This window comes from Ranitomeya imitator, chromosome 1 (assembly GCF_032444005.1).
Source record: "Ranitomeya imitator isolate aRanImi1 chromosome 1, aRanImi1.pri, whole genome shotgun sequence".
NCBI classification, from domain to species: Eukaryota; Metazoa; Chordata; class Amphibia; order Anura; family Dendrobatidae; genus Ranitomeya; species Ranitomeya imitator.
The window spans coordinates 498,547,766-499,447,786 of record NC_091282.1 but is presented as its reverse complement, the minus strand read 5'-3'; the positions used below and the strand labels follow the sequence as shown (position 1 = coordinate 499,447,786).

General features: G+C 46.3%; 1 protein-coding gene and 1 long non-coding RNA gene across 2 annotated transcripts; one reads left to right on the top strand and one right to left on the bottom strand.

Annotated features, from left to right (window-relative positions):
- Positions 1–78,435: 78,435 nt before the first annotated feature.
- On the top strand, positions 78,436–615,609 carry CNTLN (centlein). The gene is made up of 27 exons (XM_069766280.1): positions 78,436–78,583; positions 82,095–82,195; positions 125,382–125,470; positions 169,806–169,890; positions 184,080–184,214; positions 184,786–184,965; positions 185,555–185,688; positions 222,673–222,835; positions 223,759–223,935; positions 263,858–264,031; positions 287,950–288,075; positions 317,571–317,692; positions 320,090–320,215; positions 359,445–359,545; positions 411,002–411,093; positions 429,860–430,395; positions 435,720–435,846; positions 447,089–447,173; positions 447,622–447,836; positions 513,062–513,265; positions 517,720–517,817; positions 534,111–534,237; positions 535,452–535,589; positions 540,532–540,717; positions 572,548–572,736; positions 576,593–576,670; positions 615,348–615,609. Exons 2-27 carry the CDS (start codon positions 82,109–82,111, stop codon positions 615,450–615,452), a joined length of 3,879 nt encoding a protein of 1,292 aa, XP_069622381.1. The 5' UTR covers positions 78,436–78,583; positions 82,095–82,108; the 3' UTR covers positions 615,453–615,609.
- A 257,376-nt stretch (positions 615,610–872,985) lies between these two features.
- Positions 872,986–876,192, bottom strand: LOC138676725 (uncharacterized). The gene is made up of 2 exons (XR_011320816.1): positions 875,372–876,192; positions 872,986–873,673 (listed from the first exon to the last, which is right to left on the bottom strand). It is a non-coding gene; the product is annotated as an uncharacterized lncRNA (long non-coding RNA).
- Between the last annotated feature and the right edge of the window lie 23,829 nt (positions 876,193–900,021).

Sequence of the window (900,021 nt, the reverse complement as noted above, 5' to 3'; positions counted from 1 at the left end):
TTTGGCTTAGGTGCCTCCTCCTGGGTATCCGAGTTCCGCCAACGCCAGGCGGTCCTTGGTAGTGCTTTTAAGCGCGGGCACCTACAGCTTAGTAACCGGGTTCCAGCACCGTCAGCTGGTCCTCGGTCGTGCCATTGGCTCTTGCACACTGGGGCAACGCATCCGGGTTCCAGCACCGCCAGCTGGTTCTCGGCAGTGTTCTTGTCACAGGTACTCCCTCGTGCCAAGCCTGGTTTCAGCACCGTCAGCTGTTTCCGGGTTGTGTCAACTTCACTGAGACGCCTATGCTTGCCCCGTCGTGGGGCGGTCGAGTTAGCCAACTCCAGGGTGCCTCCAGTTTAGGAGCTTCCTATGTGGGCTGCGTGAACTGGTAGTCAAGGCTGGTTCTGTAGTGCCAGTAGGCCCAGCTCCCCCTGTAGGACTGTTGGGGTTCGGTAACTGCGGCTGCCTCGCGGCCTAGCTGTTCTCTCCTCTCCTGTGGGCCTTGGGGTCCACCACCTGGTTCCAGCACCGTCAGCTGGTTCCGGGCCGAGCCTTTGGCTTAGGTGCCTCCTCCTGGGTATCCGAGTTCCGCCAACGCCAGGCGGTCCTTGGTAGTGCTTTTAAGCGCGGGCACCTACAGCTTAGTAACCGGGTTCCAGCACCGTCAGCTGGTCCTCGGTCGTGCCATTGGCTCTTGCACACTGGGGCAACGCATCCGGGTTCCAGCACCGCCAGCTGGTTCTCGGCAGTGTTCTTGTCACAGGTACTCCCTCGTGCCAAGCCTGGTTTCAGCACCGTCAGCTGTTTCCGGGTTGTGTCAACTTCACTGAGACGCCTATGCTTGCCCCGTCGTGGGGCGGTCGAGTTAGCCAACTCCAGGGTGCCTCCAGTTTAGGAGCTTCCTATGTGGGCTGCGTGAACTGGTAGTCAAGGCTGGTTCTGTAGTGCCAGTAGGCCCAGCTCCCCCTGTAGGACTGTTGGGGTTCGGTAACTGCGGCTGCCTCGCGGCCTAGCTGTTCTCTCCTCTCCTGTGGGCCTTGGGGTCCACCACCTGGTTCCAGCACCGTCAGCTGGTTCCGGGCCGAGCCTTTGGCTTAGGTGCCTCCTCCTGGGTATCCGAGTTCCGCCAACGCCAGGCGGTCCTTGGTAGTGCTTTTAAGCGCGGGCACCTACAGCTTAGTAACCGGGTTCCAGCACCGTCAGCTGGTCCTCGGTCGTGCCATTGGCTCTTGCACACTGGGGCAACGCATCCGGGTTCCAGCACCGCCAGCTGGTTCTCGGCAGTGTTCTTGTCACAGGTACTCCCTCGTGCCAAGCCTGGTTTCAGCACCGTCAGCTGTTTCCGGGTTGTGTCAACTTCACTGAGACGCCTATGCTTGCCCCGTCGTGGGGCGGTCGAGTTAGCCAACTCCAGGGTGCCTCCAGTTTAGGAGCTTCCTATGTGGGCTGCGTGAACTGGTAGTCAAGGCTGGTTCTGTAGTGCCAGTAGGCCCAGCTCCCCCTGTAGGACTGTTGGGGTTCGGTAACTGCGGCTGCCTCGCGGCCTAGCTGTTCTCTCCTCTCCTGTGGGCCTTGGGGTCCACCACCTGGTTCCAGCACCGTCAGCTGGTTCCGGGCCGAGCCTTTGGCTTAGGTGCCTCCTCCTGGGTATCCGAGTTCCGCCAACGCCAGGCGGTCCTTGGTAGTGCTTTTAAGCGCGGGCACCTACAGCTTAGTAACCGGGTTCCAGCACCGTCAGCTGGTCCTCGGTCGTGCCATTGGCTCTTGCACACTGGGGCAACGCATCCGGGTTCCAGCACCGCCAGCTGGTTCTCGGCAGTGTTCTTGTCACAGGTACTCCCTCGTGCCAAGCCTGGTTTCAGCACCGTCAGCTGTTTCCGGGTTGTGTCAACTTCACTGAGACGCCTATGCTTGCCCCGTCGTGGGGCGGTCGAGTTAGCCAACTCCAGGGTGCCTCCAGTTTAGGAGCTTCCTATGTGGGCTGCGTGAACTGGTAGTCAAGGCTGGTTCTGTAGTGCCAGTAGGCCCAGCTCCCCCTGTAGGACTGTTGGGGTTCGGTAACTGCGGCTGCCTCGCGGCCTAGCTGTTCTCTCCTCTCCTGTGGGCCTTGGGGTCCACCACCTGGTTCCAGCACCGTCAGCTGGTTCCGGGCCGAGCCTTTGGCTTAGGTGCCTCCTCCTGGGTATCCGAGTTCCGCCAACGCCAGGCGGTCCTTGGTAGTGCTTTTAAGCGCGGGCACCTACAGCTTAGTAACCGGGTTCCAGCACCGTCAGCTGGTCCTCGGTCGTGCCATTGGCTCTTGCACACTGGGGCAACGCATCCGGGTTCCAGCACCGCCAGCTGGTTCTCGGCAGTGTTCTTGTCACAGGTACTCCCTCGTGCCAAGCCTGGTTTCAGCACCGTCAGCTGTTTCCGGGTTGTGTCAACTTCACTGAGACGCCTATGCTTGCCCCGTCGTGGGGCGGTCGAGTTAGCCAACTCCAGGGTGCCTCCAGTTTAGGAGCTTCCTATGTGGGCTGCGTGAACTGGTAGTCAAGGCTGGTTCTGTAGTGCCAGTAGGCCCAGCTCCCCCTGTAGGACTGTTGGGGTTCGGTAACTGCGGCTGCCTCGCGGCCTAGCTGTTCTCTCCTCTCCTGTGGGCCTTGGGGTCCACCACCTGGTTCCAGCACCGTCAGCTGGTTCCGGGCCGAGCCTTTGGCTTAGGTGCCTCCTCCTGGGTATCCGAGTTCCGCCAACGCCAGGCGGTCCTTGGTAGTGCTTTTAAGCGCGGGCACCTACAGCTTAGTAACCGGGTTCCAGCACCGTCAGCTGGTCCTCGGTCGTGCCATTGGCTCTTGCACACTGGGGCAACGCATCCGGGTTCCAGCACCGCCAGCTGGTTCTCGGCAGTGTTCTTGTCACAGGTACTCCCTCGTGCCAAGCCTGGTTTCAGCACCGTCAGCTGTTTCCGGGTTGTGTCAACTTCACTGAGACGCCTATGCTTGCCCCGTCGTGGGGCGGTCGAGTTAGCCAACTCCAGGGTGCCTCCAGTTTAGGAGCTTCCTATGTGGGCTGCGTGAACTGGTAGTCAAGGCTGGTTCTGTAGTGCCAGTAGGCCCAGCTCCCCCTGTAGGACTGTTGGGGTTCGGTAACTGCGGCTGCCTCGCGGCCTAGCTGTTCTCTCCTCTCCTGTGGGCCTTGGGGTCCACCACCTGGTTCCAGCACCGTCAGCTGGTTCCGGGCCGAGCCTTTGGCTTAGGTGCCTCCTCCTGGGTATCCGAGTTCCGCCAACGCCAGGCGGTCCTTGGTAGTGCTTTTAAGCGCGGGCACCTACAGCTTAGTAACCGGGTTCCAGCACCGTCAGCTGGTCCTCGGTCGTGCCATTGGCTCTTGCACACTGGGGCAACGCATCCGGGTTCCAGCACCGCCAGCTGGTTCTCGGCAGTGTTCTTGTCACAGGTACTCCCTCGTGCCAAGCCTGGTTTCAGCACCGTCAGCTGTTTCCGGGTTGTGTCAACTTCACTGAGACGCCTATGCTTGCCCCGTCGTGGGGCGGTCGAGTTAGCCAACTCCAGGGTGCCTCCAGTTTAGGAGCTTCCTATGTGGGCTGCGTGAACTGGTAGTCAAGGCTGGTTCTGTAGTGCCAGTAGGCCCAGCTCCCCCTGTAGGACTGTTGGGGTTCGGTAACTGCGGCTGCCTCGCGGCCTAGCTGTTCTCTCCTCTCCTGTGGGCCTTGGGGTCCACCACCTGGTTCCAGCACCGTCAGCTGGTTCCGGGCCGAGCCTTTGGCTTAGGTGCCTCCTCCTGGGTATCCGAGTTCCGCCAACGCCAGGCGGTCCTTGGTAGTGCTTTTAAGCGCGGGCACCTACAGCTTAGTAACCGGGTTCCAGCACCGTCAGCTGGTCCTCGGTCGTGCCATTGGCTCTTGCACACTGGGGCAACGCATCCGGGTTCCAGCACCGCCAGCTGGTTCTCGGCAGTGTTCTTGTCACAGGTACTCCCTCGTGCCAAGCCTGGTTTCAGCACCGTCAGCTGTTTCCGGGTTGTGTCAACTTCACTGAGACGCCTATGCTTGCCCCGTCGTGGGGCGGTCGAGTTAGCCAACTCCAGGGTGCCTCCAGTTTAGGAGCTTCCTATGTGGGCTGCGTGAACTGGTAGTCAAGGCTGGTTCTGTAGTGCCAGTAGGCCCAGCTCCCCCTGTAGGACTGTTGGGGTTCGGTAACTGCGGCTGCCTCGCGGCCTAGCTGTTCTCTCCTCTCCTGTGGGCCTTGGGGTCCACCACCTGGTTCCAGCACCGTCAGCTGGTTCCGGGCCGAGCCTTTGGCTTAGGTGCCTCCTCCTGGGTATCCGAGTTCCGCCAACGCCAGGCGGTCCTTGGTAGTGCTTTTAAGCGCGGGCACCTACAGCTTAGTAACCGGGTTCCAGCACCGTCAGCTGGTCCTCGGTCGTGCCATTGGCTCTTGCACACTGGGGCAACGCATCCGGGTTCCAGCACCGCCAGCTGGTTCTCGGCAGTGTTCTTGTCACAGGTACTCCCTCGTGCCAAGCCTGGTTTCAGCACCGTCAGCTGTTTCCGGGTTGTGTCAACTTCACTGAGACGCCTATGCTTGCCCCGTCGTGGGGCGGTCGAGTTAGCCAACTCCAGGGTGCCTCCAGTTTAGGAGCTTCCTATGTGGGCTGCGTGAACTGGTAGTCAAGGCTGGTTCTGTAGTGCCAGTAGGCCCAGCTCCCCCTGTAGGACTGTTGGGGTTCGGTAACTGCGGCTGCCTCGCGGCCTAGCTGTTCTCTCCTCTCCTGTGGGCCTTGGGGTCCACCACCTGGTTCCAGCACCGTCAGCTGGTTCCGGGCCGAGCCTTTGGCTTAGGTGCCTCCTCCTGGGTATCCGAGTTCCGCCAACGCCAGGCGGTCCTTGGTAGTGCTTTTAAGCGCGGGCACCTACAGCTTAGTAACCGGGTTCCAGCACCGTCAGCTGGTCCTCGGTCGTGCCATTGGCTCTTGCACACTGGGGCAACGCATCCGGGTTCCAGCACCGCCAGCTGGTTCTCGGCAGTGTTCTTGTCACAGGTACTCCCTCGTGCCAAGCCTGGTTTCAGCACCGTCAGCTGTTTCCGGGTTGTGTCAACTTCACTGAGACGCCTATGCTTGCCCCGTCGTGGGGCGGTCGAGTTAGCCAACTCCAGGGTGCCTCCAGTTTAGGAGCTTCCTATGTGGGCTGCGTGAACTGGTAGTCAAGGCTGGTTCTGTAGTGCCAGTAGGCCCAGCTCCCCCTGTAGGACTGTTGGGGTTCGGTAACTGCGGCTGCCTCGCGGCCTAGCTGTTCTCTCCTCTCCTGTGGGCCTTGGGGTCCACCACCTGGTTCCAGCACCGTCAGCTGGTTCCGGGCCGAGCCTTTGGCTTAGGTGCCTCCTCCTGGGTATCCGAGTTCCGCCAACGCCAGGCGGTCCTTGGTAGTGCTTTTAAGCGCGGGCACCTACAGCTTAGTAACCGGGTTCCAGCACCGTCAGCTGGTCCTCGGTCGTGCCATTGGCTCTTGCACACTGGGGCAACGCATCCGGGTTCCAGCACCGCCAGCTGGTTCTCGGCAGTGTTCTTGTCACAGGTACTCCCTCGTGCCAAGCCTGGTTTCAGCACCGTCAGCTGTTTCCGGGTTGTGTCAACTTCACTGAGACGCCTATGCTTGCCCCGTCGTGGGGCGGTCGAGTTAGCCAACTCCAGGGTGCCTCCAGTTTAGGAGCTTCCTATGTGGGCTGCGTGAACTGGTAGTCAAGGCTGGTTCTGTAGTGCCAGTAGGCCCAGCTCCCCCTGTAGGACTGTTGGGGTTCGGTAACTGCGGCTGCCTCGCGGCCTAGCTGTTCTCTCCTCTCCTGTGGGCCTTGGGGTCCACCACCTGGTTCCAGCACCGTCAGCTGGTTCCGGGCCGAGCCTTTGGCTTAGGTGCCTCCTCCTGGGTATCCGAGTTCCGCCAACGCCAGGCGGTCCTTGGTAGTGCTTTTAAGCGCGGGCACCTACAGCTTAGTAACCGGGTTCCAGCACCGTCAGCTGGTCCTCGGTCGTGCCATTGGCTCTTGCACACTGGGGCAACGCATCCGGGTTCCAGCACCGCCAGCTGGTTCTCGGCAGTGTTCTTGTCACAGGTACTCCCTCGTGCCAAGCCTGGTTTCAGCACCGTCAGCTGTTTCCGGGTTGTGTCAACTTCACTGAGACGCCTATGCTTGCCCCGTCGTGGGGCGGTCGAGTTAGCCAACTCCAGGGTGCCTCCAGTTTAGGAGCTTCCTATGTGGGCTGCGTGAACTGGTAGTCAAGGCTGGTTCTGTAGTGCCAGTAGGCCCAGCTCCCCCTGTAGGACTGTTGGGGTTCGGTAACTGCGGCTGCCTCGCGGCCTAGCTGTTCTCTCCTCTCCTGTGGGCCTTGGGGTCCACCACCTGGTTCCAGCACCGTCAGCTGGTTCCGGGCCGAGCCTTTGGCTTAGGTGCCTCCTCCTGGGTATCCGAGTTCCGCCAACGCCAGGCGGTCCTTGGTAGTGCTTTTAAGCGCGGGCACCTACAGCTTAGTAACCGGGTTCCAGCACCGTCAGCTGGTCCTCGGTCGTGCCATTGGCTCTTGCACACTGGGGCAACGCATCCGGGTTCCAGCACCGCCAGCTGGTTCTCGGCAGTGTTCTTGTCACAGGTACTCCCTCGTGCCAAGCCTGGTTTCAGCACCGTCAGCTGTTTCCGGGTTGTGTCAACTTCACTGAGACGCCTATGCTTGCCCCGTCGTGGGGCGGTCGAGTTAGCCAACTCCAGGGTGCCTCCAGTTTAGGAGCTTCCTATGTGGGCTGCGTGAACTGGTAGTCAAGGCTGGTTCTGTAGTGCCAGTAGGCCCAGCTCCCCCTGTAGGACTGTTGGGGTTCGGTAACTGCGGCTGCCTCGCGGCCTAGCTGTTCTCTCCTCTCCTGTGGGCCTTGGGGTCCACCACCTGGTTCCAGCACCGTCAGCTGGTTCCGGGCCGAGCCTTTGGCTTAGGTGCCTCCTCCTGGGTATCCGAGTTCCGCCAACGCCAGGCGGTCCTTGGTAGTGCTTTTAAGCGCGGGCACCTACAGCTTAGTAACCGGGTTCCAGCACCGTCAGCTGGTCCTCGGTCGTGCCATTGGCTCTTGCACACTGGGGCAACGCATCCGGGTTCCAGCACCGCCAGCTGGTTCTCGGCAGTGTTCTTGTCACAGGTACTCCCTCGTGCCAAGCCTGGTTTCAGCACCGTCAGCTGTTTCCGGGTTGTGTCAACTTCACTGAGACGCCTATGCTTGCCCCGTCGTGGGGCGGTCGAGTTAGCCAACTCCAGGGTGCCTCCAGTTTAGGAGCTTCCTATGTGGGCTGCGTGAACTGGTAGTCAAGGCTGGTTCTGTAGTGCCAGTAGGCCCAGCTCCCCCTGTAGGACTGTTGGGGTTCGGTAACTGCGGCTGCCTCGCGGCCTAGCTGTTCTCTCCTCTCCTGTGGGCCTTGGGGTCCACCACCTGGTTCCAGCACCGTCAGCTGGTTCCGGGCCGAGCCTTTGGCTTAGGTGCCTCCTCCTGGGTATCCGAGTTCCGCCAACGCCAGGCGGTCCTTGGTAGTGCTTTTAAGCGCGGGCACCTACAGCTTAGTAACCGGGTTCCAGCACCGTCAGCTGGTCCTCGGTCGTGCCATTGGCTCTTGCACACTGGGGCAACGCATCCGGGTTCCAGCACCGCCAGCTGGTTCTCGGCAGTGTTCTTGTCACAGGTACTCCCTCGTGCCAAGCCTGGTTTCAGCACCGTCAGCTGTTTCCGGGTTGTGTCAACTTCACTGAGACGCCTATGCTTGCCCCGTCGTGGGGCGGTCGAGTTAGCCAACTCCAGGGTGCCTCCAGTTTAGGAGCTTCCTATGTGGGCTGCGTGAACTGGTAGTCAAGGCTGGTTCTGTAGTGCCAGTAGGCCCAGCTCCCCCTGTAGGACTGTTGGGGTTCGGTAACTGCGGCTGCCTCGCGGCCTAGCTGTTCTCTCCTCTCCTGTGGGCCTTGGGGTCCACCACCTGGTTCCAGCACCGTCAGCTGGTTCCGGGCCGAGCCTTTGGCTTAGGTGCCTCCTCCTGGGTATCCGAGTTCCGCCAACGCCAGGCGGTCCTTGGTAGTGCTTTTAAGCGCGGGCACCTACAGCTTAGTAACCGGGTTCCAGCACCGTCAGCTGGTCCTCGGTCGTGCCATTGGCTCTTGCACACTGGGGCAACGCATCCGGGTTCCAGCACCGCCAGCTGGTTCTCGGCAGTGTTCTTGTCACAGGTACTCCCTCGTGCCAAGCCTGGTTTCAGCACCGTCAGCTGTTTCCGGGTTGTGTCAACTTCACTGAGACGCCTATGCTTGCCCCGTCGTGGGGCGGTCGAGTTAGCCAACTCCAGGGTGCCTCCAGTTTAGGAGCTTCCTATGTGGGCTGCGTGAACTGGTAGTCAAGGCTGGTTCTGTAGTGCCAGTAGGCCCAGCTCCCCCTGTAGGACTGTTGGGGTTCGGTAACTGCGGCTGCCTCGCGGCCTAGCTGTTCTCTCCTCTCCTGTGGGCCTTGGGGTCCACCACCTGGTTCCAGCACCGTCAGCTGGTTCCGGGCCGAGCCTTTGGCTTAGGTGCCTCCTCCTGGGTATCCGAGTTCCGCCAACGCCAGGCGGTCCTTGGTAGTGCTTTTAAGCGCGGGCACCTACAGCTTAGTAACCGGGTTCCAGCACCGTCAGCTGGTCCTCGGTCGTGCCATTGGCTCTTGCACACTGGGGCAACGCATCCGGGTTCCAGCACCGCCAGCTGGTTCTCGGCAGTGTTCTTGTCACAGGTACTCCCTCGTGCCAAGCCTGGTTTCAGCACCGTCAGCTGTTTCCGGGTTGTGTCAACTTCACTGAGACGCCTATGCTTGCCCCGTCGTGGGGCGGTCGAGTTAGCCAACTCCAGGGTGCCTCCAGTTTAGGAGCTTCCTATGTGGGCTGCGTGAACTGGTAGTCAAGGCTGGTTCTGTAGTGCCAGTAGGCCCAGCTCCCCCTGTAGGACTGTTGGGGTTCGGTAACTGCGGCTGCCTCGCGGCCTAGCTGTTCTCTCCTCTCCTGTGGGCCTTGGGGTCCACCACCTGGTTCCAGCACCGTCAGCTGGTTCCGGGCCGAGCCTTTGGCTTAGGTGCCTCCTCCTGGGTATCCGAGTTCCGCCAACGCCAGGCGGTCCTTGGTAGTGCTTTTAAGCGCGGGCACCTACAGCTTAGTAACCGGGTTCCAGCACCGTCAGCTGGTCCTCGGTCGTGCCATTGGCTCTTGCACACTGGGGCAACGCATCCGGGTTCCAGCACCGCCAGCTGGTTCTCGGCAGTGTTCTTGTCACAGGTACTCCCTCGTGCCAAGCCTGGTTTCAGCACCGTCAGCTGTTTCCGGGTTGTGTCAACTTCACTGAGACGCCTATGCTTGCCCCGTCGTGGGGCGGTCGAGTTAGCCAACTCCAGGGTGCCTCCAGTTTAGGAGCTTCCTATGTGGGCTGCGTGAACTGGTAGTCAAGGCTGGTTCTGTAGTGCCAGTAGGCCCAGCTCCCCCTGTAGGACTGTTGGGGTTCGGTAACTGCGGCTGCCTCGCGGCCTAGCTGTTCTCTCCTCTCCTGTGGGCCTTGGGGTCCACCACCTGGTTCCAGCACCGTCAGCTGGTTCCGGGCCGAGCCTTTGGCTTAGGTGCCTCCTCCTGGGTATCCGAGTTCCGCCAACGCCAGGCGGTCCTTGGTAGTGCTTTTAAGCGCGGGCACCTACAGCTTAGTAACCGGGTTCCAGCACCGTCAGCTGGTCCTCGGTCGTGCCATTGGCTCTTGCACACTGGGGCAACGCATCCGGGTTCCAGCACCGCCAGCTGGTTCTCGGCAGTGTTCTTGTCACAGGTACTCCCTCGTGCCAAGCCTGGTTTCAGCACCGTCAGCTGTTTCCGGGTTGTGTCAACTTCACTGAGACGCCTATGCTTGCCCCGTCGTGGGGCGGTCGAGTTAGCCAACTCCAGGGTGCCTCCAGTTTAGGAGCTTCCTATGTGGGCTGCGTGAACTGGTAGTCAAGGCTGGTTCTGTAGTGCCAGTAGGCCCAGCTCCCCCTGTAGGACTGTTGGGGTTCGGTAACTGCGGCTGCCTCGCGGCCTAGCTGTTCTCTCCTCTCCTGTGGGCCTTGGGGTCCACCACCTGGTTCCAGCACCGTCAGCTGGTTCCGGGCCGAGCCTTTGGCTTAGGTGCCTCCTCCTGGGTATCCGAGTTCCGCCAACGCCAGGCGGTCCTTGGTAGTGCTTTTAAGCGCGGGCACCTACAGCTTAGTAACCGGGTTCCAGCACCGTCAGCTGGTCCTCGGTCGTGCCATTGGCTCTTGCACACTGGGGCAACGCATCCGGGTTCCAGCACCGCCAGCTGGTTCTCGGCAGTGTTCTTGTCACAGGTACTCCCTCGTGCCAAGCCTGGTTTCAGCACCGTCAGCTGTTTCCGGGTTGTGTCAACTTCACTGAGACGCCTATGCTTGCCCCGTCGTGGGGCGGTCGAGTTAGCCAACTCCAGGGTGCCTCCAGTTTAGGAGCTTCCTATGTGGGCTGCGTGAACTGGTAGTCAAGGCTGGTTCTGTAGTGCCAGTAGGCCCAGCTCCCCCTGTAGGACTGTTGGGGTTCGGTAACTGCGGCTGCCTCGCGGCCTAGCTGTTCTCTCCTCTCCTGTGGGCCTTGGGGTCCACCACCTGGTTCCAGCACCGTCAGCTGGTTCCGGGCCGAGCCTTTGGCTTAGGTGCCTCCTCCTGGGTATCCGAGTTCCGCCAACGCCAGGCGGTCCTTGGTAGTGCTTTTAAGCGCGGGCACCTACAGCTTAGTAACCGGGTTCCAGCACCGTCAGCTGGTCCTCGGTCGTGCCATTGGCTCTTGCACACTGGGGCAACGCATCCGGGTTCCAGCACCGCCAGCTGGTTCTCGGCAGTGTTCTTGTCACAGGTACTCCCTCGTGCCAAGCCTGGTTTCAGCACCGTCAGCTGTTTCCGGGTTGTGTCAACTTCACTGAGACGCCTATGCTTGCCCCGTCGTGGGGCGGTCGAGTTAGCCAACTCCAGGGTGCCTCCAGTTTAGGAGCTTCCTATGTGGGCTGCGTGAACTGGTAGTCAAGGCTGGTTCTGTAGTGCCAGTAGGCCCAGCTCCCCCTGTAGGACTGTTGGGGTTCGGTAACTGCGGCTGCCTCGCGGCCTAGCTGTTCTCTCCTCTCCTGTGGGCCTTGGGGTCCACCACCTGGTTCCAGCACCGTCAGCTGGTTCCGGGCCGAGCCTTTGGCTTAGGTGCCTCCTCCTGGGTATCCGAGTTCCGCCAACGCCAGGCGGTCCTTGGTAGTGCTTTTAAGCGCGGGCACCTACAGCTTAGTAACCGGGTTCCAGCACCGTCAGCTGGTCCTCGGTCGTGCCATTGGCTCTTGCACACTGGGGCAACGCATCCGGGTTCCAGCACCGCCAGCTGGTTCTCGGCAGTGTTCTTGTCACAGGTACTCCCTCGTGCCAAGCCTGGTTTCAGCACCGTCAGCTGTTTCCGGGTTGTGTCAACTTCACTGAGACGCCTATGCTTGCCCCGTCGTGGGGCGGTCGAGTTAGCCAACTCCAGGGTGCCTCCAGTTTAGGAGCTTCCTATGTGGGCTGCGTGAACTGGTAGTCAAGGCTGGTTCTGTAGTGCCAGTAGGCCCAGCTCCCCCTGTAGGACTGTTGGGGTTCGGTAACTGCGGCTGCCTCGCGGCCTAGCTGTTCTCTCCTCTCCTGTGGGCCTTGGGGTCCACCACCTGGTTCCAGCACCGTCAGCTGGTTCCGGGCCGAGCCTTTGGCTTAGGTGCCTCCTCCTGGGTATCCGAGTTCCGCCAACGCCAGGCGGTCCTTGGTAGTGCTTTTAAGCGCGGGCACCTACAGCTTAGTAACCGGGTTCCAGCACCGTCAGCTGGTCCTCGGTCGTGCCATTGGCTCTTGCACACTGGGGCAACGCATCCGGGTTCCAGCACCGCCAGCTGGTTCTCGGCAGTGTTCTTGTCACAGGTACTCCCTCGTGCCAAGCCTGGTTTCAGCACCGTCAGCTGTTTCCGGGTTGTGTCAACTTCACTGAGACGCCTATGCTTGCCCCGTCGTGGGGCGGTCGAGTTAGCCAACTCCAGGGTGCCTCCAGTTTAGGAGCTTCCTATGTGGGCTGCGTGAACTGGTAGTCAAGGCTGGTTCTGTAGTGCCAGTAGGCCCAGCTCCCCCTGTAGGACTGTTGGGGTTCGGTAACTGCGGCTGCCTCGCGGCCTAGCTGTTCTCTCCTCTCCTGTGGGCCTTGGGGTCCACCACCTGGTTCCAGCACCGTCAGCTGGTTCCGGGCCGAGCCTTTGGCTTAGGTGCCTCCTCCTGGGTATCCGAGTTCCGCCAACGCCAGGCGGTCCTTGGTAGTGCTTTTAAGCGCGGGCACCTACAGCTTAGTAACCGGGTTCCAGCACCGTCAGCTGGTCCTCGGTCGTGCCATTGGCTCTTGCACACTGGGGCAACGCATCCGGGTTCCAGCACCGCCAGCTGGTTCTCGGCAGTGTTCTTGTCACAGGTACTCCCTCGTGCCAAGCCTGGTTTCAGCACCGTCAGCTGTTTCCGGGTTGTGTCAACTTCACTGAGACGCCTATGCTTGCCCCGTCGTGGGGCGGTCGAGTTAGCCAACTCCAGGGTGCCTCCAGTTTAGGAGCTTCCTATGTGGGCTGCGTGAACTGGTAGTCAAGGCTGGTTCTGTAGTGCCAGTAGGCCCAGCTCCCCCTGTAGGACTGTTGGGGTTCGGTAACTGCGGCTGCCTCGCGGCCTAGCTGTTCTCTCCTCTCCTGTGGGCCTTGGGGTCCACCACCTGGTTCCAGCACCGTCAGCTGGTTCCGGGCCGAGCCTTTGGCTTAGGTGCCTCCTCCTGGGTATCCGAGTTCCGCCAACGCCAGGCGGTCCTTGGTAGTGCTTTTAAGCGCGGGCACCTACAGCTTAGTAACCGGGTTCCAGCACCGTCAGCTGGTCCTCGGTCGTGCCATTGGCTCTTGCACACTGGGGCAACGCATCCGGGTTCCAGCACCGCCAGCTGGTTCTCGGCAGTGTTCTTGTCACAGGTACTCCCTCGTGCCAAGCCTGGTTTCAGCACCGTCAGCTGTTTCCGGGTTGTGTCAACTTCACTGAGACGCCTATGCTTGCCCCGTCGTGGGGCGGTCGAGTTAGCCAACTCCAGGGTGCCTCCAGTTTAGGAGCTTCCTATGTGGGCTGCGTGAACTGGTAGTCAAGGCTGGTTCTGTAGTGCCAGTAGGCCCAGCTCCCCCTGTAGGACTGTTGGGGTTCGGTAACTGCGGCTGCCTCGCGGCCTAGCTGTTCTCTCCTCTCCTGTGGGCCTTGGGGTCCACCACCTGGTTCCAGCACCGTCAGCTGGTTCCGGGCCGAGCCTTTGGCTTAGGTGCCTCCTCCTGGGTATCCGAGTTCCGCCAACGCCAGGCGGTCCTTGGTAGTGCTTTTAAGCGCGGGCACCTACAGCTTAGTAACCGGGTTCCAGCACCGTCAGCTGGTCCTCGGTCGTGCCATTGGCTCTTGCACACTGGGGCAACGCATCCGGGTTCCAGCACCGCCAGCTGGTTCTCGGCAGTGTTCTTGTCACAGGTACTCCCTCGTGCCAAGCCTGGTTTCAGCACCGTCAGCTGTTTCCGGGTTGTGTCAACTTCACTGAGACGCCTATGCTTGCCCCGTCGTGGGGCGGTCGAGTTAGCCAACTCCAGGGTGCCTCCAGTTTAGGAGCTTCCTATGTGGGCTGCGTGAACTGGTAGTCAAGGCTGGTTCTGTAGTGCCAGTAGGCCCAGCTCCCCCTGTAGGACTGTTGGGGTTCGGTAACTGCGGCTGCCTCGCGGCCTAGCTGTTCTCTCCTCTCCTGTGGGCCTTGGGGTCCACCACCTGGTTCCAGCACCGTCAGCTGGTTCCGGGCCGAGCCTTTGGCTTAGGTGCCTCCTCCTGGGTATCCGAGTTCCGCCAACGCCAGGCGGTCCTTGGTAGTGCTTTTAAGCGCGGGCACCTACAGCTTAGTAACCGGGTTCCAGCACCGTCAGCTGGTCCTCGGTCGTGCCATTGGCTCTTGCACACTGGGGCAACGCATCCGGGTTCCAGCACCGCCAGCTGGTTCTCGGCAGTGTTCTTGTCACAGGTACTCCCTCGTGCCAAGCCTGGTTTCAGCACCGTCAGCTGTTTCCGGGTTGTGTCAACTTCACTGAGACGCCTATGCTTGCCCCGTCGTGGGGCGGTCGAGTTAGCCAACTCCAGGGTGCCTCCAGTTTAGGAGCTTCCTATGTGGGCTGCGTGAACTGGTAGTCAAGGCTGGTTCTGTAGTGCCAGTAGGCCCAGCTCCCCCTGTAGGACTGTTGGGGTTCGGTAACTGCGGCTGCCTCGCGGCCTAGCTGTTCTCTCCTCTCCTGTGGGCCTTGGGGTCCACCACCTGGTTCCAGCACCGTCAGCTGGTTCTCGGCAGTGTCTTTTGCTCTTGTACCTTCTGCTCCCCATCCTGGTTCCAGTACCGTCAGCTGGTTCCGGGCAGAGCCTTTGGCTTAGGTGCCTCCTTCTGGGTATCCAAGTTCCACCAATGTCAGGTGGTCCTTGGTAGTGCTTTCAGGCACGGGTACCTCCTGCTTAGTAACCGGGTTCCAGTAACGTCAGCTGGTCCTTGGTAGTTCCATTGGCTCTTGGACATTCGGCTACCCATCCGGGTTCCAGTACCGTCAGCTGGTTCTCGGCAGTGTCTTTTGCTCTTGTACCTTCTGCTCCCCATCCTGGTTCCAGTAACGTCATCTGGTTCCGGGCAGAGCCTTTGGCTTAGGTGCCTCCTTCTGGGTATCCGAGTTCCGCCAACGTCAGGCGGTCCTTGGTAGTGCTTTTTAGCACGGGTACCTCCTGCTTAGTAACCGGGTTCCAGTAACGTCAGCTGGTCCTCGGTAGTTCCATAGGCTCTTGAACCTTCGGGTAGCCATCCGAGTTCCAGTTCCATCAGCTGGTTCTTGGCATTTTCTCAGCCTTCTTGTACCTTCTGCTACATTTCCAAGTTGAAGACCCTAACGTCGACAACCCGGAAGACCACCCCGATGACGACGACCCGGAAGACCACCCCGATGACGACGACGACGACGACGGCGGAGACGACGACGGCTGAGACGACGACGGCGGAGATGACGACACTGGAGACGAAGACCCTGGAGACGACAACATGGAAGACCGAGAAGCAGAAGAACAAGAGGCTGCAGAACAAAGAGCAGAAGAACATTAAGCATAAGACTTAATATCAGAGCAAAAGATATTATCTAAATTATATGCAGAAGAAGACTAAGCAGTGTATGGGGGTGAGTCCGTTCCTCCTCGTGGTGCCCCTGGATAAAGCCTGATGCTGCAGGCCAAACTGAACGCGGACAAATGTAACTTTTGTGACTGGCAGAACGGAAGGTGTAATCTTCCAACTTTTATAGATAACAACTACGGGAATGCCTGTCACAAATGAGAATATGATGAAGAAGTAGAATAGGAAGAATAATAACAGTGGAATAAAAAGAATATGTAGAATAGGAAGAATAATAATAGTTGAAGAAAATGAATATGAAGAATGTAATAAAAAAAAAAATAGGTAGAAGATGAAGAAGAAGATGAATAAGGTGAAGAAGTTGATGTCAAGGATGCTGATGATGATGAAGATGAAAGTGTGGGAAAAGAAAAAAAAAAAAAAGAAAAAAAAGAAGGGGAAGGGCGTGGAATAGTGAAACATCAATATCTGACAAAATAAAAAAAATTTACATACTCAATATCTTTTTCAATCCGAACTTCTTTAAAAAAAAAAAAAAAACATGCTATTCTATTTGATTGGACTAATCCTCATTGCCTTTAATGTCTCCGCCACCTCCCCCATACATCCTACATTATTCTTAGTTGTTTTCCTTCAGGTAGAATGAACCTACAAGGAAAGAAAGGGTTTATTTTAATTCCGATATTTTGGTCCCATTGACTTGCATTGGGATCGGGTATCGGTATCGGCGATATCCGATATTTTTTGAATATCGGCCGATCCAAACCGATACCGATACTTTCCGATATCGGAAGGTATCGCTCAACACTATTAATAATACTAAAAGACAAATCTATTAGTAACAGGTACAAAATCACAGGCACAGGTAACAGTAGGTGGGAAACCCCAGGTAATGACTCCAAATTTAGCAGAACAGGGTATATAGTAATAACTCACAGAAAGTGTAATGTGACACTTAACGCAAATACCATGTCTAACAGCTGTGTAGCCATGCACATAAAGGCACAAGACATAAAATACAAATGTAGAAACAATCAATGTTGTAACATATTTACCAAGGAGCACTCCTGGGGACCCACCACACCCGACGCGCGTTTCGCAAGGAAATGCTTCGTCCAGGGGTGGTTGGGTACTGGCCAGCTATGGTAATATATTCCCTATGAACCAATGAGACAAGCGTCCTAATCAAATGGATAATAGATACCTGTTGTGCAAAGAACGCACATGTACACATGGGACGCCAGGATACCGGAAGTTGGTCGCCGCTATAGCGTAATTACATGCCACTATCACAACCGCCCAGAAATGCGGCCACCGAGTAGCAACAAAGATGGGACGCCAACGTCATATCCGGTGCGCCCTCCATAGTCAACAGTACGCGACACCTAGTGACTACACACCATCGGCGAGACTGCGCATGACCGGAAATGCCCACGTACTACAGCATCCCAGTCGCGCAGAAATCATAGGGTAAAGCAACCGATGATGTCATATCCGGTGCGCGCCCTATGTTCAGTTAATGCGACTCCTTAGAACTACTACATGCTGGGTTAAAATGCGCATGACCCAAACGAGACACCAATGCGCAACAGTAAAACCGCGGTTACTCATGAGCCGTAATAAGCAACGTAAAAAGTGCGTAAAGTGATTAAAGTGCGTAAGTGCAATAGGATGGGAACAAAACCTATAAAGGAAGAGTATTAAGGCATATACAACAAAACACAAAAGTATATATATAGATATATGGACACATATAATATCCATATAATATAATATGCAAGAAAACATAAATACATATATTTATTTGTAAGAGAGAGTATATACAACACATATAGTGCAAACAGTGCATGGACACACAACCGCACGACAGAGGGTAGATTCAAAGGAGCCAACAGCGACGAATATCACATAAGTCCAGTACTTGACGATCCACTGTAGATGACATATCCCGGTATTGAAAAATCCTTCAAGGGAAACAAAAATAAACAAAGGAATTAAAAATAACAAGAACCATAAAAACAAATAAAACCAAGCTAAAAAGCCAGAATCAAAAGACAGCAATGAGAACAAGGCGACCGTTACAATAAGGGGCAACTGACTCAAACAGGTAGAAAGGGGGCGAAGCTGTTATGATCATTAAGGCCAGATGGTGAGATGGTGTCTAATTTAAAAATCCATCTGGCTTCTTTCTGTGCCAACATCCTTTTCCAATTTCCACCTCTAAATCCCACAAAAACTCTGTCAATGCCCTTTATGCTCAGTCCCTTAGGATCACAACCATCAAAGGCTCTAAAATGCCGTGGGATGGGCTTGAGTTTATAGGGATCATCTTCAGTTTGGGCTCTCTCAATATCAAGTACGTGCTCCCGTACTCGCCTACGAAGCTTCCGTGTGGTCATCCCGATGTAAATGAGACCACACGGGCAAGTGGCATGATATACAACAGCTTTCGTTGTGCAAGTAATAGTGTGCGTAATCCGAAAAGTCCTATCATTCCTGGAATTAGTAAACTCCAGGGCATTGCACACATTCTTACAGGCTACACACTTCCCACAGCTAGTACAACCCCATTTGGGGCCCTTTGCTCCAAAAATGCGGTTCGGGCCAGGTCCTTTATGATAGCTGTGGACCAGCTGATCCCTAAGATTCAGTGACCGCCTAAAGGTGATAGCGGGATTTTTGGTGATACATTTAGCAATAACCTTATCCGTCATCAGTATTGGCCAGTGTTTAGTGATTGCATTTCTGACTTCATCACTTCTAGAATTAAAATCCAGAATACACCGTACCTGATCCATGTTCTTATCCAGTTTCTGTTTTTGTAGAAGTGTGTTTCTTCTACTATACTGTGCTCTTTGGTAGGAACGGCAGATAGACTTCTTCCCATATCCACGATCCTTGAATCGTTCATAAAGATCTGAGGCTTGTTTTTCAAATAGTTCGTCATTGGAGCAAATCCTCCTCGCACGTAGGAATTGGCCCGTAGGGATATTCCTAATGAGATGCTGTGGATGCTGTGAGGAAGCATGCAATAAAGCATTAACGGACGTGTTCTTTCGAAATAGATCGGTGTGAATATTACCATCATCATCAACCATAATGGATATGTCCAAGAAGTCTATTTTCCGAGTTTCGTATCTATACGTTAGTTTGATGTTCCTGGTATTGCAATTCAAAACATTGATGAAGGTACATAACTCTTCTCGTGTCCCTTGCCAGATCATAATGACATCATCAATGTACCTCCACCAAGAAACCACCTTATGGCTTAGGGCATGTGGGTTAGTCTGAAAGATTTCCCGCTCCCATAATCCTAAAAATAAATTTGCGTAAGAGGGCGCACAAGACGCTCCCATCGCGGTGCCTTGTAATTGCAGAAAAAACGAGTCACGATAGGCAAAAAAGTTATGTGTGAGAACAAATTCTAAGGCTTCACAAAGGAACAAACACAAATCCTGATCCAGTCCACTGTTGGTGAGGTAAAATGAAGTAGCCTCAAGGCCATCCTGGTGTCGAATCGAGGTGTATAACGATTCGACATCGCAGGTGACCAGGCTCATATTTTCTTCCAACTGTAAACCATCGAATTTCCTTAGGACATCGGTAGTGTCCTTAAGAAAGGAAGGCAACACCTCAACCAGCGGTTTTAAATAAAAGTCAATCAGTTTAGATACTGGGTCGGATAGGCTATTGACCCCAGACACAATTGGCCTACCTGGAGGTGTGACCGGGTCTTTGTGTATCTTCGGTAGAAGATAGATACTAGCCACTGTTGGCTCATCATTCCATAGCCCATCTCTCTGTTTAGACGTCAAAACACCTTTTTGTACAGCCTCCTGCAATAGATCAAACAGTTCACTCTTAAATTTAGACAGGGGATTGAATGTCAATTTACTATAACATGAGGTGTCCCTAAGTTGCCTCATCATTTCCTTTTCATAAGCCTTGACTGACCACACCACCACGTTGCCCCCCTTGTCAGATGGCTTAATGATTACCTCATCAAGGTTTCTCAATTCCTTTAATGCATGTCTCTCATTAGACGTGAGGTTATCCCTTTTTATAGTTTCAGGAATTTCACCCACCTCTTGCATCACCAACTGAACAAACAAATCGATAGCAGGAACAGTGTTAATCTGAGGAAAGTTTTTTGATTTGGGGAGAAGGTACTTCGGATACTGTCTGGGAGTACCAGACTCATTGGCCAGTTCTTCTAGAACCTGGAGAATCTCTTCCTCGGTTTCTGTAGGGGACAAAACATTTTGAGACTGCTGCAAATATAATCTCTTAAAGAACAATCTACGTGCAAATAATTGCAAGTCTTTAAGGATAGAGAAGCGATCAGGGGCAGAGGATGGAGCAAACGTCAGACCCTTGCTCAACACTGCCAGATGGGCCTCAGATAAGACCATCTCCGACAGATTAATTACCTTCATGGATTTCCTCTGTGGTTCCTCGATTCCACCATCGGAGTTGGTATTAAGTCTCCTCCTGGTATTATATCCATGAAAGCGGTCGTCCTTCCTCCTTTGATTGAAACGCATATACCCCTGATCCTCAGTATTAGATGACAACCCAGACACACTGGTACTAGAAGTACTAGCCATCTCAGATGCAGCTCCTCCTTTATTTGATGTATCCATATGACTCCACCTATACATTTTGTTTTCTTTTTTATCCTGTAGATCTCGCTGAAATTTCCTAGTTTTTTTTATTGGAGATCTCCTTTTCCCAATCATCACAGAGACCATCCATCTCTTTTTTAAAAATGTCAAATTCCTCTTGTGTACATTCCTTTAGTAATTTGCTGTAAATTTCATCAATCTCCAATCCTAATTCATTAATGGATTTGTTGTTAATATCCACAAGAATAGTCATAAAAGTCATAGAACACGTATGACAGGCAGTTTCCCATCGGTTTCTAAGGGATATATCATTAACAGGAAAAGATGGAAAAATCTGAACTCTAAGTCCTCTAGGGACTAGATTCCTAGACATATAACTTTCCAAAGTCGTCTTGTTCCACCAGATACGCGTCCGACGGTTCAATAAGTTCTTAAATGTTTTCTTCAAAGCTGTCTTTTGGACTGGTTCCTGTGCCTGTGAGTTACCCTCACCAAACACGTTCAAAGCATGTACCGTCCAAGAAGCATCTCTACTCCTAAAGTCCATATTGAACCAGGATATAGTCACAATCTGTAACCAACAAGATAAACACACCTAAGTATATCCCATACACAGGGCCATGAAGCAATATACCAAATAGAACACCAAAGGAATCTTCACATACGGCCAATAGAGTAAAATATAATCTTTATTAATAATACTAAAAGACAAATCTATCAGTAACAGGTACAAAATCACAGGCACAGGTAACAGTAGGTGGGAAACCCCAGGTAATGACTCCAAATTTAGCAGAACAGGGTATATAGTAATAACTCACAGAAAGTGTAATGTGACACTTAACGCAAATACCATGTCTAACAGCTGTGTAGCCATGCACATAAAGGCACAAGACATAAAATACAAATGTAGAAACAATCAATGTTGTAACATATTTACCAAGGAGCACTCCTGGGGACCCACCACACCCGACGCGCGTTTCGCAAGGAAATGCTTCGTCCAGGGGTGGTTGGGTACTGGCCAGCTATGGTAATATATTCCCTATGAACCAATGAGACAAGCGTCCTAATCAAATGGATAATAGATACCTGTTGTGCAAAGAACGCACATGTACACATGGGACGCCAGGATACCGGAAGTTGGTCGCCGCTATAGCGTAATTACATGCCACTATCACAACCGCCCAGAAATGCGGCCACCGAGTAGCAACAAAGATGGGACGCCAACGTCATATCCGGTGCGCCCTCCATAGTCAACAGTACGCGACACCTAGTGACTACACACCATCGGCGAGACTGCGCATGACCGGAAATGCCCACGTACTACAGCATCCCAGTCGCGCAGAAATCATAGGGTAAAGCAACCGATGATGTCATATCCGGTGCGCGCCCTATGTTCAGTTAATGCGACTCCTTAGAACTACTACATGCTGGGTTAAAATGCGCATGACCCAAACGAGACACCAATGCGCAACAGTAAAACCGCGGTTACTCATGAGCCGTAATAAGCAACGTAAAAAGTGCGTAAAGTGATTAAAGTGCGTAAGTGCAATAGGATGGGAACAAAACCTATAAAGGAAGAGTATTAAGGCATATACAACAAAACACAAAAGTATATATATAGATATATGGACACATATAATATCCATATAATATAATATGCAAGAAAACATAAATACATATATTTATTTGTAAGAGAGAGTATATACAACACATATAGTGCAAACAGTGCATGGACACACAACCGCACGACAGAGGGTAGATTCAAAGGAGCCAACAGCGACGAATATCACATAAGTCCAGTACTTGACGATCCACTGTAGATGACATATCCCGGTATTGAAAAATCCTTCAAGGGAAACAAAAATAAACAAAGGAATTAAAAATAACAAGAACCATAAAAACAAATAAAACCAAGCTAAAAAGCCAGAATCAAAAGACAGCAATGAGAACAAGACGACCGTTACAATAAGGGGCAACTGACTCAAACAGGTAGAAAGGGGGCGAAGCTGTTATGATCATTAAGGCCAGATGGTGAGATGGTGTCTAATTTAAAAATCCATCTGGCTTCTTTCTGTGCCAACATCCTTTTCCAATTTCCACCTCTAAATCCCACAAAAACTCTGTCAATGCCCTTTATGCTCAGTCCCTTAGGATCACAACCATGAAAGGCTCTAAAATGCCGTGGGATGGGCTTGAGTTTATAGGGATCATCTTCAGTTTGGGCTCTCTCAATATCAAGTACGTGCTCCCGTACTCGCCTACGAAGCTCCCGTGTGGTCATCCCGATGTAAATGAGACCACACGGGCAAGTGGCATGATATACAACAGCTTTCGTTGTGCAAGTAATAGTGTGCGTAATCCGAAAAGTCCTATCATTCCTGGAATTAGTAAACTCCAGGGCATTGCACACATTCTTACAGGCTACACACTTCCCACAGCTAGTACAACCCCATTTGGGGCCCTTTGCTCCAAAAATGCGGTTCGGGCCAGGTCCTTTATGATAGCTGTGGACCAGCTGATCCCTAAGATTCAGTGACCGCCTAAAGGTGATAGCGGGATTTTTGGTGATACATTTAGCAATAACCTTATCCGTCATCAGTATTGGCCAGTGTTTAGTGATTGCATTTCTGACTTCATCACTTCTAGAATTAAAATCCAGAATACACCGTACCTGATCCATGTTCTTATCCAGTTTCTGTTTTTGTAGAAGTGTGTTTCTTCTACTATACTGTGCTCTTTGGTAGGAACGGCAGATAGACTTCTTCCCATATCCACGATCCTTGAATCGTTCATAAAGATCTGAGGCTTGTTTTTCAAATAGTTCGTCATTGGAGCAAATCCTCCTCGCACGTAGGAATTGGCCCGTAGGGATATTCCTAATGAGATGCTGTGGATGCTGTGAGGAAGCATGCAATAAAGCATTAACGGACGTGTTCTTTCGAAATAGATCGGTGTGAATATTACCATCATCATCAACCATAATGGATATGTCCAAGAAGTCTATTTTCCGAGTTTCGTATCTATACGTTAGTTTGATGTTCCTGGTATTGCAATTCAAAACATTGATGAAGGTACATAACTCTTCTCGTGTCCCTTGCCAGATCATAATGACATCATCAATGTACCTCCACCAAGAAACCACCTTATGGCTTAGGGCATGTGGGTTAGTCTGAAAGATTTCCCGCTCCCATAATCCTAAAAATAAATTTGCGTAAGAGGGCGCACAAGACGCCTTGTAATTGCAGAAAAAACGAGTCACGATAGGCAAAAAAGTTATGTGTGAGAACAAATTCTAAGGCTTCACAAAGGAACAAACACAAATCCTGATCCAGTCCACTGTTGGTGAGGTAAAATGAAGTAGCCTCAAGGCCATCCTGGTGTCGAATCGAGGTGTATAACGATTCGACATCGCAGGTGACCAGGCTCATATTTTCTTCCAACTGTAAACCATCGAATTTCCTTAGGACATCGGTAGTGTCCTTAAGAAAGGAAGGCAACACCTCAACCAGCGGTTTTAAATAAAAGTCAATCAGTTTAGATACTGGGTCGGATAGGCTATTGACCCCAGACACAATTGGCCTACCTGGAGGTGTGACCGGGTCTTTGTGTATCTTCGGTAGAAGATAGATACTAGCCACTGTTGGCTCATCATTCCATAGCCCATCTCTCTGTTTAGACGTCAAAACACCTTTTTGTACAGCCTCCTGCAATAGATCAAACAGTTCACTCTTAAATTTAGACAGGGGATTGAATGTCAATTTACTATAACATGAGGTGTCCCTAAGTTGCCTCATCATTTCCTTTTCATAAGCCTTGACTGACCACACCACCACAGCTTCGCCCCCTTTCTACCTGTTTGAGTCAGTTGCCCCTTATTGTAACGGTCGTCTTGTTCTCATTGCTGTCTTTTGATTCTGGCTTTTTAGCTTGGTTTTATTTGTTTTTATGGTTCTTGTTATTTTTAATTCCTTTGTTTATTTTTGTTTCCCTTGAAGGATTTTTCAATACCGGGATATGTCATCTACAGTGGATCGTCAAGTACTGGACTTATGTGATATTCGTCGCTGTTGGCTCCTTTGAATCTACCCTCTGTCGTGCGGTTGTGTGTCCATGCACTGTTTGCACTATATGTGTTGTATATACTCTCTCTTACAAATAAATATATGTATTTATGTTTTCTTGCATATTATATTATATGGATATTATATGTGTCCATATATCTATATATATACTTTTGTGTTTTGTTGTATATGCCTTAATACTCTTCCTTTATAGGTTTTGTTCCCATCCTATTGCACTTACGCACTTTAATCACTTTACGCACTTTTTACGTTGCTTATTACGGCTCATGAGTAACCGCGGTTTTACTGTTGCGCATTGGTGTCTCGTTTGGGTCATGCGCATTTTAACCCAGCATGTAGTAGTTCTAAGGAGTCGCATTAACTGAACATAGGGCGCGCACCGGATATGACATCATCGGTTGCTTTACCCTATGATTTCAGCGCGACTGGGATGCTGTAGTACGTGGGCATTTCCGGTCATGCGCAGTCTCGCCGATGGTGTGTAGTCACTAGGTGTCGCGTACTGTTGACTATAGAGGGCACACCGGATATGACGTTGGCGTCCCATCTTTGTTGCTACTCGGTGGCCGCATTTCTGGGCGGTTGTGATAGTGGCATGTAATTACGCTATAGCGGCGACCAACTACCGGTATCCTGGCGTCCCATGTATACATGTGCGTTCTTTGCACAACAGGTATCTATTATCCATTTGATTAGGACGCTTGTCTCATTGGTTCATAGGGAATATATTACCATAGCTGGCCAGTACCCAACCACCCCTGGACGAAGCATTTCCTTGCGAAACGCGCGTCGGGTGTGGTGGGTCCCCAGGAGTGCTCCTTGGTAAATATGTTACAACATTGATTGTTTCTACATTTGTATTTTATGTCTTGTGCCTTTATGTGCATGGCTACACAGCTGTTAGACATGGTATTTGCGTTAAGTGTCACATTACACTTTCTGTGAGTTATTACTATATACCCTGTTCTGCTAAATTTGGAGTCATTACCTGGGGTTTCCCACCTACTGTTACCTGTGCCTGTGATTTTGTACCTGTTACTGATAGATTTGTCTTTTAGTATTATTAATAAAGATTATATTTTACTCTATTGGCCGTATGTGAAGATTCCTTTGGTGTTCTATTTGGTATATTGCTTCATGGCCCTGTGTATGGGATATACTTAGGTGTGTTTATCTTGTTGGTTACAGATTGTGACTATATCCTGGTTCAATATGGACTTTAGGAGTAGAGATGCTTCTTGGACGGTACATGCTTTGAACGTGTTTGGTGAGGGTAACTCACAGGCACAGGAACCAGTCCAAAAGACAGCTTTGAAGAAAACATTTAAGAACTTATTGAACCGTCGGACGCGTATCTGGTGGAACAAGACGACTTTGGAAAGTTATATGTCTAGGAATCTAGTCCCTAGAGGACTTAGAGTTCAGATTTTTCCATCTTTTCCTGTTAATGATATATCCCTTAGAAACCGATGGGAAACTGCCTGTCATACGTGTTCTATGACTTTTATGACTATTCTTGTGGATATTAACAACAAATCCATTAATGAATTAGGATTGGAGATTGATGAAATTTACAGCAAATTACTAAAGGAATGTACACAAGAGGAATTTGACATTTTTAAAAAAAGAGATGGATGGTCTCTGTGATGATTGGGAAAAGGAGATCTCCAATAAAAAAACTAGGAAATTTCAGCGAGATCTACAGGATAAAAAAGAAAACAAAATGTATAGGTGGAGTCATATGGATACATCAAATAAAGGAGGAGCTGCATCTGAGATGGTTAGTACTTCTAGTACCAGTGTGTCTGGGTTGTCATCTAATACTGAGGATCAGGGGTACATGCGTTTCAATCAAAGGAGGAAGGATGACCGCTTTCATGGATATAATACCAGGAGGAGACTTAATACCAACTCCGATGGTGGAATCGAGGAACCACAGAGGAAATCCATGAAGGTAATTAATCTGTCGGAGATGGTCTTATCTGAGGCCCATCTGGCAGTGTTGAGCAAGGGTCTGACGTTTGCTCCATCCTCTGCCCCTGATCGCTTCTCTATCCTTAAAGACTTGCAATTATTTGCACGTAGATTGTTCTTTAAGAGATTATATTTGCAGCAGTCTCAAAATGTTTTGTCCCCTACAGAAACCGAGGAAGAGATTCTCCAGGTTCTAGAAGAACTGGCCAATGAGTCTGGTACTCCCAGACAGTATCCGAAGTACCTTCTCCCCAAATCAAAAAACTTTCCTCAGATTAACACTGTTCCTGCTATCGATTTGTTTGTTCAGTTGGTGATGCAAGAGGTGGGTGAAATTCCTGAAACTATAAAAAGGGATAACCTCACGTCTAATGAGAGACATGCATTAAAGGAATTGAGAAACCTTGATGAGGTAATCATTAAGCCATCTGACAAGGGGGGCAACGTGGTGGTGTGGTCAGTCAAGGCTTATGAAAAGGAAATGATGAGGCAACTTAGGGACACCTCATGTTATAGTAAATTGACATTCAATCCCCTGTCTAAATTTAAGAGTGAACTGTTTGATCTATTGCAGGAGGCTGTACAAAAAGGTGTTTTGACGTCTAAACAGAGAGATGGGCTATGGAATGATGAGCCAACAGTGGCTAGTATCTATCTTCTACCGAAGATACACAAAGACCCGGTCACACCTCCAGGTAGGCCAATTGTGTCTGGGGTCAATAGCCTATCCGACCCAGTATCTAAACTGATTGACTTTTATTTAAAACCGCTGGTTGAGGTGTTGCCTTCCTTTCTTAAGGACACTACCGATGTCCTAAGGAAATTCGATGGTTTACAGTTGGAAGAAAATATGAGCCTGGTCACCTGCGATGTCGAATCGTTATACACCTCGATTCGACACCAGGATGGCCTTGAGGCTACTTCATTTTACCTCACCAACAGTGGACTGGATCAGGATTTATGTTTGTTCCTTTGTGAAGCCTTAGAATTTGTTCTCACACATAACTTTTTTGCCTATCGTGACTCGTTTTTTCTGCAATTACAAGGCACCGCGATGGGGGCGTCTTGTGCGCCCTCTTACGCAAATTTATTTTTAGGATTATGGGAGCGGGAAATCTTTCAGACTAACCCACATGCCCTAAGCCATAAGGTGGTTTCTTGGTGGAGGTACATTGATGATGTCATTATGATCTGGCAAGGGACACGAGAAGAGTTATGTACCTTCATCAATGTTTTGAATTGCAATACCAGGAACATCAAACTAACGTATAGATACGAAACTCGGAAAATAGACTTCTTGGACATATCCATTATGGTTGATGATGATGGTAATATTCACACCGATCTATTTCGAAAGAACACGTCCGTTAATGCTTTATTGCATGCTTCCTCACAGCATCCACAGCATCTCATTAGGAATATCCCTACGGGCCAATTCCTACGTGCGAGGAGGATTTGCTCCAATGACGAACTATTTGAAAAACAAGCCTCAGATCTTTATGAACGATTCAAGGATCGTGGATATGGGAAGAAGTCTATCTGCCGTTCCTACCAAAGAGCACAGTATAGTAAAAGAAACACACTTCTACAAAAACAGAAACTGGATAAGAACATGGATCAGGTACGGTGTATTCTGGATTTTAATTCTAGAAGTGATGAAGTCAGAAATGCAATCACTAAACACTGGCCAATACTGATGACGGATAAGGTTATTGCTAAATGTATCACCAAAAATCCCGCTATCACCTTTAGGCGGTCACTGAATCTTAGGGATCAGCTGGTCCACAGCTATCATAAAGGACCTGGCCCGAACCGCATTTTTGGAGCAAAGGGCCCCAAATGGGGTTGTACTAGCTGTGGGAAGTGTGTAGCCTGTAAGAATGTATGCAATGCCCTGGAGTTTACTAATTCCAGGAATGATAGGACTTTTCGGATTACGCACACTATTACTTGCACAACGAAAGCTGTTGTATATCATGCCACTTGCCCGTGTGGTCTCATTTACATCGGGATGACCACACGGGAGCTTCGTAGGCGAGTACGGGAGCACGTACTTGATATTGAGAGAGCCCAAACTGAAGATGATCCTTATAAACTCAAGCCCATCCCACGGCATTTTAGAGCCTTTCATGGTTGTGATCCTAAGGGACTGAGCATAAAGGGCATTGACAGAGTTTTTGTGGGATTTAGAGGTGGAAATTGGAAAAGGATGTTGGCACAGAAAGAAGCCAGATGGATTTTTAAATTAGACACCATCTCACCATCTGGCCTTAATGATCATAACAGCTTCGCCCCCTTTCTACCTGTTTGAGTCAGTTGCCCCTTATTGTAACGGTCGTCTTGTTCTCATTGCTGTCTTTTGATTCTGGCTTTTTAGCTTGGTTTTATTTGTTTTTATGGTTCTTGTTATTTTTAATTCCTTTGTTTATTTTTGTTTCCCTTGAAGGATTTTTCAATACCGGGATATGTCATCTACAGTGGATCGTCAAGTACTGGACTTATGTGATATTCGTCGCTGTTGGCTCCTTTGAATCTACCCTCTGTCGTGCGGTTGTGTGTCCATGCACTGTTTGCACTATATGTGTTGTATATACTCTCTCTTACAAATAAATATATGTATTTATGTTTTCTTGCATATTATATTATATGGATATTATATGTGTCCATATATCTATATATATACTTTTGTGTTTTGTTGTATATGCCTTAATACTCTTCCTTTATAGGTTTTGTTCCCATCCTATTGCACTTACGCACTTTAATCACTTTACGCACTTTTTACGTTGCTTATTACGGCTCATGAGTAACCGCGGTTTTACTGTTGCGCATTGGTGTCTCGTTTGGGTCATGCGCATTTTAACCCAGCATGTAGTAGTTCTAAGGAGTCGCATTAACTGAACATAGGGCGCGCACCGGATATGACATCATCGGTTGCTTTACCCTATGATTTCTGCGCGACTGGGATGCTGTAGTACGTGGGCATTTCCGGTCATGCGCAGTCTCGCCGATGGTGTGTAGTCACTAGGTGTCGCGTACTGTTGACTATGGAGGGCGCACCGGATATGACGTTGGCGTCCCATCTTTGTTGCTACTCGGTGGCCGCATTTCTGGGCGGTTGTGATAGTGGCATGTAATTACGCTATAGCGGCGACCAACTTCCGGTATCCTGGCGTCCCATGTGTACATGTGCGTTCTTTGCACAACAGGTATCTATTATCCATTTGATTAGGACGCTTGTCTCATTGGTTCATAGGGAATATATTACCATAGCTGGCCAGTACCCAACCACCCCTGGACGAAGCATTTCCTTGCGAAACGCGCGTCGGGTGTGGTGGGTCCCCAGGAGTGCTCCTTGGTAAATATGTTACAACATTGATTGTTTCTACATTTGTATTTTATGTCTTGTGCCTTTATGTGCATGGCTACACAGCTGTTAGACATGGTATTTGCGTTAAGTGTCACATTACACTTTCTGTGAGTTATTACTATATACCCTGTTCTGCTAAATTTGGAGTCATTACCTGGGGTTTCCCACCTACTGTTACCTGTGCCTGTGATTTTGTACCTGTTACTGATAGATTTGTCTTTTAGTATTATTAATAAAGATTATATTTTACTCTATTGGCCGTATGTGAAGATTCCTTTGGTGTTCTATTTGGTATATTGCTTCATGGCCCTGTGTATGGGATATACTTAGGTGTGTCAATATTGAAATGGCCAACTTTTTGCTTCAAAAGCAACTTACACTTGTTGGTACTATGAGGCCAAACCGCCGAGAAATTCCTCCAATCATGAAGCACAATGCACAGCGAACAATCTACGAGCGTGTATTCGGTTTCTGCAATCAAGCAACAATGGTGTCTTATAAAGCCAAGAAAAAATCCGTGATATTACTGAGTACAATGCATCATGATGGAAGTATTGACACCAATGACAGGAAAAAAAAAACTGAAATCATACTGCATTATAATAAGACAAAAGGAGGTGTCGACAAAATGGACGAAATGATTGGAGAGTATTCGTGCAAAAGGCAGACTAAACGTTGGCCTGTTGCCCTTTTTTCCAATATCCTTGATGTGGCAGCCCTCAATAGCTACATTGTTTATTGTCAAACTAATTCAGAATTCCATGCCAACAGGAAAGACAAGAGATGTCTATTTTTGACAGAACTTTGTTATGAACTTTTGATGCATACTATGATGGAGAGAAGCAGCATGATATGCTTATCAAGGAAAATTACGGAGGCAATGATCTGATGTGGAATACGCTTTCTGGAACATCCAGAGCAAAGAGAAAAAAAAAGAAAGCACTGCTATATTTGTCCAGCAAAGAAGGAAAGAAAATCGGAGCGTTTCTGTTCTACTTGCGGACAAAATGTATGCAAGGAACATTCAGTCGAAAAAATAATATGCGAGAATTGTCAGGGGAATATGTAAAGTTACAAATAAGTATTCCTGCAGCAAGTTTGCTACAACCAAAAAATGTTTTCATAAAAAAAATTGCATATAGAATGCCTATATTTGGCGTGCCCATTTACTTACTTTTTTGTTGTTTTATGCACATAATTATGTTTTGAAATATACACATCTTAGGCTGTGTTCCCAGTAACGCTGGGGTTCGCCAGAAGGGGATCCATAATGGATCTGACCTCCTGGTAACTCCAGCTAAGGCTGCCGGAATGATGGGATTCTGCCAGCCTTAGCTGGGGTCACCAGGAGGTCAGATCCATTACGGATCCCCTCCTGGTGGACCCCAGCGCTAGTTGGAATGCATCCTTACCTTGCAATTGTAAAATAAATTTTGAAAAGTATTTTTATTTGAGTTATTCCGTGTTATTTGCACACAGGCCTAAAAGGCCCCAGGTGCGTGAATATGGGGTAGTCCCCAAAAAAGGTTGTTATACCGAAATGCCTATAATATAAAAATATATGAACAACTCGAAATTACTAACAACTATATACCTGAGGAATACCTAGAGTTTCAGAATTCTAACTAAAGTAATTTTACAGAAAATAGAAAACAAGTAACCTGGCAGGCCTGCGAGGCCCCAGGTATGCGTCCGCCAGCCTTAGCTGGGGTCACCAGGAGGTCAGATCCATTATGGAATCCCGTCCTGGCGGACCCCTGCGCTAGTGGGAATGCATCCTTACTTTGCAATAAACTTTGAAAAGTATTTTTATTTGAGTTATTCCATGATAATTGTAAACAGGCCTAAAAGGCCCCAGGTGCGTGAATGTGTAGATTTCTATGGGTATGCGTTCTAGGGTTAAGATTTCCTAACATTTCTGAGGGTGATTATGCTAATGACACTATGCTCAGAGTTTGATCCGAGTGTCAGCACAGTGTGATTAGATTCTCTTGGTGAGAAGATGGAGATCAAAAATGTCTCCATTTTCTCTATTCTGTGAGTGCATGGAAATCTGACTGCACTCAGATGTCACCCAAGTGCTGTCTGATGAATTCCATGCACCCATTCAGTCTAGACCGATTTACACGCCAAATTGTAAACAGGCCTAAAAGGCCCTAGGTGCGTGAATGTGTAGATTTCTATGGGTATGCGTTCTAGGGTTATTTTATTGAGGCATGCAGTTTGTATAATGGGGTCACTTATGTGAAAGTTGCGCTGTCCTGGGACCTCAGGGGCTCTACCAATGTGACATGGCACTCTCAAACCATTCCAGCAAATCTGCACTGCAATATAGCGTTCCTTCCCATCTGAGCTTTGTACTGTGACTCAAAAGCAGTTTTCAATCACATACTCATTTTCTTCTATTAACCAATTTGAAAGTTAGGGCAGCACGGTGGCTCAGTGGTTAGCATTGCAGCCTTGCAAAGCTGGAGTCCTGGGTTCAAATCCCATCAAGGATAACATCTGCAAGGAGTTTGTATGTTCTCCCTGTGTTTGCATGTGTTTCCTCCAGTTTCCTCCCACATTCCAAAGACATACTGATAGGGATTTTAGATTATGAGCCCCATTGGGGACAGTGATAATGTGTGCAAAAACTGTAAAACGCTACATAATATGTTGGCGCTATATAAATAAAGAGATTATTATTAAATTAAAAACTTTGGGCCATAGCTACATTTTAGTGGAAAAACACGTATATTACTTAACGGTAATGTGTTTTTACGAAGCCCATGACAGCAGAGGGGATCCGCCTCACAAGGACAGGGAACCTTTAAGATAAAAAGGGCAGCTCCTCTCTTCATATCACTGGTTTACAGAGCTTGAGAGGACCTTCTGGTTAGTGTACACACACACTGTTGTGAATTCTGTTGTCGGGCTCCCTCCTGTGGTCATGAATGGTACTTCGGCTGGTTCTGTCCATGGACTTCCTCTGGTGGGTGTTTCTGAGTTTCCTTCCACAGGTGACGAGGTTAATTCGTTAGCTGGCTGCTCTATTTAGCTCCACTTGGATCTTTGCTCCATGCCACCTGTCAATGTTCCAGTATTGGTCTAGTTCACTCCTGGATCGTTCTTGTGACCTGTCTTCCCAGCAGAAGTTAAGTTCCTGCTTGTTTTTCTTTGGTTTGCTATTTTTCTGCCCAGCTTGCTATTTTTATTGTTGTCTTGCTTGCTGGAAGCTCTGGGACGCAGAGGGAGCGCCTCCGCACCGTGAGTCGGTGCAGAGGGTCTTTTTGCGCCCTCTGCGTGGTCTTTTTGTAGGTTTTTGTGCTGACCGCAAAGCAACCTTTCCTATCCTCAGTCTGTTCAGTAAGTCGGGCCTCACTTTGCTAAATCTATTTCATCTCTGTGTTTGTATTTTCATCTTTACTCACAGTCATTATATGTGGGGGACTGCCTTTTCCTTTGGGGAATTTCTCTGAGGCAAGGTAGGCTTTATTTTTCTATCTTCAGGGCTAGCTAGTTCCTTAGGCTGTGCCGAGTTGCATAGGGAGCATTAGGAGCAATCCACGGCTATTTCTAGTGTGCGTGATAGGATTAGGGATTGCGGTCAGCAGAGTTCCCACGTCCCAGAGCTCGTCCTTATTATCGGTAACTATCAGGTCATTCCGTGTGCTCTTAACCACCAGGTCCATTATTGTCCTGACCACCAGGTCATAACAATACACACACACACACACACACACACATATATATATATTTATACAACCTTATTGACTATATCAATTATTCTCAACCCGATCTTAAGAGGAAACTATATACAAGGACCCACCAACAAAAGGGTGAAAGCTTAGTAACAAATGGGAATATACGGGTGCTGTCATGGGCTTTGTAAAAACACATTACTGGTAAGTAATAAATGTGTTTTCCTAGCACCCATGACAGCACCAACGAGAGAATTACAGAGAATTACTCTATCAGGGAGGGACAACAGCTTATAGAACCCTATTCTCAACAGTTAAATCAGAAGAGGCAGAAAGATCCAGTATATAGTGACTATAGAAGGTGGAAGGTGATGACCATGTAGCTGTCTTACAGATTTGATCGATAGACACATCTGCCCTTTCTGCCCAGGAAGTTGCCATCACCCCTGTAGAGTGGGCCCTCTGGTCGTCAGGGACCTCTCTTCCCACACATGCATAAGCCAACTTGATCGCTTCCTTTATCCACCTGGGTAGGGTACCCTTCGAGACTCCCATCCCCTTCCTAGAACCGTGGAAGGAGATGAACAGAGCTCTATCCTTCCTACAAGATTGTGTTGCCTGCAAATAGTGAAGAAGGCACCTCCTAACATCTAGTGTATGAAATTTCATTTCCCTATCGTTTTTTGGGTTAGGACAGAAGGAAGGTAGGGATATCTCTTGCGATCTATGGAACCTCAACACTACTTTGGGCAAATAGGCTGGATCAGGCTTCAGGACTACTCTATTATTCACTACCACTGTGAAGGGAGGATCTGCTGAAAGGGCCTGTATGTCTCCAATGCTACCTGCTGATGTAAGGGCTACCAGGAGTATGATCTGAAACGTAATCAGTTTTATGGACACATCTGCTAAAGGCTCAAATGGGGATTCAGCCAAGGCATTTTGGACCAAGTTCAAGTCCCATGGAGGGACCCTGGCTATCGGGGCTGGTCTGGATCTAGTGCAAGCCTTAATGAATTTAACTACCCACCGATTACCAAGTTGTAGATATAAAGTGCCCCCAACGCTGACACCTACACTGCGGGAGTATTATTTCCGGTCAGTGTGTCATCGGAGGCCTTGTAGAGCGGTCACAGGTCTGCACAGGAGATTGTCGTGGGGCACTCTTTATTAAATGGTTAATGTTGGCTAATTTAATTTTTTCCAGGAGATTGAGGGTTTCACATGGATTAGCTGTATAATAAATATGGGAAACTGTGTGGTGTTTTATTTCATTAAAATACTTTATTCTGGCTGTGTCTTTATTTACCATGTAACAAATACAGGATTAGTAATGGATAGGTGCCTTATTGACACTTCTCCATTACTAACCTCGGGGCTTGATGTCAACTTACAATACAAAGGTGACATCAACCCCACAACTATTACCCCACTTGCCACCGCTACAGGGCAAGTGGGAAGAGAGAGGCTAAGTGCCAAAATTGGCACATCTTAGAGATGTGCCATTTCAGGGGCAGATGAGAGCTGATGTTTGAAGCCAGGGGGGCCAATATCCATGCCCCCTTCCTAGACTATTAATATCAGCCCGCAGCTGTCTGCATAGCCTTTTCTGGTTATTACTTATAGGGGACTCCACGTCATTTTTTTTGGGGGGCTCTCCTATTTTAATAGCCAGTAAAGCCTAAGTATACAGCTGTGAGCTTATATTAATAGCCTGGGAAGCTCCATGGGTATTACCCCCTTCCCAGGCTATAAATATCGGCCCCCAGATGCTGGCCTTCCCTCTCTGGATTGGAAAATTGCGCAGGACCCCACACCATTTTTTTAAATTAAACAGATATTGTGTTCAAGGCTGGAGTCACACTTGCACTTGCACTGCCACCAGCATTCGGGCCTGAAGTATAGTTTCCAAAATGGGGTCACTTGAGTCGGGTTTCAGAGGCTCTTAAATGTGACATGGTATCTGCTATCTACTCTTGCCAATTTTGAGCTCCAAAGGTCGAATGGTGCCCTTTCCCTTCCTAGCCCTGCTGTGCACCAAAACAGTAGTTTTCCATCATATATCGGATATCAGTGTACTCAGGAAAAATTGCACAAAAAATTGAACGGTCCATTTTCTCCTTTTACCTTTGTAAAAATAAAAAATTTGAAGCTAACGCAAAGTTTTTGTGGGGAAAAAGGAAAAAAAGGTTCATTTTCTCCTTCCACATTTCTTTAATTCATGTAAAGCATCTAAAGGGTTAATAAACTTTAATGTGGTTGTAAGCACTTTGAGTGGAGCAGTTTTTAAAATGGTGTGACTTTTGGGTATTTTATGTCACAAAGGCCCCTCAAAGTCACTTCAAACTTGATGTGGTCCCTAAAAATTGTATTGTAAATTTTGTTGGAAAAATTTGAAATCACTGATCAACTTTTAATCCTTCTAACTTCCTAACAAGACAAAAAAAATGTTTAAAAAAATGTTGCTGATGTAAAGTAGACGTGGTAAATTTTATTAACTATTTTAGGTGAAATAACTCCCTGGTTTAAGGACATTCAAATAAAAAGTTTGAAAATTCAGAAATGTTAAAAATTTTGGCCAAATTTCTGTTATTTTCATAATTAAACACAAAAATATCAACCTAAATTTCCCACTAACATAAAGTACAATATGTCTTAGAATCACCACCATAATTTGCTAAATAAATCTTTTGACTCTCATAGTTGTGTCCTATGTGTATGTATGTGTACTGTGACAAAACACTCTGGGATCGCCTTTGCTGGGGTCAAAGGACACGTGGTTTGTGCATTGAATCTGAGGCGTACAGCAGGTTTCTGAGCAGGCTGACCTCAGGTCAGATTTATTAACGTGAAAGCAACACAAAAAACAAAACATAAAAATAAATCCTAGCCTGTCCGGCACTAACTAAACAAAATACGTTGCTATCTCAACAACTGGGGGGGCTTCTCCCACCCAGCTGACATCACACAATTCTTGAGCAGAGCTCTTCACTCACGTTTGTCCCACACAGGCAGGCAATCTGTGTGCCCCAGGCAGACACTGGAAACACCCAGCTGGTCATCTTTTATTCCTGCAATCATTAACCCATTAGCACCCTGAAGATACTGAGTGGCCTAGTTCACATAGGACAAACACCTGGGCGAGATATACCTGCCTCCATCTACCACACCAGCATGAGTCTTACATATCCCCCCCCCCTTGCTCAGACCACTCCGGTCGAGCAAGAACACTTTTGAAACAGTGCACTCGGGATAGGGCATCGGCGTTCCCCATCTGCTCCCCAGGTCGGTGCTCCACCGTAAAAGAGTAAGCCTGCAGGGCAAGGAACCACCGGGTTACCCGACTATTACGGTCCTTGTGGAGGTGCATCCACTTGAGAGGGGCATGGTCTGTGACCAGCCTAAACTTCCTACCAGCCAGGTAATACTTGAGGGAGTCGAGAGCCCATTTAATGGCTAGGCACTCTTTTTCAACCACCGCATACCTCTGCTCAAGTACATTCAGTTTCCGACTGAGATAGAGGACCGGGTGTTCGACTCCGTCCCTCACCTGGGAAAGTACAGCTCCGACACCAGTATCAGAGGCATCAGTTTGTACCACAAACTCGCTGCTGAAATCAGGAGTCACTAGTACGGGCTGAGAGCACAAAGCCCGTTTCAGGCTGTGGAAGGCCTCTTCAGCAGCTGAGGTCCATTTTACCATGACGGAACCCTTCCCCTTGGTAAGATCCGTCAAGGGAGTAGCCATGGCTGCAAAATTGGGTATGAACCGGCGATAATAGCCGGCAATCCCCAGGAAAGCCTGCACTTGTTTCTTGTTCACTGGTTGTGGCCAGCCCTGAATTGCCTGTATTTTGTCGATCTGGGGTTTAACCACTCCTCGGCCAATCACGTAGCCCAAGTATCGGGCTTCTTCAAGCCCGATGTGGCATTTCTTGGGGTTTGCCATTAAACCTGCATCTCGCAGGTCATCAATCACCGCTTGTACCTTCTGGAGATGAGTTTCCCAGTCCATGCTGTAAATTACGATGTCATCCAGGTAGGCAGAAGCGTACTGTCTGTGAGGCCTCAAGACTCGATCCATCAATCTCTGGAACGTTGCGGGAGCTCATTGAAGTCCAAACGGCATATAGACATACTGGAACAGACCTTCCGGTGTAGCAAATGCCGTCTTCTCTCTGGCCGCCTCGGCCAGAGGAATCTGCCAGTACCCCTTTGTTAAATCCAGGGTCGTAATGTATCGGGCTTTACCAAGCCGGTCGATCAACTCATCGACCCGGGGCATAGGGTACGCATCAAATTTAGAAACTGCATTCAGTTTCCTAAAGTCATTACAAAACCGGATAGAGCCATCCGGTTTAGGTATCAACACAATTGGACTGGACCAGGCGCTGTGTGACTCCTCAATGACTCCTAAGTCCAACATTGCCATCACTTCCCGGGAGACAGCTTCACGGCGGGCTTCCGGAATCCGGTAGGGCTTCACATGAACAGTGACGCCAGGCTCTGTGACAATCTCATGTTTCACCAACTTAGTCCGGCCAGGTTTTTCGGAGAAAAACTGTCGGTTCTGTAACAAAAATTGCTTAACCTCAGATTTTTGTCGTTCTGAGAGAGTCTCAGCAACCTGCACCTCTGGTACAGTAGGTGAACAAACCGGACGGGGCAGATCCGCCGTTAGGGCAGAGCGGTCTTTCCAGGATTTTATCAGATTCACATGATAAATCTGTTCCGGTTTTCTCTTACCCGGCTGGTACACTTTATAGTTCACTTCACCAACTCTTTCTCGGACCTCAAATGGGCCCTGCCATTTCGCCAGGAATTTACTATCCACCGTAGGGATTAGGACCAACACCCTATCGCCGGGTGCAAATGTACGGACCTTAGCGCCGCTATCATAACTTTGCCTCTGGGCTCCCTGGGCCTGTAACATATGGTCCCTAACAATGGGCATGACAGCGGCAATACGATCCTGCATTTGTGTTACATGGTCGATCACCGTTTTAAAGGGAGTGACTTGACCTTCCCAGGTTTCTTTTGCGACGTCCAGCAGTCCCCGGGGACGACGGGCGTACAACAGTTCGAAAGGCGAAAACCCTGTGGAAGACTGGGGAACTTCCCTAATGGCAAACAGCAAATAGGGTAACAAGTAATCCCAGTTCTTCCCATCTTTGTCTATCGCCTTCCGGAGCATCTGTTTTAAGGTTTTGTTGAAGCGCTCAACCAGGCCATCTGTTTGAGGGTGATAGACAGACGTACGCAACGGGTCTATTTGTAAGAGCCTGCAGAGCTCCTTCATTACCCTCGACATAAAGGGAGTCCCCTGGTCGGTGAGTATCTGTTTTGGAATTCCCACCCGACTAAACACTTGTACCAATTCCTTGGCGATCGTCTTGGTAGCTGTGTTACGCAAAGGGACGGCTTCCGGGTAACGAGTGGCATAGTCCACGATGACGAGGATATGTTGGTGCCCACGTGCGGATCGGGGAAGGGGCCCAACCAAATCCATCCCAATTCTCTCAAAAGGGACCCCGATGATAGGAAGGGGTACCAAAGGGCTACGGAACTGAGATTTAGGGGCCGCGATTTGGCACTCTGGACAGGACTCACAATAGTTACGCACATCACAATGTATTCCAGGCCACACAAAACAATGCAATATCCTTTCTGTGGTTTTCTGTACCCCCAGATGTCCCCCCATTATATGTCCGTGGGCCAAATCCAGTACCTTCCGCCGATAAGGTTTGGGTACCACTAACCGTTGCACTGTGTCTTCCCCTTTTTTTTCTACCTGGTAGAGCAAATCATTTTCAAGAACCATATACGGGTACGCTAGCCTAGTGTCAGGTTCTACGGGTACCCCATCTATCATTTTTACATTTTTCCTAGCCGGAGTCAGGGTAGGATCTTTCATTTGCTCGCTGTGGAAGTCATCCACCTGGACTCCCAAATCTGGCAGGCAGGGTGCCGGATGGCTGTCTGCCTCCACCTCTCGCTGAGGTTCCTCAGTTTCCTCTGTTTCCCCCGCCATGACGGAGAAGGGGTACTGAAGGTTAGATTCACTAACCTCCCCAGCAACATCTTCCTGTGGGGTCTCCTCTAGGGACTCGGGACCTCCAGATGGCATGGGAGAAGATTCACGGGTACAGCTACCGTGAAGGAGCAACTGATTCTCCCACAACTGCCAGAAATAGGGAAAATCCCTGCCCAGGATTACATCCTGTAACAATGCGGGAACGAGTCCCACTTTGTGCTGCACTGACCCATAGGGAGTAGAAATCCATATGACCGCTGTTAAGTACGAGCGGGTGTCACCATGCACACACGTCACAGAAAACTTGTCAGATGGACCAGACGGAAGTGCCACCAGACTAGCTTTCACCAGAGTCACCACACTTCCAGAGTCTAGTAATGCCACAACATTTTTCCCATCAACAGATAATTAACACAGGTGTTTCACTGTATCATTTTGACCCGCATTCACACTCACTAGCTGTGTAACCAAAGACATGCGTTTTCTAGAGTCTATAACGTCGCACTGCATGGGTTCTGCGGTAACAGGACAGTTCGCAGAAACATGACCCTTCTCATGGCAGCGGAAACACCTAACAGGTCCCCTACTGAGACCACCGTCCAATACTCTTGGTCTCGGAGTGCGAGCAGTCCCGGACTCCTCCCCCACAGTTTTAAGCGATTTTCCTTCACCCGTGGTCCCTGGAACAGTCTTACCGGTTCCACGAGGAGGAGGCACAGACCGGGGGTTGGCGGTGTCGTCGGGAAGTCCTTCTGCCATGGAATAACGCTCGACCAACTCCACAAGTTGATCCGCTGTCGTGGGATTTCCTTGGCTTACCCACCTTTTCAGCGCTGGGGGTAGTACTCTCAGGTACTTGTCCAGGACAACCCGCTGGATTATTTCGGGTATTGTCAGTACCTCGGGTTGCAGCCATTTCTTTGTCAAGTAGATCAGGTCGAACATCTGAGACCGCGCCGGTTTATCTTGCTGGTATGTCCACTGATGTACCCTCTGTGCACGGACAGCCATCGTCACACCCAGCCGGGCCAGGATCTCAGCTTTCAGCTTCTCAAAGTCCTGAGCGACCTCCGGGTCCAGATCATGGTAAGCTTTTTGGGCCTCGCCGGAGAGAAACGGGGCAATCAAATCGGCCCATCGTGCCTTCGGCCACTTCTCTCTCAATGCCGTCCGCTCAAACGTTGTCAGATATGCCTCGACGTCATCTTCTGCAGTCAGCTTTTGCCAGTATCGACTCACATGGATCCTTCTGGACTCTGCTTCCGGGTCAGCGTCAGGCATGCTCACCAGGTGCTGCGCCACCTGTTGGAGAAGTTGGCGGTCTGCAACCGTCATGTCCAGTAACTCCTTCAGCTGTGCGGCCATCAAGCGATTAGCTTCGTGCTGTGCAGCAGTTGCCTGCTGCTGTACGGCAGTGGACTGTACTAAGGCTTTCACCACGTCTTCCATGCTGTCGCCTGTGCCACGGTATGCCCGCGTTCTCCACCACAATGTGACAAAACACTCTGGGATCGCCTTTGCTGGGGTCAAAGGACACGTGGTTTGTGCATTGAATCTGAGGCGTACAGCAGGTTTCTGAGCAGGCTGACCTCAGGTCAGATTTATTAACGTGAAAGCAACACAAAAAACAAAACATAAAAATAAATCCTAGCCTGTCCGGCACTAACTAAACAAAATACGTTGCTATCTCAACAACTGGGGGGCTTCTCCCACCCAGCTAACATCACACAATTCTTGAGCAGAGCTCTTCACTCACGTTTGTCCCACACAGGCAGGCAATCTGTGTGCCCCAGGCAGACACTGGAAACAACCAGCTGGTCATCTTTTATTCCTGCAATCATTAACCCATTAGCACCCTGAAGATACTGAGTGGCCTAGTTCACATAGGACAAACACCTGGGCGAGATATACCTGCCTCCATCTACCACACCAGCATGAGTCTTACAGTACCTACGATGTCAATTACAGGCCTCTCTGATCTTTTTAAGTGGGAGAACTTGCACAATTGGTGGCTGTCTAAATACTTTTTCCCCAGTGTATGTGCAGTGTATCCATCTAAAACAAGTACTGGACACAGCAATAAATATATGCCCCACTATGCAAATCAGTAGCCTATAGAATAAGTGGTATATGTACATCTGCTAAGTGGATGATTGGTACACCATTCGAAGAAATTGTGGAAACCAAAGGAAAACGCCGAACATGAGATCAAGAGAATATAGGACAAGAAAGTATATTAAGATAAAATACCTTTATTGACAAAGTGGTAAGGGGTTGCACCACATACAAGAGGTGCCTGCATCAACAATAAAAAGAAAACATAATTATGTACAGTAATAAAGTGTTATAAAAACCAAACCGCCAGGTAATCAATAAATGCTATATATTTAACAATATATTGGTGCTACAATGTGCGCAACAATTATACCCAAGTACATTCAGGAGATAACGTGCCCCACAACAATAAGAGCTCAGGACTGGGAGGAATAAAAGAGAAGGGGATAAATAGATATATGAGGGTCAAGGTATGAGTGCTTCTACAAAACAATAGTTAGTAATTATGTGCAAAAATCCACCATAATAAGCCCAAATTGTAGGCAGTGAGATTAGGGGACTAACTGGACAGGATAAATGACCTATATTATAGGACCAGGGAAGTGATAGAGGTGGAGCATGGTTCCTGTGAGACCTGAGAAGTAATAGGAGTAGGATACGACTACTATAAAGCCAGGATGTAATTAAAGGGAAACCTGGGTGGAAGGTGGTTCGGGTGCGGCGCACACTCTGACGCGCATTTCAGACAGGGTGTCCTTCGCCACCCCCTGACTCAAAACCATATTCAAGAAATCCATTCAGGTGCTTCACAGGAATTAAAGCAATGTGGAAGGAAAAAATGAAAATTTATTTTTTTCCAACAAAAATGTTGCTTTAGCCCTAAATTTTGCATTTTCGCAAGAGTACCAAGAAACAAATGTACCCAAAAATTTGCTGTGCAATTTCTCCTGAATACGCTGATACCCCGTTTGTGGTATTATTTGTGGTGTAGAACTACTGTTTGGGTGCACGGCATGGCTTGGAAGGGAAGGAGCACCATTTAGCTTTTGGAAAGCAAAATTGGCTGTAATCGACAGCAGATTCCATGTCATATTTTCAGAGCCCCTCATGTGCCTCAACAGTGGAAATCCACACAAGTGACCCCATTTTAGAAACTATGTCTCTCAAGGAATTTATCCAGATGTGTATTGAGCACCTTGAACCCACAGGTGCTTCACACAATTTTATAATGTTGAGCCATGAAAATGAAAAAATAAATTTTTTCAGCAAAAATGTTAGTTTTGCTCCAAATTTTTCATTTTCACAAGGTTAACAAGAGAAGATAATGGACTATGAAATATGTTGTGCAATAACACCTGAGTAAGCCAATGCCCCATATGTGGTTGAAAACTACTGTTTGGGCGTACGGCAGGGTTTGGAAGGAAAGGAGCGCTAACTGAATTCTGGAGCTTAATTTTGGCTGGAATGCATTGTGTATGCCATGTCACATTTGATGAGCCCCTGACATGCCAAAGCAGCAGGAACTTCCACAATTGACCCCATTTTGGAAACAACACCTCTTAAGAAATCCATCTAGAGGTATAGTGTGCATTTTTAACCCTCAGAAAATTCACAAAATTGTATAAGATTAGACTGAGTAAGTGGAAGATTACTATTTTAGCAACTAAAATGTTGCTTTGGCCCCAAGTTTTTAATTTTCAAAAGGTATAATAGGAGAAAATGAAAAGTAAAATTTGTCACGCAATTACTCATGACTATGTTAATGCCCCATATGTGCTCAAAATCTACTTTTACAGTGCAAAGCTCAAAAGGGAAGAAGTGCCATGTTGGAGTTCAAATTTTGCTGAAATGGTTTGAGGGTGCCATGTCACAGAGCTCCTGACATGGAAGAACAGCATAAACCTCCTATAAGTGACCTAATTTTACAAACTACTTCCCCCAATGAATTCATCAAGGGGGTGCAGTGAACAAGTTGACACCACATGTGCCTCACAGAATTTTATACCTTTGGGAGGTGAAGAAAGAGTAATTACATTTTTAGTGTAATGCAACTGCAAGGCAGTTGCATGCAATCTCCACCAGGGGGCGCAGCTAAGGGGAAAAGGGTAGCCCTCACTGTGTCGCACCACAGTGCAAAGCGAGGAGCGCCACTAGGAGGCGGCAGAGTAGTCAGACAGGCCGGTCAGCAACAAACAGGAAGACGAAGTACCAGAAGTCAAAGCAATGTAGTCGAGGTACGAGCCAAATAGTCAAAGCCAGACTGGAAACGTAGTAACAGAAACGGAAAGCAGGAGGCAAAGTTCAGAATTCAGAGTCGTACACTGTAGGAAACCACCAAACACACTAAGTCAGGGATAGGGAACGGGTCAGACACAAATACGGGTAATCAGAGGCAGAAGAATCACTAGGGTATACGGGTCAGCTGCTCAAGCCAAGGACTGGAATTATCACTGACAAATGCTACTAGGAGTGGCACCAATAAAAAGCCACCCACGAACAAAAGAAGCAGGAAAGGTTAACCCTGCTATAACCAGGCCGGGGAAAGAAAAGCAAGAAGAAACCCTGACCTGGATCATGACATTTACCACAAAAATATTGTTTTAGCTCCAAATATTTAATTTTTATAAGGGCTAATAGGAAAAAATGGACCTCACAGTTTGTTGTCCAATTTCTCCAGAGTGCGTCAATACTCTACATGTAATTTGGGAACTGAAGAAAAAAATAATGACATTTTTACCACAAAAAATAGTTTTTATCCCCAGATTTTAAATTTTCACATGGGAAAATGTGCAAAAATGGCACCAAAATTTGTCAGACAACTTCTGCTGAAGGCGGCATTTCTGGCTGTACAGTATTGCTTAGTCCCACCGCGAGACTCGAGAGGGAAGGAGTGCTATTTGCCTCCTGGAGTACAAATTTTCCTAGAATAGTTTGCGAACTCCATATACAGAGCCCCTAAGTGCTAGAGGAGCAGAATCCCCCCCTCAAGTGACCCCATTTTGGAAATCATACCCCTTTGGGAATTTATTTATAGATGTAGTGCTGATTTGACTCCATGAGTGTTTTCCATAAACAAGCAGCAGTGGATGTTACTAAGTGAAAATTAAAAATCTGCTATTATATTTAATGTATATTGTAGTCACCAGTACATTATGCCCAGCTTGTGCCTTTTGAGACATGCACCCAGTAAATTAGGAGGGCTCTCATCGCTACAGAAATGCCACACATGTGGACAGTAAATGTGGGGAAGGGGTCAATTGGATTTGGGAGTGCAGAATTTGCTGAATTTCTTTTTGGGGGATCCTTTTGCTTTTCCAGTAACCAGTAATGGGAAGCCCGCTATATTTCCATTAATAGATGACCGATCTGAGTGAACTTGCATTTTTTGTGGATGGAGTTGAAGCTTTTATTGGGCACATTTTACATAACATTTTGGATTACATTTATCCTGTGCTCTACGCTGAGCAGTTACATCAGGGTTTCCATCCAAATTTCCAAATGATGCGAACTAGATGAAACCCCGAGGGATCCCTTAACTATAATGAGGCAGCGGAGTTACTCTGTACTCCATCTTGCCTCTGTTCAGTGGTTTCTCTCTTTTCAGAAGTGCACAAAACTGTGACCAACCACACTTTTATGCATGCTTATAAAGACGGACATTCCCACATCATAGGCCACACAATGTCCAAAATGACTCCATCTGCCCCATTATAGGGAATCTTCCACTGAGTGTTCCATCTGAATGATGTATTTCAGAGATTTACACAGAAACCCAGGTGTAAGCGCTCAGCGTAGAGCGCAGGATAAATGTGAGCCGAGCTTTACTGCGATCTTTGGGAGGCAGAATGAAGTGATTAGACGACTTTATTCTTAGGGTTGGTGCGATTAGAGCAATACCAAATTTATATTGGTTTTTTTTACATTGGCTGCTGACACACTCTAAAAGACGCTTTTGTTTTTGCCAAAACAAGTTTTTGCTTCTCCATGTTTGAGAGCTATAATTTTCCATATTTCTGCCAACAGAGTTATGTGAGGGCATGTTTTTTGAGCGACGAGTTGACGTTTTTATTGGTACAATTATCAGGCACACATCATTTTTTGATTGATTTCTATTCCGATTTTTGAGATGCAGAAAGAATAAAATCCAGCAATTCCAGATTTATCTTTCCCCATCCCCCAATTAAGCAGCGGGGAGCTGGCTGTCACTCAGCATGACACTAGTAGACCCACCCTGTCAGCAGAAAAAGAAACTGCAGCTGTGTTGATGTGACATCAGTGGAAGTCTGTGCCGGAGGAGAACAGTGCAGGGCACAACAGGCACCTAGTTACCAACTACCTGCCAGTTAGTGCTTTGGTACTTTTTTTCTTTTAAAGTCTCGGATATCTATTTTAACAGAGGGATGAACATACATCATGTAACACTTGCCTTAAGAAGGGTACATCTCCCAAAACGTTGCTACACTTCACCTTGTGATGTAATTTTTCTGAGACATTAGGGAAGCAAAATTAAAAGTATCTAAAGATATTCTTATTGTGCCCTTTTCAAACACCAGTATTTTTGTTTTATATGGCAGGAATCTGCAGTCTATTAGTTGAGATCTGATAGTGTGGGCAATGCCACTGATCATGTTGGTACCTGTAATACACACACAGTCTCACTCTGATGGTGTGGGCAATGCCACTGATCAGGTTAATGGCTGTGGTATACAGTTGCCCTCTGAAAGTATGGGAAATACCAGGGGCCTAACGATCGTGGTCACAGAGGTGCGATAGCGACCATGCGGGAGGGGGACCTGCGGACACTACTTACACCTGAATGTGCATCCTTGGATGCACATTCATGTGAAGTGTATTGCTGCACAGAGACCAGCTGGGTCCCTGTAATGCAATATATGCTATTTTTTAATCAGAGGCCAGCAGCACACGTTGGTTGGCATGCTACTGATGGGCTGCACATAGAAGTCCCTAACTCCCTAAACACCCTAAACTGATCCTTCTCCCCTGAGAATTTGTCAGGAAGTGCAACTACAGGTTAAGGAGAGACCAACTGCATTTCTGAAGGTAAAGGAGTCATTACTACAGTCGATGGTGAAGTGCTTTGGGAAGCATCCATAGTTCTAGAAAACTGACCCTGCAGCTGGGACTGTGTAGATTCTAGTTTTTGGTGTTCCCTTGTGAGACCTTGAACCATCTGGGTCGGATTCAACACCTGATCGCAGAGTGCACGAATAGGATCCAATGGTGAAGGGAAAAAAAAGTACTCTTGGGGCCAATCAAAATGTAACGCTAGTCACAACCCATGGCTAGGCCGTGAATCAGCACAGTCAGACGTTCCGGGGTCAGTACCAAAAGATCACATAGTAAACCAAGGGAAAATAAGAAGTCATAAGTCAAGTCACATGCTAGGGTCAGAATACCAGAGAAATAGCGGATAAGCAAAGGGTCAATAACAATCGAGTAGTCTAAACACAGTCCAAAGGTCAGCAGCGGAATATCAGATGCAAAGGGACAATAACAAACGGGTATTCTGAACACGGACCAAAGGTCAGCAACGGAGCATGGAGCACCTGTGGAAATCTCTGCACCTTCCAGTCAGATAGGTCAACCGAGCTGTCAATCACAGCACTGACAGCTCAGCATGCCCCAGCACAGGATAGGATGACACAGCTGTCCATCACAGAGTCCCAGACACTCTGAGCAGAGGAATCATGAGATAAACAGTATCTCATAGCATACCCACAATTCCAGTCCACAATAGAAGCAAATATCTGGTATCAAGACACACAGTCTGAGAAAAAGTGCAGAGTGGCTATTAAAGTGCTAGATACAGTCAGGGCCGGATTTAAGTGGTGGGTGGCCCGGGGCCCATTTTGGAGGGAGGTCCATTTTTCAAGGTGCTGCAATATGTAATGCAAAAACACAAAATGAAACGAATGCAAGTTTATTTACAAAAATCATTTATGCAGAGTAATTCAGGTAAAATCATTCATTTTTTACAATCCGGGCACTTTCCTTGATTTGCGTGCTGCAAAATCACTAATGATGTCACTAAAGGCCAATTCACGCAGTATATCTGACCTTGTCAGCCCTTGAAGTCCTGAAAGGGCGTTAAAGATTAAAATATGTACATATGTATGTATATTGTAGAAATTTGGGCTGTCTATATCAAAGACTGCTGCTGGGCTCTATATGTCAGAGGCTTCCGCTGGGCTGTATATGTATGAGAGGCTTCTGCTGGGCTGTATATGTTTGAGCGGCTTCTGCCACTCAAACATATCCAAGTAAATGTGGCGCTAAGCACCTACGGATTTTTTGAATTCATCCACTTCAAGTGAAAAATGTTAAAAAATTAATTTATTTTCTCAAAATAAAAAAATAAAATATATTTGTAAATTTTTTTAAAAAACAGTACAACGCGTTTCGGCTGCTATTTTTACAGTGCAGCCTTCATCAGGTAGTAAAAAACAAAAAGAACAAACAATACAATAAGCACTATAAAATGATGTTACAACCTCCAAGTTCTCTTATTTATGAGGGTTCCTAGAAGGGATTAGCAGGGCGGGACCGGGGATCAGGTTCTCCTTTCCTGATGACTAACTACATGGTAGCCTCTAAAGAGACACATTTATCTTATATATATAAAAGAGCAGTTTAGTACTTCTATTCTATCCAAAATGAGCTTTTAAATACATGGTATTACACTGTTACGAACAAACACAACATTAAAAATATAGGTATATACACAATCATAAATATGATTCATTCCAATACCTCATCAATACCATTACTATCAATTCATCCCATAAAATACATTTAAAAAAATATATATAAAAAAAAAAGGAAATTTTTTTTTTTTCCTTTGTGTTGTTGTATTGACACATGCGCGAACGACTGAGCTATTTATGACAAACCCTTACACATTCTCTACTACATCATTAAAGGTACCTTCACACATAACGATATTGTTAACGATATCGTTGCTATTTGTGACGTAGCAACGACATCGTTAATGAAATCGTTATGTGTGACAGCGACCAACGATCAGGCCCCTGCTGGGAGATCGTTGGTCGCTGAATAAAGTCCAGAACTTTATTTCGTCGCTGGACTCCCTGAAGACATCGCTGGATCGGCGTGTGTGACACCGATCCATCGATGTCTTCACTGGTAACCAGGGTAAACATCGGGTAACTAAGCGCAGGGCCGCGCTTAGTAACCCGATGTTTACCCTGGTTACCATGCTAAAAGTAAAAAAAAACAAACACTAGATACTTACCTACAGCTGTCTGTCCTCCAGCGCTGTGCTCTGCACTCCTCCTGTACTGTCTGTGAGCCGGAAAGCAGAGCGGTGACGTCACCGCTCTGCTTTCCGGCTCACAGACAGTACAGGAGGAGTGCAGAGAAGCAGAGCACAGCGCTGGAGGACAGACGGCTGTAGGTAAGTATCTAGTGTTTGTTTTTTTTTACTTTTAGCATGGTAACCAGGGTAAACATCAGGTTACTAAGCGCGGCCCTGCGCTTAGTTACCCGATGTTTACCCTGGTTACCGGCATCGTTGGTCGCTGGAGAGCGGTCTGTGTGACAGCTCTCCAGCGACCAAACAGCGACGCTGCAGCGATCCGGATCGTTGTCGGTATCGCTGCAGCGTCGCTTAATGTGAAGGGGCCTTAAGTCCATTTGGATAAAGGCTTTGTAACCTATATATCCAATATGACTCCTTGCGGTTTAATAATTTGTTCCTGTTATTAGCCCCTTTTGGTACAGTATATGCTCCAGCGGTGTGACCGTAATGCAGAAGCATTTATTGTGCTTCAGCAGGAGATGACGGGACAGACTATGTTTAATCTGCCCGTTCTTTGCATTATAGCGGTGATTATTCATCCGGGCACTCAATTCCTGGGAAGTTCGTCCCACGTATTGGAGCCCGCATTTGCAAGTCACTACATAGATGACATACGATTTCTCCCTACTTGGGAGACAATCCTCCTGTACTTTGTCCAAATTCTTTCTGTATGCTGCCTCGAGTACAGGAGGATTGTCTCCCAAGTAGGAAGAGAAAAGATTGTAATGCAGAGGAAACTAGAGGGAAAGAACGGCCAGCAAGCAATGAGGAGAATAAGAGAAATCTTTGGAAGTTTAATTTTATAACAACTTATAATAAAGGGAATGCATTGATAAGGAGAATTTTAAAAAAATATTGGTATATTTTAAAGAAAGATGTGATTCTTGGGAAAATGCTTCCAAGGAAACCGGGAGTAACTTTTAGGAGAGGGGCGACAGTGAAAAATATTGTAGCTCAGAGTAAATTAAGAGAGGTTCCAAAAATAAAAAACATGATAGGAAACAATACCAATGTGAATGGAGGGAAGATGAACACAGGAGTATATAGATGCTCTTCAAACAAATGTAAATGTTGTAAGATCATTAACCATGGAGCTCGGAGTATTCAATCTAATACTACTGGGGAAACAATTAAGATTAAGCAGAGACTCACATGTAGAACGGATTTTGTCATCTATGTAGTGACTTGCAAATGCGGGCTCCAATACGTGGGACGAACTTCCCAGGAATTGAGTGCCCGGATAAATAATCACCGCTATAATGCAAAGAACGGGCAGATTAAACATAGTCTGTCCCGTCATCTCTTGCTGAAGCACAATAAATGCTTCTGCATTACGGTCACACCGCTGGAGCATATACCAAAAGGGGCTAATAACAGGAACAAATTATTAAACCGCAAGGAGTCATATTGGATATATAGGTTACAAAGCCTTTATCCAAATGGACTTAATGATGTAGTAGAGAATGTGTAAGGGTTTGTCATAAATAGCTCAGTCGTTCGCGCATGTGTCAATACAACAACACAAAAAAAAAAAGAAAAAAATTTCCTTTTTTTTTATATATATTTTTTTAAATGTATTTTATGGGATGAATTGATAGTAATGGTATTGATGAGGTATTGGAATGAATCATATTTATGATTGTGTATATACCTATATTTTTAATGTTGTGTTTGTTCATAACAGTGTAATACCATGTATTTAAAAGCTCATTTTGGATAGAATAGAAGTACTAAACTGCTCTTTTATATATATAAGATAAATGTGTCTCTTTAGAGGCTACCATGTAGTTAGTCATCAGGAAAGGAGAACCTGATCCCCGGTCCCGCCCTGCTAATCCCTTCTAGGAACCCTCATAAATAAGAGAACTTGGAGGTTGTAACATCATTTTATAGTGCTTATTGTATTGTTTGTTCTTTTTGTTTTTTACTACCTGATGAAGGCTGCACTGTAAAAATAGCAGCCGAAACGCGTTGTACTGTTTTTTAAAAAATTTTACAAATATATTTTATTTTTTTATTTTGAGAAAATAAATGAATTTTTTAACATTTTTCACTTGAAGTGGATGAATCCAAAAAATCCGTAGGTGCTTAGCGCCACATTTACTTGGAGTTTTTTTTTTTTTCTCTTTGAAATCGCCACCTATGTGGATCTGAAGCAGGATCAACACATAGTTCTCCAAAGTGAGCTGCACACCTTATTGGATTATACAACATACGAAGAAGAGTTGCCTAAAGAATTGATTCCTTGAGAATCTCAACGTGCATTTCTTACCAATAGAAGGTGAGCATAACTACAAATAAAATAAATGTTTTTAACTTGTTGGTAAAAACGTATTACGCTCAGAGGAAGCGCCGCACTTGTCTCTTTTTTTTCCCCTCTTTCCCTAAACCAGGGTATTTCTAAAGACTATATATATATATGAGGCGCTTTTGCTGGGCTGTATATATATATATATATATATATATATACAGTGGGGCAAAAAAGTATTTAGTCAGTCAGCAATAGTGCAAGTTCCACCACTTAAAAAGATGAGAGGCGTCTGTAATTTACACCATAGGTAGACCTCAACTATGGGAGACAAACTGAGAAAAAAAAAATCCAGAAAATCACATTGTCTGTTTTTTTAACATTTTATTTGCATATTATGGTGGAAAATAAGTATTTGGTCAGAAACAAAATTTCATCTCAATACTTTGTAATATATCCTTTGTTGGCAATGACAGAGGTCAAACGTTTTCTGTAAGTCTTCACAAGGTTGCCACACACTGTTGTTGGTATGTTGGCCCATTCCTCCATGCAGATCTCCTCTAGAGCAGTGATGTTTTTGGCTTTTCGCTTGGCAACACGGACTTTCAACTCCCTCCAAAGGTTTTCTATAGGGTTGAGATCTGGAAACTGGCTAGGCCACTCCTGGACCTTGAAATGCTTCTTACAAAGCCACTCCTTCGTTGCCCTGGCGGTGTGCTTTGGATCATTGTCATGTTGAAAGACCCAGCCACGTTTCATCTTCAATGCCCTTGCTGATGGAAGGAGGTTTGCACTCAAAATCTCACGATACATGGAACAATTCATTCTTTCATGTACCCGGATCAGTCGTCCTGGCCCCTTTGCAGAGAAACAGCCCCAAAGCATGATGTTTCCACCACCATGCTTTACAGTAGGTATGGTGTTTGATGGATGCAACTCAGTATTCTTTTTCCTCTAAACACGACAAGTTGTTTCTACCAAACAGTTCCAGTTTGGTTTCATCAGACCATAGGACATTCTCCCAAAACTCCTCTGGATCATCCAAATGCTCTCTAGCAAACTTCAGACGGGCCCGGACATGTACTGGCTTAAGCAGTGGGACACGTCTGGCACTGCAGGATCTGAGTCCATGGTGGCGTAGTGTGTTACTTATGGTAGGCCTTGTTACATTGGTCCCAGCTCTCTGCAGTTCATTCACTAGGTCCCCCCGCGTGGTTCTCGGATTTTTGCTCACCGTTCTTGTGATCATTCTGACCCCACGGGGTGGGATTTTGCGTGGAGCCCCAGATCGAGGGAGATTATCAGTGGTCTTGTATGTCTTCCATTTTCTAATTATTGCTCCCACTGTTGATTTCTTCACTCCAAGCTGGTTGGCTATTGCAGATTCAGTCTTCCCAGCCTGGTGCAGGGCTACAATTTTGTTTCTGGTGTACTTTGACAGCTCTTTGGTCTTCACCATAGTGGAGTTTGGAGTCAGACTGTTTGAGGGTGTGCACAGGTGTCTTTTTATACTGATAACAAGTTTAAACAGGTGCCATTACTACAGGTAATGAGTGGAGGAAAGAGGAGACTCTTAACCCCTTCCCGACCCATGACGCCACGTAGGCGTCATGAAAGTCGGTGCCATTCCGACCCATGACGCCTATGCGGCGTCATGGAAAGATCGCGTCCCTGCAGGCCGGGTGAAAGGGTTAACTCCCATTTCACCCGATCTGCAGGGACAGGGGGAGTGGTAGTTTAGCCCAGGGGGGGTGGCTTCACCCCCTCGTGGCTACGATCGCTCTGATTGGCTGTTGAAAGTGAAACTGCCAATCAGAGCGATTTGTAATATTTCACCCATTATAACGGGTGAAATATTACAATCCAGCCATGGCCGATGCTGAAATATCATCGGCCATGGCTGGAAATACTAATGTGCCCCCACCCCACCCCTCCGATTGCCCCCCCACCCCCCCGATCTGGCCGGTACACTGCTCCGGCTCCCCTCCGTCCTGTGCTCTGCTCCCCCCCGTGCTCGTGTCCGCTCCCCCCGTGCTCCAATCACCCCCCCGTGCTCCAATCACCCCCCCTGCACTCCGATCCACCCCCCCGGTGCTCCGTTCCACCCCCCCGTGCTCCATTCCAGCCCCCCCGTGCTCCGTTCCACGCCCCCCGCGCTCCGTTCCACCCCTCCCGCGCTCCGATTCCCCCCCCCGTGCTCCGATCCCCCCCCCCGTGGTCCCCCCCCACCCTATCATACTTACCGATCCAGCCGTGGTCCCGTCCGTCTTCTCCCGGGCGCCGCCATCTTCCAAAATGGCGGGCGCATGCGCAGTGCGCCCGCCGAATCTGCCGGCCGGCAGATTCGTTCCAAAGTGCATTTTGATCACTGATCTATCTCAGTGATCAAAATAAAAAAAATAAATGACCCCCCCCCTTTGTCACCCCCATAGGTAGGGACAATAAAAAAATAAAGAAATTTTTTTTTTTCCACTAATGTTAGAATAGGGTTAGGGGTAGGGTTAGGGTTAGGGGTAGGGTTAGGGGTAGGGTTAGGGTTAGGGTTAGGGGTAGGGTTAGGGGTAGGGTTAGGGGTAGGGTTAGGGGTAGGGTTAGGGGTAGGGTTAGGGGTAGGGTTAGGGTTAGGGGTAGGGTTAGGGTTAGGAATGTGCACACGTATTCTGGTCCTCTGCGGATTTTTCCGCTGCGGATTTGATAAATCCGCAGTGCTAAACCGCTGCGGATTTATGGCGGATTTACCGCGTTTTTATGCGCATTTCACTGCGGTTTTACAATTGCGATTTTCTATTGGAGCAGTTGTAAAACCGCTGCGGAATCCGCACAAAGAAGTGACATGCTGCGGAATGTAAACCGCTGCGTTTCCGTGCAGTTTTTCCGCAGCATGTGTACAGCGATTTTTGTTTCCCATAGGTTTACATTGAACTGTACACTCATGGGAAACTGCTGCGGATCCGCAGCGTTTTCCGCAGCGTGTGCACATACCTTTAGAATTAGGCTATGTGCACACGGTGCGGATTTGGCTGCGGATCCGCAGCAGTGTTCCATCAGGTTTACAGTACCATGTAAACATATGAAAAACCAAATCCGCTGTGCCCATGGTGCGGAAAATACCGCGCGGGAACGCTGCGTTGTATTTTCCGCAGCATGTCAATTCTTTGTGCGGATTCCGCAGCGTTTTACACCTGTTCCTCAATAGGAATCCGCAGGTGAAATCCGCACAAAAAACACTGGAAATCCGCGGAAAATCCGCAGGTAAAACGCAGTGCCTTTTACCCGCAGATTTTTCAAAAATGGTGCGGAAATATCTCACACGAATCCGCAACGTGGGCACATAGCCTTAGGGTTAGGGTTGGAATTAGGGTTGTGGTTAGGGTTAGGGGTGTGTTGGGGTTAGTGTTGTGGTTAGGGGTGTGTTGGGGTTAGGGTTGTGATTAGGATTATGGCTACAGTTGGGATTAGGGTTAGGGGTGTGTTGGGGTTAGTGTTGGAGTTAGAATTGAGGGGTTACCACTGTTTAGGCACATCAGGGGTCTCCAAACGCAACATGGCGCCACCATTGATTCCAGCCAATCTCGTATTCAAAAAGTCAAATGGTGCTCCCTCACTTCCGAGCCCTGACGTGTGCCCAAACAGTGGTTTACCCCCACATATGGGGTACCAGCATACTCAGGACAAACTGCGCAACAATTACTGGGGTCCAATTTCTCCTGTTACCCTTGTGAATCTAAAAAAATGCTTGCTAAAACATAATTTTTGAGGAAAGAAAAATGATTTTTTATTTTCACGGCTCTGCGTTGTAAACGTCTGTGAAGCACTTGGGGGTTCAAAGTGCTCACCACATATCTAGATAAGTTCCTTGGGGGGTCTAGTTTCTAAAATGGGGTCACTTGTGGGGGGTTTCTACTGTTTAGGCACACCAGGGGCTCTGCAAACGCAACGTGACACCCGCAGACCATTCCATCAAAGTCTGCATTTCAAAAGTCACTACTTCCCTTCTGAGCCCCGACGTGTGCCCAAACAGTGGTTTACCCCCACATATGGGGTATCAGCGTACTCAGGAGAAACTGGACAACAACTTTTGGGGTCCAATTTCTCCTGTAACCCTTGGGAAAATAAAAAATTCTGGGCTAAATAATTATTTTTGAGGAAAGAAAACGTATTTATTATTTTCACGGCTCTGCATTATAAACTTCTATGAAGCACTTGGGGGTTCAAAGTGCTCACCACACATCTAGATAAGTTCCTTTCAGGGTCTAGTTTCCAAAATGGGGTCACTTGTGGGGGGTTTCTACTGTTTAGGCACATCAGGGGCTCTGCAAACGCAACGTGACGCCCGCAGAGCATTCCATCAAAGTCTGCATTTCAAAACGTCACTACTTCAATTCCAAGCCCCGGCATGTGCCCAAACAGTAGTTTACCCCCACATATGGGGTATCACCGTACTCAGGAGAAACTGGACAACAAATATTGGGGTCAAATTTCTCCTGTTACCCTTGGGAAAATTAAAAAATTCTGGGCTAAATAATTATTTTTGAGGAAAGAAAACGTATTTATTATTTTCACGGCTCTGCATTATAAACTTCTATGAAGCACTTGGGGGTTCAAAGTGCTCACCACACATCTAGATAAGTTCCTTTGGGGGTCTAATTTCCAAAATGGGGTCACTTGTGGGGGGTTTCTACTGTTTAGTCACATCAGGGGCTCTGCAAATGGAACATGATGCCAGCAGAACATTCCATCAAAGTCTGCATTCCAAAACGTCACTACTTCCCTTTCGAGCCCCAACGTGTGCCCAAACAGTAGTTCCTCCCCACATATGGGGTATCAGCGTACTCAGGAGAAACTGGACAACAACTTTTGGGGTCAAATTTCTCCTGTTACCCTTGGGAAAATAAAAAATTGCAGGCTAAAAGATCATTTTTGAGAAAATAATTTTTTTTTTTATTTTCATGGCTCTGCGTTATAAACTTCTGTGAAGCACTTGGGGGTTCAAAGTCCTCACCACACATCTAGATTAGTTTCTTTGGGGGTCTAGTTTCTAAAATGGTGTCATTTCTGGGGGATCTCCAATGTTTAGGCACACAGGGGCTCTCCAAACGTGACATGGTGTCCGCTAATGATTGGAGCTAATTTTCCATTTAAAAAGCCAAATGGCGTGCCATCCCTTCCGAGCCCTGCCGTGCGCCCAAACAGTGGTTTACCCCCACATATGGGGTATCAGCGTACTCAGGACAAACTGGACAACAATATTTGGGGTCCAATTTCTCCTATTATCCTTGGCAAAATAGGAAATTCCAGGCTAAAAAATCATTTTTGAGGAAAGAAAAATTATTTTTTATTTTCATGGCTCTGCGTTATAAACTTCTGTGAAGCACCTGGGGGTTTAAAGTGCTCAATATGCATCTAGATAAGTTCCTTGGGGGGTCTAGTTTCCAAAATGGGGTCACTTGTGCGGGAGCTCCAATGTTTAGGCACACAGGGGCTCTCCAAACGCGACATGGTGTCCGCTAACAATTGGAGCTAATTTTCCATTCAAAAAGTCAAATGGCGCGCCTTCTCTTCCGAGCCCTGCCGAGTGCCCAAACAGTGGTTTACCCCCACATATGAGGTATCGGCGTACTCGGGAGAAATTGCCCAACAAATTTTATGATCCATTTTATCCTACTGCCCATGTGAAAATGAGAAAATTGAGGCGAAAAGAATTTTTTTGTGAAAAAAAATTACTTTTTCATTTTTACAGATCAATTTGTGAAGCACCTGAGGGTTTAAAGTGCTCACTAGGCATCTAAATTAGTTCCTTGGGGGGTCTAGTTTCCAAAATGGGGTCACTTGTGGGGGAGCGCCAATGTTTAGGCACACAGGAGCTATCCAAACGCGACATGGTGTCCGCTAACGATGGAAATAATTTTTCATTCAAAAAGTCAAATGGCGCTCCTTCCCTTCCGAGCCTTACCATGTGCCCAAACAGTGGTTTACCTCCACATGTGAGGTATTGGTGTACTCAGGAGAAATTGCCCAACACATTTTAGGATCCATTTTATCCTGTTGCCCATGTGAAAATGAAAAAATTGAGGCTAAAAGAATTTTTTTGTGAAAAAAAAGTACTTTTTCATTTTTACGGATCAATTTGTGAAGCACCTGGGGGTTCAAAGTGCTCACTATGCATCTAGATAAGTTCCTTGGGGCGTCTAGTTTCCAAAATGGGGTCACTTGTGGGGGAGCTCCAATTTTTAGGCACACGGGGGCTCTCCAAACGTGACATGGTGTCCGCTAAAGAGTGGAGCCAATTTTTGATTCAAAAAGTCAAATGGCGCTCCTTCCCTTCCAAGCCCTGCCGTGCGCCAAAACAGTGGTTTACCCCCACATATGAGGTATCAGCGTACTCAGGACAAATTGGACAACAACTTTCGTGGTTCAGTTTCTCCTTTTACCATTGGGAAAATAAAAAAATTGTTGCTAAAAGATAATTTTTGTGACTAAAAAGTTAAATGTTCATTTTTTCCTTCCATGTTGCTTCTGCTGCTGTGAAGCACCTGAAGGGTTAATAAACTTCTTGAATGTGGTTTTGAGTACCTTGAGGGGTGCAGTTTTTAGAATGGTGTCACTTTTGGGTATTTTCAGCCATATAGACCCCTCAAACTGACTTCAAATGTGAGGTGGTCCCTAAAAAAAATGGTTTTGTAAATTTCGTTGTAAAAATGACAAATCGCTGGTCGAATTTTAACCCTTATAACTTCCTAACAAAAAAAAATTTTGTTTCCAAAATTGTGCTGATGTAAAGTAAACATGTGGGAAATGTTATTTATTAACTATTTTGTGTCACATATCTCTCTGGTTTAACAGAATAAAAATTCAAAATGTGAAAATTGCGAAATTTTCAAAATTTTCGCCAAATTTCCGTGTTTATCACAAATAAATGCAGAATTTATTGACCTAAATTTACCACTAACATGAAGCCCAATATGTCACGAAAAAACAATCTCAGAACCGCTAGGATCCGTTGAAGCGTTCCTGAGTTATTACCTCATAAAGGGACACTGGTCAGAATTGCAAAAAACGGCAAGGTCTTTAAGGTCAAAATAGGCTGGGTCATGAAGGGGTTAAAGAAGAAGTTACAGGTCTGTGAGAGCCAGAAATCTTGATTGTTTGTTTCTGACCAAATACTTATTTTCCACCATAATATGCAAATAAAATGATAAAAAAACAGACAATGTGATTTTCTGGAATTTTTTTTCTCAGTTTGTCTCCCATAGTTGAGGTCTACCTATGATGTAAATTACATCTCATCTTTTTAAGTGGTGGAACTTGCACTATTGCTGACTGACTAAATACTTTTTTGCCCCGCTGTATATGAGGGGCTGCTGCCGGGCTGTATATATCAGAGGCTATTTACCTGTATATATCAAAGGCTGTTGCTGTGCTGGCTGTATATGTATGAGAGGCTTCTGCTGGGCTGTATATGTATGAGAGGCTTCTGCTGGGCTGTATATGAATGAGAGGCTTCTGATGGGCTGTATATGTGTAAGAGGCTTCTGCTTGGCTGTATATGTATGAGAGATTTCTGCTGGGTTGTATATACAGTCATGGCCAAAAGTATTGACACCCCTGCAATTATGTCAGATAATACTCATTTTCTTCCTGAAAATGATTGCAAACACAAATTATTTGGTATTTTTATCTTCATTTAATTTGTCTTAAATGAAAAAAAACACAAAAAGAATTGTCCTAAAGCCAAATTGGATATAATTCCACACCAAACATAAAAAAGAGGGTGGACAAAAGTATTGACACTGTTTGAAAAATCATGTGATGCTTCTCTAATTTGTGTAATTAACAGCACCTGTAACTTACCTGTGGCATCTAACAGGTGTTGGCAATAACTAAATCACACTTGCAGCCAGTTGACATGGATTAAAGTTGACTCAACCTCTGTCCTGTGTCCTTGTGTGTACCACATTGAGCATGGAGAAAAGAAAGAAGACCAAAGAACTGTCTGAGGACTTGAGAAACCAAATTGTGAGGAAGCATGAGCAATCTCAAGGCTACAAGTCCATCTCCAAAGACCTGAATGTTCCTGTGTCTACCGCGCGCAGTGTCATCAAGAAGTTTAAAGTCCATGGCACTGTGGCTAACCTCCCTAGATCCACATGAACCTCCCTAGGTCCACATGAATTGGCCAATTTATGCGCTAAGATTTCTCAATTTTTCATATTTCTAATGCAGCAATGCAATTCAATCTTCATGAATATATTTGTATGCTATGGCGCTACAGAGTGCTGCCTTTTTTGTTTGAGTGTATATGAGTTGGTGACTTTAGGTTAGCACCTGTTCACACTTAGTTACTGTCTGGATGTGATGGTCAGTTTTTTTAAATTAAAAAAAAAATTGGAGGTCACCGCCTCTATTCCCACTGTATACACTGTCTATGCCCCGTACTTTGAGTGCATCTGGGTCACAATTGTCGAACAACTTGAAATGTTATGGGATAATCTTGAGGTCAGAGACATCAGTGGCGTCTTTGGCCGCTCTCATGTTCTTGACATGTTCCCTCACCCTAATACGGAACTCCCGGGAGGTAAGACCCACATAAATCAAGTTGCATGTACACATAGCATAGTAGCTACATGAAATGTAGCATATGATCCGGTAGTCCCTACTTTCATCCACCTATGCAAATATGGTTGCGCGTGTGATGTTTCTACATGCCAAACAAGACCCACAAGGATAACAGCCCTGTTTTTGTTGGATTGCTCCAAAGGGATTCAGTGGCTTAGCCACATAGTGGCTCATAACTAGTAAATCCTTAAGGTTTCCCCCCCTTCTTGCATTTAAGAGTTGTCGATCTGGTAAGATCTGTTTCAATGTAGCTGCATGTAAAGAAGCTGCGGAGACACCATCACGTGTTTCTCGACGCAAGCAGTGAATAGCCAGGCCTTTCCCCGGGAAGGAACAACCACGGGAAGGGCAGCATCCTATGAAGGAAAGCCACCTATGCCAAGCATGGTATCCATCCACAGACAGCTGTTTCGGGGTTTTTGCCCCTCATCAGTGTGGAGTAGGAATCTGGCTATTAGGAGCAGTGCCTAGTAAAAAGGCTATAAAGGCACAGATGATTGGCCTCGGGGAGACCAAAACATCCAACACCGCGGAGACACCATCACGTGTTTCTCAACGCAGTGATTCCAGAACACTGCCCCCATTTCTTATGGGAAATATGCAGATGCATGTAAAGAAGCTGCGGAGACACCATCACGTGTTTCTCGACGCAAGCAGTGAATAGCCAGGCCTTTCCCCGGGAAGGAACAACCACGGGAAGGGCAGCTTCCTATGAAGGAAAGCCACCTATGCCAAGCATGGTATCCATCCACAGAAGACCCACAGAAGGACGATAGTTTCCCCCAACGCAGATAGCAGTCACGGACTCTGCAGGCACATGCCTCCTCTATGTGCCTTCCAGGAAATCTGTACACTTTCACGACCTTCCAACACAGAGACCACGTGACAAAACCACAGTCTCATAACGTATGAGACACACCCATTGATGGAGGTGTGTGGTTAGCCAGACCCGCCCAGCTCTTCGACTAACCCTGCAAGCCAAGCCCCTTATACACTAAGCAAGTGTTAGGACTGGCGGAACGCACCAAATATTAACTGGAGGCGATATAAGATGCGTTCGCAGTCCGGGGTCCACTGTGCAGAAAAGACACCTGCTGCTTGGTAATGACGGACTATATAGCGGTATTAAGAGAAGACACACATGGGTTATCGTCGTCCAGTATGAAGCAAACGTTGTTGCATCACAAGGCCGCGATACCGCACAGAGAGCGCAAGCAAGGAGTCACAGAACTCTGCTCCAAGACCCAGGGTAAGAGCCCCTCTAGACCTCTTGCGCTCGACACCGCTACAGTGGTGTCAGGGAATAAACTAAACTAACGCAAAAGAGTGCGTGCAGTGCCGCTCTGGCGGTTGTCACTAACCACCCTAACTTGGGCCAGGAAAGCGCACTATTTGCGCAGGGCACCGCACTGGCGGTCGCTGCTAATTGATGCTGTTTCTTGTGTTAAATGTGCGGGATCGCACTGTCAGGTGCTAAGTAGCTCCACCATTCGCGAGCAGTCAAAAACTCTAAGAAGGGGAATGATTCGGAGCTTTCATACATTAACAGGCATACATCCACAAATATGTTAACAGGTTTCCACTAGCACCTAGCCGAGTGGCCATGCGAACCTTTTATAGTAGTAGCGCTCTGGGTCCTTCCTGATGGTCCAATAGGAGTCGCAAGAGGACTTGAGCATGTGACCCCTGACCTCCAATGGGAGGTTGTCCCGTGGGCATGCTCAGTATGGGGAAAGCAGGACTTAAGGTACCTTCACACTCAGCAACTTTGCAACGAGAACGACAACGATCCGTGACGTTGCAACGTCCTGGATAGCGATCTCATTGTGTTTGACACGCAGCAGCGATCTGGATCCCGCTGTGCCATCGCTGGTCGGAGCTAGAAGTCCAGAACTTTATTTCGTCGTCAGGTCGGCGTGTATCGTCATGTTTGACATCAAAAGCAACGATGCCAGCAACGTTTTACATGGAGCTAACAACCAGCGAGAACGATAAGTGAATCGCCGTTACTTCACTGGATCGCTCCTGCATCGTTCTGGAGTTGCTGTGTTTGACTTCTTTACAGCTAGCTAAACAGCGACGCTCTAGCAATCGCCTCGTTGTCTATATTGCTGCAGCATCGCTGAGTGTGACGGTACCTTTAGTCCCTGAATCGCCTGCTCGCTGCTGAACAGTGCTGGCTACAAAGGCAGAGCCTGGAAAGGCAGCAGTAACCAAGCGCACATTATCAGCTTGAGCCAGACGCTGGGATCGACGTCTCCGCTGAGCAGACTCCACTGTGGCTGGAGGAGAATGGGAGACCGCAGCAGACATGGTTCGAGATTCCCCCTGTGCAGCGGCGGGAACTCGTCACCTCAAAGCAAGGCTCGTGGAACTACAAGTCCTAGAGAAACATTCCAGGCTTACAGCGCAGAGGACCTCCTCCTCTGCGACACATATCAGCCATTCACAACAATGCCGGTCACTGTCTCACAAGGGGGATGAGTGGAGGACAGCCTATAATACACCTGAGGGTCACTATGAAAACCTTGTGATGCCATTCAAGTTGACTAATGCCCTGCCATCTTCCAGCACTTTGTAATTTTTCGTCACCTGGCAGGTAGATTTGTGGTGGTCTATCGTGATGACATATTGATTTATTCACCTGACCTCGCATCTCATCAGGTACAAGTCAGTTAGGTCTTAAAGATACTAAGAGACAATAAATTCTCAAACCAGACAATTGTATGTTCTTGGCTTAGGAGATCCTTTTTCTGGGTTATTACCTATTGTGCACCGGTTTTCGCATGGATCTGGCAAAAGTCCAGGAGATACTGGACTGGGATATTCCTAAGGACTTAAAGGCTTTATAAAGTTTTTTTTAGATTTTGCCAACTACTACCATAAGTTAATCAAAAACTTTTCGGTAGCGGCCAAACCTGATCAGGTAAGGAATGGACTTTTCCAAATGGTCCAGTCTGGCCAGTGAGGCATTTGATAACTTAAAGAAATGCTTTCCTTCCGCGTTGATTCTTATACAGACTGACATCACTCAGCCATTTATTGTAGAGATTGATGAGTCTGAAGTGGGGGCTGCGTTGTTGCAGGGCGCGTCTCCAAGTAAGTGGCATCCATGTGCATACTTTTTAAAGAAACTGTTGTCTGCTGAGAAAAACTATTATATTTGTCAAAAGGAAATCTTGGCAATAAACTGGACTTTTGAAAAGTGGCAACATTTTTTGGAGGGGGGGGGGGGGGGGCGGTGCATCCAGTCATGGTAATCACTGGACATGATTAAGCGTAAGCGTCTGACACCTGGACAGGCAAGATGGTCATTGTTCTTCATCAGATTTAACCTTTTTGTTGCATATATACCGTGGAATAAGAAAATTAGGGCGGATGCCTTATCTCGCTATTTTACGGCGGGTGGGGATAATTGTGAACAGGTTACTATATTACAGAAAGTGGTAGTTATTGCAACTATATGTTCGGATCTGGAGTGGAAGGTTGTAGAGACTCAGGGGGACGTCCCTGTGGCCTGTCCTTTACGTAAACTATTTGCTCCTATGTATCTCCGTCTTACAGTTTTCAGAAAACCTCATGATTCAGTATCCTGGTAGTAAAGCCACCACAGATCTCCTTACTCTGCGTTTTTGGTGGCCTGAGGTGCAGCAGGATGTTCGGGAGTATGGTGGAAAGCATGCCAAGACGCATGAAAGCTGTTTTTAAAAATCATGGTTATTCCACAAAATATTGATTTCTGATCTCTTCCTGAGGTAAAACATTAGTATTGTTATTTCTAAATGATTATGAAATTGTTTTCTTTGCATTATATGAAGTCTGCAAACAAAGCTTTTTTTGTTATTTTGACCATTTCTCATTTTCAGGAAAAAAAATGCAAAAGTTATTGCTTGGAAATTTGAAGACATGTTGTCAGAAGTTTATAGAATAAAAAAACAATTTACATTTTACTCAAAAATATACCTATAAAGAGAAAAATTAATTTTTGCCAGAGCTGTGTGTATATATATATATATATATATATATATATATATATATATATATATATATATATATATATATATGTATATATGTATATATATACAGTTAGGGCCAGAAATATTTGGACAGTGACACAAGTTTTGTTATTTTAGCTGTTTACAAAAACATGTTCAGAAATACAATTATATATATAATATGGGCTGAAAGTGCACACTCCCAGCTGCAATATGATAGTTTCCACATCCAAATCGGAGAAAGGGTTTAGGAATCATAGCTCTGTAATGCATAGCGTCCTCTTTTTCAAGGGACCAAAAGTAATTGGACAATGGACTCTAAGGGCTGCAATTAACTCTGAAGGCGTCTCCCTCGTTAACCTGTAATCAATGAAGTAGTTAAAAGGTCAGGGGTGGATTCCAGGTGTGTGGTTTTGCATTTGGAAGCTGTTGCTGTGAGCAGACAACATGCGGTCAAAGGAACTCTCAATTGAGGTGAAGCAGAACATCCTGAGGCTGAAAAAAAAGAAAAAATCCATCAGAGAGATAGCAGACATGCAAAATCAACAGTTGGGTACATTCTGAGAAAAAAGGAATTGACTGGTGAGCTTGGGAACTCAAAAAGGCCTGGGCGTCCACGGATGACAACAGTGGTGGATGATCGCCGCATACTTAATTTGGTGAAGAAGAACCCGTTCACAACATCAACTGAAGTCCAGAACACTCTCAGAGAAGTAGGTGTATCTGTCTCTAAGTCAACAGTAAAGAGAAGACTCCATGACAGTAAATACAAAGGGTTCACATCTAGATGCAAACCATTCATCAATACCAAAAATAGACAGGCCAGAGTTAAATTTGCAGAAAAACACCTCAAGAAGCCAGCTCAGTTCTGGAAAAGTATTCTATGGACAGATGAGACAAAGATCAACCTGTACCAGAATGATGGGAAGAAAAAAGTTTGGAGAAGAAAGGGAACGGCACATGATCCAAGGCACACCACATCCTCTGTAAAACATGGTGGAGGCAACGTGATGGCATGGGCATGCATGGCTTTCAATGGCACTGGGTCACTTGTGTTTATTGATGACATAAGAGCAGACAAGAGTAGCCGGATGAATTCTGAAGTGTAGCGGGATATACTTTCAGCCCAGATTCAGCCAAATGCTGCAAAGTTGATTGGACGGCGCTTCATAGTACAGATGGACAATGACCCCAAGCATACATCCAAAGCTACCCAGGAGTTCATGAGTGCCAAAAAGTGGAACATTCTGCAATGGCCAAGTCAATCTCCAGATCTAAACCCAATTGAGCATGCATTTCACTTGCTCAAATCCAGACTTAAGACGGAAAGACCCACAAACAAGCAAGACCTGAAGGCTGCGGCTGTAAAGGCCTGGCAAAGCATTAAGAAGGAGATAACCCAGCGTTTGGTGATGCCCATGGGTTCCAGACTTAAGGCAGTGATTGCCTCCAAAAGATTTGCAACAAAATATTGAAAATAAAAATATTTTGTTTGGGTTATGTTTATTTGTCCAATTACTTTTGACCTCCTAAAATGTGGAGTGTTTGTAAAGAAATGTGTACAATTCCTACATTTTCTATCAGATATTTTTGTTCAACCCTTCAAATTAAACGTTACAATCTGCACTTGAATTCTGTTGTAGAGGTTTCATTTCAAATCCAATGTGGTGGCATGCAGAGCCCAACTCGCGAAAATTGTGTCACTGTCCAAATATTTCTGGCCCTAACTGTATGTATATATATATATATATATATATATATATATATATATATATATATATATATATATATACACACACACTAGATGGTGGCCCGATTCTAAAGCATCGGATATTCTAGAATATGCATGTCCGACTAGTATATTGCCCAGCCACATAGTATATTGCCCAGCCACGTAGTATATTGCCCAGCCACGTAGTATATTGCCCAGCCACGTAGTATATAGCATAGCCATGTAGTATATTGCCCAGTCACATAGTATATTGCCCAGCCACGTAGTATATTGCCCAGCCACGTAGTATATTGCCCAGCTAAGTAGTATATTGTCCAGTCACGTAGTATATTGCCCAGTCACATAGTATATTGCCCAGCTACGTAGTATATTGCCCAGTCACATAGTATACAGCACAGAGCCACGTAGTATATTGCCCAGCTATATAGTATATTGCCCATCCACATATCTCACAGGTTAAAAAAAAACAACATATACTCACCTTCCAAGGGCCACTTGTAGTTCGATCACATGACCGTGAAGTCATGGCAGGTGTCACGGGGGTATTGGGTAGACTAAAGCTGATTACCCGGGCCCCTGCGATATCCCTCAGACTAGGGAAAACCCTGTCTGTCCCTCTTCCAGAATTTACACTGATGGTGTGCTTGTCTGGGCCGCCAGGCCTGACCCTGACTCCTGTTTCAGCCCTATGCTGAAACCTCCACCCGCCACCCAGTGATAAGACAACACACCAACCTACACAGAAAGTACAGACAGGGAAAACTAAAAACGCACCTCGCCGCAGACACACAGGAAAACACTATAATGTGCACAGGGCAAAAATAAACACAAATATAGGAAGGGGAAATATGACAAAGGATAATACACCACCAGATACGATACTTCAACTCCTAGAGCACCACTCCAGACCGAGATCAACGGGCACAAGCTATAATCGGTGACGCCCAAAGTCCAGAATGACTATTTAAAGGCCACGGGTGTGACCCAGCCTCCAACCAGATTACCAGCCAGATTAACCCTGGAATAACCTGGATAAAATCTAGCCGACGCCACTGAGCATATAGTGGACAAATGTGGAATTACCGCTGTCTGTCGGACGCCCTAGTGTGAACAGCGTCCGACATGACAGTACCCCGCCTTTTATTTTTTCACCACTGCTCTTTTTTCTATATTGTTTTTCCACCTGCATGGAGAGGGATATTGCAAGGGAGAGAGGGAGAGCCGGCGTTGAGTGGGGGCGCCAAAAAATCGTTCCTTAGGGTGCCAACCTCCACAACAAGGCAGGCATGAGCAGTAGGTGTATCTAGGACCGGAGATAGGATAGAGTGTTTTTTGTGACATACTTTGATATCATTCTCCTTTTATTGGGTTTTGGGTTTTATATCTTATATTAATAAAGGTAAAGTTTTAAGGGATTATATGTATGCACACTATAGTTTTTGATTCCTACATATTCGGTTTTGAGTATTCTTACTCTGCCTTTTACAAGGGACCCCAGGGCCCTCACGACTTATAGGACCCGGCTTGTCCGGATGGCGGCGGTGAAATATACTGACCAGCCGGTCCGCATGTATGTCCGAAGCTGGTAGCCAAGACCTCTCCTCCGGCCCATAACCACACCAGTGTACCAAGTACTGTAATGTGCGGCGCACTATACGAGAGTCAACCACCTTGGAGACTTCAAACTCCAAATTGCCATCCACCAAGACTGGAGGCGGCATCGGCGCCGCGTCCACATAACCCACCACCTTCTTTAACAGAGATCTGTGAAACACGTTGTGTATTTTCTATACCGTAGGAAGTTCCAATCGGTAGGCTACCGGGTGAATGATGGCGGCGACCCTAAATGGATGAATAAACCTTGGACCCAATTTCACGAATGGTACTTTGAGCTTTATGTTTTTTTGTGGACAACCACACCCAATCACCCACACTCAGGTCCGGACGTGGCACACGTCTACTGTCAGCCACTCGTTTGTACCTAGCACCCACGCTCAGCAAGCGCTGTTTCACTCTCCTCCAAACAGATGACAGTTGTGCTGCTAGCTGGTCCTCCTCAGGAGCACCAGCAGAGCCACCCTGACGCAGAGTACAAAATTGAGGATGGTACCCGTAAACATAAAAGAACTGGGACTCCCCAGATGATTCCTGGCGGTGATTGTTAATGGTAAACTCAGCCAAAGGAAGGAATGTCGACCATTCCTCCTGGTTGTCAGAAACAAAGCAGCGTAAGTACTGTTCCAAATTCTGGTTCATACGCTCGGTCTGACCATTTGACTGAGGATGAAACGCCGAAGAATGCGACAACCTGATCCCCAGTCGTGAGCAAAAAGCTTTCCAAAACTTTGCCACAAACTGAGTACCCCTATCAGACACTATGTCAGACGGGACCCCGTGAAGTCTGACCACCTCCTGCACAAAAACCTGAGCCAGAGTCTTTGCGTTAGGTAACGAAGGCAAGGACACAAAGTGCGACATCTTTGAGAACCGATCAACAACCACCAAGATGACCGTGTTCCCGGCAGAGGAAGGTAGGTCTGTAATAAAATCCATGGAGATCTCCGTCCATGGCCTACTGGGTATCCCTAGAGGATGTAATGAGCCAGCAGGATGGGAGCGAGGCGTCTTAGCCCTAGCACACGTGGTACATGCTGATACGTACGAGACCACGTCCTGACGGATTTTGGGCCACCAAAACCGACGTGACACCAACTCCAAGGTGCCCCTAACCCCTGGATGGCCAGCCAGAACCGCATCATGATGCTCACCCAACACCTTTAGGCGAAGATGAAGCGGTACAAATGATTTGTTAACGGGAAGCTCTGGTGGTACTTCCTCCTGAGCTTCGGCAATCTCCGCCTCAACCTCTGTCGTGAGAGCCGAGACCACCACACCCTTTTGGAGGATGGGTACCGTATCTTCCCGAGGTTCTCCCCCTGGAAAACACCTGGATAAAGCATCTGCCTTAGTGTTCTTAGACCCAGGACGGTACGTGACAAAAAAGTTGAAACGCGTAAAAAACAAAGCCCAGCGAGCCTGCCTGGGGGACAGACGCTTGGCTGACTCTAAATAAAGCAGATTTTTATGGTCGGTGATAACTGTAACCTGGTGGACCATCCCCTCCAAGAAGAGTCGCCACTCCTCAAAAGACAACTTGATAGCCAATAACTCCCTGTTGCCGATATCGTAGTTACGTTTGGCGGACGACAGCTTCCTGAAAAAGTAGGCGCATGGACGCAACTCGCCCAAGGATCAGCCTTATGACAGCACTGCCCCCACTCCAACCTCAGACGCATCGACCTCCACGGTAAATGGTTTTGATACGTCCGGTTGCACCAGAATGGGGGCCCGCTCTTCACGACGTTCCGGTGCTAAGGATGGTATGCGAGAAGGACCTTCCATAATGTCACGGTCATGTGACTGCGACGTCATCACAGGTCCTGCGCGCCTACACGAGAAGGACCTGCCATCACATCACGGTCATGTGACAGTGACGTCATCACACCCTGGGATCGGAAGCTGGCGACAGAACTACCAGGGGCCCTTGGATCGGAAGGTGAGTATATGTTTATTTTTTAAACCTGTGACATACGTGGCTGGGCAATATACTACATAGCTGAGCAATGTACTACATGGCTCTGTGCTGTATACTACGTCGCTGTGCAATATACTATGTGGCTCTGTGCTGTGTGCTACATCACTGGGCAATATACTACGTAACTGGGCAATATATACTACGTCGCTGGGCAATATACTACGTGGCTGGGCAATATACTACATGACTGGGCAATATACTACGTGACTGGGCAATATACTACGTAGCTGGGCAATATAGTACGTGACTGGGCAATATATACTATGTCGCTGGGCAATATACTACGTGGCTGGGCAATATACTACGTGACTGGGCAATATACTACGTGACTGGGCAATATACTACGTAGCTGGACAATATACTACGTGACTGGACAATATACAACGTGGGCTGTGCAATATACTACGTGGCTCTGTGCTGTATACTACGTCGCTGTGCAATATACTACGTAACTGGGCAATATACTACGTAACTGGGCAATATACTACGTGGCTGGGCAATATGCTCTGTGCTGTATACTACGTCGCTGATCAATATACTACGTGACTGGGCAATATACTACGTGACTGGGCAATATACTACGTAGCTGGGCAATATAGTACGTGACTGGGCAATATACTACGTGGCTCTGTGCTGTATACTACGTCGCTGGGCAATATACTACGTAACTGGGCAATATACTATATAACTGGGCAATATACTATGTGGCAGGGCAATATACTACGTGACTGGGCAATATACTATGTGGCTGGGCAATATACTATGTGACTGGGCAATATACTACGTGGCTGGGCAATATACTACGTGGCTGGGCAATATACTACGTGGCTGGGCAATATACTACATGGGCTGTGCAATATATTACGTGGATATGCATATTCTAGAATACCCGATGCGTTAGAATCGGGCCACCATCGAGTATATATATATATATATATATACTAGCTGAAGACCCCTCCGTTGCCTGGGCATAGTAAATATCTGTGGTTAGTTATAGCACCTCACTTCTTTTATTTTCCCATCACACCTCTCATTTTCCCCATCAAACCTTTCATTTTCCCCCTCACACCTCTCATTTTCCCGCTCACTCCTCTCATTCCCCCCTAACACTTGTCATTTCGACCTCACATCTGTCATTTTCTGATCACTCCACTATTTTCCCTCCCTCCTCTCATTTTGCACTCACACCTTTTCATTTTCACCTCACACCTCTTATTTTCACCTCAGTATATACATGTTTGTCATCTCCCTTATATATAGTATACACCTGTATGTCATCTCCTATATATAGTATATACCTGTATGTTATCTCCCCTGTATATAGTATATACTGTTACCGCTACTGCCGCGGGTACCTCTTTTCCGGCTGGGGCCACGGCTCGTGCAGCGGCGCGCTCCCGCCGTCCTGTTCCTGTCTGTGCGGCGGCGCGCTCTCGCCGCTCTGTTCCTGGTGCTGCAGCGCCGCATCCCCGGCGTCCCACTTCCGGTTCCGGGTGTCTCGCTGTCTCCGCCTCCCCTCCGGACTCCGCTGTTGCTGAAGGCTTACTGACCCTGCGCAGGCGCTCTGGTTTCCACAATAGACGCAGGCGCATCACACCTGATACCATTCCTCTGGGTTCAAGGTCAGTGTAGCCTCAACCAATCCCTACCCTTGTCTTTGCTATATTAGGCGTCCTCCTCTGTGCCTCATTGCCTGTATGTCATAGCATTGTTCTGTGCTTCCGGCCCCTCTGGAGTTCGTGTTTTGCTCTCTAGGTCGCAGTCTCTCGTTGGACTTCGTTCTCTCCGTATTCGTCCTTCGCTCTTGTTTCTTCCCGTTTCCGTTTCATCTTGTACCCTTAATCCTTCCTTTTGTTTTTGTCCCACAGTCTCCTGAGTCTTCTCCTGGTTCTTCCTCCCGCCAGCGTTCCTCCAGTGCCTATTCATTTCTTCACGGAGCCGTTCCTCTTGGTACTTCCACTGTGGGTAAGTGACCTCTGGGCCTGCTCCTTACGGTCCCTGTATAGGGGTCGTTTCATCAAGGTCGCTCGCTCAGGGGTAGGGCTGCCCACGGTCCAGAGGGTCCACTCTCAGTTCTAGTTGTGAGCGTTATAGTACAAACAGGCCATGGACCCCACTAGTACACCCTTCTCGGCCCAGAAAGAGTTGGCCCTTTTGCGCGATAACCAGCAGCGCATTATGGCCTTTATGAAGACCATGGAGTCACGTCTAACCTCCCTGCAAACTGCTGATCCTGTGAATGCCGCTCAGCTGGCTAGCCTACAGCAGGAATTATCCCTTCAGCGGGATACTCAAACTCGTATGTTGAGTCATATGGCGTCTATTGATGATCGCCTATTCAGCTTACAGTCGGCCTCTGTAGTCCCCGCTCTGGAATCTACTCCAGTCCCAACCTCTCATCCTCCTCCTCGACTGGGTAAACCTCCCCGGTATTCTGGCGATCCCAAACTGTGCAGAGGGTTTTTGAATCAGTGCCGCCTTCATTTCGAGCTTCTACCTCAGCAGTATCCTACTGAACGAGCCAGAGTAGCGTTTATTGTCTCTCATTTAGAGGGGGAGGCTTTAGCCTGGGTCAATCCCTTGTGGGAACGGGATGATCCCGTAGTCTCCCATTTAGGAGATTTCCTTGAGACCTTCCGCAAGGTTTTTGACGAGCCCGGACTTTTAGCCTCCACTACTGAGTCTTTGTTTAATTTACGTCAGGGTTCTTTATCTGTGGGACAATATGCCATCCGCTTCCGTACCCTGGCGTCGGAGCTTGGATGGAATAATGAGGCTCTAGTGGGTGCGTTTTGGCGGGGTTTGTCCAGCCGTATTAAAGACGAACTCGCTGGTCGAGATACTCCAACTACTCTGGAGGATCTTATTTCTCTTGCTACGCGTATAGACCTTCGCTTTCAGGAACGTTCCCGAGAATCCGCTTGTGTCAGAAGGTCTAATGTCTCTGCTCCTCTTCGTCGGTCCAGTAGTCCTCGAGTTCCTGCCGCAGCTTCTTCTTCCGCTTCGTCTCCAGAACCCATGCAAGTGGATCGAGTAAAGTTGGCGGAGCAACGTCGCAAAGAGAGGCGTTCCCAAGGCCTCTGCTTTTATTGTGGGAGTGCCGCTCACTTGCTTCGTAGCTGTCCGGACAGACCGGAAAACTTCTCTGCCTAGGACAGGTAAGAGAGGCTTCCCTAGGTGTTCCAGTTTCCTCTCTACCCTTAACCCTTTCTGTTTTATTTATCTCCGATCAGGGTCGTTTTTCTGAGACTGCGTATGTGGATTCGGGCGCGGCAGGTAATTTTATCAGTCTTGACGCGGTTCGGAGGCTTCGCATTCCAGTCTACTCTCTGGACTCTCCCCGTTTAATTGCTTCTGTGGATGGGCGGCCTTTACGGGAGGCCGTTTCGTTGATCACTGAGGAGGTGGAGATACAAATCGGGGCTCTTCACCACGAGAAAATTGCCTTCTACGTTCTCCCGAATCTGTCTCACACGTTTTTGTTTGGACTACCATGGCTTCGAGTGCATGAACCGACCCTTAATTGGCATACTGGAGATGTCTTACGGTGGGGGTCTACCTGTCATTCACGTTGTCTACAGTCAGTTCGTCCAGTTCTGCCGTCTCGGACAGCCTGTGTTCCTGAGGGGTTACCTACTCCTTACTGGTCTTACGCGGATGTCTTCGACAAGAGAGAGGCGGAGGTTCTTCCCCCACATCGGCCTTATGACTGCCCGATTGATCTTCTTCCCGGTAGTTCTCCACCCAGAGGAAGAATCTACCCTTTGTCGGCTGCTGAGACCCAGTCCATGTCGGAATACATTAAGGAGAACCTGGCTAAAGGGTTTATCCGAAAATCGTCTTCTCCTGCCGGAGCAGGTTTTTTCTTTGTGAAAAAGAAGGACGGTTCTTTACGTCCCTGTATTGATTACCGAGGTTTGAACAATATTACGGTCAAGAACAGGTACCCTCTACCTCTCATTCCCGAGCTCTTCGACCGTCTCCGTGGTGCCCGTATCTTCACCAAGCTTGATCTTCGGGGCGCTTACAACCTTGTTCGTATTCGCGCCGGTGACGAATGGAAGACCGCTTTCAACACTCGAGACGGCCACTACGAATATTTGGTTATGCCTTTTGGGCTTTGTAACGCTCCCGCGGTTTTTCAAGAGTTCGTCAACGATATATTCAGAGACCTTCTTAACTCGTGTGTTGTGGTGTATCTGGACGACATTCTTGTTTTTTCCACTGATCTTCCATCTCATCGTAGAAGTGTTCGCAAGGTCTTGCTGCGTTTGAGAGAGAACCACCTGTTTGCCAAATATGAGAAATGTCTGTTTGAACAGACCTCCTTGCCGTTCCTGGGATACATAATTTCGGATTCTGGTCTTAGGATGGATCCAGAGAAAGTGAGTGCCATACTCAAATGGCCGCAACCCTGTGGAGTAAAAGCCATCCAACGGTTCATTGGGTTTGCCAATTACTATAGACAATTTATTCCAAACTTCTCGTCTATGATCCAACCCCTCACTATTCTCACCCGGAAAAGTTCCAGCTCTAAGGGATGGACTCCTGAAGCTGAAGTTTCCTTTGAATCTCTTAAGAAGTCTTTTTCCTCCGCTCCAGTCTTGCATCATCCAGAGGTTAATAAACCCTTCATCTTGGAGGTAGACACGTCCTCTACTGGAGCTGGAGCTGTGCTCTCGCAAAAGTCTTCTGAAGGGCGAGTGGTTCCCTGCGGTTTTTACTCTAAGAGTTTTTCTAACTCCGAACGAAACTATACCATTGGTGATCGTGAGTTATTAGCCATCAAACTGGCCTTGGAAGAGTGGAGGTATCTGCTGGAGGGATCTATACATCCATTCGTTATCTACTCCGATCATAAGAACCTTGCATATCTACAAACCGCGCAAAGACTAAATTCTCGTCAAGCCAGATGGTCTCTATTTTTTGCCCGTTTTGAATTTGAGTTACGCTTTCGACCTGGCAACAAGAATCTTAAAGCTGACGCATTGTCCAGGTCCTTTCAGCCGCCGAATGCGGAGGAGCCGCCAGCATACATTATAGACCCATCCAAGATCATGACTGTGGCACCGCTACGGATGCTTACTCCGCCGCCAGGTAAAACCCTCGTTCCGGACTGCAGCAAGGTGAGAGTGTTATCTTGGGGTCATTCCTCCAAACTAGCGGGACATGCGGGTTATAAGAAGACTTGCCTCCTCATCTCGCGGTATTATTGGTGGCCTACTCTACGTCAAGATGTCAAAGAATTCGTCGCATCTTGTCCTTCTTGTGCTAGGAACAAAGTGCCCCGGCAACTACCTTTCGGCAACCTCCTTCCCCTACCGATTCCATCCATGCCCTGGCAGCATATAGCCATGGATTTCATTACCGATCTACCAAATTCCTCAGGTTGTACCGTCATTCTTGTCGTAGTTGACCGGTTCTCCAAGATGGCTCACTTCATTCCACTTCCCGGTCTAGCTCCTGAGTTGGCAAGAATATTTATCCAGAACATTTTCAGACTCCATGGCTTTCCTCTTCATATCGTCTCCGACAGAGGAGCTCAATTCACCTCTCAATTCTGGAGAGCTCTGTGCAAACTCCTTAAAGTTTCTCTGGACTTTTCCTCCGCCTACCATCCTCAGACGAACGGTCAAGCTGAGCGAACTAACCAGACTTTAGCCGCCTATCTGCGACACTTTACCAATGCTCATCATAATGATTGGGTCGATCTGCTTCCTTGGGCGGAGTTTGCTTTCAATAACCACTCCAGTGAAGCCTCCGCGAAGACTCCCTTCTTTGTAGTGTTTGGTCTACATCCCGGTCTGCCCCTACCACTCTCCTCTATCTCCGGAGTTCCAGCGGCAGACTCTTCAGCTCGCAACTTCTCTACAATCTGGGGTGAGGTTAAGAAGTCGCTCGAGAGAGCTTCCTTAATGATGAAGAGACAAGTTGACAAGAGACGCTTGGACTTACCTCCTTTTGTACCCGGTGACAAAGTCTGGCTTTCTTCTAAATTCATCAGACTCAAGATCCCCTCCTATAAACTCGGCCCTCGCTACATTGGTCCTTTTGAGATTCTGCGTCGAGTCAACGAGGTCGCTTACAAGCTGAAGTTACCTGCCTCGCTCCGTATTCCCAATACTTTTCATGTCTCTCTTCTCAAACCAGTTATCTTTAACCGTTTCCATTCTCCATCTAGTTCTTCCTCGCAACCAGTCTGTGCAGATAATATTTTCATTGTGAAGGATATCCTTGCAGTTAAGAAGATTCGTGAAAAGGATTTTTTTTTGGTTGACTGGAAGGGTTTTGGTCCTGAGGAGAGATCTTGGGAGCCCTCTGAAAACATTCATGCTCCTCGTATTCTCAACAAATTTTTTGCCCATTTACGTAGGGGGGGGGTTGTAAGGAGGGGGGTACTGTTACCGCTACTGCCGCGGGTACCTCTTTTCCGGCTGGGGCCACGGCTCGTGCAGCGGCGCGCTCCCGCCGTCCTGTCCCTGCTCGTGCAGCGGCGCGCTCCCGCCGTCCTGTTCCTGTCTGTGCGGCGGCGCGCTCTCGCCGCTCTGTTCCTGGCGCTGCAGCGCCGCGTCCCACTTCCGGTTCCGGGTGTCTCGCTGTCTCCGCCTCCCCTCCGGACTCCGCTGTTGCTGAAGGCTTACTGACCCTGCGCAGGCGCTCTGGTTTCCACAATAGACGCAGGCGCATCACACCTGATACCATTCCTCTGGGTTCAAGGTCAGTGTAGCCTCAACCAATCCCTACCCTTGTCTTTGCTATATTAGGCGTCCTCCTCTGTGCCTCATTGCCTGTATGTCATAGCATTGTTCTGTGCTTCCGGCCCCTCTGGAGTTCGTGTTTTGCTCTCTAGGTCGCAGTCTCTCGTTGGACTTCGTTCTCTCCGTATTCGTCCTTCGCTCTTGTTTCTTCCCGTTTCCGTTTCATCTTGTATCCTTAATCCTTCCTTTTGTTTTTGTCCCACAGTCTCCTGAGTCATCTCCTGGTTCTTCCTCCCGCCAGCGTTCCTCCAGTGCCTATTCATTTCTTCACGGAGCCGTTCCTCTCGGTACTTCCACTGTGGGTAAGTGACCTCTGGGCCTGCTCCTTACGGTCCCTGTATAGGGGTCGTTTCATCAAGGTCGCTCGCTCAGGGGTAGGGCTGCCCACGGTCCAGAGGGTCCACTCTCAGTTCTAGTTGTGAGCGTTATATATACCTGCTGTGTGTCATCTCCCCTGTATATAGTATATACCTGTATGTCATCTCCTCCTATATATAGTATATACCTGTATGTCATCTCCCCTGTTTATAGTATATATGTGTGTGTCATCTCCTCCTGTATATAGCATATACCTGTATGTCATCTCCTCCTGTATATAGTATATACCTGTAGGTCATCTGCTCCTGTATATAGTATATATGTGTGTGTCATCTCCTCCTGTATATAGCATATACCTGTATGTCATCTCCTTCTGTATATAGTATATACCTGTAGGTCATCTCCTCCTGTATATAGTATATACCTGTGTGTCATCTCCTCCTGTATATAGTATATACCTGTATGTCATCTCCTCCTGTATATAGTATGTATCTGTGTGTCATCCCCTCCTGTATATAGTATGTACCTGTGTGTCATCTCTCCTGTATATAGTATATATCTGTATGTCATCTCCTCCTGTATTAGACCTCGTTCACACGTTATTTGGTCAGTATTTTTACCTCAGTATTTGTAAGCTAAATTGGCAGCCTGATAAATCCCCAGCCAACAGGAAGCCCTCCCCCCTGGCAGTATATATTAGCTCACACATACACATAATAGACAGGTCATGTGACTGACAGCTGCCGGATTTCCTATATGGTACATTTGTTGCTCTTGTAGTTTGTCTGCTTATTAATCAGATTTTAATTTTTCGTGCGAGTTTCGTGTGTCAAGTTGTGTGTTGAGTTGCGTGTGGCGACATGCGTGTAGCAACTTTTTGTGTGGCGAGTTGCATGTGACAGGTTAGTGTAGCAAGTTGTGTGCAGCAAGTGTTTTGCGTATGGCGAGTTTTGCGCGTGGCGAGTTTTATGTGTGGTGCCTTGAGTATGTGCAAGTTTTGTGTGAGGCAACTTTTGCATGTGTTGCAACTTTTTTGCATGTGGCAATTTTTCCGTGTGTGCAAGTTTTGCGTGTGGCGAGTTTTCCATGAGGTGAGTTTTGCACGTGTGGCGAGTTTTGCGTGAGCCTAGTTTTGCATGTGGCGAGTTTTGCGCGTGGCGAGTTTTGAGCGGCGACTTTTGTGTTTCGACTTTTATGTGGCGAGGTTGGTGTATGTGTGGTGAAATGTGTGCTGAGGGTAATATGTGTTCAAGCACGTGGTAGTGTGTGGCGCATTTTGTGTGTGTTCATATCCCAGTGTGTGGTGAGAATCCCATGTCGGGGCCCCACCTTAGCAACTGTACGGTATATACTCTTTGGCGCCATCGCTCTCACTCTTTAAGTCCCCCTTGTTCACATCTGGCAGCTGTCAATTTGCCTCCAACACTTTTCCTTTCACTTTTTCCCCATTATGTAGATAGGGGCAAAATTGGTGAATTGGAAAGCGCGGGGTTAAAATTTCACCTCACAACATAGCCTATGAGGCTCTCGGGGTCCAGACGTGTGACTGTGCAAAATTTTGTGGCTGTAGCTGCGACGGTGCAGATGCCAATCCCGGACATACACACATACATTCAGCTTTATATATTAGATGTATATATATATATTTTTTATTATTATTTTTAATTTGTTGGGGGTGCAGTCGGGTTATCCATTCAATTCATGACATAGAAATCGCAGCTTGTGAATAGGCAGATTCGGGCGGTAAGGCTATGTTCACACCTTGCGTCGGGTCCCTGCGGGTTCTCCCGCAGCGGATTTGATAAATCTGCAGGGCAAAACAACTGCGGTTCTCCCTGCAGATTTATCGCGGTTTGTTCCGCGTTTTCCGCTGCGGGTTTCCGCCTATACTATTGATGCTGCATATGCAGCAATATGCAGCATCAATAGTAATGTTAAAAATAATAAAAATTGGTTATACTCACCCTCTGATGTCCGGATCTCCTGGGCGCTGCACCCGGCGGTCCGGTTCCTAAGATGCTGTGCGAGAAGGACCCTTCGTGACGTCACGGTCATGTGACCGCGACGTCACCGCAGGTCCTGGTCGCACAGCAACTCTGACCGGACGGCCGCGTGCAGCGCCCAGGAGATCCGGACGTCAGAGGGTGAGTATAACCAGATGTTTTATTTTTTAACCCCAAATATGGTTCCCAGGGCCTGGAGGAGAGTCTCCTCTCCTCCACCCCGGGTACCACCCGCACATTATCCGCTTACTTCCCGCAACGTGGGCACAGCCCCATGCGGGAAGTAAGCGGTTCAATGTATTCCTATGGGTGCAGAATCGCAGCGATTCTGCACAAAGAAGTGACATGCTGCGGGTTGTAAACCGCTGCGTTCCCGCGCGGTTTTTCCCGCAGCATGTGCACAGCGGTTTGCGGTTTCCATAGGGTTTACATGTTACTGTAAACGCTATGGAAACTGCTGCGGACCCGCAGCATCAAAATCGCGGCGGTTCCGCGGTAAAAACCGCTAAGTGTGAATATAGCCTAAGGGAGAGTGTGATTTCCAGGCTTGCTCTATACCGGCTGTGTGACGGCTTTTTTCCCCAACTGAAGATCTCCGCTCTCTCACAAGCCTGTGACAACCGCTGAGTAACCATAAACAATTTGCGCTCAGCCAATCACCACTGTCGTCGCTCAGTGACTCGAGGAAGGTAGCTGAAACGTGATTGGTGACCAAAGCAGAGAGTGGCTTGTGATTGGCTGCATAGAGGCGGGCAGGACGAGCGGGGAAATGGTCGCACCGAGTCCTGGAAATGCGGCTTCCGGCTGGTGCTGAGCTGTATGTTCTGCTCTGCCTCCTCTTGTAACGGCGCCGCCGCTGCTGCACGGACCGGTACCGCATGACATTGCTATTATAGAGCGAGGTATTGTGATAGCACTCGGGAAATAAGGGGGCCCGCGTGTATACGAGCTGTGTGCACGGCATATGTCCGATAACCGCTACCTGGACGGGAAGGATTCTTCCTGCCCCCAATCTTTTAAACTGTATGTTCACACTGAGTTTTTGATCAGCAGTTTGGAACATTGAGAAAACCAGGAAAAGAGCTGTCATGTCACCTGCAGAATGCAAAGCTGTTAGCGCATGTTCTCGCTGATTTTCCAGCTGTTAGCGCATGTTCTCGCTGCTTTTTCCAGCTGTTAGCGCATGTTCTCGCTGCTTTTTCCAGCTGTTAGCGCATGTTCTCGCTGATTTTCCAGCTGTTAGCGCATGTTCTCGCTGATTTTCCAGCTGTTAGCGCATGTTCTCGCTGCTTTTTCCAGCTGTTAGCGCATGTTCTCGCTGCTTTTTCCAGCTGTTAGCGCATGTTCTCGCTGATTTTCCAGCTGTTAGCGCATGTTCTCGCTGATTTTCCAGCTGTTAGCGCATGTTCTCGCTGCTTTTTCCAGCTGTTAGCGCATGTTCTCGCTGCTTTTTTCCAGCTGTTAGCGCATGTTCTCGCTGCTTTTTTCCAGCTGTTAGCGCATGTTCTCGCTGCTTTTTCCAGCTGTTAGCGCATGTTCTCGCTGCTTTTTCCAGCTGTTAGCGCATGTTCTCGCTGCTTTTTCCAGCTGTTAGCGCATGTTCTCGCTGCTTTTTCCAGCTGTTAGCGCATGTTCTCGCTGCTTTTTCCAGCTGTTAGCGCATGTTCTCGCTGCTTTTTCCAGCTGTTAGCGCATGTTCTCGCTGCTTTTTCCAGCTGTTAGCGCATGTTCTCGCTGCTTTTTCCAGCTGTTAGCGCATGTTCTCGCTGCTTTTTCCAGCTGTTAGCGCATGTTCTCGCTGCTTTTTCCAGCTGTTAGCACATGTTCTCGCTGCTTTTTCCAGCTGTTAGCGCATGTTCTCGCTGCTTTTTCCAGCTGTTAGCGCATGTTCTCGCTGCTTTTTCCAGCTGTTAGCGCATGTTCTCGCTGCTTTTTCCAGCTGTTAGCGCATGTTCTCGCTGCTTTTTCCAGCTGTTAGCGCATGTTCTCGCTGCTTTTTCCAGCTGTTAGCGCATGTTCTCATTGCTTTTTCCAGCTGTCAGTGCATGTTCTCTGATGGGCAAGAAAAATTGAAAGTGCAAAGAAGAAAATTGGCTGTGGTGTTAAGGGGTTAATGAGTATTATGGCTTTATTTAAAGGATAATTTCTTGGTAAAGTAGCAAACAGTACAATCCTAATATAAACAAGGACATCTGTCAATAGGAAGAACCCTCCTAAACCGTTTATTGGCTGTAGGTCACAGGATGCTAGATAAAATGATACCTTGATATCTGCACTCTGATGTTTTATTCCATGTTTATTTTTTTCAGACATGTAAAGACTGACAGTCTGCTCTCCTGCTCTACATGTCTCATGCTAAAATAAAGGGAGCCAGATTATAAGTCAATGTGTGGGAGCACGTGTACACACTGGCCATTAACCCCTTAAGGACCAAGCCACTTTGTAGGTTAATGTCCGGCCCATAGATCTTAACAGCTCATTTACATATAAGAAAAATGTGGATTTCTCTGGTATACAACATCAGATCGCAGATATCAAGGTATCATTTTATTCAGCCTTCTATGAATACTTACATGCCGTTATAGATGACTTAGTAGGATTGGTCCCACTGACAGATGATTACCTTTAAAATATTGTGTTCATACCTTCGTCATTCCAATCCGGTGGGCGCCACCTCTGCAGCTGAGACTGGCATAGCCAATGCTTGTTTATATGGCTGAATATGGGTACATGGCCCCCTTATGCTGTCTGTGGGAGTGTTGGCCATGCAGGTGGTATGGGTAGACTTCTGGGGTCCAGATGACACGTGATAGGAGCCACACTGCTTTCCACCGTTACCCAATCTAAATCCCTGGCTTGCTCTTACGCCACTAAAGGACATCATAAATGGAGCATGATCCAGTGTTAAGAAGCCGTAGCACATCGTGTGTGCAAATGCATTTGTTGATTCACTCAAACCTATGTATAATTTTTCACACTAAAATTAGAAAAAAAGTCCAAAGCACATAAATAGCCCCGGGTACAAGATATGGTCATTTTTATTTACAGTTTAACTAGAATTATTATTTTTCTTTTTGGATTGCTGAATATACATTAAGTGGAAATATGCTAGGTTCTACAGAACAGGAGGAGGACTTGGTTATTCTGGTTACAAGTAAGCTGAGCAGCAGCACTCAATGTCAAGCAGCAGCTGCAAAAGCAAACAGGATTTAAGGATGTATAAAAAGAGAGAGAAAATCCCACGATCCCAACATATTGTTACCCCTTTATAAACCACAGGTGAGGCCACATCTAGAATATGGGATACAGTTTTGGGCTCCACATTTTAAAAAGGATATTCAGAAGTTAGAATCAGTTCAAAGGTGGGCACTAGATTATTACAAGGGATGGATGACCTCTTGTATTATGAGATGTTGGGAAAAGTTGGGCTTGTTTAGCTTAGAACAATGGTGTCTCAGAAGAGATCTCATTTACATATATAAATGTGTGGTCAATACAAAGGACTGGCACATGACTTATTCCTTCTAAAGACCATACTGAGGACTATGGGGACGCTCATTACGGGTGGAGGAAAGGCGATTCCGGCAGATAAACAGGAAAGGGTTCTTTACAGTTAGAGCAGTCAGACTGTGGAATGCCGACCACAGAAGGTAGTAATGGCTGACACTATAGCAGCTTTTAGAAAAGGGCTGGACGATTTTTTCCCCCAACAAATGGCATTGTGGATTCTATATAATCTAGTGATGGAGTAATGTGTAACTGGTGGGGAGGTTGAACTTGATGGACCTAGGTCTTTTTTTTCCTATATAATTATTGTGGGGTGGATTCCATCTCTCTGATAGCCATGTGGATGCACACAAGCACAGGGTTTTTATATCAAAGCAGAATAAAGTTTATTGTCCTTCATAAACTTTCCAGCTCCAAAATGGAAACCACTTTCTTCAGCACAAATGAATAAACAAAACCAGTCCTTTTCTGTGGGTAAGGTACAATAAATATAACGGTGTCACAGGACCTCAGTATATAACAGAGTATTTACCAGCTCAGTATTTCTCCAGCCTCTGCTAAGCTAACCCAGCTGCCTGTTATTAGACTTGTAAGACCTGGACAGCAGTATGGGAGCGACCTTTCCCACCAAGGCTCTTTTGGTTGCTCCTAAATGCCGAACCCAAAATCCAATCAAATAGTAACCCTCTCAGTAGCTAATGTTACTGGTACAGACTTCCTGGGACTTGCATCACTAAGGCCAGCCACCTCAGTGACGCATACCTGGCATCCAGGATGTTACCTCCTGCTTTCTTACACTATGAATTCAGATAGGTCTACTGAAAACTTATCTGATCAGTATATAATTATATTTTTCATCTGTTTATTGTAGCCCTTACTCTGTTTCATCTTTGCTGGTACCTCTAGGTGGTAGAAAAAAAATGTCTGCCAAGCAGAATGCCCAAGAACGCATACTACAACTTGAAGAAGACGTAAGCAACCTGACAGAAGAATTGTCCCAGTGCCAGGTAATTTGTGCAAATAGCGGTTAACTCAGGTTGACGTGAGAAGTATTTTCAGACCTTCAAAGGGAATCTGCCAGCAGGTCTTTTCTACCTCATCTGAGAGCAGCACAATGTAGAGGAAGAGACCCTGATTCCAATTATGTATCATTTAGTTTACTGGGTACATCAGATGTGATACAATCAGTTTTTGGATGTAGCAGAGCTGAGAAAGCTAAACCAACCCACACAGCTGATTATCTGCTTTTTATGTACATTGTATATTGACAGGAAGCTTCTAATCCGTGCTGGGGGGTGTTTGGACCAGCCTAATAAGTGACACATCGCTAAAATCAGTGTCTCAGCCCCTACTTCATACTGCCCTCAGATTACATGGCACAGACCTGCTGACAGATTCAGTTTAAAGGGGCTGTCCTATTCAAAGCAAATTTTCAGCAAGCACAGGAGCTTTCTGAATTCTAAAAGTGTGTAACTTACCCTTGTACTCGCTGGTAGGATTCAGTTCTGTTTGCTGGTCCGAGTGGTCTTGTTGTGTCTGCGAGTATCCAATTTGCAAACTTGCTTTAAATGAGAATAACTGATGGCGCCTGCTCATACCACCGTGTTAGTAGGATGATCATTTTTTTCATTGGATAGCACTTGTACCAATGATGTGTAATGGGGCAGTTCTGATCAGTGCCTTTTTCTCATACTGATTTAGCTTGAGAAAAAAGTTGCAGTATGCCGCAATTTGGCGTGTAAATCGGTCTAGACTGAATGGGTGCATGGAATTCATCAGACAGCACTTGGGTGACATCTGAGTGCAGTCAGATTTCCATGCACTCACAGAATAGAGAAAATGGAGACATTTTTGATCTCCATCTTCTCACCAAGAGAATCTAATCACACTGTGCTGACACTCGGATCAAACTCTGAGCATAGTGTCATTAGCATAATCACCCTCAGAAATGTTAGGAAATCTTAACCCTAGAACGCATACCCATAGAAATCTACACATTCACGCACCTGGGGCCTTTTAGGCCTGTTTACAATTATCATGGAATAACTCAAATAAAAATACTTTTCAAAGTTTATTGCAAAGTAAGGATGCATTCCCACTAGCGCAGGGGTCCGCCAGGACGGGATTCTGTAAAGGATCTGACCTCCTGGTGACCCCAGCTAAGGCTGGCGGACGCATACCTGGGGCCTCGCAGGCCTGCCAGGTTACTTCTTTTCTATTTTCTGTAAAATTACTTTAGTTAGAATTTTGAAACTCTAGGTATTCCTCAGGTATATAGCTGTTAGTAATTTCCAGTTCTTCATATATTTTTATGTTATAGGCATTTCGGTATAACAACCTTTTTTGGGACTACCCCATATTCACGCACCTGGGGCCTTTTAGGCCTGTGTGCAAATAACACGGAATAACTCAAAAATACTTTTCAAAATTTATTTTACAATTGCAAGGTAAGGATGCATTCCAACTAGCGCTGGGGTCCGCCAGGAGGGGATCCGTAATGGATCTGACCTCCTGGTGATCCATTATTGATCCCCTTCTGGCGAACCCCAGTGCTACTGGGAACACAGCCTAAGATGTGTATATTTCAAAACATAATTATGTGCATAAAACAACAAAAAAGTAAGTAAACGGGCACGCCAAATATAGGCATTCTATATGCAATTTTTTTATGAAAACATTTTTTGGTTTGAAAACACAAAAAGGCACAGTAAAACCAAAAACACTCTGTTGCAAAAATATCACAGTGGACAGCAAGTGCTAGTAAAAAGATGGAAAAAACAGGGTATTTGGTTGATACGTTTTTTGCAAAAAATGTATATTAAGCCGCTCTACCAAACGTCAAGGTATACCTATATCAGAGCAGTCCTAACTAATGTATGTAATCCCTATCTGATGTATTTAAAACCTGGTCATATGTACAATACCTATATGAGCAGGATTCAGAAAAGGAATGTCCATGTGGACACGCTGGACAGAACGGCTCCTGTGCGCACAGCTCAAAAAAAGAGTGAACAAGCCCTTATACCTTGACGTTTGGTAGAGCGGCTTAATATACATTTTTTGCAAAAAACGTATCAACCAAATACCCTGTTTTTCCATCTTTTTACTAGCACTTGCTGTCCACTGTGATATTTTTGCAACAGAGTGTTTTTGGTTTTACTGTGCCTTTTTGTGTTTTCAAGTCTCTTGGTGGTGTGAACACCAAGGGCTTGTTCACTGTGTGCGCAGCTCATGTGTTCTGGTTTCACAAACATTTTTTGGTTGTAGCAAACTTGGTGCAGGAATATTTATTTGTAACTTTACATATTCCCCTGACAATTCTCGGATATTATTTTTTTGGCTGAATGTTCCTTGCATACATTTTGTCCGCAAGTAGAACAGAAACACTCCGATTTTCTTTCCTTCTTTGCTGGACAAATATAGCAGCGCTTTCTTTTTTTTTCCCCTTTGCTCTGAATGTTCCAGAAAGCGTATTCCATATCGGATCATTGCCTCCGTAATTTGCCTTGATAAGCATATCATGCTTCTTCTCTCCATCATAGTAGGCATAAAAAGTTCATAACAAAGTTCTGTCAAAAATAGACGTCTCTTGTCTTTCCTGTTGGCATGGAATTCTGGATTAGTTTGACAATAAACAATGTAGCTATTGAGGGCTGACACATCAAGGATATTGGAAAAAAGGGCAACAGGCCAACGTTTAGTCTGCCTTTTGCATAAATACTCTCCAATCATTTTGTCCATCTTGTCGACACCTCCTTTTGTCTTATTATAATGCAGTATGATTTCAGGTTTTTTTTCCTGTCATTGGTGTCAATACTTCCATCATGATGCATTGTACTCAGTAATATCACAGATTTTTCTTTCTTGGCTTTATAAGACACCATTGTTGTTTGAATGCAGAAACTGAATACACTTTTAGATTGTTCGCTGTGCATTGTGCTTCATGATTGGAGGAATTTTGCGGCGGTTTGGCCTCATAGTACCAACAAGTGTAAGTTGCTTTTGAAGCAAAATGTTGGCCATTTCAAAATTGTTAAAGTAATTATCCATTGTAATATTTTTTCCTGAATTGAAAATTGGTAGAGCAAGTGTTTTTACTGTCGGAACATAGGTCTTTCTGGACTGGAGCATCAGCTTCTTTGCCACAGTAAATCAGACCATTCATCCCATAATAGCTTGCTGAATCGCACATCCAGAAAATTTTTATGCCATACTTAGCTGGCTTGCTGGGCATATAGCAATAGCAGAGTCATAAAAGTTCTTCCCCAGCAACAATACAGACAAAAAGACTGAGTATCACATGTAAACCTAGTACAGGCCTAAAAGGCCCCAGGTGCGTGAATATGGGGTAGTCCCAAAAAAAGGTTGTTATACCGAAATGTCTGTAACATAAAAATATATGAATAACTGGAAATTACTAACAACTATATACCTGAGGACCTAGATTTTCAAAATTCTAACTAAAGTACTTTTACAGAAAATAGAAAACAAGTAACCTGGCAGGCCTGCGAGGCCCCAGGTATGCGTTCCAGCGTTAATCTGAATGTGTCACCAAAAAACGTTAATTTAATTTTTTAAATAATTGAAATAAACACTAGGGGGAACAGCTGAAAACCTAGTGTACTGCTAGCTTGCTTTACAGCTGCAGTAAATGTGGGCGGGATCTGCTGATGTGTGATGTCACTCCTCCCCTTGCTGTCTGTAAAAGGGGGGGTTAAAGTTTAGGATCACAGTGCAGCACCATTTTGTTTAACTGAAGTGAAAAGTGAAATGGCGCCCCTTCCCTGCTGTGCAATATAAGCATGCATGGAATAAATGCAACTCCTTTTTTGGGGGCAGGAGGAGGTCGGGGAGATTTACTACACTTGTATGGTAAAAATGACCTGGTAACTTGGTTCTCCAGTATGATTACGGAGATGCCTAACGTGTATTGACTTTTTTTTTTTTTCAATTTAATGTTAATACAAAATCAGAAGTTTAAAAAAATATATATAAAAATCTGGTTTGTGGCACTATATTTGTCATGTAACACTTTTTTTATTTTCTATTCGCCACGACAGCACCCACTAGAGAGAGGGGATCCGCCCCTAGGAACAGGAAACCTACAGAGAGATAAAAGGGGCGGCCCCCCCTCGCTCCTCAGTTGGTTTCCTGTTCCTAGAAGGGAACCCACAGAGAAGCTCTATGGTGCTAAGAAGAGGAAAACCTGCCTGGGCTACCGCCTGTACCGTCTCTGCTGAGCGACAGGGGTCCCAGAGCAGGTAGACAGTGTCGGGGGAATGTTCCTGCGGGCTCCCCCCTCATCTGGTGCGGCTGACAGGAAAGCCTGAAGGTGCCAACGGTCTCCCTGCTGGGACACAGTTGGATAAGTGCTGACAATTGCATGGTGCAGTGTGGATACCTGCGGTGGTGCCCTCCTGAGTGGAGCTGAGCGGCGGATGGCGTCCCCGGTCGGAGTCTTCCCTCCTGTCCCTCCAAGGTAAGAGGCGACATGGTGGTGGATGCAGCGCTTTCAGCGGCGTGTTCCGGTATACAGCAGACGCGGGCGCATGCGCAGTAGCGTCGGCGTCCCCGGAAAGAAAGCTTGAACTTCCGGGGTCGCGAGGTCGGAGTACTATTTCCGGGGGAACCGCCATATTGGATTCCCCCATGCGATCCCAGTGTCCTGACGCCAGACTTGTGAGTAGAAAAAAAAAAAAAAAGAAGGGGGATGTGTGCAGGAGTGGCTACACTATAAAAGTAAGGATTAGGAGTGCAGTCAGTGTGCATTATGTCGTCCCAAGAGGAGGTCCGTATGCACCCCATGGAAGAGCCACTAGTACCTAGTAGTGAAACCAGAAAAAAGAGCAGTGGACACTCTAAAATAAGTGACTCCACTGACAAATCGGGAAGGAAATCGTCCCGTTCCACATCCCAGACTAAGGCAACCCTGCAGCCGGTAAAATTAATACGCTGGGTGAGTGTATATATAGCTTCACTGAAGCTTATATTGATTCCTTTGCTTATATTATTTCTAGGCAAAGAGGACGGGGAAGAGTAAGCACAAACAATGTGCTATATGTACCGAACCCCTGCCTGACTCCTATCTTAAAAATCTGTGTCAGACATGTATAGATAACACCTTACGGCAGGAGGAATCGGTTAAGATGAATGACATACGGCTCATAATTCGGGAAGAACTTCAGTCGTTAGGAGGCGGTTCTTCCTCAGTTAATATGGAGAAAAGGAAAAGAAGAGTATCCCCACCTAAAGCTGACACGTCAGCAGAGAGTGGGGAGGTCGACTTAGAGGTCTCTCAGCTGTCCGATTCTTCAGAGGAAGAAGACTTTGTTTGTTTTCCAACAGAAGGCATAAACAACTTAGTCAAATCAGTGAGAAATACAATGGGGGTATCTGAGTCAAAAGAACCCCAGACACCACAGGAAGTCATGTTTGCTGGTCTTTCCCAACGGAAAGGCCACGTGTTTCCAATAAACCAGGCCATAAAAGACCTCGTTAAGAAGGAGTGGGGTAAAGGTCAAAAGGGGTTTGTGCCAATATCCTGTAAAAGGCGCTACCCCTTCGATGACGAAGATTTGAGTACCTGGACCAAAATACCGAAGGTTGATGCGGCAGTTGCATCTACATCTCGCCGTTTTTCCTTGCCCGTGGAGGATGCAGGTTCCTTATCAGATCCCATGGACCGAAAATCAGATGCGCTCCTTAAAAAATCGTGGGAGGCCTGTGTCACGGCATTCAAGCCGGCAATTTCAGCCACATGTACTAGCAGGTCAATGCTAGTCTGGCTGGATCAGCTGGAGCAAAATATTAAAAATGGTGTATCCAGGGAAAAGTTACGAGCATCTATCCCTTTGATCAAGGGTGCGGCTGCCTTTATATCTGATGCCTCTATTGACTCCCTACGACTTGCGGCCAGAACAGGTAATCTCTCCAATACGGCTAGGCGTGCTTTATGGCTAAAAAACTGGAAGGGAGATGCCCAGTCTAGATCCAAATTATGTGCCATACCCTGTCAGGGTGAGTACCTTTTTGGAACAGTCCTTGATGATATACTCACTAAGGCAGGTGAAAGGAAAAAAGGATTCCCTAATCCCTTTATTCCGTCTTACAGAAGGGCGTTCAGGAAGCCACCATTCGGAAAGAGGGGAGGCTTCAGAGACAGATGGAACAATAAGGATTTTAAACAAAAAGGAAACTTGTTTAATAAACGTCCATTCAAGCCAGCCGACAAATTCCATTAACTATATTCCTCCAGTGGGTGGAAGGCTAAAACAGTTTAGGCAACAATGGGAAGAGATAACAATTAATCCATGGGCTATTAAATTAATATCTTCAGGGCTCACATTAGACTTTATTAGAACTCCTCCGGATTCCTTCCTCCTTACCACCTTAAGATCCAGGCCTCAGCAAGAGGCACTTGAAACAGAGGTTAAAACCCTCCTACGCAAACAAGTCCTAGTGGATGTCCCATCTTCCCAGATGGGGAGAGGATTTTATTCTCCCTTGTTTCTGATTAGTAAGCCGGATGGCTCTTTCAGAACCATAATTAATTTAAGAAAGCTGAATTCCTTTATAAGACCTAAAACATTCAAGATGGAATCCATTCGTTCAGCTATAAAAAATCTATTTCCAAACTGCTACATGGTAGTATTGGATCTTAAGGATGCTTACTATCATATTCCTATACATCATTTATACCAGCAGTTTCTTCGGGTAGCAGTTTGTATAGAGGGACAAATTCGTCATCTACAATATAAGGCGATGCCCTTCGGGTTATCTATGGGCCCCAAGGGTTTTTACAAAATTGCTATTGGAAGTAATGTCTTTCTTAAGAGTAAAGGATACTTTAGTCATTCCATATCTAGATGACCTATTGATTGTAGGTAAAGACCCCCTACAGTGTGAGCAGAGGTTACGGGAAGTAGTGTTTTCCTTGCAATCCCTGGGTTGGCTGGTTAATTGGGAAAAATCTAGACTTCAGCCTGTAAAGTGTCAGAAATTCCTTGGACTCCTTCTAGATTCAGCTGACCAGATTTGTAAGCTGCCCGAGGATAAGAAAATCTCCATAGTTGATAAGGTATCCTTAGCAATAAAAAATCGTAGTATGTCACTCAGACAGAGCATGTAATTACTAGGTTCTCTGACATCGTGTATTCCTGCGGTCCAGTGGGCACAGGCTCATACTAGGCTTCTACAAAAATTTATATTGGAGGAAGACATCAAGAATAGAGGCTGTCTGGATAGGACAGTTTATCTAACAACGGAAGTATTACACTCTCTTAAGTGGTGGTTAAATCAGAAAAACCTTTCAAAAGGGGTTCTTTGGGTAATTTCCCCCTCTAGTATAGTGACCACAGATGCTGGGCCTAAAGGCTGGGGTGCACATTTTCAGGATCAGTGGGTTCAGGATCTTTGGTCTAGTTCGGAACTTGATAGTTCTTCGAATGTCAAAGAGTTGAGGGCGATATATTATTCCCTACTTCACTTTCTTCCTCAGCTCAGCGGCTCTCACACAAGAGTGTTCTCCGACAACACCACGGCGGTAGCTTACTTGAACCATCAAGGAGGTACGCGGTCGGACAGACTCAGGGGGCTGGCATCAGACATCATGGAATTAGCAGAAGGTCATCTGCTATCACTGTCAGCAGTGCACATCAGGGGCACAGACAATTTTCGTGCAGATTTTCTGAGCCGTCACACCCTTCATCAAGGAGAATGGATGCTAAACAGAAAAATTTTCAAGATGATAACAGCTCGATGGGGTGTTCCTCAAATAGACTTGTTTGCCACAAGAGCCAACCGACAGGTCAGGGTGTTTGCCTCTCTAAACAGGGAGGACGAGCCGGACATACTCGATGCCCTCCAAGTACCATGGACTTTCGACCTGTCATATGCTTTTCCTCCATGGAATCTACTGCCTTTGGTAATAAGAAAAATAAGGGAAGAAAGAGCAAAAATTCTATTAATAGCCCCGTTCTGGCCCAAAAGGCCATGGTTCTCATGGCTGAGGGCGATGTCAGTGTCGGACCCGTGGATTCTGCCTCAGTCCAGGGACTTGCTCTCTCAGGGTCCGTTCCTTCATCCTCAGGCAAAGGGCATGAATTTAACTGCATGGAGTTTGAAAGGCGGTTACTAAATCTCAGGGGGTTTTCTAGTGGGTTAATAGATACTCTGATGAAAAGCAGAAAACCTTCAACTACCAGGATTTATGTTAGAATTTGGAGAAAATTTCTTCAATTTCATACTACACAACTTTCAGCTGAAATTCCTATATTTCCAATATTGGAATTTCTACAAAAAGGTCTGGAATTAGGTCTTTCCGTAAGCACTCTGAAGGTTCAGGTGTCAGCCTTAGGAGCTCTGTTTAATTATGATGTTGCAGGTAATAGATGGATATCTCGGTTTATATCTGCCTGTGAGAGATCAAAACCAATTAGCATACCTCGGGTTCCTCAGTGGGATCTATCGATAGTCCTAAATGCATTGACACAACCACCTTTTGAGCCTCTCCATGCAGCCTCACTAAAGAATATTTCTTTAAAAACGGTATTATTAGTGGCATTAGTTTCTGCTAGAAGAGTTAGTGATCTTCATGCATTATCTATAGATCCTCCCTTTTTGGTGGTAACATCAGATAGGATACTTTTAAAAACAGATCCGTGTTATCTCCCTAAGGTGGCCTCTACCTTTCATAGATCCCAAGAGATCTTGCTACCTACCTTTTATGAGAACCACTCAACTCCAGAAGAAGATAGACTTCACACCCCAGATGTAAAAAGGACTGTCTTAGCCTATTTAGAGAGAACTAGGGACTGGAGGAAGAGTAGGGCTCTCTTTGTGTCTTTCCAGGGTAAAACCAAGGGTGCCAGAGTGATAAAGAACACATTATCTCGCTGGATCAGAGAAGCCATAATCTTGGCGTATAAAGTGGGAGGAAAAGATCCTCCAATGCATGTAGGAGCGCACTCTACAAGAGCCTTGTCGACTTCCTGGGCAGAAAGGGCAAATGTACCAATAGACCTTATATGAAAGGCTGCAACTTGGTCTTCACCTAACACCTTCTATAAGCATTATAGATTAGATCTATCCTCTGCTTCTGACCTGACCTTCGGTGTATCGGTCCTTGACTCAGTAAACCCACCCAGTCTATAGTCTCTGTAATTCTCTCTAGTGGGTGCTGTCGTGGCGAATAGAAAATACCGGATTACTTACCGGTAATGCTCTTTTATAGAGCCCACGACAGCACCCGTTCACATCCCTCCCTTTTCTGTATATAGTTGCACATGGTGCTTTTTTGGTGAGGTGTAAATATTAGAAAGATGTAGTATGAGGTTGTAAATATGTATATATATATGTATATACCTGAACCTGTTAACTAAAACCTGGCGGTTCCTCCTATTCTCTGTAAAACAACTGAGGAGCGAGGGGGGGCCGCCCCTTTTATCTCTCTGTAGGTTTCCTGTTCCTAGGGGCGGATCCCCTCTCTCTAGTGGGTGCTGTTGTGGGCTCTATAAAAGAGCATTACCGTTAAGTAATCCGGTATTTTTCTGTCAATAAAGATACTTTAGGGCTTGTTTTTTGCATGGTGAACTGACTTTATTTTAGGGCACACTAGATCTTTTGATTGATTGTTATTGCTTTTTACTATTTTTCTCCTTAAGGGTATGTTTCCACGTTCAGGACACGCTGTGTTTGACGCTGCGTTGAGCTGCAGCGTCAAACACGCAGCGTCCAGATGTTACAGCACAGTGGAGGGGATTTCATGAAATCCCGTCTCCACTATGCATTAAAAGACGCATGTGGCAGACCCGCGGAAGCGGACATGCGGCGCGTCTTTTAAGAATGCGGCATGTCCTTACATTGCTGAAACAACGCAAGGACAACGCAGGTGACCTGCCAGTGACCTCAGGTGCAGATTTGGTCAGGATTTTACCAGCATAAAATCCTAATGCAATCCTGAACGTGGACACATACCCTAAGGCATTTGCTATAACAGTTTGATAGAACAGACTTTTATGAATATGGTGATACCATATTTTTTTTAATGTGGTAAAAAGGAAGAGGAAATATATTTTATTTTTACTTTTTTATTTTTTATTATTTTTTTTAATTTTACTTCTTTTGGGGGACTTGAACCTCATCCTTGAATTCACTTCATTTGATTTCATGCAACGGTGAGAACTACTAATGCCAGGCTGCTGACCTGTTCTCACTGCTGGAAGAAGATCTTTACGAATGTGGCAGTACCACATTTTTATTTTTTTTCAGAGAAGCAAAATTTATTTGAATTTTATTTTTTTCTATGTGCATATATATATTTTTTTTAAATGTATTTTTTCACAGCAGAGCACAGTTAGGCTGGTTTCACAATAGCGTTCGGCAGGGTTGCGGATGGCAGCCTTCTTCCTCAGTGAAGCCCCGCCCACTGCCACACCTCCTTCAGCTCCGCCTACGTCTGCATGCATCCTGCGTACCCTAACATTGGGTACGCAGGCCATGCGGATGCCTCCGCATACGTCGTTTTGACGCTGCGCTGAACTGCGTCGAACGCAACCTGCTGCATTTTGTTGCGGTCGGCACAGCATCAAAATGATGCTTGCGAAGGCTAGGTGAGAGGTTCTGGACTGATGTGTAAGAGGTAAATGGAAGTTATTCTGCTCTTTCTGGATTCAAGACAATCTAATGATAAAGGTTCTTATGTATGGTTGTTCTGAAGGAGTCGGTGTTACTCTGAAACACGTTGACAAACATACATTCACTTTTATCATTGGATTGTTGTGAATTCAGAAAGTGCAGAATAACCTTCCATTTTTCTTGACACTTAATTCCTTAAATTACAGTATATACTCGAGTATAAGCTGACCCGAGTATAAGCTGAGGCACCTAATTTTGCCACGAAAAACTGGGAAAACTTATTGACTCGAGTATAAGCCTGGTATGCATTGTCCCCTAATCACTATCCTGGTATGCATGGCTCCCCGTCCTTGTGGGCATGGCTCCCCGTCTGCATGGCTCCTTATCCCCTATCCTTGTAGGCATGGTTCCTATAAAAAAAAAACACATCCTACTTACCTTCCCTGCGTGCCCTCTCTGAATATTTACTCCACGCCCATGGGAGTGGAGAGGGGTGAATATTCATTACCTTAATAAGCGGGGGACTCATGATCGCTCGGCAGGAAGAGCTGCTGTTGCCGTAACGAGATGCAGCGAGGGCGCGCAGGAATGGTAAGTAGGATGTGTGCTGGAAGCCGGCGACTGTAGCTGTAACTGCGCGCTATAAGAGAAATGAATACTCACTGCCAGCTTAGTGAATATTCATTTCTCTTTAGCAGCCGGCACAGTTACAGCTGCAGCCGCCGGCTCCTGCCTCTGTGACCCGCCTCTCGCCCGCCGTCTTTCTGGGACTATGACTCGTGTATAAGCTGAGGGGGGTGTTTCAGCACACAAAAAAATGTGTTGAAAATCTCGGCTTATACATGAGTATATATGGTAAGTTTTATAGCGCGCCATTGCTGTATCCAATACTCATCGTGGCTGAATACGGACATTCACAGTGCTGATGTAGGTGGCGATACCTGATTGTGGACTATTAAGTTATGTTCCCACTATGAATTTTTGGTGAATTTTTGATGCTGTGTATTGCAGGCACGGCAGGATTTTAAACCTTTACAGCGTAATGTGTGACCAATGGTTTTCTTGGTGACAGTGGTCACAGCTGCCTTGAGATCATTAACCATTTCCCCCCTGTGTAGTTTTAGGCTGATTTCTCATCTTCCTCATGATCAAGGATACCCCACAAGGTGAGATTTTGCATGGTGCCCCAAATCGATGTTGATTGACAGTCTTTCTGTATTTCATTGCACCAACAGTTGTCTCCTTCTCACTCAGCATCTTACTTATGGTTTTGTAGCCCATTCCAGCTTTATGCAGGCCTATGATCTTGTCCTTGGCATCCTTATAAAGCTCTTTGGTCTTGCCCATGTTGTAGAGGTTAGAGTCTGACTGATTAATTGAGTTTGTGGACAAGAGTCTTTTATAAAGGTGGCTATGTAAGACAGCTGTCTTTAATGCAGGTAACGAGTTGATTAGGAGAGTCTAACTGGTCTGTAGGAGCCAGAACTCTTAATGGTTGGTAGGGGATGTAATACTTATTTCTCACTGCAAAATGCAAATAAATTTATATAATTTATACAATGTGATTTTCTGGATTTTATTTTTGATATTCTATCTCTGTGTTGAAATTAACCTACCCTTAAAATTAAAGACGGTTCATGTCTTTGTCAGGGGGCAAACTTACAAAATAAGCAAAGCAAGGGATCAAATACTTATTTCCCCCCTGTATTATAATTCTTATTTATGGTTATATTAATAATTGTATCACTTAATATTGAGCAGAATTAAGTATGCTGACATCCTCCTATATATCATTTGAACCAGAATACAGCCCCTTCTACATAATGTATGAGCCCCCCAACAACCCCTTATTAGAGTTGAGCGAACTTCTTTGTGTCCATGCTTATTCGGCAAGCTATAGCACTTACCGAATAAGCTGCAGCGGGAATCCGGATACATGGAGCGCACCGACTGATCAGCTGTTCTACTCCACAGCTGCATGTGTCGCAGCTATGTCACTATCACAGCACATGCATGCTTGTGTGTTGGGCTGTCCATGCATGTGCTGTGATGGTGACACAGCCGTGACACATGCAACTGCGGCGCTGATCAGCCGGCACGCTCCTTGTATCCGGGTTCCCTCTGCAGCTTATTCGGTAAGCGCTATAGCTTGCCGAATAAGTGGGGACCCAGACCAGCCTGCCCCATATTCGGCATGAGCCCCACACCAGCCTGCCCCATGTGCGGCATGAGCCCCACACCAGCCTGCCCCATGTGCGGCATGAGCCCCACACCAGCCTGCCCCATGTGCGGCATGAGCCCCACACCAGCCTGCACCATGTGCGGCATGAGCCCCACACCAGCCTGCCCCATGTGCGGCATGAGCCCCACACCAGCCTGCCCCATGTGCGGCATGAGCCCCACACCAGCCTGCCCCATGTGTGGCATGAGGCCCCCTTATCCTCAAATGACGTCATCACATCAGCTGTTTCACATGTTGATTAGTGGAGGAAGTGGCCGGATTCCCCTCCTCCACCAAAGAAGTCAGCGCAAATGGAGTTAGCGAGCTTGCGGGAACGGTGCGGTGCTTGGGCCGCACTTTGCCCAGGTCTGCCCTCGAGGAGTGGTAGTGGTCTCTGAGCGAGCCAGGACCTGGACAGGCGGATAACTGTCATCTTTGTGTTTTGCCTCATTACACTTTTCCATTGTAGAGCCAATGCTGTGTATAGTGCGGGAACAATAGGTAGATTTTGAGCAGCTCCGGTCCTCTTGTAGCGCGCGCGTGGCTGCTGTTCAACCTGCCGTACTTTGCAGCGCAACAAAGGAACAATGACTCTTCTTTTGGCAATGTCCTATTTTTTTTTTTATTGTGCGTATATCTGCTTTCCTAACCCGAACCATTGAGTAAACAGGTAGCTGCCATAAACGATTACAAAGAACGCCTTTTCTTCTTCTATAATCAGAATGTGCACGAAGACGTCTGTGATCTCAATCTTCCAAACTTTCTTTAAACTGCCAGAGCCTGAATAACAATCCAGTCTCAGTGGTACGGCTGCGTGCCTAAGCGTCCCTCCTTTGTCAGTTTCCATTCCACAGTAACTCCTTCTTTAGCTGCATCCATTATTAATGGGAACAACACAAAGGGAAATTCTTTAAATGGAAATGATGAAAGGGAAATGTTCTCTGATTTATTCTAATTCAATATGATGATGCGCCTGGTGGATGAACTGCCGGAGCCGCCGGTAGCGGGTGACATTCACAGCTGCTGCCTCACTTTATCTAATAGACTCAGTTTTATCTGCAAACTGTCTTCTGTTTATTTCTGGGCGCCGATAACGCATATTATTTTGCAAATAATGTCATTCAGAGAAAGACTTGTGAAATGGTTTAGTCTCGTGTATAGAAAAAAAAAGTAGTGAAAAATGAAATTCTTAAAAAAATAAAAAAATTGAAGCTTGACTAAACATATAATGACTTTGCCATTAACAAAATATATTTCTAAGAAATGTTGTATTTTCTTAAAATCTCTTCTGACTGTGTAGTAACGCCTTTAAAAAAAAAATGTCTTGTCTTTTTTTTTTCGCAGCATCCCAGGAGCTATAATACTTTTATTAAAGCAGCTACCGTATATATGGACAGTTTTTTTTTTTTTCTTTTTCAGGATTTGTTAGTGGCAGCTCTTTGAACGTACTCATCACTTGTTACCAAACTTTTATTCTTTATATGGGGAAATAGAAAAAAAAATAGCATTTCTATTTTGAGTTTTTTTACACTATAAATATGCTGAACAAATAGAGTGGTACCTTTTATTCTGTGAGTCGACATGATTATCGGGATGCCAAATTTATATAGTTTTGTGTTCTACTTTTGTACAACAAATACACTGTTTTAAAAAGTTTTGTGTCGCTATATTCTGAGACATGTTATGTCAATGGACCCATATGAATGCGTATTTCTGCATAACAAAATATATTTTTCATTGGTCCTGTGATTTTTTTTTTTTTTTTTGGTCACTTTTAATTACATTTTATTAGGAGGAATGTACAATAGAAATTATAATTTTGGATTTTTTTTCCTTTTAAACACTTCACTATATACTGTAATTGAAATATTAACTTTATTCTTCAGGTCGATAAAATAATACAGAATTTATATAGCGTTTTTTTTTTATTATTTACAACTGCTATGTGCACACGTTCAGGAATTCATGCAGAAAATTCCTGTGAAAATCCGGACATTTCTGGCAGATTTCCGCATGAAATCCGCATGTGTTTTTTTGCACGTTTTTGCGCGGTTTTGATGCGGTTTTTTCAGGACCTTTCCCAATGCATTAGACAGTGGGAAAACCGCAAAAAAAACGCAAAATTAATGAGCAGGTTCATTATTTTTCCGCAATGCGTTTTTCATGCGGAAAAACGCACATCATGTGCACAGAAATTACGGATTTCATTAAAAGTGATTGGATGCTTAATGTATGCAGATTATTTGCGGTTTCATAGCGTTTTTATAGCGCAAAAACGCTAGAAAACCGCAAATAATCTGCAACGTGTGCGCATAGCCTAACACTCACTTGCGTGGTTCACCATTTTACAAGATCATTAACTTTTTTTTTTATTTCTCTGCAGACAAGACAAAGTTGTATGAGGCTTTATATTTTTAGGGCAATGTAGTTTTCACTGGTGCCATTTATGGTTATAAACAACTTTATTATCACATATTTAATTTTTTTCTGAGGCGTGATGAGGAAAAAACACCAATTCTAGTATTGTTTTTGTGTTTTTTTTTCTTCACTGTATGGAATAAATAATTATATAGTTTTATAACGTAGATCAATAAGATTACCGTATATACTAGAGTATAAGCCGACCCGAGTATAAGTCGAGACCCCTAATTTTGCCACAAAAAACTGGGAAAACTTAATGACTCAAGTGTAAACCTAGGGTGGAAAATGCAGCAGCTACCGGTAAATGTCAAAAGTAAAAATAGATACCAATAAAAGTAAAATTAATTGAGACATCAGTAGGTTGTGTTTTTTTAATATCCATATTGAATCAGGAGCCCCATATAATGCTCCATACAGTTCATGATGGGCCCCATAAGATGCTCCATAGGCACATTTGCCCCGTATAATGCTCCACAAATGTGGATTATGGCCCCATAAGATGCTTCATACAGATACTTGCCCCATATAATGCTGCACATGGCCGCATAAGATGCTTCATAGAGATATTTGCCCCATATAATGCTGCACATGGCCCCATACAGATATTTGCCCCATATAATGCTGCATATAGCCCCATAAGATGCTCCATACAGATATTTGCCCCATATAATGCTGCACATGGCCCCATAAGATGCTCCATACAGATATTCGCCCCATATAATGCTGCATATGGCCCCATAAGATGCTCCATACAGATAATTGCCCCATATAATGCTGCACATGGCCCCACACCGATATTTGCCCCATATAATGCTGCACATGGCCCCATAAGATGCTCCATACAGATAATTGCCCCATATAATGCTGCACATGGCCCCACACCGATATTTGCCCCATATAATGCTGCACATGGCCCCATAAGATGCTCCATACAGATATTTGCCCCATATAATGCTGCACATGGCCCCGTACAGATATTTGCCCCATATAATGCTGCACATGGCCCCATAAGATGCACCATACAGATATTTGCCCCATATAATGCTGCACATGGCCCCATAAGATGCTCCATACAGATATTTGCCCCATATAATGCTGCACATGGCCCCATAAGATGCGCCATACAGATATTTGCCCCATATAATGCTGCACATGGCCCCATAAGATGCTCCATACAGATATTTGCCCCATATAATGCTGCACATGGCCCCATAAGATGCTCCATACAGACATTTGCCCCATATAATGCTGCACATGGCCCCATACAGATATTGCCCTATATAATGCTGCACATGGCCCCATAAGATGTTCCTTACAGGTATTTGCACCATATAATGCTGCACATGGCCCCATAAGATGCTCCATACAGATAATTGCCCCATATAATGCTGCACATGGCCCCATACAGATATTGCCCTATATAATGCTGCATATGGCCCCATATGATGTTCCATGCAGGTATTTGCCCCATATAATGCTGCACATGGCCCCACACAGATATTTGCCCCATATAATGCTGCACATGGCCCCATAAGATGCTCCATACAGATATTTGCCCCATATAATGCTGCACATGGCCCCGTACAGATATTTGCCCCATATAATTCTGCACATGGCCCCATAAGATGTTCCATACAGATATTTGCCCCATATAATGCTGCACATGGCCCCATAAGATGCTCCATACAGATATTTGCCCCATATAATGCTGCACATGGCCCCATAAGATGCTCCATACAGATATTTGCCCCATATAATGCTGCACATGGCCCCATAAGATGCTCCATACAGATATTGCCCCATATAATGCTGCACATGGCCCCATAAGATGCTCCATACAGACATTTGCCCCATATAATGCTGCACATGGCCCCATACAGATATTTCCCTATATAATGCTGCACATGGCCCCATAAGATGTTCCTTACAGGTATTTGCACCATATAATGCTGCACATGGCCCCATACAGATATTTGCCCCATATAATGCTGCACATGGCCCCATAAGATGCTCCATACAGATATTTGCCCCATATAATGCTGCACATGGCCCCGTACAGATATTTGCCCCATATAATGCTGCACATGGCCCCATAAGATGCTCCATACAGACATTTGCCCCATATAATGCTGCACATGGCCCCATAAGATGCCCCATATGCTTTTGCTGCAATTAAAAAAAATCACATACTCACCTTTCAGGCCCCTGGCACTTGCTATATTCACCTGCTCCCTGTTCCACCACCGACCGCCGCTGTGTCTTCCCCGTCCTCTGCACTGACGTTCAGGCAGAGGGCGGCACATACTAATTGCGTCATCGCGCCCTCTGACCGGTGCGTCGCTGCAGGGGACGCGGAAGACGCGGCGGCGCCGACGGTGGAATGGGGAGCAGGTTAATATTATAGTTACTCACATGCTCCTGCTGTGGTCCCTGCACGTCTGTTCCCCGGCGCCGGCAGCTTCTTGTAGTGAGCGGTCACATGGTACCGCTCATTACAGTAATGAATATGCGGCTTCACCCTTATGGGAGTGGATTCGGGTCCATATTCATTACTGTAATGAGCGGTACCATGTGACCGCTCACTACAGGAAGAAGCTGTCAGCACCCGGAAAACCAGGGACGTGCAGGGACCGCGCCAGGAGCAGGTGAGTATTATTACACAGCTCCGCTCCCCCTCCCCTGCTGACCCCTGGGTATGACTCGAGTATAAGCCGAGAGGGGCACTTTCAGCCCAAAAAAGTGGGCTGAAAATCTTTTCTTATACTCGAGTATATACGGTACATTAATGTGCTATTTAGATCACTTTTTTGTTTTCCTACTTTAACACAAGGGGATGACTTTAACAAAAATATGTAAATATGTACCGTATATACACAAGTAAAAGCTGAGGCACCTAATCTTACCACAAAATACTGGGAAAACTTAATTGACTCTAGTATAAGCCTGACATGCATGCCCCCCCATCTCCATCCTGGTATGCATGACCCCTCCACGCTTTATTGGTATGCACAGTCCCCTCATCCCTATTGTCCTATTTCACGGCCCCCTCATCCTTATCGTGGTATGCATGGCCCCCTCTTCCCTACCCTGGTATGCATAGCTTCCTCATTCCCATCCTTGTATGCATGGCCTCCCCAATCTCCATCCTGGTATGCACAGCCCCCTCGTCTCCATCCTGGTATGCACAGCCCCCTCGTCTCCATCCTGGTAGGCATGGCCCCCTCATCTCCATCCTGGTATGCACAGTCCCCTCATCCCTATTGTGGTATTTCACGGCCCCCTCATCCTTATCGTGGTATGCATGGCCCCCTCATCCCTACCCTGGTATACTATGCTAGTATGCATAGCCTCATCCCTATCCTGATGTGCACGGCCCCCTCTTCTCCTTCCTGGTAGGCACGGCCCCCTTGTCTCCTTCCTGGTATGCATAGTCCCCTCATCCCTATTGTGGTATTTCACAGCCCTCTCATCCTTATCGTGGTATGTATAGCCTCATCCCTATCCTAGTATGCATACCATAATCCCTATCCTGGTGTGCACGGCCCCCTCATCCCTATCCTAGTATGCATAGCCTCATCCCCATCCTGGTATGCATAGCCTCATCCCTATTCTAGTATGCATACCATAATCCCTATCCTGGTGTGCACGGCCCCCTCATTCCTATCCTGGTATGCACGGCCCCCTCATCCCCATCCTGGTATGCATGGCCCTCTCATACCTATCCTGGTGTGCACAGCCCCTCATCCCTATCCTAGTATGCATAGCCTCATCCCCATCCTGGTATGCATGGCCCTCTCATACCTATCCTGGTATGCACACCCTCCTCATCCCTATCCTAGTATCCACAGCCTCATCCCTTTCCTGGTATGCACGGCCCCCTCGTCTCCATCCTGGTGTGCATAGCCCCCATCAGAAAAAACATAAAAAAAAAATAAACTATCCCACTTACCGTCCCTGCGCTCCCTTGCAGTGTCTTGCTCCGATGCCAGCAGCTGAATGTGCTGAAAAACTCGGCTTATACTTGAGTATATATATGGTATATATTTTTGCATCATTTTGAGAGCCATAGCTTTTTATTCCATCTTTTCGTATACAGAACTCTATGGGGGCTTGTTTTTGTGTAACACAAAGAATCGTAATGCACTACTTTACATATTTAGTGTAAGGCACTAGCCTTATCTAGCCTGTCAGTGTTTTACTGACCGGAAGTCAGTTAGACCTTGCCTCCGGTGGGATCTCGTAGGACATAGGCTGTAGGGTATGGCAGTCCAGTAGGCCATTATTATAGAAGAATACTGGATCTCAGTGTTCATGCTTGACTAGATTGGAAAGAACCAGATGCTGACACACTCTGATGCTGTGGTACTTTGGGGGTTAATGCTCTATAACAATGCATTTTAGTGTATTGTATGTATTTGGGCATATTTAAAGAGCACTTACGGTCTTTGGCCGATTTTGTTTTTAGAGGCGCAAAAAGAAAAAGAAAAAATGTGCCTAAGCACTAACAGGTAGTTGCTACCAGACTGTTGTGCCGAGCGCCATTCACCGCCGGCACAGAGTGGCCATAGACCACTCCTAATGCGGATTCAGCTGCCTCTGCTGGCGTCACGTCTATAGAGTGAAGACTTCTTTTCCGCCCTGCTCTGTTGATGGAGCGTGGTTTCTAACATCCTGGTGATTGACACCAGGCTCCTTCAGTTAGGTAGAGGGAATCCGGCTGTCAATCAAAATGACGTCGAAGTCCGCTATATTAACAGAGCGGGGTGGAAAAGAAGCTGGTACTCTGTCGATGTGACATTCGCACAACAGACAGGCATCGGGCACAACAGACAGGTAAGTAGCAGCTACTTTCCTTTTAGTTCTTAGGCACATTTTTTTTGTTTTTCACAAAGTCCCGGATGTCCACTTTAATGATTTTAGTTAACAGTGAACAATAAAAATCACTTTCAATTGTAGGATTATGGGTATGTGTACACTTTGAGTATTTGCAGCAGAAAACTCTACTGATGTGTTTGTAGGAAAAGCGCTATGTAAAATATACACGGTTTTGCAGGTGTTTTTGATGCGTTATTTGTCATTTATTAAAATGGGTGAAAAATGTGGAAAGAATTCACGTGCTGCAGATATGAAACTGTTTCAAATCTGCAAGGAAACATAAGCAGCATGTGCATGAGACTTTCGGAATCTCATTCACTTTGTTGCTACTGTTAAATGCTGTGTTTTTGTAGGAAAAATGTTGCAAAAACGCAACACACAGTCCTGTGTAAATCTGGTCTTAAGCAGGTTTTTGTGCCTCACAATTGTGTGTTTGTGCCATAATTCAGATGTTTTGATCAGTGAAAGTTGAGTAGATGAGAGCCGAATTGATTGCTGAGATAAAGGGTCTGAACCACTCGGTTTAAGGGCTTATTTAGACTTCAGTTTTTCACAGATTGGATTCTTACCATTGTGGTCTATGAGGCCATTAACACTTCCGTGTATTTTCTTTGGACCAAGTTGTCCTCAGAAAATCACCGAGTCATGACCGATCTTCAACTAATTGTGAGATCAAAATCGCCAATGCAAGTCTATGGATCCGTGAACCCCCCCTCCAAAAAAAACAAAAAAAACGGACAGCACGCAGATGCCATCCATGTGCTCTTTGTTTTTGCTCTTTGTTCTGAAGGTTTGTCAACCTGTTCATCTTTTTTTTTTTTTCTTCATATTTCGGGAAAGTGAAAAAACTTTTTATTCTGATCAAAACTGATTTAACTCGGACTGTGTTTTGCCTGTGAGAAAAATCACCAATGTCTGAGGCATTATGCTGTGTTTTTTGGCTTTTTTTGATACTCTCCTCGGTAATACAATTAGCATTGTATGAACTGTAAATTTACATTTCACTTTACACTTCTCTCCTACTCTGCAAATGTCAGCTGAAAAAATGCTGATCATGAGTAGAGTTAGGCTCCCAGTTGAGTACTTCTGACTATTCATTGTGGCTATCATTGGGCACCCCATCCACCAAAACTTCTGAAACATCTATAAGGCCAAATTCATACACTGAGTATTTGGTCAGTATTTTACCTCAGTATTTGTAAGTTGAAACCAGGAGTGGAACAATCAGAGGAAACATATAATAGAAACATCTGCACCACTTCTGTATTTATCACCTGGTTTTGACTTACAGATACTGATGTAAAATTCAGATCGAATACTCAACGTGTGCACATGGCCTAACATGCCCAAATGTTGTAGCAATGGCAAGTACTTATTTTCCCTTCACCGATGACAGTACACCTGAGAGAGGGATCTGCACAGCAAGGACAGGAAACCTGAAAAAAATTGGCGGTATCTCTCCCTCTCATCAGTTGGTTTCCTGTCCTTGATGGGAACCCTCGTTATGAAACTCAGCGGTGAAGAGTTTATTTCTTATGCCTTTCCCACTCCTGTTCCGGTGCTGGAAGAGCAGGCAGTATGCCTGTTGGCCAGACTTCAGGTGATGGAAGCTCCGTCCATGGGTCCAGAGGGGGCCTTAGTGCACGAGCGGGCGGTACAGACAATGATGCTGTGCCATGTCTGGATCGTCTGCGTCGCTTTCCCTTCTCGGTTGCAGACTCTAGTGAGCCGTGCTTCTGGATGCGAGTGCCACTGATGTAAAGCAGTTAATACAAGAGAAGATAGTATTCTGCTACAGATGGATCTGGATAAGTTGGAAACTTGGGCTGAAAGGTGGCAGATGAGGTTTAACAATGATAAATGTAAGGTTATACACATGGGAAGAGGGAATCAATATCACCATTACACACTGAACGGGAAACCACTGGGTAAATCTGACAGGGAGAAGGACTTGGGGATCCTAGTTAATGATAAACTTACCTGGAGCAGCCAGTGCCAGGCAGCAGCTGCCAAGGCAAACAGAATCATGGGGTGCATTAAAAGAGGTCTGGATACACATGATGAGAGCATTATACTGCCTCTGTACAAATCCCTAGTTAGACCGCACATGGAGTACTGTGTCCAGTTTTGGGCACCGGTGCTCAGGAAGGATATAATGGAACTAGAGAGAGTACAAAGGAGGGCAACAAAATTAATAAAGGGGATGGGAGAACTACAATACCCAGATAGATTAGCGAAATTAGGATTATTTAGTCTAGAAAAAAGACGACTGAGGGGCGATCTAATAACCATGTATAAGTATATAAGGGGACAATACAAATATCTCGCTGAGGATCTGTTTATACCAAGGAAGGTGACGGGCACAAGGGGGCATTCATTGCGTCTGGAGGAGAGAAGGTTTTTCCACCAACATAGAAGAGGATTCTTTACTGTTAGGGCAGTGAGAATCTGGAATTGCTTGCCTGAGGAGGTGGTGATGGCGAACTCAGTCGAGGGGTTCAAGAGAGGCCTGGATGTCTTCCTGGAGCAGAACAATATTGTATCATACAATTATTAGGTTCTGTAGAAGGACGTAGATCTGGGTATTTATTATGATGGAATATAGGCTGAACTGGATGGACAAATGTCTTTTTTCGGCCTTACTAACTATGTTACTATGTTACTATGTTACTATGATGTCACAGGCATGGCATCCTGGGAGTGGGCGTGCAAGAGTGACGTTGGAGGGGGCGCGCCAGAAACACCCTGGGTGTCCGGCCGGGACACATTGGGACTCGGAGCGTCCTGGCTGGGGCAGATTGTAGGGGGCAGGGGTGATTTCGAGACCAAGGAGAACATTGTGGATCCCCCTTAAAAAGGGGGGATAATCACGGAATAGCGCTTATGTCAAGCTCACTCCATCATGGAGGATCAGAGAAGACAGCAGCAGCATCCACCACTACCATTGCTAGCTTACCATCAGCATGCAGCATGGGCATAGTAAAGGGAGTAGCCGCTCAAGTGGCAGGAACGGCCGAAGTCCCAGTCAAAGGAGTGGAAGGTCACAGGACTCCTCGGTATCCAGGAGGGAAGTCGCATGTACCCCTGAACTGCCTCTGAATCCTATATTCTTAAAGTGACAGTGGGTGGTGAGTGATCTTCATGAATGTCACCATTTTTAATAGGACTATTTTTTTGTTTAAGTCACTAAGAGCTTAGGAAAGCAAAGATCATGGGACTCTTGGGAAAACAGGTGTTGTGTGAGATCCCGGTAGAAGAAAAGGGAAGGGGATTTTATTCCCCCCCTCTTTTTCCTGTTAGGCTGTGTTCACACGTTGCGGTTTTTTCGCGGTTTTTCCCGATAAAAACGCTATAAAACCGCATACAATAAGCATCCCATCATTTAGAATGAATTCCGCATGTTTTGTGCACATGATGCGTTTTTTTCCGCGAAAAAAACGCTTCGCGGCAAAAAACGCAGCATGTTCCATAATTTTCCAGTTTTTTTGCGGATTTCCCACTCCAAAATGCATTGGGAAGTGTCCGGAAAAAACGCGGCAAAAACGCGTCAAAACCGCGTCAAAAACGCATGCGGTTTTCTTGCGGATTTCTTGCAGAAAATGTCCGGAATTCTCAGGAATTTTCTGCAAGAAATTCTGAACGTGTGCACATAGCCTTAAGGTCCATGTCTGTGTCAGATCCTTGGATCCTGCTGAAGTTCCCGGACCTTCTCACCAGGATCCATTATGCCACTGTCAAGTGTAGGAATTCCATTTAGCAGAGTGGAATTTGAGAGGGCAATACTGAGTTAGAAAGGTTTTTCACTAGGGTTAGGCTATGTGCACACGTTCAGGATTTTTTGTGTTTTTTTTTCGCGTCTTTTCGGCCGTTTTCCACGGGAAAAACGCATACATAAGCATCCCATCATTTTTAATGCATTCTGCAATTTTTGTGCACATTTTTTCCTCGAAAAAAATGCATCATGGTAAAACAACGCAGCATGTTCATTAATTTTGTGGATTTTTCTCGTTTCCCTAGCTATTTAAATGTATTGGGAAGCTCCGGGAAAAAAACGCGAAAAAGCGTCAAAAACGAGAAAAAAACACAAGCGAATTTCTTGCAGAAAATGTCCGGTGGTGTTCAGGAAATTTCTGAAAGAAATCCTGACGTGTGCACATAGCCTAAGGCTATGTGCTCACAATGCGGATTTTGCTGCGAATCCGCAGCGTTTCCGCAGCTGCAGATCCGCAACAGTTTCCCATGAGTTTACATTACAATGTAAACCTATGGGAAACCAAAAATGCTGTGCACATGCTGCGGAAAAAAACGTGCGGAAACGCAGCGGATTATTTTCCGCAGCATGTCAATTCTTTGTGCGGAATCCGCAGCAGTTTTACACCTGCTCCAATAGAAAACTGCAGACGTAAAACTGCAGCAGAATCCGCAGTAGAATCCGCAATAAATCCGCAGTAAAAACCGTAGCGGTTTTCCACTGCGGATTTATCAAATCCACTGTGGAAAAATCCGCAGTGGTCCATTCTACGTGTGCACATAGCCTTAGTCTCCACCTCCTGGGCAGAAAAATCAGATGTGTCAATTGATCAGATTTGTAAGGCCGCTACCTGGTCCTCACAATCTACCTTCTTTAGGCACTACAGACTGAATCGGTGCTCCTCTGCTGACTTAACCTTTGGTAGAAGGGTGCTGCAAGCGGTGGTCCCTCTCTTAGATGTTTCAGTTCTCCAAAAATCTCAGGTATGCTGTCATGAGTGAAGAGAAAACACCAAGGTTACTTACAAATAGCCAGTTTATCCAGAACCCATGACAGCATCCGTATATTTCCCACCTGTGTCACCATACAGGTGTGCACTATAGTTTGGGTGTTTTATGATGTGGTTTTGGTTATGTGTGTAAATTAACCTGGAAGTTCTCATGCTCTGTAACCCAACTGATGTGGGGAAGAGGTACCGACCTTTTATTTCAGTAGGTTACCTGTCCTTGCTGGCTACCGGTAAGTAACCTTGATATTTCAACATCATTTTCTGTTATACGAGGGGCGATCCAAAAGTAATGATAATCAATGCTAAACACAATGAATATAGTCAAAAAATAAATTTATTTTTCTACATAGTCTCCTAACAAGTCTATACATTTAGTCCATCTCTTTTCTAAACTTAGAATTCCCTTCGAAAAAAGTTCTTGATCTTGACCCTCAAAAAAATCCCCAACAGCGGTTATCACGTCGCTATTGTCGTCAAATTTCTTGCTCCGGAGGTGTTCCTTGAGCCGAGGAAAGAGAAAGAAGTCACTGGGGGCTAGATCTGGTGAATAGGGGGGGTGTTCCACCAGTTCAAAGCCCGCTTCTTGAATGGTAGCCATGGCAACAGCAGCTTTGTGAGCCGGCGCGTTATCTTGGTGAAACAACACTCCAGCCCGCAGTTTGCCGCGCCTTTTCTCCTTGATAGCCTCCCGCAATCTTCTTATATGTTCTGCGTAGTAGGAGCCCGTAATAGTGGCTCCCTTCTCCAAATAGTCCACCATAATAATTCCTTCAGCGTCCCAAAAAACGGACGCCATAACCTTCCCTGCTGAGCTTGACACTTTGAATTTCTTCGGCGTCGGCTCGTTTTGATGTCATCGATTGTTGTTTAGTTTCGGGATCAAAGTGGAGGATCCAGGTCTCCATGGTCAAAAAACGTGACAAAAAATTTTCCTTGTCTGCTTGGAACTTTTCGAGATTTGCTATTGAAATGTCAACTCGTTTCTTCTTTTGTTCGTCGGTGAACATTTTTGGCACCCAACGTGCGGAGACCTTTCTCATATGCAATTCTTTTGCAAGGATTCTTTGAATACTGCCATATGAGATCCCTGGGACCTCAGCTACATGCCTGATAGTCACTCTTCGATCTGCCAATACAACTTCTTCAACTTTTTTCACGTTTTCTTCATTGAGGGACGTGGATGGGCGTCCTTCACGATGTTCATTTTCCGTCGATGTTCTTCCCAGCTTAAATTCCATGGCCCAGCATGCAACTGTGGAATATGGAGGAGAAGAGTCCCCCAATGTTTCCACCAAGTCGCTGTGTATGTCTTTGGTAGTCATTTTTTTCAAGCAGAGGTATTTGATGACAGCTCTGAGCTCGTTTTTTTCCATTTTGATGTTCACTCCTCGGCAGTTCATATTCAAATGAATGTAGCTCCCGGGAATCGTGGTCTATTTAAGTATTTTTTTTTTCCTTGACTAGTGGGTACCTAAGAGAGAAGAAAACATTTTATTTTAATTTCTGTGTGCAATAGAAATAACCGATTATCATTACTTTTGGATCGCCCCTCGTAGTGCATAGTTTATTTCTCACCTGTTGAGGTGGTTTCTAGAATTCCTTGGCCCGGATGAGCAGTTGTTCGACATTGGTGCACCACTGAGATCCAGATGGAATAACAAAAGATTTTGTGACAAAATGGCAACTGGACGAGCAAACAGGAATAGCAAACTCTGATGAAGAATAGTTGAGAAAACTGCAACTGGCATGAATGAGTTGTAGGCTACAGGGAAGCAGAGGGAACGTCATTATAAGGAATTTGTAGAGCAAAGCAGAGTTACAGAACGATCTAGAAAAGTTGAGTTGTCACAATGTCTAATACGGAGCTGGCAATGGAACGGCAGAATTGCCTCTGCGATCTAGCAGGGCTGAGCCTGTAACATAGCCATGGTGGAGCTGACCAACAGTGTAGCTGAGTGCCCAGCGAAGTAGCAGAGTTGGGTTTGCCAATAGGTTCAAGGACTTGGCAGCCTTGGGTACCTTTTGAGGATAAATACTCAGTTGGGGTGGTGCCACCTGAGCAACCCTATAAGGCTTAGAAGCCTGATCTCTGAGATTTGTGCCAGATTTTCATTGTATTTATTTATCTTATATAGCGCCATCATATTCCGCAGCTCTTTGGTAACGCTGGTGACGTGTCCACTCCAGAGGACGCGTCTTGTGGAGAGCAGAAACGTCACCGGCATTACCATGTGTAGTAAAACACATAAGGTAATACTTACCTTTATTGATTTATTCATCTGTGATTGGCCACCTGATACATAAATATGAGCTCTTCCATTCCATCTGTGCTCCCTTGTAAAAGCTAAGGCGAAATGCACGTTGTGCATGTGGCAGTAACTGGGGTGTATATCTACCTATTTCCCTATTACTTTAAGCTCTTTTTTTCCATGTAACATCTTGTGAGGTTTAGATATCTCAGACTGTTTCTCGTATCTTGCGCCAAGGACTTTTTTGTATTTGTCAACTAGTCACTTTATGCTATATGGGTCATACCTCCTAGTGTAGTGTGGCAACCTGCTCAGTAATTATAAAGCACAACACTTGTATGCAATATTTCCAGATATAGTACTATACCTCTACAATCTTTTGGACATGCTGGTCAACAATTAAACTATATTATCTCTTTACTATCTCTATCTGTAATTATAAATATATACAATTGTCCAAAGTCTAGCATATATGTATTTATGTATTATTTTCTTCTGTAGTTGAGGGATCTATATGATCTACGGTACCTTCTATCACATGGAAAAGTGTATGTGTGTATGTATGTATATATATATATGTGTATATATATATATATATACATATATATATATATATACAGTATACACACACATACAATTTACACTATATATATATATATATATATATATAGTGTAAATTATGTATGTGTGTGTGTATACTGTATGTATATATTGTATCTTTGTGATATGCCCCTGATCTGCACAACTTTGGTTGAGGAATTTTTTTCCATTATTCGTTTTTCTTTTTCGCTATGTAATTTTCATGAAATGTTGTATTATAGTGGACATGCAATACCTACGGCACATATTTGTTTGTCACTTGTAAGGTATTGCAGAATGTGTATAAAGATTATATTTGTGTCGTAAATGATTATACTGACTCTTCACTACTACTCCTTTTCCTTTCACAAATGATCCTCCGTATTTCTGTCTTTATATTACCTGTTCCGTTAAATGCCCTCATACATTTTTGCTGTTATTTATGCTCTTTGGTCAGCACAGCAAATGTTTTCCTTCTAGTATGCCGCTGATAAACGTCTCCTATGCAGACCTGTGCTCTGATCAGCAGGCGTGAAACAAGTGTGCTCCACAATCCTTAGGTAGGCTGCAGATTGATTCCTTGCAGGCCTGGACAGCTGGAAAACCTGCTTCCTGTGCCAATTTCAGACGGGATATAGAGCTTTCTTTCAAAAGATGTTGTTTGGCTCTTGTAACCATTCAGGGAGCAATTTTAGCGTCTCTATTAATTGTGCCAAGATGTTTGAAAAGCTGTTTAATAATTAAGGGAAATAAATACTTGCATGCCAGAGCTACTAAAGATGCCCATTCACAGCCAGCTTAGTGTATTGACTTGTAAAAAAGCATTTAGCTTACTTTTGATTAAGATAGCTAAAATTGCTCATTTACAGTGGGAGCACATACTGGAAGATGTCTGGCTGAAGAAAAAATCTTGTAACAATGGACTGGAAAGATTTAAGAAGAAAAAAACACAAATTCCTCAAGGCCTTAATTAAATATTGTTGTTTTATCACAAATTTGCATAGATCCCATTTCCATCTAATTATTAGCATATTGTTATATTTTCTCGTTTCAAAATATTTTTTATATTTCTAAACACCGGATTATACGTTCTGCCAGTCTGTGACATTTTTAGTAGCTTCATAGGATTCCATCTGTCATCCAAGTTCTGGTATAACCCATGTAATCAGAACTACGATGAGCCAATTCTGGTGGGATGAGCGCACAAAGTAGTAGTGTAATCTCACCATTTGTCAGTGCCTGGGAGGCAGACCTTGCTTGCAGTAAAGTTTTGGGAATTTTACTAATAAAACGTCATTTGTGTTGTTGTATGATATTTCCAATTATAATAAGATATTTCCAAGAATACTGGTAACGTGTAATAATTTTATGTCAACTTGTCACTAACATGGCGTACGCTCTCCCTAATTGACCACACATTTATTCGCCTACTGCAGGCTAAATGTCACTGTTTAGCAAATAAATGTATACAATGTTTGTATATATAATTATATAGATTTCTTTTAATAATATGTATGTGTATCCGCTTTGGTTCATTATATAGATAGATAGAGATAGATATACATATATATACATCAAAAAAGAACAGAGCAGTACATGTGCAAGATTCTAATCTATGTGAAAGCACCGACAAACATTCAATATAGATGATACTTCTCAAAACAATTTTAACAATTTTTTTTTTCTTAAAACTTACAGTAATAGATGAAAATGAAAGTGCTTAACGCATAAATCGGCCAATTCATGTGTGCCCATCAACCACGGCAAGGTGATCTCCCTCTGATGGGTCCAACTCTACCGTACAGGCCACCCTTGGGCCACCAGCCTACAACTATGGATAAAACATGTCACTCTCGGGCTAAGCCTACAATTTCTGGGCAGGTAGAGCTGATAGCAGCCACCTGCATTGTCAATGGGAGGAGTGCAAGATCAGTCTGGAGGCAGCCAGCATCCAGTAACTAAATAGAGAAAAAAAAAAACAATAAGCACTCCTATGTGAACACGTGCACGCTGCAAAACTGCATCATATAGACAAAAAAAAAGAACACGGCAGTATATATATATATATGCACATATATATATATACTGCCGTGTTCTTTTTTTTGTCTATATGATGCAGTTTTGCAGCGTGCACGTGTTCACATAGGAGTGCTTATTGTTTTTTTTTTCTCTATTTAGTTACTGGATGATATATATATATATATATATATATATATAATATTTATTATATATATACCGGTATGTGTGTGTGTATATAGTACGGAGGGTATTCAGACCCCTTTAAATTTTCACTCTTTATTTCATTGCAGCCATTTGGTAAATTCAGAAAAGTTCATTTTTTTTCTCATTAATGTGCACTCTGCACCCCATCTTGATTGAAATAAACTGAAATGTAGAATTTTTTGCAAAATTTTTAAAGAAAAACCGAAATATCACATGATCATAAGTATTCAGACCTCGTGCTCAGACACTCCTATTTAAGTCACATGCTGTCCATTTCCCAGCAAACGGGGAAAGGTGTTATTCACCGCGCTCGGGTGTTGAGTGTCTTCGGCCTGCTCTAATAATATGTTGGAGTCCCCGCGGCTGCATGTCTCGCGGCTGTTCGACAGCCGCAGTGCATACAGGGATTGTCTGTCTAACAGCCGTGAGACATGTAGCCACGGGTAGAGTTGAGCGACCTTGACCTTTTTAGAGTCGAGCCGGGTTTCGCGAAACCCGACTATCTCAAAAGTCGGGTCGAGTGAAATCGGCCGATTATGACGTAAAGTCGGGATCGACCGAAACACGAAACCCAATGCAAGTCAATGGGGCAGCATAGTCGGCAGTGAGTGGGGGCCAGGAAAACACCTAGAGTGCCCATTTTAATGTCAAAACCATCCATTCTTCTTAATGAAGCTTGTCAAGCGTAATTTACCTTATAATAATTGGAAGGCATTTGAAATTGGGGGTCATTTGGCTAAAGTTGTGGTGGGTAGGGCTGGTTCAAGTAATTAGTGGGCCCAGTGGAGCAGGGAGAGGTAAGTATTTCAACTTTGCAAGTGCTGTGAACCTGAGCAAGCAGGGGGGGGCCCACTCGTTGGCATTGGCACTGGCACAGGGCCCCTCAAAGTACAGCGGTGTGTTTGCACGGCGGGGGCGCCTCCCACCGGCAGCAACACTTTTGCGTACCATGAGAGGCCCTGTGCCAGTGACGTCGCCAACTAGTATTCCTCCCCCCACCTGATGAAGGAACCTGCACTTTCATCTGCACCTTCCTGTTTGTCCCCGTGTAAGGTGGTATGGTATGCGGGAAGGGGGACCTGACTTTCAGCAGGGTCACAATCTTGCAGTGTAGCGTGCACGGGAAATGTTGCGTTATGGGTCAATGTACCAGCAGACTCATCTATCACTGGCTGGGCAATGGGCAGGATGAGGAGGAAACACAGATATAGGCCCAAAGAATAAAGTGGGCTAAATGCAGTTCAAAATTGGTAACACAGGACTAATCAGGGGGCATTGCAGTGGAGGACAACTGGAATGAGAGGCTGACACAGAGAGTAGGCCCAAATCAGTAAGTAGTCGAAATGCAGTTCAAAATTGGCAACAGTAGTAAACAGGCGGCACAGCTTTGTTCAGTGGAGGAGAACAGCAAGGAGTGGCAGACACCGATAGTAGGCCCCAACCCAACTAGTAGGCCAAATGCAGTCTAACATTAACAACTACTTAACGAGCGCCTAAAAACGGAATTTTAGGACAGGAAACCAGGAGAACAGCAAGGAGCGGCAGACACCGATAGTAGGCCCCAAACCAACTAGTACGCCAAATGCAGTTGTTCCGTTTAACCACAATTTAATGAGAGCCTGAAGATAGAAGTTCAGGAAAGGCAACCTGGAGAACACCTTGGAGTGGAACACACCATCTCTCTACACCCCATACCCAATTTGTAGGTCTAATGCAGCGTAGTTTCCAACAACTACTAAACGAGAGCATGATGATCGAAGCATTGGCGAGGAAACCTGGGGAACACCTTGGAGTGGAACACACCATCTCTCTACACCCCATACCCAATTTGTAGGCCTAATGCAGCGTAGTTTCCAACAACTACTAAACGAGAGCATGATAATTGAAGCATTGGCGAGGAAACCTGGGGAACACCTTGGAGTGGAACACACCATCTCTCTACAGTGGAACACACCATCTCTCTACACCCCATACCCAATTTGTAGGCCTAATGCAGCGTAGTTTCCAACAACTACTAAACGAGAGCCGGAAGATCGAAGCAATGGAGAGGAAACCTGGGTAACACCTTGGAGTGTAACACACCATCTCTCTACACCCCATACCCAATTTGTAGGCCTAATGCAGCGTAGTTTCCAACAACTACTAAACGAGAGCCGGAAGATCGAAGCAATGGAGAGGAAACCTGGGGAACACCTTGGAGTGTAACACACCATCTCTCTACACCCCATACCCAATTTGTAGGCCTAATGCAGCGTAGTTTCCAACAACTACTAAACGAGAGCCGGAAGATCAAAGCAATGGAGAGGAAACCTGGGGAACACCTTGGAGTGTAACACACCATCTCTCTACACCCCATACCCAATTTGTAGGCCTAATGCAGCGTAGTTTCCAACAACTACTAAACGAGAGCCGGAAGATCGAAGCAATGGAGAGGAAACCTGGGGAACACCTTGGAGTGTAACACACCATCTCTCTACACCCCATACCCAATTTGTAGGCCTAATGCAGCGTAGTTTCCAACAACTACTAAACGAGAGCCGGAAGATCGAAGCAATGGAGAGGAAACCTGGGGAACACCTTGGAGTGTAACACACCATCTCTCTACACCCCATACCCAATTTGTAGGCCTAATGCAGCGTAGTTTCCAACAACTACTAAACGAGAGCCGGAAGATCGAAGCAATGGAGAGGAAACCTGGGGAACACCTTGGAGTGTAACACACCATCTCTCTACACCCCATACCCAATTTGTAGGCCTAATGCAGCGTAGTTTCCAACAACTACTAAACGAGAGCATGATGATCGAAGCATTGGCAAGGAAACCTGGGGAACACCTTGGAGTGGAACACACCATCTCTCTACAGTGGAACACACCATCTCTCTACACCCCATACCCAATTTGTAGGCCTAATGCAGCGTAGTTTCCAACAACTACTAAACGAGAGCCGGAAGATCGAAGCTCAGGAAAGGCAACCTGGAGAACACCTTGGAGTGTAACACACCATCTCTCTACACCCCATACCCAATTTGTAGGCCTAATGCAGCGTAGTTTCCAAAAACTACTAAACGAGAGCATGATGATCGAAGCATTGGCGAGGAAACCTGGGGAACACCTTGGAGTGGAACACACCATCTCTCTACAGTGGAACACACCATCTCTCTACACCCCATACCCAATTTGTAGGCCTAATGCAGCGTAGTTTCCAACAACTATTAAATGAGAGCCGGAAGATCGAAGCTCAGGAAAGGCAACCTGGAGAACACCTTGGAGTGGAACACACCATCTCTCTACACCCCATACCCAATTTGTAGGCCCAATGCAGCGTAGTTTCCAACAACTACTAAACGAGAGCCGGAAGATCGAAGCAATGGAGAGGAAACCTGGGGAACACCTTGGAGTGTAACACACCATCTCTCTACACCCCATACCCAATTTGTAGGCCTAATGCAGCGTAGTTTCCAACAACTACTAAACGAGAGCCGGAAGATCGAAGCAATGGAGAGGAAACCTGGGGAACGCCTTGGAGTGTAACACACCATCTCTCTACACCCCATACCCAATTTGTAGGCCTAATGCAGCGTAGTTTCCAACAACTACTAAACGAGAGCCGGAAGATCGAAGCTCAGGAAAGGCAACCTGGGGAACACCTTGGAGTGTAACAAACCCTCTCTCTACACCACGGAAGGGCTGATTCTTAGGAAGGAAGGCTGTCGGAAAGAAGCAGGGCGCGTCCGAGGGTGATTATATTCTTATTAGGTATATACTCACCCTCGGACGCGCCCTGCTTCTTTATTTGTAATGAATGTTTATTTGCAATGTGGTTTTGACTTACTCTATTTTTTTGGTAAATAATGATTTTATTATTTTCATTGTTTTGCATCTTCTTGGCAATAATATAAAGAAGACGCGACAGGACAACACTCGGTGGATGCCATATCTGTGTTTAAAATTGAAAAAACCTTTCAGTTAACTACTTGCAGGAGAAAGTTATTGTAGCTGGTGGCCATTTTTAGTACTGTACCAGATTTTTGTTGTATGTGTTTGTTTTTAATGTTAAAATGTCTGCATTTGATATCTCTCCAGTATTTTCTTTTTTATAAGCAAAATACTTATTTTTATATTTTCTGATGTTGGTTCCAGGGGTACACGGGCAGCAGTGGTGTGGTCAGTGGAGGCCTAGTGGAAGGAGTGACCGCAGACAGGCATCGAAGGCCTAAAATAATAACACATGGCTGTAGGCAATTTTAAATTGGTTCCAGGGGTACACGGGCAGCAGTGGTGTGGTCAGTGGAGGCCTAGTGGAAGGAGTGACCGCAGACAGGCATCGAAGGCCTAAAATAATAACACATGGCTGTAGGCAATTTTAAATTGGTTCCAGGGGTACACGGGCAGCAGTGGTGTGGTCAGTGGAGGCCTAGTGGAAGGAGTCACCGCAGACAGGCATCGAAGGCCTAAAATAATAACACATGGCTGTAGGCAATTTTAAATTGGTTACAGGGGTACACGGGCAGCAGTGGTGTGGTCAGTGGAGGCCTAATGGAAGGAGTGACCGCAGACAGGCATAGAAGGCCTAAAATAATAACACATGGCTGTAGGCAATTTTAAATTGGTTCCAGGGGTACACGGGCAGCAGTGGTGTGGTCAGTGGAGGCCTAGTGGAAGGAGTGACCGCAGACAGGCATCGAAGGCCTAAAATAATAACACATGGCTGTAGGCAATTTTAAATTGGTTCCAGGGGTACACGGGCAGCAGTGGTGTGGTCAGTGGAGGCCTAGTGGAAGGAGTGACCGCAGACAGGCATCGAAGGCCTAAAATAATAACACATGGCTGTAGGCAATTTTAAATTGGTTCCAGGGGTACACGGGCAGCAGTGGTGTGGTCAGTGGAGGCCTAGTGGAAGGAGTCACCGCAGACAGGCATCGAAGGCCTAAAATAATAACACATGGCTGTAGGAAATTTTAAATTGGTTACAGGGGTACACGGGCAGCAGTGGTGTGGTCAGTGGAGGCCTAGTGGAAGGAGTGACCACAGACAGGCATCGAAGGCCTAATATAACAAAAATGTCAATACAATGGTATTGTCAGTGGCAGGCATTGAAGGATGTCAGCGCATAGACTAAACATTGATGGAGCTGTGAGATAATTTTGCAAGTGGTAGAGCACTGTTTGAGCTGGGGTGGGGGGAAACTGTCTTGTGGCCGGCGGTACAGGCCCAGGGCCCCTCATATTACAACGGTGTGTCTGACGTTGGGTGCGCACCACCACCGCCAGAGACACTTTATTGTACTAGGAGGGACCCAGTGGCAGTGCCGTCGACCAAAAGCGGGCTCACCCACCTCTTCAGACAAACTGCACTCTCACGGGTGCTGTCGCCAAGTGTCGATACCACGGCCCCGTGTGGGGAGTTTGGCCATTTAGTGAGGTGTAAACATGTCGTATGCTGGACAATCAGGTGCAGAAAATTACGAGATTGGAAAAGGCATTCAGAATAGTCCACAGGCAAGACCTTTTCATAGGAAAGCTAGGTGTCAGCCGGGCAAGGTGGGGCAAAAGATTTCGAAATCCAGTTGTGGTTCATTTTAATGAAGGTTAGATCATCTACATTTTGGGTAGCCAGATGAGTCCTTTTTTCTGTTAGTATTGAACCTGCAGCACTGAATACTCTTTCTGATAGGACACTAGCTGCCGGGCAAGCAAGCTCCTGCAATGCATATTCTGCCAATTCTGGCCAGGTGTCTAATTTTGATGCCCAGTAATCAAATGGGAATGACGGTTGAGGGAGAACATCGATAAGGGATGAAAAATAGTTTGTAACCATACTGGACAAATGTTGTCTCCTGTCACTTTGAATTGATGCTGCAGTACTTGTCCTGTCTGCGGTCATAGCAAAATCACTCCACAACCTGGTCAGAAAACCCCTCTGGCCAACGCCACTTCTGATTTCTGCCCCTCTAACTCCTCTGGTCTGCTGGCCCCTGCAGCTCGTGTGAGAACGATCACGGGCGCTGTGTGCAGGAAATGCCAGAAGCAAACGGTCAACAAGAGTTGATTGTTTGGTTGCTAATATTAGTTCCAAGTTCTCATGTGGCATTATATTTTGCAATTTGCCTTTATAGCGAGGATCAAGGAGGCAGGCCAACCAGTAATCGTCATCATTCATCATTTTAGTTATGCGTGTGTCCCTTTTGAGGATACGTAAGGCATAATCCGCCATGTGGGCCAAAGTTCCAGTTCTCAAATCTGCGGTTGTGCTTGGTTGAGGGGCAGTTTCAGGCAAATCCACGTAACTTGTGTCCCTCAAAAAACCAGAACCCGGCCTTGCCGCGCCACCAGTTTCCAGTGGCCCCGGAAAAGCTTCCTCATTAAAAATATAATCATCCCCATCATCCTCCTCGTCCTCCTCCTCCTCTTCGCCCGCTACCTCGTCCTGTACACTGCCCTGGCCAGACAATGGCTGACTGTCATCAAGGCTTTCCTCTTCCTCAGCTGCAGACGCCTGATCCTTTATGTGCGTCAAACTTTGCATCAGCAGACGCATTAGGGGGATGCTCATGCTTATTATGGCGTTGTCTGCACTAACCAGCCGTGTGCATTCCTCAAAACACTGAAGGACTTGGCACATGTCTTGAATCTTCGACCACTGCACACCTGACAACTCCATGTCTGCCATCCTACTGCCTGCCCGTGTATGTGTATCCTCCCACAAAAACATAACAGCCCGCCTCTGTTCACACAGTCTCTGAAGCATGTGCAGTGTTGAGTTCCACCTTGTTGCAACGTCTATGATTAGGCGATGCTGGGGAAAGTTCAAAGAACGCTGATAGGTCTGCATACGGCTGGAGTGTACGGGCGAACGGCGGATATGTGAGCAAAGTCCACGCACTTTGAGGAGCAGGTCGGATAACCCCGGATAACTTTTCAGGAAGCACTGCACCACCAGGTTTAAGGTGTGAGCCAGGCAAGGAATGTGTTTCAGTTGGGAAAGGGAGATGGCAGCCATGAAATTCCTTCCGTTATCACTCACTACCTTGCCTGCCTCAAGATCTACAGTGCCCAGCCACGACTACGTTTCTTTCTGCAAGAACTCGGACAGAACTTCCGCGGTGTGTCTGTTGTCGCCCAAACACTTCATAGCCAATACAGCCTGCTGACGTTTGCCAGTAGCTGCCCCATAATGGGAGACCTGGTGTGCAACAGTGGCAGCTGTGGATGGAGTGGTTGTGCGACTGCGGTCTGTGGACGAGCTCTCGCTTCTGCAGGAGGACGAAGAGGAGGAGGAGGGGGTGCGAACGGCTACAGCCAATTGTTTCCTAGACCGTGGGCTAGGCAGAACTGTCCCAAACTTGCTGTCCCCTGTGGACCCTGCATCCACCACATTTACCCAGTGTGCCGTGATGGACACGTAACGTCCCTGGCCATGCCTACTGGTCCATGCATCTGTTGTCAGGTGCACCTTTGTGCTCACAGATTGCCTGAGTGCATGGACGATGCGCTCTTTAACATGCTGGTGGAGGGCTGGGATGGCTTTTCTGGAAAAAAAGTGTCGACTGGGTAGCTCGTAGCGTGGTACAGCGTAGTCCATCAGGGCTTTGAAAGCTTCGCTTTCAACTAACCGGTAGGGCATCATCTCTAACGAGATTAGTCTAGCTATGTGTGCGTTCAAACCCTGTGTACGCGGATGCGAGGCTAAGTACTTCCTTTTTCTAACCATAGTCTCATGTAGGGTGAGCTGGACTGGAGAGCTGGAGATCGTGGAACTAGCGGGGGTGCCGGTGGACATGGCAGACTGAGAGACGGTGGGAGATGGTATTGTTGCCACCGGTGCCCTAGATGCAGTGTTTCCTACTACGAAACTGGTGATTCCCTGACCCTGACTGCTTTGGCCTGGCAAAGAAACCTGCACAGATACTGCAGGTGGTGCGGAAAATGGTGGCCCTACACTGCCGGAAGGGATGTTGCGTTGCTGACTAGCTTCATTGGCCGAGGGTGCTACAACCTTAAGGGACGTTTGGTAGTTAGTCCAGGCTTGCAAATGCATGGTGGTTAAATGTCTATGCATGCAACTTGTATTGAGACTTTTCAGATTCTGTCCTCTGCTTAAGGTAGTTGAACATTTTTGACAGATGACTTTGCGCTGATCAATTGGATGTTGTTTAAAAAAATGCCAGACTGCACTCTTTCTAGCATCGGATACCTTTTCAGGCATTGCAGACTGAGCTTTAACCGGATGGCCACGCTGTCCTCCAACAGGTTTTGGCTTTGCCACGCATTTTGGGCAAGATACGGGCCCGGCAGATGGAACCTGTTGCGATGTTGATGCCTGCTGCGGCCCCTCCTCCTCCGCTTCAGAACTGCTGCCGCCTGCACCCTGTTCCCCCAATGGCTGCCAATCGGGGTCAAGAACTGGGTCATCTATTACCTCTTCTTGTAGCTCGTGTGCAACTTCGTCTGTGTCACCGTGTCGGTCGGTGGTATAGCGTTCGTGATGGGGCAACATAGTCTCATCAGGGTCTGATTCTTGATCAGCACCCTGCGAGGGCAATGTTGTGGTCTGAGTCAAAGGACCAGCATAGTAGTCTGGCTGTGTCTGTGCATCAGTGCACTCCATGTCAGATTCAACTTGTAATGGGCATGGACTGTTAACTGCTTCACTTTCTAAGCCAGGGACGGTATGTGTAAAGAGCTCCATGGAGTAACCCGTTGTGTCGCCTGCTGCATTCTTCTCTGTTGTTGTTTTTGCTGAAGAGGACAAGGAAGCGACTTGTCCCTGACCGTGAACATCCACTAACGACGCGCTGCTTTGACATTTACCAGTTTCACGAGAGGAGGCAAAAGAGCTAGAGGCTGAGTCAGCAAGATAAGCCAAAACTTGCTCTTGCTGCTCCGGCTTTAAAAGCGGTTTTCCTACTCCCAGAAAAGGGAGCGTTCGAGGCCTTGTGTAGCCAGACGACGAACCTGGCTCCACAGCTCCAGACTTAGGTGCAATATTTTTTTTCCCACGACCAGCTGATGCTCCACCACTACCACTACCCTCATTACCAGCTGACAATGAACGTCCCCGGCCACGACCTCTTCCACCATACTTCCTCATTGTTTTAAAAACGTAAACAAACTAACGGTATTTGTTGCTGTCACACAAATTACACGGTGAGCTATAACTTCAGTATGATTTAGCTACCCCTTTACAGGTGAGTGAGACCACAACGAAAATCAGGCACAATGTTACACACTCTGTTGTTGGTGACAACAAATGAGAGAGATGCCACACACGCAGGACTGTCACTGAAGCACAAATGTAAATATTCATCTCCCACTGATTTGATTTTTTTTTTTTTTTAAGGGAGACTTTAGGAAAAAAAAATAATAGAATAAAATGATTTTTTCAGGAAGAATTTAGAAACCAAATAAAATAAAATGATTTTTTCAGGGAGAATTTAGAAAACAAATATAACAAAAAAAGGCTTTCTATGGCCCACTGAGTGAGAGATGATGCACACAGGAGTCAGGAGTGGCACACAAGCCCAGAGGCCAATATTTATCTCCCACTGATTGATGTAGTGATTTTTTCAGGTAGATTTTGGAACCCAAATCAAGCTAAAAAAATAATAGGCTTTCTATGGCCCACAATTGGGGAGAGAGAGAGAGAGAGAGAGATGGCACACCCAGGAGTCAAGACTGGCACACAAGCAGAAAGGGCAATATTAATCTCCCACTGATTTGTTTTTTTTTTTTTTTTTCAGGGAGACTTTAGGAAAAAAAAAAAATAGAATAAAATGATTTTTCAGGAAGAATTTAGAAACCAAAGAAAATAAAATGATTTTTTCAGGGAGAATTTAGAAAACAAATAAAACAAAAAAAGGCTTTCTATGGCCCACTGAGTGAGAGATGACGCACACAGGAGTCAGGAGTGGCACACAAGCCCAGAGGCCAATATTTATCTCCCACTTTTTTTTTTTTGTTCCAGGGAAAATTTATAAACCCAATAAAAAAAATAATAGGCTTTCTATGGCCCACTATCTGAGAGACAGAGAGAGATGGCACGCTTAGGACTGGCACACAGAAGCCCAAAGGCCAATATTAATCTCCCTTTTTTTTTAAGGGAGAATTTATAAAACCAAAAAAAAATAAATAAATAGGCTTTCTATGGCCCACTATTTGTGAGAGAGATGGCACGCTCAGGACTGGCACACAAGCCCAGAGGCCAATATTAATCTCCCACTTTTTTTTTTTTTTTCCAGGGAAAATTTATAAACCCATTAAAAAAAAATAAAAAATAAATAGTCTTTCTACGGCCCACTATCTGAGAGAGAGAGATGGCACGCTTAGGACTGGCACACAAGCCCAAAGGCCAATATTAATCTCCCTTTTTTTTTAAGGGAGAATTTATAAAACCAAAAAAAATAAAATAAATAGGCTTTCTATGGCCCACTATTTGTGAGAGAGATGGCACGCTCAGGACTGGCACACAAGCCCAGAGGCCAATATTAATCTCCCACTTTTTTTTTTTTTTCCCAGGGAAAATTTATAAACCCATTAAAAAAAAATAAAAAAAATAAATAGGCTTTCTATGGCCCACTATCTGAGAGAGAGAGATGGCACGCTTAGGACTGGCACACAAGCCCAAAGGCCAATATTAATCTCCCACTGATTGATTTATTGATTTTTTCAGGTAGAATTTAGAACCCAAATAAAGCAAAAAAAAAAAAAAAAAAAAGGGCTTTCTATGGCCCACTGAGTGAGTGATGATGCACACAGGAGTCAGGACTGGCACACAAGCCCTGAGGCCAATATTTTTCTCCCACTGATTGATGTAGTGATTTTTTCAGGTAGATTTTAGAACCAAAATCAGGCAAAAAAATAAATAGGCTTTCTATGGCCCACTGAGTGAGTGATGATGCACACAGGAGTCAAGAGTGGCACACAAGCCCTGAGGCCAATATTTTTCTCCCACTGATTGATGTAGTGATTTTTTCAGGTAGATTTTATAACCCAAATCAAGCAAAAAAATAAATAGGCTTTCTATGGCCCACTGAGTGAGAGATGACACAGACAGGGATGGCACTCTAGCAGAAATGTCAATCTTAATCTCCCACAAAAAAAACCCAAAAAACAGGGAGTGTCCTTCAATTACTATCTCCCTGCAGTAATCTCAGCCAGGTATGGCAGGCAGCAATAAGGAGTGGACTGATGCACAAATTAAATAAAAAGTGTGTACAAACCAAAAAGATAGCTGTGCAGAAAGGAAGGAACAAGAGGATTTGTGCTTTGAAAAAAGCAGTTGGTTTGCACAGCGGCGTACACACAGCAATGCAGCTATCAGGGAGCCTTCTAGGGCAGCCCAATGAGCTACAGCGCTGAGGGGGAAAAAAAAAAAAAATGTAGCTTCCACTGTCCCTGCACACCGAAGGTGGTGTTGGGCAGTGGAAATCGCTACAGCACAAGCGGTTTGGTGGTTAATGGACCCTGCCTAACACTATCCCTGCTTCTGACGAAGCGGCAGCAACCTCTCTCTAAGCTCAGATCAGCAGCAGTAACATGGCGGTCGGCGGGAACGCCCCTTTATAGCCCCTGTGACGCCGCAGACAGCAAGCCAATCACTGCAATGCCCTTCTCTAAGTCTAAGTTCACATTTGCGTTGTGCGCCGCAGCGTCGTCGCCGCAACGCACAACGCAAACAAAAACGCAGCAAAACGCATGCACATGCGGCCCATGCGGCGCCAATGTTAAAAGATAGGGCCGCACGACGCATGCGTTTTTGAAAAGGTCGGCGCCGCCCGAAAAATGCAACATGTTGCGTTTGACGCGCCCAGGCAGGTGCGCCCTAACGCCGCATACGGCGTAAAACGCAACAAAACGCAACACAACGCATGCACATGCGGCCCCAATGTTAAAGATAGGGCCGCACGACGCATGCGTTTTGTTGCGGTGGCGACGCTGCGGCGCAAACCGCAAATGTGAACGTACCCTAAGATGGTGGGGACCAGGACCTATGTCATCACGCTGCCCACACTCTGCGTTTACCTTCATTGGCTGAGAAATGGCGCTTTTCGCGTCATTGAAACGCGACTTTGGCGCGAAAGTCGCGTACCGCATGGCCGACACCGCACAGGGGTTGGATCGGGTTTCATGAAACCCGACTTTGTCAAAAGTCGGCGACTTTTGAAAATGTTCGACCCGTTTCGCTCAACCCTAGCCATGGGGACTCGGACATATTATTAGAGCAGGCCGAAGACACTCAGCACCCGAGCATGTACAGATATCCCAGCACGTTTGCTGATCAGAAATAAAAATAAATGATTTTTTTTTAAATAGTTTTTTTTATTGTGTCCAAACAGTAAAATAAATAAAACAATGTGTAAATATATATATTTGGTATTATTGTTCTTACTATCTCACTTTAGATGTCTCATGTCATTGCAGTGGTAAACATTGAAAAATGAAATCCAAAAAACTTAACTTCCAAAAGTTTAAAAACTGTTGTGGTGTTCTTTTCTTTTCACCCTATAAAAAAATGAATAAAAAATGTATCCTAAAGAGAATAAATGGGCTATTTGCATTGAAAAGTAACTATCGGGTAATGCTTGAACTGAGTTATGTTCACATTGGTACTTTAATATGTTGAAGGTTGAAGCCTTAGGCCTCTTTCACACTTCAGTCTTTTGGCGTCAGTCACTACCGACATAGTGACGGATTGACGGATCCGTCACAATTGTTGCGAAAACTGTTCTAACGGATCCGTTACTTGGGGGTTGTCTGGGAGAAGTATCTACTTTTTGGAGCATGCGCAATTGAAAAAACGGATTGGGGCGACGGATCCGCCGAAAAAACGGTTGCGGCGGATCCGTCGCCCATAGGCGCCCATTCTATGGAATGGCGGACGCGACGGATCTGTCGCGATCCGCCATTTCGGCGTTGACAAAAAACGTTCCAATGTCCGTCTATTTTCAGAAAACGTCCGCCAAATTTCGACAGATCCGTCGCATGGCGGATGGAACGGACGACCATCCGTCACAATCCGTCACTAATGCAAGTCTATGGGAAAATAACGGATTCGTCAAAAAAAAATGACGGATCCGTTATTTGAGGAAAATGGCGGTTTTAGACTGACGCCAAATAACTGAAGTGTGAAAGAGGCCTTAGTGTCAATACTATAATTTGCTTACAAAATCGATCTATTATACCCTTAAGCAAACTTAATTTTCTACTTGTTTGTTTTCTTTTCCACTTTACAGGCTGACAAAGAGTTTGTATGGTCACTATGGAAGCGCCTTCAAGTATCCAATCCAGATGTAACACAAGCCATTGCATTGGTGGTTGACAGGTAAGAGTCTGACCTTTTGCAAAATGTTTTGACCCTAAACGGGAATGTAAGGTGAATGCATTTCTCCCATTGTTTTTTGTTGAAGATCCAAAAGAGGCATTTAGATTAGGGTGCTGTCAGCAAAAGTGTCCCTACTAAATGCTATTTGTGTGACGGACCATCTTCATACAGCTGCTATTGCAACCATTTCCTGCCCACAGAAGATTAAAGGGAATCCGTCAGCAGGTTTTTGCTACCTCATCTGAGAGCAGCCTAATATAGGCAAAGAGAATCTGATTCCAGCGATGTAGCACTTGTATTTCTAGTTGCCGTTTGATACAATCAGCTTTGAGGTTTAGCAGAGCTGAGACGGCAAACCCCGCCCACAGCAGGTGCTCCATTTACAAACTAAAGTCTATAGACTGAGAGGTGCTTAGTTGCTGGACTAGTCCAGCAATGTTCATTTTTTAATGATAAATCCTTCTCAGTTAATAAATACCAGCACGCACTTTGACAAGTGACACATCCCTGAATTGGGTGTCTCGGCCTCTATCTCCTGCTGTCTTCAAATTACATGGCAAAAATCTGCTGACAGATTCCCTTTAACAATGCCAGTGCAGGGCACATTGCCTAATTAAAGGCAATTTGTCAACAGTTCTTTTTATATGTAATCTGATAGCAGCATGCTGTAGGGGCTAGGACCTTGATTCCAGTGATGTCACCTAATGAGCTGCTAGTTGTAGCTTTAGTAATATCAGTGTTTTATCAGCAGGAGATTATCACTATTCAACTGCTTTATGTAACCATACCCTCATCAATTACAAAGTAATCAGTGGCCTTGTTTTGAGAGACATGGCACTCTTAGGCTGTAGAGCTGTAGGTGCTCAAGGCAGGTATCCAACCCGTCAAAATATAATAACAAACTTGGCACTCAGTATGTGAAAAAATAGAGTCCTTTTATTTTGCAACCAGAAAAAATTTTTTTGAAGTTGAACGTTTTCGGTCCATTATAAGACCTTCATCAGAACTTTCTTTAACAAGAACTGGATGTGAAGGAACGCTTTATATAAGGCTAGGGTCACATTGCGTTAGCGCAATCCGCTAGCGCTAAACGGATTGCACTAACGCAATGTTTTCTATGGGGCTGCGGTCGGGGTCGCGGTAACGTCCCCGCTCTCGCAGATCTCCGATCTGCGAGAGCGGGGAACGGACCGCGGGCGCGCCTCGGACGCTGCAAGCAGTAATATAGATAGATAGATAGATAGATAGATAGTGGCCCGATTCTAATGCATCGGGTATTCTAGAATATGCATGTCCACGTAGTATATTGCCCAGCCACATAGTATATTGCCCAGCACAGAGCCACGTAGTATATTGCCCAGTCACATAGTATATTGCTCAGCCACGTAGTATATTGCCCAGCCACGTAGTATATTGCCCAGCCACATAGTATATTGCTCAGCCGCGTAGTATATTGCCCAGCCCCGTAGTATATTGCCCAGCCACATAGTATATTGCCCAGCACAGAGCCACGTAGTATATTGCCCAGTCACATAGTATGTTGCCCAGCCGCGTAGTATATTGCGCAGTCCCGTAGTATATTGGCCAGCCACGTAGTATGTTGCCCAGCCACGTCGTATGTTGCCCAGCCACGCAGTATGTTGCCCAGCCACGCAGTATGTTGCCCAGCCACGTAGTATATTGCCCAGCGTCGTAGTATATTGCCCAGTCACGTATTGCCCAGCGTCGTAGTATATTGCCCAGTCACGTATTGCCCAGCCACATAGTATATTGCCCAGCACAGAGCCACGTAGTATATTGCCCAGCCACGTAGTATATTGCTCAGCCGCGTAGTATATTGCCCAGCCCCGTAGTATATTGCCCAGCCACATAGTATATTGCCCAGCACAGAGCCACGTAGTATATTGCCCAGTCACATAGTATATTGCTCAGCCACGTAGTATATTGCCCAGCCGCGTAGTATATTGCCCAGCCACGTAGTATATTGGCCAGCCACGTAGTATATTGCCCAGCCACGTAGTATGTTGCCCAGCCACGTCGTATGTTGCCCAGCCACGCAGTATGTTGCCCAGCCACGCAGTATGTTGCCCAGCCACGTAGTATATTGCCCAGCGTCGTAGTATATTGCCCAGTCACGTATTGCCCAGCCACATAGTATATTGCCCAGCAGAGAGCCACGTAGTATATTGCCCAGCCACGTAGTATATTGCTCAGCCACGTAGTATATTGCCCAGCCGCGTAGTATATTGCCCAGCCGCGTAGTATATTGCCCAGCCACATAGTATATTGCCCAGCACAGAGCCACGTAGTATATTGCCCAGTCACGTAGTATATTGCCCAGCCGCGTAGTATATTGCCCAGTCACGTAGTATATTGCCCAGCCGCGTAGTATATTGCCCAGCCGCGTAGTATATTGCCCAGCCGCGTAGTATATTGCCCAGCCCCGTAGTATATTGCCCAGCCCCGTAGTATGTTGCCCAGCCACGTAGTATGTTGCCCAGCCACGTCGTATGTTGCCCAGCCACGCAGTATGTTGCCCAGCCACGCAGTATGTTGCCCAGCCACGTATATTGCCCAGCGTCGTAGTATATTGCCCAGTCACGTATTGCCCAGCCACATAGTATATTGCCCAGCACAGAGCCACGTAGTATATTGCCCAGCCACGTAGTATATTGCCCAGCCCCGTAGTATGTTGCCCAGCCCCGTAGTATGTTGCCCAGCCACATAGTATATTGCCCAGCCACGTAGTATGTTACCCAGCTCGTAGTATGTTGCTCAGCCACGCAGTATGTTGCCCAGCCATGTAGTATATTGCCCAGCTACGTAGTATGTTGCCCAGCGTCGTAGTATATTGCCCAGTCACGTATTGCCCAGCCACATAGTATATTGCCCAGCACAGAGCCCCGTAGTATATTGCCCAGCCACGTAGTATATTGCCCAGCCACGTAGTATGTTGCCCAGCCACGCAGTATGTTGCCCAGCCACGCAGTATGTTGCCCAGCCACGCAGTATGTTGCCCAGCCACGCAGTATGTTGCCCAGCCACGTAGTATATTGGCCAGCGTCGTAGTATATTGCCCAGTCACGTATTGCCCAGCCACATAGTATATTGCCCAGCACAGAGCCACGTAGTATATTGCCCAGCCACGTAGTATATTGCCCAGCCGCGTAGTATATTGCCCAGCCCCGTAGTATATTGCCCAGCCCCGTAGTATGTTGCCCAGCCCCGTAGTATGTTGCCCAGCCACATAGTATATTGCCCAGCCACGTAGTATGTTACCCAGCTCGTAGTATGTTGCTCAGCCACGCAGTATGTTGCACAGCCACGTAGTATATTGCCCAGCTACGTAGTATGTTGCCCAGCGTCGTAGTATATTGCCCAGTCACGTATTGCCCAGCCACATAGTATATTGCCCAGCACAGAGCCACGTAGTATATTGCCCAGCCACGTAGTATATTGCCCAGCCACGTAGTATGTTGCCCAGCCACGTAGTATGTTGCCCAGCCACGCAGTATGTTGCCCAACCACGCAGTATGTTGCCCAGCCACGTAATATATTGCCCAGCCACGTAGTATATTGCCCAGCGTTGTAGTATATTGCCCAGTCACGTATTGCCCAGCCACATAGTATATTGCCCAGCACAGAGCCACGTAGTATATTGCCCAGCCACGTAGTATATTGCCCAGCCACGTAGTATATTGCCCAGCCACGTAGTATATTGTCCAGCCACGTAGGATATTGCCCAGTCACGTATTGGCCAGCCACATAGTATATAGCAGAGCCACGTAGTATTTTGCCCAGCACAGAGCCACGTAGTATAGAGACTTTAAAAAAAAAAAACAACATATACTCACCTATAGTCCTTTGAAGTCCTGCTATACTCACCCTCCGCCGCCTTTCTCGCTTGCGGTCCCGTCCCAGCACTGGTGTGAGCAGGACCTATGATGACGTCGCGGTCACATGACCGACCGTGACGTCACAGCAGGTCCTTGTCCCACACCAGCCCTGGGACGGGAGCGGAACCTGCCGCTTGCAATGGAGCGGTTCCGGGAGCGTGGAGAGGAGCGAGAAAGGCGGCGGAGGGTGAGTATAGCAGGCTTTTTGTTTTTTTAAAATTATTTTTAACATGACATATTTTTACTATTGATGCCGCATAGGCAGCATCAATAGTAAAAGGTTGGGGACACAGGGTTAATAGCGGCGGTAACGGAATGCGTTACCGCCGGCATTAACCCTGTGTTAGCGGTGACCGGAGGGGAGTATGGAGCGTGCGGGGAGCGGAGCGGCGGGGACACAGACTACGGAGAGCGGGCACCGGCCACTGACTGCGGGGAGTATGGAGCGGCCATTTTCTTCCGGACTGTGCCCGTCGCTGATTGGTCGCCGCAAAACAACCACGACCAATCAGTGACTTGGATTTCCATGATAAGACAGAGGCCAGAACCAATGAATATCCGTGACAGAAGGTCAGACAGACAGACGGAAGTACCCCTTAGACATGTATGTATGTATGTGTGTGTGTATATATATATATAATTTTATTTATTTTCTTATTTTTTTTATTTATTTTCTTTTTCTGTTCTTAATTCTTGTATTTTGGGATAAAAATAATTTTTGCAACTGGGTTTCATTAAAAATGATGCACAGTTTTTTTTGCTTTCACAGACTGTTTCTCTGCACATTCAACAATGTGGCCTGTGGTCATAAATCAGCTGAGAAGAGCTCAGAAAAAGACAGATAAGGGTCACAAACTCCTTGCATGACAGCCATAGCGGGCTGACTAACAGATTCATTCAACAGCCAGGAAGAGACAGTGCAACACTGTGGCTATAGGACACAAGCAGTGCCAACTTTGAATGAAACCTAGTTGTAAAAATGACTTCTAGCCCAAAATGCATACATGTATATTAAAAAAATTGCCCCAAAAAGGTGAACAACCTGATTGGCTAGGATTGGTAAAAAGGTCCCTTTTTGCCAAAATATTGCTTTGCTGCACTGTTTTTTTTTTTTTTTTTGATTTGGGTTATTTTTTTACGTTTTGAGATTCTTCTTGTTTTTGGAAACAGACTCCCACTGCCGGTGCTTGGGCCAAACAGCTTGGCTCCAGGGTGCATTTTATTATTAGGAAGCCATGTACGTAAATGGAGACGAAAATAATGATGTAAGTCAATATCAAAATGTTTATTAGGTAGGAAGGGTATTGCTGCTGTGTATGAATGCTCAGTTTCACCATGCTACACGGAGCCAATATTATCAAATGCCAGTATGACTGCTCTTCCACTGGAAAAACTGTTTAGCCTCTGCTGGCGTAATGTTTAGACTGCAGCATTGTGCGCCCTAAGGGACCGACTCATGAAGACTAGATGCGCCAAATTCACTAAGACGTGCGCATCATAATGAATTTGGCACATATTTCATGGACTGGAGTACGTTTCTGTCTTAATTTATGCCACCTGTAAATTATGCTGAATTTGTTGGGCTGTGCTGTTCCATGTCCTCTCTGCTAAGCTGCGGCAACATTTTAAAATTTTGGTTCGGTTGGTGTAATGGCCAAAGTCAGTGGTGGTGAGAGTAGTGCGAAACTTGTGCAACATGTCAAACTATTTTTGCCACAAAGTGTTTGATGAGCAGTCTAGCCTTCCATCGAAGGTACATATCGGGAGCATAGAGGCTTTCGTCTGCGTAAAAAATGTACCCTATATTTCATTGTTTCCATTTTTTAGCTGTGGCTTAAGGTATAGATAAGTTCTGTTTCCTGCTCTTTCCTGTACAAGAGGTATATGGACACATACCACCCTGACCAAGGCCAGTGCCTCTATTGGTTGGACAAAGATGCCCTGTCGACAGAGCAGAAGAGAAGAAGCTGCTCCTTCGATGTGATTTCACCGGGAGAAGGAGAATCGCTGGTGGGTTAGGATTTAATCAGTTGCTTTTAGGCAATTTTACGAAGTCCCGCATATCGAGGCGATTTATGCAATGTTGGGTTATGCTTTTAGGCAATGTACTGTCAGGTTCAATGTGCAGCCGTCAAAATTTCTTCAGTTTTTGACTTCAAATCAGTTTTTCGCACAAGAATAAGCCATGTTCCAGTATATTGTTCCTGTGAGCAGTTAGACTGAATATTCAGGAAAAAAATAGCAAAACAAGGAACGTTCTTTGCTGTGCAAATGAGCAGAAGCCTTGGGGACCCTTGGAAACCTCCAGGTATTTGTCTCAAGCCATTGTAACAGTCTATAATGTACTTCCAACTACTTGAAATACTATTGATCTTTGTAATATGCAAACAGGGTCACTTGTTTTCTTTGTTGCTTTGTGATTGTATCACAGAAATAGGTAGAGGGAAGAGCTAGGGTAAATCCACCTGGACTGATCATCTGCACAGGAGGCTTTTATGGAAGTGCTCGGCTCAGCCCTTTTCATTTTTTATCCTCATTTCAGAAATCTATGACAGTGTGAAATCTGCATTCATTTAACTTGGAAGGAAAACTTTTTTTTTATTTTTTTAAAGCATTTCCTTATATTAAATAGATCAAGGAAGAATCCTTACCTTTTCTATTTCTGCTAAAGCCACTAATCTTAACAGCTTTGGACTTATAGTAGTTTTCTGGCCATGGACAAAATTGGGCTTAAACATGGGAAATTCCATAACTGTCTGTCAAATGATAGTCCCACTTCTGGTAACACCATTTTTTTTAGCTTTTGCGGCATATGGCTAGCTTTAATTTCTGTGGCTCTGTATTAGAGATGAGCTGATCAATTTGCAAGATTCCGTTCCTACGTCCAGGTCAGTGGTTCCTGGCGCCTAGATTGGAGACCCACGATTCTCTTGCTTTCTAGTGTCACCGGGGCAGCGTTTGGATAGTCGGCACTGGCGCAACATCATTACTGACCTGGACGGTGGGCCTGAGTCCTACGTATCTATCCTCTCATCTCATACCAAACACTAGCTCTGCTTACATTTTGCCTTACATACCAACATTTTTCATGTGTTTAAAGTGAACCTCCAGGTTTGGCTGATATAAGATACGACCATCACCTTTCAGGGCTGATATACAGCGTTCTATAATACCGTATATCTGCCCCCAACCTGAACTGGAAGAGCAGAAAAATAAGTTTTATTATACTCACCTGTGGGGCGGTGTGGTCCGATTGGTGTCGCTGGTCTTGGTCCAGCGCCTCCCATCTTCTTACGATCGCCGCCCTCCTGCTTGCTTCTTGTGGATGATGTAACCCTGCGTCATCCACACAATGTCCCCAGCATCGCGCTCCTGCGCAGGTGTACTTCTCTGTCCTGTTGAGGGCAAAGCAAAGTACCGCAGTGCACAAGTGCTGGGGCTCTTTGACCTTTTCCCCTCCCCGCAGGTGAGTATAATAAAACTTATTTTTCAGTTTTTACAGGCCAGGTTGGGGGCAGATATACAGCATTAGGCTATGTGCACACATTGCGGAATGGGGTGCAGAATTTTCTGCGCAGAATCCGCAGGTGCAGATTTGTCGCTGATTTTGTGCGGTTTTTAAGCGGAATTGATGCGGATTTTCTACGTTTTTACCACTGCGGATTTCTATAATGGAAGGGTGCAGAAACGCTGCAGATCCTCACAAAAGAAGTGACATGCACGTTTTCCGCACCATCTGCACAGTTTTTTTTTTTTGTCAGATTGATTTACATTGTACTGTAAATCACAGTGCGGATCTGCAGCGTTTCTGCGCGGAAAAATCCGCTGCGGATCCGCACTAAATCCGCATCCTGTGCGCATAGCCTTATAGAATGCTGTATATACAGTGGGGCAAAAAAGTATTTAGTCAGTCAGCAATAGTGCAAGTTCCACCACTTAAAAAGATGAGAGGCGTCTGTAATTTACATCATAGGTAGACCTCAACTATGGGAGACAAACTGAGAAAAAAACCCCCAGAAAATCACATTGTCTGTTTTTTTATCATTTTTTTTGCATTTTATGGTGGAAAATAAGTATTTGGTCAGAAACAAACAATCAAGATTTCTGGCTCTCACAGACCTGTAAGTTCTTCTTTAAGAGTCTCCTCTTTCCTCCACTCATTACCTGTAGTAATGGCACCTGTTTAAACTTGTTATCAGTATAAAAAGACACCTATGCACACCCTCAAACAGTCTGACTCCAAACTCCACTATGGTGAAGACCAAAGAGCTGTCAAAGGACACCAGAAACAAAATTGTAGCCCTGCACCAGGCTGGGAAGACTGAATCTGCAATAGCCAACCAGCTTGGAGTGAAGAAATCAACAGTGGGAGCAATAATTAGAAAATGGAAGACATACAAGACCACTGATAATCTCCCTCGATCTGGGGCTCCATGCAAAATCCCACCCCGTGGGGTCAGAATGATCACAAGAACGGTGAGCAAAAATCCCAGAACCACGCGGGGGGACCTAGTGAATGAACTGCAGAGAGCTGGGACCAATGTAACAAGGCCTACCATAAGTAACACACTACGCCACCATGGAGTCAGATCCTGCAGTGCCAGACGTGTCCCACTGCTTAAGCCAGTACATGTCCGGGCCCGTCTGAAGTTTGCTAGAGAGCATTTGGATGATCCAGAGGAGTTTTGGGAGAATGTCCTATGGTCTGATGAAACCAAACTGGAACTGTTTGGTAGAAACACAACTTGTCGTGTTTGGAGGAAAAAGTATACTGAGTTGCATCCATCAAACACCATACCTACTGTAAAGCATGGTGGTGGAAACATCATGCTTTGGGGCTGTTTCTCTGCAAAGGGGCCAGGACGACTGATCCGGGTACATGAAAGAATGAATGGGGCCATGTATCGTGAGATTTTGAGTGCAAACCTCCTTCCATCAGCAAAGGCATTGAAGATGAAACGTGGCTGGGTCTTTCAACATGACAATGATCCAAAGCACCCCGCCAGGGCAACGAAGGAGTGGCTTCGTAAGAAGCATTTCAAGGTCCTGGAGTGGCCTAGCCAGTCTCCAGATCTCAACCCTATAGAAAACCTTTGGAGGGAGTTGAAAGTCCGTGTTGCCAAGCGAAAAGCCAAAAACATCACTGCTCTAGAGGAGATCTGCATGGAGGAATGGGCCAACATACCAACAACAGTGTGTGGCAACCTTGTGAAGACTTACAGAAAACGTTTGACCTCTGTCATTGCCAACAAAGGATATATTACAAAGTATTGAGATGAAATTTTGTTTCTGACCAAATACTTATTTTCCACCATAATATGCAAATAAAATGTTAAAAAAACAGACAATGTGATTTTCTGGATATTTTTTTTCTCAGTTTGTCTCCCATAGTTGAGGTCTACCTATGATGTAAATTACAGACGCCTCTCATCTTTTTAAGTGGCGGAACTTGCACTATTGCTGACTGACTAAATACTTTTTTGCCCCACTGTAAGCCCTGAAAGGGAAGGTACCGCGTTTGTAGATCATTAATTAATCAATGTAATGTAGCATAACATGCTGTTATAACCCAGATTTGAATGCATGTAAAACAGATTTCGTGTGATATATGAGTAGAAAGAATGCACTGGGGGCTGACATCTTGGTTTTGCAGCAGTAGTACGTCACTATCAGTGTCAGATTACTGCACCCCATGGACATAGGAGATAATAGACCGACGCGGACCCTATCTGTAACATTGCAGCAGCATTAGCAGTGAGCTGAGCCCTGTGCTATCTGCCGAGCTCCACTTACTCTCTATCACAGGAGAGAAGAAGCGCTCACTGCTCCTCTGTACTCCAGGCACTGCAGGTTCTGGGCAGACATCTTCTGCTCTCACACTCTGCCGTGTGCTTCTCCTGCTCTGTCTCCGCCTCCCCACTTGCACAGAGTCCCAGTGATCTCCGGTAAACTGCACTCTCCCCCTGTGTGGCATGGGGGGGTCTCTGTGCGGCGTGGGGGGGCCTCTGTGCGGCGTGGGGGGGGTCTCTGTGCAGCGTGGGGGTGTCTCTATGCGTGTAAGCAAGCATCGTCCGATGGGACTACAAGTCCCATCGGACGATGCTTGCTACAATGACAGTGATTGACACATTAGCCAATTATGGGACAGTAATAGTCCCATCATCCGGCTAATGTGTTGAATGAAAAAAAAAATACTCCATACATACATGCCACATACATGCCACATACATGCCACATACAATACATTCATACATTACATACAGATAGACATACAGTACATTAAACATAGATTTCATACTCACCATTACTTGTCACTTTATTCCCCGAAGCCAGTGTCATCTGTAAAAAAAATATTAAAAAAACAAACAACCAATATACTCCCTGTCCGCAGAAATCCACGAGTGTCCCACGACGATCTCCCGTGGAGAGCAGCAGCATCAGATAATGCGACTGCTCTCTAGGGGCTCCAGGAACACAATGACAGCAGGAAGGTATCCTTCCACCACTGTATTCCTCCGCCGCTGTAAAAAAAAAAGTCCCTAGTCTCACTTTATGCCATTGCTGTATGAGAAATTTTCCCAGGCAGCAATTGCCATAAAGTGAGACCTTGTCCTAAGGTAACCTCTCAGTGATGCACTGTAGGAGCCATTGTCTCCTGTCAGTGTGTCACTGAGGGTCCTATAGAGCAGTGACATCACCCGATGTCACTGTTCTATAGGGGAGATCGTCGTGGGACACTTGATATTAATTGGACTACGGCGGACAGGTAGTGTACGGTTTGTTATTTTACGTTTTTTGCAGGCGCTGAAGTATGGTATGCTATTGCGGGCACATGTCAGTCATGTTTTTTTCTATTGACAGATTGGGCGATTCTGAAAGCGGCGATACTAAATATGTGTAGGTTTGATTTTTTTATTGTTTTATTTTTGATGGGGCAAAAGGGGGGTGATTTAAACTTTAATTTTTTTTTTTTTTTCATATTTTTAAAAACATTTTTTTTTACATTTGCCATGCTTCAATAGCCTCCATGGGAAACTAGAAGCTGGCACGACTCGATCGGCTCAGCTAAATAGCAGTGATCATCAGATTGCAGCTCCGTAGCTGAATTACAGGCTTGCTATGAGCGCCGACCACAGGGGGGCGCTCACAGCAGGCCGGCATCAGTAACTATAGAGGTCTCAAGGACCTCTATGGTTACCATCCTGACGCATCGCCAACCCCTGATCATGTGACGGGGGTGGACGATACCCCCATTTCTGGCCGCGTGGCTGGAAGCGGTAGTTAAATGCCGCTGTCAGCATTTGACAGCGGCATTTAACAGGTTAATAGCGGCGGGTGAATTGCGATTTCACCCGCCGCTATTGCGCGCACATGTCAGCTGTACAAAACAGCCGACATGTCGTGACTTTGATGTGGGCTCAGCGCCGGAGCCCACATCAAAGGAGGAGACACGACATGCGCAGAACATGTTGCGTTTTTTACTGCGATGCGTTTTTCCCCCAGAAAAAACGCAAAATATGCACAAAAATTGCGGAATGCATTATAAATGATGGGATGCATATGTATGCATTTTTAAATTGTTTTTATCACATTTTTATAGCGAACAAACGCAAAAAAATGCGAAAAATCCTGAACGTGTGCACGCAGCCTCAAGGTGTATCTCCCCATCACACTCCATATGTGTCTCACTCATCATACTTCACGTCTCTTTCTCTCCCATCAGTCACTCTTAGGCCGGGGACACACACAACGTATAAAAAAACGGTCCGTTTTTGATGGACGAGAATCGCACAAATGTTACCAAAACAGTGATCCGTGTGCAGTGCGAGGATGCGATTTTCTCGCATCCAATGATCCGTTTGGCATCCGTGTGACATCCGTATGGCGTCCGTATGGTGAGATTTTCTCACACACTTGCAAAATGAGCAAATAATGGCTGAGCCTTTCCTGTCACCTGCCCAATGCCTGAGAATTTCTCGCACGTCACACTGATGGTCCGTGTGCTGTGCTATTTTTTTCTCACCCCCATAGACTTTCATTGGCCGAGATACGCTGAGAATTGCAGCATGCAGCGATTTCACTCGGATCCTGAATACGGCCGAGAAAATATCGGATGATGGGAGCTGCCCCATAGATTAACATTGGGACGAGCGTTATGCGATTTTTTTATCGCATTGCACTCGTCTGTATTGCGGTCTAGTGTGACCCCGGCCTTAGCCATACAATGCATCTCTCCCCTCCCTCCATAATGCCTGGCTATTCACTGCAGAGCTGCAGCTCCCAGACAGCTCCTAATGCTGCTCCATGCACACCACATGTCTTCACTCTTCTTGGGTCCAGATGCTGCTGAGCCCACTGTGTTCTGTTCCTCTGATGCAGTAACTGCAGGTGACAGCAGGTCACAGGGCAATCACACAAAATGGCTCTGCCCTGTGATGCTGCTCTTCATTCTTACTGTTGGGGCAGTAACTGCTGACATCACCATTTCCCTCCCCTTTTGGGTGGTCTAATATCCCTGGGGCAGAGCTGCTAAATCTTACTATAGCTGCTTGAGGTCTAAAACGGAAAATCCTCCCCCTAGTGGTAAATATGTATATTTGTAGAAAAATATATAATATTTTTCATATAGAAATGTTTGCAAACAGTGCAAACATTGCATTAATACATTTTAATTACTATTTTAAGCTTAATTTCACAAAAAAACAAAATACAAGAAAACTGGTGGCACCTTCCCTTGAAAGGCGATGGCCGTATCTTATGTTGGCCAAAACTGCTGACAGGTTCTCTTTAAATATCACACAAAGTAACATTTTTCACATAAAATGGCTTTGGCTTTTTTTTTTATTAGGGTAGAACAAAATAACCTCTGATGTTCTGTAGATCTGAGTAAAGTCTAATGTAGTTGTCTTGTTCACACCAATCCTGCTCCACGACAAAATGATGGACAAACTTTTATTTTGCGTTCTTTGTTTCTTTTTTTTTTCTGCAAAAAAAAGCTTTGTTTGCATAATACTAAAAGCTGAGATATCAGAATTCTCATACACATTTTTTTTTCCTGAATTTGAGCACTGCAGCTTTTTTGAAATCTGCAGCATGTCACTTCTCTGTGTTACTTTTTGTAACGTTTTTTTTACAGCCATAGAAAAAATGAGAAAATGTTGCAAAAAAACCTCAAACGGGCCTTGCTGCGTTTTTATTGTTTTTTTTTGGTGAATAAAAGTAACTTAATTAAATGTACTGTAGACAAATCACATATGTAATCCGCACCAAAATAAGTCGCAAAAATGCAGCAAAGCCTGCACTCTGAATTAAGCATTTTAACGGCCAAGAGAGCAGGTTTTGGCTACATGTGAACATAACCTAATACTTTTCAGGTGCTTTATCTCTTTTTGTTGCTAGGTACATGTATTTTTTCTTTTTTTGGAGGGGGGGTTGTAGAGGAACTTTAATCCAAGATAAATAAAAATGTGAATCGTGCACAATATAATCTAATGGTAGTAGATAACAGGCCATGTCCGTTTCGCCTTGCATGACTTTATCAGACTGTGAATCGGTCAGCAGGTTTTTCGTATGTAATCTCAAGACAGCATGCAGTAGGGGTTAAACACAGATTTCAGCGATGTTTCTCTTATCAAGCTCTGAGATTTTGTTTACCTGCAATGATTGTTTTAGTACCAAGAGCTTATCATTGGTGGGACACAACAGTGTGTGCATGCTAGTCCTCCGACATGCCCCTTCCTGTGATAAGCAGCTCAAGGTCTATAGCCGTCTTGTATACACAGCCTGGTGTGGGCGGGGTTAGATTGATCAGCTCTGCTTCATGCTGAAACGAAGAACTCTGATTGTGTCGGAACTGCTGCACCCAGTAAACGGAATGTAACATTGTTATATTCAGGGTCCATTTGCCTACATTAGCTTGCTCTTGGATGAGATAGCAAAAACCTGTTGATGGATTCCCTTTAAAGAAGTGGTCCAGTACCTAAAATGTCTTTTCTAAAAGTGTATCTTTACACCCTAACCACTTTTGTAATTAACTTTGCTATACAATACCCTACAGTTATTGTTTAGCTACTGCCTAAATGTACATATATATTTTTTTAACTTCTCTTTCTGTGACGTTTCATTTGAGAGGTATCGGAAACAGGACGTCACAGGAGGTTGGGGCTGCAGACATTTCCCTGCATAGTCTGTTGCCCCTCCTGGAGCAGGAAGCAGGAAGTCATCATGGGGCACTGCAGCTTCCTGCATCATTACCCTCTGAAGATGTCCTGGATACATGGTGCTAGATGTGGGAGAGGTGAGTGCAGCACCCTCACTCTGTTTCTATCACCGTTGCCGCAGCTTTGAACTGTGAAACAATACATCAGTGGTCAGAGATAGAAGCAGGGAATGACACAAGCGCCGCCTCCTAATGACTAGTCATTTCTGGGTGATGCTAGAAGCTGTGGTGTCACTCACTGTTTCTATCACTTCCTTCTGATGACATCTTGTTTCACAGTTAGGAGAAGCAGAGTGCTGGCGCTGCACTCATCTCTTCCGCAGCATCTATCACCATGGATGCAGAACATCTTCAGAGGCCAATGAAGCAACAAACTGTAGTAAGTTACCTGAGTTCTGCCTGATGACGTCCTGTTTCAGAAGGGGCAATAGGTCCTACAGAGAATTGAGTGCCCCATCCTCCTGTAATGTCCCATTTGAGACTCCTCTTAAAAGAAATGTCACGGGAAGTGAAGTAAGGAAAAAAATATTTTTAAGGATTAGATAGATGTGGAGAAGTGTAGAGTATTTCATAATAAAGCTAATTACAAAAGTTGTTAGGATGTTAAGATAGATATTTGGAAAGTACATTTTAGGTGCTGGACCAACTCTTTAAAGAAGAAACTTTTGGTACCCATTACTGCTCAGTTATTTTTTTTTGTTCTTTATTAATTTAACTAGATGGTGGCCCGATTCTAACGCATCGGGTATTCTAGAATATGCATGTCCTCGTAGTATATTGTGAAGCGACGTAGTATATTGCCCAGCCACGTACTATATTGCCCAGTCACGTAGTATATTGCCCAACGACGTAGTATGTTGCCCAGCGACGTATATTGCCCAGTCACGTAGTATATTGCCCAGCCACGTAGTATATTGCCCAGCCACGTAGTATATTGCCTAGCCATGTAGTATATTGCCCAGCCACGTAGTATATTGCCCAGCCACGTAGTATATTGCCCAGCCACATAGTATATTGCCCAGCCACATATTGCCCAGCCACATAGTATATAGCACAGCCCACGTAGTATAGAGACTTAAAAAAAAATAAACATATACTCACCTATAGCCCGTTGAAGTCCTGCTATACTTACCATCCGCCGCCTTTGCCACTCCTCGTCACGCTCCTGGGATCGCTCCATTGCAAGTGGCAGCTTGCGGTCTCAGGGCTGGTGTGAGCAGGACTTATGATGACGTCGCGGTCACATGACCGTGACGTCACGGCAGGTCCTTGTCGCACACCAGCCCTGGGACGGAACCGGAAGCTGCCGCTTGCAATGGAGCGGTCCCGGGAGCGTGGTGAGCAGCGGGAAAGGCGGCGGAGGGTGAGTATAGCAGTTTTTTTTTTTTTTAATTATTTTTAACATGCATATTTTTACTATTGATGCTGCATAGGTTAATAGCAGCGGTAAAGGAGTGCGTTACACTGCGGGCCGTTACCGCTGCCATTAACCCTGTGTGAGCGGTGAGCGGAGGGGATTACGGAGCGGGCGACGGGCAGTGAGTGCTGGGGAGTAGGGGAGGGACTATTCGGACTGTGGCCGTCGCTGATTGGTCGCGGCAGCCATGACAGGCAGCTGCCGAGACCAATCAGCGAACGAATAACCGTGACAGAAGGACAGACAGACAGACGGAAGTACCCCTTAGACAATTATATTTATACTAGATTGTGGCTCGCTTCTAACGCATCGGGTATTCTAGAATATGCATGTCCCCGTAGTATATGGACAATGATGATTCCAGAATTCGTGGCAGACTGTGCCCGTCGCTGATTGGTCGAGGCAACCTTTGACATCATCGTCGCCATGGCAACCATTATGACATCTACGTCGATACTGTGCCCGTTGCTGATTGGTCGAGGCCTGGCGGCCTCGACCAATCAGAGAGGCGGGATTTCCAGGACAGACAGACAGACAGACGGAAAAACCCTTAGACAATTATATGTATAGATATATAGATAAAATGCATTCCCTTTACATAGCAAAAGAATGTAGACCAAGTATCTTCTTTTATATAAGGATTATTACGGTAATATTCTTACAGTAGAGGCTTTCTCTTTTCAGGGAAATGGTAACAAAAGAAGTTCAGAAAAAGACATTGTATAGCGGCAATTGTCTATATCCTATGAAATGTTAATATCTCGTTTCATTACAAATTCCCCTAGCATCAGACACAAGTGAAGGTTCCATGTCGGAGCGGAGCATTCTGCTGCCCGCATGTGTGCATATCTGCATATTGGAGCACAAAATATTGACATGATAATTGCAGTCAAGCCTGAGTGAGCGGCGGCCACTGGGATTTCAGCTGGTGTTGTACCAACTGGATGGCTGCTCAGGACACAGTTTGAAATTCAAGGTGCAAGTTAGCACTTTATTCAGCACAGGAAGGCATCATTTAGAATTCCTCCGGGGATGCCCTGGTGAAGCGCAGATGTTAGAGCAGTCTGTTCACAAATGCTGAGTTTTTTTCTGTTTTTTTTATTTTTTTCAAAAACACTTGAAGAGGATTATATTCCTTTATGTAAAAAAAAAAAATGCCCATCAGCCACAATGACAACGTGATATTTCTATTTTATGAGATTCTTGACATTCGGCAGATTGTGCGGCTATGTATCACAGCGTTCTAATGCACTCCCTTCAGTATGCTTTGACTGTGGTGCGTACCCTGTATTAGCCAAAATAGTAAAGCCGTGCTTGGGGCTGTAATGACATTTGCATCAGCATAGTTTGTATGTAACAATTCTTGACATGTGGTTGGCAATTCTCCTGTAGCACACTGATAAAATGAAGTTCTATTGTTGGTACATCTCTTGGGGTATTTCAATTTGAAGCATAATAGAGATATCATGATCTGGACAGCATTCAGTGCCTTAAACAAGTATTCATACCCTATTCACTTTTCCACATTTTTTTTCACTTTACACCCACAAACTTAAAAGTATTTTATTTGAATTTTATGTGATATACTGATATACCAACACAGAGGAAATGATACATGGTTTTCTAAATATTTTAAATTTAGAAGTCTGACGTTGTGTTGTGTATTCATTCCCACTGAGTCAATACTTTGTATGACCATCTTTGTCTGCAATTAATGCTCCAAGTCATTTGGGGTATGTCTCTATCAGCTTTGCACATCTAGAGGCTGAAATATTTGCTCATTTTTCTTTGCAAACTAGCTCTAGCTCAGTGAGAGTGGATGGAGAGCATCTATGAACAGCAATTTTCAAGTTTTGCCACAGACTCACAATGGGATTTAGGTCTGGACTTTGGGCCATTTAAAGACATGAATATGCCTAGATGTAAACCATTCCAGTCTAGCTTTGTCAATATGTTTAGGGTTGTTGTCCTGCCGGAAGGTGAACCCATGTATCAGTCTCAAGTGTTTTGCAGCCTCACAGGTTTTCCTCCAGGAATGCCCTGTATTTGGCTCTATTCATCTAACCTTCAGCGCTAACAAGCTTCTATGTCCCTGTTGAAGAAAAGCATCCCCACAGTATGATGTTGCCACCACCCTGTTTGACGGTGGGGATGGTGTATTCAGGGTGATGTGCAGTGTTATTTTTCTGCCATACATAGCATTTTATATTTAGCTCAGATTGTTGTACTTAGATTTCATCTGACAAAAGCACCTTCTTTCACATGCTGGCTGTTCCCCCTACATGGCTTTTTGCAAACTGTGGCTTGCTTTCTTCTTGCCACTGTTCCATAAAGGACAGATTTGTGGAGTATATGACTAAGGGCACAATCAGACTGCATATTACTCACACGAGGATCGCATCGCAGTCTTGAAACTGAGCGTTGATGCTCCTGACCTGAGCATGATAGCATGCATTTCTACCTGTCAGGCTTAGGTCGGGAGAGCTGACAACCATTCTGAGGATTGCAATGCGATCCTCACTCAAGTAATATGGCAGTCTGAGTGCACTCTCATAGTTGTCTTGGGAATAGATTCTCCCTTTTGCGCTGTGGAACTCTGCAGCTCCTCTAGAGTGACCATGGTCCTCTTGGCTGCTTCACTAATTAGTGCTCTTTTTGCTTCGGATGTCAGTTTAGGTTGACGGCCATGTCATGGTAGACTTGCAGAGTTGTGCCATACTGCTCCTGGGGCGCCTTCCAGGGCCGTGCGGTACCCGGTACCGGGTCCGGTGTTCACAGGGGGATGTCACGGTGGCGACCCGGTCCGTGGCCCTGGGCGCCCATGTAAAAGGGAAATGGAATAAAGTTTGTTTGTGATGCCACCTGTGGTATTTGGTCAGCGAGGATCGACACTGCTTTAAGGGGTCCTTTGGGGTGATGTTATGGCAGCTAGATGGTATAACTTCCCACAGGTGAAGTGTACCCCCAGGGCTCCCAGTGTGTAGATGGAAGATGGTGAAGAGTGCAGTAAAGAACGAGGACACAGGTTTGCAGTCTCTTTACCTGGTTTACTGAAGACGTCAAGCAGCCCACATTCCAGGGCACCAGATCACAGAACAGGCAGGGTCCGGCCGGCTTGGATGCGAAGGTCCTCACAGTTCTTCTCTATCCTCCATAAAGATGGGACATAAACCCATATGGCAGGTGACTCGAGCCTTTTTTAAAGGCTCTCTATCATGACCCGGGCTCTGTGTCACTGTGCCTCCTGAGTATTAGGGCGGACAGGTGATATGTAATCCAGCTGTCCTGCCTGTTTCTGCTGTCAGTCTTAGAGTTCCTCACAACCTCTGTGTTCCGGCTACTGGTAATCTACGCGAGCTAGGGAGGTAGCTAATTCACTTCTCTGTTCCACTGGTGTTCTGTCTCCTGTGCTTCGCTCTCCCACACGCTTACTACAATCTGTTCGGCTTTCGGTATTATATCTGTCCAGGAGCTGCAGCACTTTCTCGTGGCTGCACTGCTCCTCATACGTTCTTCCTGCCTCAGACTGCTCCAGTCTGCTCTCCGGCACTATCTGACTAACTTTTCCCTCCAAACCACAATATAGCTCTATATGCAGGGGAGTCACCTAGAAATAGGATCAAAAGCTCCCCCTTGTGGCCTGGAGTGTGAACATGTTGCATGTTTGTGTTACCTGGTGAGAGTTATCCTTCATCGCTTCCAAGCGTGACAACACTCTCCCTGTGAGGAAAACAATGCCACTATGACGACCAGGACCCTGGGGCGTCACACTTCCATTTTTGAATGGTGGATTGAACAGTGCTCCATGAGCTGTTCAGAGCTCGGGTTATTTTTTTTTTTAAACCTAACCCTGCTTTACTCTTCTACACAACTTAATCCCTGACCTGCCTGATGTGTTCCTTGGTTTTCATGATGCTGTTTGATAGCTAATGTTCTCAAACAAACTTCTGAGGCCTTTATAGATCAGCTCTAGTTATACTAAGAGTAATTTACATGCAGGTGGACCCAATTTACTAATTATGTGACTTAAGGAGGCAATTAGTCCCTAAGAATTTTATTTAGTGGTATTCGACTACAGGGGGATGAACACAAAATGCACGGCACAAGTTTCAGATTTATATTTTTAAAATAATTAGAAAACCGTGTTTCATTTCCTTTATACTTCAAATACTTGCTACTTTGTGTTTTTTATCCACAAACTTTTATGTGATATAATGTTTGTGGATGTAACATGGAAAAGTTAATATATTAGGGTATGAAATTTTTTTCAAGGCACTGTATCTGCAGCAGATTATGTTCTTCTGTGGTACTGTGTAAGATACAGTTATATGAAAAAGTTTGGGCACCCCTATTAATCTTAAGCTTAATGTTTTATAAAAATTGTTTTTTTTTTGCAACAGCTATTTCAGTTTCATATATCTAATAACTGTTGGACACAGTAATGTTTCTGCCTTGAAATGAGGTTTATTGTACTAACAGAAAATGTGCAATCTGCATTCAAACAAAATTTGACAGGTGCATAAGTATGGGCACCCTTATCATTTTCTTGTTTTAAATACTCCGACCTACTGTTTACTGACTTACTAAAGCACCTTTTTTGGTTTTCTAACCTCATTGAGCTGTGAATGTCTTAGCCAGGTGTATGCAATCATGAGAAAAGCTACTTAAAGTGGCCACTTGCAAGTTGTTCTCCTGTTTGAATCTCCTCTGAAGAGTGGCATCATGGGCTCCTCAAAACAACTGTCTAATGATCTGAAAACAAAGATTATTCAACATAGTTGTTCAGGGGAAGGATACAAAAAGCTGTCTCAGAGATTTAACCTGTCAATTTCCACTGTGAGGAACATAGTAAGGAAATGGAAGAACACAGGTACAGTTCTTGTTACCAGAAGTGGCAGGCCAAGAAAAACATCAGAAAGGCAGAGAAGAAGAATGGTGAGATCAGTCAAGGACAATCCTCAGACCACCTCCAGAGAGCTGCCGCATCAACTTGCTGCAGATGGTGTCACTGTGCATCGGTCAACTATACAACACACTTTGCACAAGGAGAAGCTGTATGGGAGAGTGATGCGAAAGAAGCCGTTTCTGCAAGCACGCCACAAAGAGTCGGCTGAGGTATGCAAAAGCACATTTGGAGAAGCCAATTTCTTTTTGGAAGAAGGTCCTGTGGACTGATTAAACCAAGATTGAGTTGTTTGGTCATACAAAAAGGCGTTATGCATGGCGGCCAAAAACACAGCATTCCAAGAAAAACACTTGCTACCCACAGTAAAATTTGGTGGAGGTTCCATCATACTTTGGGGCTGTGTGGCCAATGCTGGCATCGGGAATCTTGTTAAAGTTGAGGAACGCATGGATTCCTCTCAGTATCAGCAGATTCTTGACAATAATGTTCATGAATCAGTGACAAATTTGAAGTTACGCAGGGGATGGATCTTTCAGCAAGACAATGATCCAAAACACCGTTCCAAATCTACTCAGGCATTCATGCAGAGGAACAATTACACTGTTCTGGAATGGCCATCCCAGTCCCCAGACCTGAATATCATTGAACATCTGTGGGATCATTTGAAGAGGGCTGTCCATGCTCGGCGACCATCAAACTTAACTGAACTGGAATTGTTTTGTAAAGAGGAATGGTCAAAAATACCTTCATCCAGGATCCAGGAACTCATTAAAAGCTACAGGAAGCGACTAGAGGCTGTTATTTTTGCAAAAGGAAGATCTACTAAATATTAATGTCACTTTTCTGGTGGGGTGCCCATACTTATGCACCTGTCAAATTTTGTTTGAATGCAGATTGCGCATTTTCTGTTAGTACAATAAACCTCATTTCAAGGCAGAAACATTACTGTGTCCAACACCAACAGTTATTAGATATAGGAAACTGAAATAGCTGTTGTAAAAAAAAAAAATTTTTATAAAACATTAAGCTTAAGATTAATAGGAGTGCACAAACTTTTTCATATAACTGTATTCAAGTCACTCATTTAATCTACATTGTGTCATCCAAGTCTTCTACTTTAACCTTCATCAGGCGGCATAATTTTACAACGTTAACAGGCTGCAGAGGTACAATTGTACCTTCATATAATGGCCAATATATTCTGGACCAAAACTGCAGAGATGTCACGAAATTTCAGCCCTCTACGGCTTTTCGAAAAAAAAAGTTACTGCAATTTTAAAACGGAATAGTTACAATTGTACCTACTCAGCCGGACGAAGGTTAATCATCATTCCACGGTAGCTTACGTTACAACACAGTATAGTAACTTACGTTACACAGATGATTGCCTTTCCTTTTTGTGTAACGTAAGTTGCCAAGTAATAACACTGTATTTTGTATTTAATTTTATTGTTCAAAAATCAAACTGTGTTTAAAGGGAACCTGTCACCCCGTTTTTTGAGATTGAGCTATAAATACTGTTAAATAGGGCCTGCGCTGTGTGTTCCTATAGTGTATGTAGTGTACCCCGATTCCCTATGTATGCTGAGAAATAACTTACCAAAGTCGCCGTTTTCGCCTGTCAATCAGGCTGGTCAGGTCGGGAGGGCGTGGTGACATCGGTGGTTCTTCCTCAGCTTTACGTTGGTGGCGTAGTGGTGTAGTGGTGAAGACACAGCGCGCGATCTGCGCTGTAATCCCTTGCATCGGTGGGGGCGGCCATCTTCCTGGGGCCGCGCGTGCGCAGATCGAGTGCTCTGCTGCACGGGGCTTCAGGAAAATGGCCGCGGGATGCCGCGCGTGCGCATTAGAGATCGCGGCGGCCATTTTCCCAAAGCCGAGATGCAAACTCGGCTTTGGGAAAATGGCCGCCGCGATCTCTAATGCGCACGCGCGGCATCCCGCGGCCATTTTCCTGAAGCCCCGTGCAGCAGAGCACTCGATCTGCGCACGCGCGGCCCCAGGAAGATGGCCGCCCCCACCGATGCAAGGGATTACAGCGCAGATCGCGCGCTGTGTCTTCACCACTACGCCACCAACGTAAAGCTGAGGAAGAACCACCGATGTCACCACGCCCTCCCGACCTGACCAGCCTGATTGACAGGCGAAAACGGCGACTTTGGTAAGTTATTTCTCAGCATACATAGGGAATCGGGGTACACTACATACACTATAGGAACACACAGCGCAGGCCCTATTTAACAGTATTTATAGCTCAATCTCAAAAAACGGGGTGACAGGTTCCCTTTAAATCTATTGAGAATAGTTAATGTACAATATACATCCACTGCTTTTTTGTGCCGGCCTTCAAAGAACAGTCTGTAGCCAGTTTTAGTCTTGTGAATGTAAAGTTACCATGGAATGACCCTTAATGGGAACCTGTCATGTGCAAAAAACAAACCGCATTCTGCATACACATGTAAAGTTAATCTGCAGGTAAATTGCATTAAAAATAATGTCTGGCCACCTTCCTCAAAGCAGGAAGACATGAACATCTCTCTTTCCGGAAGCGGCTTGCTTTCAGTCATAGAGGTGTGCATGGAGCGCTTACCGTCTCTGCTTACTATACTGTGGGCCGTAGCTGTAATCACTCCTTGGCGCTTTGATTGACAGCCTGCCCTGCAGTGGGATCAGTCAACAGTCTGTGTATGGGGACCTTCCTACTCTCCCTTGATGGATGATGTCCAGGTAGGGAAGGATCCAGCCTGCTGAAAGTTAGCGGCTGATCCTCTTGTTCTCCCTGAAAATAAGCCGCCTCTAAAGCAGTCTGTCAGCAGCTCTCTACTTGAGAAACCAAGAGCGGGCCAAGCCTTCTTAGCTAAAAAAAATACTCAAACTTAAAATTGCTTTGTAAAAAATGCATTGGACCTGCTGCTAGAGGTGTTTCTAATGACACTTAGCTGTGCACATAGTACAGTCTTGCCTAAAATTGTTGAGGCTGTCAAATTTGGATTTTCACCAAGTTTGCTGCTTCAGGTTTTAGCAATTTACATTAACTTGAGATGACTATGAAGAGTGATCAAATTACCGTAGATTGAAAAAAAATGCAGTCATTCCTTGTAATAAAAATTAACTTAAACACACAAACCCAATGCCGTAGAATTTCAACCCTGCCGCAAGATGACCTGTTTACATAATTTCAGTTATCTTCTCTTTACTTCAGGGAAAAGTATTAAGAAGAAAGACAGACAGATATCGCTCGGTCATGATGATTCTATTACAGTGGCTTGCAAAAGTGTTCACATCCTTGTTTTTTGGGGTTTTTTTTTGCCTATTTTGTCACATTACAACTTGTGTTTAACCCCTTCACTGCCATGGGGTTTTCCATTTTTTGCATTCTTGTTTTTTGCTCTCCTTCTCAGTCATAACTTATTTTTTACTAGATGGTGGCCCGATTCTAATGCATCGGGTATTCTAGAATATGCATGTCCACGTAGTATATTGCCCAGCCACGTAGTATATTGCCCAGCCACGTAGTATATTGCCCAGCCACGTAGTATATTGCCCAGCCACGTAGTATATTGCCCAGCCACGTAGTATTTTGCCCAGCCACGTAGTATACAGCACAGAGCCACGTAGTATATTGCCCAGTGACGTAGTATATTGCCCAGCCACGTAGTATATTGACCAGCCACGTAGTATATTGCCCAGTCACGTATTGCCCAGCTACATAGTATATAGCACACCCCACGTAGTATGGTATATTGCCCAGCCATATAGTATATAGCAGAGCCACGTAGTATATATCAGAGCCACGTAGTATATTGCCCAGCACAGAGCCACGTAGTATAGAGACTTAAAAAACAAACAAAACATATACTCACCTATGGCCCGTTGAAGTCCTGCTATACTTACCATCCGCCGCCTTTCCTGCTCCTCGCCACGCTCCTGGGATCGCTCCATTGCAAGCGGCAGCTTGCGGTCCCAGGGCTGGTGTGAGCAGGACCTATGATGACGTCGCGGTCAGATGACCGTGACGTCACGGCAGGTCCTTGTCGCACACCAGCCCTGGGACAGGACCGGAAGCTGCCGCTTGCAATGGAGCGGTCCCGGGATCGTGGCAAGGAGCGAGAAAGGCGGCGGAGGGTGAGTATAGCAGGTTTTTTTTTTTTTTATTATTATTTTTAACATGACAAATTTTTACTATTGATGCTGCATAGGCAGCATCAATAGTAAATAGTTGTGGGCACACAGGGTTAATAGCAGCGGTAATGGATTGCGTTACACCGCGGGCCGTTACCGCTGCCATTAACCCTGTGTGAGCGGAGGGGATTACGGAGCGGGCGCCAGGCAGTGAGTGCAGGGGAGTAGGGGAGGGACTAATCGGACTGTGGCCGTCGCTGATTGGTCGCGGCAGCCTTGACAGGCAGCTGCCGAGACCAATCAGCGAATGAATAACCGTGACAGAAGGACAGACAGACGGAAGTACCCCTTAGACAATTATGTATATAGATTTTTCTGTCAATATGGGCATGTGAGGGCTTCTTTTTTCCAGGACGAGTTGTACTTTTGAGCTATATCATTGGTTTTACCATATTGTGTACTGGAAAACAGTAAAAGAAATTCTGTTGAAAATAAGTGGAATTCCAGAATTGTTTTTGGGTTACATGTGTGGAAAAGATGCGAGCATAGCGCCGGAGCTCACATAGAATGCAGGGACGTGACCTATGACGTATATGTGTCATAGGTTGTGAAGGGGTTAAATATTTTTGTAATCCGATTTGTGTGTGATGCATCAGCACTAAATAGTTTAAGTTGAAGTGAAGTGAGAAAATAATATAGCCATGAATGAAATTTATGGGATCAAATAACTAAATATTGGCATGTGCATATATAGTCACCCCTTTTGCTATGAAGCCTCTAAAAAATTCTGGTGCAAGCAGTTGCCTTCATAAGACACATGGTTAATGAAAGGAAGTCCACCTGTGTGCAATCGAAGTGGCACATGTAAACGTTAAAGGGAAGCTGTCACCCCGAAAATCGCGGGTGAGGTAATCCCACCGGCATCAGGGGCTTATCTGCAGCATTCTGTAATGCTGTAGATAAGCCCCCGATGTATCCTGAAAAAGGAGAAAAAGACGTTAGATTATACTCACCCAGGGGCGGTCCCACTGCTGGTCAGGTCGGATGGGCGTCTCCGGTCCGCTCCGGCGCCTCCTATCTTCTTTCCATGACGTCCTCTTCTGATCTTCAGCCACGGCTCCGGCGCAGGCGTACTTTGCTCTGCCCTGTTGAGGGCAGACAAAGTACTGCAGTGCGCAGGCGCCGGGCCTCTGACCTTTCCGGCGCCTGCGCACTGCAGTACTATCCTCTGCCCTCAAGAGGGCAGAGCAAAGTACGCCTGCGCCGGAGCCGTGGCTGAAGATCAGAAGAGGACGTCATATAGCAGAGAAATATAGCACAGCCAAGTAGCGTATAACACAGCCCACGTAGTATATAACACAGCCCACATAGTATATAGCACAGCCACGTAGTATATAGCACAGCCCACGTACTAAATAGCAGACACGTAGTATATTGACCAGCCACGTAGTATATTGCCCAGCCACGTAGTATATTGCCCAGCCACGTAGTATATAGCACAGACACATAGTATATTGCCCAGCCACGTAGTATATAGCAAACACGTAGTATATTGCCCAGACACGTAGTATATTGCCCAGACACGTAGTATATTGCCCAGACACGTAGTATATAGCACAGACACGTAGTATATAGCACAGACACGTAGTATATAGCACAGACACGTAGTATATAGCACAGACACGTAGTATATAGCACTGCCCATGCAGTATATAACAGTGATGTAGTATATTGCCCAGCCATATAATATATACCACAGCCACGTAGTATATAGCACAGCCCACATAGTATATAGCACAGAGATGCAGTATATAACACAGCCCACGCAGTATCTAACGCAACCCACCTAGTATATAGCAATGTGGGCACCATATCCCTGTTAAAAAAAAGAATTAAAATAAAAAATAGTTATATACTCACCCTCCGTCGCCCCCCGGATCCAGCCCAGGCGTTTACCGATGCTCCTCGCGACGCTCCGGTCTCAAGAGTGCATTGCGAGACCGCTATGTCATCATCTCGCTAGACCGCTACGTCATCATCTCGCTAGACCGCAATGCATGGACCGGTCACAGCAGCGTTGCGAGGATCGGGAAAGGCCTGGGCTGGATCTGGGGGGCTGACGGAGGGTGAGTATATAATGATTTTTTATTTTTTTTTAACATTAGATATTTTTACTATTGATGCTGCAGAGGCAGCATTAATCATAAAAAGTTAGTCACAAAGGGTTAATAGCACCATTAATGGAGTGCGTTATACAGTGGCATAATGCAGACCGTTAACGCTGCCATTAATCCTGTGTGAGCGCTGACTGGAGGTAAGTATGGAGCGGCCACTGACTGCAAGAGAGTAGGGAGCGGCAAAATGGCAGTGACAGTGACAGATGGAAGTGACCCTTAGACAATTATATAGTAGATTAGGGTTATGGCTTGAGGTGATGCAAATTTCCCGGATTTATAAATACCTAGCCTCCTCTAATCTTGTGCCAAAAAAACAGCCATGGGTTCTTCAAAGCAGCTGCCTAGCACTCTGGAAATGAAAATAGTGGAGACCCACAAAGCAGGAGAAAGCTGTAAAAATATGGCAAAGCGTTTCAAGTTGCCCTTTCATCAGTTTGAAATGTAATTAAGAAATGGCAGTTAGCATGAACATTGGAGGTCAAGATAAGGTCTGGTTTGCAGCCAGTGGCACGGGGAACATTTCATGGGTAGAGGGAAGAATGATGCCACAACAGACCTGCCAAGAGAGGGCCACCCACCAAATCTTTCAGCTCGGATAAGGAGGTCATTAGTCACAGAGGCATAACAGAGACCAATGGTAACCCTGAAGGACCTGTAGAGTTCCCAAGCAGTATCTGTCCATATGACCGCAATAAGCCCTACATTAACACATGTGGAATGATATACTTAACAAAAAAAGTGTGAAACAACTGAAAATATGTCTTATATTCTAGGTTCTTCAAAGTAGCCACCCTTTGCTTTGATGACTGCTTTGCACACTCTTTTTTTGGTTATGCACCAGTTCAGACTAGATTGCTGTTCAAATTGATGAATGGAGCACCTATATATGTCTGCACTTGTAGCATATTCATTGCTTGAGAAAAGATTGTATCCGAAACGTTGTCACGCCGTGTGGGTAATAAACATCACCTTTTTTTTTTCTGGAAGTCTGCTGTGCTGTTCCCCCCCCCCCTTTATTTTTCTACTATTGCAAGGAGTCTTCTGAGATTGCTGGCTGGGGATGAGTGCACTTTGTTAAGGTGCTGTGTTTGGTGCTGTTCCATTTTTTTTTTAACCTATATCATAGATATATATAAATATTTGGATGTGCGTTCCATGTCTCTTTCTACACTTGTTACTGTATGTTGCATAATATGTTCACTCTTTTTTTGTTTTCCTTGGTATCAGTACTCCTATTTTTTATATTAGTAAGAGTCTTTTTGTCTGAGACAACATAGAATGTGAGTTTTTACATCTATTCACTTGGTGTTCATTGTTTGTGATGGCAATTGTTGCTGTGTCTGTTGGATGGCGTGACCAAGAGCCATGGGTGCTTTGCCTAGCAGCATGGGTGACGTGGGGCACCTAGGTCGCTACCCCTGCTGGTGCAGATTTTGGGTGATCAACACTATACCTGACAGGTGGTTTAGGACCCATTCAGTTCAATGTGACTTGGCAGTGGGCTTACATAGTCTGATCAAATTGTTAACTAAGAACCTTATTTTCAGGTTTGTAAATTTTCTTAGCCTTAGTAGATACATTATTATTATTTATTTATATAGCACCATGAATTCCATGGTGCTGTACATGTGAAAAGGGGTTACATACAGGGTTATAGATATCGTTTACAGTAAACAGGTTTACAGTGACAGACTGGTACAAAGGGGAGAGGACCCTGTCCTTGCGGACTTACATTCTATGGGAATTCTATAAATGTATGCAATTTGGATGTGTGGTCCATGCAAATTTCTATTGCTAAACAGTTTCCTTCAGGCAGTTTCTGTTTCAGAGTTTGTGGCAATATGGACTAAAATTGCGAGTAAAAATGACAACTGTCCTGTACAACAAGGTGGTTAGCACAATAACTCGGTCCCTTTGTCAGTTACTTTTTTTTATTGGTGTTCCAGATCACAAGAAACTCCTCTCAAAATTAATAAAGGGGATGGGAGAACTACAATACCCAGATAGATTAGCGAAATTAGGATTATTTAGTCTAGAAAAAAGACGACTGAGGGGCGATCTAATAACCATGTATAAGTATATAAGGGGACAATACAAATATCTCGCTGAGGATCTGTTTATACCAAGGAAGGTGACGGGTACAAGGGGGCATTCTTTGCGTCTGGAGGAGAGAAGGTTTTTCCACCAACATAGAAGAGGATTCTTTACTGTTAGGGCAGTGAGAATCTGGAATTGCTTGCCTGAGGAGGTGGTGATGGCGAACTCAGTCGAGGGGTTCAAGAGAGGCCTGGATGTCTTCCTGGAGCAGAACAATATTGTATCATACAATTATTAGGTTCTGTAGAAGGACGTAGATCTGGGGATTTATTATGATGGAATATAGGCTGAACTGGATGGACAAATGTCTTTTTTCGGCCTTACTAACTATGTTACTATGTTACTATGTTAAATCTGCAAAATGTCTAACACTCTTAGATACATGTAACTTTGTCCTCTGTTTTGGTGTCATAACGTTCATTGCTTATACTTTATCTTATTTGTTGCTTGTTTTTGATTAGAAACGGTTAACTGGCAATTAAAAAGTGAACAATCTAAAGCGATAGAGAAAAAATCTAATTGATTAGTCTCCGATGGTCATATGTTCAACATAGTTATCTTTTTGGAAGTATTTTCAAGCCATAAGCAATATGTTAATTCATTATATCGATATTGTCGGATGGCAGGATTTATTGTCTTCAGGCCAAAAGCTTAATTAGCTTCTCTCCCACTATAGTTGGACTTGTTCAACACTGTGATCCCTGGAGAGAACAGTGACTGGATAATTTGGGCAGTACTTTTGAGATAAAATCAATAATGAAGAAAATCAGAAAATTACAGAAGAATCTTCATTTTCTTACCAAACCTTTATTATTGTGCCTTAAGTGCAAATTAATGCAGCACAAGCAATTGCTACTGTAACTGGATTTTATTTTTGATATTCTATCTCTCAATGTTAAAATTAACCTACCCTTAACATTATAGACTGTTTGTCAGTGGGCAAACTTACAAAATCAGCAAGGGATCAAATACTTATTTCCCCCACTGTATGCTTCTCCCTGGCTAGCCATGTAAGAGATGTGGGGTATGCTTCCCTAATGGTCAAAGCAAATTTAGAATCCAAAGAATGTAGATTTATTTCCAGTTGCTTATATAACACTGACGTATTCAACAACACTGTTCATATTGTCACCATCCATATCAATCCCTGTCCCCATTGCGGCTCATGCACACGAGGAGCAATTTGATTACCTCTGTGGTTTTTTTTTTCTTTGTAGGAGCCAGGAACAACTATTACGGTAATATACTTTTATGCCCAGAAAAGACAAAAGTATTCTAGGAGTGATGCTTTACCAAATACTCATATTGCCGATTTCTAATAATTAAAATGCCACTGTCAATCACTTAGTTCACATTTAAATCCACTGATTCCCATTGGAAGGCAATTGCGGTAAGCTGATTGGTTACTATGGCAGCTGGGATCCTATTGCTGCGATCTTTGTCCTCCTATGAAGCCATCATAGAATTTTAGAGTTGGAAGGGACCTCCAGTGTCATCATGTCCAACCCCCTCGATTCAGCATGGGGTTGGACACGATCATCCTGGAGGTCCCTTCAAACTCTAACATTCTATCATTCTACTGTAGCATTGCCTTATATAGAACAGGTTTTCAAACTATCGCAGGTTAATGTGTCCTATGTAATAAAAAAAAAGTTTTTTGTTATATATTTAAAAAATACAAAAAATATCATAGTTGGCGTTGTCTTGTCAATAAAATTGAGAGTTATGAAAATATAACGTTTAAACCATATATTATACCTTGAAAAGGAGCATAAGTCTAAACATCAGAATTGCCGATTTTCTGTCTACACATTTTCCCAAAAAAGCCAATAAAGGGCAATCACACGTGTCATGTACTCCAAAATGGTGTCATTAAAACCTAAAGTTAGTTACCCAAAAAGCAAGTTCTCACATAGTGGTTCTTCTTATTTTTCAGGTCCATTGACAGAGAAAAATACAAAAGTTTCGGGTTTAAGAAAATCGTGTCACAAACCTAGCCAAAAACATTTAAAAAAAACCCATTATAACTATTTTGTACTTTTTTGATTTATTGTTACTGTGTATTCCAAAGTTTGTTAATATTGCTTATGTTCAAGCCGTTGTAGCGTTTAATTAAGTTTCTAGAGGACTATGAGCCTTAAAGTTTCAAGTTGTGCTTTGTTATGGAAGAGGTTACTTTTCCGTTAAACAAAATGTATGTAAATGAGAGATACAGAACAGCCAATAAAGTAAAATGTAAAGTATTACAAACCAAGATGAAATTCAGGTAAGACAATGGTGACATTATGTAAAGTAGAATAACGTTAACCCTACCAAGATTTGGGTTTACTCATTGGACAACAATTAACTAATTAAAAAAAAAAAAAAGAAATAGGGCAATGTAGAGGTGTTTTTGACTCATTGCATGCTTCTTTTTTCCAAAGGCACTTTGTGGGTTGAATGGGTGGGTCTTCTAGCAGTTCCTTTTTCAAGTACCAGGTTGGGATCTGGAAGCGTGTTTTGACTTTGTTCTGGATTGTAAAAGGTGAGAAGGCTCTGAATCTTTCCTGGTATTAAAGAATTTTCCTACTCTAAATTCTTTTAGGATGGATGCCTCTGACCAGTCCATCTTAAAGAGAAAGGATCATTTTTTCTAAAAAACTGGATTTTTTTTGTAACTGCAGTTTACATCAATTATTAGTTTTCTATGTCCCTTTTCACGTAGGTTTACCTGGGCTCTAACCATCTGACTAAGCCCCTGAACATGTTGAAGGGGCACAAAGGTGGTCAACTGTGTCAGGGACAAAGTGCTTAACTCTTAACGTAAATCTCTAAGCCACCTCTTATAACCACAAGCAATATGTGATGTCAACTTGGGGAAAACCACGTTTGAAATGTCTGTCGGAATAATACCCATCTTGTATCTCCTTCTTGGAAAAATGTATGTGTGTAAGATTTTTAAGGTCACTTCAACATATCTTGTAGATTGTGAGCCTTCGTGGGCAGGGTCCTCACTCCTCCTGTACCAGTTATGACTTGTATTGTTTAAGATTATTGTACTTGTTTTTACTATGTATACCCTCCTCACATGTAAAGCGCCATGGAATAAATGGCGCTATAACAATAAATAATAACATATCTAGCAAATGCAAGTTTTTAAGGACTACATTCACATTGGCTGTATGTCCTAGATGTCAGTCAGGTAACAAGTCTCCAGCCAAAAAGGCCTGTTATGGGGGTACTGTAGACAATGAGTTTTAGAAGGTATTTGGAAAGCACAGAAATACCGCCCCTTGTTCTGGAGGAAGAGCCCACAACCCTATAAAAGGGAAAATGAATGTCTGGGGCAAAGATTTTGGAGTAAGTGTATTTTGAGGTGTCCATGATAAGACCCCATTGGTAACTTGTGTGAAATATTGTTCGGGAGTTGTCATTTTGAGAATCTGCCGGTGTCCGTTACTGCAACTTAACTCTATTCACTTGAAGTGATCTGGTCCTGCCATCTACCAGTATATGGCAAATGTCCTTCTACAGCCTTAAACGTATTGCAAATCATTGATTTCACTTTTTTTTAGAGAAGAATATTAACATATTGAACATTTTTGTCTAAATAGCATTGCATAAATAACTATTTTTTTTTTATTACACCTTTTCGTTAATGTTTTTTTCCTTAATGTTTTTGTCAACACCCCAACCCATCTTCACTCGTCATTCACAAATAATGATCATTCTATGTCTATAATATTTCATCTTTGGGCATCTCATTAAAAATGGGCTAAGACCCAGGAAAACCTGATGCTTAGAAGTTCACAGACAAGATTGCGTGTGCTAAAGCACTTAGAAAAATAGTCTGTTAATGATGTGGAATAAATTGTCAGATTTGGGGAGATGATGAAAACTAAATATGGATAATTCTTGTGGCTCAGTTCAGCTCAGTTAAATGTTTAAAATGTTAGCCTCATGGGAAAGTGATTGGTGCTTAAAAGTTTTACAAATTGACAGCATCTCCTTACTCCATTTTTCATCCTAAAGAAGTCTGCAAATATCCGTAGCTCAAGTCATTATGGTACATCAGTGATTCTAATTAGCTAAACAGGAGTTTGTTTCAGTCATTGATCTTCATAAACCTCTTGACAGAGCCTAATTTCTTGGTGATTTTTTCCCCTAGTCTCTCGGCCTTTTTCAGTAGGACATGTAGATTTTTACTCGAAAGAACAAAAAGAAATAAAGTAGACAATGTAATTTGGGCTTCATACCAATTTATTGTTTTATGTATTCTGTAAAAATAGTGTCATTCTTGGCAAAAAATTAAAATACCACCCATTTTTTTATTCTTTGTTAAATTATTAACGGTTAAGAAATATTAAAGAAAAAATTACAAGAAGTACCCAAGGAGGATATTTAAATCCTTGACCTAACACCACATGGAAGCAGGAATTAAAAAAAAAATAGAAAATCAATTTATATATTCTAACTTTGATCATGATATATCTAAAACACTATTGATTTACCCACTTATTAAAAGTAGAGCTTTTTTTTATAACAATTTATAACTTGCTCCAATTGTTTTTTCCTGAAACCTAACCTATTCTACAGATAAATGCAGTGCTATATATTGCCTTTCTATTATTACAAGATAGTCTTACCCAGAGATTACCCCTAATGTAAAATTTTGGGGGTCATAGAAATATTATATGCTTTAGGCTGCATTCAAACATACACTTCTTCGATTCCTGAATCATTTGCTTTTGTGTCTGCATTTCTTGTATTGGTCCATGTACTTTTCATTTGCAGTTTGTTGTGCACATTTACAGCACCCATACCAAAAATACATTTGGTTGAATGTAGCATAAAGGGGTGGTCCAAAACTTACGTTGATTTTAATGTTAAATGTCTGTCTATTTAATGTGATCATATAATATTTTATCTAATATAACTTAATGAAAAAGTCCTTACTGTTCCCTCTGTACTCTAACTGCTTAATTTTTTTAATTTCTTTTTTTTTTACCTACTTATAGTTTGATGACAGTTTGTTTGATAATCCCCATTGTATGCTGGGATGCTCAAACGAGACGTCATCAGTGGGTAGAGCCTGTGGTCACCTCTGCTGCCTTTGTCCCCACACTGAAATGAAGCATCATCAGTGATGTCCGTTTCAGGGGATATTACTTTCAATACACACTTCTCATTAGAGCACGCGAGGGAGCACATGGTAAGTGACAAGCCAGCAAAAGAGCACACTGTCTGCGCGCTTTCTAAGCAGAGACCTACCTCGCTCTGAAAGGTACAGAATTTTTAGGGGCAGAGTTGATCTCTGCTTTTTCTGTTTGCCTCATCCTCACCTTTTGTGTTCTCTTGCTGGCCCAACACTTGTCATCAGTGCTGATGAGGGAGCGCACTGTCACTATGCATTTAAAGATATATCTCACACTGACAAGGGAGCTCCTACTGACCATTTGTCAAAACTCATAACTGACACATGCTCAGAAGTGGTTCAGGATTCATGTTCAATTCAAGATGAAGAAATAATAGTGTTCATAGTACACAAGCACATAAGATAAATGATCCTGGAAGGGTGCATAGAAGAGACTAGTGGTTCCCAGAAATATGAAGAAAAAAAGGGTCTTCTGTTGGACCTGGAAGTAAAAATAGGAAAAAGTTCCAAAGAGAGAAGCTAGTTCTTAATGTAATACAAAATATATCAGTTCCTTTTTGAGGATTTTTCAAATTTGAATGATCTCATGCATATGAAAGTGGACAGCCTTCTGATCAGAAGATGGGAGACTTTGGGCAAATATAATAATAATAATAATAATAATAATAATACTTGTTGCCAGATCTTTGTATCTCTAGATTGACCAACTCGAAACTCGTCTGTAGACAAAAACATCCAAAGTGAATTTTGTAGCATCTACACTCTTACTTAAATGGCTGCAGGGCTTACAGGAGATGTTTTGGCCTAATCTGTATGTTTTGCAGCAAAGGAATCAAATGCAACAACACGAGCATTGTAAAGACCTGGTCTGGAGACACTTATTTTAAGAATGAACTCTGTTCTATTACTTTTTCTGGTATTTATGTGTTTGGAACTGTCCTAGTTAACATTCAAGAGAAGACTTAAAAAAGAAAGGTTTCCCAGAAGAGAAACCAAAGAGACTTCATTCCTTTGATATGCCATGTCAAGCAATGCAAGGGGAAAAGAAAATCTGGTAGATGGAGCTGCCCCAAAGGTAGGAAAGAGCAAGGATTCCTGCTAATACCAATATAGGAGAACACTGATGCCAAAAGAGTTGGCAGACTGCTTTGGCTTAATATGAAATGGACAAACATTACTCGGAACCCATTGGTACAACAAGTTATGTTAGAAGGCTACAAAATAGAATTTTTGTATCTTCTACCTAGCCTATCCTCCTTGGTTGGGCAATTAAGTTTGCCCCTGCCGCTAGCGTTGTCTGATGTGAATTTTTTCAACCTATTATCCACTATAGCCTTCTGGTATATTGCCATTTTAGAAGATATCTCAAGACCTCTCCACCTCAGGATGAAGAGATGCAAAGTTCTACTTGTAGCGTGGGTCTAGCCGGGTGAGAAAATAGTACTCTTTTCGGCCAAGATGAATGTAACCCGAGGGTCACTGGAAAGTCAGTGGTATATAAAGTCAGCCACATGTTCCAAGCTCAATAAAGCCAACATTTCCCAGTCTCTACCATGATGACGACTCTCCATCTCCTCCGCATCCCTCTCTTTCTCCTCATTTCGATCCTCAGCCTATCCATGTAAGATAGAGGGGATGAAGTTTGTATGGCTACAAGCCTTTGTTGCGCTAACAGGCTCCTATTCCTCTTCCTCCTCTTCCTCCTCCTAAGTGTTCACCACCTCATTGCTATCTAATACGCGCTGAGCAGATGAGATGAGGATGGGCTGGCTACAATTTCTGTTATGTATTCTTCCATCCCCGCCTGGTCTGCATGCAACGCTTCATGTTAAATTGTGAACAGCAATTGTTTAAGCAGGCACAGAATCAGGATAGTTGTGACTGTAGCGTAATCTTCGCTCACCATCTTTGTGGAGTTATCTAAGTCTTGGAGAACCACACAAATGTCAGAAATCCATGCCCACTCTTCAGCTGTTATGTGCGGAGGCTGAGCAGACTACCGACAGACGTGTTGGAGCTGGTACTTATCCACTGGCCTCTGCTATGCACAAAGCATTTCCAGCATGTGCAGTGTGGAGTTCCAGCACATGGTGACGTCGCACACCAGTCAGTGAGCTGACACTTGCATGCGCTGCTAATCGCCAGAGCTAACTTAAAGGAGTTGGGTGCTGACGCTGCATAGCTTGCCCAGAAGCTCTGGCAAATCTGGGCATGTCTTTAGAATCGGCTGAACTATCAAGTTGCGCACAGGTGCCAAGCATCGAATGTGTCTGAGTTTACCACCAGATTATGCCCATTATCACACATTACCATGCCTAGTTGGAAGGTCAAAAAACACAGATCTGTCTGGTCTGTTAATCCTTTAAGTAACTCTGCCACGGTGTGCAGTTTGTGTTATAGACAAGCCTGTTGCTGTTTCACTGAGGAAGTGCTGCTGTCTGATGTGGATGTCGTGCTCTGAGATACCACATTGGAGATGGAGGATGAGGGAGAGCAGGAGGGGAGTGCAGGAACCACTGTAAGAGGTGAAGGAAACACTGATAGAAGTAGGGCCAGCAATCCTCGGTGTCTGGAGCACATGCGACATGCCAGGCTGTCATTACAAGCCGGGGACACCACTCCGGGAGAAAAAGTAGCAGCTAGGGACCGAGTACCCAGGACAGCTGCCGTCGTGAGTCGGTGGTAATTCTTCGTGTCTATCAGCCTAAATGGCAACATTTCCACTGTAAGAAGCCTGGAAATGTGCGCATTTAGCATTTGGACCTATGGGTGGGCAGCTAGGAACTTTCTTTTTTGTTCCACGGCCTGGGGTAGGGACAGATGAATGCTAGGCAGGGACAAGGATTTGGAAATGACTGATGATGGGAAGTCAGAATATGCAAGGATAGGTGCAGTGCAGGAGTCATCTGCCCCAGAGTTTTGGACAGGGGATTTGGAAGCGCCTAGCACAGGGGAAGAGGTAGTGGTGTCACCCGATGGCACCATACGTGGACCCATGTGTTTGGTCCAACAAGCCGGGTGCTTAGATGACATGTGCCTGATCATGCTGGTGGTGCTTAGATTCTTTTTGATCCCGCCCCTGCCAATCTTGGAATGGCGCAGGTTGAAAATGGCCAATATGTTAGTTTCAAATCTCTTTAAAAAAGTCTCAGACTGGGAAACAACTAACTGTTTGACCGAGAAATTCAGTTGTGTTGGTGCTCTGCTGAACAGTTGCCTGCCTTCTCCCTCTGGTAACCCCACTGCCTCTTGCTGTCTCAGTACTGCAGATCTTTCCTCATCAGCACTGCTGTCCTTGCTCTGCATGCCAGCTTCCCAGATTGGGTCAGTGACTTTGTCATTCATCACCTCATGGTCTACCACCACTCTCCAATAACAACTTTTAAAAAAGGGCTGGATGATTTCTTCAATACACATAGCATTGCAGGATATAGTTGATTTAGTGACAAATTGCACAATTGGTGGAGAAAGGTTGAACTTGACGGACCTAGTTTTTTTTGTATACCCTTGTCCTCCTGACTTTGTGACTTAATAATAAGATCCGGATCCGTGCTTTCCTTGACCGCAACACTGCAAAAACGCTAGTGCATGCCCTTATCATCTCCCACCTCGACTACTGCAACCTCCTACTCTCTGGACTCCCCTCTAGCACTCTGGCACCACTCCAATCCATCCTACACTCTGCTGCCCGACTAATCCACCTGTCCCCCGGCTATTCCCCAGCCTCTCCCCTGTGTCAAGCCCTTCACTGGCTTCCTATCGCCCAGAGACTCCAGTTCAAAACCCTCACACTGACATACAAAGCCATCCACAACCTGTCTCCTCCATACATCTGTGACATGGTCTCCCGGTACCTACCTACACGCGACCTCCGATCCTCCCAAGACCTCCTTCTTTACTCCCCTCTCATCTCTTCTTCCCATAACCGCATCCAAGACTTCTCCCGTGCTTCCCCCATACTCTGGAACTCTCTACCCCAACACATCAGACTCGCGCCTACCATAGAAACCTTCAAAAAGAACCTGAAGACTCATCTCTTCCGTCAAGCCTACAGCCTGCAGTGATCCTCAACCTACTGAACAGCCGCACAGCCAGCTCTTCCCTCTCCTAGTGTATCCTCACCCACCCCCTGCAGACTGTGAGCCCTCGCGGGCAGGGTCCTCCCTCCTTATGTACTCGTGTGCCTTGTTATCTGCTCATGTTTAATGTATTTGTCTATATTTGCCCCGTATTCACATGTAAAGCGCCATGGAATAAATGGCGCTATAAAAATGTATAATAATAATAATAAATTATAATAATAAGATGCGGCAACTGTCTCATTATCATCTTCCTCCTTATCCCAAATTTGCCTTTCCCCACCGTCCTGTTCTTGTGGGTTGAGAGGCCACAATCAAGAAATGTTGGGGTGAACAGCTCCTCAGTGTCCTAGTATGGGATCACTAGTCTCCTGGGACTCAACGTGGTGGGAAGGAGGAGGATCAGGGTGAGGATTTAGTGATCCAGACTTTAGGCTGGTTAGACTGGGCTGTGTGGAAGACTGTGTGGTGCTGCCAAGCCTTCTGGAAGCATTATCTACTATCCAACCGACCACCTGTTCGCACTGCTTTGGCTTCAGAAGTGACGTACCTTGCCTCCCAGCAAAGTGGGTCAGGAACCTATGTGTCGTGTATGGGTGTGTTTCTTGTGCTCCAGCAACAGGCGTAGTAACACGTGCACAATCATACTTCCACTTCCCTGTCCCTTAATGCATGCCTTAAGCATTTTATAATTGCTAGGTCTCTTGAAGCAAAGTTTATTTTGAATAAAGAAAAATCGGTCACCTGCTGGATTCAAAGCGTTTTTGGGAGTTTAATCCACCGTATTGTAACAGAAAGAACACAAAAGTGTGTGGGTGACAATCAAATTCAATCCAGAAAAATGTTTGTGTGTTTTTTTTCAAAGCTCACAGACACAAAAAGAGGACTTAAAAGATCCTCCATAAATTTGATAAAAGTCACAGAGAAAAAAGCAGGGATGATTGATTACCTGCTCAGGCCTCCAAAACAAATGGACTGGCAGGGTGCAGTGGACCCGATTAATGATGGCTGAAATGCATACATATGTTCATTTTTTTTAACCCTTATCCGGCTGAATAGGTACAATTGTAACTATTCCGTTTTAAAATTGCAATAACTTTTTTTGAAAAGACGTAGAGGGCTGAAATTTCGTGACATCTCTACATTTTTGGTCCAGAATATATTGGCCAAATTTCAATAAAATATCTCCACCCGCTTCCGAGATAAGGGGTCGAGATCTTTTTGCATCCATAACAAGCTGCATAGGTACAAATGTACCTCATATATTTTGAATGAAGATAATGCAAGGGAAAAAGCATAAATTTTTTTTTAATGATAATGCTATTTAACTATTATAAACAAGTAAAAAACTGTTCATTTACATTATAAAAGAAAATGTAAGAAACTTTTTTTTATTGATTTTCTTTGCAAGTAATGCATGTTGGCTTTGCTACAGAGTGTTCATCGCAAATGGGTTTCACACAAACCACACAAGACTTTCTAGTCTTGCGTTGTTTTCGCCTCAGGTCTCTGCAGACATAGCAACTACCAACAACAGGGGAGGGTCCACGACTACCATGAGGTATTTTGGGGCCAGCTGCTGGCTGCGATGCTACCACAATGCATCGTCCAAGCACCATTTCTACTGCACCTCGAAGAAAATGGTTTCTCATTATCATTTTGTTTGTACTACGATCTTCAATTGCAATCATACACAGCTGATTTGCGAGATCTTTCAGGAACTTTCTTCGTTGATCCTTTGCCCTGAAGCTTGGATTGTGTTCTCTGTAGATGATGTAGGATGCTAACCCACTGACATCAATCATATTGTAGAAAAATGCCAAAGTCCAACGTGATGTTCGTCGTTTCACAGTGTACTCTCCCAACATTTTATCCATAACATCAACGCCACCTTTTGTTATGTTGTAGTATTTTATTATCTCTGGCTTGGCTGCTAGTGTCTCTTCAACTTCTCCCGTCATGTGCATAGATGATAGAAGCACGACTGATTTGTTCTTCTTTGGTACATATGAACAGACTGTTGCATCATGATTGTAGGCAAAATTTGTCGAGTATACAGGCCTTTCTTTGGCAGGCTGCATGTTGTTAGGTAGGAACCTTTTGTTTTTTCTCACTGTACCAACTAGTGTCATGTTCCAGGAGTTCAATACCTTAGCTAGTTCCATGGTTGTAAAGAAGTTATCGGTGGTGACATTTCTTCCAGAGCCTTTATACGAGCTCACTAGGTCCAATACTGTTCGTTCTCCAATGTTTACTTGTCGAGGACCATCAGTTGGTTTCCCAGTGTAGAGCTGACCTTGTAAAGGGTAGGCATTTGATGAGTCACAAGCCCAGAAAATCTTTATGCCATATTTAGCTGGTTTTGAAGGTATATACTGGGTAAATTTAGTATGACCTCTAAATGGAAATAATTGCTCGTCGACGGTGATACAATGATATGGCTTGTAGGCTCTCTCCAGATTACTGTTCAGCATTGTCCAGATGTCCCGTATTGGTGCAGCTTTATCTGTTTGCACACGTTCTGCACGTGTATTTTCGTTGTCAAACCTGATAAATCTGAGTATCATCTTGAAGCGGTCACGAGACATGGCTGCACGTATAAGAGGCAGAGCAGCAACATTCCACATTTCCTCCAGATTCTCTTTGTTGGCTCTGTGCACACCAGCAGCAATCAGTATGCCCAAAAATGCATGAAGTTCAGTTTCAGTAAATTGCTTGAATGTTTTTTGTGGTGGCCGTTTGGAAGAATCAGGAAAACGTTGTACCAGTTCGTTGTTGTAAGCATCACAAACTCTCTTGGCCTTTCGATTCGTTTCCCGTAATATGATGTCACACATCTCGGGAGTCATGATGGACTTGAATAGCTCTTTTGCTGTATATAGGTTGCTGATTGCTGCAGGGCCACCTCTTTGTCGTAGGACATTACGAGATTTTGTTTGTGCATTTGGCAGTGGATTACTGCACCATTGAGTTTCATCCTTAGCAGTCCAAATGTCGCCTGCACTTTGAGGCACAGAATCATCCTCAACACTTTCGTCTGATTCGTATTCATTTTCATGCTCTATGACCATTTCTTGTTCAATGTCTGAATCTTCTTCAGTAACATCCACTTGTGGTACATAGTTTTCATCATCAGATGGAACATATGGTTCATCCTCATGCTCAGAATCAGATTCTTCTAGCATTCGCATTATTTCGTCAGACGTAAATCTGTAAATATGAAAAAATGTAAAATAAATAATTTTCCGAAATACTACATTATTGGCTTTTCACAAAATTATACTAACCTGCAAACACGTTTTCTTGGATTATGGCGGAAACTAGATCCAGCATTACTATCACTCATGATGACTTGCTAGATGAATTTTGGCTTCGTATTTTGTGCTGAATATAAATAAAACATCGTAAAACAATATGTAGATACTAATTATTATCCATTTTTCGTATAAAAATTATACCTATAGTGATAAGTTTCATACAAAATATATGTAAGCCAAGTCCAGGCTGAAAGACAATTTGACTGTTCTGTCCCCACATAATGAGAATAAAGGTATAACTGGCTGTTAGATGCTGTGAGACTTTCCTACCTTCGTTTCCAAGAAATTGAAGACTTCACAAGCCTAGAAATGTGTGCTCACAGCAATGAGATGAACAGCAAAATGGCTAATGAGAGGAGGGAGGCAGGAAGACAAGTAGAAGCCACTCCCAGTTTGAATTAACTTAATTGACAGCAACATAAGTGACCAGTAACAACACTGAACAATAGATATCAGCATAACATTTGTAGCTGAATGAACTTTAGTTTCTGAAACCAAGTAAAGTCTTCCCACAGTGGAGGTATATGTGAAGGTACAATTGTACCTATGCAGCCTGTTAAGGTTGTAAAATTATGCAGCCTGACAAGGGTTAAACATTCCAAAAATTCCTGTGAAACACCTGAAGGGATAATAAACTTCTTGAATGTGGTTTTGAGGGGTTCAGTTTAAAGAATGGTGTCACACTTGGGTATTTTTTTTTATCTTATAGACCCATCAAAGTAACTTCAAATGAGATGTGGTCCCTAAAAAAAAATGGTGTTGTAAAAATGAGAAATTGCTGGTCAACTTTTAACCCTTATAACTCCGTAACAAAAAAAAAAGATTTTGGTTCCAAAATTGTGCTGATATAAAGTAGACGTGTGGGAAATGTTACTTATTAAGTATTTTGTGTGACATATCTCTGTGATTTAAGGGCATGAAAATTCAAAGATGGAAAATTGCAAAATTTTCAAAATTTCCGCCAAATTTCCGTTTTTTCCACAAATAAACGAAGGTAATATCAAATAAATTCCAGAGTTATAACCTCATAAAGGGACAGTGGTCAGAATTGAAAACATTGGCCCGGTCATTAACATGCAAACCTCCCTTGGGGGTTAAGGCGTTAAAATTGGGAAATTTTAAAATTTTTTGCCATATTTCCGTTTTTTTTTTCCATAAATAAGCGCAAGTTATATCGAAGAAATTTTACTACTAACATAAAGTGCAATATGTCACTAAAAAACAATCTACAGAGTTATAACCTCATAAAGTGACAGTGTTCAGAATTGTAAAAATTGGCCTGGTCATAAAGCTGAAAATTGCTGTCACTAAGGCTGTGTGCACACGTTGCGGTTTTTTTCGCGTTTTTTCCGATAAAAACGCTATAAAACCGCAAAAAAACGCATACAATAAGCATCCCATCATTTAGAATGAATTCCGCATGTTTTGTGCACATGATGTGTTTTTTTTCCTCGAAAAAAACGCATCGTCGTAGAAAGCGCAGCATGTTCATTAATTTTGCGTTTTTTTGTGGATTTCCCACTACAAAATGCATTGGGAAGTGTCCGGAAAAAACCGCGGCAAAAGCGCGTCAAAACTGCGGCGAAAACGCATGCAAGGTTTCTCACAGATTTCTTGTCCGCTTTTTCTCAGGAATTTTCTGCAAGAAATCCTGAACGTGTGCACATAGCCTAAGGGGTTAACTTGTTAGCTTAACTGATAACAATAACAGTAATTTTTTTACATGCCACTATGTATCCAGGTGCTAATTTTGGAATTTTTTAATGTCCATTTCATATACCGGTATGTTTGCCTTTTTTAAAGTTTACTATTGTGGGAGGCGTTTGGGGTATCCTGGCGATGTTTTCAGCTGATTCATCAATTGTGACTTATTTAAAAAAAATGCTAAAATGTTGCACTAATGTTCTCTAGTCCACTTTTGAAGTGATGAATGTAACTTTGAAATTTCTGCTCAAAGTTTGCTACATTTGACCACAGCATAAAAAGTTTTGCATTTAAAAGGGCACAAAAAAAAGGTAAACAAAAATGAAGAGAATTTCTGAGTTTGTACGCAAAGGATTGGGTATTTGGCATCTCAAAGCCGTATTCTTTTGGGGCAAATAAGCTACTGCCAGATGTCTGACTTTTCTCTCTCTCCCTGTTGAAAACTTTTTCTCTTCCTGACCACCACTCGATACACAGGGCTCATGTGTGTAAGGAAGAGGAGTGTCGAGAGAGATGGCTATTGGCCAACAAACGAGTGTTTGAGAGAGAGACTCCATAATGGAAAATGCATGATTTGTTAAAAAAACTGAATCGGTCGCCGGATTCCATCTTTTAACCTCACATTTCACCCGTTTTTCGCCGGCTCCGTCGCTGTCCATTTTTTCGACGGACAGAAAAAACGTTCCTATGTCTGTTTGTTCCGGCCGCTGGAAAATGGATTTTCGACAGATCCGGCAAAAAACGGATGAAACGTAAGGCCAACCGTCGCAATCCGCTGCCAATACAAGTCTATGAGAAAAACACTGATCTGGCGGCAACTTTTGCCTGATCCGTTTTTTTTTCAGAATTCGCTGGATTGTGCCTGACATCAAAAACCTGATGTGTAAATGTAGCCTTAGATTGTTCTAAATTCATTGGGAGTAGCCATATATTTGTGTTTCTTGTAGTGTTTTTTTTTTTTTTTTTGTAAATCCCTTATTGCAGGTTCTTTTTTTTGTATTTGACAATTTTTAGGTGTTTCATTCTTCTAATGCTAAACTTATGGTTTCAGATCCCACCTATATGGAGAAATAAAATGTCACATCTACCAGAGAAAGTGATTTACTGCTACTTACCATATGCACAATGATTTGTTTTGTGGGGGCTACTGGTCACATATATATTTATTCTTTGCTCTTTATATTTGCTAAGGAGAAAGGAATTTAAATTATTAAGTACAAACTAGAATTAATAATGTGTAACATAAATCTTCTTTGCGTTTCATTAGGGAAAAAAATATAGCAGAGAGCAAAGACAGAAAAGTTTTGGAAATCTTGCAAACCAAGGACAGCAAAATACAGGAGCTAGAAGAGGTATGTATCACCTATTGTAACTGGGATATTGTATAAATTGGTGCATGTCACTTGCACCATTGTAATGCTGGTACTCTTTTGATGATAAATGTGTTATTCAGCTCTTTAAAGGGAACCTGTCACCTGGTTTGTCCCATTTTAAACTAGGGCCAACTCCTGTGAGCTCTCATATACAGCATTCTAGAATACAGTACAGTATGTAAGTCCCCGAGGCATGCTCCATAAAATAAAAATAGCCTTTATTATACTCGCCTACAGGGCAGGCTGGTCCGATGGGCTTTGCTGGTCTTGACCCGACTCCTCTTCTTGTGATGCCGACCTCCATTCTTGCTTCATGTGGATGATGCATCCTGTGTCCACACATTGTGTCCCCGGCATTGCATTCCTGCGCAGGTGTACATCTCTCTGCCGTTCTGATTTATTATTGAAGTATTGTAGTGCACATGTGCTGAGGCTTTTGCCTTTGCCAGCGCATGCGCACCACAGTAGTTTTCCCCGTCCTCGGCAGGACAGAGAGAAGCATATCTGCGCAGGAGCTTGATGCCGAGGATACGGTATGGAATGAGTAAAACGCATGATCCACATGAATCAAGAAGACAGGAGGCGCAGGACCAAGACTAGTGGACCGGACCACACCATAGGTGAGTATTTATAAAAGCTATTTTTTTTTATGCAGAGCACATTGTGGACAAAAATATAGCATTCGATAATTGTCATATAGGGCTTAAAGGTGCAGGCCCTTCTCTATATGGGAGAAACCTGATGACAAGTTCCCTTTAACATCACAGATTTAAAAAGTGTCTTTCTTTGTTCAAAAGGGTTTCCTACAAAGAACATTTATTACTAGGAAGACAAGGATCCACATGACCACTTGTATATGGAGAGTCGTTCTTGCCCCTTATCAGCACCTCCTCATAAAGAGGAAGTTATATGGTGGGGTGGAACAAAGGATTGGGATGGTCCAAGAAGTACAATTTACTACTCATTGTTTAAGTGATGTTTTTTAACCTTTTACGTTTCACTGAACCATCTATTTGAAATGGAATATAGCTACTTAATATGTACTGATGGGATATGATGGGCAACATCATTTACATTTCTGACCACTTGGTTATTTTTGGTTCACTAAAGCCGTTTTTTTCTTATAGTAGTACAATCAGTTATAGTATTTTATGCAGGTGGGCTACAATCTACAATGATGATCCATATCAATTATTAATTAGCAGTCATAAATATATCCAGTGGATCATCCTTAATAGGAGTTGTCGTAGGGGAGGTCTCTGAAATGGATCTATTTATGCGTGGCTATCAATAAATAATTTGCTTTACTGGATGTGGTGTGCACAGACTAATTATACCTGCTTATAATTGCTGTTAGAAGCAGCATGAGTCATTGTAAGCATTTTCTGCAGCATTCAGAATGCCTTATGGAAAAAAAGACAACATTCAAGTATATTTCATTTTTAAATTTAGGTATTACTTTATTTATTTTTTTTAATACAGATTTTTATCTGGATGTTTGTAAGAACAATGTAAGGCCAGGACTTTTTATATACAGTGTAGACTTCTAATTTCCTTTTTATAAGCAGAGCGTTGGTTTACAGCTGATGATCATATTCTCAAGTGAGTATGTTTGGACCTTCATCATCACTGGCTGCATAACATAAACGACATGACTTGTCTGTATGTTTTAATCACTATGGATTGTGCATCTGTTCATACTATATTAGAGCTGGCCGTGGAGTTTTTCCTAAATGACGGGTGTGGGGAGTTGTAATAATTGTCTGAGCTGATCGCCGGTAAATCTTGAGGGCGAAATGGAAGATAAAACATAATCTACGTTAATGTGGTAAAAATAATAACATGATTCAAAGCAAAAAAGACCAGACACAAATGGGCGTGCACACCTGTTTCAATGCTCAGATTAAGATAATAATTAAATATATAGCTTTATTTGGACGTCAGGACAGAAATCCACAAACAATAAAAACAATTAAAACAAATATACATCATGGCGGTCAACCCGCACCCCTCAATATTAAACGGTGACAACCTGTCAGTTTTCATAACAGTGTGTTGAATCAACATTACAAAACTGGCAATTAATAATACGCTATGACAGAATCACAAATCAATAAATTACAATAGTTTGTGAGAATAATTCATGACTAATAATTCATAGCAACCATGACCAAACATCAAAACTGACCTATTCTTTTCCAGAATGTGACCCAGTCGTCTCCTACAATAATGAGTTAGATGTCAGTAAACTGAGTTGCATAGTATGGAGGTCACAAAACACAAAAAAAGTTTGCACATCAAAAAATCTATTCAACCTTAATGATCACCACTGCTGGCAGGAGGAAAAAGGAAAAAAAAAGCCAAAAATGTCCATTTAAAGTATTCCCACACCCGAGATGCACCCGATTAGGAACTGCCAACACCATGACCACCATCACAGCTTTCAGGCACTGTTCAGCCTCCTACACCCACAGCACATTCCGGCGTCACCTCCTCCAGAGCTCACCAAGAGAACAAGTTATTATTATTTTATTATTATTATTATTATTCATTTTTATAGCGCCATTTATTCCATGGCGCTTTACATGTGAGTTGATATACAAGTTGATATTTCGTCCAAGGATCCTTTAGTGGCACATCAGCTGCACTATGTATTACCGAGGCCAACACCCTCCTCCCCTCACCCTGGTCAGGTTTCCAGGTCTTCTCCAATACAGAATCATCATCATCGTCATCCTTAACAGATGACTCTGTTGGGCTAACGGCCTGAGCCCTATGCTCCCCATTCCTGCCTGATTTCCTCCTCAAGATTTGCCCTGGCTCAGAGTGCATCTACCACTGCAGGGCCTTTATCACCACTTCTTACAGAGCCATCAACAAAGCTTGGCATTAGAATCATACCCTCCATCTCCTCTGGCCCTTAGTTGTTCTGGCGTAGTATCTTCCTTAGCTCGCTGGGGTGCTGATGGTTAGGCAAATAATGGGCAGAAACGGGTGTCGTTGGCTGAAGGGAAATTCCGGTCTGTGGGAAAAAAAAAAGTATTAAGACGGCTGTTGAGGTGGACTGAGGAGAACACTGAAGAAAACCTATAGAGACATACGAGTAATAGGCAAGTATTCATAACAATTTTTAACTTTATTAAACAATTATAAAGGCAAAAAGGGATACCATTCTAAAAACTGCACCCCTCAAGGTGCTCAAAACCACATTCAAGAAGTTTATTAACCGTTCAGGTACTTAACAGGAATTTTTTGAAAAAATTAAAAATTAACATTTAACTTTTCTTCACAATAAAATTGACTTCATCCAATTTTACAGGGGTAACAGGGAAAAAATGGACTTCAAAATTATTTGTTGTGTAATTTCTCCTGAGCATGCCAATCCCCGATGTGAGGGAGAAAACCACTATTTTGGTTCGCTGCAGAGCTCGGAAGGAAAGGAGCGCCATTTGACTTTTTGAATGCAAAATTTTCTTTAACAGAAGGCGGACGTGTTTTTTTTACGAGAGTCTCTGATGTGCCTAAACAGTGAGAATCCCACACAAGTGACACCATTTTGGAAACTAGACCAATCAGGGAACTGATCTAGATGTGTGGTGAGCACATTGAACCCTCAGGTGTGTCACAGAAGTTTATAACGTTGAGCCGTCAAAATAAATAAAAAAATCCAATTTTCCCCACAAATATGTTTTTTTGCATAAAATATTGCATTTTTATAAGAGTATCAGGAAAAATTGCACCATTCAATTTGTTGTGCAATTTCTCCTGAGTACGCCGATACCCCATATGTGGGGGAATACTACTTTTGAAGCACAGTGCAAAGCTCAGAAGGGAAGAGGCGCCATATTGGAGTTTAGATTTTGCTGGAATGGTTTGAGGGTGCTATGTCACATTTGCAGAACCACTGAGGTGCCAGAACAACAGAAACCCCCTATATGGGAACCCATTTTACAAATTACACACCCATTAAAATGTTGTTTTAATCGCAAGTTTTTAATTTTTCTAAGTGCTAATAGGAATTTTTTTTCTACAACAAACTGAGGTGCATTTTTTGTACTGTGTGCGCCAATACCCTATATGTAAACGAGAAATATTTTTCAGGCACAGTGCAAAGCTTGGAAGGCAATGAGCGCAAGATTTTACTGTTATGCTTTGCAGGTGCCATGACCTACTGGGAGAGTCCATGAGGTTCCAGAACATAAGAACCCCACCCATAAGTGCCCCCATTTTACAAACTACACCTCTCAGTAAATTCATCTAGGAGAGCAGTGATCATATTGACACCACGGATGTGTCACAGAATTTTATACCATTGGGCAGTGAAGCCCCAGATTTTACATTTTCACACAAAATGTCGGTAAAAATGGCACCAATATTTGTCCCTCAATTTCTACTGAATGTGGCAATACCCCATATGTGGCTGTACAGTACTACTTAGCTAATCGGTGAGACTCTGGAGGAATGGAGTGCTATTTGCCTTCTGGAGCACAGATTATCCTAGAACATTTTGTGGACTCCATATACAGAGCCCCTAATTGCTAGAAGAGCAGAATCCTCCTCAAGGGACCCCATATTGGAAACTAGGGTATAGTTGGGGAATTTATCTCCAGGTGTACTGATGATTTTGACTCCCTGGGTATTTTCCAGAACCCAAGCAGCAATGAATGTGTCTGATTGAAAAATGAAAACTGCCGTTGAAGTCACCAGTACATTATTCCCAGCTCATGCTTCTGGAGACACGCACCTTTAAATTAGGCGGGCTATCATAACTACAGAAATGCCAAATATGTGGGCGCCTAATGTGGTTTAGACACACTTGGGCTCAGAAGGGAGGGGGAGGGGGCATTTGGATTTGGAAGCAGAGAATTTGCTGAATTTCTTTTGAGGGACGATGAGCCATTTCACTTTTCCAGAGCCTTTGCGCCACCAGTAACATGGAAGCCCCCTATATTTCTGTTAACAGATGACAAGCCTGAATGAGGGCTTGCTTTTTTTGTCGATTGAGTTGAAGCTTTTATTGGGAACATTTTACATAAGGTTTGGGATCACATTTATCCGGCGCTCTAGACGGAGTACTTACTTTGGGGTTTCCATTTAAATCTCTGAGTGACATGATTAAGATGAAACCCCCGAGGGTCCAAGCACTACAATGAGGCAGCAGAGTTACTCTGGACTCCATCTCACCTCTTTTCAGTGGTGTCCTTCTTTTCAGAAGTGAACAAAATTGTGGTCAATGGTACTTTTATGCAAACCTAAAAAGACTGATACCGCTGGATCAAAGGTTAGACGGGTCCACAGTGCCTCCATTTGCCTCATTATAGTCAATCTTCCGCCCGGGGGTTCCATCTGAATCACGTATTTCAGACATTTAGGCCATGTTCACACATTCCTGATTTCCCTGCTGTTTTTTCTGCACTAAAAACCGCAGCTCTTGGCAGAAAACGCAGGTACGTTTTTTGGTGCGTTTTTTGGTGCGTTTTTTATGCGTTTTTTGATGCGTTTTTTGATGCGGTTTTTAGTGCAGTTTCTGTGTGTTTTCTAGGAAGTTTTTTTTTAGGGTTAAAATGGCTGAAAATACCCTAACCCTACCCCTAACCCTACCCCTAACCCTACCCCTAACCCTAACCCTAGTTCTAACTGTAGTGGGGAAAAAAAAAAAATTCTTTATTTTATTATTGTTACTACCTATGGGGGTGATAAAGGGGGGGGGGGGGGGCATTTACCTTTTTTTATTTTGATCACTGTGAGGTTATCACAGTGATCAAAATGTGCCTGGAACGAATCTGCCGGCCGGCAGATTCGGCGGGCGCACTGCGCATGCGCCCGCCATTTTGGAAGATGGCGGCGCCCAGGGAGAAGACGGCCGGACGGACACCGGGAGGCCCGGTAAGTATAAGGGGGGGAGATGAGGGCACGGGGGGGCGTCGGAGCACGGGGGGGTGGCATTGGAGCATGGGAGGGTGGGATTGGAGCACGGGGGGGCAGCCACACTCCGCCCACGCACTTCCTGCTGCAGCAGTTCTGCACCACAAACCGCAGAAAACCCGCAGATGTTTTTTTCGTCTGCGGGTTTTACTGCGGGTTTGACCTCACAATGGAGGTCTATGGGTGCAGAACCGCTGCAGTTCCGCAAAAAGAAGTGACATGGTACTTCTTTTTTACCGCAGCTATTCAGCGCGGCTTTTTTCACGATTTTCCGCAATGTGGGCACAGCAGTTCCTGTTTTCCATAGGGTACATTGTAATGTACCCTGCATGGAAAACAGCTGCGGACCCGCAGCGGCAAAATCGCGGCGGTTCCGCATTAAAAAAAAGGATTGTGTGAACATGGCCTTATACAGAAAACCCTGGTGCAAGAACAGAGCGCAGGATAAGTGTGTGCTGAGTCTTACTGCGATCTTTGTGAGACAGAATGAATAAAATCAACAGCAGGAGAAGAATTGGTTTTATTTATTTTTTATGCCATTTCTCGTGCGGTAGAAGTAATTAGGGAGACTTTATTCTTTGGGTTGGTGCGATTACAGAGATACCAGAGTTATATCTGGATTTTATATTTTGCTGCTGGCACACACTAAAAGATGCTTTTTATTGCAATAAAAAAAGTTTTTGCATCACCATATTTTGAGAGCTACAATTTTTCCATATTTTGGCCCACAGAGTCATAGGAGGGCTTGTTTTTTGAAGGACGAGTTGATATTTTTATTGGTACTATTTCTGGGCACATACGGTAACTTTTTTCTAATCATTTTCTATTCTGATTTTTGGAAGGTAGAATGAACAATAAACAGCAATTCAGGATTTTTTGTTAGGGGGGAGGTGTTTATGCCGTTCCATATGCGGTAAAATTGATAAGGCAGTTTTATTTTTCGGATCAGTACTATTACAGCGATACCTCATTTACCATACATACTCGAGTATAAGACGACCCGAGTATAAGCTGAGACCCCTAATTTTGCCACAAAAAACTGGGAAAACTTAATGACTCGAGTATAAGCCTTGGGTGGAAAATGCAGCAGCTACCGGTAAATGTAATGCTGTAGATAAGCCGCCGATGTTACCTGAAAGAAGAGAAAAAGAGGTTAGATTATACTCACGAAAGGGCGGTACTGCTCCGATAGGTGTCTCAGGTCCGGAACAGCGCCTCCCATCTTCATTCCATGACGTCCTCTTCTGGTCTTCACGCCGCAGCTCCGGCGCAGGCATACTTTGTCTGCCCTGTTGAGGGCAGAGCAAAGTACTGCAGTGCGCAGGCGCCGGAAAGGTCAGAGAGGCCTTGCGCACTGCAGTACTTTGCTCTGCCCTCAACAGGCAAAGTACGCCTGCGCCGGAGCCACGGTGTGAAGACCAGAAGAGGACGTCATGGAATGAAGATAGGAGGCGCCGGAGCGGACCTGAGACACCCATTTGACTGGACCGCAACGGGACCGCCCCTGGGTGAATATAATCTCAATTGAATTAACTGTTCACTTTGCGGTTACACCTTTGTGACCAGAAGAAGCTGGTTTGGTTTTGAATCCCTTGTAGTTTTATAAAAACAATAAAATCGCACTTGTTTGGACCAAACCACAATGCCTGTGTGAACGCTACCTAATGCCTACCTGAGCGCGTGAATCCCTACTATCTATATATGTGTATATATGTATGTATAGAGTTGTGCGAAAAAGTTTGCCCCCTTCCTGATTTCAAATTCTTTTGCATGTTTGTCCCACTTCAATGTTTCAGATCACCAAACAAATGTAAATATTAGACAAAGATAAAACAAGTAAACACAAAATGCAGTTTTTAACCCCTTAAGCCCCGAGGGTGGTTTGCACGTTAATGACCGGGCCAATTTTTACAATTCTGACCACTGTCCCTTTATGAGGTTATAACTCTGGAACGCTTCAACGGATCTTGGCGATTCTGACATTGTTTTCTCGTGACATATTGTACTTCATTTTAGTGGTAACATTTATTCGATATAACTTGCGTTTATTTGTGAAAAAAACGGAAATTTGGCGAAAATTTAGAACATTTCGCAATTTTCCAACTTTAAATTTTTATGCCCTTAAATCACAGAGATATGTCACGCAAAATACTTAATAAGTAACATTTCCCACATGTCTACTTTACATCAGCACAATTTTGGAACCAAAATTTTTTTTTGTTAGGGAGTTATAAGGGTTAAAAGTTGACCAGCAATTTCTCATTTCTACAACACCATTTTTTTTTAGGGACCACATCTCATTTGAAGTCATTTTGAGGGGTCTATATGATAGAAAATACCCAAGTGTGACACCATTCTAAAAACTGCACCCCTCAAGGTGCTCAAAACCACATTCAAGAAGTTTATTAACCCTTCAGGTGTTTCACAGGAATTTTTGGAATGTTTAAATAAAAATGACCATTTAACTTTTTTTTCACAAAAAATTTACTTCAGCTCCAATTTGTTATATTTTACCAAAGGTAACAGGAGAAAATGGACCCCAAACGCTGTTGTACAATTTGTCCTTAGTACGACGATACCCCATATGTGGGGGTAAACCACTGTTTGGGCGCATGGCAGAGCTCGGAAGGAAAGGAGCGCCATTAGACTTTTCAATGCAAAATTGACAGGAATTGAGATGGGACGCCATGTTGCGTTTGGAGAGCCCCTGATGTGCCTAAACATTGAAACCCCCCACAAGTGACACCATTTTGGAAAGTAGACACCCTAAGGAACTTATCTAGATGTGTGGTGACCACTTTGACCGACCAATTGCTTCACAGAAGTTTATAATGCAGAGCCGTAAAAATAAAAAATCATATTTTTTCACAAAAATGATCTTTTCGCCCCCAATTTTTTATTTTCCCAAGGGTAAGAGAAGAAATTAGACCACAAAAGTTGTTGTGCAATTTGTCCTGAGTGCGACGATACCCCATATGTGGGGGTAAACCACTTTTTGGCCGCATAGCAGAGCTCGGAAGGGAAGGAGCGCCATTTGACTTTTCAATGCAAAATTGACTGGAATTAAGATGGGACGCCATGTTGGTTTGGAGAGCCCCTGATGTGCCTAAACATTAAAACCCCCCACAAGTGACACCATTTTGGAAACTAGACCCCCTAAGGAACTTATCTAGATGTGTTTTGAGAGCTTTGAACCCCCAAGTGTTTCACTACAGTTTATAACGCAGAGCCGTTAAAATAATTTTTTTTTTTTTCGCAAAAATTATTTTTTAGCCCCCAGTTTTGTATTTTCACAAGGGTAACAGAATAAATTGGACCCCAAAAGTTGTTGTCCAATTTGTCCTGAGTACGCTGATACCCAATATGTGGGGGGGACCACTGTTTGGGCGCATGGCAGAGCTCGGAAGGGAAGGAGCGCCATTTGGAATGCAGACTTAGATGGATTGGTCTGCAGGAGTCACGTTGCATTTGCAGAGCCCCTGATGTACCCAAACAGTACAAACCCCCCACAAGTGACCCCATATTAGAAACTAGACCTCCCAAGGAACTTATCTAGATGTGTTGTGAGAACTTTGTACCCCTAAGTGTTTCACTACAGTTTACAACGCAGAGCCGTGAAAATAAAAAAATCCTTTTTTTTTCCCCACAAAAATGATTTTTAGCCCCCCAAATTTTTATTTTCCCAAGGATAACAAGAGAACTTGGACCCAAAAAGTTGTTGTCCAATTTGTCTCGAGTACGATGATACCCCATATGTTGGGGTAAACCCCTGTTTGGGCGCACGGGATAGCTCGGAAGTGAAGGAGCACTGTTTTACTTATTCAATGCAGAATTGGCTGGAATTGAAATCGGACGCCATGTCACGTTTGGAGAGCCCCTGATGTGCCTGAACAGTGGAAACTCCCCAATTATAACTGAAACCCTAATCCAAACGCACCCCTAACCCTAATCCCAACTGTAACCCTAACCACACACGCACCCCTAACCCTAATCCCAACTGTAACCCTAACCACACACCTAACCCCGACACACCCCTAATTCTAATCCCAACCCTAATCCCAACCGTAAATGTAATCCAAACCCTAACCCTAGCCCTAACCCTAACCCTAATGGGAAAATGGAAATAAATACATTTTTTTAAATTTTATTATTTTTCCCTAAGGCTAGGTTCACATTGCGTTAGGGAAATCAGTTTAGCGCTAGCGGATTGCGCTAATGCAATGTCTTTTTAGGTGTCGTGTTTAGTGGTCGCGTTAACGTCCCCGCTCTGGAAGATCGGGGATCGGACCTTGGGCGCGCCGCGGACGCTGCAAGCAGCGTCCGAGGCGCGCCACAAAAGAACGGCACCTTGCTAGCGCGAGCCGAAAATGGCACGCTCTAGCGATGCGCTACACCCGAAAATCACATTGCTGTCAATGGGTGTGCTAACGGACCCGTTGCACGGCGTTAATTGTGACATTTTTGCCGTGCAACGCTGTCCGTTAGCGTAAACCCATTAACGCAATGTGAACCTAGCCTAACTAAGGGGGTGATGAAGGGGGGTTTGATTTACTTTTATAGCGTTTTTTATATCGGATTTTTATGATTGGCAGCCGTCACACACTAAAAGACGCTTTTTATAGCAAAAAAGTTTTTGCGTCTCCACATTTTGAGACCTATAATTTTTCCATATTTTGGTCCACAGAGTCATGTGAGGTCTTGTTTTTTGCGGGACGAGTTGACGTTTTTATCGGTTACATTTTCAGACACGTGACCGTTTTTGATCGCTTTTTATTCCGATTTTTTTTGAGGCAGAATGACCAAAAACCAGCTATTCATGAATTTCTTTTGGGGGAGGCGTTTATACCGTTCCGCGTTTGGTAAAATTGATAAAGCAGTTTTATTCTTCGGGTCAGTACAATTACAGCGATATCTCATTTATATCATTTTTTTTATGTTTTGGCGCTTTTATACGATAAAAACTATTTTGTAGAAAAAATAATTATTTTGGCATCGCTTTATTCTGAGGACTATAACTTTTTTATTTTTTTGGTTATGATGCTATATGGTGGCTCGTTTTTTGCGGGACAAGATGATGTTTTCAGCGATACCATGGTTATTTATATCCGTCTTTTTGATCGCGTGTTATTCCACTTTTTGTTCAGCGTTATGATAATAAAGCGTTTTTTTGGCTTGTTTTTTTTTTTTTTCTTACGGTGTTCACTGAAGGGGTTAACTAGTGGGCCAGTTTTATAGGTCGGGTCGTTACGGACGCGGCAATACTAAATATGTGTACTTTTATTGTTTTTTTTTGTTTTTTTTTTTAGATAAAGAAATGTATTTATGGGAATAATATTTTTTTTTTTTCTTCTTTATTTAGGATTTTTTTTTTTTACACGTGTGGAAATTTTTTTTTTTACTTTCTCACTTTGTCCCAGGGGGGGACATCACAGATCACCGATCTGACAGTGTGCACAGCACTCTGTCAGATCGGTGATCTTACATACAGCCGGGCAGGATTAGAGCTGCAGCTGCAGCCTGATCCTGACCCGGAAGTTCTCCCTGCAGGACCCGGATGCAGCCCCGTGGCCATTTTGGATCCGGGGACTGCAGGGAGAAGACGCACGGTACACGGTGAGTACATCACCGTGTACCGATCGTCTCAGGAAAGCACGCAGGGAGCCCCCTCCCTGCGCGATGCTTCCCTGCACCGCCGGCACACCGCGATCATCTTTGATCGCGGTGTGCCGGGGGTTAATGTGCCGGGAGCGGTCCGTGACCGCTCCTGGCACATAGTGCCGGATGTCAGCTGCGATAGGCAGCTGACACCCGGCCGCGATCGGCCGCGCTCCCCCCGTGAGCGCGGTCGATCGCATATGACGTACTATCCCGTCACTGGGAATTAAGTCCCAGGTCACCTGGACGGGATAGTACGTCATATGGGATTAAGGGGTTAAATGATGCTCTTTATTAAGAGAAATAAAATCCAAACCTACAGTTCCCTATGTGAAAAAGTGATTGCCCCACTCCCTTAAAACATAATTTTATCACATCTTTTGGAAGCCGAGTTAAAATTCCCTAGCCACACCCAGGCTTGATTACTACCACACCTTTTCTCAATCAAGAAATCACTTAAATAGCACCTGCCTGACAAAGTGAAGTAGACCAAAAGTTCCTCAAAAGCTAGACATGCCGCCATCCCAAAAAATTCTGGAACAAATGAGAAACAAAGTAATTGAGATCTAAGGCAAGTTGCAAACTAGAGTTCGGTAGGGCTGTGGAAGGCTGTGGACTTCCTCTGTGATGCCCCGACCACTGCTGTGCCTCTTCATTCAGCTCCGTCTACAGCTGCATGCGTCGTGCGTACCCTATCTTTAACATTGGGTACGCAGGCCATGCGAATGTATGCAGATGCTTCCGCATGCGTAGTTTTGACGATGTGCTGACATGCGTCAAATGCAACATGTTCGGATTTTTTAGTGATCAGCGCAGTGTCACTTCCCCTGACGAAGCGGTCCTTGTAACCGCGACACGCGTTGGGATCTCCCGCCTGTCGGTCCTGCTTCTTATTTGGCTGCTTGGTTACTATCCTCATTGTAGGTGATCGTATGGTAACCGTTCACTCACTGTGTTCTTTGGGGTTGGGGTTCCGTACGGGATTTTCCTGGCCTCTCACCCTTGCTTACGGTTTATTGCATTATCATATGCTACAGTGGTCACTGTGTTAGACCTTGAATTTATCTTGGTCTACCAGGGATACTTACAGGAGTAGGTTGTGTTTTCACTTCCCCCCTCCCCCCCTTGTTTGGGGGTTACTGGGGTATGTGCTCTTTATATTAGGATGATTTACCCATTAGTATTCGGTTCCTAACTCATTTTTGCAGTATGTTATTTCATGGTGTTTTTTCATGCGTACCATCAAGCATGTTTTCATGTCTTTCTTGCAGCAGTTATTCTTCCATGGACTTGATGGGGGGAGTATTTTTCTGTATCGTTGTTAATTGCTTTTAATTATTGTGTTACCAATAAAGTTGTTCCTTTTTGATATCTATTATGGGTGGTGTGCAAACATTTGTACAGTGGCTTCTTTTCTCTTTGCTTCAGTCGCAGTGTCAAAACGACGCATGTGGAGGCATTCGCATACATCTGCACGGCCTGCGTACCCAATGTTAAAGATAGGGTACGCAGGTCGCATGCAGCCGTAGGCGGAGCTGAATGAAGAGGTGCAGCAGTGGGCAGGGCTTCACGGATGAACTACGCAGCCCTCTGCAGCCCTGCTGAACGCTAGTGTGAAACTAGCCCATCAGTCCAGAAAAGAATAGGAAATCAGGAAGGGGTAAACACTTTTTCACACAACTGTATTTGTGTGTGTGTGTATGTATGTATTTTATATTCAGCTCTGGCATAAATTAAGAGACCACTGCAAAATTTGCAGTTTGTCCAATTTTTCTCTTTATTGGTATATTTTTGAGTAAAATGTAAATTGTTCTTTTATTCTATAAACTTCTGACAACATGTCTCTGAATTTCCAAGCAATACATTTTGTGTTTTTTTTCTGAAAAGGAGAAATGGTCAAAATTAAAAAAAAGACCGTGCTTTCAGACCTCAAATAATGCAAAGAAAACAAGTCCATAATCCTTTAGAAACAACAATACTAATGTTTTACCTCAGGAAGAGTTCAGAAATCAATATTTTGTGGAATAACCATGATTTTTATTCAACGCTTTCATGCGCCTTGGCATGCTTTCCACCAGGATTTCACACTGCCTCTGGTGTTTGATGGCTTGTGATCAATGTGAGGTTTTCAGTGGGGTTCAGGTCTGGAGATTGGGCTGCCCATGACAGGGTTTTCATGTGGTGATCTCTTAATTTTTGCCAGAGCTGTATATTACTCTGTATACATAAATACAATCTAGCAGGGAAGCACTGTATTACAGTGCTGTAATTAAATAAATAGTAATACATATAAAAAAGCACACAAGTTAACATTTGCTTATAACTGAGACCATAGTGAAATAATTTATTCCGTAGTCAGAAACTGCGGCACGACAGATGACCTCTCCGCTGTCACACTATTTAACATCTGTGCGTACTTCTGCATGTGTTATGTTTTTTTCCATTGTTGATATCTGTTTTTGCAACTGCTAATATTCCTATAAAATGAAAGGGTTTTCTGCGGTGAAGAAAAACACATGAAATGGAAACATGACTGAAGTACTGCAGGGGCATTGTCTGCATTGCATTGTCTTTCTTTTTTGTTCTAGAGAGCATCCGGACAGCAGCAGGAGTTAAACAACCTTGTACAGAGGAAGATTGCTGTGGATGAAGAAAAGACTTTACTCAAAAAAGAACTTGATGACCTCCAAGAAAAATTAAAAGATAAAAGTCAGGAGCTTAAGGTGCCTTGTCTTGTACACATTTTCCAGTTGTCTTGCTGTGAAGCGCTCTGCTTCATGCTGTGTCATCAAGTGTGACATAGAAAGGGACATATGCTGCAAAAGAATTGCCCGAGGCCTCGCTCTGCTTTGCAGTTATTCCTCCACGCGTAGCACTGCTTTAAAGTCGAAAATCTGAGGCTTATAACTTTCAAATAAATACTTAATGATGGATATGGAGCTATTGGAAGTAGTGTGAATATGTGGCTTCTTTTTAATTACATTCTGATGGGACTGGTATTATTAATTGATAAAGCCGAGGTCTGGAATGATATGTCTGTGCGGGTCTCAAAAATAGCTGGGGACATCATCAAAGGCATCTTGATCAATTAAAGGATTCCTTGCATATGTGTGCTCATCAGAGCTGTCAAGTAGTTAAAGCACGAAGTCCTTTCCACCTGCACGGCTAAAATATACTAATAAAAGCCCAATCTTAAGACGTTCTCCACGGCTCTGGGTCTGTCAGTGAGTAGCCGTTTTGTGATTGTTTGGAGCACATGTAGGTATAACGTGGCGTAGTGACTTTATCCAACAGGACATTAGGAAGAGTTCGCGAAAAGAAGAGGAGCAGAGGGCAGCCATTTTTAAAAATGTGGAGCAGGAGAAGGAGAATTTAAGCAAGAAATGTGCCGACCTGCTCGTTGACCTGGAGAAAGCTCGGAAGCAGGAGGCACAGTGGAGAGGAGAGAAGTCTGGCATTGATGCCAAAATCAAGGTATGCTGCCGAGCGGCTGGATTCCCCCGCATGATTTTTCAAACTACATTGTGGCGTGCACTTATGCTTCGTGTTATTTGCTGTGATAACAACTTATGTATTCAAACATGCCAGTTGGGACCTGCATTCATTTACATTCCTACACTTAAAACCCACAGCTCTTTAAAAATTGATGCGGCAAAGCAGGAAGCTGACATCAAATAGCCATTCTAAAGTCTAATCATTAAACAGTACAACAGACTTCATTCTCACATAAAACTTAAAGAATACATATGTTATGAATGCAAATATGGAGGATCCGAAAAAATGCTTCACTTCTTTTTATATTACCCTGGCGCCATTCATCAAAAGTTTTCAGGCACAGATGGATTATTTTGGTTAAGAAGAGAAAAGAGATGATAGATTTAAGGCTTATGGTGCACTTTTGGAAGGTGTATGAAAATACATATATATTCACACTGACGGCGCTTCTATATCAAGTGCCGTAACAGTTGGAAGTTCACCGTAGACGCATATTTTACTTAGAAAGTATACGTTTAATGTGCCCTCGTTCTCTTACTTATTTTTTTCCCCTGTTGCTCTTATAAAGGCGTTAGAGTTGAATTTAAAAGAAGCTGGTCACCAGATGGAGGCGATGCATAGTAAAATTAATGGCCTGACATCGCAAGTTGCTGTCAAAAAGACTGAGCTGGCTCAGAAAGAGCTAGATGTGGTCCGACTGAGGTGAGTGGATAACATGGCATAATTTGACAAATTGTATTCATTTTTTAATATATAGTCATCGTTTTCTGTAAAGGAGCATATAATAGACTATAAAGCTTTGAAGAGAATCACAGAGCACAATTTTGGCATGTGAAGTAAAGACATTGGCTGTATTGGCGCTGTAGCGCTGATGAAATTGCTACCATTGATGACTAAATCCGCATTGTGGTTCTGCTTTAATCACCATTCGAAGTTTGCTGGCGGTTAGACTTTGGTGCACTGGGTCTTCTCCTCCCTGCGATTCCCCGGCCCCTCCGTCTGCCTTCGGCCTTTGATTGACAGGCCACTACTGAGATTTTAAGCAAAGGTGGCAGGTCATTGAAAGACCAGAGGAAAAGCAGTGGCCGGGGAGTCACAGACAGAAGTAAGATGACCCAGTGTACATTCCGGCCCCTGTGCACCGAAATCTAAATCGGCAGAAAATTTCAAATGGTGATTAAAGAACAAAAACAAAGCGGATTTCTTCACCAAAGGTATCAATTTAATCAATATTACAGCCCCTTTACAGCCATGCCTTTACTTTACAAAATTATGCTGACAAGTTCTCTTTAATGGGGTACTCTGGGCATCTGATATTGATGACTCCTCCTTTGGATTTGATTGGGGGGTCTGACACCTAGCATCCCCACTAATCAGATGCTAGCAGCTCTGGTGGTAGCAGGATGAAAACATTAAAGGGAATCTGACGCCTAATTTTGGCCCTATAGACTGATTTGCCTATAGGGCAAATCAGTACGCCTGCGCAGGAGCCGCAACAGAAGCAATGAAGAGGATGGCATTGTATGAAGATGGGGGGCGCCGGACCCGGACCTGCGATGCCCATCAGACAGGACCACACCTGTGAGTATAATATAACTTGTTTTTCTCATCTTTCAGGTTACATCGGGGTCTTATGTACAGTATTACAGAATGTTGTAGATGAGCCCCTAATGGCGGTGGCCGCAGCATATAGGGCCAAAATTAGTGACAGATTCCCTTTAAAGGAGTTCTACTATGCAGCTCCATTGAGTGTGTATAGGTTCTGTTCTATGATACCTGGCAGCAGACGCTGAACAATGCGTGCAGCTGTGCATTGCATTCCATTCAGTGTTTACATGCAGCTGCTGTCCCAGGTTATAACAGCTGATTGATGGGGGTTCAACACCTGACACCCCACCTATCTGATATTGATCAATCATCCTAAGTATACGTCATCACTATCAAATGCCGTGAGAGCTGCTTTAAAGAGTTAAGGTACCGTCACATTTAGCGACGCTGCAGCGATCTAGACAACGATCCCGATCGCTGCAGCATCGCTGTTTGGTGACTGGAGAGCTGTCACACAGACAGCTCTCCAGCGACCAACCATGCCGGTCCCCTGGTAACCAGGGTAAACATCGGGTTACTAAGCGCAGGGCCGCGCTTAGTAACCCGATGTTTACCCTGGTTACCAGCTTAAACGTAAAAAAAACCAAACACTACATACTTACATTCCGGTGTCTGTCCTCCGGCGCTGTGCTTTCCTGCACTGACTGTGAGCGCCGGCTGGAAAGCACACCGGTGACATCATGGCTGTGCTCTGCTTTCCGGCCGGCACTTACACAGTGCAGAGAAGCACAGCGCCGGGGGACAGACACCGGAATGTAAGTATGTAGTGTTTGTTTTTTTTTACGTTTACGCTGGTAACCAGGGTAAACATCGGGTTACTAAGCGCGGCCCTGCGCTTAGTAACCCGATGTTTACCCTGATTACCAGTGAAGACATCGTTGAATCGGCGTCACACATGCCAATTCAGCGATGTCTGCAGGAGGTCCAGCGACGAAATAAAGTTCTGGACTTTCTGCTCCGACCAACGATGGCACAGCAGGATCCTGATCATTGCTGCCTGTCAAACTGAACGATATCGCTAGCCAGGACGCTGCAACGTCACGGATCGCTAGCGATATCATTCAGTGTGAAGGTACCTCAACTGTGTGCTCTCATTACTTGTCAATTCTATAAAATACTTGTCTTTATAAAATAATTCTGGAACTTCTTTACTACCATTCCTGTGTAATTCCTGCTAGAAATCTGTGAATAAATTGACAACTGGGAATTACCAAGTGAAGGTGTGTCTGACATTGTCCAGTCAAAGCTGACCTTGTAAGAACACACCTCTTTGACAATGAAAACAGTATACAGATCGAGCCATACAAAATGCAAATAAATTTGTATAATTTATACAATGAGATTTTCTGGATTTTTGATAGTCTATCTCTCAATGTTAAAATTCACCTACCCTCAAAATTATCGCTTGTCCATTTCTTTGTCAGTGGGCAAAACGTACAAAATCAGCAAGGGATCAAATACTTATTTCTTGCACTGTATCTGCATGAATTTCCAGGAGGAATAATAGGACAAATATAACAACAAAATGCTGAATTAGGAAAGAAGACTCTCTCTAAAATAATCATTTACTACCGAGTAAAATAAAAGTGACAATAACAAAAGTGTTATGAGTAGTGATGGGTCCTTAACTTCCACAGAGTCAAACTACTGATTTCCTTTATGCCAAAGCACCACTCCAGCATTTTTTTAATTTCAGCACTGGAGTGGTGCCATTAATATAAGCTACCTGATCCCTAGTATTATACTTGCCAGCTGTTCCCGGTGCCGCTCTGGTCCTGTGCCGCCATCTTGTGACCACAACTTCAGACTGACCGGTCAGTGGTAACGCATGTAGAAAAGCTGCGGAGACACCATCACGTGTTTCTCAGCACAAGCAATAAATAGCCAGGTCTTTCACCGGGAAGGAACAACCACAGAAGGGCAGCATCCAAAAAGGAAAACCACCTGTGCCAAAACATGGTATCCATCCACAGACAGCTGTTTCGGAGTATTTGCCCCTCATCAGTGTGGAGTAGGAATCTGGCTATTAGGAGCAGTGCCTAGTAAAAAGGACTATAAACATAGGGATGAATGACCTCGGGGAGATCCAAACATCCAACACCGCGGAGACACCAACATGTGAGGGTGTCTCCGCGGTGTTGGATGTTTTGATCTCCCCGAGGTCATTCATCCTTATGTTTACGGTCAGTGGTAACGTCACAAGCTCTGTGAGTCTATGAGAGACTGGTTCTGGCCTCGTTCTGGCTCTCGTAGACTTAGATTGAGTGAACACTTGAGTGATCGGGCAGGTCACAAACTGCTGGAGACTGACCGAAGCGTCACCAGTAACAGATGAAGGAGGCGGCTGGTGAGTATAATACTGTAGGCAGGGAGATCGCTTAGATTAGTGGCACAACTCCAGCAGTAAAATTAACAAAACAAAGCTACTGGAGCGGTGCTTTAACCCCTTAGTGACAGAGCCAATTTGGTACTTAATGACCAGGCCAATTTTTGCAATTCTGACCACTGTCACTTTATGAGGTTATAACTCTGGAACGCTTCAACGGATCCCGCTGATTCTGAGATTGTTTTTTCGTGACATATTGTACTTCATGTTAGTGGTAACATTTCTTCGATATTACTTGCGATTATTTATGAAAAAAACGGAAATATGGCGAAAATTTTTAAAATTTTGCAATTTTCAAACTTTGTATTTTTATGCCCTTAAATCAGAGAGATATGTCATGAAAAATAGTTAATAAATAACATTTCCCACATGTCTACTTTACATCAGCACAATTTTGGAAACAAATTTTTTTTTTGTTAGGGAGTTATAAGGGTTAAAAGTTGACCAGCAATTTCTCATTTTTACAACACCATTTTTTTTTAGGGACCACATCACATTTGAAGTCATTTTGAGGGGTCTATATGATAGAAAATAATGAAGTGTGACACCATTCTAAAAACTACACCCCTCAAGGTTCTCAAAACCACATTCAAGAAGTTTATTAACCCTTTACGTGCTTCACAGGAACTGAAACAATGTGGAAGAACATTTAACTTTTTTTTGCAAACATCTTAATTCAGAACCATTTTTTTTATTTTCACAAGTGTAAAAACAGAAATGTAACCATAAATTTTGTTATGCAATTTCTCCTGAATACGCCAATACCCCATATGTGGGGGTAAACCACTGTTAGGGCGCACCGCAGAACTTAAAAAGTGAAGGAGCGCCGTTTGACTTTTTCAATGCAGAATTGGCTGGAATTGAGATCGGACACCATGTCACATTTAGAGAGCCGCTGATGTACCTAAACAGTGGAAACTCCCCACAAGTGACACCATTTTGGAAACTAGACCCCTTAAGGAACTTATCTAGATGTGTGGCGAGCACTTTGAACCCCCATGTGCTTCACAGAAGTTTATAACGTAGAGCCGTGAAAAAAAAAAATTGCATTTTTTCTACAAAAATGATCTTTTTGCCCACAAATTTTTATTTTCACAAGGGTAACAGGAGAAATTAGACCACTAAAGTTGTTGTGCAATTTCTCCTGAGTACGTCGATACCCAATATGTGGGGGTAAACCACTGTTTGGGCGCACCGCAGAGCTTGGAAGAGAAAGAGTGCCGTTTTACTTTTTCAATGTAGAATTGGCTGGAATTGAGATCGGACGCCATGTCGCGTTTGGAGAGCCCCTGATGTGCCTAAACAGTAGAAATCCCCCACAAGTGACCCCATTTTGGAAACTAGACCCCCCATGGAACTTATCTAGATGTGTGGTGAGAACCTTGAATGCCCAAGTGCTTCACAGAAGTTTATAATGCAGAGCCGTGAAAATAAAAAATATTTTTTTTTTCCACAAAAAAGATTTTTTAGCCACCAAATTTTTATTTTCACAAGGGTAACAAGAGAAATTGGACCCCAAAAGTTGTTGTCCAATTTGTCCTGAGTATGCTGGTACCCCATATGTGGGGGTAAACCACTGTTTGGGCGCACGGCAGAGCTCGGAAGGAAGGAGCGCCGTTTTGGAATGCAGACTTTGATAGAATGGTCTGCGGGTATTATGTTGCGTTTGCAGAGCCCCTGATGTACCTAACCAGTAGAAACCCTCCACAAGTGACCCCATTTTGGAAACTAGACCCCCCAAGGAACTTATCTAGATGTGTTGTGAGAACTTTGAATGCCCAAGTGCTTCACAGAAGTTTAGAATGCAGAGTCGTGAAAATAAAAAATATTTTTTTTTCCACAAAAAAGATATTGTAGCCCCCAAGTTTTTATTTTCACAAGGGTAACAGGAGAAATTGGACTGCAATAGTTGTTGTCCAATTTATCCCGAGTACGCTGATGCGCCATATGTGGGGGTAAACCACTGTTTGGGCGCACGGCAGAGCTCGGAAGGGAAGGAGCGCCTTTTTGGAATGCAGACTTTGATAGAATGGTCTGTGGGCATTATGTTACGATTGCAGAGCCCCTGATGTACCTAAACTGTAGTAACCCCCCACAAGTGACCCCATTTTGGAAACTAGACCCCCCAAGGAACTTATCTAGATGTGTGGTGAGAACTTTGAATGCCCAAGTGCTTCACAGAAGTTTAGAATGCAGAGTCGTGAAAATAAAAAATATTATTTTTTTCACAAAAAAGATTTTGTAGCCCCCAAGTTTTTATTTTCACAAGGGTAACAAGAGAAATTGGACCCCAGAAGTTGTTGTCCAATTTATCCCGAGTACGCTGATGCCCCATATGTGGGGGTAACCCACTGTTTGGGCGCACGGCAGAGCTCAGAAGGGAGGGAGCACCATTTGACTTTTTGAGCGCAAAATTGGCTGTCGTATTTGGAGACCCCCTGAAGTACCTAAACAGTGGAAATCCCCCCAATTCTAGCTCCAACCCTAACCCCAACACACCCCTAACCCTAATCCCAACCTCATCCATAATCCTAATCACTAACCCTAACCATAATCACAACCCTTACCCCAAAACAACCCTAATGTCAACCCTAACCATAACCCTAATCAAAACCCTAAATCCAACACACCCCTAATCCTAATCTCAACCCTAACCTCAAACCTAACCCTAATCCCAATACACCCCTAATCACAACCCTAACCTTAACCCTAATCCCAAACCTAATCCTAATCCCAAGCGTAACCCTAATGCCAACCCTAACCCTAATACGAACCCTAATCCAAACCCTAACCCTAATCCCAGCTCTAACCCTAACTTTAGCCCCAACCTTAGCCCTAACTTTAGCCCCAACCCTAACCCTAGCCCTAGGGCTACTTTCACACTTGCGTCGTTTGGCATTCCGTCGCAATCCGTCGTTTTGGACAAGAAACGGATCCTGCAAATGTGCCCGCAGGATGCGTTTTTTGCCCATAGACTTGTATTGCCGACGGATCGTGACGGATGGCCACACGTCGCGTCCGTCGTGCACTGGATCAGTTGTGTTTTGGCGGAGCGTCGGCACAAAAAAAGTTCAATGAAACGTTTTTTTGTCCGCCCCCTCCTCCCCAGGACATAGATTGGGCAGCGGATGTGTTGAAAAACTACAGCTGCTGCCCACGTTGTGCACAATTTTCACAACGTGCGTCGGTATGTCGGGCCGACGCATTGCGACGGCCCCGTACCGACGTAAGTGTGAAAGAAGCCTAACCCTAAGTTTAGCCCCAACCCTAACCCTAAATTTAGCCCCAACCCTAACCCTAAATTTAGCCCCAACCCTAACCCTAAATTTAGCCCCAACCCTAACCCTAGCCCTACCCCTAACCTAACCCTACCCCTAACCCTAACCTAACCCTACCCCTAACCCTACCCCTAACCTAACCCTACCCCTAACCCTAACCTACCCCTAACCCTAACCCTACCCCTAACCCTACCCCTAACCCTACCCCTAACCCTACCCCTAACCCTACCCCTAACCTAACCCTAACCCTACCCCTAACCCTACCCCTAACCTAACCCTAACCCTACCCCTAACCCTAACCCTAATTTTAGCCCCAACTGCTGTTCTCCTGCCGGCCGGCAGATGGAGACAGATGGCGGGCGCACTGGGCATGCGTCCGCCATGTTCTGCTGCCGGCGGCCAGGAGGAGCAGCAAGAGGATCCAGGGACCTAGGTGAGTATGCTAGGGTCCCCGAATCCCCCTATTTCTCTGTCCTCTGATGTGCGATCACATCAGAGGACAGAGAATTACACTTTACTTTTTTTTTTTTTTTGCGGTCGCCGGTAAACAGTTAATTACCGGCGATCGCAAAACAGGGGTCGGTAATACCGACCCCGATCGTGCTCTTTGGGGTCTCGGCTACCCCCGGCAGCCGAGACCCCAAAGATTCTCCCGGTGCCGGCCGGCGGGCGCACTGCGCATGCGCCCGCCATTTTGAAGATGGCGGCGCCCACCGGGAGACACGAGGAGCATCGGGGGAGCTAGGTGAGTATTGGGGGGCCACCTGGGACCCCTTTTCTCTGTCCTCCGATGTACGATCACATCGGAGGACAGAGAAATTAAAAAGAGATCGCTTTTTTTTTTTGCGATCGCCGGTAAACGGTTAATTACCGGCGATCGCAAATGCGGGGTGGGTTAAAAAAACCCCGAATCATGTTCTCTGGGGTCTCGGCTACAATCGGCAGCCGAGACCCCGGAGAAAATCGGCCTCTGGGGGGCGCTATGGACTTTTTCCACAGCGCCGTTAATTAACGGCGCTGTGGTTTAAGTACCCTTAGCGGCCGCCGTTAAAAGGCGTATCGGCGGTCGCTAAGGGGTTAATAATATTAAATTGCTTCAAAATGTAGATATGCTACTTCATTTTTTTTATATGTTCTCAAGTGTCACATATTTGACTATGCTAATTTAGCACCATAATGTAATTCTACACTACATATACTTATTACGGTAGTTTCATTGTCATCCCCAGCCCTTGACTACCTTCTATGTACAGGTAGTGAGTGTTGCGGTCTTCTGGGCGGGCCATAATGGGTCCTTTCCACTAATGCACCGGATTACTGACTTATCACACACCTTGTACCCATTAGTCACTCTTCTTCATAGAGTATAAATTCTGGAACTTTTTCTGAAGTAGCGTTGCTCGTTTTTGTGGCATTTATCTTCAGCTTGAGTTTATTTCACCATATTAAAAAGGGAGTAGAAATAAAGTAAAAAAAAATGGAATATGCTCTGCACTTAGTAATCCATTTTTTAATACGAAAAGTGGGTTTCAGCACAATAAAACTGCAGCATTGCGGAAAGTGAATTAAATGAGTTTGCCACGGAGTCATTAGAAATAAAACTGTATCTATGCCATTTTCATTGTTTAGCGTGCTGATATACTGATATATTAGTATATAAAGGGAAGGTAATGTCTCACGCAACTAAACGGGGTAAGCGATCAAAAAGATGTTTCTGCTCAAGGAAGCCTAGGTCCGCATTCAAGAGCAGCGACCCAAATGAGAAATTAAGGCTATATTCCTTTACTCGTGACCCTGGCTTCATTTTCATACCCAGTCCTAATATCCCAAGCTCAGAACAATTACAAATGTAGAGAACCTGCATAGGAAGCTTAAAGGGATCAGTTTGAAGAGGTCTCTATTCCCAGGATCCTGAAACGGGCAGTGTGAATTTCCTTCAACTAGATGCTAAGTATGCGGGGAGATGGTGTAAAGCAAGATTATGGGTTCAGGTAGATAATCTCTTACCTTTTACATTCTCTGCAGTTTAATTTTAAGCTCCTTGCTACTTTAACTATTGCCAGCTCATTGAATTCTTATCTTGCTTCTCATACTTAGAGCCAATAGAGCGAGTGTGCAAAGTTTCTAGCATGCAATGAAGTCTAATTTAAGTTTTTTTTTTTAATTGTTATTTTAAAGGGTGTGTGAAACCTAAAAATGCATAGGTGACAGTGCCCTTATTGGACCATTTACTCTATGTAGTAAGCTTTTATTGTGTTACTTAATCAAAACATGGCCTCGTAATGCTCATAACACTAGAGGCCCCAATGGAGACTGGAAAAATCCCTTCCGTATAGGCACTAGCATATTGTGTGATTTTCCATGTTTCTCTGACATATGCTCATTCAGTTACCGAGTCTTCATTAGGGCAGGCAATCCTGCTGAGCAATGTACATTTCATGCATAAAATTCAGCTTTGCGTTAATAATTTAGAGAAAAAAAAAACTTCTTTTGACAGAGGTGCCCAATTTTGCCAAAAACGAGAAGCAGCAAATGTCCAACAACAACATAAACTGTTCTCTCTCACATTAGTGCGGTCAGCCTCTAAACAGCGCTTTACTGAGAGGGTTTGTCCTTCATGGAAAACCTTTTCTTAAAGGGAATCTGTCAGCAGGTTTTTGCTATGTAATCTGAGGGCAGCATGAGGTAGGGCCTGAGACACTGATTTCAGGGATATGTCACTTATTACGCTGTGCACTGTTGTTTCCATACAATGAATATTTTGTTACCAGGAGATGATCACTGCCTGGACTGATGCACACATGAACAGTTGTCCGACTACGCTCCCTACTCGGATAAGTAGCTCACTTTCAATAGACAGTGTATATAGAAAGCTGTGGTGTGGGTGGGTTTAGCTTTCAGAGCTCTGCTACATCAAAGACTGATTTTATCACCTAAAATAAGTGATACATCATTGGAATCAGGGTCTCTTTTCCTACACTATGCTGCTCTCAGATGAGGCAGCAAAAACCTGGTGTCAGATTCCCTTTAAATGCTGTAGTCCCCTGTTTAAAATAAAAAACAAACAAACAACCAGATACTCTCCTCTGACAACTGCTCCAGATATTGTTGGAGCATTACTGGTCTAAAGAAAGTATTTGTTGAGTGCTGCCCTTTTGGCTTTTTTTGCACTATCCATTTGGTCTCCTTTGTGATCAGTGACTGACTCATAGGTTCATTGTCTCCTCAGAGTCCGAAATAGTCAGAGAAGACAACCTCATGGCTCATCAGTCTCAGACTGTTGCTCTATCCTTTACAAGTCCTTGCCAGACTTATGCTTTGGCACGTAACCTTCAATAAGGTGAATCTGGTGCTCCACTTTATAGTATGGCACGAAGCTTGGTTTGCAAGACTGCGTACTGTAGTTATACCCATGAGTGAAAACTCAAAGCTTATTGCAATATTTTATGAGGAACTGTAGATATTCTTGGTAACTACTATAGCATTGCGTAGAAGTAGGGACGGTGTCCCTGAGTCCAGTGATGTATCACTTACTGGGCTGCTTGCTGCAATTTGGATAAAATATCAGTTTTATTCGCTGCAGATTTACCAGGTCTCTGAATGCTGAGCTCTGTATAACCCTGCCGCAGCACTGATTGGCCGATTTTATGTGTACACTTTGCATAGGCAGAAAGCTGCCAATTAGTGATGAGGGCGTGGTTGGAGTACATGGCGCAGGTTTACTAGTCCTCCAGTGACAAACTCCTTCTGATAAAACAATGATTATATAAAAAGTACCGCAAGCATCCCAGTAAGTAACACATTGCTGCAGTCAAAATCTCTTGTGAACAATTCCCTTTAACCCCTTCCCGACCTTTGACGCCATGTAGGCGTCATGAAAGTCGGTGCCAATCCGACCTGTGACGCCTATGTGGCGTCATGGAGGGATCGCGTCCCTGCAGATCGGGTGAAAGGGTTAACTCCAATTTCACCCGATCTGCAGGGACAGGGGGAGTGGTAGTACAGCCTAGGGGGGGTGGCTTCACCCCCCCCCGTGGCTACGATCGCTCTGATTGGCTGTTGAAAGTGAAACTACCAATCAGAGCGATTTGTAATATTTCACCTATTATAACTGGTGAAATATTACAATCCAGCCATGGCCGATGCTGCAATATCATCGGCCATGACTGGAAACACTGCTCTGCCCCCCCCCCCCCCAGCCCACCGATCGCCCCCCCAGCCACCGATCAGTCCTGTACACTGCCCCGCTCCCCTCCGTCCTGTGCTCCGCTCCCCCCGTGCTCTTGTCCGCTCCCCCGTGCTCCAATCCCACCCCCCGTGCTCCGATCCAACCCCCCTGCACTCCGATCCACCCCCGTGCTCCGATCCACCCCCCGTGCTCCAATCCAACCCCCCTGCACTCCGATCCACCCCCGTGCTCCGATTCACCCCCCACGCTCCGATCCACCCCCCCATGCTCCGATCCACCCCCCGTGCTCCCCCCCACCCCATCATACTTACTGATCCTCCCAGGGTCCGTCCGTCTTCTCCATGGGCGCCGCCATCTTCCAAAATATCGGGCGCATGCGCAGTGCGCCCGCCGAATCTTCTGGCCGGCAGATTCGTTCCAAAGTGCATTTTGATCACTGAGATAGGTTATATCACAGTGATCAAAATAAAAAAAATAGTAAATGACCCCCCCCTTTGTCACCCCCATAGATAGGGACAATAATAAAATAAAGAATTTTTCTCCTTCGCCTCATTGGGGGACACAGGACAGTGGGTGTATGCTTCTGGCGCCAGGAGGCTGACACTAAGTAAACTTGAAAAAAAGTTAGCTCCTCCTCCATCGTATACACCCTGACACTGGCTACCAGAGACTCCAGTTTATTTTTAGTGTCTCAAGGAGGCACATCTCTGGGTCCTGGATCGTTGGACCCGATTTTTCAACATCTTTGGATTGAAGGGGCGACGGACCTTTTTGAGGGTCCGATCTCCCCAAACCATCAACGGGCAAGTACGTGCGATGTTTCTCCACGTATCCTTCCCCACTACGTGGGATTCTTCACCGGACTTTGCCCTGACCACCCTGAGGTAGCTAGACTCCAGGCTGTACAGGTGCCTGTAAGATGTCCGTGTGTTCCCCCCTGATTTCTACACCCCTGCGGTGTTAGCTGGGGTGGTGGACGGTCCCTCTCCTTATCCTGGGGATAATGGAGATAGGGTTCCTGCACCGTCATTGGTTCTACCCCTCGATGAGTGCGGTATGACAAGGGGGGCTCCTGGCATTACCTGCGGCTGCGTCCTCCGGGAGTGCGGTGCCTTTTTTCAGCGCTGCTGAGGCCGGCGTCTTGGTGAGGCAGCGCTGCGGCGTGGTCTGGCGCTGCGGCGTTGGGACAGCGGCGCTGCAGCGTTATCCGGCGCTGCAGCGTTAGGTCGGCGGCGCTGCAACGTTGTCCGGCGCTCTTGCGTTTTGTCGGCGACGCTGCGGCGCAGCTACGCTGCAGCGTGGTCCGGCGGCGCGCGGCGTTAGGAGCGGCGCTGCGGGTATGATCAGCGCCGCTGTCCCCCCAGAGGCTTCGGCCCTGCCTGGCTGCTTCGGGCGTGGGGCAGCATCCTTTAGCCGGGATTTCCGGCCATCGGACCGCGCTGTGAGGCTCCGCCCCCTCCGGCGCGTCACTTCCGGTTCCGGCTCTCCTCGCTCTAAGGGGGGAAAAATTGAGGCCCCGGCTTCGGGCCTGCTCCAGGCCGCAGCATCGTTTGGCGGTCCCTCCCTCCTAAGGCCTGCTGTGCATATAAGACAGCGCTTTTGGGCTCCGCATCGTGCTTTCAGGATCCATCACGGTACTCGTGGGGACACAGGACTGGGGTAAGTGCTTCTTCCTCCATCTGGCTGAAGCATTCTTTTTGTCCCAGTCTCTGGCCCTGGGTATAGCTTTACGGATCGTTATGTCTAGAAGGGTTAAGACTCTCACGGTTTTTTTCACCGGTTGTGTATCTTGTCGTGCCCCTTTTCCGCACGCCCAAAGTATTCGCCTCTGCGAGGCCTGTGACTCTGAACGCGCCCAGGAGCCCCCCCCTGCCAGTTCTCCAGTAGTCTCTCCGGCTCCGGTTCCTCAAGCAGATGCTGAGGCAGCCCCGCCAGAATGGGTCACGTCCTTGTCGCAATCCATGGCGTCCCTTACTGAAGCAATCAAATCTCTGCAGACTCCGGCAGTCAGGGACGGTAGTCCACCTGTCTCGGAGAGGGCCTCGGGGTCTCAGGAGCCTTCGGCCTGCAGGGGCCGCGCTCACTCTAGACAGACGCATGGAAAGCGGATTCGCAAAGCGTCGTCCAGGCACTCAGGTGCTTCCGCATCCTGGAGTTCCGTATCTCGTTCTCCTTCCCCTGCAGAAAGCGGGGAAGTTAAGACTGATTACGAGTCAGAAGGGTCTCTTAATTTTGAGAAACCTGGTTTTCAGGAGTCGGTAGATAGCCTTATTGAGGCTGTCAATCAGTCTTTAGGGATAGAGGACGAGCTCGCCTCATCCTCTGATCATAAGGTCTCATTTAAGCGGGCTAAACGGCCCATAGGGTTTTTTCCTCTCACCCTGAGTTTGAGGATCTGATTCAACGCAACCGGGAGCACCCGGACAAGCATTTTTCAGGGCAAAGAGCTCTGAAGGCCAGGTATCCCTTTGCTGCGGAACTTTGTAGTAACTGGGCAGGTAACCCTTCTGTAGATCCTCCAGTGTCCCGTTTAGCCTCTAACACATTGCTATCTCTCCCTAATGGCTCATCGATTAAGGCTCCTACGGATCGTCTTATAGAGAGCTTGGCTCGTTCCGTCTTTGAGGCTTCAAGTTCAGCACTTTTTCCTTCCTTTGCAGCAACTTGGGTTGCCAGGGCTATGACTTATTGGTCAGAGTCGTTATCTAAGGCTCTCCAAGAAGGTAATTTGTCAGCAGAATTGGCAGAAATGTCATCTCAGGTAGCAATGGCTGGTAGTTATCTGATTAACGCATCCCTAGATGCGGCAGATTGTGCTTCTTCGGCTGCGTCTAATGCTATTGCCATCAGAAGGGCTCTTTGGTTAAGGTCCTGGCGGGCTGATTCTACCTCTAAAAAATCTCTTACATCCTTACCGTATCAGAGTGGTCGTTTGTTCGGAGAGAAGCTGGATCAGCTTATTTCTGACTCCACAGGAAGGAAGAGTAAGTTTCTTCCTCAGCAGAAGTCTAGACAGCCTTTTCGTCGCCAATTTCAGGCCCGTTTTAGAACCTTTCGCAACGTTAGATGGGCCCCAAGCATCAGGCTCTCCTGCGCAGGGTCGATCCAATCAGGACCGAGACGGTCGGACCCCTTATACGGCCAGCCAGGGGGGAAGAATGCGTCCCCAATCTACTAGATCCAGAGGATCTAGGACTCAAAGATTTTCGGCTAAGTGACTGGAGGCCTCCTCTGAGTGTCTCCAACAGAGTAGGCGGACGTCTACTTTTATTTCGCCAGGTCTGGCTTCAGGTAATCCACGACCAGTGGGTTGGAGAGCTCGTATCATCAGGGTACAAAATAGAGCTGGTTCAGCCGCCTCCTCCCCGGTTCTTTCCATCCCGTCTTCCCAGGTCCAAGTCTCTTCGTCAAAGCCTGTTCAATTCCGTAGAGTCCCTTCGTTTAAGTGGTGTCATTTCTCCTGTTCCAAGGGAGGAAAGGTTTCAGGGCTTTTATTCCAATCTTTTTGTAGTGCCCAAAAAGGACGGAGCAGTAAGGCCTATTCTAGATCTCAAACTCTTAAACAAGTTTGTCCGCGTTCGTCACTTTCGGATGGAGTCTCTCCGGTCAGTCATCGCTTCTTTAGAAAAGGGAGAGTTTTTGGCCTCAGTAGACATTCAGGATGCTTATCTACATATTCCCATCTTTCCACCTCATCAAAAATTTCTCCGTTTTGCCGTAAACAATCTACACTTTCAATTCACGGCATTACCCTTCGGGCTGGCCTCCGCTCCCAGGGTGTTCACAAAGGTCATGTCTACAGTGGTTTCCATTCTGCACTCCCGAGGTATAGTCGTCTTGCCATACCTGGACGATCTGCTGATCAAGGGACCGACTTTTCAATCTTGCAGGGAAAATGTCGGCTTCACTCTGGACACCCTTTCTCGTCTAGGTTGGCTGGTGAATTTAAGGAAGTCTTCCCTACAGCCGTCCCGGAAGATCTCATTTTTAGGCATGATCTTCGACACCTCTCAAGCCCTATCTATCCTTCCCCAGGACAAGGTCCTAGCCCTTCGGCGGGAAGTGAGGAATCTTCAACAACCGGGCCCTCATACGATTCGGTCTGGCATGAGGGTGTTAGGAAAGATGGTTGCGACTATAGAGGCGGTTCCGTTTGCGCAGCTTCATCTTCGACCCCTCCAACTAGCAATCCTATCAGTGTGGAACAGAAATCCTCTTTCTCTCAACCGCAGATTTCGGTTGTCCCTCCAAGCCAGGCTGGCCCTCTCTTGGTGGCTAAACAGCTCATCTCTACTCAGGGGGAAGCCCTTTCCCCCAACCAATTGGCTAGTGGTCACAACAGATGCCAGTCTCCTGGGTTGGGGAGCAGTATTCTTTCATCACACTGTTCAGGGGCTCTGGTCTCCTCTGGAATCAGCCCTCCCCATCAATATCTTAGAGATTCGAGCAGTTCGACTAGCCTTGTTACATTTCCACCATCTTCTAGCAGGACGCCCTGTCCGAATTCAATCGGACAACACCATAGCGGTAGCCTACATAAATCACCAGGGGGGCACCCGCAGCAAGGCAGCCATGCGGGAGGTAAAGCAAATCCTACTCTGGGCGGAGAGGAATCACTCTGTAATCTCAGCGGTCCACATTCCGGGCGAAGAAAACTGGGCGGCAGATTTCCTTAGCCGTCAGGGTTTGGCCTCCGGGGAGTGGTCTCTCCATCCCGAGGTATTTTTGCAGATTTGCCATCTTTGGGGGACTCCGGGCGTGGATCTAATGGCGTCCAAGATGAATGCCAAGGTGCCCAGTTTTGTCTCTCGGGACCGAGATCCCCGGGCGATCGCCGTGGATGCGCTGGTATTGTCTTGGAACCAGTTTCATCTCTCTTATCTGTTCCCTCCTCTGGCACTGCTCCCGAGGGTAATCAAGAAAATCAAATCAGAGAGAGCACCGGCCATCCTGATCGCTCCGGATTGGCCACGACGGACCTGGTATGCAGACCTGGTACAACTTCTCGCCGGGGTTCCTTGGCGGCTCCCCGATCGGCCAGATCTTCTATCTCAAGGGCCGATCTACCACCAGAACTCAGAGGTCCTACGTTTGACGGCCTGGCCGTTGAATCTTGGGTTTTAACCCAGGCAGGGTTTTCTCAAGAAGTGGCGGATACCATGATCAGTGCACGTAAGCCCGTCTCGGCCAAGATTTATTATCACACTTGGAAGGTGTTCCTTTCCTGGTGTAGAGAGCGCGGGCTGCCTCCTCTGCGTTTTTCCATTCCGAACATTCTAGCCTTCCTTCAAGCAGGCCTGGATTCTGGGCTTGCTCCAAGTACTCTTAAAAGGCAGATTTCGGCTTTATCAGTCCTTTTTCAGCGCAAGATTGCTACTAATCGTCAGGTCAGGACTTTTTTCCAGGGAGTTGCTCATAAGGTCCCTCCTTATAGGACTCCTTTGGAAGCTTGGGACCTTAATCTGGTTTTAAGGGCTTTACAGAATGCTCCTTTTGAGCCTCTTCAAGATATTTCTTTGATGTTTCTTTCTTGGAAAATCGTATTTTTAGTGGCCATAACGTCCATAAGACGGGTATCGGAGCTGGCAGCCCTTTCTTGTCGTTCCCCTTTTCTGCAGTTTCATCAGGACAAGGTAGTTCTCAGACCAGCACTGTCTTTTTTGCCGAAGGTTGTTTCGTCATTCCACATCAATGAAGATATTGTTCTGCCCTCTTGTTGTCCGGCACCTACGCACCGTGTAGAAAAATCTCTCCATACGTTGGATCTGGTAAGGGCTCTGAGGAGGTACGTTTCCCGAACGGCTCCTTTTCGCAAGACAGATGCTCTGTTTGTCCTTCCGCAGGGTCGCAGGAAGGGATGCGCTGCTTCAAAATCTACCCTGGCCAGGTGGATAAGGGCGACCATTCAGGAGGCTTATCGCACCATGGGCATGACGGTTCCGGCCGGAATCAAGGCTCATTCAACAAAAGCGGTGGGGGCTTCCTGGGCCGTTCGGCACCAGGCCTCAGCAGAACAGGTTTGCAAAGCTGCGACCTGGTCTAGTCTGCATATGTTTGTAAAACATTATAATGTCCACTCCCAGACCTCTGCAGATGCAAGTCTGGGTAGAAGGATTCTTCAAGCGGCAGTGGCGCATTTATAGACAACCATCATCTGGATGTCTTTGACTGGTGAGTTATTTTTCCCACCCAGGGACTGCTTTAGGACATCCCACTGTCCTGTGTTCCCCAATGAGGCGAAGGAGAAATAGGGATTTTTGTGTTACTCACCGTAAAATCCTTTTCTCCGAGACGCTCATTGGGGGACACAGCTCCCTCCCTGGTAGCCTTATGGCTGCTTTGGTTATATCTATTACATTAGTCAGTAGGATCTTTTCTAGACATAAAGTTTCTGTATTTATGCTGTTATATTATTTTTTGTGTTTTGTTCTCCTACTGCTTTTTGCACCAAACTGGTAGCCAGTGTCAGGGTGTATACGATGGAGGAGGAGCTAACTTTTTTTTCAAGTTTACTTAGTGTCAGCCTCCTGGTGGCAGAAGCATACACCCACTGTCCTGTGTCCCCCAATGAGCGTCTCGGAGAAAAGGATTTTACGGTGAGTAACACAAAAATCCCTATTTTTTTTCCACTAAGGTTGGGGTTTGAACTAGGGTTAGGGTTAGGGTTTCGATATGTGCACATGTATTCTGGTCCTCTGCGGATTTTTCTGCAGCAGATTTGATAAATCCGCAGTGCTAAACCGCTGCGGATTTATGGCGGATTTACTGCGGTTTTTCTGCGCATTTCACTGCGGTTTTACAACTGCGGTTTTCTATTGGAGCAGTTGTAAAACCGCTGCGGAATCCGCAGAAAGTAGTGACATGCTGCGGAATGTAAACCGCTGCGTTTCCGTGCAGTTTTTCTGCAGCATGTGTACAGCGATTTTTGTTTCCCATAGGTTTACATTGAACTGTAAACTCATGGGAAACTGCTGCGGATCCGCAACGTTTTCCGCAGCGTGTGCACATACCTTTAGAATTAGGCTATGGGCACACGGTGCGGATTTGGCTGCGGATCCGCAGCGGATTGGCAGCAGTGTTCCATCACGTTTACAGTACCATGTAAACCTATGGAAAACCAAATCCGCTGTGCCCATGGTGCGGAAAATACCGCGCGGAAACGCTGCGTTGTATTTTCCGCAGCATGTTAATTCTTTGTGCGGATTCCGCAGCGTTTTAAACCTGTTCCTCAATAGGAATCCGCAGGTGAAATCCGCACAAAAAACACTGGAAATCCGCAGTAAATCCGCAGGTAAAACGCAGTGCCTTTTACACGCGGATTTTTCAAAAATGGTGTGGAAAAATCTCACACGAATCCGCAACGTGGGCACATAGCCTTAGGGTTAGGGTTGGAATTAGGGTTGTGGTTAGGGTTGTGATTAGGGTTATGGCTACAGTTGGGATTAGGGTTAGGGGTGTGTTGGGGTTAGTGTTGGAGGTAGAATTGAGGGGTTTTCACTGTTTAGGCACATCAGGGGTCTCCAAACGCAACATGGCGCCACCATTGATTCCAGCCAATCTTGTATTCAAAAAGTCAAATGGTGCTCCCTCACTTCCGAGCCCCGACGTGTGCCCAAACAGTGGTTTACCCCCACATATGGGGTATCAGTGTACTCAGGACAAACTGCGCAACAATTACTGGGGTCCAATTTCTCCTGTTACCCTTGTGAAAATAATAAATTGCTTGCTAAAACATCATTTTTGAGGAAAGAAAAATGATTTTTTATTTTCACGGCTCTGCGTTGTAAACGTCAGTGAAGCACTTGGGGGTTCAAAGTGCTCACCACATATCTAGATAAGTTCCTTTCGGGGTCTAGTTTCCAAAATGGGGTCACTTGTGGGGGGTTTCTACTGTTTAGCCACATCAGGGTCTCTGCAAACGCAACGTGATGCCCGCAGACCATTCCATCAAAGTCTGCATTTCAAAACGTCACTACTTCCCTTCCGAGCCCCGGCATGTGCCCAAACTGTAGTTTACCCCCACATATGGGGTATCACCGTACTCAGGAGAAACTGGACAACTTTTGGGATCCAATTTCCCCTGTTACCCTTGTGAAAATAAAAAATAGCGGGGTAAAAAATCATTTTTGAGGTAAGAAAAATGATTTTTTATTTTCACTGCTCTGCATTATAAACTTCTGTGAAGCACTTGGGGGTTCAAAGTGCTCACCACACATCTAGATTAGTTCCTTTGGGGGTCTAGTTTCCAAAATTGGGTCATTTGTGGGGGATCTGCAATGTTTAGGCACAAAGGGGCTCTCCAAACGTGACATGGTGTCCACTAATGATTGGAGCTAATTTTCCATTTAAAAAGCCAAGTGGCGTGCCTTCCCTTCCGAGCTCTGCCGTGCGCCCAAACAGTGGTTTACCCCCACATTTGGGGTATCAGCGTACTCAGGACAAACTGGACAACAACATTTGGGGTCCAATTTCTCCTATTACCCTTTGCAAAATAGGAAATTCCAGGCTAAAAAATCATTTTTGAGGAAAGAAAAATGTTTTATTTTCATGGCTCTGCATTATAAACTTCTGTGAAGCACCTGGGGGTTTAAAGTGCTCACTATGCATCTAGATAAGTTCCTTGGGGCGTCTAGTTTCCAAAATGGGGTCACTTGTGGGGGAGCTCCAATTTTTAGGCACACGGGGGCTCTCCAAACGTGACATGGTGTCCGCTAAAGAGTGGAGCCAATTTTTCATCCAAAAAGTCAAATGGCGCTCCTTCCTTTCCAAGCCCTGCCGTGCACCCAAACAGTGCTTTACCCCCACATATGAGGTATCAGCGTACTCAGGACAAATTGGACAACAACTTTTGTGGTTCAGTTTCTCCTTTTACCATTGGGAAAATAAAAAAATTGTTGCTATAAGATAATTTTTGTGACTAAAAAGTTAAATGTTCATTTTTTCCTTCCATGTTGCTTCTGCTGCTGTGAAGCACCTGAAGGGTTAATAAACTTCTTGAATGTGGTTTTGAGCACCTTGAGGGGTGCAGTTTTTAGAATGGTGTCACTTTTGGGTATTTTCACCCATATAGACCCCTCAAACTGACTTCAAATGTGAGGTGGTCCCTAAAAAAAATGGTTTTGTAAATTTCGTTGTAAAAATGAGAAATCGCTGGTCAAATTTTAACCCTTATAACTAGGGTTGAGCGACCTTTACTTTTTTAGGGTCGAGTCGGGTTTTGCGAAACCCGACTATCTCAAAAGTTGAGTCGAGTTGAATCGGCCGATTATCGCAAAAAGTCGGGGATCGACCGAAACACGAAACCCAATGCAAAGTCAGTGGGTTTTATTTTTTATTTTTTTCACTCTCTCTCTCTCCCCCCCCCCCTCCCCCCCCCGTCTGTCCTTACATAGAAAAGCTGGGTTTACACATTGCAAATCGCTACAGCGCACAAGCAAAAAAAATGCCGATAGATGTGCACGCCCCTGACACCTATGTCATCACTCTGCCCACGCTCCTTCATTGGCTGAAAAAATGGCGCTAAACACGTCATACGAAACGCGACTTTGGCGCCAAGATCGTCGACCGCATGGCCGACCCCACACAGGGATCGAGTCGGGTTTCATGAAACCCGACTTTGCCAAAAGTCGGCGACTTATGAAAATGAACGACCCGTTTCGCTCAACCCTACTTATAACTTCCTAGCAAAAAAAATTTTGCTTCCAAAATTGTGCTGATGTAAAGTAGACATGTGGGAAATGTTATTTATTAACTATTTTGTGACACATAACTCTCTGGTTTAACAGAATAAAAATTCAAAATGTGAAAATTGCAAAATTTTCGCCAAATTTCCGCTTTTATCACAAATAAACGCAGAATTTATTGACCTAAATTTACCACTAACATGAAGCCCAATATGTCACGAAAAAACATTCTCAGAATCGCTAGGATCCGTTGAAGCATTCCAGAGTTATTACCTCATAAAGAGACACTGGTCAGAATTGCAAAAAACGGCTGGGTCATGAAGGTGTTAATAAAACATAATTCAAAATATGTTGCCATTTGGGTTAAATAATAAAAAAAAAATGCCTCATGTTGAATTATGCTAATAACTATGGTACATTTTCAGCTTGGGTAGTTTCTTCCTTGAGCTTTGTCATTTAAACGGAAGCAGACCGCAGAACATTCCATAAGCATCACAATTATCTTTATAATGTTATGGACTGTAATTAACACTAATTTTGGAACAAATTTGCGCTGGTTATGGTAAACGCTTACAAGAATAGACACTGTTCATGTCTTTATCTAATCATTCCCAATAGTAATATAAAGTAACCTCACCATTTCAGGTTGAAACTACATCTAACGTAGTGTAAAGCTTTTTTCTAATGCCTTTTGTACAAAGTTCCATTAAAGCTCCTATGATTTGACAGGTTTCCTCCGATTAGATCCAGTGTCCTGCTGTTTGGCCGCTCTTCTGCTTTGTAGAATGTAATGACTGCTCTCTGAGAAAGTGCACCCTATACGGAGAGGCCTTGACTCGAGCAGCAGCACGGATGGCCTGCACAAGCTCGGTATTATAAAGTGTACATCTGAAAATCTTTTATGGGCACGTCTCTACATTGTAAGATCTTTTCATGAGCTGGAATTTTAGTGGAATAAAGATTTTTTTTTTTTTTTTTTGTTGCTCTATAGCCTGGGTCTGTTTTACCTTTGCTAAGAGAAAATATCTGCTCCTCACAACAAGTGCAGTATATTGTGGAGAAGAAATATATATAGTATATATAATACTTGACTCAATTTTTGGGGCATGGCTTGTTGTTGTGAACATGTAAGAAATGCATGCTATTATGTGTATAATCATACAGTAGTGTTCAAAATAATAGCAGTCCAATATGACTAACCAGATTAATCACTGTTTTTGGTATAAATTATTTTATCCCATGTCAAACAATTTACCAGTTGGTGCAGTAGAGTCTTAAGGTACCGTTACACTAAACGACTTACCAACGATCACGACCAGCGATACGACCTGGCCGTGATCGTTGGTAAGTCGTTGTGTGGTCGCTGGGGAGCTGTCACACAGACAGCTCTCCAGCGACCAACGATGCTGAGGTCCCCGGGTAACCAGGGTAAACATCGGGTTACTAAGCGCAGGGCCGCGCTTAGTAACCCGATATTTACCCTGGTTACCATTGTAAAAGTAAAAGGAAAAAAACACTACATACTCACATTCCGGTGTCTGTCACGTCCCCCGCCTTCAGCTTCCCGCACTGACTGTGTCAGTGCCGGCCGGCTGTAAAGCAGAGCACAGCGGTGAATCATATTTGCTTCAACCTGTGCATAGCTGTTGGTCAGTTTTTTTTTTGTTTTTTTTCAAATCTACAATTCATCCTGTTTCTCCTTTTGTAAGAATAGGAGTAAAAAGGAAAATAAAACTTTTCGATAGACTTTTTAAATTTAGCTGTGTACCTTCATCAATTGCCAAATCCCCACTTTGTATGAAACCATTTTTCTTTTCTTTGGTGCCCCTCCTTTCCAAAGTTATGCCGCCTCATAAAAATAGTGCAAATTTTCTTCTAAATCAACTGGGCGTATACTATTTAATATATTTGAGGGCATGGCAGCATTTTGATTGGCCAGCATTAGAATAGAAAAAGCAAAGGTCCACAGAAAAGTTCTGTGGTATATGCCAGTTGTTGAAGGGAAAATTTACATGATTATTACAGGGGGGCATAACTTTGGAATGGAGGGGCACAGAAAAAAAAAAAAGAAAAACTCTTGCACAGTCAGTGTAGTCGCAGCATTTGGAGAAGGTACTCTGTTTAAATAAAAAGAAAAATAATTCAAATAAAGGGTATATGCACACCACATCTTTTTTGAGGTGGATTCTGCTACCAAAACCTCACGAAAAATTTCAGAAAATGTTCCAAAAATTTTTTTTGCATTTCCATGTTGAGATATCTTGTTGTGTTTCCATGTAAAAATGTCTTGCTATGCATATGTTTTGGCTTTTTTCAAAATTTTCTGCTCCAAAGAAGCTCTGTACTTTACAATACTAGTTAAAAGGGAATCTTTCACCAGGTTTGGCCGATAAGAGAAAATACCGCACACTCGAAACTGGTATGATGCAAAAAGGTATATGCCAGATTTATTCAAGAAAATAAGTCAACAATTGCCACTGATAATTCGTAGATAGAAACCCGACTTTTCAACCCTCCCGGGTCGTATTCATGGGGTTACTAGGAAATCAAATAAACAGTATAAGTAGCTGTATGTGACATAACATTATACGTAAAAGAAAACAAATAAGAACAAAACAGACTTGTTCGATTATCTGATATTTCAGTTGCGCCACAGTATGTTTACATTTAGCAAAGTGTTCGGGGATGGGTAGCCAGGTTTTATTGCAGCGAATGGTGGATTTATGGCTAGCTTTGATGTGCTGTGTTGTCTCACCTACATATAGAAGGCCACATGGGCACTTGATGACGTAGACAACAAAATTGGAATTGCACATATAGTAGCCGCGGATGGGATATGTTTTGCCTGTCCTGGGATGTGTCACACTGTTGATTCACGTAAACGTCCCCTGACGTTGTGGAGTCAGTACATTCTGATTTGAGGTGGGGCGCAGGCTACCGATGTCAGCCCGAACGAGTCTGTCCCTGATGTCAGGGGCCCTCCTATTGCACATGAGGGGTGGTGTAGAGAAACTAGCTATATTAGGGTAGGCTTTCGCTAAAAGAGAAAACGTTATATTTCCCCTCAACAGTGGTTAACTGATGTACTAGAATTACCTCTTAGCTACAGGCTTACTTTTCGCTGCTCCAGACAGTATTCCCTTCATCGCCTCTGGTTGCCTTGTATATATCTAATATATAATTGCCTAGAATACTACTTCCTGCAATTTGTGCCAACTTCCGTGGCTTTGTCCGGAGCTAATGTCCGGAGCTAATGTCCGGAGATTAATTGCCTAGAATACTACTTCCTGCAATTTGTGCCAACTTCCGTGGCTTTGTCCGGAGCTAATGTCCGGAGCTAATGTCCGGAGCTAATGTCCGGAGCTAAGTGACGTCAACAGTGTCCAGTGTCTGATTGGTTGCCGCCTGCTGCGAGCGACCAATCAGAAACGTGCCGTACTGTGACACACTCCGCCCGCCATTTTGGTGTGATTTTTGAATTTTTACCTCACAGCAAGTTTCTACTGCGTGGAGGCGGGCCCAGTGACGTTGCTCTTCAAGCTCCTGCCGAATTTCGTCAAAAAAATGATAATACCATTTACCAAAACTATATATATTTAGTTGTGAAGTGGTTCAGTGACATTTTCACACCAATTTTGAACTTTTGTTTGGTGTTTTCTCCATATACTGCCTATTATTTTTGTTCTTTCTTACTATTATTTATTAATTGTATTACTCTTACATTTGAATAAATAAAGTATATATGGATTCTAGACTCCCGATTCTTTAGAATCGGGCTGCCATCTAGTTGTACATATTATATTTTATATTTTGGTGTATGTTTATTATTTTGTCTGTTTTGTTCTTATTTGTTTTCTTTTACGTATAATGTTATGTCACATACAGCTACTTATACTGTTTATTTGCTTTCCTAGTAACCCCATGAATAAGACCCGGGAGGGTCGAAACGTAGGGTTTCTATCTACGAATTATCACAGTGGCAATTGTTGACTTGTTTTCTTGAATAAATCTGGCATATACCTTTTTGCATCATACCAGTTTCGAGTGTGCGGTATTTTTTCTTCTACTATTGACTTGACCACACGGTCTGTTTTACCAGCACCTCCATGTCCTTGACCAGAGTGCACACCATTATCCTTGTTCCTGGCCGATAAGAGATATGGCCTTCACCTTTCAGGACTGATATACAGCATTCTATAATACTGTATATCTGTCCCCAACCCGACCTGTAAGAGAAGAAAAATAACTTTTATTATACTCGCCTGCGGTCTGGTCCAATTGGTGTCGCTGGTCTTGGTCCCTCGCCTCCCTTCTTCTTGCGATGCCGCCCTCCTGCTTGCTTCATGTGGATGACGTGTCTTCTCGGCACCGCGCTCCTGTGCAAGCGTACTTCTCTGCTCTGTTGATTGCAGAGCAAAGTACTGCAGTGCGCAGGTGTCGGGTCAAAGAGCCCTGGCGCATGCGCACTGCAGTACTTTGCACTGCCCTCGACAGGACAGAGAAGTACACCTGCACAGGAGCGCTGTGCCAAAGAGACTGTGTGGATGACGAAGGGTCACATCATTCACACGATGCAAGCAGGAGGATGGGGATTGTAAGAAGAGGGGAGGCGTCCGACCAAGACCAGCGATGCCCATCGGACCGGACCGCCCCGTAGGCGAGTATAATAAATTATTTTTCTTCTTACATTTTGGGTTGGAGGCAAATATACAGTATTATAGAATGCTGTATATCAGCCCTGAAAGGTGATGGTCGTATCTTATATCAGCCAAACCTGGTGACAGGTTTACTTTAATGGGAAAGCTTGGAAGAGGCCCAGACATATTTTAGAGCTTCTTTGCATTTGTTTAAAAGACTAAAAACAAAATGCTAGAGGTTTCTTTAGTTTTCAATGCAGTGAAAAAATGATCATAAAACAGCAGAAAAAAAAAGATGTGACAAACCATAAGAAAACCGTCCCCCAAAAATGTAGTTGGTCAAAACTTTTGGCAAAAATGCTCCAGAAATGACCAATGAAACAACGCGAAAGATGCTTAATGACATTTACTGAACCCTTTGTGCTTGAAAAGCTAGGCAGATTCACCTGAGTTTAAAAGACTTTGTGTGCACATACCCAAAGGTTGTCTCACCACAGTTCACTTTCAACACAAGAGCTGCTGTTTTGATCAGCAATTTTTTTTTCCACAGAACAGATTTTTATTTAAAGGGGAGCCTTCAGGGATAGAGTTCCTTTACACATGAAGACAAATCTGTAAAAATAAGTTGTTAAATTTCAATCAACAGCAAAATGGCAAATGCTTACTGATCAAGCAGTATCCGCTAATATTTACACTGGGCTGTGATTGTGAACTTTTATTTGAGGGTATTATATTTTACTTGATTATTATCACTTTGTGTAAAAGACCCTTTAATTCTTTGGAAAACCAGATTTGTGTTGACCAAACCATTGAGTGTAAAATTATCATTGTGTTATGGAGATTGAACATTAGGGGTTGTACTAGATGGTGGCCCGATTCTAACGCATCGGGTATTCTAGAATATGCATGTCCACGTACTATATTGCACAACCCACGTAGTATGTTACCCAACCACTTAGTATATTGCCCAGCCACATAGTATATTGCCCAGCTACGTAGTATATTGCCCAGCTACGTAGTATATTGCCCAGCTACGTAGTATATTGCCCAGCTACGTAGTATATTGCCCAGCCACGTAGTATATTGCTCAGCCACGTAGTATATTGCCCAGCCACGTAGTATATTGCCCAGCCATGTAGTATATTGCCCAGTCACGTAGTATATTACCCAGTCACGTAGTATATTGCCCAGTCACGTAGTATATTGCCCAGTCACGTAGTATATTGCCCAGTCACGTAGTATATTGCCCAGTCACGTAGTATATTGCCCAGTCACGTAGTATATTGGCCAGCCATGTAGTATATTGCCCAGCCACGTAGTATATTGCCCAGCCACGTAGTATATTGCCCAGCCACGTAGTATATTGCCCAGTCACGTAGTATATTGCCCAGTCATGTAGTATATTGCCCAGTCACGTAGTATATTGCCCAGTCACGTAGTATATTGCCCAGTCACGTAGTATATTGCCCAGTCACGTAGTATATTGCCCAGCGACGTAGTATATTGCCCAGCCACGTAGTATATTGCCCAGCCACGTAGTATATTGCCCAGCCACGTAGTATATTGCCCAGCGACGTAGTATATTGCCCAGCCACGTAGTATATTGCCCAGCCACGTAGTATATTGCCCAGTCACGTAGTATATTGCCCAGTCACGTAGTATATTGCCCAGTCACGTAGTATATTGCCCAGTCACGTAGTATATTGCCCAGCGACGTAGTATATTGCCCAGCGACGTAGTATATTGCCCAGCGACGTAGTATATTGCCCAGCCACGTAGTATATTGCCCAGCCACGTAGTATATTGCCCAGCCACGTAGTATAGTGCACAACGACATCCGGATCCTTGTAGTCCTGTCGCCTGTGTGCGGTGCACGCGGCAGCTTTCGGTCTCAGGGTTGGTATGAGCGCAGGACCTGTAATGACGTTGCGGTCACATGACCGTGACGTCATGGCAGGTCCTTCTCGCATAGCATCCTTAGCACCGGAGCCTGCCGCTTGCACTGCCGAGGACAGCGCGACGTCGGAGGTTGAGAATAACTTTTTTTTTAAATTATTATTATTTGTAACATTAGATCTTTTTATTATTGATGCTGCATACGCAGCATCAATAGTAAAAAGTTGGTCACACGGGGTTAATAGCTGCGTAATTGGAGTGCGTTACACCGTGCTCCGGTAACGCTGGCATTAACCCTGTGTGAGGGCTGACTGGATGACTGGAGGGGAGTATGGAGCGGGCACTGACTGCGGGGAGGAAAGAGCGGACATATTGCCGCCGGACTGTGGCCGTCGCTGATTGGTCGTGGCAATGGTCGTGGGCGTTCTGCCACGACCAATCAGCGACTTGGATTCCATGACAGACAGAAGCCGCGACCAATGAATATCTGTGACAGAGAGAAAGACGGAAGTGACCCTTAGACAATTATATAGTAGATTACCTTAGATTGATAGTGTCGCACAAAGTGTACAAGATTCGTTTTGAAGAAATAGATGAGTGTTCCAGCATGATGTTGGGATTGATATTAGATGTAGTAGCATTGGCAAATTATGCTTTATCAGTGTATTATCCACTCTTAATTATATTCCTATTTATACAGTGAGGATAGTTTTAGCATTTGAGTTGCAAAAAGCTTGATTTTAAGTACAGTGCCTAAATGCGTCAGTTACTTTTTTTAATTCAATTTAACAAAACCAATAGTTTTTATTTTTCCTTCGCTTCTCACTTTAAACCATTTATCAGCTGTTAAGGTACTAGGGCTCAGGACATATCCATTTGTCTCTAATGGTATTTAATGATTTCACGGATACAGTTTCCCCACTGAGTATTGACGTTTGGTGACATTTTTTGCAGGTCAATGGACCTGGAAAAAGAAGAGTGGAAAGCAAGCTTTAAATGTAACGTGTCAAATGCCTTACTCTACTAACCTTTATTGAGAGAAGTTGTCTCTTAAGTAAATGCACTTTTGGTGACATCATAGAAAAAGTAGAAGCTCTTGAAAGTACAGCTTAGTATGTATGCTAATTGACTTTTGGCCTGTTAAGTAACTCCTGAAAGACGAGAAAAAACAAAAGGGATAAAAATATACATACACATATAAATTAAATAAAAGAATAAATGTATTATATAAAAAACAGTGTCAGCCAAAAGCTTGGACACCGCTGTTAATGCCATGGTTTTCTTTGTTCTTATTTGAATTAACACGTTATATATTCAGACTGGTTGCAGCAAAACCACATTGGTACACATATGGAAATGAGTAAAGGAGAAGCACATATAAAACATAGAAAAAACAAAGAAAAAGGACTGAAAATCCTCCAAAAATTCAAAAATTAATACCATATAAAGGGACTGCAATTCTTACCTGCCCAGGTATCTGAACTAGTGCACTCCCAGGATGCAGAAAGCCCATATTATAATAAAATCGGGACAATACAGGTACATGATGCTCATGAGACTGCCACTCACAGCCTGCTGACTAATGGGGGGAGGGGGTGACTGCTTAGTATATGATTGCACAAAAGAAGATTGTATAGGGCGCTGTTCACACACCTATAATGCACAGTGCTTTGCTTACAGCCTATGAGTGATTCCCATGCTATTAGATCAGGCGGGCTGCCCAGCACTATATACATCCATCCTATGAGGGCAGACACCCTAGTTTACAAGGCCAAAGACTAGGGTTTCTGCCCTCATGGGATGCATGCATATAGTGCTGGGCAGCCCGCCTGATCTTATAGCATGGGCATCACTAATAGGCTGTAAGCCAGACTCTGTGCATTATAGGTGTGTGAACAGCGCCCTATACAATCATCTTTTGTGCAATCATATACTAAGCAATCACCCCCTCACCCCATTAGTCAGTAGGCTGTGAGTGGTTGTCTCATCAGCATCATGTACCTATATTGTCTCCACTTTCTTATCATATGGGCTTGCTGTATCCTGGGAGTGTACTAGTTTGAATACCTGGACAGGTAAGCACTGCAGTCCCCCTTGACATGGTATTAAAGGGAATCGGTCACCTACTTTTTCGTATATAAGCTTCGGCCACCGCCATCAGGGGTTTATCTACAGCATTCTTTAATGCTGTACATAAGCCCCTGATGTAACCTGAAAGATGAGAAAAGCAAGTTATATTATACTCACCTGGGGGGGCGCGGTCCGGGTTCGATGGGCGTCACGGTCCGGGTCCACGCCTCCCATCTTCATGCGATGACGTCCGCTTCCTTACTTCTGTCGTGGCTCCTGTGCAGGCGTACTTTATCTGCCCTGTTGAGTGCAGAGCAAAGTATTGCAGTGCGCAGATGCCCAGCGCCTGCACTGCAGTACTTTACGCTGCCCTCAACAGGGCAGATAAAGTACGCCTGCACAGGAACCGCGACAAAAGCAAGGAAAAGGACCCCCCAGGTGAGTATAATTTGTTTTTCGTATCTTTCAGGTTATATCGGGGGTTTATCTACAACATTACAGAATACTGTAGATAAGCCCCTGATGGCGGTGGCCGCAGCTTATATACGAAAAAGTAGGTAACCGATTTCCTTTAACATATGAAACCTAGCAGAATGTGTTAATCCTTGGATTCCGCCGCAAAGTACCTCCCTTTTTGTGAAGGCCCTACACCTCAGCGTTTTCTCAAGTAACTTCATCAGGTATCACTAGAGTTGAGCGAATTTCTTCGGGTCCCCACTTATTCGGCAAGCTATACTGCTTGCCGAATAAGCTGCAGAGAGAACCCGGAAACTTGGAGCGCGCCGGCTTATCGGCGCCGCAGCTGCATGTGTCGCAGCTGTGTCGCTGTCACAGGACATGCATGGAGAGCCTGTGTGTTGGGTTCTCCTTGCATGTGTCATGACTGTCACACAGCCGCGGCACATGCATCTGCAGCGCCGATCAGCTGGCGCGCTCCATGTATCCGGGTTCCCTCTTCAGCTTATTCGGCAAGCACTCTAGCTTGCCGAATAAGCGGGGACCCGAAGAAATTTGCTCAACTCTAGTAATCACATGGAATAGCTTCTAAAGAACAGGTATGCCTCGAAAATGTTTGTGACCATTAGCTGTTTTTTTTGTTTTTTTTTAAAAAGCAGGACAGTGCTGAGCCCTACTCCTCAAATGTTTTAAGCTAGAACATGGCAAGAACCCCTCAAATAAGAAGAGCAAAATGACAGTCCATCATTAGTTTTAGACATGAAGTCAGTCCAGAAAATTACTAGTACCTTGAAGGTATTCCCAAATGCAGTCATGAAAACCATTAATCGCTGATGTGAGGCCCGCCGCAGGAAAGATAGACAAATAAAAATCTCTACTGCAGAGGATGCCTTTCTCATAATTACCAGACTTGCCTGTACTTCAGATAACATCCCTCCTAAAGTGAGCACAGACATCAACTATCAGATTCATCTCAACATTAGTTGTCCAGAGGAGCCTGTGAGAAATAAGTTTTTATGGTTGAATTTATGCAAAGAAGCCACCAATGAGGACTTCAAACAATGAGACAATACAAATACTGAATATTAGAACAATAAAATCTGTTCTGTGCTTTGTTGAGTCAATATCAGACATTTTTTAGAACCAACCGCCATGTCTTTGTGAGATGCATAAAAGGTGAGTGGATCGTTTCTACGCATGTAATGCCCACCGTGAATCTTGCAGCAGGAAGCGTGGGGGTGCTTTGCTAGTGACCAATCAGCGACGGGCACAGTATCGACGTAGAAATCCCGCGTCTCTGATTGGTCGAGGCCGCCAGGCACAGCGACGACGATGTCATAAAGGACGTGGAAATCCCACGTTTCTGATTCAGTGAAGGGCACAGTATCGACGTAGATGTCATAATGGTTGCCGTGGTGACGACGATGTCATAAAGGTTGCCTCGACCAATCAGTGACGGGCACAATCTGCTGCGAATTCTGGAATCATCATTGTCCATATACTACGGGGACATGCATATTCTAGAATACCCGATGCGTTAGAATCGGGCCACAATCTAGTGATTTATAACTATGATCAGACTACAAAAAGTGAAAGTCCCATAGAGGGACTAAGTAAAAAAAAAAATTGTAAAAATATATTTTTTAAAGCACACGATAATAAAAAACATACATTCTACCCATAAGTCAGAATATTAATAAAAAAAAAATAAAATAAACAAAGTGCACGTATTTGGTATCACCGTGTCTAGAACGACCCGACCTATAAAACTTTCAAACTAGTTAATGCCTTCACCTAACACTAAAATAAAAAAAAAAGGCAAAAAGCTGCTTTTTCATCATACCAATGAACAAAAAAGGAACTAAATGCAATCAAAAGACTAATGTAAATAATAATGGTATAGCTGAAAACAAATAAACAAAAAGTTAAACCTCTCAGAATACAGGAATGCAAAAATATTATTTTTTTCTATTAAAGTTTTTGTGTAAAAGCGCCAACACATAAAAAAAGGTAAATGTGGTATCGCCGTAATCATACTAACCCAAAAAATAAAGCTGGTTTATCAATTTTGTGACATGCAGAACAGCATAAACCCCCTCTAAAGAAACAATTTGTGAATTGCAGGTTTAATATATAAATCTGATATTGCTGTAATCTCACCGACTCGAAGAATAAAGTAGTCTAATCACTTATACCACACAAGGGACGGTTTAACAAATAATTGAACCAATTCTTCACCTACTGTTGATTTGTTCATTCTGCCTCCAAAAGTTTGCAGTAAGGCTAGGCGCACATTTATCCTACACTGAGCGCTTACACCGAGTTAAACATGTAAATCTCTGAAATACGTGATTCAGACTGAACCCACAGTGGAAGATTCCCTATGAGGCAGATGGAGTTCCTTTGGACGTTGTCTGGCATGTGATACGGTGGTGTCTGTCTGTTTAGGCATGCATAAAAGCTTGTTTGCTGAAGTTTTTTGCATTTCTGAAAAGAAAGACAACTCTGAACAGATGGAGTCCATAGTAATTCGGCTGCCTCATTATAGTGAATGGACCCGTCTGGTGTTGCACCTGAGTTATGTCATTCTGAGATTTAGCTCGAAACTCCTATGTAAGTACTCAGCTTAGAGCGCAAGATAAATGTGTTCCCAATAAAAGCTTCAACTGAAAGTAAGTCCTCACGCAAGTCCATAATCTTTTAACGAACATATGGGGGCTTCCACATTACCAGTAGCACAAAGCTCTGGAAAAGCGCTATGACTCCTTGGCCCCGAAAAGAAATATAGCAAATTCTGCGCTCCCAAATCCAAATGCCATTCTTTTTTCTCAGCCACATAGTGTGACCTAAATCACATTTAGCATCCACATGTTTGACATTTCTGTAGCTATGAGACCCCGCCTAATTTATGGGTGCATGTATCCAGAAGGAGTTGGGCACTATAACGTACTGGGCACTGCAATAGCAGATTTGCTATCTTCACTCAGCAACATCCGCTGCTGCTTGTTACTGGAAAATGCCCTCAGAGTCAAATAATCCCTACATCTGCAGATAAATTAGAAAAGGGGTATAATTTCCAACATGGGGGTCACTTGAAAAAGGGAGTATTCAGTTCTAATAGCATTTAGGGGCACTGTATATGGAGTCTGCAAACTATTTTGCAAAATCTGTTCTACAGGAGGCAAATTGTGCTCCTTCCCTTTTGATTCTCTCTGTGTAGCTAAACAGTACTGTACAGCCACATTTGGGGTATTTAGACTTTCAGCAGAAATTTTGTGACTATTTTTGGTGCCATTTCTACCCATTTCCCCATATGAAAATGTGAAATTGGGGCTAAAACAAAATTTTGGTAGTAAAAATTGAATTATTTTTCTTCACTGCCAAATGGTATAAAATGCTGTGACACACCTCTTGTGTCAATATGACCACAGTGCCCCTAGATGAATTTGAGAGGTGTGTTTTGTAAAATGGGGTAACTTTATGGGGGCTTCTGCTGTTCTTGCACCTCAAGGGCTCTCCCAGTGGGTCATGGCTATCGCAAACCATAACAGTAAAATCTGCCCTATAATATGGCACTCCTTCCCTTCTGAGCTTTGCACTGTGCCTGGAAAGTAGTTTTTAACCACATATGGGGTATCCGTGTACTCAGGGGAAATTACACTATAAATGTTGAGTTCCATGTACTCCTGCTATCTTTGTGAAAACGAAAATATTTGTGGCTAAAACAACATTTTTGTGTGAAGAATATTTGTTTTGATTTTCACAGTTAAACGTTGTAAAATTCTGTGAAGTATCTGTGGGTTCAATGCGCTCACCAAGTGTCTGGATAAATTCCTTGAGGGAGTCTACTCTCCAAAGTGGTGTCACTTGTGGGGGCTTTCCACTGTTTAGGCACATCTAGGGCTCTCAAAATGCGACATGACATCTCCAGATCATTCTATGAAAGTCTGCGTTCCAAAATGTCACTCCTTCCTTTCCAAGCCCTGCCTTGCACCCAAACAGTTTTCCACCACACAGAGTATCTGCGTTCACAGGAGAAATTGCATAACAAATTTTGGGGTCAATTTTCTCCTGTTACTCTTGTGAAAATGACAAAAATTTGTGAGAAAAATGTTTTGTTTTTTTAAATATTCATAACTCTTCATTATAAACATCTGTGAGGCACCTGGGGGTTCAAGGTGCTCATCAAACATCTAGATACATTACTGTACTTGAGGGTTTAGTTTTTAAATGTGGTCACTTGTGGGGTGTTTCCACTGTTTAGGCACATCAAGGGCTCTCCCAATGCAACATGCTCTCCGCTCTTGTTCCCAGCCATTTTTGCATTCAAAAAGTCAAACTGTGCTCCTTCCATTCCATGCTATGCACCTAAACGCTAGTATCCTCCCACATGAGTTATCTGTGTACTCAGGAGAAATTGCCCAACAAACTTTTGGGTCCATTTTCTTTTTCTCTTTAAATTAAAGGGAACCTGTCACCCCGTTTTTTGAGATTGAGCTATAAATACTGTTAAATAGGGCCTGCGCTGTGTGTTCCTATAGTGTATGTAGTGTACCCCGATTCCCCATGTATGCTGAGAAATAACTTACCAAAGTCGCCGTTTTCGCCTGTCAATCAGGCTGGTCAGGTCGGGAGGGCGTGGTGACATCGGTGGTTCTTCCTCAGCTTTACGTTGGTGGCGTAGTGGCGTAGTGGTGAAGACACAGCGCGCGATCTGCGCTGTCATCCCTTTCGTCGGTGGGGGCGGCCATCTTCCTGGGGCCGCGCGTGCGCAGATCGAGTGCTCTGCTGCACGGGGCTTCAGGAAAATGGCCGCGGGATGCCGCGCGTGCGCATTAGAGATCGCGGCGGCCATTTTCCCAAAGCCGAGTTTGCATCTCGGCTTTGGGAAAATGGCCGCCGCGATCTCTAATGCGCACGCGCGGCATCCCGCGGCCATTTTCCTGAAGCCCCGTGCAGCAGAGCACTCGATATGCGCACGCGCGGCCCCAGGAAGATGGCCGCCCCCACCGATGCAAGGGATTACAGCGCAGATCGCGCGCTGCTTGTTCACCACTACGCCACTACGCCACCAACGTAAAGCTGAGGAAGAACCACCGATGTCACCACGCCCTCCCGACCTGACCAGCCTGATTGACAGGCGAAAACGGCGACTTTGGTAAGTTATTTCTCAGCATACATGGGGAATCGGGGTACACTACATACACTATAGGAACACACAGCGCAGGCCCTATTTAACAGTATTTATAGCTCAATCTCAAAAAACGGGGTGACAGGTTCCCTTTAAGTAAATTTTTTGTAAAAAAAATTTTTTTTTTTCCTTACGCATTGCACTCATTCCTGCAGTTTAATTCATTAAATTTCTTAAATGTTGTTTGAGAACTTGTGCTCCCTAAGGCACGGTTCATATTGCGTTAGGTCAGTCCATTCAACACATGTGTTAAACGGACTGCGTTAATGCAAGTGCCGTTAAAGATCGCGTTATGCTCCATCTGCGCTAGCAGTGATGGACCCCAAAACACTGCAGACTGCGTCCGAGGGCCCGTCACAGAATGACGGCACATCGCTAACGCATGCCAATTATGACATGCGTTAGCGATGCGCTACATAATAGCAGTCAATGGGTGCGTTAACGCATCCGTTACATAGCATTAGTGCCGCTATGTAACGGATGCCGTCAGCGCATTGCCAATAACGCAATGTGAACCCAGCCTAAAAAATGGTTTGGTAAGTTTTGTTGGAAAAATTAAAAATTACTGATCAACTTTTAACACCTGTAACTTCCTAATAAAAGATTTAAAAAATTATGCAAATATAAAGTAGACATGAGGTAAATGTTGTTTATTAACTATTTTGTGTGACACAACTCTCTGGTTTAAAAGCAGAAGAGTGAAAAGAAATTTTAAAACTTTTCGACAAATTTTCCAATATTTTCACAAATAAACGAAAGTCATATTGAATAAATTTTACCCCTATTATAAAGTGCAATATGTCACGAAAAACATTTTTAAAGGGAACCTGTTACCCCCTCAGGCGTTTGTAACTAAAAGAGCCACCTTGTGCAGCACTAATGCTTCATTCTAATAAGGTGGCTCTTTTAGTTATGATGCCTGCACACGCTGAAATAAACGTTTATAAAATGAGCCCCCTCTTACCCTGAAATGTTCCCGGAGGCGGGTCTTTCCCTCCTAATCAGACGCAGCACAGCCATCACTCCAGGCCTGTGTGCGCCGGGCGCCGCCTCCTCTTACTTCATTAGCGTTCCCGGCGCCTGCGCATTAAGTTTTTTTTACGGGCGTGTGCGCAGTTGCGCTGCCCTTCGTACTTACAGCGCAGGTACCAGGGACGATAATGCAGCAAGAGGAGGCGGCGCCCGGCGTGCACAGGTCCGGAGTGACGGCTGTGCTGCGTCTTATTAGGAGGGAAAGACCCGCCTCCGGGAACATTTCAAGGTAAGAGGGGGCACATTTTATAAACGTTTATTTCAGCGTGTGCAGGCATCATAACTAAAAGAGCCACCTTGTCAGAATGCAGCATTAGTGCTGCACAAGGTGGCTCTTTTAGTTACAAATGCTGAGGGGGTGACAGGTTCCCTTTAAGGGAACCTGTCACCCCCAAAGTCGAAGGTGAGCTAAGCCCACCGGCATCACGGGCTTATCTACAGCATTCTGTAATGCTGTAGATAAGCCCCAATGTATCCTGAAAGATTAGAAAAAGAGGTTAGAATATACTCACCCAGGGGTGGTCCTGCTGCGATCCTGTTTGTTGGCCGTCGCGGTCCGGTCTGGGGCCTCACAAAAGTCACTATCTGCAGATCTGCTCGTTATAGCCGTTTGCTAGACATGGTGCTAATGCTCTCATTTGGTAGACAGCTTCAAGCCACATGTTGTGGACCCCTGCTATAGAGCATGCTGGTCTTCAACACAACTGTTGTGAAACTACAACTCTGAGAATACCTTGTCAGATAAAGGATGGAAGACCATTTATATAACTAGTGAGGTTTTTCAAATAGATCGTCTTGCCAGGACCTATGGACACCAAAGGTGGGAGGACTTAGAGATACTCCTGAAGCCAGAGCAGACAGCTTTTAAATATCAGTAGCCGTATACAACTATATACAATGGTCTTTTCATGTCTGCATGTCTGTCCACAATGACGCCAATACACTATTGGAAAGTATTCTTGGATATTTACTGTTATTATATTTAATAGTTTTTTAGGTCAGATATTACAAATTTGCCTAGATGTTTCTGCTTACTGTTCATGTGTTAGGAAGGAGATTGCTGTCATGACACACGTTGTTAAGGTATATAATCGGTGAACCATTATGGTTAGCGAAAGTATTTACTGTAGTTGCATGCCTAATACTCGCTTGGCTTTTAATCGCCTACGCTTGTGCTTTCCATGTATAGAGATGTAAAAAAGGCTGAGAGTTCATTTCTTATATCTCTTTAATTCCATGGGTCCATGTTTTTGATAACAGGAAGGAGTTGCAAGAACTTCAGAATCTTTACAAACAAGGCAACGAACATGCCGCCCAGCAGGCAGAGCTTATACAGCAGCTGCAGACGCTTAATATGGACACCCAAAAAGTATTGAGGAATCAGGAAGATGCCCACATCACTGACACCATCTCATATCAAAAAGTATGTAGGATTTTTTTTTTTTTTTTTTTTATTTCTATTACTAAAATTAGGTCTGAACAGTCACCACATTGCATTCAGTGCCAGCTCCAATATTGCCATGTGCTAGCTACCCAACTGCAGGAGCCAAGCGCTTGCCATGTCGGCTCATTCCACTCCACTCCATATCCACTCACCTGTCGTCATCAGCCTCCCAGTGCTATGCAATCCTGTGTGTAGCAAGCAGCCCCCTCAGACAAGACAGGCGGATCAGAGGGCACACTGCAATATCAGTGAGTGCAGATCTGAGGACTGAGCGCTGTCAGTCATCACAAGGGGAAGGCATAGGAAGGTAATCGGGAGAAAGGTGCACTGAGCTCTTGGCCACACCATGGGTGCACTGAAGTACCCTCATTTACATATGTAATAAAACCGTTCTTACATAAAACGAAATAATTAAAATCTCCACACAAGAATTTTATTTTATTAGGGCAAAGTCTCTTATATGAATATATAAATGGTTTAGTTTGATGGGTGGCAGACTCTATATAGGTTGGCCCATAAACAACATTTAAGATGTGAGCATGTATGACCACGGCTTCATTTACTGTCCCTGGGATGAATGGTCATGTATGCACACTACCCCATAGACGAAAGTGGAGCAGTGGTCACTCCATTTACACAGCTGACCTTTGGACCCGCCATCAATAGTGTGTATTTATAGGTTATGCTAAATGTATATAATCTCTGATCTCTTCTGCTTTTTATAGGACACCTTGAGAAAAATTTTGGGTGAAAACAGCCATATTTTTTTCCAGTGTTCACTCTAAGCATATACACATAAACCTAATAATTGCTCTTCTGTAGTGTAGGTTGTAAAATGTTCTTTTTTCCCCGAAACCCTTTATACCTGTGTGTACTAATTATTGCTGTTTCCCCACTGTCAGCTTTATAATGACTTGAATACATGTTATGAAACAGCAAAGTCCAGTGAGACCCAACTGCGGCAAAGTAATATTGCTCTTACTGAGCAGCTACATCAAAAGGAACAGCATATTAGTCAACTGCAAGTGAACCTGCAAGAGGCCCTCAATGCATTACCCAAGTCACCTCAAGAACCTCAGGTACAGCATTAGGAACTGTAATGTGTTTATATTTTATGAGTGGTTCACCAGACCAGCCTTATTACAAGATATGTGTTCAGTCTTTCCAATAGTGAGTATTGACTTTTTCTTTTAACCTCTTGACTGTGCAAACGGCACACACGTTAAAGAATAGTCTGTACAGTGACTGTAAAGTCCATTAGCTGTTCATTCCTTAATGGCTGTCACGTAGCTCTGAACGGCATTTTATGTTTCACTCTCCTTTTCTTCTCCGTATTTGTCTTCCAAATCCCAATAAGTTCGAACTGAAAGATGATAAAATAAGACATGTTTAGCATCTCAGAAATAAAAATGAAAGTATCGACCTCCACACATTTCTTGGCCTCAGTTCAGGAGCCTTTTTTTTTTTTCCTGCACATAAATAGTAGAAAAATGGCTTCTTTCCTTCAGATAATGCAAAATTGGGCAGGAGATTTGGGAGTGTCCAGCCTCCTGTTACTTTAGTTAAAGATACTGTTATAATGTGGGTATTATGGCAGGTGCGTTCTGATGATAAATCTGTTATTTTGCCAAATTCTGATCTCTAATGGTCATATATGGGTTTCGAGGCTCCTCGTTAGTCTCCCTGGTTATGTATAAGTCAGCCGCCTCTTATCAGTCCCTTTGTTAGTAGGGTGGACCTATACAAGGTGTAACATTGTCTACACAAGGGGATTGCTCACAGCCAGATGTTCATTTTTTGATATCCAAATGGAGTAACAGATGAGAGAAGAGTAATAGTGAATTCCAGTAGTTACTAAACCACATGTGTCAGAAGAGATGATGGGTCCTAATTAATTATGGTGTACAATTCCAAGGCCTAATCGTCTGTGTGACCCATGTTCTTTACAGCCTATGTGGTGACAGGCTAGTGACTGGTTGCGGCAGTTACATGTTGCTGATGGAACCTCACCTGGTGGCAGATTCCCTTTAAAGGGTAACGGTCAGTACAGAAAGACTGTTCAAACCAAGTGCAAGTGTTCGGTTTATCCTTGGCATGACAAAACATTTAAGTGCACCTTCCCATCTACTTATCTTCCCTCTATATCCACCCCCATCTCCTTCTTCTTTGATTGACAGATCTGGCTTCATAGAGCTAGAGAAGGGTGGAGATAGATGGAAAACAAGTAATTTGGAAGGTGATCTTAAATATTTGACCACGCCAAGGCTGCATTGTGCACCTGCACAAGGTTTGAACCATTATTCTCTGCTGGCAGAGTCCCTTTAAGTGTATTTTATTCTGTTTTTTTAAGGTCTGCATTGGTATCTCTTCAGGTTGTTCAATAAATTGTTGGGTAGTGATCGCATCATATACGAATAAGAATAGCTATTTCCTCTCTAGCTTCCTGATATCATTTTGTATAATGGCCACCTGTTAAAATAGAGTTTAGTGTGAAGTCACAGAATGGGAATTACTGAATCACTTGAGGATTTATTTTCCGTATTTGTTTTGTCTGTTTTCTTCTGACATTGCCTGTGAACCTCTATTTGGAAATCTTTTACAATGGCAGTGCCAGAGTAAACCGTTGATTTGGGATTAGAGTGAGAACGAGGAGTGAGACTTTCTTCATAATGTACAAATACAGCTGTACTCCAACTTTGCTTCTGCAAATCACAGAACCCAAGAGCTCTACAAAGAATGTCAGCAAGGATTACCTCGGCGTCTCCAAGTGCTCTGTATTACAAGATGTTATTAGCAGATTTAGCCGTTTATTGTTGTAGACAAATCACGTGCATATCGCCTGTACTTGCTTACACATCTTCAACCCTTGTTTTTTATTCTAAGGTGTAAGGCCTGAGAAAAAAAGCAAGCAATAAGCATAACATTAGTGAAGCGCTCCCACTAACTTTCTTATTCATTAAATGTGTGTATATGTGCATGTTATGTGTGTGAGAGTATTAATATATTCACCTACCGCTGTTCTCTGGTGTCCAGAGCCATTCCGCTCCTCTTCTCAGTGACATCACCTCTCTGCAGACTGTCTGGGTCACACTGTGGTCTGTATGACCTTGAAGTCACTTTTTGCATTGAAAGCCTATAGAGCGTCAGAATAAGGCTCCATACACTTACACTATAAAGAGACTTCTGGCTCCTGTATAGAGTGAGCCGGCTAATCGGAATTGCAGTGACATCACTGAGAAGAGGAGCTGAACAGGGCTGGACACCGGAGAGAGCAGCGGTAGGTGAGTATATTAGCATTCACACTACATTACATGCACATATACACACATTTATTGGATAAACCAGTTAGTGGAAGTGCCTCTTTATTGACAGTTGTAATTTTTCTTTTTTGTGCATTGTAAAGTTAGCTAATGTTTCTGTATGATGGCAAATTAGGGTGCAAATCTTCACATTAAAGGGCTTGGTTGCTTTATCTTTATTTTATCAGATAAGATTTTGTGGCACTAGCCTCATTCAGAAGTCCATTTTTCATGTACGAATTCGATCTATGTTTTATAGTCCTAGTTTTTTGGCTGAAACGATTTTTTTACACACTTGTGTTAACCTACCAAAGTGTCTGTCAAGCATCTCCATTTCCAGATACAGTTTGTGCTTCATCTTATTGTATTCTTTCTAGTAGTAGGGTTAGTCTTCCCTTTTCCAGATTCTGTTCCCCTTTTAAACATTAAAGTGCCATAAAGGTTCTACAAAATTAGCCTCTAAAATTGTGTGGAACAATTAGTCTCTAAGCGTAACATTTTCCCTTACAACCCTACCATGAAAATGTGGCTACCTGCTTGTTTTTGAAACCTGAGAATGCAAAGGACTGAGCATTTTATTTCATGGAGTGGAGGCATCCGTATTTCCGAGTTCAGAGAGGTGTCAAAAGATTCAAAGTTCTTACAACAGGTGTTTGTGGTTATTGAGACATTAGTTCAGGTCTTATAGCACAACTATTTCACCTGAGCAGTTTTTCTATTCTTTCTATTTTTAGGGAAAAAAAATATATAAAGACAGCTCCTGGTATGGATGGCACAACTCTTGTGCCCACGTTATCTCTGGAATGTAAATTTACTTATATACTAAATCTGACCAGCCACCAGAGCTGTCTGCTCCTAAATAACTCCAGTATACACAGTCAGATCAAGCACATTTCTTGACCTCCTCCGCACAATTAGTGTAAGTGGACAATGTTCTCTTGCCAGTTTCCTGAAATCAACCATTTCTTTTGCTAAATTGTTCTCTTTGCACAAAAATCTGTCATCTTCAGGTTACTTACATATTTCTGCAAGACTTTTTAGGTATATAACAAGTAGAGATGAGCAGATTGCTTTGCGCAGCCTTAGTCCACTGTCCAGGTCTGTGATTTCTGGCCATGGACAGGAGCTACTCAAATTTCCTTACGGCTCGGCTTATGATTACTTGGGCTTAAAGGAAACCTGTCTCCCCCAAACTCGAGGGTGAGTTAAGCCCACCGGCATCAGGGGCCTATCTACAGCATTCTGTAATGCTGTAGATAAGCCCCCGATGTATCCTGAAAGATGAGAAAAAGAGGTTAGATTATACTCACCCGGGGCGGTCCCGCTGCTGTCCGGTCCGATGGGCATCGTGGTCCGGTCCGGGGCCTCCCATCTTCTTACGATGACGTCCTGTTCTTGTCTTCACTCTGTGGCTCCAGCGCACTTTGTCTGCCCTGTTGAGTGCAGAGCAAAGTACTGCAGTGTGCAGGTGACGGGAAAGGTCAGAGAGGCTCGGCGCCTGCGCACTGCAATACTTTGCTCTGCCCTCAACAGGGCAGACAAAGTTCCCCTGCGCCGGAGCCGCAGCGTGAAGACAAGAAGAGGACGTCATCCTAAGATGATGGGAGGCCCCGGACCGCGACGCCCATCGGATCGAACCGCCCGCCCAGGTGAGTATAATCTAACCTCTTTTTCTCATCTTTCAGGATACATCGGGGGCTTATCTACAGCATTCCAGAATGCTGTAGATAAGCCCCTGATTCCGGTGGGCTTAGCTCACCTTCGATTTTGGGGGTGACAGGTTCCCTTTTAAGAGATGTCACTTGTCTGCCGCACAGATAATGTCACACCAGGCCAGAGGCTCAAGCACCGTGTCTTGGGAGCTGGAAACTCAGGAAATGTGCGCAGCTTGCATCCACAGGCAGTGATCACTGACCTGGACCGTGGACTGGGTTTGCGCAAAGCGATCCACTCATCTTTAATATCGAACTTTACAGTTTATTGAAAATCTTAATATATTCTTACCTTGTAATGTCTTCACATCGTGTTCCATCCATATGTGTCTGGATCCCAGAATTCCAAGCGGCGGAAGTTCACCAACCGCCATATTGGGACACCCAAGTGATGGGTGTCTCAATATGGAAATTGCTGGTGGTACCAGCCTCTTGCGCGGTACCACCAGTGGAACACCGTCGCAACACACATACCGTATGTGTCACACACACACACACTGTATATGCCGTAAACACCACACACACTGTGTACGCCATACGCAGCCTCTTGCCCGGTACCACCAGCGGAACACCGTCGCGTACACGCCGCCGCCAGAATTTGCCGAATGATTCACTGACCGCCACCATCTTTGTACAGGAGGAGCGGATGCACAGTTTTAATGTGACCGCCGCTATCTGTCTGCACAAAGATGGTGGCGGTCCGACTTACAGCGCCTGCGCGAATTCCACGCAGGTGCAGTGAATAATTCGGCTGATCCTGACGGCAGATGGGCGACGCGTCTACAGGCAGAGGAAGCCGGTCACATTAAATGGGTTTTCCCACGAATGAAAGTTCATTTTAAAAATTGTCTGTGTCTGACCGTGTAAGGAGCATACCGCATCTCCTGAGCAGGGGAGGAAGGAAAAGATAATACTGACATTACAGCAGGGGATCACAGTGGATTCATTTTGTTAGGTAAAATATTGCTCTGACTGTTTTTCAACAATATTTTTCCTCACAAAATGTATCCTCTGCGATCTCCTGCTGTGATGTCAGTTAGAGTGGATATGGGGGTGAGAGATTCTCAACGCTGCAAAGCCTGCCCCCATCATCACATTACCGCCCGCCTCCATCTATTTATATATTTACATATTCCATTTTTTTTTTGTACCCTCATTGAGTTAGAACGGGTGGCAACACACTATGTCATTCTGACCATCAAAGAAGAAGGGAAAAATGATAGAAAATTGCAAAATAATTCAAGCAAATGTCATTGCAATCAACAAAAATGAAGTTATCTTGTGTTTATTTTTCCTTACACACAATACTCCTGTTACAGCACCCCTGTATGTGCTGCTTTAGAGGTAGATGTGGCCCCTTTACCTCTTGGATTCCTGTGCGGATGCATAGGTTGCACCAATAGTCTATCTGCCCATGAATTACACATGATTGTGAAACACAGTGATTTGATTGGATTTTGTCAGTGGAGAATATAGTTATTTTCATTTAAGCTCAGAACCTAAAATGATCTTGCAAGTTTTTAAAATATAGACCTTACAATTATTACCATTTTAAAGGTATAATTAATTTATATAGTCATCATTCATTTGCAAAACTGCATATATCATATTATGAGACGTTAATTTGGGAATGTATTCTCTGGAATATAAATTTTATCTGTGTGATTAATAAATATTTGATAGTGTTTACTGAACAAATGTAGTCAGTGTCTAGCTGTCTTGTATCTTAAGTTTGTACATGTACCTGCTGACATCAAAGGCCGGTTTAGTAGTCCAGGCATCCACGGAAGCTCTGTAATTAACTTGAATTGAATATTTTTATTTGTAATAGATGATCTGACAGGTGTATGCTTTCTCCTGATATAAAATTCTGTTGCAACTATTAAAACATTCTTTTAAACTCTCTCTGGTTATTCAGGAATTGGCTATTCGTAAGAATTGGCCTTAGTGAGAAATGGCTACTGATATGTTCAAAGGGTTGATCAGTAGGAAGCTCAGCAAGTTGCACTTGGAACTTAATCAATACTATTCTGTGTGTGTATAAATATTTTTTTTTGTACATCCGTATCTGGAAAAATCGTAGTTACTTACCGATAACTGTATTTTTCTGATCCCATGACAGCACCACGGAGAGAGAGGGATCCGCCCTCAGGGACAGGAAACCTACAGGTGAAAAAGGCGGTACCTCTCTCCCACATCAGTTGGTTTACAGAACATTAACTAGAACTTCAGTTGTAACTTAAAGGGAACCTGTCACCTGAATTTGGCGGGACCGGTTTTCGGTCATATGGGCGGAGTTTTCAGGTGTTTGATTCACCCTTTCCTTACCCGCTGGCTGCATGCTGGCCGCAATATTGGATTGAAGTTCATTCTCTGTCCTCCGTAGTACACGCCTGCGCAAGGCAAGATTGCTCATTTTGCCTTTCTACCCAGTCTAGTGCAGCGGCAGCACACTTATGCAGTGATGAGGCAGTGACCCAGCAAACTTCAAAGCAAAAAGTGTCTTTAAAGGGAACCTGTCACCCCCAAAATCAAAGATGAGTTAAGCCCACCAGCATCAGGGGCTTATTTACAGCATTCTGGAATGCTGTAGATAAGCCCCTGATGTATCCTGAAAGATGAGAAAAAGAGGCTATATTATACACACCCAGGGGCGGTCCGCTGCGGTCCAGTCTGATGGGCGTCGCGGTCCGGGGCCTCCCATCTTCTTACGATGACGTCCTCTTCTTGTATTCACGCTGCAGCTCCGGCGCAGGCGTACTTTGTCTGCCCTGTTGAGGGCAGAGCAAACTACTGCAGTGTGCAGGCGCAGGGAAAGGTCAGAGAGGCCCGACACCTGCTCACTGCAGTACTTTGCTCTGCCTTCAACGGGGCAGACAAAGTACGCCTGTGCCGGAGATGCAGCGTGAAGACAGGAAGAGGAAGATAGGAGGCCCGGACCACCACGGCCATCGGATCGGACCTCCACGCCCATCGGATCGGACCACCCAGGTGAGTATAATCTAACCTCTTTTTCTCATCTTTCAGGATACATCAGGGGCTTATCTACAGCATTACAGAATGCTGTAGATAAGCCCCTGATGCTGGTGGGCTTAGCTCATCTTCGATTTTGGGGGTGACAGGTTCCCTTTAATGTTCAACTAAAAAAAAAAAACACAGCACACGATATCTTCCGGATCGCAACCAGAAACCATATCCTCTGGATTAGGCCGCACGCTCCGGTCCTGGGTGCCGGCAGCTGTGCCGGGTATTGATGCGAGCGACTCGTGCGAGTTTCTCGCATTGCACTCGCAAGAGTGACCCCGGCCTTACAGTCACTAAACACGTCAGGCCACCTCTGACCGGTTACCATGGGTGTATGCACCGCTATGTACGCTGTGGTAGCCAGACCCTTCAGCTCCCTTGGCTGATTGGCTCTGCTTGCTTGTGTTGCCTCACACAGGTGGAGTACTGCAGACCCTCTTGCTCTGTACTTCAGCCAACACCAGACTGACACTGAACCTGACACACCCAAACCCTATACTGCAGGGTTTTTAACTAGCAGCCTGTGGCCTTTAGCCACATGGAAAACTCGGCCTGGAATTAAACTGAGTGCAACTACCCTCCTGCAGTCTGTTTCAATACACACAAAAGCCCAGAGCAGGTTTTCCCTAAATCTGCCTTGAACAACCAGTATGTCCAAGACTTATACTCACTTTAGCCTGCATTGCAGTCTGCATTGCAACCACAGCCACGCCTGTGACCTCAATGCACCCTCATGGCCTGAATATGCCTCTGTACGCATCCTGGGGGGGAACATAGTGACCCTCACATGTAACACCAGTCACTGCCTCACACCAGATCATTTTTCTCTTGTCCTTAAGGTCTATGAGATCACATGATTACAACCAGACTAGCTGAATCCTTCTAAGCTCTATGTAGAAACATGAGGTCCGTTTTCTCTGTATGAGTCATAACTCACTCCATAAGTCCCCGGCAGGGGGGAGAAGCAGAGCAGTTGGGTCAGAAGTTGATGAGGGGGGAAAGAGACTTTCTGTTTCTACATAGAGAAAAAAAAATACTTTGTAGAAAGGCAAAATGAGCAATTGTAAGTACACAGTGCTATATAATATGATAGCTGCAGTATATTAAGAGGATAGAAACTTTGATGGGAGTGCTTCTTTAAAAAAAAAAAAAAAAGTAAAAACATGTCTACTTTTTATCAGACCTGAATTTTTATACACTGGCATTTTTCATGCTGATTTTGATGAGGAGATATTTTGAGTTACACACCCTTAATTCATGAAGAGGCTTACACCTCACTACAAAATCTGAATTGACGAGCGGCGGTCACCTCACCCCCGTCCCACACCAGGTCCGCCCACTTTGTCAGAGTGGACCACACTTAAATTACATTGGAGTGCTATCTGCTTTTCATAGACTGTCAGAATAGAGGTGGTGTAGAAGTTGTTTTTTGTTTTTTTAAAATTTCTTGTACAAAAAAAATCTGATTGCTCTCTGTGGTTTGTTCTACAACATTTTTAAAGCAACCGCCCTGCCGAGTTACTTCAAAAACTGTGCCAGTTTATCTAAAAAACAGATGCTGTTTTGAAAATAAAGGCACTAAAAAATGAGCAAATCGGTTTGCTTCAGATCAACTTGGAGTCCAATTTTCTGAAATTTGCAGGTCCCTTAAATTCCTTCAACTTCTTATTACATGAGGAAGTGCTCAGCCGTTGAGAAAGTGTTCCAAACATTCATGTCAAGGATGAAGAATATCCAGGGCCACTCGCCAAATTTGACAAGTCTTTTTATTACATAATGTTAAAAGCCAGATTACAGGCAAGGGGAAAAACTGTAATACATGTTCAGTCTACTGCCGTTTTGCAGAAAATTTGTTTGGGGATTGCTCAGCAAAGCCAAATTTCAAAAGATCCGCACATCTCTAATGGTCATGCCAGATATTGATGTGATGTAGATTTTTCTTTTGATCACTTTATTTTTATCAACTAACAAAACAATTAAAACTTCTATTTTTTTTAAACCTTCTTACCTTTCAGCATTTTTCCTCACCTGCCTAAAAGATTTTGCACTGTAATAAATATATGTACAGTACAGACCAGAAGTTTGGACAGACCTTCTCATTTAAAGATTTTTCTGTATTTTCATGGCTATGAAAATTGTACAATCACATTGAAGGTATCAAAACTATGAATTAACACATGTGGAATTAAATACTTAATTTCAGTTGTTTCACACTTTTTTGTTATGTCTTATATTCTAGGTTCTTCAAAGTAGCCACCTTTTGCTTTGATGACTGCTTTGCACACTCTTGGCATTCTCTTGATGAGCTTCAAGAGGTAGTCTCCGGGAATGTTCTTCCAACAGTCTTGAAGGAGTTCCCAGAGATGCTTAGCACTTGCTGGCCCTTTTGCCTTCACTCTGCGGTCCAGCTCACCCCAAACCATCTCGATCGGGTTTAGAACTGGTGACTGTGGGGGCCAGGTCATCTGGCGTAGCACCCCATCACTCTCCTTCTTGGTCAAACAGCCCTTACACAGCCTGGAGTTGTGTTTGGGGTCATTGTCCTGTTGAAAAATAAATGATGGTTCAAATAAACGCAAACCAGATGGAATAGCATGCCTCTGCAAGATGCTGTGGTAGCCATGTTGGTTAAGTATGCCTTCAATTTTGAATAAATCTTCAACAGTGTCACCAGCAAAGCACCCCCATACCATCACATTCACTCCTCCATTCTTCACGGTGGGAACCAGGCATGTAGAGTCCATCCGTTCACCTTTTCTGCTTCGCACAAAGACACGGTGGTTGGAACCAAAGATCTCAAATTTGGACTCATCAGACCAAAGCACAGATTTCCACTGGTCTAATGTCCATTCCTTGTGTTCTTAGCCCACACAAGTCTCTTCTGCTTGTTGCCTGTCCTTAGCAGTGGTTTCCTAGCAGCTAAGCCCACCAGCATCAGGGGCTTATCTACAGCATTCTGTAATGCTGTAGATAAGCCCCCGATGTATCCTGAAAAATGAGAAAAAGAGGTTAGATTATACTCACCCAGGTGCGTTCCCGCTGCGGTCCGATCCAATGGGTGTCACAGGTGTCGTGAAAGGTCAGAGAGGCCCGGCGCCTGCAAACTGCAGTACTTTGCTCTGCCTTCAACAGGGCAGACAAAGTACACCTGCACCGGAGCCGCAGCGTGAAGACAAGAAGAGGTCGTCATCGTAAGAAATGGGAGGCCCCGGACCAGGACGCCAATCTGATCGGACCACCCGCCCAGGTGAGTATAATCTAACCTCTTTTTCTCATCTTTCAGGTTACATCAGGGCTTATCTACAGCATTACAGAATGCCGGTGGGCTTAGCTCACCTTCGATTTTGGGGGTGACAGGTTCCCTTTAAAGTAATGATGGCCACTCATTTTTCTTTACTTAGCTGCTTTTTTCTTGCCATAATACAAATTAAACCTGACAGGGCACACCTGTGAATTGAAAACCATTCCCGGTGTCTACCTCTTGAAGCTCATCAAGAGAATCCCAAGAGTGTGCAAAGCACTCATCAAAGCAAAAGGTGGCTACATTGAAAAACCTAGAATATAAGACATAATTTCAGTTTTTTCACACTTTTTTGTTAAGTATATAATTCCACATGTGTTAATTCATAGTTGTGATGCCTTCAGTGTGAATGTACAATTTTCACAGTCATGAAAATACCGAAAAATCTTTAAATGAGGTGTGTCCAAAACTTTTGGTCTGTACTGTATGTGTGTGTGTGTGTATATATATATATATATATATATATATATATATATATAAATATACACACACACACACATATATGTATATATATATATATATATATATTTTTTTTTTTTTAAATAGATTTTTATTGAAAGCGAACATGAACAATACATTTTATGCATTTTCCAGTATATTACAAAATTTTAACATTTTCCAAACCCCCAACAATCCCAACAAATCCCAGACCTCCCCCTCCCCTGACAGCTCCTTCCCAGTTATACTTTTGTTACCAGTATTGATGGCTCTTTGAGCCATTTGACTCACTTATGTCCGCTTGTTCCTCTAGCACTCTCTTCCTTTCAGAGGCCCTCATCCTCCCATTTCCCATAACTACTCATCCCAGCTCGAGCCACGGAGACCACATTTTTTCAAACGTTTCTATTTTCCCACGTCTTTTGTAGACCCCCTTTTCCAGATTGAGACCATGTTTAACATACTTCAGGAATTCACCCCTTGTAGGCGGCTCCTCCTTGATCCAGTTCCTTGCTATTACCTTCCTAGCCATATATAATAGCCTAGCTATTGCTATCTTCCAGGTGTTATCCACTCTAATTTCCTCTACATATCCCAGTAGACACACTATCGGATCTCTCGGCACTCTGCATTTGTACGCCCCTTCCACCCGGCTCATCACCACCAGCCAGAAAGCAACCAGTCTTGGACATGTCCACATCATGTGGTATATTCCTGCATTCTCAGTCTTACATCTCGGGCATTCAGAGTCAGCACGCAACCCCGCTCTGTACAACACTTCCGGTGATTTATAGACTCTGTGTAAGATGTACAGCTGCGATAGTCTATACGGCTCACTTAGTGACACTCGTGGAACCCACTCCAACACCGACTCCCAGGTTTCATCCTCCATTGGGCCTAAATCTCTTTCCCATTTCGCTCTCGCTTTTAGAGGGAAGTCTAGCAAATATGCATGCAGAAGGTCCTTATAAAGGGTGGTAATGACTCCCCTTGTGGACCCTTCCCCACACACGTATTCCAGAACTATGTCCTCCTGGATCTCAATACCACCGCCCTTGTTTTGAGCTTTAAAGGCGTGTTTCATCTGAGCATATTGATACTCCCCAGTCGGTTTCAATCCAAACTCCCCCTGCAGCTGCGAAAAGGACTTTAACCCTCGTTGTTGAATTATCTGAGCAACCAAGTGGATTCCTTTGGCCTGCCACTCTGCCAGCACACCAAGAGCCGCAAACTCAACCAAATTATTATTAAGCCATATCGGTGTAAATTTAGTCAGCCCCGTAACCCCCTGAATCTGTCGCAGTCTGGTCCATAATTTATGTATCAAAAACATAGTTGGGTACAATTTCCCCAAAACTCCCAAGGAGCCATCCTCCAGACACTGTGCCACCGGTCGTCGGTTTGTCACCCTCTCCATCAAGTGTTGTACCGCACTGGTAGACGCCTCCCGCGCCCAGCCCTTCAAATGCTGGCTCTGGGCTGCAAGAAAATATAACTCAGGATTGGGTAAAGCCAATCCTCCATCATCCTTGGGTCGCTGAAGCGTCTCCAGGCGAATACGTGGGTACCGCCTCCCCCATATCAGGCTTCTAAAAAGAGCATCAATCTGCCGGAATTTCCCCCGTGGAATCCAAACTGGCGCATTATGTAGGACGTAAAGTATTTTGGGCATCAGAACCATTTTAATGAGATTAACCCTACCCACCACCGATAGGTGCAATTTATTCCACGCATCTACTTTTGCTTTAAGGGCGCCCATGAGAGGAGTCAAATTCCTATACAAAAACTCTGTAACTGGCATCGAGATCCATATTCCCAGGTATTTGAAAAGGGATGCCACCTTAAGCCGCCCCTCTCCCAATGGTTCACTTCTGCTCTCCTCCACCCCATCCACCTCAAAGAGGACCGATTTATCCCAATTTATCCTCAGTCCCGACAAGGCTCCAAATTTCCCAATGATCTCGATAGCCCCTTTCAAGGCGTCATCCGGGTCCGCCAGGAACAGTAAGATGTCATCTGCATATAACGCAATCTTCTCCTCAACACTCCCATATCTGAACCCAGGGACCTCATCCGACTGTCGGATCTTGGCGGCCAGTGGCTCCACAGCTAAGGCAAACAGAAGGGGCGACAGTGGGCAACCCTGCCTCGTACCTCTGGCCAACTTTATAGGCTGAGAAAGTTCCCCATTCACTCTAATTCTAGCTGTTGGTAGTGAATATAACAGTTGAGTCCACGCCACAAATTGCGGTCCAATAACCATACACTTCAACACCCGCCATAGATATCCCCACTCCACACTGTCAAACGCCTTATGGGCATCCAGGGATGCAATGACCCTTCGGCCACAGTTGTCAGACTTCAGCTGCAGGTTCATATGCAGCCTCCGCAGATTAACCGCTGTAGACCTGTCAGGCATAAAGCCGGACTGATCCGGATGTACAAGGTTAGCAATGACGCTGGACAAACGGGAAGCTAACACCTTGGCCAAGAGTTTGACATCGATGGTTAACAGAGAGATTGGCCGATATGACTCAGGTTTCCCCAGATCCTTATCCTCCTTCGGAATAACCACTATAATAGCCTCCCTCATTGATGCTGGGAGATACCCTTGGCATCCAGCCTCCTCCAGTACTAACTTTAATCTGGGAATCAACACTTCCCCCAAACTTTTATAGATTTCGGCTGGTAATCCATCAACCCCAGGTGCCTTCCCATTGGCCATAGACTTCAGCGCCCGACTCAGTTCCTCCTCGGTGATAGGGGCATCGAGGCTCACCCTATCCTCTTCACTCAATTTCGGAAGACCCAGACTCTCAAGGAAAGTCTCCGTATCTCTGACTGACTCATTGACCCTGGAGGAATATAAGTCCGTGTAAAAGTCCGCAAAGACCTTTATAATTTCAGGTGTTTCAGATACCCTTCTCCCCCCATCTGAAACCAACGAGTGTACATACGAGGTACTACGCTGAGCAGCGGCTACCACCGATAGCATGTGTCCCACTGTTTCTCCCTCCTGAAAATAAGTCACCCTCTGAAACTCCCGCTTCCTTTCAGCTTTTCCCAGCAGAATCTTTTCCATACGAGTTTGCGCTGTTCTCAACCTTTTCTCTGCCTCGGAAGTCCCCAGCACTACCATCTCATCCTCTGCAGCCTTCAGCTCCTCCACCGCCACTCTCTCCGCCTCCCTTGTCCTCCGCTTGCACCTACTAATGTCTCTAAATAGTAGCCCTCTCAGGGACGCTTTCATTGCATCCCAAACAATTAGGGCATCTGTACTCCCATCATTTAAAGCAAAGAATTCCGTCACCTCCTTCCCTATACCCTCCAAGTCAATGCTCTGTAACCAATTAGGATGGATCTTCCATTCTCTCCCGCTTGCGGTCCGTGTCCCCAACAGCCTGACCTCTACCTCAATTGGGCTGTGATCCGAAAGAGCTCTCGGCAGATAATGCACCTCCCCCACCATTGTGTCCATCAGACAGTTACCCAGCGCCATATCAATTCTGGATAACGTAGCATGTGCCGGTGAGTAGCACGAGTACCCTCTCTCCCCAACATGTCTAACTCTCCATAGATCAATCATGCCTATTTCACGCACATAGGTACCAAATGTTGTAGTGTGCCCCTCCGACCTGTTCTGGGTGTTCTTATTTTTATCCCAAAAGTCATCACAGATATTGTTCAAATCCCCAATAATTAAGAGTGGTAGTGGTTCCCATCATTCCACCTTCTCCAACACCTCCCTGATCTTCTTACTTGAATATGGAGGTGGAATATACATTGCCACAACACACAATCTCACTCCATACAATATACATTGTATCACCACATACTGACCCTCAGCATCCACGCATACTTTCACCTCTTCATACTGCACTCCCACCGGCACCAACACTGACACACCCCTTGAGTACGTCAAAAAAGTAGAATGATACCCTTTCTGTATCCAACGTCTATTCAGTACGTCCACTTTCTCCTGTATCAAGTGCGTCTCTAGCAAGCATATCAAAGAAGCCCGTCGATCCTTCGCATACTGCAAGCTCGCAGCTCTCCTAGACTTATCCGCCAGACCTCTCACATTCCAACTCAATATCTTAAAGCGGTCCCCTATTATGTGACTCATCATCTTTAGTTATGTCGTTACTCCCAGTTCTGAGCTGTCTAACTTCCCTCCCCACCCTTACCCCTCCCCCCCCTCCCCCACACCCCCCAATACTATACATTCTGCCTCTTATCAAGAGTGGGGCACCATCACCCATTGCGAACACTCTTATTAACATAACCTTCTCCTTCCGCCTCCCGCTACCGTTTATAACAGAATTCGGCGCAATTCTTAGAAGAACAAAATAATTCAACCTGTATTAAATTACAACTGCAAGAAACTAAATAAACTTTTAGTACGCTGCACCCCCTTCCTCCCTCGTACTTCGCCGCCGCATCAGCACTCCCAGTGCGTTCCCTGAGTAATACCCAGCTCCACCCTCCAACCTTCACATTTCAATTACCAATGTACTGTCAGTCCATCTCTTTTTCCCCTTTTTGAAAGAAATAAAATACCTCCCGACTAACCCACCCCACATTTTCAATCTCCTTTCCCTTTAAGCTTTTTAGCGTTAAGATCTATCCACTGGGTAGCGTCCTCCGGCGTCTGGAAAAAATGAATCTTATCCAACGCTACCACTCTCAGTCGTGCCGGAAACATCATGGAGTATTGCACTCCCAGTTCCCTCAGCCGTCTCTTGATACCCGTGAACATCATCCGTTGTTTCTGTACCAGGGCGGAATAGTCAGGGTAAATAGCAATTCTTTGACCTCCAATTGTCAGATCCGTCATGTCTCTAGCCTTCCTCAGGATATGTCTCTGTCTCTGTAGTTTAGGATTTTGGCAAGCATGGTACGGGGACTTGCTCCAGGGACAGGTGGTTTCGGTGGGACCCTGTGGGCTCTTTCTACCGCAAATACTTTTGTCAGTGCTGCATCACCAAAAGTCTCAAGGAGCCAGCTTTCAATATACTCCGTGGGATTCCTCCCCTCAGTTTTTTCAGGGACACCCACTATACGAATGTTATTTCTTCTGGACCTATTCTCCAGATCCTCATTTTTGGCAGCTAGCTCCAATATTGCTTGAGTAAACTTCCTCTCCGCTTTCTGCAGCTGCACTATATGGTCTTCTGCCGTGCTCACTCTTTCCTCCACAGCCCCCACACGTTTGTCAATCTTCTGCAGGGCTGCATTTATCTGGGCTGTATCCCCCTTGACCTCCTGTAGCTGCTGGGTCAGGGATTGTTTGCATGATGATACCAGTGCAAAAACATCTCTAAGGGTGGGCTCTGCTCCTGACTCCTTATCTTCAGATCCCCCTACTACCACCGCCATGTCACCATCCCTGCTCCCCTGTTGTACCTCCTGCTCCTCTGCTGAGCTTTCCTCCTCTCCTTCTGTGTCTGTGTCTGCTCCGGCGTCCTCCTCTGCTTTTCCTGTGTTCCCTGTGGCCTCCACTCTAGCAAACTGCTGGAGCTTTGCCGCCGCCGCCATTCTCTTCTGGCATGCCGCGTTGTCCTTCTCCGCCTTCTCCCTGGCATCGGCGCCATCTTGGCCGGTCCCAGCCTCGCCGGCTCCTGCATCCCTTTGCCTCCTTCTGGTCATATTTGTTGACCTCGGGGCCGCCTCTATTCACCGCCGCACTCCCGGGACTCTCCTGCAGCCGGTAAGCGCCTTGAATCGCCGCTCAGCTGCGGCTTATCAGGATAAATTCAGCGTTAGCAGCGGGAGCGCTCTGTCACACGTCCGCTCACATGGACGTTCAGGCCACGCCCCATATATATATATTAATATAAAAATATACACACACACACACACATATATATGTATATATATATATATATATTAATATAAAAATACACACACACACACACACGTGTATATATATATATATATATATATATATATATATATATATAATGTACAGTCATGGACAAAAGTATTGACGCCCCTGCAATTCTGTCAGATAATACTCAGTTTCTTCCTGAAAATGATTGCAAACACAAATTATTTGGTATTATTATCTTCATTTAATTTGTCTTAAATGAAAAAACACAAAGAGAATTGTCCTTAAGCCAAATTGGATATAATTCCACACCAAACATAAAAAAGGTGGTGGACAAAAGTATTGGCACTGTTCGAAATAGGGATTTTTGGTTACTCACCGTAAAATCCTTTTCTCCAAGACGCTCATTGGGGGACACAGGACTGTGGGTGTATGCTTCTGCCGCCAGGAGGCTGACACTAAGTAAACTTAAAAAAAAAAAAGTTAGCTCCTCCTCCATCGTATACACCCTGATACTGGCTACCAGTTTGGTGCAAAAAGCAGTAGGAGAACAAAACACAAAAAATAATATAACAGCATAAATACAGAAACTTTATGTGTAGAAAAGATCCTACTGACTAATGTAATCAGATATAACCAAAGCAGCCATAAGGCTACCAGGGAGGGAGCTGTGTCCCCCAATGAGCGTCTTGGAGAAAAGGATTTTACGGTGAGTAACCAAAAATCCCTATTTCTCCTTCGCCTCATTGGGGGACACAGGACTGTGGGATGTCCTAAAGCAGTCCCTGGGTGGGAAAAATCACTCACCAGAAAAAGACATCCAGATAATGTTTGTCTATAAATGCGCCACTGCTGCTTGAAGAATTCTTCTACCCAGACTTGCATCTGCAGAGGTCTGGGAATGGACATTATAATGTTTGACAAATGTATGCAGACTAGACCAGGTCGCAGCCTTGCAAACCTGTTCTGCTGAGGCCTGGTGCCGAACGGCCCAGGAAGCCCCCACTGCTCTAGTCGAATGAGCCTTGATTTCGGCCGGAACCGTCATGCCCATGGAGCGATAAGCCTCCTGAATGGTCGCCCTTATCCATCTGGCCAGGGTAGATCTTGAAGCCGCGCATCCCTTCCTGCGACCCTGCGGAAGGACAAACAGAGCATCCGTCTGGCGAAAGGGGGCCGTACGGGAAACGTACCTCCTCAGAGCCCTCACCAGATCCAACGTATGGAGAGCTTTTTCTACACGGTGCGTAGGTGCCGGACAAAAAGAGGGCAGAACAATATCTTCATTAATGTGAAATGATGAAACAACCTTCGGCAAAAAGGACGGTGCTGGTCTGAGCACCACCTTGTCCTGATGAAATCGCAAAAAAGGAGGACGACAAGAAAGAGCTGCCAGCTCCGATACCCGTCTTATGGACGTTATGGCCACTAAAAATACAACTTTCCAAGAGAGAAACATCAAAGAAACCTCTTGAAGAGGCTCAAAAGGAGCGTCCTGTAAAGCCCTTAAGACCAGATTAAGGTCCCAAGCTTCCAAAGGAGTCTTATAAGGAGGGACCTTATGAGCGACTCCCTGGAAAAAAGTCCTGACTTGACGATTAGGAGCAATCCTGCGTTGAAAAAGTACTGATAAAGCCGAAACCTGCCTTTTAAGGGTACTCGGAGCAAGCCCAGAATCCAGGCCTGCTTGAAGGAAGGCTAGAATGTTTGGAACGGAGAAACGCAGAGGGGGCAGCCCGCGTTCTCTACACCAGGAAAGAAACACCTTCCAAGTGTGATAATAAATCCTGGCCGAGACGGACTTACGTGCACTGATCATGGTATCAGCCACTTCTTGAGAAAAACCAGCCTGAGTTAAAACCCAAGATTCAGCGGCCAGGCCGTCAAACGTAGGACCTCTGAGTTCTGGTGGTAGATCGGCCCTTGAGATAGAAGATCTGGCCGATCGGGGAGCCGCCAAGGAACCCCGGCTAGAAGTTGTACCAGGTCTGCATACCAGGTCCGTCGTGGCCAATCCGGAGCGATCAGGATGGCCGGCACTCTCTCTGATTTGATCTTCTTGATTACTCTCGGGAGCAGTGCCAGAGGAGGGAACAGATAAGAGAGATGAAATTGGTTCCAAGACAGTACCAGCGCATCCACGGCGATAGCCTGGGGATCTCGGTACCGAGAGACAAAACTGGGCACCTTGGCATTCACCTTGGACGCCATTAGATCCACGTCTGGAGTTCCCCAAAGATGGCATATCTGCAAAAATACCTCGGGGTGGAGAGACCATTCCCCGGAGGCTAGACCCTGACGGCTTAGGAAATCTGCCGCCCAGTTTTCTTCGCCCGGAATGTGGACCGCTGAGATCACAGAGTGATTTCTCTCCGCCCAGAGTAGAATCAGTTTTACCTCCTGCATGGCTGCCTTGCTGCGGGTGCCCCCCTGGTGATTTATGTAAGCTACCGCTGTGGCGTTGTCCGACTGAATCCGGACAGGGCGACCCGCCAGAAGATGGTGAAAACGTAACAAGGCTAGCCGGACCGCTCGAATCTCTAAGATATTGATGGGGAGTTCTGATTCCCGAGGAGACCAGCGTCCCTGAGCTGTGTGATGGAAGAACACTGCTCCCCAACACAGGAGACTGGCATCTGTTGTGACCACTAGCCAATTGGTTGGAGGAAAGGACTTCCCCCCGAGAAGAGATGAGCTGTTTAGCCACCAAGTGAGAGCCTGTTTGGTCTGGAAAGACAACCGAAATTTGCGGTTGAGAGAGAGAGGATTTTTGTTCCATGCTGATAGGATTGCACATTGGAGGGGTCGAAGATGAAACTGTGCAAACGGAACCGCCTCTATAGTTGCAACCATCTTTCCTAACACCCTCATCCCGGACCGAATCGTATGAGGGTATGGTTGTGGAAGATTCCTCACTTCCCGCCGAAGGGCTAGGACCTTGTCCTGGGGAAGGATAGTTAAGGCTTGAGAGGTGTCGAAGATCATGCCTAAAACAGAGATTTTTCGAGACGGTCGTAGAGATGACTTCCTTAAATTTACCAACCAACCTAGACGGGAAAGGGTGTCCAGAGTGATGTCGACATTTTCCTTGCAAGACTGAAATGTCGGTCCCTTGATCAGCAGATCGTCTAGGTATGGCAAGACGACAATACCTCGGGAGTGCAGAATGGACACCACAGTCGACATGACTTTTGTGAACACCCTGGGAGCGGAAGCCAGACCGAAAGGTAATGCCGTGAACTGGAAGTGTAGATTGTTTACGGCAAACCGGAGAAATCTTTGATGGAGCGGAAAGATGGGAATATGAAGATAAGCATCCTGAATGTCTGCTGAGGCCAAAAATTCTCCCTTTTCCAGAGAGGCGATGACCGACCGCAGAGACTCCATCTGAAAGTGTCGAACGCGGACAAACTTGTTTAAGAGTTTGAGATCTAGGATAGGCCTCACTGCTCCATCCTTTTTGGGCACTACAAAAAGATTGGAATAAAAGCCCTGGAATCTTTCTTCCTTTGGAACAGGAGAAATGACACCGCTGATACGGAGAGACTCTATGGAATTGAACAAGCTTTGACGAAGAGATTTGCACTTGGGAAGACGGGATGGGAAGAACCGGGGAGGAGGAAGACAGACCAGCTCTATTTTGTAACCTGAAGATATGAGCTCTGCCACCCACTGGTCGTGGATTACCTGAAGCCAGACCTGGCGAAATAAAAGTAGACGTCCGCCTACCCTTTTGGAGATGCCCGGAAGAGGCCTCCAGTCACTTTGCCGAAAATCTTTGCGTCCTAGATCCTCTAGATCTAGAAGACTGGGGACGCATTCTTCCCCCCTGGCTGGCCGAATAAGGGGTCCGACCGTCTCGGTCCTGATTGGGCCGACCCTGCGCAGGAGAACCTGATGCTGGAGACCATCTGACATAGCGAAAGGTTCTAAAGCGAGCCTGAAAATGGCGCCGAAAAGGCTGTCTGGCCCTCTGCTGAGGAAGGGACTTACTTTTCCCTCCTGTGGAGTCAGAAATGAGCTGATCCAGCTTTTCTCCGAACAAACGACCACTCTGATACGGCAGGGATGTAAGAGATTTCTTAGAGGTAGAATCAGCCTGCCAGGACCTTAACCAAAGGGCCCTTCTGATGGCAATAGCATTAGATGCAGCCGAGGAAGCACAATCTGCCGCATCCAGAGATGCGTTAATCAGATAGCTACCGGCCACAGCTACCTGAGAAGACATTTCAGCCAATTCTGCTGACACATTACCTTCCTGGAGAGCCTTAGATAACGAGTCAGACCAAGATATCATAGCCCTGGCAACCCAGGTTGCCGCAAAAGAAGGAAAAAGTGCTGAGCTTGAGGCCTCAAAGACGGAACGAGCCAAGCTCTCTATAAGACGATCCGTATGATCCTTAATCGATGAGCCATTAGGGAGAGATAGTAACGTGTTAGAGGCTAAACGGGACACTGGAGGATCTACAGAAGGATTTTCTGCCCAATCACTACAAAGTTCCGAAGCAAAAGGATACCTAGCCTTCAGAGCTCTTTGCCCTGAAAAGCGTTTGTCCGGGTGCTCCCTATTGCGTCGAATCAGGTCCTCGAACTCAGGATGAGAGGAAAAAACCCTATGGGCCCGTTTAGACCGCTTAAAAGAGACCTTATGATCAGAGGAAGAGACGAGCTTGTCTTCTATCCCCAAAGACTGATTGACAGCTTCAATTAGGCTGTCTACTGACTCCTGAAACCCAGGTTTATCAAAATTAAGAGACCCTTCTGACTCGTAGTCAGTCTCAACTTCACCGCTTTCTGCAGGGGAAGGAGAGTGAGATACGGAACTCCAGGATGCGGAAGCACCTGAGTGCCTGGGAGACGCTTTGCGAATCCGCTTTCCATGCGTCTGTCGAGTGAGAGCGCGCCCCCTGCAGGCCGCAGACTCCTGAGACCCCGAGGCCCTCTCTGAGACAGGCGGATTACCGGTCCCGACCGCCGGGGTCTGCAGTGATTTGATCGCTTCAGTAAGGGACGCCATGGATTGTGACAAGGACGTGACCCATTCCGTAGGAGCTACCACAGCATCTGGCTGAGGGACCGGAGCTGGAGAGACTACTGGAGGACTGGCAGGGGGGGGCTCCTGGACATGTTCAGGGTCACAGGCCTCACAGAGGCGATTACTTTGGGCGTGCGGAAAAAAGGCATTACAAGATACACAACCGGTAAAAAGAACCGTGTGAGTCTTAACCTTTCTAGACATAATGATCCGTAATGCTATACCCAGGGCCAGAGACTGGGAAAAAAAGGAATGCTTCAGTCCAGCTGGAGAGAGAAGCACTTACCCCAGTCCTGTGTCCCCACGAATACAGAGATGGATCCTGACAGCACGATACTCCAAATGTGCTGCCTTATATGTCCAGCAGGCTATAGGGGGGGAGGGACCGCCAAACTAAGCCGCAGCCTAGAGCAGGCCCAAAGCCGCGGCCTAAATTTCCCCCTCAGAGACCGGAGAAACCGGAACCGGACGTGACGCGCCGGAAGGGGCGGAGCCCCGCAGCGCGGCCTGCCGCCCGGAAGTCCCGGGCTCTAGGAACAGCCCCACGCCTGCAGTGAGCCAGGCAGAGCTGAACCCTCCGGAGGAACAGCGGCGCCGATCTCTCTACACCGCGGCGCCGCTCCGGAGCACTGCGGCGCCGCCGACCGAACGCCGCGGTGCTGCTCCAGATAACGCCGCAGTGCCGCAGGCGCCTCAGCGCCGGACCACCGCCGATCCACACAAAAAAAGGACGCCAGCCTCACCCGGAGCCGGACCACCGCACTACCCAGGGCCAGCGCAACAGGTACTCAGGAGCCCCCCCTGACACACCACACTCAGCGAGGGGTGGAAAGAATGACAGTGCAGGCACCCAAACTCCATTATCCCAGGATAAGGAGAGGGGCCGTCCTCCACCCCAGCTAACACCCCCGGCAGGGGTGTAGAAAACAGGGGGGAACACACGGACGTCTAGGTGCACCTGTACAGCCTGGGGTCTAGATACCTCAGGGTGGTCAGGGCCAAGTCCAGTGAAAAATCCCACGTAGCGGGGAAGGATACGTGGAGTAGTATCATACGTGCTTGCCCGTTGAAGATTTGGGGAGATCGGACCCTCAAAAAGGTCCGTCGCCCCCTCAAACCAAAAGTTGAAAGTCGGGTCCAAAAAATCCAGGACCCAGAGATGTGCCTCCTTGAGACACTAAGCATAAACTGAAGTCTCTGGTAGCCAGTATCAGGCTGTATACGATGGAGGAGGAGCTAACTTTTTTTTTTAAGTTTACTTAGTGTCAGCCTCCTGGCGGCAGAAGCATACACCCACAGTCCTGTGTCCCCCAATGAGGCGAAGGAGAAAAATCATGTGATGCTTCTCTAATTTGTGTAATTAACAGCACCTGTAACTTACCTGTGGCACCTAACAGGTGTTGGCAATAACTAAATCACACTTGCAGCCGGTTGACATGGATTAAAGTTGACTCAACCTCTGTCCTGTGTTCTTGTGTGTACCACACTGAGCATGGAGAAAAGAAAGAAGACCAAAGAACTGTCTGAGGACTTGAGAAACCAAATTGTGAGGAAGCATGAGCAATCTCAAGGCTACAAGTCCATCTCCAAAGACCTGAATGTTCCTGTGTCTACCGTGCGCAGTGTCATCAAGAAGTGTAAAGCCCATGGCACTGTGGCTAACCTCCCTAGATGTGGACGGAAAAGAAAAATTGACAAGAGATTTCAATGCAAGATTGTGCGGATGTTGGATAAAGAACCTCGACTAACATCCAAACAAGTTCAGGCTGCCCTGCAGTCCGAGGGTACAACAGTGTCAACCCGTACTATCCGTCGTAGTCTGAATGCAAAGGTACTGTATGGTAGGAGACCCAGGAAGACCCCACTTCTTACCCCGAGACATAAAAAAGCCAGGCTGGAGTTTGCCAAAACTTACCTGAAAAAGCCTAAAAGTTTTGGAAGAATGTTCTCTGGTCAGATGAGACAAAAGTAGAGGTTTTTGGGCAAAGGCATCAACATAGAGTTTACAGGAGAATAAAAGAGGCATTCAAAGAAAAGAACATGGTCCCTACAGTCAAACATGGCGGAGGTTCCCTGATGTTTTGGGGTAGCTTTGCTGCCTCTGGCACTGGACTGCTTGACCGTGTGCATGGCATTATGAAGTCTGAAGACTACCAACAAATTTTGCAGCATAATGTAGGGCCCAGTGTGAGAAAGCTGGGTCTCCCTCAGAGGTCATGGGTCTTTCAGCAGGACAATGACCCAAAACACACTTCAAAAAGCACTAGAAAATGGTTTGAAAGAAAGCACTGGAGACTTCTAAGGTGGCCAGCAATGAGTCCAGACCTGAATCCCATAGAACACCTGTGGAGAGATCTAAAAAATGGCAGTTTGGAGAAGGCACCCTTCAAATATCAGGGACCTGGAGCAGTTTGCCAAAGAAGAATGGTCTAAAATTCCAGCAGAGCATTGTAAGAAACTCATTGATGGTTACCGGAAGCTGTTGGTCGCAGTTATTTTGGCTAAAGGTTGTGCAACCAATTAGTAGGCTGAGGGTGCCAATACTTTAGTCTGGCCCATTTTTGGACTTTTGTGTGAAACGATCAAAGTTTTGCTTTTTGCTTCATTCTCTTTTGTGTTTTTTCATTTAAGATAAATTAAATGAGAATAATAATACCAAATAATTTGTGTTTGCAATCTTTTTCAGGAAGAAAATGAGTATTATCTTACAGAATTGCAGGGGTGTCAATATTTTTGTCCATGACTGTGTTTATATGTGTGTGTATATGTGTGTATATATATATATATATACAGTTAGGTCCATATATATTTGGACAGGGACAATATTTTTCTAATTTTGGTTATAGACATTACCACAATGAATTTTAAACAAAACAATTCAGATGCAGTTGAAGTACAGACTTTCAGCTTTCATTTGAGGGTATCCACATTAAAATTGGATGAAGGGTTTAGGAGTTTCAGCTCCTTAACATGTGCCACCCTGCTTTTAAAGGGACCAAAAGTAATTGGACAGATTTAATAATTTTAAATAAAATGTTAATTTTTAGTACTTGGTTGAAAATCCTTTGTTGGCAATGACTGCCTGAAGTCTTGAACGCATGGACATCACCAGACGCTGTGTTTCCTCCTTTTTGATGCTCTGCCAGGCCTACACTGCGGTGATTTTCAGTTGCTGTTTGTTTGTGGGCCTTTCTGTCTGAAGTTTAGTCTTTAACAAGTGAAATGCACGCTCAATTGGGTTGAGATCAGGTGACTGACTTGGCTATTCAAGAATATTCCACTTCTTTGCTTTAATAAACTCCTGGGTTGCTTTGGCTTTATGTTTTGGGTCATTGTCCATCTGTAGTATGAAACGACGACCAATCAGTTTGGCTGCATTTGGCTGGATCTGAGCACAAAGTATGTTTCTGAATACCTCAGAATTCATTCGGCTGCTTCTGTCCTGTGTCTCATCATCAATAAACACTAGTGACCCAGAGCCACTGGCAGCCATGCATGCCCAAGCCATCACACTGCCTCCGCCGGGTTTTACAGATGGTGTGGTATGCTTCGGATCATGAACTGTACCACGCCTTCACCATACTTTTCTCTTTCCATCATTCTGGTAGAGTTTGATCTTGGTTTCATCTGTCCAAAGTATGTTCTTCCAGAACTGTGCTGGCTTTTTTAGATGTTTTTTAGCAAAGTCCAGTCTAGCCTTTTTATTCTTGATGCTTATGAGTGGCTTGCGCCGTGCAGTGAACCCTCTGTATTTTCTTTCATGCAGTCTTCTCTTTATGGTAGATTTGGATATTGATATGTCTACCTCCTGGAGAGTGTTGTTCACTTGATTGGCTGTTGTGAAGGGGTTTCTCTTCACCGTGGAGATTATTCTGCGATCATCCACCACTGATGTCTTTCGTGGGCACCCAAGTCTTTTTGCATTGATGAGTTCACCAGTGCTTTCTTTCTTTCTCAGGATGTACCAAATTGTAGATTTTGCCACTCCTAATATTGTAGCAATTGCTCGGATGTTTTTTTTTTTCTTTTTTCGCAGCTTAAGGATGACTTTTTTCACCTACATGGAGAGCTCCTTTGACCGCATGTTTACCTCACAGCAAAGCCTTCCAAATGCAAGCATCACACCTCAAATCAACTCCAGGCCTTTTATCTGCTTAATTGAGAATGACATAACAAAGGGATTCCCCACACCTGTCCATGAAATAGCCTTGGAGTCAATTGTCCAATTACTTTTGGTCCCTTTAAAAACAGGGTGGCACATGTTAAGGAACTGAAACTCCTAAACCTTTCATCCAATTTTAATGTGCATACCCTCACATGAAAGCTGAAAGTCTGACCTTCAACTGCATCTGAACTGTTTTGTTTAAAATTCATTGTGGTAATGTCTATAACCAAAATTAGAAAAATGTTGTCTCTGTCCAAATATACATGGACCTAACTGTGTATATATATATATATATATATATATATATATATATATATATATATATATATATATATATATATATATATATATATATATACACAGTTAGGTCCATGTATATTTGGACAGAGACAACATTTTTCTAAATGTCAAAAAGTAAATGGACAAATGATTCCAAGGCTATTTCATGGACAGGTGTGGGCAATCCCTTCGTTATGTAATTCTCAATTAACCAGATAAAAGGCCTGGAGTTGATTTTGAGGTGTGGTGCTTGCATTTGGAGGGTTTTGCTGTGAAGTAAACATGCGGTCAAAGGGGCTCTCTATGCAGGTGAAACAAGCCATCCTTAAGCTGCGAAAACAGAAAAAAACCCATCCGAAAAATTGCTACAATATTAGTGTTAAATCAACCAATTTTCAATTGGCAAAATCTACAGTTTGGTACATCCTGAGAAAGAAAGAAAGCACTGGTGAACTCATCAATGCAAAAAGACCTGGGCGCCCACGGAAGACAACAATGGTGGATGATCGCAGAATAATCTCCATGGTGAAGAGAAATCCCTTCTCAACAGCCAACCAAGTGAACAACACTCTCCAGGAGGTTGGCGTATCAATATCCAAATCTACCATAAAGAGAAGACGGCATGAAAGTAAATACAGAGGGTTCACTGCACGGTGCAAGCCACTCATCAGCATTAATAATAAAAAAAGCTAGACTGGACTTTGCTAAAGAACATGTGAAAAAGCCAGCACAGTTCTGTAAGAACATTATTTGGACAGATGAAACCAAGATCAACCTCTGCCAGAATGAAGGAAAGAGAAAAATATGGTGAAGACGTGGTACAACTCATGATCCAAATCATACCACATCATCTGTAAAACATGGCGGTGGCAGTGTGATGGCTTGGGCATGCATGGCTGCCAGTGGCACTGGGTCACTAGTGTTTATTGATGATGTGACACAGGACAGAAGCTGCCAAATGAATTCTGAGGTATTCAGAGCCGCCATACTGTGTGCTCAGATCCAGCCAAATGCAGCCAAACTGATTGGTCGTCATTTCATACTACAGATGGACAATGACCCAAAACATAAAGCCAAAGCAACCCAGGAGTTTATTAAAGCAAAGAAGTGGAATATTCTTGAATGGCCAAGTCAGTCACCTGATCTCAACCCAATTGAGCATGCATTTCACTTGTTAAAGACTAAACTTCAGACAGAAAGGCCCACAAACAAACAGCAACTGAAAACCACCGCAGTGAAGGCCTGGCAGAGCATCAAAAAGGAAGAAACAGTGTCTGGTGATGTCCATAAGTTCAAGACTTCAGGCAGTCATTGCCAACAAAGGCTTTTCAACCAAGTACTAGAAACTGACATTTTATTTAACATTATTTAATCTGTCCAATTACTTTTGGTCCCTTTAAAAACAGGGTGGCACATGTTAAGAGAGCTGAAACTTCTAAACCCTTCATCCAATTTTAATGTGGATACCCAGCTGAAAATCTGAACTTCATCTGCATCTGAATTGTTTTGTTTAAAAATCATTGTGGTAATGTCTATAACCAAAATTAAAAAAATGTCTCTGTCCAAATATATATGGACTTAACTGTATATACAGCTCTGGCAAAAATTAAGAGACCACCACATCAAAACCCTGTCACCAGACCTGAACCCCATTGAAAACCTCTGGAATGTAATCAAGTGGATGATTGATAGTCACAAGCCATCAAACAAAGAATTGCTGAAATTTTTGCGCCAGAATCAGTGTGAAAGACTGGTGGAAAGCATGCCAAGACGCATGAAAGCTGTGATTAAAAAATCATGGTTATTCCACAAAATATAGATTTCTGAACTCTTCCTGAGTTAAAATATTAGTATTGCTGTTTCTAAATGATTATGAACTCGTTTTCTTTGCATTATTGCATTATCTGAGGTCTGAAAGCACTAGGATTTTTTTTTTATTTTGACCATTTCTCCTTTTCAGGAAAAAAACATAAAATGTATTGCTTGGAAATTCTGAGACATGTCAGGAGTTTATAGAATAAAAGAACAATTTACGTTTTACTACTCAAATATAAAGAGACAAACTGAACATTTTGCAGTGGTCCCTTAATTTTTGCTGTATATGTGTGTATATATATATATATATATATATATATATATACCGTATTTTCCGCTTTGTAAGACGCACTTTATTTCCCCCAAATTTGGGGGGGAAATGTGGGTGCGTCTAACAAAGCGGATATACCGCTTACCATTACAGGCTGGGATGAGGGGGTGTCCGCCGCCGCTGTCGTCCGCTGCCGGGGTTGTCCGCTGCTGCCCCAGGTAATGCTTGAGGCTCCGGTGCTGCGGGGGGCTCTGGCGACATTTTGTGAAAGACCCGAGCCCCCCGGCAGTTCGTCCTTGCGTTCCAGTATGACTAATTCCGGGAAAATGGCCGCCGGAATCTCGGGAGATAAGATTTCAGCGCTGAGATCTCATCTCTCGAGATTCCGGCGGCAATTTTCCCGGAGTCAGTCATACAGGAACGCATGGACGACCTGCTGGGGGTTCTGGCCTTTCACAAAATGTCGCCAGAGCCCCCCGCAGCACCGGAGACATCCCTGCAGCACCGGAGACAGCCCTGCAGCACAGGAGCCCCCTGCAGACCCCTTATCCCACATTGCAGCACAGGAGCCCCCCTGCATACCCCTCATCCCAGCCTGCAGCACAGGAGCCCCCCTGCAGCACAGGAGCCCCCTACAGACCCCCTCATCCCAGCCTGCAGCAATGCTCCACTCCTGCCTCCAGCAACGACCCTGGGACTCTGATCCACCACAGCCACAACCCCTGGTAAGTAATAAGACGCATGGATTATAAGACGCCCCACCAATTTATTAAAAAAAGTTTTTTCCTTTTTTTTCTCCTCAAAATTTGGGGTGCGTCTTATAATCCAGAGCGTCTTACAAAGCGAAAAATACGGTATATATATATATGTATATATCGTATTTTATTTACGAAAAATTTGGTGTGTGTATATATATATATGTATATATATATATATATATATATATATATATATATATAAAATGTATATACCGTATTTTTCGCTTTGTAGCAGAACCGCTACCTCAGCCTTTGTGCAAGGAGGAACAGGAGGAGCACTGCCAGAGCCCTGCAAAATGACCTCCAGCAGGCCACAAATGTGCATGTGTCTGGACAAACGGTTAGAAACCAACTCGATGAGATTGGTCTGAGTGCCTGACGTCCACAGATGGGGGTTGTGCTCACAGCTCAACACCATGCAGGATGCTTGGCATTTGCCACAGAACACCAGGATTGGCAAATTCACCACTGGCGCCCTGTGCTCTTCACAGATGAAAGCAGGTTCACAGTGAGCACATGTGACAGATGTGACAGAGTCTGGAGATGCCATGGAGAGCGATCTACTGCCTGCAATATCCTTCAGCATGACCTGTTTGGCAGTGGGTCAGTAATGGTGTGGGGTGGCATTTCTTTGGAGGGCCGCACAGCCCTCCATGTGTTTGCCAGAGGTTGTCTGACTGCCATTAGGTACCGAGATGACATCCTCAGACCCCTTATGAGACCATATGTGGGTGCGGTTGGCCCTGAGTTCCTCCTAATGCAGGAAAATGCCAGACTTCCTGTGGCTGGAGTGTGTCAGCAGTCCCTGCAGTATAAAGGCATTGAAGCTATGGACTGGCCCGCTCGTTCCTCAGACCTGAATCCGATTGAACACATCTGGGACATCCACCAACGTCACGTTGCACCACTGACTGTCCAGGAGTTGGCGGATGCTTTAGTCCAGGTCTGGGAGATCCCTCAGGAGATCATCCACCGCCTCATTAGGAGCATGCCCCGGCATTGTAGGGAGATCATACAGGCAAGTGGAAGCCACACACACTACTGAGCATCATTTCCTTGTCTTGAGGCATTTCCACTGAAGTTGGATCAGCCTGCAACTGAATATTCCACTTTGATTTTGAGCATCATTCCAATTCCAGACCTCCGTAGGATATTAGTTGTGATTTACGTTGATAAGTTTTAGGTTTTATTTTTCTCAACACATTCCACTATGTAATGAATAAAGATTTACAACTGGAATATTTCATTCAGTGATATTTAGGATGTGGTATTTTAGTGTTCCCTTTATTTTTTTGAGCAGTGTGTGTATAAGCAGTCACTAACAAGGACACAGAGTGGGAGGAGCTCCTTGCCTGCACACTGTAGCGGTCACTAACAAGGACACAGGGTGTGAGCCACATGCCAGCTGCAGCCTTCCCTATGAACAGTGAATAATGCTCATTGTGGTATAACTACCTCTTACAATACCTTATGCGCATTCCATTACTATTTAAAAATACAAAGGCTAAAGGTACCGTCACACTCAGCAACTTTGCAACGAGAACGGCAACGATCCGTGACGTTGCAGCGTCCTGGATAGCGATCTCGTTGTGTTTTACACGCAGCAGCGATCAGGATCCCGCTGTGCCATCGCTGGTCGGAGGTAGAAGTCCGGAACTTTATTTCGTCGTCAGGTCAGCGTATATCGTCATGTTTGACATCAAAAGCAACGATGCCAGCAACGTTTTACATGGAGCTAACAACCAGCGAGAACGATAAGTGAGTCGCCGTTACGTCACTGGATCGCTCCTGCATCGTTCTGGAGTTGCTGTGTTTGACGTCTCTTCAGCGACCTAAACAGCGACGCTCCAGCGATCGGCTCGTTGTCTATGTCGCTGCAGCGTCACTGAGTGTGACGGTACCTTTAGTCTACCTCAATACATCTGTATTCCTAGCAATTGATAAAGGATAATCTACTATGGATGTGAACAGTTTCATTCAATTCCATTCTGCTGGCCAATCAAGGTAACCACTTTTGACAGACTTCCATAGTGCAATCTGAGAGCCCGGGACCTACAGGTCCTTCTCAAAAAATTAGCATATAGTGTTAAATTTCATTATTTACCATAATGTAATGATTACAATTAAACTTTCATATATTATAGATTCATTATCCACCAACTGAAATTTGTCACGTCTTTTATTGTTTTAATACTGATGATTTTGGCATACAACTCCTGATAACCCAAAAAACCTGTCTCAATAAATTAGCATATTTCACCCATCCAATCAAATAAAAGTGTTTTTTAATAACAAACAAAAAAACCATCAAATAATAATGTTCAGTTATGCACTCAATACTTGGTCGGGAATCCTTTGGCAGAAATGACTGCTTCAATGTGGCGTGGCATGGAGGCAATCAGCCTGTGACACTGCTGAGATGTTATGGAGGCCCAGGATGCTTCAATAGCGGCCTTAAGCTCATCCAGAGTGTTGGGTCTTGCGTCTCTCAACTTTCTCTTCACAATATCCCACAGATTCTCTATGGGGTTCAGGTCAGGAGAGTTGGCAGGCCAATTGAGCACAGTAATACCATGGTCAGAAAACCATTTACCAGTGGTTTTGGCACTGTGAGCAGGTGCCAGGTCGTGCTGAAAAATGAAATCTTCATCTCCATAAAGCATTTCAGCCGATGGAAGCATGAAGTGCTCCAAAATCTCCTGATAGCTAGCTGCATTGACCCTGCCCTTGATGAAACACAGTGGACCAACACCAGCAGCTGACATGGCACCCCACACCATCACTGACTGTGGGTACTTGACACTGGACTTCAGGCATTTTGGCATTTCCTTCTCACCAGTCTTCCTCCAGACTCTGGCACCTTGATTTCCGAATGACATGCAAAATTTGCTTTCATCAGAAAAAAGTACTTGGGACCACTTAGCAACAGTCCAGTGCTGCTTCTCTGTAGCCCATTTCGGCACCTGTAGCCCATTTCCTGCACACGCCTGTGCACGGTGGCTCTGGATGTTTCCACACCAGACTCAGTCCACTGCTTCCTCAGGTTCCCCAAGGTCTGGAATCGGTCCTTCTCCACAATCTTCCTCAGGGTCCGGTCTCCTCTTCTCGTTGTACAGCGTTTTCTGCCACATTGTTTCCTTCCAACAGACTTACCATTGAGGTGCCTTGATACAGCACTCTGGGAACAGCCTATTTGTTGAGAAATTTCTTTCTGGGTCTTACCCTCTTGCTTGAGGGTGTCAATGATGGCCTTCTTGACATCTGTCAGGTCGCTAGTCTTACCCATGATGGGGGTTTTGAGTAATGAACCAGGCAGGGAGTTTATAAAAGCCTCAGGTATCTTTTGCATGTGTTTAGAGTTAATTAGTTGATTCAGAAGATTAGGGTAATAGGTCGTTTAGAGAACCTTTTCTTGATATGCTAATTTATTGAGACAGGTTTTTTGGGTTATCAGGAGTTGTATGCCAAAATCATCAGTATTAAAACAATAAAAGACGTGACAAATTTCAGTTGGTGGATAATGAATCTATAATATATGAAAGTTTAATTGTAATCATTACATTATGGTAAATAATGAAATTTAACACTATATGCTAATTTTTTGAGAAGGACCTGTATATGCGATATAACTACCATAAGTTTGTCCTCCTCGTGCCTAAGCCGAAACGTTGGAAACTATTCTCTTTTGCAGAAGATATATTAAAAAAAAAACTTTGAAAGCAGCAGTTCTGTCTTCACATTTTTTGGAGTGTGCTGGGGTTAGAGCTTTTGTATTGTCTTAACCGTTATACTCCTGAGCACCTAACACTGGTTGAGCCTGATCCTAGCTTTTAGAGAAAGGAGAAGAGGCATCACCATTGAGATGATTTTTTTTTTTTTAAATTACGCTCCTAGTCTACAGGGAATTTGACAGCAATATTTGTACGATTAGGTTTGAAACTGCCATTGCATACTCCCGTGTGGATATTTGCTGTGGATAGCAACATGTGAACAAGTATATCAGTATGGGCTGTTTTTTATTATTTTATTATTTCTTAGTAGTTATGTAGTGGTCACTTCTATCCATAAAGAATACTCTAACAGGCAAATGTACTTACACACAATTATAGCTCATCCTGCAAAGATATTTTTTGGGGCATTTTTTAAGTAAACGCCTGCTGCTCCGTGATTTTAGCAGTAAGTTTCTTCTCTACAACCTAATAAATAAGTCATAATAAAAATAATTAGGTAAAATTTTAATAATAAGTCAGTTACACAAACAATAATTTAACAAACTGCTGCGCAGCATGAGGTCCAAATGTGGGCCCATCACTGTTGTGCTTTCCTACTATAGGAGCATGATACATTGATTCACTCTGCTTTCTGGGCTAAATTCTGAATCTATCCAGGAGTTTATTTTCTGTGGTTTTCTATGAGCATCATCTGCACGTAGCGGGATCGCAACCTATGCGTATGAGCTGCTGCCACACAACAGTGTAATTATAAGTTTACCCACCTACTTTGACGAGGTTCTGCTTTGTTCCGCTAATGAAATGCAGAGCTTTTTTTTTTTTTTTTATGTAATTATTCAAAATGTTATTACCCATACTGAACACTCAATGACTTAAGGTGGATTAATTAAACTGTAGCTGGTTTGCCATCTGGGTGCAACATATTTAGCTGCTTTTCTATAAGGAAGATTTTTCATTGAATAAAGTGTTTTTGAGAAGGTGGTTGCCAGGTTGTGTTCTCTAAAAGATAAATGTTAGACCCAGCTTCAATTAATGCCATAATAACGGCAATAAAAGGCGGCTGCTGGTGGATGTTTTTTCACCTGCTCGCAGTTTGCACAAAAGGGGCTAATACATTATTTGGGAGATGATGTTACGGCTTTTTTTTTTGCAGAAGCACAGACAAGTACATTTAAGTTCAGTACGCTCATTTCACATAACAGCAGAGAAAAAAAGAAAAAAAGAAGCGAGATGACAGGCATAAACCTAATCTGATTTTTATGGCTCAAGCGGATTCATTAAATTAGAGCTCTCGTGTTCATTAATGAACTGGTGCCATATGTTTTAACTACCCTGGTCAATAGCTGATAAAGAAAAGCTCTTGTTCCGAAAGACAGAATTAAAAATGAAAAAAAAAATGAGGGAAAAACAGCTGGATAAAAAAATTCCCTGTTTTGGACTTGTATCAGAGGAGTTGCTTTGATTTCAGTAAACTACAACCGAGGCAATATGGCTTACAATTTGTGACCCCAAAGGTAGTCATACATTACTGGAATCCAGCCTACTGCGCCTCACATTACACAGATGTGAAGGCCTGATTATAGCTGCTTCATAATTAACAGTGATCCGATTTGTTTTGTGGCATAAATGGTGCATGTGTAGAACATTAGCCATGGCACTCTCATTCAAATTCAACTCGAGGGCTCAGCGGCAGGCGGGTCACGAGCTTCAGGGAGTTGAAGCACAAGCTCCTCCATATGTTCTTGCTGCATCTTACTATGGCTACGAGTGCAAGTTAAGTTCCCTAAAGAACCTAATCGTGTTCTGTAATTACAGCGCGGCTTTCTGCTGGCTAGAAATGAGGGAAAAGCTAAAACACTCCCTCATCAGATAATTTGTAAATTACTTTACATGGCGGATGCCTAACTCAGTTGGTTTTCAACTGCTGAAATTATAAATAATTGTAACAGATGTGGCAATATGGCTGGTCTCCAATAAACGAGGCCCTTGGTAATTTGGCCGACCCTTTGACAGGCCAATTTAATAAAATGTGAACAAAATCTTCTTGCTAATAATTTATCATCCTTTTTCCCCACTGAATAAACTTAATTACCCTAGCAGTTAACAAGGTCACACCCAGATGCCAAACTCTGCTACAGTTTTGATAATGCAATCAGGAATTGAGAGGTGATGACAGTGTTGTTGTTTTTTCATTACCTGGCTCCATATAAACACAGGTGGCGTAGCTTCCTTGTCAGTTTTTAATAATTACCGGCTATTATGGAATGCATAGTTAGCAGATTGAAAACCACACTTTAGAGTATTTGTCTGAGTATGATGGAGATTTTACTGTATGGGGAGGATGATCCCTGGAATACGGCTCCAACATTCGGTGACTTCCCGACAGCTCCTAGGTAGCTCATAGGTGACATCAGGAATATTCTTTATCTACAATTCTGACATTTTCATAGTGTGATTTAACCTTTGTTTAAAGCTTTCTATACCCGTTTAATTGGCTCCTAAAGTGACATGTTTGAAGACGCCGCGTGGAACACTGCAAGGTTAGAGGTTGATGTCTTCTAATGGGAGGTGACACCATACTGCTTTGTATTATTGCGATGTCTGAAAACTTATCTATATATGTGCCCTTTTGTGAAGATTCCCCCCCTGATTTTCTTTAATTTTTTTTCGTTTATGAAGATTTTATTTTATTATAGGAAACCGATCATCAGTATATTACAACCCTAATTAATGATATGTGAGAAATGGGCCTTTAATCATTATAAATCCATATCGTGCTTGTAAAATTTTATTTTGACATCTTCGAGAAAGGTTTAGTCCCCATGTATGAGGCTGTCACTGTGATTCCAGTGTTCCTGGCTCTCCCTATTTCCGCGACGACTGCCGTCCTCCGGTCTTTGATAGATGGGTCACTCTTTTCTGGATGACTAGGCTCCTCCGCCTGAGAATTTGTGTAGGTGTCATAATTACCATATGGTCATCTCAGAGGGAGCAATGCATGTGCAGATCAATTGGCCGGCTCTCACGATGTCCTCAGGCATGTACGGCGCATGCACCAAGGCAGTGATGTCACCTACACAAAATTTCAGGTGATGGAGGCATGCCACTGATAGTGGTGGCCTATTCATCAGAGACCAACTGCGAGCAAGGAAAAGAGAGAGGCAATAGAGCTGGAAGTGCAGTGCCCTCCCCCTGCACTTGAAACTTAAACTTCAAATCTGGATTTCTCTAAGACATCAAAATATAATTCTTCAAGCAAGTTATACATTTAATAAGGATTAAAGGCGCTTTACTCACATGTCATTAGTTAGGGTTGCAATACACTGATGACAGGTTAGCTTTAATATAACTCAAGTGCCTTCTACTAAAGAGGTGCAAGGTAAAGGTAAAACATCAGGCAAAAATGTAAAAAAATTGTGTATCAATTTTTTGTGGTCCCACTTGTTTTATTATTGTTCTGTAGGTATGGGTTGACACACCAACTCAAATATTTTTTTTTTTTCCTTTATATTCGCTTTAGTGAACCGGCCACTCACCTAATACACTCATTTATACTTACTTTTATAAGCTATCATTAAAGGGAACCTGTCAGCAGGATTGTGCTTAGTAACCTACAGACAGTGTCAGGTTGGCACCGTTATACTGATTAAAATGATACCCTGGTTGATGAAATCCGTCTTGGGGTTGTTGTTTAATCTATACTTGTGGTTTTGAGTTAATGATATGCTCGTGCATTGGGATGGTCTGTGCTCTGCTTATATATTTATGTGTATGGCTTCTGACAGGTCACTGATCCCTCATTGACCTGCCCCCTATTTTACATACTGAATATAAGATGTTTTTTTTTTTTAAAGTTAGCATTCAGCAGGCAGGTGTCGGCGGCGGTGCATGTGCTGTAGCATGATTGCCTGTATAATGTCCATGTAATTATTTTATTTGGTGATCTACATGTATTCGGGAAAAAAAATATTAAATGGCACCGGCCGTGCCTGCGCATTAGCCTATATTGGATCGCCGGTAGATTCTACTGCGCTGTCGCCGCCGGTGCCATCTTGGGGGAGACATTTCTTTTTTTCTCTAGCAAAATTGCTCCAGTGTCACCTACGCAGAAGCATCTGTTGGATCATTTTGAGATTTTTCAAACGCGTTGAGGCATGAGGCATTTGTCCTCAAAACATCGTAAATGATGAGTACCCCATTGTTATAACTGGCATTTTTCTATATCACAGTATGGTTGTGCAGTTTGTTATTTATACTGCATCAATCTTTGGTTAAAGCAAATCTAGCCTACCTATAATCAATGACTGTGGTTGTAAATTGGTTTAGACCCACCAGGCTATACATCTAAGAGTCAGTGGATTATTTATAGGGTCACCGTTAGGGTGAGCCGCCGAGGAGTGGGGGCGCCATTTCCGCTCTACAGTAGGGTGCCAACCCCCACAGTTAGGTAGGCTGTTATAAAGAGCAGGGAACAGTTATAGAGAGGTACTCTGTGTATTATGCACTTTTTATTGCACTTTAAGGTACTTTGTCATTCACTCTGCCTCACACTGTCATATGATTGCTATAGATGATTATGTTGCAAGGCAATCACTGTCCTTTTCATTTTTCCTGTCGTGCCAGATTGGAGTATAACTGTATCACACCATTCATAGCGACTGTACAGGAGTAGGAGGGACAGCCGCCGTTGAGCAGGGGCGCCTATCTCTAATCAATTTTAGGGTGCCAACCTCCGCTGCATAGGCAGGGAAGATTTAGAGTATTAACAGTATGAGGGACAGTTTTAGTCAAGCACGGTTCTCTGTATGGTGATTGTGTGTCAAACATTTTCTTAACAAATGTACAATAAAAATGTAGCTTTATCTATTATCTGTTAGGGTACAAAGGATGTGGAAAAGCAAAATGGCCCTCGCCCCCCCCCAAAAGAAATTCGGCAAATTCTGTGCTCCCAAATCCAAATGCCTAAACCGCAGTTACTCTCTACATGTTTGGCATTTCTGTAGCGATCATAGCCCGCTTAATTTACAGGTGCATGAGCAGGGCAGCACGGTGGCTCAGTGGTTAGCACTGCAGCCTTGCAGTGCTGGAGTCCTGGGTTCAAATCCCACCAAGGACAACATCTGTGAGGCGTTTGTATGTTCTCCCCGTATTTGCATGGGTTTCCTCCGGGGACTCCGGTTTCCTCCCACATTCCGAAGACATACTGATAGGGAATTTAGATTGTGAGCCCCATTGGGGACAGCGATGATAATGTTTGTAAACTGTAAAGCGCCGCCGAATATTCTAGCGCTATTTAAAAATAAAGATTATGTTAATATTATGGACACAATGTTTTGGCACTGCAATGGCAGTTTGCGATTTTCACTCAGCAACATCCACTGCTGCTTGTTTCTGGAAATCACGCATGGAGTCAAATTGTCACTACACTTGTAGATAAATTCCCAAAGGAGTATAATTTCCAGGGGTTCTTCAAGCGCATATTGGTGTCTGCTAATTATTCCAGCAAATTTTGGATTAAAAAAGTCAAATAGCGCTCCTTACCTTTCAAGCCCTGCTGTGTACCCAAACAGTAGAAATTGCTCAACAAATTTTGGGGTTCATTTTTTTCCTGTTACCCTTGCAAAAATGAAAAAAAAAAAGGGTCGAAAGTAATATTTTTGTGAAAAAAAAGTTAAATGTTCATTTTCTTTTTCCACATTCCAAAAATTCCTGTGATGCACTTGAAGGGTTAATAAACTTCTTCATTGAGGTTTTGATGCATGCAGTTTTTAGAGTGGTGTAAATTTTGGGTATTTTCTGTCATATAGGCCCCTCAAAGTCACTTCAAATGTGATGTCGTCTCAAAAAAAAAAAAATTTGGTTGGGAAAAATGAGAAATTTCTGGTCAACTTTTAACCTTTATAACTTCCTATGAAAAGATTTTTTAAAAAATTGTGCTGATGTACAATAGACATGTGGGAAATGTTACTTATTAACTATTTTGTGTGATGTAACTCTCTGATTTAAGGGCATAAAAATTAGGTTTGAAAACTGCAAAATGTTCACCAAATTTCCATTTTTTTTCACAAATAAACACAAGTCATATCAAAGACTTTTTACCATTATTACCATGAAGTATAATATGTCACAAATTACATTCTCAGAATCAGTGAGATCCGTTGAAGCGTTCCAGAGTTATTACGTCATAAAGTGACAGTTGTCAGAATTGTAAAACTGGCCTTGGTCATTAGAGTGCAAGCAGCCTTGGATGTTCAAGGGAGTCTGTCACTCCCAAAATGGTATATGAGCTGCGGCCATCGTCATCAGGTTCGCCGAGAAAGGTCAGAGAGGCCCGGCGCCTGCGCACTGCTGTACTTTGCTCTGCCCTCAACAGGGCAGACAAAGTGCGCCGGAACCGCGGCAAGAAGACAAGAAAAGGACGTCATCGTGTGAAGATAGGAGGCGCTGGACCGGACCGCGATGCCCATCGGACCCGGAGCGCAGCGTGACCGCCCCTGGGTGAGTATAATATAACCTTTATTTCTCATTTTTCAGGTTACATCGGGGGCTTATCTACACCATTACAGAATGCTGTAGATTAGCCCCTGATGCCGGTGGCCACAGCTCATATACGATATTGGGGGTGACAGATTCCCTTTAAAGGGGTTAAGGATATTTATGGTTTTAAATGGCTAGATATTACTTTCTCATCTACTTTATTGAAATAGATGTTTAATTATTGGGTTTACCTTAGGCTTGCATTCTAAAAGTACATATTGGTCTCTGTAATTTTGATAAATTTATAAACATAACTTCATGTAATGTGGACATTAGACGCACGGAGGTGTAGTATAGTGAATTCTTGAGAGGATGTAAAATTCTAAATTTCAGATTGGTTGTGAACAAATATATACAAAATAAAGTTACTATGTAAGGAGTAATTTTTATAGCTGTTTAATTTTATTTTAAGTATTTTTTTCAATTTGTTTTTAAATTTTCACATGTCAACATTGTGTTGGATAACAGAGGTGCAAAATGTGTAGCAGCCTCTAGCATCTAAAGGGTTAAATATCTAGGCTACTAAGTATTTAATGTTGTGCCTGACAAATTGGAGAATATAATTGTGGTCTGACGTTTTGTTCATTTACAGAGAGTAAATACTTTAAAGTGTAAAGTCAAATTCTGGTGCATAGTGGGCAGCACTTCTGGAAGTATAGTTCATCATTTTTAGGCTGAGCAAACATCTATAGAGCGTATACTTCTAACAAATAGTGGTTGGAAATAATGGCCTTTTACAGAAATGTGTGTCTTGTATTAATCATGCCATATAATTTACTTTTTAATTATGATTTTAATTACTGCAGGACTTGGAACATCCATCCCTTGTGGAACTGGAACTCATAATAGCTTCACAGAAATCAGAAATAAAATTTCTACAGGACAAACTTAAAGCAGCGGATCTCAAGTTAACACAAGTAAATAATTGTAGAAGGGATGCACTTGAGAGCAGCATCCTGAGGGCTGGGAGAACACATGAGGTAAGAAGTCTTTTATTGTCTGGTGCATTTGTGTCAATTCGAGGTTATTCGAATCAAAAAGCTTTTCCCACTAGGATTTCAGGAACTAACTTTTTTAATAAGTCTACCTTATAATTTTTGCAACTGCTTGGAAGAATGATTAAACCATTTGCCAAAGGCTTGTTATGTTTTGTTACATGGGATGATTATAACATTTAGAATGAACATTCTCTGAAGCTGCGATTGCTGTCTGCACACTCTACCGTCAGTGTTTTCCCTTTCGTCCTATATTCGTTTCTTCACTGCCTTGAACTTTTTTCAGTTATTTTTATACTTATAGGTGACCACTCAAGTTTATACTGAAACCCAAATGACATGTAGGAACAGTGAGGAAATACACAAAGTATTGAGTTAATTTAGTACATTATATTGACTTCATTCATCTACAAGAACAGCGGTCAGCTGCTAAGTCACAAAGTCTACTAGTCTCCCAACGATGTTCTGTGCCTTCTGACACCAGCAGATGCTCTAAGTCCACTTCATGGATAGGACTTTTTTTTACCGTACATTCCACAGATGATCTTTTTGATTGAAATCTGGGGATTGAGACACTTTTTTTGTTACCCAAATAAATAACATACACGTTTGCCAGTTGTCGGCATTTTGGGTTTAGACAGAGGTCAGCATGGGCACTGTGACTGATCTGCAGCATAGATGCTCTATATGTTGAGAGCTAAGGTACAGAAGCCACAACATTCTAATCCAGTGTTTCTCAACTTAAGTCCTTAAGACTAGAGTTGAGCGAATATGTTTGCAATCGGTCGCCGAATCTGAATTTGTCATGGCATATTGGTACCCTATTTGTGCTGAATTTATTTGATAATCGGTTCCGAACATATTTAGTAATTTCTACTCCCATTGACTCCAATGACGCTCGGCTGTGTTTGGAAAATACTGCAAAAATAGTAACTGCCGCCGATCATAATTGGAACCGAATTTTGAAAAATTCACTCAGAACCCACCAAAACGTCATGATTTCAGGATTTCCTTAGTATTGCATAGGTGATGGAATGAATGCTTGAGAATGTAATGAAATTATCACCTGTTGAATACGAAGGATATCCTGAAAACTTGACCTGTTTGTGGGTCTTGAGGACTGGAGTCGAGAAATACTGTTCTACTGTAATCGCTGGCAGTGAAAATGATGAGTTATGACTAGTGATAAGCAAGTATACTTGTTGCTCGGGTTTCACTTGGATGGTCTCCGAGTATTTATGACTGCTCGGAGATTTAGTTTTACTCGCCACCGCTGAATGATTTACAGCTACTAGCCAGCTTGATTACATGTGGCGATTCCCTAGCAACCAGGCAACCCCCACATGTACTCAGGCTGGGTAGAAGCTGTAAATCATTCAGCTGCTGCGATGAAAACTAAATCTCCGAACACTAAGAAATACTCGGAGACCACCCGAGCGTGCTCGGGAAAACCCGAGCAACGAGTACACTCGCTCATCACTAGTTATGACATACAAGTTATTTCTAAGGTTTCTGCCCATCTGTACCTTGGTCATGGCATGGTGCGATGTAGAATATTGTGCAATATGATGGCACAGTCTTGACTTCAATGCTGTTCTACATTACACCAGGCTATGACCAAAGTCCATATGGACAGAAACATTCCCGACCTTTTGATATGTAGAATAATTTGAATGCCATATGTTGACCTATCAATAAAGTTAAAATCTTCACTGCAATCTACCCGAGTGCTGTGATTCTCTGTACTCTGAGTAGACTCTACATGCTACCATTGCACACCACCAAACATCTAGACTGACTACCATCTTCCTAATATCATATTTTCCATTTTACCATATCTTCATGGAAAAATAAAGAACAAAAATAATGTGGTTACATAAATATGCACACCATTAAACTAATACTTTTAGTAGATGCTGTATACCCTTTAAATTTATGACAACATTCAATCTTTTTGTGTAGCAGTCTATCAGCGTGGCACATCTACAACTGGCAATCTTTGCCCACTTTTCCTTGCAGTAGCGCTCAAAATGTGTCAGATTATGAGGGCATCTCCAGTGTATAGCTCTCTTCAGATCATCCCACAGATTTTCAAATGGATTCAGATTTCAGCTCTGCCCAGGCCATTCCAAAACTTTGATCTTCACAGGCATTCTTTTATTGATTTGGAGGTATGCTTAGGTCGTGATCGTGCTGAGAGGTAAAATTCATCTTTAACTTTTTAACAGAAGCCTGAATGTTTTGAAGCAAAATTGACTGATATTAGGAACAGTTCATAATTCCCTCCACCTTGACTACAGCCCCAGTTCCAAGAGGCAAAACGCATAATGCTGCCTCCACCACTTTTCTCTGTGGGTATTGTGTTCTTTTGGTGATGCGCTGTGTTGGGTTTGCGCCAAACATAACTCTTTTAATTATGAGCAAACAGTTCAATCTTATAAACCTACAAAAATATCCACTCGGCCAAGTGGAGCATACCCATAAGCCATGACATAAGACCAACCAAAGAGAAGGATCTCTAAATTGATAGATCCAAAAATAGTAAATGATGAAAACTAAACATGTATAAGATAAATCAGAAAATAATACAGCAAAATGGGTTTAGGAAAAATATAAAATTTTATTTATATATTAAATATCTGACAATGTCAAAATTATTGGGTGAGGAAGAAAAGCAGCAAAAAACCATGCGAGAAAAGATATGTGTATTACATCAGGGAGAAAACAAGGGTGTCCCCCGGAACTAAACCTGCACACAGTATAAGGGTAATATGCTTTTGTGATGAGACACAGGAATCAATAATATAGGCCTGTTGAGTCATATATCAGTATATATGAAGGGGCAGGGAACTGGAAGTGTTGCTGCCATATATGAGGTTCCTGTTGAAGAACGAACTTAATGGGTTCTAAATATAGATAGTGACTTCTAAAGACTGAATGTAGGAGGCTAGCATAAATGTCCCAGGGCAAAGATCATGTGTAGCTGAAGTTCCGACAGTGTGGGATAATATTACCTTGAGACATATTGTCAGTAAAGTGCAGGAGTGCAGGTGTGACACAGCTGTGATCGGAGGTAAAAAGTTTACTTCTGGTCACTGGTGTCGAATGATGGGACCACTTCTCCCATCAGCCTCTGTCTGCTGCCTAGTATAACAGCGAGAGCAGGTGGCGGCTGATGGGAGTATTCATCAGCTGGTGCCTGTGCTATAAATAAATAATTAAAAAAAAACAGCATGTGTTCCCCTGTATTTTTGATAAACAGCCAGGCAAAACTGAAAGCTGGAGGCTGCAACCCTCAGCTGTCAACGTTGGCAAGGTTGGCTATCGAGAATAGAAGGGTCCCCATGCTGTTTTTTTTTTTAATTATTTGATTAAATAATTTAAAGAATGACTTTAGGTCCCGCCATTTTTGACAATCAGCCTGGCTAAAGCATACAGCTAGGGGATGGTATTCTCAGGCTGGTAAGGGGCCATTAATATTTGCCCCCAGCCTAAAAACAGCAGCCTACAGCCACCCAGAAAAGGCGTATCTATTAGATTTGCAAATTTTTGTGCTTTGCCCGGCGCTTCCCACTTGCCCTGTAGCGGTGGCAAGTGGGGTTCATATTTGTGGGGTTGATGTGACCTTTGTATTGTCCGTTGCCATCAAGCCATGGCTTAGTATTTGAGAGGTTTCTGCTCAACCTGATATTGTAAATAAACACACAGCCAGAATAAAACTCTTTAATTTAAAGAATGCCACAGATTTCTTTAATGATTCTAAATTAAACCATACTCATGTAAAGTAGGCGTAGCAGTAGTCCCATCAGCCAAAGTCAATGACCGGAGGTAAACTTTTTACCTCCGATTACAGCTGCGGACTCACACTGTCATTTCACAGCATGGGAACTGTGGCCGTGTGATCGTCTGTAATGATTTAGAAGCAGTGTTTGCAACGCTAACATGCACATGACAGCGCGACAAGCACCCTGTGTTTGGGGGGACGAACCGAACAGTAACACCCAACTTCCTGGTGAAGACAGTGTTCGGTGTCCGTGCCCGAACAGTAAGTGTTCGGTACAGAGACTGAACTTTACTGCTCAGTTTCACCCATCTCTAATCATGTGTGGTATGGTCATGATGCCACCTGCAGCTTGTCAATAAAGACTGTGCACAATGTCAGAAAGGGATTGCCAGAGTAGCAATAATTGATTGTAGCTAAGTTTGTTATTTTTGACTCCACAAAGCCACACAATAAAAATAATCATGGAAAACCTGCTTAAAATTCTGGGAATTTGCATGGAACCATTAAGATGTCATCTCAAGTTCCTCAAAATGATCATCCAGCTACATGAAGGCGAGCCTGGTTAAAGGGACTCTGTCACCTGAATTTGGAGGGAATAATTTTCAGCCATGGAGGCGGGGTTTTCGGGTGTTTGATTCACCCTTTTCTTACCCGCTGGCTGCATGCTGGCTGCAATATTGGATTGAAGTTCATTCTCTGTCCTCCATAGTACACTCCTGCACAAGGCAAGATTGGAGGACAGAGAATGAACTTCAATCCAATATTGCAGTCAGCATGCAGCCAGCGGGTAAGGAAAGGGTGAATCAAACACCCGAAAACCCCGCCTCCATGGCTGAAAATTGTTCCCTCCAAATTCAGGTGACAGAGTCCCTTTAAGTCACATATAACATTGATTTCAAAGAACCCAATAAATGACAGCGTTAATCAAGGCTATGTACCTGTATCATTTTTCTTCACAAATTTCTTTACCTTGTTGCTTCAAAGGACCATAGCAGATCTCAAAGATGTCACAGTCTGCACAACCTGAATTGTGTAAAGGCCCACACTAAAGCCCCCGTCTCACATAGCGAGATCGCTGCTGAGTCACAAGTTTTGTGATGCAACAGCGACCTCAGTAGCGATCTCGCTATGTGTGACACGTAGCAGCGATCAGGCCCCTGCTGTGAGATCGCTGGTCGTGTCGGAATGGCCTGGACCATTTTTTGATCGTTGAGGTCCCGCTGGGTAACACACATCGCTGTGTTTGAGACCTTACCAACGACCTCGTTGACAGGTCGTCCCATTGAATCATCATGAAATAGCATCGTTCGACAGGTCGCTACAGGTCGCTACAGTTCGCCGCATCGCTGCTGCGTCGTTGGGGAGATCGCACTGTGTGACATCTCACCAGCGACCACATAGCGACGCAGCAACGATCCCTGACAGGTCGTATCGTTGTCGGGATCGCTTAAGCGTCGCTATGTGTGACGGGGCCTTAAGACCATAATACAACTTGTCAGAAAGCTGCTATTTGCAGATGATGCTTCCTTTGTCTCCCATACAGAAGCAGCCCTACAGTGTATAACATTTTGTGTTGCAAAAGCTGTTGAACTAGATGTCAGTCCAAAGAAGACAGACATCCTTTATCAGTTGGCACCCCAGGAAGCTTCCCCCCCCCCCCTCAACACATCACTGTTGGTGAATCAGAGCTAAAAACAGTCCAGCAGTTCAACTACCTAGAATGCATTAACTTCTCAGATGTCAAGATTGACAAGGTATTGATAACAGTGTAGCCAAAGCATGCAGTGTATTTGGTAGAGTTTATAATGCGTCTGGAAAACTAGCATCTGAAGAAATGCCCAAAGGTCAACATGTGCAACACTGTCATATTATCCACCCTCCTATATGGATCTGAGGCGTGAATTATCTACCGCCATCACCTTCAGCCTTTTGAGCTCTTCCATCAGCGATGCCTTACTTGTGAATCGTCTGCAAGGATTTCACCAACACTGCTCTTAAACAGGCAGAAGTTTAAAACATCAAGGCCATGATGCTGAAGAAGCAGTTGTGTTGGGCAGGAACATATCTCAAGGATGGAAGACCATCCTCTACTCAAGATTGCATTATATGGTTAACTCGCCACGTGACAGAGGGGTACTAAAGAAGAAATATTAGGACACACTGAAGAAACCCCTTGATGCCTGCCATATTGACAAATCTATGACCTGCCCTATCTGCGAACTGCAGGTGTTGGAGACATAGCATTCACAAGGCTGTTTCCTCCTTTAACAACTTATGACAGACTATCATCAAAGACAAGATCATGGCGCAAGAATCAAGTTAACACCATGCCCAGATCCTATCTTTACTGCAATACCATGCCTAAATATGATCTTTGCTTGTAGCCAATGCTGCCATAACTGGTTGTCCCACATTGGCCTTATTAGCCACGAAGAGCCACATGGACATTCTTCTCTCCCTTTCACAAATAATCTTTGTTCCCAAAACTAAGCAATGATGGATATATTTTGTTAAGTACTTGTCCTGACAGCATTCTCTCCTATCTCAGCTAGAGAATCTTGCAACTCCCTCACTACTGGCGTATTTTTTTTGTGACCTCTATATTTAGAGTACTCATCTGTTTGGTACATGGCAGAATGCAGCAGCAGAGAGCCACTTCATGTCTACACTTTTGCTAAATTGTGTACAAATATACTTTTCAAACAGTTTTACAAAAAAACTGAAATGTTGCTAACTATGTACGACTTTTTTCATTTTTATGCTAGCGTTGGTAATTTTTTCAAAAGTAGGGGAATCTTGTTGGAGTCAGCTATGCTGAGCACAGTCTAACAGATTTATCCCAATTTACGTCACAAATGTGGCATATACTATAGCAAATGTACTCCAGTCAGTGATTGGAGTACATTCAATGGATTTAATATGTCTTACCCTAGTGAGCCCTTGATCAAGACTTGTGTATATAGCCCCATTCTTGATGAATCAGCCCCATTGAGTGTTCTGTGGTTTTACACAGGTGCTGTAAGGGTTGTACAAAACCATATACAAATGTACTAGCAATGGGTGGTGGAAAGTCTTTTTATTTGGCACTGTGTGTATACTGCATAGTTTGAAGTTAACTCATTAATACCTGTAGCTATGTTTCATGATATCTACTTTCTACATTAGCTGTTTTAGGAAAGTGTGGGCACATCATGTGTTTACAAATTAACTTTATAGCTATAATAACTTCACAATCTTCTATTCTATCAAAATATTCTCCGTTAAAATAAAAGTATATTGTATAAAACACATTACTGTGGTTTTCCTTCTTCCTTGAAAAATGATGGTGCTATATTGAAGTTCCCTGCACAGTTCTTGGCCAGGATTGTCCCTGTTCAGATTTAAAAAAAAAAAAAAAAAATCTAAGGCTATTTTGCCGGTTAATTCTTATTTATTCTTAGCAGTCAAATTCCCACTGATGAGAAAGTGATTACCTATCTAGTCATCAATTTCTAAGATAAGAAAACCCCTTAGAGTTTAAAAAAAAAGAATAAAAATCCACATTGCATATAGAGAACAATGCCACCTTTCCTAAGGAGGAGAGACTGAAATAGTGACAGTAAAATCATTTTATTGACTGAACTGGAATTAGTGTGTAAATTAGAAGCTTGTGTGATGTAATTAATTAATGTGTATCCAGATCTGTTTCCATCACAATGTGAAATGGCATGGCCTTGTGTATATAACATCTCATGTAGTCGTGAATTGTCTTATTTACTAGTTATTTGTTCTGCTATTAGAATCCTGCTTCAGTGAAGTGATCAGGCTGAGAACCATTGTTGGTCTAGCACCCAGTAGTTATTCTATGCAGAGGCCAAATATTTCTAGTCAAGCACCTATTCTCTGCCCATTGCTGAAATGAATTGTAAGCCAAAGGTGGCCAACGTCTGGCTTGGCATACCTTTAGCAGGCCAGGATTCAGTGGTTCATCTGCACGCATTTTTCTGTAATGAGTTTAGCTGTAATGAGTGCAATTTGCATTTGTAAATCCCAATCTGTTTGTGACGCTACTGTTCCAAGACCATTTACTATTACTATAGACTGAAACTTTTGTTTTTCTTTATTTAATTTTACGTTTAATTCATATTAAAAATAGTAATAAATTGAATGCCATTATATTTTTGGAAATTTTTGGAAGATTTTACTTCCATACCAATAATAATTTTAGTTTTATAATTTTTGGCTTATTCATAGGATGTTATTTTTGCTTCATTATCAAATGGATTGTCCCACTGAATAGGTTTATCACCTTCTTAGAGGATAGGTAAATATGATTCCTGTGACCCCCCAACGATTATGAGGGTGAGGGTCCAAAAGACCACTGTGTGTGTAGAGCGGTAGTATGCATACTCAACTTTCATTTTGCTTACTATGGAACTGGAGTTGCTAGCCACTGAATTTTAGTCACTCGAAATCTACATACTCAGACTGCAGCTTTAAAACGGCTGGTGAAATAACTATTGTACAGGTCACCAATTTTATCAGTTAATCTATTTCTAAAGGTGCTATTAACACAAAATTCTCTCCAGATGATGGTAACAACTAGAGATGAGCCAACCTTGCGAACATATCCGAACCCCATTGAATTCAATGGGAGGTAAAACCAAACGCATAGACAACACCTTAAGGCTAGTTTCACACTAGCTTTTTGAGGAGCTGCGGAGGGCTGCGGACTTCCTCTGTGAAGCCCCGCCCTCGGACGCACCTCTGCCGCTGGCTCCGCCTACTTCTGCATGCGGCCTGCATACCTACCTTTAACATTAGGTATGCAGGTCGTGCGGCTGTATGCGGATGCTTCCGCATGCGTCGTTTTGACGACGCAGAGAAAAAAAAGAAATTGCTACCAGCTGCGTCCTACGCTGGTCGCCGCATCGTCAAAACGACGCATGCGGAAGCATCCGCATACAGCCGCACGACCTGCGTACCTAATGTTAAAGATAGGTACGAAGGCCATAACGTGAAACCGGCTTAAGGGAGGCTAAAAAGGTTGCCAAACAGCTCATAGTAGAGGCAGATATCAGGAACACTGGCATCAATTGACCCAGAGTATAAATAGTATAATTGTGCAGCATAGATGCATGGGACAGGGCTTGGACCAGCATTTCTACCTCAAACATTGATCAGTAACAGGTAGACGAGTAACAGGTGTAGGCCTGGTGCTTTGAGAGCTTTGCCAAATTCATTCATGCAACACACATGAAAGAGACCCAACTTGGCGTGCAGACATTTCAAAGAATTATTGCCACACGCCACTAAAGTGGCATCAATTTCTCCAGAGTACAAATAGTATAATGGCACTCTGAGACCTCTTCCACTACAGGCAACCCACTAGATGGAGACCCAACTTTGAGTCTCCACATTTCAAAATACTGTTTGTAACATCAGCAGCAGTAGCAACAGCAGGCATAAAAGCCACAACAAAGGTGTCACAGGCTGCATTAACGCAAGATCAATGCATCACACTAAAAACATCATCGCCTCATTTGCCCTCTCTGTGAAAGGAGTGCAAAAATCATTGGAGATCCATGACTTGTTCATCTTGGTGAAAGTTAGGTGGTCTAGACTTTCAGGGGACAGCCAGATGCTCTTATCTGTCAGGCCATGACCAGCAGCACTGAAGACACGTTCTTAGAGAATGCTGTCTGCCAGGCATGACAAAACCTCCAAGGCGTGACAAGCAAGCTCAGGTCACTCTTCCATTTTTGAAGACCAAAATGCAAAATGGTCCAAATTCTCCCTGATGCCATTCACATTGAGCTTGAGACACTCCTGCACATCCTTTCCAATTGTTGGCAACATGTAAGACTTGTATTCTGTAATGTTGCTGCACAGGCTGGTCTAAAAAAATGTGAAACTTCTCACAGAAATTGCTTCTGCCACTTACACTGCTGCTGCTAATGTTTTTGTTTTGACAACTTGATGTTCCCGGGGTTGGAAGTCTATAACTGTGATGCACACAGTGTGCCTCACTGCTGGCTTGGGGGAAAAACCACCCTTAAGATTATCTACAAGCATGCATGATCTTTTCCAGAGGTGAAGCATTTGGTTTACTCTTGTACTGTGAAGGTATGTGCACACGTCAGGATTTCTTGCAGAAATTTCCTGAAGAAAACCGGAAATTTTCTGCAAGAAATCCGCATTTTTTTTTTGCGTTTTTTTCGCGTTTTTTTTTAGCATTTTGCAAGCGAAATTAGCTTGCAGAATGCTAAAGTTTTCCAAGCGATCTGTAGCATCGCTTGGAAAACTGACTGACAGGTTGGTCACACTTGTCAAACATAGTGTTTGACAAGTGTGACCAACTTTTTACTATAGATGCTGCCTATGCAGCATCAATAGTAAAAGATAGAATGTTTAAAAATAATAAAAAAAATGGTTATACTTACCTGCAGACAGCCGATCTCCTCAGCGGCGTCCGTTCCTATAGATGTTGTGTGTGTGCAGGACCTTCGATGACGTTGCGGTCACGTGAGCGGTTGTTACGGCCGTTACTCACCGCCTCACCCCTGGTTCTTGGCGCGCTGTCCCCGCTTCTTCTGCTGTGGCCGCTGCTCTTGTTCCCCTCGGCCGCTCGTCCTCCAGGTCTCGGCGCGCTGTTCCGTCTTCCTCCATCGCTGCTCGTTCCTGCAGTCCGGCTTCTGGTGGGCGGTACGCTCGTCCTCGGCGGGCCCCTCCTCCACGTCTTTGGGGTTCTGCTTCTGCGCAGGCGCGCAGGATTCTGCGTTAGGCACTCCTACCTGTCCGGGGTCCTCTGATACCGGATGTGATTGTCCGGTGTGCTGCAGCCAATCCAGGTAGTGTGCATACTATTTCAGGCCACCTCCTCTGCTAGGAGGTGCCTGAGTGTCTTTAGCTTTTGGCTTCTGCCTCCGATCACCTTTGCTTCTGTGTCCCAGTAGTTCGTGCTGGTTTTGCGCCCTTCCTTGGTCGCGCTTTTTCCCTACCTTCCCTTATCATCCCTCTCTCCCTACAGCTCTGTCTCTGTTATCCTACTGTTCTAGCCCGTCGCCCCTACCTTCGCTCATCATCTCACCCTCTCTCCCTACAGCTCCGTCTCTGGTATTCCACTGTTCCAGTCTGTCGTCCATTCCCGTGTCCTCTGCTTCTGGTTCCATCGTCCTCGTTCCTGGTTTTCTGTTTAGTCCTCTTCCTCTGTTTTTTCCCTTCTCCTGAGCCGTCCCTCTTGGTATCTGCTACCGTGGATAGGAGACCTCTGGGCCTGCTCCTGACAGCCCCTCTATAGGGGTTGGTTAACATCTGGTCTACTCGCCCAGGGATAGGTCTAGCACAGTCCAGAGGGTCCACTCTCGTTCTTGCCTCAGTAACGTTATAGCGGTCACGCGACCAATCACAAGACGGCGACGTCATCGCAGGTCCTTCACACACAGCATCTATAGGAACGGAAGCGGCGGGAGGACTCCGGGGCCATCAGAGGGTGAGTATATCCTTATTTTTTATTTTAATAAATTTTTTTTTACCAATTATATGGTGCCCAGTCCGTGGAGGAGAGTCTCCTCTCCTCCACCCTGGGTACCAACCGCACATAATCTTAGAGATATTGTTATCCCTTCCACATCCTCCTCTGCTTTCACCTCTTCCTCTGGGACCACAACTATTCAAAGTATGCTCCACCATGTAGATGACCAGAATAGTGATGCTGATGACTGCATCATCAGTTCTAACCATCTTATTAGCCATATTGAAACTGTGCAGAAGGGTGCAGTGGTACTTCATCTGTGCCCACTCCACAAGCGTGATTTGCATCATGTCCGTACTGCGTTGGCCCAGGCTATGCAAAAGGACATACCGCAGCAGGGCTCATCATTGCTGCCACAGTCCCTGCAACATGAGGAGAGTGGAATTCCACTGTGTCTGCACATCACATATCAAACAGTTAACCAGTAGACCACAATACCTCTGTAACTATGAAAGGCGATGACCTACGTGGTGCGAACGACAGAAGTGAGCACACAGTGACCGTGCTTTCTACAGCAGTGTATCCAGGACATGATAGTGGCGGTGAAATAGCTTTACCATCAGGTTGAGGATGTGAGCCATGCATGGCACGTGTGTAAGTTTGCTCCGGCATTGGGCTGCCAGTAGGCTTGCAACGTTATCGCACATGGCCTTCCTTCCCCCAGGTTCAGTGGAGACAGTCATTGCTCAAATTTGGCCTGTATAGGTGTCCACAGCTCATGAGCTATGTGACTGCGAACTCCAAGGCATATTAATTTAAACACTGCCTTATTGTGGTGAGCCTTGGCTGCCCAATATGGAGGTGGGGGGATTTTCTCTGCACTGTTAGAATGCATGTCTCATTAATGGAGAGGTTGAGGGTGAAGGTGGAGGCCCTAGAGGAGGTGGAGGAAATATTACATAGGTTTGAAACTCAAGCCTTAGGGATTCCAATACTTAAGGAGCAGCCCCATGACCGCCTGCCCCCACAGCCACCAGAGTCACCCAGTGCCCAGTCAGCGAGATGTAGCCCCCTGTCCATGTCAGTGGTGAATTGCACCCTGGCAGACAGATTTTTTTTCAGGAAACGCGATGTCTGCGACATGCTGCTGTAGCTCAGGCACAGCTTTCTTAGAGGAGTAATGGTGACTGGGCCACTGTTACTGGGTGCCTGTGACAGCCATCAGCTTTCAGAAACTGTCTGTATCCACCAGGCAGAAAGGCAGCAGTTCTGTGGCCAACAGATTACAACTGCGGGACCAAGGGCTGGCTGCTGTGCTGAGAGAGAATGTAGTAGGGTGAAGAGGACAAACTGCTGGACTGTGAGCAAGGTGCGTGGTTGACTGAGAAAGATGTGGTTTTCTCGGTCAAGCAAAAATTGCAGGCATCTCCACTTCAGTAACAGCTGACGGGCACTCACTCACCCCGACTGTAGGGTAAAGAAGTGGAGGTTCTACAGTCATGTGAGAAGACTTGCCATGGTGACTGAGGAGGAAGAACCAGCAGATGTGGTTGATGGGGCGGCCTGTGGTTGGCGAGGCCCACTAGTCGACATTTTAGCAGTGAGATTCCCCGACTAAGGCATGTTGATCACACATGTGCTGATTCATGAATGTAGTAGTCAAATTATTGCAATTTTTCTCTCTACTGAGTTTTGCAGAGTTGGCAAATAATGTGAGTAAGGTCATCCTTTGCCGTCTCAAAAAAGGCTGAGGCAAGGCAACCCTTGTTGCTCCTGCAAACTGCAGACCCTCGACCACTGCTGGCCGCAGCCAGAGTTATGGCTGAGGATTCAGTGCTTGTCATAGTTGCATCACTTCTTATCTGTGTGGCAAGCTGCAAAGAAACCTCGTCTTTTGTCCTCCACAACTATACTTTATGGATTATCACTTACCTAACCATTATATTTCATATTGGGCGTTTATGAATCTTTCTATTTATTACTTCCTATGATTGGAGTTTTAGTTTTAACAAGTGCAATCTGTTTAAACAGTTCATTAAAATATATTATGAATACCATATTTTTCTGATTAATTTTTTTCTGTGTTTATAAATGTAATCTCATGTACATGGAAAGCTTATAGATCCTGATCGGAGTAAAATGTCCTGTGATGCACTCATGACAACTAGCAATACCAACAAAGAAATGTGCCAGGACAAAAAGTATAGGAAATATACATATTTATTTTATTAGATACAATATATATATATATATATATATATATATATATATATATATATATATATATTCCAAGACCTACAGACACACAAAACAGCCCGTTGGATATGAAAACCCAAATAAATTGTGGGTACCCTGAAAATTCAGAGATGCAGTAATTGCCGGAGAAACTGTAGTATAATCATTGAAATATAAGCAAAGTGTCATCGAAGTAGTTAGTCTAATTATCACAATACAAGTCCATTTAAGAAATGCATCAATGAAAGTGTGTGTTTGTGTGTGTGTATGTATATAATACACAAACAGTTTACATTTTTCAGAGAATATGAATGATAACACCAAAACTTTTTCTCCACTCATGGTTAGTGGTTGAGTAAAGCCATTTGTCAAACTACTGTGTTTTCTCTTTTTTAAATCATAATGACAACCCAAAACATCCAAATGACCCTGATCAAAAGTTCACATACCCCATTTCTTAGTACCGTGTATTGCCCCCTCTAACATCAATGACAGCTTGAAGTCTTTTGTAGTAGTTGTGGATGAGGTTCTATATTTTCTCATATGATCAAGCTGCCCACTTATCTTGGCAAAACGCCTCCAGTTCCTCTAAATTCCTGGGCTGTCTAGCATGAACTGCACGCTTAATAAATAATAAATAAATAATCCTTATTTTTATATAACGCTAACATATTCCGCAGCGCTTTACAGGTTGCACACATTATCATCACTGTCCCCGTTGGGGCTCACAATCTAAATTGCCTATCAGTATGTCTTTGGCTATGGCTTGAGACCTCCCCAGAGTGGCTCAATGATATTGAGGTCAGGAGATTGAGATGGCCACTCCAGAACCTTCACTTTTCTCTGCTGTAGCCAATGACATGTCAACTTGGCCTTGTGTTTTAGATCGTTGTCGTGTTGGAGCTTCCAAGTACGTCCCATGTGCAGCTTTTTGATGATTGTAAATTTGCCTTTAGTATTTGCTGATAATGTGCTGCATTCATCTTTCCTTCAACTTTGAACACGTTTCCTGTGCCTTGTAGCTCCCCAAAACATTAGTGATCAACCTCAGTGCTTTACAGTAGGAATGGTGTTCCTTTCATCATAGGCATTGTTGACCTCTCTCCAAATGTAAAGTTTACGGTTGTGGTCAAAACTGCAATTTTGGTCTCATCACTCCAAATTACCTTGTTCCAGACGTTTTTGAGGCTTTTCTCTGTGCTGTTTTGCGTATTGTAGGCGAGATACTTTGTGGCATTTGTGCAGTAATGGCTTTCTTCTTTCGACTTGACTATGCAGCCCATTTTTCTTCAAGTGCCTCCTTATTGTGCATCTTGAAACAGCCACACCGCTAGTTTTCAGAGAGTCCAGTATTTCAGCTGATGTTATTTGTGGGTTTTTCTTTGCATCCCGAACATTTTTCCTTGTAGTTGTGGATAACATTTTTGTTGGTCTACCTGACCGTGCTTTTGTTTTAACAGATCCCCTGATTTTCCATTTGTTAATCACAGTTTGAATGCTGCTGACTGGCATTATCAATTTCTTGGATATCTTTGTGTATCCCGTTCTGTTTTATACAGTTCAACTACCTTTTCACGTAGATCCGTTGACAATTCTTTTGCTTTCCCCATGACGCATGATCCAGAAATGTCAGTTGCTGGATGAAAGATGCAAGAGTCTGTCTGGATCCCAGAAACTCACTCCGCTTTTATGCCCACACATTTATTACAAGCAGACAATTCACAGGTTAGGATGTTACCTTTAGTAGCCCGTCAAACCCATTTGTGTCAAATTCTGTGCATGCTTCTCACGCGACCCCCCCATCGAACCTATCCATTACACTAAACGGCTGCCCACTCTCCCCAGTCCCACAAGTTCGCTGTCTCGGGGTAATCCTTGACACTGATCTCTCCTTTAAACCACATATCCAAGCCCTTTCCACTTCCTGCCGCCTTCAACTGAAAAATATTTCACGGATCCTTACATTCCTAAACCAAGAATCTGCAAAAACCCTAGTTCATGCCCTCATCATCTCCCGCCTCGACTACTGTAACCTCCTGCTCTGTGGCCTCCCCTCTAACACACTCACCCCTCCAATCTATTCTTAACTCAGCTAATCCGACTAATCCACCTGTCCCCCCGCTATTCACCGGCCTCTCCCCTCTGTCAATCCCCTCACTGGCTCCCCATTACCTAGAGACTCCAGTACAAAAGCCTAACCATGACATACAAAGCCACCCACAACCTGTCTCCTCCATACATCTGTGACCTCGTCTCCCGGTACTTTCCTGTACGCAACCTCCGATCCTCAAAAGATCTCCTTCTCTACTCCCCTCTTATCTCCTCTTCCCACAATCGCATACAAGATTTCTCTTGTGCATCACCCCTACTCTGGAACTGTCTACCACAGGGGTGTCAAACTGCATTCCTCGAGGGCTGCAATCAGGTCATGTTTTCAGGATTTCCTTGTACTGCACAGGTGATAATTTAATCACCAACTCATTATTTGTGTAGGTGATTAAATTATCACCTGTGCAGAACAAGGAAATCCTGAAAACATGACCTGTTTGCAGCCCTCGAGGAATGCAGTTTGACACCCCTGGTCTACCACAACATATCAGACTCTCACCTACCATCTAAACCTTCAAAAAGAACCACTGCACGACCCACTCTGTCCTCACCTACTGTATCCTCACCCATCCCTTGTAGATTGTGAGCCCTCACGGGCAGGATCCTCTCTCCTCCTGTACCAGTTGTGACTTGTATTGTTCAAGATTATTGTACTTCTTTTTATTATGTATACCCCTCCTCACATGTAAAGCGCCCTGGAATAAATGGCGCTATAATAATAAATAATAATAATGTTATCAGGCCAAAATCACCAGAGTGTGTGAACTTTTGATCATGGTCATTTGGATGTTTTGGGTTGTCATTATGATTTAAAAAAGAGAAAACCATGCGTGGAGAAAGAGTTTTGGTGTTGTCATTCATAGTCTCTGAAAAACGGCCAAGAAAGCAAAATTTCTTCTGGGGTATGTAAACGTTTGAGCATAAATATAAATATATATATATATATATATATATATATATATATATACACAGTGCTCAAAAGGAAATGATGCTCAGTAGTGTCATGCTCTTAATGAGGCGGTGGATGGTCTCCTGAGGGATCTCCTCTCAGACCTGAACTAAAGCTCCGCCAACTCCTGGATAGTCTGTGGTGCAACGTGACGTTGGTGGATGGAGCGAGACATTATGTTCCAGATGTGTTCAATCGGATTCAGGTGTGGGGAACAGGTGGGCCAGTCCATAGCTTCAATGCCTTCATCTTGCAGGAACTGCTGACACACACTCTGGCCACATGAGGTCTGGCATTGTCCTGCATTAGGAGAAACCCAGGGCCAACCGCACCAGCATATGGTCTCACAAGGGGTCTGAGGATCTCATCTCGGTACCTAATGGTAGTCAGGCTACCTCTGGCAAGCACATGGAGGGCTGTGCAGCCCTCCAAAGAAATGCCACCCCACACAATTACTGACCCACTGCCAAACCGGTCATGCTTAAAGATGTTGCAGGCAGCACATCGCTCTCCATGGCGTCTCCAGACTGTCACGTCTGTCACGTGCTCAGTGTGAACCTGCTTTTATCTGTGAAGAGCACAGGGCGCCAGTGGCGAATTTGCCAATCCTGGTGTTCTGTGGCAAATGCCAAGCATCCTGCACGGTGTTGGGCTGTCAGCACAACCCCCATCTGTAGACTTCGGCGCTCAGACTATCCTCATGTAGTCTGTTTCTAACCGTTTGTGCAGACACATGCACATTTGTGACCTGCTGGAGGTCATTTTGCAGGGCTCTGGCTTTGCTCCTTATGTTCCTCGCACAAAGGCTGTGGTAGCGGTCCTGCTGCTCGGTTGTTGCCCTCCTACGGCCCCCTCCACATCTCCTGGTGTACTGGCCCGTCTCCTGGTAGCACCTCCAGCCTCTGGACACTACGCTGACAGACACAACAAACCACCTTGCCACAGCTCGCATTGATGTGCCATCCTGGATGAGCTGCACTACCTGAGCCACTTGTGTGGGTTGTAGAGTCCGTCTCATGCTACCACGACTGTGAAAGCGCAATCAACATTCAAAGTGACCAAAACATCAGCCAGAAAGCATTGGTACTGAGATGTGGTCTGTGGTCCCCACCTGCAGAACCACTCCTTTATTGAGTGTGTCTTGATAATTGCCAATAATTTCTATCTGTTGTCTATTCCATTTGCACAACAGCATGTGAAATTGAATGTCAAACAGTGTTCCTTCCTAAATAAACATATACCATACAGGACAACATAAGTACACTGTGTTACAAATTATTATGCAGATGACATTTTTCTCAGATTTTCCTGAATGGTCGGTGCACATGTTAGTCAGTCTAATAAAAGTCATCACACGTTAGAGTATACAAATAATTTTATTGAAGAAACCTCCCAATGATAACAGGATAATCTCCAAAATGAATAAAAACTCAAAATGCACTGTTCCAAATTATTAGGCACAGTGGCATTTCTAAACATTTGATATGTTTTAAAGAACTAAAAATGCTAATTTGTGGAATTTGCAGCATTAGGAGGTCACATTCACCGAACAAAAAAAGCTATTTAACTCCAAAACATCCTAACAGGCCAAGTTACATGTTAACATAGGACCCCTTCTTTGATATCACCTTCACAATTCTTGCATTCTTGAGTTTTTGGAGAGTTTCTGCTTGTACGTCTTTGCATGAAGTCAGAATAGCTTCCCAGAGCTGCTGTTTTGATGTGAACCGCCTCCCACCCTCATAGATCTTGTGCTGGATGATACTCCAAAGGTTTTCTATAGGGTTGAGGTCAGGGGAAGATGGTGGCCACACCATGAGTTTATCTCCTTTTATACCCATAGCAGCCAATGACTCAGAGGTATTATTTGCAGCATGAGATGGGGCATTGTCATGCATGAAGATGATTTTGCTCCTGAAGGCACATTTCTGCTTTTAGACCATGGAAGAAAGTTGTCAGTCAGAAACGCTATTTACTTTACAGAGGTCATTTTCACTTCTTCAGGAAACCTTAAAGGGCCCCACCAGCTGTTTTCCCATGATTCCGGCCCAAAACATGATTTCTCCACCTCCTTGCTGACGTTGCAGCCTTGTTGCGACATGGTGGCCATCCACCAACCATCCCCTACTCCATCCATCTGGACCATCCAGGGTTGCTCGACAGTCATCAGTAAACAAGACTGTTTGAAAATTAGTCTTCATGTATGTCTTGGGCCCACTGCAACAGTTTCTGCTCATGAACACTGTTTAGGGGTGGCCGAATAGTAGGTTTATGCACCACAGCAAGCCTTTGAAGGGTTATACACCTTGAGGTTCGAGGGACTCCAGAGGCACTAGCAGCTTCAAATAACTCTTTGCTGCTTTGTAATGGTATTTTGGTAGCTGCTCTCTTAATCCAGTTTGCCTGGCAGAAACCTTCCTCATTATGCCTTTATCTGCATGAACTCTGTGCTCTGTTTCAGTCACAAATCTCTTCACAGTATGATGATCACAAAGTTTTTGTGAAGTATCTAATTTTTTCATACCTTGTCCAAGGCATTGCACTATTTAACGCTTTTCAGCAGCAGAGAGATCATTTTTATTTCTCATATTGCTTGAAACCTTTGGCCTGCTTAATAATGTGGAACATCATTTTTAAGTAGTTTTCCTTTAATTAGAATCACCTGGAAAACTAATTATCACATGTGTTTAAGATTGATTTCAGTTATCTATTGAGCCCTGAGACACAATACCATCCACAAGTTTATTTGAAAAACAAAACAATTACCGTATATACTCGAGTATAAGCCGACCCCCCTAATTTTGCCACAAACAACTGGGAAAACTTATTGACTCGAGTATAAGCCTAGGGTAGGAAATGCAGTGAATTTCAAAAATGAAAATAGATGCTCCATAACGTTCATTATTGCCCCATAAGATGCTCCATATAAAGCTGTGCCACATATAATGCTCCATATTGTTCATTATTGCTCCATATAAAGCTGTGCCATATATAATGCTCCATACTGTTCATTATTGCCCCATAGATGCTCCATATAAAGCTGTGCCACATATAATGCTCCATATTGTTCATTATTGCCCCATACATGCTCCATATAAAGCTGTGGCATATATAATGCTCCATACTGTTCATTATTGCCCCATAGATGTGCCATTATAAAGCTGTGCCATATAGTGTTCTGCACCGTTCATTATTGCCCCATAGATGTGCCATAGAAAGCTCTGCCATATAGTGCTCTGCACCGTTCATTATTGCCCCATAGATGTGCCATAGAAAGCTCTGCCATATAGTGCTCTGCACCATTCATTATGGTCCCATAGATGTGCCATAGAAAGCTCTGCCATATAGTGCTCTGCACCGTTCATTATTGCCCCATAGAAAGCTGTGCCATATAAAGCTGTGCCATATAGTGCTCTGCACCGTTCATTATTGCCCCATAGATGTGCAATAGAAAGCTGTGCTACCGGTATATATGCTACGGCTGCTGTAATAAAAAAAAAAAATGCCATACTCACCTCTCTTGCTTTCAGCTCCTCAGCGTCCCGTCTCGGCGTCGCCGTCTCTCCGGACTGACTGTTCAGGCAGAGGGCGGCGTGCACACTATATGCGTCATCACGCCCTCTGACCTGCACAGTCAGAGCCAGAGGACGGGAAGATGGAGCGGCGCCCGGCGTGTGGAACGTGGACAGGTGAATATGTAATACTTACCTGCTCCAGGCGTCCCGCTCCTTCTCCCGGACAACTGGTCTCCGTGTGCCACAGCCTCTTCCTCTATCAGCGGTCACCGTTACCGCTCATTAGAGAAATGAATATGCGGCTCCACCCCTATGGGAGTGGAGTTCATATTCATTTCTCTAATGAGCGGTCCCACGTGACCACTGAACAGGGGAAGAGCTGCAGCACGCGAAGACCGTGGGACTGCAGGGACAGCGCCATGAGCCCCGGAAGCAGGTAAGCATGCCTCAGCCCTCTCTCCCCCTCACCCGCCGACCCCATCGCCAACCGTGACTCGAGTATAAGCCGAGAGGGGCACTTTCAGCCCAAAAATTTGGGCTGAAAATCTCGGCTTATACTCGAGTATATACGGTAACTCTTTATGACACTTAAATCCAATTTGCATAATAATTTGGAACATAGTGTAAAGGAGTGCCACAGAGACCAAAACCCATGTGGGTGTCTCAAAGGTGCACCAAAAGGACACTCCTAAACATAATATGAAATATAAGAAATAATTGGAGCAAAAAGTCCAAAATGTAATCAAAATATCAATTTATTGAAAATAATATATAACATATAAACAGACTAGGATCAGGTAATAACAAAGGACAGTGGTATCCTGACAGAAGATGTTTAATATTTGGCATAGGTAAAAGTGCTCAAGTGCAACAAGAGAGACCGGAAGGTCCCAGGTAAATAGTAGAAATAAAAGTATCCAAATGGCTAAACTAATCTGCGCGCTATGCCATTGTATAGGACCAGGTCCCAAGCTTGAATCATTGCTTACCCATGATACTAGTATGTCAGGATCAGTGTCCACGACGCCGTGTCCTGAGTACACCGATACCCCATACGTGTGGGGGTAAACCACTGTTTGGGCGCATGACAGAGCTCGGAAGCGAAGGAGCGCCATTTGACTTTTCAATGCAAAATTGACTGGAATTGAGATGGGACACCATGTTGCGTTTGGAGAGCCCCTGATGTGCCTAAACATTGAAACCCCCCACAAGTGACACCATTTTGGAAAGTAGACCCCCTAAGGAACTTATCTAGATGTGTGGTGAGCACTTTCACCCACCAAGTGCTTTACAGAAGTTTATAATGCAGAACCGTAAAAATAAAAAATCATATTTTTTCATAAAAATTATCTTTTCGCCCCCAATTTTTTATTTTCCCAAGGGTAAGAGAAGAAATTGGACCCCAAAAGTTGTTGTACAATTTGTCCTGAGTGCGCTGATACCCCTTATGTGGGGGGGAACCACTGTTTGGGCGCATGGGATGGCTCGGAAGGGAAGGAGCGCCATTTGGAATGCAGACTTAGATGGAAAGGTCTGCAGGTGTCACATTGCGTTTGCAGAGCCCCTAATGTACCTAAACAGTACAAACCCCCAACAAGTGACACCATTTTGGAAAGTAAACCCCCTAAGGAACTTATCTAAATGTGTGGTGAGCGCTTTGACCCACCAAGGGCTTCACAGAAGTTTATAATGCAGAGCCGTAAAAATAAAACAAACATTTTTTCCCACATAAATTATTTTTTAGCCCCCAGTTTTGTATTTTCCCAAGTGTAACAGGAGAAATTGGACCCCAGAAGTTGTTGTCCTATTTGTCCTGAGTACGCTGATACCCCATATGTTGGGGTAAACCCCTGTTTGGGCACATGGGAGAGCTCTGAAGGGAAGGAGCACTGTTTTACTTTTTCAACACAGAATTGGCTAGAATTGAGATCGGACGCCATGTCGCGTTTGGAGAGCCCCTGATGTGCCTAAACAGTGGAAACCCCCCAAATTATAACTGAAACCCTAATCCAAACACACCCTACCCCTAATCCCAACAATAACCCTAACCACACCTATAACCCTGACACACCCCTAACCCTAATCCCAACCCTATCAACCGTAAATGTAATCTAAACCCTAACCGTAACTTTAGCCCCAACCCTAACCCTAACTTTAGCCCCAACCCTAACTGTAGCCTTAACCCTAGCCCCAACCCTAACCCTAGCCCTAACCCTAGCCTTAACCCTAGCCCTAACCCTAGCCCTAACGGGAAAATGGAAATAAATACATTTTTTTAATTTTTCCCTAACTAAGGGGGTGATGAAGGGGGGTTTGATTTACTTTTATAAAGGGTTTTTTAGCGGATTTTTATGATTGGCAGCCGTCACACACTGAAAGACGCTTTTTATTGCAAAAAATATTTTTTGCGTTACCACATTTTGAGAGCTATAATTTTTCCATATTTTGGTCCACAGAGTCATGTGAGGTCTTATTTTTTGCGGGACGAGTTGACGTTTTTATTGGTAACATTTTGTGGCACGTTACATTTTTTGATCGCTTTTTATTCCGATTTTTGTGTGGTCAGAATGACCAAAAACCAGCTAAACCAAGTCAATGACGTAGGAGCTTCTGCTGCTGCTTATCTCATACAGTATGTTGCGGACTTGATTTATGGTGATCTCAAAGGGCTTGTGACATAGCAGAAACACTCGCTTATGTGATGAAACTGGCCGGGGAATGTTACCTCACAGAAAGGAGCAGCTGCGATCCTCTGTTGTCTTGTATACTCGTTTGCTTTCTCCCATAACTTGGAGATGTAGTATGTGCCAGCCATATTCCAGTATAGTCAGACACAGCCATTATACAGTACAGCACAGGGACTTTTTTTTAACACATTTAATTGTGGAACTTATTTTTATTATTATAAAAGCTACGGATTAAAATGTAATTTAGTTGTGGGGCAACCCCTTTAACTTTTTTTTGTTTGTTTTTGTTTGTTTGTTCCTATTTTTATTTTATTTTTTGTTGAACATGCATAAGTAAAAAAAAAATTGTAAAGTACTTATATGAGTCTGTTAAATAGTTGCCCGTTTTCTAAAATTTCTTTAAGGTATCTACCTGGAAACTGAACATGTGTTGGGTATCTATATGATTATTTATATATGGCCCCCTTTTGGTTTGTAGCCATTATGTTAGTAAACGAGGTGGTACTTCTGTCTAATTGATTCTGTATAAAGAAAGTGTAAAAGACAGAAAAAGTCATATATAGTACTATAAGCCATCGTAGATTAATCGCCTTACTTTTTATATATCTTACCAGATTGTTATACAAAGCTGTATATAATGGATACAGATATTCATGTCTCTAGTTAGCTCCATTATACTTAATGACCATATGGTCATTACAGTATAAGATGCGCTGTCTGTTGTATTTATATTCCTGAAGCATATTGTTCCTTCTTCTTCACAGTGTGTTAAACTATTTCAAAGGGAAAAAAATCCTTTCCCTCTTGTTTCCGGTTGTCCTATCAAGTGTAACCTTGGACCCTTATAGAGCAATTAGACCATCCTCTATCCCCTCCTTTGTAATGAGGTTTCTTACATTCCTGAGTCTATAACCCTTTAGTCTTCCCTAATGGGACATCATTATTCTGAAAGAAACAATGTAAATGTAAATGAATATTCTCATTAACGAGTCACAGAGAAACCTTTAGCGGTAGCACTGTGGTAATTCTGCTTGTTATTTCTCCAGTATTCCAGGCAGGATTTTTTTTATAATTCATTATTAGTATTCTCAATTACTTGTTCTTTAATTTTGCATGTCTTTCATAATCCAATGTTCAACTCCTTCAACCATGTCCTTGTTTTATTCTCCAGGTGCAACCTGTGAAACGTTCAAGGTCTTTGTCCCCAAAGGGCTTTTCCAGAGAATCAGAAGAGTTAAAGAAGCTTAAGATAGCAGAAAAGCAGATAGAGCATTTAGAGAAGACATTGCAGCTTAAGGTGAATGCTTTAAAGCCATATAAACCTCTGCCTACCTGCCTAAAACCTACGGTTCTGCAGTTAATCAAAAATAGTTCTCTAATTGAGCTTCGGGCATTACATTAGAACAAGTGGTAGACTTAGACCCTAGGCTTAAACTGCACTTTTTAATCAATGTCTCTCTTTCTCTCTCTCTATATATACCGTATATACTCGAGTATAAGCCGACCTGATTATAAGCCGACCCCCTTAATTTTGCAACAAAAGACTGGGAAAACTTAATGACTCGAGTATAAGCCTAGGGTGGAAAATGCAGCAGCTACCGGTAAATGTCAAAAATAAAAATAGATACCAATAAAAGTAAAATAAATTGAGACATCAGTAGTTTAAGTGTTTTTGAATATCCATATTGAATCAGGAGCCCCATATAATGCTCCATAAAGTTTATGATGGTCCCACAAGATGCTCCATACAAAATATGCCCCATATAATGCTCCATAAAATTTGTAATGGGCCCCATAAGATGTTCCATATTAAAATATAATGCTGCACAAATGCTGATTACGATACGATACGATACGATACACTTTATTGATCCCGTGGGAAATTATGGTATCACAGCAGCACGACTTAAATCATAAAAATCATAAAGGAATTACATAGTTGACATGTTTGTTGACAGAAGAACATTATACATTATACATTAGAATAGGACATACACAACAAGTGAACTGAAATGTAGAGAAATAAGTAGACATTCACCTTGGTGGTTTAACCCTAATGTTGTTGTTGTACATTCCCATGGCAGTTGGCACAAACGATTTCCTATATTTTTCCTTCTTACACCTCAGAAGTATTAGCCGGTTACTGAAGGTGCTCTTCTGTCTCATGAATAGCTCATATAGTGGATGTGCATTATTGTTCATAATTGCCATACACTTTTTCAGAGTTCTTTTCTCCACTACCTCCCCAAAAGAGTCCAGATTGCAGCCCACAGCAGAACTTGCCTTCTTGATAATCTTATTCAGCTTATTAGCATCAGAGGCCCGCACACTATTACCCCAGCACGTGATTGCAAAAAAGATGGCACTTGCCACTACAGATTGGTAGAACATTTCTAACATTTTGCTGCACACATTAAAAGACCTCAGTTTCCTTAGGAAATACAATCTGCTCATCCCCTTCTTGTAGACAAACTCTGAGTGGCATCTCCAGTCCAGTTTGCTATCCAAATGGACCCCCAAATATTTGTAACTCTCCACCTGCTCTACCTCCTGACCAGCAATAGTGATCGGTAAGCATTCCAACTTAATCCTGCTATAGTTGGCCACCAACGCCTTAGTTTTCTTAACATTTAGTTGTAGATAGTTACCATTGCACCAATCCACGAAATTCGACACCACCCTTCTATATTCCTCATCCCCCTGATCTCCCCTAATGCATCCCACAACCACAGAGTCATCTGAAAATTTTTGAAGGTGGCAAAGTTCAGATTTATACTGAAAGTCTGAAGTATACAGTGTGAATAGAAAGGGCGCAAGCACCGTTCCCTGGGGGGCACCTACACTGCTCAATAATCTGCTTGACACCACTGCTCCCATCTGTACAAACTGTGGCCGATCTGATAGGTAGTCAGTTATCCAATTTCTCATCCCCACCTCCACCTTCATATCAGTCATCTTTTTGTGTAGAAAAAGTGGCTGCAGGGAGTTAAATGCAGAAATGAGAAATCGAAGAACATCGCTCGCACCATGGTACCGTCAGTCTCCAGAAATGAATGTACCCTATGTAACAGAGAAAGAATAGCATCATCCACCCCCAATCTATGTCAGTAAGCAAACTGAAGGGGATCGATAAAAGCATTGACCCTCGGTCTTAAGTGAGCAAGAACTAATCTTTCCAAGGCCTTCATAGCGTGAGATGTTAAGGCTACAGGACGATAGTCATTTAGGGTTGCAGGAGAAGTCGTCTTGGGTACCGGCACCAGACAGGAAGTTTTCCATAACACTGGTACCCTCTGTGTTTGTAGACTTCCATTAAATAGGCGTGTAAAGACAGTACACAGCTGGTCAGCACAAACTTTAAGGACACGTGAGCTGAGTCCATCTGGTCCTGCAGCTTTACCAATGTTACCATAAGATGCTCCATATAAAAATGTGCCCCATATAATGCTCCATACAGTTCATTATGGCCCCAAGGATGCTCCATATTACAATGTGCCACATATAATGCTCCATACAGTTCATTATGACCCCATAAGATGCTCCATATACAAATATGCCCCATATAATGCTCCATGCAGTTCATTATGGCCCCATAGATGCTTCATATCACAATGTGCCCCATATAATGTTCCATTCAGTTCTTTATGGCTCCATAGATGCTCCATATAACAATGTGCCCCATATAATGCTCCATGCAGTTCTTTATGGCCCCTTAAGATGCTCCATATAACATATAATGCTGCTGCAATTAAAAAAAAAAGACATACTCACCTCTCGTCGCTGCCCGCTGCTTCTCAGCATCCCGTCTCTCCGCACTGACTGTTCAGGCAGAGGGAGGCGCGCACACTAATACGTCATTGCGCCCTCTGACCTGAACAGTCACTGCAGAGGACGGGGAAGACGGGGCGGCGGTGGAACGAGGAAAGGTGAATATGAAATACTCACCTGCTCCCGGTGCCGTCCCTGGCAGCTTCTCCCGGACAGCTGGTCTACGGCGCCGGCAGCTTCTTCCCCTGTTCAGCGGTCACTGGTACCGCTCATTACAGTAATGAATATGCGGCTCCACCCCTATGGGAGTGGAGTCCATATTCATTACTTTAATGAGCAGTACCACGTGACCGCTGAACAGGGGAAGAAGCTGCCGGAGACCATGGGACATGCAGGGACCACGTCAGGATTGCCAGGAGTAGGTGAGTATGTCACCGTCGTCGCTCCCCCTTACTCGCCACCCCCGCTGACCATGACTCGAGTATAAGCCAAGAGGGGCACTTTCAGCCCATTTTTTTTGGCTGAAAATCTCAGCTTATACTCGACTACGGTGTGTGTGTGTGTGTATGTATATATATATTCTAGCTGAAGAGCCCGGCATTGCCTTGGCATAGTAAATATCTGTGGTTAGTTATAGCACCTCACTTCTCTTATTTTCCCCCTCACATCTCTCATTTTCTCCCTCACTCCTCTCATTCCCCCCTAACACTTGTCATTTCAACCTCACATCTGTCATTTTCTGATCACTCCACTATTTTTCCTCACTCCTCTCATTTTGCACTCGCACCTTTTCATTTTCACCTCACACCTCTCATTTTCCCCTCAGTATATACATGTTTGTCATCTCCCTTATATATAATAAGCACAAAGCACAAGCCATTTCCTCTGTACCAAGGGTGGGCAACACTCCAAAAACTACTCAGAACATATTGATCACGGAGTTATTAAACTCCATAAATCATGAAGCGTTAGATATACCAAGTAACTTTTATTAACACATAAAACTACAAACAATTAAAAGAATGCCTCACAGTTACAGATAGTAAACAGTACAGAGATCAGCTAGATAAGCAGGTGTAAACCTATCCAGGTAACATCCATCTATATATCATAATGTGCAAAAAATATGCTTTCTCAAGCCCAAAGATACTGTTGTATATCGGTGACGATGCAGGCTATACAGAGGGAAACGGTCTAACGGTGCCATAAAACGCTGTGCAAGTATATCTCCCACCACTAAAGCCAGAGCGGGTCATAGAGAAAAGGCTGAAAAAATCAGTGCACGCAGGGAAAAATGCCCAGCAGCGGACGTAAGTACGCCTATAATAAATGACTAAGCCTATAAGTCTATGACCCTCGTAACAAACTGGCCAAATACAAAAGGGAATACCCCACAGCTGGCGCCTGTAATGAAGAGAGTGAAGCACTCACCCCAATGTACAAACAACTCCAGCCCAGCAAACAATCCCGTCAGCCTATAGTCACAGCTCTTGATACGGCTAAGAACCAATAAAGCTGCACAGAAGCAACAAACATATGAAAATGTAAACAGATCCCATACATATTACCTGAATACGTTTCCTGCAATGATAGCCTCGTGGCACGCTGAAGCTCTGTTAACCCCGACGCGCGTTTCGCATCTGCTTCCTGTATGTCATCTCCTGTATATACCTGTATGTCATCTCCCCTGTAAATAGTATATACCTGCTGTACGTCATCTCCTCCTGTATATTGTATATACCTGTGTCATCTCCTCCTGTATATAGTATATACCTGAATGTCATCTCTTCTGTATATACTATATACCTGTATGTCATCTTCTCCTATATATAGTATATACCTGTATGTCATCTCCTGTATATAGTATATACCTGTATGTCATCTCCCCTGTATATAGTATATACCTGCTGTATGTCCTCTCATCCTCTATATACCTATGTGTCATCTTTTATATAGTATATACCTGTATGTCATCTCCTCCTGTATATAGTATATACGTGTGTCATCTCCTCCTGTATGTAGTATATGTGTGTGTCATCTCCTCCTGTATATAGTATATACCTGTTATGAAAGGCAATTCAGTACTACAATGGACATAGCGGTCAGAGCACATACAGTGATCTGACAATAACCCAAAATCATAGAACGAGCTCTGAGACGTGGGAACTCTGCAGACCGCAATCCCTAATCCTCTCCAAACAACACTAGAGGCAGCCGTGGATTGCGCCTAACTCTGCCTATGCAACTCGGCACAGCCTGAGAAACTAACTAGCCTGAAGATAGAAAATAAGCCTACCTTGCCTCAGAGAAATACCCCAAAGGAAAAGGCAGCCCCCCACATATAATGACTGTGAGTTAAGATGAAAAGACAAATGTAGAGATGAAATAGATTCAGCAAAGTGAGGCCCGACTTTCTTAACAGATCGAGGATAGAAAAGGTAACTTTGCGGTCTACACAAAACCCTAAAGAAAACCACGCAAAGGGGGCAAAAAGACCCTCCGTACCGAACTAACGGCACGGAGGTACACCCTTTGCGTCCCAGAGCTTCCAGCAACAAATTAGACAAGCTGGACAGAAAAAATAGCAAACAAATAGCAAAGAAGAACTTAGCTATGCAGAGCAGCAGGCCACAGGAATGATCCAGGGAAAAGCAAGTCCAACACTGGAACATTGACAGGAAGCCAGGATCAAAGCATTAGGTGGAGATAAGTAGAGAAGCACCTAACGACCTCACCAGAACACCTGAGGGAGGAAACTCAGAAGCCGCAGTACCACTTCCCTCCACCAACAGAAGCTCACAGAGAGAATCAGACGAAGTACCACTTGTGACCACAGGAGGGAGCTCTGCCACAGAATTCACAACATATACCTGTGTGTCATGTCCTCCTGTATATAGTATATAACTGTATGTCATCTCCTCCTGTATATAGTATATACCTGTGTGTCATCTCCCCTGTATATAGTATATATGTGTGTGTCATCTCCTCCTGTGTATAGTATATACCTGTGTCATCTCCTCCTGTATATAGTATATACCTGTGTGTCATCTCTCCTGTATATAGTATATATCTGTGTGTCATCTCCCCTGTATGTAGTATATATCTGTCATCTCCTTCTGTATTAGACCTCGTTCACACGTTATTTGGTCAGTATTTTTACCTCAGTACTTGGAAGCTAAATTGGCAGCCTGATAAATCCCCAGCCAACAGGAAGCCCTCCCCCCTGGCAGTATGTATTAGCTCACACATACACATAATAGACAGGTCATGTGACTGACAGTTGCCATATTTCCTATATGGTACATTTGTTGCTCTTGTAGTTTGTCTGCTTATTAATTAGAATTTTATTTTTGAAGGATAATACCAGACTTGTGTGTGTTTTAGGGTGAGTTTCATGTGTCAAGTTGTGTGTGTTGAGTTGCATGTGGCGACATGCATGTAGCGACTTTTGTGAGATGAGTTTTGTGTGGCAACATGCGTGTAGCAACTTTTTGTGTGTCGAGTTGCATGTGACCGGTTAGTGTAGCAAGTTGTGTGCAGCAAGTTTTGCTCGTGGCGAGCTTTATGTGTAGTACCTTTTGAGTATGTGCAAGTTTTGTGTGAGGCAACTTTTGCATGTGTTGCAACTTTTGTGTATGTGGCAATTTTTCCGCGTGTGCAAGTTTTGCGTGTGGCGAGTTCTCCATGAGGTGAGTTTTGCACGTGTGGCGAGTTTTGCGTGAGCCTAGTTTTGCATGTGGCGAGTTTTGCGCGCGGCGAGTTTTGAGCGGCGACTTTTGTGTTTCGACTTTTATGTGGCGAAGTTGGTGTATGTGTGGTGAAATGTGTGCTTAGGGTGGTATATGTGTTCAAGCACGTGGTAGTGTATGGTAGTGTGTAGATAGAGGCAAAATTGTTAGGTGAATTGGAACGTGCGGGGTTAAAATTTTGCCTCACAACATGACGCTCTCGGGGTGCAGACGTGTTACTGTACAAAATTTTGTGGCTGTAGCTGCGACGGTGCAGGTGCCAATCCCAGACATACACACATACACATACACTCAGCTTTATATATTAGATACATATATATATATATACAAACAAACACACATATATATATATATATATATATATATATATATATATATATATATATATATATATATATCATAATTACTTACAAAATGCCAGAATAATGAGAATGTTTTAAGGCATTTTTATTACTTTCTGCAAAGTCAAAAGTTTGCATACACGAAGATTATTATGCCTTAAAACAATTCTGGTCTGCCCATATAATGATGTCATGTGTTTAGGAGCTTCTGATGCTTTTTTTGGCAACATCTGAGTTAATTAGAGACACACCTGTGGATGTATTTTAATTCACACCTGAAACACACTGCTTCTTTGTGTAGCATCATGGCAAAGTCTCAAGAAAAGGGCCAAGATATCATGAAGAGAGTTGTGCAATTGCACAAATCTGGCTCATCTTTGGGTACAATTTCAAGATGTCTGTAGGTGCCTTGTTCATCTGTAAAAACAATTATACGCAAGTACAAACAAGATGGGAATATCCAACCATCATACTGCTCACGAAGGAGATTGGTTCTGTGTCCCAGAGATGAATGTGCTTTCTCGTTTCAACTGTGTCTACGTGTATGTATGTGTGTGTGTATGTATGTATGTATGTGTATATATATATATATATATATATATATATATATATATATATATATATATATATAATATAACGCTGGGAGCGTCACTCTGTCCGAAGCCTTTATTGTTGTGAATTCTGTGGCTGAATTCACTCCTGTGGTCACAAGTGGTACTGCAGCTTCTGAGCTTCCTCCCTCAGGTGTTCTGGTGAGCTCGTTGGCTGCTTTGTTATTTAACTCCACCTGATTCTGTCTTCCTTGCTCCTTGTCAATGTTCCAGTGTTGGACCTGAGCTTCTGATCTTTCCTGTGGCCTGCTGCTCTGCTTAGATAAGTGCTTCTTTGCTTTTGTTGCTACTTTTTCTGTCCAGCTTGTCTATTCGTTTTGCTGGAAGCTCTGAGACGCAAAGGGTGTACCGCCGTGCCGTTAGTTCGGCACGGTGGGTCTTTTTGCCCCTTTGCGTGGTTTTTTGCTTTAGGGTTTTTTGTAGACTGCAAAGTTCTCTTTGCTATCCTCGCTCTATCTAGAATATCGGGCCTCACTTTGCTGAATCTATTTCATCCCTACGTTTGTCTTTTCATCTTGCTAACAGTCATTATATGTGGGGGGCTGCCTTTTCCTTTGGGGTATTTCTCTGAGGCAAGTCAGGCTTGTTTTTCTATCTTCAGGCTAGTCAGCTCCTCAGGCTGTGCCGAGTTGCATAGGTAGTGACAGGCGCAATCCACAGCTGCCTTTAGTTGTGCTTAGGATAGGTTCAGGTATTGCGGTCTACAGAGATTCCACGTCTCAGAGCTCGTTCTATTGTTTTTGGTTATTGTCAGATCACTGTATGTGCTCTGATTGCTGGCACACTGTGTCACTGGATTACCTACATAACAGTACAAGGAGCCAACCTAATGATTCTCAATAGAGGGAAAAAAGAAGTTCTGACATCATTTTTTTTTCTCAGCTCTGTGTTCAGTCTTTTTTTTCCCCTAGACATTTGGGTGTTTCAGGACACAGGCGTGGACATGGATATTCAGGGTCTGTGCTCTTCAATGGATAATCTCGTTACAAATGTACAAAGGATTCAAGATACTATTGATCAGAAATCTATGTTAGAACCAAGAATTCCTATTCCTGATTTGTTTTTTGGTGATAGAACTAAGTTTCTTAATTTCAAAAATAATTGTAAGCTATTTCTGGCCTTGAAACCTCATTCTTCTGGTAATCCTATTCAACAGGTTTTGATTATTATTTCTTTTTTGCGCGGCGACCCTCAGGACTGGGCATTTTCTCTTGCGCCAGGAGACCCTGCATTGAGTAATGTCAATGCGTTTTTCCTGGCGCTCGGATTGCTTTACGATGAGCCTGATTCAGTGGATCAGGCTGAGAAAAATTTGCTGGCTTTGTGCCAGGGTCAGGATGATATAGAAGTATATTGTCAGAAATTTAGGAAGTGGTCAGTACTCACTCTGTGGAATGAATCTGCGCTGGCAGCTTTGTTCAGAAAGGGTCTCTCTGAGGCTCTTAAGGATGTCATGGTGGGTTTTCCTATGCCTGCTGGTTTGAATGAGTCTATGTCTTTGGTCATTCAGATCGGTCGACGCTTGCGCGAGCGTAAATCTGTGCACCATTTGGCGGTATTGTCTAAGATTAAACCTGAGCCTATGCGATAGGACTATGACCAGAGTTGAACGGCAAGAACACAGACGTCTGAATGGTCTGTGTTTCTACTGTGGTGATTCCACTCATGCTATTTCTGATTGTCCTAAGCGCACTAAGCGGTTCGATAGGTCTGCCGTCATTGGTACTGTACAATCCAAATTCCTTCTGTCCATTACCTTGATATGCTCTTTGTCATCGTATTCTGTCATGGCGTTTGTGGATTCAGGCGCTGCCCTGAATCTGATGGATTTGGATTATGCTAAACGTTGTGGGTTTTTCTTGGAGCCTTTGCGGTGTCCTATTCCGTTGAGAGGAATTGATGCTACACCTTTGGCCAAGAATAAACCTCAGTAATGGACCCAGCTGACCATGTGCATGGTTCCTGCACATCAGGAAGTTATTCGCTTTCTGGTGCTACATAATCTGCATGATGTGGTCGTGTTGGGGTTGCCATGGCTGCAAACCCATAATCCAGTATTGGATTGGAACTCTATGTCGGTATCCAGCTGGGGTTGTCAGGGGGTACATGGTGATGTTCCATTTTTGTCTATTTCGTCATCCACTCCTTCTCAGGTCCCAGAGTTCTTGTCTGATTATCAGGATGTATTTGAAGAGCCCAAGTCCGATGCCCTACCTCCGCATAGGGATTGTGATTGTGCTATCAATTTGATTCCTGGTAGTAAGTTCCCTAAAGGTCGATTATTTAATTTATCCGTGCCTCAACACGCCGCTATGCGCAGTTATGTGAAGGAATCCCTGGAGAAGGGACATATTCGCCCATCGTCGTCACCACTGGGAGCAGGGTTCTTTTTTGTGGCCAAGAAGGATGGTTCGCTGAGACCATGTATTGATTACCGCCTTCTTAATAAGATCACTGTTAAATTTCAGTATCCCTTGCCATTGTTATCTGACTTGTTTGCTCGGATTAAGGGGGCTAGTTGGTTCACTAAGATAGATCTTCGTGGTGCGTATAATCTGGTGAGAATCAGGCAAGGAGATGAATGGAAAACTGCATTTAATACGCCCGAGGGTCATTTTGAGTATCTAGTGATGCCGTTCGGACTTGCCAATGCTCCATCTGTGTTTCAGTCTTTTATGCATGACATCTTCCGTGAGTATCTGGATAAATTCCTGATTGTTTACTTGGATGACATTTTGATCTTCTCGGATGATTGGGACTCTCATGTGAAGCAGGTCAGAATGGTTTTCCAGGTCCTGCGTGCTAATTCTTTGTTTGTGAAGGGATCAAAGTGTCTCTTCGGTGTGCAGAAAGTTTCATTTTTGGGGTTCATCTTTTCCCCTTCTACTATCGAGATGGATCCGGTCAAGGTCCAAGCCATCTAGGATTGGACTCGACCGATATCTCTGAAAAGTCTGCAAAAATTCCTGGGCTTTGCTAATTTTTATCGTCGCTTCATCTGTAATTTTTTTAGCATTGCCAAACCATTGACCGATTTGACCAAGAAGGGTGCTGATTTGGTTAATTGGTCTTCTGCTGCTGTGGAAGCTTTTCAGGAGTTGAAGCATCGTTTTTGTTCTGCCCCTGTGTTGTGTCAACCAGATGTTTCTCTTCCGTTCCAGGTCGAGGTTGATGCTTCTGAGATTGGAGCAGGGGCGGTTTTGTCACAGAGAGGTTCTGGTTGCTCAGTGTTGAAACCATGTGCTTTCTTTTCCAGGAAGTTTTCGGCTGCTGAGCGTAATTATGATGTGGGCAACCGAGAGTTGCTGGCCATGAAGTGGGCATTCGAGGAATGGCGTCATTGGCTTGAAGGAGCTAAGCATCGCGTGGTGGTATTGACTGATCATAAGAACCTTACTTATCTCGAGTCTGCCAAGCGCTTGAATCCTAGACAGGCCCGTTGGTCGTTATTTTTTGCCCGCTTCAATTTTGAGATTTCGTACCTTCCGGGCTCTAAAAATGTGAAGGCGGATGCTCTGTCTAGGAGTTTTGTGCCCGACTCTCCGGGTTCATCTGAGCCGGCGAGTATCCTCAAGGAAGGAGTCATTGTGTCTGCCATCTCCCCTGATTTGCGGCGAGTGTTGCAAAAATTTCAGGCGAATAAACCTGATCGTTGTCCGGCGGAGAAACTGTTCGTCCCTGATAGGTGGACTACTAAAGTTATCTCTGAACTTCATTGTTCGGTATTGGCTGGTCATCCTGGAATCTTTGGTACCAGAGAGTTAGTGGCTAGATCCTTCTGGTGGCCATCTCTGTCACGGGATGTACGTACTTTTGTGCAGTCCTGTGGGATTTGTGCTAGGGCTAAGCCCTGCTGTTCACGTGCCAGTGGGTTGCTTTTGCCCTTGCCGGTCCCAAAGAGGCCTTGGACACATATTTCGATGGATTTCATTTCTGACCTTCCCGTTTCTCAAAAGATGTCAGTCATTTGGGTGGTCTGTGATCGCTTTTCTAAAATGGTCCATCTGGTGCCCTTGGTTAAATTGCCTTCCTCCTCTGATTTGGTGCCTTTGTTCTTCCAGCATGTGGTTCGTTTGCATGGCATTCCTGAGAATATTGTTTCTGACAGAGGTTCCCAGTTTGTTTCGAGGTTTTGGCGAGCCTTTTGTGGTAGGATGGGCATTGACCTGTCTTTTTCCTCGGCTTTCCATCCTCAGACTAATGGCCAGACCGAACGAACCAATCAGACCTTGGAGACATATCTGAGATGTTTTGTTTCTGCTGACCAGGATGATTGGGTGTCCTTTTTGCCGTTGGCTGAGTTCGCCCTTAATAATCGGGCCAGCTCGGCTACCTTGGTCTCTCCATTTTTCTGCAATTCTGGGTTCCATCCTCGTTTCTCTTCAGGACAGGTTGAGTCTTCGGACTGTCCTGGTGTGGATTCTGTGGTGGACAGGTTGCAGCAGATCTGGACTCAGGTAGTGGACAATTTGACCTTGTCCCAGGAGAAGGCTCAACTTTTCGCTAATCGCAGATGCCGTGTGGGTCCCCGACTTCGTGTTGGGGATCTGGTTTGGTTATCTTCTCGTCATATTCCTATGAAGGTTTCCTCTCCTAAATTTAAACCTCGTTTTATTGGTCCGTATAGGATTTCTGAGATTCTCAATCCTGTGTCTTTTCGTCTGACCCTCCCAGACTCCTTTTCCATACATAATGTATTCCATAGGTCGTTGTTGCGGAGATACGTGGCACCTATGGTTCCATCTGTTGAGCCTCCTGCCCCGGTTTTGGTGGAGGGGGAATTGGAGTATATTGTGGAGAAAATTTTGGATTCTCGTGTTTCTAGACGGAAACTCCAGTATCTGGTTAAATGGAAGGGTTATGCTCAGGAAGATAATTCCTGGGTTTTTGCCTCTGATGTCCATGCTCCAGATCTTGTTCGTGCCTTTCATGTGGCTCATCCTGGTCGGCCTGGGGGCTCTGGTGAGGGTTCGGTGACCCCTCCTCAAGGGGGGGGTACTGTTGTGAATTCTGTGGCTGAATTCACTCCTGTGGTCACAAGTGGTACTGCAGCTTCTGAGCTTCCTCCCTCAGGTGTTCTGGTGAGCTCGTTGGCTGCTTTGTTATTTAACTCCACCTGATTCTGTCTTCCTTGCTCCTTGTCAATGTTCCAGTGTTGGACCTGAGCTTCTGATCTTTCCTGTGGCCTGCTGCTCTGCTTAGATAAGTGCTTCTTTGCTTTTGTTGCTACTTTTTCTGTCCAGCTTGTCTATTCGTTTTGCTGGAAGCTCTGAGACGCAAAGGGTGTACCGCCGTGCCGTTAGTTCGGCACGGTGGGTCTTTTTGCCCCTTTGTGTGGTTTTTTGCTTTAGGGTTTTTTGTAGACTGCAAAGTTCTCTTTGCTATCCTCGCTCTATCTAGAATATCGGGCCTCACTTTGCTGAATCTATTTCATCCCTACGTTTGTCTTTTCATCTTGCTAACAGTCATTATATGTGGGGGGCTGCCTTTTCCTTTGGGGTATTTCTCTGAGGCAAGTCAGGCTTGTTTTTCTATCTTCAGGCTAGTCAGCTCCTCAGGCTGTGCCGAGTTGCATAGGTAGTGACAGGCGCAATCCACAGCTGCCTTTAGTTGTGCTTAGGATAGGTTCAGGTATTGCGGTCTACAGAGATTCCACGTCTCAGAGCTCGTTCTATTGTTTTTGGTTATTGCCAGATCACTGTATGTGCTCTGATTGCTGGCACACTGTGTCACTGGATTACCTACATAACACTTTATAGACTGCGCAAGCCCAAGCGCAAGCGCCGGCGCAGTCTGGCCCCCACAGAGTGACGCTCCCAGGAGATCGCGGTATGCGTAAACACTGAACGCACACCGCGATCTCCACCGGAGAGTCAGGGACCGCCAGGAGAGTAAGTATATTCACCTGTACCCCGTTCCAGCGCTGCGTGCGGCTCCGTCTCCCGGGTCCTCTGCTGTGACGTTCCCAGTTCAGAGGGCGCGATGACGCGCTTAATGCGCGCCGGCACTGGAACGGGACAGACAGGTGAGTATAGCAAGTGCTGGGGGCCTGAGCTAGCGGTGACTCCGGCACCTGACCCCCACAGCGCGTCGGTGTCCCCGCCTGCTCAGGCCCCCAGCACTCGGCGCCCAGCGACGATAGGTGAGTATGGTATTTTTTTTTATATATATATGGCAGCAGCATACGGGGCATATATAATGGGGCATATAATACAATGGTGGCGCAGGATGGCAGCAGCACATGACAGAACCGGGCGCAGGATGGGAGCAGCACATGACAGAACGGGGGCGCAGGATGGGAGCAGCACATGACAGAACGGGGGCGCAGGATGGCAGCAGCACATGACAGAACGGGGGTGCAGGATGGCAGCAGCACATGACAGAACGGGCGCAGGATGGGAGCAGCACATGACAGAACAGGGGCACAGGATGGCAGCAGCACATGACAAAACGGGCGCAGGATGGGAGCAGCACATGACAGAACAGGGGCGCAGGATGGGAGCAGCACATGAAAGAACGGGGGCACAGGATGGGAGCAGCACATGACAGAACGGGGGCGCAGGATGGGAACAGCACATGACAGAACGGGCGCAGGATGGCAGCAGCACATGACAAAACGGGGGCGCAGGATGGCAGCAGCACATGACAGAACGAGCGCAGGATGGGAGCAGCACATGACAGAACAGGGGCGCAGGATGGGAGCAGCACATGAAAGAACGGGGGCACAAGATGGGTGCAACACATGGCAGGATGGGGGCGCAAGATGGGTGCAACACATGGCAGGATGGGGGCGCAAGATGGGTGCAGAACATGTCAGAATTGAGGCGCAGGATGGGAGCAGCACATGTCACAATGGGGGCGCAGGATGGGAGCAGCACATGACAGAATGGGGGCGCAGGATGGGTGCAACACATGACAGAATGGGGGTGCAAGATGGGTGCAACACATGGCAGGATGGGGGTGCAGGATGGGTGCAGCACATGACAGGATGGGGACGCAGGATGGAGCAGCACATATCAGAATGGGGGTGCAGGATGGGTGCAGCACATGTCAGGATGGGGACGCAGGATGGAGCAGCTCATGACAGGATGGGGACGCAGGATGGAGCAGCACATACCAGGATGGAGACCATATACCAATATAGATGCTAGCCTCCCGGGCGTAGAACGGGTTCAATAGCTAGTGTATGTATATATATATATATATATATATATATATATATATATATATATATAATAAATCGTAAAAGAAAACAGCAACCCGCACCACCGACCACCCACTGTGGTCTCTTCTTGGTCAGGACACCTTCGCTGAACCGCAGACCTCGGGTGCTAATAGCCTGAAAACATGCCATATGGAATATAGACGAAAAGAAAGTGGCAGCACTCACCGGTCTTCTTGCAGGTTATTTATTAGTGAGAAGTATCTTCACGGCACGGGGGGTGTGTGGATACAAGGACATGTGGGGGCTGAACGACGGCCGTTTCGCACCTCCCAGGTGCTTCAACGGGTTCGATAAGTGAGCGGACATGACGCCTTAAGAAGTGTGCACAAAATGTGCACCTCCCCTCAAGCGTCACACCGCCCACCTGTGGTACAAAGTACGTGAATAATTAAAACAGTGCTGTGACACAAACAGTTAAAAACAAAGCAACAAAGCGTGAGTATATACATACCTAAAGTACAAGAAATATATATATATATATATATATATATGTATATTCATTTTAACTCTTCTATATGGAAGTCTATCTAAGAGAGCAATATAATAGCGCTATCCTGATACATATGTCTTACTACTCCAATTTATTAAAACGATTTAAATATTGTTTGAAATATACAGAGTCAGATATGCAATATAAAATATACTGCAACCCTGACGTGTAGTTTTATGGGACCCACGTCATGGATCGCATAAATATATCATGACACAAAAACCATTATATCATAAAAGATATCAAAAAGGAGCATAGTTACCGATGAATGCGGAAAACTATTCATTAGACAAAAGACTGTCTGTAGGACAGAGAAAGGGGGGACCACTTTTATAAAAAGATCGACATGTCCGTTTTTTCGTTTAGACCTGCTTGGGCCCATAGCTCCTGTCCGCATAATCCAAATGGCTTCTCTCTGAAGTAGTAGATTGTGATGATCTCCTCCTCTCTTTGGAGTTGGAACTTGCTCTATGCCTGCAAAGGTCAGCATTCCCAAATTATTATCATGTACATCTCGTATGTGGTCAATAATTCTTGGTACCCCTTTTCCTGTCTTTATCGATCTACAGTGTTTTCTAAAACGTATATTAAGAGATCTGATCGTCTTACCTATGTAATACCTCCCACACGGGCACCATATAACATAGACAACGTATTTTGTGCGACAGGTAATAAAATGCATCACTTTATGTGTGATAGGTCCTATATGTAAGGTTCTATCAGTTATGTGGTATTTTTCAGTCGCCCATGACAGCACTACCAGAGAGAGGGGATCCGCCCTTCAGGGACAGGAAACCTACAGGATAAAAGGGCGGTACCTCTCCCCTGCATCAGTTTGGTTTCCTGTCCCTGACGGGGAACCTTCTCGGACGGTACCTGGCATGAACGACCGGAAGACTAACCTGGCGAAGATCCGGAACTGGCCAGTCCGAGTTCTGGCGGCGGGGAGGCCCCTGCCACGACTGGTCCGGTATCCGAGGCCGCCACGACTTCGACCGAGGGGTCCGGAAGCGTGAGCGGGGGGAAGCGCCGCCGCCACTCCGGATAGGAGTTGGAGCGCTCCAGCACACTGCCGCAGGACGCCAGGATCCAAGATGGCGCCGCACCGGAAGTAGTGGAGGGACTTCCGGTTTGGGGGCAGTGAGGTAAATGGCTACACCAAGATGGCGCTGCCCCGGAACCGGAATCCTTCATTTCCGGGTCGTCTGGCTGCGCGCGCATGCGCAGTGGCTAGAAATGGAAAAAAAAAAAAAATAGCGCTTCCCCCAAACAGTGCAGCCACAGGGGGAGGGGACCAAGCGCCACCCTTTAAAAAGAAGGTGCGCTTGACAGACCCTTGCTGCATGCTGTTCCAAGATTGAAGACAGCGATCAGCAGCTCCAGCCACCGCAGCAGCAGCAGCGCCATCGTCAGCGCCAGAAACCAGATGCCCAGGGGAAGATGTAGTTCCAGTGCGGTAAACCTGCGGCCGGCCACGGATCATACGCCTCAGGATCCTACCCCTCCTCCAGAACCGGTACCTGTGGCTGCGTCAGATTGGTGAGTGATCTTCGTGAAAGCTCATTTTTTGTAATTGGGGTTCCCCTTCTCCCTTATCTTAGGCAAGGAAGAGAATGGGGAAGATGAAAAATAGAACATGCCCCTTATGTGAGAAAGCATTACCACAGTCCTGGGAGAAGAAATTATGCGACTCCTGTATTGAGCGAGTCCTCTGTGAGGAGACCCCGAACTTCGCCTCTGAGTTACGCTCTGTAATTAAAGCGGAGGTTGAGACGGTGTTTAACTCCCTTAAAAGCGACAGGAGATCTACTAAGAAATCAGCTCCTGATAGAAATTCCGACTCTTCTAGCTCCGAGAGTAAAAACTCGGATACGCAAGATTCATCCCCCTCCTCTTCAGACAGTGAAAGTGGGGGTCGTCATTGCTTCCCCCTAGATGAGGTTGACAGCCTTGTAAAGGCTGTAAGATCGACGATGGGGGTGTTAGATCCTCGTCCTGATAAAACGGTACAGGACATTATGTTTGGTGGTCTTTCCCAAAAAAAGCGTAAGGTATTTCCCCTTAATGAAAATATTCAAACGTTAATTAAGAAGGAGTGGGAGAAACCTGAGAGGAAAAATGCATCGGTTCCCTCTATTAAAAGGAAATACCCCTTTGAAGAAGAAGCTTCGGTCTCGTGGGATAAAGCCCCCAAACTCGATGTTGCGGTAGCTAAGGCCTCGAAAAAGTTCGCATCACCATTCGAGGATATGGGAACCTTGAAAGACCCTCTTGACAAAAGAGCAGATACCTTTCTTAAAGGGGCCTGGGAGTCAGCCGGAGGATGCTTAAGGCCAACTATAGCAGCAGCATGTACGTCGCGTTCCTTAATGATTTGGGTCGACAACTTAGAGAAACAGATTAGAGATGGGGTCCCTAGGAATAAAATTTTAGAGTCCATCCCTATGATTAGGGGAGCCGCGGCATTCTTGGCAGACTCTTCAGCCGACTCCATCAAATTAACATCTAAATCAGCAGCTCTCTCAAATGCGGCACGTAGAACCCTATGGTTAAAAAGCTGGCCGGGGGATTTACAAACTAAACACAAACTGTGTTCAATCCCCTGTGAAGGTAAATTCCTCTGGAGAGACTTTGGACGACATCCTGCAAAAAGCAGGTGATAAAAAGAAAGGTTTTCCCATCCTGGCCCCAACATATAATAAACGGCCCTTTCGGAACAGAAAATTTTTTAGAAGGAGACCACCGAGGGAGCAAAACCGATGGGACGACGGAAGGAGGAAAGACAGAGGTTTCCTCTTTGGTAACTCCCCTCGAGATAGAAACCCCCCCCCCCCAAGTGACGTCTTCCCCAGGGTGGGAGGGAGATTGACTCAATTCCTCCCGGCCTGGGAGAAAATTTTGACCAGCCCTTGGATATTGAAATTAATAGGAGAAGGGCTTCGCATAGAATTTTTATCCCTACCCCCACGGAATTATGTGGTAACACCGCTGAGATCATCTCAACAACAAGAAGCTCTAGAACTAGAAATTGTAAAACTAGTAAACAAGGCTGTCATCCAAGAAGTCCCCCCTCTGGAGAGAGGGAAGGGATTCTACTCTCCATTGTTCCTGGTTCCCAAACTGGACAGAACCTTCCGAACTATAATAAACTTACGGAAGTTGAATACCTATGTAAAAAACTACAGATTCAAAATGGAGTCAATAAAATCAACGATAAAAAATCTGTTTCCCAACTGTTTTATGATAGTTCTAGATCTCAGCGACGCATATTATCACGTCCCCATCCACAAGACCTCTCAGATATTCCTCAGACTGGCAGTAGTCATAAAAGGACAGACCAGGGAATACCAATACAGGGCTCTTCCCTTTGGCATATCAATTGCTCCCCGCATCTTCACAAAGTTGATAGCGGAGATGATGGCACATCTGAGAGAGGAAGACGTCTTGATTATTCCATATCTAGACGATTTTCTGATTGTGAGCAACTCGGCCGAACTCTGCCGTCAACAATGCGACAGAGTCATAGACACCTTAACAAAATTGGGCTGGCTGGTGAACCTCCACAAATCAAAACTGGAACCAACCAAGGTTCAAGAATTCTTGGGTCTCATCCTGGACTCAAGTTCTCAGGTTTGTTACCTACCAGACAAGAAAAAACAAAACATAATCCACCTAGTGTCACAAGCGCGTGCAAACCCTACCATGACTCTAAGAAAGGCAATGTCATTACTGGGATCCCTCTCTGCCTGTCTCCCAGCGGTTCAGTGGGCACAGCTCCACACAAGGACACTTCAGTGGGATATTTTAAGGAACCAAAAAATACTAGGAGGACGGTTAGAAAATCGAATGACTCTAAGTTTACCCACTATTCATTCCCTGGGCTGGTGGCTGAATCCCAACAACTTATCAAAAGGGATTCCCTGGGTAACAGAGGCATCTCAGATAGTTACCACAGATGCAAGTCCCACAGGGTGGGGGGCTCACCTAGACGACAGAGTCACTCAGGGGATATAGACAATTCAGGAGCTCAGATCTTCCTCAAATCAAAAAGAGTTGAGGGCTGTGAATCACGCACTACTGTACTTCCTAGACCAACTGCATGGCCATCATGTCCGAGTATTCTCGGACAACAAAGTAGTAATAGCTTACTTAAACCACCAGGGGGGAACCAGGTCTCAATCATTAATGGAAACCACCTTCGAAATTTTCAGCCTGGTACAAAACAACTTCCTGTCCCTATCAGCCCTACATATAAAGGGGGTGGAAAACCAAAAAGCGGACTTTCTGAGTCGTACCCTACTAAAGCAGGGGGAGTGGTCTCTAAATCAGGGCGTATTCAACAAAATTACAGATCTATGGGGGATCCCTGTAATAGACCTCTTTGCCAATATGCACAACAAGAAAGTGGAAACTTTCTGTTCCCTAGATCCCAGGGGGAATCCTCAGGCCGTGGATGCATTCACAATACCCTGGACACAGACCCTAACATATGCATTTCCCCCTACTATTCTCATTCCAGCAGTTCTGAGAAAGATCAGGCAGGACAAATCCAGACTCATCTTGATAGCCCCCTTCTGGCCCAAGAGAGCCTGGTTTTCATGGCTGAGGATGTTATCAATCACCGATCCCTGGGTGCTTCCGGATCTTCCGGACCTCCTGTCTCAGGGACCGGTGTTCCACCCTCAATCAGAAAATCTCCATCTGACAGCGTGGCTTTTGAGAGGTCACTATTGAGGGAAAAAGGGTTTTCTGACAAACTAGTGTCTACAATAATGAAAAGTAGAAAACCTGTGACCACAAAAATATACGGCAAAACATGGAAAAAAATTTTGTCCTCCTCTGGGGTAAAATTGCAAGATGGTGTTCCAGTATATCTGAAATACTTGAATTTCTACAGAAGGGCTTAGACTTAGGCCTTTCGGTAAGTACCTTAAAGGTACAGATAGCAGCTCTAGGAGCTTTATACTGTGAGAACATAGCAGCCAACCCTTGGGTTATACGGTTTATCAGAGCAGCCGCAAGGTCTAAACCGCTAACTATAAGTAGGTTACCAACCTGGGATCTGAACTTAGTACTGTCAGCCTTAACAGACTCCCCGTTTGAGCCCATAGAATCGGTACCCCTTAAAATTCTTTCTCTTAAAACGGCCCTCCTAATAGCCCTGACCTCGGCCCGTAGGATAAGTGACCTCCAAGCCCTGTCTGTAAACCCTCCATTTACACAAATTCTGGATGATAAAGTTATATTAATAACAGACCCTTCCTATCTACCGAAAGGTGCGTCAACATTCCATAGATCCCAAGAAATAATCCTTCCTTCTTTCTGTCAAAACCCTAAAAATAAGAAGGAAGAGAAATTCCATACACTAGACGTTAAAAGGTGCCTGGTCCAATACATAAAAATCACCCAGCAGTATAGGAAGGAAGGGTCTCTTTTTATCTGCTTCCAGGGACCCAGGAAAGGACTCAAAGCTTCTAAGGGCACTATAGCTCGATGGGTCACAGACGCAATAGCTTTGGCGTACTCATCCTCCGGGAACGCCATTCCGCAAGGACTGAAGGCACATTCTACAAGGGCTATGGCGACCTCCTGGGCCGAAAGGTCAGAGGTACCATTAGATCAGATCTGTAAGGCGGCCACCTGGTCATCACCTTCAAACTTTTTCAGACACTACCGCTTAGACCTAGCCTCTTCATCTGACCTAACCTTCGGGAGAAGGGTTCTGCAGGCTGTGGTCCCTCCCTAAGCAATGATCTCTGTAATTCTCTCTGGTAGTGCTGTCATGGGCGACTGAGAAAAGTGTAGTTACTCACCGATAACGGTGTTTCTCAGAGCCCATGACAGCACCTGCTTATTCCCCCCCTCATCACGTGTGCGGTGAGCACATTATTTGTGTGAAGTGGTTTTTTACATATAGACACGGTGTTCACTGTTAAGCATTATGATTAAATTGCGTATTTTTTGTGTTGTTGTGACTAACCTGGAGGACCTCCGATGCTCTGTAAACAAAACTGATGCAGGGGAGAGGTACCGCCCTTTTATCCTGTAGGTTTCCTGTCCCTGAAGGGCGGATCCCCTCTCTCTGGTAGTGCTGTCATGGGCTCTGAGAAACACCGTTATCGGTGAGTAACTACACTTTTGCAATATTTGCAGTGTCCACAACGATAATTCCCTTGAGGGGTAGCTCGTTCTAACCAATTATTAGTTCTAATATTGGGAACGCGGTTCTGTATTAGAATATCCCTAATCTGAGTACTTCTTCTGTTCGAAATTAGAGGACCCCTAGCAACAACTTCAGTTAGCTCTCTATCTCTATTCAAAAGATGCCAATTATTTCTTATTGCTGCCCTGATTTGTTGGTCCATGGGGCCATATTGAAAACAGAAAGTAAATCTCTTACCTCTAGAATCAGAGGCATATTCCGTTTCGTTATTCCGCGTTTCCAATTTGTTTTGTGCTCCCAACCAAGTGTATTTGGGGTAGCCTCTAATTTTTAACCGTTGTTCCAATTCCCTAGATTGTCTAAAAAAACCTTCCGATGTATTATTAGCCCTCTTTGTCCTTATTAATTGTCCGTATGGCAATGCTCGCTTCGTATGACCAGGATGGTAACTATTAAAATGCATAAGCGCATTCGTAGCAACTGGTTTGCGATATAGTGAGGTGGTAATTTGTCCATCGATTATGTCTATGGCTATATCCAAAAAATCTAAATGTGATCCTCCAAAAACTGAGGTGAAAGCTGGATCTCTTAATATACGTTTTAGAGAACACTGTAGATCGATAAAGACAGGAAAAGGGGTACCAAGACTTATTGACCACATAAGAGATGTACATGATAATAATTTGGGAATGCTGACCTTTGCAGGCATAGAGCAAGTTCCAACTCCAAAGAGAGGAGGAGATCATCACAATCTACTACTTCAGAGAGAAGCCATTTGGATTATGCGGACAGGAGCTATGGGCCCAGCAGGTCTAAACGAAAAAACGGACATGTCGATCTTTTTATAAAAGTGGTCCCCCCTTTCTCTGTCCTACAGACAGTCTTTTGTCTAATGAATAGTTTTCCGCATTCATCGGTAACGATGCTCCTTTTTGATATCTTTTATGATATAATGGTTTTTGTGTCATGATATATTTATGTGATCCATGACGTGGGTCCCATAAAACTACACGTCAGGGTTGCAGTATATTTTATATTTTATATCGCATATCTGACTCTGTATATTTCAAACAGTATTTAAATCGTTTTGATAAATTGGAGTAGTAATACATATGTATCAGGATAGCGCTATTGTATTGCTCTTAGATAGACTTCCATATAGAAGAGTTAAAATGAATATACATATATATATTTCTTGTACTTTAGGTATGTATATACTCACGCTTTGTTGCTATTGCTGTTTTTAACTGTTTGTGTCACAGCACTGTTTTAATTATTCACGTACTTTGTACCACAGGTGGGCGGTGTAACGCTTGAGGGGAGGTGCACATTTTGTGCACACTTCTTAAGGCGCCATGTCCGCTCACTTATCGAACCCGTTGAAGCACCTGGGAGGTGCGAAACGGCCGTCGTTCAGCCCCCACATGTCTTTGTATCCACACACCCCCGTGCCGTGAAGATACTTCTCACTAATAAATAACCTGCAAGAAGACCGGTGAGTGCTGCCGCTTTCTTTTCGTCTATATATATGTATATCTCTACCTCTACTATATAATTGTCTAAGGGTCACTTCCGTCTTTTTGTTTTTCCTTCTTTCTGTCACGGATATTCATTGATCGCGGCCTCTGTCTGTCATGGAAATGCAAGTCGCTGATTGGTCGCGGCAAAACAGCCACGACCAATCAGCGACGGGCACAGTCTGGAAGAAAATGGCCGCTGCATACTCCCCCGCAGTCAGTGCCCGGCACCTGCATACTTCCCTCTAGTCACCGCTCACACAGGGTTAATGCCGGTGGAAACGGACCGCGTTATGCCGCAGGTAACGCACTCGGTAACCGCTGCTATTAACCCTGTGTGACCAACTTTTTTACTATTGATGCTGCCTATGCGGCATCAATAGTAAAAAAAATGTAATGTTAAAAATAATAAAAAAAACAAAAAACCCCCTATTCTCACCCTCTGTAGTCCGCCAAGCCGCACGCGCCTGCCGCCATCTTCCGTTCCCGGCGATGCATTGCGAAATTACCCAGAAAACTTAGCGGTCTCACAAGACCACTAAGTCATCTAGGTAATTTCGCAATGCATCCTGGGAATGGAAGATGGCGGCAGCCGCGCGTGTATCGCCGGAGCTTCGCTGGATCCCAGGGGTGAGTATATTACTATTTTTTATTTTAATTATTTTTTTTAACAGGGATATGGTGCCCACACTGCTGTATACTACGTGGGCAGTGTTAGATACTATGTGGGCTGTGTGATATACTCCGTGGGCTGTGCTATATACTGCGTGGGCTGTGCTGTATATTACGTGGCCACTGTTATATACTGCGTGGCCTGTGTTATATGCTACGTTGCCGGTGTTATATACTCCGTGGCTGCTATATACTGTGTGGGCTGTTATATAGTACGTGGCAGTGTTATATACTGCGTGGCCACTGTTATATATTGCGTGGCTTGTATTAACGCATCGGGTATTCTATAATATGTATGTATATAGCAGCCACATAGTATATAGTATATATATTATGTGGCTCCTATATACTACGTGGCCTGTGCTATATACTATGTGGCTGCTATATACATACATAAATACATATTCTAGAATACCCGATGCACCACCATCTAGTGTTTGTGTGTGTATATATATATATATATATATATATATATATATATAATATACTAAATGGTGGCCCGATTCTAACGCATCGGGTTTTCTAGAATATGCATGTCCACGTAGTATATTGCCCAGCCACGTAGTATATTGCCCAGCCACGTAGTATATTGCCCAGTGACGTAGTATATTGCCCAGTGACGTAGTATATTGACCAGTGACGTAGTATATTGCCCAGCCACGTAGTATATTAGGTAGCCACGTAGTATATTAGGTAGCCACGTAGTATATTAGGTAGCCACGTAGTAAATTTCACAGCGATGTAGTATACAACACAGAGCCACGTAGTATATTGCCCAGTTACGTAGTATACAGCACAGAACCACGTAGTAAATTGCTCAGCCACGTAGTATATTGCCCAGCTACGTAGTATATTGCCCAGCCACATAGTATATTGCCCAGCCACGTATGTCACAGGTTAAAAAATAAACATACTCACCTTCCGATCCCAGGGCCCGTTGTAGTTTTGTCACCGCGCGGCAGCTTCCGGTCCCAGGGTGTGATGACGTCGTGGTCACATGACCGTGACGACATGGCAGGTCCTTCTCGCGCAGGCGCGCAGGACCTGTGATGACGTCGCTGTCACATGACCGTAACGTCTTGGTAGGTCCTTGTCGCATACCATCATTGCCACCGGAACCTGCCGGTTGCATGGAGTCACCGCAGCGTCGCGAGGAGCGGGAAAGGCGGCAGGAGGTGAGTATATAATGATTTTTTTATTATTTTTTATTATTTTTAACGTTAGATGTTTTTACTATTGACGCTGCATAGGCAGCATCAATAGTAAAAACTTGGTCACAAGGGGTTAATAGCGGTGGTAACGGAGTGAGTTACCCGCGTTATAACGCGGTCCGTTACTGCCGGCATTAAGCCTATGTGAGCAGTGACTGGAGTGGAGTATGCGGTCGCGGGGCAGTGACTGTGGGGAGGAAGGAGCGGCCATTTTCTTCCGGACTGTGCCCGTCGCTGATTGGTCGTGGCTGTTTTGCCGCGACCAATCAGCGACTTGGATTCCATGACAGACAGAGGCTGCGACCAATGAATATACGTGACAGACAGAAAGACGGAAGTGACCCTTAGACTATATTATATATATATATATATATATATATATATATATATATATATATATATATATAATTTACATACATACATATACTAGATGGTGACCTGATTCTAACGCATCGGGTATTCTAGAACAGGGGTGTCAAACTGCATTCCTCGAGGGCCTCAAACCATGTGTGTTTTCAAGATTTCCTTAGCATTGCACAAGGTGCTGAAATTATTCTCTGCAGGTGATTAAATTATCACCTATGCAATGCAAGGACTTCCTGAAAACATGACCTGTTTGTCTCGAGGAATGCAGTTTGACACCCCTGTTCTAGAATATGCATGTCCACGTAGTATATTGCGAGTATATTGCCCAGCTGCATAGTATATTGCCCAGCCACATAGTATATTGCCCAGCCACATAGTATATTGCCCAGTCACGTAGTATATTGCCCAGCCACGTAGTATATTGCCCAGCCACGTAGTATATTGCCCAGCCACGTAGTATATTGCCCAGCCACGTAGTATATTGCCCAGCCACGTATATTGCCCAGCCACGTAGTATATTGCACAGCGACGTAGTATACAGCACAGAGCCAAGTAGCATACAGCACAGACATGTAGTATATTGCCCAGCCACATAGTATATTGCCCAGCCACATAGTATATTGCCCAGCCACGTAGTATTTTGCCCAGTCACGTAGTATATTGCCCAGTCACGTTGTATATTGCCCAGCCACGTAGTATACTGCCAAGCCACGTAGTTTACTGCCCAGTCACGTAGTATATTGGCCAGTCACGTAGTATATTGCCCAGCCACATATGTAACAGGTTAAAAAAGACTTAAAATAAAAAAAATAAACATATACTGACCTTCCGAAGGCCCCTTGTAGTCCTGCCACCTGTGTGCGGTGCACGCGGAAGCTTCCGGTCCCAGGGTTGGTATGAGTGCAGCACTTGTGATGACGCTGCGGTCACATGACCGTGACGTCATGGCAAGTCCTTTTCGCATAGCATCCTAGGCACCGGAACCTGCCGCTTGCACTGCTGAGGACAGAGCGCGACGTCGGAGGGTGAGAATAACGTTTTTTTTTTATTATTTGCAACATTACGCATACGCAGCATCAATAGTAAAAAGTTGGTCACACAGGGTTAATAGCTGCGTTAATGGAGTGCGTTACATCGCGGTCCATTAACGCTGGCATTAACCCTGTGTGAGGGCTGACTGGAGGGGAGTATCGAGCGGGCACTGACTGCGGGGAGGAAGGAGCGGCCATTTTGCCGGCGGACTGTGCCCGTCGCTGATTGGTCATGGCAATGGTCGTGGGCGTTTTGCCACGACCAATCAGCGACTTGGATTTCCATGACAGACAGAGCCCGCGACCACTGAATATCCGTGACAGACAGACAGACAGACAGAAGGACAGACAGAAAGACAGAATTGACTCTTAGACAATTATATAGTAGACTAGACTGTGGCCCGATTCTAATGCATCGGGTATTCTAGAATATGCATGTCCCCGTAGTATATGGACAATGATGATTCCAGTATTCACGGCAGATTGTGCCCGTCGCTGATTGGTCGAGGCAACCTTTATGACAAAAAAGTTGCAACACATGCAAAAGTTGCCTCACACAAAACTTGCACATACTCAAAAGGCACCACACATAAAACTCACCACGCGCAAAACTTGCCATGCGCAAAACTTGCTGCACACAACTTGCTACACTAACCTGTCACATGCAACTCGTCACACAAAAAGTTGCTACATGCATGTCGCCACACGCAACTCAACACACACAACTTGACAAACGAAACTCGCCCTAAAACACACACAAGTCTGGTATTATCCTTCAAAAATAAAAATCTGATTAATAAGCAGACAAACTACAACAAATGTACCATATAGGAAATACGGCAGCTGTCAGTAACATGACCTGTCTATTATGTGTATGTGTGAGCTAATATATACTGCCAGGGGGAGGGCTTCCTGTTGGCTGGGGATTTATCAGGCTGCCAATTTAGCTTACAAATACTGAGGTAAAAATACTGAGCAAATAACGTGTGAACGAGGTCTAATACAGGAGATCACACAGGTATATACTATATACAGGGGAGATGACACACAGATATATACTATATACAGGAGAGATGACACACAGGTATATACTATATAGAGGAGGAGATGACATACAGGTACATATATAAACAGGAGGAGATGACATACAGGTATATACATGAGGAGATGACACACAGATATATACTATATACAGGAGCAGATGACCTACAGGTATATACTATATACAGGAGGAGATGACATACAGGTATATGCTATATATAGAAGATGACATTCAGGTATATACTATATACAGGAGGAGATGACACACAGATATATACTATATACAGGGGAGATGACACAGGTATATACTATATACAGGAGGAGATGACATACAGGTATATACTATATATAGAAGGAGATGACATTCAGGTATATACTATATATAGGGGAGATGACACACAGCAGGTATATACTATATACAGGGGAGATGACATACAGGTATATACTATATACAGGAGATGACATACAGATGTATACTATATATAAGGGAGATGACAAACATGTATATACTGAGGTGATGAGGTGAAAATGAGAGGTGTGAGGTGAAAATGAAAAGGTGTGAGTGCAAAATGAGAGGAGTGAGGAAAAATAGTGGAGTGATCAGAAAATGACAGATGTGAGGTTGAAATGACAAGTGTTAGGGGGGAATGAGAGGAGTGAGGGAGAAAATGAGAGATGTGAGGGGGAAAATAAGAGAAGTGAAGTGCTATAACTAACCACAGATATTTACTATGCCCAGGCAACGCCGGGCTCTTCAGCTAGTATATGCATATATATACAGTATATATCCAAAAAGTCAGAGGCAGCACACCATTGCAAATAAGTTTCAAAAAGTGTTCAGGTTTTAATAGCCCATCATGACGACGTTTGAGCTCATGGAGAGCCTTTCTCAAGTCAGTATGTGTGTATGTATATGTATATATATATATATATATATATATATATATATATATATATATATATATATATATATATATATATATATATATATATATTAAAATATATACCGTACTTTCCGTCTCAAAAGTCATGGGTCATCTTATACCGGGGTATGGAAAAAAGAGAGCGGCCTGCGCCACTTCACTGTAGTCCTCAGTAGAGATGGGAGAACCCGAACAGTAAAGATACGCACATGACAGCGCTGTAAACACGGTTTCTGATCTGAGGACAGAGCAAAGTCCTGCAGTGCGCAGGCGCTGGGCCTCTCTGACCTTTTCTGGCGCCTGCGCACTGCAGTACTTTGCTCTGCCCTCAACATGACAGAGAAGTTAGACTGCGCAGGAGCGCGATTCCGTGGAGCCTGTGTGGATGACACAGGGATGCGTCATCCATATGAAGCAAGCAGAAGGACGTGGATCGTAAGAAGATGGGAGGCACCGGACCAAGAAGAGCGACACCCATCGGACCGGACCGCCCCCCAGGTGAGTATAATAAAAGTTATTTCTCTTCTTTTAGGCTATGTGCACACGTTCAGGAATGTCTGCAGATTTTTCCTGAACAAATCCAGACTTTTTCTGCAGGAAATCCGTTCGCATTTTTTTGTGGATTTTTCGTAGTTTTTTTTTCAGGAGCTTCCCAATGCAATAATATAGAGATATAGCGTCAAAAACGCAAAAAATCTGTAAAATTAATTAACATGCTGCGTTATTTACCTTGATGCATTTTTTTCGCTGAAAAAACGCAGCATGTGCACATAAATTGTGGAATGCATTGAAATTATGGGATGCTTTAGCAGTCTTTTTTAGTGGGATACGGCCGGAAAAAAACGCAAAAAAATGTGAAAATCCTGAATGTGAGCACATAGCCTCTGGTTGGATCGGGACTTATATACAGCAGTATAGAATGCTGTATATCAGCCCTGAAAGGGCGTGGCCACAACTCTTATCTGCCAAAACTGGTGATAGTTTCCCTTTAAATATAAAGAATTTAAAAAATATAAAAATAATTATACATGTGGTAGTGCTGTGTTCGTTAAGGTCCAATCTATCAAAATCTCACGGTGATGACAAAAAAATTAAGAATATCAGAATTGCGGGTTATTTTTGGTCACTGCATTTTCCTTAAAAAAAAAATAAATGAATTAAAAAGCTACTAAAATATAGTATGTACTCTAAAATTAATTCACCCTTTCCATGCTTTGTTCCGATTCTTTTCTCGACGATTCTTTTTTAATCTTTGCCAAAGCAAAGTTTTGATCATTGGTGAGGTATGGAGCTTAGCAACTGCAGTGGATGGACATAAGTGCACAGATGAGTGTCATGCCCCATGGATCTGGTTAGCAGCGTACATACTATATATTCTTTATAGTCTGTATTAGGATCTAAGAGGAGATCCATAAGGATACGGGACGGGCCAAATACTCAAACCTTTTCATTATAGTGATATTGGGGTACATATCAGAACCGCTTACAGTCACGTCTGAACAGTTTAATATAATGGTTTAAGTGCTTCTATTTGATAAAGATATGTTATACTTTTTAGAAAGATTAGTTCAGATAATACCTGTTTTACGTGAGTTACATTTCCTTAATTTGTCCTTCCCGTACTTGAAATTCTTGTTATTTATCCACGTGTTTAGTGTAATAATCTGCATTTCATTCTGTTAAGGTAAAGGAGAATGTAGAGCTACGAAATGCACATGCGCAGCGTAAGCAAAGGCTGGTGACGTTACAGACTGCTTACAGGACACTGAAGGAGCAAATGGAACAGATGGAAGATGGAGGAGTCAGGTGAGTGATTATGTTTCTAAATGTTTAAAGTTCGTATTTGATCAATAATACCCCTCAATGTTTCAAATAAAACTTTTATTGGATATGGACTCTGTTTTGTTTTTTTATGGGGTTTTCCATCCATAACTAGTTTCTAACATAGTACCAATGAAGGAAAATCTTAATACTTTAGTATACCTAGATGTTATGGACAATCGTGTGCTTCAAACGTTATGAAGACAGGTCACCAGTGCATAAAACAAGGTCGACATGTTATGTCCACATGTTCAGTAATAGGCAGCGCTTTGGATGCATCACGTGTCCGCTTCGTCCAAAGCGCTGCCGGCTCTTGAACGCAGGTGATTCCGCATTTGTTCATTGAACCGTGTGGAATCACCGCATCCTATACATTGTATGGATGACATTTATCTTGTGGAGACTCGCGTCTCCGCAAGATAAATAGACATGTTGCGGTCTGGAAAGACGAGCCGCATGTCTGTCTCCGCAAGGAAGCCACGGGCATCGATGCATGTATAGTGGGCATGGTATTTCTTGAAATCTCATCCACTATGCTGTAACATCTGGCCACTGGGGGTTGGATGCTGCGGATGTAGCAGCGTCCAACCCGCAGCGTTTACTGACTGTGGGAACATACCCCCCCTGGCGTATAAGAACTTGACTGGACAGCACAGAATGCTGATCTCAATAATGACTGGGCAAAATTTCCAAAGGCACATGCCAGAATCTTGTAAAAAGCCTTCCCAGAAGAGTGAAGCTGTTACTGCTCCAAAGAGGTGACCAACCTATTTTAATCCATATGGATTTTGAATAGGATGTCACAAAATTGAATGCACAAATATTTTGCGGTGAAGAAGTATTCTCTATGGCTAGACAAGAGAATCTGTCAGTAGGATCCCTCCTATCCTGTTTATATGGGCAAGCTAATTATAGGGAGCTGGAAAATATGGTACTTTGATATTTGCAGTCCTTTGTCTTATTACAAAGAAATCCATGTTTTCTTAATTTGTAAATCAACTTTTAAGAGATGCAGGTCAATTACAAATCTCCGTGACATATCTCCAAATGTGTTTGTAATGAGAAAGTTCTGCTCTGCTATACTGTTTTAGTTGTAATAACACACAGCTCTGCAGTAAGATCATTAGAGTAGTCATTACATGTCTCACACTGGTAACTCCCCCTTTTATTTAAAATAATCGGATTTAGATCTGTGTCCTGCCCATTTTTGCTTATTCACATAAGAAAAACATGGATTTCTCTGGAATAAGACTACTGATAAGGTATCATTTTGTTCAGCATCTTATGACCTGCATCGCCTTTATGACAACTTAGGTTAACTTGTTATTTAAAGTAGTATTGCCATGTTTTCAATTAGAAATGGAATGGTCCCAGCAAGCCAACTTTCTGACGTTCCGTGACTGTTCATCATTGCACTGCTGGTCCAAACTGTGCACTCCTGATTCTGCTGTCTGGGGCATCTTTCCAGTGATTACAGCCAACTTCAGAACAGTGCTTGCATGTTTTATTGGAAATATCTTGTAAGAATAGCACTGTGCATGTTCAGCCATCGTTGGTAGATAGCATTGGTGTCTTGACTCCAAGGCAACAAGCTATATACATTTAAAACGGAAATTTATAGAATTCTAATATAAAGTAAATTACCAAAGTGTTTGTATTTACAATCATGATTAGTGATGAGCAAGTATACTCGTTGCTCAGGTTTTCCGGAGCACGCTCAGGTGGTCTCCGAGTATTTGTTAGTGCTGGGAGATTAAGTTTTCGTCGCCTCAGCTGAATGATTTACATCTGCTGGACAGCCTGAACACAGGTGGGAATTCCCTAACAAACAGGCATTCCTCACATGTATTCAGCCTGTCCAGCACCGGTAAATCATGCAGCTGCAGCAACGAAAACTAAATCTCCGAGCACTAACAAATACTCGGAGATCACCCAAGCATGCTCGGGAAAACCTGAGCAACGAGTATACTCGCTCATCACTAATCACGATCCAAAAATGCCTATCAATGCAAATGTGATTAAACCTTTCAAATTTGTAACGTGCAGTGCTTGTGTACCATGGCTTATCTTTTCTAATTTCTAACATGTCACAAAGCTTTGCAATCTTATTTATTGTCAGAACGAAGGATCTACGTATGACATTTTTCACCCCTTTAGTTAATACTCAGAGATTGCATTATCTATTACTCAGTGTACAGCTGTCAATTGACATTGATGGAGCTCCAATACGCATACATCTCTTTACAGAAAATATTTATATTTAAAAAATTATTTCATTAAACAAAAATGATTTTGATTTGTCCATATCAATGACATTTTATTGAGACCTTTATTGAGTCACGAATGAGTTTATGTTGAATTTGATTTATATAAACTATGTAGGAAGAAGTTTCATAAAAATCGACCAACACGTGCAGATCCTTCTCAGCTTAGACAGGAAGACTCAGATGCAGTGTGGAATGAACTTGCCCACTTTAAAAGGGAAAACAAAAAGCTACTGGTTGAAAAGTAGGTGCTGCTTTTTTGTCATATTTTATGAATGCATAGGTTTTCATAATGTTGTATCTTAGCAGGTTCTTATGTATTAGGTACTATTTATGCCACCTCTTCTTTGAAGTTTGTCAAATCTGGTTTAGATTTAGGAGGGCTCACATCACGTCTGGAGCTATTTTGAGCGCTTACTTCTGGACCCCAACATAACGGGATTGGCGCGTATCCACTACATACTTTTTATACACCTATTGGAGGCGGGCAGCAACATACTGCTGACATTGTCTTAATGTCTGCCTCAACTAGGCGTATATGGCCGAAAATTATGCGTAACATTTATTTTTGTGTGAGAGTTGTAAAGCGTAACAAAAAGTCATTATCATATCAACTTTTAGAATAAAGTCAATTAGACTGAATAGTGAACAGTTTTCAAAATGAAAAAAAAAATCCATGTTTGTTTCTTTTGTACATTACATCTCCAAAAAAGTGTTCTAAAAAATTTGTATTTACTAGGGAATGGTACCACTAAAAACAACTTATCAGGCAAAAAGTAAGCCTTTATACAGCTTATGTCTGGCCATATTGTTAGTGTATTTATTGTACAAAACTAGTAAGGCACAAATAAAACTATGTAAATTCAGTGATGTGCAGAATAACGATAACACTTTATTTGTGCGGCTCGTGAATAGTAAAAATATTTAACGTGAAAAAAAAAGTAAAAATTCTTTCTCACCATAAAGAGTAATTAAAGTTCTAGGAGATCGATGGAAATGTCCTGTGCTTAGTTCAATCAGCATATGTTTAGGCCAAGCCTGGTTGGACAATGCATTTGAAGGTTGAATGTAAGATGGGCTTTGATGCCAAGCCAACTGTTCAGTTGTCACTCTCAGCCCTATCCATTCTTTCTCCAACTGGTTAAAGTAGTGATGAAAAATGGTACTATGGAAATGTCTGGTCCCCAGCAACTTCTGCCTAACCCTTTCCCCTTAAGTGACAGTTCTCACCCTATATAAGTCAGTAGGGAAATGCATGGTCTTAGGACAGAATTTAAATGTAGGTTTTGCTCCTAAATGTCACAGCAATTTCGAGTAAAACATACTTGGCTACAATGACAGCGCTGGACTCTGATTTATGATGCCCATGGTTCAGTGATTGTAGAATAACGTACATCCTATGAATGGTACTTTGAGCATAAACAAATTAAAATAGGATAAGTGTTTTAGTTTTAAAGTATTTTATGAAGATTGTGGGCAATATAAACTATAACATATTGAGGAACATGTATTTGTGGCTATTTTCATTTCTTTGATTCTTCGTTGCCTTTTTCAATTGAAAACTTCTGTATGAAACACCTGGCCTAAGGACATACAGTAGACTACCTTGAGTACTGTATTACTTCTACTTACAACCTGTAGCTTACTTGAGCCCATGATATGGCTATAGAGAAGAAATAAATGAAGATTTTTGAATGTGTGTTTAAGTACGCATCTAAGGTCTGGTCACTTCCATATGTCAACTCCACAGATGTATAGTTGTTTATACAATTCTTGTGGCCGGACGTGAGCACAATTCAATATATGTAGTATGGTATAAGTACGGTACCATGCTTGCCGATCTCGGTCTTCCCTGGTTTCCAGCACTGCTGTGGTCCTCTTCTGGGTCACGTTGGCTTATACTCCAACTTTCCGGATCACACTGGGGTCTATATCTGAGCCGGAAGTCGATTTTGTAATGTAAGGCTATGGTGTATCATAACAAGGCTAGTAAAAAAAAAAGTTTCATAGGTGTGCTTCTAAATGTTGTTTTTACCTGGCTCTTCACCTTAATCTGGAACATAGGTAGAATAAAAGATGCAGACTATTATTTGTTCCTCTTCATACAGGCTGCTGAAACTGTACAGGCTGGGTTTTAAATGACTGACCAGCTATATAACATCAGGTTTTTTTTTTTTTTTTTTTCCAACCCTGTCCCGCCTCTGTCTGCCCACAAATTTCGTTGTTCAGCACCTACTTGGCTCAACAAATTGTGTTGTCGGAACACAAAATTAACACATTATCAGTTCAGCTCCTCCAATGTGCAAAGCTGACAATTGATAATAAAGTTTTCTTTTTTCCTTCTTTTTAATCCTTGTTATTTTTCTCAATTCAGTGACACATATGGCAAATCAGTAGCCGAAATAATTCTGTACTATTCAGGGATTGTGTTAATTAATGTGGCTCTCATCTGTTGGAGGTGTCGCTCTTCATTAGTCTGTATTTTACACACTGCCTTGCTTCATTTCGGGAACGAGGTGGTGAGGGGATAACCTAGGCAGCCATGCTCGTTTGATCTCCCTGATACATACGCAATGCAGAATGCCTCAGCTCTCTTGGTTCCCTGCCCTGTCCTGCTAATCCCAGCTGAGCTCATTATGATGTTGCCTCGCTGCTACTCTCCGAGCCAGATCTGTCCAAGCTAATTACTGCTACCAGCAGAGCTGCCTGTTAAGGGTCTGGTGTGGATCTGATAACATGGTCCTTGGTAGTGACCTGCAAAAATCACGAGGGAGTTTGCTTTTTTTCTTGCTTCACACCGCCTGTCCTTTGGGTTTAGTGCTTATCCCCATCACACAGATATCTTAGCTGCAGTCAGAGGAAAACTTGAGGAAGAAAACTCATGCTTGTGAAAACGTGACACGCACTGCTTTGATCTTTCCTAAATCGGACAGTTTTAAGGACATCCTCGACAGAGAGAACTTCTTTTTGTTATTTCATTGGATGACAGCAGAAAACAGTTTCCCCCCTAGCTGTTGGTTTACTTGTTTAATGCCTTTTATAATTTATACTGTGTACATAAAATAGTGTTTTTCCCTTAACCATGCAATATTATTGCTTAATAATATGCAGACAGTGAATTAGCCGTACATGCAATACTTATGTAACAGAGTACAGTATTTCTCTGACGACCTGTATGATGTTAAATCAGCCTTCTTCCCATTGCTTATTTTTTCTTCATTTTATATCATAACATTGATACCTGCTGTTGCTTTTCTGATCGAGAATTTACAGAAAAGGCACAGCAACCTCACTAAAAAGTGTTGGTAAGTGTCGAGGGTTGCTAAACAAAATTGGAAGAAAACACACTCACATGAAGATTTTATCACAAACAAGCAACTTTCACATTCAAGTCGACCCTCATCTCTGCTAAACAGGATTACTTCACAACCCTCATATCATCTTTATCCCGCAACCCCATACTGTTGTTCAATACTTTTATCTCCCTCCTCTACCCATCCACTGCCCCCTTCGACCTCACTCATCTCTGTAGAGGACTTTGCCGCACATTTTAAAATAAGATTGACCAAGCAAGGTAAGTCTTTACCGCTCAACCACTACAATCCCTATGTAAAACAGACCACTGCCCTTCCCCCACAATCTTTCTTCCCAACATTAATGAAGTCGAACATACTCATCTTCTCTCCAAATCGCACCTCACTACCTGTGCACTTTACCCTATCCCACCTCCGCCCCAACCTCACCACCATGCTTATCCACCATCTCTTCAACCTATCGTTAACTTCGGATACCTTCCCTTCAACTTTTAAACATGCCACAATCACACCTATTCTGAAGAAACCATCCCTCAACCCAATCTCTGTGTTCAGCTGTCATTCCATATTACTACTCCCCTTTGCCTCCAATCTTCTCGAACAGCATGTTTGTCACGGGTTTGCTGCAATAGAGAGGAGAACCAGAAGACCGCAGCATCTGATTTTTCCTACTCCTGCACTGATTAGAAGCACTTCACCATCATATTAAACTGCAAGTTTCTTTTAGCAGTGCAGGGGTTAATCTGCTCAGTTGAGAGCTCCTGGAAGCTTTCCTGCTTTAAGGCTCTCAGCAGAGCACTGTTAGCCACTCCCATTTCCTATATAAACTGGGTCTTGGCTAGCACTCATTGTCAGAAATAGCTTTTGCTGCATGGCTGGAGGTTATTGGTGGCTGTTATTGGAGAAGGCGTTTGGAGGATTTATCTGTGACTGTTGCTAGGTTGTGAGTGTGTGATAATTCCCTTCTACTGCTTTGGTTTAACCCCATCCTTCACTCCCTGGTGCATTCCTCTGTTGTTTGTGTGAGTATATTTGTATGCTTGGTATTTTTTGTTATTCCTGTTCGTATTACTTTTAGTCTGGTTGGTGTATTACGGTACACTGCTACTCCCCTCTTCCCTGAGTGGGGGAAGGGTACAGACTGAGGGATGATTCAGTAGCTAAGGCAAGGTACATGGCCCTGGCGTTTTCTCCAGCAGAAGTAATCTGGGGAACAGGGTGAGCTAGGGCACCCCTAGCGTTAGGGACAGGGAACGAGTCTCGGGACACCCAAAAACAGTCGTGACAATGTCCATGCTGAAATTTCCTCCCACCTCTTATCTAATTCGCTCTTTGTCAACCTGTAGTCCACTTCCAAAACTACCCTAACCAAAATTACTATTTAATGCCAAATCTAAAAGACTTATCTCTATACTCCTCTTTCTAGACCTGTCTTCTCTTCCGTTGGAGTTGCTCTAAGTCCATCCCCAACGTTAGTCTTGATGCTAACATTAGTGTCCGGACATAATCTTTCATTGCACACACCTCATTGTTCAGTAGTGAATGCTGCGTGCGCTTGATCATAGAGCAAGAAGAAATTAAAAGTCCTGTGGTCATGAAAACACAGCTGATGGCCCAAGCTCTGTGGTCCCCAGGAATCTGCCCTGGGGCTGGAGAAAAGGTCATCGCGGGCCATAAATGGCCTGAGGTTCCCCCCCCTTTCTGTAGACGGTAAGCCTACAAGGTAAGGGCCCTCTCCTTTCTGTATCAGTCGGTCACTGGCAGTTTGTTCACTTTAAATTATATTTGTGCTTGGTATGTAACCCTTCTCATGTATAGCACAGTGATTTAAATTGGTTTCTATAGTGGTCTGAATGTGAATATACATTATAGATGGCTTTATGCTGAACACTTGTTTGGCCAAACAACGATTCATATAGGTTTCTACATACACGTAAAATACAGGCATCACTGGCGGCAGCTTATTTGCCATAAATACCAAGGGATTCTGCATGCTGGTCCTTTTCTGCAACATATGCCTTTGGGAACACATGAGGACACCACCATACATGTGAAATGTTCATTGATCCCTCTGAAATGGGAAGGTTTGGCTGGAATACATCTGCTGTATGTGACCTGCTCTATCTAATCCAGTACTTGCCAAATTGAAAGCTGTGGGAGTGACTCAGACTTCCCCAGCACACTATGCATTGTGTACTCTGAGAAACCCTGCAGAAATTTTGCAGCAACAGTGAGGGAAAACTAAAATGTCAGCCCAGTAGCAGTAGGGCACGAGAAAAGGTTTCAGGTAATATTTATCCATCACATATTAAATATAATTGCAGGGTTGCTTTACAGAGCCTGTAGACATTACGCTCTTGTTGATGGAGAGAAGGTTTGACAGTTTTTTTGAATTTAAACACTTAAACCCAATATATCAAAACTTACACTCCAGAATTCTGGCATAAAAGCTTTAAAAAGTCTCAAAATTTAGGTGAACCCGTAGTTTGAATACCAGCAAAGTGGGGTCAAAGCCCAATTTCTCTCTCCTTAAATATATTACACAGCTAAGAGAAACTAATATAAAATATAACTTTTATTAATATATTTCTAAAAAACTACCCCAAGAAAAACAATAAAGACGTGATATAGTGCATATTAAAATCTCACTTTATCAGCTGAAGCGTCCATCCGGACTAGCATATCATAGGGATATAGTACCTCTTACACACAAGAGTCCCTGAAAATACACAATAACCACTTCTGATTAGATAGGATGCCTAATCAAGAAAATAGTAAGTAGACCGTGAATAGATCAATCCCGGCATCATACACGATGCTCTTATTAGAGGGATACAAAACACTGTCTCTATGTAGACTTCTTAACCTGATTGCATGTGTTATCAACTACACCAAAAAATCTGAATAAAAGGAAGGATCTCACCCATCGACTGTACAGGTACCGATCATCTCCTCCTAATTTCCAGACAACCAGGTTCCATAGAGGGAGTGGATGACATGCAGACCTAATATGCCCTGTATAGGCTAGTATGGCCCTGGTCCCAAAACTCCCGCCCTTACAAGGGCAGTCCACATCTGACCCTTAAACATATAGCGCTATTTGTCTCTGTGCATCCCGACGCGTTTCGTCTTCTCCACGACTCCTCAGGGGACCTATACACTCGAATAGGGAACAAAGCTCTCTCAAGGGGACTAGGGTTCTGTCCTGGTAATGCTAGGGCTTGCGATGGTATGTCGCCACGCCCCCTTTAATCACTTATATAGACTACACAGAACATTATGACAAGGTGTCCAATCATGGTGACTCACCCATTCAAATTCCGCCGCTATCACACGCCATAGCTCCGCTGCACGTGCCTCACAAAATGGCAGCTACACTTCCGGTTCACTTACTGGAGGTCACGATACGTCACCATCACCATAGTGACCGCTTAAGCTTACCAAGCGTGTGTGTTTGCAATGGCCGCATAACATCCGGTTCACAACCCGAAAGTTACATTCAAGACGCATCAGCGTTACACTTCTATCTCTCAAAGCGGCCGCACATAGCGGTCACCATGGTAACCGCTCATGTAAAACGACGCATAGATGAAAACAAACCGCCCAATATCCAATACGGCCGGGAGTCACTATTTGGACGCTTGTGCGTAACGTCCTCACCTCTCAAACGGCCACTAATTCTAACAGCATATTTCATCATATTTCCCCTATATAGGGGTACAAAAAATCTATGACACAAAGCGGAGGATCTTGGATATGTAATTGCTAACCGTATAACACATAATTCTGATGCAGCAAAGACGAGATGGCTACAATGATATCACATCTGCAGATTCATCTCATTATTCCGCCAAATTATCCCTATCTCACCACATCAGAAAATTGTAGATGGTACAAAACCGGTAGCATTACTCCCAAAATAATAGGTAATAACCTCAGAAATGGTATAATTAGGTAGTTAAGATCTCAAAATACAGTATTGGCAGTTCAAAAGCTAAAGATGAGTCCTCAGAGCAGATCACAGTTCAAGAATCTTAAATAAAACAGCTATAATTAATTTGCTCTTTGAGCCCTCTTGGGGCTACAGTATTCAAGTGGAATATCCATCTTGTCTCTTTCTGTAAAATGGCCTTGTCCCAGTTGCCTCCTCTTATGGGCTTCGCCACTTTTTCAATACCCATAAATTTTAAGGAGTCTGTGTTACCTCCCTGACAACTATTAATATATCGTGCAATTGGAGTTTCTCTCTTATGGTTCACATCTCCAATATGTTCTCCTAATCTCCGTTTAAATTCTCTAATGGTTTTGCCCACATATTCCTTCCCACACACACATGAGGCCTTGTACACTATCCCCTTTGTGCTGCAGTTAATGAACTCTCTAATCATATATTGTTTCCCAGTGACATTACTGGTAAACTTGTCACCTGTGACAATATGCGAGCAGGCGACACAATGTCCACATTTAAAACACCCTTTTGTATCGCTCGTTAACCATGTTTTAGGCACAGGGCTTTTAAAGTGGCTCTTGACAAGTCTATCTCTTAATGACCGACCCCTTCTGTAGGTGATTAATGGTCGCTCCGTAAGCTGATTTCCAATATCTGGATCCATCAGCAGTATGGACCAGTGTTTGGTGAGGACTTTTCGTACTTCTGATGCACCGTTGTCAAACGTGGTAATGAGCCTCATTTGACCTCCGTCCTCTGCTCTATGGGCCGGTCTTAACAGTTCAGACCTATTCTTTTGTTTAACCTCCTTATAGGCCCGCTTGAGAACATCAGGAGGATACCCCCTTTCTAGGAATTTACTACGGAGTTCCTTAGCCTGTGCTACGAAATCGTCTTCTGTGGAGCAGTTCCTACGGATCCTGAGGTACTGACTTTTGGGTATTCCTCTTTTTAGATGGGTCGGGTGACTACTTTCCCATTTCAATAATGCGTTCGTTGCGGTTGGCTTTTTATATGTACGTGTGGTCAAGATACCACTATCACCTTTCTTGATCAAGATGTCCAGAAATGGTAGTGTTGACGAGTCTATCACAGATGTGAAGTAAAGACCTAAGTCATTGCAATTAAGATGATCCACAAATAATGAAAAATTTGCTGCAGAGTCACCCCAAATTACCAGCACATCATCAATATAGCGGGTCCATAATTCAATGGACCCACTAAAGTCCATCTCGCTTCTAAACACACACGTCTCCTCCCACCAGCCCAGGAACAAATTTGCGTACGTGGGGGCACAGGGGCACCCCATCGCAGTGCCCCTGAGCTGGTGGTAGATCTTCTGGTCAAAGAGGAAAAAATTGCGCGTTAAACAGAACCGCATTAATCTCAGTACAAATTCATTATGCTCGCGGAACTGACACCCCCTTGTACTCAGGAAGTATTTAATTGCCTCAAGGCCCTTATCATGGGGTATCGAGCTGTAGAGAGCCTCTACATCTACGCTGCCCAAATGTACCCCAGGATCCACAGACAACCCCTCCAATCTACGAAGCAGATCAGGCGTATCCTGTACGAAAGATTGTAAAGATGCTACAAATGGTTTTAGCACTCGATCGAGATACACTCCCACATTTTGAGTAACATTGTCTATGCCTGCCACAATCGGTCTCCCTTTCAAAGGGGAAACCCCTTTGTGTATTTTTGGCAGGCAATAGAACATGGCCATAACTGTATTTTTAGGCAACAAGAAGTCATACTCCACTTTATCAATAACTCCAACAGCAATACCCTCATCCAGGATAGTCTTCAACTCCATAGTGTACTCTGCCGTTGGGTTACTACTCAAGACCTCATAACTCCCACGATCACTTAGAAGAGACTCACACATGTTACGATAATGTGCTGTATCCAGGACAACCACATTGCCGCCCTTATCTGAGGGCTTTATGACAATGTGGTTGTCCTGTTCAAGTTGTTGAATAACAGTCATCTCTGCCTTAGTACAGTTATATTTCTTGAATATGTTTCCTTCATGCAGCTGTTTAAGATCCTGTACTACCAAGTTCTCAAAGACGTCAATTGCAGAAATATCACTTATCTGCGGGGGCATCTTAGTACTTTTACTCTTAAGGTCCGTATACGGACCCTTCCCCATAGTATTGGGATGAACTTCACCAATACTCTGTAACAATCTCACGTCCGATAAGAGATCAACTTTTATACCCATATCACTACAGGTGCGCATATCCTGTTTGTAGAAGAATTTCTTCCACCGTAATTTACGAAGGAATAAATTCAAATCTTTAACTGCCCGAAACACATCAAAATTACTACTTGGGACAAAAGAAAGGCCCTTCTTGAGAACACCTATTGCTTCTTCACTGAGTTCTTTAGAGGAGAGATTAACCACTTGTATATTGCCCTGGGCTGAACCATCAAAACTTGAAATACCAGTAATAGCCAAAGTTTCTTGAATGGGAGATTCTGATATACGAGGGTGAGTTACTTTCGATTTTGTAACCGATTCCTTAGGGGATAACTTTGATCTAAAAAACCCCCCCTTGGGAATTCTCTGTTCTATCGAACCCTCCTCGATTACCACGACCCCTCCCCCTTCCTCTGCCTCTCCCTCTTGATGATCTATTTCGTTCCTCTGTATCCGATGCTTCCGTATCAGTAGATGACAAATCTGTTTCCAGTTCTATATTATTGTTTTTATAGGGGTAGTTTTTTAGAAATATATTAATAAAAGTTATATTTTATATTAGTTTCTCTTAGCTGTGTAATATGAACCCATAGTTTGCCAATATTTTCCAACTATTTGTGTTTCTATGCAACTTTCTCTCAGCTCTGACAAAATGGGTGGCGATAGGGTGGGCTTGGGGCACAGTGGGGGGATGATGCGACAACTCGTCTAATTCATGACAACCTATGGTTTTCTCTACTCCAGAAATCTCACTCAATCTCACAATCCCGCCCCAGACTGAAATGAGATTTATGGTGAGGCGTGTACCTCTTCATCAGGACAGTCTGACTCTAATATTCCCCAACATTACTCATGAAAACTGGCGTGAACACCACCGGTCTTTTTGGGCCTTCAGTTTTTTTGTTCTCTCCGGAGATAAGCTGCCGCATCTGACTGCCAGCTGCTTTCTCCCCTCTCCCTATTGAAAACCCCAAAATGCTCGGCTAAACTAAACATTTATGTCTATGGAGGGAGTTTGAAGAAAAAGCTGTCAGCTGAATGAGCTCTCAAGGGACCGCAATCTAAGGTGGGTAGATAGTTTTAGTGTACTGCTATTTTTTCATATTTTTTAATTTATTTGTATTAGGGGTGCAATATCACAATTTTTTTCCAATTATCCTATCCATCTGTAGGTGATTCTAAACTACATTTTCATACACCGATCATTGTATATGTTTTCCAAGCATTCCGTGGGTTTCTAATTAACTTGTACATATCCTTGATGCCTCAAAACATACATTTTTAATTCTGACATTCTGTGCTGTCAGTTCTGCTATTGCAATGATGGTCTCCAAAGCAGTGAATGGAATGTATATATAAGCTTGTATTGATCTGATAGGTAGAAAGAATGATGACTAACAGGATAGATCACTAGTTGATATGTATAGTTGTGAAACCTTTGATAATAATAAAATGCCATACTTGAAGGTCACATTCACACGTTAAGTATTTGGTCAGTATTTTACATCAGTATTTGTAAGTCAAAATCAGGAGAGGAACAATCCAGGGCTGTGGAGTCGGAGTTAGTTTTGGTTGGAGTCGGAGTCGGTAGAAATGTACCGACTCCGACTCCAGCTTTAAAAAAAATGTATTAATATTTCATAATTGAACTTTCATATGAATTTTATAAATGTTACTCAAATATATATGTTCTATCAAACTATGAACAACAGTGATAAGCAGTTCTGCTGGAGATAGAGGCATTTCTTACTTCTTGTGTGTCACTGTTCTCCACTGCCCTTATCTAATCTTATACTTGGTTAAACTCATGCTGACCCAACCCCCCTACTTACAATGTATGAAACTGAAAGTGAAAATGTGTTGCAAATTCTTAGTAATAAAGCTCCTCCTCTAGACTAGATGTTTGGTGTGCGTCTTCCAAGCATCGCACAGCTGCTACTCAGAAGAGGAAGACTGTAAGAAGTATTATCCTTTCAACAAACTTTGCATCAGTTCACTGTGAGTACATGAGGAATAACAGTATTACTGACCACTATATCAGTTGTACGACCTGGCAATAATTTGGTACAATTGTTTTTAGGAAAAACAATTGTCATTTGGATTGTGAATGCAGAATTAAAAACCTGAGACTGTCAAAGAAGTGTCACATTAAATCAGCTGTATTTAAACATTTTACCATCACTCAAGATAAAAAACATTATGTCTGTCAGTGTATGACAAATGATCCAGACGAAAACAAATGCTGTGAGGCCAAGATCAGTGCATATTCAGGCAAAGATAAAAATGCTCCTACCAGAGCTTCTAATCTAAAGAGACATTTACAGCGCTTTCATCCAGAAGTACTGAAAGCAGTGGATGAGAAAGACTGCATCCAAACCAATGAACCAGTGCCCAGCTCTTCCAGCCAAACAAAGGAGCAGAGAACTTTGCAGCCATCAGTTGCAAGATATTTTGTCAGTGACAAAGTTACTGTGACAATGACAGTAGATACATTTAAAAAACAGATCATAGAGCTTGTTGTAAAGGATAGTGTGCCTATTTGATTATTTTCACGACCAGCTTTTATGTGTCTGAATGGGGAAATGGCCCGCAAGCTTGGTGTTTCTCTGGAGAGAGTATTAGAAAATTAGTAATCGAAGAAGCTTTTAAACAAAAGGAAGAACTTAAAAAAAACTCTCAAGGGATGCTTTCTGTTTCTTAAAATGGATGCTCGCACGCGTCAGAGTGAACTATTTTGCCATCAATGTCCGATTTGTTTGTGACAAAAATGAAATAGTTACCAAGACATTGGCAGTAAAAGACCCCAAAGCTCATCACACCAGTGAGTTTCTCCAGGTCTTGGTGGAAAAGGTTCTGCAAGACTATGAACTTAAAAAAGAGCGAGTTCTTTCTGTCGTAACTGACAATGCTTCAAATATGATAAGTACTATTAAGCTAATGAATGAGAGTAATGATGGTGACCAGCAGCTAGAAAAACATGCTGGGTCCACAGACACAGAAATGGTTGAAATAGAGGAACACAGTATTGTAACTGAAGAGCAAACTGAAGTTGCTTCAGGGGAACAGCAACATGATAGTTTAGGTGATCTTGTTGAAACTGTGTCAATACGTTCTTTCATTCATCACATGCGCTGTGTTGTGCATACGCTACAGCTGGCTATAAGAGACAGTCTGCAAGAAGGACATGCTGCTGCACTGATTGGCAAGGTGAGAAAATTGGCTACTGTTGCCAGAACCCCTAAAGTTGACTCAAGTTTGAAGAGACGTGCTGGAAAAGGGGCAATTATTGATCAAGCCACACAATGGGGCAGTACTTACTTAATGATTCAGCGCTTGGTTGAACTGAAAACCTTTCTTGCAGACATGGCTAACCCTCAACTGACGCTAAATGAAAGTCAGTGGAATCAGGTGACTGAGCTGGAAAAATTGCTAGAGCACCCATTTACAGTGACTAAAAAATTACAAGCAGAGGACTTAACTCCAGGTATTTTCTTAAAGGAGTGGAAGAACCTGATGTTTCGCCTGTCCCAAAGAGGAGGGTTAATTGCAAGTGGCATTGCGACATCAATGAAACGGAGAGAGGAGCTATTATTACAAAATAACATTCTTTTGGCAGCTGTTTATGTAGACCCAATGCATCGGATTCTTCTAGATGATCAACAGCTAACTAAAGGAAAATAAGCTCTGTTTGAAATAGCAGTAAGGATGAAAGGGTTGCAGAACAGTCAGTGGGAACAAGAAGAATTTGGTCATCCTGCCACATCTTCACCCTCATCAACTGATGAAGAATTTAATTTCGAAAAATATTTGGATCACAAGGACCGTGCAAAGCGTTCCCGCATAGAAGAGTCATCCCCATCAAAGAACACAGCCAGTACATTTCAGCAGAATTTTTCATGTGCACTAAAAGGAATTGAGAAATTTGACCATTCATCAAAAATAACAGTGCAACAAGCGATTCCTCCGTATCCTGACATTGTCAGAGATGTTGCCCGAGTGGTTACTGCTTTGCCACCAACCCAAGTTAGTGTAGAGAGGTTGTTCTCTGCTCTTAAAATAATTAGATCAGATTTGAGGGCATCCATGAAGGAGGATCTGACAGAGGCAATACTTTATCTGAGGACAAATTTATAGATTTCTTCTTATTAACTGCATAACAGTGTTTATTGCATATTTACTTACAAGAGTTTAGAAAAGTTTATGAAAGTTATTTGCTATATTCTAATTGTATTCTAATAAATATAGTTTTTGCTTCTAAGTGGTCTGATTACTTATATGATGGTGAGAAACTAAATAAGCACGATGTTAATATTTGACAACAGTAAATTTATTGTTACGAATTGGCCATTTATGAAGGAGTCGAAGCCGGAACCTGATAAAATCCAGGAGTCGGAGTCGCAACTGTGTCTTTCCGACTCCACAGCCCTGGAACAATCAGAGGAAAAGTATAATGAAAAGTGGTGTGTGGCAAAATGTGACGAATAAAACCGCATGTTTAAAAATTGTTGGCAATTGACGCCCTCAATAATTGGCACTGCCGTAAAATTCCACAAATTCTCCATACCTATATTTGATCGGAATGACAGTCCGTGGATCTGTAGCACCAGAACAACGTCTAATCCGTTCATCTTTCCCTCCTCATTTAAACATGCCAGCATGCATCCATTACTTAAACAACCATCACTCTACCAAAACTGTGCTGCTAACTATAGATCTGTCTCTAATCTTCCCTTCATCTCTAAACTCTTGGAACCCTTGCCCAATCCTGCCTTTGCTGTCTCTCAGATAATTCTCTTCTTGATCCTCTACAATCTGGTTTCCGCTCTTTATACTCTACTGAAACTGCCCTCACTAAAGTCTCTAATGGTCTAATAACATGTAAATCAAATGGTCACTACTCCCTGCTGATTTTCCTGGATTTCTGTGCAGCATTCGGCACTGTGGATCATCAGCTCCTGCTCACTATTCTCCGCTCTATTGGGCTCAAGGACACCGTTCTCTCCTACTTCTCTGACCGCTCCTTCTCTGTATCTTTTTCTAGCTCCTCTTCCTCTCCTTTTCCCCATACTGTCGGGGTTTATCAAGGTTCCATACAAGACACCCTCCTTTTCTTTTTGTATACTGCCCCTTTTGGACAAAAAAAAATCAGCAGATTTGTTTTTTGGTACCATCTCTATGCTGATGACACCCAACAATACACCTCTACTCCTGACATCACGCCTGCCTTATTTTAAAACACCATTGATTATCTTACCGCTGTCTCAAACAGCTTGTCCTCCCTCTTTCTGAAACAAAACTTTTCAAAAGCTGAACTCTGTTTCCTACCTCCACTAACCTACCTATGCCCGGCATAGCCATTTCTGTGTGTGGTTCCACCATTACTGCCCAGCAACATGCCCACTGTCTTGGGGTCATACTTGATTAAGATCTTTCATTCACCCCCCACATCCGATCACTCACTTGCTCATTTCATCTATACCTCAAAAAATGTATGTACTGTAATTTGGCAATATTATTGCTAAATACCAAGATGAGCTCTTCCACACTGCAACAATTATTTAAAAATAGTTTGAGGAACTTAATATTCAATATTGGGTTACAATATTTACAGTGGTTAATCCATTTGGACATTATTGCAGTTTTTAATTGTTGTTTGCTCTTTGAGTCCTTTAATAAAAGGTGAATACTGTCTTAAACAAATTCTAACTGCTTTCCTTTAAAGGGGTTTTCCCACGAACAAAAGTTCATTTTATTCACTAGATCTTTGATGGACATGGTCTGATAATACCACAGCTCCTGCCAGGAAATGGAAATTTTGGAAAATGTTGCAGAATTCAAACTTTGAATTTTTATGCCCCTAAATGAGAGAGATATGTCACATAAAATAGCTAATAAATAACGTTTCCCAAATGTCTACTTTAGCATAATTTTTTAAACAAAATTTATTTTGGGTCGAAAGTTGTAACGGTTAAAAGTTGACTAGCGATTTCTCCTTACCTAGCACGGACACCAAACACGGACTTCACAAGGAACTCTGAGTGTTTCTCGTGCTGTCATGTGCATGACAGCACAGCAGACACTGCCTCTGATCGGTAGTTAAATTATTACTGCAGGTCAGACAATTGGGACTCCCGGACTGTCAAATGAGTGTGAGCCCGCAGCTGTGATCGGAGGTGAAAAGTTTATCTCCGGTCAATGGCTTCAGCTGATGGGACTGCCACTAATAACAGTGAGAGCATCCGGCGGCTGATTAGAGTATTCATTAGCCTGTGCTCTAAATAAAATAATTAAAAATAGAATGTATTTTTGATAACCAGCCAGGCAGAACTGACAGCTGGGGACTGCAACCCTCAGCTGTCGGCTTTAGTAAGGTTGGTTATCAAGAATAGAGGGGTCCCCACGCCGTTTTTTTAATCATTTAAAAAAACAGTGTGGGGTCCACCTATGTTTGACAACCAACCTTGCTAAAGCAGACATCTGGGGGTTGGTATTCTCAGGCTGGTAAGGGGCCATGGATATTATCCCCCCCAGCCTAATAATAGCAGCCAGCAGCCGCCCTAAAAAGGCACATCTCTTCCCACTTGCCCTGTGATATCAAGCCCATGGATTAGTAATGGAGAAGCGTCTATAAGATACCTATCTATTACTACTCCTATAGTTATATTATAAATAAACACACAGCAAGAATAGAGTATCTTATTTGAAATAAAAACAAAACACTGTGATCGCGTTGTAGCGAGGGTCTCTTACCTCTCCTCCCTGCAGCAGGCCCGTATCCAAAATGGCCGCGGCATTCGGGTCCTGCATGGAGGGAGGTGGCTTACCAAGTGCCTGCTCAGAGCAGGCGCTTGGTAAGCCTGCAGTGCTGTGAGTCAGAGTGCTGTGCAAACTGTCAGATCAGCGATCTGTGATGTCCCCCCCTGGGACAAAGTAAAAAAGTTATAAAAAAAAAATTTCCACATGTGTAAAAAAATAAATAAAAAAAAATTCCTAAATAAGGAAAAAAAAATATTATTCCCATAAATACATTTCTTGATCTAAATAAAAACAAAGTACACATATTTAGTATCGCCGCGTCCATAACGACCCAACCTATAACGACCCAACCTATAAAACTGTCCCACTAGTTAACCCCTTCAGTAAACACCGTAAGAAAAAAAAAGAGGCAAAAAACAACGCTTTATTATCATACCGCCGAACAAAAGTGGAATAACATGCGATCAAAAAGACAGATATACAGGTCCTTCTCAAAAAATTAGCATATAGTGTTAAATTTCATTATTTACCATAATGTAATGATTACAATTAAACTTTCATATATTATAGATTCATTATCCACCAACTGAAATTTGTCAGGTCTTTTATTGTTTTAATACTGATGATTTTGGCATACAACTCCTGATAACCCAAAAAACCTGTCTCAATAAATTAGCATATTTCACCCATCCAATCAAATAAAAGTGTTTTTTAATAACAAACAAAAAAACCATCAAATAATAATGTTCAGTTATGCACTCAATACTTGGTCGGGAATCCTTTGGCAGAAATGACTGCTTCAATGCGGCGTGGCATGGAGGCAATCAGCCTGTGACACTGCTGAGATGTTATGGAGGCCCAGGATGCTTCAATAGCGGCCTTAAGCTCATCCAGAGTGTTGGGTCTTGCGTCTCTCAACTTTCTCTTCACAATATCCCACAGATTCTCTATGGGGTTCAGGTCAGGAGAGTTGGCAGGCCAATTGAGCACAGTAATACCATGGTCAGTAAACCATTTACCAGTGGTTTTGGCACTGTGAGCAGGTGCCAGGTCGTGCTGAAAAATGAAATCTTCATCTCCATAAAGCATTTCAGCCGATGGAAGCATGAAGTGCTCCAAAATCTCCTGATAGCTAGCTGCATTGACCCTGCCCTTGATGAAACACAGTGGACCAACACCAGCAGCTGACATGGCACCCCACACCATCACTGACTGTGGGTACTTGACACTGGACTTCAGGCATTTTGGCATTTCCTTCTCCCCAGTCTTCCTCCAGACTCTGGCACCTTGATTTCCGAATGACATGCAAAATTTGCTTTCATCAGAAAAAAGTACTTGGGACCACTTAGCAACAGTCCAGTGCTGCTTCTCTGTAGCCCAGGTCAGGCGCCTCTGCCGCTGTTTATGGTTCAAAAGTGGCTTTACCTGGGGAATGCGGCACCTGTAGCCCATTTCCTGCACACGCCTGTGCACGGTGGCTCTGGATGTTTCCACACCAGACTCAGTCCACTGCTTCCTCAGGTTCCCCAAGGTCTGGAATCGGTCCTTCTCCACAATCTTCCTCAGGGTCCGGTCTCCTTTTCTCGTTGTACAGCGTTTTCTGCCACATTGTTTCCTTCCAACAGACTTACCATTGAGGTGCCTTGATACAGCACTCTGGGAACAGCCTATTTGTTGAGAAATTTCTTTCTGGGTCTTACCCTCTTGCTTGAGGGTGTCAATGATGGCCTTCTTGACATCTGTCAGGTCGCTAGTCTTACCCATGATGGGGGTTTTGAGTAATGAACCAGGCAGGGAGTTTATAAAAGCCTCAGGTATCTTTTGCATGTGTTTAGAGTTAATTAGTTGATTCATAAGATTAGGGTAATAGGTCGTTTAGAGAACCTTTTCTTGATATGCTAATTTATTGAGACAGGTTTTTTGGGTTATCAGGAGTTGTATGCCAAAATCATCAGTATTAAAACAATAAAGGTACCGTCACACATAGCGACGCTGCAGCGATACCGACAACGATCCGGATCGCTGCAGCGTCGCTGTTTGGTCGCTGGAGAGCTGTCACACAGACCGCTCTCCAGCGACCAACGATCCCGAGGTCCCCGGTAACCAGGGTAAACATCGGGTAACTAAGCGCAGGGCCGCGCTTAGTAACCCGATGTTTACCCTGGTTACCATCCTAAAAAGTAAAAAAAAACAAACGCTACATACTTACCTACAGCCGTCTGTCCTCGGCGCTCTGCTTCTCTGGTCTGGCTGTGAGCGCCGGGCAGCCAGAAAGCAGAGCGGTGACGTCACCGCTCTGCTTTCCGGCTGACCGACGCTCACAGCCAGAGCAGGAGGAGAGCAGAGCACAGCGCTGGAGGACAGACGGCTGTAGGTAAGTATGTAGTGTTTGTTTTTTTACTTTTAGGATGGTAACCAGGGTAAACATCGGGTTACTAAGTGCGGCCCTGCGCTTAGTTACCCGATGTTTACCCTGGTTACCAGCGAAGACATCGCTGAATCGGTGTCACACACGCCGATTCAGCGATGTCTACGGGGAGTCCAGCGACGAAATAAAGTTCTGGACTTTCTTCCCCAACCAGCGACAGCACAGCAGGGGCCTGATCGCTGCTGCCTGTCACACTGGACGATATCGCTAGCGAGGACGCTGCAACGTCACGGATCGCTAGCGATATCGTCTAGTGTGACAGTACCTTAAAAGACCTGACAAATTTCAGTTGGTGGATAATGAATCTATAATATATGAAAGTTTAATTGTAATCATTACATTATGGTAAATAATGAAATTTAACACTATATGCTAATTTTTTGAGAAGGACCTGTAAATAACCATGGTACCGCTGAAAACGTCATCTTGTCCCGCAAAAAACGAGCCGCCATACAGCATCATCAGCAAAAAAATGAAAAAGTTACAGTTTTTATCGTATAAAAGCGCCAAAATATAAAAAATGATATAAATGAGGTATCACTGTAATCGTACTGACCCGAAGAATAAAACTGCTTTATCAATTTTACCAAACGCGGAACGGTATAAACGCCTCCCCCCAAAGAAATTCATGATTAGCTGGTTTTTGGTCATTCTGCCTCACAAAAATCGGAATAAAAAGCGATCAAAAATTGTCACGTGCCCGAAAATGTTGCCAATAAAAACGACAACTCGTCCCGCAAAAAACAAGACCTCATATGATTCTGTGGACTCGAATAAGGAAAAATTATAGCTCTCAAAATGTGGTAACGCAAAAAATGTTTTTTGCAATAAAAAGCATCTTTCAGTGTGTGACAGCTGCCAATCATAAAAATCCGCTAAATAGCCCGCTATAAAAGTAAATCAAACCCCCCTTCATCACTCCCTTAGTTAGGGAAAAATAAAAAAAATTAAAAAAATGTATTTATTTCCATTTTCCCGTTAGGGCTAGGGTTAGGGTTGGGGCTAGGGTTCAGGCTACAGTTAGGGTTGGAGCTAAAGTTAAGGTTAGGGTTGGGGCTAAAGTTAGGGTTTGGATTACATTTACGGTTGGGAATAGGGTTGGAATTAGGGTTAGGGGTGTGTCTGGGTTAGAAGTGTGGTTAGGGTTACCGTTGGGATTAGGGTTAGGGGTGTGTTTGGATTAGGGTTTCAGTTATAATTGGGGGGTTTCCACTGTTTAGGCAAATCAGGGGCTCTCCAAACACGACATGGCGTCCGATCTCAATTCCAGCCAATTCTGCGTTGAAAAAGTAAAACAATGCTCCTTCCCTTCTGAGCTCTCCCGTGTGCCCAAACAGGGGTTTACCCCAACAAATGGGGTATCAGCGTACTCAGGACAAATTGGACAACAACTTTGGGGTCCAATTTCTCCTGTTACCCTTGGAAAAATACAAAACTGGGGGCTAAAAAATAATTTTTGTGGGAATTTTTTTATTTTATTTTCACGGCTCTGCGTTATAAACTGTAGTGAAACACTTGGGGGTTCAAAGCTCTCACAACACATCTAGATGTGTTCCTTAGGGGGTCTACTTTCCAAAATGGTGTCACTTGTGGGGGTTTCTACTGTTTAGGTACATTAGGGGCTCTGCAAACGCCTGCAGACCATTCCATCTAAGTCTGCATTCCAAATGGCGCTCCTTACCTTCCGAGCCCTCCCATGCACCCAAACGGTGGTTCCCCCCCATATGGGGTATCAGCGTACTCAGGACAAATTGGAAAACAACATTTAGGGTCCAATTTATCATGTTACCCTTGGGAAAATACAAAACTGTGGGCTAAAAAATAATTTGTAATTTTTTTTTTTTATTTTCACTGCTCTGCGTTATAAACTGTAGTGAAACACTTGGGGGTTCCAAGTTCTCACAACACATCTAGATAAGTTCCTTGGGGGGTCTAGTTTCCAATATGGGGTTACTTGTGGGGGGTTTCTACTGTTTAGGTACATTAGGGGCTCTGCAAACGCAATGTGACGCCTGCAGACCAATCCATCTAAGTCTGCATTCCAAATGATGCTCCTTCCCTTCCGAGCTCTGCCATGTGCTCAAACAGTGGATCCTCCCCCCCCCCCATATATCGGGTATCAGCGTACTCAGGACAAATTGGACAACAACTTTCGGGGTCCAATTTCTCCTGTTACCCTCGGAAAAATACAAAACTGGGGGCTAAAAATAATTTTTGTGGGGAAAAATGTTTCTTTTATTTTACGGCTCTGTATTATAAACTTATGTGAAGCCCTTGGTGGGTCAAAGTGCTCACCACACATCTTTATAAGTTCCTTAGGGGGTCTACTTCCAAAATGGTGTCACTTGTGGGGGGTTTCAATGTTTAAGCACATCAGTGGCTCTCCAAATGCAACATGGCGTCCCATCTCAATTCCTGTCAATTTTGCATTGAAAAGTCAAACGGCGCTCCTTCCCTTCCGAGCTCTCCCATACGCCCAAACAGTGGTTTACCCCCACATATGGGGTATCAGCGTACTCAGGACAAATTGTACAACAACTTTTGCGGTCCAATTTCTTCTCTTACCCTTGGGAAAATAAAAAATTGGGGGCGAAAAGATAATTTTTGTGAAAATATATGATTTTTTAATTTTACGGCTCTGCATTATAAACTTATGTGAAGCCCTTGGTGGGTCAAAGTGCTCACCACACATCTATATAAGTTCCTTAGGGGGTCTACTTTCCAAAATGGTGTCACTTGTGGGGGGTTTCAATGTTTAGGCTCATCAGGGGCTCTCCAAACGCAACATGGCGTCCCATCTCAATTCCTGTCAATTTTACATTGGAAAGTCAAAATGCCCTCCTTCGCTTCCGAGCTCTGTCATGCGCCCAAACAGTGGTTTACCCCCACATATGGGGTATCGGCGTACTCAGGACAAATTGTACAACAACTTTTGGGGTCCATTTTCTCCTGTTACCATTGGTAAAATAAAACAAATTGGAGCTGAAGTAGATTTTTTGTGAAAAAAAAGTTAAATGTTCATTTTTATTTATACATTCCAAAAATTCCTCTGAAACACCTGAAGGGTTAATAAACTTCTTGAATGTGTTTTTTTGCACCTTGAGGGGTGCATTTTTTAGAATGGTGTCACACCTGGGTATTTTCTATCATATAGACCCCTCAAAATGACTTCAAATGAGATGTGGTCCCTAAAAAAAAAAATGGTGTTGTAAAAATGAGAAATTGCTGGTCAACTTTTAACCCTTATAACTCCCTAATAAAAAAAAAAATTTGGTTCCAAAATTGTGCTGATGTAAAGTAGACATGTGGGAAATGTTACTTATTAAGTATTTTGTGTGACATATCTGTGATTTAATTGCATAAAAATTCAAAGTTGGAAAATTGCGAAATTTTCTAAATTTTCGACAAATTTCCATTTTTTTTCTCAAATAAACGCAGGTAATATCAAAGAATTTTTACGACTGTCATGGAGTACAATATGTCACAAGAAAACAATGTCAGAATCACTGGGATCCATTGAAGCGTTCCAGAGTTAAAACCTCATAAAGGGACAGTGGTCAGAATTGTAAAAATTGGCCTGATCATTAATGTGCAAACCACCCTTTGGGGTAGAAAGGTTAATTATGGCCCCATACAGACACTTGCCCCATATAGTGCTGCACAAACGTAATGGCCCCATAGATGCTCCATACAAACACTTGCCCAATGTAGTGCTGCACAAACTTTATGGCCCCATATAGTGCTGCACAAAAGTTATGGCCCCATAGATGCTCCAAACAAACACGTGCCCCATATAGTGCTGCACAAATTTATGGCTCCATATAGTGCTGCACAAACGTTATGGCCTCATATAGTGCTGCACAATCGTTATGGCCCCATATAGTGCTGCACAAACGTTATGGCCCCATAGATGCTCCATACAGACACTTGCCCCATTTGCTGTTGCTGCGACAAAAAAATAAATCACATACTCACCTCTCCATCACTCAGGCCCTTGGCACTTTCAATATTCACCTGCTCATCATGCCGGCGCCACTCCATCTTCAGTGTCTTCTGCACTGACGTTCAGTCAGAGGGCGCGCACTAACCAGCGTCACTGCAGAAGACGGAGTGGTGCCAGAACGAGGAGCAGATGAATATCGCGTAGCGCTGCGCTCCCCTCCCCATTATACTCACCTGCTCCTGATGCTGTGCAGTCCCTGCTTCCCCGACGCCGCAGCTTCATCCTATACTGAGCGGTCATCGTTATATATATATATATATATATATATATATATATATATATATATATATATATATATATATATATATATATATATATATATATATATATATATATATATATATATATATATATATATATATATATGCAACCAAAAAAGAAAACAGCCGGGCGGCACCACCGCCAATGATACTGTGGGAACCGCTCACCTGTGTCTTGAAGGCGAAGCCCAGTCCTGGGTGCGAAACTCCACTGGAAAACAGCCACAATGAATCTCATATAAGAAGAAAGGAGCGCACTACCTGGACGTTAGATGCGGGTGAACTTTATTCCAAAAGCATAAAAAACATCTTCACGACCGGGGGTGCTGTGAAAAGAGTGCGGCAAAGCTAGACGACGGCCGTTTCGCGCCCGACTGGCGCTTCAACGGGTCAGTGTCCCGTTGAAGCGCCAGTCGGGCGTGAAACGGCCGTCGTCTAGCTTTGCCGCACTCTTTTCACAGCACCCCCGGTCGTGAAGATGTTTTTTATGCTTTTGGAATAAAGTTCACCCGCATCTAACGTCCAGGTAGTGCGCTCCTTTCTTCTTATATGAGATATATATATATATATATATATATATATATATATATATATACACAGTGCCTACAAGTAGTATTCAACCCCCTGCAGATTTAGCAGGTTTACACATTTGGAATTAACTTGGCATTGTGACATTTGGACTGTAGATCAGCCTGGAAGTGTGAAATGCACTGCAGCAAAAAAGAATGGTATGTCTTTGTTTATTTTTTTTTTAAATTGTGAAAAGTCTTTTCAGAGGGTCATTTATTATTCAACCCCTCAACCCACCAGAATTCTGTTTGGTTCCCCTAAAGTATTAAGAAGTAGTTCAGGCACAAAGAACAATGAGCTTCACATGTTTGGATTAATTATCTCTTTTTCCAGCCTTTTCTGACTATTTAAGACCCTCCCCAAACTTGTGAACAGCACTCATACATGGTCAACATGGGAAAGACAAAGGAGCATTCCAAGGCCATCAGAGACAAGATCGTGGAGGGTCACAAGGCTGGCAAGGGGTACAAAACCCTTTCCAAGGAGTTGGGCCTACCTGTCTCCACTGTTGGGAGCATCATCCGGAAGTGGAAGGCTTATGGAACTACTGTTAGCCTTCCACGGCCTGGACAGCCTTTGAAAGTTTCCTCCCGTGCCGAGGCCAGGCTTGTCCGAAGAGTCAAGGCTAACCCAAGGACAACAAGGAAGGAGCTCCGGGAAGATCTCATGGCAGTGGGGACATTGGTTTCAGTCAATACCATAAGTAACGTACTCCACCGCAATGGTCTCCGTTCCAGACGAGCCCGTAAGGTACCTTTACTTTCAAAGCGTCATGTCAAGGCTCGTCTCCAGTTTGCTCATGATCACTTGGAGGACTCTGAGACTGACTGGTTCAAGGTTCTCTGGTCTGATGAGACCAAGATCGAGATCTTTGGTGCCAACCACACAAGTGACGTTTGGAGACTGGATGGCACTGCATACGACCCCAAGAATACCATCCCTACAGTCAAGCATGGTGGTGGCAGCATCATGCTGTGGGGCTGTTTCTCAGCCAAAGGGCCTGGCCATCTGGTCCGCATCCATGGGAAGATGGATAGCACGGCCTACCTGGAGATTTTGGCCAAGAACCTCCGCTCCTCCATCAAGGATCTTAAGATGGGTCGTCATTTCATCTTCCAACAAGACAACGACCCAAAGCATACAGCCAAGAAAACCAAGGCCTGGTTCAAGAGGCAAAAAATCAAGGTGTTGCAGTGGCCTAGTCAGTCTCCTGACCTTAACCCAATTGAAAACTTGTGGAAGGAGCTCAAGATTAAAGTCCACATGAGACACCCAAAGAACCTAGATAACTTGGAGAAGATCTGCATGGAGGAGTGGGCCAAGATAACTCCAGAGACCTGTGCCGGCCTGATCAGGTCTTATAAAAGACGATTATTAGCTGTAATTGCAAACAAAGGTTATTCCACAAAATATTAAACCTAGGGGTTGAATAATAATTGACCCACACTTTTATGTTTAAAATTTATAAAAATTTAACTGAGCAACAAAACTTTTTGGTTTGTAAGATTTATGCATCTGTTAATAAATCCTGCTCTTGTTTGAAGGCTCTAACTTATTTGCATCTTATTAAACCTGCTAAATCTGCAGGGGGTTGAATACTACTTGTGGGCACTGTATATATATATATATATATATATATATATATATATATATATATATATATATATATATATATATATACATACATATATATATATATATATATATATATATATATATATATATATATATATATATATATATATATATATATATATATATATATATATATATTCCAAGACCTACAGACACACAAAACAGCCCGTTGGATATGAAAACCCAAATAAATTGTGGGTACCCTGGAAATTCGGATATATATATATATATATATATACACCCGTATTTTTCGGACTATAAGACGCACCGGACTATAAGACGCAACCAGGTTTTAGAGGTGGAAAATAGGGAAAAAAATATTTGAAGCAAAAAAGGTGGTAAAATATTTAATAACATAAACATACTATTATATGTGTGCTTATTATATATAATAGTATGTTATTATGTTGGAAGCTGCGGGTAAAAAATGGTGCTGCAGAACCAGTGTGGTGTCTGTAAAGTACTGTATGAAGATGCTGGAGGGTGAGTATAAGAATAGGGGTACAGGACTTATATTTAAAGCACCACTCCAGCACTGAAAAATAACACTGGAGTGCTGCTTTGAGATCCCATTGGGATAACTATAACTCCCAGCATGTCCTGCAGAACCTATGGCATGCTGGGAGTTATAGTTCACCACAGAAGTGGCAGAGTGCTTTATTGTGTGTTGTAGTGACTAACCTTTTAATTGTGGCAGCCAGCCACACTGTGGTGAGGTAAAATGCTGGAGCATCCCATTCCATGACACCACAGAGCGCTCCCTCTTGTTGCCTCTCCACAGCACAGGAGTAAGCTTGCAGATTGTAGTGTGGTGTCTGCAGGACCTGTGATGACATGAGAAGAGGGAGGGCTCTGTGCTGCCATGTGATGCTCCAGCCTGCACTCTTCATGACATCACACAGGTCCTTTTGCTGGAGCACTCAGCATCCAGCACAGCCCTGGCAGGTAGGTATGCAGCGATCTTGTCCCCTCTGGCCAGTGCTGCTGCCTCCTCCACCAGACCCACAGATCTCCCCAGCTGCTGCAGGAATCCAGTGCGGGGAAACCATGTGTGTCCCTTTGAAGTAGTATTCATTTGCTTCTCCCCACTCACTGCTCAGCTGACAGGTGGGCGGGGAAGCAGCTAATGAATATTCACTGCACTTTAATGATCGGGACCATGTGGTTTCCCCAGTTTCTGATTCCTGAAGCCCCACAGGGACATTTTTCTGCCTCCTGCCTCCCAGTGCAATCCCACTCGCTGCTGCCCCCTCCCCACGTTACATCCCTACCATAAGACGCACCCATACTTTCCTCTCAAATTTGGAGGAAAAAAAGTGAGTCTTATGGTCAGAAAAATACGGTATATTTCAGGAGTCTGTTCACTTTGTATTAACTCACACTCCACCAAAATGGACATGGACTCCAACTCCACAGCCCTGGCTATGACTTGGTCTGCAAGTTTATATAGGCTACATGTGTGAAAGTAGCATCCACATGGATACCAGGACCCTAAGACTGTGTGCACACGATGCAAATTTGATTGCAGATCTGCAGCGTTTTTTGTCGCTCGGAATTACATCAAATCCGCAGTGTAATCCACAACCAATGTAAGTCTATGGGAACCGCCGACTTGATGTGCACATATGATTACCAGGCCAAGAGTGTGCAAAGCAGTCATCAAAGCAAAAGGTGGCTACTTTGAAGAATCTAGAATATAAGACATAGTTTCAGTTGTTTCACACTTTTTTGTTAAGTACATAATTCCACATGTGTTAATTCATAGTTTTGATGCCTTCAGTGTTAATTTACAGTTTTCATAGTCATGAAAATACAGAAAAATCTTTAAATGAGAAGGTGTGTCCAAACTTTAGGTCTGTACGGTATATCTATAGATATAGCTATCTAACTATCCATATATCTATCTACATCTATCCATATATATATATCTATCCATACATATATCTATAGATAGATGTATGAATAGAGAGATTTATGTATCTATAGATCTATCTATATGTAGCTCTATCTATCTCATTCCTTCTATCTATAGATAGATAGATAAGGAGAGGAGGGCGCAACTGAGGGGACCTGTCACCTCATTACAATGTCATATCAAGGCACTGTTTTACATTGATCAATGGTCATTTTGATGCTTCTTCGTGGCTATGGGTCTGTCTGGTCAGCAGCAAAACGACAGGGAAACAGAGGCTGCAAGCTAAAAGGGTAGTGTTTTAAGCCTGGGCTAAAGCAGAACAGCAGGGAAGCAGAATGTGCTATTAGGGTGGAGTCATAAGCCTGGGCTACTGCAGGGAAGCAGAGTGTTTTTAGTTATTCACAGAATCTTTAATTGGGGTCTATTTGCCATTGTCAATCTGTAAATAATCTAATACCCTATGCTGATTCTTTATGAACAAGTGAAGGTGAAATGAGTTATAAGCTTGGGCTACAGCTAAGCAGCAGGGAAGCAGAATGAGCCAGAAGGGTAGAGCTATAAGCCTAGGCTACAGAGGAGAAGCAGAGGGAGCTACAAGTGTGGAGTTATGAGCCTGTGCATCAGAAAACATGAGGGCGCTTCGGAAACCGACTTGGAAGCCTGCTGCAGGAATAGTATACTTGTCAGATAGTGGTATATCTTTGTCCTGGTATGTACTTATGGATGGTACTTAAAGAAGTGAAGAAAAGAAATAAAATGAAAGAACATAACTTATTGGTCCAAAAATATGGAGAGATATAATAGGCTTTTTGGGCATTTTAGACATGGAGTTAACAAGGAATATAGTTAGATTACAGGAGAATGAACACATACAGGTGCTTCTCACAAAATTAGAATATCATCAAAAGTTAGTGTTGATGATTATGGCTTACAGCCAATGAAAACCCAAAAGTGATTATCTCAGTAAATTAGAATAATTAAAAAAACACCTGCAAAAGGCTTCCTAAGTGTTCCTAAGCGTTTAAAAAGGTCCCATAGTCTGTTTCAGTAGGCTCCACAAACATGGGGAAGACTGCTGACTTGATAGATGTCCAGAAGGCAGTCATTGACACACTCCACAAGGAGGGTAAGCCACAAAAGGTCATTACTAAAGAAGCTGGCTGTTCACAGAGTGTTGTATCCTAGCATATTAATGGAAAGTTGAGTGGAAGGAAAAAGTGTGGTACAAAATGTTGCACAAGCAACCGGGATAACTATAGCCTTGAAAGGATTAAGAAAAGGCCATTCAAAAATTTGGGGGAGATTCACAAGGATTAGATTGCTGCTGGAGTCATTGCTTTAAGAGCCACCACACACAGATGTATCCATGACATGGGCTGCAAGTGTCTCATCCCTTTACTTGGGCGAAGGAGAAAAAGAACTGGACTGTTGCTCAGCGGTCCAAGGTGTTGTTTTTAGATGAAAGTAAATTTTGCATGTCATTTGGAAAAAAAAAGGTCCCGAAGTCTGGAGGAAGAGTGGAGAGGCCACAATCCAAGCTGCTTGAGGTCTAGTGTAAAGTTTCCACAATCAGTGATGGTTTGGGGAGCCATGTCACCTGTTGCTGTAGGGCTACTGTGTTTTATCAAGACCATAGTCAGCACAGCCGTCTGCTAGGAAATTTTAGAGAACTTCATGCTTCCCTTTGCCAACAAGCTTTTTGGAGATGGAAATTTAATTCTACAACAGGACTTGGTACCTGACCACACTGCCAAAAGTACCAATTTTAAAAACAACAGTATCACTGTGCTCGATTGGCCAGGAAACTTGCCTGACCTTAACCCATAGAGAATCTATAGGGTTTTGTCAAGAGGAAGATGAGACACCAGACCCAACAATGCAGATGAGCTGACGGCTGCTATCAAAGCAACCTGGGCTTCCATAACACCTCAGCAGTGCCACAGGCTGATCGCCTCCATGCCAAACCGCATTGATGCAGTAATTGATGCAGTAATTGATGCACAAGGAGCCTTACCAAGTATGTAGTGCATTTACTGAACATACATTTCAGTAGGCCAAAATTTTGTTTTTTAAAATAATGTTTCAAGCTTGTGTCATAAAGTATTCTAATTTTCTGAGATAAAGACTTCTGGGGTTTTATTAGCTGTAAACCATAATCATCAATATTAACAGAAATAAACACTTGAAATAGATCTCTGTAATGACTCTACATAATGAGTTTCACTTTTTGTATTGAAAAACTGAAATAAATAAACTTTTTGATGGTATTCTAATTTTGTGAGAAGCGTACTTTTTTCCCCCTTACTCAACGGCCTCCCGGCCGTCAATCATCCCCCTCAGTGCACCGGGCACTGCCTCCTCTGTGTTTCCTCTGTGTTTCCTCATGCCACCGGCGCCTGAGCTGTGCTCTCATCTTTCGGGCATGTGCCGTGCGCGCTGCCCTGGAACTCAGATCATCAACTGATGTACTGATATCGTGCCTGCGTGTAGCGGAGGCCCAAGATCCCGCCCCGCAGTGTTATGATTTATTCACACTGCGGGGCTGGGAATTTGGCGCATGCGCAGTTAGTCTCTGCAGCTGTCCACATCTCCGTCTGCCTCTTTCCTCCAGCATTATACAACTCATCTGCAGCGTCAGAGTGATCACAAGCTGCACACGAGTCGTATAACCTCGGAGGAAAGAGGCGGAGAAAGATGGGGACAGCCGCAGAGACTAACTGTGCATGCGCCAGATTCCCAGCCCCGCAGTGTGAATAAATCATAACACACTGCAGGGTGGGATCTCGGGCCTCCGCTACACGCAGGCACAATATTAGTACATCATCTGATGCGAGTTACAGGGCAGCGCGCACGACGCATGGCCAAAAAATGAGAGCACAGCGCCGGTGACGTAAGGCAACACAGAGGAGGCGGTGCACTGAGGGGATGATTTACGGCTGGGAGGTGGTTGAGTGAGAGGGAAAAATGCACCCCCCGAACTCAATACAGGTATGGCGTGCAATTTATAGAAGTGAATATTTCAGCGTTATTAGGGAGCAAAAACATAAGAGCCACCTTCAAAGAATGCAGCCTTAGTGGGTGGGTCTTTTACCTTAATAGGCCCTGGGGGGTGACAGGTTCCCTTTAAGCCCTGTCTGACATACGTACTATCCCATCGAGGTGGTATGGGCCCGTATGACCACTGACAGGCTAGTACGTCTAACGCGATCAGCCGCGCTCATGGGGGGATCGCGGCTGGGTGTCAGCTGACTATCACAGAACACTGCAATCAAACATGATCGCAGCATTCCGGCGGCATAGGGAAGCATTGAGCAGGGAGGGGGCTTCCAGCGTGCTTCCCTGAGACCCTCGGAGCAATGCGATGTGATCGCGTTGCTCCGAGCGTCTCCTCCGTCCTCCTCCCTGCAGGCCCCGGATCCAAGATGGTCGCGGGGCTCCTTCCAGGTCCTGCAGGGAGGTGGCTTGCAAGGCGCCAGGAAGCCTCCTGCAGTGCCTGTCAGATCGCTGATCTGACACAGTGCATTGCAAAGTGTCAGATCACCGATGTGACACTTTACCATGATGTCCCACACTGGGACAAAGAAAAAATGATATAAATGAGGCATCGCTGTAATTGTACTAACCCGATGAATAAAACTGCTTTATCAATTTTACCACATGCGGAACGGTATAAACGCCCCCCCCCCCCCCCCCCCCAAAAGATATTCATGAATTGCTGGTTTTTATTCATTCTGCTTAACAAAACTTGGAATAAAAAGTGATCAAAAAATGTCATGTGCCCGAAAAGATACCAATAAAAATGTCAACTCGTCCCACAAAAAACAAGACCTCACATGACTCTGTGGACCAAAATATGGAAAAATTATAGCTCTCAGAATGTGTAACGCAAAAAAAAATTTTTGCAATAAAAAGCGTCTTTTAGTGTGTGACAGCTGCCAAACATAAAAACCCGCGACAAATAGTAAATTAAACCCCCATTATCACCACCTTAGTTAGGGAAAAACAATAAAATAAAAAAATGTATTTATTTACATTTTCCCATTAGGGTTAGGGTTGGGGCTAAAGTTAGGGTATGTGCACACGTCAGGATTTCTTGCAGAAATTTTCCTGACAAAAACCGGACATTTCTGCCAGATATCCGCATTTGTTTTTTCATGCGTTTTTGACGCGTTTTTGGTGCATTTTTTGTGCTTTTTTCCCCAAATGCATAAAAAGCGGGAAAAACGCAGAAAATCCGCAAAATTAATGAACATGCTGCTGTTTTTACCGCGATGCGTTTTTTTTTTCACGGAAAAACGCATCATGTGCACAAAACATGCAGAATGCATACTAAATGATAGGATGCATAATGTATGCGTTTTTAATGAGTTTTTATAGCGTTTTTACTGCGAAAAAAAACCTGAACGTGTGCACATTGCCTTAGGGTTGGGGCTAGAGTTGGAGTTAGGGTTTGGATTATGTTTACAGTTGGGTTAGGGGTGTGTTAGGGGTATGGTTAGGGTTGGGATTAGGGTTAGGGGTGTGTTGGGGTTGGGATTAGGGTAAGGGTTGTGTTGGGGTTAGAGGTGTGTTGGGGTTAGGAGTGTGGTTAGGGTTGGGATTAGGCTTAGGGGTGTGTTGGGGTTAGGGTTGGAGTTAGAATTGGGAGGTGTCCACTGTTTAGGCACACCAGGGGCTCTGCAAATGCAACATGATGTCCGATCTCAATCCAAACAATTCTGCGTTGAAAAAGTAAAACGGTGCTCCTTCCCTTCCGAGCTCTTCCGTGCGCCCAAACATTGGTTTACCTCCACAAATGGGGTATCAGCGTACTCAGGACAAATTAGACAACAACTTTTGGGGTTCAATTTCTCCTGTTACCCATGTGAAAATACAAAACTGGGGGTTAAAAAATCATTTTTGTGGAAAAAAAAGATTTTTTATTTGCACGGCTCTGCGTTCTAAACTTTAGTGAAATACTTGGGGGTTCAAAGTGATCACCACAATCTAGATAAGTTCCTTGGGGGGGTCTACTTTCCAAAATGGGGTCACTTTTGGGGGTTTCCACTGTTTAGGCACATCAGGGGCTCTCCAAACAAGACATGGCGTCCCATCTCAATTCCAGCCAATTTTGCATTGAAAAGTCAAATGGCGCTCCTTCCCATCTGAGCACTAACATAAAGTACAATATGTCACGAGAAAACAGTGTCAGAATCACCGGGATCCATTGAAGCGTTCCAGAGTTATAACCTCATAAAGGGACAGTGGTCAGAATTGTAAAAATTGGCCCGGTCATTATCATTCAAACCACCCTTGGGGTAAAGGGGTTAATGACAGAAAAACCCACAGTGGTCACAGAAATAACTTGAATCTGACAAAAGTAATAATAAATAAATAAAGAAAATTTAGGAAAATGAACAAATGAAAGTCATACATTGCTTTTCAACCGTGCTTCCACAGAATTTAAAAAAAAATGAAACTCATGAAATAGGCCTGGACAGAAATGATGGTACCCTTAGCTTAATACAACCTTTTGAGACAATAAACTACAACCAAATGATTCCTGTAACTGTCAATGAGACTTCTGCACCTCTTGACAGGTATTTAGGCCCACTCCTCAAGAGCAAACTGCTCCAGTTCTCTCGTGTTTGAAGGTTGCCTTTTCCTGACGACATATTTCCAAACATGCTCAATAGGATTTAGATCAGGGCTCATAGAAGACCTCTTCAAAATAGTCCAATGTTTTCCTCTTAGCCATTCTTGGGTGTTTTTAGCTATGTGTTTTGGGTCATTATCCTGTTGCAAGGCGTGCGATTGAGACCAAGCTTTCTGACACTGTGCAGCACATTTCTGTCTAGAATCCCTTGATAGTCTTGAGTTGCCATTGTACCGTGCACAGATTCTAGACACCCTGTGCCAGATGTAGCAAAGCAACCCCAGAACATAACAGAGCCTCCTCCATGTTTCACAGTAGGGACAGTGTTCTTTTCTTGATATGCTTCATTTTTCCATCTTTGAACATAAAGCTGAGGTGCCTTGCCAAAAAGTTCCATTTTTGTCTCATCTGTCCATAGGACATTCTCCCAGAAGCTTTCTGGCTTGGCGAATTTCAGTCTGGCTTTTTTATGATTTTTTTTTTTTAACAATGGTGTTGTCCTTGGTCTTCTCCCATGAAGTCCACTTTGGCTCATACAACAACGGATGGTGTGATCTGACACTGATGTTCCCTGCGCTTGAAGTTCATCTTTAATCTCTTTAGAAGTTTTTCTGGGCTCTTTTGTTACCATTCGTATTATCCGTCTCCTTGATTTGTCATCAGTTTTCCTCCTACGGCCATGTCCAGGGAGGTAGGCTACAGTCCCATGGATCTTGTAATTTCTGAAGAATATGTGCAACTGTAGTCACATGAACATCAAACTGCTTGGAGATGGTCTTATAACTTTTACCTTCACCATGTTTGTCTATAATTTTCTTTCTAATCTCATGAGACAAGTCTTTCCTTCGCTTTCTCTGGTCCATGTTGAGTGTGATACACACCTTGTCACCAAACAGCACAGTGAGTATCTGTAGCCCTATATACAGGCCCACTCACTGATTCCAAGATTGTAGACACCTGTGATGCTAGTTAGTGGACACACTTTGATTTAACATGTCCCTTTTGTCACATTATTTTCAGGGGTACCATCATTTCTGTCCAGACCTATTTCATGAGTTTTATATGTTTTTTTTAAGTTCTGTGGAAGCATGGTTGAAATGCAATGTCTGACTTTCATTTGTTCATTTTCATAGATCTTTTAGTTATTATTACTTTTGTCAGATTCAAGTTATTTCTGTGACCATTGTGGGTTTTTCTGTCATTAAACGAAGGGTACCAACAATTTTGACCACTTGCGTATATTATATTTCCTGTGTTTGCTAGGTGAGGAATTAATATGGAATACATGAAGAATACAGGGAAATTAAAACATATTCCATGTAAACAGGTGTATATTATATTCACTGTGTTTGTTGGGTAGGAAATGAGCATACAATATATGTAGATTACAGGGGAATTAACACATATCCCACATATAAACAGGTGTATATTATTACCCATGATTGTTAGGTGGGGAATGAACATGGAATATGTGCAGTGTTTTGCATTTTTACATTACTTTGTGGATTTAATTATCTCAGTTTGTGAAAGTCATCATACTGTTTGGGGGCTACTATACTGCATGGAGGGCTTTGTGGGGCCATAATATTGTGGGTTTAGGGCTGCTTTGAGTCACAGTTTGGCATCATACTGTGTTGGGGGGGTCACCCTATTTTACCAAGTGATACAGTAGGGTCATCATACTGTTAATCTGGAGGGTGCGATGTTGGAATTCTCTGTGTGTATATACTGTGTTTTGTGGGGCGCTTTTGTTTGCCCCTTCATTGCTTTTAAAGAATGACCCAATCTGTGGATTCAATAGGAGAAAAATTACTTGTAAGGGTTGCAAAGTTGTGAGATATGCACTTTTTTGCACCCTACTGAAAATTATTATTTTCCTTTGGTGTGAGTGTGTCCTAATTACTGCCTCACTTATTCAACACATTATTCAATTGGAAGAAAAAAGCCAAAGGGCAGAAAATGTCTACCACTGTAAACATGAGATTCTTTTGCCGTCCTGTACGGTATTATTTATGCAGCTGGCTTTTTTGTGTTCATTGTACAAAGATTACGTGTGTTAAAAACTTTAGGTCTTGTCTTCTCTCTCTGCTCCAAGATCTATTGCAGCCTGAAATCAAAATACACATTAATCCGCTATCAATAAGAAAAATCATTGCTCAACTTGAAAAACGGTGCCCCGCCGAGTGTGACCACTACAGACATGATTTTCAGACTTTGAATTTAATGAAGTGTAATACATTTTTATATGCTCATTTCCAATTCATCTAGACTGCTAATAGGTATTAGGAGTAATAAATCTCTGTTGCTAAAGTCCATGGTGAATATTTTGACTTTGCATAATTTTTGAAACCATACTGTTAACGTCAGTCACTTTAGGGTTTCATGAAGATGAAGTTGAAAGAAATGAAAGCCCTTTATGTTCTGTATGTGTCGGACATTTTAAACTATATTTGTTGCATTATATAAATGCATAACATTTTGGCCTTTAAGTAACCCAGTAGGTGTACCTGTAGTTGCATATAATGTAACATTTATAAAAAAAAAAAAAAAAGGCAGAAGAAAAAGAAAAATGTAGCACACAAAAATATTTTCAAGAACAACTTCTTTTTGAAAGAACAAATTTGATCAAGGCAAACTGCAGTTTTGGAAGAATCAGCACACTCCGTCCGTATCACTGAAGCTACGTATGATCCCAGCCTTTTGCTTCTCTGTAGCAATTCTGTTTTAGGTCTGTCCAAATCTGGAAAGACTTTGTAAATGTTGAAAAAGGTATTTCTATCCTTTTCTAAAATAAAAAAAACTGCTTCTATGTAACTTCTCGCACATCTATTGATAACCATATGCTGTTCTGATGCAACAGAAGAGAAAACCAGTTATATGTTGCTTTATATTTCCAGCTTATTTTACTATAATGTACAGATTGTCACTACTTATCCACCTCTTGTCCCCACTGCAGTTAACAGTCTAATTCCCCAGATGCACATGCTAAGAAAACATATAACTGTTATAGGGGTTGTCCCATTAGCAAAGTACATTTTAATCAATAGATCTTGGATTGATAATATAAGGGCTAATTCTCACATGCGAGAAACTCGGATGAGTCTCGCACGTCAATATCCGGCATATATAATATATGCAGCCGCACGCTCCGCTCCTGAGTGCTGGGTGCAGTGCCGGGTATTGACGTGCAAGACTCATCCGAGTTTCTCGCATGTGAATATGAAACCTAAGTTCGCCAATTGGATGCGTTTAAAAATGTTCCTGTTCTGAGATAATCTTATGAATTAGCCCCTTCTATGTACTGTGTAATGGCTGTGTCCAACCATGCAGAACTGTTCCATTTCATGGTCAGCACATACCACAGGATCTGGTCAGGGGGTAAAGCCTATAAGTCACTTATGATAAGTGAGTACACAGACAAAACGGTAGTGGCTTACATCTGCTGCTTTCTGAAGTAGCACGATTACCTGCCTGTATTATCACAGTAGTTAGTGTTAATACTGCGTCACTAGCCCTGTATGGGCATCATAACGTAAGACATCTAGGCTCAGTGGCTGTGGACCTGGGGTATGTGCCTACCATGAACTGAATCAGCTCTGCATAGTTATCACTGCAAATAACAGCATATATCAGAGGCTAATTTAAAAAATAATCTCAGCATAGGAATTTTTGTCACTCAAAATGCGTCAAAAGATGCCTGTATTCATCTTTGTTCTGTATGAGAAACCTGCTAGGAGATGACTATAGCAGCAGCTTATCTCCCAGAAAGCAAAAGGATCAACTGCTAAAATTCAACAGGCCAAATCCTTCTCTACCCAACATTATCTGTCAGGAAAGATTCAAGAATCCATTAGGGCTCATTCAGACGTCCTTTTTTTGCGTACGAGTGCTACCCATGTTTTTCACAGATGGCATTTTTATTTACAATAGTGAATGGGGTAATTCACCTGTACAGTTGTGGCCAAAAGTATTGACACCCCTGCAATTCTGTCAGATAATACTCAGTTTCTTCCCGAAAATGATTGCAATCACAAATTCTTTGGTGTTATTATCTTCATTTAATTTGTCTTAAATGAAAAAACACAAAAGAGAATGAAGCAAAAAGCAAAACATTGATCATTTCACACAAAACTCCAAAAATGGGCCAGACAAAAGTATTGGCACCCTCAGCCTAATACTTGGTTGCACAACCTTTAGCCAAAATAACTGCGACCAACCTCTTCCGGTAACCATCAATGAGTTTCTTACAATGCTTTGCTGGAATTTTAGACCATTCTTCTTGGCAAACTGCTCCAGGTCCCTGATATTTGAAGGGTGCCTTCTCCAAACTGCCATTTTTAGATCTCTCCACAGGTGTTCTATGGGATTCAGGTCTGGACTCATTGCTGGCCACCTTAGAAGTCTCCAGTGTTTTCTCTCAAACCATTTTCTAGTGCTTTTTGAAGTGTGTTTTGGGTTATTGTCCTGATGGAAGACCCATGACCTTTGGGTGAGACCCAGCTTTCTCACACTGGGCCCTACATTATGCTGCAAAATTTGTTGGTAGTCTTCAGACTTCATGATGCCATGCACACGGTCAAACAGTCAAGTGCCAGAGGCAGCTAAGCAACCCCAAAACATCAGGGAACCTCCGCCATGTTTGACTGTAAGGACCGTGTTCTTTTCTTTGAATGCCTCTTTTTTTTTCTCCTGTAAACTATGTTGATGCCTTTGCCCAAAAAGCTCTACTTTGTCTCATCTGACCAGAGAACATTCTTCCAAAGTGTTGTAGGCTTTTTCAGGTAAGTTTTGGCAAACTCCAGCCTGGCTTTTTTATGTCTCGGGGTAAGAAGTGGGGTCTTCCTGGGTCTCCTACCATACAGTCCCTTTTCATTCAGACGCCGACGGGTAGTACGGGTTTACACTGTTGTACCCTCGGACTGCAGGGCAGCTTGAACTTGTTTGGATGTTAGTCGAGGTTCTTTATCCAACATCCGCACAATCTTGCGGTGAAATCTCTTGTCAATTTTTCTTTTCCGTTCACATCTAGGGAGGTTAGCCACAGTGCCATGGGCTTTAAACTTCTTGATGACACTGCGCACGGTAGACACAGGAACATTGAGGTCTTTGGAGATGGACTTGTAGCTTTGAGATTGCTCATGCTTCCTCACAATTTGGTTTCTCAAGTCCTCAGACAGTTCTTTGGTCTTCTTTCTTTTCTCCATGCTCAATGTGGTACACACAAGGACACAAGACAGAGGTTGAGTCAACTTTAATCCATGTCAACCTGCTGCAAGTATGATTTAGTTATTGCCAACACCGGTTAGGTGCCACAGGTAAGTTACAGGTGCTGTTAATTACACAAATTAGAGAAGCATCACATGATTTTTCGAACAGTGCCAATACTTTTGTCCACCCCTTTTTTATGTTTTGTGTGGAATGATATCCAATTTGGCGTTAGGACAATTCTTTTTGTGTTTTTTTCATTTAAGACAAATTAAATGAAGATAATAACAAATTTGTGATTGCAATAATTTTCAAGAAGAAACTGAGTATTATCTGACAGAATTGCATGGGTGTCAATATTTTTGGCCACAACTGTATGTGCTTTTTCACAGAATAAGCAGTCAGCACAAAATCGAGGATACAAGTCCGATTTTGATCCAGGCATCTGATCAGTATCAGCAATGCAAGTCTAAGGGTCCGTAAAATAATCATCACTCGAATGGCATCCAAGTGCAGTTTGAATTTTACAGACTGTGAGGTACATGGCGACAATCAGGAAATAGCAGTGCTTTGGCAGCAGTGTAGTTTTGCTGCATCCAATCACACAGTTTGACATGCTGCAGCTCGTAAAACCGCCCTGCGGTGAGTTTACGCAGCGTCAAGTAGAAGCACAGTGGGCATGAGCTTTATAGAAATCCCATCAACTGTGCTTGTAACCTAGAACACAGCGTTTTGGATGCAGCGCAGATGAGCTGTGTCCAAAACACTGCTATTCCGGATCATAGGCACATATTCTTAGATGGTGAATAGTAGAAGGTTTGAATTTTTTTTTTTCCACGTTTGATAGAAACTGATTAAACTCTGATTTTGTCATATTTGAAAAAAATTGAGGTCTGAATGTGGCCTAACACGCATCTTATTCTGCTGATTTCAAAACAAGTTTGGATGACTTTAGTTTGATGCGTATGAAGCCTTTATCCCTGGTTGGAGTGAAATGAAACACCCCAGAACTGTACGTGCTAACCAGTGCCTACCGAGCTAACATTTTAACATGGTTTCCACATACACCCAGCAGCAAGACCCCAAAAAGATTGCATGCAGACAATAATAAATTGCAAGCAGTATTGCATAGAACGTCAGATGAACAATAGAAAAACCAAATGAATTGCGTGTTGTCAGTATTTATAAAAGCTCTTATCAGGGTAAAACTAGAATGGTGACAGGTGCATATTTGTGTCATTCATGTTTCACTTTTTTTTTGTAAGTAGCAAACAATTCCATTTTTTGGCCATATAAAATACGAGTGCAAAACAATAAATCCTATCAATGATGGTTAAGGATGCAATATTTCTAGAGAAACTTAACCTGTTTGTCAAAACATTCAATTACATGGAAGCTTTGGAATTCTATCATATAGATAACCTTTTTTATCTTAATTATTTGAAGAGAAAAAAAAGTCTTTTATCATGTGAAATAATCTGCAATATATCTTCCACTAAGTAAAGAACATAACGCTTTCATATTCTACATGTTCTGCGCTTAAAATTTTATTGCCACTTTGCAGTGATTTAATGACCATTATGTGAAACTCTTACAGATTGAACTTGGAAGAAGAAATAGATCAGCTTAAAGTGCAGGCTTCAGTAGACCAAGCCACGATGCAAGAATTAAATGTTTGTCTTCAGCAAGAACGAGAAGGTACAGTTTTTATGTTTGTACACAGAATAATCTTCTTACTCTCATAGTTCTACAATACAAGCCCAGACATTTGATTGGCCTGTAATGTGACCTCCCTTCAAGCCGTCATTCACACAAAAGGAGGCAAACACAATATTGAGTGCTAAAAGTATGCCACGTTGCAAAGAGAGACATTTTAATTATTGCCTTTATGGTTATGTGGCTGTTGTTTGTTTAAAGGGCTTATCCGGCACCTCTTCCACTGACATTGGTTGGTGAGAGACGCTGATGACGACGTGTCATATGTTTAGGACATGTACATGATGTATGCCGACTGGGCACGGGACCTGATACATACCTGTTGATACAAGATCATCAACGTCCCTTACGAAGTATGATGTGCTGGATCCCCTTTAAAGGGAACCTGTCATGTCAAAAAACACTGTTCATCTGCAGCTTAATAGCATTGTGAATCTGTGCAGTTGTCACAATGAAAGCCCAGCTACTGTTAGGAAATAAACTTTATTCTTCCTGCCAGTCTCCTGCTTTGAGTCATAGAGGTGAGGCATCAAGTCAACACTCATTGGTAGCTGTAACCACACCTCGGTCACTGAATGACTGCAATCTCTGTACTGATGCATTGCTGAGCTGGCTATCAGTCACTACCATGGCTTATTTACAGCCGTTGACTATTTACTGAGCGTTGACTGAAGCCGCTATGACTGAATGATGATCACACAGAACAGGTCACTCTACTTGATTTGAAAAGGGGGGGTGCACAGATATGAGATCACTCCACACTTAAAACATACAGAATCACGGCACTCCTTAGAGGAAATGAAATGATGGAGTAGATAGTAACAAGTGGTCCAAAGCATCAATTTTATTTAACATTTCGGTCAGACAAGAATTTATTCAGAATCATAAGGCTATGTGCACATGTCCGGAATTGCCACGGAAATTTCCAAGGCAATTCCGCAACTGTGCCGCGGGTAAAACGCATGAGGAATTGGCATGCGTTTTCCTGCTGAACAATAGCGTTTTACAAGCATAATTAGCTTGCACAATGCGAGCATTTTCCACGTGATCTGTAGCATCGCTTGGAAAACTGATTGACAGGTTGGTCACACTTGTCAAACATAGTGTTTGACAAGTGTGACCAACTTGTTACTATTGATGCTGCCTATGCAGCATCAATCGTAAAAAACCCAGAATGTTAAAAATAAAAAAAAAAAATAAAAAAAATCGTGATATTCTCACCTTCCGGCTTCCCCTGCAGCCTTCCCGCTCCTCGCAATGCTCCCGGCAGCTTCCGTTCCCAGTAATACCTCGCGGCAATGATCCAGACTCTCCTCCAACCTGGGTACAAACCGTACATGATCCGCTTACTTCCTGCATGGTGGGCATAGCCACATGCGAAAAGTAAGCGGATCAATGCATTCCTATGTGTGCGGAATCCCTGCGATTCCGCACGAAGAATGAACATGCTGCTTTTTTTTTCCGGAATGCGATTCCGCTGCCGAAAAACGCAACATGTGCACAAAAATTGTGGATTGCATTCTAATAGGATGCTTAATGTATGCGTTTATTACTCGGTTTTATTGCGTTTTTATAGCGAAAAACCGCGAAAAGTCCTGAACGTGTGCACAGAGCCTAACAGTGAAGTGCATTGTTCTGAAGAAGGTCTTAAATGACTGAAAGCCTGAGGCTGCTGGGAAGAATAAAGTATATTTTCTCCAGGCATCCGGGCCCATACTGCGGCGGCCATAGAACTTCAGAGCGCTATTAACCCCACCTCTACAATTTAACAGCGTTTTGTGACATAACACTTATCTCCGCTGAAGACTTTGCCTCATTTTTAAAGCAGAACATTGATAGCATCAGAGACAGTTTTGGTCAACAACCCCCGGAGCCCTTCCTCCCGACTTCCCAGCCCTCCACCTCCAAAACCAACTTATCCACCATTACAGAAGATCAACTCTCCAATCTACTCTCAAGATCGCATCTCACCACCTGTGCACTTGACCCGCTTCCATCCCACCTCATCCCAAACCTCACCACAGTCTTCATCCCAACCCTAACCCATCTCTTCAACCTATCACTAACAACTGGTGTTTTCCCCTCAAGCTTTGAAAATGCCTCCATCATACCTATCCTCAAAAAGCCCTTTCTTGACCCATCCTCTGTATCTAGCTATCGCCCTATATCACTTCTCCCCTATGCTTCCAAACTACTGGAACACGTTTACCTTGAACTGTCCTCCCATCTCTCTTCTTGCTCCCTCTTTGACCGCTTACAATCTGGCTTCCGGTCACACCATTCCACTGAAACTGCCCTAACTAAGGTCACCAATGACCTCTTAACCGCCAAGAGCAAGCGACACTACTCTGTTCTCCTCCTCCTCGACCTGTCGGCTGCCTTTAACACAGTGGACCATTCCCTATTATTACAGACCCTCTCATCCCTTGGCATCACAGACTTGGCCCTATCCTGGATCTCATCATACCTAACAGACCGGACATTCAGCGTCTCCCACTCACACACCACCTCCTCACCTCGCCCCCTATCTATCGGAGTCCCACAAGGTTCAGTCCTTGGGCCCCTGCTCTTCTCCATTTACACCTTTGGCCTGGGACAGCTCATAGATTCTCATGGCTTTCAGTATCACCTCTATGCTGATGACACACAGATCTACATCTCTAGACCAGATATCACCTCCCTACTAACCAGAATCCCTCAATGTCTGTCCACTATTTCATCCTTCTTCTCCGCTAGATTTCTGAAACTTAACATGGACAAAACAGAATTCATCATCTTTCCCCCATCTAACCTATCCATTACAGTAAATGGCTGCCCACTCTCCCCAGTCCCACAAGCTCGCTGCCTCAGGGTAATCCTTGACGCTGATCTCTCCTTCAAACCACATATCCAAGCCCTTTCCACTTCCTGCCGACTTCAACTCAAAAATATTTCACAAATCCGTTCATTCCTCAACCAAGAATCTGAAAAAACCCTAGTCAATGCCCTCATCATCTCTCGCCTTGACTACTGCAACCTCCTGCTCTGTGGCCTCCCGCAGTCTTTATCCAAGCTCAGTCGGTTGCAGTCGAAATGCGTCGCTTTCCTCCCGGGGCTATTGTGAGATCCGTGGAGCATGCACTTTTTAAGAATTTTTCAATAAATCTGCAATTTTATTTCTAAGAAGCTGGAACATGTGTTTTTTTCTGCTGTGAAACCAAAACCCTAACCATGACGTACAAAGCCATCCACAACCTGTCTCCTCCATACATCTGTGACCTCGTCTACCGGTACTTACCTACATGCAACCTCCAATCCTCACAAGATCTCCTTCTCTACTCCCCTCTTATCTCTTCTTCCCACAATCGTATACAAGATTTCTCTCGCGTATCACCCCTACTCTGGAACCCTCTACCACAACACATCAGACTCTCGCCTACCATCGAAACCTTCAAAAAGAACCTGAAGACCTACCTCTTCCGACAAGCCTACAACCTGCAGTAACCACCGATCGACCAAACCGCTGCATGACCAGCTCTATCCCCTCCTACTGTATTCTCACCCATCCCTTGTAGATTGTGAGCCTTCGCGGGCAGGGTCCTCACTCCTCCTGTACCAGTTATGACTTGTATTGTTTAAGATTATTGTACTTGTTTTTATTATGTATACCCCTCCTCACATGTAAAGCGCCATGGAATAAATGGCGCTATAACAATAAATAATAACAGGTTCCCTTTAATTATCGTACTATTCTCTCATATATAATGATTACATCTGAAAACATTAAGAATAACAGAAGTTTTGTCTCATCACTCATGTCTTCTTACGGAAGAGTGTACAAATTACTATTTCTGCCTGGGGTATGTAATTCTTATTAGCTCTTTGTTTCTACTGCGAATTAAAAAAGGAAGTTAAGTCTCAAAATCTAATGAAATATAAGAAATGAAAGGAAGTAATTGTTACATTTGATTTTGGTAGGTAAAAAAGTATTATTTTGTATTTAGATCCCTTTGGTGACATTTTGCTGATATATTTAGAAATGTATAGCAATTGCTGGCTTTCAATATATGCTGTAGCTAGAATCCATTTTTTAACCCCTTGGAATTGATTTTCATGATGCAAAAAGGTTTTATTTTTCTCTTTTATTTATCGTTCATGCATTCATTTTTCTATCAATTTGAGTACTCTTTTCCCTGGAAAAAGTGGTATTTTTCAATTGCATTTGGTGTACATATAACTACGGTAATTACCGTAACTTTCATTAACTCCTTCTGGGGCAAAAAAAAATAAACTATTGCAAAATATTCTTTTCCATTCGCCATGACAGCACCCACGAGAGAGAGGGGATCCGCCCCTAGGAACAGGAAACCTACAGAGAGATAAAAGGGGCGGCCCCCCCTCGCTCCTCAGTTGGTTTCCTGTTCCTAGAAGGGAACCCACAGAGAAGAGCTCTATGGAGTACAGAAGAGGAGAGTCCGCCTGAATGCCACCTGTCCGTCTCTGCTGAGAGACAGGGGCTCCAGGACGGATGGCAGAGTCGGGGGTTCCTGCTGGTTCCCCCCTCATCTGCTACAGCATAGAGCAACAATGTCCCTGCTGGGGCATCGTTGTAGATGGTGACCAAAGGAAAGTACCTCAGGTAAGGAGCCTCTGATTCGGGTACTGCTTGGCAAATCGGCGACGCTTCTCCATTCCCTTGATGGCGGTGGAGGCGGCCGGCAAATGTCAGGGACGCCAGCACATGCGCAGTGCGGTGGCGCTCCCAGGGCTCTGGGGCACAGGGTCACTTCCGGGACGGTGCTGCATTGCGAGAGCGGCCGGCAATTGACGGGGACGCCGGCGCAGACGCGGTGCAGCGGCGCTCCCGAGGCTCCAGTGTAAACTGACAGGGAAGGTCGGCGCTTAATGAGGAAAGCGGCCGGCAAGCTGAGGGACGCCGGCGCATGCGCAGTGCGGCGCTCCCTGAACTCCGGAGTCGCACTTTCACTTCCGGGGGCGCCGCCATATTGAATATTAGGAGCGATCCTCCCCCCTCCTGAACTGCACACGGCACAGGTAAAAAAAAAAAAAAAGAGGGAGGGGGAAGGAGTAAACTGGTGAGCGACTCCACTGACAAGTCAGGGAGGAGGTCGTCCCGTGGCACACCCCAGGCCGAACAAATGAGCCGAGACCCGGTATATACAGATACTGCGGGGTGAGTGTTATTTAGCTTTATGAAAAGCTTATGTTGGTCTCCTCTCCTTATGTATTTGTAGGGGAAGAGGACTGGAAAGACCAAGCACGTGCAATGTGCAATATGTACTGAGCCCTTACCTGATGCTTATAGCAAAAAATTATGCCAGGCTTTTATAGATAACACCCTGCGGCAGGAAGAGTCTGTTAAAATGAACGAGATACGTCTTATGATTCGGGAGGAGCTTCAGAGTTTACGAGGCAGTCCGTCTGTAAATATGGAGAGGAGAGTTAGCAGAGCATCCTCGCCTAAAGCTGACACGTCGGCAGAGAGTGGGGAGGTCGAGTCAGATGTCTCTCAGTTATCAGGTTCATCAGATGAAGAGGACTATATCTGCTTTCCTACTGATGGCATAAATAACTTAGTTAAATCCGTAAGGAGTACTATGGGGGTTTCTGAGTTAAAAGAGCCTCAAACCCAGCAGGAGGTGATGTTCGCGGGTCTTTCTCAGCGAAAGGGCCAGGTGTTTCCAGTCAACCAGGCTATAAAGGACCTGGTCAAAAAAGAATGGGGTAAGGGTCAAAAGGGGTTTGTGCCGGTATCCTGTAAGAGAAGCTACCCCTTTGATGACGAGGACTTGGCCACCTGGACTAAGGTACCGAAAGTTGATGCGGCTGTAGCATCTACCGCTCGCCGTTCCGCTTTACCGGTAGAAGATGCGGGTTCTTTGTCCGACCCAATGGACAGAAAATCTGATGCGCTTCTCAAAAAATCGTGGGAAGCCTGTGTGACTGCATTTAAACCTGCAATCTCCGCTACATGTACTAGTAGATCCATGTTGGTCTGGCTAGAGCAGCTAGATCAGAACATCAGAAGTGGCGTGTCCAGGGAGAAGTTGCGAGCCTTCATTCCATTGATCAAGGGGGCTGCAGCATTTATATCTGATGCCTCAATAGACTCTCTCCGCCTGGCAGCGAGATCAGCTAATCTCTCAAATACGGCCCGTCGAGCATTGTGGCTAAAGAACTGGAAGGGAGACGCCCAATCCAGAGCTAAGTTGTGTGCCATTCCCTGCCAGGGTGAGTACCTCTTTGGAGCTGTCCTGGATGACATTCTCACTAAGGCGGGCGAAAGGAAGAAGGGGTTTCCTAATCCCTTTATTCCTTCCTACAGAAGGGCGTTCAGGAAGCCACCATTTGGAAGGAAAGGAGGCTTTAAAGACCGCTGGAGTAACAGGGAGTTCAGGCAGAAGGGCAATTTGTTCAACAAGCGCCCCTTCAAACCAGCGGATAAGTTCCGTGAACCCTATTCCACCGGTGGGCGGTAGATTGCTGCAATTTGTTGGACAGTGGAAAGAGATAACGGCCAATACATGGGCCTTAAATTTAATTTCGTCAGGTCTCACCTTAGACCTCATCCGAATACCTCCGGATTCTTTTCTTCTTACCTCCCTAAAATCCAGGCTGCAGCAAGAAGCGCTGGAAACTGAAATCAAATCTCTTTTGTCCAAACAAGTATTAATAAAAGTTCCACCATCTGAAATAGGAAGGGGCTTTTATTCTCCCTTATTTCTAATAACTAAGCCTGATGGGTCCTTTACGACTATATTTAATTTGAGGAAGTTAAACACCTTCATAAGACCTAAAGCCTTTAAAATGGAGTCCATTCGGTCATCCATTAAAAATGTATTTCCCAACTGTTACATGGTGGTATTGGATCTTAAGGATGCTTACTACCATCTGCCTATACACCAGTTACACCAGCAGTTTCTTAGAGTAGCGGTTGTAATAGATGGTCAGGTTTGTCATCTGCAGTACAGGGCAATGCCCTTTGGCCTATCTATGGCTCCGAGGGTGTTCACGAAATTGTTGTTGGAAGTAATGTCTTTTTTGCGGTTAAAGGACACACTAGTCATCCCGTATCTAGATGATCTGCTAATAGTAGGAAGGAACTCCCTACAATGTGAACAGAGATTGGAAGAGGTAGCCTTTTCATTGCAATCTCTTGGTTGGATTATTAATTGGGAGAAATCCAGACTCCGGCCTGTTACATGTCAGAAGTTCCTTGGCCTCCTTTTAGATTCAGTTGAACAAATATGTTGCCTGCCAGATAGTAAAAAGACCTCCATAATTGATAAAGTGAACTTAGCAATCAATAGGCGTAGTATGACTTTGAGAAGTGCCATGTCATTACTGGGGTCTTTAACTTCTTGTATTCCCGCGGTTGAGTGGGCAGTTTCATACCAGGCAGCTGCAAAGATTTATATTACAAGAGAGTATTGAAAATCAGGGATGTCTAGATCAGATAGTTTTTCTTCCGTCAGAAGTGGTACACTCCCTCACTTGGTGGTTAGATTGGGGAAATCTGTCAAAAGGAGTCCTGTGGGTAATCACTCCTTCAAAAATAGTTACCGCAGATGCTAGTCCTGATGGTTGGGGAGCACATTTTCGGGATCAGATGGTCCAGGGTCTCTGGTCCAGATCGGAGTATAGTAATTCTTCTAATGTAAAAGAATTGAGAGCTGTATATTATTCCCTGCTCCACTTTCTTCCTCAGCTGCGAGGCTCTCACACAAGGGTCCTCTCCGACAACACCTCTGCGGTGGCCTATCTAAACCGTCAAGGAGGTACACGGTCAGACACTCTTATGGAGGTGGCGTCAGACATCATAAGGCTAGCCGAAGGTCATCTGTTGTCCTTGTCAGCGGTACACATAAGAGGGGTAGACAACTTTCAGGCCGATTTTCTCAGTCGTCATACTCTTCATCAGGGGGAATGGATGCTCAACAGGAAGATTTTCAGAATGATAACAACTCGATGGGGCATACCTCAAATAGACTTGTTCTCAACAAGATCCAATCGGCAGGTCAGGATGTTTGCCTCCCTGTGCAGGCTGGACAATCCAGACATATTAGATGCCCTTCAGGTACCATGGACATTCGACCTGGCATACGCATTTCCACCATGGAATCTATTGCCCGTGGTGATAAGGAAGATAAGAGAGGAAGGGGCAAGGGTTCTGCTAATAGCCCCCTTTTGGCCCAAGAGGCCATGGTTTTCATGGCTCAGAGCCATGTCGGTGACAGACCCGTGGATTCTGCCTCTGGCCGACAACATGCTGTCTCAAGGTCCGTTTTTCCATCCTCAGGTGAAGGGCATGAACTTAACTGCCTGGAATTTGAGAGGCAATTACTAAGCAGCAGGGGGTTTTCTAGTGGATTGATAGATACCCTTATGAAGAGTAGAAAGCCTTCTACCACCAAAATTTATGTTAGAATCTGGAAAAAATTTCTTCAATTTCACACTACACAAATTTCTTCAGAGGTGCCTATATTTTCAATACTGGAGTTTTTGCAAAAAGGACTAGAATTGGGACTTTCGGTTAATACTTTGAAAGTTCAGGTTTCAGCGTTAGGGGCCCTCTTCAGTTATGATATCGCAGGTGATAGATGGATATCCCGTTTTATATCTGCATGTGAACGGTCGAAACCAATAAATATTCCACAGGTGCCCCAGTGGGATCTATCTTTGGTCCTGGATGCATTGACACAAAGCCCGTTTGAGCCTATTCATGCAGCCTCATTAAAGAACATCTCGTTAAAAGCGATATTGTTAGTAGCATTGGTATCAGCTAGAAGAGTAAGTGATCTGCAGGCATTGTCAATCGATTCTCCATACCTATCTATAACACCTGATAGAATAATTTTGAAAACAGACCCATGTTACCTGCCTAAGGTGGCCACTAGTTTTCATAGGTCCCAGGAGATCCTATTACCTACCATTTATAAAGACCACTCATCTCCAGAGGAAGTAAGACTTCATACCCTAGATGTCAAGAGGACTATTCTAGCCTATTTAGAGAGAACTAGGGACTGGAGGAAGAGTAGGGCCCTGTTTGTGTCTTTTCAGGGTAAAACCAAAGGATCCAGAGTCACGAAGGGGACGTTATCTCGTTGGATCAGAGAAGCCATAACCTTGGCTTACAGAGCCAAAGGAAGAGATCCTCCGATGCATGTGGGGGCTCATTCCACAAGGGCCGTATCAACCTCCTGGGCAGAAAGGGCGAACGTGCCAATAGAACTTATATGTAAGGCCGCAACTTGGGCTTCACCAGGCACCTTCTATAGGCACTATAGGTTAGACCTATCCGCGGCTTCTGATCTTACCTTTGGGGTTTCGGTTCTTGACTCAGTTAACCCACCCAATCTATAGTCTCTGAAATTCTCTCGTGGGTGCTGTCATGGCGAATGGAAAATACCGGATTACTCACCGGTAATGCTCTTTTATAGAGCCCATGACAGCACCCATTCACATCCCTCCCTTTTCTGTATATAGTTGCACGTGGTGCTTTGTTGGTGAGGTGTAAATATTAGAAGGATATAGTATAAGGTTGTAAATATGTATATATGTATATATACCTGAACCTATTAACTAAAAAACCTGGCGGCGGTTCCTCCTATTCTCTGTAAAAACTGAGGAGCGAGGGGGGGCCGCCCCTTTTATCTCTCTGTAGGTTTCCTGTTCCTAGGGGCGGATCCCCTCTCTCTCGTGGGTGCTGTCATGGGCTCTATAAAAGAGCATTACCGGTGAGTAATCCGGTATTTTTCGCCCTGTAGTATAAATGACTAACTTTATCATCAGGTGTATACTAAGTCCGCTATAACAAATTTATATATACCGGTATGTTTTTTTTTTAATTGATTTGTTTTATTTATTTATTTTTTACTTTGTTGGAAAAATACATATTTGTGTTTCCATAATGTGAGAGCCCACTCCATGTGTTCAATCCCTTAGATCAAATGGTTTTTATTCACTATTAAATGGCTGGTATCGGAATTATGAAACAGCAAAACGGCAGAGATGCTTACCGGCCTAGGCCTCCACACAAATGCACAATCAGGATGCAGTGAACCCATGTAGTTAAGATGACAGCAACACAGGTGCAGAAATACCGATGAGGCAACCACTCACAACCTACCAATCAAATGGAGGGGGTGGCTGCTTGGCGTATTATTGCACATAAAAGACTTGTATGTGGCGCTGTTCACACAATGGAGATGCACAGCATCCAGGTTAACAGCCTAGTAGTTATACCCTTCTATTATTATTATTATTAGCGCCCAGAGCTATCCAAATGCATCCCATGTGAACAGACACCATGTGAACAGACACCACAGTTTTCAAGACCGAATGGGCCCAACTGCACCCCGATATTAATATTTTGGCCAAAATATGCACGCTCATAATCCACGTCATGGGTCCCCATGCTTACGAGTTTTACGCTAAACAAACATAGCACAAAAAGAGGATTCATATTTGGTATCGGAATTATCTCTGATCATTGAGTCTACTGTAATATATAGCAAATGCCCTTGTGTTGTCAGTGCAACGCCCTTGAGCCAGCTCCATTAATGTGCTTTAGGTGGTAGAAAAATCTTCACTTCTCCCCATTAAAAATTGTTTCGTAAATACTTGCCCACATCCCTGTTTTTGATAGCCATACCACATAGACATTATAGCTCCAAGTCCCAGACTCCCCAATTATATACTAATGAAAGATTATATATACAGCATAGACCACAAGTTTGGACACATCTTCTCATTTAAAGATTTTTCTGTATTTTCATGACTATGAAAATTGTACATTCACACTGAAGGCATCAAAACTATGAATTAACACATGTGGAATTATATACTTAACAAAAAAGTGTGAAACAACTGAAATTATGTCTTATATTCTAGGTTCTTCAAAGTAGCCACCATTTTGCTTTGATGACTGCTTTGCACACTCTCTGCATTCTCTTGATGAGATTCAAGAGGTAGTCACCGGGAATGGTCTTCCAACAATCTTGAAGGAGTTCCCAGAGATGCTTAGCACTTGTTGGCCCTTTTGCCTTCACTCTGCGGTGCAGCTCACCCCAAACCATCTCGATTGGGTTCAAGTCTGGTGACTGTGGAGGCCAGGTCATCTGGCGTAGCACCCCATCGCTCTCTTTCTTGGTCAAATAGCCCTTACACAACTTGGAGGTGTGTTTGGGGTCATTGTCCTGTTGAAAAATAAATGATGGCCCAACTAAACGTAAAACGGATGGAATAGCATGCCACTACAAAATGCTATGGTAGCCATGCTGGTTCAGTAAGCCTTCAATTTTGTATAAATCCCCAACAGTGTCACCAGCAAAGCACCCCCACACCATTACACCTCCTCCTTCATGCTTCACGGTGGGAACCAGGCATGTAGAGTCCATCTGTTCACCTTTTCTGCGTCGCACAAAGACACGGTGGTTGGAACCAAATATCTCAAATTTGAACTCATCAGACTAAAGCACAGATTTCCACTTGTCTAATGTCCATTCCTTGTGTTCTTTAGCCCAAACACGTCTCTTCTGCTTGTTGCCTGTCCTTAGCAGTGATTTTCTAGCAGCTATCTTACCATGAAGGCCTGCTGCACAAAGTCTCCTCTTAACAGTTGTTGTAGAGATGTGTCTGCTGCTAGAACTCTGTGTGGCATTGACCTGGTCTCTAATCTGAGCTGCGGTTAACCTGTGATTTCTGAGGCTGGTGACTCGGATAAACTTATCCTCAGAAGCAGAGGTGACTCTTGGTCTTCCTTTCCTGGGGCGATCCTCATCTGAGACAGTTTCTTTGTAGCGCTTGATGGTTTTTGCCACTGCACTTGGGGACACTTTCAAAGTTTTCCCAATTTTTTCGGACTGGCTGACCTTCATTTCTTAAAGTAATGATGGCCACTCGTTTTTCTTAGCTGTTTTTTCTTGCCATAATACAAATTATAACAGTCTATTCAGTAGGAGTATCAGCTGTGTATCCACCAGACATCTGCACAACACAACTGATGTTCCCAACCCCATTTTTAAGGCAAGAAATCCCACTCATTGACAGGGCACACCTGTGAAGTGAAAACCTTTCCCGGTGACTACCTCTTGAAGCTCATTAAGAGAATGCCAAGAGTGTGTAAAGCAGTCATCAAAGCAAAAGGTGGCTACTTTGAAGAACCTAGAAGAACCTAAAGATACCAAATGTAAATTTTTGGTGAAGAATCAACAAGTGGAACATAATTGTGAAGTTGAACGAAATTTATTGTTTATTTTACATTTTTGTGGAAATTCAAAAACTGAAAAGTAGGGCATGCAATATTATTCGGCCCCATTACTTTCAGTGCAGCAAACTCACTCCAGAAGTTCATTGTAGATCTCTGAATGATCCAATGTTGTCCTAAATGCCTAATGATGATAAATATCCACCTGTGTGTAGTCAAGTCTCCCTATAAATGCACCTGCTCTGTGATAGTCTCAGGGTTCTGTTGGAAGCACAGAGAGCATCATGAAGAAACACAACAGGCAGGTCTGTGATACTGTTGTGGAGAAGTTGAAAAGCCGTATTTGGATTCAAAATGATTTCCAAAACTTTAAACATCCCAAGGAGCACTGTGCAAGCAATCATATTGAAATGAAAGGAGTATCATACCACTGCAAATCTACCAAGACCCGGCCGTCCCTCTAAACTTTCATCTCAAACAAGGAGAAGACTGATCAGAGATGCAGCCAAGAGGCCCATGATCACTCTGGATGAACTGCAGAGATATACAGCTGAGATGGGACAGTCTGTGCATAGGACATCAATCAGTCGTACACTGCACATATCTGGCCGTTATGGAAGAGTGGCAAGAAGAAAGCCATTTCTCAAAGATATCCATAAAAAGTGTTTAAAGATTGCAACAAGCCACCTGGGAGACACACCAAACGTGTGGAAGAAGGTGCTCTGTCCAGATGAAACCAAAATCGAACTTTTTGGCAACAATGACAAAAATATATGTTTCGCGTAAAGGCAACACAGCTCATCACCCTGAACACACCATCCCCACTGTCAAACATGGTGGTGGCAAAGTCATGGTTTGGGCCTGCTTTTCTTCATCAGGGACAGGGAAGATGGTTAAAATTGATGGGAAGATGGATGTAGCCAAATACTGGACCATTCTTGAAGAAAACCTGTAGGAGTCTGCAAAAGACCTGAGACTGGGACAGAGATTTGTCTATCAACAAAACAATGATCCCAAACATAAAGCAAAATCTACAATGGAATGGTTCACAAATAAATGTATCCAGGTGTTAGAATGGCCAAGTCAAAGTACAGACCTCAATCCAATTGAGAATCTGTGGAAAGAGCTGAAAACTGCTGTTCACAAACGATCTCCATCAAACCTCTCTGAGCTTGAGCTGTTTGCTAAGGAATAATGGGCAAGAATTTCAGTCTCTCGATGTACACAACTGATGGAGACATATCCCAAGCGACTTGCAGTTGTAATTGCAGCAAAAGGTGGCACAACAAAGTATTAAGTTAAAAGGGCCGAATAATATTGCACGCCCCACTTTTCAGTTTTTGATTTAACACAAAAATGTAAAATAAACAATAAATTTAGTTCAACTTCACAATTGTGTTCCACTTGTTGTTGATTCTTCTCTAAAAATTAACATTTGGTATCTTTATGTTTGAAGCGTGATATGTGAGAAAAGGTTGAAAAGTTCCAGGGAGCAGAATGCTTTTCGCAAGGCACTGTATATGTAGCTAGGTCTTCCAGCAAGACAAAGATCCAAAACATACAGCCAAGGAGGGGCTCAAAAAGAAGCACGTTAAGGTCATGGAGTGGCCTATCCAGTCTCCAGACCTTAATCCCTTAGAAAACTTATGGATGGAGTTGAAGCTCCGAGTTGCTAAACGGCATCTTCAAAATCTTAATGATTTAGAGATGATCTGCAAAGAGGAGTGGACCAATATTCCTCCTGACATGTGCGCAAACCTCATCATCAACTACAAAAAACGTCTGAGTGCTGTGCTTGCCAACAAGGGTTTTGCCATCAATCATTAAGTCTTGTTTGCCAGAGGAATCAAATGCTTATTTCTCTCTGCAAAATGCAGATACATTTATGTAATTTATACAATGTGATTTTCTTGATTTTATTTTTGATATTCCATCTCTGTGTTAAAATTAACCTACCCTTAAAATTATAGACTGTTCATGTCTTTGTCAGTGGGCAAACTTACAAAATCACCAAGGAATCAATTCTTATATACTTACTTCCTTCACTATATGTGTGTGTGTGTGTGTGTATATATATATATATATATATACATATATACTAGCTGAAGAGCCCGTTAGTTATAGCACGTCACTTCTCTTATTTTCCCATCTCGCCTCTCATTTTCCCAATCACATCTCTCATTTTCTCCCTCACATCTCTCATTTTCTCCCTCACTCCTCTCATTCCCCCTAACACTTGTCATTTCAACCTCACATCTGTCATTTTCTGATCACTCCATTATTTTTCCTCACTCCTCTCATTTTGCACTCACACCTTTTCATTTTCACCTCACACCTCTCATTTTCACCTCATCACCTCAGTATATACATGTTTGTCATCTCCCTTATATATAGTATACATCTGTATGTCATCTCCTGTATATAGTATATACCTGTATGTCATCTCCCCTGTATATATTATATACCTGCTGTGTGTCATCTCCCCTATATATAGTATATACCTGAATGTCATCTCCTTCTATATATAGTATATACCTGTATGTCATCTCCTCCTGTATATAGTATATACCTGTGTGTCATCTCCCCTGTATATAGTATATATCTGTGTGTCATCTCCTCCTGTATATAGTATATACCTGCATGTCATCTTCTATATATAGCATATACCTGTATGTCATCTCCTCCTGTATATAGTATATACCTGTAGGTCATCTGCTCCTGTATATAGTATATACCTGTGTGTCATCTCCTCCTGTATATAGTATATACCTGTATGTCATCTCCTCCTGTTTATATATGTACCTGTATGTCATCTCCTCCTCTATATAGTATATACCTGTGTGTCATCTCTCCTGTCTATAGTATATACCTGTGTGTCATCTCCTCCTGTATTAGACCTCGTTCACACGTTATTTGCTCAGTATTTTTACCTCAGTATTTGTAAGCTAAATTGGCAGCCTGATAAATCCCCAGCCAGCAGGAAGCCCTCCCCCTGGCAGTATATATTAGCTCACACATACACATAATAGACAGGTCATGTGACTGATAGCTGCCGTATTTCCTTTATGGTACATTTGTTGTAGTTTGTCTGCTTATTAATCAGATTTTTATTTTTGAAGGATAAGACCAGACTTGTGTGTGTTTTAGGGCGAGTTTCGTTTGTCAAGTTGTGTGTGTTGAGTTGCGTGTGGCGACATGTATGTAGCGACTTTTGTGAGATGAGTTGTGTGTGGCAACATGCGTGTAGTAACTTTTTGTGTGTCGAGTTGCATGTGACAGGTTAGTGTAGCAACTTGTGTGGAGCAAGTTTTGCGCATGGCGAGTTTTGCACGTGGCGAGTTTTGTGTGGTGCCTTTTGAGTATGTGCAAGTTTTGTGTGAAGAAATTTTGCATGTGTTGCAACTTTTGTGCATGTGGCAATTTTTCCGCATGTGCAAGTTTTGCGTGTGGCGAGTTTTCCATGAGGTGAGTTTTGCACTTGTGGCGAGTTTTGCAAGAGCCTAGTTTTTGCATGTGGCGAGTTCTGCGCGTGGCGAGTTTTGAGCGGCGACTTTTGTGTTTCGACTTTTATGTGACGAGGTTGGAGAATGTGTGGTGAAATGTGTGCTGAGGGTGATATGTGTTCAAGCACGTGGAAGTGTGTGGCGCATTTTGTGTGTGTGTTCATATCCCCGTGTGTGGTGAGTATCCCATGTCGGGGCCCCACCTTAGCAACTGTACGGTATATACTCTTTGGCGCCATCGCTCTCACTCTTTACGTCCCCCTTGTTCACATCTGGCAGCTGTCAATTTGCCTCCAACACTTTTCCTTTCATTTTTTCCCATTATGTAGATAGGGGCAAAATTGTTTGGTGAATTGGAATGCGCGGGGTTAAAATTTCACCTCACACCATAGCCTATGACGCTCTCGGGGTCCAGACGTGTGACTGTGCAAAATTTTGTGGCTGTAGCTTCAACGCCTCCAACACTTTTCCTTTCACTTTTTTCCCCATTATGTAGATAGGGGCAAAATTGTTTGGTGAATTGGAACGCGCGGGGTTAAAATTTCACCTCACAATATAGCCTATGACGCTCTCGGGGTCCAGACGTGTGACTGTGCAAAATTTTGTGGCTGTAGCTGCGACGGTGCAGATGCCAATCCCGGACATACATACACACATACACACATTCAGCTTTATATAGTATATATATATATATATATATATATATATATATATATATATATATACTATATATGTACTATATATATATATATATAAATATATATATATATATATATATATATATATATATATATATATATATATATATATATATATATATAGTACCTTTTCCCGAACTAATAAAATCCATAATTATGTAACCCTTATGGTAAAAGCTGATGTGGGAAACACAGCTCTCAGAAATTGGCCACACTTTGGTTTCACCGTAATCAAACTGGACTTGGCAATCATGTTGCCGGTTATTTTTTTTCTGTCCCTGTTTTATTTTATAGTACATCATATGTTAAAAAACAATAAAAGAAAAAAAAAACCTGCATCTTGTCTCACAAAAAAAACAAGCTCTCTCTCTATATCGATGGAAAAATAAAAAAGTTATGGCTCTTGGAAGAAGGGGAGGAAAAAATGAAAGCTGCAGAAAGTGATCTGTCCTTAAGGGAATAAAAAATCATGAGTGCTGGTTTTGCGACTTTGTTACCACGAGCTATAAAATGCATTGCTCTCCACAAGGATATGAACACACAACGTCTTTTAAACCCAGAAAAACCCATCAGGTCTTTTGAGCGGAGCTCTGTTCAGGATTTAAAATGTTAAAATAGACACCAGATGTCTTCCATCTATGTTTTTGGGCTCCCTATACACTTCTTTATTTTCTTTTTGATGTCTTCCAAGCAGAAGACGCCTGAAGAATGGTCAGGTCACATTTTTTCACCCCTTTGCGTTTTTTCGAAACCTGCAGTGGTTAAAATAAGATCAAAAGACTGACCATATGCAGCATGTTTTTGAATGGTTTTTAGTGTGCTGTTTCAGGGCGGAACCTTCTAAAAAAACAAAAAGCATTAGGGGCCGTTCATGAAGACCGGCGAGTCTCTCGAATGAGAAGGTGTTTTGTAGCGGACGCTCCCGATTCATTTAGAAACGTCTCTCTGAATGAATCAGGCGAGGTGAGTAGTGGTGTGCGACTCGTCCTAAATCTGCTGGAGTAAGATTTGTAGCGTAGTGAAGTCATAAATTTGAGAAGTAGGTGTTGCCATGCTTCACTTACGTCGACTTTGTTAGAGCTGGAGCAAGAATGCAGTGAATCTGGTAGAAGTTGCACTTTTTTGCTCAACCTCCCGTTACACAAAAAATTCTCAAAGTTTTTTTTGCCAGATATCTGGCAAAAAAGGTTTAGGGACTCGCCCTCATGGTGTGCACCCACCCTCACCCACTCACCCTACAGAGATCAATATGTGTTCTGGAATTGCTCTAAAAGCTCATCTCCAAGAAGAAAGTGACCATCTGCTTCATGAGGGCAGCAGGTTGCGCCCGCTTTGCTTACTGTATATTGTATCAGTCGCTGATTTTTGGAAGTTTTCTAACAGTAAAGTGAAATGCCAAAACTTGAAAAGTAACAGCTAGAATGAATTAGCATTGACTGCGTGTTGTAGCGAGTGAGATGAAATGTATTCAGCTGTGTTTAGCTGTGGGACTAGACTGCGAAATCCAGTCCCGTAGAGATAAACAAAGGATATTACTGTAATGGTACCTATTGTAGCCTGCTGTGTGTTTCATGTTTTACCTATGTTCCTCAGTAGCATCTTTTGAATAATGCCTAATTTAGTTTATACACATTTTTTTAATTGGCCCTGACACGATCCCGAGACAAAAGAAATCTCTAATTCAGCCTAACAAACACAGTCACTGTTCCTACCCAGAGGACAGCGAATCTGTGGAGCAAAGTGATACTTTCTTCTGCTTTGTCTCGGAAACCTCGTGGAGATAGACTGCATGAATGCGAGAATTTTAATTCAAATTATTCTTCAATATTAAATTCACCCAGGAGCAAGGTTCTTATTTGTAGCTAAGTAAATGACACAAGTCGACTTATCAACTTTAACAATTTGCAGCGCCCATGGATTAAAACGATTTTCTTTTTGCTTTTAAACAATCTTAGCTGGTGTATATGGTGCTGGAATTCTGCAACAGGCTGTAATGTAGGTATTACTTAATGAAGGTGTACCTATAACTAGTCCTATTTTCCAGTTATATTCTGAATTGTGCTGTTTGGCCCGTGTACACATAAGGATACATGTTTGCACTGAATTGTATAAAACTTGGAAGTATTGTACCTGTATGTTTTTATTAGACTCCAAATCGCTCTTTCTGCTGTGTACCATATTTCAGGGCAGAATTCTCTATAGCAATGTTACCTATTTATGGCTAAAATAGGAGTTTCTGGACACGAATCGCAAATACCCAATTGGAATATTCTGATTTAATGGCATCCTTGTCTACTAAGAGGGTACAAATAGCTTGTCTCTCTCTGGAGCCTCTAGCACATCCATACATTAAAGTAGGATGTCAGTAGGCTCAACCCTCCTAAGCTTTCTTTATGGGCATCTAAGTCATAGAAAGTTGAATAATTTGATACTTTGATATCTGTGATTCGATGTCTTATTCCAGAGAAATCTCCATTTTTCTTATATGTAATTAAGCTGTTCTGGACTATTTACCGGACACTGACCTGCAGGAGAATCTGTCTGCAGACATTATTTTATATAAAAGGGGATGTAACGAGTGTGAGACATGTAATGAGTATGCTCCCATAAAGTCACGGCAACAGAGAGGGGCTAGAAGACTGCCGTATCTGGTTTCACAAACTGGGGCACTGGTTAGAAATATTTCACAATCATATTAAATGGTGCAGGTTTTTTTTCAGGCTAACTGTGCAAGGGATAAACTGTTGAGTTGAAGCTCCTGGAGCTTGGATTGTCTCGGCTGTTCAGTGTTGGCTCCATTCTGCTATATATGCTCACCGGTAGAGATAAAGGTTGTTATTGGAGCATAGCAAGGCATGTGAACCCGACGTCTCCACCTTCGGGAGTAATCCAGGGGGACAGGGATAGACTAGGGCGCCCCTAGTTCTAGGAATCTGGTTAATGCCCAAAGTCACAATCACATACAGCTCTGCAGTGAGTTTAGAGCTAAGACAGTACAGCAGAAGTGAACTTTGTCTCATTACAAGCACATTTGTATTTCCACTTGTACCCTCATAGTGCTGCCAGTTCTTTGTACTCTGAGTTGTGCCTGTTTATATATTCAGTATATTTATTGCTTATTATTATATTTATTCTGTAATATTTCTTATTCACTTAGTCATATTATGTATTTACATGATTCACATCTACTTGGATGTTTGTAATAATAATTTTTTAATTGTTGTTTTATTCCTAAGATCTTTGGCATAATTGTTTATCATTGTGATTGTAAATGTTTATATTTAAGTTTCCCATAAACCTTAAGACCAGTGAACCAGCCAATATATCGGCAAGACCATCTGAAAATCTTTATATGGGAGCTCTCCTGACTTTCCTCCCCAACAGATGATGATGAGGGTGAGAAGGATTTAGCCTCTTCACTTTGCAACAACCGATCCTTTTGTTTTCCACCAGAGATGAGCTGTGGTCAGAGGAGTATGGCAGTGGCTCTGTCATAGATAACACAAACGTTCAGCCAAGCATTCCTGTGTACTAAGGCTACTTTCACACTTGCGTTTTTCAGCTTCCGTCACAATCCGTCGTTTTTTGAGAATGCAGGATCCTGCATTTTCCCATAGACTTGTATTAGCGACGGATTGTGACGGATGGCCGTTCGTTTGATCCGTCGTGCACTGGATCCGTCGGAAAATAGCGGTCCGTCATGCGGAGAAAACGTTCAGAGGAATATTTTTTCTGCACTTCGGAAAATCAGTCAGCAACGGGTCCTGCGCTGCCTGTCGTCGGCTGTAATTGAAGCCTATGGACGCAGAATCCATCGCTGACCGTCACACACTGGAATCCAGCGACATATCACGTTTTTCCCCTCTGAGCATGCCCGGAAGTATTTTCATATCCGGGAAAAAGTCTCTCTCTCTCTCTCCCCCTGGACATTTGGTTCTCTCTCTCCCCGGACATTTGGTTCTCTCTCTCCCCGGACATTTGGTTCCCTGAAATGTCTCCATTGAAAATGTGGCAACAACACAAACTACGCATCCGTCATTACACTGGATGCGTCACACACGGTTTTCACTATTTTCAGAACGTCCGTCGATACGTCTTTTTACTGCACAAGGACGCACAGCAGACGACGCAAGTGTGAAAGAAGCCTAAGAGTGAAGATATAGGGTATGTGCACACGTAGAAAGGAGCTTTGCGGATTTTTCCCGCAGCGGATTTTAGAAATCCGCAGGTAAGAGGCACTGTGTTTTACCTGCGCATTTGCCGCCATTTTTATGCGGATTTTGTGCGGATTTCACCTGCGTTTTTACACCTGCGGATTCTTATTATGGAGCAGGTGTAAACCGCTGCGGAATCCGCACAAAGAATTGACATGCTGCGGAATGTAACCCACAGCGTTTCTGCGCGGGATTTTCCGCAGCATGGGCACCATAGGTTTACATCTACTATATAAAGCTGAATGTGTGTGTGTGTGTATGTGTGTATGTCCGGGATTGGCATCTGCACCGTCGCAGCTACAGAAAAAAAAAATTTCCACAGTCACACGTCTGGACCCCAAGAGCGTCATAGGCTATATTGTGAGGCGAAATTTTAACCCCGCGCGTTCCAATTCACCAAACAATTTTGCACCTATCTACATAATGAGGAAAAAAGTGAAAGGAAAAGTGTTGGAAGCGTCGCAGCTACAGCAACAAAATTTTGCACAGTCACACGTCTGGACCCTGAGAACGTCATAGGCTACGTTGTGAGGTGAAATATTAACCCCGCGCTTTCCAATTCACCAAACAATTTTGCCCCTATCTACATAATGGGGAAAAAAGTGAAAGGAAAAGTGTTGGAGGCGTCGCAGCTACAGAAACAAAATTTTGCACAGTCACACGTCTGGACCCTGAGAGCGTCATAGGCTACGTTGTGAGGTGAAATTTTAACCCCGCGCGTTCCAATTCACCAAACAATTTTGCCCCTATCTACATAATGGGGAAAAAGTGAAAGGAAAAGTGTTGGAGGAGTCGCAGCTACAGCCACAAAATTTTGCACAGTCACACGTCTGGACCCCGAGAGCGTCATAGGCTATATTGTGAGGCGAAATTTTAACCCCGTGCGTTCCAATTCACCACACATTTTTGCCCCTATCTACATAATGGGTAAATAAGTTAAAGGAAAAGTGTTGGAAGCGTCGCAGCTACAGCAACAACATTTTGCACAGTCACACGTCTGGACCCCGAGAGCGTCATAGGCTATGTTGTGAGGTGAAATATTAACCCCGCGCTTTCCAATTCACCAAACAATTTTGCCCCTATCTACATAATGGGGAAAAAAGTGAAAGGAAAAGTGTTGGAGGCGTCGCAGCTACAGAAACAAAATTTTGCACAGTCACACGTCGGGACCCCGAGAGCGTCATAGGCTATGTTGTGAGGTGAAATTTTAACCCCGCGCTTTCCAATTCACCAAACAATTTTGCCCCTATCTACATAATGGGAAAAAATGAAAGGAAAAGTGTAGGAGGCAAATTGACAGCTGCCAGATGTGAACAAGGGGGACTTAAAGAATGAGAGCGATGGCGCCAAAGAGTATATACCGTACAGTTGCTAAGGTGGGGCCTCGACATGGGATACTCACCACACACGGGGATATGAACACACACAAAATGCGCCACACACTACCACGTGCTTGAACACATATTACCCTCAGCACACATTTCACCACAAATACACCAACCTCGCCACATAAAAGTCGCCACTCAAAACTCGCCACGCGCAGAACTCGCCACATGCAAAAACTAGGCTCTTGCAAAACTCGCCACAAGTGCAAAATTCTCCTCATGAAAAACTCGCCACACGCAAAACTTGCACACGCGGAAAAATTGCCACATGCACAAAAGTTGCAACACATGCAAAAGTTGCCTCACACAAAACTTGCACATACTCAAAAGGCACCACACATAATACTCGCAACGCGCAAAACTCGCCATGCGCAAAACTTGCTGCACACAACTTGCTACACTAACCTGTCACATGTAACTCGACACACAAAAAGTTGCTACACGCATGTTTCTACAAAAAACTCATCTCACAAAAGTCGATACATGCATGTCGCCACACGCAACTCAACACACACAACTTGACAAACGAAACTCGCCCTAAAACACACACAAGTCTGGTATTATCCTTCAAAAATAAAAATCTGATTAATAAGCAGACAAACTACAACAATTGCACCATATAGGAAATACGGCAGCTGTCAGTCACATGACCTCTCTATTATGTGTATGTGTGAGCTAATATATACTGCCAGGGGGAGGGCTTCCTGTTGGCTGGGGATTTATCAGGCTGCCAATTTAGCTTACAAATACTGAGGTAAAAATACTGAGCAAATAACGTGTGAACGAGGTCTAATACAGGAGGAGATGACACACAGGTATATACTATATACAGGAGGAGATGACACACAGATATATACTATATACAGGAGAGATGACACACAGGTATATACTATATAGAGGAGGAGATGACATATAGGTACATATATATACAGGAGGAGATGACATACAGGTATATACTATATACAGGAGGAGATGACATACAGGTATATGCTATATATAGAAGATGACATGCAGGTATATACTATATGCAGGAGGAGATGACACTCAGATATATACTGTATACAGGGGAGATGACACACAGGTATATACTATATACAGGAGATGACATACAGGTATATGCTATATATAGAAGATGACATGCAGGTATATACTATATGCAGGAGGAGATGACACTCAGATATATACTATATACAGGGGAGATGACACACAGGTATATACTATATACAGGAGGAGATGACATACAGGTATATACTATATATAGAAGGAGATGACATTCAGGTATATACTATATATAGGGGAGATGACACACAGCAGGTATATACTATATACAGGGGAGATGACATACAGGTATATACTATATACAGGAGATGACATACAGATGTATACTATATATAAGGGAGATGACAAACATGTATATACTGAGGTGATGAGGTGAAAATGAGAGGTGTGAGGTGAAAATGAAAAGGTGTGAGTGCAAAATGAGAGAAGTGAGGAAAAATAATGGAGTGATCAGAAAATGACAAATGTGAGGTTGAAATGACAAGTGTTAGGGGGGAATGAGAGGAGTGAGGGAGAAAATGAGAGGTGTGAGGGAGAAAATGAGAGATGTGAGGGGGAAAATGAAAGATGTGATTGGGAAAATGAGAGGCGTGATGGGAAAATAAGAGAAGTGAGGTGCTATAACTAACCACAGATATTTACTATGCCCAGGCAACGCCGGGCTCTTCAGCTAGTTGTACTATAAATGCATGGAAAGCTGCTGTGGATCCGCAGCAAAATATGCAATGTGTGCAACATAGCCATAGGTGTCAGGCAATCGATTTTGGCTATCACCTACCGAATCTGTATAAGAGCCTCTAAAGTTTAGGAAACAGTGTGTTGTGCTAATCACACCTGCCCATTTAAAAGAGTTGTCTTAGGAAAACATATGATATATTCTTATTAAAAATGGTAGATTTTTTTTAAAAAAAAGTAGTAAAGCTGTCATTTTCCTCTTAAACTTGACTCGTATACAGTTCCTTACTCAATACTTTTCTTTTCAAGTCCTTTGGCATGGTTAAATGTTATTTTTATCATTCCTATTACTTTTGGGATATTACTAGTACTTGTTCTGCCATCCAGCTTGTGCTATTGCAAGAGGATTGTGAACACCACTGCAGGGTTTTTTTTATACTTTCCTTCGTTAAATAAGATTTGGTTCAGGTGATCACCTAATCAGAAGCACATTAAGAAGAATGAGGTGTACTCTGGTTGGAATTCAACTGACACTGGAGTGGAATGGCTGTCAGACATGTAGAGAAGCTGAGTTTTATAAAACTGTGCAGTGGTCTCTTAATTTTTGCCAGAGCTGTATATTCTTAAAATGGTAGATATAGCCCAAGCCCTCTGAGGAAGCCTGTATAGGCAAAACTTATTAGGGAGGTTGTGTGTTGATTTTAGGTAGCTCTAGTGATATCTGTGCACTTTATGATTGAAAGCTATTCAAATAATGCTGTATTAATCCATTGACTGCAGCCATGGTATATGTAGGGTAGTATACACCTCACTGTGCAAATAGATTATCAGCAGAGTGGATAGGACTATATAAATACAGTTGTGTGTAAAAGTGTTTGCCCCTTCCTGATATCCTATTCTTTTGAATGTAACACTTAAATATTTCAGATCACCAAAAAATTTGAATATTAGACAAAGATAACACAAGTAAACACAAATTTACATTTTTACATGAAGGTCTTTATTATTAAGGGAAAATAAAATCCAAACCTACAGGACCCTGTGTGAAAAAGTGATTGCCTCCCCTCCCTTAAAACATAAATTATCTTAGGTTTATCACATCTTTGAGAAGCTGAGTTCAAATTTCCTAGCCACAACCAGGCCTGATTACTGTCACATTTGTTCTCAATCAAGAAATCGCCTAAATAGGACCTGCCTGACAAAGTGTAGTAGACCAAAAGATTTTCAAAAGCTAGATATCATGCTGAGGTACAAAGAAATTCTGAAAGAAATGAGAAACAAAGTAATTGAGATATATGTCTAAAAAAGGTTATGAAGCAATTTCTAAAGCTTTTGTTGGACTACAGCGTACCGCAGTGAGAGCCATTATCCACAATTGGCGAAAACATGAAACAGTGGTAAACCTTCTCCGGATTTGCTGGCCAACCAAAATTACCCCATGACGCATCCAAGAAGTCACAAAAGACTCCCCACAAGAACACCAAAAAGCTGCAGACCTCCCTTGCCTCAGTTAAGGTCAATGTGCATGACTCCACCATAAGAAAGAGATCAGGCGAAAATGGCTTGCATGGCAGAGTTCCAAGACGAAAACACAGCTGAGCAATAAGAACATAAGGGCTCGTCTCAGTTTTACCAGAAAAAATTTTGATGTTTCCCAAGACTTTTGGTAGAGTACTCTATGTCCCATTACATTTAGCGTTTAAGTAACAGAGCATTTCAGAAAAGGAACATCACACCAACAGTAAAATGTGGTAGTAATGTGATGGTCTGGGGCTGTTTTGTTGCTTCAGGACCTTGAAGACTTGCTGTAGTAAATGGAACCATGAATTCTGCTGTCTACCAAAAAATCCCGAGGGAGAATGTCTGGCCATCTGTTAATGAAGTTGAAGCGCACTTGGGATATGCAGCAGGACAATAATCCAAAACACACCAGCAAGTTCACCTCTGATTAGCTTTAGAAAAACAAAATTAAGACTTTGGAATGGCTTAGTCAAAGTCCTGACAATAGTCTGATTGAGATACTGTGGCATGCCTTTAAGAAGGTGGTTCATGCTCAGAAACCCTCCAATGTGGCTGAATTACAACTATTCTGCAAAGATGAGAGGGCCAAAATTCCTCCAGAGCATTGTAAAAGGTTCATTGCCAGTTATCACAAATGCTTGATTGCAGTTGTTGCTGCTAAGCATGGCCCAAACAGTTATTAGGTTTAGAGGGCAATTACTTTTTCAAACAGGGACCTGTAGGTTTGGATTTCTTTTTATCTTAATAATAAACACCTTTCCAGTATGTAAAACCCCCTCATAAAAATTATCCCAACAAAAAGGTGCATGTTTTATGCTGTTTTTTTCTGGCTACAATACGTTTTTTTGGTTGCAGAAAAATCTGCTAATACTCAACATGAGCATTGACTAGAGGAACTGCAACCTCAACTATGTTGATTTATAGAGGGGAGTGTTACACCGCTTTTCTCTAGTCACCTTCCACGACGGCATACGGAGGTTGCCTCTTTGCCCTAATGGGGAACAGGAAATGGAGAGGTTAAAAGGCCCTACCACCTCCCTCTCACCAGTGTCTTTCCTGTTCCCCATGGGACAGGAGAGGTTTACTTCGTATGCAGTGGTGGCCGGTAACTTCTGCATTCTCTAGGCTCTGCCTATATGTAACCAGGCAGCATGGGGTCGTACCTTACCTCCCCTCTCATGCTGCTCCCGTCGTGCCGCGCTGCGGTGTCCTCGGGACCTGTTCCTAGCCTTCCCGCGCCCCCGTGAGGGCAAAGCAGGCTAGCGTTTCCTCACCGGAGTCCTCCTGGAGCTCTCCGGTCTCCTCTCCTCCACATGCCGCTGGCGACCCGGAAGTGATCGCGCGCGTCACTTCCGGTCCTTTCTGCGCTCCCAGGAGGCACTTCCGCCAGCGGTGTCTCGTGCAGGACTGCGTCCTCCACCCTGGACCATGGAGGGGAGGAGGAATTTCACAATCGCTGGGGGCAGGGACATGCCACAGAGCATAAAACCTGCCAGAAGACGTCGCAGGTAAGATTGTCCTGCCATGGAGAGCAGTACCTGCCCTGCGCTTGCAGAGCCCAGTGCTGCCCCTGCCACAGTAAGTGCTGCAGGGACAGGGGTCCTTAGTTAGTGACTTGGGGGTATTTTTTAGTCATGACTCTCTCCACTCTCATTGCAGGGAGAAAAGTCTGCCCCCAAAACTACTACTAAAAAGAAGTGTGCCATCTGTAACATTAAGCTGCCACCATTATGGGAGAAAAAACTCTGCAGGACCTGTACTGACAAGGTTGTCAGGGCAGAGCAACCTTCTTTACTAGAAGAAATCCGCTCTTTGGTCAAGCAAGAGGTGCAATCTTCCCTGCCGGCCTTTACCCCCCCACCCCCTCCGCCACTCTCTCCAGCTAAAAAAAGAAAGATCCAGGAGGAGGATTCTGAATCTGAGTCAGACCTCTCCTATGCCTCATCCTCGGGTCGATGGGAGGAACCTACGTCCCCTATAACCTCTGAAGCTAGGAAGTATCTTTTCTCTTCAGACTGGGTTGAGGATTTAGTGGCTGCCGTACGTAGTACCATGGGGCTGGAGGAAGAACCAGAACCACAGTCCATACAGGACCAGATGTTTGGTGGCATAACTAAGCGTAAACGGGTGGGGTTCCCAATCCACTCGAACATATCTGATATGATTGATCAAGAGTGGGAACTACCTGAAAAACGTCTCAGTACTCCATCTGAGATGAAGCATAGATTCCCCTTAGAAGGGGATTTGGCCAAATGGGATGTCCCTAAAGTTGATTCGCAGGTGGCAAGAGTGGCTAAGAGAACGGCTCTTCCGTTCGAAGACTCGTCACAATTAAAACATCCAATGGACAGAAAAATAGAAAGTCTGTTGAAAAAATCGTGGGAGACCTCCACGGTAGCCCTCAAAGCCAATATTGCATCAACATGTGTGGCTAGAGCACTTTTCCGCTGGATAGGTGAGCTAGAATCCCACATATCCAAGGGCATGTCTAGAGCTGAATTGTTGGACTCTCTACCCAGTCTCCTTAGAGCCACGGGTTTCCTAGTGGATTCTTCTATGGAAACTATCAGAATTGCTGCTAGGACGTTAGTACAGACTAATTCGGCTAGAAGGGTGCTTTGGTTAAAAATGTGGTCTGGTGATATCACCTCCAAGGCCAAATTGTGCGCCATACCGTTTAAAGGTAACTATGTCTTCGGGCCTTCCCTGGATGACATCTTGGAAAAGGCAACCGATAAAAAGAAAGCCCTCCCAGAAAAAAAACTCCCAAAAAGAAGTTTTTTCGTCCCTTTCAGGCCCAAACCTCTCAGAGAGGTAAAGGCAAATCCGGGAGGTGGAGTTACCCGAAGGGAGGGGGGAGAAACATCCTTATCCCTCAGCAACAACAGCAGCAATCTCAACAGGAGAAGCGGTGACTTCGACCCGGTGGGGGGGATACTCTAAAATTTTGTTTCTCGGTGGCAAAACATCATCAATTGCCCCTGGGTCCTCAACGTCATCAAAGAGGGTCTTCTAATAGAATTCATTTCCTCCCCCCACGGGGTCTAAAGATTACCTCCCTTCCCTCCTTAAAACACCAGTCCATTCTGGAGTCAGGTCTCAGGGCCCTAAAGATGTCAAATGCGATATCTCAGGTTCCGTAATCAGAGAGAGATCAGGGGCACTACTCTCGTCTATTTCTGGTTCCCAAACCATCGGGCGAGTCCCGTATTATTATAAATCTAAAGGGCCTCAACCGGCATATCAAGTACCGAAGATTCAAGATGGAATCAGAAAAATGCCATTCCCTTGATACGTCCGCATTCTTTCATGGCCACTGTCGATCTGAAAGATGCCTACTTTCACATCCCCATTCACCAGAGACATCGCCAATATCTCAAATTTACAGTACAGAAGGGGCGACTGATGGAGCACTATCAGTTCAACGTCCTTCCGTTTGGAATTTCCTCTGCTCCAAGAGTATTTTCCAAAATAATGGGGGAAGTAGTCTCCTTTATCCCGAGGCAAGGCATCTGTATAGTGCCGTATCTAGACGACCTTTTATTAGTGGCTCCCTCCAAACAAACCCTGGAGTCTCATGTATCAAAGACTCTCGATATTCTGACATCTCTTGGATGGGTGCCGAATTTGGAAAAATCTCACCTACGACCCTCCAGATGCAGGAAATTCCTGGGAGTTCTCCTGGACTCTGCAAGACAAATGTCCTTCCTCCCATTGGAACATCGTCTAACCCTGCTATCAAAGGTCAAGACGTTCAGACACCAGATCACCTACAATCAGAGAAGGCATGTCTCTTCTAGGATCAATGACAGCCTGCATCCAATCAGTTCCATGGGCCCAAGCCCATTCCAGAATTCTTCAGGCACATATCCTGCAGAATTGGAACGGTCGTCCCAGTTCTTTGAACAAGAGATTGTACACACCAGATCGTGTCAAAGCCTCCCTGGCATGGTGGATAACCCCAAAAAACTTACAAAAAGGAGTCAGTTGGACACAAATTCCACTGACTACGGTTACAACAGATGCCAGCAAAAGAGGCTGGGGGGCCATGATAAATCACACCCCTTTCGAAGGTCTCTGGGACCAGTCAACAAGCAGGAAGTCATCCAACTACACAGAATTAAAAGCTGTAGAGGAAGCCCTGCTAGTAGGGGGTCATCTTATGAAGGGACATCACGTTCGAATATATTCGGACAATGTGACCACGGTGGCTCACATCAGACATAAGGGCAGTTCAAAGAACAACAACCTGAAGAACATTTCTGCCCGAATATGCTCCTGGGCAGAAAGACATCTGTTATCCCTGACGGCAATTCACCTGAAAGGTTCATCCAACACTCAGGTAGACTATCTAAGTCGCCAGGACATACATCCGGGGGAATGGTGTTTGAGCAGCCAAAGTTTCGAGATGCTGGTGAACAAATGGGGTCTTCCAGAAATCGACCTCTTTGCATCCTGCCAAAACGCGAAAGTCGAAGCCTTCTTCTCCCTAAACCCCAGAGACGGCTCCAGAGGAGTGGATGCACTGGCCTAAAAATGGAATTTTCAGTTGGCCTATGCGTTTCCTCCAATTCCGATATTGGCAAGAATCTTGCAGAAAGTACGGGAAGAACAGACGCCAACCATTTTGGTAGCTCCGTTGTGGCCAAAGAGGAGTTGGTACAACCTGATAGTGGATTTACAGGTGGATGGCCCGTTTCAGTTTCCAATGGAAGAAAACCTTCTTTCTCAGGGACCAATCAATCTCCTAGATGCCCACAAATGGAATCTGGCGGCATGGCTACTGAAGCCCAGGTTTTGAGAGCCAAAGGACTATCAGAGGCAGTAGTTTCCACACTTCAAAAATCAAGGAAGCCGGTAACCATTGCTATATACAATAAGATCTGGAAGAAATTCTCATCATTTTGTCTTCCTGAAGTACCAGATCCCTTCAATCCGAATTTATCTCAAATTCTGGACTTTCTCCAAAAAGGCTTAGAAATAGGCCTCAGGCCTAGCACCCTAAAGGTCCAAGTTTCCGCCCTCAGTTCTATATTTGATCAAGATCTGGCAAATCATCGCTGGATTAAGAGGTTCATGATATCAGCCTCTAGGATGAACCCTAAAAAACGAATAACAGTACCATTATGGGATCTGAATCTGGTATTAAAAGGGCTTACAGGTCCACCCTTTGAACCATTATCCTCCTGCTCTCAAAAAAAATCTGATTTATAAAACAATTTTTTTGGTGGCCATTACCTCAGCAAGGAGGGTAGGAGAATTACAGGCCCTCTCAATGAGAGAACCATACTTGACCATCCGGGATGACTCTATAATATTGCGCCTTGACCCTTCCTTTCTTCCAAAGGTCATATCAGATTTCCACCGCTCTTAGGAAATTGTTCTACCTTCTTTTTGCTAAAATCTAACAAATTCAAAAGAATAGAGTTTTCATACGCTGGATGTCAGGCGCATTGTATTATTTTACCTAGAGCAAACTAGCTCTTACAGAATTGATCAGAATCTATTTGTCCATCCATCAGGACAAAACAAAGGAAAGAAAGTAGCAAAAAGTACCATTGCCAACTGGATCAAGAAAGCAATAGCAGAAACATATCTTGCTCAAGATAAAACCCCTCCAGTGGGAATCAAGGCTCATTCGACTAGATCAACCTCAGTCTCCTGGGCAGAAAGAGCAGGTGCATCAGCAGAGCAAATCTGCAGGGCAGCTACATGGTCTTCGTTGCATACTTTCTCCAGACATTACAGATTAGACGTAATGCCCAACAAGGATTTAGCCTTCGGCCGGAAAGTACTCCAGGCCGTTGTCTCTCCCTAGCGCCAAATTAGTTGGTATTCCTCCGTATGCCGTCGTGGAAGGTGACTAGAGAAAATAGAATTATTCTTACCGTTAATTCGGTTTCTAGGAACCTTCCACGACGGCGCTAGTTCCCTTCCTATACTCCTGGATTTAAATCTGGGATTCAAGGTAAACCGGTGCTATGGTTTTCAGTTATAAGTCACTGGTGAGAGGGAGGTGGGAGGGCCTTTTAACCTCTCCATTTCCTGTTCCCCATTAGGGCAAAGAGGCAACCTCCGTATGCCGTCGTGGAAGGTTCCTAGAAACCGAATTAACGGTAAGAATAATTCTATTTTCCTCTTGCGATGCCATCCTCCTCTGCTGCGTGTGGAAGACACATCATATGTCATCCACACAGTGTTCCCCTTTTCGCTCCCGCGCAGGTGCACGTCGCTCTTCCCTGCAGACCAAAGTACTGTAAAGCGCATGCGCCAAAGCACTTTGGCCTTTCCCCGCGCATACGCAGAAGAGTACTTTGCTCTGTCTTCTATAGGCAGAGTTAAGTTTGACTGCACAGGGGAACACACTGTTGATGACGTAAGATGTGTCAGCCACAAGAAGCAGAGATGGTGAACGGCATCACAAAAAGAGAGGAGGCACCAGACCAAGTCCAGTGACGCCCATCAGATCGGACCGCCCCATAGAGAAGTATAATAAAAGGTCTTTTTTTGTGCCTTTAAAAATTAGTCCTTATCACAGTATTTTAGAATTGTAACATGGGGCTAAAAAGTGGTAGATTATGTGGCAAAAACCTGGAGGTATGTTCCTTCCCTCCCTTTAAGCAGATATATATATATATATATATATATATGTGTATGTATATATATATATATATACAGTGGGGCAAAAAAGTATTTAGTCAGTCAGCAATAGTGCAAGTTCCACCACTTAAAAAGATGAGAGGTGTCTGTAATTTACATCATAGGTAGACCTCAACTATGGGAGACAAACTGAGAAAAAAAAATCCAGAAAATCACATTGTCTGTTTTTTTAACATTTTATTTGCATATTATGGTGGAAAATAAGTATTTGGTCAGAAACAAACAATCAAGATTTCTGGCTCTCACAGACCTGTAACTTCTTCTTTAAGAGTCTCCTCTTTCCTCCACTCATTACCTGTAGTAATTGCACCTGTTTAAACTTGTTATCAGTATAAAAAGACACCTGTGCACACCCTCAAACAGTCTGACTCCAAACTCCACTATGGTGAAGACCAAAGAGCGGTCAAAGGACACCAGAAACAAAATTGTAGCCCTGCACCAGGCTGGGAAGACTGATTCTGCAATAGCCAAACAGCTTGGAGTGAAGAAATCAACAGTGGGAGCAATAATTAGAAAATGGAAGACATACAAGACCACTGATAATCTCCCTCGATCTGGGGCTCCACGCAAAATCCCACCCCGTGGGGTCAGAATGATCACAAGAACGGTGAGCAAAAATCCCAGAACCACGCAGGGGGACCTAGTGAATGAACTGCAGAGAGCTGGGACCAATGTAACAAGGCCTACCATAAGTAACACACTACGCCACCATGGACTCAGATCCTGCAGTGCCAGACGTGTCCCACTGCTTAAGCCAGTACATGTTCGGGCCCGTCTGAAGTTAGCTAGAGAGCATTTGGATGATCCAGAGGAGTTTTGGGAGAATGTCCTATGGTCTGATGAAACCAAACTGGAACTGTTTGGTGGAAACACAACTTGTCGTGTTTGGAGGAAAAAGAATACTGAGTTGCATCCATCAAACACCATACCTACTGTAAAGCATGGTGGTGGAAACATCATGCTTTGGGGCTGTTTCTCTGCAAAGGGGCCAGGACGACTGATCCGGGTACATGAAAGAATGAATGGGGCCATGTATCGTGAGATTTTGAGTGCAAACCTCCTTCCATCAGCAAGGGCATTGAAGATGAAACGTGGCTGGGTCTTTCAACATGACAATGATCCAAAGCACACCGCCAGGGCAACGAAGGAGTGGCTTCGTAAGAAGCATTTCAAGGTCCTGGAGTGGCCTAGCCAGTCTCCAGATCTCAACCCTATAGAAAACCTTTGGAGGGAGTTGAAAGTCCGTGTTGCCAAGCGAAAAGCCAAAAACATCACTGCTCTAGAGGAGATCTGCATGGAGGAATGGGCCAACATACCAACAACAGTGTGTGGCAACCTTGTGAAGACTTACAGAAAACGTTTGACCTCTGTCATTGCCAACAAAGGATATATTGCAAAGTATTGAGATGAAATTTTGTTTCTGACCAAATACTTATTTTCCACCATAATATGCAAATAAAATGTTAAAAAAACAGACAATGTGATTTTCTGGATTTTTTTTTCTCAGTTTGTCTCCCATAGTTGAGGTCTACCTATGATGTAAATTACAGACGCCTCTCATCTTTTTCAGTGGTGGAACTTGCACTATTGCTGACTGACTAAATACTTTTTTGCCCCACTGTATATATATATATACAGTGGGGCAAAAAAGTATTTAGTCAGTCAGCAATAGTGCAAGTTCCACCACTTAAAAAGATGAGAGGCGTCTGTAATTTACATCATAGGTAGACCTCAACTATGGGAGACAAACTGAGAAAAAAAAATCCAGAAAATCACATTGTCTTTTTTTTTTATCATTTTATTTGCATATTATGGTGGAAAATAAGTATTTGGTCAGAAACAAACAATCAAGATTTCTGGCTCTCACAGACCTGTAACTTCTTCTTTAAGAGTCTCCTCTTTCCTCCACTCATTACCTGTAGTAATTGCACCTGTTTAAACTTGTTATCAGTATAAAAAGACACCTATGCACACCCTCAAACAGTCTGACTCCAAACTCCACTATGGTGAAGACCAAAGAGCTGTCAAAGGACACCAGAAACAAAATTGTAGCCCTGCACCAGGCTGGGAAGACTGAATCTGCAATAGCCAACCAGCTTGGAGTGAAGAAATCAACAGTGGGAGCAATAATTAGAAAATGGAAGACATACAAGACCACTGATAATCTCCCTCGATCTGGGGCTCCACGCAAAATCCCACCCCGTGGGGTCAGAATGATCACAAGAACGGTGAGCAAAAATCCCAGAACCACGCAGGGGGACCTAGTGAATGAACTGCAGAGAGCTGGGACCAATGTAACAAGGCCTACCATAAGTAACACACTACGCCACCATGGACTCAGATCCTGCAGTGCCAGACGTGTCCCACTGCTTAAGCCAGTACATGTCCGGGCCCGTCTGAAGTTTGCTAGAGAGCATTTGGATGATCCATAGGAGTTTTGGGAGAATGTCCTATGGTCTGATGAAACCAAACTGGAACTGTTTGGTAGAAACACAACTTGTCGTGTTTGGAGGAAAAAGAATACTGAGTTTCATCCATCAAACACCATACCTACTGTAAAGCATGGTGGTGGAAACATCATGCTTTGGGGCTGTTTCTCTGCAAAGGGGCCAGGACGACTGATCCGGGTACATGAAAGAATGAATGGGGCCATGTATCGTGAGATTTTGAGTGCAAACCTCCTTCCATCAGCAAGGGCATTGAAGATGAAACGTGGCTGGGTCTTTCAACATGACAATGATCCAAAGCACACCGCCAGGGCAACGAAGGAGTGGCTTCGTAAGAAGCATTTCAAGGTCCTGGAGTGGCCCAGCCAGTCTCCAGATCTCAACCCTATAGAAAACCTTTGGAGGGAGTTGAAAGTCCGTGTTGCCAAGTGAAAAGCCAAAAACATCACTGCTCTAGAGGAGATCTGCATGGAGGAATGGGCCAACATACCAACAACAGTGTGTGGCAACCTTGTGAAGACTTACAGAAAACGTTTGACCTCTGTCATTGCCAACAAAGGATATATTACAAAGTATTGAGATGAAATTTTGTTTCTGACCAAATACTTATTTTCCACCATAATATGCAAATAAAATGATAAAAAAAAAGACAATGTGATTTTCTGGATTTTTTTTTCTCAGTTTGTCTCCCATAGTTGAGGTCTACCTATGATGTAAATTACAGACGCCTCTCATCTTTTTAAGTGGTGGAACTTGCACTATTGCTGACTGACTAAATACTTTTTTGCCCCACTGTATATATATATATATGTGCGGAATTATTAGACAACTTAATAAAAAACCAAATATATTCCCATCTCACTTATTTATTTTCGCCAGGTAAACCAATATAACTGCACAAAATTTAGAAATACACATTTCTGACATGCAAAAACAAAACCCCAAAATATGAGTGACCAATATAGCCACCTTTCTTTATGATGACACTCAACAGCCTTCCATCCATAGATTCTGTCAGTTGCTTGATCTGTTTACGATCAACATTGCGTGCAACAGCCACCACAGCCTCCCAGACAGTGTTCCGAGAGGTGTACTGTTTTCCCTCCCTGTAGATCTCACATTTTATGAGGGACCACAGGTTCTCTATGGGTTTCAGATCAGGTGAACAAGGGGCCATGTCATTATTTTTTCATGTCATCTGGCCCATCAAGAGTCACTCTCATTTCATCAGTCCATAAAATCTTTGAAAAGTCAGTCTTAAGATATTTCTTGGCCCAGTCTTGACGTTTTAACTTATGTTTCTTGTTCAAAGGTGGTCGTTTTTCAGCCTTCCTTACCTTGGCCATGTCCCTGAGTATTGCACACCTTGTGCTTTTTGTTACTCCAGTAACGTTGCAGCTCTGAAATATGGCAAAACTGATGGCAAATGGCTTCTTGGCAGCTTCAAGCTTGATTTTCCTCAATTCATGCGCAGTTATTTTACGCCTTTTTTGCCCAACACTCTTCTTGCAACCCTGTTGGCTATTTGCCATGAAACACTTAAATGTTCGGTGATCATGCTTCAAAAGTGTGGCAATTTCAAGACTGCTGCATCCCTCTGCAAGACATCTCACAATTTTGGACTTTTCAAAGCCCGTCAAATCTCTCTTCTGACTCATTTTGTCAAAGGAAAGGAAGTTGCCTAATAAAAAAGCACACCTTATATAGGATTTTGATGTCATTAGACAACACCCCTCCTCATTACAGAAATGCACATCACCTGATTTACTTAATTGGTAATTGGCTCTCAAGCCAGAACAGCTTGGAGTAGGACAACATGTATAAAAAGTATCATGTGATCAAAATACAACTTGCCTAATAATTCTGCACACAGTGTGTATGTATATGTGTGTGTGTGTGTATATATATATATATATATATATATATATATATATATATATATATACACTGTGTATATATATATACTGTGTATATATATATATATATATATATATATATATATATACCGCTCAAGAAAATAAAGGGAACACTAAAATCCCACACCCTAGATATCACTGAATGAAATATTCCAGTTGTAAATCTTTATTCATTACACAGTGGAATGTGTTGAGAACAATAAAACCTAAAACTGATTATTGTAAATCACAACTAATATCCCACAGAGGTCTGGAGTTGGAATGATGCTCAAAATCAAAGTGGAAAATAAAGTTACAGGCTGATCCAACTTCAGCGGAAATGCCTCAAGACAAGGAAATGATGCTCAGTAGTGTGTGTTGCCTCCACGTGCGTATATGACCTCCCTACAATGCCTGGGCATGCTTCTGATGAGGTGGCGGATAATCTCCTGAGGGATCTCCTCCCAGACCTGGACTAAAACATCCACCAACTCCTGGACAGTCTGTGGTGCAAGTGACGTTGGTGGATGCTGCAAAACATGATGTCCCAGATGTGTTCAATCGGATTCAGGTCTGGGGAACGGGTGGGCCAGTCCATAGCTTCAATGCCTTCATCTTGCAGGAACTGCTGACACACTCAAGCCACATGAGGTCTGGCATTGTCCTGCATTAGGAGGAACCCAAGGCCAACCGCACCAGCATATGGTCTCACAAGGGGTCTGAGAATCTCATCACGGTACCTAATGGTAGTCAGGCTACCTCTGTCGAGCACATGGAGGGTTGTGCGGCCCTCCAAAGAAATGCTACCCCACACGATTACTGATCTACAGCCATTCACATCATGCTGAGGGATGTTGCAGGCAGCAGATCACTCTCCATGGCGTCTTCAGACTCTGTCACGTCTGCCACATGTGCTCAGTGTGAACCTGCTTTCATCTGTGAAGAGCACAGGGCGCCAGTGGCAAATTTGCCAATCCTGGTGTTTTGTGGCAAATGCCATGCGTACTGCACGGTGTTGGGCTGTGAGCACAACCCCCATCTGTGGACGTCGGGCACTCAGACCCTCCTCATGGAGTCTGTTTCTAACTGTTTATGCAGACACATGCACATTTGTGGCCTACTGGAGGTCATTTTGCAGGGCTCTGGCAGTGCTCCTCCTGTTCCTCCTTGCACAAAGGCTGAGGTAGCAATCCTGCTGCTGGATTGTTGCCTTCCTACGGCCCCCTCCATGTCTTCTGGTGTACTGGCCTGTCTCCTGGTAGTGCCTCCAGCCTCTGGACACTACGCTGACAGACACAGCAAACCTTCTTGCTACAGCTCACATTGATGTGCCATCCTGGATGAGCTGCACTACCTGAGCCACTTCTGTGGGTTGTAGAATCCGTCTCATGCTACCTCAAGTGTGAAAGCACAACCAACATTCAAAAGTGACCAAAACATCAGCTAGAAAGCATTGGTACTGAAATGTAGTCTGTGGTCGCCACCTACAGAACCACTCCTTTATTGTGTGTCTTGATAATTGTCAATAATTTCCATCTGTTGTCTATTCCATTTGCAGAACAGCATGTGAAATTGATTGTCCACAGTGTTGCTTCCTAAGTGGACAGTTTGATTTCACAGAAGTTTGATTTACTTGGAGATATATTCTGTTGTTTAAGCATTCCCTTTATTTTTTTGAGCAGTGTATAATATATATATTCGTGTTTAGTTATTTTTAAGCACAAAGTCTAGGGTATATAGTTTAAAATCGTAATGTGCTAATATAGAAATGTACTAGTGATACACTGGAAAGGTGTGTGACATTTTTATTTTAGAAGCTAACCCCGGATGACGGAATGATATAGAAATACAGTTTTGTTCGGCTGATTTTCCACTGGCTGTGTGGTTAGAGGTATTAGATAGGTGTTCTGTCAGATGTTACTATAGCGGATCTCTGGTAGATAGAGGAGAACATTTAGCAATTTTAGCTTTCATAGTTTTTTCCTCTTTAAGTGTGCTCTGTTATGATAAAATAGGTTCAAATGAATTTTTCAGGAATTCCTCAGTGTTATACCAGTAACTACACATCCATTAATGGAGTCGGACGGACGCCAGTCGGTAATATATTTTTATCATTAACAAATAGGGTTCCCAGACATTGTTGTTTCTAAATCACTGCACACTTTCACCATTTCTTATAGATTTACAACTTAGGTATTTGCATCCTCCATTATAGAAATCTGTGATTGTCTGAGTAGTATTTAATAGTGGTCTAGTCTTCCATGTGCGGATCCCTACTTAGCATCAATTTAGGTAGAATCTTCGGCAGGTAGAAACATTCTGCTCTATACTTTGTTCCTCTATTTTATTGACAACCTGTACACATATCCTAATAATGCAGCAAGAAAGAATTAAGTGGTGTAATATTAGCACATGTGAACCTAACTGGGGGGGGGGGGGAGTTTTATTTAATATTTTTTACATGATTGTTTTACTAAACCTATGAAGAATGACTACACATACCTTAAATAATTCATATACATAAAGCTTTATTATTAACATATAAAAACATTTAAAACGTGCGTGGAGGCACAGTCTGACGAAAATCAACTAAGAAATGCGTGGTTATATTTACATTTATCCAATGAGCAAAATATATCTAACAAATACTCCAGTATGCAGCAATTTATATAGTGTTACAGCCAAAAGTAAATAATGATAAAATAGGGAAGGATAACATCCCTAACATATTTAAACGTTCCTAATGTATAGAATCCAATCTACAGTAACCAACAGAGGTAGATATGTAGGAAAGAAAAAAAATAACTAAAAAAAAAAGTGCAATAATAAGTATGCAAACAGCGCCTGCAAAAAGAGTGCTACATATAATATACTGCATACTATGGCATTAATGACTATGCCTCCCTCATGGGCATATAATGGGGGAGCCCATCCAGATGTGTCCATATAAGAGACCAAACTAGGACAAACGAAAAGAAACCAATAAACATGGTAAGACTGGGTCAAGCAAACCACATCACCCCAGATGTTTCCACACAGAGCGTTTCACAATTGCTTCATCAGGGGGCAGATTCACATCTTTGGCCAATTTTTGTAGGTTTTCATTTAAGATTATTTTACTATAGAAAACTGTGTATCTTTTAAATACTGCAGATACGAAATGTATAGGGGCAGGAATAAAGCCAATTTTGGCATTTAGAATGGAAAAGTGTTTTTTTTTTTGTTTTTTGCTTTATTCTGATAGCCTTAACGTTTTGTAATTTTCCGTTGATAAAGCTGATTGCGGACTTTTTATTTTACTTTACCGGTTCATCAATTTTAAAGCGAATCTGTCAGTGGGTATTTGCCGTGTAATCTGAGAGCATTAATGTAAGGACCGAGATCCTGATTCCAGCAATTTGTCACTTACTAGTCTATGTTTTGCGGGTTCTGTAAAATCAATGTTTTATCAGCAGGAGATTATCAAAACGGGACAAGCTGCCCACATTGTCCACACCCTTAATTGATTAGCAGATTTCTGTCAATATACAGTGTACACAGAAAGCTGCTAATCAGGGATGTGGGAGAGGTTACACAGGGCTCAACATTCCAATAAAACTATGATTGTATTACAACTGCAGCACTAAGAAAACTGAGATTCACATAAGTAGAATGAGGATCTATGTCCCTACATAATGCTGCTGTCCGATTACATAGAAAAAAAAATCTACTGACAGATTCCCTTTGCAAGTTCATGCACATTATTATCAATCTTTATAATTTAATTGGTTGTATATTAAATGTCATACTTGTAAAAAAACTGTACCCTTTCTAGTATTCAAAAACCACAATCAGTATGTTTATTAATAGTGATGAACGAATATACTCGTTACTTGAGATTTCCCGAGCACCTCCGAGTATTTTTTAGTGCTCGGAGATTTAGTTTTTCTTGCCACAGCTGAATGATTTACATCTGTTAGCCAGCATAAGTACATGTGGGGGTTGTCTGGTTGCCAGGGAATCCCCACATGTACTCACGCTGGCTTACAGAGGTAAATCATTCAGCTGTGGCAAGAAAAACTAAATCTCCGAGCACGAAAAAATACTCGGAGGACCCCCGAGCATGATCGAGAAATCTCGAGTAACGAGTATACTCTCTCATCACTATTTATTAACCCTTCAAGTGATTAACGGAAATAAATACAATACATTCCTTAAAATAAAATATTGATTTAGCCTCAAATATTAAATATTAGCAAGCTGTAGTCAAAGAAAATGCTCCCAAAAATGTCTCCTGAGTGAAGCAATACCCATTCTGTGGCTGGAATCTACTGTTTGCTCGGATGACATGAAATGGAACCATGTGCTATTTGACTTTTGGAGTGCAAATTTGATTAAGTGGACTGTGGACATCAAGTTGCGTTTCCAGAGCCATGAATGTGCCGGAAGCTTAGGACCCACCCTTGCCCCAAAAATGACTAAATTTTGGGAAATTAAACCCTTCAAAGAATTGATTTAGTGGTGTAGTGACCATTTTGGAACTACAGGTGCATCAGAAAAGTTAATAAAATTAGGGCACGGAAAGGAAATCTTACTTTTTCTTCTCACTAAACTGTTGCTTTAGCCATATATTTTTCTGTTTCACAAAGGGTAGTAAGTGAAAGTGGACCGTGCAATTTTTTGCGAGTGTAGCAGTACCCTATATATGGCCAAAAACGACTGTTTGGAAAAGCAGCGGGGCTCAAAAAGAAAGAACCACAATATGTCTTTAGAGCACAAATTTAGCTGGAATAGTTTGCAGTTACCACCTGCACATTCCCCGGGGTGCCAGAACAGCCCAAGATCCTTAACCCCTTCATGACCGGGGGATTTTTCGTTTTTCCGTGTTCGTTTTTCGCTCCCCTCCTTCCCAGAGCCATAACTTTTTTATTTTTCCGTCAATTTGGCCATGTGAGGACTTATTTTTTGCGCGACGAGTTGTACTTTTGAACGACATCATTGGTTTTAGCATGTCGTGTACTAGAAAACGGGAAAAAAATTCCAAGTGCGGTGAAATTGCAAAAAAAGTGCAATCCCACACTTGTTTTTTGTTTGGCTTTTTTGCTAGGTTCACTAAATGCTAAAACTGACCTGCCATTATGATTCTCCAGGTCATTACGAGTGCATAGACACCAAACATGACTAGGTTATTTTTTATCTAAGTGGTGAAAAAAAATTCCAAACTTTGCTAAAAAAAAAAAAAAAAAAAAAAATTGCGCCATTTTCCGATACTCGTAGCGTCTCCATTTTTCATGATCTGGGGTCGGTTGAGGGCTTATTTTTTGCGTGCCGAGATGACGTTTTTAATGATAGCATTTCGGTGCAGATACGTTCTTTTGATCGCCCGTTATTGCATTTTAATGCAATGTCGCGGCGACCAAAAAAACGTAATTCTGGCGTTTTTAATTTTTTTCCCGCTACGCTGTTTAGCGATCAGGTTAATACTTTTTTTTAATTGATAGATCGGGCGATTCTGAGCGCGGCGATACCAAATATGCGTAGATTTGATATTTTTTTTATTGATTTATTTTGATTGGGGCGAAAGGGGGGTGATTTAAACTTTTATGTTTTTTTTATTTTTTTCACATTTTTTTAAACTTTTTTTTTAAACTTTTGCCATGCTTCAATAGCCTCCATGGGAGGCTAGAAGCAGGCACAGCCCGATCGGCTCTGCTACATAGCAGCGATCTGCTAATCGCTGCTATGTAGCAGAATTGCACGTGTGCTGTGAGCGCCGACCACAGGGTGGCGCTCACAGCGACGGGCAATCAGTAACCATAGAGGTCTCAAGGACCTCTATGCTTACCATTCACAAGCATCGCCGACCCCCGATCATGTGACGGGGGTCGGCGATGACGTCATTTCCGGCCGCCCGGCCGGAAGCGGTAGTTAAATGCCGCTGTCTGCGTTTGACAGCGGCATTTAACTAGTTAATAGGTGCGGGCAGATCGCGATTCTGCCCGCGCCTATTACGGGCACAAGTCAGCTGTTCAAAACAGCTGACATGTCCCGGCTTTGGTGCGGGCTCACCGCGGAGCCCTGCATCAAAGCCGGGGAGCCGGCATCGGACGGCATAGTACGTCCGATGCCGGTAAGGGGTTAAAAGTGACCCCATCTTGAGAAACTATACCCCCCAAGAAATAAATTTAGGGTGGTGAGCAACTAAATATATATATATATATATATATATATATATTACTGTACCTACACCGTGTGTACAGAAAGTATTCAAATTTTTCACTCTTTGTTTCATTGAAGCAATTTTTTCCATTATTATTATTGGCATAAAAGATGGAATAAATGGTAAACAAAAGGTTAATACCTGTGAAAACTACAGTATGTCCCACAAAAATATGTTCTAAAACAGTTGTTTACAGAAATGTTAGAAGGTTATAGGTTGAGATATGACAACTAAAAAGTGTAAAAATTTATATTTATAAAACATAAATGCCAATTTTTTTCTTCGTGTTACTTCTGTCTCCCAAAAAGTGTAATAAAAAAGATTATTAAAAAATAATACAAATTACACAATGGTACCAATGAAAAATGAATCTTGCCTTAAAAGAAATAAGCTCTCAGACATGTTTGTGAAAAGCTATTAAACGCATGGCTCTCCGAACCCAGAAATATATATATTGTCATGCCGTTGCTGCCGCCTCTCCCCACTGCAGCTCGCCGGGTGCGCGTGCGCGCATCGCATTCAGCTCTGCGCGTGCGCACATCTGATTCCTCTGTTGGCGCTCTTTCCTGTCCTCTCTGTCATCCTGGAGGACTGTAACCCGGAAGTAGCTCCCATGCTGCTATGTAAACTGCTTCCTGCTGCTTCTCTGTGCCTGATGTTCATTTGTGTTTACAAGTGCTTCTGGCCACCTGTGGTCTCTGAGCGTTCCTAGCTCTCTGATCTTGGGTCTCCTCCGCCCTCTGCAGTGCCTGCCTGTTTCCTGTGTTCCTGCCATTTTCCTTCAGTTCCTTTTCCTCTGCGGTACCTGCCCGGCTCCTATATCCTTTTCTTGCTCCTGTCAGCCTCGGTCTCTCCATATTGTCCTGCCAGTCTCCGTGCCTCCGTAGCGTTCCCATCTTCTCCCTCGTCTCAGTAGTTCCTTTCTGTTCCCTCTTTCCCTTTTGTGCCTGCTGTGTACCCGTCTGATCTCAGTCGACCCTCCAGCTTCCGTGGCGATAGTCCCTCACGGGCCTGCCCCTAACTCTCCCTGTATAAGGGGCGGTCCACCTGGTCAGCTCGTCCGAGAGGGGTTCGTCGTCACGGTCCAGTGGGTCCACTCTCCGTTTTCCCCTGTTTGATTCTGCACGCTCATAGAACTGCACTCGGGTGACATCCGAGTGCAGCCAGATTCTTACAGCATCACATATATATTTTTTCCCCCGAACAGTGTACAGTACAGACCAAAAGTTTGGACACACTTTCTCATTTAACCCCTTTCTGACATTAGACGTACTATCCCGTTGAGGTGGGGTGGGCCCCTATGACCACCGACGGGATAGTACGTCATACGCGATCGGCCGCGCTCACGGGGGGAACGCGGCCGATCGCGGCCGGGTGTCAGCTGCCTATCGAAGCTGACATCCGGCACATTAACCCCCGGCACACCGCGATCAAATATGATCGCGGTGTGCCGGCGGTACAGGGAAGCATCACGCAGGGATCCAAGATGGCCGCGGCATCCGGGTCCTGCAGGGAAGGAGGTGGCTTCACAGAGCCTGCTCAGAGCAGGCACTGTGAAGCCTGCAGTGCTCTGAGACAGATCGGTGATCTGACAGAGTGCGGTGCAAACTGTCAGATCACCAATCTGTGATGTCCCCCCCTGGGACAAAGTAAAAAGTAAACAAAAAAATCCAAATTTGTTAAAAAAAATTAAAAAATTCCTAAATAATGAAAAAAAATATATATATTATTCCCATAAATACATTTCTTTATCTAAATAAAAAAAAAACACAAAAGTACACATATTTAGTATCGCCACGTCCGTAACGGCCCGACCTATAAAACTGGCCCACTAGTTAACCCCTTCAGTAAACACCGTAAGAAAAAAAAAAGAGGCAAAAAAACGCTTTATTATCATACCGACAAACAAAAAGTGGAATAACACGCGATCAAAAAGACGGATATAAATAACCATGATACCGCTCAAAACGTCATCTTGTCCCGCAAAAAACGAACCGCCATACGGCATCATTACCAAAAAAATAAAAAAGTTATAGTCCTGAGAATAATGCGATGCAAAAATAATTATTTTTTCTGTAAAATAGTTTTTATCGTACAAAAGCGCCAAAACATAAAAAAATGATATAAATGAGGTGTCGCTGTAATCGTACTGACCCGAAGAATAAAACTGATTTATCAATTTTACCAAACGTGTAACGGTATAAACGCCTCCCCCAAAAGAAATTCATGGATAGCTGGTTTTTGGTCATTCTGCCTCACAAAAATCGGAATAAAAAGCGATCAAAAAATGTCACGTGCCCGAAAATGTTACCAATAAAAACGTCAACTCGTCCCGCAAAAAACAAGACCTCACATGACTCTGTGGACCAAAATATGGAAAAATTATAGCTCTCAAAATGTGGTAACGCAAAAAATATTTTTTGCAATAAAAAGCGTCTTTCAGTGTGTGACGGCTGCCAATCATAAAAATCCGCTAAAAAACCCGCTATAAAAGTAAATCAAACCCCCCTCCATCACCCCCTTAGTTAGGGAAAAATTAAAAAAATGTAGTTATTTCCATTTTCCCATTAGGGTTAGGGTTAGGGTTGGGGCTAGGGTTAAGGCTACAGTTAGGGTTGGGGCTAAAGTTAGTGTTAGGGTTGGGGCTAAAGTTACGGTTAGCGTTTAGATTACATTTACAGTTGGGAATAGGGTTGGGATTAGGGATAGGGGTGTGTCAGGGATAGAGGTGTGGTTAGGGTTACTGTTGGGATTAGGATTAGGGGTGTGTTTGGATTAGGGTTTCAGTTATAATTGGGGGGTTTCCACTGTTTGGGCACATTAGGGGCTCTCCAAACGCGACATGGCGTCCGATCTCAATTCCAGCCAATTCTGCGTTGAAAAAGTAAAACAGTGCTCCTTCCCTTCTGAGCTCTCCCATGTGCCAAAACAGGGGTTTACCCCAACATATGGGGTATCCGCGTACTCAGGACAAATAGGACAACAACATTTGGGGTCCAATTTCTCCTGATACCCTTGGGAAAATACAAAACTGGGGGCTAAAAAATAATTTTTGTGGGAAAAAAAAAAAAAGATTTTTTATTTTCACGGCTCTACGTTATAAACTGTAGTGAAACACTTGGGAGTTCAAAGTTCTCACAACACATCTAGATAAGTTCCTTGGGGGGTCTAGTTTGCAATACGGGGTCACTTGTGGGGGTTTTCTACTGGTTAGGTACATTAGGGGCTCTGCAAACGCAATGTGACGCCTGCAGACCATTCCATCTAAGTCTGCATTCCAAATGGCACTCCTTCCCTTCCGAGCCCTCCCATGCGCCCAAACGGTGGTTCCCCCCCACATATGGGGTATCGGCGTACTCAGGACAAATTGGACAAGAATTTTTGGGGTCGAATTCCTCCTATTTGGGGTGAAAAGATAATTTTTGTGAAAAAATATGATTTTTTATTTTTACGGTTCTGCATTATAAACTTCTTTGAAGCACTTGGTGGGTCAAAGTTCTCACCATACCTCTAGATAAGTTCCTTAGGGGGTCTTCTTTCCAAAATGGTGTCACTTGTGGGGGGTTTCAATGTTTAGGCACATCAGTGGCTCTCCAAATGCAACATGGCATCCCATCTCAATTCCTGTCAATTTTGCATTGAAAAGTCAAATCGCGCTTCTTCGCTTCCGAGCTCTGTCATGCGCCTAAACAGTGGTTTACCCCCACATATGGGGTATCGGTGTACTCAGGACAAATTGTAAAACAACTTTTGTGGTCCATTTTCTCCTGTTACCCTTGGTAAAATAAAACAAATTGGAGCTGAAGTAAATTTTTTAGTTAAATGTTAAGTTAAATGTTCATTTTTAATTAAACATTCCAAAAATTCCTGTGAAGCACCAGAAGGGTTAATAAACTTCTTGAATATGGTTTTGAGCACCTTGAGGGGTGCAGTTTTTAGAATAGTGTCATACTTGGGTATTTTCTATCATATAGACCCCTCAAAATGACATCAAATGAGATGTGGTCCCTAAAAAAAAATGGTGTTGTAAAAATGAGAAATTGCTGGTCAACTTTTAACCCTTATAACTCCCTAATAAAAAAAAATGTTGGTTCCAAAATTGTGCTGATGTAAATTAGACATGTGGGAAATGTTACTTATTAAGTATTTTGTGTGACATATCATGAAGTACAATATGTCACGAGAAAACAATGTCAGAATCACTGGGATCCGTTGAAGCGTTCCAGAGTTATAACCCCATAAAGGGACAGTGGTCAGAATTGTAAATATTGGCCCAGTCATTAACTTGCAAACCACCATTGGGGGTAAAGGGGTTAAAGATTTTTCTGTAGTTTCATGACTATGAAAATTGTACATTCACACTGAAGGCATCAAAACTATGAATTAACACATGTGGAATTATATACTTAATAAAAAAGTGTGAAACAACTGAAATTATGTCTTATATTCTAGGTTATTCAAAGTAGCCACCTTTTGCTTTGATGAGTGCTTTGCACACTCAATGGGAGATAAAATGCAGTACTCGTCTTCGACCACTAAGCATGTGCGTGGCTGCTGTGTTATTCCAGTTACTCCAGTACATCCCTTAATTACAACTGATGCCATTTTGTGTTCAGTGTGTGGTGTTAGTCGGACCCCACCCCCTACAGATCTTAAATTGATGACCTATCGGAGGGATCAAAGGACAGATCAACAGTCATTAAAATTTGGAGAATCCCTTTAAGTATTTTCTCCCCTATGCAGTAATACCATAGGTTCATCGTTAACGGTGTTTTGAGCACACTGAGACATGATGAATTTTTGGTGCGATTTTGACTCTGCATAAAAAATATATCGTATAGTTGTGGTGTATAGCGTTCTCCTGAGGGTGTATAGCATTCTCCTGACCACTGTGCTTTTTTTCTCGCTATGTAAATTGACCTGCGGTGCATGTTTTAACGTCTGCAACATCTCAATTTCTGATGCGAGTACGCTGAGGTTTTTTGTGCAGATTTTCCCCATAAACTTGCATTAGATGCGGAAAATTGACAGGTAAAAAACACACATGCGTAAACGGACTAAAAACACATGTATTCCACTCATAATGATATCAATAAATTTTACAAAGCCAGATAGCAGGAAGTATCAAAAACAAAGCAGCTTTACTTAAAACATGACCTACCAAAAAGAGATAAAAACTGCAGCGTTAAAAAAAGATAAAAACAGATGAAAAAAAACCCACAGCAAAAAAAGGCAAGTTACCTTATTTTAGCTAAAAGGTCAATATACAAAAACCCAGACTCATGTTAGAACTTTTAGCCAAGAGACCTACACTTGGCCACACATAGACAACTCCAAACATATCATATTTAAAAGGAGAACAATAGGAGTGTTTAAACATATGTATACAATCTTTATTAAACACTTAGAAGTAATTTAAAAAAACCTACATATAAATTGCAAAATAAGAACTCCAATAGGTGTCATCCAGTACTATATCAATCACAAAAAGCAAGAGCTAGTATGTATAAATAACATGGAAAAAGACCCTCAGATATTAGATTCCAAACCATTAAACCTCCATTTTTTTTAATCCCATGCTCACAATTATTGTCATATAATTAGAAGATGCCAGTATAATTTTTATGTAGCATCTCTCTGTTTGCCAGGAGATGAGGTTATCAAGTCCTGATACTCTGGTTAGTATGTTGCATAAAGCATACACAATTGTACTAATAATACATATAAAAATGCAACAGGGTCATCTTACTAAGTACTAAAGCGGGAGGCAAGCGGGCTCATGCGCACCACAGCCCAACCAAAACACAAGGTTATTCAACAATGATAACTCATGGTCATGCATGTAAGATCAGACAAGAAATATTTGGAAATCAGCTCAGCATATGAATGGCAAAGTATGCATCATCGTCCATGAAATATATGTTCATCCATGTGCCCGCAACTTTTCAGTCATGGTAATGAGTCTTCATATTTTCAGTCGTGCGACACAATCCTCTATTGCCACCATGAGGAAAGAAGGTTCAAAAAGGTGTGGTTCACACTGGCATGAGAGGAGGGAATATCAAACGGCTCTTGGCCAGGCGCGAGCTAAAATGGATACTGACCTTGGGAACGGTTAAACCAGATGGCTTGAATGAATCCTTGAATTTTGCCCCACTCCTATAAAAATGGCCTCTAATTATAATTAATTGATTTTCCCCTCCTAGCGGTGTTTTTAGTTTTTGTTGTTATTTTTGTGTTTTTAATATTCACATTATATCCTACAGTTACTTGCGGTTTATTGGGCTCCGACAATTACACCTTCTTTCCACATGGTGGCAATTGATGATTGTGTCGCACGATTGGAAATATGAAAACTCATTACCATGACTGAAATATTGCGGGCACATGGATGAGCATATATTTCATGGATGATGATGCATACTTTGCCATTCATATGCTGAGCTGATTCCAAATATTTCCTGTCTGATCTTACATGCATGACCATGAGTTATCATCATTGAATAATCTTATGTGTTGGTTGGGCTGTGGTGCGCATGCGCCCGCATGCCTCCTGCTTCTGCCCCTCCTGATCCGGCTGCTTGGCTTCCTCGGCGTGCGACTGGGAGTTATGGCAACGATGTGCTCCTGATCATATCGCTGTAGGACCTGGCCGAGTTGCGGGGCGGTGGGCCGCGGGCACATGCACCACTTCAACACAGCCAATTAGCGTCCAGTCACGTGACAGAGTACTTTTGAGATTAAAGGTCCTGTTGGGAAGTAAAATAAACACCTCCCCTTGAGAAATCATGGTGAAATTGCGGCGAAACGCGTGTCGTGGTTGTGCATTGCATTTGTGAAGGAAGGAAGGAACCCCCTCCCTCAAATAACCATTTAGATGCCAGTGTTGCTCTTGTCCGTGGCATCTCAGTGGTTAAACTGCTGTGATCAGAACGAAATCCTTCACTAGATATTTAAAGGCAGAACTTTGGCAACTGTCTCACAGTTTTTCAATTTTGCGAATAGTTGAAATTTCCTTTAAGAGAGATTTTGGTCTAAGCTAAAGTGGACAGATAGTATATCGCCGCAATAAGAATTTGTAAATCTAGTACTTTTACCTACTTGATGGCTCAGCATGCAATATGAGTTTTACAAAGTGTATAAGCTTAAGTCAGATAACGATGTTTTATTCCTTCGAGCCATGAATGACTAATATGTATGTTTAAACTATGAGATTACTAGAAGAACATAAATAATATAACATAAGAATTTGAAAATGTAACTTAAATAATTATGTATGAATGATCAAAAAGATATACAGGCCAAATATACCTCATTCTATAAAGAGTGTATATTCCTCTTCACATAGATCACTATGCATAACTTTGTTGTTTCAAACTCATTCAAAAATGTGTACTTTAGCATGTAATAAGTAGCTAAACAAGACATGAACCGGACCCTCAAAGAGGCAGTGTTAGTCTAAAAAATAAGCACAAAAAGCAACTTTAAAAGAGTTAAATGGGCAACATAAAGTTCATATTCTGACTCTTACAAAATTAACTTGTTCTTTATTAGCTAAATACTTCTAAACTACTGTAATGTACTGTCTGGACACTTCTTATGTGGGTGTTTTTTTTTCGTTACATGCAGTATAGGGTTATTTGACCTTTTAATACAGTAACAGTCTTTACCATTATAAGAGATAAAGCAAACAAATATTTTTGTTAAGGTTGTATCCAGGCATTATGTCCCTAAAATTGAGTCTTAAAGGTTTTGTCCACTTTTTAAGGAAATTTTTCTTATTTAAATGCAAGTAATTGGGGGCTAAAAAATCAATTTTGCAGTTGGGTTTCATTCAAAATTTTGCACCATTTACTTCCTATAGCCGCTGTGCTGTGATATGTATTACTTGCTGCAGAATGAGTTAACAGAGAATCTGTCAATTAAAATCTTCTGGAAAAAAAAAAAATTATATATATATATATATATATATATATATATATATATATATATATATGTATGTGTATATATATATATATATATGTATATATATATATGTATGTGTGTGTATATATATATATATATATATATATATATATAGGACTACAAATCCATGTGTACTTGTGCGTGATGAAACCTATATCTGTAGACTATCATCTAATGGTATTCCTTACGTGATACTTGTCGTAGCTTTGATTCTTCCATTTCTGTTTCTTGCTGTTTTATATGATTATTGATTAGAATCGTAAAATGTGACTCTTCACGAGCCGAGATTTGTATCTATCAGATAAAAAATCACAGTGATGGTTTTAGCTCTTGTGTTTGTGTTGTATCATATTGAGATACTTCCACATTATAATCACAGCTGTGACCTTTCTGATGATTGAAATGTGGCCTATACTTTGGTGTTACACGTTCCTTAATCGATGTGCTTTCCCACAAAGCAATGATTTATCCTACAAAGAGAGAAATATTTTAACTGAACATGAGAGAGGAAAAAATAAGTTTAAAGTTTCGCTCCATCTAATTCTGTTACTATTTGCTTTGTTCGACAATCACTCTGATCCTCCTAGCAGGGGGACAAGACCTATAGAATAAAACTGGCCAAGACTATAGATAAAAAGGCAATGAATTTTGCTTTCAAGGCATAAGACGGTACAGTCTATAAAAGAATGAAAACAGGAATAAAAGTACAGTATCTTTAACCTGCAAACGCATTGTACCTTTGTAAAGTTCGTACTGTATAACAAAAAAAGGAAATCGCTGTGATGTTCCAAAGGCTTTGTAATTGTATGGCACTAGACTTTAAAAAAAGGTCAGTGCTTAAAGACTGTCCAAAAACTTGACAAGAAAATAGATCAATTTATTCAGAATAGGTAAAGTGTGCGCTGTTTGTTCATGACATGACAAATCTGTCATTGCTGGGTCATTGTAAGGTGTCTTTTTATGTCTGTTTTGTGTTGTGTTTTTTCATGATTATTATTACTTTTTACAGAGTTGCTGTTCAGGCTCTCCAAGGAGGAAGATGTAAGGAGCAGTACGCCAAAGAAATTGGTAGGAGAAGATGTACGGCATACTTTAAAAATGGTACTTCCAATTTTATTTAGAGTCCAACTTCTTAATTACAGCTTACACAAAAAATGTTTTCTCTTTTTGGGCATTCCTATGTGTAATCTTTTAATTGTATGATTGTTCAGTGTAAATGATTAGCCAAGAGCATATTATCTTCTACCGCAATGTATTACTAGTTTGAGCTAATATTCAAACAAAACTATGTGTTGGTTATGATGTGATTATGATAAACCCTTGTCAACATTGGCTGTACATGCATGCTGGTTTTCATGTGTGGCCATTTTAAGCAGGCTCAAGAGTTGAGCCTGCTCCAATCACTGCAGGTGGTGGCTGTCTTATGCAGTTGACTTTTCCTTCTAAGTGAGCTAGATGAGAGCTTGCTCTAATCTTGTAACTTATCCCCTTGGATGTCACGATAAATATCAATTTGATCACGGCATGCTGAAGGGTTGTTATGGCTGGTGGAAGCCTACTGAAGGTCTGGCAAGCTTTACAGTTGATAAACACATTACAGTGTGTTGTAATAGTGTTCACGTGATCCCATGTTCAAAGGACCAAAAAAAATTTAATTAAAAAACAAGTTAAAGCACGACTCAAGCAGTTTTTTTTTATTGTAGCCCTGGAGTGGTGATACTAATCTAAGTTCCCAGCACCTAGTCTCATACTTGGCAGCTTTTATTGGTGCCGTTCCTGTTGGTCTTCTTCAGCTTGTGATCTGACAGACCGCTCCAGTGTTTGCTGCGCGATACAGAATTCACAACTCAATGGAAGTCTATGAGAGTCAGAACAAGTCTCTCATAGTGTTACATTGAGTGCTTGTGACTGTTACCTCTGACTTCTGGTCAGTCAGAAGTTGCTGTCACAAGATGGCAGCTCGGGATTGGAGCTGTGCTTGGAAAAGTGATTAGTGGCACTTCTCTAACTGCAGAACTTATGTGAAATAACTGTGTCATGCAAGTCACTGTACTGATATCTATGGAACAACACCAATACGGAAGAGAAGTATTGTCACAGGGTTATCACGACATAGAGAGGCCAGAAGACCGCTGTGTCTTTACCATCTTAATAAACAGTGCAGGTATTTTCCTTGCTAGCAGTGCAAGGGTTAAACTTTTCGGTTGAATCTCCTGGAGCTTTCCTACATGGATTGTCTCAGCTGTTCAGTTTTGGCCACTCCCCTCTGCTATATATGCTCGCCTCTGGCACTTAGGGATTGCTAGTGTTAGTTCTTGCTACCTGGTTCTGGAGTTGGAGATGTAGCTCATGGTTGGAGTTGGTGTTTGGAGATTTGTTCAAGAGATTTTTGCATGGAGTTGGTTTGTGTGCACATCCTCTCCTACTTACTTTCTCCTTCCTTTAACTCCCCTTTGTCCCAATCTATTGTTTTTGTCTGTAAGTGTATTTTGTGTGGTTGATATTTGCATTTATCCCTGTCCGTCTTCCCTTGTTTGTCTCGTTAGTGTGTACCTAAACACTTCACCTTCTCACAACCCTGGGTGGGGGCAGGGACAGATTAGGATTGATTATAGAAGCATAGCAAGGCACGTGTACCTGACATCTCCAAATTCAGCAGTAATCCCTAGTTAGCACCCATAGTCCCAAAGTCACTGCGTGACAAGTATAAGGTGTTTTTGTTTGGTATTCAAGAATGTTGTATTTATGAATAGTGGACAACCCCTTTAACATTTCTTTTTTTACTGCTATGTGAACGGCATAAAAATGAAACCCAAGCAAAAATGAAGGAACGGAATTGTTTTCTATTCCACTCCCCAAGATATTTTTTGTTTTATTTTTGAAAAAATGGTGGCATTCAAAACTACAAATAGTCTTTCAAAAAACGATCCCTCATAGAAAAATAAGAAATGATGGAAGGAAAAAAAAATGAAATTTTATAGTCTGCAATTGTTTTTTTATTTTTGCTGTGAGCAGATGTATTGGCTAACAGAAATATCATTCAAAAACTAAGTTTATTACATTTATTAAAATCACTCCTATACAAAAAGCAACTAACCCAACAAAAAACAGATAATACCCATCCAACCAAGTAGGAGACTAAACATCACATAGTTGTCACAATTAATTTATATCTCTAAATGGGGGTTATACTGACTGGATAAACCCTCTGCTAAAAATGTCAATTTACAAGGTATAGAGATAAGTGCAAGAAGATACAAGACAGGGAAACCAGTACAGGTATATATAACCCTAAATCATCCCTAGCCTTATCTCCTAACTAAGCTGCGGAGGTTGGCACCCTAAAGATTAAAAACGCCAATTGGTGCCCCCCACTAATTGGTGGCTCTCCCTATTATACCTGGTTACAGGTCTATCTACACCTATCTATATAATTGTCTAAGGGTCACTTCCATCTGTCTGTCTGTCCTTCTGTCACGGTTATTCGTTCGCTGATTGGTCTCGGCAGCTGCCTGTCATGGCTGCCGCGACCAATCAGCGACAGGCACAGTCCGATTAGTCCCTCCCCTACTCCCCTGCTCTCACTGCCCGGCGCCCGCTCCATAATCCCCGCCACTCACCGCTCACACAGGGTTAATGGCAGCGGTAAAGGCCCGCGGTGTAACGCACTGCGTTACCGCTGCTATTAACCCTGGGTGTCCCCAACTATTTACTATTGATGCTGCCTATGCAGCATCAATAGTAAAAATAGGTCATGTTAAATATAATAATAAAAAAAAACCTGCTATACTCACCATCCGCCGCCTTTGCCGCTCCTCGCCACGCTCCCGGGACCGTTCCATTGCAAGCGGCAGCTTCCGGTCCCAGGGATGGTGTGCGACAAGGACCTGCCGTGACATCACGGTCATGTGACCGCGACGTCATCATAGGTCCTGCTCACACCAGCCCTGGGACCACCGGAAGCTGCCGCTTGCAATGGAGCGGTCCCGGGAGCGTGGCTAGGAGCGGCAAAGGCGGCGGATGGTGAGTATAGCAGGACTTCCAATGAGCCTTCGGAAGGTGAGTATATGGTTTTTTTTTTTTAAGTCTCTATACTACGTGGCTCTGTGCTGGGCAATATACTACGTGCCTGGGCAATATACCACGTGGGTCTGCTATATATTATGTGGCTGGGCAATATACCGTACTACGTGGCTCTGCTATATACTACGTGGCTTGGCAATATACTACGTCACTGGGCAATATAATACGTCACTGAGCAATATACTACGTGGCTGGGCAATATACTATGTGGCTGGAAAATATACTACGTGGCTGGGCAACATACTACGTGACTGGGCAACATACTACGTGACTGGGCAACATACTACGTGACTGGGCAACATACTACGTGACTGGGCAACATACTACGTGACTGGGCAACATACTACGTGACTGGGAAATATACTACGTGGCTGAGCAATATGCTACGTCGCTGGGCAATATACTACGTGACTGGGCAATATACTACGTCGCTGGGCAATATACTACGTCGCTGGGCAATATTGTTATGATCCGGAGACCTTGGAGCAGCATGAGAACTTTCACTGGAGAAGGTGGTCACTATACTGACCGCAATCCTGAACTTAACACCGCAACTAGAAGTAGCCGTGGAGTGTACCTAACAATCCTAGATACCTCGTCACAGCCGGAGGACTAAATACCCCTAAAGATGGAAATAGGAATACTATCTTGCCTCAGAGCAGATCCCCAAAGGATAGACAGCCCCCCACAAATATTGGCGGTGAGTCGGAGAGGAAAAAACATACACAGGCAGAAAAATAGGATTTAGCACAGGAGGCCACTCTAGCTAAATAGGACAGAGTTCTGTGCGGTCAGTATTAAAACCCTTCAAAAATATCAACAGCAGAATATGCAAAAACTTCCTACATCTAACTAAAGATGTAGGAGCGTATATCTGCACCTCCAGCGAATCCTACAATCAGAGCAGGAATACAAACAAAAACAAGCACACAGCAGTGTGCCACAGACACAAAAAACCAAACACTTATCTTTGCTGAATTTGGCAGCAAGCAGGAGAAGCCAGAAAGTGATCCAACCTTCACAAGGAACATTGACAACTGGCAAGGGCTAATGAATCCTGCACACCTAAATATCCCAGTCAGAATTGCAATCAGCGGATACACCTGGCCAGGACTGCGACTCAGAGACAACTGCATTCCCACCTACAACCACTGGAGGGAACCCAAGAGCAGAATTCACAACACAATATACTACGTGACTGGGCAATATACTATATGACTGGGCAATATACTACGTGGACATGCATATTCTAGAATACCCGATGCGTTAGAATCGGGCCACCATCTAGTGATTAATAAAAGTGAAACGACTTAGATGACTTGACAGGTACACCCTAAACACAAAAATAATATAATGCTGACCAACACATATATGAAGATACTTCTAGCCCTATTCAGATATAGAAGGACTTAAATGTACAGTACTTTTTATACTGAGAAAATATTTGGTTAAACATGTGTCTATGATCGAAATTGATCCACATGTCAAACTAAAGAGTAAGTCTTTCCCTCAAAATGTGATATTTTACAAAAATAGCAAACGTGTTATTTTATCAACATCAGGCCTCTGATAGTTAGTCTCAATGGACATGCCTCAGTGCCTCGACACGTTTCCCCTTTAAAAATGTAGGTTCATTTAGGAGACCATATAGTGAGAGAAGCACCCTGTTGATAATGTGCTTCATTATCAGCACCAGTTATAAGTGAACCTGCTAGGATAAGGTGTTATCCCGAGCATGCTTGAGTGCTAAGAGTATCTTCAGCGTGCTTGAAAAATGTTCGAGTCCCCGCGGCTTCATGTCTCGTGGCTGTAAAACAGACACAACACATGCAGGGATTGCCTGTTTGTTAGCCAATACCTGTATGTGTAACTTTTTATTACATTTCAGGTCTGGTGACAAGAATGCCAGAGCTGATGCCCTCTCTCTCTCATTTCTGTCCGGGCACCAAGAGGAGGATCCTCAATTTATCATCGAACCATCCAAGATGGTTACTGTCGCTCCAATGACCCTGTCACAAATTCCCCCAGGAAAAACCCTTGTGACTGAATCCGAGAAGGAGCGAGTTTTGTCATGGGGCCACTCGTCCAAGGTGCCCGGTCACGCGGGACAAAGGAAGACCCTACAATTGATCTCTTGCCACTACTGGTGGCCATCCATGAGGAGGGAGATCTATGCTTACGTGGCTACCTGTCTGATTTGTGCCCGCAATAAAGTCCCCAGACAACTTCCTACTGGTTCTCTCCTGCCATTACCCATGCCATCTGCTCCATGGCAGCACATAGCAATGGACTTCATTACAAATTTTCCAGTATCCGATGGTTGCACCGCCATCTGGGTAGTCGTGGGTTGCTTCTCCAATATGGCTCATTTTACCCCGTTGTCTGCTCTTCCGTCTGGTCCTGAACTGGCTGACAGCTTCATCGGACATATATTCCGTCTGCACGGATCTCCTTGTCACATTGTGTCCGATCGAGGTTCGCAGTTCACTTCCAAATTCTCACAAGCTCAATGTAAACAACTGGATATTGTCTTGGACTTCTCCTCATCCTATCACGCTCAGTCCAATGGGCAAGTGGAGCGTGTCAACCAGGTCCTTGGCAACTACCTGCGCCACTTTGTCAATTGGGTGAAATTACTTTCCTGGCATGAGTTCTCATACAGCAAGCATGTTGGTGAAGCCTCGGGAGAGTCTCCTTTCTACATTGTGTTCGGTCAGCAATCCCAGGTTCCAGTGACAGTTCCGGTGGATTCTACGTGTTTCAGCCCCGGTGACAAAGTATAGCTTTTGTCCAGGTACGTCAGGCTTGAAGGTTCCCTCTTACAAGTTGAGTCCTTGTTTTCAGTCCTTTTTAAGTGCTGAAGCGGATCAACGAGGTCTCCTATAAACTCAAGTTGCCTGCTTCATTGCGGTTTCTGAATTCTTTCCATATATCTCTGCTGAAGCCGGTTACCCTGAGTCCCTTCTTCAAGGATCCCAGTACCACGCCGATGCCACCTGCCTCGGATGATGTTTTTGAAGTGGAGAAGATCTTAGCCATGAACAAGGTGAGAGGCAAGACCTTCTTCCTTATTGACTGGAATGGATTTGGTCCCGAAGAGGGTCCTGGGAGACTAATGAAACATCCACGCTCCGTTTCTCCTCCAGAACTTCCTCGATGGCCTGATGAAGAGGGGGCGTGAAGGTGGGGTACTGTTAGAACCTTGTGCGGTGCCCTGCTCTGACAGTCAGTGTTTCCGGCGTGTCACTTCACTCACCCGTGCTGTGGTTGGTTCTTCCCTTCCCCATGTTCTGCATGCTTCCATCAGGTTCCAGCTGGGCCTCTACCCATGTCCTTAGTGCACGCGTGCTCCCGCTCTTAAAGGGCCAGCACATGCATTTGCTATTTCCTCCCTAGCCAATGGCTGTGGGGAAGTATGTATATATTGCTTCCTCCCCATTGGGGAGGTGCCTCAGCTACTTTCCTGTTTTGCAGTCTATGTTGTTTAAGGTTGCATACTAGTCCCTGCTGCACTCTGGTGCAGATCCTGCCTGCTGCACTCTGGTGCAGATCCTGCCTGCTGCACTCTGGTGCAGATCCTGCTTGCTGCACTCTGGTGCAGATCCTGCCTGCTGCACTCTGGTGCAGATCCTGCCTGCTGCACTCTGGTGCAGATCCTGCCTGCTGCACTCTGGTGCAGATCCTGCCTGCTGCACTCTGGTGCAGATCCTGCCTGCTGCACTCTGGTGCAGACCCTGCCTGCTGCACTCTGGTGCAGACCCTGCCTGCTGCACTCTGGTGCAGACCCTGCCTGCTGCACTCTGGTGCAGACTCTGCTTGCTGCACTCTGATGCAGACCATGCCTGCTGCACTCTGGTGCAGACCCTGCTTGCTGCACTCTGGTGCAGACCCTGTCTGCTGCACTCTGGTGCAGACCCTGCCTGCTGCACTCTGGTGCAGACCCTGCCTGCTGCACTCTGGTGCAGACCCTGCCTGCTGCACTCTGGTCTTAAACAAGAAAAAAATGGAGTACCAAGATCCACCAAAAAGTAAAATCATAATAGTTTATTTATAGAAAGTCATACATATAAGGCACCGAAAAGAGTTACAAAAAACATATCAAGAACAAGTTTTTCTGAGATTGAGAACAGAGGTGCAGCAATCACGTGCAGTCAGGCTAAACAGCAGGGTAGTATAAAGTAAACCTCATAAAAAGTGCCAGTGCTTCAAGTGTAATTTACATACCCATATTTGTGGAAGAAATAGCCAGAAGGATGCTAGTATAATCGCGGTAAAATCCAATAGTATGAATATAAGTTACCACATCCCATGGTACCCACTCAGAGTATGAATATACCGTTAGCGTTCCTTACTCATAGCTGTGGAGTCCGCACCACATGTACCCCTACGCGCGTTTCGCGTGGGCTTCGTCAGGGGGCTGTGATGGTATGATCTGTCTTTAACTCCCTTATATACAGACCTCCCCATTCAGCTGTAACTGATCGCCATCACGGCGCATGTTCCCCGCAAACAGGAGCCTGAAGTCGCGTTTTTTTCTTGTTTAAGATACTGTTGGGAGTGGTCCCATGGCGTTTGCATGTGGTGGCTGGGTTTTTTAGGCCGCTAGTCACCCACATTTATATTAATTTTGTCCTTAACGTTTTGTTTGCTGCTGCACTCTGGTGCAGACCATGCTTGCTGCACTCTGGTGCAGACCCTGCCTGTTGCTCCTCCAGTCTGTCCTCTGGGTCCAGCTGCTGCGCGTCTGTTGGTCTGTCCTGGAGTTGCACCTGGCGTTCATCTAACCTCACCATCAGAGGCTCTGGTGAACAGTCAGGCTCGCTTAGTCACACCCCTCCAGGCTCTCCATTTGATAGGTCATCAATATGGTGTGACTGGACAACCCCTTTCATTTAATTTTTAAAACTATTTAAAGAAAATGATATACCCTAAGAAGCGAACAGTTTTATTCGATCTGATAATGCGCTCCTCAAAAAAAAGTTGTACACCCCTGATGAACACTTTATGAAGCTCTATAATCATTCTGACACACGAAATGAAGTTAACACTATATTTTACAATCACCCATGACAGCACCAACTAGGGAGGGGATCCAATTTTCAAGGACAGGAAACTTTCAAGATAAAAAGGGCGGCTCCTCTATTCGCATCAGTGGATCCTGTCCTTGACAGGGGAAACTTCAGTCCTGCATGGTGGCAGAAGAAAGAAGACAGGCAAGTTCCCAGACTTGGGCCGGTCGGTTGGGGCAGGGAAGCGCCGTGGGGGGCCCGATGGGGAGCACATGGTTAGCTGGCAGCCTCACGTCCAAACGTGGTCACAGAGTGCGGCCAGAAACTGTAAGTCATGCTCTGATGACGTGGCCGGGACCTTTCACCCGGAGCACTTCCGGGGGTGGGTAATGGAAGCTGCAGGAACGCGCTGGCTGGAAAAAACCCTACAGTGCAGTTCTTAAGGGTGGATCGCCGGCCAGGCAGGGGCACCAGTGTTGCGATGGATACACAGCAGCCCTCTCCACTGTGGCAGCAACAAGAGCTACATCCAGGGCAGCAGCATTTGGAGGCAGAGCAGCCACAACGACCTCAGTGTCACATGCTTCCACACCAGGATAGAAGCATCGGGCGCTCCAGTAGAGCACGCAATTCCAAAGACTCTAGGACAAGTCTGCACAGCTCTATCAGAATGAAGGATTCCACGGATTCGAGGAAAACCTTTCGTACAACATTCTGTTTCGGTACCCTTCAATTTCCTCTGAGTGGTGAGTGAGCTATGAGAATGTAATTTTAATAATGCGAATCTCTCTCCCTCTCTCCTTCTCTGTCCTCTTGCTTTTCTGGAGGATCCTCCTAGAAAATGCACAGGGAAGCTGAAGTACAGAACCTGTGCTCTGTGCGATCAGGGTCTAGCTAGTACATGGCCCAAAACGTGCCAAGCATGTATTAATGACACAGTGGCAAATGAGACCCCAGATTTCTCCTCCACCCTAAGAACTCTCATCACTATGGAGGTAGAAAACTCTTTAAGGTCCCAGTCCCTCTCAAGGGTCCCCCTACAGGAAGTGGACAATTTAGTTAAGGCCGTGAGGTCCACAATGGGTCTAATAGACCAGAAGGCCAAAAAATCTGTCCAAGATGTGATGTTTGGGACCCTGGACAGGAAAAGTGTATATCCTTCCCTATGAACGAGAAGGTGTGGGATCTCATTAACCCCTTAATGACCGGGACACATTTTTAAAATCTGACCAGTGTCATTTTGTGTTAATAACTCTTGAATGCTTCAACAAATCCCAGTGATTTTTCGTGACACATTATAATTTATGATAATGATACATTTAAGTCGATATGTTTTGTGTTTACAATAAATAAATTAGAAATTTGAGAAAAATTTAAAAAAAATTGCAATTTTCAAACTTTTAATGATTATCCCTTTAATCCAGATAGTCTTACCATAGAAAAACCTTAATAAACCACATTTCCCACATGTATGTTTTAAATCAGCCCCATTTGTAAAATTTTCTTTCATTTTGATAGCATTTTGGAGGTTTAAAAATGGAGCAAAGAAGTATCGTTTCTCCTTGCGGAGAGTGACATGATAAGCATTTCGAGGAGTTCTAGTCCTCTTCCTCTCTGAAGAGACAATTTGCCTAAAAATGCATGGAACCGTAATTTTTAATTTTTTCAAGGTAATTTACAAAATTTATTTTTTCAGGGACCTATCCAGTTTTGAAGTGATTTTAGGGGTCCTATACATTGGGAAACCCCCCAAAGTGATACCATTTAAAAAAACAGCACCCCTTGACATATTGAAAACTGCTGTCAGGTACTTTTTTTTAACCCTTCAGGTAATTTTTAGGAAGTAATGCAAAATGACATGACAGGAATGAAAAAGTTTATTTTCCACCTGAATGTCACAAACCTCTGAACAGGTCACTATAGCCGGCAGACACTAAGGCAGTTATTTGGCTGTGAATTGCCATGGCAAACATTAAGACCGCACAATCATGTTCTGAGTGTGCCAATGGGGATAAAAAGGAAACCCCCACACTCTGTTAACCATTTATATAATGTAATCACTATTGACAGCAGTATTTAAGGGGTTAAACAGATATGGAGGGTGCCAACACTGATTGTGGCTGATGCAGCAAGTTGTCAGCTATAGCGTACAACCGACAGCTGCTGGATTGTCACCTGTATGGGGATGCTATTCTCTTATATCTCAGGTCTGTAAAAAGACGTATTGGCAGTCATTAAAAGGTTAAAAAGGAATGGGAGAAGGCAGATAAGAAGGGGCCTCTGCCATCCTCCTTTAAAAGGAAGTAACCCTTTGAGGAAGAAGCCTCACCCTGCAATAAAGAACCAAAATTGGATGTCGCTATATCCAAGACCTCAAGGAGATCATCCCTTCCCTTTGAAGACACTGGATTGCTGAAAGACCCCCCCTCGATAGAAAGGTTATCACCTTTCTCAAGGCTACCTGAGAATCATCGGCAGGTGCTCTGAGGCCAGCCATTGCGGCAACCTGTACAGCAAGGTCTCTTATGGTCTGGCTGAGTAGGTTGGAAGACCAGCTGAGGGAAAATTCACCCAGGGACTCCATTCTGGCCAAACTCCCAGTAATCAAGGGGGCGGGGGCCTTCTTATCAGACACATCTGCCAGAGTGGCCGCAAGATCTGCCACAATGTCTAACGCAGGCCGGAGAGCAGTCTGGTTAAAAGGCTGCCCAAGGGACGTATAAGCAAAAGGGAAACTGTTCTCCCCTGTGTGATGGTCAGTACTTATTCATTTGAGCTTTGGATGACATCTTGGAGAAATCTGCTGATAAGAAGAAATGGTTCCCAAAACCTCCCTTGTTGTCCTTCGAAGGAGGAAATTCAGCAGAAGGATACTGACCACGGAACAAAGTTGATGGGAGGATCAGCCAAGGAAAAGCAAGGGGTACCTATTCGGCAATCTGTCCCAGGATAGTATGAAGCCCTCTAAATGACTCCCTACCCCAGGTGGGAGGAAGACTCTCTTTTTTCATTCTGGCCTGGGAGAAAATATCCTCCAGCACTTGGATTCTCAGCATGGTGAGATCAGGGTTAAATCTGGAGTTCTTGAGATATCCACTAGATAGCATTGTCATAACTGCTCCACGGACATCCATCTCGGAGTAAGTAGCCTTGGAATCAGAGATACTAAGCCTCCTAGAGAAGTACGTTCTGCAGGAAGTTCCATCAGGATAAGAAGGGAAAGGCTACTATTCTCCCCTGTTTCTGTTAAAGAAGCCGGACGGCTCATACAGAACAATTATCAACCTGAAAGGCCTGAACAAGTTCTTGAAGATTCCCAAGTTTAAGATGTCAAGGTCAGCAATACAACTGCTCTTTCCTGGTTGCTATATGGCTGCCCTGGACATGAAAGAAATGTATTACCACGTGCCAATATATGCAGCGCTTCAGAGGTTTCTCAGTGTAGCAGTGTCAGTAGGGGGTGCCACGAGGCACTTCAAGCACAGGGCCCTCCTCTGGCCTGGCAGTGGCTCCTCGTGTATTCACAAAGCTAAGATCGGAGGTTACGGCCCACCTCAGAGAAAAAAACATACTGGTTATCCCATGCTTGGACGACTTCCTAATAGTGGGTCGGTCTGTCATTACCAGAGTCAAGTGAGAGAGATAGCCACCATCTTTAAAGATTTAGGTTGGTGTTTAAACCTAGAAAAATCAATGTTAGCTCCACAAAGGACACAGATCTTTCTGGGGCTCTTACTCGTCGGTAGGAGTGTTGCCTGCCTGATCAAAAGTGGGAAAAGTTCTCCAGTCTCCTTGCCAGATCAGTTCAAGATCTGGTAATGTCCCTCAGGAACGCTGTCTCCCTCTTGCGGTCCCTCACCTCCTGTATCCCGGCGGTAAAATAGGCCAAGATGCACTCAAGAGACTTGCAGTGGTGCTTGTTGGAAAGCCAACGTTCCTTACAGGGATATCTGGAAGGTACACTGACACTGCATCGAAAAGTAATACATTCACTGCACTAGTGGTTAAAAATAGAATCCCTTCTGGAGGGGGTCCCTTGGTTTCCAAAGTCATCAGGGTAGTCACCACAGACGCCAGTCCCAGGGGGTTGGGAGCTCATCTGGACAACCATCTGGTCCAGGGAACATAGTCAGCAGTAGAGAAAGAGGGTTCCTCGAACATGTGGGAGCTCTTGGCAGTAGAGAATGCATTATACAGTCTCCTACCATTCCTATAAGGCCACCATGTAAAGATTCTTTCGGACAACCAGGTTATGTTCGTATACCTGAATCATCAGGAGGGCACACGTTTCCGTTCCTTAAAGCACATTACCAAGCATATTTTCAGCCTTGCAGAGGGGTTCATCCTTTCATTATCGGCTCTTCAGGCGGATAGTCTCCATGTGGGGGTGTCCAGCGATCGACCTTTTTTGCTACTCGGCAGAACAGCCAAGTAGAAAGGTTCTGCTACCTGAATCCAAAAGAAAATCCTCAGGCAGTGGATGCTTTCCAGATCAGATGGGACTTCACCCTGGCCTACGCATTCCCCTCGATTTGTCTGATTCCAGCAGTTACCCAAGAGGCCCTGGTTCTTTTGGCTGAGAAATAGATCAGTCTCAGAACCATGGGTCGTTTGAGAGATCCAAGACCTTCTAGCTCAGGGGCCCGTATTCCATCTTCAAGCAGTAGAAAACTGGTTACTACAAAAATTTATGGTAGGACTTGGAAAAAATTCTTGTCATCCTCGGGCTGTACTCTGGAAGGAAAGGTGTCTCTAAGAGAAATCCTGGAGTTCCTTCAAAGGGGGCATGAACAAGGCCTGGCGGTTAGCACCTTAAAAGTCCAGGTTTCGGCCTTAGGTGCTCTTTATAATTACAACCTTGTGGGTAATCAGTGGGTTGTCAGGTTTATTAAAGCATGTGCTAGACCCAGACCAGTTCCAGCAGGCAGGGACCCTCCATGCGAAATAAACTTGGTTTTGAATGCTTTGACTGAAGCCCCCTTTGAGCCTCTGAGTGAAGGGTCCATAAAGTTAATTACTCTAAAGACTATACTTTTTGTAGCTCTGACATCTGCTCGAAGGGAGAGCGATACACAGGCCTTGTCATCAGACCCTCCCTTTACCCTCGTTATAGAAGATAGGCAGAGTCAGGTTTTAAGACTACTCTATCTAAGTAGTATCAAGTAGTATCTAAGGCTTGGTTCCCATTGCGTTAATGGGAACGCGCTAACGGACAGCGTTGCACGGTGAAATTAACGCCGTGCAACGCATCCGTTAGCGCGCCCATTCACGGCAATGGGAACGCGCAGCACTAGCGCGTGCCATGTTCGGCACGCGCTAGCGACGCGCCGGTGTTTCCTGGCGCGCCGCGGACGCTGCTTGCAGCGTCCGAGGCGCGCCCGCGGTCCGTTCCCCGCTCTCGCAGATCGGGGATCTGCGAGAGCGGGGACGTTACCGCGACCCCGGGACGTGGCCACATTAAAAACATTGCGTTAGCGCAACCCGCTAGCACTAAACGGGTTGCACTAACACAATGTGACCCTAGCCTAAGTTCCATAGATCACAGGAGATATCTTTGCCGTCCTTCTGTCCAGACCTTAGTTATAGTAAGGAAGAGAAGCTTCACATCCTAGATGTTAGGAGATGCCTTCTTCACTATTTATCAGTAACAAAATCTTGGAGGTATGATAGGGCTCTTTTTATATCCTTTCAGGGCTCTAGGAGATGAATGAGAGTCTCAAATGGTACCCAATCCAGGTGGATAAGAGAGGCTATCAAATTGGTCTATACAGGAGCAGGAAGACCGGTCCCTGACTACCTGAGGGCCCACTCTACCAGAGCGATGGCAACATCTTGGACAGAAAGAGCAGACCTGTCCTTAGAGCAGATCTGTAAGGCAGCTACGTGGTCATCACCTTCCACCTTTTATACTCACTATAGACTGGATCTGTCTGCCTCTTCTGATCTCACGTTTATGAAGAGGGTTTTACAGGCTGCCTCCTTAAATGAGTAAATCTCTCATTGGTGCTGTCATGGGTGACAAGAAAATACTTATATTAGTTACCCGCCTCCTTAAATGAGTAATTCTCTCATTGGTGCTGTCATGGGTGATGGGAAAATACTTATATTACTTACCAGTAATCTGTTTTTACAGAACCCATGACAGCACCCTTATATTCCCACCCATTACGAAGTTCATCACCTTCTGGTTGGTGGGTGATTGAATATAGAACACCACTTATGGTTGTGGTTAAGAATAATTTGTGTAAATGTGTATAGATATGTGTACACTAACTCGGAGATCCTCTCATGCTCTGTAATCCACTGATATGGAGAGAGGAGCTGCCCATTTTATCTTGAAGGTTTCCTGTCCTTGAAGGGTGGATCCCCTCCCTCGTTGGTGCTGTCATGGGTTCCGTAAAAACACATTACCGGTAAGTAATATACATGTTTTTGCAGCACAATGAATAACATTTAAAATACAAAACATAAATGTTTGTGGCAAATATGTACCCCAACAGTTATCACTGACCAATACAACTCATCATGCAAAGAGCAAGCTTACCTACAGCTATGTAAAAAAAAGAAAATCTGGCACTTGAAATGTGACAATAAAAAAAAAAACTGCTTTGTCCCAAAGGTAAAAAATAAGTCTATCCTGTAGTTTCCTGCACTGAATATATAACAGGGAAAGTAGAACAAATGTTAACCACGCCGAGGGGGCTTGATGATTGGACCTGAGGCATGATTAATTTGGGGGAATAGACCCCCTGCAGGACTAGTCCTTAATAATTTACTTATAGCGAACACCACAATGAAGTGATTAAAGCACACACAAGGATTATTTGGGTATATCAATGATTTCAGCAAAATACAGAAATATGGCTTTGATGCATAATGATGGCAGTTTGGAGGGCCTTGGTAACCTGATAGGTTCTCCTTAAACACAGTCCGTATGGAACCTAGGGGGAAGAATATTTGTGAAAATCTATGCCTTCAAGCAAGAGGAGTTTTCTGTTTCGCTGCTTGTACTTTTTTTTTCCCAAAGATTTTTTATTTTGAGATAAAAAGGGAATAGGGAATGGAGGCGGGAGAGGAAGGGGGGCGGGGGGAGGGAGGATAGGGAGGGGAAGGGGGGGGGAATAGGGAAATATATCAATGTAACAAGCGTATTAATTTACATTATGGAGTAAGTAAGAATACATGGTGCCCAGTACTCTGGGGATATGTGAGGTATAAAAACTATACACTCTCAGATCAGTATCTTTCATTTTATGAACAGCATGTTGACGTCGCCTTATTTTTGGGGGACTCAAAGGGAACCTGTCATAGCACCAAACGTAATTAACCTACAGTTATGGGGATAATCTGCAGGTTAATAGCGCTACAATGCTCTCAGGCCGCCTTACTGAAAGCACGGCTCCTAGGAGGAAATAACTTTATTCCTCTAGGAGCCGCCAGTACTTTGAACACGCCAGTACTCTGACAGCTCGCTCTGCACAGATGTGCTGAGAAGCAAGCTGTTAATCAAAGTGCCAGGGTCTGGTTACAGTCTGCAGCCACTCCGCACTTTCAGTAAGGTGGTCAGACAGCATTAACTTGGAGATTTGTCATCTATCTGGAGGTTAATAGTGTTTGGGGGCATGACAGGTTCCCTGTAAAGGGAATCTGTCACCAGGATTTTGCTGCATGAATTAGAGACAGAGACTCTGATTCCATCTAGATCATTTTCTGGGCTGCTTGCTGTAATTTTTATGCTTGCGATCTCTCAGTTTATCTGAATCTTGTGCTTTGTATAACCCCACCCAAAACACTGATTGGCACCTCTACCCATACACAGAGTATACAGAAAGCTGCCAGTCAGTGGTGGAGGCGTGGTTGGACTACATGGCATCTAGTTTACTAGTCCTCTAGTGATGATCTCCTGCTGATAAAACACTGATTTTATGAAAGCTACACTAAACAGCTCAGTAAGTGACACATCACGAGATCAGGGTTTCTACCCATACATAATTCTGTTCTCAGATTAGGTGGCAAAAACAGGTGATAGATTACCTTTCAATTTACAAAGTTTAAGTATTTTGTAAAGTGGTATACAATATTGCATGGTCAGGGTTTTTCCAACAACAATGTAGAAAATGATGCAAGGGTTTTTTTGGGAATAATTGATACAAAGATATTCAATAATTTTATATTAGTAGTAAATTTGCAAAAAAAAACAACAACTTCAATTTCTGCTGTATGTATAATAATTTCAGTGAAAAAATGCACACTTAGTAGCACAGGCCATAATTGCAGACCCAGACATCCGTGCATTTGTGTATGAGTTACCTTGTTGAAAAAATACAATAATTTAGAGCAAATGAGTTCATTGCTTGTACGGATAACAAATGCCATATGGTCAGGTAATGAATGCTGTCATCTTGTTATTATGGCATGACAAACATCATGTTAAAATAATAACTCGGCAAACAGGAAGTGCTCACATTCATTTACGTGAAGGCGCACGGAGTAATTGGAATCATTTGAGGGCTGCAGTTTAGAATGTCACCCAGTTTGTTGGAAGTTATCATCTTTATATCCCATCTCTAATTTTATTAGCCAGGTATAAATTTTCATCTCTGCAGATGCAAAGTGCTACATTGCTACAAAAGGGTCTAAGCCCAGAGGGCATGTTCTGTGTTCTTTTAATCATCTTGACTGACTTGCGGTGTATAACATTATGCAGATAGGAAAAAAAGAAAACATTGAGACGAATTGAAAATACCAATAGCTTAAGGGGACGTGTGTTAACGATTCTCAGCGTTTTGAAGGATGCTGCCCCAACTCCATGGGCTGTAATGTTCCAGGTTTGCTTTCAGGAGTGCCGTTCTTCTTTTTAAATATTGTAATTTTTATTCTTGGTCAATATTACTAATAAATCCTAGACAGAGAAAGACCAGGAGGTGTCTTCTATGTACGATTCACATTTTCATAAAGAAGTGGCTGATTTAATTAGCTTTGCTGTCTGAGTTTGATCTAATACAGTTCCACAAAAACAAAAAAAATCACTGAAAAATTTAAAAATATAAAACTTTTAATCCAATCATAACTGGCTGTGTTATGCGTCAAGTGTAACTTTTAAATTTGTTATTTGTTTCATTTTTCTTGAACTGCAGTACATTAAATTACATATTTTTACTGGGGCATCCCAGGGAATATTTTTTTTTTTTAAATGCATAAAGCTACTTAAAGGAATCTGTCAGCAGGCTTTTGCTACCTCATCTGAAAGCAGCCTGATATAGACCGAGAAGCTGAATACAAAGATGTTTCGCTTAGATTACCGGGTGCAGCCGTTCTCACAATCAGAGCTTTTAGATTTAGCATGAAGCAGAGCAGAGAAAGCTAACCCCGCCCACACCAGGCTCTGTATATACAATGTCCATAGACAGTGAGATGTTTAGTTGCTGGACCAGTCCAGCAATGTTTATCTCTTACTGATAAATCCGTCACAATTAGGCTACTTTCACACTAGTGTCGGCCCGACGTACCGACGCATACTGTGAAAAAAATGAACAATGGGGGCAGCGGATGCAGTTTTACAACGCATCCGCTTCCCCATTGTAAGGTCTGGGGAGGAGGGGGCGGAGTTCCAGCCACGCGTGCGTGGTCGGAAATGGCGGACACGACGCACAAAAAAAGTTACATTTGTGCCGACGATCTGCCAAAACACGACACATCCGTCTCACGCCGGATGCGACGTGTGGCCATACGTCATAGTGCATCGCTAATGCAAGTCTATGGAGAAAAAATGCATCCTGCAAGCACATTTGCAGGATGCATTTTTTCTCCAAAACGACGCATTGCAACGTACAGCAAACAACGCTAGTGTGAAAGTAGCCTTAGTGAACAACAGCACGCACTTTAACAAGTGACACATCCCTGAATTCTGTGTTTCAGCCTCTATCTCCTGCTGTCTGCAGATTACACAGCAAAAACCTGCTGACAGATTCCGTTTAAAGAATAAATAAATATATATATATATATATATAGCGAGAGAGATTCCCTTCCCTCTTCTCGATCCCCTGTTCTAACTAAAACCTGGTATCTGCTTTCTGGTACTACCTTCAACACAATGTAAATTAACAGAAAAGCCTGCCCAAATCAATTACTGGCTGAGGCAGATCACCTATGCTGGCAGCTAATGGATTGATAGGCATTTCTTTTTTTTTTTTTTATTTGCTTGTATTCCACAATGCTTTACAAACATTATTATCACTGTCCCCGATGGGGCTCACAATCTAGATTCCCTATCAGTATGTGTTGAAGTGTGGGAGGAAACCGGAGAACCCGGAGGAAACCCATGCAAATATAGGGAGACGATACAAGCTCCTTGCAGATGTTGTCCTTGGTGGGATTTGAACCTAGGACCACAAGGCAAAAATGGTGACCCACCATGCTACGTATTTGTGACCATTTCTGTTATGTTTAGGGTAGGACCATGGCGTAGACACCAGGCAAGCTCTGGAACAGGTCCTACGGGGGAATAAGGAGGATGGATATAATTTATTTTATTATATTAACACAATCTGACACATTTAAATATATATATATTACCTGGATAACCTCTTTTAATATAGCTTTGTGTTGAATTATTTATTTGTGTGTGTTATATACGAATCTCAAACTGTACTGAATTTTATAGTATCCATTTTCTACAGCTATACCCAACATGCTGACAATGAAGCGTAATATAATTTGGACAGCAATAAAGTACAGATCACAACTTAACATTGAATCCTTATGATTTGCCGTAGGTGAGCTGTTTGGAGAAGAGACTGATTGAATTAGAGGATGTGGCTAAGAAACTGAAGGAGGCCAATGAAGAGTTAACGGGACAGAATGTCTTCCTAAAGCGCTCTATTACTTGTCTACAAAAAGATGCAGATTTAAAAGAGCGAAAGCTGCAGGAAATGAATTGGAAAGTTTTGGAAGTAAACCAAGCCAGAGAGGCTCTAGAGTGGAGGAAGCATGACCTGAGCAGGGAAGTTGCATCCCTGAAGAAACTATTGGCAGGCAACAACAAGCTGAGGAGTACAAATCGGGAACTGGTAATGCAAGTTCAGTTCCTACAGGACACGCTAGACAAGGCCATAGCATCAGCCCCTGCTGTCCCAAAAGAAGCGAATAGGCAAGGCCGAAGGAAAGAATTGGGAACCAAGGTTAAACAAAATGAAGCCAGGAAGATCTCCCGGAGACGTCACCAAGCTTTTCTTAATCAATATATCAAGGTTATGAGCAGCGTGTTTGAGAACTTTAGCAAAGACGGCTGGGAGGATGTGAGTGAAGACAGGTACGGCTCTCATTAACTCTACTCTGAGGAGGGGACATTGTGCATATGCAAAGTACAGGCAAATGGAGATTGAATTTCAACTACTGTCGATTTGGTATTCAGGAAAAAACGCTGTCAGATCCTTTGAAATATCTTGGGAGGTCTTGTTCTGAGCTTATTGACTGAAATTTGCATGCAAAATTAGCCACAACTGTATGAGCAGTTGAATAGGTGCCAAGAAACCCAAAAGAAGGCGATGCTTGATTTCTTCCAGTGATGCGATTTTCATGCAGTCATGAGGCTTGAAATTGACAGTTTGGCAGGTTGATTTAATTTGCTGGCCCTTTGCATATTCACCACTGACAGCTAAGGATTCCCAGGCAAGCCTAGTAAGTCCATTTAGTTATCTTGTGACATGTCGATCCTGGAGGAAATGCCGCCTCCCCTCTTAATTTAGTTAGATAAATTTTAAATGACCCATTTCAGCTTGCTACCAGATGTCTACAAGCTGTTTAACATCTCTTAAATTAAGACCCATCCACACTAATTATTTCATGTATGTTTTATGCACAGTCATTGTGCTAACTTTAATTGAACGTTTCATTAAAAAAAAAGAAAAAACTTTTATCAACTTAGGGCTGTTGCTCCTTAGTGATCTTTTAGTAAATATGTGGAAGGTATTTTTTTCTGTAGCGTAGATACGGTAATTATTTTAGTATTACTTTACCTGTATTTATGTGATAACAAGGTAAAGGTCATACTAACTGTCTGAGACATTCAGTATTTTCCATCAGTGTTTGTAATCCTGGTTTTGTCTTACAGATAGTCAGTGTGTGAATGTGGCCTTAGATTATTAATCACTATAGGCTGTGTTCACACTATCAGGATTTGTTAAGCTTTTAGGTGCGGATTCTGTGCTTAAACCCTGCTAATAATTCCACACCTAAATATAAAAATCGGTGTATTTTATTCTCCATTCACACGATCCAGGAAGAATCTGCATATTCACTATTCTCTTAGATTCAACCCCAAAAGAGCCACATATTGAATAACAGTGGCATGTATCCTCTTGTAAATACATGTTGAGTTTGCCATAAAGCATTCCCATTAGCATTCCCATTTTATCTGAGCTGTAGAGACTGGAGTAAGATATCTGGAGTGGTGCATGGAGGTGCACACCACTCCTAATGAATCAGGAGTGTCCGACTCAAAATCACTGGTTGTGATAAATCGCTGCCATAGTCTTTAGATCTTGCAGTATAATCTATACTTGAATGAACATACTCACTATTTTTTTTACTACACTTCATTTTTCTCGCTTATATTAAAGTAGTTGTACAGAAGCCTAGAATACTTAATATCCTGTTAAATTATTAATATGAGAAAATTCAAATTGAATTAGTTAATGTCTGTATTTTAATTGGTTATTTTAAAGGGAATCTGTCAGCAGGCGTTTGCTATTTACCCTGAGTGCAGCATAATATAGCCCAAGAGAGCCTGATTCTAGGGACACAGTGTTGTAGTTTCAATACAATCAGTGTTTTATCACTGCTTGACTAGGTCTCATGTCCACTGCAATCTAGCTATTCTGTGTAACTCCACCCACACCACTGATGGGCCGCTTACTAACAATGTACAGTGCACACAAAAAGCGGCCTGTTACGGGTGTAAGCTGGGTTATGCAGGGCTCAGCATTTTGGCCACTTCTACAACAGATAAAACAGAGATTCAACCAAAACCACACCAAACAGTCCAGTAAGTGATATCTCACTGAAATCAGGCTATCTTGTCCTATATTATGCTGCTCTCGGATTACATAGAACAAAAAAATCTGAGATATTCCCTTTAGCCAGAAATATTAGGTTTCTAGTCCAAATTTTGTTTGCACATTACATGGTAAATTAGTTGGTTGCATTCAAAAGTGCAACTTTCCCCACATCAATAGCTTTAAACAGCTATTTTGGCAGAAAATTTTAAAAAAAAATTATAGAGCCGATTCAACAACACTGGCTTAGTGTAAGCTAGCGCTACAATAGATTTGTAAGAGTACAGAGCTGCAAATTCATTAAGAGGCGCATGTCACTTAATAAATTTGGGGCCTCTAGTAAGTGGTTTGCACTGCCCTGGAAATTCTACTCCAATCAGAGACTGGAATAGTATTTCTGATGTAGAAATCGCCGATAGATTAATTCAAATTCAAAATTGCGGGGGGGGGGGGGGGTGATTGCTCCCAAGGTTTGCCCATTTTAGGTGACATGAATCCGCCAAAAGGCTCAATTTTTGTGCAGCTCCACATTGCGCAAACATTTTACAACTTTTCAAAGCTTTTACGTCCCTTTTGCAGCATAAAAAATTGAGGAACCAGTCCCCATGTCTCTTAGGAGCTATAGATTATACAAATTAGTCTTGTTATGCAGCCCACCCTCTGGACTGTCCTATTTTGAGGGGAGTCTCCTCTTTCCTCTCCATCAAAACACACAAAAATATCACATAACACACATAACCACCTGTATTATTGTATCTGCCTTAATTATGTATATTTCACTTTAAGACTTTTTTGTTATCACATACAGCTCTGGCAAAAATTAAGAGACCACTGCACAGTTTTGTAAAAATCAGCTTCTCTACATGTCTGACAGCCATTCCATTCCAGTGTCAGTTGAATTCCAGCCAGAGTACACCTCATTCTTCTTAATGTGCTTCTGATTAGGTGATCACCTGAACCAAATCTTATTTAACGAAGGAAAGTATAAAAAAACCCTGCTGTGGTGTTCACAATTCTCTTGCAATAGGACAAGCTGGATGGCAGAACAAGTGCTAGTAATATCCCAAAAGTAATAGGGATGAAAAAATAACTTTTAACCATGCCAAAGGAGTTGAAAAGAAAAGTCTTGAGTGAGGAAAAGAAGGGATCAATTCTGGCTTTACTAGCAGAGGGACACAGTGAGCGTCATGTTGTCTCCATCCTTAAAATTACTTAAGACGGCAGCCCATTACAACAAGGTCAAGCAGCAGACATTTGGGACAACAAAGCTACAGACCGGCAGAGGGCGAAAACGACTCTCCACTGACCGGGATGACCCTCATCTTATTCGAATGTCACTCATCAACTGTAGGATGACTTCAAGTGACCTACAAAAGGAATGGCAAATGGTAGCTGGGGTGAAGTGCACGGCAAGAACAGTTCGTAACAGGCTCCTAAAGCCTTTCATCATTGAGAAGCAAAGGAGAGCCAGGCTGAAGTTTGCCAAAGACCATAAGGATTGGACCATAGAGGACTGGAGTAAGGTAATCTCTGATGAGTCTAATTTTCAGCTTTGCACAACACCTGGTCGTCTAATGGTTAGACGGAGACCTGGAGAGTGTCTTGCACTCACTGTGAAATTTGGTGGAGGATCTGTGATAATCTGGTTATGCTTCAGCAAGGCTGGAATTGGGCAGGTTGTTCTTTTGCAAAGGACGTATAAATCAAGCCGCATACAAGGTCATCCTGGAAAAACAGTTGATTCCTTCTGCTCAGGCAATGTTCTCCTTCTGTGATGACTGTTTTTTCCAGCAGGACAATGCGCAATGCCACACAGCTAGGTCAATCAAGGTGTGGATGAAGGACCACCACATCAAATCCCTGTCATGGCCAGCCCAATCTCCAGACCTGAACCCCACTGAATGAATGTAATCAAGAGGAAGATGGATAGTCACAAACCATCAAACAAAGAACTGCTTACATTTTTGTACCAGGAGTGGCATAAGGTCACCCAAAAGCAGTGTGAAAGACTGGTGGAAAGCATGCCAAGACGCATGAAAGCTGTGATTAAAAATCTTGGCTATTCCACAAAATATTGATTTCTGAACTTCCTGTGGTAAAACATTAATATTGTTGTTTCTAAATAATTATGAACTTTTTTTTTTGCATTATTTGAGGTCTGCAAGCAATACATTTTTTGTTATTTTGACCATTTCTCATTTTCAGAAAATAAATACAAAATGTATTGCTTGTAACTTCAGAGACATGTTGTCAGTAGTTTATAGAATAAAAGAACAATTTACATTCTACTCAAAAGTATACCTATAAAAGGAAAAATCAGGCAAACTGAAAATTTTGCAGTGGTCTCTTAAATTTTGCCAGAGCGGTATATATTATGCGGAGACACGTTGGGTCATTGGGTGCTCTAGTCTACTACCGCATGGACCAGCGCTCATCCCACTGAGTGCCCATTCTCCTTTCCCGTGGGCATAATGCTACTCAGACCTTAATGAACCACCAACAGACAATAACCTATAGAACAATCCCAGCAAAATACCCAAGATGGTGCAAAATTACAGAATCTCACCCATTCGCTGTATCGTCTGGATGAGCAGATGCAGCTTCGAGGCTTACAGGGCTGAATACCCCCACCTGTGACACCATGCTTTTGGTGGACAATCACAGAAAGGAGGTAATGGCAAGCTAAGGAATCTGTCAGTCGATTGAGGCACGTGGCCAGGTGACCAGATGGTACCAACCTGGCTTCTCCAAACGTATCCTTTGTCAGGTGACCGGATGGTCCCAACATAATTTCCCCAAATGTCTCCATGGAGCCAGGTGACCGGATGGTCCCAACCTGGCTACTCCAATCGTATTTATAGGCTCCACGTGACCGGAGGGTCACAACCCTCTAAGATTCTACGAACGTCTCAATAGAGGCCAGGTGACCAAATGGTCCTAACCTGGCTTCTCCGAATGTATCCATGTGTTCTGTGATAGTCAGTGGAGCGGATCTGTTTGCTTCTAGCCAGTGCCCTTAATTTGGCATCCTGTAGAATCCCAATCTGTGTCCCCCTTAATGGAGCTATGTTGCCTGGCTGTTGTTCTGTCAAGTCACTTTTGTTACAGAGGCATATCCTCCTTATCTAGTTCATAACTGTCCTTCAAGCCATCATCCACTGGTCAGGGGGGGGATGGGATGAGTTTAACTCTCATTGTTTGAGTATTTAATCAATCTGCATAGTTTGTACTTCTTTTTTGCATGTCAACAAACTAGCTGGCCTGGTACAATGTGTAATCAACATATTAACAAACATATATTGTTTAATTACCCTATATCCCTCAAAAGTAGCAGACAAACAGTTGCAGCAAACAGCAACCCAAAAATCAACATCCAGGCTCATATGAACAATAGTCTGTTTCTTGGCCAACCAAAGAAAAACACATAATTTCAAAAGTCAGCATAAAGATAATAGCATGTGTCTCCTGGCCTACTGAAAATAGACGTCTGAATAATGAAGATTAAATGCTGTGTTGTCACATCTTATATGATAATATGGTAAATAATGTCATACTAATATTTCTCTTACTTGTTAATTAGTGATGTTGAGAGTGAATCATCTGAAAGTATGGGAGAAATTATTGTAAAAACGGCACTACAGCCTACAAGCACATCTGCAGAGGAAAGCAGTGCCGTGGAAGAAAGAAATGTCGCTTGGAGAACAAAAGTAAGAAATGGAAATATTCATGTATGTATGTTTCTAACCGTCATGTTCTCATGAAGGAATAAAAGAAATATACATTTAATGAATGGATTAAATAACTCACAGATTTTCTTAATCTAGTGGTCCAAAATAATTCCAAAGCTCTTTGTCTAATGTTTTACAATTAGTGTTGTGTTTTTAATTTAGAAACATCTTGGTAAACAGTGGTTTCAGCGACCTGCCCATAAGATAAGTTCACACGTGGCAGAATAAGATTTATGATCATTCCATTCATTAAAATCAGACTGGGAGAAATTCCATGCGCATTCAATCCTATTCACATGAATGGAACTGATGGTCACAGAAGTTATTGAAACAAAAACTTATCTGAAGATTAATGGAAAAAGACAGATCACATAGAGTAGTACTCTAAGAATTCTCAAACTGATTTTCAAAAGTAAAGGTAATACCCTTTTTCTGTTGTGTCATAACCACTGTAACAGTGTGGGTGTATGAAATGTCACAGCAGCTGGTATGTCCCGTAGATGCCGCCTCTTGGTCGAAAAACCGTGCCAGACATTTCAATAGTATGTGAAGAGTGGAATGGAGACTTTGGAAAGACAGGATAAAAGTCATACTCCAACACTTCTTAAGACAATCAAATCTACTGTTTTTATAAGAAGCAGAGCACGGATAGTTTATTTATTATGCTTGCTTATACATTCCATATTTGCAAACTTATTTCGATACATGAAGGCCAGCGTTGTTCATGCCAGTCTTGATGAGGCGATTTCTCGCAGTCTGACATTTATGCCTCTTCATGAATCAAGAGTGCTGGATGAAAGGCGTACACCTCTGTAGGAACCTCGCTACAAAACCTCCTCCGGTTGCTGCTGGAGAAAGATTTGTGGCGTATTGAAAGCCACCTTTTGTCATGCACCAGTCACACCTCCGCTTCGCCCCCCCTTGTCGGAGCTCGGCGAAAATGGCATAAAAGCATAGATGAATGGGGGCCATAGTCATCACTGCTCATAATCTAAATTCGGTATCGTGTGGTAGCAAATAGGAGTTTGAGGAAACCCACACAAATGTGGGGAGAACATACAAACTCCCTGCAGATATTGTCCTTGGTGGCATTTGAACACAGGACCCCAGCGCTGTAAAGGGACCCCAGCGCTGTAAAGCACCTGTCTTTGCACAAATCTCCATTCTATTCATCACAAAATCTGCTATGTATAAATCCAACTTCATAATTAAAAAAAAAAAAAAAACATAAAATAAACTCAAACAAAACAGTAAAAAAAAAATAGTCAATCCTTTGAAATTTTAATTAGAATTACTAAAATATATGGTCTCTTGGTATTTTTGTGTTTGTGAACCTGAAACCAACCTACAGGGCACAGGACATTATTTTATAATACTCTTTTGTAAACGCCTGAGCATACCACTTAAAATTGTTATTTGCTCCGAGGTCACGTGCAGTCATACTGATCAGTGTGCCATTGACACTAAAGGTCATAAATGCAATGAGATGGCCTTGTGATGATACATTCAATAGTAACATTCATGGTTCACAATGGTTAGTTTATCTCTAACTTGACTATGTTACTGTTTTGTATTACCATATCAAATATGTAATTGGTTTCGGGAAATGTGTTTAATTCAATTTGAATTGCTATCCTCATCAACATTTTTGGCTAGTTTCAAACTAATTAGTATTTCCAATATCTCATTTTTGAACTGTCATGGAAGGAGAGTCTTTATTTCTGGAAAAATAAATGAAGACTATGGTTCTGTTAAATGTTTTAGAATTTACTTCACATTCGCAAAACGTTCTGATCTAACTTATCAGATCGGTGGCTCATGGAATCATTGTTTTCCAGTTTCTTTAAAAAGGACCTAAGGCTATGTTCACATTAGCATTGCGTCGGGCGCAGCTGCGGCGACGCATGCGTCATGCGCCCCTACATTTAACATGGGGGCGCATGGACATGCGTTGTCTTGCGTTTTGTGACGCATGTGTCATTTTTGGCGCAAGCGTCAGGGTGCAGAGGACGCAGCAAGTTGCATTTTTTTTGCATCCAAAAGCAAGCCAAAAATGGACGCATGCATCACAAAACCATGCATTTTTGCATGCGTTGTGCGTTGCGTCGCCGGCGCAACACAATAACGCAAATGTGAACGTAGCCTAACAGCAACTTTTTCTTGTTGAACTGGGCACAGGTTGTATTAAGTGGCTGCAAGGCGCTCCGGAGATATTATCAATCAAATATTTGGCACCTAATGAGTTACTAACTCCAACTAATATTTAGCACCTAATGAGCTTTTAACTTCAGTTATAGTAGTTGTCTGGGACATTAACATTGATGGCCTATCTTTAGGATAGGTCATCAATGTCTAATCCAGAACTGCTCCGTTACAGAGCTCTACAGCTCCATCTACTCTATAGTGGTCGTAGCTGGGTACTGCACATCCAAATAAATAAGGGGTTGATGTTCAGTGCCCTGCCACAGCCACTATTCCGTCCACGGAGCAGTGCTGTTCAACTCCGTAACTAAGCAATTCCAGCTGACACCGGGATCAGCTGATTGTTGAGGGCGCTGAGACTCGCATCCCCACCGATCACACTTTGATGACCTAGCCTAAGGATAGGCTATCAGTGTTAAAGGGAACCTGTCACCCCGTTTTTTGAGATTGAGCTATAAATACTGTTAAATAGGGCCTGCGCTGTGTGTTCCTATAGTGTATGTAGTGTACCCCGATTCCCCACCTATGCTGAGATATAACTTACCAAAGTCGCCGTTTTCGCCTGTCAATCAGGCTGGTCAGGTCGGGAGGGCGTGGTGACATCGCTGGTTCTTCCTCAGCTTTACGTTGGTGGCATAGTGGCGTAGTGGTGAACAAGCAGCGCGCGATCTGCGCTGTAATCCCTTGCATCGGTGGGGGCGGCCATCTTCCTGGGGCCGCGCGTACGCAGATCGAGTGCTCTGCTGCACGGGGCTTCAGGAAAATGGCCGCGGGATGCCGCGCGTGCGCATTAGAGATCGCGGCGGCCATTTTCCCAAAGCCGAGTTTGCATCTCGGCTTTGGGAAAATGGCCGCCGCGATCTCTAATGCGCACGCGCGGCATCCCGCGGCCATTTTCCTGAAGCCCCGTGCAGCAGAGCACTCGATCTGCGCACGCGCGGCCCCAGGAAGATGGCCGCCCCCACCGATGCAAGGGATTACAGCGCAGATCGCGCGCTGCTTGTTCACCACTACGCCACCAACGTAAAGCTGAGGAAGAACCAGCGATGTCACCACGCCCTCCCGACCTGACCAGCCTGATTGACAGGCGAAAACGGCGACTTTGGTAAGTTATATCTCAGCATAGGTGGGGAATCGGGGTACACTACATACACTATAGGAACACACAGCGCAGGCCCTATTTAACAGTATTTATAGCTCAATCTCAAAAAACGGGGTGACAGGTTCCCTTTAAAGCCCTGGACAAACCCTTTAATGATTCAACACTTCTGTACTGTGTAATATATCTTCAGTGTTTATTTAGGCCGGACCTGTGGATTCAGGTGATGTAACCCTGGTGACATCATCGCAGGTCCTGCTGCACTTTTATGTTGATGGCTGTTTGATTGGTCAGCATCATACAGGAGGCAGAAGTACACGTTCCCAGTGAAAACTATCTAATAAGACCCACTTGGAATTAAGTTAATCATTAAGTGCCAAATATTTGATTGCTAATATTTCCGTAACGGAGACTCTGAACAAAAAAAGACGGGTTTATTTTCCGCTCTGCAGCTACAATTACATCGTGTGTCCAGTTCAACATGAAAAATTTGGTGAAAGATCCTCTTTAAATCTTTTCCATCTGTAGCTCTTGCCTGTTTAATGTCTTTTTAACGTATTGTTTTCTGCTGATACCCAAGTTAACCCATTTCAATCTTGTGCACTACCTGGTTTACCTTCAGAATTCTTTTTAATCCTTGACATTTGTATTGTTTCTGTTATTATAAAGCTGTGGATTTTTCAGATTTGATTTATCAGGTTCTTAAGTACCCATGTTTAATCAGCAGTTGAGTTACTGTAGATGCCCATACACCATAGATAAGTGTCAGCCCAAATGGTTCTTAATCCCACAGATATCACTCCTGATTTCTCCTTTGCCTCATTGGGGGACACAGGACTGTGGGTGTATGCTTCTGCCGCCAGGAGGCTGACACTAATTAAACTTGAAAAAAAAAAAAGTTAGCTCCTCCTCCATCGTATACACCCTGACACTGGCTACCAGAGACTCCAGTTTATGCTTAGTGTCTCAAGGAGGCACATCTCTGGGTCCTGGATCGTTGGACCCGATTTTTTCAACATCTTTGGATTGAAGGGGCGACGGACCTTTTTGAGGGTCCGATCTCCCCAAACCATCAACGGGCAAGTACGTGCGATATTTCTCCACGTATCCTTCCCCGCTACGTGGGATTATTCACCGGACTTAGCGCTGACCACCCTGAGGTAGCTAGACTCCAGGCTGTACAGGTGCCCGTAAGATGTCCGTGTGTTCCCCCTGGATTTCTACACCCCTGCGGGTGTTAGCTGGGGTGGTGGACGGTCCCTCTCCTTATCCTGGGGATAATGGAGATAGGGTTCCTGCACCGTCATTTGTTCTACCCCTTGATGAGTGCGGTATCACAAGGGAGGCTCCTGGCATTACCTGCTGCTGCGTCCTCCGGGAGTGCGGTGCCTCTTTTCAGCGGAGGCCGGCGCGGCGCTGCGGCGTGATTGGTCCGGCGCTGCTGCGTTAGGTCTGCGGCGCTGCAGCGTTGTCCGGCGCTGTGGCGTTATGTCGGAGTGAGGAATCTTTTACGGCGCTGCAGCGCAGCTACGCTGCAGCGTGGTCCGGCGGTGCGCGGTGTGGGAGCGGCGCGCGGGTATGGGCGGCGCTGCTGTCCCCCCATAGGCTTTGGCCCTGCCTGGCTGCTTCGGGCATGGGGCAGCTTCCTGGAGCCGGGACTTCCGGCCTTCGGACCGCGCTGTGAGGCTCCGCCCCCTCCAGCGCGTCACTTCCGGTTCCGGCTCTCCTCGCTCTAAAGGGGGAAAAAAATTGAGGCCCCGGCTTTGGGCCTGCTCCAGGCCGCAGCATCGTTTGGCGGTCCCTCCCCCTAAGGCCTGCTGTGCTATAAGACAGCGTTTTTTTGGGCTCCGCATCGTGCTTTTAGGATCCATCTGGGTACTCGTGGGGACACAGGACTGGGGTAAGTGCTTCTTCCTGCATCTGGCTGAAGCATTCTTTTTGTCCCAGTCTCTGGTCCTGGGTATAGCTTTACGGATCATTATGTCTAGAAGGGTTAAGACTCACACGGTTCTTTTTTCCAGTTGTGTATCTTGTAGTGCCCTTTTTCCGCACGCCCAAAGTAATCGCCTCTGTGAGGCCTGTGACTCTGAACGTGTCCAGGAGTCCCCCCTGCCAGTCCTCCAGTAGTCTCTCCGGCTCCGGTCCCTCAGCCAGACGCTGTGGTAGCTCCACCGGAATGGGTCACGTCCTTGTCACAATCCATGGCGTCCCTTACTGAAGCGATCAAATCGCTGCAGACCCCGGCGGTCGGGACCGGTAATCCACCTGTCTCAGAGAGGGCCTCGGGGTCTCAGGAGTCTTCGGCCTGCAGGGGCCGCGCTCTCACTCGACAGACGCATGGAAAGCGGATTCGCAAAGCGTCTCCCAGGTACTCAGGTGCTTCCGCATCCTGGAGTTCCGTATCTCGCTCTCCTTCCCCTGCAGAAAGCGGTGAAGTTGAGACTGACTACGAGTCGGAAGGGTCTCTTAATTTTGATAAACCTGGGTTTCAGGAGTCAGTAGACAGCCTAATTGAAGCTGTCAATCAGTCTTTGGGGATAGAAGACGAGCTCGTCTCTTCCTCTGATCATAAGGTCTCATTTAAGCGGACTAAACGGGCCCATAGGGTTTTTTCCTCTCATCCTGAGTTCGAGGACCTGATTCGACGCAATCGGGAGCACCCGGACAAACGCTTTTATGGGCAAAGAGCTCTGAAGGCTAGGTATCCCTTTGCTTCGGAACTTTGTAGTGATTGAGCAGAAAATCCGTCTGTAGATCCTCCAGTGTCCCGTTTAGCCTCTAACACGTTGCTATCTCTCCCTAATGGCTCATCGATTAAGGATCCTACGGATCGTCTTATAGAGAGCTTGGCTCGTTCCGTCTTTGAGGCCTCAAGCTCAGCACTTTTTCCTTCCTTTGCAGCAACTTGGGTTGCCAGGGCTATGATATCTTGGTCTGACTCGTTATCTAAGGCTCTCCAAGAAGGTAATGTGTCAGCAGAATTGGCTGAAATGTCGTCTCAGGTAGCTATGGCCGGTAGCTATCTGATTAACGCATCTCTGGATGCGGCAGATTGTGCTTCCTCGGCTGCATCTAATGCTATTGCCATCAGAAGGGCCCTTTGGTTAAGGTCCTGGCGGGCTGATTCTACCTCTAAGAAATCTCTTACATCCCTGCCGTATAAGGGTGGTCGTTTGTTCGGAGAAAAGCTGGATCAGCTCATTTCTGACTCCACAGGAGGGAAAAGTAAGTTTCTTCCTCAGCAGAGGGCTAGACAGCCTTTTCGGCGCCAATTTCAGGCTCGTTTTAGAACCTTTCGCTATGTCAGATGGGCCCTAGCATCAGGTTCTCCTGCGCAGAGTCGGCCCAATCAGGACCGAGACGGTCGGACCCCTTATACGGCCAGCCAGGGGGGAAGAATGCGTCCCCAGTCTTCTAGATCTAGAGGATCTAGGACGCAAAGATTTTCGGCCAAGTGACTGGAGGCCTCTTCCGGGCGTCTCCAAAAAGGTAGGCGGACGTCTACTTTTATTTCGCCAGGTCTGGCTTCAGGTAATCCACGACCAGTGGGTGGCAGAGCTCGTATCTTCAGGTTACAAGATAGAGCTGGTCTGTCTCCCTCCTCCCCGGTTCTTCCCTTCCCGTCTTCCCAGGTGCAAATCTCTTCGTCAAAGCTTGTTCAATTCCATAGAGTCTCTCCGTATCAGCGGTGTCATTTCTCCTGTTCCAAAGGAAGAAAGATTTCAGGGCTTTTATTCCAATCTTTTTGTAGTGCCCAAAAAGGATGGAGCAGTGAGGCCTATCCTAGATCTCAAACTCTTAAACAAGTTTGTCCGCGTTCGACACTTTCGGATGGAGTCTCTGCGGTCGGTCATCGCCTCTCTGGAAAAGGGAGAATTTTTGGCCTCAGTAGACATTCAGGATGCTTATCTTCATATTCCCATCTTTCCGCTCCATCAAAGATTTCTCCGGTTTGCCGTAAACAATCTACACTTCCAGTTCACGGCATTGCCTTTCGGACTGGCTTCCGCTCCCAGGGTGTTCACAAAAGTCATGTCGACTGTGGTGTCCATTCTGCACTCCCGAGGTATAGTCGTCTTGCCATACCTAGACGATCTGCTGATCAAGGGACCGACATTTCAGTCTTGCAGGGAAAATGTCGGCATCACTCTGGACACCCTTTCCCGTCTAGGTTGGTTGGTAAATTTAAGGAAGTCATCCCTACAGCCGTCTCGAAAAATCTCTTTTTTAGGCATGATCTTCGACACCTCTCAAGCCCTAACTATCCTTCCCCAGGACAAGGTCCTAGCCCTTCGGCGGGAAGTGAGGAATCTTCTACAACCATACCCTCATACGATTCGGTCCGGGATGAGGGTGTTAGGAAAGATGGTTGCAACCATAGAGGCGGTTCCGTTTGCACAGTTTCATCTTCGACCCCTCCAACGAGCAATCCTATCAGTGTGGAACAGAAATCCTCTCTCTCTCAACCGCAAATTTCGGTTGTCTTTCCAGATCAAGCAGGCTCTCTCTTGGTGGCTAAACAGCTCATCTCTACTCAGGGGGAAGCCCTTTCCCCCAACCAATTGGCTAGTGGTCACAACAGATGCCAGTCTCATGGGTTGGGGAGCAGTGTTCTTCCATCACACAGCTCAGGGACGCTGGTCTCCTCGGGAATCAGATCTCCCCATCAATATCTTAGAGATTCGAGCAGTTCGGCTAGCCTTGTTGCGTTTTCACCATCTTTTGGCGGGTCGCCCTGTCCGAATTCAATCGGACAACGCCACAGCCATGCAGGAGGTAAAACTGATTCTACTCTGGGCGGAGAGAAATAACTCTGTGATCTCAGCAGTCCACATTCCGGGTGAAGAAAACTGGGCGGCAGATTTCTTAAGCCGTCAGGGTCTAGCCTCCGGGGAATGGTCTCTCCATCCCGAGGTTTTTTTGCAGATATGCCATCTTTGGGGAACTCCAGACATGGATCTAATGGCGTCCAAGATGAATGCCAAGGTGCCCAGTTTTGTCTCTCGGTACCGAGATCACCAGGCTATCGCCGTGAATGCGCTGGTACTGTCTTGGAACCAATTTCATCTCTCTTATCTGTTCCCTCCTCTGGCACTGCTCCCGAGAGTAATCAAGAAGATCAAATCAGAGAGAGTGCCGGCCATCCTGATCGCTCCGGATTGGCCTCGACGGACCTGGTATGCAGACCTGGTACAACTTCTCGCCGGGGTTCCTTGGCGGCTCCCCGATCGGCCGGATCTTCTATCTCAAGGGCCGATCTACCACCAGAACTCAGAGGTCCTACGTTTGACGGCCTGGCCGTTGAATCTTGGGTTTTAACTCAGGCTGGGTTTTCTCAAGAAGTGGCTAATACCATGATCAGTGCACGTAAGTCCGTCTCGGCCAGGATTTATTATCACACTTGGAAGGTGTTTCTTTCCTGGTGTAGAGAGCGCGGGCTGCCTCCTCTGCGTTTTTCCGTCCCTAACATTCTAGCCTTCCTTCAAGCAGGCCTGGTTTCTGGGCTTGCTCCTAGTACCCTTAAAAGGCAGGTTTCGGCTTTATCAGTCCTTCTTCAGCGCAAGATTGCTCCTAATCGTCAAGTCAGGACTTTTTTCCAGGGAGTCGCTCATAAGGTCCCTCCTTATAAGACTCCTTTGGAAGCTTGGGACCTTAATCTGGTCTTAAGGGCTTTACAGGACGCTCCTTTTGAGCCTCTTCAAGAGGTTTCTTTGATGTTTCTTTCTTGGAAAGTCGTATTTTTAGTGGCCATAACGTCTATAAGACGGGTATCGGAACTGGCAGCTCTTTCTTGTCGTCCTCCTTTTTTGCGTTTTCATCAGGACAAGGTGGTGCTCAGACCAGCACCGTCCTTTTTGCCGAAGGTTGTTTCATCATTTCACATCAATGAAGATATTGTTCTGCCCTCCTTTTGTCCGGCACCTACGCACCATGTAGAAAAAGCTCTCCATACGTTGGATCTGGTGAGGGCTCTGAGGAGTTACGTTTCCCGTACGGCTCCTTTTCGCCAGACAGATGCTCTGTTTGTCCTTCCGCAGGGTCGCAGGAAGGGATGCGCGGCTTCAATATCTACCCTGGCCAGGTGGATAAGGGCGACCATTCAGGAGGCTTATCGCTCCATGGGCAGGACGGTTCCGGCCGGAATCAAGGCTCATTCGACTAGAGCGGTGGGGGCTTCCTGGGCCGTTCGGCACCAGGCCTCAGCAGAACAGGTTTGAAAGGCTGCGACCTGGTCTAGTCTGCATACATTTGTCAAACATTATAATGTCCACTCCCAGACCTCTGCAGATGCAAGTCTGATTAGAAGAACTCTTCAAGCGGCAGTGGCACATTTGTAGACAAACATTATCTGGTTGTCTTTTACTGGTGAGTTATTTTTCCCACCCAGGGACTGCTTTAGTACATCCCACAGTCCTGTGTCCCCAATGAGGCGAAGGAGAAATAGGGATTTTTGTGTTACTCACCGTAAAATCCTTTTCTCCGAGACGCTCATTGGGGGACACAGCTCCCTCCCTGGTAGCCTTATGGCTGCTTTTATCTGATTACATTAGTCAGTAGGATCTTTTCTAGACATAAAGTTTCTGTATTTATGCTGTTATATTATTTTTTTGTGTTTTTGTTCTCCTACTGCTTTTTGCACCAAACTGGAGTTTCTGGTAGCCAGTGTCAGGGTGTATACGATGGAGGAGGAGCTAACTTTTTTTTTTTTTTCAAGTTTACTTAGTGTCAGCCTCCTGGCGGCAGAAGCATACACCCACAGTCCTGTGTCCCCCAATGAGCGTCTCGGAGAAAAGGATTTTACGGTGAGTAACACAAAAATCCCTATTTCCCCATACACATGAATTTTTGGCTTGTTTAACCACTCGTATCTCTCACATTAGTTTATTTGGCCAGGAGAGTCTGAGGGCTGAGCATATACATTAGATGCTTGACCAGTCTTTCAAAACTCAACTGGTTTGGCCAACTTTAATTTGTTTTAATGCTTTTAGTGAATTCTTGTACTGACCTACGATACAGCCTGAATTATAGTCTAGAGCTGGACTTACAACTGTGCTAGTTGCTAAAAGTATAATTTGAGAGTATTTTGACTAACCATAAGCATTCATTTAGGCTAACTGTTGTGCAGGGTTAAAGACTCCTGATCGGTTAGATACAAGCAGCTGACTTGCAGCACTAAACACCTACTGATCAGCTGCTTGTTTGTTGACCAACGGTTGTTTAATAGCCAGTATACCACAGAATATTGAAGACATTTCATTATAAGGAGTTGAGTAAAGCGTATATATAAAACCTACCGTAATTGTTTTTAACATGATTCCCTATGGGTGATGGATGCTACTGCATTGATTATCACTGGTCTCCTTTAAATGCACATGTCAAGAATCTGAAGTGGCCTAGTCTTTTGGAATATATATATATATATATAAACAGTTATCACTGGGGCTCTCCTACACCTGCTTATAATTGTGTCCTCCTCTATGGAAACACAGAATTGTCACAGTCTCTTATTGGCCAATCAAGGTATGCAACATAAAAGTAAGAGGTTGGGAAGCCTCTTGAAATGAAGTTGGTGTTATCTGGCATTGGCAGGGATGCTCGGACAAAAAAAAATGGGAAAAAAAACCCTGCCATCTAGTGTTGTGCTCTTATTGGGGTTAGCCTATCTAAACAACTTTGGGGAGGTAGACTGGTAGACTTTATTATAATCTTTTACTCAATTTCAGCAGAAAAGTAGTTAAACAAGGTGTTCACAAAGTTTTGTGTTCATAAGATTACTTAGTTCTCTATATTAAGGATGTATGGTAACCGAGCCAGAAATTTTGGGAGTCATTGGAGAAATTCTGTAATTCTGTTCCAGTTGACAACATAAAAAGACCTCATGTTTTGAAACCTGTATGTATGTTTCTTCTGTTTCTAAAGGATGGCCTACCTTTCAAACGATCCAAGAAGGCAAGCGGAAAAAGATGCAATGTGAAATTGAAGTGTAATCCATCAGCACTCAGAGGCATGTATCCAGTTGTCATTGAGTTTATTAATGTCCCAAATAAATGAATGTTGATGGCAACCTGATGGACCCTAAGAGGGTAGCCAATGTCTATCAGGATTTTTTTTTCAAAACCTGTTTGAAAAATATCTGCAACATATTTGTCTTTGATTAATTGAAAGAAGAATTCCAGAATGCTGGAAAAAATAGTTAATTCCATAGCGGTATGTAAACGAACGTTCAGACGCGCTCTTACTGCTCTTGATCACTGAGCCTATGTGAACAGAGTTTGATATTGTGTGACAAGAAGAAGGCCGGATTCTCTCCAGTCTAGCCTGTCCTAAAAAGAGAAATCTTATCTGTATGTACAAATTCCATCCAGGTATTTTTTTAGTTGGGGACGAACTTTAGCATTATCTGTACACTAAAGTATGTATGTCGAATTCATATTTTGTGATCTTGTATTTAGTACGGAAAGAAATAAAGCCGAAAAGTCACAACGGCATCTCCCCGACATCTTTGCTGGGAAGAGTTACATCCTTACAACACCAAGTATCAGCGTTGCACAAAGGGAAGCAGGCAGCGATCGCTTCTATGAATGAATTGAAGAAAGATAAAATAAAACTAGCGTCTGAACTGCAGCTGGCACACCAAAGACTTCAAATCAGCAAGCAGATGGCAAAGGTAAGGAATGTACTTTGCTTAGCATGTAACAGGAAGATTATTACTGAAATAATTACTGTGCTTAAATAAGACACCAAGCACATCAATATTGTGCTTTTTATGTTGGGTTCTCTATTTCTCAGCCTCCAGCAAGCAGAAGAATATTAATGTAACATCTACTTTATTCCCGTCACACAACGAGTAGATAATTGACCCTGGTGCTTTAATGTACTGCTATATGCTGTTATAGCACCTTATGTAATGCCATAAACATTCTTATTTAAGGATCTTTCTGCAAGTTTCCATCTGGTCATAGACACTTGTCTCCCCTGTTGTAGACAGTAGAATGGATTATCTCTTGAGGCAAATGCTATTTGGTGGGCAGCTGTTGTTTCTGTTGATGGTGCGCTGAGTCTGCACTTTGCTAAGTAACGGTAGCACCGCCGATTACTCACTATGGTGCAATGTCTTCTATTACTATAGATGCCACATCAGCATATATTACTGTGGCAAGAAGTAAATGCTACATAAAAATGCTAAACTCAAACTATGGCTGGGGAATGGGGGGGTGTCGGTATTGGACCAAAATGCTGCCATTTCCAAGAAATATTTTCTTCTGGATTGCACTTTGTTTTATTTGAATATATTCTTTATCGACTCCTTCGTTTTCCTTCAACTATTTCACATGGCACCATTCCCCAATCTGTTGTATGTTTATTAGGCCCTCTTTTCTGTTCACAGCCACATCATTTTTGCCTCGACTGAAGAGAAGGCTCCCTTGTATACCTTGCTTCCGTATTCTACTCAGTAGTTTGTGAGTTCCAACAAAATCTCACATCAAAAGAACCCTTTATGATCTATTACATTTATTTTTTGTTTTGTTTGTTTTTTTATGTATACTGACATGTTATCGAGAAAAATATTGGGACATACCTCTACATCATTGAATTCAGGTTTTCCATGCAGTGCCCTTGCCAGAGGTGTATAAAGTCAAGTACCAAGCCTAACAGTCTGCCTTTACAAACATTTGACTGGGTCAATCTAAAGAGCTTGCTGAATTTGAGCATGCTATTATAATAGGATGCCACCGTCAGTTTTTGACATTTCTTTCTTTAATTTTCTACGTATGTGGGTTGTAATATTAGATAAGTGGAACTGTTTAGGAACAATAACAACTCATCCAAGAAGTGGCAGACCACAAAAAGTTAGAGATTAGAGTTGCCATGTGCTGAGGCGGGAAGTCACCAAAGCTTTGTTGACTCTATAATGGTAGAGTTCCGAAACTTCTCTAGCATAAAACCTCTCTAGCATTCAGACGTCTGTGCACATCGGATCCAATTTATGGACTGGCCGCGAATCTCCCAACCCAAGCATAACAGCTTGATATATTTCTATGAAGCTGTCATACTCGGGTTGGAACACCCGCATCCAGTCCGATTTTGGAATAGATTTGCACGAACGTCTGAATGTGCCATTGACATCAACAATCAAACTATGCGAGTTACAGGTAAGCGTTACATCCCCAAGCACAATGCTAACTATCGGATGGAGTGGTATAAAATATTCCGCAACTGGAAATGTGGGAAGACAAATTTATGCTTCTTTTAAGACGCGACCCAAGCTAGGTACACCCTCTTTGAATTTTATTGTTTATATATCAGGACATAATATTTAAAAAATATAACTAGTTCTTGGAAGGTCTTAAAATTGGGAAAATAAAACCTCAGATGAATAACACATAAATTATACCCTCATGATTTGTCAGTCATGAGAAGTCTAGCGTAGAAGCCATACACAAATCAGGCTGTAAGTACACTGGGGTCGTGTCAGCTTACGCCAAGTCCTCTTCCCACGCCCCCAGTGCACTTTAAGCTACATTTTCATACGGCCTGAGTACCAGATTTCTTATAACTGGCATTTCTGTTCTCTACAAAAATATAGTATAATTTTTAGCGACAAGCGCCAGTAAAGGCATACAACTATGTCCATATGTAAAAACGCACTGAATAGTGCCCTATAAAGAAAATCTGTCACCAGACAGAACCCCTTTTAATAAGTCATTTATATACTCGTAGTATGACTCTTCAGTTAATATTATTGCACCTGCTGCAGTGTGCGGCTCCCACCCATCTTGCCATTCCAGGTGTACGCCGCATGCTAATTGCATTGCCTCCAGGCTTGATTGTAATAGATGCACTACATGACTAAAGCAGCATGGTGCCTTTCAAGTCATGAGACACCATAACTAGCAATTTTCATAAAAGTATAATACTAGGAGCAGCTTATGGATTCACTTTATACAACCCATGAAAGATTCACTTTACATTTTGCACTTAAAGTATCATTTGTTAGAAATAGTCTGGGGTCTGTCATTGATTACAGCTCATAACCCGATATGAAGTTCATGTACCTTATAGGCACTGCTTTCTACTAACTTGAGACATCCTTTTCCGCCAATGTGAGTGGATCTGTAGATTTCCTAATCACTTGCTATTAGGTTTGAATAAGTTTTATATACAGTGGCTTACGAAAGTATTCACCCCCTTGGCTTTTTACCTATTTTGTTACATTACAATTAGAGATGGGCAGACACCTGGATGTTTGGGGTCCGGCAGGTTCAGCCGCACAGTTAAAAAAAAGTTCAGGTTCGGGTACCATAACAGTACCTGGACCCAATTCATTTGAATGGGGGGGCCTGAACAACCAGTGTTTGCCACGTTGCCACGACTAGCGGAGACTCCCTAAATGTATAAAGAAAAGAGCTGTGGTCAGATGAGATCAAAATTGATCTTTTTGGCCACTAATGTAAATGCTGTGTACATCTCTAAACCAAGACAGCTCCTCACCCCAAGAACATAATCCCTACAGCGAAACATGATGGTGGCAGCCTAATGCTGTGGAGATGTAGGGAAAATGGTCCTAGTTGAGGGAAAGATGGATGTTGCAAAATACAGGGATATTCTAGAGCAAAACCTGTTTGTCTGTCAGTAATTTGAGACTGGGACTGAGGTTCACCTTCCAACTAAACAATGACCCAAAGCATACTGCTAGAGTATAACTTGAGTGGTTTAAGAGGAAAACATGTAAAGGTACCGTCACACATAACGATATCGTTAACGATATCGTTGCTTTTTGTGACGTAGCAACGATATCGTTAACGAAATCGTTATGTGTGACAGCGACCAACGATCAGGCCCCTGCTGGGAGATCGTTGGTCGCTGGGGAAAGTCCAGCACTTTATTTTGTCGCTGGATCTCCCGCAGACATCACTGAATCGGCGTGTGTGACGCCGATTCAGCGATGTCTTCACTGGTAACCAGGGTAAATATCAGGTTACTAAGCGCAGGGCTTAGTAACCCGATGTTTACCCTGGTTACCGTTGGAAATGTAAAAAAACAAACACTACATACTTACATTCCCGGTGTCTGGTCAAGTCCCTCGCCTTCAGCTTCCCGCACTGACTGGTGAGCGCCGGCCAGCCGTAAAGCACAGCACAGCGGTGACGTCACCGCTGTACTTTACGGCCGGCGCTCAGTCAGTGCGGGAAGCTGAAGGCGAGAGACATGACTAGACACCGGGAATGTAAGTATGTATTGTTTGTTTTTTTACATTTACAACGGTAACCAGGGTAAACATCGGGTTACTAAGCGCGGCCCTGCGCTTAGTAACCTGGTGTTTACCCTGGTTACCCGGGGACTTAGGGATCGTTGGTCGCTGGCGATCTGTCTGTGTGACAGCTCTCCAGCGACCAAACAGCGACGCTGCAGCGATCGGCATCGTTGTCGGTATCGCTGCAGCGTCGCTTAGTGTGACGGTACCTTAAATGTTTTGTAGTCAAAGCCCAGACCTTAGTCCAATTAAGAATCTGAGAGTGAATAGTTATGCAAACTGAGGTTTACAGTTATTTTATCCTATTTGTTGTTTGCTTCAGAATAGAAAGAAAACCAAATGTTCACAGTTGTAGGCATGTTCTTTACATGAACTGTGCAAACCCTCAAAAAAAAAAAATTGTCCAACTCCAGATTGTGAGTTCCCCTGACGAAGCCTCATTTGAGAGGCGATACGCGTGGAGCTATGGTCTGCTAATCCTCCTGGGTTCTCCAGCCTGGTTTCTTTAAGCGTTGCTTTGTATCAGATCACAGCTTTTTTTAACCATTACATGGTTTTCTTGCTGGTACCTAGGGACCTTTTGTTATCGTCATATGGGTAACCTTGTGGTTACTGGCATCTCACAGATGCTCTTATGCCCATTAGCTTTTATTCTTGGTTAAACAAATTCTGTCGTTCAATTTCTAACTCCTCCAACAGCATATATGGCCATGTAGGTTATGAATGGCCCAATGTACGTTGAGTATATTTGTTTTCTTCATTGCTACCTGCCCAGCATCACCTTCCTCCCCTTGGTTACCAGCTCCGTTCTCTACTGACTAAAAACATAACCCAAACACAGGGTGGAGCTGCAAATCCAGAAGAGGAAAGTGTCGTCAGGTAGAAAGTAAAAAAGACAAATTTCTCAATCTGCCATCCAGTGCACCTCCAGCCTCATTGGCATTTATGTCTAGAATGGCTTTCCAGTGTCCTGTTAATCTACCATGCCCTATAAATGCTCTTAGATACCCCATGAGCCGCTAGGAAGGGTTGTATGATCGTATAAATTGTGCACATTACTGCTTCTATTTAACAGGCTATATACTGAGACTTGTAGGGATTTATATTATGCACCCAGGTTGATTATTGTAGCATAGTGGTTTTAATTATGTTTTAACTATGTGTGCCAATAAAGTGTATTTTTGTTATATGATTATTGGGTGGTGTGCATATTGTAGTAGTGTCTTTCCTCCTCTTTCTTTTTGTCCAGATTGTGAGATAGCAAAACACCAAAAATGCCAAGAGAAGCTGAATACTTATGCAAGCCATTGTACTTTTACTATTGTCATTAAGTGACCAATGTTTTTACCATCAGGATAGCCTTTATGCTGCAGGCCCCATTCTTTTTAATTTATTGTTTAGTATTCACCTATTAACCATATTGTTAAATTGACTCCTAACTTATACTTGTTCCTAAAAATATGCTATAGATTTTCTAGAGGAAAACAGGTTGATTCAGATCGAAATGCTGTTTAGCGCAACCTGTCAGCACATTTTACAAAGTTGTGTATCAGACTCTATCCTGCCCATGTAAAACATTTGATTGTCATCCATGTAATATTACGGTCTATATCTGGCTGATATTCTTCCACCCAATTTTAACTGCTAATCACCAGGGGATTTCATGGCCAGTGGGTTGTATGTTTTACAGATGGTTCGTTAGACTTGAAATGTATTATTCTGTTTTTTTATGCCCATTTGTTAATCCGGGTGTCACTAATATTTGCAGATACCAGAAGGTACTTTTTCGTGATGGCTATACACTTCAAATGTATTAGTGTTCGCATTTTTAGCGGTCATTGACCAGCACTTTTTTATATATATAAAATTCCATTATTGTTCTTATCTATATTCAGATTATTGGCTTGCCCTAAGGTCAGAATCTTTTCCGTTAAAATGAGCGAAGAGTGGGCTGTTCTGTGGAACACGGCGCTCTTTATCAGGTTTATTTGTAACAACATATGCGTCTTTCATATCCAAATCGCTCAATGATCCCCAAAAGATTGTTTTGTTGGCAAAGACTAGAATACTACAGACAGAGACAGATGTTTTTCCAGTCAGTAGTTTTTAATCCACTAAGTCCCTCAAGACAATATCACACGTAGATGGTAGATTTATAAATGTTCCACAAGTTTTAGCACAGATTTTATAGTTTTCTCAAGATGACCGATGACCAATATATTGTACAATATTTATCAGTAAATTCAAGTCATTTTTTTCTTACATTATATTCTTTTATGAACAAATCCATTGGAAAAGAACTAGTTTGTGATGGTGACATAACATGTATAGAATGCACACACTTAGGTAGGAGAAAAAAGGATCATCCCCGCGCTGCCGCAAAAGAATTCCAAAAATTGTAGCGGTTTCAACGTGGTTTATTCTACGCGTTTCAGGGTTCAGGTGACCCCTTCATCAGGATATACCAAAAATATTGTACCAATATTTGTGTTCTGTCCTGATGAAGGGGTCACCTGAACCCTGAAACACGTAGAATAAACCATGCTGAAACCTCTTTAATATCTATTTCTCTTATTTGGTGCTGGATCTAAAAAAAATAACACATTTGCCTCAAGTCCATTTGCTTCTTTCTACGTTGATGCTGAGATTGTCGTTACAATTTTTTGGTCCTTGTTTGTAGACTGTTCTCTTTCATGTTCACCATAGTAGGGAGAGCTATTGCAAAACTTTGATTTCATGTTCTCGCAGCAACTTCTTTGAGGATTTTTGTACTCAATATCTTGGTTAAAAGGACTTGTCAGCATGATTTTCCACCTATGTAAAACCCATTTACGGCATTTTTTACATCATGTTCTCTAGTAGAATTTCCTTGGGGCATTAATGAGAAATCTATATTTGAAGCTTTATTCTCAAGTACATCTGGGCGGGCACTCCACTCCTCTTCTCTGCTGTATTCTGCCTCTGGTCATTGATAAAGAGGTCACTCTTCAGTAACCGGTCTCCCCTTTCATGCGCTGTCATTGCCTGGGTTCGGTCCATCAGAAGGGGCGGCACGTGCGCAGTGAGTGCTTAATGACGATGCTGGAATCGGTACATTGATCTCACAGCATCAACAGGAGCTCACTGCATAGGTGCCCCTTTTTCATTTTTTTTTTAAAAACAAACTTTTATTATTTTCCAGTTTTCATTCAGTTATGTGCATGACTTTTGTAGTTATTAAAATGGGATACATATGTAGTATGCAGGTATGCTTAGGATGTATGGATTTCTCCGGCATATACTGGAAAAATCACCCCTTGATTACTCTCTTGCACTGTACTCTACCTGTTTGTATTTGTCTTGGTACCTGGTAAAACATCACTTTTGGATATGGGACGGACCCTCACTGCATCTTAAAACAACCATAACTACAGTAACCCTAGGCACTAGAATAAATACACAAAACACATTATTTTGGTTGTCAAAATGGCCACACTTTTATTTAAATCACAGGATTAAAACAACCACAGTAGGAGTCAGGTGAAGTGCTAGTACATTGGGATTCACAAGTACTGTGATACCCCCAGCTGTCTGACATACAGCACCAGGACAGACAGCCATAAAGGGGTGGCACGCACTGGCTTGCCATTCAAGCATAGCCAGTAAACTTTCAGGGCACCAATGACCCTATTATTCTCACTCCTGTGCTTAACCCCTTTCTGACCTCGGACGGGATAGTACTTCCAAGGTCAGAAGCCCCTCTTTGATTCGGGCTCCGGCGGTGAGCCCGGATCAAAGCCGGGACATGTCAGTTGTTTTGAACAGCTGACATGTGCCCGTAATAGGCGCGGGCAGAATCGCGATCTGTTAAATGCCGCTGTCAAACGCAGACAGCGGCATTAAACTACCGCATCCGTCCGGGCGGCCGGAAATGACGGCATCGCCGACCCCCGTCACATGATTGGAGGTCGGCGATGCTTCAGTATTGTAACCATAGAGGTCCTTGAGACCTCTATGGTTATTGATCGCCGGTAGCTGTGAGCGCCACCCTGTGGTCGGCGCTCACAGCACACCTGATTTTCTGCTACATAGCAGCGAACAGCAGATCGCTGCTATGTAGCAGAGCCGATCGTGCTGTGCCAGCTTCTAGCCTCCCATGGAGGCTATTGAAGCATGGCAAAAGGAAAAAAAAAAGTTTAAAAAAAATGTGAAAAAAATAAAAAATATCTAAAAGTTTAAATCACCCCCCTTTCGCCCCAATCGAAATAAATCAATTAAAAAAAAATCAAACCTACACATATTTGGTATCGCCGCGTTCAGAATCGCCCGATCTATCAATAAAAAAAACCATTAACCTGATCGCTAAACAGCGTAGCGAGAACAAAATTCGAAACGCCAGAATTACGCAAAAAATAAGCCCTCAACCGACCCCAGACCACAAAAAATGGAGACGCTACGAGTATCGGAAAATGGCGCATTTTGTTTTTTTTTGTTTTTTTAAGCCAAGTTTGGAATTTTTTTTCACCACTTAGGTAAAATATAACCTAGTCATTTTAGGTGTCTATGAACTCGTAATGATCTGGAGAATCATAATGTCAGGTCAGTTTTAGCATTTAGTGAACCTAGCAATAAAGCCAAACAAAAAACCAGTGTGGGACTGCACTTTTTTTGCAATTTCACTGCACTTGGAATTTTTTTCCCGTTTTCTAGTACACGACATGCTAAAACCAATGATGTCGTTCAAAAGTACAACTTGTCCCGCAAAAAAAATAAGCCCTCACATGGCCAAATTGACGGAAAAATAAAAAAGTTATGGCTCTGGGAAGGAAGGGAGTGAAAAACAAACATGGAAAAACGAAAAATCCCAAGGTCATTAAGGGTTTAACCATTGTGCCCTCCCCGATTGACTTTACCATTACAATGTCCTTGAGGCTGGCCACCAAAGCCGAGCCTGTTCACCACCATGAAGTTTTTTTGCCTCCTCTATTAGTTAAATTGAGTTCACCTTAACTTGTCTGCAACTTCCACCTGACTCCAAAACTGCCACCAAAGAGGACATTTGACACCTTAAATAGACTCGACCGCCATCAACTGCCACCAAAGAGGACATTTGACACCACCAATGGACTTGACCGCCATCAACCATGCCTAATAAAGCCATCATCCGTTTTTACATGCCATGGAAAGACTGTGCATACAAGTAACACAATTCCAGATCTCCAACAAAAAAAAAATTATCAATGCAACTCTACAAAATTATGATCACTAATACTGTAACTAAAGCAAAACAACAGTTGCTAAACATCCTGCAGTGAGGATCCCATAATGGCAAATGTGGAAAGTACACCATAATAAAGGTGGTAGCCACAGTCTGAATACCTGTATAATGACATCTGTCATGCCTCAAAAACTATTATACCACATGTATTGTTGCCAGCGCTAATAATTCACCTATTCACAGTTTTTGGTTCTAGAAACCACCATTATGCAGAGTCGCTGTGCTGTACAGTAATAATTTCTTATACTCACTTACAACTACTACCGGAAAAGTGAGTATCTATAAAGAGGACAATATTATAAATAGGGAGTAATTAAAAGTGTTACACAATATAACATCAACATTAAAACCGACCATTAACCCTTTCACGACATGCGCCGTACTATTACTGGGCATGCCGCGTCACCCCCTTTGATGCGGGCTCCGGCGGTGAGCCCACATCAAAGTCGCGGCATGTCAGCTGTTTTGTACAGCTGACATGTGCGCGCAATAGCGGCAGGTGAAATCCCTATTCACCCGCCGCTATTAACCTGTTAAATGCCGCTGTCAAACACAGACAGCGGCATTTAACCGGCGCTTCCAGCCGGGCGGCCGGAAATGATGTCATCGCCGACCCCTGTCACATGATCGGGGGTCGGCAATGCATCAGGAAGGTAACCATAGAGGTCCTTGAGACCTCTATGGTTACTGATGCCGGCCTGCTGTGAGCGCCCCCCTGTGGTCGGCGCTCACAGCACACCTGCATTTCAGCTACATAGCAGCGATCTGATGATCGCTGCTATGTAGCAGAGCCGATCAGGCTATGCCAGCTTCTAGCCTCCCATGGAGGCTATTGAAGCATGGCACAAGTAAAAAAAAAATGTGTTTAAAAATAGGAAAAAATTATAAAAGTTTAAATCACCCCCCTTTCGCTCCATCCTAAATAAAACAATTTAAAAAAAAAACCTACACGTATTTGGTATCGCCGCGTTCAGAATCGCCCGATCTATCAATTAAAAAAAAACCATTAACCTGATCGCTAAACAGCGTAGCGAGAAAAAAATCAGAAACGCCAGAATTACGTTTTTTTTGGTCGCCGTGACATTGCATTAAAATGCAATAACGGGCGATCAAAAGAACGTATCTGCACCTAAATGGTATCATTAAAAAATTTCAGCTCGGCACGCAAAAAATAAGCCCTCACCCGACCCCAAATCACGAAAAATGGAGACACTTCGGGTATCGGAAAATGGCCCTTTTTTTTTTTTTTTTTTAAGCAAAGTTTTGAATTTTTTTTCACCACTTGGATAAAAAATAACCTAGACATGTTAGATGTCTATGAACTTGTAATAAATAAAAAAGAAGTCTAGCACTCATCTTCAGCAAACGTGGAATAGATTTATTTGTAGCACTTGAAACAGGAGAAAAAGAGGCACGACCTCCAGACACGGAATCCACAGCAAGTCTCCGTGCCTGGAGGTCGTGCCTCTTTTTCTCCTGTTACCATCATCCTCAGACTGCAGGTGTTTTACTTTATAGGTGGTCATCGCCCCACCATATTAGCACTCTGCCTAAGTTATATTACTCCTATCCTTTGTGCCCTATAGAGTGGTGCGGCGTCTTTGTACATTGATTGGGTACTGTTTCTTTTCCCATGAACACAGCCCTACTGGCTATCATTAGCACGTGACTGATGAAAGTCCCTTTGGACTGAAACGTTTCAAGTGCTACAAATAAATCTATTCCACGTTTGCTGAAGATGAGTGCTAGACTTCTTTTTTATTTGTATTGATGGTCTGGGAACCTAGTCTATGCACCATATAGTGACTGTGCACACGGTGTTTTCACTTATGAACTCGTAATGACCTAGAGAATCACAATGGCAGGTTAGTTTTAGCATTTAATGAACCTAGCAAAAAAGCCAAGCAAAAAACAAGTGTGGGATTGCACTTTTTTTGCAATTTCACCGCACTTGGAATTTTTTTCCCGTTTTCTAGTAAAAGACATGGTAAAACCAATGGTGTCTTTCAAAAGTACAACTCGTCCCGCAAAAAATAAGCCCTCACATGACCATATTGACGGAAATGTAAAAAAGTTATGGCTCTGGGAAGGAGGGAAGTGAAAAATGAAAACGCAAAAATGAAAAAGGGCCGCAACTTGAAGGGGTTAAATAACTTTCATAATATTTGGACATAGTAATTGGAATAAACCTTTGTTAATTGTTTTTAATACACTTGTTCACATTCACTGTTAACAGGTCCAACTGGGTCAAATTATTCGGGGATAGGCATCTTGCCTTTCATGTTGATTCACTTAATTACTTTACTCTTAGCCACTCCGCCTGGCTCAAGGGCATCGGGAATAGGCATATTGTGCTTTGTGTTAATGCACATGATTTTACTCTTAGCCGCTCCCACCATCTCAAGGGCATCGGGAATAGGCATATTGCCCTTCGTGTTAATGCACTTGATAACTTTACTCTGTCACTCCCCACTGACTCACGGACACCCAGATTAGGTATACTGCTCTTCAGTTTATTGCACTAGATTACTACTTTGTCCAGAAGACAACCTTAAAAGAAACAAAAGTTGGTCAATATAAACATCAAGATCTGTGCCTCAGTATTCTCAAGTCACATGAACAAAAAAGAGAGGGTCCTTGAAGCTACAGATTGTATTGAAAATAATGTCTGCTTTTTTTGTTTTCTCTCTCCCCTCCATCCTCTGTTCCTAGCTCGGAGGAGCCAATTTTTTCTGTAGGCATGCAAAATATGATTCCCATGACCCCAGTGACTTTACCCTAACAGGGTGTTATAAGCTATAAATGCTTCTGGAGACCAGGGGGGCCGTACTGTGAGGGTCACACCTGCATACCAGGGGGCCACAGGAGATGGTTACCCCTCCACTGAATAACATTAAACAACATTAACTTGACTCTGAATAAAGGAGTAGGGGAATTGAAGGTTCAACCATTTAAAAAAAACTGCAATAAACCGCTCCACCATGTCACCCCCAGCTGCACCGTAACCTGCCCAGTGGGATCCAGCTGACTGTTGCCCATACCAAAAATGTCCTGCTGAGACCTCTCTCAGTAGGGACCCGGTTTCAATTTTAACAACAAACCGCTACACCATGCCACCCCCAGTCGCACCGCAACCGGCCCAGGGGGACCCCACTGACTTGCCCATACCAAAAAATGTCCCGCTGAGACCTCTCTCATTAGGGCCCTATTTCCAATTTTAACACTTGCTTAACACCGTTGGGAGTCACCCATCTCTGCAGTGGGCTCCCCCATCCTCCTTTGGTGTAAGCAACCTTCTTCAAACCCCCCCTTTTCCATCAACAGATGGTTACCCTTTGACACAAGGGGGCCATACCTGAGATAGTTACCCCTCGACACAAGGGGGTCATACTGTGATGGACACCCCTCCAACCAGGGGTCCAAACCTGAGATGGTTACCCCTACTGACCAAATTATAAATAACTTCAAGGACCCACTGAAAAAGGAGAAACAAATAATTGCTTTTTTTTTTTTTTTTTTTTTTTTTTAATTCCGTTCCTGAAATGTATATGTAAGGATGAAACACCATGTATGTACATAACAAGTTGTGTTCCCGTGCGGTCGGCGGCAGCTTCAAAACAACGCATCCACATACATCAGCATGTCCTGCATACCCAATGTTAAAGATAGGTACACAGGACGCATGCAGAAGTATGTGTCAAAGTAGGCAGGGCTTAGCTGAGGATGTACGCAACCCTCCGCAAAGCCCCAGAACGCTAATGTGAACTTAGCCTTAGAGTTTACAACCGAGGTATACAACAGGTAGATACTGGAAAATCTCCCCTCATAAGGTTAGATATACAGTTGTGGCCAAAAGTATTGGCACCCCTGCAATTCTGTCAGATAATACTCAGTTTCTTCCTGAATATGATTGCAAACACAAATTCTTTGGTGTTATTATCTTCATTTAATTTGTCTTAAATAAAAAAAACAAAATAAAATAAAGCAAAAAGCAAAACATTGATCATTTCACAGAAAACTCCAAAAATGGGCCAGACAAAAGTATTGGCACCCTCAGCCTAATACTAGGTTGCACAACCTTTAGCCAAAATAACTGCGACCAACCCCTTCCGGTAACCATCAATGAGTTTCTTACATGCTCTGCTGGAATTTTAGACCATTCTTCTTTGGCAAACTGCTCCAGGTCCCTTATATTTGAAGGGTGCCTTCTCCAAACTGCCATTTTTAGATCTCTCCACAGGTGTTCTATGGGATTCAGGTCTGGACTCATTGCTGGCCACCTTAGAAGTCTCCAGTGTTTTCTCTCAAACCATTTTCTAGTGCTTTTTGAAGTGTGTTTTGGGTCATTGTCCTGCTGGAAGACCCAACTTTCTCACACTGGGCCCTACATTATGCTGCAAAATTTGTTGGTAGTCTTCAGACTTCATTAGGCCATGCACACGGTCAAGCAGTCCAGTGCCAGAGGCAGCAAAGCAACCCCAAAACATCAGGGAACCTCCACCTTTTTTTCTCCTGTAAACTCTATGTTGATGCCTTTGCCCAAAAAGCTCTACTTTTGTCTCATCTGACCAGAGAACATTCTTCCAAAACGTTTTAGGCTTTTTCAGGTAAGTTTTGGCAAACTCCTGCCTGGCTTTTTTATGTCTCGGGGTAAGAAGTGGGGTCTTCCTGGGTCTCCTGCCATACAGTCCTTTTTCATTCAGACACCGACGGATAGTACGGGTTGACACTTTTGTAGCCTTGGACTGCAGGGCAGCTTGAACTTGTTTGGATGTTAGTCGAGGTTCTTTATCCAACATACGCACAATCTTGCATTGAAATCTCTTGTCAATTTTTCTTTTCCGTCCACATCTAGGGAGGTTAGCCACAGTGCCATGGGCTTTAAACGTTTTGATGATACTGTGCACGGTAGACACAGGAACATTCAGGTCTTTGGAGATGGACCTGTAGCCCTGAGATTGCTCATGCTTCCTCACAATTTGGTTTCTCAAGTCCTCAGACAGTTCTTTGGTCTTCTTTCTTTTCTCCATGCTCAATGTGGTACACACAAGGACACAGGACAGAGGTTGAGTCAACTTTAATCCATGTCAACTGGTTGCAAGTGTGATTTAGTTATTGCCAACACCTGTTAGGTGCCACAGGTAAGTTACAGGTGCTGTTAATTACACAAATTAGAAAAGCATCACATGATTTTTCAAACAGTGCCAATACTTTTGTCCACCTCCTTTTTTATGTTTTGTGTGGAATTATATCCAATTTTGTTTTAGGACAATTCTTTTTGTGTTTTTTTCATTTATGACAAATTAAATGAAGATAATAATACCAAATAATTTGTGTTTGCAATCATTTTCAGGAAGAAACTGAGTATAATCTGACAGAATTGCAGGGGTGTCAATACTTTTGGCCACAACTGTAGTCAGTGATGGGCAATGCTGTGTTATATACTGTAACAATGAATGAGAAGAAGCCGCCTGCTCCTCTACAGCAGTTACAGACAGACACGGCTCTCAAATCACCAACTGCACAGTATATACAGTAAGAAATATAATATGTAGGTCTAGTATAAGCTGCCTGCAACCATAGGTGTATGTGTAGAAGATTGCAAGTTCTGTATCCCAGTCAGTCACACTACGTACATACAATAGACAAGAGACATATCATGGGCTGAAAACTGGGCCCATTATGTGTCCACCAGAGCAAGGTGCAGCATTACGCTAGGAGTGCCCCTCTCACCGCCCTGCCATGTGCTGAGTTACTCCCAAAATATTTATTTTATGAATGATGAAACATATATGCTAAGTCTCCAGGTAATCCACTCAGGCCTGTGCTATCCACCATCTTAGGTAATATAAATTAAGCACTTGGTGGGTTTACACCGATCCTGCAACATATGAGGGGGACAATATACAGAAACAGGATGAATATATCAGGCAGGTCAGCATGCAACATAAGAGGACTAAACGCTGGCATAACTATAGAAATAAAGCCCTAAGCTGGAAGTCATGTACAGATTATATGTACAGCGAGGAAAACCTGTATACACAGGATCTTTATGCACAGCATGATCCGTTTATAGCAGAGTGAGGAATGATAACATGTACCCCATGTCTGTATCCTTGAAAATGATACAGCACATTTGGACGGAACCTTTACACAGATACCACATATATAGTGAATGTAACCTGGTTGCACTGAATCTGTACACACAGGGTGATCAGTATATAGCAAAGATGAGGTCAAATACAGGTCACAAGACTCCATAAATGGGAAGGGGAGAGGGAATAATCAGCACACAACAGGGTCAGTCTGCACAGCGTTAACATGAAGTGCAGCTACTCATCATCATTAGTGTTGAGCGATACCGTCCGATACTTGAAAGTATCGGTATCGGATAGTATCGGCCGATACCCGAAAAATATCGGATATCGCCGATATCCGATACCAATACAAGTCAATGGGACATCAAGTATCGGAAGGTATTCTCATGGTTCCCAGGGTCTGAAGGAGAGGAAACTCTCCTTCAGGCCCTGGGATCCATAGGGATGTGTAAAATAAAGAATTAAAATAAAAAATATTGATATGCTCACCTCTCCGGCGGCCCCTGGACTTCACACTGCTAACCGGGTGGCTTCTTTGTTTAAAAAGCGCGCCTTTCGGACCTGTGAATGACGTCCCGGCTTCTGATTGGTCGCGTGCCGCCCATGTGACCGGCACGCGACCAATCAGAGGCTGCGACGTCATTCGCAGGTCCTCAATTCCTAGAATTAGCAGTTTTGTGAATGAGAATGACGTCGCGGCTTCTGATTGGTCGCGTGCCGCCCATGTGACCGGCACGCGACCAATCAGAGGCTGCGACGTCATTCGCAGGTCCTCAATTCCTAGAATTAGCAGTTTTGTGAATGAGAATGACGTCGCGGCTTCTGATTGGTCGCGTGCCGGTCACATGGGCGGTACGCGACCAATCAGAAGCCGGGACGTCATTCACCGGTCCGAAAGGCGCGCTTTTTAAACAAAGAAGCCTCCCGGATAGCAGCGTGAAGTCCAGGGGCCACCGGAGAGGTGAGCATATCAATATTTTTTATTTTAATTCTTTATTTTCCACATCCCTATTGATTCGATACCGATACCCGATATCACAAAAATATCGGATCTCGGTATCGGAATTCCGATACCGCAAATATCGGCCGATACCCGATACTTGCGGTATCGGAATGCTCAACACTAATCATCATACATATACCATTTCCTGACTGCTCCTCTCTCACCAGTGTGTCTCTAATACATGTGCCTGCCGAGCTCCACCATACTAATGGTAGACAATGTATGTGCCTATGCTCTGTCCTATCATACATATACCATCCCCCGATTGCTTCTGTCTCACCAATGTTTAGTAAATGTGACTGCCGAGCTCCACCATTGTAATGGCAGACACTGTGTCCTGGCCAGTATCTGCTCACAGCCCTTGTTTCCCATATTATACAGTCAGTAGCATCCAAAGCTCATGAAGACTCTTTATAATACAGCAGTAATATGATATATCAGACTTGTCTGCAGGTAGGTCACACAGGAGCTGTCTCTGCAGTGTGTGAGGTAACTTGTAGCAGCCACATGAGGAAACATGGTGGCTACATGAATTTCTGAGGTAATATTATTCCCGTATATGATGCAGGAGCTGGTACTACACTAATGCACAAAGTCTGAGGTGAATGTGCTCCTATCAGCTGTAATGTGAAGTGATAACCCCAGTATTATACTTCCCTGAAACTGCAGTGATGTTTTCACCAATTCAGCCGGTGAAAGAAAGAGGGAGATAGATTTTCCTCCTCTATATAAGCCCCACGCTCCTCCCAGAGAGACCAGCCCCCACCCTCCTCACAGTGACACACCAGGCACAAACATACTGTGAACCTTCCTCTTAAAGCAACATCACTCTTGCTTAAAATCTACACCTCCATACAAACAAAAGCTGCAGGAGTTAAAGATCCGCCCTTCCCAAAGTCATGTCCTCCTCCGCTTATTGCTCCGGTGGTTTCTTGATAGTTGTCTTAATAGGCCTATAGATACCAGTAATGGTTAACTGTTATCCGGAAAAAAAAACAAAAAACTTTTCATTGAATATCTTTAAATCAACCTAATGATGCGGTCGGTAAAGTGTAAGAATTCTGAGCAGGCTTCACTTGATCAGCTCTATCCCCTTGCTTTCGTTACTGTTTAATCTCTTCCTTTCCTCTGCCTGCCACACTTTGTCTAGGATTTCTGTTGGTGTAATTGGTCTACTCAAGAATGTTGAACCGTATGACTTTGAGAAGAGCCAAAAGATTTAACATGCAAAGCACTAAATTTAAATAGAATGAAAATAGTCTCACCTGTGTAGGTATTATATCGCATTTAATCTGCACAAAGTTCTTGTAATACTTTTTTCCTCCCAAGTTTAAAAAAATGTCTATATAATTATTTAAATATAATTTATTGTCCTTTTAATACACATATATTTTTTGTTTCTGATTTAAGAATAGCTGTTTTGATACCCAGTGGGCAGAGATTGAGCATGTCTGCCATTATTTATTTAATGGTTTTTCGCCTACTTAGACATTGATGGCCTAGCATTAGGTTAGGTAATCAATATCAAATTGGTGGGCGTCTGACCCAGCACCCCTGCCAATTAGCTGCTTCCAGCTCTATAGATGGCTTTATATACACTGTGTTCCAAATTATTATGCACAAAGAGTTTAGGAGTGATAAGGTTAGAATTTTTTCTCATTTTTTGTCATTTAAACTCATTGATGGTGATGTGTGTCAGGGCTCTTTATTTCACTGAAAGCAATTGCAGATACCTGTGCAAATTAGTTTGGCAGGTGTGTCCAAATAAAGGCAAGACTACTTAAGAAGGCTGTTCCATATTATTAAGCAGCCTACATTTTTGTCCATAATGGGAAAGAAAAAGGATGTGTTGGCTGCTGAGAAGCAACAAATTGTGGAGTATTTAGGTCAAGGCATGACTACAATGAACATTGCCAAGACCATCGTGATCATCACACAATCAAGAAGTATGTAGCTGGTTCCCAGCACACACGTGTGCGTGCTGATAAGGAAAAATTGAGGACACTTTCCAACAGGCAATTGCGTAAGGTTAAAAGAGCAGCTGCAAAAATGCCTTGTTATAGCAGTAGACAAGTTTTTGAAGCTGCTGGTGCCTCCAACGTCCCCAGAACAACAAGATGCAGGGTCCTTCAGAGGGCAGGTGCAGTGAGCGCTGCCCGTCTGACCTCAGATGCAGTCTCGCAGACTGCACCTATGTGGCCGCCCTACCTGTGAATCCCAGCCCCGCACTGTGAATAAAGTATAACACACTGCGGGGCTGGGATTCACAAGCTGGGTGGCCGCACAGGCGTAGTCTGCAAGACTGCATCTGAGGTCAGACGGGCAGCACTCACTGCGCCTGCCCCAGGCAGAACAAAACAGCGCAGGCGCCAGATTTGACTTGAAAACAGCGCGGAGGGGGCGGCGCCCGGCGCCGAAGAAGCATTGAGTGATGGCTGTGTGGCGTGTGCAGCAGGGGGGTTAAGACCTGCCTCCGGGACTAAAGACAGGTATTTTTGCGAAATTATAAAACGCTTTATTTCTGCTTTGACTGCACCAATAACTAAAAGAGCCACCTTGTCAGAATGCAGCATTACTGCTGCACAAGGTGGCTCTTTTAGTTTATAATGGCTGGAGGGGGTGACAGCGTCGCTTTAAACATGTTGCAGTGTTCAAATCTTTTTGGAAAATGCAGATGTCGAACTGATGTCCTGAAAAGTTATCGTCCCTTTGTCTGATTAGAGAGTTTCACCAATGTGAAAGAAAAAAAAACCTAGTTCTACGTAATATGCAACCAAATCAAATATATATGTCAAATACAGAAACAAATCTACTGTAGAAACCCCAGTCAGAAGTATTAGAAACTAATCTGAATTATCCAGTGAAATCCGTAGAAAGAAATGGCACAAGATGCTCTTAAAAGTAATTCGGTGTAGACTTTTTCTTTTTACAGATGTTATTGAAGTTAGCTTTGTACATTTTTAGGGGCTAGTATTATGATTTTTGTATAAATCGTGCAAATAATGGTAAGTCTCTTAAGCCACCATCCTGCAGCTTATGATTTTCCAGCACAGCTATGTGCGCGAGACATATTTTATAGGTCATTTCATTTCTATATGTCAGATTCTCTAGGGTCATGGCTTTTGCCAGACAGTGTACTTCTTGTATATTGAAGCTGATAAAACACAGTGCTATTATTGATCTGTACATGACACAGCCTGTCTTTGCCGGCTGAGTGTAGCAACATTTATCCAGGAATTTGTGAAATGTCACTCGGATCATGTTCCCTGGGTAAACTGTGCACGAAACAGGTTGTGAGCGGTGTGTCCACGTGGAGTAGGACGTGACTGCCCTAATCCAGCATCCTATCAACTTACCAAGACAAGGTTATTTGTTAATGGAATGTCAATGCTTTCTGCGGGATCCTGAGAGAAAAGCATCAGAAGCACTCAGACTGTCATGTTATGTCAGGGCTCTTGATTCACATCCATAAACTGATTCAGTGCAGCTACAATGAGACAATTTTAGTTCTTCCTAATACATAAGTTTTTATGGTGTAACACAGTCTATGTTCTCTGCTTTCAAACTTAATCAAAGTAAACGAAAAATGTTTTCTATTTTCTTTTTATTTTCTTCTCGAATGATACCTAATTGTTCCGCTGCTCAAATGTAAATGTCATTTCTCGAATTGATACAGTGAGCTCGTTTCTAATAAGTGTGATTGTGATGTGTTTATTATAGTTGGCAATGATGCACTAGTTCTACATGGTGAGGCTTGGTCACTAAATCAAAGATATATCTGAGATGGTGCTGACCGATCATTATGCCAGACAGATCAGACAAAAAAAAATGGAAGTTTATTCACACATCTATATATATAATTGTCTAAGGGTTTTTCCGTCTGTCTGTCCTGGAAATCCCGCGTCTGATTGGTCGAGGCCGCCAGGCCTCGACCAATCAGCGACGGGCACAGCATCGACGTAGAAATCCCGCGTCTCTGATTGGCGGCCTCGACCAATCAGCAACGGGCACAGCGACGATGATGTCATAAAGGACGTAGACATCCCGCGTCTCTGATTGGTCGAGGCCACCATGGCCTCGACCAATCAGCAACGGGCACAGCGACGATGATGTCATAAAGGACGTAGACATCCCGCGTCTCTGATTGGTCGAGGCCACCATGGCCTCGACCAATCAGCAACAGGCACAGTATTGACGTAGATGTCATAATGGTTGCCATGGCGACGATGATGTCATAAAGGTTGCCTCCACCAATCAGCGACGGGCACAGTCTGCCGCGAATTCTGGAATCATCGTTGTCCATATACTACGGGGACATGCATACTCTAGAATACCCGATGCGTTAGAATCGGGCCACAATCTAGTTATAAATAGGCCGCAAAGTCATGTCTCTTTTTAATCTCCAGATTTTTTCTTTCTAGCAAGAACATTGTGTGAAAAAGCAATAATAATAGTATTAATATATTTAGTATTAATAAGAAATATGAGGAATATACCATCAAGTTTTACACTTCAGTTTGCATGAGAAGATTGGTAACAAATCGGAATTTCCAGTCTTTATTAGGCTGGCATTAGATGGTGGAATGACTTCTCAACCTGTTCAGTACAGGTGCAATGCACAGGTAAAAAAAATACCAAACACAAGCTCATTTCTGGTTTAAAACCCCCATCAAATTATCAGGACTTATATACAATACATCTACTATATAATTGTCTAAGGTCCACTTCAATCTTTCTGTCTGTCCTTCTGCCTTTCTTTCTGTCATGGAAATCCCAAGTCGCTGATTGGTCGCGGCAAAAAGGCCACGACCAATCAGCGACGGGCACAGTCCAGCGGCAAAATGGCCGCTCCTTACTCCTCGCAGTCAGTACCCGCACTCCATACTCCCCCTCAGTCAGCGCTCACACAGGGTTAATGGCAGCGTTAACGGACCTCGTTATGCTGCGGTGTAACGCAGTCCGTTATCGCTGATATTAACCCTGTGTGACCAACTTTTTACTATTCATGCTGCCTATGCGGCATCAATAGTAAAAAGATCTAATGTTAAAAATAATTAAAAAAAATAAAAAACCATTATATACTCACCTTCCGTGGGCCCCCGGATCCAGCCGAGGCCTTTCCCGCTCCTCGCGATGTTCCGGTGACCAGTCCATGCATTGTGGTGTCGCGAGATGATGACGTAGCTGTGTCGCAAGACCGCAATCCACTCTTGGGATCGGAGCGTCGCGAGGAGAATCGGTAAACGCCGGGGGCTCCAGAAGGTGAGTATTTAACTATTTTTTATTTTAATTCTTTTTTTAACAGGGATATGGTGCCCACATTGCTATATACTGCGTGGGCTGTTTTAGGCTGCTTTCACACATCAGGTTTTTCGCCGGATGCTGGTTCCGGCGTCGCGCCGCATCACCGGATCCATTTTTTTTTTTTTAAAGAAACCGGATGACAACCGGATGAGCCGGATCCATTTTTCAGTCGGATCAGGTGTCCGGATCCGGCGAAAAACCGGATCCGGCTCATCCGGTTGCCATCCGGTTCGTCCGGTTTTCTTTCCGTTTTTTTACGGATCCGGCTTTAAAAAACGCCCCCTGAAAGGCTAAAAAGGTGATTGGCCGGCTGATAACTATATATACAGTGCTCTTAACATCTGTGACGGGTTGGAGAGGAGCAAGATACAGAGCAAGATGGACGGCATTATTGCAAAGATTCTGCAGAACAACGTGGATTTCATCACAGAGGCGAATCGATTGAAAGCAATTGTTATTGAGAAAGAGGAAGAGAGACAGCGTGTCGTGCGTCTGCGACGCCGCCGTTTGTGGATCCACCCCATCACGGCACAGAGAATGACCCGGGGAGTCTTTTCCACTTTGTATATGGAGCTTTGAGGTGACCCTGACAAGTTTTTCAGCTATGTTCGGATGAAAGCGGAGAACTTTGATATATTGGTGGAGCGGGTTGAACATCTGATAAGAAGGAGTGATACCTATTGCCGATTCTCCATTACCCCGGCTGAGTGTCTGATGGTCACTCTTCAGTAAGCAATCTTTTTGAATCAACTCTTATAGGGCACTTTGATATTTTGAATTTGCAGTAATTTCTGCCTTCCTTTTTTTCACAGATTCCTAGCAACTGGTGAATCCCTGTCTTCACTACATTTTCAATTCAGACTAGGCATTTCAACCATATCAGGAATAGTGAGGCACACTTGCCGTGCACTGTGGGACTCTCTGCATGAAGAATACATTCGACATCCCACAATGCAGTCATGGTTGGAAGTAGCTGACAGATTCCTGGAAGTGTGCCAGTTTCCCAATTGCTTGGGTGCGGTGGACGGGAAACACATCCGTATCGTGGAACCGGCTGGTTCTGGATCTCAGTATTTCAACTACAAGAAGTATTTTTCCATCGTGCTGTTGGCCATCGCCGATGCGGATTACAAATTTGTAGCGGTGGACATTGGGGCGCATGGCCGTTCTAATGATTCGCAAGTTTTCAAACTGTCTACTATGGGGCGGCATTTATATGGACAAACCTTTCAATTCCCCCCCCCCCCCAAGACCACTGCCTCAAACCTCTGAGCCACCAATGCCATTTGTATGTGTTGAGGATGAAGCGTTTCAGCTTTCCGAGCATCTTTTGAAACCCTACTCCAGCCGTGGTTTAACCAATACTAAAAGAATTTTCAACTACAGACTCACACGTGCAAGGAGAATTGTGGAGTGTGCGTTTGGGATCCTAACCGCCAAATGGAGAGTTCTCTTGACATCCATTAACTTGAAGACAGACACTGTGGATGAGGTCATGAAAGCGTGTGTTGTCCTACACAATTATGTTATATCCAAGGAACAGCTTTCCATTGAGGACCACTCTGCCGAAACCACATTGACGGATTATAGCAACCAGACATACAGAAGTTCTGCCACAGTTTCCAGAATACGGGATCACTTTGCAGAATATTTTATTTCACCCCAAGGAAGAATACACTGGCAGGATGAGAGAGTTTAAACATTTTGTATGTACCTAGTAATAACTGTAACCTTTACCCATGTTGTGTACCTGTTGTTTTTACCTTTTATACATGTTGTGTACCAGTTTGGTTTTTACCTTTTACCCATGTTGTGCACCTGTTTGGTTTTTACCTTTTACCCATGTTGTGTACCAGTTTGGTTTTTACCTTTTATCCATGTTGCGTACCTGTTTGGGTTTACCTTTTAGCAATGTTGGGTACCTGTTTGATTTTATTTTTGAACCAAGATGTGCATCTGTTTGGGTTGTACCCAAAGTACTGCTATTACCAATAAACCTTGTTTAACAAAAGTGTTATTTGTCCCTAATGAATAAATACAAGAGAGTTTTCAACCAAAAAGTTTTATTAACATAATTAAACAACAACAACAACAAAAAAAAATAACTAAAGGTTTTCATACGTCGGGGTGGAGATACTGTCGGAGGGACTGTCGGATAGGGACACTTCGACAGTGGGAGTGTGGAGAGAGAAATGTGTTGGTGGTGGAGAATGTTCTATGGTTAGGGGTGAAGGAGTGGAGAAAGCTATTGAGCGGATGTACAAAAAAATGGGATTGGGGTTAGAAATTTGGTAGGATGAAGGGGTGTAGGTAATGTTTTGTGAGGATTGGAAGGCAGAAGGAGTGATGTGTGTAGAAGATGTTTGGGAAGAGGGTGATAGAGGCTGTTGGAAGTGGGCAGGGAGAGGAGGCGAGGATGAAGTAGATGGGAAGTTGTATGGGTCGGGATCATCATATGGGGGGGAAGGGGCACGGGCGGGAGGCTGGTAGTGTGGCTGGTGGGAAGGGTCACGTGCGGGAGGCTGGTAGTGTGGATGGTGGGAAGGGGTACGGGGCTGGTAGTGTGGTTGGTGGGAAGGGGCACGGGAACGCTGAAAGTGTTGTGGCTGTTGAGACGGTGCACGATGTGGATGATGGTGAGGTGGGCGAGATGGGGCACAGTCAGTTTGACGATACGGGTCAGGAGGATGGTACTGGCTGTAGTGATGGACAGTGGAGGAATCGGGGGCAGTTGGAGGATGGTTGGAAAGACTATCTGCTTTAGAGGCAATGAGCGCTAGAGTAGACTGGCAGGATTCCATTACTTGCATCTGCTGAGAAGTAGATAGCGTCTCCATTTGCTCAAGCACCAACTGAAAAAAAAGTGTTGTTCGGTGACTGTTTTGCCTCTGAACGCATCGTTACCAGAAGTGTATGCATCTCGAGCATACTTTTATTTATGAAATTGAATCCTGCAGCCATTTGCTCGGACAAAACTTTCAGACAGTTCTGGAACGATGCGTTCAGGTGCAAGAACTCGGGAGCATAACTATGTACCTGACCCCTCTGGCGAAACCACCCCGATGCTACAGGTGTACTAGAGGTGGCTGCAACAGAGGGGTGGGGTACAGGAAACGCTATGTCCTCACCAGCAGCTACATGCAATGGAACCAGCCAGGATGCTCCAGCGCTCGTGGATGAGGGATCAGTAGAGTGGGAAGGTGCAGAGGTGTCCTCAATGTCAAAATGTCCCTTGGTGGCGGCCTCCTGAGGGATCGCCCCAGAAGGGTTCAATTGTGCTGCAGGCTCCCGAGTGCTTCCGACGGTACTGTGGAAAAGAGAGAAACAAACAATTAACATACTGTCATTGTCTGGCCCTGGCTGAAAGAGCAAAAGAGGTTAGACATGTAAAACATTAGTGCATGTGGTGGGTAATATTTACCTTCGGGTGACCATCGTTGACCTGAGGAACGACAGGGCCCTTGCGTATTTGTACGTGCTCCTGCGTCCTCCAGATCCACTCGGGGCCCGCATCTCTTTGTTGAACTCCTTCTTAAAGCGATCCCTGATCGACCGCCACCTTTTCACAATCTGCTCACCTGTTTAAAAAGGAGAAAGACAACTTGGTTAGAAACAGCATTTTAGAATGCATCACCAAAACTAAACTGAGGATACTTACGTTCTTGAATCTGGGCCTGAACATCAAGGTCCTCCCACCTCGGTATCAGTTCACAGCAGATTTGCTCCCAGAGTCGAAGGGTCACTGAGAGATCAGCATGGTGGCGGTCACCCATATTCCACAACGGCTCCCTGTTTCTGACAAGATCGATGAGGAGGTCAATATCAAGGCCGACCTCCTCACCGTCCGAATCTGGAGCACGCTGTGAAACCTGTTTGAAAAGGGGGAAAAAAATTAACACCAAATTTGAAACATTGCTAACCTCCACCAAAAAAATAACAAAAAACCTACACGACGACGGCCGCCACGTGAATCACTCCGACGACCCTGGGAGCCACTGGAAGGACCTCTTGCTTGGGCACCAGATTCCGAACTCTAGAAGAAAAATGAAAAAAAAAATTGTGCTTGTTGGTAGCCATTCTATGTGTTGTGTGCCATGTGATATACTGTATATGTTTTGTATGTGTTGTGTGAGGTTTGAAAGTATCAGTTTCTATGTGTTTTGTTGTAAGGATCTAGTGTTATGTTTTGTGTGTAGTGTAGGGTGTGTTTCCGCAATACATGACAGATACATGCCAATTGTGAGCCCTCTCCGTGTGTTTCTCCACCCCTTCCCTCTTCTTCAGGGAGCACCTCTTCTACTGGGGAGTCAGCCTCATCAGCTTCCTACGATGAAAGATAAAAAAAATACATTATAGATACACTCACTCACACACACTCACACACACACACTCACACACACTCACTCACACACACTCACACACACACCTTAGGTTCATATTTACCTCTGTGCGTTGACGACGAGGAGGAGGAGGGCTCCCCGAAGACATGGCTGCAGGCTCTTGGCTCTCTGGCCGGCTCTTGGCTCTCTGGCCGGCTCTTGGCTCTCTGGCCAGCTCTTGGCTCTCTGACAGGCTCTCGGCTCTCTGGCTGGCTCTCGGCTCTCTGGCTGGCTCTAGGCTCTCTGGCTGGCTCTTGGCTCTGTGGCAGGCTCTCGGCTCTCTGCTCTGTGGCAGGCTCTCGGCTCTGGGGCAGGCTCTCGGCTCTGTGGCTGGCTCTTGGCTCTCGGCTCTGTGGCAGGCTCTCGGCTCTCAGCTCTGTGGCTGGCTCTCGGCTCTGTGGCAGGCTCTCGGCTCTGTGGCTGGCTCTCGGCTCTGTGGCAGGCTCTCGGCTCTGTGGCTGGCTCTTGGCTCTCGGCTCTGTGGCAGGCTCTCGGCTCTGTGGCAGGCTCTTGGCTCTCAGCTCTGTGGCTGGCTCTCGGCTCTGTGGCAGGCTCTCTGCTCTGTGGCTGGCTCTCGGCTCTGTGGCAGGCTCTCTGCTCTGTGGCAGGCTCTCTGCTCTGTGGCTGGCTCTCGGCTCTGTGGCTGGCTCTCGGCTCTGTGGCTGGCTCTCGGCTCTCTGGCAGGCTCTCAGCTCTTTGGCAGGCTCTCTGGCACAAGCTCTCTGGCAGGTTTCTGGCTCCTTCCGTCTTGGCAGGGTGTTGGCTCTTCTGCTTTTGGGCTGGAAATGGATGAAGGCCTCATGGCCCGGCTTTATATATAGTCCAGGGGGCTGACCATAGGTTTTTGAGCATGCTCAGTGTAAAAAGCCGGATACGGCCGCCGGATCCGACTTTTTCCGGATCCGGCGCTTTCCGGCGTCTATAGACATGCATTGTTGCAAAAAGCCGTAAAGGATGGCCTTTCCGGCTTTTTCGCCGGAGACAAAAAAAGTTACAGTAGACGTTTTTTCCATACGCTGGAATTGACTGGGCCCTCCGACGCCAATAATATTCAACGGGGGAAAAGCCAGATCCGGTTTCTCCGGTTTTCATTTCCATTTTTTGGCGGAAGAGCCGGAATTCGCCTGAAACAAAAAACCTGATGTGTGAAAGCAGCCTTAGATACTGTGTGGGGCTGTGTTAGATACTGTGTGGGCTGTGTTAAGATACTGCGTGGGCTGTGTTAGATACTGCGTGGGCTGTGTTAGATACTGCGTGGGCTGTGTTATATACTACATCTCTGTGCTATATACTATCTGGGCTGGGCTATATACTGCGTGGCTGTGGTATATATTACGTGGCTGGGCAATATACTACATCGCTGTGCTCTATACTACGTGGCCTGGGTTTTATACTGCATGGGCAGTGTTATATACTACGTTTCTGTGCTATATACTACGTGGCTGGGCTATATACTACGTGGCTGGGCAATATACTACTTGGCTGTGCTATATACTAGGTGGCTGTGCTATATACTACGTGGCTGTAAACTACATACATATTCTTGAATACCCGATGTGTTAGAATCGGGCCACCATCTAGTATAGATATATCAGTCTAAAAAAAAGTTACCCAGAATTGAGAAAGGAGGTCACAAAGTGCATAAAATAAAACATAAATGTATACATTAATATACAGCAGTCTTGAAGAATCAAGGACTGAATTTGTACAATCTAAAAGTTAGACTGTTTTAGTAAATCTAAAATATTGAGATTCAGTCTATATGAACTTACTGAATATAAACTATTAAAAATAAGACATAACAGGGAATCTGACAGGTCCCTCATGACCCTTAAATCACCAGCATTTGTATATATTCCTTTATAAATTGCCTGCCAAATAGTCCTTATACTGTTTGACACTTTCATAATACTTTTTCTAAAAAATCTGTGAGTCAATTTTTAATATACATATTAATCTTTTGACAAGTCGATGGGGTGTTTGTTTCTCCAAACTAGTCGTCCCAATAAGCATGTTATCACACCCCTTTTGGCATGATAACGTGATTTGCAAGAACTGGCATCATTGCCTGCTTTCTGCAAAACTTGTGCATGTGTGTGACTTTCTTTCATATAAGTCATTGCATCTCTGAAATTGGGTGTAGACTTCATGGCTTCAGCAATGCACATGTCCAGAAGCAGGGAAGAAGCCTGACGTCAACGGAGGAGCTGAAGATTAAGCTTCTTCTGGACATGCACCGTGCGCCTCTGAATCCAATAAGTGTACACTTGGCTTTAGAGACATATTCTGTAATTTTCATCATAGATGTCTGCAAATTTCTAATCAGTCAGGCTACCTATTTACAGGGTGAAAAGTAGTAAATGTGCTATTTAATATGGAGTGTACCACACTGAACATGGACCGAAGAAAGCTAAAGAAAGAGTTGTCTCATGAGATTAGAACGAACGTGATAGACAAAAATGTTAGAGTAAATTATTATTCAGAAGTTTAAGGTCTAGGAGACTGTAGCCAACCTCCCTCAATGTGACTGCAAGAAGAAAATTGATGACACATTCAACAGACGGATAATATGAATGGTAACCAAGGAACCCACGACAACTTTCAAAGAAATTAGAAGTGAACTCCGAAGTTGAGGTACATCAGTGTCCGATCACACCATCCGTCACCATCTTGGCCAAAATTGGCTTCATGGGAGATGGCCGAGGAGGAAACCACTGTGGAAAGCAAAATATCAAAAAACAAGACTGGAAACTGCCAAAATCATATTTTCAAGCCACAAAGCTTCTGGGAGAATATCACTTGGACAGAGGAGATAAAACTAGATCATTTGGGCAAGTCACATCAGTTCTAAGTTCACAGATGCAAAAATGAAACATACAAAGATAAGAACACTGTACCATTATGAAACCTGGAGGAGGCTCTGTTATGTTTTAGGTGCTGCTTTGCTGCATTTGGCACATGGAGTCTTGAATCTGTGCAGGGTACAATGAAATCTCAAGAATTTCAAGACATTCTGAGGGTTGATGTGCTGCCTAGTGTCAAAAAGCTTTGTCTCAGTCACAGGTCATTGGTCCTCCTATAGGATAATGACCCAAAACACACAGCTAAAAATATCCAAGAATGGCTAAGAGCAAAGCATTGGACTATTGTAAAGTGGCCTTCCATGTGCCCTGATCTAAATCTTTTTCAACATCTGTGTGAGGAGTGGAAGCATGCAGTCTGGATAAGGCCACCTTCAAACCTGAGACATGAACTGTTTGCACACAAGAAGTGCAAAGATACAGAAGTTTCATTAAGCTTTATAGAAATTGTCTGTTTGCAGTGATTGCCTCAAAAAGTTGTGCACCAAAGTATTAAGAGTACCATCATTTTTGTCCAACCCATCTTTATTCTTTTTTTAGGTTTCTGTTGAACCACAATTCAAAAGCAATGTCTGATTTCCATAAGCTAAGCTAAGTCAATTTCAATTGGTAATTACTTTTGTCAGTTTCAAGTTATTTCAGTGACCATTTTGTTTTTTTCTTTTATAATAATCTTTATTTATTTTTATATAGCACTAAAGGTACCGTCACACATAGCGACGCTGCAGCGATACCGACAACGATCCGGATCGCTGCAGCGTCGCTGTTTGGTCGCTGGAGAGCTGTCACACAGACGTCACCGCTCTGCTTTCCGGCTGACCGACGCTCACAGCCAGAGCAGGAGGAGTGCAGAGCACAGCGCTGGAGGACAGACAGCGGTAGGTAAGTATGTAGTGTTTGTTTTTTTACTTTTAGGATGGTAACCAGGGTAAACATCGGGTTACTAAGCACGGCCCTGTCACACACGCCGATTCAGCGATGTCTACGGGGAGTCCAGCGACGAAATAAAGTTCTGGACTTTCTTCCCCGACCAGCGATCTCCCAGCAGGGGCCTGATCGCTGCTGCCTGTCACACTGGACGATATCGCTAGCGAGGACGCTGCAACGTCACGGATCGCTAGCGATATCGTCTAGTGTGACAGTACCTTTACATGTTCCGCAGCGCTTTACAGTTTTGCACACATTATCATCACTGTCCCACAATCACTGGGCTCACAATCTAAATTCCCCATCAGTATGTCTTTGGAATGTGGGAGGAAACCGGAGTACCCGGAAGAAACCCACGCAAACACAGAGAGAACATACAAACTCTTTGCAGATGTTGTCCTTGAACCCAGGACTCCAGCGCTGCAAGGCTGCTGTGCTAACCACTGCGCCACCGTGCTGCCCTGTTTTCTGTTTTCTTTAACAGAAGGATACCAATAAATTTGTTACCTTGTAGCGACACTACTCTGCCCTCCTTCTCTTGACCTGTCTTCTGCGTTCAACACTGTGGACTATTCCCTCCTGCTACAGATTCTCTCATCTCTTGGCATCACAGACTTGGCCCTATCCTGGATCTCATCATATCTAACAGACCGAACATTCAGTGTCTCCCTCTCCCACACCACCTCCTCACCTCGCCCCCCTGTCTGTCGGTGTTCCTCAAGGTTCAGTTCTAGGGCCCCTACTCTTCTCCATCTACACCTTCAGCCTGGGACAGGTTATATAATCCCACAGTTTGCAGTATCATGTCTACGCCAATGACACGCAGATCTACCTATCTGGACCTGACATCACCTCTTTACTGACCAAAATCCCACAATGACTGTCTGCTATTTCAGCTTTCTTTTCTGCTCGTTTTCTAAAACTGAACATCGACAAAACAGAATTCATCATCTTTCCCCCATCTCACTCTACCCCTCCAACAGACCTATCCATCTGTCAATGGCTGCTCACTTTCCCCAATCCTGCATGCTCAGTATCTCGGGGTGATCCTCATCTTTGTCCTCTCTTTCAAGCCACATATGAAAGCCCTTGCCCCTTCCTGACGACTCAATCTCAAAAATATTTCCCGGATCCATACATTCCTTGCCACTAAACCACAAAAACACTAGTGCACGCCCTCATCATCTCCTACCTCGACTACTGCAACCTCCAACTCTCTGGCCTCCCTTCTAGCATTCTGGCACCACTCCAATCCATCCTACATTCTGCTGCCCAACTAGTCTAATAAACCAGAGAAAAACACACGGAGTATACGTCCAATTTGAAAAAGTATAAATACACATTTTTATGCATAGAAAAGTCATATACACAATATTGAAAAAGTTGATCGTTACATACAAGGTATACACAGCAAGGGAAACTTAAGAAAACACTGAAAAATAGACAGTGACAGCCCCTGTAGATATCTGCATATATTACATCATAAAGTGCCAATAGTGTATGTCACGGCAAGGATTTTATGGACCAGGTATTCCATTACTATGTAACATAAATCCCACGATGGAGTTAAGATCAAAGTATAGCACACTAGATGCCCATCCCGGTTCCATAAACCTTACCCATTCTGCAGATTCCCAGGGGTCACCACCGAAACCCCAACGCACGTTTCGCTTCGGCTTCGTCAGGGGGCAGTGCAGTGCATTGTTTTGGGCCAGATTATATAAGGTCCAGAGTCCTCAATCAGGTGTCACTAATTGCATCGCATGTCCCAAGTCAGTCGTGCTGGGAACTGCATCATGTGCGGCATCCAAGATGGTGCCGCGGTTCACAGTCGCGTACCGATGATGCCACTGGACCGCAGACGTCACTAAGAGGCGCCGCCCACAGTGCCCCGGAATTCGGACGACGAAGGACATGCGCACTAAGGATCACCATCGGTTACTACCAGCGCAGATGTTAAAACGGGATACATCAACACCGTTAACCCATACATGGCAAAAAAACACAAAAGTGCTGTAAGTGCTTAGTGAATGAAACAGCCCGCAAGGACATATCAGCCCTAAAAAAACAGGGGAAAGAAAAAGAGGTAACAGCGAAAGTGAAGGTGCAAAATAGGGTGAAGTGAAGGGCTGCTAATAAAATAAAAATTTCCGGCGCGACTGACGTGGGACATGCGCCGCGATTAGGACTCTGGACCTTATATAATCTGGCCCAATACAATGCACTGCACTGCCCCCTGACGAAGCCGTCGCAAAACGCGCGTTGGGGTTTCGGTGGTGACCCCTGGGAATCTGCAGAATGGGTAAGGTCTATGGAACCGTGATGGGCATCTAGTGTGCTATACTTTGATCCTAACCCCATCGTGGGATTTATGTTACATAGTAATGGAATACCCGGTCCATAAAATCCGTGCCGTGACATGCACTATAGGCACTTTATGATGTAATATATGCAGATATCTACAGGGGCTGTCGCTGTCTATTTTTCAGTGTTTTCTTCAGTTTTCCTTGCTGTGTGTACCTTGTATGTAATGATCAACTTTTTCAATGTTGTGTATATGACTTTTCTATGAATAAAAACGTGTATTTATACTTTTTCAAGTTGGACGTATACTCCGTGTGTTTTTCTCTGGTTTATTGAACTGTATGGTGGAGTGTCCTATATAGTGGTATGTGATCTCTCTGAATGGCAACTTCTCAACACATGACTAAGAGTATGTGTGAGAGATCAATGTTATTTTTGTCCATTGTGGGCTGTTTGTATTATGCCCAACTAGTCTATCTTCAAAGAAAAAAGACAGCGCCACAGTGGATGGTGAAAAAATAAAAACTCACATTTATTCTGCCTTCTGTAGCAACGTTTCAGTCAACAGACCTTTATCAAGCACTGAAACGTCGCTACAGAAGGCAGAATAAATGTGAGTTTCTATTTTTTCACCATCCATTGTGGCGCTGTCTTTTTTCTTTGAAGTCTTGGTACGTTGTCCGGGATGGGCTCCCTGTTTCTGGACGTGCGCCCCTGGGTCCACTGAGACCTTTATTTGAAAAGAAAAAAAAGGGTGCGGTTTTGACTTTTTTCTGTCTTGACTCAACTAGTCTATCTGTCTCCCCGTTATTCCCTAGCCTCTCCTCTCTGCCAAGCCCTTCACTGGCTTCCTATTGTCCGGAGGCTTCAGTTCAAACCCAAACTATGACATACAAAGCCTTCGACAACCTGTCTCCTCCATACATCTGTGACATGGTCTCCCAGTACTTACCTACATGCAACCTTCGATCCTCTCAAGATCTTCTCTACTCCTCTCTTATCTCTCCTTTCCACAACCTCATACAAGACTTCTCCCGTGCTTCCCCCATACTCTGAAACTCTCTATCCCAACACATCAGACTCTCGCTTACCATGGAAACCATCAAAAAGAACCTGAAGACCCACCTCTTCCGACTAGCCTACAGCCTGCAGTGATCCTCAGTCTACTGAACCGCCCCATGACCAGCTCTACTCTCTCCTAGTGTATCCTCACCCATCCTCTGTAGACTGTGAGACCTCGCAGGCAGGGTCCTCTTTCCTTCTGTACTTGTGTGTGCCTTGTTTTTTCTCATGTTTATTGTACTTGTATATATTTGCCCCTTTCACATGTAAAGCGCCATGGAATAAATGGCGCTATAAAAATGTATAATAATAATAATAGACTGCACTGTTTCCCATAGATTAGAATGTAAAACTTGTATGCCCATTTTCAGCACTAGTTTCATATTAATTAATTTTAGATTTTACATTTGGATCTCTGATCTAAGCTCCGTAAGACGGACTGGTATTGTTATCGTTTTGAACATATTTGAAATAACCTATGTTAATTGCATCTCATATTTAAGGTTACCTCGTAATAGTGCTGCCCATTTCAATTGTCATGTCTATCATGAGCAAAACATCACAGAGGCGCTCATCTATACTAGACAACTGCATTTAAAATGTTAAAATCTATGTATTTGATAGGTTATTAGCAGTAATTAGGAAGGATCACATCAATAAGTTGTCAACGTCCGATTGTTTAAGATAAATGTTCAGTGCCAGTGGTTAAGGATTTTTTTACTAGTTTGATACTTAAATATGACATGAAATTCTAATTTAACTTTTTATTTCTCATTATTATGCATGCTCTGTATTATTGTGTCATTCATAAGCTGTACTGACAGAGTGCAAAGGGTGTTTAAATAGTGCTGTTAAGCCAATATCCAATTAGTCAAAGGGTTCTTGCTAGTGATGGAACGCTTCAATGTTCTCGTGACATATTGTACTTCAAGATAGTGGTACAATTTCTTTGATTTGACTTTATTTGTGTGTTGCAACTTTCAAAATTTTAATTTGTATGCCTTTAAATCAGGGTCATATCGCACAAAATAGATAACAAATAACATTACCCACATGTCTACTTTACATCAGCACAATTTTTGAAATCTTTTTTTTTTTTTTTTTATTAGGAAGTTATAAGAGTTAAAAGTTGAGCAGCGATTTCTCATTTTTTCTACAAAATCTTTTTTTTTTTTTAGGGACCACCTTACATTCTAAGTGACTTTGAGGGGCCTATATGACAGAAAATACCTAAAAATGACACCATTCTAAAAACTGCACCCCTCAAGGTGCTGAAAGCCACATTCAAGAAGTTTATGAACCATTCAGGTGCTTCACAGTAAAAAAAAATTACTTTTCTTTCACAAAAATGTTCCTTTAGATCTAATATTTTTTTTACATTCGCAAGGGTAACAGGAGAAAATGGACCATACAATTTGTTGTGCAATTTCTCCTGAGTATGCTGACGCCCCATATGTGGGGGAAAACCTACTGTTTTGGCACACGTCCGGGCTCGGAAGGGAAGGAGCACCATTTGACTTTTTGAATGTAAAATTTGCTGGAATAATTAATAGCGCCATGTCATGTTAGGAGAGTCCCTGATGTGCATAAACAGTGTAAACCCCCAACAAGTGACACCATTTTGGAAACTAGACCCCTTAGGGAACTTATTTAGATGTGTATTGAGCACCTTGAACCCACAGGTTCTTATAGAAGTTTATAACACAGAGCCATGACAATAAAAATAATCACGTTTTTCCCAGATAAATCTGTTTTTAGCTCCAAATTTTGCATTATCTTAAGGGTAACAGGAGAAATTGCCCTATACAATTTGTTGTGCGTAGATACCCAATATGTGAAAGAAAACAACTGTTTGGGCACACAACAAGGCTTGGAAGGGAAAGAGCACCATTTGCCTTTTTGAATGTAAAATTTGCTGGAATAATTAGCGGATGCCATGTGGTGTTTGGAGAGCCCCTGATGTGCGTAAACATTGGAAGCCCCCACAAGTGACACCATTTTCAAAATTAGACCCCATTGAGAACTTATCTAAATGTGAATTGAACACCTTAATCCTCCAGGTGCCTCACAGACGTTTATAACGTTAAGCCGTGAAAATAAAAAAAAATTAATTTTTCCCGCAAAAATCTTTTTAGCACCATATATTGTATTTTCACAAGGGTAACAGGAGAAAATAGACCCCAAAATTTGTTATGCAACTTCTCCTGAGTTTACTGATACCCCATATGGGCAGCACGGTGGCGCAGTGGTTAGCACAGCAGCCTTGCAGCGCTGGAGTCCTGGGTTCTAATCCCACCCAGGACAACATCTGCAAAGAGTTTGTATGTTCTCTCCGTGTTTGCGTGGGTTTCCTCCGGGCACTCCGGTTTCCTCCCACATTCCAAAGACATACTGATAGGAATTCTAGATTGTGAGCCCAATCGGGGACAGTGATGATAATGTGTGCAAACTGTAAAGCGCTGCGGAATATGTTAGCGCTATATAAAAATAAAGATTATTATTATTATTATTATATGTCTTCAAAAACTACTTCTGAGGTACAGTGCAAAGCTTAGAAGGGAAGAAACGCCATATTATAGTGCAGATCTTGCTGCACTTGTTTGTGGGTGCCATGTTACATTGGCAGAGCCTCTGAGGTGCCAGAACAGTAGAACCCCCTATGAGTGACCTCATTTTACCAACTAAACCTCTCAATGAATTCATCTAGGGGTGCAGTGATTATATTGACACCACTGGTGTGTCACAGACTTTTATACCATTGGGCAGTGAAGATAAAATAATTAACATTTTAACCACCAAGATTGTGTGTTAGCCCCAAGTTTTACATTTTCATACTGGGAAATGGGTAAATATGGCACCAAAATTTGTCCAACAATTTCTACTGAACGTGTCAATACCCCATATATGGCTGTACAGTACTACTTAGCCATACGGAGAGACTCTGGATGGACAAACCACTATTTGCCTCCTTGAACTCAGATTTTCTTACAACAGTTTGCAGATTCCATATAAAGAGCCCCTAATTGCTTGAAAAGCAGAATCCCTCTTCAAGTGACCACATTTTGAAAAATATAACCCTTTGGAAATTTATCTACAGATTTAGTGACGATTTCGACTCCATGGATGTTTTCCGGTAACAAGCTGCAGTGCATGTTGCTGATTGAAAATTGAAAACTGCCATTGTAGTAACCAGTACATTGTGCCATCTCATGCTTCTGGAGACACGCACATGTAAATTAGGTGGGCTCTCATCACAACAGAAATGATAAATATGTGGGCACTAAATGTGGTTTAGGCACACTGGGGCACAGGGGGGGGGGGGGGCATTTAGATTTCGGAGCAGAAAATTTTCTGATTTTCTTTTGCGGGGTGAGGAGCCATTTCACTTTTCCAGAACCTTTGTGCTACCAGTAACATGGAAGCCGCCTATATTTCCATTAACAGATGATGGATCTGAGGACCTGCTTTTTTTGTGGATTGAGTTGAAGCTTTTATGAGAAACATTTTACATAGCATTTATGATCACATTTATCCAGCACTCTACGCTGAGCACTTACATCAGGGTTTCCATCTAAATCTCCGAGTGACGTGACAGCTGAAACACCTGGTGGATCTATTCACTACAATGAGGCAGCAGAGTTACTCTGGATTCCGTCTTGCCTCTTTTCAGCGGTGTCCTTTTCAGAATTGCGCAAAACTGTGGCCTACTGCACTTTTTTGCAATCCTAAAAAGACAGACCGCATCGATTCACGGTTCTATGGCGTCCACAGTGCCTCAATCTGCCTTATTATAGGAAATTGTTGTGAATTCTGTGGCAGAGCTCCCTCCTGTGGTCACAAGTGGTACTTCGGCTGGTTCTCTCTGTGAGCTTCTGTTGGTGGAGCGAAGTGGTACTGCGGCTTCTGAGTTTCCTCCCTCAGGTGATCTGGTGAGGTCGTTAGGTGTTTCTCTACTTAACTCCACCTAATGCTTTGATCCTGGCTTCCTGTCAATGTTCCAGTGTTGGACTTGCTTTTCCCTGGATCATTCCTGTGGCCTGCTGCTCTGCATAGCTAAGTTCTTCTTTGCTATTTGTTTGCTATTTTTTCTGTCCAGCTTGTCTAATTTGTTGCTGGAAGCTCTGGGACGCAAAGGGTGTACCTCCGTGCCGTTAGTTCGGTACGGAGGGTCTTTTTGCCCCCTTTGCGTGGTTTTCTTTAGGGTTTTGTGTAGACCGCAAAGTTACCTTTTCTATCCTCGATCTGTTAAGAAAGTCGGGCCTCACTTTGCTGAATCTATTTCATCTCTACATTTGTCTTTTCATCTTAACTCACAGTCATTATATGTGGGGGGCTGCCTTTTCCTTTGGGGTATTTCTCTGAGGCAAGGTAGGCTTATTTTCTATCTTCAGGCTAGTTAGTTTCTCAGGCTGTGCCGAGTTGCATAGACAGAGTTAGGCGCAATCCACGGCTGCCTCTAGTGTTGTTTGGAGAGGATTAGGGATTGCGGTCTGCAGAGTTCCCACGTCTCAGAGCTCGTTCTATGATTTTGGGTTATTGTCAGATCACTGTATGTGCTCTGACCGCTATGTCCATTGTAGTACTGAATTGCCTTTCATAACAGGAAATCTTCCGGCAGAGGTTCTTTCTGAATCGCGTATTTCAGAGATTTACATGGAAACCCTGGTGTAAGCACAGAGCGCAGGATAAATGTGAGCTGAGCCTTACTGCGATCTTTGGGAGGGAGAATGAAAAATCAACAGCATGTGAAGAACTGGTTTTATTTATTTTTTACACCATTCTTCATGCTGTATATGTGATTAAGCAACTTTATTCTTCTGGTCGGTGTGATTACGGCGATATCAGATTTATACCAGGTTTTTATGTTTGGCTGCTGTCACACACTAAAAGACACATTTTATTGTGAAAACTAGTTTTTGCATCAGTATACTGTATTTTGAGAGCTATAATTTTCCATAATTCGGACGACTGAGTCATGTTATGGAATTTTTTTTTTTCACAGGATGAGCTGACATTTTTATTGGTACCATTTTCAGGCACATGACTTTTTTATTGCTTTCTATTCCAATTTTTAGAAGGCAGAATAAACAAACTCCAGCAATTCAGGAATTGCTTTTTGAGTTTTTTTTTATACCGTTCCGCGTGTGGTAAAATTGGTAAGGCAGCTTTATTCTTCGGTTAGTACGATAACAGTGATAACCCATTTATATCATTTTTTTATGTTTTGGCGCTTTTACAGAATAAAAACTATTTTATAGAAAAAAATCTTTATTTTTGCATTCCTTTATTCTGAAAGCTATAATTTTGTATTTTTCTGGTGATGGAGCTGTATGGCGGCTTGTTTTTTGAGGGACAAGATGATGTTTTTGTCGGTACCATATTTATTTACATTCGCCTTTTTGTTTGGCGGTATGATGATAAAGCATTGTTTTTTGCCTCCTTTTTATATATTTTTTAAGGTGTTAACTGAAGGGATTAACAAGTGGGACATTTTTATAGAGCGAATCGTTACGGACGTGGCGATACCAAATATGTGTATTTTTATTGTTTACTTTCACAAATACCGTATATACTCGAGTATAAGCCGACCCGAGTATAAGCCGACCCCCCTAATTTTGCCACAAAAAACTGGGAAAACTTATTGACTCGAGTATAAGCCTAGGGTAGAAAATGCAGCATTTACCGGTGAATTTCAAAAATAAAAATAGATGCTCCATACCGTTCATTATTGCCCCATAGATGCTCCATATACAACTGTGCTATATAGAATGCTCTGCACCGTTGATTATGGCCCCATAGATGCTCCTTATAATGCTGTGCCATATATGCTCTGCACCTTTGATTATGGCCCCATAGATGCTCCTTATAATGCTGTGCCATATATGCTCTGCACCTTTGATTATGGCCCCATAGGTGCTCCTTATAATGCTGTGCCCCATATATGCTCTGCACCGTTGATTATGGCCCCATAGATGCTCCTTATAATGCTGTGCCATATATGCTCTGCACCTTTGATTATGGCCCCATAGATGCTCCTTATAATGCTGTGCCATATATGCTCTGCACCTTTGATTATGGCCCCATAGGTGCTCCTTATAATGCTGTGCCCCATATATGCTCTGCACCTTTATGGCCCCATAGGTGCTCCTTATAATGCTGTGCCCCATATATGCTCTGCACCTTTATGGCCCCATAGGTGCTCCTTATAATGCTGTGCCCCATATATGCTCTGCACCTTTATGGCCCCATAGATGCCCCTTATAATGCTGTGCCCCATATATGCTCTGCACCTTTATGGCCCCATAGATGCTCCTTATAATGCTGTGCCCCATATATGCTCTGCACCTTTATGGCCCCATAGATGCTCCTTATAATGCTGTGCCCCATATATGCTCTGCACCTTTATGGCCCCATAGGTGCTCCTTATAATGCTGTGCCCCTTATATGCTCTGCACCTTTATGGCCCCATAGGTGCTCCTTATAATGCTGTGCCCCATATATGCTCTGCACCTTTATGGCCCCATAGGTGCTCCTTATAATGCTGTGCCCCTTATATGCTCTGCACCTTTATGGCCCCATAGGTGCTCCTTAGAATGCTGTGCCCCTTATATGCTCTGCACCTTTATGGCCCCATAGGTGCTCCTTATAATGCTGTGCCCCATATATGCTCTGCACCTTTATGGCCCCATAGGTGCTCCTTATAATGCTGTGCCCCATATATGCTCTGCACCTTTATGGCCCCATAGGTGCTCCTTATAATGCTGTGCCCCTTATATGCTCTGCACCTTTATGGCCCCATAGGTGCTCCTTAGAATGCTGTGCCCCTTATATGCTCTGCACCTTTATGGCCCCATAGGTGCTCCTTAGAATGCTGCTGGTGCTGCCATAAAAAATAAAAAAAATCACATACCTCTCTTCTCAGGACGCCGGCGCTTTCAATAATTACCTGCTCCTCTGCGGCTCCGTCTCCAGCACTGACGCTCAGCAGAGGGCGCGCACTGACTACGTCACAGCGCCCTCTAACCTGAGCGTCACTGCTAGAGGACACTGCAGACGGAGCCGGAGCGAGGAGCAGGTAATTATAGCGCTGCGCTCCCCTTACCTGCTGCGGCGCGGTCCCTGCAGTCCCTGGCTTCTCCGGCGCTGCAGCTTCTTCCTGTAATTGAGCGGTCACATGGCACCGATCATTTACAGCAATGAATATGCGGCTCCTCCCCTATGGGGGTGGAGCTGCCTATTCATTTCTGTAATGAGCGGTGCCATGTGACCGCTCAGTGCAGGAAGAATCTGCAGCGCCGGAGAAGCCAGGGACTGCAGGGACCGCGCCGCAGCAGGTAAGTATGACTACACAGCCCCCGCTCCCCCTCCCCTGCTGACACCCGGGTATATGACTCGAGTATAAGCCGAGAGGGGGACTTTCAGCCCAAAAAAATGGGCTGAAAATCTCGGCTTATACTCGAGTATATACGGTAAGTGTATTTATTTGAATTTTTTTTTTCCTTGGGGATTTTTAAAAAATATTTTTACACTTACGAATTTATTTATGTTTTTACTTTTTATTACATTGTCCCATCCTGGAACATAACTGTATAGTGACAGATGCACTGAAGAGTATCACATCACATGTTGCCTTCCCTTCGGGGAGAGTAATGTCATGCTTGGAGGCAAGGAGGATTTCCTTTACCAGGTAAAGCACCTACATGCAACACATTCTGAATCCAGGCCAGAAGGGGCGCTCTGAACCCGGATTCAGGGGAGCTTCCCCGGATATATGTATTCTGGTCTGCAGGAGGAGTTAGGCAGTTCAGTGGAGGAGAGTGAAGAGAGCGGAGGAGTGAGAGCAGAGAGTGGGGCTGTGCAGCCACGTGTGAGCTGCAGCTCCAGGTCGGAAGAAAACCTCAATGGTTGCAGTGATAGTGAGCATTTGAGGGGAGAAGCAGTGGAGAAGAAAGGAGTTTGGAGGGGTACTGTGACGGGGCACCCTCTAAGCTAAAGCGCAGAAACCAGGCATCAGGAGCCCGAGGCTGTGTCGTACTCCAGGTGACACATCAGAACCGGAAGTACAGGGAATTTCAAGTCATCTGTCCGCACGCACACCTGAAGGTGCAGCAGTACACAGAGAGCCAGGGTCATGATAGAAACCCTGTAAAAAGGCTTGCACTGCCCACCATACAAGTTACTTGCCCAGGACAGGAGAGAGAGTACTTTGTGAGGGAGCCGCAGGCAGCAATGACCTTGCAGAAGAGCGCAAGCAGGAAGGCTTACAAACTTCACCCAGGAGAGGGATCCACCATTGCCTCCAGGCCGACCGGACCACACCATCACCTGTTGCTGGTACCCTGGACTGTGGCTTACTACAATCAGTAAACCAGGTAAAGAGACTGTAACCGTGTGTCCTCCGTTTATTTCCAGCACCACACCATTCTGGCCAAACACACTGGGGACCCCGCTTCACCTTCTTTGCTGCAACATCATCGCCCTCAGAGGACCCCTTTAAGCAGCGTCTGTCACCTCTGACCGAAAACCACAGGTGGAGTCACAAACTTTTATTTTCATAACCCCTTTAAAGACCGTTCCATTTACTTGGGCGCTCAGGGCCACGGACCTTTACCTCACCCCCTCTTATCCTTTATTAGGATTTCATGCTCACATGGCTCCATCTTACAGCCTTTCTCCTCAGTTGGTAATGTGGCTTTACCCACTCACATCCCATAGGCTATTGTAGCCCTCTGTTGATCTTTATTCCACAAGGAGTGACCAGGTTGTATGTTTACCTTTTCCCAGTGTTGCTGCACATTCCATTATTGGACTTTCCTTGTCCTTTCCTCTTTCCAACTATGGTGTTTCATATTGTGGGAATTTATTCCCATACCTTTTAGGATGAGGCTGGCATCACACTAGGCGTAAGTAAATACGGTACATTTTTACGGCCGTAATACGCAGTAATTGTCCCAAAACACTGTTCCGTATTCAATGCGAGGATGCGATTTTTACGCACAAATTTATCCGTATGACATCCGTATGGCTTCCGTACGGCCATTTTTTTCTTGCAGGCTTGCAAAATGGACATATCATGGATCCATCAGCCGGCTTTTCCTATCTCCTTCACAAACCCGACAGGATATGAGACATGGTTTACATACAGTAAACCATCTCATATCCCTTCTTTTATTACATACTCCTCTTTAATAATGTAAGAAGTGTCTTTGTGTAAAATTTGGGGTCTCTAGCTATTAAATTAAACTGTTAAATCCCGGAAAAAATTGGCGTGGGCTCCCGCACAATTTTCTCCGCCAGAGTGGGAAGGCCAGTGACTGAGGGCAGATATTAAACGGCCACTGTCACCCCCCTCCAGCCATTATAAACAAAAAGAGCCACCTTGTGCACAGTAATGCTGCATTCTATGCACAGTGCGGGGCGGGGATTCCAAAGGTGGCTGGCTGCAATGCCAGCGCAGGCGCAGTCTGCAAGCCTGGCTGGGACGTCAGACGGACAGAGCTTACTGCGTCTGCGCAGCACAGTAGTACACAGCGCAGGCGCCGCTTTTGAAACGTACACAGCGCTGAGGGGGCGGCGCCGAAAGCGCAGGAAGATTGGAGTGACGGCAGAAGAGCGATTAGAGCTGGGGAGTGAAGACCTGCCTCCCTGCCTAGAGACAGGAATTGTGGCTAAGTATAAAAACGCTTTATTTGGGGTATACTTGCAGCATTACTGCTGCACAAGGTGGCTCTTTTAGTTTATAACGGCTGGATGGGGGTGACAGTGGCCCTTTAATAGCCTAGAGAGGGACCATGGTTATAGGACCCCCCCTGGCTAAAAACATCTGCCCCCAGCCACCCCAGAAAAGTCACATCTGTAAAGATGCCAGGTTAATAATGGAGAGGCGTCAATTATGACACCTTTCCATTATTAAACCAATAGTACGAAATGGTTAATAAAACACACACATTATTAAAAAGTATTTTAATGAAATAAAGACACATGGTGTTTTAATATTTTATTATACTCTTAATCCACCTGAAGACCCTTGTCACCTGAAACAAAGTAAAAAAAAAAAAAAAACAACAATATTCCATACCTTCCGTCGTTACAGTCTTGTCCCACGCTGTAAATCCATCTGAAGGGGTTAAATCATTTTACACCCAGGAGCTCTGCTAAGGCAGCTGTGCTGCTGACTGTAAAACTTGGTGAATGAATGGAATGCAGAGGAATGTACTGTAGTTACCTCGAGTCGCGGTGATGCGCCCTCTGCTGGATGAACTCATATAAACTCGAGCCTGGAAACTTTTCAGAATATTTTCCCATGCTCGAGTTCATATGAGTCATTTGCTTGCGCTTACTGACTAGACCCATATTATGGTGTACATGTACCATTATTGAGCTTTTTATAAATAAAACATTGATTATTTCATTTGTTTCACTCTTTGCCTAATTGGCCTAGTTCTTTGGGGGTGATGGTTTCATTTTATATGTATTTTACATGTTTTTAAATGTTGTTTTGTCTTGAGGTGCAATAAAGGTTTTATTCTTATATTTTACTATGTGGATGTGCACACCATTATTAGTATAGTCTGTTTTCTCTGCCCTCGTACATATCCAATACAGACTAGGTGCTGCACCCCATTTTCGTAATTTATATGATGATATATTTGTGATAGTAGTGCACCCCTGATTCCTCTTGTTGCTCCCCTTTAATAACGACCGGATCTGATACCGAGTACCCCATGGCCCTGGTGGGCGACTCATCAGTGCCTGATATCAGCGCCTGCTCTCAAAAAGCGCTCACATCCACCTTCCCTGCAGGACCCCACGGCCATCTTGCATCCAGGGTTCTCCATGAAAACCATCAGGACAACGTGATTGCATGGTGTTGTCCTGATGGAAACACGCAGGAAACTGATTCCCTGCGCCATGCTACTCTATGTCGATGTCACTACTGACAGGGGCATCGGAGGCATTAAATGCCAGTGATCAGTGCTAGCACCGATCGTGGGTGTTGCCGCAGGGTGTCAGTTCTTACACAGAGCTGACACCCACACCTGATCGCCGCGACACTCAGCGTGAACCCACGCAGTCGTGCCACCGTACATATACTGCTGTTTGCGGGAATGCAGCGCCGCTGGCACTATATGTACGACGCAAGTCGGAAAGGGGTTAAAATTGGCCAGCTTGATTTAACAAAAGAAAATTGTTGTTCCCTATCCTAACAGACCATGACAAAATATAATGGATCGATTATATTTATTGCATACTTTGTACATACTGAAGCCAAGACACCAGCTATGTGTGGGCTCATACTGTAAATAGGGGGCTGATACTGTATATAGGTGACTATGTTGGGGCTCATTCTATATTTAGGAGTCTATGTGGGAGCTCATGCTGTATATAGGGGCTATGCAATGGTCATACTTCATATAGGAGGCTATATGAGGCTCATACTGAATATAAGGAGCTATGTGAGGGCTCATGCTGTATTTTGGGGGCTATGTGAAGGCTCATACTGTATATAGAGGTGCTGTTTGTGGGTTCATATGTTATATAGTGGGATATCGGCATACTTAATTCTTATCAATATTAAAGGGAACCTGTCACCAGGTTTGGCCAATATAAGATATGGCCACCGCCTTTCAGGGCTTATCTACAGCATTATATAATGCTGTAGATAAGCCCCCGATCCGACCTGAAAGATAAGAAAAACAAGTTTTATTATACTCACCCAGGGGACTGTCCAGTCCGATTGGTGTCGCAGGACCAGCGCCTCCCATCTTCTTATGATCACCGCCCTCCTGCTTCTTCATCGCTCCGCGGCATCGCGCTCCTGCGCAGGCATACTTAACTGCCCTGTTAAGGGCAGACCAAAGTACAGCAGTGTGCAGGCACTGAGAAAGGTCAGATAGGCCCGGCGACTGCACACTGCAGTACTTTGGTCTGTACATAAGGGAAAAAAATTGCTTGGTGCACACCACTCTTTGTTGCTTTGCATCTGCAGATGTGCGACAGAGCAACTGTGTGTTAATCACATGACCTCTAAAGTAGAAACTAGCACTTGTCTCGTTTAGTATTTGACTCTGTGGTATTTAGTCTGAGACAGTGGAGAATGGCTGCTGCTTTACATCACCCAGTTTAGCCACATTTATGGTGAAGCACACAGGCCCGGGATTCATGAAGATTGATCAGTGGGCATTTAGGCCCTCATCCCTCACTAAGAGGCTCATGCGTTTTAATGAATCTAGGGCATCTGAAGAGTGGCGTGCTCCACTATACAACACTCTAGATATATTACTCCATTCTTTGAGAGATTGTAAGATTACTGGCCTAAGTAAGGCCATGGCACAACATAATCTAGATGAGTTGTGGTGTCATGGCTACGTCCTGCCCCAGCTCATTTTGGCAGACCTGGGAGCAGCTGGCATGAAAATGCCAAAAGTCACAAAATTTGTGCACAAAAAATGTTGTGACTTTTCAAAGCAATATATGCCAGAAATCTGGCAAAAATGTGATGAACAAGAGCCATAGTGCATATCTGCAACATTTAGAACTAACCACAGTGCCCCCATAATGGAGACACTCAACTCGTACCAATTACGGTGTCATCTATAAGGCCCAATTACAGAGTCAGTTGTGGGGTCTCAAAAACCGAGGACCTGCAGAATGGAGGCACTACTGCTTTACAGGGCCGATCAGACAGCCACTCTGTAACAAGTGCCCAACAGCAGTGGCAGAGGGAGGAATAAATGGCTGACCTAAAAATGGCACATAAGGCACCTCATCCTGGGGAGCAGGAACTCGTCCTCTTAAAGAGTTGATCAGACAGTCTGCTTATTACCTAACAGCAATTTCAGATTTCCACTTTAATAACAAGTGCATTTTCCTCTAATGGATATTGTGTATATGGAGTGTTCTCCATAATTGTATAGTGACAGATCCCTTCCCGCAGTCAGTGTAGCCTTGTCAGTTGAGCCTGTTACCAGTAATTAGCAGTTTGTAGCCATTTTCATTACATCCTTAATAAAAGTAGTCCCTAAACACCACATTTGTGCAAATGAATCTGAAGCACTTTGGCTGCTCCATAAGTTGGTAAGTCCTACTCAGTGGCGATAAACAAGCAGCATCTGTTACTGGATCCCTTTCCAGCTTGGCTTTTACCTTTTAAGTACATCAATCCCCAGTCAAGGTTACATGGAATGAGGTTCACCGGCCATGATGTGTACACAGGAGATGAAACACAAAACACAACCAAAGATCAGCCAACAAAATATTACCCACAACAGCTGCTGCTTTTTATTCCTCCTTTATAAGACCTACAGAATAGAGCTTTAAACAATATTTCTAAATAAGAGTGTTTATTTGGTAATGTTAGATTAGGATGGTATGTAAAATATATGGAACATATGTCATTGTGTGTATTATTATTTTAGTCGAATATTTCATCCTTAAATATAAATCTCCTGGTAACTGGACAGAAGATACTTGCCAATAAGTCAGGCAGAAAGTTGACTACTAAGATCCCAAGCCGCAAGCTTGTAAGTCCTGGTGATCCATGGAGGTCCCAACATTAAGCGAATGTATGATAAATTCTTCAGGCTGGAATACAATGCATAGCTTTTTTCTCCTATCTGTTGCTTCTTACTCTGTAGATCGCATAATGTTTCTAAGATTATAAATGTGTAATAATCGTGTTATTTTGCTTGTGGAAGTCCCCGCTTACATCAAATTGTACAGTCTATATCCAAGATATTTGATTCTCGATCCTGCTAAATATACTGGCATACTACAACAGAAAGGGGGCAAACAGTGAGCCTTTTGCTGAGGTCTGTCAGGGAGCTTCTGTGTTGCTGGTAACTAAGAGGCTGCTGAGCCTCCTTTATGGGGCCACCATGGCTTCATTCTTACCTCATAACGTTCTGCCTGAAAGAGAAAATTATATCCGGTTCCTGTATCCCTGACGTCATGTTCTACTCTCTCTCTCAGACCCCTGGGGGATTGTGAATGATGTCACCTGGGAAGTTCCTAAGATAACTGTCCATATATGGAACCCAGTACATCGGGTGTGGATCAAATCAGGTGCTGGTCAGATGGTGCCGTCTGTGGTGGCTGGCACCTGGAGCACGGATGCAGTAGTGGGCACATGATTGCGAATGTATGGGGGTGACAGCAACATTACTGTTCCCTCATGGCTTAATGGTCAGTGGTGTACCCTGTGATGGTGATTGTAAGTAGGAATCAGGAGAGAGAAGCAGCACTGGTGATGTAGAACACAAGTAACTTTTACTTATGCAGCAAGTTGATAACAGCAGAATGGCGGTACATAGACTTGAGGGGTACACATCTTGAGACAGGTTTCAGTGGCTGCATTTAACAGCAGCAGAAAGAGGCAAACTCGGAATAAATGGGAATGCAGAAAATCCATATTCCAGGACAGTCCATAGGAGCTGCTGGTTTAGCTGGAAGACTTGAACTAAATGCTTATTATGCCCCGCACATCTTCCACTATAGCAGAGGTCCCTAACCTTTCTGACCTTGAGCCACATTCAGCTCTGAGAGAGGGTCGCGAGCCACATCCAGCTCCTGCCCCCCTCATAGTAGTGACACCCAGAGCCCCCTATTACCAGTACAATGACTCCCAAAGCATTTCCATTGAAATCACACCAAGGCAGGATGTCAAGCTCCATTGTTTCCGATCTTACCCCCATTCAGATCTTTTGTTCTGTGCAGGTCTACACACAAGTCACCATCTAGAGATCTACTCTTAATAATGGTTTTCTACACCTGGTGCTAATGCACTACGCTGGCAGACAGCCACAGGACACAGGCCTTCAACCACAGGTCACAGGCCTTCAACCACATGTAGCTCTCGAGCTACAAGTTGGGGATCCCTGCTATACAGGGTTGCTACACCTCAGTGGGCCTCATCATCTGCTTCTTGACCTTTCTTGGTTTCACTACAGGGACCCTCCTGAGTCCTTGCATACTTTGTTGCCTCTGTGGATCAGGGGATTCCTCTTATTAAAGGGTGAAGTAGGCTTATTGCACTACATTTTCTTCAGATAGTCCCGCTGTGTCGGCCTACTGGAAAAGGCAGAGATCTGCTCTTCTACATCTGTTCTGTGGCTGCTTTGCTGTCACTCTGACCAGCAACCATGATTGTTGCATTTTATGGACTAAACTAGACCCGCGTACCTATTTCCTGTCTGGCAAAAAGTGATGAAGTCGAGACTTAGGCCGGTTTCACACTAGCATTTGTGTATACAGCATAGGGCTGCGTACTTCTTACCTTCAGATCCGCATACATCTGCATCCGTCCTGCGTACCTATTTTTAACATTGTAAACACAGAGACATGGGTGGTCATGCGTTGTATGCAGATGCGTCCCCGTGTGGCGTTTTGACGTGCCCGCCAAACGCAACATGTTCATAAAATATTAATGTTATCCCCACCTTTGGGCTATTACATACAGTACATATGAATCGCTCATGGCTTAGATACGGTTTTTACATACGCTCTTAGCACTCCATTGGATGGAATAACGTTCTCCATTGCACTATGCAATAACTTTCTATTATTTTGTCGTAGTTATTGACCGTTACTAGCGGGACAGAGGCCAAAACCCCACTCTTGGTTTTCATCGGCAGTTGAGCCGAGTGAACATGTTTAGCATATTGACAGTTTTCCCAGCGTATATGTTAAATGTTAGCGAATGTTAGTTAAATGTTATGTGTTAGCGAAAAAAAAAATCATAATGGTGTTATGTATAGCTAAATAATGTCTGTTATATTTGTGTTTACTTTATAGCTTTTTTTATATGGTTTGGGATAAAAATTGCATTAGCAAAGTATCATGACCTGCTAATTCACCATAATTAAAATGATGATTGTAGACTGGGGGTATAGGCATTTTAGAATTCTTTTTTCCATGGAAAATTATATACAACAGGAGCATCCATGTCAGTATAGTACTAGTTACTCCAGTCTACCGGGAAATCACATTGCTGTGGTAGGAGCAGCTGAGGTTAATGTGTTTTTGCAGGAAGCTTTGAACTGTATTTGTAAGCTGCACAGAATGATGCACAGGTGGCAGATACTTATCTGCATATGCGAGAAGTGCGGCCTGTCAGTCTATGGACTCCAATGGCTAATATGGATCTCGGAGATGTACTGAATGGTTGGACTTGCGTAGCATTTGTCTGTAAAACTGGAGGTATAACATCGTTGTGCTGCTGGTGAAAACGCATATTATTTACATGTTTTAGCTGGAACTTTAACGAGCATTATCGCTCTTTTAAGAGAACTATCAGGGAAAAAATGTGATAACAGATTTGTTTTTTCTATATTTATTCTACATAGAAATAATTTAAATTTGCAGGTCCAAATCTTGGGGATATATTGCAAAGAAATTTTGATGACATATCCTACCATTGATTCTTAGAAGTTGCAGGATTGTCTAGACTTTAGCCAAATAACTAAATATAAGCTTAACCCCTTCCCGACCTTTGACGCATACGCTGCGTCATGAAAGTCGGTGCCATTCCGACCCATGATGCAGCATATGCGTCATGGAAAGATCGCGTCCCTGCAGATCGGGTGAAAGGGTTAACTCCCATTTCACCCGATCTGCAGGGACAGGGGGAGTGGTATTTTAGCCCAGGGGGGGTGGCTTCACCCCCTCGTGGCTACCATCGCTCTGATTGGCTGTTGGAAGTGAAACTGCCAATCAGAGCGATTTGTAATATTTCACCTAAAAAAATGGTGAAATATTACAATCCAGCCATGGCCGATGCTGCAATATCATCGGCCATGGCTGGACACACTAATGTGCACCCACCCCACCCCTCCGATCGCCCCCCCAGCCCCCCGATCTGTGGTCTGCTCCCCTCGGTCCTGTGCTCTGCTCCCCCGTCCTCCTGCCCGCTCCCCCCGTGCTCCAATCACACCCCCCGTGCTCCAATCACACCCCCCGTGCTCCAATCAAACCCCCCCGCACTCCGATCCCCCCCGCACAGCGATCCCCCCCGCACAGCGATTTTCCCCCCCGTGCTCCGATCCACCCGCCCGCACAGCGATCCCCCACTCCGTGCTCCAATCCACCCCCCCCGTGTTCCGATCCACCCCCCCGTGCTCCGACGCCCCCCCCCCCCCCCCGTGCCCTGATCTCCCCCCCCCTTATACTTACCTGGCCTCCCGGGGTCCGTCCGTCTTCTTTCCTGGGCGCCGCCATCTTCCAAAATGGCGGGCGCATGTGCAGTGCGCCCGCCGAATCTGCCGGCCGGCAGATTCGTTCCAGAGTGAATTTTGATCACTGAGATAGGTTATATCTCAGTGATCAAAATAAAAAAAAAAAGTAAATGACCCCCCCCCCCCCTTTGTCACCCCCATAGGTAGGGACAATAAAAAAAATAATTTTTTTTTTCCACTAAGGTTGGGGTAAGAACTAGGGTTAGGGGTAGGGTTAGGGTTAGGGGTAGGGTTTCGGTATGTGCACACGTATTCTGGTCCTCTGCGGATTTTTCCGCTGCGGATTTGATAAATCCGCAGTGCTAAACTGCTGCGGATTTATGGCGGATTTACCATGTTTTTTCTGCGCATTTCAATGCGGTTTTACAACAGCGATTTTCTATTTGAGCAGTTGTAAAACCGCTGCGGAATCCGCAGAAAGAAGTGACATGCTGCGGAATGTAAACCGCTGCGTTTCCGTGCAGTTTTTCTGCAGCATGTGTACAGCGATTTTTGTTTTCCATAGGTTTGCATTGAACTGTAAACTCATGGGAAACTGCTGCGGATCCACAGCGTTTTCCGCAGCGTGTGCACATACCTTTAGAATTAGGCTATGTGCACACGGTGCGGATTTGGCTGCGGATCCGCAGCGGATTGGCCGCTGCGGATCCGCAGCAGTGTTCCATCAGGTTTACAGTACCATGTAAACATATGGAAAGCCAAATCCGCTGTGCCCATGGTGCGGAAAACACCGCGCGGGAACGCTGCGTTGTATTTTCCGCAGCATGTCAATTCTTTGTGCGGATTCCGCAGCGTTTTACACCTGTTCCTCAATAGGAATCCGCAGGTGAAATCCACACAAAAAACACTGGAAATCCACGGTAAATCCGCAGGTAAAACGCAGTGCCTTTTACCCGCGGATTTTTCAAAAATGGTGCTGAAAAATCTCATACGAATCCGCAACGTTGGCACATAGCCTTAGGGCTAGGGTTGGGTTGGAATTAGGGTTGTGGTTAGGGTTAGGGGTGTGTTGGGGTTACGGGTGTGTTGGGGTTAGGGTTGTGATTAGGGTTACGGCTACAGTTGGGATAAGGGTTAGGGGTGTGTTGGAGTTAGAATTGAGGGGTTTCCACTGTTTAGGCACATCAGGGGTCTCCAAACGCAACATGGCGCCACCATTGATTCCAGCCAATCTTGTATTCAAAAAGTCAAATGGTGCTCCCTCACTTCCGAGCCCCGACGTGCACCCAAACAGTGGTTTACCCCCACATATGGGGTACCAGCATACTCAGGACAAACTGCGCAACAATTACTGGGGTCCAATTTCTCCTGTCACCCTTGTGAAAATAAAGAAATGCTTGCTAAAACATCATTTTTGAGGACAGAAAAATGATTTTTTATTTTCACGGCTCTGCGTTGTAAACGTCTGTGAAGCACTTGGGGGTTCAAAGTGCTCACCACATATCTAGATAAGTTCCTTGGGTGGTCTAGTTTCTAAAATGGGGTCACTTGTGTGGGATTTCTACTGTTTAGGCACACCAGGGGCTCTGCAAACGCAATGTGACGCCCGCAGACCATTCCATCAAAGTCTGCATTTCAAAAGTCACTATTTCCCTTCTGAGCCCCGACGTGTGCCCAAACAGTGGTTTACCCCCACACATGGGGTATCAGCATACTCAGGAGAAACTGGACAACAACTTTTGGGGTCCAATTTCTCCTGTAACCCTTAAGAAAATAAAAAATTCTGGGCTAAATAATTATTTTTGAGGAAAGAAAACGTATTTATTATTTTCACGGCTCTGCATTATAAACTTCTATGAAGCACTTGGGGGTTCAAACTGCTCACCACACATCTAGATAAGTTCCTTTTGGGGTCTAGTTTCCAAAATGGGGTCACTTGTGGGGGGTTTCTACTGTTTAGGCACATCAGGGGCTCTGCAAACGCAACGTGACGCCCGCAGAGCATTCCATCAAAGTCTGCATTTCAAAACGTCACTACTTCAATTCCGAGCCCCGGCATGTGCCCAAACAGTAGTTTACCCCCACATATGGGGTATCACCGTACTCAGGAGAAACTGGACAACAAATATTGGGGTCAAATTTATCCTATTACCCTTGGGAAAATTAAAAAATTCTGGGCTAAATAATTATTTTTGAGGAAAGAAAACATATTTATTATTTTCACGGCTCTGCATTATAAACTTCTGTGAAGCACTTGGGGGTTCAAAGTGCTCACCACACATCTAGATAAGTTCCTTTCGGGGTCTAGTTTCCAAAATGGGGTCACTTGTGGGGGGTTTCTACTGTTAAGCCACATCAGGGGCTCTGCAAACGCAACGTGACGCCCACAGAGCATTCCATCAAAGTCTGCATTTCAAAACGTCACTACTTCACTTCCGAGCCTCGGCATGTGCCCAAACAGTGGTTTACCCCCACATATGGGGTATCAGCATACTCAGGAGAAACTGGACAACAACTTTTGGGGTCAAATTTATCTTGTTACCCTTTGTAAAATAAAAAATTGCAGGCTAAAAGATCATTTTTGAGAAAATAATTTTTTTTTTTTATTTTCATGGCTCTGCGTTATAAACTTCTGTGAAGCACTTGGGGGTTCAAAGTCCTCACCACACATCTAGATTAGTTCCTTTGGGGGTCTAGTTTCCAAAATGGGGTCATTTCTGGGGGATCTCCAATGTTTAGGCACACAGGGGCTCTCCAAACATGACATGGTGTTCGCTAATGATTGGAGCTAATTTTCCATTTAAAAAGCCAAAAGGCGTGCCATCCCTTCCGAGCCCTGCCGTGCGCCCAAACAGTGGTTTACCCCCACATATGGGGTATCAGCGTACTCAGGACAAACTGGACAACAATATTTGGGGTCCAATTTCTCCTATTATCCTTGGCAAAATAGGAAATTCCAGGCTAAAAAATCATTTTTGAAGAAAGAAAAATTATTTTTTATTTTCATGGCTCTGCGTTATAAACTTCTGTGAAGCACCTGGGGGTTTAAAGTGCTCAGTATGCATCTAGATAAGTTCCTTGGGGGTCTAGTTTCCAAAATGGGGTCACTTGTGGGGGAGCTCCAATTCATAGGCACACAGGGGCTCTCCAAACGCGACATGGTGTCCGCTAACAATTGGAGCTAATTTTCCATTCAAAAAGTCAAATGGCACGTCTTCCCTTCCGAGCCCTGCCGTGTGCCCAAACAGTGGTTTACCCCCACATATGAGGTATCGGCGTACTCGGGAGAAATTGCCCAACAAATTTTATGATCCATTTTATCCTACTGCCCATGTGAAAATGAAAAAATTGAGGCAAAAAGAATTTTTTTGTGAAAAAAAAGTACTTTTTCCTTTTTACAGATCAATTTGTGAAGCACCTGAGGGTTTAAAGTGCTCACTAGGCATCTAAATAAGTTCCTTGGGGGGTCTAGTTTCCAAAATGGGGTCACTTGTGGGGGAGTGCCAATGTTTAGGCACACAGAAGCTCTCCAAACGCGACATGGTGTCCGCTAACGATGGAAATAATTTTTCATTCAAAAAGTCAAATGGCGCTCCTTCCCTTCCGAGCCTTACCATGTGCCCAAACAGTGGTTTACCCCCACATATGAGGTATCGGCGTACTCAGAAGAAATTGCCCAACACATTTTAGGATCCATTTTATCCTGTTGCCCATGTGAAAATGAAAAAATTGAGGCTAAAAGAATTTTTTTGTGAAAAAAAAGTACTTTTTCATTTTTACGGATCAATTTGTGAAGCACCTGGGGGTTCAAAGTGCTCACTATGCATCTAGATAAGTTCCTTGGGGCGTCTAGTTTCCTAAATGGGGTCACTTGTGGGGGAGCTCCAATTTTTAGGCACACGGGGGCTCTCCAAACGTGACATGGTGTCCGCTAATGAGTGGAGCCAATTTTTGATTCAAAAAGTCAAATGGCGCTCCTTCCCTTCCAAACCCTGCCGTGCGCCCAAACAGTGGTTTACCCCCACATATGAGGTATCAGCGTACTCAGGACAAATTGGACAACAACTTTCGTGGTTCAGTTTCTCCTTTTACCATTGGGAAAATAAAAAAATTGTTGCTAAAAGATAATTTTTGTGACTAAAAAGTTAAATGTTCATTTTTTCCTTCCATGTTGCTTCTGCTGCTGTGAAGCACCTGAAGGGTTAATAAACTTCTTGAATGTGGTTTTGAGTACCTTGAGGGGTGCAGTTTTTAGAATGGTGTCACTTTTGGGTATGTTCAGCCATATAGACCCCTCAAACTGACTTCAAATGTGAGGTGGTCCCTAAAAAAAATGGTTTTGTAAATTTCTTTGTAAAAATGAGAAATCGCTGGTCAAATTTTAACCCTTATAACTTCCTAACAAAAAAAAATGTTGTTTCCAAAATTGTGCTGATGTAAAGTAAACATGTGGGAAATGTTATTTATTAACTATTTTGTGTCACATATCTCTCTGGTTTAACAGAATAAAAATTCAAAATGTGAAAATTGCGAAATTTTCGCCAAATTTCCGTTTTTATCACAAATAAACGCAGAATTTATTGACCTAAATTTACCACTAACATGAAGCCCAATATGTCACGAAAAAACAGTCTCAGAACCGCTAGGATCCGTTGAAGCGTTCCTGAGTTATTACCTCATAAAGGGACACTGGTCAGAATTGCAAAAAACGGCAAGGTCTTTAAGGTCAAAATAGGCTGGGTCATGAAGGGGTTAAAAGGAACCTGTCACCCCCAAAATCGAAGGTGGGCTAAGCCCACTGGCATCAGGGGCTTATCTACAGCATTCTGTAATGCTGTAGATAAGCCCCCGATGTATCCTGAAAGATGAGAAAAAGTGGTTAGATTATACTCACCTGGGCGGGCGGTCCGATCCGATGGGCGTCGGGGTCTGGTCCGGGGCCTCCCATCTTCTTACGATGACGTCCTCTTGTCTTCATGCTCCGGCGCAAGCGTACTTTGTCTGCCCTGTTGAGGGCAGAGCAAAGTACTGCAGTGCACAGGCGCCAGGTCTCTCTGACCTTTTCTGGCGCTTGTGAACTGCAGTACTTTGCTCTGCCCTCAACAGGGCAGACATAGTATGCCGGAGACGCAGCGTGAATGCAAGAAGACGACCTAATAAGAAGATGGGAGGCGCCGGACCGGAGCGGGAATGCCCCTGGGTGAGTATAATCTAACCTCTTTTTCTCATCTTTCAGGATACATCGGGGGCTTATCTATAGCATTCCAGAATGCTGTAGATAAGCCCCTGATGCCGGTGGGCTTGGCTCACCTTCGATTTTGGAGGTGACAGGTTCCCTTTAAAGAGGTTGACCAGGACTATTTTTTTAGTTTTTAACCGATAGTAAAATATATATAAATTTTAGGCAGATAGTTGCAAATTACTTGGCTGTTCTACCCGGTGCAGACACTGAGTGGTCACCGACCTCTCCTACCGGCAATTCAGGTGTTCAACGTGTACACAGCCGCTCTTCCGACGGGCCGTGACTGCCAGCCTCAGGCTAATTGACAGCCTAATTCCAGATAAGAAGCAGAGAGCTGGCTGTCAATCACCACGACATCAGCAGTCACGGCCTATCGACAGCGCTGAGCTGAAGAGAAACCGCTGCTCTGTCGGCATGATGTCAGCAGAAGCCGCTGAATCGCAAGCAGTTGCGGTCTGTGACTGCTGTATGGGGGCAGACATCGGTGCTGGGCGCAACAGGTAAACAGCAGCTACCTGACTGTTAGTTTTTAGGCCCAGAGTAAGAAAAAAACAGATAAACCGTTTAACCCCTTCACACCGCAGCCCATTTTTGTTTCTGTTATATCCTCCCCTTTTTCCCAGAGCCATAACTGTTTTATTTTTTTATCCACATAGACATATCAAGGGCTTGGTTTTTGGGGGGACGAATTGTACTTTCTAATTAAACCATTAATTGTACCACAGTGTACTTGAAAACGGGAAAAAAAATTCCCGTGAAATTGTGAGAAATACACAATTCTGACATTGTTTTTTGGGAATTGTTTTGATCGTATACATTTTGTGGTAAAAATGACCATGCGAAATGATTCTCATTAATACGATTACAGCGAAATCGAACATGTCCAGTTTTTTATTATTTTAGTGGTGACAAAAATGTGAAGTTTGCAAACAGAAAAAAATTTTTAGTTGTCATTTTCCGAGACCCATAACGTTTTTATTTTTATGGAGCTGTGTGATAGCTTATTTTTTGGGAGGCGAGATGACATGTTTACTAGTACCATTTTGGGATAGATGTGACTTTTTGATTGCTAGTTAGGGCTCTTTCCCACTTGCAATGAAATCGGACGAATGCAATCCGATAAAAAATCGAATTGATTTCGGCACAATGTTATTCTATTATTGTGGCTTCATCTGCGTTTTTTTTCCAGCTCGGATTGAATAGCCATCGGACTAGAATAAAGTCGCAGCATGCCGCGATTATAATCAGAAATCGGATCGCATCCTGCAATAGAAGTCAATGGGTGCGAGAAAAAAATCACACAGCACTCGGACCATGCGAGTGCTGTCCGATTTTTACACACCGATCGCATTTGAAAAGCTGGTAATTCATTTGTGGGTACAGTAAAATCACATTTACAGGCTAGAATAGAATAGATATATACACATAGAAAAAAAAAATATATATATATTTATATATGTATATCTATATACATAATTGTCTAAGGGGTACTTCCGTCTGTCTGTCTGTCCTTCTGGTACTTCTGGTCTGTTCATTGGTCGTGGCCCCTGTCTATCATGGAGATCCAAGTCGCTGATTGGTCGCCGCAAAACAGCCACGACCAATCAGCGACGGGCATAGTCCGGAAGAAAATGGCCGCTCCATAATCCCCGCAGTCAGTGGCCGGCTCCATGCTCCCCGCAGTCCGTGTCCCCGGCGCTCCGCTCCCCGCAGTCACTGTCCACGGCGCTCCGCTCCCCGCAGTCAGTGTCCCCGGCGCTCCGCTCCCCGCAGTGTCCCCGGCGCTCCGCTCCCCGCAGTCAGTGTCCCCGGTGCCCACTCCATACTCCCCTCCAGTCACCGCTAACACAGGGTTAATGCCGGTGGTAACGGACCGTGTTGCCGCGGATAACGCATTCCGTTACCGCCACTATTAACCCTGTGTGTCCCCAACCTTTTACTATTGATGCTGCCTATGCGGCATCAATAGTAAAAAAAAGTAATGTTAAAAATAGTAAAAAAAAAACAGAAACCTGCTATACTCACCCTCCGTTGTCCGCTGAGGCGCTCGCTCCTGCCGCCATCTTCCTTTCCCAGCGATGCTTTGCAAAATTACCCACAAGACCTAGCGGTCTTGCGAGACCGCTTAGTCATATGGGTAATTTCGCAAAGCATCCTGGGAACGCAAGATGGCGGCAGCCGCGCACCCATCTGCACAGGATCCCAGGAGGCGGAGAGATGGGACGCAGAGGAGCAGCGACGAGAATGGTGAGTATGTTAAACTACAAGGGGCCCTCGGATCGCTAGGTGAGTATGTTTATTTTTTATTTTTTTTAACCTGTGACATACGTGGCTTGGTAATATACTACGTCACTGGGCAATATACTACGTGCCTCTGTGCTGTATACTACAAGGCTGGGCAATATACTACGTCACTGGGCAATATACTACGTCGCTGTGCAATATACTACGTGGCTCTGTGCTGTATACTACGTGGCTAGACAATATACTACGTCGCTGGGCAATATACTACGTGGCTCTGCTGTATACTACGTCGCTGTGCAATATACTACGTGGCTCTGTGCTGTTTACTACGTGACTGGGCAACATACTACGTGGCTAGGCAATATACTAGGTGACTGGACAATATACTACGTGGCTGGGCAATATACTACGTGACTGGGCAATATACTACGTGGCTGGGCAATATACTACATGACTGGGCAATATACTACGTGACTGGGCAATATACTACGTGGCTGGGCAATATACTACATGGCTGGGCAATATACTACGTGGCTGGGCAATATACTACGTGACTGGGCAATATACTATGTCGCTGGGCAATATACTACGTGGCTGGGCAATATACTACGTGGCTGGGCAATATACTACGTGACTGGGCAATATATTACGTTGCTGGCCAATATACTACGTGACTGGGCAATATACTACGTGGCTGGGCAATATACTACATGGCTGGACAATATACTACGTAGACATGCATATTCTAGACTACCCGATGCGTTAGAATCGGGCCACCATCTAGTGTGTATATATATATATGTGTATATGTACAGTGGGGCAAAAAAGTATTTAGTCAGTCAGCAATAGTGCAAGTTCCACCACTTAAAAAGATGAGAGGCGTCTGTAATTTACATCATAGGTAGACCTCAACTATGGGAGACAAACTGAGAAAAAAAAATCCAGAAAATCACATTGTCTGTTTTTTTAACAATTTATTTGCATATTATGGTGGAAAATAAGTATTTGGTCAGAAACAAACAATCAAGATTTCTGGCTCTCACAGACCTGTAACTTCTTCTTTAAGAGTCTCCTCTTTCCTCCACTCATTACCTGTAGTAATGGCACCTGTTTAAACTTGTTATCAGTATAAAAAGACACCTGTGCACACCCTCAAACAGTCTGACTCCAAACTCCACTATGGTGAAGACCAAAGAGCTGTCAAAGGACACCAGAAACAAATTTGTAGCCCTGCACCAGGCTGGGAAGACTGAATCTGCAATAGCCAACCAGCTTGGAGTGAAGAAATCAACAGTGGGAGCAATAATTAGAAAATGGAAGACATACAAGACCACTGATAATCTCCCTCGATCTGGGGCTCCACGCAAAATCCCACCCCGTGGGGTCAGAATGATCACAAGAACGGTGAGCAAAAATCCCAGAACCACGCGGGGGGACCTAGTGAATGAACTGCAGAGAGCTGGGACCAATGTAACAAGGCTTACCATAAGTAACACACTATGCCACCATGGATTCAGATCCTGCAGTGCCAGACGTGTCCCACTGCTTAAGCCAGTACATGTCCAGGCCCGTCTGAAGTTTGCTAGAGAGCATTTGGATGATCCAGAGGAGTTTTGGGAGAATGTCCTATGGTCTGATGAAACCAAACTGGAACTGTTTGGTAGAAACACAACTTGTCGTATTTGGAGGAAAAAGAATACTGAGTTGCATCCATCAAACACCATACCTACTGTAAAGCATGGTGGTGGAAACATCATGCTTTAGGGCTGTTTCTCTGCAAAGGGGCCAGGACGACTGATCCGGGTACATGAAAGAATGAATGGGGCCATGTATCGTGAGATTTTGAGTGCAAACCTCCTTCCATCAGCAAGGGCATTGAAGATGAAACGTGGCTGGGTCTTTCAACATGACAATGATCCAAAGCACACCGCCAGGGCAACGAAGGAGTGGCTTCGTAAGAAGCATTTCAAGGTCCTGGAGTGGCCTAGCCAGTCTCCAGATCTCAACCCTATAGAAAACCTTTGGAGGGAGTTGAAAGTCCGTGTTGCCAAGCGAAAAGCCAAAAACATCACTGCTCTAGAGGAGATCTGCATGGAGGAATGGGCCAACATACCAACAACAGTGTGTGGCAACCTTGTGAAGACTTACAGAAAACGTTTGACCTCTGTCATTGCCAACAAAGGATATATTACAAAGTATTGAGATGAAATTTTTTTTCTGACCAAATACTTATTTTCCTCCATAATATGCAAATAAAATGTTAAAAAACAGACAATGTGATTTTCTGGATTTTTTTTTTTCTCAGTTTGTCTCCCATAGTTGATGTCTACCTATGATGTAAATTACAGACGCCTCTCATCTTTTTAAGTGGTGGAACTTGCACTATTGCTGACTGACTAAATACTTTTTTGCCCCACTGTATATATATATGTGTATATATATATGTGTGTATATATATATATATATATATATATATATATATATATATATACCGGTATATATATATATATAGTACAGACCAAAAGTTTGGACACACCTTCTCATTCAAAGATTTTTCTGTATTTTCATGACTAAAAAAAGGTACATTCACACTGAAGGCATCAAAACTATGAAATAACACATGTGGAACTATATACTTAACAAAAAAGTGTGAAACAACTGAAAATATGTCTTATATTCTAGTTTCTTCAAAGTAGCCACCTTTTGCTTTGATTACTGCTTTGCATACTCTTGGCATTCTCTTAATGAGCTTAAAGTGGTAGTCACCGGAAATGGTCTTCCAACAATCTTGAAGGAGTTCCCAGAGATGCTTTGCACTTGTTGGCCCTTTTGCCTTCACTCTGCGGTCCACCTCACCCCAAACCATCTCGATTGGGTTCAGGTCTGGTGACTGCACCCCATCACTCTCCTTCTTGTTCAAATAGCCCTTACACAGCCTGGAGGTGTGTTTGGGGTCATTGTCCTGTTGAAAAATAAATGATGGTCCAACTAAACGCAAATCGGATGGAATAGCATGCTGCTGCAAGATGCTGTGGTAGCCATACTGGTTCAGCATGCCTTCAATTTTGAATACATCCCCAACAGTGTCACCAGCAAAGCACCCCCACACCATCACACCTCCTCCTCCATGCTTCACGGTGGGAACCACGCATGTAGAGTCCATCCGTTCACCTTTTCTGCGTCACACAAAGACACCGTGGTTGGAACCAAAGATCTCAAATTTGGACTCATCAGACCAAAGCACAGATTTCCACTGGTCTAATGCCCATTTCTTGTGTTTTTTAGGCCAAACAAGTCTCTTCTGCTTGTTTCCTGTCCTTAGCATTGGTTTCCTAGCAACTATTTTACCATGAAGGCCTGCTGCACAAAGTCTCCTCTTAACAGTTGTTGTAGAGATATGTCTGCTGCTAGAACTGTGTGTGGCATTGACCTGATCTCTAATCTGAGCTGCTGTTAACCTGCGATTTCTGAGGCTGGTGACTCGGATAAACTTATCCTCAGAAGCAGAGGTGACTCTTGGTCTTCCTTTCCTGGGGCAGTCCTCATGTGAGCCAGTTTCTTTGTAGCACTTGATGGTTTTTGCCACTGCACTTGGGGACACTTTCAAAGTTTTCCCAATTTTTCGGACTGACTGACCTTCATTTCTTAAAGTAATGATGGCCACTCGTTTTTCTTTACTTAGCTGCTTTTTCCTTGCCATAATACAAATTCTAACAGTCTATTCAGTAGGACTATCAGCTGTGTATCCACCAGACTTCTGCACAACACAACTGATGGTCCCAACCCCATTTCTAAGGCAAGAAATCACACTAATTAAACCTGACAGGGCACACCTGTGAAGTGAAAACCATTTCCGGTGACTACCACTTGAAGCTCATCAAGAGAATGCCAAGAGTGTGCAAAGCAGTAATCAAAGCAAAAGGTGGCTACTTTGAAGAATCTAGAATATAAGACATATTTTCAATTGTTTCACACTTTTTTGTTAAGTATATAATTCCACATGTGTTAATTCATAGTTTTGATGCCTTCAGTGTGAATGTACAATTTTCTTAGTCATGAAAATACAGAAAAATCTTTAAATGAGAAGGTGTGTCCAAACTTTTGGTCTGTACTGTGTATATCTATATATATAATTGCCTAAGGGTTTGTCTGTCTGTCTGTCCTGGAAATCCCACGTCTGATTGGTCGAGGCCGCCAGGCCTCGACCAATCAGCGACGGGCACAGCTTGGCAATGATGATGTCATAAAGGTTGCCTCGACCAATCAGCGACGGGCATAGTCTGCCGCGAATTCGCCTCGACCAATCAGCGACGGGCACAGTATCTACGTAGATGTCATAATGGTTGCCATGGCGACCATGATGTCATAAAGGTTGCCTCGACCAATCAGCGACGGGCACAGTCTGCCGCGAATTCTGGAATCATCATTGTCCATATACTATGGGGACATGCATATTCTAGAATACCCGATGCGTTATATATCTATATATATAATTGTCTAAGGGTTTGTCTGTCTGTCCTGGAAATCCCGCGTCGCTGATTGGTCGAGGCCGCCAGGCCTTGACCAATCAACGACGGGCACAGTCTCTGATTGGTCGAGGCTGGCTGGCCTGTGCGCGTCACTGATTGGTCGAGGCCGCCAGGTCTCGACCAATCAGCAACGGGCACAGTCTGCCACGAATTCTGGAATCATCATTGTCCTTCACTGCTGTCAAGTGCCGCCATTGTGTTGTCTAAGGGTCTAATTGTCTATTCTATTCTAGAATACCCGATGCATTTGAATCGGGGCAACATCTAGTATATATATATAATATAGTGGGACATTTATATGGATACACCTAACTAAATTGGGAATGGTTTGTGATATCAACTACCTGTTTGTGGCACATTAATATATGAGAGAGGGAAAACTTTTCAGGATGGGTGGTGACCATGGTGGCCATTTTGAAGTCGGCCATTTTGGATCCAACTTTATTTTTTCCAAATGGAAGAGGGTCATGTGACACATCAAACTTATTGAGAATTTCATAAGAAAAACAGTAGTATGCTTTGTTTTAACATAACTTTATTCTTTCATGAGTTATTTACAAGTTTATGACCACTTATAAAATGTGGTCAAAGTGCTGCCCATTGTGTTGGATTGTCAGTGCAACCCTCTTCTCCTACTCTTGACACACTGATAACAACACCACAGAAGAAATGCTAGGACAGACTTCCAGTATCCGTTGTTTCAGATGCTGCACATCTCGTATCTTCACAGCATAGACAATTGCCTTCAGGTGACCCCAAAGATCAAATTCTAAGGGGGTCAGATCGGGAGCCCTTGGTGGCCATTCAACTGGCCCACGACCACCATCATGATGATGTGTTGCCCTCTTTATGCACTGAAGATGGCATGTTCCCTGAGTTTTTCCAGCAAGATGGTGCACCACCACAATATGGGTGTCAGGTCCGAGCATTCCTACATGGACAGTTTTCTGGAATGTGGATTGGTCTTCGTGGGCCAATCATCAACCACAAAAAACGTCTGACTGCTGTGCTTGCCAACAAGGGTTTTGCCACCAAGTATTAAGTCTTGTTTGCCAGAGGGAAAATACTTATTTCTCACTGCAAAATGCAAATTCATGCATATAATTTATACAATGTGATTTTCTGGATTTTATTTTTGATATTCTATCTCTCAATGTTAAAATTAACCTACCCTTAAAATTATAGACTGTTCATGTCTTTGTCAATGGGCAAACTTACATAATCAGCAAGGGATCAAATACTTATTTACCGCACCGTGTGTGTATATATGTATATATACGTTGTATATATATATATATATATATATATATATATATATATATATATATATATATATATATATATATACATATATATTTGTACAGTGTGTGTGTATATGTATATATATATATACATACACAGACACACACACACACACACACAGTGTAGGCACACTTCTTCAACTGTGACAGACTGCATTTTCAAAAGACAAATCCAGAAAATTACATTATGATTTTTACATAATTAATTTGTATTTTCTTGCATGAAATAAGTATTTGATGCAATAGAAAAGCAGAACTTAAAGTCAACTTGTCACCCCCAAAATGGAAGTTGAGGTAAGCCCACCGGCATCAGGGGCTTATCTACAGCATTCTGGAATGCTGTAGATAAGCCCCTGATGGCGGTGGGCTTAGCTCAACTTCCATTTTGGGGTGACAGGTTCCCTTTAATATTTAGTTCAGAAACCTTTGCTTGTAATTACAGAGGTCAGATGTTTCCTGTAGTTCTTGACCAAATGTGCACACACTGCAGCAGGGATATTGGCCCACTCTTCCATACAGATCTTCCCCAGATTTTTAGGATTCGAGGCTGTTGCTGGGCAACATTGAGTTTCAGCTTTCTCCAGAGATTTTCTATTGGGCCCAAGTCTGGAGACAGGTTAGGCCACTCCAGACCTTGAAATGCTTCTTACTGATCCACTCCTTAGTTGCCAGTGGTGTGTTTCAGGTCATTGTCATGCTGGAAGACCCAGCCACGACCTATCTTGAATGCTCTTACTGAGGGAAGGAGGTTGTTGGACAATATCTCGCGATACATGACCCCATCCATCCTCACTTTAACACTGTGCAGTCTTCCTGCCCCCTTTGCAGAAAAGCACCCCAAAAGAAAGATGTTTCCCCCACCATACTTCTCGGTTGAGATGGTGTTCTTGAGGTTGTACTCATCCTTCTTCCTCCAAACACGGCAAGTGGAGTTAATTCTAAAAAGTTCTATTTTGGTCTCATCTGATCACATGACCATCTCCTATGCTTCCTCAGGGTCATCCACATAGTTATTGGCAAATTTCGTATGGGCCTGGACATGTTCTGGCATGAGCAGGGGGACGTTGTGTCCAGCAGGACTTTAATTTATGGTGGTGTAGTGTTGCTAACTGTAATGTTTGAGACTGTGGTCCCAACTCTCTTTAGGTCATTGACCAGGTCATCCCATATCCCATGTAGTTCTGGGCTGATTCCTGATGTTTCTCGGAATCTTCCTTGCCCCAGGAGGCGAGATATTTCATGGAGCCCCAGACCACGGAAGATTGACCGTCATCTTGTGTTCCTTCCATTTTCTAATAATTGTGCCAATAGTTGTTGCCTTCTCAACAAGGTGATTGTCTGTTGTCCTGTAGCCCATTCCAGCCATTGGCGAGTGTATAACTTTGTCCCTGGTGTCCTTAGACTACTCTTTTGTCTTTACCATGGTGGAGAGGTTGGAATATGATTGATTTAGTGTGAACAGGTGTCTTTTACACAGGTAACAAGTTCAAACAAGTGTACTTAATACAGGTAATGAGTGCAGAGTAGGAGGGCTTCTTAAAGAAAAACTAACAGGTCTGTGAGAGTTAGAATTCTTGCTGGTTGGTACGTGATCCAATACTTATTTCATGCAATAAAATGTAATGTAATTATTTAAAAATCAAACAATCTGATTTTTTGTTTTTTAGTTTTAGATTCTGACTCTCACAGTTGAAGTGTACCTACGATAAAAATTACAGATCTTTCCATTCTTAAACTCAATGACATTAAATAATATATAAATGTATATATGTATATATTATTTAATGTCATTGAGTATATAATTATATCCACTTTCTATATTGTCTTTGTGTCATTTATAACACAACAGGACCATAAAAGTTGAAGTATATTATAACCTAGCAGTATCTGCGAGGAATGTAATAATAATTTTTATTCTGTAGACTCACAATATTTTGTTTCCTTTGAATCAATAGAAGCTAGGCTCAGATGTATCAAACATTCAGCGGGAGAAAGAACTTTTGGAGCAAACTATAGGGCAGATGACCCAACAGCTGGCCCATGCCAAGAGGTCACTGGAAATAGTGAGCCCTGTGTCCTTGGATCAACCTGCAGTAATTCCACTAACACCCTCTAAAACCTCAGATGTGGAAATAAAGCAACTCCAGAACAAACTAAAGGTAAAAGCGAGGATTATGTCACAAAATAGCCTTTACCCTTTTATTGTCCTAGCATTGTATCCCTTATTGAAAGCAATGTTGATGGTAAAGTTCCCCAAGTTGCTGCTCTGTGTTTTCACTTGTTTTGGTATCTCAGTCCATAATGGCTTCAGTCCACTCATGAACTCGCTTTGCTTTGTACAAGCCAGTTATTTGTTTCACTGTTAACAAGATTGTCCTTTGAAAGAAAAATCATATTTGTAGATGAAGTTCAGGGGAGGGGGAGAAGTCAAGGAAGGATACCTTCCAAAAGACTGAATGGACTCCTACCTTTAAGAAGAAGTTCATGATCAGAGTGCCCGAGACCATAGTACAGGATATGAAATTAGGCTCAAGAGAGTGGATTTTTTTGGCTACAGAACTCGTGGAGCGTTATCTACCATGTGATCTATGATCTCGAGTCATGCCAGTTTCTTAAAGAGCTCCTCACTGACACTACTAACCAGGAGTACAAGCTTTGCAGGACAGATGAGAACAATGGAAAAGAAAGCTGATGTGAAGGGAGAAATTGGACAGAAGCTGATACATGTGTTGGGGTCATTAGTAAGGGTGAAGTTTTGATCTAGTATTTTCTTCTCCTTTTCTTTCTGCAAAGGCTTTCAGGTTTCAGATTCTTTCATGTCTAGTTTTGATCTTGAGTTAGCTCATTGATTGTTCCAACACACATGATCCCTGTTACTTTTGTCCCTTTAAACATCTGTTCTCGTTCTTATTAAAGCATCTGCAGTCTTTTACTTCTTGTCTATGAATAGTGCCAGAATGCCCCAACAGTATAGTCAGAGTACATGTCAGACTGCTGAAGATCATTTATTCATGTAATTACCATAGATGTTTGAAAAGCCATGGTCAGATGGCAACCTTATTGTCACTGCTGCGGCACAATGCTGTATCACACATTCATGTTATAAAATGAATATTCCTGAGAGCTCCATATAAATGAAAAGATTATACTGTGGGACTTGAAACATTTGAAAACACACAGACACAAAAATGATGCAATATAACCAGGGACTGCCTTTATGGACTGATTTCCCACAATTGTCTATTTCACATTCCTTTCTGTTGCATACTAAGTATTATGGTATTAATTTTAAGATAAAAATAAAAATGCCACAATTATAAAAATTTATATTTGTTGGCTAGACTAAGAGGAATGCAAGAGTATAGATCAGTGATGGAAAACCTTTTAGAGACCGAGTGCACAAACTGCAACCCAAAACCCACTTATTTATTGCAAAGTGCCACCACGGAAATTTAACCCAAACACTGAGGTTTTAGTGTAGAAAAAAACAACTCCTACAGAGAGCAGGGGGCAGCAGAGTACACATAGGGGCTACAGATAGGGGCAGGGTTACCAGTCTACAGATAAAAATAAATATGCTTCCTATCCTTATATATACTCCCCCCATCCTGGTATATGTCCCTCATCCTGGTATATGCACCCTCATCCTGATATATTCACCCATACCCTGGTGCCCCCCCACATCCTGGTATATGCCACTTATCCTGGTATATACACAGACATTTAGGTATATGCACCCACATCCTATTGTATGCCACTAGTGATGAGCGAGTGTACTCGTTGCTCGGGTTTTCCCGAGCACGCTCGGGTGACATCCGAGTATTTATGACTGCTCGGAGATTTAGTTTTCATTGCGGCAGCTGAATGATTTACAGCTACTACCCAGCCTGAGTACATGTGGGGGTTGCCTGTTTGCTAGGGAGTCCCCCATATATCATCAAGCAGGCTAGTAGCTGTAAATCATTCAGCTGCCGCGATGAAAACTAAATCTCTGAGCAGTCAAAAATACTCGTATACCACCCGAGCAACGAGTACACTCGCTCATCACTATATGCCACTCATCCTGGTATGTGCCTTTCATCCTTGTATATGCCCCCTTTCTAGTATAGCCCTTCGTCCATGTTCATGCACTTATTGACACCTCTCCATTATTAACCGGGCTTAATGTCACCTTACAATAGCAAAGTGACATTAATCCCTTATTACCCCATAGTGGGAAAGGGGCTAAGTACTGGAATTGGTGCATCTTACAGATGCGCCATTTCTGGGGCGGCTGCAGACTGGTATTCGTAGCCGGGGAGGGCAAATATCCATGGCCCCTCTCTAGGCTATGAATATCAGCCCGCAGCTGTCTGCGTAGCCTTTCTGGCTATAAAATATAAGAGGACCCCACGTGTTTTTTTTGGTGGGTCCCCCTATTTTAATAGATAGTAAAGGCTATTCAGACAGCTGCGGGCTGATATTCATAGCCTAGGAAGGGGCCATGGGTATTACCCCCTTCCCAGGCTTTTTTTTTTAATAAACATCGGCCTTGCTATTATATATCTATGGATAGATATATGGATAGATAGATATATCTATCCATAGATAGATCTATGAATAGATCTATCTATCTCATTCCTTCTATCTATCTATCTATCTCATTCCTTCTAGCTATCTCTTCTTTCAATGTTCTTTTTATTAGGAAAAAGACAACATATTACAAACTTTTTCATGGAAACAACTGTAACAAGTTGAAGACAACTAAAGAATTACAGGCATAACAATCCTCATATATCGGGTATTATTTCAACTAAACCTGCATTATCATATTTTACAGTTAACTACTTGTTAGGAAAAAAAAAACATTTAAAACATTAGATTGAGAGAGAAGAAGTAGAAAAGAAAAAGGCCTCAAGATAGAGGATAAAAGGAGGATGAGAGGGAAGAGGGGGGAGAGGAGAGACGGGGGAGGTGGGGGAGACACCCTGGGATGGAATGCGATTATGTTGAGATTGTCGCAAGATAGGTTGACTGAGTCCTAAAGTGGATCCATGGTGCCCAAACATTAAGGAATGCAGTGATGGTGTGGTTGACCCTTGCCGCCAGCTCCTCAACCTGAAACAGTTGATCAATTTTTGAATACAGTTGTTGGCTCGTGTGTATTGTAGGCGAGTTCCAGTTAATCGGGATCAGAGATTTCCCAGCCGCCAGAATAAATAGAGCTAGTTTGTTGGCACAATTATCATTAGGCCAGATATGTAAATTTAGGAAGACATTTTCTGGTTCCAGAGTGACTCTCCTCCCCAGCAACTTGCTTATAACCAAGGCCACCTCACCCCAAATATCTCTATCTCATTCCTTCTATCTATTTATCTCATTCCTTCTATCTAATCATTTGTCTCATATCTATCTATCTATCATCTATCTCATCCCATCGATCGATCGATCGATCGATAGATAGATAGATAGATGGATAGATAGGAGGAATGAGATGGATAGATAGGAGGAATGAGATGGATAGATAGATGATAGACAGATAGATATGAGATAGATAGATAAGCTTTATTTAAAGCAAAAATAGACAAAAGTGCGATAAAAAAAAAAATCAAGTAACATCAAAAACGCACTAAATACTCATCATGGGCATTTAGCCTAAGGCTTTATTCACACATCAGTACTTCTGATCAGTATTTCTATGCCAAAACCAGGAGTGTTTCCCATACCCTGAACGTTTGACTTTCAAACACGGATACAAAATACTGACCAAGTAATGACATGTGAAAAAGCCCTAAAAGTTACTTGGGTTGAGAGCAATGACTGTTATTTGCTTGGTCTCATCTCCAACCTTGACGTGTAATAAGTATTTACCAGGAATTTGATAATACTTCTGGACATTTTACACAATGATTCAAAAGCGCCAAATAAAAAAAAACAAGCTTTACGTGCAAAATCACAAGGTAGAATTTGTAATAAGGCGTGCAAAATTTAATATGAAATATGTTCTTTTTAATGGCTTGTCCGGAAGGTAAAAATGTTTAGACAGGGTTAAAGAACATAGACGAAGCCATTCTTCCATTTCAACTCTGCCCGGCACTCCCCCAGTCTTTTTCTGCTGTAGGGATGATGTCCAGATACAAGGATTGTGTGACCACTACTGGATGAGACCCTCATTATGAGCCATTTGTTAAAAAAAAAAAAAAAAAAAAGCCCATCTCGATCCACTTTTCATTTACTTCTATGTTGTTCACGCCACAGTATATGAAGGCGCTACTGCATGTTTATTTATCTGCAAGTAATGATTGGTGACCTCCTGTAAGAAATACTGGAAAGTCGGAAATCTACAATTTCACTCTTCGTAATGATTTATACCATTTTACTATTCTGCCGTTGTGAATGGAGTTCTTTTTCTTCCCCAGCTCCATGCGCAGCCCTCGTGTTATTGTTTGTAACGTTATACCTTCTTTCCATGTATTTCTACTTCTCTTTTATGAAGTGATTGTATATTTAAACCTTCGAGCACAGGGAGGCAACTACTATATGGAAAGACCTCCCAGATAGATTAAACCGAGCTCATAAGTGTTCATACGTTATTTTTTTATATACGGTATATATATTTTTATCTCTACCTTAGAACATGACTGTCGAAATGGCAAAACATTCCTCGACAATTAAAGCCATGAAAAATGAAGTCCAGGAAAAGGAAGAACGAATTCGGGAACTGCAGGAAAGGTACTGTATCATTTCCAAATTTTTCTTTCGAGTTGTGCTGCGATCCATTGAGTTTGTTGCCATCTTGTGGCGGTAGCCGACCTTTTTCGTCCAACATCTTCATTTCTCGTGAGCGTTCTCACAGATTTTAACGCTTACGGAATTTTGGGTCAGGGGAGGTAGAGAGTTTGAGGTGTTAATTCTCTACATTTGTTTTTCGTTTCTCCGTTTTAAGTTTTAATATTACAGATGGATTTTCTGCTTTCACAAGAAAGCTGGGAAGTGCAGCTGAAGGTCACAAATTGTGTGAACTCATAAATGATTTGATGGAGTAACCAAAGTTAGATTGAGACCCCAGAGTGGACTTAATCACCCTTGATGTAAATTCAAATCAGTGCCGAGAGCAGAGGAATCTTTCAGATACAGTAATTCTTTGCCTGGGGGCTGAGAGACGTGTCAAGGTTTAGCTGCTTAAACTGGATTAAGCACCAAAGCTTATATGTATAACAAGTGCAAAAGGACAGTTTTGTTTGTTTAGATATGGATTGATTTGGGTCTTTTAAAAGAGAAGAATTGTAGAGTACTGTAATAGTTTACAAATCATAGCTACTTCTTTTTTTTTTTCCCTCCTTTTGGGTTATGGGACTTTGAAGTAAATTGGTCTTGCCGAGTCTTTCTTCTATATATAATGGTTCTTTGCTTGCCATTGCCCTAATTAGATACTACTAATTACTTTTTTTATCCGGTGTATGGCTATGGCAGATTCATCCAGGATGAGGTTAACGGAAAAATGGCCACAGATTTCAAATCCTTTCACTTAATTTAGTTTTATTTTTCGTTCTTCGGCTACTCGCGTTTTCTTTCTTCTTGATTAACGAAGAAGCTTTAGAAATAGAGCTCCAGGATTGTTGTATTTCTAAAGCCGAGGAATATTACTATTGCTCCGAACACCTTCTATTACTTTATAGTATTAATACAAGCAAAACGTTTTTGTTTTGTTTTTTTGCATATGGTTGTATTGTAAACCAATGTCATGCTTTGCTTCGCTCGGCAGGAAAAATGGTATCGGAACACTTAGTAGGTATAGTAAGTGGGAGTGTAAAAAAGAAAAGTTAATGACTCTGTAGACCTATAATAGTTAAATATATGCTTAGAATGATTAATTGTTAACACAGAAACACCTCTGCAGTCTCAAAAGGTTACCCAGAAAAGTGTCTGGAAATGTCAGGAAAAAAAAGAGGACCTGCAGTTGTTGTAGAAGAACATTACATGTTTAAGCGGACTTTCTAATAGAGGAAAAGAAATGACAAAAAGCAATATATTTCACTGTCATGTGTGATCTTTAACAGGATCAGCCCACAATACAGCACATTTTACCAGCGTAGAACATACTTGTTTATTATGTATAATTTCAGGATAAATATATAGTAATTGTTTTTTTTTTTAGATTATTACATTTCCTCCTAATGAATATTGATGTGTAATATATAATTTTAGTTCTGTAGTGTTTTCCGACTGTATCCACTTCCAGCGTTGTGGTCGCTAGTATGCTCTGAGTATTCTCATATATCTGTTCTTACCAGGAATATGGCTCTACAAAATAAAGGTATAGCTTTTTACCCTTCCTATTCCCATATCCTACTAGAAACTATTCATAATTGTGCATCTTTTTAGCCATTTCTATAGTGTGCAGTGCCTTTATGGGAAGAAATAGTTATAAGCGAACAAAGGAGATTTGTAGCAACATAAATTAGTATTAATGTTCTTTTTATTTTTATTACACCTTGTTTCTATGTTCACCATATGATATTTCCTGATTTTTTTTTTCCACTCCGAGAACCATCAGTTTGGCCCCCAAATATTTACGTGTAAGGGTCTGTGCACACTTTGTATTTTTAGCACATTTTTTTCTTCTCAGTTTCGTCAAAAAGCTTGAAATATTTCCTAGTATCAGAAAAGAGACTCCTGAAGCCTCTTGCACACGTTGCTAATTTTTTCTTTGCTGAATTGGTGCAGATGTAAATCTGCAGAATGTAATTTTTTTTTACCCATAATTATGAGTGGGGAAAATGCATAAAAATAAACACATAAAAAATGCATTTATTTTAAACCGCATTTTTCCTACCAACGCATCAGATTTTTCGCCTGCAAATACTGAACGTTTGCACATTCCCTTATACTGATTTTGTCTTATTCTATGTAAGGGCATTTTGATTTAAAAAATTTCTCAAGCGAAAATATTTTAATCACCACATTTTACCCGGCTGAGTACAATATATGGTATTCAGCTATCATACAACACTTTTCATTACTAGAACCTGATTGTCACAAGAGTTGCCCTAGATTTTTGGGGAAGACGTGTTCCCTGAGTTCCAAGATAGTATCCTGAGCCCTGCATCATTAGAACATTAATGTCCGCATGTTCTTATGGAAGTACTTTTACCCTATAGCTTGTTTGTGTGTACTTTTTCTTACTATGTGTCTCTTTGGATGTTTCTGGTTGTGGTATTTCTAGGCACTAAGTAATTATTGGAAATGATGCTTATGAATTCTTCATTGAGCCCCATTTACCCGGCTATAACTGCTCGATTGCAGTGCTGTTCCCGCAGGAACCCTAGAGACATCCTGGTTATTTGTTGAAATCTTGTTAAAATAAATGCTTATGTTTGTAAAATAACAACTTGGGAGTCTGTAGTTGATATCTTTTATTGGCTAAACTAGATGGTGGCCCGATTCGAACGCATCGGGTATTCTAGAATATGCATGTCCACGTAGTATATTGCCCAGCCCACGTAGTATATTGCCCAACCACGTAGTATAATGCCCAGCCACGAAGTATATTGCCCAGCCTCGTAGTATACTGCCCAGCCACGTAGTATATTGCCCAGCCACGTAGTATATTGCCCAGTCACGTAGTATATTGCCCAGCCACGTACTATATTGCCCAGCTACGTAGTATATTGCCCAGCGACGTAGTATATTGCGCAGCCACGTAGTATATTGCCCAGTCACGTAGTATATTGCCCAGCCACGCAGTCTATTGCCCAGCCACGCAGTCTATTGCCCAGCCACGCAGTCTATTGCCCAGCTATGTAGTCTATTGCCCAGCTATGTAGTCTATTGCCCAGCTACGTAGTATATTGCCCAGCTACGTAGTATATTGCCCAGCTACGTAGTATATTGCCCAGTGACGTAGTATATTGCCCAGTCATGTATATTGCCCAGTGACGTAGTATATTGCCCAGTGACGTAGTATATTGCCCAGCCATATAGTATATTGCCCAGCCACGTAGTATATTGCACAGCGACGTAGTATATTGCCCAGTCACGTAGTATATTGCCCAGCGACGTAGTATATTGCCCAGCCACGTAGTATATTGCACAGCAACGTAGTATACAGCACAGAGCCACGTAGTATACAGCACAGAGCCACGTAGTATACTGCCCAGCCACGTAGTATGTTGGCCAGTCACGTAGTATATTTCCCAGCCACGTAGTATATTGGCCAGTCACGTAGTATATTGCCCAGCCACGTATGTAACAGGTTAAAAAAGACTTAAAATAAAAAATAAACATATACTCACCTTCCGAAGGCCCCTTGTAGTCCTGGCGCCTGTGTGCGGTGCACGCGGCAGCTTCCGTTCCCAGAGTTGGTATGAGCGCAGGACCTGTGATGACGTCGCGGTCACAAGACCGTGACGTCATGGCAGGTCCTTCTCGCATAGCATACTTGGCATCGGAACCTGCCGCTTGCACTGCCAAGGACAGGGCGCGACGCCGGAGGGTGAGAATAACTTTTTTTTTTTTATTATTATTTGTAACATTAGATCTTTTTACTATTGATGCTGCATACGCATCGTCAATAGTAAAAAGTTGGTCACACAGGGTTAATAGCTGCGTTAATGGAGTGCGTTACACAGCGGTCCATTAACGATGGCATTAACCCTGTGTGAGGGCTGACTAGAGGGGAGTCAAATACATCAGATAGGGATTATATACATATCTGATGTATTTAAAAACCTGATCATCTGTATTGTACCTGTATAAGCAGGGTTCAGAGAGAAAAAAAACGTATTAACTAAATACCCTGTATTTTTTTTTCTTCATTTTTTGACTAGCACTTGCTTATTTACTGTGACTTTTTTACAACAGAGTATTTTTCACCTCTCTGTGCGTTTTTGTGTCTTCAAGTTCTTTGGTGGTGTGAACAGGTTTCTACAGACTTGTTCACTATGCAAGTAGCCCATGTGTTTTTGGTCCTATAATTGTTCTCTTGTTTCTACAAGACTGGGGAGTCCACCACTCCTTTGTGGGTCATTTCCATTGTAGCTGTTCCTGCATGTCCACATGTATATTTTTTCCTTCTGAACCCTGCTTATAGAGGTACTATACAGATGATCAGGTTTTTAAATACATCAGATAGGTATTATATGCATTAGATAGGACTGCTCTATTATGGTATACCTTGGCAATTGGTGGAGCAGCTTAACATACATTTTTTTGCAAAAAAAAAAAAACGTATTGACTAAATACCCTGTATTTTTTTCATTTTTTGACTAGCACTTGCTTATTTACTGTGACTTTTTTTCAACAGAGTATTTTTGACCTCTCTGTGCATTTTTGTGTCTTCAAGAAATGTATGGTGTATATTTGCAGGAATGCATATGCCATATCTGTGGCAGAAATTGTGATGAATTTCTGGAGCCTACTCAATTACAGCCCTTGCAGCCATTTTTATTGTATTTATTGTGTTTTTTGCACTTCCACTAGCCTGCAGCCATTGCTGTGTGGTTTTTTTGCTATTACTTGCATTTCATGCAATTTTATTGTATGTTATTATGTCTTTATATTGTTCTAATGTGGTTACCTACCATGCACTATTTGTCACACCTTCACATGTAATTTTATCGTGTATCACTTTTACTTGCTTAGCAAGCTGGTTATAATTATGCATCTACTTATTGTGGCATCTATATTCTGCACATTTTACACTTATAGTGGCTGCTCCGGTGTTTATTGGTGTGGGCACTGTGGTGCGCATGTGTGCCGCCTTCTGGTGGTGGCCGTGGGTGACGGCGTCTTGTCCTGGTCTCTGCTGGGGCCGTGCGTCTGTCTCCGCGCACGTGTTTCATGTGGGCGGGGCTTCGCGTTGGGTCCGGCATGCCTGGTGACGCCCTCGTCCGCTCCTGCTTCCGGTTTTGTTGGCGTTCACATGCGCCACTCACACAGTGTCCTTACTATTCCGGTGGGCTGATTGGGCGATCTGCCTTATTTAACACCCTGGTTCTCTAAGGATGCCATCCCCCAGAAGAAGGCTTAAGCGCCGAAACGCGCGTTGGGGACGGTGGCACCTCAGAGCTCCAGTGTTCACCTAGGTACGTACTTTCATTACTTGATCCTTTTGTGGGTCTTTTTTCGCTCTCGGTGTACAGGTGGTATACAGCCCCCCACACTCTCTTTGTGCATATATGTATCTCTGCACATTGTATCGGTTTATCTAGTCCTGAGCATAATCTACTGCATGTGTATGTACATACCTGAGGGAACCTGTCTCTGGTGCCACCTGCTTCTGGCTCACCCTGTCACATTCCCTTTTTTGTTTATTTTGTGTTCTTACTCTAAATATATTTAATAAACTTTGTTGCTTTTATATTTGGTATTTATTGGTGCTTTTTTCTTATATGATTTGTGTTATTAGTGGCACTTACCTCTATACTTTTGCACCATTCCTGACGTGGTAGTGGGTGCAGACCTTATCTTTTTTGCTCTATATTGATGCTGTGTATTTTCACAGATTCTTTTAGGTCTAATGGATTACAGATCCAGGGATGTGGCCTGGCAATCACAGGTTGCACAGGTGTTTGACAGTGGTTCTGCTAGTGCAGCAACAGGTGATCAAGGGGATATTACAGCATTGCAATTGCATATTAAAAAATTGCTGCATAAACGGACTAAGATTTGGTGGAACAGGGCGTTCCTGGAGAATTATCTCAAAAAGAACCTTATACCACGTGGCCTACGTATTCAGGTTTTTCCCTCCTTCCCGATTACTGACGATACATTTACCACTAGATGGGAGGAAGTCTGCACTAAAGCATCCTTTCAATTTATGGAACTACTGGTTGAGTACAATAAGAAATCTGTTTTGTCACTGGAAACTGAGATTGATGGTCTCTTTGTGGAGTATAAGAAGCTGGCCTCTGCAGAGAATATTCTGGCATTTAACAATACTTTAGATAAAAGCTCAGCGGATTGGGAATCCCAGATTAAAACTACACACGCTAAGAAACTACTTCGTGCTAATACTGATTTCCAACGTAAAACTGTATATAGATGGAAAAAAACAGTTTTTAATAGGAGTCAGAGATCCCCTTCCGTCTCCTCGGTTTCATCTTCTGGGGAAACATCGGATACATCACAGCGCTCTATGCAAACCCGTTTTGGCAACTCTGGCAAGAGGAAGTGGGACCAGAAATCTAATAGTAATAAGCGTGGCCCAGAGCGTTTGAATAAAAACGATGCCCTTAAGGTAATTAATTTATCAGAGCACAATTTAAGTTCAGATGAGATCTGTTTACTTTCTAAAGGCCTTACATTTTCTCCCAGCATGCGGTTTGATCCCTTCGTGGCCCTTAAGGACCTACATATGTTTGCTAGGTCTCTTATTTTTAAAAAATGGCACCACAGTGACGACATTCAACAGGCTTTTCCTCTACCCGAAGAACAGTTGGCCCTTAGAATGCTGGAGGAACTGGCCCGGGAGCATATTGGTCCTTCTTTGGGTAGGTTGCCGTCATCTTTACGCCCGAGGTCTGCCAGGTTCCCGCCCTTGTCTCTATGCCCCAATGTCGACATATTTGTCAGACTTGTTTCTAATGAGTTTGACAGGATTTCCACGTCTACTAGTTATAACAACTTGTCTAAGGCTGAAGCCTTGGGTTTGAGCAGACTAAAAAAACTTAAAGATGTGGTTTTCAAACCGGCTGACAAGGGCGGGAACGTGGTGATCTGGCCTATCAAGATGTATCTCTCTGAGGCTTACCGTCTCCTCAGAGATGCCTCTTGTTACAAGAAACTAACCTTCAATCCTCTTGTTTCCTATAAGGGGGAATTGTCAAAAATTGTACTAAGGGCTTTGGATGACGGCATAATCACTCAACAAGTACGTGATGTTCTGTTGATTAAGGATCCTCGCATATCTACACTGTACCTCCTCCCTAAGGTGCACAAGAACCTGCGCAGTCCTCCAGGTAGGCCTATCATCTCTGGGGTGGGTGGGCTTACGGAGGGCATCGGTAAGTATATTGACTCGTTCCTCAAACCCCTGGTGGAGACCATTCCTTCTTATTTGAAGGACACTTCTGATTTCCTCAAAAAGATTGACTCCGTACATATTGACGAGGATATGATCCTGGTCACATGTGACGTTGAGTCGCTTTATACGAATATTCGTCACCAGGATGGTTTGAGGGCGGTCCTATACTTTTTGTCCATGACTAGCTTCTCCTCCAGGGACAATGATTTTTTGATTATTCTGTTACGTTTTTTGTTAACTCACAATTTTTTCTTATTCAATGGGTCCTTCTACCTGCAGCTCCAGGGAACTGCGATGGGCGCGGCTTGTGCGCCTTCTTATGCAAATCTGTTCCTGGGGCTGTGGGAGAAGAACCTCTTCTCGTCAGATCAGGGTCCATCAATGGAGCGGGTCATTTTTTGGGCCCGCTACATTGATGATATTTTCCTGATCTGGCGGGGTACCACTTATGAGTTGCAGTCTTTCTTTTCTGAATTGAACAACAATGATTTGAATATTCATTTGTCATACAAATTTGATTTTGATTCGATTGATTTTTTGGATGTCTCTGTGAGGAGGGGTGAAAATGGTGTCTTGCTTGCCGATGCCTTCCGTAAGGAGACAGCGGTCAATTCTGTACTGCATGCCTCATCTTCCCACCCACCTCATGTGATTAATTCTGTCCCTGTTGGCCAGTTTCTCCGCATCAAGAGGATCTGTTCGTCTAATGAAGCTTTTGAGGTACAAGCTAGAGAGATGACGCAACGATTCTTGGAAAGGGGTTATAGCAAGAGGTGTCTCAAGAGAGCGTATAACAGAGCTAGAAATACTGGAAGGCACCAATTGTTATATTCTGCTGGCACAACCAAGGAAAACTCACAGGTAAGATTGGTCACACAATATCATTCTCAATGGAGGAGTATGTATGATATTGTCACCAAATACTGGCCGATTCTTCTGGCCGATCCAATCCTCAGCCAATATTTACCATCCCAACCATCAATCACGGCCCGCAGATCCCAAAATCTGGGTGACCATCTTGTAAAGAGTTATCTTACACCTAGTCCTCCACCTTCCATCTTCTCTGCTGGCTCCGCCCATCGAGTCAGTGTTTGGGGATGCCAACCCTGTGGCAGGTGTGTGGCATGCCCCAACATTGTCCCCGCTCAGGACTTTTTTTCTTCAGATGGCCGTAAGTTCGTGATCACACAAACTATCACGTGTACAACCACTATGGTTGTATATTATGCATCATGCCCATGTAACAAGATTTACGTGGGCCTTACCACACGAGCATTAAAAATACGAACACGGGAACATGTCCGCGATATTCTAGCAGCAGCCAAAGAGGACAATGTTGAGGCCTTGAAAACCATCCTGCGCCATTTTAGAAAATTCCATTCCTGTGACCCCTCTGGCTTCCATGTGAAGGGTATTGACCGGATTGTTTCTGGTCTACGTGGTGGTAATTCTAGTCGCCTATTGGCGCAGAGAGAATCTTATTGGATTTGGAGGCTCCGCACAGTTCATCCGCAAGGCCTTAATGAGGTTCTTAGTTTCGCCCCGTTTCTATAAATCCCCCTTGATAAACTTGTTGCTTTTTTAATTTTGGCATTTTTAACATCTGGTGTTATTTTATTGTTTAACAATATCTTTAATTTTTTATCCTGTTTTTAGTGCTTACTTCACTTATTCGTATGTTCATTCAGCCCCAGAAGAAACTACTGCATTTCGTCCTTGTACTCATCGTGGATCTATCTACGTTTATCCTACAGTGCCTTGCAGCCATTTTTATTGTATTTATTGTGTTTTTTGCACTTCCACTAGCCTGCAGCCATTGCTGTGTGGTTTTTTTGCTATTACTTGCATTTCATGCAATTTTATTGTATGTTATTATGTCTTTATATTGTTCTAATGTGGTTACCTACCATGCACTATTTGTCACACCTTCACATGTAATTTTATCGTGTATCACTTTTACTTGCTTAGCAAGCTGGTTATAATTATGCATCTACTTATTGTGGCATCTATATTCTGCACATTTTACACTTATAGTGGCTGCTCCGGTGTTTATTGGTGTGGGCACTGTGGTGCGCATGTGCGCCGCCTTCTGGTGGTGGCCGCGGGTGACGGCGTCTTGTCCTGGTCTCTGCTGGGGCCGCGCGTCTGTCTCCGCTCACGTGTTTCATGTGGGCAGGGCTTCGCGTTGGGTCCGGCATGCCTGGTGACGCCCTCGTCCGCTGCTGCTTCCGGTTTTGTTGGCGTTCACATGCGCCACTCACACAGTGTCCTTACTATTCCGGTGGGCTGATTGGGCGATCTGCCTTATTTAACACCCTGGTTCTCTAAGGATGCCATCCCCCGGAAGAAGGCTTAAGCGCCGAAACGCGCGTTGGGGACGGTGGCACCTCAGAGCTCCAGTGTTCACCTAGGTACGTACTTTCATTACTTGATCCTTTTGTGGGTCTTTTTTCGCTCTCGGTGTACAGGTGGTATACAGCCCCCCACACTCTCTTTGTGCATATATGTATCTCTGCACATTGTATCGGTTTATCTAGTCCTGAGCATAATCTACTGCATGTGTATGTACATACCTGAGGGAACCTGTCTCTGTTTGGTGCCACCTGCTTCTGGCTCACCCTGTCACATTCCCTTTTTTGTTTATTTTGTGTTCTTACTCTAAATATATTTAATAAACTTTGTTGCTTTTATATTTGGTATTTATTGGTGCTTTTTTCTTATATGATTTGTGTCAATTACAGCCCCGTCTGAGCTCTGCCTTCTTCTAAAAAAAAATTGGGGTGTTGGCTGGGTCCAGTGTAAAATTACTAGAAGTTGTAAAATGTTTGTGCAACTGCGGAGTGCTCCAAAATTCTGACATTTTCAAGTAGTTTTGATGCCAAAAATCTGCCTGAGGAATTTGCCCCAATGTCTGAAGTCATATATTGATACATACAAGGACACAGGAATAGTGCAGTAAATAAGACTAGTGACGTGAAGCAGAACTATCAGAATGGGAAGGAGAGAAGACAGTTGTGGTAGTAAATATTGGAGCAGTTTATCGATAAGGCATTCTCTTGTCCTCTGATGTCTGGTCCGAGGCTTGTGATGCCCCCATGAGGTCTGAGGGCACGTTCCTTAATGGATGCAGAATGGCATAAAACTGTGTGACTTGGTTGTCATGAGTTCCTACACCCAGATTCCTCTGTCTATAGGATTTGAAGTTACCTTTAATACTAATACTTTCATATCCATGATGTTGAGATCAGAATAGCAAGCCCCAGACATTTGTTAAGACTTTTTTTTTATTTTTCTGGTGATTACTACTGGTTTTGTTTTGGGCTTTTTAATGAACGTGTGGCACAGATCTGAGGCCAAAAATCTGATTTCTGACACAAATGTGCAGGTGGATCACACTTTTATTGACCCTATTGTAATTCAGTGAGGCTTATCTATGACTTGTGTAGTATCAAAAGGAATAATTAATGGATGCTTATGGAGTTTAAAATCTATATTGAGTGAAAAATTTAAACAAAAAGTCACCCACATATCCATAATTTAGTATACAATAAATGTATTAATTGAGATACTTGTGAGAAAGGTACATCTAGAAAAAATGTTAAAGTATGATATGATAAAAAATAAATAATTTAATAGTATAAAGGCCAGTCTTTTACATTGTGATAAGTAGTTTCCTTTTTCTGTTCTCAATTGAAAGAGATGTATGGTTCTATAGCATAAGGGTGTAGATTTTATACCCTTCCTTTCCCATATCGTCCTGTAAACTATTAATGATTCTGCACCTTTTAGTTTTAAACATTCCTCCAGTGTGCAGCGCTTTTATGGTTAGAAGTAGTTATGGGCAAATATATTCTGAACTTGGGTTTGTCGCAAAATAAATTTGTGTTAATATATTGTTGTTTTTTTGTTTTAATATCTTGTTTCTGTGTTCACCACCCTTTTTTTTTCCAACACCCAGTATATCTATTATTTATTTTTTTATTATTGTTTATCATATATATTTGTATTTTTATATTTTATATATGAGAGTTGATGTATGGTTTAAGTAGTTATATTATGGAATTCCAATAAAGGGTTTAACCATAGCTCTATCATGGCTTTTGAGGGGAAATACGAGAAGTTTTACTAACTAGTTAAAAAAGAGACCTGGGAGATTATGAAACACGTTCAGTGTGACAACAGATCATCTTTATACTATATTGCAGGATATTTGTTACTTTATCTACATTTACAAAGAACGATCAGTTTATACAAATGCTATGGTGTTGAGGGTTTTACATACATATATACACACACACACAGTAAGGGTACCGTCACACAGTGGCATTTTGATCGCTACAACGGCACGATCCGTGACGCTCCAGCATCGTAACACTATTGCTCCAGCGTCATAGACTTCTGTCACACTTTGCAATGTACGACGCTGGAGCGATCATTTCATGACGTATGTGCGATGTAGAAGCCGTTGGTTACTATGCGCACATCGTATACAATATCGTGCACACCTTTGTTACACCATGCGATCATGCCGCCACAGCGGGACACTAGACGATGAAAGAAAGTTTCAAACGATCTGCTACGACGTACGATTCTCAGCGGGGTCCCTGATCGCAGGAGTGTGTCAGACACAACGAGATCGCTGGAACGTCACGGATATATCGCTGGAACGTCACGAATCGTGCCGTCGTAGCGATCAAAATGCCACTGTGTGATGGTACCCTAAGTGTTAGCTGATAGCCAGGAGACCAGATATGGCACATATCCAGGCGTTTGGGCAACATAACCAATAAAGCCCTGAATAGAAGAGGAGGATTACTATCTAAAGCCCCTTTCACACATCAGTTTTTTTTTTTTTTTTGCCATCAGTCACAATCCGTTGGCTCGACAGATCCGTCGCAGATTGTGAAAAACTGATGTGACGGATCAGTTTTTTGGACAGATCCGACAAGCGGATCTGGCTAATTGGATTGGAGCATGCTCAGTTAAAAAAAGTGGAATCCGTCGCCAGATTCCGTCATTTGACGGATTCGGTGCCATAGGCTTTTATTCTAGCAAACGATGGACGGCGAGAAAAACCGTTACTTTGTCCGTTGTTTCTGGCTGCCGGACAAACAATTTTTTGACGGATCCGGCGAACGACGGATGAAACATGAAGCCATCCATCGCTAATACAAGTTTATGAGAAAAAACGGATCCGGCGGCATCAGTCGCCGGATCCGTTTTTTTCAAAATTCGGAGGATTGCAACTGATGGCAAGAAACTGATGTGTGAAAGGGGCCTAAGCCCATATGGATGAATTTATTCAATCCAGTGGTGAAGGACAATCTTGCCACATTCATCTTCAATAATTCTAACTACATACTGTAGCTTTTGATTATTAAAGGATCACTTCCACATCAAGTATACAGTGTACAATACAGGACATACTTCTTATGGAGTGATCCAAAAGACTAATACAAGTATTTCTATTGGCTTCCATAATACGTAATGTTCTGACCAGTATTGTAACCAAACCAAATTCAAGTTTAATAAAACAGTAATATAGATGCACCCTTCAATACACGCTTAATAGACTGACTGTTGCATGCCTATTAATTAGTGTGTAATTTCCCTTGAACTATATTTGTTTAGGACTGTATAGTACCTACCGTATTTATTTTTTTGGTTTTATTGGTCGATCTGATTGGATCTCTTTTTCCTTGAAATCCCTGTGGAGATCTGTAAATCCTTTGGATTGGTCTATACATTACTTAGAATTGTATTTATTTTTATCAAATTTACTTATCTTATAATTACTTATCTACTTTATTATACTAATTATGCATATACAGGTGTAAAGTCTTTTGTTTTTTGTGTAACTTGGACAACCCCTTTTCAATTACTTCCCCAGTGTAAAATAAAAACAGTCTGATCACCTTGGGTTCCTATGCCAGCAATGTCCGCATCGGGGCTCATGTGGCGTTATGTCACTTGAGCCCTGCAGCCAATCAGCAGCCGCTAATGAGAAGCTTCACTCTCACTTCTTTCAGGAGGAAGTGATTGATCAGCTCAATTCTGCCTTCTTAAAATTTTCAGCTTCATTCAAAGGAAGTGAGAATGAAGGGACCCATTTGCAGAAGCTGATTGGCTTTAGAATTTATGTAATTCAAGCCCCGGCCTCGACATCATTGGATCAGTGCCCACAACGGAAGTGATTGCAAGGTGTTTTTATTTTACATGGGGGAAGATGTTTAGTAATTGTGAAGTGATTGTCCGAGTAGTGGACAACCTCTTTAATTCTTTGTGGATGTGAGTGTTTGCCTGAGCACTATATTCCATATAATTCATTGCAATTAGTGATGAGCAAGTGTACTCGTTGCTCGGGTTTTCCCGAGCACGCTCAGGGGTCCTCCGAGTATTCATGACTGCTCGGAGATTGTTTTCATCGCGGCAGCTGAATGATTTACAGCTACTAGCCTATTGGGGATTCCCTAGCAACCAGGCAACCCCCACATATACTCAGCCTGGCTAGTAGCTGTAAATCATTCATCTGCCGCGATGAAAACTAAATTTCTGAGCAGTCATAAATACTCGGAGGTCACCAGAGCAACGAGTATACTTGCTCATCACTAATTACAATCTCTTTGAAGTAACACTTAAAATTTGTAATTGGGTTTTTCAAATCTGCTGAGCTTTTATTATTCTACTAGATGGTTGCCCGATTCTAACGCATCGGGTATTCTAGAATATGCATGTCCACGTAGTATATTGCACAGCCCACGTAGTATATTGCCCAGCCACGTAGTATATTGCCCAGTCACGTAGTATATTGCCCAGTCACATAGTATATTGCCCAGCCACATAGTATATAGCAGAGCCACGTAGTATATTGCACAGTCATGTAGTATATTGCCCAGCACAGAGCCACGTAGTATAGAGACTTAAAAAAAAATAAACATATACTCACCTATAGCCATTTGAAGTCGTGCTATACTCACCATCCGCTGTCTTTCTCGCTCCTCGCCACGCTCCGGGGACCGCCCCATTGCAAGCGGCAGCTTGCGGTGCCAGGGCTGGTGTGAGCAGGACCTATGATGACGTCGCGGTCACATGACCGTGACATCACGGCAGGTCCTTGTCGCACACCAGCCCTGGGACAGGACCGGAAGCTGCCGCTTGCAATAGAGCGGTCCCGGGAGCGTGGCGAGGAGCGAGAAAGGCGGCGGAGGGTTAGTATAGCAGGTTTTTTTTTTTTATTATTTTTAACATGACAGATTTTTACTATTGATGCTGCATAGGCAGCATCAATAGTAAATAGTTGGGGACACACATGGTTAATAGCAGCGGTAACGGAGTGCGTTACACCGCGGGCTGTTACCGCTGGCATTAACCCTGTGTGAGCGGTGAGTGGAGGGGATTACGGAGCGGGCGCCGGGCAGTGAGTGCAGGGGAGGGACTAATCGGAATGTGGCCGTCGCTGATTGGTCGCGGCAGCCATGACAGGCAGCTGCCGAGACCAATCAGCGAACGAATAACCGTGACAGAAGGACAGACAGGCAGACGGAAGTACCCCTTAGACAATTATGTATATAGATGGTAATATTTTTCATGTGAATGTGGTCTTAAATACCTTAGAAACTTGCATTTGTTCCGGAATTTAGCAAAGTAATGGCATGATCTACATGAGGTAGATCCAGAACTATATTTGATTGACCACATGTATCATATACTATTCTTATTACACGAGGTTATGTAAAGTGCTTAGGGCTGTATTATGAACTGAAGACCACACTGCCCAGAAGAAATACTTCCGAGGTTCCAATAAATCGTGCTTTCCAAGGTATAAGCAGCAATTCCCTATGATGCAGACCTATCTACCTCGGTCGGCACAGATGCTTTTATAATTATAAGTGGATACTACATACTCCACAAGATAACTAACCTAGTTAGTGAATAATCAAATTATTCTACCTGCCACGTGGCGCATACTCAGCACGCTTTCCATCTACCTCCACCTGGGGCTGTTATTGTTGCTGTGTATTTTAGTGTAATTAATTGTGTTATATATTTCTTTCCTACATGTGAGCTGTCTTGTATCTTAAAACCGACCCTGACTCAAAAGTTAAGTCCCAGCAACGTTAGGCTGTAGGTCCAGTAACACACTATCCAGTGCTGCACATTAAAAGAAAGACTTCCCTATGACTTTCCAATGTGGTGCCTGTTTGTTGGGCTCTCCATGCATGTGTTGTGACTGTCACGGCTGCAGAGCCGAACAGCTGATTATCGGTAACGCTCCAGGTTTAAGAGGCAGCTATTCGGTAAGTGACCAATTTTGTCTCAGGAGAACACACTGAGCCAGGCTGCAGCTGTGACCTTCTCTGCGGGCTTTTTCCCCTCTATGACATGGCTATGTTTTGATTGGCCAGCATCATAGAGGTAAAAAAAAAAACTCCCACAGGTAAATTCTGTGGTGTATACCTAGCTGGCTAACAGGGAAACTTTGCATCTTAATTTCAAGGGGAGGAGCAAAGAACAAATCAAAAACTGTTTCATAATCTGTGCACACGCAGCAAATGGAGGAGGTACTCCACTTGAAAGGATTTTCCAGTACTTTTTTAATTTAAAGTGTAGATTGGAAAATGTTTAATATTTTTTACATGTAGTAATGGCTTGTAGATGATTACAAAATCAGGAAACTTAGGGACTTTTTAACAGACTACATGATCCAATATGTGGAATTTGTTAATGCAATGCTGCAGGTAAAATGTCAAATTCTATTACAAAATTTGTAATTCTTCTACATTAAAGTGTGTATTTCCTGGTAAGTAAGGCTCATGTGAATGGAAGCCTGCTGGTAATGTCACCTACTGTTTCACTACAGTATAGTCTTAGCCATTCATATCGTAGAATGTACCCAGTTTTGATGTTTTAAATGTGTAAAACAACTTTCCGCATCTGCTTCTTTGGGGGAAAGTATAAATCTGAATTGTATAGTAGTAATGTGGGCCTTCACTCTCTAGGGTGGCTCGGATGGAAAGGGATGTCAACATGAAAAGGCATTTGATAGAGGATCTGAAAACACGGCTGAAAACCTACCAGGAAAACGAACGACCGAGCAAAGAAATGTTGGAAAGTCTTGAAAGGAAGGTAATTCACTCTGTATATTTATTCCCTGAGCCTATTATTCATAAAATCACCTTGGAATGTGGTGCAACACATCGCATCTGCAGCATAATAATACCTTGGAGACCGACTAACGTGTTCCCACGACAGCCATTAACTTGATAGAAAAATAACATGTAATAAGGATCACAAAGCGACGTTGCTTTTAGCACAGTTTGCTCAGAAACGGAAGGGTGAAGTGTTTGTTGTGGCACCTAGATCCGCTGCGCGGAGTTTACCGACACTTGTAACAAACACTAATGGATATAAACTTGACTCTAAATTTCATGTTCAGCCCCTTTATCTCACTAAACGGTTAACTCACCTCACAAGATAGCAGGCAGGTGCAGGGGCTTAGCAGAGCTGAATGCATTGTTTTAACCCTTTCCGCTGTCCGCTGAGTCAGGCTCAGCGTAATTCAGGTTTATTTTATACCCATATTGTGATTGCAAATCCGAGCCTAGTGACACATGCGATGGCCCTAATTATCAGCCTCGTAGATCTCCATCATGCTGTTAGACCAGGCTTTGGGACAATAATGCGAGTGCAAATGTGCCCCCGTTAAACTGGCCCTAAGATAACGTCCTTCGTATACCTTCAGTCTTATGGGAAAGCATCATGTACTCCCAGTGAAATAAAAACAAATTTACCGCACACAAATAAACTCCCTTTTTACCGGTTAATTGCTATAATAAATGTTGTCCAACGTACTGTATAACCCTTGGGTGACATTTGATCATCCGAAGCTTGTATGTTCCCCTTTGCTCTGGGCCTGTGATCCGATTTATATTTTTATTATTAACATTTGGTCCTTAACTTGTTGTTGAACATTAATAAAACATTAGGATCCTATAATTTGCCAAGGGAGCAGGCCTAAGGTGATTTATGAGTGATGTCAGGAGCCTCTGCCCAGTCTGCACATTTATAATATAGCACCTGTAATTAGAGTACAGATCTTTGTAAATGGAAGTACATAAAGGAATGATTAAAATATTTCCAGCAATGCATTGGATTCTTCGTGTAATTGCTGGTACGGTGACACTGTATTGTGCTCCACATGTGGTGAAGTGTGAGCCATCTCTGCAGTGCCGTCCTATAGGTCTTTTACTTATTTATCATGGTTTCGATCAGCTGCACCCCGCTTTGTCATCCTCTTCTTCCCCAGTCCTGCCTATTCCTGCCTTATCATTATTTTACAGGTAAAGACAATGACAGAGGAGTGTTCGCACAAGAAGACGTCAATGGACTCACTAAAGCAGAGGCTCAATGTCATCAGCAAGGAAAAGACACAATATGAGCAAATGTGCTACAAAATGAAGGATGACCTAGAGAAAAAGGTATGTAGCGTGCTTCCATCCTCATATGTAGTTAGTGGCACAGCATCAAATTTTTTTTGTTTCTCCAAAGACATTGACATATCACTGGGGATTAGAGTACTTTTTTTTTTCAGAGGCAGCCATGTAATGGGCTAATCGTGCTGAGTCCAAAATCGCCAGCACTTTCCTAGAGCCGCTGATGCTTTGTACTACCAAATGGCAGGTGTCAGAGCTGAGCTGCCACCATTTGGACATTCTTGGCATATCCAAACCATATTCTGTCATGGCATTTAGGGAAGCAACACCTTTAGGCGAATATTTAATATTGCTAAATGTTATAAATCTGTACAGAAATAAGGGGAATTACATATATAGCACATTTTTTGCCCCTTATAATCAGAATGAGCTCTGTTACCTACATACCATCTGTGGATTATGGCAGGCAGATTCTGCGCATGGAGCAATGGGCACATTTTTGCTGATTTAGAGCAAATTTTTTTGCTTTTTTTTGTTTATTTTTTTTAAAAATTTGCCTTCTGAAAATGATTGAATTAATAGAATACAAGTAAATTGATGAAGCATTAGGCTTACTAAGGGTTAATAAGGTAGGTGTAGATATCTAGCCTAGAGTAGAAATGTCAGACTTGAGGTATAAAATGTGGGGATGGAGCTACCTATATCACCCCTACTAATGGAAAGAATGACATGTGAACAAGACCGTAAGTTTTATTGCTGCCATGATCACCCCATCCTTTAATACAGCTCAGTCTTTACCTGGGTTCATTATGTGCCACATTCCTACATAATAACCTACCAGCCAGATTATGCAGATTTATATATACAATCTATACTTCTGATCTAGACACCAGCTGCTTTGGAGATGGCTGGATACACACTGTGTACAGCGTTAGAACAGCATGGTTCCATTACCAGTGTAATAGCTGTTTCCAGGGTACTACAACTCAGATTCTATTCGCTTCAATATGATCGTGAGGGAGCGTGGTGTCGAACACCCACTGATCTGTTGTTTGATGACCTATCCTAAGGATCAGTATTGTAAGGCTAGAAAATCCCTCTACGCTAATGTAGCTGTTGCTGTTTGAAAGCTACTTTCACACTTGTGTTTTTTGCAATCCGTCATTTTGGGCAAAAAACGGATGCTGCAAATGTGCTCGCAGGATGCGTTTTTTACCCATATACTTGTATTATTGTCGTGTTTTGGAGGATCGTCGTCACAAAAATACGTTCAATGTAACGTTTTTTGTCCGTCTCATACGCCATTTTCTACCGCGCATGCGCGGCCGAAACTCCGCCCCCTCCTACCCGGACTTCAGAATGGGCAGCGGATGCATTGAAAAACTGCATTCGCTGCCCACGTCGTGCTCAAATTTCACAACGTTTGTCGGTACGTCGGCCCGACGCATAGCGATGGACCCGTACCGACGCAAGTGTGAAAGTAGCCTAAAGTCTCCCTTTTGGTAAGGGACGAAAGTGAATTAAGAATTGCCCAGATCCAGGCCAGTACTATTGGAGATGCTATCACAAGTAGTGTACCCTGGTAAAATAAATGAAGGAAACACTTAATTCATACATCAAAACAAAAGATTCAAGCTGAATATCATTCCAGATATACACTACCATTCAAAAGTTTAGGGTCACCCAGACAATTTTGTGTTTTCCATGAAAACTCATACTTTTGTTAATCAAATGATTTGCCAAATGAATTGAAAATCTAGTCCAGACGTTGTCAAGGTTGGAAAAAAGATTTTTATTTGAAATAATTTTCTCCTTCAAACTTTGCTTTCGTCAAAGAATGCTCCCTTTGCAGCAGTTACAGCTTGCAGACGTTTGGCATTCTAGCAGTTAATTTGCTGAGGTAATCTGGAGACATTTCACCCCTTTTCGGAAGCCCCTCCCACAAGTTGGTTTGGCTTGATGGGCACTTTTTGCGTACCATACAGTCAAGCTTCTCCCACAACAGCTCAATGGGGTTGAGATCTGGTGACTGCGCTTGCCACTCCATTACAGATAGAATACCAGCCTGCTTCTTCCCTAAATATTTCTTGCATAGTTTTGAGGTATGCTCTTGGTCATTGTCCTGTTGTAGGATGACATTGGCTTCAATCAAGCGCTGTCCACAGGGTATGGCTTTTACCTTGTACAAATCTCACACTTTACCAGCACCAAAGCAACCCCAGACCATCACATTACCTCCACCATGCTTGACAGATGGTGTCAGGCACTCTTCCAGCATCTTTTCAGTTGTTCTGCGTCTCACATATGTTCTTCTGTGTGATCCAAACACCTCAAACTTGGAATCGTCTGTCCATAACCCTTTTTTCTAATCTTCTTTTGCCCATATTAGTATTTTCCTTTTTTTTATTAGCCAGTCTCAGATATGGCTTTTTCTTTGCCACTCTGCCCTGAAAGCCAGCATCCCGGAGTGGCCTCTTCACTGTAGACGTTGACACTGGCATTTTGTGTGTACTATTTAATGAAGCTGCCAGTTGAGGACCTGTGAGGCGTCAATTTCTCAAACTACAGACTCTAATATACTTGTCTTGTTGCTCAGTTGTGCAGTGGGGCCTCCCGCTTCTCTTTCTACTCTGGTTGGAGTCTATTTGTCCTCTCCTCTGAAGGGAGTAGTACACACCGTTGTAGGAAATCTTCAGTTTCTTGGCAATTTCTCGCATGGAATAGCCTTCTTTTCTAAGAACAAGAATAGACTGTCGATTTTCACAAGAAAGTTCTTTTTTTTCTGGCCATTTTGAGATTTTAATGGAACCAACAAATGTAATGCTCCAGATTCTCAACTAGCTCAAAGGTAAGTCAGGTTTATAGGTTCTCTAATCAGCAAAACTGTTTTCAGCTGTGCTAACATGCTTGCACAATGGTTTCCTAACCCTCCATTAGCCTTCTTACACAGTTAACAAACACAAAGTACCATAAGAACACTGGAGTGATGGTTGTTGGAAATGGGCCTCTGTACACCTATGAAGATATTGCATTACAAACTAGACATTTGCAGCTAGAATAGTCATTTACCACATTAACAATGTATAGAGTGTATTTCTTAGTCATTTAATATTAGCTTAATTGAAAAAACTGCTTTTCTTTCAAAAATAAGGACATTTCTAAGTGACCCTAAACTTTTGAACATTAGTGTACATATAATTAGTTGAGGGCAAGATAATTTATCGGTTAATGGGAACCATCTGGTGGATGGACTCCAAATTACCCTGAAATGCAAATTTAAAATTTTTAATCACAAGTGAATTTAATTTGTGAGAATTTCATCATGGCAAATCATAAAGTAACTCAGTGTGTAAGGCCCCCACGTGCCGGAATGCTCAACAGTGTCTGAGAATGGTATCTTGGGATCTCCTCCAATACCTAGATCAGAGCATTAGTCAGATCCTGGACAGCCTGTGTTGCGAACTAGCAGTGTCGAATGCAATTATACATACTATCCTAGAAGTTTTCAACTAAATTCTGGTCTAGGGAATTTGATGGTTAATTAATGGCAACCATATCTTGGTCATCCAGGAGCTGCCTATACACTCTTGCCACATAAGACTGAGTTTTGTTCTGAACAACGAGAAACTGAGGGCCAAATTCACCAGAGTATGGTCTGACCATGGCTCTGGAGATTTTATCAGCTAGGGTCCTGCTATCTGTTTCATGCTGTTGAGATAGTGCTGGGAGATACTGCAAACCATCTTGCTTATGACTCTTATAGATGTGCCATCCTGGTGGAGTGGGACTACCTGTTCAATATGAGTGGGCTGCACATACCTCCTCATGGTACTAGTAATGACAAGAACACTAACAAAACAACAAAGCTAGAAAAGAATCTATACAAAAGGATAGGTAGACGATAATTGTCTGTGTTCATCACCTGATAAACTATTTCTCTTTTGGGGGGGTTGTCTTGCTGATGCTTCTCTATTTTGCCTGTTATCACTCTAATTTGCTCCAAATCAGGTCACAATGATTCGCGACCACTTATGCTACCTAGCTGGACAAATTGTATCCTTGAATTGTAATTAACTTGAGGTGGTTCTGTGATGTTCAAGTTTCCTCTTGCAATTTGTTACCATCTTCTCAGTTAGCCATTAAAAGGTATCAACCACTGAGGACTCTCAATTCTAAATATTTTTCTATCTCCTGGCTAACACGGTACTAAGATATTTCTTTTCTGTATCAAGTTTCCTCTTTAATTTTTAGTTTTTAGTTTTCCTTCTTATCAAAACATCTTATAATATGGTAATACTTATTAATGAGCCACATTCAGACATCCGACATGGTTCATATATGGTCTGAGTTGCACATACTTGCCATGTGTCTCCTAACCCGAACTTGAAAGCCTCACATATTCTTTTGACTCCTATCAAATTCGGGTCAGGGGACCCACGGCCATTCTGTGCATCATGGTCCATACATCTACTGTCTTTGAAGGAGGTCTGAATGAGGCTTTAGAAACAGATTATTTTAATTAGTTATCTCATTATCATCCTAAGAAAACTGGTCATAGATTACCTCCTTCCTTGTCTGCACAATAACCTTTACACAGGCCACAGCATGCTTAGAAAAACTCCCCAAAGAACTCAATGAACTTCTCCAGTCTACCTTTCCTATGGTTCATGTGACTTCTGTAAAGCATATTTCTGAGTGTTGTTAACAGAAGCTCCAGCAGGATGACCACCCCCACTATAATCTACAAAACATAAAGAATCTATCATCATAAAATGAAAACCAGATTAGAAAAAGAGTGAATTTTACTCTCTGGTTTAATTGAAACAATGAATCTAGAATCATCACGGGCTCATTTTGAATACAAGTTGGAGCTCTGTATAAGAAAAATGTGCATAAAAATTAAATGAGGTTAAAAGGTAGATATTCTCTTTAACACCAACATTTTGTGCTCATTCTGTATTATTAACATAAGGTTGTTGTTCCGCAGAGCGGAAAAGTCAGTGACTTGGAAAGTAAAGTGACTGAAGCCGAACGTACAATGTCTGAGCTGGAAAAGGCGGCTACACAACAAATGCGCAACTTAGCAATGAAGAGCGAGCAAGCCTTAGAGGGGCTACAGAGTAAACTCCTGCATGGCAATCAGAGGATTGAAGAGTTTGTCGCATTTGTAATGGTATGTTGTTTCTTTGCTTCCGGTGCTCCACTTATACTGCGGTTTCTGTGTTCCCCCATAGTTATTCTGATATTGTTTTTGCTTTTGTAAGTAAAAGAATGGAAATAAAGATCTGCATAAAAAATGAACTATATATCAGAGACGGGTCTCCTTGTCCTGATAAATTTACTTTGCATTTTTCATCTGCTGGTTCCATCCTTTCCAAGAACCCATTAGTGTATGGTACGTGAAAAGAAACCCGACAGTAGAATAGAATGTTGCAATATTATTTTTTCCTTATTATATGTAGAAATATTAATTTATGCCGCTATATTGTGCCAGTAAGAAACAGCCCATGGGACCTATTAATATAGTTATGACAACCCCAAAGATCATGTCATCCGAGTCTCTCCATATCATCCAATACAAAAGTGGTCTCCTTCTTATACAGTGCTGCTATCAATCTATATATACAGATAAAACAGGTCCGGTAGCTTCAAGGGCCGTATTTTCAGTCTCTGTGCCGTCTGTAAAAAAAAAAAAAAAAAAAAAAAATTGACAACAATATGATTCAACTCAGCATTTTTTTTTTTTACGGACTGATTTTAGGTGTGTACAAATCGCAGCATACCCTAGTTTCTTTCAGAAATCAGAGGAGACTCGTCAGTTGAAGTCTATGGGTGCGCAGAAAAAAATGGATCGTCTATGTAGCATCTGTTTTTTTTTGTTTTTTTAACAGATACGGTACATTGCATTTCTTCACAGAGTAAACTGAATTTGGTCTTGTAATTGTAAAAAAAAAACCCGATGCCATACGGATTGCATACTGACCAGCATAGAGATAAAAAATGGCTGTTTTTTTCCTGGGTGAAAATCTAATTTTTTTATAAGCTCGTGTGAACGGACCATAATAGCAGTACTGTAATGTAGAGAGCCGATCAGTCAGGTAGGGCACCGAGATGTCGTCTATCTCTGATTGTCTCTCAGCCTGTCGATTGAGTAGGTACTGAGGATTAGTGGATAATGTATTCCTCTGTCAGAGGTTATAAGGTGCTGTAGTGAGGACAGTAGAGGATGTGCCAACATTGTGGAGGGGAATATATTCTGATAACAAGTTGCCGTGGTGTGTTAACAAACAGGTAATCCCGGAATGTGTTGGGGCTGTCAAACAGCCACGGGACGTGCAACTGCCAGGACTTGAACATAGTATTCGAGCACACCGAAGACACTCTGTGGGCACGCAAGCGAGCTCAAATAACACATTATCCAAGCATGCTCGCTCAACACGATTAATGACCAGCTTAACCGAAGGAAAAGAGACTAGGAAACAAATATTGATGGAAAGATGCGTGTCAATAAGTTGTATACGCCACGATCATATATTGTGCAGGTCATGCAACATGGCGGTAAAAAACCTTGTCAATTTAATCCGGTCATTGGTTTCTTGCAATGTTGATTGCTCGTAATGAATGATCTCGCCAGCATTACTGTGTGTGGGAGGCTCTATGTGGGAATGATTGACTGGTACACTCCCTGCTTCTATCTACTCCTAGTCTGCCCACTCTTTAGTTAGGTGATGCCTAGGTCCTTCATCTTTATTACAGGCAATGTTTTATTTGGATAGATCACTGACATATTGCAACAAGGTTAATCGAGAGAGGTAGACAGGAGTATTAGGATAGAAAATATTAGATGCATAAATGCAAACGTGGTATGTGCCCTTCAGCGTTTAATGCTAGCAGAAGAAATATTGCACTTTGGGAAATTCGACTCTGTGACTTACGCTCTCTAACTTTTTTGGTTGTTGGCCTTAATGGGGGGAGGTTATTTGCAAATAGATCTGTGGGCCACAATGGAATTTAGATATCTGCGATCGGTCCACCGTGCTTTCATGAATTTTAGACACTTTCTCTGTAATAAAAAGAACATTTGTGTAATTTATAGGAGATAAGGGGATGTCTCCTTCTGTCATATAAAATATTTTATCTTGCTTTGTTAGACATGACAGAGCCACTCATCTATGCTGTATTATCGCCAGCATTATTCAACATGACATCTCTTGGGCCCCGGAGACGGCTCACATTTTACTTTATCAGTAAGCTGTGACTATCCACCTCGGCGCCCTGAAACAAGCAAACTCTTGAGTGCTCAGCTTTGAATTATACTCTGAAGACTCTGTTTGCATTTTACATGAATCTGGCTCATTGATATTATTGGCTGCGATGCACAAACGCGCTTACATGGCTTTGATACTGCTCTACCGTTGTTTGGTTAATACCATGTCAATCCAAAAAGAACCTTTACAAAATGCGACCTTTTATTTCTTTTTTTTACTACATGAAACACTCTTAAGTGTCATAGATATTTTAATTTTTTACCTTTTTGCTTTGTATAACGTTTAAACTGACTAAAATAATAAAGGGTCTATTAAAAATGATCTATCCTATATGTGATGGTAGCAACACATGTACATAAATATGTGCTTGTCATGTGGGCTGTTTATATGCTTATATAGTTCAGATTCACCCCGGAAATTATGGAAAAAGTAAAGTGACTAATTTTATACAGGGTCTCAAAGGTTAGCACTGGGGTCTAGAGTTAGAATCATGGAAGATGCATTGTCTCCTTGTGTTTATATAGGTTTTACTGAGACTGCTTGTTAAATTTTATGAAATCACTGAATTATCAACAGGCGATTATAGCAATGCAAAATCAGTTTTTTTTATGTAAAGCTTTTTATTTGGTACTCTTTTTGGAGAAAGTGGAACAGTCTCTTCCAAGGGCAATTGATCTTATTAATTGTTTTGGGGAACTATCTGGCCTTACAATTAATTGGAGTAAGTCTGTGATTATGCCATTAATAGATAACATAACTGTACCCGTGTTATGTGGTTTAAAGGTGGCACAAAAATGTAAATATTTGGGCATCGTGATTAATCAAAATCCAATTAGAGATCTTAGGGATAATATATACCCTCTGGAGGATCTGATGAAAATTAAGTTTGGGATATGGTCCCGACTACCCTTATCTGTTGCAGGAAGAATTGGATTAATTAAAATGATAATTCTTCCTAAATGCTTATATATGCTGGAACACACATTATTAAAGATCCCTAAAAGTTTCTTCAGGAAAATACAGAGCATGATGGCAGCGTATATATGGGGATCGTCAAGACCTAAATTAAGTATAGGATCCTTACAGAAGCCTAAAAACCAAGGTGGATATGGGGTCCCTGACTTGTATTATCTGGCTGGTCAGCTGCGCTACTTAAAATGTTAGGTAACTCAGGGTGAACTTAACAATGCAGAAGGCCATCTCGTACATTTCTTGGGAGGGAGTACCCCATGGGCAATGCTGGAGGGTTCATATAGACCACCCCAGGGCTTGTTGTTTGCGCATAACCTAGCAATACAGGTTTGGTGAGAAAGTAAACGCATTTTGAAATTCACTTATCAATTTGGGGATGTTCAGATATGGGATACTCCCGAATTTCCGCCCCTTCTGGATTTACAGGATCTGGTGTTTTGGAAACAAATGGAATGACAACACTTGCTCAATTTTTGGAAAATGAAACTTTATTATCGTTTGAAACAAATCCATGTCAGGTTTGGAATTCCCCACAGAGATTTTTATAGATATTTGCAATTAAGACATGCCATAATGTATCAGTTCCCGTATCCTAGAATAAGAATATCTAAATACCCGCTGATAGGAATACTATCGACCCAAGGACCCACAGGAGTAATATCCTCCCTCTACACCTTTTTGTTAAACTCTAAAACCGCATCTACTCAGCTCGCTGTGGAGAGAAGGTGGCGACACCTAATTCCATCCAATGCTGATGATCAATGGAGCGATATCCTGGAAGCACATACGATGGTATCACCTGCTGCAAATAATACAGTTGTATATCCTTCACCAATCCTATCTGACCCCAAGTAGACTACATAAATTTGGTAGAGGAGCGACCGATGAATGTCACAGATGTGAGGAATCCGGGGCTGATTTTTGGCACCTTATTTGGAACTTTAGGATTATACGGAGATTTTGGAGTGAGGTTGTAGATACACTGGAGGGGATAATGGGGATACCGATCGAATGTGGACCAGAATTTTGCATTCTAGGGGCCGTGGATGAGGGGATGTGGGTCCACCATGATAGAAACTCTATTCATGGCTAGGAAAGCGATAGTACTGAGGTGGATGGGTGGGAAATCTCCTTCGATTAATGAATGGAAGAAACTAATGAATGATGTAGTTCCTTATGAAAACATACAAAAACAGAGGATGTCTCGAAAAATTTCAGAAAATTTGGGAAAGGTGGTGTGACTCGCCATTGACGCACCTGGCTCCTGGAGCTATGGCCTCTTCATTCTCGCGATATTGTCCCTCCTGATGTGTATATCTATTCTAGATTGGGAATGTGATGGTCTATGTGGGATAACTAACAAATGTCTATCATGATCTGATTTGATATGAGTTTTTCTTAAACATTCACTGAAGACTCGTTGATTAGAAAGTGCAGTGCTTGGTTAAATGTATCATACTGAATGTTAAGTTTTGTTTGTTTGTATACTTTATCATTGAAGGCATTCTGTCATATCTATGTCAATTTAATTTTGAGATGTGGATTGTTTTGATACTATGCTATGATATCATGTTTGTTATCTTATTTTGTGGAATCCTTCAATAAAACAAGTTAAAAAAAAACTGTTTCTATTGTGTGAAATTGGTAAAACATAAAAATAAGACCTTATTCTGGTATTGCTGTAACCTGTTATGGACCTGGTGGTTAGGAGCACCCGGCACGACCTGATAGTTAAACTCACACAGGACAAGCTCTGGGATGTGGGAGCTCTGCTGACCGCAGACCCTAATCCTATCACACACACTAGAAATAGCCGTGGAGCGTTCCTGACTCCCCCTAGACGCCTCTTCACAGCCTAAGAGCTAGCTAGCCCTAGAGATAGAAAATAAAGCCTACCTTGCCTCAGAGAAATTCCCCAACGGAAAAGGCAGCCCCCCACATATATTGACTGTGAGTAAAGATGAAAGTCACAAACGCAGAAATGAAACAGGTTTCAGCAAAGGGAGGCCAGACTTACTAAACAGACAGAGGATAAGAAAGGTATCTTTGCGGTCAGCACAAAAAACTACAAAAGACCACGCAGAGTGTGCAAAAAGACCTCCGCACCGACTAACGGTGCGAAGATGCCACTCTGCATCCCAGAGCTTCCAGCTAGCAAGACAAAATCATGATAACCAGCTGGACAAGGAAACAATGAACAAATAATAACTATCAGGAACTTAGCTTCTGCTGGAGAAGACAGGTCACCAGAAAGATCCAAGAGCGAACTGAACCAATGCAGGAACATTGACAGCTGGCATGGAGTAACGATCTGAGTGGAGTTAAATAGAGCAGCCAACCAAAGGATAAATCACGTCACCTGTGTAAGGAACCTCAGAAGCAGCAGCTTCACTCACAGCCAACAGGGGGAGTCCATGGACAGAACTCGCCGAAGTACCATTCACGGCCACAGGAGGGAGTTCGACAACAGAATTCACAACAGTACCCCCCCCTTGAGGAGGGGTCACCGAGCCCTCACCAGAGCCCCCAGGCCAATCAGGATGAGCCAAATGAAAGGCACGAACTAGATCGGCAGCATGAACATCAGAGGCAAAAACCCAGGAATTATCTTCCTGACCATAACCCTTCTACTTGACCAGGTACTGGAGTTTCCGTCTCGAAACACGAAAATCTTCTCCACCACATACTCCAACTCCCCCTCGACCAACACCGGGGCAGGAGGATCAACGGAGGGAACCATAGGCGCCACGTATCTCCGCAACAACGACCTATGGAACACATTATGAATGGCAAAAGAAGCTGGAAGGTCCAAACGAAATGACACAGGATTAAGAACTTCAGAAATCTTATATGGCCCAATGAAACGAGGCTTAAACTTAGGAGAGGAAACCTTCATAGGAACATGACGAGATGACAACCAAACCAAATCCCCAACATGAAGTCGGGGACCAACACAGCGCCGGCGGTTAGCGAAACGTTGAGCCTTCTCCTGGGACAATGTCAAATTGTCCACCACATGAGTCCAAATCTGCTGGAACCTGTCCACCACCGTATCCACACCAGGACAGTCCGAAGACTCAACCTGCCCTGAAGAGAAACGAGTATGGAAACCAGAATTACAGAAAAAAGGAGAAACTAAAGTAGCCGAGCTGGCCCGATTATTAAGGGCGAACTCAGCCAAAGGCAAGAAGGACACCCAATTATCCTGATCAGCAGAAACAAAGCATCTCAGATATGTTTCCAAAGTCTGATTAGTTCGTTCGGTTTGGCCATTAGTCCGAGGATGGAAAGCCGAAGAAAAAGACAAATCAATGCCCATCTTAGCACAAAAGGACCGCCAAAACCTCGAAATAAACTGGGAACCTCTATCCGAGACGATGTTCTCTGGAATGCCATGCAAACGAACCACATGCTGGAAAAACAATGGCACCAAATCAGAGGAGGAAGGCAATTTAGACAAGGGTACCAAATGGACCATCTTAGAGAAGCGATCACAAACCACCCAAATGACCGACATCCTTTGAGAGACAGGGAGATCTGAAATAAAATCCATGGAAATATGCGTCCAGGGCCTCTTCGGGACCGGCAAGGGCAAAAGCAACCCACTGGCACGAGAACAGCAGGGCTTAGCCCGAGCACAAGTCCCACAGGACTGCACAAAAGAACGCACATCCCGTGACAAAGAAGGCCACCAAAAGGATCTAGCCACCAAATCTCTGGTACCAAAGATTCCAGGATGACCAGCCAACACCGAACAATGAACCTCAGAGAAAACTCTACTAGTCCATCTATCAGGGACAAACAGTATCTCCATAGGACAACGGTCAGGTCTATCAGCCTGAAACTTCTGCAGCACCCGCCGCAAATCAGGGGAGATGGCAGACAAAATTACCCCCTCTTTGAGAATACCCGCCGGCTCAGGAACACCCGGAGAATCAGGCACAAAACTCCTTGACAGGGCATCAGCCTTCACATTCTTAGATCCCGGAAGGTATGAAACCACAAAATCAAAACGGGAGAAAAAGAGCGACCATCGAGCCTGTCTAGGATTCAACCGTTTGGCAGCCTCGAGATAAGTCAAATTCTTGTGATCCGTCAAGACCACCACGCGATGTTTAGCTCCTTCAAGCCAATGTCGCCACTCCTCGAATGCCCACTTCATGGCCAACAACTCTCGATTGCCAACATCATAATTGCGCTCAGCAGGCGAGAATTTTCTAGAAAAGAAGGCACATGGTTTCATCACCGAGCCATCAGAACTTCTTTGCGACAAAACAGCCCCTGCTCCAATCTCAGAAGCATCAACCTCGACCTGAAACGGGAGCGAAACATGTGGCTGGCACAACACAGGGGCAGAAGAAAAACGACGCTTCAACTCCTGAAAAGCCTCTACAGCCGCAGAGGACCAATTGACCACATCAGCACCTTTCTTGGTCAAATCAGTCAACGGTTTAGCAATACTAGAAAAATTAGCGATGAAGCGACGGTAAAAATTAGCAAAGCCCAGGAACTTCTGCAGGCTCTTCACAGATGTTGGCTGAGTCCATTCATAAATGGCCTGAACTTTAACAGGGTCCATCTCGATAGTAGAAGGGGAAAAAATTAAACCCAAAAATGAAACCTTCTGAACTCCAAAGAGACACTTCGACCCCTTCACAAACAAGGAATTCGCACGAGGGACCTGGAACACCATTCTGACCTGCTTCACATGAGACTCCCAATCATCCGAAAAGACCAAAATGTCATCCAAATATACAATCATGAATCTATCCAGGTACTCTCGGAAGATGTCATGCATAAAGGTCTCAAAGAGCCATCCTTTTTGGCCACAAAAAAGAACCCTGCTCCCAATGGTGACGACGACGGGCGAATATGACCCTTCTCCAAGGATTCCTTTATATAACTCCGCATAGCGGCGTGCTCTGGCACAGATAAATTAAACAGTCGAACTTTAGGAAACTTACTACCAGGAATCAAATTAATAGCACAATCGCAATCCCTATGAGGAGGTAGGGCACCGGATTTGGGCTTTTCAAATACATCCCGGTAATCTGACAAAAACTCAGGGACCTCAGAAGGAGTGGAAGGCGAAATTGACAACAATGGAACATCACCATGTACCCCCTGACAACCTCAGCCGGACACAGACATAGATTTCCAATCCAACACTGGATTATGGACCTGTAGCCATGGCAACCCCAAAACGACCACATCATGCAGCACCACAGCATGCAACACCAAAAAGCAAATATCCTCCTGATGTGCAGGAGCCATGCACATGGTCAATTGAGTCCAGTACTGAGGCTTATTCTTGGCCAAAGGCGTAGCATCAATTCCTCTCAATGGAATAGCATACTGCAAGGGCTCCAAGAAAAAACCACAGCGCCTAGCATACTCCAAGTCCATCAAATTCAGGGCAGCGCCTGAATCCACAAATGCCATAACAGAATAGGACGACAGAGAGCAAATCAGAGTAACGGACAAAAGAAATTTAGACTGTACCGTACCAATGGTGGCAGACCTAGCGAACCGCTTAGTGCGCTTAGGACAATCGGAGATAGCATGAGTGGATTCACCACAGTAAAAACACAGCCCATTCCGACGTCTGTGTTCTTGCCGTTCAGCTCTGGTCAAAGTCCTATCACATTGCACAGGCTCAGGCCTATGCTCAGATAATACCGCCAAATGGTGCACAGCTTTGCGCTCACGCAAGCGCCGATCGATCTGAATGGCCAAGGACATAGACTCATTCAGACCAGCAGGCGTCGGAAATCCCACCATGACATCCTTAACCCCTTCCCGACCTTTGACGCATACGCTGCGTCATGAAAGTCGGTGCCATTCCGACCCATGACGCAACATATGCGTCATAGAAAGATCGCGTCCCTGCAGATCGGGTGAAGAGGTTAACTCCCATTTCACCCGATCTGCAGGGACAGGGGGAGTGGTAGTTTAGCCCAGGGGGGGTGGCTTCACCCCCTCGTGGCTACGATCGCTCTGATTGGCTGTTGAAAGTGAAACTGCCAATCAGAGCGATTTGTAATATTTCACCTAAAAAAATGGTGAAATATTACAATCCAGCCATGGCCGATGCTGCAATATCATCGGCCATGGCTGGACACACTAATGTGCACCCACCCCACCCCTCCGATCGCCCCCCAGCCCCCCGATCTGTGGTCCGCTCCCCTCGGTCCTGTGCTCCGCTCCCCCGTCCTCCTGCCCGCTCCCCCCGTGCTCCAATCACACCCCCCGTGTTCCAAACAAACCCCCCCGCACTCCGATCCCACCCCCCGCACAGCGATCCCCCCCGTGCTCCGATCCACCCGCCCGCACAGCGATCCCCCACTCCGTGCTCCAATCCACCCCCCCCCGTGTTCCGATCCACCCCCCCGTGCTCCGACGCCCCTCCCGTGCCCTGATCTCCCCCCCCTTATACTTACCTGGCCTCCCGGGGACCGTCCGTCTTCTTTCCTGGGCGCCGCCATCTTCCAAAATGGCGGGCGCATGTGCAGTGCGCCCACCGAATCTGCCGGCCAGCAGATTCGTTCCAGAGTGAATTTTGATCACTGAGATAGGTTATATCTCAGTGATCAAAATAAAAAAAAAAGTAAATGACCCCCCCCCCCTTTGTCACCCCCATAGGTAGGGACAATAAAAAAAATATATATATTTTTTTTCCACTAAGGTTGGGGTAAGATCTAGGGTTAGGGGTAGGGTTAGGGGTAGGGTTAGGGGTAGGGTTTCGGTATGTGCACACGTATTCTGGTCCTCTGCGGATTTTTCCGCTGCGGATTTGATAAATCCGCAGTGCTAAACCGCTGCGGAATTATGGCGGATTTACCGCGTTTTTTTCTGCGCATTTCAATGCGGTTTTACAACAGCGATTTTTTATTTGAGCAGTTGTAAAACCGCTGCGGAATCCGCAGAAAGAAGTGACATGCTGCGGAATGTAAACCGCTGCGTTTCCGTGCAGTTTTTCTGCAGCATGTGTACAGCGATTTTTGTTTCCCATAGGTTTGCATTGAACTGTAAACTCATGGGAAACTGCTGCGGATCCGCAGCGTTTTCCGCAGCATGTGCACATACCTTTAGAATTAGGCTATGTGCACACGGTGCGGATTGGCCGCTGCGGATCCGCAGCAGAGTTCCATCAGGTTTACAGTACCATGTAAACATATGGAAAGCCAAATCCGCTGTGCCCATGGTGCGGAAAATACCGCGCGGGAACGCTGCGTTGTATTTTCCGCAGCATGTGAATTCTTTGTGCGGATTCCGCAGCGTTTTACACCTGTTCCTCAATAGGAATCCGCAGGTGAAATCCGGACAAAAAACACTGGAAATCCGCGGTAAATCCGCAGGTAAAACGCAGTGCCTTTTACCCGTGGATTTTTCAAAAATGGTGCTGAAAAATCTCATACGAATCCGCAACGTGGGCACATAGCCTTAGGGCTAGGGTTGGGTTGGAATTAGGGTTGTGGTTAGGGTTAGGGGTGTGTTGGGGTTAGGGTTGTGGTTAGGGGTGTGTTGGGGTTAGGGTTGTGATTAGGGTTATGGCTACAGTTGGGATTAGACTTAGGGGTGTGTTGGAGTTAGAATTGAGGGGTTTCCACTGTTTAGGCACATCAGGGGGTCTCCAAACGCAACATGGCGCCACCATTGATTCCAGCCAATCTTGTATTCAAAAAGTTAAATGGTGCTCCCTCACTTCCGAGCCCCGACGTGTGCCCAAACAGTGGTTTACCCCCACATATGGGGTACCAGCATACTCAGGACAAACTGCGCAACAATTATTGGGGTCCAATTTCTCCTGTTACCCTTGAGAAAATAAAAAATTGCTTGCTAAAACATCATTTTTGAGGAAAGAAAAATGATTTTTTATTTTCACGGCTCTGCGTTGTAAACGTCTGTGAAGCACTTGGGGGTTCAAAGTGCTCACCACATATCTAGATAAGTTCCTTGGGGGGTCTAGTTTCCAAAATGGGGTCACTTGTGTGGGGTTTCTACTGTTTAGGCACACCAGGGGCTCTGCAAACGCAACATGACGCCCGCAGACCATTCCATCAAAGTCTGCATTTCAAAAGTCACTACTTCCCTTCTGAGCCCCCACGTGTGCCCAAACAGTGGTTTACCCCCACACATGGGGTATCGGCGTACTCAGGAGAAACTGGACAACAACTTTTGGGGTCCAAATTCTCCTGTAACCCTTGGGAAAATAAAAAATTCTGGGCTAAAAAATTATTTTTCAGGAAAGAAAACGTATTTATTATTTTCACTGCTCTGTGTTATGAACTTCTGTGAAGCACTTGGGGGTTCAAAGTGCTCACCTCACATCTAGATAAGTTCCTTTCGGGGTCTAGTTTCCAAAATGGGGTCACTTGTGGGGGGTTTCTACTGTTTAGCCACATCAGGGGCTCTGCAAACGCAACGTGACGCCCGCAGAGCATTCCATCAAAGTCTGCATTTCAAAACGTCACTACTTCACTTCCGAGCCCCAGCATGTGCCTAAACAGTGGTTTTCCCCCACATATTGGGTATCAGCGTACTCAGGAGAAACTGGACAGCAACTTTTGGGGTCAAATTTCTCCTGTTACCCTTGGTAAAATAAAAAATTGCGGGCTAAAAAATCATTTTTGAGAAAAGAATTTTTTTTTTTTTTTCATGGCTCTGCGTTATAAACTTCTGTGAAGCACTTGAGGGTTCAAAGTGCTCACCACACATCTAGATTAGTTTCTTTGGGGGTCTAGTTTCCAAAATGGGGTTATTTGTGGGGGATCTCTAATGTTTAGGCACACAGGGGCTCTCCAAACGCGACATGGTGTCCGCTAATGATTGGAGCTAATTTTCCATTTAAAAAGCCAAATGGCGTGCCTTCCCTTCTGAGCCCTGCCGTGCGCCCAAACAGTGGTTTACCCCCACATATGGGGTATCTGCGTACTCAGGACAAACTGGACAACAACATTTGTGGTCCAATTTCTCCTGTTACCATTGGCAAAATAGGAAATTCCAGGCTAAAAAATCATTTTTGAGAAAAGAAAAATTATTTTTTATTTTCATGGCCCTGCATTATAAACTTCTGTGAAGCACCTGGGGGTTTAAAGTGCTCAGTATGCATCTAGATAAGTTCCTTGGGGGGTCTAGTTTCCAAAATGGGGTCACTTGTGGGGGAGCTCCATTGCATAGGCACACAGGGGCTCTCCAAATGCGACATGGTGTCCGCTAACAAATGGAGCTAATTTTCCATTCAAAAAGTCAAAAGGCGCGCCTTCCCTTCTGAGCCCTGCCGTGTGCCCAAACAGTGGTTTACCCCCACATATGAGGTATCGGCGTACTCGGGAGAAATTGCTCAACAAATTTTAGGATCCATTTTATCCTATTGCCCATGTGAAAATGAAAAAATTGAGGCGAAAAGAAATTTTTTGTGAAAAAAAAGTACTTTTTCATTTTTACGGATCAATTTGTGAAGCACCTGAGGGTTTAAAGTGCTCACTAGGCATCTAGATAAGTTCCTTGGGGGGTCCAGTTTCCTAAATGGGGTCACTTGTGGGGGAGCTCCAATGTTTAAGCACACAGGGTCTCTCCAAACGCGACATGGTGTCCGCTAACGATGGAGATAATTTTTCATTCAAAAAGTCAAATGGCGCTCCTTCCCTTCCGAGCCTTACCATGTGCCCAGTGGTTTACCCCCACTTGTGAGGTATCGGTGTGCTCAGGAGAAATTGCCAAACAAATTTTAGGATCCATTTTATCCTGTTGTCCATGTGAAAATGAAAAAATTGAGGCTAAAAGAATTTTTTTTGTGAAAAAATAGTACTTTTTCATTTTTACGGATCAATTTGTGATGCAGCTGGGGGTTTAAAGGGCTCACTATGCATCTAGATAAGTTCCTTGGGGCGTCTAGTTTCCAAAATGGGGTCACTTGTGGGGGAGCTCCAATTTTTAGGCACACGGGGGCTCTCCAAACTTGACATGGTGTCCGCTAAAGAGTGCAGCCAATTTTTCATTCAAAAAGTCAAATGGCGCTCCTTCCCTTCCAAGCCCTGCCGTGCGCCCAAACAGTGGTTTACCCCCACATATGAGGTATCAGCGTACTCAGGACAAATTGGACAACAACTTTCGTGGTTCAGTTTCTCCTTTTACCATTGGGAAAATACAAAAATTGTTGCTGAAAAATCATTTTTGTGACTAAAAAGTTAAATGTTCATTTTTTCCTTCCATGTTGCTTCTGCTGCTGTGAAGCACCTGAAGGGTTAATAAACTTCTGGAATGTGGTTTTGTGCACCTTGAGGAGTGCAGTTTTTAGAATGGTGTCACTTTTGGGTATTTTCAGCCATATAGACCCCTCAAACTGACTTCAAATGTGAGGTGGTCCCTAAAAAAAATGGTTTTGTAAATTTCGTTGTAAAAATGAGAAATCGCTGGTCAAATTTTAACCCTTATAACTTCCTAGCAAAAAAAAATTTTGTTTCCAAAATTGTGCTGATGTAAAGTAGACGTGTGGGAAATGTTATTTATTAACTATTTTGTGTCACATACCTCTCTGGTTTAACAGAATAAAAATTCAAAATGTGAAAATTGCGAAATTTTCAAAATTTTCGCCAAATTTCCGTTTTTATCACAAATAAACACAGAATTTATTGACCTAAATTTACCACTAACATGAAGCCCAATATGTCACAAAAAAACAATCTCAGAACCGCTAGGATCCATTGAAGCGTTCCTGAGTTATTACCTCATAAAGGGACACTGGTCAGAATTGCAAAAAACGGCAAGGTCTTTAAGGTCAAAATAGGCTGGGTCATGAAGGGGTTAAAGGGAAGGTGCCATCAAAAAAAAAAATTTCAGAAATTGTAAAAATGTAAAGAATTAATGATTACATTTTCTTAAAAAATATTATCATTTGTTTATAATTTAGTAAAATATGAAAAATAATTTGAAAAGCTTTGGAATTTCCACTTTTCAACACTAGGGGGAGCAGCTGCTGAAATTTCAGAAAAACTTAGTGTCCAACTAGCTCACATTACTGCACTGCAGTAATTATGGGCGGAGTCTGCTGACGTGTGTGATGTCTCCTCTCCTCCCCTTCTGGGTGTTTGCTAAGGGATTAGAGAGGATGATATTCAGGAACCCAGTGAGCAGCCATTTTGTTGGTGACTGCAGAGTATGGCTGCCGTCACACTATCAGTATTTGGTCAGTATTTTACCTCAGTATTTGTAAACCAAAACCAGGAGAGGAACAATTAGAGGAAAAGTATAATAGAGACACGTCACCACTTCTGCATTTATCACCCACTCCTGGTTTTGGCTTACAAATACTGAGGTAAAATACTGACCAAATACTGATAGTGGACGGCAGCCTTAGGCTACTTTCACACTAGCGTTGCTGGCTGTACGTTGCAATGAGTCATTCAGGAGAAAAAACGCATCCTGCAAAGTTGTCTGCAGGATGCGTTTTTTCCCCATAGACTAACATTACCGACGCATTGCGACGTATTGCGTCATGTTTTGGTGGACCGCCGCCACAAAAAAAGTTACATGTAACGTTTGTGCGTCGAGTCCGCCATTTTCAACCGCACATGCACGGCCGAAACTCCGCCCCATCCTCCCCAGACCTTACAATGGGGCAGCGCAAGCGTCGTAACACTGCTTCCGTTGCCCACGTCGGACATTTCTTTCACAGCATGCGTCGGTACGACGCACTGCGACGGGCCCGTACCGATGCTAGTGTGAAAGCAGCCTTATACTGACAAGTCTACGGTCACCGAGGATGGCAGGCAGCATGGATTCTGGGAGATATGTGGTGGAGGGAGCAGGGTGACAGCAGCACAGAGTATTTCAGGAGAGCAGTGTGCTGGTCTATGGGGGCCCCCTGTTCGGTGTGCGGAGCAGCCAGGGATTGTACATAGAGCGCTGTCTTTTATACTCATCGATGGACCATCTGCTTGTTTGCTCCACAGAAATCCAGGAAACATTTCTGCGGATTGATGGCCTGGTCTGATCCAGACTTTGCATGCAGACCCCATTCCCCTCCTCAGATCCTGTCTTCCCCGTCCTGTCCTGGCAATATGTGAAAGCGAGGCGACAGGCGCAGTCGGGGTGACGCTGGGAAGGAAATATAGCCATATAGTAATGATAAAAATGAGACGCCTCTCTTCAGCTGCCTCACCAGCCCTGACTGCACCTAACTGGAGGTCATGCTTTACCCTCTATTACCCCAGACCCGTGTGCAGCTGCTCAGCCAGAACCACCATAGAATGGGTCCGCTTTCTGAAGATAATACTGCCATAGTGTTCTCACATAATACCGCCATATAGATCACACACAATACTATCAAATAGATCACACAATACTGTCATACAATTCTCACATAATACCACCATATAGATCACACATAATACCGCCAGTGTTCTCACATACCGCCATATAGATCACACATAATACCGCCAGTGTTCTCACATACCGCCATATAGATCACACATAATACTGCCAGTGTTCTCACATACCGCCATATAGATCACACATAATACTGCCATAGTGTTCTCACATAATACCGCCATATAGATCACACATAATACCGCCAGTGTTCTCACATACCACCATATAGATCACACATAATACCGCCAGTGTTCTCACATACCACCATATAGATCACACATAATACTGCCATAGTGTTCTCACATAATACCGCCATATAGATCACACATAATACTGCCATAGTGTTCTCACATAATACCGCCATATAGATCACACAATACTGCCATAGTGTTCTCGCATACCGCCATATAGATCACACATAATACTGCCATAGTGTTCTCACATAATACCGCCATATAGATCACACACAATGCTGTCAGTGTTCTCACATAATACCGCCATATAGATCACACACAATACCACCATATAATTCTCACAATACTGATCAACCATAATACCACCATACAGATCACATAATACCGTCATATAGATCTCACATAATGCCATAATACAGCATGACGCCCGCAGCTCCTGTTATCGCACGCATTGAGTTGTGTGTGCAATGGGGAAAGATATGCAGGGGGGAGAGGAGTGCATAGAAGTGGATTAGATACACGGTTCACCAGACAGTATCACACAAGAGAGGATTAGGTACACGGTTCACCAGACAGTATCACACAGGAGAGGATTAGATACACGGCTCAGCAGTCAGTATTTCACAGGATTAGGCTATGTGCACACGTCAGGATTTTTTCCTGACATAATCCTGAGAATTCTGCCAGAAATCCGCGTGCTTTTTTCGCGCTGATTTCTCGCGGAATTTGCGCGTTTTTTGCGGATTTTTTGCGTTTTTTTTTTTCCGGAATGTCCTTTTTGATAGGAAATCTGCAAAAAATCCGCAAAAAGATAGAGCATGTCCGGATTTTTTGCGGTATGCGTTTTTTTAGCGGATTTATAGCGTTTTTATGGCGAAATTCCGCAAAAAAAAACGCTAAAAATCCGGACGTGTGCACATAGCCTTAGATACACAGGTCACCAGATACACGGTTCACCAGACAGTATCACACAGGAGAGGATTAGATACATGGCTCAGACAGTATCACACAGGAGAGGATTAGATACACGGCTCAGCAGTCAGTATTCCACAGGAGGATTAGATACACAGGTCAGCACAGGATAGGATTAGATACACGGCTCAGCAGACACTATCACACAGGAGAGGATTAGACACACGGCTCAGCAGACAGTATCACACAGGAGAGGATTAGCTACACGGCTCAGCAGTCAGTATTCCACAGGAGGATTAGATACACAGGTCAGCACAGGATAGGATTAGATACACGGCTCAGCAGACACTATCACACAGGAGAGGATTAGATACACGGCTCACCAGACAGTATCACACAGGAGAGGATTAGATACACGGCTCAGCAGACACTATCACACAGGAGAGGATTAGATACACGGCTCAGCAGTCAGTATTCCACAGGATTAGATACACAGGTCAGCACAGGATAGGATTAGATACACGGCTCAGCAGACATTATCACACAGGAGAGGATTAGATACACGGCTCAGCAGTCAGTATTCCACAGGATTAGATACACAGGTCAGCACAGGAGAGGATTAGATACATGGCTCAGCAGATACAATCACACAGGAGAGGATTAGATACACGGCTCACCAGACAGTATCACACAGGAGAGGATTAGATACACGGCTCAGCAGACAGTATCACACAGGAGAGGATTAGATACACGGCTCAGCAGACAGTATCACACAGGAGAGGATTAGATACACGGCTCAGCAGTCAGTATTCCACAGGATTAGATACACAGGTCAGCACAGGATAGGATTAGATACATGGCTCAGCAGACACTATCACACAGGAGAGGATTAGATACACGGCTCAGCAGTCAGTATTCCACAGGATTAGATACACAGGTCAGCACAGGATAGGATTAGATACACGGCTCAGCAGACACTATCACACAGGAGAGGATTAGATACACGGCTCAGCAGTCAGTATTCCACAGGATTAGATACACAGGTCAGCACAGGAGAGGATTAGATACATGGCTCAGCAGACACTATCACACAGGAGAGGATTAGATACACGGCTCACCAGACAGTATCACACAGGAGAGGATTAGATACACGGCTCAGCAGACAGTATCACACAGGAGAGGATTAGATACACGGCTCAGCAGTCAGTATTCCACAGGATTAGATACACAGGTCAGCACAGGATAGGATTAGATACATTGCTCAGCAGACACTATCACACAGGAGAGGATTAGATACACGGCTCACCAGACAGCATGACACAGGAGAGGATTAGATACACGGCTCAGCAGACACTATCACACAGGAGAGGATTAGATACACGGCTCAGCAGTCAGTATTCCACAGGATTAGATACACAGGTCAGCACAGGAGAGGATTAGATACATGGCTCAGCACAGTATAGTGACAGATGCAGGGTCTGATGTCCTGTGAGGAGCTGCAGTGAGGTCGGAGCAGCACAGAGATTCTCCCCATCCCCCTCTGTTACCTCTCTGCAGCTCCTGATAAGAGAACATCAGACCCCAGCACTTCAGACTCTAGCGATTCTAGAGATTCAGCCACACACCAGGCAGCAGAGGACAGGGAATCGCCGCTGAGTGTGAGGGGAGACAGATGTAGCTGCTCCTCCAACAGCACAGCTCAGTCACAGTGGAGCTCACAGTCAGGTACACTCCACTGTAGGCTGAAGCAAGATGGCGCCGATCTCCTGCCTCTGCTGTGATGTGGAGACAGCCCAGGGGGCGTGGCCACATCAGAGCAGAGAGCAGACAATGCTAGCTATGGGGTCGCCTTCCGACTACAGATGTCTATGTCCAGGGCAGCCGTATGTGAAGACTGTAAGTGTCGTGCAGCTACACTTACAGTCCTACAAATGAAAATGGCGGCGCCCAGTGGCAGAAAAAAAAATGAATAAAAAAAAACAATAAATACTATGCACTTGAAAATATAAAAATAAGCAATTAAAGAGGTTTTTTTTTTTTTTTTTTACAATATTAAAACGCGGCACCTTCCCTTTAAGGGCTTCAGAAAGACCCTTTCTGAAAATTGCCGCCAGGGCACACTCATTCCACTGAGTAAGCACAGACCACTTTCTAAACTTCTGACAGTACACCTCCGCCTCATCCTGACCCTGACACAAAGCCAGCAAGATTTTCTCTGCCTGATCCACTGAATTTGGTTCATCATAAAGCAATCCAAGCGCCAGAAAAAACGCATCAACATCACGCAATGCAGGATCTCCTGGCGCAAGGGAAAATGCCCAGTCTTGAGGGTCACCACGCAACAAAGAAATAATGATTTTTACTTGTTGAACGGGGTCACCAGAGGAGCGGGATTTCAAAGCTAGAAACAGTTTACAATTATTTTTGAAATTCAAGAACTTAGATCTATCCCCAGAAAATAAATCAGGAATAGGAATTCTAGGCTCTAACATCGGATTCTGAACCACAAAATCTTGAATGTTTTGTACCCTTGCAGTGAGACGATCCACACAAGAGGACAGACCTTGAATGTCCATATCTACACCTGTGTCCTGAACCACCCAAAGGTTTAGGGGAGAAGAAAGACAAAACAAAGTGCAAAGAAAAAAAAATGGACTCAGAACTTCTCTTATCCCTCTATTGAGATGCATTAATACTTTGGGCCAGCTGTACTGTTATGGACCTGGTGGTTAGGAGCACCCGGCACTACCTGATAGTTAAACTCACACAGGACAAGCTCTGGGATGTGGGAGCTCTGCTGACCGCAACCCCTAATCCTATCACACAACTAGAAATAGCCGTGGAGCGTTCATGACTCTCCCTAGACGCCTCTTCACAGCCTAAGAGCTAGCTAGCCCTAGAGATAGAAAATAAAGCCTACCTTGCCTCAGAGAAATTCCCCAAAGGAAAAGGCAACCCCCCACATATATTGACTGTGAGTAAAGATGAAAGTCACAAACACAGAAATGAAGCAGGTTTCAGCAAAGGGAGGCCAGACTTACTAAACAGACAGAGGATAGGAAAGGTATCTTTGCGGTCAGCACAAAAAACTACAAAAGACCATGCAGAGTGTGCAAAAAGACCTCCGCACCGACTAACGGTGCGGAGATGTCACTCTGCATCCCAGAGCTTCCAGCTAGCAAGGCAAAATCATAATATGCAGCTGGACAAGGAAACAATGAACAAATAATAACAAGCAGGAACTTAGCTTCTGCTGGAGAAGACAGGTCACCAGAAAGATCCAAGAGCGAACTGAACCAATGCAGGAACATTGACAGCTGGCATGGAGTAACGATCTGAGTGGAGTTAAATAGAGCAGCCAACCAAAGGATAAACCACGTCACCTGTGTAAGGAACCTCAGAAGCAGCAGCTCCACTCACAGCCACCAGAGGGAGTCCATGGACAGAACTCGCCGAAGTACCATTCACGACCACAGGAGGGAGTTCGACAACAGAATTCACAACAGATTCCTATCATGAAAGAGCATCTTGTACAGGCACAGGTGAGGGTGTATAACCACTCAGCCAGGCTGAGGCAGTTCCAGCCCAGGGACCGCATGCTATTTCTTTTCCCCACAGTGGAGAGCAAGTTTCTAGCCAAGTGGTAAGGCCCATATGAGGTGGTGAAAAAACTGGGCAAGATGAATTACAAGGTACACCAGCCAGGTCAAAGAAAGCCGCACCAAATATACCATGTGAACTTGCTCAAGCCATGGCGATAGAGAGAATACCTGGAAACCCCTTGCTATGGAGCCTGTCCCAAAGCCACAGTGGACAAAGTCACCATTGCAGAGACGCTAATGCCGCCCCAGAGAGAGCCGTGTCAGGAGTTGTTGCAGCAGAACCATGACCTGTTCTCGGAGTTGCCAAGGCATACGCAGGTGGTGGAGCATGATCTTTTGACAGAACCGCACATAAGGGTGAACCTCAGCCCCTATAGAATTCCTGAAGCATGTCGGGAGGTAATATCAAATGAGGTGAAGAGAATGTTAGACCTCAGGGTGATTGAGGAATCGAAAATTTTATGGTCGATTCCCATCATTCTCATGCTGAAGCCCAGCGGCGAGTGGCACTTTTGCAATGACTACTGCAGGCTGAATGAGGTCTCCAAATGTGATTCGTATCCGATGCCCTGCATGGACAAACTCATTGAGAGACTAGGAACCGCGAGGTACATTACAACCCTTGATCTGACGAAGGGCTACTGGCAGATCCCCATGTCCCAGAGTGCCAAGGAGAAGACAGCCTTCTCAACACCTGATGGGTGTTTCTAATACAACAGAATGCCTTTTGGTCTGCAGGGGGGCTTCAGCAACCTTCCAGAGGGCTATGGATCGGATCCTGGCTCCTCATAAGAAATATGCTGCGGTCTACCTAGATTACATTGTGGTCTTCAGCTCTGATTGGGGTAGTCATCTATCAAAGGTACAGGCGATCCTGGATATGTTGAAGAATGCGCGGTTCACCGTAAACCCCCAAAATGTGTCATAGGGAAGGAAGAGGCCAAATACTTAGGCTATGTCATTGGGAGGAGCGACATCAAGCCGCAAATAATTAAGATTGAGGAAATTCAAATGTGGCCACAACCACTTTTTTGAGGAAGAAAGTGGGGGTGTTTCTTGGAATTGTTGGTTATTACTGGTGGTTTATCCCAAGTTTCGCCATAATTGCGGCACCGTTGTCAGACCTCCTTCAAGGCACAAGATCGTCAATGATTAAATGGTCTGCTAAGACTGAGATGGCTTTCCAGGAGCTGAAGCAGCCTCTGTGTTAACATCCGGTTCTGGTCACTCCAGACTTCAGCAAAGAGCTCTCGGTCCAGACAGATGCATCAGAAGTTGGTTTGGGAGCCGTGCTGTCTCAGAAAGTAGTTGAGAAAGAGCATCCCATCTTGTATCTGAGCCGGAAACTCTTTTCATGCGACAGAAACTATGCCATCGTCGAGAAGAAGTGCTTAGCCATAAAGTGGGACTTAGATACCCAGAGATATTACCTGCTAGGCCGTAAGTTTAAGCTAGTGTCAGATCATGCTCCTCTGAGATGGTTTAGGGAAAAGAAGTGTAAGAATTCTTGGGTAGCTAGGTGGTTCTTAAGATTTCAATTTCCACGTCGAGCGTAAGCCAGGAAAGTTGCACGTGAACGCAGATGCCTTGTCCCAACTCCTCTGCTTAGCAAGTGAAGGTGCCAAAACACCCTGGCTTTGGGCATAGAGGGGGGATATGTGACAAAGTCACGGGTAAAGTGCTGGAGTGTAGAGGGAGATATGTGTCACTACGCTTAATGGTGTCAGTGATATAAAACAGAGTTTTATCCTACAGCACACTAAGTGCCGTGAGGGGTTAAGCTAATTCATAGAACAAATAGGAGGATGTCCACCTTGTCTCCACCCCAGGGTGTGGTCTGGGGCTGAAATAGCTGGGCTCCAGAGGCAGTCTTGGTTCAGCAGGACTGGAGAGAATCTGCAGTGGTTTGTGTCCTGAGGAGGAAAGACTGAACCTGTGGTGCTGCAGAGCGGGCAGTTCCCCGCAAATGTATGGACTGTGTACTGCATTTTTGTTTCCTTTGTTGTTTTTTGCTGTTTTGCCTGAAGGGCCGTGTTTTACTTTTCCCTTCTTGTTGGTTTATGCTGCCATATAATAAACCAACTGAAGATTTAAAGAGACTGTGTTCCTGTTTTCTACCTCTGCATACCGCTGAGTGAGTTGAACCACCTTGTAAAATAATAGCAGCTATATTCCCCTCTGGTGCTGTTGCAGATATCTCAGCACATGGTATCCTGGTGCTCATGTGGCACTGTGACTTAAAGGGGTTTAGCCACCAACTAAGTTAGCTTAAAGTTGATTTCATTCAACACACCTTGAAATAATAATAATTTACCAATTGGATGTTCTTAAAAAAAATGTTCCTGTGCTGAGATAATCTTATAAATGTGCCCCCACTTTGTACTGTGTATTGGCTGTGCCTGACCATACAGGATCATGGTCTGAACATACCACAGCTCCTGCCAGGGAAGGAAGCAAAAGAGAGTATACAGACATTAAAGCATGGGATCACAGCTGATTCTTTTTGTAAGGCGAAACATTAATTCTTATGATTTGCGATCCCATACTGGACGGTCTATATAATTATTATTCTCCCCTACCCAGTAGATGTGGTATGATCAGACCATGTCCCTGTATGGTCATTACACAGTACATAGCAGGGGCACATTTATAAGATTATCTCAGCACAGGAACATTTTTTTAAACACATCCAGATGTGAAAATTATTATTCCAAGATCTATTGATTAAAATGAACTTTGTTCATGGGAAAACCCCTTTTAAACCCTGCTGTCGATCAGCAACCTCTTGACTCACACATCCTTTGGATGAAACGGTCGCCCATAAGCAGTTAGAGCTGTGCTCTCATTTTCTCCAGATGTCAGTTTTGTCAGAAGGAGGTGACAATAAAGGCAACAGGTTTCTGCTAATAACCAAGAAAAATTATCTTTCACAATTGGTGCAGAATCCAACCAGAGGAGCAGCACTTTTAGACCTAATACTATCTAATAGACCTGACAGAATAACAAATCTGCAGGTGGTTGGGCATTTAGGAAATAGCGACCACAATATTGTGCAGTTTCACCTGTCTTTCACTAGGGGGACTTGTCAGGGAGTCACAAAAACATTGAACTTTAGGAAGGCAAAGTTTGAACAGCTTAGAGATGCCCTTAATCTGGTAGACTGGGACAATATCCTCAGAAATGAGAATACAGATAATAAATGGGAAATGTTTAAGAACATCCTAAATAGGCAGTGTAAGCGGTTTATACCTTGTGGGAATAAAAGGACTAGAAATAGGAAAAACCCAATGTGGCTAAACAAAGAAGTAAGGCAGGCAATTAACAGTAAAAAGAAAGCATTTGCACTACTAAAGCAGGATGGCACCACTGAAGCTCTAAAAAACTATAGGGAGAAAAATACTTTATCTAAAAAACTAATTAAAGCTGCCAAAAAGGAAACAGAGAAGCACATTGCTAAGGAGAGTAAAACTAATCCCAAACTGTTCTTCAACTATATCAATAGTAAAAGAATAAAAACTGAAAATGTAGGCCCCTTAAAAAATAGTGAGGAAAGAATGGTTGTAGATGACGAGGAAAAAGCTAACATATTAAACACCTTCTTCTCCACGGTATTCACGGTGGAAAATGAAATGCTAGGTGAAATCCCAAGAAACAATGAAAACCCTATATTAAGAGTCACCAATCTAACCCAAGAAGAGGTGCGAAACCGGCTAAATAAGATTAAAATAGATAAATCTCCAGGTCCGGATGGCATACACCCATGAGTACTAAGAGAACTAAGTAATGTAATAGATAAACCATTATTTCTTATTTTTAGTGACTCTATAGCGACAGGGTCTGTTCCGCAGGACTGGCGCATAGCAAATGTGGTGCCAATATTCAAAAAGGGCTCTAAAAGTGAACCTGGAAATTATAGGCCAGTAAGTCTAACCTCTATTGTTGGTAAAATATTTGAAGGGTTTCTGAGGGATGTTATTCTGGATTATCTCAATGAGAATAACTGTTTAACTCCATATCAGCATGGGTTTATGAGAAATCGCTCCTGTCAAACCAATCTAATCAGTTTTTATGAAGAGGTAAGCTATAGACTGGACCACGGTGAGTCATTGGACGTGGTATATCTCGATTTTTCCAAAGCGTTTGATACCGTGCCGCACAAGAGGTTGGTACACAAAATGAGAATGCTTGGTCTGGGGGAAAATGTGTGTAAATGGGTTAGTAACTGGCTTAGTGATAGAAAGCAGAGGGTGGTTATAAATGGTATAGTCTCTAACTGGGTCGCTGTGACCAGTGGGGTACCGCAGGGGTCAGTATTGGGACCTGTTCTCTTCAACATATTCATTAATGATCTGGTAGAAGGTTTACACAGTAAAATATCGATATTTGCAGATGATACAAAACTATGTAAAGCAGTTAATACAAGAGAAGATAGTATTCTGCTACAGATGGATCTGGATAAGTTGGAAACTTGGGCTGAAAGGTGGCAGATGAGGTTTAACAATGATAAATGTAAGGTTATACACATGGGAAGAGGGAATCAATATCACCATTACACACTGAACGGGAAACCACTGGGTAAATCTGACAGGGAGAAGGACTTGGGGATCCTAGTTAATGATAAACTTACCTGGAGCAGCCAGTGCCAGGCAGCAGCTGCCAAGGCAAACAGGATCATGGGGTGCATTAAAAGAGGTCTGGATACACATGATGAGAGCATTATACTGCCTCTGTACAAATCCCTAGTTAGACCGCACATGGAGTACTGTGTCCAGTTTTGGGCACCGGTGCTCAGGAAGGATATAATGGAACTAGAGAGAGTACAAAGGAGGGCAACAAAATTAATAAAGGGGATGGGAGAACTACAATACCCAGATAGATTAGCGAAATTAGGATTATTTAGTCTAGAAAAAAGACGACTGAGGGGCGATCTAATAACCATGTATAAGTATATAAGGGGACAATACAAATATCTCGCTGAGGATCTGTTTATACCAAGGAAGGTGACGGGCACAAGGGGGCATTCTTTGCGTCTGGAGGAGAGAAGGTTTTTCCACCAACATAGAAGAGGATTCTTTACTGTTAGGGCAGTGAGAATCTGGAATTGCTTGCCTGAGGAGGTGGTGATGGCGAACTCAGTCGAGGGGTTCAAGAGAGGCCTGGATGTCTTCCTGGAGCAGAACAATATTGTATAATACAATTATTAGGTTCTGTAGAAGGACGTAGATCTGGGGATTTATTATGATGGAATATAGGCTGAACTGGATGGACAAATGTCTTTTTTCGGCCTTACTAACTATGTTACTATGTTACTATGTTACAATGAAGCAGCTACTGAATGGCTGCAGGGCTCCTCTGCCAGTGTCAGGAGACCAGGCGCGGATATCACTGGAACAGCACCCACACCAGCGGTAAGTATAGTAATTATTATTTTACATAGGGAGTATATAGTAGTAAGTGACGAGGGGTTGTCTCGTCGGATGTCCCGGCGACTGATAGTCTTAAAAGACTTTTATTTAGTACAAATTGTGCCCAACTTCTGGCTCACTAACTTGACAATTCTCCCTTATGATGTAAAATGTATCAAAGATGAATATTTTCTAATTGGGGCAGCAATATTAGATGTAACTAGACAAAATGATAGACATGGCCAAATATATTTGCATAAAAGGGTGCAGGACACGGGAACAATAAAGGGAAGAAAGATGCAAAAGACAATGGGTATGATTTCTTAGTCAATGTGGATTTGTAACTTTTTAACCTCAAGTAAAACATTAAGAAAAAAAAAAAACTTTGTCCAAGCGGTATTTTTCCTGATCTAGCGGCGTCCGTTCAATGCTTGTTTAGAATCTGCAGGCCCTAATGGGAATTTACAGCCAGAACATTACCATCCCTTTATGCCGTCCTTTTTGAAAACGCAAAAAGAACGTGTCACCTTTGTGAGGCCGAGACAACACTTTATTACAGATGATACTCCACCATAGATATTGGTGATAAATTAACTTAATCTCCATCAGGATCCCTCTGCAGCTGGGATTTAGGCAAATTGAATCAGAAGCCTGAACAATGACAGTGAATATCTATTAGACTGTAAACAGAATAACACACTCTGTGGATTTTAATGAATGAAGCCGGTAGCTGAACGCTCTCCGCTCGCCTTTGGCATATGGTTACTGATGCGTGCAGGAACAGGACATAAAATACAGAGAATGTCTTAATGGGTGGAAGCTTCATTATTAAAACTCACAAGTCAAGATAGTCTGGTGCGTGTGACACACCACTGCTGATTTACCTAAATCATTTGATTTAGAGGAATTGGAGGTTAAAAGTGTATTATTAAGGGTGTAATACTCAGAATATAGATGACCTTCCCTTACATTGAGGACAAGACTTGGCTAGCTTTGTGCGTTTTTCTACTATTACCATCTCTCCTCATGAGTAATGTCTAGACCGTACTACTTTCTCTTAACTTCCTTAACTACATTTATATATCAATAATGCCTTTTTCACAATTTTTATTGGGAACCCGTCATCGGGTTTTCCCAATATGAACTAAAGCCATCACCTTTAATGCCTCTTTTACAGCAGTCTAGCAACCTGTTTATTAATCCCCAACACCTTTTTCATATCCAAAACAATACCTTTTATAATCTCCCCAATACCGTGCGGACCGGTTCAATGGCCGTATCTGGTCTTGATCCGACGCCTCCTCTATTCTCGCAGTCGCCATCCTCCTGCTTTCTTAATCTGTATGTCTAGTTCTACGTCATCCACACAGCTCCACAATCTCACGCCTCCACTCACTTCACTTACCTGCTGAGGATAGGGCAAAGTAGTGTAATTGCCTGCGCCGGCTTTCCTTCCGGGTCATAGGCGCTCTTTGATCTCTCCCAGTGCATGCCTATTACAGCACTTTGTTCTGCCCCCAGGAGGTCTGCGTGAAGTACGCCTGCACAGAAGCGAGATTGGGGGCACTGGTTGGATGACCTAAAATGCCTCAGTCACAGAAATCAAGGCTAGGGGGTGACAATTGTGGGATAGAGGAGTCGCAAAGCAAGACCAGCAATGTCCATTGGACTGAACCACGTCATATAGGGGGATTATAAAATGTACTTTTTGGGATATGCAAAAGGTGTTGGGGACTTGTGAACAGGTGGCTAGACTGCTGTAAGACTGGGTTCCCATTGCGTTATGGGACCGCGTTAAACGGACAGCGTTGCACGGCGAAATTAACGCCGTGCAACGCGGCCGTTAACGCGCCCATTCACGCTAATGGGAACGCGCTTCACATGTTCGGCACGCGCTAGCGACGCGCCGGGGATTCCTGGCCCGCCGCGGACGCTGCTTGCAGCGTCCGAGGCGTGCCCGCGGTCCGTTCCCCGCTCTCGCAGATCGGGGATCTGCGAGAGCGGGGACGTTACCGCGACCCCGACCGCAGCCCCATAGAAAACATTGCGTTAGCGCAATCCGCTAGCGCTAAACGGATTGCACTAACGCAATGTGACCCTAGCCTAAGAGAAGCATTAAAGGCGGTGGCTTTAATTTGTATTGGGAAAACCTGGTGACAGGTTCTCTTTAAAGGGATTTCCTCCTATGAAAATTTTTTCAGAAGCTTAACGTTCTCAAAATAGCAAATAAAAATACTTAGCTTATTGAATTCCTGTAATTCCTCTTCAATTGCTGCCTGGGTGCCCTCTGGTCTGCATACATGCTTTAATTTTTCAGACTACAATAAACACAGGAATATGAATACTGCAGTGATTACAGTGCAATAGAAATCAAAATTTGCATTGTTGTTTGGCCAGACGTTATTATGAAAGGGGTTGTGTTCAGCAGAGTCCACATAGGCTGTTAGAGCATCCATAAAGGCCACCTCTTGGAATGTGTTTATTGTGGTCGCATGATCAAATACTACAGTCTCTGTGGGGAACACTGCAACTCCTTCAGGGTTACCTTTTGGTCCCTGTGCTGCCTCTGTGATTAATATTTTCCTTGCCCGGGCTGAGAGTTTTGTTGGGCGGCCCCCTCTTGGCAGGGTTATTGCGGTACCATGTTCTTTCCATTTGATGATAATGGATTTGATGGCGCTCTGGGGAATCATCAGAGATTGGGATATTTTTTTTTAGAACCCAACTCTGTCTTGTACTTCTCAACAACTTTGTCCCTGACTTGTTTGGAGATCTATGTGGTCTTCATGGTGTTGATTGGTTAGCTGTGCCTCTTGGTTAATGGTGTTGCAGCTTCTATGGCCTTTCACAAAAGGTGTTTATATACTGACAGACCATGTGACACTTAGATTGCACAAAGGGTGGACTTCCTTTCACTAAACATGTGACTTATGAAGGTAATTGCTTGCACCAGAAATGGCAATTTTTATTTATTTGATCCCATAAATTTAATTTCTGCCTATATTTTTCTCACTTCACCAACTTAGACTATTTAGTGCTGATGCATCACACACCAATCAGATTACAAAAAAAAATTTAAACACATGTTCTAAAGTAGCAAAATAGGTAAGACGTCAAAGGGGATGAATAATTTCGCAATATACTGTAACAAGTCAAGTGATACACTAGACACTCCTAGATACTCTAGGAAAAAATGGCTCTGACTAAAACTTCAAGTCTAATAGGTGTGAATGAGGAATAAGTTTAAACCTTTATTTATACAGTATATACATACATATCCAACATAAGCAAGTCACTTAAAGATCCAGTTTCTGTACTGATGCGATCAGCTGCAAAAGCCCGACTGATTTACTCTGCCGGGTTCCTACTGTAAGGCTGCCATCACACTAGCAGTATTTGGTCAGTATTTTACATCAGTATTTGTAAGCCAAAACCAGGAGTGGAACAATCAGTGGAAAAGTATAATAGAAACCTATGCACCACTTCTACATTTATCACCCACTCCTGGTTTTGGTTTACAAATACTGATGTAAAAGACTGACCAAATACTGATAGTGTGACGGCAGCCTTACTGTTAGGATCGGTGTTCTTGATGATCCTAATTGTTTAATTCCTCATATACCTCTGTCAGTAGTGACAGTGGGACAGGAGCAGTTTGACAGAGGGAGAACACTCCCCCTGTCAGCTCTTCAACACCCCTGCAGGGAGACTGAGGGGTGACAGTTGGTTCCTATGGAAACCAAAGGCCTGACAAATGCCTCCTAGTCTGCCAATCAGATTCTGCCAGACTCCGGGCCTGATAAGCTACTTGTCCATCAAACACTGACAGAAAAATGTAATACACAGGACTAACCAAGTACAGATATAAGATGACATATTCAAGTTATTTATACAGTGAAAGCCCCAAAAATATTATAAAAAACAATGTTAGAATTGCTGTTTTTGTTCATCCCACTTCACAATAAGCTAAATAAAAAGTGATTAAAAAATGTTACCAATAAATATCACAGCTTGTAATGTAAAACAACAAGCTTTGTATAAACGAATAAAATAAAAAAACTTATACCCCTCGGAACACGATGCAGAAACACACACATTTAATAATAGGAACACCACTTAATGAATTTGATGCGTCTTCTCTGGCGTACACCCTCCTTGAGCTTCACCAGAGATGTTACTCAAGTCATCAGAATAAAGTTAACATCTTATTATTGCATCATGAGAATAGCTGAAAAATGAAAACGTCAAAAAGCAACAATAGGAACTGTTTTTTTTTCTATTTATACCTATAAAGACTTAAGAAAACTGTGATAATACGTTGTTTGTATCCCAAAATGCTACCACTGACAAATACAACTTATCCTGCAAAATACTAGCCCCATTTCAGGTACATTGTTAAACAAATAAAATATATGCTAATATGGCTTCTGGAACGTGGCATTGAAAAAACTGGAAAAAATTGCTTTGTTATAAAGGCCCATACTGAGCAAGTCTATAAAGGGGTGGTTCGAAGGCAAAGCATTTTTCCCTATCTATTTAGACCTATAAACCAAGCTATTTTCTAATATACTTACTTTCCAAATTCCCTACAGTTCATCAACTACACTATCTATCTGCCTTTGTATTTTTATTCTCTACTTCCTGTCTGATGATGATTCGTTTTAGTATTATCAGTACATTGTCACAGTCCCTGCCCCCTCTCTGAAACAAAGCGTTATGATGGGGCAGAGGCTGTGGTCATTGTCACAGCCCCTGCCTTCTCCCTGAAACAAAACATTATCAAGGGGTAGAGGCTGCAGTCATTGTCACAGCCCCTGCCTCCTCCCTGAAACAAAACATTAGCAAAGGGTAGAGGCTGCGGTCATTGTCACAGCCCTTGCCCCCGCCCTGAAGCAAAGTGTTATCATGGGGTAGAGGCTGCAGTCATTGTCACAGCCCTTGCCCCCGCCCTGAAGCAAAGTGTTATCATGGGGTAGAGGCTGCAGTCATTGTCACAGCCCTTGCCCCCGCCCTGAAGCAAAGCGTTATCATGGGGTAGAGGCTGCGGTCATTGTCACAGCCCTTGCCCCCGCCCTGAAGCAAAGCGTTATCATGGGGTAGAGGCTGCGGTCATTGTCACAGCCCTTGCCCCCGCCCTGAAGCAAAGTTACCAGGGGAAAGAGGATGCGGTCATTGTCACAGCCCCTGCCCCCTACCTGAAAGAAGTTATGGCTCGTTTCAAAGGCTGATCCCTGCTCTGTCACTGAGTTTCTTCTCCTTTGTGCAGTGTCTCCTCCAGCGCCCTGTGCAGTGAGCACAATGTCCAGTCAGCTTAGCTGAATAGTAACCAGCCGGCAGCAGAGTGATTTCACAATACCCGGCAGAGACCAGTGACATCACCTGCGGGGTGGCGCTAGCCCTCCTGCACGCTGAGTATAGCGACACCACTCTGCTGACTGCTCGTTACTAGTCAGCTAAGCAGACCGCAGATCAGACTCTGCGCTCATTGTATAGTTCCCTGGGGGTGTCACTGCACAAGTGAAACACTCGGGGACAGCACTGCCCCTGAAACAAGCATTGTGGATGGGGCTGTGACAATGACCACAGCCTCTGCGCCTGACGATGCTTCCTTTCAGCGAAGGGCAGAGGCCATTTTTATGACCGCAGCTTCTGCCCCCTGGCGATGCTTTCTTTCAGGGAGGGGCAGAGGCCATGATAATGACCGCAGCCTCTGCCCCCTGATGATGCTTCCTTTTATGGAGGGGCAGATGCCTTGATAATGACCACAGCCTCTGCCCCCTGATGATGCTTCCTTTCAGGGAGGGGTAGAAGCCATGTTAATGACCACAGCCTCTGCCCCCTGATGATGCTTCCTTTCAGGGAAGGGCAGAGGCCATGTTTATGACCGCAGCCTCTGCCCCCTGATGATGCTTTCTTTCAGGGAGGGGCAGAGGCCATGATAATGACTGCAGCCTCTTGCCCCTGCTCTGATGACGCATTGTGTGAGTATCCCAGCATGCACTGGACATGCTCAAGCGAATCGTTGTCAGACAGGAAGTAAAGAAAAAAATACAAAGATAGTTAGTGCAGTTGGGGAACTGTAGGGAATTTTTCAAGCAAGAATATTAGAAAACAGCTTAGATTATGGAACTACATAGGGAAAAATGCTTTGCTTTTGGACCACCCCTTTAGTAGACTTTAGTAGACTTTAGTTACCTATAGGTTTAAGAACAATTATGATAAAAGAGGATATTGTGTTCACCAGCTAACACCACTTTTCTCTCTTCTCATTTGAAAAGAGCTTGGCAAAAGAACTCCATATGGATGTGTGTGAAATGAGAAGTAACGTTAGACAAACCAAAATATTGCAAGAGTCCGTAAGTGGCCCGTCCCAACAGTCTGTAAACAGAGCCCAGTCGCTGGCTGCCAGCATCCTCAACATGTCACATTCTGACCTCAGTGATATGCTAGAGGTCCCAGACGAGGAGGTATGTAAATTAACTTTAGATTATTTTTTTTTTCAGAATTATGATGTTTTAGGTTTTTGGGGTTTTTTGTGTTTTTTTTGTTTTCCACCTCTTTCTTTTTTGTATTGTCTGTCAATAATTCAGGGCTGTCGAAGAGATTACAATATTTTTATATTTTGTTTTCAGTATGCCTCTTTACTATTTATCATTGCAGAGATTTGCAAAAAGAAAAGAACCTAAAAAGTATTACAAATTTTTACACAACTTAATTCATTCAAGTTTAAAATTATATACACTGCTCAAAAAATAAAGGGAACTCTATAATACCACATCCTAGATATCTCTGAATGAAATATTCCAGTTGCAAATTTTTATTCATTGCATAGTGGAATGTGTTCAGAACAATAAAACATAACAATTAACAATGTAAATCAAAATGAATATCCCATGGAGGTCTGGATTGGGAATGATACTCAAAATCAAAGTGGAAAATCAAATTACAAGTTGATACAACTTCAGTGAAAATGCCTCATGACAAGGAAAATATGCTCAGTATTTTGTGTGGCCTCCACTTGCCTGTATGACCTCCCTACAATGCCTGGGCATGCTCCTGATGACGGATCTCCTCTCAGACCTGGACTAAAGCATCTGCCAACTCCTGGACAGTCTGTGGTGCAACGTGATATTGGTGGAAGGAGCGAGAGGTGATGTCCCAGATGTGCTCAATCGGATTCCGGTCTGGGGAATGGGCGGGCCAGTCCATAGCTTCAATACCTTTATTTTGCAGGAACTGCTGACACACTCCAGCCACATGAGGTCTGGCATTGTCATGCAATAAGATGAACCCAGGGCCAACCGCACATGCATATGGTCTCACAAGGGGTCTGAGGATCTCATCTCGGTACCTAATGGCAGTCAGGCTACCTCTAGCTGTGCAGCCCTCCAAAGAAATGCCACCCCACACCATTACTGACCCACTGCCAAAACCGGTCATGCTGAAGGATGTTGCAGGTAGATCGCTCTTCACGGCATCTCCAGAGTCTGTCATGTCTGTCACATGTGCTCAGTGTGAACCTGCTTTCATCTGTGAAGAGCACGGGGCGCCAGTGGCGAATTTAACAATCCTGGTATTCTGTGGCAAATACTAAGCGTCCTGCACGGTGTTGGGCTGTGAGCACAACCTCCATCTGTGGACGTTGGGTACTCAGACCATTCTCATGGAGTTGGTTTCTAACCATTTGTGCAGACACATGCACATTTGTGGCTTGTTTGAGGTCATTTTACAGGGCTCTGGCAGCGCTCCTCCTGTTCCTCCTTGCACAAAGGCGGAGGTAGCGGTCCTGCTGCTGGGTTGTTGCCCTCCTACGGCCTCCTCCACATCTCCTGGTGTACTGGCCTGTCTCCTGGTAGCACCTCCAGCCTCTGGATACTACGCTGACAGACACCGCAAACCTTCTTGCCACAGCTCACATTGATGTGCCATCCTGGATGAGCTGCACCACCTGAGCCACTTGTGTGGGTTGTAGAGTCCGTCTCACACTACCACAAGTGTGAAAGCACAACCAACATTCAAAAGCGACCAAAACATTCAGCCAGAAAGTATCGGTACTGAGATGTGGTCTGTGGTCCCCACCTGCAGAACCATTCCTTTATTGAGGGTGTCTTGATAATTGCCAATAATTTCCATCTGTTGTCTATTCCATTTGCCCAACAGCATGTGAAATTGATTGTCAAACAGTGTTGCTTCCTAAGTGGACAGTTTGATTTCACAGAACTTTGATTTACTTGGAGTTATATTCTGTTGTTTAAGTGTTCACTTTATTTTTTTCAGCAGTGTAATAACTATTATGTATTGATGACATTATTGTTTGTATATCTTTTGTGACAATTTTGTTTTTTCTGTATTCTCCCCACCATGTAAATTGTACTTCCCCTAAAATTTCCCTTTCCCCAATAAAAAAAGTTTCCTTGATTTCCCTTTCAAGTTTACCTTGAAAACTTAATAAAAATTATTTGAATACAAATTTTTACATGTCCAACAAATTATAATGAAGAATAATTATTCTCAAAGACCTGATACACATTATCATCTGTCATCTGCAAACGCTTCCATTTTACATTACTGCATTAATTTGTGGTCTATTACATGGTACCCTGCTGCCCATACTCGCACATAAGCCCGGTCTACTATTCTTTACTCTTTATCTGTAACACCACTACTCAAAGTGGATTTTATATATTAAATGTAGACCAGGAGACTAAGAATGTGTGAAGATATTCTAATTGAAATCTGTCAGTATATGTAAATTTGGTTGATATGTCTGTAATAATGTAAAATGTTTGTTCATATGGATGCTCCTTTAGAGAGCCATTGAGGACCACTGATCTAACGTATAATACTAATCTTGATGCAGTGTTGGGGTATTGGCATTCATATTCTAACTAGTTTAAACCAAGTTAAGCAAAGCTCCATGTAGTTACTGGCTGCATAAAGAGTCATACTACAGAGTCCAGTTAGGACCCATTCAGAGGCCGTTAATTTGGAACCAGCATTGCTGATTAATAAGCTGTCTAAATAGGCCAGCAATCACCTGATGAACAAAATGCTCATTCATCCGGCCACTGATCAGCTATCAAACAACTGCCGATCGGCTTGTATGCAGCTAGTAGGTGGTCATTTAAATGTGGCAGTCAGCTCTTCTAAATAGACCCTTACTTTGTTGTCATTGTATGCCATTAAACAAATTGATTTGTGAACTCTAGATTATCTTAAATACAATATCTTGGAGCAGCAAAAATTCATCTTTAAGCCAGTTGGCCACAGCAGTGTACTGTACGATAAAATATTCTCACCATATAGTCAGTCTGGCAGGTGAACTTTTGGCACATGCCAAAAGATGACTTCTTCTCTGAATGTGTAAAGCTTTAGGAGCGGAAGGATAGTGGTCTCCATATGCATTAGATGGCTGTCGGGCGAACAATGCTTTTGCTGAATATTCGACCAAGGGCCATCTCTCCCACACAGAGGAGCACTTGGATGACTGAGCACTCCTGTATTCTCTATGAGAAAGCTCCTGAGAAATCTCTTTGATGACAGGTGATCTCTGAAAGCCAAAGCAATCGGCTGTCCAAAATTGGACATGTCCGATCGTCATCTTCCCAGACAATCGTTTGGCTGGCAAACCCATAAACATTAGAGTATCTGCCATACCCATTGATATTGGCGGGTTCAGATGACCTTAGTCTACAGTGTATGGTGGCCTTAAGTGTGTGGTTTAAACTGGGTAAGATAGTCCTAGTGAGGAGTGTATACTACATTTCCAGTGACATTCTAGAGAATTGTCTGCTTCCATCCATGTAATAGTAGCAAAGTGGGAACACCTCTATATTTCTGCACATTGTTTTGGAAGCAGAGTGAAGTTTACTTGAGAAAGTAAATAGGGATGTACTGTAATAACCTTTTGACCATAAGTCTCTCCAAGTTCTAGTCCACCACAAAAAGCACATTCTGCCATATTCCTTTCCATAAATTCTCACCTAGAATCATACTGCAGCACAATGTTTTCACTGCTGGTGTGTAGTTAATGTAATCTAAAACTAGATGGCTCAGCAATTTAAGGAACATGCCTCACAATCTTTATGCAACCGGGGTAAAACTGGACCTGGTCCATGTAGCCATTTCACGCTTTTATAGAAGATACAGGGCTATTGATTGTTCCTTGTTATTAGCAAAATAAGGATGTGTAATGCATCCATGGAGCACTCTGGTCACTTTTGATGCGAGGTGTTTTAAACGCTATGTGTTTTTTTTTATTCTATGTCCATAATGCTTTCATAAACCTGTCATAAATTATTGTGTCTCCTTTGCTCCCATTAGGAAATAGAAAATGTGAAGCGGTCAGTAGAATATGATAAAGAATGGATGAACCACGTAATAAAGCTTCTAGAAGGACAGGTATTGGAAATATCTTAGTGGGTTTCTTTGTTGTTTTTTTTTTTTTTCTAAAGCCATTTACATAGTGAACATTTCATGCTAAATTCTATTCACCCACTTCAGTGTTTTTTTTATATAGTTATACATTATCAGTGAAATCCTGCATCTAATAATCGAAAAAGTGTGATTATTCCACACATTTCCAACATTAAACTGTAGCATAATGTAGAATTTTACAAGAGTAGGCGTAAAAGACTAGGATGTCCAAAATGGCTGTTGGAATGGCTTAAATGGGTTGACCACCCCTTTTTTTTAGTGTGCAACCTAGGTTCCCCATGGTCTGCTATCTTCTGCCAGGTCAGCATATCATTGCCCCATCAGCGGCACAGTGCCCTGTGTTGCGTAATGGTAGCGCGATTATACTATACCTATTCCAACCTTCTATGGGCATTGGCTTCAGCGTTTTTCTGTGCTGGCGTTGGCGAGTCTCTGCTACTTCCATTGCAGTGACCTCCGGCATGTGCGACAATAAGTCGCTGTCCCCACCATGCATACATGGGTGACAGGGGCATCAGAAACTGTATGGTTCCTAGCTATGCAAGAAGAAAGGAAGTGGGGAGAGCACCTTGCCTACACAGAAGAACGCTGAAGCCAATGACAATAGAAGTGTGGAATTGATTACATGGCGACCATTACATGTCACAAGGCACTGTGACACTGATGGGAGGGGGTGGTATGATAATGAAGACAAGAGGCAGAGATTTCTTCCAGGCACCGCACACCACGGAGCCTGGAACAAATCATTAGCATACAGAAATAATATACAATTTCTCAACAACAAGGCCATTAATATGAGGCATACAGGTAGGCCTATTTTAACTTATTTATTACCTGTATTCCCATATTAATAGGTCATATACGTCCCATGGAGTGACAGATTCCATTTAACCCTCCCTATCTAGTGTTATCAATTTAGGCTGGTGGAGTTGCAATAGTGGTGTAAGCATTATATATACACTAGATGGTGACCCGATTCTAATGTATCGGGTATTCTAGAATATGTAGGTAGTATATAGCACAGGCTACGTACTATATTGCACAGTGACGTAGTATATAACACAAGGTGGAGGTGCAATAGTGGTGTAAGCTATGTTTGCTTAGCAAATCTTAGATCCTCTGACACTTGTGGATGGACCTTTGAACAGTAGGATATATGTATATATGTATGTGTGTGTATATATATATATATATATATATATACATATATATATATATATATATATGTGTATATATATATATATATATATATATATATACACACACACACACACTGCTCAAAAAATAATGGGAGCACTTAAACAACAGAATATAACTCCAAGTAAATCAAACTGTCCACTTAGGAAGCAACACTGATTGACAATCAATTTCACATGCTGTTGTGCAAATGGAATAGACAACAGATGGAAATTATTGGCAATTATCAAGCCATCCACAATAAAGTGGTGGTTCTGCGGGTAGGGACCACAGACCACATCTCAGTATCAATGCTTTCTGGCTGATGTTTTGGTCACTTTTGAATGTTGGTTGTGCTTTCACATTTATGGTAGCATGAGACGGACTCTACAACCCACACAAGTGGCTCAGGTAGTGCAGCTCATGCAGGATGGCACATCAATGCGAGCTGTGGCAAGAAGGTTTGCTGTGTCTGTCAGCATAGTGTCCAGAGGCTGGAGGCGCTACCAGGAGACAGGCCAGTACACCAGGAGACATGGAGGGGGCCGTAGGAGGGCAACAAGCCAGCAGCAGGACCGCTACCTCCACGTTTGTGCAAGGAGGAACAGGAGGAGCACTGCCAGTGCCCTGCAAAATGACCTCCAGCTGGCCAGAAATGTGCAAGTGTCTGCAATAATGGTTAAAAACCAACTCCATAAGGATGGTCTGAGTGCCCGACGTCCACAGATGGGGGTTGTGCTCACAGCCCAACACCGTGCAGGATGCTTGGCATTTGCCACAGAACACTAGGATTGGCAAATTCGCCACTGGCGCCCTGTGCTCTTCACAGATGAAAGCAGGTTCACACTGAGCACATGTGACAGACATGACAGTCTGGAGATGCCGTGGAGAGCGATCTGCTGCCTGCAACATCCTTCAGCATGACCAGTTTGGCAGTGGGTCAGTAATGGTGTGGGGTGGCATTTCTTTAGAGGGCCGCACAGCCCTCCATGTGCTCACCAGAGGTAGACTGATTGCCATTAGGTACCAAGATGAGATCCTTAGACCCATTTTGAGACCATAAGCTGGTGCGGTTGGCCCTGGGTTCCTCCTAATGCAGGACAATGCCAGACCTCATGTGGCTGGAGTGTGTCAGCAGTTCCTGCAAGATGAAGGCATTGAAGCTATGTACTGGCCTGCCCGTTCCCCAGACCTGAATCCGATTGAGCACATCTGGGACCTCATGTCTCGCTCCATCCACCAACGTCACGTTGCAACACAGACTGTCCAGGAGTTGGCGGATGCTTTAGTCCAGGTCTGAGAGGAGATCCATCAGAAGTCCATCCGCCGCCTCATCAGAGGCATGCCCAGGCATTGTACAGTAGGGAGGTCATATAGGCAGGTGCAGGCCACATACACTACTGAGCATCATTTCCTTGTCTTGAAGCATTTCCACTGAAGTTTGATCGGCCTGTAGTTTGATTTTCCACTTTGATTTTGAGTATCATTCCAAATCCAGACCTCTATGGGATATTCATTTTGATTTACATTGATAATTGTTAGGTTTTATTGTTCTGAACACATTTCACTGTGCAATGAATAAAAATGTGCAACTGGAATATATAGTGGATGCTTTCCTGAAACGGAAAGTACTTGCAAGCAGCATAATACAAAGAATAGCAGGTTTACCCAGAATCCTTTGCAGTAGGCGGAGCTATGCAAATCATCTCTTTCCACCCCAGTCTAATCCACAGCGCTTGGAACCGCCAAGCGTGCAATGCTGCGGATGGCATGCTTGGCGGTTCCAAGCGCTGTGGATTAGACTGGGGTGGAAAGAGATGATTTGCATAGCTCCGCCTACTGCAAAGGATTCTGGGTAAAGCTGCTATTCTTTGTATTATGCTGCTTGCAAGTACTTTCCGTTTCAGGAAAGCATCCACTATGTATTTCCTTTAAGTAGAGGGCTTTTCAGTCTCTTTCGTCCCGCTACATTTAGCCCAACTTGGGTCTCTCCCTAAGGTGGCTAGCATATATGTACAACTGGAATATTTCATTCAGAGGATGTGGTATTTTAGTGTTCCCTTTATTTTTTGAGCAGTGTGTGTGTATATATATATATATATATATATATATATATATATATATATATATATCACTGTGCCAACGAATCTGTTTTACCTAAAGGCAGAAGGACATTTTAAGCTGGACAATGGAGTATGCCACAAGAATGGAGTAAATGTAATAATAGAACAACACGGCACTCGTAGTAGTGTATAGAGTAGGTGCTCATGTAGGGTATCCAGCCCAATAAATCCAAATCCGAAAAAACTTGGCACTCTAGATGAATAATTATCATATGCAAAATGGTGCCATTTACCCAGCGACTCCAGTTGCATCACACGTGCGCCTGCGTGGACAGGACTTCTTGCTGCATCCAGGCTACCCTACCAATATTGAAGAAACAAGATAAGTGAAAGCAGTCAGAGGGGAGCGCAGAGGCATTGACCCAGGGAAGGGGAGATGAAAGGGAGTTGTCGAGCACCACTGCAGCTCCAGCTGAATACCTGCAAAGGAGGATAAGAATGTGTGTCAAACAGAAATCAGTCCCAGGAGCGCTGAAGGAAACTCAGACAACATATGTCGTTTGCCACAACGCGTTTCAACGGTAAACACCGTCTCAGAAGACTGGGACTGATTTCTGTTTGACACACACCCTACCAATATTTGAATTTATAGAGACAGGATTAACGTTTCTCCCTGCACCATATCTCTTATATTTGTTCTGATGAAGGTCCGGATGTGGACCGAAAACGTTCGACTTGCCTTTATGGATGCACATCAATAAACGTTTTGCATATGATAATTATTCATCTAGAGTGCCAAGTTTTTTCGGACAAGAATGGAGTAGTCATGGTGTAGTTTCATGATCCAGGCGGTGTGTTTTTCTTGCTTCCCTTGATTTCCCTGTGTCCAGATCTTAACCCCTCAGGGCATCTCTGGGACGAGGTAGACAAGGTTGTTTGGAGCATGTCGGTACCTCTATTTAATTTTCAACAAATGCTCTAAGCTATCCACAAGGATAATATTCTACAGAATAATTTTAACACCCAGTGGAATCTATGACACATGATTGCTTTGGCCAGAAGGTCAGTGTTAACCCAATGAGCTACTAGATGGGTGTCACAAATAAAAGGGGCAACTAAGTATACTTTTGGGTATATGTATTGCATTAATATTAGTGTACTGTACATCCCTTTGTCTAGAAAAACACTATAGCACATCCCTTATCTGAAGACTTGCCTAGTCAGCATCTGTTCCATGGTAATGTGGACGCTTCCAATGGTCACTTCGAACATCTGTGAACAATCATCAAGGAGCACACCTTCTATAAAAGCCCTTGATTCAATAATGTGTAAAGGAAATTACTATTCCAGTTATAGTGATTACATACATTATTACCGTCCTGGTAACGCTTTTCGAAGCTGATGAATGTCACCACTTGAGACCAGTGAAGAAGCTTTTTTAGCCACACTGTTGATTTCTATATAACTATTCATTGGCAGTTCTGTGTAAGGAATTTGACCCGACTGATTTGATGTGGCCCTCCTGCTCTCCGCCCCACACCAGTTGATTGACAGGTCTCTTGCATGTGTGTATACATAGGGACAGACTTGTTAATTAACTGGAGCGAAGGCATTTCAGTATAAATCATACGTGGTAACCTGGCTTTGATTCATGAGCCCAGTGGTTTGGGCAGCATCAATCTAATGAAAGGTTGCCCTTAGTAAAATTGCGCTACATCCTATATCAGACATGCTTGAGTCATGTACGTGTTTTTCATGGGTAGAACTAGCACCCTCTAGGCTAGGGCAGTGTTCCCCAGCTCCAGTCATTGTGGCCCCCAACAGATCATGTTTTCAGGATCTCCTTAGTGTTGCACAGGTGAGAAAACCTGCCACAATTTCTGCTGCCTTGTTAATTATTTCATCCACTGTACAATGCTAACGAAATCCTGAAATCATCATCTGTTGGGGGCCGCAAAGACTGGAGTTTGGGAAACACCAGGCTAGTGCTCTACGGCGACGTGTCACATTTCAACATCACTTCTAATGATTTCCTTTCATCTTATTGCAACCTACTGCGACATAGTCACAAATGTTTACGGAGTTAGATTTTCTGTTGCAGGTCGCATGTCTCTCACTTATCAAACTGTGACGTGCAGCTTGTTTATTGACAGCAACACCTGAGCTTACAATAACCGCATAACAGCAACTCGCAGACGAGTTGCACAGATGTTGCGCGACAATTCAGAGAACTGCTTTGGTGCAACACATACATGTCACCATGTAGCTCAAGTCTTATAGTCTATGGGGGCTGTTCACATGTACGTGTTATTCCAAAACTCATGGAAATGTAACTGTTTTTGATCTGAGTCTACAGGTCCTTGAAAATCATTTGTGTACAATCTACGTATGCTGTCTTAAATTTATAATGGATGGGAGAAGGTAGGCATTTAAAAAAATAAATAAATCTGTGAAAAATCACTGATGAAACATTGACTGTAAATACTGACCATACACTGATGAAAATCCGATGCAAAACACTGAGATATGAAAGCTGCATTACAACTGGCAAACCCACCTGTTAAATAGTAGCTTCACGGCCTACTTGTATTAAATAACTGTAGGAGAAACAACATTATTCTGATACTTTAATTAAAACCCGTGATTTAGTTTTTAAATGCGCTTGTACATATTTTCTCGGGTTTTTTTAATGACAAGTTATTGCGAAGAACCCAACAATTTAATGAATGGAAAGATGATAGTATTGTTTAAGAGAAAAAAAAACTTGCCGTAATTAATTTTTTTGTTCCACTTGGTGTGAATTTTTAAATCCACTTGGTGTGAATTTTTAAATATAGGAGAATGAGGAGTATTCAGGTTGAAAGCGAATAAAAAATGTTATTATTAAAGTATTAGTATAAAATTGTAGCAAGGTAAAGAGACAAAAGGTGCATGTAAACAAACAAGTAAGAAGGGTCACACTAAGTCACCATGTGAACCCATAAGGGGTAATTAGTGATATATAGTAATACAGTTACATACACCCCGGCTAGGCGTGTCCCTGTATATTAGGAGTATGTCAGACCAAATAGTGACACAAGAATAGCACATACGAAAAGGGGCAGAGCTTACCGAGGAGTGAACTGTGGGTGACCCTGAGCCAGATGACAAGACCCCAACGTGCGTTTCGAAAGTTTGACACACCGCTTTCTCAAGGGGATACTTTGCCTTCCCTGTCTCCAGATCTTAACCCCTCAGGGCATCTCTGGGACGAGGTAGACAAGGCTGTTCGGAGCATGTCGGTACCTCCATCTAATTTGCAGCAAATGCTCTAAGCTATCCATATGGCTAGTATTCTTACAGAATGATTTCAACATCTAGTGAAATCTATGCTGCATGATTGCTGTGGCCAGAAGTTCAATGTTAACTCAACTAGATTGGTGTCTCAAATAAAAGGGTCACTTAAGTATAGTTTTAGGTTAAATGTATTGTATTAATCTGATGCAAAATGCAGACATGAAAGCCGCATTACAACTGGCAACCCCACCTGTTAAATAGTAGCTTCACAGCCTATTTGTATTAAATAACTGTAGGAGAAATAACGTTATTGTGATACGTTACTTAAAACCCGTGATTTACAGTTTTTAAACCACAGAAGTTATTGGGAAGAACCCAACATTATAAGTAATGGAAAGACCATGGACTTGCCCTAATTAATTTTTGTGGTCCACTTGGTGTGAATGTTTCAGAACCCTATCCAGTGTAACATCTGCTTGCTGTAATAAAACCTTGTGAGGCCCGTACAGAAAAAAAGACTAACTGTGCCTCTGCAAAGATCTGCCAGGCTGTAAAGGTTCACTGCAATAGCAATGGCATTTGTGGCCCTTAGACCCACACTGTCAGCAGCCAGCCACTCCAGCATTCAGCGCCATATCTATATTTGATTATGGAGTTAACCTTGTCCGCCTATTGCTGCTGACAACTCTGCTGCGCAAAGGAGAAATGTGCGTTTTAGTCAAGGCAAGCTGTAGAAAAGCAAAGCTATGTGGAGTACAGCATGTTTCTCGGGAGTATGTGGAGAGACGGTCATACCTTGGGCTAAACTAAAGTAGTAGCGGTAGCTTGTTTTTCCTAGAATAAAAGAAGTCTGCTAAATTAGACATGCCTTGGAAAAAAAAAGTTACTTGCAAAGTTTTTTGTTTTCTTTTTTTTCTCCACTTACTGCTTTATAGAACTTTATGGCTACTTTCACACATACTTTATATATTTTTTGTAGTGTTAATTTTTGTCGTTTGTGGAAAGCATCAGGACTAGTGATGAGCGAATATACTCGTTACTCGAGATTTCTCGAGCATGCTTGGGGGTCCTCCAAGTATTTTTTAGTGCTCGGAGATTTTGTTTTTCTTGCCGCAGCTGAATGATTTACATCTGTTAGCCAGCATAAGTACATGTGGGGATTCCCTAGCCACCAGGCAACCCCCACATGTACTTATGCTGGCTAACAGATGTAAATACGGTAATTCAGCTGCGGCAAGAAAAACTAAATCGCCCAGCATTAAAAAAAACACTCGGAAGACCCCCGAGCATGCTCGAGCAACGAGTATATTCGCTCATCACTAATCAGGACTAGAAATGAAGACATTTAAAATATATTAGATTTTGAAAACAGGATGTCAGCAATAGTGAAATTTAAGCATAATTAAAAAAATATATACCTTATATACTCGAGTATAAGCCGAGACCCCTAATTTTGCCACAAAAAAACTGGGAAAACTTAATGACTCGAGCCTAGGGTTGGAAATGCAGCAGCTACTGGTAAATTTCCAAAATAAAAATAGATACCAATAAAAGTAAAATTAATTCAGACATCAGTAGGTTGTGTTTTTGAATGTCCATATTGAATCAGGATGCTTCATACAAAATACGCCCCATATAATGCTCCATACAGTTCATGATGGGCCCAATATAATGCTCCATACAAAATACACCCCATGTAATGCTGCCCAAAGGTTGATTATGGCCCCATAAGATGCTCCATAGAAACATTTGCCCCATATAATGCTGCCCAAAGGTTGATTATGGCCCCATAAGATGCTCCATAGAAACATTTTCCCCATATAATGCTGCACAAAGGTTGATTATGGCCCCATAAGATGCTCCATAGAGATATTTGCTCCATATAATGCTGCACAAAGGTTGATTATGGCCCCATAAGATGCTCCATAGAAACATTTGCCCCTTATGCTGCTGCAATTTTTTAAAAAAATGACATACTCACCTCTTGTCCTGAGCAATATGGCGATATTTACCTGTCCCCGTTACACCGCCGCGCAACACTTCATCCTTCGGGTCTGCAGTGACTGTTCAGTCAGAGGGTGCGCACTAACCACATCATTGCGCCCTCTGACCTGAATGTCACAGCCAGAGGACTAGGAAGACGGAGCCCGGCGGTGGAACGGGGACAGGTGAATATCGCAATGATCACCCTCCCATGTGTATATATACACAGACAGTTATATGAAAAAGTTTGGGCACCCCTATTAATCTTAAGCTTAATGTTTTATAAAAATTGTTTTTTTGCAACAGCTATTTCAGTTTCATATATCTAATAACTGTTGGACACAGTAATGTTTCTGCCTTGAAATGAGGTTTATTGTACTAACAGAAAATGTGCAATCTGCATTCAAACAAAATTTGACAGGTGCATAAGTATGGGCACCCTTATCATTTTCTTTTTTTAAATACTCCGACCTACTTTTTACTGACTTACTAAAGCACTTTTTTTTATTTTCTAACCTCATTGAGCTTTGAACTTCATAGCCAGGTATGTGCAATCATGAGAAAAGCTACTTAAAGTGGCCACTTGCAAGTTGTTCTCCTGTTTGAATCTCCTCTGAAGAGTGGCATCATGGGCTCCTCAAAACAACTGTCTAATGATCTGAAAACAAAGATTATTCGACATAGTTGTTCAGGGGAAGGATACAAAAAGCTGTCTCAGAGATTTAACCTGTCAATTTCCACTGTGAGGAACATAGTAAGGAAATGGAAGAACACAGGTACAGTTCTTGTTAAGGCCAGAAGTGGCAGGCCAAGAAAAACATCAGAAAGGCAGAGAAGAAGAATGGTGAGATCAGTCAAGGACAATCCTCAGACCACCTCCAGAGAGCTGCAGCATCAACTTGCTGCAGATGGTGTCACTGTGCATCGGTCAACTATACAACACACTTTGCACAAGGAGAAGCTGTATGGGAGAGTGATGCGAAAGAAGCCGTTTCTGCAAGCACGCCACAAACCGAGTCGGCTGAGGTATGCAAAAGCACATTTGGAGAAGCCAATTTCTTTTTGGAAGAAGGTCCTGTAGACTGATGAAACCACGATCGATTGAGTTGTTTGGTCATACAAAAAGGCGTTATGCACGGCGGCCAAAAAACACAGCATTCCAAGAAAAACACTTGCTGCCCACAGTAAAATTTTGTGGAGGTTCCATCATGCTTTGGGGCTGTGTGGCCAATGCCGGCACCGGGAATCTTGTTAAAGTTGAGGGACGCATGGATTCCTCTCAGTATCAGCAGATTCTTGACAATAATGTTCATGAATCAGTGACAAAGTTGAAGTTATGCAGGGGATGGATCTTTCAGCAAGACAATGATCCAAAACACCGCTCCAAATCTGCTCAGGCATTCATGCACAGGGAACAATTACACTGTTCTGGAATGGCCATCCCAGTCCCCAGACCTGAATATCATTGAACATCTGTGGGATCATTTGAAGAGGGCTGTCCATGCTCGGCGACCATCAAACTTAACTGACCTGGAATTGTTTCGTAAAGAGGAATGGTCAAAAATAGGGACTAGAGGCTGTTATTTTTGCAGAAGGAAGATCTACTAAATATTAATGCCATTTTTCTGGTGGGGTGCCCATACTTATGCACCTGTCAAATTTTGTTTTAATGCAGATTGCACATTTTCTGCTAGTACAATAAACCTCATTTCAAGGCAGAAACATTACTGTGTCCAACAGTTATTAGATATATGAAACTGAAATAGCTGTTGCAAAAAACAATTTTTATAAAACATTAAGTTTAAGATTAATAGGGGTGCCCAAACTTTTTCATATAACTGTATATATGTCCCTTAATGAAACAACCCACACCTCTAGGCACCTATCTCTGCCATCATGCCTTTATCTTTTTTATTTCCTTATGGCAGCACCTCATACAGTGCTTTTTGTGAACAAACATACAGGTGCTTCTCACAAAATTAGAATATCATCAAAAAGTTAATTTATTTCAGTTCTTCAATACAAGAAGTACAACTCATATATTATATAGAGTCATTACAAACAGAGTGATCTATTTCAAGCGTTTATTTCTGTTAATGTTGATGATTATGGCTTACAGCCAATGAAAACCCAAAAGTCATTATCTCAGTAAATTAGAATCTTTAAAACACCAGTTTGAAAAAATAATTTTAACATCCGAAATATTGGCCTACTGAAATATATGTTAAGTAAATGCACTCAATACTTAGTCGGGGCTCATTTTGCATCAATTACTGCATCAATGTGGCGTGGCATGGAGGCAATCAGCCTGTGGCACTGCTGAGGTGTTATGGAAGAACAGTCCAGTTCTTTTTCTCCTTGGCCCAGGTAAGATGCTTCTGGTGTTGTCTATTGGTCATTAGTAGCTTGACACAAGGAATGCGACACTTGTAGCCCATGTCTTGGATACGTCTGTGTGTGGTCGCTCTTGAAGCAATGATTCCAGCAGCAGTCCACTCCTTGCGAATCTCCCCAAATTTGTGAATCGCCTTGTCTTAACAATCCTATCAAGGCTATGGTTATACCAGTTGCTTGTGCACCTTTTTATACCACACTTTTTACTTCCACTCAACTTTCCATTAATATGCTTGGATACAGCACTCTGTGAACAGCCAGCTTTTTAGCAATGACCTTTTGCGGCTTACCCTCCTTGTGGAGTGTGTCAATGATTGTCTTCTGCATGTAGAGGAGCTGCGGAGACACCATCACGTGTTTCTCAACGCAGGCAGTGAATAGCCAGGCCTTTCCCCAGGAAGGAACAACCAAGGGAAGGGCAGCATCCAATAAAGGAAAACATCCAATAAAGTAAAACCACCTATGCCAAGCATGGTATCCATCCACAGACAGCTGTTTTGGGGTTTTTGCCCCTCATCAGTGTGGAGTAGGAATCTGGCTATCAGGAGCAGTGCCTAGTAGAAAGTCTATAACGGCACGGATGATTGACCTCGTGGAGACCAAAACATCCAACACCGCGGAGACACCATCACGTGTTTCTCAACGCAGTGATCCAGAACACTGCCCCCAAATATGCAAATGCATGTAGAGGAGCGGCGGAGACACCATCACGTGTTTCTCAACGCAGGCAGTGAATAGCCAGGCCTTTCCCCGGGAAGGACAACCAAGGGAAGGGCAGCATCCAATAAAGGAAAACATCCAATAAAGGAAAACCACCTATGCCAAGCATGGTATCCATCCACAGACAGCTGTTTCGGGGTTTTTGCCCCAGAACACTGCCACTAGCCAGGCCTTTCCCCGGGAAGGAACAACCAAGGGAAGGGCAGCATCCAATAAATCCAATGGATACCATGCTTGGCATAGGTGGTTTTCCTTTATTGGATGTTTTCCTTTATTGGATGCTGCCCTTCCCTTGCTTGTCCTTCCCGGGAAAAGGCCTGGCTATTCACTGCCTGCGTTGAGAAACACGTGATGGTGTCTCCGCAGCTCCTCTACATGCATATGCATATTTGGGGGCAGTGTTCTGGATCACTGCGTTGAGAAACACGTGATGGTGTCTCCGCGGTGTTGGATGTTTTGGTCTCCACGAGGTCAATCACCCGTGCCTTTAATGATGGTCTTCTGGACATCTGTCAAGTCAGCAGTCTTCCCCATGATTGTGTAGCCTACTGAAACAGACTAAGGGACCTTTTTTATCACTTAGGTTGTTAATTACCGTATTCTAATTTACTGATATAATGACTTTTGGGTTTTCATTGGCTGTAAGCCATAATCATCAATATAAACAGAAATAAACACTTGAAATAGATCTCTGTAATGTCTCTATATAAAATGAGTTTCACTTTTTGTACTGAAGAACTGAAATAAATTAACATTTTGATGAGATTCTAATTTTGTGAGAAACACCTGTACTAAGATCAACAACAGAAACGATTAGGCTGCTTGTCCAACTTCTCAAAAATAAATATAAACCAAAGATAATGTGTGATTAATGTCACAGGAAACTATTACATTGTTTAGTGGACATATTCTCTACATCCTATTGGGATTACAGATATGTGATTGTGTTGTAGTGGCGCTAACCTGCAAAGAGTTAACATAATAGAACGGAGGGGAAAGGCAAGAAGCATTCTAGCAAATTGACTAATTAAATTATCTGTCTGTGCACATGCTAAGACCAAGGATCTGTTCTCCCCCCTCTTCTCCGGAGCAGATTTTTCTTTAAAGTCAGTAGTTGATGGGGACACCTGAAGAGTTCATGGGTTTCAGTGACCTTTTACTATGGACCTGCTTCCAGTCAATTCATGTTTTCCTCACAGTCAGACAGCTGTTTATTACTGTGTCTTCCCGCACTCTCTGCAATATTTTCTACTGAGACCTCAAGCAGCTTGTTAGTGGGAACTAAATATTGATTTGGCATCCTGTCGATGCAGAAAGAATGAAAAAATTTCCACCAGAGGCCCCTCAAACATTTTCCTATCGACATTTTCTGGGCAGAGTGGAAAGCTGCATAGAGGATGACAAGGCCGAGACTAGTTGACGTCCCGGAGGGCTTCGCTGAAACTGCTGCTGTGACCTGTGTGATACTTTTTCTTGCCTTTCAAGTATCTCTTTTTCTCCACACATCTAGTCAGCTGGGAGGATCCCCTCTTGCAAGTGATCAAGGGCAGTTTATTGGCAGGTGAGAGCCCTGCTTCTCGAGACATAGATTTGCTTTAGTTTTCTGACATCGTTTACAAGAATTCTCAAAACTTTTCTTCTGTTTCATGTAAGTTTTCTCTGTCTGTGAAATAATCCCACATAGTGTGAAATCTATTGAAATATTTGATATGTATCCATGATACATGCGGTTGTTTAGAGGGGAAAATTAGGCAGCTGATATCATGGAGCTGATCGTAAATCATTAGACCTACATGGTGCAGAGGAGAGGCACTCGCGAATCCTCGTACATTGCCTGCCGCGGCTTACTCGACATTTTCCCAGTTTGTCTACAATTGAATTTTCCATTATAGGATCCTGTGATTGTGCGTTTTGCGAGTAAATGTAACTATGCGTAGATATCATCTTACAGTATCAGCCTGGGGCATGCTGCCATGTCACCACCATGTCCGTCATCTGTACATATAGCTCTACTATATATTTCACGGACCTGTATTTTTAGACTGTCGCTCTAACAAATTCGAGTCATCATTAAAAAGACAAATAAAAACCATATAAATATGATACAACTGATCATTGGACCACTGTGCAGCTCCATGTCATGTGTACTGTAACACATTTCTGGCATATTTTATAGAACCAATTAAACTAATATTAGTTTGATACCAGAAATGTGAAAATGTAAATATGAATATAAAATCCTCCTCGTTTAGTGTCGCTCCGGGGCAGATGATAACCCCCTTTTCGTTTTTGTTTCATGTTATTGCTTGAAATTGCACTGGTGATATTAGCTGTTATGTTCCTCTTGGCGTTGGCTATACATCCTCTATAGATGGGAGCTTACGTCGGATTTCTATACCTCTGCTAACGAGAGGCGTTAGAATGTTGGTTGTTGCTCTAGACCATTTAATGCAGCTACGTAAAATATAGCGTCTTCCTGAATGAGGTCTATGGAACGTAATTGTCCAGTAGTATTGATTTAATTGCCTGCGTTTATTTGTGGACTCCTAATTATTGACTGGAGGTAAATTTAATAGAGCAGTCTTTATGAACCACTGCCGTTGCTGTTTAACATAATGAACTGCATCATATCCCTTTAGATCATTTTCAAGCTCATTTTATTCCTTGGTGACAGAACAATAATGTTTTAAAGACTTATTTTTTTTTACATCCCTGTCTTATGGTTTAAGGTGAAATAAAAACTGGGGAGTGGGACGTTACCATTTACTAATCAGTAATTGCTCTTTACAGTTTAACTGCAGGGAGTCTGTAACCTTCAGTGAACCATTAGTTCATTTATTGTTACCTTCCATTAAGATTTATTTTTGGGGGGATCACATAGTACTTGAAATGTGAACTCTTTAATTGAAGAGGTTTATTTCTCCTTTAATTAGAATTTTTTCTGCTTTTGTTTTATGTGCTAAGCTGAGCTGTCTGTATCCAGTGATTAATATTCCAAATGTGCACTCCAGAATGCGGCTGGATGGGAACACTAGCGAGCAGTTATCAGACAGCGGTGCAGCAGGGAAAGCCTCTCCTCCGCCTGTACTCTGCACTTAACTATTGCCTGCATTGTGTATATCGAGGTCATTTGTGTGTGATGTTAGGTAGTGGGTGTATATATATATATAAAAATATATATATAACCCACCACATAAGATTACTATATATAAATATTTAGAATCCCATATTTAATGTCCAACGTTCCAGTAGAATCCACAATCCTACTGATTCACAAAGTTGGGTGTTTTCAGAGTTTATGGGTATGTTGCTTGTTACCGTAATTTTTTTCCCTAACTGAATTTGAGAACTGCATCATTTTTTTTAAATCTGCAGCGCGTCAATTCTTTCAGCGTTTCTGCCCCATTTTCGCACCCATAGAAAGTAATGAGGAAAGGGCAAAAAGATGCAGCAATCCGGTTTTGGTGCATCTTTGCAGCAATTTTTGGTGAATAAAACTAACTTTATTAAACATGTGCTGCAGATAAATCACACCTGCAGCCCGTCAAAAAATGAAAGACCAAATTTTGGCTGCAGAAAAAATGTATGTGAACATAGCCTAAGAACCCCGATGTGCAAAATTCCCTGCACTTTCTATTCAATGTATTAAAAACTTTATGAAATGACATTTGATGCTCAGATTTATTATTTTCTTAAATTTCTACTAAAAAGAAAATGCTTGATTCTTGGACATAGTCTGTAAGCTATTCACACTCTGTAGTTACTAATTCTGGGCCTATACACATTGCTGCATTACAAACTTGTGGTCTGTCTAATATATCAGTGCTGATGCCCAGTTTGCTTTAAAAAAAAAAAAAAAAAGTTCATTATTTCTAATTACGCTTTGCAGAAACGGCAATTTCCCAATATTATCATCATCATCAGAATTACTTTCATTGTAAGAAACAAAAATAAAATGGGGCTATTGGGGGCTTTTCAAATTCCCTGAAGCTTTACAGCGAGCCTATCAGCCTGCCCTTCATCTCATGAACAGCAGTCTATAATCTGCAAATGGGAAGCAGGCGGCCTGGCAGGGATTTCTCCTGATCTCCTGTGTGCCCTGCTCCACTTTTTTAGGCTCGGCAGCCAATAGTATTATTAATATTCTATATGAAAACTGCTGCTTATGCAAGTCAAGCCCTTATATTTTCATTAAAATACCGCCAAATGCGCCACTTCTTATTCTCTTATCAGAGTTTTTTTTTTCATTTCCAGAGGCCTCTCCTGCAAATGTATATGTGTGTGTGTATATGTGTGTGTGTATGTGTATATACTGAACATATATATGTATGTAAGTGTGTGTATGTATATATATATATATATATATATATATATTTATATATAGATTGGCATATATTGACATTAGCATTGAGGCTGATCACCTGCAATCTACCGTATTTTTCCGACCATAAGACGCACTTTTTTTCCTCCAAATTTGGGAGGAAAGTGTGGGTGCGTCTTATGGTAGGGATGTAGCATGTGGGGAGAGGGGGCAGCAGTGAGTGGGATCGCACTGTTATCCCCGCTGCCCAGAATCACCGCTGGGGAAACCATGTGGTCCCGATGATTAAGTGCAGTGAATATTCATTAGCGGCTCCCCGCCCACCTATCAGCTGAGTGGTGAGCCAGGAGCAGCAAATGAATACTGCACTTAAGCAGGGACACACATGGCTTCTCCAGCGCTGATTCCTGCAGCAGCTGGGGAGGTCTGTGTGTCCGGGGGAGAGGAGGCAGCAGCAGCAGGAGCCAGAGGAGAGAGGAGATCGCTGCATACCTGCCTGCTATGCCTGGGCTGGACGTCAAGTGCTGTGCACAAACAGGACCTGTTTGATGTCAGGAGTGGGCGGGCTGGAGCATCACATGGCAGCTCAGAGCCCTCCCTCTTCTTGACATCATCACAGGTCCTTCAGGCTCTCCACTAGAATCTGCAGCTTCCTCATAACCTGTGCTGTGGAAAGGAAACGAGGGAAGGCTCTGTGTGCAGTCATGGGATGCTTTTACCTCACCACAGTGTGGCTGGCTGCCACATTTAAGAGGTAAGTCTTTACAAAACACAATAAAGCACTCTGCCACTCCTTTGGTGAACTATAACTCCCAGCATGTCATAGGATCTGCAGGACATGCTGGGAGTTATAGTTCTCCTATGGGATTTTAAAGCAGCACTCCAGTTTTATTTTGCAGTGCTGGAGTGGTGCTTTCAATATAAGCCCTGTGCCCCCATTCTTATACTCACCCTCCAGCATCTTCATATAGTACTGTACAGACACCACACTGGTCCCGCAGCTTCCAACATAATAACATACTATTATATATAATAACACCACATATAATAGTATGTTATTTATGTTATTAAATATTTTACCACATTTTTTTGCTTCAAATATTTTTTTTCCCTATTTTCCACCTCTAAAACCTGAGTGCGCCTTATAGTCCGGTGCGTCTTATAGTCCGAAAAATACGGTACATCTCTCAGCTCCACTGCAGAAACAGAATATATGGTTTAAATTGATAGGTAATAGATAATGAATTTTATAATCACTGTAAATAGAGAATTAAACAGGGAACCTGTTAGGAGACTGACCCTTCCCTCACCACGGGCAGCAGGAAATTCTCCCTCATTACAAAGAACTATGCTTTACTCTGAAATATTGCCGCATTCAGGGTAAACCTAGTTTTATAGGCGAGTCACAAATAGGGAGAGACCTGTCAATCAGTTCTTAACTGGGAGGGGACATCCCGACAGACCTGGGCTCTAACACTTTCATAGTTAATTTTGCCTGTGGTTTGAACTTTGATTCTTATGACAGGTTACCTTTAATTTTGATAGTAGCCATTTAATCAAGTGAGAACATCATGAAAGAAACACTTGTGAACAATATTTTGATGCAAACCACAATGCAATGATACTCAGTGGGGCATATTAAAATGTTTGTGTAGCAAGAGCGATAGTGATGCTTGAAAGTTTGTGAACCCTTCATAATCTTCAATATTTCTGCCATAATTTGACTTAAAACTACATTACATTTTCACTCAGCTTCTAAAACTAAAGAGAACCAAATTAAACAAATGAGTCAAAAATATTACTTTGATTTTTTGGGGACTTTTTAATTATTATTATGGAAAATGATCCTATATCACGTCTGTGAGTGATAAAATCGTGAACTTTTGTTTACAATATCTGGTTTGCCCCCCACCCCATTCAGCAATAACCTCATCTAAACGGTTACAGTAATTGTTGATTAGCCAAGCCAAGCTTTACCTATTCCTCCTCACAAAACAACTTCAACCCTGTTGTGTTGGTGGACTTTCTTCAATAAACTGCTCACTTCAGGTCCTTTCACAACATTTCTGTAGGATTGAGGTCAAGACTACTTTATTCTTCTTTAACCATTCTTTTGTAGAATGACGTGTGCTTTGGGTCATTGTCTTGCTGTATGTATTGGCGGATTCAAAACTTTGTAAACTTTTCCCACCAAATGAGTGTGAACAATTCTTCTGAAACCTCAGAAATCTCCTTTGCTCATGCTTTTATACACTCCAACAAACTTGATTTGAAGCTCAGATTTTGATACATCCCTGTTTTGTTTGTTTGTTTTTTAAGTAAAATGCGTCATCCACTCACACCAGGATGTCATCCCATTGATTGAACATGCCAGACTCTAATTTCATCTTCAAATTACCTGCTAATACTATAATAATCTTTATTTTTATATAGCGCTAACATATTCCGCAGCGCATTACAGTTTGCATACATTATCATCGCTGTCACCGATGGGGTTCACAATCTAGATTCCCTATTGGAATGTGGGAGGAAACCGGAGAACCCGGAGGAAACCCACGCAAACACAGGGAGAACATACAAACTCTTTGCAGATGTTGTCCTTGGTGGGATTTGAACCCAGGACCCCTAAAGGTTTATATACTTTTGCCTCTTACAAACTTGAATCATTTTTCTCAATTAAAACCTAATTCTATTATCTTTGACTCATTTTTTTTATTTGGTTCTCTTTATCTATGTGTAGGAGTTGTGTGAAAATCTGATGTAGTTCTAGATCAAATTTATGCAAAAATATTGAAATTGTCTAAATGGTTCATAAACAATCAAGCGCCACGGTACACACCACATACCAATTCTAAAATACAATGTACTTTCCAAGCTGTACAGCTTACCACCATCTAACCCTGTGCATAAATAATATTCAAGTAAAGAAATGACACATCTTGGACACTAATTTTTTTTAGTAAAAGTGTCAGCGGGCTTGATATACATGGTATTCTGTCTTCAATGCAATTTATAAAACCGGCATAGGTACATTGATTACTATACACCCAATGTGTTGACCTAAAGCACATAATTTAATCCATGAAATTATACAAATCTTCTTGATCCCTTGGTACACCCTAGAGTAAGTGTTGCGTCACAGTAAGGCTGCTTATGTATGGAGTGGGTTAATCTCCAGATCCTGCAGGTGCCAGTTGTGCTACACAACCGGCATCTGCCTGTAACAGCAACACCAGAACTTGCCTTTATCACTGCTCTTGAGCAAAAACCAAGGCAGACCACACAGATGTACATATAGTATACCAACAATATGAAAATATGATACGGGGTGCAAGTGAGTGATAAACAACTATGTAATGCAAACAAAGAAACAGGTATCACTCCAATGATGCACACCACATATAAAAATAAGAAACAAGATATTGAAAAACCACAAGTGTTAACTTCCCCTGACGAAGCCCTACTTGGGAGGGCGATACGCGTGGGGCTGCTTTGTCCCTAGTCCTGCTGGCGTGCCGGTTTACCCCTGGACTGTTCCTGGCCACCCTTCTGCCTTGGGTAATCTTTATCCCAGCATTTGCTGGGGACGCTATTTGGCGGTACTTTCTCTGCTGTTAGCATGTTATTTTGGAATTATTTTCATAGCCCAGTGAGTCTGGGTAAGACACCTGTAAGTGTCCCATGAGCCGCATAGGTTACTGTTTATATTCAGGCAGCTTTTTGGGTCAGGTACCCATCGCTATGTATAGGGTGGTGCAGGGTGTACATTCTCTGGTCAGCTTGGTATTTTCAGCTGACCATATATAGTCCTTACTTTATCTGGGGTATAGGCAGGGTTACAGCATTGCAGGTTTGTACATTTATTGTGCTTTATACATATTATTGTACCTTGCATTTATTGTTATGGACAGGGCGTTGTGCTTGTTGTTTTTAATTATGTTTTATGTGGTGTTTCAATAAAATCTTGTGGTTTTTCAATATCTTGTTTCTTATTTTTATATGTGGTGTGCATCATTGGAGTGATACCTGTTTCTTTGTTTGCATTGATCACTGCTCTTTACCCAATTAGATGCCATTGTCATTGACTGATTGCAGTATTTAAATAGTGTAATTGCAAGTGTGCCATGGCACCAGCTCTCATTGGCCACCCCCCGCAATGAGACCGTTGGGAACCACTGGGTCACAATGGTTGGTGGGACCCTGAGTAAGGTCCACTTTTTTGTGAATTTAACAATATATGGCAATACTGCATTATTGTGGTATATAGGATAAGTGAATGAAATTCAAGTACTACAAAAGAAGTGTAAGAAAAAGCAAAATAAAAAAGGTTTGAAAAATGTAAAAGAAAATAAAAGATAACAGGTTAAATGCACTTCTTTTTCCCAGTTTAAATATATAGATATATAAAAAATAAACACATTTGATATCCTTGTGTCTGTAAGTCTGATCTAGCAAAATGGAAATCATTTAAACCATGCCAAGCATAAAAAAATGCCAGATTTGCGTTTTTTCAATGGCCGCACCTCCCCATTAAAAAGTTCTACATATGTCATATGTATACCAAAATGCCATCAATAAAACTACCTCTCAAAAAATAAAGCCCTCATACAGCTCCATAGACAGAGAAATAAGAATTACGGGTCTCAGATGATAACGACACAAACTAAAAGTTCCACAGATGATAACGACACAAACTAAAAGTTCCACATTTTTACCGCTAAAAGTAAAACTGTACAAGACCTGAGGATTCACATCTTCAGGCCTTTTTTACCACGCAATGAGCGTTGGAAATACAAAACTTGAAGAAAAAAAACACAATTGTTTTTCACGTTTTCACCCAGGTGTGAATTTTTTACTTTTCACGTTTTTTAGTACATTATATGGTAAAATGAATCAAAGAATGTAAAAAATCAATGGGAAATAAGTTCTTATTCTTGGGAAAGGAAGAGGAGAAAATGTAAACTGCAAAAACAGAAAAATTTCCTGTTGAAAATGGATATTATAACTATTCTGTATTCATAGATTCCTTATTATTAGGTTAATTTCTATAGTAAGAGAAAAGATCTGGATATTTAGAAGTAGTAATTTTGCTGTGAGTATCAGACATAGCTGAAATTTCTTGTGTTTCGGTTATCCACCACTACCACCTTCTGGTAGGCGGACATTACAGCACGCAAGTACCAAATATTATAGATTGGAATCCTTTATTCTTGTATTCAACGGCAGAAATTCTGACAGTGAACCCCTTAATTTCAACAAGGCTCCGATAATCTGGGAACCCATAACTAACGGAGATAGCCGAGACTTCACAAATGCGAATTGAGGACACCTGCTTCTGCACGGCTTTCTACTAACTACCTCTGATAATCCAGAATGTTTCTTAATTCGTCTACTTCGAGTTTCATAGGGGAACCGTAACTTCACTATGTTCTGCAATACTGCAGTATAACATACAGTGGGGCAAAAAAGTATTTAGTCAGTCAGCAATAGTGCAAGTTCCACCACTTAAAAAGATGAGAGGCGTCTGCAATTTACATCATAGGTAGACCTCAACTATGGGAGACAAACTGAGAAAAAAAAATCCAGAAAATCACATTGTCTGATTTTTTTTTAACATTTTTTTTGCATATTATGGTGGAAAATAAGTATTTGGTCAGAAACAAACAATCAAGATTTCTGGCTCTCACAGACCTGTAACTTCTTCTTTAAAAGTTTCCTCTTTCCTCCACTCATTACCTGTAGTAATGGCACCTGTTTAAACTTGTTATCAGTATAAAAAGACTCCTGTGCACACCCTCAAACGGTCTGACTCCAAACTCCACTATGGTGAAGACCAAAGAGCTGTCAAAGGACACCAGAAACAAAATTGTAGCCCTGCACCAGGCTGGGAAGACTGAATCTGCAATAGCCAACCAGCTTGGAGTGAAGAAATCAACAGTGGGAGCAATAATTAGAAAATGGAAGACATACAAAACCACTGATAATCTCCCTTGATCTGGGGCTCCACGCAAAATCCCACCCCGTGGGGTCAGAATGATCACAAGAACGGTGAGCAAAAATCCCAGAACCACTCGGGGGGACCTAGTGAATGAACTGCAGAGAGCTGGGACCAATGTAACAAGGCCTACCATAAGTAACACACTACGCCACCATGGACTCAGATCCTGCAGTGCCAGACGTGTCCCACTGCTTAAGCCAGTACATGTCCGGGCCCGTCTGAAGTTTGCTAGAGAGCATTTGGATGATCCAGAGGAGTTTTGGGAGAATGTCCTATGGTCTGATGAAACCAAACTGGAACTGTTTGGTAGAAACACAACTTGTCGTGTTTGGAGGAAAAAGAATACTGAGTTGCATCCATCAAACACCATACCTACTGTAAAGCATGGTGGTGGAAACATCATGCTTTGGGGCTGTTTCTCTGCAAAGGGGCCAGGACGACTGATCCGGGTACATGAAAGAATGAATGGGGCCATGTATCGTGAGATTTTGAGTGCAAACCTCCTTCCATCAGTAAGGGCATTGAAGATGAAACGTGGCTGGGTCTTTCAACATGACAATGATCCAAAGCACACCGCCAGGGCAACGAAGGAGTGGCTTCGTAAGAAGCATTTCAAGGTCCTGGAGTGGCCTAGCCAGTCTCCAGATCTCAACCCTATCGAAAACCTTTGGAGGGAGTTGAAAGTCCGTGTTGCCAAGCGAAAAGCCAAAAATATCACTGCTCTAGAGGAGATCTGCATGGAGGAATGGGCTAACATACCAACAACAGTGTGTGGCAACCTTGTGAAGACTTACAGAAAACGTTTGACCTCTGTCATTGCCAACAAAGGATATATTACAAAGTATTGAGATGAAATTTTGTTTCTGACCAAATACTTATTTTCCACCATAATATGCAAATAAAATGTTAAAAAAACAGACAATGTGATTTTCTGGATTTTTTTTTTCTCAGTTTGTCTCCCATAGTTGAGGTCTACCTATGATGTAAATTACAGACGCCTCTCATCTTTTTAAGTGGTGGAACTTGCACCATTGCTGACTGACTAAATACTTTTTTGCCCCACTGTGTATATATATATATATATATATATATATATATATATATATATACACGATCACCGGGCTAGGTCTTCTGTGGAGAGTAAAAATTGAAAAAATAAAAAGTTCTAAAAAAAATAATAATATATTAAACAAATCTATGTATATTTAAATATATAGTATATATATATTGAAGTTACCCCCTTTATCCCTTGCAGGAGTAAAATTTAAAAACAATGTAAAAGATAAACATATTTAGCGTAGTCATGTGTTAAAATGTATGATTTATAAAAAAAAATAACATTATTTAAGCCGTACGTTAAACACCGGTAAGAAGAAAAAATCAAAACTCCAGAAATATTATTTTTTTGGTAGCTGAACTTCCCTCACCCTCAAAAAATACATAAAAAATGAAAATGTCATATGTACCCTAAAATGATAGCAATAAAAAAAGCACAACACGCAAAAAAAACCTAGCAATCACACAGCTTGGTAGATTGTAAAATAAAAAATTAACAGTTCTAGAAAATGTGGCCAATTTTTCTCTACACGAGGTTTTGACTTTTTTTATTAAAAAAAAAAAAGCATATCCTTGCAATCATGGCATGAAGAATCATATTGTTAGGTCTTGTTTTTGTTGTTGTTGTTTTTTTGTTTTTTTTTTACACAATATGAACTCTGTAAAAAGAAAACTCAAAAGCAATGATTTGGGGGGGGGGGGGGTTTCACCCCGCCCTTGGAATTTCCTTCCCTATATAGTTTTTGGATGTACCTTCCACATGTTATGATATAATGTGAACCCAGGCTAAGAAAGAGGGTACAACTTACAAGATTTAGAGTATAGTTGTCATTTTAGAATTGTTTTAATAGAAATATTACAGGTGCTGTTTGGGTGGGGTCCAGGTCAGGGGACCCCCCACTGATCTCTCAAAACACTGCTCTGAAGTCTGCAGCCCCTGCATGAGTTGTGTACACAGGACGATGTACGGTTTCAGTAGGTCTGTACATTTCCTCACAGACCTACAGACTTACTATTGAGCCTGTACACTGCTCCACGCGGTCAACTCATGCAGGAGCCGCAGATGTCATAGCAGTTTGGAGAGATAAGTGAGGGTGCACACAAGGAAAAAAGTCCTCTCCCGTATAATCGCTTATCACATTTACATGCATTGCTACAAGTTAAGCAGCAGAAATCTAAATGACGAGGGATTAGCACAAAGAATAATCCCTTTAACCCCTTCCTGACAACATAGCTATTTTCTGTTTTTTAATTTTCTTTTCTTCCTCCCCTTCTTCGAAAACTCATACTTTTTATTCTCCGTCAACATACATGTATGGGGGCTTGTTTTTTGCAAAATGAGTTGAGCTTTTAAATTACACCATTTATTGTATCGAGATGTAATGGAAAGCAGGAAGAAAAATTACAAGTGTGGAGAAACTGTGAAAGAAAAAGCACCAATCTTCTTTTTTTTTTTTTTTAGTTAAAAAATACCTACCAATATGATTCTCCAAAGTCAGTACAATTATGCTGATACCAAACATGCTTTTTTTCCCAATGGTGAAAAAATAAATTGTAAATTAAAACAAAAATCACTTATCAACATAATGTGAGATGCCACTGTCAATGGGGCTGTGAGAGGGCTTGTTTTTTGTGCACCAAGCCAATGCTTCTCCTGATGCCATTTTGTGGTAGGTATGTTGTTTTAATCAACTCATATATTGCATTTTTTTTTTTTTTGCAGTGTTGCGGCATCTGTAAAACCGTAATTCTGTCTTTAGATTTTTTTTTTTACTCATTATGGCATTTACCGTTAGGATTAATTACCGTATATACTCGAGAATAAGCCGACCCCCCTAATGTTGCCACAAAAAACTGGGAAAACTTAATGACTCGAGTATAAGCCTAGGGTGGGAAATATAGCAGCTACCAGTAAATGTCAAAAGTAAAAATAGATACCAATAAAAGGAAAATTAATTGAGACATAAGTAGGTTGTGTTTTTGAATATCAATATTGAATCAGGAGCCCCATATAATGCTCCATAAAGTTTGATGGGCCCCATAAGATACTCCATAATAAAATATGCCCCATATAATGCTCCATAAAGGTTAATAATGGCCCCATAAGATGCTCCATAGACACATTTGCCCTGTATAATGCTCCACAAATGTTGATTATGGCCCCATAAGATGCTCCATAAAGATATTTGCCCCATATAGTGCTGCACAAACGTTGATCATGGCTTCTCTATGGGAAGTGGAGCAGCATATTCATTACTGTAATGAGCGGTACCATGTGACTGCTCAGTACAGGAAGAAGCTGTCAGCGCCGGGGAAAAGAGGTGCAGGGACCGCACCAGGAGCAGGTGATTATACTGTAATTAGACAGCCCCCGCTCGCCCTCCCCTGCCGAACCCTGGGAATGACTCGAGTATAAGCCGAGAGGGGGACTTTCAGCCCAAAAAAATGGGCTGAAAATCTCATTTTATACTCGAGTATATATGGTAATTTAATATTTTTATGGATCAAACTGTTATGACCATAACAATACCACATGTGTTTTTTATATTATATTTTTAATGCGGGGGGGAGATGAGAGTGATTTGCCTCGGGGTAATCCTTGACGCTGATCTCTCCTTCAAACCACATATCCAAGCCCTTTCCACTTCCTGCCGACTTCAACTCAAAAATATTTCACGAATCCGTTCATTCCTCAACCATGAATCTGCAAAAACCCTAGTCCATGCCCTCATCATCTCTCGCCTTGACTACTGCAACCTCCTGCTCTGTGGCCTCCCCTCTAACACTCTCGCACCCCTCCAATCTATTCTAAACTCTGCTGCCCGACTAATCCACCTGTCCCCCCGCTATTCCCCGGCCTCTCCCCTCTGTTAATCCCTTCACTGGCTCCCCATTGCCCAGAGACTCCACTACAAAACCCTAACCATGACGTACAAAGCCATCCACAACCTGTCTCCTCCATACATCTGTGACCTCGTCTCCCGGTACTTACCTACCCGCAACCTCCGATCCTCACAAGATCTCCTACTCTACTCCCCTCTTATCTCCTCTTCCCACAATCGTATACAAGATTTCTCTCGCGTATCACCCCTACTCTGGAACCCTCTACCACAACACATCAGACTCTCGCCTACCATCGAAACCTTCAAAAAGAACCTGAAGACCCACCTCTTCAGACAAGCCTACAACCTGCAGCTACCACCGATCGACCAAACCGCTGCATGACCATCTCTACCCTCACCTACTGTATTCTCACCCATCCCTTGTAGATTGTGAGCCCTCGCGGGCAGGGTCCTCATTCCTCCTGTACCAGTTATGACTTGTATTGTTTAAGATTATTGTACTTGTTTTCATTATGTATATCCCTCCTCACATGTAAAGCGCCATGGAATAAATGGCGCTATAACAATAAATAATAATAATAACTTATGTTTTTCTATCTTTTTCATATTTTTAAAACCCTTGTTTTCACTTTTCACTGTATTTGCTAGAACCTGCAATCATCCACTCGCTTGTGTTATATGCAGCAATACCACAGCATTACTGTATATAGCCCAAATCACGGTCTCCTATGAACGACACCAGAAGCTGGCGTTCACACGAGTATCGTCAGGACCAGCTCCAGGGGTCTTTAGCAGAACCCTGGCCGTGATGACATCCCATCGGTGCCCCATGAACATGGGGGGGGCATTTATGAACACATAAAAGGTGCGCTCAGTCCATGAGCCTGCATCAAACGCCGATATTTTGAGTTGCCCGTGAATGGCGTTGTGGAAATCATATTTACATGCATGGGATTCAGGATGGTACTAACTTTCATGTGGATTTTAGCATGGAGAGCACAGTCAATGTGTGACAGCTCTGATTGACAGTAACATAGCATTATGCTGCTGCCGATCATGCAGGCAGTACCTGGATTTTGTGCAACTTGAGTCTGCTTGCATCCACAGACCCTGACCATGGGGATCTACACATTAGCTGGGAGGAATTAACTTATCTTTTTGTCTTTCTGGTTGTTGATGCAAGGGTATTTGGCCATTGTATCAGTTTAATGTATTCCTCCCACTGGCATATAATACAGGAGTGCAATGTGAGAAAACCTCAATTTCACTCTGAACAGTGTTATTTAATGAGGCGGAGCAGAGCTGGAGCCAACTGTCAATAGCATATCGCATCGGATGCCATACGCCAATGTGACCCGGCCTTTCTCATTATTTCCCCTGGACGATGGGTTAGGCCTTTCCAGTAGTTCTCCGTTGGCTGTGTAAAGGGAGAGTGCAACTGTATACAGTTTATTAGATGTCCGTGTAATAGCAAAGACTGCTCTTCCATACAATAGAAGAGAAGGTATATTGACATGTACCAGCCTCACTGAAGCCAAAAGGTCTCTTTACCTGCCTTTCTTGGGGGAATTGGACTTAATACTTTTGACATATACACCAAGATTTTCAGAATATATTGCAAAGGTGCGATACACTGCAATATGGAGCCTACCAGGATGTAGACGCGTGCTGACTTCCAAGGGGGTTGTTAGGGCCTGGTAGCTGTTAGAACATTGATAGTCTCACCTGAGCTGGTCTTCTGGGCTTGCTCTCTCATTGCCACTTCTCACCTCCAGGATGCTTGAAGTTTATAGAGTCTCTTTCTTGTTCTATACTCTCTTCAGCACGTTTTTCCCTTGCTCCTGGTTTTCCTTTCTCCGTGCTTCAATTTGGCCCCACTCCTCCTTTAATCCTGCCCCCCTGTTTCATTTCTTTTCACTTCCTGACAATGTGTACACCAATGTCCAATTTAAATAATGCTGGCACTTCCAATATACTATAGAAAACACATGGTCATCCTAGGATAACCATAATGAAGAGATCCAGAGATACTACTAATTAATTAAGGCTTTAATAGGAAATTATAAAATGCATAAAATTTGCCCAAGCACCCTAACATAAGGTGGAGGCTGTATGCGGTAGATCTGTGCAGTATATCACTAAAAAACTACATATACAAGGTAATATTACCAAGGTGACATATTAGGCTATATATACTTAAGGCTGTCACAACATGCCCAATGAATATCAATAGTAACAGTGTACATATCAAGTCTATACAGCCATATTTACCTGCTAGCACCACAGCGTTCCACCTCACCCCAACGCACGTTTCGCACCAGGCTTCTTCCCGGGGCCTGAAGAGATCCAGAGATACTACTAATTAATTAAGGCTTTAATAGGAAATTATAAAATGCATAAAATTTGCCCAAGCACCCTAACATAAGGTGGAGGCTGTATGCGGTACATCTGTGCAGTATATCACTAAAAAACTACATATACAAGGTAATATTACCAAGGTGACATATTAGGCTATATATACTTAAGGCTGTCACAACATGCCCAATGAATATCAATAGTAACAGTGTACATATCAAGTCTATACAGCCCGGAAGAAGCCTGGTGCGAAACGTGCATTGGGGTGAGGTGGAACGCTGTGAGGTTGTGGTGCCACTTGCAGGTTATTGTTTTTTTCTGCAAGTTTCTGATAATCAATGTTTAAACTGTAATTATTGATCATATTGTGAATGTGTGGTTTGTTTGTGTCTTTTCTTGCTGAAGGGGGCAAGTTTGCCTTTCAAATGGTGTATTATTTGTGTGTGTGGGGCGAAGTAATCACCGAAAAAGCAGTGCATGTTTACAAATTTGTTTGCATATGTGACTCACCTGCAGTGAAGTGTGCAGGTAATTTGTTCTTTGAAATGATGTATCATTTGTGTGTGTCGGAGGAGTATAAACGGAGCAAGTGTGCAATTGAATAGGCAGTGCATGTTTACAAATGTGTTTGCATATGTGACTCACTCACAGTGAAGCATGCAATCCTCCAATGTGCCTGAAATCGGCTGGCAAGGAGTTTGGCAAGCTGGAAAGCCCCCAAGACAATTGTTAGTATGTGTTTGTGATGTCTGTAAGCAGCTTTGTGGTAGTGTGCTATGGGGTAGTGTGGTGCCACCTGCAGGTCATTTTTCCTTACTGCAGATTTCTGAAAATTAATGTTTAAACTGTATTTTGTGATCACATCGTGGATGTGTGGTTTGTTTGGCTATTTTCTTGCTGAAGGGGGCGAGTTTACCTTTCAAATGGTGTATCATTTGTGTGTGTGAGTGTAGGGTGAACGGAGATGCAAAGTAATCACTGAAAAACAGTGTTTAGAAATATTATATAAATATTATATAAGGATCATATATTCTTTGCAGATTTTTGTCTCCTTAGTATTAGTATCCACTGGACCGTCCCATTAATCTTTATGCATTAAAAAGACCATAATTTGACATTTTAGTTCATTATTGATTGTGTCATTATCATAAAAATTAATGACTGTTCATATCAATTAATTTGATTCTTTTTTGTGATAGGGTGTTCAGCTTTTGTGATCTAATGCTGTAATGTTACAGGATCTTGATTTCAAGTTACTACAGGACCAGGGGCAATGGTGTGAACATTATTGGAGGTTGCATGAAAGTCTACTGAGCTAAATAACTATTTTTAAACGTGCCTATTACCAAACACTTTGTGTGTTTTTTTTAATGTTATAATTAGTGATGAGCGAATACACTGACATTATGGATGTCAGGTCCAAGCATTCCTACATGAACAGTTTCCTGGAAAGTGGATTGGTCGTCGTGGGCCAGTTGAATGGTCACTAAGATCTCCCGATCTGACCCCCTTAGACTTTTATCTTTGGGGTCATCTGAAGGCAATTTTCTATGCTGTGAAGATCCAAGATGTGCAGCATCTGAAACAATGGATACTGGAAGCCTGTGCTAGCATTTCTTCTGCGGTGTTGCTATCTGTGTGTCAAGAGTGGGAGAAGAGGGTTGCATTGACAATCCAACACAATGGGCAGCACTTTGAACACATTTTATAAGTGGTCATAAACTTGTAAATAACTCATGAAAGGATAAAGTTACGCTAAAACCAAGCACACCATTGTTTTTCTTGTGAAATTCTCAGTAAGTTTGATGTGTCACATGACCCTTTTCCCATTGGAAAATTGGAAAAAATAAAGTTGGATCCAAAATGGCCGACTTCAAATTGGCCGCCATGGTCACCACCAATCCTGAAAAGTTTCCCCCCTCCCATATACTAATGTGCCTCAAACAGGAAGTTGATATCGCCAGCCATTCCCATTTTATTTAGGTGTAGCCATATAAATGGCCCACCCTGTATATCTTGGAGAGAAAAAAATCCCCTTCTGCAGGCAGGCAATGGCACCTGTGCTGCAGCATAATCGCATATATAATGTGTATGTAATTCTTTTCTTTGATGGTATTCATAAAAAAAAATCAGTTTGAAAATGACGCCAGTCGCACCTGTGCAGTAGCAGCTATCTGGAATCCGATAGATACTACTGCACAGGCAGTGCCTTCTTGCTGGAGAAAAAAAAATTGTCCCCACTAAGATGGTGTTGGCCGCACCTGTGCAGTAGCATTTATCGACGATCTGATAGATGCTCCTGCGCTAGCTCAATCTTGGAAGAGGCAATTTTTTTCTTCTGTAGCAAGATGGCTCCTGCGCAGTAGCAGCTATCGAATTGCTGCTAGATGCTACTGCACAGGCGCAACCAGCGCCATTTTCTAGCTGATTTTTTTTTGTTTTGTTTTTAAGAATTTATGGATTCCATCAAAAAGAATAATTGCACAATATGGATGCAATCATGGTGCAGCGCAAGTGCCGCCTGCCTGCATATGGGATTTTTTTCCATTCATAAAATGTTCAGTATGTAAAATAGGAGGTCACTGAGGGATCAGCGCAAGTGCCGCCTGCCTGCATATGGGATTTTTTTCCATTCATAAAATGTTCAGTATGTAAAATAGGAGGTCACTGAGGGATCAGTGACCTGTTAGAAGCCATACAAATGGATATGTAAGCAGAAGACCACATAAATACCCCCCAAAGGCCTCCTGAATCACAAGAATATCATTAACTTTGGGCAGCACGGTGGCTCAGTGGTTAGTGCTAGGGTCTTGGATTCAAATCCCACCAAGGACAACATCTGCAAGGAGTTTGTATGTTGTCCCCGTGTTTGCGAGGGTTTCCTCCAGATTCTCCAATTTTCTCCCACACTCCAAAGACATACTGATAGGGAATCTAGACTGTGAGCCCCAATGGTGACAGTGCCGATAATGTCAGTAAATCGCTGTGGAATTAATGGTGCTATATAAGTGAGTAAAATAAATAAGTAATAAATAAAAACTCAAAACTGAAAATAAAGATTAAACCACAACAACGAGATGGATTTCATCTACCAAGCTATCGTGTTAATCCGTATAACGACGCCGACCTGATGCTGTCTGTAAGCTGCTGAGCACAATCCTTCTGACAAGTTCCCTTTAACCATGACTTCTTCATTAAAGGGAACCTGTCACCCCGTTTTTTCAGATTGAGCTATAAATACTGTTAAATAGGGCCTGCGCTGTGCGTTACTATAGTGTATGTAGTGTACCCTGATTCCCCATGTATGCTGAGAAATACATTACCAAAGTCGCCGTTTTCGCCTGTCAATCAGGCTGGTCAGGTCGGGTGGGCGTGTTCACAGCGCTCTTTTCTTCCCCAGCTTTCTGTTAGTGGCGTAGTGGTGTGCGCATGTCCAAGGTCCGAATTCCCTGCGCCCACGTGAAGACACAGCACGCGATCTGCGCTGTCATCCCTTTCATCGGTGGGGGCGGCCATCTTCCTGGGGCCGCGCATGCGCAGATGGAGTGCTCTGCTGCACGGGGCTTCAGGAAAATGGCCGCGGGATGCCGCGCGTGCGCACAAGAGATCGCGGCGGCCATTTTCCCAAAGCCGAGATGCAAAAGAGCGCTGTGAACACGCCCACCCGACCTGACCAGCCTGATTGACAGGCGAAAACGGCGACTTTGGTAATGTATTTCTCAGCATACATGGGGAATCAGGGTACACTACATACACTATAGTAACGCACAGCGCAGGCCCTATTTAACAGTATTTATAGCTCAATCTGAAAAAACGGGGTGACAGGTTCCCTTTAAGTGTATTTGTCCTCATTGATTATACTCCTGAACTTTTTTTTTTACAGAAGCACTCCTCCTCCCATCAAAGTTTTTATCCTCTTAATATATTGCAGTCATCATATTATATAGCACTGTGTACTTACAATTGCTCATTTTGTCTTTCTACCCAGCTAATTCTTCTAACTAATTCTCCTCTTCAACTTCTGACCCTGCTGCTCCATCCTCCCCCTGCCAACGACTTTTGCAGTGATGACAGAAAAAAGAGACTCCTGTTTCTACACAGAGCTTAGAAGGATACAGCTAGTCTGGTTTTAATCATATGATGTCATAGACCTAATGGAAAAGAGAAGAAATAGCTGGATGTAATTGATAGAAAGGCAAAATGAGCAATTGTAAGCACACAGCGCTGTATAGCATGATGACTGTTATGTATTAAGAGGATAAAAACTTTGATGGGCATGCTTCTTTAACCCCTTCCTGACATGCGTTGTACTAGTACTGCTTTGTGGGAACTGCGTTCCCGCAAACCGCAGTACTAGTACGGTGCTGCTATTTCCGGTCACCGCGCTGCATCGTGCGGTGACCGGGTGAGGATAGCGGCAGACCATTCTGACATGTCACCTCGAGGGGCTGATCCCCCCCCCCCGCATCGGCGATTGCTATGATTGGCTGGTGAACTCTTTATTGCTGACAATAAAGTAGTTAAAAAAAGCATGTGACAGGCTGTGGTCGGTGCTGTGTGAAGTCGCACCAATCACAGCCGTCACAGTAGGTGGGGTGATCGCCACGTCACCTCACCTGATTAACCCCTATGGCGCTGATTGGCTGAACAATAGCTTCTAGCCAATCAACGCCAAAGGGGTTAATTAAAAATACTGATCACTGCCCTGCACGCCATCTTTCTCTCAGATTCGGTGTGCAGAGCGGTTGTCCAAGCCCCTCTGTGTACCTGAGTCAAAGATTCCATTGGTGGCCAGTGTGATCAACCCAGTGATCTCCTGCCTCCTGCTTAAGCGTCCTGATCCAGCTTCCTGCTCTGTGCTGTTCTCTCTGCTGCCATCTGCCTGCTGTGTGAGGCCTGTGATCACAGCAACAGCACCTCCCCCACCCCTTTCCCATCCCCCATCTCTGTTCCAGTACCCCCCCCTCCAATTGATTTTTTTTGCGCAAATTTTTGCACTTTTTTTCCTGTGCGCGGCGTCCCGCACAGAGCATTTGTGCTCTTCCTGTGTCCGCACCGCTTTGATCAGTATCGCTGCTGATCATAGACTGCGCCACGGGACTTTCTTTTTTTAGAAAGTTAGTGTAGCGGACTTCGCAGTCTGAGCAAAGTCCAATTTTTTTTTTTTTATTTTTTTTTAGAAAAAATAATAATCGTAGTTAGTACAGTGTAGTTTCAGGCTCAGCAAAGTACCGTAGCCAGCGTCAGTGTTTGACGTCCCCTTTCCCATCCCCCCTCCCTGTTCCTGTACCCCCCTCCCACTCCAAATGATTTTTTTGCACACTTTTTTGCGCTTTTTTTTCCTGTGCGCAGCGTCCCGCACAGAGCATTCGTGCTCTTCCTGTGTCCGCAGCGCATTGATCAGTATCGCTGCTGATCAGAGACTGCGCCACGGGAATTTTTCTTTTTTAGCTAGTTAGTGTAGGGGACTTCGCAGTCTAAGCACGTCCAAGTTTTTTTTAGAAAAAAATAATCGTAGTTAGTAGAGGGTAGTTTTAGACATAGCAAAGTAGTGTAGCCGGCGTCAGTGTTTGGTGACGTCCCCCCGTCCAATTGAATTTTTAGGGCACTTTTTTGCGCTTTTTTTCCTGTGCGCAGTGTCTCGCGCAGAGCATTCGTGCTCTTTGTGTCCGCAGCGCTTTGATCAGTATCGCTGCTGATCAGAGACTGCGCCACGGGAATTTTTATTTTTTAGCTAGTCAGTGTAACGGACTTCGCAGTCTAAGCGGCGTCCAATTTTTTTTTAGAAATAATAATAGTAGTTAGTACAGCATAGTTTTAGACATAGCAAGGTAGCGTAGTCGGCGTCACATCGTTAGTGACGACCGATCTTCTTTTAGAGAGAAAAAATTGTACGGCGTAGTTTTAGTGGTAGCGTGTTAGTACAGCCACGGCGTCACAGTTAGTGACGACCGATCTTGTTTTAGAAAAAAAAAAGTACAGAGTAGTTTTATAGGTAGGGAGGTAGCTTTTTTTTTCTTGCATAAAAAGTGCATTAGAGGAGCGTACGTCACATTGTTGGTGATGTCCGTTTTTCTTTTGTAAGAAAAATAATTTTTGTCGGATAAATTTATAGGGAGGGCATTAGTGTAGTGAACGTCTGTTTTTTTTTTTATCCAAACTTTTTTAAAATCTGATTTTTCTTTACATTTTTTCTTCTACATTTTACCTCTCTACTTCTTTTTTCTCTGTTTTGTTATAATAAAGAGTACCCTATACACTAGCCCCACACATTACACATGTAAAAGCACCACTTACATACACATCCCCGGGGTTTGGGAAAAAAAATAAAAATGGCCCATTCGTCAACAATTCATCAGAGGAGGCTTACGCCATTCTTGCGTCCGACGTGGATACAGCCAGTGAGGAAGATCCCACATTCCTCTATTCCTCCTCCTCATCTGGTGAGGAAGGACGCCCAACAAGGCGCCCTAGGACCCAGGCAACTCCTCCAGCAATCGATCCCATATGGATTGCACCCCCTGAAAATTTTCAGCCCGTCATTCCGGATTTCAGCAGCAGCTCAGGAATCCAGTTTGACACCACTGGCTTCACTGAAATTGACTTCTTCAAATTCTTTTTCAGTGAGGAAATAATAAATCTTATGGTGGCCCAGACGAACCTGTATGCCCAGCAATTTTTCACCCAAAATCCCACGTCGTCATACCCCAGATGGACCCGTGTAAATGCAGCAGAGATAATGACATTTTGGGGAATTGTGCTGCATATGGGCATAATAAAAAAAAAAACAGATTCGTCAGTACCGGAGTACTGACATTCTCTACAGTATACCAGTATTCCGCATGGCCATGACAAGGACACGATTTGAAGGGATCCAAAGATTTTTGCATTATAGTGATAATGCTCAGTGTCCTCCCTGAGACGATCCTAACTTTGATCGTCTATATAAAATTCGGCCAGTGGTTGAACACTTCAGCAGAAAATTTGCTGAGGCGTACACACCCCAGAGGGACATCGCTATTGATGAATCTCTCGTTCATTTCAAAGGGAGGCTAAAATTCCGACAATACCTGCCCAGTAAAAGGTGCAGGTACAGAATAAAGCCGTACAAACTGTGAGAGTACCTCAGGGTACACCCACAGATTTAGGGTCTACGAGGGGAGGGACACCCAAATTAACCCCCCTGAATGCCCCCCCCCCCATCCTGTGGGTGAGTGGGAAATTTGCATGGGAATTGCTGCACCCACTGCTGGTTAAAGGTTAACACCTCTACATTGATAACTTTTACACCAGCGTCCCACTCGTCAAGGCCCTCTCTGCCAGAGTTACAGCTGCATGTGGCACCGTGCGAAACAATCAGCGAGGCTTCCCTAAGCCGCTAATTGGGCAACTGCTGAGAAAAGGTGAAAGCAGAGCCCAATGCTGCAGCAACAACATGCTGGTGGTCAAGAATAAGGACAAAAGGGATGTCCTTATCCTGACCACCATACACCGTGACAACAGCACCCTTGTCACTGTTCGTGGGACCACAGCACAAGTCCGAAAGCCAGATTGTATCTTGTATTACAATCAGTACATGGGGGGTGTGGATCCTTCAGATCAGGTCCTCCAACCATACAGTGCCATGCGAAAAACCAAAGTATGGTACAAAAAATTGGCCATGCACATTGTACAGATGGCACTGTACAATGCTTTTGTGCTGTCCCGATCTGCAGGCAATACGGGGACCTTCCTTCAGTTTCAGGAGGTAGTCATCAAGGCCCTAATGTTTGGCACTCGGGAAGGTGAGGGCCCCAGTACTTCTGGATCTGATTGTGCCTGTATTGTCTCAGGTCAACATTTCCCAGGACAGGTTCCCCAAACAGCGAGGACAGGACGATCACACAAACAGTGCAGAGTATGCTCCAAGAGGGGAATCCGAAAGGACACAACTTACCATTGTGAAACCTGCCCTGAGAAACCTGGCCTTTGCATTAAGGATTGTTTCAAAGCGTACCACACGTCCACAAATTAATAAAATTAGTTTCTACCCTTTTGACACAACACATCTATAATCTGATGTACCGAGCACATCTTACACACACCGCCACATTATAAATTCATACACTAAAACCAAAAGCAATATAGTTATTACTATAAACTATGCCTCTAGATAAATTCCTTCAGAGGTGTAGTTTCCAAAATCCGGTCACTTGTGGAGGATTTCCACTGTTTAGGCACATCAGGGGCTCTGCAAATGCAACATTATGCCCGCAGACCATTCCATCAAAGTCTGCAATCCAAAACGGCACTCCTTCCATTCTGAGCCCTGCCGTGCGCACAAACAGTGGTTTTCCCCTACATATGGGGTATCGGCTTATTTAGGATAAAATGTGCAACAACATTAGTGGTTTATTTTTTCTCGTTACCTTTGTGAAAATAAAAAAATTGGGGCTAAAAGATCATTTTCGTGGAGAAAAAATTTGATTTTTTTTTTTCACGGCTCTACGTTATAAACTTCTGTGAAGCACCTGGGGGTTCTTCAAATGCAACATGGCGTCCACTCTCAATCCCAGCCAATTTTGCATTCAAAAAGTCAAAAGGCGTTCCTTCCCTTCCGAGCCCTGCTGTGCGCCCAGGCAGTGTTTTTTCCCCACATATGGGGTATCGACGTATTCAGGAGAAATTGCTCAACAACGTTATTGGACCATTTTCTCCTTTTACACTTGTGAAAATAAAAAAATCGTTGCTAAAATATCATTTTCGTGGAAAAAAATTGATATTTTTTTTTCACGGCTTTACGTTATAAACTTCTGTGAAGCACCTGGGGGTTCAAAGTGCTCACCACAACTATAGAAGTTCGTTAAAGGGTCTAGATTCCAAAATGGGGTCACTTGTGGGGGTTTTCCAATGTTTAGGCACATCAGGGGCTCTTCAAACGCAACATAGCGTCCACTCTCAATTCCAGCCAATTTTGCGTTCAAAAAGTCAAAAGGCGTTCCTTCCCTTCCGAGCCCTGCTGTGTGCCCCGACAGTGGTTTTCCCCCACATATGGGGTATCGGCGTATTCAGGAGAAGTTGCTCACCAACTTTAGTGGATCATTTTCTCCTGTTACCCTTGTGAAAATAAACTACCGTAATTGTTGCCGAATGATCATTTTTGTGACTAAAAAGTTAAATGTCCATTTTTTCCTTCCACATTGCTTCAGCTCCTGTGAAGCAACCGAAGGGTTAATAAACTTCTTGAATGTGGTTCTGAGTACCTTGAGGGGTGCAGTTTTTGGAATGGTGTCACTTTTGGGTATTTTCTGTTATATAGACCCCTCAAAGTAACTTCAAGTGTGAGGTGGTCCCTAAAAAAATGGTTTCCTAATGAAAAACGGCAGGTCATCTTTTAACCCTTATAACTTCCTGACCAAAAAATACTTTGGTTCCACAATTGTGCTGATGGATAGTACACATGTGGGAAATGTTATTTATAAACTAATTTTTGTGACATATCTCTCTGATTTAAGGGCATAAAAATTCAAAGTTCAAAAATTGCAAAATTTTCTAAATTTTCGCCAAATTTCCGTTTTTTTCCAAAATAAACGCAAGTCAAATCGAAGAAATTGTACCACTCTCATAAAGTACAATATGTCACGAGAAAACAGTCTCAGAATCACCGGGATCCGTTGAAGTGTTTCAGAGTTATGACCTCCTAAAGTGACAGTGGTCAGAATTGTAAAAAATGGCCTGGTCAGGAAGTTGAAAACAGGCTTAGGGGTGAAGGGGTTAAGATCATTTTTAAAATACAGCACAATATTATTTGCTGTAAATAGAGTGATAGGCGCAGAAGGGATGAGAGGAGAATATGTAGATTTGTTTCAAGAACAATCAGAGATTTAATACTAAAGTTAAAGAGTAATTATCATTTTAATTTTTATTTAATAAATCAATTGTACACATGAAAATAAGCTACTTTGTAATATATTTTATCACAGTAATCTGGTTCTTTCTCCTAGATTGTTCTTTAACTATAATTTTATGGTTAAATTTTTAAAATCTGTCAGCCAAGACATACGGTAATTTTCCATTACGGAGATAGAAGATGATAATTGGTGCTTTAAATTTCTATGAAGGGGGTAGGATGAGGGGCTACTAGAGGCAGACAGATATTTTGCAGCAAGTTCTCCCAAAACCAAAGTTACAATTCTCCATAGAACTTTATGAGCACCAACTGTTATATCCTATCTCAGTAGAAGGAAACTTTGAAGTCACTGAACGCAGATTTTCCCCGTGAATTGAGAATTTTGAGAATGAACAGTCCTGGAGGAGAAAGAAGCAGATTTCTCTAATAAGATAGATTACAAAGTTTCTTATTTCCATGTGTACGATAGATTTATAAAAGAAAAATAATAAGACAATGTTACTTTTTGGCTGTGTTTGAGCTGAAGCACAGGCAGACTAATCACTTTTCTTGTTTTTACTGTTACAGGTTCCCTTTGCCTCTTTCCTAATGGACTCTGTCAGAACTAAACTTAGTGAGAAAAACAGACTGATAGAAGAATATACGGCGTTAAAAGTCAAGGAATCCAGGTGAACATTGATAAAATGAAGTGATGGACGCACAAGAACATTCGGGCCAAAATAAGAGAGGACTGCACAGATGTGATACCGCCATTATTTATGCCATTCCTGTCCTGCACACCTGTGATTCAAACAGTGGATGCTCCATAAAGTCCTGTATATTCAACATGTTTCTGCATATTCCATCTTTCACATACTTTAAATGTCTGTTTTATAAGCTATTTATATTAGTTTTTATTTTTCCATTTCTTTTTAATCTTGATGTGTAACAAAAAAATTAATTGTTTTTTGACTGTTTTTCTTTTAATTCACGTCAAAGGAGTGCATGGCCAGTAGAGAACAATGTGTGAACCCTTTGCTTTCTAGCAGCAGATTAGATGAAAGCTGGTTACCTGTCTTTACTTATTCCAGACGAACGGGCAAATTGCTACTAAATCTGTATTAGGCTGGAATTACATGTAATTATTATTTCTACCATCCTGATGACAATGTTGGGTGATAGCAAGTATATCATTAGCCATAGGATTGCATCGTTATCTGACCTGCATCACATTTTCTCCAATACGATCTACAATCACAGAAATAAAAGCTGTGATTAAATCGGAAAATCAGATCTGTGGAATAGCAGGGCTTTGGAGGTCAAACACAATAAAAACAATGTATCCGGTTCCTTCAATGTTGATCCAGTTATATTGGAATATTCATACATAGAGATACTCACATGTAAAGCGCCATGGAATAAATGGCGCTATAACAATAAATAATAATACTTGGTACAAGGACCAGCTGCCAGCACAGAAAACATTGAAGAACCTCTGTGCTCCAACAAGCATCACCGCTTCATTACTTGATCAGTAGAGGTCCCAGAGATCTGATGCCCACTCCATATAAGTATGGAAATTATTTAAAGACAACCTGTCATGTCCCAAAACGCTATTCATCTGCTGCATATGCTGGGATAATCTTCAGGTTAATGGCATTCTAAAGCTGTGCAGCCACGTTACTGCAAGGCCAGCTCCAGGTAGGAAATTATGTTTATTCCTCTTGGCAGCCTCCGGCTTTCAGTTATAGATGTGTGGCCAGCGAGACTTCAGTCACCGCTCAGTACCTAGTGAGCCGCTGATGCTAACATGCCCCACCACTGCCTGACAGCCAGTCGGCATCAGGGCGTGGTTACAGCTGCCTCTCCCTATGTACTGAGCGGTAACTGTAGCTGTGCCGTCCCACCTCCATGACTGAAAGCCGGAGGCTGCTGACAGGAGCAAAGATCATTTCTTCTTGGCAGCCGGATTTGCAGTGTGGCAGCCGCACGTTTCAAAACTCTACTAACCTACAGGCTAACCCCTTATCTGTAGGTTAAAAGCATTATGGGACATGACCGCTTACCAAATCACTTTTATATTCCATAATATGTTCTTCTCTAATGACCAGACTAAGGCCGAGGGCAGACATCTATATGAAAAATTGTTGGTTTCATCAAGAAAACTCAGTCGATTTTCATCCATATTGTTATGCATATGTCCGTTTTTTATGTCCATGTGGTATCTGTGCTTATTAACATTTTAAAATGTAAATGATCAAACTACGTTTCCTAGGATAACAATGGAAACGTGTCCATACAAATGGGATGCTACATAGATGTTCCATATGGGATCCAATTGCCTTGTCACTCCTGACTTGTATATTGGTGAAAATCATATGATACTTGGAAGAGACTAGTGCGTGTTGTGATTTTATTCATACGAACTCTCAGTCCATGTAAGGCATAAACTGTCATATAAACAGTCCAACTCAATTATATTGGTTAGTTTATCTGATTTTTACTCTGAGAGCTCTCGTCTATATAATACCCTCATCTGAATGAGCCCTAACCATGTGCTTTAACGCCTTCATATCATGTGTATATACGCCACTGCAATCACATGCGGGTTTCAGCTCTATACGAGACACCCTGCAGCAACTCCCACGATCCGTGCTAGCACCGATCACGGGCGTTTACCTCCTCTGATGTTGCTGTCAATAGTGACAACAACATTGAGTAGCATCGCTCCATCTCTGCCCCCATCAGCAGAACACGATTGCGATCACATTGTGTGATAGTGACCCTGAGCTGAAAGATGGTCGCTGGGTCACCCAGGGATGGGGGCCTGTAAGCTCCTGTTCAGAGCATGAGCTGAGATGCCTTCTCCCTATGTGAGACGCTCCTGTTCAGAGCATGAGCGGAGATGCCTCCTCCCTATGTGAGACGCTCCTGTTCAGAGCATGAGCTGAGATGCCTCCTCCCTATGTGAGACGCTCCTGTTCAGAGCATGAGCTGAGATGCCTCCTCCCTATGTGAGACGCTCCTGTTCAGAGCATGAGCGGAGATGCTTCCTCCCTATGTGAGACGCTCCTGTTCAGAGCATGAGCTGAGATGCCTCCTCCCTATGTGAGACGCTCCTGTTCAGAGCATGAGCTGAGATGCCTCCTCCCTATGTGAGACGCTCCTGTTCAGAGCATGAGCTGAGATGCCTCCTCCCTATGTGAGACGCTCCTGTTCAGAGCATGAACTGAGATGCCTCCTCCCTATGTGAGACGCTCCTGTTCAGAGCATGAGCTGAGATGCCTCCTCCCTATGTGAGACGCTCCTGTTCAGAGCATGAGCTGAGATGCCTCCTCCCTATGTGAGACGCTCCTGTTCAGAGCATGAGCTGAGATGCCTCCTCCCTGTGTGAGACGCTCCTGTTCAGAGCATGGGTTGAGATGCCTCCTCCCTGTGTGAGACGCTGACCTAATGCTCTGCTCTGCAATGCAAAAGCAGATCAGCGATCAGGGCAGGGAAAGTTGAGGTCCCATCCTGGGACAATGCAAAAAAAGTTATTAAAAAGTAAAAAAAAAAAAAAGTAAAAAAAATATGAATCCAATAAATAAATGTATTTATGTAAAAACAAATAATAAAAGTACACATATTTGGTATCACCGCATCCGGAATGACCCGACCTATAAAACTGTCCCACTAGTTAACTCCTTCAGTGAACACCGTTAAAACAATCAATAAAAACGTGGCAAAAAATGATGCAATGAGAAATACAATTACAACACGTCACGAGAAAAAAAATCTCAATCGCTAGAATCTGTTGAAGCGTTCCAGAGTTGTGACCTCATAAAGTGATACTGGTTAGAATTGAAAACATTAGCCTGGTCATGAAGGTGAAAACAGGCTTCACGGTGAAGGGGGTAAAATGCGTACTGTATTGGCTAGATGCTTTTCTCACAATTGGCATTATGGCTTATACATAATCTAGCCGTGGAGAAAGAATGAACTTGATGGACCTGTCTTTTTTCAGTCTATGAACTTAGAAATGTTTCTATATACCCAAGTTTTTCCAAGGTCATGTTGCTTAAATGCTGTTCATTTTCTGCTGTTTTTTTTTTGTTGGTTTTATTTTTTTTCTGCAGCTGTTTGCACCAAAATACGCAATACCAATCAACTCTAATTATTGTGGATTTTTTTCCCTCTTTTTTATGCATTTTTTTTTTTTTTCGTGCAGAAACACAGGGATTCTGCACTTAAGTACTCCATTGTGTTGTTAACATGCATTTTTTATTTTTAACATGCTGTCTCCCTGACTTTGATCGGGACTTTGATGTATGATTTAGACAGACTAAAATCCTAGGTAGCACTGGAAAGGAAAATGAGGGGGCCATAGCCCTGCAACTGTTTGCCTAGCTTTGAAATTCAGGAGTAAGTGTACCTTGCAATTTTCGGTAGAGGAATGTGTGCATAAATAAAGAACAGAGCAATATCTAAAGCAATCTGCAGCAGGAAGATGGTGATGAGAGTAAAATTATTGGAACTACATATCAGATAGCTGAGAGAAGAGAATGAAAGGATGCAGTGGAGAAAAGTGGGAATGTTTTGAGAAGGGCAGGAATGCCTTTGAGTGATGTTCCATATTATCTTAAATGGGAAAGTTTTATACAGAATAATGGTGGTTAGTTGAAAGATCACGACTTGGAAGGCACCGCCCAGAGTTGGCTGAAAGTTTCAAAGGATGTGAAGTGGAATGGTTACAAAGAAGTTTGGAAGGTCAATAAGTGTTATGTGTAAGACCCACAAACAACTCAACTGACTGACTACCACTCCAAGAAGTCTTGTTGCCAGCCCTACTCAGTTGTAACTGTGGACAGCTACTACACTGCAGAGACACTTGCTCTGCCTGTCGTGCTCACCGACATAAGACGGCAAAAGGTGTATAGCCGACTGACAAATATTGGACATTACTGCCCACATGTACCCTCTGTACACTAAGACCCATGTCATAAAAACAGATTCCTCACATCATGGACTAGACATTTCCACCCCAAACTGCTGCAAAAGTGATTACCTCAAATCCGACAGGACAGCCGACACATGATGGAGAGGTGAAGGGAGAGACCTAGACCTCTTATGAGATACTCAATCCAGTGTGTGGTATGGGGTGACACAAGAGAGGTTAGAGTGACTGAATACCATCCATGGAGCCCAGAGGACTAGCTGGACATGCTAAAACAGCTCCCAGACCCTGAAGGAGCCCAATAACATTTGACCTATGACTATACCTGGAGGGGTTTAGAAGCTTTGACTAAAGCAAAGCCAAGAGACATTAGACTACATCAGGTAGAATCTGACCATAGATAGTGGCAAAGAATTTTATGAACTAATAAGAGAAGTGGGCGGAAGAAGGACAGATGAAAAAATCCATGACTTTGACTGACATTTCACAAGAGAAGGATGAAACAGTTGAATAATATTTTGCTAGACTGCAGATGATTTGGTCTGACATGGGATTTTCACTTTACAACCCTATAGACGAAGATACTGACTTCAGCATTTGTAGATGGACTCAAGGAAAGCATCAGGATAGACATTATAGCGTCCTGACCAGAATGGAGGGGGATGAGTCTAAAGGTTGCAAAGGGAGTAGACAGATGATAGGAAATCTTTTTCAGGCTGCAATGGATGGGAAGAACAAGCATAAGCCAATAATCTGCTTCAATTGTGGGAAACCTGGGCACATCAAAAATAAACTGTAAACTACCCTCACAACTGAAGCTGCCCGCAGACACAGATGTTGCATAAAAGGTCGGGTCCATATAGATTGGAGTATTCAGAGCCAGTCCGATACCTATACGGGTTAGGTTCGGTATGCCCCCTTTGACGTTATAGGTGGATAGAGATTCTGGGCTCAGTCGGTATAAAAACTCTTCGCAATATCAGGATTCTTAGTATTTTGTCCGCCACTCTCTAAGGTCAGCGCACGTAGATAGATCGAATACAGATATGACATGCTTTGCTATGTTCAGTTGTTTTGTATACGCATAACTGTGTGCTAACGAGTATAGGTGGATAGAGAGACTGCGTTTCATTGATAAAAATTCTTTCCGCAATACAGGGACCCTTGGTTATATGTTCATCTTCACCGCAAGTCGGCGCATGCAGATAGATGGAATACAGATATGATATTCTTCGCTGTTTAGTTGCTTTGAATATGCATAATCGTTTGCTAAATGTGTACTTTTTTATACTATTGTTGTCTTTTATAGTAAATTTTACTGTGTTTTTAACGTTTGTACTGTTAGTGGGCGGAGGGAGGGTGCGGGGTTCTGCACTCTTCTTAAGGCGTCACATCCGTTCACTAACTGAACCCGTGGAAGCGCCGGACAGGTGCGAAACGGCCATCGTTCAGCCCTCACATTACCTTAGTATACACCCCCGTGCCGTGAAGTCTATGTACTAATAAAGTAACCTGCACAGAAGATTGGTGAGTGCTGCCGTATTACTTCATGTTTATATACAGATGTTGCTCAGCAGCAGCTATAGGAAGTTGGCAATTCATTATGCATGCACCACTTAGTGGCCACTGACAACCCAGGACCAATGCCTATGGTAACTTTTGCCCTGCAGGATGGTAAACCACAAAATTTATTAATTGACACTGGAGCAGCCAAATCTATGGTGCATGCAACAAATGTTGATCACTGGACATTTCTGACAAATATTTCAATGTGGTGGGGGTAGAGGGAAAAGACTTATTTGACTAAACCAATGACATTGCACATCTCACCCTAACACAAGCTTCTAACCGGGTTTTTAGTCAACCACACCTCTCCCAAAAACCTCATAGGAGCAGACATTTGAAAAGCTTTGAAATCCTCCCTTAATTTCAGACCCGATGGGTCATTAGGGATAGAAGTGTTCCAAGATCCAAAATTAAGTGGTGTGGTGCAAGCTATGATTGCTTACTCTGACTTAGTTCCTCTTCATTATATGGTATATAACCTAACAGAAAGAAGTACCAGACAGTCTATGGGCTAAGAGAAAAGCAGATATTAGCAGTTTTCCAGTGACCCCCGCTAGATTTGAACTGAAGGATTGAGTCAGACCACCACGCCTTCCTCAGTATCCCCTTTTCCCAACAAGGGGATGCCATAAGGGTCTATATCACCAAGTTACTTCAGACTGGAACTTTGGTCCCTGTGACGTTTCCCTGTATCTAGTCAAGAAAAAGACCATCCCAGGCCTGCATTCCACTTATATGATGGTCCATGATTTGAGAGACGTGGACAAAGCTATGGAGCCAATCACTCATATCGTACCAAAACTCCACACCCTTTTGGCACAAATTCCAGCAGACACGAGAGTCATTGACCTTGCTAATGCTTTTTTTTCTCTGAAGCATTGCATCCAGATTGTCAATACCTTTTTGCTTTTACGCTTCAGGGAACACAATATGCTTAGACAGTGTTACCACAAGGTGCCCAGAATTCACCGACACAATACTCAACAGCACTGTAGTCAGTGCTTCAGAGCTTGATCACCAGACAGTCCTCAGCTGTGCTGTAGCAGTATATTTTTGATTTGTGCACCAGATATTGAGAGCTATAGGATTGCTTCCATAAGTCTTCTGCAGTTTGTAGAACAAAATTGATGTAGGGCCTCCAAGGATAAACTTTAATTTTGTAAACCAAACAGCTGATTTCTTGGGTCACTGTCTGCATGGACCTACCAAGCACCTCACTGGCCATACCAACCATTTCTGTCCCCACATCTGTCAATCATCTCTGTACCTTTCTGAGTCTAGTCTATTGTAGAGAATGGATCCCCAATGCTGCTTCACATATGCAGCCTCTCTAAGACTCAATTAAGTTACCCTTTCATTTGTCCAAAGTCGCTCTTGATAACTTTTTACCCCCGTAAACATGACATCATGTCCACACCAGCACTGGGTATACCCAATTATGAGATTCCTTTTAATCTTTATTGTGCCATGTCCCAAAGATGTTGAATTAGCAGTTTTGACCCAAACCAATGGTTCCTATCAAACCACTATTGCACACTATTCAGCACAGCTGGACCCAGTAGCAAGATGTGCTCCTTCATGTGTCAGAGCTACTGCTGCTGTTAACATAATAGTTCACAAGCCATGCTCTATTGTTCTTCACTTTCCAACTGTCATTCATACACCACATGACATACATTGAGTTCTGTCCCAATCCAGCCGAAACACCTATCCATTGGCATCCATGCATTCGCGCAATAATGGCTTTCTTCTGGCAACTCGACCAGACCATGCAGCACATTTTTCTTCAAGCCCCTCCTTATTGTGCATCTTGAAACGGCCACACCACTAGTTTTCAGAGAATCCAGTATTTCAGTTGATGTTACAGTATATGTGGGTTTTACGTTGAATCCCGACCAATTTTCCTGGCAGAGGTCACAGGTGAGGATGTTACCTTTAGTAGCCATTTAAACCCATTTATGTCAAACTCTGTGCATGTTATCAGGCCAAAATCACCAGGGTATGTGAACTTTTGATCAGGGTCATTTGTGTGTTTTGGGTTGTCATGATTTAAAAGAGAAAATACAGTAGTTTGACAATAAATGGCTTCACCCAACCACTAACCATGAGTGGAGAAAACGTTTTTGGTGTTATCATTCATAGTCTCTGATAAAAGGCCAAGAAAGCAAAAATTCTGCTGGGTTATGTAAACTTTTAAGCACAACTGTATGTGTATGTCACTGACATTTATATATCTACATCTATATACATACTGCTCAAAGAAATAAAGGGAACACTTAAACAACAGAATATAACTCCAGGTAAATCAAACTTCTGAGAAATCAAACTGTCCACTTAGGAAGCAACACTGTTTGACAGTCTATTTCACATGCTGTTGTGCAAATGGAATAGACAACAGATGGAAATTGTCAATTATCGAGACACACTCAATAAAAGAGAGGTTCTGCAGGTGGGGACCACAGACCACATCTCAGTACCAATGCTTTCTGGCTGATGTTTTAGTCACTTTTGAATGTTGGTTGTACTTTCACACTCGTGGTAGCATGACACAGACTCTACAACCCACACAAGGGGCTCAGGTAGTGCAGCTCATCCAGGATGGAACATCAATGCGAGCTGTTACAAGAAGGTTTGCTGTGTCTGTCAGCGTAGTGTCCAGAGGCTGGAGGCGCTACCAAGAGACAAGCCAGTACACCAAGAGACGTGGAGGGGGCCGTATGAGGGCAGCAACCCAGCAGCAGGACCACTACCTCAGCCATTGTGAAAGGAGGAGCACTTCCAGAGCCCTGCAAACTGACCCTCAGCAGGTCACAAATGTGCTTGTGTCTGCATAAACGGTTAGAAACTGACTTGATGAGGATGTCTGATTGTCCAATGTCCACAGATGGGGGTTGTGCTCACAGCCCAACACCGTGCAGGACGCTTGGCATTTGCCACAGATCACCAGAATTGGCAAATTCGCCATTGGCGCCCTGTGCTCTTCACAGATGAAAGCAGGTTCACACTGAGCACATGTGACAGACGTGACAGAGTCTGGAGACACCAGGGAGAACAATCTGCTGCCTGTAGCATCCTTCATCATGACCGGTTTGGCAGTGGGTCAGTAATGGTGTGGGGTGGCATTAGGTACCGAGAGGAGATCCTCAGACCCCTTGTGAGATCATATGCTGGTGCAGTTGGCCCTGGGTTCCTCCTAATGCAGGACAATGCCAGACCTCATGTGGCTGCAGTGTGTCAGCAGTTCCTGCAAGATGAAGTCATTGAAGCTATGGACTGGCCTGCCCACTCCCCAGACCTGAATCCGATTGAACACATCTGGGACATCATGTTTCGCACCATCCACCAACATCACATTGCACCACAGACTGTCCAGGAGTTGGCGGATGCTTTAGTCCAGGTCTGGGAGGAAATCCCTCAGGAGAACATCCGCCGCCTCCTCAGGAGCATGCCCAGGTGTTGTAGGGAGATCATACAGGCACGTGGAGGCCACACACACAACAGAACTAGTGATGAGCGAATGTACTCGTTGCTCGGGTTTTCCCAAGCACGCTCGGGTGGTCTCCGAGTATTTGTAACTGCTCGGAGATTTAGTTTTCATCGCGGCAGCTGAATGATTTATAGCTACTAGCCAGGCTGAGTACACATGAGGCTTGCCTGATTGCTAGGGAATCCCCACATGTAATCAAGCTGGCCAGTAGCTGTAAATCATTCAGCTGCCACGATGAAAACTAAATCTCTGAGCAGTCATAAATACTCGGAGACCACCTGAGCAACGAGTACATTCCCTCATCACTAAACAGAACATCATTTCCTTATCTTGAGGCATTTCCACTGAAGTTGGATCAGCCTGTAACTTCATTTTCCACTTTGATTTTGAGCATCATTCCAACTCCAGACCTCCGTGGGATATTAGTTGTGATTTACGTTGATAATTTTTAGGTTAAATTGTTCTCAACGCATTCCACTATGTAATGAATAAAGGTTTACAACTGGAATATTTCATTCAGTGATATCTAGGATGTGGGATTTTAGTGGTCCCTTTATTTTTTTGAGCTGTGTATATACAGTATGTGTGTCACTGACATCTATACATCTATGTATTCTATGTGCCAGCTTTTATTCCATCTTTTACTGAATGTTACCGAATTTTTCCGGTAAAAAAAAAAATGCTCGTGTTACCAATCACGAATCCGAATGTACCATAATTGTGCCGAATTTATGTTTGGCGATCGTTTTCCGAACATATTTGCTAATCTAGTTATCGAATAATCTAGTGAGCTATTACCTCATAAAGTGACACTGGTCAGAATTGTAAAAATTGGCCTGGTCACTAACGTGCAAACCACCTTGGGTGGTAAAGGGGTTAAAATCTGTTCGGCATGTCACTGTTTAAAATATTGGTGTCCAATAAAGTATTCTAAAAAGCCAATTCTGTAAAAATGATTTCAGAGTTGCTGACACTTAACTCCTTTATCTAAGGTAGTCATTCACCACCAGCTGGTAATACGTAAAAATCTACAACATTCACTCTCTTCTGTATAAGCAGGGTACTGATAAATAAGTATACTGTAAAAATGTACATCACCACTAGATGGCAGAAATCACCCAGATAGTAGAACTACTCCCAATTTCAAAGCTATAACACTCAAATTGTTCTTTATATGATTTTTTCTGACTGATGAAATTCTACTAGAAAGATATTTACAAGAATATAAACAATCTGTGGGCAAAGGTTTTTACCTTAGTTACTTTTCAGTGTATAATTTCTTGGGACATACACAACTTATTTAGCAGGTCACATTTATTTCAAGTCATAAAATGGAGACGTTGTTTCACCTTCTTTTTGGCACACCGTAATATGCCTGTTATACGGTTATGTGAATTAGTCCCTCAAGGGGCTCTCCAAGATTCTACATGATTCAGACCCAACTGAATTTGGCTCTGAGAAGATGCAAATGGGCAATCATTGTTCACCCATTTAACATGTAACTAATAATAACTTGCCCTTCTTGTGGTTTTGTGAACAGAGCAGATGTTTGGTTCAACAGCCCACCTACGGATATTGGAAGAAGACCCATAATTCCTAGGTGTGCTGCTTAACAAAACACCTACTCTGTTCACAGAAGATGAAGTTCCATGCCACACAGCTAAAAAGTCTGAAAGGGGCTGTCTGGGACTTTTACATTGATGGTCTGTCCTCAGATAATGTCATTAATATCTGCTTGGTGAGGGTCCAACACCCGGAAGCTCCGCCAACCAGTTGTTCCTAGTGCCAACAGTTAAAAATGCTCAATTGTGGTGCTGTACAGTACCATCAATTGTAAAGTGGCCACGGTCGGGTACTGCAGATTCACCCTGATTTGAAGCAATAGTAAATGCATGTGCAGTACCGGCCATGGCCACGTTACAGCTGATGGAGCTAGTCTGTGCAACTCTGCAACCAAGCGCAATGCTGCCACTGGGTACAACTGTTTGGCGGCGGTACCTCATGTCATACCCCCACCGATCAGATATTGACGACCTCTGCTAAGTATAGGCCATCAATGAAAAAGTCCTGGACAACCCCTTTAATATTCAAAGGCAAAGAAAGCATCTGGATGCTTCCAAGGGCCAGTCAGTCACCAGTCATGAATCGCATAAAATGTGTCTAGACTATGCTTGATCATGAAGTAAAATGACATTTACAAAAACATGCTTTTCTGGGGAGAACTTTCAGATTGTTTGCCTACCGAATGGACCAACATTCCACTGGTCAAGATAGCAGAACTCATAGATTGCCTGCCCGACTAGATTAAGGCTTTGACGAAAGTAAGCAGTGGGACAAATAGGTTTTATTATATATGTTTGACAAACACAGTCAGAAAATAAATGTGTCTACCTATGGGTTGTCACTAAGTCAACATTTAGAGAATGATAAAATCTAGTTTGCTCTACCAATGGATTTTCCAATGTCATTCTATCATACTCAGCGGAGAATGTTGTTTTGTACCAAGTTGCAGCAGCTGCAATGGAGCAATGACAGAATATAAACATAAAAATATACTGAAAGAACATTACAGTCAGGAACTTCAGAATACATTTATTGCAAAAAAAAGTCTTAAGTGTCAAGAATGATTGTTCCAATAAGTTAACATAAACAGCGATTTGGTGTCAGACATTCTCTACTATCCTAACTGATCATCTGTAAGGAAGACATGAATGTTCCCCTTCATACATGGTGTATGGGTAACCAACTGTGCTTTATAATTTTTGGCAACTATTACCTTGTAAAGTGGAAGTTCTTCCATGTCATCTATTTCTGAATCAAGACCTACAAGCTGATGACATCTCTAACGAGAGCTGCAAAAATGAAGACACATTTAGAAAAAAATAAAAATAATTTATAAGTTTACAATTGCAATATAAATCATTCATCGCCCATTGCAAATTAAGCTTATTAGCAAATTGTACAAACCTTAAGTAGCTTTCCATAAAACAATCAAACAAGATAAATGTAACCCCTAAGCTGTTTTCCACATTCCTGACGGAGTACCATTTTATAAATCAGACGTACCGTATGACATTTTTGTGGTAATAACTTTGTAAAGCTTCTTCCAATCCCGGTGTTTCTGACAATGTTTTTTGGGTCACTTTGTATAATAGTGGTAAATTTAGATAAAAATCACATTTTTTATGAAAATAATAAAAATTTGCCATTTTCAAGCTTTTCATTTTTTACGCCCTTATAGCAGAAAGTCATACCACAAACGTAGCTAATAAATAACATTTCCCCGTATGTCTACATTATGTGAGCATCATTTTTCAAATGTCCCTTTTTTTTCAATAAAATTTACAGAATCTTTTTTTGCTACAGACCTGTTTAGTTTTCAGGTCACTTTGAAAGACCTCTAAGGCGATAAAAAACCCTCCAAAAAGTGATATTTAAAAAGTGCACCCCTTGAAGTATTCCAAACTGCTTACAGGAAGCTTTTTAACTCTTCAGGTAGTTCATAATAATTAACATAAAGTGGAAAGACAAAAATGAAAATTACATTTGTTCAACTAAAATGTTGCTTATGTAACATCTGTGCCCGATCCTGTCCCTTGTGTTCCTGCCTCAGCCGAGCTAATCTGCAGCACGGCGCCTTTGTTACAGGTGATACGTAACAGCAACTGTCCTGTTTTATTCGTGGGACTTTGAAAAAGCTGTCACACGAAACGCGCGTTAAAGGGGCCAGCATTGGGATGTGAGAACGCCACCATTTACTGTGGGTAAGCAGGATTAACCCTTCGGGGTATTGGTGTCTGGCGTGTTGTGTTCACCAGCCCTCGTATTATGCCTGCTACTTTTAGCATCTGGTGATTTATGTGATCCTGCTCACCCTTGGCTATGTGTCGCCCACCTTCTCTCCACTGTACCAGCATGTCTCCTTAATTTTCTCTGTTTTGGTGCTTTAATATTGATTGCACATTATGTTGACCTAGTTTTACATACTGCATCCTTCAATCAATTGACTTAGGGGAGTAATGAGTTATGCTTGGGGTTTTAATGGTCAGTGAATGTATAAGATGGTGGCATAAGTATGTTGTGCAGAGTACTTCGGGGCATAAAAATGTGTTGTGTTAACAGGATAAATCAGAAATGTAATAACATGTGGTATGCTTTGAAGCAACGCTTATTGCCAAGGGCAGATTTCACAATGGTACACTGTGTTCTTTTGTATTCCATTTTCGGTACATACTGCGCCTTTACTATGTTCTTCCCTTCATTGCAGTTTGGGGACCCTTTAGATCCAGAAGTACTGGGGCTCTTCCCTTCCTGATATTCAAACAAAAGGGCCGTTATAATTGCCTCCTGAAACTGAAACAATGTTCCTGTCTTGCCTGTACATTTAAAAAGCACAAAAATATTAAATAGCGCCAATTTGCACAATGTGTATGGCCCGCTTTTTGTACCACACTTTTGTTTTCTGGTACTGTATGGTTTCAGGATCTGATCAAACAGAAAAAAAATCCTCTATGATTTTATTATAATCCAATAATATTTGGCTTTAGAGTGTCAATTGTTTTGACTCGTAGAATGACAGGGGTATGGCGTATTGTAGTCAAGATAAGGCCATCCATCTTGTCCTTATACTTGACCGGTAACATGTTTTTTCTACCAATATTTCTAATTAATCCCCCTATTAGAGGGATTTAAAAAGTGGGATGCTGGTGTAGAAGGTATTTATGTAGACGTAGTAACTCTGGTACAGCAGTGGGTGTGTAATGTTGTGCAGGGCGGTAGTCGTGGGTGAGCTACTAGTCTTCCCCGGCAAGCTGCATGACGATGGGGTCCTGGCCGAGCATGTGTTCTTAGTCTATGGGGGGCGTTACGACCTTGCAGGCTGCATGATACCAATAACTACAGTTGACCAGGATCAGATGTTGAAAGGTTCAATGAGGGAGACCACCAAACAAACAGTCTTTTACTAAACATCAACCTGGTGGGGATCATGTACAATAGATAGAAGATGCATCATAACTTCATGAACGTTTCTTTTAGAACAATGAGCATATTCACACACAATCTCATCTCCCTTATCTTGGCTTGTCGGTTCCTCTTCCTTCACCATAACCCAGCACAGTACCTTGGAAGCTTCCCTGGTCCCCAATAATGACACTATAGTCCAGTAAGTGTACCAGTCATGTACCGTACTTCAACCCATAGTTCCACGTCCTTTTCCTCTCCTGACAGTTCACTGTCCCTTCACATTAGCCCTCGCCATCTCTGGGCTAATCCCAATAATTAACCCTAACTCTCCCTACTGTCGGGCAGAATACTATACGGTCACTCATAATGCATGTGACAATACACATTATGCATTTAAACACATTAAAACAATACACATGTCTTTCAGGGAAAACGTGGGCAAAATTCCCACCTTATTACAGGTGCACCACATTCTTTTCAATTTAAGTGCCCTTTCCTTCATCGACCCTTAATCTTTTGGGTGTATTTTGAGGTATTCTCACACAGCTAAGTGATCAACTATGCGCCGAATTTTGTATATCAAAGTTGAGATCATCTAAGGGTGGATACTGTGCATCATCATTATCATGCAAAAATGATAGGATTGCTCCAAATCGTGGTCTTGTTATGGTCGTACACAATACTACGGTATCGTCTAAAATATCAACACCCCAGTATTGTCGAATCTTTTTTTTTTTTTTTTTTTTACTATGCTCAAATGCAGTACAATGCTACAAAATGTCATCAATTTTGCTGCCTTTGCTATCTAGCAAATGATGACATTGGATTTTGGGCGAAAAACAAGCAGGCAAATACATTTGTCTAGGCCACCATAAGATTTCTAAAATGCTTAGTGAAGATTTTGAAAAAAAATCAAGTCAATTGAGGCCAGCAGAATCAAATTGGATTCATGAGCAAGTCTTGAAAGCAGGAATCTGACGCTCACAATTTTCACGGTGTGGAGTTCATAAAGGATCAAATGCCTAAGCTGTAGTGATGAGCGAATATACTCGTTACTCGAGATTTCCCGAGCACGCTCGGGTGACCTCCGAATATTTTTTAGTGCTCGGAGATTTAGTTTTTCTCACCTCAGCTTAATGATTTACATCTGATAGCCAGCTTGATTTACATGTGGGGATTCCCTAGCAACCAGGCAACCCCCACATGTACGTATGCTGGCAAACAGATGTAAATAATTCAGCTGCGGCACTAAAAACTAAAACTCCGAGCACTAAAAAATACTCGGAGGACACCCGAGTGTGCTCGGGAAATCTCGAGTAGCGAGTACAGTTAGGTCCATATATATTTGGACAGAGACAACATTTTTCTAATTTTGGTTATAGACATTACCACAATGAATTTTAAACAAAACAATTCAGATGCAGTTGAAGTTCAGACTTTCAGCTTTCATTTGAGGGTATCCACATTAAAATTGGATGAAGGGTTTAGGAGTTTCAGCTCCTTAACATGTGCAACCCTGTTTTTAAAGGGACCAAAAGTAATTGGACAGATTCAATAACTTTAAATAAAATGTTCATTTCTAGTACTTGGTTGAAAACCCTTTGTTGGCAATGATTGCCTGAAGTCTTGAACTCATGGACATCACCAGACGCTGTGTTTCCTCCTTTTTGATGCTCTGCCAGGCCTTCACTGCGGTGGTTTTCAGTTGCTGTTTGTTTGTGGGTCTTTCTGTCTGAAGTTTAGTCTTTAACAAGTGAAATGCATGCTCAATTGAATTGAGATCAGGTGACTGACTTGGCCATTCAAGAATATTCCACTTCTTTGCTTTAATAAACTCCTGGGTTGCTTTGGCTTTATGTTTTGGGTCATTGTCCATCTGTAGTATGAAACGACGACTAATCAGTTTGGCTGCATTTGGCTGAATCTGAGCACACAGTATGGCTCTGAATACCTCAGAATTCATTCGGCTGCTTCTGTCCTGTGTCACATCATCAATAAACACTAGTGACCCAGTGCCACTGGCAGCCATGCATGCCCAAGCTATCACACTGCCTCCGTCGGGTTTTACAAATGATGTGGTATGCTTTGGATCATGAGCTGTACCACACCTTCGCCATACTTTTCTCTTTCCATCATTCTGGTAGAGGTTGATCTTGGTTTCATCTGTCCAAAGAATGTTCTTCCAGAACTGTGCTGGCTTTTTTAGATGTTTTTAGCAAAGTCCAGTCTAGCCTTTTTATTCTTGATGCTTATGAGTGGCTTGCACCATGCAGTGAACCCTCTGTATTTACTTTCATGCAGTCTTCTCTCTATGGTAGATTTGAATATTGATACGCCGACCTCCTAGAGAGAGTTGTTCACTTGGATTGCTGTTGTGAAAGGGTTTCTCTTCACCATGGAGATTATTCTGCGATCATCCACCACTGTTGTCTTCTGTGGGCGACCAGGTCTTTTTGCATTGATGAGTTCACCAGTGCTTTCTTTCTTTCTCAGGATGTACCAAACTGTAGATTTTGCCACTAGCAATATTGTAGCAATTTCTCAGATGGTTTTTTTCTGTTTTCGCAGCTTAAGGATGCCTTGTTTCACCTGCATGGAGAGCTCCTTTGACCGCATGTTTACTTCTCAGCAAAACCTTCCAAATGCAAGCACCACACCTCAAATCAACTCCTGGCCTTTTATCTGCTTTATTGAGAATGACATAACGAAGGGATTGCCCACACCTGTCCATGAAATAGCCTTGGAGTCAATTGTCCAATTACTTTTGGTCCCTTTAAAAACAGGGTGGCACATGTTAAGGAGCTGAAACTCCTAAACCCTTCATCCAATTTTAATGTGGATACCCTCAAATGAAAGCTGAAAGTCTGAACTTCAACTGCATCTGAATTGTTTTGTTTAAAATTCATTGTGGTAATGTCTTTAACCAAAATTAGAAAAATGTTGTCTCTGTCCAAATATATATGGACCTAACTGTATATTCGCTCATCAATACTAAGGTGCCATCCCAAGGCTCACTGCTGGGCATCTATCCTCACTGGCAGAAAATGATGAGGAGGAGGAAAAAAAGTGTAATGTTGCATCTTCCTCACTGTACGAATCAGTGTCAGAGACACGGAACGCACATTTTTACCACTAAAATGTTGTTTTAGCCTCAGAGTTTCCATTTTCACAGTACAAACTAGTTAAGAATGGCCCCTTAATTCCTTACAAAATTTCTTCTGAATGTGACAGTAGTTTAAATTTAGTTGTACAATACAGTTTGTTCACATGGCAGGGAGAAAGGACATGCTATTTGGATTTTGGAGAGCAGATTATAATAGAATAGCTTGTGGACTCCATATGCAAAGCCCTTAAGGGCATACCATTTTGGAAATGACACCCTTTTGGGAATTCATCAAGTGTTAGTGACGATTTCGACTCCATGGAAGTTTTCCACAAATAAGACCAAAATAGATGTGTTGGCTGAGTCAAAATTGCAAATATGCCTGTCATAGGTTTACAGTGACGTAGAGGAGCCAGAAGACTGCTGTGTCTGATTTCACATCCTCCTGCACTGATTAGAAGCACTTCACCGTGGTATTAAACGGTGCATGTTTCTCTTTAACAGTGCAGGGGTTAAATCTGTTCAACTGAGAGTCTCTGATACTTGCCTGCTATGAGGATCTCAGCTGATTTTGTAGACTAAAAACAATTTATAGAAAGAAAAAAAATTGCATTGCCAAAATTCTGAGAATTAAAGCTTTTTTTTTAGTTTTCTTCTCACAGGGTTGAATGATCAAATAAATGTTCACAGACCACATAAAACGGTATATCTGCGAAAGAGGCCTACACAAATTTTTATAGTTTTTTAGCAGTTTTACTGATCACATAAATGTTTATAGACCACATAACACTGTATGTCTGAGAAATGGAAGCCCATACAATTTTTAAAATCTTTTGTTCACTTTTAGAAATCACAGAAATTTACTCCACACTTTGAAATAGTGTATGGCTGAGAAATGAAGCCCAGGAAAATATTTCAACAATTTTTGGGTGTGTTATATAACACAAAAATGGACCACATAGCACATAATGCATGATAGATCAAAATATATTACATTTTTCAAGCACCCACAAAAAAAACTGCAGCTATATATTTGCCAGCAGACTGCACAGGCCTAATCCCAGACTGGATTCTGTCATTTTTTCTGCTCCTGCAGCTTTATCTCCCTCCGTAGGCTAAATGCAAATTGTATGTGTAGCAAACGATTAGCCCTTAGAAGGGCTGTTAGTATGACGGCTCTGCTTCAGCACCAGCATCAACACTACAGGCCTCTGATTCATTATACTGTGCATACAGGCAGGGCCGGACTGGCCATCGGGCAGTTCTGGCAAATGCCAGAAGGGCCGGTGCCAGAAGTGGGCCGCTGTGCGCCAACTCACCCCCCCCCTGCGCCGCTGCCGCATTCAACTATACCGGCGTCTATGACGCTACTACTGTGTAGGCTGTGCTGTATTCTACTGTGTGGGCTGTGCTATATACTACTATGTGGGCTCTGCTGTATACTACTGTGTGGGCTGTGCTGTATACTACTATGTGGGCTATGCTGTATACTACTGTGGGCTGTGCTGTATACTACTATGTGGGCTCTGCTATATACTACTGTGTGGGCTGTGCTGTATACTACTATGTGGGCTCTGCTATATACTACTGTGTGGGCTGTGCTGTATACTACTATGTGGGCTCTGCTATATACTTCTATGTGGGCAGTGCTGTATACTACTCTGTGGGCTGTGCTGTATACTACTGTGTGGGCTGTGCTGTATACTACTGTGTGGGCTGTGCTATATACTACTTGTGGGCTGTGCTATATACTACTGTGTGGGCTGTGCTATATACTACTGTGTGGGAAGTGCTATATACTACTGTGTGGGAAGTGCTAAATACTACTGTGTGGGCTGTGCTGTATACTGTTATGATCTGGTGGTTTAGGAGCAACATGGGACGAGCTCTGATGGAAGTGGTACCTGTACTGACCGCAGTCCCTAAGCTCAACACAACACTAGAAGTAGCCGTGGGATGCTCCTGACACTCCCTAGGCACCTCGTCACAGCCTGAGAACTAACTACCCCTAAAGATAGAAACAGGAAAACTATCTTGCCTCAGAGAAAATCCCCCAAAGGATAGATAGCCCCCCACAAGTAATGACTGTGAGTGGAGAGGGAAAAGACATACACAGAATGAAACCAGGATGTAGCACAGGAGGCCAGTCTAGCTAGCTAGATAGATAGGACAGGATGGAATACTGTGCGGTCAGTATAAAACACTACAAAAAATCCACACAGAGTTTACAAAAATCTCCACACCTGACTAAAGGTGTGGAGGGTAAATCTGTTTCCCAGAGCTTCCAGCTACACAGAATTAATTCATACTGACAAGCTGGACAAACATAGAAAGCACAGAACGGATAAGTCCACAACCTGTGGACAGAAAAGAGCAAGCAAGGACTTAGCTTTGCTGAACTGGTCAGGATAACAGGGAAATCCAGAGAGATGTGAATCCAACCAGGAACCATTGACAAGTGGCACTGGCTGAAGAGAGAGCCAGGCATAAATAGCCGAGCAGAAAGACAATCAGTGGAAGCAGCTGCAGACTGCTAAATCCAAGGAGCAGCCATACCACTTAAAACCACCGGAGGGAGCCCAAGAGCAGAACTCACAAAAGTGCCACTTACAACCACCGGAGGGAGCCCAAGAGCGGAATTCACAACAGTATACTACTGTGTGGGCTGTGCTGTATACTACTGTGTGGGCAGTGCTGTATACTACTGTGTGGGCAGTGCTGTATACTACTGTGTGGGCAGTGCTGTATACTACTGTGTGGGCTGTGCTGTATACTGCTAAGTGGGCTGTGCTGTATACTACGTGGGCTGTGCTGTATACTGCTGCGTGGACTGTGCTGTATACTGCTACGTGGCCTGTGTTATCTGCTATGCGGGTTGTGCTATATACTATGGGGGTATATTATATTCTATGGGGGAGGCCGTGTTATATACTATGTGGCTGTGTTGTATACTATTGTGGGTGTATTATATACTATGGAGGAGGCTGTGTTATACTCTGGGTGGCTGCATTATATTTTGTAGAGTGGTGGCTGCATTATACTATATGTGGGCTGAATTATACTGTATTGAGGACTATGGGGAATACGTTATACTATATGAAGAACTATGGGGTGCATTATACTATGGGAAGTGAATTGTACTACATGGATGACTATGGCGGTGCATTATACTATAAGGAGCACTATGAGGAGTGTATTATGCTATATGGTGGACTGAGCAGTGTATTTTAATATATGGAAGACTATAAGGAGTGTATTATACTATATGGAGGACTGTGGTGCACATTATAATATATGGAGGACTATGGGGTGTATTTTCCTAAACAAGTAAAATGCTGCATATTCAGATTGTTTTTGCCGGAACAAAAATCATTGGTCCCAGCAGCACATCACCGATGTAAACTGTAGGTGTGCTGCTGATAACATGATACTGTATGGTGATCTGTTAGTGATCGTTCTGTCCCATCATTATTCCTCAGCTGGTGGAAAGAGATCGGGAAACAAGTGTTGAACAACTTCAGTATTGTCAATCAAACTCATTTAGCGGCCTGAACTCAGCGCTTGTAAATACAACCGAAATGCTTTTGTGTGATGTGCAATATGTTAGCATTTGGGGCCCCATTATAAACTTTGCCTAGGCGTAGGGCCCACTTTGCCTAAAACCGGCCCTGCCTACAGGTGTACAAAGATATTATACAGTCACCATGTGACAAGTGGGCCTGTGTAACTTCAAATGCCAGGGCTGAATTTTACTCCCAGTCCAGCCCTGCATACAGGGCCTTGACGAGAACTCTCTCATTCCAAAATGAAGTGTCACAGAGCTGTGCGTCAGTGTGCCGAGCCTGGCAGCCCCTGTCTTTTTATAACATCTGATGATGTCACATGGCCAGCCAATCACAGTAATGCCACAACCAAAATGGCTACAGCATTACAGTGACTCACAGGCAATCCTGCATGCTTATTGGCTGTGTAACAGCACCAAAGATGCAGGATGGAGATTCGAATTTGAACTCCAGCACCGCCCATTACTCGATGATTAGCAAGCACATCCGAGCACCGTGATACTCGAGCAGGGGCGGATTATAATACGGTAAATGTGGGAGGTAGCCCAGGGCCCAGTGGTGTAGGGGGGCCCGGGGCTACCTCTCAGATTGCCCGCCGCCATCAGGGCATTACTGCCCTGACTTGCATATAGGCCAGGTGGGCAGAGGGGGCCCGCATCGGGCCCCGTCTCATCTGCTCACCGGGCCCCTACCGGCGCTGCGGCAGTTAAACACTATTGATGTGCTGGCGCGCGCCTGCACATAAATAGTTAACAGCCGCCAGCCAATTGGAGGCTAGCAGCTGACATCAGCCGCAGCGTGCACGTCGCCAGCGTCTGACGTCATTGTCATTCGCAGGCAAGTGCGCGCTGCTAGAGGGAGCTGCTTCGCCGAAGGTGAGGACAACTCTTTTTTTTTTTTTATTGTGAACGGCAATCCGGGGGGGCCCGGGCCAGTATGCTGGACACTGGGGGCAGAGATGCTGGACACACTGTGTGCAATATGCTGGAGACACTGGGGGCGGAGATGCTGGACACACTGGGGGCAATATGCTGGACAAACTGGAGCAGAATGCTGGTCAAACTGGGGGCAATATGCTGGACTCACTGGGGGCAATATGCTGAAGACACTGGGGGCAGAATGCTGGGCACACTGGGGGCAGAATTCTGGACACACTGGGGGCAATATGCTGGTCACACTGGGGGCAATATGCTGGACACACTGGGGGCAATATGCTGAAGACACTGGGGGCAGAATGCTGGACACACTGGGGGCAGAATGCTGGGCACACTGGGGGCAGAATTCTGGACACACTGGGGGCAATATGCTGGTCACACTGGGGGCAATATGCTGGACACACTGGGGGCAATATGCTGGACAATGGGGACAATATGCTGGACACACTGGCGGCAATATGCTGGACACACTGGCGGCAATATGCTGGACACACTGGGGGCAATATGCTGGACACACTGGGGGCAAAATGCTGGACACACTGGGGGCAATATGCTGGATACACTGGGGGCAGAATGCTGGACACACTGGGGGCAGAATGCTGGACACACTGGGGGCAATATGCTAGACACACTGGGGCAATGTGCTGGACACACTGGGGGCAATATGCTGGACAATGGGGACAATATGCTGGACACACTGGCGGCAATATGCTGGACACACTGGTGGCAATATGCTGGACACACTGGTGGCAAAATGCTGGACACACTGGCGGCAATATGCTGGACACACTGGGAGCAATATGCTGGACACACTGGGTGCAGAATGCTGGACACACTGGGGGCAGAATGCTGGACACACTGGGGGCAATATGCTAGACACACTGAGGCAATGTGCTGGACACACTGGGGGCAATATGCTGGACACACTGGGGGCAATATGCTGGACACACTGGGGGCAATATGCTGGACACACTGGGGGCAATATGGTGGACACACTGGGGGAAATATGCTGGACACTGGGGACAATATGCTGGACACACTGGAGGCAGTATGCTGGACACACTGGCGGCAATATGCTGGACACACTGGGGGCAAAATGCTCGACAAACTGGGGGCAATATGCTGGACACTCTGGGGGCAATATGCTGGACACACTGGGGGCAATATGCTGGACACACTGGGGGCAGAATGCTGGAGCACTGGAAGCAGAATGCTGGACACACTGGGGGCAATATGCTGGACACACTGGGGGCAATATGCTGGAGACACAGGGGCAGAATGCTGGACACACTGGGGGCAATATGCTGGACACACTGGGGGCAATATGCTGGACACACTGGGGGCAATATGCTGGACACACTGGGGCAGAATGCTGGAGCACTGGAAGCAGAATGCTGGACACACTGGGGGCATAATTCTGGACACACTGGGGGCAATATGCTGGACACCTTGAGGGCAATATGCTGGACACTCTGGGAGCAATATGCTGGACACACTGGGGGCAGAATGCTGGAGCACTGGAAGCAGAATGCTGGACACACTGAGGGCAATATGCTGGACACACTGGGGGCAGAATGCTGGAGCACTGGAAGCAGAATGCTGGACACACTGGGGGCAATATGCTGGACACACTGGGGGCAATATGCTGGACACACTGGGGTAATATACTGGAGACACTGGGGCAGAATGCTGGACACACTGGGGGCAATATGCTGGACACACTCGGGGTAATATGCTGGACACACTGGGGGCAATATTCTGGACACACTGGGGCAGAAAGCTGGAGCACTGGAAGCAGAATGCTGGACACACTGGGGGCAATATTCTGGACACACTGGGGGCAATATGCTAGACACACTGGGGGCAGAATGCTGGAGCACTGGAAGCAGAATGCTGGACACACTGAGGGCAATATGCTGGACACTCTGGGGGCAATATGCTGGACACACTGGGGGCAGAATGCTGGAGCACTGGAAGCAGAATACTGGACACACTGAGGGCAATATGCTGGACATTGGGGACTATATGCTGGACACACTGGGGGCAATATGCTGGACACACTGGGGGCAATATGCTAGACACACTGGGGGAAATATGTTGGACACTGGGGACAATATGCTGGACACACTGGAGGCAATATGCTGGACACACTGGGGGCAATATGCTGGACACACTGGGGGCAAAATGCCGGACAAACTGGGGGCAATATGCTGGACCGTCTGGGGGCAATATGCTGGACACACTGGGGGCAATATGCTGGACACACTGGGGGCAGAATGCTGGAGCACTGGAAGCAGAATGCTGGACACACTGGGGGCAATATGCTGGACACACTGGCGCAATATGCTGGACACACTTGGGACAATATGCTGGAGACACTGGGGCAAAATGCTGGACACACTGGGGGCAATATGCTGGACACACTGGGAGCAATATTCTGGACACACTGGGGCAGAATGCTGGAGCACTGGAAGCAGAATGCTGGACACACTGGGGGCAATATTCTGGACACACTGGGGGCAATATGCTGGACACCCTGGGGGCAATATGCTGGACACTCTGGGGGCAATATGCTGGACACACTGGGGGCAGAATGCTGGAGCACTGGAAGCAGAATGCTGGACACACTGAGGGCAATATGCTGGACACACTGGGGGCAATATGCTGGACACACTGGGGGCAATATGCTGGAGACACTGGGGCAGAATGCTGGACACACTGGGGGCAATATGCTGGACACTCGGGGCAATATGATGGACACACTGGGGGCAGAATGCTGGAGCACTGGAAGCAGAATACTGGACACACTGAGGGCAATATGCTGGACACACTGGGGGCAATATGCTGGACACACTGGGGGCAATATGCTGGAGACACTGGGGCAGAATGCTGGACACACTGGGGGCAATATGCTGGACACACTGGGGGCAATATGCTGGACACACTGGGGGCAATATGCTGGACACACTGGGGGCAATATGCTGGAGACACTGGGGCAGAATGCTGGCGACACTGGGGGGCAATATGCTGGACACACTGGGGGCAATATTCTGGACACACTGGGGCAGAATGCTGGAGCACTGGAAGCAGAATGCTGGGCACACTGGGGGCAATATTCTGGACACACTGGGGGCAATATGCTGGACACACTGGGGGCAATATGCTGGATACTCTGGGGGCAATATGCTGGACACACTGGGGGCAATATGCTGGACACACTAGTGGCAGAATGCTGGAGCACTGGAAGCAGAATGCTGGACACACTGGGGGCAATATGCTGGACACACTGGGGGCAATATGCTGGACACACTGGGGGCAATATGCTGGACACTCTGGGGGCAATATGCTGGACACACTGGGGCAGAATTCTGGAGAACTGGAAGCAAAATGCTGGACACACTGGGGGCAAAAAGCTGGACACACTGGGGGCAATATGCTGGACACACTGGGGGCAATATGCTGGAGACACTGGGGCAGAATGCTGGACACACTGGGGGCAATATGCTGGACACACTGGGGGCAATATGCTGGACACACTGGGGGCAATATGCTGGACACACTGGGGGCAATATGCTGGAGACACTGGGGCAGAATGCTGGACACACTGGGGGCAATATGCTGGACACACTGGGGTCAATATTCTGGATACACTGGGGCAGAATGCTGGAGCACTGGAATCAGAATGCTGGACACACTGGGGGAAATATTCTGGACACACTGGGGGCAATATGCTGGACACACTGGGGGCAATATGCTGGAGACACTGGGGCAGAATGCTGGACACACTGGGGGCAATATGCTGGACACACTGGGGGCAATATTCTGGATACACTGGGGCAGAATGCTGGAGCACTGGAATCAGAATGCTGGACACACTGGGGGAAATATTCTGGACACACTGGGGGCAATATGCTGGAAACACTGGGGGCAATATGCTGGACACACTGGGGGCAATATGCTGGACACACTGGGCGAAATATGCTGGACACTGGGGACAATATGCTGGACACACTGGAGGCAATATGCTGGACACACTGGGGGCAATATGCTGGACACACTGGGGGCAAAATGCCGGACAAACTGGGGGCAATATGCTGGACCCTCTGGGGGCAATATGCTGGACACACTGGGGGCAATATGCTGGACACACTGGGGGCAGAATGCTGGAGCACTGGAAGCAGAATGCTGGACACACTGGGGGCAATATGCTGGACACACTGGGGCAATATGCTGGACACACTGGGGACAATATGCTGGAGACACTGGGGCAGAATGCTGGACACACTGGGGGCAATATGCTGGACACACTGGGGGCAATATTCTGGACACACTGGGGCAGAATGCTGGAGCACTGGAAGCAGAATGCTGGACATACTGGGGGCAATATTCTGGACACACTGGGGGCACTATGCTGGACACTCTGGGGGCAATATGCTGGACACACTGGGGGCAGAATGCTGGAGCACTGGAAGCAGAATGCTGGACACACTGAGGGCAATATGCTGGACACACTGGGGGCAATATGCTGGACACACTGGGGGCAATATGCTGGAGACACTGGGGCAGAATGCTGGACACACTGGGGGCAATATGCTGGACACACTGGGGGCAATATGCTGGACACACTGGGGGCAATATTCTGGACACACTGGGGCAGAATGCTGGAGCACTGGAAGCAGAATGCTGGACACACTGGGGGCAATATTCTGGACACACTGGGGGCAATATGCTGGACACACTGGGGGCAATATGCTGGACACACTGGGGGCAGAATGCTGGAGCACTGGAAGCAGAATGCTGGACACACGGAGGGCAATATGCTGGACACACTGGGGGCAATATGCTGGACACACTGGGGGCAATATGCTGGAGACACTGGGGCAGAATGCTGAACACACTGGGGGCAATATGCTGGACACACTGGGGGCAATATGCTGGAGACACTGGGGCAGAATGCTGGAGACACTGGTGGCAATATGCTGGAAACACTGGGGGCAATATTCTGGACACACTGGGGGCAAAATGCCGGACAAACTGGGGGCAATATGCTGGACCCTCTGGGGGCAATATGCTGGACACACTGGGGGCAATATGCTGGACACACTGGGGGCAGAATGCTGGAGCACTGGAAGCAGAATGCTGGACACACTGGGGGCAATATGCTGGACACACTGGGGCAATATGCTGGACACACTGGGACAATATGCTGGAGACACTGGGGCAGAATGCTGGACACACTGGGGGCAATATGCTGGACACACTGGGGGCAATATTCTGGACACACTGGGGCAGAATGCTGGAGCACTGGAAGCAGAATGCTGGACACACTGGGGGCAATATTCTGCACACACTGGGGGCAATATGCTGGACACCCTGGGGGCAATATGCTGGACACTCTGGGGGCAATATGCTGGACACACTGGGGGCAGAATGCTGGAGCACTGGAAGCAGAATGCTGGACACACTGAGGGCAATATGCTGGACACACTGGGGGCAATATGCTGGACACACTGGGGGCAATATGCTGGAGACACTGGGGCAGAATGCTGGACACACTGGGGGCAATATGCTGGACACTCGGGGCAATATGATGGACACACTGGGGGCAGAATGCTGGAGCACTGGAAGCAGAATGCTGGACACACTGAGGGCAATATGCTGGTAACACTGGGGGCAATATGCTGGACACACTGGGGGCAATATGCTGGAGACACTGGGGCAGAATGCTGGACACACTGGGGGCAATATGCTGGACACACTGGGGGCAATATGCTGGACACACTGTGGGCAATATGCTGGAGACACTGGGGCAGAATGCTGGAGACACTGGTGGCAATATGCTGGACACACTGGGGGCAATATTCTGGACACACTGGGGCAGAATGCTGGAGCACTGGAAGCAGAATGCTGGACACACTGGGGGCAATATTCTGGACACACTGGAGGCAATATGCTGGACACTCTGGGGGCAATATGCTGGACACACTGGGGGCAATATGCTGGAGACACTGGGGCAGAATTCTGGCGACACCGGGGGCAATATGCTGGACACACTGGGGGCAATATTCTGGACACACTGGGGCAGAATGCTGGAGCACTGGAAGCAGAATGCTGGGCACACTGGGGGCAATATGCTGGACACACTGGGGGCAATATGCTGGACACTCTGGTGGCAATATGCTGGACACACTGGGGGCAATATGCTGGACACACTAGGGGCAGAATGCTGGAGCACTGGAAGCAGAATGCTGGACACACTGGGGGCAATATGCTGGACACACTGGGGGCAATATGCTGGACACACTGGGGGCAATATGCTGGACACTCTGGGGGCAATATGCTGGACACACTGGGGCAGAATGCTGGAGAACTGGAAGCAAAATGCTGGACACACTGGGGGCAAAATGCTGGACACACTGGGGGCAATATGCTGGACACACTGGGGGCAATATGCTGGAGACACTGGGGCAGAATGCTGGACACACTGGGGGCAATATGCTGGACACACTGGGGGCAATATGCTGGACACACTGGGGGCAATATGCTGGAGACACTGGGGCAGAATGCTGGACACACTGGGGGCAATATGCTGGACACACTGGGGGCAATATTCTGGATACACTGGGGCAGAATGCTGGAGCACTGGAATCAGAATGCTGGACACACTGGGGGAAATATTCTGGACACACTGGGGGCAATATGCTGGACACACTGGGGGCAATATGCTGGACACACTGGGGGCAATATGCTGGACACACTGGGCGAAATATGCTGGACACTGGGGACAATATGCTGGACACACTGGAGGCAATATGCTGGACACACTGGGGGCAATATGCTGGACACACTGGGGGCAAAATGCCGGACAAACTGGGGGCAATATGCTGGACCCTCTGGGGGCAATATGCTGGACACACTGGGGGCAATATGCTGGACACACTGGGGGCAGAATGCTGGAGCACTGAAGCAGAATGCTGGACACACTGGGGGCAATATGCTGGACACACTGGGGCAATATGCTGGACACACTGGGGACAATATGCTGGAGACACTGGGGCAGAATGCTGGACACACTGGGGGCAATATGCTGGACACACTGGGGGCAATATTCTGGACACACTGGGGCAGAATGCTGGAGCACTGGAAGCAGAATGCTGGACACACTGGGGGCAATATTCTGGACACACTGGGGGCAATATGCTGGACACCCTGGGGGCACTATGCTGGACACACTGGGGGCAGAATGCTGGAGCACTGGAAGCAGAATGCTGGACACACTGAGGGCAATATGCTGGACACACTGGGGGCAATATGCTGGACACACTGGGGGCAATATGCTGGAGACACTGGGGCAGAATGCTGGACACACTGGGGGCAATATGCTGGACACACTGGGGGCAATATGCTGGACACACTGGGGGCAATATTCTGGACACACTGGGGCAGAATGCTGGAGCACTGGAAGCAGAATGCTGGACACACTGGGGGCAATATTCTGGACACACTGGGGGCAATATGCTGGACACACTGGGGGCAATATGCTGGACACTCGGGGCAATATGCTGGACACACTGGGGGCAGAATGCTGGAGCACTGGAAGCAGAATGCTGGACACACTGAGGGCAATATGCTGGACACACTGGGGGCAATATGCTGGACACACTGGGGGCAATATGCTGGAGACACTGGGGCAGAATGCTGGACACACTGGGGGCAATATGCTGGACACACTGGGGGCAATATGCTGGACACACTGGGGGCAATATGCTGGAGACACTGGGGCAGAATGCTGGAGACACTGGTGGCAATATGCTGGACACACTGGGGGCAATATTCTGGACACACTGGGGCAGAATGCTGGAGCACTGGAAGCAGAATGCTGGACACACTGGGGGCAATATTCTGGACACACTGGAGGCAATATGCTGGACACTCTGGGGGCAATATGCTGGACACACTGGGGGCAATATGCTGGACACACTGGGGGCAATATGCTGGAGACACTGGGGCAGAATGCTGGCGACACTGGGGGCAATATGCTGGACACACTGGGGGCAATATTCTGGACACACTGGGGCAGAATGCTGGAGCACTGGAAGCAGAATGCTGGGCACACTGGGGGCAATATTCAGGGCACACTGGGGGCAATATGCTGGACACACTGGGGGCAATATGCTGGACACTCTGGGGGCAATATGCTGGACACACTGGGGGCAATATGCTGGACACACTAGGGGCAGAATGCTGGAGCACTGGAAGCAGAATGCTGGACACACTGGGGGCAATATGCTGGACACACTGGGGGCAAAATGCTGGACACACTGGGGGCAATATGCTGGACACTCTGGGGGCAATATGCTGGACACACTGGGGCAGAATGCTGGAGAACTGGAAGCAAAATTTTGGACACACTGGGGGCAAAATGCTGGACACACTGGGGGCAATATGCTGGACACACTGGGGCAATATGCTGGACACACTGGGGACAATATGCTGGAGACACTGGGGCAGAATGCTGGACACACTGGGGGCAATATGCTGGACACACTGGGCGCAATATTCTGGACACACTGGGGCAGAATGCTGGAGCACTGGAAGCAGAATGCTGGACACATTGGGGGCAATATTCTGGACACACTGGGGGCAATATGCTGGACACCCTGGGGGCACTATGCTGGACACACTGGGGGCAGAATGCTGGAGCACTGGAAGCAGAATGCTGGACACACTGAGGGCAATATGCTGGACACACTGGGGGCAATATGCTGGACACACTGGGGGCAATATGCTGGAGACACTGGGGCAGAATGCTGGACACACTGGGGGCAATATGCTGGACACACTGGGGGCAATATGCTGGACACACTGGGGGCAATATTCTGGACACACTGGGGCAGAATGCTGGAGCACTGGAAGCAGAATGCTGGACACACTGGGGGCAATATTCTGGACACACTGGGGCAATATGCTGGACACACTGGGGGCAATATGCTGGACACTCGGGGCAATATGCTGGACACACTGGGGGCAGAATGCTGGAGCACTGGAAGCAGAATGCTGGACACACTGAGGGCAATATGCTGGACACACTGGGGGCAATATGCTGGACACACTGGGGGCAATATGCTGGAGACACTGGGGCAGAATGCTGGACACACTGGGGGCAATATGCTGGACACACTGGGGGCAATATGCTGGACACACTGGGGGCAATATGCTGGAGACACTGGGGCAGAATGCTGGAGACACTGGTGGCAATATGCTGGACACACTGGGGGCAATATTCTGGACACACTGGGGCAGAATGCTGGAGCACTGGAAGCAGAATGCTGGACACACTGAGGGCAATATGCTGGACACACTGGGGGCAATATGCTGGACACACTGGGGGCAATATGCTGGAGACACTGGGGCAGAATGCTGGACACACTGGGGGCAATATGCTGGACACACTGGGGGCAATATGCTGGACACACTGGGGGCAATATGCTGGAGACACTGGGGCAGAATGCTGGAGACACTGGTGGCAATATGCTGGACACACTGGGGGCAATATTCTGGACACACTGGGGCAGAATGCTGGAGCACTGGAAGCAGAATGCTGGACACACTGGGGGCAATATTCTGGACACACTGGAGGCAATATGCTGGACACTCTGGGGGCAATATGCTGGACACACTGGGGACAATATGCTGGACACACTGGGGGCAATATGCTGGAGACACTGGGGCAGAATGCTGGCGACACTGGGGGCAATATGCTGGACACACTGGGGGCAATATTCTGGACACACTGGGGCAGAATGCTGGAGCACTGGAAGCAGAATGCTGGGCACACTGGGGGCAATATTCTGGGCACACTGGGGGCAATATGCTGGACACACTGGGGGCAATATGCTGGACACTCTGGGGGCAATATGCTGGACACACTGGGGGCAATATGCTGGACACACTAGGGGCAGAATGCTGGAGCACTGGAAGCAGAATGCTGGACACACTGGGGGCAATATGCTGGACACACTGGGGGCAATATGCTGGACACACTGGGGGCAATATGCTGGACACTCTGGGGGCAATATGCTGGACACACTGGGGCAGAATGCTGGAGAACTGGAAGCAAAATTTTGGACACACTGGGGGCAAAATGCTGGACACACTGGGGGCAATATGCTGGACACACTGGGGCAATATGCTGGACACACTGGGGACAATATGCTGGAGACACTGGGGCAGAATGCTGGACACACTGGGGGCAATATGCTGGACACACTGGGGGCAATATTCTGGACACACTGTGGCAGAATGCTGGAGCACTGGAAGCAGAATGCTGGACACATTGGGGGCAATATTCTGGACACACTGGGGGCAATATGCTGGACACACTGGGGGCAATATGCTGGACACTCGGGGCAATATGCTGGACACACTGGGGGCAGAATGCTGGAGCACTGGAAGCAGAATGCTGGACACACTGAGGGCAATATGCTGGACACACTGGGGGCAATATGCTGGACACACTGGGGGCAATATGCTGGAGACACTGGGGCAGAATGCTGGACACACTGGGGGCAATATGCTGGACACACTGGGGGCAATATGCTGGACACACTGGGGGCAATATGCTGGAGACACTGGGGCAGAATGCTGGAGACACTGGTGGCAATATGCTGGACACACTGGGGGCAATATTCTGGACACACTGGGGCAGAATGCTGGAGCACTGGAAGCACAATGCTGGACACACTGGGGGCAATATTTTGGACACACTGGAGGCAATATGCTGGACACTCTGGGGGCAATATGCTGGACACACTGGGGGCAATATGCTGGACACACTGGGGGCAATATGCTGGAGACACTGGGGCAGAATGCTGGCGACACTGGGGGCAATATGCTGGACACACTGGGGGCAATATTCTGGACACACTGGGGCAGAATGCTGGAGCACTGGAAGCAGAATGCTGGGCACACTGGGGGCAATATTCTGGGCACACTGGGGGCAATATGCTGGACACACTGGGGGCAATATGCTGGTCACTCTGGGGGCAATATGCTGGACACACTGGGGGCAATATGCTGGACACAATAGGGGCAGAATGCTGGAGCACTGGAAGCAGAATGCTGGACACACTGGGGGCAATATGCTGGACACACTGGGGGCAATATGCTGGACACACTGGGGGCAATATGCTGGACACTCTGGGGGCAATATGCTGGACACACTGGGGCAGAATGCTGGAGAACTGGAAGCAAAATTCTGGACACACTGGGGGCAAAATGCTGGACACACTGGGGGCAATATGCTGGACACACTGGGGGCAATATGCTGGAGACACTGGGGCAGAATGCTGGACACACTGGGGGCAATATGCTGGACACACTGGGGGCAATATGCTGGACACACTGGGGGCAAAATGCTGGAGACACTGGGGCAGAATGCTGGACACACTGGGGGCAATAAGCTGGACACACTGGGGGCAATATTCTGGATACACTGGGGCAGAATGCTGGAGCACTGGAATCAGAATGCTGGACACACTGGGGGCAATATTCTGGACACACTGGGGGCAATATGCTGGACACACTGGGGGCAATATGCTGGACACACTGGGGGCAATATGCTGGAGACACTGGGGCAGAATGCTGGAGACACTGGTGGCAATATGCTGGACACACTGGGGGCAATATTCTGGACACACTGGGGCAGAATGCTGGAGCACTGGAAGCACAATGCTGGACACACTGGGGGCAATATTTTGGACACACTGGAGGCAATATGCTGGACACTCTGGGGGCAATATGCTGGACACACTGGGGGCAATATGCTGGACACACTGGGGGCAATATGCTGGAGACACTGGGGCAGAATGCTGGCGACACTGGGGGCAATATGCTGGACACACTGGGGGCAATATTCTGGACACACTGGGGCAGAATGCTGGAGCACTGGAAGCAGAATGCTGGGCACACTGGGGGCAATATTCTGGGCACACTGGGGGCAATATGCTGGACACACTGGGGGCAATATGCTGGTCACTCTGGGGGCAATATGCTGGACACACTGGGGGCAATATGCTGGACACAATAGGGGCAGAATGCTGGAGCACTGGAAGCAGAATGCTGGACACACTGGGGGCAATATGCTGGACACACTGGGGGCAATATGCTGGACACACTGGGGGCAATATGCTGGACACTCTGGGGGCAATATGCTGGACACACTGGGGCAGAATGCTGGAGAACTGGAAGCAAAATTCTGGACACACTGGGGGCAAAATGCTGGACACACTGGGGGCAATATGCTGGACACACTGGGGGCAATATGCTGGAGACACTGGGGCAGAATGCTGGACACACTGGGGGCAATATGCTGGACACACTGGGGGCAATATGCTGGACACACTGGGGGCAAAATGCTGGAGACACTGGGGCAGAATGCTGGACACACTGGGGGCAATAAGCTGGACACACTGGGGGCAATATTCTGGATACACTGGGGCAGAATGCTGGAGCACTGGAATCAGAATGCTGGACACACTGGGGGCAATATTCTGGACACACTGGGGGCAATATGCTGGACACACTGGGGGCAATATGCTGGACACACTGGGGGCAATATGCTGGAGACACTGGGGCAGAATGCTGGAGACACTGGTGGCAATATGCTGGACACACTGGGGGCAATATTCTGGACACACTGGGGCAGAATGCTGGAGCACTGGAAGCACAATGCTGGACACACTGGGGGCAATATTTTGGACACACTGGAGGCAATATGCTGGACACTCTGGGGGCAATATGCTGGACACACTGGGGGCAATATGCTGGACACACTGGGGGCAATATGCTGGAGACACTGGGGCAGAATGCTGGCGACACTGGGGGCAATATGCTGGACACACTGGGGGCAATATTCTGGACACACTGGGGCAGAATGCTGGAGCACTGGAAGCAGAATGCTGGGCACACTGGGGGCAATATTCTGGGCACACTGGGGGCAATATGCTGGACACACTGGGGGCAATATGCTGGTCACTCTGGGGGCAATATGCTGGACACACTGGGGGCAATATGCTGGACACAATAGGGGCAGAATGCTGGAGCACTGGAAGCAGAATGCTGGACACACTGGGGGCAATATGCTGGACACACTGGGGGCAATATGCTGGACACACTGGGGGCAATATGCTGGACACTCTGGGGGCAATATGCTGGACACACTGGGGCAGAATGCTGGAGAACTGGAAGCAAAATTCTGGACACACTGGGGGCAAAATGCTGGACACACTGGGGGCAATATGCTGGACACACTGGGGGCAATATGCTGGAGACACTGGGGCAGAATGCTGGACACACTGGGGGCAATATGCTGGACACACTGGGGGCAATATGCTGGACACACTGGGGGCAAAATGCTGGAGACACTGGGGCAGAATGCTGGACACACTGGGGGCAATAAGCTGGACACACTGGGGGCAATATTCTGGATACACTGGGGCAGAATGCTGGAGCACTGGAATCAGAATGCTGGACACACTGGGGGCAATATTCTGGACACACTGGGGGCAATATGCTGGACACACTGGGGGCAATATGCTGGACACACTGGGGGCAATATGCTGGACACACTGGGGGAAATATGCTGGACACTGGGGACAATATGCTGGACACACTGGAGGCAATATGCTGGACACACTGGGGGCAATATGCTGGACACACTGGGGGCAAAATGCCGGACAAACTGGGGGCAATATGCTGGACCCTCTGGGGGCAATATGCTGGACACACTGGGGGCAATATGCTGGACACACTGGGGGCAGAATGCTGGAGCACTGGAAGCAGAATGCTGGACACACTGGGGGCAATATGCTGGACACACTGGGGCAATATGCTAGACACACTGGGGACAATATGCTGGAGACACCGGGGCAGAATGCTGGACACACTGGGGGCAATATGCTGGACACACTGGGGGCAATATTCTGGACACACTTGGGCAGAATGCTGGAGCACTGGAAGCAGAATGCTGGACACACTGGGGGCAATATTCTGGACACACTGGGGGCAATATGCTGGACACCCTGGGGGCAATATGCTGGACCCTCTGGGGGCAATATGCTGGACACACTGGGGGCAGAATGCTGGAGCACTGGAAGCAGAATGCTGGACACACTGAGGGCAATATGCTGGACTCACTGGGGGCAATATGCTGGACACACTGGGCGCAATATACTGGACACACTGGGGGCAATATGCTGGACACACTGGGGCAATATTCTGGACACACTGGGGGCGATATGCTGGACACACTGGGGGCAATATGCTGGACACTCGGGGCAATATGCTGGACACACTGGGGGCAGAATGCTGGAGCACTGGAAGCAGAATGCTGGACACACTGAGGGCAATATGCTGGACACACTGGGGGCAATATTCTGGACACACTGGGGCAGAATGCTGGAGCACTGGAAGCAGAATGCTGGACACACTGGGGCAATATTCTGGACACACTGGGGGCAATATGCTGGACACACTGGGGGCAATATGCTGGACACTCGGGGCAATATGCTGGACACACTGGGGGCAGAATGCTGGAGCACTGGGGGCAGAATGCTGGATACACTGAGGGCAATATGCTGGACACACTGGGGGCAATATGCTGGACACACTGGGGGCAATATGCTGGAGACACTGGGGCAGAATGCTGGAGACACTGGTGGCAAAATGCTGGACACACTGGGGGCAATATTCTGGACACACTAAGGCAGAATGCTGGAGCACTGGAAGCAGAATGCTGGACACACTGGGGGCAATATTCTGGACACACTGGAGGCAATATGCTGGACACTCTGGGGGCAATATGCTGGACACACTGGGGGCAATATGCTGGACACACTGGGGGCACTATGCTGGAGACACTGGGGCAGAATGCTGGCACACTGGGGGCAATATGCTGGACACACTGGGGGCAATATTCTGGACACACTGGGGCAGAATGCTGGAGCACTGGAAGCAGAATGCTGGGCACACTGGGGGCAATATTCTGGACACACTGGGGGCAATATGCTGGACACACTGGGGGCAATATGCTGGACACTCTGGGGGCAATATGCTGGACACACTGGGGGCAATATGCTGGACACACTAGGGGCAGAATGCTGGAGCACTGGAAGCAGAATGCTGGACACACTGGGGGCAATATGCTGGACACACTGGGGGCAATATGCTGGACACTCTGGGGGCAATATGCTGGACACACTGGGGCAGAATGCTGGAGAACTGGAAGCAAAATGCTGGACACACTGGGGGCAAAATGCTGGACCCACTGGGGGCAATATGCTGGACACACTGGGGGCAATATGCTGGAGACACTGGGGCAGAATGCTGGACACACTGGGGGCAATATGCTGGACACACTGGGGGCAATATGCTGGAGACACTGGGGCAGAATGCTGGACACACTGGGGGCAATATGCTGGACACACTGGGGGCAATATTCTGGATACACTGGGGCAGAATGCTGGAGCACTGGAATCAGAATGCTGGACACACTGGGGCAGTATTCTGGACACACTGGGGGCAATATGCTGGACACACTGGGGGCAATATGCTGGACACTGGGGGCAATATGCTGGACACACTGGGGGCAATATGCTGGACACACTGGGGGCAATATGCTGGACACTGGGGACAATATGCTGGACACACTGGAGGCAATATGCTGGACACACTGGGGGCAATATGCTGGACACACTGGGGCAAAATGCTGGACAAACTGGGGGCAATATGCTGGACACTCTGGGGGCAATATGCTGGACACACTGGGGGCAATATGCTGGACACACTGGGGGCAATATGCTGGAAAAACTGGAGCAGAATGCTGGTCAAACTGGGGGCAATATGCTGGACACACTGGGGGCAATATGCTGAAGACACTGGGGGCAGAATGCTGGACACACTTGGGGCAGAATGCTGGGCACACTGGGGGCAGAATTCTGGACACACTGGGGGCAATATGCTGGATACACTGGGGGCAGAATGCTGGACACACTGGGGGCAGAATGCTGGACACACTGGGGGCAATATGCTAGACACATTGGGGCAATGTGCTGGACACACTGGGGGCAATATGCTGGACAATGGGGACAATATGCTGGACACACTGGCGGCAATATGCTGGACACACTGGCGGCAAAATGCTGGACACACTGGCGGCAAAATGCTGGACACACTGGCGGCAATATTGTGGACACACTGGGGTCAATATGCTGGACACACTGGGGGCAGAATGCTGGACACACTGGGGGCAGAATGCTGGACACACTGGGAGCAATATGCTAGACACACTGGGGCAATGTGCTGGACACACTGGGGGCAATATGCTGGACACACTGGGGGCAATATGCTGGACACACTGGGGGCAATATGCTGGACAATGGGGACAATATGCTGGACACACTGGGGGCAATATGCTGGACACACTGGGGGCAATATGCTGGACACACTGGGTGCAATATGCTGGACACACTGGGGGAAATATGCTGGACACTGGGGACAATATGCTGGACACACTGGAGGCAGTATGCTGGACACACTGGGGGCAATATGCTGGACACACTGGGGGCAAAATGCTCGACAAACTGGGGGCAATATGCTGGACACTCTGGGGGCAATATGCTGGACACACTGGGGGCAATATGCTGGACACACTGGGGGCAGAATGCTGGAGCACTGGAAGCAGAATGCTGGACACACTGGGGGCAATATGCTGGACACACTGGGGGCAATAAGCTGGAGACACAGGGGCAGAATGCTGGACACACTGGGGGCAATATGCTGGACACACTGGGGGCAATATGCTGGACACACTGGGGGCAATATTCTGGACACACTGGGGCAGAATGCTGGAGCACTGGAAGCAGAATGCTGGACACACTGGGGGCATAATTCTGGACACACTGGGGGCAATATGCTGGACACCCTGAGGGCAATATGCTGGACACTCTGGGAGCAATATGCTGGACACACTGGGGGCAGAATGCTGGAGCACTGGAAGCAGAATGCTGGACACACTGAGGGCAATATGCTGGACACACTGGGGGCAATATGCTGGACACAGTGGGGGTAATATGCTGGAGACACTGGGGCAGAATGCTGGACACACTGGGGGCAATATGCTGGACACACTGGGGGTAATATGCTGGACACACTGGGGGCAATATTCTGGACACACTGGGGCAGAAAGCTGGAGCACTGGAAGCAGAATGCTGGACACACTGGGGGCAATATTCTGGACACACTGGGGGCAATATGCTAGACACACTGGGGGCAATATGCTGGACACTCTGGGGGCAATATGCTGGACACACTGGGGGCAGAATGCTGGAGCACTGGAAGCAGAATACTGGACACACTGAGGGCAATATGCTGGACATTGGGGACAATATGCTGGACACACTGGGGGCAATATGCTGGACACACTGGGGGCAATATGCTGGACACACTGGGGGAAATATGTTGGACACTGGGGACAAAATGCTGGACACACTGGAGGCAATATGCTGGACACACTGGGGGCAATATGCTGGACACACTGGGGGCAAAATGCCGGACAAACTGGGGGCAATATGCTGGACCCTCTGGGGGCAATATGCTGGACACACTGGGGGCAATATGCTGGACACACTGGGGGCAGAATGCTGGAGCACTGGAAGCAGAATGCTGGACACACTGGGGGCAATATGCTGAACACACTGGGGCAATATGCTGGACACACTGGGGACAATATGCTGGAGACACTGGGGCAGAATGCTGGACACACTGGGGGCAATATTCTGGACACACTGGGGGCAATATTCTGGACACACTGGGGCAGAATGCTGGAGCACTGGAAGCAGAATGCTGGACACACTGGGGGCAATATTCTGGACACACTGGGGGCAATATGCTGGACACCCTGGGGGCAATATGCTGGACACTCTGGGGGCAATATGCTGGACACACTGGGGGCAGAATGCTGGAGCACTGGAAGCAGAATGCTGGACACACTGAGGGCAATATGCTGGACACACTGGGGGCAATATGCTGGACACACTGGGGGCAATATGCTGGAGACACTGGGGCAGAATGCTGGACACACTGGGGGCAATATGCTGGACACACTGGCGGCAATATGCTGGACACACTGGGGGCAATATTCTGGACACACTGGGGCAGAATGCTGGAGCACTGGAAGCAGAATGCTGGACACACTGGGGGCAATATTCTGGACACACTGGGGGCAATATGCTGGACACACTGGGGGCAATATGCTGGACACTCGGGGCAATATGCTGGACACACTGGGGGCAGAATGCTGGAGCACTGGAAGCAGAATGCTGGACACACTGAGGGCAATATTCTGGACACACTGGGGCAATATGCTGGACACACTGGGGGCAATATGCTGGAGACACTGGGGCAGAATGCTGGACACACTGGGGGAAATATGCTGGACACACTGGGGGCAATATGCTGGACACACTGGGGGCAATATGCTGGAGACACTGGGGCAGAATGCTGGAGACACAGGTGGCAATATGCTGGACACACTGGGGGCAATATTCTGGACACACTGGGGCAGAATACTGGAGCACTGGAAGCAGAATGCTGGACACACTGGGGGCAATATTCTGGACACACTGGAGGCAATATGCTGGACACTCTGGGGGCAATATGCTGGACACACTGGGGGCAATATGCTGGACACACTGGGGGCAATATGCTGGAGACACTGGGGCAGAATGCTGGCGACACTGGGGGCAATATGCTGGACACACTGGGGCAGAATGCTGGAGCACTGGAAGCAGAATGCTGGGCACACTGGGGGCAATATTCTGGACACACTGGGGGCAATATGCTGGACACACTGGGGGCAATATGCTGGACACTCTGGGGGCAATATGCTGGACACACTGGGGGAAATATGCTGGACACACTAGGGGCAGAATGCTGGAGCACTGGAAGCAGAATGCTGGACACACTGGGGGCAATATGCTGGACACACTGGGGGCAATATGCTGGACACACTGGGGGCAATATGCTGGACACTCTGGGGGCAATATGCTGGACACACTGGGGCAGAATGCTGGAGAACTGGAAGCAAAATGCTGGACACACTGGGGGCAAAATGCTGGACACACTGGGGGCAATATGCTGGACACACTGGGGGCAATATGCTGGAGACAATGGGGCAGAATGCTGGACACACTGGGGGCAATATGCTGGACACCCTGAGGGCAATATGCTGGACACTCTGGGAGCAATATGCTGGACACACTGGGGGCAGAATGCTGGAGCACTGGAAGCAGAATGCTGGACACACTGAGGGCAATATGCTGGACACACTGGGGGCAATATGCTGGACACACTGGGGGCAATATGCTGGAGACACTGGGGCAGAATGCTGGACACACTGGGGGCAATATGCTGGACACACTGGCGGCAATATGCTGGACACACTGGGGGCAGTATTCTGGACACACTGGGGCAGAATGCTGGAGCACTGGAAGCAGAATGCTGGACACACTGGGGGCAATATTCTGGACACACTGAGGGCAATATGCTGGACACACTGGGGGCAATATGCTGGACACACTGGGGGCAATATGCTGGAGACACTGGGGCAGAATGCTGGACACACTGGGGGCAATATGCTGGACACACTGGGGGCAGTATTCTGGACACACTGGGGCAGAATGCTGGAGCACTGGAAGCAGAATGCTGGACACACTGGGGGCAATATTCTGGACACACTGGGGGCAATATTCTGGACACACTGGGGGCAATATGCTGGACACACTGGGGGCAATATTCTGGACACACTGGAGGCAATATGCTGGACACTCTGGGGGCAATATGCTGGACACACTGGGGGCAATATGCTGGACACACTGGGGGCAATATGCTGGAGACACTGGGGCAGAATGCTGGCGACACTGGGGGCAATATGCTGGACACACTGGGGCAGAATGCTGGAGCACTGGAAGCAGAATGCTGGGCACACTGGGGGCAATATTCTGGACACACTGGGGGCAATATGCTGGACACACTGGGGGCAATATGCTGGACACTCTGGGGGCAATATGCTGGACACACTGGGGGAAATATGCTGGACACACTAGGGGCAGAATGCTGGAGCACTGGAAGCAGAATGCTGGACACACTGGGGGCAATATGCTGGACACACTGGGGGCAATATGCTGGACACACTGGGGGCAATATGCTGGACACTCTGGGGGCAATATGCTGGACACACTGGGGCAGAATGCTGGAGAACTGGAAGCAAAATGCTGGACACACTGGGGGCAAAATGCTGGACACACTGGGGGCAATATGCTGGACACACTGGGGGCAATATGCTGGAGACAATGGGGCAGAATGCTGGACACACTGGGGGCAATATGCTGGACACCCTGAGGGCAATATGCTGGACACTCTGGGAGCAATATGCTGGACACACTGGGGGCAGAATGCTGGAGCACTGGAAGCAGAATGCTGGACACACTGAGGGCAATATGCTGGACACACTGGGGGCAATATGCTGGACACACTGGGGGCAATATGCTGGAGACACTGGGGCAGAATGCTGGACACACTGGGGGCAATATGCTGGACACACTGGCGGCAATATGCTGGACACACTGGGGGCAGTATTCTGGACACACTGGGGCAGAATGCTGGAGCACTGGAAGCAGAATGCTGGACACACTGGGGGCAATATTCTGGACACACTGGGGGCAATATGCTGGACACACTGGGGGCAATATGCTGGACACTCGGGGCAATATGCTGGACACACTGGGGGCAGAATGCTGGAGCACTGGAAGCAGAATGCTGGACACACTGAGGGCAATATGCTGGACACACTGGGGCAATATGCTGGACACACTGGGGGCAATATGCTGGAGACACTGGGGCAGAATGCTGGACACACTGGGGGCAATATGCTGGACACACTGGGGGCGATATGCTGGACACACTGGGGGCAATTTGCTGGAGACACTGGGGCAGAATGCTGGAGACACTGGTGGCAATATGCTGGACACACTGGGGGCAATATTCTGGACACACTGGGGCAGAATACTGGAGCACTGGAAGCAGAATGCTGGACACACTGGGGGCAATATTCTGGACACACTGGAGGCAATATGCTGGACACTCTGGGGGCAATATGCTGGACACACTGGGGGCAATATGCTGGACACACTGGGGGCAATATGCTGGAGACACTGGGGCAGAATGCTGGCGACACTGGGGGCAATATGCTGGACACACTGGGGCAGAATGCTGGAGCACTGGAAGCAGAATGCTGGGCACACTGGGGGCAATATTCTGGACACACTGGGGGCAATATGCTGGACACACTGGGGGCAATATGCTGGACACTCTGGGGGCAATATGCTGGACACACTGGGGGAAATATGCTGGACACACTAGGGGCAGAATGCTGGAGCACTGGAAGCAGAATGCTGGACACACTGGGGGCAATATTCTGGACACACTGGGGGCAATATGCTGGACACACTGGGGGCAATATGCTGGACACTCGGGGCAATATGCTGGACACACTGGGGGCAGAATGCTGGAGCACTGGAAGCAGAATGCTGGACACACTGAGGGCAATATGCTGGACACACTGGGGCAATATGCTGGACACACTGGGGGCAATATGCTGGAGACACTGGGGCAGAATGCTGGACACACTGGGGGCAATATGCTGGACACACTGGGGGCAATATGCTGGACACACTGGGGGCAATTTGCTGGAGACACTGGGGCAGAATGCTGGAGACACTGGTGGCAATATGCTGGACACACTGGGGGCAATATTGTGGACACACTGGGGCAGAATACTGGAGCACTGGAAGCAGAATGCTGGACACACTGGGGGCAATATTCTGGACACACTGGAGGCAATATGCTGGACACTCTGGGGGCAATATGCTGGACACACTGGGGGCAATATGCTGGACACACTGGGGGCAATATGCTGGAGACACTGGGGCAGAATGCTGGCGACACTGGGGGCAATATGCTGGACACACTGGGGCAGAATGCTGGAGCACTGGAAGCAGAATGCTGGGCACACTGGGGGCAATATTCTGGACACACTGGGGGCAATATGCTGGACACACTGGGGGCAATATGCTGGACACTCTGGGGGCAATATGCTGGACACACTGGGGGAAATATGCTGGACACACTAGGGGCAGAATGCTGGAGCACTGGAAGCAGAATGCTGGACACACTGGGGGCAATATGCTGGACACACTGGGGGCAATATGCTGGACACACTGGGGGCAATATGCTGGACACTCTGGGGGCAATATGCTGGACACACTGGGGCAGAATGCTGGAGAACTGGAAGCAAAATGCTGGACACACTGGGGGCAAAATGCTGGACACACTGGGGGCAATATGCTGGACACACTGAGGGCAATATGCTGGAGACACTGGGGCAGAATGCTGGACACACTGGGGGCAATATGCTGGACACCCTGAGGTCAATATGCTGGACACTCTGGGAGCAATCTGCTGGACACACTGGGGGCAGAATGCTGGAGCACTGGAAGCAGAATGCTGGACACACTGAGGGCAATATGCTGGACACACTGGGGGCAATATGCTGGACACACTGGGGGCAATATGCTGGAGACACTGGGGCAGAATGCTGGACACACTGGGGGCAATATGCTGGACACACTGGCGGCAATATTCTGGACACACTGGGGGCAATATTCTGGACACACTGGGGCAGAATGCTGGAGCACTGGAAGCAGAATGCTGGACACACTGGGGGCAATATTCTGGACACACTGGGGGCAATATGCTGGACACACTGGGGGCAATATGCTGGACACTCGGGGCAATATGCTGGACACACTGGGGGCAGAATGCTGGAGCACTGGAAGCAGAATGCTGGACACACTGAGGGCAATATGCTGGACACACTGGGGCAATATGCTGGACACACTGGGGGCAATATGCTGGAGACACTGGGGCAGAATGCTGGACACACTGGGGGCAATATGCTGGACACACTGGGGGCAATATGCTGGACACACTGGGGGCAATATGCTGGAGACACTGGGGCAGAATGCTGGAGACACTGGTGGCAATATGCTGGACACACTGGGGGCAATATTCTGGACACACTGGGGCAGAGAACTGGAGCACTGGAAGCAGAATGCTGGACACACTGGGGGCAATATTCTGGACACACTGGAGGCAATATGCTGGACACTCTGGGGGCAATATGCTGGACACACTGGGGGCAATATGCTGGACACACTGGGGGCAATATGCTGGAGACACTGGGGCAGAATGCTGGCGACACTGGGGGCAATATGCTGGACACACTGGGGCAGAATGCTGGAGCACTGGAAGCAGAATGCTGGGCACACTGGGGGCAATATTCTGGACACACTGGGGGCAATATGCTGGACACACTGGGGGCAATATGCTGGACACTCTGGGGGCAATATGCTGGACACACTGGGGGAAATATGCGGGACACACTAGGGGCAGAATGCTGGAGCACTGGAAGCAGAATGCTGGACACACTGGGGGCAATATGCTGGACACAATGGGGGCAATATGCTGGACACACTGGGGGCAATATGCTGGACACTCTGGGGGCAATATGCTGGACACACTGGGGCAGAATGCTGGAGAACTGGAAGCAAAATGCTAGACACACTGGGGGCAAAATGCTGGACACACTGGGGGAAATATGCTGGACACACTGGGGGCAATATGCTGGAGACACTGGGGCAGAATGCTGGACACACTGGGGGCAATATGCTGGACACACTGGGGGCAATATGCTGGACACACTGGGGGCAATATGCTGGAGACACTGGGGCAGAATGCTGGACACACTGGGGGCAATATGCTGGACACACTGGGGGCAATATTCTGGATACACTGGGGCAGAATGCTGGAGCACTGGAATCAGAATGCTGGACACACTGGGGGAAATATTCTGGACACACTGGGGGCAATATGCTGGACACACTGGGGGCAATATGCTGGACACACTGGGGGCAGAATGCTGGACACACTGGGGGAAATATGCTGGACACTGGGGACAATATGCTGGACACACTGGAGGCAATATGCTGGACACACTGGGGGCAATATGCTGGACACACTGGGGGCAAAATGCCGGACAAACTGGGGGCAATATGCTGGACCCTCTGGGGGCAATATGCTGGACACACTGGGGCAATATGCTGGACACACTGGGGACAATATGCTGGAGACACTGGGGCAGAATGCTGGACACACTGGGGGCAATATGCTGGACACACTGGGGGCAATATTCTGGACACACTGGGGCAGAATGCTGGAGCACTGGAGGCAGAATGCTGGACACACTGGGGGCAATATTCTGGACACACTGGGGGCAATATGCTGGACACCCTGGGGGCAATATGCTGGACATTCGGGGGGCAATATGCTGGACACACTGGGGGCAGAATGCTGGAGCACTGGAAGCAGAATGCTGGACACACTGAGGGCAATATGCTGGACACACTGGGGGCAATATGCTGGACACACTGGGGGCAATATGCTGGAGACACTGGGGCAGAATGCTGGACACACTGGGGGCAATATGCTGGAGACACTGGGGGCAATATTCTGGACACACTGGGGCAGAATGCTGGAGCACTGGAAGCAGAATGCTGGACACACTGGGGGCAATATTCTGGACACACTGGGGGCAATATGCTGGACACACTGGGGGCAATATGCTGGACACTCGGGGCAATATGCTGGACACACTGGGGCCAGAATGCTGGAGCACTGGAAGCAGAATGCTGGACACACTGAGGGCAATATGCTGGACACACTGGGGGCAATATGCTGGACACACTGGGGGCAATATGCTGGAGACATTGGGGCAGAATGCTGGACACACTGGGGGCAATATGCTGGACACACTGGGGGCAATATGCTGGACACACTGGGGGCAATATGCTGGAGACACTGGGGCAGAATGCTGGAGACACTGGTGGCAATATGCTGGACACACTGGGGGCAATATTCTGGACACACTGGGGCAGAATGCTGGAGCACTGGAAGCAGAATGCTGGACACACTGGGGGCAATATTCTGGACACACTGGAGGCAATATGCTGGACACTCTGGGGGCAATATGCTGGACAGACTGGGGGCAATATGCTGGACACACTGGGGGCAATATGCTGGAGACACTGGGGCAGAATGCTGGCGACACTGGGGGCAATATGCTGGACACACTGGGGGCAATATTCTGGACACACTGGGGCAGAATGCTGGAGCACTGGAAGCAGAATGCTGGGCACACTGGGGGCAATATTCTGGACACACTGGGGGCAATATGCTGGACACACTGGGGGCAATATGCTGGACACTCTTGGGGCAATATGCTGGACACACTGGGAGCAATATGCTGGACACACTAGGGGCAGAATGCTGGAGCACTGGAAGCAGAATGCTGGACACACTGGGGGCAATATGCTGGTCACACTGGGGGCAATATGCTGGACACACTGGGGGCAATATGCTGGACACTCTGGGGGCAATATGCTGGACACACTGGGGCAGAATGCTGGAGAACTGGAAGCAAAATGCTGGACACACTGGGGGCAAAATGCTGGACACACTGGGGGCAATATGCTGGAGACACAGGGGCAGAATGCTGGACACACTGGGGGCAATATGCTGGACACACTGGGGGCAATATGCTGGACACACTGGGGGCAATATGCTGGAGACACTGGGGCAGAATGCTGGACAAACTGGGGGCAATATGCTGGACACACTGGGGGCAATATTCTGGATACACTGGGGCAGAATGCTGGAGCACTGGAATCAGAATGCTGGACACACTGGGGGCAATATTCTGGACACACTGGGGGCAATATGCTGGACACACTGGGGGCAATATGCTGGACACTCTGGGGGCAATATGCTGGACACACTGTGGGGCAATATGCTGGACACACTGGGGGCAATATGCTGGACACTGGGGACAATATGCTGGACACACTGGAAGCAATATGCTGGACACACTGGGGGCAATATGCTGGAGACACTGGGGCAGAATGCTGGCGACACTGGGGGCAATATGCTGGACACACTGGGGGCAATATGCTGGACACTCTGGGGGCAATATGCTGGACACACTGGGGCAGAATGCTGGAGAACTGGAAGCAAAATGCTAGACACACTGGGGGCAAAATGCTGGACACACTGGGGGAAATATGCTGGACACACTGGGGGCAATATGCTGGAGACACTGGGGCAGAATGCTGGACACACTGGGGGCAATATGCTGGACACACTGGGGGCAATATGCTGGACACACTGGGGGCAATATGCTGGAGACACTGGGGCAGAATGCTGGACACACTGGGGGCAATATGCTGGACACACTGGGGGCAATATTCTGGATACACTGGGGCAGAATGCTGGAGCACTGGAATCAGAATGCTGGACACACTGGGGGAAATATTCTGGACACACTGGGGGCAATATGCTGGACACACTGGGGGCAATATGCTGGACACACTGGGGGCAGAATGCTGGACACACTGGGGGAAATATGCTGGACACTGGGGACAATATGCTGGACACACTGGAGGCAATATGCTGGACACACTGGGGGCAATATGCTGGACACACTGGGGGCAAAATGCCGGACAAACTGGGGGCAATATGCTGGACCCTCTGGGGGCAATATGCTGGACACACTGGGGCAATATGCTGGACACACTGGGGACAATATGCTGGAGACACTGGGGCAGAATGCTGGACACACTGGGGGCAATATGCTGGACACACTGGGGGCAATATTCTGGACACACTGGGGCAGAATGCTGGAGCACTGGAGGCAGAATGCTGGACACACTGGGGGCAATATTCTGGACACACTGGGGGCAATATGCTGGACACCCTGGGGGCAATATGCTGGACATTCGGGGGGCAATATGCTGGACACACTGGGGGCAGAATGCTGGAGCACTGGAAGCAGAATGCTGGACACACTGAGGGCAATATGCTGGACACACTGGGGGCAATATGCTGGACACACTGGGGGCAATATGCTGGAGACACTGGGGCAGAATGCTGGACACACTGGGGGCAATATGCTGGAGACACTGGGGGCAATATTCTGGACACACTGGGGCAGAATGCTGGAGCACTGGAAGCAGAATGCTGGACACACTGGGGGCAATATTCTGGACACACTGGGGGCAATATGCTGGACACACTGGGGGCAATATGCTGGACACTCGGGGCAATATGCTGGACACACTGGGGCCAGAATGCTGGAGCACTGGAAGCAGAATGCTGGACACACTGAGGGCAATATGCTGGACACACTGGGGGCAATATGCTGGACACACTGGGGGCAATATGCTGGAGACATTGGGGCAGAATGCTGGACACACTGGGGGCAATATGCTGGACACACTGGGGGCAATATGCTGGACACACTGGGGGCAATATGCTGGAGACACTGGGGCAGAATGCTGGAGACACTGGTGGCAATATGCTGGACACACTGGGGGCAATATTCTGGACACACTGGGGCAGAATGCTGGAGCACTGGAAGCAGAATGCTGGACACACTGGGGGCAATATTCTGGACACACTGGAGGCAATATGCTGGACACTCTGGGGGCAATATGCTGGACAGACTGGGGGCAATATGCTGGACACACTGGGGGCAATATGCTGGAGACACTGGGGCAGAATGCTGGCGACACTGGGGGCAATATGCTGGACACACTGGGGGCAATATTCTGGACACACTGGGGCAGAATGCTGGAGCACTGGAAGCAGAATGCTGGGCACACTGGGGGCAATATTCTGGACACACTGGGGGCAATATGCTGGACACACTGGGGGCAATATGCTGGACACTCTTGGGGCAATATGCTGGACACACTGGGAGCAATATGCTGGACACACTAGGGGCAGAATGCTGGAGCACTGGAAGCAGAATGCTGGACACACTGGGGGCAATATGCTGGTCACACTGGGGGCAATATGCTGGACACACTGGGGGCAATATGCTGGACACTCTGGGGGCAATATGCTGGACACACTGGGGCAGAATGCTGGAGAACTGGAAGCAAAATGCTGGACACACTGGGGGCAAAATGCTGGACACACTGGGGGCAATATGCTGGAGACACAGGGGCAGAATGCTGGACACACTGGGGGCAATATGCTGGACACACTGGGGGCAATATGCTGGACACACTGGGGGCAATATGCTGGAGACACTGGGGCAGAATGCTGGACAAACTGGGGGCAATATGCTGGACACACTGGGGGCAATATTCTGGATACACTGGGGCAGAATGCTGGAGCACTGGAATCAGAATGCTGGACACACTGGGGGCAATATTCTGGACACACTGGGGGCAATATGCTGGACACACTGGGGGCAATATGCTGGACACTCTGGGGGCAATATGCTGGACACACTGTGGGGCAATATGCTGGACACACTGGGGGCAATATGCTGGACACTGGGGACAATATGCTGGACACACTGGAAGCAATATGCTGGACACACTGGGGGCAATATGCTGGACACACTGGGGCAAAATGCTGGACAAACTGGGGGCAATATGCTGGACACTCTGGGGGCAATATGCTGGACACACTGGGGGCAATATGCTGGACACACTGGGGGCAGAATGCTGGAGCACTGGAAGCAGAATGATGGACACACTGGGGGCAATATGCTGGACACACTGGGGGCAATATGCTGGACACACTGGGGGCAATATGCTGGAGACACTGGGGGCAATATGCTGGAGACACTGGGGCAGAATACTGGACACACTGGGGGCAATATGCTGGACACACTGGGACCAATATTCTGGACACACTGGGGCAGAATGCTGGAGCACTGGAAGCAAAATGCTGGACACACTGGGGGCAATATTCTGGACACACTGGGGCAGAATGCTGAAGCACGGGAAGCAGAATGCTGGACACACTGGGGGCAATATTCTGGACACACTGGAGGCAATATGCTGGACACTCTGGGGGCAATATGCTGGACACACTGGGGGCAATATGCTGGACACACTGGGGGCAATATGCTGGAGACACTGGGGCAGAATGCTGGCGACACTGGGGGCAATATGCTGGACACACTGGGGGCAATATTCTGGACACACTGGGGCAGAATGCTGGAGCACTGGAAGCAGAATGCTGGGCACACTGGGGGCAATATTCTGGGCACACTGGGGGCAATATGCTGGACACACTGGGGGCAATATGCTGGACACTCTGAGGGCAATATGCTGGACACACTGGGGGCAATATGCTGGACACACTAGGGGCAGAATGCTGGAGCACTGGAAGCAGAATGCTGGACACACTGGGGGCAATATGCTGGACACACTGGGGGCAATATGCTGGACACACTGGGGGCAATATGCTGGACACTCTGGGGGCAATATGCTGGACACACTGGGGCAGAATGCTGGAGAACTGGAAGCAAAATTCTGGACACACTGGGGGCAAAATGCTGGACACACTGGGGGCAATATGCTGGACACACTGGGGGCAATATGCTGGAGACACTGGGGCAGAATGCTGGACACACTGGGGGCAATATGCTGGACACACTGGGGGCAATATGCTGGACAGACTGGGGGCAAAATGCTGGAGACACTGGGGCAGAATGCTGGACAGACTGGGGGCAATATGCTGGACACACTGGGGGCAATATTCTGGATACACTGGGGCAGAATGCTGGAGCACTGGAATCAGAATGCTGGACACACTGGGGGCAATATTCTGGACACACTGGGGGCAATATGCTGGACACACTGGGGGCAATATGCTGGACACACTGGGGGCAATATGCTGGACACACTGGGGGAAATATGCTGGACACTGGGGACAATATGCTGGACACACTGGAGGCAATATGCTGGACACACTGGGGGCAATATGCTGGACACACTGCGGGCAAAATGCCGGACAAGCTGGGGGCAATATGCTGGACCCTCTGGGGGCAATATGCTGGACACACTGGGGGCAATATGCTGGACACACTGGGGGCAGAATGCTGGAGCACTGGAAGCAGAATGCTGGACACACTGGGGGCAATATGCTGGACACACTGGGGCAATATGCTAGACACACTGGGGACAATATGCTGGAGACACTGGGGCAGAATGCTGGACACACTGGGGGCAATATGCTGGACACACTGGGGGCAATATTCTGGACACACTTGGGCAGAATGCTGGAGCACTGGAAGCAGAATGCTGGACACACTGGGGGCAATATTCTGGACACACTGGGGGCAATATGCTGGACACCCTGGGGGCAATATGCTGGACCCTCTGGGGGCAATATGCTGGACACACTGGGGGCAGAATGCTGGAGCACTGGAAGCAGAATGCTGGACACACTGAGGGCAATATGCTGGACTCACTGGGGGCAATATGCTGGACACACTGGGGGCAATATACTGGACACACTGGGGGCAATATGCTGGACACACTGGGGGCAATATTCTGGACACACTGGGGCAGAATGCTGGAGCACTGGAAGCAGAATGCTGGACACACTGGGGCAATATTCTGGACACACTGGGGGCGATATGCTGGACACACTGGGGGCAATATGCTGGACACTCGGGGCAATATGCTGGACACACTGGGGGCAGAATGCTGGAGCACTGGAAGCAGAATGCTGGACAAACTGAGGGCAATATGCTGGACACACTGGGGGCAATATTCTGGACACACTGGGGCAGAATGCTGGAGCACTGGAAGCAGAATGCTGGACACACTGGGGCAATATTCTGGACACACTGGGGGCAATATGCTGGACACACTGGGGGCAATATGCTGGACACTCGGGGCAATATGCTGGACACACTGGGGGCAGAATGCTGGAGCACTGGGGGCAGAATGCTGGATACACTGAGGGCAATATGCTGGACACACTGGGGGCAATATGCTGGACATACTGGGGGCAATATGCTGGAGACACTGGGGCACAATGCTGGAGACACTGGTGGCAATATGCTGGACACACTGGGGGCAATATTCTGGACACACTGGGGCAGAATGCTGGAGCACTGGAAGCAGAATGCTGGACACACTGGGGGCAATATTCTGGACACACTGGAGGCAATATGCTGGACACTCTGGGGGCAATATGCTGGACACACTGGGGGCAATATGCTGGACACACTGGGGGCACTATGCTGGAGACACTGGGGCAGAATGCTGGCGACACTGGGGGCAATATGCTGGACACACTGGGGGCAATATTCTGGACACACTGGGGCAGAATGCTGGAGCACTGGAAGCAGAATGCTGGGCACACTGGGGGCAATATTCTGGAGACACTGGGGCAGAATGCTGGACACACTGGGGGCAATATGCTGGACACACTGGGGGCAATATGCTGGACACACTGGGGGCAAGATGCTGGAGACACTGGGGCAGAATACTGGACACACTGGGGGCAATATGCTGGACACACTGGGGGCAATATTCTGGATACACTGGGGCAGAATGCTGGAGCACTGGAATCAGAATGCTGGACACACTGGGGGCAATATTCTGGACACACTGGGGGCAATATGCTGGACACACTGGGGGCAATATGCTGGACACACTGGGGGCAATATGCTGGACACACTGGGGGAAATATGCTGGACACTGGGGACAATATGCTGGACACACTGGAGGCAATATGCTGGACACACTGGGGGCAATATGCTGGACACACTGGGGGCAAAATTCCGGACAAACTGGGGGCAATATGCTGGACCCTCTGGGGGCAATATGCTGGACACACTGGGGGCAATATGCTGGACACACTGGGGGCAGAATGCTGGAGCACTGGAAGCAGAATGCTGGACACACTGGGGGCAATATTCTGGATACACTGGGGCAGAATGCTGGAGCACTGGAATCAGAATGCTGGACACACTGGGGGCAATATTCTGGACACACTGGGGGCAATATGCTGGACACACTGGGGGCAATATGCTGGACACACTGGGGGCAATATGCTGGACACACTGGGGGAAATATGCTGGACACTGGGGACAATATGCTGGACACACTGGAGGCAATATGCTGGACACACTGGGGGCAATATGCTGGACACACTGGGGGCAAAATTCCGGACAAACTGGGGGCAATATGCTGGACCCTCTGGGGGCAATATGCTGGACACACTGGGGGCAATATGCTGGACACACTGGGGGCAGAATGCTGGAGCACTGGAAGCAGAATGCTGGACACACTGGGGGCAATATGCTGGACACACTGGGGCAATATGCTAGACACACTGGGGACAATATGCTGGAGACACTGGGGCAGAATGCTGGACACACTGGGGGCAATATGCTGGACACACTGGGGGCAATATTCTGGACACACTTGGGCAGAATGCTGGAGCACTGGAAGCAGAATGCTGGACACACTGGGGGCAATATTCTGGACACACTGGGGGCAATATGCTGGACACCCTGGGGGCAATATGCTGGACCCTCTGGGGGCAATATGCTGGACACACTGGGGGCAGAATGCTGGAGCACTGGAAGCAGAATGCTGGACACACTGAGGGCAATATGCTGGACTCACTGGGGCAATATGCTGGACACACTGGGGGCAATATACTGGACACACTGGGGGCAATATGCTGGACACACTGGGGGCAATATTCTGGACACACTGGGGCAGAATGCTGGAGCACTGGAAGCAGAATGCTGGACACACTGGGGCAATATTCTGGACACACTGGGGGCGATATGCTGGACACACTGGGGGCAATATGCTGGACACTCGGGGCAATATGCTGGACACACTGGGGGCAGAATGCTGGAGCACTGGAAGCAGAATGCTGGACACACTGAGGGCAATATGCTGGACACACTGGGGGCAATATTCTGGACACACTGGGGCAGAATGCTGGAGCACTGGAAGCAGAATGCTGGACACACTGGGGCAATATGCTGGACACACTGGGGGCAATATGCTGGACACTCGGGGCAATATGCTGGACACACTGGGGGCAGAATGCTGGAGCACTGGGGGCAGAATGCTGGATACACTGAGGGCAATATGCTGGACACACTGGGGGCAATATGCTGGACACACTGGGGGCAATATGCTGGAGACACTGGGGCAGAATGCTGGAGACACTGGTGGCAATATGCTGGACACACTGGGGGCAATATTCTGGACACACTGGGGCAGAATGCTGGAGCACTGGAAGCAGAATGCTGGACACACTGGGGGCAATATTCTGGACACACTGGAGGCAATATGCTGGACACTCTGGGGGCAATATGCTGGACACACTGGGGGCAATATGCTGGACACACTGGGGGCACTATGCTGGAGACACTGGGGCAGAATGCTGGCGACACTGGGGGCAATATGCTGGACACACTGGGGGCAATATTCTGGACACACTGGGGCAGAATGCTGGAGCACTGGAAGCAGAATGCTGGGCACACTGGGGGCAATATTCTGGACACACTGGGGGCAATATGCTGGACACACTGGGGGCAATATGCTGGACACTCTGGGGGCAATATGCTGAACACACTGGGGGCAATATGCTGGACACACTAGGGGCAGAATGCTGGAGCACTGGAAGCAGAATGCTGGACACACTGGGGGCAATATGCTGGACACACTGGGGGCAATATGCTGGACACACTGGGGGCAATATGCTGGACACTCTGGGGGCAATATGCTGAACACACTGGGGGCAATATGCTGGACACACTAGGGGCAGAATGCTGGAGCACTGGAAGCAGAATGCTGGACACACTGGGGGCAATATGCTGGACACACTGGGGGCAATATGCTGGACACACTGGGGGCAGAATGCTGGACACACTGGGGGCAGAATGCTGGACACACTGGGAGCAATATGCTAGACACACTGGGGCAATGTGCTGGACACACTGGGGGCAATATGCTGGACACACTGGGGGCAATATGCTGGACACACTGGGGGCAATATGCTGGACAACGGGGACAATATGCTGGACACACTGGAGGCAGTATGCTGGACACACTGGGGGCAATATGCTGGACACACTGGGGGCAATATGCTGGAGACACTGGGGCAGAATGCTGGACACACTGGGGGCAATATGCTGGACACACTGGGGGCAATATTCTGGACACACTGGGGCAGAATGCTGGAGCACTGGAAGCAGAATGCTGGGCACACTGGGGGCAATATTCTGGACACACTGGGGGCAATATGCTGGACACTCTGGGGGCAATATGCTGAACACACTGGGGGCAATATGCTGGACACACTAGGGGCAGAATGCTGGAGCACTGGAAGCAGAATGCTGGACACACTGGGGGCAATATGCTGGACACACTGGGGGCAATATGCTGGACACACTGGGGGCAATATGCTGGACACTCTGGGGGCAATATGCTGAACACACTGGGGGCAATATGCTGGACACACTAGGGGCAGAATGCTGGAGCACTGGAAGCAGAATGCTGGACACACTGGGGGCAATATGCTGGACACACTGGGGGCAATATGCTGGACACACTGGGGGCAGAATGCTGGACACACTGGGGGCAGAATGCTGGACACACTGGGAGCAATATGCTAGACACACTGGGGCAATGTGCTGGACACACTGGGGGCAATATGCTGGACACACTGGGGGCAATATGCTGGACACACTGGGGGCAATATGCTGGACAACGGGGACAATATGCTGGACACACTGGAGGCAGTATGCTGGACACACTGGGGGCAATATGCTGGACACACTGGGGGCAATATGCTGGAGACACTGGGGCAGAATGCTGGACACACTGGGGGCAATATGCTGGACACACTGGGGGCAATATTCTGGACACACTGGGGCAGAATGCTGGAGCACTGGAAGCAGAATGCTGGGCACACTGGGGGCAATATTCTGGACACACTGGGGGCAATATGCTGGACACTCTGGGGGCAATATGCTGAACACACTGGGGGCAATATGCTGGACACACTAGGGGCAGAATGCTGGAGCACTGGAAGCAGAATGCTGGACACACTGGGGGCAATATGCTGGACACACTGGGGGCAATATGCTGGACACTCTGGGGGCAATATGCTGGACACACTGGGGCAGAATGCTGGAGAACTGGAAGCAAAATGCTGGACACACTGGGGGCAAAATGCTGGACACACTGGGGGCAATATGCTGGACACACTGGGGGCAATATGCTGGAGACACTGGGGCAGAATGCTGGACACACTGGGGGCAATATGCTGGACACACTGGGGGCAATATGCTGGAGACACTGGGGCAGAATGCTGGACACACTGTAGGCAATATGCTGGACACACTGGGGGCAATATTCTGGATACACTGGGGCAGAATGCTGGAGCACTGGAATCAGAATGCTGGACACACTGGGGGCAATATGCTGGACACACTGGGGGCAATATGCTGGACACTCTGGGGGCAATATGCTGGACACACTGGGGGCAATATGCTGGACACACTGGGGGCAATATGCTGGACACTGGGGACAATATGCTGGACACACTGGAGGCAATATGCTGGACACACTGGGGGCAATATGCTGGACACACTGGGGCAAAATGCTGGACAAACTGGGGGCAATATGCTGGACACTCTGGGGGCAATATGCTGGACACACTGGGGGCAATATGCTGGACAAACTGGAGCAGAATGCTGGTCAAACTGGGGGCAATATGCTGGACACACTGGGGGCAATATGCTGAAGACACTGGGGGCAGAATGCTGGACACACTGGGGGCAATATGCTAGACACACTGGGGCAATGTGCTGGACACACTGGGGGCAATATGCTGGACAATGGGGACAATATGCTGGACACACTGGCGGCAATATGCTGGACACACTGGCGGCAAAATGCTGGACACACTGGCGGCAAAATGCTGGACACACTGGCGGCAATATGCTGGACACACTGGGGGCAATATGCTGGACACACTGGGGGCAGAATGCTGGACACACTGGGGGCAGAATGCTGGACACACTGGGAGCAATATGCTAGACACACTGGAGCAATGTGCTGGACACACTGGGGGCAATATGCTGGACACACTGGGGGCAATATGCTGGACAACGGGGACAATATGCTGGACACACTGGAGGCAGTATGCTGGACACACTGGGGGCAATATGCTGGACACACTGGGGGCAATATGCTGGAGACACTGGGGCAGAATGCTGGACACACTGGGGGCAATATGCTGGACACACTGGGGGCAATATTCTGGACACACTGGGGCAGAATGCTGGAGCACTGGAAGCAGAATGCTGGACACACTGGGGGCAATATTCTGGACACACTGGGGGCAATATGCTGGACACACTGGGGGCAATATGCTGGACACTCGGGGCAATATGCTGGACACACTGGGGGCAGAATGCTGGAGCACTGGAAGCAGAATGCTGGACACACTGAGGGCAATATGCTGGACACACTGGGGGCAATATGCTGGACACACTGGGGGCAATATGCTGGAGACACTGGGGCAGAATGCTGGACACACTGGGGGCAATATGCTGGACACACTGGGGGCAATATGCTGGACACACTGGGGGCAATATGCTGGAGACACTGGGGCAGAATGCTGGAGACACTGGTGGCAATATGCTGGACACACTGGGGGCAATATTCTGGACACACTGGGGCAGAATACTGGAGCACTGGAAGCAGAATGCTGGACACACTGGGGGCAATATTCTGGACACACTGGAGGCAATATGCTGGACACTCTGGGGGCAATATGCTGGACACACTGGGGGCAATATGCTGGACACACTGGGGGCAATATGCTGGAGACACTGGGGCAGAATGCTGGCGACACTGGGGGCAATATGCTGGACACTCTGGGGGCAATATGCTGGACACACTGGGGGCAATATGCTGGACACACTGGGGGCAATATGCTGGACACTGGGGACAATATGCTGGACACACTGGAGGCAATATGCTGGACACACTGGGGGCAATATGCTGGACACACTGGGGCAAAATGCTGGACAAACTGGGGGCAATATGCTGGACACTCTGGGGGCAATATGCTGGACACACTGGGGGCAATATGCTGGACAAACTGGAGCAGAATGCTGGTCAAACTGGGGGCAATATGCTGGACACACTGGGGGCAATATGCTGAAGACACTGGGGGCAGAATGCTGGACACACTGGGGGCAATATGCTAGACACACTGGGGCAATGTGCTGGACACACTGGGGGCAATATGCTGGACAATGGGGACAATATGCTGGACACACTGGCGGCAATATGCTGGACACACTGGCGGCAAAATGCTGGACACACTGGCGGCAAAATGCTGGACACACTGGCGGCAATATGCTGGACACACTGGGGGCAATATGCTGGACACACTGGGGGCAGAATGCTGGACACACTGGGGGCAGAATGCTGGACACACTGGGAGCAATATGCTAGACACACTGGAGCAATGTGCTGGACACACTGGGGGCAATATGCTAGACACACTGGGGCAATGTGCTGGACACACTGGGGGCAATATGCTGGACAATGGGGACAATATGCTGGACACACTGGCGGCAATATGCTGGACACACTGGCGGCAAAATGCTGGACACACTGGCGGCAAAATGCTGGACACACTGGCGGCAATATGCTGGACACACTGGGGGCAATATGCTGGACACACTGGGGGCAGAATGCTGGACACACTGGGGGCAGAATGCTGGACACACTGGGAGCAATATGCTAGACACACTGGAGCAATGTGCTGGACACACTGGGGGCAATATGCTGGACACACTGGGGGCAATATGCTGGACAACGGGGACAATATGCTGGACACACTGGAGGCAGTATGCTGGACACACTGGGGGCAATATGCTGGACACACTGGGGGCAATATGCTGGAGACACTGGGGCAGAATGCTGGACACACTGGGGGCAATATGCTGGACACACTGGGGGCAATATTCTGGACACACTGGGGCAGAATGCTGGAGCACTGGAAGCAGAATGCTGGACACACTGGGGGCAATATTCTGGACACACTGGGGGCAATATGCTGGACACACTGGGGGCAATATGCTGGACACTCGGGGCAATATGCTGGACACACTGGGGGCAGAATGCTGGAGCACTGGAAGCAGAATGCTGGACACACTGAGGGCAATATGCTGGACACACTGGGGGCAATATGCTGGACACACTGGGGGCAATATGCTGGAGACACTGGGGGCAATATGCTGAACACACTGGGGGCAATATGCTGGACACACTAGGGGCAGAATGCTGGAGCACTGGAAGCAGAATGCTGGACACACTGGGGGCAATATGCTGGACACACTGGGGGCAATATGCTGGACACTCTGGGGGCAATATGCTGGACACACTGGGGCAGAATGCTGGAGAACTGGAAGCAAAATGCTGGAGCACTGGAAGCAGAATGCTGGGCACACTGGGGGCAATATTCTGGACACACTGGGGGCAATATGCTGGACACTCTGGGGGCAATATGCTGAACACACTGGGGGCAATATGCTGGACACACTAGGGGCAGAATGCTGGAGCACTGGAAGCAGAATGCTGGACACACTGGGGGCAATATGCTGGACACACTGGGGGCAATATGCTGGACACTCTGGGGGCAATATGCTGGACACACTGGGGCAGAATGCTGGAGAACTGGAAGCAAAATGCTGGACACACTGGGGGCAAAATGCTGGACACACTGGGGGCAATATGCTGGACACACTGGGGGCAATATGCTGGAGACACTGGGGCAGAATGCTGGACACACTGGGGGCAATATGCTGGACACACTGGGGGCAATATGCTGGAGACACTGGGGCAGAATGCTGGACACACTGGGGGCAATATGCTGGACACACTGGGGGCAATATTCTGGATACACTGGGGCAGAATGCTGGAGCACTGGAATCAGAATGCTGGACACACTGGGGGCAATATGCTGGACACACTGGGGGCAATATGCTGGACACTCTGGGGGCAATATGCTGGACACACTGGGGGCAATATGCTGGACACACTGGGGGCAATATGCTGGACACTGGGGACAATATGCTGGACACACTGGAGGCAATATGCTGGACACACTGGGGGCAATATGCTGGACACACTGGGGCAAAATGCTGGACAAACTGGGGGCAATATGCTGGACACTCTGGGGGCAATATGCTGGACACACTGGGGGCAATATGCTGGACAAACTGGAGCAGAATGCTGGTCAAACTGGGGGCAATATGCTGGACACACTGGGGGCAATATGCTGAAGACACTGGGGGCAGAATGCTGGACACACTGGGGGCAATATGCTAGACACACTGGGGCAATGTGCTGGACACACTGGGGGCAATATGCTGGACAATGGGGACAATATGCTGGACACACTGGCGGCAATATGCTGGACACACTGGCGGCAAAATGCTGGACACACTGGCGGCAAAATGCTGGACACACTGGCGGCAATATGCTGGACACACTGGGGGCAATATGCTGGACACACTGGGGGCAGAATGCTGGACACACTGGGGGCAGAATGCTGGACACACTGGGAGCAATATGCTAGACACACTGGAGCAATGTGCTGGACACACTGGGGGCAATATGCTGGACACACTGGGGGCAATATGCTGGACAACGGGGACAATATGCTGGACACACTGGAGGCAGTATGCTGGACACACTGGGGGCAATATGCTGGACACACTGGGGGCAATATGCTGGAGACACTGGGGCAGAATGCTGGACACACTGGGGGCAATATGCTGGACACACTGGGGGCAATATTCTGGACACACTGGGGCAGAATGCTGGAGCACTGGAAGCAGAATGCTGGACACACTGGGGGCAATATTCTGGACACACTGGGGGCAATATGCTGGACACACTGGGGGCAATATGCTGGACACTCGGGGCAATATGCTGGACACACTGGGGGCAGAATGCTGGAGCACTGGAAGCAGAATGCTGGACACACTGAGGGCAATATGCTGGACACACTGGGGGCAATATGCTGGACACACTGGGGGCAATATGCTGGAGACACTGGGGCAGAATGCTGGACACACTGGGGGCAATATGCTGGACACACTGGGGGCAATATGCTGGACACACTGGGGGCAATATGCTGGAGACACTGGGGCAGAATGCTGGAGACACTGGTGGCAATATGCTGGACACACTGGGGGCAATATTCTGGACACACTGGGGCAGAATACTGGAGCACTGGAAGCAGAATGCTGGACACACTGGGGGCAATATTCTGGACACACTGGAGGCAATATGCTGGACACTCTGGGGGCAATATGCTGGACACACTGGGGGCAATATGCTGGACACACTGGGGGCAATATGCTGGAGACACTGGGGCAGAATGCTGGCGACACTGGGGGCAATATGCTGGACACTCTGGGGGCAATATGCTGGACACACTGGGGGCAATATGCTGGACACACTGGGGGCAATATGCTGGACACTGGGGACAATATGCTGGACACACTGGAGGCAATATGCTGGACACACTGGGGGCAATATGCTGGACACACTGGGGCAAAATGCTGGACAAACTGGGGGCAATATGCTGGACACTCTGGGGGCAATATGCTGGACACACTGGGGGCAATATGCTGGACAAACTGGAGCAGAATGCTGGTCAAACTGGGGGCAATATGCTGGACACACTGGGGGCAATATGCTGAAGACACTGGGGGCAGAATGCTGGACACACTGGGGGCAATATGCTAGACACACTGGGGCAATGTGCTGGACACACTGGGGGCAATATGCTGGACAATGGGGACAATATGCTGGACACACTGGCGGCAATATGCTGGACACACTGGCGGCAAAATGCTGGACACACTGGCGGCAAAATGCTGGACACACTGGCGGCAATATGCTGGACACACTGGGGGCAATATGCTGGACACACTGGGGGCAGAATGCTGGACACACTGGGGGCAGAATGCTGGACACACTGGGAGCAATATGCTAGACACACTGGGGCAATGTGCTGGACACACTGGGGGCAATATGCTGGACACACTGGGGGCAATATGCTGGACAACGGGGACAATATGCTGGACACACTGGAGGCAGTATGCTGGACACACTGGGGGCAATATGCTGGACACACTGGGGGCAATATGCTGGAGACACTGGGGCAGAATGCTGGACACACTGGGGGCAATATGCTGGACACACTGGGGGCAATATTCTGGACACACTGGGGCAGAATGCTGGAGCACTGGAAGCAGAATGCTGGACACACTGGGGGCAATATTCTGGACACACTGGGGGCAATATGCTGGACACACTGGGGGCAATATGCTGGACACTCGGGGCAATATGCTGGACACACTGGGGGCAGAATGCTGGAGCACTGGAAGCAGAATGCTGGACACACTGAGGGCAATATGCTGGACACACTGGGGGCAATATGCTGGACACACTGGGGGCAATATGCTGGAGACACTGGGGCAGAATGCTGGACACACTGGGGGCAATATGCTGGACACACTGGGGGCAATATGCTGGACACACTGGGGGCAATATGCTGGAGACACTGGGGCAGAATGCTGGAGACACTGGTGGCAATATGCTGGACACACTGGGGGCAATATTCTGGACACACTGGGGCAGAATACTGGAGCACTGGAAGCAGAATGCTGGACACACTGGGGGCAATATTCTGGACACACTGGAGGCAATATGCTGGACACTCTGGGGGCAATATGCTGGACACACTGGGGGCAATATGCTGGACACACTGGGGGCAATATGCTGGAGACACTGGGGCAGAATGCTGGCGACACTGGGGGCAATATGCTGGACACACTGGGGCAGAATGCTGGAGCACTGGAAGCAGAATGCTGGGCACACTGGGGGCAATATTCTGGACACACTGGGGGCAATATGCTGGACACACTGGGGGCAATATGCTGGACACTCTGGGGGCAATATGCTGGACACACTGGGGGAAATATGCTGGACACACTAGGGGCAGAATGCTGGAGCACTGGAAGCAGAATGCTGGACACACTGGGGGCAATATGCTGGACACACTGGGGGCAATATGCTGGACACACTGGGGGCAATATGCTGGACACTCTGGGGGCAATATGATGGACACACTGGGGCAGAATGCTGGAGAACTGGAAGCAAAATGCTGGACACACTGGGGGCAAAATGCTGGACACACTGGGGGCAATATGCTGGACACACTGGGGGCAATATGCTGGAGACACTGGGGCAGAATGATGGACACACTGGGGGCAATATGCTGGACACACTGGGGGCAATATGCTGGACACACTGGGGGCAATATGCTGGAGACACTGGGGCAGAATGCTGGACACACTGGGGGCAATATGCTGGACACACTGGGGGCAATATTCTGGATACACTGGGGCAGAATGCTGGAGCACTGGAATCAGAATGCTGGACACACTGGGGGAAATATTCTGGACACACTGGGGGCAATATGCTGGACACACTGGGGGCAATATGCTGGACACACTGGGGGCAATATGCTGGACACACTGGGGGAAATATGCTGGACACTGGGGACAATATGCTGGACACACTGGAGGCAATATGCTGGACACACTGGGGGCAATATGCTGGACACACTGGGGGCAAAATGCCGGACAAACTGGGGGCAATATGCTGGACCCTCTGGGGGCAATATGCTGGACACACTGGGGGTAATATGCTGGACACATTGGGGGCAGAATGCTGGAGCACTGGAAGCAGAATGCTGGACACACTGGGGGCAATATGCTGGACACACTGGGGCAATATGCTGGACACACTGGGGACAATATGCTGGAGACACTGGGGCAGAATGCTGGACACACTGGGGGCAATATGCTGGACACACTGGGGGCAATATTCTGGACACACTGGGGCAGAATGCTGGAGCACTGGAGGCAGAATGCTGGACACACTGGGGGCAATATTCTGGACACACTGGGGGCAATATGCTGGACACCCTGGGTGCAATATGCTGGACACTCGGGGGGCAATATGCTGGACACACTGGGGGCAGAATGCTGGAGCACTGGAAGCAGAATGCTGGACACACTGAGGGCAATATGCTGGACACACTGGGGGCAATATGCTGGACACACTGGGGGCAATATGCTGGAGACACTGGGGCAGAATGCTGGACACACTGGGAGCAATATGCTGGAGACACTGGGGGCAATATGCTGGACACACTGGGGGCAATATTCTGGACACACTGGGGCAGAATGCTGGAGCACTGGAAGCAGAATGCTGGACACACTGGGGGCAATATTCTGGACACACTGGGGGCAATATGCTGGACACACTGGGGGCAATATGCTGGACATTCGGGGCAATATGCTGGACACACTGGGGGCAGAATGCTGGAGCACTGGAAGCAGAATGCTGGACACACTGAGGGCAATATGCTGGACACACTGGGGGCAATATGCTGGACACACTGGGGCAATATGCTGGAGACATTGGGGCAGAATGCTGGACACACTGGGGGCAATATGCTGGACACACTGGGGGCAATATGCTGGACACACTGGGGGCAATATGCTGGAGACACTGGGGCAGAGCTGGAGACACTGGTGGCAATATGCTGGACACACTGGGGGCAATATTCTGGACACACTGGGGCAGAATGCTGGAGCACTGGAAGCAGAATGCTGGACACACTGGGGGCAATATTCTGGACACACTGGAGGCAATATGCTGGACACTCTGGGGGCAATATGCTGGACAGACTGGGGGCAATATGCTGGACACACTGGGGGCAATATGCTGGAGACACTGGGGCAGAATGCTGGCGACACTGGGGGCAATATGCTGGACACACTGGGGGCAATATTCTGGACACACTGGGGCAGAATGCTGGAGTACTGGAAGCAGAATGCTGGGCACACTGGGGGCAATATTCTGGACACACTGGGGGCAATATGCTGGACACACTGGGGGCAATATGCTGGACACTCTGGGGGCAATATGCTGGACACACTGGGGGCAATATGCTGGACACACTAGGGGCAGAATGCTGGAGCACTGGAAGCAGAATGCTGGACACACTGGGGGCAATATGCTGGACACACTGGGGGCAATATGCTGGACACACTGGGGGCAATATGCTGGACACTCTGGGGGCAATATGCTGGACACACTGGGGCAGAATGCTGGAGAACTGGAAGCAAAATGCTGGACACACTGGGGGCAAAATGCTGGACACACTGGGGGCAATATGCTGGACACACTGGGGGCAATATGCTGGAGACACAGGGGCAGAATGCTGGACACACTGGGGGCAATATGCTGGACACACTGGGGGCAATATGCTGGACACACTGGGGGCAATATGCTGGAGACACTGGGGCAGAATGCTGGACACACTGGGGGCAATATGCTGGACACACTGGGGGCAATATTCTGGATACACTGGGGCAGAATGCTGGAGCACTGGAATCAGAATGCTGGACACACTGGGGGCAATATTCTGGACACACTGGGGGCAATATGCTGGACACACTGGGGGCAATATGCTGGACACTCTGGGGGCAATATGCTGGACACACTGTGGGGCAATATGCTGGACACACTGGGGGCAATATGCTGGACACTGGGGACAATATGCTGGACACACTGGAGGCAATATGCTGGACACACTGGGGGCAATATGCTGGACACACTGGGGCAAAATGCTGGACAAACTGGGGGCAATATGCTGGACACTCTGGCGGCAATATGCTGGACACACTGGGGGCAATATGCTGGACACACTGGGGGCAGAATGCTGGAGCACTGGAAGCAGAATGATGGACACACTGGGGGCAATATGCTGGACACACTGGGGGCAATATGCTGGACACACTGGGGGCAATATGCTGGAGACACTGGGGGCAATATGCTGGAGACACTGGGGCAGAATGCTGGACACACTGGGGGCAATATGCTGGACACACTGGGACCAATATTCTGGACACACTGGGGCAGAATGCTGGAGCACTGGAAGCAAAATGCTGGACACACTGGGGGCAATATTCTGGACACACTGGGGGCAATATGCTGGACATACTGGGGGCAATATGCTGGACACTCTGAGGGCAATATGCTGGACACACTGGGGGCAATATGCTGGACACACTGGGGGCAAAATGCTGGAGCACTGGAAGCAGAATGCTGGACACACTGGGGGCAATATGCTGGACACACTGGGGGCAATATGCTGGACACACTGGGGGCAATATGCTGTAGACACTGGGGCAGAATGCTGGACACACTGGGGGCAATATGCTGGACACACTGGGGGCAATATGCTGGACACACTGGGGGCAATATGCTGGAGACACTGGGGCAGAATGCTGGACACACTGGGGGCAATATTCTGGATACACTGGGGCAGAATGCTGGAGCACTGGAATCAGAATGCTGGACACACTGGGGGCAATATTCTGGACACACTGGGGGCAATATGCTGGACACACTGGGGGCAATATGCTGGACACTCTGGGGGCAATATGCTGGACACACTGTGGGGCAATATGCTGGACACACTGGGGGCAATATGCTGGACACACTGGGACCAATATTCTGGACACACTGGGGCAGAATGCTGGAGCACTGGAAGCAAAATGCTGGACACACTGGGGGCAATATTCTGGACACACTGGGGGCAATATGCTGGACACACTGGGGGCAATATGCTGGACACTCTGAGGGCAATATGGTGGACACACTGGGGGCAATATGCTGGACACACTGGGGGCAAAATGCTGGAGCACTGGAAGCGGAATGCTGGACACACTGGGGGCAATATGCTGGACACACTGGGGGCAATATGCTGGACACACTGGGGGCAATGTTGTGAATTCAGTTCTTGGGCTCCCTCCGGTGGTTGTAAATGGCACTTTCATGAATTCTGCCCTTGGGCTCCCTCTGGTGGTTTTGAGTGGAACTGCCGCTCCTTGGGTTTAGCTTTAGCAGCTGCTTTCACTAATCGTCTCTCCTGGCTCTGCTAATTAACCTGGCTCTGGTCTTCAGCCTATGCCACTTATTGTTCTCTGGCTGGATTCACATCTCTGCTTGGATTCTCCTGGTTTCCTGACCAGTTCTGCAAAGTTAAGTTCTGGCTTTGCTCATTTCAGTCCACATGTTGTGGACTTATTGTTCTGTGCATTCTATTTTTGTCCAGCTTTTCATTATGGATTTTTTCTGTTAGCTGGAAGGTCTGGGAAGCAGATTTACCCTCCACACCTTTAGTCAGGTGTGGAGATTTTGTAAACTCTGTGTGGATTGTTTTGTAGTTTTTATACTGACCGCACAGTATCCTTTCCTGTCCTATCTATCAAGCTAGACTGGCCTCCTATGCTAAAATCTGATTAAATCTCTGCGTATGTTATTTTCCCCTCCTCTCACCGTCAATATTTGTGCGGGGCTATCTTTCCTTTGGGGATTTTCTCTGAGGCAAGATAGGTTTCCTGTTTCCATCTTTAGGGGAAGTTAGATCTTAGGCTGTGCCGAGGGGTCTAGGGAGCGTCAGGTACCCCCCACGCCTATTTCTAGTTGCGCTGCTAGGTTCAGGGTCTGCGGTCAGTACGGATACCACCTCCTTCAGAGCTTGTCTCATGTTGTTCCTAAACCACCAGATCATAACAGGGCAATATGCTGGACACACTGGGGGCAATATGCTGGACACACTGGGGGCAATATGCTGGACACACTGGGGGCAATATGCTGGACACACTGGGGGCAGTATGCTGGACACACTGGGGGAAATATGCTGGAGACATTGGGTCAGATGGCTGGACACACTGGGGGCAATGTGCTGGAAACACTGGGGGCAATATGCTGGAGACACAGGGGCAGAATGCTCGTCAAACTGGGGGCAATGTGCTGAAGACACTGGGGGCAGAATGCTGGATACACTGGGGGCAGAATTCTGGACACACTGGGGGCAGAATTCTGGACACACTGGGCGCAATATGCTGGACACACTGGGGGCAATATGCTGGACACACTGGGGGCATTATGCTGGACACTGGGGACAATATGCTGGACACACTGGGGGCAATATGCTGGACACACTGGGGGCAATATGCTGGACACACTGGGGACAATATGCTGGACACACTGGGGGCAATATGCTGGACACACTGGGGGCAATATGCTGGACACACTGGGGGCAAAATGCCGGACAAACTGGGGGCAATATGCTGGACCCTCTGGGGGCAATATGCTGGACACACTGGGGGCAATATGCTGGACACACTGGGGGCAATATGCTGGAGACACTGGGGCAGAATGCTGGCGACACTGGGGGCAATATGCTGGACACACTGGGGGCAATATTCTGGACACACTGGGGCAGAATGCTGGAGCACTGGAAGCAGAATGCTGGGCACACTGGGGGCAATATTCTGGACACACTGGGGGCAATATGCTGGACACACTGGGGGCAATATGCTGGACACTCTGGGGGCAATATGCTGAACACACTGGGGGCAATATGCTGGACACACTAGGGGCAGAATGCTGGAGCACTGGAAGCAGAATGCTGGACACACTAGGGGCAATATGCTGGACACACTGGGGGCAATATGCTGGACACACTGGGGGCAATATGCTGGACACTCTGGGGGCAATATGCTGAACACACTGGGGGCAATATGCTGGACACACTAGGGGCAGAATGCTGGAGCACTGGAAGCAGAATGCTGGACACACTGGGGGCAATATGCTGGACACACTGGGGGCAATATGCTGGACACACTGGGGGCAGAATGCTGGACACACTGGGGGCAGAATGCTGGACACACTGGGAGCAATATGCTAGACACACTGGGGCAATGTGCTGGACACACTGGGGGCAATATGCTGGACACACTGGGGGCAATATGCTGGACACACTGGAGGCAATATGCTGGACAACGGGGACAATATGCTGGACACACTGGAGGCAGTATGCTGGACACACTGGGGGCAATATGCTGGACACACTGGGGGCAATATGCTGGAGACACTGGGGCAGAATGCTGGACACACTGGGGGCAATATGCTGGACACACTGGGGGCAATATTCTGGACACACTGGGGCAGAATGCTGGAGCACTGGAAGCAGAATGCTGGGCACACTGGGGGCAATATGCTGGACACACTGGGGGCAATATGCTGGACACTCTGGGGGCAATATGCTGAACACACTGGGGGCAATATGCTGGACACACTAGGGGCAGAATGCTGGAGCACTGGAAGCAGAATGCTGGACACACTGGGGGCAATATGCTGGACACACTGGGGGCAATATGCTGGACACTCTGGGGGCAATATGCTGGACACACTGGGGCAGAATGCTGGAGAACTGGAAGCAAAATGCTGGACACACTGGGGGCAAAATGCTGGACACACTGGGGGCAATATGCTGGACACACTGGGGGCAATATGCTGGAGACACTGGGGCAGAATGCTGGACACACTGGGGGCAATATGCTGGACACACTGGGGGCAATATGCTGGAGACACTGGGGCAGAATGCTGGACACACTGGGGGCAATATGCTGGACACACTGGGGGCAATATTCTGGATACACTGGGGCAGAATGCTGGAGCACTGGAATCAGAATGCTGGACACACTGGGGGCAATATGCTGGACACACTGGGGGCAATATGCTGGACACTCTGGGGGCAATATGCTGGACACACTGGGGGCAATATGCTGGACACACTGGGGGCAATATGCTGGACACTGGGGACAATATGCTGGACACACTGGAGGCAATATGCTGGACACACTGGGGGCAATATGCTGGACACACTGGGGCAAAATGCTGGACAAACTGGGGGCAATATGCTGGACACTCTGGGGGCAATATGCTGGACACACTGGGGGCAATATGCTGGACAAACTGGAGCAGAATGCTGGTCAAACTGGGGGCAATATGCTGGACACACTGGGGGCAATATGCTGAAGACACTGGGGGCAGAATGCTGGACACACTGGGGGCAGAATGCTGGGCACACTGGGAGCAGAATTCTGGACACACTGGGGGCAATATGCTGGATACACTGGGGGCAGAATGCTGGATACACTGGGGGCAGAATGCTGGACACACTGGGGGCAATATGCTAGACACACTGGGGCAATGTGCTGGACACACTGGGGGCAATATGCTGGACAATGGGGACAATATGCTGGACACACTGGCGGCAATATGCTGCACACACTGGCGGCAAAATGCTGGACACACTGGCGGCAAAATGCTGGACACACTGGCGGCAATATGCTGGACACACTGGGGGCAATATGCTGGACACACTGGGGGCAGAATGCTGGACACACTGGGGGCAGAATGCTGGACACACTGGGAGCAATATGCTAGACACACTGGGGCAATGTGCTGGACACACTGGGGGCAATATGCTGGACACACTGGGGGCAATATGCTGGACAACGGGGACAATATGCTGGACACACTGGAGGCAGTATGCTGGACACACTGGGGGCAATATGCTGGACACACTGGGGGCAATATGCTGGAGACACTGGGGCAGATTGCTGGACACACTGGGGGCAATATGCTGGACACACTGGGGGCAATATTCTGGACAAACTGGGGCAGAATGCTGGAGCACTGGAAGCAGAATGCTGGACACACTGGGGGCAATATTCTGGACACACTGGGGGCAATATGCTGGACACACTGGGGGCAATATGCTGGACACTCGGGGCAATATGCTGGACACACTGGGGGCAGAATGCTGGAGCACTGGAAGCAGAATGCTGGACACACTGAGGGCAATATGCTGGACACACTGGGGGCAATATGCTGGACACACTGGGGGCAATATGCTGGAGACACTGGGGCAGAATGCTGGACACACTGGGGGCAATATGCTGGACACACTGGGGGCAATATGCTGGACACACTGGGGGCAATATGCTGGAGACACTGGGGCAGAATGCTGGAGACACTGGTGGCAATATGCTGGACACACTGGTGGCAATATTCTGGACACACTGGGGCAGAATACTGGAGCACTGGAAGCAGAATGCTGGACACACTGGGGGCAATATTCTGGACACACTGGAGGCAATATGCTGGACACTCTGGGGGCAATATGCTGGACACACTGGGGGCAATATGCTGGACACACTGGGGGAAATATGCTGGAGACACTGGGGCAGAATGCTGGCGACACTGGGGGCAATATGCTGGACACACTGGGGCAGAATGCTGGAGCACTGGAAGCAGAATGCTGGGCACACTGGGGGCAATATTCTGGACACACTGGGGGCAATATGCTGGACACACTGGGGGCAATATGCTGGACACTCTGGGGGCAATATGCTGGACACACTGGGGGAAATATGCTGGACACACTAGGGGCAGAATGCTGGAGCACTGGAAGCAGAATGCTGGACACACTGGGGGCAATATGCTGGACACACTGGGGGCAATATGCTGGACACACTGGGGGCAATATGCTGGACACTCTGGGGGCAATATGATGGACACACTGGGGCAGAATGCTGGAGAACTGGAAGCAAAATGCTGGACACACTGGGGGCAAAATGCTGGACACACTGGGGGCAATATGCTGGACACACTGGGGGCAATATGCTGGAGACACTGGGGCAGAATGATGGACACACTGGGGGCAATATGCTGGACACACTGGGGGCAATATGCTGGACACACTGGGGGCAATATGCTGGAGACACTGGGGCAGAATGCTGGACACACTGGGGGCAATATGCTGGACACACTGGGGGCAATATTCTGGATACACTGGGGCAGAATGCTGGAGCACTGGAATCAGAATGCTGGACACACTGGGGGAAATATTCTGGACACACTGGGGGCAATATGCTGGACACACTGGGGGCAATATGCTGGACACACTGGGGGCAATATGCTGGACACACTGGGGGAAATATGCTGGACACTGGGGACAATATGCTGGACACACTGGAGGCAATATGCTGGACACACTGGGGGCAATATGCTGGACACACTGGGGGCAAAATGCCGGACAAACTGGGGGCAATATGCTGGACCCTCTGGGGGCAATATGCTGGACACACTGGGGGTAATATGCTGGACACATTGGGGGCAGAATGCTGGAGCACTGGAAGCAGAATGCTGGACACACTGGGGGCAATATGCTGGACACACTGGGGCAATATGCTGGACACACTGGGGACAATATGCTGGAGACACTGGGGCAGAATGCTGGACACACTGGGGGCAATATGCTGGACACACTGGGGGCAATATTCTGGACACACTGGGGCAGAATGCTGGAGCACTGGAGGCAGAATGCTGGACACACTGGGGGCAATATTCTGGACACACTGGGGGCAATATGCTGGACACCCTGGGTGCAATATGCTGGACACTCGGGGGGCAATATGCTGGACACACTGGGGGCAGAATGCTGGAGCACTGGAAGCAGAATGCTGGACACACTGAGGGCAATATGCTGGACACACTGGGGGCAATATGCTGGACACACTGGGGGCAATATGCTGGAGACACTGGGGCAGAATGCTGGACACACTGGGAGCAATATGCTGGAGACACTGGGGGCAATATGCTGGACACACTGGGGGCAATATTCTGGACACACTGGGGCAGAATGCTGGAGCACTGGAAGCAGAATGCTGGACACACTGGGGGCAATATGCTGGACACACTGGGGGCAATATGCTGGACACACTGGGGGCAATATGCTGGACATTCGGGGCAATATGCTGGACACACTGGGGGCAGAATGCTGGAGCACTGGAAGCAGAATGCTGGACACACTGAGGGCAATATGCTGGACACACTGGGGGCAATATGCTGGACACACTGGGGCAATATGCTGGAGACATTGGGGCAGAATGCTGGACACACTGGGGGCAATATGCTGGACACACTGGGGGCAATATGCTGGACACACTGGGGGCAATATGCTGGAGACACTGGGGCAGAGCTGGAGACACTGGTGGCAATATGCTGGACACACTGGGGGCAATATTCTGGACACACTGGGGCAGAATGCTGGAGCACTGGAAGCAGAATGCTGGACACACTGGGGGCAATATTCTGGACACACTGGAGGCAATATGCTGGACACTCTGGGGGCAATATGCTGGACAGACTGGGGGCAATATGCTGGACACACTGGGGGCAATATGCTGGAGACACTGGGGCAGAATGCTGGCGACACTGGGGGCAATATGCTGGACACACTGGGGGCAATATTCTGGACACACTGGGGCAGAATGCTGGAGCACTGGAAGCAGAATGCTGGGCACACTGGGGGCAATATTCTGGACACACTGGGGGCAATATGCTGGACACACTGGGGGCAATATGCTGGACACTCTGGGGGCAATATGCTGGACACACTGGGGGCAATATGCTGGACACACTAGGGGCAGAATGCTGGAGCACTGGAAGCAGAATGCTGGACACACTGGGGGCAATATGCTGGACACACTGGGGGCAATATGCTGGACACACTGGGGGCAATATGCTGGACACTCTGGGGGCAATATGCTGGACACACTGGGGCAGAATGCTGGAGAACTGGAAGCAAAATGCTGGACACACTGGGGGCAAAATGCTGGACACACTGGGGGCAATATGCTGGACACACTGGGGGCAATATGCTGGAGACACAGGGGCAGAATGCTGGACACACTGGGGGCAATATGCTGGACACACTGGGGGCAATATGCTGGACACACTGGGGGCAATATGCTGGAGACACTGGGGCAGAATGCTGGACACACTGGGGGCAATATGCTGGACACACTGGGGGCAATATTCTGGATACACTGGGGCAGAATGCTGGAGCACTGGAATCAGAATGCTGGACACACTGGGGGCAATATTCTGGACACACTGGGGGCAATATGCTGGACACACTGGGGGCAATATGCTGGACACTCTGGGGGCAATATGCTGGACACACTGTGGGGCAATATGCTGGACACACTGGGGGCAATATGCTGGACACTGGGGACAATATGCTGGACACACTGGAGGCAATATGCTGGACACACTGGGGGCAATATGCTGGACACTCTGGGGGCAATATGCTGGACACACTGGGGGCAATATGCTGGACACACTGGGGGCAGAATGCTGGAGCACTGGAAGCAGAATGATGGACACACTGGGGGCAATATGCTGGACACACTGGGGGCAATATGCTGGACACACTGGGGGCAATATGCTGGAGACACTGGGGGCAATATGCTGGACACTCTGGGGGCAATATGCTGGACACACTGGGGGCAATATGCTGGACACACTGGGTGCAGAATGCTGGAGCACTGGAAGCAGAATGATGGACACACTGGGGGCAATATGCTGGACACACTGGGGGCAATATGCTGGACACACTGGGGGCAATATGCTGGAGACACTGGGGGCAATATGCTGGAGACACTGGGGCAGAATGCTGGACACACTGGGGGCAATATGCTGGACACACTGGGACCAATATTCTGGACACACTGGGGCAGAATGCTGGAGCACTGGAAGCAAAATGCTGGACACACTGGGGGCAATATTCTGGACACACTGGGGGCAATATGCTGGACACACTGGGGGCAATATGCTGGACACTCTGAGGGCAATATGCTGGACACACTGGGGGCAATATGCTGGACACACTGGGGGCAAAATGCTGGAGCACTGGAAGCAGAATGCTGGACACACTGGGGGCAATATGCTGGACACACTGGGGGCAATATGCTGGACACACTGGGGGCAATATGCTGTAGACACTGGGGCAGAATGCTGGACACACTGGGGGCAATATGCTGGACACACTGGGGGCAATATGCTGGACACACTGGGGGCAATATGCTGGAGACACTGGGGCAGAATGCTGGACACACTGGGGGCAATATTCTGGATACACTGGGGCAGAATGCTGGAGCACTGGAATCAGAATGCTGGACACACTGGGGGCAATATTCTGGACACACTGGGGGCAATATGCTGGACACACTGGGGGCAATATGCTGGACACTCTGGGGGCAATATGCTGGACACACTGGGGGAAATATGCTGGACACACTAGGGGCAGAATGCTGGAGCACTGGAAGCAGAATGCTGGACACACTGGGGGCAATATGCTGGACACACTGGGGGCAATATGCTGGACACACTGGGGGCAATATGCTGGACACTCTGGGGGCAATATGATGGACACACTGGGGCAGAATGCTGGAGAACTGGAAGCAAAATGCTGGACACACTGGGGGCAAAATGCTGGACACACTGGGGGCAATATGCTGGACACACTGGGGGCAATATGCTGGAGACACTGGGGCAGAATGATGGACACACTGGGGGCAATATGCTGGACACACTGGGGGCAATATGCTGGACACACTGGGGGCAATATGCTGGAGACACTGGGGCAGAATGCTGGACACACTGGGGGCAATATGCTGGACACACTGGGGGCAATATTCTGGATACACTGGGGCAGAATGCTGGAGCACTGGAATCAGAATGCTGGACACACTGGGGGAAATATTCTGGACACACTGGGGGCAATATGCTGGACACACTGGGGGCAATATGCTGGACACACTGGGGGCAATATGCTGGACACACTGGGGGAAATATGCTGGACACTGGGGACAATATGCTGGACACACTGGAGGCAATATGCTGGACACACTGGGGGCAATATGCTGGACACACTGGGGGCAAAATGCCGGACAAACTGGGGGCAATATGCTGGACCCTCTGGGGGCAATATGCTGGACACACTGGGGGTAATATGCTGGACACATTGGGGGCAGAATGCTGGAGCACTGGAAGCAGAATGCTGGACACACTGGGGGCAATATGCTGGACACACTGGGGCAATATGCTGGACACACTGGGGACAATATGCTGGAGACACTGGGGCAGAATGCTGGACACACTGGGGGCAATATGCTGGACACACTGGGGGCAATATTCTGGACACACTGGGGCAGAATGCTGGAGCACTGGAGGCAGAATGCTGGACACACTGGGGGCAATATTCTGGACACACTGGGGGCAATATGCTGGACACCCTGGGTGCAATATGCTGGACACTCGGGGGGCAATATGCTGGACACACTGGGGGCAGAATGCTGGAGCACTGGAAGCAGAATGCTGGACACACTGAGGGCAATATGCTGGACACACTGGGGGCAATATGCTGGACACACTGGGGGCAATATGCTGGAGACACTGGGGCAGAATGCTGGACACACTGGGAGCAATATGCTGGAGACACTGGGGGCAATATGCTGGACACACTGGGGGCAATATTCTGGACACACTGGGGCAGAATGCTGGAGCACTGGAAGCAGAATGCTGGACACACTGGGGGCAATATGCTGGACACACTGGGGGGCAATATGCTGGACACACTGGGGGCAATATGCTGGACATTCGGGGCAATATGCTGGACACACTGGGGGCAGAATGCTGGAGCACTGGAAGCAGAATGCTGGACACACTGAGGGCAATATGCTGGACACACTGGGGGCAATATGCTGGACACACTGGGGCAATATGCTGGAGACATTGGGGCAGAATGCTGGACACACTGGGGGCAATATGCTGGACACACTGGGGGCAATATGCTGGACACACTGGGGGCAATATGCTGGAGACACTGGGGCAGAGCTGGAGACACTGGTGGCAATATGCTGGACACACTGGGGGCAATATTCTGGACACACTGGGGCAGAATGCTGGAGCACTGGAAGCAGAATGCTGGACACACTGGGGGCAATATTCTGGACACACTGGAGGCAATATGCTGGACACTCTGGGGGCAATATGCTGGACAGACTGGGGGCAATATGCTGGACACACTGGGGGCAATATGCTGGAGACACTGGGGCAGAATGCTGGCGACACTGGGGGCAATATGCTGGACACACTGGGGGCAATATTCTGGACACACTGGGGCAGAATGCTGGAGCACTGGAAGCAGAATGCTGGGCACACTGGGGGCAATATTCTGGACACACTGGGGGCAATATGCTGGACACACTGGGGGCAATATGCTGGACACTCTGGGGGCAATATGCTGGACACACTGGGGGCAATATGCTGGACACACTAGGGGCAGAATGCTGGAGCACTGGAAGCAGAATGCTGGACACACTGGGGGCAATATGCTGGACACACTGGGGGCAATATGCTGGACACACTGGGGGCAATATGCTGGACACTCTGGGGGCAATATGCTGGACACACTGGGGCAGAATGCTGGAGAACTGGAAGCAAAATGCTGGACACACTGGGGGCAAAATGCTGGACACACTGGGGGCAATATGCTGGACACACTGGGGGCAATATGCTGGAGACACAGGGGCAGAATGCTGGACACACTGGGGGCAATATGCTGGACACACTGGGGGCAATATGCTGGACACACTGGGGGCAATATGCTGGAGACACTGGGGCAGAATGCTGGACACACTGGGGGCAATATGCTGGACACACTGGGGGCAATATTCTGGATACACTGGGGCAGAATGCTGGAGCACTGGAATCAGAATGCTGGACACACTGGGGGCAATATTCTGGACACACTGGGGGCAATATGCTGGACACACTGGGGGCAATATGCTGGACACTCTGGGGGCAATATGCTGGACACACTGTGGGGCAATATGCTGGACACACTGGGGGCAATATGCTGGACACTGGGGACAATATGCTGGACACACTGGAGGCAATATGCTGGACACACTGGGGGCAATATGCTGGACACTCTGGGGGCAATATGCTGGACACACTGGGGGCAATATGCTGGACACACTGGGGGCAGAATGCTGGAGCACTGGAAGCAGAATGATGGACACACTGGGGGCAATATGCTGGACACACTGGGGGCAATATGCTGGACACACTGGGGGCAATATGCTGTAGACACTGGGGGCAATATGCTGGACACTCTGGGGGCAATATGCTGGACACACTGGGGGCAATATGCTGGACACACTGGGGGCAGAATGCTGGAGCACTGGAAGCAGAATGATGGACACACTGGGGGCAATATGCTGGACACACTGGGGGCAATATGCTGGACACACTGGGGGCAATATGCTGGAGACACTGGGGGCAATATGCTGGAGACACTGGGGCAGAATGCTGGACACACTGGGGGCAATATGCTGGACACACTGGGACCAATATTCTGGACACACTGGGGCAGAATGCTGGAGCACTGGAAGCAAAATGCTGGACACACTGGGGGCAATATTCTGGACACACTGGGGGCAATATGCTGGACACACTGGGGGCAATATGCTGGACACTCTGAGGGCAATATGCTGGACACACTGGGGGCAATATGCTGGACACACTGGGGGCAAAATGCTGGAGCACTGGAAGCAGAATGCTGGACACACTGGGGGCAATATGCTGGACACACTGGGGGCAATATGCTGGACACACTGGGGGCAATATGCTGTAGACACTGGGGCAGAATGCTGGACACACTGGGGGCAATATGCTGGACACACTGGGGGCAATATGCTGGACACACTGGGGGCAATATGCTGGAGACACTGGGGCAGAATGCTGGACACACTGGGGGCAATATTCTGGATACACTGGGGCAGAATGCTGGAGCACTGGAATCAGAATGCTGGACACACTGGGGGCAATATTCTGGACACACTGGGGGCAATATGCTGGACACACTGGGGGCAATATGCTGGACACTCTGGGGGCAATATGCTGGACACACTGTGGGGCAATATGCTGGACACACTGGGGGCAATATGCTGGACACACTGGGACCAATATTCTGGACACACTGGGGCAGAATGCTGGAGCACTGGAAGCAAAATGCTGGACACACTGGGGGCAATATTCTGGACACACTGGGGGCAATATGCTGGACACACTGGGGGCAATATGCTGGACACTCTGAGGGCAATATGGTGGACACACTGGGGGCAATATGCTGGACACACTGGGGGCAAAATGCTGGAGCACTGGAAGCAGAATGCTGGACACACTGGGGGCAATATGCTGGACACACTGGGGGCAATATGCTGGACACACTGGGGGCAATGTTGTGAATTCCGTTCTTGGGCTCCCTCCGGTGGTTGTAAATGGCACTTTCATGAATTCTGCCCTTGGGCTCCCTCTGGTGGTTTTGAGTGGAACTGCCGCTCCTTGGGTTTAGCTTTAGCAGCTGCTTTCACTAATCGTCTCTCCTGGCTCTGCTAATTAACCTGGCTCTGGTCTTCAGCCTATGCCACTTATTGTTCTCTGGCTGGATTCACATCTCTGCTTGGATTCTCCTGGTTTCCTGACCAGTTCTGCAAAGTTAAGTTCTGGCTTTGCTCATTTCAGTCCACATGTTGTGGACTTATTGTTCTGTGCATTCTATTTTTGTCCAGCTTTTCATTATGGATTTTTTCTGTTAGCTGGAAGGTCTGGGAAGCAGATTTACCCTCCACACCTTTAGTCAGGTGTGGAGATTTTGTAAACTCTGTGTGGATTGTTTTGTAGTTTTTATACTGACCGCACAGTATCCTTTCCTGTCCTATCTATCAAGCTAGACTGGCCTCCTATGCTAAAATCTGATTAAATCTCTGCGTATGTTATTTTCCCCTCCTCTCACCGTCAATATTTGTGCGGGGCTATCTTTCCTTTGGGGATTTTCTCTGAGGCAAGATAGGTTTCCTGTTTCCATCTTTAGGGGAAGTTAGATCTTAGGCTGTGCCGAGGGGTCTTGGGAGCGTCAGGTACCCCCCACGCCTATTTCTAGTTGCGCTGCTAGGTTCAGGGTCTGCGGTCAGTACAGATACCACCTCCTTCAGAGCTTGTCTCATGTTGTTCCTAAACCACCAGATCATAACAGGGCAATATGCTGGACACACTGGGGGCAATATGCTGGACACACTGGGGGCAATATGCTGGACACACTGGGGGCAATATGCTGGACACACTGGGGGCAGTATGCTGGACACACTGGGGGAAATATGCTGGAGACATTGGGTCAGATTGCTGGACACACTGGGGGCAATGTGCTGGAAACACTGGGGGCAATATGCTGGAGACACAGGGGCAGAATGCTCATCAAACTGGGGGCAATGTGCTGAAGACACTGGGGGCAGAATGCTGGACACACTGGGGGCAGAATTCTGGACACACTGGGGGCAGAATTCTGGACACACTGGGCGCAATATGCTGGACACACTGGGGGCAATATGCTGGACACACTGGGGGCATTATGCTGGACACTGGGGACAATATGCTGGACACACTGGGGGCAATATGCTGGACACACTGGGGGCAATATGCTGGACACACTGGGGGCAATATGCTGGACACACTGGGGGCAATATGCTGGACACTCTGGGGGAAATATGCTGGACACACTGGGGGCAGAATGCTGGAGCACTGTAAGCAGAATGCTGGACACACTGGGGGCAATATGCTGGACACACTGGGGGCAATATGCTGGACACACTGGGGGCAATATGCTGGACACACTGGGGGCAATATGCTGGACACACTGGGGGCAATATGCTGGACACACTGGGGGCAGTATGCTGGACACACTGGGGGCAATATGCTGGAGACATTGGGTCAGATTGCTGGACACACTGGGGGCAATATGCTAGACACACTGGGGCAATGTGCTGGACACACTTGGGGCAATATGCTGGATATGCTGGGGGCAATATGCTGGATATGTTGGGGGCAATATGCTGGACACACTGGGGGCAATATGCTGGACACGCTGGGGGCAATATGCTGGGCAATGGGGACAATATGCTGGACACACTGGGGGCAATATGCTGGACACACTGGGGGCAATATGCTGGACACTGGGAACAATATGCTGGACACACTGGTGGCAGAATGCTGGACACACTGGGGGCAATATGCTAGACACACTGGGGCAATGTGCTGGACACACTGGGGGCAATATGCTGGATATGCTGGGGGCAATATGCTGGACACACTGGGGGCAATATGCTGGACACACTGGGGGCAATATGCTGGACAATATGCTGGACACACTGGGGGCAATATGCTGGACACTGGGAACAATATGCTGGACACACTGGGGGCAATATGCTGGATACACTGGGGGCAATATGCTGAACACTCTGGGGGCAATATGCTGGACACTGGGGACAATATGCTGGACACACTGGGGGCAATATGCTGGACACTGGGGACAATATGTTGGACACACTGGGGGCAATATGCTGGACACACTGGGGGCAATATGCTGGGCACACTGGGGGCAATATGCTAGGCACACTGGGGGCAATATGCTGGACACACTGGTGGCAATATGCTGGACACACTGGGGGCAATATGCTGGACACACTGGGGGCAGAATGCTGGAGCACTGGAAGCAGAATGCTGGACACACTGGGGGCAATATGCTGGAAACACTGGGGGCAATATGCTGGACACACTTGGGGCAATATGCTGGAGACACTGGGGCAGAATGCTGGACACACTGGGGCCAATATGATGGACACACTGGGGGCAATATGCTGGACACACTGGGGCAGAATGCTGAAGCACTGGAAACAGAATGCTGGACACACTGGGGGCAATATTCTGGACACTCTGGGGGCAATATGCTGGACACACTGGGGGCAATATGCTGGACACACTGGGGGCAGAATGCTGGAGCACTGGAAGCAGAATGCTGGACACACTGGGGGCATATGCTGGACACACTGGGGGCAATATGCTGGACACACTGGGGGCAATATGCTGGACACACTGGGGGCAATATGCTGGACACACTGGGGGCAATATGCTGGACACACTGGGGGCAATATGCTGGACACACTGGGGGCAGTATGCTGGACACACTGGGGGCAATATGCTGGAGACATTGGGTCAGATTGCTGGACACACTGGGGGCAATATGCTAGACACACTGGGGCAATGTGCTGGACACACTTGGGGCAATATGTTGGATATGCTGGGGGCAATATGCTGGATATGTTGGGGGCAATATGCTGGACACACTGGGGGCAATATGCTGGACACGCTGGGGGCAATATGCTGGGCAATGGGGACAATATGCTGGACACACTGGGGGCAATATGCTGGACACACTGGGGGCAATATGCTGGACACTGGGAACAATATGCTGGACACACTGGGGGCAATATGCTGGACACTGGGGACAATATGCTGGACACACTGGGGGCAATATGCTGGACACACTGGGGGCAAAATGCTGGACAAACTGGGGGCAATATGCTGGACACACTGGGGGCAATATGCTGGACACACTGGGGGCAATATGCTGGACACACTGGGGGCAATATGCTGGACACACTGGGGGGAATATGCTGGAGACACTGGGGGCAATATGCTGGACACACTGGGGGCAATATGCTGGACACACTGGGGGCAATATTCTGCACACACTGGGGCAAAATGCTGGAGCACTGGAAGCACAATGCTGGACACACTGGGGGCAATATTCTGGACACACTGGGGGCAATTTGCTGGACACACTGGGGGCAATATGCTGGATACACTGGGGGCAGAATGCTGGAGCACTGGATGCAGAATGCTGGACACACTGGGGGCAATATGCTGGACACACTGGGGGCAATACGCTGGACACACTGGGGGCAATATGCTGGAGACACTGGGGGCAATATGCTGGAGACACTGGGGGCAATATGCTGGACACACTGGGGGCAATATGCTGGACACACTGGGGGCAATATGCTGGAGACACTGGGGCAGAATGCTGGACACACGGGGGGCAATATGCTGGACACACTGGGGGCAATATGCTGGACACACTGGGGGCAATATGCTGGACACACTGGGGGCAATATGCTGGACACTCTGGGGGAAATATGCTGGACACACTGGGGGCAGAATGCTGGAGCACTGTAAGCAGAATGCTGGACACACTGGGGGCAATATGCTGGACACACTGGGGGCAATATGCTGGAGACACTGGGGGCAATATGCAGGACACATTGGGGGCAATATGCTGGACACACTGGGGGCAATATGCTGGACACACTGGGGGCATTATGCTGGACACACTGGGGGCAATATGCTGGAGATATTGGGTCAGATTGCTGGACACACTGGGGGCAATATGCTGGAGACACTGGGGGCAATATGCAGGACACACTGGGGGCAGTATGCTGGACACAATGGGGGCAGTATGCTCGACACACTGGGGGCAGTATGCTGGACACACTGGGGGCAGTATGCTGGACAAACTGAGGGCAATATGCTGGACACAATGGGGGCAATATGCTGGACACACTGGGGGCAATATGCTGGACACACTGGGGGAAATTTTCTGGACACACTGGGCCAGAATTCTGGAGCACTGGAAGCAGAATGCTGGACACACTGGAGGCAATATTCTGGACACACTGGGGGCAATATGCTGGACACCCTGGGGGCAATATCCTGGACACTCTGGGGGCAATATGCTGGACACACTGGGGGCAGATTGCTGGAGCACTGGAAGCAGAATGTTGGACACTCTGGTGGCAATATGCTGGACACACTGGTGGCAATATGCTGGACACTCTGGGGGCAATATGCTGGACACACTGGGGGCAATATGCTGGACACACTGGGGGCAATATGCTGGACACACTGGGGGCAGTATGCTGGATACACTGGGGCAATATGCTTGACACACTGGGGGGAATATGCTGGAGACACTGGGGCAGAATGCTGGACACACTGGGGGCAATATGCTGGACACACTGGGGGCAATATGCTGGACACACTGGGGCAGAATGCTGAAGCACTGGAAACAGAATGCTGGACACACTGGGGGCAATATTCTGGACACTCTGGGGGCAATATGCTGGACACACTGGGGGCAATATGCTGGACACACTGGGGGCAGAATGCTGGAGCACTGGAAGCAGAATGCTGGACACACTGGGGGCATATGCTGGACACACTGGGGGCAATATGCTGGACACACTGGGGGCAATATGCTGGACACACTGGGGGCAATATGCTGGACACACTGGGGGCAATATGCTGGACACACTGGGGGCAGTATGCTGGACACACTGGGGGCAATATGCTGGAGACATTGGGTCAGATTGCTGGACACACTGGGGGCAATATGCTAGACACACTGGGGCAATGTGCTGGACAAACTTGGGGCAATATTCTGGATATGATGGGGGCAATATGCTGGATATGCTGGGGGCAATATGCTGGACACACTGGGGGCAATATGCTGGACACGCTGGGGGCAATATGCTGGGCAATGGGGACAATATGCTGGACACACTGGTGGCATTATGCTGGACACACTGGGGGCAATATGCTGGACACTGGGAACAATATGCTGGACACACTGGGGGCAATATGCTGGACACACTGGGGGCAATATGCTGGACACACTGGGGGCAAAATGCTGGACAAACTGGGGGCAATATGCTGGACACACTGGGGGCAATATGCTGGACACACTGGGGACAATATGCTGGACACACTGGGGGCAATATGCTGGACACACTGGGGGGAATATGCTGGAGACACTGGGGGCAATATGCTGGACACACTGGGGGCAATATTCTGGACACACTGGGGGCAATATTCTGCACACACTGGGGCAGAATGCTGGAGCACTGGAAGCAGAATGCTGGACACACTGGGGGCAATATGCTGGACACACTGGGGGCAATATGCTGGAGACACTGGGGGCAATATGCTGGAGACACTGGGGGCAATATGCTGGACACACTGGGGGCAATATGCTGGACACACTGGGGGCAATATGCTGGACACACTGGGGGCAAAATGCTGGAGCACTGGATGCAGAATGCTGGACACACTGGGGGCAATATGCTGGACACACTGGGGGCAATATGCTGGAGACACTGGGGGCAATATGCTGGAGACACTGGGGGCAATATGCTGGACACACTGGGGGCAATATGCTGGACACACTGGGGGCAATATGCTGGACACACTGGGGGCAATATGCTGGAGACACTGGGGCAGAATGCTGGACACACGGGGGGCAATATGCTGGACACACTGGGGGCAATATGCTGGACACACTGGGGGCAATATGCTGGACACTCTGGGGGAAATATGCTGGACACACTGGGGGCAGAATGCTGGAGAACTGTAAGCAGAATGCTGGACACACTGGGGGCAATATGCTGGACACACTGGGGGCAATATGCTGGAGACACTGGGGGCAATATGCAGGACACATTGGGGGCAATATGCTGGACACACTGGGGGCAATATGCTGGACACACTGGGGGCAGTATGCTGGACACACTGGGGGCAATATGCTGGAGATATTGGGTCAGATTGCTGGACACACTGGGGGCAATATGCTGGAGACACTGGGGGCAATATGCAGGACACACTGGGGGCAGTATGCTGGACACACTGGGGGCAGTATGCTGGACACACTGGGGGCAGTATGCTGGACACACTGGGGGCAGTATGCTGGACACACTGAGGGCAATATGCTGGACACAATGGGGGCAATATGGTGGACACACTGGGGGCAATATGCTGGAGACACTGGGGCAGAATGCTGGACACACTGGGGGCAATATGCTGGACACACTGGGGGAAATTTTCTGGACACAATGGGCCAGAATGCTGGAGCATTGGAAGCAGAATGCTGGGCACACTGGGGGCAATATTCTGGACACACTGGGGGCAATATGCTGGACACCCTGGGGACAATATCCTGGACACTCTGGGGGCAATATGCTGGACACACTGGGGGCAGATTGCTGGAGCACTGGAAGCAGAATGCTGGACACACTGGTGGCAATATGCTGGACACACTGGTGGCAATATGCTGGACACACTGGGGGCAATATGCTGGAGATACTGGGGCAGAATGCTGGACACACTGGGGGCAATATGCTGGACACACTGGGGGCAATATGCTGGACCCTCTGGGGGCAATATGCTGGACACTCTGGGGGCAATATGCTGGACACACTGGGGGCAATATGCTGGACACACTGGGGGCAATATGCTGGACACACTCGGGGCAGTATGCTGGACACACTGGGGCAATATGCTGGACACACTGGGGGGAATATGCTGGAGACACTGGGGCAGAATGCTGGACACACTGGGGGCAATATGCTAGACACACTGGGGGCAATATTCTGCACACACTGGGGCAGAATGCTGGAGCACTGGAAGCAGAATGCTGGACACACTGGGGGCAATATTCTGGAAACACTGGGGGCAATTTGCTGGACACACTGGGGGCAATATGCTGGACACACTGGGGGAAATATGCTGGATACACTGGGGGCAGAATGCTGGAGCACTGGATGCAGAATGCTGGACACACTGGGGGCAATATGCTGGACACACTGGGGGCAATATGCTGGACACACTGGGGGCAATATGCTGGAGACACTGGGGCAGAATGCTGGACACACTGGGGGCAATATGCTGGACAAACTGGGGGCAATATGCTGGAGACACTGGGGGCAATATGCTGGAGACACTGCGGCAATATGCAGGACACACCGGGGGCAATATGCTGGACACACTGGGGGAAATATGCTGGACACACTGGGGGCAATATGCTGGACACTCTGGGAGAAATATGTTGGACACACTGGGGGCAGAATGCTGGAGCACTGTAAGCAGAATGCTGGACACACTGGGGGCAATATGCTGGACACACTGGGGGCAATATGCTGGAGACACTGGGGGCAATATGCAGGACACATTGGGGGCAATATGCAGGACACACTGGGGGCAATATGCTGGACACACTGGGGGCGTATGCTGGACACACTGGGGGCAATATGCTGGAGATATTGGGTCAGATTGCTGGACACACTGGGGGCAATATGCTGGAGACACTGGGGGCAATATGCAGGACACACTGGGGGCAGTATGCTGGACACACTGGGGGCAGTATGCTGGACACACTGGGGGCAGTATGCTGGACACACTGGGGGCAGTATGCTGGACACACTGAGGGCAATATGCTGGACACAATTGGGGCAATATGCTGGACACACTGGGGGCAATATGCTGGAGACACTGGGGCAGAATGCTGGACACACTGGGGGCAATATGCTGGACACACTGGGGGAAATTTTCTGGACACACTGGGCCAGAATGCTGGAGCACTGGAAGCAGAATGCTGGACACACTGGGGGCAATATTCTGGACACACTGGGGGCAATATGCTGGACACCCTGGGGGCAATATCCTGGACACTCTGGGGGCAATATGCTGGACACACTGGGGGCAGATTGCTGGAGCACTGGAAGCAGAATGCTGGACACACTGGTGGCAATATGCTGGACACACTGGGGGCAATATGCTGGAGACACTGGGGCAGAATGCTGGACACACTGGGGGCAATATGCTGGACACACTGGGGGCAATATGCTGGTCACACTGGGGGCAATATGCTGGACACACTGGGGGCAATATGCTGGACACACTGGGGGCAATATGCTGGAGACACTGGGTCAATATGCTGGAGACACTGGGGGCAATATGCTGGAGACACTGGGGGCAGAATGCTATAGCACTGTAAGCAGAATGCTGGACACACTGGGGGCAATATGCTGGAGACACTGGGTCAATATGCTGGAGACACTGGGGGCAATATGCTGGACACACTGGGGGCAGAATGCTGTAGCACTGTAAGCAGAATGCTGGACACACTGGGGCAATATGCTGGAGACACTGGGGGCAATATGCTGGAGACACTGGGGGCAATATGCTGGAGACACTGGGTCAATATGCTGGACACACTGGGGGCAATATGCTGGAGACACTGGGGCAATATGCTGGAGACACTGGGGGCAATATGCAGGACACACTGGGGGCAATATGCAGGACACACTGGGGGCAATATGCTGGACACACTGGGGGCAATATGCTGGACACACTCGGGGCAGTATGCTGGACACACTGAGGGCAATATGCTGGAGACATTGGGTCAGCTTGCTGGAGACACTGGGGGCAATATGCTGGAGACACTGGGGGCAATATGCAGGATACACTGGGGGCAATATGCAGGACACACTGGGGGCAATATGCGGGACACACTGGGGGCAGTATGCTGGACACACTGAGGGCAATATGCTGGACACAATGGGGGCAATATGCTGGACACAATGGGGGCAATATGGTGGACACACTGGGGGCAATATGCTGGACACTCTGGGGGCAATATGCTGGACACACTGGGGGCAATATGCTGGACACACTGGGGGCAATATGCTGGACACACTGGGGGCAGTATGCTGGATACACTGGGGCAATATGCTTGACACACTGGGGGGAATATGCTGGAGACACTGGGGCAGAATGCTGGACACACTGGGGGCAATATGCTGGACACACTGGGGGCAATATGCTGGACACACTGGGGCAGAATGCTGAAGCACTGGAAACAGAATGCTGGACACACTGGGGGCAATATTCTGGACACTCTGGGGGCAATATGCTGGACACACTGGGGGCAATATGCTGGACACACTGGGGGCAGAATGCTGGAGCACTGGAAGCAGAATGCTGGACACACTGGGGGCATATGCTGGACACACTGGGGGCAATATGCTGGACACACTGGGGGCAATATGCTGGACACACTGGGGGCAATATGCTGGACACACTGGGGGCAATATGCTGGACACACTGGGGGCAGTATGCTGGACACACTGGGGGCAATATGCTGGAGACATTGGGTCAGATTGCTGGACACACTGGGGGCAATATGCTAGACACACTGGGGCAATGTGCTGGACAAACTTGGGGCAATATTCTGGATATGATGGGGGCAATATGCTGGATATGCTGGGGGCAATATGCTGGACACACTGGGGGCAATATGCTGGACACGCTGGGGGCAATATGCTGGGCAATGGGGACAATATGCTGGACACACTGGTGGCATTATGCTGGACACACTGGGGGCAATATGCTGGACACTGGGAACAATATGCTGGACACACTGGGGGCAATATGCTGGACACACTGGGGGCAATATGCTGGACACACTGGGGGCAAAATGCTGGACAAACTGGGGGCAATATGCTGGACACACTGGGGGCAATATGCTGGACACACTGGGGACAATATGCTGGACACACTGGGGGCAATATGCTGGACACACTGGGGGGAATATGCTGGAGACACTGGGGGCAATATGCTGGACACACTGGGGGCAATATTCTGGACACACTGGGGGCAATATTCTGCACACACTGGGGCAGAATGCTGGAGCACTGGAAGCAGAATGCTGGACACACTGGGGGCAATATGCTGGACACACTGGGGGCAATATGCTGGAGACACTGGGGGCAATATGCTGGAGACACTGGGGGCAATATGCTGGACACACTGGGGGCAATATGCTGGACACACTGGGGGCAATATGCTGGACACACTGGGGGCAAAATGCTGGAGCACTGGATGCAGAATGCTGGACACACTGGGGGCAATATGCTGGACACACTGGGGGCAATATGCTGGAGACACTGGGGGCAATATGCTGGAGACACTGGGGGCAATATGCTGGACACACTGGGGGCAATATGCTGGACACACTGGGGGCAATATGCTGGACACACTGGGGGCAATATGCTGGAGACACTGGGGCAGAATGCTGGACACACGGGGGGCAATATGCTGGACACACTGGGGGCAATATGCTGGACACACTGGGGGCAATATGCTGGACACTCTGGGGGAAATATGCTGGACACACTGGGGGCAGAATGCTGGAGAACTGTAAGCAGAATGCTGGACACACTGGGGGCAATATGCTGGACACACTGGGGGCAATATGCTGGAGACACTGGGGGCAATATGCAGGACACATTGGGGGCAATATGCTGGACACACTGGGGGCAATATGCTGGACACACTGGGGGCAGTATGCTGGACACACTGGGGGCAATATGCTGGAGATATTGGGTCAGATTGCTGGACACACTGGGGGCAATATGCTGGAGACACTGGGGGCAATATGCAGGACACACTGGGGGCAGTATGCTGGACACACTGGGGGCAGTATGCTGGACACACTGGGGGCAGTATGCTGGACACACTGGGGGCAGTATGCTGGACACACTGAGGGCAATATGCTGGACACAATGGGGGCAATATGGTGGACACACTGGGGGCAATATGCTGGAGACACTGGGGCAGAATGCTGGACACACTGGGGGCAATATGCTGGACACACTGGGGGAAATTTTCTGGACACAATGGGCCAGAATGCTGGAGCATTGGAAGCAGAATGCTGGGCACACTGGGGGCAATATTCTGGACACACTGGGGGCAATATGCTGGACACCCTGGGGACAATATCCTGGACACTCTGGGGGCAATATGCTGGACACACTGGGGGCAGATTGCTGGAGCACTGGAAGCAGAATGCTGGACACACTGGTGGCAATATGCTGGACACACTGGTGGCAATATGCTGGACACACTGGGGGCAATATGCTGGAGATACTGGGGCAGAATGCTGGACACACTGGGGGCAATATGCTGGACACACTGGGGGCAATATGCTGGACCCTCTGGGGGCAATATGCTGGACACTCTGGGGGCAATATGCTGGACACACTGGGGGCAATATGCTGGACACACTGGGGGCAATATGCTGGACACACTCGGGGCAGTATGCTGGACACACTGGGGCAATATGCTGGACACACTGGGGGGAATATGCTGGAGACACTGGGGCAGAATGCTGGACACACTGGGGGCAATATGCTAGACACACTGGGGGCAATATTCTGCACACACTGGGGCAGAATGCTGGAGCACTGGAAGCAGAATGCTGGACACACTGGGGGCAATATTCTGGAAACACTGGGGGCAATTTGCTGGACACACTGGGGGCAATATGCTGGACACACTGGGGGAAATATGCTGGATACACTGGGGGCAGAATGCTGGAGCACTGGATGCAGAATGCTGGACACACTGGGGGCAATATGCTGGACACACTGGGGGCAATATGCTGGACACACTGGGGGCAATATGCTGGAGACACTGGGGCAGAATGCTGGACACACTGGGGGCAATATGCTGGACAAACTGGGGGCAATATGCTGGAGACACTGGGGGCAATATGCTGGAGACACTGCGGCAATATGCAGGACACACCGGGGGCAATATGCTGGACACACTGGGGGAAATATGCTGGACACACTGGGGGCAATATGCTGGACACTCTGGGAGAAATATGTTGGACACACTGGGGGCAGAATGCTGGAGCACTGTAAGCAGAATGCTGGACACACTGGGGGCAATATGCTGGACACACTGGGGGCAATATGCTGGAGACACTGGGGGCAATATGCAGGACACATTGGGGGCAATATGCAGGACACACTGGGGGCAATATGCTGGACACACTGGGGGCGTATGCTGGACACACTGGGGGCAATATGCTGGAGATATTGGGTCAGATTGCTGGACACACTGGGGGCAATATGCTGGAGACACTGGGGGCAATATGCAGGACACACTGGGGGCAGTATGCTGGACACACTGGGGGCAGTATGCTGGACACACTGGGGGCAGTATGCTGGACACACTGGGGGCAGTATGCTGGACACACTGAGGGCAATATGCTGGACACAATTGGGGCAATATGCTGGACACACTGGGGGCAATATGCTGGAGACACTGGGGCAGAATGCTGGACACACTGGGGGCAATATGCTGGACACACTGGGGGAAATTTTCTGGACACACTGGGCCAGAATGCTGGAGCACTGGAAGCAGAATGCTGGACACACTGGGGGCAATATTCTGGACACACTGGGGGCAATATGCTGGACACCCTGGGGGCAATATCCTGGACACTCTGGGGGCAATATGCTGGACACACTGGGGGCAGATTGCTGGAGCACTGGAAGCAGAATGCTGGACACACTGGTGGCAATATGCTGGACACACTGGGGGCAATATGCTGGAGACACTGGGGCAGAATGCTGGACACACTGGGGGCAATATGCTGGACACACTGGGGGCAATATGCTGGTCACACTGGGGGCAATATGCTGGACACACTGGGGGCAATATGCTGGACACACTGGGGGCAATATGCTGGAGACACTGGGTCAATATGCTGGAGACACTGGGGGCAATATGCTGGAGACACTGGGGGCAGAATGCTATAGCACTGTAAGCAGAATGCTGGACACACTGGGGGCAATATGCTGGAGACACTGGGTCAATATGCTGGAGACACTGGGGGCAATATGCTGGACACACTGGGGGCAGAATGCTGTAGCACTGTAAGCAGAATGCTGGACACACTGGGGCAATATGCTGGAGACACTGGGGGCAATATGCTGGAGACACTGGGGGCAATATGCTGGAGACACTGGGTCAATATGCTGGACACACTGGGGGCAATATGCTGGAGACACTGGGGCAATATGCTGGAGACACTGGGGGCAATATGCAGGACACACTGGGGGCAATATGCAGGACACACTGGGGGCAATATGCTGGACACACTGGGGGCAATATGCTGGACACACTCGGGGCAGTATGCTGGACACACTGAGGGCAATATGCTGGAGACATTGGGTCAGCTTGCTGGAGACACTGGGGGCAATATGCTGGAGACACTGGGGGCAATATGCAGGATACACTGGGGGCAATATGCAGGACACACTGGGGGCAATATGCGGGACACACTGGGGGCAGTATGCTGGACACACTGAGGGCAATATGCTGGACACAATGGGGGCAATATGCTGGACACACTGGGGGAAATTTTCTGGACACACTGGGGGCAATATGCTGGACACTCTGGGGGCAATATCCTGGACACTCTGGGGGCAATATGCTGGACACACTGGGGGCAGATTGCTGGAGCACTGCAAGCAGAATGCTGGACACACTGGGGGCAATATGCTGGACAATATGATGGACACACTGGGGGCAATATGCTGGACACACTGGGGGCAATATCCTGGACACTGGGAACATAATGCTGGACACACTGGGGGCAATATGCTGGATACACTGGGGGCAATATGCTGGACACTCTGGGGGCAATATGCTGGACACTGGGGACAATATGCTGGACACACTGGGGGCAATATGCTGGACACACTGGGGGCAATATGCTGGACACACTGGGGGCAATATGCTGGGCACACTGGGGGCAATATGCTGGACACACTGGGGGCAATAAGCTGGATAAACTGGGGGCAATATGCTGGACACACTGGGGGCAATATGCTGGACACACTGGGGGCAGAATGCTGGAAACACTGGGGTCAATATGCTGGAAACACTGGGGGCAATATGCTGGAAACACTGGGGGCAATATGCTGGACACAATGGGGGCAATATGCTGGACACACTGGGGGCAATATGCTGTACACACTGGGGGAAATTTTCTGGACACACTGGGCCAGAATGCTGGAGCACTGGAAGCAGAATGCTGGACACACTGGGGGCAATATTCTGGACACACTGGGGGCAATATGCTGGACACCCTGGCGGCAATATCCTGGACACTCTGGGGGCAATATGCTGGACACACTGGGGACAGATTGCTGGAGCACTGGAAGCAGAATGCTGGACACACTGGTGGCAATATGCTGGACACACTGGGGGCAATATGCTGGAGACACTGGGGCAGAATGCTGGACACACTGGGGGCAATATGCTGGACACACTGGGGGCAATATGCTGGACACACTGGGGGCAATATGCTGGACACTCTGGGGGCAATATGCTGGACACACTGGGGGCAATATGCTGGACACACTGGGGGCAGAATGCTGTAGCACTGTAAGCAGAATGCTGGACACTGGGGGCAATATGCTGGAGACACTGGGGGCAATATGCTGGAGACACTGGGGGCAATATGCTGGAGACACTGGGGGCAATATGCTGGAGACACTGGGGGCAATATGCAGGACACACTGGGGGCAATATGCTGGAGACACTGGGGCAGAATGCTGGACACACTGTGGGCAATATGCTGCACACCCTGGCGGCAATATTCTGGACACACTGGGGCAGAATGCTGTAGCACTGTAAGCAGAATGCTGGACACCCTGGGGGCAATATCCTGGACACTCTGGGGGCAATATGCTGGACACACTGGGGGCAGATTGCTGGAGCACTGCAAGCAGAATGCTGGACACACTGGGGGCAATATGCTGGACACACTGGGGGCAATATGCTGGACACACTGGGGGCAATATGGTGGAGACACTGGGGCAGAATGCTGGACACACTGTGGGCAATATGCTGCACACCCTGGCGGCAATATTCTGGACACACTGGGGCAGAATGCTGTAGCACTGTAAGCAGAATGCTGGACACACTGGGGGCAATATTCTGGACACTCTGGGGGCAATATGCTGGACACTCTGGGGGCAATATGCTGCACAGACTGGGGGCAATATGCTGGACACACTGGGGGCAATATGCTGGAGACACTGGGGCAGAATGCTGGCGACACTGGGGGCAATATGCTGGACACACTGGGGGCAATATTCTGGACACACTGGGGCAGAATGCTGGAGCACTGGAAGCAGAATGCTGGGCACACTGGGGGCAATATTCTGGACACACTGGGGGCAATATGCTGGACACACTGGGGGCAATATGCTGGACACTCTGGGGGCAATATGCTGGACACACTGGGGGCAATATGCTGGACACACTAGGGGCAGAATGCTGGAACACTGGAAGCAGAATGCTGGACACACTGGGGGCAATATGCTGGACACACTGGGGGCAATATGCTGGACACACTGGGGGCAATATGCTGGACACTCTGGGGGCAATATGCTGGACACACTGGGGCAGAATGCTGGAGAACTGGAAGCAAAATGCTGGACACACTGGGGGCAAATTGCTGGACACACTGGGGGCAATATGCTGGAGACACAGGGGCAGAATGCTGGACACACTGGGGGCAATATGCTGGACACACTGGGGGCAATATGCTGGACACACTGGGGGCAATATGCTGGAGACACTGGGGCAGAATGCTGGACACACTGGGGGCAATATGCTGGACACACTGGGGGCAATATTCTGGATACACTGGGGCAGAATGCTGGAGCACTGGAATCAGAATGCTGGACACACTGGGGGCAATATTCTGGACACACTGGGGGCAATATGCTGGACACACTGGGGGCAATATGCTGGACACTCTGGGGGCAATATGCTGGACACACTGTGGGGCAATATGCTGGACACACTGGGGGCAATATGCTGGACACTGGGGACAATATGCTGGACACACTGGAGGCAATATGCTGGACACACTGGAGGCAATATGCTGGACACACTGGGGCAAAATGCTGGACAAACTGGGGGCAATATGCTGGACACTCTGGGGGCAATATGCTGGACACACTGGGGGCAATATGCTGGACACACTGGGGGCAGAATGCTGGAGCACTGGAAGCAGAATGATGGACACACTGGGGGCAATATGCTGGACACACTGGAGGCAATATGCTGGACACACTGGGGGCAATATGCTGGAGACACTGGGGGCAATATGCTGGAGACACTGGGGCAGAATGCTGGACACACTGGGGGCAATATGCTGGACACACTGGGACCAATATTCTGGACACACTGGGGCAGAATGCTGGAGCACTGGAAGCAAAATGCTGCACACACGGGGGGCAATATTCTGGACACACTGGGGCAGAATGCTGGAGCACGGGAAGCAGAATGCTGGACACACTGGGGGCAATATTCTGGACACACTGGAGGCAATATGCTGGACACTCTGGGGGCAATATGCTGGACACACTGGGGGCAATATGCTGGACACACTGGGGGCAATATGCTGGAGACACTGGGGCAGAATGCTGGCGACACTGGGGGCAATATGCTGGACACACTGGGGGCAATATTCTGGACACACTGGGGCAGAATGCTGGAGCACTGGAAGCAGAATGCTGGGCACACTGGGGGCAATATTCTGGGCACACTGGGGGCAATATGCTGGACACACTGGGGGCAATATGCTGGACACTCTGGGGGCAATATGCTGGACACACTGGGGGCAATATGCTGGACACACTAGGGGCAGAATGCTGGAGCACTGGAAGCAGAATGCTGGACACACTGGGGGCAATATGCTGGACACACTGGGGGCAATATGCTGGACACACTGGGGGCAATATGCTGGACACTCTGGGGGCAATATGCTGGACACACTGGGGCAGAATGCTGGAGAACTGGAAGCAAAATTCTGGACACACTGGGGGCAAAATGCTGGACACACTGGGGGCAATATGCTGGACACACTGGGGGCAATATGCTGGAGACACTGGGGCAGAATGCTGGACACACTGGGGGCAATATGCTGGACACACTGGGGGCAATATGCTGGACACACTGGGGGCAAAATGCTGGAGACACTGGGGCAGAATGCTGGACAGACTGGGGGCAATATGCTGGACACACTGGGGGCAATATTCTGGATACACTGGGGCAGAATGCTGGAGCACTGGAATCAGAATGCTGGACACACTGGGGGCAATATTCTGGACACACTGGGGGCAATATGCTGGACACACTGGGGGCAATATGCTGGACACACTGGGGGCAATATGCTGGACACACTGGGGGAAATATGCTGGACACTGGGAACAATATGCTGGACACACTGGAGGCAATATGCTGGACACACTGGGGGCAATATGCTGGACACACTGGGGGCAAAATGCCGGACAAACTGGGGGCAATATGCTGGACCCTCTGGGGGCAATATGCTGGACACACTGGGGGCAATATGCTGGACACACTGGGGGCAGAATGCTGGAGCACTGGAAGCAGAATGCTGGACACACTGGGGGCAATATGCTGGACACACTGGGGCAATATGCTAGACACACTGGGGACAATATGCTGGAGACACTGGGGCAGAATGCTGGACACACTGGGGGCAATATGCTGGACACACTGGGGGCAATATTCTGGACACACTTGGGCAGAATGCTGAAGCACTGGAAGCAGAATGCTGGACACACTGGGGGCAATATTCTGGACACACTGGGGGCAATATGCTGGACACCCTGGGGGCAATATGCTGGACCCTCTGGGGGCAATATGCTGGACACACTGGGGGCAGAATGCTGGAGCACTGGAAGCAGAATGCTGGACACACTGAGGGCAATATGCTGGACTCACTGGGGGCAATATGCTGGACACACTGGGGGCAATATACTGGACACACTGGGGGCAATATGCTGGACACACTGGGGGCAATATTCTGGACACACTGGGGCAGAATGCTGGAGCACTGGAAGCAGAATGCTGGACACACTGGGGCAATATTCTGGACACACTGGGGGCGATATGCTGGACACACTGGGGGCAATATGCTGGACACACTGGGGGCAATATGCTGGACACTCTGGGGGCAATATGCTGGACACACTGGGGCAGAATGCTGGAGAACTGGAAGCAAAATGCTGGACACACTGGGGGCAAATTGCTGGACACACTGGGGGCAATATGCTGGAGACACAGGGGCAGAATGCTGGACACACTGGGGGCAATATGCTGGACACACTGGGGGCAATATGCTGGACACACTGGGGGCAATATGCTGGAGACACTGGGGCAGAATGCTGGACACACTGGGGGCAATATGCTGGACACACTGGGGGCAATATTCTGGATACACTGGGGCAGAATGCTGGAGCACTGGAATCAGAATGCTGGACACACTGGGGGCAATATTCTGGACACACTGGGGGCAATATGCTGGACACACTGGGGGCAATATGCTGGACACTCTGGGGGCAATATGCTGGACACACTGTGGGGCAATATGCTGGACACACTGGGGGCAATATGCTGGACACTGGGGACAATATGCTGGACACACTGGAGGCAATATGCTGGACACACTGGGGGCAATATGCTGGACACACTGGGGCAAAATGCTGGACAAACTGGGGGCAATATGCTGGACACTCTGGGGGCAATATGCTGGACACACTGGGGGCAATATGCTGGACACACTGGGGGCAGAATGCTGGAGCACTGGAAGCAGAATGATGGACACACTGGGGGCAATATGCTGGACACACTGGAGGCAATATGCTGGACACACTGGGGGCAATATGCTGGAGACACTGGGGGCAATATGCTGGAGACACTGGGGCAGAATGCTGGACACACTGGGGGCAATATGCTGGACACACTGGGACCAATATTCTGGACACACTGGGGCAGAATGCTGGAGCACTGGAAGCAAAATGCTGCACACACGGGGGGCAATATTCTGGACACACTGGGGCAGAATGCTGGAGCACGGGAAGCAGAATGCTGGACACACTGGGGGCAATATTCTGGACACACTGGAGGCAATATGCTGGACACTCTGGGGGCAATATGCTGGACACACTGGGGGCAATATGCTGGACACACTGGGGGCAATATGCTGGAGACACTGGGGCAGAATGCTGGCGACACTGGGGGCAATATGCTGGACACACTGGGGGCAATATTCTGGACACACTGGGGCAGAATGCTGGAGCACTGGAAGCAGAATGCTGGGCACACTGGGGGCAATATTCTGGGCACACTGGGGGCAATATGCTGGACACACTGGGGGCAATATGCTGGACACTCTGGGGGCAATATGCTGGACACACTGGGGGCAATATGCTGGACACACTAGGGGCAGAATGCTGGAGCACTGGAAGCAGAATGCTGGACACACTGGGGGCAATATGCTGGACACACTGGGGGCAATATGCTGGACACACTGGGGGCAATATGCTGGACACTCTGGGGGCAATATGCTGGACACACTGGGGCAGAATGCTGGAGAACTGGAAGCAAAATTCTGGACACACTGGGGGCAAAATGCTGGACACACTGGGGGCAATATGCTGGACACACTGGGGGCAATATGCTGGAGACACTGGGGCAGAATGCTGGACACACTGGGGGCAATATGCTGGACACACTGGGGGCAATATGCTGGACACACTGGGGGCAAAATGCTGGAGACACTGGGGCAGAATGCTGGACAGACTGGGGGCAATATGCTGGACACACTGGGGGCAATATTCTGGATACACTGGGGCAGAATGCTGGAGCACTGGAATCAGAATGCTGGACACACTGGGGGCAATATTCTGGACACACTGGGGGCAATATGCTGGACACACTGGGGGCAATATGCTGGACACACTGGGGGCAATATGCTGGACACACTGGGGGAAATATGCTGGACACTGGGAACAATATGCTGGACACACTGGAGGCAATATGCTGGACACACTGGGGGCAATATGCTGGACACACTGGGGGCAAAATGCCGGACAAACTGGGGGCAATATGCTGGACCCTCTGGGGGCAATATGCTGGACACACTGGGGGCAATATGCTGGACACACTGGGGGCAGAATGCTGGAGCACTGGAAGCAGAATGCTGGACACACTGGGGGCAATATGCTGGACACACTGGGGCAATATGCTAGACACACTGGGGACAATATGCTGGAGACACTGGGGCAGAATGCTGGACACACTGGGGGCAATATGCTGGACACACTGGGGGCAATATTCTGGACACACTTGGGCAGAATGCTGAAGCACTGGAAGCAGAATGCTGGACACACTGGGGGCAATATTCTGGACACACTGGGGGCAATATGCTGGACACCCTGGGGGCAATATGCTGGACCCTCTGGGGGCAATATGCTGGACACACTGGGGGCAGAATGCTGGAGCACTGGAAGCAGAATGCTGGACACACTGAGGGCAATATGCTGGACTCACTGGGGGCAATATGCTGGACACACTGGGGGCAATATACTGGACACACTGGGGGCAATATGCTGGACACACTGGGGGCAATATTCTGGACACACTGGGGCAGAATGCTGGAGCACTGGAAGCAGAATGCTGGACACACTGGGGCAATATTCTGGACACACTGGGGGCGATATGCTGGACACACTGGGGGCAATATGCTGGACACTCGGGGCAATATGCTGGACACACTGGGGGCAGAATGCTGGAGCACTGGAAGCAGAATGCTGGACACACTGAGGGCAATATGCTGGACACACTGGGGGCAATATTCTGGACACACTGGGGCAGAATGCTGGAGCACTGGAAGCAGAATGCTGGACACACTGGGGCAATATTCTGGACACACTGGGGGCAATATGCTGGACACACTGGGGGCAATATGCTGGACACTCGGGGCAATATGCTGGACACACTGGGGGCAGAATGCTGGAGCACTGGGGGCAGAATGCTGGATACACTGAGGGCAATATGCTGGACACACTGGGGGCAATATGCTGGACACACTGGGGGCAATATGCTGGAGACACTGGGGCACAATGCTGGAGACACTGGTGGCAATATGCTGGACACACTGGGGGCAATATTCTGGACACACTGGGGCAGAATGCTGGAGCACTGGAAGCAGAATGCTGGACACACTGGGGGCAATATTCTGGACACACTGGAGGCAATATGCTGGACACTCTGGGGGCAAAATGCTGGACACACTGGGGGCAATATGCTGGACACATTGGGGGCACTATGCTGGAGACACTGGGGCAGAATGCAGGCGACACTGGGGGCAATATGCTGGATACACTGGGGGCAATATTCTGGACACACTGGGGCAGAATGCTGGAGCACTGGAAGCAGAATGCTGGGCACACTGGGGGCAATATTCTGGACACACTGGGGGCAATATGCTGGACACACTGGGGGCAATATGCTGGACACACTAGGGGCAGAATGCTGGAGCACTGGAAGCAGAATGCTGGACACACTGGGGGCAATATGCTGGACACACTGGGGGCAATATGCTGGACACTCTGGGGGCAATATGCTGGACACACTGGGGCAGAATGCTGGAGAACTGGAAGCAAAATGCTGGACACACTGGGGGCAAAATGCTGGACACACTGGGGGCAATATGCTGGACACACTGGGGGCAATATGCTGGAGACACTGGGGCAGAATGCTGGACACACTGGGGGCAATATGCTGGACACACTGGGGGCAATATGCTGGAGACACTGGGGCAGAATGCTGGACACACTGGGGGCAATATGCTGGACACACTGGGGGCAATATTCTGGATACACTGGGGCAGAATGCTGGAGCACTGGAATCAGAATGCTGGACACACTGGGGCAATATTCTGGACACACTGGGGGCAATATGCTGGACACACTGGGGGCAATATGCTGGACACTCTGGGGGCAATATGCTGGACACACTGGGGGCAATATGCTGGACACACTGGGGGCAATATGCTGGACACTGGGGACAATATGCTGGACACACTGGAGGCAATATGCTGGACACTCTGGGGGCAATATGCTGGACACACTGGGGCAAAATGCTGGACAAACTGGGGGCAATATGCTGGACACTCTGGGGGCAATATGCTGGACACACTGGGGGCAATATGCTGGACAAACTGGAGCAGAATGCTGGTCAAACTGGGGGCAATATGCTGGACACACTGGGGGCAATATGCTGAAGACACTGGGGGCAGAATGCTGGACACACTGGGGGCAGAATGCTGGGCACACTGGGGGCAGAATTCTGGACACACTGGGGGCAATATGCTGGATACACTGGGGGCAGAATGCTGGACACACTGGGGGCAGAATGCTGGACACACTGGGGGCAATATGCTGGACACACTGGGGGCAATATGCTGGACAATGGGGACAATATGCTGGACACACTGGCGGCAATATGCTGGACACACTGGGGGCAATATGCTGGAGACACTGGGGCAGAATGCTGGACACACTGGGGGCAATATGCTGGACACACTGGGGGCAATATGCTGGACACACTGGGGGCAATATGCTGGACACACTGGGGGCAATATGCTGGAGACACTGGGGCAGAATGCTGGACACACTGGGGGCAATATGCTGGACACACTGGGGGCAATATGCTGGACACACTGGGGGCAAGATGCTGGAGACACTGGGGCAGAATGCTGGACACACTGGGGGCAATATGCTGGACACACTGGGGGCAATATTCTGGATACACTGGGGCAGAATGCTGGAGCACTGGAATCAGAATGCTGGACACACTGGGGGCAATATTCTGGACACACTGGGGGCAATATGCTGGACACACTGGGGGCAATATGCTGGACACACTGGGGGCAATATGCTGGACACACTGGGGGAAATATGCTGGACACTGGGGACAATATGCTGGTCACACTGGAGGCAATATGCTGGACACACTGGGGGCAATATGCTGGACACACTGGGGGCAAAATTCCGGACAAACTGGGGGCAATATGCTGGACCCTCTGGGGGCAATATGCTGGACACACTGGGGGCAAAATGCTGGACACACTGGGGGCAGAATGCTGGAGCACTGGAAGCAGAATGCTGGACACACTGGGGGCAATATTCTGGATACACTGGGGCAGAATGCTGGAGCACTGGAATCAGAATGCTGGACACACTGGGGGCAATATTCTGGACACACTGGGGGCAATATGCTGGACACACTGGGGGCAATATGCTGGACACACTGGGGGCAATATGCTGGACACACTGGGGGAAATATGCTGGACACTGGGGACAATATGCTGGACACACTGGAGGCAATATGCTGGACACACTGGGGGCAATATGCTGGACACACTGGGGGCAAAATTCCGGACAAACTGGGGGCAATATGCTGGACCCTCTGGGGGCAATATGCTGGACACACTGGGGGCAATATGCTGGACACACTGGGGGCAGAATGCTGGAGCACTGGAAGCAGAATGCTGGACACACTGGGGGCAATATGCTGGACACACTGGGGCAATATGCTAGACACACTGGGGACAATATGCTGGAGACACTGGGGCAGAATGCTGGACACACTGGGGGCAATATGCTGGACACACTGGGGGCAATATTCTGGACACACTTGGGCAGAATGCTGGAGCACTGGAAGCAGAATGCTGGACACACTGGGGGCAATATTCTGGACACACTGGGGGCAATATGCTGGACACCCTGGGGGCAATATGCTGGACCCTCTGGGGGCAATATGCTGGACACACTGGGGGCAGAATGCTGGAGCACTGGAAGCAGAATGCTGGACACACTGAGGGCAATATGCTGGACTCACTGGGGGCAATATGCTGGACACACTGGGGGCAATATACTGGACACACTGGGGGCAATATGCTGGACACACTGGGGGCAATATTCTGGACACACTGGGGCAGAATGCTGGAACACTGGAAGCAGAATTCTGGACACACTGGGGCAATATTCTGGACACACTGGGGGCGATATGCTGGACACACTGGGGGCAGAATGCTGGAGCACTGGAAGCAGAATGCTGGACACACTGAGGGCAATATGCTGGACACACTGGGGGCAATATTCTGGACACACTGGGGCAGAATGCTGGAGCACTGGAAGCAGAATGCTGGACACACTGAGGGCAATATGCTGGACACACTGGGGGCAATATTCTGGACACACTGGGGCAGAATGCTGGAGCACTGGAAGCAGAATGCTGGACACACTGGGGCAATATTCTGGACACACTGGGGGCAATATGCTGGACACACTGGGGGCAATATGCTGGACACTCGGGGCAATATGCTGGACACACTGGGGGCAGAATGCTGGAGCACTGGGGGCAGAATGCTGGATACACTGAGGGCAATATGCTGGACACACTGGGGGCAATATGCTGGACACACTGGGGGCAATATGCTGGAGACACTGGGGCAGAATGCTGGAGACACTGGTGGCAATATGCTGGACACACTGGGGGCAATATTCTGGACACACTGGGGCAGAATGCTGGAGCACTGGAAGCAGAATGCTGGACACACTGGGGGCAATATTCTGGACACACTGGAGGCAATATGCTGGACACTCTGGGGGCAATATGCTGGACACACTGGGGGCAATATGCTGGACACACTGGGGGCACTATGCTGGAGACACTGGGGCAGAATGCTGGCGACACTGGGGGCAATATGCTGGACACACTGGGGGCAATATTCTGGACACACTGGGGCAGAATGCTGGAGCACTGGAAGCAGAATGCTGGGCACACTGGGGGCAATATTCTGGACACACTGGGGGCAATATGCTGGACACACTGGGGGCAATATGCTGGACACTCTGGGGGCAATATGCTGAACACACTGGGGGCAATATGCTGGACACACTAGGGGCAGAATGCTGGAGCACTGGAAGCAGAATGCTGGACACACTGGGGGCAATATGCTGGACACACTGGGGGCAATATGCTGGACACACTGGGGGCAATATGCTGGACACTCTGGGGGCAATATGCTGAACACACTGGGGGCAATATGCTGGACACACTAGGGGCAGAATGCTGGAGCACTGGAAGCAGAATGCTGGACACACTGGGGGCAATATGCTGGACACACTGGGGGCAATATGCTGGACACACTGGGGGCAGAATGCTGGACACACTGGGGGCAGAATGCTGGACACACTGGGAGCAATATGCTAGACACACTGGGGCAATGTGCTGGACACACTGGGGGCAATATGCTGGACACACTGGGGGCAATATGCTGGACACACTGGGGGCAATATGCTGGACAACGGGGACAATATGCTGGACACACTGGAGGCAGTATGCTGGACACACTGGGGGCAATATGCTGGACACACTGGGGGCAATATGCTGGAGACACTGGGGCAGAATGCTGGACACACTGGGGGCAATATGCTGGACACACTGGGGGCAATATTCTGGACACACTGGGGCAGAATGCTGGAGCACTGGAAGCAGAATGCTGGGCACACTGGGGGCAATATTCTGGACACACTGGGGGCAATATGCTGGACACACTGGGGGCAATATGCTGGACACTCTGGGGGCAATATGCTGAACACACTGGGGGCAATATGCTGGACACACTAGGGGCAGAATGCTGGAGCACTGGAAGCAGAATGCTGGACACACTGGGGGCAATATGCTGGACACACTGGGGGCAATATGCTGGACACTCTGGGGGCAATATGCTGGACACACTGGGGCAGAATGCTGGAGAACTGGAAGCAAAATGCTGGACACACTGGGGGCAAAATGCTGGACACACTGGGGGCAATATGCTGGACACACTGGGGGCAATATGCTGGAGACACTGGGGCAGAATGCTGGACACACTGGGGGCAATATGCTGGACACACTGGGGGCAATATGCTGGAGACACTGGGGCAGAATGCTGGACACACTGGGGGCAATATGCTGGACACACTGGGGGCAATATTCTGGATACACTGGGGCAGAATGCTGGAGCACTGGAATCAGAATGCTGGACACACTGGGCGCAATATGCTGGACACAATGGGGGCAATATGCTGGACACTCTGGGGGCAATATGCTGGACACACTGGGGGCAATATGCTGGACACACTGGGGGCAATATGCTGGACACTGGGGACAATATGCTGGACACACTGGAGGCAATATGCTGGACACACTGGGGGCAATATGCTGGACACACTGGGGCAAAATGCTGGACAAACTGGGGGCAATATGCTGGACACTCTGGGGGCAAAATGCTGGACACACTGGGGGCAATATGCTGGACAAACTGGAGCAGAATGCTGGTCAAACTGGGGGCAATATGCTGGACACACTGGGGGCAATATGCTGAAGACACTGGGGGCAGAATGCTGGACACACTGGGGGCAGAATGCTGGGCACACTGGGGGCAGAATTCTGGACACACTGGGGGCAATATGCTGGATACACTGGGGGCAGAATGCTGGATACACTGGGGGCAGAATGCTGGACACACTGGGGGCAATATGCTAGACACACTGGGGCAATGTGCTGGACACACTGGGGGCAATATGCTGGACAATGGGGACAATATGCTGGACACACTGGCGGCAATATGCTGGACACACTGGCGGCAAAATGCTGGACACACTGGCGGCAAAATGCTGGACACACTGGCGGCAATATGCTGGACACACTGGGGGCAATATGCTGGACACACTGGGGGCAGAATGCTGGACACACTGGGGGCAGAATGCTGGACACACTGGGAGCAATATGCTAGACACACTGGGGCAATGTGCTGGACACACTGGGGGCAATATGCTGGACACACTGGGGGCAATATGCTGGACACACTGGGGGCAATATGCTGGACAACGGGGACAATATGCTGGACACACTGGAGGCAGTATGCTGGACACACTGGGGGCAATATGCTGGACACACTGGGGGCAATATGCTGGAGACACTGGGGCAGAATGCTGGACACACTGGGGGCAATATGCTGGACACACTGGGGGCAATATTCTGGACACACTGGGGCAGAATGCTGGAGCACTGGAAGCAGAATGCTGGACACACTGGGGGCAATATTCTGGACACACTGGGGGCTATATGCTGGACACACTGGGGGCAATATGCTGGAGACACTGGGGCAGAATGCTGGACACACTGGGGGCAATATGCTGGACACACTGGGGGCAATATGCTGGACACACTGGGGGCAATATGCTGGAGACACTGGGGCAGAATGCTGGAGACACTGGTGGCAATATGCTGGACACACTGGGGGCAATATTCTGGACACACTGGGGCAGAATACTGGAGCACTGGAAGCAGAATGCTGGACACACTGGGGGCAATATTCTGGACACACTGGAGGCAATATGCTGGACACTCTGGGGGCAATATGCTGGACACACTGGGGGCAATATGCTGGACACACTGGGGGCAATATGCTGGAGACACTGGGGCAGAATGCTGGCGACACTGGGGGCAATATGCTGGACACACTGGGGCAGAATGCTGGAGCACTGGAAGCAGAATGCTGGGCACACTGGGGGCAATATGCTGGACACACTGGGGGCAATATTCTGGACACACTGGGGGCAATATGCTGGACACACTGGGGGCAATATGCTGGACACTCTGGGGGCAATATGCTGGACACACTGGGGGAAATATGCTGGACACACTAGGGGCAGAATGCTGGAGCACTGGAAGCAGAATGCTGGACACACTGGGGGCAATATGCTGGACACACTGGGGGCAATATGCTAGACACACTGGGGGCAATATGCTGGACACTCTGGGGGCAATATGATGGACACACTGGGGCAGAATGCTGGAGAACTGGAAGCAAAATGCTGGACACACTGGGGGCAAAATGCTGGACACACTGGGGGCAATATGCTGGACACACTGGGGGCAATATGCTGGAGACACTGGGGCAGAATGATGGACACACTGGGGGCAATATGCTGGACACACTGGGGGCAACATGCTGGACACACTGGGGGCAATATGCTGGAGACACTGGGGCAGAATGCTGGACACACTGGGGGCAATATGCTGGACACACTGGGGGCAATATTCTGGATACACTGGGGCATAATGCTGGAGCACTGGAATCAGAATGCTGGACACACTGGGGAAAATATTCTGGACACACTGGGGGCAATATGCTGGACACACTGGGGGCAATATGCTGGACACACTGGGGGCAATATGCTGGACACACTGGGGGAAATATGCTGGACACTGGGGACAATATGCTGGACACACTGGAGGCAATATGCTGGACACACTGGGGGCAATATGCTGGACACACTGGGGGCAAAATGCCGGACAAACTGGGGGCAATATGCTGGACACACTGGGGGTAATATGCTGGACACACTGGGGGCAGAATGCTGGAGCACTGGAAGCAGAATGCTGGAAACACTGGGGGCAATATGCTGGACACACTGGGGCAATATGCTGGACACACTGGGGACAATATGCTGGAGACACTGGGGCAGAATGCTGGACACACTGGGGGCAATATGCTGGACACACTGGGGGCAATATTCTGGACACACTGGGGCAGAATGCTGGAGCACTGGAGGCAGAATGCTGAACACACTGGGGGCAATATTCTGGACACACTGGGGGCAATATGCTGGACACCCTGGGGGCAATATGCTGGACACTCGGGGGGCAATATGCTGGACACACTGGGGGCAGAATGCTGGAGCACTGGAAGCAGAATGCTGGACACACTGAGGGCAATATGCTGGACACACTGGGGGCAATATGCTGGACACACTGGGGGCAATATGCTGGAGACACTGGGGCAGAATGCTGGACACACTGGGGGCAATATGCTGGAGACACTGGGGGCAATATGCTGGACACACTGGGGGCAATATTCTGGACACACTGGGGCAGAATGCTGGAGCACTGGAAGCAGAATGCTGGACACACTGGGGGCAATATTCTGGACACACTGGGGGCAATATGCTGGACACACTGGGGGCAATATGCTGGACACTCGGGGCAATATGCTGGACACACTGGGGGCAGAATGCTGGAGCACTGGAAGCAGAATGCTGGACACACTGAGGGCAATATGCTGGACACACTGGGGGCAATATGCTGGACACACTGGGGGCAATATGCTGGAGACATTGGGGCAGAATGCTGGACACACTGGGGGCAATATGCTGGACACACTGGGGGCAATATGCTGGACACACTGGGGGCAATATGCTGGAGACACTGGGGCAGAATGCTGGAGACACTGGTGGCAATATGCTGGACACACTGGGGGCAATATTCTGGACACACTGGGGCAGAATGCTGGAGCACTGGAAGCAGAATGCTGGACACACTGGGGGCAATATTCTGGACACACTGGAGGCAATATGCTGGACACTCTGGGGGCAATATGCTGGACAGACTGGGGGCAATATGCTGGACACACTGGGGGCAATATGCTGGAGACACTGGGGCAGAATGCTGGCGACACTGGGGGCAATATGCTGGACACACTGGGGGCAATATTCTGGACACACTGGGGCAGAATGCTGGAGCACTGGAAGCAGAATGCTGGGCACACTGGGGGCAATATTCTGGACACACTGGGGGCAATATGCTGGACACACTGGGGGCAATATGCTGGACACTCTGGGGGCAATATGCTGGACACACTGGGGGCAATATGCTGGACACACTAGGGGCAGAATGCTGGAGCACTGGAAGCAGAATGCTGGACACACTGGGGGCAATATGCTGGACACACTGGGGGCAATATGCTGGACACACCGGGGGCAATATGCTGGACACTCTGGGGGCAATATGCTGGACACACTGGGGCAGAATGCTGGAGAACTGGAAGCAAAATGCTGGACACACTGGGGGCAAAATGCTGGACACACTGGGGGCAATATGCTGGACACACTGGGGGCAATATGCTGGAGACACAGGGGCAGAATGCTGGACACACTGGGGGCAATATGCTGGACACACTGGGGGCAATATGCTGGACACACTGGGGGCAATATGCTGGAGACACTGGGGCAGAATGCTGGACACACTGGGGGCAATATGCTGGACACACTGGGGGCAATATTCTGGATACACTGGGGCAGAATGCTGGAGCACTGGAATCAGAATGCTGGACACACTGGGGGCAATATTCTGGACACACTGGGGGCAATATGCTGGACACACTGGGGGCAATATGCTGGACACTCTGGGGGCAATATGCTGGACACACTGTGGGGCAATATGCTGGACATACTGGGGGCAATATGCTGGACACTGGGGACAATATGCTGGACACACTGGAGGCAATATGCTGGACACACTGGGGGCAATATGCTGGACACACTGGGGGCAGAATGCTGGACACACTGGGGGCAGAATGCTGGACACACTGGGAGCAATATGCTAGACACACTGGGGCAATGTGCTGGACACACTGGGGGCAATATGCTGGACACACTGGGGGCAATATGCTGGACACACTGGGGGCAATATGCTGGACAACGGGGACAATATGCTGGACACACTGGAGGCAGTATGCTGGACACACTGGGGGCAATATGCTGGACACACTGGGGGCAATATGCTGGAGACACTGGGGCAGAATGCTGGACACACTGGGGGCAATATGCTGGACACACTGGGGGCAATATTCTGGACACACTGGGGCAGAATGCTGGAGCACTGGAAGCAGAATGCTGGGCACACTGGGGGCAATATTCTGGACACACTGGGGGCAATATGCTGGACACACTGGGGGCAATATGCTGGACACTCTGGGGGCAATATGCTGAACACACTGGGGGCAATATGCTGGACACACTAGGGGCAGAATGCTGGAGCACTGGAAGCAGAATGCTGGACACACTGGGGGCAATATGCTGGACACACTGGGGGCAATATGCTGGACACTCTGGGGGCAATATGCTGGACACACTGGGGCAGAATGCTGGAGAACTGGAAGCAAAATGCTGGACACACTGGGGGCAAAATGCTGGACACACTGGGGGCAATATGCTGGACACACTGGGGGCAATATGCTGGAGACACTGGGGCAGAATGCTGGACACACTGGGGGCAATATGCTGGACACACTGGGGGCAATATGCTGGAGACACTGGGGCAGAATGCTGGACACACTGGGGGCAATATGCTGGACACACTGGGGGCAATATTCTGGATACACTGGGGCAGAATGCTGGAGCACTGGAATCAGAATGCTGGACACACTGGGCGCAATATGCTGGACACAATGGGGGCAATATGCTGGACACTCTGGGGGCAATATGCTGGACACACTGGGGGCAATATGCTGGACACACTGGGGGCAATATGCTGGACACTGGGGACAATATGCTGGACACACTGGAGGCAATATGCTGGACACACTGGGGGCAATATGCTGGACACACTGGGGCAAAATGCTGGACAAACTGGGGGCAATATGCTGGACACTCTGGGGGCAATATGCTGGACACACTGGGGGCAATATGCTGGACAAACTGGAGCAGAATGCTGGTCAAACTGGGGGCAATATGCTGGACACACTGGGGGCAATATGCTGAAGACACTGGGGGCAGAATGCTGGACACACTGGGGGCAGAATGCTGGGCACACTGGGGGCAGAATTCTGGACACACTGGGGGCAATATGCTGGATACACTGGGGGCAGAATGCTGGATACACTGGGGGCAGAATGCTGGACACACTGGGGGCAATATGCTAGACACACTGGGGCAATGTGCTGGACACACTGGGGGCAATATGCTGGACAATGGGGACAATATGCTGGACACACTGGCGGCAATATGCTGGACACACTGGCGGCAAAATGCTGGACACACTGGCGGCAAAATGCTGGACACACTGGCGGCAATATGCTGGACACACTGGGGGCAATATGCTGGACACACTGGGGGCAGAATGCTGGACACACTGGGGGCAGAATGCTGGACACACTGGGAGCAATATGCTAGACACACTGGGGCAATGTGCTGGACACACTGGGGGCAATATGCTGGACACACTGGGGGCAATATGCTGGACACACTGGGGGCAATATGCTGGACAACGGGGACAATATGCTGGACACACTGGAGGCAGTATGCTGGACACACTGGGGGCAATATGCTGGACACACTGGGGGCAATATGCTGGAGACACTGGGGCAGAATGCTGGACACACTGGGGGCAATATGCTGGACACACTGGGGGCAATATTCTGGACACACTGGGGCAGAATGCTGGAGCACTGGAAGCAGAATGCTGGACACACTGGGGGCAATATTCTGGACACACTGGGGGCAATATGCTGGACACACTGGGGGCAATATGCTGGAGACACTGGGGCAGAATGCTGGACACACTGGGGGCAATATGCTGGACACACTGGGGGCAATATGCTGGACACACTGGGGGCAATATGCTGGAGACACTGGGGCAGAATGCTGGAGACACTGGTGGCAATATGCTGGACACACTGGGGGCAATATTCTGGACACACTGGGGCAGAATACTGGAGCACTGGAAGCAGAATGCTGGACACACTGGGGGCAATATTCTGGACACACTGGAGGCAATATGCTGGACACTCTGGGGGCAATATGCTGGACACACTGGGGGCAATATGCTGGACACACTGGGGGCAATATGCTGGAGACACTGGGGCAGAATGCTGGCGACACTGGGGGCAATATGCTGGACACACTGGGGCAGAATGCTGGAGCACTGGAAGCAGAATGCTGGGCACACTGGGGGCAATATGCTGGACACACTGGGGGCAATATTCTGGACACACTGGGGGCAATATGCTGGACACACTGGGGGCAATATGCTGGACACTCTGGGGGCAATATGCTGGACACACTGGGGGAAATATGCTGGACACACTAGGGGCAGAATGCTGGAGCACTGGAAGCAGAATGCTGGACACACTGGGGGCAATATGCTGGACACACTGGGGGCAATTTGCTGGACACACTGGGGGCAATATGCTGGACACTCTGGGGGCAATATGATGGACACACTGGGGCAGAATGCTGGAGAACTGGAAGCAAAATGCTGGACACACTGGGGGCAAAATGCTGGACACACTGGGGGCAATATGCTGGACACACTGGGGGCAATATGCTGGAGACACTGGGGCAGAATGATGGACACACTGGGGGCAATATGCTGGACACACTGGGGGCAATATGCTGGACACACTGGGGGCAATATGCTGGAGACACTGGGGCAGAATGCTGGACACACTGGGGGCAATATGCTGGACACACTGGGGGCAATATGCTGAAGACACTGGGGGCAGAATGCTGGACACACTGGGGGCAGAATGCTGGGCACACTGGGGGCAGAATTCTGGACACACTGGGGGCAATATGCTGGATACACTGGGGGCAGAATGCTGGATACACTGGGGGCAGAATGCTGGACACACTGGGGGCAATATGCTAGACACACTGGGGCAATGTGCTGGACACACTGGGGGCAATATGCTGGACAATGGGGACAATATGCTGGACACACTGGCGGCAATATGCTGGACACACTGGCGGCAAAATGCTGGACACACTGGCGGCAAAATGCTGGACACACTGGCGGCAATATGCTGGACACACTGGGGGCAATATGCTGGACACACTGGGGGCAGAATGCTGGACACACTGGGGGCAGAATGCTGGACACACTGGGAGCAATATGCTAGACACACTGGGGCAATGTGCTGGACACACTGGGGGCAATATGCTGGACACACTGGGGGCAATATGCTGGACACACTGGGGGCAATATGCTGGACAACGGGGACAATATGCTGGACACACTGGAGGCAGTATGCTGGACACACTGGGGGCAATATGCTGGACACACTGGGGGCAATATGCTGGAGACACTGGGGCAGAATGCTGGACACACTGGGGGCAATATGCTGGACACACTGGGGGCAATATTCTGGACACACTGGGGCAGAATGCTGGAGCACTGGAAGCAGAATGCTGGACACACTGGGGGCAATATTCTGGACACACTGGGGGCAATATGCTGGACACACTGGGGGCAATATGCTGGAGACACTGGGGCAGAATGCTGGACACACTGGGGGCAATATGCTGGACACACTGGGGGCAATATGCTGGACACACTGGGGGCAATATGCTGGAGACACTGGGGCAGAATGCTGGAGACACTGGTGGCAATATGCTGGACACACTGGGGGCAATATTCTGGACACACTGGGGCAGAATACTGGAGCACTGGAAGCAGAATGCTGGACACACTGGGGGCAATATTCTGGACACACTGGAGGCAATATGCTGGACACTCTGGGGGCAATATGCTGGACACACTGGGGGCAATATGCTGGACACACTGGGGGCAATATGCTGGAGACACTGGGGCAGAATGCTGGCGACACTGGGGGCAATATGCTGGACACACTGGGGCAGAATGCTGGAGCACTGGAAGCAGAATGCTGGGCACACTGGGGGCAATATGCTGGACACACTGGGGGCAATATTCTGGACACACTGGGGGCAATATGCTGGACACACTGGGGGCAATATGCTGGACACTCTGGGGGCAATATGCTGGACACACTGGGGGAAATATGCTGGACACACTAGGGGCAGAATGCTGGAGCACTGGAAGCAGAATGCTGGACACACTGGGGGCAATATGCTGGACACACTGGGGGCAATATGCTGGACACACTGGGGGCAATATGCTGGACACTCTGGGGGCAATATGATGGACACACTGGGGCAGAATGCTGGAGAACTGGAAGCAAAATGCTGGACACACTGGGGGCAAAATGCTGGACACACTGGGGGCAATATGCTGGACACACTGGGGGCAATATGCTGGAGACACTGGGGCAGAATGATGGACACACTGGGGGCAATATGCTGGACACACTGGGGGCAATATGCTGGACACACTGGGGGCAATATGCTGGAGACACTGGGGCAGAATGCTGGACACACTGGGGGCAATATGCTGGACACACTGGGGGCAATATTCTGGATACACTGGGGCAGAATGCTGGAGCACTGGAATCAGAATGCTGGACACACTGGGGGAAATATTCTGGACACACTGGGGGCAATATGCTGGACACACTGGGGGCAATATGCTGGACACACTGGGGGCAATATGCTGGACACACTGGGGGAAATATGCTGGACACTGGGGACAATATGCTGGACACACTGGAGGCAATATGCTGGACACACTGGGGGCAATATGCTGGACAAACTGGGGGCAAAATGCCGGACAAACTGGGGGCAATATGCTGGACCCTCTGGGGGCAATATGCTGGACACACTGGGGGTAATATGCTGGACACACTGGGGGCAGAATGCTGGAGCACTGGAAGCAGAATGCTGGAAACACTGGGGGCAATATGCTGGACACACTGGGGCAATATGCTGGACACACTGGGGACAATATGCTGGAGACACTGGGGCAGAATGCTGGACACACTGGGGGCAATATGCTGGACACACTGGGGGCAATATTCTGGACACACTGGGGCAGAATGCTGGAGCACTGGAGGCAGAATGCTGAACACACTGGGGGCAATATTCTGGACACACTGGGGGCAATATGCTGGACACCCTGGGGGCAATATGCTGGACACTCGGGGGGCAATATGCTGGACACACTGGGGGCAGAATGCTGGAGCACTGGAAGCAGAATGCTGGACACACTGAGGGCAATATGCTGGACACACTGGGGGCAATATGCTGGACACACTGGGGGCAATATGCTGGAGACACTGGGGCAGAATGCTGGACACACTGGGGGCAATATGCTGGAGACACTGGGGGCAATATGCTGGACACACTGGGGGCAATATTCTGGACACACTGGGGCAGAATGCTGGAGCACTGGAAGCAGAATGCTGGACACACTGGGGGCAATATTCTGGACACACTGGGGGCAATATGCTGGACACACTGGGGGCAATATGCTGGACACTCGGGGCAATATGCTGGACACACTGGGGGCAGAATGCTGGAGCACTGGAAGCAGAATGCTGGACACACTGAGGGCAATATGCTGGACACACTGGGGGCAATATGCTGGACACACTGGGGGCAATATGCTGGAGACATTGGGGCAGAATGCTGGACACACTGGGGGCAATATGCTGGACACACTGGGGGCAATATGCTGGACACACTGGGGGCAATATGCTGGAGACACTGGGGCAGAATGCTGGAGACACTGGTGGCAATATGCTGGACACACTGGGGGCAATATTCTGGACACACTGGGGCAGAATGCTGGAGCACTGGAAGCAGAATGCTGGACACACTGGGGGCAATATTCTGGACACACTGGAGGCAATATGCTGGACACTCTGGGGGCAATATGCTGGACAGACTGGGGGCAATATGCTGGACACACTGGGGGCAATATGCTGGAGACACTGGGGCAGAATGCTGGCGACACTGGGGGCAATATGCTGGACACACTGGGGGCAATATTCTGGACACACTGGGGCAGAATGCTGGAGCACTGGAAGCAGAATGCTGGGCACACTGGGGGCAATATTCTGGACACACTGGGGGCAATATGCTGGACACACTGGGGGCAATATGCTGGACACTCTGGGGGCAATATGCTGGACACACTGGGGGCAATATGCTGGACACACTAGGGGCAGAATGCTGGAGCACTGGAAGCAGAATGCTGGACACACTGGGGGCAATATGCTGGACACACTGGGGGCAATATGCTGGACACACCGGGGGCAATATGCCGGACACTCTGGGGGCAATATGCTGGACACACTGGGGCAGAATGCTGGAGAACTGGAAGCAAAATGCTGGACACACTGGGGGCAAAATGCTGGACACACTGGGGGCAATATGCTGGACACACTGGGGGCAATATGCTGGAGACACAGGGGCAGAATGCTGGACACACTGGGGGCAATATGCTGGACACACTGGGGGCAATATGCTGGACACACTGGGGGCAATATGCTGGAGACACTGGGGCAGAATGCTGGACACACTGGGGGCAATATGCTGGACACACTGGGGGCAATATTCTGGATACACTGGGGCAGAATGCTGGAGCACTGGAATCAGAATGCTGGACACACTGGGGGCAATATTCTGGACACACTGGGGCAATATGCTGGACACACTGGGGGCAATATGCTGGACACTCTGGGGGCAATATGCTGGACACACTGTGGGGCAATATGCTGGACATACTGGGGGCAATATGCTGGACACTGGGGACAATATGCTGGACACACTGGAGGCAATATGCTGGACACACTGGGGGCAATATGCTGGACACACTGGGGGCAGAATGCTGGACACACTGGGGGCAGAATGCTGGACACACTGGGAGCAATATGCTAGACACACTGGGGCAATGTGCTGGACACACTGGGGGCAATATGCTGGACACACTGGGGGCAATATGCTGGACACACTGGGGGCAATATGCTGGACAACGGGGACAATATGCTGGACACACTGGAGGCAGTATGCTGGACACACTGGGGGCAATATGCTGGACACACTGGGGGCAATATGCTGGAGACACTGGGGCAGAATGCTGGACACACTGGGGGCAATATGCTGGACACACTGGGGGCAATATTCTGGACACACTGGGGCAGAATGCTGGAGCACTGGAAGCAGAATGCTGGGCACACTGGGGGCAATATTCTGGACACACTGGGGGCAATATGCTGGACACACTGGGGGCAATATGCTGGACACTCTGGGGGCAATATGCTGAACACACTGGGGGCAATATGCTGGACACACTAGGGGCAGAATGCTGGAGCACTGGAAGCAGAATGCTGGACACACTGGGGGCAATATGCTGGACACACTGGGGGCAATATGCTGGACACTCTGGGGGCAATATGCTGGACACACTGGGGCAGAATGCTGGAGAACTGGAAGCAAAATGCTGGACACACTGGGGGCAAAATGCTGGACACACTGGGGGCAATATACTGGACACACTGGGGGCAATATGCTGGAGACACTGGGGCAGAATGCTGGACACACTGGGGGCAATATGCTGGACACACTGGGGGCAATATGCTGGAGACACTGGGGCAGAATGCTGGACACACTGGGGGCAATATGCTGGACACACTGGGGGCAATATTCTGGATACACTGGGGCAGAATGCTGGAGCACTGGAATCAGAATGCTGGACACACTGGGCGCAATATGCTGGACACAATGGGGGCAATATGCTGGACACTCTGGGGGCAATATGCTGGACACACTGGGGGCAATATGCTGGACACACTGGGGGCAATATGCTGGACACTGGGGACAATATGCTGGACACACTGGAGGCAATATGCTGGACACACTGGGGGCAATATGCTGGACACACTGGGGCAAAATGCTGGACAATCTGGGGGCAATATGCTGGACACTCTGGGGGCAATATGCTGGACACACTGGGGGCAATATGCTGGACAAACTGGAGCAGAATGCTGGTCAAACTGGGGGCAATATGCTGGACACACTGGGGGCAATATGCTGAAGACACTGGGGGCAGAATGCTGGACACAATGGGGGCAGAATGCTGGGCACACTGGGGGCAGAATTCTGGACACACTGGGGGCAATATGCTGGATACACTGGGGGCAGAATGCTGGATACACTGGGGGCAGAATGCTGGACACACTGGGGGCAATATGCTAGACACACTGGGGCAATGTGCTGGACACACTGGGGGCAATATGCTGGACAATGGGGACAATATGCTGGACACACTGGCGGCAATATGCTGGACACACTGGCGGCAAAATGCTGGACACACTGGCGGCAAAATGCTGGACACACTGGCGGCAATATGCTGGACACACTGGGGGCAATATGCTGGACACACTGGGGGCAGAATGCTGGACACACTGGGGGCAGAATGCTGGACACACTGGGAGCAATATGCTAGACACACTGGGGCAATGTGCTGGACACACTGGGGGCAATATGCTGGACACACTGGGGGCAATATGCTGGACACACTGGGGGCAATATGCTGGACAACGGGGACAATATGCTGGACACACTGGAGGCAGTATGCTGGACACACTGGGGGCAATATGCTGGACACACTGGGGGCAATATGCTGGAGACACTGGGGCAGAATGCTGGACACACTGGGGGCAATATGCTGGACACACTGGGGGCAATATTCTGGACACACTGGGGCAGAATGCTGGAGCACTGGAAGCAGAATGCTGGACACACTGGGGGCAATATTCTGGACACACTGGGGGCAATATGCTGGACACACTGGGGGCAATATGCTGGAGACACTGGGGCAGAATGCTGGACACACTGGGGGCAATATGCTGGACACACTGGGGGCAATATGCTGGACACACTGGGGGCAATATGCTGGAGACACTGGGGCAGAATGCTGGAGACACTGGTGGCAATATGCTGGACACACTGGGGGCAATATTCTGGACACACTGGGGCAGAATACTGGAGCACTGGAAGCAGAATGCTGGACACACTGGGGGCAATATTCTGGACACACTGGAGGCAATATGCTGGACACTCTGGGGGCAATATGCTGGACACACTGGGGGCAATATGCTGGACACACTGGGGGCAATATGCTGGAGACACTGGGGCAGAATGCTGGCGACACTGGGGGCAATATGCTGGACACACTGGGGCAGAATGCTGGAGCACTGGAAGCAGAATGCTGGGCACACTGGGGGCAATATGCTGGACACACTGGGGGCAATATTCTGGACACACTGGGGGCAATATACTGGACACACTGGGGGCAATATGCTGGACACTCTGGGGGCAATATGCTGGACACACTGGGGGAAATATGCTGGACACACTAGGGGCAGAATGCTGGAGCACTGGAAGCAGAATGCTGGACACACTGGGGGCAATATGCTGGACACACTGGGGGCAATATGCTGGACACACTGGGGGCAATATGCTGGACACTCTGGGGGCAATATGATGGACACACTGGGGCAGAATGCTGGAGAACTGGAAGCAAAATGCTGGACACACTGGGGGCAAAATGCTGGACACACTGGGGGCAATATGCTGGACACACTGGGGGCAATATGCTGGAGACACTGGGGCAGAATGATGGACACACTGGGGGCAATATGCTGGACACACTGGGGGCAATATGCTGGACACACTGGGGGCAATATGCTGGAGACACTGGGGCAGAATGCTGGACACACTGGGGGCAATATGCTGGACACACTGGGGGCAATATTCTGGATACACTGGGGCAGAATGCTGGAGCACTGGAATCAGAATGCTGGACACACTGGGGGAAATATTCTGGACACACTGGGGGCAATATGCTGGACACACTGGGGGCAATATGCTGGACACACTGGGGGCAATATGCTGGACACACTGGGGGAAATATGCTGGACACTGGGGACAATATGCTGGACACACTGGAGGCAATATGCTGGACACACTGGGGGCAATATGCTGGACAAACTGGGGGCAAAATGCCGGACAAACTGGGGGCAATATGCTGGACCCTCTGGGGGCAATATGCTGGACACACTGGGGGTAATATGCTGGACACACTGGGGGCAGAATGCTGGAGCACTGGAAGCAGAATGCTGGAAACACTGGGGGCAATATGCTGGACACACTGGGGCAATATGCTGGACACACTGGGGACAATATGCTGGAGACACTGGGGCAGAATGCTGGACACACTGGGGGCAATATGCTGGACACACTGGGGGCAATATTCTGGACACACTGGGGCAGAATGCTGGAGCACTGGAGGCAGAATGCTGAACACACTGGGGGCAATATTCTGGACACACTGGGGGCAATATGCTGGACACCCTGGGGGCAATATGCTGGACACTCGGGGGGCAATATGCTGGACACACTGGGGGCAGAATGCTGGAGCACTGGAAGCAGAATGCTGGACACACTGAGGGCAATATGCTGGACACACTGGGGGCAATATGCTGGACACACTGGGGGCAATATGCTGGAGACACTGGGGCAGAATGCTGGACACACTGGGGGCAATATGCTGGAGACACTGGGGGCAATATGCTGGACACACTGGGGGCAATATTCTGGACACACTGGGGCAGAATGCTGGAGCACTGGAAGCAGAATGCTGGACACACTGGGGGCAATATTCTGGACACACTGGGGGCAATATGCTGGACACACTGGGGGCAATATGCTGGACACTCGGGGCAATATGCTGGACACACTGGGGGCAGAATGCTGGAGCACTGGAAGCAGAATGCTGGACACACTGAGGGCAATATGCTGGACACACTGGGGGCAATATGCTGGACACACTGGGGGCAATATGCTGGAGACATTGGGGCAGAATGCTGGACACACTGGGGGCAATATGCTGGACACACTGGGGGCAATATGCTGGACACACTGGGGGCAATATGCTGGAGACACTGGGGCAGAATGCTGGAGACACTGGTGGCAATATGCTGGACACACTGGGGGCAATATTCTGGACACACTGGGGCAGAATGCTGGAGCACTGGAAGCAGAATGCTGGACACACTGGGGGCAATATTCTGGACACACTGGAGGCAATATGCTGGACACTCTGGGGGCAATATGCTGGACAGACTGGGGGCAATATGCTGGACACACTGGGGGCAATATGCTGGAGACACTGGGGCAGAATGCTGGCGACACTGGGGGCAATATGCTGGACACACTGGGGGCAATATTCTGGACACACTGGGGCAGAATGCTGGAGCACTGGAAGCAGAATGCTGGGCACACTGGGGGCAATATTCTGGACACACTGGGGGCAATATGCTGGACACACTGGGGGCAATATGCTGGACACTCTGGGGGCAATATGCTGGACACACTGGGGGCAATATGCTGGACACACTAGGGGCAGAATGCTGGAGCACTGGAAGCAGAATGCTGGACACACTGGGGGCAATATGCTGGACACACTGGGGGCAATATGCTGGACACACCGGGGGCAATATGCTGGACACTCTGGGGGCAATATGCTGGACACACTGGGGCAGAATGCTGGAGAACTGGAAGCAAAATGCTGGACACACTGGGGGCAAAATGCTGGACACACTGGGGGCAATATGCTGGACACACTGGGGGCAATATGCTGGAGACACAGGGGCAGAATGCTGGACACACTGGGGGCAATATGCTGGACACACTGGGGGCAATATGCTGGACACACTGGGGGCAATATGCTGGAGACACTGGGGCAGAATGCTGGACACACTGGGGGCAATATGCTGGACACACTGGGGGCAATATTCTGGATACACTGGGGCAGAATGCTGGAGCACTGGAATCAGATTGCTGGACACACTGGGGGCAATATTCTGGACACACTGGGGGCAATATGCTGGACACACTGGGGGCAATATGCTGGACACTCTGGGGGCAATATGCTGGACACACTGTGGGGCAATATGCTGGACATACTGGGGGCAATATGCTGGACACTGGGGACAATATGCTGGACACACTGGAGGCAATATGCTGGACACACTGGGGGCAATATGCTGGACACACTGGGGCAAAATGCTGGACAAACTGGGGGCAATATGCTGGACACTCTGGGGGCAATATGCTGGACACACTGGGGGCAATATGCTGGACACACTGGGGGCAGAATGCTGGAGCACTGGAAGCAGAATGATGGACACACTGGGGGCAATATGCTGGACACACTGGGGGCAATATGCTGGACACACTGGGGGCAATATGCTGGAGACACTGGGGGCAATATGCTGGAGACACTGGGGCAGAATGCTGGACACACTGGGGGCAATATGCTGGACACACTGGGACCAATATTCTGGACACACTGGGGCAGAATGCTGGAGCACTGGAAGCAAAATGCTGGACACACTGGGGGCAATATTCTGGACACACTGGGGGCAATATGCTGGACACACTGGGGGCAATATGCTGGACACTCTGAGGGCAATATGCTGGACACACTGGGGGCAATATGCTGGACACACTGGGGGCAAAATGCTGGAGCACTGGAAGCAGAATGCTGGACACACTGGGGGCAATATGCTGGACACACTGGGGGCAATATGCTGGACACACTGGGGGCAATATGCTGTAGACACTGGGGCAGAATGCTGGACACACTGGGGGCAATATGCTGGACACACTGGGGGCAATATGCTGGACACACTGGGGGCAATATGCTGGAGACACTGGGGCAGAATGCTGGACACACTGGGGGCAATATGCTGGACACACTGGGGGCAATATTCTGGATACACTGGGGCAGAATGCTGGAGCACTGGAATCAGAATGCTGGACACACTGGGGGAAATATTCTGGACACACTGGGGGCAATATGCTGGACACACTGGGGGCAATATGCTGGACACTCTGGGGGCAATATGCTGGACACACTGTGGGGCAATATGCTGGACACACTGGGGGCAATATGCTGGACACACTGGGACCAATATTCTGGACACACTGGGGCAGAATGCTGGAGCACTGGAAGCAAAATGCTGGACACACTGGGGGCAATATTCTGGACACACTGGGGGCAATATGCTGGACACACTGGGGGCAATATGCTGGACACTCTGAGGGCAATATGGTGGACACACTGGGGGCAATATGCTGGACACACTGGGGGCAAAATGCTGGAGCACTGGAAGCAGAATGCTGGACACACTGGGGGCAATATGCTGGACACACTGGGGGCAATATGCTGGACACACTGGGGGCAATGTTGTGAATTCCGTTCTTGGGCTCCCTCCGGTGGTTGTAAATGGCACTTTCATGAATTCTGCCCTTGGGCTCCCTCTGGTGGTTTTGAGTGGAACTGCCGCTCCTTGGGTTTAGCTTTAGCAGCTGCTTTCACTAATCGTCTCTCCTGGCTCTGCTAATTAACCTGGCTCTGGTCTTCAGCCTATGCCACTTATTGTTCTCTGGCTGGATTCACATCTCTGCTTGGATTCTCCTGGTTTCCTGACCAGTTCTGCAAAGTTAAGTTCTGGCTTTGCTCATTTCAGTCCACATGTTGTGGACTTATTGTTCTGTGCATTCTATTTTTGTCCAGCTTTTCATTATGGATTTTTTCTGTTAGCTGGAAGGTCTGGGAAGCAGATTTACCCTCCACACCTTTAGTCAGGTGTGGAGATTTTGTAAACTCTGTGTGGATTGTTTTGTAGTTTTTATACTGACCGCACAGTATCCTTTCCTGTCCTATCTATCAAGCTAGACTGGCCTCCTATGCTAAAATCTGATTAAATCTCTGCGTATGTTATTTTCCCCTCCTCTCACCGTCAATATTTGTGCGGGGCTATCTTTCCTTTGGGGATTTTCTCTGAGGCAAGATAGGTTTCCTGTTTCCATCTTTAGGGGAAGTTAGATCTTAGGCTGTGCCGAGGGGTCTGGGGAGCGTCAGGTACCCCCCACGCCTATTTCTAGTTGCGCTGCTAGGTTCAGGGTCTGCGGTCAGTACAGATACCACCTCCTTCAGAGCTTGTCTCATGTTGTTCCTAAACCACCAGATCATAACAGGGCAATATGCTGGACACACTGGGGGCAATATGCTGGACACACTGGGGGCAATATGCTGGACACACTGGGGGCAATATGCTGGACACACTGGGGGCAGTATGCTGGACACACTGGGGGAAATATGCTGGAGACATTGGGTCAGATTGCTGGACACACTGGGGGCAATGTGCTGGAAACACTGGGGGCAATATGCTGGAGACACAGGGGCAGAATGCTCGTCAAACTGGGGGCAATGTGCTGAAGACACTGGGGGCAGAATGCTGGACACACTGGGGGCAGAATTCTGGACACACTGGGGGCAGAATTCTGGACACACTGGGCGCAATATGCTGGACACACTGGGGGCAATATGCTGGACACACTGGGGGCATTATGCTGGACACTGGGGACAATATGCTGGACACACTGGGGGCAATATGCTGGACACACTGGGGGCAATATGCTGGACACACTGGGGACAATATGCTGGACACACTGGGGGCAATATGCTGGACACACTGGGGGCAATATGCTGGACACACTGGGGGCAGAATGCTGGACACACTGAAGGCAATATGTTAGACACACTGGGGCAATGTGCTGGACACACTGGGGGCAATATGCTGGATATGCTGGGGGCAATATGCTGGACACACTGGGGGCAATATGCTGGACACACTGGGGGCAATATGCTGGACAATATGCTGGACACACTGGGGGCAATATGCTGGACACTGGGAACAATATGCTGGACACACTGGGGGCAATATGCTGGATACACTGGGGGCAATATGCTGGACACTCTGGGGGCAATATGCTGGACACTGGGGACAATATGCTGGACACACTGGGGGAAATATGCTGGACACTGGGGACAATATGCTGGACACACTGGGGGCAATATGCTGGACACACTGGGGGCAATATGCTGGGCACACTGGGGGCAATATGCTGGGCACACTGGTGGCAATATGCTGGACACACTGGTGGCAATATGCTGGACACACTGGGGGCAATATGCTGGACACACTGGGGGCAGAATGCTGGAGCACTGGAAGCAGAATGCTGGACACACTGGGGGCAATATGCTGGAAACACTGGGGGCAATATGCTGGACACACTGGGGGCAATATGCTGGAGACACTGGGGCAGAATGCTGGACACACTGGGGCCAATATGCTGGACACACTGGGGGCAATATGCTGGACACACTGGGGCAGAATGCTGAAGCACTGGAAACAGAATGCTGGACACACTGGGGGCAATATTCTGGACACTCTGGGGGCAATATGCTGGACACACTGGGGGCAATATGCTGGGCACACTGGGGGCAATATGCTGGGCACACTGGTGGCAATATGCTGGAAACACTGGTGGCAATATGCTGGACACACTGGGGGCAATATGCTGGACACACTGGGGGCAGAATGCTGGAGCACTGGAAACAGAATGCTGGACACACTGGGGGCAATATGCTGGAAACACTGGGGGCAATATGCTGGACACACTGGGGGCAATATGCTGGACACACTGGGGGCATATGCTGGACACACTGGGGGCAATATGCTGGACACACTGGGGGCAATATGCTGGACACACTGGGGGCAATATGCTGGACACACTGGGGGCAATATGCTGGACACACTGGGGGCAATATGCTGGACACACTGGGGGCAGTATGCTGGACACACTGGGGGCAATATGCTGGAGACATTGGGTCAGATTGCTGGACACACTGGGGGCAATATGCTAGACACACTGGGGCAATGTGCTGGACACACTTGGGGCAATATGCTGGATATGCTGGGGGCAATATGCTGGATATGTTGGGGGCAATATGCTGGACACACTGGGGGCAATATGCTGGACACGCTGGGGGCAATATGCTGGGCAATGGGGACAATATGCTGGACACACTGGGGGCAATATGCTGGACACACTGGGGGCAATATGCTGGACACTGGGAACAATATGCTGGACACACTGGGGGCAATATGCTGGACACTGGGGACAATATGCTGGACACACTGGGGGCAATATGCTGGACACACTGGGGGCAAAATGCTGGACAAACTGGGGGCAATATGCTGGACACACTGGGGGCAATATGCTGGACACACTGGGGGCAATATGCTGGACATACTGGGGGCAATATGCTGGACACTCTGGGGGAAATATGCTGGACACACTGGGGGCAGAATGCTCGAGCACTGTAAGCAGAATGCTGGACACACTGGGGGCAATATGCTGGACACACTGGGGGCAATATGCTGGAGACACTGGGGGCAATATGCAGGACACATTGGGGGCAATATGCTGGACACACTGGGGGCAATATGCTGGACACACTGGGGGCATTATGCTGGACACACTGGGGGCAATATGCTGGAGATATTGGGTCAGATTGCTGGACACACTGGGGGCAATATGCTGGAGACACTGGGGGCAATATGCAGGACACACTGGGGGCAGTATGCTGGACACAATGGGGGCAGTATGCTCGACACACTGGGGGCAATATGCTGGACACACTGGGGGCAATATGCTGGACACACTGGGGGCAGTATGCTGGACACACTGGGGGCAATATGCTGGAGACATTGGGTCAGATTGCTGGACACACTGGGGGCAATATGCTAGACACACTGGGGCAATGTGCTGGACACACATGGGGCAATATGCTGGATATGATGGGGGCAATATGCTGGATATGCTGGGGGCAATATGCTGGACACACTGGGGGCAATATGCTGGACACGCTGGGGGCAATATGCTGGGCAATGGGGACAATATGCTGGACACACTGGGGGCATTATGCTGGACACACTGGGGGCAATATGCTGGACACTGGGAACAATATGCTGGACACACTGGGGGCAATATGCTGGACACTGGGGACAATATGCTGGACACACTGGGGGCAATATGCTGGACACACTGGGGGCAAAATGCTGGACAAACTGGGGGCAATATGCTGGACACACTGGGGGCAATATGCTGGACACACTGGGGACAATATGCTGGACACACTGGGGGCAATATGCTGGACACACTGGGGGGAATATGCTGGAGACACTGGGGGCAATATGCTGGACACACTGGGGGCAATATTCTGGACACACTGGGGGCAATATTCTGCACACACTGGGGCAGAATGCTGGAGCACTGGAAGCAGAATGCTGGACACACTGGGGGCAATATGCTGGACACACTGGGGGCAATATGCTGGAGACACTGGGGGCAATATGCTGGAGACACTGGGGGCAATATGCTGGACACACTGGGGGCAATATGCTGGACACACTGGGGGCAATATGCTGGACACACTGGGGGCAGAATGCTGGAGCACTGGATGCAGAATGCTGGACACACTGGGGGCAATATGCTGGACACACTGGGGGCAATATGCTGGAGACACTGGGGGCAATAAGCTGGAGACACTGGGGGCAATATGCTGGACACACTGGGGGCAATATGCTGGACACACTGGGGGCAATATGCTGGACACACTGGGGGCAATATGCTGGAGACACTGGGGCAGAATGCTGGACACACGGGGGGCAATATGCTGGACACACTGGGGGCAATATGCTGGACACACTGGGGGCAATATGCTGGACACTCTGGGGGAAATATGCTGGACACACTGGGGGCAGAATGCTGGAGAACTGTAAGCAGAATGCTGGACACACTGGGGGCAATATGCTGGACACACTGGGGGCAATATGCTGGAGACACTGGGGGCAATATGCTGGAGACACTGGGGGCAATATGCAGGACACATTGGGGGCAATATGCTGGACACACTGGGGGCAATATGCTGGACACACTGGGGGCAGTATGCTGGACACACTGGGGGCAATATGCTGGAGACACTGGGGGCAATATGCAGGACACACTGGGGGCAGTATGCTGGACACACTGGGGGCAGTATGCTGGACACACTGGGGGCAGTATGCTGGACACACTGAGGGCAATATGCTGGACACAATGGGGGCAATATGGTGGACACACTGGGGGCAATATGCTGGAGACACTGGGGCAGAATGCTGGACACACTGGGGGCAATATGCTGGACACACTGGGGGAAATTTTCTGGAGACACTGGGCCAGAATGCTGGAGCATTGGAAGCAGAATGCTGGACACACTGGGGGCAATATTCTGGACACACTGGGGGCAATATGCTGGACACCCTGGGGACAATATCCTGGACACTCTGGGGGCAATATGCTGGACACACTGGGGGCAGATTGCTGGAGCACTGGAAGCAGAATGCTGGACACACTGGTGGCAATATGCTGGACACACTGGTGGCAATATGCTGGACACACTGGGGGCAATATGCTGGAGATACTGGGGCAGAATGCTGGACACACTGGGGGCAATATGCTGGACACACTGGGGGCAATATGCTGGACCCTCTGGGGGCAATATGCTGGACACTCTGGGGGCAATATGCTGGACACACTGGGGGCAATATGCTGGACACACTGGGGGCAATATGCTGGACACACTCGGGGCAGTATGCTGGACACACTGGGGCAATATGCTGGACACACTGGGGGGAATATGCTGGAGACACTGGGGCAGAATGCTGGACACACTGGGGGCAATATGCTAGACACACTGGGGGCAATATTCTGCACACACTGGGGCAGAATGCTGGAGCACTGGAAGCAGAATGCTGGACACACTGGGGGCAATATTCTGGACACACTGGGGGCAATTTGCTGGACACACTGGGGGCAATATGCTGGACACACTGGGGGAAATATGCTGGATACACTGGGGGCAGAATGCTGGAGCACTGGATGCAGAATGCTGGACACACTGGGGGCAATATGCTGGACACACTGGGGGCAATATGCTGGACACACTGGGGGCAATATGCTGGAGACACTGGGGCAGAATGCTGGACACACTGGGGGCAATATGCTGGACAAACTGGGGGCAATATGCTGGAGACACTGGGGGCAATATGCTGGAGACACTGCGGCAATATGCAGGACACACCGGGGGCAATATGCTGGACACACTGGGGGAAATATGCTGGACACACTGGGGGCAATATGCTGGACACTCTGGGAGAAATATGTTGGACACACTGGGGGCAGAATGCTGGAGCACTGTAAGCAGAATGCTGGACACACTGGGGGCAATATGCTGGACACACTGGGGGCAATATGCTGGAGACACTGGGGGCAATATGCAGGACACATTGGGGGCAATATGCAGGACACACTGGGGGCAATATGCTGGACACACTGGGGGCGTATGCTGGACACACTGGGGGCAATATGCTGGAGATATTGGGTCAGATTGCTGGACACACTGGGGGCAATATGCTGGAGACACTGGGGACAATATGCAGGACACACTGGGGGCAGTATGCTGGACACACTGGGGGCAGTATGCTGGACACACTGGGGGCAGTATGCTGGACACACTGGGGGCAGTATGCTGGACACACTGAGGGCAATATGCTGGACACAATTGGGGCAATATGCTGGACACACTGGGGGCAATATGCTGGAGACACTGGGGCAGAATGCTGGACACACTGGGGGCAATATGCTGGACACACTGGGGGAAATTTTCTGGACACACTGGGCCAGAATGCTGGAGCACTGGAAGCAGAATGCTGGACACACTGGGGGCAATATTCTGGACACACTGGGGGCAATATGCTGGACACCCTGGGGGCAATATCCTGGACACTCTGGGGGCAATATGCTGGACACACTGGGGGCAGATTGCTGGAGCACTGGAAGCAGAATGCTGGACACACTGGTGGCAATATGCTGGACACACTGGGGGCAATATGCTGGAGACACTGGGGCAGAATGCTGGACACACTGGGGGCAATATGCTGGACACACTGGGGGCAATATGCTGGTCACACTGGGGGCAATATGCTGGACACGCTGGGGGCAATATGCTGGACACACTGGGGGCAATATGCTGGACACACTGGGGGCAATATGCTGGACACACTGGGGGCAGAATGCTGTAGCACTGTAAGCAGAATGCTGGACACACTGGGGCAATATGCTGGAGACACTGGGGGCAATATGCTGGAGACACTGGGGGCAATATGCTGGAGACACTGGGTCAATATGCTGGACACACTGGGGGCAATATGCTGGAGACACTGGAGAAATATGCTGGAGACACTGGGGGCAATATGCAGGACACACTGGGGGCAATATGCAGGACACACTGGGGGCAATATGCTGGACACACTGGGGGCAATATGCTGGACACACTCGGGGCAGTATGCTGGACACACTGAGGGCAATATGCTGGAGACATTGGGTCAGCTTGCTGGAGACACTGGGGGCAATATGCTGGAGACACTGGGGGCAATATGCAGGACACACTGGGGGCAATATGCAGGACACACTGGGGGCAATATGCTGGACACACTGGGGGCAGTATGCTGGACACACTGAGGGCAATATGCTGGACACAATGGGGGCAATATGCTGGACACACTGGGGGAAATTTTCTGGACACACTGGGGGCAATATGCTGGACACTCTGGGGGCAATATCCTGGACACTCTGGGGGCAATATGCTGTACACACTGGGGGCAGATTGCTGGAGCACTGCAAGCAGAATGCTGGACACACTGGGGGCAATATCCTGGACACACTGGGGGCAATATGCTGGACAATATGCTGGACACACTGGGGGCAATATGCTGGACACACTGGGGGCAATATCCTGGACACTGGGAACATAATGCTGGACACACTGGGGGCAATATGCTGGATACACTGGGGGCAATATGCTGGACACTCTGGGGGCAATATGCTGGACACTGGGGACAATATGCTGGACACACTGGGGGCAATATGCTGGACACACTGGGGGCAATATGCTGGACACACTGGGGGCAATATGCTGGGCACACTGGGGGCAATATGCTGGACACACTGGGGGCAATAAGCTGGATACACTGGGGGCAATATGCTGGACACACTGGGGGCAATATGCTGGACACACTGGGGGCAGAATGCTGGAAACACTGGGGGCAATATGCTGGAAACACTGGGGGCAATATGCTGGAAACACTGGGGGCAATATGCTGGACACAATGGGGGCAATATGCTGGACACACTGGGGGCAATATGCTGGACACACTGGGGGAAATTTTCTGGACACACTGGGCCAGAATGCTGGAGCACTGGAAGCAGAATGCTGGACACACTGGGGGCAATATTCTGGACACACTGGGGGCAATATGCTGGACACCCTGGCGGCAATATCCTGGACACTCTGGGGGCAATATGCTGGACACACTGGGGACAGATTGCTGGAGCACTGGAAGCAGAATGCTGGACACACTGGTGGCAATATGCTGGACACACTGGGGGCAATATGCTGGAGACACTGGGGCAGAATGCTGGACACACTGGGGGCAATATGCTGGACACACTGGGGGCAATATGCTGGACACACTGGGGGCAATATGCTGGACACTCTGGGGGCAATATGCTGGACACACTGGGGGCAATATGCTGGACACACTGGGGGCAGAATGCTGTAGCACTGTAAGCAGAATGCTGGACACTGGGGGCAATATGCTGGAGACACTGGGGGCAATATGCTGGAGACACTGGGGGCAATATGCTGGAGACACTGGGGGCAATATGCTGGAGACACTGGGGGCAATATGCAGGACACACTGGGGGCAATATGCTGGAGACACTGGGGCAGAATGCTGGACACACTGTGGGCAATATGCTGCACACCCTGGCGGCAATATTCTGGACACACTGGGGCAGAATGCTGTAGCACTGTAAGCAGAATGCTGGACACCCTGGGGGCAATATCCTGGACACTCTGGGGGCAATATGCTGGACACACTGGGGGCAGATTGCTGGAGCACTGCAAGCAGAATGCTGGACACACTGGGGGCAATATGCTGGACACACTGGGGGCAATATGCTGGACACACTGGGGGCAATATGGTGGAGACACTGGGGCAGAATGCTGGACACACTGTGGGCAATATGCTGCACACCCTGGCGGCAATATTCTGGACACACTGGGGCAGAATGCTGTAGCACTGTAAGCAGAATGCTGGACACACTGGGGGCAATATTCTGGACACTCTGGGGGCAATATGCTGGACACTCTGGGGGCAATATGCTGCACAGACTGGGGGCAATATGCTGGACACACTGGGGGCAATATGCTGGAGACACTGGGGCAGAATGCTGGCGACACTGGGGGCAATATGCTGGACACACTGGGGGCAATATTCTGGACACACTGGGGCAGAATGCTGGAGCACTGGAAGCAGAATGCTGGGCACACTGGGGGCAATATTCTGGACACACTGGGGGCAATATGCTGGACACACTGGGGGCAATATGCTGGACACTCTGGGGGCAATATGCTGGACACACTGGGGGCAATATGCTGGACACACTAGGGGCAGAATGCTGGAGCACTGGAAGCAGAATGCTGGACACACTGGGGGCAATATGCTGGACACACTGGGGGCAATATGCTGGACACTCTGGGGGCAATATGCTGGACACACTGGGGCAGAATGCTGGAGAACTGGAAGCAAAATGCTGGACACACTGGGGGCAAAATGCTGGACACACTGGGGGCAATATGCTGGACACACTGGGGGCAATATGCTGGAGACACTGGGGCAGAATGCTGGACACACTGGGGGCAATATGCTGGACACACTGGGGGCAATATGCTGGAGACACTGGGGCAGAATGCTGGACACACTGGGGGCAATATGCTGGACACACTGGGGGCAATATTCTGGATACACTGGGGCAGAATGCTGGAGCACTGGAATCAGAATGCTGGACACACTGGGCGCAATATGCTGGACACAATGGGGGCAATATGCTGGACACTCTGGGGGCAATATGCTGGACACACTGGGGGCAATATGCTGGACACACTGGGGGCAATATGCTGGACACTGGGGACAATATGCTGGACACACTGGAGGCAATATGCTGGACACACTGGGGGCAATATGCTGGACACACTGGGGCAAAATGCTGGACAAACTGGGGGCAATATGCTGGACACTCTGGGGGCAATATGCTGGACACACTGGGGGCAATATGCTGGACAAACTGGAGCAGAATGCTGGTCAAACTGGGGGCAATATGCTGGACACACTGGGGGCAATATGCTGAAGACACTGGGGGCAGAATGCTGGACACACTGGGGGCAGAATGCTGGGCACACTGGGGGCAGAATTCTGGACACACTGGGGGCAATATGCTGGATACACTGGGGGCAGAATGCTGGATACACTGGGGGCAGAATGCTGGACACACTGGGGGCAATATGCTAGACACACTGGGGCAATGTGCTGGACACACTGGGGGCAATATGCTGGACAATGGGGACAATATGCTGGACACACTGGCGGCAATATGCTGGACACACTGGCGGCAATATGCTGGACACACTGGGGGCAATATGCTGGACACACTGGGGGCAGAATGCTGGACACACTGGGGGCAGAATGCTGGACACACTGGGAGCAATATGCTAGACACACTGGGGCAATGTGCTGGACACACTGGGGGCAATATGCTGGACACACTGGGGGCAATATGCTGGACACACTGGGGGCAATATGCTGGACAACGGGGACAATATGCTGGACACACTGGAGGCAGTATGCTGGACACACTGGGGGCAATATGCTGGACACACTGGGGGCAATATGCTGGAGACACTGGGGCAGAATGCTGGACACACTGGGGGCAATATGCTGGACACACTGGGGGCAATATTCTGGACACACTGGGGCAGAATGCTGGAGCACTGGAAGCAGAATGCTGGACACACTGGGGGCAATATTCTGGACACACTGGGGGCAATATGCTGGACACACTGGGGGCAATATGCTGGAGACACTGGGGCAGAATGCTAGACACACTGGGGGCAATATGCTGGACACACTGGGGGCAATATGCTGGACACACTGGGGGCAATATGCTGGAGACACTGGGGCAGAATGCTGGAGACACTGGTGGCAATATGCTGGACACACTGGGGGCAATATTCTGGACACACTGGGGCAGAATACTGGAGCACTGGAAGCAGAATGCTGGACACACTGGGGGCAATATTCTGGACACACTGGAGGCAATATGCTGGACACTCTGGGGGCAATATGCTGGACACACTGGGGGCAATATGCTGGACACACTGGGGGCAATATGCTGGAGACACTGGGGCAGAATGCTGGCGACACTGGGGGCAATATGCTGGACACACTGGGGCAGAATGCTGGAGCACTGGAAGCAGAATGCTGGGCACACTGGGGGCAATATGCTGGACACACTGGGGGCAATATTCTGGACACACTGGGGGCAATATGCTGGACACACTGGGGGCAATATGCTGGACACTCTGGGGGCAATATGCTGGACACACTGGGGGAAATATGCTGGACACACTAGGGGCAGAATGCTGGAGCACTGGAAGCAGAATGCTGGACACACTGGGGGCAATATGCTGGACACACTGGGGGCAATATGCTGGACACACTGGGGGCAATATGCTGGACACTCTGTGGGCAATATGATGGACACACTGGGGCAGAATGCTGGAGAACTGGAAGCAAAATGCTGGACACACTGGGGGCAAAATGCTGGACACACTGGGGGCAATATGCTGGACACACTGGGGGCAATATGCTGGAGACACTGGGGCAGAATGATGGACACACTGGGGGCAATATGCTGGACACACTGGGGGCAATATGCTGGACACACTGGGGGCAATATGCTGGAGACACTGGGGCAGAATGCTGGACACACTGGGGGCAATATGCTGGACACACTGGGGGCAATATTCTGGATACACTGGGGCAGAATGCTGGAGCACTGGAATCAGAATGCTGGACACACTGGGGGAAATATTCTGGACACACTGGGGGCAATATGCTGGACACACTGGGGGCAATATGCTGGACACACTGGGGGCAATATGCTGGACACACTGGGGGAAATATGCTGGACACTGGGGACAATATGCTGGACACACTGGAGGCAATATGCTGGACACACTGGGGGCAATATGCTGGACACACTGGGGGCAAAATGCCGGACAAACTGGGGGCAATATGCTGGACCCTCTGGGGGCAATATGCTGGACACACTGGGGGTAATATGCTGGACACACTGGGGGCAGAATGCTGGAGCACTGGAAGCAGAATGCTGGACACACTGGGGGCAATATGCTGGACACACTGGGGCAATATGCTGGACACACTGGGGACAATATGCTGGAGACACTGGGGCAGAATGCTGGACACACTGGGGGCAATATGCTGGACACACTGGGGGCAATATTCTGGACACACTGGGGCAGAATGCTGGAGCACTGGAGGCAGAATGCTGAACACACTGGGGGCAATATTCTGGACACACTGGGGGCAATATGCTGGACACCCTGGGGGCAATATGCTGGACACTCGGGGGGCAATATGCTGGACACACTGGGGGCAGAATGCTGGAGCACTGGAAGCAGAATGCTGGACACACTGAGGGCAATATGCTGGACACACTGGGGGCAATATGCTGGACACACTGGGGGCAATATGCTGGAGACACTGGGGCAGAATGCTGGACACACTGGGGGCAATATGCTGGAGACACTGGGGGCAATATGCTGGACACACTGGGGGCAATATTCTGGACACACTGGGGCAGAATGCTGGAGCACTGGAAGCAGAATGCTGGACACACTGGGGGCAATATTCTGGACACACTGGGGGCAATATGCTGGACACACTGGGGGCAATATGCTGGACATTCGGGGCAATATGCTGGACACACTGGGGGCAGAATGCTGGAGCACTGGAAGCAGAATGCTGGACACACTGAGGGCAATATGCTGGACACACTGGGGGCAATATGCTGGACACACTGGGGGCAATATGCTGGAGACATTGGGGCAGAATGCTGGACACACTGGGGGCAATATGCTGGACACACTGGGGGCAATATGCTGGACACACTGGGGGCAATATGCTGGAGACACTGGGGCAGAATGCTGGAGACACTGGTGGCAATATGCTGGACACACTGGGGGCAATATTCTGGACACACTGGGGCAGAATGCTGGAGCACTGGAAGCAGAATGCTGGACACACTGGGGGCAATATTCTGGACACACTGGAGGCAATATGCTGGACACTCTGGGGGCAATATGCTGGACAGACTGGGGGCAATATGCTGGACACACTGGGGGCAATATGCTGGAGACACTGGGGCAGAATGCTGGCGACACTGGGGGCAATATGCTGGACACACTGGGGGCAATATTCTGGACACACTGGGGCAGAATGCTGGAGCACTGGAAGCAGAATGCTGGGCACACTGGGGGCAATATTCTGGACACACTGGGGGCAATATGCTGGACACACTGGGGGCAATATGCTGGACACTCTGGGGGCAATATGCTGGACACACTGGGGGCAATATGCTGGACACACTAGGGGCAGAATGCTGGAGCACTGGAAGCAGAATGCTGGACACACTGGGGGCAATATGCTGGACACACTGGGGGCAATATGCTGGACACACCGGGGGCAATATGCTGGACACTCTGGGGGCAATATGCTGGACACACTGGGGCAGAATGCTGGAGAACTGGAAGCAAAATGCTGGACACACTGGGGGCAAAATGCTGGACACACTGTGGGCAATATGCTGGACACACTGGGGGCAATATGCTGGAGACACAGGGGCAGAATGCTGGACACACTGGGGGCAATATGCTGGACACACTGGGGGCAATATGCTGGACACACTGGGGGCAATATGCTGGAGACACTGGGGCAGAATGCTGGACACACTGGGGGCAATATGCTGGACACACTGGGGGCAATATTCTGGATACACTGGGGCAGAATGCTGGAGCACTGGAATCAGAATGCTGGACACACTGGGGGCAATATTCTGGACACACTGGGGGCAATATGCTGGACACACTGGGGGCAATATGCTGGACACTCTGGGGGCAATATGCTGGACACACTGTGGGGCAATATGCTGGACATACTGGGGGCAATATGCTGGACACTGGGGACAATATGCTGGACACACTGGAGGCAATATGCTGGACACACTGGGGGCAATATGCTGGACACACTGGGGCAAAATGCTGGACAAACTGGGGGCAATATGCTGGACACTCTGGGGGCAATATGCTGGACACACTGGGGGCAATATGCTGGACACACTGGGGGCAGAATGCTGGAGCACTGGAAGCAGAATGATGGACACACTGGGGGCAATATGCTGGACACACTGGGGGCAATATGCTGGACACACTGGGGGCAATATGCTGGAGACACTGGGGGCAATATGCTGGAGTCACTGGGGCAGAATGCTGGACACACTGGGACCAATATTCTGGACACACTGGGGGCAATATGCTGGACACACTGGGGCAAAATGCTGGACAAACTGGGGGCAATATGCTGGACACTCTGGGGGCAATATGCTGGACACACTGGGACCAATATTCTGGACACACTGGGGCAGAATGCTGGAGCACTGGAAGCAAAATGCTGGACACACTGGGGGCAATATTCTGGACACACTGGGGGCAATATGCTGGACACACTGGGGGCAATATGCTGGACACTCTGAGGGCAATATGCTGGACACACTGGGGGCAATATGCTGGACACACTGGGGGCAAAATGCTGGAGCACTGGAAGCAGAATGCTGGACACACTGGGGGCAATATGCTGGACACACTGGGGGCAATATGCTGGACACACTGGGGGCAATATGCTGTAGACACTGGGGCAGAATGCTGGACACACTGGGGGCAATATGCTGGACACACTGGGGGCAATATGCTGGACACACTGGGGGCAATATGCTGGAGACACTGGGGCAGAATGCTGGACACACTGGGGGCAATATGCTGGACACACTGGGGGCAATATTCTGGATACACTGGGGCAGAATGCTGGAGCACTGGAATCAGAATGCTGGACACACTGGGGGCAATATTCTGGACACACTGGGGGCAATATGCTGGACACACTGGGGGCAATATGCTGGACACTCTGGGGGCAATATGCTGGACACACTGTGGGGCAATATGCTGGACACACTGGGGGCAATATGCTGGACACACTGGGACCAATATTCTGGACACACTGGGGCAGAATGCTGGAGCACTGGAAGCAAAATGCTGGACACACTAAGGGCAATATTCTGGACACACTGGGGGCAATATGCTGGACACACTGGGGGCAATATGCTGGACACTCTGAGGGCAATATGGTGGACACACTGGGGGCAATATGCTGGACACACTGGGGGCAAAATGCTGGAGCACTGGAAGCAGAATGCTGGACACACTGGGGGCAATATGCTGGACACACTGGGGGCAATATGCTGGACACACTGGGGGCAATGTTGTGAATTCCGTTCTTGGGCTCCCTCCGGTGGTTGTAAATGGCACTTTCATGAATTCTGCCCTTGGGCTCCCTCTGGTGGTTTTGAGTGGAACTGCCGCTCCTTGGGTTTAGCTTTAGCAGCTGCTTTCACTAATCGTCTCTCCTGGCTCTGCTAATTAACCTGGCTCTGGTCTTCAGCCTATGCCACTTATTGTTCTCTGGCTGGATTCACATCTCTGCTTGGATTCTCCTGGTTTCCTGACCAGTTCTGCAAAGTTAAGTTCTGGCTTTGCTCATTTCAGTCCACATGTTGTGGACTTATTGTTCTGTGCATTCTATTTTTGTCCAGCTTTTCATTATGGATTTTTTCTGTTAGCTGGAAGGTCTGGGAAGCAGATTTACCCTCCACACCTTTAGTCAGGTGTGGAGATTTTGTAAACTCTGTGTGGATTGTTTTGTAGTTTTTATACTGACCGCACAGTATCCTTTCCTGTCCTATCTATCAAGCTAGACTGGCCTCCTATGCTAAAATCTGATTAAATCTCTGCGTATGTTATTTTCCCCTCCTCTCACCGTCAATATTTGTGCGGGGCTATCTTTCCTTTGGGGATTTTCTCTGAGGCAAGATAGGTTTCCTGTTTCCATCTTTAGGGGAAGTTAGATCTTAGGCTGTGCCGAGGGGTCTAGGGAGCGTCAGGTACCCCCCACGCCTATTTCTAGTTGCGCTGCTAGGTTCAGGGTCTGCGGTCAGTACAGATACCACCTCCTTCAGAGCTTGTCTCATGTTGTTCCTAAACCACCAGATCATAACAGGGCAATATGCTGGACACACTGGGGGCAATATGCTGGACACACTGGGGGCAATATGCTGGACACACTGGGGGCAATATGCTGGACACACTGGGGGCAGTATGCTGGACACACTGGGGGAAATATGCTGGAGACATTGGGTCAGATTGCTGGACACACTGGGGGCAATGTGCTGGAAACACTGGGGGCAATATGCTGGAGACACAGGGGCAGAATGCTCGTCAAACTGGGGGCAATGTGCTGAAGACACTGGGGGCAGAATGCTGGACACACTGGGGGCAGAATTCTGGACACACTGGGCGCAATATGCTGGACACACTGGGGGCAATATGCTGGACACACTGGGGGCATTATGCTGGACACTGGGGACAATATGCTGGACACACTGGGGGCAATATGCTGGACACACTGGGGGCAATATGCTGGACACACTGGGGACAATATGCTGGACACACTGGGGGCAATATGCTGGACACACTGGGGGCAATATGCTGGACACACTGGGGGCAGAATGCTGGACACACTGAAGGCAATATGCTAGACACACTGGGGCAATGTGCTGGACACACTGGGGGCAATATGCTGGATATGCTGGGGGCAATATGCTGGACACACTGGGGGCAATATGCTGGACACACTGGGGGCAATATGCTGGACAATATGCTGGACACACTGGGGGCAATATGCTGGACACTGGGAACAATATGCTGGACACACTGGGGGCAATATGCTGGATACACTGGGGGCAATATGCTGGACACTCTGGGGGCAATATGCTGGACACTGGGGACAATATGCTGGACACACTGGGGGCAATATGCTGGACACTGGGGACAATATGCTGGACACACTGGGGGCAATATGCTGGACACACTGGGGGCAATATGCTGGGCACACTGGGGGCAATATGCTGGGCACACTGGTGGCAATATGCTGGACACACTGGTGGCAATATGCTGGACACACTGGGGGCAATATGCTGGACACACTGGGGGCAGAATGCTGGAGCACTGGAAGCAGAATGCTGGACACACTGGGGGCAATATGCTGGAAACACTGGGGGCAATATGCTGGACACACTGGGGGCAATATGCTGGAGACACTGGGGCAGAATGCTGGACACACTGGGGCCAATATGCTGGACACACTGGGGGCAATATGCTGGACACACTGGGGCAGAATGCTGAAGCACTGGAAACAGAATGCTGGACACACTGGGGGCAATATTCTGGACACTCTGGGGGCAATATGCTGGACACACTGGGGGCAATATGCTGGACACACTGGGGGCAGAATGCTGGAGCACTGGAAGCAGAATGCTGGACACACTGGGGGCATATGCTGGACACACTGGGGGCAATATGCTGGACACACTGGGGGCAATATGCTGGACACACTGGGGGCAATATGCTGGACACACTGGGGGCAATATGCTGGACACACTGGGGGCAATATGCTGGACACACTGGGGGCAGTATGCTGGACACACTGGGGGCAATATGCTGGAGACATTGGGTCAGATTGCTGGACACACTGGGGGCAATATGCTAGACACACTGGGGCAATGTGCTGGACACACTTGGGGCAATATGCTGGATATGCTGGGGGCAATATGCTGGATATGTTGGGGGCAATATGCTGGACACACTGGGGGCAATATGCTGGACACGCTGGGGGCAATATGCTGGGCAATGGGGACAATATGCTGGACACACTGGGGGCAATATGCTGGACACACTGGGGGCAATATGCTGGACACTGGGAAGAATATGCTGGACACACTGGGGGCAATATGCTGGACACTGGGGACAATATGCTGGACACACTGGGGGCAATATGCTGGACACACTGGGGGCAAAATGCTGGACAAACTGGGGGCAATATGCTGGACACACTGGGGGCAATATGCTGGACACACTGGGGGCAATATGCTGGACACACTGGGGGCAATATGCTGGACACACTGGGGGGAATATGCTGGAGACACTGGGGGCAATATGCTGGAGACACTGGGGCAGAATGCTGGACACACTGGGGGCAATATGCTGGACACACTGGGGGCAATATTCTGGATACACTGGGGCAGAATGCTGGAGCACTGGAATCAGAATGCTGGACACACTGGGCGCAATATGCTGGACACAATGGGGGCAATATGCTGGACACTCTGGGGGCAATATGCTGGACACACTGGGGGCAATATGCTGGACACACTGGGGGCAATATGCTGGACACTGGGGACAATATGCTGGACACACTGGAGGCAATATGCTGGACACACTGGGGGCAATATGCTGGACACACTGGGGCAAAATGCTGGACAAACTGGGGGCAATATGCTGGACACTCTGGGGGCAATATGCTGGACACACTGGGGGCAATATGCTGGACAAACTGGAGCAGAATACTGGTCAAACTGGGGGCAATATGCTGGACACACTGGGGGCAATATGCTGAAGACACTGGGGGCAGAATGCTGGACACACTGGGGGCAGAATGCTGGGCACACTGGGGGCAGAATTCTGGACACACTGGGGGCAATATGCTGGATACACTGGGGGCAGAATGCTGGATACACTGGGGGCAGAATGCTGGACACACTGGGGGCAATATGCTAGACACACTGGGGCAATGTGCTGGACACACTGGGGGCAATATGCTGGACAATGGGGACAATATGCTGGACACACTGGCGGCAATATGCTGGACACACTGGCGGCAAAATGCTGGACACACTGGCGGCAAAATGCTGGACACACTGGCGGCAATATGCTGGACACACTGGGGGCAATATGCTGGACACACTGGGGGCAGAATGCTGGACACACTGGGGGCAGAATGCTGGACACACTGGGAGCAATATGCTAGACACACTGGGGCAATGTGCTGGACACACTGGGGGCAATATGCTGGACACACTGGGGGCAATATGCTGGACACACTGGGGGCAATATGCTGGACAACGGGGACAATATGCTGGACACACTGGAGGCAGTATGCTGGACACACTGGGGGCAATATGCTGGACACACTGGGGGCAATATGCTGGAGACACTGGGGCAGAATGCTGGACACACTGGGGGCAATATGCTGGACACACTGGGGGCAATATTCTGGACACACTGGGGCAGAATGCTGGAGCACTGGAAGCAGAATGCTGGACACACTGGGGGCAATATTCTGGACACACTGGGGGCAATATGCTGGACACACTGGGGGCAATATGCTGGAGACACTGGGGCAGAATGCTGGACACACTGGGGGCAATATGCTGGACACACTGGGGGCAATATGCTGGACACACTGGGGGCAATATGCTGGAGACACTGGGGCAGAATGCTGGAGCACTGGAAGCAGAATGCTGGACACACTGGGGGCAATATTCTGGACACACTGGAAGCAGAATGCTGGACACACTGGGGGCAATATTCTGGACACACTGGAGGCAATATGCTGGACACTCTGGGGGCAATATGCTGGACACACTGGGGGCAATATGCTGAACACACTGGGGGCAATATGCTGGAGACACTGGGGCAGAATGCTGGCGACACTGGGGGCAATATGCTGGACACACTGGGGCAGAATGCTGGAGCACTGGAAGCAGAATGCTGGGCACACTGGGGGCAATATGCTGGACACACTGGGGGCAATATTCTGGACACACTGGGGGCAATATGCTGGACACACTGGGGGCAATATGCTGGACACTCTGGGGGCAATATGCTGGACACACTGGGGGAAATATGCTGGACACACTAGGGGCAGAATGCTGGAGCACTGGAAGCAGAATGCTGGACACACTGGGGGCAATATGCTGGACACACTGGGGGCAATATGCTGGACACACTGGGGGCAATATGCTGGACACTCTGGGGGCAATATGATGGACACACTGGGGCAGAATGCTGGAGAACTGGAAGCAAAATGCTGGACACACTGGGGGCAAAATGCTGGACACACTGGGGGCAATATGCTGGACACACTGGGGGCAATATGCTGGAGACACTGGGGCAGAATGATGGACACACTGGGGGCAATATGCTGGACACACTGGGGGCAATATGCTGGACACACTGGGGGCAATATGCTGGAGACACTGGGGCAGAATGCTGGACACACTGGGGGCAATATGCTGGACACACTGGGGGCAATATTCTGGATACACTGGGGCAGAATGCTGGAGCACTGGAATCAGAATGCTGGACACACTGGGGGAAATATTCTGGACACACTGGGGGCAATATGCTGGACACACTGGGGGCAATATGCTGGACACACTGGGGGCAATATGCTGGACACACTGGGGGAAATATGCTGGACACTGGGGACAATATGCTGGACACACTGGAGGCAATATGCTGGACACACTGGGGGCAATATGCTGGACACACTGGGGGCAAAATGCCGGACAAACTGGGGGCAATATGCTGGACCCTCTGGGGGCAATATGCTGGACACACTGGGGGTAATATGCTGGACACACTGGGGGCAGAATGCTGGAGCACTGGAAGCAGAATGCTGGACACACTGGGGGCAATATGCTGGACACACTGGGGCAATATGCTGGACACACTGGGGACAATATGCTGGAGACACTGGGGCAGAATGCTGGACACACTGGGGGCAATATGCTGGACACACTGGGGGCAATATTCTGGACACACTGGGGCAGAATGCTGGAGCACTGGAGGCAGAATGCTGAACACACTGGGGGCAATATTCTGGACACACTGGGGGCAATATGCTGGACACCCTGGGGGCAATATGCTGGACACTCGGGGGGCAATATGCTGGACACACTGGGGGCAGAATGCTGGAGCACTGGAAGCAGAATGCTGGACACACTGAGAGCAATATGCTGGACACACTGGGGGCAATATGCTGGACACACTGGGGGCAATATGCTGGAGACACTGGGGCAGAATGCTGGACACACTGGGGGCAATATGCTGGAGACACTGGGGGCAATATGCTGGACACACTGGGGGCAATATTCTGGACACACTGGGGCAGAATGCTGGAGCACTGGAAGCAGAATGCTGGACACACTGGGGGCAATATTCTGGACACACTGGGGGCAATATGCTGGACACACTGGGGGCAATATGCTGGACACTCGGGGCAATATGCTGGACACACTGGGGGCAGAATGCTGGAGCACTGGAAGCAGAATGCTGGACACACTGAGGGCAATATGCTGGACACACTGGGGGCAATATGCTGGACACACTGGGGGCAATATGCTGGAGACATTGGGGCAGAATGCTGGACACACTGGGGGCAATATGCTGGACACACTGGGGGCAATATGCTGGACACACTGGGGGCAATATGCTGGAGACACTGGGGCAGAATGCTGGAGACACTGGTGGCAATATGCTGGACACACTGGGGGCAATATTCTGGACACACTGGGGCAGAATGCTGGAGCACTGGAAGCAGAATGCTGGACACACTGGGGGCAATATTCTGGACACACTGGAGGCAATATGCTGGACACTCTGGGGGCAATATGCTGGACAGACTGGGGGCAATATGCTGGACACACTGGGGGCAATATGCTGGAGACACTGGGGCAGAATGCTGGCGACACTGGGGGCAATATGCTGGACACACTGGGGGCAATATTCTGGACACACTGGGGCAGAATGCTGGAGCACTGGAAGCAGAATGCTGGGCACACTGGGGGCAATATTCTGGACACACTGGGGGCAATATGCTGGACACACTGGGGGCAATATGCTGGACACTCTGGGGGCAATATGCTGGACACACTGGGGGCAATATGCTGGACACACTAGGGGCAGAATGCTGGAGCACTGGAAGCAGAATGCTGGACACACTGGGGGCAATATGCTGGACACACTGGGGGCAATATGCTGGACACACCGGGGGCAATATGCTGGACACTCTGGGGGCAATATGCTGGACACACTGGGGCAGAATGCTGGAGAACTGGAAGCAAAATGCTGGACACACTGGGGGCAAAATGCTGGACACACTGGGGGCAATATGCTGGACACACTGGGGGCAATATGCTGGAGACACAGGGGCAGAATGCTGGACACACTGGGGTCAATATGCTGGACACACTGGGGGCAATATGCTGGACACACTGGGGGCAATATGCTGGAGACACTGGGGCAGAATGCTGGACACACTGGGGGCAATATGCTGGACACACTGGGGGCAATATTCTGGATACACTGGGGCAGAATGCTGGAGCACTGGAATCAGAATGCTGGACACACTGGGGGCAATATTCTGGACACACTGGGGGCAATATGCTGGACACACTGGGGGCAATATGCTGGACACTCTGGGGGCAATATGCTGGACACACTGTGGGGCAATATGCTGGACATACTGGGGGCAATATGCTGGACACTGGGGACAATATGCTGGACACACTGGAGGCAATATGCTGGACACACTGGGGGCAATATGCTGGACACACTGGGGCAAAATGCTGGACAAACTGGGGGCAATATGCTGGACACTCTGGGGGCAATATGCTGGACACACTGGGGGCAATATGCTGGACACACTGGGGGCAGAATGCTGGAGCACTGGAAGCAGAATGATGGACACACTGGGGGCAATATGCTGGACACACTGGGGGCAATATGCTGGACACACTGGGGGCAATATGCTGGAGACACTGGGGGCAATATGCTGGAGACACTGGGGCAGAATGCTGGACACACTGGGGGCAATATGCTGGACACACTGGGACCAATATTCTGGACACACTGGGGCAGAATGCTGGAGCACTGGAAGCAAAATGCTGGACACACTGGGGGCAATATTCTGGACACACTGGGGGCAATATGCTGGACACACTGGGGGCAATATGCTGGACACTCTGAGGGCAATATGCTGGACACACTGGGGGCAATATGCTGGACACACTGGGGGCAATATGCTGGACACACTGGGGGCAATATGCTGTAGACACTGGGGCAGAATGCTGGACACACTGGGGGCAATATGCTGGACACACTGGGGGCAATATGCTGGACACACTGGGGGCAATATGCTGTAGACACTGGGGCAGAATGCTGGACACACTGGGGGCAATATGCTGGACACACTGGGGGCAATATGCTGGACACACTGGGGGCAATATGCTGTAGACACTGGGGCAGAATGCTGGACACACTGGGGGCAATATGCTGGACACACTGGGGGCAATATGCTGGACACACTGGGGGCAATATGCTGGAGACACTGGGGCAGAATGCTGGACACACTGGGGGCAATATGCTGGACACACTGGGGGCAATATTCTGGATACACTGGGGCAGAATGCTGGAGCACTGGAATCAGAATGCTGGACACACTGGGGGCAATATGCTGGACACACTGGGGGCAATATGCTGGACACTCTGGGGGCAATATGCTGGACACACTGTGGGGCAATATGCTGGACACACTGGGGGCAATATGCTGGACACACTGGGACCAATATTCTGGACACACTGGGGCAGAATGCTGGAGCACTGGAAGCAAAATGCTGGACACACTGGGGGCAATATTCTGGACACACTGGGGGCAATATGCTGGACACACTGGGGGCAATATGCTGGACACTCTGAGGGCAATATGGTGGACACACTGGGGGCAATATGCTGGACACACTGGGGGCAAAATGCTGGAGCACTGGAAGCAGAATGCTGGACACACTGGGGGCAATATGCTGGACACACTGGGGGCAATATGCTGGACACACTGGGGGCAATGTTGTGAATTCCGTTCTTGGGCTCCCTCCGGTGGTTGTAAATGGCACTTTCATGAATTCTGCCCTTGGGCTCCCTCTGGTGGTTTTGAGTGGAACTGCCGCTCCTTGGGTTTAGCTTTAGCAGCTGCTTTCACTAATCGTCTCTCCTGGCTCTGCTAATTAACCTGGCTCTGGTCTTCAGCCTATGCCACTTATTGTTCTCTGGCTGGATTCACATCTCTGCTTGGATTCTCCTGGTTTCCTGACCAGTTCTGCAAAGTTAAGTTCTGGCTTTGCTCATTTCAGTCCACATGTTGTGGACTTATTGTTCTGTGCATTCTATTTTTGTCCAGCTTTTCATTATGGATTTTTTCTGTTAGCTGGAAGGTCTGGGAAGCAGATTTACCCTCCACACCTTTAGTCAGGTGTGGAGATTTTGTAAACTCTGTGTGGATTGTTTTGTAGTTTTTATACTGACCGCACAGTATCCTTTCCTGTCCTATCTATCAAGCTAGACTGGCCTCCTATGCTAAAATCTGATTAAATCTCTGCGTATGTTATTTTCCCCTCCTCTCACCGTCAATATTTGTGCGGGGCTATCTTTCCTTTGGGGATTTTCTCTGAGGCAAGATAGGTTTCCTGTTTCCATCTTTAGGGGAAGTTAGATCTTAGGCTGTGCCGAGGGGTCTAGGGAGCGTCAGGTACCCCCCACGCCTATTTCTAGTTGCGCTGCTAGGTTCAGGGTCTGCGGTCAGTACAGATACCACCTCCTTCAGAGCTTGTCTCATGTTGTTCCTAAACCACCAGATCATAACAGGGCAATATGCTGGACACACTGGGGGCAATATGCTGGACACACTGGGGGCAATATGCTGGACACACTGGGGGCAATATGCTGGACACACTGGGGGCAGTATGCTGGACACACTGGGGGAAATATGCTGGAGACATTGGGTCAGATTGCTGGACACACTGGGGGCAATGTGCTGGAAACACTGGGGGCAATATGCTGGAGACACAGGGGCAGAATGCTCGTCAAACTGGGGGCAATGTGCTGAAGACACTGGGGGCAGAATGCTGGACACACTGGGGGCAGAATTCTGGACACACTGGGGGCAGAATTCTGGACACACTGGGCGCAATATGCTGGACACACTGGGGGCAATATGCTGGACACACTGGGGGCATTATGCTGGACACTGGGGACAATATGCTGGACACACTGGGGGCAATATGCTGGACACACTGGGGGCAATATGCTGGACACACTGGGGACAATATGCTGGACACACTGGGGGCAATATGCTGGACACACTGGGGGCAATATGCTGGACACACTGGGGGCAGAATGCTGGACACACTGAAGGCAATATGCTAGACACACTGGGGCAATGTGCTGGACACACTGGGGGCAATATGCTGGATATGCTGGGGGCAATATGCTGGACACACTGGGGGCAATATGCTGGACACACTGGGGGCAATATGCTGGACAATATGCTGGACACACTGGGGGCAATATGCTGGACACTGGGAACAATATGCTGGACACACTGGGGGCAATATGCTGGATACACTGGGGGCAATATGCTGGACACTCTGGGGGCAATATGCTGGACACTGGGGACAATATGCTGGACACACTGGGGGCAATATGCTGGACACTGGGGACAATATGCTGGACACACTGGGGGCAATATGCTGGACACACTGGGGGCAATATGCTGGGCACACTGGGGGCAATATGCTGGGCACACTGGTGGCAATATGCTGGACACACTGGTGGCAATATGCTGGACACACTGGGGGCAATATGCTGGACACACTGGGGGCAGAATGCTGGAGCACTGGAAGCAGAATGCTGGACACACTGGGGGCAATATGCTGGAAACACTGGGGGCAATATGCTGGACACACTGGGGGCAATATGCTGGAGACACTGGGGCAGAATGCTGGACACACTGGGGCCAATATGCTGGACACACTGGGGGCAATATGCTGGACACACTGGGGCAGAATGCTGAAGCACTGGAAACAGAATGCTGGACACACTGGGGGCAATATTCTGGACACTCTGGGGGCAATATGCTGGACACACTGGGGGCAATATGCTGGACACACTGGGGGCAGAATGCTGGAGCACTGGAAGCAGAATGCTGGACACACTGGGGGCATATGCTGGACACACTGGGGGCAATATGCTGGACACACTGGGGGCAATATGCTGGACACACTGGGGGCAATATGCTGGACACACTGGGGGCAATATGCTGGACACACTGGGGGCAATATGCTGGACACACTGGGGGCAGTATGCTGGACACACTGGGGGCAATATGCTGGAGACATTGGGTCAGATTGCTGGACACACTGGGGGCAATATGCTAGACACACTGGGGCAATGTGCTGGACACACTTGGGGCAATATGCTGGATATGCTGGGGGCAATATGCTGGATATGTTGGGGGCAATATGCTGGACACACTGGGGGCAATATGCTGGACACGCTGGGGGCAATATGCTGGGCAATGGGGACAATATGCTGGACACACTGGGGGCAATATGCTGGACACACTGGGGGCAATATGCTGGACACTGGGAACAATATGCTGGACACACTGGGGGCAATATGCTGGACACTGGGGACAATATGCTGGACACACTGGGGGCAATATGCTGGACACACTGGGGGCAAAATGCTGGACAAACTGGGGGCAATATGCTGGACACACTGGGGGCAATATGCTGGACACACTGGGGGCAATATGCTGGACACACTGGGGGCAATATGCTGGACACACTGGGGGGAATATGCTGGAGACACTGGGGGCAATATGCTGGAGACACTGGGGCAGAATGCTGGACACACGGGGGGCAATATGCTGGACACACTGGGGGCAATATGCTGGACACACTGGGGGCAATATGCTGGACACACTGGGGGCAATATGCTGGACACTCTGGGGGAAATATGCTGGACACACTGGGGGCAGAATGCTCGAGCACTGTAAGCAGAATGCTGGACACACTGGGGGCAATATGCTGGACACACTGGGGGCAATATGCTGGAGACACTGGGGGCAATATGCAGGACACATTGGGGGCAATATGCTGGACACACTGGGGGCAATATGCTGGACACACTGGGGGCATTATGCTGGACACACTGGGGGCAATATGCTGGAGATATTGGGTCAGATTGCTGGACACACTGGGGGCAATATGCTGGAGACACTGGGGGCAATATGCAGGACACACTGGGGGCAGTATGCTGGACACAATGGGGGCAGTATGCTCGACACACTGGGGGCAGTATGCTGGACACACTGGGGGCAGTATGCTGGACAAACTGAGGGCAATATGCTGGACACAATGGGGGCAATATGCTGGACACACTGGGGGCAATATGCTGGACACACTGGGGGAAATTTTCTGGACACACTGGGCCAGAATTCTGGAGCACTGGAAGCAGAATGCTGGACACACTGGAGGCAATATTCTGGACACACTGGGGGCAATATGCTGGACACCCTGGGGGCAATATCCTGGACACTCTGGGGGCAATATGCTGGACACACTGGGGGCAGATTGCTGGAGCACTGGAAGCAGAATGCTGGACACACTGGTGGCAATATGCTGGACACACTGGTGGCAATATGCTGGACACTCTGGGGCAATATGCTGGACACACTGGGGGCAATATGCTGGACACACTGGGGGCAATATGCTGGACACACTGGGGGCAGTATGCTGGACACACTGGGGCAATATGCTTGACACACTGGGGGGAATATGCTGGAGACACTGGGGCAGAATGCTGGACACACTGGGGGCAATATGCTGGACAAACTGGGGGCAATATGCTGGACACACTGGGGCAGAATGCTGAAGCACTGGAAACAAAATGCTGGACACACTGGGGGCAATATTCTGGACACTCTGGGGGCAATATGCTGGACACACTGGGGGCAATATGCTGGACACACTGGGGGCAGAATGCTGGAGCACTGGAAGCAGAATGCTGGACACACTGGGGGCATATGCTGGACACACTGGGGGCAATATGCTGGACACACTGGGGGCAATATGCTGGACACACTGGGGGCAATATGCTGGACACACTGGGGGCAATATGCTGGACACACTGGGGGCAGTATGCTGGACACACTGGGGGCAATATGCTGGAGACATTGGGTCAGATTGCTGGACACACTGGGGGCAATATGCTAGACACACTGGGGCAATGTGCTGGACACACATGGGCCAATATGCTGGATATGATGGGGGCAATATGCTGGATATGCTGGGGGCAATATGCTGGACACACTGGGGGCAATATGCTGGACACGCTGGGGGCAATATGCTGGGCAATGGGGACAATATGCTGGACACACTGGGGGCATTATGCTGGACACAATGGGGGCAATATGCTGGACACTGGGAACAATATGCTGGACACACTGGGGGCAATATGCTGGACACTGGGGACAATATGCTGGACACACTGGGGGCAATATGCTGGACACACTGGGGGCAAAATGCTGGACAAACTGGGGGCAATATGCTGGACACACTGGGGGCAATATGCTGGACACACTGGGGACAATATGCTGGACACACTGGGGGCAATATGCTGGACACACTGGGGGGAATATGCTGGAGACACTGGGGGCAATATGCTGGACACACTGGGGGCAATATTCTGGACACACTGGGGGCAATATTCTGCACACACTGGGGCAGAATGCTGGAGCACTGGAAGCAGAATGCTGGACACACTGGGGGCAATATGCTGGACACACTGGGGGCAATATGCTGGAGACACTGGGGGCAATATGCTGGAGACACTGGGGGCAATATGCTGGACACACTGGGGGCAATATGCTGGACACACTGGGGGCAATATGCTGGACACACTGGGGGCAGAATGCTGGAGCACTGGATGCAGAATGCTGGACACACTGGGGGCAATATGCTGGACACACTGGGGGCAATATGCTGGAGACACTGGGGGCAATATGCTGGAGACACTGGGGGCAATATGCTGGACACACTGGGGGCAATATGCTGGACACACTGGGGGCAATATGCTGGACACACTGGGGGCAATATGCTGGAGACACTGGGGCAGAATGCTGGACACACGGGGGGCAATATGCTGGACACACTGGGGGCAATATGCTGGACACACTGGGGGCAATATGCTGGACACTCTGGGGGAAATATGCTGGACACACTGGGGGCAGAATGCTGGAGAACTGTAAGCAGAATGCTGGACACACTGGGGGCAATATGCTGGACACACTGGGGGCAATATGCTGGAGACACTGGGGGCAATATGCTGGAGACACTGGGGGCAATATGCAGGACACATTGGGGGCAATATGCTGGACACACTGGGGGCAATATGCTGGACACACTGGGGGCAGTATGCTGGACACACTGGGGGCAATATGCTGGAGATATTGGGTCAGATTGCTGGACACACTGGGGGCAATATGCTGGAGACACTGGGGGCAATATGCAGGACACACTGGGGGCAGTATGCTGGACACACTGGGGGCAGTATGCTGGACACACTGGGGGCAGTATGCTGGACACACTGGGGGCAGTATGCTGGACACACTGAGGGCAATATGCTGGACACACTGGGGGAAATTTTCTGGAGACACTGGGCCAGAATGCTGGAGCATTGGAAGCAGAATGCTGGACACACTGGGGGCAATATTCTGGACACACTGGGGGCAATATGCTGGACACCCTGGGGACAATATCCTGGACACTCTGGGGGCAATATGCTGGACACACTGGGGGCAGATTGCTGGAGCACTGGAAGCAGAATGCTGGACACACTGGTGGCAATATGCTGGACACACTGGTGGCAATATGCTGGACACACTGGGGGCAATATGCTGGAGATACTGGGGCAGAATGCTGGACACACTGGGGGCAATATGCTGGACACACTGGGGGCAATATGCTGGACCCTCTGGGGGCAATATGCTGGACACTCTGGGGGCAATATGCTGGACACACTGGGGGCAATATGCTGGACACACTGGGGGCAATATGCTGGACACACTCGGGGCAGTATGCTGGACACACTGGGGCACTTTGCTGGACACACTGGGGGGAATATGCTGGAGACACTGGGGCAGAATGCTGGACACACTGGGGGCAATATGCTAGACACACTGGGGGCAATATTCTGCACACACTGGGGCAGAATGCTGGAGCACTGGAAGCAGAATGCTGGACACACTGGGGGCAATATTCTGGACACACTGGGGGCAATTTGCTGGACACACTGGGGGCAATATGCTGGACACACTGGGGGAAATATGCTGGATACACTGGGGGCAGAATGCTGGAGCACTGGATGCAGAATGCTGGACACACTGGGGGCAATATGCTGGACACACTGGGGGCAATATGCTGGACACACTGGGGGCAATATGCTGGAGACACTGGGGCAGAATGCTGGACACACTGGGGGCAATATGCTGGACAAACTGGGGGCAATATGCTGGAGACACTGGGGGCAATATGCTGGAGACACTGCGGCAATATGCAGGACACACCGGGGGCAATATGCTGGACACACTGGGGGAAATATGCTGGACACACTGGGGGCAATATGCTGGACACTCTGGGAGAAATATGTTGGACACACTGGGGGCAGAATGCTGGAGCACTGTAAGCAGAATGCTGGACACACTGGGGGCAATATGCTGGACACACTGGGGGCAATATGCTGGAGACACTGGGGGCAATATGCAGGACACATTGGGGGCAATATGCAGGACACACTGGGGGCAATATGCTGGACACACTGGGGGCGTATGCTGGACACACTGGGGGCAATATGCTGGAGATATTGGGTCAGATTGCTGGACACACTGGGGGCAATATGCTGGAGACACTGGGGGCAATATGCAGGACACACTGGGGGCAGTATGCTGGACACACTGGGGGCAGTATGCTGGACACACTGGGGGCAGTATGCTGGACACACTGAGGGCAATATGCTGGACACAATTGGGGCAATATGCTGGACACACTGGGGGCAATATGCTGGAGACACTGGGGCAGAATGCTGGACACACTGGGGGCAATATGCTGGACACACTGGGGGAAATTTTCTGGACACACTGGGCCAGAATGCTGGAGCACTGGAAGCAGAATGCTGGACACACTGGGGGCAATATTCTGGACACACTGGGGGCAATATGCTGGACACCCTGGGGGCAATATCCTGGACACTCTGGGGGCAATATGCTGGACACACTGGGGGCAGATTGCTGGAGCACTGGAAGCAGAATGCTGGACACACTGGTGGCAATATGCTGGACACACTGGGGGCAATATGCTGGAGACACTGGGGCAGAATGCTGGACACACTGGGGGCAATATGCTGGACACACTGGGGGCAATATGCTGGTCACACTGGGGGCAATATGCTGGACACGCTGGGGGCAATATGCTGGACACACTGGGGGCAATATGCTGGACACACTGGGGGCAATATGCTGGACACACTGGGGGCAGAATGCTGTAGCACTGTAAGCAGAATGCTGGACACACTGGGGCAATATGCTGGAGACACTGGGGGCAATATGCTGGAGACACTGGGGGCAATATGCTGGAGACACTGGGTCAATATGCTGGACACACTGGGGGCAATATGCTGGAGACACTGGAGCAATATGCTGGAGACACTGGGGGCAATATGCAGGACACACTGGGGGCAATATGCAGGACACACTGGGGGCAATATGCTGGACACACTGGGGGCAATATGCTGGACACACTCGGGGCAGTATGCTGGACACACTGAGGGCAATATGCTGGAGACATTGGGTCAGCTTGCTGGAGACACTGGGGGCAATATGCTGGAGACACTGGGGGCAATATGCAGGACACACTGGGGGCAATATGCAGGACACACTGGGGGCAATATGCTGGACACACTGGGGGCAGTATGCTGGACACACTGAGGGCAATATGCTGGACACAATGGGGGCAATATGCTGGACACACTGGGGGAAATTTTCTGGACACACTGGGGGCAATATGCTGGACACTCTGGGGGCAATATCCTGGACACTCTGGGGGCAATATGCTGGACACACTGGGGGCAGATTGCTGGAGCACTGCAAGCAGAATGCTGGACACACTGGGGGCAATATCCTGGACACACTGGGGGCAATATGCTGGACAATATGCTGGACACACTGGGGGCAATATGCTGGACACACTGGGGGCAATATCCTGGACACTGGGAACATAATGCTGGACACACTGGGGGCAATATGCTGGATACACTGGGGGCAATATGCTGGACACTCTGGGGGCAATATGCTGGACACTGGGGACAATATGCTGGACACACTGGGGGCAATATGCTGGACACACTGGGGGCAATATGCTGGACACACTGGGGGCAATATGCTGGGCACACTGGGGGCAATATGCTGGACACACTGGGGGCAATAAGCTGGATACACTGGGGGCAATATGCTGGACACACTGGGGGCAATATGCTGGACACACTGGGGGCAGAATGCTGGAAACACTGGGGGCAATATGCTGGAAACACTGGGGGCAATATGCTGGAAACACTGGGGGCAATATGCTGGACACAATGGGGGCAATATGCTGGACACACTGGGGGCAATATGCTGGACACACTGGGGGAAATTTTCTGGACACACTGGGCCAGAATGCTGGAGCACTGGAAGCAGAATGCTGGACACACTGGGGGCAATATTCTGGACACACTGGGGGCAATATGCTGGACACCCTGGCGGCAATATCCTGGACACTCTGGGGGCAATATGCTGGACACACTGGGGACAGATTGCTGGAGCACTGGAAGCAGAATGCTGGACACACTGGTGGCAATATGCTGGACACACTGGGGGCAATATGCTGGAGACACTGGGGCAGAATGCTGGACACACTGGGGGCAATATGCTGGACACACTGGGGGCAATATGCTGGACACACTGGGGGCAATATGCTGGACACTCTGGGGGCAATATGCTGGACACACTGGGGGCAATATGCTGGACACACTGGTGGCAGAATGCTGTAGCACTGTAAGCAGAATGCTGGACACTGGGGGCAATATGCTGGAGACACTGGGGGCAATATGCTGGAGACACTGGGGGCAATATGCTGGAGACACTGGGGGCAATATGCTGGAGACACTGGGGGCAATATGCAGGACACACTGGGGGCAATATGCTGGAGACACTGGGGCAGAATGCTGGACACACTGTGGGCAATATGCTGCACACCCTGGCGGCAATATTCTGGACACACTGGGGCAGAATGCTGTAGCACTGTAAGCAGAATGCTGGACACCCTGGGGGCAATATCCTGGACACTCTGGGGGCAATATGCTGGACACACTGGGGGCAGATTGCTGGAGCACTGCAAGCAGAATGCTGGACACACTGGGGGCAATATGCTGGACACACTGGGGGCAATATGCTGGACACACTGGGGGCAATATGGTGGAGACACTGGGGCAGAATGCTGGACACACTGTGGGCAATATGCTGCACACCCTGGCGGCAATATTCTGGACACACTGGGGCAGAATGCTGTAGCACTGTAAGCAGAATGCTGGACACACTGGGGGCAATATTCTGGACACTCTGGGGGCAATATGCTGGACACTCTGGGGGCAATATACTGGACACTCTGGGGGCAATATGCTGGACACTCTGGGGGCAATATGCTGGACACTCTGGGGGCAATATGCTGGACACTCTGGGGGCAATATGCTGGACACTCTGGGGGCAATATGCTGGACACACTGGGGTCATTATGCTGGACACACTCGGGGCAGAATGCTGGAGCACTGGAAGCAGAATGCTGGACACACTGGGGGTAATATGCTGGACACACTGGGGGCAATATGCTGGACACACTGGGGGCAATATGCTGGTGACACTGGGGCAGAATGCTGGACACACTGGGGCAATATGCTGGATACATTGGGTCAGATTGCTGGACACACTGGGGGCAATATGCTGGACACACTGGGGGCAAAATGCTGAACACACTGGGGGCAATATGCTGGACAAACTGGGGGCAAGATGCTGGACACAGTGGGGGCAAGATGTTGGACACACTGGGGGCAGGATGCTGGACACGCTGGGGGCAGGATGCTGGACACACTTGGGGCTGAATGCTGGATACACTGGGGGCAGGATGCTGGATACACTGGGGCAGGATGCTGGACACATTGGGGCAGAGATGCTGGACACACTGGGGGCAGAGATGCTGGACACTGGGGGCAGAGATGCTGGACAGTGGGGGCAGAGATGCTGGGCACACTGGGGGCAGGACTGGAGACATGGACAGAATGTAGATACGGGGCATGATTGGAGACACGGGGCAGAATGAAAGACATGGGGCAGGATTGGAGACAGATCGTGCAGGTTCATGGGGCAGGATGGATATGATGGAAACTGATGGGGCCGGATGGGGAGATCATATGGGGCAGAATGGATACTCATGAGGGCAGGATGGGAGAACATATGGCTGAAGTCAGGAATGAGATGCACGGGGCCAGGATGGAGATATTATTATTACCATAGGGGCTAATTAAGGGATATTATTACTGCAGTGATGTATTTATTTTATTTTTTGAGGACACTGTTTTAAATGGGGCAGCGGTCCTGTTACTGTGTAGAGTGACACTATGTCACCTCTTTTTCTTCATGTGGTGTAATGTAGAAGTTAGGAAAAATTAAGTAATGTGTTATGCAAGCGGAGCTCGAGATAACTGTTATTTCCTGCAGAGACAAGTTCTGACTGGATGAAGTGATGGCGGTCTGTGCTGGATGAAAGATGAAGGACTTCTCCTAGAGACATCACTGGTGAGTCAGTGTGTTACCTATACAGTACACTGACACTATACACTGTATACTATATACAGAGGTCCTGTGTATAATGTCACTGGTGATCACTGTATTACCTGTACACAGACACTGCATACTAAGTACAGATCTCCTGTGAATACTGGCACTTATGGTGATAGTATTGTGTATTTTTTCTTCCAAACTGAAGGGTAAATTGACTAGATCAATGGATGTTTGACAGGTTATAGTTTCACACAGCAACTATTTTTTGGGAATAATCTGGTTCAGGTATATGATGACCCCGTCGCATGACCCCATCACATGACCGGGGGGCCCACAGTGTCTGAACAGCCCGGGGCCCTGGCTACCCTTAATCCACCCCTGTACTCGAGTGATAACCAAGTATCACCAAGCACATTCGCTCATCCCTAGCCATAACACTTGTGATAAACATTATTTAAAAAATACCGTATATACTCGAGTATAAGCCGACCCGAGTATAAGCCGACCCCCCTAATTTTACCACAAAAAACTGGGAAAACTTATTGACTCGAGTATAAGCCTAGGGTAGAAAATGCAGCAGCTACTGGTAAATTTCAAAAATAAAAATAGATGCTTCATACCGTTCATTATTGCCCCATAGATGCTCCATATACAACTGTGCTATATAGAATGCTCTGCACCGTTCATTATGGCCCCATAGATGCTCCACATAAAGCTGTGCCATATGGAATGCTCTATACCGTTCATTATGGCCCCATAGATGCTCCATAGAAAGCTGTGCCATATATATATTGCTCTGCACCGTTGATTATGGCCCCATAGATGCTCCTTATAAAGCTGTGCCCCATATATAATGTTCTGCACCGTTGATTATGACCCCATAGATGCTCCACATAAAGCTGTGACCCATAAATAATGCTCTGCACCGTTGATTATGGCCCCATAGGTGCTCCATATATAATGCTGTGCCCCATATAGAATGCTCTGCACCGTTGAATATGGCCCCATAGGTGCTCCATATATAATGCTGTGCCCCATATAGAATGCTCTGCACCGTTGATTATAGCCCCATAGGTGCTCCATATATAATGCTGTGCCCCATATAGAATGCTTTGCACCGTTGATTATGGCCCCATAGGTGCTCCATATATAATGCTGTGCCATATAGAATGCTGCTGCTGCTGCTGGTGCTGCAATAAAAAAAAATCACATACTCACCTCTCTTCGCTCAGGACGCTGGCGCTTTCAATATTTACCTGCTCCTCGTGCGGCTCCGTCTCCAGCACTGACACTCAGCAGAGGGCGCACACTGACTACGTCACCGCGCCCTCTAACCTGAGCGTCACTGCTAGAGGACGCTGCAGACGGAGCAGCACTGGAGTGAGGAGCAGGTAAATATAGCGCAGCGCTGCGATCCCCATATATGTTATGACCTGGTGGTAAGGACAATAATGGACCTGGTGGTTAAGAGCACACGGAATGACCTGATAGTTACTAATAATATAGGACGAGCTCTGAGACGTGGGAACTCTGCTGACCGCAATCCCTAATCTTATCACACACACTAGAAATAGCCGTGGATTGCTCCTAACGCTCCCTATGCAACTCGACACAGCCTAAGAAACTAGCTAGCCCTAGAGATAGAAAAATAAAGCCTACCTTGCCTCAGAGAAATTCCCCAAAGGAAAAGGCAGCCCCCCACATATAATGACTGTGAGTAAAGATGAAAATTACAAACACAGAGATGAAATAGATTTAGCAAAGTGAGGCCCGACTTACTGAACAGACAGAGGATAGGAAAGGTAACTTTGCGGTCACCACAAAAAACTACAAAAAGACCACGCAGAGGGCGCAAAAAGACCCTCCGCACCGACTCACGGTGCGGAGGCGCTCCCTCTGCGTCCCAGAGCTTCCAGCAAGCAAGACAAAAATCAAAATAGCAAGCTGGACAGAAAAATAGCAAACCAGAGAAAAACAAGCAGGAACTTAGCTTCTGCTGGGAAGACAGGTCACAAGAACGATCCTGGAGAGAACTAGACCAATACTGGAACATTGACAGGTGGCATGGAGCAATGATCTAAGTGGAGTTAAATAGAGCAGCCAGCTAACGAATTAACCTCGTCACCTGTGGAAGGAAACTCAGAAGCCGCAGCTCCACTCACAAACACCAGAGGAAGCCCATGGACAGAACCAGCCGAAGTACCATTCATGACCACAGGAGGGAGCTTGACAACAGAATTCACAACAGTACCCCCCCCTTGAGGAGGGGTCACCGAACCCTCACCAGAGCCCCCAGGCCGACCAGGATGAGCCAAATGAAAGGCACGAACCAGATCGGCAGCATGAACATCGGAGGCAAAGACCCAGGAATTATCTTCCTGACCATAACCCTTCCACTTGACCAGGTACTGGAGTTTCCGTCTCGAAATACGAGAATCCAAAATCTTCTCCACCACATACTCCAACTCCCCCTCAACCAACCCTGGGGCAGGAGGATCAACGGATGGAACCATAGGCGCCATGTATCTCCGCAACAATGACCTATGGAATACATTATGGATGGCAAAAGAAGCTGGAAGGGTCAAACGAAACGACACAGGATTGAGAACCTCAGAAATCTTATACGGACCAATGAAACGAGGCTTAAACTTAGGAGAGGAAACCTTCGTAGGAACAGAACGAGACGACAACCAAACCAAATCCCCAACACGAAGTCGGGGACCCACACAGCGCCGGCAGGTAGCGAAACGTTGAGCCTTCTCCTGGGACAATGTCAAATTGTCCACCACATGAGTCCAAATCTGCTGAAACCTATCCACCACAGTATCTACACCAGGACAGTCCGAAGACTCAACCTGCCCTGAATAGAAACGAGGATGGAAACCAGAATTGCAGAAAAACGGCGAAACCAAAGTAGCCGAGTTGGCCCGATAATTAAGGGCGAACTCAGCCAAAGGCAAAAAGGACACCCAATCATCCTGATCAGCAGAAACAAAGCATCTCAGATATGTTTCCAAGGTCTGATTAGTTCGTTCGGTTTGGCCATTTGTCTGAGGATGGAAAGCCGAAGAAAAAGACAAATCAATGCCCATCCTAGCACAAAAGGCTCGCCAAAACCTCGAAACAAACTGGGAACTTCTGTCCGAAACGATGTTCTCCGGAATGCCATGTAAACGAACCACATGCTGGAAAAACAATGGCACCAAATCAGAGGAGGAAGGCAATTTAGACAAGGGTACCAAATGGACCATCTTAGAGAAGCGATCACAAACCACCCAAATGACCGACATCTTTTGAGAGACAGGGAGATCTGAAATAAAATCCATAGAGATATGCGTCCAGGGCCTCTTCGGGACCGGCAAGGGCAAAAACAACCCACTGGCACGAGAACAGCAGGGCTTAGCCCGAGCACAAGTCCCACAGGACTGCACAAAAGAACGCACATCCCGCGACAAAGACGGCCACCAAAAGGATCTAGCCACCAAATCTCTGGTACCAAAGATTCCAGGATGACCAGCCAACACCGAACAATGAACCTCAGAGATAACTCTACTAGTCCATCTATCAGGGACAAACAGTTTCTCCGCTGGGCAACGGTCAGGTCTATCAGCCTGAAATTTTTGTAGCACCCGCCGCAAATCAGGGGAGATGGCAGACAAAATTACCCCCTCTTTGAGAATACCCGCCGGCTCAGGAACACTCGGAGAGTCGGGCACAAAACTCCTTGACAGGGCATCAGCCTTCACATTCTTAGAGCCTGGAAGGTACGAAACCACAAAATCAAAACAGGAGAAAAATAGCGACCAACAAGCCTGTCTAGGATTCAACCGTTTGGCAGACTCGAGATAAGTCAAGTTCTTGTGATCCGTCAAGACCACCACGCGATGCTTGGCTCCTTCAAGCCAATGACGCCACTCCTCGAATGCCCACTTCATGGCCAACAACTCTCGATTGCCAACATCATAATTGCGCTCAGCAGGCGAAAACTTTCTAGAAAAGAAGGCACATGGTTTCATCACCGAGCCATCAGAACTTCTTTGCGACAAAACAGCCCCTGCTCCAATCTCAGAAGCATCAACCTCGACCTGGAACGGAAGCGAAACATCTGGCTGGCACAACACAGGGGCAGAAGAAAAACGACGCTTTAACTCCTGAAAAGCTTCCACAGCCGCAGAAGACCAATTGACCACATCAGCACCCTTCTTGGTCAAATCAGTCAACGGTTTAGCAACACTAGAAAAATTACTGATGAAGCGACGATAAAAATTAGCAAAGCCCAGGAACTTTTGCAGACTCTTCACAGATGTCGGCTGAGTCCAATCATAAATGGCCTGGACTTTAACAGGGTCCATCTCGATAGTAGAAGGGGAAAAAATGAAACCCAAAAAAAGAAACCTTGTGAACTCCAAAGAGACACTTTGACCCCTTCACAAACAAGGAATTCGCACGAAGGACCTGGAACACCATTCTGACCTGCTTCACGTGAGACTCTCAATCATCCGAGAAGACCAAAATATCATCCAAATATACAATCAGGAATTTATCCAGGTACTCTCTGAAGATGTCATGCATAAAGGACTGAAATACTGATGGAGCATTGGAAAGCCCGAATGGCATAACCAGGTACTCAAAATGGCCCTCGGGCGTATTAAATGCTGTTTTCCATTCATCGCCCTGTTTAATACGCACAAGATTATACGCACCACGAAGATCTATCTTGGTGAACCAACTAGCCCCCTTAATCCAAGCAAATAAATCCGACAGCAGCGGCAAAGGGTACTGAAATTTGACTGTGATCTTATTAAGAAGGCGGTAATCAATACAAGGTCTCAAAGAACCATCCTTCTTGGCCACAAAAAAGAACCCTGCTCCCAATGGTGACAACGACGGGCGAATATGACCCTTCTCCAAGGATTCCTTTACATAACTCCGCATAGCGGCGTGCTCTGGCACAGATAAATTGAACAGTCGGCCCTTAGGAAACTTACTACCAGGAATCAAATTGATAGCACAATCGCAATCCCTATGAGGAGGCAGGGCACTGGATTTGGGCTCATCAAATACATCCCGGTAATCCGACAAAAACTCCGGGACTTCAGAAGGGGTGGATGACGAAATAGACAAAAATGGAACATCACCATGTACCCCCTGACAACCACAGCTGGACACAGACATAGATTTCCAATCCAATACTGGATTATGGACCTGTAGCCATGGCAACCCCAAAACGACCACATCATGCAGATTATGCAACACCAAAAAGCATAATATCCTCCTGATGTGCAGGAGCCATGCACATGGTCAATTGGGTCCAGTACTGAGGCTTATTCTTGGCCAAAGGCGTAGCATCAATTCCTCTCAATGGAATAGGATACTGCAAGGGCTCCAAGAAAAAACCACAGCGCCTAGCAAACTCCAAGTCCATCAAATTCAGGGCAGCGCCTGAATCCACAAATGCCATAACAGAATAGGATGACAAAGAGCAAATCAGAGTAACGGACAAAAGAAATTTCAACTGTACCGTACCAATGGTAGCAGAACAAGCGAAACGCTTAGTGCGCTTAGGACAATTGGAGATAGCATGAGTGGAATCACCACAGTAAAAACACAGCCCATTCCGACGTCTGTGTTCTTGCCGTTCAGCTCTGGTCAAAGTCCTATCACATTGCATAGGCTCAGGTCTATGCTCAGATAATACCGCCAAATGGTGCACAACTTTACGCTCACGCAAGCGTCGATCGATCTGAATGGCCAAAGACATAGACTCATTCAGACCAGCAGGCATGGGAAATCCCACCATGACATCCTTAAGGGCTTCAGAGAGACCCTTTCTGAAAATTGCTGCCAGGGCACATTCATTCCACTGAGTGAGTACAGACCACTTCCTAAACTTCTGACAATATATTTCTACCTCATCCTGACCCTGACACAGAGCCAGCAAGGTTTTCTCTGCCTGATCCACTGAATTAGGTTCATCATAAAGCAATCCGAGCGCCAGAAAAAACGCATCAACATCACACAATGCCGGATCTCCTGGCGCCCAGTCTCGAGGGTCGCCACATAACGAAGAAATAATGATTTTCACTTGTTGAACAGGGTCACCTGAGGAGCGAGGTTTCAAAGCAAGAAACAATTTACAATTATTTTTGAAATTCAGAAACTTAGATCTATCCCCAAAAAACAAATCAGGAATTGGAATCCTAGGCTCTAACATCGGATTCTGAACCACAAAATCTTGAATGTTTTGTACCCTTGCAGTGAGATTATCCATACAAGAGGACAGACCTTGAATGTCCATATCTACACCTGTATCCTGAACCACCCAGAGGTAAAGGGGAAAAGAGAGACAAAACACACTGCAAAGAAAAAAAAATGGTCTCAGAACTTCTCTTATCCCTCTATTGAGATGCATTAATACTTTTGGCCACCTGTACTGTTATGACCTGGTGGTAAGGACAATAATGGACCTGGTGGTTAAGAGCACACGGATTGACCTGATAGTTACTAATAATATAGGACGAGCTCTGAGACGTGGGAACTCTGCTGACCGCAATCCCTAATCCTATCACACACACTAGAAATAGCCGTGGATTGCTCCTAACGCTCCCTATGCAACTCGACACAGCCTAAGAAACTAGCTAGCCCTAGAGATAGAAAAATAAAGCCTACCTTGCCTCAGAGAAATTCCCCAAAGGAAAAGGCAGCCCCCCACATATAATGACTGTGAGTAAAGATGAAAATTACAAACACAGAGATGAAATAGATTTAGCAAAGTGAGGCCCGACTTACTGAACAGACAGAGGATAGGAAAGGTAACTTTGCGGTCACCACAAAAAACTACAAAAAGACCACGCAGAGGGCGCAAAAAGACCCTCCGCACCGACTCACGGAGCAGAGGCGCTCCCTCTGCGTCCCAGAGCTTCCAGCAAGCAAGACAAAAATCAAAATAGCAAGCTGGACAGAAAAATAGCAAACCAGAGAAAAACAAGCAGGAACTTAGCTTCTGCTGGGAAGACAGGTCACAAGAACAATCCTGGAGAGAACTAGACCAATACTGGAACATTGACAGGTGGCATGGAGCAATGATCTAAGTGGAGTTAAATAGAGCAGCCAGCTAACGAATTAACCTCGTCACCTCTGGAAGGAAACTCAGAAGCCGCAGCTCCACTCACAACCACCAGAAGAAGCCCATGGACAGAACCAGCTGAAGTACCATTCTGTTGTGGATTCTGTTTTTGGGCTCCCTCTGGTGGTTACAGATGGTACTGGGTGACTTGTGTTCTCTGCGGTCTCTGGTGTCCACCTGTTCTATCAGGATATGGGAGTTTCCTATTTAACCTGGCTTTCTTGTCATTTCCTCGCCGGCGATCAATGTAATCAGTGTGTCTTGTTACCTCAGCTTTCCGCTTCTGTAATCATCAGGACAAGCTAAGTTTTTGATTTTCCTGTTCCACGTTTTGCTTTATTTTTGTTTTAGTCCAGCTTGCAGTTATGTGATTCCTTGTTGATGGTTGCTCTAGTGGGCTGATATTACTCCTCATGTTCCATGAGTTGGCACATGAGTTCAGGTAATTTCAGGATGGTTTTTTGTAGGGTTTTTCGCTGACCGCGCAGTTCACTTTTGTATCCTCTGCTATCTAGTTTTAGCGGGCCTCATTTTGCTGAATCTGTTTTCATTACTACGTATGTGCTTTCCTCTCATTTCACCGTCATTACATGTGGGGGGCTGCTATTTCTGTGGGGTGTTACTCTGGAGGCAAGAGAGGTCTTTGTTTCTTCTAATAGGGGAAGCTAGTCCTTCGGCTGGCGCGAGACGTCTAGAATCATCGTAGGCACGTTCCCCGGCTACTGCTAGTGTTGTGAATTAGGTTCAGGATCGCGGTCAGCTCAGTTTCCATCACCCTAGAGCTTGTTCTGTTTTTTTGTGTGCTTGTCCTTTTGTGATCCCCTGCCATTGGGATCATGACAGTATCGCCGGCCAGAAAAGTGGTATTGGCTGAAGTAGGAGGAAAAGTAGTCTGAGGAAGTTTTTTTTTTTTTTTTCTTCCCTTCCCTCAGAGTTTGCTGCCTAGCCTTAATTACAGCCTGGCTGTGTCTTACCTCCTCTTAATCCTTGAATGGCTCTGACCTCAGCTGTTTATCATGGACGTCCAGAGTTTGGCTTCCAGCCTGAATAATCTTGCTGCTAAGGTTCAAAATATACAAGATTTTGTTGTACATGCTCCTGTGTCTGAACCTAGAATTCCTATCCCAGAGTTTTTTTCTGGAGATAGATCTAGTTTTCTGAATTTTAGGAACAATTGCAAGTTGTTTCTTTCTTTGAAATCTCGCTCCTCTGGAGACCCTGCTCAGCAAGTCAAAATTGTAATATCTTTCCTGCGGGGTGACCCTCAGAATTGGGCATTTGCATTGGCACCAGGGGATCCTACGTTGCTCAATGTGGATGCGTTTTTTCTGGCATTGGGTTTGCTCTATGAGGAACCTAACCTAGAGATTCAGGCTGAAAAAGCTTTATTGGCTCTCTCTCAGGGGCAAGATGAAGCAGAAATATATTGTCAGAAATTTCGGAGGTGGTCGGTGCTTACTCAGTGGAATGAGTGCGCTCTGGCTGCAAAATTCAGAGATGGCCTTTCTGAGGCCATTAAAGATGTTATGGTGGGGTTCCCGGCGCCTACAGGTCTGAATGAGTCCATGACTATGGCTATTCAGATTGATCGGCGTTTACGGGAGCGCAAACCTGTGCACCATTTGGCAGTGTCTTCTGAACAGGCACCTGAGACAATGCAATGTGATAGAATTCAGTCCAGAAGTGAACGGCAAAACTATAGGCGGAAAAATAGGTTGTGTTTTTATTGTGGTGATTCAGCTCATGTTATATCAGCATGCTCTAAACGCACAAAAAAGGTTGATAAGTCTGTTGCCATTAGTACTTTACAGTCTAAGTTCATTCTGTCTGTGACTCTGATTTGTTCATTATCAGCCATTTCCATCGATGCCTATGTGGATTCAGGCGCTGCCCTGAGTCTTATGGATTGGTCATTTGCCAACCGCTGTGGGTTTAGTCTGGAGCCTCTGGAAGTCCCTATTCCTTTGAAAGGAATTGACTCTACACCTTTGGCTATGAATAAACCTCAGTACTGGACACACGTGACCATGCGTATGACTCCCGTTCATCAGGAGGTGATTCGCTTCCTGGTACTGTATAATTTACATGATGTCTAAGTGCTTGGTCTGCCATGGTTACAAACTCATAACCCAGTCTTGGACTGGAAAACGATGTCTGTGTTAAGCTGGGGATGTCAGGGGGTTCATGATTATGCACCTCCAATTTCTATCGCTTCATCTACTCCTTCTGAGGTTCCTGTATTTTTGTCTGACTATCGGGATGTTTTTGAGGAGCCTAAGCTCAATTCGCTTCCTCCTCACAGGGATTGCGATTGTGCTATAGATTTGATTCCTGGCAGTAAATTTCCTAAAGGTCGTTTGTTCAATCTGTCAGTGCCAGAGCATACTGCTATGCGGGATTATGTTAAGGAGTCCTTGGAAAAGGGACATATCCGTCCATCTTCATCTCCTTTGGGAGCAGGTTTTTTTTTCGTGGCCAAAAAAGATGGTTCCTTGAGGCCTTGTATAGATTACCGTCTTTTGAATAAGATTACGGTCAAATATCAGTATCCTTTGCCAGTGTTGACTGATTTGTTCGCTCGCATTAAGGGGGCTAAATGGTTCACTAAGATTGATCTTCGGGGTGCGTATAATCTTGTGCGGATTAAGCAGGGTGATGAGTGGAAAACCGCATTTAATACGCCTGAGGGCCATTTTGAGTATTTGGTGATGCCTTTTGGACTTTCTAATGCTCCTTCTGTCTTCCAGTCCTTTATGCACGATATTTTCCGTGAATATCTGGATAAATTTATGATTGTGTATTTGGATGATGTTTTGGTTTTTTCTGATGACTGGGAGTCCCATGTTCAGCAGGTCAGGAAGGTGTTTCAGGTCCTGCGGGCCAATTCTTTGTTTGTAAAAGGTTCAAAGTGTCTCTTTGGAGTCCAGAAGATTTCTTTTTTGGGGTATTTTTTTCCCCTTCTACTATTGAGATGGATCCCGTCAAGGTTCAAGCTATTTGTGACTGGACGCAGCCTACATCTCTTAAGAGTCTACAGAAGTTCTTGGGCTTTGCTAATTTTTATCGTCGTTTCATAACTAATTTTTCTAGTGTTGTTAAGCCTTTGACGGATCTGACTAAGAAGGGTGCTGATGTTGCTGATTGGTCTCCTGCGGCTGTGGAGGCCTTTCAGGAACTTAAGCGCCGGTTTTCTTCTGCTCCTGTGTTGCGTCAGCCAGATGTTTCGCTTCCTTTTCAGGTTGAGGTTGATGCTTCTGAGATTGGAGCGGGGGCGGTTTTGTCACAGAGAAGCTCCGATTGCTCGGTGATGAAGCCATGTGCGTTCTTTTCTAGAAAGTTTTCGCCCACTGAGCGGAATTATGATTTTGGTAATCGGGAGCTTTTGGCCATGAAGTGGGCATTTGAGGAGTGGCGTCATTGGCTTGAGGGTGCTAGACATCGTGTGGTGGTCTTGACTGATCACAAAAATCTGATTTACCTTGAGTCTGCCAAGCGTCTGAATCCTAGACAGGCTCGTTGGTCACTGTTTTTCTCCCGTTTCGATTTTGTGGTTTCATATCTGCCAGGTTCAAAGAATGTGAAGGCGGATGCTCTTTCTAGGAGTTTTGTGCCTGATTCCCCTGGAAATTCTGAGCCCACTGGTATCCTTAGGGATGGGGTGATTTTGTCGGCTGTATTCCCAGACTTGCGACGTGCTTTGCAGGAGTTTCAGGCGGATAAACCTGATCGTTGTCCGCCTGAAAGACTGTTTGTTCCGGATAATTGGACCAGTAGAGTCATCTCCGAGGTCCATTCTTCTGCGTTGGCAGGTCATCCTGGAATATTTGGTACTAGAGACTTGGTGGCCAGGTCTTTTTGGTGGCCTTCCTTGTCGAGGGATGTGCGTTCTTTTGTGCAGTCTTGTGAAGTTTGCGCTCGGGCTAAGCCTTGCTGTTCTCGGGCCAGTGGATTGTTGTCACCTTTGCCTATCCCGAGGAGGCCTTGGACGCACATTTCCATGGACTTTATTTCGGATCTCCCTGTCTCTCAAAAAATGTCCGTCATCTGGGTTGTGTGTGACCGCTTTTCTAAGATGGTTCATCTGGTCCCCTTGCCTAAGTTACCTTCCTCCTCTGAGTTGATCCCTCTGTTTTTTCAGAACGTGGTTCGTTTGCATGGGATTTCGGAGAACATTGTTTCTGACAGGGGATCCCAGTTTGTGTCTAGATTTTGGCGGACGTTCTGTGCTAAGATGGGCATTGATTTGTCCTTTTCGTCTGCATTCCATCCTCAGACGAATGGCCAGACGGAACGAACTAATCAGACCTTGGAAACTTATTTAAGGTGTTTTGTTTCTGCTGATCAAGATGACTGGGTTACCTTTTTGCCGCTTGCCGAATTTGCCCTTAATAATCGGGCTAGTTCTGCTACCTTGGTTTCTCCTTTCTTTTGTAATTCGGGGTTTCATCCTCGTTTTTCCTCTGGTCAGGTGGAGCCTTCTGATTGTCCTGGAGTGGACATGGTGGTGGATAGGTTGCATCAGATTTGGAGTCATGTGGTGGACAATTTGAAGTTGTCCCAGGAGAGGGCTCAGCAGTTTGCTAATCGCCGTCGCCGCGTGGGTCCTCGACTTCGTGTTGGGGACTTGGTGTGGTTGTCTTCTCGTTTTGTTCCTATGAAGGTCTCTTCTCCTAAGTTCAAGCCTCGGTTTATCGGTCCCTATAGGATCTTGGAAATTCTTAACCCTGTGTCGTTTCGTTTGGATCTCCCGGCATCGTTTGCTATTCATAATGTGTTCCATCGGTCGTTGTTGCGGAAGTATGAGGTACCTGTTGTTCCTTCGCTTGAGCCTCCTGCTCCGGTGCTGGTGGAGGGAGAATTGGAGTATGTTGTGGAGAAGATCTTGGATTCTCGTGTTTCCAGATGGAAACTTCAGTATTTGGTCAAGTGGAAGGGTTATGGTCAGGAGGTTAATTCTTGGGTGGTTGCCTCTGATGTTCATTCTGCTGATTTGGTCCGTGCATTTCATAGGGCTCATCCTGGTCGCCCTGGTGGTTCTCGTGAGGGTTCGGTGACCCCTCCTCAAGGGGGGGGTACTGTTGTGGATTCTGTTTTTGGGCTCCCTCTGGTGGTTACAGATGGTACTGGGTGACTTGTGTTCTCTGCGGTCTCTGGTGTCCACCTGTTCTATCAGGATATGGGAGTTTCCTATTTAACCTGGCTTTCTTGTCATTTCCTCGCCGGCGATCAATGTAATCAGTGTGTCTTGTTACCTCTGCTTTCCGCTTCTGTAATCATCAGGACAAGCTAAGTTTTTGATTTTCCTGTTCCACGTTTTGCTTTATTTTTGTTTTAGTCCAGCTTGCAGTTATGTGATTCCTTGTTGCTGGTTGCTCTAGTGGGCTGATATTACTCCTCATGTTCCATGAGTTGGCACATGAGTTCAGGTAATTTCAGGATGGTTTTTTGTAGGGTTTTTCGCTGACCGCGCAGTTTACTTTTGTATCCTCTGCTATCTAGTTTTAGCGGGCCTCATTTTGCTGAATCTGTTTTCATTACTACGTATGTGCTTTCCTCTCATTTCACCGTCATTACATGTGGGGGGCTGCTATTTCTGTGGGGTGTTTCTCTGGAGGCAAGAGAGGTCTTTGTTTCTTCTAATAGGGGAAGCTAGTCCTTCGGCTGGCGCGAGACGTCTAGAATCATCGTAGGCACGTTCCCCGGCTACTGCTAGTGTTGTGAATTAGGTTCAGGATCGCGGTCAGCTCAGTTTCCATCACCCTAGAGCTTGTTCTGTTTTTTGTGTGCTTGTCCTTTTGTGATCCCCTGCCATTGGGATCATGACACCATTCATGACCACAGGAGGGAGCTTGACAACAGAATTCACAACACATATACTCACCTGCTGCGGCGCGGTCCCTGCAGTCCCTGGCTTCCCCGACGCTGCAGCTTCTTCCTGTAATTGAGCGGTCACAGTTACCGATCATTTACAGCAATGAATATGCGGCTCCTCCCCTATGGGAGGTGGAGCCGCCTATTCATTTCTGTAATGAGCGGTGCCATGTGACCACTCAGTACAGGAAGAATCTGCAGCGCCGGGAAGCAAGGGACTGCAGGGACCGCGCCGCAGCAGGTAAGTATAACTACACAGCCCCCGCTCCCCCTCACCTGCCGACCTCCCGGTATATGACTCGAGTATAAGCCGAGAGGGGGACTTTCAGCCCCAAAATATTTTCCTGAAAATCTCGGCTTATACTCGAGTATATACGGTATGCCAACAATGATACAAAATGATCAAAAAGTCATATAGAGCAAAAATAGTATCACTGAAAACATCAACTTGCCCCGCAAAGAACACAGCCTGATATGTTCTAATTTTTACTATGTGACCCATTTGCCCAGCTGAATTTGAGACCCCTGAATTAAAAGAACCATCAACCATGGCTAATGGCTCCATACTTTTCCTAGTCTACTGCCTTAGAAGTATTTGTGGCTAATGGCTTTTTCTACCTTGGGAGACAGAATGCAGAGGCTGCAGAGGAAATGTAGTATGGTATGTAAAGTAAAAGCTTCATCTCATTTTCGCTCTTCAAGAGTACACCGCTCTCCTGCCTCCTGACATCATGATTGCAGGGGGGCGGGCGCTCCATGTTCATGGATAGTTTGGTTGAGCAGCAAAGTTATACTTCCAACCTCAACTATATAAGTCATGATAAGGGTTCAACAGCCAATGGGTAAAGTGAGCAGCTGAAAGAACTGATCAACCTCAGCTGTTCCTTAAGCAACGGGAGTGAAAGAGTAAGTGGCAACCGTATCTGTTATGAACTGTTGGTTTAGGAGCAACATGGGATGAGCTCTGAAGGAGGTGGTACCTGTACTAACCGCAGTCCCTAAGCTCAACACAACACTAGAAGTAGCCGTGGGATGCTCCTGTCACTCCCTAGGCACCTCGTCACAGCCTGAGAATTAACTACCCTTAAAGATAGAAACAGGAAAACTATCTTGCCTCAGAGAAAATCCCCAAAGGATAGATAGCCCCCCACAAGTAATGACTGTGAGTGGAGAGGGGAAAGACATACACAGAATGAAACCAGGATGTAGCACAGGAGGCCAGTCTAGCTAGATAGATAGGACAGGATAGAATACTGTGCGGTCAGTATTTAAAAAAAAAACTACAAAAATCAACACAGAGTTTACAAAAATCTCCACACCTGACTAAAGGTGTGGAGGGTAAATCTGCTTCCCAGAGCTTCCAGCTTAACTGAATTAATCCATACTGACAAGCTGGACAAAACATAGAATGCACAGAACGAATAAGTCCACAACATGTGGACAGAAAAGAGCAAAGCAAGGACTTATCTTTGCTGAACTGGTCAGGATATCAGGGAAATCCAAGCAAAGATGTGAATCCAACCAGGAACCATTGACAAGTGGCACTGGCTGAAGGGAAGAGCCAGGCATAAATAGCCGAGCAGAAAGACAATCAGTGGAAGCAGCTGCAGACTGCTAAATCCAAGGAGCAGCCATTCCACTTAAAACCACCGGAGGGAGCCCAAGAGCAGAACTCACAAAAGTGCCACTTACAACCACTGGAGGGAGCCCAAGAGCGGAATTAACAACACGTATCACAAAATGGTTAAGAGTTTAAAAAGATGAGACATTTTAGTTAAAGTGAACTTTTTTTATCCTCTTCAAACCATATCTGTAATGGTACACATCAAGGTTGCCCGTTGTCTCGTCTCACATATGAGATAATAATGGAACATCTGTCTGAAACCTTCAGTGATAGTCCCAATATTCATGGTATATCAACTAGAGGTGGTTATTATTAATGAGCTCCATATGCCGATGATGTTCTCATGTTTGTATCACAACCTCGCATTTCCTTCCCCTCAATAATTAAGTAATTTGAGACTTTTTCAATGATTAAAGAATTTGAGACTTTTGACCATTTAGGTAACCTCACGGTAAACTATTTAAAGTATGAAGCCGCAATGTCACCTTGCCAAATAAAGAAGTAGGCCATATTAAAGAGAATTTCCCATTTAAATTGCTGAGCACAGCCTTAAATTACCTAGGAGTGGCAGACCCTTCAGGGAATACCAAATAAATATATTCCCTCAACTTTGATAAATGTAGATTCTCCTGGTATGGATGTATTAATGCTCTCAAGATGGACGTCCTACTGTGGTTTTGTATTTATTTCAGACTGTCCCCATAATACCCCCTATGTTTTCTTCTTTACATTACAATCAGCTGTTATGGAGTTTGTGTGGGAGGGACAGAAAAACTCAGGAGGAGCTGGTCTCCCTAACTTTAAACTCTATCACAGAGCAGAACTTCTGTCTCATCTGATTGTTTGGTAGTATTGTAGATCCTCTGAAAAATAGGTGGGTATGGAACAAGACAGTCAGTGAATTTCAAATAATAGAGACACAACCTTTACTTTACTTTCACCGAATAGTGCTCAAAAACTTGTAAAACATAACTTTTAATAAACATATGCTTGTCCCATTTCTTGTTAAACGATATGCCTATATTTTTTGCCCTATGGTTGTATCATTGCCCGCCTGTTTTTACAAGTGTTATTTAATGTATGGATATATTTACACTAACGTGTCTTGTTTATGTGACTATAAATAAAGGTATTTGTATTTTGTTGTAACAAGATTGAGGCTTTATTTGAGATTGTATCCAGATTTGTTCTACCAGGGTATCTACGCTCCCAAATGTTCTTTTTTGCTATCTATGTTATATGGAGAGTACCTCTAACTAAGGAATATGGTTCCTACATTAATCCACAATTCTAGCTATGTACTTAATATAAGTTTATAACCATGTTAGTTTGTTATTTGAATGAGAATTTAAATTGTTCAGAATCTGGATATCCATAATGTAAACAGAGTAAATTGTAATGGCAAGTTAAAATCTACTCACACTTCTAATTCCATTCTCGTTACTTGATAACAAAGAGTCGTCATTCAGCTTTGTGCATCCATAAGAAAGTAAATAGTTTTTTCATCCATGCATAGTAGCAAAAATATTCCTTTATTAATCTGTTAGAATAACCTATGACTTGAAAGATCAATATTGCATTTCCCATCGTAGAAATCCTTTGAAGATTACAAAAATGTGAAATGTTGAAAACGCATTTATAATTTCAAATATGAGGAAATGTGAAGGAGCACTTCTTCATCTTAGAAAAAAGAACATCCATAGATATGAGACCTACTTCACACTTTGGAGTTGTGCTACATATTTACATTCTCCTCTGCTACCATATATTACATGATTACCCATTAAAAGGTTATTCCCATGTACTGTATATCTATCGTAATGGCTATAGTCAGGTAAACAGAAGAAAAATAAGCAAATTTACACTTTATTTGCTTTTTCCACTAATCTCCATTCTCCTGAAACTGTATGTCTTCTGTTGTATTTTGTTTAGGCTATGTGCGCACATTGAGTATTTGCTTGCAGAAATTTCTGCAAGGTTTCTGCATCTCTTGGCAGGAAAACCGCTGCGGCAAAAACGTGCATTTTCGCTGCAATTTGATGCGTTTTTGCCGCGTTTTTGTATGCATTTTTGCATGCATTTTGGTACAGCAATGAAGACTTTTTGAGCTAAATAAAGATATTTAAATAAAAAGTTTTGTGATGTAATTTCTTGGCTCAACACCACCTTTTTCATGCAGATGCAGTGTGGCATCAAGGTAAGGGGATTAGGGTAGCAGCTGTCATTGACATGTAGCTCATTAGTAATGAAAAGGTGTCAGCCTGACACCCTCATCACTAAGCCGATAAGTAAGCACAAATACACACAAACAAACACAGGCAAAACCTACACACATATTGTCAACAGCCTATGTAGAAGCGTTAACAGAAGGAACATACATAGGCTGTAACCAGACAACTGTTAATTTTAAAGAAAAAAAAAGAAAAAAAAAATTGTGTTGCTCCTGCATAATTTTAATAACCACCAGAGGGAAAAACGATGGCTGGGGCAGATGTTTATAGCCTGGGAAGGGGGTAATACCAATGGAGCTTCCCATGCTATTAATATCAGCTCACAGCTATATACTTATGTGGGGTACCCCTATAATCAATAACCAGCAAAGGCTATGCAGACAGTTTCGGGCTGATATTAATAGCCTAGGAAAGGGCCATGGATATTGGCCCCTCCCAGACTAAAAACCAGCTCTCAGCTGCCCCAGAAAAAGCACATCTATAAGATGTGCCAAATCTGGCGCTTAGCCTCGCTCTTCCCACTTGCCCTGTAGTGATGGCAAGTGGGGTTCATACTTGTGGGGTTGATGTCACTTTTGTATTGTCAGGTGACATCAATCCCAAAGGTTAGTAATGGAGAGGCGTCTATAAGACACCTATCAATTAGTAACCCCATAGTGAAATTGTATAAAAACAGACACCCAGAATAAAGTCCTTTATTTGAAATAATGACACAGAATCCTTTAATGAATCTTAATTAAACCATGCTCATCGAATACCTAATCCACCGAGGCCAGCGTACAGTGCAACAAAAATAAAATAATAAACAAAAATATTCCTCACCTATCCGCAGTGAAGATAATCCATAATGTCCCACGATAATCCTGATCACTTTGAGAGCAGTGACATCATGTGACTGCTTGCAAAGACAGCCGGTGATACACTGACAGGAGGAAATCGCTCCTGCAGTGTATCACTGAGTTGCCGTGAGAGAGGTCACACAAGTTCATCAGCTGATCAGCTCTGATGATCTCCCTTATGGCACCACTGCGTGGGAAAGTTCTCATCCAGCAGTGCCTTAAGTGAGAGCATCTGAGCTGATGAACTCTGGTGAACTCTCACGGCACCTTAGTGATACACTGCGGAAGCGATTACCTCCTGTCAGTGTATCGCCGGCGGCCGGATACAGCAGTCACATCTCCCAATGTCACTATTCTACACATGAGATTGCCGTGGAACACTAGGATTACCTGGACTACGGCGGAAAGGTGAGTATATGTTGGCTTATTATTTTACATTATTTCTAGGAGAAGAGGGCATCGGGGATTGGGTGTTAAGGTGAGTATAATGTGTTTTTTATGTAAATATGTATGTAATTTTCTTTTTTTCAACTGTAAGCAGGCAGGTGCAGGCACCTGCAGTCACTGTTATCAGTGACAGCAGACATAGCCCGATGGGAGCAGTAGTCTCATCGACCCATGCCAGCTTTTTACCGCAGGTCACTGATGTGGGTCACAGTCAGCTGCAGGATCATGCTGACATCTGACAGCATGATCCCACAGCACTCTGACCAACAGTACCAGCGGTAGCGTTACTGTGGGTGACAGTCACAGCTTTGGGGGGTCATGCTGACATCTGACAGCATGATCCCGCAGTGCTCTGACCGACAATCTGCCACAGCATTACCGCAGGTGACAGTCACAGCTGCGGAGTCACGCTGACATCTGACAGCATGTCCTCGCAGCTCTCTGATTGATGGTCTTACTGGTAGTAGCGCTACCATCGTTAAGAACCACCGTGCCATTGTTTCCCACGCTGTCACACAGATGACAACGTGGGAAACACCATAGGAAGATGGTAAAACGCAATAAAAAAACTTAGCAAATCCGCAAACATTTTTATACCTAACTCAATTGAAGTCAATGGGTGTGGAAACGCTGCAGAAACACAAAAAGAATAGACATGCTGCACGAAAAAAATGCACTGCAAATACGCATGGAAATTTACTAATCTTGTGCACAACAGTTCAAGATTGTCATTGAATGACCATTGCATTTTTGGACCATTTCCGCGTGGAAAAAGGACACAAAAATGCATGAAAAACGCATTGTGTGCACATAGCCTTACTGGTTGTTGTGAAAAGAATCAGCCATTGCTGGCATATTGGAAGTGTGGCCAAACATGCGCATTTAGGCCGGGATCACACATGCGAGAAACATGTCCGTGTCTCGTATGTGAAATCCAAGCTGTGGCGCCGGCACTGTGGAGCGGAGCGTGCGACCTCATAGCAACACATGGAGCCGCACGCTCCGCTCTGGAGTGCCAGTGCCAGAGCTTGGATTTCACATGCGAGACACGGACGTGTTTCTCGCATGTGTGATCCCGGCCTTATACTGAGGCTGGATGGGTACCTGGATCATGCACGCCAGCTTCTGATCCCGACCACCTCTCTCTAGCCCTTGAGTCATTGAAGCTTCCAAAATCTGGTGATTACCAAAATAAACAGTGAACTTAAAATAACAACAATTACCCCCAGTCGTTACCCCACTGGCTCGGGAGCACCATAACCACAAGGGTTCCACTGTTCACTAGAATTTCCTAGGGGTCCGACCACGTTGCCGAAACTCCCATCTACATTTCACCAGATCCAACCATGTTAAAACTCCAAAAGAAGGAAACCATATGCCCATGGTTCCCCATCCCCATTTAAACCAACTTCAAGGACTCCCCCCCGCCTGCCTCAGCCACCATGACCAAGAAAATACTATACACCAAGTGAAATCCCTTGCCAGACAAAATAAAAAAAGGGTTGGCAGGGCTGGACCATATTTGACTCCTGAGAGCGGGAACTGACCAGCCCCACCCCTATTCCGTCCTTAAATACGAACCCCATTCAGGCCATCCCTTCATTAACTATCACCTATCCCTCCAAACCATAGTCATATCGGCCTCCGCCCACGCCGTGGGGGAGGGGGAGTAGGGGCTCAGCTCTGGCCTTTCTTTCCATCTGGTCCAGACCGACATGACAACTTCTTCCAGCCAGGACTCGGCTGCAGAAAATACAACAAAGACACATCTGACTTCTCATATTTTCAGCACTTTCCCCAATGGGACTATTCCCAACCTGCACAAACTCCTCATCCTGCCGATACCCCAATGCTGAGCCGCTGCTTGCCGTATGTGTATAGTAATGCTGGGTGCAAATGTCCTAGAAAACAGAGCCCACGTTTTTTCCCTTAAAAAGTAATAAGGCCCACTGTGTGCCCTTTGACAGTCAAAGTAACCTGAAGGTTCCCCTATCACAATAAGTGCCCACTTAACATTTAATAATGTCCCGAGTCTCGCCCTTTACAGCTCCCCTCTACACAATATGATGCTCTCTTATACAGTCTAATGACCCCTCACTACATACAGTGCCTTGCGAAAGTATTCGTCTCCCTGGAACTTTTCAACTTTTTCCCACATACAGAGGGGCAAAATAGTATTTAGTCAGTCAGCAATAGTGCAAGTTCCACCACTTTAAAAGATGAGAGGCGTCTGTAATTTACATCATAGGTAGACCTCAACTATGGGAGACAAACTGAGAAAAAAAAATCCAGAAAATCACATTGTCCGTTTTTTTAACATTTTATTTGCATATTATGGTGGAAAGTAAGTATTTGGTCAGAAACAAAATTTCATCTCAATACTTTGTAATATATCCTTTGTTGGCAATGACAGAGGTCAAACGTTTTCTGTAAGTCTTCACAAGGTTGCCACACACTGTTGTTGGTATGTTGGCCCATTCCTCCATGCAGATCTCCTCTAGAGCAGTGATGTTTTTGGCTTTTCGCTTGGCAACACGGACTTTCAACTCCCTCCAAAGGTTTTCTATAGGGTTGAGATCTGGAGACTGGCTAGGCCACTCCAGGACCTTGAAATGCTTCTTACGAAGCCACTCCTTCGTTGCCCTGGCGGTGTGCTTTGGATCATTGTCATGTTGAAAGACCCAGCCACGTTTCATCTTCAATGCCCTTGCTGATGGAAGGAGGTTTGCACTCAAAATCTCACGATACATGGCCCCATTCATTCTTTCATGTACCCGGATCAGTTGTCCTGGCCCCTTTGCAGAGAAACAGCCCCAAAGCATGATGTTTCCACCACCATGCTTTACAGTAGGTATGGTGTTTGATGGATGCAACTCAGTATTCTTTTTCCTCCAAACACGACAAGTTGTGTTTCTACCAAACAGTTCCAGTTTGGTTTCATCAGACCATAGGACATTCTCCCAAAACTCCTCTGGATCATCCAAATGCTCTCTAGCAAACTTCAGACGGGCCCGGACATGTACTGGCTTAAGCAGTGGGACACGTCTGGCACTGCAGGATCTGAGTCCATGGTGGCGTAGTGTGTTACTTATGGTAGGCCTTGTTACATTGGTCCCAGCTCTCTGCAGTTCATTCACTAGGTCCCCCCGCGTGGTTCTGGGATTTTTGCTCACCGTTCTTGTGATCATTCTGACCCCACGGGGTGGGATTTTGCGTGGAGCCCCAGATCGAAGGAGATTATCAGTGGTCTTGTATGTCTTCCATTTTCTAATTATTGCTCCCACTGTTGATTTCTTCACTCCAAGCTGGTTGGCTATTGCAGATTCAGTCTTCCCAGCCTGGTGCAGGGCTACAATTTTGTTTCTGGTGTCCTTTGACAGCTCTTTGGTCTTCACCATAGTGGAGTTGGGAGTCAGACTGTTTGAGGGTGTGCACAGGTGTCTTTTTATACTGATAACAAGTTTAAACAGGTGCCATTACTACAGGTAATGAGTGGAGGAAAGAGGAGACTCTTAAAGAAGAAGTTACAGGTCTGTGAGAGCCAGAAATCTTGATTGTTTGTTTCTGACCAAATACTTATTTTCCACCATAATATGCAAATAAAATGTTAAAAAAACAGACAATGTGATTTTCTGGATTTTTTTTTCTCAGTTTGTCTCCCATAGTTGAGGTCTACCTATGATGTAAATTACAGACGCCTCTCATCTTTTTAAGTGGTGGAACTTGCACTATTGCTGACTGACTAAATACTTTTTTGCCCCACTGTATCATGCTTCAAACATAAAGATACCAAATGTAATCTTTTGGTGAAGAATTAACAACAAGTGGAACAAAATCAAAAACTGAAAAGTGGGGCATACAATATTATTCGGCCCCTTTAACTTAACCCCTTCCCGACCTTTGACGCATACGCTGCGCCATGAAAGTCGGTGCCAATCCGACCCATGACGCAGCATATGCGTCATGGAAAGATCGCGTCCCTGCAGATCCGGTGAAAGGGTTAACTCCCATTTCACCCAATCTGCAGGGACTGGGGGAGTGGTAGTTTAGCCCAGGGGGGGTGGCTTCACCCCCCCCCCCCGTGGCTTCGATCGCTCTGATTGGCTGTTGAAAGTGAAACTGCCAATCAGAGCAATTTGTAATATTTCACCTAAAAAACTGGTGAAATATTACAATCCAGCCATGGCCGATGCTGCAATATCATCGGCCATGGCTGGAAACACTAATGTGCCCCCACCCCACCCCACCGATCGCCCCCCCAGTCCCCCGATCTGTGGTCCGCTCCCCTCCGTCCTGTGCTCCGCTCCCCCGTCCTCCTGTCCGCTCCCCCCGTGCTCCAATCACACCCCCCGTGCTCCAATCCAACCCCCCCGCACTCTGATCCCCCCCCGCACAGCGATCCCCCCCCCGCACAGCGATCCCCCCCGTGCTCCAATTCACCCCCCCGCACAGCGATTCCCCCACCCCGTGCTCCAATCCACCCCCCCCGTGTTCCGATCCACCCCCCATGCTCCGATCCACCCCCCCGTGCTCCGACGCCCCCCCCGTGCCCTGATCTCTCCCACCCCTTATACTTACCTAGCCTCCCGGGGTCCGTCCGTCTTCTTTCCTGGGCGCTGCCATCTTCCAAAATGGCGGGCGCATGTGCAGTGCGCCCGTCGAATCTGCCGACCGGCAGATTCGTTCCAGAGTGAATTTTGATCACTGAGATAGGTTATATCTCAGTGATCAAAATAAAAAAAATAGTAAATGACCCCCCCCCCCCCCTTTGTCACCCCCATAGGTAGGGACAATAAAAAAATAAAGAATTTTTTTTTCCACTAAGGTTGGGGTAAGAACTAGGGTTAGGGTTAGGGGTAGGGTTAGGGTTAGGGGTAGGGTTAGGGGTAGGGTTAGGGTTCGGGATGTGCACACGTATTCTGGTCCTCTGCGGATTTTTCCGCAGAGGATTTGATAAATCTGCAGTGCTAAACCGCTGTGGATTTACCGCGGTTTTTCTGTGCATTTCACTGCGGTTTTACAACTGCGATATTCTATTGGAGCAGTTGTAAAACCAATGCGGAATCCGCAGAAAGAAGTGACATGCTGCGGAATGTAAACCGCTGCGTTTCCGTGCAGTTTTTCTGCAGCATGTGTACAGTGATTTTTGTTTCCCATAGGTTTACATTGAAATGTAAACTCATGGGAAACTGCTGCTATCCGCAGCGTTTTCCGCAGCGTGTGCACATACCTTTAGAATCAGGCTATGTGCACACGCTGCGGATTTGGCTGCGGATCCGCAGAGGATTGACCGCTGCGGATTCACAGCAGTGTTCCATCAGGTTTACAGTACCATGTAAACATATGGAAAACCAAATCCGCTGTGCCCATGGTGCGGAAAATAGTGCGCGGAAAAGCTGCGTTGTATTTTCCGCAGCATGTCAATTCTTTGTGCGGATTCCGCAGCGTTTTACACCTGTTCATCAATAGGAACCCGCAGGTGAAATCCGTACAAAAAACACTGGAAATCCGCGGTAAATCCGCAGGTAAAATGCAGTGCCTTTTACCCGCGGATTTTTCAAAAATGGTGCTGAAAAATCTCACACGAATCCGCAACGTGGGCACATAGCCTTAGGGTTAGGGTTGGGTTGGAATTAGGGTTGTGGTTAGGGTTAGGGGTGTGTTGGGGTTAGGGTTGTGGTTAGGGTTACGGCTACAGTTGGGATAAGGGTTAGGGGTGTGTTGGGGTTAGTGTTGGAGTTAGAATTGAGGGGTTTCCACTGTTTAGGCACATCAGGGGGTCTCCAAACGCAACATGGCGCCACCATTGATTCCAGCCAATCTTTTATTCAAAAAGTCAAATGGTGCTCCCTCCCTTCCGAGCCCCGACGTGTGCCCAAACAGTGGTTTACCCACACATATGGGGTACCAGCATACTCAGGACAAACTGTGCAACAATTACTGGGGTCTAATTTCTCCTGTTACCCTTGAGAAAATAAAAAATTGCTTGCTAAAACATCATTTTTGAGGAAAGAAAAATGATTTTTTATTTTCACGGCTCTGCATTGTAAACGTCTGTGAAGCACTTGGGGCTTCAAAGTGCTCACCACATATCTAGATAAGTTCCTTGGGGGGTCTAGTTTACAAATTGGGGTCACTTGTTGGGGGTTTCTACTGTTCAGGCACACTAGGGGCTCTGCAAACGCAACGTGACGCCCGCAGACCATTTTATCAAAGTCGGCATTTCAAAAGTCACTACTTCCCTTCTGAGCCCCGACGTGTGCCCAAACAGTGGTTTACCCCCACACATGGGGTATCAGCGTACTCAGGAGAAACTGGACAACAACTTTTGGGGTCCAATTTCTCCTGTAACCCATGGGAAAATTAAAAATTCAGGGCTAAAATTTATTTTTGAGGAAAGAAAACGTATTTATTATTTTCACGGCTCTGCGTTATAAACTTCTGTGAAGCACTTGGGGGTTGAAAGTGCTCACCACATATCTAGATAAGTTCCTTTCGGGGTGCAGTTTCCAAAATGGGGTCACTTGTGGGGGAGCTCCAATGTTTAGGCACACAGGGTCTCTCCAAACGCGACATGGTGTCCGCTAACGATGGAGATAATTTTTCATTCAAAAAGTCAAATGGCGCTCCTTCCCTTCCAAGCCTTTCCATGTGCCCGAACAGTGGTTTACCCCCACATGTGAAGTATCGGTGTACTCAGGAGAAATTGCCCAACAAATTTTATGATGCATTTTATCCTGTTGTCCATGTGAAAATGAAAAAATTGAGGCTAAAAGAATTTTTTGGTGAAAAAAAAGTACTTTTTCATTTTTACGGATCAATTTGTGAAGCACCTGGGGGTTCAAAGTGCTCACTATGCATCTAGATAAGTTCCTTGGGGTGTCTAGTTTCCAACATGGGGTCACTTGTGGGAGAGCACCAATTTTTAGGCACACGGGGGCTCTCCAAATGTGACATGGTGTCCGCTAAAGAGTGCAGCCAATTTTTCATTCAAAAAGTCAAATGGCACTCCTTCCCTTCCAAGCCCTGCCGTGCGCCCAAACAGTGGTTTACCCCCACATATGAGGTATCAGCGTACTCAGGACAAATTGGACAACAACTTTCGTGGTTCAGTTTCTCCTTTTACCATTGGGAAAATAAAAAAATTGTTGCTAAAAGATCATTTTTGTGACTAAAAAGTTAAATGTTCATTTTTTCCTTCCATGTTGCTTTTGCTGCTGTGAAGCACCTGAAGGGTTAATAAACTTCTTGAATGTGGTTTTGTGCACCTTGAGGGGTGCAGTTTTTAGAATGGTGTCACTTTGGGTATTTTCAGCCATATAGACCCCTCAAACTGACTTCAAATGTGAGGTGGTCCCTAAAAAAATGGTTTTGTAAATTTCGTTGTAAAAATGAGAAATCGCTGGTCAAATTTTAACCCTTATAACTTCCTAGCAAAAAAAAATTTTGTTTCCAAAATTGTGCTGATGTAAAGTAGACGTGTGGGAAATTTTATTTATTAACTATTTTGTGTCACATAACTCTCTGGTTTAACAGAATAAAAATTCAAAATGTGAAAATTGCGAAATTTTCAAAATTTTCGCCAAATTTCCATTTTTATCACAAATAAACACAGAATTTATGGACCTAAATTTACCACTAACATGAAGCCCAATATGTCACGAAAAAACAATCTCAGAACCGCTAGGATCCATTGAAGCGTTCCTGAGTTATTACCTCATAAAGGGACACTGGTCAGAATTGCAAAAAAAACGGCCAGGTCTTTAAGGTCAAAATAGGCTGGGTCATGAAGGGGTTAAATAAAAATAAACATTTAATTTTTTTCACAAAAAATTTACTTCAGCTCCAATTTGTTTTATTTTACCAAGGGTAACAGGAGAAAATGGACCCCAAAAGTTGTTGTACAATTTGTCCTGAGTACGCTGATACCCCATATGTGGGGGTAAACCACTGTTTGGGCGCAAGGGAGAGCTCGGTAGGGAAGGAGCGCCGTTTGACTTTTCAATGCAAAATTGACAGGAATTGAGATGGGACGCCATGTTGGGTTTGGAGAGCCACTGATGTGCCTAAACATTGAAACACCCACAAGTGACAACATTTTGGAAAGTAGACCCCCTAAGAAACTGATCTAGATGTGTTGTGAGAGCTTTGAACCTCCAAGTGTTTCACTACAGTTTATAACGCAGAGCCGTGAAAATATATAAAAAAAAGTTTTCCACAAAAATTATTTTTTAGCCCCCAGTTTTGTATTTTCCCAAGGGTAAGATAAGAAATTGGACCCTAAAAGTTGTTTTCCAATTTGTCCTGAGTACGCTGATACCCAATATATGGGGGGGAACCACCGTTTGGGCGCATGGGAGGGCTCAGAAGGGAAGGAGCACCATTTGGAATGCAGACTTAGATGGATTGGTCTGCAGGTGTCACGCTGCATTTGCAGAGCCCCTGATGTAACTAAATAGTAGAAACCCCCCACAAGTGACCCAATATTGGAAACTAGACCCCCCCAAGAAACTTATCTAGATGTGTTGTGAGAACTTTAAACCCCCAAGTGTTTCACTACAGTTTATAACGCAGAGCCGTGAAAATAAAAAATCCTTTTTTTTCCACAAAAATCTTTTTTTAGCTCCCAGCTTTGTATTTTCCCAAGGGTAACAGGAGAAATTGGACCCCAAAAGTTGTTGTCCAATGTGTCCTGAGTACGCTGATACCCCATATGTTGGGGTAAACCCCTGTTTGGGCACACGGGAGAGGTCGGAAGGGAAGGAGCACTGTTTTACTTTTTCATTGCAGAATTGGCTGGGATTGAGATCGGAGGCCATGTCGCGTTTGGAGAGCCCCTGATGTGCCTAAACAGTAGAAACCCCCCAATTATAACTGAAACCCTAATTCAAACACACCCCTAACCCAAATCTCAACGGTAACCCTAACCACAACCCTAACCCTGACACACCCCTAACACTAATCCCAACCCTATTCCCAACTGTAAATGTAATCCAAACCCTAACTTTAGCCCCAACCCTAACTGTAGCCCTAACCCTAGCCCTAACCCCAGCCCCAACCGTAACCCTAGCCCTAGCCCTAGCCCTAACCCTATCCCTAACCCTAATGTTAAAATGGAAATAAATACATTTTTTAAATTTTTTAATTTTTCCCTAACTAAGGGGGTGATGAAGGGGGGTTTTATTTACTATTTATACCGGGTTTTTATCGGATTTTTATGACTGGCAGCCATCAAACACTAAAAGACGCTTTTTATTGCAAAAAATATTTTTTTGCGTTACCACATTTTGAGAGCTATAATTTTTCCATTTTTGAGTCCACAGAGTCATGTGAGGTCTTGTTTTTTGCGAGACGAGTTGACGTTTTTATTGATAATATTTTCGGGCATGTGACATGTTTTGATCGCTTTTTATTCTAATTTTTTGTGAAGCAGAATGACCAAAAACCAGCTATTAATGAATTTCTTTTTTTTGGGAAGGGGGGGGGCGTTTATACCGTTCGCGTTCAGTAAAATGGATAAAGCAGTTTTATTCTTCGGGTCAGTACGATTACAGCGATACCTCATTTATATATTTTTTTTTATGTTTTGGCGCTTCTATACGATAAAACTATTTTATAGAAAAAATAATTATTTTTGCATCGCTCTATTCTGAGGACTATAACTTTTTTAATTTTTGGCTGATGATTCTTTGTGGAGGCTCGTTTTTTGTGGGACAAGATGACGTTTTCAGCAGTACCATGATTATTTATATCCGTCTTTTTGATCGCGTGTTATTCCACTTTTTGTTCTGTGGTATGATAATAAAGCGTTGTTTTTTGCCTTTTTTTTTTTACGGTGTTCACTGAAGGGGTTAACGAGTGGGGCAGTTTTATAGGTTGGGTTATTATGGACGCGGCAATACTAAATATGTGTACTTTTATTTTATTTTTTTTAATTCAGATAAAGGAATATATTTATTGGAACAATATATATATATTTGTATTATTTATTTAGGAATTTTTTTTTTCCACACATGTAAAAAAATGTTTTTTAACTTTTTTACTTTGCCCCAGGGGGGGCATCACATTTTATTGACAGATCACTGATCTGACACTTTGCTGTGCACTGTGTCAGATCAGCGATCACACAGGCACAGCAGGGACGCTTATCAGCGCTTGCTCTGTGCAGGCGCTGGTAAGCCACCTCCCTGCAGGACCCGGATGCAGTCCCGCGGCCATTTTGGATCCTTGCCTGCAGGGAGGAGGAGGTAAGAGACCCTCACAGCAACGCGATCACATCGCGTTGCTCCGAGGATCTCAGGGAAGCACGCAGGGAGCCCCTCCCTACGCGATGCTTCCCTATACCGCCGGAACACTGCGATCATGTTTGATCGCAGTGTGCCGGGGGTTAATGTGCCGTGGTGGTCCGTGACCGCTCCTGGCACATAGTGCCGGAAGTCAGGATGTCAGCTGCGATAGTCAGCTGACACCCGGCCGCGCTCCACCTGCGAGCGTGGCTGATTGCTCTGGACGTACTATTCCGTCCTTGGGAAGTAGGGCCCACCCCATATGGACGGAATTGTACGTCCAATGGCAGAAAGTGGTTTAAGAGACAGCGGGCATTTTCCAAAAAGTGCTTCAGACTAGTGATAAGCGAGTGTACTCGAGATTTCCTGAGCATGCTCGGGTGACCTCTGAGTATTTGTTAGTGCTCGGAGATTTAGTTTTCATTGCGGCAGCTGGATGATTTAAATCTGTTAGCCAGCATAAGTACATGTTGGGATTCCATAGCAACCAGGCGACCCCCACATGTACTCAGCCTGGCTAGTAGCTGTAAATCACTCAGCTGTAGTGGTCCCTCCATATACAGCCCTCACATTGCCATGTACATGATGCAGTAATCCCTCTACATGCAGCCCTCACATTGCTGTGTGCACGATGTAGTATTCCCTCCATACGCAGCCCTCACATTGCCATGTGCACGATGTAGTGATCCCTCATTACACAGCCCTCACATTGCTGTGTGCACGATGTAGTGGTCCCTCCATACACGGCCCTCACATTGCCGTGTGCACAAAGTAGTGGTCTGTCCAAACTCAGCTTCACATTGCCATGTGCACGATGTAGTGGTCCCTCCATACTCAGCCCTCACATTGCTGTGTGCACGATGTAGTGGTTCCTTCATACACAGCCCTCACATTGCCATGTGCACAATGCAGTGGTCCCTCCGTACTCAGCCCCTCACATTGCCCTGTGCACAAAGTAGTGGTCTCTCCATACTCAGCCCTCACATTGCCGTGTGCACGATGTAGTGGTCCCTCCATACTCAGCCCTCACATTGCTGTGTGCACGTTGTAGTGGTTCCTTCATACGCAGCCCTCACATTGCCATGTGCACGATGTAGTGGTCCCTCCGTACTCAGCCCCTCACATTGCACTGTGCACGATGTAGTGGTCTCTCCATACTCAGTCCTCACATTGCCGTGTGCACGATGTAGTGGTCCCTCCATAGTCAGCCCTCACATTGCCATGTGCACGATGTAGTGGTCCCTCCATAGTCAGCCCTCACATTGCCATGTGCACGATGTAATGGTCCCTCCATACACAGCCTTCACATTGCCGTGTGCACGATGTAGTGGTCTCTCCATACACAGCCCTCACATTGCCATGTGCACGATGTAGTGGTCCCTCCATACACAGCCCTCACATTGCTGTGAGCACGATGTAGTGGTCCCTCCATACTCAGTCCTCACAATGCCGTGTGCACGATGTAATGGTCTCTCCATACGCAGCCCTCACATTGCCGTGTGCACGATGAAGTGGTCTCTCCATACACAGTCCTCACAATGCAGTGTGCACGATGTAGTGGTCCCTCCAAACACAGCCCTCACATTGCTGTCTGCACGATGTAGTTGTTCCTCCATACTCAGCCCTCACATTACCGTGTGCACGATGTAGTGGTCACTCCATACGCAGTCCTCACATTGCCGTGTGCAGGATGTACTGGTCCCTCCATACTCAGCCATCACATTGCCGTGTGCACGATGTAGTGGTCCCAAAATAGTAAGCCCTCACTTTTCCATGTGCACGATGTAGTGGTCTCTTTATACGCAGCCCTCACATTGCCGTGTGCACGATGTAGTGGTCCCTCCATACACAGCCCTCACATTGCCGTGTGCATGATGTAGTGGTCTCTCCATACACAGCCCTCACATTGCCGTGTGCACGATGCAGTGGTCCCTCCATACACAGCTCACACATTGCTGTGTAAACAATGTAGTGTTATCTCCATTGTCAGCCCTCACATTGCCGTGTGCACGATGTAGTGGTCCCAAAATAGTAAGCCCTCACTTTGCCTTGTGCACGATGTAGTGGTCTCTTCATACGCAGCCCTCACATTGCCGTGTGCACGATGTAGTGGTCCCTCCATACGCAGCCCTCACATTGCCGTGTGCACGGTGTAGTGGTCCCTCCATACGCAGCCCTCACATTGCCGTGTGCACGATGTAGTGGTCTCTCTATACTCGGCCCTCACATTGCCGTGTGCACAATGTAGTGGTCTCTCTATACTCAGCCCTCACATTGCCGTGTGCACGATGTAGTGGTCTCTCCATACTCAGCCCTCACATTGCCGTGTGCACGATGTAGTGGTCTCTCCATACGCAGCCCTCACATTGCCGTGTGCACGATGTAGTGGTCTGTCTATACTCAGCCCTCACATTGCCGTGTGCACGATGTAGTGGTCTCTCTATGTTAAAAATCGTTATTTACCAAAAATATCTAATCAAGACTTAACCAGGTGCGTTATTCTTAAAAGAAAAATGTCATGATATTCTGACGAAAGTATAGTGGTTTATTGAGTTATCCACCATCGCAGCAAAAACATAAAAGGTAGATGAAACAATTACAAACAGAGTGTCCATGTGTAGATATCAGCGCTTCTCCTGTTACTCATCTTTCCAGGGTCCTGAATGGTAGAAGTCATCTGTCTGTGTGAAAGTCTGAAGTCATCATGGCGTGGAGTAGCTAACAGCTGTTGTACCTCGTGTCTTGTCTCATGTCCATGGAGAATGATGGTGAAGGAAGGGAGGTGACCGTCCCACGTGACAAAAAAACCCCCACCCCCTCCTAAGAGACGTTTATATATGCTCAACACTGATCACGTGTTCCCTGTATATGGCGTTAACTTATACTCTGAGCTACATACACAGAAATAGCTTTAGATAGTGTCAGCAAGAAACCATGTGCTCGGTACAGAATAAAAATAAGAATAATTAATATTTAACAATTCCCCCTTTTGAGGGTGACAGACATTGATTGGAACCCTCAAATTAAAATAATAAGATCTTCTTTCTTCTTTGGCAAAATGATGTAATAAATAATATTATTAATAATAATATCGTTATATGTTCTCAATAATATAATGATATATAAATTCATGTTATGGTAAGCCGTGACCAATATTCATATAAAATATATATATTATACTTCCCTATATCTACTTGAAGCATCTCAGGTCTGATGTCATCTGATGTCATCTGGTCTTCATCTTGGTTCTTCTTCTTGGTTCTTTCAAACAATCTTTAATATGTCTTTTGTAATAGATGATAACATGTAGATATGTAGAGACTGTGTGTCATGTGTCAATCAAAGTCCATAAATTCAAATGTTGATAAGAAAACAAAGTCCATAGATGAAATGTAGCTTTAATATCTGTGCAGTGTCACCTTTAGAGACCTGGACTTACATTGGCTCGCCTTGGAAATCATCTGGAATCCTCATATCGTCCGCACTGGTCTTGGGACAGGTGTGACGTCTTTGGTCAGCACAGCAAGGGTTACATTGACTCTTCCTTGCTAAACATAGCACCATAACCAGTCCTTAGTGCACAGGACACATGTCAGGGTTATTACCTGAGTGTTCACCAGCTTTCATGGAAGTCTTATAGGTGATAGGAAACCACTGGATCGTGATAAGAACGTAATAACACAGTTCATCTTTGATACTGTACTCATAGTCAGTGATGGATGCTGTAGTTGTGAATGGTGACATGAATTGTATTTGACACAGTCTATTATTACTCAGAAATCATAGCATTGTTACCTTGTGGAACTTCTGGATAACGGCTTTTCTTCTTGCAATTTTTAAGAATCAATTGAATTTAGAAAAATGTAAAGTCTTTATTAACGTATCTCCGGTATCTTGATTGAAGTCTTCATTCCCTATTCTATACCAAATCTGGTTCTTTTCCCTAACTTATAACATCACAGCGTACCATAGCAATCAATAATATCCATATAATTATTAAATTATATTAATATGAAATTTATATTTAGAAAATAAAATAATAATAATAATAACAATAAATGATATATTATTTACCATATTCTTCATGTGATTGGACATTTTTATGTCATAGGTGTAATTTCTTTTTGAACCCATAGATGTCAGTGTGTCTTTTATGTAACAAGTGCTGATATTTATTATTAAAACTTTATTAATTTATGTTCAATAAACCAATAATATGTAAGTATGTATAGCCATGAACCAAAATAAGAATATACCGTATATACTCGAGTATAAGCCGACCCGAGTATAAGCCGACCCCCCTAATTTTGCCACAAAAAACTGGGAAAACTTACTGACTCGAGTATAAGCCTAGGGTGGAAATGCAGCATTTACCGGTGAATTTCAAAAATAAAAATAGATCATTATTTCCCCATAGCTGTGCCATATAGTGCTCTGCACCGTTCATATTTCCCCATAGGTGTGAACCATATAGTGCTCTGCACCGTTCATTGTGCCCCCTAGCTGTGCCATATACGGTGCTCTGCACCGTTCACTGTGCCCCATAGCTGTGCCATATACGGTGCTCTGCACCGTTCACTGTGCCCCATAGCTGTGCTGTGCCATATACGGTGCTCTGCACCGTTCACTGTGCCCCATACATAGCTGTGCTGTGCCATATACAGTGCTCTGCACCGTTCACTGTGCCCCATAGCTGTGCTGTGCCATATACGGTGCTCTGCACCGTTCACTGTGCCCCATAGCTGTGCTGTGCCATATACGGTGCTCTGCACCGTTCACTGTGCCCCATAGCTGTGCTGTGCCATATACGGCGCTCTGCACCGTTCACTGTGCCCCATAGCTGTGCTGTGCCATATACGGTGCTCTGCACCGTTCATTGTGCCCCATAGCTGTGCTGTGCCATATACGGTGCTCTGCACCGTTCACTGTGCCCCATAGCTGTCCTGTGCCATATACGGTGCTCTGCACCGTTCACTGTGCCCCATAGCTGTGCTGTGCCATATACGGTGCTCTGCACCGTTCACTGTGCCCCATAGCTGTGCAATATACGGTGCTCTGCACCGTTCACTGTGCCCCATAGCTGTACTGTGCCATATACGGTGCTCTGCACCGTTCACTGTGCCCCATAGCTGTGCCATATACGGTGCTCTGCACCGTTCACTGTGCCCCATAGCTGTGCTGTGCCATATACGGTGCTCTGCACCGTTCACTGTGCCCCATACATAGCTGTGCTGTGCCATATACAGTGCTCTGCACCGTTCACTGTGCCCCATAGCTGTGCTGTGCCATATACGGTGCTCTGCACCGTTCACTGTGCCCCATAGCTGTGCTGTGCCATATACGGTGCTCTGCACCGTTCACTGTGCCCCATAGATGTTCCACATAAATTTGTGCCGCCGCTGCCGCAATAAAGAAAAAAAAACACATACTCACCTCCCTTGATTGCAGCTCCCGGCGTCTCGTTCCGGCGCCTCCATCTTCCCGGCGTCTCTGCTCTGACTGATCAGGCAGAGGGCGCCGCGCACACTATATGCGTCATCGCGCCCTCTGCCTGATCAGTCAGAGAGCGCAGACGCCGGGAAGATGGAGGCGCCGGCCGGGAAGATGGATCGGCGCCCGGCGGCTGGAACGAGGACAGGTGAATATGCTATACTTACCTAGTCCTGGCGATCCTCGCGCTGTCCCTCTGCCTGGTCTTCGGTGCCGCAGCTTCTTTCTCTATCAGCGGTCACCGGCACCGCTGATTAGAGAAATGAATAAGCGGCTCCGCCCCTATGGGAGGTGGAGCCGCTTATTCATTTCTGTAATGAGCGGTCCCACGTGACCGCTGAAGAGAGGAAGAAACTGCAGCGCCGAAGACCGTGGGACGGCAGGGACAGCGCGAGGATCGCTGGGACTAGGTAAGTATACCCCAGCGCCGTCAGCCCCTCACCTGCCGACCCCACCGCTACCGTGACTCGAGTATAAGCCGAGGGGGGCACTTTCAGCCCAAAAATTTGGGCTGAAAATCTCGGCTTATACTCGAGTATATACGGTATATATGAATAAATGAATGAATGAGTGAAAGAATTGTTGTATTTAACTCAGAATTGAAATTTTCTTATATAATGAAACCATATGATCACTATATTTGATAAAGCAATATGCTTGTAGACATTACTCTATTAAATATTGATTTTTCCTTGATGAAAAATAAGAATGAAAAATAAAAATTGAAAGAAAAGTGAAAAAAAAATGAAAAATAAAAATGAGAATAAAAAATAAAAATAAGGCCTTTATATGTTGATGACAAATGCTGAGATTATGTCTCAGTAACACATTCCCTTAATATTTTTGTAGATGTTGTCATAACCTTGGATTACCAAAATATTGAAATTATGCAACTTTGCATAGAATACCCTTCATAAGAGAAAAAATGATATTTATAATATTTATTGTTATTATACCCAATAATACCTTATTAATATTTCTTCTTTATTAAAATGTGTGAAGAAGAGGTATTGATGAAATGTGATGATGTGATCAGGATCAAAAACACATTTCCCCCTTAATATCAAAAAATATTATTTTATGAAAAAATTAATTTGTAAAAACCCAAGTGAAAAATAATTATTTTTATAACTGTCATATCAACTTGTGTCATATATTTGTTTGAAGATGTATACTCATCTATGTAAATATAAAAAAACACTGAAATATGAAAAAATTATCATTTGGAAAAATTATTCTAAATGTAGGTTTTCTTGATAAACCATATTGATGTTATTGTACTTATTAAATAATAATAACTAAAGAAATATATGTTGCATAATAATATTTAAATATATCTTAATATTCTAATAATTTAACTGAATCCTATTATTATTATTTTTTTTAAACACACAGTTGTTGGTTTTTTTTTTTCTGACATACCATAAATCATGAGGCCTCAGTCAAACTGTGCATACACATTCCACATTCCACATTCCACGCTCTGGTCACTCTTACATCACATCTCATGTCAAATTCACTCAGCAGCTGCTCATATGTTCTCTCACCTGTCACATGTGACTCACATAGACGTTCACAATACATTTCACATACAAAGAATAAAAAACATGTATATTAACCCAAAATATTGTATCCTAATTATCAATCAATGCGCATTGTAATCTATTAAATTTAGTATTCTAATATTCCTTTGAATATTCCCCAAATATTATCTAACACTATGTTTTAACCTATAGAAAGGACTGGACTCATTTACAAGAAACTTGAGTTGAATGTTCTAACGCTATTTCGGTACAAGCCTGTAACTGAAACCCTTTGAATGTAAGGCTGAGGAAAATTCCTAAAATTAAAAAACAAGGCTATATGATATTCCTTAACTCACAGCTGTCACACCATGCACAATGCAGTGGAAAAAACATAATGTTACAGAAAAACATGTAGTACACACATTTTTTTAGGTTGTTAGATATATTATTTATTTTTTTAGTGTTAAATATATAAAAATCATGCAGTTAATATAACTTCCTGTGTGAATAAGACATAAATTCATGAAACAGGTATTTTTTGTTCAATCCTCGCTTTGAAAGTAAAATTCTAAAGGAAATGAAAGATAAAGGTTAATTTCATATTTATTTCAAAACAAAATAATTTAGATATCTTATACATATGTATATATTTAATAAATGTATTTAATTGTAATTCTAAATATTTTTTTACTGGAGTAAATTTTAATTATTTCACTATATATATAAAAATGCAGTTAATATAATCTCTACTTATACAAATATGCTACAGTATTTACTGTATATTATATTAATATATGTAACTGCAGAATTATATTGAAATAGAATAATTACATATTAATAAATAATACATTGTATAACTCATCATATAATATAATTAATTTTTAGCCAATTCCTATCCCAAAATTTGGCTGTTTGTCGATAATCTGCTGAAATGCTTTATTTAGTAAGGTCAGTTTTAACCCTATGGACTCTTTGAAGAGCTGCTGTGATAATGGAGTGTTCAGCTGAGCTCCCCCTGGGATACTCACCTGCTTCCGTCTGTCAGTTTCCGCCATCTTTAGAGACAGATCTGAGCCTTCAGATTTTAAATCTTTCAGAGAAATTTCTTTAATAGACTCCTGAATCTTTTCATACGGTTTGTAACAAATATGTAATTTTCTTCGTACTTCATAGATTTGATTTTGGATCAGATTTGAAGATTTTGATTTTGGCTTTTGATAAGATTGAATTCTGACTGGTTTCAAAAACTTAGTAAAATGTGTTTTCCTTTCAAGATTCTCGTGTTTTCTAGAAAAATCAAGGGATTGGGCGCATTCGTATAAAGAATTTTTCTGTGTAGCAATTATACGAGATACAGGATTTAAGAATTTAAACTTGTTTACAAAACAATTTATCATGGATTGTTGATTCAAATTCGTACAGACCAATTTATAAATCCTTTCAAAAATGGCCATAAAAGTAAACGTACATTCTTCCTGGCCAATCTTCAATTTTAGAAGAATATCAAGATCTGGATAATTTTCTTTCAATCCACAGAAAATCAAAATTCTTAATCTTTCTACATCAGTCATCTTTTCGTGGAACTCATCAGTCTGCATTTTTAGTGAGAGTCTTCTGGAGAAGATTACCGGAAGCCAAATTTTAAACAAATTATTTCTCTGCACATTAGTCAAATCAAACTTATCAGCAAAACTCTCAAATATCTCTGAATTTCTGCACACATGGATTTTGTCATCATATGCAGGAATGATTTTGCATAATTTTAGCAGGATTTTCCTAGATTTAAGTTGGAGTTGGGCCTCTGAGTCGTCTATTTTTAATGGCCCTTGTACATCTGTCCCTCGTAGATCATCTTTGTCAATTGTCATGTCTCCTTCACTTCCTCCATCTTGTTTTTCATTTTGTGTCACAAAGTCAATGTCACTTTGGGTGGTCATCGTCATTACAGATACGTGCGTCACATCTTTCTCACTCTTCTCATTACAGTCAATCTTGGGAACATCATTAGTTTCCTTAGAAATTCTTTCTACACTGTCTTTTTTGGACTTCTCTATGACAAACTCGTTAAATACATAAACCATATGTAAGATATTTTTAAGTTGCTCTTTTTCTTTTTTCTTAGACATTAGCTTACAATCTAAATTCAAATTCGCGGTTCTGCATTCTGAAAATAAATTAGACCAAAATATTTCTAAGCTAGATCCGTACAAACTTACAAAGTCTATCTGACTTGATTTAGCATATGAATTTATCAAATCCATTTGTCTTACCTTGAAATCTCAGCTTGTAGTTCCTTTGCTTTTACAACGCTGGGCTCCGGACTTCAGCACGGCTATTTTTAGCACGTCTGTTCTTCAGCACTACCAGTGCTTGCTGTCAATCCGTACAACACCTGTTAGTCTCCGTCATTCGTAGGTTCTTGTGAGATCTTTGTGACTTGAAATTTTGAAGTGGAATTCCTGAATACTTGCACAATCTAGCGGAACTCTTCTGTCTTCCCCCGTGTGCAAGAAGAAGGAAATTCACGCAAAAATAGCACAAAAAATCAAAACTGGCTGGCTAGGCCAAATGTTAAAAATCGTTATTTACCAAAAATATCTAATCAAGACTTAACCAGGTGCGTTATTCTTAAAAGAAAAATGTCATGATATTCTGACGAAAGTATAGTGGTTTATTGAGTTATCCACCATCGCAGCAAAAACATAAAAGGTAGATGAAACAATTACAAACAGAGTGTCCATGTGTAGATATCAGCGCTTCTCCTGTTACTCATCTTTCCAGGGTCCTGAATGGTAGAAGTCATCTGTCTGTGTGAAAGTCTGAAGTCATCATGGCGTGGAGTAGCTAACAGCTGTTGTACCTCGTGTCTTGTCTCATGTCCATGGAGAATGATGGTGAAGGAAGGGAGGTGACCGTCCCACGTGACAAAAAACCCCCCACCCCCTCCTAAGAGACGTTTATATATGCTCAACACTGATCACGTGTTCCCTGTATATGGCGTTAACTTATACTCTGAGCTACATACACAGAAATAGCTTTAGATAGTGTCAGCAAGAAACCATGTGCTCGGTACAGAATAAAAATAAGAATAATTAATATTTAACACTCTATACTCAGCCCTCACATTGCCGTGTGCACGATGTAGTGGTCTCTCCATACGCAGCCCTCACATTGCCGTGTGCACGATGTAGTGGTCTGTCTATACTCAGCCCTCACATTGCCGTGTGCACGATGTAGTGGTCTCTCTATACTCAGCCCTCACATTGCCGTGTGCACAATTTAGTGGTCTCTCCATACTCAGCCCTCACATTGCCATGTGCACGATGTAGTGGTCCCTCCATACGCAGCCCTCACATTGCCGTGTGCACGATGTAGTGGTCTCTCCATACTCAGCCCTCACATTGCCGTGTGCACGATGTAGTGGTCTCTCCATACTCAGCCCTCACATTGCCGTGTGCACGATGTAGTGGTCTCTCTATACTCAGCCCTCACATTGCCGTGTGCACGATGTAGTGGTCTCTCCATACTCAGCCCTCACATTGCCGTGTGCACGATGTAGTGGTCTCTCCATACTTAGCCCTCACATTGCCGTGTGCATGATGTAGTGGACTCTCTATACTCAGCCCTCACATTGCCGTGTGCACGATGTAGTGGTCTCTCTATACTCAGCCCTCACATTGCCCTGTGCACGATGTAGTGGTCTCTCCATACTCAGCCCTCACAATGCCGTGTGCACGATGTAGTGGTCTCTCCATACGCAGCCCTCACATTGCCGTGTGCACGATGTAGTGGTCTCTCTATATTCAGCCCTCACATTGCCGTGTGCACGATGTAGTGGTCTCTCTATACTCAGCCCACACATTGCCGTGTGCACGATGTAGTGGTCTCTCTATACTCAGCCCTCACATTGCCGTGTGCACGATGTAGTGGTCTCTCCATACGCAGCCCTCACATTGCCGTGTGCACGATGTAGTGGTCTCTCTATACTCAGCCCTCACATTGCCGTGTGCACGATGTAGTGGTCTCTCCATACGCAGCCCTCACATTGCCGTGTGCACGATGTAGTGGTCTGTCTATACTCAGCCCTCACATTGCCGTGTGCACGATGTAGTGGTCTCTCTATACTCAGCCCTCACATTGCCGTGTGCACGATTTAGTGGTCTCTCCATACTCAGCCCTCACATTGCCATGTGCACGATGTAGTGGTCCCTCCATACACAGCCCTCACATTGCCGTGTGCACGATGTAGTGGTCTCTCCATACTCAGCCCTCACATTGCCGTGTGCACGATGTAGTGGTCTCTCCATACTCAGCCCTCACATTGCCGTGTGCACGATGTAGTGGTCTCTCTATACTCAGCCCTCACGTTGCCGTGTGCACGATGTAGTGGTCTCTCCATACTCAGCCCTCACATTGCCGTGTGCACGTTGTAGTGGTCTCTCCATACTCAGCCCTCACATTGCCGTGTGCACGATGTAGTGGACTCTCTATACTCAGCCCTCACATTGCCGTGTGCACGATGTAGTTGTCTCTCTATACTCAGCCCTCACATTGCCCTGTGCACGATGTAGTGGTCTCTCCATACTCAGCCCTCACATTGCCGTGTGCACGATGTAGTGGTCTCTCCATACGCAGCCCTCACATTGCCGTGTGCACGATGTAGTGGTCTCTCTATATTCAGCCCTCACATTGCCGTGTGCACGATGTAGTGGTCTCTCCATACGCAGCCCTCACATTGCCGTGTGCACGATGTAGTGGTCTCTCTATACTCAGCCCACACATTGCCGTGTGCACGATGTAGTGGTCTCTCTATACTCAGCCCTCACATTGCCGTGTGCACGATGTAGTGGTCCCTCCATACTCAGCCCTCACATTGCCGTGTGCACGATGTAGTGGTCTCTCCATACGCAGCCCTCACATTGCCGTGTGCACGATGTAGTGGTCTCTCTATACTCAGCCCTCACATTGCCGTGTGCAGGATGTAGTGGTCTCTCTATACTCAGCCCTCACATTGCCGTGAGCACGATGTAGTGGTCTCTCCATACTCAGCCCTCACATTGCCGTGTGCACGATGTAGTGGTCCCTTCATACACAGCCCTCACATTGTTGTGTGCACGATGTAGTGGTCCCTCCATACACAGCCTTCACATTGCCGTGTGCACGAAGTAGCCTCACATTGCCGTGTGCACGATGTAGTGGTCCCTCCATACGCAGCCCTCACATTGCCATGTGCACGATGTAGCCTCACATTGCCATGTGCACGATGTAGTGGTCCCTCCATACGCAGCCCTCACATTGCCGTGTGCACGATGTAGCCTCACATTGCCGTGTGCACGATGTAGTGGTCTCTCCATATGCAGCCCTCACATTGCCGTGTGCACGATGTAGTGGTCCCTCCGTACTCAGCCCTCACATTGCCGTGTGCACGATGTAGTGGTCTCTCCATACGCAGCCCTCACATTGCCGTGTGCACGATGTAGTGGTCCCTCCGTACTCAGCCCTCACATTGCCGTGTGCACGATGTAGTGGTCTCTCCATACACAGCCCTCACAATGCCGTGTGCACGATGTAGTGGTCTCTCCATACACTTCCCTCACATTGTCGGGTGCATGATGTAGTGGTCCCTCCATACACAGCCCTCACATTGCTGTGTGCACGATGTAGTGGTCCCTTCATGCACAGCCTTCACATTGCTGTGTGCACGATGTAGTGGTCCCTCCATACACAGCCCTCACATTGCCGTGTGCATGATGTAGTGGTCCCTCCATACACAGCCCTCACATTGCCGTGTGCACGATGTAGTGGTCCCTTCATACACAGCCCTCACATTGCCATGTGCATGATGTAGTGGTCCCTCCATACACAGCCCTCACAATGTCGTGTGCACGATGTAGTGGTCTCTCCATATGCATCCCTCACATTGCCGTGTGCACGATGTAGTGGTCCTTCCATACACAGCCCTCACATTGCCGTGTGCATGATGTAGTGGTCTCTCCATACACAGCCCTCACATTGCCGTGTGCACGATGAAGTGGTCCCTCCATACACAGTCCTCACAATGCTGTGTGCACGATGTAGTGGTCCCTACATACACAGCCCTCACATTGCCGTGTGCACGATGAAGTGGTCCCTCCATACACAGTCCTCACAATGCTGTTTGCACGATGTAGTGGTCCCTCCATACACAGTCCTCACAATGCTGTGTGCACGATGTAGTGGTCCCTCCAAACACAGCCCTCACATTGCTGTCTGCACGATGTAGTTGTTCCTCCATACTCAGCCCTCACATTGCCCTGTGCACGATGTAGTGGTCCCTCAATACTCAGCCCTCTTATTGCCATGTCCACTATCTAGTGGTCTCTCAATACACAGCCCTCACATTGCCATGGGCACGATTTAGTGGTCCCTCCATACACAGCCCTCACATTGCTGTGTACACAATGTAGTGGTATCTCCATTCTCAGCCCTCACATTGCCGTGTGCACTATCTAGTGGTCACTCCATACGCAGTCTTCACATTGCTGTGTGAACGATGTAGTGGTCCCTCCATACTCAGCCCTCACATTGCCGTGTGCACGATGTAGTGGTCTCTCCATACGCAGCCCTCACATTGCCGTGTGCACGATGTAGTGGTCCCTCCGTACTCAGCCCTCACATTGCCGTGTGCACGATGTAGTGGTCTCTCCATACACAGCCCTCACATTGACGGGTGCATGATGTAGTGGTCCCTCCATACACAGCCCTCACATTGCTGTGTGCACGATGTAGTGGTCCCTTCATACACAGCCTTCACATTGCTGTGTGCACGATGTAGTGGTCCCTCCATACACTGCCCTCACATTGCCGTGTGCATGATGTAGTGGTCCCTCCATACACAGCCCTCACATTGCCGTGTGCACGATGTAGTGGTCCCTTCATACACAGCCCTCACATTGCCGTGTGCATGATGTAGTGGTCCCTCCATACACAGCCCTCACAATGCCGTGTGCACGATGTAGTGGTCTCTCCATACACAGCCCTCACATTGCCGGGTGCATGATGTAGTGGTCCCTCCATACACAGCCCTCACATTGCTGTGTGCACGATGTAGTGGTCCCTTCATACACAGCCTTCACATTGCTGTGTGCACGATGTAGTGGTCCCTCCATACACAGCCCTCACATTGCCGTGTGCATGATATAGTGGTCCCTCCATACACAGCCCTCACATTGCCGTGTGCACGATGTAGTGGTCCCTTCATACACAGCCCTCACATTGCCGTGTGCATGATGTAGTGGTCCCTCCATACACAGCCCTCACAATGTCGTGTGCACGATGTATTGGTCTCTCCATATGCATCCCTCACATTGCCGTGTGCACAATGTAGTGGTCCCTCCATACACAGCCCTCACATTGCCGTGTGCACGATGAAGTGGTCCCTCCATACACAGTCCTCACAATGCTGTGTGCACAATGTAGTGGTCCCTACATACACAGCCCTCACATTGCCGTGTGCACGATGAAGTGGTCCCTCCATAACAGTCCTCACAATGCTGTGTGCACGATGTAGTGGTCCCTCCATACACAGTCCTCACAATGCTGTGTGCACGATGTAGTGGTCCCTCCAAACACAGCCCTCACAATGTCGTGTGCACGATGTAGTGGTCTCTCCATATGCATCCCCCACATTGCCGTGTGCACGATGTAGTGGTCCCTCCATACACAGCCCTCACATTGCTGTGTGCATGATGTAGTGGTCTCTCCATACACAGCCCTCACATTGCCGTGTGCACGATGTAGCCTCACATTGCCGTGTGCACGATGTAGTGGTCCCTCCATACGCAGCCCTCACATTGCCGTGTGCATGATGTAGCCTCACATTGCCGTGTGCACGATGTAGTGGTCCCTCCATACGCAGCCCTCACATTGCCGTGTGTGTGTTGTGAATTCTGTTATCGAACTCCCTCCTGTGGTCATGAATGGTACTTCGGCGAGTTCTGTCCATGGACTCCCTCTGGTGGCTGTGAGTGGAGCTGCTGCTTCTGAGGTTCCTTCCACAGGTGACGCAATTTATTCTTTGGCTGGCTGTTCTATTTAACTCCACTCAGATCGTTACTCCATGCCAGCTGTCAATGTTCTTGTACTGGTTCAGTTCGCTCTTGGATCTTTCTGGTGACCTGTCTACTCCAGCAGAAGCTAAGTCCCTGCTAGTTATTTATTTGTTCATTGTTTCCTTGTCCAGCTGGCTATCATGATCTTGCCCTGCTAGCTGGAAGCTCTGGGATGCAGATTGGCACCTCCGCACCGTGAGTCGGTGCGGAGGTCTTTTTGCACACTCTGCGTGGTCTTTTTGTAGGGTTTTGTGCTGACCGCAAAGATACCTTTCCTATCCTCAGTCTGTTTAGTAAGTCTGGCCTCCCTTTGCTAAAACCTGTTTCATTTCTGTGTTTGTGACTTCATCTTAACTCACAGTCAATATATGTGGGGGGGCTGCCTTTTTCTTTGGGGAATTTCTCTGAGGCAAGGTAGGCTTTATTTTCTATCTTTAGGGCTAGTTAGCTCTTAGGCTGTGAAGAGGCGTCTAGGTCATGTTAGGTACGCTCCACGGCTATTTCTAGTTTTGTGATAGGATTAGGGGTTGCGGTCAGCAGAGTTCCCACTTCCCAGAGCTTGTCCTGTGTGAGTTTAACCATCAGGTCGTTTCGGGTGCTCCTAACCACCAGGTCCATAACAGTACAGCTGGCCCAAAGTATTAATGCATCTCAATAGAGAAATAAGAGAAGTTCTGAGACCATTTTTTTTCTCTGCAGTGTTTTTTGTCTTCTTTTCCCCTAAACCTCTGGGTGGTTCAGGACACAGGTGTAGATATGGACATTCAAGGTCTGTCCTCTTGTGTGGATCATCTCACTGCAAGGGTACAAAACATTCAAGATTTTGTGGTTCAGAATCCGATGTTAGAGCCTAGAATTCCAATTCCTGATTTGTTTTCTGGGGATAGATCTAAGTTCCTGAATTTCAAAAATAATTGTAAACTGTTTCTAGCTTTGAAACCCCACTCCTCTGGTGACCCCGTTCAACAAGTAAAAATCATTATTTCTTTGTTGCGTGGTGACCCTCAAGACTGGGCATTTTCCCTTGCGCCAGGAGATCCTGCATTGCGTGATGTAGATGCGTTTTTTCTGGCGCTTGGATTGCTTTATGATGAACCAAATTCAGTGGATCAGGCAGAGAAAATCTTGCTGCCTTTGTGTCAGGGTCAGGATGAAGCGGAGGTGTACTGTCAGAAGTTTAGAAAGTGGTCTGTGCTTACTCAGTGGAATGAGTGTGCCCTGGCGGCAATTTTTAGAAAGGGTCTTTCTGAACCCTTAAGGATGTCGTGGTGGGATTTCCCACGCCTGCTGGTCTGAATGAGTCTATGTCCTTGGCCATTCAGATCGATCGCGCGCTTGCGTGAGCGCAAAGCTGTGCACCATTTGGCGGTATTCTCTGAGCATAGGCCTGAGCCTATGCAGTGTGATAGGACTTTGACTAGAGCTGAACGGAAAGAAAACAGACGTCGGAATGGACTGTGTTTTTACTGTGGTGATTCCACTCATGCTATCTCCGATTATCCTAAGCGCACTAAGCGGTTCGCTAGGTCTGCCACCATTAGTACGGTACAGTCTAAATTTCTTTTGTCCGTTACTCTGATTTGCTCTCTGTCGTCCTATTCTGTTATGGCATTTGTGGATTCAGGCGCTGACCTGAATTTGATGGACTTGGAGTTTGCCAGGCGCTGTGGTTTTTTCTTGGAGCCCTTGCAGTATCCTATTCCATTGAGAGGAATTGATGCTACACCTTTGGCCAAGAATAAGCCTCAGTACTGGACTCAATTGACCATGTGCATAGCTCCTGCACATCAGGAGGATATTCGCTTTTTGGTGTTGCATAATCTGCATGATGTGGTCGTTTTGGGGTTGCCATGGCTACAGGTCCATAATCCAGTATTGGATTGGAAATCTATGTCTGTGTCCGGCTGGGGTTGTCAGGGGGTACATGGTGATGTTCCATCGCTGTCAATTTTGCCTTCCACTCCTTCTGAAGTCCCTGAGTTTTTGTCAGATTACCGGGATGTATTTGAAGAGCCCAAATCCAGTGCCTTACCTCCTCATAGGGATTGCGATTGTGCTATTAATTTGATTCCTGGTAGTAAGTTTCCTAAGAGCTGACTGTTTAATTTATCTGTGCCAGAGCACGCCGCTATGCGGAGTTATATAAAGGAATCCTTGGAGAAAGGTCATATTCGCCCGTCGTCATCACCGTTGGGACCAGGGTTCTTTTTTGTGGCCAAGAAGGATGGCTCTTTGAGACCTTGTATTGATTACCGCCTTCTTAATAAGATCACAGTCAAATTTCCGTAGCCTTTGCCGCTGCTGTCTGATTTGTTTGCTCGGATTAAGAGGGCTAGTTGGTTCACCAAGATAGATCTTCGAGGGACGTATAATCTTGTGCGAATTAAACAGGGCGATGAATGGAAAACAGCATTTAATACGCCCGAGGGCCATTTTGAGTACCTGGTTATGCCATTCGGGCTTTCTAATGCTCCATCTGTGTTTCAGTCCTTTATGCATGACATCTTCTGAGAGTACCTGGATAGATTCATGATTGTATATTTGGATGATAGTTTGGTCTTTTCGGATGATTGGGAGTCTCATGTGAAGCAGGTCAGAATGGTGTTCCAGGTCCTTCGTGCAAATTCCTTGTTTGTGAAGGGGTCGAAATGTCTCTTTGGGGTTCAGAAGGTTTCATTTTTGGGTTTTATTTTTTCCCCTTCTACTATCGAGATGGACCCTGTTAAAGTTCAGGCCATTTATGATTGGACTCAGCCGACATCTGTGAAGAGCCTGCAGAAGTTCCTGGGCTTTGCTAATTTTTACCGTCGCTTCATCGCTAATTTTTCTAGTGTTGCTAAACCGTTGACTGATTTGACCAAGAAAGGTGCTGATGTGGTCAATTGGTCCTCTGCGGCTGTAGAGGCTTTTCAGGAGTTGAAGCGTCGTTTTTCCTCTTCCCCTGTGTTGTGCCAGCCAGATGTTTCACTCCCGTTTCAGGTCGAGGTTGATGCTTCTGAGATTGGAGCAGGGGCTGTTTTGTCGCAAAGAAGTTCTGATGGCTCGGTGATGAAACCATGTGCCTTCTTTTCTAGAAAATTCTCGCCTGCTGAGCGCAATTATGATGTTGGCAATCGAGAGTTGTTGGCCATGAAGTGGGCATTCGAGGAGTGGCGACATTGGCTTGAAGGAGCTAAACATCGCGTGGTGGTCTTGACGGATCACAAGAATTTGACTTATCTCGAGTCTGCCAAACAGTTGAATCCTAGACAGGCTCGATGGTCGCTGTTTTTCTCCTGTTTTGATTTTGTGGTTTCGTACCTTCCGGGCTCTAAGAATGTGAAGGCTGATGCCCTGTCAAGGAGTTTTGTGCCTGACTCTCCGGGTGTTCCTGAGCCGGCGGGTATTCTCAAAGAGGGGGTAATTTTGTCTGCCATCTCCCCTGATTTGCGGCGCGTGCTGCAGAAGTTTCAGGCTGATAGACCTGACCGTTGTCCAGCGAAGAAACTGTTTGTCCCTGATAGATGGACTAGTAGAGTTATCTCTGAGGTTCATTGTTCGGTGTTGGCGGGTCATCCTGGAATCTTTGGTACCAGAGATTTGGTGGCTAGATCCTTTTGGTGGCCTTCTTTGTCACGGGATGTGCGTTCTTTTGTGCAGTCCTGTGGGACTTGTGCTCGGGCTAAGCCCTGCTGTTCTCATGCCAGTGGGTTGCTTTTGCCCTTGCCGGTCCCGAAGAGGCCCTGGACGCATATTTCCATGGATTTTATTTCAGATCTCCCTGTCTCTCAAAGGATGTCGGTCATTTGGGTGGTTTGTGATCGCTTCTCTAAGATGGTCCATTTGGTACCCTTGTCTAAATTGCCTTCCTCCTCTGATTTGGTGCCATTGTTTTTCCAGCATGTGGTTCGTTTGCATGGCATTCCGGAGAACATCGTCTCGGACAGAGGTTCCCAGTTTGTTTCAAGGTTTTGGCGGTCCTTTTGTGCTAAGATGGGCATTGATTTGTCTTTTTCTTCGGCTTTCCATCCTCAGACAAATGGCCAAACCGAACGAACTAATCAGACTTTGGAAACATATCTGAGATGCTTTGTTTCTGCTGATCAGGATGATTGGGTGTCCTTCTTGCCTTTGGCTGAGTTCGCCCTTAATAATCGGGCCAGCTCGGCTACTTTGGTTTCGCCTTTTTTCTGTAATTCTGGTTTCCATCCTCATTTCTCTTCAGGGCAGGTTGAGCCTTCGGACTGTCCTGGTGTGGATACGGTGGTGGACAGGTTGCAGCAGATTTGGACTCATGTGGTGGACAATTTGACATTGTCCCAGGAGAAGGCTCAACGTTTCGCTAACCGCCGGCGCTTTGTTGGTCCCCGACTTCGTGTTGGGGATTTGGTTTGGTTGTCATCTTGTCATGTTCCTATGATTGTTTCCTCTCCTAAGTTTAAGACAACCAACTAGAATACTATAAGGATATACTTAGATTAGACAACCAAAAAGAACACAATATCCTAAAACAATACATTATTGATAATATCTAAAATTATAATAGAAAAAAATATACTTAAATGTATGCTACCAACATCAACCACCTGGGTTCGGGTAAGGTAGGAAAAAATGTAGGAAGTGGTAACAAATGTATACCTGAAGCAGTCCCTGTTAGGTGGCCCTAGAATATCTTACACCTACCTAACAGTGGAGGTTGGCACCCTAAATAGCGATGTGGCGCCCCCGCTCCACGTCGACTGTCCCTTCTTGCCCTAACCGGGCCCTACCAACTACCCACGCCCAGGAGCCCCACAGACATACACACAAATTGACCAGAAAGGTCACACTAACCAAAAACGTGAAAAAAAAAAATGAAAAAAGTGTAACAAAGCCTACTAAAAAACTGCAGCAAAGAAATAGTGCTGCGTAAAAGTCCACTAAATTACATGTACCCCAAGGCTATATCAGCCAAACTGGTATATATATTGCTCGAAAAAATAAAAATGGATAATAATATACAAGCAGCAATCAAAAACCAGAGTTATGGGGTACAGTAGAGCACCAATATCCTGTGCTCATAAATGCTTCAGAGGTCATAAAAAATAATAAGAACCCCTAGTATTAATACTCATAATACTCATATGTCACTATCTTTGTTAGTACATGACCCACATGTCATAAGCGGCAGACCTATATCTAGCACCCATACAAGAGGTAACTTCCTAGACTAAGTGCCTAAGATACGAAAATAGCAGATATATCAGCTTACTCAAAGGGTGTTCATATATTTAGATGTTATATAAATGTACATCCTAGATACCAAATGAATTCAGCATAAGATGTCAGATATAAAAAATGAGCAAAATATTCAACAAAAAAGAAGAAAAAATGATCAAACACAAATGAAAAAATGAACACTATGCCAGGTATTACATATAGTGTCTCTCATTTAGACTGGGCCCATATGTAAGCAAGCCCCACGTAGCTGAGGCCAATCCCTCAATACCTTCTATTTTATAAATGCTATGCTAGATACGAGCCCTTTCGTCTGGGAGATGTTTGGTGTCACATATGATGTCTCTCATTTAGATTGGGCCAATATATGAAAAAAGCCCAACACACCTGAGGCCAATCCCTCATTCTTTGCATATACTCCGTCCTGTGAGAGCTTATTGGGATGGGTGATATATAAATTTTCACCCTAAGTACCATACAGGCTCAGCATCAGACATAGAAACTAAAAAATAAATAAAATATGAAACTAAACAAAACCAAATAATCAAAAACAAATGAAAACATGTCTGCTATATCAGGTATCACATATGGCGTCTCTCATTTTAATTGGACCTATACATATAGGAACTCAAGACGCCTGAGGCCAATCCCTCATTACTTTCTTATAAGTAAGTGCTAAGTTCGGTCTGCCATGACTGAAAAAATGGAAAAACTTATCTGAGTATGTGACATAGTTCGTCCCATCTCGCCATGGGATGGCGAGATGGGACGAACTATGTCACATACTCAGATAAGTTTTTCTATTTTTTCATTTGGTATCTAGGATGTACATTTATATAACATCTAAATATATGAACACCCTTTGAGTAAGCTGATATACCTGTATCTGCTATTTTCGTATCTTAGACACTTAGTCTAGGAAGTTACCTCTTGTATGGGTGCTAGATATACAGTGGGGCAAAATAGTATTTAGTCAGTCAGCAATAGTGCAAGTTCCACCACTTAAAAGATGAGAGGCGTCTGTAATTTACATCATAGGTAGACCTCAACTATGGGAGACAAACTGAGAAAAAAAAATCCAGAAAATCACATTGTCTGTTTTTTTTAACATTTTATTTGCATATTATGGTGGAAAATAAGTATTTGGTCAGAAACAAAATTTCATCTCAATACTTTGTAATATATCCTTTGTTGGCAATGACAGAGGTCAAACGTTTTCTGTAAGTCTTCACAAGGTTGCCACACACTGTTGTTGGTATGTTGGCCCATTCCTCCATGCAGATCTCCTCTAGAGCAGTGAAGTTTTTGGCTTTTCGCTTGGCAACACGGACTTTCAACTCCCTCCAAAGGTTTTCTATAGGGTTGAGATCTGGAGACTGGCTAGGCCACTCCAGGACCTTGAAATGCTTCTTACGAAGCCACTCCTTCGTTGCCCTGGCGGTGTGCTTTGGATCATTGTCATGTTGAAAGACCCAGCCACGTTTCATCTTCAATGCCCTTGCTGATGGAAGGAGGTTTGCACTCAAAATCTCACGATACATGGCCCCATTCATTCTTTCATGTACCCGGATCAGTCGTCCTGGCCCCTTTGCAGAGAAACAGCCCCAAAGCATGATGTTTCCACCACCATGCTTTACAGTAGGTATGGTGTTTGATGGATGCAACTCAGTATTCTTTTCCTCCAAACACGACAAGTTGTGTTTCTACCAAACAGTTCCAGTTTGGTTTCATCAGACCATAGGACATTCTCCCAAAACTCCTCTGGATCAGCCAAATGCTCTCTAGCAAACTTCAGACGGGCCCGGACATGTACTGGCTTAAGCAGTGGGACACGTCTGGCACTGCAGGATCTGAGTCCATGGTGGTGTAGTGTGTTACTTATGGTAGGCCTTGTTACATTGGTCCCAGCTCTCTGCAGTTCATTCACTAGGTCCCCCCGCATGGTTCTGGGATTTTTGCTCACCGTTCTTGTGATCATTCTGACCCCACGGGGTGGGATTTTGCGTGGAGCCCCAGATCGAGGGAGATTATCAGTGGTCTTGTATGTCTTCCATTTTCTAATTATTGCTCCCACTGTTGATTTCTTCACTCCAAGCTGGTTGGCTATTGCAGATTAAGTCTTCCCAGCCTGGTGCAGGGCTACAATTTTGTTTCTGGTGTCCTTTGACAGCTCTTTGGTCTTCACCATAGTGGAGTTTGGAGTCAGACTGTTTGAGGGTGTGCACAAGTGTCTTTTTATACTGATAACAAGTTTAAACAGGTGCCATTACTACAGGTAATGAGTGGAGGAAAGAGAAGACTCTTAAAGAAGAAGTTACAGGTCTGTGAGAGCCAGAAATCTTGATTGTTTGTTTCTGACCAAATACTTATTTTCCACCACAATATGCAAAAAAAATGATAAAAAAACAGACAATGTGATTTTCTGGATTTTTTTTTCTCAGTTTGTCTCCCATAGTTGAGGTCTACCTATGATGTAAATTACAGACGCCTCTCATCTTTTTAAGTGGTGGAACTTGCACTATTGCTGACTGACTAAATACTTTTTTGCCCCACTGTAGGTCTGCCGCTTATGACATGTGGGTCATGTACTAACAAAGATAGTGACATATGAGTATTATGAGTATTAATACTAGGGGTTCTTATTATTTTTTATGACCTCTGAAGCATTTATGAGCACAGGATATTGGTGCTCTACTGTACCCCATAACTCTGGTTTTTGATTGCTGCTTGTATATTATTATCCATTTTTATTTTTTCGAGCAATATATATACCAGTTTGGCTGATTATAGCCTTGGGGTACATGTAATTTAGTGGACTTTTACGCAGCACTATTTCTTTGCTGCAGTTTTTTAGTAGGCTTTGTTACACTTTTTTCACTTTTTTTTCACGTTTTTGGTTAGTGTGACCTTTCTGGTCAATTTGTGTGTATGTCTGTGGGGCTCCTGGGCGTGGGTAGTTGGTAGGGCCCGGTTAGGGCAAGAAGGGACAGTCAACGTGGAGCGGGGGCACCACATCGCTATTTAGGGTGCCAACCTCCGCTGTTAGGTAGGTGTAAGATATTCTAGGGCCACCTAACAGGGACTGCTTCAGGTATACATTTGTTACCACTTCCTACATTTTTTCCTACCTTACCCGAACCCAGGTGGTTGATGTTGGTAGCATACATTTAAGTATATTTTTTTATTGATAATATCTAAAATTATAATAGAAAGTATTGTTTTAGGATATTGTGTTCTTTTTGGTTGTCCTCTCCTAAGTTTAAGCCTCGTTTCATTGGTCCGTATAAGATTTCTGAAGTTCTCAATCCTGTGTCATTTCGTTTGGCCCTTCCAGCTTCTTTTGCCATCCATAATGTGTTCCATAGGTCGTTATTGCGGAGATACGTGGCGCCTATGGTTCCCTCCGTTGATCCTCCTGCCCCGGTGTTGGTCGAGGGGGAGTTGGAGTATGTGGTGGAGAAGATTTTGGATTCTCGTATTTCGAGACGGAAACTCCAGTACCTGGTCAAGTGGAAGGGTTATGGTCAGGAAGATAATTCCTGGGTTTTTGCCTCTGATGTTCATGCTGCCGATCTAGTTCGTGCCTTTCATTTGGCTCATCCTGATCGGCCTGGGGGCTCTGGTGAGGGTTCGGTGACCCCTCCTCAAGGGGGGGTACTGTTGTGAATTCTGTTATCGAACTCCCTCCTGTGGTCATGAATGGTACTTCGGCGAGTTCTGTCCATTGACTCCCTCTGGTGGCCGTGAGTGGAGCTGCTGCTTCTGAGGTTCCTTCCACAGGTGAAGTAGTTTATTCTTTGGCTGGCTGTTCTATTTAACTCCACTCAGATCGTTACTCCATGCCAGCTGTCAATGTTCTTGTACTGGTTCAGTTCGCTCTTGGATCTTTCTGTTGACCTGTCAACTCCAGCAGAAGCTAAGTCCCTGCTAGTTATTTATTTGTTCATTGTTTCCTTGTCCAGCTGGCTATCATGATCTTGCCCTGCTAGCTGGAAGCTCTGGGATGCAGAGTGGCACCTCCGCACCGTGAGTCGGTGCGGAGGTCTTTTTGCACACTCTGCGTGGTCTTTTTGTAGGGTTTTGTGCTGACCGCAAAAAAACCTTTCCTATCCTCAGTCTGTTTAGTAAGTCTGGCCTCCCTTTGCTAAAACCTGTTTCATTTCTGTGTTTGTGACTTCATCTTAACTCACAGTCAATATATGTGGGGGGCTGCCTTTTTCTTTGGGGAATTTCTCTGAGGCAAGGTAGGCTTTATTTTCTATCTTTAGGGCTAGTTAGCTCTTAGGCTGTGAAGAGGCGTCTAGGTCGTGTTAGGTATGCTCCACGGCTATTTCTAGTTGTGTGATAGGATTAGGGGTTGCGGTCAGCAGAGTTCCCACTTCCCAGAGCTTGTCCTGTGTGAGTTTAACCATCAGGTCGTTCCGGGTGCTCCTAACCACCAGGTCCATAACAGCCGTGTGCACGATGTAGCCTCACATTGCCGTGTGCACGATGTAGTGGTCTCTCGATATGCAGCCCTCACATTGCCTTGTGCACGATGTAGTGGTCTCTCCATACGCAGCCCTCACATTGCCGAGTGCACGATGTAGTGGTCCCTCCAGACGCAGCCCTCACGTTGCTATGTGCACGATGTAGTGGTCTCTCTATACTCAGCCCTCACATTGCCGTGTACACGATGTAGTGGTCTTTCCATACGCAGCCCTCACATTGCCGTGTGCACGATGTAGTGGTCCCTCCATACGCAGCCCTCACATTGCCGTGTGCACGATGTAGTGGTCCCTCCATACGCAGCCCTCACATTGCCGTGTGCACGATGTAGTGGTCCTTCCATACGCAGCCCTCACATTGCCGTGTGCACGATGTAGTGATCTCTCTATACGCAGCACTCACATTGCCGTGTGCACGATGTAGTGGTCTCTCTATACTCAGCCCTCACATTGCCGTGTGCACGATGTAGTGGTCTCTCCATACTCAGCCCTCACATTGCCGTGTGCACGATGTACTGGTCTCTCCATACTCAGCCCTCACATTGCCGTGTGCACGATGTAGTGGTCTCTCTATACTCAGCCCTCACATTGCCGTGTGCACGATGTAGTGGTCTCTCCATACTCAGCCCTCACATTGCCGTGTGCACGATGTAGTGGTCTCTCCATACTCAGCCCTCACATTGCCGTGTGCACGATGTAGTGGTCTCTCTAAACTCAGCCCTCACATTGCCGTGTGCACGATGTAGTGGTCTCTCTATACTCAGCCCTCACATTGCCGTGTGCACGATGTAGTGGTCTCTCTATACTCAGCCCTCACATTGCCGTGTGCACGATGTAGTGGTCTCTCTATACTCAGCCCTCACATTGCCGTGTGCACGATGTAGTGGTCCCTCCATACTCAGCCCTCACATTGCCGTGTGCACGATGTAGTCGTCTCTCCATACGCAGCCTTCACATTGCCTTGTGCACGATGTAGTGGTCTCTCTATACTCAGCCCTCACATTGCCGTGTGCACGATGTAGTGGTCTCTCTATACTCAGCCCTCACATTGCCGTGTGCACGATGTAGTGGTCTCTCCATACTCAGCCCTCACATTGCCGTGTGCACGATGTAGTGGTCCCTCCGTACGCAGCCCTCACATTGCCGTGTGCACGATGTAGTGGTCTCTCCGTACTCAGCCCTCACATTGCCGTGTGCACAATGTAGTGGTCCCTCCATACGCAGCCCTCACATTGCCGTGTGCACGATGTAGTGGTCTCTCCATACTCAGCCCAAACATTGCCGTGTGCACGATGTAGTGGTCTCTCCATACTCAGCCCTCACATTGCCGTGTGCACGATGTAGTGGTCCCTCCATACGCAGCGCTCACATTGCCGTGTGCACGATGTAGTGGTCTCTCCATACTCAGCCCTCACATTGCCGTGTGCACGATGTAGTGGTCTCTCTATACTCAGCCCTCACATTGCCGTGTGCACGATGTAGTGGTCTCTCCATACTCAGCCCTCACATTGCCGTGTGCACGATGTAGTGGTCCCTCCGTACGCAGCCCTCACATTGCCGTGTGCACGATGTAGTGGTCTCTCCGTACTCAGCCCTCACATTGCCGTGAGCACAATGTAGTGGTCCCTCCATACGCAGCCCTCACATTGCCGTGTGCACGATGTAGTGGTCTCTCCATACTCAGCCCTCACATTGCCGTGTGCACGATGTAGTGGTCTCTCCATACGCAGCCCTCAAATTGCCGTGTGCACGATGTAGTGGTCCCTCCATACGCAGCCCTCACATTGCCGTGTGCACGATGTAGTGGTCTCTCCATACACAGCCCTCACATTGCCGTGTGCACAATGTAGTGGTCTCTCCATACTCAGCCCTCACATTGCCTTGTGCACGATGTAGTGGTCCCTCCATACTCAGTCCTCACATTGCCGTGTGCACGATGTAGTGGTCCCTCCATACTCAGCCTTCACATTGTCGTGTGCACGATGTAGTGGTCTCTCCGTACACAGCCCTCACATTGCCGTGTGCATGATGTAGTGGTCTCTCCATACTCAGCCCTCACATTGCTGTGTGCACGATGTAGTGGTCCCTCCATACGCAGCCCTCACATTGCCGTGTGCAGGATGTAGTGGTCCCTCCATACGCAGCCCTCACATTGCTGTCCCTCCATACGCAGCCCTCACATTGCTGTGTGCACGATGTAGTGGTCCCTCTATATGCAGCCCTCACATTGCCGTGTGCACGATGTAGTGGTCTCTCTATACTCAGCCCTCACATTGCCGTGTGCACGATGTAGTGGTCTCTCCATACTCAGCCCTCACATTGCCGTGTGCACGATGTAGTGGTCTCTCCATACGCAGCCCTCACATTGCTGTGTGCACGATGTAGTGGTCTCTCTATACTCAGCCCTCACATTGCCGTGTGCACGATGTAGTGGTCTCTCCATACGCAGCCCTCACATTGCCGTGTGCACGATGTAGTGGTCCCTCCATACTCAGCCCTCACATTGCTGTGTGCACGATGTAGTGGTCCCTCCACACGCAGCCCTCACATTGCCGTGTGCAGGTTGTAGTGGTCCCTCCATTCGCAGCCCTCACATTGCTGTCCCTCCATACGCAGCCCTCACATTGCTGTGTGCACGATGTAGTGGTCTCTCCATACTCAGCCCTCACATTGCCGTGTGCACGATGTAGTGGTCCCTCCATACGCAGCCCTCACATTGCCGTGTGCACGATGTAGTGGTCTCTCCATACTCAGCCCTCACATTGCCGTGTGCACGATGTAGTGGTCCCTCCATAAGCAGCCCTCACATTGCCGTGTGCACGATGTAGTGGTCCCTCCATACTCAGCCCTCACATTGCCGTGTGCACGATGTAGTGGTCTCTCCATACTCAGCCCTCACATTGCCGTGTGCACGATGTAGTGGTCCCTCCATACGCAGCCCTCACATTGCCGTGTGCACGATGTAGTGGTCTCTCCATACTCAGCCCTCACATTGCCGTATGCACGATGTAGTGGTCTCTCTATACGCATCCCTCACATTGCCGTGTGCACGATGTAGTGGTCCCTCCATACGCAGCCCTCACATTGCCGTGTGGACGATGTAGTGGTCCCTCCATACGCAGCCCTCACATTGCCGTGTGCTCGATATAGTGGTCTCTCCATACACAGCCCTCACATTGCCGTGTGCACAATGTAGTGGTCTCTCCATACTCAGCCCTCACATTGCCGTGAGCACAATGTAGTGGTCCCTCCATACGCAGCCCTCACATTGCCGTGTGCACGATGTAGTGGTCTCTCCATACTCAGCCCTCACATTGCCGTGTGCACGATGTAGTGGTCTCTCCATACGCAGCCCTCAAATTGCCGTGTGCACGATGTAGTGGTCCCTCCATACGCAGCCCTCACATTGCCGTGTGCACGATGTAGTGGTCTCTCCATACACAGCCCTCACATTGCCGTGTGCACAATGTAGTGGTCTCTCCATACTCAGCCCTCACATTGCCTTGTGCACGATGTAGTGGTCCCTCCATACTCAGTCCTCACATTGCCGTGTGCACGATGTAGTGGTCCCTCCATACTCAGCCTTCACATTGTCGTGTGCACGATGTAGTGGTCTCTCCGTACACAGCCCTCACATTGCCGTGTGCATGATGTAGTGGTCTCTCCATACTCAGCCCTCACATTGCTGTGTGCACGATGTAGTGGTCCCTCCATACGCAGCCCTCACATTGCCGTGTGCAGGATGTAGTGGTCCCTCCATACGCAGCCCTCACATTGCTGTCCCTCCATACGCAGCCCTCACATTGCTGTGTGCACGATGTAGTGGTCCCTCTATATGCAGCCCTCACATTGCCGTGTGCACGATGTAGTGGTCTCTCTATACTCAGCCCTCACATTGCCGTGTGCACGATGTAGTGGTCTCTCCATACTCAGCCCTCACATTGCCGTGTGCACGATGTAGTGGTCTCTCCATACGCAGCCCTCACAATGCTGTGTGCACGATGTAGTGGTCTCTCTATACTCAGCCCTCACATTGCCGTGTGCACGATGTAGTGGTCTCTCCATACGCAGCCCTCACATTGCCGTGTGCACGATGTAGTGGTCCCTCCATACTCAGCCCTCACATTGCTGTGTGCACGATGTAGTGGTCCCTCCACACGCAGCCCTCACATTGCCGTGTGCAGGTTGTAGTGGTCCCTCCATTCGCAGCCCTCACATTGCTGTCCCTCCATACGCAGCCCTCACATTGCTGTGTGCACGATGTAGTGGTCTCTCCATACTCAGCCCTCACATTGCCGTGTGCACGATGTAGTGGTCCCTCCATACGCAGCCCTCACATTGCCGTGTGCACGATGTAGTGGTCTCTCCATACTCAGCCCTCACATTGCCGTGTGCACGATGTAGTGGTCCCTCCATAAGCAGCCCTCACATTGCCGTGTGCACGATGTAGTGGTCCCTCCATACTCAGCCCTCACATTGCCGTGTGCACGATGTAGTGGTCTCTCCATACTCAGCCCTCACATTGCCGTGTGCACGATGTAGTGGTCCCTCCATACGCAGCCCTCACATTGCCGTGTGCACGATGTAGTGGTCTCTCCATACTCAGCCCTCACATTGCCGTATGCACGATGTAGTGGTCTCTCCATACGCATCCCTCACATTGCCGTGTGCACGATGTAGTGGTCCCTCCATACGCAGCCCTCACATTGCCGTGTGGACGATGTAGTGGTCCCTCCATACGCAGCCCTCACATTGCCGTGTGCTCGATATAGTGGTCTCTCCATACACAGCCCTCACATTGCCGTGTGCACAATGTAGTGGTCTCTCCATACTCAGCCCTCACATTGCCGTGTGCACGATGTAGTGGTCCCTTCATACGCAGCCCTCACATTGCCTTGTGCACGATGTAGTGGTCCCTCCATACTCAGCCCTCACATTGCCGTGTGCACGATGTAGTGGTCCCTCCATACTCAGCCTTCACATTGCCGTGTGCACAATGTAGTGGTCTCTCCATACACAGCCCTCACATTGCCGTGTGCACGATGTAGTGGTCTCTCCATCCTCAGCCCTCACATTGCTGTGTGCACAATGTAGTGGTCCCTCCATACGCAGCCCTCACATTGCCGTGTGCAGGATGTAGTGGTCCCTCCATACGCAGCCCTCACATTGCTGTCCCTCCATACGCAGCCCTCACAGTGCTGTGTGCACGATGTAGTGGTCCCTCTATATGCAGACCTCACATTGCGGTGTGCACGATGTTGTTGTCCCTCCATACGCAGCCCTCACATTGCCGTGTGCACGATGTAGTGGTCCCTCCATACTCAGCCCTCACATTGCTGTGTGCACGATGTAGTAGTCCCTCCATACGCAGCCCTCACATGGCCGTGTGCAGGATGTAGTGGTCCCTCCATACGCAGCCCTCACATTGCTGTCCCTCCATACGCAGCCCTCACATTGCTGTGTGCACGATGTAGTGGTCCCTCCATACGCAGCCCTCACATTGCCGTGTGCACGATGTAGTGGTCTCTCCATACACAGCCCTCACATTGCCGTGTGCACGATGTAGTGGTCTCTCCATACTCAGCCCTCACATTGCCGTGTGCACGATGTAGTGGTCCCGTCATACACAGCCCTCACATTGCCTTGTGCACGATGTAGTGGTCCCTCCATACTCAGCCCTCACATTGCCGTGTTCACGATGTAGTGGTCCCTCCATACTCAGCCTTTACATTGCCGTGTGCATGATGTAGTGGTCTCTCCATACACAGCCCTCACATTGCTGTGTGCACGATATAGTGGTCACTCCATACGCAGCCCTCACATTGCCGTGTGCAGGATGTAGTGGTCCCTCCATACGCAGCCCTCACATTGCTGTCCCTCCATTTGCAGTCCTCACATTGCTGTGTGCACGATGTAGTGGTCACTCTATATGCAGCCCTCACATTGCCGTGTGCACGATGTAGTGGTCCCTCCATACGCAGCCCTCACATTGCCGTGTGCACGATGTAGTGGTCCCTCCATACGCAGCTCTCACATTGCCGTGTGCACGATGTAGTGGTCCCTCCATACTCAGCCCTCACATTGCCGTGTGCATGATGTAGTGGTCTCTCCATACGCAGCCCTCACATTGCCGTGTGCACGATGTAGTGGTCTCTCTATACTCAGCCCTCACATTGCCGTGTGCACGATGTAGTGGTCTCTCTATACTCAGCCCTCACATTGCCGTGTGCACGATGTAGTGGTCTCTCCATACTCAGCCCTCACATTGCTGTGTGCACGATGAAGTGGTCCCTCCATACGCAGCCCTCACATTGCCGTGTGCACGATGTAGTGGTCTCTCCATACTCAGCCCTCACATTGCCGTGTGCACTATGTAGTGGTCTCTCCATACTCAGCCCTCACATTGCCGTGTGCACGATGTAGTGGTCCCTCCATACGCAGCCCTCACACTGCCGTGTGCACGATGTAGTGGTCTCTCCATACGCATCCCTCACATTGCCGTGTGCACGATGTAGTGGTCCCTCCATACGCAGCCCTCACATTGCCGTGTGCACGATGTAGTGGTCCCTTCATACGCAGCCCTCACATTGCCTTGTGCACGATGTAGTGGTCCCTCCATACTCAGCCCTCACATTGCCATGTGCACAATGTAGTGGTCCCTTCATACGCAGCCCTCACATTGCCTTGTGCACGATGTAGTGGTCCCTCTATACTCAGCCCTTCCATTGCCGTGTGCACGATATAGTGGTCCCTCCATACTCAGCCTTCACATTGCCGTGTGCACGATGTAGTGGTCTCTCCATACACAGCCCTCACATTGCCGTGTGCACGATGTAGTGGTCTCTCCATACTCAGCCCTCACATTGCTGTGTGCACGATGTAGTGGTCCCTCCATACGCAGCCCTCACATTGCCGTGTGCAGGATGTAGTGGTCCCTCCATATGCAGCCCTCACATTGCTGTACCTCCATACGCAGCCCTCACATTGCTGTGTGCACGATGTAGTGGTCCCTCAATACGCAGCCCTCACATTGCTGTGTGCACGATGTAGTGGTCTCTCCATACACAGCCCTCACATTGCCGTGTGCACGATGCAGTGGTCTCTCCATACGCAGCCCTCATATTGCCGTGTGCACGATGTAGTGGTCCCTCCATACTCAGCCCTCACATTGCTGTGTGCACGATGTAGTGGTCCCTCCATACGCAGCCCTCACATTGCCGTGTGCAGGATGTAGTGGTCCCTCCATACGCAGCCCTCACATTGCTGTCCCTCCATACGCAGCCCTCACATTGCTGTGTGCACGATGTAGTGGTCTCTCCATACTCAGCCCTCACATTGCCGTGTGCACGATGTAGTGGTCCCTCCATACGCAGCCCTCACATTGCCGTGTGCACGATGTAGTGGTCTCTCCATACTCAGCCCTCACATTGCCGTGTGCACGATGTAGTGGTCTCTCCATACGCATCCCTCACATTGCCGTGTGCATGATGTAGTGGTCCCTCCATACGCAGCCCTCACATTGCCGTGTGCACGATGTAGTGGTCCCTCCATACGCAGCCCTCACATTGCCGTGTGCTCGATATAGTGGTCTCTCCATACACAGCCCTCACATTGCCGTGTGCACAATGTAGTGGTCTCTCCATACTCAGCCCTCACATTGCCGTGTGCACGATGTAGTGGTCCCTTCATACGCAGCCCTCACATTGCCTTGTGCTCGATATAGTGGTCCCTCCATACTCAGCCCTCACATTGCCGTGTGCACGATGTAGTGGTCCCTCCATACTCTACCTTCACATTGCCGTGTGCACGATGTAGTGGTCTCTCCATACACAGCCCTCACATTGCCGTGTGCACGATGTAGTGGTCTCTCCATACGCAGCCCTCACATTGCCGTGTGCACGATGTAGTGGTCTCTCCATACTCAGCCCTCACATTGCCGTGTGCACGATGTAGTGGTCTCTCCATACTCAGCCCTCACATTGCCGTGTGCACGATGTAGTGGTCCCTCCATACGCAGCCCTCACATTGCCATGTGCACGATGTAGTGGTCTCTACATACTCAGCCCTCACATTGCCGTGTGCACGATGTAGTGGTCCCTCCATACTCAGCCCTCACATTGCCGTGTGCATGATGTAGTGGTCTCTCCATACACAGCCCTCACATTGCCGTGTGCACGATGTAGTGGTCTCTCTATACTCAGCCCTCACATTGCCGTGTGCACGATGTAGTGGTAGTGGTCTCTCTATACTCAGCCCTCACACTGCCGTGTGCACGATGTAGTGGTCTCTCCATACTCAGCCCTCACATTGCCGTGTGCACGATGTAGTGGTCCCTCCATAAGCAGCCCTCACATTGCCGTGTGCACGATGTAGTGGTCTCTCCATACTCAGCCCTCACATTGCCGTGTGCACGATGTAGTGGTCTCTCCATACTCAGCCCTCACATTGCCGTGTGCACGATGTAGTGGTCCCTCCATACGCAGCCCTCACATTGCCGTGTGCACGATGTAGTGGTCCCTCCATACGCAGCCCTCACATTGCCGTGTGCACGATGTAGTGGTCTCTCCATACTCAGCCCTCACATTGCCGTGTGCACGATGTAGTGGTCTCTCCATACGCAGCCCTCACATTGCCGTGTGCACGATGTAGTGGTCCCTCCATACGCAGCCCTCACATTGCCGTGTGCACGATGTAGTGGTCTCTCCATACACAGTCCTCACATTGCCGTGTGCACAATGTAGTGGTCTCTCCATACTCAGCCCTCACATTGCCTTGTGCACGATGTAGTGGTCCCTCCATACTCAGTCCTCACATTGCCGTGTGCACGATGTAGTGGTCCCTCCATACTCAGCCTTCACATTGTCGTGTGCACGATGTAGTGGTCTCTCCATACACAGCCCTCACATTGCCGTGTGCACGATGTAGTGGTCTCTCCATACGCAGCCCTCACATTGCCGTGTGCACGATGTAGTGGTCTCTCCATACTCAGCCCTCACATTGCCGTGTGCACGATGTAGTGGTCTCTCCATACTCAGCCCTCACATTGCCGTGTGCACGATGTAGTGGTCCCTCCATACGCAGCCCTCACATTGCCGTGTGCACGATGTAGTGGTCTCTCCATACACAGCCCTCACATTGCCGTGTGCACGATGTAGTGGTCCCTCCATACGCAGCCCTCACATTGCCGTGTGCATGATGTAGTGGTCTCTCCATACACAGCCCTCATATTGCCGTGTGCACGATGTAGTGGTCTCTCCATACTCAGCCCTCACATTGCCGTGTGCACGATGTAGTGGTCTCTCCATACGCAGCCCTCACATTGCCATGTGCACGATGTAGTGGTCCCTCCATACGCAGCCCTCACATTGCCGTGTGCACGATGTAGTGGTCTCTCCATACACAGTCCTCACATTGCCGTGTGCACAATGTAGTGGTCTCTCCATACTCAGCCTTCACATTGCCTTGTGCACGATGTAGTGGTCCCTCCATACACAGCCCTCACATTGCCGTGTGCACGATGTAGTGGTCTCTCCATACGCACCCCTCACATTGCCGTGTGCACGATGTAGTGGTCTCTCCATACTCAGCCCTCACATTGCCGTGTGCACGATGTAGTGGTCTCTCCATACTCAGCCCTCACATTGCCGTGTGCACGATGTAGTGGTCCCTCCATACGCAGCCCTCACATTGCCGTGTGCATGATGTAGTGGTCTCTCCATACACAGCCCTCACATTGCCGTGTGCACGATGTAGTGGTCCCTCCATACGCAGCCCTCACATTGCCGTGTGCATGATGTAGTGGTCTCTCCATACACAGCCCTAACATTGCCGTGTGCACGATGTAGTGGTCTCTCCATACTCAGCCCTCACATTGCCGTGTGCACGATGTAGTGGTCTCTCCATACGCAGCCCTCACATTGCCGTGTGCACGATGTAGTGGTCCCTCCATACGCAGCCCTCACATTGCCGTGTGCACGATGTAGTGGTCTCTCCATACACAGTCCTCACATTGCCGTGTGCACAATGTAGTGGTCTCTCCATACTCAGCCCTCACATTGCCTTGTGCACGATGTAGTGGTCCCTCCATACTCAGTCCTCACATTGCCGTGTGCACGATGTAGTGGTCCCTCCATACTCAGCCTTCACATTGCCGTGTGCACGATGTAGTGGTCCCTCCATACTCAGCCCTCACATTGCCGTGTGCATGATGTAGTGGTCTCTCCATACTCAGCCCTCACATTGCTGTGTGCACAATGTAGTGGTCCCTCCATACGCAGCCCTCACATTGCCGTGTGCAGGAAGTAGTGGTCCCTCCATACGCAGCCCTCACATTGCTGTCCCTCCATACGCAGCCCTCACATTGCTGTGTGCACGATGTAGTGGTCCCTCTATATGCAGCCGTCACATTGCCGTGTGCACGATGTAGTGGTCTCTCTATACTCAGCCCTCACATTGCCGTGTGCACGATGTAGTGGTCTCTCCATACTCAGCCCTCACATTGCCGTGTGCACGATGTAGTGGTCTCTCCATACGCAGCCCTCACATTGCTGTGTGCACGATGTAGTGGTCTCTCTATACTCAGCTCTCACATTGCCGTGTGCACGATGTAGTGGTCTCTCTATACTCAGCCCTCACATTGCCGTGTGCACGATGTAGTGGTCTCTCCATACTCAGCCCTCACATTGCCGTGTGCACGATGTAGTGGTCCCTCCATACGCAGCCCTCACATTGCCGTGTGCAAGATGTAGTGGTCTCTCCATACTCAGCCCTCACATTGCCGTGTGCACGATGTAGTGGTCTCTCCATACGCAGCCCTCACATTGCCGTGTGCACGATGTAGTGGTCTCTCTATACTCAGCCCTCACATTGCCGTGTGCACGATGTAGTGGTCTCTCCATACTCAGCCCTCACATTGCCGTGTGCACGATGTAGTGGTCTCTCCATACTCAGCCCTCACATTGCCGTGTGCACGATGTAGTGGTCTCTCTAAACTCAGCCCTCACATTGCCGTGTGCACAATGTAGTGGTCTCTCCATACTCAGCCCTCACATTGCCGTGTGCACGATGTAGTGGTCTCTCCATACGCAGCCCTCACATTGCCGTGTGCAGGATGTAGTGGTCTCTCTATACTCAGCCCTCACATTGCCGTGTGCACGATGTAGTGGTCTCTCTATACTCAGCCCTCACATTGCCGAGTGCACGATGTAGTGGTCTCTCTATACTCAGCCCTCACATTGCCGTGTGCACGATGTAGTGGTCTCTCTATACTCAGCCCTCACATTGCCGTGTGCACGATGTAGTGGTCCCTCCATACTCAGCCCTCACATTGCCGTGTGCACGATGTAGTGGTCCCTCCATACGCAGCCCTCACATTGCCGTGTGCACGATGTAGTGGTCCCTCCATACTCAGCCCTCACATTGCTGTGTGCACGATGTAGTGGTCCCTCCATATGCAGCCCTCACATTGCCTTGTGCACGATGTAGTGGTCCTCCATACGCAGCCCTCACATTGCTGTCCCTCCATACGCAGCCCTCACATTGCTGTGTGCACGATGTAGTGGTCCCTCCATACGCAGCCCTCACATTGCCGTGTGCACGATGTAGTGGTCTCTCCATACACAGCCCTCACATTGCCGTGTGCACGATGTAGTGGTCTCTCCTTACTCAGCCCTCACATTGCCGTGTGCACGATGTAGTGGTCCCTTCATACGCAGCCCTCACATTGCCGTGTGCACGATGTAGTGGTCTCTCCATACTCAGCCCTCACATTGCCGTGTGCACGATGTAGTGGTCCCTCCATACGCAGCCCTCACATTGCTGTGTGCACGATGTAGTGGTCTCTCCATACTCAGCCCTCACATTGCCGTGTGCACGATGTAGTGGTCTCTCCATACTCAGCCCTCACATTGCCGTGTGCACGATGAAGTGGTCCCTCCATACGCAGCCCTCACATTGCCGTGTGCACGATGTAGTGGTCTCTCCATACTCAGCCCTCACATTGCCGTGTGCACGATGTAGTGGTCTCTCCATACTCAGCCCTCACATTGCCGTGTGCACGATGTAGTGGTCCCTCCATACTCAGCCCTCACATTGCCGTGTGCATGATGTAGTGGTCTCTCCAAACGCAGCCCTCACATTGCCGTGTGCACGATGTAGTGGTCTCTCCATACACAGCCCTCACATTGCCGTGTGCACAATGTAGTGGTCTCTCCATACTCAGCCCTCACATTGCCGTGTGCACGATATAGTGGTCCCTTCATACGCAGCCCTCACATTGCCTTGTGCACGATGTAGTGGTCCCTCCATACTCAGCCCTCACATTGCCGTGTGCACTATGTAGTGGTCCCTCCATACTCAGCCTTCACATTGCCGTGTGCACGATGTAGTGGTCTCTCCATACACAGCCCTCACATTGCCGTGTGCACGATGTAGTGGTCTCTCCATACGCAGCCCTCACATTGCCGTGTGCACGATGTAGTGGTCTCTCCATACTCAGCCCTCACATTGCCGTGTGAACGATGTAGTGGTCTCTCCATACTCAGCGCTCACATTGCCGTGTGCACGATGTAGTGGTCCCTCCATACGCAGCCCTCACATTGCTGTGTGCACGATGTAGTGGTCTCTCTAAACTCAGCCCTCACATTGCCGTGTGCACAATGTAGTGGTCCCTCCATACTCAGCCCTCACATTGCCGTGTGCATGATGTAGTGGTCTCTCCATACGCAGCCCTCACATTGCCGTGTGCATGATGTAGTGGTCTCTCTATACTCAGCCCTCACATTGCCGTGTGCACGATGTAGTGGTCTCTCTATACTCAGCCCTCACATTGCCGTGTGCACGATGTAGTGGTCTCTCCATACTCAGCCCTCACATTGCCGTGTGCACGATGTAGTGGTCCCTCCATAAGCAGCCCTCACATTGCCGTGTGCACGATGTAGTGGTCCCTCCATAAGCAGCCCTCACATTGCCGTGTGCACGATGTAGTGGTCCCTCCATAAGCAGCCCTCACATTGCCGTGTGCACGATGTATTGGTCTCTCCATACTCAGCCCTCACATTGCCGTGTGCACGATGTAGTGGTCTCTCCATACTCAGCCCTCACATTGCCGTGTGCACGATGTAGTGGTCCCTCCATACGCAGCCCTCACATTGCCGTGTGCACGATGTAGTGGTCTCTCTATACTCAGCCCTCACATTGCCATGTGCACGATGTAGTGGTCTCTCCATACTCAGCCCTCACATTGCCGTGTGCACGATGTAGTGGTCTCTCCATACTCAGCCCTCACATTGCCGTGTGCACGATGTAGTGGTCTCTCCATACTCAGCCCTCACATTGCCGTGTGCACGATGTAGTGGTCTCTCCATACGCATCCCTCACATTGCCGTGTGCACGATGTAGTGGTCCCTCCATACGCAGCCCTCACATTGCCGTGTGCATGATATAGTGGTCTCTCCATACGCAGCCCTCACATTGCCGTGTGCACGATGTAGTGGTCTCTCTATACTCAGCCCTCACATTGCTGTGTGCACGATGTAGTGGTCTCTCTATACTCAGCCCTCACATTGCTGTGTGCACGATGTAGTGGTCTCTCCATACTCAGCCCTCACATTGCCGTGTGCACGATGCAGTGGTCTCTCCATACGCAGCCCTCATATTGCCGTGTGCACGATGTAGTGGTCCCTCCATACTCAGCCCTCACATTGCTGTGTGCACGATGTAGTGGTCCCTCCATACGCAGCCCTCACATTGCCGTGTGCAGGATGTAGTGGTCCCTCCATACGCAGCCCTCACATTGCTGTCCCTCCATACGCAGCCCTCACATTGCTGTGTGCACGATGTAGTGGTCTCTCCATACTCAGCCCTCACATTGCCGTGTGCACGATGTAGTGGTCCCTCCATACGCAGCCCTCACATTGCCGTGTGCACGATGTAGTGGTCTCTCCATACTCAGCCCTCACATTGCCGTGTGCACGATGTAGTGGTCCCTCCATAAGCAGCCCTCACATTGCCGTGTGCACGATGTAGTGGTCTCTCCATACTCAGCCCTCACATTGCCGTGTGCACGATGTAGTGGTCTCTCCATACTCAGCCCTCACATTGCCGTGTGCACGATGTAGTGGTCCCTCCATACGCAGCCCTCACATTGCCGTGTGCACGATGTAGTGGTCTCTCCATACTCAGCCCTCACATTGCCGTGTGCACGATGTAGTGGTCTCTCCATACGCATCCCTCACATTGCCGTGTGCACGATGTAGTGGTCCCTCCATACGCAGCCCTCACATTGCCGTGTGGACGATGTAGTGGTCCCTCCATAGGCAGCCCTCACATTGCCGTGTGCTCGATATAGTGGTCTCTCCATACACAGCCCTCACATTGCCGTGTGCACAATTTAGTGGTCTCTCCATACTCAGCCCTCACATTGCCGTGTGCACGATGTAGTGGTCCCTTCATACGCAGCCCTCACATTGCCTTGTGCACGATGTAGTGGTCCCTCCATACTCAGCCCTCACATTGCCGTGTGCACGATGTAGTGGTCCCTTCATACGCAGCCCTCATATTGCCTTGTGCACGATGTAGTGGTCCCTCCATACTCAGCCCTCACATTGCCGTGTGCACGATGTAGTGGTCCCTCCATACTCAGCCTTCACATTGCCGTGTGCACGATGTAGTGGTCTCTCCATACACAGCCCTCACATTGCCGTGTGCACGATGTAGTGGTCTCTCCACACTCAGCCCTCACATTGCTGTGTGCACAATGTAGTGGTCCCTCCATACGCAGCCCACACATTGCCGTGTGCAGGATGTAGTGGTCCCTCCATACGCAGCCCTCACATTGCTGTCCCTCCATACGCAGCCCTCACATTGCTGTGTGCACGATGTAGTGGTCCCTCTATATGCAGACCTCACATTGCGGTGTGCACAATGTTGTGGTCCCTCCATACGCAGCCCTCACATTGCCGTGTGCACGATGTAGTGGTCCCTCCATACTCAGCCCTCACATTGCTGTGTGCACGATGTAGTGGTCCCTCCATACGCAGCCCTCACATGCCCGTGTGCAGGATGTAGTGGTCCCTCCATACGCAGCCCTCACATTGCTGTCCCTCCATATGCAGCCCTCACATTGCTGTGTGCACGATGTAGTGGTCCCTCCATACGCAGCCCTCACATTGCCGTGTGCACGATGTAGTGGTCTCTCCATACACAGCCCTCACATTGCCATGTGCACGATGTAGTGGTCTCTCCATACTCAGCCCTCACATTGCCGTGTGCACGATGTAGTGGTCCGTTCATACACAGCCCTCACATTGCCTTGTGCACGATGTAGTGGTCCCTCCATACTCAGCCCTCACATTGTCGTGTTCACGATGTAGTGGTCTCTCCATACTCAGCCCTCACATTCCTGTGTGCACGATATAGTGGTCACTCCATACGCAGCCCTCACATTGCCGTGTGCACGATGTAGTGGTCCCTCCATACGCAGCCCTCACATTGCTGTCCCTCCATTTGCAGTCCTCACATTGCTGTGTGCACGATGTAGTGGTCACTCTATATGCAGCCCTCACATTGCCGTGTGCACGATGTAGTGGTCCCTCCATACGCAGCCCTCACATTGCCGTGTGCACGATGTAGTGGTCCCTCCATACGCAGCTCTCACATTGCCGTGTGCACGATGTAGTGGTCCCTCCATACTCAGCCCTCACATTGCCGTGTGCATGATGTAGTGGTCTCTCCATACGCAGCCCTCACATTGCCGTGTGCACGATGTAGTGGTCTCTCTATACTCAGCCCTCACATTGCCGTGTGCACGATTTAGTGGTCTCTCTATACTCAGCCCTCACATTGCCGTGTGCACGATGTAGTGGTCTCTCCATACTCAGCCCTCACATTGCCGTGTGCACGATGTAGTGGTCCCTCCATACGCAGCCCTCACATTGCCGTGTGCACGATGTAGTGGTCTCTCCATACTCAGCCCTCACATTGCCGTGTGCACGATGTAGTGGTCTCTCCATACTCAGCCCTCACATTGCCGTGTGCACGATGTAGTGGTCCCTCCATACGCAGCCCTCACATTGCCGTGTGCACGATATAGTGGTCTCTCCATACTCAGCGCTCACATTGCCGTGTGCACGATGTAGTGGTCCCTCCATACGCAGCCCTCACATTGCCGTGTGCACGATGTAGTGGTCCCTCCATAAGCAGCCCTCACATTGCCGTGTGCACGATGTAGTGGTCTATCCATACTCAGCTCTCACATTGCCGTGTGCACGATGTAGTGGTCTCTCTATACTCAGCCCTCACATTGCCGTGTGCACGATGTAGTGGTCTCTCCATACTCAGCGCTCACATTGCCGTGTGCACGATGTAGTGGTCCCTCCATACGCAGCCCTCACATTGCCGTGTGCACGATGTAGTGGTCCCTCCATAAGCAGCCCTCACATTGCCGTGTGCACGATGTAGTGGTCTCTCCATACTCAGCTCTCACATTGCCGTGTGCACGATGTAGTGGTCTCTCTATACTCAGCCCTCACATTGCCGTGTGCACGATGTAGTGGTCTCTCCATACTCAGCCCTCACATTGCCGTGTGCACGATGTAGTGGTCTCTCTAAACTCAGCCCTCACATTGTCGTGTGCACAATGTAGTGGTCTCTCCATACTCAGCCCTCACATTGCCGTGTGCACGATGTAGTGGTCCCTCCATACGCAGCCCTCACATTGCCGTGTGCAAGATGTAGTGGTCTCTCCATACTCAGCCCTCACATTGCCGTGTGCACGATGTAGAGGTCTCTCCATACGCAGCCCTCACATTGCCGTGTGCACGATGTAGTGGTCTCTCTATACTCAGCCCTCACATTGCCGTGTGCACGATGTAGTGGTCTCTCCATACTCAGCCCTCACATTGCCGTGTGCACGATGTAGTGGTCTCTCCATACTCAGCCCTCACATTGCCGTGTGCACGATGTAGTGGTCTCTCTAAACTCAGCCCTCACATTGCCGTGTGCACAATGTAGTGGTCTCTCCATACTGAGCCCTCACATTGCCGTGTGCACGATGTAGTGGTCTCTCCATACGCAGCCCTCACATTGCCGTGTGCAGGATGTAGTGGTCTCTCTATACTCAGCCCTCACATTGCCGTGTGCACGATGTAGTGGTCTCTCTATACTCAGCCCTCACATTGCCGTGTGCACGATGTAGTGGTCTCTCTATACTCAGCCCTCACATTGCCGTGTGCACGATGTAGTGGTCCCTCCATACTCAGCCCTCACATTGCCGTGTGCACGATGTAGTGGTCCCTCCATACGCAGCCCTCACATTGCCGTGTGCACGATGTAGTGGTCCCTCCATACTCAGCCCTCACATTGCTGTGTGCACGATGTAGTGGTCCCTCCATATGCAGCCCTCACATTGCCGTGTGCACGATGTAGTGGTCCTCCATACGCAGCCCTCACATTGCTGTCCCTCCATACGCAGCCCTCACATTGCTGTGTGCACGATGTAGTGGTCCCTCCATACGCAGCCCTCACATTGCCGTGTGCACGATGTAGTGGTCTCTCCATACACAGCCCTCACATTGCCGTGTGCACGATGTAGTGGTCTCTCCTTACTCAGCCCTCACATTGCCGTGTGCACGATGTAGTGGTCCCTTCATACGCAGCCCTCACATTGCCGTGTGCACGATGTAGTGGTCTCTCCATACTGAGCCCTCACATTGCCGTGTGCACGATGTAGTGGTCTCTCCATACGCAGCCCTCACATTGCCGTGTGCAGGATGTAGTGGTCTCTCTATACTCAGCCCTCACATTGCCGTGTGCACGATGTAGTGGTCTCTCTATACTCAGCCCTCACATTGCCGAGTGCACGATGTAGTGGTCTCTCTATACTCAGCCCTCACATTGCCGTGTGCACGATGTAGTGGTCTCTCTATACTCAGCCCTCACATTGCCGTGTGCACGATGTAGTGGTCCCTCCATACTCAGCCCTCACATTGCCGTGTGCACGATGTAGTGGTCCCTCCATACGCAGCCCTCACATTGCCGTGTGCACGATGTAGTGGTCCCTCCATACTCAGCCCTCACATTGCTGTGTGCACGATGTAGTGGTCCCTCCATATGCAGCCCTCACATTGCCGTGTGCACGATGTAGTGGTCCTCCATACGCAGCCCTCACATTGCTGTCCCTCCATACGCAGCCCTCACATTGCTGTGTGCACGATGTAGTGGTCCCTCCATACTCAGCCCTCACATTGCCGTGTGCACGATGTAGTGGTCCCTCCATACGCAGCCCTCACATTGCCGTGTGCACGATGTAGTGGTCCCTCCATACTCAGCCCTCACATTGCTGTGTGCACGATGTAGTGGTCCCTCCATATGCAGCCCTCACATTGCCGTGTGCACGATGTAGTGGTCCTCCATACGCAGCCCTCACATTGCTGTCCCTCCATACGCAGCCCTCACATTGCTGTGTGCACGATGTAGTGGTCCCTCCATACGCAGCCCTCACATTGCCGTGTGCACGATGTAGTGGTCTCTCCATACACAGCCCTCACATTGCCGTGTGCACGATGTAGTGGTCTCTCCTTACTCAGCCCTCACATTGCCGTGTGCACGATGTAGTGGTCCCTTCATACGCAGCCCTCACATTGCCGTGTGCACGATGTAGTGGTCTCTCCATACTCAGCCCTCACATTGCCATGTGCACGATGTAGTGGTCCCTCCATACGCAGCCCTCACATTGCCGTGTGCTCGATATAGTGGTCTCTCCATACACAGCCCTCACATTGCCGTGTGCACAATGTAGTGGTCTCTCCATACTCAGCCCTCACATTGCCGTGAGCACAATGTAGTGGTCCCTCCATACGCAGCCCTCACATTGCCGTGTGCACGATGTAGTGGTCTCTCCATACTCAGCCCTCACATTGCCGTGTGAACGATGTAGTGGTCTCTCCATACTCAGCGCTCACATTGCCGTGTGCACGATGTAGTGGTCCCTCCATACGCAGCCCTCACATTGCTGTGTGCACGATGTAGTGGTCTCTCTAAACTCAGCCCTCACATTGCCGTGTGCACAATGTAGTGGTCCCTCCATACTCAGCCCTCACATTGCCGTGTGCATGATGTAGTGGTCTCTCCATACGCAGCCCTCACATTGCCGTGTGCATGATGTAGTGGTCTCTCTATACTCAGCCCTCACATTGCCGTGTGCACGATGTAGTGGTCTCTCTATACTCAGCCCTCACATTGCCGTGTGCACGATGTAGTGGTCTCTCCATACTCAGCCCTCACATTGCCGTGTGCACGATGTAGTGGTCCCTCCATAAGCAGCCCTCACATTGCCGTGTGCACGATGTAGTGGTCCCTCCATAAGCAGCCCTCACATTGCCGTGTGCACGATGTAGTGGTCCCTCCATAAGCAGCCCTCACATTGCCGTGTGCACGATGTATTGGTCTCTCCATACTCAGCCCTCACATTGCCGTGTGCACGATGTAGTGGTCTCTCCATACTCAGCCCTCACATTGCCGTGTGCACGATGTAGTGGTCCCTCCATATGCAGCCCTCACATTGCCGTGTGCACGATGTAGTGGTCTCTCTATACTCAGCCCTCACATTGCCATGTGCACGATGTAGTGGTCTCTCCATACTCAGCCCTCACATTGCCGTGTGCACGATGTAGTGGTCTCTCCATACTCAGCCCTCACATTGCCGTGTGCACGATGTAGTGGTCTCTCCATACTCAGCCCTCACATTGCCGTGTGCACGATGTAGTGGTCTCTCCATACGCATCCCTCACATTGCCGTGTGCACGATGTAGTGGTCCCTCCATACGCAGCCCTCACATTGCCGTGTGCATGATATAGTGGTCTCTCCATACGCAGCCCTCACATTGCCGTGTGCACGATGTAGTGGTCTCTCTATACTCAGCCCTCACATTGCTGTGTGCACGATGTAGTGGTCTCTCTATACTCAGCCCTCACATTGCTGTGTGCACGATGTAGTGGTCTCTCCATACTCAGCCCTCACATTGCCGTGTGCACGATGCAGTGGTCTCTCCATACGCAGCCCTCATATTGCCGTGTGCACGATGTAGTGGTCCCTCCATACTCAGCCCTCACATTGCTGTGTGCACGATGTAGTGGTCCCTCCATACGCAGCCCTCACATTGCCGTGTGCAGGATGTAGTGGTCCCTCCATACGCAGCCCTCACATTGCTGTCCCTCCATACGCAGCCCTCACATTGCTGTGTGAACGATGTAGTGGTCTCTCCATACTCAGCCCTCACATTGCCGTGTGCACGATGTAGTGGTCCCTCCATACGCAGCCCTCACATTGCCGTGTGCACGATGTAGTGGTCTCTCCATACTCAGCCCTCACATTGCCGTGTGCACGATGTAGTGGTCCCTCCATAAGCAGCCCTCACATTGCCGTGTGCACGATGTAGTGGTCTCTCCATACTCAGCCCTCACATTGCCGTGTGCACGATGTAGTGGTCTCTCCATACTCAGCCCTCACATTGCCGTGTGCACGATGTAGTGGTCCCTCCATACGCAGCCCTCACATTGCCGTGTGCACGATGTAGTGGTCTCTCCATACTCAGCCCTCACATTGCCGTGTGCACGATGTAGTGGTCTCTCCATACGCATCCCTCACATTGCCGTGTGCACGATGTAGTGGTCCCTCCATACGCAGCCCTCACATTGCCGTGTGGACGATGTAGTGGTCCCTCCATAGGCAGCCCTCACATTGCCGTGTGCTCGATATAGTGGTCTCTCCATACACAGCCCTCACATTGCCGTGTGCACAATTTAGTGGTCTCTCCATACTCAGCCCTCACATTGCCGTGTGCACGATGTAGTGGTCCCTTCATACGCAGCCCTCACATTGCCTTGTGCACGATGTAGTGGTCCCTCCATACTCAGCCCTCACATTGCCGTGTGCACGATGTAGTGGTCCCTTCATACGCAGCCCTCATATTGCCTTGTGCACGATGTAGTGGTCCCTCCATACTCAGCCCTCACATTGCCGTGTGCACGATGTAGTGGTCCCTCCATACTCAGCCTTCACATTGCCGTGTGCACGATGTAGTGGTCTCTCCATACACAGCCCTCACATTGCCGTGTGCACGATGTAGTGGTCTCTCCATACTCAGCCCTCACATTGCTGTGTGCACAATGTAGTGGTCCCTCCATACGCAGCCCACACATTGCCGTGTGCAGGATGTAGTGGTCCCTCCATACGCAGCCCTCACATTGCTGTCCCTCCATACGCAGCCCTCACATTGCTGTGTGCACGATGTAGTGGTCCCTCTATATGCAGACCTCACATTGCGGTGTGCACAATGTTGTGGTCCCTCCATACGCAGCCCTCACATTGCCGTGTGCACGATGTAGTGGTCCCTCCATACTCAGCCCTCACATTGCTGTGTGCACGATGTAGTGGTCCCTCCATACGCAGCCCTCACATGCCCGTGTGCAGGATGTAGTGGTCCCTCCATACGCAGCCCTCACATTGCTGTCCCTCCATATGCAGCCCTCACATTGCTGTGTGCACGATGTAGTGGTCCCTCCATACGCAGCCCTCACATTGCCGTGTGCACGATGTAGTGGTCTCTCCATACACAGCCCTCACATTGCCATGTGCACGATGTAGTGGTCTCTCCATACTCAGCCCTCACATTGCCGTGTGCACGATGTAGTGGTCCGTTCATACACAGCCCTCACATTGCCTTGTGCACGATGTAGTGGTCCCTCCATACTCAGCCCTCACATTGTCGTGTTCACGATGTAGTGGTCTCTCCATACTCAGCCCTCACATTCCTGTGTGCACGATATAGTGGTCACTCCATACGCAGCCCTCACATTGCCGTGTGCACGATGTAGTGGTCCCTCCATACGCAGCCCTCACATTGCTGTCCCTCCATTTGCAGTCCTCACATTGCTGTGTGCACGATGTAGTGGTCACTCTATATGCAGCCCTCACATTGCCGTGTGCACGATGTAGTGGTCCCTCCATACGCAGCCCTCACATTGCCGTGTGCACGATGTAGTGGTCCCTCCATACGCAGCTCTCACATTGCCGTGTGCACGATGTAGTGGTCCCTCCATACTCAGCCCTCACATTGCCGTGTGCATGATGTAGTGGTCTCTCCATACGCAGCCCTCACATTGCCGTGTGCACGATGTAGTGGTCTCTCTATACTCAGCCCTCACATTGCCGTGTGCAAGATTTAGTGGTCTCTCTATACTCAGCCCTCACATTGCCGTGTGCACGATGTAGTGGTCTCTCCATACTCAGCCCTCACATTGCCGTGTGCACGATGTAGTGGTCCCTCCATACGCAGCCCTCACATTGCCGTGTGCACGATGTAGTGGTCTCTCCATACTCAGCCCTCACATTGCCGTGTGCACGATGTAGTGGTCTCTCCATACTCAGCCCTCACATTGCCGTGTGCACGATGTAGTGGTCCCTCCATACGCAGCCCTCACATTGCCGTGTGCACGATATAGTGGTCTCTCCATACTCAGCGCTCACATTGCCGTGTGCACGATGTAGTGGTCCCTCCATACGCAGCCCTCACATTGCCGTGTGCACGATGTAGTGGTCCCTCCATAAGCAGCCCTCACATTGCCGTGTGCACGATGTAGTGGTCTATCCATACTCAGCTCTCACATTGCCGTGTGCACGATGTAGTGGTCTCTCTATACTCAGCCCTCACATTGCCGTGTGCACGATGTAGTGGTCTCTCCATACTCAGCGCTCACATTGCCGTGTGCACGATGTAGTGGTCCCTCCATACGCAGCCCTCACATTGCCGTGTGCACGATGTAGTGGTCCCTCCATAAGCAGCCCTCACATTGCCGTGTGCACGATGTAGTGGTCTCTCCATACTCAGCTCTCACATTGCCGTGTGCACGATGTAGTGGTCTCTCTATACTCAGCCCTCACATTGCCGTGTGCACGATGTAGTGGTCTCTCCATACTCAGCCCTCACATTGCCGTGTGCACGATGTAGTGGTCTCTCTAAACTCAGCCCTCACATTGTCGTGTGCACAATGTAGTGGTCTCTCCATACTCAGCCCTCACATTGCCGTGTGCACGATGTAGTGGTCCCTCCATACGCAGCCCTCACATTGCCGTGTGCAAGATGTAGTGGTCTCTCCATACTCAGCCCTCACATTGCCGTGTGCACGATGTAGTGGTCTCTCCATACGCAGCCCTCACATTGCCGTGTGCACGATGTAGTGGTCTCTCTATACTCAGCCCTCACATTGCCGTGTGCACGATGTAGTGGTCTCTCCATACTCAGCCCTCACATTGCCGTGTGCACGATGTAGTGGTCTCTCCATACTCAGCCCTCACATTGCCGTGTGCACGATGTAGTGGTCTCTCTAAACTCAGCCCTCACATTGCCGTGTGCACAATGTAGTGGTCTCTCCATACTGAGCCCTCACATTGCCGTGTGCACGATGTAGTGGTCTCTCCATACGCAGCCCTCACATTGCCGTGTGCAGGATGTAGTGGTCTCTCTATACTCAGCCCTCACATTGCCGTGTGCACGATGTAGTGGTCTCTCTATACTCAGCCCTCACATTGCCGTGTGCACGATGTAGTGGTCTCTCTATACTCAGCCCTCACATTGCCGTGTGCACGATGTAGTGGTCCCTCCATACTCAGCCCTCACATTGCCGTGTGCACGATGTAGTGGTCCCTCCATACGCAGCCCTCACATTGCCGTGTGCACGATGTAGTGGTCCCTCCATACTCAGCCCTCACATTGCTGTGTGCACGATGTAGTGGTCCCTCCATATGCAGCCCTCACATTGCCGTGTGCACGATGTAGTGGTCCTCCATACGCAGCCCTCACATTGCTGTCCCTCCATACGCAGCCCTCACATTGCTGTGTGCACGATGTAGTGGTCCCTCCATACGCAGCCCTCACATTGCCGTGTGCACGATGTAGTGGTCTCTCCATACACAGCCCTCACATTGCCGTGTGCACGATGTAGTGGTCTCTCCTTACTCAGCCCTCACATTGCCGTGTGCACGATGTAGTGGTCCCTTCATACGCAGCCCTCACATTGCCGTGTGCACGATGTAGTGGTCTCTCCATACTGAGCCCTCACATTGCCGTGTGCACGATGTAGTGGTCTCTCCATACGCAGCCCTCACATTGCCGTGTGCAGGATGTAGTGGTCTCTCTATACTCAGCCCTCACATTGCCGTGTGCACGATGTAGTGGTCTCTCTATACTCAGCCCTCACATTGCCGAGTGCACGATGTAGTGGTCTCTCTATACTCAGCCCTCACATTGCCGTGTGCACGATGTAGTGGTCTCTCTATACTCAGCCCTCACATTGCCGTGTGCACGATGTAGTGGTCCCTCCATACTCAGCCCTCACATTGCCGTGTGCACGATGTAGTGGTCCCTCCATACGCAGCCCTCACATTGCCGTGTGCACGATGTAGTGGTCCCTCCATACTCAGCCCTCACATTGCTGTGTGCACGATGTAGTGGTCCCTCCATATGCAGCCCTCACATTGCCGTGTGCACGATGTAGTGGTCCTCCATACGCAGCCCTCACATTGCTGTCCCTCCATACGCAGCCCTCACATTGCTGTGTGCACGATGTAGTGGTCCCTCCATACGCAGCCCTCACATTGCCGTGTGCACGATGTAGTGGTCTCTCCATACACAGCCCTCACATTGCCGTGTGCACGATGTAGTGGTCTCTCCTTACTCAGCCCTCACATTGCCGTGTGCACGATGTAGTGGTCCCTTCATACGCAGCCCTCACATTGCCGTGTGCACGATGTAGTGGTCTCTCCATACTCAGCCCTCACATTGCCATGTGCACGATGTAGTGGTCCCTCCATACGCAGCCCTCACATTGCTGTGTGCACGATGTAGTGGTCTCTCCATACTCAGCCCTCACATTGCCGTGTGCACGATGTAGTGGTCTCTCCATACTCAGCCCTCACATTGCCGTGTGCACGATGTAGTGGTCTCTCCATACTCAGCCCTCACATTGCCGTGTGCACGATGTAGTGGTCTCTCCATACGCATCCCTCACATTGCCGTGTGCACGATGTAGTGGTCCCTCCATACGCAGCCCTCACATTGCCGTGTGCATGATGTAGTGGTCTCTCCATACGCAGCCCTCACATTGCCGTGTGCACGATGTAGTGGTCTCTCTATACTCAGCCCTCACATTGCTGTGTGCACGATGTAGTGGTCTCTCCATACTCAGCCCTCACATTGCCGTGTGCACGATGCAGTGGTTTCTCCATACGCAGCCCTCATATTGCCGTGTGCACGATGTAGTGGTCCCTCCATACTCAGCCCTCACATTGCTGTGTGCACGATGTAGTGGTCCCTCCATACGCAGCCCTCACATTGCCGTGTGCAGGATGTAGTGGTCCCTCCAAACGCAGCCCTCACATTGCTGTCCCTCCATACACAGCCCTCACATTGCTGTGTGCACGATGTAGTGGTCTCTCCATACTGAGCCCTCACATTGCCGTGTGCACGATGTAGTGGTCCCTCCATACGCAGCCCTCACATTGCCGTGTGCACGATGTAGTGGTCTCTCCATACTCAGCCCTCACATTGCCGTGTGCACGATGTAGTGGTCTCTCCATACGCATCCCTCACATTGCCGTGTGCACGATGTAGTGGTCCCTCCATACGCAGCCCTCACATTGCCGTGTGGACGATGTAGTGGTCCCTCCATACGCAGCCCTCACATTGCCGTGTGCTCGATATAGTGGTCTCTCCATACACAGCCCTCACATTGCCGTGTGCACAATTTAGTGGTCTCTCCATACTCAGCCCTCACATTGCCGTGTGCACGATGTAGTGGTCCCTTCATACGCAGCCCTCACATTGCCTTGTGCACGATGTAGTGGTCCCTCCATACTCAGCCCTCACATTGCCTTGTGCACGATGTAGTGGTCCCTCCATACTCAGCCCTCACATTGCCGTGTGCACGATGTAGTGGTCCCTCCATACTCAGCCTTCACATTGCCGTGTGCACGATGTAGTGGTCTCTCCATACACAGCCCTCACATTGCCGTGTGCACGATGTATTGGTCTCTCCATACTCAGCCCTCACATTGCCGTGTGCACGATGTAGTGGTCTCTCCATACTCAGCCCTCACATTGCCGTGTGCACGATGTAGTGGTCCCTCCATACGCAGCCCTCACATTGCCGTGTGCACGATGTAGTGGTCTCTCTATACTCAGCCCTCACATTGCCATGTGCACGATGTAGTGGTCTCTACATACTCAGCCCTCACATTGCCGTGTGCACGATGTAGTGGTCTCTCCATACTCAGCCCTCACATTGCCGTGTGCACGATGTAGTGGTCTCTCCATACTCAGCCCTCACATTGCCGTGTGCACGATGTAGTGGTCTCTCCATACGCATCCCTCACATTGCCGTGTGCACGATGTAGTGGTCCCTCCATACGTAGCCCTCACATTGCCGTGTGCATGATGTAGTGGTCTCTCCATACGCAGCCCTCACATTGCCGTGTGCACGATGTAGTGGTCTCTCTATACTCAGCCCTCACATTGCTGTGTGCACGATGTAGTGGTCTCTCTATACTCAGCCCTCACATTGCTGTGTGCACGATGTAGTGGTCTCTCCATACTCAGCCCTCACATTGCCGTGTGCACGATGCAGTGGTCTCTCCATACGCAGCCCTCATATTGCCGTGTGCACGATGTAGTGGTCCCTCCATACTCAGCCCTCACATTGCTGTGTGCACGATGTAGTGGTCCCTCCATACGCAGCCCTCACATTGCCGTGTGCAGGATGTAGTGGTCCCTCCATACGCAGCCCTCACATTGCTGTCCCTCCATACGCAGCCCTCACATTGCTGTGTGCACGATGTAGTGGTCTCTCCATACTCAACCCTCACATTGCCGTGTGCACGATGTAGTGGTCCCTCCATACGCAGCCCTCACATTGCCGTGTGCACGATGTAGTGGTCTCTCCATACTCAGCCCTCACATTGCCGTGTGCACGATGTAGTGGTCCCTCCATAAGCAGCCCTCACATTGCCATGTGCACGATGTAGTGGTCTCTCCATACTCAGCCCTCACATTGCCGTGTGCACGATGTAGTGGTCTCTCCATACTCAGCCCTCACATTGCCGTGTGCACGATGTAGTGGTCCCTCCATACGCAGCCCTCACATTGCCGTGTGCACGATGTAGTGGTCTCTCCATACTCAGCCCTCACATTGCCGTGTGCACGATGTAGTGGTCTCTCCATACGCATCCCTCACATTGCCGTGTGCACGATGTAGTGGTCCCTCCATACGCAGCCCTCACATTGCCGTGTGGACGATGTAGTGGTCCCTCCATAGGCAGCCCTCACATTGCCGTGTGCTCGATATAGTGGTCTCTCCATACACAGCCCTCACATTGCCGTGTGCACAATTTAGTGGTCTCTCCATACTCAGCCCTCACATTGCCGTGTGCACGATGTAGTGGTCCCTTCATACGCAGCCCTCACATTGCCTTGTGCACGATGTAGTGGTCCCTCCATACTCAGCCCTCACATTGCCGTGTGCACGATGTAGTGGTCCCTTCATACGCAGCCCTCATATTGCCTTGTGCACGATGTAGTGGTCCCTCCATACTCAGCCCTCACATTGCCGTGTGCACGATGTAGTGGTCCCTCCATACTCAGCCTTCACATTGCCGTGTGCACGATGTAGTGGTCTCTCCATACACAGCCCTCACATTGCCGTGTGCACGATGTAGTGGTCTCTCCATACTCAGCCCTCACATTGCTGTGTGCACAATGTAGTGGTCCCTCCATACGCAGCCCACACATTGCCGTGTGCAGGATGTAGTGGTCCCTCCATACGCAGCCCTCACATTGCTGTCCCTCCATACGCAGCCCTCACATTGCTGTCTGCACGATGTAGTGTTCCCTCTATATGCAGACCTCACATTGCGGTGTGCACAATGTTGTGGTCCCTCCATACGCAGCCCTCACATTGCCGTGTGCACGATGTAGTGGTCCCTCCATACTCAGCCCTCACATTGCTGTGTGCACGATGTAGTGGTCCCTCCATACGCAGCCCTCACATGGCCGTGTGCAGGATGTAGTGGTCCCTCCATACGCAGCCCTCACATTGCTGTCCCTCCATACGCAGCCCTCACATTGCTGTGTGCACGATGTAGTGGTCCCTCCATACGCAGCCCTCACATTGCCGTGTGCACGATGTAGTGGTCTCTCCATACACAGCCCTCACATTGCCATGTGCACGATGTAGTGGTCTCTCCATACTCAGCCCTCACATTGCCGTGTGCACGATGTAGTGGTCCCTTCATACACAGCCCTCACATTGCCTTGTGCACGATGTAGTGGTCCCTCCATACTCAGCCCTCACATTGCCGTGTTCACGATGTAGTGGTCTCTCCATACTCAGCCCTCACATTGCTGTGTGCACGATATAGTGGTCACTCCATACGCAGCCCTCACATTGCCGTGTGCAGGATGTAGTGGTCCCTCCATACGCAGCCCTCACATTGCTGTCCCTCCATTTGCAGTCCTCACATTGCTGTGTGCACGATGTAGTGGTCACTCTATATGCAGCCCTCACATTGCCGTGTGCACGATGTAGTGGTCCCTCCATACGCAGCCCTCACATTGCCGTGTGCACGATGTAGTGGTCCCTCCATACGCAGCTCTCACATTGCCGTGTGCACGATGTAGTGGTCCCTCCATACTCAGCCCTCACATTGCCGTGTGCATGATGTAGTGGTCTCTCCATATGCAGCCCTCACATTGCCGTGTGCACGATGTAGTGGTCTCTCTATACTCAGCCCTCACATTGCCGTGTGCACGATTTAGTGGTCTCTCTATACTCAGCCCTCACATTGCCGTGTGCACGATGTAGTGGTCTCTCCATACTCAGCCCTCACATTGCCGTGTGCACGATGTAGTGGTCCCTCCATACGCAGCCCTCACATTGCCGTGTGCACGATGTAGTGGTCTCTCCATACTCAGCCCTCACATTGCCGTGTGCACGATGTAGTGGTCTCTCCATACTCAGCCCTCACATTGCCGTGTGCACGATGTAGTGGTCCCTCCATACGCAGCCCTCACATTGCCGTGTGCACGATATAGTGGTCTCTCCATACTCAGCGCTCACATTGCCGTGTGCACGATGTAGTGGTCCCTCCATACGCAGCCCTCACATTGCCGTGTGCACGATGTAGTGGTCCCTCCATAAGCAGCCCTCACATTGCCGTGTGCACGATGTAGTGGTCTCTCCATACTCAGCTCTCACATTGCCGTGTGCACGATGTAGTGGTCTCTCTATACTCAGCCCTCACATTGCCGTGTGCACGATGTAGTGGTCTTTCCATACTCAGCGCTCACATTGCCGTGTGCACGATGTAGTGGTCCCTCCATACGCAGCCCTCACATTGCCGTGTGCACGATGTAGTGGTCCCTCCATAAGCAGCCCTCACATTGCCGTGTGCACGATGTAGTGGTCTCTCCATACTCAGCTCTCACATTGCCGTGTGCACGATGTAGTGGTCTCTCTATACTCAGCCCTCACATTGCCGTGTGCACGATGTAGTGGTCTCTCCATACTCAGCCCTCACATTGCCGTGTGCACGATGTAGTGGTCTCTCTAAACTCAGCCCTCACATTGTCGTGTGCACAATGTAGTGATCTCTCCATACTCAGCCCTCACATTGCCGTGTGCACGATGTAGTGGTCCCTCCATACGCAGCCCTCACATTGCCGTGTGCAAGATGTAGTGGTCTCTCCATACTCAGCCCTCACATTGCCGTGTGCACGATGTAGTGGTCTCTCCATACGCAGCCCTCACATTGCCGTGTGCACGATGTAGTGGTCTCTCTATACTCAGCCCTCACATTGCCGTGTGCACGATGTAGTGGTCTCTCCATACTCAGCCCTCACATTGCCGTGCGCACGATGTAGTGGTCTCTCCATACTCAGCCCTTACATTGCCGTGTGCACGATGTAGTGGTCTCTCTAAACTCAGCCCTCACATTGTCGTGTGCACAATGTAGTGGTCTCTCCATACTGAGCCCTCACATTGCCGTGTGCACGATGTAGTGGTCTCTCCATACGCAGCCCTCACATTGCCGTGTGCAGGATGTAGTGGTCTCTCTATACTCAGCCCTCACATTGCCGTGTGCACGATGTAGTGGTCTCTCTATACTCAGCCCTCACATTGCCGAGTGCACGATGTAGTGGTCTCTCTATACTCAGCCCTCACATTGCCGAGTGCACGATGTAGTGGTCTCTCTATACTCAGCCCTCACATTGCTGTGTGCACGATGTAGTGGTCCCTCCATATGCAGCCCTCACATTGCCGTGTGCACGATGTAGTGGTCCTCCATACGCAGCCCTCACATTGCTGTCCCTCCATACGCAGCCCTCACATTGCTGTGTGCACGATGTAGTGGTCCCTCCATACGCAGCCCTCACATTGCCGTGTGCACGATGTAGTGGTCTCTCCATACACAGCCCTCACATTGCCGTGTGCACGATGTAGTGGTCTCTCCTTACTCAGCCCTCACATTGCCGTGTGCACGATGTAGTGGTCCCTTCATACGCAGCCCTCACATTGCCGTGTGCACGATGTAGTGGTCTCTCCATGCTCAGCCCTCACATTGCCGTGTGCACGATGTAGTGGTCCCTCCATACGCAGCCCTCACATTGCTGTGTGCACGATGTAGTGGTCTCTCCATACTCAGCCCTCACATTGCCGTGTGCACGATGTAGTGGTCTCTCCATACTCAGCCCTCACATTGCCGTGTGCACGATGTAGTGGTCTCTCCATACTCAGCCCTCACATTGCCGTGTGCACGATGTAGTGGTCTCTCCATACGCATCCCTCACATTGCCGTGTGCACGATGTAGTGGTCCCTCCATACGCAGCCCTCACATTGCCGTGTGCATGATGTAGTGGTCTCTCCATACGCAGCCCTCACATTGCCGTGTGCACGATGTAGTGGTCTCTCTATACTCAGCCCTCACATTGCTGTGTGCACGATGTAGTGGTCTCTCCATACTCAGCCCTCACATTGCCGTGTGCACGATGCAGTGGTCTCTCCATACGCAGCCCTCATATTGCCGTGTGCACGATGTAGTGGTCCCTCCATACTCAGCCCTCACATTGCTGTGTGCACGATGTAGTGGTCCCTCCATACGCAGCCCACACATTGCCGTGTGCAGGATGTAGTGGTCCCTCCATACGCAGCCCTCACATTGCTGTCCCTCCATACACAGCCCTCACATTGCTGTGTGCACGATGTAGTGGTCTCTCCATACTGAGCCCTCACATTGCCGTGTGCACGATGTAGTGGTCCCTCCATACGCAGCCCTCACATTGCCGTGTGCACGATGTAGTGGTCTCTCCATACTCAGCCCTCACATTGCCGTGTGCACGATGTAGTGGTCTCTCCATACGCATCCCTCACATTGCCGTGTGCACGATGTAGTGGTCCCTCCATACGCAGCCCTCACATTGCCGTGTGGACGATGTAGTGGTCCCTCCATACGCAGCACTCACATTGCCGTGTGCTCGATATAGTGGTCTCTCCATACACAGCCCTCACATTGCCGTGTGCACAATTTAGTGGTCTCTCCATACTCAGTCCTCACATTGCCGTGTGCACGATGTAGTGGTCCCTTCATACGCAGCCCTCACATTGCCTTGTGCACGATGTAGTGGTCCCTCCATACTCAGCCCTCACATTGTCGTGTGCACGATGTAGTGGTCCCTTCATACGCAGCCCTCACATTGCCTTGTGCACGATGTAGTGGTCCCTCCATACTCAGCCCTCACATTGCCGTGTGCACGATGTAGTGGTCCCTCCATACTCAGCCTTCACATTGCCGTGTGCACGATGTAGTGGTCTCTCCATACACAGCCCTCACATTGCCGTGTGCACGATGTAGTGGTCTCTCCATACTCAGCCCTCACATTGCTGTGTGCACAATGTAGTGGTCCCTCCATACGCAGCCCACACATTGCCGTGTGCAGGATGTAGTGGTCCCTCCATACGCAGCCCTCACATTGCTGTCCCTCCATACGCAGCCCTCACATTGCTGTGTGCACGATGTAGTGGTCCCTCTATATGCAGACCTCACATTGCGGTGTGCTCGATATAGTGGTCTCTCCATACACAGCCCTCACATTGCCGTGTGCACAATTTAGTGGTCTCTCCATACTCAGCCCTCACATTGCCGTGTGCACGATGTAGTGGTCCCTTCATACGCAGCCCTCACATTGCCTTGTGCACGATGTAGTGGTCCCTCCATACTCAGCCCTCACATTGTCGTGTGCACGATGTAGTGGTCCCTTCATACGCAGCCCTCACATTGCCTTGTGCACGATGTAGTGGTCCCTCCATACTCAGCCCTCACATTGCCGTGTGCACGATGTAGTGGTCCCTCCATACTCAGCCTTCACATTGCCGTGTGCACGATGTAGTGGTCTCTCCATACACAGCCCTCACATTGCCGTGTGCACGATGTAGTGGTCTCTCCATACTCAGCCCTCACATTGCTGTGTGCACAATGTAGTGGTCCCTCCATACGCAGCCCACACATTGCCGTGTGCAGGATGTAGTGGTCCCTCCACACGCAGCCCTCACATTGCTGTCCCTCCATACGCAGCCCTCACATTGCTGTGTGCACGATGTAGTGGTCCCTCTATATGCAGACCTCACATTGCGGTGTGCACGGTGTTGTGGTCCCTCCATACGCAGCCCTCACATTGCCGTGTGCACGATGTAGTGGTCCCTCCATACTCAGCCCTCACATTGCTGTGTGCACGATGTAGTGGTCTCTCCATACGCAGCCCTCACATGGCCGTGTGCAGGATGTAGTGGTCCCTCCATACGCAGCCCTCACATTGCTGTCCCTCCATACGCAGCCCCTCACATTGCTGTGTGCACGATGTAGTGGTCCCTCCATACGCAGCCCTCACATTGCCGTGTGCACGATGTAGTGGTCTCTCCATACACAGCCCTCACATTGCCATGTGCACGATGTAGTGGTCTCTCCATACTCAGCCCTCACATTGCCGTGTGCACGATGTAGTGGTCCCTTCATACACAGCCCTCACATTGCCTTGTGCACGATGTAGTGGTCCCTCCATACTCAGCCCTCACATTGCCGTGTTCACGATGTAGTGGTCTCTCCATACTCAGCCCTCACATTGCTGTGTGCACAATATAGTGGTCACTCCATACGCAGCCCTCACATTGCCGTCTGCAGGATGTAGTGGTCCCTCCATACGCAGCCCTCACATTGCTGTCCCTCCATTTGCAGTCCTCACATTGCTGTGTGCACGATGTAGTGGTCACTCCATACTCAGCGTTCACATTGCCGTGTGCACGATGTAGTGGTCCCTCCATACGCAGCTCTCACATTGCCGTGTGCACGATGTAGTGGTCCCTCCATACTCAGCCCTCACATTGCCGTGTGCATGATGTAGTGGTCTCTCCATACGCAGCCCTCACATTGCCGTGTGCACGATGTAGTGGTCTCTCTATACTCAGCCCTCACATTGCCGTGTGCACGATTTAGTGGTCTCTCTATACTCAGCCCTCACATTGCCGTGTGCACGATGTAGTGGTCTCTCCATACTCAGCCCTCACATTGCCGTGTGCACGATGTAGTGGTCCCTCCATACGCAGCCCTCACATTGCCGTGTGCACGATGTAGTGGTCTCTCCATACTCAGCCCTCACATTGCCGTGTGCACGATGTAGTGGTCTCTCCATACTCAGCCCTCACATTGCCATGTGCACGATGTAGTGGTCCCTCCATACGCAGCCCTCACATTGCCGTGTGCACGATGTAGTGGTCTCTCCATACTCAGCGCTCACATTGCCGTGTGCACGATGTAGTGGTCTCTCCATACGCATCCCTCACATTGCCGTGTGCACGATGTAGTGGTCCCTCCATAAGCATGCCCTCACATTGCCGTGTGCACGATGTAGTGGTCCCTCCATACGCAGCCCTCACATTGCCGTGTGCACCATGTAGTGGTCTCTCCATACACAGCCCTCACATTGCCGTGTGCACAATGTAGTGGTCTCTCCATACTCAGCCCTCACATTGCTGTGTGCACGATGTAGTGGTCCCTTCATACGCAGCCCTCACATTGCCTTGTGCACGAAGTAGTGGTCCCTCTATACTCAGCCCTTCCATTGCCGTGTGCACGATGTAGTGGTCCCTCCATACTCAGCCTTCACATTGCCGTGTGCACGATGTAGTGGTCTCTCCATACACAGCCCTCACATTGCCGTGTGCACGATGTAGTGGTCTCTCCATACTCAGCACTCACATTGCTGTGTGCACGATGTAGTGGTCCCTCCATACTCAGCCTTCACATTGCCGTGTGCACGATGTAGTGGTCTCTCCATACACAGCCCTCACATTGCCGTGTGCACGATGTAGTGGTCTCTCCATACTCAGCCCTCACATTGCTGTGTGCACAATGTAGTGGTCCCTCCATACGCAGCCCACACATTGCCGTGTGCAGGATGTAGTGGTCCCTCCATACGCAGCCCTCACATTGCTGTCCCTCCATACGCAGCCCTCACATTGCTGTGTGCACGATGTAGTGGTCCCTCTATATGCAGACCTCACATTGCGGTGTGCACGGTGTTGTGGTCCCTCCATACGCAGCCCTCACATTGCCGTGTGCACGATGTAGTGGTCCCTCCATACTCAGCCCTCACATTGCTGTGTGCACGATGTAGTGGTCTCTCCATACGCAGCCCTCACATGGCCGTGTGCAGGATGTAGTGGTCCCTCCATACGCAGCCCTCACATTGCTGTCCCTCCATACGCAGCCCCTCACATTGCTGTGTGCACGATGTAGTGGTCCCTCCATACGCAGCCCTCACATTGCCGTGTGCACGATGTAGTGGTCTCTCCATACACAGCCCTCACATTGCCATGTGCACGATGTAGTGGTCTCTCCATACTCAGCCCTCACATTGCCGTGTGCACGATGTAGTGGTCCCTTCATACACAGCCCTCACATTGCCTTGTGCACGATGTAGTGGTCCCTCCATACTCAGCCCTCACATTGCCGTGTTCACGATGTAGTGGTCTCTCCATACTCAGCCCTCACATTGCTGTGTGCACAATATAGTGGTCACTCCATACGCAGCCCTCACATTGCCGTGTGCAGGATGTAGTGGTCCCTCCATACGCAGCCCTCACATTGCTGTCCCTCCATTTGCAGTCCTCACATTGCTGTGTGCACGATGTAGTGGTCACTCCATACTCAGCGTTCACATTGCCGTGTGCACGATGTAGTGGTCCCTCCATACGCAGCTCTCACATTGCCGTGTGCACGATGTAGTGGTCCCTCCATACTCAGCCCTCACATTGCCGTGTGCATGATGTAGTGGTCTCTCCATACGCAGCCCTCACATTGCCGTGTGCACGATGTAGTGGTCTCTCTATACTCAGCCCTCACATTGCCGTGTGCACGATTTAGTGGTCTCTCTATACTCAGCCCTCACATTGCCGTGTGCACGATGTAGTGGTCTCTCCATACTCAGCCCTCACATTGCCGTGTGCACGATGTAGTGGTCCCTCCATACGCAGCCCTCACATTGCCGTGTGCACGATGTAGTGGTCTCTCCATACTCAGCCCTCACATTGCCGTGTGCACGATGTAGTGGTCTCTCCATACTCAGCCCTCACATTGCCATGTGCACGATGTAGTGGTCCCTCCATACGCAGCCCTCACATTGCCGTGTGCACGATGTAGTGGTCTCTCCATACTCAGCGCTCACATTGCCGTGTGCACGATGTAGTGGTCTCTCCATACGCATCCCTCACATTGCCGTGTGCACGATGTAGTGGTCCCTCCATAAGCATGCCCTCACATTGCCGTGTGCACGATGTAGTGGTCCCTCCATACGCAGCCCTCACATTGCCGTGTGCACGATGTAGTGGTCTCTCCATACACAGCCCTCACATTGCCGTGTGCACAATGTAGTGGTCTCTCCATACTCAGCCCTCACATTGCTGTGTGCACGATGTAGTGGTCCCTTCATACGCAGCCCTCCCATTGCCTTGTGCACGAAGTAGTGGTCCCTCTATACTCAGCCCTTCCATTGCCGTGTGCACGATGTAGTGGTCCCTCCATACTCAGCCTTCACATTGCCGTGTGCACGATGTAGTGGTCTCTCCATACACAGCCCTCACATTGCCGTGTGCACGATGTAGTGGTCTCTCCATACTCAGCACTCACATTGCTGTGTGCACGATGTAGTGGTCCCTCCATACGCAGCCCTCACATTGCTGTCCCTCCATACGCAGCCCTCACATTGCTGTGTGCACGATGTAGTGGTCCCTCCATACGCAGCCCTCACATTGCCGTGTGCAGGATGTAGTGGTCCCTCCATACGCAGCCCTCACATTGCTGTCCCTCCATACGCAGCCCTCACATTGCTGTGTGCACGATGTAGTGGTCCCTCAATACGCAGCCCTCACATTGCTGTGTGCACGATGCAGTGGTCTCTCCATACACAGCCCTCACATTGCCGTGTGCACGATGTAGTGGTCTCTCCACACTCAGCCCTCACATTGCCGTGTGCACGATGCAGTGGTCTCTCCATACGCAGCCCTCATATTGCCGTGTGCACAATGTAGTGGTCCCTCCATACTCAGCCCTCACATTGCTGTGTGCACGATGTAGTGGTCCCTCCATACGCAGCCCTCACATTGCCGTGTGCAGGATGTAGTGGTTCCTCCATACGCAGCCCTCACATTGCTGTCCCTCCATACGCAGCCCTCACATTGCTGTGTGCACGATGAAGTGGTCTCTCCATACTCAGCCCTCACATTGCCGTGTGCACAATGTAGTGGTCCCTCCATACGCAGCCCTCACATTGCCGTGTGCACGATGTAGTGGTCTCTCCATACTCAGCCCTCACATTGCCGAGTGCACGATGTAGTGGTCTCTCTATACGCATCCCTCACATTGCCGTGTGCACGATGTAGTGGTCCCTCCATACGCAGCCCTCACATTGCCGTGTGCACGATGTAGTGGTCCCTCCATACGCAGCCCTCACATTGCCGTGTGCTCGATATAGTGGTCTCTCCATACACAGCCCTCACATTGCCGTGTGCACAATGTAGTGGTCTCTCCATACTCAGCCCTCACATTGCCGTGTGCACGATGTAGTGGTCCCTTCATACGCAGCCCTCACATTGCCTTGTGCACGATGTAGTGGTCCCTCCATACTCAGCCCTCACATTGCCGTGTGCACGATGTAGTGGTCCCTCCATACGCAGCCCTCACATTGCCGTGTGCAGGATGTAGTGGTCTCTCCATACGCATCCCTCACATTGCCGTGTGCACGATGTAGTGGTCCCTCAATACGCAGCCCTCACATTGTCGTGTGCACGATGTAGTGGTCCCTCCATACGCAGCCCTCACATTGCCGTGTGCACGATGTAGTGGTCTCTCCATACACAGCCCTCACATTGCCGTGTGCACAATGTAGTGGTCTCTCCATACTCAGCCCTCACATTGCTGTGTGCACGATGTAGTGGTCCCTTCATACGCAGCCCTCACATTGCCTTGTGCACGATGTAGTGGTCCCTCTATACTCAGCCCTTCCATTGCCGTGTGCACGATGTAGTGGTCCCTCCATACTCAGCCTTCACATTGCCGTGTGCACGATGTAGTGGTCTCTCCATACACAGCCCTCACATTGCCGTGTGCACGATGTAGTGGTCTCTCCATACTCAGCCCTCACATTGCTGTGTGCACGATGTAGTGGTCCCTCCACACGCAGCCCTCACATTGCCGTGTGCAGGATGTAGTGGTCCCTCCATACGCAGCCCTCACATTGCTGTCCCTCCATACGCAGCCCTCACATTGCTGTGTGCACGATGTAGTGGTCCCTCCATACGCAGCCCTCACATTGCCGTGTGCAGGATGTAGTGGACCCTCCATACGCAGCCCTCATATTGCTGTCCCTCCATACGCAGCCCTCACATTGCTGTGTGCACGATGAGTGGTCCCTCAATACGCAGCCCTCACATTGCTGTGTGCACGATGTAGTGGTCTCTCCATACTCAGCCCTCACATTGCCGTGTGCACGATGCAGTGGTCTCTCCATACGCAGCCCTCATATTGCCGTGTGAACGATGTAGTGGTCCCTCCATACTCAGCCCTCACATTGCTGTGTGCACGATGTAGTGGTCCCTCCATACGCAGCCCTCACATTGCCGTGTGCAGGATGTAGTGGTCCCTCCATACGCAGCCCTCACATTGCTGTCCCTCCATACGCAGCCCTCACATTGCTGTGTGCACGATGTAGTGGTCCCTCAATACGCAGCCCTCACATTGCTGTGTGCACGATGTAGTGGTCTCTCCATACACAGCCCTCAAATTGCTGTGTGCACGATGTAGTGGTCTCTCCATACACAGCTCTCACATTGCCGTGTGCACGATGTAGTGGTCTCTCCATACTCAGCCCTCACATTGCCGTGTGCACGATGTAGTGGTCTCTCCATACGCAGCCCTCACATTGCCGTGTGCACGATGTAGTGGTCCCTCCATACTCAGCCCTCACATTGCCATGTGCACGATGTAGTGGTCTCTCCATACTCAGCCCTCACATTGCCGTGTGCAGGATGTAGTGGTCCCTTCATACACAGCCCTCACATTGCCTTGTGCACGATGTAGTGGTCCCTCCATACTCAGCCCTCACATTGCCGTGTTCACGATGTAGTGGTCTCTCCATACTCAGCCCTCACATTGCTGTGTGCACGATATAGTGGTCACTCCATACGCAGCCCTCACATTGCCGTGTGCAGGATGTAGTGGTCCCTCCATACGCAGCCCTCACATTGCTGTCCCTCCATTTGCAGTCCTCACATTGCTGTGTGCACGATGTAGTGGTCACTCCATACTCAGCGTTCACATTGCCGTGTGCACGATGTAGTGGTCCCTCCATACGCAGCTCTCACATTGCCGTGTGCACGATGTAGTGGTCCCTCCATACTCAGCCCTCACATTGCCGTGTGCATGATGTAGTGGTCTCTCCATACGCAGCCCTCACATTGCCGTGTGCACGATGTAGTGGTCTCTCTATACTCAGCCCTCACATTGCCGTGTGCACGATTTAGTGGTCTCTCTATACTCAGCCCTCACATTGCCGTGTGCACGATGTAGTGGTCTCTCCATACTCAGCCCTCACATTGCCGTGTGCACGATGTAGTGGTCCCTCCATACGCAGCCCTCACATTGCCGTGTGCACGATGTAGTGGTCTCTCCATACTCAGCCCTCACATTGCCGTGTGCACGATGTAGTGGTCTCTCCATACTCAGCCCTCACATTGCCATGTGCACGATGTAGTGGTCCCTCCATACGCAGCCCTCACATTGCCGTGTGCACGATGTAGTGGTCTCTCCATACTCAGCGCTCACATTGCCGTGTGCACGATGTAGTGGTCTCTCCATACGCATCCCTCACATTGCCGTGTGCACGATGTAGTGGTCCCTCCATAAGCATGCCCTCACATTGCCGTGTGCACGATGTAGTGGTCCCTCCATACGCAGCCCTCACATTGCCGTGTGCACGATGTAGTGGTCTCTCCATACACAGCCCTCACATTGCCGTGTGCACAATGTAGTGGTCTCTCCATACTCAGCCCTCACATTGCTGTGTGCACGATGTAGTGGTCCCTTCATACGCAGCCCTCACATTGCCTTGTGCACGAAGTAGTGGTCCCTCTATACTCAGCCCTTCCATTGCCGTGTGCACGATGTAGTGGTCCCTCCATACTCAGCCTTCACATTGCCGTGTGCACGATGTAGTGGTCTCTCCATACACAGCCCTCACATTGCCGTGTGCACGATGTAGTGGTCTCTCCATACTCAGCACTCACATTCCTGTGTGCACGATGTAGTGGTCCCTCCATACGCAGCCCTCACATTGCCGTGTGCAGGATGTAGTGGTCCCTCCATACGCAGCCCTCACATTGCTGTCCCTCCATACGCAGCCCTCACATTGCTGTGTGCACGATGTAGTGGTCCCTCCATACGCAGCCCTCACATTGCCGTGTGCAGGATGTAGTGGTCCCTCCATACGCAGCCCTCACATTGCTGTCCCTCCATACGCAGCCCTCACATTGCTGTGTGCACGATGTAGTGGTCCCTCAATACGCAGCCCTCACATTGCTGTGTGCACGATGCAGTGGTCTCTCCATACACAGCCCTCACATTGCCGTGTGCACGATGTAGTGGTCTCTCCACACTCAGCCCTCACATTGCCGTGTGCACGATGCAGTGGTCTCTCCATACGCAGCCCTCATATTGCCGTGTGCACGATGTAGTGGTCCCTCCATACTCAGCCCTCACATTGCTGTGTGCACGATGTAGTGGTCCCTCCATACGCAGCCCTCACATTGCCGTGTGCAGGATGTAGTGGTTCCTCCATACGCAGCCCTCACATTGCTGTCCCTCCATACGCAGCCCTCACATTGCTGTGTGCACGATGAAGTGGTCTCTCCATACTCAGCCCTCACATTGCCGTGTGCACAATGTAGTGGTCCCTCCATACGCAGCCCTCACATTGCCGTGTGCACGATGTAGTGGTCTCTCCATACTGAGCCCTCACATTGCCGAGTGCACGATGTAGTGGTCTCTCTATACGCATCCCTCACATTGCCGTGTGCACAATGTAGTGGTCCCTCCATACGCAGCCCTCACATTGCCGTGTGCACGATGTAGTGGTCCCTCCATACGCAGCCCTCACATTGCCGTGTGCTCGATATAGTGGTCTCTCCATACACAGCCCTCACATTGCTGTGTGCACAATGTAGTGGTCTCTCCATACTCAGCCCTCACATTGCCGTGTGCACGATGTAGTGGTCCCTTCATACGCAGCCCTCACATTGCCTTGTGCACGATGTAGTGGTCCCTCCATACTCAGCCCTCACATTGCCGTGTGCACGATGTAGTGGTCCCTCCATACTCAGCCTTCACATTGCCATGTGCACGATGTAGTGGTCTCTCCATACACAGCCCTCACATTGCCGTGTGCATGATGTAGTGGTCTCTCCATACGCAGCCCTCACATTGCCGTGTGCACGATGTAGTGGTCTCTCCATACTCAGCCCTCACATTGCCGTGTGCACGATGTAGTGGTCTCTCCATACTCAGCCCTCACATTGCCGTGTGCACGATGTAGTGGTCCCTCCATACGCAGCCCTCACATTGCCGTGTGCACGATGTAGTGGTCTCTCCATACTCAGCCCTCACATTGCCGTGTGCACGATGTAGTGGTCCCTCCATACGCAGCCCTCACATTGCCGTGTGCACGATGTGGTGGTCTCTCCATACGCATCCCTCACATTGCCGTGTGCACGATGTAGTGGTCCCTCCATACGCAGCCCTCACATTGTCGTGTGCACGATGTAGTGGTCCCTCCATACGCAGCCCTCACATTGCCGTGTGCACGATGTAGTGGTCTCTCCATACACAGCCCTCACATTGCCGTGTGCACAATGTAGTGGTCTCTCCATACTCAGCCCTCACATTGCTGTGTGCACGATGTAGTGGTCCCTTCATACGCAGCCCTCACATTGCCTTGTGCACGATGTAGTGGTCCCTCTATACTCAGCCCTTCCATTGCCGTGTGCACGATGTAGTGGTCCCTCCATACTCAGCCTTCACATTGCCGTGTGCACGATGTAGTGGTCTCTCCATACACAGCCCTCACATTGCCGTGTGCACGATGTAGTGGTCTCTCCATACTCAGCCCTCACATTGCTGTGTGCACGATGTAGTGGTCCCTCCACACGCAGCCCTCACATTGCCGTGTGCAGGATGTAGTGGTCCCTCCATACGCAGCCCTCACATTGCTGTCCCTCCACACGCAGCCCTCACATTGCTGTGTGCACGATGTAGTGGTCCCTCCATACGCAGCCCTCACATTGCCGTGTGCAGGATGTAGTGGTCCCTCCATACGCAGCCCTCATATTGCTGTCCCTCCATACGCAGCCCTCACATTGCTGTGTGCACGATGAGTGGTCCCTCAATACGCAGCCCTCACATTGCTGTGTGCACGATGTAGTGGTCTCTCCATCCTCAGCCCTCACATTGCCGTGTGCACGATGCAGTGGTCTCTCCATACGCAGCCCTCATATTGCCGTGTGAACGATGTAGTGGTCCCTCCATACTCAGCCCTCACATTGCTGTGTGCACGATGTAGTGGTCCCTCCATACGCAGCCCTCACATTGCCGTGTGCAGGATGTAGTGGTCCCTCCATACGCAGCCCTCACATTGCTGTCCCTCCATACGCAGCCCTCACATTGCTGTGTGCACGATGTAGTGGTCCCTCAATACGCAGCCCTCACATTGCTGTGTGCACGATGTAGTGGTCTCTCCATACACAGCCCTCAAATTGCTGTGTGCACGATGTAGTGGTCTCTCCATACACAGCTCTCACATTGCCGTGTGCACGATGTAGTGGTCTCTCCATACTCAGCCCTCACATTGCCGTGTGCACGATGTAGTGGTCTCTCCATACGCAGCCCTCACATTGCCGTGTGCACGATGTAGTGGTCCCTCCATACTCAGCCCTCACATTGCTGTGTGCACGATGTAGTGGTCCCTCCACACGCAGCCCTCACATTGCCGTGTGCAGGATGTAGTGGTCCCTCCATATGCAGCCCTCACATTGCTGTCCCTCCATACGCAGCCCTCACATTGCTGTGTGCACGATGTAGTGGTCCCTCAATATGCAGCCCTCACATTGCTGTGTGCACGATGTAGTGGTCTCTCCATACTCAGCCCTCACATTGCCGTGTGCACGATGTAGTGGTCTCTCCATACTCAGCCCTCACATTGCCGTGTGCACAATGTAGTGGTCTCTGTTAAAAATCGTTATTGCGCAAAAATATCTAATCAAGACTTAACCAGATGCGTTATTCTTAAAAGAAAAATGTCATGATATTCTGACGAAAGTATAGTGGTTTATTGAGTTATCCACCATCGCAGCAAAAACATAAAAGGTAGATGAAACAATTACAAACAGAGTGTCCATGTGTAGATATCAGCGCTTCTCCTGTTACTCATCTTTCCAGGGTCCTGAATGGTAGAAGTCATCTGTCTGTGTGAAAGTCTGAAGTCATCATGGCATGGAGTAGCCAACAGCTGTTGTTCCTCGTGTCCTGTCCCATGTCCATGGAGAATGATGGTGAAGGAAGGGAGGTGACCGTCCCACGTGACAAAAAGCCCCCCACCCTCCTTAGAGATGTTATTTATATGGTTTCTACAGATCACGTGTCTTCTGTATATGGAGTTAACTTATACTCTGAGCTACATACACAGAAATAGCTTTTCATAGTGTCAGCAAGAAGCAATGTGCTCAGTACAGAATAAAAATAAGAATAATTAATATTTAACAATTCCCCCTTTTGAGGGTGACAGACATTGATTGGAACCCTCAAATTAAAATATTAATAAAATCTACTTTCTTCTTTGGCAAAATGATGTAATAAATAATATTATTAATAATAATATCGTTATATGTTCTCAATAATATAATGATATGTAAATTCATGTTATGGTAGGCCGTGACTAATATTCATATAAAATATATATTATACTTCCCTATATCTACTTGAAGCATCTCAGGTGTGATGTCATCTGATGTCATCTGGTCTTCATCTTGGTTCTTCTTCTTGGTTCTTTCAAACAATCTTTAATATGTCTTTTGTAATAGATGATAACATGTAGATATGTAGAGACCGTGTGTCATGTGTCAATCAAAGTCCATAAATTCAAATGTTGATAAAAAAACAAAGTCCGTAGATGAAATGTAGCTTTAATATCTGTGCAGTGTCACCTTTAGAGACCTGGACTTACGTTGGCTCGCCTTGGAAATCATCTGGAATCCTCATATCGTCCGCACTGGTCTTGGGACAGGTGTGACGTCTTTGGTCAGCACAGCAAGGGTTACATTGACTCTTCCTTGCCAAACATAGCACCATAACCAGTCCTTAGTGCACAGGACACATGTCAGGGTTGTAGCGGCCTGACAATTACCTGAGTGTTCACCAGCTTTCATGGAAGTCTTATAGGTGATAGGAAACCACTGGAACGTAATAACACAGTTCATCTTTGATACTGTACTCAGTTGTCAGTGATGGATGCAGTTGTAGTTGTCAGTAGTGACATGAATTGTATTTGACACAGTCTATTATCATTCAGATATCATAGCATTGTTACCTTGTGGAACTTCTGGATAACGGCTTTTCTTCTTGTAACTTTTAAGAATCAATTGAATTTAGAAAAATGTAAAATCTTTATTAACGTCTTTAGTATCTTGATTGAAGTCTTCATTCCCTATTCTATACCAAATCTGGTAATTTTCCTAACTTATAATATCACAGCGTACCATAGCAATCAGTAATATTATCCATATAATTATTAAATTATATTAAAATGGAATTTATATTTGGGAAATAAAATAATAATAATAATAATAAATGATAGTATATTATTAACCATATTCTTCATGTGATTGGACATTTTTATGTCATAGGTGTAATTTCTTTTTGAACCCATAGATGTCAGTATGTCTTATGTAACAAGTGCTGATATTTATTATTAAAACTTTATTAATTTATGTTCAGTAGACCAATAATATGTAAGTATGTATAGCCATGAACCAAAATAAGTATATATATGAATAAATGAATGAGTGAAAGAATGAATTGTTGTATTTAACTCAGAATTGAAACATTTCTTATATAATGAAACCATATGATCACTATATTTGATCAAGCAATATTCTTGTAGACATTACTCTATTAAATATTGATTTTTCCTTGATGAAAAATAAGAATGAAAAATAAAAATTGAAAGAAAAGTGGAAAAAAATGAAAAATAAAAATGAGAATAAAAAATAAAAATAAGGCCTTTATATGTTGATGACAAATGCTGAGATTGTTTCAGTAACACATTCCCTTAATACTTCCTCATGTAGATGTTGTCATAACCTTGGATCACCAAAATATTGAAATTATGCAGCTTTGCATATAATACCCTTCATTAGAGAAAAAAATGATATTTATAATATTTATTGTTATTGTACCCAATAATACCTTATTAATATTTCTTCTTTATTAAAATGTGTGAAGAAGAGGTATTGATGAAATGTGATGATGTGATCAGGATCAAAAACACATTTCCCCCTTAATATCAAAAAATATTATTTTATGAAAAAATTAATTTGTAAAAACCCAAGTGAAAAATCATTATTTTTAGAACTGTCATATCAGCTTGTGCCATATATTTATTTGAAGATGCGTACTTATCTATGTAACTATAAAAAAAAACACTGAATATCATAAAATTATAATTTGGAAAAATTATTCTAAATGTAGGTTTTCTAGAAAAATCATATTGATGTATTATTGTACTTATTAAATAATAATCACCAAAGAAATATATGTTGCATAATAATATTTAAATATATCTTAATATTCTAATAATTTAACTGAATCCTATTATTATTATTTTTTTTTTTTTAAACACACAGTTGTTGGTTTTTTTTTCTGACATACCATAAATCATGAGGCCTCAGTCAAACTGTGCATACACATTCCACATTCCACATTCCACGCTCTGGTCACTCTTACATTGGATTCACCCTTAGCAGCTGCCCATACACTTCTCTGTTACCTGTCACTCAAACTGTGACACACATAGACGTTCACAATACATTTCACATACAAAGAATAAAAAACATGTATATTAACCCAAAATATTGTATCCTAATTATCAATCAATGCGCATTGTAATCTATTAAATTTAGTATTCTAATATTCCTTTGAATATTCCCCAAATATTATGTAACAGTATGTTTTAACCTATAGAAAGGACTCCTCCATTTACAAGAAACCCGAGTTGAATGTTTCAACACTATTTCGGTACAAGCCTGTAACTAAGACCCTTTGAATGTAAGGCTGAGGAAAATTCCTAAAATTAAAAACAAGGCTATATGATATTTCTTAACTCACATATGTCACACCATGCACCATGCAGTGGGAGGAAAAAAAAAACACGTTTTAGATTATTACAGAAAGAAAATTTACATGTAGTACACACATTTTTAGGTTGTTAGATATATTATTTATTTTGTTAGTGTTAAATATATATAAAAATCATGCAGTTAATATAACTTCCTGTGTGAATAAGACATAAATTCATGAAACAGGTATTTTTTGTTCAATCCTCGCTTTGAAAGTAAAATTCTAAGGGAAATGGAAGATAAAGGTTAATTTCATATTTATTTCAAAACAAAATAATTTAAATATCTTATACATATGTATATATTTAATAAATGTATTTAATTGTAATTCTAAATATTTTTTACTGGAGTAAATTTTAATTATTTCACTATATATATAAAAATGCAGTTAATATAATCTCTACTTATACAAATATGCTACAGTATTTACTGTATACTATATTAATATATGTAACTGCAGAATTATATTGAATAAAATAATTACATATTAATAAATAATACATTGTATAACTCATCATATAATATAATTACATATTTAGCCAATTCCTATCCCAAAATGTAACTCTCTGTCGATTATCTGAAATGCTTTATTTAGTAAGGTCAGTTTTAACCCTATGGACTCTTTGAAGAACTGCTGTGATAATGGAGTGTTCAGCTGAGCTCCCCCTGGGATACTCACCTGCTTCCGTCTGTCAGTTTCCGCCATCTTTAGAGACAGATCTGAGCCTTCAGATTTTAAATCTTTCAGAGAAATTTCTTTAATAGACTCCTGAATCTTTTCATACGGTTTGTAACAAATATGTAATTTTCTTCGTACTTCATAGATTTGATTTTGGATCAGATTTGAAGATTTTGATTTTGGCTTTTGATAAGATTGAATTCTGACTGGTTTCAAAAACTTAGTAAAATGTGTTTTCCTTTCAAGATTCTCGTGTTTTCTAGAAAAATCAAGGGATTGGGCGCATTCGTATAAAGAATTTTTCTGTGTAGCAATTATACGAGATACAGGATTTAAGAATTTAAACTTGTTTACAAAACAATTTATCATGGATTGTTGATTCAAATTCGTACAGACCAATTTATAAATCCTTTCAAAAATGGCCATAAAAGTAAACGTACATTCTTCCCGGCCAATCTTCAATTTTAGAAGAATATCAAGATCTGGATAATTTTCTTTCAATCCACAGAAAATCAAAATTCTTAATCTTTCTACATCAGTCATCTTTTCGTGGAACTCATCAGTCTGCATTTTTAGTGAGAGTCTTCTGGAGAAGATTACCGGAAGCCAAATTTTAAACAAATTATTTCTCTGCACATTAGTCAAATCAAACTTATCAGCAAAACTCTCAAATATCTCTGAATTTCTGCACACATGGATTTTGTCATCATATGCAGGAATGGTTTTGCATAATTTTAGCAGAATTTTCCTAGATTTAAGTTGGAGTTGGGCCTCTGAGTCGTCTATTTTTAAGGGCAATGGTACATCTGTCCCTCGTAGATCATCTTTGTCAATTGTCATGTCTCCTTCACTTCCTCCATCTTGTTTTTCATCTTGTGTCACAAAGTCAATGTCACTTTGGGTGGTCATCGTCATTACAGATACGTGTGTCACATCTTTCTCACTCTTCTCATTACAGTCAATCTTGGGAACATCATTAGTTTCCTTAGAAATTCTTTCTACACTGTCTTTTTTGGACTTCTCTATGACAAACTCGTTAAATACATAAACCATATGTAAGATATTTTTAAGTTGCTCTTTTTCTTTTTTCTTAGACATTAGCTTACAATCTAAATTCAAATTCGCGGTTCTGCATTCTGAAAATAAATTAGACTAAAATATTTCTAAGCTAGATCCGTACAAACTTACAAAGTCTATCTGACTTGATTTAGCATATGAATTTATCAAATCCATTTGTCTTACCTTGAAATCTCAGCTTGTAGTTCCTTTGCTTTTACAACGCTGGGCTCCGGACTTCAGCACGGCTATTTTTAGCACGTCTGTTCTTCAGCACTACCAGTGCTTGCTGTCAATCCGTACAACACCTGTTAGTCTCCGTCATTCGTAGGTTCTTGTGAGATCTTTGTGACTTGAAATTTTGAAGTGGAATTCCTGAATACTTGCACAATCTAGCGGAACTCTTCTGTCTTCCCCCGTGTGCAAGAAGAAGGAAATTCACGCAAAAATAGCACAAAAAATCAAAACTGGCTGGCTTGGCCAAATGTTAAAAATCGTTATTGCGCAAAAATATCTAATCAAGACTTAACCAGATGCGTTATTCTTAAAAGAAAAATGTCATGATATTCTGACGAAAGTATAGTGGTTTATTGAGTTATCCACCATCGCAGCAAAAACATAAAAGGTAGATGAAACAATTACAAACAGAGTGTCCATGTGTAGATATCAGCGCTTCTCCTGTTACTCATCTTTCCAGGGTCCTGAATGGTAGAAGTCATCTGTCTGTGTGAAAGTCTGAAGTCATCATGGCATGGAGTAGCCAACAGCTGTTGTTCCTCGTGTCCTGTCCCATGTCCATGGAGAATGATGGTGAAGGAAGGGAGGTGACCGTCCCACGTGACAAAAAGCCCCCCACCCTCCTTAGAGACGTTATTTATATGGTTTCTACAGATCACGTGTCTTCTGTATATGGAGTTAACTTATACTCTGAGCTACATACACAGAAATAGCTTTTCATAGTGTCAGCAAGAAGCAATGTGCTCAGTACAGAATAAAAATAAGAATAATTAATATTTAACAGTCTCTCCATACGCAGCCCTCACATTGCCGTGTGCACGATGTAGTGGTCCCTCCATACTCAGCCCTCACATTGCTGTGTGCACGATGTAGTGGTCCCTCCACACGCAGCCCTCACATTGCCGTGTGCAGGATGTAGTGGTCCCTCCATATGCAGCCCTCACATTGCTGTCCCTCCATACGCAGCCCTCACATTGCTGTGTGCACGATGTAGTGGTCCGTCAATATGCAGCCCTCACATTGCCGTGTGCACGATGTAGTGGTCCCTCCATACTCAGCCCTCACATTGCTGTGTGCACGATGTAGTGGTCCCTCCACACGCAGCCCTCACATTGCCGTGTGCAGGATGTAGTGGTCCCTCCATATGCAGCCCTCACATTGCTGTCCCTCCATACGCAGCCCTCACATCGCTGTGTGCACGATGTAGTGGTCCCTCAATATGCAGCCCTCACATTGCCGTGTGCACGATGTAGTGGTCTCTCTATACTCAGCCCTCACATTGCCGTGTGCACGATATAGTGGTCTCTCTATACTCAGCCCTCACATTGCCGTGTGCACGATGTAGTGGTCTCTCCATACTCAGCCCTCACATTGCCGTGTGCACGATGTAGTGGTCCCTCCATACGCAGCCCTCACATTGCCGTGTGCACGATGTAGTGGTCTCTCCATACTCAGCCCTCACATTGCCGTGTGCACGATGTAGTGGTCCCTCCATACGCAGCCCTCACATTGCCTTGTGCACGATGTAGTGGTCTCTCCATACTCAGCCCTCACATTGCCGCGTGCACGATGTAGTGGTCTCTCCATACGCATCCCTCACATTGCCGTGTGCACGATGTAGTGGTCCCTCCATACGCAGCCCTCACATTGTCGTGTGCACGATGTAGTGGTCCCTCCATACGCAGCCCTCACATTGCCGTGTGCACGATGTAGTGGTCTCTCCATACACAGCCCTCACATTGCCGTGTGCACAATGTAGTGGTCTCTCCATACTCAGCCCTCACATTGCTGTGTGCACGATGTAGTGGTCCCTTCATACGCAGCCCTCACATTGCCTTGTGCACGATGTAGTGGTCCCTCTATACTCAGCCCTTCCATTGCTGTGTGCACGATGTAGTGGTCCCTCCATACTCAGCCTTCACATTGCCGTGTGCACGATGCAGTGGTCTCTCCATACACAGCCCTCACATTGCCGTGTGCACGATGTAGTGGTCTCTCCATACTCAGCCCTCACATTGCTGTGTGCACGATGTAGTGGTCCCTCCATACGCAGCCCTCACATTGCCGTGTGCAGGATGTAGTGGTCCCTCCATACGCAGCCCTCACATTGCTGTCCCTCCATACGCAGCCCTCACATTGCTGTGTGCACGATGTAGTGGTCCCTCCATACGCAGCCCTCACATTGCCGTGTGCAGGATGTAGTGGTCCCTCCATACGCAGCCCTCACATTGCTGTGTGCACGATGTAGTGGTCCCTCAATACGCAGCCCTCACATTGCTGTGTGCACGATGTAGTGGTCTCTCCATACTCAGCCCTCACATTGCCGTGTGCACGATGCAGTGGTCTCTCCATACGCAGCCCTCATATTGCCGTGTGAACGATGTAGTGGTCCCTCCATACTCAGCCCTCACATTGCTGTGTGCACGATGTAGTGGTCCCTCCATACGCAGCCCTCACATTGCCGTGTGCAGGATGTAGTGGTCCCTCCATACGCAGCCCTCACATTGCTGTCCCTCCATACGCAGCCCTCACATTGCTGTGTGCACGATGTAGTGGTCCCTCCATACGCAGCCCTCAGATTGCCGTGGGCAGGATGTAGTGGTCCCTCCATACGCAGCCCTCACATTGCTGTCCCTCCATACGCAGCCCTCACATTGCTGTGTGCACGATGTAGTGGTCCCTCAATACGCAGCCCTCACATTGCTGTGTGCACGATGCAGTGGTCTCTCCATACACAGCCCTCACATTGCCGTGTGCACGATGTAGTGGTCTCTCCATACTCAGCCCTCACATTGCCGTGTGCACGATGCAGTGGTCTTTCCATACGCAGCCCTCATATTGCCGTGTGCACGATGTAGTCGTCCCTCCATACTCAGCCCTCACATTGCTGTGTGCACGATGTAGTGGTCCCTCCATACGCAGCCCTCACATTGCCGTGTGCAGGATGTAGTGGTTCCTCCATACGCAGCCCTCACATTGCTGTCCCTCCATACGCAGCCCTCACATTGCTGTGTGCACGATGAAGTGGTCTCTCCATACTCAGCCCTCACATTGCCGTGTGCACAATGTAGTGGTCCCTCCATACGCAGCCCTCACATTGCCGTGTGCACGATGTAGTGGTCTCTCCATACTCAGCCCTCACATTGCCGAGTGCACGATGTAGTGGTCTCTCTATACGCATCCCTCACATTGCCGTGTGCACGATGTAGTGGTCCCTCCATTCGCAGCCCTCACATTGCCGTGTGCACGATGTAGTGGTCCCTCCATACGCAGCCCTCACATTGCCGTGTGCTCGATATAGTGGTCTCTCCATACACAGCCCTCACATTGCCGTGTGCACAATGTAGTGGTCTCTCCATACTCAGCCCTCACATTGCTGTGTGCACGATGTAGTGGTCCCTTCATACGCAGCCCTCACATTGCCTTGTGCACGATGTAGTGGTCCCTCTATACTCAGCCCTTCCATTGCCGTGTGCACGATGTAGTGGTCCCTCCATACTCAGCCTTCACATTGCCGTGTGCACGATGTAGTGGTCTCTCCATACACAGCCCTCACATTGCCGTGTGAACGATGTAGTGGTCTCTCCATACTCAGCCCTCACATTGCTGTGTGCACGATGTAGTGGTCCCTCCACACGCAGCCCTCACATTGCCGTGTGCAGGATGTAGTGGTCCCTCCATACGCAGCCCTCACATTGCTGTCCCTCCATACGCAGCCCTCACATTGCTGTGTGCACGATGTAGTGGTCCCTCCATACGCAGCCCTCACATTGCCGTGTGCAGGATGTAGTGGTCCCTCCATACGCAGCCCTCATATTGCTGTCCCTCCATACGCAGCCCTCACATTGCTGTGTGCACGATGAGTGGTCCCTCAATACGCAGCCCTCACATTGCTGTGTGCACGATGTAGTGGTCTCTCCATACTCAGCCCTCACATTGCCGTGTGCACGATGCAGTGGTCTCTCCATACGCAGCCCTCATATTGCCGTGTGAACGATGTAGTGGTCCCTCCATACTCAGCCCTCACATTGCTGTGTGCACGATGTAGTGGTCCCTCCATACGCAGCCCTCACATTGCCGTGTGCAGGATGTAGTGGTCCCTCCATACGCAGCCCTCACATTGCTGTCCCTCCATACGCAGCCCTCACATTGCTGTGTGCACGATGTAGTGGTCCCTCAATACGCAGCCCTCACATTGCTGTGTGCACGATGTAGTGGTCTCTCCATACACAGCCCTCAAATTGCTGTGTGCACGATGTAGTGGTCTCTCCATACACAGCTCTCACATTGCCGTGTGCACGATGTAGTGGTCTCTCCATACTCAGCCCTCACATTGCCGTGTGCACGATGTAGTGGTCTCTCCATACGCAGCCCTCACATTGCCGTGTGCACGATGTAGTGGTCCCTCCATACTCAGCCCTCACATTGCTGTGTGCACGATGTAGTGGTCCCTCCACACGCAGCCCTCACATTGCCGTGTGCAGGATGTAGTGGTCCCTCCATATGCAGCCCTCACATTGCTGTCCCTCCATACGCAGCCCTCACATTGCTGTGTGCACGATGTAGTGGTCCCTCAATATGCAGCCCTCACATTGCTGTGTGCACGATGTAGTGGTCTCTCCATACTCAGCCCTCACATTGCCGTGTGCACGATGTAGTGGTCTCTCCATACTCAGCCCTCACATTGCCGTGTGCACGATGTAGTGGTCTCTCCATACGCAGCCCTCACATTGCCGTGTGCACGATGTAGTGGTCCCTCCATACTCAGCCCTCACATTGCTGTGTGCACGATGTAGTGGTCCCTCCACACGCAGCCCTCACATTGCCGTGTGCAGGATGTAGTGGTCCCTCCATATGCAGCCCTCACATTGCTGTCCCTCCATACGCAGCCCTCACATTGCTGTGTGCACGATGTAGTGGTCCCTCAATATGCAGCCCTCACATTGCCGTGTGCACGATGTAGTGGTCCCTCCATACTCAGCCCTCACATTGCTGTGTGCACGATGTAGTGGTCCCTCCACACGCAGCCCTCACATTGCCGTGTGCAGGATGTAGTGGTCCCTCCATATGCAGCCCTCACATTGCTGTCCCTCCATACGCAGCCCTCACATTGCTGTGTGCACGATGTAGTGGTCCCTCAATATGCAGCCCTCACATTGCCGTGTGCACGATGTAGTGGTCTCTCTATACTCAGCCCTCACATTGCCGTGTGCACGATATAGTGGTCTCTCTATACTCAGCCCTCACATTGCCGTGTGCACGATGTAGTGGTCTCTCCATACTCAGCCCTCACATTGCCGTGTGCACGATGTAGTGGTCCCTCCATACGCAGCCCTCACATTGCCGTGTGCACGATGTAGTGGTCTCTCCATACTCAGCCCTCACATTGCCGTGTGCACGATGTAGTGGTCCCTCCATACGCAGCCCTCACATTGCCTTGTGCACGATGTAGTGGTCTCTCCATACTCAGCCCTCACATTGCCGCGTGCACGATGTAGTGGTCTCTCCATACGCATCCCTCACATTGCCGTGTGCACGATGTAGTGGTCCCTCCATACGCAGCCCTCACATTGTCGTGTGCACGATGTAGTGGTCCCTCCATACGCAGCCCTCACATTGCCGTGTGCACGATGTAGTGGTCTCCTCATACACAGCCCTCACATTGCCGTGTGCACAATGTAGTGGTCTCTCCATACTCAGCCCTCACATTGCTGTGTGCACGATGTAGTGGTCCCTTCATACGCAGCCCTCACATTGCCTTGTGCACGATGTAGTGGTCCCTCTATACTCAGCCCTTCCATTGCCGTGTGCACGATGTAGTGGTCCCTCCATACTCAGCCTTCACATTGCCGTGTGCACGATGCAGTGGTCTCTCCATACACAGCCCTCACATTGCCGTGTGCACGATGTAGTGGTCTCTCCATACTCAGCCCTCACATTGCTGTGTGCACGATGTAGTGGTCCCTCCATACGCAGCCCTCACATTGCCGTGTGCAGGATGTAGTGGTCCCTCCATACGCAGCCCTCACATTGCTGTCCCTCCATACGCAGCCCTCACATTGCTGTGTGCACGATGTAGTGGTCCCTCCATACGCAGCCCTCACATTGCCGTGTGCAGGATGTAGTGGTCCCTCCATACGCAGCCCTCACATTGCTGTGTGCACGATGTAGTGGTCCCTCAACACGCAGCCCTCACATTGCTGTGTGCACGATGTAGTGGTCTCTCCATACTCAGCCCTCACATTGCCGTGTGCACGATGCAGTGGTCTCTCCATACGCAGCCCTCATATTGCCGTGTGAACGATGTAGTGGTCCCTCCATACTCAGCCCTCACATTGCTGTGTGCACGATGTAGTGGTCCCTCCATACGCAGCCCTCACATTGCCGTGTGCAGGATGTAGTGGTCCTTCCATACGCAGCCCTCACATTGCTGTCCCTCCATACGCAGCCCCCACATTGCTGTGTGCACGATGTAGTGGTCCCTCCATACGCAGCCCTCACATTGCCGTGTGCAGGATGTAGTGGTCCCTCCATACGCAGCCCTCACATTGCTGTCCCTCCATACGCAGCCCTCACATTGCTGTGTGCACGATGTAGTGGTCCCTCAATACGCAGCCCTCACATTGCTGTGTGCACGATGCAGTGGTCTCTCCATACACAGCCCTCACATTGCCGTGTGCACGATGTAGTGGTCTCTCCATACTCAGCCCTCACATTGCCGTGTGCACGATGCAGTGGTCTCTCCATACGCAGCCCTCATATTGCCGTGTGCACGATGTAGTGGTCCCTCCATACTCAGCCCTCACATTGCTGTGTGCACGATGTAGTGGTCCCTCCATACGCAGCCCTCACATTGCCGTGTGCAGGATGTAGTGGTTCCTCCATACGCAGCCCTCACATTGCTGTCCCTCCATACGCAGCCCTCACATTGCTGTGTGCACGATGAAGTGGTCTCTCCATACTCAGCCCTCACATTGCTGTGTGCACAATGTAGTGGTCCCTCCATACGCAGCCCTCACATTGCCGTGTGCACGATGTAGTGGTCTCTCCATACTCAGCCCTCACATTGCCGAGTGCACGATGTAGTGGTCTCTCTATACGCATCCCTCACATTGCCGTGTGCACGATGTAGTGGTCCCTCCATTCGCAGCCCTCACATTGCCGTGTGCACGATGTAGTGGTCCCTCCATACGCAGCCCTCACATTGCCGTGTGCTCGATATAGTGGTCTCTCCATACACAGCCCTCACATTGCCGTGTGCACAATGTAGTGGTCTCTCCATACTCAGCCCTCACATTGCCGTGTGCACGATGTAGTGGTCCCTTCATACGCAGCCCTCACATTGCCTTGTGCACGATGTAGTGGTCCCTCCATACTCAGCCCTCACATTGCCGTGTGCACGATGTAGAGGTCCCTCCATACTCAGCCTTCACATTGCCATGTGCACGATGTAGTGGTCTCTCCATACACAGCCCTCACATTGCCGTGTGCACGATGTAGTGGTCTCTCCATACGCAGCCCTCACATTGCCGTGTGCACGATGTAGTGGTCTCTCCATACTCAGCCCTCACATTGCCGTGTGCACGATGTAGTGGTCTCTCCATACTCAGCCCTCACATTGCCGTGTGCACGATGTAGTGGTCCCTCCATACGCAGCCCTCACATTGCCGTGTGCACGATGTAGTGGTCTCTCCATACTCAGCCCTCACATTGCCGTGTGCACGATGTAGTGGTCCCTCCATACGCAGCCCTCACATTGCCGTGTGCACGATGTAGTGGTCTCTCCATACGCATCCCTCACATTGCCGTGTGCACGATGTAGTGGGCCCTCCATACGCAGCCCTCACATTGTCGTGTGCACGATGTAGTGGTCCCTCCATACGCAGCCCTCACATTGCCGTGTGCACGATGTAGTGGTCTCTCCATACACAGCCCTCACATTGCCGTGTGCACAATGTAGTGGTCTCTCCATACTCAGCCCTCACATTGCTGTGTGCACGATGTAGTGGTCCCTTCATACGCAGCCCTCACATTGCCTTGTGCACGATGTAGTGGTCCCTTTATACTCAGCCCTTCCATTGCCGTGTGCACGATGTAGTGGTCCCTCCATACTCAGCCTTCACATTGCCGTGTGCACGATGTAGTGGTCTCTCCATACACAGCCCTCACATTGCCGTGTGCACGATGTAGTGGTCTCTCCATACTCAGCCCTCACATTGCTGTGTGCACGATGTAGTGGTCCCTCCATACGCAGCCCTCACATTGCCGTGTGCAGGATGTAGTGGTCCCTCCATACGCAGCCCTCACATTGCTGTCCCTCCATACGCAGCCCTCACATTGCTGTGTGCACGATGTAGTGGTCCCTCCATACGCAGCCCTCACATTGCCGTGTGCAGGATGTAGTGGTCCCTCCATACGCAGCCCTCATATTGCTGTCCCTCCATACGCAGCCCTCACATTGCTGTGTGCACGATGAGTGGTCCCTCAATACGCAGCCCTCACATTGCTGTGTGCACGATGTAGTGGTCTCTCCATACTCAGCCCTCACATTGCCGTGTGCACGATGTAGTGGTCTCTCCATACGCAGCCCTCATATTGCCGTGTGAACGATGTAGTGGTCCCTCCATACTCAGCCCTCACATTGCTGTGTGCACGATGTAGTGGTCCCTCCATACGCAGCCCTCACATTGCCGTGTGCAGGATGTAGTGGTCCCTCCATACGCAGCCCTCACATTGCTGTCCCTCCATACGCAGCCCTCACATTGCTGTGTGCACGATGTAGTGGTCCCTCAATACGCAGCCCTCACATTGCTGTGTGCACGATGTAGTGGTCTCTCCATACACAGCCCTCAAATTGCTGTGTGCACGATGTAGTGGTCTCTCCATACACAGCTCTCACATTGCCGTGTGCACGATGTAGTGGTCTCTCCATACTCAGCCCTCACATTGCCGTGTGCACGATGTAGTGGTCTCTCCATACGCAGCCCTCACATTGCCGTGTGCACGATGTAGTGGTCCCTCCATACTCAGCCCTCACATTGCTGTGTGCACGATGTAGTGGTCCCTCCACACGCAGCCCTCACATTGCCGTGTGCAGGATGTAGTGGTCCCTCCATATGCAGCCCTCACATTGCTGTCCCTCCATACGCAGCCCTCACATTGCTGTGTGCACGATGTAGTGGTCCCTCAATATGCAGCCCTCACATTGCTGTGTGCACGATGTAGTGGTCTCTCCATACTCAGCCCTCACATTGCCGTGTGCACGATGTAGTGGTCTCTCCATACGCAGCCCTCACATTGCCGTGTGCACGATGTAGTGGTCCCTCCATACTCAGCCCTGACATTGCTGTGTGCACGATGTAGTGGTCCCTCCACACGCAGCCCTCACATTGCCGTGTGCAGGATGTAGTGGTCCCTCCATATGCAGCCCTCACATTGCTGTCCCTCCATACGCAGCCCTCACATTGCTGTGTGCACGATGTAGTGGTCCCTCAATATGCAGCCCTCACATTGCCGTGTGCACGATGTAGTGGTCCCTCCATGCTCAGCCCTCACATTGCTGTGTGCACGATGTAGTGGTCCCTCCACACGCAGCCCTCACATTGCCGTGTGCAGGATGTAGTGGTCCCTCCATATGCAGCCCTCACATTGCTGTCCCTCCATACGCAGCCCTCACATTGCTGTGTGCACGATGTAGTGGTCCCTCAATATGCAGCCCTCACATTGCCGTGTGCACGATGTAGTGGTCTCTCTATACTCAGCCCTCACATTGCCGTGTGCACGATATAGTGGTCTCTCTATACTCAGCCCTCACATTGCCGTGTGCACGATGTAGTGGTCTCTCCATACTCAGCCCTCACATTGCCGTGTGCACGATGTAGTGGTCCCTCCATACGCAGCCCTCACATTGCCGTGTGCACGATGTAGTGGTCTCTCCATACTCAGCCCTCACATTGCCGTGTGCACGATGTAGTGGTCCCTCCATACGCAGCCCTCACATTGCCTTGTGCACGATGTAGTGGTCTCTCCATACTCAGCCCTCACATTGCCGCGTGCACGATGTAGTGGTCTCTCCATACGCATCCCTCACATTGCCGTGTGCACGATGTAGTGGTCCCTCCATACGCAGCCCTCACATTGTCGTGTGCACGATGTAGTGGTCCCTCCATACGCAGCCCTCACATTGCCGTGTGCACGATGTAGTGGTCTCTTCATACACAGCCCTCACATTGCCGTGTGCACAATGTAGTGGTCTCTCCATACTCAGCCCTCACATTGCTGTGTGCACGATGTAGTGGTCCCTTCATACGCAGCCCTCACATTGCCTTGTGCACGATGTAGTGGTCCCTCTATACTCAGCCCTTCCATTGCCGTGTGCACGATGTAGTGGTCCCTCCATACTCAGCCTTCACATTGCCGTGTGCACGATGCAGTGGTCTCTCCATACACAGCCCTCACATTGCCGTGTGCACGATGTAGTGGTCTCTCCATACTCAGCCCTCACATTGCTGTGTGCACGATGTAGTGGTCCCTCCATACGCAGCCCTCACATTGCCGTGTGCAGGATGTAGTGGTCCCTCCATACGCAGCCCTCACATTGCTGTCCCTCCATACGCAGCCCTCACATTGCTGTGTGCACGATGTAGTGGTCCCTCCATACGCAGCCCTCACATTGCCGTGTGCAGGATGTAGTGGTCCCTCCATACGCAGCCCTCACATTGCTGTGTGCACGATGTAGTGGTCCCTCAATACGCAGCCCTCACATTGCTGTGTGCACGATGTAGTGGTCTCTCCATACTCAGCCCTCACATTGCCGTGTGCACGATGCAGTGGTCTCTCCATACGCAGCCCTCATATTGCCGTGTGAACGATGTAGTGGTCCCTCCATACTCAGCCCTCACATTGCTGTGTGCACGATGTAGTGGTCCCTCCATACGCAGCCCTCACATTGCCGTGTGCAGGATGTAGTGGTCCCTCCATACGCAGCCCTCACATTGCTGTCCCTCCATACGCAGCCCCCACATTGCTGTGTGCACGATGTAGTGGTCCCTCCATACGCAGTCCTCACATTGCCGTGTGCAGGATGTAGTGGTCCCTCCATACGCAGCCCTCACATTGCTGTCCCTCCATACGCAGCCCTCACATTGCTGTGTGCACGATGTAGTGGTCCCTCAATACGCAGCCCTCACATTGCTGTGTGCACGATGCAGTGGTCTCTCCATACACAGCCCTCACATTGCCGTGTGCACGATGTAGTGGTCTCTCCATACTCAGCCCTCACATTGCCGTGTGCACGATGCAGTGGTCTCTCCATACGCAGCCCTCATATTGCCGTGTGCACGATGTAGTGGTCCCTCCATACTCAGCCCTCACATTGCTGTGTGCACGATGTAGTGGTCCCTCCATACGCAGCCCTCACATTGCCGTGTGCAGGATGTAGTGGTTCCTCCATACGCAGCCCTCACATTGCTGTCCCTCCATACGCAGCCCTCACATTGCTGTGTGCACGATGAAGTGGTCTCTCCATACTCAGCCCTCACATTGCCGTGTGCACAATGTAGTGGTCCCTCCATACGCAGCCCTCACATTGCCGTGTGCACGAAGTAGTGGTCTCTCCATACTCAGCCCTCACATTGCCGAGTGCACGATGTAGTGGTCTCTCTATACGCATCCCTCACATTGCCGTGTGCACGATGTAGTGGTCCCTCCATTCGCAGCCCTCACATTGCCGTGTGCACGATGTAGTGGTCCCTCCATACGCAGCCCTCACATTGCCGTGTGCTCGATATAGTGGTCTCTCCATACACAGCCCTCACATTGCCGTGTGCACAATGTAGTGGTCTCTCCATACTCAGCCCTCACATTGCCGTGTGCACGATGTAGTGGTCCCTTCATACGCAGCCCTCACATTGCCTTGTGCACGATGTAGTGGTCCCTCCATACTCAGCCCTCACATTGCCGTGTGCACGATGTAGTGGTCCCTCCATACTCAGCCTTCACATTGCCATGTGCACGATGTAGTGGTCTCTCCATACACAGCCCTCACATTGCCGTGTGCACGATGTAGTGGTCTCTCCATACGCAGCCCTCACATTGCCGTGTGCACGATGTAGTGGTCTCTCCATACTCAGCCCTCACATTGCCGTGTGCACGATGTAGTGGTCTCTCCATACTCAGCCCTCACATTGCCGTGTGCACGATGTAGTGGTCCCTCCATACGCAGCCCTCACATTGCCGTGTGCACGATGTAGTGGTCTCTCCATACTCAGCCCTCACATTGCCGTGTGCACGATGTAGTGGTCCCTCCATACGCAGCCCTCACATTGCCGTGTGCACGATGTAGTGGTCTCTCCATACGCATCCCTCACATTGCCGTGTGCACGATGTAGTGGTCCCTCCATACGCAGCCCTCACATTGTCGTGTGCACGATGTAGTGGTCCCTCCATACGCAGCCCTCACATTGCCGTGTGCACGATGTAGTGGTCTCTCCATACACAGCCCTCACATTGCCGTGTGCACAATGTAGTGGTCTCTCCATACTCAGCCCTCACATTGCTGTGTGCACGATGTAGTGGTCCCTTCATACGCAGCCCTCACATTGCCTTGTGCACGATGTAGTGGTCCCTTTATACTCAGCCCTTCCATTGCCGTGTGCACGATGTAGTGGTCCCTCCATACTCAGCCTTCACATTGCCGTGTGCACGATGTAGTGGTCTCTCCATACACAGCCCTCACATTGCCGTGTGCACGATGTAGTGGTCTCTCCATACTCAGCCCTCACATTGCTGTGTGCACGATGTAGTGGTCCCTCCATACGCAGCCCTCACATTGCCGTGTGCAGGATGTAGTGGTCCCTCCATACGCAGCCCTCACATTGCTGTCCCTCCATACGCAGCCCTCACATTGCTGTGTGCACGATGTAGTGGTCCCTCCATACGCAGCCCTCACATTGCCGTGTGCAGGATGTAGTGGTCCCTCCATACGCAGCCCTCATATTGCTGTCCCTCCATACGCAGCCCTCACATTGCTGTGAGCACGATGAGTGGTCCCTCAATACGCAGCCCTCACATTGCTGTGTGCACGATGTAGTGGTCTCTCCATACTCAGCCCTCACATTGCCGTGTGCACGATGTAGTGGTCTCTCCATACGCAGCCCTCATATTGCCGTGTGAACGATGTAGTGGTCCCTCCATACTCAGCCCTCACATTGCTGTGTGCACGATGTAGTGGTCCCTCCATACGCAGCCCTCACATTGCCGTGTGCAGGATGTAGTGGTCCCTCCATACGCAGCCCTCACATTGCTGTCCCTCCATACGCAGCCCTCACATTGCTGTGTGCACGATGTAGTGGTCCCTCAATACGCAGCCCTCACATTGCTGTGTGCACGATGTAGTGGTCTCTCCATACACAGCCCTCAAATTGCTGTGTGCACGATGTAGTGGTCTCTCCATACACAGCTCTCACATTGCCGTGTGCACGATGTAGTGGTCTCTCCATACTCAGCCCTCACATTGCCGTGTGCACGATGTAGTGGTCTCTCCATACGCAGCCCTCACATTGCCGTGTGCACGATGTAGTGGTCCCTCCATACTCAGCCCTCACATTGCTGTGTGCACGATGTAGTGGTCCCTCCACACGCAGCCCTCACATTGCCGTGTGCAGGATGTAGTGGTCCCTCCATATGCAGCCCTCACATTGCTGTCCCTCCATACGCAGCCCTCACATTGCTGTGTGCACGATGTAGTGGTCCCTCAATATGCAGCCCTCACATTGCCGTGTGCACGATGTAGTGGTCCCTCCATGCTCAGCCCTCACATTGCTGTGTGCACGATGTAGTGGTCCCTCCACACGCAGCCCTCACATTGCCGTGTGCAGGATGTAGTGGTCCCTCCATATGCAGCCCTCACATTGCTGTCCCTCCATACGCAGCCCTCACATTGCTGTGTGCACGATGTAGTGGTCCCTCAATATGCAGCCCTCACATTGCCGTGTGCACGATGTAGTGGTCTCTCTATACTCAGCCCTCACATTGCCGTGTGCACGATATAGTGGTCTCTCTATACTCAGCCCTCACATTGCCGTGTGCACGATGTAGTGGTCTCTCCATACTCAGCCCTCACATTGCCGTGTGCACGATGTAGTGGTCCCTCCATACGCAGCCCTCACATTGCCGTGTGCACGATGTAGTGGTCTCTCCATACTCAGCCCTCACATTGCCGTGTGCACGATGTAGTGGTCCCTCCATACGCAGCCCTCACATTGCCTTGTGCACGATGTAGTGGTCTCTCCATACTCAGCCCTCACATTGCCGCGTGCACGATGTAGTGGTCTCTCCATACGCATCCCTCACATTGCCGTGTGCACGATGTAGTGGTCCCTCCATACGCAGCCCTCACATTGTCGTGTGCACGATGTAGTGGTCCCTCCATACGCAGCCCTCACATTGCCGTGTGCACGATGTAGTGGTCTCTTCATACACAGCCCTCACATTGCCGTGTGCACAATGTAGTGGTCTCTCCATACTCAGCCCTCACATTGCTGTGTGCACGATGTAGTGGTCCCTTCATACGCAGCCCTCACATTGCCTTGTGCACGATGTAGTGGTCCCTCTATACTCAGCCCTTCCATTGCCGTGTGCACGATGTAGTGGTCCCTCCATACTCAGCCTTCACATTGCCGTGTGCACGATGCAGTGGTCTCTCCATACACAGCCCTCACATTGCCGTGTGCACGATGTAGTGGTCTCTCCATACTCAGCCCTCACATTGCTGTGTGCACGATGTAGTGGTCCCTCCATACGCAGCCCTCACATTGCCGTGTGCAGGATGTAGTGGTCCCTCCATACGCAGCCCTCACATTGCTGTCCCTCCATACGCAGCCCTCACATTGCTGTGTGCACGATGTAGTGGTCCCTCCATACGCAGCCCTCACATTGCCGTGTGCAGGATGTAGTGGTCCCTCCATACGCAGCCCTCACATTGCTGTGTGCACGATGTAGTGGTCCCTCAATACGCAGCCCTCACATTGCTGTGTGCACGATGTAGTGGTCTCTCCATACTCAGCCCTCACATTGCCGTGTGCACGATGCAGTGGTCTCTCCATACGCAGCCCTCATATTGCCGTGTGAACGATGTAGTGGTCCCTCCATACTCAGCCCTCACATTGCTGTGTGCACGATGTAGTGGTCCCTCCATACGCAGCCCTCACATTGCCGTGTGCAGGATGTAGTGGTCCCTCCATACGCAGCCCTCACATTGCTGTCCCTCCATACGCAGCCCCCACATTGCTGTGTGCACGATGTAGTGGTCCCTCCATACGCAGCCCTCACATTGCCGTGTGCAGGATGTAGTGGTCCCTCCATACGCAGCCCTCACATTGCTGTCCCTCCATACGCAGCCCTCACATTGCTGTGTGCACGATGTAGTGGTCCCTCAATACGCAGCCCTCACATTGCTGTGTGCACGATGCAGTGGTCTCTCCATACACAGCCCTCACATTGCCGTGTGCACGATGTAGTGGTCTCTCCATACTCAGCCCTCACATTGCCGTGTGCACGATGCAGTGGTCTCTCCATACGCAGCCCTCATATTGCCGTGTGCACGATGTAGTGGTCCCTCCATACTCAGCCCTCACATTGCTGTGTGCACGATGTAGTGGTCCCTCCATACGCAGCCCTCACATTGCCGTGTGCAGGATGTAGTGGTTCCTCCATACGCAGCCCTCACATTGCTGTCCCTCCATACGCAGCCCTCACATTGCTGTGTGCACGATGAAGTGGTCTCTCCATACTCAGCCCTCACATTGCCGTGTGCACAATGTAGTGGTCCCTCCATACGCAGCCCTCACATTGCCGTGTGCACGATGTAGTGGTCTCTCCATACTCAGCCCTCACATTGCCGAGTGCACGATGTAGTGGTCTCTCTATACGCATCCCTCACATTGCCGTGTGCACGATGTAGTGGTCCCTCCATTCGCAGCCCTCACATTGCCGTGTGCACGATGTAGTGGTCCCTCCATACGCAGCCCTCACATTGCCGTGTGCTCGATATAGTGGTCTCTCCATACACAGCCCTCACATTGCCGTGTGCACAATGTAGTGGTCTCTCCATACTCAGCCCTCACATTGCCGTGTGCACGATGTAGTGGTCCCTTCATACGCAGCCCTCACATTGCCTTGTGCACGATGTAGTGGTCCCTCCATACTCAGCCCTCACATTGCCGTGTGCACGATGTAGTGGTCCCTCCATACTCAGCCTTCACATTGCCATGTGCACGATGTAGTGGTCTCTCCATACACAGCCCTCACATTGCCGTGTGCACGATGTAGTGGTCTCTCCATACGCAGCCCTCACATTGCCGTGTGCACGATGTAGTGGTCTCTCCATACTCAGCCCTCACATTGCCGTGTGCACGATGTAGTGGTCTCTCCATACTCAGCCCTCACATTGCCGTGTGCACGATGTAGTGGTCCCTCCATACGCAGCCCTCACATTGCCGTGTGCACGATGTAGTGGTCTCTCCATACTCAGCCCTCACATTGCCGTGTGCACGATGTAGTGGTCCCTCCATACGCAGCCCTCACATTGCCGTGTGCACGATGTAGTGGTCTCTCCATACGCATCCCTCACATTGCCGTGTGCACGATGTAGTGGTCCCTCCATACGCAGCCCTCACATTGTCGTGTGCACGATGTAGTGGTCCCTCCATACGCAGCCCTCACATTGCCGTGTGCACGATGTAGTGGTCTCTCCATACACAGCCCTCACATTGCCGTGTGCACAATGTAGTGGTCTCTCCATACTCAGCCCTCACATTGCTGTGTGCACGATGTAGTGGTCCCTTCATACGCAGCCCTCACATTGCCTTGTGCACGATGTAGTGGTCCCTTTATACTCAGCCCTTCCATTGCCGTGTGCACGATGTAGTGGTCCCTCCATACTCAGCCTTCACATTGCCGTGTGCACGATGTAGTGGTCTCTCCATACACAGCCCTCACATTGCCGTGTGCACGATGTAGTGGTCTCTCCATACTCAGCCCTCACATTGCTGTGTGCACGATGTAGTGGTCCCTCCATACGCAGCCCTCACATTGCCGTGTGCAGGATGTAGTGGTCCCTCCATACGCAGCCCTCACATTGCTGTCCCTCCATACGCAGCCCTCACATTGCTGTGTGCACGATGTAGTGGTCCCTCCATACGCAGCCCTCACATTGCCGTGTGCAGGATGTAGTGGTCCCTCCATACGCAGCCCTCATATTGCTGTCCCTCCATACGCAGCCCTCACATTGCTGTGTGCACGATGAGTGGTCCCTCAATACGCAGCCCTCACATTGCTGTGTGCACGATGTAGTGGTCTCTCCATACTCAGCCCTCACATTGCCGTGTGCACGATGTAGTGGTCTCTCCATACGCAGCCCTCATATTGCCGTGTGAACGATGTAGTGGTCCCTCCATACTCAGCCCTCACATTGCTGTGTGCACGATGTAGTGGTCCCTCCATACGCAGCCCTCACATTGCCGTGTGCAGGATGTAGTGGTCCCTCCATACGCAGCCCTCACATTGCTGTCCCTCCATACGCAGCCCTCACATTGCTGTGTGCACGATGTAGTGGTCCCTCAATACGCAGCCCTCACATTGCTGTGTGCACGATGTAGTGGTCTCTCCATACACAGCCCTCAAATTGCTGTGTGCACGATGTAGTGGTCTCTCCATACACAGCTCTCACATTGCCGTGTGCACGATGTAGTGGTCTCTCCATACTCAGCCCTCACATTGCCGTGTGCACGATGTAGTGGTCTCTCCATACGCAGCCCTCACATTGCCGTGTGCACGATGTAGTGGTCCCTCCATACTCAGCCCTCACATTGCTGTGTGCACGATGTAGTGGTCCCTCCACACGCAGCCCTCACATTGCCGTGTGCAGGATGTAGTGGTCCCTCCATATGCAGCCCTCACATTGCTGTCCCTCCATACGCAGCCCTCACATTGCTGTGTGCACGATGTAGTGGTCCCTCAATATGCAGCCCTCACATTGCTGTGTGCACGATGTAGTGGTCTCTCCATACTCAGCCCTCACATTGCCGTGTGCACGATGTAGTGGTCTCTCCATACTCAGCCCTCACATTGCCGTGTGCACGATGTAGTGGTCTCTCCATACGCAGCCCTCACATTGCCGTGTGCACGATGTAGTGGTCCCTCCATACTCAGCCCTCACATTGCTGTGTGCACGATGTAGTGGTCCCTCCACACGCAGCCCTCACATTGCCGTGTGCAGGATGTAGTGGTCCCTCCATATGCAGCCCTCACATTGCTGTCCCTCCATACGCAGCCCTCACATTGCTGTGTGCACGATGTAGTGGTCCCTCAATATGCAGCCCTCACATTGCCGTGTGCACGATGTAGTGGTCCCTCCATACTCAGCCCTCACATTGCTGTGTGCACGATGTAGTGGTCCCTCCACACGCAGCCCTCACATTGCCGTGTGCAGGATGTAGTGGTCCCTCCATATGCAGCCCTCACATTGCTGTCCCTCCATACGCAGCCCTCACATTGCTGTGTGCACGATGTAGTGGTCCCTCAATATGCAGCCCTCACATTGCCGTGTGCACGATGTAGTGGTCTCTCTATACTCAGCCCTCACATTGCCGTGTGCACGATGTAGTGGTCCCTCCATACGCAGCCCTCACATTGCCGTGTGCACGATGTAGTGGTCTCTCCATACTCAGCCCTCACATTGCCGTGTGCACGATGTAGTGGTCCCTCCATACGCAGCCCTCACATTGCCGTGTGCACGATGTAGTGGTCTCTCCATACTCAGCCCTCACATTGCCGCGTGCACGATGTAGTGGTCTCTCCATACGCATCCCTCACATTGCCGTGTGCACGATGTAGTGGTCCCTCCATACGCAGCCCTCACATTGTCGTGTGCACGATGTAGTGGTCCCTCCATACGCAGCCCTCACATTGCCGTGTGCACGATGTAGTGGTCTCTCCATACACAGCCCTCACATTGCCGTGTGCACAATGTAGTGGTCTCTCCATACTCAGCCCTCACATTGCTGTGTGCACGATGTAGTGGTCCCTTCATACGCAGCCCTCACATTGCCTTGTGCACGATGTAGTGGTCCCTCTATACTCAGCCCTTCCATTGCCGTGTGCACGATGTAGTGGTCCCTCCATACTCAGCCTTCACATTGCCGTGTGCACGATGCAGTGGTCTCTCCATACACAGCCCTCACATTGCCGTGTGCACGATGTAGTGGTCTCTCCATACTCAGCCCTCACATTGCTGTGTGCACGATGTAGTGGTCCCTCCATACGCAGCCCTCACATTGCCGTGTGCAGGATGTAGTGGTCCCTCCATACGCAGCCCTCACATTGCTGTCCCTCCATACGCAGCCCTCACATTGCTGTGTGCACGATGTAGTGGTCCCTCCATACGCAGCCCTCACATTGCCGTGTGCAGGATGTAGTGGTCCCTCCATACGCAGCCCTCACATTGCCGTGTGCAGGATGTAGTGGTCCCTCCATACGCAGCCCTCACATTGCTGTCCCTCCATACGCAGCCCTCACATTGCTGTGTGCACGATGTAGTGGTCCCTCCATACGCAGCCCTCACATTGCCGTGTGCAGGATGTAGTGGTCCCTCCATACGCAGCCCTCACATTGCTGTGTGCACGATGTAGTGGTCCCTCAATACGCAGCCCTCACATTGCTGTGTGCACGATGTAGTGGTCTCTCCATACTCAGCCCTCACATTGCCGTGTGCACGATGCAGTGGTCTCTCCATACGGAGCCCTCATATTGCCGTGTGAACGATGTAGTGGTCCCTCCATACTCAGCCCTCACATTGCTGTGTGCACGATGTAGTGGTCCCTCCATACGCAGCCCTCACATTGCCGTGTGCAGGATGTAGTGGTCCCTCCATACGCAGCCCTCACATTGCTGTCCCTCCATACGCAGCCCTCACATTGCTGTGTGCACGATGTAGTGGTCCCTCCATACGCAGCCCTCACATTGCCATGTGCAGGATGTAGTGGTCCCTCCATACGCAGCCCTCACATTGCTGTCCCTCCATACGCAGCCCTCACATTGCTGTGTGCACGATGTAGTGGTCCCTCAATACGCAGCCCTCACATTGCTGTGTGCACGATGCAGTGGTCTCTCCATACACAGCCCTCACATTGCCGTGTGCACGATGTAGTGGTCTCTCCATACTCAGCCCTCACATTGCCGTGTGCACGATGCAGTGGTCTCTCCATACGCAGCCCTCATATTGCCGTGTGCACGATGTAGTGGTCCCTCCATACTCAGCCCTCACATTGCTGTGTGCACGATGTAGTGGTCCCTCCATACGCAGCCCTCACATTGCCGTGTGCAGGATGTAGTGGTTCCTCCATACGCAGCCCTCACATTGCTGTCCCTCCATACGCAGCCCTCACATTGCTGTGTGCACGATGAAGTGGTCTCTCCATACTCAGCCCTCACATTGCCGTGTGCACAATGTAGTGGTCCCTCCATACGCAGCCCTCACATTGCCGTGTGCACGATGTAGTGGTCTCTCCATACTCAGCCCTCACATTGCCGAGTGCACGATGTAGTGGTCTCTCTATACGCATCCCTCACATTGCCGTGTGCACGATGTAGTGGTCCCTTCATACGCAGCCCTCACATTGCCTTGTGCACGATGTAGTGGTCCCTCCATACTCAGCCCTCACATTGCCGTGTGCACGATGTAGTGGTCCCTCCATACTCAGCCTTCACATTGCCGTGTGCACGATGTAGTGGTCTCTCCATACACAGCCCTCACATTGCCGTGTGCACGATGTAGTGGTCTCTCCATACGCAGCCCTCACATTGCCGTGTGCACGATGTAGTGGTCTCTCCATACTCAGCCCTCACATTGCCGTGTGCACGATGTAGTGGTCTCTCCATACTCAACCCTCACATTGCCGTGTGCACGATGTAGTGGTCCCTCCATACGCAGCCCTCACATTGCCGTGTGCACGATGTAGTGGTCTCTCCATACTCAGCCCTCACATTGCCGTGTGCACGATGTAGTGGTCCCTCCATACGCAGCCCTCACATTGCCGTGTGCACGATGTAGTGGTCTCTCCATACGCATCCCTCACATTGCCGTGTGCACGATGTAGTGGTCCCTCCATACGCAGCCCTCACATTGTCGTGTGCACGATGTAGTGGTCCCTCCATACGCAGCCCTCACATTGCCGTGTGCACGATGTAGTGGTCTCTCCATACACAGCCCTCACATTGCCGTGTGCACAATGTAGTGGTCTCTCCATACTCAGCCCTCACATTGCTGTGTGCACGATGTAGTGGTCCCTTCATACGCAGCCCTCACATTGCCTTGTGCACGATGTAGTGGTCCCTCTATACTCAGCCCTTCCATTGCCGTGTGCACGATGTAGTGGTCCCTCCATACTCAGCCTTCACATTGCCGTGTGCACGATGTAGTGGTCTCTCCATACACAGCCCTCACATTGCCGTGTGCACGATGTAGTGGTCTCTCCATACTCAGCCCTCACATTGCTGTGTGCACGATGTAGTGGTCCCTCCATACGCAGCCCTCACATTGCCGTGTGCAGGATGTAGTGGTCCCTCCATACGCAGCCCTCACATTGCTGTCCCTCCATACGCAGCCCTCACATTGCTGTGTGCACGATGTAGTGGTCCCTCCATACGCAGCCCTCACATTGCCGTGTGCAGGATGTAGTGGTCCCTCCATACGCAGCCCTCATATTGCTGTCCCTCCATACGCAGCCCTCACATTGCTGTGTGCACGATGAGTGGTCCCTCAATACGCAGCCCTCACATTGCTGTGTGCACGATGTAGTGGTCTCTCCATACTCAGCCCTCACATTGCCGTGTGCACGATGCAGTGGTCTCTCCATACGCAGCCCTCATATTGCCGTGTGAACGATGTAGTGGTCCCTCCATACTCAGCCCTCACATTGCTGTGTGCACGATGTAGTGGTCCCTCCATACGCAGCCCTCACATTGCCGTGTGCAGGATGTAGTGGTCCCTCCATACGCAGCCCTCACATTGCTGTCCCTCCATACGCAGCCCTCACATTGCTGTGTGCACGATGTAGTGGTCCCTCAATATGCAGCCCTCACATTGCTGTGTGCATGATGTAGTGGTCTCTCCATACACAGCCCTCAAATTGCTGTGTGCACGATGTAGTGGTCTCTCCATACACAGCTCTCACATTGCCGTGTGCACGATGTAGTGGTCTCTCCATACTCAGCCCTCACATTGCCGTGTGCACGATGTAGTGGTCTCTCCATACGCAGCCCTCACATTGCCGTGTGCACGATGTAGTGGTCCCTCCATACTCAGCCCTCACATTGCTGTGTGCATGATGTAGTGGTCCCTCCACACGCAGCCCTCACATTGCCGTGTGCAGGATGTAGTGGTCCCTCCATATGCAGCCCTCACATTGCTGTCCCTCCATACGCAGCCCTCACATTGCTGTGTGCACGATGTAGAGGTCCCTCAATATGCAGCCCTCACATTGCTGTGTGCACGATGTAGTGGTCTCTCCATACTCAGCCCTCACATTGCCGTGTGCACGATGTAGTGGTCTCTCCATACTCAGCCCTCACATTGCCGTGTGCACGATGTAGTGGTCCCTCCATACTCAGCCCTCACATTGCTGTGTGCACGATGTAGTGGTCCCTCCACACGCAGCCCTCACATTGCCGTGTGCAGGATGTAGTGGTCCCTCCATATGCAGCCCTCACATTGCTGTCCCTCCATACGCAGCCCTCACATTGCTGTGTGCACGATGTAGTGGTCCCTCAATATGCAGCCCTCACATTGCCGTGTGCACGTTGTAGTGGTCCCTCCATACTCAGCCCTCACATTGCTGTGTGCACGATGTAGTGGTCCCTCCACACGCAGCCCTCACATTGCCGTGTGCAGGATGTAGTGGTCCCTCCATATGCAGCCCTCACATTGCTGTCCCTCCATACGCAGCCCTCACATTGCTGTGTGCACGATGTAGTGGTCCCTCAATATGCAGCCCTCACATTGCCGTGTGCACGATGTAGTGGTCTCTCTATACTCAGCCCTCACATTGCCGTGTGCACGATATAGTGGTCTCTCTATACTCAGCCCTCACATTGCCGTGTGCACGATGTAGTGGTCTCTCCATACTCAGCCCTCACATTGCCGTGTGCACGATGTAGTGGTCCCTCCATACGCAGCCCTCACATTGCCGTGTGCACGATGTAGTGGTCTCTCCATACTCAGCCCTCATATTGCCGTGTGCACGATGTAGTGGTCCCTCCATACGCAGCCCTCACATTGCCGTGTGCACGATGTAGTGGTCTCTCCATACTCAGCCCTCACATTGCCGCGTGCACGATGTAGTGGTCTCTCCATACGCATCCCTCACATTGCCGTGTGCACGATGTAGTGGTCCCTCCATACGCAGCCCTCACATTGTCGTGTGCACGATGTAGTGGTCCCTCCATACGCAGCCCTCACATTGCCGTGTGCACGATGTAGTGGTCTCTCCATACCCAGCCCTCACATTGCCGTGTGCACAATGTAGTGGTCTCTCCATACTCAGCCCTCACATTGCTGTGTGCACGATGTAGTGGTCCCTTCATACGCAGCCCTCACATTGCCTTGTGCACGATGTAGTGGTCCCTCTATACTCAGCCCTTCCATTGCCGTGTGCACGATGTAGTGGTCCCTCCATACTCAGCCTTCACATTGCCGTGTGCACGATGCAGTGGTCTCTCCATACACAGCCCTCACATTGCCGTGTGCACGATGTAGTGGTCTCTCCATACTCAGCCCTCACATTGCTGTGTGCACGATGTAGTGGTCCCTCCATACGCAGCCCTCACATTGCCGTGTGCAGGATGTAGTGGTCCCTCCATACACAGCCCTCACATTGCTGTCCCTCCATACGCAGCCCTCACATTGCTGTGTGCACGATGTAGTGGTCCCTCCATACGCAGCCCTCACATTGCCGTGTGCAGGATGTAGTGGTCCCTCCATACGCAGCCCTCACATTGCTGTGTGCACGATGTAGTGGTCCCTCAATACGCAGCCCTCACATTGCTGTGTGCACGATGTAGTGGTCTCTCCATACTCAGCCCTCACATTGCCGTGTGCACGATGCAGTGGTCTCTCCATACGCAGCCCTCATATTGCCGTGTGAACGATGTAGTGGTCCCTCCATACTCAGCCCTCACATTGCTGTGTGCACGATGTAGTGGTCCCTCCATACGCAGCCCTCACATTGCCGTGTGCAGGATGTAGTGGTCCCTCCATACGCAGCCCTCACATTGCTGTCCCTCCATACTCAGCCCTCACATTGCTGTGTGCACGATGTAGTGGTCCTTCAATACGCAGCCCTCACATTGCTGTGTGCACGATGTAGTGGTCTCTCCATACACAGCCCTCAAATTGCTGTGTGCACGATGTAGTGGTCTCTCCATACACAGCTCTCACATTGCCGTGTGCACGATGTAGTGGTCTCTCCATACTCAGCCCTCACATTGCCGTGTGCACGATGTAGTGGTCTCTCCATACGCAGCCCTCACATTGCCGTGTGCAC

Coding starts and splice junctions, on each gene's coding strand:
- CNTLN (XM_069766280.1), top strand. CDS start 82,109: ATGTCTGCCAAGCAGAATGCCCAAGAACGCATACTACAACTTGAAGAA. Junction 82,196..125,381: donor AAGAATTGTCCCAGTGCCAG/GTAATTTGTGCA, acceptor TCCACTTTACAG/GCTGACAAAGAGTTTGTATG. Junction 317,693..320,089: donor ATGGAAGATGGAGGAGTCAG/GTGAGTGATTAT, acceptor TAAACTATGTAG/GAAGAAGTTTCATAAAAATC.